Source organism: Panthera pardus, unplaced genomic scaffold (genome assembly GCF_024362965.1).
Source record: "Panthera pardus isolate Hobbes unplaced genomic scaffold, ASM2436296v1 HiC_scaffold_17, whole genome shotgun sequence".
Taxonomy (NCBI): domain Eukaryota; kingdom Metazoa; phylum Chordata; class Mammalia; order Carnivora; family Felidae; genus Panthera; species Panthera pardus.
The window spans coordinates 34,780,710-35,934,142 of record NW_026526732.1 but is presented as its reverse complement, the minus strand read 5'-3'; the positions used below and the strand labels follow the sequence as shown (position 1 = coordinate 35,934,142).

Here is a 1,153,433-nt window from a genome sequence, read left to right as displayed (position 1 = left end):
ATTAACTGAGTGCATTTGGGAAGCTACAGTGTAGGTATAAACATGAAACAATAGCTGATGTGCATTGTAAAAGAGCAAAACTTCAAAGATGTTTTAAAACAGTATTGTTATTTCATAAGAACAATTTGGAAAAAAAATGTGCTATTGATAATACAAACTGTAAGGTTGCAAAATCAGAGGCCATAAATTTGGATGAGAATCCAAAGTCAGGGGCATCTGGGTGGCTCAGTAAGTTAAGCATCAAACTCTTGATTTTGGCTCAAGTCATGATCACTGTCATGAGACTGGGCTCCATACTGAGCATGGAGCTTGCTTAAGATTCTCTCTCTCTCTCTCTCTCTCTCTCTCTCTCTGCTCCTCCCCTGTGCTGTGTGTGTGTGTGTGTGTGTGTGTGTGTGTGTGTGTGTGTGTGTACGTGCATGCATGTGCTCTCTCTCTCTCTAAAAAAAAAAAAAAAGAATCCAAAGGCAGTTAATAGTTCAGACGAAAGGAGACTTTTGTGAATTCAGAACCTTCTAACCTTTCAGAAAAAGCAAATGAAAAATTAACTTGTTTGATAATTAACTTGTTTTGATATCATGAGCAAGCCATTTCCAAAAGTCCATAATTAAAAAAACAAAAAAAACCAAAAAAGGTTTCTTCAGGTGCCTGGCTGGCTCAGTTGGTATAACATGCAAATCTTCATCTTGTGATTGTGAGTTCAAGCTCCATGTTGGGCACAGAACTTATTTTAAGGAAAAAAAAAAAAAAGAAAAGAAAAGAAGAGGTTCCCCCTTTTGCAAGGGCTTGGGAGATACAAACAAGAGAGACAGCAGAAGCAACAGTGAGAAAAAGGACTGGTATGACCATCTTGGGAAAACTGTCTCATCAGGTATTGTCTGCTTCAATTCCAGGAAATCTTCACTTTCAGGTCACCAGTGGTGTGCAGTTTCCTTCAGGGTTTGGTGCTTTCTTTACATGTGTCACGTGAATCCAGAATCTATCCTTTGGAGTTTGGTAGCACAAAGTTTGGTTAATAGTACCTAGTAAGGGCCTTTCCAGTGACATTGAAGAATCGTTCTGGAGATTTTTTTTCAAGAGACAAAATTTCTAGGTTGCAAGGGGTGATGCTTGTCATCATCTCCCAAGGGTACATTGTAAAAAGATTACTAAAGCATCGTTATTTATTATTTTTAAAAGTTTATTTACTTTTAAGTTTATTTATTTATTTTGAGGGAGAGAGAAAGAGAGAGAGCACATACATGAGAGGGGAGGGGCAGACAGAGAGAGAGGGAGAGGGAGAATCCCAAGTAGGCTCCACATTGTCAGCACAGAGCCCTGAGGTCATGAGATCATGACCCTGAGATCATGACCTGAGCCGAAATCAAGAGTCAGATGCTTAACCAACTGAGCCAGCCTGGCACTCCTCAAGGGTGGTTATTTTTAATAGAATCAGTTAGGTCTTCATGCTATTGAAGTATATATCCTTTTATCAACTATGGATAAAAGGAGGCAGGGGCCATGTATATTGGATGTCCTGTGACTGTCTCAAAGGCTGAGAGTCTGCGTTCCAAATGGGGTAGATTTGAGATTTAGAGGACAAACAGCAATGCTTTAGTCCAAGGTTTTTGGAGAGTTTCTGCAATTTTTGCAAACTGAGTCTTAATAATACCGTTGGTGCATTTGACTACCTCTGAGGATAGAGGATGGTATGTACAATGTAAGTGTTGTAAAAGTAGCACAGACTTGTTGACCTGACCAGTAAATAGGTTCCCTGATCACTATGTTGTTTGAGAAGGGTTACCCAGGTAGGGATAATCCTTTCTAATGGAATTCTAGCCACAGAAGAGGTATTGGACTGTCTAAAAGGAAAATCCTTAGTCCAGGGAGAAAACATACAAACCATAACTAAAACATATTTATATCCATGAGATTGGGGGAGCTGCATGAAATCCACATGCCAAAACTCAAATGGTCCATTGGGCAATTTAAAATACCCAGAGGTGGTATGGACAGGTTTCCCAGGATTGTACTTTGGACAGGTGAAACAAGCAAGAGTAGGCACTTTTTGTGGTCTTATTAACTTTTCCAACCAACATTGATTCATGAGTATTATAATTTTGTCAGCAGACCAATGGTTTAATGCATGTATGGTTGTAAGTATTGGGAATTTAAGGATTTTTGGAAAGTCCAGATCATTATTTGGATTGTTCTTTATTTTTAGTGAACTGACAATTATTAGATTTCCAATATTATTTCTCCTTACTGGGGCCAATTGTTGGACATCTGCGGTCAATTTGTCCAAATTGCCATTTAGGAGAACATCCTCTTGTACCGTGACAAAGACCTGGCTATTGATTTCCATGAAAGCAGCATTTTTAGTGGAAATATCAGTGAGTTGGATTACTCTGGGTCTAGGGATTGAGTCTGGAACACCCATGAAACTTAATAATAGCTACAGCCACTGGCAAATGCATGGCATCTAATAAATTTTGGACATGACAGCCATTTTTAATCTTATTCCCATTGGAGATAAAGAAATCTCATTTCCATAACATTCCAAAATCATGAGCTATCCCAAAGGCATCCACACTCTCAGTAGTGCAAGCCTGGCTAAGGGCATATAACCCAGCCTGCTGGGCTGAAGTAGTCAAGGGGAAAGGTGTGGCCTCAGTGACTTCAAAGGGAGTTGTAATAGCATACTCAGCATGATGTTTACCACTTTTAACTTTTAAATAAGAATTGTCACTAAACCATGAAAAATCTGCATTGGTTAGAAAATTTTCTATAAATTATCATGGGGAGTCAGAAGGTAATCTGTCAGTGTTAAGCAGTTATGAGGGGTTTCATCCAGGTCCAAATGCACCCTTATTCTGGGATCAGATGTTCTAAGTATCTAATCTGAGTTTGAACAAACTGGGATTTTTTGTTTTTGAGACTTCATTTCCCTTTAAGGCCAAAAGTTTTAACAGGTGGATGTTGCCTCCTGTGAATAGGTTTGAGAAGAAGAACAGAGAAGCAAATCACCTATGTATTACAACAAGGTAGATGCTGCAGAAAGCTTTATATTCTCCAAATCAGCTTCTATGTTTTGTGAAAAATAAGGACTCTCTGGAACCCGGGGACATTACTGTCCAGGAGGTGTATTACTGTCTTCCCAAGTGAAAACAAAATGATGCCGGCTGTCTTTATCAACTGGAATACTAAAAATGTATGGCAGAGATCAATTACGGTGAAAAATTTTGCTTTCAGTGGGGATGGATGTTAGTAGCACATGGGGGGTTAGGAACAAGAGAATGCCAAAGGATAACAGTATTGTTCATGGCTCAGAGGTTGTGGGCAAACCTCCATCCTCAGACACTGGATTTTCTCACAGGTAAAATAAGAGTATTACAGGGACTAATGAAGGGGATAATGAGGCCCTGAGCCTTGTAATCTTCTGTTATAGGCTTGATGCCCTGAAGGGCTTCTTTGCCATAGGGCCTTGATTAATTACGGGGAGAGGTTTTGAGGGATCTATTTGAATCTTGATGGGAGTCGCACTGTGGAGTCTACTGATATCAGTTGAAGATTTTGCCTATAAAGAGAGTGGTAGCTGATCCAATAGGAACAAATGCTCAGTGTCCCCAGACTCAGCTATAGTGCCATCAGGGACGGAGCATAGAAAAGAGGCTGAGAGTCATTTCATCCTCCTGGTTGGTTATTTTGATTACTACTGTCAGCTTCTAGAATTATTTCTCCCTTCGGATTCTAGAATTATTCTCCCTTTTGGGAGAAATTCTGGCATGATAGTTTTCTATGGAATCTCAGCTCAATAAATTAATCAGAATGGAAGAATTAAGAGGGAAAACGATGAGCATCTCTCAAAAAACTGAAACAAAAGGGAAGAGGTTCAGAGACAGGAACCTGTTGAGGTTTGTTAGAGACCCCCTGAACTGTTTTAGTGCCCTGAGGCAGGAGCTACTTTCTAGCAGTGGAGTTGTATACTGAGAGCATAGCTCTGGTTTCACTACATAGATTCATTCCCAGTCTGGAGAATGGTTTCTCAAGCTGATTAAGGGAAAAGACTGGGAAGAACCTATGTAGTTCCTCAGAACCCTCTTCCTGGAATTGGGAGGACATTGGAAAGGCTGGCTAGAGGGCTGAAGACACCAGAGTGCTTAAATTTGTAACAATATTTTTCTAGTGCCCTGACCCTTTGCAATAGTAGCAAAAACTAGAAGGTTTTTTGTTGTTTAGGGACCTTCATTTGCCAGAATTGAAAATTGAGAATTTTAGTGGTCTTTCTTTTAGGCAACTCATTTAGGATGTGAGCAAGCTAGTTTGCCTTATTAACTAAATTTGGAGCAGGAAATTTCCCATTCCATCCTGTTCCTTTTAACTAAAAGAGAAAGATCTCAGTTAAGGTCATTAATAAATATAGAGTTAAATGCTACCTGGGTGGATCCAACATTTAAAGGAGAATCAGTGGGTCACCTGGGTGGTTCAGTTGGTTGAGCATCCAACTTTTGTTCAGGTCATGATCTCTTGGTCGAAGCCTCACCTCAGGCTCGCTACTGTCAGCACAGAGCCCACTTCAGGTCCTCCATCCCCCTCTCTCTTTGCCCCTCCACTGTTCATGCTCTCTATCAAAAATTAACAAATGTTTTTAAAACATTAAAAAAATAAAGGAGGATCATAACATTTTTTAAAGTTTATTTATTTATTGGGGCGCCTGGGTGGCTCAGTTGGTTGGTCCAACTTTGGCTCAGGTCATGATCTTGCAGTTTATGAGTTCAAACTCCACGTTGGGCTCTGTGCGGACAGCTCGGAGCCTGGAGCCTGCTTCGGATTCTGTGTCTCCCTCTCTCTGCCCCTCCCCTGCTCACTCTCTGTCTCTTTCTCTCTCAAAAAGAAATAAACATTAATTTTTTTTTTAAAGGCAGTTTCAATAGGCTCAGGAGAGGAGTGAATGGGGAGAGATTCAGAGGAAAAAGTAAGTTCAGCAGACAGAATAGAGCAAAATGGCATTGGAGGTGGGGCCTGAGCACAAGATGGCCACCATGTGTCTACAGACAAAAAAGATGGAAAAGGGGGAAAAAGATGCCTCAGAAGCCATTTTCCTCTTTCGATTGTTTGCCTCAGTCAATTTAGAAATAGTATTTTGCAAAAAGGCAAACTTAGAATCCTAAAAATATCTGGAAGTCTTGAGGTACCACTTAAAATAGGAATCCTGTTAGGTTTTTTTTTTTCTTTTCCTTTTCTATTCTTTTTTTTTTTTTAAGTTTTTTTTTTTAATGTTTATTTATTTTTGACAGAGAGAGAGAGAGAGAGAGAGAGAGAGAGAGAGACAGAGCATGAGCAGGGGAGGGGCAGAGAGCAAGGGAGACACAGAATCCGAAGCAGGTTCCAGGCTCTGAGCTGTCAGCACAGAGCCTGATGCAGGGCTCAAACGCATGAACTGTGAGATCATGACCTGAGCAGAAGTTGGACGCTTAATCGACTGCACCACCCTGGCGCCCCCCTTTTCTATTCTTTTAAGGAACCATGGCTTTCTAACTTAATTTTGAGCAAAAGCAGTGTGGGGAGATCAAAAATTCGTCATAATAGCCATTGAAGTTTCAAATTACTTTTGGTTAAGTAAGTCCACTTAGTTATAAGTGTGCATGCAGGGAGAACATAGTTTTTAAACATAAAACTGGTCAGAGTCAGAGTAAGGGTGTATGGGAGTGGAGGTGGGGGGGGGGGGAGAACAATCAAGGCATTATGATTGATGACTGGGATCCCATTTTTTAGAGGTTTTCAGAAACAACCTGATTCCAAAAGGAATCAGACCAAGACCAGCACAGTAAGGGGCAGTCCAATCCCATTCCAAGCAGGAATTGGACTGAAGGCCAGCTCACTTCCACCTGGAGTAGTCCAATCCTAAAAAGGACTCAGACCAAAAGCTAGCACAGTTCCACAGTTCCATTAGGAATATTGTGAGTCCAAAAAAGAGTTGTACTGAAAGCCAAATGAGTAATCTTAGAGATAAAAACAAAACCAAGGCCTTAAAACAGATACCAAGCAAAGCCTGGAGAGCTCAAACACAAAGCGTGAAGCTCAAAATCTGGAAAAAAATTTACCTCAAACCCCGTCATCGGCGAGAAAGCAGTAAGCCCAGCTGGCCCTATGGGTACCGTAACCTGTTTGCTCACCAGCCTCAGAGCTGTTGGGGGTCTTTTCTGGATCCCCATATGGGCCACTAAGTAATAGCTAATGTTAAAAACCAAACTGCTAGTTATTTCACTAGCAAAAGATGGATTTATTCAGGAATAGCAGAGAATTGCAATCCAGACAAGTAAGCTGTGGTAAAACCATAGGCAAGTCTGCTAAAAAAACAAACAAACAAATGGATGATTTTACATAGAGGAAAGCAGGAAGTTGGGAAGGGGGTTATCAACTAAATGTTCATTGGAGTAAAGTGGGAACTGAAGGTATGGTGGCTTTTCATTAGTTGAATTGGGACCATCTTTCAGTGGCTGGGCTCTTGCTGGGATGCTGAAAGCCTTTCTTCCTCCTTCTGGGATAGTAAAATAATATCTAAAATAGCATCCGTGTATGGGGCACCTGCGTGGCTCAGTGGGTTAAGTGTCCAACTTGATTTTTGGCTCAGGTCATGATCTCATGGTTTGTGAGGTTGAGCCCCATGTGGGGCACTCACAGCACAGGGCCTTCTTAGGATTCAATCTCTCTGCCCCTCCCCCTGCTCATACTCTCTCTCTCTCTCTAAATAAATAACTTAAAAAAAGAAAAGTAGGATCCATGTACAAGGTCCCTCTCTTCCAGCTGGATTTGTAATTGAAGATGAGTGGTAAGTCATGGTAGCTCCCACTGCCAAACCTCCTGACTCAATTTCAGTGAGGTTTCTCTTCATTAATTTTCACACTTCCAAATCTTTTTGATAACTTGAAACTTTAGAATTTTGCTCAGTTAAGTTAAATAATAGAAATTCATTGAATATCTAGATCATTTCCAAATAAAATAAAATAGTGAAACACTAATTACTAAACAAACGTTTATCTACTTTTGGCCTAATTAAAGAGAAACTAAAGTTAAACATGCTTTGTGCTTTGATGAAAGATTATACTACGAAGTAGCACATGCTTCTAGAAATTATAAAATGTATTCATAAATTTGCTAATGTAGAGAATAATGGTATAACAGCTTATAGTTGCTTACTTCTTAGTTTTTACTAGAGATTAAGATTTCTAAGAGTTAAAAATGTTAATTAATATACGTAACTAGGGGTATCTGGGTGGCTTGGTTGGGCATCTGACTTTGGCTCAGGTCATGATCTCACGGTTAGTGAGTGTGAACACTGCATCAGGTTCTGTGCTGACAACTCAGAACCTGGAGCCTGCTTCTGATTCTGTGTCTCCCTCTCTCTCCTCCCCTCCCCTGGTCGCACTCTGTCTCTCTCTCTCTCTCAAAAATAAATAAACATTAAAAACAGTTAAAAATATATATGTAACTAAAATTACCAGACATAATAAGGGAAACATCTTCATATACAAGGAAATTAGGATATGTGTTTTTAGTAAAAGAATGTATGAGAAATAAAAATGTATTTTTGTTGAAGGGGAAAAAAGTAAATTTGATAGTAAAACTGGTTATTTCAAAATGGGAAAGAAGAACAACAGAACAAAATCTGAAAGTTGTAGAAGGTTTGTGGAAAGAAATCCTTAGAAATAAATTTTATGCATGCTCAGGAGTGGCTAAGACTGGAATGAATTTAAGTGAGTAAAAGAACCTTAATATCAAGAGTGAACTGGTACAAAATTAGAATTTGGTTTTCTTTCTGTTAAATAACAGCAATGTCTTGTACTATTGGTCTGCTTTTGGTAAGAGATTGTAAAAGGTTGTTTTTTTTTGTTTATTTGTTTTAACTTTTAAAGTAATCTGCCTAAAAAGCAAAGATTTTGTGTTTTATCAAAATAATCCCCTAAACTTCATGTTATCTTTATCATCAGGGATTTAATTATGTAAGTAAACCTAATTCTCTTGATACTAAAAGAGCTAAGCTTTGTTCAGAATAATGTAACCTTGTATATTATAAAGACCTGTGAAGTCTTTGTCACTTTGGTTAAGTAGGTATTGTTTCACAGTGGCCTGTGATCCTATTTATTCAAGTGTCCAGAACTCTGATATTTTTGATAAGCTTCCCCAAATACTAAACTTTCTTAGATTATAATTGTATAGATATATATTTATAAGTGTTCTAGAAATTGTATGAAATTCCTAAAAATCTGCTATGTCCTGGTGTAATGTTATCACTTGTAACTCTAGTTATCTTGAAGTGTTGTTTGTCACAGAAATAACCAAATTTCCTTGTCAACTGCATGGTAATGAACTCTCATTAGATCTCTAACCATGGCCATTTTTAAGTCTTCAGCCTTTACAGAGAGTAAGTATTTCACTCGGATGCTTTTCCAAAAGTGTTTGCAAAGTACTTCATCTTCAAGGAAACTCATGGAAAGTACTCTAGAATACAGGTTTCTGACAACCTTAAGATTATAAAACTGAACTGGGTAAGAATTTCCAGAGCCAATGGGCAAACTGGATCTAGGCAGGACAAAAATTAGCATGGGCCTGAATGAACTGATGAAGATGATTGTAATTTTCGTGACTTTTTGTTGATTTTTAAAAAATGTTTTGTTTTTCCCAATTTAAGGAAAAATTTTCTCTTAAGCTAAGCATAACTTACAGAAGAAGTTTGGTAAAATACACGTTGGTGAGTAATCAAAACAGTTATCTTTTTCTCCCTGCCTTAACCCTCCAGAATTTGGAAACTCTCAGTGAGCACCCTGGTATTTTCATGGTTATCTTTTTATTTGCATAAGTGCAGTAAGCATCTGTTCTCCCTGTAAGAGGACACAATTGGAAACATCGTTTATATTACCAAGGCTTTATGGAATGTTGTATTTGAGAGAGACATGCATAGACTCTTCAAGGAATGAGACAGATAGCTTTAAGGAGCCAATAAATCCCCTTGGAAAAACAGCCTAGTACCTTGCTTACAAGGTTTCTAGCTCACTTACCAGATGAGAAAACAGTCACTTCCTGGCAGGTGTAGAAAACTTGAGGGTATTCTGGGGACCCTGAAAAGATTGGAACTCACCCAGTCTATATATACTGCATGTGAGTCTAATAGCCAATCTTTGGCTTGGCTTCCTGGCCTCCAGGGGCTTTAAAAGTTCAATCTGAGACTCCTTATGAAAAGTTCCAGCAAAGGAGATTTAAAAAGGGCCTATATAGGGGGTGCCTGGGTGGCTCAGTCAGTTGAGTGTTCAACTCTTAGTTTCGGCTCAGGTCATGACACAAGCTCTGTGTCAGACTATGTTCTCAGTGTGGAGCCTGCTTATGACACAGTCTCTCTCCCTCTCTCTCTCTCTCTCTCTCTCTCTCAATCCCCCTCTGCCCCTTTCCCCTGCTCTCTTTCTAAAATAAAAAAAATTAATTTTAAAAATTAAAAAAAAGGTCTATAGAGACAATTGCTATTCTTGCTGCACTTCTATAATCAGGCCAAGTTTATTGAAACTTAAATGTATCTGGCAAGCAAATTAGTCTTATTTGCTTATCTTTGTTGGAAATGAGAGTGTTTTTAGAGAGAAACTATTTTAGTAACATATCTTTGTAGATATTAGATTCTAGTTCTGATTAATTATCTTCAAGCATTTGTTATTTGTCTATAAACCAAAATGGCTCCTGAATTCTGGTTTCCTTAAATACCTATGCTTCTTCAAACTGATGTTTCCAATTTTTTCTCAACCTTTTGATTAGGAATCATTGAGAACTAAACCTGTTCCTGCAGCTCTACAAACTGAAGCTAGATGACTTGGTATGAACTTCAGAGAAATCTTCACAAGAGCTCGATTTAGACAGTCTTAGTGCTTGTTGCTGTGTGGGCCACTTAGAGCTTACCGCCCAATGACATCATCAGAAACATTCAAACTGCAAATGATGCTTTGACTCCTACATATGTCAATGGCTTGTCCCCTTCCTGACTTCGTTCTTAAGTTTGGCCAAGAAAGAATTCAGAGCCAAACTCTTAGTCAAGCAAGGGTTTAATGGCAGTTTAAGTGAAAGTAACTTCTCCAGATGGGAGAGCCGGCAGGCACAGTGGTGGTGGCTACAAGAGGGGAGGGGGAGGGTCAATGTTGTCTTTTCTTTTTAGGTTTGTATGGGTCATAGCCAGGGCCTATTCCTGACTAAAGTTTCAGTCAATCATCTAAGAGCCTCCTCCTACTGGTTGGGAGGGGGAGTTTTAGGCCCTACACAGGGCCTATACCCTAGCAGGGTCCCTGTTGGAACTGTCACAGCAGCCATTTACTGTGGGGGGAGGGCAGTGGGGGATTGGTGAGTTAAAACCACAATGTAAATGTATTATAATGAAGCTATAGGTTACAGTAAGGCAGCGATTACAGGGAAAAATGCCTGTATATCCCCTGGGGGCTGTCCAGGATATTTGGAACTTGGCCTTCACCCTTGTATCGTTTGGACAACATTTGTTCCCTGCTTGTATCTAGCTAACTGCCTACTCTGTCACATCTGGCAATCTTCTCATCTCTTGACTTCCCTCAAGACTCAGACTGGGTTTGTAGTCTGCTCCAATCATTAATTTTTGGTTTTCTTTCACTTCCGTAGAAATATATTAACTACCCAATTTCTCATACAATACAGGCCTAACTTTGGGTGCTCTTGCAAGGGAACACCTGCAAGACCAGCCTCCTGAAATGAAATGATGTAGGAAACAGAGGCAGAAGAAATAAGAATTCAGTTTCCTTATTGCCAACAGCCCATTGACAAGTTCTTGAAACACGCAGAGTGACCTTCCTCTGAGAGCTCCACTGCCTTGATGTTGACACTTTGCTAAGGGCAAAAGGCAATCTTAAATCTTAGCTCAATGCACCCCTCCCCCCCCCCCCCCCCAGGATCCTGTAAGTCTACTTTAACATATAAAAATTCCTTTGGAAACTTCTTTTATCTCTACCCCCCAAATATATGTTAGCAATCATCCTCCAAGCATATGGCCCCCTGATATACATCTAAAGGGCCTCATGACTGAGTTTTTACTCAATAGTAATAAGTGACCTTTTCCTAACAATAGCTAGCCCCCTCAGGGTCCTGGAAACCTTGTTTCCAAAATTCCTTGGAGGTTTGTTCTATCCCTAAATCCTTCCCAACTTGAAAGAATATAATGGGCCACTCTTCACAACCACAGTGCAGCTCCTTCTTCCCAGGAGTCCTGTCCCAGTGCTTTAATAAAACTGCCTTTTGGTGCCCAAGACGTTTCAAAAATTCCTACTTGGCCGTTGGCTCTGAACCCCAACACTTCAAACCACATCAGAGACACAACCGTTAAACTAAACTGATCTATTCTTAGGAATGAGAGACTGGTTCAGTGACATGTGGTTCAATCTATCAATTTAGCCTCTGGGGAAATTTCAAAGGCAGGACTATAGTGGGGCCGGATTCCTTTGGCATAAGGATTATGATAGGTGTTTTTTTTTTTTTTTTTTTTTTTCTTTTCTCTTTAAGAGTCTGTAAACACTGGAGAAGGTCTGAAAACCAAGTTATCCTTCAGTAGGAGTTACGTAAGGGACATGTCTCTTTCTAAGGGTGTGTCACTGGGCTGTATGAGGAAGGGGGTGGGGTAGGCCTCAATCTCTAGAAACTCCTGTCAGTGGAGAAGGTGGCAACTTAAATCTGCATAACAACCTTACCCTTGCTTATTGTGCTTTTCCTGGTAACCTCCTATAACTGGCCATTCACTCCCAACACCTTTTTTTTTGTCTTAAGCTGAAGATGGTACTTAAGGTGATGGCTTTGGCCATTGGGGAGAGTTATTCAGTTTTTCTGGGTCTCTCCCATGTATACATGTTACTAACCTTTTGTTTTTTTCTCTTGTTAATCTGTCTAATATCAATTTAATTATTAAACCAGCCAAAGAACCTAGAAGGCAAGAAGGGAAACTTTTCCACCCCTACACTACTAATACAATCTTAACTAATACAGCTCTTACTGCATCTTGTACCTCCATTATAACTCATTATATTAGATTATAATACAATGTGGATATGTTTATTTTCCGTCTTGACTGTGTCTATCCTGTAGACATAGTCTCTATTAATGTTTCCCAATATCAGGTACAAAACAGACTCTGTTTTAAAAATACACGATTAATTTTTATGTGAGAACCATGATTTGCTCTACTGACTTTTTCTCAAATTATTTTTTGGGGGTAGGTTTCACACACACAAAATAGTTCTCATAAGAAACTAGATTTTTTTTTTTTTCTAGTAATTCTCTTACTAGAAAACATCAGGGGATGCCTGGCTGCCTCAGTTGGTAGGGCATGCAACTCTTGATCTTGGGGTTGGGAGTCCAAGCCCTACAGGATGTAGAACTTGCTTATAAACAAACAAACAAACAAACAAACAAAATATCAGATGTAAGGAGTCATATTTTTACCCAGTTACCACAGACAGTTCCTTCTATTAGGATTTTCAAACTCAAATGTAGTTTTAAAATGTATAATTTGTTATTTGTATTTTCATTAGTTGCTCGTAATGGTAGTTTTTTGATGCTGGAAATTAATGCTCGCGGTAGGAGTGTTTTAGTGCTAGTGAATAATAACAGTATGCAATTTGAAAGGTAATTCCATTATGGCAAGCTTCCTGGGAAAAGCAAGTGGCCTGACCATTAATAAAATTTGGGGTCACTGTTAGAAATTACAAGTTTACTGTATAATAAATGCAGTAGTCATTTGTCCTTTAAAAGTGGAGTTTTGAATTGTTGGTAAAAAGAGGTAGTTCTGTCCAGTTCTTTTTATTACCTGTTTCTTCTTTTGTCCAAATTATCAAACCCAGGATTGGAAGTAAGAGTGAGTTGTGAAGGGAGCAAAAGGGTAATTGTTGTTCAAGTCAAAATAATAGCTCTTTTAGTTCTTTCTAAGCTTTTCCCTTCATTCCAGGGCAAATAAGATATTTTCAAGCCATTTTAATTATAGTAAATGATGGTTAAAATAATAGAGAACAGGAAATTCCTTTGTTATTCACAATTACTCTAGAAAGTAATTAGTACAAGTAAGGCTAGGAAGTGCTAGTTACTAAAATTTAATACAAGAATACATGAATTTTACTGTTATATCAAATGTCATTTTATGTTTTGGCTTCAGAGTAAAAGCTCATTCATTTAAATTGATAATTATTTAGACTTAATGATAAGTCAAACATTTTAGTCTGAAGTTTGTTTTAAGATGTTGATGTTAAAGATGAAATTTCAGAACCTTTGTTTAATTTACTTGCAGTGTTTAAAAAGAAAAATGCATAGTCTTTTTTATGAAATGAATGCCAATTGCCATCGATTCATAGCTATTTACCAAAGTAAATATAATAGTACTTGATACATCAATAATTGAGTTTCTGTTACTATACATACTTGGTGTGGGTGCAATTACATTTCTTTAAAAATATCAGAGAATCTTAGTTTTCTGTAATTTGTTCATATATTTCTTCATTAAACAACAAGGGACAAGCAGCTAGCATTTAAAAGATTATCATTATATCTTTGCCCCTGGGAAAAATATCTCTGCAAGTTAATACGCAGAGATTCAAAACAGGGAGGTTCTAGGAAGACAGTGACCTGAGTTGGATGTTCCTCGCTTCTACCACCTACCCTATCTAAATTGTCTGTACCTCTTGATTCAAATGGCTACTGGAACCCATGGAATGAATGGGTAGAAAGGTTTTTTATCTCTTCCCTTCTGGTGGGGCAATTACCCAACACTATTGAAGGAGCCTTGAGCTAAATTGCTGAAATCACTGGAATCTGTAGAGAGCTTTGCCCTTGGAGATTAGTAGAAACCCAGTAGAAGATCAATATTTTATTTTTTATTAAAAATTTTTAAAATTTTATTAAACATTTATTTAACATTTATTTATTTTTGAAAGAGAGAGAGACAGAGCATGAACAGGGGAGGGGGAGAGAGAGAGAGAGAGAGGTAGACACAGAATCTGAAGCAGGCTCCAGGCTCTGAGCTGTCAGCACAAGAGCCTGATGCGGGGCTTGAACCCATGAACTGTGAGATAATGACCTGAGCTGAGCTCAACTGACTGAGGCACCCAGGCACCCTGAAGATTAACATGTTTGTGGGCCTGGGTTTCATTGGCTTCTAAGGAGGAAATAACTTTTTTTTTTCCTTTTCTTTCTTTTTTTTAATAATGAAAACAGAATTGAGCTATCCTCAGACTTCTTCCAGGTACTCAAGCCTAGAGGAAAGTGACAAGTGCTTTAGCAAGGACTTAATGGCTGGTAGGCCACCAGAGAGACCTCTGATATTTGCGCCATTTTATCATTTTGGTACACTACAATCAGCCCTGAGTTCCACTGAGCAGAAGAAATGAAATAAGCCAAAAACATCTAAAAGGTCCTGGGAGCCAGAGAGGGAGATCAAGGAGAACAAGCAAAACATGTCAAATGAAAGTGAGCTCCTGGAAGATGTGGACAGTAATTTGAACTGAAATATAGAATAATCAAGGAGATTGAAGTACTTCTCATGAAGTCTTTTTTTGGAGCTGCAACAAACAAACAAACAAACAAAAACCAAATCCACTCCCTTCCCACAAAAAAAGATTTCCTAACCAAAGAATTTATCAGAAAAATTGAAGGAGACTGCTATCGGTTCCACAAAATCTGGTGTCTCTTTATTCTGGGCATGTAAAATAGTGTCAGAGAGGAAGAATTATCTGCCCTTCAAGTTCCTTCTAGCTGGACTAAGAATCAAACTGACATGGTCCAAATTAACAGGAGAAAAATCAAGTTTGAAAACATGGGAATCCACATAGACATGAAAAAATGTTTTTGAATGTTTACTCATTTTTGAGAGAGAGAGAAAGAGAGAGTGAGAGAGAGAGAGAGCATGAGCAGGGGATGGGCAGAGAGAGAGGGGGACACAGGATCCAAAGCAGGCTCCCTGCTGACAGCAGAGAGCCCGATGTGGGGATCAAACTCATGAACCATGAAACCATGACCTGAGCCAAAGAATGGAGACTTATCCAATTGAGTGACCACTCCAGTACCCCAGACATGGAAATTCTACTTTTTTAAAATTTTATTTAAATCCAAGTTAGTTAACATATAGTATAATAATGGTTTCAGAAATAGAATTTAGTGATTTATCATTACATATAACACCCAGTGCCCATCTCAACATGTGCGCCCCCTTTTTTAAATGTTTATTTATTTTTGAGACAGAGCATGAGTCGGGGAGGGGCAGAGAGAGAGAGGGAGACACAGAACCGGATGCAGGCTCCAGGCTCCAAGCTGTCAGCACAGAGCCCGATACGGGGCTCGAACACACGGACTGTGAGATCGTGACCTGATCCAAAGTAGGACGCTCAACCTACTGAGCCACCCAGGCGCCCTGAACATGTGCCCTTCTTAATGTCCATCACCCATTTAGCCCGTCACCCCACCCGATACCCCTCCAGCATCCTTCAGTTTGTTCTCTGTATTTAAGAGTCTCATCAAGTTTGCCTCCCATTCTGTTTTTATCTTATTTTTCCTTCCCTCCCCCTATGTTCATCTATTTTGTTTTCAAATTCCTCATATGAGTGAAATCATATGATATTTATCTTTCTTTGACTGACTTATTTGCTTAGCATAATATACTCTAGTTCTATTCACGTTGTTGCATATGCTAAGATTTCATTCTTTTTGATCCCTGAGTAATATTCCATTGTGTGTGTGTGTGTGTGTGTGTGTGTGTGTGTGTGTGCATGTATGCACCACATCTTTATCCATTCATCAGTTGATGGACATTTCTATATGGGCTCTTTCTATAATTTGGCTATTGTTTCTTTTTATTTTTTAATTAAAAATATTTAAAAAAATATTTCTATATTTTGAGGGAGAGAGAGGGGCAGATTGTGAGTGGGAGAGGGGCAGAGAGAGAGAGAGGGAGACACAGAATCTGAAGCAGACTCCAGGCTCTGGGCTGTCAGCACAGAGCCCTGTACAGGGCTCCAACTCATAAACTGCAAGATCGTGACCTGAGCCAAAGATGGATGCTTAACTGACTGAGCCACCCAGATGCTCCGGTTTGGCTGTTGTTGATAGGACTGCTATAAACATTAGGAGGAGTGTGCCCCTTCAAATCAGCATTTTGGTATCATTTGGATAAATACTAGTAGTGCAGTTGCTGGGTTGTAGGGCATCTCTATTTTTAATTTTTTAAGGAACCTCCATACTGTTCTCTAGAGTGGCCGCACCAGTTTGCATTCCCACGATCAGTGCAAGAGTGTTCTTTCTCCACATCTTCGCCAACATCTGTTGTTGCCTGAGTTGTTAATTTTAGCCATTCTGACAGTTGTAAGATGGCATCTCATTGTGGTTTTGATTTGTATTTCTCTAATGATGAGTGATGTTTAGCATCTTTTCATGTGTCTGTTAGCCATATGGATGTCTTCTTTTGAAAAGTGTCTGCTCATGTCCTTTACCTATTTCTTCACTAGATTACTTGTTTTTGTGTGTTAAGTTTGATAAGTTCTTTATAGATTTCAGAGACTAACCCTTTATCTGATATGTTGTTTGAAAATATCTTTTCCCATTCCATAGGTTGCCTTTTAGTTTTGTTGACTGTTTCCTTCACTGTGCAGAAGCTTTTTATCTTGATGAGGTCCCAATAGTTCATTTTTGCTTTCGTTTCCCTTGACTCCAGAGCCATGTCTAGTAAGAAGTTGCTGCGGCTGAGGTCAAAGGGGTTGTTGCCTGTTTTCTCCTCTAGGATTTTGATAGCTTCCTGTCTTACATTTATGTCTTTCATCCATTTTGAGTTTATTTTTGTGAATGGTGTAAGAAAGTGGTCCAGGTTCATTCTTCTGCATGTCCCTGTCCAGTTTTCCCAACACCATTTCTGAAGAGACTCAGACATGGAGATTCTTCTTTCTTTCTTTCTAATTTTTTTTAACGTTTGCTTATTTTTGAGAGACAGAGAGAGACGGAGTGTGAGTGGGGGAGGGGCAGAGAGAGAGGGAGACACAGACTCCAAAGCAGGCTCCAGGCCTGCTGGAGCTGTCAGCACAGAGCCCAACGTGGGGCTTGAAATCACCGACCACGAGATCATGACCTGAGCTGAAGTTGATGCTTAACCAACTGAGCTACCCAGGTGCTCCTCAGACATGGAGATTCTAAAGACAATGAGGCAACATGACACTTTTATGAGCTAAGGAGAGGGGTAGGGATCTGAGAAAAACAAAGGGGAGAAAGATCATAAGTGGGAAGGTGAGAGGAAATATTTAGAAAACAAAGGCTGCCCTATTATATAGATAACTTTCTTAGATAAAAAGGAATTTGCTAAAAGCTTTCTTCCTGGCAATAAGTAGGCAATTGAGGGGAAGGTAAATAGCTTTTCATGAATCTGCTGGGTTCTGATTGCCTTTAACTAGAAATAATGTTCATGCCAAAGTGGCCCATCTTGGGGCAGCCTGACCTCGGTCCCTATAATAGATATCATTCCCCAGCCATTTTTGCACTTACAAATGCCCATGTAGTCAAAGTCTGGAAGGTAAATAGAAGTAATGTGCATCAATTATAGAATTGACATGCAAAGTTAATGGTGATCCCCCACTCTCCCTATGTGTTAGCTGGAGGTAGGTGCCTAAAGTGACTTAAGAAGCCCTGTGTTGAAGGTGAGAAGTCTCCATCAGACCAGGTTGACTGAGCAAAGCAGACTGCCCCTACTGTTAACATTTACACTTTATATGAATAAGAAATACATTGCTTAATTGTATTAAGAAAACTGAGTTTATCTGTTATGTTTCAAGTATACCTTAATGAATACACTGAGGTGGAAAATAGTGACCTGAAACATCAAAGAACAGAAATATCACAATGTATACTTTATAAAAGTAGATTTATGTTAATTGTACAGCATTTGGAAGATAACCATAAAATATAAACAAATGGAGTTCCAGAAGGCGATAAAAACAACAACAACAAAAAACCAAATAGAGGACAGCAATGATTAAACTAATAGAAATTCTTCTCTGAAATGAAGAGACTCAAGAGAACTTAATGATTTCCAAGTAGAATTGATGAGAAAAGACATGCCCATAAAGGTTTCATGGTGAAATGTTTACCAAAATATCCTTATAAGTCTCTGTCCAAAAAAAATAAAAATAATTCTTACAAAGGAAAGAGGGTTTGACTGTTAATGGACTCCTCATCTGTAAGAGGTAAATACAGAAGAGGTAGAATAACATCTTGAAGGGAGAAAGGCTTCAAGCCAGGAATCCCAATGTACTCATAAAAGATATTCATATTGCAGGGTATGAGAAAGATATTTATGATTATGCAAACTGTGGCATATAGGCTGCCCTAGAAGAAAATAATTGAGAAAATAATGTATTCGAGCCATAGGTAAAATAGAAGAGAGGCCCCACAACAGAGGAGAAGAGGATATGTAGCCATATAGCTACCTCTGTATGGATAACAGTATCCTATTGTTAATGTAAGTGTTAATTATGGTGTCTTGAAATTAAAGGGAATATGGGGACTGAATATTAGCCTACAACCCAAAGCACTACATTATTTGAGCCAAACCCAAGAATTTGCAAGGGTGGGACAGGAGTTAAAGGCATTTAAATAGCTTTATCTGGGGCATGCAGAAGAGAGGAAAAACTAAGCCCAGCTCACTGGGGTCAGAGTGTGTGTGTGTGTGTGTGTGTGTGTGTGTGTGTGTGTGTGTGTGTGTTTATGAGTAAGGATAGAAAAGCAGGAGCTAGGATAGAATTACTGCATCTTGGTTAAAAAAAAAGACTTGCCATCTGAATTTTTAAGTCTTATTATTAAATATTTATCCTTTATTTTAGGTTATAAAGAGATACAAATATGGCAAGTACACAAAGACTAAATCTAGCCATCTGTTTTTTTTCTAAGATTTTATTTTTAAGTAATCTCTATACCCAAAGTGGGGCTTAAACTTACAACCTTGAGATCAAGAGTCACATGCTCTGCTCATGTGAGCCAGCCAGGCTCCCCTAGCCATATGCTTTTAATAATAATAATAGAAAGATAGGAAATAGATAGATATGGGTCTGATTAAGAGTCTCATTAATATAACCATTACAAAGTAGAAAAATACCAGTTAACATGAATAAAGGCAGAAATGAATCCATAATCTAACCAGCAAAAATAAGGAAAATGAGAAAGAAGGAAAGGCAATATAAAAATGCAGTCAATTGTTTTTTAATTTTTTTTTTTATGTTTATTTCTGAGACAGAGAGAGACAGAGCACGAATGGGGGAGGGGCAGAGAGAGAAGGAGACATAGAATCCGAAGCAGGCTCCAGGCTCTGAGCTGTCAGCACAGAGCCCGACACGGGGCTCGAACTCACAAACCGTGAGATCCTGACCTGAGCCGAAGTCGGTCACTCAACCGACTGAGCCACCCAGGCGCCCCTCAGAAATGCAGTCAATTGTATAACTCAACATACTCATTTCTAAAATGACTGTCTTCTGCAAAATCATGGAATTAAAAAAACACAAGACTTATGGGAAAGTGGGGTGAGGAGGGCAATACTCCAAACTTTTATCAGCAACAATAAGATTGGAACCTAATAAAAATGGGGAAGACACCTTTATACATGCTAAGTTGTTAAAATAACACAAATCCTACAATAGATATGTCAAATTACCTTGAAAAAGGCTGCAGTTTGCTTGTGAAAGTCCACGCTGGAATGGTTGTAGGTTGAGATTCTGCGAAGGGGTAGGAGTGTTATCAAAATTTGCGGTGTTTTGTAGCATTAGATCTGGAATCATTTGTTTTCCGCCTTTAAGATGTAGGTCCTTCAAGGCACATGTTTACAATAGATACTTGTTGCATCAGTATTGAAAATTTGGTCCAATGTCTGGCCTTCTCTTTGACTGACTTGGGTATCACTGCTGGACGCCCTCTGTGGTCTTCTCATGGGCACTCACCGCTTCACCAAAAGGGAATTGTAGCGATGTTTGAAACCACCCAGCCAGTTGCCAGTGGCACTAAAAAGGAGCCCGTTCTGCAGGGTTTGGTGATTGAGGTCTTTGTGTATATAAGAGTGCTTTCTCTTTGATTGTGAGAACTCATTGTGGCACTATCTGGTCTCTAGTTCATGAGCTCAACAATCTTTCAATTTCTTCTATTTTATTTCTAGGTCTTGTTCTTATTGACTTTCACAGCACTTGGAGTCATTCCAGGCACAAACCTTCATTTTTGCAGTGTCGTCACTGATTGTCCACAATGTAGAGTACTTGTTGCTTGGGAGATGTCATATGTTCTCTTATTTCCTTCCAAACATTCTATTCCAAGATTTTCCTCAACCCTGAAAGCTCTCTTTTATATGCATCGCTTTTGGTTTTTGAATCTGGATGCTTACACATGTTTGAGACATTAAAAGATATTTAGTTTGAAATGGGGCACCTGAGTGGCTCAGTAGGTTGAGCATCTGACTTTGGCTCAAGTCATGATCTCTTGGTTAGTGAATTCGAGCCCCGCTTCAGACTTACTGCTGTCAGCGTACAGCCCGCTTCAGACCCTTTGTCCCCCCTCTCTCTGCCCCTCCCTGTTTGCACTCTCTCTCTCAAAAATAAATAAATATATAGGGGTGCCTGGGTGGCTCAGTCGGTTAAGTGTCTGACTTCGGCTCACGTCATATCTCACGGTTCGTGGGTTCGAGCCCTGAATCAGGCTCTGTGCTGACAGCTCAGAGCCTGGGGCCTGCTTCAGATTCTGTGTCTCCCTCTTTCTGTTCCTCCCCTGCTCGCACTCTGTCTCTCTCTCTCTCAAAAATAAATGAAGTGGAAAAAAAAACAAAAAAAAATATATTGAAAGATCTTTAAAATATATTTAGTTTGAGATATTTATTTTCCATATAGAAAAGTTCATAAATTCAAGAGAATAGGAAAACAGAACCATGTAAGATAACACATGCAATGGACTGAGGTGGCCTGTAAATGTCAGGTGTAAGCATGTGTGTGTTTTATATATTTTTTAATTTTTGAAAAGTTTTATTTATTTTGAAAGGAAGAGAGAGAGCACAAGTGAGGGAGAGCAGATAGAGAGCAAGAGAGAGAATCCCAAGCAGGCTATGCACTATCAGCACAGAGCCCCGTGTGTGGCTCAAACTCATGAACGGGGAAATCATGACCCCAGCCAAAATCAAGAGTCGGATGCTCAACAACTGAGCCACCCAGGCACCCATGTTTTTTATATTAATTACAAGTTGGTTTAGGTCAGTAAGTAGTTTTCTGCCTTTATTTTAAGGATATTCATGAAATGATTCATAAGAAACATGAAATTTATTTCTAAAATTTTCCCTAACGTATCAATCATGTTGGAACAAATTCATATTTTAAAATAATCATTATAGCAGAACTGGCTGTATATGATAAATAAGCAACACAGGGAATAGAATGTCGTATCTGTCATTACATTAAATGTTAATAGATTGAAATCTCTTTTTACAAGAAAGAGATCATCAAATTGGAAGTAAAAAAAGCACAGTTATGTACTGACTTTACAGGAAACACATTACAATAAAGATGGGCAGAGAGATATGAGGTAAATTCAAACAAAATAAAGTGGGAGTGGTATTATAAATATCAGAGAACTTGAAATTTAAGGATAATGGCACCAATCAGAATAAAGACATTATATAATAAAGCTACTATTTTTAAAGCAGATATACTAATTATAACTTTTATGTACCCATCATTGCAAGTAAATAAACTGAAATCTATTAGAAACTAAATGAAATCCAGCAGAATTTATTTATTTATTTATTTATTTATTTATTTATTTATTTATTTTTTTGTGGTTCTCAATTTTTTATTTATTTATTTATTTTTTTATTTTTTAATATATGAAATTTACTGTCAAATTGGTTTCCATACAACACCCAGTGCTCATCCCAAAAGGTGCCCTCCTCGATACCCATCACCCACCCTGCCCTCCCTCCCACCCCCCATCAACCCTCAGTTTGTTCTCAGTTTTTAACAGTCTCTAATGCTTTGGCTCTCTCCCACTCTAACCTCTTTTTTTTTTTTTTTTTTCCTTCCCCTCCCCCATGGGTTTCTGTTATGTTTCTCAGGATCCACATAAGAGTGAAACCATATGGTATCTGTCTTTCTCTGTATGGCTTATTTCACTTAGCATCACACTCTCCAGTTCCATCCATGTTGCTACAAAAGGCCATATTTCATTTTTTCTCATTGCCACGTAGTATTCCATTGTGTATATAAACCACAATTTCTTTATCCATTCATCAGTTGATGGACATTTAGGCTCTTTCCATAATTTGGCTATTGTTGAGAGTGCCGCTATAAACATTGGGGTACAGGTGCCCCTATGCATCAGTACTCCTGTATCCCTTGGATAAATTCCTAGCAGTGCTATTGCTGGGTCATAGGGTAGGTCTATTTTTAATTTTCTGAGGAACCTCCACACTGCTTTCCAGAGCGGCTGCACCAATTTGCATTCCCACCAACAGCAGCAGAATTTATAACAAAATTTTAGGACACCCTTTTCAATCTTGAATAGGTCTGATAGGACAAACATTGTTTTGAATAAAATGTTATTGTTTATATGTGTATACACATATGCATGTATAGAAACATAAATATAACATCTTTCTATCCCTTAAGTAAAAAAAATATTATAGGTCAATCTTATATTTTAACAGATAGGTAAAAGAATTAAATATGAGAAAAAGAATTTTGTAAAATATCTATTAATATACTATGATAAAAGTTTTGTTTTAGCAATGGATGGTGATTTGTTATCAGCAAATCTGCCATCAGAATTTAATCCATGATTTAATATAAAACAAACTTAAAAAGAATAAACATAAGTTCATAAAATAGATGTTAAAAACAGTGTTTAAAACATTTATCAGGGATTTCCAGTAAAACGTTCATAAAAAACAGGGAAGAAAAAAACACATTACAATTAAAAAGACTTCTTACCAAAACACAGCTGAAGTTTATTTCTTTCCTAAATGGTGAAAGACTAAAAAAGGGACACCTGGCTGGCTCATTTGGTAGAGCATGGGACTCTTTATCTCAGAGTCGTGAGTTAAACCCTACGTTGGGAGTAGAGCTTACTTAAAAATAAAATAAAATGTTAAAAAATCCGTAAGAAATCACTGCAGGTATGTATTTCTGAATGAAAAAATGGACAAAAGACATGAAGGGACAATTCATAGGATAGCAAATCCAAAATGTTGATGAACCAAATGATGATCAAACTCACTAGGACTCAGAGATGCAAATTAAATTGACTGAGATGGAATTATAACCGGGTTAGATTGGCCAAAATTAAAACAAAACAAAACAAAACAAAACACTGATATCTTCCTACTGCTTGTGGTGGAAAAGAGTATCAGAAATTTCTGGTGCATATGTGAATTCTTACTTTTGGGAGGAATAGGATATCTAGTAACAGCTATTATAATTAAATAAGAAAAAATATCTCATCGTCTCTTTTACCCACCATGGAATTGCTGGCTATTTAGGCCATAGAATTAAAAGCACCAATATGTAAGTATAAATATATAAGACTGATTGATTAAACATTATTCATAATACCATAAAAATGGGGAAAAAGTGAATATCCACTATAATGGTTGAATTATTGTAGTTGCATATAATGAATTATTTCACAGATATTAAAAATGAATTAGAACTATATCAAGGTACTTTGCAGAAATTTCCATGAGGTATTATTGGGTGAAAAGGAAAAGAATCAGAAAAGCATATGTAATAAGACTTTCTTGTAGCAAATCATGAAAATAATCTCTCTATATGTATGCATGTGTATATTGAAAAATATGTTGGAAAAATATAAAAACATTTTTAACATGATTTTCTTGGAGAGGAAAGGTAGAACAAATGTTGTAAAAAAGGGAGGGAGGGAAATGTGGTATCAAGAATAAAGAAAAGGAAAAACAAAAGGCAAGAACAGCCTATAAGAAACCAAAATGTCCAAGATACGATCATGTTTATGCATCTATGTATTAATTAGTTATTAATTGGTTAATTGATTAATATTCTGCTATTCTTCTGCTTTCTAAAAGAAGAGATAGTATTAGTGGTACTTAACCATTAATAGGCTTAATTGTAAATGCAGTGACAGCCCCCAAAATGGGCAGCCTTCCTCTATCAGAATATCAGGCTCCAAAAATGTGAAATTACATGGAAAATTTGGGTTTAAGAAGGATGTGGTATGTCTAGGCTATATTTGTATCCTGCAGAGCAGGTTGGGCACAGGCAAGATGCAATCCTTACCTTGCTTCCAGAACAGTAGCGATGGCTTCAGAGCTTGGGTTTCTCCGTAGGGAGAAACCCTACACATGTCCAAAGGAACCAGCAGAATTATATTTACACGAGGGTCTCATTATTCTGCTTTGCTTCTCCATCGATAGCTGGAGCCAATTGTATGGAAGGCTATGGCAGGTGGCCACCTAGGTACAGGAAAATAAACAAATTCCTACTTTGTAGAAAACTTCCCTAGGTTTGAAAAATCATTCTGATGTCTAGGTCCCAAATGCGGAGGTTCTGATTCAATTCATCTGGGGATTGGGGCTGGGTTTTTGAGATAAAGTGATAGAGAAATACATAGGTAGAGAGAGGGACAGTTTACTCCCCAGGTCATTCTACTGCTCAACTAGAATTGTAGAATTGTAATCAATTTCAGCTCTGTCTAATATTTCTGTTATTTTTTACCATTCTACTTCTGGCTTAGTTTCTAGAATGACAAAGATCCAAGAAGGGCTGCATCATTCAATGCTTACTTATCAGTAAACTAGGGTAGAACAGAGTAATTAACTAATTATTAACTCAAAGGGTTAAAGATGGGTTAAAAGGGAGTAGGGATGTTTATCATCAAGTTAGGATGATTAAGTCAGAATCAGACTAGTATAGAAGAGAAGAATCTTTTACTGTGGTCAACTTTTACATTACATTGGAATCACCTGGGGAACATCAACAACTAGTGATGCTCCCCCTCCCCCAAGATTCTGATGCAATTGGTCTGGGCAATTTGAAAAATTGCCCAGTTGATTCTATTAGGTAGCCAGAGTGAAAACCACTGATCTAAGAGAAAAATAGCACCCCCCCAATAATTGTGTAGGGGTGCAAAGACACTTTGAGATGGATGTCATGCCATTCATTGATTTATTCCTGCAGTTCAGGCACTCAATTTAGTCATTCCTTTCATTACATTCAATTAATTCAATATGAAGCACCTACTTTGTATTTGGCACTAAATTAAGGGCAGAGATCTGTCACTGAATAGCCACGTGATAGCTAAAATGCAAATATGTTTTCATTAATCCCTCCTGTGCCTGGAAGGCGTCTCTCTGACTCTGGCTCTGTTGGAAAGAGAAATAAATTTCCTATTCTCTTCTCTCCTTTCTCTCTCTCTTTCACCTTTCTCTTGTTTGGTCTTAGCAAAGTGAGCAGGACAGAGATTGAAAAAGAGGAGGAAACTTCTACTGAGTACCTGGTTCCTGTTAGGCAAGGGTTAGCATTTCACATTTGGAATCCCACATATCTGGGGAGGAATTTTTAACTCCATCGTACAAATGAAGATACCGAAACTCAAAAAGTAAGTAACTTGTTCAAGGTAAAAAAGCCACCTATTTGCAAAGGTAGGTTATAAACCGCAAAGTTCTTCTCAAAGAACTTTCAATTACAGTATCTCTAAAGTCAGAGAAGAGTAAAATTATGTTTCCATTGGAAATTGTAAGTGTGCACTTTGGGGGGTGTCTGGAAAGGTAGTTTCCTTGAAGTTTTTTCATGTATTTTAAATATTCATTTGAATTTTTATTTTATCCCCTATATGCTAGTTAACATAAAAATTATGTTTAACATAGTATTAGGAAAAAAAAATCTTTAAAACTTTTTTTTTGAGTGTAACTGACACATAAGGAAAAAATAATCTTATGCTTCTGCTTGAATGGGTACAATTGCATCAAATTTATCAATTTCAGAAAATCGTGCTAAGCTAAAGACAACTGACTGTACACACAAATTTCACTATCTGGGAAATTGTTCTGCTCTGTCTTGCAATCACTAAATTTCAGGATTTCATACCAACATAAATCTGGGGAGGGGATATGAATGGCAATGGATCCTTTCTCACTATGTTTTGATAAATCTTGCTGAAAGAGACTCTCAGATGTTACCTGAACTGTTACGAGACTGGCCAGTCTCACTGATAATGATCTTTACTCCTAATGGTATAATTCTCATCTCATGAATCAAGAATCTCAAGTGACTCTTAGTCCCTATTATTAACTCTCTTCATCCAATTAAAACTCCATTTGCTATGTAGTGATCATATATGTATTTCAACCACTCAGTTTGCAGCACTTTGAACCCTTGTAATTATTCAACTCTTGTAATTATCTGCTTAATTTGTATATTCCCTGCTGGTATAAGCTCCAGGAGGGTAGAAATTTTGTCTGTCTTTTTAACTATTGCGTCTCCCACACTTACCATTTTGCCTGGTATATATCAGACATGTAGTTTGTTGAATGATTGCAGTGTAGGACAATCCCAAATAATTTACTCCTAAATTTACTTTTTACACGTCAAGCTTCACTGACCTTGAAGAAAGCCTAAAGTGATTTTTTAGTTTCACTGTGCTTTTTACAATATTGTCTTATCCACTATTTTTTAATAGCATAACATCCTGAACAGCTTTTGAAAGATTTGTTTTTGAGAATGTTGCTCTAAGAATGATAACTTCTTATTGCCTAGGAATTAAAAAAAAACAAACCAAATTCCACCTAATATTTGGGATTATTTTATCTTTATATAAAAAATTTACAATATAAGTGGTCATCAAGGTTCATCAACACCTTTTAATATTAATAACTTCTATGTACTCTAAATTTACTGGTTTGGATTTGGAAGATATCTTTTGGTTCCCTCTATCAAGATCATCTCAAGGATATATCAGGGACAGCTGAGGGACAACTTACCAGCTATCAGGTAACTATTTCTAGTTTTTTGTGTTTCTATTGGTTTCAGACTTATTTTCAAATTGTTGGCTTCTCAATTCCTCTCTATATTGCCAATGGAAAATATGATTTAAAGATTTTTTTCCTTCTTTCAAGTAAATAAAGATGACAAATTAACTTACCCACAATTTTAGAATTCTCACGTAATTGGGGAGCTCATAATGTCAGGACCTAGAGTGGATGTCTAGTAACCAGCGCAATGCAACTGCTGTATTTCTTTTATGATATCATTTCATGTGTGTTCTTTTTATATCACATGTCAAATTCTATAGTTTTATCTCACACCTTTTATATGACATTTTTCAGTGACACAATGACCATTTTCTATTATCTCTACATTAACACAGAAGATATTTGTTGTCTCTTAAAACAAACAAACAATAGAAAGCAGCAGAGAAGATGAAGATTCAGTCTTGCCCAAGGTCACATAAGCTCATGCAGAGTTGGAACCAGTCACAGATCTGCTCTTTGTCTGATGCTGTCCACTCTGATTTCAAAGCAGAGGCTCTTTTTCACTTTTTCCTATTTTAATTTTCGAGTTCTGGCAGAATGGAAGAAGTATAAAGAAAATGGTTCACTGCTTCCTCTGGTATACACTTTATCTTGTGAGAATTTATGGTAGGTGGTACTTGAGAACAGTGCCTGCATGGCAATTCTTACAGCATCTCTCCTGCTGTATATCATCCCATTTTTTTTATTTGCCACACTGTAAATCAGCTTTGCAAATAGCCACTCATGCAGGGAAGTTACCCTTCAGGCTGCAGAGTAGCGCACTTTCTAATCTTGTATATGGTTTAGTAAGCTATCTTTGCTAAATATACCATATTTTTTATCATTGTCATCTCCAAACCACAATTAATATTAACTGAGGAGTGGTGACAGTCTCAAAACCTCTGGGGCAAAGAAACGGTGCTGTTGCGGCACCTCTCTGGTCGGCAGAATGTATGTGGGTAATTAACCATTTTAGGATATCTAAATACCTATTCTGGGCGGTTGAGGTAGAAAACCTTCACCAGGAGCTGCTGACAATAAACAAAAATGATGTGGTGTGGTAAGATGCAGCTAAAAACAAAACAAAACAAAATAACCTTGAAAGAAAGAAGAACAGTCACAAAATACAAACTGGGAGCTGTTTGCAAGAAAAGTTTTGAGCTGATCCAACTGAGTATAAAGTAGAGCTTCATGCCCAGGGTATGGCTCTGTAGAAAGAATCGTCTGTGTACCTGTTTATGATTTTCAAAGTTGGGAGTAGTTCATGTGCCCACGGCTTTGATGGCTTGGAATGGATGGGAAGCAGCAGGAGTCAGAGCCGGGAGGGAGAGTTGACTGGCCAGCGGCTCCTAAGTTTTAGCTAAAGAGCTGGCCTAGCCTCTTGCCTGAGGCTGAGAAGCTGCAGTCAGCCTAGATCAAGGTCCTAGGGAGGGACAAAGCAGGTGGTTTGATTTGAAACATTTGAACTGGCACGAAGGCAAGTAGGTCAGACAGGTGGGGCAGAGGCAGGCTTGGCAAGAGCTCCTTGAACCTGTGGCTTCGAGAGGGGTATTTGACCTCTAAGATATTTTTGGTTAAGGGCTGCTCTGTTTGTTCTTTGTTTTACCTGCTCCCCCATGCGGTGGAATTCTCAAGTCTAAAAGGGTCAGAATGTTGGGAAAAGCCTTGTTATCTAGTAGGATCATATCCTTATTCCAAGGAAGAGTCTTAGTGTCCTGAGTTAGAACTCGTTACTGATCTTTGGCCTCAGCAGTAAAATCATGGTGCTAGTGAAAAGAGAATTTTAAAGCCAAGGGTGAATCTGTGCTTAAATGGTAAAATTCTAATCTGAGATGATCCACAAAATCTGCAGTTCTCCTTACTTTGCCCTTGACTCTGTCAGCTCCCTTACAAAGAGCGGCAGACCGATAAGATGGGATCCCCAGGGTATATCTACCCCCCTTCAACCTGTCTGTGGGTTGACAGGTTATGTAACACTAACTCTGAATGTGTGTAGCTGACAGTTGTCAAATTAATATTTATACAGAATTTGTTCCATATGCAAAACGAGTCAGGCTTGAGTTTTTAGACAATGGACACTGGTTTTACAGTTTGGGATGCTTTAAATATTATTCAGCTGTGACTGAATATTCACCTGGCATAGAAGTGTGGTAGTATGAGTGAGTGCTGGACCACTTTAGTGCTCAGTAATTACGTGTCTCCTGCAAGATAACTTTATTATCCTTCAAGATAATCACGAGACTTTCAAAACTATTCTTTTTCTCTCTTGTCTAACTGCAGTCACAAACTCTCTGAGAAAGGAGGCTTAACTAAATGTTCATTTTCCCTACCACTTTTGTACAACTCCATCAAGGCTTCAGAATTTGGAACAAGCCCCAAACCTTCCTTTAGGGCTTTTCACTAACCAAAATATCTCTTCTCTACATTTACAATATGGACAATAAGCTTATGGCATCATCACTCCAAGAAATTGCACAAGCTGAGAATATGTGCAGAATTGAAAGATATATACTTAAAAAATTTTAAAGCATTTAGGTATGTCTAAGGAATGTCTCTATCACTTAAATATTATGGAAGACAATTATTTTTATAACAGGTGTTAATGACAGGTGAATGGTCAGAGCCAACCTCTATACCTGGAGCCATGAAGATGTTCGAGGAATAAGACTGTGGTCAATGGTTAGCTACTAGAAAATTTCTGAGCAGGGAAATAAGACTGACAGGAATTAAAAGAATGTGATACAGTGGGGAAGGAGATCTTTCCCTCACTTCCCCATCGGATATCTTAGTTATTCTATATGTTTTTCTTTTAGGACACTTAGTTTAGAATTCTATATATTTAAGTGAGTAATGTCTATTTTCCAAATACACTATAAAATCTGCAAGGGCAGGAACATTGCTTATTTTCCTCATCTAGAATTCTCCATGTATTGTGCATGATGCACTGGGACTGTGCAATGTGAGTGCTCAACACATTTTTGTGAAAGAATAAATGAATGAGTGGAAGAATAGATGAGCCTCATACATAAATAGAGGTTTAGACAATGAAGGAAGTTAAGTCTAAGGATACCACAGAGAGTCAGCAGAGTTGACCTTGAATAATAGACTAAAGGTTCTGTGCTATGATTTATAGCCTGTTGGGTAACAGTGGCTTGAATGCCCAGGTGTTGACCATGGCCAGGGAGCATTGTGACACCTGGAGGTGAGTCTCCCTTCTCCCTCTGATTGTGATGGTCGCAACAAAGCTGTTATCTCACCCTGGATTCTGATTACATACAGTAATTGTTCAATAAGCCAGGTGAGCAGTAAACAAAAGCTGTTTTCATTTCTTAAACTCCCTGTGCAATTCTTTAGTGTAAGAGATGATAAACAATTTTGGCAGTCAAATGTTTTAAACATATTTTCAGGGTGGTCATGAATACATTATTATTGTGATTCCTCAAATTTTGTGGAATTTAATTGTATGTTCAATAGGAGCAAATCCATGCTGACCTAACTGGTTGGTTGTATAATAATTAATACATGTAATAAAGACATTAAGAGACCATCTGAGCTAATAATAGCAAGTTTATCTTCCTTAAATGGGCTATTTTTTTAAAAAACAATTTGCAATATAATTTATTTGGGCTAGTTTGCATTCACCAAATTTCTTTATTTACTGTCTATTGGAAGCAATTTGTCTTCTTTTGCTAATAGGCTTATAAATTTGAGTTTTAAAGCCAATTAAAGAGAAAATCACCAAATGAACTAAGCCTAATTTATTTAGCTGACTAGCTTTTCCTTATGAAAAAACTTATTTTAAATATGAATTTTAGGTCTAATTTTTGTTTTTGATGACTTTCATCGTACTTTAGACTTCAGTGCCTTTGATACATAACCTTTAAATAACTAACCCCATTCTACAGATTATCTCTGATTATGGAGAGGTTATCTTATACGCCAAAGAATATCAGGCATGAAATGCTCAAAACAAAGTTGTATTAAGGAATTTGTTTACTACTTATTATTTATTTAAACATTTAAAAATGTGTACATGGTTTCAGAAAACGTTTATTCAAATCCAGGCTAGATATTGGGGATATAGAGATGAAAAATGTAATCTTTGTTCTGAAGAAGCTCACTGTCTAGTAGGGAATATAGATAAGGAAACCAAGCATTTCATTCCAGTGTGATGAGTAATACAATAGAGGAATTCACATGATATTTAAAGATGAGAGCAGAGTTAGAGGCATGTTGTTTTACCCTGAAAATAATTTATTTTGTTGTCAAAGAAGATTTTCTAAAGGCAGTTATACTTGATGAGTTTCTTGAAGGAAAAGAAGATACCAGCTAGGAGGAAATTATGTGTGTGAGTGTGGGCGCTCGCCTTTACTGTGGCAAATAGAGAAAATAGCATGTGCAAAGACATTAAAGCATCAAATAGCTCTTTATCACTTCTAGCTTTATATAGTGTTTATGTTTAGAAATCATTGATGAGAGGTGGGAGGCAGGGAGATAAATAGGAGCCAGATCGTTGAGAACCTTATACAACATGCTAAACAAAGGACTCTATTCTAGGTTAACATGGACCCACTGAAGAATTTTATACAGCATAGTTTCTTTCTTCTCTCTTTAAAAAAACAAAACAAAACAAAACAAAACGCAGGCCATCTTTCAATATACATAAACACATGGCCTTCCTTAAAATATTTTGAAGTTCAAAATAAAAATCGTACTTCAAACAAAGAAATTATAATCTCCAATGAGATTCTCCAAATTATCATAAATATGGTTTGTTTAATTAGAGAAGTCTCTCTATTTTCACCCTTCTTCCCCAACATTTGGATGGGATTATCTGATTTCCTTCCAATCACTCCGTTAAGAATAATAGCTTTAGGATCTGTGTGGAATGTGGATAGAGAAATTTCAGAACAAACTGGGGAGATCTACTTGGAGACTATTGGGCAATGTAGGGAAGAAGTGATTAAGTGCCTGAGCCAAAGGAGCAGTGGTAGGAACTGAGAGGAATGGGTTGATTTAAGAGATCCTAAGAAGGTTAGATCAATAGGACTGGGTGAGAGAGGGAGTGCAAAATGGAAAAGATAAAATGGTTAAAGTTGATTGCTCAGTTACTGGCTTACCCTAATAGTTAGATGGTGACCCTTGTCAAACAGTTTTGAAGGAGTGGGTATGGAAAACAAGTAGGAAAAATGGTGAGTTCAACTGGGGATCTATTGATTTAAAGACAGATGATGTTTAATGGGCATATGGATATATGGGTTGGAGCTCAGGAGAGATATCTGAGAGGCAAATGTAGATTTGAGACTCACTGCTGAGCAAATGGAAGTTGAAATTACAGGTTTGGTTAAGATGCTCCAGGACAAAGGGTTTACTGGAATCAGAAGAGTACAAGTGAAGGAACTTTGGGAAAACACACATTTACAGGCAAGAGAGGATGATGAAACTTAAAAGAGACTGAGAAAGAGTACCATTGAAGCAGGAATTAAACCAAGACATGCAGAACCATGGAACATGATGGAGGAAGGAATTCAAAGTAGAATAATCACAGTGTCAAAAATGACTGAGAGGTCAAGTAAGATGAGGACCTGCAAGTGTGTTTTCAATTTGCGAATTAAAAAGTCATTGTTGGAGGAGTGCCTGGGAGGCTCAGTTGATTAAGCATCTGACTCTTGGTTTTTGCTCAGTTCATGATCTCATGATTTTGAACTCTGCTTTGGGCTCTGTACTGGTGGCATGGAGTCTGCTTGGGATTCTCTCTCTCTCTCTGCCTCTCTCTCTCTCTCTCTCTCTCCCTCCTACTTTCCCTGCCTCTCCCCCACTTGTGTTTCTTTCTCTCTTTCAAAATAAACAAATGAAAAAACATCATTGGGAAAGCAGAATCAGACTTATAAATACAGAGAACAAACTGATGTTTCCCAGGGGTGGGCCAGGGTGGCACTGGGAAGTGAGGGGGATGGGCAAAATGGGTGAAGGAGAGTGGGAGATACAGGCTTCCAGTTATGGAATGAGTAAATCAGGGGAATAAAAGGCATATCATAAGAAATATGGTCAATGATGTTGTAATAGTATTTTATGGTGATAGTAACTACACTTGTGAGTATAGCATAATGTATAGAGTTGTTAAACTGCTATGCTGTACATCTGAAATGAATGTAACATTGTGTGTCAACTAAACTAAAAAAATAAAATAAAGTCATTGTTGGCCAGTTTGCCTCATTTGTGAAAATTCAGGTGATGTTTTAAGGATATTTAAGGAAAAGGATTGCTCTTGAAAGGATAAAATGAACCAAACAAAATGAAAAACACTCTGATAACATAAAATTATTTTCCTGTACTTATTTTTCTAAATGGTATCAGACTCTTTGGTTATTTGGTTTAAAAAAAAAATGGAAAGAGTTCTATTTGCTGCATTGATATCCTTATTCAGTCAGTTGTTGATTGTAGTTAATCCATAGAATCAAAATGACAAAACTGTCCTCTCTGATTCTATTTCTTTTCATGATATTATTTGTATTTCCTTCCTTAAATTTTTTTTTAATGTTTATTCATTTTTGAGAGAGAGATAAAGAGCATGAGCGGAGGTAGGGCAGAGAGAAAGGGAGACACAGAATCCAAAGCAGTCTTCAGGGTCTGTGCTGTGGGCACAGAGCGCGTTGGGGGGCACAACTCACAAGCAGTAAGATTATGACCTGAGCTGAAGTTGACGCTTAACCAACTGAGCCACCCAGACACCCCTTGCGTTTCTTTTCTTAATTTAAATAATTCTGAATGTCATTTTCTAGAATAGCATCAATGGTTCTAAATTTGTAATGTAGGTATTTTGTGAATTTTTTTCCCAGCTTTTTTGAGATATAATTCAAATACAATACCATGTAGGTTTAGGGTATACAATGTGATGATTTGGCATACAAATATATTGTGAAATGATTACCACAATAAAGTTAATCTATCACCTCACATAGTTACCCCCTTTTTTTGTGGTGAGAACTTGTCTTTTTAAGTTTGTTTACTTATTTATTCATTTATTCATTTGAGAGAGAGCGTGTGCATGTGTGTGAGTGGAGGAGGGGCAGAGAGAGAGGGAGAGAGAAACCTAGCAGACTCCTCACTGTCAGTGAAGGGCTCCATGGAGTGTTGGGGCTTGTGGGTGCTCTCGAACTCATGAACCATTAGATCATGACTTTAGTGGAAATCAAGAGTCTGACGCTTCACCGACTGATCTACCTAGGTGCCCCTATGATGAGAAATTTTAGAATATACTCTCGGAGCAACTTCCAAATATACTATACAGTATTCTTAACTATAGGCACCATGCTTTATGTTAGATCCGCAGAACTGGCTCATGTTATAACCAGAAATTTGTACCCTTTGACACCTTCACCCGTTTTCCCCACACACTCTTTCCTCGTAGCCACCAATCTACTCTTTGTTTCTATGAATTCATTTCTGTTTTTGTTTTTTAGATTCCACATATAAGTGAGATTACACAATATTTTTCTCTGACTCATTTTACTTAGCACAATGGTATGGTCCATTCATGTTGTGACAAATGGTAGGATTTCCTTCCTTCTTATGGTTGAATAATATTCCATTGTATATATACCACATTTTCTTTATCCATTTATTGATGGACACTTAGGTTGTTTCTATGTCTTGGCTATTGTAAATAATGCTGCAATGAATACAAGGTGCAGATATCTTTTTGAAATAGCGATTTCATTTCTCAGAGGTGAGATTGCTGGATCATATGGTAGTTCTATTTTTAATTTTTTCAGGAACCTTCCTACTGTTTTCTATAGTGGTTGTACCAATTTGCATTTCTACCAAAGGTGTAGAAGGGTTCACTTTTCTCCACATCCTTGCCAGCATTTGTTATCTTTTGTCTTTTTGACCCATTCTAACAGATGTGAGATGATATATATAGTGTGAAATGTAACACTAACTTTGGATGAAATTAAGAGAATTCAATTTTTTAAACCCCCCAGAATCTCTCAGAAAGAGGGACTTTCCTAAGTTAAACAATAAATTAAAAGCATCAAGGAAAATTTGTGCCCAGAGCTGGTCTTTCCTCCAGCTGATTTAAGTTTTTCAGTTTAACTCTTAAATGTGGAAATAACTGTACGTCAAGTTTGAATCTGTTGCCAATAAAGACAGGAAAGGGGAAGAAAATATAAAGACTTACCTGTGTTACTTAACAGTATTGTTGTAAACAACAGCATAATTTCGATTTCAAAGTAAAACAATTACAAAAACTCAAAATAGCTATGGGAAGTACAGGAGAGCAGAGAAAGCACTGATCTCTATGCCAAAGATGAAATTTCATGAGGAGAACAGGTGAAAAAGTGGCAGCAGGAGCAATGTTTAGGGCCTCGGAATGGCTGGGATGTTTCCAAGAGGCGACTCACTTCCTGAACCAAGACTGTGTGATTTGTGTTTCCTAGATATACAGCACCTGTATTATAGATGGTTAGAAATGTTGGAGAAGTTAAATTGATTACTTACTTCATTCCAGGCCAGTGCAAATATTTCCCAAAAAATAGAAGAACATCTCTACCATTAACAAAGGAAAGTTTCAGAAAATGTAGCACTTCCTAAACCAAGGTCTTTTAGGTAAATGACTAGATGTATTCCTACTTCTGTGATCTCTTGTTCACCCAATGGGCAGAGACAAGGCTAATGAGAACAATTTCTATTCTCTCAATGAATCTAGCAGAGCTGGTTGAAACTCTTGGCCTTTAGAACATCTTCAGGGCTCTGATGTCCTCTAATCCAACTTGTGAAGGATGGAAGAGCTCTTGTCTCTCCTAGATCAGAGAGGCATCCTAGGCTTTACGTGATGGTTAGATGCACAAAAACGTTCCAGAAATTCCTCATGAAACTATGTTTGGAAGTAATCATTTCCTTTTTAGTTCTAATTGATTTAAAAAAATGTTTCATGAAGAAACCAATTAGAAGTTTTACCTAAATATTTCAATAATCTAGCACTGTGTATTTGACTTAAGATAGCCTGGAAAATCACTATTTATGTCTATATAAGCACATGGATCATATACACATGAACATAAGATTTTCAGGGTGTGACTCAAGGAAATAAACAATTATACTCTGGTGGAAAATTTTGGTTCCTGATATTTAAAGTTATAGCATAATTTCCTTCTTGCTACATTTGAGTTGAAAAATTTTATGAGAGCTATGCAAAGTTAGAGAAAACACACACTTCCTTAGAATGATTATCAACCAAAAGATAACCAAAGATTGGTTATCAACAAGGAACAGACAATTGTTCAAATTTCATTCCATAACATTTGTTACCAGTTTTTTTGGTAATTTTTTAAATACTTATTTTTTGAAAGAGAGGAAGAGACAGTGTGAGCAAGGGAGGGGCAGAGAGAGAGAGGGAGACACAGAATCCAAAGCAGGCTCCAGGCTCTGAGCTGTCAGCACAGAGCCCAATGTGGGGCTTGAACTCATGAACTGTGAGATCATGACCTGAGCCGAAGTCAGATACTTAACTTGACTGAGACACCCAGGCACTCCAAGTTATTATCAGCTTTGAATATGTGAGGGTTGCTGAAATTAAAAAGTCTTAGAGTATAAAAATCTCCCCTTGGAGAGAATAAAATTGCCACTAAAAATGTTGAGGCAATTCCTTAGCTCTTGTTTGTCAAGCTCTGGTTACAGAGGATGACATCTTTCTGATGCCCAATGTCTACTATTCTTTTTCAAAATATTCAGTGATTGCATATTTGCTAGCAAATAACCCTTGCCCTGGTTTTACTTGACAAAAGTCTTAATCATTTTAAGGTTCTTTCTGAAATGTCCCTTCTTCACGAAGCCTTTTCTGAATCTTTTCAACTGAGTGTAATCTCTCCTTCCTCTGACTTGACTCTACCAGTTACCTTACTCTTCACTTTGTTACATTTATTTGCTTAATCTGTTCATTTTCCACACTATTTTTGACAAATTTCCTTCAAGGCATAGAATTTCTTTTTCAGCTTTGTATTCTGTATCCTTAGCTCAATTTCAGACAGACAGACAGACAGACAGACAATGTTTGAATATTATTTTCAATCAAAATTACATAGAGGAGAAGCAGACAGACATAAAAGACATAAAAGCAGACACACATAAAATTTTTGAAAGACAGAGAGAAAACGCAATTGAGCCCAAAAGATCATCTGCAGCATACTAATGGTATATAAATGGAAGTATTATGCCAATCCATGTGGGAAATAGGTCATTTTTGGTTAGCACATGCTTTTTACTCTTGTCATAATAACTTGTTTATTATATTTTGGCTTGATTCACTTGCCTCATACTGCTGGGTTTGTCTCAGGCATGCCAGAGCAGGAAATGTTTAGGAGTTTACTTATGGAATCCAACTTGTTTTAATTTCATGATCATCTTATCCCTGAATTTTTCATTTTATTATTTATTTATTTTTAACTTACATCCAAATTAGTTAGCATCTAGTGCAACAATGATTTCAGGAGTAGATTCCTTAGTGCCCCTTACCCATTTAGCCCATCCCCCCTCCCACTACCCCTCCAGTAACCCTCAGTTTGTTCTCCATATTTATGAGTTTCTTCTGTTTTTTCCCCCTCCCTGTTTTTATATTATTTTTGCTTCCCTTCCCTTATGTTCATCTGTTTTGTATCTTAAAGTCCTCATATGAGTGAAGTCATATGATATTTGTCTTTCTCTGACTAATTTCACTTAGTATAATACCCTCCAGTTCCATCCACGTAGTTGTAAATGGTAAGACTTCATTCCTTTTGATTGCCAAGTAATACTCCAGTGTGTGTGTGTGTGTGTGTGTGTGTGTGTGTGTGTGTGTGTGTGTTTGTGTGTGTGTATACATACCACACCTTCTTTATCCATTCATCCATGGGCTCTTTCCATACTTTGGCTATTGTTGATAGTGCTGCTATAAACATGGGGGTGCATGTACCCCTTCGAAACAGCATACTTGTATCACTTGGATATATATCTAGTAGTGCAATTTCTGGGTTGTAAGGTAGTTCTATTTTTAATTTTTTGAGGAACTTCCATACTGTTTTCCAGAGTGGCTGCAACAGCTTGCATTCCCACTAGCAGTGCAAAAGAGATCCTCTTTCTCCGCATCCTCGCCAACATCTGTTGTTGCCTGAGTTGTTAATGTTAGCCATTCTGACAGGTGTGAAGTGATATCTCACTGTGGTTTTGATCTGTATTTCCCTGATGATGAGTGATATGGAGCATTTTTTTGTGTGTCGGGTGGCCATCTGGAAGTCTTCTTTGGAGAAGTGTCTATTCGTATCTTTTGCTCATTTCTTCACTGGATTATTTGTTTTTTGGGTGTTGAGTTGGATAAGTTCTTTATAGATTTTGGATACTAACCCTTTATCTGATATGTTATTTGCAAATATCTTCTCCCATTCCCTTGCTTGCTTTTTAGTTTTGCTGATTGTTTCCTTTATTGTACAGAAACTTTTTATTTTGATGAGGTCTCAGTAGTTCATTTTTGCTTTTGTTTCCCTTGCCTCTGGAGACTTTTTGAGTAAGAAGTTGCTGTGGCCAAGATCAAAGCTTTCTCCTCGTGGTTTTTGATGGCTTCCTGGCTTCCTGTCTTACATTTAGGTTTTTCATCCATTTTGAGTTTATTTTTGTGTATGGTATAAGAAAGTGGTCCAGGTTCATTCTGTCCAGTTTTCACAGCACCACTTGCTGAAGAGACTGTCTTTATTCCATTGGATATTCTTTCCTGCTTTGTCAAAGATTAGGTGGCCATGTGTTTGTGGGTCCATTTCTGGGTTCTCTATTCTGTTCCAATAATCTGAGTGTCTGTTTTGTGCCATTATCCCTGAACTTTTAATCAACTATTCAGTTCATTCTGATCTTTGGCCTTTGTATACTTTCAAATCCTGGAAGTAATGTTGCTTCTTGCTTTGGATCCCATTTTAGGACCTTCAATTCTGTGAGTTTTGAGTCCCAAATCCCTCTTGGCTCTCTCAGTAACTCATAACCCTGGCATGACCTTTGTAAGGTTCTTCTTAGGTATTTTATTAGATTAAAGAGAAAGTTAGGTAGGAGAATAGTACAAAAGAAAGTAAATTTGACTGCCTTTAAATGTTACCTAAATTTATGTGACCAACTGGGGCAACTGTCTGTCTCAGTAGGTGGAGCATGTGACTCTTGATCTTGGGGCTGTGAGTTTGAGCCGCACATTGGGTGTAGAGATTACTTAAAAAAATAAACTTATGTGATTATTATCATGTAACTCTTGCTGCTGTCTTTGCCCTTAATTTTTCCTGATAGTCTTTGCTGTGCCAGGTGGTTCTGAAATCTTAGTGCCCCTTTTGCATCTGTAATGATCTCCATAGATCACATGCAGTCCAAAATAATCAAGCTTGGGTTTCTATCTTCTTGATTATTAATTGACTATACTTTGTAATATTCATAAGTAAAAATTTGCAGTCAACTTATAAGCAATTGATGCAATTTGAAGGACATGAGAATTTATTTCCGTGGAATTTCAAAATCAAAGGAGATAAAATTTCAGAAAGCAGTATTTTAACCCTCAAATCCTCTGATTTTTATAAGTTCTTAAAGGTATAAGAAATGGGATATTCTGTGATAATAGCCTTTAGGAAATAAAGACCTGAGTAAAAATAAATTAGTAAGAAGGTAAATTAAATATTTAAACCCCTAAATATGGATGATAAAAATGATGTCCTTAACATTAATTTATTTGAATAAACAAAATAATTTTGAAATAATTCTACTTTTATAACTTCTAAAGCAAATTATAAAATTAATTATACCCTATAAAGTAAATTTCTGTTTTTTAGTGTTTATTTTGTATGTGTGTGTGTGTGTGTGTGTGTGTGTGAGAGAGAGAGAGAGAGAGAGAGAGAGAGAGAGATGGCAGGAGGGAGAGAGAGCAGGGTTTGGGGAGAGACAGAGGGAGAGAGAGAATCCCAAGTAGGCTCTGCACTGCCAATGCAGAGTCAGGTGCAGGGCTCAGACTTACAATCCATGAGATCATGACCTGAGCCAAAACTGAGAGTTGAACACTTAACCAACTGGGCCGCCCAGGCACCCAAGTAAATTTCTTTACAATAAATCTTTCATTTAAAAATGGCACCCTATGGGAATGCAAGCTGGTGCAGCCACTCTGGAAAACAATATGGAGGTTCCTCAAAAAACTAAAAATAGAACTACCCTATGACCTAGCAATTGCACTACTAGGCATTAATCCAAAGGATACAGGTGTGCTGTTTCGAAGGGGCACATGCACCCCCATGTTTATAGCAGCACTATCAACAATAGCCAAAGTATGGGAAGAGCCCAAATGTCCATCGATGGATGAATGGATAAAGAAGATGTGGTGTGTGTGTGTGTGTGTGTGTGTGTATATATATATATATATATATATACACACACACACATATATATGCAATGGAGTATTACTCAGCAACAAATAGAATGAAATCTTGCCATTTGCAACTATGTGGATGGAACTGGAGGGTATTATGCTAACTGAAATTAGAGAAAGACAAAAATTGTATGAATTCACTCATATGAGGACTTTAAGATACAAAACAGATGAACATAAGGGAAGGGAAGCAAAAATAATATAAAAACAGGGGAGGGGGACAAAACAGAAGAGACTCATAAGTATGGAGAACAAACTGAGGGTTACTGGAGGGGTAGTGGGAGGGGGGATGGGCTAAATGGGTAAGGGGCACTAAGGAATCTACTCCTGAAATCATTGTTGCACTAGATGCTAACTAATTTGGATGTAAATTTAAAAAAATAAAAAATAAAAAAAAAATGGCACCCTAGTGTCACACAATTGTAAATATTAGAGCTCATATTTGAAATATAAGTTTATATTCTTTCTACCATCATCACAGATGGAGTACCTAAGTCTAAGGAATAATACTCAAACACTTGTTGATGTGTGCTTGTGTGTGAGAGAGAGAGGGAGGGCGGAGGGAGGAGGAGAGAAACACCGAGAGGCTTGAGCTTATGTTTGGGTGTCCATATTCAATTACCTTCACGTTAATTATTCTTTGTGGAGATCTAAACGTCCTTCCCAAACTGCTCATAAGGATACTTTTTGAGGTCTGTTGGCTGCTGCTGCAAAGTCTTGAAGATATTTATACTTACTTTCAGAGCATTTAAAAACTTAGAGTTCTAGGAAAATTTAGATATAGATTCTCTTAGAATAGCTGGACCAGCCAGAATTTTTATGACATTAATATTCAGCTCAAGGGAATTTTACCAAGGTCTGGGTTAGAAAATTTCAAACCAAACAAATGGTGCACAGGGAAGATCCTGGAATAAAGAAAGAAAGCCATTTGAACACAGACTAGGGGTAGTAATTGGGCCCAGAAATCACAGCCTAAAAAACGCGTAAGGTTGTATTACAAAGGCAAAATCAGCAATGAAAGACATCTAAGCCAAGTGAGTAAATCAAGATCATGTATGACAATGCTCATGAATCAGCATAAATAATTGTAACACCAAAGGTGGCCAGAAACAGGTGAGCGGGAGACTCAAGTAAATTGTTGCATTTTGTGTTTTACTTCAATCTCTGTCCTTCCTTTTTCCTTTTCTTCTTCCCTCCCTGACTTCCTTCTTCTCTCTCTCCCTTCCTCCCTTCCCTCCCTTTTTCTTTAACTTCCTGCCCTCTTTCCCTTCCTTTTAGAAAAATAACCTCTATTATGTGCACCATGCTAAGCACTTATAAAGTTGAATAAGATGTGTTTCCTGCCTAAACAGAGTTCTTAGTTCTTGAATCTAATGCTGAACACGTGGTTTGTGCTGTGAAGAATTATGTGCTTATGGGCAGAAACTCCACCCCTGACCTTTAAACTGAAATGATTGTTCCAACTGATGTAATGTGTGTATATCATGATGTTATACAGTAGAATTCACTTGTAATAGTGGAGCTGAGAGACTTGGATAATGGCCACATGTAGATTTAGTGATCAAATGAGAGAAATTCATAAGAGGATGTTATTTTCTTACAGTATAGCTGAATCCTTGCTACTATAAGAAACATTAGGATGACATTTCATAGAATTACACAAAACACATTTAACTACCATTATAATAGCATGGTATAATAACAAATCCATACTTGGATAGAATACATGCTTAGGCTTAAAATGCATTGTATTTCAAGTTGAACTTCATGACAGCTGAATAAGGGATATGAGATTGCCTTTTAATGAGCTAATTCCTTCCCAATTTTAAGACTGATGAAAGGTCAACCCTTTCAGATTGCACAGCACACACTTGTAAGAAACCCTTATAAATCATTCCCATGTTCAAAAGCAAGGAACTATAACACAACTCCATGTATTAAACCAAAAGTACCTTTCAAAATCGGGGAGAGAGGAGCAAATGTTCATAGTGACAATATGCTAAGTGCATTATGAAATAGAAAATTTACCTTGGTAGTTTCTCAGTGGACAAGGCTTGGATAACATAGAAAGTTATTCCTTAGGGGATATCAAACCACACAGAACACTTCCCATTTGGGTGTAGATATCTGTGCCATCTGTTGAGTTCTAGGTGTTTAGTTCTTTTCTTGAAACCCAGCGTTCAGAAAATGTATACTCTATACAGCATGGCTCTAATGGATCAGTTTTACACAGGGGTTGCCTGAATATTTCTGAAACTTGTTTAGAGAGATTGAAACATACCACGTGTTACACCTGAAACCAATACCGAATCTGGGAGTAGGTAGTTGGTATTGGTGGGTGGCCAGAACTTGGAATTCATCTCCAAATTTCAAAGGAGATTCAGAAATGTGTTTCTAACAAAATTGTAGTTAAAGGGGGAATGGCAACAAGAATATAAATTGCTGTAATATTTTTGAACGAGAAGTTATTATTAAACACTCACTAGCATTAATCAGTACTTTCTATATGCCAGAAACTATACGAAATATTTTATTACTATGTGTCAGGAGTCTTAAAGTGTTAATTTTCTTGACCTAGTATTTTTATATCTAGGAACTTCTGCTATAGTAATAATCAATGATCCATATAAAGGATTATGCACTAAGACATTTGCTACAACATTATTTATATAGCATAGAATCTGAAACAAATATCCAACAATAAAGAATGCTCAGGTAAAGTTACATGATGGGATAATTATGCACTCATTGAAATCACATTTGCAAAGAATACCTAATAAAATTGGGAAATGGTCTCCATGCAACAATGAACAAAAATAAAGTTGGGTGCAAAATAATAAAGTATCTTCTATGTTATAATAAACATGCATTTTATAAAAGGACTTAATGGGGAAGACACAGTAAAACATTAATTATGGTTTTGTCTGGGTGATAGAAACTATGAATGACTTTAGTAAGTCTTCTGAAACACATCACTGCAATTTCCAAATTTTCCACACATATACCTTAAGTTTATAATTAGAAAAATAAGCTCAGGAAAATTTCTGACAACATACTGGCTTCTCTATAGTAAGATTCCCTTCACCTATCTCCCTGCCTAACTACCTTGTCAATGGGACCTCCTGCTCATCTGGTAATTACTTTGAGCTGATTTTTGGATCTCCATGTTAGATAGATTTTCTTCTGGACTGTGAGTACTTAGTTTCCTTAAGAAACCATTCCCCACGGTAGATTGTTGATAGTGGCACCTTCCTTTGGTGAAGAGACCCTTCAGGTAAACTATTCCATTCTACCTTTAGTTACTCACTGACATCCTGGCTAGCTTTGAATTTTACTGACATTACCTCTGGGGATGTAGTGAGTGTCTCAAAAAGGTGCTTGAAATTTTGGGATGTCAACAGGGGAAGTCTGGTAGTCCTTTACTCTCAGAGGCTTGGTTATACCTCTCCACACCTACGATATATTTTGAAGACTTGACTGGCAAAACAGCCTACAAAAATGTTTTCATACAAGTCTCTAGGATTCCTAAGTAAATTAAGGATAAGAGACTTTGAGATTAAAAGTCAGTGGCTGTTACAGATCTTGGAGCATTATGGGGACTAAAGAAGTACATGATGAAGGAAGGGACATGGGGAGATAAAGGTAGCATTCACTATAATAAATATTTTTATTAATGAAAAAGTATTGCTTTTCAGAGGATAGGATGTGTAGAAGACATAGGAAGGAGGTAGAGAAATCAGTCTAAAGTAGGGAAAGTTTAGGGACAGTGCCCTGTCTTGGGACAAATACTCAGAATTGATAAGGGACATTGTAGGCTGATACTCTATAAATGGACACAGAGATGTTTGACATCAACTCTTCATTGAGAGAAATCATAAACTCCTTCTTCTAAAGATTCAAAGAAGTAAGATTACTTATGACCCAGACCTTCTATGGCTGAGTGTAGCACATTGGATAATGGTCACTGAAAGATCTCAATTCCTAATCCCCGGAATTTGTCAATGTTACTTTATTTGACAAAAGGGGTCTTTGTGGAGGTGACTAAATTAAGGATCTTGAGATGAAGAGATTTCCCTGGATTATCTAGTGGGGCCTAAATGCCATCACAAAAGTCCTAATCACTGTACAAGCTAGAGGCAGAAGGAGACTTTATACAGACACACTGAAAAGACATACAGAAGAGGAGATAATATGATCATGGAGGCAACGATTAGAGTGGTGCCATCAGGATCCAAGAAAATGTTTAGAGCCACCAGCCGGTGGAAGAGGCAAGGGTGGATACTCCCCTGAGGGCTTTGGAGAGAATGCTGCCCGCTGACACCTTGATTTCAGACTTGTGGCCTTCAGCGCTGTGAGAGAAGATATTCCGTTGTTTTAGGCCACTAAGTGTACGGTAATTTGTTCCTACATCCTCAGGAACTGAATACATAAAACAACTCTTACTTTGGAGAACAACCTCTTATAGTTGGTTGGTGAGAAATGTGATTCTAAATGTTGCACTTGTGATACTGTGCAAAGTGAAGTCAATTTTGAAGAGCAGGTAGGCAGTGGTGGTAGGTACCTGGGAGCAAAACAGTAACATTAGCTCTTGGAAGAGAACTGGAGAGTGAACGGAGGGAAAATAAGAGGTAACGGGTCTCCTTTTCCAGTGCCCTAGTTGCTCTTTTATTTGAAACGTTAAATCTCACCAGCTAAGTGAGATGAAATTATTCTACTTACAACACTGGGAGGGAACTGGAGCCTGATACTCTGTGGGTCATGTACCCAAATCCTGAATTATTCTTCAAAATTTCATAGCTGGGTAAACAGAATCTATACTGTCAGTTATCAACATGGAAACCAATGGAAGGAAAGTTGCCGAACTCATCTTTTTGGACTTGGAAAGCGATCCTTTTTTTTTTTTTTTTTTTTTTTAAAGGAAATGGTTTAAATTACTTGTTTAAGAACAAAAGAAAACAAAAAGAACTGGCTTCGAAACTCGAACCTGATCCACTCCAAAGCATTCTTTCCTCAAAACTACCTGGTGGATGCCAGACCTAGTAAATTTACATTTGACAGAGAAATAGACAAGTTTTCCCTGTGACACAAAGGCAACATTATAAGCTAGCTGTCGGGGCCTTCGCTCCACTGATACAGGGAGATGTGGGGCAGATGCAGATAACTCAGGGAATCCACCTGCAGCGACAGTCTCAGGGAGCCTCCCTCAGTTAGTTGAAATCCCAAACGCTTATCACAAAAGCCAGAGAAATTTGATAACTCCCTGGCAGTGGTGACCAGACTTATTCTTGCTAGAACGAGAGTGATATTGAGAGGTTGACATACTCTTAAAGCGATCAAAAGGGAAATGCAAAGGCTTTCTTTTCAGAGGGCCAAATCACACTGAGTTTGGTCAGATAGTGTGAGGGGCCCAGTGAAGTCGGTTGTTGGAATATGTAAAATAAGTTGGGAGAGAAAGGAAAAGATGGAAAAGAATGGGGTATTTATTTACTGAAAGCACCAATGAAATCAATCCCCTCTGAGCTTAAAAGGAGGACAGGAGGCTGCTCGGCTAGGGATTCAAGTGTGTGGGCTCAGGATTATTTCTAGAGGACCCTTAGTGGATATTTGCCATGGTATGCCCTGAGGGTAATAGAATGATTGTGTCAGTTACCACAAAACAACGGATTAAAAAATCAATATTGATGTTAATGAAAGTAATACATATCATTATTTAAAAATAAGGCAACAAGAATTGTAATAAAGGCATAGAACAAGGAAGGTGATAGTTCCAGGGTCCACTCCTTGGAGTTAGCCACAGTTAACAGCTTCATATACAAGATTGTAGAAGTTAGAACTGATACATTTGAAAACGCCATCCAGCCTATGCCCTTATTTTATAGTGGAGGGAAGTGAGGCACAAACAAAGCACTGAGTTGAAGTTTGCACAGCTAATTAGAAAAAGATCTTTCTTTGCTCTTTTGTCACCTAAAGATACAAATGCTTTTATTCACCTGGCTTTTCTCTCGAGCTACCAGGGACACACATTCTAGACATTCTAAACCTCCTACTAAGTTGACTCAAAGCAAAGAAGGAAATAATACCAAAACATAAGTGAGGACAGCTGAAGAGAACTTCTGAGGGTAATCAGATGGTGTGTTGTGATTGAATCATCAGTCTCAATAAGTTGAAGAGGATTCCATTCTTATTTTCAAACTAGAGGAAAACCATAATAGAGTAAATGCCAATCTCCAGAACTTTCTTTGATGCATAAGTGTATTTTTAGCTTTTTTCTCTAGGAAATCAGCCTCTAGTGTCTGCATCATTTTGGCTAGTTTGTACATCCTGCTAATCTACCTTCTGCAGCATCCCCAAAGCTGCTTATTTTATGGCAAATAATATGAGAGCATTTTTGAATTTTCTCTGAGATATCCAAAATTTCACTGAGTGCTGATGCTTTCTCCTCAAAAAGAATCCTCATGATTTATTTCTATAGCTTATAAAAAATATTTAATGCTTAACCTTCCCTAGGAAGATTGTTTTCAGTATTAGGAAAATCAATCTCAGAAAATTAAATAAAATCATTTACATAGTCTTAGCCTATACTAACAACGCTTTTTCTCTTAAATGTATTTCCATTTTTTTTTCATGATTCTATGATTTTTCACTCTTTCAAAATAGTGAGTAGGATAAGTAGAAATATGGTCAATATAGCTTTTGCCCCTTATAGTGCCTATTACAGTTTTCAAGATGCCCAAGAAATTGTATATGACAATACTCTAAAGATATTTGTATTCATCGGTCTATATACATGTTTCTTTGTATATGTACAAAAGCATTTGATATAGAATTCAAACATTTCGTTAATAGGAAAGAAGCTTGGACTTTGAGACATAAATTTGGGATTAAATGTTGTCTCCTCCACTTGCTAGCTCTGTGATCTTGGGCAAGTCGCTTAGTTCCTGACACTAACTTTTCCTAAAACATGAAGATAATGACTATCTTGAGGTTTTTGTCACCGGAATTAAATATGTTAAAGAAATAAAGGCTGTGATACAAGGTCTGGTATCTGGTAGGTGTCAGCAAATGGAGATTAGCATTTTTTCTCGTAAGTCACGTTACATTTTCATGAAATGAAACAATATTGCCTGAAAACGTCCAGGTAAAATTTCTGTACCAATGTCTTTCCTTTAGAAAATGCTGCTACTTTGGAGATCATTTGTGGGTTATAGCTTATTCAGTCATTCTCAAACTTGCCTCTTCTCCTCTGCTCTATCAGGATCAAAAATAGCTGCTGTGCTATTGTCACTCTCTGGCTCTCCTACTTGTTGATGCATTGTTTCAGATGGATTGTAATATGTTCTAGAGCCATTTGAGGTAGTCTGCCCTTCGCACTTGCCTTAGAATCAACTTCTACAACTGGTTGTCACTTGTTACATTTTTATCAGTTGACCAAAATGCTCAGTTGAACACAGATTAGGTTGTCATGCTTCCGGTGTGTCTGAAGTTCAAAACTTTTTACTGGACACATTCTCTTGTCACTTGATGCTAAGAGGAACATGTCAATAGTGAAACTTATCTGGAACCTGAATGTGATGTTATGGATAGAATTAGGTGTCACATTAGAGAGTAGGCAGTAGCGTTGCCTGATAGAACACTGTTTGACTTGGTGCCGAAAGCACATTGGGTTCACTATAGCTGTCTAGCTCGTCACATAGCAGTCTGTCATTTGCTAGCATGCTAAAAATGGAGCAAGAGGCCAGGATTATTTGTAGTTGGAAAAGCTTCATTTGCTTCTTATAGGCTAAATAGATCTTTAATGAATAACTTCTGTAATTTAACCTTGTTTTTAACACATGAAAGGGGAATAAATATTCAGTGATTTGAATGATGGGTTCTCTATAACAATGAAATATTTAAATGCTCTCACCAGGAGCATTAATGGACCATAACGTTTCTTTTGACAACAACAAGTATTTTCTATTCACTGAGAGTAATCTTTTTAAAGCTGAACATAAAATCACAAACATAGCTTCATTTTGAACTTTTTCATACTTAGAAGTGAGATTTTATTCAGGTTGCTCACATAGGTGTTTTCCTTAACTGTTGAATGCATAAAGATCTCTAAATCAGCATAAGTTTTGTGATTAACTTGGAAACAAAACCCTAAATTTTAGTCATGGGCATGAAATGTTTCTTGGAGCAGGAAACTGGAATTTGTTTTCCTCTAGCACTAACTCATTCATCATTTAATGCCCACTGATATTTAATGTCATATTTTCTTTTTTTTTTAAGTTTGTTTATTTATTTTGAGAGAGAAAGAGAGCACAAGGAGGGGAAGGGTGTGAGAAAGGGAGAGAGAGAGAACCCCAAGCAGGCTCCCCACTGCCAGCACAGAGACCAACACAGGGCTTGAACCCACGAACCATGAGATCATGACCTGAACAAAACCAAGAATTGAACACTTAACAGGCTGGGCCACCCAGGTGCCCCAATGTCATATTTCCAATCATCTAAAATGATGCCTAATTTACAAAATATTTCAGTTCTATTGTTATTAAGTGTGGTAGGCTCTATGTAATAACATGAGCCTACTGGTAATGGATTTGCTGAGATGAACTAAAATCTGAGTGAGAGATCTGCCTGTGGAGATTGTCCTGCTTTGAGAGTAAGAACCAAAATGATGGTTTACTCATTTGATTAAAGCATTGAGTTCATGCTCATGTAGTGAACTACTTTTCCTCCAATTCCTATAACCAGGTAATGTGTTTTTGAATAATTTCTTATGGTAAATTGAGATAAGAATAGCCCTTCTATTTCCCTGATGATGAGTGATGTGGAGCACTTTTTCATCTGTCGGTTGGCCATCTGGACATCTTCTTTGGAGGAGTGTCTATTCATGTCTTTTGCCCATTTCTTCACTGGATTATTTGTTTTTTGGGTGTTGAGTTTGATAAGTTCTTTATAGATTTCGGATACTAACCCTTTATCTGATATGTTGTTTGCAAATATCTTCTCGAGGATGCGGACAAAGAAGATCTCTTTTGCACTGCTGGTGGGAATGCAAACTGGTACAGCCACTCTGGGAAACAGTATGGAGTTTCCTCAAAAAAATTAAAAATAGAACTACCCTATGACCCAGCAACTGCACTACTAGGTATTTATCCAAGGGATACAGATATGGTGTTTTGAAGGGACACATGCACCCCAATGTTTATAGCAGCACTATTGACAATAGGCAAAGTATGGAAAGAACCCAAATGTCCATCAGCAGATGAATGGATGAAGAAGATGTGGTGTGTGTGTGTGTGTGTGTATATATATATATATATATATATATATATATATATATATACACACACATACATACATACATACAATGGAGTATTACTCAGCAGTCAAAAAGAATGAAATCTTGCCATTTGCAACAATGTGGATGAAACTAGAAGGTATTATGCTAAGCAAAATTAGTCAGAGACAAATATCATGACTTCACTCATATGAGGACTTCAAGATATAAAACAGATGAACATAAGGTAAGGAAAGCAAAAATAATATAAAACAGGGAGGAGGACAAAACATAAGAGACTCTTAAATATGGAGAACAAACAGAGGGTTACTGGAGGGATTGAGGGAGGGGGGATGAACTAAATGGGTAAGGAGCTTTAAGGAATCTACTCCTGAAATCATTGTTGCACTACATGCTAACTAACTGGGATGTAAATTAAAAAATAAATAAATAAAGAGAAAGGGGGAAAAATAAACATTAAAAAAAAGTAATAGCCCTTCTATTTCCCCTATAAGTAGCCCTTTTAGTAGATCCTTACATAGCAAAAACCTTGATCTATGTCCTCATCAGAGGATAGTATTTGTTGTTTGTTTCTTTGTGTTTTAATTTTCTAAAGGATTGTTTCTCAGACATTTTTTTGTACTTCTCAAACTTGTGGTATTTTCCTGTATTGGTAGATTTCAGTCAGAAGATCAGAATTCTCTAGGTTTTCAAACAGATAGAAGTTTGACCCAGGAATTCCAGGCATAACCATTGTTAGGGCTGAGGAGAGAAGGTAAAGGAAGCCAACCTGCTGGTTGCAGGGGCCAGTAGACCTAGAGAGGAGTCTCAAGAGTTCATCTGGATGTTACTGTGAATCTTAAGATTCTCCAAAACACGGCTACTAATGTTTCTGTTTCCTCAGGCACCCAAAGTGGATGGTGTGGAAGTCGTCACCCACAGAATCTCATGTCTATCTGCTCATATTTCTTTAATTGCTACCAGAAAGGAGTGCTACTTTCTTCTCTGCTACTTTAATGCTTGTTTGCCATTTGCAGACTGACCTAGAACCATCCAGTTAAAAGGGGTCTGGGAAATGGACATTTAGGTTCTTCCTTGAAGCAGACTGGAAGATAAAATGTTGTCTTAGGGCTGCTATAACAAAAAATACCATAGACTGGTGATTCAAACAACAAACACTGCTTTCTCACAGTTTTCGAGGCTGGAAAGTCCTGGTGAGTGAGATTTTCCTGGTTTACAGATGGCCATCTCCATGCTCCATCCTTACACGAAAAAGAGACAGATCTAGGTCTCTGAACTTTTTTATAAGAGCCCCACTCTCATAACCTAATCTAATCTCAATTCTTTACCAAAGGTCCTATCTTTAAATACTATCATATTGCAGATTAGGATTTCAAGGTATAAATTTTGGGTAGACATAAATGTTCAGTCCATAGCAAATGGGAGAAGGAGTGATGCCAAACTGAACACAAATCTGGCTTAGTTCACCTCTGCATCCACATATGCCCTTCTACCCATATTTTACCTTCAAAAATAATAGCCACTCAACCCCAGCACAGCTCACCCTTTCCTCAAAAGAGTAAACAGAATTCCCTGAATCACTGTATCCCTGAGTCATGTCTGTTTTTTCAAACTTGGTTTGAATTCTCCTTTGACCTCTTACAATTTATAGTGTGAACTTCACGATTAATCTCTACTGTTGCACCTTATGTTAGAAGAAGAAGGTTGGAAAACAAACTGATTAATATATGCAAATATATTATGTCATAAAGCAGAAAAGGAACTAGGCTTAGTTTCTACATGCCTTATTTCTGCAAGTGAATAAGAAGCCATAGCTGGTGTTTATAATTTCCTTCTCTCACTACCCATTCCATTTGCCCTCAGTAAGCATCTTAGCTGGTCATGGTTCTTTACCTGATGGGTGGATGCAAAATTTCATTTTCAAAGGGCTGAACTTATTAGTTGCCCTGTTTATTTGGGTTGCTCCGTTCTTTTCTTAACCTTTTCCACTGGACCCATGAGTAGTAAGATGCAACTGAAAGGATTACTTGAATCCTCTTTGCCTTCATTTATAACAGCAACTCTATTTAGCCTTGATAATCAGGATAAATCACTCCAGTTAGTACAGCAAACTCTTCTTTGCCTATTGGCTTAGTGGCGTGAAGAGTTCAAAGTAACAGAGGATAGTTTAAACTTAAAGTTCAGTGGAATCTGTGTTAGGTCCGCTAGAGCCAATGATAGGAAATGGGAAGAAAGGGTTTTGTGACTGGGTCCCTACAGATAAGAGTGAGAAGAGTCACTCCCATGCCCATTTCTTGGTTCTTTGATCCATGTCTTCTAGTTATGAGAAAAATAGTATAATATTGGTGGTTGAAAACATATGCAAACTCTCATAGGACAGCACTTAGCTGGTCAAGGTGTTATTAGCATGCACCCTAACTGGGTGTTTAATAGGGTGTTTCACTGTTGAAGCAGGCAAAGAAACTTGAAGGGATAAGATCAATAAGTTCCATGGGTGTAAACATTTTCCCCATTCTTTGCTGGTAAATGTGTTCTTTGGTCAGAAGCAAAGTTTTGTAGATATCATGATAGAGAATGAGAAATTCCATTAACCTTTGGGTAGTGGCACTCACAAAGCAGCACAAACAGCAAAGGCATGTCTGTATCTACTGTGTTTATTCTTGTGAAACATGTTGTTTCCTCTTCCATGAAGGAGTGGGGTGGTCATCCTGGCTGGTTGATCCCCTTGGGTATGAGGTCACAAAAGGAAGTCACAGCATGCAAGGAAGTCACATGGTGTGCTAGGTAGTTAGCAATAACGGTAGCCAGAATAGTCTTGTTGAAGGTAAGACCATGTTTTTAAACCCATGCATAGCCTTCTATCCCTGATGCTTGACTACTTTGCTCCTGAGTACATTGATCAAGCTTGAATGGCAGGGGGAAAAGGTGGCTAATACCCACAGAAAGTGTTATCATCTTCACCGTCAGTGAAGTGAAGAAGAATTGTTGAGAAAACTCTTCACAGTTGTTGCCTTTTTTGGTCCACTTACTTGGGATACAAATAATTTCACTCTTACCCATTCCCAGAAGTTTACCACTTCTTATTCTGACCTTGCTATCCACTTTTTTTTTTTTTCTTTCGAAATCTTGAGCAGTGGGAAAACTGTTATCCATTTCTATGGTACAGATGTCATCTCTTTCAAGAAAAAGAAAAAAATTGAATGTATTAATTTATATACACAAATGTATCCATTTTTCAATAATTTGGTATGTATTATGATGAATTTTAGCAAATGTGTATATTGTAACCTCCACAAAACCCCAAATATAGAATATTTCCTTCATCCAAAAACTAACATTGTGCCTTTTTGCAATCAATACATCCACTTACCCTTTTTCCCCAAACACTGATTTGCTTTCCATCAGTATAAATTAGTTTTGACTATTCTAGAATTTCATATCAGTCGACTTGTTAGCATCTGGTTTAATTTCACTAGGTAGTATTTCTGAAAGCATGCATGCAGTACATGTATCAGTAGTTGGTTCTGTTTCACTGCTGAGTAATAATCCATGAATATGCCATAATTTGTTTACCTGTCACCATGGTGGGTTTTAGAAATGTTTGTTATTCATTCTCAGGGGTAAATACTTACAATGGAATGAATGATTCAAATGTCAAGTGCATATTTCACCTTTTAAGAAACTCCCCAAATATTTTCCAAATGGTGTAGAATTTTCCATTCCTGCTGGTTTTAAGTTGCATTTCCTGTTAATCAGTAATTTTTCAAATGCATTGAATATATTGGCATTTGAATATATAAATATATATGTGTGTGTGTATATATATATATATATATATATATTTATATACTTGTAAAGCATCAATTCAAATATTTTGCCCATTTATAATTTTGTTATTTTTCTTATTATTGAGTTGTAAGATGTCTTTATATATTCTGGAAGCAAGTTCTTTGTTAGATATGTGTATTCTGAATGTTTTCTCCTAGTCTGTGGCTTACCTTTTAGTTTTTGTAAAGGTCTCCCAAAGGGCAGTCATTTTTAATCTTGATGAAGTACAAATGTCAATTTTTTTATGTTTTAGTTTTTTGTGTACTACCTAAAAATAGTGCTACAAATTCACAAAGACTTTCTTTTGTTTTATCCTAGAAGTTTTATAGTCTTAACTTTCACACTTTGGGTTGTTTTATTTCAAGTTAATTTTTATGTATCATTTGAGGTAAGGGTTGAGGATTATTTGTACACTATAGTCTTCATCTCCAGTTTGGTTTAGTTGTTCATATTACTCATGTCTCTGTTTAAAATGCTCAGTATTTCCTGTAATTTCTTGAACATGTGGGACCTATCACAGTTGTAATAACTGTTGTAATGTCCTTGTTTACAAATTCTGTCATCTTCATAATTTGGGGTTGGTTTTGATCAAGTTTTCTCCTCATTTGAGTATTTTTCTGTTCCTTTTACTTTTGGAGAAACGATTTTGTGAATTTTACTTTGTTGAGTGCTGGACATTTTTGTATTACCATAAATGTTTCTGAACTTTGTTACTTGGCAACAAAGTTTAATTTTTGGTAGGTGGGATCAGAGCAGCTAATTTTGTCACACTAGAATGGAAAACCCAGTATGCGTATTCTATCCAATGTCCTATTTTCCACTGTGGCTTGGGAGGGAAGAACTATTCCTAGCCCTGTGAGAACTTAGAGACTTTTCCCCTCAAATCCCTTTGGGTTGTACCGTTTCCTCATGGGTAAGGACTCACCAAGACTCTGCACAAGACTTGAGGGAAGGGGGATCCTGTGAAGATTACTGAATGTCTCTCTGGGTGCAACTTTCTCTACCCTGAAACTCTGACCAGCAAAATGTAGCCTTCTCCAAAGAGACCTGAGCAGTTTGTCAAGGATTAGAGTATGCTTGTTCTGAAATGATGTTAACTGCTATGAAGATGAAATGCTATTGTGGCTACCCAGTCAATCTTAGGGCACCAGTTCTTATGCAGGTGAGAAAGTTCATGTCAGCTGACTAGGAATCCTCTTCCCTGGACAATGCTGGGGACTCCCTGTGACCCTGGCCCTCAGTCTCCTTTTCCTTTGCTGCATGCTGACATACTGTGCTTGATGAATCCTTTTTCTTTACTGATAATTGTATAGCTCTCTTTGTCTTAGTCACATCGCAGTCTTGCTGAGTAGTCATCCGACTTGGGGTTTCCAAAACTTTACTGACGAGTACTGATAGTCACATGGATCACCCCCATGAATAATGTGTTGATTTTGATCAGTTTTACTTTCAGAGATCAATTCCATTGTAAAAATTGTGATGATAATTACTGTGAATTAAGAATCTTGGAACATATTCTTGATTAAAAAAAAAAAAAGTCTTTGCTAGGACCCGCTATTTTTCGAAAAAATTTTTAAGTAGGTTTCACACCCAACATTAGGCTCAAACTCACAATCCCAAGATCAAGACTCCTGTGCTCTACCCACTGAGCCAGCCAGGTGCAGGCCTTCTATCTAATTTGTAGGAGTTCCTTCATAATATAGTCTTTTTTTTTTTCCTCGGGGCGGGGAGAGTATCCTTTATTTGTTAATACTTCCTAGTTTGCTCTTGCCCTTTTTGTTTCAGTTATATTTCCTTGTTTATAAAACTTACAGTTTTATATAGTAAAAGTTACTAATCTTTACATTTAGTGTTTTTTCTCTCACTTTGATGTACATGAATGAATTAATCTCTAAGCCAGAGACCTGATAATTATTAAATTCTATATTCTGCTAGATTGGTGAATATTTATTTTATATTTGCAGATACTGTTTTTTTAAGTTTATTTATTTATTTTGAGAGAGACAGAGTGTGAGCAGGGGAGGGGCAGTGGGAGCAAGAGGGAAAATTCCAAGCAGGCTCCACCCAGTCAGTGTGCAGAGCCCATATATTTGCAGACATTTTAGAGTGCTGTCTCATCTCACATATTTACCTCCTTATAATGAAGCCTGTTCCTTCCTATCTGACCGCCTCCACCAATGGGTCCATGACAGCCATGTTGGCACAATATGATTCTTTCTTTTTGATGATGGTTTACTGTAACACCGTGGCCATCTGAATCAAGAGGACCAAACTGGCATTATTTTCCTGGGATTTTAAATCTGGGCTCTAAAAACTCAAGTTGGAAACAAAGAAACCACTTGAAGGGATATAATGTATTCTTAGGATGCTGTAGGATGGACCTCTTCGTTCACTGTATCTCTGAGGCCTTCAGTGAAAAATGAATAGATGAAGTTGTGCTTAGTAAGAAACAGAGGGGAGAAGAGAGGGAATTTTCTGTTTTTTTGATGTCTTCCACTTTTCTAAAGTCAACCTACATTTCTGTCCTTAGGCATTAATGAAATGTGGCTATATCTTTATAATAAATTCTCTCTCTTTTTCTCTCCCTTGCGTACTCTAGCTAAATTTAGTTTATAGTGCTAATAACACAGGAGTTCCAACTAATCAAATATTCAACTTTTTTTCAGTAATAATTTTGGTATAAGCTGTCAGATGTGTTATCTCACATCCACCCTAAGAGTAGAAGTTGCGTAAATGATATGCCATCTTCTGGGCAGTTTGCAGAAGAAGGAAGCTAAGTTCCAGTCAGAACCTGATTGTGCAGGAATCTATCAGATTCTATAATTTCTTTTTTTAAAGTTTATTTATTTTGAGATACAGACTGAGAGCGAGTATGAGTGGAAGAAGGACAGAGAGAGAGGGAGAGAGAGAATCCTGAGCAGGCTCTGTGCTGTCAGCACAGAGCCCAGGAGATCATGACCTGAGCCCAAATCAAGAGTCAGATAATTAACTGACTGAGCCACCCAGGTGCCACAGATTCTATAATTTCTGAGAGAAAGAGGATTATATTTGAGCCAAGTTTAAAAAAAAAATTACAAACCCCTCTCCAAAAAAAAAAAAAAAAACCACCCAAAACCAAAAAACAAACAAACAAAAAACTTCTGTGTAGGAAGTTTAAGAAGTACCAGTATGGGGGCGCCTGGGTGGCTCAGTTGGTTGGGCGGCCGACTTCGGCTCAGGTCATGATCTCACGGTCCGTGAGTTCGAGCCCCGCGTTGGGCTCTGTGCTGACAGCTCAGAGCCTGGAGACTGTTTCGGATTCTGTGTCTCCCTCTCTCTGACCCTCCCTCGTTCATGCTCTCTCTCTGTCTCAAAAATAAATAAATAAACATTAAAAAAAAAAAAAAAAGAAGTACCAGTACGTAGAGCTGGAGAGGGGACAGAAGTAAAATACAAGAAAAGCAAAAAATTAGAGAAGACTGGAAGTAGCTTTTAGTAAAATGAGGTAATCCATGCAGAATCAATCTAGAATGAATCTCAAGGACAGAGAGTTACGCTCATCACATATTTTTTTCATTGAGCAGTATAAGTGCATAAGGCACTGAATACATAGCAGAAACAAAGGCAGACACTGCTCTTTCCTCGTGGAGCTCATATTCCTGTGGGGATGAAAAAAGGAAGATCTTACATAATTAATGACTCAATATTTATTCATTGTTATTGAGATGAGTGCTATTCAGGAGAAACATTAAGAGAAGGAACTTGACTAGGTCTGCATGACACGAAATGATTTTTTGAGGAACTAAAATAAAGTGTTCTTGTATATATTTTCTAAGCCAGATGCTAAAGTGCCAGACATGTTCCAATGGGCCTGTGGATTACAAAAAAAATCACTTTATAATTACTTATAACATAGAAGTGGCAGAAATCTTAAAGTGTATGGGCATAAATCTCTGAATTTTTTTATGTCTTTGACATTAATTTTCTTCTTGAAATAAGCGTTAGTCTTGTGACTTAAAATGCAGAAATAATACACATTATCTAGCTTTGTCAGAAGCAAGTTATGAATGCAAAGACTTATCCTGCCTTAGAAATCTACCATTTTAAATGGAAAGGCCTTGACTATCAAGTAGACATAATGCTGGTTATATCTATTTCCTTACACTGTTATAAGTAAGACTTTTTTCTTCTGCACAACTGACATAGCTCAGACTTCTCTCCTAAACATCATGCATTGGAAGAAGAAAGAAGGTGGGAGAACTAACCAGATGTTAAGCATGAATTATGTGCCATATTGCAGGAGGAGGTGCTTGGCCATTTTTGGCTCTTTCCTTATCCTTAGAAATCCATTCTTGTTTTCAACCAATCTAGTCCTGTTGAATCATGTCTAGTCCTGCTTACTTCTCCAGCAGAGTAGAACTTTCTTTTGCCAAAGCCAAGGACCTTCGGAGTTTTTGTATAGGCTTCGAGGAGTCGTGAGAACTTAGAAATTGTATACATAATTGCAAGTGTATTTTGGAGGTGGGGATTGGGCAAGAAAAAGGAGTCCATAATATTTACCAGTTTTAAGAGAAAACAGTGAGTCAAAATTGTTGGGTAACCCTACTCAAAAATTGTACCTTATCTCTGAAAACTCTACCACACATTGATCTCATTCTGGAAGCAGTTCTGAAAGACTTCATGAACTTAAACATGAACTGATGTACATATTACTTACTGGTTTGAGAAACAAACGTCTTTTCTTACAGATCAGAGAGTTCCCAGAGGTGTAGGTCTTTCATGCCTTTTGTATCTCCTTTAGCTTCTAGCACTGGGTTTTCATCTTAAAGGGTGATTAAAAATTCCTATAAACAAATAACACCTTGCTTCTTAAAATTATTAAAAAATTGAATTTTTTAGCGAAAATTTATCTACTATCATAAATTTCTACATTTCTGTAATTTAAAATTGGATTCTGTTATTGTTTGCAGGAATTTTTGTTTATAAATATATTGATCAAATATGTTTGGTTTAATGAAAAATACACATACAGATAGTTGACTTTGTATTACCTAATATCATTGGGTTATTTTGAAAAGGGATCTTATAAATGTCAATCTTTTCTTATTATTTCTAACTTAAAAAAATGGTATAGTTAGTAGAATAAATAATATTGTTTCTCAGTATATGGTAAGCAGAATAATACCCCCCCCCCCCAGCAGTGATATTCACCTGCTAATCCTCAAATCTGTGAATAAATTATGTTGGCATAATTTCATGGCAAGAGAGAAAGAGGTTGCATCTAGAATTAAGCCTACTAATCAACTAACTTTAAAATACAGAAATTATTTGAAATTTTCAAGGTGGGTGCTGTGTAATCACAAAGGTTCTTAAACATGGAGGAAGAAGGCAGAAGGATCGGAGTCAGAGTGCTTTGATGTGAAAAATTTGCTAGTCTGTCATTGGCTATGAAGATGGAGAGGGGCCATGAGCCAAGGACTCCAGGTGGCCTCTAAAAGTTGGCAAAGGACTTGTGAAAATGGACTCTCTTATAGAGCCTCCAGATGGAATGCAGCCCTACTGACACCTTGATTTTAGCCCAGTGAAACCCATTTCCAACTTCTGACTTCCAGAACTGTAAGATAATAAATGTGTATGGTTTTAAGTGATGAAATCAGTGATAATTTGTTACAGCAACAACAGGAAGCTTGATATACACTGTCTAGTAGGAATAACAACATTAGATTAAGTTATTGTCTCTATATTATACAGAGAATAATTGATTCAATACTTCACATATTGTTTTTAAGTTCTCACACCACCAGACTTTTATAGCAGAGGGCAAAAGTAAGTTACGAATCAAGCTCTGACTCCAGAGCTTAACCACCATGCTACACAATCTTCTTTTTATAAATCACCGAATGAATGATTGAAATATGTAACGCCATATGACACGTGTAATGCCATATGTAATGCTTCGTGTATATACGAAGTGCTCAGAAAATGCTCAAGAATAATTTGTGTTATAATTATAAACTGAATTTTTCTATTAGAACCCAAATCTTAATGTTCTAAAGAGAAGTACTTTGGTCAGCAGAATATTCTGAAGGCTGGAATTAGTCTACCTCTCTGGACAGAGGTATCAGGGGCTGGAGCAGCTTTGAACGTGACGCTTTCTATTTTAGCTGCTCATTCCATCTATCATTTGAGAGATACTCAAAGTTTTGAGAGTTCATTTCTTGTAATTTTGAAAATAAGAAGGTACATAAATCTCCTAAGCACACCCTGGTGAATCATCTTAGTCTGGGTGTTTCCCTCAAGGTGTTCCAAACAGGCATTTTGTTTTTTTTTTTAACGTTTATTTATTTTTGAGACAGAGACAGAGCATGAACGGGGGAGGGTCACAGAGAGAGGGAGACACAGAATCCGAAACAGGCTCCAGGCTCTGAGCTGTCAGCACAGAGCCCGACGCGGGGCTCGAACCCACGGACCGTGAGATCATGACCTGAGCCGGAGTCGGACGCTTAACCGACCGAGCCACCCAGGCGCCCCCAGACATTTTGTATAGTATGAGAAAGTGAAAGCATATTGAACCTCACACCAAGTTATAGATTCCCTAAAGGTAAGCCTCGTATAAAACAACGGATGCATTTTTTTCTTCAACTTTCCAAACTTGCTTTTATCCATTTGCTTGAAATGTTTTCTCTCTTGCCCTATAAGTACATTATGTGTGGTGCCTGATTCTCCCTATGGTATTTGCTTTCCATTAACTTCCTATTGATTTTCGGTTATGTGTACACAGCACTGCACGAACATAAACTGCAAACACCAGACTTAAAGATGTTCTGCACTGTAACTGTTTTTTCTTGGTGACAGAGCACTACCCCATGAATATTGTGTGTGGCCTCTTTTAAAGAATGCATTTAAAGGCAGTTGTGACAAGTAGGGTCAAATCTAACCAAGTGATGATGTCTATAAATTGTAGTGGGAAGAAATTTGGCATGTGGGATGAAGGATGCTCATGTAAAAAGGACAGATCGGAATAGATAAAGATGAGTTTTTGAAAATATAGCATTACAGAAGGTGAAGGAAAGTATAAATCATGATGAAAAGAAAGGTACAAAAAGATGAGAAAATTGAGGGGGAGTGGTAAAGAAGAAATACATAGCGAATGGAGATGATACTTAAAGGGGAACATAGTTTTTGAGACAAGGGAAATTTTAACAGTTATTCTATTTTATTTTTTAATATTTTTATTTGTTTTTGAAGGAAAGAGAGACAGAGAGAGAGACAGCATGAGTAGGGGAGGAGCAGAGACAGAGGGAGACACAGAATCTGAAACAGGCTCCAAGCTTTGAGCTGTCAGCACAGAGCCCGATGCGGGGCTTGAACTCACAAACCGTGAGATCATGACCTGACCTGAAGTTGAATGCTTAACTGACCGAGCCACCCAGGCGCCCCTTAACAATTATTTTAACTTAAAAAGATGAATAATGCCTTTTACATTTTAAAAGCATTCAAATGTTTATCGTTTTGCTTGCGAATCCCAAACACATTAGCAATACTTTGAAATCAAGGAGATGCAGCCATATGTTGGGCAAAATGCTTAATTAGTTTCAGTTATATCATCTGTAATATGGCAATAAATATTAACTCAGAGTTTTTGAATGACTTTTCCACTAGAAAAGTGTCTGTGAAACTTTTATATTTTTAAAAAAGTAATAGAAATAACCTAGATTCATATTGATATTGAAGCAGATTGAAATAAACAATAAATGTGACAGAAAAGACTGACCATAAATACAAAGGATTGAAATGATCAAGCAGAAAAGCACATGTGTCTTAATTTCTTTTAATTTTTAAGGTTTTTTTAGTGTTTATTTTGAGAGATTAAAAATTTTTTTTATTACGTTTCTTTATTTTTGAGAGGCAGAGAGACAGAGCTTGGGTGGGGGAGAGGCAGAGAGAGAGAGGGAGACACAGAATCCAAAGCAGACTCCAGGCTCCTAGCTGTCAGCACAGAGCCCAACACGGGGCTCGATCTCACGAACTGTGAGATTGTGACCTGAGCCAAAGTCGGATGCTTAACCGACTGAGCCACCCAGGCGCCCCAAGAGACAGATTTTAAAGACTTTTTTTTAATGTTTGTTTATTTTGAGAAAGAGAGTGTGCAGTGTGTGTGTGCTGGAGGAGGGGCAGAGAGAGGGAGAGAGAATCCCAAGCAGGCTCCGTGTAAGCCTGTTGTGGTGCACAATCTCACCAAGCACCAGATCATGACCTAAGCCAGGATTAAGAGTGTGGTGCTTCACTGACTGAGCCCCCCAGGCACCCCAATTATTTTAAAGGTTTTGACTGATGTCCACAATTCTGATTAAATGTATATGTCTGTTAGTAGGCATTAATAGAACAGAAGAAATAAGCTAAGGGGATTGATGGCAGAGGTGGGATTTTTAAGCTTCTATGTTGTGGAAACGATCTTCTAAATTGAAAGATTAGAGTGACATTCCTATATATTATAATCTCATGTTTGAAGAGTTTGTGAATGTATAATTGCATTGAAATTGAGGATTTTTTTTCTCTATCAAGTCAGCAACAAGTAATTTTCTAGAATTCCAAGATTGTATTCCACTTTTAGGTAGTATTTTTAGAAATAGAGCTTACGTTATAAAAATAAGAAAAATTATACCACATTTCTGAAAAATGTTTACATGAGACCTATATTGCATAAAGAACATTGAAAAAATATTCATCTACATGAACATGTAAATATGATGTCTCCTCTGAAGCTTCTTTCCCATTAAGCAGGGGAATAAAAAATGTTTTGTTTTTTTTAGAGGAAAGATAAGCTATCTGTTTTATCTTAGCTTTTATGCCTTCTCTTCTTGCATGTCATTTGTACAAATAAGAATATCTATTTATCTTTTGTTAATCATTTGAAAAACTGTTTTGTTTTGTTTTTTCACCATATTTTGTTTGAAGAGTTTAAGATTCCAAAGCAAGAAGCTTAGTTACTGAATAGTTTACATTGATCTTGTTTTTGTTCCCCCCCCCCCCCCCCATCAAAAGTTCTTACAAATACTTCAAGTGCAGGAAATCACACTTGGATGTTTTTCTCCTTTGGACTGGTTGAGTTGGACCTGAGTGGGTTACTGGAGTTTAACTGACAGATACTTTTTCCTACAGAAGGACTTCTTGGATTGCTAACGAATTTGTAAACACTTAATCAAGTGTTCCCTGGCCTAACTGCAGGCATCAACCCAATTAAACATTCCTTACACAAATTATTAAAAAAGGAAAAAAAAAGTGTCTACTGAATGCCTACTTATTCATTCTTACCCTTTCTCAGGAATACCCTCCTACTTGAGACAACCCTTTCCTCTTGATACATTGTGTTGGTATATAAAGGCTCCTTCTGGACCATGGTTCAGTCTTCTAGGTCACAGTATTTCCTGACTGAGTAAGAAGAAGGTTAGCTTTCAAAGTGTCTTGGAAGAGAAGATGTGGATGTACTACCACTGACACTAATGCAGTTATATGATAGGGGCTCAGAACTTGTAAAAGGAACTTCCTCTAATAAGACTTGTCAGTGTTGCTGCTCCTGATGACTAATTCTCCTTCCCCAATACCGCTACATCCAGGAAGAGCATGGAGGAATTTGGGTGAGTTTTGTGTGCATTCAGATGGGGTGCATAATTCTTTGTGGCTTATTTCCTCATAATTCAGTCAAAGTGTGTATATGGTGGTATTGTCTTAGCTGTTTACCTACTTCTTTGGGAAACAATATTAAGAAATCAGAACACTACGCTGAATTCTATTCACCAAAGTTATCTTTGAATCATCCTAATTTAGAACCAAACCATAGTTACTCTTTGAACACAGCACTGTAGTTTATTTTTAGCTTCTGTTTTCTAAGGTGAGAAAAACCAAGGAGGAAAATTCCCACTTGTAGCCTAACTCATTTATCAGCTGGAACTTCAAGGCTGTATCACCTAACCAAAGTTTAGGAAATATTCTCTACACTGGCAAAAAATACTTCTGATCTAGATTTTATTTCACATTGGGGCATTCCTAGGGCATCAGTTCCAGATTAGGAAAGCCTATAGGTATAGCAATTGAATTTATTCTTTTTCTAACAAGTCCTTGCCTTTCTTGTGACAGAAACCCTAGATCTCTCACTGCGTTCCTCATGTCAGCCCTTTGCGTTCAAGATTTAAAGTGGCAGTGGGCATATTACAATACATCCAATTTTTTTCCCAGTGCCTTCTATGTGGAAGCATGGTGACATGTGCAGCTAGCACTGAACAGAAGTTTCAATGGGAGAAGAAACTAGTGCAGAAATAAGAACAGAGCAATAAGACACATAGCCAATAGTCCCTCAAGATGTGTCTACACTTGCTTCAGTCAATACTGTCTCTGTTTTAGGCAGACCCCTGATCATTTTAAGGTGGAGGAGAGAAGAAAGAAGTAGAGATGATGAAAAAAGAATATTGAGAGGCTTGACTGAAGAGTCAATGTGAAATACATATTTGGTATGTTAACAATACAACCTTCATTACCAGCTTTGAAAATTAGACTACATTCTCATGGTAAAAAGAAGACGACCCCGAGACTTGAGCTTGGAGACGGCTGTTCAACAGGCTATTGACCCAGAGGGCAGCAGTTCCCTTCGTGCATTCATCACCATCATCAGGTCTGTCCTGCAGCCTTTCAGGCAGAATTCTTGATCCATCACACATCAGGAGATTAGTCTCAAGGAGCGAACTCACTTTGACCAAACACAGGGAATGCGTATAAAATTAGATTCCTTAAGGCCACATTTTACAGAGTGTTCATTATTCATTATTGAAGACTCTGGAAAGATGGAAGCTTTCCCTGCCATGTGAAACTGCAGACATCTGTTGGAAAGTCCCAACATTCTCCAGCTAAAGATGTTCTTTTAGATACGCTGCTTTCAGCTCTCTTCCTGAATTCCTCTTTGAACCTGTTTTCTCTCATCTTGTTCTACTCTTTCCATCCTATGCCTCTTTCCAGCTCCCCCTTTCTGGTGAATCACTTTGTATTGATGTTTCAGTCAAATGTCTCGACATTCTTATCGACCTTTCCCTTGGACGTTGCCTCTCAAGTGACTAATTTTGTTTTCAAACACTGCAGTTCAATTCCTGTACCCATGTTGGGCTCTCTGGATACCATATCCTAGTACACAACCAGAGACTTAAGCACCTACTTGACTGACTGGAGAGTTAGTTATGTAATGTAATGTTTGATGGCATCTGGCAAACAGAACCTGGTATACCCATCAGCACAATATGGATATACCTGTTACGAAAACTGTATAGGTCACATCTTTGGGCCCTAAATCCCTTCCTAAACAATGCCTAGATGAGCACTTCCAGTATTTATCTCTGAGACATTTTATTTTTCTAGGATTAGAGTCCTAACAATCCTCATATCTGATGGACCCATTGGTTTTTTTTTTTGGTATATGTAGTAACACCTTCAATAAAGTGGCTGTCAGAACTGGTCAACTTTGGAGTCCAAAGATGGTCAACTTTGGAGTTATTCTCTCTTTGGTTAACTTTCATCACTTTGCTTAAATCAGTTATGTGTTAGCTTATAGTTATTCTCAGGTGGCATTCTTTTCCTCTTACTTCTACAATTCTTGATGGGGTACATCATTACTATTCCTTTATGTCATCCACAATATATTATACACTAGTAACTGAATATGGATTCCATGTATAGAAAACACCATTCTATGTCCATTTGCTATACACATGATTGAGGTTCTACTTTACGGCAAACACTAAAACCATTTGTTAATGCACTAATTTATTCCTTTAAAGCATACTGCATTCATTGAGCATGTACTACTATATATTGGGAATTATGTTAAAAGTTTAGTATTCCACAGTGTAGACGTTGGACACAGTGTCTACCCTCAAAGTGTTTACAGAACAGTTGGGAAATCAAGTGAGCAATAATCACAACACTGCTGGTAAGAGATAACACAGAGGAAGTAATAAGTTCTTATGGGAGCAATGATGCATAAATATAGTAGTTTTTTACACTGTAAAATTTAGTGACAATGTAATTTGAACAAAACTTACAAAGTGACCCAAATCGATGAAGTAGGAAATTAAAATATTAGCTAATAGTAAAAGAATTAAATAGTTTAAATCTTCTAATGACGTTTGCTGGGCTGGAAATTTTGCCACGTCTTTTTGAATGTAAGGAGAAAAAAAAAAACTTAATTTAGGTTTTGTTCTCTAAAAAAAGGGAAACCAAGTCTAACAACAATCTGAGAAACAGAAAATCAGTTAAGATTAAGTCTAAAAATTACCTTATAACATTGACAAGTAACAGTGGAAATGTGGAAATCAACAGAAGTTTGGCAGAAAGACAAATACAAAAAACGTAACCTTTAAGAGAAAGAAAAAAGCCTAGATCTTCATGAAACGAAGCCTTAAAGGGGAAAAGTTAATGTTAGAAAACCACACAAAAGCCTAAAAGCTTAAACTGTTCCGATCTCTAAAGAAATAAGGACACCATCATACAGATTTTATGGGGCATTTTATTTTCACAATAGTTGGTACTGAATGTTATTTTTTTTCCCAAAGAGAGTCTACCATATAGCACTAGTAAAACAGCAAGAACAACAGGTAAAATTGTATAAAAGACTCCATCTTCCAGCAGTCCAGGACTTTACCCTGTAATTTGTCTTTAAGTTTCTTAGTCTGTTCCTGAGTGTCTCATACAACAATTGGTTTGTAGATTATCCCATCATTGAGTAGTTTGACTGTTTCTGAATCATAGGCTGGAAGGCTTAGACAGTCTATTTTCCTGACTCCAAGCTCAATAGCATTCTAACCTAAAAACATCACTCTTGGTTCTTAAAAATCTCTTGTGAAAGGGAGACCACAGTCTTCCTTTTATAGGCTCTATGGAAAGCATCTAATTGGTAGGCTATTTTTAGATACACTTTCAAAGATTGTGCTTTTTCCAAGGCTCTTTGTAATGTAGTACTAGAGCACGTTGTCAATAGCCCATGCTAGTATCCTGTCATTCTAGCCCTTTAATGAATAGACCCCTGGGAGGAGGGAAATGAGTTTATCCCTTTGAAATGATATATAGATTTCCTTTCTTAGTTTTATCTAGAGTGTAAACTTATATACCCGGATCATGTCTTTTCTTTTGTATTCTACACAACACTCTTTTTGGCTTTAGACAGAGTTTAGAACAAAGTAATGAGGAAGAATATTTAAAATGGTAGTAGAAGGGTAGTAGAATAAAAAGTTGAATGAGAGATTTGGGGGTGAGTTGAAGGTTCTTGAGTAGGTAGGATGGGACTTTGTCTTCAGAGGAAGCTTCTTGGAGAAGCAGACTAGTGTCTTTGTCAGAGAATATTCTGGACCAGGTGAACCAGGAACATCAATTCAGACTGGTACAGGACTTTAAACATAGGTGTGATGACCTAATTTGTCAATTGGCATACCTGTGTTTTTTCCAGTGTCCAAGGAAGTTGACATTGTATTTTAAAATGCTTATCTGAATATGTCTGCTACTGGATATCTGCTGCTTTTGCTTACCTAGAACCCATCACCTTTATTCTCTTGCATTGTTTTTACCACACCCCTCCCTTTTGAAAACTATCCTGCTCCCCCTTTTAGGGGGACTTTTTAGGTCATCCCTTTATATTTTGAAAGGGATGACCACGAACCTAGATCCAGATATGGCTGTGATCCAAGCATAGGCAATGGATTTATTCAATTCCCGTGCCTACAGTGCACGGTAGGGACAGGAAAGGGAAGGGGGTGATTCGCACTTTTCAGAACTCTTCAATTATTCAAAGGAGGAGCTCTTTCCACTGTTGTTATTGAAGGTGGAAAACAGGCTGGAACTACAAGCAGCCCCCTTGCTACTCCCTAAGACAGTTTTGACTGCATAAAACCAGAGAAAAGCAGACCTGATATAAGAAGAGAGATCGTCTTTATTGATGTGATTTGAGCCACTGGATCTGGGGTCTTCTGAATGTTCAGTCTCTTGAGCCTACATATTACCCCCCTTCATTCTTCACAAGACACCATGACTTGCATGTTTATGTTACTCGCAACTACAACAGTCCTAGGTAACAAAATGTGTTTTATTTCTACCCCCGTAAAGCAGCTTGGGTGCTTCTATATTTCAAATGCTGAGAATACTACACAGAATCTGCTTTCCTTCTGTCTTGCTTTACCATTTGGAGAGAGGAGAGTGAGGGCAGTGTGAGTCGTCAGCCCACCAGGCACAGCTCCACAAACGGCTGCCATGGGTCATTTCTCTTATGCTGATAGCCTAATAATAAATATTTCCCTCCCTTGTTGTGGACAAGGTAGATTTATCTTCAACTAGAATTTTTTTCTGTAGAAAATAGCAGTGAAAGCTGATAATTTTAAAGAGAACACTGTCAACACACTTTGGTAGTGCTCAGGAGTCTGCAAGGAGATGTGAACGACACTTCTATTCTCTAGGCTGCTCAGCTGGAATCCTACTGTTGAAATTGTTGCCTTATAACCTTCTTCCAATCCGGCAAGGCTAGTGTTGCAGGGGATCATGGATGCTAATCACTTGTTCTTGCTAACTTTCAAGGAGGTGGATGAGAGAATGAAATCGTCCCCACTGAAATGGTCTATAATATCTGCAGCTGAGTTCTTTCCTTGGAGAAGAGTGTTAGATGCTGGGATGTTATAATTCTATTCTGGTAGTTTAAAGAAAAATAGATTCACAACACTACATATTATATTAGATGATACACTTCATTTGTAATACGAGGATAGAGAAAGTCCTTATTTTGTATTTTTTTAAATATTTATTCTCAAGAGAGAGGGAGACAGTGCAAGTGGGGGAAAGTCAGAGAGAGGGAGACATGGAATCCGAAGCAGACTCCAGGCTCCCAGCTGTCAGCACAGACCCGGATGTGGAGCTCAAACTCACAAACCGTGAGATCATGACCTGAGGCAATGTCCAACACTCAACCAGCTGAGCCACCCAGGCACCCCACCTTATTTTCCTTATTAATTTTCAAGTTGTTGAAACATTTTTTTTTTTCTTCTCGGGACTAATGGCCATTTCTATATTGCAGATAAAATGAGAAGAAGGCTCTAAGTCATGTGACAGTAAGGAAAGTGTTGAGTTTTTAACTTAGCAGAAGATTTTATCTTATTATTTTTAGAAAACATATATATGTATATATATTTACATATATATATGTGTGTGTGTGTGTGTGTGTATATATATATATATATATATATATATATATATATATATATATATGATTGTACAAATGAATAGTGGAAAGGTTGATGAATTCAAACAAAGTGAATATACCAGTGTAACACCCAAATCAAGAAATGTAGCACCCTCAAACCCTCTATTCAGTTACTGTCTACCCACTTCTCTATTAAGGGTAAGGGTAAGGGTAAGTGCCATCCTGACTTCTAACACTGTAGGTTAGTTTTTGGCAGAAATTTGGAAAGGCAGAAAGTCTTACTGAAATGTGAGAAGAATTCTATTGATGGCTTAAACCTAAAACCGTATGGATCCTTTTTACAATGGAACCTATTTTCTTCAAACCCACTCCACATTGCCTCTGGAGCATATTTTATATCAAGTTTTAAATCTTGCAGTTGGATGATGTAAGAGGCTTTGTCATAAAGAGCTATACACCATTGAATAAGGTTGCCATGGGGACTGTCTGCATTAAGTAAGTACCTGTAATAGTTGTTAGGAGAAAAGGCTGAGGAGAAGGCGGTCCTGTCCTTGCTTCCTCCTTCTTGCCCTGTTCCATAACTATCATGGTTTACTCTTCAAATAAAAGGAAAAGGAAAAGAAATTCAAGTGTCATTTAAAGAGTTTAAGTTTAAATATTTTGCTTCATTCCTACAATCCACTTAATCTTTCCTGGTTTTTACTTTAAAGAGAACAAATCTCTTGGCTCACTCTACTTTCCTTCTGAGGCACCAAAATTGAACACAAGCTAACAGGTGGAGAAATAGTCCCGGAGCCACTGGCCAGTGTGTGCCCTCTGAGGCTGGGTTAAGTGAAGTGAGAAGGTGACTTCGTTTGGCAGAATAATGGTCATCCCAACATCCTGCTGGCTGTTCTGGGTTTCAAAGTGTGATATTCTATATTGAGCTAAACTAATCTCTTGGCCACTGGACAATGAGAATACTGAATGTTGCATAGAAACATGATTTGGTTTAAAACTAGAGACACTAGATTACACAGTTACTCGTAGCATTAAGCAAATTCAGAATTAAAAAAATGTTCCTTAAATAATATTTTATTCTTTTCATTAAACAATAATCTCAGTAACATAGACAGTGATAATCTATGGATTTAGCAATTTTTCAGAGCAGTTATTTTAATTAGATTTCGAAGGGATAAAACCCTCAAAATATTTTCATGTAGTAATGCCATAGTTTATTACATAGAGCTCATTTAAAGACACACATGCAACATATTACATTAACTTCTTATAACCCTGTGTATTATTCATATTCTTGCATGAGTAGTTATTGAGAATTAATGAGAACTGTTGAGAGGGTGATTTTAAGAGTTTAACAAAGACAGTCTCTACTCTTAGAAGCTTGTAGTCATCTTGAAAATGAGGATTCTGAGTCTCTGCTTTGGCTCAGTGTTATTCCTGCCAGAAGTAGTATGTGGAAGACAGCAATATGGGAATGAATAGAGTGTATTAAAGGAGGAGTGGACAGGTCAGTCCATCTGAATGCTGTGCATGTGTGTGTGTGGGGGGAGGGTGGGTATTTATGAACCAAGTGTAAAATAAAGTCACAAAACTGGACGTATTATAGTCTTGCATAGTGGCAGACCCAGTTGTACTCTAAGTATTGAATGAATGGATGAGGAAGAGCCTTCAATACCCAATGGAAGATCTGAGTCTTCACCCTGTAGATACTAGGGAGAAATCATGACTATAAAGTGTTTCCCTCTTTGTGACCAGAAATGTTAGCGTTCTTTTGATAGACCAAGCCATGTTACAAGTAAGACGGATGGGAACTGAAACAACTTTTCAGCTTTATAGAGAGAATCCTTCCCAACATTGTACATATTTAAATTTATGTGAAGTTATGCCTACAGACATTGGAAGGAGTTAGTCAAATAAATGATAAAGAAACTTCAAAACATCTTGTACTCGGATATAAATGTGGTGGTTCAGTATCCTATGAGCTATAACCAATCCATCTTTCTCAGGCCTAATAGCACCTTTTCTCTGTGACATTAAAAACCTTTAAATCATACCAGCAAGAGTTGTGACAATATCAAGGGTGGCTAGAATGTTAAAACCAAAATGCCATATTATGTATGTATGTGTGTATATATATATGTGTGTGTGTGTATGTACATGTGTATATGTGTGTGTACATATGTATATATATACACATACGCATATATACACTAACACATATATACTAACATATATATAGTTAACATACGTTAATGTTATACACACTTCATACACCTGTTAATTAGGTTTTTAAAAATTCCATGAGACAAGATTTTGAAAACTTTCAAAAATGTTAATTCATTAGGGTTTCTGATAGAAATATAAATTTTGTAAGTATTTCCTCGAAGTTTAATCTATGACTTTTAAAATATAAACTGATTTAGGGGTGCCTAGGTGACTCAGTGGGTTAAGCATTCACCTTCAGTTCAGGTCGTATTCTCGGGGTTCACCTGTTTGAGCACGACATCGGGCTCTGTGCTGACAGCTCAGATTCTGCTTCAGATTATGTGTCTCCTTCTTTCTCTGCTCCTCCCCTCTTACTCTCTCTCAAAAATAAACATTAAAAAAATTTAAATATAAACTGATTTATTTTGTTTGCCCTGATTTTATTATGATTTTATTTCTAGTAATGAGTTCTAACAGTGATCCACTCGGTTGTGCTCATACAAAGCTGATGTCAGCATATTATTAGCCAGATATAGGTGACATATCTCAGTCTCCGGTCTTACCTCCATCAACATTGTTACTAAATATGAGATGGGCAACATGAGCCAATTATTTTCTGGCCATAATTGTCTACAATAATACAATCTTTTAAAATAGTGTTGGGTTCTGAAAACTAGAGTGGCAAATGACATATGGGGAAACATTCACCTGTCTTAGGCAAAAATGTAACAGATACTAGTATAAGAAGACTTGGAAGTTTCTGAGATCAGCATGAGATTTTGCTCACAAGTTTCCAACATTATACAGTGCTGAAAATAGGTAAGGAAAATGAAACTTCTTTCAGAGTGTTTTGAGCCTTTCTTGGGTGGGGGGGAGACAAGTGAAAGAGTCTGGTCATCATTGCATTTGGCATCTCTGGATTATTTTAATGGATTGTGTCCCAGATGGGTATTAGCATATTAGTAGGGCATGGTCAAAATTTTTAAAAAAGCAACCACTACTGGATTGGCTTGAACTGGTTCCTTAAAATGGCAGATTAGTTTCACTAGTCATGTTTTTAATACAGCTTCACAGCAAAGCAGATTTGTGTAATTTGGCCACCTGCTATAAACATCAATTTTAATCAATCACATATATCTTTGCCAATATAGTTTATCAGTGGTAAAATGTCTGAAGATTTTGAAATAAATTTCATGGTAAAATTAAGCAGCCATCTGGAATTATAATGCCGGATTTTTTTTTTCAAAATGATTTGCAAGGCATGGATTTGAAATGTTGTATATAGAGAGAACGTACACATATAAGTGTGCTTCTGTTTTGTCCCTGTTTATAATGCTGTCTATTAGGACATTTTATTGTGAATAATACTGAAAATTTACCTACTTAACAAGGGCCTGTTAACAGCCATGAGCAGAAAGATTCTTAGGTTCTGCTGGTCTAGCTTGTGTGCTTAGATAACGAATCCATCTGCTCTCCCAAGGGTTTCAGTGATTATGATCCAATATCTGTAGCTTTTCAGTCAGTGTAAAATCATTGCAAAACACAAAATCTGCTTTGTGGTATTCACTCTGAGTGATGTTGCCTTAATAATGTGGCCCCAATCCAAATATAATTTATAGGAAAAATATTGTATTTGTCCTGCACATGCAAGTTAGATTTGCACTCCCAACTCCCTTTCTCTATACTAGAAACTTCCCAAATTGTTCAGGAAAGAAGCATTCAAAGAATTTGCATAAAGATTATCTTACAATCTGGATCTGTGAAACCAAAGATATTGAATATTTAAATTAGTAGTAATGTCTGCATGTAACCCCTCAATCCACTTATTTCAGGGACATGATTTATTTTAGAGTTTCTTATCTTAGGCTTATTTTGGGTTTAGTGATTTATTCATCACTAGTGGAGGGGAAGGTGGGGGTTGGTTTTCCTATCCTCTGTTTCATCCCTCTTTTTATACTCTTTTTATTACTCATTTAAATGTGCCACCTGTGGGGGTTTCTCCTTAAAATAACTAGTATTTCTCCAACTATGAACATATTTTATTAGCTTTATGGCTTATCCTGCCTTTTATTCAAAATCATAGGCCTTGAGAAAGATGAGAGAGCAAATTAAAAATGTAGGATCTGAACAAAAGTATGTTTTAAAAAGTCTTGGGATTGCCAATGAAAGACTCATGATTAGCATTGAAAAAAAAAACTATTTTAAAGTCATTAGGGATGACACGATTTACTTTTAATTTCTGTGGCATTATAGTCAATATATGGGGCATAGAGTCCCTACTTTGAAGAGATTAACTTTTTTTTTTTTAGTTTTTTTTTAACGTTTTATTTATTTTTGAGACAGAGAGAGACAGAGCATGAACGGGGCAGGGGCAGAGAGAGAGGGAGACACAGAATCGGAAGCAGGCTCCAGGCTCTGAGCCATCAGCCCAGAGCCCGACCCAGGGCTCGAACTCACGGACCGCGAGATCGTGACCTGAGCTGAAGGCGGACGCTTAACCGACTGAGCCACCCAGGTGCCCCTGAAGAGATAAACTTTGATCATGTAAATAAACCAAGCCTCATATGACCACTTTTATGCATTCTTTTTTCCATTTTACTTAAAAGTAAAATATTTTTTTTTTTTTGTATTTGAAGTATCTCCTTAGATTATCACCTCAAAAATAGAAGCAAAAGTTTTAAAAATCATTTACACATTTAACAAAGCACATATAACGGGCTGGGTACTTAACATACATCATCTGGTGTGAAAATCCTGTGAACTAACGAGGCTGACTCTACATGGCTGGCGCTTGTCAGTGTACCACAGGACCTCGTATGTAAACAATCATTCATGGCGCAACTTGCATGGTATAATACTTAGGAATAAATGTCTGTTTTGAAAACAGAGGAAGCAACGCACTCTTCTTTGAATAGTAGATAATGATTTCACAGAGGAATTAACATTTATATTGGGCCTTGTAGGATGCATAAAAGTTTACCAGGCGGGGCGCCTGGGTGGCGCAGTCGGTTAAGCGTCCGACTTCAGCCAGGTCACGATCTCGCGGTCCGTGAGTTCGAGCCCCGCGTCAGGCTCTGGGCAGACTGCTCGGAGCCTGGAGCCTGTTTCCGATTCTGTGTCTCCCTCTCTCTCTGCCCCTCCCCCGTTCATGCTCTGTCTCTCTCTGTCTCAAAAATAAATAAACGTTAAAAAAAAAAAATTAAAAAAAAAAAAAAAAAAAAGTTTACCAGGCAACGAAGAACATTCCAGCAGAAAAACAAAAAACAAACAAATGAAAAACTGATAGGAAAGAGTATAATGAATTAAGAGAAGGCTGGGAAGTTGAAGCCCATGGAATTGGATAAGGGAACAAGACAGTGCAGAAGTAGAATAAAGGGCTTAGAATTCATCTAAGGTCGAATTATGAAGGATATTATTGCCATGATGAATTATTCTGTAGGCATGGAGGGCTAGCTAATATTTTAAAACAAAGGACTGACATGAATTGATAGATGTTAGTAAAGAGATTGTAAAGTGATAGTGTGGAGGTTGTACTAAACAGGAACAGACTGGTTGAAGAGCCAGTTATACAGAAATGGTAGTGAGGTGAGAATATTTTCCAGCAGGAAATAAAATCATGTTTTTTTCTAGGAAGAATTGGAAGAAAGTTGCTATTTCTCTCTTATATGTGTTATATACAAACATTGATTTTATTACTAGATTATCATAAAATATATGAAGATTAAAGATTACTGTGCACACTTAATTTTTTTAAAGTTTATCGTCCTATGATGAATTTTTGTTCATCTTTACACTTTTTTCAAGACTTAGAAATGTTTTTGTGTATAGAAGTTACTATTATACATGGTGCAAGAGCGGTCCATCAGGTTGATGAATTAATTCCATTATAACCCCCCAAAACTAGTTTTAAAGTATGTGTTTCCTTTGTCAATATTTTGAAAATATCTAAGAGCACAACCGATTGGCTTGTGTTGTGTCTCTTTTATTTGACTGTTCTTCAAAAGCAGACACAATGGAAATTATTAGATAAATATCCAAAAAGCAGCTGGCTGTAGAGAAAAGAAAAATAAAGTATGTGAATAAGGAACATGTCAAAGATAATTTAATTCTTGTATAATTGAAAGTTGCAAAGACAAGAAGTCATGGGGCTTGGAAAGGAGGAACTCCTGTTATAATTATTATTATTGCTATATACAATGTCTTTATCTTTTATTCTACTCTTATTTACACTGTTCAAAATCCCTATTGTAATGGATTATGAAACAGGATTCACATGCCCGAGACTGTTTGTCTATGTCAAGTTATTATTTGATGGTTTTGACTTGATTTGACAGGTCAGATCAATCAAAACAATGAAACAAGCCTCTACACTACATCCAGTCTAATTATACTGTCAACACATAGATGTTTTGTAATAGTAAAGCATATTAATTGTTTGCTGCAAGAAGTTTAGGATCCTTAGCTGCCCTTCTAGCATGCAAAATGTTGTTCACTTTAGCAAATATGTAAAGGAATACTTGGATTAAATTTTTAGCAAAGCAATTTATTTCCTTACTTAATGCGAGACTGGTACTAATGATTCTTGTAACAATTGTCATAAAGATGATTCATATTTTTCTATGTGGCTTTATAAATGCACCATCTAGCATAAGAGAGAAGATTCTAATTTAATTGCTAACATTTATCTTTTTGGGTCTCATTTTCCCCCTGGAGTAACATTTCTAGAAATGATAAAAAATAAATCACTACTTAAAAGATTGGGCTTTAAAATAGGATTCAGTTATTAGATAAAAGTTTTTATGGGTGGTAGTAGTGGTGCATGTATTACCCTAGTTTATATTGGGATTTTTGTCTGCTGGCCATAGATATAATTAAAGAGTTAATGGTCATAATTGTCTTTTAGGGGGGTTAAAATTTACATTAAAAATGTAAGAGCAGTGGAAATTTCCTGTAAGATTATCCTGTTAAATAAGACCTTAAATGGGTGACTCTATGTCTTTTTTCCTCTCTTGCCCTCTGCCTCTTCTCATTCCTATTACTTCCCCCTCCCTTCTTTTGCATCCACACATATTTATTTAGAGCTTACTAAGTATAAAATGTATCAGCGTAATGACAAATATATTGCCATGCAAACAAATGCAAAGATTTCTTAGATTAAAAGCACTGTTTAGGGGCACCTGCGTGGCTCAGTCGGTTGAGTGTCCAACTTCCGGCGTAGGTCATGATTTCGTGGTTCACGAGTTTGAGTCTTGTGTCAGGCTCTGTGCTGACAGCTCAGAGCCTGGAGCCTGCTAAGGATTTTGTGTCTCCCTCTCTCTTGCTTTCTCTCTCTCTCTCTCTGTTCCCTTCTCATACTCTTCTCTGTCTCAAAACTAAATAAACGTTAAAGAAATTTTTTTTAAAAAGTACTGTTAAGATTACTCGTGAGCAATATTTGAAGAAGGAAAGAACCATATTTTTGGAGGGACAGTATCATGAATGGGCAGTGACTAACTCAGGACAAAATTGGCTATATAGGACCAAGTTCAGAAGTTCCGTTAGGTAGAAGGAGTCCTGCAGGCACTGTAGGACCAGGCAGGAAGTCATGTTCCAGCTAGCAGAGGGAGGATGTATTACACAATGAGTCAGGTCAGGAAATTACAAACAAATTACAGTTTTATATGGCCTTTTAACAAACCCTTATGAGAGAAAGTTCATGGTGCAGAAAAGAGCATGGATGGCCAAAAGAAGGAAGGTACAAGTAGTGACGTGGGTCTCCAAAGAAGACATTCATTATAAGACACCAAACTCCCTCATCTTCATCAGTGAACATTAGCTGGACCATAGTGGAGTTGGCTGAACAGGGTGGGCCCTTGTCAAGAATGTTCATTTAAATCAGTTGACTAGTTGTGATGCACTTTGGAGTCAGCCTGCCTGGATTCAAACCTCAGCTTTCCTGTTTACAAAGTATGTAACTCTGGGCAACTTATTAATTAAACTTTGTTGTGTCCCAGTATTCTTATCTTCAACGTGAAGAAAATAATAACACACACTTCACAGAATTGTAATAAGGATCAGTTGAAATAATACCTGTAAAGTGAATTAGAGTAATGCCTGGCCAATAGTAACTGGTTGTTAGATGTGTTAAAAAAAATTAAAGGCTATCTGCATAAATAGCTCATCACAGAAACACTACGAACTGCCATTATATAAAAAAGCAAATGTTAGGTAATTGGGGTTTGGATTAGAAGTATGGCTTGTGGTATGTAAGGGAAGGAGAGGGTCTAGAATTTATTTTCTCGAGTTTTATGAGGCCAATCCAGTTCTTGTCCAGGCATGCCAAATTACCCTGGATATATGGTAAGCTCAGTTGTATAAATACTGAAAGAATCAAGATTTCAAATTCTTATTTGAAGGCACAAGAACTGTTGCAGCCCCCAATCTACTCTTGAGTTAGCTAAATTTGGATCAAACTTCTGTTTCCAAGAGACTTGATGATCCTCAGGTGTAGAAACTTTGGGGCTTCTGATAAAAATACCATACCATATAGTCCACATGGCTCCACAGACTAGACAAACAGGCCAAACCCAACAGCTGAAAGGATTTTAAAGCTGTTTCGGTGGCTGATACGTGTGTGTGGCCCATTAATAAATAGCTGACTCTTGTGATTTATATGGTTTCTGTGGGTAGCACCTGAGACTTTTTGACATTTGAAAGTCTCGTTTTATCTTTGAGTCCATGATATATCCATTTAGAGAGGCTTAAAAATGTGAAGGTATTTTGTAGAAGCTGGAGAATGATGCAGATTGAGAAATGATTAATTGTCCTGTTGAAAGGTTAGTTCATATACTCTGTTATTCTAGGGGGAGAGTTCTATTGGATGACAAAAATGTGCATTTCTCTCTGTGCCACTTTGTTCAGTCTATGGAGAGCAAAGGATTATTTTTTTTTACAGTAGGTTTTCAAATAATTTGTCCAAACTAATTTTGTATTCCAGAGTCACATATTGCTTTTGGGTTTCTCTCCCCACATTTCCCCCTAGTGGATTATTTATACTTTTAACAAAATGATGAATGGTTCTTTGTATATTCTAAATGTGTTTATTTCCTCTGGAGAATCTGAGTGAAACAAGTATATTCTTGCAGAAGAAACCTAATATGGTTACCTATTCCTTTGAAATTCGCTTTATCTTTGATTCTATGAGTTCTCTACAAATTGGATGTTGTATATTAAAAAGCTACAATACTTTGTATTTTTAATAGCAAAGACAAGATTGTAGAAACAAGTTATAATAGAGAAAGGATTTTAGTTTATTTTAGAGAGGAATATTTCATAACACAAACTAAATCCATTTAGGGATTTAAAAATACTATTTTCTTTACATGTTACTGTGAAAGTCTTAAAGACATGAAATTACTTTTCTCCTTCTTAGAGCTCCTTTCTCTCTTTCTGATTCCCTTCTCTAGCCCTCATCACATTTTTGTACTTTGGCACTTAAGCATTTGACTGCAATTTTGACTTCAAAGATGTGTCCATTTGTTTTCATACTGAGCATGTGCACACACACATGCACAGACACAGACATACACATATGGCTAATCGTGGAGAAGAAAGAATAAGGGACCACTTAAGGCAAAGAATTCTCCAGAGGATTTCTTCATTTTTTTCTTCCTTCCTTTCTAATCAAAGTGTTATCAAAAAATATATTTAAGTTTTTGGAACTTCCCAAATTAGAATGGAATTAAATATCATTTGGAGATTCTTTAAAGTGTATTTGTGAACACATATATAAGTAATTGTGCAGTAGATGGCATGAATAGAAAATATGTACAAGCTTAATTGTCATTAATCTTATTGAAAATCGTTTATAAGAACTTCAATAAGCTACAAATTTTGAGCTTTAATTAAGATATTATGGCACTTATATGGAAATGTACACATGTTCACAACATGGTTCATACTCTCCAAGGATTTATAATTTAGTTACAGAGAAAATAGGTTGATATCACGAAGATGTAAGCTGGTTCGTGAGTGGCACAGAAGACTAAAAGCATTTTTGACTCCTTAGGATATTGAGCAGATGTATATACGCACAGCTCTCTGTAGAAAGGATTCATACATTCTTTTATTTTTTCCTTTGCTTTAAAACCATAATTGCTCTTATTGTTTGGGGAGCTATTGGAATAATCAGGGATAGTCTCCTGGAAGAAGTAAGATAAATGTGGGACATAAAAATTGTGTAAGATGCCTATGGGCCCGTGGGTGAGGACATATACAGAGGAAAAGGTGAGCATTCTGTGGGAGGTCAAGAGTATGAATGGATGATATAAGGCAGGGAAGTGTAAAGTAAATTTGTTTAGAAATGATGAGTAGGCAGCCAAGTTGAATTAGAGCTGAATTAAACTGGGCCAAATTATAGAAGTCTTTGGTTTCCAATTAAGACATACTGGTAGAATGGGAACTTTAAATATTTTTGCAAGTAGAAATTGTGGTATATAAAACAGATTGGGAAGTGAAAAGAGATGAAGTTGATTTTTTTTAACACAGCATATATAAGTGCACGAAAAATTTAATATGAAGAAGAAAAAGAAGAAACAGGATGAGAGAAAATGATAAGAAAAAGACTGCAAGGTCTTTTCATGTAGATGTGCATGGATATAGGAGCTATAAATACATTCATTTACCAAACAAAGAAAATGATAGAGTGTCTGTGTTATGAGCCAGGCACTGTTCTAGGGACTTGAAATACATCAGTGGACAGAGCAAGGTTACTGCTCCTGAGGTGTTCACATTCTAGGGAATAAGAAATTCTTCGTGAATGGAAAGGTTATGGTGGCAGAGCAATTTTAAAATTTTGTGCCAAAACCGTAGGCAAGAAATTTGTTCATTGGAATTTGAAAGACATATATTATTTGCCATTAATATTCCATTTGAATTAAAGAATAAAGTAACTCAAGAGTATTTATATTAAACATTTCAGAATCTCAAGGTAAGTCCCAAAGGTAGGCCAGGTAGGAAAGGGCATTTCAGGTAGAGGAAACTGTACAGGCAAATGAATCAAAGATATATAAAGTAGAGAATGCTAAGGAAATTGCAAACTAAATGGCACAACGCTGGCAGAATTGTCAACTGCCATGACATGACCCTAGAGTGTGGCAAAGGCCACCTCATGAAAGACCTTCCACACCAGCGCATGTTAGAGAACATTCTGAAGTAGAGTCCTTCGAACCCTGTGATGTTAGAAGAACTAATGTTATCATTATAATCTCCAAACAAAATATTTCAAGCAATGACAGAAATCTGCAAAGTCTTGTGAAATAGGGTGGTATAGTCTAATATACAGTCAGTGGTCATATTTTCAGGATCAATCTAGATTCTCTGGAGTGAAGGAAAGTCACACCATAAATAGATATAGGACATTTAATGAGCTTCCACAAGGCAATTTTCATCTAGTCAAAGTATAAAAGAGAATCACAAAAAGAATAACACTAATTTATTAATTTGTCCAATAGTTATTCATTAACTGCCTATAATTTATCACTGTGGGAGAAGAGAGTTTTGCTCTTGAGGAGTTTATAAGGTACCACAAACATCCCAATCTTTGAGTCTGAAGAACTAAAGTAATAGAATCTGCTGAGTGATGTTGTGGCTACTTCCTGCACCCTCCCCCGCTCCCACCCCAGGTATCTTGAGTGAATTATGTTGCTGATCTTCAAAGATTAGGAAGGTTAATGGACAATTGCATTTCTTAATGTGCTTGTAAGTGCTTCTTTTGTGAACTGAATGTTAGCCTATTTATAAGACTTGCCACAAAGTGGTCTAGGGGGAACTCTTGAAGCTGGTGCTGCAAACTTGGGGTTGTGAAAAATAAATAAGTATTTTAAGTATATAACGAAAGTAAGAGAGAAAAGAATGCATGAGTAGAACAAAAAAGGTAATATTAGAAACCATGACAGACAGTGCTGGTTGGTGGTCTACAGGCAAACATTCACTGGTTTTGTTCATGCTCTGTCCAGGGAGGTTGAGCATCAGGAGAATTTGGCTTCCTCCCCAGCTCCAGGGGTGAAGTGTGATTAGTCCAAGCCAATTATGGTAATTCCATACCCCTGCCAAGTGATTCATTCTGGCACAGGCATGTGGCAGAATTTTGGCAAGTGAAATGTGAAGGGAAATCAGTTGGATAGCTTCTGGGATAGTTTTAACCCTACTTATTTAAGGATATAAGGAAGAGAATGTGTTCTCTCTTCATTCTCTCTTTTTGGATATTGTTGTGTGAGGATGTAATGTTTGAAGCTACTGCAGACATCTTGCTACTCTAAAAGGACAAGCCTAAGGACAGTGTCTACATTCTGGTGATGGCAGTATGGGAGAGATAAAGAATCCAAATTCTTCATGGTATAATGGACTCTTGAATTAATCAACTAACCATTGCCCTGCCATAGCTATGAGTTCTCATATGACATATATGTCTTTACTGAAGTCCATTTTGTTTTAGTGCTTGTTTCTTTCTTACAAGTCAAAAACATGGCTCGGATGGAAAAACTTTCCTCTACCCTTTTAGGATCAGAGTTTGAGGTGCCTGTGAATTAAAATGACAACAGATTAACAGGAGAACAGGCATATGTCTCTTTGTGGACATTAATATTTTCTGTGTATGCAGCCCCACAAAAAAAGTAGTGAAAACACAAAGAGACAGTTAGATCTGGACCATATATACCATTTTAACAAAAAGTGATAAATTGCAGAGAAGTGACTAGACTAAGGAAAAGGGATATGGGCCTACTAGGGGCAGTAACCTGTGGGAAGGATGCCTAGGAAATGCATGGTAGATAAGGGTTGTTGATATGGTTTGATATGCAGATAAGAGTTGTTTTCCTCTTCCTGGAAAGGGGAACACATCTCCAAGTAGGAGGTTATGACACCTTTATAAAAGGAAATATATGCTCTGCTTTTAGGCAGAAAGGGAGAGAGCAGAATATTCTTTCTGTATCTGCTACTTCTCAATTGCCTTCAGCTCAAGATAATCCTTATGCCAAGTAACATATTTGGGGTGGTGTATTCTGATCCCTTTCAATGACCTCCCTGATATAGCAAGTATTTCATGTTATGATTGAATGTTATATGCCCCTAAATTTCATATGTTGAAATCCCACCCCCAAAGTGATGCATTAGAGGTGGGGACTTTGTAAAGTGATTAGAATTCAGAGAAGTCATGAAGGTGGAGCCCTTATAAGTGAGATTAGTGCCCTTAAAATAGTCAAAAGAGAGCCCACTTTCCTCTCTGCTTTGTACCTTGTGTGGATACAGCAATAAGTCTGCAACACAGGAGGGGCTCTTACCAGAACTCAACCATGTTGGCACCCTCTTCTTGGACTTCCAGTGTCCAGAACTGTAAGAAATAGATTTCTGTCATTTATAAGCCACCTAGCTTTATGGTATTCTGTCATAGCAACCTGAACTAAGACACCCACTCTTGTGGGTTGAACCTCTTGTTTAGGCTGGTGGATACATTTAGTACTTCCTTAGGAGCTAAAGCAGATTGGAGGGGGGTGGTTAGTTTTCATATTAGACATATTTATAATTTTTATGTCTATAGTAAAACAATTTTTAATTATCAGAGTGAAGCTGGAGGTGATAAGTGAAAAATCAAAAAAGCAAAATTGTAATGATTTACAGGCAGGTCTTAAACCAAGTCTTCAATAAAAGTTTACTATTAAGGCACGTTTCTTATTTTTACGACTACTAAGAGTAAAAACAGATCAAAAGCAAGTGATCAAAAACTAGTGAAGGAAGGGGCAGACAGCTATTTTTCAGGTGTAAAAATAAATGCAATCCATAGAGAAATTAAAGGAAGTGGATGACCCCCAACTGTCTCTTAAAACAGACATATTTACAACAATTCAAAGGTCCATTAAAACAGATATATACATGAGACAAAATTTAACCCTTAATAAAGCCTGGGTATAAGGAAATTCAGATTTGAATCATATCATCAATGAAATGTCTCTTTTTATATCACTATTGATACATTTCTGTAGGGGTTTGAATGACATTTAAGAACCTCCTGGTTATGTGAAATTGAATCTCAGTGAAACTAGGCTGTTATTTTGAGAAGTATCTGACTTCGCATTTTTTTCTTTAGGAAGATATCATTGTAATTAGTGTATTCGAAGGTTGAGTGGATAGTTTTATCCTTTCAAAGTAGTGATTTTCTTCACAGACTTCACTTCTATGTCATATATTACTGACCTTTAAAATATCTCTGAATTACTGCTGTTTTCCCTTCTTAAATTGAGAGAACTTTATTTCTGATTGAGAAGCAAGAACTGAAAATGTCAGTTCTCCCTTTGAGGTGTGAGGTGGGGAGGAAATCTTTTTGAAATGTTCAGTTTTCTAGTTTCACCAAGTGCAACTTATACTTGTATGGAATGTTAGGTCAAACTTTTGTACTTATTGGCGTTTTTCATATTCAAGTATAAGCACTTGATGGGCACATAAAAACAAGAAGTAGAACTCACACATACACACTCAATTCTCCATCTGTTTTAGGGCATTCAGTATCCAACTGAGAGCAATTTGAGGCAATATTAACATATTGGCAAGAAATGTCAGGGTTCAAATGGACATTCTGAATGTTCACTTTTTAATTTACTTGCTTTGTGATACTGGCTTAAGGAAAGACCCTTTTTAAGGAAGATTGTGATCTCACATAGATTGACAGGCAGCAGTTATGGCTCCTATAATATGTATCATGGCTCCAGACTAAGAGAACATTATTCACTCACTCGAAAAATGTCCTAAGTGTAGGATTTGATGTCCTGAATTTCATCAACTCTTTACTGTGTGATTGGCCTGTCTAATAAATGATCATAGCACTTTAAATATTGTTCTAGGGGCGCCTGGGTGGCTCAGTCGGTTGAGCGTCCGACTTCGGCTCAGGTCATGATCTCGCGGTCTGTGAGTTCGAGCCCCGCGTCGGGCTCTGGGCTGACAGCTCCGAGTCTGGAGCCTGTTTCGGATTCTGTGTCTCCCTCTCTCTCTGACCCTCCCCCGTTCATGCTCTGTCTCTCTGTGTCTCAAGAATGAATAAAATGTTAACAAAAAAAATTAAAAAAAATTGTTCTAGCAGCTTCCTAGACTACATAGAGACAAATTTCACTTTCTCAACAATTCATTGGATACTACCACAGGGCAGAAGCTTGTACTAGGTTCTTGACTGCTATAGATACTAAGAATATACACACTGTAGAAAGAAACAGGGGTGCCTGGGTGCCTCAGTCAGTTAAGCATCTGACTTCGGCTCAGGTCATGATCTGACGGTTCCTGCGTTCGAGCGCCGCATCGGGCTCTGTGCTGACAGCTCAGAGCCTGGAGCCTGCTTTGGATTCTGTGGCTCCCTCTCTCTCTGCCCCTCCCCTTCTCGCTCACTCACTCTCTCCCTCTCTCAATAAATAAACATTAAAAAAATTTAAAAGAAAAAGATATGTACATGCAGCCTTATCTAAGCTTAACAAAGAACTGCAGGTGATATATTTGAAGTACAATTAGGTGAAGGGACAAAGATTAGATACCATTTGATGAAAAGAAAATCATCCATCCATTCACACAATAAGTACGTATTGGGTATCTCTGGTGTGCCAGGGACCAAGCTTTATGGAGAGTGAAGATGTAAACAAAAAAGGTGTGGAGATCTTTCTTAGATGACAAGAGATTAATTAAAACGCCTCACTAATGTTTAATTACAAACTAGGCTGAGTATCTAGCTAAAATGTACTGCTGGGTAGAGATTGGGGCATAAACAGCAGAGCATTTAACTTCTATATTGTTTAATGAGCTGGGAACCATGAGATGTGTTCTAAGATTTAGCCGTGTGACACTTTGGAGCTACATTTTCTTCAACTTCTTCAAAACCAGAAGTTATATTTATCTTATCTCATGGAGCATATGAACACAAATGAAGCAGCCTTGAAAAATTAAAAAACCTTGCACAGACTTAAGTTGTATATTCTTTTACAGAATAATAGTTAAAAGTGCTAAGGCCAAGAATATTTTTTTGCAGAACAAGATTGTTATAGAAAATTAATTATGGTAAAGGTCGATAGATGCCTTCTTTTGTTGTTGGTGCAAATATTTCACAGAAACATTTTATAGTAGGTAGTGATTTTTGGGAAAAAGAGTCAGTAGAATACTAGACATAGAAATAGATTGTAAGGGTTTCAGAAAAATTTAGTGGGGAAGAGATACAAAGTGGGGCTGGAAGTGAAAGTCCTGATTCAACTTGTTTTGTAGAGGCAGAAGTCAGTGAAAATATCCCTCTTTTAAGTTCTGATCTGTTTCCTCGGGGAGAAATTCTTCCCTTTCAACTCTCTTGCCCGAGTTCCCCCTGCTTTTTGGCCAGTGATGTCATGTCTCGAGTGGGGAGTTAGGACTTCTTTGGGGGCTCAGTCGGTGGAAGAGCCCCTGAGGACCTATGTCTCAGGTCTTTGGAGCTTTAGGTTTTGCTCCCTCTTCCTTTTTTAAACAGAGTACTCTATGTTGATATCAATTCCTTCATGTTTTTCTTCATATTTTCCTGATTTATATTATCCTCACATTGTTCTTCTAAAGATGAATTTTTAAAGATTAAATACTGTAGATCTTGTGCTTCCTTTAACCTGACTGCACGGCACCTATAACCAGATTTGATATTGCATGTTTCTGACATCTGGTAGTCATTACAAGTACCTGATATCAAAAGCATAACAAATCAGTAGAGGAGGTAGCCTATGGCTTTCTGTCATTCTCAAGTCACTCAAAACTATAATCTATTTCAGGAAGGAAAAAAAAAAACATTCATAAAGCTCCCTGTTATCTTCCTTTATGTCAGATAAGCAAGTACTCTGACATTCTAGGTTTTTAAGGAACATATCACGTAGAATTGATAGTTTTGGGTTTTGGGATTTTTTTTTTTTTGATAGAATTCCCAACTGCGATTCTTATTTCACGCCTACACATAATTCTCAGCAGGTCAAAAATGATTGTATTATGAACACCTAATTTGATTCTTTAATATATTTATATCAGCAGCAACACATCTCCTGAAAAGCAATGCTCAGATTCTGTGTAAACAAGGGTGATTCGGCACCGACCTCTTATCGTCCCATTAATCACTAAGGAAGATTTGGCTGAATTGATTCGTTTTGCTGATTATCCCTTTTCTCCTCTACTGTTCCATTTCTCTTCTTTACCAGGTTAAAATCTTGGACAGTTTAAAGATACTTTCTCAGAAAAAGAAAGGTTTTCATCAGAGTTATGAGAGTTAATTATGTAAATGTGACAGTCAGTGCAGTGCAGTTTCCAAATAGAAAACACCATCGGGCCTAAGGAAAGCTTTTTGTACCCCTCTATAAACCAGCACCTAAAATTCATGAGCATTTAGTGACAGTTTACTTTATGCCCGGTGTTCTCTGTAAGGTGGCCACTTGGGCTGGAGACTGGGGGTGGAGCGTGAAAGGGAACACAGGTGCAGACACACACACACACACACAGGAGGCACGTTGGGGCCTTTTAAATTCCGGATAAGCTGGCTGTATTTCTATTGAACTGGGAAGAATTTCTTTCTCCAATCTTTCTTTGTAGGGTGTGGTCTGTTGCCAAGTAATGTGGGTTATTTTCTCCTTTCTACTTGGAACAATCTTCTTCCTTAGTTGATATTGTCCCTGAGCGTCACATGCTCCTTCCCAGCAGCTTCACACCTGGGATAACCCTGTCTTTTTTCTTTGTTCATGACCATTTTTTCTTTTCAGGGAAAATTGGGAGGAAGTAGAAGAGGATAAATCTGTATTATTTTGTGCTAGATCTCATATTTTTTTTTTTTGGTCTCTTTTCTGCGCTAAAAATAAAAAAAAAAAATCATTGTCCATGTTTTTCCTTCTCTTCTGAATACCTTCCCCCCCCCCCTTTTCTTTCTTCTCCTTTGTCCTTGTCTTAGTTACCAGGAAAAGTCTTCTGAGGTTTTCTGAAACTATTTTTCGAAGATGTCTTATTATGCTTGTATAAAATTTCTCCACATTCCCCCACCATCACATCTTCTATATGACGTGAATGTGCTCTCTGCCCAAACAAGAATAAATATCCTATTATTTCTCCACACATGCATAGGCTGAAAAAGACTCTGTCCTTGTATTCCCCATCTAAAAACACTTCTACGGGGGGCGCCTGGGTGGCTCAGTCGGTTAAGCGTCCGACTTCGGCTCAGGTCATGATCTCACAGTTTGTGAGTTCGAGCCCCACGTCGGGCTCTGTGCTGACAGCTCAGAGCCTGGAGCCTGCTTCACATTCAGTGTCTCCCTCTCTCTCTGCCCCTTCCCTGCTCATGCTCTGTCTCTCTGTCTCAAAAATAAATAAACATTAAAAAAAATAAATAAAAAATAAAAACACTTCTACATATTGCAGTTCATCTTTAAGTGCCTAAAAAGTGTGCATAGAGCCTTATCTCAGCTGTATCACTTACTTATTTTAATTCCTATTTGAGTAGGGAATCCTTCTATTGACTTCTTTCAGGGCATAGAGACATTAAAAGACTATTCATGTGTCAGGTGGAAAAAAATGAGGAGGCAAGTGCTGACATTTGGATTTCTGGAGAAGACACTTTATTTTTATGGAAAGATGATGGTGCCAAGTGTGGTTTTATACATTGTTGATTCATTTCACAAATACAAATTTAGAGGAAAGCCCAAAATGAAAGTTTTTGAAAAAGTGATCAGATGATAAAACATGGTATTGACATAAGAGGTGAGGCAGCCAAAAGAAGAAGAAGAAGAAGAAGAAGAAGAAGAAGAAGAGAAGAAAAGAAAAAGGAAAAAAAAAGGAAGAAAGAATGAAAGCTGAAGTTAGCACTATAAATTCTGCACTGGGAATGGGAAAAGTGAATGAAAATGAAATAACTATTCCAACCCTAAGCTCCTTATTTGAAAGTACTATTGATTATATATTTACTAATTTTGATAAATAACACCAATGTACTTTTTACCCCAACTCTCTCAATACTATCATTACCTTCTTCATCAGCATTATTATCACAGCACACCCACTTCATACAAAGTAAGATGTTCTGTGTTTGGGCTGTGACCAGAGATTAGGTAATAGTTCTGTTCACAAGGATGATATAATCCAGGAGTAGAGACAGAGGATATACATAGCAATGAAGGAATGCTAATCAAAATCATTAGATACTGAAAGAATGCTGAGAATTTGCCCTAATTGTGATTTTCCCCTTTATACTATTATATATAATTCCTTTCTCTTTCTTAATTTGATTGACATTGGGTGTTAATCTGGCTCATATAAAGAAAACTGGTAAATCCAAACATGATTTGTTCTCTTTACAAAACTAATCTGGTATGAAATACATTTGACTCACTAGAGAATATAATGATTCCTAAAATTATTGATATCTGTTTGTATTAATGAATGTAATTAATGCTTATTGTTGGAACAAATAACCCTACAAATCTCATACTCCCCCCCCCTTTTTTTTCTTTTTAAAAAGTAGGCTCCATGCCTAACATAGGGCTTGAAATCACAACTCTAAGATCAAGAGTTGTATGCCCTACAGACTGAGCCAACCAAGCACCCTGTAAATGTCATACTCTTAACATGAGTTCTGATGGGGATTTGGGTAAAGGTCTTTCCTGAACTATACTGCTAAGCAATGACTTAGGGATCTAGCCTCTTTCAATTATGTAGCTCTGCCATCTTGGTGTGTATTATTTCTTGCCTCAGATAAGAAGAAAGAGACTTTCTCAGATGAGACTTTTTTTTTTTTTTTAATTTACATCTAAGTTAGTTAGCATATAGTGCAACAATGATTTCAGGAGTAGATTTCTTAATGCCTGTTACCCATTTAGCCCACCCTCCACACACCCCTCGAGTAACCCTCTGTTTGTTCTCCATATTTAAGAGTCTCTTATGTTTTCCCCCATCCCTGTTTCTATATTATTTCTGTTTCCCTTACCTTGTATTCATCTGTTCTGTGTCTTAAAGTCCTCATATGAGTGAAGTCATATGATATTTGTCTTTCTCTGACTGGCTAATTTTGCTTAGCATAAAACCCTCTAGTTCCATCCATGTAGTTGCAAATGGCAAGGTTTCATTCTTTTTGATTGCTAAGTAATACTCCATTATATATATACCATATCTTCTTTATCCATTCATCTCAGATGAGACTTTTTAAGAATATGTCACTTCTGCCAGTGTTCCATTGGTCTGAATTTAGTAAAGTGGCTTCAACTTAACCTAAGAAGTGTGATCTTGTTGTGGGACCTCCAAAAAAGAGAACACGTTTGGTGAATCTCTAGCATTGTCTCTGGAACCCTGCAGAATATCTACTTAAATGACAACAGGCATTTGGAAATTAGGAACTTAAGAGAAAGGACAGAATGATAAATACAGTTTTGGAAGACAGTAACAATGGTATAGGGTTCATTAGTTTGATGTTGGGTAATGAAAGCAATTATCCAAAGAAAGGTCAACATATCAAATGATTAAAAAGGGACTTAAAGGGTGCCTGGATGGCTCAGTTGGTAGAGAATGCAACTCTTGATATTAGGGTTCTGAGTTTGAGCCCAACGGTGGGTGAGAAGCCTCCTTAAAAAAAAAGAATTTAAAGGTGTTTTTGTTTTGCTTTGTTTTTTAAGTTTTTGAGAGAGAGAGAGAGAGAGAGAGAGAGACACCATGCATGCAAGGGAGTGACAGAGAGAGAAGGAGGGAGAGAATCCTAAGCAGACTCAGCGCTATAAGTACAGAACTTGAACGTGCGACTGGAACCCACTAGCCATGAGATCATGACCTGAGCTGAAACCAAGAGCTGAAACAACTCACTGAGCAACCCAGGAGCCCCTAAAGAATGCTTTTTAAAAAAAGGATGGACCTCTCATGTGGCATAGACTTTTAATTGCCTCTTTTTATCCATGTTCCTCTTTTGTAACAAAACTGAATTACTGCCCAGGTAAATGATTATTTTGTACCTTTCCTTGTAGTTGGGTATGACCATATGACTAATAGGTTCCCATTGAAATATAAGTGGAAATGTTACATGAGATTGCTGCAAAGTGTCCTTTAAAAGGGAAGTATGCTTTTCATCTTTCTTTCTTTCTCTTTTATTTTTGAACCATGAGCTGACCTTTGGGATGGGAAGCATGCATGGGGATGGTGGAATAGGAAGAAAGAAGTCTGGGTCTCTGAAAGCTCTAACTGCCTTCCTCCAGAATTCTTTTACATGAAAGAAAATGATACTGTTGTATTCAAGCCACTATTAACTTTTGTTTTCTATCTCATGCAGCTGGTGCAAATCGTAAATAGGACATCAAGGAATACCAACATGTAACACAAATAACTCCCTAGCACACTGAAATGAGATTTGACACTCGTATTTCTGATTTTTCCAGGTAAGCATCAAAGTTCCATGATAGCAAAAGTACACACACACACAAAGAAGATGTAACCTCTGTCATCCTGTACTGAAAATTATAATCTATTTGCTCTACTGAAAATTATAATCTATTTTAGAAAGAAAATAAAAAAAAAATCTAGAGCTTCCTGTTATCTTTTATTCTGTAAGAAAAAGGACCTCTCTGACTTTCTAGGTGTTTAAGGAGCCAATATCTTTGGAAAATCATCATTCAAGAAAACAGAAAACAGTTCTCTTTTTAGGTTTTCATCTCTATATGAAATATAGAGATTTTATGAAAGGTGAAATAAAAAGTATGTGATCATAAAAAAACTTAATTTATTTTGGTAAACCTGTTCTTGCTATAGGCTAGAAGAACATCTTGGAAAATTTAGAGGGCGATGGAATCAATGAGCAGTAAATAACATGGCCTTATAAAGGATAAATCATTTTGGAATTGATAGTTCATGTAGAATTACAAACTTTGAGAATAGAGGAAAGACAGTAGATGCAATATGTAGCCCTGGAATTTAATAAACCATTAGAAGTACCTGAAGAAATATTTAAAAAATTAATTTGAATTGCCACTCTCATTTTGGCTCAGAAATGAGTGGCACTGAATGAATTGAAAACTGTCTTATGGGTGATAAATGTATGGTAAGATTAGTGGCATTGCACTGAATTTTGACAGAGCTATCTAGAAACAAATCAGTACCATATGATTCTTTCTCTCTCCTCTCTGTCTCTATCTCTCCTTCTTTCTCAGCATATTTTATTAGTCTTCCGAAAGGATAGTATTCTAACCAACTAGTAAATCTACATTGCATATTGGATCATGGTGGTTACCAAGAATTTTGGTTAATTATTATTAACTGATTAGTTGATCATACATTGGTTGTTTTGTTTTATTGTAATGTCTGCTTTCCATGAAGCTGCATTTTATAAAAGTGGTTGCAAGGTTCTTTTTACAGATTCCTGATCTGTTTTTCTTTATTTTTAACAATTTTTTGGAGAGGACACAACTTACTTCAAGAACTTGGGCTTTCTTGCTATTTTTTCCTGAAAGGTCTTTTCCACCTACCCCATTGTTTATCCTTTGCTACATTTTTTTCTTTGGCTCCAATGCTATCACTAAGAAATTAGAGTTTTAAGTGTTCGTTAGTATAAATGAGTGATAACTTCACTTTTGTGAAGTACAAAAAGGTTGGTTTTCTAGATTCAAGATCTAGATCTTTAAACCATATCTGGTTTAAAATTGCTCATATTAATTGGGTAATCTTGGGCAGTTTATCTAGCAGCTTCAAGCATTTTCTTATTTATAAAAATTGGTATATAAGTACACCTGTGACAGGCATGCCTTGAGAGTGGAATGATATGACACATATAAAAATAGTTAATGGAAATAGGTGAAGGTACAAACTTTCAGTTTTAAAATAAATAAGACCTAGGGATGTAAAATACAGCATAGAGGATATAGTTGGTAATATTGTAATAACTTTGTATGGTGACAGATGGTAACTACATTTACTGCGGTGAGCCTTTTGTAATGTATACAACTGTTGAATTACTATGTTTATACCTGAAACTAATGTTAATATTGTATGTCAGCTATACTTTAATTAAAATTTTAAAAATGTAAAAACAAAAAAAATGGTTAATGGGTGCATCTTATAGAGTCTGTAAGTTTTTCTTTCTTTCCTTTTTCCTTTCTCTGTTTTTTTAAACTTATTTTAATTTTTATTATTTAAAAAAAATTTTTTTAACGTTTATTTATTTTTGAGACAGAGAGAGACAGAGCATGAACAGGGGAGGGGCAGAGAGAGAGGGAGACACAGAATCTGAAAGAGGCTCCAGGCTCTGAGCCGTCAGTACAGAGCCCGACGCGGGGCTCGAACTCATGGACGGTGAGATCATGACTTGAGCCGAAGTCGGACACTTAACCGACCAAGCCACCCAGGCACCCCTAAACTTATTTTATTTTTAAAAATATTATTGGATTTACAGAAAAACTGAGCAGATAGTACATAGAATTTTTATACATCTCTCCCCCTAACATATAAACAGCTTCCCTGAATAGTAACTTACTGCATAACTGTAGTACAATTGTTAAAAATAATTTGCTGACACATTATTATTAAGTAAAGTCAGTTTTTTTTCCTTTAAGTGTGATTTATTTTTGAGAGAAAGAGAGAGCACACAGCAGAGGGAGAGAGAGGGAATCCCAAACATGCTGTACATGGACAGCACGGAGCCCTACGCAGGGCTCAAACTCACAAACCAAGAGGTCATGGCCTGAGCCAAAACCAAGAGTTGGATGCTCAACCGACTGAGCCACCCCAGGAGGCTGTAATTATTACAGTCCTAGTCAAACCCTAGGTCCAAAAAGTGGCATCTTATTGGAGAGAGAAAACTAATGTGACACAACCCCCATAAAAAGAATTATCTCCCACCCTGTCCCCTGTGTTCCTTTCAAGGATGGTCCTGAGTAATATCGGACATATTTCCTTTTTTTCTTATGTCTATCTGTCCTCCCAGCCTCCCTCCTTCTTCCCTTCCTCTCACTAAAATAACATATGTGTACTTTAACAGACATCAGTGTCCTAATCTAAGATTTAACTTGAGTATACCTCTTAATTCACACTTTGCCAAATTGTTACTCAAATCTCTGGAGACTCAGATGACTTCTGTAAGAAAACAAAGGAGCAGAAAAATTTTTCTGACTATGGGGATTTTTATACTGGGACGTTCACTGTGAACTTAGGGGAAATGTTAGCATTTGCTCTTTCTGTATCATCTCTGGAGTATTTTCTCATTCCACTCTTGATTTCACTCGCCTACACATCCTGATTAACGTTATAGTGGTGGCAAGCATGTAGATGTCTAAAAATGTATAAATAGTAAGAAAGAGGCTGTTTCAAGGCAGCCTTTTGAAGTGGCTCTTTTTGTGGGAGTTGACTATATCTCTCTCCTGACAGAGTTCAAGGCTTCCGTGATAGGTCATAGTCATGAGCCAACCCACTAGTGAAGAAATAACATCATTGACAATGATTGCTGCTAAAAGCTCTCCTCCCTGCTACTGTAGAAACTCCCAGTTCTTCCCTATGATGTCTCTTCCTCTCCCTCAGCCTCCATTACTCTGAATGGACAACCTTTGTTTGAAATGTTAAGCACCGACTCAGTTTTCCTGTCATCATTCTCTCTGTTTTCTTCCTTTCTGAAGTAGCATCTTGTAACACTAAACTATTATCAAACTGATAGATGCCATTTTCTTAACATATTTTTTTAAAGTAAACTCTGCACATAATGTGGGGCTTGAACTCACAACCCCAAGCTAAAGAGTCGTGTGCTCTACTGACTGAGCCAGCCAGGCACCTCCTGAGGCATGCAATTTTAAAACTGATGAATTGGTTCATATTTTCTTAAGAACTGAAACTGCTACAGGTTGACCTCTTAGGGAGAAGTAAATACTATTCAAAAGAAGGCAAATAGGGGTGTCTGGGTGGCTCAGTCGGTTAAGTGTCCAGCTTCAGCTCAGGTCATGATCCTGCAGTCGTGGGTTCGAGCCCCGCGTCAGGCTCTGTGCTGACAGCTCAAGAGCCTGGAGCCTGCTTCGGATTCTGTGTCTCCCTCTCTCTCTGCCCCTCCCCGACTCATGCTCTGTCTCTGCCTCTCCCAAACATAAATAAACATTAAAAAATGTTTAAAAAAGGCAACTTATGATTGTAGAAATTGGATTATTAGTAAGAAGTTGCTATTTAATTGACCATTTTGTAAAAGAGGCACAGTAGTGGCTGACAATCCCAAGGAAATACAGATCCATTTATGTTGAGTGTGCAGCTGCAGACATCATTTTGAATATCTGTATTATGAGTAAATGGTGCAAATACAAAGACGTCCACATTGTGTATGGAATTAAGAGGACAAGCAATTTGTTCTCCTAAGTCTATGAACAGACCCTATAACTCATCAGAAACAGCAAATTTACAAACACAAACTTGACAGAAATATGTAAAACTTTTCCAACAGTTCAGTTCTGAATATATTATAAAATATGACAGAATATAATAAATTTCATGTCATTTTATTTACTAAGAGAAGTGCTAGGTTTGTAAATCCTAGAATATCATCACACTGGGTTTTGAACTTCAATTCGTTTTGAGCTAGAATTTTCAAAGATTACATATTTTCTTGAAGAAAATGTTCATCCAGTTACTATTAACGATGCTGAAGGAATGGAAATGTAATTTTTAGAAATCACTTTCCACTTTTTAAAGTTTTATAGTTTGTGAATTGGGATGCTGAAGATTGAAGTTTGATTTAATACTTAGTGGAAAGAGGAGAGTTTATTATTTATATCTCTGATAATAGATATTATTTGAGGTTTCTGTTATCAAACTTCATAAAATATATTTCATAAAAATGATTCCTAAATCAGGTTTTAGAGTGGGGGAAAAAAGAGATTTGCTGAAAAGAATTAGACCTTTAACACTGGAGCTGACCTAAACAAGTTGGAGAGAGTTCTTAAACAATTTTGTTTCATTTTCCCATCAATAAAGAGAGCAATAATAATACTTAATTATTTACTGCAGGGGAGTCTTGCAATAATTAATTAATGTTTTAAAGCACTTTGAAGATGAAAACAATTTTTATAGGTCTCATTATTAAAGGTAAATTTTTATGGTAAGTATTAACCAACCAAAGTCATGCATTTGGTCTCCTCAATTTATTTTTTAATGCTTCAGGTGGATCTCTATGTTAATTAGGAGCTTAAAACTCCTTAAAACACTGAAGGAAATCTTGTTTTGAATCTTGATGTTTAGACTATGAAATCATGGGTAACTTGCTGTTACGAATTTCGTTTTTCTCATGGTCCTAAGTGTGTCTCATATCCCAGTAAGTGAACAAGTATCACTCCTAGTTCCCTATTACAATAAGAGATGTGTCATGTTAGAGCTGCGAAGATTCATCTTTGTCTAAAGTCCTTCCTGTGATGTAAGGAAAAATTGATTATATGATGCCAGTTCTGCATATGAAAAAAACAAGATTATTCATTTGGAAATATTTATTGAGCATATACTATAACCTACAAAACATACATTCCCAGGTACATTGAGAAATATAGAAGTGTTTTCATTCTCATGGTATTTTCATCTACTGAAAGAACTCAAGTAATTAAATTTGAGGTGGAAAGTGATAGATGCTCTGTAGAAGATTAGAATCAGTATTATAATGGCTAAGAAAAGGGAAAACATCATATACAGTTTCAAGAAACACAAAATTACTGTAAAGGTAACATCTTAGAGGTGTTGTTATTTAATAGAAAGAGAAGTAGAATTTTAGAATAGTGATTTTAACAGGGAACCTGTCCCCCCTCCCGCTCCCCCTCCCCATTTCTCCTGGAGCATTTAGCAATGTCTGAAGATATTTTCATTTGCCACAGCTGGGGAAGTGATGTTGGTATGTAGTGGGGTGCTGTTAAACATCCTACAGGGCACAGGGCAGCCCTCTACAACCAAAAGTAGTTTGGCCTTAATGTCAATAGGGCCAGACTTTAGAAATTCTGTTCATGATCGAGAACACAGAAGTATCAAAGGTACCAGATAGAGAAAGTATAGGATATGTATCGGGAGTAGAAAAAGAGAGGTAGGTAGTATTGAAAACGAAAATTACTAGATTAGACTACAGAGTTAATTTATCCTTTTCACTCGTTCATTCAATAAATATTTCTATTGCAGGCAATGTGGACAGAGATGCAAAGACATAGTTCCTGCTTTCAAGTTTACAGCATAGATGGAGAGTCAGGTAAACAAACCATTGCAATGTTCAGTGAATCTTTGCCTTGTGTTTTTTGTGAAACACCATTCTACTAAGTGTGTTTTAAAAGAGCTTCATTAAAAATAAAGTTTTGAGGTATGCCTGGGTGGCTCAGTTTGTTAAGCATCCGACTTTGGCTCAGGTCCTGATCTGACAGTTCGTAAGTTGGAGCCCCCCATGGAGCCCCGCATCAGGCTCCGCATCGGCTGTGCCCTTGGCAGTGTGGAGCTTGCTTGGGATTCTCTCTTTCTCTGCCCCTCCCCTGCTCGTTGCACCTGTTCTCTCTCTCTCAAATAAATTATTAAAAAAAATAAAGCTTTGAAAAGACTGCATACTATATCTTTCCTCATATCTTGGGAAAAACTGCATAAAACATGTATATATTTTCTATCTCTAGCTCAGTCTCTGTCTCTATATCCATTTGGGTTTATTTTAGCCAGCAGTTATTTTTGCCAATGTACCTTTTCTTTATTTTTCTATAACAACTCTTAGCAACCTATGATGTGCTGGACAGCTTCCATCGTTGGCTCTTCCAGATTCACTCTCCACTCTTCTTCACACTGTTCCAGGATGCTGACTGTGCCCAGGATGCTGACCTTTATGGATTTCATGCTTGAGTGCCCGTGTGTTTGGCTCAACTGGGACACTTGCAACCTCAGGAGAAAGAGGGTGAAAGGACCGAGCAGTTAGGATGTGTCTTCCTTGGCTTCCTCTTCCAAGAAACCAGCTCACCACACATTTGCTGCCTCCCTTAACTCCTTTCAGATGACCTTTCTGATAGAGCCACCCTCTCTGGGTCCTTTAACTGCTCCCTCTCCTTACCCCTCAGACCTCCATCTAGCAACGTGCCTCATCTATTATAAGCCTCATGATTCTACACTATCGTGCTTTATGCATCTGTCTACATATTTATAAAAAGTTCTTCATTAAGCTCTCCTCAAATTACCCATCCAGGACCTCATTGTTACGTGTGGAACACATGACTTGGGAAATGCTCGTGTGGTAGCTGCTTATAAAAGATCTGCATAGCCAGGAGTCCAGTAAAGTTTAAATTTCATATTATGACCCATGAGAATCTATTGAGGAATTTCTCTGTTAGTTTATTTGTTGGTTTACTTTTAAGTATGGCACAGTTCAGAGGTTTGGCGGGTCCACAGAACCATTTTGATATTCTCTATGTAATTGTACTTTTGGTATATATTGTTTTAGAGCAAATTTAAGCTTTTGGAAAGTGATGTGGCTCCAAAAAGCTGTTCTTAATTCTGGCGGATGGATTGTAAAGGAGAGATGGAGGTAATGGGGCAAGAGAGCAACTAAGATGCATAGTCAATACTTTGTAATTAAGATATTATTCCTCAGCTTTTCCTTTCCTTCTTTAATTCTCAAGAAATACAGGACTTTAAAATTTTACTTTATTTTATTATTTTTATTTTTAGGGAGAGATTGCTTGTAAGCTGGTGAGGGGCCAAAGGAGAAGGAGAAAGAGAATCCCAAGCAGGCGCCATGCCCAGAGCAGAGTCCAACATGGGGCTCGATCTCACAACTGTGAGATCATGACCTAAGCCGACATCAAGAATCAGACATTTAACTCACTGAGCCACCCAGGTGCCCCAAGACAGTACTTTAAAAAGTCAACATTGACTAACATGTCAATGTTAGCCATTGACAAGGAAGGCAAGAATGGGAAAGTGGGTATGCTAACATAGCTTACAATGCTTATTGGATAGGATATTGTAGACTGCTGATGTGGGATAAATAGGAAAGGTGGTAATAAAAAGTAAAACATGAGGCAAAGAAATTCTTTCCCCCCAGTGCCTTTACAGCTACTAATTGTGTCTATCTTATATGAATATTGATTTGGAATTTTATTGAGATGAGGTTAGAATGCTGGGGTCTCGATAATAATGCGTTATGTAAATAGAGACTCAATTAATGGGGAAAGTATTCTTGGTGTTAATTAACTGGAGGAAAAGTGATTCTTTTTACAGGAAACTGGCATTTCAAAGGTAGACCCTAAATAGACTGAGGCAGGGACTCTGTGTCCCTCTTTTGATCTCTAAAGTATCTCTACATTGAGGACCTAGAATGGTTTGCATGTACTACATGGAGAGGGACCACAGAGAGACTTAGGGAACACATCATCATTGTCCTAGGGTCCCATTTGGATGAAGTAGGTCTGTACTCCCCAGGGGTGAGAGAAATGTATTTATTGCCAAACAATTTAGCTGAAGCAAAGGTACCCTCTGTGTTTTCTTTTTTGTTCCACTGAGTTAATTTATACTCACTGGATAACGTTATTTGCAAATCACTGTCATCAGTTCCAGGGATTCACAAATGAATAAGAATATGGTCTCTGCCTTCAAGGGGCTGCTAATAATCTTTCCAACTAAGTCCCAACTATGTTGTGGGGAATCAAATAACAAGTTATTTATCCAACTTGAGAAAAGAAAGAATCCTCCTTGGTTAGCATGGTGGTGGTAGCAGTAAGCTGTAGGAAAATCAAGGACGAGGGCGCCTGGGTGGCTCATTCAGTTGGGCGTCCAGCTTTGGCTCAGGTCATGATCTCGCGGTCCGTGAGTTCGAGCCCCGCACCGGGCTCTGTGCTGACAGCTCAGAGCCTGGAGCCTGTTTCTGATTCTGTTGTCTCCCTCTCTCTCTGACCTTCCCCCATTCATGCTCTGTCTCTCTCTGTCTCAAAAATGAATAAACGTTAAAAAAAAAAAATAAAAAAAAGGAAACCAAAGACGAGTATGAATCTCAGAACAAAGAGAGGTGGTTGGTGTGATGCAGTGATTCCTCTTCATCAGGAGGTGCTCTCTGAGGGCCAACCTTGGAACATCTTTATTTTTTTTTTCCATTAGGGAGGGTGGTATTGCCTTTTAGTTAATGCTGATATTTCCCCCCTGAGGGATTACAATAATGGTTTTATAGCAAAGTTACTATCAGCCAATGTCAATTTTAGTTACAGAATTGAAAACAAAATTAACATTTTGATATTTTCTGATTAAAATGTCTGATAGTCCATCTTTCTTTTTTGAAAATTGAAAACAACAGAAATATTTTATAGTGTATTGTATCTGATATACTCAGATAAATACAGCTGGCCATTGAATAATGCTGGGTTAGGGGCTCAGTCATGAATCCTCATATAACTTTTAATTCCCTCAAATCTTTACTTTTTTTTCTTTTTAATTTTTTAGTGTTTATTTATGAGAGAGAGAGAGAGAGAGAGAGAGAGGGCATGAGTGGGAGACGGGCAGAGAGAGAAAGGGGGAGACACAGAATCTGAAACAGGCTCCAGGCTCTGAGCTGTCATCACAGAGCCCAATGAAGGGGTCAAACTCACGAACTGAGATCATGACCTGAGCTGAAGTCACCCGCTTAACCAACTGAGCCACCCAGTCACCCCCCAAAATCTTTACTAATAGCTTACTGTTTACTGAAAGCCTTACCAATAACATAACAATTAACTCATATTTTGTATGCTACATTATTATATACTGTATTCTTACATAAAGTAAGCTAGAGAAAAGCAAATGTTATTAAGAAATCATAAGGAAGAGAAAATACATTTACAGTACTGTATTGTATTTATCGTAAAAAATCTGTATGTAAGCAGACCCGTGCAGTTCAAACCTGTATTGTTTCAGGGGTCAACTGAATTTGAGAAATTGGAATTACAATCTATGTTTTGAAGTTATGCATTTGATTGTCTTCAAGTTTTTTTTCAATTACTATCCCAACTCTTCTTTCCCTTGATTCATCAGCACCATGAAACACCAGCTCCCTTTCCCAGTGATGTATGTATCCCATCATATTTTAACAACTTCATTGGAATATCATTTACATACCATAAAATTCACCTATTTCAACTGTAGAATTCAGTGAAGCTTAGTAAATTTATATCATTATGCATTCACTTATCAAAAAAAATTCCCTTGTGCCCCTTTGCAGTTACCTCCTATTCCCACACTAGGCATGGACAACCACTGATCTATTTATCTCTATAATTTTTTAGAAACTTTGTATAAATGGCACTATGAACTGTGTAGTCTTTTTGTCTAGTTTCTTCATTTAGTGTTTTTGAGGTTCATGCATATTGTTGCATGTATTATTTTTTGTTCCTTTAATTGCTGAGTAGTATTTCATGTTTGAATATACCATATTTTGCTCATCCATTGAAGAGTTGATGAGTATTCGGTTTGTTTAGTTTTTGCCCATTATGAATTGTTTTAAATATGCGTTTACGAATAGTGCTTATTTGTACCCAATATTTTTGTAAATGTATGTTTTCATTTCTCTTGGGTAGATGCCTAGAACTGGAATTTCTGGATTATAGGGTAAGTATGTGTCAACTTTTTTGAGAAACTACCAAACTACCACTTCTTCAAAGTAACTGTGCCATTGTTCATTCCCACCAGCAACATTTCTCCATATGCTTGCCAACTCTTGATATTGTCAGTTGTTTTGATTATAACTACTCTAGTGGATGTGAGGTTATCACAATGTATTTTAATGCACATTTTCCTAATGACTGCTTATGTTGAACTTGTTTTCATAGGCTTACTAGACATTTGCACATCCATTTTTATAAGTAGCCATGCACATCTTTTGCTCATCTTTAAAATTATTTCGTGTCAACTTCTGGGAGGATGGTAGAGTAGGAGGATCCTAAGCTCATTTCATCCCATGGACATACCTAGATCACAGCCACATCAGTGCATAGAACTCAAAAAACAATGAGGATTGGCAGAAGAGACTTGCCACAGTTAATATAAGAGGAGGGCACATGGAAAAGGATAGGAGTTGCAGATGTGGTCGGGAACCAAACTCTAGAAGAGACTAACCACAAACGGGAGGGACACCACAGGCACAGAGGGAGAGAAGAGCACATCCTACACCAGGCACTCTAGACATGGGGGACCTGCAGTGGGAAGATGATGTCCCATAAAATCTGGCTTTGGAACCCATGGGGCTTAACTTCACAATTTTTATAACAAGTGGGGCCTAAATCTAGGTACTTTTGTAAAAATTAATTTTATTTTTTTAAAATTACATCCAAATTAGTTAGCATATAGTGCAACAGTGATTTCAGGAGTAGATTCCTTAGTGCCCCTTACCCATTTAGCCCATCGCCCCTCCCACACGCCCTCCAGTAACCCTCAGTTCTCCATATTTATGAGTCTCTTCTGTTTTGTCCCCCTCCCTGTTTTTATATTTGTTTGTTTCCCTTCCCTTATGTTCATCTGTTTTGTCTCTTAAAGTCCTCATATGAGTGAAGTCATACGATTTTTGTGTTTCTCTGACTAATTTCACTTAGTGTAATACACTCCAGTTCCATCCATGTAGTTGCAAATGGCAAGATTTCATTCTTTTTGATTGCTGAGTAATACTCTATTGTGTATATATACTACATCTTCTTTATCCATTCATCCATCAGTGGACATTGGGCTCTTTCCATACTTTGGCTATTGTTGATAGTGCTGCTATAAACATGGGGTTGCATGTGTCCCTTTGAAAGAGCACACCTGTATCCCTTGGATAAATGCCTACTAGTTCAATTGCTGGGTCGTAGGGTAGTTCTATTTTTTTTGTTTTTTGAGGAACCTCCATACTGTTTTCCAGAGTGGCTGCACCAGCTTGCATTCCCACCAGCAGTGCAAAAGAGATCCTCTTTCTCCGCATCCTCGCCAACATCTGTTGTTGCCTGAGTTGTTAATGTTAGCCATTCTGACAGGTGTAAGGTGGTATCTCATTGTGGTTTTGATTTGTATTTCCCTGATGATGAGTGATGTTGAGCGTTTTATCATGTGTCGGTTGGTCATCTGGATGTCTTCCTAGGAGAAGTGTCTATTCATGTCTTTTGCCCATTTCTTCACTAGATTATTTGTTTTATGGGTGTTGAGTTGGATAAGTTCTTTATAGATTTTGGATACTAACCCTTTATCTGATATGTCGTTTGCAAATATCTTCTCCTGTTCTGTCAGTTGCCTTTTAGTTTTGCTGATTGTTTCCTTTGCTGTGCAGAAGCTTTTTATTTTGATGACTTCCCAATAGTTCATTTTTGCTTTTGTTTCCCTTGTCTCCGGAGATGTGTTGAGTAAGAAGTTGCTGCTACCAAGATCAAAGAAGTTTCTGCCTGCTTTCACCTCGAGGATTTTGATGACTTCCTGTCTTACATTGAGGTCTTTCATCCATTTTGAGTTTATTTTTGTGTATGGTGTAAGAAAGTGATCCAGTTTCATTCTTCTGCATGTCGCTGTCCAGTTTTCCCAGCACCACTTGCTGAAGAGACTGTCTTTATTCCATTGGATATTCTTTCCTGCTTGGTCAAAGATTAGTTGGCCATACGTTTGTGGGTCCATTTCTGGGTTCTCTATTCTGTTCCATTGATCTGAGTGTCTGTTCTTGGGCCAGTACCATTCTGTCTTGATGGTTACAGCTTTGTAGTACAGCTTGAAGTCCGGGATTGTGATGTCTCTTGCTTTGGTTTTCTTTTTCCAGATTGCTTTGGCTATTCAGGGTCTTTTCTGGTTTCATACACATTTTAGGATTGTTTGTCCTAGCTCTGTGAAGAATGCTGGTGTTATTTTGATAGGGATGGGATTGAATACATAGATTGCTTTGGGTAGTATCGACATTTTAACAGTATTTGTTCTTCCTATCCAGGAGCATCTTTTTCCATTTTTTTTCTGTCTTCAATTTCTTTCATAAGCTTTCTATAGTTTTCAGTGTATAGATTTTTCACCTCTTTGGTTAGATTTATTCCTAGGTATTTTATGGTTTTTTGGTGCTAACTCCAGGTACTTTAAAACAGTGATCTCAGCTCTGGGAGAGCCAGAGGGTGGTAGGAAATGGGGTCTTTGCCGTTATAGAGACGATGTAACAAAAATACACCACTGAGACACAGCACAGAAGCAGCAGTTTGAAAAGCATCTGGGGTTTACCTTAAGGACATTTATTTGCTAATCATAGCATGTGTGCTGGAGGGGCTGGAATCTTTAGAGACTTCTCCAAGAACAAAGAGGCGACAGGTGCCATTTCTCTCCCCTACCACCCCACCCCCAGACTAGATAGCTAATCACCTGCAGGATGTTGCAAACACTCTCTACCTAACTGGCTAACCCTGAGTAGGAGACCCTCCAAAGCCTTTCATTCTGCAAGCAGCCCTGGCAGGGACTGTGCTACTCCCAGTGACTCTTACTCTGGGGAGAGGGGAAGATAACCACACACACCAGTGCACTCACAGCCCCAGCAACTGAACATCATAACTGCCAGTGCAGAGAGAATGCCCTGCCAATCAGTGTGTCTGCAGCCCTAGCAGGCATCTGGACTGACTGCTGGCCCCACCCACCAACAAAAGTCTTGAAGGGGAAAACACAGGGAGAATGCTTTGCAGCCCAGTGTGACCACAGCTCTGGCAAATGGGGTGAAGGCAGGCATTTAATTTGGTCCTACTGCTGACACCATACAACTAAAATCCCATGGTGGCTCCTAACTGGTCCCTTAACAGCACAGGAACCAAAGCCTGCAAACAGGCAAAGTGGGCCATAGCAGCTCAGTGGACTGAAGGCAAACAGGGCTCAGCCACAATGGTAGGGTGCACACAGCTGACGTAAGAGACAACCGTGAAGCACCTGGTTCTGGTGAATAGGAGACATTGCATTATAGGACCTCTTCTTCATAAGGTCACTATTTTCAAGATCAGAAGATGTATTGGACATTCCTCATACATAGAAACAAATGCAACATTAGACAAAATGAGAAGACAGAGAAATTAGGTCCCAAATGAAAGAATTCAAAGTAAGGACGATAAAAACACTCATTGAACTTGAGAAAAGAGTGGAAGATCTCAGAGAGACCTGTCAAAAAATAGAGGACTCAAGTAAATCAGAAGTATAGAAGGAGAAATGACGATTGATACCACAGAAATACAAAGGATTACAAGAGAATATTATGAAAAACTATATGCCAACAAATTGGACAACCTAAAAGAAATGGATAAATTCCTAGAAACATATAACCTTCCAAAACGAAGCAGGAAGGAATAGAAAATTTGAACAGACTGTTTATTAGCAATAAAATCAAATCAGTAGTCAAACTTCCTAACAAATAAAAGTCCATGACCAGAGGCCTTCACAGGTGAATTCTACCAAACATTTGAAGAAGAGTTAATACCTATTCTTTTCAAACATTCAAAAAATAGAAGAGGAAGGAAAGCTTTCAAATTCATTGGATAAGGCCAGCATTACCCTGATACCAAAACCAGACAAAGACACCAGAGAAAAAGACAACTATAGGCTGATGAACATGTCTGATGAATATAGATAGAGAAATCCTCAAAATATTAGCACACTGAATCCATTAAAAATACGTTAAAAAATTCACCATGATCAAGTGAGATCTGTTCCTGGGATACAAGGGTAATTCAATATTTGCAAATCAATTAATGTGATACATCACATTAACAAGAGAAATGAAGAAAACCGTATAATCATCTCAGTAAGATGCAGAAAGAGCATTTGATAAGGTACAACATCCATTCATGATAACAACTCTCAACAAAGTAAGTTTAGAGGGGACATACCTCAACAGAATAAGGCCATATGAAAAATCCACAGCTAATATCATACTCAATGGTGAAAAACTGAGAGCTTTCCCTCTAAGATCAAGAACAAAATCAGGGTGTCCAATCTCACCACTTTTATTCAACACAGTATGAGACATCGTAGCTACAGCAGGCAAGAAAAAGCAAAAAAAGGCATCCATATTGGAAATGAAGTCAAACTTTTACTATTTGCAGATGACATGATACTACACACAGAAAATTTTAAGCACTCTACCAAAAAACTACTAGAACTAATAAATGAACTCAGTGGAGTTGCAGGATACAAAATTAATATACAGAAACCTGTTGCCTTTATATATACTAATAATGAAATAGCGGAAAGAGAAATTAAGAACACAATCCCATTTACAATTATATCAGAAAGAATAAAATGCCTAGAAATAAACTTAACAAAGGAGGTAAATGATCTTTATTCCAAAAAAATATAAAATACTGATGAAAAAAGTTGAAGATGACACCAAAATGGAAAGATACTCTGTGCTCATGAACTGGAAGAGCCAATATTGTTAAAATTTTTATATTATCTAAAGCAATCTACAGATTTAATGGAGTTCCCATCAAAATGCCAGCATTTTTTTTTCACAAAACTAGAACAAAGAATCTTAAAATTTGTGTAAAACCACAAAGACCCCAAATAGCCAAATAATTCTTGAAAAAGAAGGACAGAGCTGGAGGTATTGCAATTTCAGATTTCAAGATACACTACAAAGCTGAAGTAATCAAAACAGTATAGCACTGGCACAAAAATAGACACATCAATGGGACAGAATAGAATCCAGAAACAAACCCATGTGTTTACAGTCAATCGATGGCAAAGGAAGCAAGAATATACAACGGGGTAAAAGACCATCTCTTCAACAAGAGGTGTTGGGAAAACTGGAAACCTACATGCCAAAGAATAAAACTGGACCTCTTTCTTACAGCCTACACAAATAAACTCATAATGAATTAAACATTTCAGTGTGAGACTTGAAACCATAAAACTTATAGAAGAAAACACAGGGATTATTTGGTCTTTTGGTTTTCTTTTTTTCTTTTTTTCTTTTTTAGAGAGAGAGAGTGAGGGAGGGAGAGGGGGAGAAGAAGAGAGGGAAAGAGAGAGAGAGAGAGAAATTCCAGGCAGGCTCACACTGGGTGTGGAGCCTGATGCAGAGCTTGATCCCATAACCCAGGGATCATGACCCAAACAGAAATGAAGAGTCTGTCATTCAACTGACTTAGTCACCCAGGTGCCCCCTCTTTTTGGTTTTATTGAGGTTGAATCCTACTTTATATCCCTTTTAGCATCTTGATTTTCTCACTCAACATTACCTTACAGAAGCTCTTCCACTGGTTCAAATTCATTATTTTTAATGACTGTTTACTGTTCTAGCGTATGCATTCCTCTGTTGATGAGTATTCAATTTGTTTATTTTTTTCTCCACAGTAGGTTTATTTTTTCCTTCTACAACACTCAGTGAAGCAATAACCATACCATATATCTATATCTATATCTATATCTATATCTATATCTATATCTATATCTATCTATCTACCTAGAATATATAGATATTCTAATTCTAGGAAGTGGTGACTTTCTTTCTATAGCTTGGAGCCCAGGAGTTAGAAATTTGGCTCAAAGACTGTAGATACTTATTTTGTTATATGTTGCTATATTGATTTCTGAAATGGGTATGATAACTCACTTTACTACTAAGTGTGTGAGCATTATTTCTCTCTTATTCACACAAGTCAGCAAAATGTCCATTTAAAAATATTTGCCAGTGAGAAAGGTAAAATGTGATGGCACATTTGAATTTCTATGATAACTAGAAAATTTGGACATTTTTCATGTTTGCTACTTGACTGGATTTGTTCATCTATTCACTTCCATTTAAACCTTCATACACATTTCCATTGGTTGTTTGCCCTTTACAATTTTAGGTTATAAGCCTGTTTGGATATTATATATATTATCTTTTACCATTTGATTTATAATTATCTCTTCCAGTCAGTCATATTGTTTGACTATTGGTTTTGCTTTTGGTATTCCTTGCTGTAAGGATTTTTAAAATTTTATAGCATTTGGTATAATTTGAAAAAAACTGAACATTAAAAAATAGAGAAGAAATAACAATGGTGGTAAGTACTTATAACACATTTGAATAAACAAAAAAATCCATGAGTCAATAGACATTCCAAAAACAAACAAAAAAAAGTAATGAGAGAGACAGATAAACTAATAAATGTAGCCAAAAAAAGGTAGATTTAAAAAGTCACTATTATAGTATCAATATAATATCCGGTTTAGGCAGGAATATCAATAGAAGCTATTGCTGGGGAGGACAGTAGTCTCACAGTGATAAAGTATCACTCCATAGGTTTTTTTACTATTTGCAAAGGGGAAAATGTAAATTTACTATGGAAATATCTGGCTGTCACTACCCCATCCATATTGACAATCTAAGCATTTGCTAATAATAGGACCACCTTACAGTTTGGATCTCCTCTGCTATGCCATATAAAATATATAACTTATTACCAATAACATAATCTTTTTTGAAAGAAATATGTTTTTTAAGTTTATTTATTTTGAGAGACAGAGAAAGAGAGACAGCGTGTGCAGGGGAGGGGAGGAGAGACAGTGAGAGAGAATCCCAAGCAGTCTACACACTGTCAGCACAGAACCCAATGCCAGGCTCCAAACCAAGAACCATGAGATCATGACCTAAGCTGAGATCCAGTGTCAGACGCTCAACCGAATGAACCACCCAGGCTCCCCACCAATAATGTGGTCTTAATTAATTAAAAAAAAATTTTTTTTATTTGTTTTTGAGAGAGATAGAGTCAGAGTGTGAGTGGCGGAGGGGCAAAGAGAGAGGGAGACATAGAATCTGAAGCAGGCTCCAGGCTCCAAGCCATCAGCACAGAGCCCGATGCGGGGCTCGAACTCACGAACCATGAGATCATGACCTGAGCCAAAGTTGAATGCTCAACCGACTGAGCCACCCATGCGCCCCTTAATTAATTTTTTTAAGGTTTATTTATTTTTGAGAGAGAGAAAGAGAGAGAGCAGAGATGGGCAGAGAGAGAGGAAGACACAGAATTTGAAGCAGGCTTCAGGCTCTGAGCTGCCAGCACAGAGCCCAATGAGGGGCTTGAACTCATGAGAGCCATGAGGTCATGACCTGAGGCGAAGTTGAACACTTAACCAACTGAGCCACCCAGGTGCCTCCAATAATGTAGTCCTAACAAAAATGTTTATTCTTAATAATGTCTTTAACTTGTAGTTGACAAGAAGTATGGGAATTAGAGAAACAAGTTAAATCACATCACTATGAAATAATCAGGCAAATCCATATTATGAAATACTCTTGAAACCAACTGGTCTGGACTTTTTAAGAAAGTCATAGTCAAGAGAAAAGAGAAAATGCTCTCCAAAAGAGTCAGAGGGATCTGGATTCAAAGTGATTTCAGGGACATAAGAATCTTTCTTGCAATATGTGACATTTTAAATGGATACTGGAGTTTAGAAAAACAATAAAACATATTTTGAGTGCAATTGGGGAACTCTGAATAACAACTGAGTGAGATGACATTGAAATTATTAGTTTTTTTCAGTTGTGATAGTGGTGGTGTATGTGTGTCAAAGCACGTCCTTATTAGGATATGTGAACTGAAATGTTTTAGTTTTGCATTTCAATGGTTTAAATGTAGATTTTACAAAATATACAAAAATATGTGTTTTAATTGTTGCAAAAGTCTTCATATAGAATGAAAATCTTTTAAGTACTATCTACTGGTCCTCATTCTGCTACTTGGTGCTCAACAAAAAAATACTGTCTTTGTTATTAATGAAATAAATTATATACATATAAAAGAGAATAACAAAAATTGTGTATCCTAATACTATTATATTAATTATATGCCACTGTAGCACACAACCTTTCAAATTCATGATTCTTTCTAACAGATATGTCTAGGTAGAAGTCAAGTACGTCATCTGTTTCCTACCGCTTAGAGGTCCCTAGGTTGCAGTCAATCAAATAAAGATTTGTTTGGTAGTAGTCTGCAAAAATAATTTATTTTAAAATGTTTCTTGAGGTGCCTGGGTGGTCAGTTGGTTGCGTCCAACTTTAGCTCAGATCATGGTCTCGTGGTTCATGGGTTTGAGCCCCGCATGGGGCTCTGTGCTGACAGCCCAGAGCCTGGAGCCTGCTTCAGATTCTGTGTCTCCCTCTCTTTCTGCCCCTCCTCCACTTGTGCTCTGTCTGTCTCTGTTTCAAAAATAAATAAACGTTAATTTTTTTAAATTTTAATGTTTCTTGAATGGGGCACCTGGGTGGCTCAGTCTGTTAAGCATCCTGACTCCAGTTCAGGTTATGATCTCGTGGTTCATGAGTTCGAGGCCCATGTTGAGCTCTGTGCTGATAGCTCAGAGCCTGGAGCCTGCTTTGGATTCTGGGTCTCTTTCTCTCTCTGTCCCTCCCCTGCTCACACTCTGTCTCTCAAAAATAAAAAACGGTTAAAAAAATTTAAATGTTTCTTGAAGAGTGTGCGTGTGTGTGTGTGTGTGTGTGTGTGTGTGTGTGTAGAGAGAGAGGCACAGGCATATATATTCCTGTGTGTGATTTTTTTTACAGAGAATATATTTTCTACAATAAGTATTACATATATTATGTAATATATTATCACATTATTATAAAAGAATATGGTCTAAAAATGTACTAGAATTTGTTAAAGTATGCTTTGCCATTTTGTACTTGATATGCATTGCGAGAATTTCAAGGACATACAAAAATAAAGCATATTATCTTGAGTAACTCTCTTTACTTCTTATTCTATCCTACTTTTGGCAAAAAAAGTGATCTGATGGTGAGTGGCGACTATGTAACACCATTGCTTCATGTTGTTGGGTGTTAAAAGTCACTCACCCATGTGGACCCTACCTTTGCAACCCACTAAGTATTTGAAGGATTCTTCTTCCAGTATCTGGGTAAGATGGTCTGTCTCTACCTGGAGACTCAAACTGTCCATCAGAGAGGAGTCTCAAAGTTTACACTTAAGTGGGAGTACCAGGAAGCCCATACTTATAAGTTTAGAATGAATCCTCCAATTTAACAACAGTGCTGGTATTTTGATATCTATCTCTTGATACCTGTTTCTATTTCTGAATTGCATAGCACTTGAAATGAGACAGAAAATTTAGTGTCCACATGACAGTCTCCACTAGTTAGTAATGCGTAGACATTACGTATTTTAAGCATGTATGACAGTAGCCAAAGGGAAGCCAGAATAGTGCTGTTTATTTGCATTTTAATTTGACTATAGAATTGTTTACTTTAGGCCCTTTGGTCCAATGCTAATTTAAATCACTTTCAACAAACATTATTTTCTTCCCTTCATGCTTTACAACCCTAAATAATAAAAGTTATCATAACTTACTTTAAAGTCTATATTTATTCTATAGGCATGAATTTTTAGCTTTATGAGGGATTAGAAGAAAGACTGATGAATGTAGCGATACAGTGGTTATAGAAGCAGTAGCCCAAGAGTGTGGTTTTAAATCCCAGCTCTGCCTTATAGTAGCTCTGTGAACGGTTTAAAATTACTTCTCTCTATATCTCAGGTTCCTTATATGTAAAATAAGAATAGTTATAGTATGTACCTCATAGAGTAGTTGGAAAGATGAAATGAGCTGAGGCATGTGCAGTGCTTGCTGTGAGAACTGCCATATAATCCAAAATTTAGCACCTATTATGCACACTTATTTGATAAGTAGATAAAGAGTTAGTTGGAAAACCTGGGAATTCATTCTTGCCATAGTTATAGTGAATGATGGTCCAGTTTCAAAGGTTGTGAAGAAAGCTAAGGATAGACATTTTCTAAAATAAGGATGGGCAATAGTCATGGTCTTTGTCCTAGAGAATTGAAAACAAGTGGAACTATATAAAAGATAAAGAATTAAAAATATCAAGGACAGATTTCTGTGAAGAAGGAAAGAAAGAGAAGAGGTAAATTATGTAGGGGGGGGGGGAGCTCAAAAGAAGAAATCTCCAAAAAGAGAACTAAGGAAATACAAAGGTAATTATTCTGAGCTGATCCACCCATCAATAGGTTAATTGAATTATGAGACAGCAAATTGAAGTATGTATTTTTTTCTGACCATCATTTACATAGACATTTTTCTACTGTCTGAGAACAATAGGCACCTGGAAAATGTCAATTAGCCAGCCTGTCCAGCTGGATCTTCCTTGATGTTCATGGTGAAAGCTATGTCTATGGATAGATGACATCTTATTCTAGATACCAGACTGACCATAGAGGTAAGTCACGTGTATTCTTGGGAGTTTGTAGTTTCCTATCTAATTTTTTTTTTTTGGTTGGTTCTTTGTAGTTTTGGAGAGAAAAAGTTTGGTAAGAAAAGCATGTGTTTGAACATATTAAGATTCAGCTGTTAACTTTTACATGAAAACATAATTTTTCAGTTTTGAATTCTGTTCCTTCACGTGTGATCTATTGTATCTATAGCATCATTAGTGGTATTTAAATGTCTCTAAGCTTGACAGTTCACTTGGACAAATGCAAAGAACAATGAATATTGGCTTCTAAGAAGGTAGTAAGTCACTTAAATAACAAATTTGCTTAATTTTAGTTTATAATAATCTAACATTTGGGAGAGATTTATTTATTTACATATAATGAAATTTTGCAGGAAAATGCTTATTTTCAAAGGCTTATAAGGATGCAATATACATGAAATTGTTTAACATATATAACTATGGATAAAGTTACCATGGGAAGTTTTAAGTGCTTTCTTGTAGAATTTGGGTTTTTATTTTCACTCTCTGTAGCATGCTAACCTTGAGATATGTGTGAAAAGAGTGAATGGCAAAATAGAATGTTGTGATGTGAAGGGAAATTTGATGAAAGTATAATTGATTCAGAGATTTTTTTTTGTTGAACAAATGAAACCAAAGATTTTCCCCCAAATATCACAAACTAATTGCATTTCCTTCTGATTTCCTTGGAGACACATGTGGAATGAAATGTAATAAATACTACACTTGTGTGTTTACTTACCAGAATGTTCTGCTCAGAAAAAGTAATGATACCCTTTCATTGACATCATCCGAGTGATAATATACTTTTGTTTCTATCATTGGAGTAATAATAACCTTTCAACCACATCACTGCACAGTGCTTCTTTCTTTTATTGTACATAATGCATAAAAATAAAAAGGCTATATTATTTCTTAGGGAGAAAGATTGTTATTTAAATAAATTCACAGACATCTGAAAACTAGTTTCTTGTTAACGTGTACCAAAATTTCTATAGATATCTGTAGCTTTGTACAAGAATTTAATTTTAATATTCTTTTGATTCTCACATTATACTTCAGATCTCTGCTACTTTACATCTCAAGAATATGACTTAAAATGAGTTTTAGTTGCTTATATCACAATGATAAGGAATTGGATATTTTTGTCAAATATTTATTTTTAAAAAATGTTTTAATGTTTATTTAATTTTGATATATATATAGAGAGAGTGAACAAGCAAGGGAGGGGGTGGCAGAGAGAGAGAGAGAGAGAGAGAGAGAGAGAGAGATTAGCTTAGCTTTCTTCACAACCTTTGAAACTGGACCATCATTCACTATAACTATGGCAAGAATGAATTCCCAGGTTTTCCAGCTAATTCTTTATCTACTTATCAAATAAGTGTGCATAAAATAGGTGCTAAAATTTGGATTATATGGCAGTTCTCACAGCAAGCACTGCACATACCTCAGCTCGTTTCATCTTTCCAACTACTCTATGAGGTACATACTGTAACTATTCTTATTTTACATATGCCCATTTACAATCACTCCCCAAAGTTGTTTTAATCATTTAAATTAACTCACAGCTTTAATGTAAGATAATATGTATTTAATAGAGTCCTTTCCGAATTGTTTTCTATCATAATAAATTGCATACAGTGTAAAATAAATTAAATAAATTATGATATTTTACTATTTCTTATGAATAAAGAACATAAATTCTTTCTGGTTTTGCTTATGTTTGCTTCACTTCATCATAAATTATAAAACTGTGTTTTTTGCTAGATGAAGGAAAGTCAAACAACATTATGCAATAATAAAAGTGAACCACATATTAAATATTTAAAATAAAAAACCTGGGGCGCCTGGGTGGCGCAGTCGGTTAAGCGTCCGACTTCAGCCAGGTCACGATCTCGCGGTCTGTGAGTTCGAGCCCCGCGTCAGGCTCTGGGCTGATGGCTCGGAGCCTGGAGCCTGTTTCCGATTCTGTGTCTCCCTCTCTCTCTGCCCCTCCCCCGTTCATGCTCTGTCTCTCTCTGTCCCAAAAAAAAAAAAAATAATAATAATAATAATAAATAAATAAATAAATAAATAAAATAAAAAACCTAATTTTAATGGTAATAAACTAATCAGAATGTTTCCTCATGCAGACATGAATCCCAGGAAATAGGCTGGAGAAATTTTATAGCAACTAATTTAAAAATTTTACATTATTAAATATGTGTTTATTAAATAAGTACCTGTTTCTGGTCTTATTCCATACCCCAAAATGTTTCACCTGAATTGGATGACCCTGGTGTGAAGGCACACTTCTAAAGGGAGGGCAGAAATATTACCATCATTTCCAGATTTCCACTACTGCAAATAGTCTCTGGGTTAAAGCCTAAATTGTCTATTAGATTTTATTAGACAAAGTGAAACCCAGTTAAAGCTTTTTCCAAATTCATATTTACTTAGGAGAGCAAGAAAACAGCCTCAGGATTGTTTTTAGCTTCTTTAAAAGTCAAGTCAGCTTTTGGTTTTCTTTTGGAAGGAGAGGGATTGTTCACCACATTGGTGATAATAATGCTGGGATGACACTGTTATTTGGTTGATGTGACTTAACATACCAGGTTCCTTTGGGGGAATATTAAAAGTGATGTATTATCTTCAGCAATGATTATTCTAATATATTTTTTTGGTAACAGCTTTATTGGGATGTAATTCACATACCATACAATTTACCCTCTTGAAATGTACAATTCAATGTGTTTTACATATTCAGAATTGTGTAACCGTTGCCACAATCGGTTTTAGAATATTTTCATCATCCCAAAAAGAAATCCCATGCCCATTTACAATCACTCCCCATTTCCTCCCAACTACCCTCCTACTGTCCCAACTTTAGGCAACCACTAATTTGCCTTCTGTCTTTAAAGATTTGCTTATGCTAGACATTTCAGAGTCACAATCAGACAATATGTAGTCTTTTGTGATGGGTTTCTTTCTCTTAGCATGATGTTTTTAAGGTCATCCATGTCGTAGTGTGTATCAGTACTTTATTGCTTTTTATTTTTTAAAGTATTTAAAAATCTTTTTTCAAGCAAAAGTTCTCACATGTTTATTATTGAACCAACCTACTGATACAGAAGCATAGTAACAGAGAAAAATAATTTCCCCAATAAAGCATGCCTATTGTTCAGATAGTGGTGATGTTTACAGAGTGGTAGGATACAAGCACTTGACCTTTATGCAGCATAAATATGTGTGCGATCTCATGGACAATCCCTTATAGACCCAGCTTGGTTCTGGTCTAATGCCTCCTTTTGGAGTTGTACCAAATTTTACTACTAGTTTTCATCCAAATTCACTGGGGGATGAGACAATTCTGCTTTTGTTTCTTGGCCAAGAATCATTTGTTATGTCAAATATAATACATAGTATATATATTATTATATGGGTATATTGCATTTGGATTGCTTCCATCCTTTGGCTATTCTGAATAAGGCTGCTATGAGCATTCCTGTACAGTTTTTCAACGTTTTTTATTTATTTTTGGGACAGAGAAAGACAGAGCATGAACGGGGGAGGGGCAGAGAGAGAGGGAGACACAGAATCGGAAACAGGCTCCAGGCTCCGAGCCATCAACCCAGAGCCCGACGCGGGGCTCGAACTCACAGACCGCGAGATCGTGACCTGGCTGAAGTCGGACGCTTAACCGACTGCGCCACCCAGGCGCCCCTGTACAGTTTTTAAGTGGGCTGTATGTTTACTTCTGAGGAGTGGAATTGCTGGATTATATGGTAACTCTGTGAATACTCATTTGAGGAATTGCAGAGTGTTTTCCAAAGAACTTGTGCCATTTTACATTCCTACCAGTGGTGTATGGGGGTCCTGATTTCTATGCCACCTTGTCAAAAGTTGTTATTATCTGTCTTTTTGGTTATAGCCGTCCTAACAGAGGCAAAGGATATCTCATTATAGTTTTGATGTGCAGTTCCCTGATGATGTTGAACAAATTTTCAGGTGTTTTTTGGCATTTGTATATTTTCTAAGAAAATTAACTACTCGGATCCTTTGCCTGTTTAAGCAATTATTATTAGTATTTTTATTATTTTAAGAATTCTTTATATATTATAATTTATTTTATTTATTATATTATAATATAATTTTGCTTTCAGTAGTTTATTAAAATGGAAACTTTAAGGGTGTGTGTGTATCTATAATAAATTGTATTACGGTCAATCAAATATAATTTTTGGTCAACGTGACATAGAAAAACTAATTTAAGTTTTCTTCCAATTAATTTGGAGTCTGCTTAACTATCAAACTTTGTGAACTTTAATATGTTACCCAGAGCACAGCTTATAAAATAATAGGATGTATTGACTGGAAATTAAGTTTAGGGAAGTAAATTATTTGTTGTGGGTCTTCAGAAACATTCCCCCTAATAGAAAGATAGACTATGAAAAAAAAAAGTAATTTTTCATGGATTTATATATTTTTCTTTTTTAACTTAAAAAAATTTTAATGTTTATTTATTTTTTGAGAGAGAGACAGAGCATGAGCGAGGGAGGGGACAGAGAGAGGGGGAGTCACAGATTCCAAAGCAGGCTCCAGGCTCCGAGCTGTCAGCAGGCAGCCAGACGCAGGGGGCTCAAACTCACGAACCACGAGATCATGACCTGTGCCTAAGTCGGAAGCCCCAACGACTGAGCCATCCAGGTGCCCTGGATTTATATATTTTTCTAATGACTTTTTCTTTTTTAAAGACGAATTAAAAACTTTAGCATTTGAGAAGTCATTTTTTCTACTTTCAAAAATTTTTTTCATAATCCTTTCCTTGTATGTATTATTACTTTTAGGCTATCAATGAAAAGAACATAAATATTTTTACATTTCAACAAAGGCAATCACGTTCACACCCCACTTCCTTATCTTCAGTTGAACAAGTAAGGGAAAGTAAATTTCATGGTTGCCCCACTGATGTAGCTGACCTGGCCCATCTGCCACTCAGACGGCAGTAGAGCTAGCAGAAGCCAAGGCTACTCAGAACACTTAAGAACAAATGAAGCTTCATTCGTTTGTTCACGAAAACCGCCTGCTACCACAACATCAAAGTATTAAGCATTTCTGTACGTGTAACGGAAGGAAATGGAGAAGAGAGCAGAGTGCTCATGATGTGGCCCAGGTTCTCTGGCATTTGAAAGAAGGGTGACAGGTGCTAATGGTCCTTTCCTTGGATGTCTTTCCTTGGGTGAGGGATACAGTATGACAGTCATCTTAAATACCTGGAAAAAGGGATGTGCAGCTCAACACATACATGACCTCCCTTTTATTTTATTTTTTAAAAAATTTTAAGCTTATTTATTTCTTTTGAGGGGGGGAGCAGAGAGAAAGGGAAAGAGAGAATGCAAAGCAGGCTTTGCCCTGTCAGCACAGAACCCAACGTGGGGCTCGAACTCATGAACCATGAGATCATGACCTGAGCTGAAATCAATGCTTAACTGAGCCAGCTGCTGCCATGATCTCCCTTGTATAAAAGGAAGATTATGGGAGGTTTAACTGAAAATTATCTCAATTTGCAAAGTCACTGGACGGTATGAATTTCTTTTAGGATTCCTAATATATTTCAATCAGGTAAGTTTTTACCATGAGAACAAAAATGAAGTCGATGAAAAAACTGAACATACTGGAGTTAGATACAAATTTGAAAATTTGGATGTATACAAGGAACCAGCATTTAAAATATAATCCCTATTAGAAGTGGTCTTTGAACTAAAGCAGAGTATGAACGTATGACATAACTTGAAGACAAAATAAATTCACAAATGTATACAAATTCATAAATATAATTTGTAAAAAGCACATGCAATTCTTGCTCACAAGCAGATGAAATTCTAAATATTGACAAGTGACTACAAACCAGAATATGGTGACTGTATGTCATCCTCCCAGACCTGGATATAATGATAACACTGGAATCTCGTTTGAGTTAATGGCTCTTTACACAAGGTGCCAGCATCAGTATCTTCTGAGATTCTCTTTCTTATGCCCACCTTTCTTTATTTTAGCTTATGGACATGCAAGTGGAATTTTGCCATTTAAGAACTGAGCTCTATGGCAGGTAAGTCACAGTCTAGTAATGTGAATGTGGAGAAGGTCATGTGTTAGGCCAGGAGAGATGCAAGTTGTCCATATAGAAGAAAAAAAAAAAAAAAGGAAGTGAGAGGGAAGGAAAGAGTAAGAGAAAGAAAACCTTAGGGGTAAGAATTTTGTATTTACAAATACGCTTCCCTTTGGCTCTGGTTTTTGCAAGTATGTGCCTGTATTTTGTGGTCTTACTAAATCATGGCTATTTAACTGCGTTTAAAGTTATTAAATTACCAACAGCCAATCCCCTAAAACTTATATGCATGAAAAGATGTAAAAATAAAACAAAGAAATTTCCTGTTTAAAATTTAATGCTGATGTGATTAAAAACATATATCAACAGCTTAAAGGCTATCAGACTTCATAATCAAGGAGTAGGCTTGTTATAATAAAAACAAGCTTCATTGTCATTTTTGGGCGTAGATTTAATTTATTCTTACTTTTTTAAAAGCTGAAAATGGTAGGAGGTGATTCATTTATTTGGATGGAAAACTACATCTGGGTCAGAGTTAATAGCCATCTAAAAGTAAAGTATCGTTTGAGAAGGCTTGTGGGTATGCCTGGAGCTTTTTACTTTTATATCATTTGCTAATAAGCTAGTTATCTGGAAGCTATTAAATTAGAATATTTGATTTTGCAGAGATTAAAAAGAAATATTGGACTCATAGTATTTTGTACAGAAAGCTTCTGTTATATTCTGCTACTTTTAAAAAATCCAATGTCATGGCTTGTTTCTTCTGTTTGTATTTTTTTTAAATGGGGGGGTTGATTTCTGTTCGTATTTTGTTTTACTTTAGAAAATGTTTCTCTATTTGTATGTAAAATAAAATAAGTATGACAATTGAAGTAAGATAATATTCTCAGCTGATGTTTTACAGGGCTTCAGTCTTTAGAACTATGCCTGATTTAAAGAATTTCATGGTTAATATTTGTGCTATATAAATCTCCTGGTTTTTACTAGCAAGTACTAAATTCCCAAAGCCTATCTCTGAAGGATAATTTGTTATACTCTAGTATTTTCCTCTCTGGCTCTGCTGGGAAGATGGGTATAGTGTAGGAAAATGTGAGCATATTTGCAAACTACTACTGAGCAAACTAAAATTTAGAAAAAAAATAAAGTTAGAGATGAGAGAAATGTCATGACCAACACTGGACTTAATATATATCTGGCAAATGTTATATGGTTTTTAGATTGTGATTTTTAATATTTGGTTTTGCCTCCATTTTCCTTTTTTAATTCTCTCCCTTCTCATTCCTTTGTTTCTTTTCTTTTTTTATTCCACAAAAATGATTTTTTTACAAACAGCGTATATTTCCACTCTGGGAAGAATTTTAGAATGCCCATGATCTTCTATTTAGTTTTGCAGGGTTAATATGCGCGCGCGCGCATGTGTGTGTGTGTGTGTGTGTGTGTGTGTGTGTGTGTGTGTGTATGTATTGGAGATTCTATTCTGAGAAATTTTTAAATATAAACTCAAATTTATTTCTCTTTGCCTAAAATTTTGTATAAATTCTACATAGTTTTAGAAACAAGCTTCAGTGAATAGTTCAGAATCTCTCTGGTCATATTCTTTCCTTAAAATTTTGTACTAGAAATCCCCATATTAACTTATTTTAACTTGAAATATAGTCACAAGTAGACTTCCTTATAATACCTGTCTCAATGTTTCAGCTATGGGACTGTGGATATGAATAATATCATAATTAATTTCTTCAAGTAATTATTAAACATAGTCTTCAAAGATCAACTTCTTTAGCACAGGGAGTTATTGACCTATGAATGAGATTTTTTAAAATTTCACTTATAAGATCATTGTTTAGAAATCTTAGAAATAATTTTCCCACTGAAATTATATTAAAAGAATGGGACTTGGTCCAAGAATGATCCCAAAACTGGTTTTTCTAGCTCACAGTGAAGATCAAGTGTAGAAATCTGGACTCTAACTTCAATGTATTGTTTGAAAGAAAAAAAAAAAGGGGAGGGGGTTTAACACTTTCGATTTTCTGCTTTACCAGGGTTATGCTCTGCCTTATGTAATCTGATTCTTTTCCCTGGCTGCACAACTCCATACAGAGAAAACAAGGAATTGCTCAGATCTGGTTCACTGCAATTTCATGCTAATTTTAACTGAGCCCATAGCACTGCTTCGTCTTTTTAAATTTATCTCTTACTGGTTCCCTGACAAAATATTCTGAAAAGTAGCTGCCATGGATGTTTTGTCTTTCACCTTATTATTATTATTTTTTTAATGTTTGTTTATTTTGAGAGAGTGCATGCTTGTGCTTGAGTGGAGAAGGGGTAGAAAGAAAGAGGGAGGGAGGGAGGGAGAGAGGGAGAGAGAGAGAGAGACTGAGAGAAGATCCCAAGCAGGCTCTGTGCTGTCAGCTCGGAGCCCAATTCAGGGCTTGATATCATGAACCATGAGAGTATGACCTGAGATGAAATCAAGAGTCAGATGCCTGAACAACTGAGCCACGAAGGCACCCCTTTCCCCTTATCTTTCTAATTCCACATTTCCCTTTTCCTCAGGTTTCATCCTATTACTCTCAAATGATTATTCTTCCTACTTATTTGAAAACACTCAGAGATTTGGGGCACTTTTTTTTCCTCCTCAGCTTGTCAGTTTGTGACTTGCTTCAGTTTTAGAGAAAGATGATTCTATTATAAAGCCAACCTGTCTCTTTGTCCTTGACCTAGCTCTGTTTCATAAGGCATATTACTCTTACAGATAATCTTTTCAGTCTAGAATCTCACACTTTACTTAATGTACATATTTATTCCCACATCCCTTTCTACATATTGTCCTCTTTCCCTTTAGTGCAAAACATGTCCCATGTCTCTTTCATCTCTATGTGGCCTTAAATTCATTTAATTGTTATCTCTTCTCCTTTATTCCACTGGGAGACCTACTCATTGCCAACTCTAACTGCAGTTTATTCACTCTCAATCTTCTTAATTCTTTAATGCATTTTACCCCTTAAAATGACTCTTTCTCAACTTCTGGGAAAGCATATTACATTGCTCTACAATATTCAAATTCATCTTCCCTTCCTGTCTACTAAATGTTCAGTCTTTTTCATGTATTCTTATTCACTCCTCTGTTGTCACTATTAAATACTGCATCTCAGGGATCTCCTCTCCCTCAGGACTGCAACTCTCCCTTCCGTGTAAAAAAAAAAAAAAAACACTTAAAATAACAATTGTTTCCTGTTTTCAAAGAGTTTTTGCTTGTATAATTATAGTTAATCTCCAATACAAACATGTGAGGTAGATCTTATACTCATTTTGCAGACTACAAAATTTATATTTTTCAGCTTCCAACTATCTGGCCACTTTCCAAAAGTTAACTAGCTATTTATTGTACTTAGGCTTACAATATAAAGCAGTGATATATTCAGGGTTAAATTTATGATCTTTCTCCTGTTCAGTGTCCTCCTCCCCAACATTCTTATTGGTGTTAATAACACAACTACTAGGCAAGTCATTTAGTTCAAAATCTTGACTCAAGTTCAATTTCAAACAGTAGGGGCTTCCAATGGGATTAGCTTAGATCATCACCTCTTGGTGATAACTATGGTTTGTGTCTACCCACAGGACTCCTGACATCAAAGGAGTGTGGGTTTTCTGCACCAAGAAGCTCTCCCATTCTCTGTGGACACAACTGGGTGTCCTACAATTTATATCAATTCTAACACTAACTACCTGGAGTTAATGCAGACCCCACAGCTTAAGGGCTCAGTCCCACAAGACTGCTCTCTCCACTGCAGACAACATTCATATGTAAAGAGTCCCCAAGTTACTCACACTTTTGTCCAGCTTGGCTACAGATCAGAGGTTCCAAGTCCCTCCTCGGGTTGCTATAATGGCTCACAGAATTCAGGAAAACACTTTATTTACTATTGCCAGTTTATGAGCAGGATATTTATAAATGTATACGTGTATACACGCGTGCGCGCGCGCACACACACACACACACACACACACACACACACAACCTGCAGGAAAAGCAGTAGAGGACACCAGCTGCTGGTTGTTAGTAAAAAGATGTTTACCCTTCCTCCTTCTCCTCTGTTACTCCTAGACTCTAGCACCAAAGGAATTGGGTGCTATTAAGGAGGAAGAAGTGATATCCTAGTTAATACTTTACATTGCTGGAGTATAAAAGATATTTTAAAGGACACAAATGAAAAGCCTGATAAAGAGGCACAACAGGGCAGGGTCCCCACGGAGTTTGGGGTCCACCACCCTCTCGGCATGTATATACATCCACCAATCTGGAAGATCTCCACACCCTTCCATTTGGAGTTTTTATCAAGATGCCATTAAATCGGTATTATTTTTTTTTTTAAGTTTATTTGGTGGGGGGGGGGAGAGAGAGAGAGAGAGAGAGAGAGAGAGAGGGAATCTCAAGCAGACTCCACACTGTCAGCATGGAGCCTGATGTGGGGCTCGATCTCACAAAATGTAATATCATGACTTGAGCCAAAATCAAGAGTCAGATGTTTCACCAGCTGAGCCACCCAGGCACCCCTACATAGGTATTATTGATCGAATCATTGGCTGTTGCTGATTGAATCATTATCCAATCCCTCATCCTTCCAAAGAAGGAAGTCAGAGAGTGGGACTGAAGGATCCAACCCTCTAATCACATGGTTGGTTGCTCTGGCAACCAGCCCCCATTCTGAAGCTATTTATGGGCCCATCAAGGGTCATCAAGAGCCCCTCCTCATGTGAACACAGATCATTGAAGGGGGCTTATTATAAACAACAGGACGTCCTTCTCACCCCTAGCATTCAGGAAATTCCAAGGGGTTTAGGAGATCTGTGCTAGGAACCAGAGATGAAGACCTAGGAGATATTTCTCATTGTCCCATGTTATCACAGTGCCTTCTCCATTACCTGTCAACTCATCCTTTAAAAGCCTGTTCAAACATTAGTTCCCTCACTTGATCCCAACATTCCTAGGAAGAGTTCATGACTGTTCTGTGGCACTTATTGCCTCCATCCTCATAGTACTGAATGATGTGGCTTCCAGAGCTCAGGTTCTCAGGCCAGCCAGGCCTATACTGTAAGCATCCAACTCCTGATTTCAGCTCAGGTCATGATCTCATGGTTTGTGAGACTGAACCCTGCACTGAGCTTGCACTGACAGGGCAGACCCTGCTTGGGATTCTCTCTCTCCCGCTTTCTATCTCTGTCCCTCCTTGACTTGTGCACACGCAGACGCTCTCTCTCAAAATAAGTAAATAAAACTTTAAGGAAAAAAAAATGCCTAATTTGTGTGATGCTTAAAAAGATTAAATGAGATATTGCACATAGCTGGAACATTGTAATTGTTCAAAAAGTTACTTGTTTACTCACCTCCTAAAGCATAATATTGTGAAAATATGCAAAATGTGGAATTTGAAAATCCAATTCCCAGTTTTGAATCCCTTGGCTTTCCAGTGCTGTGACCTGGTCAGGACACCTAAACTCACAGTACTTTTATTACCTGTGCTACTTTTATTACCTGGGATGATTATAATGCAAATAAATATTTGTGGCATAAGATAAGAAATTTTTCTACAAAGATATTCATAAACTAGGATTATTGGTAAATATAAATAATGACTAAAATGAGCACTTGAGCAGAGAATCAGGTTTTATTCATCTTTGCATTTTGTTCATTAGATGAACAAACATTAATTATATAAGCAAACATGAATAACAGAGTGACTTATGTATAAAAAGCCTTTGGTTGTTTGTTGATTGAATTAACTTTGATATCAATTCTCCATTTCTCAAATACAGACACTTTCCAGATTCTGTTGATTAAGAAACAAATTCTCATCTTTATTACTTTCCCTTGTCACCCAAAACCACTCTAATCAGCACCTCCCCCCACCCCCTCATCTCCTTTGAGAATACCTGTAAGTACCACCTCCTTGGCTGCCTTGCCTCTAGGCTTTAGCTCTTAATCCATTCATTACAAGGATGCGGAATAATCCTCCTTAAACACTTTGGCCATACCATTCCCTTGTTCAAGGATCTTCAATGGCTTGTTTTTTTTCTAGCAGAACAAAGCAAAACTTCTCCCCTGAATTTTAAAATCCTCCATCTGTTTCCGCTCTTCCTAGGCAATATTATTTTCCATTACTCTTTAACAAGCTTCCACTGCCCTACTGAGACAGGTATATTTTTTGTCTCTAGTAAACTAGGCCCTGAAGATAAAAATTTGCATAAAATATTCAGTAGCATGTTCCTTATTTTTCTCTCACCTTCTATGCTTCTATGCATGCCATTTAAGTCTCCTGAAATGCCTTCTTCTCTCCCATCACCTTACATAAGTCTACCCAAACTCTGAGCCAACAAATGATTTTACTCCCATATTAATCTCCCCTCTTTCTTAATATCATTACATAGTCTTTTAAAATAGTGTGAACTAGGGGCACCTGGGTGGCTCAGTTGGTTAAGCAGCTGACTGTTGATTTCGGCTCAGGTCATGATCTCACAGTTCATGAGATCAAGCCCCACATCAGGCTCTGCACTAACAGCTCAAAGCCTGCTTGGGATTCATTCTCTCCCTCTCTCTCTGCCCCTCCACTACTCAAGCTCTCTCTCAAAATAAATAAATTAAAAAAAATAAATAAATAAATAAATTAAAACAAATAAATTAAAAAAATAATAAATAATAATTAATAAATTAAAAAAAATAGAACTAGATGATTTAGTCACATGGTATATGATTCAGAAGGTACCATGGGACATATAAAGTCTCAGTCCCTCAGTAACTACACATTTCACTGCTCCCAGAGATATTCTATATATAACAAATATTATATATGGCCTTCTGTCATCTCTCTTCCACCCCTCTTTTTAGTACAAATATCAAAGGGAGTGTTGAAGCTGTCCCTACAAGGTTACATTCCACCAGAAATGCAAACCAAGCGATTGAGCACATTAGCGGAAGATCTGGTGAAGGACTATCCTAAGTAAGGCAAACTGCAATTGTGAAGTCCTTCACACGACAGCAAACTTGCTGCGCTTCAGGAGAAGCAAGTTGGTCAGTGTGGTCCAATGAGAAGGGTGTTGATGAGCTCAGAGGGCGTGAGGAAGGGAAGTATATGGCTAAATCAAGGAGAGTGATCTAAGCCATGGTGAGGAGTTTGGAATTTATCCTCAACTTATTGAAAATCTATTGTAGGATTTCTTAGCAGAGCAAGCTATGAACTATTCACATTTTAAAATGACTGTTACGGATGGTTTGTTGAGATTTGATCTGATGACAGGCAAAACAAGCAGGGAAGCTCCTCAGAGGTTTCAGCAGCAAGGAAACTATGCCAAGGCAGATTGTGTTTAGTCTCTTAAGTGTGTCTTGATATTGGAAATCAACTGAAATTACAGAAGACTTAGAAATTGATGACACTAATGTGTATTGAAACCTAAAAGATATAGGCAAAGTGGAACTTGGGAAGAAATGAACAACAATAAAATAATCTGCTTAAAATGTTGGAAGTGAACTGAACATTGAGCTAAACATGCGTTAACATTAAGAAAGTAAGGTAAAATAATTTAGGTGGGTAGGACGAAGAAAGCAATAAGCAAGAATTAAATAGAAACAAAATAAGACTAAAAACTGGTTCTTTGAAGAGACAAGTAAGGAGAAAATTGGCAAGCTTGAAGAAGAAGAAAAAAAGAGAAGACACATTAATTCCTGTTACAGGTAACTTTTGTGAGGGTGTAAACTCACAATTCCACCTTTTCTGGGATTGGCCTCCAGTATACAATGATTGATTCTTGGTGGCCTCCTCCATGGTTTGTGGGCCTATCCCAGTAGCTGGTTTTCACCAAGCAAGGACTAGACAACTCACTCAAGTTGGATCAGTTGTGGTTTCTTCCCCCCCTTGGAAATTTGGCACTTAAAATTATGGGCTGGCTCAGTATATGGAGCGTGTGACTCTTGATCTCAGGGTCGTGAGGTCAAGCTGCATGTTGGGTATAGAGTTTACTTAAAAAGATCAAAAAATAAAATCTTTTAAAAAGTAAAAAATAAAATTATGACAGACAGAGACTGAGCATTAAGCTTTTCTCAGTTTTATTTTCACAATAGCCTTTTTCTTTTTTATAAAAAAAGCACACACCCCACTTAGGCTTCCTGAATATTGCAATTGTGAATTGCGCCAGTGTGTGAAAACCACTAGAGTGCCAAGCAAAGAAGAGTTGGAAATATTAATGTTGGTGTTGAGGAAGTGAATGCCTAATAATTGGGTAACAAATCCTCTTGCAAATCAGGGGATTTCTTTTACATTGAATTAAATAAAATTTAAGGAGAACCTAATAGAATTTCCATTGATAAATCATTAAAAATAATTTTTAGGGGCACCTGGGTGGCTCAGTCGGCTAAGCATCCGACTTCGGCTCAGGTCATGATCTCACGGCCCATGAGTTCGAGCCCCGCGTCGGGCTCTGTGCTGACAGCTCAGAGCCTGGAGCCTGTTTCAGATTCTGTGTCTCCCTCTGTCTCTGCCCCTCCCCTGTTCATGCTCTGTCTCTCTCTGTCTCAAAAATAAATAAACGTTGAAAAAAAAATTAAAAAAAAAAATTTTTAAAGAAATACCACTAAGTAATTTTTGTCATATAACCAATAATGAGTTCAAAGAACTAAATAACTTTGCTATATCAAAATTCCTTCTAGGGGTGCCTGGGTAGCTCAGTCAGTTGAGCGTCTGTTTCTTGATTTCAGTTCAAGTCATGATCCCAAGGTTGTGGGATCAAGCCCTGAGTTGGGTTCCACACTAGAGCTTAAGATTCTCTCAATCTCCCTCCTGCTTCCCTGTCCTCTGCTTGTGCGCTCTGTCCCTCTCTCTGAAAGAAAAACAAATGAAAACCAAAACATAACTCCTTCTAGGACCAGCTATTAATTTATATGAAAAAGCTTTCTCAGCACTTGTATTTATGAAAATGAAAATAAGGATAATATGAAATGTTGAACCCTATCTCATTTGAGCAATAACACTCATCATGGAGCTTATGAATTAATAAAAAAAATGAAAAAAACAAAATCTTCAGTCTCCTCCATTGCACTAAGAAATGCATTTTCAACTAAACATTATATTTTATGATTGATAATTGTCAAAATTTGTGAATTTGTTGTTTAAATCAATGGGGAACAACTGGTCATTATCTAATAATTCAGTCCCAAAGAAATAAATAACACTTTGATACTTACAGTCAAAAGAAATTAAACGTTAAACTTATAAGCATAGTTTTCTTCTAAAAAATATTAAAGGATAATAAATAAAAGATGCTCCAACATAAAAATATATATCACCTTGGTATAAAGTTTTATGGGGTTAAGTGAAACATCAAGAGGAAGAAAAAGGAATCATGTGAAATTTTTTACTCATAAAAGCTTTTCAAAAAAAGGATTGTGGTGGATGTCAAATCACTGTGGTATTTAGATTCCACTGGATACATTTTGAAGTGACAGAATAGTATCATTTCTTTTTTTTAAAGTTTACACATTTATTTTCTGAAAAAGAGAGTGCGCATGCACACATGCACAGGAGGGGCAGGGAGAGAGGGAGGGAGACAATTGTAAGCAGCCACCATGCTCCACAACGAGCCTGATGTGGAGCTCGATCCCATGACTGTGAGATCACGACCTGAGCCTAAATGAAGAGCTGGTCACTCAACCGACTGAGCCTCCCAGGTGACCTTAGAATAGTTTCATTTCTAAAGTTATGTATTTACGATATATACCTACGATTATTTTTTTTGCAACTAAGTTTGCAATCCAGAATCTTAAAATCTTTTTTAACGTTTAATCTTTTTTGAGAGACAGGGAGAGACCGAGTGTGAGTGGGGGAGGGGCAGAGAGAGAGGGAGACACAGAATCTGAAGCAGGCTCCAGGCTCCAGGCTCTGAGCTGTCAGGACAGGGTCCTATGCGAGGCTCGAACCCATAGACCTGGGGATCATGACCTGAGCTGCAGTCGGACACTCAAGCGACTGAACCACCCAGGTGTCCCTGCAATGCGGAATCTTTACTCTCAACTTAAAAATTCTTTACAAATACCAAATGATGTTATATACCTGAAATTAATGTTATCTATCAACCATATCTCATATAAGTTCTTATATAGCAGTATGTAAACAAGATGGTTGATGACCTCTGTTTCAGAGAGGAGACCCGCCGCTGGAACATGCGCTGCAGAGGTCTGGGGAAAGCTTCTTCCTTTCACAGAGTAAGTTACATCTGCAACAGAAAGAGCCTTAACAATTGCCAGAGTTTTTACACTGTGCAGATTAAGAACACAGGCGTTGAATCTGAATCCTCTACGCTACTTTCTATATGATACTGGACAAGTAACATACTTATTTATTCCTCAATTTCTTCACTGAAAAGTGGGAAAAAATATGATGGTTGTCTCTAAAGTTGTTGTAAGAATTAATACAGTGCCTGACATATAGTAAGAATCTGCAATATTCGTTGTTAATATAATGAAGAAATGGGCTCTAAGGAGGGAATATTAGAATATTTTAAACAAGTGATTGGCAAATTATGGAAAAGTGAATTGGATTTGTCTTTAAGAAAATACAAATTGCTAACTTCTATTTATAGAAAGGAGGAAGCCAGAACAGATCATCAATTATAGAAGAAACTGCTACCTAAAAAGATATAGGGATTTGAAAATTTGATGAATAAGTTCTTCTAACTTGTATGAGACGTTTAGGTTTTTAGAAACTGCTTCTAAAACCAGGATTACGGTGGGGGCATCTGGCTGGTTCAGTCGGTGAGGCACATCACTCTTGATCTTGGGGTGGTGAGTTTGAGCCCCACATTGGGTGTGGAGATTACTTACAAATAAAAAAAATCTTAAAAAGAATGGGACAAGGTGGAAATTGCTATTCTGGTACTAGCAAAACTTGTTAGACAAAAAACTTATATAAATACATGCACACAAACACGACAAATCCCACTTATAAAATATGATTTAAAAAATCAAAGTTTACTCTAGGAATAGAACCAGACCCACATATTACAGAAACTATTGCTATCATGGGACTAAGAAAAAGTAAAACACCAAATACTTAATATTGAGATTTGCTGACCCGAGAAATAGCAATATATAGGATGTTCCTTAATGGGAAAGCTCAATATGTACAGATACCAATTTTCTTTAAATTGATCCTAAAATTGAGTGTAATTCAAATCAAATTTCCATGGAATTATGATTTTAAGTTTTGTATGAATTAAAGTGGGCAAAGAAATGAGCATCCTCGGACACTCTTGGTGGTAGTGCTATTTGCTATAATACTTTGAGGAGGATAATATGACATTATGTATCTAGATGAACAACACGCAGTCTTTGATCTAGCGGTAAGGTGGATATTGATTGATCGGTGAGGATATTAGGAAGGGAAGAAAGCAAGTTGAAAGCTATGTTCAACGTCATTCATTCTGCTAAAAATCCTTATTATATATTTAGATGTGTTTGGATATACGGAAGAAAATATCTCAAAAGGTATACATCCAAATGTTAGTTCATGAGTCATTGGGGATTCTTTACTACTTACCGCATACAGTTCTGTAACATTAGTTCTGTTTTTTTTTTTTAACAACAGAAACACAGTTTTTAATAATTAAAATGAAAGTCATGTCTTGGGAATAATCAGGTTGACAGTGGCTGTTGGATAAACATGTTATTTACTTTGGAATTATAGTCAGAGAGATAGAGACCAAAGGGGAGAACTCAGGCTCAGAAAAATTATTTTCTTGCAGCCTCTTTCCATGTAGTAACTAGAGACAGATCTGTGTTAGAAACCAGATTCGCTGTCACTTCATGTAAACCACACTATAGCTTCTGCAGTCAAATGTTTAGACCTAAGTGCAAGACTTTATGTTGGTCTCATTTCATGTTGTCTTGTTAACATAGCTCATTCTCCTCACCTTTATCCAGATAGTGTGGGCACTTTTGGTAGATCAAAACAACATATATTTCTTTCTAGTTTTGTGACAAATTACGTACTTATCTAAAATATTGCTGAAATATTTTAATTATATAGAACCAAGGACAGAATATAGTCCAAGTGTTAGTGTCAAAAGTCTCCCTGTTTCTTTGGGTAACTACCTAGTAGTGGAATTAGTTGATCATACGGTAATTGTATTTTCAATTTTTTGAGGAACCTCCGTACTGTTTCCCACAATGGCTATACTAGTTAACATTCCCACCAACAGTGTGTGAGTGTTTCTTTTTTCCCATATCCTCCCTAATACATGTTATTTCTTGTCTTTTTGATTTTAACCATTCTAACAGGTATAAGGTGACATCTCATTGGGTTTTTTTAAAAAATTTTTTTTAAGTTTATTTATTTTTGAGACAGAGACTGAGCATGAATGGGGGAGGGTCAGAGAGAGGGAGACACAGAATCTGAAACAGGCTCCAGGCTCTGAGCTGTCAGCACAGAGCCCGACGCGGGGCTTGAAATCACGGACTGAGAGATCATGACCTGAGCTGAAGTCAGCCGCTTAACCAACTGAGCCACCCAGGCACCCCTCATTGGGGTTTTTATTTGCATTTCCTTGATGATGAGTGATGCTGAGCATCTTCTCATATGTCTGTTAGTCATCTGTATGTCTTCTTTGGAAAAAATATCTCCTCAGGTCCTGTTAATTTAAATTTTTTTTTAATGTTTATTTAATTTTTGAGAGACAGAGAGAGGCAGAGATTGAGCATGGGAGGGACAGAGAGAAAGGGAGACACAGAATCCATAGCAGACTCCAGGCTCTGAGCTGTCAGCACAGAACCTGATGCGGAGCTTGAATTCATGAACCACGAGATTATGACCTGAGCCAAAGTCAGACACTTGACTGACTAAGCCACCCAGGTGCCCCTCCTCTGTTCATTTTTAAATCAGATTTTTTTTTTTTGGTCTTGAGTTGTATAAGTTCTTTATATATTTTGGATATTAACCCCATAGATAGATAAATGGATAAGGAAGATGTGAGACACACACACACATATTATGCAGTCATAACCAAGGGTGAAATTGTGTCATTTGTGACAACATGGATGGACCTAGAGGGTATTATGCTAAGTGGAATAAGACTGAGAAAGACAAATAGCTTATGATTTCACCCACCTGTGGAGTCTAAAACAAAACAAAACAAAAACAAGCAAAAAAACCCCAAATGAATAAGAAAATAAGCAAAAAGCTTGTTTGCAAACTTTATACAGTACAGAGAATAAACTGATGGTTGCCAGAGGGGAAGGTTGGGGGGGTGCAGATAAAATGGGTGAAGCGTAGTGCGTAGTAGGATACAGTCTTCTGGTTGCAGAATGAATAAGTCATGGAAATAAAAGGCACAACATGAGGAATACAGTCAATAATAGCGTTGTGTGGTGATAGATGATAGCTACACTTGTGGTGAGCACAGCATAATGTATAAACTTGTCAAATCACTATGTTGTACACCTGAAACTAATGTAACATTGTGTGTCGACTGTACCCACATAATAAGAAAAAAGTCTCCTTGTTTCAAGAATATATGTTAAAAGAAAGGCATACTTTCACAAAACCGTGATGCCAGCCATTTATCCTTGAGATATCTCCACATCCTGGTCTTTCCTTTTGTTGCTGTGCCTTCCAGTCACAGGATAAAATAAAATGCCCTGTTGCCATCCAGAAGTGTTGTCGTCTTACTCTTCCCTAATTTTCCCCCATAGCTATTCCTGTGTCTCTACACAGCCCTTAGAAATGGACCTCACCCTCTGTCAGGCTGCTCTCTCTTTCATCTATCATTGATCTGTCTCTCTATCATCTGTTTTTTTTTTCTGCACAGGCACTTGCCCTTGGTCTTTGAGTGGATATGATAAACACTTTTCCTTTAACAGCTTCATATGTTATCTCTCCCAGGAGAGTCTAAATTTGCACAGAGAATTTAACTACAAATCTTTCCTTAGAAATATTCCAAATATAAAAAAATAAAATCTCTATAAACCAAGGGACTTGGGAAAATAGCTTAAAGCACCCCAGCAAATACTAAATTTCTTTGAAGCCCCATGGTTTAGCTCTATAATTTAAGCACTGCTGAGATCTACTTCATTATATGTTTATTTTAATGTGAAATTATGGCTTCAAATATGAAATAAAATGAATCATTTATTCCACAAAATCCTTACTAAAATTGACTCTCCATCTCCAAGATGTGTTCTGTTAATCCTCGGACACCACCTCCCCAAAGCACAGTATTTACTACTTAACTTTCACATGCATTTGTGTTTGGGAGTGTGTGTGTGTGTGTGTGTGTGTGTGTGTGTGTAAGGTATTATTTTGTATTGTTATTTCGCAAGGAAAGATTGCCTTCCCAATGTGTCTTAGGAGGCTGTGATGCTTATGTGTAGGAGTTAGATAGAAAGAAAGCCAGATGTGTACATAAGCTCCTTTTTAGGATTCTGGGCACTTGTGAAAGCTAAATTTCAAAGAGGCCATTTCGGTGTCTTAGGAAATTAGTCACTGGAAGGAATTGATGCAGGTTTTAAAAGAAATGGAAGTTCCCAGAGAGTGCTAATGCTCTGCTAGAATGAGCATCAGTAGGCAGGTAAATCAGTCATACAAAATGAAATTATGTATGCACCTATTAAGGATTACCTTCTTGCTAAATAAATGAAAATTGTTATGATAGACATATTGCTTGTAATTAAAAGTCCTTGATTATGGGGGGTATAGTGACAGCAGAAATTGGAGGCAACCTGCTTGAATGATTTTTTTTTAATAAAAATATCGCAAACACAGATTAAAAAAGTATATTTTACTTTCTTCCAATGTCTAAAATCACAGAGATAAAAGGGATAAGATAAATCTTTTAGTACTAAATCATCTTAGAGAGTATAATCTTGTTTTTGTTAATATAAATGCAATTCTTTCAAAGCATTATTTTAAATAATTTAGCACATGTTATCTAAATAATTTATAGTTACGAGTTAGATAACAGATGTTTACTAGGAAACCATTTATTTTTGTGAGACAAAAAAGGGATATCTTTCTTGATAAAGGTGAAGGGGCACCTACAGGGGAAAGTCAGAGGATGTAAGAGAAAATATAAAGGAAACTCCACTTTGAACACAATTCAGGGACTTCGATAAAGCTTGAGGGTTTTAAAGGACTAACGGAAATATTTTGCTGCTAGAACTGGAACTTAGAAAGCTTAAGATGCTGGCTCTGAAAGTCTCACCGAGCGAAAGGTTCTCTTTTCATGGGATCATTAAAGTAAAGCAAGAGAATGAATGAGTATTCTAAGAACTAAATGTGTTGTATGGGTTGATGGCTGGTGTGTCAGCAGTCATTGTCAGTAGCTGAAGTTCAGGGGTCTTTTTAAGTTCCACCTCCTGTATTCAATTGGCAATTTTGTCACTATTTTGTGTCCTTCTCATTCCTTGTGTTCCCCATCATCCTTATATGTTTTCCTTGTTAAGACCATACGAGTAAAAGGAAGCGGCAGGGCTGTTCTCAGCACAAACTTTTGCCCAGGCAACTCTTATGTCACTTTGGCACCTGAAACTCAAAAGGAGAGCATTAAATGTCTAATTTTTGCTTAGCTCTCTGCTGGTACCAAGCCAGCTCCAGTCAAGAGCCATAGTAAATAATGGCGATAAAACTTAACTGGAAAGAACTTTGTGGCTTTCTTACATGCTATATTTTTTCTCTGGGAAGAATTCCTCCTCACATATAAGATTTCCTTGTCCTGGCATGTTCCCCTTTTTACCAAAGCCTCCTCTTGTTGAGTGACAATGAGTTCACATGATGCAGTAAATCACTTTTAACCTCTCATTTCACTTCATTTTGTCACGATGACAGGTGTTTAAGCCGAAGTGTTTCCCTTTTTTTGGCAAGACTGGTGACCTTTAGTTTGTTGAAGGTGAAGTTTTCTGTGCAGAAGTGAATGATTCTCTCAAGATTTCCTTGCTAAATACTTCACGCAGGTCTAATGCTGTGGCTTAAGTACAATTTGTCATCTTCAGCACAATGTGCAGTTAATGTTTAGGCAAATGTTTTATTTTTTCCTTGGCTGGTTTTCTCATTGCTCATCCAAGCAAATCTTGTGCCTCTTTTTCTTATTCTATTCTTTTCTGATTTGTACACTTGCCATGAGTGAAAGGAGTGTTATGTATGAGGAGGGAGTGTGTTGTTCTTTGAAAGGTTTTCCTAAAGAATTTTAATATCTTAAATGATACTGATTTTGTGTGTGTATAGACAATTAAGATAAGTGAATTAAGGTGTTTTGACTTGTTTTATCATGTATGCTACTGAATTCTTCCCCACATTTTTGGAGCTATCTGGTTTTACATGAATTTGGCTTCTAAAGACCAACGCTAGGGGTCACCCTTCCTTATTTTAAGGATTTAGTCATTGCCTAGAACCCTCTGACAGTCCATTAATCTCAGAAGAAAGTAAGCAAATTTTGTAAAGGAAAGCAAAAGTCTTTTGCCTCTAAGATTGTTAGTAATTTTGCTTTTTGTCCTTGCTCTGTCATGGAGCCCAGATTTGTAACAGAGTTTTATGAATGAGAGATTGCTCTTGTTTTTTTTCCAAAACAAGTTTGAGAGTAACAATTAACCCCGTTGATTTGAAGTATGACTCTATAGACAAGCATTTTAGACATAATATATATGGTTTTACCTGAAACCATTAAATCTGAAGATGAGTTCTAAATGTAATAATTTACCTGAGGTATGATAATAATTTTGCTTAATAAAATAGTACAAATATCTTTATAAAACAAATGGAAAATGGGCAGAGTTAGATAATTAATGATTACGGAGGTCTTACAGGTTCCTAAAAATTATTGAAGAATGAAATTGCAGACAAAGCATATACTGAACCATATCATGTTGTTTGTTCACACTTTCTTTGGTGTGTTTGGGTGTGTATGACTGAAAGAATATGTCTATCTATAGTCATGCAAAGATTGTGGAGAGTTGTTGTGAGTAGTTCATAGGTTTGCTCCACGGTTCAATTTTGAAGATAGGTCTTCTAGTTTTATTAGGAATTTTGTATCTCTTTGTGTCTCTTCTCAGTTGGAATATTAAAAAATAAAAACATCACTTAGAAAGAGTGCTTCTTCTTCCAAGAATTTTGTTTAAGAGTCTTACATTCCTTTTTCTTTCCTTGATAAGCTCTTTCTTTCCTTGATAAGCTCTTACCTCTGCCTGCTTCTCCCTTATACTTCTTCCTGGAAATGAATGGCTCCCGCTCATCTTTCATTTCTGACCTTTAGATAATAAAGACAATACTCTCCATTACTAAGTGCTTATGACACACTGGGCATGAAGTCTTCACATCTTTATTTTATAGGTAGAGGAGTGGAGGCTCAGAGGTACAAGAGCGCCGGAAGTAGGCTCTGACCCGAGGCTGCCTGACTGCAGAACCACGCTCTTAAGCTCTAGACAGTGCTGATGCCACCAGCTGGCTACTCAACTGTGTATTTCCACACGTAGAAATACCTAAAGAGCACATATTCACACATTAGGTGGCAAATTCAAGATTGTCTGTAACCCTCTGAAGGTAATGATGCCCTTTCAAAGGAATAACTCCAGTGGTGGCATTTTGGGCTTAGGAGTGGGGTCAGTAGGGCAGCAGTTTGGCAACAGTGGAGACCACAAAATACCCTAAATTTGTTCCATCTCAACCTAGAAAAAAGAGTCCCGTTCGGGTGTTGGCAAGGCCAGCAGCATCCAGAGAAGTAACCAGGTGAAGCATTCTGTTGCTTGTTTGCAGTGATGGTCTGGTGCGTTGAACAGGAAGAAGGGAGTGGTTAGATGAGAATTTAATTCCATTTCATGGATTCTTTGGTTATTGTTTTTTCCTGTCTGTAGGTTTTTTCCCAAAATCTGGAGGAAAAACAAATTTCCTCTTCCTCTGTGCTCCTAGAGCAATTTGTATGTATATATATATTTCTGATAAATTTCTCAGTACCTCCTAATTATGTCTTTAGTTTCCTGTTTCTACACCTAATCTACAGCTCACTGAAGCTGAGACAATGTCTTATTCTTTGTATATCCCTGACATATGTCATGATGTCAGACATAGGAGGAACTGAAAAAAATGGTTGTGAAGAAATGAACTCTCAGCTTTTAAAGGACTCGTTGCCATATTTTTGCAACACAAGACTAAAATATTGGTGAATATGAGAGAGATGGATGGGAGATGGGGTGTGTGTGGGGATGCAACTGAAGCAAGTTATAGGTAATTAGGAGAGGTGAGGAGAGAGAGCAAACCCAAGGTAAGTTTTCAAAAAGGGAAGGGAAGTGGTGAAGCCTGCCGCATTCCTGGACCAAGGTAGCTGTTCTGTGTTAATTTTTAGACAGCAGTCTATATATTGTACTTGAAAGGTTAAAATAATCTTTTGCCAAACTGGGTTTGGTAGAAGTGATGAAATTTCCCTCAGTTCGTTTTCAGAGTTGCCTGAAACTCCGTTTAGAGGCTGAGGAAGCATCATTTTACAATCTGACGCCTGTTGAGACATCTCTGTCACTGCATCCACACGTGCTGCTTCTGTTTTTCTGCGACAAACTACCCATGAAATGTGCCAATTTCCCATGTTTGCCACAAAAATTTCCCTCACCCTCAGTATTTTTCAGTTTAGAAACTCTCTTTAGGGCTGATGAGGCTATCAAGAGCAGTCCCATGCTCACCTCTATATTGGCTATAGTCTCTCCTCTGAACCCATCCCCCCTTCTCTCTTCTTTCCTCTGAGTAAATCCTTCTCTCTGCTTCATGTGGCCTTGGCACTAGCAGGTGGAACAAAGAGAAGAAATGAACAGAAAAAGATCTTATTTGGCTGATGTTTCCATGAGCTGGCATTGAGCTCCCTGGGACTTGATGTGAGTTCAAACTACCTTTTTCTTATAAGGCACTTTTTCGGGGGTTCATCACAGACTCCCCTCCTTCTACTTCACACTGGTGAGGATCTCACATGTGTAGTCTCCTTGTGAGGGAGAGTTCCTTGCTTACCTTTATATTTAGACAGGCATCTCTGTCTAAACGGTTTCTTCAAAGGTGCTCTCTGGTTCTGACATGAAGACAAAAGAACCCATAATTCCCTTTCCCTTGGTTGGGAGAAGTGCAGCAAACCAACTCTCCAAAAATTCTCCAGTAAGTTCTCCAAACCTTTTATACACTCCGTGTGGGTGAGACACTGAAGACCTCTGAAACCAATTCCTCTTCAGCATTTTCTGAAAAAAATCTCACTTTGGGGAGGTGGTCTTGTATCTGACTTTGGTAGGGTCTCAGGGCTCTGGCAGAAAATGGATATGAAAGCAGTTCCATTTTGACCTCCCATTAATCAGATTATGGCTTGTGCTAATATGCTAAAAAAGAACTAAAACTCCACGTGGTTGAAGTGCTTGCCCAGTGTCATTATCTAGTAAATGGAACAATCTACTTATTTTGGTTGTGGTAAAATATGCAGAATATAAAATTCATCCCTCTAACCCATTTTTAAGTGTAAAATTCAGTGGCATTAAGTACAGTCACATTGTTGCGCACTGAATATACCACAAATCAAGGTCTTTCTGCTTCCAGGGTGTGTGCATTTTTTGTGACTCTGAAGATTTTTGTTCTGTGTTTACGGTACTCTAGGCTTCACGAGAGGTTCACCAGGCTCTTCAAGTACCCTCTTCTTTTTTCTCCAGTCTTTCTCTTATACTCGAATATCTCCTCTGTATCTAATGAGCTTTCTTGTATAAATATTTCACTTTTTTTTCCTGTTTATTTATTTTGAGAGAGAGAGAGAGAGCACGTGTGTGTGTGTGTGTGTGTGTGTGTGTGTGTGTGTACTCAGGCATGTGAGCAGGGGAGGGACAGAGAGAGAGGGAGGAAGAGAATGCCAAGCAGGCCCTGCATGCTGTCAGCACAGAGCCCGATATAGGGCTCAATCTCATGAATGTGAGATCATGACCTGAGCCTAAATCAAGAGTTGGACCCTCAAATGACTGAGCCACCCAGGTGCCCCTAAATATTTCACTTTTAAGTTGTACTAAAAATCCACATCCCTTCAAAAATATTTATTGAGTGCCAAGTACTGTTCTAGGCACTAGGGTTAAAACAATGAAAGTGATGGATAAAAATGTCTGACCTCCCAGAATTTCATTCTATCGAACTTCTTGTGCAAATCCTTTGACTCAGTAATTATACTTCTAGAAATTTATCCTGTAGGAAAGTTTGTACAAGTGCATTGAGATTTATATAATATAATATGATATTCACTGTAGCACTGTTAGTCATGTGAAAAATTAGAAACAAGCTAGAAGTTCATCAAAATAGGACTGGCTGTATAAGATATGGTATCTATTGTGCAAAAGCTTTCTGCAGCTATTAAAAATAACAAGGTAGGTTCGGGTCTGTATGTTTAGGCATAAAAGATATTTATCAATGTATATACATATTTGCATAGGAGAAATTCTGGCAGCATATACATAAAAATGGTTTCTTCTGGAGGTGGAATTATGGCAGCCTGTCCTTTCTTTGTGTGTCATTTCAGCCTGCCTTTCACTCATTTCTATGCAGTGTGAATATCTTTTCTAAAGGGTACATACTGTTTATGTAATTAGAACTTTAAAAATGTGCAGGGTGCCTGGGTGGCTCAGTCGGTTAAGTGTCCGACTTTGGCTCAGGTCATGATCTCACATTTAATGGGTTGGAGCCCCATGTTGGGCTTTGTGCTGACAGCTCAGAGCCTGGAGCCTGCTTCTAATTCTGTGCCTTCCTGTCTCTCTGCCCCTCCCCCACTTGCACTCTGTCTCTCAAAAATAAACAAACATTTAAAAAAATGTGCAACCTTGTTAGTAATTTTAAAAATCCAATATAAACAACAAGAAACACCATTGTTTTTCAAATTGGTTTAAAAAAGGAAAAGAAGAATAACGGTGTTGTCAAAGGTGTAGGGAGATAGTCTTAATTCATGGATGTCCTATTGACACCACTTTTTCTAGGGCGTAGTACCCAGGCCTGGTCAGTTAAGAGGTTAGGCTGGCTCGTGACTTTAGGCAATACTGCCCCCTAGCGGTCAATATTCTCTGGTCATGTAAACCTCCTGGGTTCCAAAACACTGGGAAATAGATGCTTACCTAGGTGTGGAGTCCAGGCATGTGGCTTGACCATCCACTAAGCCACCAATTTGTCCACCCCTAGTCCTGCTATTGTTATCTGAGACCAGTGATATGAAAGGAGAGAACTATGTCATCACGTGCCCAATGTAAAAGAGCAAGGTCTCCAGAAGGGGAGAGCTTTCTTGTTGGCTAAGTGAAAAAAGCACTAGTGTTCCGAGATCCAGAAATGGGCAGCGTGTGGTCAGCTGAGGGGCTGTGGGAAAGATAGGGAAGACTGTAAGACTGGAGGACAACTACCAGGGTACCACAGAACTGGCCATAGCTCCTTCTACTCCTCTAGTCCTTATAGGAGGACTGGTTAGGAGATTAAAGCTCACTCCTCATTTGTGCTCTCACCCTATGTTAGACACATTTGTGTTTACCAGCAGGGAGGCCAGTGAAAAAGATCCACATATCAAAGGTCAAGAAGCATATCTGTTTACCTAAAACCTCCACTTCTAGGAATTCATCCCGAGGAAAAATAATTGGCATCTCCATAGATTTATGCACAAGAATGGTTATTACAAATAGCAGAAACTAAAGTCCAAAACTAAGGGATTGCTGAAATATATTTATGTCTTTATCACGCAATTGGATACTAGGTAGTTTCAATAATCATCTTGAAGAATACTTACTGTCAAGGTAAAATATCAAAATATTTTTATTACGTAAAAAAATCAGGTTGCAAAACAATACATAACCAATTTTGTAAGAAATATAAAAAGCATGTATATATTCACGTGATTGAGAGAATACTATATATGAACCAAAATGTTAGCAATGGTTATCCTGGACAGGTAGATTTTTAAATGGTTGGTAATTTCTTCTTCATATTTTATACATTTCCGATTTTTTAAAATAAACATATATTACCTTTATAGTTAGAAAATATTTAATCTAGGGAAGTGTCAATGTAGGTGCAATTCTAATTCTTCCTTTTAGGTAACTGTCCTCAGAATAGTTTTTTACTGGCATAAATTTAAGAGTCAGTGATTTTATTTTATTACATTTAAAAAAATTTTAATGTTTATTTTTGAGAGAGAGAGACAGAGCATGAGTAGGGGAGGGGCAGAAAGAGAGAGGTAGACACAAAATCTGAAGCAGGCTCCAGGCTCTGAGCTGTCAGCATAGAGCCCGATGTGAGGCTTGAAACCATGAACCATGAGATAATGACCTGAGCTGAAGTCAGGTGCTTCACCGCAGGCGCCCCAAGAGTCCGTGGTTTTAGATTGCGTAATATGTGTCTTTAAGATGATCTCATTATTTAATCAGAAAGAATGAAATAATATATGTCACATAATTCAAAAAATATATTTTAATCTTTTTATTTTTTTAACTAAGAAGAGTGGCACATGTAGGTCGGGGAAGTATTCTTGTCTATCAAATGGAACTAATGTCACTATCCTGTTGCTCCTCTCAGAAGTAAATGAAATTGGTTCATGGAAAAGTCCTGGCTCATAGTAAATACTTTTGAATTATTACCTATCAACAGCAACAGCAAGAAACAGTAATATCTTAGACATGATGTCCTATACTCTACATGATATTCTAATATCCTGTCTATTATATTGTCTCTTCCACTGTTTTCATTGTTAAGCCCTGGTTGTGTGCAAAGAGTTGCCGAGTTACATTCTTAGTGTACTTCCAAGTGTGTAGGTGGATACTGGTGAACGTGTCCACCATTTAATGACTATTGTTCCCCATCTTTCTTTCCCCATTAGACAAATCAAATCTGTTACCAAAATCCAGACGGATACATGCTATATGGAATTCTGTTTGGCTCTACATTTGACTTCATTTTAATCAGTAGTTGAAGGAAGTACCATCTTCTTGGCAAAATATTCTAAGATCTGTTGATTTTTGTTCTTTAATGAGCTTGCTTTTTAAAAATTTTTTTTTTACATTTATTTATTTTTGAGAGATAGAGAGAGACAGAGCACAAGTGGGGGAGGGGCAGAGAGAGAATGAGACACAGAATCCGAAGCAGGCTCCAGGCTCTGAGCTGTCAGCACAGAGCCTGACGTGGGGCTCGAACCCACAGACCGTGAGATCATGACCTGAACTGAAGTCCGACGCTTAACCAACTGAGCCATCCAGGTGCCCCATTTAAAAAAAATGCATTTATTTATTTTTGAGAGACAAATTCATTAGAATAAACAAAGTAGAAAGCAATTCTGAGTGCAAGAAAGCAATTCTTAGATTCACAGAGTGAATATCATTGGTGAACAAATAAATTAAGGAAGAGTTGAGCAAATACAAAAGGCACAGATAACTACTTCCTTTCCATAGTAGAAGTTTCTCATATCTGTGCATATGCTTAGCAAATTCAGAGGAAGGCTGAGTTAAAAGTGCTAATAATTTTATATTATTTCCACATTGCAATATATCTAAATAAACACCATGGTAAGGTTCCTATCTATTTCTTAATGACAACTTACCAAACAGAAATTAGTGGAAAATAAAAGGGATCTTTAAAGGCATTCATTTGTTTGTTTTGTTTTGTTTTGTTGTTTTTGGATGAGTGAATTGAGTTTTGCAATCTTAGTATGAAGGGTGATTTTTACACTTATTTTTGTCACTTCTTCCCTGTCAGTGAAAACCATTGATTGGTTGAGCCAGACTTGTTACAACAGTACAAATGTGCAAAGTTAAATGCATTTATTCAAATGCAAAACACGTACGTCTATATAATTATGAGTCTATTAAAGCACAGGTAGAAACACCTAATTTCAGTGGAATAAATTACTAATTTTGAACAGTTTGTCATTAGAATGAACAACTTTTCAGGCTATGAATTATTTATCAATGAGAAATAATCATCAAATGGCCCTTTGCTATTATTATGTTTATACTATAAAAATGTTGTTTTTGAATATAAAAAAAATATATATTTGAAGTGTCAAACAAAAGTAGCAAGCTCAATTTAAATTAGTTATACTAAGAGTTCAGGACTTTTACCTGTCATGGCTTTTGATCTAGCAACTTTAAAAATCAAAAAGGGCATGGAAATAGAGTGCTGGTTTGAACCTTTGAACTTCAAGGTTCCTGGACTATCCAAGCAGGGTTAGTCCATATTCTGAAACCATGTGTAAACACTAGCTTGCTGGTTTTGTAATACACATTTATTCTCCCAGCTGGAACTCGAATAATTAATTATTTCTAGAAATTTCATTTGGGGTGCCTAGGTGGCTTGGTAGGTTAAGCATCCAACTCTTGATTTTGCCTCAGTTCATGATTTCCCAGGCATGAAATCCAGCCCCACATGGGGGGCCATGCCTGCTTGGGATTCTTGGAGACTGCTTGGAATTCTCTTTCTCTCCCTTTCTCTCGGCTCCTGCCCTTCTTGCACTTGCATGCTCTCCCTCTCCCTCTCAAAATAAATAAATTGAAAAACCCAGAAATTTCCATTGCCCTAATTTGTTTCAGATTTTGATTTATAAAATGTCAAGCAAGCTTTTACTGGGAACTTAAAATAAAAAAAATAACTAATCATATAATACAAGTTTGCCACTATATCTAAAAATACGGTAGGTGATGACCCTCCCAAGCAAAATAATTACATTTTAATGTAATATTAAATCGTGAATATTTAAATATATTGAAATGTATTGCTTAGCTGTCCCAAAGAAAAGAAATTTTACCAAGGACAAATTTAAAATAAAAGCAGAAACATCCTGGAGGCAAGGATGTGCCGAACTTGCTTTCACACTGAAAGACCTAGAGCTTACCCTTGGAAGGTGCGTTGACTGTAGGGAATAGGATATAAAGCCTAGAACCCATGTAGGATGCACAGTCTTATTGGAGATATTTGCACATGGCTGAGACTCTAGTGTAAGAGTACAGGGTGAAGAGAATAGAACCTAAAGGGCTTTAGGGGACAACATGGGCATTTTCTGTTTTCTGTCTCAAGCTTTGTTTTGGGAAGAAGAGAAAAAATAATAGGAGAATTTATATCTGAAAACCAACCCTCAAGCAGATTTAAGGTGCAAATTCATATTGTGTTGATCAAAAACATTTAAATGGAGAGTATAGTTTTAAATTATCCAGGGTTAGTAGTCCCTCCCGGCAGTTTCCAAACACAAAGACAATTTCTCTCTAGAGAAATAAAACTTCAAAGAGGTCCTCAAAGAATCTTCTCTTATCAAGTGTACACAAATATGAGTGCGAATTTGAAAAATCTCAATCTCTTTCAGTCACACACACACACAGAAATAAGAGACTATAGGAGAGAGCCAGGTGAAATGATAGTCTTTCACCATCATTTTCAACACTTTGGACTTTGTTTGATATGCATCTTTAAAAAAATATGTTTATTTAAAGAGACAGAGACAGTGCATGTGTGCAAGCAGGGGATGGGCAGAGAGAGAGAGGGAGAGAGAGAATCCTAAGCAAGCTTAGCGCTGCCAGCACAGAGCCCAATACGGGGCTCAATATCACGAACCATGAGATCATGACCTGAACTGAAATCAAGAATTGGGCTCAACTGTTTGAGCCACCCAGGTGCCCATTCATCTTAAAATAGTAAGGTTAACTGAAAAAGCATATACTGACAAAAGAGAAAGAAAAATGTGGTGAAGAAAACCAAACTCTAATCTCGAAGAATATAAGAAATTAGTGAAAGCAAAAAAGGAAACAGTAAAAAAAAATCAGGTCAATAGCAGCACATAAAAAGTTGGTATAAATGAATCTAAACACAGCAGCAATCACAATAAACATAATTTTGTTAAACTCTGTACATATAACTTCCAGACTAAGAGGAGAATGTAATAAGATTCTAAGGTTCTAATCCAAAAGAAGGCTAGAAATTCATGAAAAAAGAAACAGAAAATAAATAGAACAATAAAAGTACATAAGAAGGTGATACAGTAAATATAAATGACTGAACTAAATTTCTAGTTAACACAAAAAATTAAAAAATGAGAGGGGCACACCTGGTGGCTCAGGTGGGTGAGTGTCTACTCCTGATCCTGGCTCAGATCACGATCTCAAGGTTTGTGAGCTCGAGCCCTGAGTAGGGCTCTGTGATTCTCTCTCTCCTTCTCTCTATGCCCCTCCCCCACTCTCCTTTTCTCTGTCTCGCTAAATAAACTAAAAAAAATAATAAAAATTAAAAAATAAAACAGAGTAAAAATTAAAGTATCTATTGTTTGTGTGAGACAACATAATACTATAAAGACATGATTGAAAAAAATGAGAAAACGGTACTCCCTCCTCAAAAAAAAAAACACAAACACTAAACCAAAGAAAGCTATTTTCTTTTCAGACAACATAGGCTTTTACGGCAAAAAGTGTTATTATATATGAAAAAGGTACTAAATTTGCTATTGAATGGGTGCTGGATGAGATGCCCCAAAAGATGCCACTTTGGCATAAAGATTATTTTGACTTAAAAGTAATAAAAACCCAACAGAAGCAGGGAAAGCTCTCTGCCTCTGCCATAACTGCCTAAATTTACAATGGAAAGGAGAACCTGTCCCAGGAAGAGAACCATTAACATAGGATCCCCTTTACCTAAGGAATTTATCTGCATAATAGGACAACTCATTTTTCCAAACATCTTTCACCTTCATGCTAATGAGCTTTCTCCCCTTCATAACCTCAAGCTCTTCCCCCTGTCCTTAGCTCATACAGGCTTCCTGTTGCCTCATTGTCTTCAGAATGTCATGCCCGTGTGGATTCCCTGTATTTAGACCTATTAAATTTGATTTTCTCCTGTTAATCTGTTTTATGTCAATTGGATTCTAAGTCCAGCTAGAAAGACCATAGGGCAGAGGAAGGTCTTCCTCCTCCACACTATAAAATGAAAACATTAAAATAGTAAATGAGCAAACTTACTGTCTTAGTAGAAGATTTAAAAAACTATTTCTCTAAAAATTGATAGTTCAAGGAGACAAAATAAATAGTAAAGATACATCATATTAATATGTTTGATATAACAGAGAATGATGTTCCCATGGTATCCTTAAAGACAATCACTTGGACAAACTCAGTATTGGATATTTTATCATTCTCCACTGTTGTGCATCACATCTGTTACGTATCTTTTCTGTATGTGTGAATATCTATCTCTAGGCTTTGTTTTCTCTATTTGTTTATGCCTGCATTGAGATAATACTGACATAATTGTTATGGTGTTTTTTTTTTAAGTTTATTTAATATTTTTTGTTTGAAGAGAGAGAGAGAGTCCCAGGCAGGCTCTGTGCTGTCAGTGTGCATCCTGACATAGGGCTCAAATCCACAAACCCTGAGATTATGGCCTGAGCTGAAATCAAGAGTCATATGTTTAACTGACTGAGCCACCCAGGTGCCCCATTATGTTTTTTAATAAAAACAATGGTAGGACAGTATCTCAACATTGCTTTTCTTGTTCAAAACTTTATTTTTTTTTATTGGTAGAATCATTAGCTTTCCATATAAACTTTAGGAATAGAAAAATCAAATTCCATGAAATTCTGTCAGGATATTGTTTGGAATTGAAACTATAAATTACTTTTTATTGTTATTGAAAATCAAATCTCATTTTCTATTATATTTTATAGTGGAAGATTACCGATTCTACTTTTTTGCAATGCCTTTTAATATTTCTAACAATATGACTCTAGATTGTTGTTTTTTTTTTCTTTTCATGTTTTTATTTAAATTCTAGTTCGTTAACATAGAGTGCAATATTGGTTTCAGGAGTAGAATTTAGTGATTCATCACTTACATACAACACCCAGTTGTACCCTCCTTAATATCCATCACCCTATCTAGCCCATTCCCCACCCACCTCCCTCCATCAACCCTCAGTTTGCTCTTTACCGGCAAGAGTCTCTTGTAGTTTGTTTCCCTCTCTTCTCTTCCTTGCCCCCTTCCCATATGTTCATCTGTTTGTTTACTTAAACTCCACAAATGACTGAAATCCTATGGTAATTGTCTTTCTCTGATTGACTTACTTGGCTTAGCATAATACACTCTAGCTCCATCCATGTTGTTGCAAATGGCAAGATTTCATTTTTATTTTTTTAAGTTTATTTATTTTGAAAGAGGGAGGGAGGAAGGGAAACAGAGAGAGAGAGAGAGAGAGAGAGAGAGAGAGAGAGAGAGAGAGCACATGCATATAGCAGGGGCAGAGAGAGAGAGAATCCCAAGCCTGGATGTGAAGCTCAAACTCACAAACCATGAGATCATGACCTGACCCAAAATCAAGAGTCAGATGCTTAACTGACTGAGCCACCCAGGCTCAGAAAAGATTTCATTCTTTTTCATGGCTGAGTAATATTCCATTATATATATATGTATGTATGTGTGTGTGTGTGTGTGTGTATACACACACACACACACCACATCTCCTTTATCCATTAGTTGATGGACATTTGGGCTCTTTCCCTAGTTTGGCTATTGTTGATAATGTTGCTATAAAGAATGGGGTGCATGCACCCCTTTGAATCAGTATTTTTGTATCCTTTGGGTAAACACCTAGTAGTGCAATCGCTTGATATTAGGGTAGTTCTATTTTTAACTTTTTCAGGAACCTCCACACTGTTCTCCAGAGTGGCTTCACCAGTTTGCATTCCCACCAACAGTGAAAGAGTGTTCCTTCCCCTTTCTCCATATCCTTGCCAACACGTGTGGTTTTTCGTGTTGTTAATTTTAACCATGTTGACACGAATGAAGTGGTATCTCATCATGGTTTTGATTTGTATTTCTCTGATGATGAGTGATGTTGAGCATTCTTTCATCTGTCAGCCATCTGGATGTCTTCTTTGGAAAAGTGTCTATTCATGTCTTCTGCCCCATTTCTTCACTGGATTATTTGTTTTATGGGCATTGAATTTGCTAAGTGCTTTTTTGATTTATCAGATATGTCATTTGGAAATATCTTCTCCCATTCCATAGGTTGCCTTTTAGCTTTAGTTTTTGCCTTTTCTTTCATTGTGCAGAGCTTTTAATCTTGATGAAGTCCCAATAGTTAATTTTTGCTTTTGTTACCCCTGTCTCTGGGGACATTTCTACTAAGGAATTGGAATGGCCAAGGTCAAAGAGGTTGCTGTCTGTGTTCTCCTCTAAGATTTTGATGGTTTCTTGCTTGACATTTTGATGGTTTCATCCAGCCATTTGATGGTCTTTCATCCATTTTGAATTTATTTTTGTGTATGGTGTAAGAAAGTGGTCCAGTTTCATTCTTCTGAATGTTGCTGTCAGTTTTCCCAGCGCCATCTATTGAAGGGACTGTCTTTTTTCCACTAGATATTCATCCCTGTTTTGTTGAAGATTAGATGACCATATAGTTGTGGGGCTATTTCTGGGTTTTCTATTCCATTGATATATGTGTCTGTTTTTGTGCCAGTACCATTTTGTCTTGATGTCTACAGCTTTATAATATAGCTTGAAATACAGAATCGTGATATCTCCAGTTTTGTTTTACTTTCTCAAGATTGCTTTGGCTATTTAGGTCTTTTGTGGTTCCATACAAATTTTAGGATGAAATTTAGGTGAAAAATGCTGGTGGTATTTTGGTGGGGATTGCATTTTTTGTAGATTGCTTTGGGTAATTGCTTTGATTTTTAACAATGTTTTTTCTTCAAGTTCATAAGTATGGAATGCTTTTTCATTTCTTGGCATTGCCTTCCATTTCTTTCATAAGTCTTCTACAGTTTTCACAGTACAGATCTTTTACCTGTTTGGTTATGTTTATTCCTAGGTCTGTAATTATTTTTGGTGCAGTTGCAAATGGGATCAATTCCTTGATTTCTTTTTTGTTGCTTCATTATTGGTGTATAGAAATGCAACAGATTTCTGTGCATTGATTTTATATCCTGCGACATTGCTGAATTCATGTATTAGTTCTACCAATTTTTTGGTGGAGTCTTTTAGGTTTTCTATGTAGATTATCATGTCATCTGCAAACACTGAAAATCTGACTGCTTCCTTGCTGATTTGGATGCTTTTTATTTCTTTTTGTTGTCTAATTGCTGAGGCTAGGACTTCCAGTACTATGTTAAATAGTTTATATTTAACTATGTTTAACTATATTTAACTATGTTAAACTATATTTAACTATGTTAAATATTTCCCCACTGAGGATGATATTAGCTGTGGGTCTTTCATATATGGCCTTTATAATGTTGAGGTATGTTCCATCTTTCCCTACTTTGTGGAGGGTTTTTATCAAGAATGGTTGCTGTATTTTGTCAAGTACTTTTCCTAAACCTGTGGAGAGGATCGTATGTTTCTTCTCCTTTCTTTTACTAATGTAGTGTATCATATTGATTGATTTGCAAATATTGAACCACCCCTGCAGCCCAGGAAAAAATCCCACTTGATTGTGGTGAGTAATTCTTTTAATGTGCTGTTGGAATTCAATTTGCTAGTGTATTGTTGAGAATTTTTGCATCTATCTTCAGAAGGGATATTAGCTTGTAATTTTCCTGTTTACTGAGGTCTTTGTCTGGTTTTGGAATCAAGGTAATGCTGGCTTTGTAGGATGAGTCTGGAAGTTTTTCTTTCATTTCTTTTTTTTGGAACAGTTTGAAAATAGGTATTACCGCTTCTTTAAAGGTCTGGTAGAATTTTCCTGGGAAGCCATCTGGCCCTGGACTTTTATTTGTTGGGAGATTTTTGATTACTGATTCAAATTCTTTGCTGGTTATGGGTCTATTCAAATTTTCTATTTCTTCCTGTTTCAGTAAGTATGTTTTTAGGAATACTAGGAACTTTGTATGTTTCTAGAAGTTTATCCTTTTCTTCCAGATTGCCCAGTTTGTTTTTTCATAATATTCTTTCATAATTGTTTTTCTGTTGTGTTGTTTGTGATCTCTCCACTTTCATTTGTGATTTTATTTATTTGGGTCTTTCTCTTTCCTTTTTGATAAGACTGGCTAAGGGTTTATAGATAAATTGTATTAATTCTTTCAAAGAAACAGTTCTTAGTTTCCCTGAATTTTTTCTACTTTTTTTCTCTTTCTATATCACTTATTGCTGCTTTAGTCTTTAATACTTCTCTTCTTCTGTTGGCTTTAGGCTTTATTTGCTATTTCTTTTCTAGTTCCTTTAGATGTAAGGTTAGGTTGTATATTTGAGACCTTTCTTGCTTCTTAAAGTAGACCTGTATTGGGAAGTCTTAGAGGAAAGTCTTAGAACCACCTTTGCTGCATCCTAAAGGGTTTGGTTGTTGGGGTGCCTGTATAGCTCAGTCAGTTAAGTGTCTGACTTCAGCTCAAGTCATGATCTCAAAGTTCATGAGTTCAAGCCCCACGTTGGGCTCTGTGTTGACAGCTCAGAGGCTGGAGCCTTCTTCAGATTCTGTGTCTCCTTCTCTCTCTACCTTTCCCCTGCTCACATTCTCTCTCTCTCTCAAAACTAAATAAAATTCAAATATTTTTAAAAAGGGGGTTCAGATTATTGTGTTTTCATTTTCATTTGCTTCCATGTACTTTTTCATTTCTTCTTTAATTTCCTGGTTAACCCATTCATTCTTTAGTAAGATGTTCTTTATCCCCCATATACTTGTGGTTTTTCCAAATTTTTGTTATGATTGACTTCAACTTTCATCGTGTTGTGTTCTGAAATGTTCATCGTATGATCTCAGGCTTTTTGTACTTGTTCAGGGATGATTTGTAACCCAGTATGTGATCTATTCTAGAGAATATTCTGGATACATATGAAAAGAATGTGGATTCTACTGCTTTGTTTTCTCCTTTTATTACTGTTTTTAAAAGCTTATTATTTTTTGAGAGAGAGAGAAAGAGAGAGAGGGAGGCACAGAATCTGAAGCAGGCTCCAGGCTCTGAGCTGTCAGTGCAGAGCCTGACACAGGGCCTGAACTTACAAACCACGAGGTCATGACCTGAAATGAAGTTGGATGCCTAACCAACTGAGCCACCCAGGCGCCACTGTGTTCTGCATTAGGATGGAATATTCTGAATATGTCTGTTAAGTCCATCTGGTCCAGTGTGTCATTCAAAGCCATTGTTTCCTTGTTGATTTTCTGCCTAGATCATTTGTCCATTGTTCTAACTGGGGTGTTAAAGTCTCCTAACTATTATTATATTTTTGTCAATGGGTTTCTTTATTTTTGTTGTTAATTGATTTATATACTTGCGTGCTTCCAGGTTGGCATAAATATTTACAATTGTTAGATCTTCTTGTTGGATAGAGCCCTTCATTGTGATGATAGCTCTTGTTATAGTCTTTGTTTTAAAATCTAGTTTGTCTGATGTAAGTATGGCTACTCTGGCTTTCTTCTGATGTCCATTAGCATGATAGATGTTTTTATATCTCCTCACTTTCGATCTGCAGGTGTCTTTAGGTCTAAAATTAATCTCCTGTAGGCAGCATATAGATGGATCTATGTCTTTTGATTGGAGCATTTAGTCCATTTACATTTAGGGTGATTATTGAAAGATATGAGTTTAGTGTCATTGTGTTACTTATAAAGTTGATATTTCTGGTGATGTTCTCCATTCCTTCCTAGCCTTTGTTACTTTTGGTCTTTTTTTCTCCCCATTCAGTCTCCCTTAATATTTCTTACAAGGCTGGTTTAGTGGTCATGAACTCTTTTAGTTTTTGTTTGGAGAATTTTTTATCTCTTTTTCTATCCAAATAACAGCCTTCCTGGAACAAGTTTCTTGGCTGCATATTTTTCCCATTCGGCACATTGATATATTCTGCCATTTCCTTCTGGCCTGCCAAGTTTTTGTGCATAGATCTGCTATCAGATCTTAACCTTGTAGGTTAAGGACTCTTTTTCCCTTCCTGCTTTCAGAATTCTTTCCTTGTGTCTATATTTTGTGAATTTGACTATGATATGCCTTGGTGATGGTTGACTTTTGTTGAATTTAATGGTCATCCCCTCTCCTTGCTAGATTTTGATGTCTGTGTCCTTCCCCAGAATAGGGAAGTTTTCAGCTATAATGTGTTCAAATAAACCTTCTGCCCCCTTTTTCTCTCTTTTCATCTTTTGGGACTTCTATGATATCAATGTTATTCCATTTTAATATGTTGCTGAGTTCCCTAAGTCTACATTAGTGATCTAATATTTTTTTGGGGTGCCTGGGTGGCTCAGTTGGTTAGTTGTCTGACTTCGACTCAGGTTGTGATCTCTTGGTTCATGGGTTCGAATCCTGCATCAGGCTCTGTGCTGATACCTCAGAGCCTGGAGCCTACTTCAGATTCTGTGTGTGTGTGTGTGTGTGTGTCTCTCTCTCTCTCTCTGCCCCTCTCCCACTCACACTGTCTCTGTCTCTCAAAAACAAATAAACATTGAAAAAAATATTATTTTTTCTTTCCCTCTTCTTTTCAGCTTCATTATTTTCCATAATATTATCTACTATATCACTGATTCATTCTTCTGCTTTGTCCCTTCTCTTTGCCATTGTATCCAGTCAGTTTTACATCTTGGTTATAGCATTTTTAATTTTGACCTGACTAGATTTTAGCTCTTTTATCTCTGCAGTAAGGGTTCTCTAGTGTCTTCTATGCTTTTTTCAAGCCCAGGTAAAATCTTATTGTTGTTGTTTTAAATTTTGATTCAGGCAACTTCCGTATATTGGTATTGATTAAATCTCTTTTTGTCATTTCTTCCTGTTCTTTCTTTTGGGATGAATTTCTCCATCCTGTCATTTTGGAGGAAAAAAATAATAAAATAAAAATTAAAAATTAAAAAAATAAAAGAAGATTGATCCTAGGTATGTTTTTGTTTGCTTGTTAAGAGCTTGACAGAAAAAAGAAAAACACAAAGGGTAAAAACTTAAAATTAAGCAAAAAATTTGCTCTTTGTGTATTTCCAAGAAAAAAAAACAAAAAATAAAAACAGAAACAAAAAACAAACAAATAACCTAAAGGAAGCTAAATCCGGTTTCCCCTAGAGGTGACACTTTACAGCACTCTATGATTAGTAGAGTTAGTCATGGGAGGGGTTTGTGCTGCTTTGGTTCTCAGGTGGATTTGTCCTAGTGGAGACATGCTTGAAGGGCTCAGGGCACATGGGGTCTTGGTGTAACAGCTTTGTTCTCCACTTGGTAGCACTGCTTAGCTCACTGAGGTCAATCAGTGCTGGCAGGCTAGGGGTGAAAATGGCCTCTCCTTGCTCTCCAGTCTCTAGAGTGGGAAGTTCATGTCCTCACAGATGTGTAAGGGGTCACCTCTCCTAAGTCCTGACTTCCTTCAGATCCCCACCTTCACCCTGTCCTGACCGAACCGTCTGCCTTTGTAGGTAGTGCATTAAGCCTGTGTTTTTCCTCAGGCACAGCCTGGTTTCAAAATTCCACACTTCAGAGATCCCCATGGCTCTTGGACCCATGCTGATCCTCTGGGGGATGGTGGTTGCTGCACTGTGGTTGGCTTGTCCCAGAGAACAGTTGCACAACCTGCAATTGCAGCGGCTCAGAGTTTGTAGTAAATCACAATGCACAGCTGGTGCCAAAGTTGCTGCCCTCAGCCAGTGTCTTTGTTCCTATACTGGTGAATGGGGCAGCTCAATGGCACCCACAGGGTCTTTCACATGTGCAGAGGCCATATCACATCTACCAAATGTACTCCAAGCAGGGGAACCACTTCTCCCTATGCAACCCAGGGGATCTTCAAATTGTACCATCCATTCCCCAGGGCTCCACACTGCTTCCTTGCTGGAGCATCACCAGGTAAAGACCTCCAAAATTTCAGACTCTGCACTCCACTATTTATAAAAACCTGGTGGTATTGTAACCCTCTCCTTTTCCCCCATCAATGGTTTTGGGGAAGTTTTTTTGTGTAGTCCCCTGTGCATGTTTTTACTTTTTTTTTCTCTCTCTCTAGCTCACATCTGTGCAATCAGGGCTATCTCCCTATCACAATGCCAGTGGCTCTTTTCTCCCACATTATCAACTCTTCCCAGTTCCCACCTTACCTGGGCCTTTTGCTCTGTTTGTATATGTGCAGTTTTGTTCTCTAAGATTTCCAATTGATTTCTTGGAGGTGTTCAGAATGATTTGATATTTGTCTAGCTGTTCCATGGTGGAGGCAATCTTAGGGTTGCCCTATTCTTCTGCCATCTTAAACTTCCTCCTCTAGATTGCTTTAGATTTTCTAATTAAACAACCGTATTTTCTGACACTATGGCCAGTTTTATCTCCCCATTCATACTCTTGTAATTCTCTAATTTTCTAGTCTTAATGAAATGGTTGAAACCACCAGTGTGATGTGCAATAAAATAGTAGTAGCAGACTTCCTTGTTTTCCTTCTAATTTCAATGTCAATGTTTATTATGTTTCCTAAGATTTTTTGTAAGACTTCCTTTTCCTGGATATAGTAATTCTCTTCTAATTCTTTTTTTGTTTTGTTTTGTTTTAAAAATCATGAATGTTTAATTTGGTCAAATGTATTTCTCTGTTGAGATTGGCATGTGAGTTTATTATTTTAATTTGAACCGATGGTATCCTATATTAATATTTAATTTTTATAATACTTCCTTTTCCAGGATATAATATTTTTTAATTCTATTTTTTTCAACCATTAAAGTTGAATTTGGTCAAATGTATTTCTCTGTTGAGATTTTCATGTGTGTTTATTTGATTTGACACAATGGTATCTTACATTAATATTCAATTTTCCTTAAGGTAAGCCAAACCAGACGTGTGTGTGTGTGTGTGTGTGTGTGTGTGTGTGTGTGTTTAAGATATTGCCAACTATGACTTGCTAATATTAGAATTTTGGGGAAAATGAATTTTTGCAAATATGCTTATAAAAGATACTGAGAATTAATTTTCCTTTTTCTAACTGTCCTAGAGCAGTCTTAGCTTCAGGACTACACTAGGCTCTTAAATTAGTTGGAGGGTATTCTATCTTAGCAACATTTTGCATAAAATTCAGATTTGTTCCTTGACTTTTTAATGGAAATCACTTGTTTTGGGTGGAAAATGAAGAAATAAGTCTGTGTGTATATGTTTGTATTTTACAGAATAAAGTTATTTAACTGTTACTGGTTTCTTCAATTTTTTTACTCATTAGTGAGTTATTATGGAAAAACCAATTAGTTCTTGTGTTCAGATTAAAAGTGATGATTATATTATTTTTTTAAATTTATTTAAAAAAATTTTTAAAGTTTATTCATTCTTGAGAGACAGAGAGACAGAGCATGGGTGGAGGAGGGGCAGAGAGAGAGAGGGAGACACAGAATCCGAAGCAGGCTCCAGGCTCTGAGCTGTCAGCACAGAGCCCAACGCAGGGCTCCAACTCACAAACCGTGAGATCATGACCTGAGCCGAAGTTGGATGCTTAACCAACTGAGCCACCCAGCTGCCCCAAAAGTGATGATTATTTTAAAAGGAGAAAAGAAAAGTTAATTTGAAGATTATTAGTAGTGTGCCTGCTTCCATATATTTAATAAATATTCTAAGTAATTATTTAAAAAATAATTATAGCTGTTCTTATGTGTTTTATGCCTGTTCTATCTATATCTGATAGGGTGTCATTCAAAAATTATCAAGATGTTTGCAGATGTTAAGGTTTCTACTTATAGTTCAGGCAGATTTTGCATTTTATATTTTAGGCCTATATAGTTACATGCATACAATTTCATGCTTATTTTTTTCTTCTTGGAAGATTATCTCTTTTATGGTTGTATGACAACCTTCTTTATTCCTTGTATGGATTTGGCAGTTAACTTTTTTTGTTTAATCTTAAATTAAAATAAACAACTAAAATTTGTTATTCAAACCTATATTTTTTCTAGTAGTTCTGTTTCCCCAACACACAGTAATAAAGATCTTAGCATGATTTGCTCACTGAACAATGTTTGAAATCTCCTTACTTACTATTTTAGCAAAGAATTTTAATTCCCCATTTTAAGACACAAAAGTATTATTTTTCAAGTGTAGTTAATTGAATTTAGTACAGAATTTATCAATTTCAATACTAACCATTTTTTCCTTTTTTTCCTACCTGACTTCCTTGTTCACTTTTCTTTTGATAAAATGCATGGTTTAATTTTCTTTTAGGAAATGGCTAGTAGGTAAATGAACTTAAATACTGTATGTCTGCAAACATCTTTATTTTGCCCCCACTCTTGAATAATAAGTATAAATTCTGGTGACAATTTTCTCTTTCTTCTCTTCTTTCTGTCTTTGGATATAATTATTCCACAGAATTTTGAAATACATTGTTGCATATGAGAAGTATGTCTTTTCTCTGTCATTTATAAGTAATCTTTCCTTTTCGCTTTGGTAGTTTTCAAGAGTGTCACTTTGTCCCACTGTTCTAAAGTGTCAGTATATTGTGTCTATGTATGCAAGTTACCAACAAATCAGAGTTTACTTTTGATCTGAAGGCTCATACTTGTTTCAGTTCAGAATTCTCAAGCTTACCTCTTCAAATATTAAATGTCTGTCATTTTCCTCAATTGGACAAGTATTTTAGCTTTTCAACCTCTTCTACATTCTTCATTACTTTGTCATTTTTATTCTTCATTCTTCCCTCTCTGAACTGGATTTCCTTTATGTTCGTTTTCCTAATTACTCTATAGTTATTTCCATTTTAGTTACTCATATTGCATTATATTTTATTGACACTTTTCAATATATTTAAATTATCTTTTCTATTCACAATTTATTTCTTAAAGATTTCAAAGTTTTGCAGTTTGTTAAGTTTAAAGGAAATTCTGTCTTTTTCTGTTGCAAATATTCAACATATTTATTTTAAAAAGTTTAAAGGAAATTCTGTCCTTTTCGGTTGCAAATATTCAACATATTTATTTTAAAAATCTTGCCCCATTTTTTAAAATGTTTATTTACTTTTGATAGAGAGAGAGACAGAGTGTGAGTTGGGGAGGGACAGAGGAGAGGGAGACATAGAATCCAAAGCAGGCTCTAGGCTCTGAGCTATCAGCACAGAGCTGGACATGGGGCTTGAACCCAGAAACTATGAGATCATGACCTGAGCCAAAGTCAAACGCTTAATGGACTGACCCACCCAGTTGCCCTTCTTGCCCCATTTTTTAAATGCTTGCCCCATTAAAAAATTTTTTTCCAATGTTTATTTATTTTTGAGAGACAGAGACAGAGTGTGAGAGGGCATGAGTGGGGAGAGGCAGAGAGAGAGGGAGACACAGAATCGGAAGCAGGGTCCAGGCTCTGAGCTGTCAGCAGAGTCCAGCGTGGGGCTCGAACCCAAAGACCTGAGCTGAAGTTGGACGCTTAAACACTGAGCCACCCAGGCACCCCATCCTGCCCCATTTTTTAAAAGAAAAACTAATTGGAATGAATTTACATTCTAATTATTGATGTCTTTGGCTGTCTTTGATATTTCTTTGTGTGTTTTAGAATTTTCACTGTCTCTTTCTCCCCTCCCTTTTCCCCTTCCTCCATCACTTCTCCTCTCCTTCTCTTTCTCCCACTTTGCCACATTACCCTACCAATCATATTTCATTTCTTTCTAGCTGGTTCTCTGATCCTCTATTTCAGAACCAGGTCAGATAATGGCAATTAGTAGTTCATGGCAGATAGTGATATTGAAAATATCAGATCTATTCACCAAGTCAATGATTAGTTTGGTTTAGCCTCCTGTAAGAAGGTAGTAGATTCTTCACAGATTTCCATCCAGAGGACCCGCATCCCCTCACCCTTGGCTATAAATTTTTATTTTTCTTTGTTGTATTTGGAATTGAGTCCAGTACTATACCGAGGTCTTTTTCTCTCTATTGCAATAGTCCTGAATAATACCATTTCTACTGCTTTAACTCATGTTCCACTCAAGTTTCCTTTGAAAGGGCTCTTCATTTTGCTCTTTCTCATTTTTCTTTCAGAACATTAAAAAGCTCCTTTAAAAAAGGTAAATTCACAGTGTAGTTTTTATAACAAATGTTGCAGTTGGGAGCAGGTAGAGACAAGCCTTTACTGTTCTCTTCCAAAATGGCTTCTATGAGTTGGTTCATTTTGGACCAGCAAAGGTGTAATTTCCTGGTGTGTTGAGGGGATAGAAGACTAGACCTGTGTACTTGACTTGAGAATGTCAAAGAGTAGAGTGCTGGATGGTATGATTGGAAGCTTGTTTTATAGGGGTCAGAGGCAGTGATAACTTACAGGACTATTATTTCTCGTTTTCCTTTTTCTCCTCCTCCTCCTCTTGTATACTGATAAAATAAATGTTTAATGGGTAAAATGATAAATCTTCCTGAATATATTCGGGATACATAACTAACTTTTACAATGTTGCAACTGGCAGAAGCTTTCTAGTTTTCTCTGTTTTTTTTTTTTTAATGGTCTCTGTTTCAATTTTTTTTTTTTTTTTTTTTTTTTTGGCTGGGGGAAGCAGGGAAGTCACATTGATTCCTGCTATAGAAGGCTAAATACTGTCACAACCTGTTCTACAAGGCAGTGTCATCTCAGTAATTAACTAGCTGAATGGTACCCTTCAAAGGCAAAGACACCACCATGTGAATTCAAATGCACTTAAACCCAACTTATTTTGAATCTTTCCCCAGCTGGCAATAGGCAAATATTGATACTGGCTACTAAAATCTGTAGAGCAAAGAGAATAATTTTCATGGCTTTTGAAAAAAAAAATTGCTGTAGTTACTTTGTCAGTTGTTTCTTTTTATCTCTTTGAATTGGCTTATTGTTTTAGTCTTTGTCCCTCACTCAGAGGCAATTTATATAGAAGAGGCATTCATTTGCATATTCTCTTGAATTGGAAGCATGTTTCCTTGGAAACTTCTGTTGTCTGGAACAGTTATTTACATAAACAATGTTTTCCTCAAAGTTAATGTTTTCAAAGGAAGAGAAATATTAATAGTTTGTCCTAGTTAAAGCATGAATTAAAGCTAAAATATTTTTGTGCTGAGGTTCATTATGATTAGCAGAATTTGGTTCCCTTCATCAAGAACATAAAACAAGAAAAAATAACTTTCCAAATTACATGTTCTCAACATTATATAATGATCTCTCTCCTACTCAATTCAGGCCTGGTCAGTGAAAGTTAATTGAAGTACTGATTTAAGTTTGGATTTCAGAAAAACATACATATTTTAATATTTTCCTTTATTTTTTAAAATTTTTTTAACATTTATTCATTTTTTGAGAGACAGAGAAAGACAGAGAGTGAAGGGGGAGGGGCAAAGAGAGAGGGAGACACAGAATCCGAAGCAGGCTCCAGGCTCCGAGCTGTCAGCACAGAGCCTGATGCAGGGCTCAAACTTTCGGACCATGAAATCGTGACCTGAGCCAAAGTTGGACGCTTAACCAACTGAGCCACCCAGGCGCCTCTAATATTTCACTTTAAATTAAAACAAGGGAATTTGTATTCATTTGCTAATCCGTTGATGGAGTTCCTAGACCTTTACTTTTGATGGATCTGCTGAGAAATTTTACTTTTTCTTTCTCATATAAATATACCTATAATGTACTTTGTAATATCCAATTTTGGTTTCCTTACACTTAGAATGAAAGCCTGTGTGCTTGCAAAAAAAAAAAAAAATGAGTATAAGTGCCTTCTAGATTTTTTTCAAATCTGTCAATGTTTTATGGTTTTCTTGTCTATACTTCATACAACACAGAATATATGTTAGTGACTCACAATTATGAAATCTTTCAGAGTATTTAACTTAGTTTACATGGCTAACCCATCATCAATCATATCTCATCAATTTGCATAAAGTTTAATTACATAATTGTAGTAACAAGTACACCTACCATAAACAGTTTAGGAAATTCAACTGAATCTTGGTAAGCATACAGCTCTACTGGTGCGAGCATATGCACTTAAAGACATTTACTGATTACTACAGGGGAAAAAAACTTTTATACCCTCTAAGATTCTGAGCCTGGACCTAAGAATTAAACTGACAGAGATTAACAGTAGAAAAGCCTACACATTTTATTTACTACTTTTATATATATGTGGGCGTTTTCAAAAGGAAACTGAAAGCTCAAACAAGCTGTTAGGCCCCAAAGCTGCTATACCTTTTCATATAAGAACAAAAATTTGGAGGATATGACAAGACAATGGTGCTTGAGCTTGGGGCAAGTGGGACAGCGGTATGACCTAGTAAATATATGGGAGAAATTAATGGAAGAAAAGGGTGTTTTAGTAGGTTTGCTTACATGTAGGTCCATTTGGGTGTCAACCCCTAATCTCTGGTGATAAGAATGTTTTTCTCTGGTTATTGCAGGGAGGGCACCTTTCTCATGGGAAATTCTATGACCTGCATTTAGGTAGAAAAAGGGAGGTTAGAGAGCCCTTCCTGCATGTGCTGTTTCTCAAGTGCTTTTAGCTCAAAATAATCAATATGCCTAAGTGGCATATTTTGAGGTGGCATGTTTAAACCCCTTCAGTACTTCGGGGGTACCGAGCTCCGTGCTTTGTCACGGTAATGAAAGAGTGACTAAAAGAGATGACAGTCCCTGCCAGCATGGGGAGATAGATCAGTAAGTAAATACATATACAGTTTAGTCAATAGCTATAACCCCTTTTATGACAAATCAGGGATGTTCTCTGCCTGAATACCTTCCCGCATTCACAACATGCCTAGAATCCTTTCTTTGCCTGAGGTCCCTGATGTTGAAGTTAAAAGCTGTTACTATAGCCCTTCCCACATTGAGTGTATTCAAAAGACTTTTCTCCTGTGTTAACTCTCCAAGGATGAAAACAGTATATGATCTGGCCAAAGATGTGCCCAGTCTTTTCATTCACCTTCTCCATCCACCATGACCTTTTTTTTTTCTTTTTTAACTTTGAGCAAGGTATGTACCTTGGCTGACACTTTTCTCCAACATGAGCTTTTTGAGCGTAAGGGCACTTAAAAAATAGTTGACAGCATTCAGGATGCTGTATACATCAATCAATAAGGAATAGTAGGAATGGAGAGAGTAGTTTACTCTACTGAACCAGTCAAGTAGACTGAATCTTCCTTATGTATTATTACATTATGATTTTTGGACATAGGAATACAATTAAGCGTGTTATCATGATTTTTCTTTCTGACTGGTGCACTGAAAGTGTTTTCTTCCAAGAAATATAAATGCTTTTACCCTACTTTGAATATATCAGTATTATTTTATCAAAAAGCAATACTTTGAGAATAAGGAATACGTTTACCTATAGCTATTTTGTCACTACCACAAACCAGCTTTCCAAAACTTTTTATTTTTAATGACTTGTTTGTTAAATCTATTCATTACTTTTCTTTTATAGCATATTATAGCATAGTACTTCCAAAATAGGTCATAAAGAAATTTTGAAATATGTTTGGTTTATTTTACTTTGTGAGAAAAAGAAACAAGAAGACTGAGTCTCTTTCAAATAAACGCAAACACTAAACATATATCATGTAGTAATGTATCCATTAGAATACCCCCACTGTGTCAGTAAATAAAACATTATTTTTCAACTTTGCCTCTTCCTATTTTTTTTAACCAAAACAAATTCAGCTTAATTGTAGCTTTCCTTTTTTTGCTATTGTGTTTTCTTATGGAGCAATTTTAGGCAAAGCAGAGTCAGTTGGATATACGGGAATTAAGTGGTGGAGAGAGCTTGGAATCCAAAAGAAACGGATGTCACATGCTGGGTAATGTCATTTGACTTTTTTTGGGGGGGGCGGTTAGGAGTGACTTGGGCAGTTTTAGTTTCCTGTTTTTCAGAAAATAGTTTTGATAATGTTTTCCAGTGTTTTCACGTTGAAGCTAAACTTTTTATTCATTAACTGTTTACTAAACTCTTAGAGGAAGGCTTGATTCTAAGCATTCAGGATATAGCAGTGAATAAAACAGCTAAGATTCCTGCCCTCTCAAAGCTCACTTGCTAGCAAGAAAGATAAAATGATAAAACATAAACATAAGAAATAAGTAAACTATAGTGTGTTAGATGATAAGCACTATGGAGAAAGAAGCAGAGGAGAGTAAGAAGGATTGGGAGTTCAGGAAACTAAACGGAGGCAGGCTAAGTCCCATTTAGAAGGTGTTTTTTGGGCAAAATTCTGAAAGAGGTAGGGACTAAGTTTGTAGGTATGGTGTAGAGAGGACACTGCTAGAGTTTCTGAGAAGTTTACCTGGGGTGATGGAGGATAGCAAGGGAACCAGAGCGGCAGAGCTGAACAACTGAAGGGAGTATTAGAAAGAGAAAACTCAGGAAGCAGTAGAGTCCTATGATCTAAATATTTCAAAAGGATCACTCTGGATGCTGTGCTGAGAATAAAGTGTATGGGGCCAAAGATGAAGTAGCAAGGAGAGTTGGGAGGCTGTGAGAAATAAACAGATGAGAGATGATGCTGATCCAGATCCTAGGCTTTTGCGTGGTAGGATTCTGAAAATATTTTGAAGGCAGAATGCTTAAATTTTATATTATTGCATTTTTTAAGTATTCTGTTTTGTTTTCTTTATGTAAAATTTGAATCTTGCAACTTTACTGAATTCAAGTTATAAAATAAATAAATCATGGGGATGTAATGGACGGCATATGGAATACAGTCAATAATATTATAATAACTTTGTACGATGACAGATGGTAACTGGACTTACCATGGGGAACATTTTGTAATGTATAAAAATACCAAATCTCTCTAATGTACACCTGAAACTAATAAGATATTGTATGTCAATGATCCTTCACTTAAAAAAAGTATTCTCTTTCTTTGCATAGGATGGAAATCATGTGTTGAAAAGATTCTATTATTGCTTAGTAATATTGCTAGACAAAATTTATTATTCTTTCTTATCATAAAACAAATTTGAAAGTTTATCTGGCTTATGCTCACACACAGAAACATTATTTTGTAAGTAGGAGTGATAAATGATTAGAGATATATTTTATAGTCTGTACATGGATTAGTTTTTAAGATGAGCTAGGCTCTCCTACGGTGTATCATTTCTCAGCACATTAACCATAAATATATCTACTTATTATAGAAATACTGTAATTCATTTTATATTTTATTTTTTAATTAAAAAATTTTATTAATGTTTATATTTATTTTTGAGACAGAGAGACAAAGCATGAGCGGGGGAGGGGCAGAGAGAGAGGGAGACACAGAATCCTAAGCAGGCTCCAGGCTCTGAGCCATTAGCACAGAGCCAGATGTGGGGCTCCAACCCACAAACTAGGAGATCATGACCTGAGCTGAAGTCAGATGCTTAACCAACTGAGCCACCCAGGTTCCCCTCATTTTGCATTTTAGTTTAAAATGTATTTTAAAAATAAATGCCATAGTTAAAAAAAGATGGTATATATAAATATACATCACACATATACTTTATTTTTTTTATTGGGCCTTCCCAAACAAATAATAACTTTATTTCTTCTCTTTTATCGTCAACTTACTTGAAATGAGGAGGCTGACATTCTGATGTGTCTGCAGATGATCTTACATTTTCCCCCTTTTCTCTAAGTGCCAGTTCTGGTCAGATATTGAAAAACAAATTAAGTATCACCAACCTATTTAACATTGTTGTCAAAATCATTCAACTTCACATATAGCTGCTCTCTAGATCTTTGACTCCCAATTATGAGAAGGTATCTAGTGTTTTCTTTTTTATTTATTTTGCACTGATCTCTATTTGAGTAGCTATTTTCTTTCCAAACAATTGAAAATTATGTCATAGCTAGTTTATTGCCTTCTACTGACACAAAGACATTGAAAATCTTTCAAGGTTATAAGAAGTGATGTGATAATGGAAAAACAGAAATGGAAATGATTAAAGTGAATATAAGAATAGAGAGTGGATGCACCATAGTGGTAAAATCCACTCATCTTCCTAGATAGAAATCCGAACATCCTGAACATCTTTTACATCAGCTTGAGTTTGACAGCCTGGGTCTTACTGACAGTTAAAAAATATGTGTTGAGGATTTCAAAATTTCTTCAGTCTGAGTACTGATAAGCTTGCTTCTTCCAGCAAAACCAATATTCTTTTTATTGGAATTTGGGCAATTATCTCAGTGCTTCATGGACAACATAGCCCTGAGATGATGACAGAAACAAAGAAAAAAAAATCTTACAGTAAATATTCTCAATTTGGTCCCATGCACTTAGACCTTCTTAGTGCTTTATTTAGATCATTTTTTTTTTTTTTTTGTCAAATACCACTGACAAATTTCTCTGTCTGGCCATATCTTTCCCTTGAATATCTGCCTGTACATCTATCTGCCTACAATTAATGAATTTCAACTGAACTCCCGATATGTCTTGGGAGTCCCCCCACCTTACTGTACCCAAACTCTATTAAAGTCATACATATCTTAGTTGATAGCACTTAATCCTTCCCATTTCTCTTGCCTCTACATCTGGATTTAGCCTTGATTCCCCTCTCCTTTAATCCATATCCAGTTATCAAGAAATTCTGTTTGCAATACGTTCAAAATATCTAGTAACTTCTCTGAGACTAGATTGCAACTAGACTTGTCTACAGATATCAACAGACTTCTAAATGGAGTTCCTAATTCTCTTGCTTTTTTATGGTTTATTCCCATTGAAATAGTCAAGTGATCCATTCAAAACATGATTTTCATGTCATTTCTTTACTGGAAACCTCTACTGGCTCATCACTTTGGAATAAAAACCAAAGTTCTTACAATGGCCTATATATACCTATATGACCTAACATATTCTTATATCTCTTACACAGGAATAGTGTTCAAGATCTACCAGGAGAAGGAATACTAGTAAATGATCCTAGATCTCAGATGGGAACCCTGACTGGCTCACCTTAAGAGTGAATAAAAAACCAAAGGAGTCTTAACAAAACTGTAGTCTGGACCCTACTAAGCCAGCCTCCTGATTAGATTAAGATGATAGCTATCCCATCCAACTCTAGTTGCTAAGCAAAGAGAATAGAAAAAACTCTTTGGAGGAAGTCAATGTTACATGGAGTCCCTACAGTTTTTTACATGCAATTTGTGCTATTTTGTTGACACTAGACATGTTATGAGACAGGATCATATGATCATAAGAGAAAAAAATAGGCAATAGAAGCAGATTCACAGGTGATCTAGTTTTTACATTAGCAGATAAGAATACTAACATAACTATAAAAATATGTTCAATTAAATAGAAGAAAATGTGTCTGAAAGGGTTAAAAGTTAGAGAATATTACTATGGAATTTAGAAACTTAAAAATGGCATTTTAAAGCTAAAATTAAGAACTCTATAAAAATTAAAAATGGCACAAGATAGGATTCAATGGAAAGTATCTGATTTGAATCCTTGAAAGAGAAAGAACAGAGACATATAGAACACATGGATATAATCTGGAGTTTTAGAAGGAGAGAAAATATGTGGCAGAGGCAATATTTGACTGATAATGTCTAAGAGTTTTCTCAAACTTATGAAAGACTTAAGAGAAAGACTCAAAGACTCTACTGGAAAAACTCTAGCAGAATACATACAAAGAAATCATACCTAGGCATATCACAGCAAAACTTTGAGAACTAAAGACAAATAAGGAATCATAAAAGCAGCAAAGTAAAAAAGACACTTCATCTTCAAAGACTTACAGCTAATTGCTTAGTGGAAATGATAGAAGCCAGAAATCAATAGAATGGTATCTTAAAAATGCCAGAGGGCCAGAGGGGAGGGAAAATGCTTACATGATTTTTATATCAAGCAAAATAATTTTCCAGAAAGGTAGACAAGTTAATAACATTTTCAGACAGAGTAAAAAGTCACCATCAGCAGGTCTGAATGAACAGAAATATTTAGGGAAGAAGAAATGAATTCCAGGTAGAACTAGGGAAATTCAGGAGATAAATATGCAGGTAAACATATAAATATGTATGAACATATACTGTTCATACAAAATAATAATAATGATAAATGATGCTTAAAAATTTGAATTAAAATATACAGTAACGCAAAATATGAGAGGGGATAATAATCAATTTATATGGTTAATATTCTCACTTTTCTAATCTTTCTATAGAGCTACAAGCTGGATCACTTCAACAAATTGATATTGGCAGCTTTACCAAATATTTTACCATTGGATAATATAGTCATTCATCTTTTTCACTTCTAATACCAGTTTCCTCACTATCTACTGCCTGATCACTAAGCCACTGTTGGGGAGCAAGAATTCTTATGTCCTCAAAGGACCTTGTAGTTGACTAAGAGTCAAATAGGCATGACACAGATTAATAGGAGAAAATCAAATTTAATAGGGTACATATGGGGAATCCACATAGACATGGAAATTCCAAAGATAGTGAAGCAAATGATGCTTATATAAACTAAGGAGAGAAATAAGGGTCTGAGGAGGCAAAGGAGAGAGGAACAAGTAGCAATAAGTTGAGAGGAGATGTTTGGAAAACAAAGCTTGCCCTATTATGCAGGTAAGTCTCTTGAGTAAAGAGGAATCTGTCAAAAGCTCTTTTCCTGGTACAGGCAGGCAGTTGAGGGGAACTTGAAGAGCTTTTTCTGAATCTTCTGGGTTTTTATTGCTTTTAACTTAAAATAATGTTTACGCGAAAAGTGACCAGTGTTGGGCAGCCTGCCTTTCACCCCTATACCACACATACAAGGTATTTCTTAAAGGCAGAATCCCACTTCAGATTACTAATATCTATGTTAAGATAACATCAGATACTATAAAATTAAACAATACACAAGCAAAACAAAACTTTGCTGGATTTATATAGCTCAAAGTTTCTTTTTTGCTCAAGTAATATCCAACATAAGCGCTTTTGGTTGATAATTAGTCTCATATCAGATGATTCAGGACCTGAGGCTCTTTTCCTCTTCTGTTTCTAGCATCCTTTAGAACCTCAAAGTCCTTGCATTTAGTTGGCAAATAGAAAAAAAAGCGTATGAATAAAGCAGGGCTGTTTCTCAGCCTGAGGTGACATCTCTTTGGGTCACATTACATTGGTGTCACTGCCTAAAAGTGGCAAAGAATTGTAATTGAGGACTTTGGATAGACAATAGACTTCCCATAGTGACTCTTATGTTAGTAAAGACAGATCATAAATTTTTGTTGGACAATTAACCTATCACAGAAGACTTTTGAAATGATAACTAATGATTATGAATTCATAAACAAAGCTGACGTCCTATTATAATAACTTTATACCACCTTCATAATTAAACAGACTAGATGAGGTATCTATGGTGTAGGGATGGAAATGTCATCTATTTTATGCCATTGCAGGAAAACTTTCAGTTAAATAACTTGTCTAGGATTATCTATCATTAAAATGATAAGCATATGTTGAAAACAATTATTCAATTGCTCTGTGTTAGATATCTGTTGAAAAATGCATGCATTTTACCTGAAGGAAATGTTTATGTTTTTTAACCTATCTACAATTTGTTTAACTTAATGAGTTAAAGACACTAGAAGTAAAGAGAAGGTATTGGTGAGAGTGTTTTACGAATGAATGAATCCTCCTTGCATTCTGCCTACAATAGCAAAAGAATCTTGGTTATACAAACTTTTAAGATTTGGATTAGCCTTTCAAAACTCATTCCTCTTAAACATGGCACACAACAAATAAAAATGTGCATAATTAAGGACATTGTGTGAAATGCTTAATTTCTCAAAATCACTCCTACTTTAACAGTGGAAGAAACAAATGATAATTATGGTCCTCTCCTCTGTGACCTAAGCCCATACCTCCAGAGAAGAGAGATGACTATTTTGACAATATACATTTAAACTCAGAGGCTATTTGCACATATTCGATACATGCTGCAGTGTCAAGCCCAGTTAATTGGAGAACATATTTTGCAAGATGCAATAGCAATATAGCACATAAAAATGTGTCTTATAGTATTAAATCTAAATTAAATATCAACTTTTGATTATTCATACTAACCATTTAATAAGGAAGCACTACGTTTAGATTTTAATTTACAAATAGCAACATTTAAAACAATTACATTCATCCATGGATATATTTATTTGCAGCTCAGAATCAAATGAGATGGCTGTTTAGTAGCTGCTCAATGTTATATACTGAGCTTATGCCTCCTATTAATTTGCTCAACCCATTTAGATTTAATGAAAACCTCTCACCAGTTATCCATTTTCAATATCCTTATTAAAGTAGCGCTGAAAAATTGCGTCTATAAAGCACTGAGTTCATTTACTTGAGTTGAGTTCTTGTTCAAAAGGCACCTTCCAGTATGACATAATAAAGACACCGTTACAAAGTTTTAAACATCATATTAAATGCTAATTAGATCTGATCAAACACTTATTAAATTTTTATTGTGATTCATTTTGTCCTTGATTTATTATTGAATATAGTATTTGCATTTTTTATACTTGGTAGCAAGTGAATTGATTTAAACTTTATAATAATCATTAAGACTGCAATCAACCTGTTGATTTTTCTTTTGTTTGACACAGAATCTTAATTTGGAGTTCACAGTGGAGTTTTTTGAATAGACAAAGTAGATGAAGACGTACCTATGAGGTATGTATTTACGTATCTATGTGTTTATTTATTTATTTATATTGAATAAATTTGACATGCAACAGTGTATACATTTAAGTTGTATAGCCTATTATGTTGATATATTTATACACTGTGATATTATTATATAATTATAGTACAATATTGTTGTCTATATTCATTATACTGTACATTTGATTTTTATGGCTTATTTACTATTCATACAAGTTTGGACCCTTAAACCCTATCCGTCTTTCTCTTCAATTCCCATACCCTATAACTACCATTTTACTCTCTGTTTTGTTTTTTTTTTACAAGTTTTTTTTTTTTTTTTGATTCCACATGTAAGTGATATCGCACAGTATTTGTTTTTCTCTGTCTTGCTTGTGTACTCAAAGTCCATCATGTTGTCACAAATAACAGGATATCCTTCTTCCTCGTGGCTAAATAATAATCCATTGTGTATATATACTGTATCTTTTTTATCCACTCATCTGTTGATGAGTGTTTGAGTTGTTTTCATACTTTAGCTATTGTGAATGCAATGAATTTGGGAGTTCATATGCCTCGTTAAAATCCTATTTTCACTCCCTTTGGGTTTATACCCAGAAGTGTATTTCTAGACCATATAGTAGATTTATTTTTAACTTTTTGAGGAAACACTGTATTGTTTTCTGTAGTGGTTGGACCAGTTAGCATTCCAGCAGTGGTGTATAAGAGTTCCCTTTTCACCACATCCTTGCCAGTAGCTCTTGTGTCTTGTCTTTTTGATGATAGCTATTCAACAGGTGTGAAGTGATATCTTATTGTAGTTTTGATGTGCATTACCTTGATGATCGTTGAAATTAAGCATTGTTTCATGTGCCTGTTGGTCATTTTGATGTCTTCTTTGGAAAAATGTCTATTTTGTTCTGCCCATGTTTTAATCATATTTTTTTAGTTATTACGTTGTATAAATTTTTAAATGTATTTTGTCTTTTTTTAATGTTTATTTTGAGAAAGAGAGAGAGAGAAAGAGAGAGCGAATGTGAGCAGGGGAAGGGGTAAAAAGAGACAGGAGAGAGAATCCCCAGCAGGCTCGACGCTGTCAGTATAGAGCCTGGCACGAGACTTGATCCCACAAACCATGAGATCTTGACCTGAGCCAAAATCAAGAGTTGCACACTTAACTGAATGAGCCACCCAGACACCCCTTAAATGTATTTTGGATGTTAACTCCTTATCTGACAAGTGGTTTGCAAAATGTTTGTCTCATTCTGTAGGTTTTTTCATTTTGTTATTTTTTTTTTTTTTTAAACTAGATCACCAGTTTATTATAAAAGGATGTAACTTAGGAACAGTTATATGGAAGAGATACAGATGGCAAGGTATGTGCTTGTTAATTCTTTCTTTTGCTGTGAAAAAACTTTTGAGTTTGATATGTTCCACTATTGATTTTGCTTTTATTTGTGTTTTTGGCATCATGTTCAAAAATCACTGTCAAGACCAGTATCAATTTCTGACCTATATTTTCTTTCATAAGCTATTTTTTGGCCTTCAGGGCCAATGCTGGAAAACAACGTGTACATTTCATTGCCAGAATCAAAAGAAGTTTGGTCTTTCGCAAAAATTATATATTACTGGAGGGCAATGACTATGCCTTAGATATTTTTTTATATCTAGACTACAGCTAAATAGTTCTGTAGCCTACAGCTTTACTGAAGAAAGTGAGGGAGAAAGGAGGGAGAGGGAAGCAGAATCTCGTTGATCATGAGAAACAGAGACAAATGAGAAATGCCTTGTTGCAGACTGACACAAGATCAGTTTCCTCCATGAACATAGACTGTCTTTCTGTTTGTTTTCCTTAATTTCTCTCAGATTATTTTTCAGTATAGGACTGGCATATTTTTTCTTGAATTTCTTCCCTAGAATTTTGTGTTCTTTAATGCCTACATAAATATATTTTTAACAGTTTCCTTTCACAATTGTTTGTTGCTAATGTAGAAAAATAGAACTGATTTTTTTACGTTGATTTTGTTTTATATTACCTTGTTAAATACATTTATTCATTGTAATAGTTCGTTTTCCTAGATTATTTAAATTTCTGTATATAGTGATGTAACTGTGAAAAACAGTTTTACTTCTTGCTTTCATATCTTTATTTAATTTTTTTTCTTGCCTTATTGCACCTACTAAGAGTTCCTGCAAAATTTTGGGTAGAAGTGTTGAGAGTCAGCATCTTTGCCTTGTTTCATATATTAAGTGAAAGCAGTTGATATTTTATATAAGCTCCTATGGTTTATTGTACTTATCCTTCATCAGACTGAAGATGCTATTTTTATTCCTAGTTGCTGTGGATTTCTATCACAAATGGGTGCTAAATCTTGTCAAATGTTTTTTCTGCATCCACTGAAATGATCATATGGCTTAATCTGTTAATGTAGAATTACACTGATAAATGTTCAAATATTAAACCAACTTTGCATTCTTGTGTTGATCTCCATTTAGTCAGGATATATTATCTTCGTATATATTCCTGGATTAGGGTTGCTAATATTTTGTTAAGGATTTTGCATCTATATTCATGAAAGATATTGTTCTATAATTTTCTTTGCTTTTAACGTGCGTGTTCCATCCAGGCTCTGGAAACCCTGCACCCCAGAAGGCGTAAGACTGCATGAATTCTGTTTCACACTCTTCTTCCACAACCACTTTTCAGCAAAATTCAGGGGGTTGTGGGAGAAATTGTCTGGCACATTGATTTATTTTTGACATCTTGGATGCTTCCAGATTTCAGTCTTCTCTGCCAGCATAAACTGTTTCTAAAAGCTAAGCTGGTTTCTCCTCATTTCTGTAAGCTTTCCATCTATGACAGGCCCACTTACTGCCCATTTGTACCCAGACAAGTCATGTGCCTTCAGTCATGGGAGCTGTCTGGCTTGCTACTTCTCTACGTGGAGTCTATTCCTTGCTAGGAGTCTGCTTCTCAAGTCTTCCATGAATCTACCAACTTTTGATAGTCTCATAAAATATTAGAGATAGATAAGTTTGTTATTTTTCATGTTTTCTTGTGGCTACCCTGAAAACCATTTATTGTTTGATATCCTTCTACATCCTACTCAGAAGCAGAAATCCTTTCAACTGTCTTATATTGTGCTTTCTGTTCACAAAGATACAGAATTATTCCTATTGTCTGTGTTTGCTGAAAGACCAGTTTTTTTTTTTCCTACTATACTTTTTTACGAAAATTATGGTCCAGCATGGGTGCAGCTTGTGGTTATGTTCAGAATCTTGTCTCTTACTTTCATCTGCACCTTAAAATCCAAGCCTCTCATTGATTAAAATCAATAAATGTTTCACGAAGAATTATCATTAGGTTTTAGTACGCCACGCAGGTCGTCAGTGCTTTCTCTTTTCCTTTCTTTCTTCTCTCACTCTCACTCTTTTAGCAACCATTGGGAATTACCTTATCCTCAAGTGAGCTAAACTCTGCTTATCACAGTTTGTTTTCTAGATTTTATCCGGCATTTCTAAGTGCTTTGTGGTTGGATGATACTGAGTGTGCCATATTGATGGAAAACATAAGTCACGTCCTAGGCCTTCCATAGTTTTTAACCTTTTAACCCATATAATCTGGAAATACTATTTTTCTTCCTCTGAAACCCTCTGGTCTTTTCAGGTCTCCTTTTATGACATCCAACATGTTCTGTGCTATATCATTCCACATCACTGCTAGTTTGCATGCTTGTCCTACCTGTACTATAAGAGTGAAGGTTCGATAAAGAAAGAGATTTCTTACACTTGTTATATCAGAGTGCATGCCTGGTCCAATACATTGCACACACTTTGCACTCAGTGGAGGAACTGATGTATGGAGGAGGTAATAATGTAGATAATTTCCAGAAAGAAAAAGCAAAAACATTTCTGTCAGCAAGATAAAATTCTGAAGCTTTTTTCCCTTTAGTTGTAGCTACACACAAGAAAAAAAATCAAAAGGCAAGAAGACAATGGAAAGTGGTCCTCTTCTAAACCATTTAAAGTTTAGAAACCATAAAGTTTAAACTATAAAAGTCATGTTGCTTTTATACCATGGACGTCAGATTTACTAAATAATAACAGCAACAAAAAAACATAAATTTGAATTTCAAGTAACCAGGAAAAATGTTCTAATATAAGTCTGAAATTGTAATATTTGCTCAAATTTAGCTGGGTGTCCCTATTCTATTTGGTAATCCTATTCACATTACAACTAGATGCCCAGAACCCCACCGCTGAACACTTCCTAGGTGTAGCTGCCTTGGGCTGTACCTAAGACGTCTCTGAACCCCACTTCTCTCATGAAGACAATTTCCTTTGTATCCTTGTGCTTGCTTTTCAAGATGAGAATTAGGAAACTGACAAAATCAAGCTCTGTTGTAAATGAATAATAGTGAGTTAATTTTGGAATGTTCAACTCTCATGAAACATGTACCCAAGGTAAGAGTGGTGTTTTGGAGTTAGTGTCATAATCCAAAATATGTGATTCTATTAATGGAAATTTCAAACCAGAGATAGATATTTTCAAAAAGCAAAGAAGTTTATTGCCTTTAAAACAGCCTAGTAACATGGCTGCTAGTGACACCTATGTTAGGAGAAACACTTCCTCCTTGTTGGGATCAATAATATATAACTTTGTGATTTTTGGCTACCTGATCCTAACTATAAATGAAAACTTTCTTGGGGAAGTGTTGTTACTTGAAAATATCTTATTGAAGTTTCTTTTTGAATATTTGAAAATTTTAAACTATCCCTTATAGTCTAGGTTCTAAAAATTTAGTGAAAATTATAATGAAAAGTTAATTGAGGGCCGCCTGAGTGGCTCAGTCAGTTAAGCATCCAACTCTTGGTTTTGGCTCAGATCACGGTCTCTGGTTTTGTGAGTTCGAGCCCCACGTCAGGCTCTGCGCTGGCAGGGTAAAGCCTGCTTGGGATTCTCTCTCTCCCACCCTCTCTGCCCCTCCCCCACTCACACTGTCTCTGACTCTCTCAAAATAAAGGAATAAACTTAAAAAAAAAAACTTAACTGAAATGAATTATTAAACCCACAAAAGTATGCACACTACCAGTGTTTTTTTCTCTCCAGATCACACATACTGAATACCAAAACTTCACCATTATTAAAGTAAGCAGAAAATCAAAAAATAAGATATCATATAACTGAAATCAAGAAGGAAGAAGCTGCTATCTAATGTATCCATCTAACTAGATGAAGTTTTACATTTGGACCTAATGAGAACACTTTGATTTATAAATTTAGATTCATGTTGATCCTTTCAGAAAATATTGCAAGAGGGGATTAACAAAAGAAATTATGAAATGGTTTCCAATAAAATAAGTGGAATTTTATGAGTGTTTTAAGAACACACTTAATTTTTTTAAGAGATAACAGAGATTTTAAATTATAGCAAAAACAATTGTTGTACTGAATATAAGGAAATACTTGTATTTGGAGTGCATAAACCAGAAAAGATAGCTATAGATACTTTTCAGAAGAACCCTAATAATCATCACTCTGGGATGGATATCTTCTTGATGATTTTGTACATTCTATAGACTCATCTGTGGTTTATCTCGGTACAACAAATACAAGTTTAGAGTTGAAAGGGACTTTTTCCTGTGGTCCTCAAACATGTTTCTCCCTAATCAGCACAGTTGATGGAAACTGAGTGGTTTCCAAAAGGCTGCAAGTTCAGCAACTTGGTGATGGAACTGGAAGACTATAGAGAGGAATGGATAGTTTGATAAAGTTCTCTTAAAAATTCTGATACCCTTTCCTTTCCTTAAGGATCTTGTATCTAATGTATTTTTTTTTTTTTTGAAATGAGGCAATTGAGTTGTCTAACATTGTCTTAGAAAATTAGGAAAGAAGTTAGAATTGGAACCCATGTCTCCCATTTTCAAATGTAGTACTCTTAACTAATGCATCATGTTTTACTGTACCCCCGTCTTAAAATTATCTTAGTGTCAGTAATGATTCATCACTTCAGTTCACATATGCCTGTGGATTCTTTGACCTCCTTTTTTGTTTCCAACTGATTTCCCTTAACTGTTGTAAAAAAGAGGGTCTCTGGCAGAGAAACTCAAATATGAATTGCCCGAGTTATCCTGGGGTTGATGCTTCCTGACAAAGTCGGAGGTATTAATATAGTTTTATCAGTCTTTAAGCAGATTTCATCTTTTATCATTTTAGGTTTTAGGACACATTGTTAGAATGTTTAATCAACGATGAAAAATGTCAGATCTCTTGCCCTAATGACTAATTTTCATTAACTCATTCAACCAGTTTGGTTTGCATTTCCATACTGTGCTTTCGTTAATTTCATAAATTCAGACAGTACTATAACTAGAAGGATAATCTTAGGGGACAGCAGACAGTGGTGATTACATTCCTTTTCTGGTGCTAGGCACACATAGATGCCAGTAGATGCCAAGAGGCATTGTTATGAAGCTGCAATATGTCAGTCCCTGCTACAGGTACCTGCTTCTTGGGTGAATCTCTAGGAGCTTCACTTCAGTATCAATTGAGTTGGATCAAAATGACTCTTCCTTTCGTTCACTTACTCACCATGTGAATTCTTTCATGTCCCTCAATTTAACATCTGAGCTTTGAAGGATATTCTTATTTTTTGTTATGTCTTGAACTTCATTTTTATCTCTTAAATATATATGTGTACAAATGCTTATCAGGATTATATTCTTTTAGTAACGATTCATTCATTTATCAAAATAAATCACTGAGCACCTACTATGTGCCAGACATTATTCTAGGTCATGGGCACAGAGTAGTCAATAAAACAGAATCTTTGTTCTCATGAACTTACAGTCTAGTTAGAACTTACAGTTTTATAGTCTAGTTGTTAAAGATTTTAGGTACACACACACACACATACACACACACACATCACATATATATGTCTACATACACATATATAATGCATGTCTATATACATGTAGATGTATGTGTGTGTGTGTGTGTGTGTGTGTGTGTGTGTGTGTGTTGGTGATGCATTTTAATAAAAAATAAAGCGAGTAAGGGGACAGAGAAATTCATACGGGTACTGTTTTAGCTGGTCAGAGAACACTCTGATGAAGTAACACTTCAGTAGAGATACAGATTAAATGAAGGAGTGAGCCAGGGCAATATTTTAAGGAAGAGAATTTCAGGCTACTTGCTTTGAATGCAGAATTAGCTAGAAGGGGTGTGGCTGGAGCAGTGTGACTGTAGACTGAGAAGAGATGAGATCTGAGATATTGTCGGGAGCCAAGTCATTTGGGGCTTTGTGGGCCTTAATAATGACTTTGGTTTCTATTCTTATTCAACGGGCATATACTGGAAGGTTTTGAGTTGAGGAAGAGCATAATCTGGTTTATGTTTTAAAAAATATCAAGTTTGTGGGGTAAAGATTAGACTCTGGTGAAATTACCATAGAAGCAGGAGGGCACCTTGGGAAGCTGTTGAAATAATACAGGCAAAAAATGGTGGTGTTTGGATTGATATGAGATCTGTAAAGGGGTCAGATTGCCAATATACTTCAAAGGTAGAATCAACAGGCTCTGCTGATGTCTTGGATGTGAAATCCAAGAGGAAAAAGAGCTAAGATGATTCCATGATTTTGGCCTGAATCTGGAGGAATAGACATTGCCATTTTATTGAGAGGGAAAAATAGTGTTAGTTAAGTAGTGATTTCCAGAACCTTCCCAGGTAGTGTAACAATTCCCTCTCGATATAAATAAAAAAGCCTCCAAAAGACTGAATTGGTTCAATACCTCTTTATGTTACTTCCAGGCACTAATGAAAGCTCAGGCTGGCAACCAAGATAAAAATGAGTGGTGGAGCTATTAAGACAATATTCAGGGAGGCTAACAACTATCTTGCTTGATCGGCAGAAACAATGGCTACTTAAGTGGCTTTAGGGGCTGGGAGTGACCTAAAAAAATCATAATAGAGAAATATCAGTCTTACCGTGAGTTCCTTCCTTCATTATCTGTTTTCTAATATAAATGAAATTCAGGAGTTCCTCCTACCCTTAGTTGGATTTTAATTCAGTACTAAGTGTTTAAATGCTGAAAATTAAATCATTTGAGATTTTTAAATAGCAAAACAATATTTTATTTGTTTAGTCAGTCCTCAGAGCAGAAAGGAGAAATCTAAGAATACTAGGTATACTGATAATTCTCAGACAGAAAGATAATTATTAGACAAACAGCATGACTAGAAAAAGATAACAGAAAATTAATAATAAAAAAGGGGTTCCTGGGTGGCTCAGTCATTTGAGCATCTGACTCTTGATTTCAGCCCAGCTTATGATCCCAGGGTCATGGGACTGAGTCCCACACTGGGCTCCATGCTGAGTGTGGAGCCTGCTTAGATTCTCTTTCTCTTTTTCTTCTTTCTTTCTTTCTTTCTTTCTTTCTTTCTTTCTTTCTTTCTCTCTCTCTCTCTCTCTCTCCTTCTCTGCCCCTCTCTCAGCTCTCTCTCTTTTTCTATCTATAAAAAATTATTATTATATATAAAAATCATTCTTCAAATTTTTAAAATGGACTGATCTTTTTCCTCTGGATGTATATTTTTGATATGTATGCCTGCATTTCATAAAATCCAGGGTATTTTATTGCTATGGGAAATGAGGTTTTTAAAATGGAAAGAGTAATTTAAAAAATACAAGAGTGTACTAAAATGCAAACATTCCCACTTGTAACACAATATTTTGTGTACTATGTTACTATCCTATTGTTAGAGCAAATACTCGGTGCCCAGGAAGGGACAAGTGACACGCACTGGGGGAATCAGAAAAGACTGTTTATTTCATTCCGGTGCTGGCCCAGTGGAGTCACCTGCAAAGGCTGAGCATAGGGCTCTGGTTTTACTGGTTTTATGCATATGTGCTTCCGGGTTGGGCGGGGCTAGTACAGTCAAGCTTCTGGTTCCTAGCTGCAGGTTGATACAAGAGGCAAGCAAGATTGCAGAAGCCAAAAGCATGCAAGGGGAGTATCCGGCATTGGATATCTGCCTGGCCCTTTTTATCTGCTTCTTACCAGCTTTCCTTCTCATTATACGATGAGGGGGCATAGGCAAGCTGACATGCCGCAAACATCCCCACCCCCATCCAAGCCTGTGGGATATGTGTGATATTCCTTGGACACTCTTGGCTGCCCCAGAACAAAGGAAAGAGGACAAACAAATGGTTAACTGATAAAGATCACAGTCCTGCAGGACATGGGTCTCCATCAATGTACAAATATTCTTAGTAAATTATAAGAAAAAAGCAATCTTATCAATAGCCTAATCTCCAGAAATCTATAGACTCGGTTTCCCTCCCTTCCCTAGTGAGGTGGGGAAAAAAGGCAAGAAGGAAATGGCAGGTAAAATTAAATTTCCTCATAACCTGCAGCCCATTGACAAATAGTTGAGGCAGGCAGAGTAAAATGTTTCTCCAGGAATTCCCTGCTGTCTTAATGCTAATGCTTTGCTAGAGGGAAAAGCAACCTGAGCTTGACAATAGCTAGGCCTCCAGTATCCAGTGAGTCTTCTTTAGCTAAGAAAATCTCTTTGGAACCTTCCTCTGGACATTACCTCCCCCAACTCCCAAATATATAACCAGTCTCTCCACAGGGTCTAGGGCAGCGCTTCCTGCCCACAGGTCCTGTGCTTGTCCTTTAATAAAACCATCTTTTTGCACCAAAGATGTCTCAAAGAATTCTTTCTTGGCTGTCACCTCTGGACCCTATGAACCCCACTATCACCCCAAAAACCTCTTCAACTGCAGCAAACATGTGGGTGATTTTGCAACATGCGATAGTCTCAGTTTCTTGTGTTTTTGTCTCCACTTTTCTTCATTACCTCAAATATCCTAGACATCTTTACCACCCAGAATTTACCCATCTCTGAATATTCAGTCCTGAATTCTAGATTCTGTTCACAATCTCATCTCATGGAGTCCCTAGTACCATACGTTTTCTTTGCCCTCATTGGGACCTTCCACATTTGGACCCTCTAATTTTCCTCCTCTGCCTCTCCTACCTTCACATGCATTCTTGCTTAGTGCTGATATCTTGGTATGTTATTCACTGTCTTTCCAATATCTTTAATCTCAAATTCTTCTTCCATCCTATCTGCTGGGTGAACCGTGATGATGCATATGCATTAGGAATCCTGGTTACAAGTAACAGAAACTACTTTTGGATCACTACAGCAGTAAATAATTTATTGGAAGGCTACTGATAGCTTATAAATTGGTGGGAAGACAGGAAAACAAAGGCACAGAAAATGGGCAGCCACTGGTGGAGACTCTAAAATGAGCTCTCAAGCAAGACCAGGTTACAGATACATCTGGTTGGGATGCTGATGGGGTTCAGGACCCCCCCCCCATCCCCGGCAAAATACGCAGTTTGGCATATTGAATATCTTAAGCTGAAGGAAGTTTGAAAAACAGGGAGGTCTTTCTGAACTTTCCTTCTATTGCCCCTCTTTCTTGAAAGCAGGAGATGAATTTTACATGTGAAAAGTGCCATCCCTGTACCAGAAGGGAGGAAGAAATTCTTGTCACCAGGGAGAATTTTGCACCAAGAAATCCGTATAAAGAAACCTTGTTAAACTCAGCCTTATCTTCCTAGTTACTTCTTCACCACTTACTATCCCTAGGCCAATCCCCTCTGTCCTGTCAATCCTCCACAATCTTATTGTTTCTTTGTTTAAAAGGTATACAAGGTTCCTGCTCTGTTCTGCTCTTGAGAAGTCTCCCAGGTACGTGTAAAAATTTAGTAGAACTTGACGGCTTTTCTCCTATTCATCTTTGTTAGTGTAATTTTCAGATGCAGCCAGGGACCTAAGAAAGTTGAGGATAGCTCCTTCCCTACAGCGCTGACTCTGAAACTGCCAGCTGCACTGACGTGACTCCTCTGAACAGTGCAGCTATAGTACCCCAGTACTGATAGTGCTGGATCACCAGAGCTGTGTTGTTGCCATAAATAATTTCTCCACTGGGCTTAAGTCTTTGCATCACTCACTCAAGACTCAAAGTTTCAGGTGGGAGAGTGTGTTAGAATGACCCTGGCACAAAAGTCTGTATCTTGGTTTTAAGAGTGGGAAAGAAATTCTCTCATCTTTATCTTTTGTGGTGGGAGGTGAGGCAGGAAATGCTAGCAACTACAAAAGATGGCAGTTTTCACCCAAACAGTAAAAGTGTTTGGAAGCCAGATGGCCAAGACCTGACATACCAAGCCTGTGTTAATCCAATTGGCTTCCTTATTGCCCCTGTATGTGGGTTACTGAGCTCTGTTAGAGAAAATTATATAGTCATAAATTCATTTTCTTTAATCACAATTAGACCCCAACCATTTCCTAAATATCCTTTATATTGATTTCTAATCACTTCTTGGTTCTGTTCTCCAGGACAATTATGGCATATTTTCCCCTTCTAGTCCTTCCCTTTCTTCTCTTATTCTCAGTAGTTGCTGTCATTGCTTTCTTTAGAGAGAAAAATAGAAGTTCAAGAAAGTATCCCTTCAATTTCTTGCCACCATGCCAACAAATTCATCTTGTCACACGTATTTTCTTCCTTCCTTCATCTCGATTATTAATCTTCTGACCTGTGCTCTAGATTCCCCACCTTTTTATCTCTTTATCTTCTTTGCACTTTTTCAGGTTCTCCATTTGGTTGATTATTCTTCTATCAACTTTTCCCTTAAAAAAAAACTTATTTGTATGTGCTGACATTTAAAATTGTTCAAATTACTAACATTAAAAAGAAAAAGTTTTCTTTAACCTATACTGTTTCAGCTACCTCTCTATTATTCTACTCAATGATGCTGGAAAGTTTTCTATAGTTGTCCTGAAAGAATGCCTTCTTTTGGATAGTTATTTCAGGAACAATTTTGCTGGAATCAGATGCAAAATCGAATTGAGCAGTTTGCAGAATTATAAGGAAACTAAACATACAGAGTTTCCAAGTAACCTGATATGATTTGGCTATTAATAACGAAGGAATAGGACTTGAGACCTGGTTAACTCAAATGGAATCTTTCAGATACTCCTTTGCCAACAAAGGACTCCTTTTATTTATTTATTTTTTTTTTAATTTTTTGGTTTTGAGAAGACTGGCTTCCTCTTTCTTGAGTCCTATATAATATTCTCATCTAATTCAGTTGCTGAAAATGGGATACCTAATTTCCTCACCCTGTGTCGATTTCCTATTTCTATCATAACAAATTACTTCAAATTTAGTGGCTTAAGGTAATACAAATGTATTGTCTTACATTTTTCTAGGTTAGAAGTTCAACCTAGGTCTTACTAAGTTAAAATCAAAGTTTTAGCATGGCTGTATTCCTTTCTGGATGTTCTAGGAGAGAATCTATTTGCCTTGCCCAGCTTCTAAAGGCTGCCTGCATTTCTTGGTTCATAGCCTATTTCTTCCATCTTAAAAATGAGCAATGGGGGTCAAATCCTTCTCATATGCCACCACACTAACTTCCCCTTCCACCTCTCTCTTCCACTTTTATTTTTGTTGATTTATTGATTTATTTAAGATAAAAAAATGTTTATTTATTTTTGAGGGGGGGGGGTTGGGTGAGGGGCAGAGAGAGAGGGAGACACAGAATCCAAAGCAGGCTCTAGGCTCCAAGCCATCAGCACAGAGACCGACATGGGGCTCAAACTCATGAACCACGAGATCATGACCTGAGCTGAAGTACATGCTTACCCAACTGAGCCACAGGAGCCCCTCTCTTCCACTTTTAAAGAACCTTGTGATTACATTAGACCCACTGGAATAATTGAAGATAATCATGTCAAAATCCTTAACATAATCATATCTGAAAAATATTTTGCCTATTAAGGCAACATATGCACAGGGTCCTGGGGATTAGTACATGGGACTACTACACACAAAGTACTCAAGTACTTGTTGCCACTGGACTCGTAACTATGGTCATTTATTAGCATGCTTCAGAGTGGTAGGTACAAATCTGGTGAGGGAGGAAATAGCTTATTTACCAACAAACAAACAAACGAGATTTTTCTAATATATATGGTAGGTACCTGGGGAGTAGAATTGGGGAATGCATTTTAGTATTAGACCAAGGAGGATAAAAATGTAACACTAGATTGGACTGATAGGGAAAAATCTCTTATAAGATGGCTGACAGGACTGATAGGGGAATTCAAGTTCCTGCTTGAAGACTCCCCTTCTGGATTTTTCTTCCCACACACTTGCTCCACTTCAACTGACTATAAATTGTCTCCGCTGCTTATGCTCTGGACTCAGACCTCTGGAGAATGATCTCCTTTGAGCCCACCGGTGTAAAATAAACCTCCTGCCTTCCAAGATCTCCGAGTGTCACTTGGTTTTTCTGCTGGGTGATCCAGACCAGTTTCCGTAACAGGACCAATTTTTGAAATAGATTACTTACTAGATAGTCAAGGTTTTATATGTTAACTTGAGCAGTAGGCAATAGCGTGAAGAATTTGTTTTGCTGGTGATGAAAACTTTGATTGAAAGAAGTTGATGTCCAGAACTTCCCTTACATAAAATAAAGGAAGGAATCCATACAGCTAAGCAAATAGGAGTATTGGAATACTTACCATTCATGACAGAGCATTCCCTATCTATTGTACATTCTAAAGAGCTGGAAGGATTCTCCCTTAACTAAGGCATTCAGCACCAGTGTCCTTGAAAGTCTCCGTGGTGACTGTTCTGTAGGCTACTGATGACCATAGGAGATGCTGCCAGTGAGCTAGGTCCCCAGATTTTGTTGGGGATGGTGGAATCCAGAGTGACAGAAGCTACGTGTCAGAGCTTTGATAGGATCAGAGACAAGGTATGTACCTTTACAGCAATGGACAGTAGGAAAGAGGTGGTAATCTGAATATTTTGACACACAGGAATCTTTGGAGAAAGCTATTTTGAAAAAATTATATGTATCAAAGATGTATTTAACTCATTATTGATGCAACCAACAGCATGCTAAAGCTGATTTTAAAAATCATAGGGTAGATAGAATTATTTATAGCTATGGAAAGAAAAAAATGTTAGATTAAGATTTCCAAATTACATACAAAAAATTGTAATGCCCTACACGGTATGTAAAGTTTTCTATGGCATAAAAATCATTTGCATCTCTATAGGACAAAATTAATCTGCATTGCTATAGAAACAGAATCATCTGCAACACTATGAGTTTTCTCCTCACCAACTGGTACCCTTACAGAGTTGCAAAATACTATAATCAAATGTACATGCCCCTAGGGATTAGATAATCCTACTTAGATAAACCTGCTACATAAGGCTTTAGTGTGACATTGAAAGGACATGCAGTCACCCAATTGCTTATTTCCAAGTTTTGGACTTTTGTTTTTACTAACAGTTATTTCTTTTTGTCCACAAACCCCTGGCCACAGTCAACCACTGATGCTTTCTGTCACTATAACTATAAATAAGATTTGTCCTACGTGGAATCATACACAGTGTACTGTTTGTGTCTGGATCTTGTGCTTAGTGTAAAATTGTTGGGTTACATACTTTTTACTACCTATCGGAAGTTTATTATTTTTGTTGTTGTTGAGTTGTATTCCATTATGTGGATAACCAAAATTTGTTTTTCCATTTATCTACTGATAGACTGTGTACTTCCAGTTTATAGTTATTTTGTATGAAGCTGCTAATACTCTTTATATGCAGTTCTTTTTGTTTTGTTTTGTTTTATGAATTAAAAAAATTCATTTATTTATTTTTGAGAGACAGAGACAGAGCACAAATGGGGGAGGGTCAAAGAGAGAAGGAGACACAGAATCAGAAGCAGGTTCCAGGCTGTGAGCTGTCGCACAGAGCCCAACGTGGGACTCACACTCACAAGCCATGAGATCATGACCTGAGCTGGAGTCGGACGCTTAACCAACTGAGCCACCCAGGTGCCCCATATATGTAATTCTTTATGTGAATATATGTTTGATGAAATTTGAAGTGATGGAGGGCTCATGGGGTCTGGAGCTGATGGCCAAGAAAGAGTTCTTGAAGATGTCTTTAGTGCAAAAAAGGCGATTTTATTAAAGCATGGGGACATGACCTGTGGGCAGGAAGAGCTGCACTGGGGTTGTAGGTGGTGATGCTTTCATGGAGTCAAGGAGATAAAGTCAAGAGGGAGTTTCCAAAGAGACTTTCACATGCTAAAGCCTTATTGGAGGCCTAGCTATTGTCAAGCTCAGGTTGTTTTTCCCTCTAGCAAAGCATTAACATTAAGACGGTAGGGAGTTCCTGGACTTTAGACTATGATACCATTGCCTTTTTCTGGTAAACTAGTGGAAATTCAGTTTAACCATTTGTTTTTTGTCCTTTCCTGTTTTGGGGTAGCCGGGAGTGTCTAAGGAACAGCATACATATTCCACCTGGGGTGAGGGGTGCTGTTAGCCTGCACTTTGCCCTCAGCTTGCCCCACAGTCTCTCATCATATTTTCATTTTAACTGGGTAAATAACTATGAATGGAATCAATAAGTTGTATGGTATGTGCACAACTTTATAAAAAACTTCAAAAGAAATTCTCAAAGTGGTGAAATCATTTTACAATCTCACCAGTGGTGTATCAGAGCTTCAGGGGCTCCCCATCCTTACAACACTTGGCATTGCTAATCTCATGTTAGCCATAATAACGGATACATAGTATGTCTTTTTTTTTTAATTTTTTTTTAACGTTTATTTATTTTTGAGACAGAGAGAGACAGAGCATGAACAGGGGAGGGGCAGAGAGAGAGGGAGACACAGAGTCTGAAACAGGCTCCAGGCTCTGAGCTGTCAGCACAGAGCCCGACGCGGGGCTCGAACTCACGGACCGCGAGATCATGACCTGAGCCGAAGTCGGCCGCTTAGCCGACTGAGCCACCCAGGCGCCCCCATAGTATGTCTTAATTCAGGCTGCTAGAAGAAAAATACCATAGGCTATTTGAGTTAAACAACAAACATGTATTTCTTATAATTCTAGAGGTTATCAAGTCCAAGATCAAAGTGCTACTAGATTTAGCATCTGGTTAGGACCTCCTTCCTAGTTTATAGATGGCTGTGTTCTTATTGTACCCTCATGTGACAGAATGAGAGTAAGAGAAGAGGAGGAGTTAAGATAGCAGAGGAGTAGGGGGACCCTAAACTTGCCTTGCCCCTTGAACACAGCTAGATAAATATCAAATCATTCTGAACACCCAAGAAATTGATCTGAGGAATGAAGGAACAAATTGCATATCTACAGGTGGAAAAATGGCCACCTCATGAAAGGTGGGAGGTTTGGAGAGTTGATTTGGGTGGGGGAAGAAGGGCAGGTGCTGTGGAGGAGAGGGATCACAGAGAGAGGAGCAAGAAGGAGAGTGAAAGCGCATGCAGGGGATTGCACAAGAAAAACTCTTCCCTTCCTGGGAAAAGGAGAGGGGCTGATTACCACAAGTTTTTATAAGTAGTGGAGTGCAAAGTCTGAAGTTTTAGAAGTCCACATCATCACTAGAATCATGCCTGGCAGGCTTAGCGGTGCTCCAGTGGGAAAGTAGGGCAGAGACTTAGGAACATACAGAGTGGCCAGAGGATCTCCTGGGTCACAAGGGGAGAAACAGTTCCCTTTCTTGGAGTGCATTTCAGAGAGGTGGCATGGCCTCTCCAGGGACAAAAAACCTGGTGGGAGATATTGAGTTACCCGGTTCACTAACATAAGAACAGACACCAGCTGAGGGCAGCAAACCTAGGTGCTGACATTTTGCTAGGCTTTACTGTAAACTCGAACTGCTGCATGGTCATGTGACCACTTTTCTTGGACAAGGCCATAGTGCAACAAGACCCTCCCCCACACTGGTCCCTAAAATTTGGAGTTTTGAAAACCAGCTGGTGTGCCTGAGATAAAACACAGGAGTGCAGTGTCGCTAGGCAGGCACATAGCTCAGACAAAGACAGGGTGAAGGCAGGGATCTGACGGAAGTTAGGGACACAAGAAGGGTGATTGTTTGCTCTTTTGTAGGGCTTCCTGAAGAGTGGTGGGCATGAACTCCCCACCCTGGGACCAAAAGAGCAGGATTGAAGCCATCTCCCCATCAGCACTGACAAACTTCAGTGAGCAACACAGTGCCACCTAGTGGAGGCCAGAGTCGCTTACACCAAACCCCACACCCCTGTGCCCTGCAGGTACATTTTCACTAGGGCAAGTCCTCCTGAGAATCAGTGCAGCAGGTGACTCCCCCAGAAGACCAGCACAAAACCCTCACACACACCAAGTCTACTGATCATAGAGTGCTGCAAAACTTCAACTCTAAGGGAAATAGGATCTAGCTTCTAATTTTTATTTATTTTTTTGATGTAGCTTCTTTTAACAAGCAGACCAAAACACACCTAGTTAAAACTTGACACTGAGTGAACAAGGTCCAAACACCCCCCACTGTAGGCAAGGAGAAACTATGTAGAGGACTGACCTGAGGGATAAGCAGCAAAAGCACAACAGGAGAGTGCACACTCTGAAACATCAACTGAAGCACCAGGCCCAAGACAGTATAGGACCTCTTCTTAATATAGCCATTATTCTCAGGAGCAGGAATATAACAGACTTCCCTAACAATAATACTAAAAACAGTGATGTAGAAAAATTTGCAAGACAGAGAATTCACCCCAAAGGAAAAACAGGAAGGAATGATGGCCAGGGGTTTAATCGACACAGATATAAGGTAAGATGCCTGAACCAGAATTTAAAGCAATTATAAGGATACTAGCTGAGCTTGAGAAAAGCATAGAAGACACTAGAGAATCTCCTATTGCAGAGATAAAACAATTAAAAACTTGTCAGACCAAAATAAAAAATGCTATAACTGAGATGCAAAACTGGATGCAATGACAAAGCACATGGACGAAGTAGAGGAACAAATCAGTGATATAGTCGACAAAATTATGGGAAATAATGAAGTTGAATAGAAGAGGCAAAGAAAGGTATTGGATCATGATAGTAGACTTAGGGAACTCAGTGACTCCTTAAAGCATAACATTTGCTTTATAGGAGTTGCAGCAGAAGCAAGAGCAAACAATCCTAAAATTTGTATGGAACCATAAAAGACCCCCAAATAGCCAAAGCAATCTTGAAAAAGCAAAGCAAAGCTGGAGGTATCATGATTACAGAGTTCAAGCTATATTACAAGACTGTAGTCATCAAGACAGTATGGTACTGGCACAAAGATAGACACATAGATCAATGGAACAGAACAGAAAACCTGGATATGGACCCATAAGTATTTGGTCATCTAATCTTCAACAAAGCAGGAAAGAGTATGCAATGGAAAAAAGACAGTCTCTTGAACAAATGGTTTTGTGAAAACTGGAGAGCCACGTGCAGAAAAATGAAAACTGGACCACTGTCTCACATATACACAAAAATAAATTCAAAATGGATGAAAGATCTAAATGTGAGACAGGAAACCATCACAATCTTGGAGAACACAGGCAGAAACCTCTTTGACCTTGGTTGTAGCAAATTCTTACTAGACATGTTGCTGAAGGCGAGGGAAACTAAGGCGAAAATGAACTATTGGGACTTCATCAAGGTAAAAAGCTTCTGCACAATGAAGGAAACAACCAACAAAAAACTAAAAGGTGATCTGTGGAATGGGAGAAGATATTTGCAAATGATATATCTGATAAAAGACTAGTATCTAAAATCTATAAAGAACTTATCAAACTCAACACTCCAAAACCAAGCAATCCAGTTAAGAAATGAGCAGAACACGTGAATAGACATTTCCCCAAAGACATCCAGATGGCTGACAGGTACATGAAAAATGCCCAACATCACTCCTCATCAGGGAAAAACAAGTCAAAACCATGATGAGATAACACCTCATACATGTCAAAATGGATTAAAGTACCAACACAGGAAACACAGATGTTGGCAAGGGTGTGGAGCAACGGGAGCACTGTTGGTGGCAAAACAAACTGGGGCAGCCACTGTGGAAAACAGTATGGAGCCTCCTGAGAAAGTTAAAAATAGAAATATCCTAGGGCCTAGCAATTACACTGCTAGGTATTTACCCAGAGGATACAAAAATACAGATTCAGAGGGACACATGCACACCTGTGTATACAGCAGCATTATCAAAAATAGCCAAAGTATGGAAAGAGCCCATATGTCCACTGACTGATGAATGGATAAAGATGTGGTGTGTGCGCGCGCACACACACACACACACACACGCACACAATGGAATGTTACTCAGAAGAATGAAATCTTGCCGTTTGCAATGACACGAATGGAGCTAGAATGTATTATGCTAAGCAAAATTAGTCAGAGAAAGAAAATACCATGATTTCATTCATATGTGGAATTTAAGAAACAAAACAGATGGACATATGGGAAGGAAAAAGAAAGAGTGAAGCAAACTATATGAGACTCTTAAGTATATAAAACAAACTGAGGGGTGATGGAGGGCAGTAGGTGGGGTGGATGGGCTAAATGAGTGGTGGGTATTAAGGAGGGCACTTGTTATGATCAGCACTAGGTATTGCATGTAAGTGATGAATTACTAAATTCTACTCCTGAAACCAGTATTACACTATATGTTAACTAACTAGAATTTAACTAAAAATTGGAAAAAGAAAAAAAATACATGATAAACTCTAAAAAAAGAGAGAGTAAGAGAGTTCTCTGGGTCTTCTATAATGACACTAATCCTATTCATGAGGGCTTCATCATTATGACCCAGTCATCTCTCAAAGTCCCCACTTCCAAATACCATCTCAGTAGAGATTAAGTGTCAGCATACAGATTTTGAGAGATACAAACATCCAGACTATGGTATAGTTGCAACTTATTATGGTTTTATTTTTCATTTAACTGAGTATTAATCACATTGTGCTTTTCCCCATGTAGTTATGGGTTATTCATATGCATTATTTTGTGGGGCACTTGATTAGGGTTTTTTGCTTGTTTTGGTGAAGAGGTTTTTTGTCTTCTAAATGTTGTAAAAGTTCTTTATATGTTGAATACATAAGTTAGTTTCCAAATATATATTTTGAGAACATTTTCTCTCAGCCTGTGGATTCCATTTCCATTTTCTTAACAGTACCTTTTGAAGAGCAGAAGTTTTGAATTTTAATGAAGTGCAGTTCACCAATATATTTATTTAAATGGATGATGCTTTTTCCCCAACCTATCTTTGCCTACTTCAGAGTCACATAAATTTTATCCTGTTTTTTTTTTTAAGTGTTATTTTTTTAGGTTTATGGCTATGCCTATAATCCACACTGAACTAATTTTTTGCATACTACAGTGTAAGAATCATTTATGTTTTTCCATATTTATATCCAGTTTGTCTAGCACTGCTTATTGAAAAGACTGAATTATCTCCCATTACATCATCTTGGCAATGCTGTCAAAAACCAATGACTTATACATGTGTAGGTCAAGTCAGCATTCTGTTTGTTCCTTTGCTCCATAGCTTGATCCTTACAATAATGACAAATTCTCTGTTTTTAAAAATTTTTTTTTATTTTTGAGAACGCACAAGTAGGGGAGGGTCAGAGAGAGGTAGACAGGGAATCTGAAGTAGGCTTTGTGCTGATAGTGGTGAGCCTGATGTGAGGCTCAAGCTCAAACCATGAGGTCATGACCTGAGTCAAAGTGGGACTCTCAACCAACTGAGCCACTCAGGTGCCCAACAAATTCTCTTAATTTCTGTAGCTTTATAATAAACCTTGAAATCAAGCAATGCATGTTCCTCAGCTTTGCTCTTTTTAAAATCTATTTTGGCTATTCTTGGTCTTTTGCAATTTCATATAATTTTAGAATTAACTTAGTAATTATCACAAAAAGCCTGCTTGTTTTATTGGAATGTGCTTATGCTATAGATCATTTTTGGACAATTATCCTAACAGTTTTGAGTCTATGGATTCATGAACATGGTATATCTTTCCTTTTTTTTTTTTGATATTTAAAAATTTTGCCTACCCATGTTTTCAAGTTTTTAATATACAAATTTCCCATATATTTAGTCAAAGAATAAAGAGTATCATTGTGCATATTTCTGAAGTTTTTTTCTGTGTGGATCCCTCATCTGTAGAATATTGACCTGCAATTTCCAGTCATATAAACCTCCCTGAATCCAATGTTTTACTCTTTCATTCAATAAAATCATTGTGTTCCCTTTGAGATTTTCTCCATGAACTGAGGTTTGGACTGTGCTCCCAGACAGAAATCCAGAGCACAATAAGGCTCACTTGTTTGTTTGCCTGCAGTTGTTTCAAATGTTTTTGTCCAGTTTTCTAATTGTTAATGATGAAAGAGCTAGTTGAGTATTTGTTGCTTCACCTTGATCAGAAGCAGAATTCCTAAAAATTATATTAGATTATAATACAAAACAATGATTTAATTTCTTTAACTTCTAAGTTGTAAATGAATTCTCAAAGTATTGTTTATAATCTCTATTCATTGATTTGAAATGAAAACTTTATCATATATTTAATTCTTAATTTTTTAATGTTTATTTATTTTTGAGAGAGAGAGAGAGAGAGAGAGACAGAGTATGAATGGGGAAGGGACAGAGAGAGAGGAGGGAGACACAGAGGCTGAAACAGATGCCAGGATCTGAGCTGTCAGCACAGAGACAGATGTGGGGCTCAAACTCACAAACCACAAGATCATGACCTGAGTCAAGGTTGGAAGCTTAACTGACTGAGCCACCCAGGCACCCCACATAAAGTTAATTGTTTTTTTTTTTTTTTAATTTTTAAATGTTTTTATTTATTTTTGAGAAAGAGAGAGACACACACACACAGAGAGAGAGAGAGAGAGAGAGAGAGAGAGAGAGAACAAGCAGGGGAGGGGCAGTGAGAGAGGGAAACAAAGAATCCGAAGGAGGCTCCAGGCTCTGAGCTGTCAGCACAGAGCTCCATGTGGGGCTTGAGTTCACAGATAGTGAGACCATGATCTGAACCGAAGTTAGATGCTGAACCGACTGAATCACCCAGGCGCCCCCACATAAAGTTAATTTTAAGTATACTTATATCTCTTTCTTGATTTGCTATTCTCTTTCATTCATATGTTTGCTTATACTGAAAAAAGTATCTAATAGTTTAAAAATAGCAAGTTGATAATATGTTTAAGAAATTGTGGTGTAGAGGTGCCTGGGTGGCATCTGACTTCAGCTCACATCATAATTTCCTGGTTCATGAGTTTGAGCCCCGCATTAGGCTCTCTGCTGTCAGCACAGAGCCTGCTTCAGATCCTCTGTCCCCCTCTTTCTCTGCCCCTCCCTTGCTCATTCTCTCTCTCTCTCTCTCAAAATAAATTAAAAAAAACCTTGAAAACAATAAAAAAAGAAGAACCTTATAGTGTAATACCCTCTAAGTATCTTTCTTTTCTTGTAATTGATTATGTATGTTATGATGAAAATATAGGAATATGAGAATGTATATATTTTTAATGTGTATTAATACACAAAGCTTTTTCTTCTTTCATTTAAAACATAATTTAACTCTACTTGGTAAATTATATATTATTATGCATTTAGTTGTTTAGTAGTATTTAATTTGATGTAGAACAAAAAAAGATTAGTCTGAATAAATCATTCTTTATTAAAACAGTTCTATTTTCTCTATGCTATGTTGTAGATGAATGGATGAACTGTATATTTCAGCTATTAGTAAGAAAAAGTGTACAGACTCAAGTAATATTAATAACGTTAAACTTATAAATTTTAGATATAATCTAAGGGTTTAAGATAATTTATACAAAGAATTGAGAACATGATTTGATTTACTCTTACAGCAATAAAAGTATATTTTTGGAGATTGAGTAACTTATGCATAATATTGAACTGAAGTTTCAAAAGTATAAACTTCTGAATTTTTTTAATGTTTATTCATTTTTGAGAGAGAGAGAGACAGAGTGTGAGTGGGGAGGGGCAGAGAGAGAGAGAGAGAGGGAAACACAGAATCTGAAGCAGGCTCCAGGCTCTGAGCTGTCAGCACAGAGCTTGATGTGGGGCTAGAACCCACAAACTACAAGATCATGACCTGAGCCAAAGTCAGACGCTTAACCGACTGATCCACCCAGGGTCCTCTAAAATTATAAACTTTTGAATCTGAATGTAATATTATATAGAGATATAAAAAATTAATATTGAAAGCTATAGCTTGTAGAAAGAAATATAAATATTAAAAATCTCATATAAATTTAAGAGACATATTTGGAAAAAAGAAATTGTTCATTTGACTAGAAGGATTTCACTTTGATCATGCATTAATTTATTCAATATCATTTACTGAGCTTAGCAACTATAGTATAACACACTGTATGTGTTGAGGATATAAAGTTATATAAGACCTCTAATTTTAATGAAGTCACATGTTTATTAAAATCATATTAATTTTGATACAATGTTAAAAGTGATAATATACATATATAACAGATATGCTCTTAATAATGGGACTCAGGAATTCCATTCCAGAACATTTGAGAACACAGTAACCCTATGACCCTTAGTTCTCCAGTACACATTTTAAACGTAGCTGCATGAAAGTCTGACAAATTCTATATGAAAAATTATAATGAGGATTACATGCACCAAATATCAAATTTAAAGATTCATGTATCTATTCAAAATCAACATCATCAGTAGGTTTGTACTGTTTTCATGAACTCATAAGCACTGACAGAAAAAAAAAAAAACAAGTAAGTATCCTACTGTTTTAGATTAGGGTCACTGCTGGTCTGCTACTTGGCTTATTTATTTCTTGAGAATGTTTAACTTACCATCATATTTAATTAATTGAATAAGTAATTATATTTTTGAGGGAGAGAGAGTTAGAGCATGAGTGGGAGAGGGGCAGACAGAGGGAGAGAGGGAGGGTCTTAAGCAGGCTTCATGCCCAGTACAGAGCCTGATCTCACAACCGTGAGATTATGCCTCAGCTGAAATCAAGAGTTAGATGCTTAACCAACTGAACGAAACAGGTGTCCCAACTTACTCTAATATTTAAATGTGTCACTCTCAAGGAACTTTACTCTCTCCTTCTCACTCCCAAACCCCAGCATTATCATCCTGCTTTGTGGGACGTGCTATCATGACCGTTCCCATTGTTCTTTTTGATGATATTAGAACTCATTCCAGTTCCAGTGGTATTGGATACTCTCTTCATATCAAACCACAGAATCTTTTCTGATGCCTCTGACACAAATGTGTGAACAAACAAACAAGCTTCTAATCCTTAGAATTTTTCCTTTTACTGGTTTCTCTGTCAACTCTCACATATATTCTTCATGTGAAAGACATTGTAAAGGCACAGTGCTTGTCCATGTTCAAAATTTTCCCACCTTCAAACTTTAGAGATTTAATAAATGGGAACTATGATGGAACAATGAAACTCATTTTTATGGAATAAATTTTCATAGCTTGAGCAACATTTTCCAAAGCAGGTCCCTAGAATAACCTGTGGGACGATTCACAAAAACATAAGGGGTTTTATGGCCTGAGAAATGCGTTATAATAAATATAAACTATATCTTATGTTGTAGATTTAATGCACTTAAACATTCGTCTCTCTCATATCTCCTATTGAAGAAATATGTTTGAAATAATTATTCCAAAGTTTATTTGAAAGGTGGTTTAGTGCATTGGTTAGGAACTCAAGGCCTGCAGTTGGGTAAATCAAGATCATATCCTGACTGCATTTGCCAGCTCGAGACCTTGGACCAGTTATTTAATCCTTCTATTTCTCAGTTCCATTATCTACAAAGTGGGGATAATAATAACTGCCTAATAGATTTCTTGTGAGGATTGAATAAACTAATACATGTCAAGGGCTTGGAGTAATACTTGATACAACTGCTCTGAAAAGATCTGTGTTTATGATTTGACTTTGGTATCCTTTCTGTGGCTGTTCACATTTCCCTTTCTTCCCTTGTATCCTTCTGGAAGAGGAAAATGTTGACTAGCCAAGAAGGTGTAAAACATGCTGCTAGCACTTTCTCACTTCTACCTATCACAAATATCAGTATTTACATGTGCCAAGTACCCTTGTTTCCTAACTAGAGAAGGAGGGAAGAATTTTAGATATGGGTAGGCACTTTCTGAGAGAGAGGGGATAGAGAAAAATGACTTTGTTAGTTTTTGAGCCCATTACCCTTTAACAGGGAATTAAACTCAGCAAAAGGGGTTGTAAAGACATGATTGCCTCCATCCTGATAAAAGAACCGTGTGGTATTCCGGGCAAGAGATTATGACCAAATGTGATTGCACCGTTTGTGTAAATGCCACGAGTCCACACACCCTGCAGAGCAGGGTCTGTGTCCACAGACATAGTATAGCCCAAAGTCAGTGAAGTGGTGATTCTTCCCACGTTTGTGTGGAACACAGGATCCTTCTTGTCCTTTCGAGGCCTACAGTTTGGGGCATTGGAGTTTTCATGACTAGAAGCAGGGATATTTTTTCCAAGGACTTCGGCAGTCAGGGAAGAAGAACTTTTGTGAGCCTGAAGGAGAACTGAAGAGAAGTATAAATGTGACATGATGACTGCAGCTGACAGACTGGTTTCTAAGTATAATCGAAACATCCTTTGAGCACTTGCAGAAAAAAAAAATTAAAACTTGGAGAACAAGTTGAGGGGAGCTTATTTCATGCTTAGGCAGAGAGGAGAGAGGATGATGACTCATAATTAAATATCTCTCCATTTTTAAAAATCGCAGTCTGTTAAGGCTTGGGAATACTGGTTATAATTAAAATAAATCCCTATCAACTGAGATAATATTGGCCTATCCTACAAGATCTCTTCCAATCTGAGAGAGCTTAACACACACAATTATATCGTATACTACCTACAAGAAGTGAGTCAGATAGCATAGTGAGGATTATTTTCTATTTAATTAATTTGACGATGGAAAAGAGAAAGTTATTTTGATATTTTTATTTTTTGCCATTTCAAACCAGAAAGGGTTGAAATCAAAGAAGTGAACAACAAACTCAAAATCATGAGGTGGAAATTCTCTCCTAAAAATAGTTGAATTAATTTGTACAATTTAACGAATTATTAAGTTTCTATTTAAAATGTATGTGTTTCTTTTTTTTTAATTTTTAAAAATATTTATTTATTTTTGGGAGACAGAGTGCAAGCAGGGGAGGGATGAGAGAGAGAGACACACACACAGAATCTGAAGCAGGCTTCAAGCTGTCAGCACAGAGCCCGACGCAGGGTTCGAACCCACGAAGTGTGGGATCATGACCTGGGCTGAAGTCGTATGCTTAACTGACTGAGCCACCCAGGCACTCCAACAAATGTATGTACTTCTTTTTATTCAAATTTTTATTTTGAATAAAATTATAGACATGGATGAAGTTGTAAAAATAGTACAGAGAAGGTCCATGTATCTATCATCCAGTTTATGCCAATGGTGGCATCTTATACAGTATATTATCCAAACCAGGATATTGATATTGGCAAATTATAATTAACAAGGCCAATTCCTTCAACTACCACAAACTATAAAAACTTACCCAAGATGAAACAGATAATCTGAACACTCCTTTAAATATTTGAGAAATTGATCTGCATTTTGAAATATTCTGTAAAATAAATTTCCAGGTGGTTTCACTGGGGAATTCTACCATATACTTAAAGAAATTCTACAGTTCTACACAATCTCTTCTAGAAAATAGAAAAAGAAGGAGAACTTCCTAACACTTTTTTGGGGGCTAGCATTACCCTAGTACCAAACCAGATGAAGATTTTACAAAAAAGCAAACTAATTCCTCATGAAAATAGACACAAAAATCCTCAACAAAATATTCGTGAATTGAATCCAGAAGCATATTGAAAAAAAGTATTCACAGTGATCAAGTAGATTTTATTCCAATTATGCAAGGCTAGTTCAACTTTTCAAGATTCATTAATGTATCTATATGCTAAGAATCATAAAACCATTATGAAAGACATAAAGAAGATCTAAATAAATGGAGAGGGTAACTACGTTCATGGATTGGAAAGCTCAACGTAATCAAGATGTCGATTCTGCACAAAATGATCTATAGTTTAAACACAATTCCTGTCAAAATTTAAGCAATGATTTTTTCTTGTAAATATAGACAAATGCATCTTAAAATAAGTATGAAAAGGCAAAGGAACTGGAATAGCCCAAGCAGTTTGAAAAAGAAGACTAAACATAGAGGAATCATAGTACCCAATTTTAATATAATGTGTTATATATATATACACACACAAATATATACATATATATATTTAATATGCTCAATCTTTCTATCTTTTGAATATATAAAAAACAATTATAATTATGAGTGTGTTTTCATGTTCTGTCTACGAATTCTAACATATGTTTCAGTTCTGGGTCAGTTACAATTGATTGCTTTTTCTCCAAACATAATTTCCTGCTTCTTTGGATACTTGTTGATTTTTTAAAAAATTGAATGACAAGAAATATAAATCTTACTTGGTTGGGTGCTATATACTTCTGCATTTCTAGAAATATTCTTGGCCTTTATTCTCAGTGCAGTTACTTGAAAAGAGTTTGATTCATTCTCGTCTCGTTTTTACAATTTGTTTTTCAGGACAAGAGCAGCATTTAATCTAGGGCTAATTTTACTCCATTACAGTTCTGAGTACTCTATATAATGTGCCTTGAGCTATGAGGGTTCTCTCTCTGGCTAGTGGGAACAGTCAGTATTTCTGGTCCTGGGTGAGCACCAGGGACTACTGTCTCTAACTATTTCAAGTGTTTTTTCCTCAGCGATGGTGGTCTCCTCTCATTCATGTACCAGTGAGTGCTTGTCTGCATCCTGGAGGCAAACCCTTGGACAGTTCTAAGGGGTTCGTTCTCTGAAAGGCTATCTTCTCACTGGTGCTCTTTCCTTTGACTCTTGTCACCTTGGTCTTTCTGGATTTTCACTGCTGTTTTCTGTACCCGGTGAATCTGCCAGTCTCTTCCTGTGTAAACCCTCCTTGCACAGAAGCCTGGACATCCTTTCCAGGCAGTAAACTGGGGCAGTCGTAGAGTTAACCTCATTTGTGTCCTATCTCTCGGAGATGACTATCCTTCATCCGATGTATTTAAAATATTGTTTTGTATATTTTATTTGCTTTTTTTAGTTGTTTCAAGTAGGAGGGTAAATTCAGTGCTGTTGCTCCTTCTTGGCCAGATGTGAGAATCCTCCCATTCAAATTTAGTTCTCTTTAATTTTCTAGACATTTTAAATTTCCTGACTTCTCTCCCTTCTTCCATTCTTTAAAATTTTAAAAAATGTTTATTTAGTTTTGAGAAAGAGAAAGAGAGCATGAGCCAGGGGAGGAGCAGAGTGAGAGGGAGACACAGAAGCAGGCTCCAGGCTCTGAGCTGTCAGCACAAAGCCCGATGAGGGGCTCAAACTCATGAACCATGAGATCATGACCCGAGCTGAAGTGGATGCTTAACTGACTGATCTACCCAGGCGCCACTCCCTTCTTCCATTCTAGTAACTTCCTTTTGCTACAACCAGAGTAATTCTTTTAAAATGCATAGTTGGGGGTGCCTGGGTGGTGCAGGTTAAGTCGGTTAAGCATCTGTCAGCTCAGGTCATGATCTCACGCTCCTGAGTTCAAGCCCTGCATCAGGCTCTGCACTGACAGCTCAGAGCTTGGAGCCTGATTCAGATTCTGTACCTCCCTCTCTTTCTGACCCCCCCTGCCCCCACTCACACTCTGTCTCTCTCTGTTTCTCTCTCTCTCTCTCAAAAATAAACATTAAAAATTTTTTTTAAATAAAATAAAATATATAGTTGATCAAATGTTGAAAAACTTCATGGCTTCTCAAAGCATTTAACATGAAGAATAAAATCTAATAAAAACTTAATAAATTTTAGAGGCCTTCTGCCCAAATCTGGCCTTAAGCCCTTCAGTCTAACATCTTCCAGTTCTTCCTTTCAGACCCTATATTCCATGCTCAATTTGGAGTTCTTCAAAAGTGTGGATAGTCTTGTATCTTTACATAGTCACACATCCTTGCACTTTTCTCCTAGCTGTTCTCTACTCATCCTTCACTTTTTCATTTAAAGTATACTGTCTCTAGATTTAGCTCAGTGCCTGGCATATAACAGGCACATAATAAATACTTCCTTTAGTGTATTGTTATCTGGGGTTGGTGTGGGGAAGATGGAGTTCAAAATAGAAACAGATCTAGGATATTTGTGACTTTTACAAAATTAAATGGATTCTAATAAAATTAAGTTACTAATGCTTGTATCTCATCATCTTTCTGTTTGTACTGAATAGTTACAAGTATGGCTGTTTTCAACAGCTCAAGTTTTGTAATGGACTTTATCCACCTGCTCCCTTTCCTCATCACTCCTACTGAGTCCTTTGGACTTTCTCCAGGTCTCTCTTTAGTGCCAGATTTTACCCAATTCAAGGTTGGCATAATCATTCTATTTTATTCCAGGAAAGGCCCTTTTACTCCTTCCCCAGGCCAGCTGGCATCTTCTTAAAATCCTTTCCAATATTCGTGGCCTATCTCATGTTCCAGGTTCCTCTTGCCTTGGCTTTTTCTCATAACACACCAGATTCTCTAATGAGGCAAAGGCTATTTGTCTTGACTGGTGGTGGGCAGAGTTCCTAGTCTTATTATAAGCCACCAAGCAGAAATTATTTAACTAGAAAGAAAAGATGGCATTTAAAATTTAAAAAAAATGATCAAAGGATAAAAATAAAGAACAAAATTTTTTTCTATACTTTAAGATACAGATCCTCAAAAGAATACTCTCACAAAAATTACAATTTTAATTATTGACATCTCAAACTGTTCTTTGGAATGTGTTTCAAAGGTATTTTTTAATTTGAATTACTTTAAAGTATATGTACAATGACAGTTTTGGAAAAATAATTATTTTTCTCTGCTTTTAATTTTTGAGAACTTCTTGAATATAGACTAGGTTAATATTTGAGTTATATATTCACTGTTCATAAAATACTAAGTACAGGTAGTACAAAGCACAATGCTTGATTTGGGGACACATATGGATCAACAATGCACATGTGGTTTCTCCCTTCAAGTACCTATGTGTGAATATATCACTAGATGGCAAGTTATTTGTTCATAGCTGAACAAAAGTTTTAGAACACGTATAACATGTACATGTAGAACATGTATAACACCTCGTAATATTATATAACTATTATATATTTTTGTACTTTGCAGAATGGATATATAAATTAGAATGTGGCTTTCTTTTTATCCTGTTTGCATCCTGTTTTATCCCGTTTCCTTGTTTGCATCCCAGGGGCACAGACTTGGGCTAATATTTATCTTTATCACATACTCTCATTAGTGACTCTCGTATACCTTATTTATTAGTTTGTTTTTGTTTGCAAGCAATGATATGACAGATACCAGTTATCCTAATACCCTAGCAAAAACGCCTAATGGTCTGATCCTTGCCATGTCTGCTCCCTACCTGTCACCACCTTCTAGTTACTATTATCTTGGATTATATGTGGATATTATCTTACTTTTAAAAATATGTCTTAGTCATAGCTAAGTATCTTTACCAAGCAGATTGTCTTGTTTTACATTTTCAGCTTTATAAAAATGTATGATTTTAACTTTTTGGAATTTTCCCACTTAAATTTAGATTGCCTACCTTCATTAGTATTAGTGTCTGTAATGTTTATTCATTATTTGACATTATTATATTTTTATAATTTAGTCATCCATTTGCCTGTCAATATATTTTGACTATAAATTTTTGCCCTTCCCATTTGTACCCCAATGTTTATAGCAGCACTCTCAACAATAGCCAAATTATGGAAAGAGCCTAAATGTCCATCAACTGATGAATGGGTTAAGAAATTGTGGTTTATATACACAATGGAGTACTACATGGCAATGAGAAAGAACGAAATATGGCCCTTTGTAGCAACGTGGATGGAACTGGTGAGTGTTATGCTAAGTGAAATAAGCCATACAGAGAAAGACAGATACCATATGGTTTCACTCTTATATGGATCCTGAGAAACTTAACAGAAACCCATGGAGGAGGGGAAGGAAAAAAAAAGAGGTTAGAGTGGGAGAGAGCCAAAGCATAAGAGACTCTTAAGAACTGAGAACAAACTGAGGGTTGATGGGGGGTGGGAGGGAGGGGAGGGTGGGTGATGGGGATTGAGGAGGGCACCTTTTGGGATGAGCACTGGGTGTTGTATGGAAACCAATTTGACAATAAATTTCATATATTGAAAAAAAAATAAAATAAACATTTAAAAAAATTTTTTGCCCTTCCAACCATTACTGATGTAAACATTCTGCATATAAATCTGGTTTACCTTTGCAAGAGGGTCTCTTTGATATAAAATTATCTGAGTTAACTGTAAATTTCCTAAAAGTTATGAGAAAAAATACGACATTTTTAGACTGAATTTTGTTGTTATGTGAACTTATGTATCCCAGACAAATTATATTTATTGTGATGCACATGTGCATAGAAATGTAATAAAAGTAATATATATATTTAAAGTATTAACTTTTTTGAAAGTTAATTTTGTTAGAAATTTCAAATTTGCTGACTAAGGGTTAAATTCAATCTGCAAATGTTTTTCTTTGTTGTATTATTTAAAAGACACATATACTCTTTTTCCTAATTAATAAAAAAAAGGTAAATAATATGTTGTGTCTCACTTGTATATCAGTTAATGTGAACACAGCATCCATTTCTGCATGGGGTAATGATTTCTTCTGTTCAGCTAAAAAAAAGTAGGGTAAAAGTTTGGGCTACATTTGGCAAATTGGGAAAAATTAGGAAGCATTGTCCAAATATCATTTTCTCATGTGCTAGAACACAGAAGTTTAAACAAGCGATTTGGAATAAATGCATCCACTATATCTGTTCAGTGTTGATATCGTTCAACATCACTTTGAATGGCCTGAAAAATGAGATTATCTTTCTGTCCTAAACATTCTTATTTCAATCATTTCTCTTGTATCTCCTTTTTACAAAACAAAATTTCACCAAACTTTTTTCCATGACTACGTTAGACATGGCTGATGCTTCCTGTAAGTACCAGGTGACTCCGTCGTTTCCTTTAGGGGTGGCTTTATGTTCTGAATGTTTTAAGGTTGCATTTGTAACTTATTACTTTGCCACAAGGGTGCACTAAGAAGCCCTCATAAACACAAGAATAAGCTATTTAATTTGCTATAATGCATTTATCCAGAAAAGTAAGATGTTTCTACGGTGGATTCACATGAAGCTGTTCATACTCAGAGAACTGTCCTACATTGTTAGAGATACTGTGCAGAGGAACAAAAATGAATTCTCTTCACAAATAAAATACCAATAGATAAGAATTTCTTTATAATAATTTATTATCAGATCTTTAAAACTGTTTCATAAATTGTTTCAGGCATGAAAATGAATTTAGTTAGGGATTTTTTTATTTCTTTGACACTTAAAAATAGATTTATTTAAAAGTTCTAATTAGTAGAAATAGTGATAGGATTTTAGCATATATTCTAATTAACTGTTTTATATATTATATTAGAATTATACCAATTTTTCTTCATTACTTATATTAAATCAAATTGTTTATTATGTTTTTATGAGCCTTACATAAACCAAGAAACACTTTATATACTGCATATACGAACCTGGACTGCCAGAAGTTTTGTTTCATAAAACAAAACAATAAACAAAGAAAAAAATAATAATGCTCCAAACCTAATTATATCTATGTATTAAAAATGCATCCTATCACCTCTGTCATCTCATTGACCAAAGGTGGCAATCATTTCGCTTTTAGACACAGCTTTGCAACTGTTGACATATAGATCTACCCCACCCTTTACTCTCCAGTGACATTATTAACTGTCTATTGTTTCTCAGGCACTGAGATAGATCTTGGAGAATTGAGGTTAATAATGATAGCAGATACAAAGGCTTCTTTAAGGAATGCTCTGTTCATCAGGACAGTGGTGGAAATGGAGTTATTAGAAAGGAATGTGAAGGGTCAAATCTTTCTTCATATTCATTGGAGAGTTGGTATTAGCAGCAATCAGAATGAATTTATTTGAAAGGGACACTATCTTATATCATATTTTTAGGTTGGGTAGGAGAACAAGCACTAAGCTGGGAGGCAATTCTGGGTTTTAGCCTCAGCTCCCTCAGTAATACTTAGAGAACTTCAAAAGATCTTGTTTCCTCATTTGTAAAATACAAGAGTTAGAGTAAATGATCTTTCAATTTTCTTTGAGCTTTAACATATTGTGATTCTACTTATGTGACTGCATAATTAAGAGATTTGTTCTACTAAAATGCTAAAGAAACTAGATTGCAAACTGAACATTTTATAGTAACAGGACAATAAATATATTGTGGACTTTTGATTTCGAACATAAAGACATTATTCATTTTTTATTGTTTAGTTCAGCAGTAGGCATCTTGCCAATGTAATAGGCTCAAACGACCCCTACATACAAAATAATCCTTTGAATACAACATTCCAGTTCACTGCTTTTCATCACTGTAAATTTCTTAGTAGACTAATTGGCTGGATAATTGAAAATATGGAATATCATTCCAAAAAATTATATTTTATACTGAAGATTTAATACGTGGGATTTTACTGAAGAATTCCTTATATTCTGTCATATCTATCATAACCTTTAATTTATATTAGAAGTGTTTGTTTCTTGTGGAAAATATCAAATACATAAAAAATGAGAGAATGATACATTAAATTCCCATGTATTCATCATATAGGGTTTTTTTTTTTTTTTTTTTGAGTATAGTTGACATACAATGTTACTTTAGTTTCAGGTCTACAACATAGTGTTTCAAGAACTCTGTACCTTATGCTATGCTTATCACAGGTTTAGCTACCATCTATTACCATAAGAACGCTATTAAAATACCACTGATTATATTCCCTATGCTGTACATTTTTCACATGACTTATTCATTCTATAATTGGAAGCCTGTATCTCCCGCTCTAACTCATAGGTCTGATTCTTTTTGTTTGTTTATTCATTTGTTTTGCTTTTGAGATTTCACATATAAGTGAAATCATATGGTATTTTTCTGACTTATTACACTTAGCATAATATACTCTGGATCCATCCATGTTGTTGCAAATGGCAAGACCTGATCGTTTTTGCGGCTGAGTAATATTCTATTATGTGTGTGCATGTGTGTGTGTGTGTGTGTGTGTGTGTGTGTGTGCATGTGTGTATCACATCTTTTTTAAAAAGTTTTTATTTAAATTCTAGTTAATGTATAGTATAATATTGGTTTTAGGAGTAAAATTTAGTGCACATATATACAGCACCCAATGCTCATCACAGCAAGTGCCCTCCTTAATACTCATCATCCATTTAGCCCATCCTCCTTGCACCTCCCCTCTAGCAATCCTCAGGTCTCTATAGTTAGGAGTCTCTTATGGTTTGCCTTACTCTCTTTTTTCCCCCTTCCCCTATGTTCATCTGTATTGTTTCTTAAACACCACATGTGAGTGAAACCATATGGTATCTGTCTTTTTCTAACTTATTTCACTTAGCATAATACACTATAGCTCCATCCATGTCATTGAAAGTGGCAAGATTTCATTCTTTTTCATGGCCAAGTAGTATTCCATTGTATAAATACACCACAATCTCTTTATCAATTCATCAGTCATTGGACATTTGGACTTTTCCCATAATTTGGCTATTGTTGATAATGCTGCTGTACACATCAGGGTGCATAGGTCCCATCAACCTAATAGTGAAATTGTTAGGTCATAGGGTAGTTCTATTTCTAACTTTTCAAGAAACCTCCTCCATACTGTCCTTCAGAGTGGTAGTAACCAGTTTGCATTCCCAAAACAATGTAAGAGAGTTCCCCTTTCTCCACAGCCTTGCCAACATGTTTCCTGTGTTGTTACTTTTAGCCATTCTGATAGGTGTGAGGTGGTATCTCATCGTGGTTTTGACTTGTATTTCCCTGATGATGAATGATGTTGAACATCTTTTCATGTGTCTGTTAGCCGTCTGTAAGTCGCCTTTGGAAAAATGTCTATTCATGTGTTCCGCCCATTTCTTACTGGATTATTTGTGTTTTTGGTGTTGAGTTTGATAAGTTCTTTATAGATTTTAGATACTAATCATTTATCAGGCATGTCATTTGCAAATATCTTATCCCATTCCATTGGTTGCCTTTTAGTTTTGTAGATTATTTTCTTCGCTCTGCAGATTTTTATCTTGATGAAGTCCTAATAGTTCATTTTTGCTTTTGTTTCCCTTGCATCCAGTGATGTGTCTAATAAGCAGTTGCTATGGCTGAGGTCAAAGATATTGATGCCTGTGTTTTCCTCTAGAATTTTGATGGTTTACTGTCTCACATTTAGGTCTTTTATCCATTTTGAATTTATTTTTGTGTATGGTGTAAGAAGCAGTCCAGTTTCATTCTTCTGCATGCTGCTGTCTAGTGTTCACAACACCATTTGCTGAAGAGACTGCATATTCTTCCCTGTTTTGTCGAAGATTAGATGACCATATAGTTGTGGGTCCCTATCTGGCTTTTCTATTCTGTTCCATTGATCTGTGTGTCTATCTTGGTTCCAGCAGCATACTGTCTTGATGACTACAGCTTTGTAATGTAGCTTGAAGGAATTGTGATACCTCCAGCTTTGCTTTTCTCTTTCAAGATTGCTATGGCTATTCGAGGCCTTTTGTGGTTCTATACAAATTTTAGGATTGTTTGTTTTAGCTCTGTGAAAAATGCTGTTGGTATTTTGATAGAGATTGCATTAAATGTGTAGATTGTTTTGGGTAGTATAGACATTTTAACAATATTTGTTCTTCTAATCCATGAGCATGAAATGTTTTCTATTTCTTGGCATACTCTTCTATTTCTTTCTTAAGTGTCCTATAGTTTTAGACTACAGATCTTTTACCTCTTTGGTTAGGTTTATTCCTGGGTAATTTATGGATTTTGGTGCAATTGTGAATGATTGATTCCTTGATTTCTCTTTATGCCTTTTCATTATTGGTGTATAGAAATGTAACAGATTTGTGTACATTGGTTTTATATCCTGTGACTGCTGAATTCATGCATCAGTTCCAGCAATCTTTTGGTGGAGTTTTTTGGGTATTCTGCATAGAGTATCATGTTGCCTATGAATAGTGGAAGTTTCACTTCTTCCTTGATGATTTGGATGCCTTTTATTTCTTCTTATTGTCTGATTGATGATGCTAGGACTTCCAGTACTATCTTAAATAGTAATGGTGAGAGTGGATATTCCTGTCTTCTTCCAGACTTTAGAGGCAAAGTTCTGTTTTTCCCCATCGAGGTTGATATTAGCAGTGTGTCTTTCATATACGGCCTTTATAATGTTGAGGTATGTTCTCTTTGTCCCTACTTTGTTGAAGGTTTTTATCAAGAATGGATGCTGTTCTGTCAAATACTTTTTCTGCATCTTTTGAGAGGATCATATGGCTTTTATCCTTTCTTTTATTAATGTGGTGTATCAAGTTGAATGATTTGCAAATATTGAACCACTATTGCACTCTAGAAATAAATCCCACTTAATCATGGGGAATAATTCTTTTAATGTACTGTTGGATTTGATTTGCTATTATCTTGTTGAGACATTTATATCTGTGTTTATCAGGGGTATTGGCCGGTAATTTTCCTTTTTAGCGGGGTCTTTGTCTGGTTTTGGAATCAAAGTAATGCTGGTCTTGTAGAATGAGTTTGGAAGTTTCCCTTCCATTTCTGTTTTTTTGGAACAGTTTGAGAAGACTAGGCATTAACTTTTCTTTAAATGTTTGGTAGAATTCCCTTGGGAAAACATCTAGCCTTGGACTTTTGGTTTTTGGGAGATTTTTGTTTACTAATTCAATTTCTTTGCTGGTTATGGGTCTATTCAAATTTTTTATTTCTTCTCATTTGAATTTTGGTAGTGTGTGAGTTTCTAGGAATTATCCATTTTCTCTAGATTGTCCAGTTTATTGTCATATAATTTTTCATAATATTCTTTTATGATATTTGTATTTCTGTAGGGTTGGTTGTGATCTCTCCCCTTTCATTAGTGATTTTATTTATTTGGTTCCTTTCTCTTTTCTTTTTGACATGTATGGCTTGGGTTTATCAGTTGTATTAATTCTTTCAGAGAACCAGCTCCTAGTTTTACTGATATGTTCTACTGATCTTTATTTGTTTGTTTCATCATTTATTTCTGTTCTAATCTTTTTTTATTTCCCTTCTTTGCTTGCTTTTGGCTTTATTTGCTGTTGCTTGTCTAGGTCCTTTAGGTGTAAGGTTAGCTTGTGTATTTGAGACTTTTTTTGCTTATTTTGATCTGTATTGCTATGTACTTCCCTCCTATGACCACTTTTCCTGCATCCCAAAGGTTTGGGACTGTCATCTTTTCATTTTCATTTGCTTCCATTTGCTTTTTTTATTTCTTCTTTGATTTTCTAGTTACCTTATTCATTCTTTAGTAGGCTGATGTTCTTTTCCTCCATGTATTTGTAGTCTTTCCATATTTTTCTTTTGGTTGACTTGAAGTTTCATGGCATTGTTGTCTGAAATTATGCATGGCATGATCTTGATCTTTTTGTGCTTGTTGAGGGCTGATTTGTGACCAGCTATGTGATCTATTCTGAAGAATGTGCCATGTGTACTTGAAAATAATGTGTATTCTGCTTTAGGATGGAATGTTCTGAATATATCTGATAAGTCCATCTGGTCTAGTGTGTCATTCAAAGCCATTGTTTCCTTGTTGATTTTCTGCATAGATGATATGTCCATTGTTGTAGGTGGGGTGCTAAAGTCCTCTACTATGATTGTATTGTTGTCAATGAGTTTCTTTATTTTTGTTATTAATTGACGTATTTGGGTGCTCTAAACTTTGGTGGCATAAATATTTACAAATGTTATATCTTCTTGTTGGATAGTCCCCCTTTATTATGATATAGTGTCCTTCTTCATCTCTTATTTCAGTCTTTGGTTTAATAATCGAGCTAGTCTGATATAAGTATGGCTACTCCAGCTTTCTTTTGCTGTCCATTAGCATGATAGATGTTTCTCCATCCCCTCACTTTCAATCTGAAGATGTCTATAGGTCTAAAATGAGTCTCTTGTAGGCAGCATATAGATGGGTCTTGTTTTTGTTTTGTTTTTAAATCTGTCTGATACCCTATGTCTTTCGATTGGAGCATTTAGTCCATTTAATCCATTTACATCCAGAGTGATTATTGATAGATATTAAATAGATAATGCTATCATTTTACCTGTTAATTCAGTGTTTCTGGAGATTTTCTCTGTTCCTTTCTAGACTTTGTTGCTTTTACTCTTTCTTTTCCATGCAAAGGGTCTTCTTTAATATTTCTTGCAGGGCTGGTTTACTGGCAATGAACTTTAGTTTTTGTTTGTCTGGAAAACTATTTATCTGTCCTTCCATACTGAATGACAGCCTTGCTGGAACAACTATTCTTGAATGCATATTTTTCCCATTTAGCATGTTGAATGCCAAATTTCTGTGGAGAGATCTGCTGCTAACCTTATTTGTCTTCCCTTGTGGGTTAGAGATTTCTTTTCCTTTGCTGCTTTCAAGATTTTTTTTTTTTACTTATCTCTGTATTTTGGAAATTTTAGTATCACATGTCTTAGTGTTGGACTGCTTTTGTTGATTTTGATGGGAGTTCTATGTGCTTCCTGGATTTGGATGTCTACTTCCTTCCCCAAATTAGGGAGGTTTTTAGCTATAATTTGCTCAAATAAACCTTTGCCTCCTTTTCCTCCCTTCTTCTTCTGGGACTCCTATGATACAAGTGTTATTACACTTTATGGAGTTGCTGATTTCCTTAAGTCTACAATAGTGATCTCATATTTTCTTTCCTTCTTTTTTTCAGCTTCATTATTTTCCATACTTTTATCATCTATATCACTTATTCATTCCTCTGCTTCTTCCATCCTTTGATCATTACATCTTGTTGGTTTTGCATCTTGATTATAGAATTTTTTTTTTTTTTTTTGGCCTGATTAGCTTTTAGATCTTTTATCTCTATGGTAGGGGACTCCCTGATGTCTTCTCTGGCTTTTCTGAAGCCCTGCTAATATCCTTATGATTGCTGTTTTAAATTCTGGTTCAGGCATATTCCTTATATCTGTTTTGATTAGATCCCTGGCTGTGACCTCTTCTTGTTCTTTCTTTCAGGATGAACTCCTCTATCTTGGCATTTTCTTTAGGTCTCTGTCTTCTCTGTATTAGGAAAGTCTGTTACATTTCCTGCTTCTGAGAGTAATGGCTTTATTAAGAACAGGTCATATACTGTCCAGGGCTGGAGCTTCAGGAAATGTGTCTCATGCATGCTGTGTGAACTCTGCTCTTGTATTTTGGCTGCTCTTTCCCTCAGGTCAGTCCTCTGCAGAGTTTCTCCTTGTCTGCAGTGGGGAGTGTTTGGATCTTGTGTGGCAAGTTTTAACTAGGTGTGTCTTAGTCTGCTTGTTAAAAGAGGCTAGATTCTGGGTTGCCTGGGTGGCTCAGTCACTTGAGCATCTGACTTTGGCTCAGGTTATGATCTTGTGGTTCACGGGTTCAAGCCCAGCATCAGGCTCTGTGCTGACAGCTCAGAGCCTGGAGCCTGCCTCAGATTCTGTGTCTCCCTCTTTCTCTGTTCCTCCCTAGCTCACACTGTCTCTCTCTCAAAAATAAACATTAAAAAATGTTTTTAGGAGACTAGATCCTATTTTCTGTAGAACTGAAGCTTACAGCACTCTATGATCAGTATACTCTGTGTGTGTTGTGGGGGTTGGGGGAGGTTTATGTTGGTCTTCTGGTTTCTGCTGCTGCTCTGACTCTTAGGCACCCTTGCTTTAGTTCACAGCACCTGCAGAGTGAAGGGGGTGGGGCTTGGTGTAAACAACTTAAGTCTCCATGGCGGGCACTGTGCTGCTCACTGATATCTGTCCGTGCTGATGGGTGGGAGTAAAAATGGCATCAGCCAGCTCTCTCATCCTTGGAGAGGGGAGTTCATGCCTGCTGCTGTTCAGGAAGCCCTCACAGAAGAGCAAAAATCTCCATTTGTCCCAAGCATCCCTCAGATCCCTGCATTTACCTGTCTTTGTCTGAGCTGTCTGCCAGCATCATAGTGTTCCTGTGTTTTATCTCAGGTGTGCCAGCTGAGTTTCAAAATTTCAAATTTTTGGAGCACTGGACCAGGTGCTGCATGGACCCACACTGATCATCTGGGGGAGGGTCTCACCGCACTGTGGCTGGTGCCAGTTTGTCTCAGAATGGCAGTTGCATGAACACGTAGGGCCTGGAGTTTATGGTAAAGTGCAGCAAAAAGCTGTTGGTAGGTAGGTTAGCTGCCTTTTGCAGCTGCTTCTTTTCCTATGCTAATGAAGGGCAGTGGTGCCTGCTGGCTCTTTTGTCCCTGGAGAGATAGTGCCACCTCTCCCATATGTACTCCAAGAAGAACTGTCTCTCCCAGGGTGACCCAGAGAATCCTCAGACCACATTGCCTGCTCCCGGACCCCTGCCTGCTTTCTCCAGAGGAGCACCTCTATGCTCACCAGGCTCTGTCTGGCCATGGCATGGAATTTTAAAACTTCAGACTTTCAGTTCTGCTGCTTGGAAAAACTTGTGATAATCAGCCCTTCTCATCGTCTTCATCAGTGGTTTTGGGGAAAGTGTTTTTCTTGTGCTATGCCCTGCACTCTGTTCTTTTTCTCTTTCTTTCTTTCTCTCCTCTCTCGCTGATCAGGATTCCCTCTCCTCTGTAGCACCATTGATTCTTTTCTCCCCTAAATCACACCTCTGCACCCCCTAACTTCCTCAATGTGGCCTTTTTTCTTCCTCTAGTTGTGCAGTTTGTTCTCTCAGTTCACCATTTTCTACTCTACCCCACACCCAGGATGCAATATTTTCTCTAACTTTCTATTTTATCTGGGAGGTGAGAAGGATGGGGAATGGAGTTTCTAAGTCTTCCTCTTGGTATTCTCTGCTATAATAGCTCTTATCCCAAAGACCAAGGAACCAATGCAAGGGTTACTCCATCTGTTAAAAATACCTATCCTAATTATATATTCAAGGATCATATGGGTCTGTGTGTCTAGTGAACCCATATAAACTAGATTTTAGCCAGAATGCCATTTATTACCTACTGTTTCCCCACCTCATTTGCCCCCACCTCTAAATGAGGCCATAACGATTCTTTGTGTCTCTAGAGATCAATGTCAACTTAGATTCTGTATCTCATACTCCTCACAATGTCTGGTTATTCTTAGTGTACAGAGGGTTTAGACTTGAGAAAATAGTCATAAATCCCTCTAAAGAATGACTGAGGAAGTCATTACCATATATATTTCCCATGGTATTACAGGGTCCTAACTCCTGGTGAATTCACTTGTGTCTTTTCATATATATTTGGTATTGCTTCCTAGCAACCAAATTGGTGGGTCAAATAGTAAGTATATACTATTTGCTAGATTGTTTTAAATTTCCTTCCGTAAGAGTTGTATTATTTTCCTTTCCCACAGCAATATTTGAAAGCACCTATTTGCCTATAGCTTTCCCAGAAGTGTGTGCTATATTTGGAATTTTTGCTAATATGATAGGTGAAAAATATCTCAGTATGATTTTAGTTTGCATTTTCTTATCATCAATGAGATTGGGTATTTTTTCATATGGTTAAATGTTATTTGCAGTTCTTTACTCTGTTAGTAATTCTAGGAAATTATTATCAAGTTTATGGATTTTTCCTTCATAATTTTAGAAACACTTTATATATTTGTGATATTAACTTTTTCTGTGATAAATATTTGAGATATTTTCCCCACTTTGTCATTTGATTTTTGTCTTGTGGCATTTTTGGTCATGCATGTTTGATGTAATAAATATATCAATTTTTTTGTCCTCTAGGCTTTCAGTAGGCTACATTGCAATTTACCCATATTTTATTTATTTGTTTAATAGTAATTAATTAATTACTATCTTTGATCTGTTTGGAATTTGCCATGGTATGTGGTAGAAGAAATGGGCATAATGTTATTTTCCATTATCCAGTTCTCCCAATACCAATTATTAAGAAGTCTTAATTTTTTCTTAATTATTTCAGATACTGTTGCCTTTGTTGTGCAATAATTTTCCATATGTAATTAAGCATACACTCAGACAAATGTGTATGTATGTATGTATGTTAAAATTCTGTGCCAGTGTTCTAGCTGCTTATTTGCACATTAACACCTTAATTATAGAGACTATATAATATATTGATATATGGGAGGGTTAATCTGCTTTTCTAGATATTAATCTTTTTTCAGGGTTTCATGACTATTCTTATTTATTTATTCTTCTAAATCAACTTTATAATAATGTTATCTAGCTCAAGAAAAAACCCTTCATAATAGAGTTTACATTAAATGTATAAATTAACTTAAAGAGTATTGATGTCTTTATGGCACTTAAGTCTTTTTGTCTACATATACTTTTGTGTCTTTGGTGATTTCAGTGTGTAGCTTTTGTATATTTCTTGGTAAGTTTACCTCATGATATCTATATGTATATGCATGTGCACATACAAATTAATACATGTATGATTATAATTTGTCAATCTAAATATGCACATTTACTATTATAGATGGGGTTTTAACCAGGTTTTTGTATATATGAAAGCTGTTGCTTTTATATTGATTCCATAACCTATGTTATCAAATTGTCTAAACATTTATAGTAGTTTCTCCATTATTTTTTTGTAATATTCAGAGATATAATTATTTGATTTGGAAATAAAAGTATTTACTCCTCCTGTCTGAGTATTATGCCTTTAATTGCTTCCTTGTGTTTAATTTACTTGGCTACAATCTCCAACAAAAATGTTAAATAGTAATGGATATAATGGGTATTTTTGTCTCACTTTAAAATTTACAGGAACAGTTCTGATATTTTCCTATTAGATAAGATACTAGCTTTTGGACTGAGGTGGATATATATTTTTTTTAGTTAAAGAAGTATCAATTCTGTTTATTTTTTTAACAAGAGAATGTGTCAAATTTGTAATATATTATTTTTTTATATATGAAAATGACCTTTGTTTTTCTCCTGAGTTCAGAAAATATGGGGGTTATATAAAATGAAATAAACCTAATTTGCTTATGCTATATTATTTTTTAATGTGTTACATATTTAAAAATTTTTTTGCTAATATTTGGATGGTTTTTGCTTCAGTATATGTGGGTAAGTTTGAACCATAATGTGTGTTGTTTGTAATCATTGTCAGGTTTGGGAATCAAAGTTATACTTATTTCATAATATAATTTAGAAGTTTTCTTTCTTTTTGTATCCTCTGGAGTAGCTGTATTGGAATAATCTGATTTTAAAGGGTTAGTAAATTCCTTGGACTTTTTTCTTTTGGTTGTCGTTTGTTTTTTAATGGTCCCAGGTGAACTCTAACCATTTTCTCTTTTTATTTTTGATGAATGCTATGTTTAATCTTTTTATTTCCACTGGAGTCAATTTTGTTAAGTTGCACTTTTTGGAGAAAATTATTCCTTTCATCTATATCAAATAACGTTTGCATAGAATTGTACAAAGTACTCTTCTTTTTAACATTCCTAGTTTTCATGGTATTTCTCGTCTTACGTATACATCATTTCTTCCACTTTTTTCCTTTGACTATTTCAGCTCACGTATCTTCCTTGTTAACAATTTCAAAGGTCTGGGCTTCTATTTTTCTGAATTCTCATTTATTTTTTCTTTATTAATTTATTTTTATTATTTCATTTCTTCTGCTTACTTTTGTTTTATTTTGTGGTTCTTTCTCTAACTTTTTAAGTTGGAAGTTGAAAATTCAGTTATTTGTATCGATTTAGGTACATAATACTATTAATTGTCCTATGATCATTGTTTTAATTGTATTTCATATACTTTTCTTCTGATTTATCCCAGGTTTGCTATTATTATTTTCAAAAAATTTTGTTTTATATTTCTTTTTGTTCAATGGAGTGTAGTTTTTTTGAATTATGACAAAGTAATTATGATTGTATTTCTACATTTTGGAATTCATCGAGGTTTTTTGTGGCTTATATCATTCCATGTTCTTTCTTATTTTTTCCACTTTATTTGTCTTGAATTGATAGAGGTACATCAATTCTTGGTAGTTTATTTCTATTTCAAAATAGAAATAAATTCTTGGTAGTTTATTTCTATTTCTCCTTAAATCTGTGGTTGCTACTTCATGAAAGTTTTTGTTGTGCTATTGGTTTCATAAATATTAACAATTTGTACTTCTTTACTGTGAATGATAAACATCATAAAATACTTTGTCTCCTTTAGTGGTTTCTTGTTTTGTTTTGTTTTGTTTTTGGTTTGAATTCTAACTTGTTAAAAATAAAGATTGAGATCCCATGAGTTCTTATTTTCATTTTCCCAATGTAGCTTTGTCTTACTCCCCTCCCCTCTTTTTAAACCTCTCTGAATCTCTTTGTTTTAGATATGACTCCAGACTGTAGCATAATGTTGGATTTTGTTTTGTTAGCACATTTGAATACTATTCTTTAAATAGGGAAAGTATTTAAGCCCACTTACTTTTATCAGTGCAATTAATATGACTGTCTTCAATTCTATAACATGAGTTTTTGTTATTTTATTTATTTATGTTTTAGTCATTGTCTGTTGGTGTCTTATTATGAGTATTAATAAATTTAGTGTATTTGTTTCCTAGGGCTACTGTTACAAGTTATCATAAACATGGTAGCTGAAAACAACATAAATTTATTCTCTCACATTTTTGAGACCTGAAGTCCAGATTTAGCAGGGTTATGCTCCCTCCTGGGGCTCCAAAAAAGATCTCTCTTTTTGCTTTTTCCAGATTTTGGTTGCAGTTTTCATTCCTTGGCATTCCTTTGCTGCATAACACTAATCTTGGCCTCTATGACTAATTACCTACGATATTCTGTCTGTTCTCCTTTATGTGTCTCTTATAAAGTTCTTGTCATTGGATTTAGGGCATTTCAGATAATCCAAGGCTATCTCATCTCAATTCCATAACTTAATTACATCTGCAGAAAACTTTATTCTAAGTAAGATACATTTACAGATTCCAGGGATGTGATGTGGATATATATTGAGTGCCGTTTTTTTCTTTTACAATTTTTATATGAAAAACTGTCCAATCACCAAACCTGAACAACCATCAACTTTTTGACTTACTTGACTACTGATTATTTTTACTAAAGTATTTCAAAGTGAATCCCAAAGTCATGTCATTTCAACTCCTAAATGTCAATATGCATCTCACAAAACGGGGAGACATTTTCTTACATAACTGTAGTCCCATTATCACATCTTGTGTAATTATAAATAATTTTTATTATGACCTAATATCTATTTCATATTCAAATTTCATCAATTATCTAAAAATATCTTTTTTTGTAGTTAGCTTTAATTAGAATCCAAGAAAGGTACTTTCACTGTACTTGTTCATTATGTTTTTTAGATTATTTGTGATGTTGAAGGGTTTTCTCCTTTACTTTTTTATGTCATTGACTTCTTGAAGATACCAGGTCAGGTGTCCTGAGGAATTCTAGAATTCACACATTTCTTTTTTCTTTTTTAAAAAATGTTCATCTACTTATTTTTAACAGAGAGAGAGAGAGAGAGAGAGAGAGAGAGAGAGAGAGAGAGAGAATCCCAAACAGAATCCATGCTGTCAGCACAGAGCCTGACGAGGGGCTCAAACCCATGAACCATGAGATCCTGACTTGAGCAGAAATCAACAGTCGGATACCAAACCAACTGAATCACCCAGAATTTGCACATTTCTTTCTGTGGTATCATTTAATTTGTTTCTCTAGCTGCAGTATTTCCTACGGACTGGAATTTAAATGTAGAAGTTTGTAATTAGGTTCAAATTGCTTTGGGGTGCCATTTTTGGACTACCTAATTGGGTATCTCTTCTTCCTTTCCACATCCACTATAAAATAACTGTAGTGTATCTATCCTTTTACAGATTGTGACTTTACTCTTTTATTAATCACCATCATTTGGTTTTAGTTCTACAGGTAAATGTATAGTTAAGGGATCTTGCAGACATTATGCTGATGGCTTCCAATTTTTTTTAGGTTGCCTGAAATTTGTTCTCTAATAGATACTTTCAGAAGTGCTTCTGTAAGCAATATTCTCTGGGTTCTTGATGTCTCTAATAGTTGGATGCTTTTTTGCTTATATATGCAGTATGTTTGTATGTATGAATGGTAGCTTGCCTGAATATAAAACTCTTTGGCTTTCATTTTCTTTTATTGTGTTTCTCAGATGTTTCTTCATTGTCTTCTGGCATAGAGTGCTGGCTGTCAATAAGTCTAACAGTAATCTGATTTCCTTTCCCTTTAGGTTTTTTGATGTTTTTGTCTAAATGCTTAACTCACCTCTCCCTCACCACTCCCCCCCCCCCATCCCTTTTTCTTAAAATTTAATAGTTTGCCTATATGTATCTGGGTGTTTCCTGTTCTGGATCATTTAGCCATATATACAGTGTACCTTACAGTATACACTTTCAACTTTTCTTTCTTTTTTTTTTCAGGAAAATGTTTTGAATTGTGTTTTTAGTATTTGTTCTGTTTCAAGGTCTTGGTTTTCAAATGTTGGATCTTGCCTATCTGCCAGTGATACCTACCATTGTATTTTGAATCCCCATTTTTCTCCTTTATTTTATTTTGATTTTTAAGCATCAGTCCCTCTCCATCTCATCTTTCAGATTATTGTTCATGGTATGTGTGTACCTTCTAGTTTAGTCTTTATTTCCAAAGTGATTTATTTTATTTTATTTATAATTCTTTCTGAGTTTTGTCAGCAAGCTTTCAAATAATATTTTTGTCCAGTAATCGCAGTTATAACTTTGTATAATTATTATTTAAGCTGTTAATTCATGGATTGTAACAACTTCTTAATTCCTTTGGACTAATTTTTAGTGATTAGGTAAGTGTTTGTGGAAATATTTTTCTTGTGCAACTTCATTGTCCATAGGGGCATAAACTTTCCCTTTTATCTCAGTTTCATTACAATATTTTTACCTGTTCTTTGACTGCAATCATTTTCATTGTTCAAGATTGAGATTACTTTTCTTATATTATTAGGAAAGAAGAGTGGATAATATTATATTTCCTAGCTTTATGGTTCTAGACCTCCCTCTTCTGTTAGTTTAGTGAAGTGTTGAAAAATATGTCTTGATACTTTTTGAGATATTATGGACTTTCCCCCTCTCCAACATTAGATGCACACTTTTTTTCCTTGCCTCTCCCTCTTCTTTCCCATGTCCTGCTCAATTTGGATTCTACTTCCCAGCAGGTTTTGGAGGCAGTTGTGATTGTTTTATTTGTTTCTTTTTTAAATAGAGTTCAAAGGACTCAGACTACACCAACACCATATGAACTTACCATATTTTCCTACATGCTTCCCACAAACTGGACCCTGTCAAATCTTTTGCCAAATCAGTCTGCTCCCACATTTGTTTTACAAGCCTTCCAGAGCTTGGTGATTTGGGGGTTATCTAGCTCTCAAAAGTCCCTCCAGCTTTCCCCTGCTTCCTCCTGCACAGTCATGCAGCAAGACTATTTGGGTTTTGTTCTTGAGGTATGCATTTTCACCTGTTAACATTTTTAGGTCTGAGGGGATAACTTTTCACCCAGTACCGATGTAGAGGTTTTCCATAGTTATTGGTTTTGCTGCTCAGAGTGCCCATCTACTTTAATGAGAACATGAGCAAAAATTCAAAACCTACATGTATTAGTTTCCTGAGCTGGCATAAGAAAGTGTCACAGACTGTGTGGTAGAGTTCTGCAGGCAGGAAGTTCTGAAAGTAAAATCAAAGGGTTAGAAGTGAGAGAATGTGCATGCCTGTCCAAATGGCCCAGATAAGACTGACAGATTGTAGTAGATCTTGGGAAGTAACTGGGAAATGACTGAAAACTGAGGATAAACAACATTTTATAACCCTGAAAGTCAGGCAGAAGAGCTAGACCACCTGAAAAAAGAAATTGAAAGCTGATCAATGCTTTTAAGACATATTTTGTGTTTCAGGAATTTAAGGAGATTAGTCTATCTGCAATATGCGTGATGGATTCAAAATGAAGTTAAAATTGTAGACTAATTTACAGTTTGTAAAATATGTTTACATACATGTTCTTAATGCTGGTGGAAGATAAGAAATGATTATTTAGCTTGGGTGAGGTTTGCAAAGCTCGAAGGAGGTTTGCACAAACATTACCTCATCTACTCCCTGCAAAAAACAGTTTGATGTATTTGCTGATGCTCCTATTTTAAAGATAAAGAAATTAAGCCCAGAGAGTTGAAGTGACTTCCTCAAGAACATATATTTCATAAATGTTATAGTTAAGATTTGACTTGTGGTCTCCTTGATTTTGAAGTTCATGTCTCACAAGAGGTCACTATATTTTAGAATGTATAAGATATATATTAGAGACTTGGCGATGAGACTGCAGAGGAAGGGACAAGCATGAGAAATCTGGGGAAGGAGGATGAATTAGTGAATAATCATATATTTTTTTGAGGTCGGGGATTACATCTAGTCATTTTCCATCTCCTGTATTCAGCCCAATGTGGTAACATATTGGCCTGTTTTAAAATTTTTATCAGAATGCATTGCTGAAACTTAGTATTATATAAGTCAAAACAGCATTCTGTAATTTTGTGTTTCCTTCACTAGAGTAAAAGTACAAGGTGAAAAAAATGTAATAGTATGTAATTAATTGTCTATAGATTTGATTGTCTTAGACACTAAAGCGAAATTTATCTCTTTGTCATTTTTCTTTAGTGGTCAGGTATCTTTCACTTTGAGTCTGAGAGAAGTTTAATTAATAGATGAAAGAAAGAAAATTAAAACAAGAAAAGGAGGAGGATTAGTTGCTAACTAAATCTTTGTTTTGAGGGAGATGGAACTTAACTCCACAGCAGTTCAACAATGCCATTTTACCTCCACCTTCTCCCAGGTCTGATTTTGGTCTTTTATGTTTAGAGTGATTTTGAGACCTCTTTTAGCTAATCAAGTTATGGATAATGTAAGGGTATTCCTATATTATCTGCACAAAATAGCGAAGATAAATAAGGGATGCTAATGGCAATGAAAACATGGGCAGGGTAAGGAGTTTCTTGTGTATAATATTCCTAATTATGGTTTAAATGATGTTAGCAATTAAGGATTTGTGTTAAAGAATTATGTTAAAATTTGTTAAATTATGTTATGTTAAAATTATGGGATCATGTTAAAAAATAAGGCATATGTGTTTTAGCCTCATTAATAGTATTGAATGTTATTTTAAAATGCTTTTGATTTATTGTACTATAAAATTAAAAAATTCATAAAGCAAGCTTTAAAATTAGACACTAAATAATAAATGCATTACATTTATAATAATAAATAATAAATTCATAGGAATTATGGGGGCTGCATTATAAAACTTTTTTTTTTTTTTTGCTGAAATAACATTGATTAGAGTTCCCATTCCAGTAATAGTAAGTTTTATCAAACTGACCCTCCTATTGATAACAATTCTAACTCTGGATTTAAAAAAAATTTAAAGGTATTAAAAGCAACTAAAAGCATCATAAACTGCATGAGACACAATTTTTAAAAGAAAAGAAGCCCACAAGATGATACTCTTATTTATTGGCTTCCCGCCCCCACCCCTGAATATGGTTCCCAGTTCCTGAGATATGATATGCAGAGCAATAGAATTCAAATACAAATGTACAGTCTTATGAATTGAAAAGACAGAGGTTGAAAAAGACAGGAGTAGATAGATATTGAAGGGAAAAATCATTAAAAAGGAAGAAGCCTCAGAGAAGGATGTCCACTCCCAAATTCTGCATGTATAGTTATGCGTACATATTATCTTCAACTCTTCAGATGCTTCCTTAAATATGCATATGATAAGCAAGCTCCTAAGAACCAAGAGGAAAGCAGAAATTGAGAGGTCTAAGAAATGAGAAGAGATTTCAACAGCTGTCTGGTCAGGAATATGAATTTTCCATTTAAATGTTGCTAAATTCTAGCTTCTAGAACTCTGAGACAATAAATTTCTTTCTTTCTTTAAAAAATTTTTTTAAAGTTTTATTTATTTATTTATTTATTTATTTATTTATTTATTTATTTATAGAACACAAGCACAAGCAGGGGAGTGGCAGAGAGAAAGGGAGAGAGAGGATCCCAAGCAGACTCCACGCTGCCAGTGCAGTGCTCTATGTGGGGCTCAGACTCACGAACCATGAGATCATGACCTGAGCTGAAATCAAGAGTCAGATGCTTAACCAACTGAGCCACCCAGGCGCCCCATAAATTTTTATTTTTTAAACCACTCGGTTCGTGTATTTTGTTATGGCAGTCCAGCAGGCAGGAACTCATATATAGCAATATAACAAAGACAATAAATCTTGACCAGGTGCATTTTATTCCACAATGTAAGGGTTTAAAGGTTGTAAAGCAAACTTTGAAGTCACTCAATGTAATTTCAACACATTAACAGAAAAAAAAAGTAGAAAAAAAATAAAATCACCAAAATTAAACACTGATTCATGATTTAAACAAACAAACAAAAACTCCCAGAAAATGAGGATTATAGAAAGACATCCCCAACCTGATTGAGGACATCTATGGAAACCGTACAATTAACATCATATTTAATGATGAAAGACTGAAGAACTGTCTAAAATGGAGAAGGAGAGACTCTTATCACTTTTTTTTCACCTTTGAAATTTAAATCCTAAGTAGGAAAATAAAGTCAGAAGAAAAAAACCTGTACGATTAGAAAGAAAGAAAGAAAACTTACATTTGAGGACGACATGTTTTATACTTCACAAAAATTGTATGCATTTTACAAAGGAAAACAAAAACAAAGAAAACCTAGTAAAACCAGTAAGTAAATTTAGCATGGTTACACAAACTCTTCCAGAATATTGAAGAGCAAGGAATAGTTTCCAATGTACTTTTTGAGGCCAGCATTTTGTCTGATACCAAAACCAGAAAAATGCATTACAAGGAGAGGAAATTGTATACTAATACCCTTTCTGAGCACAGATGCAAATATTATTGACAAAATTTTAGTCAATCAAATATAATACAAATGATAAATATTATGCCCAACTGGAGTTTGTTCTAGTAATATAAATTTGATTTAACATTTGAAAATCAAAAATATGATTCACTACATGAACAAACTAAAGTAGAAAAACTATGTAATCATCTTAATACATGCAGAAAAAATATTTGATAAAATCCAAATTTCTGTTAGAAACACTCAGCCAATTAGGAATGGAATTGTATTAGTTTTCTCTAGAAAAGCAGAACCAATAAGGTATCTAACGTCTATCTATCTATCTATCTATCTATCTATCATCTATCTATTATCCCTATTTATCTGGGTATGGGGAGGAAAATGAAAATGAGGGGAAGAGGGAGGGGGAAGGGAGGAAAAAGACATTTGTTTTAAAATTGGCTCATGTGATTGTAAGGACTGGCAAGTCTGAAATCTGCATGGCAGTCTGGCAGGCTGCAAACCTAAGGAAGAATTGATATTGCAGTCCTGAGTCTGAAGGCAGTTGGGAGGCAGAATTCCTTCTCTGAAGGACTTGTGTCTTTTCTCTTAAGGCCTTCAACCGATTAGATGAGACCCACCCATATTAAAGAAGGCAAAGTCTCTACTCCGATAGCTACTGATGTCTACTGATTTAAATATGAGTCACACCTAAAAAACGTCTTCATAATAACTTCTAGGCTGGTGTTTGACCAAAAAACTGGCACCATAGCCACACATCAAATTAACGCACAGAAGGGAATATCCTCAACTTGATAAAAGTTTTCTACAAAAACCCTACAGTGAGCCTCATACTTGATGGTGAAAGACTACATGCTATCCTCAACAGTGAAAAAAAGGTAAGGATATTCTATTTAATCAGCATTGCATTTCAGGTTTTAGCCAGGGCAATAAGGCAAGCAGAAGAAATAAATTCTGATCAAAAAGAAAGTATTTTAGAATCACTAAATTCCACTCCTGAAACAAATACTACACTATATGTTAACTAGCTAGAATTTAAATAAAATATTGGAAAGAAAGAAAATGGAAGTAATTTTATTTGCATAAAATATAATCATCTTGGTAGAATATTGCATGGAACCCATAATAAAGCTATTATAACTAATAAGTGAGTATAGCAATGTTGCAGAATACAAGATCCATATCTAAAAACTGATTATGTTTCTACATACAAGCAACACAAAAATAGTAAATAAAATAATACTATCTATAATGGCATTTAAAATATGAACTAGGGATAAATCTGACAAAAAAGGACAAGATCAAAAAAGAGAAAAAACTAGAAAAAATTGCTGATTGAAATGAGAGAACTAAATGCATGAAGAGAAACACTTGTGTTCATGGGTCAGGAGATTAAATATATTTAAGAAGTCCATTTACTACAAATTAATCTGTATATCCAATGAATCACATTGTCTCAGGTTGCTTTAGCTCTGCAATAGGTGAGATAAGAGACTGCGTGCCCCCAAAGCCTAGAATATTTATTACCTGGCTCTTTACAGAAAGTTTGTTGACCTCTGTTCTATTCTGTTTTCACACTGGCCCTGGATATTGTTTTGGCCCCATTTCTGTCACTTTCCATTCTGGTACTCCACCCATGATGAACTTCTTACAGATCATGTAGTATATATACCATGCCGTCTTTCATCTGTGGCTCTGTATATGTCATACTTGAAATATTTTTTAACCACCATACCTCCTATTTGACTGGGTTACCTCTTTTTTTTTTTAACCCTCCAAGCCCACATTTAAGACATTGCTTGCTTTAGGAAATACTCACTGAGTTCTGAAATCTTATGGAATTTCCCTCACCAAATCTTCCTATTGAGCTCTGTACATTTTCTAACGTAAGAGTTAACATGCTGTAAATAATTTCTTCTGTCCTCTTTAAAATGTTGTAAGCTGTGCAAAAGGAATTATGTCTAATTTTTTTTATTGGGGATGAGTACATAATATCTGCTGAGTAAATAATTATTGAATGAACTAATAAATAAATGACAGCTTATGACCAAGATAGCTTTGGACCTGGATAGCATAATCAAAGAACGCTTTTATGAATATCACGACACTGATTATTGTTTTCTACCAGAAGAACTCCATGCCATTTTTACTGGCTAGTCTAAAATCTAATTTGAGACACAGGGTTATAGTTTGCTGACTCTAACATTTCAAAAAAAAAATAAAAAGATCACGGAATCATATTACAAAGAGTTCTATAAACATTTGTGAAATTAACTTTAACTTTGGCATAGTGTTGATAGAATTCTGTCTGGGACATAACTGAAACTAGGCTCTTCCAGTATTATGATTTTATCTTAAGTGAAAATAAAAATTAGTCTATTCACTGATATGCTAACATAGAAGGCAAATTTCCTGGGCTCCTCTCTCAGACCAACCACTAACTTATTTGTATAAAAAGTGAATACTTTTATTTGTAACCCAGCTCTTTCCTACTTCGAGTAAGACAATTGTTTTCCCCGTAATTCCTTAATATGGTTGTTGAGGATTGCCTCCCTTTAACACTTTAAAATAAAATGTTAAGACAGTTTCTGAGAGTTGTTACATGGGGAAGTAGCACAGCTGTACTTAGACAGTGGAAATGGTAGGTCACAGCAGCCAGGTAAAGGAGAACACCGAAAATGATATTTCTATCATGTAGAAAAATACCATATTAATACTCAAGGTAAATAAATGAAGTGAAGTTGCTTGTAAGTAGAAACGCACTTTGAAACTAGTATGTGATGGAGACAACCATATGGCATTGACAAACGAGATTCACTGGCCAATGTTTTACCAGTGAAAGTTACAAATGGAATCTCAAATGTAAATTAATAGCTTAAATAGCCAGTTACCAGTCTTAACAATTAGAGAATTCGATCCAGGACAGCTTCATTTTGACTGCATTTTCACTGGGACAAGATGGCCCGAAGAGTAAATGTTTGGTAGTAAATACAGTGGGAACAATTCCAGGAAGCTAGAAGGTATAGAAAAATGTCTAAACAAGGAAGAGGTGATATTTGATATTTGAGAAGGAGATACAGGCTCTCGATTGAGATTTTAAAAAGTTAAAAAGGAGTGGTAGACAGAAGTGCTTATTTTTAGTTAAGGATTTATGTCATACCCATATATAGAATATAAAGAAATAGTAAACATATATGACAATATAGAGATTGTAAGTTGACTACAAAGAATACAAAGTGACATCAGTTATGTTGTCCCAGAAAAGTAATGTCTTCAAATCTTTCTCTATGTTTTGCACAGTGCTTTTGGCCTCACCTGTGTGAGAGAAAATGGGATGAGCAGAAGAAGCTGCCATCATCCCCACAGAACATTTTTAGCTCAGTAGCTGAAAGTGACAGCTTATAGAGAATTGGTGGAGATACACTGGATAAATAAAAGTCGTTTTTTTCTTTCAGAAGCTAGGGTATGTAAACTAAGAAATAGAAGTTTGCAAAGCCTATAGATCCAAACCTTGGAGGAGAGGTGGGCATCAACTGTTGACTTAGAGTGAAAAATTAAAAAAAAAAAAAAAAGAAAGAAACAAGATAAAGAATGAACACATCATAGGATTACTGATGTTCTTTGTTCTCTTTGGGTCATTACCCAGTTTTCAGAGATGAACAGCGGTTGTGTTAGAAAGTAAGCAAAACAGCAACCACGAGTGAAAAACCACCACTAACACCCTCCTTCCAAATCTCCATATGACTATTTATGAAGAAAAACACTTGAGAGGGCGGGCAGAATTGAAGCTATAAAATATAAATTGACAACTCACTTAGCAAAAGGTTCATGATATCTACATAGTTTATACAATATTTTTATTTATTTATTTATTTTTAATTTTTTTCTTTTCAACGTTTTTTATTTATTTTTGGGACAGAGGGAGACAGAGCATGAACGGGGGAGGGGCAGAGAGAGACGGAGACACAGAATCGGAAACAGGCTCCAGGCTCTGAGCCATCAGCCCAGAGCCTGACGCGGGGCTCGAACTCACGGACCGCGAGATCGTGACCTGGCTGAAGTCGGACGCTTAACCGACTGCGCCACCCAGGCGCCCCTATACAATATTTTTAGAGGGAATGTCCTTAGAAGAAAAATAATAAGCTCTTTAGTGTTGGGTTTAGGGATTCAATTGTTTATCAATCAGACTTGTTTATCAGTTAAGTTTATACAATATCAAGAGCAGCTTTTCTAAAAAATGCTATCATAAATAGCAACAATAATAATGTTAAAAAGCCTTTTGATATGTGAAAAGGTCAATTTGTCAGGCATGCTTTCACCATCATTGACTGTTGATAGCACTGCCCTTGGGTGTTGAATAGCAGAACTGTGTTCCAGCACTTGGGTAGGCACTAGAGATTCTCAGGTGACAGTCACTGTTTTTAAGTTGCTTATAATATAGTGAGAAAGAGATATAGAAACAAAAAATAAGCCACCATGTACTTTTGGAGATGTGTGCATGGTACATACATGAAATATTGATGAAAGAGCTCTTATGTCTCAAATTCTCAGAATGGATACCCAATTTGGAGAATAGAGAGAGACCTTACGTTTTGTTCAACACTATCTTTCTAGTTCCTAAAATAGCGATTGGCAGAGAATAATACTAAAACTTTTTTTAAAGAATGAAAAAAAAATGCTTTGCAGTGTTCAGCTAAATTTCACAGTGGAGGTAACGCGTAAACTGATTCTTTAGAAAAGACAGGGAAACAGCATACCAATGTGCCCAACGGCACAGAAGGATAAAGCAGCTTGATTGTTTGGTCAGTAGCCAGTAGTGGCTGCCAGCCTTGTTGGAAGAGATGAATTCTCTGAAGGCTGAAGAGCCTGGAGAGATGGGCAGGAGTCATCGCTTTAGATGGATCAGAAATGAGAAGATTTGATATGGAAGTTTGCTGAGATAATAGAAGAGATTCACTTGCCTGAAATTTGCTTCCTGAAGGAAATGAGTTTCAACCCTTTTTAAAATCTGGCTTAGACAGGGCTTGAATGGGTGCCTCAATCAGGGCAGAGAAATATCTGAGCCTTGGAGATGCCAGGAGAGTTTCTAAGGGTGGGGTCTAGGTTGCCTCTGGACATGGGGACACAGGCCAGGGCAAATAGCTCCTTGGGTTTGGGCTACTTGATATCATAGTATAAGTCACTTACTGTTCAAGAATTCTGTCCCATTATCACTCAGTCTTTAGTGAGAATCAGGTCCAAAGTTATAGCCTGGTCTTGACTGACTGGAATATTAGGATAATACTTTGGGATACTGTCATGGATATCTGGAGGACACTACAATAAAGCCATTGATGCCCAATGCAGTTGTATTTTGAATAAAGACATTTAGCACATTGCTCAGGCACACAAGTCATGCATAAAATCAGTTGCTTTTTTCTTCTCTGCCCTTTATTACTGAGTATTCATTTTTCTCTCACTGCTTTGTATCAGTGAGCCTTTCATTTCATGTTTATATTTTTCTTTTCCTCTGTAGAAAACATTTATTCCTCTCTTTCCTGTATCCTAAAATGTTTATCCCCATTCTCTCCAATAAGCCATATTTATCAATTCTATTAACAATCGGAGGATTATCTTTAGCAAGATACCTAACGTCATCCTAACCCTATTTATTTCTTATGCTTGAAGTTGTTTTTCCTTTTGTCTCACAAAATCAAGGCCAACCCTTATGGCCCACCACAGACTCTACTTAGTCCATAAGGATAACATCAGCCTAGTGAGTTTGTTTGAATTATAACTACTATTATTACCATTAGATTAGTGCCATTCACTAGGTCTTAATGTGTGGTACCAGCATGTTAGCTATGGTGTCATGGGTAGATTGTAAACTCCTTGATCCTCAGGCTTTTGTGTGTATTTGTATCTGATACGGTGCTAAACTCAAAGCCAAGCATATGATAGATATTTATTAAGACCTTGTGTTTGTTGACTTAAAGGCCACGTGTGTGTGTAGGATTCTTCAATATCTGGACAGTACTAATACTTGGACCTTTCTGAAAAGTGAGTGGTGAGCTGATTATTCAGTGTGCCCCTTCTACTTCCCTTTCATCAGATATCTTTATGACCTTCCATTTGTCATTCTATTTTTCTTCTGCCATCAAGGGTTTGTTGGCTCTGCATCTATGGGGTCTTTATGATTAGAAAATGACATGAGGTAAGCATGGAAACAATTTGTTGCTTATCACTGAATAAGAGATGTTGGTCACCACTAGGTAATGTGATATGCCAAGCTCTTAATCACTGGAATGTTCTGGGTATATTACCGAACACAACAAAAATGGAACAGTTACACCATGCACATATGACTTTACAAATTTATTCTCAGAATCGGTGAAGCAGTAACCATAAATAGCTGCTTATATTTTGCTCTGTTATATATAAATGTAATAACTAAGTATAGACTTATCTCCAGTGTCTTGGTTAGTCAACTGGTTATCGGATATCTAAGGATTTTTGCTGTTACATAAATACAGAATGGAATAGTACTTGGTTGAAGTTTCCCTTTTATGCTCTACAAAGGTAGAAAAAATAAGCAAAAACACTGGAACATTTATTAGTTATATCAATATTGCACAAAAAGTCTGTATAATTAATTGGACTGTTATACAATTATTATCCCTCTCAACATCCATTTTACACAGCATTCTGAATACGTAATTTTCTAAGTTATTCTAAGCAGCAAAGGAGACTCATGTACACAACTGACTGTAATGAACTGAAGTATGGTAGTATTTTTCCATTGAGTAACTTAGAATATTAGAAAGGCAAGATGATGTATTTTCTGTATTCGTTTTTCAGCTAGAACTCTGTTTTTGCTTCTAATAACCGTAACAAAAGTTTTCTTTCTGGGTTGTGACAGGGAAGGGGAGACACTCATTTTTCTTTAAGAATATCTGTGATTGTTACCTCCCAGAGAAATTGCCTAAAGGCCCTCTTCTCTATTAAATGCTTTCTCAAAGGCAAAACAAAACAAAACAAAAAACAACAGCGGCAACAACAAGACAATCTCTCAAAAACCACGGAGAGCTGTGAGCAAACAATGCCTTTCCCTTGGGCTCTGCCCAGTGCTTCAGGTCTACTGCTTCTGCTTGGGCTATACCCCCTCAATACCTTGCAACCGATTCTTACCTTGAAATTGAATAGAGTTAGAAATTGAAAATACTAGAAAGACTTTGGAACTACTTAGTGAGGTCAATTTAAGAGTGACCAGTATGCATTCATATGCTTTCTAAATGCTGTTTAAGTTGCTTAAATCTGATAAAGGCAGGCAGAACTCTAAAAGGAAAAAAGATTCCACATGACATATTCAGACATATATGCTACTGGTTCTGACCGTTGGTTTTTGACAACAGCACATGTGATGAAGTGAAACTTACGTGGATGCTTTTTGTATGATGCACTTATACCTGCTTTGTAACTGTTACTGGTTAATTCTTTAATTAGCTATGGACTGATCCTCTTTTGGAAGAATTACAATCACATCATCTTTCACGGATGAATTCCCATTTGTGGATGTATTCAAAAAAACGGAAAAGTTCTTTTTGAAATGATGACACAGTCTGTGAGAAATATGTTGGTGCTAATAATTTATTGTTGCTTCCTCTGCTTTAGTCTGCCCTCAGGAATTGTGTACTACACCAACCTTGAGGACAAGCCAAGTCTCCAGCAAGAGTAACAGAGGCATCAGAGTATCTAAGCCCCGACACAGCATTGTTTCAGGAGGTCATTCAGCTGACTTAAGTACTTACCTTTTGATTTACCCATTCTCTGAGAGTCCATGTAATCTTCTGTTGGGTGACTTTTTTTGCTACCACTGAGAAGTTCCCATAGGACTGTGAGTACATGTCCCCCATATTTGCCTTTAGGATATTAATTGAAACTTGTTTTTATCGACAGTGTTCACTTTTTTCCCTATCTCCAAATACTACCACAGACAGCTGTAAGAGTTCACAAAGTTGGCAGAGATTTTCTTTTTTGATCTCAGCATGAGTAACCAACAATGTGTTATTTTATTTATCAGTAATTACTGCATTTAATTTTCATCTTTATAGACCTTTCACTGAGGTTACAAAGAAGAGGGGTAATCAAATCTATGAATTAAAAAAAAACTTCTTTTCCAAACTGTACCTTTGGAGGCCATGGAAGTGGGCTGTTTGAATCTCTCTCTCTCTCTCTTTTTTTTTCAATGTTTATTTATTTTTGAGAGAGAGAGAGCAGGGGAGGGACAGAGAGGGGCAGGGGGAGACACAGAATCTGAAGCAGGCTCCAGGCTCTGAACTGTCAGCACAGAGCCTGATGCAGGGGTTAAACTCACAAACCATGAGATCATGACCTAAGCCAAAGTCAGACGCTTAACCAACTGAGCCACCCTAGTGCCCCTGTCTGAATCTTTCTTTAAGAGGAATTTATTCAACAGCAGTTAGCACAGTTAGCTGATAATCTATAGCTGGGAGGACCTTCAGTCTCTTTCAGACTTTGAGCCAACTTCATGATATTCTCAGCCAGCTGAGAGTCAGAGCTGAGCACAATATTGGTACTGGTCCTGGCATATCTGCCCAATATTCCACTAAGGGACATCTTTGCACCAGAGCTCCCTATTGACTAGCTGATATTCTGTCAAATTTGTATGATTGCTAGAAGATCTCCCTGTCTGATACTTCTTATAGTTCCCTTTTCCTTCCATTGTGATCTCCAGTTTTTCTCTGTGACTTTCTGCTTCCTTCAGCTTTTATCTTTAATAGGCATTGTTCCATAGAACTTTTCATCTCAGAGTCTGCTTGCCATGGCACCCAACTGACATAGTATTTTAAGTGGTTTGTTTAATGCTGAAAAAGAATATGCCATATTTTATAGTCTTATTTTCCTTTTACTCTGTTGATTTATTCCCAAAGAAGCATAGCTTGAGACAAGCTTATTTTGTTAAGTCATCCCAAGAAACAACAGTAGAAGAGCAGACAGAGTGAAACAGATGATCCAAGGATAGCCGCTGTGATCACTATGAGTACCCCTGGGGCTAAGTTCCATTAAAGGCCTGTTGAGGAGTCTGTTCAAACCCTGAAGAATCGTCTCTTGGAGAAGGGAAGAAAAGGAGTAATTTTCATCAGCTCTCTCCCTTGGGTTGGTTGGCCTTGGGTGTTAACTCCTTTGCATTGCTAGGTTCGCTTGTGTCACAGACTTGCTGAATGTATTCCCGCTGGCAACCCTGCAGTGGGATAGCAGAGAACCATCCCCTAGATGGGAAGTAAGAGAGATGAGAAGCAACTGGGTCAGGATGTTGCCACCTACACCTGTGCACAGCTGGTAGTTGCATTCACGGCCACGATAAAAAGGTCAGTTAAATGGATGTGAGGTGTGGCAAAGAGGAGCCAAACACAACCCCTCCAGGAGTTCATTACAAAGTAAGGTAGGTTAAATTTCTCCCATCTTAAAGGCCTCTGGCAGTTTTTCAACCTTGAGCATCTATTTATTAGGGGAAATTCTGAAATTAATAGAGTTATAAGGATGGCATAATGGAACCCCATGTACCCAGCTTTGGCAACAGCCAATATTCTGCCAGTCTTCTTTTATCAATCCCTTTCCTCACTTTTTATCCTGGTGTATTTTAAAGTAAATTCAAGGTGACATGTTAATTTCCATCCACAATAACTTCAGTATACATCTCTGCTAGATAAGAATTTGTAAACCTAATCATTATATCATTATTATATTTAGAAAATTAATACCCACTGTCCACTTTTACCTGACAGTTTCCAAATGTGTTCTACATTTGGCTTATTTGAATTGGAATCTTACCATTGCATTTGGTTGAATGACTCCTAAGTTTATCAAAATTTTTTTATGGATTGGGATTTTTTGAAGTAACTAGATCATCTGGCCTGTGGAATTCTCCAAACTCTGCCTTTGACTGATAATAACTTCACGGTATTGTATCATATTCTTCCACACCAGAGTTCTGAACCTGTGTGTCCCAGATCCATAGAATTCAGGATGTCTATGAACATGGGCTAGAAAAAAAGGTTGTCTTTATATTCCTAATGAGTATAACAGAAACTCAGCTTTTCCTCATGTTGAATATAAGAAACATACCACAGATGTATTAGCACTAGTATATAGATATTTATTGTTATTTACCCTAAATAGAAATTTTTACGTCCGTTTAATATGTTTGTTACAGAGACCTTGAAATATTATTTTCCTTCATCATAACTTTTTTTTTTTCACTGTGTCAGAGCTCCTGGGTGGTTGAGTTGATTGAGTGTTGGACTCTTGATTTCGGCTCAGGTCGTGATCCCAGGGTTATGGGATTGAGCCCTACATTGGGCTGGGCACTGAGCATGGAGCCTGCTTAAGATTCTCTCTCTCCCTCTGCACTTCTCCCCTACCTGGACTCTCTCTCTCTTTCCAAAGTAAAAATAATGACAGAAGGGAAGAGGGAGGGAAGGAGAGGGGGAGGAAGGGAGGAAAGAAGGGAGGAAGAAAAGGAAATTATACTGTGGCTATGAGATATTCCTTTAGATTTCAAGTAATCACCGTCTTCTTGTCCACAAATCAGGCTGAACTACTAAGGGGCAAACCTGGGCCTAATAATTATTCAGTGTCCACACAGTGACTTCATGTTGCCTGGACAGGCTATATGAACATTCCAAATGCTCAGTTTGTGTTCTAAGAAATGGGTAGCCTTTTTGTAACACAAAATGGTCTATGATTATAGACCAAGCAAGTTGAAAACATCTTACCTTTAAGGAAAATACAGTATTTGCTATTTAATATAGTTTATTATGAGCACAAGCAGATTGTGTAACAGATTGTTCATTGGTTCTAAGTTCTGTGAGTAACAAGATTCTTTTTTTCTTTTTTCTACTACCTTTTGAACACTGTCTATATTATGAAATACAAACATTCACATACTAAAAAATTGTAGTAAAACTTGATTTCAGGGAAGCTGTTTACATATGGAAAGAATTCTTACAAGTGTTTGTGTTGAAGTGAATACTGATGTATTTCTTTTGACAAATCTAAATCAGTTAAATATCATTGCTCTCAGTCTCTGCTGCTTGGAGATGAAGAAAATAAAGAACAATGAAAAAGTATTGCCTGTTAGAGATAATTCCTTTTTACTATTTTATTTGAAGTTTAGGGAGGTTCTTAAATCTTTAAGAATGATTCATCAAAGTATAGGTGACAAGTAAACATTAGGGGTTCACATGGAGTTTCTTTCCATGTCATTATTAGGTGAATAATATTGGATGAAGTAGGGCTGGAGCTAATTTTTGACGAATGCAACTAATGGTACACTGTATAAATGCATTGTTACCTTATATATTTCTTGAGAAATCACCCTAAATATTTTTAATGTTACTTAAAAAGTAGGTTTTTGAAAAGTTATAATGTATTAGTATATTATCATATTTAAATACTATAATGTTAATGAATTCCTGTTTGCAAGATTGCAAGATTTAGAATCCAAATAATTAATGAAGCACTTTCCATTTTAACAAATATAGATTGTTATTACAATAGTATTTGGAGGAAATAATTCAATTTTTTCTGAGATGAGTAACTCTCCCTACGCACTTTTTCAAGTCATTCATTTCATGTTGAGACACTAGGATTTGTAGTCATGTAAACTAGGGTTTCTTGAACTTTACCCTATATCACAATCACCTGAAGACCTTTAAAGTTCAGACTGCCAGGGCCCCAGGGTTCCTTATTCAATAAGTCTGGAGTTCGATTCAGAAATGTGCCTTTCTCTGAAATTCTTAGTTGATGTTGATGCTGATGGCCTAAGAACCAGACTTTAAGAACCATTACTATAAGACCTATGAATTTACTTAATCATCATTTCAACCATTCAATACAAATCTGAATACCAATGCCAAAATCTGGAGATGAAAAAGTAGAGAAGCTACATTTTCTTTTGTTTTACATTTTTAATTAATGTATAGTTGGCATTCAGTATTATAGTAGTTTCAAGTGTGCAACATAATCATTTGACAATTACATTATGAAATGTTCACTGTGATCAATGAAGTTACCAACTGTCACTATACAAAGTTATTATGGTATTATTGATTATATTCCTAATACTATACTTTCTATCCTCTGACTTATTTTATAACTGGAAGTTTGTATTTCTTAATCCCCTTTGCCCCTTTTGTCTATGTCCCCCACCCCCACCCCTCTGGCAACCACCAGTTTGTTCTCTGTATTTATGAGACTTTTTCTTTGTTATTATTTGCTGTTCATTTGTTTTGTTTTCTAGATTTCACCTATAAGTGAAATCATGTGGTATTTGTCTTTCTCTGTCTGGTTTATTTATTTTTTTTAGCATAATATCCCCTAGATATTCTCTTTTAGCAGCTGAGTAAGTTTCTGTTGTGTGTATATACCACATCTTCTTTATCCATTCATCTATTGAAGTACACTTAGATTGCTTCCATATTTGGGCTGCTGTAAGCAAAGCTGTTTTAAATACATGGCTGCATATATATATTTGAATTAGTGCTTTCATTTTGTTCAGGTAATTATCCAGAAGTGGAATTACTGGACTGTATGCTACTTCTATTTTTAGTTTTTTGAGGAACCTCATTTTCGAAGGTTTTGAGGAAATCCTTTATTTTCCAGAGTAGCTGCACTAATTTACATTTCCACCAACAATTCGTGAGGGTTCCCTTTTTTCCACATCCTTGCCAACACTTGTTATTTCTTGTCTTTTTGATATTAGCCATTCTGACTGGTGTAAGGTGGTATCTCATTGTGGTTTTGATTTGCATTTTCCTGATGATTAGTGACGTAGAGCACCTTTTCATGTGTCTCTTGGTCAGCTGTATATCTCTTTGGTAAAAAGTCTATTCATGTCCTTTGCCCATTTTTTTTTTTTTATCAGATAATTTTTTTTTCTGGTGTTGAGTTGTATGGGTTCTTAATATACTTTGGATATCATGATATTCATGATATCCATGACTGATCAGATACATCATTTGCAAATATCTTCCCATTCATCTGGTTGCCTTTTTATTTTGTTAATGGTTTCCTTTGCTGTGTGAAAACTTTTCAGTTTGGTGTAGTCTCAATTGTTTATTTTTGTTTTGTTTCCCTTTCTTGGGAGACATATCAAAAAAAATATTGACAAGTTTGATGATCAAGAGATTATTGCCTATGTTCTCTTTTAGGAATTTCATGGTTTCAGGTTTTATACATTTAGGTCTTTAATCCATTTTGAGTTTATTTTTGTGTATACTGTAAGAAAGTGGGCTAGTCTCATTCTTTTGCATGTAGCTGTCCAGTTTCCCAGAACAATTACTGAAGAAATTGTCTTTTCCCCATTGTATATTCTTGCCTCCTTTGTCATAGATTAATTGACCATATGAGCATGGTTTATTTCTGGGCTTAGAGAAGCTACATTTTCTTCACTGGAGAGAATTATTCTAAGTCAGTGTCTAAGTTAATTTTACATCACAAAATAATTGACAGTTTTAGCTTCTAATTGCAATTTCACGTTTCTACCTCAATTTTACATCACACATTTCCCCCCTGCCCCCACAGGAAATGAATCAGTATTTTGTTTATCAAATTAAGATGATTAGACTTAAAATAAAATGTGGTGGATTCAATACAAAGCTACTTCACTAAGTCTGCAAAAGAGTAGGTCTGAAGACCCTATATTTATAAAAAGATTGAAATATTATATTCATTTTCTCAGGCTGTCATAATAAAATACTACAGATTGGACAGCTTCAACAAAAACATTTGTCACAGTTTTGGAGGTTGGACATCCAAAGCCAAGGTGCTGGCAGGGTTGGTTTGTGGTAAGACCATTCTTTTTGGCTTACAGATGGCTGTCTTCTCACTGTGTCCTGACATGGCCTTTTCTCAGTGCTTGTGCAGTCCTGGTGTCTTTCTCTTCTTATAAGGATACCAGTCATACTGGATTAAAGTCTCACCCTATCAGCCTTATTTTAACTAAATCACCTCTGTGAAGGCCTTATTTCCAAATACACTCATGTGAATTAGGGTCCATCCATCTGACCACATTTAACTTTAATGATCTTTTTAAAGGCTCCATCTTCAAATATGGTTACTTTCTGGGGTACTTGGATTTAGGATTTCAACATAGGAATTTTGGTGAACACATTTCATCCCACAACAGATATTCACAGATATGAGAAAACATACCTTTAAGGATCAACTTTAAAATTATCCCTGACTTGTACTTGAAACATAATCTTTTCTTTTTCCTATAATCAGTCCTTCTATAACCATATATTAAGAGGCTACAACATTTTCAAGACTACTATAGGAACAGAGGGAGGAAGTTTATTATGCCTTCAATTTTGAACATTGTTTCCAAATGTTTATGTGTAAATATATCTATTTGGAAATTGTGATGTGTCCTTTGGAAAAAAGTATTTGGTTGAGAGTCAGTTTCCTAGAAGAACTAAAAAAGTCCATTTAATTTATAACGAGGTTAAACTACTATATAACTCAAACACAAACTAATCCAGTTCTAACTGGACTAAGTATAATTCAGATTTTCTTGATGCAAGTGGTGAAATGGGGACAATATTAATCACAGCAGTGAACATTTATTGGACACTTGCTTTGTGTTCAGGATACTGTCTGAGAGCTTAAAATACAGTATTGAGTAAGAAGGAAAAATCTTTGCTAGAATGGAGCTGATGGTCTAGGAGGTGATTGGGAAGTGAAGGTCTAACAACAGAAGGACATCAAGGTGCCCACAGCAATAATGTGGAGAGCAGTTTTGGTGACTAAATGATCCTGTCAGGAAACAGTTCAACCCAGATTACTCAAAGGAAGTTTCTTCCTTTGATGACTCATGGAAGATTCTTCTATGAAAGAACTAGTTAGGATGGTGTGGGGCAATGTTGAGGAAATAAACAAGGTTATCTTGATTTCTCAGAGCCTAGCCATTATCTATGCATAGATCTGAAGGGCCAAAAGGAAGAATTCCTGGCAAGGGAGCCATTGAGAAATAGAATCATGGATGAAAAGACACACAATGTGAACTATGGGTGGTGGGTGGGTTGGCGGTGGGGGATACTACTTACAGAAACATAACCCAAAGTAAGGAAGCAGTGAAAATAAAACATCTCAATTTCTCTTTCCTTCTCACTATTCTCTTGATGGTGTCTTCCTTTGTCCAAATCCTAAAGCAAGCCAGAAGAAGGAATTTGCAAAGGGTAATACACTGGGATTAGGAGAGAAGGAGAAGAGATGATGGGGGATGTCAAAGGGATAACAGCAAATCACTTGCACAGAGGCTGCTGTAGAGCTGAGATTATTGTTAGAACAGTCATTCAAATGTGTTATTTACATATAAGAACACTTGTATGTTAAGCACTGTTGATATGAAATGAAGTTTATATTTTTCTGATATCAAATCACAGAGAAGACTAAGTAACATATGCAAAAAAGTACATAGAGCCATAAAGAATAGTAAACAATCATGAGCTAAGTAATTTACCAAAAGTGGAGACTCAGGCAGAGAGAGAGAGATTAAGGCATGTGGGCTGTCACAAATATGTATTATAAAAAAACAACTTTGATCAACTGACCAATTTATTTAATGGTGGCCTTTTTTTTTTTTTTTTTTAATCCTGTGCTCAGCCTCATGGTAATTCCATGGCTGATGTGAGATATTTTTTCCCAATCTGTAAAATGGATATGCCCTACTGGAATCTGTTTCTTTGAGAAAGCTTTGTCAGTAAGGTCTTGGCAGTATGCCCAGGGTGACAAAGTCTTTCTATCCTTGGAAAGAGTTGTACAGTTTCTGAAACTGTTAAGGTAGCTGGATGGTACTTGAATTCAATATAATTGGAGAGTATTTTTAGGACATTGTGTGAGCATAAATATATGAAGTGATAAGGTAAATGAATCCTGTAAGAATTGTAGAAAATTACTATGTATCTATATGCATAAAACAGCAAAACTATAATGTTTTATAAAATCTTTTTATGTCACTTATCAAGATAATTGGAATAATTACAAATAAGAAATCTACCATCTGATCAATTTGTTCCCATCTCTGCATAGGTTCTTGGCTTTTTCTAAAATGTAACACTATGATTGACAAGAAAATTCATCTTTTAGTTTCTAAAACTTTATCTTTTCAAATATTTCTAAATTCAATCCATCTGAACATATAAACTCTGTAACTCATTATTTCCTAGTATCAGTGGCACAGAATACACATCACTACTGAAAATAATTAGCTTGCTTAATTGCTGGATTTAATTCTCTTCATTAATTGATTGTTTATCATCTGTCTCATACATTTGTAGTAATGAAAACATTTTTATTTTGGTAAATTTTAAATTGGAAAAGGTCTGATACTCGGGGAAAAATCATGCAATGATTAATCCCAAAGGCTTGAAGTTAGATTTCATGGATTTTAGCATTGGTTCTCTGCTAGCTGTTTCCTTGAGTAAGTTATTGAATGTCAATAAACCTGAGTTTCCTTATCTGGAAAATGAGGAATAATAGTGGTATCTACCTCCAAGAATTATTATGAAGAATATATTAAAAAGGGACTCCTGATTGGTCAGTAATGTCAACATTTCAATTATTACTGTTATTAATATATATATATATATATATAGCTCATATTGTAATTATTTAAAATATCTAAATAATGCTAATATTTAGTTTATAAGTATCTAACTTCTTTTTTTAAATTTAAAGCTTTTTAAAAAAGGTTTATTTATTTATTTGGGGGGGGGGCAGAGAGAGAGAGGGAGAGAGAGAATCCTTAGCAGGCTCCATACTGTCAGAGCATAGCCAGATGTGGGGCTCAAACTTACAAACCAGGAGATCATGGCCTGAGCCGAAATCAACAGTCGGACACTTAACTGACTGAGTTGCTCAGGTGCCCCTATATGTATAACACTTCTTGATGTTTCTAGAACTTGATACTATCATCACAATACAATATACAACATTCTCATACTTTAGAATATAGCATGGTTACACAATTAAGTACATAATATCCCTAAGAATAATAGTAAATTAAATACTAAAATTTTTTCAATGTTGTTTATTTTTGAGAGAGACAAAGCATGAGCTGGGAAGGGGCAGGGAGAGAGGGAGACACAGAATCCAAAGCAGGCTGCAGACTCTGAACTGTCAGCACAGAACCCGATACAGGGCTTGAACTTGTGAACTGCAAGATCATGACCTGAGCTGAAGTCAGACACTTCTTCAACTGTGCCATCCAGGCACCCCAATAAATTAAATATTTTAAAGACTTATAATTTCTTTTTTTTTAAAGAGAGAGACAGAGTGAGCAGGGGTAGTGGCACAGGGGGAGAGAGAGAGAACCCCAAACAAGCTCCATGTTCAGCACGGAACCTGATAAGGGGCTTGATCTCACAACCTGATCACAACCTGATCATGACTTGAGGCAAATCAAGAGTTGGACACTTAACCAACTGAGCCACCCAGCACCCCACAATTACTGATCTTCTAAAGTAATTTATTATTGATGACTCTGGATAAATAAGGCTTTTATATAAGTAGTCCATCTCTGTATCAAAACATATGATAATTTAATAATTTGAGTGAATTTTTTGAGAAAAAAATCCCTAAATGTGGAAGGAGTTGCTTCTAATAAAATTCTACTATAATTTAACATATTAACATCTCCATTTGAGCTTTCCATCATTCATGAAGCAGGTGGTATATGTAATCTCCAAGATAAAGCAAAAATCATGTGGCCTTTCAATAACTCTAATATGAATTGAAAAGAAACTATTACTATTTTTTATTTATAGAACTATTTCAAAAATGGAAGATAAATTATTACAGTAATTTATATTTTATTTTTTATCACATAAAAATTTCAGAGAAGTAATACATTTGTACTTAATGTTATATTTTAAAAGTAGAACCTCTAGAACAAGAAATTTCTAGAGATCAGAAATCCATATTTGTAGTTAATGTGCCTTGGCTTATGTGCCACATTATACTGCATTTTTTATTCTTTATGTTATGTGTAAGAAAAATTTTTTTTTGGTGTAAGTGGCTTAAGGGCCCAGTTTATTTTTATTCTCCCTTCCATTGTCAAGTTTATTTTAGAGCTTTCCTCATAGTCACAAAATAGCTGCAGCGGTCCCAGTCTTTGAAACCACACATCATCCAGAAATAGTAGTATTTTTTTTTCCTGAGGGTTTTAAGCAAAAGTCCTAAAATTTATTTTTTAAAATTTAACTTATGGCTGGATTGGCTAAGGTCACACCTTTTGAACCAGTCACTGTGCAAGAGAATGGAAATATACTCACTGGCTTAGGTCAATTGAATGCTACTTTCTCAAATTTAACTTTCCCCAGAACACATGGGCTACATGGTGGAATGATAGATACCCAAATTGAAAGTAATGTCTTTATGGGGTGCCTGGGTGGCTCAGTCAGTTAAGCATCTGACATTGGCTCATGTCATGATCTCACGGTCTGTGGGTTCAAGCCCTACATCAGGCTCTGTGCTGACAGCTCAGAGCCTGGAGCCTGCTTCGGATTCTGTGTCTCTTTCTCTATCTGCCCCTCCTCCACTTGCACTCTATCTCTCTCTCCTCAAAAGTAAATAAACATAAAAAAAAATTTAAAAAGAAAGAAAGTAATGTCTTTAGGAAAGATAAAGGAACAATGGACGCTGACAAGATGACTAACAAATCCACAACAGTCACTTTTATCAAAATCAGCAAAAAGAATCACAAACATCATAGAAACTAATCTTGGGGATTTTGTAAATATAACTGTACATCTTAAATTATGTTTAGAAATAAATAAAAACACATCCAAGGAACAAACCTACAGATACTATAGTAATTGCTTGACTTCTTTTCCTCCATGGAACCTCTAATCCCCAAACGTTTTATCTACTCTTCTATGTAGATTTTCTTGAAGTTTATGGATCTGGAGATCTAAGAGTCTTTTTTTTTTAAGCTTATTTATTTTGAGAGACAGAGGGAGAGAGTACATGAGTAGGGGAAGGGCAGAGAGAGAGGAGAAAGAGAATCCCAAGCAGGCTCCATGCTATCAGAGTAGAGCCCCACATGGGGCTCAAACCCCACAAACCGTGAGATCATGACCTGAGCCGAAATCAAGAATCAGACGCTTAACTGACTAAGCCACCCAGGTGCCCCAGGAGATCTAAGGTCTTAAATGACTCTGGTTGTGTGTATTGGGTAATGTGTCCCAAAGGAGAGCATAATCAGTTATAAGAATTAAACACTGGTTTCAAAAATATACCTCCCGATAACTTAGCTCTTAATGACATCTGGAAGACACTTGTCATGTGGTTCCACTATGCTCAGTTCAGACAAGTTTTCATCTGGAAGCACTAATGATATTATTGCATTTCTAGATCTGGCTGAATACTGAATAATTTAAGTATGCCAGAGTATATAGTACATATCAAAGTTGTAGATGGTTTTTATCTCTCCCATTTCTCTGATGCCAGCAAATAACCACACCTCCCTCTTTCTTTCTTTTCTTTCTTTCTTTCTTTCTTTCTTTCTTTCTTTCTTTCTTTCTTTCTTTCAATGTTTATTTATTTTTGAGAAAGAGAGAGCACAAGTGGGGGATGGACAGGGAGAAAGGAAGACACAGAAGCCAAAGTAGGCTCCAGGCTCTGAGCTGTCAGCCCAGAGCCTGATGAGGGGCTCACCAAACCGTGAGATCATGACCTGAGCTGAAGTCAGATGCTTAACTGACTGAGCCGCCTAGGCTCAGGCACTACCACACCTCCTTCTTTCAAATTGACTTCTAGAACTGACAACTGTGTCTAAAGAGACAAGGAAGAGTTAACAATCCTCTTCTGTCTTTGGTTTTAGCAAATCACCCTGGATGAGCTGAGGCAAAACTCCAGTTAGAATGAGCTTACGTGGCACCTGGGTGGCTCAGTCAGTTAAGCATCCAGCTTTTGATTTTGGTTCAGGTCACTATCTCAGGTCATGGGATTGAGCCCCGTGTCAGACTCCACGCTGAGTGTGGATTCTGTCTCTCTCTCTCTCTCTCTCTCTCTCTCTCTTCCTCTGCCCTTCTCCCCTGCTTGCACTCACTCTCTCTCTCAAATTAAAAAAAAATAAATTAAAAAAGAATAAATTTGAGAATAGTAAGCCAGTATTACAATACAAGTTCAGGATGGTTTGTGGTAAAATTCAACAGTTACTTTAAATCCTTCTTTAGGGACAGAAAAACAGCAATTCTGTTTATTGTTCAAATAAATGAAATATAAGAGCTTTCTCCAAAACTTTTAAGGTTTTAGAGCCAAAATTCTCCGTTTTTTTTTTAATACACTTTTATCCACATATAACAACTACACAGAGCAAATAAACATGGGTTTGTATATGAGTATCTTGGAGGAATAAGAAGGATTAGGAATGAAGAAACACTGTTTACGTTAGAAAAGATTTCCAGGAAGGACACATCGATAGTGTGCATATATCTTCAGGCCAAACCATGCTTAAATTCTCCAGAAACATTATAGTTCTAATATTTCTTAAAATCCTCCAGAAGAGCAGGCTAAACCAACAATTTGATGGGTGAGATAGTGTATTTGTGTTAAAGGAGTTACTGCTTAGCCAGGCCATTCATGAATTTATTTGTACAAAGGAGAAGAGACTTAGGTTGTGGTTTGTACTTGGTTGGAGTGGGAACTCAAAAAGGTGCAGAGACAGACCCGTGGACTCTCTGTAAAGTACTCCATGATCCAAAGGAGACTCCAGCAATGTTGATTCAATACTCTGGTTTAAAATGTGACAGAGAGAGAGAGAGAGAGAGAGAGAGAGAGAGAGAGAGAGAGAGAGATACACACACATTCCACCTGGTTATTTTATCTGAGTAACACAGCATGACCCAGAAACAGTGAAAACTGAAGGATATTCAGTGTCATTTTGTTCTCTAATGGGTTGGTAGCTTTGTAAGCAACAAGAGAAGCTATCCTCATCCTGCAATGGCATTTTCATGGAGGGCACAGACAGCAGTGGCAGTGTGAGGGGCCATTTACAAAGTGTTTTGGTAGATAGCAAACTTCAGGGAAATGTTGAACTAAGGCCAGAAAATTATTTGTGAGCATATATGAAACAACAGGAGTAGGGTATTGGGTGGGGTGGTGACTATTTTTCATAATGAGAGGGAATCATAATCCAGTAATATTTGAATAATTGCTGTTATTAATAAGATTATTACATATTGGTAAGAGATGCAGACAATAGCTCAGTTCTGAGCTCTATGATACTAAAAACTAAGCAAACAAAAAATGAAGAAAACAAAGATGGTTAATGAATCTCAGGGCAAAGAATGGTATATTCTAGTTATGCTCAGTATTTCAAGAGCTAATTCCCTACATGGTTTTCATGTTAGTTTCTTCTAACTTCACTTGTGTAAATGATAGTAGGTTTCTTACTTTAAATTTAGAGATAGGTTTGATCACCTGGGATATGGAGACTTAAATGAGTAAAGAAAGACTCAGAGGTCTTTTTTCTATTGTGGGAATCTAGCACTACATCTGGAAATCTTTAGAGTGATTTCTCAGATTGTTTAAAGTCAATAGATTTCAGAAATGTGTAGTTATGAGGAAAAAATGGGATGTCTTTGATGGCTGGCATGAGTGACTTCTCTGCCATTGCCCGAACTCTGATATTTTTTGATGATTTTAAGTAGCAAAATTTTTGTAAAGTAAATTCCAAGTGTGTAAGCTATACTAGAGCTTTTCACATGTTTCTTGTTCTGTTTATAATAAAAATGTTCGTTTCAGGTATTCAACCAAGAACTTTGTAAGGAACAACAGATATAGAAGTAAAATAGATAATATTTTCTATGAAATTGCTAATAAAACACATGCAGCTTTACCAGTATCATTTTAGGACTGAACTAGGTGTCAGGGTTGAGCTGATTCATCAGGCTCCGCAATTTTTTTTTTTCCTCTCACAATCATTGCCTCCATCAACTCTGTTCTAGAACTGCTTTAAACACAAGGGAAGGAAGAGTAAGGATCACTTATGCAGTACATTGAGGCTCAGAATCATCACCATGAGCACTAATCCAGCTCCCACTTATTTTTTATTTCTAAAAACTGGGATTCTGGCTTGCTCCTGTTGGTAGGATGCATGGATTAATTAAATGAATTCATTATTTTTATGGATACTAACATGTTCTTTTAAATTCCCTATTTTAATAATAGTACTCATGGATTCAGAAAGTTTGTTATTGCCCTTAACTCTATCCTCTACTTTATGTTCTACATGTAGTTGTTTATCAAATTCTGTCCTTTCACTTCAAAAGCTGGTCTCATCTGTTTATCCCAACTCTTATTTTCCTACTTTGGGAATTCCAATGTCTTTTGTCTGCTCATTTGGTATCGTCTCTTATGGGTTTCCATTGCTTTTGGGTTTCCAATTATAATGTGTCTTTCAAAACGCTCTAGACGTGTTGAAGTTAATATGTGCAATGGCAGTCATGACCCAGCTGTCAGCCTACCTGCATTAAAATTCTCTACCTTGTCAGACTAACCTTGGGTGAGTTGCTTAGCTACTCTGTGCTTCAGTTTCCTATTCTATAAAATGGGGACAGCAGTATCTAGTTGTGGGTAATAGGGACAGCACTATCTAGTTGTGAGTAATAGGAGAGAAAATATATGTGAGGCATTTAGAAAATAGCATTCTATAGTGCTGATGAACATAAGACATGATTCTGATCTGCACCCTGTGATGACTCTTCCTTAACCTGCTGAGTATATCTACACCATGACATACAGGAATTTTCACAATGATTCCAGGCTACCTTTCCAGGCTTGTTTCTATGGCCAATAAACATACTCTATCTGCTCTGAAATATATGCTACGTTATAGATGCACGCTGTATGTTCCAACTACATATTTTCTCATTTTCTCTTGCTAGAATGATCTTTCATTACTTATTGCCCCCAAAACTTCCATTTGTATTTCAAGACCATAGTCAAATTTGCCTCTGTTTGTAGCTTTTTCTGGCCCTTGCTTTTTTGTAGTGAACATCATTTATGTTTTGTATATATTGCCTTGGTTTGGGCATTTCTTTCCATGAACAATGACCTGATTTCCAATGATCATTTTTGTCTACTAGCGGCCTTTGGGCTATTGAACTCACTTTGTCATCCTGTTAGTGAATCTGCTTCACAAAATAAGAATTGGGAAAAAGAAATGAGGTACAGAGATGCCTGGGAATTAACATTCATTGGGAGCAGTGCCTAATTACTAAGTATCATACAATGCTATGTAGAGTGGGGATGTGTTTTGCTGGAATAATCTTGAGGTAGGTTTTAATGTTTTTCCTGGAGTTTCTTTCACAGTGATTGCTTAATAATGTACCCTTTGATGTGTTTCCTTCCTGCGAAAAACTGTTTGCATTCTGTTTCTTGGCTCAGGGTCTATTCTTAGAGGAGCTCACAATAATATACTCCTTCATATACTTTCCATTGCACTCTATACATATTCTGTTTCTTAGAGGATTTTATTACAAAACATTTATTAGTTTTTATCTGTTCTGCCACTTCCTCTGGATCATGGGATATTCTAGTAGAGGGTCACATCACATTTATCTTTGTATTTCTACGATCTTAGGCTGGACTTGGCCCCTGATGGATCTTCAATAAATTATTCGCTATCAACATGAATTGGAATTATCCTTTGTATTGTCAAAGTATTTTAATCACTCTTTTTATTCTCTGCCTGCTTTAGGCTTGTGGAGTGTTCGACCCTGCCTTGACCTTATGTGTCTCCTTCAGGGACTGAAATTTTGTCCCTAAAACCCAAACTAAGGGCTTTGCCTTCTAATCAATCACTGTTTTTTGTTTGTTTGCTTGTTTGTTTGTTTTCTGATTCTGGTTTCCTGGCTTGTTTTTCCTGAAGAAAAATAAAGGGAGAAAGAAATTAAGAAGGAAGAGGGAGGGAAGTGAGAGAGAGAAAGTAAAAAAAAGGGGGGGGGGAGCACAGAGCAAAAATGAGAAGTGGGACAGGAGAGAGAGAGAGAGAGAGAGAGAGAGAGAAAAGAAAGAGGAGGGGAGGAAGAAGTAAAGAGAAGGGAAAAATTAAAATGGAGAGGAGTGTTTAAAGTTCTTATTAGGTCCTCTTTCTGTTTTCAGTAAAGTAGAAGAGGAAATCAACAGCGGATATCAAGAGACATGAAAACGTAGGTTTGAGTAGAATGGGAAGGGCTTCCTAGCCTGATGAGAAGCATCATGTAGATGGATAAACAGTGATGAGCCAAAGCACTGGATTTCTTCACTCAACAGACAATTACAGAGCACCGATCATGTACCATATCCCACACTAAGAGGATTGAGACCATTGTAACTGACAAATAGGGCAACTCTATTACCTTCTGTTGGTCCTTTTGTTCTGAATTCTTGGCCAAGCTACCTCAAAATGCATATAAATAATACCATTGACCTAAAATATGAAAATACTCCTAAAAATTCTGTTAAATAAATTATTTAAGCCTTGAGAATAGCATTGCTTTATAAAGTGTAGTTGTTATCAATGTCAGAATCTATCATTTTACTATTTTATGTCTAGTAAAGAGAAAAGTACCTCTGGCAATATCACTTTCTTTATTATCTTTGCTATCCAGAAAGTGGGATATTGAGTCATTGTCCCAAAGCAGAAACAAAAAATGTCTGCTTATTTCTACTCTGAGGTTTACGATATATTCTAAAGTAAAGTGTAATTTTATAACTATAGTCTTCTGACCCAATTTCACAATCCTAAGAAATTTTAGGCCTATGGCAAAAGTCTTAATCTAATGAGTCTGGTTTAAAATTCAATCATAATGTTACATTCTTCTTTCATTTGACATTTCCTCAGCACTTTATCAGTTTTCTCAAAAAGATAAGCAATATTCAATGTCAAAATTACTATACACTCTGGACTTGTGAGAAGTTAATTATGCAACTATAAACAATGCCCATAATAGTAAGAGGATGGATTTGGTATCTGACAGACCTGAAATATAATTTTTTCTGCCACTTATTATCTTTGACCTCAGAGAATCTATTTAACCTCATTGTGTTTTAGTTACTTCTCCAAAAATGGGGAAAATATAAGAATTTAATGAATTAAAAGATAGAAAGCTCATAAAACAATGCCTGACATTGACAGGAATTTGATGTTTATATTGAATTTATATTGAGTATTTGCCCTTCTGTTTGTTTGTTTAAGCTATCCATTATACAGACCATTGTCCTATAAACAGGAAATTCCCTACCTAAAAGCCCTTGGGGGAACAGAGTTGACTTTCCTGTAAAGAAGTTTAAATGGCAGGTATCTGCGATGCCTGCATGTCTCGCCTCTTTTCCGTGCACTTAGGCTTGGAAACCAAATGCATGTAGCCTATACTTTGAGTTTTGGGATAATGATGCAAAGAAATATACAGAGAAGTCCATCTGTTTGGTGGAAGGCAGAGACAACTACAGGAGCAATAACCAGGAGAGGCAGCAGTAGCAGGAGCTTTGACAGTGACCTCCAGAATTGTTAGTGGTGCTTTCTATGGCTTTGAACATCCAGCAGTGGCAATAGCAGTGCAAGTGGCTAACTCGTAGGGTTTGATTTGGCTGCTGTTCTGGTTTGTGTGGCCTCTGCCTGGTTCTCCAACCCCCGCTGAAATACCTTTTGAAACATTCTTTTATCTTCAGTGTCATTTTGTTGCTTTCAGTGAAGATCCTTGACTAATATAGAATTAGGACCAGAAACTTTTGCAGTCAACAAGCCTAAAGGAAAATGGTCAGGGAGGGGAGGAGCACCTGAGCACAGGTGTGTTACAAAGTCTGGGATTTGTTAACTGGCCTAAAGGCAGAAAAAAATCGAGCAAATATTAAAGGATAGAACCTTGGTAGCCAATGGCATGTGGTACAGAACCACTAATTAAATTATCCCCTGGAGTCATCTACCATAAAGTAACAATTCAAAGCAAGGCTGTGAGAGACCAATGGCTGTTACAGTAGAGTATGAAGGGAATTTCAAGGAGTGTGACAATTTTTTGTTTTCTAAATGCATGAATCTTAAATCTTAAAAATGGATGGTTTGCTCAAATTTCAAAATTCTTGGCTTAAGCCTGTAAATAAGAGATTTTCTATGTCCATGTTAAAATGAGAAAAAAGTTATCTTTCGTTTCACAGAGCTTTGGGAGAGTGACAGGGTGTAATAAATACATAATATAAATTAGTCATTATTATTATTATTGCTTATATTGAAATCATCCAATCTACATTACTTGTTTTACTTGTTTGTCCATGGAAAATTTGGGTAACTAATTTATGAAACCACACACACACACAAAAAGAAAGAAGGAAAAATGACTATGTCTAGAATAGTTTGAAGTAGAAATGCAAAAAGGAAAACAGATGGGCAATATCCAGAAAGAAAATTTTTCTCAGTATTGCCCATCTGCTACTCTTTGCTCGCATGCTTTGCAGTAATATAAATTTTCAAACAGCCAAGCAATATAATCCTCAATCTAGTTTAATTTATGTTTACAGCTCATTGGCTGCTGGCAAGGGGATGGTTAGATTCAGATTTGATGATAAAGCCATATAGTCCTCATGTTTATCCCATGAGAGGCAAAGCTGTACAAAAGATTAAAATTAGTAGGAGGCAATTATTCTCCTTATTAATCAATTCTAGACACACTTGGCAGCTTGTCTCCAGCAACAGAAGTGCAATTCAAATAAAGGTGGTGGAGACTCTTCAACGTTAGTTTAATTGAAAGCGTCAAGTTCTTTTTAGTAGGCTGTAAACTTCTTTGCCTAAGAAAATGTTAGGGTTAGTATTTTTCATATGAAAACGACATAGTTTTCTAAAAGCACCATCAGTATTCATTCTCTTATTAATTTAAAGTATGCTTATTCACACTAAAAGTAAACAGAAGATTACATGATTCAGGAATGAAAAAATAATGTGTTTTTCTCCTAGTGGGGGAAAAGTTGGTACAATTTGGTTTTCTTTTAACAAATGGCCAGTCACCTAAATCCAGAGCAGATATCAGATGATAGCTTTTGAAGACTAAAGGCAGGACTAAAATAAAATTTTCATAGTTAGTGAATAGTTACCAGTTTTTACAGAAATAAAGATGGTAAGGGATAAAGTCTACGTATTACTAGAGCAGTGGATCATTTTTCTGTTTTAATCAGTCAATTCACACACTTAGGGATGCATTTTTAGAACCAGTGACTTTTACTTTTAATACAGAAGAGGAAAGCAGACCAAAGGCATTTCCTTTCCTCTCTTTTGATGATTCTTGGTATTTGTAGGGATGGGCATGTTCTAACAGAGTTGATAACAACTTTAAACTCCCGAGGTCTTATAACAGCAAATGTTTATATCTCACTTCTACTACACGTCACTCTGAGCCCTAGGTCTATGAGTACTGGCTTATCTGGAACATTGCTGCTAGTCCTCATGACAGAGTGGGGGGAGAGCATGGTGAAGCAAGCAGGGTGACAGATACCCTCTTTCTTATCTCACTGACCAAAGCAAGTCACACAGCAAGCCTGAGCTTCACATAGCGACGAGGTGCAAACCCCCCACTGGCAGGGCCAGCGAATATCCTTTGCAGTGCTTATCACAAATATAACCAAAAGAAGCCTTGTGAAATCCCTGCAGGACCACACTGGAAATGTGCAAGGGGAAAAGAATTTTAGTTGTGTTAAGTTGGTCGTCTCTCTAGTGTGGGAAGCGGGAAAAATGATCAAATAAGAAATAAAAAAGTTAAAATTGATTTTTTTAGACCAAGTATCATCTCTAGCTCTTCCCAAGCTACTCTGGTTAAGACATTTTGAGGGTGTGTGTCCTGAAAAGAACAGAGGTGCTCGAATTTGGTAAGGGCATTTGTGTACTAAAAATTACAAGAGTCCGTCACATCATTTGGTTTCACGTTATCCTTTTTGATATGTGTTCTTTCAGTTGAAAAGCTCTATAGTACTACACTAGTTATAATGAATGTATAAGTACTCTGTCATTCTTTGTGTATCCCTTCGTATAATTTTTGCCTGCATGTAGGTCATGGAAACATTTTGATCTCAAATTATGATAGGATATAAGGTAAAATAGGTTGGTGGGAAGTTTGGATTACAAAGGATATTATTTGACACTTAAGATATAAATTTCAACCCTATTTTTCTTCTTCAGAGGAGTACTGACTCAGGGAACATTCTATATTCTTAAAATGGAAGTCAAGGTTAATGGTGCATTTTACATTTCATATAAGGGTGTTAAGTTTATCTGCTGTAGCAGTTATATTAAAAAAAAAAAGTGAAAAGAACACATTTTCTCCAACATGGTAGAAATGGGGGGCACCTGGGTGGCTCAGTCAGTTAAGCATCTGACTTCGGCTCAGGTCATGATCCTGTGGTTCATGGGTTCAAGGCCTGCATCAGGCTCTGTGCTGACAGTACAGAGCCTGGAGCCTGCTTCAGATTCTGTGTCTCCCTCTTTCTCTGCCCCTTCCCCACTCATACTCTGTCTTTCTCAAAAATAAACATTAAAAAAAAATTTTAATGGTAGAAATGGTTTTACAGTATGCTTTATAATTTATGTTATGTATAAATTGTGTGTATATGTACATATATATATAAATGTGAATTGATTAGTCTTTGAAAATTTTTCATCTCTTCTGTGGTAGATTTCCCTTAATTATACATTTAAATATCCACTTTCTCTTGGACTCTCTGCAAGAAGGGGTAGACCCCCCTTTCACTTGCCCTTTTTTAAAAATTTATTTACGTTGAGGGAGACAGAGCACCTGCAAGGGAGGGACAAAGAGAGAGAGAGAAGGAGAGAGAGAGTCTCAAGAAGGCTCTAGGCCATCAGTGCAGAGCCCGATGCGGGGCTTGAACCCAAAACTGTAAGATCATGACCTGAGCCTAAATCAAGAGTTGGACACTTACCAGATTGAGCCACCCAGGCGCCCCTCACTTGCCATCTTGTTCCCACATGAGGGACATGGATTACTAACACTCCTGCCACTTCCAGTCCTCACTCCCGCTCCTCCATGGAAGGAGGAGTGAATTATCTGATCGATGAAATGGGGAGAGGAAATCGGGCAACTGAAGCTAAGGCTTTTCTATTCTTGGTACTTGCCTGTCTGTTCAGGTTGTTCACTTCATAAATAAATTTGACTTGGGTGGGCTCCGTAGGGGTTGGGGGGGGGTGTTTGTAGTTCCCGAGAGTTGACTGTAAGTGGGATAAGTGTCTAGCTCTGGGGTTGGTATTAAGAAGTTGTCACAGTTACATGATTAAGCAATGTTCTCAGCAATGGTGCTGTCACGTATACTGCTTTTCCATTTCTCCTCTGACTTCCATCATCTTTTAATTGATTCGGAACTCAGGCAAGGAAAGCATTGCTCTTCTTCACACCCTGACTGTCTACCCCCCCTTCTCACCACCCCCACACTTTGCTCACTGCTGCAGACTAACTGCTCTTCAACACCTTGTTATTCTATCCAGTCTTCATATTCCTCCTTTCCCTGTTGAAGTGGGGTTTCTGGGGGTGGGACTGTCATCTATATTTTCAGAAAACTACATGGAGTTTTTGATGTGCTCCCAGGTTAATGAAGATACTGACTTATATCAGTTATATTTATTGCATATATCCTTCAAGTTTGCATTTATAGTTTTATTTTATTTATGCTTTTTGCAATTTACTAATAAAGGCTATTCATCTTTTTAATCTTTTCCCATTTTACCCTCGTCTATCCTAAGAGCTGAAAACTATCTTGTTGATTTTAGTGTTTGAATTTTAAAGTATGTCATTTAAAAACCACTACAAAAATGATTGATGAATATTTGCATACTGTTTAAAAAAGTCTTCATTTGTACAGAAACATACATACTAAAACACGAACATCCTCCATTGTTAACTTTGCATCCTTTTATGTAATGATTGGGTTCAATATGGTACAGGTAGATACAAATTTATATTTCTCATTTGAATTTAAAAATACATGTTACATAGTAACTCTTTAAACTTAATACATCTTGGTGAAATTTTCATGTCCAAAGATCTCTTTTTGATAATGGCATAGGATTGTACAGAAAGGACTGATGACATTTTTTCTAACCATTTTCTGATGGATAGACTTGAGGTTCTGATTATGTATTACTGTGTATTAGTCGTGCAATGATCATCCTTGTATCCGTGTCTTGTTGCTAACTCATTCAAGTATAGGCTTTCTTCTCTAAGACGATCTATGAGCTCCTAAAAAAACAAACGTTCTTTAAGATAGTGCAGTTAAGATACCAGGACATAAAATAGGGTTCTGGCAGGCCACTCAATAGTTATGCACCTTTGAAACCAGAATGCCAACAAATACAAATTGCTACTTGGGGAGATTGTGTGGACTTCCCAGCGGAGAGATCTCTGTGTGCCTGGAGTACCATGGATGTGAACATTTAAAAAAAAAAAATTTTTTTACATTCATTTATTTTTGAGAGACAGAGCACAAGCTGGGGATGGGCAGAGGGAGAAGGAGATGCAGAATCCGAAGCAGGCTCCAGGCTCTGAGCTGTCAGCACTATGCCCTACAGGGCTCGAACTCACAAACGGGAGATCATGACCTGAGCCAAAGTTGAACACTCAACCGACTGAGCCACCCCGGTGCCCCATGGATGTGAACATTTTTAAATATCATTAAATGGACACGCTGACAGGAATGAGAAGTGTGCAGATGAGGTGGCGCTGTGAGCTGGGTGAGTGGCACGAGGGTGGGCTTGAGTTTCAGAACAGCCTGCCATAGGGTGAGTGACAGAGGACTGAGGGCGAACCATCAGGGGAGAGGTAAACCCGGGTGTAGGCTGGTTTTTAATTTTCTAGAAATAGCGCTGAATGGAGTCCTGATACTACTGCATCTGTGCAGCTCTGGACTGTTTCTTTTTCTCCTTCACGTTGTATTTCTACTCATGCTTTCCCTGCTTCCGTTGCCTGGAAAAAATAATGTATAAACCTGCACAGCTTCTGTGCACTATTTGCATCTATTCCCTTATTTATGAATCGAGTATGAGTAATTCACATTCAAGAAACATGGGCTGAGGTAAAACAGACTGTGTTTATGAAACATATGTTTCTGCAAGTGGAATAATTGGGTCAAAGGCGATGCATGCTTTGTGCAGATTCTGTCAAATCGTTCCCCTAAAGGATGATAATAATTTACTACCACAGAGTATGTCAGTTTTCTTGTATTATTTTGTATTTTCACAAGCACTGGGGATGGTTGACTTTAAAATGTATTTTCTTATTTTTTCATTTTTTTATTAAAATTTTTTTTTAATGTTTTATTTATTTTTGACAGAGAGAGAGAGAGAGAGAGAGAGAGAGAGAGAGACAGAGCATGAGTGGGGTGGGGCAGAAAGAGAGGGGGACACAGAATCCGAAGCAAGTTCCAGGCTCTGAGCTGTCAGCACAGAGCCTGACGCCGGGCTCCAACTCACGTTAATGAGATCATGACCTGCGCTGAAGTCAGGCGCTCGACCGACTGAGCCACCCAGGTGTCCCTACTTTAAAATTTTTTTGGTCAACTTTTTTACCAATCAGAATTGAAGCAGATTTCATTACTGCTTTCATTTAGATTTCTGAGATAACTAGTTGAATAATTTTTACATCATTTTTAAAGTTTGAATTTTTATTCTTGTGAATTATCTGTACATCTTGTTCACCTAGTTTTATATGGGGTTGTTTGCTTTCTTGTTAGTGGTTCACAGGAACTTTTTGAAAACAATGTATATAAACCGTGTACCCATTAAACATTTTGAAAAAAAAAATTTCTCACAGTCTTTTGCAGATAATTCAACTTTACAAGTGGTTTCTTTCATACGAAAGTTTAACACTTTTCCGTGATCAACTTTGCTAATTTTTCTCTTGTGGTTCTAAGCCTTCTGACTTGTTCAGGAAGAACTTTCAAACCTCTGTACTCTTAACATATTCTCTCATATTTTTTGTTTATACTTTTCAAGTGCTTTTGTTCAAGTGCTTTTTTCAAGTGCTTTGCTAAAATTTGAATCCATATGGTACTTATTTTTATGTAAGGTATGCCATACTAACCTAATTTCATTTTTTTTCTTAATTGATAGTCAATGGTCACAGTACCATTCTTTCTCCACTAACTCATGAATATTTATAAATCTAAATATACACATTCAATTGATTTATTTCCCCATTGCTGAAGTGTTAATATCTTTCCTGCTGGTGGTGGTGGTGGTGGTTGTTCTTCTTCTTCATCTTCTTTTCCTCTCCCTTCACCTTCCCCTTCTCTTTCTTCTTCTTTTCTCCAGTTTCCAAAAGTTTTTTATTAAGATTTTATTATTTTTTATAAATTTTTAAAAACATTTATTGATTTATTTTTGAGAGAGAGAGACAGAGTGTGAGTGAGGGAGGGGCCAAGACAGTGGGAGACACAGACTCCGAAGCTGGTTCCAGGCTCTGAGCTGTCGACATGGGGCTTGAACCCACGAAACGTGAGATCGTGACCTGAGCCAAAGTCGTACACTTAACTGAGCCACCCAGGCGCCCCTAATATTTCATTTTCTTAAGTAATCTCTATACCCAACATGTGACTTGAACTCACAACCCTGATATCAAGACTTGCATGCCCCACCAACTGAGCCAGCTAGGAGCCCCCAGCTTCTAAAAGTTTTTAAAGTAAATATGGTTCAGAAAAGGATCATCGATCCTGTTGCCTTCAAGTTAGTGTAATGAAGAACTGTATCCAGTGGCACATCATATTGTGCCCAAGGAGACAGCTGCTTTGTCTACCTCTTATTTATGGATCCCGTCATAAGAACAAGACATGTAGTTGATCAATTGTTAAGGCTTAAACCATAGGCTGATTTCTTCTTCAGGACTTTTTACTGAATCACTACCATGAATGATGTGCCTGACAACTTAAATACAGAAGTCCCCTGACTGAGAATCTGCTACATTAGTCACCCAACTTCATACCCAGGCCCACCACCACCATGGCCACAACCAGGCTTTAGTTCATGTACTTTACCAGCTCCAGGAAGAATGGGATCAATATAGTACTGCTTCAGATGTTCCTCAGAGACCCAAAGGAACATTATGTTCATGATATGGAATCTCTTTTGCATGAAGACGTTAATGATCTCTCTTATCAGGCCTTAGTGCATCCCGTCTGGCTTGCTTGTGATGAAGGTACGTTGGGTGTTAGCTAGGATATGAGAAGCTGGTGGAGGCTGGCTGAGAGGTGTGCTGCTGGCCCGAGCGCAGTCCTGGATCTTCTTTTTTTGTTTCAAATCAAATTTTGTTTTGGCTTCTCGTAAGCCATTTTTTTTTTTCTTCCTTCTGGAAGAATGTTAGAGTGTCAAACACACTTTCCTTGACCAAGATTTGGTCAGGCTCTTCTGAGCCCCCTTTTGGACTAGGCCTTGACCTTGGGCATCTTTCACCATCTCTGCAGAGTTGGGTTTTAGCAAGACTCCTGCTAAGTCATTGTAGAGAGACCTCATATACTTAGGATCTGATCGCCTGGGATATCTGATCAAATTCTTCACCACCACCCTTGTCTAACCTCAATATCTAATCACCCTGGCCTTCAGAAAGAATCCTGTTAAGTCTGTTTAGCCAGAATCTGCCTTCTCTTGATATCTCCTCTTAGTAATTTTTCATCCATTGACTACCTTGCCCCTATAAATCCACTTGTTCTTATGGTATTCAGAGTTGAGACTGAGCTCTCTTAGCTGCTGCAAACCCACCATTGCAGTAATCTCCCCTTTTAAAGATTTTTTTTTTAAAAAATAACTTATTCTTGAGAGAGAGAATGAGAGAGCGTGTGAGCAGGGGATGGGCAGAAAGAATCCCAAGCAGGTTCGGCACTGTCAGCACGGAGCCCAATGTAGGGCTTGAACTCACAAACTGTGAGATCATGATCTGAGCTGAAATCAAGAGTTGAACGCTTAATCGACTGAGCCACCTAGGTGCCCTGCAGTAATTCATCTCGAATAAAGTCTTGATTTCCATCCTTAACACGTGTCAGAATAAATTTTTTCTTTAATAAGACTCAGCTTTTAAGATTTCATAAATAATTCTAGGATTGGGGCACCTGGGTGGCTCAGTTGGTTAAACCACCGACTCTTGGTTTCAATTCAGGTTATGATCTCACTGTTCGTGAGTTCAAGCTCTGTGTCAGGACCTGTGCTGACAGCATAGAAGCTGCTTACAATTCTCTCTGACCCCCTTTCTTTCTGTTCCTCCCCTGCTTGCTCTCTCTGTCTCTCTTTCTCAAAATAAATAAATGAACTATAAACAAATAAATAATTCTAGGATTTTAACTGGCATTGATTAATTTTGAGAAGAATTGGTATATTTACTATTTGATTCTTTCTTCAAGAAACATGGTCTGTATGTCTATTTCAGTAGGTTCTGAGGACTTGCTTTTTCTTTTTTTAAACACCTGTTAGAAGTCTTATTTTCAGGGTCCTGGCGGACTCAGTTAGTAGAGCATGAGACTCTTGATCTAGGGGTGGTGAATTTGAGCCCCACATTGGGTATAGACATTACTTAAAAAATAAAATCTTTAAAAAAAGTCTTTTATCTATTATAGGTCTAGGATATATGCCTACGTACACATACACAGGTAAGTAGTTTTGTTTTGTTTTGTTTTTTAATATAATTTATTGTCAAGTTGGCCAACACACAGTATATACAGTGTGCTCTTGGTTTTGGGGGCAGATTCCCATGATTCATCACTTACATACAACACCCAGTGCTCATCCCAGAAGTGCCCTCCTCAATGCCTATTACCCATTTCCACCCACCCCCCATCAACCCTCAGTTTGTTCTCTGTATTTAAGAGTCTCTTGTGGTTCGCCTCCCTCTCTGTTTGAAACTATTTTTTCCCCTTCCCTTCCCCCATGGTTTTCTGTTAAGTTTCTCAAGTTCTACATATGAGTGAAAATATATGATATCTGTCTTTCTCCAACTGACTTATTTCACTTACCATAATACCCTCCAGTTCCATCCACGTTGTTGCAAATGGCAGGATTTCATTCTTTCTCATTGCCACATAGTATTCATTGTATATATAAACTATATCTTCTTTATCCATTCATCAGTTGACATTTAGGCTCTTTCCATGACATTTAGGCTCCTTCCATGATTTGGGTATCGTAAGTGCTGCTATAAACATTGGGGTACATGTACCCTTATGAATCAGCACTCTTGTATCCTTTGGATAAATTCCCAGTAGTGCTATTGCTGGGTCATAGGGTAGTTTTCTTTTTAATTTTTTTAAGGAACCTCTACACTGTTTTCCAGAGCAACTGCACCAGTTTGCAGTCCCACCAACCGTGCAGAAAGTTCCCGTTTCTCCACATCCTCACCAGCATGTGTTGTTTCCTGAGTTGTTAATTTTAGCCACTCTGACTGGTATGAGGTGGTATCTAAATGTGGTTTTGATTTGTATTTCCCTGATGATAAGTGATGTTGAGCATCTTTTCCATGTGTCTGTTGGCCATCTGGATGTCTTCTTTGGAAAAGTGTCTATTCATGTCTTCTACCCATTTCTTTAGTGGATTATATGTTTTTCTGATGTTGAATTTGGTAAGTTCTTTATGGATTTTGGATACTCACCCTTTATCCGATATGTCATTTGCAAATATCTTCTCCCATTCCATCGGTTGCCTTTTAGTTTTGTTGACTGTTTCCTTTGCAGTGCAGAAGCTTTTTATCTTGATGAGGTCTCAATAGTTCATTTTTGCTTTTATTTCCCTTGCCTTTGGAGACATGTCGAGCAAGAAATTGCTGCAGCTGAGGTCAAAGAAGTTGTTGCCTGTTTTCTTCTCTAGGGTTTGATGGTTTCCTGTCTCAAATTTAGGTCCTTCATCCATTGTGAGTTTATTTTTGTGTATTGTGTAAGAAAGTGGTCCAGTTTCATTCTTCATGCTGCTGTCTAGTTCTCCCAGAACCAATTGCTAAAGAGACTGTCTTGTTTCCATTGGATACTCTTCCCTGTTTTGTCAAAGATTAGTTGGCCATACACTTGTGGGTCCAATTCTGGGTTCTCTTTTCTATTCCACTGGTCTATATGTCTGTTTTTGTGCCAATACCATACTGTCTTGATGATTACAACTTTGTGGAAGAGGCTAAAGTCTGTGATACTTCCCGCTTTGGTATTCTTTTTCAACGTTACTTTGGCTATTTGGGGTCTTTTGTGTTCCCATACAAATATTAGGATTGTTTGTTCTAGCTTTGAGAAGAATGCCGGTGCAATTTTGATTGGGATTGCATTGAATGTGTAGATTGCTTTGGGTAGTATTGACATTTTAACAATATTTGTTCTTCCAATCCATGAGCATGGGATGTTTTTCCATTTCTTTGTGACTTCTTCAATTTCTTTCATAAGTTTTCTATAGTTTTCAGCATACAGATCTTTTACATCTTGGGTTAGGTTTATTTCTAGGTATTTTATGGGTCTTGGTGCAGCTGTAAATGGGATTAATTTCTTGATTTCTCTTTCTGCTGCTACATTATTGGTGTATAGAAATGCAACTGATTTCTATACATCGATTTTGTATATAGGAAAGTAGTTTTAAGCTTTAGTAACATCAGAAGTATTACAAGTTTATAAAGCACATCATTTAAAAGTTTAATTATTTGAATTTCTTTACATTTATTTTGTTTGAGAATTTTAATAATAAGTATTAAATTATTTTTTGTCATTGTTTCCCATCTTTAATGAGAAAGACTAGAATAAAATTAAAAACTTATGATTCACAAAATTACATGCATATACTGTAAATGTAAGTAAATAAACTTTCAAATGTTTTTGGGGGGTAGATTTGTAGAATCTATACATCTGAAGTTATCAAATCTTAAAACTGCACCAAGACATTTGAACACTTTGTCTATGGATTTAGAATAATTTGTACTAAATATCACATCGTATAAATTATTTACAAAACAGACAAGTGTCATTTAGATAGAAGGGAAAGGCATTTCTTGTCATTTTATCTTGAAAATAAGACTAAAATTTAAAAAATGGAAATTTCTCTGATTTTTATCCAAAAAAGAAGTATCATTTTACCTGCTATTATTTTGGATCTACTAAAGAATGAATTGAGAGTGTTTTCCTGTAAGTTTTTACTGACAAAATTATATAAAAACATGATATGAAATCAGTTATTTCACATTTGATTTTTGTAGCAGAGTCTGAAAGCAGAACACTTTTGCTCATGTATGCAATCTCTGTTTGCTAAACATTTTGATCGTAAAACCATTTTGTTTAAAGCCTTCATTTTGTTACTATGGTTCTTCATCTTCTCTTATTAAAAATTGCTAATTTTGAAAAATCTGGTCTGTGACTTGTACAGTTCCCCAAATCACTTTAATGGACTTCATACAGTGTTACAAATTTTGCATGGTTTTCATTTATATATTGCAATCGATTTATATTGCATTTTTATTCTCTTATTTGAAGTAGTAGCTAATAATCAGTAAGACACTGACTGACAATTTTGTTTGATATGCAAGGATAGATATTTCACTGAAGTCCAGGAACTAATTTTATTTTATTTGTTTAAATTTTAAATTAAACTAAATTATTAAATTAAATTAAATTAAATAATTTTTTAAAACATAATTTATTGTCAAATTGGCTTACATACAGCACCCAGTGCTCATCCCAACAGGTGCCCTCCTCAATGCCCATCATCCATTTTGCCTCTCCCCCAAACCCCCATCCACCCTCAGTTTGTTCTCTGTATTTAAGAGTCTCTTGTGGTTTGCCTCCTTTCCTCTCTGTTTGTAACTATTTTTTCCCCTTGCCTTCCCCCATGGTCTTCATTAAGTTTCTCAAGATCCACATATGAGTGAAAACATATTATATCTGTCCTTCTCTGACTGATTTATTTCACTCAGAATAATACCTTTCAGTTCCATCCACATTGCTGTGAATGGCATGATTTCATTCTTTCTCATTGCCAAGTAGTATTCCATTGTATATATAAACCACATTTTATCCTTTCATCAGTTGATGGACGTTTAGGGCTCTTTCCATAATTTGGCTATTGTTGAAAGTCTTGCTATAAACATTGGGGTACATGTGCTCCTATGCATTAGCACTTCTGTATCCCTTGGGTAAATTCCTAGTAGTGCTATTGCTTGGTCATAGGGTAGTTCTATCTTTAATTTTTTGAGGAACCTCCACACTTTTCCAGAGTGGCTGTACCAGTTTGCATTCCCACCAACAGTGCAAGAGGGTCTGGAACTAATTTTAAAATTGAGCTATTAAAATAGACTATTTTAGGGCACCTGGCTGGCTCAGTCAGTGGCAACTCTTAGTTTGGTTCCGGTCATGATCTCACAGTTTGTGTATTCAAGCCCCGTATCCGGTTCCATGCTGACAGTATACAGAGACTGCTTGGGATTCTCTGTCTCCCTCTTTTCTCTCTCTCCCTCCTCCACTCATGCTGTCTCTGTCTCTCTCAAAATAAATAAATCAAATTAATTTAAAAAATAAAATAAAATAGACTATTTTAATGTCAGAGTTATCTAATAATGACTATATTAGGTAACTAGACCCTCATAGCTGTGGGGACATAGAAAACTTCTACTTAGATTATCATCACACCCTTTTATCATACAAATGTCATCTTTTATATTTCTCAGTCAACTTCCTTTTTTGTTAAGTTATATATTAGATATATTTCTGTCAGGACATATGGATATATTTTATCCTTTTACTGGTGTATATACTACATGGGTTTATCTAGTCCTTTTTTGGTCACTTTTGTTAGTGAAATGAGAATATTTCCCTAAAATAAGTATCAAGTAGATTTTCTGGGGTGAGATGATAGCTATTTTATACTTTAATATATATTATCAATTTATGCTTCTTAATGTATTGGTCAATGACATGCTTTCACGGATAGTGTACGAGCTCCCTATATCATGCTTTGTTCAATTCTTGAATGTTTCAACTTCTTTTTTGCCAACCTAATGGAGGAAAACTGGCATGTAATTGTTGTTTCCATACAAGCCGACAAAGTTATATGCCTTTTTATAAGTGTATCCTTATATTTCCTGTTTTGCTAATATTCTCAGCATATTGTTTGCCCTTTTTTTCTGTTGCATTGTCCACCTTTCTCTTCTTGACTTCTAAATATTTTATAGATTTTAGGTACTAAACTTTTTCTCATATACGTGAACATGTGTTTTCTACTTTTCTGTTGCTTATCTGATCATTTTATTTATTTAATGTTGACATTGCTTATGGCTTTTGAATTTGGGGATGTTAAGAATGCTTCCCTACCTCTAACTATGGTTCTTTCTAATGTGTTTATGACTTTATTTTTAACAGTTTTAACAGCTTCTTAATCCACTGGAAATTTAATTTTGTTAAAGTGTAAAGTGAGGAAACCCTGTGGGCTCCATCTTTTGAAAAAGTTTTTTTTAATCTTTATTTATTTTTGAGAGAGAGAGAGAGAGAAAGCAGGGGAGCAACAGAGAGAGAAAGAGACACAGGATCCAAAGCAGGCTCCAGGCTCTGAGCTGTCGGCACAGAGCCTGATGTGGGGCTTGAACTCACGATCCCTGAGCTCATGATCTGAGTTGAAGTCAGATGCTCAACCAACTGAGCCACCCAGGCTCCCCCCTGTAGGTTCCATCTTTAAAATATGTACACAACCTTTTATTTCTTTTCTCCTCTGCTACTCCCCTGGTTCAAGCCACCATCACAAATTCTGGAATTCTGCAGTAGCCTGCTAAGTGATCACCTTGTACCTACATGTTCTCTTGACCATTTGTTTTCTTTCTTTTAAGTCTGCTTATGTATTTTTGAGAGAGAGAGAGAGAGAAAGAGAGCATGAGCCTGGGAGGGGCAGAGAGAAAGGGAGAGAGAGAATCCCAAGCAGGCTCCATGCCATCAGTGCCGAGCCCAGATCATGGCCTGAGCTGCAATCAAGTCAGCGCTTAACCAACTGAGCCACGAGGGTGCCCCTTGACAGTCTGTTTTCAGCACAGCAACCAGAGTCATCTTTTAAAAATGTAATATAGCAGTAGCTGCCCCTTTAACTCAAAGTAAAACCAATGTCTTTAAAATGATCTGGCCCTATCATTACCAACCTGTCTCCTACCACTTTGCCCACCTCTTCTTCAGTCCCTTACCATCTTCAAGAGTTGGCATTGGCTTCCGTTTATCCACCATGTTCAGATCACACACACGACCCGCTTTCTACCTATAGTAGTGGCTTGCTCTGCCTGTAGGCATGGAGCCAGTTGTTGCTGTGGCAGCTGCTTTGCTTTAGATTGATGTTCCCACTGTGCCTGCTACTTCTCATCCCTCTTTTTTTTAATGTTTATTTATTTTTGAGAGAAAGAGAGAGAGAGAGACAGAGCATGAGTGGGGAGGGGTGGAGAGAGGGAGACACAGAATCCAAAGCAGGCTCCAGGCTCTGAACTGTCAGCACAGAGCCTGACCTGGTTCGAACTCACAAATGATGAGATCGTGAGCAGAGCTGAAGTTGGACGCTCAATGGACTGAGCCACCCAAACACCCCTCCTCATCTCTCTTTAATGTACAGGTATAACCTTCCTCTTGCCTCCTGTTTTGAGATTCCCTATTGTAGTTGACCTTCAAGACATTGGCAGTAGTTCTCCATTTTACTCGGCATTCACACATGTGCAACAAAGAAGTGTGAGGGGCTGGTTCCTAAATGATGAAGTTTGACATGACGGGAATGGGAGAGAGTGGACAAATTCTTCTCCCTTCTCCCTCATATTGATGCAGGGTAGTTTCATGTGATGTCTCTGAACATGCCTCATATAACTGAGCACTCATTGTGCCATAAAGCTGTGTCCAGCTCAATAATGCTCTTAGTTTGTCCTATCTCATCTTCTGTTTTACTCCATTTTCCCAGTGTTCCTTCTTCCCTGGGATTGTATTTCCCAATAAAATGCCAGCAAAAACATGTTTCCTTTACAGTCTGTTTTCTAGAGACATAAGACTAAGACAAATATCTCTTCACATGTCACATTTTCACTGAGGCCCACCCCAGGTGCTCATTCACAGCCCTAGCCCATCTCCCTGCTTTGCTGCATTTATTACTACTTAATGGGTGATCTACATAATCATCATGGTTAATATTTTTATCTGCTCTCCTTCCCCAGAATAACAGTCTTAAGGGTATAGAAAAACAAACACCTTAGTCTGTTTTGTTGACAACAGTATCTCCAGCACTTAGAACAATGTCTAACATATAGGAAGGCCCTCGATCAGTATCAGTTGAGTGAACTGAAAGAGTGAGTGCTGGCATTAATGCTATTGACCAAATGTGACGCCCCCATTGCCACCACAATGCATTTGAACTTGTCTTTGCTTCTTTCTATCATTACCTGCAGGTTGGAAGGCCTGATATGGTGGGAGCACCTGGGTGGCAATGCTTAACAGTCTTGCCCACATGAGTTTTCAGAAAGTTTTTTGTCTTCTGTATTGGGAAAAAAGGCTCCTCCTACCAAGCATAAAATAATGGCTGGCATCCCCAAACACAAGTTAAAAAAGAGAGAGAGGGGAAAAAAGATAAACATTCCTTACAGAATGGCATTACATTTATAAATTAATTTGGAATGATTCTTTATAATGTTGAATATTCTTCTCCAAGGGCATGCTACATGGCTGGGTGGTTCGCTGGTGGAATTCTCATCTGCCAAGAACCAAGCTAAAACCCTTTTGTCTCCTTTTTAGGTTATTCTGAGTTTTGGAAATATTGTTTCACATATGAGTTGTGTGCATTTCTTCTTACATTGATTTCTAGATAGAATTTTTCACAATGAGCTTGAATAGATTCTCATTTTCTGGCTGATTGTTTTTGGTATATAACACAACCATGTTTATTTCCACAGTACATTCATATATATCTTCCTTACTGTATCATTTGCCACTTTTTATTTATTTATTTATTTATTTATTTATTTATTTATTTATTTTAATATATGCAATTTATTGTCAAATTGGTTTCCATACAACACCCAGTGCTCATCCCAAAAGGTGCCCTCCTCAATACCCATCACCCACCCTCCCCTCCCTCCCACCCCCCATCAACCCTCAGTTTGTTCTCAGTTTTTAACAGTCTCTTATGCTTTGGCTCTCTCCCACTCTAACCTCTTTTTTTTTTTTTTTCTTCCCCTCCCCCATGGGTTTCTGTTAACTTTCTCAGGATCCACATAAGAGTGAAACCATATGGTATCTGTCTTTCTCTGTATGGCTTATTTCACTTAGCATCACACTCTCCAGTTCCATCCACGTTGCTACAAAAGGCCATATTTCATTCTTTCTCATTGCCACGTAGTATTCCATTGTGTATATAAACCACAATTTCTTTATCCATTCATCAGTTGATGGACATTTAGGCTCTTTCCATAATTTGGCTATTGTTGAGAGTGCTGCTATAAACATTGGGGTACAAGTGCCCCTATGCATCAGTACTCCTGTATCCCTTGGGTAAATTCCTAGCAGTGCTATTGCTGGGTCATAGGGTAGGTCTATTTTTAATTTTCTGAGGAACTTCCACACTGCTTTCCAGAGCGGCTGCACCAATTTGCATTCCCACCAACAGTGCAAGAGGGTTCCCGTTTCTCCACATCCTCTCCAGCATCTATAGTCTCCTGATTTGTTCATTTTGGCCACTCTGACTGGCGTGAGGTGATATCTGAGTGTGGTTTTGATTTGTATTTCCCTGATAAGGAGCGACGTTGAACATCTTTTCATGTGCCTGTTCATTTGCCACTTTTTAAAATTGTCAATTTTTTTTACATTTAATACTTAAATTCATTTGGGATTTTATGTATGGCGTTTAGTGAAGATCTAACTAAACGTTATTTTTTTTCCAAATGCTCAGCCCACTGTCTAGGCCTTATAGCTGAATACTCCTTTAGTCTTCTCATTAATTTATGGTGCAAACGAGCATGTAGTACATTATTTTGTATGCTTACACTTGCTTCTAGGCTATTTATGTCTTATTATTCCCTCCACACCCATTCCTCAACTGCATGGAGAAATCTATTCCCTTGACCGTGTGGTCTCTACATGAGATAGCTGACGTGCCTTCAGAAGAACTAAAAATAACCAACTGGATATTTCCAAAGGCAATTACCTCAGCATATCTAACTCACACCTGGCGGTCTTCCTGTATCTCTTTTCTCAGTTATGAATACTGCCAGACAGCCAGTTGCTCCAACCTGAAACTCTAGAATAATCCTTAAATCCCCATATCCGGTTGGTTAGCAAGTTTTGCTAATTCACTCTCTCAAACATCTCCAAAACATTTTCTCTCCTCCCTACTGACACTGCATTCATTGGAGTCCTGTGTTCTGTCACATCTCAGCTTAAGTGTCACCTTCTCAGAGAGGGTTTGCTGACATCTATTTAAAGAAAACCTCACCTTGTAGTTACTGTTCTATCACCTTGTTTATTTTCTTCATAAGTGCTATAACAATTTGTAATGACTCACTTCAAATTTTTTACTAATTTATTATTTGTTTCTCCACTGGAATGTAAGTGCTATGAGAGCAGGACCTTATCTTCGTGTTTTCTGTAGTAGCCAGAGTGTCTAGTTTCCAGCTTACAGCATACTATCATGATTTATTGTAAGAATGAATAAATGAATGAATGAATGAATGAATGACACTGGTTATAAGGTTCTTTGCTTCTACTTTCCATATTCATCATACTTACAGCAATCAACCATCCATTCTGATAGAACTGTTTATTCAAAACGGAGATCTGATCATGTTACTTCCCAGCTTAAGAACTTTCAGGGTCGGGGTGCCTGTGGGTGGCTGAGTCTGTTTAGAGACCTACTTCAGCTCAGGTCATGATCTCACGGTCCCTGAGTTAAAGCCTTACTTTGAGCCCTGTGCTGACAGCTCAGGGCCTGGAGCCTGTTTCAGATTCTGTGCCTCCCTCTCTCTCTGCCCCTCCCTGCTTGTGCTCTGTCTCTCTCCAAAATAAATATTAAAAAAAATTTAAAAAAAACCTTTCAGTGTCTTTTTTTTTTTAACATCTCTTCAGGAACTCTTTATTGTCTTTTTTTTTAAACTTTTTTTTAATGTTTATTTTTGAGAGACAGAGCACAAATGGGGGCGGGGCAGAGAGAGAGGGGAGACACAGAATCTGAAGCAGGCTCCAGGGTCTGAGCTGTCAGCACAGAGCGCAATGCAGGGCCATGAGATCATGACCTGAGCTGAACTCAGACCCTTAACCAACTGAGCCACCCAGGCACCCCTCAGTGTCTTCTTAAGTACAGATAGATATCAATTTTCTCAGCCTCTAAAGAGTGGTTGAACTACTTTTAATCTATTTTAAATTTTTTTTTTAACGTTTATTTTTGAGACAGAGAGAGAGCATGAATGGGGGAGGGTCAGAGAGAGGGAGACACAGAATCTGAAACAGGCTCCAGGCTCTGAGCTGTCAGCACAGAGCCCTACGCGGAGCTCAAACTCACGGACCATGAGATCATGACCTGAGCTGAAGTCAGACGCTTAACCGACCAAACCACCCAGGCGCCCCAACTTTTAATCTATTTTAAATGAGGTTTTGAGTAGAATTGAATGTCTAATATTAGGTCAAAATTTTAAAATTCATATTTGGTCTAAAATTCTGCATTTGAAAAATCTCATTCCCTGTAGAGTTTTAATTAAAAAAACATAAATTTATATGGATTATAGGAATTCTTTCTTCATAGATGTTTTTGACTTAATTTGTTCCTATATATTAAAAATTTTTTTCCATTTCAATGTTTTTCTATTTTTAAAATTTCAATTGTTATAATATTTCTACATCTTAAAATCTTAACAACTAAACAATATCCTTTCCTAGGTAGAGCTATAGACATTCCACATAATAGAGTTGTATTTTTTGAGTAGCCCGTGGGGTTGGTTTCTCTTATTCCATTCTCTTTTCCACAGATCACATGTTTGTGTGTGGCAATTATCCAGGAATTTACATTTTCATATCTTGTCCTTTTTAAATAGAAATTACTTAAAAATCATACATAATTCTCATTAAAATTATGTATTCGCCATGTAATTCACTTTTAATAGCTTATCTATATTATTTTGCTCCTATAATAGATTGAGAGTTTTTCAAAACTCTGAAGTTTACTTCCATATACTTTAGTGATCTGAATTAATTTTTTCTAAGGTGAACTATAAAACAGTATTTCTAAGTTTCTTTCTCTTTTTAGAATAAGTATTAATAATGTTATCATGAATTATACTTTGTTCTTAACAGATCTATGCTATTGTCACTTACACATTTCTTTTTAAGTCAGTTTTTTTAATTGTATACACAAGATACCCTTTCTTTGGTGGGGTAGGAAATTTTCTGCCTTGCTAATCAACTCTTTAATTTTCTGACCTTTAATACTGCTTTCTAGTATAAAATGCTCCCACATTTATTGCAAATCCAGTATTTTGTGATTACTTAGATAATGCATTTTGGTAAATTTGTCCCTAGTTTGTTCATAAATAGTGCTAGACTTACCCATTACTTATAATGTCAATAATAAATAATTCAACATAATCTATAGTTTAATAAAAAGATTAATTGGATTAGCCACAATATGTTTTTTTTCTAGTTTTGATTTTGTCATATTTTCTAAAGTACAGCTTGTGAGAAGCTTTTAAAGTATAATTTGAAAAAAAAAATTAAACACTGCGATGTATTTTAGTATATGTACTGCTGAAGTGAGTACACTGTGAGGTATTTTAAAGGCCATATGATTAATACGAAAAGTAATAGAGTAGTCTCAGGCTATAATTCTCAAAATTGTTCCAGTTCATTACATTTCTTAAGTCACTATGATGAATTATCATTATATATATGTCTAGTTTTTTTTTTTTTTATTATTATTTGAAATTACAACTTTGAGACTGGTACTGATAGCCACGATGGACTAATCCATACTAAATGTACTATATATAAACAACTAGAATGCTGGGGAAATACAAAAATGTTGTTTTAAGATATTAGATGATAGGTAGTATAAATCTATATGCTCTGAGAAAAGAAAACACTATAGATGGTTCCAGTGGTTGACCCAGCTTTCTCTCTGGAGACTGTATCTCAGACTATAGTACAGGGAGAGAAAAACCTAAACAAAGCACAGAAGTTTTATTGAACTGTTGAGACAGAGATCAGAGTTTAGGGAGGCAGCTTAAATTTGTGAATCAGAGTGCTGGAGGAAGGTAATTTTGAGAGATAAACCTCCAGGAATCTGTGTGGAGGTCCCACATAGACTCAAATGTTGAGGTCCCACATTTTTTACTAAATAGCAAACTTCTTATGCAAAGTTGAAAATCATAGAATTATGAAGGAGTTGAAGTTGAAAAAATATTATTTAATAGTTTTATAATTCAGACTCCTAGAGGAGTCATATTTTACTTGGAGAGCTAAAATAAACCTACAGTAAAGGCTACATTAGTTATTCCCTAACAAAGCTTTAAAAGTAGCACTTAAAAGATCATGCTAATCCAAAAAACACTTGATCTTAGCCACAAGGTTAAGAAGCAATTAATCCATAAAACAAAAATCATTATTATTCAAAGGAAGATAACAAAGTACAGATACTCGACAGCATAAAATTCATACTTTATAATTTTAACAATTGGCCAAGAATTAGTGGACACACAAAGAAACAGCAAAATATGATCCATAATCAGAAAAAAATATAACAGAAATAGAAGTGACAGTGATGTATGAATAAGCAGGTAAGAACTTCAAAACTCCCATTGTAAATATTTTCAAAGAGTTAAAATTGGACACATGAAGAAAAGGAAACCATAAAAATTTAAACTAATAGAATTTCTATATTTGAAAAAATATATAAAACATATACTAAATAGGTTTGAAAACAGATACTGCAGAAGAAAAGATAAATACACCTAGTGTTACGGACTGAATGTTTATGTCCCCCCCAAATCTGTATGTGAAACCTAATCCCTAATGTGGTAATATTTGGAAGTGGTGCCTTTGGGAGGCACCTTTGGGAGGTCATAAGGGTAGAGTCCTCATCAATGAGATTAGTGTCCTTGTAAAAGAGAGTCCAAAGAGCTTTCTTGCCTGTCTGCCATATAGTCTGTGAACCAGGAATTAGATTCTTACCGCACACTGAGGCTGCCAGAATCTTGTTCTTAGACTTCTCAGACCCCAGAACTGAGAAATAATATGTTGTTTATAAGTCACCCCATCTATAGTAATTTGTTAAATAGAAAACAAATGGAAGTAAAGAGAGAAAAAATATTTTTTAAAAAAATAAATAGAATGAGAACTGATATGAAAAATAGAGGAGGGGAGACAAAAGATTGTTGAAGAAATTAAACTTTCCCCAATTTTAAGAAAACTCTAAGTTGACATGTCCAAGAAACTCAATGATCCTTAAAGCAAGATAAATATCAAAGAAATCTACACAAAAACACATAATAAAATGTATGCAAATGAGGGGTTACACAATAATTTGGGGGGATTTTAAAACATTTGATAAGAAGTCATGATCAAACAGAAATGATTTTATTTAAAAAATAATAAATTTACCTACCATGCACAAGCAAGACAGCTGAAACCTTTAAAAATAAAATATGGCCTTGAAACTCCACATGCTTTCATTGCATTTGGGAATCATGAGTCACCTATCTGGGTGTGAACAACTCATGTTACAGTGGACCATCAGGTATGTTGTGGAGTGATTTAAGCCACCACCACTTAATGATTTTTAGGTCAGGGTCCCTTTTGCATATTCTGTTATGAAAAGCATTACACAATAATCTTAAATCAACCAGAATAAAACTGGAGAAAGATAAGAAAAACTGTGAACTTCTTGTCAGAAATTATGCAATCCAGAAGACAATGAAATGTCTTTAAAATGCTACAGAACAAAACAACCTGGCAAGCTAGATTTCTATATTAAGAATAAAGGCTAAGTAAAAACTTTTAATCAAACAAAAGCTAGGATAATTTCTCACTGAAAGATAATTTATTATTATAGAAAATAAGAACTATTGTGGGGATTATAACATAAAGAAAAATAATATATAAACAATAACAGTAAAAGGGCAGAAGAGGAAAAATAAAACATATTTTAACATTCTTATGTAATATATGAAGTGATACAATGTGAAAGTATGATAATAAGTTTCATATTATATTCATATAAGTACAATACATGTATGTGTATATCATTTATAATGATGTATACTGTGATTTGTTTTAATGTGTATTTTATTTTTGAGGGGGAGAGAGAGAGAGAGAGAGAGAGAGACAAAGTGAATGGGAGAGGAGCAGAGAGAAAGAGAGAGGGAGACACAGAATCCAAAGCAGGCTCCAGACTCTGAGCTGTCAGCACAGAGCCTAATGCAGGGCTTGAACCCAAAGAATGTGAGATCCTGACCTGAGCTGAAGTCAGACATTTAACTGACTGAGTCACCCAGGAGCCCCTGTATGTTCTGATTATAATATGTTATTTATAACAATGTATATGTATACAATATATATATGTATACATATTATATATAATGTATGTGTACAATAGTGCAGATAAAAATAGAATACTAAACAGTAATTATTCAAAAATAAAGAAGAAAAAGAATAAAGAACAAATGGAACAAATAGAAAATATGTAAAAGAAGTAGACTTGACCCATTTATATCAATAATTATATTAAGTGTAAAGTGGCTAAACCAGAATTGTATGATAGATCTTTTAGTTACAAGAGAAATGTTCCTTGTCTATATAGAGTCTATATTGTCCACAAGTGGCTTTTGAACACTTGAACTGTGGCTATCATGACTGAAGACCTGAATTTTTTATTTTATTTTATTTTAATTTATTTAAATTTAAAAAGCTATATGTGGCTAGTAATTACTGCACTGGACAATGTATTTCTAAACCCTCCAAAAAGAAGACAAAAATTATCAGTCTAGATGAAAAAGCAAGATTCAGTTACATGTTGGCTATAAGAGATATCCTGTATACATAAACACTCAGACTGAAAAGTAAAGAGTGGAAAATATGTCAAACAAATCTTAATTATCAGAAATATGGAATGGACATATGAACAATAGGAAACTGATTTTAGCAGAAAAAAACTTTAATAGAGATAAATAAACATTTAGTAGTGATAAAAGATAAGATTTTGAAGAAGACGTAACAATACTAATGCATATATACTAATAGCAGAATTTTATATTACATGAAGAAAAATCTTAAAGAATTATGGTATTGTATGTGACTTATGAGAAATATATTTTGTCATCTCAATGACCAAATATATATTTCTTATATATATAGTTGGTCTTGTCCATGGTTCCTGGCTCACAGCTCCTAAAACCCTTTGCATTTCCTATGATAAGGCCAATAAAGGTGTCTTGTTATTCATGAAGGTGACCTTTGGAGCCCACCTAAAGGTGGGGGCTGTTTGCCAGGAGGACCAACCATGTAATTAAATGGGTTGGAAATTTCAGTCCCATTCTCCCTACCTGCAACCTCTGGCTGGAGGTTGAATTAGTCAATAACCAATGACTTAGCCAATCATGACTATGTAATGAAGCCTCTATAAAAAGCCAAAAGGACTGCTTTTTGGTCCTTTTTCAACGCACTTCCATGCTTGGGGAACCAGAACACCCACGCATGTCACATGTCACATGCTAGCCTGCCACCAAGCCATGCTCCAAGTTCCATGAGATAGAAGATCTTTTGTTTGGGAACTTACCCTATCTCTTTATCTGGCTGTGGATTCATATCCTTTATCATATCCTTTAATGAACTGATAAATGTGCATGTTTCCCTGAGTTCTGTGAGCTGCTATAGCAAGTTCATTTGAAGAGTAGATCCTTGGAAATTCATTTGTAGCTAGTCATTTAGAAGCACAAGTAACAGCTTGGGGTTTGCACCTGGAATCTGAAGGGTGGTGGGGGTTTGGGAGGAAGTCTTGTAGGACTGAACCATTAACCTCTGGATTCTCATGCTATCTTCATGTAGACAGTGTCAGAACTGAGTTGAATTTTTGCTTGGTGTTGTGTGTGAGGGATCCCCTGCTCACATTGGAATTGGGTCTATGAACTCTAAAAGAGGTGGTTTTTAAAATATACCCCCACATTTTTGATATCTCATTTTCAAAAGGTGGAGACTAATTGTCCATCCTGTGAGTAAGATCTGTACTTATTAACCTGCTTCTAATGAACAAAATTTGTCAGAAGAGATGGTGTGTGACTTCTGCAACTATGGTAACGTACATACCTCCTTATCTCTCTCTCTCTCTCCCTCAGACAACATACTTTAGGGTAAGCCAACTGCCAAATTATAAACAGCCCTATGGTGAAACACATATGGCAAAGATTTGAAGCCTGTTGCTAACCCTTTTGGAAGTGGATATTCCAGCCTATTACAGCCTGCAGTTAACGATAGCCTTGACTAATGTCCTGCTGGTAACCTCACAAGAGACCCACCCAAATGAAGAGAACCATCCAAATAAACGGTTCTGAATTCCTGATTCAAAGTAATAAAAGGATAATAAGTGCTTAGTATTTTAAACTTCTAAATGTGGGGGTAATTTGTTATGAAGCAATAGAAAACTAATGCAACATCTGAAACGTGAAACAAATATCAAAAACTATAGTTGAAGATTTCAACATTTATCTCTTAGTAATTGATAGAACAAATAAACAGCTAATGAATAAGTATAAAGAACAATGCTGCTGTCAACCAATTCCATTTAATTTTTATAAAGTATTCTATCTAAGAATAGCAGAATATCATTTCAATTGAATATGGAACTTTCACTAAGATAGATCATGTGATAGAATAAAAAGCAAGTCTCAGTACATTTAATAATATTGAAATAATACATTCTCTGATCCTAAGAGAATTAAATTAGAAATTAATAACAATAAGAAACCTATTAAGATCTGAAAAAATGGATATTACAATCTATCTTAATCCATTTGGGCTGAGATAAAAAATACCATAGAATGGGTGACTTATAGAAAACATAAATTTATATCTCACAGTGTTAGAGACTGACAAGTGCAAGATCAAGGCCCTGGCACATTTAGCAGCTGATGAGAACCCACTTGCTGGTTCACAGGGGTCCTATTTTTGCTGTGTCCTTACATAAAAGAACAGAGACTCTCTGGAGAGTCTCTCTGGAAGTCTCTCTGGAGACTCTCTTTTTTTTTTAAATTTTTTTTTATTTTTGAGAGAGAGAGAGAGAGAGAGAGAGAGACAGAGCATAAGCAGGAGAGGAGCAGAGAGAGAAGGAGACACAGAATCCAAAGCAGGCTCCAGGCTCCAAGCTGTCAGCACAGAGCCTGATGCGGAGCTTGAGCCCACGAACTGTGAGATCATGACCTGAGCTGAAGTCAGACGCTCAACCTACTGAGCCACCCAGGCGCCCCGCTAGAGTCTCTTTTATAAAAGCACTAATTCCATTCTTAAGACCCCATCCTCATAACCTAATCTCCTCCTAAAGGCCCTACCTTCTAATATCATCACTTTGGGCATTAGGATTTCATTCAACAAAGAATCTTGGGGAGACACAACCATTGAGACCATAGCAACAAAACACTTCAAAATAACACACAGGTCAAATAAGAAGCCATGCACAAAAGATTTTGAATTAAGTTAATATTTTTAAATTCCAAATTTTTGGGATGCTATAATAGTTACATAAATTATATAAGAAGAGATGTCTACAATCAGTGATTTAAGCTTCCACAATTAGAAGCTAAAACAAAGAGTGAAGTAAACCTGAAATAAGTAGAAGGAAAACTTAAAGATATAAGGATAAATCAATAAAAACAGAAAACAAACAATAGAAGAAAATCAGTGAAACCGAAAGCTGATTCTTGGAAAGAATGAATATAATTAACAAGCCTCTGTAAAAAATCCTGATATAAAAAATGGAGGAGACACAAAAACCTAATATTAGGGAAAAGCTGTCATCAATGTCAATCCTACAGGCATTAAATGGAGAATAAAGAAATATTATGAATAACTATGCCAACAAATCTGACAACTTAGATAAATTCCTTAAAAGTTAAAAATTACCAAATAAAATTTCTAACACTGATAAGATACTTATATAATACTGATAAAGGATAGAAAATCTGAATCATTCTATTTTATTCTTAAAAAAAAAAAAAAAAACCCTCTCCCAAAAATAAAACTATAGGCTCAGATGGTTTCACCAGTCTGTCAAATATTTAGGGAAGAAATTATGCAAATTCTACACAAATTCTTTCAGAAGAACCATATTCCAACTAATTATATAAGGCCAGCTTTATGAACCAGATTTAAATATTATTAAAAAAAATTACTATAGACTAATATCCCTCATGAACAGACATAAAAATACTTAACTAAATATTAATAAACATAAACCAGAAATGTATAAAGGGATACATCGTGACAAATTGGGGTTTATGCCAGGACTGTGAATTGCTTAACATTTGAATATCAGTCACTATAATTCACCATATTAGCCAAATAAAGAAATAAATTATGTTTATTTAAATAGATACACAAAAAGCATTGCCCAAATTTAATATGCTTTTGTTACAAAAACTCTTAACAAAAGAAGGGAGCTTCCTGAAACTTCATAATAAGCACGTTTGAAACCTGTAGGCATCATGTTAATGGTCAATGAATGACTGCTTTTCCCTCTGATTGGAAACTAGGCAAAAATGTCTACTCTTACAACTGCTATTCAATTTTATATTGGAAGTCATAGCCAGTGCAATATGGCAAGAAAAAATGTAAAAGGCACATAGACTAGAAAAGAAAAAGTAACACTGTATTTGAGGATAACATGATCCTATACATAGAATATACTAAGGAACCTACCTATGGGCTACTTGAAGTGATTTTAACAACTTTGCAGAATCCAGTGTATACAACCAAAATCAATTGTATTACTATTAGCATGAAAAATTAAATTTAAAAATACTGTTTATAATAGCAAAACACAAAACACTGAGAGGTACATTTTAGGAAGTATGTTGAAGACATATATTGAAATCTACAGAGCACTGCTTAGAATATCAAAGATGTAAGTGAAGACATGCTATATTAATGGATTGGAAGGCTCAATATTGCTAAAATATCAGTTCCTCCAAAATTTATATATTTCAACCAAACCTCCCTATGACATTATTTTTTAGGGGGTAGAAATTCATGAGCTACTTACAAAGTATATGGAAATGCAAAGGACCTAGAATAGTCAAGAGTTTCATTTTGCACAACAAAATTGTCAGATTTACACTACCTAACTTTACCTACCTAACTACCTAACTTTAAGGCTCCTATAAAGCTACAGTAATAAAACTGTGATATTGGCATATATATATATATATATATATATATATATATATATATATATATTTAGAGAATCTAAAAATAGACCTACATATGATCAACTTCTGAAAAAAGTGACAAGGTAATCAGATGCAGAAATTATTTCTTTCTGAACAAATGGTGCTAAAATGAATGGATATCTGCTCAGAAAAAAGAAAGTTCTTACCTTAAGTGTATTACTTCATAGCAAACACCAGAATTTATTGAAATAAATCATATATCCAAATGTAGTAGCTAAGATTACAAAATCTCAAGGAAAAAATAGAGAAGGTCATGTTCACAATTTTGAAGTAAGCTAAGATTTCTGAAAAGGGGCCCCAAAAGTATTAAGCATAAATGGAAAATCTTAATCAATTGGACTTAATCACAATTAAACAATTCTGTTCTTTGAAAGCGGTTGTTGGTTTGCAAACTGGCACCCATACGAAGAGGGCAAGGAGTGACAGAAGAAAGGCAGAGTAATCCACGATCAGAAGGCAGTCAGTTTAATGAGCAAGGGAACTCACATATGAAGCTTGTCTTGGGCAGCCTTAAGTAGATCTCCACATCCACCTGTCAGAATCTTAAATTTGTATAGAGGCTTCACTAGACTCAGGCATGTATACTGTCCAGATGTTCTCAACAACACATTACTCTCTCTAGGCTGTGTCCTTGAGGCAGCTTTAGTGCTGGGAAGGCAGGCAGAATGCACATTGCAAGGACAGGGGAGGAGGTGAGGAGCTTCTGGATGCGTGGGTCCAGCTCACAGGTCAACTAGCAGTCATGTCCTCTTGATGACCTCCTCCAACATTAGTCAAGAAATTGAAAAGTCAAGCTATGGACTGAGAATAGTAGGCACTGTATTAAGTGTATTAGACAAAGGACTTTTCTCCAGAATATATATTTAAATCTTACAACTTAACAATAATGTAAAAAATAAAATAATTAGGATAAATGAACAAAAGATCTGATCAGACATTTCACAAAAAAAGTAATATAAATGCCAAATAAGCCCATCAAAACATTTTCAGCATCATCAGAGAAATGCAAATGATGATGTCATTAAGATACCACTATGCAACCTCTAGAGAAGGTAAAATTAAATGCAATTAGGTGTTGGTACCCATGCAGAGCATCTGGAACTCTCATACATAATTGGGGGAGTTTAAAATGATATAACCGTATTGTAAACTGTTTCATACCCACAAGGAAGCCCAATAATCTCTCTCTTTGGAATTAAGAAATATAAATATATGTCCTTCTAAATGTATTCAAATATTCATAGCAGCTTTATTTTTAATAGCTAAAAACTGGAACAATCCAAATGTACTTCCGGTGAATGTATAAACAAATTGTGATATATCCATGTAATAGTATTCAGCAATGAAAAGGAACGTATTACTGACATAAATAAGAACATCGCTATACCTCCAAAATATTGTGCTAAGTGAAGAAAAGAATTATTATTCCATTTCTATGAAATTTGTGATTAGCTAAAATAATCTATAGTGGCAGAAATCAGATCAGTGACTATCTGTTCTAGGGGTGAAGGTTAGGGAAATTACTGTGAGAGGAAGGAAACTTTGGGGGAGTGATGGACTACATGTTAATTGGGGTAATTGTCAAATGAGAGTTTAAATTTTTTAAACATATAGCATGGGTGCATTTATTTTGTGTAATTTGTACTCAATTAGGTTTCTTTTTTTTAAATTTTTTTAATGTTTATTTATTTCTGAGACAGAGACAGAGCATGAGTGGGGGAGGGGCAGAGAGAGAGGGAGTCACAGAATCCGAAGCAGGCTCCAGGCTCTGGGCTGTCAGCACAGAGCCCGACTTGGGGCTTGAACTCACGTTCGTGAGATCATGACCTGAGTCAAAGTCGGTTGCTCAACCGACTGAGCCACCCAGGCGCCCCTCAATTAGGTTTATTTCTAAAAAAATTGCTCTGATAACCCTGGTTCTCTATCTTAATTTTGGTTAAATAATTTTGTATTTTTCCCCTGTGTTGAATTGCACAAGTAGTTGACAGCACAGATCATAGTCTTATTCTCAAGGCTTGGGCCAGACTCTATTTTGCAATTCCTCAATAAAGAAAAAAAAAAAAAAAAAAGAAAAAAAAAACAACTGTAGAGTTTTTTAGTACTAATATTAACAGAAAGAAGATGGAAAATATTGAGAGTTATCCATTTACTTGGGCACCATTTGGCCAGATGTTCTCAATCAATCCTGGTAGGAACAACACCTCCTTTATTTGATTGAAAGGAAATCCATAAATAATATCACTTAACTTCAACATAGTATTTAAAAAATCAATATAATGGCTTAAGTATAAAATAAAAACGGAAAAAAGTAATCTATGTAAAAAAATGTACATTTCATTATGTAAATGCTTGGGTAAAACTACATTTAGTAGTTTGCCTAGATTTAGTAGGCAAAATGAAGGCAAAATAGAAGCCTGAACCTATTCCCAGAGTCACCATCAATGTGACAGATACGTATTGGTATTGTCCTGGGGACACTACCATATCAGTGATGGGATTTTCTGAGATGGTAAACACATCTTGGTGACATTCAGAAACACAAAGTACATGAGTTCCTCACTTCGTGTAGTAGATGCATCCTGGAAGACAAAAACTGTGCAAAACATTTTATGTGCAGCATACTCTTAAATTAGGCATCAAACATAAACCAAGGGTTTTCACCTGCATGAATGCCCAGTGGCCCTTCCAGAAGTCCCTGGTTAGCAGGACTGTTCCACCTGGGATGGGACAAGTGGCACTGTGACCTCAGAGCACACTAATGTCAGCAGTACTCCCAGCCACTGAGTAAGCGGGAAGACATCGTGTGAGTCCCATAAAGACCCAATAAGGAGCTCTCAAACACTGTGAGAACCTCAGACCATAAAACACAGACAGACAGGAGACCAGGAAGGAGCTGTCATTTGAATCTGGGGGTGGCAGAAAAACTTGCAGAAATTCTGGGTTAAAGAAAAGCAATAGGGGCTGGAAGAGATGAAATTTGGAGCCTGAAAGGAAATGGTCCCTAAGGCCTTTATTCAATTTAAATAAATGTCCAGTGACTGAACTGAAAACCTTACTTTTAGCCTTTATATTGGTCATAAGCGTTGCAGTGGAGCAAGGGAGTTTCTTTTTGTCCCACCCCTGTTGCCCTGACAGTTGTCTATTAAGCAATAAGTAAGTCCTCTGGCCTGACCTGCTGAGGCCCAGGACCAACTTCACCCCATGGTAACTTCGCAGCCACCCGGGCCATCGGGAGGGTCCTGTGTCTATCGAGCGTTGGGTCACCTGGATACACGGCGCCCACACACAGTTTTGCCAGGCCTTTCTCTAGAGGTACATTGACTCAGCTTCGGCCAAGTTCCCAGCTGTGCAGATTTCCTCCCAATAATGCCTCCCATGTGTAGAGATTTTACAGATCACAAAGCGCTTTCATATCAATTACCTCCTCTAATTTAAAAGAAGTTCAGCGAACAGCTCAAGCTAAGGAACGGTCCCTCTCCGAGGGAAGGGCGGCTCTGGAAAGGTCTGTTTCACGGAGGACCCTTTAAGGGCCTGTGCCTGGACGGCTGTGGGACGAGGGCCCGGGAAAAGGGGAGGGAGGGGGAGTGTCCTCTTTCTCCCCCCACCCTCTGGCGGCGGCAGAGCCAAAGCCAGGAGGGGGGCTGTCTCCTCCTCTTCCCCAGCAGCTGCTGCTCCTTCAGCTCACAAGCCGGACCCGGGGACTGGGCGGCCGCGACTCCTCGGGCTCCTGAGAAGCGGATCCGCTCCCGGCCACCGCAATGCCCGGAGCCGCCGGGGTCCTCCTGGTCCTGCTGCTCAGCGGGGGCCTCGGGGGCGGCCAGGCCCAGAGGCCACAGCTGCAACAGCGGCCGCGGCAGCCACAGGCACATCAGCAAAGAGGTACAGTCGAGGAACGGGCTCTAGATTCCATCCTTTGCCGTCCCTTCTTCCGACGACAGTCCGGGGCAGGGACCGTTTTCTGGCTTGGCCCCTGGGGAGTGCGCTTGGGGCGAGAGGGGCTAAGCTTGATGCAAACTCGCTTTCAGCGTCCTGAGTACCCTGTCCGGGGGTTGGGGGGATTGCCTACCTCCCCCCAAAGAACGTGAAGCGTTTCTCGTTGTTCGTTCTGAGAGAACTTGCTGTCGCTTATACATACTCCCAGCTGGGTTCCGAAGTCTTTCAAAGAAGCAAACTTTTAACCAATTGAACAATAAGTTTTTCCAAATCAGAGTCCATCCCTGCAGAGAAATGTTTCCCAAGCTGAGGTTCATTTTGGAACTTTATCGAGGGCAGCTGATACATCAGCTTTCTTTTTTCTTTTTTCTTTTTTCTTTTTCTTTTTCTTTTCTTTTTCTTCTTTTTTTCTTTCTTTGTTTCTTTTCTTTCTTTGTTTCTTTGTTTCTTTCTTTGTTTCTTTGTTTCTTTCTTTTTTTGAAGGACTTTGTTTCTAACTGTTTGAACAGAGTTTGTAAAGTCAAGTGTTTTTTTTTCTTTCGTGGCAATGGGACTTCCAGCCTCAATTTTTTCTGACCCACGTTCTATCTCAGGTATCCTATTTATTATAGTGAAATTTCTCCTCTGGCTTAAATACAGATAGGACTTCTATGTCATGTGTATGTGAATTAAGACCACAGTGACCACATATACACTTCACGGGGGCTTTGGAAAACAGTGGTATTTGATGTAATCCAAATTATTCTCCTCAGAGCGCTGTGATGTTTACATGCATATAATTTCTGATACTCTTGGGAGTCTTTGAAGAGTTATTTTAATGTCATGAATTTTCAAAGAAGCACATGTACCGCGTTTTAAAACAGAATTTATAATGAATACATCATTTCAGCAACATTTTTGTGAGTTGGAAAACTTGTACTAAAGTAAAGAATATTTAAGATTTGATTTCAAATATCAAAATATTTACCGCAAGAGTACAAAATCTGGAGGTTAGCAACTTTTGAAAGTTTTGATGAGACCAAATCTGTCAAAGTTTTGAAATATACTTATTCCCTCTTTTAGTTAACTGGAATAAAGCTACATCTAACCATTCTGATAGTTTTTCTTCTTATAATCTAACATTTCTAGCAGTACTATTTTATCTTAAAAGGAGTAAGAAAATAATCTGCTTGCTACAATAATAGCTCCCTGATTAAAATTCCTAGAATAAAAATGACCTTAAGTTCACTATATAACCTTTTTTCTTCTATTTTTGCTTTTCCTTCTCTGCGAGGTAAAATGGGGTCAACATGGCTTAATTAATAGAATTTATGAGAGTGATTTTGAGAGTATATCTCTGGCAGCTGATTTTTTAAAATGCTACTTTAAAATATTAGCCTTGCTTAGTTATATGATATGTTTTAACAATACATAGTACTTTAATAATGTCAAGCAGCTGGGAGTACAGAGAGACCAGAAACACCAGTGCTGTTCATTTGGAGTGGGGCAGAAGTTCAAAGCATGCAAAGTAGTCTCAAAGAAATTTCCTAGTGGGCTGCCCACCCTCCTCATTCTTTCTCCTCCCACCCCTCCCCTCCTTCACCCTCTCCTCCCCTTCTCCTCTCCTCCTCCTTCTTCTCTTCCTCCTTCTTCCTCCTCCTCCTCCTCCTTTTCTTCTTCTTCTTCTTCTTCTTCTTCTTCTTCTTCTTCTTCTTCTTCTTCTCCTTCTTCTCCTCCTCCTCCTCCTCCTCCTCCTCCTCCTCCTCCTCCTCCTTTCTCCTCCTTTCTCCTCCTTTCTCCTCCTCCTCCTCCTCCTCCTCCTTTCTCCTCCTCCTCCTTTCTCCTCTCCTTCCTCTTTCCCTCCTCTCCTTCCTCTTTCCCTCCTCTCCTTTTCTCTTTCTGTCTCTGTTTTATCTGAGATAAAACTGACTCCAATTTCTATGGTCCAGGCATAAAGTAAGGTCAATGCAAAAGGGAAAGTTTATACTGCCATTCTGTTGAATGCTACACACAATAAGGAATTCTGTGCAAAATAGCTATAAGATGGTGTCTACCTATAGACCACTATTTTTATTTTAATTTTTTTACTGTTTATTTCTTTTTGGGAGAGGGAGAGAGAGACCCAGAGTGTGAGCAGGAAGGTGCAGAGAGAGAGGGAGACACAGAATCCAAAGCAGTCTCCAAGCTCTGAGCTGTCAGCACAGAGCCCGAGGCAGGGCTCAAACTCACAGACCACTAGATCAAGACCTGAGTGGAAGTCGACAGCCCAACCAACTGAGCCACCCAGGCGCCCCTAGGCTACTATTTTCTGCATTCTAGAATATATTGTGTATTATAGATCATCTGGAATACATTGAAAGATTGGCTCAGGGATAAATTGTTGGAACTTGTTAATATTAAAAGTATATATAAAATCTGTTTTATAATACCTTAAATTCATATAGCATTTCATAATTAAACACGCCGTGTATATATTAACTTATTTCACCTTCAATTCTTATTGGACAAATTTAAAACTGAAGGCTTGGAGTAGTCGTGACTTATATTCATGCAACTGATAGTAACTTAATTTTTAACAACTAAAAACACTTCCAGTATTGTTTATGCTGAAGTTTCCTTTTTGTGATACTAAGATGTCTTTCCATTTATTCTGGGGCCAGTTTTCTTTTTAATGTTCTGTTAAAACATACTCTCAGTGAAGATCATTGGATATGAGTGCGACTGAAGAAGTTTTAGGCTATCATCAACTTCTCCTTTTTGATTATATTAGCATTGACCTTCTTAGCGGAGCACTGACTAGAATGAATTCTGTGGTGCCTGGTTGGCTCAGTCAGTTAAGCATCTGACTTTGGCTCAGGTCATGATCTTGCAATTTGTGGGTTCAAACCCCATGTCATGCTCTATACTGACAGCTCAGAACCTGGAGCCTGCTTCAGATTCTGTTTCCCTCTTTCTCTCACCTCCCCCGCTCATGCATACGCGCATGTGCACTCTTTCTCTCTCTCCCTCTCTCAAAAATAAAAAGCAATAAAAAAAAAATTTAGGAATGGTGTTTAATGGAAGAGAGAATAAAATGTCCTTTCTAAATCCTGAACTCAGATCCATAGAACAATATGACAAAGGGAAAGGTTTGAATTAAATAAGAAGAAACTTCCTCCTTTTCTCTGCTCCTCTTGTTTAAGCTGTTCAGAAATTACTGGGTTGTGTTGGAGCAACTCGTTTCTGGAAATGTCCATTCATGATCAGGTGTGCCACCTGTCAGGGATGATTTAGGATGAAATGCCTTTACAGAGGCACAGTGACGATTCATCAAGTCTCCAGTTCTTTTCAAAGTCCAAGATTCTAGTATTATGTTCTATTGTTTTTGGAGTGCATATTTGTATTTGAACTTTTTAATTCTTAAAAATGTCAAGACTATACTAAAGGCATATAAATGTGTTTTTAGATGTCTTCTGGGATTTAAAATAAAAACATGTTTGAGATGATCCTCACTCATTTTTGGCATGAATACTTAAAAATTTCATATGGAATATTCACATCACCATCAATTGCACACTTCTAAAACATTCTGTGCTATAAAATATGAGAATGTTTCATAAATTACCTGAGATTTACTGTAGTCATAAAATTGGAATTAATTTTTTTTGTATCACTTTTGCTACATATGTAACTTTTATGTACATATGTTGGCTTGATCACTACATACTGGCCTCACTTCAGTAAAAATGATTCATATCAGATAAAATGTAGGGCTGAGAATAAGAACATATTCAACATTGACTATTATAGATCTGGTAGGTTTTTCTAAAAAAAACATAAAATTTATATTTTTTATCTTACATGTCAATGTATACAAATTGCTGATCATTCTTGCTCCCAAGAGTTTTCTCTCCTAGGCTATCATGCAGAATAATGATCAGAATCTCCTTCAAGAGTTGCCAGGAATGATGAAAAAAACCTCATGTGCTGTCAGTTCATACTTAATTCACTCTGAAATATGGGGCACCTGTTCACTCCACTGTAAAAATCATAGTTTTCACCTTCTTCAGGTATAATTATAAAGTCCAGTAGGTATCTTGAGAGTTAAACCAACTATGCTGTAAGAAAAACATGAGTGTATATTTTTATGGGAGAGGTTTAGTTAAATTAGAAGATTTTCTGAAATAGTAGGACTTAGAATGTTTACACCATTGAATTGTATTGCAGTAGCGATGACTCAAAAAAGTTGACTTTTAGTCACATCTCAATATTTTCTCAGTCCTCATTTATTTAAAGCAGATAATTGTCACAATTTCTTCTGTTCATACATTTAATAAATACAATGACAAAGACGTTTGTGCTTGACTTTTCAAATTGGACCTCTGAGATGGGATTATTTTTCCTTCTTTTAATCCAAACAGATTTAGCATTAAATGATAAAAAAAATTCCCTGAAACTTTTTGTGACGTTTCACATCTTTTATAATCTGCTTTAGCATTATGGGGCCGCAGTTCTGCACCATGAGAAGAAGAAGAAATAGTAGAATAGGGACCGATAACCTCAACCCAGCCTATGCATAGCAAGATTAGTGGGGTGGCTAGTTGTTTAAATTAGAAGTCCAAAGAATGTGTCAAACGCATGCTTGATTCCAGTCAGTATAACTATTCAGTAGGATTCTACTGCATGGGAGGAGCATAGCTGGAAGTTTCCAAGCAGGGTAATAATAAATAATAACAATAACAACAACAATAGATAATACCTGGAAGTTTTCAAGCAGGGGAAGAAGAAGAAGGAGGAGGAGGAGGAGAAGGAAAGAAAGAAAGAAAGAAAGAAAGAAAGAAAGAAAGAAAGAAAGAAAGAAAAGAAAAGAAAGGTCAGAGCACCTGACCATTGGGGTTCAGTCCATTGAACTTCCGATTTTGACTTTAGCTCAGGTCATGATCTCATGGTTCATGAGATTGAGCCCCACACTGGGCTCCACACTGACAGTGCAGAGCCTGCTCGGGATCCTCTCCCTTTCTCTCTGCCCCTCCCCCACTCACATGCATGTACATGCATGTGTCTTCTCTCTCTCTCCTCTCTAAAAATAAGTAAACACTTAAAAAAATAATAAAGAATGGTGACCCCAGGTCATCTCTCCAGTTTGCCGTATGTTCTTATTTAGCAACTGGAGACTGTGAAAAAGATCAGGAAGAAAGTATTGTTAGTGGTCAGACAAACTGTTTATGCTTCTAATATAGAAGGTTGGGGTTTATAAGATTTGTCATAGCTTTGAACTGAGCTGATAGGCCGGAATTTAGGAAGAAGCCTAGCTGCAGTAACTGAGAAAACTACGTAGAGGTTAGAGGAAGACAAAACTAGATTGGCACATGGTTTTCAAGACTCATGCCAGGCTCCGTGTATACCAGTCAGGTAGAAAGAAGACGAATTCTGGACTGTATGGATTGCTAAGACTGCATTCAAAGGCCAGAATTTGTGCAGGAAATTGGTGGTCATCGGACTATGTGTCTTGGAATGTGGTTAATGAATGAATGTGTTCAGTAGGTAAAGACAGAAAAAAAATCCTGCCTTTATGGAGTTTGTATTCTACTTAGGGTGGAGAAGGCAGACAGGAATATGATGAATATATAGTGAATAAGTAACATACGAATACCTATATTTTATAGGTATTCATAAATTAATCAATGAGATTCCTGGACAAACAGATATACCAGGGTAAGAGAAGTCATGAGTTCTAGGAGTGGAGAGAGTTTGGTTGCTATTTTAAATAGAGTGATAAAGGTTGACCTCATTGAGAAGGTCACATCTGAGAAAATCCTTGAAGGTGTTGGGGGAATGATTCACACAGATATCAGGTGAAAGAGTTAATATTCTTAGCACAGGGAAAGGCTTGTGAAGGTCTACAGTTAGATCACAGTGAGAAGGGTCAGGGAAGTAATGGGGAACTAGGATCATTGTAAAGAATTCTGCCTTATAGTCTGAATGAGATGGGTGGTATTGGAGAGTTTTGAGCAGAGTTAAATGGATGAAAGAATAGGTAATATTTCTTTTCCCAGATAGGCTTTAATCCACTGGACTAGACCAATATGGTACTAATTGAGATCTGTTTCCTTCCCCATACTTCCCATTTTTAGAGCATATATAAGTGACTCCATTCCAGAGTATTCCACTTCAGCAGACTTATCATTGTGAAACTCAAATGCATTTTTGTAAAATTTCTTTTTTTTTTTCCTTTTGGCATCTCAATCCTATTACACGATTAAAAGAATTGCAATACCTTAACACAACTGAAGTGCAGGGAACTTCTTCATATCCTTTTAATTTGCCCATTGTCTTAGAAACATGCCATAGATTTCTTAGAGTAATTTTAATGAATGTTCATGTTAAAAATAAGTTGTTCACAATCCCACATAAATATATGTATACCTTGGAGTTCTCTCTCTCTCTTTCTCTTTATCATTCCTTTCAGTACCAGAGCTAAAGTTTAGCTACTGTTGCTAAAAATGACACAATGATGTATTGATCTGATGCCTTCTTTTATAAAATGAACTTTGAAATGTTACCTATTTTTACAATCAGAAGCTTATTCTATGCTCTGTTTCGATTTTTATAACTTCTTTAAGGATCACTGTAAGTCTTGCAGTAACCTTTGGAGTAAAGTAATGCAATTTCAGCCTGACTAAATTATATCATTTAGAAGAAGATTTAGAAGAAAATTACATAACTTTTCTCTTTCCTGCCCTCCCTCCCTCCCTTCTGTCCTCTCTCCTCTCCTCTCCTCTCCTCTCCTCTCCTCTCCTCTCCTCTCCTCTCCTCTCCTCTCCTCTCCTCTCCTCTCCTCTCCTCTCCTGCTTGTGAATAAAGTGTGGTTTTCAAGGAGATATTTCTAACAAATGTAATTTTTAAGAAAATACGTATGGCAGAACTTCACTTAAATCTTCCTGCTAAAAGCCACTGATAAGTATGATCTAAATATAGTTTTGAGGCATAATCTAAGTTTACATGATGAGTTAAAACTAGACATTTGCTTGTCAAAGATGTAGGGTATGGGTAATAAAGCTGTTTTTTTCCAGTCATCTTGAATGTGGATTTTAAAGTGGAAGCCTTGTGCTATTTTGTTTTTATTTGGACATGTGACATTTAGAAAAAGATCATAGAGGTAGTCTGTTAGGGGTTATTGTTCATAACACTGGCTTTCTGTTCATGCCTAATCTAGTTCCAATGGAAAGTTAATCTATGCAAATAACGAATGATGAAGGCCTGAGGAACTGTTTAGTGCCTGGCACTTAGGAAAGTCACTTTGCGCAAGGTTAACGGAGCTTCTCCATGTAAGGTCCTCTTAGTTGACCACCAAGCTGTGCTCCCCTGAAAGGCTCTTTGTAGAACTGCATCCTGAGTGCCAGATGCTTTAGATTGGTTTAATAGTATCTAGCATATTGTGAGCATTAATACATGTATATTCACAGCATCACTGTTTAGTAGGTTAATACAATCCTCCTCATTTTATAGAAGGAAGAGTTGATGCCTTGCAACTTGTCAAGGGTAAACAAATTCCAGTGCGAGTTTTAGGATTAGAAATTAGGATATGTTCCTGCTTCTGATTTTATAGATCCTACATTGCTGTCTCTTTTGGACTTTGAGATCCTTAAACAAACAAACAAACAAACAAACAAAAAACCTTGAAAAAAAATCCCATATCCATTTCTGAGTTATGTTAGTAGAGTAATTTAAAACAGAGAGTTACTAGGTATTATGAAGGAACAAGAAAATGTGTCATCTTTAAGGATCTTTTTCATTTAAACACACACAAAACTATGCATAAATACATACACATTACTTAAAACTGTGCATAAAAGTAAAAATACTCATCAAATTTTAGCCTTTAAATTCTTAGAATTTGGATTACTGGACACTGGACTATAAGCTTGATTATTGGTTTTTCTTAAGTCACCTTACATAAATTACTTCAGTAGGCTAGAAACATACTGGTATTTATTATGTAATGAATTCTTTAAAAAAATGGTCAATATATATATATGTGAATGAAAAGAGCTAGAACCGAACAGACATACCTGATTCAGAGAAGAGTTAATCTCAAAATTCCTTTTGAAAAAATGTAGAACACTGGCATTTCTATAAAAAGATTTAAAGAGTTCAGTTTGAAATTGAACTTCTCTGTTAGAACAGGAAATTTTGCAAACCTCCTACATTTTGAGAGGGTGTGTATGTAGGACACCAATCAGTGTGCTGCAGGTAACATTTATAGTTTAGAACTCAGTACCCAATTAGTGTATTTAGTGTATTTATATTAGTGTATTTAATATACTAAGATATTGAACTTTTGATTTGTTTTCTTAAATCAGAGTTTCAGTTTTATCAAAAAATCTAGAATAAGGGAGTCTAAACTTTGAATTTGCAGAAAAGCCTAGTTGCCTTGACAAATGATTACGAGCCACAGAATAAATTGCAAGTGAGATCATTATGTTTTTTAGTCCAGTAGCTGTACCATTAAAACTCTAAGGTGTAATAACTTTTAAGTTGCTTGCAACATACAAGGTACTATTCTAAAGGGGAAATGAGGTTAGTAGAGTTTGCCATATCAAATATATTTTTTTCTAAAGCCTGTATAGTCACCATAATTTTCTGGCTTATTGCCTGCTATGCCGTTTTCAATTACTGAATAAGGCTGAAAGTATGAAACAGAACAAGAAGTAGAACAATAGTCATTTCAGGGAGCTACTTTATCTCATTGGTTTGTTGTGAGGAGTATATAAAACAATGAATATAAAACATGGAACATCTATTAGGACCTCAAAAAGTGTGAGTTTTCAAAATGCTTCAAGAAAACTGAATTAAGTTTAAAAACTGTCTTGGTGTCAGGAAATTCTGGCTTAAAACAGCACTTTTTCTCCAACACTGTGGTATACCAAACTCAGCTGAGGCCGTTTATGAAGGAATTTGCTTATATACTTGAAAACACGAATGTATGGATTCAGCTTTAATTGGAATTTATTTTATAGTGTTTTGCTATTCTGAACTTTATAGCTTAGCCTGCAAAAAATATCCATTAACATAACCTTTGAACCTTCAATTTCTGCATACATTCCCCTGCTTTGGAGAGAACTTTGACTAGTAGAAAAAGTGGCTTTGGGAGATGGCAAGAATGGAATTCATAGCCATGTTACCACTCTTTTATTGGGATCAAAAACCCAAGTCAACGGAATTTAAACTTCCTATTAGTAAAGTAAAATTAAATTAGATAGTACATGTGAAAATACTTGGCAGCTAATTAGTAAATATTTGCTCCTCTTTTTCTTTATTACTCGATCATAAAGTTCAAAAAGGATATTTGCAGTACATATGACATCACTTTTACTTAAGAAGAGCAAAACATTCTAAAAGTTTCTTTGAGTAGACCCTAAGAGATTATAGATGTCAAGCTACGTCATTGAAGAAAGATGGAAGAATTCTACCAAGGTCACACAACAACAAGCCAGTAACAGAGATAGGAAGAAACCCAAGGTCCTATAATTAGCTAATAGTTATGTTGGTAGCTCAACGTGAGAAGTGATTGAGATACGTAAGAGGATGGAAATTTTAGCAATACTTGGTGGCTATTTATATTTCAAAGATGATATAATAAACTTTTTTTTCTACAAATTTCTCATTTGTAGAAATGAGTAGAGAATTTCTCATTCTCATTTCACATGTTTTTATTAGGGATTAATAAACTATTTTTTAGAGAAGTCTTAATATATGTGTTAGGTTATAAAAATGCATGGAACATAATGAGTGCTCTATAAAGATTAGTTATCATTTTAGCCTATGAAGCACATGTTTTCACTGACATTTGAGTAGAGATGACAATTCAGTATATTTGACACACAGTGGAAGTTAATGTCAGGATGGTTGTCAGTGGAAAAGCTCTCAGCATAGACCCTCTTTTTGATTCTTTCTATACACTAAGGTTAAAAAAAATGGTGTAATAATATATTCCAAGATATATTATTTAATACTATATATTATATATATATTATTTAATATAATATATGATTGGAATATATTAGTTAATACTAACCTAGATTGGGAAAAATTTTTTTTAATTTTTTTTTCAATATATGAAATTTATTGTCAAATTGGTTTCCATACAACACCCAGTGCTCAGATTGGGAAAATTTTTAGTGTGTCTTCCTGTATATTAAAGCTAATGGTAGATTTCTACAAAACCAAAACCAAATGTCCCTCAGGAAATCCTATAGCCTCAACAGGTCTCTAGGGAGACCTGCTTTTTCTAATCTTGGGAATATCACATTTTGAAATAGTTTCAGACAAAAAACTTTCCATAGGCTCTTTTGCTCTTCAGAAAGTTTCAGTCACGTTTAACAGGTAGTGCAACCATCAGTTTTTCACTCTGGAACATTAGAAAAATCACTGGATTTGAAGTCAGAACTCCAGGATACAAGTTTTGCCTCCAGCTCTTCCTAAGATGTCACCTTAAACAATACATAAGTCATTTACCTATTCTGAAATTAAATTTCCATTAAAAAAAAGAATATAATGTTCAAATTTGTCTTACTGAGGTGTTATAAAGGATTAATAAAATGTGTGATACAAATAATGTTATTAATAATAATACTATTCGTTATTATAATAAATGACAGGTTTGGCCAAAGGCACTGATGGTTCGTGAAGTTCTGCTTCATCCCTTTTCTTTGATTTTTTTCTCCCAATGGCTCTTAATGTACTTAGTTTGAGTTCTTCTGGATTGAGAATCATGACACATCTTCCTCCTTCCTTCCTTTTTTTTTTTTTGCTGTATACCTCCCAGTAACATAAAAAAAGTTAATTCATATGGAAGGGAAGTATATTAACACGCATATCCTATCTTTACTTATTTTGCACATAGCCATAGGTAAATTTATATGTAGACAATGATACATTTAGAAATTCTTCAAAATATTTTTTCATTCTTTGTAATTATCTTCCTTAAGTTTGTACAAAATATTTTTTGTCAGTTTTTAAAAACTGATTTTATCCATAGGGTTTCTGGCATTGTGCTACCTAAGATGTGCTGAGAAAACAATGCTATCCTACAGTTCATTATTCATCTATGGTCTGACCTCTTTATATATATGTATGCGTGTGTATATGTGTATGTACGTATATATATATGTTACATATGTACATAGGTATATATGTTACATATGTATATGTGTGTGTTTATATATATGTATATATACATATATATACGTGTGTGTGTGTGTGTATATATATATATATATATATATTCTTTTTTTGGACAAAACATTGCCCTCTGAAGCTATTTCCAGGTCTATTAAAAAAATTAACCCCTACTGTGTTTGGGCTACTTTGGCTTAAGTAAAATGTGTTTCACATATGTAATGAATCTATCCTTTTTATGATTTTCAATTATGTAATAAGTTGAAAGACCAATCATATTCAGACAAACTTCAAGAGCTATTGCTATTGCACAAACCTAGAAGGGCATTTCACCAGTTATTCTCTTTTAAGATTTTAAGCCATTTAACAGTTAGAAATTAATAACATAAGTTACACACCACTAGGACTATTTGTCTTTTATTTTTACTTACTTCCTCTATAGTCTCTGGTTTGGCATATGGTAGGCATTTAATTAAAAAAATTGTAAAACGAATGAAGAAGCACTCTTTGGACAGACCCAAAGGGTGCCTTTTAAAAAATATTACATGTATTATTTTTCTTAATGCCTTTATAGTCTGAATCAATATTTTTGTAAGAGATAAATTTCCACAAATACTGAAACACAGTGGCACAGATACAGCATATTGTTATCAATACCACTTAAGAGATAAATATAATATTTTAGAATACTGTATCTTGCTTTTGAGGTATATTTTTTTTTCCTAAAGATATTCCAATAAGAGCTGAGCAGTTTTTAAAGCTTTGGATGAGGAATGAATATTTCTTGGCTTAGAACTTTTCTGTATATGAGGACTTTTTAGACAAGTATTGTGATGCATAAGGTTAAAATGCCTATTAAGATGAAAGTTCTACTTACTGGTCAGCTATGTGCAAAAGAATGAAACTGGAGTTAGTATACATTGAAATAAACTCATAGTGGATTAATGGCCTAAATGTGAGACCTTCTTAAACCTTAAAAATCCTAGAAGAGAATACAGGTGGTAACTTATTAGACATTGGCTGTAGAGGCCTTTTTCTAGACATGACTCCTGAGGCAGGGCAAATAAAAGCAAAAGTAAACTATTGGGACTACATCAAAATAACAATCTTCTGCACAGCAAAGAAAACATAAAAGGAAACCTACTGAATGGGAGAAGATATTTGCAAATGACTTGTCCAATAAAGAGTTAGTATCCAAAATATAACAAGAACTGATACAACTCAATGCCCAAAAAATACATGATCCAATTTAAAAATGGGCAGAAGACATGAACAGATATTTCTTCAAAGAAGACATGCAGATGGCCAGCAGACACATGAAAAGATGCTCATTATCACTTAAATCAGGGAAATGCAAATCAAAACTACAATGAGATGTCACCTCACACTTGTCAGAATGGCTAACATCAAAAACACAAGAAACAAAAAGTGTGAAGAGAATGTGGAGAAAATGGAACCCTTTTGTACAATTGGGGGCAGGGAATGCAAACTGGTACAGCCACTGTGAAAAACAGTATGGAATTTCCTGAGAAAGTTAAAAATAGAACTGCACTATGATTCAATAATTGCACCACTGAATATTTACTCAGAAAATACAAAAAAAACACACACTAATTCAAAAGGATACACATGCCCCTATGTTTATAGCAGCATTATTTATAATAGCCAAGTTATGGAAGCAACCCAATTGTCCATCAATAGATGAATGTGTAAAGAAGGTGTGACGTGTGTGTGTGTACATATACACACACATATGTACACATATACACATACAATGGAATATTATTTAGCCATAAAGAATGAAATTTTGCCATTTGCAATGGCATTGACCTAACGAGACACCCAGGCACCCCTTTTATTTTTATTTATTTATATTTTTATTCTTATTTTTCTTATTTATTTTATTCTTATTTTTCTTGCTTGATTTATGTGTTTATGTCCTGAGAGTATGGGAGGAGTGGAATTTGTGTTGAAATTATGTTTTCTTCTTTTTAATAACAATTGAATCACCTAGGGATTGAATTTTATGTGAACTTACTAGGTCACAGGAACATTTTCAGTTGGGAATTTACTTAAAGAGCATAGGATTTTGGCATGCCCTTTAATTTTTATTCTCTTGGTATGTATTCTTCATGGATAAAGAGACAGTAGGGACACCTGGGTGGCTCAGTTGGTTGAGTGTCCCAACTCTTGATTTCAACTCAGGTCATGATACTAGGGTCGTAGGATTGAGCCCTGTGTCAGGCTCCATATATGGAACTGGCTTAGGTTCCCCCCAACCCCCCGCCACCACTGCCGCCCTTTCCTACAGCCTCTCTCCCCAACTCACACACACACACACACACACACACACACACACACACACACACTCTAAAATAAAAAATAAAGAGGCCGTAAGTGATTGAAAAGATAATATGAATCAAATAATGAAGAAATTTTGCACTCAACTATAGAATTATTAGCATACTAGCAAATTTCGTTCAAGTTAAATATTCTGCCTAAACTGGGAATTAATATTAAACACATTTTGTGTTCGGTGATTAGCTAATATAACTTTCAGATAGAAGAGATCCTATAAAGTAAATGTCTAAATGTAAGTAACTGCATAACATAGTTATGGTTTCCACAGGGAGACAAAATCAAGTTCTCTCTGATGGTCTTAATTAACAGTCTCCATTTCCACCATGCCACTATCATATGCTTTACATTTGTGTAGTATCTGGTATCTAGAGTGTTTTCCTGTTTTACCATCATTTCTATGCCTCTTCTATACAAAGCTTTTGAGTATTGCACTGTATAAATGAGTATACCCCGCAGTTAGAGGAAAGGAGAATCAATACTTGAAATGGATGCTTTAGCCTGAAAATATAAGAAAGGAGAAAAATAGAATCCCAGATTTTCTAAATCCCAAATACGAATATCATGTCTCTAATATGGAACATAGTAATTTTTTAAAAAAAGGATAAAGCTAATACGAAAATTGCAGCATTATAATACTATTTATGGATGGTAAGGATGTGATTTTTAAAAATTGAATATGCTATGACATGTTTTTTTTTTTTTTTTCACTTAGCCCAGAAATGATGTTTTCTCACATTCTCCAGAGGGAAATATGCATTTATTTTATCTACGTTTGTAAGATAATACTCCTTCCTCCAGTTAATTGAAGTGTTTAATTCATTTTTGCATTTTATTCATAAATATAACCAGACACAAATTAAAATATGTATATTATATTGTTTTCTGTTAACACACATGTGTTTTCTGTCTTCCGTGGTAGCTTTGTGTATTGTTTCACATATTAGGGAATTATAAATTGAATTTGTTATAATTTGCTTAGTAAAATATTGATGTTAAAATCTAATGTTACTTTGAATATCGCGTTGAGGGATATGGGAGACTTACAGTGAAATCATCATTTCACCAAGATTTCTTTCTAATAAGACATCCACCATTACTGGAATTGTATTTTGTGCATTATATTCCATTGACGTAATTTTAGACTTCCATTCTACTTTGCTATAAATGGAATTTCATTATATCTGACTCCACAGTAAGTGGGTTACAGTATCGTTGACATTTAGTAGAATTACAGATCTAGTGTCTTTTTATACTCTGCATTAAAATGCATTGTGTGTGCTTTCAATTCTGTTTCAAAGAGACTACTATTGATTTACATAGTTGTTGTGTAGAAAAGTTCTGTGAAACTCCATTGCTTGATTTCACGGTAGCTTTTTTCTTCCCTTGTGAAATCATTTGCAAATATTTTTTAATGTGTTTGCGACTATTGGATAAAAATGAGATAAAACTTAGGGATTATACATGTTTGAGTTCTCTGTATTTGCTCACTTCATGAAGACTTTTTGGATCTTAAGCTGTAGCTTTCTCTTGAAACTTTCTTTTATTTCATACTTAATTATGGAAGCTCTTGTGGAAAATTAAGTGTTTTACATAGTGCTTTTAAGGAGTGAAATGAAAATACTTATTTGGTCTCAAACTCAGGGGAAAAAGCATGGTGGGAATAAGCTGTTTTATCTGAAAACTTGTTCGGGGGATTTGATTGGCAGAGCTTGGTGCTGTGGATGTGGGGAAAGGGTTGATGGAAGGGGGGCCTGGGTTGAAGAAAGTGACCAAGACAGTGGACTTCCAGTTCTGAGAGGGCACTTGCTGCGATCTCCTCCTCTTTCCCTGGATCTCAGATATAGGCATCAGCTACAGGTAATCTCTTTTTTGGCTCAGAGGGGCCCCTTTGGTTCAGAGGGGCATTTCAAGGGTCTGAGATCCAGGAATGAGCAATGCTTAGGCCACATCAACGCAGTGCACTTTAGTAGCAGGAACATTTAAAATTCATCCAGGTCAAGATCACCCCCTAGGTCTGTCCTTGAACCTTACCGCTGCTTTCCTTCTTTCCCTTTTCCTGCTCTTTCCTGTTCGGGGAGAAAAGGGTTGCAGAGTTGGTAACTACCTCAAGATACAGCTTTGTATTTCATCATTATGCCACCCACAGTTTCAGTTTTTCAGCTTGGTTTGGAGACATCCTGTTTGTAACATACAGTAACGGATTTGGAATAGAAATGCCCTTGACAACGGTCCTAATGAGGATTTTTAATTCCACAATAAAGTAATTCAGAGAATTGTTTTCCTTTGTATCTATCCCCCAAGATAAGAGTATCTGGAGGCCAAATTTCCTGCTGAGTCCTTCAGTGTTATTGCCAGGTCAGAAACTAGGCATATTAACATGAAACATGTTGTTCTGCATCTGGAAGCCAGAATATAATAAGCATTGTTAATTTAGTTAAAGAAAAAGACAGCTGTTTAAGATTAGCCTTCTTGTATATGTGTGGGAGTTAACAGAATAATGTCTCTTTCTCAAGATGGGTATGTTTTTCTTTTGCTTATATGCAAATTTTAATGGATGAAGGAATTAAGGAACTTAATGAATAATAAACCGTTTTATAGTTTCAGTTGGAAATTGGTTGACCAATACTCATCTGAACGGCGATATAAAGTTCCAGTAACCAGATAACTTTGAAAGTCTTCTACACTACGCCTTATATTCTGGGTGATAGTTTCTTATAGTATAAACTACTAAACCAGATATAACAACTCTATTTCTAAAATACACCTTCATGGTAACTATTATTTAAACCCCTGGCCTACCTGATGCCTTGTAGTTAAACCACTGTTGTGTTCTGAAATATGGATTTTGATAATTAGCTAGGTTATGTACATTTATGTAGGTGTGTGTAATAAGAATTTGGGGGGAAGTATAGTCTGTATTTGAGTTTAAACCTCTTATTTCCATATAGCTTTCATAAGCTTTAACCATTTTTCTGTTCTATCAAAGTAGTACTAATTTTATGTCAGGCATTTTATTTACTTTATTTCAACAATTCCTGAGATCCCTGAAGACTGGTATTATGCAGGTATCAGTCTAATAGCTGAGGACATCAGACCTGTCTGGATTGTAAGATATTTACATTATGATATAATGTCACCTTTTTCTTTTTAAAAAAAAATACCAACTTTTTTGAGGTACAATTTACATATAATAAAATTCACACATAAGTATACAGATTGATAACTTTGACAAATGTATATGCCCATGTAACTACCCCTTTGATCAAGAAATAGAACATTTCCACTTTCTCAGAAACGCTTGCTCTTTGCAATCTCCTTCTATCCCCACAACCTCTTATCTGATTAGTTTCATCTGTTCTAGAAATTCCGTTACATGAATCATCAACTATGTACTTTTTTGTGTTTGCTTCTTTCAGCCTAATGTCTGCAAAAAATCATATAAAATTTTGTTCATATATTTTGTTCTTTTAAATTGCCAAGAGTTTCTAATGTATGAATGTATCTCAAGTTTTAATTTAATACCTACTGATGACATTCAGCTTCCAGTTTTTATTTTTTTATTTTATTTTATTAAAAAAATTTTTTGTTTAATGTTTATTCACTTTTGAGAGACAGAGAGAGGCAGACCATGAGCGGGGAAGGGGCAGAGAGAGAGGGAGACACAGAATCCAAAGCAGGCTCCAGGCTCTGAGCTGTCAGCACAGAACCCGACGCGGGGCTCCTACTCACGAACTGTGAGATCATGACCTGAGCCGAAGTCAGATGCTCAGCTGACTGAGCCACCTAGGCGCCCCTTAGCTTCCAGTTTTTAGATATTCTGAATGAATCTGCTATATGCAAGTTGTGTACATGTCTTTCTATGAATATGTTTTCATTTCTTATATTTATCTAGGAGTGGAATTCCTGAGTTGCATGGTACATATACATTTAATTAAAATTTTTTCTAATGTTTATTTATTTTTGAGACAGAGACAGAGCACGAGCAGGGGAGGGGCAGAGAGAGAGGGAGACACAGAATCCAAAGCTGGCTGCAGGCTCTGAGCTGTTAGCACAAAGCCAGACATACGGCCCGAACTCATGAACCACAAGGTCATGACCTGAGCCAAAGTTGGACACTTAACTGACTGAGCCACTCAGGCGCCTCTACATTTAATTTTATAAGTAACAGGAAAGTTGTTCTCCAAAGTGGTTATATTATCTTATTGTCTCAAAACAATGCAATGATCTTGATATAGTGATAACAAACCAAGCATAAATGTTGGGCAAGCTAACTTTGGGATGAGGGATGATACTATAATTGATCATTTTTCTTTCTGCTCCTTTATTTCTCTTGTAGAGACCTACAAAAAAAAAACAAGGATTAAAAAGCTTGGTCTATATAGGAAAATTTTATTCTTTAAGAGACTTTCTGGCAGACTTAAGATTTCCAAAAAATTTTACATAGATATATGAGACAACAAATGTGCTTTGTTCAACTTTTAAAGCAGGATATTAGTTACTTGTTAGCTAATTGTTGTGCAGTATTATGATCATGGGTAAAGCAAAAATAATAATTATGTGAAAAGAAAAATCCCAATGTATTCATTAGACAAGAATGTATTCAACATGTATTATGAATAAGAAAAGGTTTTCTATACTGTACATATAGAGGTGAGCAAAACATAATTTTTTCCTATAAGAACTGTGTAAGTAGAGAAGAAAGTAAATGTATATGTACAGGGAGATTAATAAAGGCACTTTGTAGGTGGAAAAGTCTTTAATAAAGTTATTAAAAATGTTTTTTAGAGTCTCAGGGAATTAGAAAGATTTCCATTTTATACAAGTAGAGACAATTTCACAGAAGTGGTGAATTTGGCTTAGCCTGACAGAAGGGAAGAATGTTTTCTAATTATGTTGTGTTATTTAATTTTATTTTTTATTGAAGTATAATTGACAAACAATATGTTACTTTCAGGTGTACAAAATAGTGATTTAACAATTCCATAAATTACACAGTGCTCGCCGTGATAAGTGTAGTTACCATCTGTCATCATGCATAGTTATTACAATATTACTGACTATATTCTCTATCCTGTACTTTTTACTCTCCATTACTTATTTATTTTATGCCTGTAAGTTTGTGCTTCTTAACCCCCTTCACCTATGTTGCCCTTCCTGTCATAACCTCCCTCTGGCAACCACCAATGTGTTCTTTGTTTATAGTCTGTTTCTGTGGATTTTTGTTTGTTTATTTGTTCATTTATTTGCTTTTTAGATTCCACAAATAGATGAAATGTTATGGTATTTGTCTGATTTATTTCACTTATTAGAATACCCTCTAGGTCCATCTATGTTGTTGAGAATGGCAAGATTTTGTTCTATTTTATGGCTGACTGGTATTTTGTTGCATGTGTATTCATTATATATATGCTACATTTTCTTTATTTACCTGTTGATAGACATTTGGGTTGCTTTCTCTGGGCAAATGCCTATCAGTGGAATTAGTGGATTATATTTTTAAAATTTTTTTGAGAACTATAATACTGTTAGCCGTAGTAGGTGCACCAATTTACATTCCCACCAATAGTGTACCAGGGTTCCCATATCCACACCAACACTTGTTATTTCTTATCTTTTTGATATTATCCATATTGATAAGCAAGAGGTAATATCTCATTGTGGTTTTCATTTGCATCTCCCTGGTGATTCAATAATATTGAGCATCTTTTCACGTGTCGGTGGGCCTTGGTATATCTTCTTTGGAAAAGTATCTGTTCAGATTCTTCTCCCACTTTTTAATGGATTTATTGTGTTTTTTGGTGTTGAGTCATGTAAGTTCATTATTTATTTTGGATTTTAATGCCTTATGGAATATATATTTGCACATATCTTTTTACATTTAGTAGGTTGGATTTTTGTATTGATGGTTTCATTCACTGTGGCAAAGCTTTTTATGTTGATGTAGTCCTACTAGTTTATTTTTGCTTCTGTTTCCCTTGCCTAAAGAGACATAGCGAAAAAAAAAATGTTGCTAAGGCTAATCCAAGAGATTACTTTCCTTTTAGGATTTTTATGGCTTCAAGTCTTACATTCAATTTTTAATCCACTTGAGTTTATTTTTGTGTATGGTGAGAAAGCAGGCCAGTTCCATACTATTGAATATACATGTCCAGTTTTCCCAACACCATTTATTGAAGAGACTATCTTTTACCCATTGTATATCCTTGCCTCCTTTGTCATAGATTAATTGACCAGATAGGCATGAGTTTATTTCTGGACTCTAGATTGTATTCTATTGATCTGTGTGTCTCTTTTGAGCCACTACCATACTATTTTGATAACTTAGTTTTGTAGTATACCTTAAAATCTGGGATTGTATTACCTAGTTTTGTTCTTCTTTCTCAAGATTGCTTTGACTATATGGGGTCATTTGTGGTTTATATAAATTTTTGGATTTCTTTTTTCTATTTCTGTGAAAAGAGCTGTTGTTATTTTAATAGGGATTGCATTGAATCTGTAGATTGCTTTGGCTATTACGGAAATTCTAACAATATTAAATCTTCTAATCCTCTAGTATGTTTCCATTTGTTTGTATCATCTTCAGTTTCTTTCATCAATGTCTTGCAGTTTTCAGTGCACAGGTATTTCATATTGGTTAAATTTATCCTTAGGTATTTTATTCTTTTTGATGAAATTGTAAATGGGATTTAAAAAAATTTGTTTTTCTGTTACTTCATTTTTAATGCATAGGTATGCAACAGATTTATTAGTATTAATTTTGTATCCTGCTGCTTTACTGAATTGATTTATTGATTAGTTCTAACAATGTTTTGGCAGAGTTTTTAGGGTTTTCTATATATGGTATTATGTCATCTGCAGACAGTGATAGTTTTACTTTTTTTTTTTTAAATCAATTTGGATGCATTCTATTTCTTTTTCTTGTCTGATTGCTATGGCTGGGACTTCCAGTACTATGTTGAATAAGAGTGGCAAGAATGGACACTGTTATCTTGTTTCTGATCATAGAGGAAAACATTTCAGTTTTTCACCATCGAGTGAGATGTTAGCTGTGGGTTTGTTATATGTGGCCTTTATTATGTCGTGGTGAGTTTCCTTAAACCCTCTTTTTTGAGTGGAGAAACAAATTTTGATGGGCAGAGCTGGAAAAGAGCAGTCAGGAGAACATAGCATGGGCTGTAGGTATGGCTGATCAGAGAGGCAGGTAAGTTAAAACAGAGTTGATGAACTGGGAAAAGAAAGAATTACATTTACACTTAACTATTAGTAAGGAAAGAGGTTATTTTATGAGGAGAGAAGGGAAGCTCAAAATTAAATTTTGGAAATGTGTCCTTCTGGGGCACCGGAGTGGCTCAGTCTGTTAAGTGTCCAACTTCAGTACAGGTCATGATCCCACGGTTCGTGAGTTCGATCCCCGCACTGGGCTCTGTGCTGACAGCTCAGAGCCTAGAGCCTGCTTTGGATTGTGTGTCTCCCCTCTCTCTGCCCCTCTCCCACTCATGCTCTGTCTTTCTCTCTCTCTCTCAAAAATAAATAAACATTAAAAAATTAAAAAAAAATAAAAGGAAATGTGTCCTCCTGAGAGATTATGAAAACTGAAGCGGGGACGCCGCAAGGAAAGTTCTTGGCTCTGATGAACTTTGGAAGTTGTGAGAAAGGTCATCGCTGGGTTAGCATTTCTCAGTAGCTGGAAATTTCTTAACTTTCAAATTTCATATTTTCAGTAACTTTTCTAATTTGATTACTTCAGCCAAAGAATAAGACACTCTGTCATTGATTTAACCAATTATTATAATGATTTATTTCACTTGTATATTTTTACCCCAAATAAGAAAAATTTCTGTGAAAAAAAGCATTAGCTTTCCTCCCCAGAATTCTTATGACTTTTCATATTGGATAAACACCCATATAAACTTAAGCTATCTCTTTACTTGTTTATTTAGATGACACTGATACTTTGGGTTCACTTATTATTAACTAGAGGTATTCTAATATAAAATCCCTGTTTTAAAAATGATTACTTGTAGCTTACAGCAATATAGTGACTAAAACTACTACTCCCTTTGGAATCTGATTTGTGAGCATTGTCTACACTATATTTTATAACTGCAGTATTAAAGCAATCAGAACCAAGCCCTCAGAGCAGATTAGAGGTGCTTATTAGCAATAAAATATACTCAAAATATACCAGGCATAATGTTTTTGTATGTAATGGAATTACCCCAGCACATTGTCAATCTAAATTAAATGAGTTTATAACTGAGGTTTGTGTTCAAGAAAAGGGGAATTTTATCTGCTATGTAGACTATCTGTTTTTAATATCACAATGAGACACCTGGCTGCCTCAGTCAGTTAAGCCTCTGACTTTGGCTCAGGTCATGATCTCCTGGTTCAGGAGTTTGAGTCCCATGTCGGGGTCTATGCTGACAGCTCAAAGCCTGGAGCCTGCTTCAGATTCTGTGTATCCCTCTCTCTCTCTGCCCCTCCCCAGCTTGTACTCTGTTTCTCTCTCTCTATCAAAAATAAATAAATACTAAAAAAAGTTTTTAATATCACAGGCAAAGTTTTGCATACCTTCTGAGAGTAAGTGTGAATGTCATTAAAGGCAACTGTCCTCCTTCTGTTGTAGGTATGAATATGGCAAACCTAGTCCAAAATTTAGAGAAATAAAAAAAGGGATTGTGGGGAAATGGAAGATAAAAAAATTAGAAGAGAAGAGGAAATCTAACTTTCTCCTCCTTTTTTTCTCAAGGCTGTTAACCAGAATAATTTCCAACTTTAATAAGTTACAGAAAAATAGGAAATGATTTTATTTTATTTTTTTAATTTGTTAATGTTTATTTTTGAGAGAAAAAGAGAGAGAGAGAGACAGACAGACAGACAGACAGACAGAATGGGCGCAGGGGAGGGACAGAGAAAGAGGGAGACACAGAATCTGAAGCAGGCTCCAGGCTCTGTCATCACAGTGCCCGATGCGGGGCTTGAACCCATGGACTGTGAGATCATGACCTGAGCTGAAGTCGGACGCTCAACCAACTGAGCCACCCAGGTGCCCCAAGAAAGGATTTTATTTGTATTTAAAGAAAAAAAAGTTCTATATGTGTCAAGGTTTGCATCAGTTGTTTAACTATCATGACTCTTAAAAGCCACATGGTTTGGGGATATTGTACCACACTGACATTTCAAGTCAATGGTTTGTGCTCATTGGCTGGCTGGCATAAAAAGGGAGATAAATACTGTGTGAATAGTTATTAGGCACATTTGATTTTGTACCTTAGAAAATATATACGTGTTTGTTAGAAAAGTGAAAGTTGAAATTAGCAAAAAACAAACAAACAAACAAACATGAAGGGAACAACAAAGAAATACAACTTAGGATAAGAGCTGACCTCTATAATTTAACTGTGCAATACTCCATAAAAATGCACATAATAGCTGCTTCAGTTCAGTACAGCTCCTGGCCCCAGTGCATCCCAACCCAGTCTCCAGGATAGTTTTGAGATAGCTGTGCTCACCTCAGAAGAAGAATTTGCTTTATTTCTAATTTACTTCTTTGTTTTAATTTAATTTGATTTAATTTTTTTAAATGTTTAGTTTTGAGAGAGAGAGAGAGACAGACAGACAGAACATGAGTGAGGAGGAACAGAGAAAGGGGGAGACAAAGAATCCAAAGCAGGCTCCAAGCTGTCCCAACATGGGTCTCAAACTCACAAACTGTGAGATCATTACCTGAGTCAAAGTTGGACACTTAACTGATTGAGGCACCCAGGAGTCCCATATTTGTTTTAATTTGAAAGATTTACTACCTAGGTAGACAACAAAGTCAGAATTCCTGGACACCTCCATTTAGATGACTCTTTAAAAAAAATTTTTTTTTTTCAATGTTTGTTTATTTTTGAGAGAGAGACAGAGTGTGAGTGTGAGTGGGGGAGGGACAGAGAGAGAAGTTGACAGAATCAGAAGCAGGCTGCAGGCTCTCCACTGTCAGCACAGAGCCCAATGCACGGCTCAAACCCAATAATTGTGAGATCATGACTTGAGCCGAATTGGGCCCTTAACCGACTGGGTCACCCAGGAACCTCAATTACATGACCCTTAAGATAATTCATTTACTTAAGTGTTAAGGCAAAGACAGAAAATTCTCTAAAACAAACAGAATTGAACATGGGCTAGTCATTTCTGAGTTCATTACTACTGAATCTAAATATGTTTTCATTTATAGCGTCTAAAATGTGTTCTTAAGTTTGGCAGGATATTCATATTGTATAGTAGGAATTATAAATAAATTCATATTGTATACAATTCATATTGTATAGTAGGAATTTATAAATAAATACCTAAATTCAATACAGTATTTGTAATATGTGGTAATTTTCAAATTAATTTTTTTTTTACAAACAAAAACATTTTCCCCAAATGTTCCTATACCCTGTGTAAATTACTGATTTTGAGTAAGGGAACACTTGAAACAATTAGACCCATTTATGAATAGCTCTACTTGTAGCAGTTTGTTGCTAGACCCTATTCTGTGATAAAGGTAAGGCTGAGATGGGAGAAGGTTCGTCTCATTTGAAACGCTTCGCTTCACATGGAACTTTGCCTGAATGCCATTGCGATACATTCAACATTTGGCCAAGTGCTGAAAATCAACATCTACTTGCCTTTGTCAAAACATTCTGTAACCACTCCACTCAGGCTCACATGAACAAGACAGAAAGAATAATGGAAAAAAAAAAACACATTGCTTTTCTTAAAAAAATATATACAAAAACACATACGGTACATACGTACATACGTATTTCCCTTTTTTAATTGCTCATCTGTTTTTTAGATCAGTCTGTGGTTGACTTTGAAGAATCTATGGGAGTACAGCGTAAGAGCTAAGGAAGAAAGTCTGCCCGGAGAATTTCTGATTCTCTTAGTATTTTGTGGAACAGCATGAGTGATCTCTTCCAATTGTGTGGGATGAGTATAGCCCACTGAACACTGCTTAACAGCAGTTTACTGCAAGCCGGTTATAATGTCAGAGACATCGGAACCTTTTCTTCTGCATTTGAATAATGATAAATGCCTTCACGCTGTGTGAGAACTATTGAAGTGTGTCTGTCTGTAGGCAAAATTGGCAGTGTCTCATATAACTCCACTCGATGGGAGTATTACTTCAACAGTGGGAAATACATCGTCTGACAAGAATCGTATCACCATTTGGAATGATGTTTATGCAAGTGGATAGTCTTCTAGTTATTTGCAGTTTAAAAAACGGACCTTGGAGGCCACGATAATAAAACCCAAGTCTTTATTTGGATATTTGTAGTGAAAACTATAATTGTTCCTTGTGGGACAATAATGTAAGCTCAGTGGTTGGGCCATAGTCTGTCAAGTATGTGTGATGAGAGATAACTTCCTTGCTCTTTATTTCTAAAATAAAAGGTATTAAGTAATTGGTAAGTCACTGTTGTTTTCAGGTATCTAAATACAATTTTCATCAAAATTGAAATATTTAATTGCGTACGTACCTAATGCCTGATTATCTGCCTTTGGCTGCTGTTATTACCTAATTGCTGTGTCGTTCTTTGCTGCCAGTTTCTCACCATCACCATCTCTTTTGGTGATGATCGTCCTGCTTCTCATGGAAAAATCTCTGTAATGGTTTTTTGGTCCTAGCTGGGCAGCATGGTAGCCAGGTAACCAAAAACCTTGTTTGGCTAGTGGGAATATGGGAATGGAGGCCAAATGTTTCAAAGTCCTGGGTAAAATTGCAGAAGAACTTAATTCTATTGATTCATATTCTCATTCATTCAGTTTCCAGGCACTTGAGAATAAATGTAATAATCAGAGAGAACACTAAATGGAGATACCAATTTTAGCAACTGAAAAAATTTGTGTTTGAATTACTGGGTTTCTGATATGTGTGTACTTCATTAGTTATGCGACTGCTTGTAAAATGGATTATGGAATGCTCTTATAACTGGGCATGGCAATGGAGTAAAATCTGAAAAATCTCACCACTCTGATCATGCTTCAGTAAAATAACTGATATTTCAAGTTTTTCTCACTTTGTGATTTCTTTTTTATCCAAAGTTTCCCTTTAAGTTAGAATCTGGTTGCATACAACCCTAAAATCTTTTCTTTATGGGGTGGAGTGTCTCCAGTTGTTTGGACATTGAGTCTAGGAGGTATCCCACTACTTTTCAAAGCTGCTGTGTCCTGTCTGCAGTGGCTATGGGGTCAGGCCATGACTAAGGGACAGGGGTAATTCATAGCTTTCCCACCCAACGTTTTTTCCATCTGAACAGTCAGGTAAAAATGGAAACCCATTTGTCCTCAAGCTGAATCTTTTCTCTGTTTTAATAAGAATGATTTCAGTAAGTCACAGTGAAGATGGTAAGATTGGATCTGATGGGGTGGAGTTTTGGAAAGTAGACATTTTTAAGCATTAGGTTTAAGATAGGTGAGGAGTGTTTACCACTCTTCTGCCCTAATTGTCTTTATGTTTGTGTTTACTATTGCCCCTTCTCTACCTCCCCCCACCTGATTCTTGTTCTTTTTATTTCTTCCTTCCTCTTTCTTTCTTTCTTTCTTTCTTTCTTTCTTTCTTTCTTTCTTTCTTTCTTTCTTTCTTTCTTCTCTTCCTTTGGATTTGATTTCCTCTATTCCATGATGTCTCATTCTTTCTCCTTGCTGTTTTCCTTCCAAAAATAGAACATGAAATAAAGTCTTTTCTTTAAAAATAAGCACTGCTAATAGGATAATATATATTTATAACTTATGCAATTAGAAACTATAAATAAGAAAGAGAGAGAGAGACAGAGACAGAGACAGAGACAGAGAGAGAGATTTCCATCATTCCACCCCAGAAATTTGATCAAGTGATTTGAAGAATTGTAATTATATGGAGAGAAATATATTTTACCTTATATTTCTTAGATAGTTAAGAATTTGTTCTATGTTCTCAATTTAAAAAGTCATTTTTGGGGACACCTGGGTGGCTCGTCAGTTAAGCGTCGAATTTCAGCACAGGTCATGATGTCGCAGTTTGTGAGTTCAAGCCCCACATCAGACTCTGTGCTGACAGCTCAGAGCCTGGAACCTGCTTGGGATTCTGTGTCTCCCTCTCTCTTTGCCCCTCCCCACTCATGCTCTGTCTCTGTCTCTCAAAAATAAATAAACATTAAAAATTTTTTTCATGAAAAATGTTTTAAGTCATTTTTAAAAATTTTACCTTCTTCTGTACTCCTTTTCCATGCTGCAAAAGCTAAATTATATTTTATTGCTTTATATATGGGCTACTAGCTTCTGCAGAGAAACTCCCCTTGCTAGCTTCAGGATTTATATATATATTTATATTTGTTTCTGGAGGTAAGGAAAATGAGAGGAGCTTGACATCAACCTTGGTTCTTCCCCATGGAATTTTTCTTGCACCACAACCCTTTTGCTGAATGTATGCCATTTGGAGTATTATTTACATCTACATTTTTCTTTAGTTTACTCTGTATCTCTATATCTGTCTCCCCCCCTTCTTTTTTAATTTCAATATCCCTCCTCTGTCCTTCTTAGTCCCTTTCCTTTAATGTCATTGTCACACCCAGTGTGACAGAAAGATTAGTTTTATTATTTTCCTGAGTGAAAGCTTTGAAAATAAGCAAAAGTAATTTTTTTCCTCCAACTTGGTGATGTTTCCAAAACAAACTGGTATCATCGCTGTTAATTTTCTAAGCTTATAATTCAATTTGGTGAAGTAGGAATTTTCTACTTGATTCTAGAAATATTGGAAACCTATGCTTTAGGATCTAAGTAAAGTTGCTAGAATGAATGTGTGTAAATACACACACACACACACGCATTCCTGTAATAGTTCTGTTTGTCTGAAAATTTAATATATTTGTATAATAAAATACACATTGGAGTTAATGAAAGACACAAAAGGATGTTGGGAGTCAGAATTTGCGTGTTTACCATCTGTTCCTTTTCTAGCTCTCCTCTAATAAGCACAATCTAGAAAAGCACTGTTACCCAACCCTTGTTCAGCAAGAAACCTAATCTTCATTTCCTAATCTTCATCCTAATCTTCATTTCCTTCATACTCTCCATCCCACCCAACATTTTCTTGTAACAGGTGTAATATTCACAGTGTCGTGCAAAAATAGGCAAATTTTGTATTTCTAGTATAGAATTCTCGCGACTCTGAACCTCCAGTTTGCTATGGTAAACAAATTAATAAGAGTTTTCAGGTCATTTCAGTTCAATCTAGTAATTTGGGGGTCATTTTTCCATTGAAAACTGAGAGTCATTTCAAGGTTCAGCCTCCTGATCTTTCTCCTGATATGGAGTCTAAATGCAGTGAGGAACATGATGTGTAACATTGTGGGGTCAGGACAAGGAGGTGTGCATTTTGGATCTTGATTAAATTGGATCTACGTAGACAGTATATTGTGATTGCTTCAACTAGAGGAGGTTAGGAATCCCTCCTGCTAGGACAGATTCAGTTCCTCAGTGTTCCTTCAGTGTGTCAACCACATATGCCATCTGGCCCATGTTTTCCTCCTATGCTGCTCACTTTGCATTGCCTTCTGGGGATCTTTAGCAAATGGGCAGATTTGTACTCTTTTTCCTCATTAATGGGCCCATAAGTATGTTGGGAGTCTTCTTCTGCCTCCCCTTTTGAGAAGCATAGAGCACCCATGGGGGTTATTATTCGTGTTGTTTCCCTGCTTTTGCCTATTTGTACATGAGCCATCTACAATAAACTGTTCCCTTGTCATGTGCAGGTAGCAACTGTGAGTATTCTAGGTTTTAAACTTCAATGTGAAACGATGTCAGTCAATCCTGATAATAATACTCGTATTACTACTACTGTAATCAATTATATAGTGGTTGGTATTTGCCATGTACCATTAAAAGTGATGGAAATATATTAACTTATTTAATTCTCAGAACGGTACAATGATGTGGATAATATTGTTCTTATTTTATAGACGAGGAACTGGGGCATAACGTTAACTGATTCACCCAAGGTTGTACTTATAAACTGGCAGAACTAGGTGATCTGGCATTAGAGTAGGCCAATCTAATCTCTGAGCTCTGCAGGGGACTCCCATATGGCTTGACTTTCCTCTTCTCACCTCTGCTAATTCTTTTGTCCTTTGTGGTCCAGGGGCTGGTCTAGGGGAAGGTGCTGGTGGATTGTGGAGGAACTTGGTTCAGTGGAGAACATGTTCCTTTTGCTCTCAAATACCCCAGTGACTGTTACCCGAGTTCTGACCTCGGGTTCAGAAACCATAGATTTGGGATCTATAGTTCTTGTTCTCTTCCCTCCCTTACCCCAGCCTCAGGCTTCCACAATAAAAGGACATCTTCATAGTCTATGATTCAGCCAGTATTAGTCACATGGGAAAAAAATAGGACACATTAATGTTTCAAATTGTTCATTGTCTACCACACACTTGCCAAATAAATCCGATCAGTCCCATTTCCTACAAATCTCTTAGTTGAGCCTTATGAAACTGCTACTTGTGTGGGTTAAAAAATGGCAAGTAGCAGCAATTTCATATGGTTCAACCCAGTGTTACTTCATCATTTCCTTACAGGCTCACCGTCATTACAATAGTCCAGGCCACCATCATCTCACAACTAGAAATGATCACAGAGTCTTTTAATGGATCTTCCCGCTACCCATTTCACCCTGTCCCATTTGTTTATTAGACTTCAGCGAGACTGAGCTTTATAAAATACAATAGCTTTGAGCCACTCCTCTATATAAAATGTTATAATGGCATCTGATTGACCCGAGAATAAAATCCAAGCTCCATTAATGTGGCTTATAAGTCTTGTAGCCATCCGTCCCAGTTAGTCTCTGACAACCCTGGTTTATGCCTGCTGCCCCAGCCTAATTGGTGCCCCTTTTTATTCTCAGAAGTGGTCTGCCTGGGGTGATGAATTATACGATCACCTTATTTATAAGGTACCTTGTGATCTGGCCTCTGCTTTTGTGTCCAGCCTCATCTCTCACCACTTTTTAAAATCAGAACCTAAGCTGTAGCCATTCTGAACTCCTTTGATTTATGGAGCATGTCACACTGTCTGTCTCAGTCTGAACATGGGCCCGTGATGATGTTGCTGTCTACAACGCTCTTCTATTAACCCCGCTAATTCATGCCAATTTATTACAATTGCATTTATAGACTTCATACAAGAAGCACTTCCTGATCTCTAGACCAGCTTGCATTTTCCTGTATATTTGGTGCTTTTATTTGCTCTGAACATCCCCAGTCAAATCCTCCTTCCACTAAACCATGTTTGTATATAAATTCTATGCTCCCTTTCAGAGTGTAAACGCTGGCAAGATAGGACTCTCAGTTTATTCACAACTGTACTCCCAGGGCTTACTAAGTGCTTATTGTTACATAAAATTACTAGGGGCACTGGGTGGCTCAGTCGGTTGAGTGTCAGACTTCGCTGTGGTCTGTGATCTCATGGTTTGTGAGTTCGAGTCCCGCATCTGGCTGACAGCTCAGAATGTGGAGCCTGCTTCAGGTTCTGTGTCTCCCTCTCTTTCTCTCTGTCCCCCCAGCCTTCCCCGCTTGCTCTGTTTCTCTCTCTCTCTCAAAAATAAATAAAAACATTAAAAAATTAAAAAAAAAGAATTACTAAGAATATATATATATATGTGCATTGAATGAGTTTATGAGAGAAAAATAATTTTAGGGCGACCTTGCACTTTGAAATCTGCTCTTGACTTTCTGTGTTAGGAGACAGATGTTGAGAAGGTATGAAGTATTCTAATGAGGGAGGAGAGAAAGGGAGACCAAAAAATGACCAAGTCTTGAGTATCAAGAAAAGAACAAATGGAAAAACAACCTGAGAGGCTTTCAACTGACAATTTGGATGGACACCTACATTCCATTTCTAATCATGTGATCCTCTTTGCCGTACTTTCCTCACTTATCTTAGCAGGGGCACTTAAAAAGCCCGAAACCCAGGATCTTTTGCCTGTAGTGTGAAGACTTCTTAGAATATCTTATATAGTAAAATAATTTTCAGTAAGTGCAAAAAGTAATTATGTTTGAGCTTGAGGAAGTATTAGACCAAGAAAATTTCTTCTTTTAAAAGCTGGCAATAGTTATGTTAAACAAAAACCAAACAATTTATGAAATGGTGGCTAAAGGTAAAGTTATTTAAATCCAGTTTATAACATTCACTTGCAGAAAAAGAATGTGGGAAGCTGTTATAAGCTACTATTTGCAAGCTATTGTTGTGGATGCCTTGTGTCCTCCAGAAAGATGTGAAGTCCTAACCTCTAGTACGGAAGTAGGGTCTCTGCAGATGTAATTAAGTTAAGAGGAGATCATGCTGGGTTAGGGTCGGCCCTAATCTAATATGACAGATATCTTTGTAAGCACAGGAGAGACAGATGGGTACAGGGAGAGAGCCATGTGAAGTTGGAAGTAGAGATAGGAGTGATGCATCTATAAGCCAAGCAATGCCAAGGATTACTGGCTGACACCAGTAGCTAGGAGAGAGGTATGGAATAGATTCTCCCTCATAGCCTCTAGAAGAAACCAACTTTTCTGAGACCTTGACTTTGACCTCTAAGCCTCCAGAACTGTAAGAGAATAAATTTCTGTTTTTTTTTTTAAATGTTTATTTATTTTTTGAGGAGGAAAAGGGCAGAGAGAGAGAGAGAGAGAGAGAGAGAGAGAGAGAGAGAGACAGAGGATCTAAGCAGGTTCTGTGCCCACAACAGAGAGCCTGATGGCGGGGCTCAAACTCACATATGAGGAGATCATGACCTGAGCTGAAGTTGGATGCTAAACCAACTGAGCCACCCAGGTGCCCATAAATTTCTGTTATTCTAAGCCACGTGGTTTGTGGTGATTTATATAGTACTAGGAAACGAAATAGCTCTAGTTATTTTAGAAATATAGAATTATTACAGAAACTGTATAACTATAGTTCTTTTAAAGGAAAATGAAAGAATATCTAAAAATAAATGTATCCAATATATTTTCTGTGGAAAGAATGGAGACAGAAATGGTAAAATGATTACAGGAATAATTATTTAGGATTTAAATTATGTTCCCTGCTTTCTTACTGCTCTCAATCTCACGGCTGATTCTTTTAATAACACAATTACTGATCTGCTGTAGTAGTCTGATCAATGCCTGGCTATGCTGTAGAAGCACATAACTCCCCAAATCTCTTAATAGAGAGTTAAGTTACGGGAGTTAGTTCTCAATCATGCCGTATCCAATACGGGTCCATCTGGTGACTTAGGGTCCCCATTCTCTTCTAGTGATGTCTTCAACTCAGCAAATGGCTTTTCGCAGCAGAGAATGAGGGCTGGTGGAACTGTTCCTCTAGTGCTTTGGTGCTCCAGCGAGGAAGTCAGACACATCCCTCTCCTTCACATTTCATTGTCATGAGATAGACATAGGCCCCTCCTAACTACAAGGGGGCTGAGTAGTGTAGAGGACACAAGGAATATTTGGTGAGGACCATCTCTGCTTAATTGTAATGGCAAAAGAAAATATTCTTCACAATCAATTAAAATCACATGATCTTCTCAATTCTGCCCATTCCTTTATGTCAGTTTCTTTTTATCCTAGTAATAGTCTTTTGAAAGTTTTTTTTTCCCCACATATATACGGCTATTACACAAGTCCTGTGTCCACAGTGTTGTTTGTCTACACCAGAACTATTGACATTAATAAAATTCATCTCCATCCAAAACCACGCCTTTTTTAAAGTTTATTTTTATTTATTTTGAGAAAGAGAGAGAGTGAGCAAGCAGGGGAGGGGCAGAGAGAGAGAATCCCAAGCAGAGGTTGAACCCATGAACTGTGAGATCATGATCTGAGGTGAAATCAAGAGTCAGACACTCACCTGAATGAGCCATCCAGGTGCCCCCAAACAATTTCTTATTTAAATATTCATTAATGTTCAATTCTAACATGTGTGAACTACCTAGGGAGAAGGAAGACGTAGAGGAGGAGATGAGAAGATGAGGAGAAAATGTGAAGGAAAAGTAGAAAAGGAGAAGGAGAATGGAAAGTGGGAGGGGGAGGCATCCATTGAAGTTTTTAGAGTAAAAGAAACAGCCTGTCATTTTATCTATCAGTTGAATTACCAGTTATCAGAATTCAGGAAAATATACCCCAGGAAAATAATTCCCCTTATATAACAGCCTAAAGGTTTACCCAACATTCTTCTTAGTCTCTTATATTAAAATGTATACTCCTCTGTTAGGTATTTGTATGAGCTTAATGACAGGTGGGTTATTTCCCTGCATAGCGATGTTTATCTGGCTCCACTACAGCCCAAGCACCCTTTCACATCAATCTGTTTACAATTGCTCTTTACAGGATTACATCTTTTATTAGAGAAGAAAATCATTTAACCACAGATAGCATCAAAAAGTCTTCTTACAGAATACACATGCTTAAGTCCCCCACATATTCTTAAGATATTTCTATGTGTTTGTGAGAGCAATATATGAATATATTTTGGTTTTAAAAAGGTCAAATGCAACTTAACATGTATTGAGGTGACTGCCTTAAAAAAAAAAAAAGAAAATAAGGGTTGGTGAGGATGTGGAAAAATCAGAACCCTGTACACCGTTGATGGGAATATAAGACAGTGCAGCTGCTATGGCAAACAGTATGGCAGTTTCTCAGAAAATTAAAAAAATAGAATTATTATATGATTCAGCAATTCTACTTGTGATATATACCCCAAAGAACTAAAAGCAGGATCTCAAAGAGATGTTTGTGCACTCATATTTATAGCAACATTATTCATAATAAACAAAGGGCAGAAGTAATCCATGTGTCCAAGGACAGATGAGAAGATAAAAAAAATGTGGCATATATATATAATGGAATATTATTTAATTTTAAAAAGGAAGGCCATTCTGGAACATGCTATAACATGCATGGACCTTGAAATTATGCTGAATAAAATAAGCCAATTACAAAAACCAAATACTGCACAATTACACTTACATGAGGTACTTAAAGTAATCAAATGTACAGAGCTAGAAAATAGAATGGGTTGCCAGGGGAGGAGAAAGGGAGGAATAGGCAATTATTGTTTAATGGGTATAGAATTTCAGTTTTTGAAGATACAAAGAGTTCTGGAGGCGGATAGTGGGGATAGTTGCACAACAATATGAATGTACTTAGTGCTCCTGAACTGTGCATTTCAAAATGGTTAGGATGGTAAATTTTATATTATATGTGTTAATTTTACAATGAAAAAAAAATTCAAACATAGCATCCTTACTCTTAGTGTTCCACTTAGAGAAAACCACTGTCTTTATTCTTCAGTTATAACGTCTTTTTAAAATGTTTTTACAGGGGTATCTGGGGGGGGGGGCTCAGTTCATTGAGCTTCTGACTCTTGATTTTGGCTCCCGTCATGATGTCAGGGTCATGGGATTGAGCCCCCCGTTCAGCTACATGCTGAGCTTGGAGCCTGCTTGGGATTCTCCCCCACCCATCTCTCTCTCTCTCTCCCCCCTGCCCCTCCCCTCTCCCTTGTTTGTGTGTGCACCATTTCTCTAAAGTAAAAAAAATAAATGAAGTGTATTTATAAAAACACATATTGTCGTACGGCAGTAAGTGGTTTGTTTCTTGATTACTTTTGTTTTCCACACAGCCCTGTCTTGCTCTGCATGTCCAACAGTGTTTAAGTCCTATTATGAGAGCTGGGACAGGGGAACTTGCTCAGGTGCAAACTGAAGAGACATCTTGTTCCCTTCTCTACTCTCTTTGTGGTTTCAATTCCTTTGGACTGAGACTCTGCATCAGTCCTTCATTACAGAGCCATTCTGGTGGACTTTTTCATGGTCCTACAGATCTAGAATTTCTACCTACTATTTCTACTATTTCCATATTGCTTATCCTACAATTCTCTTTTATACTGAAGACTGATTATCTATCTATGTACTGATATGATTGAGTGTTGGACTTCAAAGATAAAATCAGATCTTTTCACAGCTGTTCAGTTGCTTTAGCTTTGAGTCTGTTCTGAGTTTCTGTAAAAAACCTTTTTGGGGGGAATAGGATTGGAGTACAAATATTAGCTCTCTTTTAGGGATCTAATCTGCAGATAGGAGCAGTTTATGGTTTCAAGGATCAGAACATTTCATACCCAAAATTGATAATCCCCAGAGGTTACTCAAATATTTTTTGTTGTTTATTTATTTATTTTGAGAGAGAAAGAGAGACAGAGGGAGAGACAGAGGGAGATGGAGAGGGAGAGAGGGAGAAGGGGGAGATGGAGAGGGGCAGAGGAAGAGAGGGAGAGAGAGAATCCCAAGCAGGTTCTGTGCTATAAGCGCAGGGCGTGATCTCATGAAGCATAGGATTGTGATATGAGCTGAAATCAAGAACTCTTAATCAAGAGTTAAGCTGAAATCAATGCTTAACTGACTGAGCTGCCCAGGTGCCCCTCAAATATTTCTGTTATACTTTAATAATAATATGATTTGTTCTCAGTATTTAGAGTGAACCCAAGATGGCTTTAATAGGCCCCCAAATTCAATTTGACAAGATTCGACAACTCAAATCTTGTGTCTTTGTTCAAGATAAGGAAACCCAGAATAACGTGGAGATGCTCCATATATAACCATTAATTAATACTAATATTGTGTCTTGATTAATAAAAGATATTATAGGCCACATTTTGAATACGTATACTCCTTTTAAAAATCAGTAATCCTTTTCTGAGATAAATTCAGGAAGTCTGAACTTTCTTCTGAGTTCCTCCCCTTTTTTAAAAAAAAAAAAAGTTTGTTTATTTATTTTGAAAGAGAGAGAGTAGGGGAAGGGCAGAGATAGGGAGAGAGGGTCCCAAACAGGCTCCACAAACTGTGAGATCATGACCTGAGTCGAAATCAAGAGTCAGACACTCAACTTACTGAGCCACCCAGGCACCCCTGAGTCCCTCCTTTATTTTTTTTCAAGTCATTTAAGACCACTTTGCCAATGAGAAATATTTAGTATAGTAGTAAAGTTCAGAGTTGATAAAGTGTTTTAGTATTCAACAGATATAATGTCATAGTCTTAATGGTAAGACTGTGAAACAAATCCCAGTACACTTTAGCTCTGCTAACAAAGATGAAATGGAGAATTAAATATGTATATGCTGAATCTGATTAAGGTTGACATCTAGTTTTAATACATTCATTCTCTACGGTATAGTTTTGGGTATAAATCATCAACCAAGCCTAACATTGGTGAAGTTGAAGGCAGCGGACACAAAGACCTGATGGGTTATTAGGGATTGGTAATGTTCTATGGATACTGGAAATGTTTATACCTTGGTCAACACACCAATGTCCCCCCCTCTCTACTTGACTCTTCATGAGAAGTAGGGACTTTAAACTTTTTTTCTTTTGGTAAGAAATGCAATTAAATTGTGACTAGTTCTTTTTCTATAATGCATGCACACACACACACTGATGAAAATGTTATAAAATGTCTTCAAATCATATTTACTATGTTCAATGCACACCAATGTTTCTACTCCGTATTCTTTAATTTTTAATACCAGTTTTAAACTGCTAAGTTGATTTCAGTATCCACTCATAGATGATAATAACAATTTGAAATATCCTCCCCAGTGCGTTTCATTTCACATATTTGACTTGGTTGTAAGAATAATTGAATGTGTGTTGACTGAGTAATGGATCAGTTCATATTTACCTGCATAGACAAGTAAAATGTTTCTGTGAGCTGGAATCTTTGTTCAGGTTATGTGCCTGAAATCCCACCTAATAGATTCACCTCATAACTTCTTTACTAAAAGTTCATGTCTGTACATGTTAAGGCAAAGGGAAAGAGAGGCTCTCTCTTTAAAAATCACAGGACTGATACAATGTCATACAGAGGATCATTTTTAAGTGTATGCTTATTAATTATCCTAGTGGAGATTCATAGTCCTCACTTTTATTTACATGGTGACCTTCTATGAATAAGATACAAAAGCTATAAGATTGTATTAAGTAAAGGCTCCCGAAGGATTCAAATTCATAGCTATCACCAATTTAATAATTAAAATGGTATTATTCCTTCCTGAACAACTTTGTGAATTTTTGTCTGTATTATTTTTATCATCAGTAGTTTAGTTTCTTCCAGGAATGGGAAGCCAGTAAAATAAGGTCAACATTCTCTCTGATTCAAGAATGTGGTAAAGTCAACCTAATGATGCAAAATTTGTAGTCTTATCTAAGCCTGTAGATTTAGACATTACTTCCATATCAGTGACTCTAAAATCCTTATTCCTATGTCTGAACTCTTCTGTGAACTTCAGCTCCTAATTTTCTACTGTCCTTTGGATATCCTTAATCATATATCCCTGCCAGGATTTATAACTTAAGGTAGTCATCACTGAACAATTAAGCATTCTCTCTTTGAAGTTCCTCATTGTGAGTAAATTTCCAGTTCTTTTCAGGAAGAAAATGGTCTTCTTTTACTTCCATATTATTGCAAATTCAATTGTGCAAGCCCTCACAAATATCTTAAAGTTGAATACATGAATGAAATTAAAATTACATTTGGTTTTAAAACTGCCACTTTGCTCTTTAGAAACCATGTGGGTATTGGCAACAACAATGAGACAAATAACACCAATTAATATTTCTTATGTTAAAAATGTAAACGTCATAGTACTCATTTTCTTTTAAATGATCTTCTTAAAAATTATTTTTTCTAAAATACACTTTGACTCTTTTATCTGACTTATTTGACTTTCAAGCATTTTTCTGTGACTCCAGTTTATAAGCAATTTAAACAAATAAAAATTAGAGAACTGTATTTTCAAACTGTTACTGTCCAAGTTGTGCCCTTGGACTGTTATCCTTACTCTTTTTATTTTAGATATATTACTGTGTTTTAAAAAATAGCAATTGTTTATTATAATTTTTTCAAACTGCTTTAAATGTACCAGTAATTCTTTTTTGATTGTAATAGAAGGACTTGAGTCAATGAATAATCTTCTAAATTGTCCTCTTATTATTAAGAGGAAAAAAAACCCCTAAGCATTATTTTAGAAAATTATACTTAAATATGCCTCTATCTTTTACTGTAAAAGTAACCTTCACAGAAGTAGCCAAAAGAACACGATTAGGTCATTCTTCATCACGTATTGTAGGAGTTTTGCCTCTTCTGAATGGGTCCTTGAGCAATATTCTCACAAGGGGAGCTCTGTGTCATTGACTGCATTGTTGCTAATGTGAAATATTCAGTGGGAGTGGGCAGCCCTTATGCAAATTTCTCTAGTTGTTGTTTCTTCCAGTAGTGATGCCTTGGAGCCCGAGAATCAATCACTCAAGTATTTACTGAGAGCTTACTGAGACTCAGGACTTGAGCTATTTATTACTGAAGAGAATACCAAGTATGGTATATAATCCTTGCCTCAAAAGCTTGCACTCAAGACTTACACCCATTACAGAAAAATGTAAGAATAAATGATTAAATTCTAAATTTCCCTGTACAGCCAATGATTGGAAACAATTGAGAAAAAGGAGAAAGCAGTATGGGACACGAATGGTGGAGGAGAGTGGCCCTTAGGCAGGGTTGGAACCTGAGTACTTGGCAACAGCTTGTGATATCAGGCAAGGATCTCCCGCATCCTCGTGGGAACATCAGAATCTCCTGGAATTAAGGTTTCTGTCTTCACAACCAGGTTGCCTATGTTCTAATTATGGCTTCAGCATTTGCAAGCTACCTGACTCTAGGCAAGCCACTAAAACTATGCCTCCATTCCCTGACCTATAAATACAGGGATGATGGTCATAATGATAATCATATGAGTACCTGTCCCGTTGAGTTGTTATGAGGATCAAATGAAATTGTAGGAAGAAAGTAGTTAGAACAAGGTATAGTATATGGTGTTTGTTATTATTATTTTTAAAGTTTATTTATTTATTTTGAGAGAGAGAGAGAGAGAGAGCGAGCCTGATCAGGGAGGGGCAGAGACAGAGGGAGAGAGAGAGAGAATCCCAAGCAGACTCCAGGCTGTCAGTGCAGAGCCAGTTGTGGGGCTCAATCTCATGAACTGTGAGATCATGACCTGAGCCGAGATCAAGAGTTGGACACTTAACCGGCTGAGCCACCCAGGCGCCCCTGTTGTGATTATTTTTAACTGATGTTTTATGAGGTCCTTATAGTGCTAGGAACTGTTTACATGGCATACTTTATTTAATCATCACCCTAATCTTACTAAGAGAGTTTTATTGTCCTATGGTTTAAATAAAGAAACACGTAGGTCGTAGAAGTTATCACCAGTTAGCACATGGAGGAGCTGGCACGCAGACGTAAGTCTTTTCTGTCCAGCAAAGAAAACTGAGCACTTCACCACCACATCTGCCTTCCCAGGTGTGCATGAATTCAGTGCTTGGATTCACTGGAAATAAGAAAAGGTCAAGGTGCTAGACATTAAAGTTTACAACTCAGCTCCTCAGAGTATGTCCTTCTTGGTATTCTTCATCCTACCTACTTGTGTTTTGTTTTCATTTTTTGTTTGTGAAAATTACTTTTGGATTTTGTATGTGTCACAGAGAAAGCAAGGGAGGTGCTGAGAGTCCCAACGTTTAAGTGTGAGCAAAAAAATAGGAGCCAGAAGCAAAAAGAATAGAATTCCATGCTCTCGACTCTCAAACACATTCCACATCTGGCCGTCTTATTCTCGATTAATGGCCCCTGGTACCTGATCCAGAAACCTCAGAATGATCCCACTCTTTTCTCCATCTGTACCGTTTGTTACCTCGTCAGGGTCCAGACGTCAGTATTTTCCACATGTACTTTCACTTACAGACTCTTGACTTGTCTTCTCGCTGCTTAGCCTCTTTTTATTTTGAGGAATCCCCCACTCTATACTACGTCTGGAGTTATTTTTCAAAAAAAACTAAAGGTTCTTTGACTTTTCATTTCTCTATCCGCATCAGATTCTTCACATGCTCATTACACCGTCTAAAAAGGCTTTCCTCCACAATTTTGCTTAGTAAACTTTCTTTTGTCTGTTAAGTCTCCATAAAAATGCTGCTTTTCATGAAAATAGGCACTCTTCTATCCTCCTGTTATTAACAGTTTTCTTTTCTGTTCCTGTCTGTGTAATAGCCCTTATCATAATGGGTTACATTTTATCTTCCTCACTAGAGGAAAATATCAGAAGATCAACCATTTTCTTTGTTTCATAGCTATACCCCTATGCTTAGTACATGAGAGCTATTTAATAAACATGCCTTGAGTGAAAGCATGCATCTAGGTATAACATCCTCTTCTTCCTAAGACTTTGGGTTCTATGAGGATTGCAACTGTTCCTAATTCATCCACTTTTTTGGTAATTAACAGAATATTTCATACCCAGGATAAAACTTAAACATATGAATAAACAAAAGGTGAAATACATACATATTTTAAAGGGAGGCAGAAAAAAAAAAGATTTCAGTTTCCAGGAAGTCTGCCCATCGATAAGAAAACAAATGGATATCAGGGTTACAGGTAAACCAGCAGAGTCCAAAGTGTGGGGATATCGTCAAAAGTGGAGAGGAACAGGAAGATCAGTGAAAAAGGGATGACCAAGCAGGTTGAGTAGAGACTGAAATACCCATCTCTCCATTATCTTATTGACCAAATCCTACTTCTGTTAAGATAATTACCTCAAGCATCACCTCCTCTGAGAAGCAAGTGTTTCTCCTACACAGATTGAGTTACCCTTCCTGTTTCTTCCTGTGTGCTCTGAGCAAGCCCCATCATTGCCTTCTAAGACTTCTCTTCCCATTCTTGCCCACCTTAATCTCTTCTTTTCATAGCAGCCAGACATGTTTGTCACTCCCCTATTTTAAAGTTTTTAGTGGTCTCCTATTCTCATAATAAACCCCCAAAGCCTCCACCATTCTGGCCCATGATGTGTTTGGCCACTACTTTTCAAGTGATGTTTTGTCTATACTGGGTTCCTTTGATTTCTTGAATATGTCCCATTCACTCCCCTGCTTTAAAAAGCCCTTAAAAGTGAGGCTTCCCACTGCTTTAGAAGATCACCCCCACCTAGCCTACTCATTTTCAAACTTTAGTTTAAATATCACTTCCTTAGAGAATTTTCATTAGACTAACACCTTCCCCCTAACTAGATCACACTATATCCCTTGTTTAGGGTGCTATTGTTTTGTATGCTTTTCCTTTTGAGTATTCATCATGGATTATAACTGTTGACTTTTTGCATGAGTTGATTAGCGTTCCCTTTTTCTCTACTGTAAACTTTAGAGGGCAAGCATATTTCTGTTTTCCTTACCATTTCTCTCTCTAATCCTTAGCACATTGTTTGGCACTGGTAGACACCCAAGAAGTATTTGTTGGAACGAATGGATATTGAGCAAGGGAATAAATGGATAATGCATTCATGAATGAACAAAACATGTATCACAGTTTTGTGGTAAATGTTGTTTACCTCCATTGCTACAATTAAGAGTGTCCTATCCTGAAATATGACCTTGTAGCCATAGAATAAGAGTATATTAGATATGCGGAATATTATCATATCTACAATATGTAAGTTTAAATATATAAATTATATATAAATATATCTGTACATACTTAAATTTTATAATATTATAAATATTCATGAGATATGTGTAGCATTTACAGCAGCACAGAACCTCATATTCTATAAAGGAAGAAGTCAAGAGCAATGGCATGGAATTAGCATGGGGCTTTTAAGATAAGTTTCCTGACCAGAAGGTTTTCTTTGGATGATCCTGGAAAATAAGGCTCGCTGGAGTAGAGACAGGGAATGGAAAGCCTTTGGAGTCAGAAGGGACAATTTAGATGAAATGAATCTATCTTAAACTTTCAACAAACACTGACTTAATGTCTCCTAGTTACCAATCATATAATATTAGGTGCTAGGGAAATTGAGGTAATGAGGTGGAAGAGACTTATTGTGAGCTCTTGAAAAGGAAAGTACATAATCAAAATTTATGTTAGGAGGATTAATCTGAAAGCTTTTGAAAGTTGGGTCTAAGGAGGTTTGTTGAATGAGTGAATGAATGAATGAAATGAAATGAAAAAGTAACCATGCTTTTTATGAATATTCTGTGCATTCTTATTTAGTTTGGTTCTCTTGACTGTGAAACTTGACTTTATTTTTCACTAATTCTTTGGTTCTCCTAAATAAGTTTTTTAAAGTTTATTTATTTATTTTGAGATGGAGGGGCAGAGAGAGAGAGAGAGAGAGGGAGAGAGAGAGAATCCCAGGCAGGGTTCACACTGGCAGCTCAGAGCCAGATGTGGGACTCGAACTCACAAACTGTGAGATCATCACCTGAGCTGAAGTCAAGAGTTTGACACTTAACTGACTGAGCCATCCAGGCGCCTCTCGTGTGTCTTTTTAAACAGAATTTTCAAATACAATTTTCAAGATTCAGAAAGAAACAAACAAAAAATAAATGACATGCTGAACAAATAGATGAATTTAGAAAAACAAAGAAGGGATGGTAAATATAAAAGTGAGAAACATAATGAGTTTCATTAACAAGATACACCATTAAATGCAAAGGTATTCTTATGTGGCAGATGGTAGTTTTATTCTGTGTGCCTGACATGCTATCATCTCCTAATGGTAATTTTCACATACACTATGCAGCTAGGGGCCAACACTTCATCCACATCTACCTCTGTCACTGAGAAGTGAGTTAGAAGATGAAGGGGGGCAATGTTGGTCTCTGTTAATCTTAGTTTGGAAAGAGCATCTCTAGAGAAAACTCCAAATGTAGCTATGTTTAAAGTGTTCCACCACACAAGAGGAGCAAAACACAATCTCGTTAAAACAAACCCAGAAAACAATTCTAAGGTATATGATTAAAAGCAAACCAAATAATTGAAGCACAAATGGTGTGACCTTCTCTTGACTCCTGCTTGGCTTTTCCAGCTCTATTTATTCAAGATCTGTTTTGGACATTAAGCTTTGCTCATAGCTATAACTTCTGTGGTTATTCACCCATCCCATCTATTATTTTTCTCTTCTATTTTTATTGAATTATCTTAGGAAAAACTTGAAAACATCTTTATTAGCAAAGGTTTTCACTCAGGTGCTTTTAAAACAATAGTATGTCTACAATAGCATTTAAAAGTATCTATACTGTTTTCATTTCAGTTACCGCTTATTGAAACTTCATTGAATTGAAGAAATCTTTTTCTTCAGTTCAGTTTAAAAGGAAAGGTAAAAAAAAATATGGACAGCAGCTAAAAACATTGAATAAATTATTTGCCTTTTAACTTAGTTTTTAAAATTATGAATTGACTTATTTAAGTTGATTCTAAAGTTTTGTGTGTGTGTCTGAACACTGTTGGTATGGAGACTGACATTTTCTTTTTTAGTTGTGTATATTGGGAACGGCAGACTTCTTTAGTTGATGCTTTTGCAGAAGAAAAAAATTAGTTTCTGTACAATTCTGTAGAATAAGTCCTTTAGATGATGCTTTTAAAGAATTAAAAAAAAACTTTAAAGATGTGTCTTAATGGGGTTGTTAAAATTTAGTCCTTTTTTTGGATGACGTTTAAAAAATCACTTATATTTTTTACCTGCATACTACAGAGCATATTGGGCAATTATATTTCACTAATTCTTTAGTTCTCTTATAGTTTTTTAAGATTCCATTATAACTGCCTTCAGTGTAGTTAAGCCCAGGTACTTACCAAAGGGAACTCACTTGGGTGGCAGGGCATTGGGCTGAGGAAATGTCCTGGACACCTGTGGACAGCTGCTGGCTAGACTATACTTGATGAGGAAGAATGACATTTGTAGAAGCTTTCCTCAGATATGCTGTACGGGGCTCTCATTGTCATGCATTTCTATGTACTCTAATGCATATTTTCTTTTTTAAAAACATAAACAATTCATTTTTTAAGGCATCTACGTTTCATTACTGTGTGATCAGAGAATGTGTCTTGGGAAACTTCTGCTTTTTGGAAGTAACTATGATTTTCTTTGAGGGCTTTCATATAATTCATTTTTCCAAATGACCAGGAGACAGTGGAGTTTCAAAAGTTTTTTCCTGTCACTAGCTGATCAGAAAAAAACTGGGAGAAATAATATTAAAAAGGAATCACCAAATATGACGTACGAATGATGTAGAAGAAAACAGAGTGCTGTTTTATGGCATAGATGAAGATGAGAACGAGAAACATGTCTACCTTGTGAGAGCACCTACCATGCAGATGAGAAGCAGAGCTACTCAGCTAGGAGGCATCTTGGGAAGAAAGAGCCAGTGATATTAACAAGACTTCAGGGAGACCACTTATAAATATATTTATGGTGGCTAACTCATTAGATACACATATAATTGATGAAATCAAGATCTCATAAGGTCTTCAAAGGTTAGAGTGATACATCTATTATGACGTAGTTTAGTAGTGATATGTCAAAGTTCTTGTAATTTGTTCCTCAGTACCTGATCACTTCATACTGCATAGGAACTGGCATATATATAATCTTGGGGGGTTCGGTGCACAGGATGTTCATTAGGTGTCAGTCTTGTGGTAGAATTACAAAAGAGCTAATGGAATCTTAGATGATTTTAATAGACATGGTTTCTCAAATAGTGGTCTCAAACAGTGGTCTATGGTTCATCCAGACCATCAAGTGTGTTCAATGTGCACATTCAAGAGACTCTACCTAGATTAAACGAAGTAATCACAATCTCTGGATTTGAGTATAGCAGTTTGAATTTTTACCAAAGTTCTTAATGCACCCCAAAATTTGCAAGCCATTGATCTAAAATAAGGAAGATGATAGCCCTGATTTATCTTCGGTTTGCTGAGTTAAATCTGGTAAACATAAACTTCAAGTGCAATACTTCCGAGGCATATGGGAAATCAGGTTACCTTTTATGGAAAGAGTCGATGTGGTGATAGAGGTGCCTAACATCATGTCATTTGGGGGATGGCAAATATTTATTATGTATCAGAGCAGGCTCAAAAAAGAAGTATAAGTGGTCTTCAGATATCTGAGAGAATATCAGTATCAGAATACCAGATATCAGAATATCAGTTACATATATTCATAAATGTGTCTCAGTTGCCTAAAAGATTTGATTAAAAATGCATTTTAGTAGATTTAATTGTGCCTTTTCCTCTCATGACCATCTGTTAGAATTCTGAATACCCAGACCGATGAAAAGTTTATGTCAGTAAGATCCATTTGTTATAGCAAGCTTCTCACTTCTGGACTTTGTAATCAGCATCACTGCTATTAGCCTGACCAACTAGCTTGCCTGCTAATCCATCTGATCCATGTCAAACAAATGCAGCTGCAAGTGGGGGACAGCTGCTGGTCTTACTTCATTCTCCTTCTATCCATCATAACATCCAGGTACCAATAACTGGGGATAGGCATTTAACCAAAAGCAGTTGTTATAAGAGTTTGAGCTTAAATCTCGACTCATTTTCCTCAAAACAAAGTTAAAATTGAGTGTCAATTTCAATGGCGGCACATAGATTAAATATTTAGGGTTGGTAATTTTTAATTGTGGTTGTTTTTTAAGTGACTCATCCGGATTCCTGCGGGCTTTTTGTATATACAATCATATTTGTGGGACAAGCTGGTGATTTAGCATGGTACGCAGGTTCTGAGATGGCCCCCAAGGATCCCAACCCCATGGACACATGTCCTGTATGCAGTTAACAGAGCACCAAGGTTAGAGATCCCTCTCCCAACCACAGTCCGAAATCCACATAAAACTTTCGATTCCTCAAAAACGTGACTACTAATAGCCTACTGTTGACCAACAGTCTTACCGATAACATAACCAGTCGATTAATATATATTTTGTATGTTACATGTATTATATACTATATAATAACATAGTAAGCTAGAGCAAACAAACTGTTATTAAGAAAATCATAAGGAAGAGAAAATACATTAACAGTACTGTATATATATTTATTGAAAAAAATAGCATATAGGCCAGCTGGCCAGGGCAGAGGCTGCTTTAGCAGCAGTATTGGTGGTGGGGGCCTGGCCCTGGGGTGGCTGTGTTCTGCAACCTGGTGGCCTTCACTCGGCAGTGGTAGCTTCCATGCAGCCCATGAGTGGGGACAGCCTGCTGGAGGTGCAGTATAGCTTCCCCATCTACCTGGAGGTGAACAACTGGCCTGTGCCATCAGTAGCTTTCGTTACCTGTGAGTACATTGGCCTTCAGGAAGCCATGGGGGCAGGATGCCACCACAGAGAGGGGTCCAGAGCTGGCCTGGGAGGAGCAGGCCTGTGGTTATCCTTTTGCACAGGAGCCCAGTGCACAGAGAAATGGTGGGGGGTGGGGTGGGGCAGGGGTAAATATGGGCACCTGGGGGCTCCCTGTACAGTGCTGTTTTCCTGGGCACCTTCTTGCACTTCAGCCTAGCTTCCTGCCCCCACTCCAAGCTTTGACCTGACCACCCTGTTGTCACATGGGGTGACCTGAAGCCCTGTCTCCTTGAAGGGCCTCCAGGGGCTGCTGACCGCCTCGGTGGGCCTTCCTAGTACTCAGAGGGAATCAGGCATGACCTCTGAACTAGTAGCCTTGGATTTGGTCCATGGAGATTGCCGTGGGCAGTTGTAAGTAAATGCATTATGGCCTTTGCTGTCAACTCTTAAAACAGAAAGCTTGTAAATGGACCCGCGCAGTTCAAATCCGCGTTGTTCAAGGGTCAACTGTAATCGCTTCGCCTTGAGTATGTGTGGGACCTTTGAATATGATGGGATATCAATCCTTGGATTAGGTTACACTTTATGAGAAAGTAGAAGGGAAATTTCAGATATAATTCAGATCCCTAATTAGATTACTTTGAATTCAAAGGGAGATTATCCTGAGTGGGCCTGACCTAATCAAGTGATCTCTAAAAAGAGCACCTAGAGGTCAGAGGGATTCTCATGCTAGCTGCGAAGAAGCAAATAGCCATGTTGTGAGAGGGTCACATGCTAAGGCACTTTGGAGGCCTCCAGGAGCTGAGAGCAGCCAGCCCCTGGCTGGTAACCAGTGAGAAAGCACGGCTCGGCCAGTACCTGGATTGCAATCTGAGAGACCCTAAGCAGAGGACCGATCTAAACTATGCCAACGCCTGGCCCACAGAAACTGTGTAATAATAAATGCGTTTTGTTTTAAGTCACTGAGTTTGTGGTAGTTGGTTATGCAGTAAAAGAAACCAAATATATCAAGATTAAAAAGTAATATCACCACCAATAGCATGTTGTTTAACACTGGATTTTTCCTCTCTAAATATATTCAACTTCTATTTATAAAGTATGTGATTATGCATTAAAAGAGGATTGGATGATAACAGCTGAAAAATTGGAATGATTATAGTTCTTTTCTTTTTTATTCTTTTTTTTAAATTTCCCTCCAAAACAGCATACAGCATCTAGTTTGGACATTGCCCACTTTATGTTTATTTGTTTATTGTTTTTAATGTTTATTTTTGAGAGAGAGAGAGACAGAGTGCAAGTGGGGGAGGGGCAGAGAGACAGGTGGGGACACAGAATCTGAAGCAGGCTCTAGGCACTGAGTTGTCAGCACAGAGCCCAACTTGGGTCTTGAAGCCACGAACCGCGAGATCATGACCCAAGCCAAAATCAAACACTTAACTGACTGAACCACCCAGGTGCCCCTGGACATTGCCCACTTTTGAGTCTCACATTGTAACTTGCTGAAAGTTGAGACCCTCTTGTTGATAATTCTGCCAGCACTTAATAGGTATGTCTCTTTGGGTACCAAAAGTAAACTATTTAGAAGATTGAGAGACATACTTTTTAACAAAGGATAAAAAAGGAAAATAGAAAGATACTTATATTTTCTCCCTAATTTGTGGACATTAAATATTAATTTAATGGCCTGCACCTTCTGTGGCTTATTTAATTATTTGTCCTCTAGCTGGAAAAATAAACTGTTCTATCATAAATAGCTTTTCTAATTGCAAGACCATCAGTTTGGTTTATTAATTCATTTACCAACTTTTATTAGGTATCCTGTGCCAAACAGAATGCTAGATATGGGAATACAAGATGTACAAGATTCCCGACCTATAGAACTTTTTAGTATGGTGTGGGGGAGAGAAACATTAAGCAATAATTTGACAAAGTATTTTAGCCACAGGGTTTGCATATTTTTTTCCTTATGCTTCATTTGGATTTTCTGGGCTTTCAGTGGTTCCCATTTTTAAAACTTAGCTTGAATTAACTCTTTCTTAATGAAAGAGTTTTATTTTAATAATAAATTTCTTCTCCTTTATGTCTCCATCTTCAAGAAAAGCATTAAGTAAACTAGAATCTAATGAGATAGTGATTTCAATATAACATTGAGTGAAAAAAAAAAAAAAAACTTGTATATTCACTGTGATCCCAATTCTGTACTTCCATACTCCATAGATGTGAAGATGACATATATAAAAAAAGAAAAGTTCGAAGTAAATAAATTAATCCTGAAGTTAATGAGTTTTATCCCTAATTGTGGGTAATTAAAAATATATATTTTTTCCTATACAATAAGCAGGTATTACTTTTATAATAAGAAGAGTAAAAAAAATTTTCAGAAAAGGCGAGTGAAATTAAAGTGAGAAAATGAGACCACGTTTCTTATGTATTTTTCCGTGCAACTTGATTGTGAAGGAAATGGGAACGAAATTGTGGGAGGTGGAAGATGATGAAGACCCGACGATCACCGTTGTGTTATGAAAGGGGAACCTTTAAATATCATTATAATTTGGGCAGAAAGAAGAAATTACAGACAGTGAGAGGCTAAAGTGCAAGGGAGAAAATAAATAGCACAGAAAGATTTTGGGGGAAGCAGGAATGACTCAGATTTGAAGAACAAGTGACAGGATTAGCCTTGAGAAGGAGAGAGAAAACCTTTGAGACTGTAGGAGAGGACGTGAGAGTTGATGTAGTTATAAAAACAGAGATGAGAGGGTAGGAAGTTAAGGGGTCCATGCGTGGAGACTAAATTCTTGCTTTGGATTGGGAAGCCAGGTCATTAGCTAAAATAGAGAACAGGATGGGAGTGGTCTTGGAGAAATGAAGGCTGGGAAAATGTAGACAAAGTACATAACAGGAAAGGGGGTTGATGACAGCTTGGTGACCAGATTTCTGGGAGGACCAGATAGTCACCAGTTGGGCTACCATGAACTCATCTTGGGAACTCTATAGGAATACCAATTTCTCTTTCCAAAGGTAGAGATCATATTGGTCCTGTAAAGCTCCTTCGTCATTTTTATACCCTTCTGGGTTATCTTTCTAAAATCCAGATTTATTCAGTTTATTCCTTCACCTGACCCACTCTGCCTGTTTTCATTCCAAGACATGCCACAGCCACTTCTAAACCTTTTCGTACCCACAGTGTGTACGTACTATGCTTCAGTCATTCCAAATTGCATGCCTTTCTCTGAACATTAGTGTGAAATTATGAAATTAGGGAAATTAGATATTTGCTATTTCCTAGGACATTATACCCCAGATCATCCTCCAAATCTGGGATAAATGTAATAGGAATATCTTCATGTTTTTAAGAAGTAATCATTAATCTCATTCGGTATTCACAACAAACCCAGTGAGGTCTGTCTTATTTTAATATCATTAAAAGTGAAGACAGAGCCAAGAGGGGGTTACTTAATTTCTCAAGGTCACATAGTTCCTAGTGTTTTAGGTGGAACTTAAAACTTGGCTTAGGCCAAAGGGTCTTTTTTTTTTTTTTTCTTTTTCTTCTCTCACTTGTCTCATGGCCAACCTGTTGCTTTGTCAATTACAGTAAAGTGGAGGGAAGAGTGTTTCAAATTGCTTGATGAATTAACCCTGTGGGAGGTCAGAAAAATGCCAGATAACTCACAAGGGCAAAAAGCCACAAGTATCAAAATCAGAAAACATTTTTTGAAGAAGGGTGGAAGGGGAGGGAGGAATGAAGAGGCAGGGAAGAGGAGAAGGAAGGAAGATAAATTTTTGATGAGCTTGTGAAGGATTTTTTTTTTTTGCCACTGAATGTGTATATATTTAGATTCATTTACTTAAAAAAAAATCAACCAGAGGGGCGCCTGGGTGGCTCAGTCAGTTGGGTGGCCGACTTCAGCTCAGGTCATGATCTCACGGTCCGTGAGTTCAAGCCCTACGTCGGGCTCTGTGCTGACAGCTCAGAGTCTGAAGCCTGTTTCAGATTCTGTGTCTCCCTCTCTCTGACCCTCCCCCGTTCATGCTCTGTCTCTCTCTGTCTCAAAAATAAATAAACGTTAAAAAAAATTAAAAAAAAAATCAACCAGATACATTCAATAGCTGATCTAATTTAAAATAGGGTAATTATTTTTGCTTTCATTTTAAATGGCTCTTATCACTTAGAGTTTAAAAATTTTTGTAGATATAGGTAAAATGCTCAGTTTTCACTAAAACAATTACATATTTAAATTTGGGGGCATCAATTTTATGTGACAACCTAACATTTACCCCTTAGTGTTAAAGATGAACCAATTTGGAGAAAATTGAAAAAATTCTTTTTTTTTTTTTTTTTTTTTATTTTAAAAAAAAATTTTTTTTTTCAACGTTTTTTATTTATTTTTGGGACAGAGAGAGACAGAGCATGAACGGGGGAGGGGCAGAGAGAGAGGGAGACACAGAATCGGAAACAGGCTCCAGGCTCCGAGCCATCAGCCCAGAGCCTGACGCGGGGCTCGAACTCACAGACCGCGAGATCGTGACCTGGCTGAAGTCGGACGTTTAACCGACTGCACCACCCAGGCGCCCCTGAAAAAATTCTTTTGATGGATTTAAGGGTTTTTAGGCTGCCAAAAAAATGTGAGTCTTTTTTATTTTTTTCTGTAATATTTTGATCCTAACAAATATATGTGAATGCTACATGGGGAGTTTAGGGAATTAAAACTTGAACACAAATATTTCTTAAGTACTTACAATATATCAGGTACTGTGTAGGATGCTAAGAGTACCAAGACATAATGATTGCTGGCCTCAAAGAACATATTTTTAGACAGATGGAAAAGTGAATAAACAAAGTATAACATGCTAGGAGCTTACTCCTCCAGTGAATGTAGGGTGCACAGAGAAAGGGGTAGGTTGGACTGCAGGAGGAGGGAAGCTCTGGGATTGGCACTCAGGAAGCAGACAGGCAAGGCAGAAGGGGAAAAGGGCAGTGATGGGTCAACAAAAGTTAATGCTTTGGAAGAGGGACATCAGTTTCAAAGCAACTCATCACAAAGGAACCAGGAAAGGAGAACATGTAAAAGCAAGATGGAAGACAGGTGAGGAGTGGGGCAGAGCAGTGCCTCACCTAGGCCCTAGGCTCACCTGATCATAATGTTTCTCCATCTATACTCATACTAGAAATACCATAAGTCTTATGGACATTTTGTTTAACTTTTACTGGAAGGTTCTTAGTTTTCCAATCAGTGACATGTGAAGAACCATTGTTAAAAAGTGATTTAGGTGTGTTCCTGGAGCCATATTACCTGGGGTTGAATCCCCATCTCTCACTTATTAGCTGTGTGACCTCAGGCAAGTGATGTAATCTCTCTGAGCCTTGTCTGTAATTTGGGGATCATAACAGAACGTTCCTCGTAGGAGTATTGTGAGGATTACATATGCATATACACAAAAATACATATATATTACTGTATTATATATAAGTGTATATTATTTGTATATGTGTACTATGTATACACGTAAACACATGTAGATATGTAGATATATGCATGTGAAGTACTGAGCAGAGTCCCTTACACCAAATAAGCACTGAATAAATATCAGATATTATGATTTAATTTACCTGAACACTCAAGTGATAGAGCATTAAGCACTAAGTGAAAATAACATAAATCTCATCTATTGACATTTTGTCAGACTTTCGGGTATCTATGATAAAGAAGGAAAAGAGGGATCTAGTAGGATATCATTTGAGACCCAGCAAACTGTCTCCACCATAATGTGACTCTACCTGTATTTTTTTGCCTGTGTGAAGTTTCACTGATGGCCATTTTCATAGAGCCAGTAAAAAGCATCCACTGTGGAATCAGACAGGTATGAATTTGAATGGTACTTTTCTCCCATCTACTAGCTGTTTGACCTTGTGCAAATGCCTTCAACTCTATTTTTTAAATCAATAAAATAGGGATTCTTGCCTTGCAAGATTGTCACGGGGATTCGATGTGATACCAGATACAAGTGGCCTAGTAGAGCGCCTGGCCCAGGGAAGTCTTCAATGAATGGCAGCTTTTATTAAAAGGAAGATATTACAGGAGTTCTGGCACAGTTTCCAAATAAAAACCCTCGCTCAGTGTTGAGGGGAAAATCCTTGAAAAGGAATATCCTTCCAGCATGATGTCTAAAATTAAAAGTATTCATTTATAATGCATAATAAAGGAGTCATGAAGTTACCAACGTATCAAGCACGTCCACTGAAGCGTAGCGTGAGTCTGAGTCACAAAGTGATCTACTGTGGTTTGAGGGAGAGGTGCAAGCATCCAGGCAATGATTGTAGGATGAATTCTGCTTGCATTTTCAGTCTAAGGTCATCAAAGTTAGTTCTCCTTTGCAGACAGAAAAGTTTCATATTGTTCCCAAAGCTGAATTTACCATAGCATGCTACAGAAATGCTGTGTATCCATTTTGACTTCCCTGTTTTAAAAAATCCTTTATCCTTTTATTTTATAAACAATAACCAATCCTCAAACCTATTTTAAAAAACACTTCAATTTCTAACAACTATTATTTTCTGAATTGGAATATATAAGACTCTCTTTAAATATACAGAAAAGTAAATCCCTTTCTTATAGTGCATCATATTTTAATAGCTCTTGAAAATTCACCTAAGCGATCTAGTATTTGGAATAGAATAGCATAGGAATAAAAGATTAATTCCATACATTATCAACAACAAATAATTTTTGAGCATCTGCCTTAAATAAGGCACTGTATTAGATGCTCGAGATCTACGTATGGGAAGGGATAATTTCAGCCCTTGAGGACCTCAGTTTACAGAGATGAAACGGCATCATTACAAATAACTGTTGTTGAATTTAACACAATTAAATGCAGAGTATTCAGAGGTCAGTTCATATCTCTTATAAAACCAAGAGGATCACCACTTTGTATTAATAATGATTATTAACATTGTTGAATACCTTCCACGTACTGTCCTAGATACTTTATTTATGCCTAGAATTAAAACAAAGGTAGTTTTGCTTATGTTAGTCTTCAGTTGCAGGTGATAGAAATCCAAATGTAGCCTCTATTCACCCCACTGTTGATTTGCCCACAGAGTATAGAGAAGGCCAGACTTAGTTGGTGTTGACCAGGGGTTACAATTCCTTCTTCAGGACTCTGTGCTCTCTCTTCTCTTCTCTCCTTTTGTTGTCTTTATGTATTTATTTTTTATTGAAGTACAGTTAACATACAATGTTATATTAGTTTCAGGTATACAACATAGTGATTTACAAATTCTACACGTTATGCTGCACTCACCACCATAAGTGTGGTTACCATCTGTCACTGTACAATGTTATTACAATATTATTGACTATATTCTCTGTGTTATACTCTTAATCCCCATGTCTCATTTATTTTATGAGAAGTTTGTACCTCTTAATCGCCTTCATCTATTTCACTCACCTCAACCCCCGACTCCTCTGGCAACCACCATTTTGTTCTGTATAGTTATGATCCCATTTCTGTTTTTATTCATTTGTTTGTTTTGTGTTTTAGATGCCACATATAAGTGAGATCATATGGCATGTGTCTTTCTCTGACTTATTTCACTTAGCATAATACCCTCTGGGTTGATCTATGTTGTCACAAATGGCAAGCTCTCATTGTTTTTCTTTTTTAAGGCTGAGTAATATTCCATTGTAGGGGTGTGTGTGTGTGTGTGTGTGTGTATACATATATATGTATATATGTATATATATATGTATATGTATATATATGTATACATATATGTACATATATATATGTATACACACACACACACATATATATATATATGTATACACACACACATCCACATACATACCACATCTTCTTTATCCATCTATCAACGGATACTTGGGTTGCTTCCGTATCTTAGCTATTTTAAATATTGCTGCTGCGATAAACATAGGGGTGCCTATGTTTTTTGAATTAGTATTTTTGTTTTCTTCGGGTAAATACCCAGTAGTGGAATTACTGGATCATATAGTATTTCTACTTTTAATTTTTTGAGGAACCTCCATGCTGTTTTCCACAATGGCTGTACACCTTTGCCTTCCCACCGTGTATGAGGGTTCCTTTTTCTCCACATCCTCCCTAACACTTGTTATTTCTTATCTTTTTGATTCTAGCCATTCTGACAGATGCAAAGTGACACCTCACTGTGGTTTTGACTTGCGTTTCCCTGACGATTAGTGATGTTGAGCACCTTTTCTTGTATCTGTTTGCCGTCTACATGTTTTGTGTGGAAAAAGGTCGATTCAGGTGCTCCGACCATTTTTAATGGAGTTATTTTGTTGTTGTTGAGTTACTGGGTTTTTTGTTGTTGTTTATTTGTTTGTTTTGGTGTTGAGTTGTGTATTCTTTATATATTTTAGATTTTAACCCCTTATCAGATATGTCATTTGCAAATATCTTCTCACATTCAGTAGATTGCCTTTTTGTTTTATTGATGGTTTTCTTCCTGTATAAAGTTGGGGTTTTGTTAGTTAGTTTGTTTCTTTTTATTTTGTTTTGTAGGTGTAGGCCCAGTAGTTTGTTTTTGCTTTTGTTTCCCTTGCCTTAGGAGACATATTCCAAAAAATGTTGCTAAGGCAGATGTCCAAGAGATTACTGCCTATGTTTTCTTTAAGCAGTTTTATGATTTCAGGTCTTTAATCCATTTGAATTTATTTTTCTTTGTAATGTAAGAAAGCTACATTCTTTTGCATTTAGCTGTCCAGTTTTACCACCACTATTTATTGAAGAGACTGCCTTTATCCCCTTGTATATTCTTACCTCCTTTATCATAAATTGTTGTTTATTTTTGTTAAGGATCTCTCCACAAGGTACCTAAGTGGGCCATTAATAGTTACAGGGTTACATGGTCCTCAGCACTTTAAATTTCAGGAGAAAGACCCGGTACTTCTAAAAGGTCACCCTTAATCACTGAAGGCCTTGCACGTGTCATGTGTTCAACCATGTCCAACAGGGGCCAACGTACCTTGAACAGCTTAGGCCACGTTTCCCTATCAGATAGATTAAAATTGCCTGATAGGTGTTCCATAGCTAGTAAGTGACAATCGAGATTGGAATCTATGCTCCTTCCGAATGATCATCCTTCTCCTTGAAGTACTTTTCAACTGAAACTGCTTCCTGGTTTGTTTCTTAAGTTTTCTGTGAAAACCCATTACCATTTGTAAGTAAAAGCAATTAAAAAAAAAAAGGTCCTATAACATTTTCTTCTCACAAAGAAAGTTTGCGTAGAGTGGATTTCATTAGTGGATTTAATCTTTAGGGAGGAAAAACATACTTTGTATAAAATGCTAGGATGTCCTTTATTATTTCATGTCACCTGGATTCTAACCTGTATGACAGCACTTCCAGCCTCCAGATAGGCCCCTTGTAAAAAACCACAACAAACCCGCGGCTATTGTGCATGTGTTGCCACATATGAGTGTGTGTTCACACAGGTGTGTGTGTTTATGTGTGCCATCTGTATGTAAGTGGCGTGTGTGTGTGTGTGAAAGGCAAGGAGAAGAAAGAGAGGATATGATGTGAGCATATCGACATAGTATGATATCTTGTTGAATGTTTCTTTTTCCCTCTTCCCAAATGACACGTGCTTTTTTAAAGGAGGTGAACTTTTTCTCTTTTCTGAGGGCAATTTTAAAAGGAACTCCTCTCTTAGCTGTTTTTAGTCAAAATGATGACTCTGTGAAATACATTTGCATTATTCTAGGTATATTTTATTGGCAGTGTCCTTTAAATGTTTTTAATGTGTATTTATTTTTGAGAGCAAGAGGGACAGATTGAAAGCGGTGGAGGGGCAGGGAGGGAGAGACACACAGAATCTGAAGCAGAATCCAGGCTCCGAGCTGTCAGCACAGAGCCCGATGCGGGCTCGAACTCACCAACTGCGAGATCATGACCTGAGCTGAAGTCGGATGCTTAACTGACTGAGCCACCCGGGCACCCCTGACAGTATCCTTTAAATGCTGAATCTCAGCTGATTTTTCTTGACCTTCAGAAAGTTCAAGGACCAAATTAAATCCTGCAGATTTTGGTGTTATTGTTGTGATAAATTTCATGTTTCATCTCTTCGGCTTCACTTCTACAGGGATGTTAGAAATTGTTTGAAGGTAGAGTTGAATCTTGATGTTTATCTCCTTGACCAGTGCGTGATTTCTTAATTTAAAACAATGTGGCATGTGCATTGGAGAAGATGCTTATTTTGAGTGTCAGTGTGTTGTCATTATTAGTAGGGGAACACGTCTTTCAAAGAGAGAAAATATGAGCCTCATAACAATGCCTTATGATATTACTCTCAAAGGTGGTTCTCATTTTAGCTGTTATAAAACAGGAAGGAACATCATGGGGCATTAAAATATAGTATCTACAGTCACAGTAGCATACTGTTAAATAAAATGAATACATGAATATTTAAATTAGGATTTGTTTTTATACTATATTATTTCAGGAGGAAATTGCAAGCTCTGGAAATTCTTTGTGTCTTAGTGAAAGAAGATTCTGGTTTTTATAGCTCTTTTAAAGGAATATCCACATCAGCAGAAGATTGCCAACCGTCATCATATTTGGTTTTATTTAATATTTCTTAAGCACGTAGCAGTTGTTTTTATGAAGGAGGAGTCTTTTGGCATTTACATTACCGATTCCTTGGTTTTATTTTTACTCCCAGTGCTGACCTGTCATATGGGATAAATCTGTACTACAGCAAAGCTCTGTTGTGAACAAATACACAGTCAGATATAACACATTTGAATGAAAAAGTTAACAAAATCATAGAAGGGGATCTATTTAAGAGCTTTTAACACAATTCTTTAGTTTAAGGAGGAGAAATATTCTACCACCAAATATAGATTGCATGAGATAAGTCTGTGAGCATTCCAACTTAATTTTCTTTATCATTCTAAGAACTCTCCACCTGAATTTAAATTTCAGCCGTATTAATGTGCATTCTTCAGTGTGTCAGAAGAGGAAGATTATGATTTATGAGCTAGATAAACCTATAAGACACAGGTGGGAGCAAGGAAATTACTAAGAGTAAGACTCACTTCACAAGGAAATACTAAAAAATAAAATTATTATTGAAGAGCTTCACACACATTTCTTTCCCCACAGTAATAAGAACTACTGTCTTGAAAAATAAAAAGTTCAATGCAATAATTATTGGAATTGTTCTATTTAGTGTAGTGATAAATCTTGTGTGTATTGTTCTATTTAAGAGCTGAGGGCTAGTAAAAGCAGAGGCTTACATAGTATATGTTCTATACCAGGAAATATTCTGAACTCTGTACGTATAATTAATTAATGTTCTCACTGACTACTAGGAGATAGAAACTGTTGTTATCCCCAGTTTACACACAAAAAAACCAGAGACAGAGGTTAAGTAACACACTGAGCCCACACAACTAGTAAGGGCAGAACCAGGACTTGGGCGCATAATAAAGCCTTAGAATATGGGTCCTTAACCACTAGCCTATGTGGCTGCAGAAAGTGAATTATAGTAAATGATACAGAGATGACAAATTCTGGTTTCATTAAAACCCCAAAACATGGGGCGCTGGGGTGGCTCAGTCGGTGAAGCATCCGACTTGGGTTCAGGTCATGATCTCACAGTTTATAGGTTCAAGCCCCACGTCGGGCTCTGTTCTGACAGCTCAGAGCCTGGAGCCTGCTTGGATTCTGTGTCTCCCTCTCTCTCTCCGCCCCTCCCCTGCTGGCACTCTGTTTCTTGCTCTCTTTCAAAATAAATAAGTATTTTTAAAAATTAGAAAAAAACTTCAAAAACAAAAGGTAAAACATATGGAAGTACTCAAAATTAGGAATACTTTTTTCAATAGAATAAAATTAATATAAAAAAAACACATTTAATAGTTTCATCCTTATGCTACTTTTACCACTCCAGTTCTGGGCATTTGGATTCAGTTTGGGTTTCCAGATATGGTTTTTATTAAAATAAATAAATTTATCATCTATTGTATTTCTCTTTGGTAATTTTGTCAAACGTGAGGAACAAAAATAGAGCTGCCGATCAAAGACTAAAGAATTTAAAAGTTTTAACACTGGGGCCCCTGGGTGGCTCAGTCGGTTGAGTGCCCAACTTCAGCACTCATGATCTCAACATGTGCATGGTCAACAGGTCATGATCTCACTGTGCATGAGTTTGAACCCCGTGTTGGGCTGGCTGCTGTCAGCATGGAGCTTGCTTTGGATTTTCTGCCCCCCTCTCTCCCTGCCCCTCCCTCTCCCTGCCCCGCCCTTGCTTGTGCTTTCTCTCTCAACAGTAAAAGTAAAACATTTAAAAATAAAAAATAAAAGTTTTAACATTAAAACGAGCCATTAATTAATTGTCACAGAAACATTTAAAAGGCCTCTTTCGGGGCACCTGGGTGGCTCAGTTGGTTAAGTGGCCGACTTCGGCTCAGGTCATGATCTTGCGGTCCGTGAGTTTGAGCCCCGCGTCGGGCTCTGTGCTGACAGCTCAGAGCCTGGAGCCTGTTTCGGATTCTGTGTCTCCCTCTCTCTGACCCTCCCCCGTTCATGCTTAGTCTCTCTCTGTCTCAAAAATAAATAAACGTTAAAAAAAATTTAAAAATAAATAAATAAAAGGCCTCTGTTTCTTGGAGGAGAGCTGCATAATGAGGATGGGATGTAGGTAGGATGCTTGACCACCATATCTAAATATGTCCTAGTGTGTAAAGGTTTCAGTAAAAATTTTAGGCAAAAAGTAAAAGTAACAGCTGATCAAAACACATGCATTCATATGATTTGATATATTATAAGTTTCACTATCACTTTTATGGAAAAAAAGTTCACACAATTTGGAATGCGGGGAGCAACCGCTGTAAAAATACACAGTGATATACCCTGGTGGAAAAAAAGCCACAACAGGAACATGGCACGTCAGTTGTACTCAAGGGCAATTCTAAACACTGTATTTATATTAAATACACATATTATGCAGTAGAGTAAAGCTCGTTTGAATTTTTAAAAGATCCAGTCTGCTTCTTCAAAGAAATTTCAGAGTTGTGGCTGTTAAATTGGGGCTATGCCACTAGACCCCAGGGTATATTCAATTTATTCTTTTTGACCTTTAGGGAAGTTTTGAAAAAAAAAAAGTTTGAGAAGCACTGAGATAATGCAGCCCTCTGTAGTTGTTCTATTTGTAGACTGGTGGTAAGTTTTTGATACTTATTATGAGCCCAAGAGTGATGATGCTGGTTATTTTTATATACCTTATATGTACTAGTCTGTGTTAATCAAATAGGATAGATTGATTAATAGTCTGGTTAGTGAAAGAAAATAAAGAGTAATTAATATTAATAAACAAAATTAAAGGGACATGATATTTTACACAGCATAAGATTGAAAAGCATGAATGTCTAGTAAATTTTTTGATCTTGGCACTTTTTACTTTCCTTATAGATTTTTGTTGTTCTCTGTCTAAAGATAACACATGTTCTAATATTATCATTTGCTTCCATTTTTTTTGTCATGTTACCAAAATTCATGTTCAGTTCCCAAGTAATGTTTCAGAAGGCCACAAAGAAGACTTTTTTTTTTTTTTTTTTTAAGGGAACACTGAAATTGAATGATGGCATGAATGGATTTTATGTGTGGCTGAGTGAGTGTGGCCTAAATCCTCTGTAAGATACACTGTATAGAAATATTTTAGCAATGCAACTCTTCTACAAGTTAAAAGTTACTCTTTCATTCTGTTTGTGGCCCAGTATAATATTTTGGTGTAGACACAATTCCTTGGGCTGCTCTTCTGTTTTGATTATGGCACCAAAAGACCAACCAGTTAGAGAAATGATTTGCCTTCATGGTGTCAGTCTTATTAAATTTGGAATGTTTTTCCAAACATTCATTCAAATTATTGAGTGTTTATATTATGAATATTTATTATATGCAAGGCACAAGGCTAATTACTGGATGAATGTAAAGGTATTTAGCCCTAGTACAGTTCTTTTTTTTTTTTTTTTATTTTTTTTTTTATTTTATTATTTTTTTTTTTTATTTTTTAATATATGAAATTTACTGTCAAATTGGTTTCCATACAACACCCAGTGCTCATCCCAAAAGGTGCCCTCCTCAATACCCATCACCCACCCTGCCCTCCCTCCCACCCCCCATCAACCCTCAATTTGTTCTCAGTTTTTAACAGTCTCTAATGCTTTGGCTCTCTCCCACTCTAACCTCTTTTTTTTTTTTTTTTTTTCCTTCCCCTCCCCCATGGGTTTCTGTTATGTTTCTCAGGATCCACATAAGAGTGAAACCATATGGTATCTGTCTTTCTCTGTATGGCTTATTTCACTTAGCATCACACTCTCCAGTTCCATCCATGTTGCTACAAAAGGCCATATTTCATTTTTTCTCATTGCCACGTAGTATTCCATTGTGTATATAAACCACAATTTCTTTATCCATTCATCAGTTGATGGACATTTAGGCTCTTTCCATAATTTGGCTATTGTTGAGAGTGCCGCTATAAACATTGGGGTACAGGTGCCCCTATGCATCAGTACTCCTGTATCCCTTGGATAAATTCCTAGCAGTGCTATTGCTGGGTCATAGGGTAGGTCTATTTTTAATTTTCTGAGGAACCTCCACACTGCTTTCCAGAGCGGCTGCACCAATTTGCATTCCCACCAACAGTGCAAGAGGGTTCCTGTTTCTCCACATCCTCTCCAGCATCTATAGTCTCCTGATTTCTTCATTTTGGCCACTCTGACTGGCGTGAGGTGGTATCTGAGTGTGGTTTGGATTTGTATTTCCCTGATAAGGAGCGACGTTGAACATCTTTTCATGTGCCTGTTGGCCATCCGGATGTCTTCTTTAGAGAAGTGTCTATTCATGTTTTCTGCCCATTTCTTCACTGGGTTATTTGTTTTTCTGGTGTGGAGTTTGATGAGCTCTTTATAGATTTTGGATACTAGCCCTTTGTCCGATGTGTCATTTGCAAATATCTTTTCCCATTCCGTTGGTTGCCTTTTCGTTTTGTTGGTTGTTTCCTTTGCTGTGCAGAAGCTTTTTATCTTCATAAGGTCCCAGTAATTCACTTTTGCTTTTAATTCCCTTGCCTTTGGGGATGTGCCGAGTAAGAGATTGCTACGGCTGAGGTCAGAGAGGTCTTTTCCTGCTTTCTCCTCTAAGGTTTTGATGGTTTCCTGTCTCACATTCAGGTCCTTTATCCATTTTGAGTTTATTTTTGTGAATGGTGTGAGAAAGTGGTCTAGTTTCAACCTTCTGCATGTTGCTGTCTAGTTCTCCCAGCACCATTTGTTAAAGAGACTGTCTTTTTTCCATTGGATGTTCTTTCCTGCTTTGTCAAAGATGAGTTGGCCATACGTTTGTGGGTCTAGTTCTGGGGTTTCTATTCTATTCCATTGGTCTATGTGTCTGTTTTTATGCCAATACCATGCTGTCTTGATGATGACAGCTTTGTAGTAGAGGCTAAAGTCTGGGATTGTGATGCCTCCTGCTTTGGTCTTCTTCTTCAAAATTACTTTGGCTATTCGGGGCCTTTTGTGGTTCCATATGAATTTTAGGATTGCTTGTTCTAGTTTCGAGAAGAATGCTGGTGCAATTTTCATTGGGATTGCATTGAATGTGTAGATAGCTTTGGGTAGTATTGACATTTTGACAATATTTATTCTTCCAATCCATGAGCAGGGAATGTCTTTCCATTTCTTTATATCTTCTTCAATTACCTGCATAAGCTTTCTATAGTTTTCAGCATACAGATCTTTTACATCTTTGGTTAGATTTATTCCTAGGTATTTTATGCTTCTTGGTGCAATTGTGAATGGGATCAGTTTCTTCATTTGTCTTTCTGTTGCTTCATTGTTAGTGTATAAGAATGCAACTGATTTCTGCACATTGATTTTGTATCCTGCAACTTTGCTGAATTCATGTATCAGTTCTAGCAGACTTTTGGTGGAGTCTATCGGATTTTCCATGTATAATATCATGTCATCTGCAAAAAGCGAAAGCTTGACTTCATCTTTGCCAATTTTGATGCCTTTGATTTCCTTTTGTTGTCTGATTGCTGATGCTAGAACTTCCAGCACTATATTGAACAGCAGCGGTGACAGTGGGCATCCCTGTCGTGTTCCTGATCTCAGGGAAAAAGCTCTCAGTTTTTCCCCGTTGAGGATGATGTTAGCTGTGGGCTTTTCATAAATGGCCTTTATGATCTTTAAGTATGTTCCTTCTATCCCGACTTTCTCAAGGGTTTTTATTAAGAAAGGGTGCTGGATTTTGTCAAAGGCCTTTTCTGCATCGATTGACAGGATCATATGGTTCTTCTCTTTTTTTTTTTGTTAATGTGATGTATCACGTTGATCGATTTGCGAATGTTGAACCAGCCCTGCATCCCAGGAATGAATCCCACTTGATCATGGTGAATAATTCTTTTTATATGCTGTTGAATTCGATTTGCTAGTATCTTATTAAGAATTTTTGCATCCATATTCATCAGGGATATTGGCCTGTAGTTCTCTTTTTTTACTGGGTCTCTGTCTGGTTTAGGAATCAAAGTAATACTGGCTTCATAGAATGAGTCTGGAAGTTTTCCTTCCCTTTCTATTTCTTGGAATAGCTTGAGAAGGATAGGTATTATCTCTGCTTTAAATGTCTGGTAGAACTCCCCTGGGAAGCCATCTGGTCCTGGACTCTTATTTGTTGGGAGATTTTTGATAACCGATTCAATTTCTTCGCTGGTTATGGGTCTGTTCAAGCTTTCTATTTCCTCCTGATTGAGTTTTGGAAGAGTGTGGGTGTTTAGAAATTTGTCCATTTCTTCCAGGTTGTCCAATTTGCTGGCATATAATTTTTCATAGTATTCCCTGATAATTGTTTGTATCTCTGAGGGATTGGTTGTAATCATTCCATTTTCATTCATGATTTTATCTATTTGGGTCATCTCCCTTTTCTTTTTGAGAAGCCTGGCTAGAGGTTTGTCAATTTTGTTTATTTTTTCAAAAAACCAACTCTTGGTTTCGTTGATCTGCTCTACAGTTTTTTTAGATTCTATATTGTTTATTTCTGCTCTGATCTTTATTATTTCTCTTCTTCTGCTGGGTTTAGGCTGCCTTTGCTGTTCTGCTTCTATTTCCTTTAGGTGTGCTGTTAGATTTTGTATTTGGGATTTTTCTTGTTTCTTGAGATAGGCCTGGATTGCAATGTATTTTCCTCTCAGGACTGCCTTCGCTGCATCCCAAAGCGTTTGGATTGTTGTATTTTCATTTTCGTTTGTTTCCATATATGTTTTAATTTCTTCTCTAATTGCCTGGTTGACCCACTCATTCGTTAGTAGGGTGTTCTTTAACCTCCATGCTTTTGGAGGTTTTCCAGACTTTTTCCTGTGGTTGATTTCAAGCTTCATAGCATTGTGGTCTGAAAGTATGCATGGTATAATTTCAATTCTTGTAAACTTATGAAGGGCTGTTTTGTGACCCAGTATATGATCTATCTTGGAGAATGTTCCATGTGCACTCGAGAAGAAAGTATATTCTGTTGCTTTGGGATGCAGAGTTCTAAATATATCTGTCAAGTCCATCTGATCCAATGTATCATTCAGGGCCCTTGTTTCTTTATTGACTGTGTGTCTAGATGATCTATCCATTTCTGTAAGTGGGGTGTTAAAGTCCCCTGCAATGACCACATTCTTATCAATAAGGTTGCTTATGTTTATGAGTAATTGTTTTATATATCTGGGGGCTCGGGTATTTGGCGCATAGACATTTATAATAGTTAGCTCTTCCTGGTGGATAGACCCTGTGATTATTATATAATGCCCTTCTTCATCTCTTGTTACAGCCTTTAATTTAAAGTCTAGTTTGTCTGATATAAGTATGGCTACTCCAGCTTTCTTTTGGCTTCCAGGAGCATGATAAATAGTTCTCCATCCCCTCACTCTCAATCTAAAGGTGTCCTCAGATCTAAAATGAGTCTCTTGTAGACAGCAAATAGATGGGTCTTGTTTTTTTATCCATTCTGATACCCTATGTCTTTTAGTTGGCGCATTTAATCCATTTACATTCAGTGTTATTATAGAAAGATATGGGTTTAGAGTCATTGTGGTGTCTGTATGTTTTATGCTTGTAGTGATGTCTCTGGTACTTTGTCTCACAGGATCCCCCTTAGGATCTCTTGTAGGGCTGGTTTCGTGGTGACAAATTCCTTCAGTTTTTGTTTGTTTGGGAAGACCTTTATCTCTCCTTCTATTCTAAATGACAGACTTGCTGGATAAAGGATTCTCGGCTGCATATTTTTTCTGTTTAGCACACTGTAGATATCGTGCCAAGCCTTTCTGGCCTGCCAAGTTTCAAAGGAGAGATCAATCACGAGTCTTATAGGTCTCCCTTTATATGTGAGGGCACGTTTATCCCTTGCTGCTTTCAGAATTTTCTCTTTATCCTTGTATTTTGCCAGTTTCACTATGATATGTCGTGCAGAAGATCGATTCAAGTTACGTCTGAAGGGAGTTCTCTGTGCCTCTTGGATTTCAATGCCTTTTTCCTTCCCCAGTTCAGGGAAGTTCTCAGCTATAATTTGTTCAAGTACCCCTTCAGCACCCTTCCCTCTCTCTTCCTCCTCTGGGATACCAATTATGCGTATATTATTTTTTTTTAGTGTATCACTTAGTTCTCTAATTTTCCCCTCATACTCCTGGATTTTTTTTATCTCTCTTTCTTTCAGCTTCCTCTTTCTCCATAACTTTATCTTCTAGTTCACCTCTTCTCTCCTCTGCCTCTTCAAGCCGAGCCATCATGGATTCCATTTTGTTTTGCAATTCGTTTAAAGCGTTTTTCAACTCCTCGTGACTGTTCCTTAGTCCCTCGATCTTTGTGGCAAGAGATTCTCTGCTGTCCTGTATACTGTTTTCAAGCCCAGCGATTAATTTTATGACTATTATTCTAAATTCACTTTCTGTTATATTATTTAAATCCTTTTTGATCAGTTCATTAGCTGTTGTTATTTCCTGGAGATTCTTCTGAGGGGAATTCTTCCGTTTGGTCTTTTTGGAGAGTCCCTGGCGTGGTGAGGACCTGCAGTGCACTTCCCCTGTGCTGTGGTGTATAACTGGAGTTAGTGGGCGGGGCCGCAGTCCGACCCGATGTCTGCCCCCAGCCCACTGCTGGGGCCACAGTCAGACTGGTGTGTGCCTTCTCTTCCCCTCTCCTAGGGGCGGGATTCACTGTGGGGTGGCGTGTCCCGTCTGGGCTACTTGCACACTGCCAGGCTTGTGTTGCTGGGGATCTGGCGTATTAGCTGGGGTGGGTAGGCAAGGTGCACGGGGGCTGGAGGGGCAGGCTTAGCTCGCTTCTCCTTAGGTGATCCACTTCAGGAGGAGCCCTGTGGCAGCGGGAGGGAGTCAGATCCGCTGCCGGAGGTTTGGCTCCGCAGAAGCACAGAGTTGGGTGTTTGCGCGGAGCGAGCAAGTTCCCTGGCAGGAACTGGTTCCCTTTGGGATTTTGGCTGGGGGATGGGCGGGGGAGATGGCGCTGGCGCCTTTGTTCCCCGCCAAGCTGAGCTCTGCCGTCCGGGGGCTCAGCAGCTCTCCCTCCCTTTGTCCTCCAGCCTTCCCGCTTTCCGAGCAGAGCTGTTAACTTATGACCTCCCAGACGCTAAGTCGCGCTTGCTGTCGGAACACAGTCTGTCCGGCCCCTCCGCTTTTGCCAGCCAGACTCGGGGGCTCTGCTTGGCCGGCGAGCCGCCCCTACGCCCCGGCTCCCTCCCGCCAGTCCGTGGAGCGCGCACCGCCTTGCCGCCCTTCCTACCCTCTTCCGTGGGCCTCTAGTCTGCGCTTGACTCCGGAGACTCCCTTCTGCTAATCCTCTGGCGGTTTTCTGGGTTCTTTAGGCAGGTGTAGGTGGAATCTAAGTGATCGGCAGGACGCGCTGTGAGCCCCGCGTCCTCCTACGCCGCCATCTTCCGGAACCCCCCCCCAGTACAGTTCTTGAATAAAATTCTTTGTATTTACTCTGTGTCAATGGATAAACCATTAAATCCTATAGGTTTATTATACTTGGGATTCCTTTTTGTCTTAAATTTACTACACCAGGCTTTAAGGAGTTATTTCAAGTACTTAGCTGGGATTTGATACATTGTATCTGTTGTATTCATGTCATTTTATATATTTCAAATATATATTTCCATTGCATTTTTTCCCCAGGTTGCATTTTTTATCTTTTCAAATCTGTTCTATGGTAGCTTCTCCACTGTAATCATTGCCTTTTTCTGGACCTCCAATTAAAGTCAGTATCTTCTCAAAGATATGGTTATTATAGATGTGTGAGGGGCACTTTTTTTTTTCCTCAACAAGCATAGAATAATACTTTTTCTCTTGTTTTTAATACTCTCCTCAATGATGCCCAATGTTTTATTGTTCATACTGACTGTCTCAGGTGGCTTAGATCTGTTGTCTTGAAAGAGTTGTTTACACAGTGTCCATAAGGTTCCTGAGAGCTCCTAGCTTAGTTTCCATTAAGTATAGTGCATTTTTCCTACATTGTAGTTCTTCATGCCAATTTTCTATGTTATTGAGTTTTTCCTGAAATGTATTTCTCTCTGTGTATTTGACTATCGAGGAGAGCTATGCCGTCTGCAAATTTGAGGTTTCACTTAAAATTTCTCAGCCCATGCAAGGGGTAATTCATTTTATCTTGAGTTTTTCTTGTTTTGTTTTGTTTTGATCCCTTCCTTGTTTCCTATTTCCAGTCCATTTATTGCTTTTTTCAAAGTTATCATCCATTCCTTTTTCTGATTGCAAAATGTTAAATACCCAGATTATAATTTCGAAAATTCATAAGGGCAGAGATAAGGAATGTCACTAGTCAAGAACAATGTCCGCTAGTATTTAGCATATGCTATCTTTGTATTTGCATATATATATGTTTACCTACTTGTGATTGCCCTTTACCTACCATTTTAAGTATGTATTTCTTTCTTTATAGCTTTCAGTCTCCCATCTATATTATTTTATTATCTGAATGTGATATTTATTCCAAGATTATCAAGTGATCTTAAAATTACCAGGTAAATTAAAAAAAAAAATCTTTGCAATACTTTATTTATGAACAGATCCCCTTCCAAAACTTCCGGTTTTTCTGATTGTGAAACAGCTGTCAGTAAGTTTCAAAGAGATCATGCTTTTGGATACTTTTGGCTTGGTTAGGTTATTTAATTACATTTGTAAGGAATTCAATTTATTCCAAACTTTAAAAATGCTTACTTGTTAAAAAAATCAATGCTTATTGACAAGGCAGTGTTACCTAATAATTACAGTTATTCATGTATTTTGGTTTTAGTTTTTCAGCATCTGGTCTTCTTGATCTGTATGTAGCACATATTTTTCTATGCCTTCCAAATGATACTGTCAAACTCTTTAGGCTTCTTAAGGCAAAATTCCTAAAACTATCATTTTTATGTTTAATATATTTTTATACATTTATTTTAGAAACAGAAAAATAATAGATTCCTGGGTACCCATGGTGTTTATTATATTATTGACAAGTAAAATATTATGTGTACAGTTGAAGCCCATTGTGTACCCCCACAATCACATCCCTCCTCCTTCCTGCAGAGGAAACCAGTTTTAATTTATAATTTGTGGTCATGAGTTATTTCAAATGACTTTTATGGTATTTATGTTTATTCTGCATCTTCCCCCCCCCCCCCCCCCCAATCATCATCCTTGCAATAGATTTTACTGCCTGGAAATATTGATGTGCTTTGAGTTTTATCATTACCTGCCTCTTGTCCCAGCAAGTTCTAGGATGTATTTTATTCATTCATTCATTCATTCGAATATTCATCTTTGTTAATTTTTTTCACATTATTATTTTTTTAATTTGAGCATAGCATGGTTGACATATGATGTTGCATTGATTTCAGGTGGACTGGACAACATGGCGATTCAACAACTCGATATGTTTTACTATGATCACTATAAGTGTAAAAGGTTATATATGTTTTCATTCAGTTTAATTGTATCTAAGTATTACCAGTTAGAACACTAAATAATACTAAAAAGCTCATGAGAAAAAGTCGTAATCCTTTATCTCTTCCTTCACTCCAAGAGGCATGACTTATCTATCTTGGCTGGTTTTTCTACCATTTATGTCCAGATTTTTAAATAATATAACAGCTATATCTTGATGTTTAAATTTTAGATATTATATTTCTTTTCCTATTATGGAATAAAAAGATAGAGCTCTCTCATGTAGCCCACGTACACACTCCTTCCTTTATCTGCCAACATATATTTACATTTCAAAGTGTTTAATGTTAATGTCATTAAAGTTATATGAATATTACTCACAGCTGAGCTCTGTGGTGCACTACGCCTATGTTTTCTTTCTTGTACATTTTCCTCAGTAGCATGAAAAATTGCCATGTGTTTTTTTATACTCTTAGTTTGCTATATACATATCTCTAATTCTAAAACATGATCTTTGACAGAATTGTAAAACTCCCATAAATATACTGAATCACATTTGGAAATGTATTAGTTGATTTTTTCTTTTTTTAAAAAATAACTATCCTGGAACTCTTTACTCCCACATTTTTGTAGATAACACCTCCCAGTAGCTTCCCTGGAAAAAAATGAATGAAAAGTAAATTTATAACTCACGTGTCTGAAGATGTCTTAATTCTCCCCTCTTTTATTTTTTTTCATTTTTATTTTTTAAGTTTATTTGAGAGACATAGAGATAGGACAAGTAGGGGAGGGGCAGAGAGGGGGAGAGAGAGAGGATCCCAAGCAGGCTCCCTGCTGCTAGTGCAGAGCCCGATGTAGGGCTTGAACTCACAAACTACAAGATCATGACCTGAGCCGAAACCAAGAGTTGGACGCTTAACCGACTGAGCTACCCAGGTCCCCCACTTCCCTCCTTTCTGAAATAACATCCAGCTCCAGAATTCTAGATTGAAGAGCATTTCTCCTCAAAATTTTGAAGGTATTGCTTCTAGGCTCCCACGTCACTTCAGCCACCCTAGCATTTTTACTATACTTGAACATACAAATTTCAACTTAATTTTCTTTTCACTGACTGGTTTTCTGCCTGGTGTTCTCCTCAATATATCTGCCCTAATAACATCCTTCCCCTCTTTAAAAACTGTAAAAATGTACCATTTTCAATGAGCTTCTCTTTATCCCTTTAATTAAATTTGCTGCTTCTCCTACCTTCTGGTGTTCTTGATTTCCTAAATAAGCTCTGATATTTCTTCTCTTTTTCTTATGATCTCCCAACACAATATTTGCCTAACTAACGTACTGTGTAAGCTTTTTTGTTGCTGGTCTCTGTATCCCCTCATCCTCTGACAAAACGTAGACTCTATGAGGGTATAGATTTTTATCCTACATTAAAAAAAAAGAGACATATGTAAGGCAACCAGATATGTCCCTAAACACATGGAAAATATCTGGCACATGGTAGGAATGAAAAAAAAATTTGTTGAATGGTTTTCTGATTTCTTTAAAAAACATTTTTTTTACATTTATTTATTTCTGAGAGACAGAGAGAGACAGAGCACGAGCAGGGGAGGGGCAGAGAGAGAGGGAGACACAGAATCTGAATCAGGCTCCAGGCTCTGATCTGTCAGCACAGAGCACGATGTGGGGCTTGAACCCACGAGAACCATGAGATCATGACCTGAGCTGAAGTCAGACACTTGACCGACTGAGCCACCCAGGCGCCCCGGTTTTCTGATTTCTTATGTTGAAGCTGAGAAGTCTTGCCAAGTTTTTGTATCCTATATTTGTGATTATAGTTTTGCCTCTATAAACTCATATAATCTTCTAATGATCCATAGTTTTCTGCAATTTCATGATGATATGCCTTGCGCAATGACTTTTTTGACTGGATACTCATACCTTTACCCACGGGTTTTAATTTTTATTACTAATTATTTAACAATGTATTATCTATCCATGGGTCTCTTCTTATTTGGATATGGGAGTGATCCTCTAAATTTTTATCTTTCTTCCAATATTTTGATTTCTCTTTTCTTTTTATTATATTTTTTCTACCTAGGAGACTTACTCACCTTACTCTTACAACAATATTTTTGTTACTATAATTTTATTTCTAGTACCTTGGCTGTGCTTGAATACCCTTTTACATTGATATATTGTCCTTCTCTTGTTACATATACACCCCATATTTTCTTAGTTTTCTCATGGTGTAGAAGAGTTATTAAAGTTTTTATCTTATCTTTGTCTTTGTTCCCTCTGAGTTCCTTTCCACTTTCCTGATTTGTTTTCTGTCTTTCATGATAGATGTAAAATGTCTGGGGAAACTTGGCTGTCCAATTAGATCTACCTGAGACACTAAAATTGTTAGATCTGTGGGTGTCAGAAAATCTTGTTAGCCCACTCAAGTATGATCAAGTTGTCATTAAAATGAGAGACTTCCAAATAGCTTATGTATAAACTAGTTTTATGGATGCGAATTTTCTAATCTCTTGTCTACTAGGATTCCTATTTGGAATAGAGTAAGGGTTAAGAGTTAGAATGACCATAATCACACTATTCAGTGCGTAGATGTTTGCTTTTCCGTTTTCAATATGGAACCCTACTTTCACCCCTATCTTTTACTGCCTGGAGAATAGAGACTTTCTGGTTCCATTTCACTGAAGAATATTCTGTCTCCTGCCAGGTCAACAATGGGGTAGCAGCTAGATTTTGGGGGGGTTGGTGAGGGCATCCAGTGACCTATTTCATCCTTAAAGACAGATTTTGTGGCTTCAGTTCTTTCTCTTGCCTTATAAATTATTTGATGCCTCAAATTTCAGAGACTTTCTGGGGCTTGGCAGCTCAAACTATCTTTTTTGCTATGGTCTCCTCTTCCCCCTTACAAATATATCCTTGCCTCAGCTTTCTCTACTCTGGGCCAGTACCACCCACTCCATCCACTGTCTTTCCATCCTCTATGAATTAGTTAACATTTCTCTTCTGCTGTCATTCTCTGTCCACTTATCTAGTGGCTACATATTTTTTTTTATCACTTTACTCTTTAAAGGTTTGTTAATAAGTAGGATTTCAGTGTGTGGGTCTGTGGCCATCTCTAACCCAAGTTGCAGGACTTCACACTTTAATGGGAAGCACAAACTAGAATATATTACTTTTATCTCATTACTTTTGAGGGCCTATGAATCTGAGCCTTATGTTTTCAGGCAACTCACATACAAATAGTGTTAAACTGTTTAATTCTGTGTGTATTACATTAATACAGAGAAGTATATATGGTGACTTAACAGATTTTTTAATCGCATGGCTATTGTGAGGAAGATTCTTACGAGTTATTCTTTATCTCTATAGAGATAAAGACAACGAAAAGTGGTCTAAGTACATTAGGAGTTTTGTTGGAAGTTGAGTCATATTTTTAAAAATTATTTAACAATCAGGTAAAATTTCTCCTTAGCTTGTATGTATAAAGGCAAAGAGCCTTGAGTGATTTAGTCCAGGCCTTCAGATTTATGTGATGTGGACCTCTGGGTCCTGTAGAGGTCTATAAATCCGAATAATCATACCCAGAATAACTTCTAAAATATGTTGCATTTATTTAACTGATGATAGAGGTAGAATCAATTAAAGATTATTTCAAGGTCAGTGGCTCTGTTTCCCTTTAGTTGAAAATGGAATATTCTGAAATGACAAAGAAAAAGCTTGTCATCTACCTCTCTTATTATTGAAAGGGCAACAAACAAATACCTATATTTCTCCTGCCTCCAATAAAATAAACAAATCATGAGAGATTACATTGATCACTTGTGTATCTTTGTGTTCACTAAATTATTATTACTTTTCTTGAAAAAAAATGCATGGTTGTGTTGGGGGAAGATTATTGACCTGAGAAATAGATGGTCTTGTTCTGGTACAGTCCTTTCGCTAACTGGTGTTTTTAGTCTCTGAATTATGATCACAAATAAGTGGTCATAAGTGACTAGATAGTTTTTAAAGCCCCCTTCTTCCTATTCTCCCTCTTACCGTGTTTTTGCCTTTCTTCCCTTCTTGATACTAAGATGCAATTGTTACTTTTAACTGGTTCACATTCTAGGAGTGGAAATGTGGGTGCGCATTGTTGACAAATATAAATAATATTGTTTGATCCTATTGCCACTGCTCTAAAAAGGTGTCTAGAAAACACTGAGGTCATGTGGGCTTTTTAATTTTTTATTTACTAAAAAAATTTTTTTTAATGTTTATTTTAGACAGAGAAAGTGTGAGAGAGGGAGGGGCAGAGAGAGAGAGGAGAACAGAAGATCAGAAGCAGGCTCTGTGCTGACAGCAGTGAGTCTGATGTGGGGCTCAAACTCATAAACTGTGAGATCTTGACCTGAGCTGAATCAGAAGCTTAACTGACTAAGCTGTTCATGTGCCCAATGTGGACCATTTTTAAAACAATTTTATTTCTTTTTTTTAAGTTTATTCATTTATTTTGAGAGAGAGAGGGACACAGAATCCCAAGCAGGCCCTGTACTGTCAGCACAGAGCCTGACATGGGACTCAAAATCACAAACCATGAGATCATGACCTGAGCTGAAGTCAGATGCTCAACCGACAGAACCACCCAGGTGCCCCGAAAACAATTTTATTTCTTACCTAGTAGACACTTCAAATCATGGAAATGTAATTGTAATCGTGTCTCATGTGACTGAGATCCTTCACATCTGGTTATCTTTAGACCCTGTGTTGTGTAAAATTCACTGAGTATTTTCCACTGAGTGCTTTGTTTACTGTTATAAAATCTTAAAATGTTACATCAAAGGAAAACTTTCATCAAAAGAACCTCAGCAAAACCTCAAAACAACCAAATCTTTTCCTCATCTGTTTAATTCATCACTGTTACCCCAGCTTATAAACTAACTAGACTCATCATTGTGGTCCTTTTACATATGCTTTTCCAATGGCCAAAATTCTGAAAATTACTAATAAACACTGGCAAAGAGAGGTTAAAAACAGGCAAGCCATTGCATATTAGCTGACAGAACATTTACAGAAATGCTATCTGTGTGAAGCACTGGGAAATTTATCATCTGAATAGTCTGAATTACAATCCATGAAGAACGTAACCCACTTGGGGGGCAATACCTTCACCATTCCTCTAGGTTAATTTAAACCAGCATGCAGATGTTTTATATGCTCCTTGAATGGTATTCCACAAAGTTGTGTTTTTCCATTTGAGTTTTGAATATGCTGATCACCTTTCATAAGCAGTGTCATTCAATTCACTTGAAGAAAATAAACTTTTTCTTTTGAGTAAGTAGTGGGAAAGAGAAGTCAGTAAAGACAGAGGAGTGTAGAATTGTTGATTGAAAGGGCATCAAGAGAGTTGAACCCTGTATTTTTAAAGTGGGAGTGATCTTTATTATCACTAAAAGAATCTGCAGGTGATTCGATACCTGACATGGGAAAGGAATGTTTGATGAGTAGCCAATGATGTTGAACTTGTGGTGTTTTCCAACTGACCTGCTTTTCTTAGGAAGGCAGCATTTTTGTGAAATTGTGTTTGTTTTTTTTCTGATAGGTTCTAATTGAAGTTTGAAGGTTCCTTACATAATTTCTGGGAATATGTTGTCAAATATAATTCACGTCTCCCCTAGTGGATGTTGGCATCATTTTATAGGACAGGGGACTCCGGACTGCTCAGCTGTCATCAATATTTGGCTCCAATTTCACTCATCATGGACAGAATTTCTACCATGTTTTGAATCTACTTTCAAACGTCAGTCCAAGCAAATATGAAAGAATAGGTTTGAATCTAAGTGGATGAATGCTGGCATTCAAACAACACATTTAGGCTAAATCTTAGTCTGTTTCAATTATGCAGTCATAAGTGTTTCATTGATGTATCACCTAAAACCCCAAAAACATGTTACTTCATCAAAGTCATCCTTATTTAAGTTTAATCCAAAAAACTCACATCAGAAATGTTTGCTCTTATTACACACACACTTCTCATGGAGCAAGACGTTTCTGATTTTATTTGGGAAATTGAATATATGTCGGGTAGGTTTGGATTGCTCAGTAAATGACTCTACTTCAGCACGAGTACTGTTTTTATTAACAGATTTTATAAACTGGCTTGGTAGTCTCTAGTTCTGTAGAAAGAACAATCTATCATAATAAACCTGTAACATAAATGTACAGGATACATTCTTGTTTCAAGAGTCTATAAGAGGAGTCCCCTCATGAACAATTTATATCAGAGGGTCATAAAATGAGCTATTGCAGTAGCACAGGCAGCTGGAGTGAACGGTGTGTTGTTAAGTTCCTTTAAATCATGAAAAAATATACTTTCAAAGATTTATTAATCTTACTCCAAATATATATATATTTTGTAAATAACAATTGGAAGGCAGAGGTTATAGTTTTTAGAAGTACTGAGCTGACCATATATTAGAAAACCAGATAAAGGAGGGCAGTGATCTCCATTCCGAGTAAAGTATTTTGCTGTTAGACACTTGAGAGCAATGATGGCTGTGCGGGTATCATTTTATTTTTCTCTTGTGCAAGTTTGAGAAAAGTCTTTAAATATTAATTTGCATTTTGGAAAACACAAACTCTTATACTGTATTGTATTTAGAATAAAATTGCCCTGAAGATATGAATCAGATTTGGTAACATGGTCATCAACCGAACTATGCCTTTATTTAATTATTCAAAATAAGTAACACTGTGAAAGAAAATTGAGATTTGTCAATTTTTATTATACTCTCATCTTATTTCTTGTTTATATGAATCCATTCACTTTATTCTTCTTTCAGCTCAGCAGGGCTAAGATCTGAAAAGGAAATGAGAGGTAATCTACAGGGTATGGGTTTCAGAGTGTGAGTGTCTGTAAACAAACAAGCATTTATCAATGGCATTAAATCAATTATAGCATTTAGAAATATATGTAAGCAGTTTAAAAATAATTCCTGGCGAGTTCCATTTATTTTAAAATGTTTAAAATGAGTCATTGAAATGTCTCCCACTATTATTCTACCTTTTCATAGTAATATTTGAATCCATCTAAAGTCAGTTTTCATTTTACGGGCGCCTGTTTGGTTCACTGGGTTAAGCGACTGACTTCGCCTCAGGTCATGATCTCACCGCTTGTGGGTTCAAACCCCACATCAGGCTCTGTGCTGACAGCTCAGAGCCTGGAGACTGCTTCAGATTATGTGTCTTCCTCTCTCTCTGCCTCTCCCCCACTCATTCTCTCTCTCTCTTTGTCAACAACAAACGTTAAAAATATTTTTAAAAATGTCATTCTTTATTCCAGTTTTTCCTTCAAGTGTAGGTAACAAATCAAAATTGTGTAAAAATTCTTATACTTCTAGACTCATAGTTCCTCTTTTCTGTTGAAATACAGCTAGCTGTTTAGAAGTTTAGATACACAAACCCATCTTTTTTTTTTTTTAAATCTGTAGAACAACCTGACTATTCTAAAACACTTCTTAGTAGTATTAATCATCATTAAAGAACATTGAGATCCACAGCTAAATTTATAATGAATAGAAAGTTCATTTCAATAAATTTTTGATGTTAAATGGTAGAGATCAGATCTAGATTAAAAAAAAAAAAGGCTTTTCAATTAGTCGACTTCACATCGGGTTCCACCTGGTATCTGAAATTCAAATGTTTTGATTTACTTTTAGGCTAAGCAATGAATGGTCTAAGCAATTGACCACAGATTTAAAAATGTGACTGTCTTTATATTCTGTGTTAGTAGAAGCTTCAAGGTTAGACCCTTATTTAAGAGCAATTGAATATCTGACTTAAATTATTTTTAGAAAATGCAAGTTTTGTGTGGACAATTTTTTGAGGTCTCCACTGTTGTTCTTGGTTAACACAGAGACCCTTTAACTTAAAAAAAAAAAAAAAAAGCTAAAACAATCCATAAGGACAAAGGCTGGAAACAAAAGAAAAATAATTTGAACTCAAGGGGTTTTCCTGAGCAAGGTCTTAAGAGTGTGCCAGCTCTTTTTAAGAAAAGAATTATATATAAAGGCCACATTTGTCTGAATAGATTGAAAATCCTTATTATTTTGATTGATGATTCGATGGTTATATCAATGCTAAATATTCATTAAAAAGGATCTATTCATTCACATTTTAAGATGAGGTAAATTGAGGGAAGAAGTAGGCCAATGTGCTGAGAAATGAGCTTTTCTTTAACAAATGGTTAATACTGTATTCTTTAAAAAGACCAAAGATCAGTTTAGCAAATAAGGTACTTGGGATAATGAAAGTACCAGACACAGGAAAACTGCCCTTTTGTTTTGAATCTAGAATTGATTAATTAAATTTCCTTGTGGATGTATTGCATACAACACATTTCAAGGGCAAAATTCCTCCTCATTACATACCTAAGTGAAGGTCCAAATTTCAATGACTAACTCAAATAAGCGTAGGCGGGGAAACGTGTTCACAGACTTTGCACACGTCGTTAGAGAAGTGTAGGTAACAAGATAGTTGTGAAAACAGACTAACGATGGATCCAGGATATTCATTTTCAACCCATTTTTGCTGCAACAAGCTTTCAGGCCTAGGCTCTGCACCAAGACACAAAGCAGCCTCAGGGAAGCTTGGTTACCATCTCTGCCCAGGGGGGTTTGTCTGACTGATTGCTCATTAACACATAGGTTCAAGCTCTTTACCATTCCCAAAGACATACCAAATCAAACACTGATAAAACGAGAATATTAATGAAATCAAAAAGAAAACAAAGAAATTTTTTTTTCAGATACAAAAGACAAGCACAAAGAACAGCCAGTATCAAGTGTTTCATTAAATATTCATTGAGTAAAACATCTGTGTGCACTGTTAGATTGACCTCATGTGCTTTCGCCTTGAGCGTCCACTTGCTACGTGTCAGGCTTAGAGGCACACTCCTGACCACTTTTCATGCTACTTATTCCTGTGTGATACTGTGCTGATGACACCACTGGAATCTGTACTGACCAAGACTTGATGAGTATATTTGCCTGACATTTTTGAACTCTTCCTGCGCAAGAGTGTAGGGGAATCCCTGCCAATCCAGAGCACAAGGTTTGCATGGGCGCCCAGGAGGATGCACGTTTGAGTCTGAACTTTGCATCTCAGGTTATTTCTAAGTTACTCAATCTCTAAAGACATTATATTCCCAGCCCCAGGTTCATCACGGCTCAAGGACAAGATCCCATCCCTTGTGCCTGCACCTTTTTTTTTTTTTTTTTTCCGAAACTGTGAGGACCAATTTTGCTACTTAAGGATTTGCATTGAAGATATCATTCATTCTAGTTTCATTCTAAATTTGATATGGGCTTATTGAATCAAACAAAAAGAACTCAGTATAAGACGACTATTTTTTTAAAGTTTTAGTTTTGACACAGAGGGGGAGAGAGCGTGCGCATGAGTGGGGGAGGGGCAGAGAGAGACACAGAGAATCGGAAGCAGGCTCCAGGCTCTGGGCTGTCAGCACAGAGCCTGATGCGGGGCTCCAACTCACAAACTGCAAAATCGTGACCTGAGCCAAAGTCACGAGCTCAACCGACTGAGCCACCCAGGAGCCCCAATATGGGGCAACTATTAAGGAAAGGCTTTTCCTCTAGTGTGGTAACAAGTGCTGTGTGGCTGATCTGGAAGGTCTTTACAATGACTGAAATAAAGCTGTGGCAGCATTGATGTCTTGGATGTAATTGTCTGCCCTGGGCAAGTATACCTTAGTAGAAATAATAGGGCTTAAAACATATTCACATCGTTCATTCATTCTCTCGTTCCTTCAACAAGTATTTCTGAGCTTCTTTTATGTGCCAGCCACTGTTCTAAGCAGTAGGAAAAAAAAGAGTGGACAAATCTCTGTTCTTGTGATGTTTTCATTTTAGAAGGGATGGGGATAGGGGGATAGGAAACCATGAACAGGAAACAAGACAACCAAACAATTCCGTATAGTGATAAGGAGTGGGAAGAAAATGAAACAGGTGTTTTTTTAAATTTTTTAAAAATATTTTTATTTTATTATTTGAGAGACAGAGACAGAGCACTACTTGGGGAGGGGCAGAGAGAGAGGGAAACACAGTATCTGAAGCAGGGTCCAGGCTCTCAGCTGTCATCACAGAGCCTGACGTGGGGCTTGAACCCACGAATGGTGAGATCATGACCTGAGCCAAAGTCGGACGCTTAACTGACTGAGCCACCCAAGCACCCCCGAAACAGGTGTTTCGATTGTTCACGAGGTGGGAGTCACTTGGGGTGGTGAGGGAAGGCCTTGCTGAAAGGGGGAATGTATTACCTAAAGCCCAATTGGAGGACTTTCCAACTATAAGAGATCTGAGATGTTGGGGCTTCCAAATGGACAGAGAAATTCAGAAGTCCTAAGATGTGAATGAATGTCTCGTGTGGGGTTAATCTTCTACTGGTTGAGGAAGAGAAACAAAGTCATGAAGGCTAATACTGTGAGCTAGGGTAAGGGTATTCTGAGGTAAAATCAGAAGACATGCAAGGGCCATACTGTGTAGGATCTTGTACATTGTGGGGCTATGTTTGAACTTTATTCTAAGTGCAGGGAAAACCAACAGATGATTTTGAATCTAATACTTTTCTTAATACTTTGTTATTCTGCTATTTGGAAAAGAACAGATTGTAGGAAGAGTTGGAAGCAGGCAATAATTCTAGTGAGACTCCACAAGAGGCTTTTCCCAATTTAGTTTCTATAATTCCCAAACTCTGAAGGAGGCTACCAAGGCTTCTTCCTCAGTTGTTTCTTCTCTGTTATGGGCCAAGACTCCTGATAAAATTTGGGACCAATTACTATCAATTCTGGCTGACACCTTGGCCAATTGAATAGGGTTACTATCACTATAGGACCAGATGACAGAGAGGAAACTATTTTTTTTAGCTACTTCTTTAGTCTCCACAGGATGACAATACCACTTAGTAATAATCCCATGTATGCAATTTAGCAGACGTTTTGAAATCTTACATTACCACTGACGTTCCAGTCTCTGAAGGCAATTCACATGAATTCCCAGTTCTTTGAGACTATATTTCAACTGTTACATTACAGCTTCCTGTGTAGTTTTAGACGTGGGTTAATATTTTCTTTATTTTAAAGCAAATTAATATTCTGTATACAGAAACCATAACAATGTTACTATTTATATAGAACAAGGAAAATTAAGAGTGCTCTACACATGGAAGACATCATATACTTTGGGAATGACTTTGGTGTTCTCATGGAGATGGGTTCCATGGTGGAATGATGATCAACACCAAATACAATGATAACTGATAGTTATTTTGAGTACTAGAAAGAGATAAGTATCTATACTAGAAAATGGAATATGGGTAGATATCAGTGAATAATTTTTATTTCAGTAGTAACTAAATTGAGTGAAATAAAGAATATTGCTATTAGTGGGGGAAATACAATGTTTTCTTCTTTACAATGTATAAATTACAAACTACAAATCACTAGCATTATTGTGATTGCAAATTATCAAGCTTCTTATGAAATTTAAAATAACCTTCTGAACCCCATATCATATTTAGCCACAAGATGTTTTGTTTCAAAACCAATTCTTGAAAGAAAATAAACTTATGATGACTTTTAATTATGCTGCAATTAATTTTTAGAATTTCTGCCAGGATAAAATGTCACAGAGTCTGAGTTCAAGACATAAAGGGAGAAATTGAAGTGTGTGAAGATCCTTCAGATACACTGTCACTTCTATTAATTCTCATCTATGTTACTTGACCTACCAATGTTAAGAGTTTTTTCAGCTGCCTTTGAGTTTACCAACCCCTTGTGGGTACAGTTAAAAAGATGACTTATTTGGGGTTTTATAACTGAAATTGGATAAGGTTCAACGTTTCAACAGATATAAAAACAGTTTAAATTTATTTAAAAAATATTTTTAAAAAATTGCTCAATTTTGCTCTAAAACTTATTCCCGAATGTCAGCATATAAACTTGTATTACAGCATAGAAAATTCAGTTGTTGGAAAGTATATTCTATCTAATTCTATTAGTCTTGTTAATCTTGCCAGGATGCTTTTGCTTAAAACATGTTTTAGGATTAATGATAGAATTATTGTCACTAAGTTGATCCTTCCTCCGTTGGTTTGTCTACACAAGCTGTCTTTGGGGAAATGGATTAAGTTCTCATTTGGAATGACTGTAGCCTACAGCATGAACGTTGGTAGCTAAGTGTCTCTAGTGAGAGGTGCTAGGCTTCTTTGGCGTGTCTCTTGAAGCAAGATGCATGTGCACTAGGGCTGGTTTTATTGGTAGCTGTGTGGGAAGATAAGAGTAGGAGCCCAAGCCTCTCCTTTCTGCTCCTGACACGTGGTGTCCTCTTTTCCTTTCCTTTCAGAGGGTTTGTGTGGCTGCGGCTTTGACAGTCAGGAAGAACTCATCTCTTTTGCCTTCCGATGCCTGGCACCAAAAAGGCACAGTGAAGACTGAAGGCAAAATGTTTATTTTCTTACATAGAGGAAGCATTTCAAGCGTTTTGTTACCAATGTTTATAATTTAACACGATAGTTATATACATAACAAAAGTTAACATATTATTTTACGGGTGTAATGTGCTTAGTGTTGTCATAGGTATAAATGCAGTAGGGTGTTTGCCCTCAGGAAAGTATGTAGTCTTATTATGGATGGAATGGTTTCACAGAAAATAAAATTTAGTACTGATAGAAAGAACTTAGGTAAGTAGAGGATATGACAATATAGAAGAGAATGGAAATCATTGCCGGGTGAGTTAACACAGAGAGCATTCTAGGAGGAGTGGCATTTAGAGGACGTGTTGTGATTAGAGAGAAGGCAGCCAGGTCTTCCAGGTGAAGTGTCTAGAAGTAGAGCCTGTAGCAGAGGTTTTAGTGCCTGTGATTTCCTGAGGGGGGTGCGCTCAGGAGACACCTGTGACAGTGAGGAAGCGGTAAAGGGTAGAGGAAAAAAAACGATAAAGATGTCATATCTTTGACATATGGTATGGTCTAGAGAGAACAGGGGGGGTTTTCTCCTTAAGGATCTGGGTGCCAGGATCCGTCAGTCACTGGCTGTGGCCAGAGGTGTGGGGGTAGAATAAGAAATATAACTTGCTCGGTGTCCCAGGGCAATGTGGCTCTCACCCACAGAGGCGATTCTCAAGAGGGGATGGTGTGGCAGGAAGCCTGCTACAGCTGAGCGATGGGTGCTCAGGCCTGGTAAAGGGGGCCAGGAATGGCACTAGCAGAATTTCCTCCACTGGGCAAATAAACATTAGGTGTGAGAGATGAAACCATCTTGCTGGGAAGTATCCATTAATGCAGAGTTGTCAAGACTTCTAGTTGGTTGTACCTTATTAACCATTAGACATTGCTCCTTTGTGTTTTGTCAAGCAATGACATGGCTTTTAAAAAAAAAAACCCTCACTTTATAAAATACCCTATCATTCCTTTCCTTACAGATAGGACAGTTTATTGATTAAGAACACTAGGTTTTGAATCAGACAGATCTGGTCTTAGACCCTAGCTCTGCCTTGGCTGTGTAATGGTTTTTTGTGAGTTACTGAATGTGCCTGAGTCTCAGATTGCATCTGTAGTCTATGAATAATCACGTATGCCTTATGATTGTTGTATTTTATGTAGTAATCCATGTGAGGCATTCATCATAGTGCCTGGCATATAGTAAATGTTCCATGAATATTTACTACTTCACTCCAAATAAGTAAAACTTTTAGTCTCTCAATACAGAGTATTTGGGGCCATTGTTGATTCTTTTCTGGGAGTATTGACAAGGATGGGATTGGTGTAAGGCAAGTGATATACACTGGGCACACTTGTGTTTGTATCTGAGAGTAAGTGAGTTCTTAAATTTTGTGTCCCAGCACACCTGCCCCTCACCATCACTGCAAAGTAAATCTTCATGCTGAATTAGGAAGAAAAATGATATTGGAAATGATGGCTTATAGATATATTAGAGCATCCATAAAATCCATTACAAAGGAAAATATATTCATAAGGAAATGGTTTTGGTAATACCTCGAGAATAGCTCTAATCCCCAGTGGTGTCCATGTCTATGCCTCTTGTAGCATATTTTCAATATTCTCTGAAAAGTATTGGTGTTTTAGTTATGCTATTGGTTTAGCATAGTTATGCTATGAAAAAAAATAGTTTCTGACACTAGTAATTCAACAATTACTTCCCTAATAGCTGAAGTTATTTTTATGTGGGGCAATCCTAAATCAAAGTCATCATAAGATGCTTCAGACCTCTTATTGGTTTGGCTCACATGCTAATAAGCTCAGGACATTAGAGCTCATTTGAGAGCAGGATTCACGGTCCCTTTACTGTGAAGACTCCTACCTCTGGCTTTGGCTCAAAGACGTGGGAACACAAAAAGGACACTGGTAACAGAGTTTGACATTCTTTATAATTTTTCCTCTGCCACTATCACTTTGTAGTCCTCAAATCAAAAAGAACAAGGAAGGTATTTTAAAATTAGAAGCTTGAGGGGCGCCTGGGTGGCTCAGTCGGTTAAGCATCCGACTTCAGCTCAGGTCATGATCTCACGGTCCGTGAGTTCGAGGCCCACGTCGGGCTCTGTGCTGACAGCTCAGAGCCTGGAGCCTGTTTCGGATTCTGTGTCTCCCTCTCTCTCTGACCCTCCCCCGTTCATGCTCTGTCTCTCTCTGTCTCAAAAATAAATAAACGTTAAAAAAAATTTAAAAAAATAAATAAAATTAGAAGCTTGATTAGAAATATACTATTTTCTGCCTTTTTCTTTACATTATTTTCTTCAAAATACCTTTGAAAACTCCACTGATAATTAAAATATTGAAATTATAACAGTATTTATGGTATGATTTGTAAATACTTCTTGTAACTATATGCTTCTCTACCTACATGACTTAATATTTGGTTTAATTGCCCTTAGACAATGTTCTTTTTTAAGAGTTTGCAGGACTTCTTCATGAGAATTCGAGTTTGAAGGAAGGAGAAAAGATAGATGGGTAGATAACAAAGAGAAACTGATTTTTTTACTGAAGGAGCTTCGCAGAGCCCCTTCACATACAGGGAACCATTAAAGTATAGCATTAACCCTATTGTTTTACCTGTCTCCATAAATAACTAAGATTACTCACTGCAGATGGTCAGCAACCATGGGAATGGATGGAGTCCTTGCTTTGTGGTGGTAATTCTGTGGGACCTTATGCTTGATGGTCCCTTCCAGAAGCGGTCCTAGGAACTGCCTTCCAGCACAAGTGCTGGCTCACATTTCAAGTGAATGCATTTTCCTCCTCAATTGCTTTTAAAGCTTTGCACATTAACACTGATCTCATGCACCATTTAAAAGGCCTAAATATATCCCACTGTAGCTAGTCCAGTCAAGGTAAGTAGTCAGACACCAGCATGCTGTGCACAGTATGTCAGCTGGCCTGTCCTGTAATTCAGGGTATTCTATTTATGCCCAGTCAACGAGGTGGCCTTCTAGTTGCTCTATCAAACATAGACTTGACGGTCAAAGAGGTCACAATGGAACAAAAACTTTTCCTGCATCCTACTAAAATTGTTGCTTGAAGTCATAGAATATTTGCTGTTAGTTACTAACATCCAATTTCTACCAAAAGACATGTCTCATAACTTGTGAAAAAGTCAATTCTGTATGTACATAGAATCTTAAACTCCAGTATCCATACCTATTGAGGTATATATCAGCATGCCAGGAGATAGCCACAGTTGCAGGATAAATATGGTACCATCTTGTGGCATATAAATTCTACTTAAAGCTTTTGACGGGGCATGTAGTAAGAAAAATGCTGATTTGTATTAAAACATATTTAAAAAAATTGAGATAGAATTGAAAGTTCACATGCACTTTTAAGATAAATCCACAAAAGTTAAAATATTTTCTGGGGGTACTAATTCATATTCTTTTGCCAGTAGTATTAATGCCTATGAAAAGTTTAAGGAGTACTGCTCTAGATGTCATTGATTTTCAGAGAAATATTTATGGAATAAATCTATTAGAGAAGTAAGTAGAAATGAGCCTGTAGATTCACTGATCCATCCATCCATCTGTTTGTCCATACAATGTTTATCAAGTCATTCCTATGAATGAAATATTTTATTATTATTAACTTTGAATATCAAATAAGAATTGTATCTACCTTGTGATGCCTATAATCTGCAAACAATTTTAAAAGTAAATAACATATGGTGAACTAAGTACAACAATAAATTAAATAGGATATAGGAGCATATGACAGAAAAACAACAGATTCTTAGAAGAATTGGGGAAGACTTTCCAGAGAAAGTCACAACTAATATGAGATTTTTAAGGATAAGCAGAGTAATTAGAATTTGCATTAGGGCTAGGAATGGGTGGATGGGGCAGAATATTTCAGGCAAATAATTTATTGCTTTAGCTTGTAGAGTAGTTCTAGGTGAGAAAGTGTATAAACTATTCTAGGAACTAAAAGAAGTTTGGAATGTTTGGGATTTAAATATGAAGACAATGATGGAGGAGAAGGAGAAAGCAGGGATCAGGACTAAAGAGTGGAGAGGGAGAAGGTTGAGTGATAGGCCAGAATCTGATCATGAGCCACTTTGTAAGCCTTGTTAAAGAGTTTTAGGAAATCCCTCTGAAGACAAGGAAAATGAATCGGGGTGGTGGGGGGGGGGCGAGGTCAGGACAAGAAAATTCACTGAGAGGCTGTTGAGGTAATTGAAGGGATTGATGATAATGACCTGAACTAGGATGGTGGCAGTGGAGATGGATGGTCATGAATGGACTAATGGACTTTTTTAGTAGTCCCACTCAAAAGGACTTGAAAATGGATTAGATGCAGAATGTAAGGAAGAAGGGGTGAGGCATGAAACTCCAATTTTTAAGTTGGTTAAAAGAAACACAGAAAGACTGATTTTGAGAGCAAACAAGAATTTCTACTTGGGTGTTTGTTTGTTTTTTTTTTTTTGTTTGTTTTCAATTCCACTGCCTGATAGAAACCCACATTCAGGTGTCTAAGCAGCAGTTGAATCTTTAGACTCAAAGTTTAGGGGAGAACTCTAGCTGGTGATAATGATTTGGGAAATTTTAGCATAGAAGTAGTCATTGAATCCAAGGGAATGAGTGATACTGCCCAGAACAAGTTTGTAAAGAGGGGAAAAAAAAAAAAAAGGTAGTAGGAACACTGTGAAAGCCATCAATAGAAGAGGAAGAGGGCGTACCTGGCATTTTTATTTTTCTCTGAGAGGTAAATTTTCCCCATGTTTCAGGCTATTTTACAGTGGTATCTTACTAATGAAGAGTACACAGTGTGAATACTGTTAACATGCATGAGGAATGTATATTGAGATCTTCAACCTATAAATACCATTTTAATACATATGAATCCCAAGAAATTCTGATAAGTTTAGATTCATGGTTTTGTGTTGCAAGATATTCTTCAAATGCAGGACTTCTTAAACTGATCCATACAGCACTCTTATGACCCAATGGCAATATATGGACATAAATTATTATTCTTATTCTCCAAACTGGGGTTCCCATATAATAGAGCTACAAAATCAAAGACATAATCCATAACTGACTATTTTCTGCTCTTTGTATATATTCACATATGCATTTATTTTGATGATATCTGTCATGAATATCCTTCCGGCTTATAACCGTTTTCTTTATGATAACCTTTGGTTAGAAAGAACGTCACATGGTCAACTTTTAGCCTCTCAAAATTTTTTTAAAGACAGATATTTAAACTAGGTGAGCTAAATTTTATATATGATAAATGCTGGTTCATTTGCTTCAATACTGTTCTCAGCCTCTGTTGCTTCAGAGGAATGATTATAAATACTTTACCTTTCATTTGAATTAGGTTTCTGTTGAGACAAGTATTTTCTGAATATGTCCTCACTTCACAAAATTAATTTATTTTCAACCTTCTCTAATTTTACCACTGTTTTGATAGTTTTATAGCAGAGGAAAATGTATTGAAACAATTTCAAGACTTTTTAAAATTTTTTCTTATTGGTAAGATATATGGTTGATTCATTCCCTCCCTAGATTGGAACTACTGCAAAATCAACATTTTACTTTTAAATGAATCCAAATGTATATATTCTGGTTAAATACCCTCAGCAGTATCAGTTGACTTTCCTTTAAATGGAACTTCTATTGCAAAAATAAACCATCAAAAATATTATATCCTGAGTTACTCTGTAAGAGGGGATAAGTATGAAGCAGCAAGCCAGCAATAAAATAAGTATCCTGGATGCCCACCAGATTCACTGACTAGCTAACTGACTCACACATTAACCAAACAATTTTGAGATTCAGAGCAGGGCCTGAGGAAAATTACCAATGGATATTTGTAATGAATTATTGGGGTTGCTTGTAAGTGTTTGAAACTTCAATTATTACAGCTGTGTATGCCAAGAATCCAATTATTCTTTCAGCCAATTTTTCCTGACCACCTACTCTGAGCCTTAGTCACAGACACTGAACAAAAAATACACTTGTCCTTTCTTTATAGGCATTTTTGGTCTATGGGGGAAACCAATCAAGCAATCAAATGAACATAAGTATAATTTAACATGAGGTAAGGTAAGAAACAAGATTCTCTATAGTGTGTCACCAAAGTACATGGTCTTCAGGACAGACAACAGTCAGGAGTCACTTCTCTGAGAAAGTAACTCTTGGAAGGATGAGTAGGAAGTAGGCAGGCAAAGTAGGGTGGGCAGAGGGCTGGGGAAGGTATTTATAGAGAGAGATCCACATAAACCATAGTCTTCTCCTCATGTACTCAGAGAAGGTACGGAGCCCTCAGAGATATAAAAATGTCATTGTGACTGTGGCATAAAGGTGAGGAAAAGAGAGTTTAAATTGAGGAAGGTGTCACATCATACAAGGCTTTAAAGGTTATACTGGTAATTTGGCACATTATGCAAATTAAGTAGTATTGACCATTTAGGTCAGGGTTTTACCAGCTTATTTTGTAAAGGGCCAGATAATAAACATATTTGTTGCAGCTATTCAACTCAACTGTTGTACAGAAGAAGCAACCATAGACAACATGCGTGTGAGTGGGTATGGCTGTGTTTCAATAAAGCTTTATTCAAAAAAACAGCATGGGCAGTACCTTGCATACTCCCTATAGATAAATCCTAATTTCCAAGTTTCTCCGTTTGAACTGGTGCAAGGATATTTTGGGACTTTAACAGTGCCTAGTCAGCAAGCATCAATGTACTTTATACATTGAAAACTGGGTTAAGAAAAAAAAATTGGACTCCTTTGATTTCCCTTTGAAGTCATGTCATAAGAAGAAAGCAGCAGGCTGGTTCATCTGCCAAGAGAAAGAGCATAAAAGACAAAATGAAATGCCAGAAACTGGATTACTGGAGGGAATGAGTGCTAAGAAAATGTTAAAAAGCTTTCTTGAAAAGCAAGGATCACTTGGGAGGTGAACTTGTTCAAAGCATGCATTAACTCACCTCTTGCAAGAACAAACTGTATTACAACACTCTGCTCCAGCTTGTCTGATATACAGCAGCACCTGTGGTCTCTGTAGACAACAGACTCTGTACTTGAAAAGGATTGAGTTTAGTGCTCATGCTGTAGAGAATGATATACTGTCATAAAAGTGTTCAGATGAAATCTGGAAAGCTAAAAGGACTTTTAAAAAGTGGATTTGGTTCCATCTTATAATCGTACTAATTTATTTGAGTAATTTCATAAAACTTTTTATGCTGAAGTGACCAGTTTATAAAATTCTTGTCAAAGTCAAATAAGTATATTTAAAAATCTTGGAGTTAAAATGCTGGACACAATTTGAAGAAAATAGTTATCACTCAGGATGGGCTAGGTTATGCTGCATTAACAAGCAACTCCCAAATCTCAGTGGTTGTAAACAACCAATATCTTTTTCCACTCATAATACATGTTCATTGTTGTCAGCAGGGGCCCTACTAATTTTATTCACTGATGGAGCAGTCATCAGTTCAGTGTTGCGGGGGGCCAATGATAGAAGGAAAGAGAACAATTAAATGCTTGGTCTAAAGTGACATATATTAGTTTTTCTCACAATGCATTGGTCAGAACTAGTCAAATAGCCTCCACTTACCTATAGCGGGCCAGGATGTTCAACCTTATCATCCACATGCCAGAAAGAAAAAGTTGGGAATATTTGGCAAACAGCGTTAAAGATGATTGCAGACACTTTTATTTTGTGTGTGTATTTATTTCATTGATGATTATCTTGTCAACTTGATGGAGGACCACATGAGAGCGGGAACTATGATGGTTCTTGTTCATTTTCCTCTACCCAGTGCCTGAAATAGTGCCTGGCAGAATGAGGGGCTCAAAAAATATTCAAGTGGATAAAGTCTATCCAATCCAGTTCTTTGAGGATATACTATACGAGGCAGTGTGTTCCTTGTGATCAAACTTGTCAAGAGAAATTATATCCCCCAAATCTCTTGTTAAAATAGACACAGTTTAAAAGGAGCTAGGGCTAATTTTTAAGTGGTCACATAGTTCCTTTTATAACAGAAGACACTCTTCACATGCTGCATACTTGACCTTGGGGGTTTATTCTATTGGTTGATGCTAATCCAGATTGTCCTGTTGTAATAAACAACTACCCACATCTTGGTGGCTAAATACAACAGGGGTTTGTCTCTCACACCACTTGTCTGATTGGATTATTAGGGAGGTAGAAAAAAGGGCTCTGTTCCTTATAGCCACATAAGGACTGAAATTAATGACTGCTCCACTGTATGGAAAGCTCTTGATCACCTTGACTGAGGTAGGGACACCTGGAGGGTCCCATGAATTTCTTCTATGCTTTGGCCAATATGGCCTATGCCCCTTCTACCTAATGTGTGAAGGTCACTGGCCAGAACTTATCACTTGGCCTCACCTAATGCAAGGTATCTAAGTGATGTTGGAGAGTAGATGGATGTTTGAGGGCTCCACTTTTTCTACCACGGAGACAATATGGACAGAGGTAGTTAAAGGTCTAAATATTTATATGTAGATATGTAGAAGAGCCCCTTTGCAACTGTGGGGGTCTTATCCTGAATATGAAACTCACTAGAAAGCAAAAGGTATGTTGAGTCAATCAGGCATGGAGTAGCTCATTCATAATATAAGTGATTTGATGATGAAATGATAGGAAGAATATATAGAAAAAAGAATCTGATTGGATTTTTAGAGTCATGTCAGAGCCCAGTAAATGTAGGTTGTCACTGCTGTTATGGTACAAAACAATGAAGGGACTATCTGCTATTAGGAGAAATATTTAATAAATTGATGTCAACAATGACTTCTGATATCAAGTATTAGGACAATGCAGAAGAAAAATGTTTATTTTACTTTTCTGGATTGGTACTCAGATACACTAACATTTGGTGTATATTTAAAAATATTTTGCTGGTTGTCCTGTAAACACCTTGACTTTGTGTATTAATGCCACTTGAAATAACAATACTCCATACATATGCATAGGTTGTTGATACTAACTTACCAGGTTCTAGACTTTCATACTAATGGGAAGAGGGTCTCTTCAGGATTTATTTTTCTTTGTGGAAACAAAGCTCTTATTTTTATTTGGAGGGACATTTCTCATGGAATAATGGGTCATATTAGGTTACACTGAGGAAACTTTTGTTTACTGAGTTGTCCACATATCTGTTAAAGGAATTTCACATCTATAAATAAATAAGCTTATTTTTCCATGGTGCCAGAAAGATAATGAGAATTTTATATAAAAATATTTCTACCAGCTGAAATATCATGATTGTTATTCTAATATTCCACAAATACTTAGTGAACTATGTATCTGTTTTTGAATATTGGGGTAGGTGTTTTTAATTTTTTCTTCTTGAGAACTACTTACAGCAACAATGGTAGACTTGATTTTAATATGTGTATTTTCAGATGTCTTTTACCAATACCAACACTTAGACTAATACTAATAAAATGATCACAAATCTGGAAAGCCAATCATTGGACAAATGTAGGATTTTAACTTAATTTAAACTTAAACCCGTGCAAGATAGTATTCAAAAAGTCTCAGTACTTCTCTTTCCTACAGTCACGAATGCCGCTTGCCCCAAACCAATCTACATACTACCCTTCTCCATATTTCCTGATGAGGCAAAGGGTGTCCTCATCATCCAGATGGCTAAATCAGAAGCCTGGAGCCATCGTCTCATTCTTTCTGTCCCTCATAGTCTCATGTAATTAGTCCTACAATTTTCAGTCCATAAAGACTTCCCGATTCCCTTCCCCCAGCTCTGTTGTTTGTTCATTATTTCAGGCTAACATTTTCAACCAGCCTATTGCAAGATCAAACTGTTCCATCTCCCTGTGGTGATCTTTCTATAATCTACAGCTGGTAGTATTCCCCTAATTAGAAGTCTGAAGTAGCCACCCCACCCCTCATCAGTCAGGATACAGTTCAGACTCCTAAGAGTTGGATCTCATTCCTCTCAGGATCTCACCCTTGCCTGCCTTTCTTATATACCATCTGAACCTGAGATGTTAAAAACCAAGTTCTGTCTCGCTGGCTTTCCTTTGTAAATACTATTTTACTGCCTTCAACACAGAAATATAACCCCCAGCTCCCAGTTCATCAGCTTCTACTCATCTCTTAATTGCTAGTGACTCTTTTCAGAAGCCATTCGGCAGTTCCTGGTCAATGAAGCTGCTGACCTCTGCTCTCAGCACAGTGTAGTCGTCTAACATGGCATTAGTCACATATTACCAAAATTGTTGCTTTACTTGTGTTCTTCACTGCATTGCTCCATGAGGATACCAACTGTGTCTTCTTTGTTTATTCATTTTGTTACACTGAGAAAAATTTTAAATGCAGAAAAAAATAAATGATAAAATAAATACCCACATTCCTATCTCCTAGAAATAACAACTTTTGGCATGTCATTTTTTTTCTTACTAATAAATCATAAAGAGCTAACCTCTCTCTCTGTCCTAAATCCTAATCTTCTTCTGCCCCTCTTACAGGCAAACAGCATCATGGGTTTCTTGTCATTTTCCTTTCCATTAAAAATACTTGTATATACATATTATCTATCTATAGCCAATATTGTGTCCATTAACTATTTTTCCAAATAAAATTTTGTTTTATACCTTTTTAAGCTACTGCTTGCAATTTTATTTTATTATTTTATTTTTTAATGTTTTTTATTTATTTTTGAGAGAGAGAGAGAGCGCAAGAGTGTGAATATGCCGGGAGAGAGAGGGAGACAAAATCTGAAGCAGGCTTCAGGCTCTGAGCTATCAGCACAGACCCTGATGTAGGGCTTGAACTTGGGAACAGTGAGATCATGACCTGAGCTGAAGTCAGACAGTTAACTGATTGAGCCACCCAGGTGTCCCCTTACAATTTTATTTTAATATTTTCTTGGCATGGATAGATCTCACAAACATAATATTGAGTGAAAATTGTGTGAATATGCCAGGATGTTCTATAAAGTTTATCTCTGTCAATTTTGAGTGAAATTGATATATCATTATTGCCTTCAGTTGTCTTTGGATTAATAATGTGATCAAACTTTTTCCCATTGGCCAGTCAGATGTTCCTGACTGAATTTTCTTCAAACTCATCTTTTTTTTCCAGAGAATGAAAGGGTGAATTTCCATGGGCAAATTTCCACAGGTGGTGGGGATATTTTAGGATGTGCAGGCGGGAAGCATGGTCAGTGTCCACTTTACTGTGAAAGAGTGGCAGAAGGAAAGGGTAAGGAAGGAAGATGATGCTAAGAAGCTTGGAGTTTTTTCTCCAAGGATGGAGATTTATTGATGGGCTTTACTTAGGGGAACAACCGCTTCAGAGCTGTGTTTGAAACAATGAGCTTGTGAAGGATGCTTTGGAGGTCAGGGCCATAGGGATGAGAAGATCTGCAGCAGGAAAACAACTGTGAAAAATATTACAGTTGACCAGACAAGAAATGGAGATGGTCTGAAATGAGCAGAGGGAGTGGAGAAAAGTGGCTGCACTTGCCATTTATTTGGGGAATTGAATGTCAAGGATTTGGGTTGGATCAAGTATAAAGGTCAGTATTTCATACACATAGTGTAAATATGAATTATGATATGTATTTAAGGTGTACTGCTGATATTATTTTTCCTTCATTAAACTGAAAAATAAAGCAATCAGATCCTATTAGACATTGTCCTGTGCTCACCATTGTATACCCAGTGCTAGCACATAAAAAGCAAACTATGCATAATAAATACAATGGCCACCTATACATGGCTGCCTGCATTATGTGGGGTGTGGTTATTCTTGCAAACTCTACCCTTTCCATTTTTATCTGTCAGTCATCCTCATTTCCCCATATGCAGGTGTGATTCAGCCACCATATCTTTTTGTTTTGTTTCCTGCTGTGATGCTGGGGCAATTCAGAGCTACTAACAAATTCTCTCTCATGTTTAGTTTGAGGTGATCTCTTCCTATTCATCAGGCACTCATGTTCTTATTTTGGTGTCATCACTAGGTATAACTATTTGATTAATGCCTCCTCTTTCATAGCAGATGTTTGAAAACTTACCTCTCCCCTTAAGGACCTACTCATATGTAGTTAAACATGAAGATCATTAAAGGCAAGCATCCAGATGTGAACTCCCTCTGCTACTCTCCCTTTCCCTAAATTTCTCATTTTTTCTGTTCAAAAGATTGTCATCTTTTAACTTTTTTGGACACTTCTAAAGAAAAAAAAACTGAGCCTTACAAATTCTGCAGGATCAAATTGTAAGTTTCTCACAGTAAAAGGCAATTTTTCTAAGGAAGAAATGAAGTATCTTTGTAGAGATGAGAATTTAAATGGATTTTTTTGCAATGGGAAAGGGAGAGGTTTTCACCAGTCTTATGGGTTTCCATCTGAATTTTTCTGTAATTTAATCTTGATAGTCACTTTTGATGGTGACAGATATAGTTTAGCTAAATTTTATTCCATTTCCTCAGTTTTCCTGGGAGAGTACCTATGGCTGAGTTTGTATTAGAAAATAACATACGTGGCCTGTATACACCTTGGGAATCACTTGACTGCATTGGATCAGGATAGAAAATAAAATAAAGATTCATGAATATTTCAAAGTTTACTGGTAACTATCACTTTCTTACTCATCTTTGTAGATCTACAAATTAATTAGCTGGTAGGTCTGAAATACATAGTTTTTATTATGCGTCGAAAGACTGCATTACTTTTTAGTCTCCTTTGATATAAATCATAATATAGTGTCTTATAAGTACAGCTTTTAAAAAACCCTTGTTCATAGCCTGCCTCATTCTTTTTAGATTTATGTCCATGATGTGCATGGTCCTGAATGTGGAATGGGTCTCTGTGAAGAAAAGTGGGTCAGATGGTTGCTTGTACAGATTGGGGAGAAACTGATAGCTTCCTAGGCTCTTTTGAAGGGCAAGGTTTTAAAATACGGATTAGTCAAGGTTTACAGTGCTGCGACCAGCCTGCACACTTCAAACCACTATGCAATTTTAAAGTAGTCACTGCTTATGGCAAAATTCTGGTCTTTTGATGTCAGCACAGGAATAGACATTTTGTTGCAAAGTGAGGCAAAAGTAGAGAAAAAGAAGAACATTGGATTTTTTTTTTTTTTTTTTTTTGGAGAGGATTGACTTTAATAAGATTTTTTTTTCTCTGTTAAGATCTAGAAACATCAACAAAATGGCAAACAAAAACAACAAAACTTCAGATGAGAGCCCACTTAAAGATCTGATATTAACCCTGTAATGTTTAAAACAAAATTTTGTTTGGAAAATTTTCAAATAGAGAATATAGTATGAGGAACCCTCAAGTACACATTACTTACTTCAATAATTACCACTCATCACCTAGTTTGTTTTCATCTGTAACCTTACCAACTCCTTTTTTTCCACACTGGATTCTTGGAAACAAATCTCAGATATTATATCACATAATCTGTAATCTACTCATATGTAAGTATGCATCGCTAAAAGACCAGGATTTTTTATAAAAACATGATCCCAATACCACTGTATTCCAATACACTAAAAAATGAACAATAACTATTTTATATCATCACATAGTGAAGATATAACATTCCTTTTTAATGTATTAACTGAAATACTTTCATGAAGAAGAGCTTTCCGTCATTAACCATTTTTTAGCCTCATGTAGAATTCATGTAAGTAATTAGATCAAATACTTGATACTTGCTCTTCATTTTACAGGTCTTAGAAACAATGAATTAGTTCCTAGTATTCTTTAGTTGGTGATCAATTTGCTTTTTGTATCTTTGTAAACTCTTGGATTTTTAGCATACGTGTTTTGATGTATTGCAGTTACTTTTCTTTTCAGTGTTCAAATTGCCCCATCTTTTTTGGTAGGAGAGTCTTCAGTTTGGTTTCTTAGTCTTTTCAAATCAATATTCCTTGATATTCACTGTACTTTCTGGTATATTAAGATATTGCAGGAATGTCTTGCCTATTTCCTGCCCTACTCTTAGAAATGGTCATTTCATTGAGGAACTCTGTTTTTTTTATAGTGGGAAATGATAGAGACTACATTTAGGCCTGTGGGGCTGTTTGCTTTTAATGTATCAGTAGTTTCTTTGTATTTCAGGGGACCATATGAGAAATATATATTTTTAATAGAGAAAATCCATAATGAGCTCATGCTGATATAATAAGCCTTGTATTTAACTTCTTTAAATTTTATATTTTTATCTCTTATCCACTGAAAGTTTTTATTCCTAATAACTATTTTCTCTGTCATGCTCTGTGTATATATAGTTTCAGAATAATACCATTATTATCCTATATAACATAGTTACTGAAATGATTTTAAAATATTTTTAGTTATTATTTTGTGTTTCTGAAACATCCCACTGGGCACATACAAATTACCTTTTAAAAAAAAAAAACAACTTACCTTTAAAATTTTTAATTAATTAATTAATTATTTTTAAGTAGGCTCCATGCCCAACATAGGGCTTGAACTCACGATGCTGAGATCAAGAATCTCATGCTTTTCCAACTGAGCCAGCCAGACGCCTCTATTACCTTTAAAAAATTACCTTTAAAAAATTCACTTTACTTTACTTCACTTCACTTTACCTTTCAAAAATTTACTTTTAGTCAAATTCCCTTTAAAAAATTCACTTGAAAAAGTCATTCTGTGGTTAGATCACAAACTTGAATTACAACTTCATTTCCTGTGATTTTTGCTTTTATATTTTTTTAATGTTTATATATTTATTTAGAGAGAGTGAGAGGGTGTGAGTAGGGGAGAGGGCAGTGAGAGAGGAGAAAGAGAATCCCAAACAGGCTCTGTGCTGTCAATGGAGAGCCTAACATGGGGGCTCTATCTCACCAACCATGAGATCATGACCTGAGCCAAAATCAAGAGTTGGATGTGTAACCAACTGAGCCAGCCAGGCACCCCTTTAAGATATTTTTAGATGTTCTGTTTTGTTATATAATAATATAAAACTTTTATATAGTTCCAAAGTCAAATCTACAGAATAGGGTATATTCAGAGAAAACTAGATTCCATTTCTGTCTATCCATTCTGTTTTTTTCTCCCTGATGTTTAGCCATTTAAAAAAATATTTGGATTATCTTTTCATTTTTTAGGAATATATAAAAATAGTTTATTCAAACAATCCATTTAAGGATTTATTCCCCAAGTCTTCTACTACTATAAGTATTCTTACAATCAATTGTTTTATGCATGTGTCTTTTATATATTTGTCAGTGTATCTTTAGGATAGATTCCTAAAAGTGTGATTCATCAGAGAAGGGTACACGTGGATGTAAATTGGTTAAATATTGTCAAATTCCCTTTGAGGCAAAGAGCTATTTTCTAGTTCTAAGATCAGTGTATGAGAGTGTATTTTTCCCCATAGATTCTCCAACAAATCATGTGTCTAAACTTCATATTCTAAAGCTTCTTTGAGGGCATGTCTGGTAGTTATTGGGGAAGAGGAAAAGGGAAACAGTATGATGGGAAGAGTTCTGGATTGAAATGAAAGGCCCAGGTTCAATTCCTGGACTGTAATTAATACTTAGACAAGTTAGCCAACTTTCTTCATTTGCCCCCATAGATCTGTGATGAGGACTGAATGGAGATGACATTTATGAAATTTGTGATAGAAGACCTTACCATACTAGTTACTCAGCATGTAGTTTTAAAAACGTAAACCGATAGAGATTTTAAAGTATTTGGAAATTTCTTTTTCTTTTTTTAATATAGTCATCTCTCTCTCTCTCTTTTTTTCTTTTAAGTTTATTTATTCCAAGTGAGAGAGAGAGAGACGGAGAGAAGGAGAGGGAAAATCCCAGGCAGGCTCTGTGCTAACAGCAGGGAGCCTGACGCGAGGCTCCATCTAATGAACCATGAGATCATGACCTGAGCTGAAATCAAGAGTCAGACGCTTAACCGACTGAGCCACCCAGGCACCCCTCTTTTTCTTTTTTTTAAAGTCAAAGGCAATTAGTTTTATTTTTAACTTAAAAATCATAGAATTATTGTAGCAGGTTTCTCGGACAGAGAGTTGTAACACCCAGGCTTTTCTTTCCAGGAAGCAACTTTATTCGTGCTGGCACCATTCAGTTGGGTTCGTACTCACATGACATAGTTTTTATACATTTTCTGTTTATTTGTTTATCATATATGATTACACACAAACATGCAGTCTGATTAAGTGGTCTCATGTTACATGGTCATAAGGGATGTTGTCACATATGCGTATAGCCAGGTTGCCTTGAGGTCTTTTGTTTTTGTTTTGTTTTGTTTTTTTCTCTCCTTAGGGAGGGGATCCTACCACATTATCAGTATTATTGATTGAATATTTTTGGAAATTTCTAAAAGTCCTTTGGTGAGAACAGATAAGGGGATATTTCTTACTGGCCAATGATGTTAGGATCGCTACCACCTAGATATCATGATGACCTCTGGTGCCACCTCCAAAGGCCAAAAATCCATGTATGAACATGGTTTATAAAAATGCAATTATAAATACTAAGTATGTGTCCAAAATTGCATGCCAAGTGCTTTACCTGCATTAATAATTATATAATTATAATTATCACAACATTATAATATAGGGGTTATTATTATCCTCATTTTATTAGATAAGTAAATTAGGGTGCAAAAGACTCAGGAGCATAGCTACTATGGTTGAGTCAGTATTTGAAATTGGCAGTCTGCAAGTGTGCATGCGTGTGTGTGTGTGTGCATGTGTGTGGGTATTTTGGACGTTTGGGTTTAAGGGAAGAAAATGTTCAGTCCAATAAATGAAGACCAGTTCAGTGCCATATAGGTACTGTGGCTATATGTCCTCATATGCCTGGGACTGTGCTAGTTGACACTTGATACCTTGATATAATCGCTAGTAGCACCAACTTTCATTCTCAGATGTCATTCTACTTGTGGGTAAAAGGAAGTTGTAATCCTGTTTTTTAGAGGCAAATAATAAAGAGGTTTAATGTTATAGTAGTGCAAAGTGTTTAGTGGGAGAATCTCCTCTCCTAAATCAAAGAAAGACCATTGAAAACACCACATTCCTGGGGTGTGGTCTGCTAGGAATTGATCGAGCCTGCAACTGTAGTAAACATCCCCCTTAGAGCTTCAGTCCCTAGTAGGCCTCATTGTGGGCTTGTAAAGAGAAAAAAAAGAAGAGGCTACTCTCAACGCTGGCTCCAGTTCCCTACATTTTTAACAATCCACATGTTCTCAGGCTTAGATTAGTGCCTGGCACAAGCTGATCACTGATCACTTAACGTTTTTTTTGAAAGAGTGAATGACCTTTAATTGCTCTATTGCCACTGGGAAAGAAGAAAGGAAGTGTAACCAGAGTACTCACCGCAAATGAGTACTCACTTATCATTTACTTGTATATTACTTTACCCTCTTGTTTCAAAGAAAAATGGAACTGGCCAGAACCGGAAACTACCTTTTCAAATAATATAACTACATTTGTTTGTTAAAAGAAAAATCAAGGACCTGGGGCAAACGGTCTATCCACCTAAGTCCTGGGGTAAAGGATCCAGCCACCAAAGTCATTGCTTGGTTTTATTTTGTTTATTTATATTATTATTATTATTATTTTTGATTTGTGCAAGTACTATTGAGCATTTGATCTGCTAATCAGCCCATGAGATTTTAGTCTATTTAGAGTGTACCTTGGAAGCACAAGTGAAGGGCTTTTAAGAGTGGGCATAACCAGTGCAAATTTAATGGAGAAAATAAAAATGTCTGCTTGGTGTTAATAAAATAGTCTTATGAATGCCAAATAAGCACATAGCCTATGGATATGTGATCTTGGGTAAAACATATTTAATTTTCTCTATAAAATATATTTTCAGTAAAAAATAAAACAAATTAAGTGAAAATATTTGTATGGTTAAATGTTTTATTAAGAGAGTTTTACTTTTTAAGCAAACCCTGCTAGGTCAGTGTAAGACGAAGGCATCAGAATAATGTGTGGCCCAAATGCTACCTGCACATGAGAAGGGCTCAAGAGGTAGTGAACTTAACCCTATGTAAGCATAACCTGGACAATTAAATAGTCAGTTGTTGGGGTTCTTGTGAGTTCTTAGGATTTAGACTGAATCAAGAACTTTTTTCCTTTTAGAAATCATAGGATAGGGAAATTTCGTCCTTCACATTTATTTTCTGTATTTTTGGAGATTAAACTTCATCTGAGATGAGCCGAATAAATTAAAACTGAAACATTTGATGTAGAAAACTCAGAAATTTCTTCAGGTTAAAATTGTTCAACAAGTCTATTAGATTCAATTTAAATTAATAGGTTGCTGAATAAAAATGAAATTATTTCCTAGGCAATTAAATGAAAAAGGGAACAAAATTATTTTATGAAGTAATATACATTGAGTTTCTAGAACAGTGAAGGATTATTTGTCATCATGAAAACATTCTATAGAGTATGGTGCTGGTGGTGGTATCTGGATGCAGGTTGCTTAGAAATCATGATTATCTAGAAGATGTTTTGATTGTGTCTGAATGTGGCTTCTCTAATTCTGTAATATGTAGTTTAACAGGTTTACGGATATTTCAATTTTAAACATTTAAAAAATGACTGAAAATAGGGCTCCATCCTCCAAAGTTCTAACGAATGAAAGTGAAAAACATATATGTGAAGCATTGTTAAATTTTAAAAATTATCAAAATCAATATAAAGTATGAGGATGTCGTAATACCTGAAAGAATCGTATGAGCTTTAGTTTTTTTTGTTTTTATTTTTATTTTTTTTTTGAGTAAGTGAAATCAGGCATGATGCTCATTTATGCTTAGTTTATAAAACGTCAATTTACAAAATAACATTCAAATAGCCTGCATGAACTATGTAAGCATAAGCCTTTGGATTTGCACTGAAATTCTTGAAGTACGTTTCCTAGCTGGGCTACTGGAAGGAAAGACATTTTCTTCTCATGCCTCAGGGGCTCTATCTATTTTTTTTAAATTTTTAATGAATGATTATTTATTTTTGAGAGAGAAAAAGAGAGACGGAGCACGAGTGGAGGAGGGGCAGAGAGATGGGGAGACGCAGAATCTGAAGCAGGCTCCAGGCTCTGAGCTGTCAGCACAGAGCCTGTCGCGGGGCTCGAACCCATGACCTAACTGTGAGATCATGACCTGAGCCGAAGTCTGACGCTTTACCGACAGAGCCACCCAGGTGCCCCTCAGATGCTCTATCTATTAAATCTCTGCCTTGAAGAGTTGTCCTAAGGGTTAGAAATAATTTATACTAAGGACATACACATAGTGTAGTGCTTATAAACTGTAGCTATTTTTTACTTCACATCAGGCTTTGTTGATATTTATAAAAACCAGTTTTCTAGATAATTTGATGAATGGAACTAAGACTAGTTATAAATATATGTTATTTAAAAATGTTTTCTATTTATTATGGCGACTGTTAAAACCAAATACAAAGTTCTAGCACCAGCCAGGATATCTTATCTAACTTTGTTTCAGAGTTGTATTTATTAAGTTTCTGCAGCATATGATATGCGCTTAGCTTTTTCTGTTTTTCAGATCCTTGGCCTGTGCTATTTTAGAAAAAAAATATTATTCTCTTCTGTATTTCCTATTGGTTCCCTGAAGGGCGCAATTATTTTAATTATTGATCATTTATGGTTTAATAGGGGACCGTTTTATTCTAACTCCTAGGAATAAAACAACAACAAATGAGATGCATGTGAAATATCTCATAAATGTGTCTAACAAAGAAAACATACATCTTCAAATATGAATATGCATACAGAGCCTGGCTGGCTGCCAGAGCTTCTAACAAGTTGTTCTGTGCTTCAACTTCCTGTTGTAGTGGTTCCTGCAAATGGCAGCCCTTGGTCCATAGCTAGAGGTAACAGCACCCTGTAGAGTTTTGTGTCTAGGAAGAAGTGGACTTCTTTGTGCTACAGTGATTAAATATTTATCAGTTTGCCTTAAGCCTGGCACAAAGTAAGAGACTAGTTTGTATTTTTGTTTTGTTTTCAAGTAGGCCATTTCTACTCTTATTTATCTTGCCTTAATCAGAGAGTTCATTGTTTGTTGCAAAGCTTTAAATGGAAATACATCCATTGTGTGTATGCTTATGACCTAAAACAAATGAGGTAAAAATGTTTCTGAGCTGCAAGTGATAACTCGTCAGTATATTCATAAATCACACAATACAGTTTTGTATATATGAAGAGGATATTTCAATCCACATGCACCTGTACATTTAAAAGTTGAAGAAACTACACAGAGCTAAGAATGGAGGTATTAATGTCTTTAGCATTATAAAGGGGACCATTCCATTGCCTTTTCTTTAGTGTTGGGCATAAGATTGTGATCCAATCAGTTTAAACAAGTATAAACATAGAGATGATCTTGTAGGTTGGATTTTGATTCAAAGAGTAAATTCTTGGGATTTGGGATATTGCACAATCTGTCCCATAAAAGAGAAAAAAAATCCCCTTCTTGTGATTTTTATTATTTTTTTCCCTGAGAGCAGCACCCTGCTGGGAAGCTTATTTTATTCTCTTAGATTTCCTTCCTTCTATTTTTTTCTTCCTGACAGTGATGACTGGTTTACAAATAGAAATTTCCATCAACGAACACAGTCCCTTTTCCTTCTACTATTGATCTCAAGATTGTTCTGTGGTCCTGAAATATGAAACACCATTTTTTTTGTGGTAAAACTTGTGCTCCCCCAAATGTAAATGGATGAAACTCCTACCATTTATTATGGAAGCAAAAACATTTTCTTATTTGCTTTACAGATATTTTTCAAAGTAAAATACAGTCCTGTTTGTAGCATCACATAAAAACTCATTTTAGAATTCCTCACAATAAATTGAAGAAGATAAAACAATCTGCTTCTTATATTAAACAATGAAGTAAAAAGCATGATTAAAAAAACCTCTTCCACTTTTGTTAGGATATAAAAGTCTGTGATAGTTGCTAGCTTCTTTAAAAAATTCTTTAAGTGAAACTTATGGTTGGCTATGAAATTTATTACAGAATAAAATAAAATGATATTGGAATTACATATCTAAATTAAATGATGAGCTATTTGGGCAAACTGACCAAGTTTTAATTTTTTAAGTATTTTCTATGGGCTCTTGATGTCCATACATGTGTTTAATTTCCAGTGAACTCAAAATCCTGGAATTAGGCTCATTTGAGTATTACCTTGGGAAATACATTCATAGTCTGTCTAGTAATTTCTTTTATGTCCACATTATTTTAAATCAGGGAATAGATTTGCCACTGTGTATTATGGCCAGAGTACATTTATTCAGGCATTTCCTATTCCTAGCTTTTTTTTTTTTTATATCATAGCATATAGCATCAGATAACTGATAGGGTCAACTATTAAAAAATTCCAATTCAGTGATAGAGCCTTGGCATTAATAGATTTAGCATTTATAGTTCTATGTCTCTCAGTTTCAGACATTTGTGAGAAATCTCAAAGGTGTGTAATACAGTTTGAAATTTGTAAGGATGGAAATTTGTGCTCTGATTTCAGTCATCGGCAACCAGTAAGTGAGCCCAGCTGACTACCCATTACCAACATCTCAATGTTGCAAATTAGAAATAGTTTGCAATTGGAAAGGCATTCAAATAATTATAATTTTTTATAATTTTTTTTTTTATGTTTTGCAATTCTGGATATGTGAGTATGGGGCTCAGGAATTGGCATTTAGAGAGAACTACACACCCATACACAGACACACGTATCATGCTTTCATATTTAAATTTTGATAAAATATCTGTGTTCTGTAGTATCTAATTACCTTACTGTGTAGGGGAGAAAATGAAGTGTTGAATTCCTGATTAGCTAGGTCAGAGTAGGAAGACACCAACTATGTGTTTATTTTGTGCGATGACATTTCAGTTTTCCCATATGGCTTTGTCCTTTCTGTTTTCACTTCTTATTGATAGTTTTATTGTAGATACTTCACATATGTCATCTCATTGAATATGCTATTACAAAGAAAAAAAACTGTAACTGAAGTCGGGTCCAATTCTCAGTTATGTACAGGGCTATCCAAAAGAAGAATGGAAATTTCATTTAAGATTGCTGAATTTTTTAAGGAAAAATATTTTGTGTATCATCTGCCAGATATATCACAGGTCCTGTTTAATTTCTCTACTTGTCAATGAGAACCGTCCCTGAGATACATCATGAAATCTTTCTGTGGAAGAAATCACTTAACCCCAGCAGTGAGTGCCACGGATTATTTATTTTAAAATCACAACAACCACATTTCTATGCACATATATTGATCATGCTATAAACATTCTGACCAGAAAGCTGTAAAGAAAATAAAAAAAAAAAAGCACTTTCTTTTCCATATGGAAACATGACTGACCAGTGGAAACTAGAAACCTATCCACTAAGAATTTAGATGTAATGTAGATAGGTTTGGACTTAACAATGAGTGAGCAGTTATTTCTCACAAATTTCAGTAACATTGTCTTGACAGTGGTTCCTGGTGCCTCTGTGTTGCTAGGCAACTCAAAAGGGGATGGGGAATTTATACTCAAATTTACTTGTATATGTTAGGTTTTATACATATTATATTGAGAACATATTACACACATCATTACAGGCTGGTTGTACATTTGTATTCTGTCTTTTTTGTGAGCTTCTCAATAAATGCATGAAAGACACTCTACCTGCATCTTTTTTCACCCTTTTTTTGAAAATTAATGTAACCCTAATATATGTGTTGGGTTTTTTTTTTAATTTTTAATGTGTATTTATTTCTGAGACAGAGAGAGACAGAACATGAATGGAGGAGGGCCAGAGAGAGAGGGAGACACAGAATCTGAAGCAGGCTCCAGGCTCTGAGCTGTCAGCACAGAGCCCGATGCAGGACTCAAACTCACAAACCGTGAGATCATGACCTGAGCCGAAGTTGGTCACTCAACCAACTGAGCCACCGAGGCGCCCCCCCTAATATATGTATTGTTATGCTTAACTATTGTTGCTATGTGAAAGAAAATTTGTAGTCTTAAAAAAAACTTTTTAAACATTTATTCATTTTGGAGAGACAGAGACAGATCGTGAGCAGGAGTGGGGCAGAGAGAAAGTGAGATACAGAATCTGAAGCAGGCTCCAGTCTCTGAGCTGTCAGCAGAGAGCCCGATATGGGGCTCGAACCCATGAACCATGAAATCATGACTTGAGCCAAAGTTGGGCGTTTGACAGACTGAGCCACCCAGGCACCTCCAAAATTTGTGACCTTTTTTGATGGAGGAGGGATAGTTTTTCTTTAATATAAGCTTTACTGTGGGTGTGTATGCAAGAAAGAATGAGAGAGAGAGAGAGAGAGAGAGAGAGAAGCAGCATTTCTAAAACAAGAAATCTATGAAAGAAAGGAATAGTCTCTTAGTTCCACCTGATTCTTCTCCTTTAATGACAGTAATTAACAGATGCAGAAGAAAACTTCATAAACCCAGCGAATTAAAGGTCCAAACTGGGGATATTTGAACTAAAGACCAATCAACTTGGACTTTTTGAAAAATATGATGTCTAAGAAAATGGTGACATAATTTCAAGTGGGTCGGGGTATTATATTTGAAAAGGGGAGTGGTTTTGTGAAGCACATTTTAAGAGTTAATGTTATACCAATGCCACAAACCACAGAATGATATACCTATAACAAAAGAACTTTAAGGAATACTGCATAATGGATTGTGGTGGCTGCAACTGCTGAAAATTGATGATCTATATCAAAAGGATGGATTAGGGATCTTTGTGTGATTACACATCTGTAATATTGTGGGAAGGACCAGTAAGTAGAGCAAGGAATACCAGGGACTTTTATTTCAAGGCAGACTCTGAGGATTTGGGGTATATATCATTTTATTAGCTTAGCCCATTTCCAACTAGACAAATGGTCCAAATTTTTGAATGAAGATAGTTTCAGTGTATCACACCAAGATTATGGAACCACTCCTGGACAGTAGGCCAGAGTTTATATTCTCCATGTTAAAGGAATGCTAGATAGAATTTGATACATTCAGAGTCCAATATACTTTGAGTTCCTTACAGTAATTTGGATCAGTATTTAATTGAGTGCTTTTTGTTTATTTGTATTATTCCCATTTGATTGAACCTATGTAGTTCATTGTTGAAACTGAAGATTAAACTAAATATGAGTTCTGTATACTTTATGAAGATTATTTGTTTAAATTGCATTTATAATAGGAATCTAATACAGTATCTCATACAATCTTCTCTGTAGAAATTTAGAACTAATTAAAAAGCATCTTCATGGGTATAGTTTTTTGAGCAGAGAGAATGAAGTGCATATAAAAGTTTTTCACACTGAATTATATACAGTCAAAAGAAATTATTTAGTGGGTAGGAATTTTCACTGATATCATATGTCAGATTACATATTGTTTAACATAATTCTATTATACTTAGCATAATATTATATGTACTTGGGTACTTAAGATTTCTGTAGGAAGAAGTTGAGAGATATTGATATTAAATATATATATTAAGTATAGATATTAAGTATAGAAATTAAGTATAGAAGTCCCATGATTCCTCAGATTTGTCAATCTTCAGTGACACATTCAATTACTTAATGATCTGTGAAACTTAGAATTCATTATAATTGTATGGTTTCGCATATTTTTTGTTATTTAATAATTTAAATTTGATTCTCTTTTAGATGAGGTTCTGGGCTTTATATTTTTCATGCTACTTTGAAGTTTTAAGTATTGAATGCAAATGCTATTTTCCTTATTATATGCTTTTATCCTATTTTATTGTTTTTTCTTTTAATTACTCAATTTTCATGTCAATTATGACCAGTTTTCACATAAAAAACATTTATATGGTTTAATTTCTCTATATCAAACAAAATAAGAGCACAGTTAGTAGACTTGGTATATGGTAATTTTTTTTTGTATGTATGGCTAAATATGAGCTTTTTCTTTACTGGTTTTAGATTTTTGACAGGTATATAGTCAAATCTTGCTTTTCTCTTTTCATTTATTCATTCTATTAATTTGTATATGAATTCACACTTTGCTAATAATATAAAAGTGAACAAAGTAGATAAGGCATTTGTCTTTATGTAGCTTGTAACTCTAACAAAGTAGAGAGCCAGCAAATAATTAATAATTAATTATATATATGGTTAAGTTCTCTGAAGGACATAAACAGGGCAGTGCAATAGAAGGTGTTGTGTCAGGTCGTTTTAGATGAAATGGTCAGAAAAGGCTGTTTGTGGAACTGACCATGCAGCTGAGACAAGAAGGATGAGGAAGAGACTGGCATGTCAAGAGTTGGGGAAGTAAACTCATTGGGAAGAATAATAAACAAGTGGATAAGCACAATGGTAAGAAAGGGTTTGATGAATTCGAGAAATGCCCAGTGCAGCTTGAGTGAAGTAAGGGAGAGGAAAAATAATACGAGTCAAGGTTGAAACTTTAGACATGAGCTGACTCTCCAAGAGTTCATACCTGTGATAGAAAGTTCAGATTTTTCAATGTGTTTTAAGTAAATGAGCGAAGCAACTTTCTTAGAGAAAGAGCTTAAAGGGGTTAGTAAGGCAGTGATTTCAGTAATGGCTGATGGAATCATTAAGCCAGGGAGGATGGAATGACAGCAGGGTGGAGGTGATGGAGGAGACCAAAAACCCTGATGTGTCATGGGGCGCAAGAGTGAGTTAGCTGAAAAGATGGGTGATGCAGATTCCAGGTCTAGGAAGGAGCTGTGATAGTTGGTGCCTGAGATAGACAGGCATAGAAGAAGTTGATGAAGAAGTCAACGACCTGAATGCTGGTTATGTCATAGGTATAGATTTTGCAGTTACGCAAGGAGAGGCAGGAAAGAAGCTAGTGAACCAGAAACCACGACTTTAATACATGACTGGAAGTGGTTTTATGAAAGTGTTGGGGGCTATAGTAGGTGATATAGCCTGATGATAGAAGCTTCAAATTATCTGAGTTTTAGGAGGGGTGGGAACTTATTTGGTAGTAGCAGAAAAAAGAACAAGGTCAACATGTAACCTGTTGCACATTCTTGAAGGGTTTTAGAAAATTAAGCTTCCAATTCACACTTATGATGATAGTGGCCATTTTTTTGCAAATAAAAACATGTCTCAGCACTCACTGACTCACACGCATGTGTATTTCTGGGCCATTTAGCAAGAACATATTTCTGTGAGAGCAGGGATCATGTTTGTTTTATGGACTGTGGATTTAGCAGGGACTAACATTGTCTGCTCAGTAAATATAGGTTTACTTAAGTAAATTGACTAAATTGTAAACTCAGTTTCTTATTTCTTGCTTTGATTTTAATTTGCAAATTAGGACCAACGTAATTTTCCTGTTTTCTGGCCTTATTTCTAATTCTTTTTCTTATATGCCATTATAGTATATGCTCATATTTTGAACACTTTCTAATTATTGCCAAGTTATAAATACTATTAATTAATATCCCGCTGATACTTCATAATATTCTATTAATTGGCATTTAACACATTTCTCACTAAACGTATTTCAGAACCTATTTATAGTTAGTGTTTGTTGACACTATTTCATCCTGGTTTCAATTTGTATGATCTAAATTATCAAGAAAAAATTCATAGAATTATCAGATTTCTCACAAACATTCAAAATCTTTATAAAACATCTGAGTTTTCAGACATTTTTGTTTTGGAAAAAATATACTGGAAAGAAAATTTTACTTTGTTTTAATAAAAACTTCTATAGGTTATGATTTTACTGTTCTTTTTATGTTAAAACTGCTAAGGTTTCTTTTCTAGAATTTATTCTCAGTTTTTATGTTGGACCCTGAGGTTAGATTTGTGTAAATTCTTTTTCTCTCCATCCCTTCTTCTGTTTTCTGTCCGTCCCTCGCTCCTTTCCTCATTCCTCCCTCTTTCTCTCCTTCCTTCCTTTTTCTTTTCTTTTCTATCTTTTCTTCTCCTTCCTTCCTTCCTTCCTTCCTTCCTTCCTTCCTTCCTTCCTTCCTTCCTTCCTTCCTTAATATATACATCTCACACATTTCATAAGAGAACAGGTGGGTAATTATTATTACACTATTCTATCTAATCCTTAAAATTTAAAAAAATGATTTATTAACATTATCTCTTGTGCTTGGTGTACTATGATGATATAAATAAAACTCACTTATTTTGTGGAATTTTAATACTAATATTTTACCAAACTCATGAGTATTGGTGATTTTTTGACCTCTCATTAACTTTCAAATATTTTTAGTAATTTAATAGTAATTATACAATTTTAATCAATTTCCAGCTCCTATGCTAACTACATGGAGACTAACAAATTGTAGTTGAAGGAATAAATTACAGTATTTTTTTTTTTGGAAAAGTTTTTCATTTACACTAAAGGTCTATAGATTGAGCCAAAGATGTCTCAATTCAGGGCAAGAATATATATATATATATATGTATATATATATATATATATATCTATATATATATATATATCTTTTTTTTTTGTATCTCTGCCTTTCTATATATTTACTTATCTACCTATTAACTCTAGTATTATTTTTTGTTTGGGAAGATATTTTCAGATGTTCCCTCTTTTTATACTTCTTGTTCAGAACTCACTGACATTTATTGTATTTTTAAAGAAAATGTGTGTAAGTATGATACAATTATCCTAGTTTTTGGCAATAAAAAACTTAGAACTCTAAGACTAGAAAGTTCCATCAGAGTCTCTGATGGCAAAGCCTACTGTTAGGCATTCATTGTAAGGGTTAGATCAGTGTTAAATAAATCTACAATCAAATAAATAACATTGGCAGCAAATATCCCAGGCTAGATAAGAACCAACTTGTAAAATCTTTGAAATGGGATTTCAATTACTGAGAACTAGAAACATGTCATTTGTAGTTATTACCACATACAGGAAATGGTGTTGTTCTCTGCATTACATTTAAGTAGAATTTTAATGTGATATTTTAAACTGCTTTCCGATAGAGTTTGGTGTCTTTTTACCACTTATGTCAATAAATATTTTAAGGAAGAAATGAGTGATAATCTTAACTTTATTGACTTAGACATACTTGTCTGGATCTTAGAGGTCAAGCATTAGGCAGTGAGATCTCTCATGTCTCCTCTGTATTCCTGATCTCGGTGACTAGTTTCTTTCACCCAGCTACCCACATCACAAGCCACTCCATGCTGTCCTCTTTCAGTTACCATCCAGATCAGCCACCATGTCCTGTGGGTATTGCCTCTGACATCTTTTTTTTTTTAATATTTTTATTTATTTTTGAGAGACAGAGAGAGACAGAGCGCGAGCAGCAGAGGCGAGGAGAGAGAGGGAAACACAAGGTCCGAAGCAGGCTCCAGGCTCTGAGCTGTCAGCACAGAGCCTGATGCGGGGCTTGAACTCGGGAACCTCGAGATCATGACTTGAGCCGAAGTCAGACGTCCAACCAACTGAGCCACCCAGGCACCCCTCTGAACTCTTTTTTAAATCCATCTGCTTCTTTCTAGTCCTACAGCCAGTACCTTCCTTCAGAATCTAGGTATTTATTCCCTCGATTTCCCGCATGGCTTCTTCTGTTAGTCACCTGCCACCCTCTCCTTGCTCCTCCCTTTCTCCTATCACTCTTGCTTCATACCCCGCCTAGGGATTCCAAGAACTCCAATCTAAAGTTTCTATGGAAACTTCTGATAAGGCATCCCTTTATAATCTGGTGCTTGCTCATCAGGTCAATCTAAGCCTTGACACGTCTCCTGCTGACACCCTGTCCTGGAATGCTGAACTCTTTGCACTTATTGGGCGGTGAACTGGCCATGTGCTTTCTCTGCTGCCTCTCTTCTCCTAAACTGTCTGGTATTTGCTTGCAGAATTTGTCCTCACCTTTTATGAATTTCCTAAAAATTTTACTGAAATTTGAATCCCTCAACAGTCACTACTTTGGACTGTAGGGGTCTTTGTATTTCTATCATTTACCACATGATATTGCCACTGAAGGCTTTATGTGTGTGTTTCCCATCATGGGCCTGATAGCTGTGCAGAGGGGCTTAGGGGAAGCAATCTGGTGAAAACGGGCCAAGGAGACTTGTCTATAAGAGCAGACCAATATTTTATTTATTTATTTATTTATATTGGCAGACCAATATTTTACTTAGATTATATTTATTTCTTATGGTTTTTAGGGAGGCTCAGAGAGATTACTGGGGAAAGGTGGAGTATGAGGGATTCTAGGCCCCTCTTCGTACCACTGTTTCTGTTTCTTACACTGTGGAGTGAGCTCCTGGAAATAGGGACATTGTCTATCATCTGTGTCCCCTGTGTACCTTGTTATTTGGCAAATAGATTGTATGCTGGGTACATAGTAGGCTCTTAATAAATATTAACTGAATTGGGATTCTGGATGATATTCATGTACCCATGTTAAACGGCTTCCATAAAGTGATTCTTCTGTGGTATTGAAATCTATTTAAAATGCAAAGGAAACATTTTCTTTTCCCAAAGGAAGCTTCTGATCCATGGGGTTTGATCGAGATGTGTGGGCTCAGATGGGATTAAACCAAACCATTGCCACGTGCACGTAAATATCACAATGCTAGCTCGTCTAGCATTCTATTCACTAATGGAGATTTAGTAAAGGAACCTCTTTGGCCAGTGCTCTTCTGATGAAAGAATAAGTTAGAAATATTAAAAACATGCTTTCTCCATCTTAGGCTGCCATTTTTCCCTCGGAGCTGCTGCACATCAGGCATACCTCAACTGCCTTTTTGAAATACGAGAATACAAACGCATTGTCAGTAAAACGGTCTGTGTTGATTAGTTTCTCTTTGGGGTGCAGTTGATTCATCAGCTGATGGAGATGCTGCTGGTGTTTCATGCAACCTGCTATGGTATGCAGGCTTTATTGGCTTCCTGGCAGCGACTCTGACACGAACTGTCAGATTTTATGGGCGGTTTTAAACCTAGTGAAATACCTCCTCGAGAAACTTCCTTCGCCGTTTTAGTATCAGTACGGTGTGAATGAAGAGAACAAACATTCACAACACAGGATAGCTCAGGACTGAAATTTGCGAGATGATGACAATATGCTTATTTTGCTCTTGCACATAGTGTCATTAACTGCACCATGGGACACTGATGTTGCCTCAGAGGCTGGTATTAATCTTTGTGCCAAAGCTTGCAGAAACCCTGCATGCATTCACTGATGTAAGTGTTGCTGTCCACCTTTTTGATCTTAAGATTACTCCTTTGGGATATAAGGTCATGTAAGGCTGCTGAACTTAAAAAACAAAAACAAAAACAAAAACAAAACACTAAGGTTAGTAAAAGTAAGAGATGTTCATTTTCTCCCAGTACTGAAAAGGAAGAGTACAAAGCCACACAGGAGACAAGAGTTCTATCACTGTCGGGTAATTTACATACATTATCCAATTTAATCATAACCCTGGGAGAGTTGAAATATTGTCAGTCCTATTATACCAATGAAAGACTGAAAGGTTTGCTGGTATTTGATCCCACGTCTACAAGAATCCAAAGATACATCCTTAATTAGTACTTTAAAGACTCGGCTGTCAAAGCTCTTGTTTTACTAAATTTTAATTCTTTGTTAAACCTAGATGCAAAGAAAACATGCAACAGAACAAAAAAATAACTAAACCCTATTTCCATAAGGAAAGAAATGTTGGCAAAAATGTATGTTGAAGAGTATAATCCTTTCATTTTTTTTTCTACCTCTTTAAATATTCCTGAAATGGTGATATAGTCAGCATCTGTGTATTGGCCAGGAACTTTGGCAGGATGGGAGATTACTTTTTGGATAGAATCACTTGTAGGAATTTTCCAAATGATTCACACAGAATCAACTTAATCTTCTGGAAAACATTTTAGGGACCACAAACACATATTGTACCCAGGATGTAGTGTGTTTATCATAGTGTGGTCTGTGATTTCTCTTTTAGCATGCAAAATCCAAAGACCTAGACAGAAAAGGCTGATTTTAGCACTTTCACTATAAAACAAATACTTTCCTACAAGAGAGTGTCTTCATTCATATTAAACATACTAGTATCTGTACCATCTACAGTGAAAAAAAACATCAAGCCATTGGGGTCTCACTTGGTGGTGATGGGGAACTAATCCTCTACCTTCAGGGTCTTTGGAGAGGATAGATGGTAACTGTTTAGTCCAATAGAGACTCGCTAAGTATAAAAAAAATATTTATAAAATGCTTCAGCCAGCTAGAAATGTTAATTATCTTCCCACCCAGACCACAGTCTCTTAAATATTCAGGAATTCTCTCTCTTTTTGTTCTTCCAAACATTTTGGAATTAGGGCTCAGATTCTTTAAAATCTGGCTATTGTGATTATTTTTTCAAAAACCTCAAAATTTTGACAAATATTTCACATTTTCTTCTAATTAAACTAGTTATTTTAAAAAAGTAAAAATGTGCTTAAACCAAAAATCTGGGCTGAAAATAGACATTAAAATGAGTCTTCAGAAAAATGAAGAAATAGTTTTTTTGAAAAAGTGTGAAGTCATTAATTAAATATTTGACCTCTTGTGGCTTCTCAAATGTCCATTTTCAAAAAGATAGAAGCAGTTAGAAGGAAAAGATATGAAAGTAGATTCAGGGCAAGAGGAGAAAAGTAATTTAAATTGCCTTGATAGATGTTCATAGATTGCAAATGAGCACTTCTTATAATTTAAACCCTTGAATATGATATCTAGGCACAGAGTGACTCCTTATATATACAACACAATTCTTACTGGCTACCAGCTGTGTTCTTATTTCAGAAGATGACCTTCCCTATAAGTTTTATATGGAACTCATAAAATGCACGGCTCTGGAGAACGATTATCATGACAGGGAGTGTGCTTTCTTGATTATACGGTGGGGTACTGTTTCCTACCTCTGTTTTTGAAGGATATTAAAGGTAAGATTAAAAAATGTTCCAGTTGTTCTGGTTGCCTGATTGTAACAGTGGAGGAGACAAAATTGATTCCAGCTTATGGCTCAGTGTTTCAGTCATTCAGCAGCACCTGTTGGCCGGCAGCTGTTGGAGATTATTGCAGGTTGCTTTTGTCAGAAACAGTGTGGCAACAATAATAAATCAGATTTAAACTGGTTACTGAAGGGGTTTGTTTAAAAGATTTAAAAGATTTTTTTTTTAATAGCCAAAGACGTTAATTCTGAGCGGTGAGCCAGAATGAACCTGCATGTATCTTGGTACCAATTCATATTTTCTAAATCCGGGTACTGATCACATAGGCACTGAAGCCAGGACAGTTTTCTTCCAGAAATACAGCAACATTGAGAGCCTCCCTTACCAAACAGGCTTGAAAAGATGGGAAGGGTACAATATTTCTTTAGTTTTTTTTTTTTTTCCTCTCTCTCTTGTTCAGGTAAAATGGAGGCTATAATTCTGATAATTAGAATTTCATATGGCAAATGTTCACATACACAGTGGATTTGAGGAAATCAATTTTCACTAATCTAGAAAATTCTCTTCTCCAGAGAGAAGAGATTTAAAAACTTTCATGATCTATTTAAATTCAACGTGTCTTTCTCTTTTTTTGAATAGGGAAAAGTGACTCTAAGGTCATAATGTGGAATTGATTTCTTTCTGCCTAGTATATTATGATATTTCACATTAAAGCACACTAGATAGAAACATTCACGGGTGAATAGGGAGGAGGGAAATGCAGTTTTTTACTTTATTATTTTTCATGGTAATACATACTTTATACAGTCCATCCTTCCTGATTGTCTAAATATGTGTTTTCCCTGAGGTAAAATCTCAAAAAAATTCAGATGTTTTGGGGTTCTGTTGAGGAGGTGAATGATCTGGAATCAGAGCAAGCATTATGTGCATTTTATTTAATATAGTTCTTTCCTGTACCTTTTACCTATACATACATATATATCCGTATCCCTATATATTCAAGTATTCATTTTATATTCATATTTTACTTCTGGCCCACCTTGCTCATGGTACTTTGTAAACCTCTTTGCTCTTCTTTTTAACTCCCTCTTATTCTTTCTTTTTATCCTTCACTTAATAGAGCCTTCAGCTATTAAGGCATATAGGTCTGTTTTCTGAAGAGTAACTGAAATTAGCCACATACATAATTTTGGTGGCATCTTGGTAGGCACAGGTTATTTACAACATCAAGTCCCTGCTCTTATGGTAATGGGAGTAGGAAATGCTACACAAGCTTCTCACGAGAAGTCTTTCTATTTGGTAGCCTTGAACCAACCTCTATCCCCTTTACACATTTATGAAATTACTGTGACTTGTCTTTTATGTCTTCTCAAGTATTCAAACAATTAGATTAGATTCACCTAATGGAGAAGAGTTGCATTCTGTGCACAGGTGGCTTGTCCATCACTGAGTCTTTCCAAGCATCAAGGGTGTCACTAGTGTGGCTGACATCAAGACTGAGTAAAGAAAAGCCGTTCACAGAGATTATTACTAAAATTTCCTATTCTAAGAGCACCTGTGTCTCCTCGAGCTGCTTACTCTAGGACTTTCAGGGTCAGTAGAAATGCTTTTCAACAAATTCAGTTCCTTTTTAAAATAGGTTTTGGGGGGCACCTAGGTGGCTCAGTCAGTTGAGTGTCTGACTTCGGCTCAAGTCATGATCTTCTGGATCGTGAGTTTGAGCCCCGCATCGGGCTCTGTGCTGACAGCTCAGAGCCTGGAGCCTGCTTCGGATTCTGCGTCTCCCTCTCTCTCTGCTCCTCCCCTGCTCGTGCTCTCCCCCCCTCTCTCTCTTTCCCTCTCTCAAAATAAAGAAACATTAAATACAATTTTAAATATTTTTTGGTATTTTTGTTACATGTGCCTGGTAATTTATTTAAGTGGTAAAGGGAGAAAGATGATGAGTAGATGGAATTCTAAGTGTGCTAAGACTCTTTTACCATTCTACTTTTTTTTTCCATAATTTTATCTGGTAATCTACAACAATTATAAAAACAATAGGTTTAGCATTGTTGAATTCACACAATTTATTAAAAGGGGACAAATGAGGCACTAGATTCCTCTACCAATGCTTATATTCTTCACCCTTTGGCCTCTCCTGCCCAGAATCCACTCGTTAGCTCTCAAGATTAATTTTAGTCATTTCATGTAATTACATACTGTACCTTGTCTTTCTGCAAAGCAAAGATAATAGTGTAGTTCAAAACCAAGCCTTCCACAGCCCTGAGGGAATATGTTTTTTATTATTTTTCAGCAAGAACACTTAAAATTTGTTTAGCTATATTTTGCACTTCCTTGCATTCTTAAACACAGAATATAGATAATAATTTTACCATTTTTGTGACTCATTCACTATTATAGTTTTGATTTGAATACAATGATAACATTACACCTGTTAGTTTATTCAGAATGGTGTGCCTCTATCTACAAATAATCCCAACTCCTTTAGTGTCATCATCTTTGTTTCTTCAAAACTGCTTTAATTTGGAATTAAAACAATTAAAATTGCTGTAATTATGAAGGAAAAAAAAAAAGGATTCTCCTGTGGATAGATTACACGTTTATTTTGGACATTAAGAAGACCCTTTGTTCGTTTGTTTTTGGAATACTTCCTGTTTCTTGACTATTTACTGGAAATAACCAGTTATCATTTGTACATGTCTCTGAGTTACTACAGTTTCATTAGAGATAATGGGTTTTTGTCCTAGTAGAAAGATACGATGCAAATAATGCTTGCTGACGGAAGGACAAGAATATATTGTATTGGTTTTGTTGTTATTGGTCATCGAGGTGATAGCTTGCAAAGAATAAGTAAATGTTCCATTGACAAAGTTACGTATTTTACATATTAAATGAATTAAATGACAATGAAAGAAAATAATTTTCAAGCCTGTTGTCCTTGGGCCTCACTAATTTTTTTTTTGCCTATGGAATATAGATTTAGAGAATTTATTTAGAATCAGTGCTACCTACACTATTTATATATGATAAATTATAAAATGTTTCCCTTAAATAGGAAAGTGTTGTAATGTTCCTTTCCCCTTCAATGTAAGCATAGCACACTCATTCTTTAAAGACTGGCTGGGTGGCTTAGTGGCTCGGTCGGTTAAGCGTCCAAATTCAGCTCAGGTCATGATCTCAGGATCCGTGAGTTTGAGCCCCGCGTCGGGCTCTGTGCTGTCAGTTCAGAGCCTGGAGCCTTCTTCGGATTCTCTGTCTCCCTCTCTCTCTCTCTCTCTCTCTTTCTGCCCCTCCCCCACGTACGCTCTCTCAAAATATGAATAAACATTAAAAATTTTTTTTGAAAAGACTGGCAAATTCCCATTTCTTCTTGAAGTATTATCTATGGCCATCAAGCTATGGGATGAAATTCACTTTTAAAGATTAAAGCTAATATGGCCAAATGTTACTGGTCTCTCAACTTTTCTCTATGACTGACATTTAATTAAAAAAAACTTTTAATAAATAGAAAAATATGATAGCAAATGACTAGGTAGCTATTAAGGTAGTCAGGAAAGATTCAGTAAAAGAGCCCAAAATTTCATGTTGTAAAGGCCAAAAGAATGCTGGTATGATGGGAGCATAGAAGGTATGGGTTAGAGAAATAGAATGTCCCTATTCTAGAAAACAAATTGTAAGAAATGTGGACAGGTGCTAGAGCATGTAGGGCTTTGTAAACCAGGAGAGACATTTGGATTTTATTCTAGATAAGAGTTTTAAGTAGTGATGTGGCATGCTTCTCACTTATATTTTAGAAAAATTTCTTTGACTGCCACATGGATAAGTTATTATTGGGTACAAGATCAGAGTTAGGAAGAATAAGCTGTAGGAACCCAGGTGTGATGGTGGCTCACACAGAGTGGAATTCATGGAAATGAGAAAAAGCAGACATGTATTGAATAGTTTAGCAGGTGAAATCATAGCACTTACTGGTGAATTGAAGGGAAGTGATAAGGGAAAGAGGAGAAAGTTAAGGTAGTTAGGGAAGGAGAATTAAGGATAGTTCCTAGATTTTGGTCTTGAGCAGTTATGTGGATGGTGATGTCATTGACTATGCTAGAATAGATTGGGAGAAGAATAAGATTTTTAGGGAGAAAAGGCCAGGAAATGAAGAATTCTGCTTTAGCTATATTGAATATGAGACAGCTTTTAGGCATCTAAATAGAGCAGAGTCCTTGAGAAGTTGGGAGAAATTGTGATATAGATTTTATAGACCACATGTGTAGAACTTGGCCTTTGATAAGAAGTACACAGTTTCACCCCTGGAAACCGGAGGGAAAGTAGTGTCTGGGACAGATGCTTATAGGCTGGTCTATTGGTGTTGTGAACATGAGAGAATTTCTGTCTCATTGCTTCTAGTTTCCTGAAAGAATATGAGGCAAGGCCAATGGAAGGAAGGTAGAGGAGAGGGATATCTTGTACATATGAAGAAGAAGAAAATGTGGATACCTCCTTTATGCATTGTCCAGTTATCTTACATTTGGATACTGTGCACTTTGTACACTGGCCTGGACAACCCAGCAAAGCCTGGGCTGTATTTATCCCCTGCACTTTACCATTTCGGTGGGCAGGCCCAGTTCTAGGTTTGACCTTTTATGGTTCATTATTCATTAATGCACAAATATTTGTTGAGTGTCAACTTACTGAGTACCAGAAACTCCATTTAATCATTCTGACCTTGAGTTTTTCATCACTCCATCATCCAGATCTCAGCTGCATCAGAAGAATCCATACATAATTGCTACCTGCAGATAGCCCATTAGTAATACTGAGATTCTCTAAAGTTATGTTTTCTAAGTGTAAAGCAGCAGAAAAGTGCCCTTAGTCCTGGGCACACTTACCAGGTATTTGGTCACGGAGGAATTATTTAACCTCCCATCTTTAAAAAACAAAGAGCACAGGGGTGCCTGGGTGGCTCGGTTGGTTAAGCGTCTGACTTCAGCTCAGGTCATGATCTCACGGTTTGTGAGTTTGAGCCCCGCATAGGGCTCTGTGCTGACAGCTCAGAGCCTGGACTCTGAATTTTGTGTCTCCCTCTCTCTCTGCCCCACCCTTGCTCACAGTCTGTCTCTGTCTCTCTCAAAACTAAATAAACATTAAAACATTTTTTTAATTAAAATAAAAAAAAAAAACAAGGAACACAAAACTCTAGCTAATAATGTAGGTCACACAATTATGAAAAGTAAGGATGTAAGGCTTATGAAATAATAAGCATTCAATATTGTCATTAGACTTTAACCAACCATGAGTTATTTATTATCAGTATTATATTCTGTTGGGGAGAATAATCAAGCCACAGTTGTTTGAAATATAACTCAGGAATCCATTCAAATAAGAAATTAAATAGAATTTACTCCAAAGTAACCAATTAACGCTTTTTACAATAACTGAGATCATCAATACTGAACTCCATATATATCATTTGTAAACATGTAAATATGTAAACATATTAACTAAAGGATACATTCATACATCCCAATTTAGAGTTTAAAAAATGTGTGGGTGATTACAAATCAAAACACAGATGTTAAGGAGAAGTTACCTTGATTTTATCAAATCTTCAGGGATCCCACTCCCCTCATCCCCCGCCCCCCACCTGCTTAAAAACACATATATAAGTTTAGGCTGATTAGAATTATCAGTGTCTTTGCTCTGATATCATCAAAGTCATGTGTCCAATCTACTAAGAATAACTAGTGATAAATGGGAGCATCATAGGAGAGCCAGAAAAGGGACCTCATTTATATATCCCCAAAAAAGGAAATAAACAGCACCTAAACTGATATTTGCTTCTTCCCACAGTTTATTTGCGTTCTAGATTGTTAATGTATTTTTAAAAATATATTGCTTAATGTAATAGTATCCAGAAGTATTTTACCATGAAAAGCATTAAACATTTTAAATATGTGGAGCACCTGGGTGGTTCATTTCGTAAGTGTCTGACTTCGACTCAGGTCATGATCTCACAGTTTGTGAGTTTGATGGCCGCGTCAGGCTCTGTGCTGACAGCTCAGAGCTTGGATCCTGCTTTGGATTCTATGTCTCCCTCTCTCTTTGCCCCTCCCCCTGCTCGTGCTCTGTCTTTCTCAAAAATAAATATTTATTTGAAAAAATAGATACATAATGTTAAAAAACATTTTAAATATATAATATGAAACACATCGTCTTTGATAATTATTTTTATTCATCATATTCTAGTCAACTCTAATTTTATTAAGAAATTTAATACTATAACATTCTGGAAATTGAAACTTGTTCTTTATTTTTACATTTTTGGTATAGTTGTCAAAGGAAGGTATTACTTTTAATAAATCCAGTATTCCTTATTGTTTTTAACCAAAGCATTTCTTTTAATGTAGTCTGCACAAAGAAATGGAAATAATGCCTAACAATACAGCTTTTTAACATGCAGGGTTGTTTATGCATCTTGGGTTTGCTTAGTTTTGCAATTGTGTGCTTTTAAAAATTGTCATCTGTGTTTCGGATTCTAGCTTTTGACTGTAGTGGAAATTTGCATTGGAGACAATGGGAACTGTGATGTGCAATATATTATAACCTTGCGTCCAATGGAGCTGAGAAAACCCACCACTCTTGTCTGTGCTGCAGTCAGCAGGACATCTTCTTTTAGTTTGTTTAGAAGAACCAGGTCCTATCATCTGCATGGCATATAGTATTGGACAGAAAAATTTTCTTTTGCTCATGGTAGCTTAAATGCTGAATGCCATGAAACTTTTGTCTAGCTGAAGAACAGTATAAAGTATCATCTATGACCATGGTAACAGCAAAACCAAATAAAATTTAAAACTATTATGCATAATAGGCGAAGAACCATTTTCTGGATACTAAATGGAGCCAAAAATGTCTCTATGATTAGATTACACATAAAAACACTTAAATAACATATAGTATGAACCACTTTGGAAAACACTTTGGCATTATCTACTGAAGTTAATATATGCATACTCTTTGATGCTGTAATTCAACTTGTAGGCATATACCCAAGACAGATGTATGTACCTGTGCACCAAATACACATCCAAGAATACTCCTAGCAGCACAATTGAATCTAAAGCATGGAACTAACCAATGGCATCAATATTAGCGTGATAAAATATTTTGAGATATAGTCAGAAAAGGAATACCATAAAGCAGTAAAAATGAAAAACAGCTAGTACACCTGACACCATGAATAAATCCTCAAACATATTATTGAGCAAAAGAAATTTGACGAAAAAGAGTACATACTGCATGATTCTATTTGTAGAACATTAAAAAATAGATGCAAGTTAACTATCATGTTAGAAGTCAGGATAATAGTTATCTTTGGGGAAGGTGGAAATAGGAATTGAGAGAGTGGATTCTTGAGTACGGGAAATATTTTCTCTTGACCTGGATAATGGTAATACACGTTTTTATTTATGATAATACATTAATAACATGATAATATATTAATATTTTATTTGTGATAATTGAAATTATACAAAGAAAAATGTGTTTTTCTCTGTATATTATACATACAAAATACATGGCATGTTTAACACATGTAACGTACCTATTATATACATAATACATATAATATGTTAGTATTTAACATATACCAATTTTTAAATATTTTAAAAAGAAAAAAAATTTCTCAGGAAATAAAAAATACTCCATTTCTTCTTCACTAGAGGTAAGTAAATCAATTATGTATGAGTCATGTATGGAGTATTTATGTATATGTTAAAATAAGCTATGTTCCATTTAGACTTTCTTATGGATTACAAAACAGAACTTAATTACGTTTTATTTAGTCACTTTAGGAATTAAAATGGAAACTTCTCTTCCTGAAATGTCTTCAAGTGTATTAACTGTAGGCAATTTTAACATAATTTAACATTTATTTTAAGGATTCTATTACTCAGATCTGTTGAATTTTCCTTTGTTTTCATTGAGTTCAACAATTCATTTCAATTTTAAGTTAAATCATTTTATTTTACTCTTTCTCTGTGTGAGGCACTATGGTTTTTATATAATAAATGATTCTAATATGGCCTCCCAGGTAGAAAATTTTGTACATAAGAGTACGATTGATTGTAGTGAGTGAATACATAGGTAAATCTATAGATTACGTACCTAGCACTCAAAAAGTACATTATGGAAGGTAGAAGACTGGCACCTGGCAACTGAACTTGGTAATATAAAGTCTAGCAAAATTTTAATATTCAAATATGTAATGCATTACTTTTTAAAGACTATTTTTCAAAAAAAATAAATAAATAAATAAATAAAGACTATTTTTCATAATCCCTTGGGACACATTATCTAGGAGGATGATAAAGGTGATACTAATAGCTGCCATTTACTTGGAATATGCCATGTGCCAGCACCTGCTGCCAAAGTTGATAATAAATTTGCTACCTATATTTCTAGAAAGAGTTGAAGAATTGTTTTCTGCCTTAAAATGGATGAAACCATTATTTCCCCGATTAAGGAGAAAATCAGCCATTTTAGAAGCACACTATCCTTTGATGGCTATTACGTGACATATGTAAAGATGCTCTTAAAAAGTTCACATCAAGGGGAGATAAAAGCAAATAAATACCTTAGATCTTGGAGATCTAAATATATACATGGAAATAACTAATATTCTGAAACTGTAAGTTTTGTTTCTCATGGAATCTCTTTTCATTATGTGATTTGAAAAATTTTAGGGGATTTTCCTGTCCACTTTGTATGGAGAAAAAATAGATTGGGAATATCTGTTTGTCAAATCTAGTTGCCTTAGAACAAGAATGAAAAGGAGGAGATGTGTTGCACATTGTAAAATCTTGTTGCTACTTCAAGTTAGAATTGGTTGTGTAACAATAGTGTCTGAACAAGAGATTTTCTTTTAGGAAACAAAAATGAAGTATCTCGAAAAGGAATTATTGAAAGAAAGCACATGATGATCTTTTATATTGCTTTAAGAAGCATAGGTAGTAACTCTAAGGGAGTTGAAACATGTCAGGAAATTAATCTTAAAATTAAATTAAACAAAAGAGTTAAACAGTATTAAAAAGCTTGAAATGAAATGAAATGAAATACATTTATCTACCTATCCTAATTCCCACCCAGTCATGTTCCTTTTAGGTGTGTAATATTAATATGTTTTACTATTTCTTCAGATATTTTACTGATAGGCTTTTATTCACATTTCTCAATTTGTCAGTTTTAGATACCATCAAATGACACTCTGTTTTTATAAATTACAGTTTAGTTTTCTTACCCCTGATCTTCCTTGACTATCCTCCTAATGTAGGTACATCACAATTGTATTTAAAATTGGTATTTACATCTTATGATATAAATAAAAAATAATCTCTCAAGATAGGACATGGATAGCTCTCAAGACAGCAAGAATAGATATTTTAACACTGAACAATATTTATATTTCTTGAGTTTCCAATTATTCTTGTACTTCTTGTACTATTCATCATCGTCATATTGTTCTCCCCCAAACATATTTCAGTATATTGGTTGTTCTAAATAGCCCTACTTTTTTTAGATCTCTCTGCCCAAAGTCCTTTGTGTTTTGCCTGAACTTGGAGTATTGTTGCCTAGGCTTACTGTACTGTTTACTTACATTTAAATCACACCTTCCTCTTTTTTGGCTTATTTTTTCATTTTGTTGGAGCACATCCTCAAGTGTTTTCTTAAGAAGTGTTGCATGGGCAATAAGCTTTCTGAATTTTGTTTTTTTTTTTTTAAGTTGAAATAATTATATAAAATGGTACTCACTTTTGGTCTATCTACTTATTCAAGTTTGGGTAATTTTTCTATGTGTGTGTAGTTTTTAATATACATTCTTCTGTCTCCATTCTGTCTTTTTGAAGGTCCTCTTCATCCAATTTGGCCTTCATGTATTGATGATCTATGTCTTCTTTCCCCTTCTAATTTTAATCTGTTTTTCTTTTGTTTCTCTTTTATAGGCAATGTCTTCAACTCTGTCTTCCAAAAGTTGTATTAAAACTTTATTTCAGAAATATTTGTAATATTAATTTTTTATGATACTCTATTCTTTTTCTCTTTTTGAATTTCCCCAAGAATAGTAATGAGAGGTTTCTTTCTTTTTAAAAAAAAATCTTATTATCAGTCCTTTGTATAATCTTTTGTCTTCCAGATTTTTCTCGTTTAATCTTGATTCTTCTTTTTTATGAGATACTCTTCACTAAAAAAAAGAATCTGCATTCTTTATTCTCTATTAATATTTCACTGTGGGCCTCAAATAACTTGATTAAGGAGCTGGCTGAGATGATTGATGGCCCTGAGTGTGAGGCAGAGAAATAGGTTGACTGAGGACAGGCACTTGTTTTGCTAGGGAAGTGTCAAATACAAGAATGTATGGATTTTCCCCCTCTGGGATCGTGTAGTTTCTCTAGAGAGGTAACTTCCATACTTTTCCCTCAGGGAGAGATGGTCACAAGTATTTGGGCCACAGCTGTTCTGGGCCACAAACAGAAGAAGTATTCACCTATGTAGAATTTTTTTAATTCTTTTTGTCAAATTATGTCTCTGAATAGAATCACATCTTATGAATAACTTAAAATTTGTTTTAATATTTATTTTTGAGAGAGACCAACAGAGTGCGAGCAGGGAAGGGACAGAGAGAGAGGGACACACAGAATGTGAAGCAGGCTCCAGGCTCCGAGCTGTCAGCACAGAGCCCAATGTGGGGCTTGAACCCACAAGCCATGAGATCATGACCTGAGCTGAAGCCAGATGCTTAACTGACTGAGCCACCCTGGGGCCTCACATTTTATGAATAACTTTGATTTCACACAAGTGATCCATTGAAGAAAACTTCACAATTTTAATTTCCCAGTAACTCTCTGAGGTTTTGCCATTTTGGATTTGCATTTCAATGGATAGTAGGCTTAAATCTCAGAGTTTGAGAAAAATCCCAGTTTTTGAATTATAGACCATGTGATTATGTGAAGTCCTGGTTGCTAAATGGCAATATCTCATAAATCGAACAAAATGTTGAATTGTTGAATTTAGCATGTTATATGACTTATAATTTCATCTATGAATTGACTACTCTTCTATGTTGACTTGCCTTTGTACAAAAGTCAAAACAGTTTTGGAAAGGCAAATTATTCAGATGCTGAAATTACGTTGTCATTGGTTTCAAGTAGATTATAGACTGGTAGAATTAGATATCAGCTTTACTTAACATAGCTTATTTCTTGAACTTATACAGAAAGCACACATAATTCTGGAAATAAATATGTTTGAGTGCTGAGAAACTCTCTTCTGTTATTTTTTTCTCCATTTGGTACAAACACACATATATGTGTATATATATATATATATAGTGTAGTTAGTTCTGTACCCACAAGAATTAGCAGCAGCTTTGGAAAGAAAAGGTAAGAGAGAGAATGCCCTGAGCATCCCTTTGAATAGCTCAGGCAAGAACAGGTGTTATTATCCCAGGAGGAAACTGTAGGTGACTTTTGTGTAATTGGAAGTGTGTCCTGTCCCGATAAGAACTTGTGGATAAGGAAACAAGAGACTAGTAAATAGCCAAAGGGAAGAAAGAAAAGCTTCCTGTGTTCCTCCACTTAAATATATATCTTTTCTCTAGGGACTGTAGGTTTTACAAAGAGATGAGGACTAATTTGGGATGCTACTTACCTCTGTTTCCAAAAGAAAAAGTTTCCTCTAGAATGTGGCTTTAAGTAGGCCATGGACCAAAAATAGGCCATAAGGCATGCCAGACAACGTTATGAACTTCAAGGTTCCAGGAAATTTCATCCATTGGAGAGTTCCTTAGTGCTTTAAACAGTATTAGAAAGGAAACAGCAGTAAAAATTAAACATGCTAGTAAAAATCTCTCCTGCAAGTAATTATGGGGGGGGGTTGAGCCTAAGTAGTTCTGCTATTGTTGTTTTGTTGGGTGGATGGTTTGCTCTGGCTATTTTCTTCTCGATGTTTAGGATATAAATAAAATTTTGTAACGCTGGCAAAGGAAAATAAAGTAAGCTTTCAGGAGGCTGTTAGATAACATCACACATTTTTGAGGTTTTTAAGGCTGAGATTCTATTTTGTTTTACTTAAAAGGAATGTTATAATGTTGCACATTTTTTTTGCTTATTCTACATTTTGCTTATTCATGAAACTCAGAAGAAATTCTGTCCATTGACAAACTCTCGTTGTGTATTCATCACCACACTAAACCCTCATTTACTCAAAAATTAAGTGTTCAATGATATGCATGTTATAAATTCATTCTCAGTTGCAAAATTTTCTGGGTGCCTAAGAAATTGTACTTTAATCACTTAGCCAGAGTTGAGCAAAAATAGTACTCTGACATACATTGTCAGCATGTTCTTAGATTTTGATAAATGTGGGCAAAATCAATAGCTAGATACATGAGGAGTGCCCAAATAAAATCATCATACTTCAGAAGCTTTTATTAACATAACTCACAGCTGTAGACTTCTCTGTTGAATAATAAGAGGAAATGGCTTTGATAACTGGAAAGCATCAACCCCACTTTCTATGCAACAAAGACTTCTTCGCAGGAGGCAAAATAAGAACTCAACAAAATAAATAGAATCACTAACTTTAAAATGCTATTGTGCCTAAAGGTAATGTGAGTACTAAAATTATTTAGTGTTTCTAGGTTAGACATTTGGGAACAACTGTTTGCATCTACATGCCAATATAGATTGACACTTTGAATTTGAATATTCCCCATAATTGGATCCCTCTCCACCTACTTTCTCCTTCTCTCTTAGTTATGCTTTTAACACAGCACCCTATCAGCCCTTTCAGAATTTTTCTTTAATTCTTTCCCTTTTTGAAGATAAAACAAAAAAAAATGTATACACTACCCTCCTTTGCATCCATGTCCATACTTGCTGCCTCATATCCATTCAGTCCTCAACTAGTGACATTCTGCCTTCAGTTTCCATCTTTATAAAGCTATTCTTATTAAGTTCACCAGTAGACCCTTAATTTCTGAATCCAGTGAGGATTTTTTTCTATCTTCATTGAATTCGTGGTGGCCTTTAACATGTCTGAGCACTCCGTCTTTTTTTGAGGACTCTTTCCCATTGACTTCTGAGAGGACACTTACTTTGAATTCTCTTCTTCCCTCTTAGGTTGATCACTTCTGGGTAACCTTTATAGGTCCCCCTGTGTAATTCATACATGCCTAGAGGTTCTTCTGAATTCCATACTTCTCGTTTTCAGTTCCCTGGACTTCCTCTGTGTATCTGCAAACACTTCCTTGGCATCCGTTCTAAGTATACATTGGAGATTCCCAGGTCTAGACCTTCAACCTGATCTGTGGCTCTTTCTGTATTCCGAACCTGAGTGCTAGCAAAGAAACCTGGGGATCATCTTTGAGTCTTCTTCATGTTTAGTGAATTACAAATCTCATTGATTTTACCCTCTCATATTTCTTAAATTGTTCCTCTTTCTGTACCTATTGTCAGTACTCTCTAGCCATGGTTATATCTTGCTTGTATTGCTAGACTAGCACTCTGGTTTTATTCTCTTATCTCCAGATTTGCCAACCTCATTCAGTCACTTCTTTAATCTCCCTCCCTTTTAACATTTATCGTATTGTTGTATTTGTATCAATTTGTATTAAATGTTTGATTATACTTACTTATAAGTCATGTACTTTGCTAGCTCATTGGGTACTAATTCTACATCAGTATTATTTTTGTCTTTGTCATTCACTCCATATCATAGTGCTTGATATAAATTCTTAATAGATATTTATTATTTTTTTGGTGAACAGGTACATGAACAAATACAGTCTGACTGTTCCACAGCCAGATGATCATGACCAAATGAATAGTGGGGCATAGATGAGACCTACTTATTGAGATTGGAAGGGTCTATTAGCAGCTAATTTAGCAACAATCTGTGAGAAGTTCTTTATCTCTTCCTTGCATTTGCAAAGCTGATCTGTATTAAAAGCAGGGTAATTCAGAAATTTACTCTAGAACTAAATACAATCTCAGTGTTGGATCTACTCAAGTACTCTGTTATATAACAAGTACATCATATAAATAAGTTAAATGATGTGTGAAAAATATTTAAGAAGCATGGTAAAATTATTTCTGAATTTCTAGAGGAAATATAGTATGTCTAAGGAATAGATTCAACTAAATTATAGTATAGCTATAGATTTGTCTAACAATTCATACTGTCTGGATCGAAATAATATATCCAAATATCTTTCCATATTTTAGGCAGAAATGTGCTTAAAGTCTGTGAAAATAGTCAAGTGCCTTGAGAAATATTTTCTTTTGACTTCTGAAAATTTAAAAATTAATTTAGTGCTAAATGGTTTTGGTATTCACAATGTATAGAAATAAATATTGCAATAACAACCACTTCCCATTACACATAGTAAGTGTCCATATCTGAGTGAACCTGTTGAGGAGTCTAGTTTGAATCATTCAGAAAAGAGAGAATTGACATATGATAAAATGTGAAAAAATAAATGAAATGTGCAACTCTATAAAATAGACCTTTCCCTTCCACTTTTAAAAGTCATTTTTTCCCCTCACTCCTGGATTGCTTGTTTATCTGTATTAAGTAAATTTCTGAGAAAAGTGTGAATATTCATACACATTGTCCTTACATTTGAAATGATATGTAATAGAAGCTTAAAGCATGAATTTTGTTTTTAAGGATTTCTTTTAAAAAAAACAGAGATCTGAAAACATTATTGTTCTTTCCTAAAGGTAGAGATACCACATTTTGCTATAATATAGCTACAATTACTCTTTTTTATTAATAGCTTTGTTAGTAGGTCAAGGAGAATTCATATCTAACAAGAAGGGTCTGTGGAGAAAAGAGTCTAACCATATCAGAATTACAATTAAATTGAAAAAATTTAAATCAAGGAAACCGTTTTGCTTCTTTTTGGTATGATGTGCAAATTCATGCATTTTAAATGGGAAATGGGAGATTTCATAGCCACTGAGCAGCAGTGATGTGAGCTCTGTGGTCAGCGTGGGTGCAGGGTACATATGATATACCTGTGGCAGTTTTTGCTCATTTAAGGAAATTACATTTGAAGCATTCTGACTACATTATAGAGCCACAAGAAAATTTACAGTGATTTCTTTCTAGTGGAACAAAGTACTTGCTCTTTTTCAGCTCCGAATCATTTTCCAATCTTGCTACGCTTCACAGGCAGTGCAGATTCAGTCATAGAAATGTATTTGCTATGCACATGCCTGCACACACACTCACACAGTCAAACTTTCACGAACCACCTATGTATTTCTTTGTGTGTGTCAAACTTACCCATCAACTAGAATTGGTGCTTTAATTTGAATATTAATTTACCTTATTAAGACAATGCCCTGCACTTACTCTGTCTGTATATGTCGTCGGGATTTCATATTTAATGTGATACGGAATAGAATGATAGGTTATGTGAGATTGAAATCATGGTATCGATGATCTTTCTATGATGCAGAATGAAATAGGGGCTTTGAACAGGTATAAAAAGTATCCATGGTGATTAAATACATTCGCACCGTATCAACTAAATTTGTTGAATATCTATTTCCCTGTTAAATTATATGTAATGTTTTAATTAACACAAATACATTATCAAGTTGCAGATAGTGCGATGGTAAAATATTTTGCATTAAGACAGTTGCATAAATGTGCACTGAAATTGAGTCTAACAGCAAGGATGAAAGTAGCAGCTACACATTTAGAAACAAACTCCAAGAATAGAGCTGTTTACAAGCAATTGGTATATGTGGCTTTGTTAGAGAAAGGAGAATTTATTGTGAGTGGGGATGCATTAACTCTTTCAGGCATAAGGGTTCTATTTCCCAAAAAACTCCATTCATATAGACAACACTTTAAGTCAGTTTTCAGCTTCCAGCTGTTTTCTGATATTGGAAAGTGAAACACTAGGGTTTGAAATCGTTCTGGGGACATGGCCTTTCCTGTCAGGGATTCTAGCAGATGCTGATATAATTTAATATTCGTGGAAGACAGAGCAAATATAGAATAGCATCAAATTGATTTTTCAGAGTTTTCAAGCCAGATGTCCCTTGGCATTTACATGGAAGAAGTCTACTCTGTACCACATTGCATATTTTTGTGTTCAAGTTCTCAGCCCATAGTATGTAGTCATTGGTGTTTTGACAGCCATCTGCTTAGGCCTTACTTTCTCTATTCAGCCATAGCTAAAATTGAACATTTTTCAAAGTGGAAAATTCCAGGTAATTTTGATTATAAAAGAAGAGAAAACTAGTACTCAGTATTAAAAATAAAAGTATTTATTTATAAATAAAATATGTATCTCTTGCTTAGTAATAATTCCTTTATTGAAAGAGAATGTCTCTGTAAATAGTTGTACAAAATAAATAAACACTTTAAAAACAGATACCCGAATTCTTTTTTAATGTTTATTTATTTATTTTTGAGAGAGACATAAAGAGAGAGAGATGAGGAGGGGGAGAAGGCAGAGAGAGGGAGAATCACAAGCAGGCTCCATGCTGCCAGCACAGTGGGGCTTGAAGCCACAAATTGTGAGATCATGACCTGAGCTGAAACCAAGAGTCAGGTGTTTAACCAACTGAGCTACCCAGACACTCCTAGATACGCTAGTTCTTATCAATTGAGTTTATTTTAATTTTGTGGAGGGCTTGAGCTAGACACTGACAGAGGAGTTACAGAAATGAGTAACTCCAGAGTGACCAGCTCAAGTCTGGTCTTATGTTGTACATAACAAGAACTCTATAAATATTTGCTGAATGAATGATAAATTAATATGTTAGAATCCATATGTAATAGTTTGTGAAAATTTTTACCCAACAGCTGATAGGCTTTAATATGTGGAGGTGTGTGTGTGTGTGTGTGTGTGTGTGTGTGTGTGTGTGTGTGAGTGAGAGAGAGAGAGATGTGTGTTTATACCATGCAAGTGAAATGAAAGAGTTTGATGAGAACTTTTGAGTACTCACTATACTTCTGAGTACCACATGATAGGCATTCTGGGTGTTCAAAACTAGCATGTAATATTTTGTTCTAATGTCAGGAGTATATCTATGTAAGACAAAGAATTTTTGAAATGATAAATTATATGATATAGATAAATTGATGAGTAAAGCAGGATGGGACATTTTTCTAATCAAGAGGATGGATTTTTAACTGATTTTGAAGGAAATATTAAATGAAGAACTATGGACAATAATTCAGATAGGGATATTAACATAACCTAGGTGTAGTGGGTAATGAGATGGTTTTCTCCCCCAGTTTTATTGAGATATAATTGACATACGGTACTGTATAAGTTTCTGATGTATGGCATAATGATTCGACTTATGTATATTGTAAAGTGATTACCACAATAAGTTTAGCAGATTTTTCAAAAAAAAAAAAAGTAAAATATAGTCTTTTGCTCATGATGAGATGGTTAGGATTTACCCTCTTGGATTTACTCTCTTAACAGCTTTTATATACACCATACAACAGTGTTAACTATACTCATCATCCTCAGTACTAATTTGATCTTATAGAGGTAGTGTTTTCTGATTAAAATAATGAAATCATTTGACTGTAGCATGGGATTTTAACTCATAATAATAAGAGATAAATTTAGAACACAGTTAGGTAGGGAAGGGGATTAGAGTGAAATTATGGAATACTTGGAATACCTAGGTGAAGCATTTATATTTAATCTAAGAGTCAAATTAGAGTTATCAGAGGATCTGGAGTGGGGCACAAACATAAAGAAAGTGGACTTATGTAGATCTGAATCTGACTATAATGCACAAGAATCTGACAAATAATGATAATTTCTGCTTTGAATAAAAATGGGGCTTGAAGCTATATAAGTACTGATTGAAGGTAATGTGAAATTAGAATATAGTTTTGAAACACAAAGATTAGACCTGATAATTAGAAGTTAAAAGAGAAGGGTTTATGTATGATAGCTCTAAAACAATATGTATACACACACACATACAAAATACCATATTTTACTCATATTTTAAATGATAAACTATTCCTATTGCTCTTTGCAGTGTAATTTTTTTCTGATTCATATTGAAAAACAGACTTTTATGTTGTATTCATACATTAGTTGATCTATTTATCTAATATTTCTTGAACACATTCTTGAAGTTAGCATTACATTGAGCCAGTAGATTAATTAAATAAGCTTTCAATTTAGAGAAAGACAATTAACAAATCTTATTATAATGTGTCTAGAAATCCTAAGGCCCTAAATCCATCTATTATTTTCATAAGTGTGATGTACAAGTCTGCTTCATTACTGACAGGGTAGACAAAATATATATCTGTAAAGAATAACACTTTACTTGGCATTCTTGTAGTAGCCGAGAAAATACATACTATTCTGAAAATGTTCAAATATCTTGTTTCAACATGCTTGGGACCAGTTAATATTTATAGTTTTGTGAGTGAATAAATCCATATACTGAAAACATTTCACTCAGTAAGTCGACCTTCTTGAATAAATTTTGGAGTCTGAGGGAAAACAATATGGTCTTTAAATTTAATCTATGTGTGTCTAAACTTAAGCTTCCAATGTGATCAACTCTTTATTATTATTGTCATATTTTGAATAAAAGAATTACTTTTGGAATATTTTACTCTGACCTGTAACTTCTATAAACCAATCTGGCAGTTATTACGAGATTCAATATTAATAACAAAAAATGACCAACCTTTGGCTGTCTTGACATAACTGAATCCACCAAATATATATTTCACTTCTGAAATAATGCAGGATATATTATCTAGATATGATTTCAGATGATATAGTTTATTGTTAAATTTACCAGTAGTAAAAAAAATAGATAAAATATTAGATACAAGGAGAGAACAGTAAGAGAAATGAGCAGACACAGATCAGAAGTTTCATCAGTACAATTGAAGAGCAATTTACTTTGAAAGCAAAAATCTCATGACACTAAAACAAGATGACGAAAAAATTACACTGTGTGCAAGTGTGTAGAAAAAATAGCTTGCGATACTGTAGTGATCTGAGAGCTCATTATACATCAGCAATGAAGAGTTCTAACTACTATGCAATTAACATACTAGAGAGTATAAATAAGAGTGTATCATGTGTGGTGGCATATAAAAACTCAGAAGTGGATGGAATTTTAGTAGAGTGATACTCTTGAAAAAGGAAACTGATTAGGCATATTTAATTAGACAACAGTTACACAGCCACCTTCCATAACATCTTTTTAAGCAAGACTGCCTCATTTTGGATATCATACTTACAGTAAGACTGATACTCCAAAGACTAGTCAACCCCGGATGCTTACAGAGATGTTTTCCTTCATCCCTAATAATATATCCCGGAGCCTATCAACTTCCTTCTGTCAATTTTGACTGCCAATCAGGACTGGGAACTGAATTAGGTTTTAATGTAAACAACCAGTAACCAACTGCAAATTATAGAGTCACACTGATACCTCTCTTCTCTATTTGTGCCCCAATCTCATGGATTCCAATGAGGATAAAACACTTTTTAAAGATCTGGAAATAGTTGCAATGGTATTTATTCTGGGGGAATGCTAATGAAAATTAGAAAATTTAAAGATGACTGAAGTTATTAAAGAACATAAACTTGATGATGATGAGTTCTTTCCTTACTGCCCATTAATAATTGGGTAAAAGAAACATGCTTCCAAATAAACAAGTTGTGAGAAAAACTGGGGCAAAAGACCCCATAAAATCAAGGAAATTTTTTGGAAATCTTTTTAGTGACCAGTAGTAAGTGATCTTTGGTCACATGTTGAAAGCAGTTTTTCAGAAATTTTTGAATTTTGAAAACCTAAGTTGATTTTTAGGAATGGCATGGTCACTTTATCCTCAGACCTCTAGGACAACCAACTGTAGATACTTCTTGTCACTACCTATTTTTTTTTTTAATGTTTGCTTTATTTTTTTGAGCGGAAGAGAGACAGAGAGCATGAGCAGGGGAGGGGCAGAGAGAGAGGGAGACACAGAATCTGAAGTAGGCTACAGGCTCTGAGCTGTCAGCATAGAGCTTGACAGAAGGCTCGAACTCATGAACCACAAGATCGTGACCTGAGCTAAAGTCAGATGCCTAACCCACTGAGCCACCCAGGTGCCCCTTGTCTCTACCTGTTGATGCAGAGCTGCTTGCCTGCTAAAGTCTACCTCTGACTCTTGACTAGAATACAGAGTTTTTCTTTCTGCAAACAGTTGACTCAGAATCACATCATTTCTCCAGACCCTTATCTTTAATTTCTTCATCTCCATATCTAGGTTCCAGGTCTTTGCCTAGGAATGCAAAGTGAAGATTAGTTTAATCTGGTGTCTCTGGACTTCTATCCACCATTATCTTAGCTTACTGTCTGGACTTGATGGCTGGCCACACTTAGTTTGAATGTCTTTGAAATTTTCTCATTGCTACCTGCTGTCACCCCTACTTCTGGTCTTGTATTTACTGTATCCAATATGGAAATGTTTCTAATACAATCTGTGCAGAAATTCTATTATATAATTCTCTTGCACTGGTTTTAAGCTCTGTGAAGAAAGGGGTCATGCCCGTGTTGTTTATTCTTATATAATTACTGCCTAGCTGAGTGCCTGGGCAGTTGGAGGAAAGGAATTCAATGAATATGTGTTACATATAGTTAACGAAGAGCTGGAATTGAGTTTGAAAAATGCAAGTTCCTTATTTAGAGAATTATCTCTCATTACTGATCTCCCATTGTTTTATCTATGAAATTCAGCTAATAATGCCTGTCCTTTATCTTTTTTTGAGAATGAATTGATACATGAAAATATTTTGAAATGGTCAGTGCTACACATTTATTATGATCAGTGCTACTCATTTATTATGAGTTGCATTGCTTCAACAAACATTAACAGTACATGCCCTGTGAGAAAGGCTCCTGGTTTTTGTTTTTGTTTGTGTTTGTTGTGTTAGATTAGAGGAACTAGAACAAATGTACTTACTCCATGCAGAGTTTTTAAAAAGAAGTTAGAATTGGTATGACTAAATCAATTCATTAATGAGATTCATTAATTTTATGAAAAATGCGTGAGCACCCATTTGATGTCAGTGAATCTAGTTGTCTCTGAGAATAAAAAGATTAATAAATTACACTCTGCCTTCAAGGAACTTAGAGTTTGATGGTCATAGAATGTTGGTAAAATAGCCAAAAAAAAAAAATTGGCAAAAACCTCATTATATCTGAGAGTTTATATGTGCTCGGTAAATGAAAAGTATTATTAGCAACACTATGCTAGATGACTGTAAAATGCTGATTTTTTCACTTCAAGTATTTACAAGAGCAAACAGAATATTTGTGAGTTTTCCTGCATATTTATGTGTGTGTTCAAACAGCTGCTAGAGAACAAAGTGTTTTGCTATAAACACTGTCAAATCTCACTTCAAAAAAAATTTGTCTATAAAACAAGTATTTCCGTAGATATAGTGAAGCTGCATAGAATTTGCTTTTAAAGCATAAAACAGAATTAGATGCTTGAGTCAGCTGTGAAGTATTTTTTCATGCGACTCTTATTCTAATTCTTCACCCTATGGATCAGGCTGAGACCTGGTGCAATTTGAAAGTGATAATGCAGTATAAAAGTTCCAGAAGCAAGCCATCGGTGGGCATAACTTTATATTTATTAGAATCGTACATTTATCTCTTCCAAAATTGTGTGTGTGTGTGCATTTGGTTTTGGTTTTGTTTTTCTGTAGGAGGAGGGTGTTGGTGGGGACGGGGGAGGGAGATAGCCTGGGGCTTTGGGAAATATATCAATTAATCAATCAATATAACCCCTAACCCAAAAATCTTATCAACTGAGCTAACCTAATCCCAGAGAGAATTCAAAGTGACTTACAACAGAACACAAAAGACAGTTTTTTGTTTATTTTCTAAGACAGAAGCTGAGAATCTACCGAGAGATAGGGATTTGAGTTTAGGAAGACAATTAACAAAATAAACTTTAAAGGAATATTCATTTTAGCCCTTGATGCTAACATTACCTCTGTGTTGTCAAGTCACTAAAACAGTAAAATAACTGTATCTGTGTGGTTTTGTTTTGTTTTGTTGTACGTTGTTTGTTCTGTTTTGCTTTTTTCATGATTTGTTCTTTTCATATTTTGATAAAAGGAAGTTATCCATTTCATCAGAAGAGGCCCTAAATTCTAAGCTACATTTTTCCTTAGAGAGTATTTTTGAGCACCTTATGTGTCCATACCTGGAGAGGCTCTGAGGACGATGGTGAACAAAGTAAAAAAAACAAAAACAAAAAAAACATAGCTTCTTCTATTGGGGAGCTGCTGTTCGGGCAAGATAGATAGACTTTGGATAAATAATCGTTTTATAAAATTACACATTGTAATCAGTGCAACAGAGGAAAAGTAAGGCATAATTAGGGATTGTAAAGGGGCACCGTTTGGAAAGGGTTAGGAAATATCTCAGAAGAAGAAGGATATCAGGAAGGAAGACTCCTGAAAGGTAGGAGGTATGAAGAGTAGAGGAAAATTAAGGAGCAGGGATTTCTAGACACGGTCCTGAGGAAGGAAAAAGCAGAGCCTTGTTCTGGAAATTGATTAAAGGCAGTCAGTTGAATGTAATGAGAGAATATTGTAAGCAGGGTAATAATTTTTTTTTAATAACGTAAATTATTTTTCTTTATTTTTTTTCAATATATGAAATTTATTGTCAAATTGGTTTCCATACAACATCCAGTGCTCATCCCAAAAGGTGCCCTCCTCAATACCCATCACCCACCCTCCTCTCCCTCCCACCCCCCATCAACTCTCAGTTTGTTCTCAGTTTTTAAGAGTCTCTTATGCTTTGCCTCTCTCCCACTCTAACCTCTTTTTCTTTTTTTTTCCTTCCCCTCCCCCATGGGTTTCTGTTAAGTTTCTCAGGATCCACCTAAGAGTGAAAACATATGGTATCTGTCTTTCTCTGTATGGCTTATTTCACTTAGCATAACACTCTCTAGTTCCATCCGTGTTGCTACAAAGGGCCATATTTCGTTCTTTCTCATTGCCATGTAGTACTCCATTGTGTATATAAACCACAATTTCTTCATCCATTCATCAGTTGATGGACATCTAGGCTCTTTCCATAATTTGGCTATTGTTGATAGTACTGCTATAAACATTGGGGTACAAGTGCCCCTATGCATCAGTACTCCTGTATCCCTTGGGTAAATTCCTAGCAGTGCTATTGCTGAGTCATAGGGTAGGTCTATTTTTAATTTTCTGAGGAACCTCCACACTGTTTTCCAGAGTGGCTGCACCAATTTGCATTCCCACCAACAGTGCAAGAGGGTTCCCGTTTCTCCACATCCTCTCCAGCATCTATAGTCTCCTGATTTCTTCATTTTGGCCACTCTGACTGGCGTGAGGTGATATCTGAGTGTGGTTTTGATTTGTATTTCCCTGATGAGGTGCAACGTTGAGCATCTTTTCATGTGCCTGTTGGCCATCCGGATGTCTTCTTTAGAGAAGTGTCTATTCATGTTTTCTGCCCATTTCTTCACTGGGTTATTTGTTTTTTGGGTGTGGAGTTTGGTGAGCTCTTTATAGCAGGGTAATAATTTTTAAACTTAACCTAAGTTATAATCCATTAAAAGATTTGAAGAGGACTGACTTCATCAGATTTGCACCGTAAGAAAATCCAGTTTATTAAAAGTGGATTGATAAAAAGGCAGAAGGTAAACAGGAGTCCATTTAAGAGGCTTTTGCAAAAGTCCAGATGTTAAAAATGCCATAATTTGGCTCCAAGTGTTGGTAGTGGCACTAGAGAAAAGCAAACGGATGTGAAATTAATTTTGGACTTAGAATAGTATTTAGTGGTGGGGTGGGAGCAAAATGACTCCTAGCTTTCTGTAGGAGACACTGGGTAGGAAAAGCAGAATGTGTTGAGCTAGAGAGAATTTAGGAGTAGCTAATTCAGGGTGTGGGCCGGGGGGGATGGTGGTAGTGCCGGAGCATAGGAAGTCGTGAGCTCTGCTTCGGGTAAACTTTGAGATGCTAGCGAGACATCTGAGTGGAGGTGTTAACCCAGCATTTGGACCAGGAGGCCTGCGCTTCAAAGAGATCTTTGGCCTGGAGATATAACTTGGGAGTTGTACTAGTTGTACTATGCAGATTGTATGTGAATGGCTTTGAAGTGGATGAGATTATTTGGGGAGGAGAATAAAACAGGAAAAGGAGGGGCACCTGGGTGGCTCAGTCAGTTGAGCATCCAACTTCGGCTCAGGTCATGATCTCAGGGTTCATGAGTTTGATCCCCACATCGGGCTCTGTGCTGACAGCTCAGAGCCTGAAGCCTGCTTCGGATTCTGTGTCTCCCTCTCTCTGCCCCTTCCCAGCTCATGCTCTGTCTCTCAGAGATTAATAAAGGTTAAAAAAAAAAAAAAAAAAAAAAAAAAAAAAAAACCAGGAAGAGGATATAGGATCAAGACCTGAGGAACTTGTATATTTATTAATACAAACAATTGAAAAAGAAAAAGCAAATGAATGTAACTTTTCATTGTTTTCTTCTCCTCCTTTCGCTGCTGCTGCTTCTTCCTCTTCTTCTTCTGTCTTTTAAACCAGAGGAAACATGGTGTAGAACAATGTTTTTTAATATATGTTTCATCATTAGAGATAAGAAATTGTCTAGCAGTCCTTAAAGAGCAGGGCCCATGGGGAACAGCATCTTTCCAGCTGCCATTGTGTGACTCAAAGCTTACATGAGCCCCTTCTGATATTTTTGTGTGAGGGATGTAAACGCAAGCTTATGCTCCTCACATAGCAATCAGCTTAGGGATTTATCATATTTTTATTTTTACATTTTGGATTGTTAACATCAGATAGACACAAAGTTTTCAATTTGTGTTCTATATTACAAACACCTCTGGTGACGGGGTCATTGCCAATGTACGGCTCTTCATTTCATTTTCAGGGACTTAAAAATGTTTTGCCTTTCCTTGCCTTGCCTTTTTTGCTTCCTGTTTTGAGTTTGAGGGCAGACCTGCCAAAGAGACATCTAGTTTCTAGGCTTGGTTTTCTAAGCCAGGCAGAAGAGAGCAGATACTGAACATATGTTCTGCTGATATTGATGAAGTGAGGTTGGAAGAAGTTGGAAGCAGTCTATTTTCCCCCAACTGCCACCCCCTCAAGGAATATTTTGGGTACCCTTATGCTAGAACATTCTAAATAAGTACCCCAGCTATAATAATTACTTTTATCATATGATTTTGAAAACCTTTAGGATGAATCAGAACTGTTCTACAAGTAGAACATTAAAAAAAAAAAAAACAAAAAACAAAACAAAACAAAGTAGTTTGTAGATTCTAATTTTAAATGGATAGAGGATACGATATCCATGGAAAGTGGAAGGACCAGAAATTTTGTGATCAGAGCAGTCCACTGAATACTCAACAAGTGGCAGAAGGGAGAGTAGCAGGGACCTGTATTTGGGGGAGGTAAATTTGAAGTTAGATAAAGAATCTATTCAATCTAGCCCTCCTGATGATAGTTTGCTAAATTGGGGGGTTTAGTTCTGCATTTCAAGGAATTTTTATTGATCAGAGGTAGTGTGTTCAACTTCAATTTACCAGGCATAGGATAGTTAGAGTTGGTTTCAAACATACTATTTGGAGGAGTTTGAAGAACTCTGCATACAAATGCCTTGCTTGAAGTCATTGTCATGGAGATGAATTGCCCTGCCCTTCCTGGTATATATCTGTCAGTGAGTATTCTTGCCAGATATCTGGGCTACAATGGCAGTTATTATCTTATGTATGTGTAAGTTTTAGGTCACTGTAAATTCATGATATAATCTTGTTTGAATAAGATAAATGATACCCTTTGTGAGGAATTTAATAAAATCCTATAGTGCTTGTCTGGGCCAAGTGGCTAGATGTCATTTCAGTTCATAATGGCTCTCTTAGTCCTCATTTTAGTAAGAATATCTGCTACATAGAATAGTATTGATATGCCACAAGCACAGCTTGCTTAGGCGCCATTGGAATACAAATGGTTGCTTTTGGTTTATTTTGTCTCTGGTGAAAATGAAAATACTTAAATTTTCTTCTTAATCTGTTTGGAAGGAACAGAGTAAAGAATTAAAAAAATTTTTTTTTAATGTTTATTTGTTTCGGAGAGACCGAGAGACAGACTGCTAGCGGGAGAGGGGCAGAGAGAGAGAGAGACACAGAATCTGAAGCAGGCTCCAGGCTCCGAGCTGTCAGCACAGAACCCGATGTGGGGCTCGAACTCATCAACCGTGAGATCATGACCCGAGCTGAAGTCTGACATTTAACCGACTGAGCCACCCAGGCGCCCCAAGAATTTTTAAAATTAATTCCACAGGGAGACATGTACTATGTTTCCTTATGTAAAAAGAAGAAAGGAGACCAGACCAACTCAGAAGTTTCCAAAAATATCCTTTATTTTGGAAGCTGGAAAGGGCAGAACTTAGCAACAGTACAAGACAAATTTGAAAGGCCTATAAATGCAAGTTTGGACTAGAATACATGCTCTCCTTGTTTCTTTTTTTTTTCTCCCTGAACAACTAGATTCAGCATTATTATTTTTTTTTTTCCAGCTTACAAGCATTGTTGTGTCTGGATGGCTATTAGTTCAAATTGGACTGATTTTCTAGTTCTATAAAACTCTTCATCTGCATCATGTATCAAAAGCATTGAGTTACTTCCTGCAGTGCACAGCTGGAAATCATTCTCTTCGGCAACATTTCGTTTCATCCCATTTTTGTTTTATACCAATGTGTTCCCCCACACCCACATAGCTCAGAATTTCAGCAGACAAGTATCTCCTTTTCTTCCTTGATGCATCTTAGAACATTTTAAATTGGCAGGTTCTCTTTTGTCTTTCAAATACTGAAGCACTTGCAAACAGCTCTGTTTGCCTGCCTGAATATTTTTTTTAAAATGCTCCACAGACCTGAAAGACTTAAATGGAAAGTTAGAGACGTTCAAACAGTTTCCTCTTACTCTTTGAGAAGTGATAGGTGCTTGGCATAAACAAGCAGGAGAAATACTAGGTACCAAGAGTAGGAGGAATAATTGGAGGTGGGGAGAGGGGAAACAGACATCTGTGATGTATTGTAAACAATATGGGATGATTTTTTTTTAATTATTAAGAAATTGACTATATTGAAGAGAAGTCATTGACTGGGTGACTTTTCCATAGCAAATATCTATGTACCATCTGTTATTATATTAGTGATGGTCTTTGGTAGGTTGACTGTAGATGTTAACAAGAACCATGATTTGAGAAATTAAAATATATGTATTGTGTGTACTGATATATGAACATATATATCAATATCTGAGTAGTAATAAAAATTGTATATGTTAGGCACAGGCAATGAAAAACAACTACTCCTACGATGTTCACTTAAACTGATGAAAACAAGAAATATATATTTAGAAATTATTTTTGCCAGATTACATTAGAAAGATTTTCTTTAAAGACATGAGTTAGGTTATCATCATTTTAAAGTGATGGTTTACCAAACTTCACACATTTCAAGGTAATCAAAAAGAACATAGTGAAGGGGAAAACAACTAAAAAACCTAGAAGGAAATTTTCACTGTGAAACAACTTTTGAAGTGACCACTTCTTGGGGCACCTGGAGGGCTCAGTCGGTTAAGTGACTCTTGATTTTGGCTCAGGTCATGATCTCACGGTTCTCGTGAGTTCGGCCCCATGATGGACTCTGCTGACAGTGCAGAGCCTGCTTGGGATTCTTTCTCTCCCTCTCTCTGCCCCTTCCCTGCTCGCTCGCTCTCTCTCTCTCTCTCTCTCTCTCACTCAAAATGAATAAACATTAAAAGAAAGTGGCCACTTCTGATTGTGATCATTGTATAAGCATTGGGTCTTTGTGTAAATAATTGTGATTGTTGTCACTACTACTGTTCCTTCACATTTTATCTTAAAGATGCTTAAATGAAGCAACTACATGTCTATTTATTTATTTTGTTATAATAAAATTACTCTCTTGATCTTTGTGTATGTGTGTGCATGTGTGTGTGGGTGGGGAATGTATAAACATAATGTAAGTACAGAAATGTATTTAAAGTGTATCACATAACTTGCAGAATTGTTGGAAAGTTTTGAGCACAAGGCATGGCACATGGTGCTCATCAAGGCCATTTGCATGTCTCACTGCTTGAATAGTCTAGTTAGAGTCTTTCTACAGACATTGCCCTTTACCCCTTCTTTTCCCCACCACCACTGATACTTTTATCTCTTTAGCGGTCATCTTTTTTTTTATTATTCCCTAGCCCTGTTCTTTAAGTGCTCAAGATTCACAACCCTAGGCTAACATCATGGGCACATGCCCAAACTGTTAAAGGAAGGGGAGAGGAAAGATCTTTCCTACTTCTACTTCCCTAGCAGGGGGTGAGGAACTATGTACCCTTTGTACTAAATACAGTGCCAATTACCTAATAGCAGAAATGGAGGCTGGAGCCAAGAAATGATAAAGGTCCGGCATAGTTTCACATAGCTTGGATTCTTTGAATTATTTCACTGAGCTAGACTGCCCAAACAGGGTTCTACGTTTCTACTAAATCAAGGGTGTGATCAGTTTACTGGCTTTGGTTTGCCAGATTTCTCTCTAGAAAGAATACACAAGTGCATCTATTTCTTCTCATTCAATAAATTTAAATTTGAGTGTTATAACAGGCTAGCTAGTGTTAACTCTATATTCAATAATGTTATAGAGTAGAAATCCACTGTAAAGTGTATTGAAGTTTCAGTGTGATGAGGGTTATAACAAAACATCAACAAGTATTGTGTGGACACCAAGAAGGAAACAACAGGGACATCTGGGTGGATCAGTTGGTTAAGCATCTGGCTCTTGGTCTTGGCTCAGGTCATGATCTCGCCATTCGTGGGCTCGAGCCACTCATCAGGCTCTGCACTGACAGTGTAGACAGGGATTCTCTCTCTCTGCCCCTCCCCCACTTGTGTGTGTGCTCTCTCTCTCTCTCTCTCTCTCTCAAAAATAACTAAATAAACTTTAAAAAATAAAAAACAAGGAAACAGCATTTTATGTGGCAAAGTCAGAAAATACTTTCACAGAGCTGGGGATATGGGAGCTGGGTCAGGTCATGAAAGGTGAGTAGATGACCACGCACAGAAAAAGAAAAATATTATAGAATGGATAAGATAATTGGTGAGGCAATGCCTGATGTAGAATTTTCAAAACACCTGGTATAGTTTTAAACAGTAAGATGTCAGTACATTTGATGTGTAAGATAAGTTTAGAGAGGTAGATAAGGGCCTGATTATAAATGTCCAGGGGACCAAGGAGTGACTATTCTCCTGTAGGCAACAGATAAGTCACAGAGGTTGTTAAAAAGAAGTGAAAAAAAAAATGATGTGATCAGACTTAATTTTTAGGAAGATCATTTTCATGACGCAGTGGCAGATGAACAGAAGTGGAGTCATGCAGAAAGACAAGTTACGGTGCGATTGCAGTAGAGGTAAGACAGGACAGGATATCCTCATATAAAAGTATAGACAGATAGATGAGGAGAGAGAAAGAGAAAGAGAAAGAGGATGTTAAGGTGGAGACAAAAAAAAATTGGAAGCAGAAATCTTAGAATGGTGAGAAGTCAGACGTATTTTTTCTCAAAGAACCATTTAACATTTTCTAGTTTCTGTGGAATAACGGGAAGGCTGGTTGATGTTCACCTGTTAGGTGCGAATGGCAGAGATCTGGGGGATAAAGATGACTGACTCAGTAATGTTTTTGTGGATGGTCTTCATGAGGTCAGTCAGTAATGGAGATGAGCATGTGTAAAGGGCGGATGATTTCAAATTTAAAGAAGAATTTATGAGCCACGAGAGGAACTGTTTTGTAAGTAGCAGTTAAAAGCTAGTTAAAAGAAGCTACTTTTCCTTTCCCAGTGGTTCTAGGGATCCACTGGGGAGATCTACAGAGTGTCACTGTCAGAGGAAAACAAGGATTCAGTTACAATAAGAAGGCTGAAGAAGTGCTTTCTTAAAATGGAGAAATTTGGAAACAAATTTCAAGACTTACAAAATTATGATGGAAATTGGCCTGTGAGTGTGCGTATGGAAGGGAAAAGGAGAACTGGGTGGTGGAAAACTGAGGAATGGTGTAGCAGGTGGAAAGAATTTTCATATAGAGCTGGGAGGGGAGTAAGACCAGTGAGTCTTCAATAATAAAATTAATTCTAACCCATTTGGGATCACAGTAACTGGGTTTGAAAACTAACAGTGCCACTTAGGTTTGGGGAATTATGTTCTCCACTCTTAAAGTTCAGATTCTTACTAGGCTTCTTTGAACTGAATTCTTTTTGCTACCAGAAGACAACCGTCTAGTTCGCCACCTAGAGAAACATCACCTAAAGCCTAAGAAACCAGTCTGAACCGTGCCACACCGCAGATCACTTATGAGGACATTGAATGCATTTCTCGATGACTCACTTGTACTTCTTCAAAAGACAGCACTTATGTATTAAATATGATTCTAAGTCAAAGTTCTTTATTTTTATGAAATCAAAGCTGGAAGGATTGGAAAGCTGTACGAGGAAAATAGAGTTACCTGCTGATTACTGGCCTGCTGGGGTCTTGGGGAGACTTTCATCTGTTTTGCTGATCTAGCACCTGCTTTTGCTTGTTTCCACTGATTCTGACAGAGATTGAAAAGACAGTTTTCCTCTGTAGTATCTAACAAACTGTTCCCCATTTGATTTAAGAAATGTCAATTTAAAGTTCTATTGTTACTTGCATTGACAATTTATAAAAAACAAGAAATGCAAGAAATAATATATATACATATGTATATGCATGTATGCACATGTACATCTACATATATGTGTATGTGGTTATATACACAGACATATACTTACACATATATATACATGTATAATATTTCTATAGATTCTTTGACAAATTTTATTAAAATTTCCCCGCATACAGAAACATTGAAAGAATCATCCAGTAAACACTCATATACTCAGCATCTCTTGGAAACTTCATGCTTAAACTCTTCAATATGAATATTACTAACTAGAGTTCAATATTGGTTTACTTTCTTTTTTAAGGTAAAATTTACCTACAGTGAAATGCACATGTCCTCCCTGGGTGTAGCATGTGCTCATTGAGTGCGACAGTTAATAAGTTTTAAGAGATGTGCACACTTGTATAATATAAACTCCCATCAGGAATATTATCATTACCCCAGAAATTTCTGGTCAGTCTACCCCTCAAAGCAATCTTTTTTTTTTTTTCTATTTTCCCCAATAGATTAGATTTGTCTGTTCTAAAAAGTCAAATAATAGAACATGCACTCTTTTTTGTAAAGCTTCTTTAATTTGACATATTGCTTTTGGGAGTCATCTTGTTCCATACTGAATACATTTCCATTTTGTGAATAAACCACCGTTTCTGTATCAGTTCTCCCACTGATTAAAAACTTGAGCTATTTCCAGGTTGGGTTATTATAATAAGAGCTTCCATGTGCATTTTTGTATAGGTCTTTTCATAGACACATACTGCCATTTCTCTTGGGATTTTACCTATGGGTGGAATGTAGGGTCATGAAGTAGATCTAGGTTTAAATTTATTTAAAAAAAAATGCTTGACTTTTTTCTAATGCCGTTGTACTAATTTACACTCCCAACATCAGTGGAGTAGAATTCTAGTCCAGTTGCTCCACAAACCTTCAAACATTTGGTGCTGTCAATATTTTTAATAATCTACCACTTACTGTAAAGTATAAGAACCTTGGAGATATGTAGGTCTATTTACCATGATCTCTCCACCCACCATTTCTTTGTTATAATTGTCATATGTGTTACATTAACATACACTGTAACCCTCCCTGCCCACCCCCCCCCCCCGAAATATTATATTTTTTTTTCTTTAAACATTAAAATGTATTTAAAGAACTTAGGAGGGGTACCTGTGTGGCTCAGTTGGTTAAGAATCTGACTGTTGATTTTGGCTCAGATCATGATCTCACTGTTTATGGGTTCAAGCCCCACGTTGGGCTCTGCACTGAGTTCGGAACTTGCTTAGGATTCTCTGGCTCTCCCCTGCTCACCCCCTATCTCTCTTTCAAAATAAATGAATAAATGTGAAAAAAAAAAAAAAAGAACTTAGGAAAAAGTCTATCAGTTTTTTTTTCAAGTTTACTTACACTTTTTTTCTCTCATCTCCAATTTTCTATTAATCCCATGCTGTTATTTTTTTATATTCTAGATACTGCATTTTTCAGTTCTATAATTTATATTTGATATTTTTTGTAGTTTCTATTCATCTACTGAAACTTCTTATTTGTCTTTTCATTGTAAGCATTTTTGTGTGTGTGTGTCCTTGATTATGGGTATAAAAGCTGCTTAAAAATATTTGTATGCTAACTTCAGTATCTGGGTGATACCAGTGTTGATCTATGCACTGCTGTAAGCATGGGTAGCATTTTATTGTTTCTTCGTATGTTTAGTAATTTTTTTTAAAAAGTGCATCCTGGATATTGTGAATGATACATTTATAGAAACTCAGGATTCTGTTATGTTTTCCTGAAGAATAGTCCTCCATTTTTTATTTCTGTGTTATATCAGTTGGTTAACGTATGTGGATTCAAACAGCAAACTGTAGTCTTTCCTGTGGAATGCAGCTACTGCAGATTTCTGTGTTGTTCTTTTAGCCCCAGTTTGTATGCTTGGCATCTGCCTGGGTCATATTCAGGTCTGGCATCAGTGAGAGATTTGGGAAGAGTTTATACACATACTTTGAGGCTCCTTTTACAGGTTTTTCCCAATATTTTTCCTTCACTTCGTAGCAGCTGTGGCTGTTCATAATTCTGGCCTCTGTTTTTTCAAGATAGTTTAGAAAAAGACAAACAGACAAGAGACACTGTGGGATTCTACTTGAGTTTTAGCCACTGTGCTCTGTGCACTCTGAAACGCATCCCGTATCTTCCCCTTTCCAAGCACACACATCCCTCCCAGCTTACCTGTTTGGGGTTGTTCTCCATTGCTTTTAGGTATTTGGGATTTTTTAAAAAATATATTTTGTTTAGAATTCATACCTGTTATCTGTGAGAAGGTTGGTTCACTGGGAGCTACCCCACAATTATTAAGAGTAGAACTTGTATATGCAGGTTTTAAAAATGCTTCTGCTCTTTGAAACCAGAATGTGGAATTTTGAGGTTGCAAATCATCACAATAATGCAAACATCTACAAACATACCATAGTATTTGGATGAGCAAAGATAGTATAAAAACATCCAAATGAAAATTTGGTGAATTTTGTAAATATTAGTCATATTTTGAAAAATTGATGTTTTTCAACTATAGACTATCCTTTTCTAGACTATTTATTAAATGTATAAATTATGTTATACCATACACAAAAATAAACTCAAAAATGGATGAAAGACCTAAATATAGGACAGGAAGCCATCAAAATCCTCGAGGAGAAAGCAGGCAATAAGCTCTTTGATATTGGCCACAGAAACTTCTTACTCAACATGTCTCTGGAGGCAAGGGAAACAAAAGCAAAATGAAATATTGGAACGTCTTCAAAATAAAAAGCTCTGCATGGCAAAGGAAACAATCAGCAAAACTAAAAGGCAACCAACGGAATGGGAGAAGATATTTGCAAATGACATATCAGATAAATAGTTAATTTCCAAAATCTATAAAGAACTTATCAAAGTCAACACCCAAAAAACAAATAATCCAGTGAAGAAATGTGCAAAAGACATGAATAGATACTTCTCCAAAGAAGACATCCAGATGGCCAACCGACACATGAAAAAGTGTTTAACATTTCTCATCATCAGGGAAATACAAATCAAAACTATAATGAGATACCATCTCATGCCTATCAGAATGGCTAACATGAACAACTCAGGCAACAAAAAATGTTGGTGAGGATGCGGAGAAAGAGGATCTCTTTTGCATTGCTGGTGGGAATGCAAACTGGTGCAGCCACTCTGGAAAACAGTATGGAGGTTCCTCAAAAAACTAAAAATAGAACTACCCTATGACCCAGCAATTGCACCACTAGGTTTTTATCCAAGGGATATATGCTGTTTTGAAGGGTCACATGCACCCCCATGTTTATAGCAGCACTATCAACAATAGCCAAAGTATGGAAAGAGCCCAAATGTCCATCGAAGGATGAATGGATAAAGAAGATGTGGTATGTATATACAACGGAATATTACTCGGCAGTCAAAAAGAATGAAATGTTGCCATTTGCAACTATGTGGATGGAACTAGAGGGTGTTATGCTAAGCAAAATTAGTCAGTCAGAGAAAGAAAAGAATCATATGACTTCACTCCTATGAGGACTTTAAGAGACAAAACAGATGAACATAAGGGAAGGGAAACAAAAATAATATAAAAACAGGGAGGGGGACAAAACACAAGAGACTCATAAATATGGAGAACAAACTGAGAGTTACTGGAGGGGTTGTGGGGGGGGGGCTAAATGGGTAAGGGGCACTAAGGAATCTATTTCTGAAATCATTGTTGCACTGTATGTTAACTAACTTGGATGTAAATTAAAAAATAAATTTTAAAAAATGTATACATTATGTAACAGAATATATTGTTGTTTTCTCTATACTAATCATATTCTAATCTCCATAGAAAATATATAGGTAGAAAAAATTTTATCTGTTTTTTTGTTCAGATTTTGTTATCCCACAAATCCAGCTAAATTTATTTAGTCTGCATACTATTCAGAAAAAAAAGTCAATCATAATTGTATGGGTAATGATGACTGGCTTTTATGTCATTAACATTACATGACCTCAAATTGAATTAAAAGGCTGTAAGTCAATACTCTATAAGGGTTCACCAGCTATTTGTAGTTTATTTATATTCACAATGTTTACATAATCTTAACCAAGCAACCCGTATTGAAAGTGGAAATAAATATTACCCTGCTGCTTTTGAATGGGAATAAATAGGTACAGTTTAATAGATTTAACATATAATGGTAGTGGGCTGCAATCTCTAATACAACCTGCTGAAGATTCAATAAAAGCTCAGATATTGACTGACTCTTCAAACTGGTTGTTAGCAACTAATTGGAGACCTTCCCTGACCAATATAGTTTACTGATTTTTGTAAAAAATAAACAGTAAAATAGCTGATAAAATTTTAAAAGGCAACTGTTTCCTAACCACAAAGCAAGGCAATTAAATTAAAAAGGTTAATTTTGAGCACCTGATCAGTAAGTGTAACAGAAACAAATCAATGGAAAGAACTGAAAGATAATACATGTAAATTTTATTAATTTCTCTGTTTATGGGTAGAAAACTCTATGAAACAACAAAAGACTGGCAACTGGATAAGTCATATCCATTACAGTGGATGTAAATGGATAAGCATTGCTGAGGACCAAGTTTTGGCTCTTTTTTATGCCCTGATAGGCATCCAGCTTGGGCTCAGGTTATGATCTCATGGTTCGTGAGTTCAAGCCCCGCATAGGGCTCTGTGCTGACAGCTCAGAGCCTGGAGCCTACTTCAGATTCTGTGTCTACTCTCTCTCTCTCTCTGCCCCTCCCCTGCTCACACTCTGTCTCTCTTTCTCAAAAAATAAATAAACATTAAAAAAATTAGAATATGTTTTCTTGGTTAAAGAGCTGAGTTCAAATCATAGTTATCAATCTTACTAATTCATAATTTTGTACATATTGCTTTTCTTCTCTGAGCTGCACTTTCTTCATTTGTAAAATGAGACTGATAAATTCTATACAATGGGGTGATGGGGGGATTAAGTCCTATTAATGAATATGAAATAGCTTCTGAATCAGTGTTACTTTTCTACTTATAATTCTTTTATAGCCATGTCATGTCGTTCACATTTTATCCACTTAATTCTGTAGGGAAATTGTGGTGTAATTCAATTCTATGTTTTGGACCACACAATATACAGTAAAGTAGTTTTCACCAGCCGTCTTTCCTTTATGGACCCCTCCCATGATTACTCAGACCTGAGAAAGTGGAGGTTGAGCCTACTCAAATCAGGTTCCACACAGGGCTGCTCCAAAGCCGGGCATAGGGAGTCTTACCCATACCTACAAAACAGACTCAAGGCCAGGTCAGAATCAGAACTAGTCAAAGTTGAAGGAGGAGACAAAGATCACAGAGAAAAACCGACAGTGTCCTGGGGCAGTTTTAGACATGTTGGCCACTGCCTGAGATGCCTTTTGTGTAAGTGAGCTGGCTTTGTTTGGAAGGATAAGAACAGGCTTAACTACCTAAACTCCTACTACAGGCCAGCAAGATAAGAAGTAGAGTTTTGCCCTCCTGAAAACAGCATATCTCTTCCTTCTAATTACCAACTTTGTTCTATGCTACACACTAAAATTATAAAGACTTGGGGGAAAAAATCCCACTAAAATCACTAACAGTGACAAGTAAGCAGCAGTTTGTGTTGATGTCTATGTGAACCATTAAGTGTCCTCTGTGTGTAATCTATGTATCTAGATCTATATCCATATCTATATCTATATATCTGTATCTGTATCCATGTCTGTATAATCACATAATCTAATGGGTTAGAATAATTCTAAAGTCAACTACTTGGTTAGTCACTCAACATTCGCTTAAGTTTTCCAGAAAAAGTCCATACTCATATGCTATTCCCTCTGCCTGGTGAGTTTGTTTTTTCCTTTTCTCTACCAGATAAACTTCTATTTCTCCTTTGAGATTTAGCTCAAGATCACTTCCACAATAAGCCTATCTCAATGGTATTTTATTCTCAAATCTTTTATGGTACCTGGCATAGTATGTGCTCAATGCATTACAGTTAAATGCAAAATGGGGATGAATGGCAGAAGAGAAAGATGGGCAGACAGATCATATTTATTTAATCATATATCGTTTACAAATATAGAGAATAAAGTGTCTAAGGTGGAGAGATAATGTTTTAGGGATGATCAAATTATTTTAAAATTTATAATGTGGTTAACTTCACAAAACTGAGGTAGTTTCCAATAAGCCTGTATACAAGAAAGACTAAAAAAAAGGTAATAACCGTTGTACTTACAGTAATTTACCATTTAGAAAACACTCTATATTTCCTCATGAAATAAGTAACAATAGCTTTATGAATGGCTAATATTTTTCTGATCAACGATCATCTGTGCACGTCTTAACGATAGAATGTCTCATTGATTGAGGGTCAGAGCAAATAGATGAAGGAAATGAGGGGTTTGGGGAAATAAACTTATCAGGAAGAATGAATGAGATAGTGGCTGCAATTGAGTAAAAAAGTAAGTTTTGACCTTCTGGCAAACAAGGAAAAATTGGAAACCTCAAGTAACTATTCGCTGGAGAAAAGCACAAGGCAGGAGGGCCAGCAGGCTCTGGCCTGGCTAGATTAGAGCATCAGAACTGAGGGATTTTAGAGGCTGGTGAATTATGGAGAGGGAGGGAAGAGAGAGAGAAATAGTCTGAAGGCAACTTTTTGGGAGACCCTGAGAGTGACTGAGATGATAATTGTGGTGGTGGTCTTAGGAATTTGCTTACTTCTTCGAAATTGTTGAGAATGATTACAAAAGAGATTAAAATCATTTAAAAATCTTTCTCATTCACTGTACTGTGACTTCCTTCAGTGCAATTCTAAGGTCAACCAGGACCACAAATTAGCACTAGATTCAGGTAGGGTATCATTTGACGTTGTAGAGAACAAGCACTAGAGTGATTAAAAGGATAGATTCTGGAGCCAGATTCTGTGGTCTCAAATCATGGCTCTGCTATTTGCTATGTGTAATCCTAGGCAAGTTACTGAACGTCGTAATAAAATAAGGGCAATAGTAGCATGCTGCTCATGTGGGTGCCTTTTGAAGCAAATTAGCCCATGAAGCCAGAACAATGCCTGGAACATTATAAACATTCAGTAAGGCTGGTGATGAGGGTGAAGATGAAGATGATGCGAAGAACATTTATGTGGCCAATCTTTGGAGTTCCTTCATTTTATAAATATATTGAGTGCTTACTCTGTACCTAGCACATGCTAAGTTTGCAAGATAAGGAAGAAAACACCTATGAACTCAAAACTCTGGGGATCTCAGTAAAACTTGGGACATAAGATTTAGTTAATAAAGATCTTTCTAGCAGAGATCGAATTAATGTAGACCTACTTGGCGTGTGTATAGAGCAGAGACCACCTAGATGGTTAGCACGTTCCGTATATAAATCGAGTCAAATCATCTGGAATCGCAGATGTATTTTCTCCCAGACAAGTTTTTCACTTAAAGAGTGGCTTCTGATAAACGGCTTTACCATATTGTCAGGAAATGAGGTCCATAAAATGCAAATACTAGACATGTGTGAGGCAAAATTGACATTAAGTTTTAGAAAGAAAAACCTGAGTTCATATGGAATGAGAGGCCTTCCCAACTATACGCTGTCATGGGTCTCTGTGATTTTACCTGAGTGAGCTTAAACTTCTATTGTATCTAAGAAATAATTGCTGGTATATGATCGTGGACCACTATAACTACTTGTTTCTGATAACTCATTGCTATATAATATGGCTTTGTAGCACAGAAGGCAGTAAAGAATGGTTTTCCAAAATCTTTCATCATTTGCTATTGTCTCCAGTCTGAATAAAAGGAATTATAACAACCACTTAATGCTACATAATAATTGGAGAATAAAAATGGCCACAGAAATCATAAACGCTTAGTTACACAAAATCTTTATATACGATTATAGTTTACTACTAAATACAAAATAGCTGAAGTGGAAGATGGAAGATTCAATAAGATCTTTTGCCAATGACATGAAGAGAAGATATTTTATAAGTTTATTTTTATTACTTTGAGGGGGGCGGTGGGAGAGGGGCAGAGAGAGGGAGACAAAAATCCCAAGCAAGTTTTGTGCTGTCAGCACAGAGCCAGATGTGGGGCTCGAACCCATGCACTGTGAGTTCACGACCTAAGCCTAAATGAAGAGTTAGTCACTTAAGTGACTGAACCACCCAGGCACCCCCGAAGGTCTTTGTTTTTTAAGTGTGTTAGAGACAGGGCTTTCTTCCTAATTAAATGTTACAGGTTAAACATTAAGAAGATAGCTTTAGATTTTATATTTAAGACTGAAGAAGAAATGTTCATTTGAGAACACGTGCTATTTATGTAGAGTAGTTAATTAAACCAGATATTCAATTATCACTGATTATTTAATTTTCAAGGAATTTAATGCTCTGAAAAATATCCTATCTTAATTTCATCTTAAAATGCAGCAAAATCATACCATGTTGCTTCTGGCCCACACATCTTCATTTGTCCTTCTTTTTCAGGTTTATTCCCTGCTGTCCTGAATCTTGCTTCCAATGCTCTCATCACCACAAATGCAACATGTGGAGAAAAAGGACCCGAAATGTATTGCAAATTGGTAGAGCATGTCCCTGGACAGCCTGTGAGGAACCCCCAATGTCGAATCTGCAATCAAAACAGCAGCAATCCATATCGTATGTATTTTAATACATGTTTGCATGGCACTGGTTAAGATCTGTAGTTGAGAGACTTTTTTTAAAAATTTTTTAACATTTATTCATTTTTGAGAGAGAGACAGAGCATGAGTAGGGGAGAGGGAGAGAGAGAGGGAGACATAGAATCTGAAGCAGGCTCCAGACTCTGAGCTGTCAGCACAGAGCCCGACATGCGGCTCGAACTCACAAACTGTGAAATCATGACCTGAGCCGAAGTCAGTCGCTTAACTGACTGAGCCATCCAGGCACCCCATGTAGTTGAGAGACTTTGAGGTGAAGTTGCATTCAAGTCAAAGGGTTTGTGGTCCCCAAATTCCTAGACCTTTTCTTCCATTGGGTGCTTCTTTATACCTCTTCTGTACCATCTGACAAACATTACTGGAGTTCTCTATGTGTACCAGGTATAGTGCTTGAGAAGAGTTTTCTAGCTGAACATCTGTGGCAGTCATTAGGTTCACTACCTCCTGAATCGCATCTGAGGATGTGGTTATTAGTGCAGGCTTTAGTCATTTGTTGGTCACTTACGTGCCAGGTACTCCGGTGAAGATCAACAGGAATAAGGTATGGTCCCTCACTGCAACCAGTGAAGAAATAGGCAAAAGGTACAAAGTAAAGAATGAGCATAGGGGTCTGAGGGAGAGAGAGGAGGGTTACAAATTAGTCTTGGTGCAAGTGAAGGCTTGCCAGAAGTGCCATCTAAGCTGAGACTCAAGGACAAGTATTAAATACGCAGGTAAAGAAGAGAGAGTGAGAAGAGACGAGAAAATGCCAGAAAGATCAGAATGAGATAGAAAACCTTACTTGCTCAGGGAACTACAAGTAGTTGGAATGGCTAGAACTAAAAGCATCAAAAAGCAGAATGTAGACATGGGTCCTGTGCAGAGGCTGGAAGTGGATTATGAAGGTTCTTAAACACCTCAAGAGGGGAGTTTTAAGGAGAGGTGTCATACAAAGCCCTCTTGCTGGCTTCTATGAACCACACTGACGTCTCAGATTCATCTATGTGTTTATTCGGCAAGCATATGAACCCCTGCTGCTAGCAATGCATTGTACTGAAGTATAATGGTAACTCATACATAGTTCTTGACTTAAGCGACTTAGGGGGGGAATAGGGGAAGCAGAAAAGTAAATTGAGTGTTAAGGGAACATGAGAGAGGCTATTTAACTATTTCTGGGAGAAAGTGACTCATGTACTGCAGAAAGAAAAGTAAGATGAAAAGTATTATAAAAGAAAAAGCATACACAAGTCTTGGAGTTACGGAACAGCATGATACATTCAGATAATGATAAGTAATGTGGTTTAATGGGTAAAGAATTTATATGGAGAAGGGGAGAATGGTGTGAGAGGATTCTAGAAATGGAGGTTGATTTAGAGATACACGTTGGGAAATTATCAAATCTGTTGGGGAGGTTAATAATGTGAATACTTAATGTCAAAGAGGTGAGTTCTAATGGGGATAAAACTTCACAATTATAGCATTTTAAAATTTGCTTAGTTTCCTTCTCTTTTTAAGCTAAAAACCTATAAAATGAAAGAAGTTTTCTCTCACAATTTGCATTTTTTTACCTCAAAATAAAGTTGGAAGGCCTTGTGTGTTCTTTATTGGAACTAGTTAAAGGGTAGAATGCATGGTCCCCTCTCTATTATATAATTTAGAGATGCTGAAAACATTATGTTTGGAGAATTGGAACTTTTGTGATTAAAACCGGTGGTCTTGTGTATCACAGAATGTTTAAAAAATCTTAAGATGGCAACTACCAGAATCTTCCATGTCTTTAATGAGTCTGATTATCTGTGATTCAGATTATTATGATATAGGTATGAGTGGGGAGTAATGGAACACATCTCACCTGTTGGCTTATTTTTTAGAACAATAAGGGCAGAGGACCTGGGTCAAAGCCCCGGGGAAGCATCAGAAGCTAAGGGAGGTAGATTTAGTGGAATCCAGGAAGGCAATAAAGAGAAACAGAATCCAAGGAAGGAAGGCAGAAGATTCAGGTACCATGCTTGTGAGGAAGGAAAGAATTTTCAGGAAGAATGAATAATCAACAATGTTAGCTACTTCAAGATATTGAGTGAGAAAAGTATAAAATAGATTTTCCTTGATTTTGACAATATGGACATCCATTGGTAAACTTGTCAAAGCAGTCAGTGGATGGATGAGGCAAAAGCCATATTCAAGAGTTAGCGAGTGGTAAAAAGGAAAGAAGGAAGTATAGGGGTGTTCTCTCAAATATCATTGGTGTGAAAGAGAATGGATGTGGTGTTTTGAAGGTTTTCAGAGATGGGGCATTTGAGCGAGTTTCAGTCGAAAGGAGAGGCCAGGAAACTTGAAGATAAAGTGACAATGGGGGTGGTAGTTCTTTAGAGGTAAAAACAGATGAGTCACTGAGCACAGGTAAGAAGGCATCCTTTTAACTCATCAAATCAGAAAGAGGGAGGATGAGTAGAGGTAGATAGAAGGGAGTATTTGGGAGGAAATTCTTAATGCTCTTAATTTTCTTATTAATATGTGTGTCTGGGTGTTCTGTTAAGGAAAGAAGTAAAATTTTGATTAGCCCCTTTGGGTAATAGGAGGAGAATTGCTGAGCCATAGTGAGAATAAAGTGAGAATTCTATATGGGGTGGAATGGAAGAATCAAATGTTTGTGCTGATCCTCATGGAGTTTTACAGAGAAAGTAGAATGGAAGAATAAGGTGGCAAGAAAATTGAAGTCAAGTCTGGAAGATAAATGAATTGATGGACTATGAGCTCTGGGTTCGTTAGGGAAGAAAATGAAGCCTGATGGGGAGAAACTGCCATTGGTTTAGACTGGTAGCCTTGATGATTTGATAAAGAATGTGAGAAAGGCTAGAGGCATGGAAATGGTGGGGAGGGGGTGGAGAGGATGCACTGGGCAGAAAGGGGGAGTTAGGTAAAGTATGTAAAGTTGTGTGTGTGTGTGTGTATACATGCATATATGTGTTTATATATGTATTTATATAAATATAAATACATATATGTGTAGTTCCTGACTACAAGTACAAGGTTAGGATAAATAAGGCTTGAACATAGAAAGCAATTAAGCAAATATTCCAAACAGTCAGCTCAGGGCTTATTATCTGGTACATATTATAAATGATGTAGAGTGGCGCCTGGGTGGCTCAGTCCATTAAGCATCTGACACTTGATTTCAGCTCAGGTCATGATCTCACAGTTGGTGAGACTGAACCCTGCATCCAGCTCTGAGCTGACAGTGCAGAGCCTGCTTGGGATATTCATTCTCTCTCTCTCTCTCTCTCTCTCTCTCTCTCTCTCTCTCTCTTTCTCTCTCTCTCCCTTTCTTGCTCCCCCTGCCCCATGCTCTCTTTTTCTCCCTCAATAAATAAATAAACTTAAAAAATAAAAAGTGATGCAGGAGCACCTGGGTGGCTCAGTCTGTTGAATGTCCAGCTTCGGCTCAGGTCATGATCTCACAGTTCATGGGTTTGAGCCCCACGTTGGGGTCTGTGCTGACAGCTCAGAGCCTGGGGCCTGCATCAGATTCTGTGTCTTCCTTCTCTCTGCTCCTCCCCTGCTCATGCTCTGTTCTGTCTCTCTCTCTGTCTCTGTCTCTGTCTCTCTCAGAAATAAATGAACATTAAAAAAAAATTTTTTTAAATAAAAAAAATAAATAAAAAGTGACATAGAATTTCTGAGAAGGAAAACATTAGTGGGAACTGAAGTATCGAGAGGTAGTTCCAAGAGGTGGTCAGATTCAGCTGAGAATTAACAAGCTGAATTGCCTGAGATTAGAAGGAAAGGTATTCCAGGAAAGGAGAAAAACAAAGAACTGTGTACAGTCACAGAGGAAGGAAGGAAGGAAGATGGAAAGCTTGGGGTGGAAAATAATTGAGGGGAGACTCTTTTTTAAAATTAAATATATATATATATATATATATATATAATTTTATTATGAAAAATAGTATAAATATTTATGTATTATAAATAATAAACTTATTATTAAATAATTTATTTATTATAAATAATAAATATATAGTCATATAATTATTTATTATCAATTATATATATGAATATTTAATTCTTGAGCGAGAAAGAGAGTCCATAAGTGGGGAGAAGCAGAGGGAGAGAATCCCAAGCAGCCTCTGCACTGTCAGCATGGAGCCCGATGCAGGACTTGAACCCATGAGCTCACAAGATCATGACCTGAGCTGAAATCAAGAGTGGAACACCTAACTGACTAAGCGACCCAGGTGCTCCAAGTGGAGACTCTTGGTTGGAAAAATGAATGAGGTGCATTTGCTAAACTGAGTCCAGGAGCGATCCTGTCATTTCCCCCTTCAGAGTTATATAGTCAGGGTCTCTTATGTCTCCATGGAAGACATCCATATTTAAGCAAGCCTGTCCCATAGGTTTATATTGGGACAGAAGTGACAGATTGTTTTAGTAAAGCAAGATGCACAGGAAGTATGTCTTATATTTCCTCATTTTTATTTACCTGAAGTGTTTTTTTTAAAAACTTTCTTTTAATATTTATTTTTGAGAGAGAGAGACAGACAGACACAGTGTGAGCAGGGGAGGGGCAGAGAGAGAGGGGGAGACCCAGAATGCGAAGCAGGTTCCAGGCTCCGAGCTGTCAGCACAGAGCCTGATGCGGGGCTCAAACTCACCATGACCTGAGATTATGACCTGAGCTAAAGTTGGTTCAGAAGCTCAACCAACTGGGCCACCCAGCTGCCCCTGCCTGAAGTGTTTTTTAACCTATCATAATCTGGATTTACTTTGTGTGATTAATTTTAAGCTACCACCTTCATTACATTTCAAAGTCTTGTTTTGGAACTAGAGATAGGGAAAGAACATACCCCATAAGAATAAAAATCTAGCAATAAACTACATGAATATATTTTAGGAAAAGTTGGAGCAGCAGATGATAAAATTTTACAAATGCATTGAACTGCTAGAACATATCAGGCAGGTCTGTGCGTAATCACCATACAAAGAAAAGGAAGCTTGAACTTCCGGTTACTAGATTGTGCTTTCCAATTAAAAATTAGCAGTTTGAAAGATTTACTTCATCAACGATTCCCTGGACAGTATTCTGATGCAGTAAGCCCTTGGATTTACTTGTGTAGCTATCCCTGTTGAGGATGTTGTAAGTTTCTATCTCATTCTAAATAAGGGAAGTATGCCAACAATTAATCAGTATTTGCAAATTAATTATGATTAAACTTTCATAATGGGGATTATGGTTAATTGTTGATTCATCTCCCAGTCCTCATTTTCATGACTAATTCTCATATCAATTTGACCTGAGGTGGCAGATATAAAAATTTCCAATTAGACAGCTTCTCCCAGAATTACCTGAGCCACAAATCTGATTTGGAAATATGGTTGTGGGTGTGTTTTTCTAACACATATTAAACCCACAATCTGTAAAGAAGATTCCAGAGGATGTTTGGGGAATGTTTGTTGTGGTATTTATTTTTCTTCAGAAGCAATGCCAGTAATATTTCATTTATGGCTGATTCCTGACGTGTCAATTTCAGCACGCATTGACACCACAAGGGCATTTGTTTGATATTTAGTTATGCTTATGGTATTTGCTGTCGTTATAAAGACCTGACACCTTTGCTATAGCTTCAACAGAACAAGTTCACTAGTGCTAATTATTAAATACGGTCAGCAGTTTTACTTTTCATTAATGAGGTAGGATGCCTCATCTCAGTGGACTGCTAATGTGGTAAGACTTGAGACAAAACAAAGTCCATCCAGTTGTTTAGTTGAATTAAATCATTTATCAGTAAAAATAGAACATTTTTGTTCTGTCCTATGCTCTCATGTTCCCATAAGTAAGTCAAGGACATAAACCTTTATGTTTTTAATTAAACAAGGTATAGCAGGCTACTTTAACAAAATTAATCTAAAAATACTCACGATCTAAAGATGGGAAACTTAATGAATATTCAGTTTTGAATAAAATTTTTCTTTTGAAGATGACTTGACGTTATTATCAAATTCCTATTGCATTGAGGACTTCATTTTGCTTTGTTTTGTGACTTTCACATTTTTTACGAAATGCATTTTGCCTGTAACTAAGATTCAGAACAGTATACATTTTGAACAGATGTATAATTTATTTTATATATATGCGTAATAATGGTTAGACTATTAATAGCTGTAATGTTCCTCTGGTAACCCTGTAAGATTAGAGTTCTCATCCAAGATATGTTTACTGGCCCCTGGAAAAAAAGAGAAACTGAGAAATTCCTAATTTTTTGTGAAAACAAAATGAGTGCATTTTAAAGAACGGTTCTTCATTTTGAAATTATGGTTCTTTAAAACTTTGCCTGGTTCTAATGTTCATTAGTTTATGAAATAACAGTGATGGTACATTAAATGACAGTAAAAGTTGACTGGAGGTTCCTAATTTTACATAAATAAAGAGCTAGAACTCCTATATCAGTTCCACAAACCTCTCATACACATTTTTTTTACTTTACTTTTTTTCTGAAACTTAATCTGGGAACCACTGCTGTGAGTGGAGTTTTGTTAACCCTAGTTCAAGAATTGCACACACGGTTTAAGTGAGTTGCCATTGTTGAATACTGAATGGTGGAGCCAGGTGGAATACAGTGGACTATTTATCTCCTCATACGCCCCCCTTCATATTCCAGATATCATGCTTTTTTCATCACCATTATCATTAGAGTACATGGCTACATGCTACACCTTGTAGGCAAACGGAGGTCCATGATTGCTCCTTGTAGTGATGAGGTTTGTTCATTATTTGAAGTATTCCTTCCATTTACCAAAAAAGATTGTGTTCTAATCTAAAAGGTTACTCTTAGGCTATTTATTTGAAACATCTCCCCGGAGAAGTAGTGTTCAGAAGTTCTCAAGACTGACGCTCCAAAGCATATGTTATCTGTGATGTATAGAAGAGTAGCAGGGAATCTAGCCTCCAGTTTATTTACATTTCTATGGGCAAATAGGCTGACTTTCAAGTGAGAATTTAAGAAGTTAAGTACCCTTAGTGCAGCCCTTGGAATAGAAATAGGAACCTCTTGGGGCACCTGGGTGGGTTAATTGGTTAAGCGTCCGACTTCGGCTCAGGTCATGATCTCGAGGTTTGTGAGTTCGAGCCCCGCATCGGGCTCTGTGCTCACAGCTCAGAGCCTGGAGCCTGCTTCGGATTCTGTGTCTCCCTCTCTCTCTGCCCCTCCCCCATTTGCGCTCGCTCTCTCTCTCTCTCTCTCTCTCTCTCTCTCAAAAATAAACATTAAAAAAAAAAAGAAAAGAAGAAATAGGAACCTCTCCATCTACCTCCACTCCTGCCATTCTCACCTGTGAATGAGCTGGGCCTGCTGAGAACAAAACAGAACTTGTGTTACTTGGAAACGAGAACAGATTTCCAATGGCTAAGAACCAAAGCAGAATGAGGGCTTTGGCACCTTAGGGGTAATGGCTGCTGTTGTGAGATACATGGAGCTAAATTGGAGAAGAAATGTGAGGTTTGAGGGGTGTAAGGAGAAAAGGAATGGTAAGAAAGAACAGTAGGGGTGGGGAGGGCTGGGGTGAATGTCCACCCCTCCCATCGTCTATCTCCAGTCTTCCTTTTATTTATTTTTAAATTATTTTTTTAATTTTATTTATTTATTTTGATAAAGAGAAAGAGCAGGAGTGGGGGAAGGGCGGAGAGAGAGGGAGAGAGAGAGAGAGAAAATCCCAAACAAGATCTGAGCAGTCAGCACAGAACCCGATGCAGGGCTTGAACTCACCCACTGAGAGATCATGGTCTGAACTGAAATCAAGAGTCGGATGCTTAACTAGATGAGCTACCCAGGAGCCCCTCCAGTACAGAACAGTAGGTTCTGTTCTCAGCTATAGGTAGTAAAGGAGAAGGAAGATCCATGTTTTGTTGGTAGGAGAGTTTTGTGTGCTGTTGTCTCCCTGCTTGCCATTATTGTGCAGACTCCTCCACTGAGTTAGTGATGATGGGGATGGACAATGCTAAATGAGAGGTTTGGAGTATCTTTCATTATATTTTTATTTTTTATTTTTATTTTTTAACTTTATTTATTTTTGAGAGAGAGCACAAGCAGGGGAGGGGCAGAGAGAAAGGCAGACAGAGGATCCAAAGCAGGCTCTGCACTGACAGCAGCAAGTGCTCAAACCCCACAAACCGAACCATGAGATCACGACCTGATCCAAAGTCTGACACTCAGCTGACTGAGCCACCCAGGCACCCTGCCCCTCATTATATTTGTAAATACTGGTTGAAAGTTGGCAAGTTAAGGACTGATCATGAAAAGCCTCATAGGATGGACCTGACAGCATTTTGTATTAAGCCCAGGTAACTGGCACCAGGGTGGGGCAGTCAATTAAGCATCTGACTCTCAGTTTCAGCTCAGGTGATGATCTCCCGGTTCATGGGTTTAAGCACTGCATTGGGCTCTGCGTTGATGGTGCAAAGCCTACTTGGGATTCTCTCTCTCCCTCTCTTTGCTCCTCCCTCACTCACACTGTCCCTGTCTCTCTCAAAAATAAACTTAAAAAAAAAAAATCCCAGGTAACATATTGGGCTGCCCAAGTCTTGGTAATAATGAACATGTCAAAAGGGCAAATCCTCAACCACAATTCAGAATTTTATGGGTTTTTTTCCCCACAGTGTGGATGGCATACAAGAGCTGCCTCAAACATTAATTTTTGCATCTTGGAAGGACTGACGTGTTCATCAGATTTCAATATTATTTCTTCACGCTTAATTTCTGTAGTAATCTTCAAAGTTGCCTATTTTAATTGATGGCCAGAGTGTTGAACAGCTTCTCTTATAGCCTAAGTATTTAAGCATTTCATATGCCATATAGAGTGGTCTGAAAAAGCTGGCATTAAATAAATTCTCTTGAAGATATGAATTGCTCTCTTTGTATTATTTTGCTGTTTGATATTCACATGATGATGGCTTCAACTTAGTTTTACTTTTTTTCTTTAAAGAAACAGCGATCAATTCATTATATGTTCTTTTTTTGTCCTTTCACCTGCTGCTGATTCAATAGAGAGACACCCAATTACAAATGCTATTGATGGAAAGAACACTTGGTGGCAGAGTCCCAGTATTAAGAATGGAATTGAATACCATTATGTGACGATTACACTGGATTTACAGCAGGTATAGTCCCTCTTTTTTTTTTATTTACCAATTTTCTACTTTTAAAATTGTATTTTTGATTTACTATTTGTTTAGTTAGTAGTTCTTGGGTGAATTTTGCATTTATTTCTAAAGCACAATGAAAATGAATTCACATGAAGAGTTTAGAACTGAATTAGCAGCTGACTCTGTTTTGGCTAATGAGAGTTAATGATGAAAATATAGATCAAGCACGTTTTACATAAAGAAAATATAATAGTGCCATTTTTTAACTTTTAAAATACTACAGCTCTCCCGATCTGATCATGGTGTGTTTACTGAAAGGTTCTTGGATAACAGGGCTCTTGAGTAAATTGCCTCTCATTACTGAGAGTTGAACAAGCTGTGACAGTTGATTCTTAAATTAAACTTGGGCCACTAAATGAGGTAACAAGCCTTGTAGTTGTACAAAATTGACGTTCAAGTTGTTCAAGTTTGTGTGGCAGAGGCCCGGGTGCCTTCTACACTTAATTTCTTTCTTCTTTTCATTCACAATATTCAGGTCAGGCTGAAGTTATTACTCAAGGACCACCATCACCCCAAATTATTTAGGCTTGCAGATAGGATGGGATCTGGTAAAGTGTTTCCATATTTTGCTGTTATTCCAAATATAAAAACTAATTTAATTGACTGAAGCCTGAGACTGGGGGCATTTTACATAGGTTGCTTCTGTAACTCAACCTCTTTCTGATTCCCTGTAATCTATGAGGGAAAGGCTCTCAGCCATTCCTCCTGGGCCCAGTAAGGACAGAGAAGCAAAGCATTTTGGGGTTAGTGAAGGCAGAATGACCAAGATAGTTAGTGACAGATACTATATATACACTGTAGAGGTCATATTAACACAGGTAGTCATGGTGGAGGGAAGCACCAGCCAATGGGGATTGGTCACATTCTCAGAGGACCAGATAGATACCAGCCATTTCACATATGGATGCTGTGTATCATCAACAGGGGTACAACCTCCTCTATTCAGAGCTTGGGCCCATTTTTGGCCAGGGTATACACATTGGGGAACTCCAAATTGCTGGCTGGTGGGTCTCACAGGAGATCTTCTGTTTACCCATCTGAGACAATTCAGGACCTAAGCACCTGGGTGATAGCAAGGGCTCAGGGCTGCAACTAAATCACCAGGTGGCATGGATTTATATCCACCCATACTAACAGCTGAATGTCAGCCTTGAGTTAATGGTATTTCCCAGTAAGTCTCCAAGCACTATCAAGGAATGGCAGGGCAAACTATCGCACTGATCAATCATGCTTTAGGTCAATGATCTCTGGTGCATGAATCCCCCGAGGATCCCACCTTCAAAGTAGACTTCATCCCTCTTCTGATAAAGACAGCTTAGTTCTTTATCAGTCACCGTGGTTCTCTCTCTTCATGTGGTGTTTGAAAGTTGGCCTTCGCAATCAGAAGTGATTTTGCTGTTACCTCGAGTCATTGTCGGGGATAGGGAGTTAATAAATAGTGATGGCTAATTTCTCTAGTTTACTCTCTGCTTATTCTTCAGTTTGCACATGGGGCAACTTCAGAGTCAACTCTTTTTTTTTTTAATGTTATTTATTTTTGAGAGGCAAAGGGACAGAATGCGAGCAGGAGAGGGGCAGGGAGAGAGGGAGACACACAATTCAAAGCAGGCTCCAGGCTCTAAGCTTTCAGCACAGAGCCTCACTCAGGGCTCAAACTCATGGACCATGAGATCATGACCTGAGCTGAAGTGGGACACTTAACCGTCTGAGCCACCCAGGCAGTCTACTCTTAATATAATTTACATAAATCACTTATATTACTCTTTGCTCTCAACCATAATAGTATATATTTAATAAGCATAGCAGCATTTTTCCCTTCCAGTTTAAAACTGGATGGTACCATTACAAGTTTTTATTAAATCATTTCTATCCAACATTCCTATCATTATTAATTCAACAGGTCAGAGTCCACCTGAAAGCCCATTTCTCAATGAAGACATTTCTTTTTTCCTAGGTTTGCTTTGTATCGCCACTTATCTATTCCCGCATGGTATCTTAAGACGTATGTGGATTGTTTTCCTGTTTAGTTTAATAGCCTTAAAATGAGTGAATACTCCAAGACATCTTTTATAGTTGAGTCTTCATAACCAGTTATAAAATTCTATTTATAAGACAGGTCTACCTAACTCCAAAGTCTGGAGTACGCCTAGTGGAAGCCGTACATGGGCCCCTATATTACAGGATGGCACCCACCCATGTCCTTACTTATTTTAACCCCCTCCTACTTCCTGCAAATCAACCTACTGTATGTTCAAGAGAAGGGCAGTGCAATTTGTAAAATGAGATAAATCTTTATTTCTATTTGACTCAAGGTTTTAACTTAGCCAGTGTTTTAGTGATGTAAAAAGTTAAGTAGGTTTTGTAATCTGTTTTTATGATGGAATTCCTCAGGCAAGAAGGGGCTTTAGCCCTCTCCTTTGGTCTTAGGCTTGGAGTAACAAATTCCTATAACTTGTAACACATTCCTGGAACTTGTTTAGCTAAGGAACAAAGCTGCAGGCAGGCATGTTTCAATGCATTGGCAACAGAGACAATGTGGACATCCTGAGTATTTATTTACTTCTCACAAAAATCTTAAAAGGGCAGCTGGAATTATTATCCTTATGTAAAAAAAAAAAAAAAAAAAAAAAAAAAAAAAACAACCCACTGAGACTTTGAAAAGTCAAGTGACTTGGCCTTCTTTACAAAGCTAATTATGGACAGGGCTAGGATTTCAAGCTAGGTAGTCTGAATCCAGACCAGTATTTCCTAAACTGGGATCTGAAGGCTAGCTTAGGTTGCTCATGAGAAATTTTGGTATTTAATTTTAAGAGCTTCGTTTATTGCTTGGATTCTAGAAGTACCACACTATGATCTCCTGGCTTCTATGGGAGAATACAACCATCTGTTTTATTGTAAAACAAGAGACTAGATCTCTCATTTTCTAGTACATTTTAGTATGCCTCTAAAATAGCATAACTTCTGTCTTTTTTTAAACCTGCATCATGAAGGATTAATGGGTTATTCAGCATAATATGAGCTATTATCCTACTGGGAACCAAGGACAGCAGTTTTATAATGAATAGGTAAATATCACTAAGTGTTTGTTTGTCATTGATTCAGCAAGAGATTTGACCATTCCTTGGCTCTCCTTTTTATTTCGAGATGTATGAATTTCAGCCAATGCCAGTTTTACTTGCTGTTGTTGATATATACTTGGCTCCTCCGTGAAATACTTTTAATAAAATTACTATTTTACATATAAACAGCCGCCATTGAATTTCCTTGATTAAATCTTTGTAGATTACACCAGAAAATTCCTTTTGACACTTTAACATTCTAAATAAGTATGAAAAACAAAGCAATTTACTGAGAAGAGAGTGGCTCCTTATTTTATTAATAGATTGTTTTCAGATTTTTATTACTGAGGAATTATTAACTTTTCCCAATTCTGTTATTTACTCACAGCATATCTTGAGCAAATGACTTCATCATGCTGTGCCCCAATTTCTAGATTAGCATAATAAATATTACAATATCATGGTAAGAAATTTGAAGTGATGATAATAGCAAAATAGCAATTTTGGGTATTGTAAGGTCCTGGTATCAGCATAAACTTGAAGAGAAACTTAACTGCACAATGTGTATACAAAAATCCAGTATGATGGCAAAGAAAAATATACAGCAATTTAAAAGACAATAATGGGGACTTAAAAGTTAATAGGATATCCAAAATAGTCCCTTTTAACTCCTTTCCAACCAGATTTTTACTATAATATGGGTTATATCTGATCTCATTTTTTGACTTAAAAAAAATCTGGCCATTTTCTCTCTCTTTGATTTATTTAGGAAGAAAGCCAACTGGAGGCAAGTGAGATAAAACATAGGCGGGCAGGCAGCTTTTTGATAGACTTTGTTAATATAAAGTGAGGTCATTTTCATTCCTGCATAATCCAGGTATGCCATGAAATTAGTTATACGCATGTGAAGGAGTCTCCTTCATTTTGATAAACAATTCACTTCTCTTCCTGGTCTATCCCCCAAAACTAAAAATGCATTTGTAAAGAAAGATAGTCTTGAAGCTACCGAGATCTTGACCTAAATATTTTATTCATTGACCTTACAGAGACATATTTAGTGAGTTAGGTTAACAGTGTTAAATGAGGTTTGGAAGGAGGTTGAATTAGCATTACTGTGCAAATACTATGGTTTTAAAATCTATGTGAGTAGCATGGAAACATTTTTCCTATATCCTTAAACTGTTAGTGAAATGATTGGACATTTTTGTAATAATAAAGTGTGAAATACATTAAAATATTTCAGTATGTTCAATTTTTCCTATATTCAATATTTTCTTGTTTAAACATAATAAGGATGGTCAAATTTTCAATCTCAAAGGAAGATTGTTATCCTTTCATTGCATATTCTTTTCTCACACTCCTCTTACTCATTCCTGTTAAACAAATCCATTGCCCTATAGCTTAGAGAACATTAGCTCCACCTATTAAAGAATGAAAAAGAGAGAGAGAGAGAGAGAGAATTTATAAGCATTCAAGAGGTTGGATGGGGTATAAATGATATACATTTAATTAATATCTCATTATCTAAGCAAAAGAGACATACACATGTAATATATTTAAAAGCCATACAAGATTTATTTATTTATTTTTTAAATGTTTATTTATTTTTGAGACAGAGAGAGACAGAACATGAACGGGGGAGGGGCAGAGAGAGAGGGAGACACAGAATCGGAAGCAGGCTCCAGGCTCTGAGCCATCAGCCCAGAGTCCGACACGGGGCTCGATCTCACGGACCGCGAGATCGTGACCTGAGCTGAAGTCGGATGCTTAACCGACTGAGCCACCCAGGCGCCCCATGCCCTACAAGATTGAAATAGTGTTGCTGAATATGCTTCTATTCTTTTTTTTTTTTTTAATTTTTTTTAAATTAATTATTTATTTATTTATTTTATTTTTTAATATATGAAATTTACTGTCAAATTGGTTTCCATACAACACCCAGTGCTCATCCCAAAAGGTGCCCTCCTCAATACCCATCACCCACCCTGCCCTCCCTCCCATCCCCCATCAACCCTCAGTTTGTTCTCAGTTTTTAACAGTCTCTTATGCTTTGGCTCTCTCCCACTCTAACCTCTTTTTTTTTTTTTTTTTCTTCCCCTCCCCCATGGGTTTCTGTTACGTTTCTCAGGATCCACATAAGAGTGAAACCATATGGTATCTGTCTTTCTCTGTATGGCTTATTTCACTTAGCATCACACTCTCCAGTTCCATCCATGTTGCTACAAAAGGCCATATTTCATTTTTTCTCATTGCCACGTAGTATTCCATTGTGTATATAAACCACAATTTCTTTATCCATTCATCAGTTGATGGACATTTAGGCTCTTTCCATAATTTGGCTATTGTTGAGAGTGCTGCTATAAACATTGGGGTACAAGTGCCCCTATGCATCAGTACTCCTGTATCCCTTGGATAAATTCCTAGCAGTGCTATTGCTGGGTCATAGGGTAGGTCTATTTTTAATTTTCTGAGGAACCTCCACACTGCTTTCCAGAGCGGCTGCACCAATTTAATATGCTTCTATTCAATACAGTCTATTCGATGTAAGGGTTTTCTCCTGGAGACAGATCTCTACAAAGGCATTATTAGCCCATGGTGTGGTGATCAGATGTTTATTTCCCAATAGTCCCACTCTATTTTGAGTCCTTGAAGACAGAGGTTTCCGTTTATTCCATTGTGGAGCTCGGCATTTAGCAAGAACTCAGGAGATTTGATGAAAGAATAGCCCATGGCTGCTCTTCAAATCACTGACTTTTTTTCCTGGTAGTATTTGGGCCACTACTAAATTGATGAATACAAAATCATCAATAGAGGAAATCATGATCTACACATTCAAGATGTCCTACATGGATACATCTTGTTTAGTATAGCAGAATATGATTACAATCACTGTTCTTGCCTTAGTTTTTGTTGTTGTTGTTGTTGTTGTTGTTGTTGTTCTTTTAAGATCATTGATTGAATGTCATAAGTCGAATCTATGGTTAATTAGAAAATATATGTTCTTCCTCTAAGTGAATTTATGCTGACCTCTTAATCATTAATGAAGGTGACAACCAGCTTTAGTGTCTACATTGTGTGGAACATTAGTTCTAATTGTCTCCCCTCAGGTCTACATTCAACATTGCAGTCACATGGATCCTATTAGTACAAAATCAGATTATATCACTCCTTCCACTAAAGTTCCCTAATGGCCTTCCATCTCACCCAGTGGGAAAAGCACAATGACCCAGGAGGATTTATAGGATCTTTTTTCCACCCCACCCCATTTCATTTCTGGACTCATCTCCCTGTTCATTTGCCCTTCTGGTGTCCTCTTCAGGTCTTAAAAGTCCTGCCTCAGGACCTTTGCACTTACTCTTCTCTGTCTGGAATCATTTCCCCCAATTTACATTTAAGCTGTTTCCTCACTTCCTCTGGGCTTTTATTCAAATGCCACCTTCTTAGAGAGAACACCTCTGATAATCCTATTTAAAATTACAAACTCCTCTCCACTTCCTAACCCACTTCCCAATATATTTTCTCCATAAAATATATTGCAACCTTGCTTACTATGCATATTTTACTATTTATGTTGTATGTCGCTTTTACCTCATTGTTCGAAATGCAATTTTCATGGGAGTTGAGATATTTTTCTTTTTTTTTAATGTTTATTTTATTTGTGTGTGTGTGAGAGAGAGTTAGAGAGAGAGAGAGAGGAAGTAGGGGAGGGGAAGGGAGACACAGAGAATCCAAAGCAGGCTCCAGGCTCCGAACTATCAGCACAAAGGCCGACACAGGACTTAAATTCACAGACTGCAAGATCATGACCCAAGTCAAAATCAGATACTTAACATAGTGAGCCACCCAGGTGCCTCTGTGTTTTTTTTTTTTTTTAATCACCACATTCTAAGCACTTAGACTAGTGACCAGCATATGAAGCACTCAATAAATTTATGCTGAATGAATAAATGATTAAATGAATGAACAATGCAAAACATTAATCCATGAGGTAAGCATCTTATTAAAGTTGAGAATTAAACAAAAGATGAAGTAATCTCATTGTGATGTTATAATAAAATATGCTGTACGTTTTAAAATTTGTGACTTTTTCTTTAAGTCTCAGGCTGAATAACACAAAGTAAATTTATTCACTAATCCTCTTTCCAAACATATTCTAAACCTCAGTCATATTTGTCACCCTATATGACTTTACCACGTTTGTAGCTTTTAGGAAAAGCAGGTGTTAATTCATTTAACTCTTCTTTTGTCACAGAGAAGTAAGTAAGAATGTAATTTTTAAAATATATACATATATATTTTTTTAAATGTTTAAGAGACAGAGAGAGCGTGAGCAGGGGAGGGGCAGAGAGAGGGAGAGGATCAGAAGCGGGCTCCACACTGATAGCAGAGAGCCCAACGCGGGGCTCGAACTCACGACTGTGAGACCACGACCCAAGCCTAAGTTGGTCACTTAACTGACTGAGCCACCCAGGCGCCCCAAGGTTGTAATTTTTTGAGTTTATATTTTATTATTTCTTAGTGAAAAAGGAAAAGTAGATGTAAAAGGGGAGGAAAGCCTACCATGATGCTACGTAAATGAGAGTATAGACACAGGATGTATGTATTTTGATATAAAATGCTGATAAATTATTGCAGCATCATGATAATGGGAGTGTTTGGAGATACAGATCGTATTTCAGGTGGTCTCAAGATGACTGTCCTGGAAAATGATTCTTGAAACCAGAGAATAAATTAGAGAATTGTTTATTTAAAAACAGAATAATACATAAGGAAGAGATCTGTTAAAAATCTGTGGGAAAGGATCTGTTAAAATTTTAAAATCATACTAATTCTGTTATAGAAAGTCTGAACAGAACTGCCTAAAATAGACTGAACGTGGGCAGTTTTCACAGCTGTCTGATGACTTCCACACATAAAACACAACTGCATTTCATCATGCTGGTGTATATTGTGTCTTCTCCCATTTTATTCTTGGAGTCTAAGTTTTATAACATATCCTATATGTTACATATATTATGTCTATGATTATATCTATAGATTACATGCACATCTATGTCTTTAGAGGCTGACTACGTATTTAAGTTATATGATAACGTGTGTTTTAGTTCGTAGATAATACATGTTCTCATTATGACCCCGAGTCTCTAAAATACTGGCAAAAAGGATGAGAATGAGGCTAAAAAGAAAGGAGTAAATAACCTTGTGCCCGAGCTCCAGTTCCTGACCTGTCACTTATCAGTTCACTTGCCTTTGGTAAATTGTCCCATTTTTACACCCCTCGATTTGGTCACATAGAGAATGGAGATAATAGTACCACTTCTTTCTGAAGATGATCGTTATAAGGATAAAGTGATGTAAGGTAGGCAAATAGCCTTGCACACTACTGCACATTACTTGATACTCAGTAAAAATTAGTTCCTGGCCTTCTACTGAAAGTAATGCTGAGCAGAGAACAATGGCAATGCTGTAAAAAAGCAAAGCCAGGGGCGCCTGGGTGGCTCAGTCGGTTGAGCAGCCGACTTCGGCTCAGGTCATGATCTTGCACTCCGTGAGTTCGAGCCCCGCGTCGGGCTCTGTGCTCACAGCTCAGAGCCTGGAGCCTGTTTCAGATTCTGTGTCTCCTTCTCTCTCTGACCCTCCCCCGTTCATGCTCTGTCTCTCTCTGTCTCAAAAATGAAAAACGTTAAAAAAAAAAATTAAAAAAAAAAAAAAGCAAAGCCAAAGCTAGGTTAAGTTCAAAAACAGTTTAATTATTGAGATATTTAAGTAATATTTACAAGTTTCACTTGGCATATAACTTAAGAAAATTGTTGTACTTAATAGACGGTAACTTATGAAAATTAATATTTATATAGAGAAAGTCTAAAAAGCGTCACTTTTACATTGAAACTCTTTTATAACACCATCTGTACTATTTTGCTGTGATTGTATCCTCTCGGCTACTTAAATTTTTAATCATTAGGAAGTAATCCTATTCATTACTAGTATGCTCTTCAAAACTTTTCTTGCCTGGTATTATTTTACTTATATCAGCTTCATTTTGTTATCATTTATGAGATTTTCAAAAATCTTTTCATTAATTTCCATCTAGCTGCCACCTTCCATTTTATACATGGTTTCTTATAAACGGCATAGAGATGAGTTTTGACATTTTATCTAGTCTGACAATGTCTTTTATTTATTTTTTTTAATTTTCTTTTTTTAATGTTTATTTATTTTTGAGAGAGAGAGAGAGAGAGAGAGAGAGCGAGCGGGGGAGGGGCAGAGAGAGAGGGAGACACAGAATCCGAAGCAGACTCCAGGCTCTGAGCTGTCAGCACAGAGCCCAACGCGGGGCTTGAACTCACAAACTGTGAGATCATGACCTGAGCCGAAGTCAGACGCCCAACCGACTGAGCCACTCAGGCGCCCAACAATGTCTTTTAAAAACACTTATTTTCCATGTATCTTTACCTGTCTAATGGGTTTATCAAAGCGAAGCATGTATACAAAAAAAAAAAAAAAAAAAAAAAGATAAATCATAAGTGAAAAGCTTGGTGAATTTTCACAAAGTGAACCTACCTAAGTACCACCTAGATTAAGATGACCAGCATTTTAGAAACTACCCTCGTGCTTTCTCTAAATCTTTCTCTCCCCTCTTCCCCAAAAGATAACCAGTGTTCTAATTTCCATTCAGCAGTGAAGCCATTTAACCCTAGAAGTTTTCTCTGTGGATAGGATTTTAGGTACAGATCAATAGCTATAAGAAATGTAAGCCTCTTCAGAGTTTTTCTTATTTTCTCTGTTGAGTTGAGCTTTTTAGTGAATTCATCCATTTTCCCTGTATTTTCAAATGTATTGGCACAAAGTTGTGAATGATATACTGTTATTTCCTTTTCAATGTATAAATGATTTGTAGTGATGCTCTTTTTTTTCATTCCAACATTGTTTTGCAAACTTTTTTTGTCCCCAACAGCTTTAATAGGTTTTTGTAATTTTGTTAGTCTTTTCAAATAGTTGATTTTTGACTTGGCTGATTTTCTCTATTAGATTAAATATTGCATTGAATATTGCATTGAATTCTGCTTTTATGTGTCTTTTTTTTAACTTTTAATTATTTTAGATTTTAGATGACTTTTTTTTATCTTCTTGAATAGGTTCCTAAATTATCAATATTTTAGCCTTTCTTTTTTTCACACATATTTTTTAAGGGTACATATTTGCCCCCATACATGATTTTAGTTATATAAGATTGATTATGTTGCATTTTTCATTATTATTTATTGAAAAATATCTCTGGAGCACCTAAGTGGCTCAGGTGGGTAAGCATCTGACTCTTGATTTGGCTCAGGTCATGATCTCATGGTTCGTGAGTTCGAGCCCCACGTTGGGCTCTGCGCTGACAGTGTGGAGCCTGCTTGGGATTCTCTCTCTCCCTGTCTCTCTGCTCCCCCTCGCCTCCTACCTTCACTCTCTCTCTCAAAATAAATAAACCAAAAAAAAAAAAACCTTAAAAATATTTTCAACGTCCCTCGTAATTTCTCTTGTGACTTATGAGTTACCTAGAAGTTAAGTGCTTCATTTCCCAACTATTGAATGTTTTTCTCATCTTTTTGTTTCTGTTTTTTTCTCACTTAATTTTACCATGGTCATTCATGTTTTCAATTCTTTGAGACTCAGGTTTTTGAGCCTTGTTTTCATCTAGCATATGGTCAGTAGCATTTGCACACTCCGGAAGAATGTGGATTCTGTACTTGTTGGCTGCAGTGTTTTAAATACATCAGTGAGTTATGTATGTCTTTGTGAATATATATTGAGACTATTTTGTTAGGGGCATACAAACTTAAGATTGGAGCTGTATTAATCTTCTTTCCATACTTTTGCTAGCAATAATTCCGTCCTTAAGGTTTACTTTTGTAGCTTCACTAGCTTCTGTTTTGTTAGTGTTGCATGATACAGTATTTTCCATTCCTCTTGGGGTCCTTATATATAAGGAGTACCTTTTGTGAGCACTATGTAGTTGAATTGAATTTAACCAGTTAAACAATCTTTGTGTTTAAATTGGATGTTTAATTTACATTTAATATTACAACTGATATTTGGGTTCAAAGTGCCACATTCCCTTTGTTTTCTATTTGTCTTTTGTAATTTTTTTTCTGCCTTTTTTTTGATATTAAATATTTTTCCCCATTTAATCATTTGATTTCTCCTTTCATTAACTTGTGTTCTGTGCAGTCTGTATTACTAATTACCACAAATATTATAGGACTCATCTTTGATTTCTCAAAACTTGCTATAAATTTGTATGTTTATCACTTCCAAGCCAGGCAAGACCTTAAAACACTTCACCACCATATTGTCCACTCACCCCATCCCTTACCCAGTCAGATTTTGTCTTGATGTGTTAATTCCATGTATATATTAAGCTCCATAAGAAGTAAATGTTACTGTCATAAACAGACAGTATTCATTTAATTTTGAACATGTTTAAGTTTTTCTGTTTCTCTGTTTATTCTTTGTGTACTTCCCTCTGAGGTCATTTCTCTCTTGCTTTTTTTGTAAATTTTTTTTAATGTTTATTTATATTTGAGAGAGAGAAAGAGAGAGGATGAGAGGCAGGGAGAAAAGGAGACACAGAATCTGAAGTAGACTCCAGGTTCCAAGCTGTCAACACAGAGCCTGACATGGGGCTCAAATTCATGAGCAGTGAGATCATGACCTGAAATGAAGTTGGATGCTTAACTGACTGAGCCACCCAGCCACCCCTATTTTTTGTTTAATGGAAGAGTTTCTTGGTGACAAATTCTCTCAATTTTTTTTCCTGAAAGCCTCCATTTTTCCTTTATTTTTGATTCATATTCTTCATTAGGAATAACATTTTGTTTAAGTTATTTTCTTCTAGCACTTTAAAGATTTCATTCCATTATTGCCTGGCTTTCATAATTTTTGCTGAGAAGTCAGTTAATTTTTTTTTTTTTTTTTTGCTTCTCCTTTGAAGGAAAGGTGACTTTTTCCTTTGTCTCCTTTGAAGATTTTATTTCTTTGACTCTGATGTTCAGGAATTTACCACAGTGTCTAGGAATATGAATACTAGTTGGGATTCAAAACCTTTTGAACTCTGTGGATTGATGTCTTTCACTCATTTGGAAAAATTCCCAGCCAATATTTCCTCAAATGTTGTTACTGTCCACTTTCCCCCTTCTATTTCTGGGACTCCAATTACAAATATGCCAGGCTTTTTGTCAAGTCCATGATGTATTCTATGCTTTACTTTTTTTTTCCTTTTCTTCTGCCCTTCTTTTAACATTTTCTGGTGACCTTTTTTAGTATGCCCATCCTTTCTTCTGTTGGGTCTAATCTATTAAACACTAAACACTAAATTTACTAAATTCTTACTTTCAGCAATTCTGTTTTTCAGTTCTTAAATTTCCATTTGATAGGTCTTAAAAATAGATTTCAAACTCCTTCATTTATTCATCACAAGACATTAATCACAGTTATTTTTAATTACATGTCTGATAACTACGTGTAAACCATCTGTGAGTTTGTTTTCATTGTCTTTTTCTTCTTGGTTTATTCATGGAAAACTTGCTAGTTTTATTATTAAATAATGTGCATTGTGTCTGAAAATCTGTAACAGTTCTCTTCAATGGATTTATTTCTATTCTGGCAAGAGTTAAAATAGGGCCAGCTTGCCCTGATTCAATCAGCTATTAAGATGTTTTGTGCCTTTATCAGGGATTCTGAGGGCTGTTTCTGATTAGACCCTATTTCTAGAGGTGGCCATTCAGGGATCCCAGCAGACAGCATTTTATTCCCTTCTTGGCTGACTCTGTACTCCAAACTTTGTCTTCTCAGCTCTATGAGATTTCCAAAGATCTGCTTAGCATTTCACTACTTATGAATTCATTTTTGCATGCTGTTTATCTTCTGGCTCCTTTACCACTTAATTGGTAGATCTGTTGAAGGCAAAAGCTGAACAGAAAGTAGGAATCACTTTCTACAGCTCATGACCCTTCACATGCTAGCTTCACATTTTTTCAATGGCTTGTGACTTCATAGCTGTGAACTTCAGTGTTCATCTTCTCATCCTGTGCGACTGATGAAAGCCCTAGAATGTAGCTTTGTCTTTGAGCTTCAATTCAATTCACCTTTTGGTACACCAGTGAATACTCTGAGAGGAAGATGGCCAGCTCATCCTGATCTATATCCTTTTAATCACACCTGACTGCCTTCATTGCTCTCTGATGCCTTCAAACAACTGTTTTTGGTATTTTATTCAGCATTTATAGTGCGTCTCTTTGAGAGAAAGTAGAAAATATGTCTGTGCTATTTGTGGCTTTAAAACAAAAATCCAAGTGTATTCTTTTTTTAAAAAAATGTTTATTTATTTTGAGAGAGGGGGAGAGAGAGAGAGAGAGAGATCACAACGAGGGGAGGAGCAGAGATAGAAGGAGAGGGAGAGAATCCCAAGCAGACTCTGTGCTGACAGCACAGATGTGAGGGCTTGAACTTACTCTGTGATCATGACCTGAGCCAAAATCAAGCTTCAGTCACTTACCTGATTGAGCTATCCAGGCGCCCCCAGAGTGTATTATCTAATGAGAATTCTTTTTGTGTGTGAATTTAAGGAGCAGTCTCAATTATTGCTTCAGTATTAAAATATACTAATTATTGGGAATTTTTTGATGGATTATAAAGAAATAAGAAAGAATATTTAAGATTGGGATCATCCTGGAAAATCTGGGATGCGTGAGTTTACCAACTAAAGTAGTCTTGAACAAAGTCGGTACAATCCTAAGTAAGAAGCCCTATGCCCTTTATGGTATCTGTCCTGAATAACATATAAATAAAATAACAAGGCTGCATTTGAAAGATATTAATTGAACAATTGCTACTTGGCACTAACTGTTCTTAGCCTGAGCATCTGGCCATGAAGGAGACAGAAGTTCTGTTTTTTCAGGATTTTACATTCTAATTGTGGGGGGCTATGGTGGTTTTCTGGGGGTGAGAGAAGAGACATAGCAAATTAGGTAAATAATTACAGTAGTGAAAGTGTCATGGAAAAAAAACCAGAACAGGATGATACAATAGAAAGTGATAAAAGTAGCTACTTTATTTATGTACTCTGTCTATGCATTTTTCAGAAAGTGATATTTGAACTAAGAATTGAATAACAGAAATTACCAGTCAGGGAAAAAGCTGAGCAAAGTATGTATCAGGCAGGAATACACTTGGTATGGTGAGGAATGGAAAGAAGTCCCATGTGGCTGGAACGTAGTGATCAAGAGCGAAAGTCATGAGATGATGTCCCCATGGAATCCAGATCTAGTTAGTTCCTGTAGGAAGTAGTCAGTCCTGATGAGGAGTTAGATTTAATTCTGAGTATAATAGGAGACATACATTGGGATTTAAGTCACGAGTAATATGATTTCATTTATTTTGATAAAAATATTAGTCTGCCTGCTAAATGGAGAATGATAGCAGTGAAATAAGCAGGAAACTAAGTAACAATTGCAAAAGCAATGAGGGACTCTAATCAAGAGATGCGGGTGACTTGGACCATGGCAATGGTAGCAGAGATGGACAGAAGTAATAGGTTAAGATTAACTGTAGAGGTTGGTGTGACCAGAGTTGATAGTGGAATGGGGGTAGAGAGTGTGGCAGAGATGTTGACTCCTAGGATATTGGCCTGAAGGAATATATTTTGCGGAGATTGTATGGGCTGAAGGAGGAGCAGGTTGGGGATGCTAAATAGTAGATAAGGACTCTGTTTAACATTCATTGTTTGAAATGTGCACTATCCCTCCAAGTGGAAACATTAAAGAGACAATTCAATTTACAAGTCTGGAGTCTAGTGGAGAAACCAGAGGTAGTGATGTGAATTTGGATATCACTGGCACAGCAATTTCATTTAATACAAAGGCCTCATTGAACATCACCTAGAAAGAAAGTGTAGAGTTAAAAGGATGTCCTAAAATTGAACTGTAGTCATTTCAGATTTAGAGGTGACTACAGTAGGGAGGAAAGGAAGGTGAAATCAAAGAAGCCAAGATAAAATCTATCAAAAAAGAAGGAGTGATCAACCATAGTGGTGTAGCTGCTAAGAGGGAGGAGTTAAACCACTCAGATGTTGGAAATATCAGAATGTGGGGGAAAAACATTAAAGTTCAATTAATAACAATGTTTTAAGATATCCTTAATAAAAGGTGATGGCTCCAGGCACTGAGACTTGATATGGAAACTCCCATCACAGCAATACCTACTAGTGTTCAGTTTATTTGCTTAAATGTACATATGTTCATATAGCCAAATTATGGAATGAGCCTAAATGTCCATCAACTGGTGAATGGATAAAGATGTGGTTTATATATACAATGGAATACTACTTGGCAATGAGAAAGAATGAAATCTGGCCATTTGTAGCAATGTGGATGGAACTGGAGGGTATTATGCTAAGTGAAATAAGTCAGTCAGAGATAGACAGATACCATATGTTTTCACTCCAATGTGGATCTGGAGAAACTTAACAGAAGACCATGGGGGAAGGGAAGGGGAAAACATGCTGCAAACAGGGAGGGATGGAGGCAAACCATAAGTGACTCTTAAATACATAGAACAAACTGAGGGTTGTTGGGGGTGGGGGAGAGGGGAAAGTGGGTGATGGGCATTGAGGAGGGCATTTGTTGGGATGAGCACTGGGTGTTGTATGGAAACCAATTTGACAGAATTTATATTAAAAAATAAATGCACATATGTTGATAATTTTTTAACTAAGGTGCCAGCTAATAAAACTGTACAGAAAAAAAATTGTAGCATCCTTTACTTATTAGCTAGGTTGTGTCTAAATATTAAAAGTAATCTATTTCCTGTCAAAATACCTCAGTTTTGTTTGCTTTTACAAATATTTTAATGTGGCTTTTCAGCCAAGTGTGCTGTCAGAAGGTTATGGTAGATTAATCTCAAATTAGCTGAAACAATAAACTCAACTAAAAGAAAAATCAGTCTCATAAAGTACTACAACCAAGGAAATCAGCCCAAAACACTAATGAGCGGTTGCCTCTCTGCATTGGGTCATTATGATTATATTAATTTAATAAGTCAGTTTGGGAAGCAGAGATGAATCATCTCCAAAATATAAAGACTTAATTTAGCTGTCTGCTTCATAGATTTCACTTTCTCTGTCCTAAAATCTTATAGGAGTGGTATGCAATATGTGATTTTCTCTGTAATATGACTTAAATACAATTTTAAGTTTTGCTTCTTCATCAGCCTCGCTGCCACCTACCCTCAATTATTTCATTTCAAACGATAAGCTTTTCCATCCATCAATGTTGAGAATAATGTATTTAATCAATGATTCGGACATTATGGCACTATTTATAAAATGAGATAAAAAAATCAAGAAGTAGAGTAAGAAAGTAAAAAGATATTGTCCACTGATTTTAGAAGATATTCAAGATCATTAAATCAGCCACAAAATAGGTTCTAATATAAGGCTATCATTTATTTTAATGTAGTATGAGTAACTGAGGCTTCACAGAAATTTTTTTCATGAAGAGCATAACGTGCTGATGTCATGATTAGCATGACTCCACCTGCCATTTGGGGATTTCAAGTGACCCTGCCACCATTTTATATACATAACCAGATAAAAATGGGTATATACCAGGAAACAGAGGAGAAGGTATTGAGTAGGTGTGCGTCTTAGTCCATTTGGACTGTGATAACAAAATATCACAGGTTGGGTTGCTTATAAACAACAGAACTTTATTTCTCACAGTGTTGGTGGCTGGAGGTTTGAGATTCTCATTGTAGCCTCACATGGCAGAAGGACTAGGGAGCTCTGGGAAGCCTCTTTTAAATGGGGATGCATCCCAGTCATGTGAGCTCGGACTTCATGACCTAAACACATCCAAAAGCTCCACTTCATAAAGCCGTCACCTTGGGAATTAGGATTTCAGTGTATGAATTTGGTGGAGGGATACGGACACAGACTACAGCAGTGCTACTCTATGTGATGATGTGTTATAGAATACCGGATGTAATATATAGCACCCTATATATCTTTCTTCTAAGAGAACCTCCTAGGACTTCCTAATTCATCCCTGAAAAAGCCCCCCCCCCTTTTTTTTACATTACCTTTTGATATGTCAGAAAGATTCTCTTTCTGAAAACTGTTTTTTTTATTTGCATCATTGTTCTCTCTGACAATCAACATAATATTTTTCACTTTCATTGAGAAGAGAGTCAATCTTAGTTATATTTCATTAAAGAGCATCTTTAAAAAAAACTTAAGCAACATGTAACACTTTGGACCATATTTTCACTTATGATAAACGACTCAGACTATGCTATGATTCATTCTTTAAAAATTATAGTAAAATCCACATAACATGAAATTTACCATCTTGACCATTTTTAAGTTTATAGCTCGGTGGCATTAAGCTCCTTTACTCTGTTGTGCTAGCATCACCACGATTCACCACTTTTTTCGTCTTACATAACTGAAATTATGACCCAGTAAATGACTTCCCATTTGCCCTTCCTCCCAGCCCCTGGCATCCACTATCCTACTTTTCATCTCTATGCATTTAACTACATATGTCACATAAGTGGAATCATACAATATCGGGCTTTTTGTGACTGGCTTATTTCACAGAGCGTAACATTCTCAAATCCATTCATGTTGTAGCAGGTGTCAAAATTTCCTTCCTTTGGGGATGAATAATATTTCCTTGTTGTATACACCATACATATTTTTTTACCCATTCATCAATCCATGGACACTTTACTTGGGTTGCTTCCACATTTTGACTATTGCAAATGACATTGCTCTGAACATAGGTGTACGAAATTCTATTTGAGCCTCTGCTTTTATTTCTTTAGGGGTATGTACCCAGAATTGGAATTGCTAGATCATACACTAATTTAATCTGTAATTTTTGAAGGAACTGCTATATTTTTCCACAGCAGTTGCTCTGTTTTACGTGCCTGCCACTAGGGCATAAAGATTCTAATTTTTTGTGCACCTTTACCAACACTTGTTATTTTCTGCCTTTTTTTCTTTGACAGACGACTTCCTAGTGGATATGGAGTAGTCATGGTTCAGATTTTATTTTCCAGTAACTTTTAGACCATATGCTGTTGGAAAGAATAGCAGTAATGAGTGTCCATGTAAAGTCTGAGAATCTAGAAACATGAAAGTTGCAGAAAGTACGTTAAAGGAAGTTAAATCCTGAGTAATTTTGCTCAGCCTGCTGAAATGTCTCATCAACAAAAGGACAGTGACAATTCCAAGAGTCTGGAAGTGAACTATTTTATTATTGTTTCATAAATTATGGTTTTTATAATATAAATAATATTATAAATAAAACATGTAGAACACTTGTGTCTAGAAGTACAACACAGGGGGTGCCTGGGTGGCTCAGTTGATTAAGCGTCTGACTTTGGCTCAGGTCATGATCTAATGGTTCATGAGTTTAAGCTCTCTGTTGGCCTCTGTGCTGACAGCTCAAAGCCTGGAGCCTGCTTCAGATTCTGTGTCTCACTCTCTCTCTCTGCCCCTCCCCGCTCACCTCTGTCTCTCTCTCACTCTTTCAAAAATAAATAAACACTAAATTTTTTTTTAGAAATACAAAACAGGTACTCTTGTCTCTAGGGAGTTAACTACCGGTGCTTTTTGAAAATCTATTTTGTCCTGGGCACTGGGAAAAATGTTGTACATGAATCATCTTACAGAGTTTTTATCAACTCTGTGAGAACGATACTATTACAGATGAGAGGGTTTTGCATCAAGGAGATTTAGCAACTTGATCTAGCAAGTAATAGAACCAGAGTCCAAATTCAGTTCTTTCTGATTTCAGAGCCTGCTGTCTATACTCCAAACAGACATTCATGCAACTTAACTCCTTACCCAAACCCTGGAGTAATTCAGAGCATCAGGACTTCTCTGTATGCAATACATATATTTTCATGTATCATGGCATGTGTACATGCCAATAATTGTGATAATCTTACTAAAAACAGGAATATATATTTTTTTAATTTTTTTTTCAACGTTTTTTATTTATTTTTGGGACAGAGAGAGACAGAGCATGAACGGGGGAGGGGCAGAGAGAGAGAGGGAGACACAGAATCAGAAACAGGCTCCAGGCTCCGAGCCATCAGCCCAGAGCCCGACGCGGGGCTCGAACTCACGGACCGCGAGATCGTGACCTGGCTGAAGTCGGACGCTTAACCGACTGCGCCACCCAGGCGCCCCAGGAATATATTAATATAAAAGAGGGTTAATTTTAAAAGTTCTACCTTTAAATTAAATTTAGGATTTACCAAAAATACTACTATCCTCTGATATATATGCATAGATATAACTTGAAATATTTAGTTGACTATTTAAATGTCTGTATTTTTTTATATTTTCAAAATGTTTTATACAGAGTTACTGCATTATTAAATGTGATTTTTTGGTCAATAAGTACTTTTAATGATCATGCAGAATTTGTGGGTCTTTGACAAGAAAATTCTTTGGGTTAATTGCAATTGCAATAGACTAAACATTCCTCTAGAAGGTTTGAGAAAGGTCATCATTGATCCAATTTGTTCAAAGTGATTTCCAGAAGTTTAAACTCTTATTTCTTATTTTTAGTATGATTCATAGATTTTCCTAAGAAAGGGCTTTAAAATTTTTCTCTAGTAATCACAATAAAAGCCTGCCTAAATGGTCCCATATCAACATAGCTTTTGAAGTCTTTATTACTTATGGACATTAAATAGAATTCTATAACCTAACTTTTATAAAACAAACATTTCTGAAGACATAAATAATAAATACAATATTTTAAATACAAGAAATTACAAATTTTTATATTGTTCTCAAATGTAGAAAATGAAGATTAAGGTTCTAAAACAACTCGCTGGAAAAAAATGATTTATTATAAACTTGTTTATACATCAAATACCTGGGGTTTTAACAAGTCTTATATTTCAATCCAAATATTCCTAATAACATAGAACTTTGACAAAATAATACCTTATAATTGAAATGAAATTTGTACTGGATGATTGGATTGAACGCCATAATTCCATATTATACTATTTAAGTGTATAAGTATGTAAGAGTTCTTGGTAATTCCTTTCTAAATTTTCATTACTTTTTGAGCACGTATGTGGTGACTGGGATACAATAGGTGCCCAATAAATAGCTGTTGAATAGATGGACAGCTTGGCTGAATCTTTCTGTTTCTGAGCTTTCTTCTTTGTGTTATTAAAACATAACTTTCTTAATTATATCATTCCTTCCTCTTTAATAGGATTGTGTAAATTATTCCTGTCTCAGGAATAGCATAAATTGCTAAGCCAACCTCCTAGACTTAACTTTTCAGTAATCTAAATCTTATAAACATCCAAAAAACTTTGGATGTAATGCTTTACTTTTCCAGTAGGAGCCTATTTTCAAGTTTCTGAAAAGGTTTAGTTTCAACAAAAAATACTTGTATCTATTGATTACAAAATGTGGGGATTCTTTTTGAAGAATGCAGTTCCAGCAGATGCTATTGTAAATCATAAAAATAAGACTCTTATGTAAAGTCCTAAATTTGGCTATATTCTCAGTCCCTGAGAATAGTCTTTATACCTGTTGGAATACTGCCTATATTGACTAGCTTTAATTCCTTTAAAATGTTCAGTTCCAAAACAATTTGTGAACAACTTGCTGCTATAAAGTACAATTCATCGAACATCTTTATATCTTTTTCTTTATCTCCTTAAATCATTACATTTTACTCCTTCCAGTATGGTTTAAAATGACTACTTTTTAATTTAATTCTTGAAACATTTGATTTTTCCATTGGTACTTTGTTTTGTTTTCATACACATCATGGAATTTTTACCTAGGTATCATCGCATGTATAGCTATATTTATCAATTCTTTTCTCATGAACTAACTTTTAGATAGAGACTTTGCTTTATTGTCTTACAAAAGTTTGCTAACAGCATTAACGTTTGGGTTTATTTCTTTCATTTTTCTTCTGTACATACACATGTCAACACCTAAGCACACCTACGAATATACATGCATTTTTAAAAAGTTTTTATTTAAACTCCAGTTAGTTAACATACAGTCTAATATTAGTTTCAGGTGTGCAACACACAGATTCAGCACTTCCGTACAACACCCGGTGCTCATCACAAGTTCACTACTTAATCCCCATCACCGATTTCACCCATCCCCCACCCATCTCCATTCTGAGAACGATCAGTTTGTTCTCTATTGTTGAGTCTGGTTTGTTTGGTTTGCCTCTCTCTCTCTCTCTCTCTGTCTCTGTCTTTCTCTCTCTCTCTCTCTCTCTCTCTCTCTCTCTCTCTCTCTCTGCTCATTTGTCTTATTAAATTTCACATATGAGTGAAAACATACGGTATTTGTCTTTCTCTTACTGACTTATTTCACTTAGCAGAATCCTCTCTAGCTCCATCCATGTCATTCCAAATGGCAAGATTTCATTGTGCGCACGTGCGCGCACACACACACACACACACACATACACATACACATTCCACATCTCCTTTACCCATTCATTGGTTGATGGACACTTGGGTTGTTTCCATAATTTGTCTATTGTAGATAAAGCTGCTATAAACATCAGGGTGCATGTGTCCCTTTGAATTAGTATTTTTGTATTCTTTGGGTAAATATTTAGTAGTGCAATTGCTGCTTTGTAGCATAGTTCTATTTTTAACTTTTTGTGGAACTTCCATACTCTTTCCACAGTGACTGCACCACCTTGCGTTCACACCAACAGTGCAGGAGGGCTCCCCTTTCTCCACATCCTCACCAACACTGTTGTTTCTTGTGTTATTGATTTTAGCCATTTTACGGATGTGAGGTGATATCTCATTGTAGTTTTTATTTGTATTTCCTTGATGCTGAGTGATGTTGACTATCTTTTCATATGTCTGTTGGCCATCTATATGACTTCTTTGGAAAAGTGTCTATTCATATACTCTGCTTCTTTTTAAATTGGATTATTCAGGTTTTGGGTGTTGAGTTTTTTGTTTGTTTGTTTTTTTTTAATCTTTATTTTTGAGAGAGAGACCAAGTGTGAGTGGGGGAGGAACACAGAGAGAGGGAGACACAGAATCAAAACAGGCTCTAGGCTATGAGCTGTCAGCACAGAGTCTGATGAGGGGCTCAAACCCATGGACCATGAGATCCTGACCTGAGCTGAAGTCAGACACCCACTGACTGAGCCACCCAGGTGCCCCTGGGTGTTGAATTTTATAAATTCTTTATATATTTTGGATACTACACATGCATTTTAAATTGGTAGCATGCTGTAGATAAAGTTGTATGTCCTTTTCAACTGTGTTTTGTTAACTGGATATTATGAACATCTTCATGTAAGTATATAGTCTTTGAAATTTAGTTATTTAAAAATTAAATCTCAAACATCTGGTCTCACAGATCATGTTCCTGCTTCCAGACCTCCTTGAAGTTGTGGACTCTCTGAAATGCAAGGGTAATAAGTGAGACAGAACACCTAGCAGGATCTCAGGAAATACCATTGACTATATGGTACCTGTCAATATCATGGGAGCAAGCAATGTGATCTTTCAAAACAAGGAACAAATCAATAATTAAATAAATTTAAATAGCATTCTACTATTGCATTATTTGCGCTCCCTTTTCTTCATTATCTTTTCATTACAATAATCCAAACCAAACCAAAGAATCCAAAATCAAATAAACTGTTGGCTGGTGAATTATAATGATAGATGGGAGTTATGACTCAAGTAGCCTTTACTCTCAATGAGAAGATATTTATCGTCTAATCTAATTGTTTTTGTCTGTCTCTCTCTTTCAGTCAAAACTTTCAAAATAGATTCTCTTGCCAACTTGGTAAGCAATATTCTTTCCCTTGAAAAGTAGCAACTTAGATCTTGTGTATCAGCTGGGAAATGGAGGAAAGTGTTGCTACTGATTATAATAACAAATATTTAATGAGTGCTTAACATGGGCTGGACATTTCTCTAGTTCTTCACAGATACTATGTTTTATATTACTCACAACTTTGTGATGGAAGTGTATTGTTATTTCCATTGTCCAGATGGGTAAAACATGAGGCATAGAAAGGTTATGAAACTTTCCCAAATGGCAAGAGCCTGTTTATCCATATACTGAGTCTGTCTCTCAATCAGCAACTCCACTTGAACATCTAATGAAGCATCACATATTTTATAGCTCAAAACAGCAGTCTTAATGATTTCCTACATGCACCTTCTCGGTAAAGCACCACTCTGAATCCAGTTATTGAAGTAAATAAATAAAAATAAACAAAAGCTGTGGGAGTTATCTTTGATTATTCTTTTCCCTTCATACCCCTTATTCAGGTTCCCTAAACTTGACCTACAAAATATATCTTGAACCTGACCACTTATTATCTGCACTTTTCCCACACCATTTATTCTTACCAGGACTGCTAGAATAGTCCCCTGAATAGTCTCTTTGCTTCCATATTCCCTCTTCATAGCCTACTTACTAAACAGAAGCCACAATAATCTTTTCATTAAAAAAATTTTTTTTAAATATTTATTAATTTGAGAGACAGAGACAGACAGAGACAGAGCATGGCCGGGGGAGGAGAAGAGAAAGAGGGAGACACAGAATCCGAACAGTCTCCAGGCTCTGAGCTGTCAGCACAGAGCCTGATGTGGGGCTTGAACCCATGAACCATGAGATCATGACCTGAACCGAAGTCGGATGTTTAACCAACTGAGCCACCCAGGCACCCTACACAATAATCTTTTAAAAATATACATTGGATCTCTAAGCCTCTTTGCTCAAAATCCTTCAATGGCTTCCTGACATACATAGACTAACATCCATGCTCCTGGCCACTCCTGGCCCTTGTGAGCTTCTCCAACATCCTAGCTCACCACGGTCTCTTGCTCCTATTTTATTCTAGTCACATTGTCCTTCTTGAGATGAGCCATGTTTATCTTTGCACCAGGCTCTTTATACTTGCTATTTCCTCTGCCTTAAATGCCCTTTCCCAAGATCTTAACATAGCTTCATCCCTCATGTCACTGAGATTTCGATGCAAATTTCATCTTCTCAGAACACCCTTCCCTGATCACCATCTATTGTAGAAACCGCTACCTAAAATTGTAATATTTATTCACTTACCTTGTTGTTACAATGGGGGACCTGGCAAATATTTAACAACTGCCTCTCGAGAAGATAAAAATAAAAAGCTATGATTTGTAGTCTCAGCCAATTTCCATGCTATAAAAACGTCCATCAGGACTGATTTAAAGCTACCAACATGATGTCATATTGAATCAGGAATTGGGAAGAAATCCATACAATTGGATTTTTTAAATTGAAATGTATTTGAAATGTAACATTGTGAAAATGTAAGGTATACAGCATGTTAATTTGACACATTTATATTTTGTAATATAATTGCCACTGTGGTGACAGTTAATGCCTCTATCACATTACATAATTATTTCTTTTTAGTGGCTAGAATAATTAAATTCTAGTCTCTTAGCAAATTTGATAATTATAATATATTATTGTCTGAATTTACTAAACTATTCATTAGATCTCTAGGGTTTATTTACTACTCAGTTCAGGTTTGTACCTCAACACATCTGACCCACCATCATCCTCTGGTAACCATCATTTTACTCTCTGTTTTTAGGAGTTTGGCTTTTTTAGATTTTACATATAAGTGATATCATCACTTGTCTTATCTTTGTCTGTATGACTTATTTCACTTAACATAATTGGTCAAGGTTCATCTGTGTTGTTGCAAATGACTGGATATCCTTATTTCTCATGGCTGAATAATACACAGTTGTGTGTGTGTGTGTGTGTGTGTGTGTGTGTGTGTGTGTGTTTGTGTGTACATTCATACATTTAGGGGCACTTAGGTTGTTTCCATGTTGGCTGTTGTGAATAATCCTATACTGGTAATCCATTTATTTCCTTGATATCTTGTTTTCAATTCCTTTGGGTATATTCCCAGAAGTGGAGTTGCTGGGTCATATGGTACATCTATTTTAATTTTCTGAGGAACCTCCATACTATTTTTCACTGTCGCTGAACAAATTTACATTCCCACCACTACTGTCTAAGTGTTCCCTTTTCTCTGTATCCTCACCAACAGTTGGCTCTTGAAAGCCAATGCAAGCTGGATTCAGCACATCACTGGTGTACTGCCTGTTTTTCAGCATATAATCTCCATGAAAGAGCAATGTTGTTATCTTCACGTCTGTATTTGAACACTTAGTTTAAAGGTTGGCCCAATAAATAATGTGTTACTCAATAAGATATGAAGAATATATGAATCAACAAACTAATTAGTATAACACTTTGTGGGCCTTTAAAATGTGTACATAAGTGCAGAATTGTAGAATCTATAATAGGAGACTTGGGGGAAAAGGTGAGAGTGTTGCTAGTCAAAGCAAATTTGACTGCGGGTACAGCTGTCCTTCCCATCCTTCTTAATCAAGAAACCACCCCAATCCCTGTTTGAATATTCTCTTTCAAACCTTTCTGGAGAGATTACTGAGAATGTAGACATAAATGTATTCTGTTCATATTTAAATAATTTCATTTATGTTTAGTCTGCAAAAATTGATTTGAAGTTATTCCAGTATGTTGTGTACCTTAAGCATTTGATGCATGTCTAAAGTGTTCTTCACGTCAAGAATATCTACGATTCAAATTATGACCTTCTTTTGGTTTCTGTTATCATTTTAAAGTGACCTAGACACACAAAAAATCAGATTCAAGAATTTTCACTTCTCTGATGACACTTGATAGTATATTGTGCCGAGGAGAGCAAGCAACGGAAGAAGGGTCTCCTTCACACAAAACGTGTGTAAAGTTGTTTCCAAAAAGCATCTGTATTTACTAGCTGCTGTTTATGGCTACTAACTGCACTACTGTTCTTATATTCAATGCAGTAAGGAAGAAGCCTCCATTCTTCATACCTCTTGTAATGCTTTCCTAATAGCTGTCGCTACTTGGCAACAATCCACAGCATGTTTAGGTTTAACAGAATCTTGGCTTCATAATGAAGCACATCATTAAACTGTTGTTTATAGTGTCTCTTTTTACAGTCATTCATCCATATATATTTATGGTGTAATTGTATGGATGTTCTGCTGTCATCATTCCCTGCTGTGTAGATCGATTAAATTTATACTGTCAGATTGTACTACTGATGACCTTGCAGCTTTACCAATTAATGTTGAGTAATGATAGTCAATCAAACTGCTCAAGAATCCCTATGGGTTATGATGTATGTCTCGAGTGTCACACATGAGATAGAGCTTGATTCCATATTGGTGAAATACCATGTCTGTTTCCCACAGATGTCTTGCTCTTTACGATTCATTTCTAGACATTGTGATTAAATGTTCTATTGGATAGTGACTTTAAAATCAGAATACAATGACATTTTGTTATATTTTAAGTGGAAGTGTGTGTGGGTTTTTTCTAGTGGAGGATTTTTATAAATTAATCATGTTAAGAGCTAGTAGACTGTTCCCAGGAGGACATTGGTTCTATACAGTGTCCAAAATTATTTGTTCTTTTTCTGGGCAACTATAACCATGACTTTTTGTGATATTCATAACCTGTTTAATTGGAAGTATTTCAGTGTTAAAAATTATCCTATGTCACTTCTTAAGTTTTTTGGTGTTGTTGTTTTTTTCCCTCCTATACTATGGGTCCTAATTTGACTAGCCTTGATTTTCTCTGGTGGTAAGGGCTTTTTTATTTTGGTTTGTTTTTCTAAAGAGCTTTTTATTTTGATGCAGCCAAATAACTAGTCCTACATGGAGAGCTTTGGAAAGTCCATAAGCAGTCAAACTTGACTACAGAGCAAAACACTTGTGAAGGCAGCATAAGAGAAGACAGTAAAATTCTCCATGTGTTGTCTGTGTATGCTGTGGATCCTTTTGGAGCTTTAGAAATCCAGCTGTCAGCACTTCTTAAATCATTTTTGACTTGACATCATGAAAGTTATATTATGATTTGGTGTATTTCTAACTCAAAAAGAATCGGGAGAAATCTAGACAGAATAGAAAAAGTGAAGAATTTGCAGGATGGCTCTTGTAAGAACTTTATCATATGTCCTCTTAAAATGGTAGCCTTTCAGACATATTTATCATAACTTTTTGGCACTCAGTCTTTAGAAAATGTCTGTATAGTTATATGAGTGTCATCTCCTACCCTTAGTTTTAAATCGCAGCCAGAATGACATCAGGCTCTGCAGCTTTCTCATTTTTCATTTCTTTAAACTTCTTCACACTTCACTGGCAAGTGAGGTAACCTCTTTAAAATTTGAGGTAAAGACCAGCTTGACAAATTTTGGCGGAATCCTCTCTTTTCCAGATTCTCATTTCAGAGGGAGAATATGTGATTCAGACATATTTAAGATAGTTTTCTTGTCAATATCATCTTGTGACACCTCTCTGTAAATGAGGCGGGATGTGTCATCTTCACATACTAATGTCGCATGACAGTTGGGTAGGTTCACCGTGTAGAAATCACCTCTGGGTCTCTTGAATCATTTCAGAGGTGCAATTCTATTTTTGATCACCTATTCAATTGAATTAAAGGAAATTATTAAGAATCTACTACATGTAAGGCATTAAGAGACATTTATAAACTATTCTGTAGTTATTACTATTAGCAACTTGTAACTTAGTTTTAAAATATGGGCAAGGCTTCTTTACAAAGCAAAATTAAATTGTCATAAGAAATATCGAGTTATTTTGAAATATAAAATGGGACTTGAGAGTGTGGGTAGATTAGAAATTGAGATGTGGGAAATATCTGTATAAATGAGTTAGTTGAAATATTCTTAGACTAGAAAGTATTATTTTGCAAAAAGCAAAATTAGGCAACCTGGATTTATAAACTTTATAATTTACTACTCATGTAAAGTGGAACAAGTTACTTAGTGTATTGGTTTTCTATTACTGCCATAACACAAATTAGTGTCTTAAAACAACACAAATTTATTATCTTACAGTTTAATGGGTTAGAAGTCTGAGATGATCCTTACTGATTTAAAATCTAGATGTTGGCAAGGTTGCATTCATTTCTGGAGACTCCAGAGGAGAATCCATTTGCTTGATTTTTTCTAGCTTCCACAGGTCATCTGTATTCCTTAGCTCATGGCCCCTTCCTCCATCTTCAGAGCCAGAATTGGGTTGAGTCCTTCTCATATCCCATCACTCTGCCTTTCTCTTTTGCTTTCCTTTTCTATTTTTAAGGACCCTTGTGATTACATTGGGCCCACATTGCCATCTCAAGGTCTTTAATTACATTCTATCTGCCATATTTTTTTTCCATGTTAAGGATTAAAATGTGGACATCTTTGAGGGGCCATTATTCTTTCTACCACATCTGCCACATCTCTCATTTTAATTTTTAAAAATGTTATTTATTTAGGGAGACAGAGAGAGTGAGTGGGAGAGGGGCAAAGAGAGAGGGAGAGACAGAGAATCCTAGGCAGGCTTTGTGCTCTCAGCACAGTGCCCGATGCAGGGCTCAAACTCATGAACCATGAGATCATGACCTGAGCCAAATTCAAGAAATGAAGGTTCAAATGCTTAACCAACTGAGCCGCCCAGGCACCCCTCTCATTTTAATTTTCTAATTGGTTCCTACCTAGCTCACAGGGTTCTTGTTTGTGGAAGCCAGCTTCTGCATGCCGAAGTGCCTGGCAAATGCTGTGCTTTAAATAAAATGTAACTTTCCCCAAGAAAAAGATTTTTCAGAAGTAGAACATTGGAACACCCTTTTGTTAAGGAAACTGGAATTAAAAAGAACCACAGCAGGTGTACCAATACAGGGTTTGGAGAGAAATTCAGGGCATGCTGTCTTCAGAACACACTTTCTGTCTTCATTCCCTCCTGTCCTATTGTTTACCTTCCATTTTAGGTGAAAAGCTGTTTCAGGAAAACATGGTTTTTTATAATCCCTAAATTATAAATAGTGTAAATACCTTTTCTTACCCCAAAGATAAAAAGAGTTTCCAAAAGGGGGAAGAACAGCATAGTCAAAAGCTGTAGAGACTGCAAAGAAGATGAGGATGAGGAAAAAAATATGAATTTTTCATCCAGGTTTCTGGTAACTCCTCTGAAAGTGATAAAAGTAGGTGGGCTGTAAGGGGTTAAACAGAGAATGGGTGGTAAGGTTATAAACAACAGAGGGTACAGATTGCTCTTGAGAAAGTCCTTAGAGAAAAACAAGAAAGTGGGGCAGTATATAAACATGAAAATAGTTCTTTCTATTTTCATTTGTAATAGCTAAAATTGAATAAGTGTTAAGTGACTCTGATCTGTTGAAAGAATTCATGAACCAAGATCAGAAAGTTTTATTCTGTCTTTGATTTGTTATTCTACACTGTTAACGTTGTATTTCTGACTCTTCTCATCACTACAAATCTTTGCTATTATTCCCCAAATGCTTTGAACTAGTGTGATTCATTCATGTCTGCAATGTCATAAATTGGAGAATGCGTAGGTTCTTCTTAGCGTGATAGCGATAGAAGCACAAAAACAAAGACAATGCTGGGTGTTTCTCAAGGGTGAATAATTTTTAGAAGGCAAGCTTTAAACTGTCACATTTCTGATTGTCTGTGATTCACACCAATATTGTGCTCTGTGATGGCTTCATTGAAAGGACTGTCGTGTTCAATGGGGGACTCAGCCTACCTGCTCTTTTACCAGTAGCTGGTGTGAAAGCCTTGCTGTGCCAATGGCTTGTTCACAGGAGGCAGGTCAATCTTTTGAAACCATAGATTGTTTCAGATAAGAGAAAAATATGTGAGGAGAGAAGCGATGTCAAGGGCAGTGCTGAAGAGCAAGAAAATGCTTGTCTGAGTTTTACCTGCAGCTAACATTGTTAACAATGATAGCAACTTAATGAAGCATGAAGTACTAACAGCATTAATAAGCTTGGGGAGGAACTTATTCATTGCAATTTGCATTCCGTTCACTTGTGTTACTAGTTTTCTTAAGACCGAAGTAAAATTTTGATACCTTCTGGGCCACCAATGCCTTTTAGAATTGATAATTAAGCTGAAAGAATTATTAAGATCTACTTATTGAGCTCAGGATGCAGTGTATTCACAGAATGAAGCAGAGTTAACCATTTATCATGATAATAAAGTACATTAAACATTTGATCAGTAAGAGCAAGCACTACATTACCAGTAGTGGTAAGATCATTGTGTATAAGAGAATCATTTATTAAAATAAGATGCGTTAGTAACGCTTTAAATTGTGATTATAAAAATTTCCCAACATACCTCCAAAGAATTGTATAAGGAAGAATATCACAGACCTAGATGTACCCGACACTCACCTGGAAGAATGAACTCATGGCCTTTCTTCTGTCACTTCTATACTTATCTATATCCTATCCTGCCCTCCAGATCAATTAGAAGCAAATTCTAATCATATCATTTTCTCTGTATAAATATTTTAATATGTATCTCTGAAGGACACAATTCTTTTTTATTTTTATTTTTTTGCATTTTTATTTATTTTTGAGAGACAGAGCACAAGTGGGGGAGGGGCAGGGAGAGAATGAGAAAAAGAATCCAAAACAGGCTCCAGGCTCTGAGCTGTCAGCAGAGAGTCCGATGCAGGGCTCGAACTCACAAACTGAGATCGTGACCTGGCCAAAGTCGGATGCTTAACCAACTGAGCCACCGAGGCGCCCCTGGACGCAATTCTTTTGTAAATAAAATCATTGTCACAACTAAAAATTAATACTATTACTACTACTTTAATACTAACAAATATCCAGTCAGTTCAAATTTATCACATTTGCCTCCAAGTTTCTTTTATCAGCTATTTGGTTGAATCAGGGTGCATCTGAAGTCGCATACTGCATTTGATACGTCTCTTAAGTCTCTGTTAATCTGTAACCTCATTATTTTTTATTTCCTTGCAATTTCTTTCTTCCTTTTAAAATTGAAGTGTAATTAACATACAGCGTTATGTTAGTTCCAGGTGTACAAAATAATGGATTCGGCAATTCTATACATTACTCAGTGCTCATCAAAATAAGTATACTCTTGATCACCGTTCTCTATTTCACTTCTACCCCACTCACCTCACTTCTAGCAACTACCAGTTTGTTCTCTGTATTTAAGGATCTGTTTCTTTTGTCTCATTTTCTTTGTTTGTCTATTTGTTTCTTAAATTCCACATGAGTGAAACCATATGGTATTTGTTTCTCTTTGACTTATTTCACTTAGCATTATACTTCTAATTCCATCCATGTTGTTGCAAATGGCAAGATCTCATTCTCTTTTGTGGCTGAATAACATTCCGTTGTGTGTGTGTGTGTGTGTGTGTGTAATCTTCTTTATCATCTTCTTTCATCTATGGATGGATACTTCAGTTGCTTCTATATCTTGGTTATTATAAACAAAGATCTAATAAACATAATGTTTTCATTTTCAAATTATGTTTTTGAATTAGTGTTTTCATTTTTCTTTGGGTAAATACATAGTAATAGTATTCCTGGATCATATAGTAATTTTTTTTTGTTTTAATTTTTGAGAAACTTCTATACTGTTTCCTACAGTGGCTGCACCAATTTGCGTTTTTCACCAGAAGTGCACAAGGATTCATTTTTCTCTACAGTCTTGTTGACATTTATGATTTCCTATGTTGTTGATTTTAGTCATTCTGACAGATGTGAGGGGATATTTCATTGTGTTTTTGACTTGCATTTCTCTCATTATTAGTGATGTTGACATTTTCTTTGGGAAAATGTCTACGCAGGTCTTCAGCCCATTTGAATTGTATTATTATTATTGTCATATTATTATTATTATTATTATTATTATTATTATTATTGGTGTTGAGTTATAGAAGTTCTTTATATTTTGGATATTAACTCCTTATCAGATATGTCATTTACAAATATCTTCTCCTACTCAGTAGGTTACTTTGTGTTTTGTTCACGGTTTCCTTTGCTGACCAAAAGCTTTTAATTTTGGTGAAATCACAATAGTTTAATTTTTCTTTTCCTTTTTTTTTTCTTTTCTTTTCTTTTCTTTTCTTCTCTTTTCTTTTTCCTTTCCTTTCCTTTCCTTTTTCTTTTCTTGGGGAGATATATCTAGAAAAATGTTTCAACAGCTGAGGTCACAGAAATTACTACCTATGTTTTCTTCTAGGAGTTTTATCAGGTCTCAGATTTAGGTTTTTAATCCAAATGGAATTTATTTTTGTGTGTGGTATAAGGAGGTTGTCCAGTTTCCCTCTTTTGCATGTAGTTGTTCAGTTTTCCCAAGACCATTTATTAAAGAGACTGTCTTTTCCCCATTGTATATTTTTGCTTCCTTTGTCCTAGACTATTTGACCAAATAGGTGTGGGTATATTTCTAGACTCTCTATTCTATTCTCTTGATCCATATGTATATTTTTGTGCCATTACACTACTGTTTCAACTGCTACAGTTTTGTAGTATACCTTGAAATCTGGGATTATAATACCTTCAGTTTGGTTCTTTTTCAAGGTTGCTTTGCTTCTGGGTCTTTTGCGGTTCTGTGTAAATTTTAAGATTATTTATTCCAGTTCTGTGAAAAGTGCTGTTGATATTTTGATAGGGATTGCACTAAATACGTAGATTGCTTTGGGTCGTATGGGCATTTTAACAGTATTTATTCTTCCATGGAATATCTTTGTTTTTGTTATCCCTTCATAGTAAATAGTAGTAAATAGCAGTATCCTGTATAACTGCAGTTTTCTCCATGTTGCTTTTTTCATTTAACAATATATCCCTCCATTTATTGCTCTTCCATGTCAGGTTTCCTTGGCTATTATTGCTTGTTGATTCTTCCAAATCAACTTTATAATCAACTTGTCCATTTCTAGGAGAAAAAAACAAAAAAACAAAAACAAACAAAAAACCAAAACAACAACAACAAAACCCACACACAAACCAAAAAAACCCAATTTTTTTAATGGAAAAATGGAATTTCTTTACACATATGTATTAATTTAGGAAGAGCTGAAAAGTAACTCTTGTTATTTTCCAGAGCTAAAAGTTGAGATTTTTCTTTTTGCAGAAAGAGGTAGAGAAGTCCTTCAAATACTTTCCCGTGGACTGTTAAGCATTGATTAAAACCCCTTTAAAAAACAATTTCAGCATATAATTGAACATTTTATCTTCAAGGGATTACCATTAATCATTTGGCTAGATTATTGTTTCTTAGAAATTTGGAGTGGTTGCATAATTCGTTTTCAAATGTATAAATTTCTCATGAGTTTAAGGTTAGTATAAAAAAGGCTGTTTTAGTTGAGGGTACAGTGTTTCTGTTTCTCTTACAACACACGAAGCACTTACCCTGAGTTGAAATCACACATTTTCTTACCTGTAACACATTACATTGACGCTCAGCTTTTGTAGTATACACTTGGAGTGGGGCATGTCAAGTAGAATAAATGGGCTGCCTAGGACAACTAAGTGACAATTGCAAATCCTTTTAGAATGTAAATGATTGTAAATGAACTTGTCTGAAAGGGAGTATAAGCAGACAAGGGGGCAATCCTTCTGGACTTCCTACCACGTTATTCTAGGTTTAGTGAAGTTTGTGCAAGTTTATAGGAGACATAAAACCCAGAAAGTAACAATTGGAGGTATTTCTACTAACCTGAAAATAATTGGAGGTTAATTTTTTTTTTAAGTTAGAGCATCATTTAAATGATTTTACTGTTGGAATTTGATTTAAACAAGGTCTAGTAATAAATAGTATTATCAAAATCTGTAGAAAAATCTCTTCAGAGCATTTTCAAGATTATAATGAGCCACTTCTCTGTGATTGCCCAGAAATTTTTGCTGGAGAATAAGAACTTGGTTATATGTGGTTTGATGAGAGCGGGTCTTTGAGTGAATCTTATGTTGTACTCAGACTTCTGATGAATTCCCTGCATTTGGCCCCTCTTCTCACCCCTGCTTCTCATCTGACCAGCCTCTGTGAGGTCTTCCTGAGCTTCTTCAGGGCTACAGCCACTCTGAGTGCTTAAGGCCATGACCTCTGCTCTCCCTCATCAGCCAACTATCATGGACCTTCCAGATAAAAGATGAACTCTTCTTGGAGCACCTGGGTGGCTCAGTCGGTTAAGAGTCCAACTTCGGCTCAGGTCGTGATCTGGTGGTTCATGGGTTCAAGCCCTGTGTCAGGCTCTGTGCTGACAACTCAGAGCCTGAAGTCTGCTTCGGATTCTGTGTCTCCCTCTCTCTCTGCCCCACCCCTGCTCATGCTCTATGTCTCTCTCTGTCTCTCTCCCTCTCAGAAATAAGTAAACACTAAAAAAAAAAATAAAAAGAAAAAGTGAACTCTTCTTATCCATGTATTTTGGCTCTTATTGGGTTCTATTTTATTTCTTTTTCTCTCTTTTGAGGTCTCAGGTGAAAGAGCAGATGATCACGTGAACTGTACCCATCAGCTCATACATATATATTATGTGCATATCTATACAGCTTCCCAGATTATTCCAGTGGATACTGAGACTGGAAACACCTGATTCCTAAAGCCCTTTCTGGTTCTCAAAATGTGTAATCTCATTGTTTTCTGAATGCTAATATGCCTGTATGGATAAGTGAGAGAATTTGACAAACTTACTAGTAGAACTAAGAATACAGATGAGTTTTTAAAATGTATTAGAGTTGGCATCACACCATGTAGAAATTTTAACATCCATAACATTGGCAAGAGCGGGTGCTATAATAATGCAAAGCCTCCTCATAATTAAGCAGTTTTGCTATATGAACAACTGTTTGCTATAGGAAGTCCACAGACAGCAATGTTGGGAGGGAGGTAGAGCCCAACAGTGAGAAGAATTTAGATGACCACATGTTGTTCTCTTGAGAGATTAGGAAAGAAAAAATGGAAAAGAATAATTTAAGTCAAGTCCTATGAGAAGGATGAAGTTTCATCTTCCATAGAGAGTAACCTTTGTTAATATTTTTATGGCTTTCATGTGCATCAGGTCTATCAAAAACTAAGGTTCTATGGCTTTGCTACATCATTAAGGAGCCATACTTTGACCTAGCTCTCTTAACTATGTGCCAGTGTCACTCAAAAGTCTCAGTGAAATCCACAAAATTCAGTACTCTTTGGTAGCATTTTCCTAGATCTGTGATTCTTCTGAACACAAAGAAACTGGAATACAGTGGATTCCTGAGAGTCATAGAAGACAATAATTTTTAAAAATCCAGACCTAACAATTCATGTGTTAGAAATTGGTTGTAGATGTCAGACTTATCTACATAGGTTATAGGTGAGCTAAGATATTCAGCCCAGGGCATGAGCTAGAATAGCGAGGGTTACTAGGTTGCTCACTTTAGGCTGTGAGGTCTCCTCTTTTACCCCAGTACTGTTACAGTATTATCTTCTCTCAGCCATGATGGGCAAAACATCACTGCATATGTTCCTTGTTATTTTGGAACTGAAGGATTCTTCAGAAGATTCTGTTCACCAATTCCAATTCTCTAAATGAGATCAAGTTTTTAATACTATACACATTAAAGAAAGCACATCTAATTTAATGCTGCATCCATGTAGTAATTACATGATATTTTCCTAGGTGATATCTGAATGGAATATGAAGTAGAAAGTTGTCTTTGTTGCAGTAAAATGTGCAACATTTGATGTTATTTCAAAAGTTATTTGGATTTTTTGCAAGCCATGAAATTTGTAAAAAAATGCCCGTGACAGAGGGAAAAAAATTGTGGTATTGTGTCTCACTAAGGTTCATCAAAGCCTGGCTGTCACAGAGTTTTTGTACTTCCTCTAATGAGGTGTTTGCTTTCCTTGTTGCACACCACAGATTAGGGTTTTGTTCATCTTTAAAAAAAAGGTTTTATAATTACTGATTTTGACAAGTCTTTATACTGGAAAACAAGAAATAGTTAATAAAAGTGGCAGAGGTACATTAGAAAATTATTCTATTAGGGTCATTAAAATGTTGTACTTAGAACATCACTGTTAAAATTTCCACAGTCATTCTCTGATGCCTTCAAAGAATACTACTATTCATTGTGTTTTTCAATAATGCTGTCTACCACATTTTTAAAAGTTTATTCAAAATACTACATGCAAGCTAATTTAATTAATTTTGCATGAAATGTGAAAGAATCCATAGAAAGTAAATGAAAGAGGGATATTGTTTTGAAATGGGACTCCTCTAATGTTCTCTAAGGCAGTGGCTGCTTTTCCACGTCACTAAATGCTGGCTGTTATATTGAATTATAGAAAGAGTCTGTGGGGTTTCTAGTATAACTTTGTTTCATGGATTTCATCTACTATTCCAGAACAATGCAGAAGCTCCTAAGTCATAAATCCACATTGTTGTGCTAGGAGAATTTGGACTCTTTCCATATTTGCTTGATGATCTGCTTTCTAAACAAAATTCTTTATCTATAATTTCCGTGTATATTTTTCTTATTGGGCACCTATGATCTCTAATTATGCTTTGCTATTCCTCTTTTTGTTTTCCATTTAAAAAAATACATGTGTGCAATTTTTTTTTCCTGAATACTAATTTAAAATATTTACATAGATTCTTTTTCCAAAGAACATGCTGTGTTTTGTTTTCATCATTTCATTATGTCTTCCGTGGTTTTGACTTTGGAAAATAAACATTGGGGAACAGAGGGTAAAAGAGTTGAAGCAATTTCCTTAGTTCATAGAGGCATAACATAATGAATACCCAAGTAACGTATGTCTTAGTTCTTGCAAGTGAAAAAATACTCTAGTGTTGACTGGGAATCAAGATCTAACCGGAAAAAAAAAGTGTTAAGCTGGTAGAAGTAACATGGTAGCATGTTACAGTGACTCTGGTTATGCAAATGAAAGTAATTAATATTGAATGCCCACTATTTCAAGAGTTATAAGGATTTTAGCATCTTTCAAGATATAAAAGCTATAGTTTCTGACCTTTCGGAGATCACAATTTAGTTATTTTAATTTTTTTTCATCATTTTACAGACTGTGAATAATTGCTGTGAATAATTTAGCGTTACGAGAAATTAAGATCAGTGCTTTATGCTTATAGTAGAAAGAACTATCTCTGTGTTATATCAGATTAATCAATTGGTATGTTCCTCAATGAATTTATTTATAAAAAAATTCCATGTGCATGGATTGTTGAATACAGAATGTCTAAGAGAAATACTTCCTCATGAATAACACCAAAAACAATGCAGAAACCACAAATATCTTGGATAACAATTAATAGAGTATGTTTCTTCTTACTCCTACTCTTATTTTTTTTAATACTTTTTGATTAATTGTTCTTTATTTTAAAAATATCTGTTAAAGGGGTGCCTGGGTGGCTCAGTCAGTTGGGCGTCCAACTTCAGCTCAGGTCATGATATCACCGTCCATGGGCTCGAGCCCCACATCGGGCTCTGTGCTGACAGCTCAGAGCCTGGAGCCTGCTTCGGATTCTGTGTCTCCCTCTCTCTCTGACCCTCCCCCATTCATGCTCTCTCTCTGTCTCAAAAATAAATAAACATTAAAAAAATTGAAAATATCTATTAAAAACTAAGACATTTATGTTAATACAATTAATATAGCAAGATATTGGATGAATAGTAAAATCTCTTCTCCTTCTCGACTCCTTATCCTCAAACCCCAGAGGTGAATAGCTTTAACATGTATATGTATACCTTCCCCAAAATGTCAAAGCACATATGCACATACATGGATATGTGTCTATTTGCACTTATACTTACCTATATACCTTTGTAAGTTTATATTTATAAGCTTATATTTATAAATTCATACTATTTATGAATTTATATTTACACATTCGTAATATTTCCCACTTGGAGTGATAGTCAGTAAAGCAGAACTGCCAAAGCCCCAACCAATGACAGCAGATGTCTTGGCTGTTCCTTGCTACACTGAGGTTAACGAGATGGTCTCAGGGGAGAGGAGGCATTTGGGAGGCTTGCGCAGCAGCGATTTACCAACAAGTACAGATGTATTTCAGGATTTTAATAGCTAGTTTTTCCACAACTGTGCCTAAAAGGCCAATACTGGTCCTACTTTCAATCATTTGATGGCTTGTGTTTCCCCTCCGAGCACACCTGTGCCCATGTTCTCATAAACATCACAAAAGACCAGCATCAGCACTATTCGTGTTGTCCCCTTCTATTTTTAAAACTTTTCATATTTTTAATTTCATCCCTTTAGAGTTGCCTATGGACACTGTACATGCACTCATGAAGGGCTCATGTCAAAACTATGAAGCAGACGAAGTGTATTTCTAGAACATTTCTTTCAGAATTTCCTCTGCGTTCCGTCTGTAGTCCAGTGGGCCCTTTAGTCACATTTTTGTGGGCCTGTCCTCCCACTTGTACCATTCCAGTGATTCTAATTCCTCAGAGCTTAGAGCTTTCAGTCTCCCCATATACCATAGCATTTACTAAACAGAAACATATCATGTTGCTTTATTATTAGTATACTTTTTATGTGTCTCATTATTACAATATATTATCAACCCATGAATGGTAGGACTGTAATTTAAACTAGCTTATATCTATCTTTCTACCCAGGGCATTGAATATAAATGTCACTCAATAATGTTTGTGCATTATTCTTTTGGACTTCATTGGTTATGCACCTTCACAAAACATCTAGAATGCTTACTTTTTATGCCTTCACACTTAATGTAGATTTCAAAATAAAGGTTTGCCACAATCCCCTCAATTGTCACCTTGTTGATATGTAGTAACTTCATGTCTTTCTTTATCTTCCTTTTTTAAAATATGTGTTTACTTCTTGTTCAGAAAGTATAGTCACCCTTTATTTAATTTTATTTCAATCAGTTGTCTGCAGATCCCAGAATTTCTTCTCCATTATTTTCTCTTTGGGTGTTGTAAAGTAATCGACATTTATTGAGTATTTACAAGTCCTTTTCCAGGTACTTTTTATACATTATCTCATTGAATCCACATTGTCTGTCAGTACTGTGCTTGTTGTTAATCCTAATTTGTAGGAAAGGAAGCTAAAAGTTGGGAAAGTAAAATCATCTGCCCAAGGTCACATAAATACTGAGAATACAATTTGAACACAAGTCTATGCCTCTGAAGCTCTTTGTTATTTTTGCTCATCATACTAATTCCACCTACATGGTACTTTTCTGAGGATTAGGTGATATAAGTAAGTACATTTTCTAAACAGTCCAACACTTATCCACACATGGAGTTTCGGAATCATACTTTATATCCTCTAATACAGTAGGGTGAGTAAACTGATGTTTAATGAATGCTTTAGGTGATCATGATTATAATGGAATTTAAAAAATCAGATGAAATGATGTCAATTAGTTGTTAGAGAACTAAAATCTAATCTTAACCCATTTCTTTTAAAGTCATAGCTGTCAAGATGAAACACGGTATTTTAGAAAAAGGTATTAAACATGAGCATGTAACAGTAAAATCATTTCAGAGAACATAATAGGGTTATAGAATAAAATCTGAAATAAAACTTACTGTAGCATTAAGCTCTATATTTGCAAAACAAATGGTGAGAATACTTTGGAATTCAAAGTTACGTGTTTTTGTGGTCACTCTTCTCCAGGTGTTCCAGATTGCTTATGTGATTGTGAAAGCAGCTAATTCCCCGCGGCCTGGAAATTGGATTTTGGAACGCTCACTTGATGATGTCGAATACAAGCCTTGGCAGTATCATGCTGTGACAGACACGGAGTGTCTAACACTTTACAATATTTATCCCCGCACTGGACCGCCATCATATGCCAAAGACGATGAGGTCATCTGCACTTCATTTTATTCCAAGATACACCCCTTAGAAAATGGAGAGGTAAGATGAGAAAACTCACCATAAGTACATTTCAGAGGGCAAAGTAGGCCTGTCAGAAAGATGTGAACATATCAGTAATTAATGTCAGGGAGATTTTAAAATAGGATTTAGCAGAAGTACATTTAAATTAGTTATTAAATAAAAAGGGAAAACCCAAGGTGATTAGAATTTTAACTACCTTCGTCCAGTGTGTGTGTCCCAACCTCAATAAAGATCAGAGAAGAAGAAAGGGTTTAAGTTGGAAAGTCAGTGATTAATTTTACATATTAAGAGACTTTCTTTTGACAATGAGATTGCTCATAATTGGAGAAAGATTGAGACCCTCAGGGAAGCCTTAGATCCGTGTATATTATGGTCTCAAGAAGGGGACAAAAGAGGGGTGCCTGGGTGGCTCAGTGGGTTAAGCATCCGACTTCGGCTCAGGTCATGAGCTTGCGGTTTGTGAGTTCGAGCCCCGCATGGGGCTCTGTGCTGACAGCTTGGAGCCTGGAGCCTGTTTCCGATTCTGTGTCTCCCTCTCTCTCTGACCCTCCCCCATTCATGCTCTGTCTCTCTCTGTCTCAAAAATAAATAAACATTAAAAAAAAAAAAAAAGAAGGGGACAAAAGACCTGAAATTTAGGAAGAAATATAGTTGATATGAAGGACCTAAATAAAAGGGAATTGTGTTGGTTTTTGCATGTTTTTTTGCTCTTGCCACATAGGGAGGGCTACAGTTGGGTTGTTTGTGTGTTTTTGGTCAGGATTTGCTTATTTTATGCTTAATTCAAAAGTGTTCAGCTTCTCTGTAGCATCTTTTATCCTTGGTTAAGATTTTACATTTATTCAAATCATGGCTTCACCTGTTACCATCTGTATCATCTTGAGTCGGTGACTTAAGTTCTCTGTGCTTCAGTTTGATCTTCCATGAATCGGTAAAAATACTAATAGCCCTTATGTCATATAATCATTAAGCAGATTAAAAGAATCATTATATTTAGAGTGTTAGAACAGTGCTGACAGACCTGTATTAAGTGTTCTGTAAGCATGAACTATTTTTACTGTTGCTGCTGTAATAATAATAACTATTATTGTTAGTAGTCATAGTATTGTAGTAGTTAATAGCAGCAGTCTCCTCTCAAATACCCAAACCTTGACTTAGTGATTCTCTTGCATTCTCTCATGGTATTTTCCTAATCTTTCTCTCTTCGGTATATGTGGCCGGGCTACTTTTGTCCTATCTGCTTACATGTATCTCAACTTATACTCATGTCTGATAGTCACTCCTCTCTAGTCCACACACCTGAAGGCAGTATCATTTTTTATAGTCACATTTTCACGGAACCCATATTCATATTCTATCAGGCCAGTCTCAACCAGTTAAGGGTTATCTTTTGAAACACTTTTGGAGGAAGTTGTATTTTTGATATAAATTGGTCACACTCCCTTTTGGCACTATTATTCTATGAATGTATACTAAAGCCTCACTATATTTCAAATTCCATGTATGGAAATACCAGTTTCGGGGAAGAAAAATTCCAAATGGTGCTCTCAGCAGAGATCTCAATCTGCCAAATGACAAGGAGTCAAATGCAGTGAGTCAAACAGCTGTTCAACCTGCTTTGCGCCCAGAGGCATCCAATTCCTGGCCAGATTGGCCTGAGGATATAGGAGTAGGGAGTGTGTGCAGAGATAATGTATTTGAGTTGAATTTTTATTATTTTTCTCCTGGATCTAGTGCTTACCCAGAACTCATAATTATGTATTTATATTTATACTATTATAGAGCTATTTTTGTACCTGGAAAAAATGGTCCAATTCGGAAATTGGTTAAACAATATAAAAAGTGTCTTGGTAGATACATAACCTATAAGTTTACATGCATATCTTCAAAGCATGCTGTCCCTGCATTCATGGTGGTTCTCCATTATTTCAACCATGTCAGCCTGCCAACAAGGAACAAACAGATATGTTGTTTCTTTGTTTGTTTAACTGGCTATATTGTTTTCACTCCTAGACACTAAAAACTAGTCTTTGATGGTGACTATTAGAAACAACTTACTCATCTTTCTCTGTGACATTTAGGTCTATTTCTTTCTTATAAGAAAGTGGATGAGGCTAGGAAAAGAAAGTAATTCAAAATATTTGAAATACAATGGTACTATTTAAGAGGAAAAATTAAACTTGGACCTCTCCTAAGATATCTGCTTCATTTTAAATAGCTTACTCTGTGAAACATGTTACTTTTTGGAATAAACTGGTCCAGGGGTGGTAGGTGATATGTATTCTCCAAAACTTCCAAGTCAGTAGTAACAAAACTGAGTTGAGAATGAAGGTCCCCTGACCTCCCAGATTGACGTTTGTTTGTTTTTTTCCATCCTCTAGTAAAGAATGGAAGTTGATTTTTCTTTTTTAAAGTTGGTAATTGATAAACTCAAGAGTTTAGAGGAGACAGAGATACTGGATCCAGTATAAGTAGAAAGAGTCCTAATTCTGGGGTATCACACTATAGAACAATATATAATATGAAGAATATAGAAGAATGTATTTTCCAGATCCATGACTGTGAAATAAATCTTAACTATCATTAACTTTTAGTTTTGAAATGATACTTTTTGTGTACCACCTGAAATATAATCAGTGCTTATGTTCAAAACTTCCCAGAGAATTGACATAATACTCAAATAAGAGAAACAAATATACAAACCAGCAAATGCAAAAAAAAAAAAGTATAAAGGCAACAATAGAAAGGTTTACAGAGACAAATTTCCCCAGCTGAGCCAAAGTAGCCATCTCAGATGACTTCTCAGAATACAGGGAAATCAAAAACAACTCTTAGTATCTCAAAAGTTTTAAGGCCAATATGTAAATTCATCTCTAATATGGGCTATGGGTTAAGCTAGGCATATAACACAATTTACCTCCAATGCTGATGGATAATTTTATTAGGTATAGAATTATAGATTTGCACGTTTTTTCTTTTGGCATATTTTGTTGTCTTCTGGTTTCCATTGTTTATGTAGAAAAGTTAGCTATTGAATAACTATCTATTGTCTATTTTCTTTGATTTTCTTAAAGATGTTATCTTTGTTTTTGTTTTTCCATAGTTTTACTATGATTATCCAGATCTGTACTATGCAATATAATAATCACTAGCTATATGTGGTTATTTAATTTAGATTTCATTAATGCAAATAAAATTATAATTCAGGTCCTCAGTTGCACAACCACATATCAAGTAGTCAGTAGCCACATGTGACTAGCAGTTACCACTTTGAATTATAAAGAATAGACCATTTCAATCATTGTACAAAGTTCTGAGCAGTGCTGCTATAGATGATTCCTTTTTACTTTCTCCACTAAGATTTGTTTGGTTTGTGTATTTGCAAAATTATGCCTTTCATCAGTTCAGGGAATAATTTAGCCTATTAACTCTCCAAATACTGCTCCTTCCCATTCTGTCTCCTCTATAAATATAATTAAAAATAATTTGGAACTTCTCACTATATACACCATGTATCTTACCCTCTTTTGTATATCATCCTTTTGGCCTTCTAGTCTTTATTTTAGATATTTTCTTCTGGCTTACTTCCAGTTCACTAATTCTTTAGCTATGTAAAATCTGCTATTGACTATTCATAGGATTCTTCATTTCATTAGTACATTTTTTAGTTCTAGAATTTATCTTTGGTTTATTTTCAAATAGTTTAGTATCTAGTTTTATCCTGAAATTTTATATATTTATTTACATATTTAACAAAATTATATTTAATTTTTTAACATTCTATCTTTATCTCCTTGAACATAAAGTAGCAATTATTTAAGAGTTTTTATTTGATAATTCAAATATCTGGCCTCTGTGGATACATGTTATCTGTTTCATCTGCTGATTCTTTTTTATGATGTCTTATATCCTCAACAATTCTGATTATTTTTGCATAAAAAAGTTATATTTAAAAATGTATGTATAGAAACAGTTTGAGGCCTAAGATATTATCTTTACCTTGTGAGGATTTTCTGATGCTTCTGCCGGGCAATGGCAATATGGATCATCTTAATACAATTGTAGGAATTCAAATTTCTGGGTCTTAGATGACTCAAAGCTGTGTTGTAACACAATGACAGTTGCATTAATTCTGGTTTACTTTAGGCTCCCTGTTTTTTTGTTTTTTGTTTTTTGTTTTTTTTTTGTCTAAACCAAAGTATGCGGGATTTACCATAGTCCTGTCCATACAAGTTTTATGTCTTCCCAGAATATTAAGGCTATCAGAGCACTGCTCAGTCTCTCAACCGTGTCGTCTGGACAGGGAAATACCCATCAGACAAAAGCTGTCACAAAATACTAATTGCCTCTTTAGACATATTTCTTCTCCTTAATATTGAGAAGGTTATTTTTCACCTTCTTGATAACTCTTAGATGGCTTTAAGTAAATGTTTTTACATTTTTCTCCAGTTGCTGTAGTTATCATTGGTAGTATTGACACTAATTATATCAACTACCATAAAAAGAAGCATAGTCTCATACACATGTTTAAAAATTATTTTGGGGGCGCCTGGGTGGCTCAGTCGGTTAAGCGTCCAACTTCGGCTCAGGTCACGATCTCACGGTCCGTGAGTTCGAGCCCCGCGTCGGGCTCTGGGCTGACAGCTCAGAGCCCGGAGCCTGCTTCAGATTCTGTGTCTCCCTCTCTCTGACCCTCCCCCGTTCATGCTCTGTCTCTCTCTGTCTCAAAAATAATAAAATAAACATTAAAAAATTTAAAAAAAAATAAAAATTATTTTGGAATCATTTTAAATGCACATACATGTAAGAAGAGTACAGAGAATCCCCATTTCTTCTTTACCTGGCTCTTACTAATGTTAATATCTTACAAAGCCACCATGCATTTAGTAAAATACAAGAAATTAACATTGTCAAAAACTAGTCAAAACTAAGAAATTAACATTGATACATTATTTTGATACATTGATACAAGATTTCATTCATATTATCATCAGTGTTTGTTTTGTTTTGTTTTCTGGGATCCAGTTTGGGATACTACATTGCATTTAGTCATTGTGTCTTCTTAGTGTCCTCTGATTTATGAAAATTTCCTAGTCTTCCCTTGTTTTTCATGACCCTGATCACTTTTAAGAGCACTGGTCAAGTGTTCTGTGTCATATTACTAATTTTGCCTTCTCTAATGTTTTCTCATTATTAGACTGGGCTTCTGGATTTTGGGAAAGAGTACTAGGAGGTGAAACTGTTTTCTTACACATCATTTGTATTTCTTTTTATATGCACATCTCTCATCTATTTCCTCTTTTATTGGTTTATAAATCTTATTGTGCTTCTAGATAGATTTTTATTTTGGACAACAGCGTGTAAATATTCACTATGATTTGAAATATATTTTTTTGACTGAGCATTATGATCATTTTCTTCCAGCACTTCACAACAACCTTTAAATATAAAGTCAAGTCAAAGAATAGAAGAAATAATAATAAAGTATTTTTTAGGCCCATCCATGAATTCGGGTATTATAAAATAAACATGTCTCAATTTTAACCCACTAATTAAGCAATAATGTTTGTATTATAGGTATAGAATATTCATAGAAAATAGTCTTCTGTGATGAATATGAAATCAATTGAGTCTAAGGTTTATTACATTGTTACTTGTCTGGAGAATTTTGGGGACATGTGTCAAAATATTTAGAACATTCTAGAACAGTATACTTCAGGTGAAAAGTTCATCTGTTTAGACCTGAAAGATACCTTAGGTAAATTCCTCATTGATCTATTAAAATCCTTTAAACTATCCTTTAACATCATGGCCTCCAACTTCAGCTTCTTCTGTATCCAAATTTTAATACTGCCTTTGTCCATATCATTATTAGAAACCATTTGGCTTTTCCTTCTGTTCTTTTGAATTTTAGTAGCATCATCTCTGCTTATATACTTTACTTTGGTTTTTCAACCACCCCAATCTTTTCCCTACATTCTGTGGCTTGGCCCCTTATCTGACCTCCACCTCACATTTCCTGGAAGAGATCCACAAATATTGATCATGTGGATTCACCAATAGGATACTTTAAGCAGCACATCCAATCCCCTAGATATCTAGGTTCGGCTACTTCCCAGGAAGAGATTAGTCCCGTTGTCCAGTATCCTGGGCTTGTGCCCAGAGGAAGAAGAATTCGCTCTGAGCTATGAGATGATCAAGTCTCAGGGTCCAGCAAAAGAGAAATAATGGAGCATAATGGTGGTATAATAATATGACCCAGTATGTTGTTATCCAAGCTGTAAACAGAAGGGAGCTTTGAACAAAGGGCTTCAAGGATTTCCATTCTAGAAAAATTGTGTATCATCAATGCCACGAGAGGGCTTAGCAGGCAACATGTCTTGCCTTGTTTTGAGAGAATGATACTGAGCTCTGTCCGTAATAGGAGTTGTAGAGTGTGAAGCAACAGACCACAGGAGTCCTCCCTTACTTTTGAGGCCAAAGAGAAAAGCTTTGATGGGAACAGCTACATAGGCATAAACCCTTCCAGCATTGCTTCAGGGAGCCAACTCTATCAGCTCAAGTACTGCCTCTGTTGGGAGCAGTTGCCCCAAGATGCTATTGAGAACTTCTAGTAAGAACCACCCCTTAGAGACCACTGAAAATCATGCTTGTAGCACTGGTTCCTCTCAAACTTGGTTTTATTTGGATATTATTGAGGGCATTTGAAAGAGCTCTTTGTGGGTTCAGGGCTTATACTTCAGTAGATTTGGGAAGGGTTTAGGAAGTTCTGTGTATATTTAATTTTTTTTTTAATGTTTATTATTTTTGAGAGACAGAGAGACAGAGACAGCAAGCAGGGGAGGGGCAGAGAGAGAGGGAGACACAGAATCGGAAGCAGGCTCCAGGCTCTGAGCTGCCAGCACAGAGCCTGATGCAGGGCTCTAACTCACAGACTGTGAGATCATGACCTGAGCTGAATTCGGCTGCTTAACTGACTAAGCCACCCAGGCGCCCCATCTATGTATATTTTAAACAAGTACACCTGGTAATTTTGATGTCCCTCCTCCTAACTTATAGTTTAGATATTTTCAGCCTTCCCAAACCCTGGAGAAGAACTGATCAGCAGTTATTTAAGGAAAGGGGATCAGTCAGTTATTCTAGCCACAATACTTCTTTTTTTTTTTTTAATGTTTATTTATTTTTTGATAGAGAGAGAGAGAGCACGAGCATGAGTGGGGGAGGGGCAGAGAGAAAGAGGGAGACACAGAATTCGAAGCAGGCTCCAGGCTCTGAGCCGTCAGCACAGAGCCTGATACGGGGCTTGAACTCACGAACCATGAGATCATGACCTGAGCTGAAGTCAGACGCTTAACTGACTGAGCCACCCAGGTGCCCCTAGCCACAATACTTCTAACTAAAGAGACTAATGTTTTTCTGTCAGGAAACATGATTAGCTCTGGTGGACTGAATCTCTGGGTGGGTTTGAGATGAGTAAATAAAATTTGAGCTATAACTAGGTTATCATTGGCTGAAGAGATGGCTGAGAGAAAAGAATCACATTAATACTATTGACAAATATGGGGCTGTATAGATGGCACTACTTTAGGGGTCCTAGAATTAAAATCATCGTGAATGTTTTTCCCTTATATGAGATTCTCCCCTTTCTCTGGCTGGGATTATTCCTATTAATTTCTTTGGATTGTCACTAGACTGCTAACTAAATATGCATGGTTACCATAGCAATTTTTGCTTCAATTTCCTCATACAGAGGAAAAGATATTTACATATGATTTCCTTTCCTTACCACTCTTCTGGACCGCAACTCAAATGGAACTTAGATTCACTTTGATTCTGCTTTTGAAACATGGCAGGCTTGTATAAAAATCCCTGGAGAAACTACCATTAATTCTTGAAGACACTTTTTCTTTCTGTAAACTATAAGTAGAGCTTTGATAGAATTTTGATTTCCTATGTGACAGAATTTTATATACACAGACAGAATATTTTTTTCTTCCTCTTTTCATCACCTGACATTATGGTGATTTTTAGAACTGCAAATACTGGAGAATGAAGAAACAAACTCAACACTTTATTTAAAAATGTTTTTGAAGTCTTTCTTTGATGTAATATTGTTGAGGGTACAGCATGACTGCGCGTGTGAATTTGTGTAGAAATGAGGAACTAGCCTTTTACAATTGCCTTGGAGTTGTTCCTTGATGGAAAAGAAGCCGGGTATCACTAATTTGTACCAAGTATGAATAGAGATTTAAGGAAATAATTAGTTAGGGTTTCAGATCCTAAAGGAGGGTTAGAGACCTCCTTTCTCTAAAAATAATTTTTGCAGGAGCGCCTGGGTGGCTCAGTTGGTTGAGTGTCCAACTTCGGCTCAGGTCACGATCTCACGGTCCTTGAGGTTGAGCCCCACGTCGGGCTGTGTGCTGTCAGCTCAGAGCCTGGAGCCTGCTTCCGATTCTCCCCCTCTCTCTCTGCCCCTCCCCCACTCATGCTCTGTCTCTCTCTGTCTCAAAAATAAATAAACATTAAAAATTTTTTTTTAAATAATTTTTGCATTGACAACATAGTGCCAGTTAACACCTTGAACAACAACATGAAAGTACCTCATCACGATAAGCATTACCTGGCATCCTCCAAAACAGCAAGTTTGAACTCAGTTGGAATACACAGAGCATTTGAACTATTTTGGAATTGCACACATAAAAAACATCCATAAGTCATCTAAGAAGCAGACCTTTGTAATGAAGATAACATTAAGAAGATTGTGTTCCTCCTCTCTTTTGATCAGTTTATAGATTCTTCCTAACAATATTGTCCTCAGAAAGTGTCACTAAATCCTTGTCAAATTAATACATTAGTATTGAAAAATCATGAAGACCACAGAAAGCAGATGAGAATGGCCTCTTGAGATGATAGCTTCCAAAGCTTAAGACCTGGTTATCTCAGTGTTGTGGACTAGGATCTATCAGGATCTACTAAAATCAAATAGAAACATAAGCTTCTGTTAAGCTATGTAAGGAAATGCAGGGTTGTAGTAGAAGGCACAAAAGCACAACCTGCTGTCTTTTAGGATGTACCCTAGATTTGGCTTTTAGATGTAGCTTTGCCATTGATTGACCATGGGGCTTGGATGGACAAGTAAACTATCCAACCATGTCCTGGCCAGTTCACCCGACTATAATGAAGATCACAGTAGGTCATTTATGGTACGCCCTCCTTAACTATATGATATGATCACAAATTCTCTAGGCCAATAGCTATCATTGGCTTAAACTCACCCCTAGTTGTGGTGTGACTGAACTGGCTTAGTCTGTGTTGAGACTGGGATGCATGAAAGTGCGCCTGCTGTGTACATTCAACACTAGGGGAGGCAGGAGTGACTGAACAGGATTGAAAGAATAAGCAAAGCAAAACACCATGAACTTCCTAAAGTGTAAAGGAACAGAAGGAATAGATGAAGGTCTCAAGTGCTGATATGGGTGAGTCCAGGGCCTGGAAGACTCTAATAATGATAGCTAACATTTATCACACACTTGTTTTATGGCAGGAACTACAAGTAGGTTTTACAAGTAGAGACTCAGATGTACTAATACTTGCCTTTTTATAGTTGAGGGAAATGTGGTATAGAGAGGTCAAATAACTTACCCAGAGTTCCAAGCTAGTAACTTCCGAAGCTATGATTTGAATCCAGTGTGTCCTCTGTGCACCAGAAAGGCACACGAACAAGTTTTCTTCTGTGTCTTGGGTTTTCTTGGAAAATGTGCTGGGCACTGAAGGTCCAAGAGGCCTCATCTCCTAGCAGACCCTGCTTCTCTCTGCATGAACTTGCACAGACCTGGGATCAGGCTGCTGCCTATTTTTTAGCTTACAGGGATTTTAATGTTCTATATTATGAAAAATTGCTTTACCCTCCTTTTTTAGTTTCTGATAGGTAACTAAACATATAGAGTGTCAAAAAATCATTTTAAAAAGGGGGTGCCTGGGTGTCTCAGTCAATTGAGCACTGACTCTTGGTTTCAGCTCAGGTCATGATCCCCCGGTCATGGGTTAGAGCCGGGCTTTGGGGTCCACGCTGCACGTGGAAACTGCTTAAAGATTCTCTCTCTCCTTCTGCCCCTCTCCCCCACTTGCACAGTCTCTCTCTTCATTGAGAAAAATAGAGGGTAACATTTATAAAAGTTTTGCATTCTTATTTTCGTAAACTTTTTATTTATCTTGCTTGTTTTTGTTTCCCTTTTTAATGATTTTCTTATTTGTAGTTTTAAGAGTTTTATCTTGGTATATTTACATTTATCATATATTGCTTTTCCTTTTTAAACTTTATTCCAGTAAATGATTTAAATTTCTTTTATATTGTCTCTCTCACACACACACACACACACACACACACACACACACACACACACCCCTGTAATTTTTGTTCTTAGAATTTGATGGTTTCCGATTGTATTATATACTTGTCAGAATTTTTTGTCTTAAAAAATATTTTTTTAATCTGCCTTTTACATCTCAAAGAACTTTTTCTTATAATTTCATCAACTTGGTTATAGCCTATATTTTAAAGTATTTTACATTATCTTTGATCATTTTGTTTTAAGCTGATTTTGTACTTGTATTATTTAAATGCTATTCTGTATATCTTGTGTTTAGCTGTTTTGATTCATTATAATCATGGCCAACAGGAAATGCCAGTCATACAAACCACAGTAAGAGTAACCACACGAAGAGGGGTCTTGTATCTTTTATCCTCCAGTTTAGATCATCAATATCCCTTTTAACTGTTCTGGAAAGAGTTCCTCTAGAACTTATAGTTTGCCTTCAAAGCTGAATCTCAAAAAACTAATAGTAACACAGAGGAGCCATTGACCAACAGATCTTCTCAAGATGATAATATCAATTTATACACACAACTGTGAAAATACTTTTTAAAGTTTTTTTTTTTAACTCTCCAGACTCTCAAGACAAGTTACTCTAAAATTTCACTGTACAAAATGGTTAAATAGTGAATGAATATTTTAAACACATAAGGAAGATGGTACAGGTTTTAGTAAGAGAAGAATCCTCGGAACACACACCTGGTTTGATTTCAAGAATCACATTTCAGGAGATGCAATAGAAACTATATTAAGAGGGTTTTAGAAACAATTAATTGTAATTTGCATCCATTATGGCATTAGCTCTTCCATGTATCTTGCATCCAGACATGGTTATAGAATGAGTGTTCTAGTCTGTGGGTGTCCCAGAGACTAAGCCATATTAAAAAGGTCAGTGACAAACAGGATAACATAAGGTTTCTCACTAGAGCCTCTTAGGGACATAATTCATTGATTCGATATGGGTGTCTTAGTCAGTTTGGGCTGCTATAACAAAAATATCATAGATCAGTTGGCTTAAATAGCAAATGTTTCTCGTAGGTCTGGGGATAAGAAGTTCAAGATCAAAGTGCCAGGATGGTTGGGTCTGGCTGAGGATTCATTTCTGATTTCCTCACATGGTAGAGAAGGCAGAGAAAGAAGCTTTTGTGTCTCTTCTTATAAGGTCACTATTCCCATTATGAGAGCTACACCCCATGACCTAATTACCCTCCAAGGGCCCCATCTCCAAATGCCATCACACTAGGATTAAAGTTCTAACATTGAATTTGGGTCGGACACAAATACAGAGTCCACAACAGTGGGTTACTCTCCTAAACAACAACAGAACTCCTATTGTATGAGTGTACTTAGAAATCCAGAAATTTTCAAGCAACATATAGTTGTTTAAATTTTTTATCACATGCTTTAATGCCTCATCAAAAGTCCTCTGAATATAGGAAAATTTTACTTCTTTTTCCTTTTCCATGAGAAAGAACACAATGCTTTGTTAGGCTTGAGACCCATCATAATAACATAATTACTTTTTAAAATAAAATTCTCAAATACCCTAATCACAGTAATCCTTTCCTGAAGCCTTTAAAATTGGCTCTTAATATCAATAATAAAATTATATTTTTTGAAAATAGTTACCCATCTCATCCACATTATAAAAGAGGTAATAGAAAACAGGGTTTTAAATGACTTTGAAGAGGTTCATTTTTCCAAAGGATAATTACATCAAATATTACATTTGGCAGGGATACAGTAATTCCCCATCTTATAGTTTGATTGTATTAAAAATATTAAGTAAAGGACCAGGTGAATGATTTTTTTTGGCTTATCAAAACTTTTAAAATTTGTGTTTCTCTTTTATTTTGGCTCATGCTAATTCTTTAAAATTGTCACTTGTATTATCAATTAGGTAAAATCCTATCTGGGCTGAACTGACATTGTCTATCTCATTGTTAGAAAAGAGAGCCTCCTATACCCCTAAATTTACTAATCTCTTAGTCTTTTGAACATTTCTTTAAAACTTTGTCTGTTTTAATCTGAGTAAATTTCAGGCTTTATTTTTTAGACAAGTGTCTTTTTTTGTTTGAAGAACATTATTTTCACATACTCCACTTTTGGTCAGTGCTAAAACCACTATTATGTAAGGAAATTTGCAAAGGATGGAATAAGATTTAATATTACATAGAATTTTTTTTTTAATTTTTTTTAACGTTTTTATTTATTTTTGAGACAGAGAGAGACAGAGCATGAACGGGGGAGGGGCAGAGAGAGGGAGACACAGAATCGGAAGCAGGCTCCAGGCTCTGAGCCATCAGCCCAGAGCCCAACGCAGGGCTCGAACCCACGGACCGCAAGATCGTGACCTGAGCTGAAGTCGGACGCTTAACCAACTGAGCCACCCAGGCGCCCCTACATAGAATTTTTAACTTATATATCCAATAATTATTTTCTTCCACACAAATGTTATAGAGACATAAGTGCATAAGTATTTACTTATGCTAACACATTATAGAAGAATCTCAGAAAAGCTGGGTAAATGAAGTTCTACTTGTTGTATTAATTGCAACTTGTCATAGAAAATGCCCATGTTAGGGGCGTCTGGGTGGCTCAGTCGGTTAAGCGGCCGACTTTGGCTCAGGTCATGATCTCGCGGTATGGGAGTTCGAGCCCTACATCGGGCTCTGTGCTGACAGCTCAGAGCCTGGAGCGTGTTTCAGATTCTGTGTCTCCCTCTCTCTGACCCTCTCCCGTTCATGCTTTGTCTCTCTCTGTCTCAAAAATAAATATACGTTAAAAAAAAAATTTAAAACAAAATGTCCACGTTAAAGTTCTCTGAACTGAGAATTATAAATTGTTGTCAGTTATTTGGGTCTCAATTCTAAAGCATATTGAGATTATAGAGTTATGAAGTAGGAATAATATTTTTTTGTGTGCAGAAAGAGGAAAAATAATTATGAGAAGCATTTGAGACCATTGAAACTCATCTTGTGGCTTTTATTTTGTATTTTTTTCTTTTTTTAAATATCTATTGTTGAGAGAGGGAGAGAGGAAAAAAAACATGAGTGGGGGAGAGGCAGAAAGAGAGGGGGAGACACAATCTGAAGTAGCCTCTGGGCTCTGAGCAGTCAGCACAGAGTCTGATGTGGGGCTCAAACCCACGAACTGGTGAGATCATGACCTGAGCCGAAGTCAGATGCTTTAACAGATTGAGCCACCTGGGTGCCCCATTATCTTGTGGCTTTTAAAATCAAGAGTGAAGTCCTGAGCAAATATTCCATAATGGAATAGCAGGTCATTCTAGATTTGATGATGTCTTATTATTTTTTTCACATTACCAAAATGGGGACTAAGCCTTTCAGTTAAAATGTTAACTCCATGGAAAGGAAGATGATTAGTGGGTTTACTATTGTTATCGTTATCCACAATGTTGGCAGTAATATTTTTTTAAGTTTATTTGAGAGAGAGTGTGCAAGTGGGGGAGGGAAGAGGGAGGGAGGGAGGGAGGGAGAGAGAGAGAGAGAGAGAGAGAGAGAGAGAGAATCCCAAGTAGGTTCCACACTGTCAGTGCAGAGCCTGATGCAGGGCTCAAACTCACAAACTGTGAGATCATGACCTGAGCCAAAGTTGGACACTTAACCGACTGAGCCACCCGGGTGCCCTGGCAGTAATAATTTTGCATATGGTACTTCATTGATTATAAAGCACTTGTCATGCATTGTGCCAAAGCCTTGAGGACACCTGAAACCAAAATATTTTTATTCTCCTTTTACAGATGGAAGTTAAATGTTTGTGGTAACATAGTGGTAAATGTTCAACACCAATCTCTAGTCTAGGTCCAGTTCAGATCTTCTGATGATAAACCTCATAATTGTTTCAGTTCATAAACTGAACCCTTAGGTCCAATAAGCCATCTTCTAACTATGTATTTGCCATTGGTCACAAGGGCTGTGTGACACTGTGTGGATAATTAAGTGACACCTACCTTCTTTATCGGGAAGAACCTGAGGGTGTGTCAGAAAACCAGTCTCACGTGGGAAAGATAATGTATTATTATCTTTATTGCAGAAGTATACTTGAGAGTACAACAAAAGATCTTGAAGCTAATATGATAAGCTTCTGATCCTTAGGGAAACTATTTCCACACTAGAGCCATCATCAAAAGTCCTTGAGACAAGTAACCTAGGAGTGGAATGGTTATGATTACACTTTACAAGCAAACTTAAAAAGATATCAGGAGCTGCTTTACCAGGTCCCCTGCTATGAAGTGAAAACTGGAGAAAAATCTACTACAAAGCGTGCTAGCCCGAGGATGTATACTATTTTGCACCGTGGCAGGCTGACTGTGCCCAAATATGTATTTTCATTGGAAATATGTAAATGAATAACTTTGCTGAATTCTGCTACCTGGCAATCACGTAAGACATACAATTTAAATTCTAATCGTGGGTAGCAAAAGTCCTATGATACTCATTTTGCAAAGGAGAATGGCAACCTTGGCAAGATTACACGTTAGAAAATTATATTCCCCTTGTGTAAATTTGCTCTTCAGCTTCATTCAGTAAGAATTATTTATTTTCTTATTCAAAAGATAAGTGCCTTTTAAAACCAAGCCTACAATTAGGTTGAGCCATATGGAATTGCCAATATTTGACTATTTCTAGTCAATAAATATGCAGTTTCATATGTTTAAACTGATATATGCCAAAGCATGCCTAGAAATATTTGCAGAAACTTAAATTGTCCTCAGCATACCCTCACCTGTACACATTATTGTAGCACAAGTATTAAAGGTAAATCAAGTCTTCTCACCAAAACTCTAGTTTATAAGTATAATAATTTATAGTAGTTATTTTGTGAAGGTTTTCCCTTACTTGGTTAGTAATATGGAGAATATTAAGCTAAAAATGAGTCATACTGCATTTCTTTATTAATTTTTTTGTGGAGGGGAGGGTAACAAATAGCATTTTCATATGAATGATCAGGCATTACTTAGGAGCCATGGGTGTTGGTTGAGGGTATGTTGGTTACAAGTAATAAGTGAGGGAATGTGTTGTTTTGGCTCATAGAATATAAAGCATGTACGCATACAATTGTTTCTACACAAACACATTTCAGTACCTTTATTTGTGCAGCATAACCCCATGGGCAGATAGATCTTAGTTGTATCAGGAGTGGTGGCAGCCACCTTCTTATAGGCGTTTCAAATATGTTGAAACCCGACCTCCAATTTATAGCAGTTATCCATTCTTTTCTTCAGGACAAACTACCTTATTGCAAGACCCTTGGTGAAAGTTTTTGAATATTATGTTAAGGGGCAAAAACATTTTATTATTTTTTGAAGAGAAAGGTCACAGTAATGATTTAATTTTGCTTTCTTTTCTTTGCATTTGTTCTTTTTCAGTGGATAAAAAACATCTTATTCTTCCTTCTTATAATTTATTATGTTGCATCCATTTATCTTATAGCCAGATAAACCTTGGTGTTGAATTAGGTGTGATACAGCAGCTCACACATTAATCACTGCTAAGCAGATGCCTTACTGAAAAGATAGGACATCAAAACTATGGCTGGGATACAGTTTCAGTTCAACTACCAAATGATTTGCTATTACAAATACATTTTGTGACTTTACATAACCAATAGGTAGTTCTCAGCTGTTTCTTTTGTTGTTGTTTTTTTTTTTTTTTCCATTAACAAGTACTGAGCACTACCTATGTAGAAACTCTATCTTTGGTGCAGTGGACAACAAGCATTATATTTGGAGAGTTAAGATAGATTAAAGAAGTCAGGGAAACATCTGGAAGTCTTGTACAACGTTGTAAAGGTATGCCTAATACAGAAAAGGCTTGGCTTCTGGGGGTGGAATTGGGAAGGGGAGGAGAGATAGGGACAGAGAGAGATGGAGAGAGACTGAGGGAGAGAGAGAAAGAAAATGGCAGGGACCTGGCTAAGGAACGGCACGGTTGCCACCCAGCAAATCTGGAAGGAAGTGATGGGAAATTCATTGTGTTCATAGCACTCACTTGACTCACCATGATTATTTCAGCTACTGAATATCTGAATAAGTTAAGTAGAGAGGCTATCTGTACTGAGCTATCAAACAGTTTCAGGATGAAAAAAAAATTGATTTTAAACGTACACTTAGGAAAAGACCCAAACATCTGCCTTGCAGAAACATGTCACAGCAACAGCTTTTAGGGGAGCAGAACTCCTTTCCTGTATAATAATTATGGCTAAGTACTTGTTAAAATAAAATAATAACTAAATAAGGCTGTTTACCAGCATAAGGAGCGAAAGCAGTTGGGGTTTTGGGTTTGTTGTTGTTGTTGTTGTTGTTGTTGTTTTGTTTTGTTTTGCTTTTGTTTGTAAGATGTTTCCTGTTTGAAAATTCTTTTCCAGTAAGGTTCATGTAATGTGAGCTTCACTCTTTAACGTGAGGGACCGCTTACTGGAGTTGAAATGTTTAGTCACTCATTTTTCCCCAGTGTTTTCATCAGTCTTTCCATTGAGAGGTAGATTTGTGATAATTCCTCAAGACAAGCCTGGGGTGATGTTTGTCTCTATGCTGCTGGCCCAGATGGAGCAATCTAGCTGGTAGAATGTTCCATGCAAAAGGAAGCACACACATTTTCCTTGGCGATGGCTGGATGATAGCATCAGACAATTGATAGAAGGGATAGATAGAAGGAAAGATAGAAAGGGTAGAGCTATAGAAAGAACAGCCCAAAGCAACGTAACCCATTTTGTCAGCATTTACATTGTGTTGTCTCAGTGCCATGACAGAGTCTCAACTAGTCAATTCTATTATGTATCTGATGCTTGCTAACAAGGCTAACCTACTGATATGGATGATGTTAAAAATAGTCAGGCAACAAAGAAAAGCACCTCTCAGTGACCACAGAGTGTCTAAACTTGGACAGTGGATGGCAAATGATGTTCTTAGGAACCCAAATCATTAGGACAGTAGCAAAATGAGGGCAAATGGTGTCCTGGGCAACATAATGTGTGTAAACTCATCTTCTCACCCACAGAGCCACTCTGCTGAAATTTGCCAAGGCTCACTAGTGTCTTCCAGGCACCCCGGGGAGGGGACCCCTGGATAGCAACCACCCTCAGCCCTGCCCTGGTTAAGGCCCTATATTAGCACTGAGAGGAGAGATGGTTCAGGGCATTTTATCCCCAACTCTGGGAAAAATAGCACAGTTGGTGCCTGACTTTCATTTCTGAAAATGGCACAGGTAATTTTTCAGCCCAATGAAATTTTTATTAAAAGAGGAAACAAAGGTAGAATGTGGAGAGGAGCTGATGCCAGTGCCTCTGATGATACTAATATTTCTTTTACAATAATAAAAGAAACAGCATCACCCGGCACTTAAGGCTCCAAAATTGGAAGCATATCAAATAAAGACAAATAAGATATTCATATATATGAATATATATACATATATGTATATATGTGTGTGTGTGTGTGTGTGTGTGTGTGTGTGTGTGTGTGTGTAAGGGGAGAGGCTATAAAGCATAAGGTAAATGCAAATCAAGGTTGAAAAAATATAAAATAATCAGGTCAAGAGCAATCAGTAAAATCTACGCCAAACTAAATAATACTTTGATATTCTGTTCTGGGACAAGGATTTGGGGTTATTTTGAAAAGTAACGTCACTACGACTCTGTCCAGAACTCACAGCTGCAGCAACAGAAGTAAACAAGTCATTGCATTGGAAGACTGCAAGGTTCAAGAACAACCAAAGGCACAAAACTCAATGGCATTCTTGTTGGTTCCCAGTGACATGATTACAGCTCATGCAATTCCCTAAAGGAAAACTACAAAGGGAAGTTTCTAGAGAGAGGAAGACAAATACCATTTGCTTGTTTGTTTTTAACTGGGATAACAAGAACAAAGATTAGGTAAAAGAGGTTTTCTGTATTTGCTTTTAAAAAAGTATTTCTATAGAAATATACAGTCATTTAACATAAAATCTTTCCCACTGCATTTCCATAGATCACTGTGTGGCTGAAAGATGCTACTGTTTACTAGGCATTGAAAAAAGGCTATTGGGTTCATTGAGGGAGGGGGCCATGACTTTCTTTTTATTGCAGTCCCCTACTCCTCAGCTTCCATCACATAAACATATGTGTAAGATCTTCCACACCAACGGTCAGAATGGATCATTCTTGCCTGCGAGTAGAAAGTGGGACTTACATTACCTAGTTTGATTATCCTGATGAATCAACCAGCTAGCTTTGTGACAGGTGTAGGTATTTTCATGTATCATTCGGTTATGCGCTGAAGCTACACCAAACTCCCAGGAAAAATCAAAGACAGAAAAGCAATCAATGACTTTGGATTCAAATTTAAATGTCCACATATTTGTCCATCAACAGACAAAAAACATGTGTACCACAGTAATTTTGATGTTGTCTGTCTCATCGTTTGTAGTACCTAAGAGGTCCATACTTTCTCAGTTCAAAAATGACACATAAGTAAAATGCTACAGGGGCCACAGAATATTGTCTTGAAGACTGTGGGTTAATTATTCACATCAGGAAACAATTTTGCAACCCTATTCCATCATTTAATGGAGTGCATTCTTAAAATCAGAGAAATAACCAGTGTCCTGTAACAACGCACAAAACCAAATCGGTGTCTCCACTTTGATTTCTCTTTTGAAATTAATTTCCAGTTTGATTTTCTTTTGCCTCTGGTGTCCTAGATGATCATTTTGTAGCATCTGGATAATTTTATGTTAACATCTGGAATTGAGATTTTTTTTTTTATTTGTCTGATGCACATAGAATACTTCTGTAAGAAATGTATTTTCCCCAGCTGCTGTTTATTCATTTCAAAGAGACATGGTTAAGTGAGTGTAACAGCCTCTAAAATTCCTGAGGAAACACAAAGCATGTTTAATACAAAGTCCTGCCAGTCTATTTTCTCTCCTACCAGCTTTTCCCATGGCAGAAGTGGTTGAGATCTGCACAGAAAGAAGAGTTTTAAATGGTAAGAGGTGGTGTCGTTGAGCGCATGGGCCTTTGAAATCAGGCCTGGTTTGGAATCTCACTCTCTCAGTCAATCGCTGTGTAACCTTGGGCAAAATCTAGTTTCCTTTTCTCAAGATGGAGAAGTAAAATTACATGTCTTCCAACATAGGTCATATGTAATGAGACAATTTATATAAAATATCTGGCTTAAGGTGGGGACTCAATAAATGGCGACTGTTGTTATCATTTATTTCTATGTGTTACAGAATGAAATGTAGAATTGCTTCTTTTCCTGACTTCCTAGGGCTTTTATTATGTGCGTAACTGGCAGTTTGGCGATTTGTACAAGGTTTTTCAGAGCCGCAACTGAATCCTGTCTTTTAAAAACTTGCTTTGTGAGTGGAAGGAGACGAAGGAGTCAAGCTGGCTGAAGACATTGTAGAGGAAGCCAGAGAATGCTTCCTTTCTGAGCTTCTGTAGCAAAGGTTATGAAGCGTGTGTGCAAAGTAACTTGATGGTGTAAGCAATCCTTCGGAATTCACAAACTAAAATAAAATCTAAGTTCTAGCTATTGTGGTGGCAGGTATAAAAGAGTTCATTACCATCAGTGAAGTGTCCTTCCAAATGTTTTGAAACTCTGCTCGGAGATTGCTATTGTTATCTTGATGACCTATTAACTAGTCTTGACTCTACATGACTTATTTTTATCCCTTCTTCTCCCCAATTATTCACTTTCAAAGGTAAAATTTGTAATATTTAGTTAGTCAAAGCAATGTACTGAAGGTTCTGAGTACAGCTGTGAACAGTTTCAAAATCTCTTAGGTGTGGTTGGGATATGTTTAGAACCAGTGCAATTAATGTAAAGGATTTTTCATTTACTTAGTTGTACAACTTTTGGTATCTTTGTTAAAAAATTAGGCTCATTTTACAGATTAAAAGGCATTTTTCAAGGGAACGCAAGTTAAGTTTCAGAGAAATGATCTTAATAACAGATTTCACATATTGAATCTGAAAACTCAATAATTTTCTTAAAGTATATACTTTCTTAAGTACATACTTTCCTGTGTTCTTATGCTACCTTTAAGAAATTGAGGGTTTGCAGATTGTCTAATTTTTCATTCTTTCCCCAATACTTAGCAGGGTTTGTTCCCAATAGTTCTAGATAATGCTAGATGAGTGAATGAATGAAGAGATGATAAAACAAATGAATTTATTGCCATTATTTATTAAAGAGATGTCCCCTTTTATACCTCCACTTATTCCCAAGGTAAGTATCCAGGTCGCATACCGAACAAAACATTTTAAATTGACAAAAATGACAATTTAACTGAACAACAGGAAAAAAAAAATTAAAGAGAAACGCATATTTACTGCTCATCTGGAATGAGTTATTGCAGTTGAACTCAATTTGGAATTTTAAGATAATTAGGGCAAAAAAAGGAAAATGTCAAATTATGTAGTTTCCTTGTCTAACAAAAGAAGAGCCTCCAAATTTGCAAGACAAACATTTTCTTGGCAATGCATTCTCAGAGAAAATTTTAACGTAGTCCTTATATAAAGACTTCAGATAGCAAAAAGTACAAGATTTTCAAGCATAACTAGTACCGAGGATAATATACTTATTTATTTCTACCACATAAGAAAGCTAAGTATATAAACTTAAAATTTTCACTCAATAATGATATATGAGTCTCTGAGGAAGTAAGATAATATGACTTAATTCCAGAATTTTTTGATAGTCTATCTCAGCCCAGGAAGGAGCCTGGAGGATGAATGGGTAGTTTGTGCATCTGGATGTCCCCCTCAGATGCCAAATCTGCAGGATTGAATTAGTGACAAGGACTTAAATATTAATATTCCTTGTTGCTAGGTAGTCTTCTGGGTGATTAACATACAGAGTAAAGGTCTAACCAAGTGAAGAGCTAGCTCACCGCCATGTAGAAATGCATTGTCAGGTGTCCTGTGATTGGAACCAATATATTTCCCCCAACATACATTGTGAGTAATAATAGATAACATTTATTGATCACTTGACACCTTCCAGATACCATTCTAAGTGCTTTGATTCTCTTAACCCATGAAACTTTCATAATAAAAACATGTAGAGACATTATCAGTGTTCTTGTTTTATGAATGAGGAAACTGATGGAAAATATTACTTTGCCCAGGATTATATGGTAATAAAGCAGAGCCAAAATTTTAACCCAGGCTGATGCTACAGTCTGAGTGCTTAGTCATAGTCAGGAACCTTCTTTCAACTTGCCTGTAAATGTGTACCAGCATGTGCGTTCTACAGAATGGATGCTTTAGAGTGTTTGATGTAATACAGAAAGGCATGAATATTGATAACAGGAAGAGTAAAATCTGCTTGCCTTAACCATGAAAGATCATCAGTGTGACTTCCAGCCAAGTATCTGATTATGAGGAGAATTGCATTGTGATCAGCAGGCTAAGGTGAAGACACTAATGCAAACCCCGAAGTAGCTGAATGAATGGATTAACCTTTGCATGTAGCATAAGATTAGAAAACAGGGCTCATCTATGGAAGTGATCTTCGGGAGATTGTTTGATTTGAAGTAAAATCAGGGTTTAATTCCAAATTCTACCTCTCATATCTTCTGTAACTTCCTAGCTTCTACTTTTCTGAGACCTTCGGTGTGCCTTCTTGGAAGCTCAATTTTTTAACCTGTAAATTGGTTTAAAATTCTTGCTCTCTCTATCCCCCACCCCCAGCTTTGTCGTGATGCCAAACGAAATCCTCTAAGTGCATACCCTTGTGGATTCTAAAGCAATCTGCAGATGCCCAGTATTCACACATACTTGCTGTGGGTGAAAGGCATGCATCCAATTAATGTACAAGCTGTACCATGTTATTTTAGTTCAATTAAAAAGACAAGTAGCTTATCTATAGGCCAATTTCATGGCATTTTAAGCTAGAATTTTATCTGTTATAAATCTGTTCCTAACTACCCTGATTCAGTCTTTGAGGAAACTTTAATAGACTGGAATATATTCAAGAGTATATAGGGTCAGAATCTCTCTAAGAATCAAAAGCTAATGAGACACCTTTGAAAGCCATGAGAAGTGCCTTATGTTTTTAACCACTTACCTCAAGAACGGAAGTAAAGCCAAGACCAGTAGTAGTGCTGACAGGTCATTGCTCTTTATGGGTAAATGCATAAGAGTGAGTGACCCAGTCTGAAGTTTCTTAAGGGAACAAAAACTCCTATAGAATACTTGAAGTTTTGTTTTAATATTTTAAAATGCCAAATAAAAACAAACGGAATAAAATTATATAAAGTAGTTACATGAGGAGAACTGCACTGTGATCCATAGGCCAAGCCTCTTTCTGCTTCTGTTCTTTCCACTGCTGACAACCGTTAATGGTTTAGTAGGTATCTTTTCTTCTAGATATCATTTTTAATGCAGGTATGAAAATGTGTATAAAAGTATATTATGTATTCTTATTTTTTCACAAATAGAATTATTCTCTACGTAGTGTTTATGATTTGCTTTTTCACTTATGGTGTTGTGGCTTCTTACCCATGTCAGTATTGGTAGACTTAGATTGTTTTTATTTTAATTGTGATGCGGTTCTTCATGAAAATGTAGATTATCTTACAGTTTATTTCATCATATCTTCACTGATGATCCCTTAAGCTATTTCCAGCCTTTATGATTATAGGCAATGCTATAATGGACATCTTATATAAATATATTTATGTTCTCACATGAATATTACTGTAAATAAGTCTGTTAAGATGAATCAGTAGGTCAAAGGACACACACGTTTAAATTATAACTTCTAGTATCTATATACTAATGTCATATAGAAGTTCTATTTATAACCAGAAACTGTCACATTCACAAGAGAAACAAATATGTTGAGAACATTTTTAAAGTCAGAGCAGATTTCAGGATGTTCCAGCCTCAGTCCCTCAGCTACAAATTTTGGTGCATTCAAGAAAAAAATCATAAGAATTTGTTAAATATCCAAAATTCCATTTACTCCTCTGTATCCTCAAGAGTCTCTATGTAAAAGTTATGATTGACACAGTAAGGTTACATTGAAAATTGAGTTTTAGAATGTTTTGGGAGTCATGAACATAGTGAAGATCTATAATGCAATCATTTATAAAATTTTAAAAGTTTACTATTCAAAAAAAGGAAAACAAGGGAAAGTCAAATTCAAATGAAAAAACAAATAAGCTTTGTTCCGTGGAACATTGCCATACATAAACATTGACATGATTGGACTAATGAATTTTTTAACCTGCCAGACTTTAGGAGAGTCAAACTGAGTAAAAATGTGTAATTATTTTGTAAGTAAAAATGTATGGGGTTGTAGGTTTAAAAATCTAGAAAAGTGAAATAGCTTTACCGTGTTTCCTAAAAGATAATAATTAGCATATCAGAAAGCATCTGGACTTTGGTATGATTTAATAGGCTTAGAAATCACACCCTTCTTTACAGGTGACTTCACTTTTGTCTTCAGGGCTATTTTGTTTAAAGGCTTATTTATCCTCCATCAAAGTGATCTTTCTAAAGCTTTTCAGAATGCCTCTTCCAATTGGGTTGGGAAATCTTCAAGGAAATTATTATCCTCCCAGGTCTACAAGGTCTTTTTCTATTGCATTTGCTATGACTTAGACAAAGGGAAAATATACAGGAAAATGTTGAAGTGAGCGCTTTAGAATACAAAGGTGCCTAATATCTTCTCACACTACTTCTTTATTGCCCTTAATAAAAAATAGCTTTTAAAGTGCAAGGATATTTTTAAGCCGTATGAATCAGTATGCTCCTTCAGCTGGACTTTTCAAGGAGACTCTTTGAATACCGAAATGATTAACAATATCTCAAGCAAAATTGCACCAAGTGTGTGGTGTGGCAACAGTGGCTGGGGAAATGTGTCAGCCTAGAGGTCCCTGCTGAGTGCAAGACAAAGACCCCCTGCCCCATGACGGTGGGCCTGAGCTGTATTTCCAGAAATAATTACTTACAGAGCCCCTATAGAAGCACATGAATCACCCTCTTCCCCATGTTTGTTCCCTTTGGGGGAAGTTTGTCTACTAGGCTGTTAAATTGGGAGATTTACCCAGTAAGTAAGAAACATATTTACTACTTCTTTGAAGACCTCGGAATCGTTGGCAAATACACTTTCAGTTTTTATTACAAGTCCCCTTGACACTACTGTTTACCAGCATTTTTACTTAATTTGAAGTTTAATGTAGCATAAGTCACTGCTGTGGGTTAACAACTTTCTAGTCTGGTTTGATGTTCCAGAGTTTCCCTGAACTTTACACCTGAGAACCAGCAGAGCCTCATGATTCCCAGAGTGAAAGCTGGAAGCTCTGGGAGGAGGCACTAAGCCATAACTTCAAATCTGGAAGCGGTTCGCTTTAGGGAAAGTAAAATCATCTTGTTAGTGAAGCCCCAGATTAGATTAGATCCTCTAATAAATACCATTATACGTGGGGTTTAAGAAAATTATATTGGAGCCTCTGCAAACTTTGGAAAAGGCTGCGGATCAAAGAAATTATAAGGCAGTAGCAAATTGTAAATAATATATTTTGAAATTATAATTAAAATTAACCAGAGTCAATTTTCTGAGGCATTGAGCTATTAAAGATTTATGAGTTGCCTGAAATCTCCAATCTTTCCTGAGGTAATCGCTTCAGTAGACATAAAGGAAAGGTATCTTATTTGCTGCCTCACTGCTTAAACCAGCATGAAAAAATCAAATTTGTGATTATGACTCATTACGAGGGTGTTTATTGCAACATACGTTTAGCCTTTAAAATTATGTGAGAAAAGATCACTAAATGTTGTTTTAGTCTTTCCTCAAAACTATAATCAGCAGAACTTACAAGTTCCCTAAACCAATTAATTTCTACCTGAACATTTAAGTCAATATCCTACAGGAACTTTAGGCTTAACTCTATGTAAATCTTTCATTGTATCAACTGATAATTTATAAATGATTAGCAGAATATTGAAAGACATCAAAATTTTGAGTGCCATTTCTGCAATCAACATTCAAAATATAGTGTTCGAAAAAAAACTCTTGTACCAGAATTTATTCCATTTGTCAAATGTTCCTGCCTGCAGGGGCACCAAGGTAAGTTTTCCGGGTTTCATTCTGGGAAGCTTCAGTGTGTGAATGTGCTCATTATCACAAACACGGCTTTATTCATTCTTGTGGGCCAAAGTGAAAATTCAGGAAAAGAGAACCCAGAATCCTTCAGACTATTCTTTGCTTCATGCCTTTGGAAATCTGTGGGAGGCTCGATGGCACTAGACTGAATATTGGGAAACAGAATTTTATATAAAGTTTACCATCAGAGTTTTTCCAAATGGTACTTATGTGAACATTTGTAACTTGTATTTTTATGAGGATTGAATGATCTCTGGGTCTGCTGGACACGAGTTGTGCAGAGCAGTTGTCTGTGGCCGAGTACGTTCCCCTGGGTAGACGTGTGCCAGCCTCCACATAGCTCTATCACACGTATTTATTGGTGGATTCGAATCCCAGGCTCTCTCACTTTCTACTCATTTGGTCTTGGGCAAGTTCATTAACTCTCTGAGCCTATTTCCTCATCTGCAAATAAGAAGAATAGTAATAGGTTCCTAATAATTATAATTAAATGGCATAAACCTAAAGGACAAAATCAGCATGTCAGTGCCTATTGAAAAATCATTACAGCTTAAAGCCATCTCATCCATGTGGTGCTTCTTGAAATGGTCCTTATATTTTGGTTAATGGTAGAGACCCAAAAGCTTAGGCCTGAATTGTCAGGTGACAAATCTGACGTTGTCAGATGACAAACCTCGGCAAATGAGTTATAGATTGTGAACCCAGAGGCACCGATCACCTTTGTTCTAGATTATCTTTTCAAGGCTGTTTATAGAGTGAACAAACAGCCTTAGAAAGTAAAATTAGTGTCTCCCTGTGAATCAAAGGTCAGCTGTAAGCAAACAGCCTTAGAAGATATAGATAGTGTCCCCCTCTAGACCGGGGGGCAAGTATACTAACTGCCCAAAGTAAAAATTTGGTTTCTTTACACTGGGGGTTCCTCATCTGTAACACTACACACTGGAGTGTACATATTAATGGGTCCTCATTTTAGCTCTCTGTGGGAAGTGAGGTTCAGAGGCTGGCACCAAATATGCTAATGTCTCTTGTACTGTGAGTAAGACTGTCATTTGACCCTGTTGTAAGAGTCTCGTATGTTTTGCCAGTATCCATGAAATTACGTCAGGCTAAATTTTTATCTTGCGAATAAGGTAAACTTTCAGACACTTCACAGTCTTGTTTTAAATAGTTTTATTAAAATATATTTCACATGGCACAAAAGTCAAAAATCTGAAGTGTACAGTTCAATAGCATTTAATATATTCAGAGAGTTGTGCAGCCATCATGGCGATCTAATTTTAGACCCTTTTCAACACCCTCCAAAGAAACCGCATATGCATTAGCAGTCATTTCCCATTCCTGTCCTCCCCTCCGTCTCCCAGCCGCCTTGGGCTGCTATTAGAGAGTAGGAGGGGTGGGTGGAAGCAGGAATGCAGTGAAGACGCCTTTGCAGCACTTAGGTGAGAGGTATCTGAATAGAAGATATATTTTAGAAGTAGAGCCAACAGGATTTCCTGACCAATAGGATCTGCCAGAAGGATTTGCTGATGGATTTTCCGTGAGGTGTGAGCGAATGAGTAAAGGATGAGTTGGCCTTTTTTGGCCTCAGCAACTGGAAGGATTAAGTTGCATTAAGTGAAGTTGGGGAAGACTGTGGGTGTAGCAAGTTTTGACAGGGAGGAACAAGAAGTATTGCTTAAATTATATTAAGCTGGAAATGTCTGTTAGACATTGTAGCAAGGGTAAATAGACAACATATAGTATTCTAGAGTCCAGATGAGAAATACTGCTTTAAGATATGAATTTGGGAATGTAGTGCCATGAGAATGCATGAGATCACCCAGGAAGTACATGAAGAACGAGAAGAGAAACAGCCCTAGAACTGAGCCCTGAGGCACTTCAGCCTGTAGAGGTCAGAGAGATGAGGTAAAACTACTAACATCAAAGAGCAAACACACAGTTTTGGACAGAGATTTCTTGCACGAACATTGCAAATGTTACATATTCTCTCTGTTGCCGGATGTGAAAATAATCTTTTGGGAAATGTGCACTCAGACCTCGGTGTGATTTATATAATAAGCAACTTACTATTTGCTAATCCCATTTCACTTCCTAATGAAAAGAAAAAAGAAATGGTTTCAGGAGAAACCCATAGAGAAGACCCATAGAGAAGAACTTGACCAGGGTTTTCCAGGCAGGGTGTAGGGAAGCCCAAGCCTTGGTATACATTAAGCAAAAGCAAACAAATTAGTGTATGCTCTTTTATGTCCTTCAAGATTCATATTCCAAATTGTCTTATCAGAATATATCATAATGGTATATTCTGGAAGTAAGATCTGAAGGATAAAGTCAGAACTTAGAGACTTTCTCTGAAGACCATTTACAACATTGATTGTATAATTAGATGTTGTTTCTGGCTTTTAGTTGTATTTATAAAACTTTGAAAGGCATTTATTTTTAAATAGTTTCATTTATGATATCCTAAAAGGCTTGCCAGTTGAATTTTACATAGTGAGAAGAAAATGAAGTACCCACCACTTCACTCATATTCACTCAAGAAATACTTTATTTTTATGTAAAACTAAGGTGGTGTCTTACGAGATGCCAAACATCTGGGTGAAACTGAAAAAAAATAGTCATCAGTGTTTACTACTGTGTGGATATTTGATGTCACTGAAATGATAAATCATAATTAGCATTTCAATTTGTCGAACAGATGTTCATTGAAATACAAACCCAACCTATTCCACAAACTGGAAGGACATTTTAGATGACCTGTAATTGTTCTTCTGCTTCTCAAAGTTAAAGAGAAACACAATTTATTAGCATAATCCATTCAATGATGTGTAAGGATAGGGTATGCTACTTTATAAATTTGAGTTTTTACACTGAAATGGTAATGTGTTGACATTGATTTCACCTGTTGCATTTTAATGCTATTAATGGCTAAAAACAGCAGCAGGCAGAATTATAAATTAGACTTAAGTTTCAAGCATATTGAATATTTTCAGCAGAGTTTTTGTGTGTGTATGTGCGTGTGTGTTCCAACTCTAAGTCTTTTTGTATAAGTGACTGACCTAGTAAAACCCTTTCCATGGTGAATGATTATTTGTCTTCCTTCAGTGGGCTGCAAGGATTTGATTTTATAATGAAGGAAAAGATTTCTCAGGTAAACTATCTCTGGTTACCAGTTCCTTTTTCAAATCGTTAATATTTCCCAGTACTTCCCTGTGGTTGATTCCTAAGATATGCTGCAGCGGACAAGAGATCTGGAATTATGGGTAGTGGAGGAAACATGCGGGCAGGCTCTGTGATCTGTGTCCTATTCTATCTCCAGCTTGCCTTTCTATTTCTATTCTGGCTTTTAATATTTGTGACCTATTTTCTTTTTCCTCATTAATCTCTGTTTTTGAAATAGACTTCCTCCTGCCACTTACAGGAAATTATCAGGACTAATGAAAAGCACAAGAAGTATTACAATGATTAGGGAAAAGGCAATATTGTTATAAGTAGTACACTTCAAAATAATTATTTGGAAAGGACAGCACTCATTTAGAGGTATAAATTCTGGGTTGCTTATTTTTAAGTTGCTCACTAGTTTGTTGACCTATGTATGTTTTACTTGAAGAAGAAACAAGATCGTTGGTGGTGGATGTGTGCTTCTCTACTGATTGTATAATTTGATATGAGGTTTAGGTCTTAAAAGAATGTTTTCCTTTCTCTTTATCAGTACCGTCATGTTGTTTGTTAAATATACCACGGGAAGCAAATAGGAATATATAAATGTTACAGAAGAGATCCAAGTATATACAATGTGTTGAATTGGAATTGAGAATAAGTTAAATATTTAATTTTTTTAAATAACATACTTTAGAGGCTCAGTAAAGGAATTTTAAAGAAACAGTGGTATAGATACAGCAGTTAAGAGGAAGGATTAATTCAGCTAAAGCACATTACCAGAGGATAGGAAGGTCAGGATGTATCTGTGAAAGAGCTTAATAATGATAGGGAAGAAAGGGTGAGAAACAGAAAAGAAGGTGAATTATCAGAAAAGAAGTTAAAGAGGGCGATGGATATTAATCAGATTTTCAGAAAAAAACCCACAAATACTGGCGTCCATACTGACGCCAGTCATGGGCCCAAGATTTTTAAAAACCAGGTTTTTAGGGATGTACTCTGGTAAAAGGGCTTTGCAGCATGGCCCTTGTGGTCTCTGACCCTACCCTGTGGAGCGAGGTGATTAGAATTAGAAAAGTCTGTACATCGTCTTCCCGGGAGGTAATCAGCCCCTTGGGGATGCAAATAAATAGGAATTCAGAGAATCTTACTTGTATTTCCCAGAAGACCGCCATAGCTAGACCTCATATAAGGAATGGCATCTCCTATTAATGAGTCGAAGACTTTCGTTCATAGCTTATCGGACTTAGAGATGCTGAAGATGGTGATAGTGGTGGGATATGGGAGGACTAGAGAAAAGATACAGGTCAGGGAAGGCTGATATGAACGAGAGAAGGGCGTTCTAGAAGTGGAGAAGTTAGAAGCATTGCATTCTGGCCCACGAATACTCACTGGTCTTACACTGTACCTTTTTTTCAGGGAACCACATTCACAGCTATAACCACCACAAAGGCCACACGGATAGGCATGACCTACACTCATCTTTAAGTGTATGTGCATTTTACAGGTGTAATTAGTATAAACTATCTCCAAAAGAGACTGTTAGCTTCTTATTTTGGAAATAAACACAGTGAGAGGGAAGAAGAAATGAAACCATCTTGTTACCATTTTTCATTGGAGCCAGTTTAGAATGAAAACAAACCCAAAACTCTTAAGCCCGGCAGCACTATTTATAACAATTTTGCTAATTTAACTCCTTTTCTTTTTGCTAAGAAGGAACAGTTGTATTTTTGTCATTAATAGAAAAGGGAACAGTGCCTAAACAGCCTATTATAAATTCTTCTGGGAAAGCATATTGCAAATAATTGAAAACAAACCTGATTCTGCGAACTTGGCAGCCAATGTATAACAGAAAACAATTCAGCCCTGGCCCCTGGATGATTGATTAAATGTTTTATTCCCTTTACCTTTCATTCACACTGTGTTTGTCAAGAGGAAAGAGAAAAGGGAATGTTGTGAAACAAAATCCACTTTAGATAAATAACTTACAGTAATGATCAGTGACCTTGTACCAGCGGTTTCTTCATTTTTCTCAAGTTTTAATGTGTCTAATATTCACAAGTCTGCATGAATTCCTGCAGAAAATGAGGCCCCGAATTTCAGCATGTCCCCACCCCCTGCCAGCTAACCAACATCACGAGCTGTATCAGAGCTTCTTTGAGGGCATGGCCCCGCGGCTTCCTGTGGTCAGTTATTAGTGTGAATCCAGCAAAGGAACAAGAACACTGTGTACTCAGTCAATCTACAGAAAACTTCATCCTCTGGTTGTGTGGGAGGAGAGGTCCCTTGGTGCACTCTGTGTCTTTGAAGGGACTAGAGATCTGTTGGTGCTGTGCAGATGTCAGGGGTATGCAGAGCCAGCAGCCTACAAACCTAGTAAATAAATGATTATGATCCACCTCTGTTACAGAACAATGGGAGGAACCTGAATGTTGGATACTGTTGACATGGTTCGTGTTTGTTATTGCTGTTGTTCAATAAAGCAGGCAAAGTTCACACTAAACCTTCTCAATGAAGCCCTTTTTAAAAACTTTGATATTGCTGAATGCTCGGTGCACATCACAGTGCGTGCTGCAAACCTGGTGACGCCAATGAAATTTTCAGCATGAGGTCAGATGTGTAGAGTCCCTTCTCACATCACATCCGTTTCTTTATCATCTTTGTCTTCTCACCAACTCCTGCCCAGATGTCAGTCGTTGTACAGCCTCCTTTTCCTGCAACCCTAGTGTTGGCACTTGGTCACCTACTGTGTCGTCAGCCCCGAAGGCCTGCATGTCGGCAGATGGAAATATAGGCCATCCCCAGAGCGACGGCCCAGCACAGAGCTGGAGGAGATTTGAGCCAGGAAGTCCCTCTGATCTTTCTTTGTCTTCGTTACTTGTGCAAAATCGGATATGAATAAGAAGGTAAAATGCAGGCACATGGCCTGCTCTTGATGCGTAGTCTCCCATGGATGTCCAACGTTCTTGGCATTTCCAGAATCACCTTTCCATCGTGGGAGGGAACTTTGCCACTGCTATTTATGTTGTCTGATGCCATCCAGGTTGGTAATAGGTAACTTCTGTAAAGGGTGCAGCATATCCTGCTTAGCAGAGAGACACAAAACCATTTGTATTATTTTTCTGACTTTCTCAAGAGTAACGACAACCACCACCTAATAGTTTTTTGTATGTGCTACGCATTTTTCTGTTTGGGTATGAATTACCTCTTTTGATTCAGCAAACAGCACGATATGCAGGTATTTTACCTTTTACATGGGAAATTGAGACACGGAGATTAAGGTGCCTAAATTCATACCAGTAGTCCGTGGCCGAGCCAGAATCTGAACTCAAGCAGTCTGTCTCCAATACACATGGTCTTAAACTGTGATTAACTATCTCAAAATACACACAAACACACATGCACACAATGACACAAAGCATCTGGCACAAGCTTAGCCTCACCAAAACTAGAAAAGCATACATGTACAGGCATCCTTACCATCATACACACAGACTCATTGGTACTCAGGTTTAAAAACCCACTGGAATAAAACTCCCTCAGGTATGGAATGAAAAAGTTTTGTTCTGTAAAAAAAAACACCTTATTTTTTTCTTGTTTATTATTTTACTCTTTGTGCAGTGAAAAATCTTAAGATTGGAAAGGGGAAACCTATAGTTTCAAAAAACTGGGATAGAGGCCATAATTAGATAATAGAACATGTGATTTCACTTGAAAGCCTAGAAATTTGACCAACCATGTACAATTTCACTCTACAGATGACATGAGGCAAGATAAGAGTTTTAGAGAGAGAGAGAGAGAAGGATAGAAGAGAGAGAGGGAGAAGTAAAGATATGGATATGGAAACAACAATAAGTTAATAACATGAGCAAAAATAAGAGAGGAGAGGAAGGTGGCAAAGAAAGGAACGTTCAGAGAGTGAGCCTGCCTGTCCCTAATTTGGTGAGAGCAGGGAGTGAACAGGCAAGGATTCAAGGATGAAGGCACGTGGGCAGTCACCATAGGGACACCAGTTAGCGTGCAGATATGTTACAGATGTTAGAAATACAGAGGCAGCCGAGGGGGACATGCTCAATCCCGAGAAACGTATGTCTGTGTACAAACTCTTCCCTAACCAGAAGTATCACTTCATAATTTAAAGTCTCTCATACCTTGTTTGAGGTAGAACCTTTCTGAACATGAACCTACGTGAGAGCATCAACAGCCCCCCCCCCAAATGCTGCTTTTATATAAATGGGATAAAAATCAAATTAATGTACTTTTACAGTGTTTCATTTATATATTTACAACACACACACACACAAACACACACACGCACACAAACACACACACGCACACAATTGCTCTCTGGAGCCCTTGAGTCAGAGAATAAGAATGGAAGAGAGACTGAATTCTGAATTTCTTTTTCAAGCACTCGTCTAGGTTTTGTTCCAATCTAATGACACAGGATCTGGCGCAGTATTTAGACTTCCTGCTCCAAGATTTTATTTTAATTTTAAACAAGTGTTCCCACACGAGGACGGAGAACAAAACAGGAAAATGTTGCTTAAGTTTTCCTTTGTGCTCTTATTATATCTTTCAAGTGTACTGATTGTTCTGTCCTACCAATGTGGGTCACTTGTACTCTTGGTGGCTTTTTTCTGTCTGGGACTTTCTCTAACAGCTCTCCACGGTAAGGAAAAGCATGTTAGTTTCACAGATATTTATGTTTGGTATTAGCATATTCTTTTCCCCTTCTTTCTATAATTTAAGATTTTAGTACTTCCTACTTAGTAGATTTTTCTGTAAGCTGTAAATTAATTCTTTTGCGCACCAGTGAATGCTTAATCCTTAAGTACTAAATGTGTCATAACCCATTTCATTACTGTGATGTTAGTAAGACCTTGGAGGTTGTTAGTTCTTTTCTGGATAACTGATGCTTTAGACTTCAACTCTTAGACATGTTCTGGTTGTGAGCTATGCATCTGTTTACCAGGAGGACCACTACTGAGAAGGATCAATGCCAGGAAGTGTGAATCAGGTCTGAGATTGTTCTTGGCTTAGTGATCCTTTGTTCTTTACTCTTCTTCATCCCTGCCCCTTCTCGGGAGGCCGGCCTCCATCTGTTCTAGTGGTGGGTCCTGAGTGGTACCCTGGAGCATATTAAGCAATCTCCCTCACAAAGTTTAAAGTGGATAAAACCAGTAGGATAAATCTGACTCAAATTAATGAAGAAAAGCCAAGAGCTGGGGACATCAAACAATATAGATAATTCCAGAGGAGCAAGAGCAGGGTAATAAAGAGAAAGTGGAATTAAAATACTAGGGTCAGTCATGGATAGGATTGAAATGCAAGTAAGGCAAATGAAAGAATGGAGGGAAGGTGCATGGGAAAGGTTCTCCTCCCAGAGGCGAGCTTCTTGTTGCTAGAAGTCTGCAAATAGTGCCTCGATGACTGACTTTCATTTGTTCAACAAGCACTTATACAACTTCCAGTCTATGAGGTAGTGTGGTGTCGGGCTGAGGAGCTCAACCAACAAAGTCAGAACTGGAACAAATCTTACCTATATGAACCTAGCCATATTGTTAAAATGCCAATATATGTTTTCTCTTGTTAAAAAAGGACATAACAGGGGTGCCTGGGTGGCTCAGTCAGTTAAGTGGCCAGCGCTTGATTTTGGCTCAGGTCATGATCTCATAGTTTGTGGGATTGAGACCTACTTCAGGCTCTAGGCTGACAGCCCGGAGCCTGCTTGAGATTTTCTCTCTCCCTCCCTGCCCCTCCCCCACTTGTGTTCGCTCTCTCTCTCTCTCAATCTCAAATTAAATAAACTTAAAAAAGGACATAATAACAACACCAACCTCAAAGGATTGTCGAAAGCTTTAAATAAGTTAATACTCTATGAATTAGTATACACACATCACATGCAAGAAGGTCTGGTATCCAGTAAGTACACAATAGTAACTATTGTTTTTATGTTGCAAAGAAATTTCTGAACTAGCTGTGAAGTTGGAATAGATGACTAACAAAACTATTGTCTCAGTCTGTCTCTGGTGGAGGCACACCCAAAACAAAATTTGGCACAAAGCAAATGTTAGAGGAGAGTGAGAGAACTTTCCTTCTGGTGACTTTCCTTCATGGTCTGCGCTGAAGCAACTCCTCTCAGATTCTTTCCTGGCTATGAATTTCAGAAGATGTCTGGATCCCTATATAGTCTTAGCTTGACAGCACAAAGATTTAGTAATGGCATGTGCATTTGATAAAATTTAAATGAGAAGCTCCCAAAAGAGATCAAGAAAACCTATTTTGACAACTCTTCTTTTTTCCATGCAAATATTATATACTTTAGCTGGAAAAGGAAAAACACAAGTAATAAGGAATTTTTAACTTGGAGTACTCTTTAAAAATTCTTACTTGAGGGGTTTCTGGGTGACTCAATTGGTTAAGTGGCCAACTATGGCTCAGGTCGTAATCTTGCTTTCATGGGTTCGAGTCCCACATCAGGCTCTGTGCTAACAGCTCAGAACCTGGAGCCTGCTTCGGATTCTGCTCCTCTCTCTCTGACCCTCCCCCTCTCACTCTCTGTCTCTCTCTCAAAAATAAATAAAAACATTAAAAAAATTAAAGTCATTATTTGAAAATAATCATAAATTTTAAAATAGAGGTACAATGAGCACCCGCCTGTCAAGATTCTTTTAGAGCACACATAAAAGGGTAGGGGGAATTATATTTGCACTTGGTAATAGTTTTCTCTTTTTGAAAACTTTAGGGATTTAGTTGTCATTGTTCCTTGTATACATCATGACCAGTGGGAATGATACTGAGATCTTCCATTCAGTTATGATGGATTATGGTTAACCCATCTGGGCATATTTCAGATGGAACTAACTTAAGCTTCTCTTGAACAAGTGGATTAGAAGTAAATGTTTTGCTGGTTTGGTTTGAGTTGTAGAAAGCAAGAAGACCACCAGAAGCTTTTGGAAAACAGGACCATACCAGTTTTGAAATTTTGAGAACATTGAAACTCCTAAACCATCTGAGACTTTGCTTCTATTTTTCATTTTTCTAAAAAATGTTGTCCTTTTGTGTATTGAGTAGTTACACATGAGTTAGTGCTACCACACAAAATGTGCTGTTGGTAGAAAAAAGAAGTAACTGATATAAAATGAGAGAGAGATAGACAAGACAGAGAGGTGTTCTTTGACCAGTAGAGAAGCTATGCAAACCTTTGGAGGGCAATATTTTAACTAATTTAACTAGGAGAGAAGAAAAGTAAAAACATGACAAATACTCTTTGAAGAGAACTGGTTTTAGTATTATGCTACAATTTATTAATGACTACTATTTTAACAGTGAAGAATCTGTTTAAATAGTTCATGGAAGGTAAAGATGTCATTCAGAAATGACAAATGCAAGAATTATAATTATGAAAAAAAAGAAAAAAGGAAGAAGGAGAAAGAGAAGGAGAAAAACAGGAGAAAAGCAATTTAAATTTCAGCGGCGGTTGGAACCAAGTCAGTGTCAAAAGCAAAATATTGTCTTACAGGATAATGGAAGATCCATTAAGACTAGGCTTAAGGATAGAATAGTCAATGATACAGTCATATTTAAATGGTTCATTAAGACAATGTTTCCCAGTATTGAAATGTGTTAGTTAAGGAAGTTAAAGTCATACACAGTCCTTGACATTTTATATATTAAAATATTACTTTTCATGTAGCTCAGTAGTCACGAACCATGGAAGAGTAGTTTTGGTTAGGCTTGTAAACTTCTAATGATGATGGGATATTTATTAAGGACCTTCCAAACTAAGTCAGTGCATTGTACTATGTATGAAAAAAATCTTTCTAGTTCTGTTAAGTAAGAATGTTGAGGCATCTGAAGGGAAGTACACCTTTCTACACATATACTCCATTATTTTTCTCTTCAGCTTAAGTATTTTTTATTGTTGTTGATTTATCTAAATAATAGGACTACAGAGATACTCCTATGTCTTTTTAGGAACTTGAACTGTTGCAGTTCTAGTGAGATTTATTCAATTATGGTAAGCGAAATTCATGCTAAAATTCTTGATGTACATCCAATAATTGGATTTAAAAATACAGGTAAAATATGTACAAAATCAATTTAATTTTAATTTAATTTTAATATAATTTATTGTCAAAGTGGTTTCCATACAACACCCAGTACTCATCCCAACAAGTGCCCTCCTCAATGCCCATCACCCACTTTCCCCTCTCCTCCAGCCCCATCAACCTTCAGTTTGTTCTCAGTATCCAAGCATCTCTTATGGTTTGCCTCCCTTCCTCTCTGTAGCTCTTTTTTCCCCCTTCACCTTCCCCATGGTCTTCTGTTAAGTTTCTCCAGATGCACATATGAGTGAAAACATATGGTATCTGTCTTTCTCTGACTGATTTATTTCACTTAGCATAATACCCTTCAGTTCCATCAGTGTTGTTGCAAATGGCCAGATTTCATTCTTTCTCATTGCCAAGTAGTATTCCATTGTATATATAAACCATTGTATATATTATCCATTTGTCAGCTGATGGACATTTAGGCTCTTTCCATAATTTGGCTATTGTTGAAAGTGCTGCTATAAACATTGGAGTGCATATGCCCTTACGCATCATCACTGCTGTATCCCTTGGGTAAATTCCTAGCAGTGCTATTGTTGGGTCATAGGGTGATTCTATTTTTAATTTTACAAAATCAATTTTAAAATGACATACATAATCCATGATTTGTAAATGAGGAAAGGGTTAGCTGGTTGGAGGTTCTATCATAGTCTCTAATATTTGGGCACAGATATTGATTTATTCTTTCAGTAAATAATTATTGAGAATCTACTATGTACTACTCACTATGTTAAGCCCTGGGACTATATTGGAAATAAGACAAAGTTCCCATTCTCATTGAACTTATAGTCTATTAACAGATACAACACAAGCAAGTAAACAGGCTGTGATAATAGGGGAGAGTCACGGGAGCTCAGAGAATTCACAAGAGGAGCTCCTACACAGGACACAGAGGTGTTCATGGTAGAAAGAATTGGCATCAGCGCTGAGACATGAATGATACATAAAGTATATCTGTGCAAACAGGGAGCAGTGGGGAGACAGACAAGGTGTTTGGAAAAGGAGCCCAGAGATGAGATAGACCACAGCACAAAATGAGAAGTGAAAAATGACTCAGTGATTTGGAATATAGTAAGTAGCCAATAAATATTTTTGAATGAATGATTGGCTAAATGAATGAATGAGAAATATTGAAGTGCGAAGAGGTGGACCAGAGATAAACTTTGTAAGCATGTGTTTTAAGCCTTCATAGTACTTCATTTCCTGGATGCACAAATGAGCAATGATTGACTTAACAAAAATAATCATTAAAATGCCAGCTATTAGTTGGAACAAATAACAAAATATGGGGAAAAGGAAACTGGAATGAGGACTTCAATAAACTGTGTTTGATATAACTAGAAAAAATGGACTGAAAAAAGGTTAAATTCATAGTATCGCATTTCCTCATTAAGGCCCTAAAGATTCTTGATAGGAAAATCTCCAGTATGAAATGTTTAGATATTTTATTAACTGGTGTTATAAATGATATATTATGTCACATTATTCTTTGTTTGGTGTATTTTTATTACCCAGGCCTTAATTTTCATATATTCATAAATGTTCACATTTTTAAGTCTTTAAAAATAATGCATTGATTTGAAAGGGTTTAACAAATTGCAATAAAAAAATTTTTGATAAGGTAAGGAAGGTTATTTCTTAATAACTATTCAGTTACATCTAACAAAACTAAACAATCCATAAAGATGATTATATATTTTAGCAAAAAAACACTTCTTCTAGAAATAAGGCACTATGTCACTGTCAATTAACCTTATTGATTGTTCTTGCAAGTCCATAGAGTTTAAGGAATCTGTTCTATAATTTTAATATAATTTATTGTTTTTTATGAACTCTTTTGTAAATAATAGTACTTCAAATTTATGGGTTGGACACTGAGATAGCCAGAATACAATTTGCATAAAAAACTAACCAGGGACGTCTGGACGGGTTCAGTTGGTTAAGCGTCCGACTTCAGCTCAGGTCACGTTCTCACCGCGTTTCAGTTCAAGCCCCACGTTGGGCTCTGTGCTGACAGCTCAGAGCCTGGAGCCTGCTTCGAATTTTGTGTCACCCTCTCGCTCTGCCCCTCCCCCGCTTGTGCTCTACCTCTCTCTCTCTCAAGAATAAATACACATTTTTTAAAAAAATTAAAAAAGAAAAGAAAAGAAAAATCTACACAATGGGAAAGGTCCACTTTGCTCTGCTGACAACATAGGGTTGAGTAGATCTTAAGTTCACATACATGTCTCATGACTCAGAAAACATATTTATTAGTTCTTCCCAGCTGAGAATAGCCTGTTAAGTGAAACCCTGATATAAAAGAGAATAACGTTAACTAATGTTTAACCAGTAAAAATAAATGCAGTAGACTTTGATTTAAGAAAATCATGAATCAAAGCTGTTAATTTCCTAATTTTCTCAAAATCAACTTAACTCAAAATGCTTGGGTAGACCATGATACAGGGGATTACTGACTTTAATTTCATTTTGTGGAAATATTTGCACACTCAAAGATTTACTCATCTAATATTAAGAAAATTTCATTAATTTATGAAATTGCTTTTGAGGTAGAAAGCTAGTTGAATTTGCTAAATACTTAGGATTTACTTAAGTAGCATTTATTCAGAAATTTATACTTAACACTTAAGTTTTGCTAGATGCTGTCCTACATGCTGGGGATTATTTCAGTTAAGTAAACAGATAAAAATTCCTGAACTCTTGGGATTTATGATCCAGAGAGGGGAGAGAAATAATCATTATGGTAAATAAGCAAATCATCTTCATGTTATGGTAGAAGAAAAGTACTATGGACAACATTGAAGCAGGTAGCAAGAAGAGTAAATGCCAGGACGAAATTTGCACTGTAATTAGAGAGTCACCGAGAAGACCTCATCTAAGCAAGGTTGGAAAGAGATGAGAAAGTGAGCATTGCAGTATCTGGGAAGAGAACATTCCAGGCAAGGGAACCCCAAGTACGAAGTTCCAAAGGCCAAATCCTATCTGGCATGTTCTAGCAAAGATGGCAGTCTAGCTGGAGTATTGTGAGTAGAGAAAGAGCAGGAAAGGAGTTCTTGAAGTTACTGTTTTCTTTGTCAGTGTTTTGAGGTACAAATGGCATTGGGATCATTTGAGTTCATTGTAAAGATTTTGGCTTTTATTGATGGTGAAATAGAAAGGCATTGGAAGGTTTTAAGGAAAATAATGACAGGAGTGGAACTATGTTTTCAAAGGAATTTTTAGAGAGCTCCCTGAAACAGATGCAGAGCTCAAGAGAATATGCAAGATAGTTGTTGAAGCGCCAAGCATAGAGGAGAGACTAAGAACGTTTGCTCCCATTCAGGAAATGACAACTTGGGTGCAGTCTGCTCACGATGAATATGATTATGGCACGGGGCTTGCGCTGGGAATGGGCCTCTTTTGCTGTGGCTCACCCTCTTTCGGATAGTTGCTGGCCACTTTTCACTTCTTGCATATAATCTGCTGAAGAGGACTCTCTGCAGAAATTCCTGAAGGTCATCTGGCTAACAGAAGTAAAGAAATCATGGACTAACATGCAGCATAGTGAGAGTAGGCTTTGGTGTACAGTATTTAAATTTTTTTAAACATTTATTTATTTTTGACAGAGAGAGAGAGAGAGAGAGAGACAGAGCATGAGCAGGGGAGGGGCAGAGAGAGAGGGAGACACAGAATCCGAAGCAGGCTCCAGGCTCCTATCTGTCAGCACAGAGCCCGATGGGAGTCGGACGCTCAACCGACCAAGCCACCCAGGCGCCCCTGGTGTACAGTATTTTAAATCATTAATATTAAACTTGCGATTTTTGTTTTCAGAAGATACAAAGAATAAGTTCATGGACACATTTACTAAAAACTTGAAACAACCATAACAAACAAATAAACAAATAGCTGCTATGGTTGCAAATACATTCTAGAGTGGTGAGAGTGGTAGGAGCGAGCACTGCTGGGAAGTTCCTGCGGTGCCTGAGGGGGAGTCTACACCAAGAGGGCTTTAGGGGAGGTGGTGAGAAGTGCTTGGGTGCTGGATAGATTTTGAGGGTAAAGCTAAGAAGATTGTAGACAAATTGGATGCCGGAACACAGAAAACAAAAGCAGTCAAGCGGGACTCCCAAGTTGTTGGTCCTGGGTAGCTGTAAAGCTGAAATTATTTAGTGAAGTTGGGAAGACTGAGGAATGAAGAGCAGGAGCTCAGTGTGAGATATAAGGTTGAGACACCTATTTGAGAGCCACATCAGTATATCCAGAAGGCAGTTGGATTCTGCATCCTGACCTTCAGAGGAGAGGTTAGGCCTGAAGATACAGGTGTGGGAGACTTCAGTATAGATGGTATGTATGTACATATGCACATATGTATTTTTTGCCACGGGATGTGTTTTACTTTCATTAATCATATATATAATTATACATATATTATATAGAATTATTATATAATCCTATAATTAGAGATGGCATTTACATTGGTGAGCTTTGATGGGATCATCACATGAGTAAGTGTGGCTAGAAGAGCGGTGGCCAAAGACTGGGCACTGTACTACTCCAATATTAGAAAGTCAGGGAGAAGAGAAGGTAGGAAACGGTGAGGGAGATTGAGAAAGGTAGTGGGAGAGGTAGGAAGAAGACCAGGACAGTGTGGTGTCCAAAACATGGGAGTCATCAGTTGTTTTAAAAGCTGCAAATGGATCAAGTATGGTGAGGACTGAAGAGTGGTCATTTGGGGGTTTCTGTTGACCACCTGGAGCCAGAACCAGAACCTTTGCTCTGTGCCGGAAACACAGTGACAAATTATTGCTATATCCCCTTTTCCTAAGCTTCCCACAGCTTACCCCTTCCTCCAAATATATGCCTTTTTTTTCCTCACAGGACAAAATAAAAGTGATTAGGCTCATTTTTCAAAGTTATTGAAATCTTATTCTCCCTCTCTAAATTATTATATTAAGCATGCTTGGATTTAAGAGGTTCCCCCGAGTCTCAGCCACCCATTTATATACAAATTCTTTGACCACAGCTATAGATAGCTAATCTCATCCAGCACCCATGGACTTTATTGCTCTATCTCCTGGGATCACCTCACTTTCAAGTTGTTGTACTTATTTCATTGGCACACTTAAAGACTAGTAATAAAAATGGGATTTTAAGGGTACCTGGGTGGCACAGTTGGTTGAGTTTCCAACTCTTTGATTTTGGCTCAGGTCATGATCCCAAGGTCATAGGATCAAGCCCTACGTTGGGCTCTGTGTTGAGTGTGGAGCTTGCTTAAGATTCCCTCTCTCACCATTTGCCCCCTCTCTCCTGCTTGCCCTCTCTCTCACTCTCTCTCAAATAAAAAATACGAAAGAAAATGGGATTTTAAAATATGTGAAGAGAGTACTACTCATTTCAAAGTTTCTGATAATTGTTAATCATCTTTAACGATAATTCCCCCACCTATCCAGTCAGTCAATAAACTTGTATCATTGGGGAACATATTAGGATTGTAGTTCTTCCAGAAATCTAAAACAACTGTAGTAATATAAATAGAAAAAACATAATAATAAGGGACAAGTATCCATACTGGAATTGATTAATTGCTGCAAAAAACTATTTTTAAGTTATATTCTAATCATAAAGGCAAAAACACTATCAAACCACAGAGGTCTTATCTATCCATCTGCAAAGGAGATGTGATTTAAAGAGTATGCTTACACTAATAAGAACATAATTAATTTAGATGGGTAGAGTATAATATTGATTTAGACATTTGGTCATAAACAAAGATATTTCTCATGTTTTTTTTAAATTTTTATTTATCTGTGCAAACTAATTTCAAAGAAGAGTATAATTTTAAAATCTAGAAAGCCGGCTGTTAATCAGGTTGATATTTTCAGTTGGAATGAATTCCTCTGACAGCATGAACATACAGTCTCCAACATGTCTGTAATGGAAATCATTTCAGAAGATACCAGACTGCCACAGGCTTCCCACGGCCTCGCAGCAAGACAGCGGTGGTCTTAAGGACTGACACTTTTCATCTTTTTGAAGATAGACACCCTCCAGTTGTCGCCCCACAGGAGATCAGGAAGTATGCTAAGCTTTCCAGTGGACTTGGAATTACACAGCAAAGTGCCAGTGGAAATATCCTATCTAATATTATGATTTATTTTGAAGGAGAGTGGGAAAAAAAATGATAGAAGGAAGCTGCACACAACATGGCCAAACAGCTGGCTGGTTTTATGTCCCAGAAACAGCTTGGGACTAACTATACTCACAAGATCTCTTGGCAGAGTGGCTTGATGAAAATACCGAAGCTGTGAGGAGAAATGTTCTTTTGCCGAATCCTTTATGTTGCTATCATATGGTTTATTAACCTAAATGAGAGCATGTGCACCATTTTTTAAAGTTCCTGTATGTTTAAATGAGGAACTGACTGATTCCATATACAGTACAAATATGGTTCCCATAGCATTAACACCAAATAAAATTTAATAATTTTAATCCTGGACATGTGGTGATTTTCTCTTTTATTTCAAGGAGCACTTTTAGAAGCAATGAAAAGAGTTTGATAAGATACAAATTTAAGCATGAATTCAAGGGCACTGGTGATTTTTTGGATGCCAGAATCTCTAAGGGTAACTAATTTTCACTGCTTCATGTGTCTATTTATTCATTCTTTACACTTAATTGATAACATTCATAAGTCACACAGACAACTTAATTTTAAACGTATTGCTGGCTCACCTGCTAGGTGCCAGAACTGTGGAATATACAAGACCTACTTAAATCTTTTAGAATTTCCTACATTAGAGGGAGAGTATTCAGTATTTTGAGATTCAGTGTTTTAGAAGATTTTGCATTCTATCAGCCTCAAATGTGTTGATTCAGTGAATTTATTCTCTACTAAGTATCGAAGGTAGACTCAAATAGCTAGGACATTTCATATTTTTCTCATGAGCCATTTTGAATTTATTCTTTGTGGCATCAGAATTAGTTTCTCATCCAGAGTTTGCTATATTTATTTTTCTAGTGATTCGGTAGTTTATTGGCAGTCAGTTTGTAAAAGCCCTCGGGGATTATCTAAATGCAGGATGTTAGGAATGGAAACATATCATTGCCTCTCCTGTCAAAAAAACATAATTAACACACATGATTTATCATCTTGCAAAAGTGGATGAAAATTCCTGTGGGTGACCCCAAGTCACAGTTTCCCAGTGTATGTACAGACTGTTGTGTTCTGGGACAACCCTCAGACCAGCACAGACTCTTCTCACTTCCCAGTCTTCTTAGCCTCCTGTGTATGTGTGTGTATGTGTGTGTGCATGTGTGTGTGTGCGTGTGTGTGTGTGTGTGTGTGTGTGTGCTTCCTGTCCAAAACCTATGAGTCAATTTCAAGTTTCTTGAATAATTTCTATTTGATTTATTGTATAGGGAATAATAATGCATTTACAAAGTACAGAAAACGTGAAGTACTATACTTCTTGAGTATATTGAGAGTTTCTTCATTTCTTTGTATGGTGCACATAATTCATTATATAGATGCAGAACTTATTTCACCAGTCGTACATTATCGATGGTAATTAGATTGTTTGCAGTCTTTTGCTATTACAATAAAATGCCATATATATATATATATATATATATATATATATATATATAATATATGTAGGATATTTTCCCATAAGTGGAATTTCTAGGTCAAAACTCTAGGCTTTTGTAGTGTTGATAGTTATTCCTGAATTCACCTTCATAGTGGTCTGTGCCATTTACACTCACACCTGTAAGTGTTTGAGAATGCCTGTATCTCTTTAGTCTTGCCATCAGAGAGTATTAAACATATTTTTAGGTTTCAACAACATGAAAAAATTGGAAAAGTTTTTTGTTGTGTTTTAAATTAGCTGCTGTTATTATGAGTGAAGTTCATTGACTTATCGAAAGCTTAACAGCCAGTAATATTTCCTTTTCTTGGAATAGTCCTTTACATCTTTTGGGTTTTTGTGTTAGTTGTTGATCTTTCTTTCTTGCTGATTTACAGAAGCTCTTCAGATATTAGGGAAATCATTTTTTTATCTGTAATAGGAGTACTTTTGGTTTTGTCAGTTTTCCCTCATTAGAATTCTCTATCCCGAGATCCCTGTGAGAGAATGTGGGCTTTGTGCACCTTTAGAAGGTATTCTTTGCTAATTTCTCCAATTTTTATATGACTAGATTTTGTTTTTTCTGGTGTCAATTGTGCTAATTGTTTTCCTAAAAAATTTACTGTTCCATCCAGGTTTTAATGTATTTTCATAGAGTGTATTTTTCATAGACTATGTTAAATCTTTGGTAATTTTTTCTCTGATCTATCAATTTCTAAAAAAAAAAAATAACAAAAAAACAACCTATTGAAATCTCTCACTGTGACTGTAGATTTGTCTAGTTTCCTTGTAATGTGTCGATTTTCACTGTATATATTTTAAGGCTGTATAATTAGATAGTTTCAATTTTAGAATTACTTTAAGTTCCTGATGGGTTCCTGTTTTATCCGATATTTTGTAACTTTTTTTTAAATCAAGTTTTCTGGTTTCCTACTATATACCAGATTCTGAAATAATTTTAGCACATAATAAGTTTCAGAAAAAAATGATCGACTTAAGATTTTATGGAAATCCTAGGAAAATCAAGTAGATGCCATGCCTTGGAACAAAAGAAAATGGGGAATCACAGTATATAGAGAACACTTAAAATATAAACAAATGAATTGCTTATACAAGTATTAAAAGGTCCGTAAACTTCCTCAATTACTTTACTAGATTCCAGGGAGTAAGTATGAACCTGTGTCTGCCTAATTGAGAGAAGTTAAGCTTAATTTTATTCTTCTGAGAAAAATCAGAGAAAGCCAGATATTTTATTTTTGGTAACTTTCCTTGTTAAATCATTTCCCATATTGTGTAGATACACATCTCTTTGATCAATGGGAGACCAAGTGCCGATGACCCTTCTCCTGAACTGCTGGAATTCACCTCCGCTCGCTATATTCGCCTGAGATTTCAGAGAATCCGCACCCTGAATGCCGACTTGATGATGTTTGCTCACAAAGACCCAAGAGAAATTGACCCGATTGTCACACGAAGAGTAAGTTATGAGGAATCGTATTGCAGCCTGTAAATGATATTTTTTACTGTTAATCAATTAATTTTTAAATAATTTAACAAGATATCTTTAATATTGATTTGTAGGAGTGGTTTGTTGCTAGACTAAAATTCAGCATAACCATCCTTGGTTCAAATCCAAACTCTGTCACTTATTAGATATGTAACATTTATCAAACTCTTAACATTTTTAACCTTTCATTTCCTCATTTGTAAAATGGAGATTATAATACCTAGTTCGTAATCTGATTTTCGAAGACTAAATTAGTCTTGTCATTTTAGGTATCTGTTCTATTATAATTGGCCCTGGGGAACTATTGTAGGAAGTGCAGTGGCTTTGAAACATTTTTGGCCACAACCCACACTAAGAACTAAATTTTATATCACAACTCAGTCCGCACACACGCACATGCACATACACATTACAATATATCTGACACTTTAATGTGAATAGAATTAGCTGGTGGTATTATGGAAATGCAGATTCTGATTCAGTAGGTCTAGGGCAGAGTTGAGAAAGAATAATTCTAGCAAGTTCTTAGGTGATGTGAGTGTTGCTGTTCTGTGGACCATTTTGCCCATTCAAATAATTTAACTTTATGTTTCATTGAGTCACAAGCTATAGTTTAAAAAGACACTACTGTAGGGGAAAACAGATTGTTTACACTGTTTTATTTTCTTTTATAAACAGAACATCAGAAAAAAAACAACAACAACAGAAATGACGGCATCCCTTTTAATAGCTCTTTGAAAACAGGAGCTCACAGAAAGGCTGTTTTCCAGTGTTAAGCCGGAATACGTGACATACGTGATCAGTCCAGATCCTATGAGTAATAATTGTGTTTCCTCCTACCTACTCCTTACCACATTCACTGGTTTATGTCGCACTCCTTATAGGTGGCTACACAACTAGGACATTATTACCAATTCAGCTCTAAGTCCATAAAGAAACTCCATGCTCACAGAATATCTACTACATGACTGGAGGTGAAGGTGGAAATAGGATTGTAGAGGGAAAGTAAGATGGTAAGACACAGCACTTAGTTCTAGAATGATGCACTTAGTTCTGAAAGGCCTGACTATTGCCACAAGTTACAAATTGCTGACCCAGCACACTAAATATTGAACGGCAGCACTTTTCACAGTTCATGAATACCCCTCATATATATTTTCTTCTCATTACTTAACTTACACCTCACCACTCCATCATCACAGAAATAACTTTTAAAGTTTGATTATCCCCATACAACACATGTTGGATGTTTTAGTGCCCTGTACTTTCTAAACCTGAAACAATTTTCCCTTGCATAATATTGCAGCATATTGTAAATTATCTTATGCAGAAGTAATCATTATTTTTCTGCAACGTGTAGATTCTTTGCTTGTTTAAAAAATCATGTTTAATTATAATTTTGGCACGACTTGAAAATATACAGTGAGGAAGACTGAGTAATTCTGAAGTGAAATTTAATCTTTTCCGACAGTATATCTAACAGAGAAAAAAAATCAATGTAAATAAATATGTTCCTTTTATCATCTTTTGCAGAAGGCAGAGTGGGGGTTGGGAGGCACATCTATTATTTATAACTTCATTGTGCAAGAGCCTTTAAAATAGTGCAGTAAAATGCAACATATAAATAAGCCCTTTGAAAGTACTCAAGTTCAGTAAACACTACGTATAAATTTAAATATATAAAAATAGGATATTGAATTTCAGCTCCTCTTCATGACTCAAAAGTGAAGCACTATGCGTTTATATTTAAAAACAGATTTCTTAGTTTTAAAAGCATCTACAAAAGTACTGTATCAGCTTTCTGAGCAAATATCCCTGTTCATATCTGTATTACTAAGTGATGAAGTTAGTGAGAAGCAGACTTTTACATTACCTAAACCTCTAGCAAGTTTTATTTCAAGGTCAAGGTCTAGGTATATGAAGTAATAGAAGTAACAAAAATATTATAAAGGATACTCTATGTAAACAACAAAAACAAAGAGAAAAAGAAAAAAAGTAAATGGAAAAATGGAATTTGTAGTTAGGAAACTCAGATTTGTGTTTACCTACTTATTCTTGCTGGGTTCTTTTAATGTGAATGATTGAAATAGTAGGACTATCTACTACTGAGATAGTTACCTAGATTCTATAAGATAATGTGAAATACTCTCACAATTGTGAAATGTTATTATATGCATATTAGTTAAAAATTTTAAATAGCCTAGTACTATAGTTATAAATTATCTTTAAAAATAGCCAGGTAGATTAAAACAATTAAAAACATAGAGGGGGGTTCCGGAAGATGGCGGCGTAGGAGGACGCGGGGCTCACAGCGCGTCCGGCCGATCACTTAGATTCCACCTACACCTGCCTAAAGAACCCAGAAAACCGCCAGAGGATTAGCAGAAGGGAGTCTCAGGAGTCAAGCGCAGACTAGAGGCCCACGGAAGAGGGTAGGAAGGGCGGCGAGGCGGTGCGCGCTCCACAGACTGGCGGGAGGGAGCCGGGGCGGAGGGGCGGCTCGCCGGCCAAGCAGAGCCCCCGAGTCTGGCTGGCAAAAGCGGAGGGGCCGGACAGACTGTGTTCCGACAGCAAGCGCGACTTAGCGTCTGGGAGGTCATAAGTTAACAGCTCTGCTCGGAAAGCGGGAAGGCTGGAGGACAAAGGGAGGGAGAGCTGCTGAGCCCCCGGACGGCAGAGCTCAGCTTGGCGGGGAACAAAGGCGCCAGCGCCATCTCCCCCGCCCATCCCCCAGCCAAAATCCCAAAGGGAACCAGTTCCTGCCAGGGAACTTGCTCGCTCCGCGCAAACACCCAACTCTGTGCTTCTGCGGAGCCAAACCTCCGGCAGCGGATCTGACTCCCTCCCGCTGCCACAGGGCTCCTCCTGAAGTGGATCACCTAAGGAGAAGCGAGCTAAGCCTGCCCCTCCAGCCCCCGTGCACCTTGCCTACCCACCCCAGCTAATACGCCAGATCCCCAGCAACACAAGCCTGGCAGTGTGCAAGCAGCCCAGACGGGACACGCCACCCCACAGTGAATCCCGCCCCTAGGAGAGGGGAAGAGAAGGCACACACCAGTCTGACTGTGGCCCCAGCAGTGGGCTGGGGGCAGACATCGGGTCGGACTGCGGCCCCGCCCACTAACTCCAGTTATACACCACAGCACAGGGGAAGTGCACTGCAGGTCCTCACCACGCCAGGGACTCTCCAAAAAGACCAAACGGAAGAATTCCCCTCAGAAGAATCTCCAGGAAATAACAACAGCTAATGAACTGATCAAAAAGGATTTAAATAATATAACAGAAAGTGAATTTAGAATAATAGTCATAAAATTAATCGCTGGGCTTGAAAACAGTATACAGGACAGCAGAGAATCTCTTGCCATAAAGATCGAGGGACTAAGGAACAGTCACGAGGAGTTGAAAAACGCTTTAAACGAAATGCAAAACAAAATGGAAACCACGATGGCTCGGCTTGAAGAGGCAGAGGAGAGAATAGGTGAACTAGAAGATAAAGTTATGGAGAAAGAGGAAGCTGAAAGAAAGAGAGATAAAAAAATCCAGGAGTATGAGGGGAAAATTAGAGAACTAAGTGATACACTAAAAAAAAATAATATACGCATAATTGGTATCCCAGAGGAGGAAGAGAGAGGGAAAGGTGCTGAAGGGGTACTTGAACAAATTATAGCTGAGAACTTCCCTGAACTGGGGAAGGAAAAAGGCATTGAAATCCAAGAGGCACAGAGAACTCCCTTCAGACGTAACTTGAATCGATCTTCTGCACGACATATCATAGTGAAACTGGCAAAATACAAGGATAAAGAGAAAATTCTGAAAGCAGCAAGGGATAAACGTGCCCTCACATATAAAGGGAGACCTATAAGACTCGTGACTGATCTCTCCTTTGAAACTTGGCAGGCCAGAAAGGCTTGGCACGATATCTACAGTGTGCTAAACAGAAAAAATATGCAGCCGAGAATCCTTTATCCAGCAAGTCTGTCATTTAGAATAGAAGGAGAGATAAAGGTCTTCCCAAACAAACAAAAACTGAAGGAATTTGTCACCACGAAACCAGCCCTACAAGAGATCCTAAGGGGGATCCTGTGAGACAAAGTACCAGAGACATCACTACAAGCATAAAACATACAGACATCACAATGACTCTAAACCCATATCTTTCTATAATAACACTGAATGTAAATGGATTAAATGCGCCAACCAAAAGACATAGGGTATCAGAATGGATAAAAAAACAAGACCCATCTATTTGCTGTCTACAAGAGACTCATTTTAGATCTGAGGACACCTTTAGATTGAGAGTGAGGGGATGGAGAACTATTTATCATGCTCCTGGAAGCCAAAAGAAAGCTGGAGTAGCCATACTTATGTCAGACAAACTAGACTTTAAATTAAAGGCTGTAACAAGAGATGAAGAAGGGCATTATATAATAATCACAGGGTCTATCCACCAGGAAGAGCTAACTATTATAAATGTCTATGCGCCAAATACCCGAGCCCCCAGATATATAAAACAATTACTCATAAACATAAGCAACCTTATTGATAAGAATGTGGTCATTGCAGGGGACTTTAACACCCCACTTACAGAAATGGATAGATCATCTAGACACACAGTCAATAAAGAAACAAGGGCCCTGAATGATACATTGGATCAGATGGACTTGACAGATATATTTAGAACTCTGCATCCCAAAGCAACAGAATATACTTTCTTCTCGAGTGCACATGGAACATTCTCCAAGGTAGATCATATACTGGGTCACAAAACAGCCCTTCATAAGTTTACAAGAATTGAAATTATACCATGCATACTTTCAGACCACAATGCTATGAAGCTTGAAATCAACCACAGGAAAAAGTCTGGAAAACCTCCAAAAGCATGGAGGTTAAAGAACACCCTACTAACGAATGAGTGGGTCAACCAGGCAATTAGAGAAGAAATTAAAAAATATATGGAAACAAACGAAAATGAAAATACAACAATCCAAACGCTTTGGGATGCAGCGAAGGCAGTCCTGAGAGGAAAATACATTGCAATCCAGGCCTATCTCAAGAAACAAGAAAAATCCCAAATACAAAACCTAACAGCACACCTAAAGGAAATAGAAGCAGAACAGCAAAGGCAGCCTAAACCCAGCAGAAGAAGAGAAATAATAAAGATCAGAGCAGAAATAAACAATATAGAATCTAAAAAAACTGTAGAGCAGATCAACGAAACCAAGAGTTGGTTTTTTGAAAAAATAAACAAAATTGACAAACCTCTAGCCAGGCTTCTCAAAAAGAAAAGGGAGATGACCCAAATAGATAAAATCATGAATGAAAATGGAATGATTACAACCAATCCCTCAGAGATACAAACAATTATCAGGGAATACTATGAAAAATTATATGCCAGCAAATTGGACAACCTGGAAGAAATGGACAAATTTCTAAACACCCACACTCTTCCAAAACTCAATCAGGAGGAAATAGAAAGCTTGAACAGACCCATAACCAGCGAAGAAATTGAATCGGTTATCAAAAATCTCCCAACAAATAAGAGTCCAGGACCAGATGGCTTCCCAGGGGAGTTCTACCAGACATTTAAAGCAGAGATAATACCTATCCTTCTCAAGCTATTCCAAGAAATAGAAAGGGAAGGAAAACTTCCAGACTCATTCTATGAAGCCAGTATTCCTTTGATTCCTAAACCAGACAGAGACCCAGTAAAAAAAGAGAACTACAGGCCAATATCCCTGATGAATATGGATGCAAAAATTCTTAATAAGATACTAGCAAATCGAATTCAACAGCATATAAAAAGAATTACTCACCATGATCAAGTGGGATTCATTCCTGGGATGCAGGGCTGGTTCAACATTCGCAAATCGATCAACGTGATACATCACATTAACAAAAAAAAAGAGAAGAACCATATGATCCTGTCAATCGATGCAGAAAAGGCCTTTGACAAAATCCAGCACCCTTTCTTAATAAAAACCCTTGAGAAAGTCGGGATAGAAGGAACGTACTTAAAGATCATAAAGGCCATTTATGAAAAGCCCACAGCTAACATCATCCTCAACGGGGAAAAACTGAGAGCTTTTTCCCTGAGATCAGGAACACGACAGGGATGCCCACTGTCACCGCTGTTGTTTAATATAGTGCTGGAAGTTCTAGCATCAGCAATCAGACAACAAAAGGAAATCAAAGGCATCAAAATTGGCAAAGATGAAGTCAAGCTTTCGCTTTTTGCAGATGACATGATATTATACATGGAAAATCCGATAGACTCCACCAAAAGTCTGCTAGAACTGATACATGAATTCAGCAAAGTTGCAGGATACAAAATCAATGTGCAGAAATCAGTTGCATTCTTATACACTAACAATGAAGCAACAGAAAGACAAATGAAGAAACTGATCCCATTCACAATTGCACCAAGAAGCATAAAATACCTAGGAATAAATCTAACCAAAGATGTAAAAGATCTGTATGCTGAAAACTATAGAAAGCTTATGCAGGTAATTGAAGAAGATATAAAGAAATGGAAAGACATTCCCTGCTCATGGATTGGAAGAATAAATATTGTCAAAATGTCAATACTACCCAAAGCTATCTACACATTCAATGCAATCCCAATCAAAATTGCACCAGCATTCTTCTCGAAACTAGAACAAGCAATCCTAAAATTCATATGGAACCACAAAAGGCCCCGAATAGCCAAAGTAATTTTGAAGAAGAAGACCAAAGCAGGAGGCATCACAATCCCAGACTTTAGCCTCTACTACAAAGCTGTCATCATCAAGACAGCATGGTATTGGCATAAAAACAGACACATAGACCAATGGAATAGAATAGAAACCCCAGAACTAGACCCACAAACGTATGGCCAACTCATCTTTGACAAAGCAGGAAAGAACATCCAATGGAAAAAAGACAGTCTCTTTAACAAATGGTGCTGGGAGAACTAGACAGCAACATGCAGAAGGTTGAAACTAGACCACTTTCTCACACCATTCACAAAAATAAACTCAAAATGGATAAAGGACCTGAATGTGAGACAGGAAACCATCAAAACCTTAGAGGAGAAAGCAGGAAAAGACCTCTCTGACCTCAGCCGTAGCAATCTCTTACTCGGCACATCCCCAAAGGCAAGGGAATTAAAAGCAAAAGTGAATTACTGGGCCCTTATGAAGATAAAAAGCTTCTGCACAGCAAAGGAAACAACCAACAAAACTAAAAGGCAACCAACGGAATGGGAAAAGATATTTGCAAATGACACATCGGACAAAGGGCTAGTATCCAAAATCTATAAAGAGCTCATCAAACTCCACACCCGAAAAACAAATAACCCAGTGAAGAAATGGGCAGAAAACATGAATAGACACTTCTCTAAAGAAGACATCCGGATGGCCAACAGGCACATGAAAAGATGTTCAACGTCGCTCCTTATCAGGGAAATACAAATCAAAACCACACTCAGATACCACCTCACGCCAGTCAGAGTGGCCAAAATGAAGAAATCAGGAGACTATAGATGCTGGAGAGGATGTGGAGAAACAGGAACCCTCTTGCACTGTTGGTGGGAATGCAAATTGGTGCAGCCGCTCTGGAAAGCAGTGTGGAGGTTCCTCAGAAAATTAAAAATAGACCTACCCTATGACCCAGCAATAGCACTGCTAGGAATTTATCCAAGGGATACAGGAGTACTGATGCCTAGGGGCACCTGTACCCCAATGTTTATAGCGGCACTCTCAACAATAGCCAAATTATGGAAAGAGCCTAAATGTCCATCAACTGATGAATGGATAAAGAAATTGTGGTTTATATACACAATGGAATACTACGTGGCAATGAGAAAAAATGAAATATGGCCTTTTGTAGCAACATGGATGGAACTGGAGAGTGTGATGCTAAGTGAAATAAGCCATACAGAGAAAGACAGATACCATATGGTTTCACTCTTATGTGGATCCTGAGAAACATAACAGAAACCCATGGGGGAGGGGAAGGAAAAAAAAAAAAAAAAAAAAAAAAAAAAGAGGTTAGAGTGGGAGAGAGCCAAAGCATAAGAGACTGTTAAAAACTGAGAACAAACTGAGGGTTGATGGGGGGTGGGAGGGAGGGCAGGGTGGGAGGGAGGGCAGGGTGGGTGATGGGTATTGAGGAGGGCACCTTTTGGGATGAGCACTGGGTGTTGTATGGAAACCAATTTGACAGTAAATTTCATATATTAAAAAATAAAAAAAATAAAATAAAAAAAAAGCTTCTGCAGTGCAAAGGGAACAATCAACAAAACTAAAAGGCAACCGACGGAATGGGAAAAGATATTTTCAAATGACATATCGGATAAAGGGTTAGTATCTAAAATCTATAAAGAACTCACCAAACTCCACACTCTAAAAACAATCCAGTGAAGAAAGGGGCAGAAGACATGAATAGATGCTTTTCTAAAGAAGACATCCAGATGGCCAACAGACACATGAAAAGATGTTCAATGTCACATATCATCAGGGAAATACAAATCAAAACCATACTGAGATACTACCTTGCACTGGTCAGAGTGGCTAAAATGAACATCTCAGGCAACAACAGATGTTGGTGAGGATGTGGAGAAATGGGAACCCTCTTGCACCGATGGTGGGAATGCAAACTGGTGCAGCTGCTCTGGAAAACAGTGCAGAGGTTCCTCAAAAAATTAACAATAGAAATACCCTACAACACAACAATAGCACTACTAGGAATTTATCCAAAGGATACAGGAGTGCCAATTCATAGGGGCACATGTACCCCAATGTTTATAGCAGTGCTTTTAACAACAGCCAAATTATGGAAAGAGCCTAAATGTCCATCAACTGATGAATGGATAAAGAAGATGTGGTTTATATATACAATGGAATACTACTTGGCAGTGATAAAGAATGAAATCATGCCATTTGCAGCAACGTGGGTGGTACTGGAGGGTATTATGCTAAGCAAAATAAGTCAGTCATAGAAAGATGTATATCATACATTTTCACTCACATGTGGATCTTGAGAAACTTAACAGAAGACCATTGGGGAAGGGAAGGGAAAAAATAGTTACAAACAGAGAGGAGGCAAACCATAAGAGACTCTTAAATACAGAGAACAAAGGGAGGGTTAATAGGAGGGAGTGGGGAGAGGGGGAAACGGGTGATGGGCATTGAGGAGGGCACTTGGGATGAGCACTGGGTGTTGTATGTAAGCGATGAACCATGGGAATCTACCCCAAAAACCAATAGAACACTTTACACACTGTATGTTAGCCAATTTGACAATAAATTATATTTTAAAAAACTGCAAAAATAAAAAAAATAAAAAAAATAAAATAAAAACATAGACTTATATTAATTTCAGATAAGAAAGTAATCACATGGACGTTTTAACATAATAATGAAAAAAGCAAATGTTGCACTCATAGAAATTACTCCTTAAAGTTTGTTAAATCAATCCTGTAGTTCATTACCTTCTATTTCATCTTAATGTGGTTAAGACATATTTTGTTCTGAGCATGATTTCCTCTAAGTATGTTGAGTTTCTTCAAATCCGTCAAGTAAAACAGTCCACATGTGACTAATGATCACCGAGTTTCCTATTATGGCAACAAGGGAGATTTTCTTTCACAAAACTACATAAACCCATTTTTATGAGGAATTATTGTAATTACCACCTCCCCCCCAACCCTGGCATAACAACTTGCTGTCAAATAATAAACACTCCAGCATAGACTTTGTATGTCTGTGGGAAAGAAATTTTTTAAATGGCCGCCAAACATAAATGAAAGGCATTCTTTCTCTGGGTTATGATAACAGTTACTTGATACCTTTTGTGAGCCCTCTGTCCTTCTCTCTTGCTTCCAACGAAAGATAAAAGCAGAAAGTCAAGTTTTTAAGTGAATGTTCCCTTTTGTTACTTACACCTTGCAGTCAGCTTAACAGGATTTCTCCCTGGATTGCTTTTTTGCAGTATTACTACTCGGTCAAGGATATTTCGGTCGGAGGGATGTGCATCTGCTACGGTCATGCCAGGGCTTGTCCACTTGATCCAGTGACAAATGTATGTATATTTATAGGATGCTTAGCAAAATGAAACTCTCAACTGTAAAATGCTTCATGAGACACTTTGCCGATAGGGATGCTGTGAATGGGAGTCAGGTCCCCACTTAGGCGGTGTAACAGAGAGTCATGCCAGGGTGAAATCGAGCCGGCAGTTAGGATGATAGACTTTGAAGTCAGCCATCACAGTATCAAAAAACAGATTAGTTTTTTTTCCCAAAAAGTCTCCAAAACTCGTCTATCTATTTTGAAACCTCTCTAGCTATGACAGCCTGCTGTATGATTTAAAGAACGCCTGCCATCAATCAACCAGACCATTTCTTTTAAAGGTTTTCATCAAAAAAATTAATGCAAACATGAAAACTGCGCATGGAAGTAAATATGAATGGCCGTGGAACAGGGGGCTAAGGTGGGGCAGGAGCAATACAGAGAGGGACTGAAGAACGTATTCAAGAGTGTGATGGAACTGCCAAGTCAGAAAATGCTAGAATGCTCTTGGCTTGGATTTTTCATTAATGCCAATGTATTAAGTAAGTACAACCTCAAAAGATGAATGAACATCTATTTTTCTCGGCCATAAGCTGGCGAAAGGCAAAATCATCTATTATATATTATATGGAAGAAACATATAGAGTAGTAAGATCAGTGAACATAGTTACCTATGTATAGTTTTTTTTCTTCTAAAACTGTAATACAAATGGTATTTCTCTCAAAGCTGGTTTTCTACTGCATCATAGTGTTACTTGCTAGGGAAGGTTCAAATGCCCTGGCATATTTTTCTGGCAAGGTTGTGGTACGGCTTTTCTGCAGGTGTGGGTGTTGTCGATCATGTGAACTGATGAGCAGTGTTTCCCAAGCTGTGTGAGCCCACAAGGCAGCCTTACAGGACCAGTTCCACATGATGCATTGAGACTGTACTCAGAACACACACAGGAAGGAGATTCAGTCCTGGGACATTAGATTTCTATGATGCCCTTTGATGCCTATGAACCTATTCTCCTCTTCCCACACCCCCAAATGTTAACAGTACTTTGCATCCCAAACCAGAAAACCTGCAGATCTCAGGAATCATAGAAGGGGTTTTAGTCTTCAAGACCATTCTCAATTGGGCCTCTCTGCTCTCTTCTAAACCTGAGCCCAGTGATTCCAGTACTAGCCTGAACCTCCTTAGGCTGGTGTTGATCAAATATATCCACTCCCAAGTCTGGCACCTCTTTCCAGACTGACATGAGTTTCACATTTTGGTACATGGTCTCAAAGTTTTCTTTTCTCTTCTTTCTATCTTTTGGGAAAAACCCTTCATTTATGGCTCTCAAAATTATTAAAATTATGCTTTGCCCCCAATTTCTGACCAGAAATCCCGCTGTGAATGTGAGCATAATACATGTGGGGATAGCTGTGATCAGTGCTGTCCAGGATTCCATCAGAAACCTTGGAGAGCTGGCACTTTTCTGACTAAAACTGAATGCGAAGGTATGTTCCTGAGAATTCAGCAATTTATGTGGTTCTTCCTTTTCTGGTATGCAGGTAATATAAACATGTGGTGATTTTAGGTAAGTGCCTGTTTCCAGTTTAGATGTTTTATCTAGGGCAATAGCTGGTAGGCTCCTTTACCCTGCTGTTTTAGTTCCTCAGTTTTTGTTTGTTTGTTTGTTTTTTTTAATTTGACGAAACTTACCAAATGCCTATGACTTTACCACTGTGTGGACATAATGAGAAATAGATAAAAGCATAGTAAAAGCATAGTGTACACTTACCATCATCAGGATAGATCTCTAGCTTATCCACACACATATACACACCCCTCCGTGACTGACCTTGAACAATGTGGAGGTTAGGAAGCTGACACCCCACAACCAAAAATTTTTGTATAACTGAATCTCCAGAAATTTAATCATGAATAGCCTACTTGATCAGAAACCTTACCAATAACACAATTAACACATATTTGGTATGGTATATGTATTATATACTCCCTTCTTACGATATTATCTAACCTGTTCTTAATTTTTTTTTTGTATTTCTAGGCTATATGGCTCATTTGTGAATATTTTCAAATTGTCACACATTTCCAAAAAAAAATTCCAATATATTTAACTGAAAAAAATACACATATAAGTAGACCCGTGCAGTTCAAATCCGTATTGTTCAAGGGTCAACTATGTACACACACACACACACACACACACACACACACATACACATGCACACACGCAAACACACACACACACTCCTCAAAATGCAAATAAGCATTCAGCAAAACCTACAGTCTATGGGGACTAGTTTTCTAAATGTGTTTATATGTTTACAAAATGATTCTGGAACCAGTATAGCTCCAGCTTTTTCTGCCTTCTTCCTTTGTAGCTCCCCGCCCTAGTAAATAGCTTTTGAATACCAATCATCTAGTAAATGGAGAAAAACCAAAGGGGAGAGATTATACCTTACTGGTTAGACCTATATTATTACCTAAAAAAACAAAACAAAACAAAACAAAACCACTCTGGTTCATTAGTTACACCTCTTAAAGGGTGATGTTTGGGTGCAGTAGCTGGGAAGAATATGAGAATAAAAGGTAACAGAGAAGACAAGGAAACAAATTCATAGAAATAGAATATTTATTTTAATAGTAATAATAAATATTTTAAATGTATGGTTTCTCATTAATAACAGTATAAAATACTAGAATTAGAAATGGCACCAGTGATAATCATTAGCATAAACTATGCTGTAGCAATTATGGGACAGTGACAACCAAGAAAAAAGCCAGTAATGAAAAATAGTAAAACTGGCTGTGCAAACATGTGTCAACAAATATTCATTAATACTTTAATATTATCACTTTTGAAGGTAACCCATATGTCTAGGTTTTATTCAGAAGGGAAATACCCAAGAACTGTAACACATGACTTTTAGCCTAATACTGCCAACTGGCCCGTGACAGGGATGCTAGAGAAACCTGTGTTTCTGGAAATCTGCACAGGCCAAGATGGGACCTAAAAACAAAGTCTTGTGCTGAGCTATAAATCTAAACCATCCATGAAGCCCAATTCAATTGAATTCAAATATTAATATCTTAGTGAGCCCTAATCACATGTTTTCAGTTCCATAGGTATACAACGCCCCCCCCAAACAGGCTTGGTAGACCTTTAAGCTAATACCAACTTTGTATTTTTATAGAAAAAAAAAAACTTTACCATAATGTATCATGTATAAGACATAGTAGGTCCTTAAAACTATTGAATCATAGTAAACTTTAATCATAAAATTCCCTAACCATAAAATTTTAAGATTCTGCATATACTATCCATGTCGAGTCCCTCCATTTTCTGTACTCGCCTTTTTTTGCATTTTGATTTGTGTCGCCCTGCTTGTGAAGATATTTTGGTTTAGAAATCACCCATCTTTACTGAATTATATCTGCAGAAATGTGCCACCACCACTCACTGTGGTAAAAGGGGCATCCTGTGGCCCAGCCATTGTTTACTTCATATATCTCCTCCCCCATTCCTTGACAATCCCTCGGATTCTCCACATCTTCTCCCAGTGAGAGCAGACATTCATCCCTAAGAGTGAATTTAAGTGAAATACCACTCATAGTCTCAAACTTCTTTAAATTTAATCATGTTCCTCTTCTGTTGGTGGAATAAAAGCAATCACAAGAAGGGATAGCATGGGAGAGGGTTTCTTCCTGTTGCCCCTGACATTCTCTTGCACAGTTATAACTACATAATGTTAGATGGTTCTGTAAAATCCTTTACCCCTCCCCACTTGTGTATACATGTTTAAACAAGAAAACAAAAAGTGTAGCTTAAATTTGGTAGCAGCAGGGATGGACAAAGCAACACAAAAGCAGATTGCCACTTGTTACATTTTTTAAATAGTGGCTGTCTGAAACAATAACCTTTTTCTTGTGGGACAGATGGGAGGTGGTATTTCCAAGCTTAAAGAAATGTTTCTCTTTTTTCCCCACAAATTAACAATAGGAGTCCAAATCACAAAACCTCGCATAGATACTGTGTTTTTGGTAATGTGTGCGTTCCTAAAAGCTGATATGAAAAATTTTCTTTTCCAAGTTGAACCGTGCTCCAATCACCTTAATATGCAGAAAAATCCTTCGGTAACATGACAAATCCTTCTAAAAGATGAATAATTACCTACTAATTCATTCGAGTTTGATTTGGATTTTCATCAATCTGGCTCATTTGAAGCAGGATATATCTTTAGAGAGCAAAGAATATTTCTTCCATTGCTAAGCCTGTACTAAAGACTGTTTCCATCACGTGTCTTGGATGTTCTGTGAAATAGCAAACCGCTGATCGCAGAGTGAAAAATTGCTCTTTGTGAGTAGGTACTATCCACATTCTCTGAGGCTATAAATGGGGAGCTGCACAGGTGGGGGGCCATTTAAACAGCAACCAGGGCTGTAGGCAGAGGGCCCTTGCTGCATGGCATGTGAAAAGAAGGACTCCCAAACATCAGTGTTTTACCTACACTGGCTCATGTTTATAAATGCTAAATCTAAATGACATGAGAATCGATTTCCATTCCTCCATATTTCCCTCTACTTACACTGGAAGCAGAATCTTGACCGTTTCTTCCAATATATTGTTACAACAGGATTTGTAAGAATTCTTGTGTATTGTCTGAAAGATATAAAACTGCTTATAATGCCTAGTGATTTACATTTATGACTATAGTTTCCCTATAATAAAGTTTGAAAACTTTCCATCAGTATGGCAAGAAAACTCTGTTCTAAATCAAGAGTCAACAGACTGGGGAAGGTATTTGCTACAAACATGACAAGGATATAATATTCTTACCATATTAAGGCAGCTTCTATAGAATAAGAAAGAAGAAAATTCAATACAGCGGTTAAAAATGGGCAACGATTAGAACAGGGATTCCTCAGGAAAAGAAGAGACTTATAACCCTACAGAGGTTACCCCACTTATTCATAATTAAAGAAGTACCAATTAAAACAATGAAAATACTCTTTTTAACTCATCAAAGTGTTCATTTATTCGCTCAACAAATACTCAAATGTTTACTATGTCCAGGAACTGACCTAAGAGGGTTGATTGTACATAGTGTTGGTAAGGCTATGGTTAAACTGTTTATCATGTATGTTGAACAGAGAGTAATTTGGCAGCAGTTTTGGAGGGACATTTTTCAAGTTAATTGAAGTTAAAATTGGCCTAGAAATGATACTTGTAGGCACTTAGTCTATAGATGTAGCCACTTGGCCATACAGAGAACATCATGATTCTGTCATTAGTACACAATTGCTACTGCTACTAACATTTATGCAGCTGAGTATTTCCTATGGCTCAGGCATTCCAACAGGTGTTTTGCTTTATCACAACAACCCTAAGAGGGAAGCACTAAAATAACACCAAGATTTCAATTTTCTCTTCAGAGTCACTCAACTGGCAAATGGGAAGCAGTCTGACACGAGAACCCCCCACTTCTCCCTGACTTCTTTGTTCTCCCAGGATGTACTCAGTGTTACTTATCACAGAGAAATCTGGAAACAGTGTAACTGCCCATTAATAGGGATCTGATAAGCATCCCATTCAAGAAGTATCCTGTGCAGCCTTGGGGAAAACATGCTAATAGAGAAAGAGCTATGGTATTTAGTGTTAGTAAAATTTGGAAATAGTTCAGAACAGTATATAAATGTTTCCCGTGTGGAAAAAAAAATAAAGGATTGAGTTATGTGCCCCACACATGAGCCTGCATACACACATATACTGCCCCCCCCCCATCCCACCAAACACACATATATGTGGAAATCCATGCAGGAACACCAAAGAAATTCAGGATCTGAGGAAGGAGATTCTGCATAAGATATCTTTTTCCCTAGTTCACATCCTAAAATAAATTTTACCCATCTTATAAAGCCTTACCCAGTCTTTCTGAGGGAGCGATTTTTTCACGTTTCTGAACTCCTATGCTGAAGATGAGGAGGATCAAAGGGAGGGGGGTGGGCAGGAAAATCAATTAAGAACTTATTTACAAGGCATTATGCTAATGATTCGACAGGCATTTTCTCACTTAATGCTTTTAAATATCCCTGTCTGGTATTTACTATTGACCTCTCTGTGTTTATGGAAACTGAGCCATTGTGAAATTAAGAAGTTCCCTACATCACATGAGTACTAAGTACTAGAGATCCAAGACTGGTGCAAGACTGTGTGATCTCAGCCACTAAGCAAACCAGCTCACATTCAGTCCTGATTACTTGGCACTTATCATATATTTTATATCTCTTATCAGATATAACAAAAGGATTTGTGCCAGTGGTTAGCCCTGTGGACTTGGAGCCTGACTTCAGAGTGGGGTTAACAGGACTGATTGGGTTACCTTTTTTTTTTTTTTTTTTTTTTTTAAGATTTTATTTTTAAGTAATCTCCACACCCAATGCAGGGCTCAAACTCACAACCTCCAGATCAAGAGTCACGTGGTCTACCAACTGAACCATCCAGGCACCCCTGATTTGGTTACCTTTTATAATTATTTCACTTCTCTTTGTCTCAGTTCCTAATAAATGGAAAGTGGTTAATGTAAGTCCCTAACTCATAAAGCTATTTTGAGAATTAAAATCAGTGGTAATAAATATAAGACACTTAGAACAGAACATAGCATATAAAACCCCCAAGTTTTAGTTATTAGAAGTACAAAAAAGGAACGATAGGAGTCCTGAGTGCCCTTTTTCACCCATAGGATCTACCACCTGGAGATTCACATATAATAATTAACCAGTGCAGATTACCTGGATATTAACAATTCACCACCACAGTTCAATAATTCATTGTTTACCATAATAGGAAATTGTGGGTTTAACCATATGAAATTTCAGTTTTGTAAGATAAAGTCAGTCAAATATTGGCAGTTTCATATGATTCAGCTTAATTTATATTGTTTTATAAATTAAACGTATAACTTGTAATTTATAAGTTTATTAAACATATAATTTATAAACATATAAATTAAACATGTTCCATTAAAATGTGAATTTATTAATATATTCAGTAAATCCAAAAACTTTCTAGATACTTTTGTACTGATTATATATATATATATATATATATATATATATACACACACAATATAATTTCTCATTGAGAATAAAAATCTATTGTGTAACGGCAAATGATTTTTGAATACATCTGAAACCTGAAATTAATGTTTATAAATTTATTTTTCTCTAATGCAGCATGCAATTGTCATGGGAAAGCTGAAGAATGCTATTATGATGAAAATGTTGCCAGAAGAAATCTGAGTTTAAATATACATGGAAAGTACATTGGAGGGGGTGTGTGCGTGAATTGTACCCAAAATACTGCTGGTATAAACTGTGAGACATGCATTGATGGCTTCTTCAGACCCAAAGGGGTAAAGCATACTTTTTCTTTCATGAAGTGTTATTTCTGGCTTTTTCATACAGAGGTGTATCATACAGAAAAATAATTTTGAAAACTTCTTTGAACAGTTGGACTGCAAGTTCTAAGAGGTGACTAGGAATGTGTCAAAAGGGAAACCATGATATAAAACATTTCCATCTTTCTGGAAAGTTCCATGGTACCCCATTCCAGTCAATCCTCACTCCTTGGCAAACTCTGTTTTGATTTTTAAAACATAACTTAGTTTGCCTTGTAGTGAATTTCATAATTTGAAATAAACTACATACTGTTTTGTGTTCCTTCTTTCCCTCAGTATAACATTTAAAGACTTATCTGTAGTGTGTGTGCATCGATAGCTCTTTTTTAGAAAAAAATCACTGACTCTGATGAATATTTTTTTGCATGAGTGTACTGCAATTTTTAATCCATTCCATTTGTGGCTGTTAGTGTCATTTTCAGTTTTTGGCTAGCCCCTACAAAACACTGCTTAAAGGAAATAAAACCTATTCACAGAAAGACATATTTTATGTAAGTCTTTTTGGGTCCTGTTTGATTTACCTTGCTTGCATAAACATTTAGGACTAGAATACTTGCTTTAGAGGATATTTTTGTTTGATTTTGTAAGAAACTGCTAACATTTTACCAAATTAGTAACAGTATTTTACATGGTCACCAAAAATGTCTGTGAGCTCTAGTTATTCTATATCATCTCTAATGTTTGGTGTTGACTATCTTTATGAAGTAGCTATTCTAGTGGACACAGTGAGTGTGGCAAGTAGGTATTTGGCAATCGCTAAATCATTCCCATTGATGCTTTGTGCTACCACAGATCTTCTCTTATGAATTTACAGCAGATCATATTTTGTATTTAATTTTCAGATTAAGTGCTTATTGGCTATTCCTAGATTTTCTGTTACGAAGTATTCCTTCAAGCCAAGATATGTTTGTTTTTGTTTTTGTTTTTGTTTTTTAATTCTAGAAACTTTACAATTTTAGCTTTTAGATCTATGGCCCATCTCAAGCAAATATTTGAGTGTGACATAAAATAATGATGGGGATCTACATGGTTAAACTGTTGTTTCAGAACCTTTATTTTTAAACTTCTTTTTCTCCTTTAAATTGCTTTGAGACATTTGTTGCAAATCATGTGGTTTGATCATGTAAATAAATTACTGTGGGTCAATTTCTAGAGCTCTAGTTCTGTCTCATGGATTTATATGTCCATCCTTGTGTTAATAGCACACTATCTCAATTACTTTAGCTTTAATAAATCTAGAAATCAGAAATGTACATACACCAACTTTATTCTTCCTTTTGAGGAATGTTTTGGACACAATAGTTTTTATATATTCCCGTACAATTTTTTTTCCCCATACAATTTTAGAATGAACCTGTCAATACAGAAATATTAGTTGGGATTGTTGTATAGAATGTAAATACAAATATGGAAGAACTAACAGTAACAATATTGAGTCTTGTAATCAATGAATATAGTATATCTTTTGACTTGTTAAAATGTTTTTAAATTATTCACAGCAGTGTTTACAGTATAGAGAACTTGGATGTATTTTGTTAAGTCTCAGTATATTTATGTATTATTATAAAAATAATTATAAAATTATTTAATGTTATTAGCAAGATTTTCAAATATTGGTGTTATTTCCTATATCTAAGTTCCTTTATTAGTCTGGTAATTTAAATCAGATTATTTAAAAGTATACACATAAGCAATCATGTTTATGTATATAAATCTCTTCCTTCTTTTGAAATCTTTATGTCAGTGTGTATATTGTGTCTTTAATTGTCTGATTTCAAGGCATTTTCTTTATATTCGCATTTTAGTAGTTAGTTCATGTATTGGCAAACTGTGGACCCTAGATTAAATTTGGCCCATGGCCAATTTTTCCATGTCCTACAAGCAAAGAATGTTTTTTACATTTAAAATGTTTGTTAAGGGGTGACTGGGTGGCTCAGTAGGTTAAGGATCTGGCTCTTAATTTCACCTCAGGTCATGATCTCAAGGAGCGTGAGTTTGAGCCCCATGTTAGTCTCTACACTGACAGTAGAGAACCTGCTTAGGATTCTCTCTTTCCCTCTCTCTCTGCCCCTCCCCTGTTCGCACACACTCACTCTCTCAAATAAATAAACATTTTTATAAAATAAATGTTTGTTAAAAGAAGGGGAAGGTGGGGTGAAAAAGGGAAGAGAAGGAGAAGGAAAGAAGGGTTTTTGAAAAAGGAGAAGATGAAAAAGAACAAGATTAAGAAAAAGAATAACAAGAATAAGATGTGTAAGAACTAGAAGGAAGAAGGGAGAAGGAGGAAGCAGAGAAGGAGAATGGAAAGAAACAGAGACCTCCTATTTGAGCTCTACTATCCCTTTTCCTTTTGAAACTCCAACTATAACACACATCAGGTTCCCTGACTGTGTCCCATATGTTACTGAGGCTGTGCTAATGAAACAAACAAACAATTCCTTTCTTCATCCTTCAGATTGAATAATTTCTATTTATTTGTACTACTTTACCCCCTGACATCACTAATCTATTGTAAAGAAACCTGGTTAATTTTTCATTGAGATATTTTACTTCTCAGCTTTCTATCATCTTATTTTTTTATAGTTTCCATTTCTCTGCTGAAATATTCCATGCTTCACTTATTTATAAACATTATTTCCTTTATGTTCTTGGTCATATATACAGTACCTATATAAGTCCTTCCAAACTAATTTCAATACCTCACAGTCTGCTTTTATTGACTGCTTTTTTTCTTGAAAAAACTTTCTTCTTTCTTCTCTTTCTTCTAATGTCTAGGGATTTATGATTTGTACAACACATTCTGGATGATACAATGTAGAGACATGATTCTATTATCTTCCTCTGAAGATTTCTGAATTTGGTTCTAATTGGTAGTAAACATACTGACTGATTGCTATGAAATTGTAGAGACTTACTTTTACACCGTGATATGGCAGATGAACCGAAAGCTCAAGGTGGTTATCTAATCTTCCTAACCTGGTTGACAACTCCAATGTCTGTTTCCTTTATGGTATGCAGACCTAAAAACTCATGCACATCATTGAGCTTTCCAGCGGTTACTTTCAACTGGACTTGTTGGAGTCTCCTGAATGGATGTATGATTAAGGGATCACTTAAGCCTTTGAGGAGTGTTGTTGGAGTCTCCTGAATGGATGTATGAGTAAGGGATCACTTAAGCCTTTGAGGAATGTTGGTATGCAGATTTTGCTCCCCATCTCTGAGCATAGATTTCAGCTAATATGTTTTTTTTCTTTCAAACCTCAAATTCTTCCAAGTTCTGCCTGATTTTGATTAATTTCCCAGGACCTCAAATATTTTACTTTTACATTTTGTCCAGTATTAATATTTGTTATCTGAGAATACATTGGACCACACAAGACAGTCTGCCGTTATCAACTGTGGAGACTTCAAGGTTTTTGTTTTTGTTTTTGTTTTTTTAATATGAAATATAATTTATTGTCAAATTGGTTTCCATACAACACCCAGTGCTCATCCCAGCAGGTGTCCTCCTTGATGCCCATCACCCACTTTCCCCTCTCCCCCAGCTTCAAGTTTTTATTACAAGTCAGTTAAGTGAATCTAAGCCTAGATTATGGTATTTTAATACTTATAAAAATACTTATGCTACTGCATATGTTAAAAAATTCCATTCTCTAAAAAGCCTAATACTTGGGTAGAAGTCTATTTGTCTTTTATAAAGATATAGGACACAGATTTTTTTTTTTTTTTTTGCATGGGTTTTACAGCTAAATAACATCTCTACAATTTTTTAAAAATTATTGTCCTAAAATCTCATTTAAGGTTTATTTACTAAATACACATATTAAATAGTTAAATATAATGTAATGTTTACTTTGAGAACTAATTAGTAATCTGAATTATTACTTTAATTAAATTAAAAATCACATGTAAAGTAGATATATTTACAGAATCTCATATGTTGGTAGCATATCTGTCAGCAATCTGACCTTGTCAGCAATCTGATTCAGGCAGATTTCTCCAATTACCACAAAGAGGGATAATAAATTAGGAGTCTTTTATTTACTCAAGTTCATCATTAAAATCATAAACCACATTTATAACAGCCAAGATCTTATTCAAAAGAAATTTTTTTGTCCACAGAGGGTTTTTGTTTTTGTTTTATATTTTGTTTCCATGTCTTAGTGTTTTGTTTTGTTTTCCTTGGGAAAAAGCCCTTCTCCCAAGCCTACTCTAGAATTTCTACTCATAGTTCAAGCTTCAGTCTAAATGTCACTTCTGTGAAACATTGTTGACTTCTTTGTGTTATCGCTCCCTCCTCTTTTGTGCCACAATGCTCTGTATGTCTATTTTATCACTTGGCACCTTGTATTTAATCAGTGTCTTCCAAGCCTGTTATTCTTGTAAGCTTGTTTAAGACAAAGACCTGGCCTTACCTATCTGTGCTTTGCATAGTGCTTACTTCATAATGGGCAATAAATAAATGTGTCCTAAATGATTGATATTTTATCCGGCATGTAAATAACTCTCTAGTTATGACACTTTGATTTATATTAGTAAACAAGTTTACATTTATAAATGAAGCATAGATATATACATATGTAAATGCTATATTTTATGGGTGAAATATATATACCTATATGAATAGACCTATAATATATAGAGTGAGACACATATACACAGAGCGCATGTGCACAGTATTTCAGTATATATACCATAGGCAAATTATTGTTATTTTTTTCTTTATCCTATTGCATCTGGAGAATAAATGCTGTAATTAGAGCATATTATCACAGTCTAGGTTTGTTTAATTAAAATATTTTAGCATTAAAACTAGTTGTATTGAATATTTAACATATCTGAGGAATCTTATGAGATCCTTTATATGTTATTCTTTTTAATTTTAGTTTAATAACATCACTATAGTTCCTATTGTTATCCTCTTATCACAAGAAGTAAATAAGTTGCAAGAAGCCACATAGCCGGTAGAGCCACGCTGAGATATGAACTCACATTTCTCAATTGTGGAGGAAAAGAAATTGTTTCCCTTGTGGCTATGCTGCCTCTCCGGGAAACCAAATGTTTAATTTGAGTACTTCATATTGTCCTTTTGTCAGCACCAAATATACATTTCTATTTAATCATATCATGATCAACATGATAAAAGTTCCTAAAAAATAAATTTGGGGTGAAATTACTAATTATGAAGTATGTTGTAAGAAAAAAACCCACAAGAAAAAACCCAGAACAAACAAACAAAAAAAAATCTATCGGAAGGATTTTATTGCAGAATGTATATTAGAGACCATTAGGCAAATACTGTTATTTTTGTTTGTTATAATAGTGATACTGGGATTGCAAAAGAGATGCAGACTGAAATCTATGGGAATTAAAAGACTATCTGCAATTTTCTTTAAAAACTTCAGCAAAGAATGAAAACGAACTCCTATGGCAAAATCTTGATAATTGCTGAATTTAGGATATGGATGTTTATTGTACTTCTTTTTACTTTTGTGTATCCATTTAGAAAAAAGGGATTTTAAAAATTGCAAACCTATATTAAAGATAATTTCTTATGTTATTTTCTCAATATAATTTATTACTATGTATTATTAAATTTATTTTGTCCTTAAAATTTGCTGAATTGAAAATTATTGGTGTTTTTATTACACATGATTAAGAGGCTTTTAATATTCTTCTTAGGTGTCTCCTAATTATCCACGACCATGCCAGCCATGCCATTGTGATCCAATTGGTTCCTTAAATGAAGTCTGTGTGAAGGATGAAAAACGTGCTCGGCGAGGTGAGATAGATCTCAGAGGGCCATTTTGATAAAAGGGCAACCATAAGCCAGATATGATCATTTTTAGGGTAACATTTTGCAATAAATTTTATGTGCTTAATAATTTTGTTCTTGGGGCACTTAGGTGGCTCAGTTGGTTAAGTGTCTGACTCTTGATTTCATTTCAGCTCAGGTCATGATCTCATTGTTTGTGAGTTCAAGCCTGTGTTGGGCTCTGCGCTGATAGCATGGAGCCTTCTTGGGATTCTCTGTTTCCCTCTTTCTCTGACGCACCCCCACTTGCAACCTCTCTTTCTCTCTCTCTTTCTCAAAAATAAATAAACATTTAAAAAGTAATAATAATAATTTTATCCTCGTATCTATCAGTGTTCTCTCCAGGAAACATTTTTTTTTATCTCAATCATTCTTTTCCTGTAAACTAATTATAATTAATTATAATGCTTTAAAAGAAAAAAGTTGAATAATTTATTTTGCATTATATATATATATATATATATATATATATATGCATTCATATATACATATTTACATGTCTAGGCATATATATCTTCTGGTCAATCAGAAATCTGTGATATATGTAATTTTTAAATGTTGTTTATTGAATTGGTCTGTAGTTTCCATGGTTTTTAGCGTGAAATGACAGCATTTGCTGAGGGATGTGTGTGCTGCAATGGGAGGAGAGAACAGACAGCACATCCTGAGATGTAGTCAATAGTATAGAAAGCAAAGCTAAAAATAGGCAGTAGTCATGAGTTAAAGAAGGGAAAGAGGCTGACCCGAATTTAAGCCAAATGCTTTCATTGCGGATTGAAATTCATGATGAACTCCAAACACTGAAGAATCAAATGTCAATGGGGCGCCTGGGTGGCTCAGTCGGTTAAGCGTCCGACTTCAGCTCAGGTCACGATCTCGCGGTCCGTGAGTTCGAGCCCCGCGTCGGGCTCTGGGCTGATGGCTCGGAGCCTGGAGCCTGCTTCCGATTCTGTGTCTCCCTCTCTCTCTGCTCCTCCCCCGTTCATGCTCTGTCTCTCTCTGTCTCAAAAATAAATAAAAAACGTTAAAAAAATTAAAAAAAAAAAAAAAAGAATCAAATGTCAAAATAACTCCTTAATGTGAAATGTTTAGGAGCTATTTCCAAGAGAGTTGCTTGCCAAAGTTTAGTAGAACATTAGGAAATATCTGAAACACTTTCTTTATATTCTTAAGAATGGATTCTTCTCTTCTTAGGAAAAACTAAAATAAATTATGGCTACAATATAGGTTCCTGCCCCCCCCCCCCGACATTGGGTTTCAAGTTCAAAGATTGGCAATGTTTCTTTGGCACAGTTTAGATTACCTGCTCTCTTTATAAAACTGTAGGATTATCAGTGTAAGCCCTACAGTCTTAAAAGATAAAAATACTGATTATTTAAAATCTCAAATGGTGAGCTATTGAGGTCATTTTTCATTTTATGGCCCTTATCTTTTTGTAGTAACAACTAAATTATGTTATTTTCAGTAATATCATTTAGCTTTTTTCTATACTTTTTAAAGAAGTATATTATTTGTGGAGAAGTGATAAAAATAGAAAAGTAGAAAAATAAGTGTATAATGCAGTGGTAATTCATCATAAATACTCTTATGAAAATGTTTGTGTTAACTTCACATAATGAGTTTTTCCCCAAACCACTGAGAATTTCTCTGAAATCTGGGTTAAGCACTCGAATAGTACATCATTATCTGGATAACCATAATTTATTTACCCACTCAACTTTACATAGATATTAAGATTGTTTCTAATTTTGTTTATTGTAACCAATGCTTCAGTGAAGATTTTTGTGTATAAATATTTTTCAATTAGGGGTGCCTGGGTGGCTTAGTCAGTTAAGCGTCTGACTCTTGATTTCCACTCACGTCATGATTTCACGGCTTGTGAGTTTGAGCCCTTCATCAGGCTCTGTGCTGATGGCTCAGAGCCTGTTTGGGATTCTCTCTTTCCTCCTTTCTCTCTGTCCCTCCCCTACTTGCACTTTCTCCCTGTCTCTCTCGCAAAAATAAATAAACATTAAACAAATTTTTTTTCAATTATTATGAAAACAATACATAGTAAAAATGAGATTTTGATGATAAGGAAGAGAATAAAATAAATAGCAATAGCATCCTCTTCAATTTATTCATCCCCCATCTCGTTTACAAATTTAATCACACTGAGACATTTCTTCTACTAAGTTCTTCTGGAAGAACTTATCTTACAAACAATATCTAAATAATATTCTTAGCATTTTCATCACCATTAAATACTGCCTATTGACTCTCCATCTTAAAAGACAAATGTTTTGGGCGCCTGGTTGACTCAGTTAGTTCAGCGTCGACTTCAGCTCAGGTCATGATCTCATGGTTTGTGAAATTGAGCCCCTCATCGGGCTCTGTGCTGACAGCTCAGAGACTGGAGCCTGCTTCACATTCTGTGTCTCCCTCTCTCTTAGTCCCTTCCCCACTCTCACTCTTTCTTCCTCTCAAAAATAAATAAACATTAAATGTTTTTTTAATTAAAAGAAAAGACAAATATTTCATTTATGCCACCTCCTTCCTTCTCTCCAGTATTCAGACATTTTTTATTATGTATTTCATCTTTGGTATCTTTATCATATTACATAAAAGCTTAAATCACTATTTCATGATCCATTAAATTTAAACTAATCTATTTAATTGTTAACTGTTATTATGTTTTTTTATGGTTATCTTTGCTAGATTTTGATACCAAGTTTTTACTAGCTTCATAGACTAAATTACATAGCTTTCCACATTTTTAAACTTTGAAAACACTCTGTAATAACTAACTGGTACCATAACTTTTTGTGGTAATTCTTTGATCATTTGTCCTCTTTTGATATATTTAATTATCTTTAAGGTTCTCTTTTTGCCTTATTTTCTTTTTCTTTATTTTTCAAATCTTCCTTCTTTCCTATAGTGGTCATATTGTTTTTTTCTTATTATTACATGAATTAAATTTTAATTTGTGTACATTATTTTTCTAAGAATGTAAGTATGTAAGCTTAAAAGTTTACTTTAAGCAACTGTTTTTTCTATATCCCATAAACATTGTTAAATTTCTTTCTCACAGCTGTTATATTCTATTTAGAAAATTATTTAATCTGCAATTGAAGTCTTGATTTTTTTCTTTTACTCAAGAGTTATAAGGAGAAATATTTATTTATTAACTTTTAGAGTGATTGAATTTTGATTAAGATTCTATTAACATGTTGATGTTTAGAATTAATGTAATACTAATTTATTATGACATGTTATGAATGTAGAAGTATTAATTTATGTTAAGAAAACAAGACTGATAATTTCTGCTTTGGGAAATTGAAACTTTCTATAGTTAGTTAATGAGAAGCTACAATAGGTATTTATAACCATATAATGTGTAATTCAACAATAGATTATTCACATTTTTCTATGTCTTTTTTTTTCTAATCCATCTGCAAATATTTGAAGTGGGTAGGTTAATATTCTTAGCCACTGATTTTTGGCCAGTTTCTTTTTGAGCCCCCAAATCTTCTGTTGTCTATATATTTTTGTACTTAAAATCAGTGCTTCTATGGTGTATAAATATAATTTAATGTGTTTTTTATTGCATCTTCATCAGTGTAAAATGAAAGCTTGTCCTAATGAATCTATTTTAATTGAATTCTACTTCGGCCATTACTAATACTACAACTGTTTTTACATTTCTGTATGCTTTCCAAATGTAGATTAACATTCTTTCACTTTTAGTATTTCTTATCATTTTGTGTATCTCTTCTGAACATTACACACATGTAGTTTTTATTTTTAATTTTTTAACGTTTTTATTTTATTATTTTTGGGAGACACAGAGAGACAGAGCATGAGCAGGGGAGGGGCTGAGAGAGAAGGAGATACAGAATGTAAAGCAGGCTCCAGGCTCTGAGACATGAGCACAGAGCCCAATGAGGGATTTAAACTCACAAACTGTGAGATCATGACCTGAGCCGACGTCGGCCACTTAACCAACAGAGCCATCCAGGCGCCCCCATACACATAGTTTTAATATCAGCAGTAAGACCGTGATATTTACACATGGTTAGTGTGTGGGTCTGACAGTCTTTCTGTCCTTCTGTGTGCTTTCACACTGTAACATTTCTTTGCTTGTTTTTCCCCTCCTTTCCTTTTTTGAGTGGGCTATATTTTATCGATTTGCTCTTATATTTTTCCAGATTCTGAAAGTCGGAAACTTGTATTTACTCATCTGTATTTTTCTATTTTCTAATCAAAGACAAGAATAAAAATTGTCTTCTGCATTTCTCTATTTAAAAAGAAAAAGTAAATTTAAACTGCTTTCATGCCCCTCCTCCCTTACCCTCAAAATGTCTATTCACATGAACTCTCAGTCTTTTTGTTTTGTTATACTCAGTTATGTCATACTTAGATTATTGGGTTTTTTTTATTTTTGGTTTAAGTATATTTTTGCTCCCCAGGCAGTTTCCATCTCATGGTAGTCTGAGTTATGAACCAACAGGTATCACAAGTCACTGCTTATTCTTCATCGAGTGTCCTCAGTCAGTTATGGAAATTAGTCCTTGATCATTGTGACAGTTTTTCTGTGACATTAGTTTTGGTAGATGCTTTGAGATTTTATCTTTTATTATTATTATTATTCTTAACATCTTCAATGATACCCCAAAATGCTGTGTTAGCGAATTGTAGCCAGCTTCTAAGTGAGCCTTATGCCTTTTGATTTTCTCTTTTCTTTACTGATATACATCAGTTTTCTAACGTTTGTGTCAAAATAGAATCTAAACGTTACTATAATTAAAACCTCAGGAACAAGATTATTTGTTTTTGAAGTGTTCGTATGTGCCTTGTCTTCCCTTAGGTCTGGCACCTGGGTCTTGTCATTGCAAACCTGGCTTCAGAGGCGTGAGTTGTGATCGATGTGCCAGGGGCTACACTGGCTACCCAGACTGCAAACCCTGTAACTGCAGTGGCGCAGGGAGCGCAAATGAGGACCCTTGTTTTGGACCCTGTAACTGCAAGGTGCGTTATACATTCTGGTAATGTCCACTGTCAAGACAGAAGGTCACTTTCCTTTGTTTCTCTGTTCTTCTGCGTCTGTTGGCATTAAGCAAATTGTAACAACTTCTCCTGTAAACCTCCACTATTTTATATTTGGCACTCATGTGTCTTTACAACCAGGTTCACTGCTGCAAGGCACCTCCCATTTGTCTAAAAACCTACAAACGCATGAAGGCCAGGTCACCTTAAGAATAGGTGACATTTTATAGCAAAACCACTTTTCTCCCATTACCCATCTAGTCTGTTGACTTAAAAATAGACAGCACAACAAATAGCAAGCCTGAAAAACTACTGTACATTCAAATATACCATAGCTTTGTATTTAATTTTGAAAATAATTCGTCCAAGGTTGTATTCCAGACTTTTGAGTAATCTTCTGAAGTTTAAACCCAGATTGTCAGCAAATACCATATTCAAATTCTTCTGTTTTATTAGCAAAAATGTAAGAAGCCATAGTGGAATTGATTAAAGCCTCAGTATTTCCTCCCAAGAGTACTTTCAGAAATATGACTTTATTTGTTGTACATACCCCCAGCCTAATAGCTCATCATGTTAATGCCAAGGGATACATTACAGCTACAGCTTATACACATAGAGGAAATGGAGACATGCACAAGTCTAAAATGATAGAATTGATTTCCTGTAGCTATAGCAATCAGTTCCAAAACACTGGAATTAAACAATGTTATCTACATTAGTTTAGAGAATGAAAAATCCATTGAAAACGTTAGAATGTCATACTGATATAAAAATGAATGTTACTCATTTTTTTTGTTGTTCTCAATCATGGTTGGAACCTTATGAAGAATTTTTATTCATTCATTAGTCTTACCTAGGAAGCTATAAATTATATGCTCACGTTTGTTGTATGTGTGCATGTGCATGCAAACGTTAAAGTATAACACAAGGGGTGCCTGGTTGGCTCAGCTGGTTAAGCATGTAACTTCGGTTCAGGTGATGATCTCACAGTTCATGGGTTCGAGCTCCACATTGGGCTCTGTGCTGACAGCTCGGAGCCTGGAGCCTGTTTCAGATTCGGTATCTCCCTGTCTCTGACCCTGTTCATGCTCTGTCTCTCCCTGTCTCAAAAATAAATAAAACGTTAAAAAAGAAATTAAAAAAAAAAACCCAACCACTATATATAGCAATTAAGAAAACATAAGCGAATGAACAATTAAGTGAATAGCATCATTACACGAGTTGCCTTTCAACTGTGTGGTACTTCAAATGGATGATTATAAGCTCTTATAAACTAAATTTTTTAGGGTAAAAACTTGTAAAAAACAGGTTTTAATAGATACCTACATAATTAAAAAAATCACTAATTATATGCATATAGAAAATGAATCATATCATAATATGTATGCATGTAATGTGCTATAATTAATTACCTATAGCCCCTTGTTTATAAAAATAATAAATACCCAGTGTTCCAATAAGATATACATATAATTTAAATAGTGAACAGATATTTATTAATGTAGAAGGAAATGTGGTAGCTTATTCTGTTTTACATAAAAATGATTTGATATAGGTGTGTCAGTTGATTAAAACAACATGGATCAATCAAAGTGGCATTTAACAAATAGTACTTTATTGAGCAGCTAAGATACTGGAGATTTAAATTCAAATAGAATTAGAATGAGATCTATGTAAGGGCTCATTTCCAAAATGCATATTAACCAGTAAACATATGCACATTTATTCCGTTACACTATTACATGTAATAGTTTTTTATAATTTTTATTAGGAAAAAGTATCATACTTAATGAAGTAGGTAGATCTTTTAAGAAAGCACTTTGTTATAAGGTCTTAAGTCTAAATATATTTCTATTATAACTTTTAAAACTTCTATTTTTTAAGTTTATTTATTTTTGAGAGAGACAGAGAGAGTGAGTGGGGGAGGGGCAGAGAGAAAGGGACAGAGAGAATCCCAAGCAGGCTCTGCACTGTCAGCACAGAGCCAGACACGGGGCTTGATCTCACGACTGTGAGATCATGACCTGAATCTTAATAGAGAGTCAGATGCTTAACTGACTAAGCCACCCAGGCTCCCCTATTTCTATTATAACTTTGAAATTGTTAGCACTCTGGTAAAATATCATACTGAGAAAAATGGGCACCACTTCTGGCACTTTAAATATAAGTATGCTGGATGAAACAAAGAAAATAAATTTGTAATCATGTTGATGCAGGAAAGAAAGGGAAAGCCCTCAATGTTAGGAATTCTAAGTTAAAGGGAGGGAAAGCTCCCGTTTTAAAGGGAAATCTAAGTTAAGCATAAACCCAAGCAAAGCTGAGCAAGGAAGGTCTTAATCCAAAAATGCGGGTTAAAGTTTGGAGTTTGAATGGCCTCTCTGGGAATTGACATTAGGATTTGGAATCACAGAGAGAAATTAAAACAGAATTCACTTAAGCTTGGACTCTGGAATTGTCCCCTGACAGTGAAATAGGCACTAGAAAATTCCACCTGCAAGCTGGAAGTGGCAATAGTCACTTTGTTTTTCCTTTGGGGCTCTAGGTAAAGAAAAATTAGTGTGTGGTGAGGAATCAAACACCCAAACCTGTGTCTTTCATGGGAACAGGGTCAGTTTTATTCTCCCTTTATTCTAAAAATTTTCAACAAGTCAGGTGAGTGGTATCCCCATAGGAAAGAGAGTATAGCCTCACCTGATATTGAGCTCACCATAAAAGCGTGTACTGCACAAAAGGAAAATAACTACAAAATGAAATCAGAAGCCACAAAAGTCGGAATGTTTGTACACTAAGAACTAGAAAGAATCAGATAATCTGAAAGAATGTATAAACATAAGAATATATGAGCATATTTTTATGATTTTTATCATGATTTTTATCTGATAAAAATCATAAAAATATGTGGAAAATACATAATCATAAAAATATGATTCAGACATAAAACAATAACAAAAAGAATAGGAAAAAAACAATACAAGCTTTGGAAAAGAAGTCAATATCTACTTCTAGAAATAAAAAAGTTGCATATAGTTGAAATTTAAAATTCAGTGAAAGGGCTGAGCAAAGGTTTAGAAACTGCTTAATAAAGAATTAGAAATCCAGACCTGAGGAAATTACCTATAAATTGATATAGAGAGGTAAAGAAATAAAAATATGAGATCCTAAGTGGCATGGCTAATGGAAGGATAAAATTCAACGTAAGTTTAGCAGCAATCACCACAGAAGAGATTATTAGATGAAATAGGGGAGAAAGAATATCCAAGACATTATGGAGAGAAGAATTGTCAAGAGTTAAAGAAAATTATACATTATCTGTTTGAAGAATATAAAAAAGAAATTCACCACCAAAGCTCCTAGTAGAAAGCCTGCCCACTGGTCAAGATTGAGCGAAAAAGTGTTAAATATATTAGATATCCTATATTTTTATCATACATATCATATGTACTAGAGACAAATATGTATCTATCCTATGTGCTAGAGACAAATATCAGATTATTGCTTGTGTTTACCATTCACAGCCCAACTTCATTGAAAAAAACTGCTCAATAATGCATATACTTTTTAGAAAGAAGAATATTCAACCCAGAAGAGAGTTCTACTGGCTTGCAGAATGCAAGAATCAACCTATAAAACACAATAACATTTCTATATATCAGTGATAACTTAATATAAAATGTAATGAAAATATTTAGAAAAGAAGCAAAACCTATATGATACCTAGAAATACATATTTAAAATGGAAATACTTTTTAAGGAGATTATCAAAGAACATAAGATTAAATCTTTATTTGATTTTTTTTAAGATAAAATTTTAAATGGGGAGGTAGCTAATACTATCCAATCCTGGTGAAAATCTGTAGAAATGGAAATGTTTACTACTGCTGTCATTTGGGGAAATTAGTACTACAACCTTAGGAAGGCAATAGGGCATCTAGTATTGTTAAGATAATGAAGTCCTATCAGTCACCAACTCCACTGTAGACATTCATGCGAAAGAAACGTGTACAATTTGTAGAAAGAAGCAAATGAAAGATGTTCAACATATACCTCCTTGTTATAATAAAAATTGTTATAAAAAAATTATGGGGTGCCTGGGTGACTCAGTCAGTTAAGCATCCAACTTTGGCTCAGGTCATGATCTCACAGTTCGTGAGTTCAAGCCCTGCGTTGGGCTCTGTACTGACAGCTCAGAGCCTGGAGCCTGCTTCGGATTCTGTGTCTCCCTCTCTTTCTGCCCCTCCCCTGCTCACACTCTGTCTCACTCTCTCTCAAAAATAAATAAACATTTAATTTTTTTAAAAAATTTAAATAAGTAAAAAATGAATTTAATAAATAATAAATTTAATACAATATAAATTTAATACAATATAATATATAATTATATAATATAATATATAATAATATAGTATTATAAATATTATATAATAATATAATATTATAATATATAATTATATATATTGTATATATTATATAATATAATATTATAATATATAATTATATATATTATAATATTATATAATAATATAATATTATATATAATTATATATAATATAATAAATTTAATACAAATAAAATTAGAAAAAAATCTAAATATCCACAAATTAGTAAGAAAAATGAAGTGTAATATATTCATAAAATCTGACACAAGAAACAGTTCAAGTGAGTGAAATAGGTTCACATGTCTAAACATTGATTAATTTCGGAAACTTCGAGTAAAGTGAAGACAACTAATATCATCATGTTATCATTTGTGTAAAGTTGTAAGACATAAAACAATTTTATGTTGAGTAAAACACACAAATATAAATTTCAGAAGAGTAGTTAACTCTAGAGAAAATGGAAGGGGAACAGGACAGAAGTGAAGTGAGATTCAAATGTGCCTAAGTATTTCTTTAAAAATATATCTGAAGCATACATGAAAAAAATGTTAATATTTTTAACCTCTGGTTGTCATACATACTTTTCTGGTGCTTTAAAATAATTCCTAATTTAAAATGTCTTTAAGCAAAAGAAAATAAAATCTAATTAGAAAAGAGGTAAATGAAAATTTTAATATATATCAACTACTATCAATTTTACACATAGATTTTCTGTTATATTCTTGCTTAGACAATGATATTGATGAATACCATCCTCATTATATTTCAAAATATGAAAACAATGCTAGCTCAAGACATGAAAATAGTTACTAATTTTTATGCATTATTAAAATTTTTGAAATTTCTCTATCTTCTTGTGCATTAAAAGAGGCAAGCATTCTCAGATATATAAGTCACTTGAATGCAAATGCTCTTCGACTTTTGTATTTATTTTAAGTACCACAGGCTAGAAATTGGCTCTTTTGAAGTTTCGTGTCATGTTATCAAAGTCAGTTGGATTTCAGACTCTGATACATAATATAAACTGACCTTGATCTAGGTTGGAACATGTCCTTTTATTTTTATCAAAGTCTTATAATAGAAAGATAAGTAGTGAAGTAAAAGATTAGATATCAAAGTGTGTATTTCATTGTGCTTTGCTTTGGGTTTTTATTGCATTTTCAGTTAAGTCCTTACTGGACCAAAAGCTTTTGTGATCTGACCTTGGGCTCTCTTCCCAGAATTTTCTTGAGCTTCAGTCACTGTCTCCCAGCCTTGCTTACATTCTTTGAGGCACCAAGCTCTTCCTAACTCTGGAATTTCAGAGTCTATTTAGATGGGTGGGAAAACCTCACACCTGGCCCATCCCTTGGCTTAACTAGGCAATTTTCAAGGCTCGCTTCCCTTTCTTAGCAAAGCTGGGACCCTAGATCTCCCATAGATATCATGCTTCTGCCATAATCACTTGTAACATCTTTGTCTTTCCTTTATGATATCTTCACAACTTGCAATCTATTTAATATCTCACATCTGTTATATATTTTCTTCATCAATCAATAAGCTGACAGTGACTCATACATAAAAAAGAAGGTAGAAAGGAAACTAAACAATTGTGAAGATTTGAAAATCACTTAAATTGGCTGATTCATATTTCTTAATCTAGAAAATGAGGATATTAAATCCTTCTTACCTAGCTCTCAGTCGGTGAAATTATAGCAGTGAAGCCTTGTGCAAGTATAAGGGATCATCATAAATACCTACTCATTACTTTTTCTGTTTATTTGTATTTCTTTTTACAAGTAGAGGTAAGTTTTTCATTCTTTTCCTCTAATTGGATTTTCGTGGTGTGTGCTAAGATTTTTAATGGTTTTGTATATTGCTTTTTTCCATTTCTATACAGAAATGATCACCTCATTAACTTGTTAGGCTCAAACCCTGGGCATTTCTACAAAAGGCTTTCAATTTATATATTTGATCCTGAATCTAAACTACAGATGTAAATTTTTTAGCATAAAAAAGCTCATATAGGAATTTGTCTCTTACAACACCCACAGTTAAAAAAATTATGTTAGTCAATTTTGTGATATTAAAAGCTGAACTTGTGAAAAGTGAGAATGATTTTCTTTTCTTTTCTCTGTCTCCCTAACCTACCCACTATTAATATTATTTAGCCACAGAACAATGTACTTAAAGAGTAAGCACTCAACAAATAGTGCTGATTAGCTAATTATCCTTCTTTTGTTAACTTCTCTAAATACTAGGATGCATTAGAATGAAGGGCAAAAACAGAGGAAAATCTGTAATTGACTACAAACAACCCCCCAAAACAAGCATGACTGCAACATTCCTGAAGCAATTATCACAAAACATAACTTAAATAGTCACTGGAGATCCTCTTGGTAACTTTGTCAATAGAATTCCCAGTTGACTAACAATCACAGTTAAACATGTACTGCTGAAGTTGTACCTAATTTATAAGAAGGTGGCTTCATGAGAATGGAGGCAGGGAAGCGATTGTGACTCCATTTCTCTAGAGAGACGCTGTGTTGAGGAAACTCTAGCAAAAAGAAAATTGGTGTCAACCCAACAGTATCTGACTTTAAGAAAAAAGAACCTTATAAGGTTTTACTAATTCAACTATGTTTTCAGAGGAAAAGAGTACCAAAGGAAATAGGGCAGTTATTATGAATATTTTGTAGGATGGCCACAACATATCTAATTATATACTCAGCTAAATATATTCTGTAGAAATATGTGTCTAAAGCACACTTTTCTCCCTAAAGCGATGAAAATTGGTTCTAAGAGGGGTTGAAGTACCATTTTCATTTTATGTATACGGCAAACATATTCATACAGTGTATTTGTACATAGAGTATATCTGTGGACTTAAGATTTCATGGTAAGGATGATTATGAAAAAAAAAATAATGAAAGATGCTCCTTAGGGGCTTGATAATAAAATCTAGGTTGAGAACCACTGGTCTAAAGTGAAATTGCACTTTTTTTTTTTATTATCACCATATATAAGAGGATAAAACTATTATATGGATTAATTATTTATCATGGAAAAATAATTGACTATTATTAGTTATTTAGTTATTTTAATATAACCAATTAGAATAATGGTTTAGAAACCAAGAAAGTAGAATATTTGGTTTTAAGACAATATGGTGATATAAGGGAACATTAATCTCTAGGATGGAAGTCTGGAGCATTCTGGAAATTACCTGTGTCATACGTTTAGATGTAAAAATGATCAATAAATTTGACTCTAAATAAATAATATATTATACATTTACTGGATTGACAAGAGCTGTCCGTTTGAATGAATGCTGAGAAAGGATAGATTAGACTCCCTTTTATTTGAACAGAACAACCTTTAAAAATTTTATGAAATTATATGTTAACTCTTTTCGAAGTTGATTAGTACAAAGGAGTGATAGAATAATAGCTAAAAGGGAGAGAAATCTCATAATGACTGAAAGAGCATTTAGGCTGGAAGTTGCAAACTCACCATCATTAGATATTGAAGATCAATTTCTTTCACACCTGTCTTATTTTTAATTCAGAAGCATTGAGGACTGTAGTGATGAATCCAGTGTCTGACTCAGGGCAAATACTCAGTAACCCTTTTAGGGAAGGGACTTCCTTCTACCTTGTACTCAACGTGTTTCCCCTTACTCTTACTTCCTTTGCTATAATTCTCCTGAAGGCATTTTTCTATTTCCTCTGGCTTCTCATATAATGCTTTATATGTAGTAGCTCACCTATGATTTGATAATGAGTGAGTAATAATAGCAAATAAAGGAATAGTGAGAAATAATGGATAGAGGTTTTAATAATGTAACATTGACACCAAAGTGAATTATATTGCTCAAGGAATTTACCCATAAAGCAAATGACTCACTCTCAATCTGAGAATCAAAAATTTAAGTCCTGGACCATTCATATCAAAAGAATCTTCCAAAAATGAATCAAGACTACAATCAGGGCTGCTTCATGGATGGCATTGTTGATGAATAACAAAGAAGGTTTGAAAAAGCAATTATGTACCTGGGAACCCATAAAAAGAATTGAGACCCAAGCGGTCAAGACTGTATATGTTAGCACGCTACCAGAAGGTGGGGAACTTGTCTCTATGAAGGTTCAATATAAGTCCTGTAACACTATACCTTTGTGTGGAATTGTGCCCCTTTAAAATATGTTAAATATCAAATTGTGATTTCTTCTAGTATTCACTGTTTTGAAGCTTATGTTGTTTTAAAGAAAACTTTGGAAACACAATCCTTAAATAAGACATTACTTAGATATACTCTCTCAAGGGAGATTGGAAAAGGAAAAAGGAAGTAGAACCTAATATAACTAATTAATTCTATACAAGTTGAGACATGACCTGAAAGCAGAGTTCTGATGATCTAAAAATATTTTGTCACCAATACTTCGTCTTCCTTCCAGCCTCAAAACGCCCTTTTAATTAGACCATGAGGACACACATATAAGTAGGTACTATATTCACCATATTTACTATTTACTTTTGGCTTAATATTTATCTCTTGAAGAACCTGAGAACAATCAGAAACAAGCACTTTTCAATCGAATGAATCAAGCTCCATCTGAATAGGAGCTATCACTCACTAAAGAAAAAAATATGGTGTAGACTCAAGACTAAACAAGTAGGAGTCTAGAAACTTAAAGTTGTGGCAATAAGCTGACATGCTGTGCAATCGTAAATAAGGTCTATTCAAATCTTATAGAAATGGATCATTACTTGTGAAGAGGGTTGAAGTGAGCATGAGGGTATAGAATAGGATTAGCTTGAGGACCTGTCAAAAGGTCTAAAATATTTTGGCTTGAAGATTTGTCACAATAAACAAAAGAAACTATTACTCTGGGTAACGTGTTTTTACAGGTATAATCACCCTATTATTTTTACCACAGTGTGTTGGGGCTTCCCAAGACCACACTCATTTTCAATGATTCACTAGAAGGACTCACAGGATTCTGAAAAGTTGTTACACTCATAGTAATGGTTTTTTACAATAAAAGAATATTGATTAAAATCAGCAAGGACAAAGGAGCATAGGGAAGAGTCTAGAAGTCACCAAGTGCAAATTTCCAGTTATCCTTCCCAGTTGCATCATACAGAGAGTATTTCTCCCAGCAACAATGTACGACAACACTTAGGAAGTATTCCCAACCAAGGAAACTCACCCAAGTCTTCCTGTCCAGGGTTTTTATTGGGAGGTCAACTACACAGATAATGGAGCACTCCTATGACTGACCAGTCTCCAGTACTCCTAGAGATACAGTGTAGCTCATGGCGTCTGGTGGACAAAACTAGGCATTCACCATAAATTGCATTGTGAGCTAATAAATGTGGTGCAGGGTTCCAGGCAAACAACAGAAGACATTCACCATGAATCAATTGTTAGCATAAATTATCTGGTGTGACCCCTGGTCCCGGGTATACAAAGCTATTTTTATCACACAGAATATTACAAGGGCTTATAGGTTATCTCCCAGGAGCTGGTGAAGGGACAGTCAGTTCAGTATCTTCAGGGTTTGAGCACTCCAAATGTATTGAATTAACCCTTTACTGCACCGTGAGAGAGTTCTTTGTACCAGTGTTTCCCATTTCATAGCCATTTTGCCGGTTCTTGCCAACTTAAATTCCTCAGGTATAGTTCTGGTAATTTACCTCCTGCTGAATAACTTAATTCCTAAGGGAAAAGGTCCCTATCTCTTCAGGAGTAGCCTTAAAAGTTCATTATATGCAGGCAGGGACACTGGAAGCCAAGTCCCCAACCAGTGCTTTGCATCCAGAAATATTCAGTATTTTTTTAATGTTTATTTTTGAGAGAGAGAGAGAGACAGAGTGCGAGTGGGGGAGGGGTAGAGAGACAGAGAGACACAGAATCTGAAGTAGGCTCTAGGCTCTGAGCTGTGAGCACAAACAGAACCTGATGTGGGGCTTGATCTCAAGAATTGTGAAATCATGACCTGAGCCACAGTCAGAGGCTTAACCGACTGAACCACCCAGGCACCCCCAGTATGTTTGTTTTGAAAGCATAAATGATGAATGAACCTTCCACTCTTTGAATTATTTATTGTTTCCAATATCATTGCTAACATGGGTCTCTCATTTTATCTCCTCCAATAGGTTGAATTTTTAAACCATGCTTCAAAATTCAGGTCAAATTTCACTCTTGCCACAAAGCGTCCTCAAGCCTTCATAGCACAATTAGTCCCTCCTTCTGTGTTCCCATAATTTAATTGATTAATGAGTTGCATGATCCTATTCTGCCTTGCTTTCTGGTGGATTGTAAATGTATCATTTTACTCAGCTCTAGATGTTGGCCTTTAAAGACACATACATTGGGAAAAAAAAAAAAAAAAAGAGAGGGCAGGAGCCAAACCATAAGAGACTCTTAAAAACTGAGAATAAACTTAGGGTTGATGGGGGGTGGGAGGGAGGGGAGGGTGGGTGATGGGCATTGAGGAGGGCACCTGTTGGAAGGAACACTGGGTGTTATATGGAAACCAATTTGGCAATAAATTGCATATTAAAATAAACAAAGACAGATACCTTGACCTATCCATCTTCATAGTCTCTAGAATCCCTACTCTAATGCGTTGCTTCTGGTTATTCATAAATTGAATATTGAAACCATTTAATCATATTTTTCAAGGTTATTTTACCAGGTTAAATAGAGATCAGGAATATGTAACTAATGTCTGAAAATTTCAAATTGTTGAACTCAGTCTGAATCTCACAGTAGTTGTACAAGCTTTCAAATTAGAGTAAACGAAAAGTAGATTAGACCAAGTGCATGAGAACACAGTGTACAGAACAGCTGCACTGTGTCCTCAATGGGATAAACTAAATTATAATTGTAGTGATATTTCATCTTTCCTGCCTGTGTACTCTTCTGAAGAGTCTCCCAGCTTCAGGGCTTTGGGGACTTATTTGTCACCACAGGTCTGAAATTAGTTTGATTAGTTTTGCTGACATTTATTATCTCAAACTATCTGAAATCTACCTTAGCAGTAAAAACTGGAAAGAATGTCAGTAGCAATGATTTCAATTTGTGTATATATCAAGACGTTGAAATTTGACATGTGAACACAGGTCATGAGACACCCCTTTGTTTAGGTTCCCAGGAATATAGAAGTGATTGTGGTCCCAAGTGGGTCATAAAAATTAACAGTCAAAAAGTGACTTTCAAATGCATTGTTCTCTTGGATACAAGGAGAACCACTTTATTTGTTTATTCTTACAAAGTTCACTTTTTTCACACTCTTTCTTGTCCTCTCTTCTATTTTTTCTCCTATGTTTTCAGATTTTATCAACCCTATCTTCTGCCAAATTTGGGTTTATTCAAAAATAATCTTATTAAACATCTACTATATGCATAGCACCTTGTGTGAATGAAAAACACAACCACCAAGAGATTCATTTAAGTTTAATAAAATTTTATTTAGCTAGTGCTCCGTGTTGTACTATTTTCTGATACTATAAAAATGAGTAGGATAAGGTTTCTACCTCTGAATAGATTATGGTATACAACTGGAGCGAACAATCCTGGAAGATATAGCTATGCTTTTTTGGTGGTTATCATAGAGCAATGTATAAAGGGCTATGGGAACACAGTTGAGAGAGAAGACCTCTAAGGAGAAGAAGCTTCAGAATTAAGGTAATGAGGGAATTCAAGAAGAGGAAAGATATGGAGCCAATGCAGGTGTAAGAGAATATGTTTCTTAGAAAGCAAGGAGCCTTTATTTAGAAGTTATTAGTCAAGATTAACTCTTCTTTTCATTGAGAAATTACAGCTTTCCCCATTTTTTCATCAGATAATCAGCTTTCTCTGGCCCGAGTCCACAGTAGAGAGGCCCATCTATACACAAAAAATTTTTCAGGATATTGGGACTAGAATTAATGATACCAATCTGAGCAGTCACTGAACGAGATTCATTTTTTCCCACAATATTACTATATGATTAACTGGCTACTCCAATGCATTAAGGGAAATGCTGTGAAAATTAACCAAGCAAAACTTTCCTCTTTTTCTGCTTAGTCCCATCAAGGGAATCTATGGCCATTCACCCCAGTTTCTCTCCTTGCCAGATTCTTATGCTTGCCTCAAATATATGAATTTTTTACTATGTAACGTAGAAAGGGTTTTGCCATCTGTATAATATCAACAGTCTGTCATACATCCATTAGTTTAATTCTCTAATTTTATCATACATCATGTGTTCTAAGCAGAAGTAGTTCAACAACAGAGAATGGTGAACCAGACTGACTCCATTTTAGTCAGTATGGCTTGCTGTTTGTATTTATCATGGTATTTACTCCACACTCTTGACATACGTGAAGAACAAAATTGGAGCTAAAAGCTACAACAAATTAGTATCCAATATCCCTTCCCATCAGTGTGGTTCGAAAAGATATAGCTTAATAAGGAGCTTTTGAGTAGATTTTTAAAAATATCATTATACTTTAAATTCGGTTGAGAGGTAAAATGAAAAATACACAGTGTATCTTCCCTAAACGGAACTAAATAAAGACAGTCCTTAATCTTGAAGGGCACCTGTGTTTCTATTTATAGGAGAATGTTGAAGGTGGGGACTGCAGTCGCTGTAAATCCGGCTTCTTCAACTTGCAAGAGGATAATCATAAAGGTTGTGACGAGTGTTTCTGTTCAGGGGTTTCAAACAGATGTCAGAGCTCCTACTGGACCTATGGCCATGTAAGCAATAGCCTTTTCATTCTGTACACAGTTCCACATCCCTCCTTGCTATTGTTCTTTTGTAAGAAATTAAAAAAAAAAAAATTCTGGTAGTAAGTTCCTCTTAACAGTTATCACGAAACAGTGATGGAATTTTCTTTCAAATGCTATTTGCGTACCTTTGATCAAAGACTTTAGGGTTTTATTTGTAGCAGTGTGTGGCCTGGAATCTCTTAGAAATAACAAACATTAGCCTTTGCAGTGTCCATGATTACTATGTGAGGCAGTAATGGAATTAACGTTGTTATATAGCCCCAGGGGAAGATGATTCAATAGAGAGAAAGAATCAGATTGTGATATGAAGAATTATGTATTCCATTCACCAATATTTTTGGTATACAAATTAAGAAAAATTGCTCCCCATTGCTTTTGCAACTCTTCACAGTGGTTTGTGTCCCTATAGAGGAGGTATGAGAGGAAAATGGGACCCTCAGGGAATTTCGAATAGCCTGTGTGGCAGCTCTTAAGACTGCAGAGTGACAGGAAACAAGCTACAGAGAGAGAAGCCTAGAGGAGAATGAGAAAGTCTACCACCTGGGGTTGAGAATGCAAAGTTGGATTCTTATACTTGGAGAGCCACTGGAGGATTTTTATCAGGGGAGTGATTTGACCAGAGTTGTGTTCTACAAAGATCGTTATTTCAAGGAACTACCTTTCAACCACTCCTTCCGCTGTAATATTTTGAATAGTTTCTGACTGTACTCTCATTTCTGAATTTGAATCCATACACCATCAAATATATTGCCTCCAGAGCAGATTGCACAGAACCAACAGCAAATAGACATCTCTAGCCCACTTCCTCCTCTGTTTGTAGAGTTTCACTCCACCCTCTAGACTGCTCCGTTAACATATCAAAGTTTCTTGATTAGCGGAAGAGCAGAAGTAGCACTCAGCCTTGGTGTTCAGCATCTAGGTCCACTGACATTTCCATTTCAGTCAGCTTTCTGGTAAGAACTTCCTCTGAATCTCACTGGTCTGTCCTAGAATGCCTGAAGGATGCTGTTGGAAAGGGGGAGAGAAGGAAATAAGTAGCCTCTATCTGAAGATCTAACTAGCCAATATGTTTTTATTTGGTCTTTCTCTTTAGACCATGGCAGTTCCAGCAACTGCATGGGTTTGGGAGAATCAAATGACCTCTACATGAAAAAAAATTAAAAATACTTCATGCACATATTATCACCATCACTATTCTGCTCCCCACTACCCACAACACCAAGCCACTCATACACATCTAAGTAGGCCCCTGGTAGCCACAGAGCTCAGTATCTTGTGTTTTGTCCCAGCTAGGTAGGACAGTCTAAATTAGAATTGTAGCTGTATACCCACTCCTGGCCAGAGTCTAAAGATGGAAAAGCAAATCACCGCGTGTGTTTCTGATTTTTCCTTTAAGGCTCCTTCCTTTTCTGGGACAAGGATCTAGGCTATGAGTTTCGGTAGTACTCTGACCCCATGGGAAGGACTAGGTATAGTATTTTGAGCTGTGGCCATAGCAACAGGCTGGTGGATTCAAATGTTCTCAAGCCTCAAAATCGAAATTTAATTAAGGGGAAGGTTGGAAATACTAAATGAAAAGCTACCTTTCATGCACTTGCATATTGTATTTCTTTTCTTCCTCTGCTTTACAAATATATGTAATACCTTTTGGAATATTATTTTCCATAAGCAACAGGAAATTATTAGCAAAATGGAAAATATGAAATTGAGAATCCAATTGTCTGATAATTTGTATAACATTATAATCATCGTGTAACTTTGAATGAATTTCTATTTTTTAAGAAAGAAGTATTTGGAATCATAACTTCTTAAAAGCATTGGATCGGGGCACCTTAGTGGCTCAGTTGGTTGAGCATCTGACTTCAGCTCAGGTCATGATCTCACTGCTTGTGGGTTTAAGCCCCGCGTCAAGCTCCGTGCTGACAGCTCAGACCCTGGAGCCTGCTTCAGATTCTGTCTTTGCCTCTCTGCCCCTCCCCTGCTCATGCTCTCTCTCTCTCAAATGTCAAGTAAAACATTTAAAAAAATGTTTTAAAGCATTGGATCAATAAAACTAGATTATTCCGTATTACTATTCAAACTCCTAGAACCATCAAGAAAATAATGAGAACCTATAATGAGTACATATGATAAATTTCATATTTTCCACAACTCTTATATTTTTCTAAACTTTTATAGTTTTAGGGGTTTTTTTTTTATTTCCAAAAAATTGACACTATACGGAATATGGAAGAGAAAGAAAAGGATATGACTTTTGCTTTTGTTTTTCCTAAATAACAATGATTGTGTGTTTTCTTGAAGATACAAGACATGAGCGGCTGGTACCTAACTGACCTCTCTGGCCACATTCGAGTGGCTCCCCGGCAGGATGACTCAGAGCCAGCTCAGCAGATCAGCATCAGCAGTGTGGAAGCCCAGCGTTCCCTGCCACAGAGGTACTACTGGAGTGCACCAGCTCTGTATCTGGGAAACAAAGTAAGTCCAGACAGTGCTGGCTTCCTGCCACTTTGCTTTAGCTGATCAATGACGAGTTTCATTAAGTATTTTTTTTAAGAAAAGTCAAAACAAATTGATGGTGTGTTGTGTTGCCAGAAGCAACGAGATCAGTTTTAGTTGGGTATTTCTCCCAGGATCCATGGGAGAAGTATGTATACCAAGAGTTAACGGGCTATGGCATCTGTAGGTCACAACTTTACATAGTTGGTGTTCTGTACTCACTTGTTTTTTTGGCAGTTTCCAACTCATTTTTATGCGAACTTTTTGAATGAATGACTAAACTAATGAAGACTCTAGGATATTTTTGCAAAGCCTCTCAGATGATTTTGCAAAACCAACTATAAATATTGAAAGAAACTGTGTTGCATTTACTTGAAATAGCTATTTTTCTAGAGTTGCCTATGGTGGGATGCTTACTGGAGTTTTCGTCATCTGTGTCTATTTTATTTCAAAACTGATATTCAAGAGAGCTAATTCTTCTATCTTGCATGAATGTTAATTGGAAATGAAATGTATTACATAACTAACTTAATGCTTGCCATGAAGTCTATGTAAACAACATATTTCCTGGAGCTCAGAGAGAAAACTACCCTAAAAGAAGTGCCAGGTTGAAAGCCCATTTGTTTTAAAGCCCACCACACACATATAAAAACATACACAGATAAACAAATGTAGCAGTCTTGAAAATGCAGGTGTTTTGTTGTTGTTGTTGTTGTTGTTGTTGTTCTGTTGTAGATTAACTCTATCTAGATAGGTCCTTAGCTTTTACCATTTTATTTTATTTTGCCTAATAATTTGTTGGAAACCAATTTGGTACAGTAATTCTGTGAAAGTTAATACCTTATGGGCTGATGGTTACATCACTAATCATATCAGAAACTGCAGCAGTCACAGAAAAATCCCTTAGCAAACCGATGCTGTGTAAGCCTGTATGTTTTCACCTATAGGATTATTGTGTTACTTTGGAAGAAATTTTCTTTGATTAAACAAACAAAATATATTTACTGTTAGTGGTTCTCTTGCATGGCATATGACTTATTGAGGAAGAAAAACTTAGTAGTTCACATGTTAGTGAACACAAACTGGTTGGTGGTTTTAGCTAATTAAAAAAAATTAACTAGTGGCCAATTTCTTTCTTTTTTTTTTTTAAGGTTTTTAATGTTTATTTTTGAGAGAGGGAGACAGAGACAGTGTGAGTGGGGAAGGGGCAAAGAGAGAGGGAGACACAGAATCCAAAGCAGGCTCCAGGCTCTGAGCTGTCAGCACAGAGCCCAATGCGGGGCTTGAACTCAATGCCAGATCATGACCTGAGCCAAAGTTGGACACTTAACCGACTAAGCCACCCAGGTGCCACTCTTTTTTTTTTTAAGTGCTTATTTATTTTTGAGAGAGAGAGTCAGAGTGCAAGCAGGGGAGGGGCAAAGAGAGACGGAGATACAGAATCTGAAGCAGGCTCCAGGCTCTGAGCTGTCAGCACAGAGCCTGATGTAGAGCTGGAACATAAACTACGAGATGATGACCTGCGCCGAAGTCAGATGCTTAACCCACTAAGGCATCCAGATGCCCCAACTAGTGGCCAGTTTCTTATTTTGAGCAGACTTCTAAATGCTATTATGAAAAATGTGTTAATGAATAAAACCCATTTTTCAATGAATATGTACTTTAAAATAGACAGTGTATATTGCATAAAATTCTACAGCTATAATAAAAAATCCAGTTAAACTTATATTTGCAAGGTCTTTTACAACAAAAAGTCATTCCATCTTGTTCTATTTTGGAACCTCCTATATTCCCAACAAGAATAAAATAGCACATAAGTCTTGAATATCCACAGCTTAAAATTGCCAATAAATAAATAAATAAATAAATAAATAAATAAATAAATAAATAAATAAATAAAACATAGATAAACGTCCAAATTTTTTCTGCTCTGAGGAGTTCAGAGAAGAGCCTTGGGTCAAAATTGGATGAGTTTCAAAGGTCTTATTTTTCTTACAATAGTGAAACTTATTTAATAGCTTATCATAGAATATTCTTAACCACATTTTCCATATTTTTTCTTGGGTCATATGCGTTTTCTTTCTGTTGGCTGAAAATCAAACTGACATAAGCATGGAAGCTAATGGGATATTAAATAACACCAGAGCAAAGAATTTGGACATCCTGTTCCTAGATGTTGGTGCCCAAAGATAACTTCCTTTATCCTGGCTGAACTGTTCCTTATAACCACCCACAACGAAGCCCTTCATATTCCTCCACAGATCATTTTCACTTCAAAACACTGTGCTTCCCTCCCTCTCTAACTTTTTCCTCCCTTCCCCTCCCCCATGGTCTTCTGTCAAGTTTCTCAGGATCCACATAAGAGTGAAAACATATGGTATCTGTCTTTCTCTGTATGACTTATTTCACTAACCATAAGAGACTCTTAAAGACAGAATAAACTGAGGGTTGATGGGGGGGTGGGAGTGAGGGGAGGGTGGGTGATGGGGATTGAGGAGGGCACCTGTTGGAATGAGCACTGGGTGTTGTATGGAAACCAATTTGACAATAAATCTCATATTAAAAAAAATAAAATAAACACTCAGCCGGGGGGGGGGGGACCCACTGTGCTTGCCTCTGCTTCAATTTCCACTCAGTGAACAAAATAATGGTAACAGGGTGTGCAAATTGTTTGAATACGGAAGACAATTTTTAATGCAATGTGGAAGCCCTTGGTGGTTTACTGTCAGATATCTCCGTATGAATGAAACAATTTGCCTTAATAACTGAACCATATAAATCTTTGATACTACAATAATACTGCAAGCTGTCACAAATTACCACCGTACATCTTAACTGCCACGTCACGTCACGTAAATTATAGTCATGGTGACATGCTTAGCTTGGTTGATTTAATATCTTGCTAAGGAAATGGAAAATTGTAGGGCCTTGTTTATAAATTCAATAAAGCCACTTCTCTAAATAGTTGAGGCTAAATTCTTTACCAGTAATTGCTGTTCAGATCAGAGCCATTGCCAGAATCTGACAGAAATAGTCTATCAGGAAACCAGTACATCTGCTTGGATACTGAATTTCATTTACACCCATGACCAGGAGGCTGTGGGTATATCATCCCACCTCCGCTTTTTTAGTGTTAATTCCAAAGTCAAAAAAAAATATTTATGAGATGCTATTAGCTTTGCTAAATATTTGTGTAACAATTTTTAAACATATTCCAAAGCGCTTGGTTAGAAGGCTACTTCTAACAGAAGGGAGATGTGCTATGCTTATTCTGTTATAACGAAGATGCCACATGCCGTTCTTCCTTTTTTTTTCTTCAGGAACCTGACTCCAAATAATAAAACTGCTCTCACATGGGATACACTTTGCTGACTGAGAGGCCCACCTGATTGTGATAAAACTCAAGAACGCTAGCCAGTCGAGCAAAGGAGTATTTTTTATCCTAAGACACATTTTTATTGACTGCAGACCCTCTTTGGAGTCATGAGGCACACATAACTGAATATGCGTGTGGGGGGGGGGGGGGTAGTCATGAGGCCTGGAAAATCTTAGCACATTTTTATACTGCCCGTTCCATTTAAATATTTTCACCATCTCCCTTATGAGTTAATTCTTCAATAGCAATCTTGAAAATGTTTTTTCTCACATGTGAGTGAATATCTAGCACAATTGGCACAATCAAGCGTTGGTTCCCCCTCACTCCTCATTTTAGAGAGTCAAGGAGGATTAAGTCAGCCACCCAGAGGGTTGTATGAGCCAGCATTTCATTTTCAAAATGCTTGGCAAATGTTAATGCTTGGTTGTAGGGCACTGGTTTACGCATGGGACTAGGCAGGAATGGAAAGATCTAGAGGGCAGAATCCTGCTGGTTTGCTACAGGCTACAGCTATTCAGAAACAGTTTGGGTATTTCAGAGTTGGAATAATTTACTGCTTTAGTAAACTAAGTGCTATTGGAACACTGAAATAGTCATTTACTTAAGGTTCCCCTAGTGGTCTGAAATAGTGCGACTTCCAAAAGCAATCGTCTCTGCATCTGTAAAGTTCCCTGAGAATCTGGCTTGGCCTGTCTACTCTTCCCGCATTACCATTCAGGTTTACGATTCTGTCTCTGAGCATTATTAAATTAATCTTATGTGATTTGTTCTTCACAGAACAATGCTTGTTTTCTACAACATGACGTTGTCGTTTTCTGTTTCTAGCTCAGAGAAAGAAGCTTTTAAATTGTTTCCTCTAGTTGCCAACAGTACCTATAGGCAAGCTTAAGATGCACATTATAAGTCTGCTGACAAAATAGCATCTGGCTTCTAAAAGAAATCTCTGGTACTTCCTTGTTGTGCTTGCTTGACTTTCAGTTCCATCGCTCAGATCTCAAATTGAACCTCTGGATTTGAAGGAGACTGATGTTTGAGATTTATAGGGTAGGGTCCTTCTTATCACATAAAAGGAGCTCAACTAATACTTGGTGATTAATGCTACATAATAACAACAGCAGGCTGTTGTTGTTTTTTTTTCCAAATAAAAGGATGGAGCTATTATTTATTTGTTTACTTATTTATTTACTTATCTGGGTTTTTTAAAGTATTTAAATTCCAATTAGTTAACATACAGTGTAATATTAGTTTCAGGTGTACAATATAGTGATTCAATAGTTCTATACCACACCCAGGGCTCATCACAAGTGCACTCCTTAATCCCCATCACCTATTTAACCCATCCCCCCATCCACCTCCCCTCTGGGACCCATCAGTTTGTTCTCTATAGTTGACAGTCTGTTTCTTGGTTTGCCTGGCTTTTTTTTCCCCGATGATCATTTGTTTTGTTTCTTAAATTCCACATATGAGTGAAATCATGACTCTTGACTTAGGATTTATGTCAGCGTTGAAAAATTATTTCAAACATGGTTAAAAAAAATTAAAAACTAATAAACATAATCCAATCTCCTCTCAATTAAGGTATTGTGGGGCGCCTGGGTGGCTCAGTCGGTTAGGTGTCCAACTTCGGCTCAGGTCATGATCTCACAGCTTGTGAGTTCGAGCCCCGCGTCGGGCTCTGTGCTGACAGCTCAGAGCCTGGAGCCTGCTTCTCATTCTGTGTCTCCCTTTCTCTCTGCCCCTCTCCTGCTTGTGCTCTGTCTCTCTCTGTCTCTCAAAAATGAATAAATGTAAAAAACAAATTAAAAAAAAAGAAGGTATTGTGTATGTGGGAGAATGGCACGACCATAAAAGTAAATAGGACAAATCAACGGTGATTGAATTTTTATTCCATGAATCAGATCTCATTAAGAATGATTTGATGGGGCACCTGGGTCACTCAGTCGGTTAAGCGTCCAACTTCGGCTCAGGTCATGATCTCACTGTTTGTGAGTTCCAGCCCCACATCAGGCTCTGTGCTGACAGCTCAGAGCCTGGAGCCTGCTTCAGATTCTGTGTCTACCCCCCTCCCTCCCTCCCGTGCTCATGCTCTGTCTCTCTCTGTCTCTCAATAATAAATAAATGTTAAAAAAATTACAAAAAAAAAAAAAAAAGAGAATGATTTGATAATAGAGTAGTACCAGGAAGATTTACTGCCTAGAACTAATCAAATGAATTGTTAGGGGTACATGAAGAAATATATTTATTAAAAACAAACAAAAAAGCCGAGCACTCACTTGTTGCCCATAGCTATAGTAAAGTCTACTATGCAAAATTATCCCACCTACAAGGTCAAACATGCATATCTCCCAATCTTCCCTAACCCTATCATAAGAGTATCTTGATATTTTTTAAATTAAATGTATAAAGCACTAATTTTAGCATTGCAAATTATTAAAGGAGAATTTTAATATTCATATGCATCATTCTGTTTGTAGCACCTTATAATGAAGTACAATGAGAACAAAGATCACTGTTTCCAATTGAGCAACTAAACATGCACTAAATAGGAGAGCATTTAGTTTAACAGCAATTTGATGACAAAAATTAAGGAGTTTACTTAGCAGTAATATCAATCTCAGTTAACTTTAGGATAGTTACCAAAAAGTAGCAAGTGAAACAATTCCTGGAGCCAACACAGAGCTGGTAATAGTTCATTTTCCCACCACCTAAAATGAAACATCTTTATAATGGAGAGGACATCAGGTAAAGTACTCACAGAGTATTATCTTAGTAGAGGGGTTAAATTAGTCCTACACTACAGGCTGCTCTAAATTCACCCTAACAAATATTAAAAGCAAACCTTAAAAGAAACCAACTTGCTCCAACTAAATTAGCTGCATGCCGGAACAAAGTCCAATACTACTTAATTACAACAAAATCCAACACCCAACACTATAAAATCAGCATGCCTGGCATCGAATCAAAAATTACCAGGCATGTAAACAAGCAGGGGCATATGAACCATAACCAGGAAGAAAATCAGTCAATGAAAACAGTCGCAAAAACGACAAGAAGATCATTCCAAGGCATATCTGAATTGAATTATTTAAAAAAAGAAAATGAGAGAGACAAAGAGAAAATCATAAAAGCAGCCGGAGGGGGGAAAAAGGCACATCATGTACAGAAGAACAGAGATAAGAAAGATAGAAGATTCTTGTCAGATAGGATGCAAACCAGAATACAGTACACGAATATTTTAAAGTATTGGGGAGGAAAGAAACAACAACATACAAAAAAGCAGTCCAGAATTCTTTAGCAGGCCAAAATATCCGTGAAAAAGGAAAGCAAACCAAGAGTTTTTCAGAGAAATAAAGGCTGAGCTACTTTTTCACCAACAAATTACACTAGGAAAAATGTAGAAAGTTTTTCTGGTGAAACGAATATGATGCCGGACGTTTGTCCCTACAAAAAGAAATTAAGAGTATCCAAAACAGTATAAAATAATGTTTTCTCCACTGATTGCACCTAACACAGGACCTCCGGCTAGTCATCTCTTTAGCCCTGGGGCTTACCACAGTGGTTACTGAATGAATAACAAAACACACAGACTTAAAATAGAATTTCAAGTATTCTTTGTACACAATTTTTTTGAAACGATGCAAAGGAAGTCTATGCCATACGAAGAACGTAAAAGTTTTTCCTTCTTCAACCCCTATCCCTCATCCCAAAACCAAAGAAAGGCAAAATCATCAATTAGAGAATTTCAATCAAATCTTAATGTAAAGCTACATTTTTTTCTATATCTTCTTAAATAAAACTTTATATCGTGTTTTATGTGCAGCTCAGTGGAGAACCATAGGGAAGTGATTGATTGTTGATTCTGGTACACTAGCCCTAGCTCTTGTGGGACAGACTCCCGGGATTCTTTAGTAGGTCAGTGTTATACCATTTTGGAACCTATCATAGCTAGAGTGTTCTTTATATACTGGGGTTTTTTCGTCTTTTTTTTTTTTTTTTTTTTTTTTTTGTTAATAGTGGAAAGGGAAAGTCTGCAGGGAAGGATGGGAGACGGATATGTGTAAGGGGAAGATGGCCTAAAGACAAAGAGAGAAGGTGGCCATCTCTAAGCCAAGAAAGAAGTCTGGAACAGATTCTTCCTTCACAGCCCTTAGAAGAGACCAGTCCTGCTGACATCTTGATTGTGGACTAACAAACTCACACGTTATTTTCTTTCTTCGTTTTCATGAGAATCGATTGAAAGGGATTAATTAAGTAAGGAGAAGTCATGGTCAGTTATTCTTAGCATTTTCATCCCTATGCCTTTCACAGATCTGATTCAAATTCTGGATATCTACCTTACTAGTTTTATGATCTTGGACATATCCCATAATTTAGTTGAGTCTTCCATTATCTGCAAAATGAGAGTTCCAGCCTTAGAATTGTGCAAAGCCCTCTAAAACACCCTTAGCACGCAGAAGCTATTCACTAAATGTCAGTTTCTTCATGAATTTCTATAGTTGTACACTGTAGGAATTTATATGTATCAGAGATAGTCTTTATATCAATTAAAGATGTTTGTTGCAGAACACTTTGACCCCTATTTATTGCCATCTGACAGAGCATCTGGTGGTGGTAAGGGACAAGATAACATTAAAGATAAAAATGGACAATCAGAGAGAGTTCATTTTAGCAAGCAAGTAGATTACATGACTTAAGCAGCAGCTTTGCAGATGTGAAAAAAAGATCAGTTAGCTAGCTTTTTGAGAAACCTGCCGAGCATTTGCACTTTATCTTGAAAGTACCAAAATAAAGCCAACAATCAACAATCATCGCTTCGTGTCTTTCCAGGAAAATAGCTTGATAAGTATCTTACCACTCCTGTTTCACTGAAGGCCTAGTATATAAAGGAATTTGTAATTTCTACCCATCAGTAACTAATTAGACAAGTAAATTTTATAAGCATAATAAACACAGTCAACACCTTGCAGCTATAATGTCATTAAGGTGGTCATGTAGATAGATCCCAATTCAGTACAACTGGTGTCCTTATAAAAAAGGAAAATGTAGAGACAGGGAGAATGTCAGTGGGACAATGAGGACAGCCAGCTACAAACCAGAGAAGGAGGACTAAAACACATCCTTCTCCCACAGCCTCAGAGGAAACCAGTCTTGCCAACACCTTTATTTAGGACTAGTAATCTCCAGAACTCTGAATAATGAATTTCTGTTGTTGAAGACACTCAGTTTGTCTTACTTTCTTATGGCAGCCCTAGCAAATAATACAAATAATACAAATAATAAAATATCAATTCTTTTTAAAACCCCACACTTCTTATTGTTTTAATTTGTAGCAAACGGAAGGCTAATCTAATACCTAAAGAGGTTATAGAAATTGATGAGAAAGGCCAATGGTCCAACAAAAAAATGGGCAATAGATATGAACAGTTTATACAAAAGGAAATACTTGCTGTATGCCTTAAACTTATACAGTGACGTATGCCAATTATTTCTCAATGAAGGTGGAAAAATATAAAACAATGTTCAACCTGAATCAATATGATAACTACATTGAGAAATCATTTGTCATCTATCTTAGGAAAGAGAACAAAATGGACAGTACCGATTACTGAGACTTTAAAAAGACAAAGATCCTTATATATTAGTAGTGGGAATATACATTTATGCAATCCAAGAAAACCAATTTAGAAATCTTGACCAAAGTTACAAATGCACATTTGTTTCTATATTTATCTTCTGAAAATTTACCCTACTGGCATGTATAAACATGAGAAATGCAAAGTCATTCATTCATAAATGTTTGTGATGACCACAACAATGTCTATCACTGAGAGCTAATTAAATGAGTTTGGATACATACATGGACTGAAACACTATCAAACTTTAAATAAATAAAGAAAGAAGTTCCTTGTATGCTACTATGGAATGATCCAAAGTACACGTTTCAGTAACTAAACCTGGAAGCAGAATAGTATGTTTGTATGTGTGTGTGTGTATATATGTATATACCACCATTTGTTCAAAAAATAGTGGAGAACAAGAATATATATTTATAACTATAAGGTTACTTATCTATTTAGAGTCGCAACTAGCATTTGAATTGAGGTGAGCTTGCCTCCAGAGACTGTCCATACCCTCTGTGAACAGAGTATTGTCAAAGATGTAAAATGTGATATTTTAACTACAACAGCCTTTCTTTTAATCTATTCTATTACAAACTATTGCTTCAGATTCTAGACTTTATTGTAAAATTTACTGCTTTAATGTGATCACTTAAATAAGTATTAAGTGCCCCAATCCTATAAGTTAAAAATTGGTTGGCATGCTTAATTAACCACGAGGATTTGAATAGCACTCTTCTCTTTCCAGATAGTTTCGGGGAATCCTATTGTTGTCAGCAGTGCCAACTGGAGAAGCATAAAGTTCACACATTTATTCCTGAGGTTTTCTCATCACTTCCTGCAGTAGTAGTTGAGTTGAAGGAGGTGCTATCTTGCCTAACTTTTCCGGAAGTTCTTCTTCCATTCCCTGGGTCTGAGATTCCAAGTAGTTGAAATCTAGCATTTGTCACATGGAAAAAGGGGCTATGTGATAAGACCCCAATCTGAAATGTGATGAATTATTAAACAAGTAGTTTGTTGGGTGATTGAAAATTACCTGCAAAAGAGTGCTTATCTCCTTGAGGCACGTCAAAAGCTAACGGAATCGAGCCAATTAGACTGACTGTCTCTTCAATGAGTTGTGACCTCTCGATGGTAATAGCTTATTATGATGATAAATGAACCCATCTCTCCAACTGAAGCCTGAGTACACACTTCAGCAGTTTCCTTGAATCATGAGGCCATTACCTTTCAACTTCAGATCGACAGCAGTGACAGCCACGGGAGCAGAGAGCATGCATGACTAGACACAGATGATTGTTTTACGCAGATGAATATATTTACAGCTATTTCCAAAGAAATGGGACCTCCTGTATGTTGTGTGTTCACACCTGAAATATTTACCATTTGACGTTTCCTTTATTAGGAAGAAGAACTACTTTCTGGCTATATCATCATTCTGAGATAACCAGGTTTTGCTCCCCCCTGCCCAGCCCCAGTTTTTATTTGCTGTTTTCAGTGTTTGAATTCCTTATTCTTGTTGGTCTCCTGTTGGAGTAAAAATTTCAGAATAAAAAGAATATTTTCTTATATGAAAGATACTTATAATATACACATAAGCATATATGTTTTTTAACTTATGAGCATGTATCTTTAATTAATTAATTAATTAAATTCTATTAAATTCCACAGCTTATATTTCACGTGGGCTGGGGGAATTACTCGGACTCTTATTTGTGGAGAACTTTTGCCAAGATTGCTGGTTTAAGAATCATGCAAGTGTAAATACTTTAATTCTTGTGGGGTCTTTTTTATTTTAAAGAGATATCAAAAATTCTTTAAGTACTTGCTGAAGCTTGATATCAATGTTCTTATTCTGCTGTAGTGATATTTTGGTTTGAAGAGAATTAAAGGAGAAAGTGTTTTTATTGTATATATAACAAAATACAATCTTCTAATTCCTCATAAATATTAGACAGATGTCAGCTGCCAACTTCCCAAATATAGTCTTAAAAAACCTGTTGACGAAGCAAAATAAGCTTATGAAGTTACTGCAATAAGAGGAACACCAAACATCTTGACTGTGTTAATAGTGTCACAGAAGGTAAAGTTCTGGGGAGGATATTCACTGGTTTTAGGGAAAAGGTTGGGTGATTTCAAGGTGGTTTTTACACTGAAGGCATTTGGGCAGAGTTTATGATGCCATAGCCTTGGTTTTGTCAAAAGTGAGTGAGAGTGAGACCAGAATCTTGAATCCAGTATTAAAGAGCATCTAATTAGTCTATAAGGAAGCCAGCTTAGATGGATCACAGTCCATGATCCAGGTTTTCTTGGAGCTTGTTTGGAAAAATAGTTTAAAAATAGGGCTTGGAGGGGCACCTGGGTGGCTCAGTTGGCTGAGTGTCCCACTCTTAATTTCAGCTCAGGTCATGATCTCAGGTTGTGGGATTGAACCCCACGTTGAGCCCTCTGCTGAGTGTGGAGCCTGATTAATATTCTCTCTTTCCCTCTGCCACTCCCCGCTGCTCACACATACTATCTCTCTGAAATAAAAAAAAAAAAATGTGGCACAAAGAAGATAGATTATATGTTGTTTAAACTAAACATGTGAAACCCATTATCACATGAAGCTCAATCATCATCATGTGATTCTTTTTTGGAGGGAGGACAGAAGTGCTGTTGACGAATGTAGTCTCATGCTCTCTCTCTCCTTCTAAAACAAAAAAGAAAAGAAAGGAGAATAGAACAGAATTAAATTAAATTAAATTATTAAATTACATTAAATTAGGTTGGAAATAATGCTTGTTCCCAGCACTAACACAAGAAAGAGAATTGTGTTGAGTTTAGTTCTCACAGAGTAGCTGTGTGATCATAGCATAGTTTTTCTGTGCCATTGTTTCCTCATGTATAAAGTGGAGATAGTAATACCCTCATCACAGAGTTATTCAAGACAATGCCTTACAACAAATAATAAGCACTCAGTATTAACTATTATTATTAACTCCAGCTGGGCCTAATTTGAGGTCAGACATTATTCCACTGAAAATTTAGAAGAGCTGTACACACATAGGAAGGAAGAGAAGGAAGGAAGAGAAGGAAGGAAGAATGTAAAGAAGAAAGGAAGAAAGGAGAGATGGAAAAAAATAAGGAAAGAAAGAAAGAGAGCAGGAAAGGGAAAAGGGTAGAAAGAATCTGTTCCCATTAATTTTTAGTGTATTTTGATTTAGATAGTAACTATTAGGACCTTTCTCTTTTAGTCCAAATTTGTCAAGAGGTGGTCTGGTCATCAAGTAAATGCCTTTTCTCCAGTGTCATCTGGGGCTAGATATGAAGTGATCATCAGCCTTGGTGTTCTAGAAATAAGTCCTTTATGATGAAATAGCACTGGAAATAGCCCACAAGCTAAAGCTTTGTAGGCCATGGAAGGTCCCTGAGGCCATTTACTGCTTTAAGCTTATTTTTACTCATCATCACAGGAAACGAAATAAGTAGGGCATTGTTCTTCTTATATGAAATAGTTTTAAATTAAGATGTGATGGTTTTGTATAAAAGTCAAAATGCTTTCCTTGGCTTTTATTTTCAAAACAAATATAGAGATAAAATTTGATTATGTTAATATCCGGCCATGATTGTGCTCGTGATCAGAAATTCCTTTGAAACTTTACACAGGAAGCAATAGAGGGATTTCACGATCTAGCAGATATTTGGAGGATGCTGGGTAGAATAAGTGTTTGAAACAAGAAACAATTTTCTGTCATGCCAAATCCATGAACTTTGTGCTTGGTGAACGATGTCTAGGCCAAGGAAAGTACAAGCAGTTCAGTGAATGAACCCTGTGCCAGGCTGATCCCGTAAGACTTGGGAGGGACTGGGTTTGATTCTATGTGCCCGACTCGCGTAATGCAGTCTTTTGACTTAACGGAGGTCAGGTTAATAGGTTCAGAAAAAACATTAGGTGAACCTCTTCTTCTAAAATCTAGTTATGGCTACAACAGTATCTCAAGTAAGGTATTCAGGCCCCTGTGCATCAGAGTCACCTGGGGTCTTTATTGAAAGTGGATTACCGACCCCGTTCTGGATTCACTCAGTCAGAAGATCTGGGGGAAATGTGTGGAACTCTGCATTTCTAATAACTTCCTCAAGTGATTCTTTACCCATAAAATTTTGAACACCACTCTTTATGATTCCTTTGAAAAAATAGTGATGCTCAATTAAGCATTTGTAGGTGATTCCAGAGACTTAAAACTCCCAACACTTAAAAACAAAAGAATCGTGTAGCATGCCTTAGTCTGAATTCAGAGGTTGACTTTCTTACTCAATAGTTTAGCCTGTGTAAAGAAACCCTAAAATAACCCTATCTTAGCCACCACAAAATACATAAATCCAAATCTATTTATCAATCTCTTTACAAACAGAAACACACACACAATACACACAAATATACATATTCACATAGGAAAAAGTGAATCTTAGAAGCTGTTTTCTTCTGTAATAGGACATCAAAGATGTACTGCCATTAATATTTGGAATGAGGACACTTGGCAGGACCAGGATACAACATGAGGGTTAGGGACACTTTCAGATTCTAGAAGAGGTTCCAGCTCTCCCTGAATATGTGTTAACAGCTTTGCCATTTGAACTCTGCTAAGCCATTAGATAAGTACAAATACAGGCAAGACCCTCATTGGGCCTCAATTCCTCATTGGTGAAGTTGAGGGAGGGAGGGTTATAATATCTTAACAGCATAACTTGTTTTTCAAGCGAAATCTAAATTAGAACATGCAGAAATAAGAAAAATGGTTCAGGTGGGTGACAGGCCAGTGCTGATTGCAGTGGGATATAAGAATCATGCCAATTTCAAAGGTTTTGCTGGGAGGACTGGTTCTGGTTGTAGTGAACGAGAGGGTGAGGAACTCTGTCTACATTAACTACATCCCTATGACCTCAACTGCGGTTTCCCCTAAAGAAACCTAGAATTTGGAGAAACGTGGTGTGAAAGCAGGCCAGATGAATTAGAAAGTCTCCTGCAGATTTAAAAGTTTATGATTCGAACACCAAATAGAATCATGCAATCAGCCGACTACTAACAATGAAATAGTAACTCTACAAAGTATAATAAAGTGACTACATGACATTAATTGAAAAGAAACAAATGTTTCTCAGCTGAGCTATCGTCCATATCCAGATGCATTGATGATACATAAGCCCAGCCATAGAAAATGTGAGATGTGTCAGAGCAAAGCAACTAAAATGATTCAAGACAGTGAACAGTCGGTGTTCAGCCTACATCATTTCTTACCTAGATTATAGAAAAAGCCATCAAACTTTCTTTCTACCTCCAGCTTCCCCAATCTAATACTTTACTCACATTCCTGATAGAGGAAGATCTTTATAAAACTCAGATTTGATTGCCTCAGCCCCTTGTTTAAAATCCTGCTCTCTTAAGGATACAGTGAAAACTCTGAGGCCATTCTGGACTTGTAGCTCAGGAAGAAACCTGTGGTACAGCTAATAAAATGTCCATATTTATCCCAGACTCTGTCATTCTTTCCTATTATAAAGTTTTTCATTTTTGTCTGAAATTCCCCTCTTCCATTTTTCTGAGTGACTAACTTCTATTCATCGTTCAAAATGCAGTCCAAGCATTGACTTCTGTAAGAAACTTCTCTAACTACTGTTTCCCCAGCATTGGGTGAATTAGGCCTCTCCTGTGCTCTTCCGCTGAGATCTCCTACCACCCAGCATGAGAAATACTCCTCCCTAAACCATGAGTTCCTAGGTGCAACTAGATTCTGTTCACTTTTGTACCTGTAACACCCACCAGGATTCTCTGGACAGTGTAGGAGCTTAAAACTTTTCTGTTGGGTGAATGAGTGAATGCTCTGTATGAATGGTAATTATTTCTGTATCTATAGAAGATGAACAAGAGGAAATGTAGGTAGAAATTTCCTAAATAAAAAAGAAATGAAACGTCAGGGAAAGTACTTGGTTGGATTTTTTTCAAAATTGCCTGTCTGGATTTTCTAACTATTTAACAAAATAATTCTGGGATCATGTAAGGCCACGTCCATTCAGAATCAGGCGGAGGGCCCAAATAGTCTGCCAAATTCTTTTCCAGCCCTCAAATTTTATGAGCCTGAGCAGCATTGTTTGGGTAAAAGTCTTGTTCTTTGTGGATTAGGAGGAAGATAAGATGTTTGGGATATTTACATAGAAACAAAGAATTTCAGAACTGGAAAGAACTTGAATATTCTATTAAGTGATTTTCACACTGTGTTCTGTGTGGTCCTTCTGTGCTAGGGCAGGAGGTATAAAAGAACAGATAAGGAGACCCTTTTCCTCTTGAACCAGACTGCCTTTATCTGTTTTGCATGTTGAAAGTACATGGAATGGAATGTGGAAACTGAGACCCTGAGAGATTAAGTCGCTTAGACAAAGACATATAGCTTCTCCAGAGACCAGGCTGACTGAGTTTATGAACCCCTGACTTCTGTAGATTTCTTTCTTTCTTTCTTTCTTTCTTTCTTTCTTTCTTTCTTTCTTTCTTTCTTTCTTTCTTTTGCAAGGCATACAAAGAGTAGGCTATTTAATTTGTGGTCAAGGTGAGTGGAAATCATGACACTTGTTTTCAAATATCAATTTAGAGTTCATGCCATCAAATTAAAGAAGTTTGTTAACTAAGTTTAATTTGCTTTCACTAGGGAAGCAGCTGCCTTTCAAGATAATAAAATAAACACATATGATAATATTTGGTCAGCTGTGGCTTTTAATTTAAATATTTGACTTAGTGCAGTTTAGTATGCTGGATTCCAAAATATTCTCTGCAAGAGAAGTGTACACATGTTAAAGCTTTTCAAATGTTTATTGTGATGTTGTAGGTCTGGCTGTCTTTCTATTGCTCTGTATCCCCTGAGAAGACATGACTCTGCTTTGGCAGCATGTATTTTCCAGTAGACTTGTTCCTTTCATAATCTAAAAACTTTTTAAAGAAATGAAAAACATGGGGTAGGCCACTTTCTTCTTCACTGTCTCCATAGTTTTGCCTTTTCCAGAATGTCATGTAGTTGGAAGCACATAGCATGTAGCCTTTTCAGATTGGTTTCTTTCACTTAGTAATATACAATCAGGATTCCTTCATGTCTTTTTCATGGCTTGATAGCTCATTTCTTCGCAGAGCTGAATAACATTCTGTTTTCTGGATGTACTGTGATGTATTCATCTATTTACCTACTGAAGAACCTCTTGGTTGCTTCCAAGGTTGGGCGATGATACATATTTGTGTGCAGGTTTTTGTGTGAACGTATATTTTAGTGGGGACCTGAGTTTTCAATTCCTTCAAGTCATTTGGAAAGAGAACGTTTAATTATGTAAGAAACTGCCAAAGTGTCCTTCCAATATGGCAGTACCATTTTGCATTCTCACCAACGATGAAGAGAGTTCCTAATGCTCCATATCTTGACTGGTATTGGGTGTCAGTGTTTTGGATTTTGGCCATTCTAAGAGGGGTGTAGTAGTATCTCCTTGTTTTAAGTTGTGATTCCCTAATGATGTATGATGTTGGACATATTCTTATATGCTTATTTGCTATCTGCGTACAATCTTGGGGGAAGTGTCTATTCATATTTGACCCATTTTAAAATCTAGATTATTGTAGGGATTTAAGAGCTCTTTGTATATTTCAATTACAAGTTCTCTGTAAGATACATTTTTTTTGCAAATATCTTCTCCCAAACTGTGGCACATTTTGTCATTCTCTTAACAGTTTCTTTTGCAGAGAAAATTATTGTTAATTTTAATAAGGTATAACTCATCAAATTTACTTTCATGGATCGTACCTTTGGTATTATATCTAAAAAGTCATCACCAAATCTAATGTCATCTCGATTTTCTCCTATGCTATGTTCCAGTATTTTCATAATTTTGAATTTTACATGGTCCATTTTGGGGTCTATCATGTATTTTTAGTTAGGGTTTCTGAAGGGTGTAAGGTCTACATCTGGATTATTTTATTTATTTATTTTTACATGTGAATGTCCAATTGGTCCAACTCCATTTGTTGAAAAGACTTTCCTTTATCCATTGAACTTTCTTTGCTTCTTCACTAAAAATCAAATGGCTTTATTTGTGCAGGTCTATTTCTGAGCTTTCTGTTTTCTTCTATTGATCTATTTGTCTCCTCTTTGGTTGGGACTACACTGCCTGCATTAATGTAGCTTTATAAAAAGTCTTGAAGATGGGTAATGTCAGCTCTTCATCTCTGTTGTCCTTCAATATTATGTTGGCCTATTCTGGGTCTTTGACTCTCTATATAAGAGAGTCAAAAGATTATCCATTTAGTTAATATGTTGATATGCACAAAATCACTTGCTGGGATTCTGATTTGGGGTTGCATTGAAAATATAGATCAAATTAAGAACAGCTGTTATCTTGATGATATTAAATATTTCTATGCATGAACATGGAATACCTTTTTTACTTAATTCTTTGATTTCTTTCATCAGAGTTGCATAGCTTTTCTTGTAAATCTTGTACATATTTTGTTACCTTTGTCCCTAAGCATTTTGAATTTTTGTGTGTGTGTTGATGTAAATGATAATGTGTTTTAAACTTCAAATTCAAATTTTCATTGCTAGTGCAGAAGAAAACAATTGACTTTTGTAACATTTTCTTCTTTAGACAGATGGGATCAAATGACTTAGAAATTAAATATGTTGCTTGAGATGTGATGAGTATCTTGAAAATTCTCTACATCCTACTGAGAAACATAACCTGCATATCTCAAGGTTATGAGTAAAATGCTGCCTATGAAATCCTTACAAGGGTTGCCATCTAAAAGACTGAATAGGGCCCCAAGAGATTATTCAAGTTAGTTTTTAACTCCCTGTGAATTCATAAAGGGTTATGGACAATGTGTTAGCTATAAATCTATTCTATCAAAACTTCAGACTTAGACAACTTCTCTACATCTAGAAGTTTTGTTTGTTTTCAAACCCAGTAAGAAGAAATTAGAAATAATGTTTATACACTCCACGACACATGAATTTCAATGCTGAAGGATATATCTTCAGCCCAGCCCAAATATATTTCTGAGGGTTGTGTGGTGTAATAGCAAAAATGATGGAGTCATTGTAGATAATGCTGCTATAAAATTAGGGTGCATGTATCCCTTTGAATTAGTGTTTTTGTATTACTTGGGTAAATACCTAGTAGTGCGATTGCTGCATCATAGAATGATTCTATTTTTAACTTTTTGAGGAACCTCCATACTGTTTTCCACGGTGGCTCCCCCTGTGGCTGCACATCCTCACCAACACCTGTTATTTCTTGTGTTGTTGCTTTGAGCCAACCTGACAGTATGAATATGGTACTATCTCACTGTAGTTTTGCCTTATATTTCCCTGATGATCAGTGATGTTGAGCATATTTTCATGTGTCTGTTAGCCATCTGCATGTCTCCTTTTAAAAAATATCTCTTTATGTCTTCTGCCCATTTTATTTGGATAATTCAGTCTTTGAGTGTTGAGTTTGATCAGTTCTTTATATATTTTGAGTACTAATCCTTTCCTAAGTGTGTCATTTGCAAGTAGCTTCTCCCATTCTGAAAGTTGTCTTAGTTTCATTGATTGTTTCCTTTGCTGTCTAAAAGCTTATATTTTGATGAAGTCCCAATAGCCAAATATGGAAACAGCCCAAGTGTCCATTAACTGATGGATAAAGAAGATATGCAACATACGGGCACCTGGGTGGCTCAGTCAGTTAAGCATCTGACTTCGGCTTAGGTCATGATCTCGTGGTTTGTGAGTTCGAGCCCCGCGTCAGGCTCTGTACTGACATCTTGGAGCCTGGAGCCTGCTTCGGATTCTGTGTCTCCTTCTCTCTCTGCCCCTCCCTCACTTGTGCTCTGTCTCTCTCTGATTTATATTTATCAAAAATTAATAAATGTATAAAAAATTAAAAAGAACAAAGAAGATATGCAATGGAATATTACTCAGCCATAAAAAAGAGTGGAATCCTGTCATTTGCTGTGCCATGGATGGAGCTAGAGAGTATTATGTTAAGTGAAATTTTTAGAATCTAACATTTTAGAACCCACCATTTGCTAGCTGTAAGATCTTAGAGAAATTCTTTCACCTTATATCCTTTGTCACTTTAGCAGTAAAACGGAGATTGTAAATGCTACTTCATAGAATTATCATGATGACTTCATTTAATAATACGTAAAATGTCTGCTATGTGATAGGAGCTGGATAATTATTTACCTTCTTGTCTTCCCCTGATATTTCCAGAAAAAACAAATCATTTGATTCAGTACCCAAAATTATATAATAGATTTCAGTTGACTAAATCTAGAAGAAGTTTTGTCACTTTCCACTCTCCCCCTTTGGATTTTAAAAAGTACCTGTAGAAGAAATGGAACCAGCGACTATAAGCAAATTGCTGCCTACTGATTTAGTATGAACAAGGACAATGATAGTTGACTATGCACTGTGCATGGCAAAAATGAGCTCAGTGTATAACAGAAATCATGAATCAGAAAGCAAATTCTATTTTACAAATAATGAATAATCACAAAATAACTAGGAAACAGAGTTTCTGGTTAGACAACTAGTGAATCTTCAGCTGCATTCTGTGGAATAAGCACCACTGATTGTAGAGATGGCAACTTTATTGTTTATATTTCATGAAATCTATTCTCCTTTGTTGTCATGTCAGTTTGAGGATAGAAGAATATCCTTGAGGGCAAAACATGCCTTTCATATATTAGGGTTGCCTAGAGCATATTCTGGCACATTATATAAATATTAAGTAATCCCCACAATTAAAGTGATGTTCCTTGGAAGGAGGATGGAGACACATGGTTATCTGAATAGCCTTAAGCTACTTTTGCAATAAGTACATTTTTACTTTTCTAGAATATGTAATGAAGAATGCTATGTTACAAGTAAGTATTAATTAATGGTTGAAATACAAAAGACATTTTGTGGGGATTATGTAATAATCTACATTACAACTAGAGGTATTTATCATGATAAATGTTTCCTGTGGTTGAATCATGGAGGGATATATGAGACTCGTTTATATTCTTAATGCATATTATTATATTATTAATATAGTGAATATTAATTTAACAAAGAGAACACTAATATAAGGTGTAATTCTTAATATTTGATTTATGATGCCTGATTTTTGTTGAACAATTAGAAAATACTTTAAAGTTATTGAAAACTTGGAGGAGGTCGTAATTATCAGAAACACATAATACACCTAAACAAAGGCCTTTGTTTTAAAATTAGATTTTGGAGCAAGAAAATAATCTAAATAATTATGTTCTTGAAATATAGGTAAGTACAAAAAGTGTGCTCTGAATACAAAATATATATTTTTAGAATCTTAAATCCATGAGTTACTTCTTTTCACATACAAATCCCAACATCTTGTTTCTGTAATCAGTTCATGTCTATTAGGTTCGTAGTTATGTCAATTGTGTGAATGCCTCCTTTAAGTTAGAGAAGTAAATGCCAATTAACTACCTTCGGTAAGACTATCATAGTAATACAGGGAGCTGTACATTACATTAACCAAGAATCTTTCTCCTGTAAAATGTGCCTACAGTGTTTTCCATGGAGATCATCTGTTACCAAGTTGTGAGTAAATTCAAACCTGTCCTCGTTTAAAATACTCCGTTCATATTAAAACATGAGATGTTTCCTCCTTTGAAGCCAGACTGTGAAAAGATCTGATTGAGACTCTTTCGAATGTTTTTCATAGAGAAAATTAAGACAAATTTAAACAAATGTCAGTTTCTGAGAAATTGCAGGGTGTAATCTATTCTAGAGTGTCATTCACGAACAAGACAGTTTCCTACTTACGGGTTTGGGCAGTTCAGCCTGTATAACTTACAGAGGTAAGTTCTGAAGTTCAGGTATAAATGGATCCTGTGAATTTTCACAAAATATTTCTGAAAGTCCCTTGAGAAAAATAAACTCTGGCTAGTAGCCAGCAGTTTGTGCTCCAGAAGACTCCATATAAACCTGGTATAGTCAAGAAGTGTCTTTCTTACTTTTCCTCTGAGAAGTCTAAAAAAGGAGGAGATAATTGTCCCTCATAGGCCAACCAACACCATCCCAAAGCCAAATGTTCTTGGTTCGTATCGCCAGAATTCTAGTTTTTTTTTTTTTTTTTTTTCAAAAATTAGAAATACCAAAATTTTATTCCAAGGGGTCATGATATTTTTTTTTAACCTTTATTTATTTTTGAGAGAAAGAGACAGAGCATGAGTGGGAGAGGGACAGAGAGAGAGGGAGACACAGAATTGGAAGCAAGCTCTGGGCTCTGAGCTGCAGCACAGAGCCTGATGCGGGGCTTGAAGTCACAAGCAGTGAGATCATGACCTGAGCTAAAGTCAGATGCTTAACTGACTGAGCCACCCAGGCACCCCTGGGTCATGATATATTTTCATGTAAGCACAGAAACTGTGAGAAATGAATCAAGGCTTAAAGCACGGAAACATAAAGTGTAAACTAGATTAAGACAGATAATATTCCTAAATTCATTATTGCAGATGACATTAAGAACAGCCTTGCTGTTACCACAGATGGCATAGCAGTTAACTCAGTGTATCAAAACACAGCTATACTCTTATAAGTAATGTAATAATGACATTTGAAGTGTTTTCTTTTTCCTGAAAAAGATTCATTTGGGCAGTGTTTTCCTCCTCTCAACTTTAAACTTCTTGATGAGAAGAACAGGATTTCATTCATCTTGTGGTAAACCTCCCTTACCATGCTGCCTTAGACATAATAGCTATTCACCCATATTTACTATATTCAGTTGAATTGTATAAATCTGAGTTTAAAATGTTTGATATATATTCAAACATTTCTATATTCAGCATACTAGTACAAATTATAAAGGCTTTCTTGAAAACTGGCTAAAGCATGTTTAGCTGTTAAGATTCTAGGGGAAAATGTGATTAGATGTGAGCCTCTTCCACAATATAAAATAGCTATAGGCTCCAAGATAAAATAATGATTTTCTCATTTTACAGTACGTTTATGAAATGCCTATTACAATTATGTACTTTCTGAAAATTGGTTATAATAAAGAGATCCTGGCCATTATAAAATTTTCACCTAGTCATAGGCAAAATAAATGAGAGAATTACAGTGATTCAAATATAGAAAGCATTTAAATTGGAAAAAAAGGGAATTTGTACTTTTAAAACATCGTAGTGTTCATTTTTCATATTCTGTGTGGAATAATATGGAAAGATAATATTTTCATTTGCAGATGCTTAAGTTTAGATATATGTTTAGAATTGTAATCATCTTTGTTAAGTACCAGTTAACATTTATTGTTGAATATTTATAGGTAACGCCACTAATTTATATATGCCTTAAGAGTAGTGATAAACTGTGTAGAGTAGTGATTTACCAATTATCCCTTCAAGAATTTCTGATAATTTGCTAGTTTTCACAAGTTTGGGTTAAGATACCCTAATGATGCCTTAAAATCTGTATGTCAAAATATATGGGTTAAAAATAAAAAAGCACTGTTAAATCAGCAGTGTTCAGGAATCCAAGAAGTATGTAATCATGGAAGTGTTTGTAGTAAGAACATTAGGATTGCTATATACATATTTTATTTATTGTAAAAAAAAAAGAAGAAAGAATAAAAGCATTTTAAATATTCAAGTGTAGGGGCGCCTGGGTGGCTCAGTCGATTGGGCGTCCAACTTCGGCTCAGGTCATGATCTTGCAGTTTGTGAGTTAGAGCCCCGCGTCAGGCCCTGTGTTGACAGCTCGGAGCCTGGCGCCTGCTTCAGACTCTGTGTCTCCGTCTCTCTCTGCCCCTCCCCCACTTGTGCTCTGTCTCTCTCTGTTTATCAAAAATAAATAAAATGTAAAAAAGAAAAAAAATTTAAATATTCAAGCATAGATTGTCACTAACCCCTTCACTTGGTGAGGTACCATTCTCCAGCTGCCTTGAGAGAATAAATTAGCATTTACAAGGTGGGAGGATTTATAGTAATAACCTCACTTGTTCATTAACTAACATATTATGAAATATTTTACTATAATTTTGCTCAGCTAAGCTGGTTTATGAGTTATATTTCCTATTTTTTAACTAATGAAGACTCACCAAATAAATACATGGTTTAATATGCATGCCTCCAAGAAAACAACTATAGTGAAGATAGTGTTGACAATGAATGTATAAGCAAAAAACAAGAAAAAACCCAATGCTTACCACAACTGTATGTAAGAGCTGTTTCCACATTCACAGAATGAAGTGCAGGTAATGACAACATCAAACCTGACATAAAGTTGGTCAATGAATGGGAAATCGTCTTGCAAAATCAGCTTTTATTATACAGAAACAATTTTGAAATCAATTGTTCCGAAAGCATCTATCATTTTGTGGCTCAAATTAATGTTAATTTATCAACCACAAATATGCTTTTCTGCACTTTTGATCTAGAGAACAGAATTATCTAACCTATTTTTAAAGTCTGAACGCAAAGTGTCAGTGAGTTTTGAACCTTTTTGTTAAACATATTAAAATGCCACATTATTTCAAATAATTTTCAAGTACAACATAAGAACAATCATAAGAAATGTTATTATTCATATTTCAACCAGAACCTAAGATAATTGGTGGAGAGGATTGAAAATGAGTATCATTATCTAGTTTACTCCACGAATGATGTAAATCTTCCAATGGGAACCGTGTATTTTGTGTATGTGTTATATCTTTTTTTTTATTTTTTTTTATGTTTATTCATTTTTGAAGCACAGAGAGAGACAGAGCACAAGCAGGGGTGGGGCAGAGAGAGAGGGGGACACAGAATCCGAAGCAGGCTCCAGGCTCTGAGCTGTCAGCACAGAGCCCAACGCAGGGCTTGAACTCATGAACCGCGAGATCATGACCTGAGCCGAAGTCGGATGCTCAACAGACTGAGCCATCCAGGTGCCCCATGTTATATCTTTTTTAAGCTGTGAAAACCATTAATACTAAGTATTAAAATAAATGGGACCTAGAAATAGACCTTAATACTTCAATACTCAGTAATATCTCTAACTAGTAAGCCAACATTTTTGAAAATATAAAGGCATATTAATTATGTTGCTCTTTCTAAAAGAGTATTACATTGTTGAGTAAAGAACAGTTTTATATAAATAATTAAATTTAAGTATCTAAAATAGTGTTTCATTTATTTCTCATACTTTTAACTATCTTTGTTTTTAACAAATGTCTATTAATGTAATAGCACATTATGTAGTATATAAATATATAGATATAAGTATAGATACGAGCATTTACTGTATATATGCACTCTCATATATAAAAATTTACTGATAAAATTGTAAAATCGGAAGTCTGGCAACCCCTGCTCTTGGTAACTGAGTGGTGCAGTAAAGCCAGCCCTAAGAAAAATCTATGAAATAGATGACGTTTCTCTTTTATGCATAATTAACATCATTCCAGCTGTGGCTCCTATTCTCCTGGTGGTTATCTAGGATTCTTCTAATTGCTCTTAATTATACCATTATATAGTCTTAAGTGCTCAAAATAGACACTTAAGGGAATTATCATTGTAAATTACCATTTCATGACTGATTTATGTATTCATTGACATCTACTATTTGTCAGGAACATTCTAGTCTGTCAGCAGTGAATACAACAGACAAAAACTCTGCCCTCCTAGAGCTTACATTCAAGTTAGAAAAGAGAAAAATTGATTAGGAAAGTACATGAAATGTAGTATGTTAGATGGTTATAAATGCTAAGGAGAAAAATAGAGCTTGGAGGGGCAAAGAAAGAGTGATGGCAAGTGGATGGTACTATAACTTTAGGTAAAATATTCTGAGAACTGAACATAATATAGGAGCAAAGAATATGGATATCTTGGGCAAAAGGGTTAGGGCAAGAAAAAGCAGCTGCAAATGTCCTAAAACATGAGGATGTCTAGTATGTCAAAGAAACATTCGGGATGGGATGTGTGAGGGGGAGAGTAGAAGGAGATGGGGAGGTCAAAGATACTGTAGAACTTTAGGCCACTGTAATTTCTTTGTATTTTTCCACAGTGAAATGGGAGGCCGTTGGGGTGTTTTGAGCACAAAAGTATAATTATCTGACTTGTATTTTAGGAAGATGCATGTGATCATTACATTGATCCCAGATTAGAAGGGGACAAGGGCAGAAATAAGGAGACCAAAGGCTTTGCAATCATTGGGTCAGCAGATAGATGGCTTAGACTAGAGTGGCAGAAGTGGAGGTAATGACAGGTGATTTGGTTCTGGATATATGTATACAAAAAGCAAAAAAATATGTGTTAGTAGGGGCGCCTGGGTGGCTCAGTCGGTAAGCGTTTGACTTCAGCTCAGGTCATGATCTCACGATTTGTGAGTTCAAGCCCCACGTCAGGCTCTGTGCTGACAGCTCAGAGCCTGGAGCCTGCTTCGGATTCTGTGTCTCCCTCTTTCTGTGCCCTTCGCCCACTCACACTCTGTCTCTGTCTCTCGAAAATAGATAAGCATTAATAAATAAATAAAATAAATAAAAGATAAATATGTGTTGGTAGTTTGGCTGTGGAATATTAAAAAAAAAAAAAAAGGAGACCAAGGATAGCTTCCAAGTTATGGGCCTAAACAACTGAAAGAACAGTGTTGCCATTTCCTTAGATGGAGAAGATTGAGAAGAGAAAATTTTGGATGAAGACCAAGAGTTCAGCCTTGCTGATTTATTAAGTTAAAAATGCCTTTTAGACATCCAAGGGATATTAAAATGATAATGCCACATGAGTCTGAGGTTCAGAAACTGATGGGAGGGCGGCATCTGAACTGAAGTTTAAAAAAATGTTGGGGCACCTGGGTGGCTCAGTCAGTTGAGCGTCTGACTTCGGCTCAGGTCATGATCTTGCGGTTTGTGAGTTCGAGCCCCACATTGGGCTCTGTGCTGACAGCTCAGAACCTGGAGCCTGCTTCGGATTCTGTGTCTCCCTCTCTCTCTGCCCCTCCCCTGCTCACGCTCTGTCTCTCTCGGTCTCAAAAATAAATAAAACATTAAAAAAATAAAAGTTTTAATTATGAATATAGATGTCATTTAAGCCAAAAGAGTAGATATGATAATGAAGAAAATGCATAAAGAGAGAGAAGATAGAGGTCTAGGAATTAAGTCCTGTGGCCCTCCAACACTTACAGGTTAGGGTAGTGAGGAGGAATCAGAAAGCAGACTAGGAGGAACTAGCCAGAAAGATAGAAGGAAAACCAAGAGAGTGGTGTATTGAAAACCAATTAATTAAGAGGGCTCAACTTTGTCAAATACTGTAGATGGGTCAAATAAGGTAAGGAATGAGAACTGACCATTGCATCTAACAATGAATGCAGTTGGTGAATTTTAAAAGTGTATTTTCAGTAGAGGAGGGGGACAAAAAGTTGATTGGCGTGCTTTTATGAGAGAACAAGGAGAAAGATTTGGAGACAGCAAGCACAGAACCCTGTTTCTAGGGAGAAAATAAGGACAAATATGCTTGTAAATGAATTCAAGTGGTGCTAGAAAGCACTAAAGTTTTCTGTTGGCCTTTATATTCTTAAAAAAATATAGAAGAGAGTTGAACTTGAAGCTGTCAGAGGAGTTTTAGAGTTTAGAGAAGAAAAAAGAAAGTATGAAATAGCATCCAGGAACATAGGACAGAAAATGGACCAAGGAGCATTTTTTTTCCAATGTGTCCAGCTCAGCAGATGCAGGTACAAAGAAGGTGGAGAAATGGATTTAACAGGGGTGTGGATTCACCAAGAGAGTACAATAAAACCGGAGAGGGGCAAGGGGGTTGAGACTGTACACAAAAGGGAGATTAAAATTATTGACCATGAACTTCAATAAGGTGATGGAAAAGCCTAGGACCATAACAATTTCCCATTTTTCCCTTCTTCCAAAATGCTGTTAACATTTTAGGTATTTGTTTCATGGCGCTATACAAGGTATTAGAAAATATTTGGTATCCTTCAGCTCCATATCCTAAATATCAGTAGCACTTCACCAAAATTAAAGGAACTGGGTGTAACCTTTGACTGTTTTTTTTAACTGCATCATGTTTCCTTCTTCTTTGAAAGAGATTTATTCTATATGCCACCCAAAGAAAAGCTACCTTATATAATTTTAAAATACTTATCCAAACACAAAAAACAGACCAATCGTATAATTATTTGCTATCTCCAGTACAAAATATGTGAACAAGGGAAATATAGATTAATGTTTTGAAATTATACTTTATTGGACACAGAAGAATTCTTACCAGTCACTTAAATAGTTATCTTGTTTCTTAGGTGTATTAATAATAGTAATAACTGACCAGCAATGAAATTGATTCAATATTCAAAAAACTCCCACTGAACAAAAGTCCAAGACCAGATGGCTTCACAGGTGATTTCTACCAAATATTTGTTTAATTAAAAAAAAATAATGTTTATTTATATGAGAGAGAGAGAGAGAGCAGGGGAAGGGCAGAGAGACAGAGACAGAATCTGAAGCAGGCTCCAGACTCTGAGCTGCAAGCTGTCAGCATAGAGCCTGACAGGGGCTTGAACTCATGAGCAGTGAGACCATGACCTGAGCTGATGTTGGACACTCAACCGACTGAGCTACCTAGGCACCCCCACATTTTTTCTTTTAAATTTATTTATTAAAATTCAAGTTAGTTAGCATACAGTGTAGTTTTGGCATCAGGAGTAGAACCCAGTGATTCATCACTTACTTATAACACACAATGCTTATCCCAAAAAGTACCTTCCTTAATGCCCATCACCCATTTAGCCCATCTCCCCACCCACCTACCCTCTAGCAATCTCCAGCGTAATCTCTGTATTTAAGAGTCTCTTATGGTTTGCTTCCCTCTCTGTTTTTATCTAATTTCCCTTCCCTTCCCGTGTTCATCTGTTGTGTTTCTTAAATTCCACATATGAGTGAAACCATATATTTGACTTTCTCTCCCTGACTTACTTCGCTTAGCATGATACAGTCCAGTTCCATCCACATTATTGCAAACGACAAGATTTCATTATTTTTGATCGCTGAGTAGTAGTCCATTGTATAGATATTTCCTCTTCTTCTTTATCCATTCATCAGTCAATGGACATTTGGGCTTTTCCATAATTTGGCTATTGTTGATAGGACTACTATAAACATTGGGGTGCACGTGTGTGCCCCGTCAAATCAGCATTTTTGTATTCTTTGGATAAATACCTGATAGTTCAATTGCTGGGTTGTTGGGTAGTTCTATTTTTAATTTTTTGAGGAGCCTCCATATTATTTTCCAGAGTGGCTATACCAGTTTGCATTCCCACCAACAGTGCAAAGGGTTCCCCTTTCTCTGCATCCTTGCCAACATCTGTTGTTTCCTAAGTTATTAATTTTAGCCATTCTAACAAGGGTGAGGTGGTATCTCATTGTGGTTTTGATTTGTATTTCCCTGATGATGAGTGGATGTTGAGCATCTTTTCATGTGTCTGTTAGTCATGCGGATGTCTTCTTTGGAAAACTCTTTTCATGTCTTCTGTGCATTTCTTCACTGGACTATTTGTTTTTTGGTTGTTGAGCTTGATAAGTTCTTTATATATTTTGGATACTAACCTTTCACCCAACATGTCATTTATAAATATCTTCTCCCACTACGTCAGTTGCCTTTTAGTTTTATTGATTGTTTCCTTTGCTGGGAAGAAGTTGTTTTTTTTGTTTGTTTGTTTTTTTGTTTTTGTTTTGTTTTGTTTATCTTGATGAGGTCCCAATAGTTCACTTTTGCTTTTGTTTCCCTTGCCTCCAGAGACATGTCTAGTAAGAAGTTGCTGTGGCTGAGGTCAAAGAGGTTGTTGCCTGTTTCTCCTGTAGGATTTTGATTGTTTCCTATCTCTCACACTTAGGTCTTTCATCCATTTTGAATTTATTTTTGTGTATGGTGTAAGAAAGTGGTTCAGTTTCATTCTTCTGTTCTGCATGTCACTGTCCAGTTTTCCCAGCACCATTTGCTAAAGAGACTGTCTTTTTTCCATTGGATACTCTTTCTTGCTTTGTCTACCAAACATTTAAAGAAGAGTTAATACCTATTCTACTCAAACTGTTCCAAAGAATAGAAGAGGAAAAAAAACTTCCAATTTCACTCTAGGAGGTCAGCATTACCCTAATACCAAAAGCAGATAAAGACACACACACACACACACACACACACACACGAAGAAATGCAGGCAATATCTCTGATAAACATAGACATAAAAATCCTCAACAAAATATTAACAAACTGAATTCAACAACACATTAAAAAAACCATTCACCATGATCAAGTGGGATTTATTCCTGGGATGCAAAGGTGGTTGGATATTTGTAAATTAACCAATATGATATATCAATCAAAAAGGGAAAGGATAAAAACCATATGGTCATTTGAATAAACTCAAAAAAAGCATTTGACAAAGTACAACATACATTCACAATAAAAATTCTCAACAAAGTAGGTTTCGAGGGAACATACCTCAACCTAATAAAGGTCATATATGAAAAACCCACCACTAACATCATAGTCAATGGTAAAAAACTGAGAACATTTACCTTAAGGTCAGGAACAAGACAAGGGTGTCTACTCTCACCACTTATATTCAACATACTACTGGAAGTCCTAGCCACCACAATCAGAGAAGAAAAAGAAATAAAAGGCATCCAAATTGGTAAGGAAGAAGCAAAATGTTTACTATTTGCCAATGATATGATACCATATATAGAAAACCCTAAAGACTCCACAAAGAAACTACTAGAACTGATAAATGAATTCAGGAAGGTAACAAGATGTAAAATCAGTAAACAGAAACCCATTGCATTCCTATACACTTATAATAAAATAGTAGAAAGAGAAATTAATAACCCCATTTACAATTGTACTAAAAATAATAAAGTACCTAGGAATAAACCTAACCAAGGAGGTGAAAGACCTGTGCTGTGAAAACTGTAAAATGTTGATGAAAGAAATTGAAGACGACATAATCAAATGGAAAGCTATTCATGCCCATGGATTGGAAGAAGTATTTTGTTAACATGTGCATACTATCCAAAGCAATCTACAGATTTAATGCAATTCCTATCAAAATAGCATTTTTCACAGAAATAGAACAAATAATCCTAAAATTTTATGGAACCACAAATCTGAATAGCCAAAGCAATGTTGGAGGTATCCCAATCCCAGATTTCAAGATATACTACAAAGCTGTAGTAATCCAAACAGTATGGTACTGGAACAAAAATAGACACATAGATCAATGGAACAGAATAGAAAGCCCAGAAATAAACCCATGCTTATATGGTAAACTGATCTTTGACAAAAGAGGCAAGAATATCCAACGGGAAAAAGTTAGTCTCTTTGACAAATATGCTGGGAAAACTGGACAGCTACGTTCAAAAGAATAAAACTGGACCACTTGCTTAAACCACACACAAAAGTAAACTAAAAGTGAATTAAAGACATAAATGTGAGAACTGGAGCAATAAAAATTCTACAAGAGAACACAAGTAGTAATTTCTCTAAATCGGCTAAGCATCATTTTCCTGAGGCAAGGGAAACAAAAGCCAAAACAAAAACAAAAACAAAAACACCTTGAGACTCCATCAAAATAAAAATCTGTGCGACAAAGGAAACAATCAACAAAACTTAAAGTCAACCTACTGAATGCAGCAGATACTTTCAAATGACACACCCAATAAAGGGTTAGAATCCAAAATATATAAAGAGCTCATACAACTCAACACCAAAAAATTCCCAAATAATCCAATTGAAAAATGGGCAGAAGACATGAACAAACATTTCTCCAATGAAGATTTACAGACAGACAGCAGACACACGAAAAGATGTTCAACATCACTAATCATCAGGGAAATGCAAGTGAAAACCACAATGAGATATCACCACATACCTGCCAGATGGCTAAAATTAAAAACACAAGAACCAACAAGTGTTGGCAAGAATGTGGAGAAAAAGGAACCCTTGTGCATGGTTGGTGGGAATGCAGACTGGTGTAGCCACTGTGGAAAACAGTATGGAGGTTCCTCAAAATATTAAAAATAGAATTATCATGTGTTCCACTAATTCCACTACTGAGTATTTATTTACCCAAATAACATAAAATACTAATTTGAAATAATATGTGGATCCTTATGTTTATTGCAGCATTCTCTACAATAGCCAAGATATGGCAGAAACTCAGATATCCATTGATAGATGAATGGATAGAGAAGATATGGTGTGTGTGTGCAATGGAATATTACTCAGCCCTAAAAAAGGATGGAATCTCGCCATTTACAGCGACATAGATAGAACTATAGAGTATAATGCTAAATGAAATATGTCAGTCAGAGAAAAAAAATACTACATGATTTCACTCATATGTGGAATTTAAGAAACAAAAGAGAAAAAAAGAGACAAACCAAGAAACAGACTTTAACTATGAAGAACAAACTGTTGTCAGAGGGGACGTCAGTAGGAGGATGGGTGAGACGGGGGAAGGGGGTTAAGAGTACGTTTATCACAATGAGCACAGAATAACATATAGAATTTTTGAATTACAGTATTGTATACCCAAAACTAACATAACAGTATTAACTCTACTGGAATTAAAATAAAATTTAAAGTAAATAAAATGGTAAAATATTAATAATAGTAATACCTGAAGTGTATTGAGCATTGATATGTACATCTGGAATATATTAAGTATTCACATATATACCTGGAGCAGTGGTAATTGCTTTACTTGAACTATCTGATTTGATCTTCACACAGTGCTCTGAAGTATGTATTACCAATATTCCTATTATATAGCAAAGTGCAAAAATGTGCTTGGTAGTGGGAGAATGGAGGGATATTTTGCAGTATTATAGTATGGCTGTACACTTTTTATCTGTGTATGTTGACATTGAATACTTTCACGCTGCTAAGGCAACACTGTAGAACGCACCTTTTATTTCCAGGCATAAACACACTTTATTCCTTTGTCCCATAGTTCTTGAAACTGCTCATGCACTTCCTTCCTCTTTCCTTTTACACTGATGATTAAAAATGAGAGCTTAGACTTTTCCTTTTTGTTTTTTTAACAAAAAGCAAGCCAATGGAAGATATGCCCTCTAAAATATTGTTTAGTGCATCTTAAACATAAAATGATTCAGTTGGTTAAAGAATATTTTCAGGTTCTGAAGTGCCATGTTATTAGATATTAGCGACATTTACTTATATATGAATAGATACCATCTGACTCTATTATAGTTACCATCGCTATATCAATACAATATATGTGGACTTCCAAACACATTGTACAAAAATGATATAGAAGGAACAGTGGTCATCAAGATCCCCTTGATTGAAACTGCATCATACGACGTTCTTTCCTTTCAGCTCAATAACCTGAGAAATATAGCTGTCTATTTAAAGAAGACATTTTCTTGTTTGGCAGAATATTATGATCTCAGAGCATATGTACAATATGGTCTTAATTTGTGTCTATCTGTGCTAGGCTTAGAAAAGTCACTCTAAGTTTTACTTAATTTATTTTGGAGTTTAACTCTTACTTTTGACATGATTTATATTCTAAGGAGAGCTCAGCTTCTTCCTGCTTGAAATTCAGCAAAATGACACTGGATATGTAGACCAAATATATGCTCCTATTATAGCTGTGTCTGCTATAGGGCCACAGTTCTTTTGTTTGAACTGCCAAAGTTTTCAGTGTAAGCCTTCCTTTTCTGGCTGTTATGATTTAATCCACTAACTTCTATCACTCCATTAAAAACTGTGCAGTCATCCTGTATCTTAGAACAAAATCTGCAAGTTTCTTTTTCTTTTCCCCTACTTCCCCAGGCTGAAATATTTTGTTTTTATTATTTCAAAATTATTATCACAGCAACTGATTACAAATTGCAAATCTGAGTCTGTTTGCAGAGCGGGTAGGTAGTGACCCCTTAGGAATTCCTTTACATTGATATATGTGGGAGGCTGAATACCGATACCTGTAAGTATGTCCACATCCTAATCTCCAGAACCTGTAAATAGTTGCTTTACATAGCAAAAAAGGACTTTGCAAATATGATTAGTTTTAAGGACATGGAGATGGGGAGAGTATCTTGGACTGTCCAGGTGGGCCCAATCAAATCACATAAGGCCTTAAAAGAAGAGGAAGGCAGAAAAGGGGATCAGAGTGATGTGACAGTGGAGGAAGAAGAAACTTGAAGCATGAGAGGGACTCTCTCCATCATCATTGTCTTTGAAGATGAGCCAAGAAATGATGAGCTCTAGAATCTAGGAATGGGAATTGGCCAATAGCCAGCAAAGAAATGGGACCATCCGTTCTACAGCTGTTAAGAACTGAATCTGCCCACAATCTGAGACAGCCAGGAAATGGATTCTCCCCTAGAGCCTCCAGAAACAAATCAGCTCTGCTGATACCAGGAATTTAGACATTGTACCCCAGTGAGGCCCATGTTGGAGTCTCACCCACAGAACTGTGAGATAATAATTTTGTGTTGCTTCCAGCTGCTAAGGGTGTTATGAAAGCAATAAGAAACTAATACAGTATAGATGGATACTTGTATCTATGGACAGAAGGAAGTGGGAGTTACGTTTGACAAGAACAGGAGGAAATAATGGGATGAAAAAGATCAATAGAGAAGATGTCATGGGGTTTGTCCCCTTTCTCCTATCGCTTTCATGTAAGACCTTGAGAAACTTGTTTGAAGCCTTACTTCAATAGAGAAAAAGGTGGAGGACTAGAAGTGACGGAGATGTTTTTGTGAAAGACGTTATGAGACAGATTGTGGCACAGAGTGGAGGAAAGCCCACTCTCTCTCATCTGACTGAGGGCCAAAGGCAGCTTTGCATGAAGCTGGGTTCTCACTCTGGGTACTGGAAGTCAAGTAATGAAAAGATCAATAGCGATATCGATATATATGTATATTTTTTTAAAGAGAGAGAGAAAGTAGGGGAGGGGTGCAGGGAGAGGGAAAGAGAGACTCTTAAGCAGGCTCCATGCTCAGTGCAGAGCCAACGTGGGGCTCAACTTCATGATTGTGAGAACATGACCTGAGTCGAAATCAAGAGTCAGACGCTTAACTGACTGAGCCACCCAGGCACCCCTGAAGAGATGTATTAATGAAGGACTAAAACAGAATTGCTTTGGAGATGTAAAGGGGCCTAAGAACTATCCTTATTGGACATCGGTGTCAGGGAGATTTCATTTCTATCCACATACTCGTGAGGCCTGGGAGTATGTGCATGATGTTAAAAAGACTATCATTAGAATAGCCTCAAGATATTAATGTCCAAATATTCAGCCATTTTGAATGATGTATACATAAGGCTACAAATAAAAACCCAAAAAGTGAATCATTCATCATAATAATTCTACCAGTCCAGTTATTTGTTATATAGAAGGCCCTTAGCGGACTCCTGGTCTTGCTGACTTTTATGAGTTTTTCATTTATATCACAGAGTCAGTATGTTCAAAGTATAACAAAAAGTAAGTTGAAAGAAGAATGTACAGTGGTATTTCTTCTTCATGCACACGTTATACAGATCTTCCTCGACTTAGGATGGGCATATATCCCGGAAACCCATTGTGAATTGAACGTATCTTAGGTCAAATATGCATTGAATACTCCTAACCTATGGAATATGGTAGCTTAGCCTAGCCTCCCTAAAACATGTTTAGAACACTTCCATTAGCCTACCGTTAGGCAAAATAATCTAACACAAAGCCTACTTTATACTGAAGTGTTGAATATGTTATGAAATTTACTGAATAAAAATGAAAGTGAAAACCAGAATGGCTGCATCAGTACAACATGGTTGTAAGTGTCTTGGTCATTCACCCTTGTGATCATGTGGCTTACTGGGATCTGTGACTCACTGTTGTTGCCCAGCATCATGAGACGGCATGGTACCACATATCACTAGCCCAGAAAAAGATCGAAATTCGAACGGTGAAGTGCAGTTTCTACTGAATGCATAGCCCTTTTGCATCATCATAAAGTCAAAAAACTGTTATGTCGAACCATCACAAATTGGAGAATATCTGCGTTGGAGCTATTTTTTGTAGTAGGCACTCCATTGACATGGATATAGTTTAAATTGGATAAGAAGAGTTTAGTAAGGCAGCAAACTGTTTATTTAAGAGGGTAAGTTTAGAAAAGAATTAGGAAATCAAAACTGCATATTTAAAATTAAGCCATATTGGGGCACCTAGGTGGCTCAGTCAGTTAAGTGTCCAACTTCGGCTCAGGTCATGATCTCAGTAGTTCATGGGTTCAAGTCCCGTGTCAGGCTCTGTGCTGGCAGCTCAGAACCTGGAGCCTGCTTTGGATTCTGTGCCTCCCTCTTTCTCTGCCCCTCCCCTGCTTGTGCTCTGTTTCTATCTGTCAAAAATAGACGTTAAAAATAAAAATAAAATTAAGCCATTTTGATGTGAATAAGTCAAAATTCTTATGCTCATTGTTAATTGTATGTACTTTCATGGTATTTAAGAAGCTCAACTGCATGGAATATATTTTACACATTCAGTCATTAAACCATCTAGGTCGTATACTAGGAAGCACAAAACTAATCAGTGACTTTATGAACTAATCCATCTTTATGAAACTATATGCACATAGGAAAAAAATTGTCAATGGACTCAGCTGAATTCATCTCAGTAGCATACTACAAATTGTGACCTATGTATTCGAGTTAATTAAATGCAGTAAATTGAGTCTTACCTTACTCTAGTTTATTTTAGGTATAAATGTATCATATGAAAGAACTGGAACGTAAAATCTTAAACGTATCTCTGAAATGTTAAAATGATAATTTCCTGATTTTAACCTTTACAAAAACTTATTAACTCACCTCAGAATATTTTATAGTCACTATGGAATGCTCACATTGACATGAATGACAAGCAAGAAAATTCCAGGGACTGGGAAGTTTAGAACCAACTGAACTAGAATAAAACAATAGACGTTTCGGTATATTGAGTTTGTCAACAAAAAGAATGGGTTCTTCCCAATTATTATGGTAGTAGTGCATCCATAGTTTTGGGCTGTTTCACTTTGCTTTTATCAAGCTCCATTGAGGTAGGAGCCAATGAGCTTTAACCAGATGACTCGAAGATCCTTTGTGCTCTTGCTTTCTTCCCTGACTTGCTGTGTATGTGAGCGCCTCTCCAAAAGAGCAAGCTTTGCTGCTGCTGCTGCTGCTGCTGCTGCTTCTTCTTCTTCTTCTTCTTCTTCTTCTTCTTCTTCTTCTTCTTTTTCATCTATTGACAAAGCTACCAGGCTTTACTATCTTCTGTCTTCAAAAAAAAAAAAAAGGATTTATATTTTTGTAAGAGAAATACATGATTTTCTCTGCTATATCCTTAGCTTTGTACCTGCTTTTAACAGGGCCAAGCTTGACACCAGGCCATATGTAAAAATATGCTTATTAAATTACCTAATAATAATAAAATCATAACAGAATTTTATTTGGTCAAGAAAAATGATCACATTTTCTTGAATGTCAGATGTATAACAGTAAGATATTAGAAAAAGTTAATAAATGATGAATGTGTTTGCCTGATGATTATGATACACATTAACATTTCTTCAATTCTCATTAGCTAAATATAATGTAATTCCAAAAATGTCTATTGTGGCATTAATTTGTTAAAAATTTATTAGGCAAATTACCTTGCAGAAAGAATACTTTCCTTGGATATTCTTCCTCATTTTAAACCTTTAATATATTTAAAATATATTGCCGGATTTGATCACTTTTTAGAAAAATAGTGAAACTCCTTGATTGTTTGGGTTAAGTATTTGATTCTTTTGAAAACTTACTTGATTCTTAATTTATTATTTTAAATAAGTACATCACATGATTAAACAGGGAGGGATCTTTTCTTATTAGTGTATTTTCTTAGAATTAGTTGCTAATTAGAAATGCTCCTAAATTTGTCTTATAGCTACAAAACTATTCATATCATTAGTTTTCCCCAGTGCTTCTTTGTTATAATTGAAAATTATGATAGTATATCATGAATTTCTTCTGGCATTTGAATATTTATATTACTTGTTACTTCTTTACTGATATGCAAGCAAGCAACTGTAGTAGTAACAGACTTTAATACATTACTCAATCTCTGAAATGTTAAGGAAAGAGCAGGGAAACATTTAACAAATAATACTAAAGATTAAAAAATAAATAATAGTACTCTCTTAATTTTATATTTATAAACAGGACCTATGCCAATGGAATACTTTAAAAATTAGTGTCACGAGAGGCCAGATATACACAGTCAGGCACATACACACTTTTCAAAAATTCTAAAACCAGAAAATATTCAGTTTTCATTACGTGACCATGGTGTGCTCAGTTATAAATTAAAAATAATAAATTAAAAGAGCACTTAAAACCTTAAGAACATGCTATAAAATAACTATTCTGGCCCCAAGAAATTAAAGTTACAACTTTAATTCTGAAAACAAAGTATTATAAAGCAAACCTGAGGTAAAGCAAAAGCAGTATTCAAGAGTAAATCTAAAGTCCTAAATGCTTTCATTATAAAGTGAAAAGAGTAGGAAAAGGAAAAATAAATTAAGTAGCAATCCTCTGTCTCCCCCTATACCCTACCTGAGGAAAAATATTTTATTCTATTCATCTCTAGATCTTTGAAATCTAACCATTTTTAGAATATGGATTATATATTCAATAAAGGTTTAGTGAATGAATGAATGAATGAAACCAAAAAAGAAATTTGACTCAGGAAAGCATAATGCAGATCGTTTGAGAAAAGCAAAGCTATAGAACAACATAGCCTTTGACTGGAAGTGGCTGAACTTATTAAAGTAATCAAGGTATTTAACCCAATTGGAGAAAATTAAGATCTAAGAATTTTCCGGTTACCTATTGCTGAGTGACAGACCACCTCAGACTAAATAGTGTGTGTCAACTATTTTAATGCCTACCAATGTTGTGATAAGGAATTGGGACAGGGCACTGCAGGATAGGTACTCTTTACTCCATGATATCTTGGGGCCTAGCAGAGCATACTTGAGTAGTTGTGGGGAGTTGAATGACTGGAGGCTTCTTCATGTATGTGTTCAGTGCCTGGGATATAATAACCCAAAGATTGGACTTCCCTGAGACAGACAACCGTTTTCCCATGCATGAACAATACATGTAGTTTGGGCTTCCTCTAAGCATGGTGGCCTCCTGGTATTTTGACTTCCATCAAGGCTGTATGGGACCCCACTAGAAAATGTACCTGGAAAACAAGGCAAAAGCTCAATGTTTTTTTATGACCTCACCTCAGAAGTTGCAGGTTAAAGCAGTCACAAACCTACCCAGATTTAAGAGAGGGGACAAAGACCCCAAATAATCTGTCACCTTGTTTTAAAACCATTATAACAAAATAAAATAGAACAGAAAACATGTTGTTCCAAGCAATAGTATCTACAAACCTATGAAGAGACATGGGAGTGAAAGCCAACACTCAGAATCTCTGCCATTATTTGCAATTTGGGCCTGGGCACATCGTAGGTATTCTCTGGCCCTATGTTTTCTTAATGATAAAATAAGTGCTTTGGGTCTAAAGGAAAGTTTAAGTCTTTTGACAAGTGAGGAAATAAATGAAGTTAGTAAGATTTTCTGTCCATTTCTTTATACATGACTGCTTTCAGAAATACTGCTGTAGATTCTAAAGTGATGGAAGGTTGTTTATATTATCGAACTACTGCTTATTTAGTGAATAAATGACCACTCAACATCAGATGGTGATGCATATAGGTTTTTTATTACACACTTTTAGTGAATTTCTAAGAAATAGCTAATATTTGAAAACGTATCATTTCTAAGCATTACATGAGTAGCCTAAATGATTTGATTAAAGAGATAAAGGTCAATATTTTTATGTCTCAGCAGTTCGAGCATGGATTAACTCACAGAAATGGTTTTCTTCTGCCTCAGTGGAAGGAAAAGTTGCTGGTATATGGATCCAAAAGCTTTTGAAGTTTTGCTATTGTCATTACAAAGTACACAAGCTACTACCCACTTAATTGGAAATATTTTACATTAGTTTAATAGCTGGAGATAGCCTTCTGTTTTAACTGATAACACAAGTTTTATGCTTTTCCACATACCAAGACATAAATGGCAGCTCAATGAGAAAAATTGATGAAGAGCTTGAAAATTAATGAGACATAAAGCTTTTGACTCTGACCTTGAGATGCAGTTTGGTATTTATGATGTTAAATTACTTGCCTTCTTTTTAAATAGAGAAACAGCTGGTCTGTGTGGGAGGGATGTTCAGTTATGACTGAGAAGAAAAAGAAACAGAAATCTAAAAACCTTCAGAAATAGTATATAAATTATATACGTACTACAAAATTCAATGCAATATGTTAAAGTTCACAGAATGCATAGATGTTGCCCCTCCCCTATCCCACCAAGAAGTATACAATTGTGTTGATGTAAAGTCCATGAAGAAAATAAGTGGCCAAAGCTGCATAAATATTTCACCCCCATGAGAGTGTGAGAAAGTGTGCGTTTCATGTTGTGATTGATAGGATTGCTTTTATGCCCCTTTTTGAACTCTTAGCAGGAACTTTGGAGTGTCCTGAGGGTCTGTCTGCCTTTATATGGCAGGAACTCTGTTTTCTTAGAAAATAGTAAAGAATACTGTTTGTACTCCCTTTTTTAATAAAAGGGTACTTACAGTTTATGGGAATAGAGGAACTTAGTAGAAAAATTGCAAACTTTCTTATATAGATTATAAGAAATTCTCAGGTTTATTTTGAAATTTTCACCATTGGTTTTCTTTGACTTATAGTTTTATTTTCATTCTGTCTTTTTTTTTTTTTTTTTTTTTTTGCTTTTTAGTTTTATTGTTTTTAGTTAGGGAAAGCATAATCTGACCTGCTTTTCATAAATGTCTGATGAAAGTTGTAGATGTTGGTGAGGATATTTTATTCTAATGATATATCTACTGAAAACAAAAAGGAGAAAAGGGAAGGCAAATCTAAAATACCATGTAATATAATTACTTCACCCTAATAATTTCTGCATATTAGAGAGTTTCCCAACTGAAGCAGGAAGTCTGGAACTTTTAGTTGAAATTGTATGATCTGACAGGCACCAGATTTCTATTGTCATTGAAGTTAAGGAATTTTAGAACTAAAGGTATCAGATAATAAAAGTGTGAGTACATGTAGTCTCCAAAGTGTGTTAATAAATGTTACATTGTATAAATCTCAGAATAACACAGTAAAATAAGGAGGAAAATTTCCACAGTAGAGATGATGATTTTTAAAACTTAGATAAATATTTGCTCAAAGTCAGACTTCCATGAGATTTGCATGAACTGAGACATCATGTCAGCTCTCTTTACTTCCACATCCTATACTCTGGTTTTGGCTTCACTCTTAAGAAACCAATACTTTTAAAATTACACATGTGGTTTGTGCAAGGCGGGCTAGCACTCAGGTCTGACTCCCTTTTTCACTGTATTTTCCCAATATCACTCATCCAGAGACCCCTAATAAATATATTTTAAAGCATTCTTCATAAAACACACTTTCTAATTGGTTACCAGAAACATTTTGCAGGTGCTTAAATCACAAATATTTTACTTCACTCGTATATTCCAGATAACAATGCAGATGCTATTAGTCATTCCATCTGATAAAATTGATTTAAGAATAAATACTATCAGGGCATCTGGACTGCTCAGTTGATTAAGCTTCTGAGTCTTGATTTCAGCTCAGGTCATGATCCCAGAGTGATGAAATCAACACTTGTATGGGTGGAGCCTGCTTAGAATCCTCTCTCTCTCTCTTTCTCTCTCTCTCTCTTCTCTCTCTCTCTTCCTCTCCCTCTCCCTCTTCCTCTCCCTCTTCCTCTCCCTCTCCCTCTCCCTCTCCCTCTCCCTCTCCTTCTCCCTCTCCCTCTCCTTCTCCCTCTCCCTCTCCCTCTCCCTCTCCCTCTCCCTCTCCCTCCCCCCTTCATGTGCTCATATGCACTATCTCAAATTAAAAAAATAATAAATAATATCAAAATCATAGCTATCATGTATTTTGGGGCTCTTATTTTCTCTATTTCTACATTTCTGTCTTAGTAGAATATATATACACACATATGTATCTGACTCATTTTACACAAATGGTAGATACACAAATGGTAATGGATAAAGATTTTATTTCAGTGGGTGGGTGGGTGGGTATGGTGTAGGTTTGCTTTGTTTGATTGGTTGGTTAATTGTTTTGTGTTGAATGGATGCACCCAAGTTTGTTCAGCTGTCATAAAAGAGATTAAACATTGACTTTGGTGCTAGACTTTGAGGTTCAAATTCTGGTTTCACTACTTAACAGCTTTACAACCCCACAAAAGTAATGAAATCACTCAATGCTTCAGTTTTTTCAGCTTTAAAATTAATGTAATGATCATAATAATGTGTTACCCTTATTAATATGTCTATTAGTAATCGCTATTGATGAACATTAGTCTATTTTTAATATTTCTCTACAACCACTGTTGCAGTGAATAATCATTTACCTACTACATCATATATGAGCAAGTATAGCTGTTAGATAAATTTCCAGAGGTAAAATTGTTATATTGAAATGGATATGCATTTGTAATTTAAATACACATTGCCAAACTGACCCCACAGATTTTGTACATACTACCATAAAGACATGAAAGTTCTTGTTTCCCTAATTCCCTCACTCATAGAGTATGTTATCAAACTTTTAGATATTTACAACTCTGATGAGGGAAAATAGTACTTTAGAAAAGTTTACTTTGTTTTATTATTATTAGTGAATAGAGTATGTTTTCATCTTTCAGGAACGATAGTATTCTCTTTTCTACACAAGTACTTAGACTCAAATTAGCAAACCTATTTTGAACTTGCTTCCAGAATAATTAGGAGGGAATATGAAATAATGTTTCAAGAAATTCTGAATGCCTGGTATAGAACATAGAGAATAGGTTTTACATAGTTCCTCCCCTGAATTTTTTTATAAAAACCCTTCAAGGTAGGTATTTTCATTCTCTTTTGACATAATACAATGTAAACTTCAGAATTAAATTAATTTGTCCAAAGTCACACAGTAAATATATGGACTAAGATTAGAGAATAGATCAGTCTTATTCTGAAGCACATGATCTTTGCATTCTAGAGAATGCACAATGAGAATGTGTGTGTGTGTGTGTGTGTGTGTGTGTGTGCGCATGTGTGTGTACATGTTTGAGAAACAAAGAGTCTTGAGGGGGAATATTTTAAAAATTAAACATAAATCAAGAATGAATCTTAATATCACTAAAGTGACAATGTGGTTGTGGGCAACTTAACCTCTTAGAGCCTCAGCTTCCTTATGTCTGCAATATAATAACAATAATCATACACCTACATGCTAAGATTTTTTGAGACTAAATAAAATGATGCAAGAAGTGCTATTTAAATTCTAAAGTTCCAGATAAATAGTAACTCCAGTAAATTATATATGGCTCAGTAACTGGATCCCCTTAATTTTTGAGATGTACCGTATTTATATGTTATCTATATCTTGCTAAAAAAAAAAGTGCAAAAGTTTTTATTTTCAAACGTAAAAAATCCAGATCATAGTGATGTGTCACCATAGTATGGTGGTAGTGGGAAAATCTTGCTCTGAATAGTTACAAAATTTTGGAGATTGTTTTCCATAATCACGACAATAACAAAACAATGATAGCAGCTAACCTTTATTAAACATTTATAAAGTGTCGAGCACTATTCTAGATTATTCACTTGAGCTCTCACAATGACCCTATGAGGCATTTATTGCTTCATCCTTTACATTTTCCAGATGCAGACTTGATAAAAAGAGAGATTAAGTAATCTGCTCTAGTTCGCACAGCTAATAAGTAATGATATTCCCTGCTACCTCAAGAAGTCTAGTTCTAGAACCCATATACTCTTTTCCACTATGCCATTGCAAATCTCTAATGATGTCTATACAAGTAGTTTTCTCTTAATGAAATGTGTTGTTTGTCCTCTAAATGTATTATTTCTAAAATCACACAGCAAGGAGATGGTGTATATAAAAGTAATTACTATTCTGGTATTCTACAATACAAATTGAAAAGGGTTACCGTGATATTTAATTAACCGTTAGTAAATTAGCTGTAAAATTTTGCATGGTGGAATTGCAAATTGCCCATTGATATCAGATCTAGTCCAACCTCTTGGCAGATGTGGCCATTCCTTCTTTATCATCCCAGGCAGATGGACCTCTATTCATATGTCTTTAAGGATATGGGCACCCTACAAAACTCATTCCATTTTCAACAGTTCTAGATATCAGAAGTTAATTTTTATGCTGGATCAAGAAATACCCCCTACTTCCTTTAGGTAGACTCCATTTTTATGCAACAAAGAGAGCAAAGTTTCTTTTTATTATACATGATAGACCTTTAGATATTTGAATAAAATAATCATGTTTTTCCTATGGCTTTTATTCTTTAAGGTTAAATATCCCCATTACCTTTCTGAACCTCTTGTTGTGCTTTTAGAGCCGTCAGCATCCTGGTCACACCTCCCCACTGACCTCTAATTTGTTAACTCTTCTCTTAAATAGTGGTGTCAAGGATGTGCTCTGACTAGCGATGATTGCGGTGGGATCATTGCTCCCTTTAATCTGTATGCTACGTGTCTTCTTAACACAGAGAGTACATTGTTTGCCAATATATCAGAACATATTGAAAATGTATTTGTAACTTATAAAATATGTATTAGTGGCTGCTGGAATTTACACTATTATCTTAGCATATAGAATCTGGTGAAAAGTGATGACATATAGTTGCTTTATGTGTGTAAATGTCTAAATGACTTAAATATTGATTTTTCCTTTCAGCTGCAGATCAAACTTCCCACATGCTAAAGGGCCTTATTTTAAAATAAATGCACTTATGGTTTGCCAGTCAGCAGTACAGTAAGTTGTTGCAGTAAGCTCAAATCACCAAAAAACTCAAATAGACATATTTCCCTTGGTCTGTTTTTAGTACTGACAAAGATAAGAATAGAGAAACCAATAAAGGCCTATTCTAATAACAACTACAAGCTATCTCATGGGGGTAGCACAAATTTTTTTTGTACCAGTTTTTTATATCTTCTCCAACTATAATACATTGAAATGATATATGGTGTTGAATTTGATGAAAGTTCAGCAGATATTTACACAGTATCTACTATCTGTAAGATACTTATGCAAAGTACCATAGGGAAACATTAAAACATGGACAAGATCTGCCAACACTGTGGTCTCTTCCAGAAATGCTATGATTTTAAAGTGCATTTAGAATCATGAAATAAATATCATTATGGTTAAGTTTTTAGAGTGAAGTGTGTATGTATTAATTTTGAAAGTTATTTTTATTAAAATAGTACAATTTACAACATTCATTGAATATATACTATGTGCTAGGTATCAACTGAAGACTTTTGTAAATATTTGCTCATTTCACCTTCATAACAAACTGCTGAAGTAGGTGTAATTCAGTGCATTTTAGTGAAAATTAATTGAGATTCTGAAAGCATAGACAACTTTCCCAAAGGCCGTACAACATTTAAAGGCAGAACCAGAATCCAAAACCAGGTCTGGAAAATCTCTGGGAATGAGCTTATCTTTTGTGTGATTTATATATGGTTCCCATGTTAACAGACATGTCAGAAACTCATGCAAATCTTTATCTGTTCATTCTGGAAGGAGGCACTAGAATGTATTTTATTATCCCGTTGGTCCTCCTCTGGGGTGTGACTTAGTTCCCACTGCATCTTTGGGAATCTTTTCTTCTAAAATTCATAACCAGCTTCTACTGCTATAATAAAGAGTCACCTGCAGAGTTCATGAATAAGGAAAAAGAGAAAAAGGAAGAGAGGTAGATCAATTTTGAATCAAATCAAGATAGTATTCCAAGACTGGTGTTCTGGCATCTACCTTTGTGAGAAATAAGTTGTCTGATATTTCAAGATAACCTCTATTTAAATAATGTAGCCTGGAATTGATTGAGCTCATTTAAGCATACAGCCCTTCCAGCCATAGTTAGTGTTGTTGAGGCAAGAACATTGAAAATTACCTATAGGAAAGATAAGAATTCTGTTTATTATACTTTTATTCCTGCTTTTGTAATAAGAGGGGAAAGCTATAAAATAGCTATGTACGTTCCAGAGTAAAGAATATCCTTATAAGGCAAAACACTTAAGCAGTAAAAGATTAGCTAAAATTCTTATTCAGATAGAAAATAGCATTAGTGATATCTCCTTTTTACAATGTTCTCCTAACTTTTTTCACAAGGATTTATGTATGTATAAATATATAAAAAATATATATTCATTTGTCAGTTATATAAAAATAGTAAGCCTGTTTCTCTTTAACTTGATGGAACTTGGATTAAAATGTATGTTGTTATTTTAATCAACATCCATGTTGTATATCATGAGAATGCAGTTTTCTGTTTTCTTGGCAGAGAACTTGAAAAACGTTTAAGCCCTGGTCAATAAGAAAGTTATGTATACATAAAACCATAATTTACAGTTCATTTGATGAGATCAATGTTTAATTCTGTATTGCGTGTACTTTTTTGTACTGAATATTTACACATAAATTAATCCAAACTACAACAAGGGTACCAATGAAGCATTCCATCCAAACCTAAGTAAGTAAACAGAAGACAAACAGCTGTTGCAAAGATCCTGTTTTTCAGTCAGGGCTTGATAACAAAAGGCAGTTTGGAGAATTTGGCTGCTACCATTTACTCACATCTGTGGAGACTGCATTATTTCAACCCAATACTTGATCTGTGCAAGTCACAAAGTGATAAGTGGTTCTCTCAGTCACAACACTTAGAGGAAACACTAAATCTTAATTTATGTATGGGATATTGTACTTGTAAACACTTCATCATCTTATTATGATGTTTAGCAAATCTGTTTATGGGGTGTTTATATTTTTAAGTGTCCCCAAATGGATCTAAGTAAGTGTTTGTAGAAAATACATGAAATGGGGGGGGGGGGGCAGTGAGTGGGAAATAACCTGTTGGTTGTATTTTAAAATTTGATGTGTTTTCTTCTGCACCTCTTGTTATATAAGAATCATTAATTGTCTGGTTTTCAACATTTATTTATTTTTGAGACAGAGAGAAACAGAGCATGAACGGGGGAGGGTCAGAGAGAGAGGGAGACACAGAATCTGAAACAGGCTCCAGGTTCTGAGCAGTCAGCACAGAGCCCGACGCGGGGCTCGAACCCACGGACAGTGAGATCGTGACCTGAGACGAAGTCGGACGCTTAACCGACTGAGCTACCCAGGTGCCCCAATTGTCTGGTTTTCAGTTACAGCCAAAAACATTCTTACCTGATCGAACCTGCATAATTCCATTTGCTTTGAATCATAAGAGAGTATAGAGAAAGTACAATTGGGCTTACTTTGTTACACGAGAGACCTCATGCTGAAATAGGTTGGTGTTATTCAAGTGAATAAACCACTAATTTTATAGAAACTCATATAAGTTCATACTTAATTTCTCAATTAAGCAGTTGGATGACTGGGCTCCAAGGACACTGATTGGTCAGTTGTTGTTTCACTGAGAGAGTATCTCTGAGGGGCTGCCAGAAGATTCTGTCCTTGGTTCGGTCGCTTTGTAATTTTCACCCCTACTTTGGATACTTATGAAATTCTGATGATACAAAATACAAAGGAGTGCAACATTATTCAGGTTGGAAGTGGCCATGTCTAAAGGGTAAAAAATCAGAAGGAGAAGAGGAAACTAGGCGGGGGGGGGGCAGGGAAGAGGAGAAGAGGTGGGGGAAGAGGGGAGAAGGAAGAAAAAAGGAGGAGATGGATACAAGGAAGGAAAGAGGCAGAGCAGGTAGAGAGGAAGAAAAGAAGGGAAGAATGGAAGCAGGCATACAAGAAAATCCTGAAGGTTTTCCTCTTTGTATCTCCTGGACTACATAATGTAGCCTCTTGCCTTCCAGCCCAGTGTTTCCAGAATGTATTGTTTCTGTTTGATGCTCACAACTCCTACTTCTTTTTCTCTCGTTAAGGTGATGTAACTTTAAGACCTCCTATGTAAATTCTGCCTGTTCTCTAATTCAACATCCCCTTAGACCTGTTCTATTCTAACTATCAAACTTGGAAGGAAGAGAAACATGTTCTTATCTCAATGTTATAAATGTACCAAAAAGCATAACAAAACATGAAGTTCTGTTTCTATGTTAATATAGAGCTCCATGAATAGATGCATCAGTAAACACTTCTGTGAGAGGGATACTTTTTCACAGTTTAAGGCTTTGGAGCTTCAAAATCTAGAAAGATGAACCACTCGCCATGTTTGTGATGCTAAACTGAAATTAACATACATGTTTCATTTATCCTGCTCCATATTACACTTTTCTTCATTTGATTTTAGTACATCCCTCCTGAAATATTTGCTCTGGTAAGCAAAAGTCAATATTAGATTTTACACCCATTTAGTGGAAGAAGAGAGACGATGTTCTGACATCAGACAACCAAATATTTCAGGCTGGTTTTATGAAAGAACTTCCCCCCGAGTGTATTGTCCCCCGTAGATCATCCACCCTTCACCTTTCAATTCATTTTTCTTGAGATTGGGAGTGGGGGAGGCTAGAACACAGGTAGCCTAATACTAAATACTGTTGTAAAGCTTGGTTTTATGAATTACCTTTAGCCTTTTCCACTCATGAGGGAGAACTTTCCTGCCTCATTAAATCTTTAATGCAATGTGCTGCATGCACAGTACATTATTATGTGTGACATTAGGTTATATATTGCATAGTAACTGTAATGTTACTTGCAAACAAGCTGTTTCTTTCCCCTGAAGGTAGAATTAAAACAGGAACTCATGGGAAACAGCTACTTGTGTTGCTCTTTTCTTAATGGGGTGAATTTGAAGATCAGGAAGGGCTTAGACCTGAACCAGGAATGAATGGGCCCTGTTTCTTTTCCTTGCTTCTCGATTTGATATCTGAATCTTTCTGAAGAGAATTTTGCTTAATAGATACGAAGAAAGGTAAAAAACAAACACACACACACAAAAAAAACTAGGTCTTTGGGGACCCTGATGAAATGAACTGTTCCCATTAAATTCACTTTCTCTTTGTATTGAAAAGGAATACAACTTTCATCTCTGCTAAATATAGTCTAATCTACCCAGCAAATGTAAGAATTGCCTCAATGTGAACTGGAATTGAACTTAATTCTTCCTGTGGAAAACCATACTTCTCTGGCCAATAGAATAGTGACAGTTTTGTTTGTCAATAGCCGGAGAAAATGAAATGTTCTGCTGGAAGTACGTGCAGTGCTCTGCAAAATTACAGTAACCAGTGTTGTCCCCAAAATGGACGAGTTTGAAAGTCTCAAAGATAAAATTAATAAATTGAGTCTCCATAGCCCCAAATTGTGGAAAATTAAAGCTATGCACAGTACATGTAAGTTACCAATGTCATGGGAGGTATTGTTAGAATGCATTCTTCACTGTTAATGGATGAGATGGTTTATGCAGAGCTCTACCTGTTCTAAAGTCCGTTAGCTCTCTTATCTGTTGTGGTTGCCACTGAGTCTTCGGGAATATCACTAAAAAAAACCCTTTTCCCTCTTCAGTCTTCTGACCAGTGGGACACTAGCCAAGCAAAGGAAGAAAAGCAGATTTGAATAGTCAGAGAGCTGTAGGAGTGAGAATTTCAGCAGGAAAATGAGTTGAAGCAAATCTAAGTAGCAGAATGGGTAGATATAAACAGAGGCTAAATCTGAAATTCCCAAACTTCTTCAATTTGTGGTATTCTGAATGTCTTTGTATTTTTTTTTTTCACAGTGTCTCCTAGACCAACTGAAACATGCCACAGTAGTTACGGCCCAACAGCTTCATAAATATTTACATTTTAACAATTTAGCAACCATTGAAAAAGATAAGGCACGTAAGTTCAGGCCATATAATAATCTCTTTTTTTTTTTCATAACCACAATGACTTACTAGAGGAGATTTGTGTGCCTGTAATAACACAACTGTTCAAACCTAGAAACAGAATGCACACGGCTACCTTTAATTCCTGTTTCACATTGATTTTTGTGCAATAAGTGGTTTTTATCATAGCATACACTGAAAACTTTGCTTACCAAAGACATGACATTGCTGAAAGTGCAAGGACCCAAAAAACACAGTTCAACATTTTGAGAATATCTCTGAAAGGAATATGACATTAATGTTAAAACTGTGAAGTACCTCAAGCTAGTTGTTTGCCTGGCGTCTAACATACACAGTGTTACTTGTGTTTCCTTTAAATGTTTATAGTATCCTACGGTGCCTTTGTGAGTTTACTTCAGGGCCCTGGAGCGCCTGTGCAGAGTTTGTGAAAAGGGCGCTAAATAGATCCTAGACTTATTGAAACTGCATAGAAACTCAAATGATATTATAGATCCCAGGGCCATTGTAGGCTCTTCATGACAGAGGGAAAAACAGAAGTAACAGTTGATAAAATTCCCCACTCCCCCACCCCCCCCCCACCCCTGCCAAAAACATGACTGAAGTCAGGGAATTGAATTCAAATGCTTGGTGAGGACCTAGTAAGGGTGATGCAGCAATGAAAATGGAAAGCTAGGAAAAGCATTTCAAGAGAATAAGATTGAGACTAATTTGATATAAATAATACAGTGAAAACAATATGCGTGACACCTACAGTTTCTCATTTGAAACAGAGAAATAAAGCAACTGACCTGACCCAATCATGGGAGTTGGGAAAATAATCAAGTGTGTTTCCTGGGAAGATCCAGATGAGATTAACTGGGAATGTTGAGTGTTTGAGACATTATTAAACAATCAGTACAGGGACGCCTGGGTGGCTCAGTCAGTTGAGCGCCCGACTTGGGCTCAGGTAATGATCTCGCAGTCCGTGGGTTCAAGCCCCACGTCGGACTCTGTGCTGACAGCTCGGAGCCTGGAGCCTGTTTCTGATTCTGTGTCTCCCTCTCTCTCTGACCCTCCCCTGTTCATGCTCTGTCTCTCTCTGTCTCAAAAATAAATAAACATTAAAAAAAATTAAAAAAAAAAAAAGAACAATCAGTACAGGACTGCGATAGGCTGAGTTGTATCCCTCCCCCCAAATTCTAATGATGAAGTCCTAACCCCCAGAATCTTAGGACGTGACACTATTTGGAGAAAGGATTTTTAAAGCAATAATTAAGTTAAAATGAGGGAATTAGGGTGGGCCCAATCCAGTATGACCGGAGTCCTTATAAGAAGAAGGCCAATAGAGTAGTGTGTTCTGACAAACACAGAAGGAAGGACCAGGTGAGGACACAGGGTGAGGGTGGCCATCTACAAGCCAAGATGAGAGGCTGCAGAGGAAACCAGTTCTTCCTACACCTTGATCTGATTTCTGTTGTTTAAGCACCAGTCTTTGGTATTCTGTTATGGCATCCTGAGCTAACTAATACATGGCTACAGCACACGGTGGAAGATACAGATGAGGAACCAGGCACAAACATAATTAAATCCATGAGAGAGGAATGGGGAGACAATAAGAAAGGATAAGCAAAAGGGAATAAGAATTTTGCAGACATCCATACACAGAGTATAGAATAAGAAAGAAAACTGTTTCTACAAATGAGATAGTGGTATGACCAAGGCAGAGGAAGGAGTATTATGAAAGTTTGGTACAACAGGAGACAAAGGAGTCGAGAATTTTAAGAGCGATTACATGCTACATACAGATTTAACAATAAAACTGAACAGAAGCAGAAGGTCCATTAGTGGTTGCCAGGTAGAGTTCATAAATGAACTTTCGAGAACACTTTTTTTTAATGTTTATTCATTTATGAGAGACAGAGACACAGAGCATGAGCAGGGAAGGGCAGAGAGAGGGGGAGACATGGAATCTGAAGCAGCTCCAGGCTCTGAGCTGTCGGCACAGAACCCGACAAAGGGCTCAAATCCACAAACCCTGAGATCATGACCTGAGCCGAAGTCGGCGGCTTAACCAACTGGGCTACCCAGGTGCCCCTCAAGAAACATTTTTTTTTAATTTTTTTCTTTAATGATTATTTATTTTTGAGACAGAGAGGGACAGAGCATGAACAAGGGAGGGTCAGAGAGAGAGGGAGACACAGAATCTGAAGCAGGCTCCAGGCTCTGAGATGTCAGCACAGAGCCCGACGCAGGGCTCGAACTCACAAACGGTGAGATCATGACCTGAACTGAAGTCGGTCACTCAACCGACTGAGTCACCCAGGTGCCCCTCAAGAAACATTTTTAGTGGAGTACCAAGGATTAAGACAGGATGCAATAGATAAAATAAGAAAGGCTGGGTGGGTAAGAATAAAGAAAATGCGTGTAATGTCCTGTATCTGAGAGTTCGGCAGTGAAAGTAATAACCATACATAAAGGCTAGAGGAGACAGTAAAGTCAGCTGATGATTGGCAGTTCAGTGCACATTGGATTTGATGGAGAGCGTGGAGACTGGGATACTTAAGGGAATATAGGAGAGTGGGGATGCAAGGATTTGAAAGAGACACATAAGAGCCATTTGGGATACGGAGCGACAGGTAGAAGAAGAGGCAGAGACTTCTTCATCCAAAGCTATAGGAAAGGACAGTTTGTACTCTGAATATTGCTACAGGTTTTTCCCCAAAAATGAGATCCCTCAGAAAAGAAGATGCTGTCTTATAATTGACTCATCACAGAGACTTTCATATGATGGTATGTACTTGTCAGGAAAGACACATTAGCTGGCAACATCAGGAAATTCTTGGGTTTATTGCTTATGAAGAGATAATGGAGGTCAAGGAAAAATAGAGGGAAAGGAATTTAACAGAGATTAAGTGATTATTCCTAAGAATATGACCCCTAAACTGCGGGATGGTACCTTAAATAATCCTTTTTCAAAATTACTTAAAGTACTTGACTAAGTACCAATATAGAAATGGCCATAAATATACACCTTTACAGTGAGTGAAAAAGATAGTGATTCTAATATTCTAGAAATGGGTACTTGATTTGGAGGAAAAAACAAATCTGGTAACTCAACATACACCTTTTTAAAATGGTCTGTTTTTCACATAATTTAGGCAGAAGTAAAATGGATTCACTCATGAAAATTGTTAGTGGATTCAAAAATTAGTTCTAATAATACTGATGTATAGGTATGGGAGATCCACGAAAAGAGTTGCGGACAGTTGCTTTATGAAATGTGAGTGAAGGGCAAATTTTCATTTTTATTACTATAATAGTAATGATAAGCCCTCAGAAGAATAGTTGAATTAATTTCACTCCTTCGTTCATGTTTTATATATGATCACTGACCTGCAGAAGAGCCCTTTCTTTTTCTATATTTGTTTCTTGTTTGTTTTCTCCATTTCCACCCTCATTTGTCTCTCAAAGTGTTTTATATGCTAGATGATTTCATAATTATTATGAGTAGGTGTGGAAATGGCATAAACAAATGAAATATTGTAACAAATCAAACATTTTTCTATTTTATCTCAAGTCTGAAAAGCTTGGATATTCAAATTGCACTCACTTTGACTCTTTTTATTAGCAAAATAGGCATTAGCTTTATCTCTGAGGTCTGCACATTTGTATAATTTTTAAATTAAGAAACTATGAATTAAAATGGAGTGTTTTTCTTTCTTTCTTTTTTTTAGAGAAACATATTCCAAAGAAAGTAAAAACACATAGTCCAAATTTTACATGATCAAAATATAATTGGAAGCTCAAAAGTTTTGCAACATTATAGATCTATATCCTTGTGTTTTCCCCAAACTCTATCCCTACGTCCTGCTAAATGTTTTTATTAATGTAGAAAATTAGTTCAGTCTTCTTTGAAATATATAAAGCCTTCTTTCCTGCTGCCTTTCTGGACTCTTCTATTGCAAGGTGATATTTTGGATGCTTATCTTAATAGAACCAAAAACCTTTTACATTGATCCACTCTTTGTTACTCACAGTGATGCCAAGCGCTATAGTCCAGGCAGATATTTATTATTTTATATATGAGAAGACATTAGAGTAGGTCTATTTCTCAAGGGAACAGGGGAAAAAAAGTTTTCTGAATTCTAGTTCCTTGTAGAGCTCCATGTAATGAGCTCGTAGAAGTCATTGCGGAGCTGCAAGTTGAAAACCCTATTTCATCAGCCATGGAGAGCTATGTGCCATTCCCCATGGAACGACTCTGCAAGGAATCCGGGCTCCTCCTCCTCCATCCGGTGCATCGCCCAGAATTGCTTTGTGGTCAGGGTCTGCAGTAAGAGGCCACGGAGAGCTGATGGCTGTGAAGCTGGGTCTCTGTTTGTCAGTGCGGAGGAAACAGCAGAATACAAATCATCAGCTTTGTTTTATGAATGTCTTTATTTACAATGCCGGAGTGGAATTTTTAAAAATGGACTGCCGTATTTGCATTGAATCTGTCACTCAAGCCCCAATGTTGATTCCTGTCCTATAAATGATCTTGCTTTCCTATTTTTTTTTCCTTTCTACAAGGTTACTGTCAATGTCAGAAGATGTAAACCTCAAACATCCATTAACACAGGGCTTGACGTGCATATTGGAAGGAAGGAGGTTTATTTAATGAAAAGGAATAATAGCATTCATTCCAACTAAGCATATTTGATTGCACGGGGGAAAGTGTATCTTCTTTGGGAGTTTTGGTTGAATTGTATCATAATATAAAATTTGCCACTATTCCTTTATTTTTCTTTGACCGACATTTCCCAGCTTAGCTTATAGTTTATGTAACGTCGCTGTCAAATGGAGTGATGTCTTTGTTCAAAGCGTTCAGACCAACAGAAAGTGAGTGACCCTCGGGGATGGGCAGAAATCTCCCAATTTTGACAAAGATCCTTTTCTGCTTGGGAATTGTAAAGCTCAAGCTATAGACGAGGAAAATGACAGGAGGGGCTGTGTTTGGTTTCACAGAACTTAACCTATTTCAGCAAGCCTGCAATCCTGGGGAAAATAATACATGAATTTATATTTATGTCAGGCTTGCTGTTGATGGGTAAGGTTCGTATAAAGGTTACTGCTAAAGAAATGTCTATCATTCTCACTCTGCACTCTTGTGATTTCTGTTTCTTCCAAATCCTACCCTCTAGAACAATAAAATGATTTTAAAATAATAAGTAAAATATGATTTAACAGCCCATCTCCTGTCTTGTAATGATTACGCATCTCTTCTCTTGTAGCTTACAGCAGCTGGAGGACAGTTGACATTTACCATCTCATATGACTTTGAAGAAGGGGAAGAAGATACAGAACACGTTCTCCAGATTATGGTTATCTTAGAGGTAAAGTACGGAGTGGATCACTTATGTTCAACTGTTTTACATTCTTAGATTATGCCTTACCTGATTGGCTTGAGATTAATTTAATATAAAACTATAGAAAATACCGTATCCTGGGAAACGTTCTTATGCCAGCCTTATGTTTCACACTAAGATATATCTAAAAGACTGAACATATTCGTTAGGTTGCAATGATAAAGAAGACCTTTAGACCAGACCTGGAATGTAAATTAAAAGTATAACGACCATGTACCCAAGAATATAAGAATGATCAAGTGTTTATGCAAATGATGATTTACATTGTTTAATTTTTTCCATCTCCCCTTTCTTCCAAGTAGATTTTATTGTCTACTTCTTTGTTGATATTAGGCCGACACAAATGAAAAAGGAAGCTTGTTTATTTAGGTGTAGTTAAATCTTGACTTCCAAACTCCTAATTTAAGTAGGAAAGATATAGGAGAAATTACTTTCAGGATTTGGAGGGCCATAGGCAATTCTACAATGTGGGAAGCCTAAAGATATCTTAGAGGCCCTCCCCCACCCTTTCTCATACTGTTCCTTTCACATAATGCACACCCTTCCTCCAACTCTCATATAGCCTTAGAGCACACACTTGCATGTACATTTGTGGTTCCAGTGGGTTGATGTTGATTTAGCACCAGGCTTTGTTCTTCTTCTTGAACCTTTCATGCATCTGAATCAATGACAAAATTCTTCCCCTAAAATAAATATTTCCAGTATTAGAGGAAGTGATCTGGATGATATATATTATTAAATGTATATGCATGTGTGTGTATCTATAAAACTAGAAGTATGTCTTGGAATTCCTTTGAGATAAAAGGGATCTTTAAATGTAAAATGTGAAGTTCTGTATTATTAATATAAATGAACTCAGTTAAGAAGGATAACCTTAAGGTCAGTCAATACATTCCCTATTATGATGCCATTATCTTACTGTGAATGCTAGACTGCAGGACTTTTCTTGTTTGTTTCTGTTTGTTTTCCCATATAGAAAAGCCCTTTAAAACCATAGCTTAATACAATACACTGTTGTAACTTTTCTTCCCTATTTTTCTATACAACCTACATTCACCATAAACTAATATATTTGAATTATGCCAATTATTATGCACTTGCATTAAATAGGTATTTGTAATCACATGGCATGCATGAGTTGCCAAGTATCTATTATTTAGTTAACGGTGGAAACAAGGTTATGTATAACAAAGCTTATGCTTAGCAATGCATCTGGTTAAGACTAATATTTAAATTGCCTTCTCTTCCTCTCGTATATACCAGAAATATACTAAACGGCAAGGAAAGCCAACCTGGAATTAAAAATCTGAGGATAATTCACAAAGTGGCAAATCCAAATATGGATACTTTTTACCCTTTTATACCTTGTTTTCACACTTTTATCCTTTTTTCTCCCCCTTTAGGGAAGTGACTTGAGGATCAGCACAGTCCAAGATGAGGTGTATCTGCAACCATATGAAGAACACATCCATTCGTTGTCACTTAAAGAAGAATTGTTTACCATACATGGCACAAATTTCCCTGTCAGTAGAAGAGAGTTTATGACAGTGCTCGCGAATGTAAAGAGAGTCCTCATACAAATCACCTACAGCCTTGGGATGGATGCCACCTTCAGGTAAACTCAAGAACTGCATCTCCCAGTGTTCACACACTTCTTTGGAGCAAGCACGCGTTAGGTAGAACAGTGACTTTAAAGATATGCAGGTTTTCTGCAAATAGTAGTTAAGAATCAAGCGCTAGTTTTCTGAAAAGCGTTTCTATTAAAACTTTAAAATTTAAACACCCAAAAGAAATTTGTCTTAGCCCTTTTCTAGTATCGATGATTCCTTCACAATTCAGCTAGAACATGTGATAAAAAAGGATCCATATTCTGAAAAACTCTATACTGGAGAATAAAGTCTCATTTATGACGACTCAGACACTGGGAAACTAAAGAGGTATAATTCCAGGGTATCCATATTCAGAAAGTGGTTTGTAAACTGTTTTCTTCCATTAATTAATTAACCAGTTTCTAACTTAATAGCATGTGGTTTGTAATAAGAAACCTAAGCACCTTCATTGAAATAATCACAAGTCTCTTCATAGAAGACTATAAGGCTGTGTGTTGTAGAGGAAAGAGCATAAGCTTGGAGCCAAACTAACTAGGAATTCAGTGAGTTCAACTGCTTATTTTATGTGTGACTTTGGCAAGTGATTGGTCCTTGTGGAAACTTGCTTTCTTCAAGTATAAAGTGGAGATTATAGTGTCTACCTTTCAGGGGTCATTGTGAAAATTATATGTGGCAATTATGCAAAGCGCCTGTTACATAGAATTACTTGTTTTCCTTTCTTTTTCTTTAAAGAGGGAATTTTTCTTTTTAGTGTTTTATTTATTTTTGAGAGGGAGGAGGGGAAGAGAGAGAGGGAAACACAGAAACCGAAGTAGGCTCCATGCTCTGAGCTGTCAGCACAGAGCCTGACAAGGGGCTAGAACTCACGAGCCATGAGATCATGACCTGAACTGAAGTTGGACGCTTAACTGACTGAGCCACCCAGGTACCCCTAAAGACAGAACTTTTGACTGGAATCAAACCTGCTCATATCTGACTGATCATAAGCTTTCCATTTTAAAAACAGTGATATGTTTGTCCAAGAAAATTCAAACTTTAGCTGTGTCTGAATGTGCTTTCTCTCCCCCCCACCCACTTTCCCTTTTATGTCCTAATAATAAGCACAAGGCAGCATGGTAACTTTCCCCTAATTGAGATTAAGTTAGATGAAGAAATATGACCCAAAACTTGACTCTGTGACATACTCAGTATCAAAGCATTGTCTCCAGTACTGGTTTATCTACAAGAGGTGGGGTTTTTTTTTGTTTGTTTGTTTGTTGTTGTTGTTGTTGCTGTTTTGTTTTTAATGCTGATGCTCCTCCACCCCCATCATTTGCTTGTGCAGCCTAGTTTGTCTTTCACTTGTACCATTTCAACTAAGTGTAATCATCATTACCATCTCCCAAAGGGGGACGCTACAGATTCATAAACAGAACCATTGTCAAACATCGTACCTCTTTTGCATAGGCAATTCTGTTAGGAGCTGGGTTAAAATGCCATGAAGATGTGAAGCAGCACTTAGGAATTAATTATCTTTTCTCCCGTTTAGTAAATAGAGATTGTCATGATGTTTAAACAGTACAGAGAGATGAGTCCTCTGGCTTTTGATATGAATGACAACCAAATTGACAAAAAGTGGCTAGGGGGTTTATTTATTTTTGTCAGCATTGCTTCTCAGACTAGTTAATCCAAAGGCATTTCCCCCTGATTTATGTCAGATAAGTTCAGTGTCTACCCGTCAAAATCATCAGTTTCTTTTGAAGCCTTCTGAACTTTTCCCGTGTACGAGTGACGTGTTCACAGAGCAAGGTTATGTGAACCGACACGGGAGCTAATCCAAGTAGGTGGCTGCCTTCTGCAGCCTACATTCCCTAAAGCACTATGGTTCAAGAAGGAAAAGGCAATGGCAGATCTGAAACACCTACCCCCTTCAGGTAAGCAGAAAGTCAGCCTAAATCCTGACTCACTGAACTTGTTTTATCGTATTTATTTCTGATCTACCAGTGGATTGAGTCATATTTGCAATCGATATCAGCTTGTCTTACACAGTACGCTTCTGACTTGGTATCCGGTTTGTGTGTAAGCACAAGTAAACGGAGGCTGTCTCAACAAAAATTCATGTTTAGGTGTATTTAAGGAAGATTTACTTACGTGGTGGTTCTCAGCATGTGCACTTCATGGACTTGGCTTCCTCCAGCTCTGTGGTGAGATGGAGAGGAATAGTTGAAGGAGAACTAGCCTGCGGGTCAGGATTTTGACTTCTGTTTTCAATTCAGCTATTTAATAGTTGTAAACATAAGTGTAGCTTTGACCTCTCTGAATTTCAATCACCCTGTCTGTGAAATACAGAGAAGGACAATTGCCTTGCCAGCTTCAAAAGGTCACCGTGAGAATAGAATTAGAGGGCTGCAAAAGCATTTTGCTAATGGCAAATAGGCAGAGAAATCGGAAGCATTTCTATCCAACCTCGGTCACTGCAAGCAATAACATTTTCTACCAAGTACTATTAAGACTTTGGAGACCATCTAGGATAAAGCACATAGTGATAATTCCAAAATTGTGACAGTGTTTGCTGTCATTCTTTTCCAGAATGATGAGATGTTAATGCAATAAAATTAATTGATTTCTTTCTCATTTGCCCACATTGGTAAGATGAATATAAAAATAGAAAAATTTCAGCCTTCTTTTAGAAATGTAAGAGAAATCAACTTAACCAAATCATACATCTTTCTCCTTTAAATTCCCCAAACCCTAGTTTTAGTAGCACTCTTGATATTTAATTCAAGCAAGGAGTCTATTCAGCTTTTCTTAAATGTTTATTCAGCATAAAACTCTGCAAAAAATTGTTTTCTTTTACCTTGTAGCAGACGTTAGTATCTTTCATCAATCTCTGATCTCATCCTTTTTATTTTATTTTATTTTATTTTATTTTATTTTATTTTATTTTATTTTATTTTATTTCTTTTATTTTTAATTATTTTTAAAATCCTTATTGAAGTTAGTTGACATATATTATTATTAGTTTCACTGTAAAACATAGTAATTTGACAATTATATACATTACAAAATGCTGACCTCAATATGTGTATCATCTCTCATCATACAGCTGTCACAATATTAATGAGCATATTTCTGATGCTGTACTTTCATCCCCATGACTAATTTATTTTGTAACTGGAAGTTTGTACCTCTTAATTCCCTTCACTTGTTTTGCCTATCCCCTGGTCACCTCCACTCTGGGAATCACCTATTTGTCCTCTATATTTATGAGCCAGTTTCTATCTTTGCTGTTGTTTATTTGTTTGTCCATTTGCTTTATGTTACAGATTCCACGTATAAGTGAAGTTATTTGGTATTTATCGTTCTCTGTCTGACTTATTTCACTTAGCATAATACCCTCTGGGTTCTTCCATGTTATCACAAATGGCAAGATCTCATTCTTTTTTATGGCTGAGTAGTATTCCATTGTCTATATATACCATATCTTGTTTATTCATTCATCTATTGTTAGACACTAGGCTGTTTGCCTGTGTTGGCTGTTGTAAATAATGCTGTAATGAACATAGGGGTGCATATATCTTTTTGAATTAGTGTTTTTATTTTCTTTGGGGAAATACCCAGATCCAAACTTCCCCTTTTGTGATATTACATTTCCCTAACCTTTGACAATAGATGTGGTCATATGACTTGGTTTAGCCAGTAAAATGTGAATAGAAGTGATTATAATTCCTCTACATGCATGCACATGCTCTCTCTCACACACACACACACACACACACACGCACACACACACACACACACACGCACGCACACACACAAGAAGCACCGAAATGCCAGCATGAGACTTTCTGGAGCTTATCCACCTACAAGAAGATACAAATAGCCTGAAACATTGCCCTCAACAGTCACCCAGACCTGTGAAGGATTTTTACATGAGTAAACATTTTGTTTTCTGTTAAGCCACTAAGAATTTGGAGTTGTTTGTTAACACAAACAACTCAGTGTAACTGAGCCCTCATCATGACTTTATCCTGATACACCCCATGTGTCTTTATTGCTTAAAAAGGAACACAGAATCATTTCAAGGCAAGACATGTTCATATGACTTTTTCAAGTAAATGTGTGTTGGGGGGATGTATCAAAAATATTACATAGAATTTATGTAATAATCTAGAAAAACCCTTATAAATAGAGGAGTATCTTGATGATTATAGTAACATTGTTGATAGATGCATACCATGCATCTCTCTTTGGAAATTAATGGTACAGATAACCATGTTTTGAAGAAATTATACTGAAAAGGCCTGTAAAACTTAAAAGACTTATGCAACTCACTAAGCATTGGGCTCTTCATAAGAGGTTTAAACCCACATATGTTTCCTCCACATTATCTTTGACTACCTGCCAAATAAATTCTGTAAATATTGGATTCATTCAGTCTGCCAGCATTTATTGCCTTTTGTGTATACCTTTCTAAGTCTCAGTTTCCTCTTCTGTGAAATGGCAGAAACACTATCTAAATTTTAAGATCGAATGCTATGTGAGAAAATGATGTACCAAAAACATTAGCCATGCTATCTAGCAATATGTTGGGAGGCAGTGTAGGGTAACAAGATAATCGTTGATTTTGGAGTCATGCTTGGGTTTGAATCTGTGCTGCACTGTTTGCGAACTGTATTATATTGGACACAGCACTTCTCTGAGTCATAGGTTCTTCATTTGTAAATGTAGACAATAACATGATTACCCATTGTGTTCACTCAGAGTTAAATGAGATGTCTGTCAAGCCCCCATTACAGTACACAGAAGATAGCAGACACTTAGTAAGTAGTAATTATTATGATGTGGTAGTTCTAGGCTAAGCAAAAAGAATGCGATAATGGATAAATGATCATTGAATTAAAAAAAGGCATAGTCGAGGATGGAAGGCAGACACATACATTTACGGTAGTGTAATAAATAATGCATTAGAAATGTGCACAGTACATACTGGTAGGTCTAAGAAGGAAGAGATAAATGATCCTATTAGCATTTAATATAATGTTTATGAATGTCTGAAATAGTATCCAATTCTTTCAGTTATTTCCCTTACTTGATGGGGGATTAAAAACGATTGATGAAAACATCTAGTTCTTTTTCAGATGAACCACTCAGACATTGCCTGGGCCACTAAATGATTCTTTGCCTTTTTAGGAGTGGAATAAAAGGTATCAGTCCCCCCTAACATGGTGGGACTTCCACAAGGTAGAGACTGCAGGAAGTTCTGAGTTTTGACGGAACAAAATAGAACAAAGCAATTGAATAGCAATAAACTCTTCATCTATGGTGGCTAATCCAAAGTAACATTGGTTTAAGTAGAATTAAATGGATGCTTTCAATAGAAAAAAAAAGATGGATAGAAAAAAATAATTATATAAAGTTTTATGATCAAAGTTCTTATTGTTTCTAAGGATAATTTATGTGTTATTGTTATTATTATTTTAGTAAAGCTTAACCTATCTAACTCTGGTAGAAATATAATGAAACAAAAGTATTGAGGACAACCTTTAAGTCTGTACCAGGATAATGTTTCTCATATGATTCTAATATTTTCAATACTAGCTTACACAATTATGTCTTTTCTCTTCATCATCTTATCTGTATTTCCAAGTGATAAAAATAAGAGGAAATAGCCAGCTAAAACATGTGATTTAGTTGACGAATCTTTGATAGTTCATGCACTTCTAAAATTTAGTACTTTATTACCACTACCTTTATATATTTAAAAGAATGCAGCCTCGTATCAAGAAAAGAAAATGTCCATATTGAAGGGAAAAAAAACCCACAGCCTTCTTTATGAGTAATACTTAAAACCGTTAAACACATTAAAATCCCATTTACCAACAGCAGAACCTGATGAACATTGGGTCTGCTCAGTGAATGCTAATGTGGAATATTGCTGGGAAAGATTTTTGAATGTTGAAATTTCTTACAGCTCAAAATGGTTACACAGATTAAGGAAAGGAACATCTGTTGTTGTAAAGACAAATGAAATTTGGCAATTCATAGAAAATATTTTTGTTTTTGTTTTGTTATATTTTAAATTGTTCCTTAAAGTAGTCAATTACTCATTTTTCTATTTTGAAACATTCCAATACTCAATTTTATATTAAAAATCCGGGGACTGTCTACACAATTGACCAGTCTACTGTTTAGTAAATTGTGACAGTCTTTTACAGGATAACCAACTAGTATAGCAATCATGAAATCATCTAATTCTGAAAGCAAAGTGATCAGAAAGATAAGTTAATCTTGGGACAGTTCATTAAGTGCAGACAGTAAGATGTCACAATTAATTCAGATGAGTTCTGACCTCAAGTTCTAACTCTAATAGCTTTCTATTTATTTATTTATTTATTTATTTATTTATTTATTTATTTATTTATTTATCTGATCAAACAAGTAATTTGTCTCCTGCTTATCTGACTTTATTCATCTGAATGTGGATACTAGGCTTTATTTTAGCATTTATCTGGGAGTATGTTAGTCATTGTCTAAAATATAATGTTCCATTCACCTGTTCATTTACCTATCCACTCATCTATTAATACATGTATGTTTGTTTATATGTAGTTTTGTATCCATTCATTCATCTATCCATCTATCCATATACCTACTATCCATCTATCCATCCATTCATCCATCCAACGAAAGTGTATTGAGCTTGTATTGAGATGATCTGGCTAGGTATATAGATGACACAACAAAGTCTTTGTTTGTGAGAAGTTGCTCATAAGCTCATGTTGACACAAGCAAGTACTGTCTTTCAAACTCTATGTTGTGATATATTCATACAATAGAATATTACTCAGTCATAACAAGGAATGATATACTGATACATGCTACAACATGGATGAACTTGGAAAACATTAAACTAACAGAAGCCAGACACAAAAGGTCTGATTATATGATTTCATTTATGTGAAGTATCCAGAATTATCCATGATAAATCCATAGAGACAGAAAGCAGATTCATGGTTTGCCAGGGGCTAAGAGAAAGGCCAGAATAGGCAGTGACTGCTTAATGGGTACAGGGTTTTCACATGGGCTGACGATAATGCTTGGAACCAAATAAAGGTTGTAGTTGCACAACCTTGTGAATGTACTAAATGAACACGTTAAAATGGTTACTTTTATGTTATGTAAATTTCACCCCAATTTAAAAAATGAAAAAATCTCCACTTATACATCTTATACAGGTTGATTTGGTGGGGGAAAAAATGACAACTTAGAGATTTCTCTGAAAACCTCTATGTAACCTAAACACTATGAAAGAGTGATTTTTAACACTTACCAATTTAGGACCTTTTACTAGGTTGTCCAGACTGTTCTCCCAGAGAAGAAATCATTCAAGAAATGGTTGTGGATGAACTACTCTGTAGCTAAAGATAAATGGCTTGTCTTTAGAAGATGCCGGTTAGCACACAGCCTCTAAGATGATCCCACCCAATTGCTTCGGTTTTTCTTTTCAACTTTTTGGTTACGTATGAGGTCATACACATGCAAGGTACTATCAAGTGTCTAGGATTAGTAAAGTGGGAGTGAAAAAGGTTTTAATGTTGCTGTTGTTGTTGTTGTTTTAATTTTAAGCAGGCTCCATGCCCATTGTGGGACTTGAACTCAAAACTCTGAGATTAAGACCCATATGTTCTACTAACTGAGCCAGCCAGACACCCCAAAACAATAAAGATTTTAGAAATTTGTTAACTCAAAAGCTTACAATTTGCTTAAAGGGTTTACTTTTGAAGATACATTTAATGAGCCTGTTAGCTTTGTTCTTTGGATTGATTATAGCATAGATTCCCAAATCTCAGAAGCTCCTTCATGATTGTGAGTCACCAATTAAAAACCTAACACCACTCTTGTGTAAAGCAACTGGAAATGCAAGAGTTGGTTGTATCTTTATCATGGTTAAAGAATGGCATATAAGATTGTATTATAGGGCTTATCAATCATTTTAAGAAACAGTACTTACCATAAATCAGTAGCAATCAATTAATTTTGTGCCCTGAGGATTTATTTCAAATTTGTTTTAATATATTAAAATGGTAAACAGCTAGAATTGGAGATACCAATAGTGTTTCGTATAGTCTTTTGTGGCCATTTTCTATCCTGTTTCAACAGTCAATGAGAATATGTTAATAAAATGTTTAGTATTTAATAATCAGTATGTGTTATATCAGGAACTTATATTCATTATTTCATATAATTATTTTATCAAGCTTATGATGTATGGACTCTTATGTTATCTCCATTACATAGATGACAATACTGAGGCCTAGAGAAATTAGGTAATTTTTCCTAGGATACAACACTGCTGAATGTCAGAGACAGGATATGAATCCTAGTCTGTCTGAAACTTGAGTCCATGTTCTTAACAATAAAGCTTTTAAAATTTCCTTTTTTAAAAAAAAATTGAAAAATCCAATAAGACACCAATGTTTATTTAAATTGTTAATTCATATTAAGTTTGCATATTTTTGGAAGGAAATATATATATAGGAAATATGGAAATATATAGGAAATACACACACGCACACACATAATATACACATATACCACTTATATTAACAGTGTTTTCAGTTTAGACAAATCAGCTTTTCCCCAAAATAATGAGTGACACCAAATCACTCTGCTAAAACCACCAGATTGTACAGAAGTACTAATAAAATGAAACCCATGGATACATAGAACAATGCATTTAATTCAGGTCAAAACAAATTAAGAAAATAGTTCTAATTCAACTGAGTATTTGAAAAAGTCTCATTTTTACCTCCCAACGTGCAGATTTGTTTCTGATGAAAAGAAATGAAAATCACTTTTTTCTTTCTTTCTCTTTCTCTCTTTTTCTGTTTCTCTCTTTCCTTCCTTCTTTGCTTCCTTCCTTCCTTCCTTCCTTCCTTCCTTCCCTCTTCTCTCTTTCTTTTTCCTTTCATCTTTCCTTTCAATTTAAAAGCTTGAGCTGGATATTAATATTGTCTTCTTTGATTTTCTAGTTTCACGTTAAAATGAGTCAGTCATGTGATGTTTTCTGTTTTAAAAATACCTTCAACTACATTATTTTAACCTATCTCCAAAAAATTAATAATAATAATAATAATAATAATAATAATAATAATAATGAAATCGAAACAAATAGCCAAAACCCAAGAACTGGGCAAGAATGTTCTCTTATCTTCTCAGCATTTGATGTGGTCATGGTTGTGAGCACCTGGACATATTTTACCGAATAGAAGGAATGAGCAGGGCTTCAAGTTGTAGATATTCGTTGGCCTTCCCTCTCACCACAAAGAGTTTACCTATATTACCAACCTGATTACTATACTATTCCTCAAACTCTATAGTACCTAAGAGTTGGTTTACCTAGTCACCATCTCTTTTTCTTTCCACTGCAGGCTGGGCTCTGTTGGCCTTGAATCCGCAGTCCCCTATCCTACTGATGGAACCATTGCAACCGCCGTGGAGATTTGCCAGTGTCCACCTGGGTATTCTGGCTCCTCTTGTGAGGCAAGTTTGCAAGAATAAATCCTTGGCGCCTCCCAAGTTCCTTCAACATTGCTTTCAGTAAACCGTCCTCCATCAATGATGGCGCAAATAAATGATAGTGTTTTACTTAAAGAAGACGCTTGAGTGCCCAAAATCATGGCTTTCTAATAGAGCACCGCTCATATTACGTCATCTTGAAGTTATGTTTCTCTTTTGGATATTTTACCTTGCTACAGATGAAAATCTGAGGTTTCCCTAAGTGTTTATTTCCTATTTCATTGGTTGATAAAATAAGATGAATGATAGCAGAGTAATATTTAATATTTCAAAATAATTTCCCTTCACTTCTACCTCAGCGCTTACCAGGAATTAGCACTGTTTTCCCCTTTCCCTGTAGTTTCTAATCTTATGTACCATACTCTTGCTCTGCTTTATTCCTAAGAATGCCAAACCGCAAGCTTCTGAAGGATAGAATCTTTAAAACATCAAGATATAATACATGGAAGAAATACCGTGATCTGGAAAATTCCCTACATGCCTTTGATTCATTTATCTGAGATATTCCTTGTTACCCCAGTATTCTAGATTTCTAATAAGATTAACATTTCTTACTTAATATCACAGTGTGTCGTTTTAAGGTAATAACTTTTATTTACTTCTACGTACTTTTTCTTAGGTGGTTTGAAATTGGTTTCACTTGAAACCCAGTCATATAATGTAAACACAATTTTCCTGATAGAGGACATGGCTTGCAGATAAATAGGAGCTTAAATTCTTTAAAAATGGTGCCTTTAAGGAATCGTTTGAGAGTACCAAGATGTTCTACTTCAGCACACTATCCCATTATGCCATTTATAGAAATACTCTGGGCATTGCTTCGTCAGCTCTGTTGTACTCTGAAATAATGCATGCTTTTAGAAGATACATAGGATTCAGAGTCATCTTGGTGACAAATGTGTTTTCTTTAGCCAGGCTCAGATTCACCTATCTAGAAATAAAATGAAATGAAATTCATTGATGTCCTTGCTTTTCCAAAATTCATCTCAAGAAGAGAAAAATAATTGTGGCAATAAATTAGCTCTGTCAACATTAATTTGATTTTTACATATAAAATATGTGCTGTATTTGATGAACCACATACTTTATGAAGAGCCCAGCAGTTTTTATTTCAAACCAGAAAGCTGTCTTTGAACCTTTAAGTTCCTATTTCAATTGGAAGAATGAACACCTTGATTCTATGCTTGTTTTACCACTTACCCCACATTTGTTTTCCCTAGTACTCTTCATCGTCTTTATGGAAGTTCCAAATACCTGTCGATACAAAATTAAATATCAGAATTGCTCAGTTGGCTAGGTTTTTTGTTTCTTCTTTCCTTTCTTCAAAAATATTTATTGTGAATCTTTGGTAAATTCTGCACTAGGTGCTGAAGGGATTATCAAGAAGATTACATCAAAATCCCCATCCTTAAAGAGCTAACAATCTGTTTAGGGAGACAGAACAAATACCTATGAAAAATTGGATCACAGCACTATATAATTAAGGGACGGGTGAGTGGTACAGAACATAAGTGCAATAATCTTTCAAAGAGGTGAGCAGAGACAGGTGTCACTGAAAGTATCCTGCAGTGGAAAAACCTCAAATTGGAGGCTAAATAATGGTAACAATTAGGTGGGAAGAGAGAAGCACACGAGTATGAAAGAATCCAAACAAAACATCAGATGTTTAGACTTGCTCGCATTCATTCCTGTCCTTTCCTGATTTCATCTGCTTTTTACTGAGTTCATAAGGCCAGTCACATCAGCTTTGCTATCCCTAATATGCACAGACCTCTGCAACGCTGAGTAACCTACAAAGACCAGAATGTCTTCATGCTAGGTTGCCAAAAACCAGGTCAAACTACTCACTATAATATCATTCTCTTTTACTCTATTTGGGGCCACAGTGTTGATTCAAACCTTTTTTTTTTTTCTTCATTTCTACCTGACTTCTTATAAATCCCTCTGCAGTTTATCTTTCCAATTTTTCTTACACTCTTAGTACCATCATAATTCATTTCACTTCACAAGTGGGACAGGTGAAGAAGTGTAAGCAACATCTGGTACTGAAAAAATGTGTTTTAATTCAAATCTCAGTTTTTCCTTCTTTCTATATGATCAAAATAAAATTAACCACCTCATAGGAGTGTTCATACTTTTGTTTAGCTAATAGATGTTGATAATCATGCATTTTGACACAATCAAGACCCTTGGCATGGCTGATTAGGTGATCAACAACACAGGTATAGTCCCTACCCTCAAGGACATTACATTTGGTTGTAGGCTAGACAATATGCCGGAGAACATATTTAAATACGTGTAATAAGTGTCATGAAGAAAATGAACAAGGTGTCTTGATACAGCTACTAAGAATGGGCACAGGAAGAATGGATAAGAGGGGCTACTTTATAAAAGGTTTCAGGAAAGGCTGTCTGAAGTGATAGCATCTAAACTAGGTGTTGAAGAGTGAGAAGGGTGAGCTATGCAGAGAAAGCTGGAAGTGGCTTAGGAGGAAGTGGAAAGGAGCTTGGAGTCTGCAAGGACCTGAAAGAGGGCAAGGACGACTAGAACATAGTAAGCAAGGGAGAGAATAGCACGTGATGTGACTGGAGGAGCCAAACCATCCAGAGCTTTGTATGTATTATAATAATTGGGGATTCTATCCTAAGCATAATAGAAAATCATTAGAATACTTTAAGGAGAGTAGTGCCTTGATCTTAGTTTTCTTATTCGAAAAACTCTTTATGGCTACAGAGTGAAGAACATAATGTAGGAAGGCAAGAATAAGAGGAAGAGTGGCTCATAGGCTACTGTGGTAGGAGACACTATTATGGTTTATGTTAGGATAATGGCAGGGGATGTAAAAAGATATGGGTTTACTCTATATTTTGATAGTATAACCAATAGGATTTATTGTAGATTACATACCAGAGCAGAGTTTAAAGAAGTAAGGAATTTAAGAATGAGTCATAGAGGTGCCTGGGTGGCTCAGTCAGTTAAGCGTCTGACTCCTGATTTCAGCTCGGGTCATGATCTCATGGTTCGTGGGGTCGACCCCCACATTGGGCACTGCACTGACAGTGCAGAGCCTGCTTGGGATTCTCTCTCTCTCTCTCTCTCTCTCTCTCTCTCTCTCCCTCCCTCCCTCCCTCTCCTGATCATGCTCACTCTCTCTCTTCTTCTCAAAATAAATAAAACTTAAAAAAAAAGAAAGAAATGAGTCATAGATTACCAGTTGGAGCAATTGTATGCAAAGCCATTTACTAAGCTAAGGAAGACTGGGGAGGATTAGCAGTGGGCAGAAGATGGAATCAACAATCCATTTTAGAAATATTAGGTGTGAAAAGTGGAAACTAGATGTCAACTTTACAGTTGAATATGCAGGTCCTGAACCTGGAATATCTGTCTGGTCAACAGATAAGCATTTGGAAGAGATCATCAACTATGGGGCTGAATAAAATTACCTAGGAGACAGTGTGAAGAGAAGGAGGAAAGCGATCAAGCCCCTAGGAGTTCTTGGCAATGAGAAGTTGGGTCAAAGCAGAGGAGAAAGCAAAAAGCTAATGTGGAAACATGGAGTCGTGATGGCATGGAAATTGAGAGCAGAGGGCATTTGAGGGAGAGAGGAGTCAACTAAGCCACATGTTGATGAGAGGTCCGATAAAATGCAGTCACAGAATGGTCTACCAGCTTTGGCTACCTGGAATGTGGTGGCATAGCCAAGGTCAGTTGTAATTGAGTGGTGATGGCACAAGACAGAGTAGAATGGAATGAAGCATGAGAGGGAAGTGAAGAAGAGAAGACTTTTTAGAGTAGTTTTACTGAGAAAGAAAAACAAGTAGGTAACTGGAAAGCTCTGAGATATTAAGGAAGTAATTTCGTCATATTTGTTAACTTTTAATGGGGATAGCAAATCATATTTTTGAGCTGATAGTAATGATCCAGTGGAAAAGGAAGGTATTACTGGTAGAGCCCAGAGAAAGAGTGTTGGAAAGATAACAGATAATGGAATGCAGATTATGAGTGTAGTGACTTCTCTCAGGAGAGGAAGAATTCTGCATGCCCTGCTCCACTGTTCCAGAAAAGAATATGGCAAATGGAGATATCGCTGATACTTACAGATTTGATGAGGCTGTGGTATGAGTAGGACATTTGCAGGGTATTAAAAGAAAAAAAAGCTCATTAATGACAATTCTATGAATATTTGTCCTGAAAACAGTAAGTCAGTTCTCTCTCTGTTATCAACACCCTTGGTTTCTACCCTCTTCTGGATATATGACTTCACCAGTTTTTAAAAATACGTATTGGAGAAGGAAATCTCTTCTACACTGAATCTAAGGTGGCAAAAAATTTAATGCGGAGAAATTATTAGAAAGGGGCAAAAAAATCAACACCTTTCTTGTACTGCCCAAATTAAGAGGAAAGTCATTTTTGCTTTCCTTTCAGATGTGAAGTATCATCAGACCCTTTTTTATGTGTTTGTTATTGATGTTCAAATTTAAGAACCTTCACACCCTGAGGCAGAAGGAACATTTCTAGCAGTACACAACACAATTCTATAAACTTTATTACTTCAGTGGTTTCTCTCTTGTTTCCATTTTCAACTGGAAAAAAGGCCTTTTCATGATATATTACGTTGTAGTAAACCAGCCAGAAATATAATAAATCACCCACAAAATGAAATTAGAACTTGAGAGAGAACACAAGCTTCCAGAGGGCAGCAGTGTTTGCCCTCCCCCCCCCCCAGTTGTGCATCCCATACAGTTTGTAGTAACCCCCATGGAAGGGAAACTTAATTTAAAGAGTAACAGTGAACCTAGAGCTGATGGTGACATAAAGTTATTCTAAGGCCTGAATGTTTTTAATCAGAATTCCATTTTTGTATAATAAAGGGTTCCACACTTTTAAAAGGAATGATGAATGTAAGTAGACTTCTAGTAGAATAATGCAATAAAAATAAAATATCAAGGGAATATATGGTAAATGAATCATTTGCAAGTTTGAGAAAACGTAATAGGATGAGAATGAAAGATACGGACTCTTTGTGTGTAGACATCAGCTGTGTATGTGGGTCAAATGTAAGAGTGGGACACTACCTTTCTTCCAAATGATTGTAAAGTGACAGAATTAAGGGCAGTTCTGTGTGGGTGAGGGAATGTATTCCAGAAAATCGACATTCCTTTGGATGATATTAGGTACTCTCTTAGGCTAAGGTTCTCTGAAAGTCTTTTTATGTCTGCTGCTTTTTTTTCAATACTTTTCCTTCTATTTTCCTGTCTGTGCTTTTTACTTTGAGACTGTCACATTTCAATTCTTTTTATCTCTTCTTTATTTTACCATTTCAGAAGAGACATCAAGCTAATGCTTCCTCTAATCTCATACCTGCCAATAATGCTAAGGTCAGTACAAAAGTCCCAAATGTCAGGAGGAATAGCTCTGTAGCAATGTTTCAATAGTAGCAACACTTTGATGAGCATGTTTGCTGAATTTGCTACCTAAATATTTCCCTTTAACAAACAAAAAAACAAACAAAAAAACAAAACAAAACAAAACAAAAAAAACCTTAAGAAAAAAATCCCTGAGACTTGAAACCTTATCTTTCTTTCAGTCTTGTTGGCCTCGGCACAGACGAGTCAATGGCACTATTTTGGGTGGCATCTGTGAACCATGTCAATGCTTTGGCCATGCAGAATCTTGTGATGACATCACTGGAGAATGCCTGGTAAGTGCTTTCTCCTCTGGGGATGCTGATTGACAAGGCTGAAATCAGCTCAATAGGTCTGCAGGTCAATTACTACCTCTGGGACAAACACTTGAGTCAAGACGTGATTTGACAGGGATCTTTATATTGAATGGAGTTGGAAGCTGAGGATGCTCTTTCGTATGTGGTTTTCCTGACTAACAAGTATTAGGAGATGTTTATCCATATTAGTGTAAGACCTCAATTAGAATTAGATACATCATCATAAAATATAACTAATGACTGAGATACATATCTACCCTGAATGTATGTGGTTTCAATCCCTTCCATAAATCTACCAAAAATAGGCTGTATTTCCATAACAGAAAATGGTTTGTATCCCCATGATATGAAAAGTATAAAAATAACTTTTATAATAGACATAATTCAGTTTCTTCCACATTGAAAAAATGAGGGCATACTACACGATTTTTATTTTAAAATTTCAACATTTAAGTAAAAAAAAGTGTCATATGTAGGGATACCTCGGTGGCTCAGTTGGTTAAATGTCCAACTCTGGATTTTGGCTCATGTCGTGATCTCACAGTTTGTGAGTTTGAGCCCCATATTGGACTCCATGCTGACAGTGTGGAGCCTGCTTGGGATTCTCTCTCTTTCCCTCTTTTTACCCCTCCCCAGCTCTCTCTTTATCCCTTTCAAAGTAAATAAATAAACTTTTTAAAAATAAATGTCGTATGTAGATTAAAAAAATAATAAATATATGCACTACATATTCATCAAAGCTGCTTCTTCCAGCTACAAGGAAAGCCAAACTTTGAAGGAGAAGAAAAGTTCTCTGCAAAGGCCAGCACTTTCTACCTGCTAAGAAGCCTCTAGATTGGAGAATATACACCACATAGACCATCCTGATGAACTCAAGGGCATGTTAGTTTGATATTCTCTGACATGGCATGAAGCTTGAAACAACACTTCTCATTTCATTAGTCCTGCAGAAACACAATTTGAAACAGTGCCAATTTAGGAGGATATCATATTCTCATTTCCCTGTAGAATTTAAGGCAGACTCTGCTATCTTTATTTCTTAATGTTCTTTCTTCCTCTTGCTCAATGTTTCCCCCCTTTTCTTCCACTTAAAAGCTTCTGGGACAAACCCAAAATGAAAATTCAGGGCTTTGTCTCAATGTAATTTGGCATTTAGGTTTATTGATGCTCTTTCTGTTTTCTCTGTATAAGATTTGTTTAATTGCATTGCAGTATAAAGCACGATAGCCTTAATTTGTGGATCCGTAGATTTTTCCAATGGCATTTTTATGAATAGAAAGACTAAGCGATTTTCATTTTAATTATACCATGAGTCATTTAAAATGTACCTTGGGAAAAATATTGAGTTACCTTTAAACACTTTGCTAACATGCTCTAGGAACTATTCAGCGCAAAGCTGATATGGAGTTGCTTTCTTTAAACCTGAAAAGACAAAATAAATATATCATAATACCAGACTTATAATGTTTCTAATAGTAATATTTCATGTTAAATTCATTATGATTAAATCAGATAATGCTGTTGGTCCATTTGGTTGTGTGACATAAGAATGAAAGCCCTATTTTTAGAATAAAATGTTTTCAGCATAATTTGGGGAGGAAGAAGGGAGGAAACAGCGATTATCTGAGAACTTCTGATGAAACCTAGTTTATTGACTCTGTTTTATGGACAGAAAAACAGGAATCCACCTTTAAATAACAGAAGGAGTCTTAGGGAAACAATAGAGATCGTGTCAATGGAAACAGAATCTGGTGTTTTCTGCATTTTCCATTATAGCTGGTTAATACTGGATCATGTAAGATATTTTCTGGAGACATTCAGATGCCTTTTATCTGAAATGATATTGATAACTAAGTGCTAATATCCCATTTTGAGCATATTGGTTCTGATTTGATCCACGAAGAGAAAAATATTTAAATGTTACACATTAAGGACATTTTTAAGGTTTACTTAACCCACATTTTATCTTCTTTATCAATTATGTATGCTTTTTCCGCTAGCATTACACAGAGAATTTATGAAATTTACAGATAAACTGCTTTTCAGTTAGCTTGGTTTGAAATATGATTAGAAATTAACTGAAATGGGGCGCCTGGGTGGCTCAGTTGGTTAAGCGTCCAACTTCGGCTCAGGTCGTGATCTCACGGTTTGCGACTTCCAGCCCCACATCAGGCTCTGTGCTGACAGCTCAGAGCCTGGAGCCTGCTTCCGATTCTGTCTCTCTCTGTCTCCCTCTCTCTCTGCCCCTCCACCCACTCTCACTGTCTCTCTCTCTCTCTCCCTCTCTCTCAAAAGTAAATAAACATTTAAAATTTTTTTAAAAAGAAAGAAATTACCTGAAATATATTTTTGATAGCAGATCAAAATCCAGACCTCTTTTATAGTGTGGGTCTATATAAAAAGGTCATTTTAACTCAAAGTACATTTGAAGTGACCCAGGAAACATTTAAAGCCACATGGAAAGATTGTATCCTTGACCTTCCTCACTGTTATTGTCCAATGTGCTATGAATGGACATTCGGGAATCACTTTATAGCAGGACACCTGTAAAAATAACCAGCCTGTCAGAGTGCACCTCTCATGTTTTCAGTTCTGATTTCCACTGTGTTGTTGCTTCATGCTGTTTTATAGTTTCAGTTGCAAAAACACTTGAGTGTTAGATTAATGTTATGATTTCCACAAAATGAAATACAACATTAGTAAAGGTAAGCAACTTCTGTAAGTTCTTTTTCTTTTAGATCAGGAGTCAAGGAAAAACAGCATGTGTAGGTTATGCAAGATTCCCAGTGGAGTTTTAGAAATACCATTTTAAACGTGGTTAAGATGATCAATTTTCTGATCTTATTTTTAAAACCCCTAAGTCTTTGAGAGATATGATTTGATCATGTCAATATGACAATATGCAAAGAATATTGCAAAAACAATGTAAGTTTTTAGTAACAGCCAACCTTAGTTAAATTTGAGGACTTGAAAGGAATTAGTATGAAGACGAAATCAAAGAGGGAAGCCTTCCTTCGTGATCCATGCTTTATACATTCCATCTTAATATGCTGTTGTTTGTACAACTGTTAATAGTAAAGGTAGTCTCTGTGCTCTCTTTGGAAAGGCTTGCTAAATGCATTTGAGAGACAATTTAAAGTACCTTGGAGAAAAACCTATTTTCAAGTATCGCGAGATTAACTAAAGAATTATCTATTCGCTTGTAGTTGATGAGACTGCCATGAGATTTCAGAGCTTGAAAACTTCATAATTCATAGGCTTGAACTTTCTCATTTTATAGAATGTGAGAAATGCAGAGTGTTAAATGATTGGTTTTAATTTCATATCTTCTATTCAATAAAGAATCTATTCCTCTCTCCAAGGTATTTAACAGGTTTTGTTTAAAACCATGTATTTATGGGGCCCCTGGGTGGCTCAGTCGGTTCAGCATCCGACTTCGGCTCAGGTCATGATTTCGCAATCTGTGAGTTTGAGCCCCACGTTGGGCTCTGTGCTGAAAGCTCAGAGCCTGGAGCCTGCTTTGGATTCTGTGTCTCCTTCTCTCTCTACCCCTCCCCTGTTTGCATTCTGTCTCTCTCAAAAATAAATAAACATTGGAGTGCCTGGGTGGCTCAGTCGGTTAAGCGTCCGACTTCGGCTCAGGTCATGATCTCGCGGTTTGTGAGTTTGAACCTGCGTCGGGCTCTGTGATCACAGCTCAGAGCCTGGAGCCTGTTTCAGATTCTGTGTCTCCTTCTCTCTGACCCTCCCCCACTCGCAATCTGTATCTCTTTCTCTCTCTCAAAAATAAAGATTAAAATTTTTTAATTAAATAAATAAGCATTTAAAAATTTAAAAGAAATAAAATAAAACCATATATTTATTTGCCTTTCTATTAAATCAATTTACTACATGTAATTAAAATGAGCTTCTTTAAAACTATACTGATATAGGGGCGCCTGGGTGGATCAGTCGGTTAAGCGGCCGGCTTCGGCTCAGGTCATGATCTCGTGGTCCGTGAGTTTGAGCCCCGTGTCGGGCTCTGTGCTGACAGCTCAGAGCCTGGAGCCTGCTTCAGATTCTGTGTCTCTCTCTCTCTCTCTGTCTCAAAAATAAATAAACGTTAATATATATATATATGTGTATATATATGTATATATATATATATACATATATATATATACATATATATACATATACATGTATATACATATATACATATACATATATACATATATATGTATATGTATCAGTATGATATACATACTGATATAATATATCAGACCTTTCATTAAATTAGGCTGGCCATTCCAAAAGTCAACCAAATTTGATGAATATTTACTTTATCTTTAAAATGAGTGTATATTTTAGCGATTTCTTATACATATTTAATTACTGATCATAAAAATAAGGATTTTGTACCCCTAAGCTCTGACGAACTCTTTTCAACATGAGAAAAATATAATTTCATATAGTTGTAAAAATAAAAATGTATTTCAGTCATAATGAATCCATACTGGATGTTTTTTTAAAAGGAATTAGGTATATTTTATTGAAGAAGTTAGGTTTACATGACGCCAAAGCATTAAAATTTATCAAATTGTGCTATTGAAAGATTTATAGACAATCCCAGTGTTTGGTTCACTGAATTGTTCATCTTTTGTGAACACAGTCTGAGTTGATAAGTGTACTTTAATATGAAGAAATCAAGATACAAATTATTTTATTTTGATTTTTTATCTTTGAAGAGGACATAACCAAACATTACTACTTTGAAGAAAAATGCAGTTTCATTAAAAATAAAAAATGTTGGAGAGATTGTTAGGCGCCTTGTGGTTTCATTATATATTAGAATACATTTAAACATGTTTCAATATTCTCATTGTTTAATTATGAGCCAGGCAGGCCCCTCACAGATGTAATACATTAGAGCATTGTCCCAATCATCAGAGCCCACTGGGGTCCAAATTAATCTCTGAGGTAAGAGGATCATCGTTCCAGAGCATTCGTATGAGTAGCCACTATCCTCATTAAATCACCAATTTTAAGCTGAGCAATGGACTTTTACCTAGAAGCAGCTACGATTTCCATGAGACATATACTATTAGGACTCTGTGACTATGCACATGTACACACGCATGCATGATCACATGTATTTCCTTATGAAAAACATCGAAAAGTAAAGAAAAAAGGAAATAAGATTTAGAATGAAAAAAAGGTATAATGAATTTCAGTTGTTTTTTATTAAGCATGCATATGCTGAGACTGGCGTGTAGTTCATAAGCTACATATTAATTATCAATGCTATTTCCCAGCTGTAAAATTGACCATTTAATGTGGAAAATTATTCTTCCTGGCAGGGAATAGACTAATAGCTCTGTAGAACAATTTTGGGTAATATATTGATGCTTGAGACCAACATAATAAACTCTGATGTGTGTTTCTTCCTCAGAACTGTAAGGATCACACAGGTGGCCCATACTGCAATAAATGTCTTCCTGGTTTCTATGGTGATCCTACTAAAGGAACCTCTGAAGACTGTCAGCCCTGCGCCTGTCCACTCAATATCCCATCCAATAAGTGAGTCACAAACTTACCTCCAGTGATTTGGGCATCCAGTTCCCCAAGTGCATTTATGATATAAAATGTTTCTTTCTCTTACCACACATAAATAAGTAACGAATAAATGGGTGACTTTCTCTGGAAGGTAATACCAGTTTTTCTAGATATAAAATGTTTAAAGTTGTGGCTATTTATTCTACAGAATTTTTAATATCTGAGTTCTAGTCCTGTGATTTAATGTATGAGATAGAGCTAAAATATAATGTCTAAAGCAACTATAAAGGACAGACATATTTTATACAAATATATATACGTGCCCACATGTACACATACATACATGCACGCATGTCTTCATGCTGTAACAAAAAAAGCCAATAACACTGGGGTGCCTGGCTGGCTCAGTGGGAGTGCAGGTGGCTCTTGATCTTGGGTTTGTGAGTTCAAGCCCCACATTGGGTATAGAGTTTACTTTAAATAAATAAATAATGTATACATATATTTTTAAAAGATCACTAACACAAATATTGCTCATTTGGATCCCAGTCTCACACTATTTATTTATGAATCTTGGGCAAGTCACAAACTCCTAGAAAAGGTAAAGTAAAAGATCAGTCTAGCTGATCTTTAAGCACCCGTCCTATCCTTTGGTTATCACACAGTTTATCATATTATCATATATGATATATATCAGTTTATCTTTCTTTTTTAATATATTTTTTAATGTTTTATTTTATTTTGGTGAGATAGAGAGACATAGTGCAAGCAGGGGAGGGGCAGAGAGAGAGGGAGACACAGAATCCGAAGCAGGCTCCAGGCTCTGAGCTGTCAGCACAGAGCCCGACGTGGGGCTTGACCCGCAAAGTGCAGGATCATGACCTGGGCTGAAGTCAGCGCTTAACCGACTGAGCCACCCAGGTGCCCCTATCAGTTTATCTTTCTAAAATAGTTACAGCAGTAAGAACTATATTTAAACTATATGAATATTGAAATATGGGTGATAATAAGCACTTTATATAAACTAAATATTTTAAAAGTTTAATGAAAACTTGATTCAGTTTTTCCAGTCATCTAGTTTTTATTCTTTATGTTTAAAATTTTTTCTAATGGGACACCTGAGTGGCTCAGTCAGTTAAGTGCCTGACTCTTGATTTCAGCTCAGGTCATCATCTCACAGTTCATGAGATTGAGGCCCGTGTCGGACCCCATGTGGAGGGCACAGAGCCTGCTGGGATTCTCTCCCTCTTTCTCTGCCCCTCCTCAATTTGCTTACACATGTGTTTTCTCTGTCTCTCAAAAATAAATAAATAAACTTTAAAAAAATAAGTAAAAATTAAAAAATAAAAATGTTCTACTTTCATCTAGAAAAATAACCTTGCAATCTTGCAGAAGACTTTTATTTTTTACATTTTTTCCGTGTTTATTTATTTTGAGAGAGAGAGAGAGAGAAAGAGAGAGAGAATAAACTGGGGAGGGGCAGAGAGAAAGGGAGAGAGAGAATCCTAAGCAGGCTCCAGGCCCAGAGTAGAGGCTGAGGCGGGGCTCCATCCCATGAACCCTGAGATCATGACCTGAGCTAAAATCAAGAGTCGGACACTTTACCAACTGAGCCACCCCGATGCCCCAGGAAAAGACTTTGAAAAGTATGTATTTTGTCTGCCTCTTCCCCTTCCCTTTTAGGGGACTACTCTATTCCAGCTGCTCTAATGCTCATTCTGTCCAAGTGGCCCCCCTTAAGCAAATACCTAAGCAAAACCTTGAATCATAATTTTTTTTTATCTTAATGGGGGCATACTACATTGAGCCAAAACCAATGTTTTTGTACTAGTAAAAATTGTAAATAATGAGTTTACAAGTTTACAAGTTTAAATGAGTTTAAACTCATTGTAAATAATGAGTTTACAAGTTTAAGTGAAAGGGATTTTTTTTGGAGACTTCTTAAAGGTAAGTTTAGTGCTTAATAATGTTCCTATTATATTAGGCACTTTCCAGCTATTTCTAAATGCTGTGATAATGCCTGAAGAGCTTACATTTTTAGTGATTTTTAAAAAAATTCTGTCAGCTGTAGTCTTTTAATCTAAAGGTGTTATCAAATTGGTCATATTTTGAGTGAGGTCTTATCCAACACACTGCTAATGAAAATAGTCTTTTGTTAGAGTCAATGAATACTATGAGCTAAAGACATTGAGAATAATTCTGTCATTAAGTTTAAAATCCTCATTGGAATTGTGATTTCTACTTTTCAGCCCACATGAAATCCTTTTCCTTCTCTCCAACAATCCACCTCCTTCAGAATTTTACACCTTAGTCATTGGAATAAAAAAAGAGAAAGCATTAATATTTAATAAAAGCAGACTAATTAGGTATAGCACTACACATTCCAATAAAGTAAATATTAGTCCCATTTTATAGATTAAGAAAAAATGCTCCAAGTGGGAAAATACCATTATGGAACCAATTCTGGAACTACATTTCCTTGATTGAAATGCTAAGTTCTAAACTTTCTAGCTGTGTGACTCAGACAACATTACTTAAACTCTCTGTGTCTCAGTTATTTCATCATTAGTTGTGATAATAGGACTTTCTTATAGGATTGTGAGAATTTCGTAAATTAAAATACACTAAGCATTTAAAATAATGATTTGACATGCTATGTCCAAGACAAGTACTGGTTATTATTAAATAACTTGCTTAGAGTCATATATTAAAGAAAGTATCAGGGGTTCCTGGGTGGCTCAGTTGGTTAAGCATCTGACTCTTGATTTTGGCTCAGGTCATGATCCCAGGGTCCTGGGATCAAGCCCCGTGTCATGCTCTGTGCTGACAGTGCAGAGCCTGCTTAAGATTCTCTCTTTCTCCCTCTGTACTGCTCATGTGCACATTCCCAAACTCACTCTCTCTCTCTCTCTCTCTCTCTCTCACTCTCTCTCTCTCTCCCTCTCTCTCTCTGCCTCTCTCTCAAAAATAAAATAAAGTATCAGAGTTGGAATTTTAAGTTTAAAGTCAGTGTACTTTCCAATCCTCTGCAATCTACATTGAGGATTTCTTTAAAAATCACACTGCATTCAGTTTTAGTGATAACATTAAAAACAATTAAATGAGCAGTTGGGTTAATGTATATTAGTGATCAAAACCTTTCCAGAGTTTAGGGTGCAAGCTTGGGTGGACACAAAACTAAAGATCCTTTGGCATCCAAAGGGTGTCAGTGAAGCGGAAAAAGGCAAAAGGGAAATCTACCGGAAAATAATAAATATAGGAGAACAAATTAAATTCCTTCATAATCAATGGTGAGTCCTCCCTATGCTGGCTGTAATATAACATGATCCTTGTTCGCTGGTGTACTTGTGAAGGGTTAGAGGACCTGCTCATTCACTGTGGCTGAATGAAATTCTCCTGGACTAGCCAATATACTAGAAACTCATTGCTCATTACTCACTTTCACTGAGGAAAATGGAGGGATTATATTTGGTCACTCATTTATGTGCACTCCTTCTCAGGCAAAATGTCATAGGTGTTAGCCAACCTATCAATCCAGCAGTCCTGCCACTGATTGTATAGTGTGAATCTTAGTCTAATACATTTGGAGAAGTATGTCATTGATTGGACATGGGTTTATCCTCCAGTCTGACCAACATTACTATAAATGCAGAGGAGGCATTCATGGCCCATCCTTCTCTGTTTGCTGTACTTCTACTTTAATTTTAATAATAGGTTCTAATTGTGTTATTGAAAGAAAAAAGAAAGTCAGTGTCACCATCCATCAGTGACAAAAGGATTGGGTCCCCGTTACAAGGATGGTACTTCCTCAAGTATGTGTATTCCAATTTGGTATAATTATGCAGATCTTGACTTAAACAAATAATAAAGACAACTCAATAGCATCAGCGACACCAAGTATTTAAAGATCCTTCAATTTTTGAGATACCTTTACTTACATTAAATAATTATTAAATTATTAAATAATAATTTTATCATTAGAAGTAGAACTGAGAATAGACCTGTCGTAAATTTTAGCTTTAAATACAGAATTTTTATAAATAGAAAGAGGAGAGAGTGATAATCCACTTACTTTAAAAATACTAGTTCTGTGTTTAGAGTTATAAAGACTTAAATTTAGGGGTGCTTGGGTGGCTCAGTTGGTTAAGTGTCCAACTTCGGCTCAGATCATGATCTTGCAGTCCATGGGTTCGAGCCCCGCACTGACAGCACTGGAGATTCCGTGTCTCCTACTCTCTCTGCCCCTTTCCTGCTCACACTCTACCATTCTCTCCCTCAAAAATAAACATTAAAAAAAAATTAAAGACCTTTAAATTTAAAACAGCTTGGAAAATTAACATAGTTTAGCTGTGCAATTGTGAATAGAAAAATCCATTGTAATCTAATAACCTGAAATGTTTTATTTTTAAATCACTAAATAATGGGATAGTTAGGGAAACTCTTCATTTAAAAAAATTTTTCAAATGTCATTACTATTATAATCTGACTTGAAAACTCTGATGAATAAATTCAATATTCACAAATAAGCCAGAAGATGGGATTGAAATTCTCACAGGTTATTCAGAAAAAAAAATTCAGCTAAAGGTTGCTGCAACCTTCATCTAGAAGTATGAAGCTTGGTGATAGTTTTGCTTTGGTGATTTATCTATTTAATCCTTGATCATAAATCTTATAGATCACAAGCATTTTGGCTCCAAATTTCTTAGATAATATTGCTAAATAAATCAAATATGTAGGGAGATAGAGATCGATTGGTATAATTATTATGATATATGAATACAGACAAGCATATAATATTTAAATTATACATATATATCAACTTCATCAACTACTTAGTGTCCACTTTTGCTCAGGCTTCTCATCTTGGTGATGTATATATTTTAGCTATAGATCGTAACTAGGTATTAAAATTTATCTCTAGAGAAGCAAATAAAAGTGTAAATATTTCAATGTTTTATATTCATTAATTTCTGGCATCATGTAGCTTATGAATTAAATATAATATGAAAGAGACACATGAATGCCTACCTTTGAACACTTAGAATATGTTTGAATAGATAATATTATTGAAACCATTTATATCATAAAATTCATATCATTTTGAATGCTACTTCTTTGTATGCATCAGGAATGCTAAAATTCAAAGTTTTAAAAGAATGGAACACTTCTAGAACTGACTTTGGGGCTCACTGAAAAGACTATATTGAATTATGGCTGTTAAAATTAATAGTTAATAGAGAATTATAAATATTCCAAGACAAGAGGTAAATTTAAGGGAATATTTAGCAACATTATGTAGAAATTTTATAGTGTGTTAAATGTTCTAGAGCACTTTTGTACACATTGTTTTATGTCTACATGAGCAGTTATGATGTATTTTACTCGTCCCTTATACCAGAAGGAAGAACTGAACTCTAGAGAAATTAAAAGGCCTCGATCGTGATCATTACAGCTTGCTTGTGGCAGAACCAGTGTTAGAATCTATATATTCCGATTCACCTCTCTGTGCTTCTTCTGATGGGGCTATAGAAATCAAAACAATTACTGGGGCACCTGGGTGGCTCAGTTGGTTAAGCATCCGACTCCAGCTCAGGTCACAATCTCACAGTTCGTGAGTTCGAGCCCCACATCAGGCTCTGTGCTAACAGCTTGGAACCTGGAGCCTACCTCAGGTTCTGTGTCTCACTCTCTGTCTCTACAACCATCCCCCAGCTGGCTCTCTGTCTCTCTCTCAAACAATTAATTCATTTTTTCATTAAAAAAAAAGAAATCAAAACAATTACAAAGACATTGAAAAGAAGCAAGAAAAAAAAAGAAAGAAAAGAAAATTAACAAACATTCATGTTAGACAAACTGCAAATGTTCATCATAAATGATTCTAGGGTTTGGCGACAGTTATGATAATGCAAATGTTCGGGATTAGAACGTGTTGAGAAAGTGCAGGTTTAATTAACAAGTAATTAAATACCTTAAAATTGAAACAAATCAACATATTTTGGCAGAAACTTCTAAGGTGTTATTAAATTGCAGCTACAACTTAATGTGACACTTTACAGAGAACTTGCTCTCGTACTTTATCAGTACGAAAGGCTTTACTAGGTAGAACGTAGTCTCTCATTTGGCTGCATGAGAAACTCAAGTTAAAGAAAAAAATTGCATCCAAAGACACAGAGAATAACCCAAAACCGAATTACAAAATCCAGTTGTAGACATTAAATAAGATTTCATACTATTTGAAGGTAATTAAAGAAATATGTGTTTGCTTAATGGTTCTCCTAAGAATAAAAACAGAGATCATTGACCTGAAAGGAGGAAACCTTACAAGGACACTTCAGAATTTCATGTGGCCCAAACCACACCCATGAAGTAAATGAGTTTTCCCTTTGTTTTTCTCCCTTCCTCTCAAAGCTCTGCTCCATGGCCCGTGGTGACGGGGTCGTCTTATGGCCCTTTCCGCAGTAGCTTCCTCACTGACACACACATCTTGTCCTCTGGTTTCTCTTTCCTGACCTGAATGTTCCAGGTTACGGTTCGTTAGCGGGAGTCCTGCTCCCCTATTGTGTATGCAAACATAGAGCATGCCCTGATTTTGTGGCCCTGATTTTATAATGATGGAGATTTCATGCCAGTGGCAAAAGGAGTGGTTATTTCATATCACATCACAGACCGGAGAGACAATGCAGTTCCCTCTTGCGTCAGCTGTAAGAAAGCTCAAAGCCATATGCTGACTGCCACTTTCAAATAAACATACCTTACGATACGAATTTTGTGTTCTAAATACACCCTTCATTTTATCTTATGTTTAAGTGGCTTTTTTCTCTTTAACCTTTATTGCATCATTTTATCTTAATGTATATATTTTGATAGGTAGAATTAAATTCTTCTTGGAACAAGGCCAATTGTATCTTTCTGTTCATATGCACGTATGCTAGCACAAACACATCTATTCACATACATATTCATACATATACATACACATATTACATACTTATAAATGGATCCTTATAAATATAAGAATCTATTCAACCAACTATTAAGAAAGACTATTTCAGGGCACCCGGCTGGCTCAGTGGTTAAGCATCTGACTTCGGCTCAGATCATGGACTCATGGCTCACATGTTTGAGCTCTGCGTCGGGCTCTGTGCTGACAGCTCAGAGCCTGGAGCCTGCTTCGGATTCTGTGTCTCCCTCTCTCTCTCTCTCCCTCCCCCCTCTCATGCTCTGTCTCTCTCTCTCTTTCTCTCTCAAAAATAAATAAATATATATATATATATAAAGAAAGACTATTTCAAGGGGCACCTGGGCGGCTCAGTCAGTTGAGCAGCAACGTGGTTTCTGCTCAGGTCATGATCTCATGGTTGGTGGGTTCGAGCCCTGCATGGAACTTCATGCTCACAGCATGGAGCCTGCTTGGAATTCTCTCTCTCTGCAACTCCCGTGCCTGCTTGCTGTCTTTCTCAAAATAAAGAAAGAAACATTAAAAAGAAAAGAAAGACTATTTCCATGTGCAGACCCTTACTATCTAGTCCACTGGTAGCTTCTCATCTTCCTCCTATTTGTGGAAAATGCCCGCTGTTCTTGGATTGCCTGTGTCTTCCGCGGCATGAAGTGGATAATTCAGGAAGCAGAACACTCTCTCTGCTGGTGTAGAGCCAGCCAACTAGTGTTAAATGACATAATCTTGGAATCACTTAAAAGCAACAATGATCTCACAGTTCCCTCTTTCTGTCACAGAAGAGTTAGCTTCATTTTTTGGCCAAAATCAGTGTCAAGTTGCTTGCTGCCGTTGCCAAAACAAATTTCGTATGCGTTTTTGTTGTACGTATTCCTTTCTCCTTCTCATTTTAGTTTTGTTGTCGAAAGTCCTCTTCTCCATAGCTATAACTGTAATAACAGCAGTAAGGGAGTGAGCCCTCAGTTTAGACTGTTTAAAGAATATTGAGTTCTGTTTCATTTAAAATTGTTTAATGTTTATTTATTTTGGAGAGACAGAGAGACAGAGTACAAGCAGGGGAGGGGCAGAGAGAGGGGGAGACACAGAATCTGAAGCAGGCTCCGGGCTGAGCTGTCAGCATCTAGAGCCTGGTGCAGATCTTGAACCCATGAAACGTGGGATCATGACCTCGGCTGAACTTGGACCCTTAACTGACTGAGCCACCAGGCGCCCCTGAAATCCGTTTTATTTAGATGCATCATGTCAAGTACGTATATTACCAAAAGTTTCAACATATTTTATTCTTATCAGTAGAATGATGCTGTCTGGTTAGAGGGAGAAGAGAATGTCAGATTAGGAATGAGAAGTCCTGGGTCCGATGCTCAAGTCTCCTGGATACCAGCAATGACCTTGGGCAAGACAAATGATGCCTGCTGCAATCCATTTATAAGATTTTGTGAAAATGTGATAAAATTGTTTGTAAAAGCACTCTGAAAATGCAAAGAGCTAGTCAAATCTAATATATCGTTATTCCTTAAGATTTTTCCTGAAAAGGTGTTGATTTTTGTCAGTGGGTACATTTTACTTTACTTCTGTTGGTTTTAACTGACACATGAATATATTTAAGAATTTGAAATCTATTTTATGGTTTTACAGTGTCAGAAACCCTGTCAAGCACCTTTGACATGACTTATGGTAAACTAATTTAGGATTTTAAAAAATAGTTGGCATGATTTTCTTTCAATCACTGTAGTCCCACATGAGTGGGAAACCTAGGGCTTCTCGTTAGAGTCACTTTGTCCCTAGATGATGAGACAGTTATGGAATGCCAATTTTAAAATAAGACATACATGTGTTCTAGAGATTTGTCAAAATCCAGTCCTCCCTTTTCTGTCTGAAAACAATAGCAAATCACGAGGTGAGGAAGGAAAAAAAAATCTGTTTCTTTCCATTTTTACATGTGCCTGTTTTCTTTAATGCAGTCACTCGCCTGCCAAGAAAATCACTCATGGCGAGGTCCTTTTAGGTCACGGGTGACAAGTGCCAGGCTGCTCTCTAAAAGATGGCCCTCTTCTTACAGAACACAGGCTGGCTGTGACTTGGTTCCACTCTTTCTGGCAGTCACCACAACCCCCTCATGTGGAGTCTTTTATCTGGGTAATATTTATAAACTCAAGGTACCCCAAACCAGGTGTTGCCCACCCCCCCTTGCCTCAACACATTCATTGTGATTCTCCACTGAGTTGAAATCTTTTAAATGCTAGAACTACTCGGTTCTAATAGCTTCCTACTATAAAAAAATATATATTAAATCTTTGCAGGACTGCTATGAGTTAAGCCAGAAGAACATTATTCAGAAGTAGTACCTGTGATCTGACCTGCACAAAAGTTAAGAAAGTAGTCCAAAGTCATTCAAGTGTCAGGAACAGAACAAGATCGAGACTTGCATTGTTTACTTTGTTGTTCACTCCTTAATTCATTTAGCCATCAAGCAAGCCTCTACTGAATCGTCCTGTCATATATAATAGAAAAATAAATCTATTTAGGGAAAACATAATGGGAGAAAGATTAATTGGGGGCATTTTGTTTTAAAATGGCAGAGCAGCAGAAATCATAGAATTCAGAATGCTTCATAGGTCTTCAGAGAGTGATTGTATCAATCTTGGGGTAAGGGTTCCTGCCTGAGAGATGTCTCTCACAAGGCAGAGAAGTATGCCGTAGTTGTACCTGCTGTTGAAGGCTAAAGCTGGCATGTAACTCTGTAATTACTGTGCTGGTTCCTAATTTGGTGTTCCATTCTGTTACTTCAGATCCAAACTGGAAATATGTACAAAAAGAGAGATAAACCTTGGAACATGCCAGAAGATGTAGAATGGCAAGGCTTTTTTGTTTTTGTTTTTTGGGTTTTTTTTTTGGATTGCTTGGTTTTATTGTAAATTTAAGCAGAATATGCATGCTTTATCTCCTCTGAAAACTTTTTGGAGGATTTCATCTGTGTAAACAGCAGACCTATGGGTCCACATGGGCAGCAGCTCGCACACATGCATGCACTCACACACACACACACACACACACACACACACACACACACACACCCCATGGAACCAATGCTGAAAGTAGAAAACCACCATTATTTCCAAGATCCCATACTGAGTTTTCCAAAATCTCTAACAGATTTTTCTGGGCTGCTTCAAATTCAGAAGGATTTGGCTAGAAAGCATACGATGCCGCGTCTTGCCGGGCCTGGGGTAACCCTAAAAGGCAACTGTGCGGTGTCACTTGTTACTGATGATCACAGACCCACAACAGCCAAAAGTCAGTTAATAACATGCCACAAGGCTGCTGCTCTCCACTGGGCTACATCCACGTGTGCAGAAATAGTAATGTCATTTCATCCTCGACTGGCCAGACCCTCATCTCCATCTGTGAGACGAGAATGACCAGCTTGTACCCTTTTGTCACAGCAGTTCTGGAGAAAGAGAAATGAAAATATGCTGCTAATGACATTGTGTATGTGCTTCTTCCTTGTCTCTGTTGTTTCCCAACAACATCCACATAGCTTTAGCCCGACGTGCCATTTAGACCGAAGTCTCGGATTGATCTGTGACGCATGCCCTGTCGGGTACACAGGACCACGCTGTGAGAGGTAAGCCTGTACCACACTGTCTTTCAACATGATTTCTACCTTGGGAGCTATAAAACCAGAGGCATTATCATCCTTTGTACTAGTTCAGAAAAGCCGCCACACTTGGTGAGGTGAAATCAAGTTTCTCACTGCATGTGTCAAACCAATGCATTTTGTTTTTATAGTTTATTTATTCTCTAGAAATTGCTCTATAAATCTCCATTCACTCAGAGAATGTTTGATTAATGTTTTAATCTTAAAGGGTAAGCATTAACCTACAGTCTTCCTAGAAAGTATTGCTCAAGTGGAAAGTCATGCACTTTAAGATTTATCTTACTGTCTATGGTGGCACCATTTATTTTTCATAATTAAATTTTTGCTCTTAAAATGTGGCTTAAATGTGTGGTTCATAGTTCAGCAAGTGGCCTATAATTTACCTTAAATATATTTGAAAATAGAAATAAAATGTGATTTATTATGGTGATTTATATCCTCCTCTTAGTACTTCTAAGCCAGTATTTTAATTCCTGGTGATTTTATCGGGTTGCTTTGCAGTGGAACCTATAGATAGCATTTTATGTAATTTGTGTGATTATTTTTCTCCTGAAACACTTGTGAAGGAAAGATTCTTCTGTATTTCAGTCTCATTATAAAAATGGTAGAAAATTCTCCCTTGATATCATTGACAAGTACACCAACATCTCTCTGGTTTTAGCACTGAAAATAGTCCCCTTTGCTGCCATCACTGGGGTGTGGGGACAGCAGAGGAAGTGACCTGCTTTCAACAAGGCGAACACCACAGAGGGCTATTTCCGCCTATCCTTTTCTGTCCTTTTGTCCCCCTATTTCAACCAGGCTGCATAAAGTTAATGAAGCAGGAGCCAATCACCCAGAGAGGATTTAGTCAACAGCTAGCAGTCTGCGGACAAAGTGCCCATGACAGTTCCCAGCAGCAACAAGTACTATTTGTGAGCATGGCAACATCTGTAAATTAGTAATGGAAGAATAGAACTGAAATAAGGATGATTTATTTGCAACTGAGAAACTGGAGACCTTTGTGTTAAGAAAAAAAAAAAAAAAGGAGGGCACATGTATATTACTTACTATAATAGCAGAACATATCATGGCCAAGACAGATTTACATCAAATGCCTAACCCCACCTTGGGTCACTAGAGGCAACCTTTTTTTTAGCAACTGGAAAATGATAGCTACTCTTTCATAAAATGCCATTAAATCCCACTTATCTAGGTGACCATAGTCTCTGATGTATTTGTATTACTTCGCTTCATGCTCCGTGTTTTCCATACATAGCAGATGATAATTTTTGAATCACCTACAATTTGAAATTCTACATTTTATTTAACAAACGTCAGTTCAGCAATTGCCATGTGCCAGACACGGGACTAGACATAGGATCTAAACAGATGCAATCTACCACCCTCACCTTCAAGCAGCTCACATATTTCATGTGGATAAGAATGGTTGACTGTATTCTGGAGACAGTTCTAATCTGAATCATAAAAACTACCAAGGAAGGAAATACCTCACAGTAAGCATGATTTTCTGTTTAAAAAGAAAATGGAAATGGGCATACATAGCTTATCAAATGGCATATCTTATCTCCAAGTTTTTCAGCCAAAATAATGTTAAATTGTTATTATACGGAAGATGGAATATTATATTTTTCTAGCCAGAATTTGGGTTAGGGTTTTTCAGGAATATTTAGGGTTTCTCATTTCTCTGTATTTATATGAGCTTAAAAGTCCATTATTAGATGGATCCAAAATATTAGGAGAAACATTTTTGGGGATGTTCAGGCTGAAGTAGAAGGAGGGGAGAATAAGGGTCAGAGTAAAAAGGAGATACTGGTTGCATTGAAAATCTTGTAATCAAACCCATTCTGTAACTGATTGGTGTAATCAGTTTGTGCACATCATCTACATAAAATCAGCATTGGAGAACTGGAGCAGTGTTTCCCAAACCGTAGATGTTTTTGGAATAGAGTTCTGTGATCACACAAGTAAAAGTGCCTATTAGCATGTTGAAAGTTCTGACATGTCCTGGATGGAAGAAATCTGTTTAATGTGTTTAACTCAACCTTTTCTTTTCCTTTCTTGAAGTGTATTTGATGAACATCTTTACATTAGTTTCACGTATGCAATATAGTGATTCAACAAGTCTATATATTATGCTCTAACTCAGCATTTTCTAATCTTGTGTGCCCAAAAATTCCTGATTTTTTAAATCTATAGTAAGAATGTATCTCAGGTGGACAGGAATTATAATTTTATATTCTTTATCTCAATTTAATTTCTATTTTGAGACCAAATCTCCATATGTGGGAGCTGTGAGAGCTTGGAAACATAATCTCAGTCACATAAACTTTAAATTTTCTCACTGTTATATACCAATTATTTCTCAATTGTAAAAATTTGTCTTTTTTCTCTTCTCCCCATCTCCCAGGCTTGAACCAAAGTTCTAACAAGTTTACTTAGTACCAAGAAGCTTGAATGCTTGAGTGAATGTGTGGGTGTGGCTTGTGTGTGGGTGTCGCTGAGTGTTTGGCTATGAGTTTGTATGTGTCTGTGTGTATGTGTGTGTGTGTGTGTGTGTGCATGTGTTTGGCTATGAGTTTACGTGTGTGTCTGTGTGTGTATCTCTGTGTGTGTTGGCTATAAGTGTGTGTGTGTGTTTGGGGCAAAGGACAGATGGTGAGCCAATCAGTCCTGAGTAGTTCATCAAAGCATATTTCTTCTGACTTCTTCCTTTTTCTCGTCCTCCTGACCACCTTTCCCTTCAGACCTAATCACTGGGCACCACTGTACCACTTATGTGGGTACAGGACTCACTCTGCTGCTTTCACTCCACCCTAGGACCCACCAACTCTATTCTCATCCTTTCTCCTCCATCTGCCTTTCCCGCTTCATCCCATTTTCTGTTGGGGGATGAACTACAGCAGGAAGGGCCACATTCATAGAAATGGTGACTTTTAGAGCCCAAAGTCCAGAAGATTCCTGTGTTTCTGCTTTGGTCCTTGTCAGACCCCTTCACTCAGTCATGTAGCACAATGGTCTTGCTGCTAGAATTGAGGGAATGAAAACAATCATGAACAAGAGGACGGCAAAACAAGATATGACAAAATATTGACTAGTCTCTTTTTTTGAGTTGACACACAATGTTACATTAGTTTCAGGTGTACAACACAGTGATTCAACAACTCTATACATTATGCTATGCTCACCGCCAGTGTACCTACATCTGTCACCATACAACACTATGGAGGTACCATTGGCTATGTTCCCTATGCTGTACGTTTCGTCCTCATGACTTATTCCGTAACCGCAAGTCTGTATCTCTCACTCCCCTTCACTATTTTATCTGTCTCCCCACCCACCTCCCCGGTGGAAACCATCAGTGTGTCCTCTGTATTTATAGGTCTGATTCTGCCTTTGCAAGTTTTTATTCACTTAAAATATCGACTGATATTCTATAACATGTAGAACACTGGTTACACTTTTCAGAAACTTGCTTGGAGTCACAGCACCTGTACTTTCAAGTATTACTTCTTTCCTCTAGAGAATGTTTTAAACAAAAGAAAAACAAAAGGGAGGTTAAGGGAATGAGGTATTCACCATGGCACCTTGCTAAGATTCTGGATATCTATCATCTGGTCACGGGGAGGAAAAAAATAGAAAAAATAAGAGAAAGTATCTATAAGGGCAAAAAGGGATGAATGTTGGAGCATCAAGAGAAATTTAAAAGAACATGGAGAAAAAGTGAGCTAAATGCTGATGACACCTTCTCTCCTGGGCACCAAGCTACTTTCAGAATAAGTTTGTAGCCTCAGCAACATATCCTACTTAATGGAAAGACACTTAAAAAGACTGTGGCAAGTTGGCCCAGTGGGATACATAGAACCACATGAAAGTTAATGAGCTATGTGGACCCTTTTAACCCTGTCCCCTCCCTAGCTGCCCAGATTTTAACAACTCCTCTGCAAGTGAGGGGAGAGAGGTCAACGTCAAGACTAATTTCACAATGGCCACTGAGAATACAAAGGATATTACAACCTAATATCTTAAAATTTGGAAAATACACCTACAGTTTTATCCACATGATTCATATTCTAGGTTAGGAAAGTTTATTTTTGCTTTTAAAATTTCAATTCCCAAATCTTATTTAGATATTCTCTGCTTCATAAATTCCTGACTCTGAATTGAGTCTAACTGCCCTATTACCACTATGCTGATGACAATTTCTACTCATGCCTGAATCTCCTTGAACCCTTGAGGTTCAGATGGAGCGTGTGGAGGTACAGAAATTTAAAAAAGCAAGACAGTCATAGTTAACATGGTAACACCATTAGGAAAACTATGACTCCAAGGAAGGTTCCAAAGTCTGCTCCTACGTGATTGTGCAATTTGTATACTGCACAAAAGTCCTCAGCCAAGGGGGAGATTGGGAGCTAGAGTCCAGGGTGCTCAGTATGTCTAGTCTCTCTTCACTTTTCTGCATATGACAGAGGGAACCCTTTTTTTCTAATTTTCAGTGAGGAACCACGTATGTTGGCAAACTCATTGAGTCCTTAGCTGATTCAATCACCTGGGAGGTATTAAGAATCCAGTGTTACTGCACAAGCCCTGCTGTTTATACCCCAGCCACTCTTCCTCTGTGCCTTTGCCAACACTGTTCCCTCTGACCACAAGATTGCAGTCCTTCCACTCCTCCACCTGAGACTAACCCTGATCAACTTTTAAAATTCAACTCTAGGGGCACCTGGGTGGCTCAGTCGATTAAGCGGCTGACTCTTTTTTTCTTTTTTTTTTTTTTTTTCCTGAAAGAGAAAGAGCGTGAGTAGGGGAGGGGCAGAGAGAGAGAGACACAGAATCTGAAGCAGGTTCCAGGCTCTGAGCTGTCAGCACAGAGTCTGACGTGGGGCTCAAACTCACGAACCATGAGATTGTGACCCAAGCCGAAGTCTGATGTTTAACCGACTGAGCCACCCAGGTGCCCCTTAAGCGACTGACTCTTGATTTCATCTCAGGTTCCTGAGAATGAGCCCTGTATTGTGCAGAGCCTGCTTGGGATATTCTCTCTCTCTCTCTCTCTCTCTCTCTCTCTCTCTTTCCCCTTGCTCGCTCTCCCTCTCTTAAAATAAATAAACATTAAAAAAAAATAATTCAACTCTATCACCCCAAAAGTGTCCTTGATGAATCCTAATCTGAGTTGGTTGCCCTTTTCTGTGTTTTCACAAGAACATTGGCTTCTCTCTAGTAGCTCCCTGCCACATTTTTAAGCTCACCTTTCTTCTCTACAGACTGCAGTGTAAAGGCTGTGCCGTGTTTATGTTCATGATGAAGTGCTCAGTAGGTGTTTGAGGGGGGGCAGGAGGGGAAAAGAGCAAGAGCCTTTCTATTTTGCTCATAGAAATTGAAGCACTGTTTTCAGTATATAGATAATGGGAACAGAGGCCGCATATTTTAGGGAAAAGTTACTGTAAAAATGATGGAGCAGAGCAAGAGAACTCTTGCCAGTGTTGCTCTGGCTTCTCATTGTCATTTCACTCTTGCTGTCCTCTCTCTCCCTCTCCCATCTCTTGCTCTAATACTGTTCCTAAGTCATCAGTGGAGAGAACCATTTTACATAATTGCCTGTGGTATCTAGAATCTCATTACGTTAGAGGGTCTCTTTGTAAAATACTGCAATTGGATATGAAAAAAGTTAGCAGATGTGGAAAGGAACAGTGACTTTGTATTGTCAGGATATCTAACTGTAGCAAGGAATCCAATAAACTGTGCTAAAAAAATATCCTCATTTTGCCTTGCGTATGAAAATGAGACAATCTGAGATTTCAAATTACAGTTCGTTTGTGTAGAGTGAAAATCCGAGAGACTGGCAAGGTCTAAAGGGCTGTCATTCACACTAATTTTAATTAAGTGAATCCAACTTGATCAGACTATAAAACATTATTATTATTAACAAAAGTTATATAATTAGCAGTATAATATTCGCTGACCCTAGAATTACTTTTTAATCTCTACTGAAACATTTTTATGTCTCTAGAGCTACTATTATTCTATGTATGGAAACACACACATATATACACTGGTAATAGAACCTGGCATATGAATTATGTGTCATGTATATTCAATAAGCTTTCTTTCATGTCCTACAACAAAAAAATAAAGGCTGCTTCTTCAGTTATTCTACTTAATTGCAATTATTTTCTCATGAACTAAAGGTTCTCTTCATTGTGGGAAAATTTTGGACTTATTAATTTGGTATCTATGTTAAGAAAAATTCCCAGATCTTGTTATATAATGCCATCTCTCCTGAGGGCAGTAAGTCATTTTGAGGAAAGTGAGCTGAAAATAATGGGTTTTCGTTGGCTGTGATAATGATCATTGTATATTGTTATTCTAGTGGAGCAAAGCCACTCTTTTAATGGTAAACAAAATGAGATGTGAGTATATGTGGATGTGATCATAAACTCTGAATATCAAGTAAGGCAAGGAGAATTGGGTTAAAATTCAAAAGTACCTTCTTATTAGCTCTATGGAAAACCACTTCTGAAGGGATTGTGGGGAAATTTTATGTACTAAAACACAGTTCAGATTTTACAATAGATAATTAATAAGCAATTACATTTGTGGGTGACAGAATTCTTCCAAGCAATATTAACACCATGACTTTCACAATTTATACAATATTTTGTGGATATAATTAAACCTAGCAATTTCATTTAAAAAATTATGATAAAAGGTTAATTCTCTATAAAGCAAGATTATTATGGCACCTACACATGTTCTAGAAAATGTAAAGCGATTAATGACTTTGCCCCATAATTGCGATGTTATTAAAATATCCTCATATGATGTAATGGATTTAAATCATCTCTATTTTGAATGGTAGAGAGCATTTCTCTACACAGTGACTTCTATGTCCATGAGTAGATGAGCATAACAGTAGTGGACTATTGAAATTATATTCCCCCACATTGTTTTTGTTCCCCTTCAATTTTGATCCTTGCTGTACAAGACAGATGACAGAGCTAGCCTGACTGTAAGCCTATAGATGCACTGTTTTGTTTCTCCTTTCACAAGTGTGGCTTAATATGAAGCATGAGCAAATGTAACTGAAAGAGAAGGCAGAGCAGAATAGAAATCGATGCCTCCTAAAAGCGTGTATCTGTGCATCTGTGACATTGAGTAGCATTTTGAAACAACATATGGATAAAGGGAATTTTGATAATATAATTTTAAAAATCTCCTCTGCTATGCCTCATAAATAAACAAACTTGTTTTTCCAATATATTGTAGAGTAGCATCTAGTCCTTAAGACAAGAGACCTACAGGTTGCTAATATGAGTTGTGGGCACAATTAAGCATCACCTTACGGCACGTACATAGGATGCCCGCATACCTGCTTCTCGCTAAAGGTTCTTCCGTGAAAATCTGACTCTGTATGCATATGCAAATATATACAAACCCATTAGTAATGCAGTGATACCCACAGCCCCCACCTGAATAATAATGAGAATCTTTTGAGTCACAATTTTCTATTTAATAAATTCTGAATTCTCACTGCTGAATTTCCTTGTAAGCCTGTTTCCTCATAACAAGCTTTTGCTACAACAACAAAAAGTGTGAACCTTACATATTTGTACAGAAAACAACCAATTGGAATAGATACATATGATGTGTTGCACTACAAAGGCTTTCCAACATGGACCTGGATTCCTCTAGAGTGCCAGCAGCAGATTTCTTATTATGCTTTGGTCTCGTCTTCAGTGCCAGTGACAAGATTTTTTTTTTTTTCCTGGCTGAAATCTAATTACTAGTGGGGCTGGCAGGATTTCATCTTGTATCTACACTGCAGTTATAGAAAAACATTTTTTAATCACCTTGCATTTGAGAAAAGGAACACTTAAAAGGAAAACATATCATCCTGGGAGAGGGTAGTATGCAAAGTATATAAACATTGCTTCCGATGGGCTTTATGAGTTCCTCCCAAATACTCACTGATGAAATTTTACCCCTTAGGTGTGCAGAAGGCTATTTTGGACAACCTTCTGTACCTGGAGGATCATGTCAGCCATGCCAATGCAATGACAACCTTGACTTCTCCGTCCCTGGCAGCTGTGACAGCTTGTCTGGCTCCTGTCTGATATGTAAGCCAGGTACAACAGGCCGGTACTGTGAGCTCTGTGCTGATGGTTATTTTGGAGACGCAGTTGATGCAAAGAACTGTCAGCGTAAGTCCTGAACTATTGACGCCTCTGACAGAATTGATGCATTGCACCTCAAAGCAGCTGATGAGTTCTTGAGTGGGGATTGGAGGGTAGGAAATTATGTGCAATACATGTGTGATAGATGCACAGCCTATACACAGAGTCTGCATATTCTAAAGTATTTCTTTGTACTAATAGAGTAAATCCTTTGAAAATAGCTGCATTGTCAGAGTGTTGTTTTTCAAAGGATGCACATATCTTTATTTACATGTGGAAGGAAGATTTTAAAATCAACTTGTGTCCATGGTAGGAGAGAAGAATTTAGAAAAACTAGGTAAGTCCCACTTATCCTTATTATTTATTTCAATTGTAATCATTTTCTTCAAATGAATTTTTGTCCATATTATTTCTTTAGTACCTGTCTGGAGGTGTTAATCTGTTATGCTTTCATATGTGAACTCTACATTCTTGCATTTCATAATAGGTGCCCATATTTCCACACACTGGCATTTATAATTCTTGAATGATTGACCTTCACCGTGGGACTATTCACAGAATGATATTTCTGTGTTTCCTTTCACAAAATTAGCTCTTGTAGGGCTTCGTCTGTGTTCATTAGTGCACATCTCCTGTTTCTTCCACTTCCCTGGCCTCATTATTCAGTATTGCATAAAATCAAATAATGCTTTGTATTCGCAGTAGTGCAATATGCAAGGGAAATCTTGTGGTGCAGAGCCAGTGGAATGTGAATCCGTGTCAGCACCCAAGTATTTTATGTGCCATCCTTGACTTCACCTGCCGCCATCATCTTTAGGTAGAGCCAGTTATGATGCCAACACTTCACTCTGTCAAGTTCATTACGTAAGAAGGGGCCCTTCCAGTCACTCAGTTGGGACCTACGACCTGCAAAATTATAGAGACCGCTGGAAATGTAGTCTTTTCACTGTCTCTGCTGTAGACACCAAAGACCTGGTGGGACACCCCACTTCAATAACCAACCTCACAGGGCTGGAAGATGAGTGCCAGATTTTTGTCATTTGCAAATGATAGTTGGTTAAACAAAAAACAAATCACTCTCTAGGACAATAAGCATCTGTTGATATCGCCTGTAAATTGGTATTTTTAAAAGTTTTTTTTTAAGTTTATTTATTTGTTTTTGAGAGAGAGAGAACACAAGCAGGGGAGGGGCAGAGAGAGAGGGAGACACAGAATCCGAAGCAGGCTTCAGGCTCTAGGCTCTGAGCTGTCAGCACAGAGCCCAACACGGGGCTCGAACTCACGAACCATGATATCAAGACCTGAGCTAAAGTCAGACACTCAACTGACTGAGCCATCCAGGTGCCCCAGTATTTTTTTTTAAAGGCAAGATTTCCAACAGGCACAGAAGCACACTTTACCTGTATAAAATCATAAGGGGCTTAAGAAGTTCTCCCATTCAAAGACATCATCTAAGATCAACACTTTCTGGCCATGTGACCCTGGACGAGACAGTTGACCTCACTGAGATTCAGTTTCCTCATTTACATAAAGGGTCATGATTTTCTGTGAGGTTTCAAGGATCCAGCCCAGAGAGAGTGTCCAGTGTGCCACTTGGGCCTGGGATGCTCACAGAGAGGAGTGCCTTTGGTAGCAGTGTTCATAGTAGTTGTATCTGTGAGTCACTCATTTTAGAGCTGTGTTCCTTGTTTAGTGACCTCCTTTTCTGTCTTCCATTAAGCCCCTCCGTAAAGTTGAGGAGACATTGTTCCACTCATTTTATTGTGATAAACTGGGGGTCTATGGCATAAGAACACATAAGAGAATATGGTATAGAAACATTTTGAACCATTGCCAGTTTTTACACCACTTGCTATGAAGCACATATAGAAAAGATTAGAGTTTTTAATGATCTTCAACATATAAAATATAAGAAATATACTTATTTTGATAATTTTTATACGTATATTAGTTTATCTATGCATAGGTAGTAAACCTCAAGAAAAGAAAATTCATGATAAACCATTATTTTAGTTGCCTCTAGGTTTGCTCATGAAAAGTACACCACTACAAAGAAATGTATTTTGCTTTTGAAATTTATGTTATTGTTTGTGTCCTACATTTCATTTTAAAATGCCACTTAAAACTTTATATTGCCTTTGTGGGGTTTTTTTTCAAGTTTTTATTTTAATTCCAGTTAGTGAATATATAGTGTAATATTAGTTTTGGGAGTAGAATTCATCACCTACATAAAACACCCGGTGCTCATCACAAGTGTCCTCCTTGACACCCGTCTCCCATTTAACCCATCCCTCTGTCACCTCCCTCCATCAACCCTCAGTTTGATCTCTATAGTTAAGAGTCTATTTTTATGGTTTTCCCCTCTCCTTTCCCCGCTACGTTCATCTGTTTTGTTTCTTAACTTCCACTTACGAGTGAAATCATATACGTGTCTTCCTCTTACTGACTTGCTTTGCTTAGCATAATACATGTCATTGCAAACAGCAAGATTTCGTTCTTTTTATGTCTGAGTAATATTCCACTGTATATACATACCACATCTTCTTTATCCATTCATCAGCTGATAGACATTTGGTCTCTTTCCATACTTTGGCTATTGTTGATGATGCCGCTATGGACATTGGGGTGCATGTGTCCCTTTGAATCATTATTTTTGTATATTCTGGGTAAATACCTAGTAGTGCAATTGCTAGATAATAGGGAAGTTCTATTTTTAACTTTTTTTGAGAGAGAGGTGAAGGGGAGGGGCAGAGGAAGAGGGGGAGAGAGAATCCTAAGCAGACCCCACACTCAGCACAGAGCCCAATATGGGGCTCTGTCTCACCACCATAATACCATGACCTGAGCCAAAATCAAGAGTTGGATGCTCAAATGACTGAACCACCCAGGCACCCTATTTTTAACTTTTTGAGAAACCTTCATACTGTTTTCCAAAGTGGCTACATCAGTTTGCATTCCCACCAACATTTGTTTAAGAGAGTTCCTTCTTCACATCTTCGCCAACTTTTTTCCTATGTTGTTAATTTTAGCCATTCTGATAGGTGTGAGGTGGTATCTTATCGTGGTTTTGACTTGTATTTCCCTGAGGATGAGTGATGTTGAACATCTTTTCATGTGTCTGTTACCCATCTGTATGTCTTCTTTGGAAAACTGTCTATTCATTCTCCCCATTTCTTCACTGGCTTATTTGTTTTTTTGGTGTTGAGTTTGTAAGTTCTTTATAGATTTTGCATAGTAACCTTTTCTCAGATATGTCATTTGCAAATATCTTCTCCCATTTCAAAGCTTTCCTTTTAGTTTTGTTGAATGTTTCCTTCATGCTGCAGAAGGTTTTTTTTTTTCTTGATGAAGTCCTAATAGTTTGAGTTTTCTTTAGTTTCCCTTGCTTCTAGAAATGTGTCTAAGAAGTCGCTATGGCTGATGCCAAAGAGGTAGCTACCTATATTCTCCTCTAGGATTTTGATGGTTTTAGGTCTCACGTTTATATCTTTCATCCATTTTAAATTTATTTCTGTGTATGGTGTAAGAAAATAGTCCAGTTTCATTCTTCTGCATGTTGCTGTCCAGTTTTCCCAACACCCTTTGTTGAAGAGACTTTCTTCCTTGGATATTATTTTCTGCTTTGTCAGAGATTAGTTAGCCATATAGTTGTGGGTCCATTTGTGAATTTTCTATTCTGTTCCATTGACCTATGTGTCTGTTTTGTGCCAGTACCATACTGTCTTGATGACTACAGCTTTGTAATATAGCTTGAAGTCTGGAATCATGATGCCTCCAGCTTTGCTCTTCTTTTTCAAGATTGCTTTGGTTATTCATAGTCTTTTGTGGTTCCATACAAATTTTAGAATTGTTTGTTCTAGCTCTCTGCAAAATGCTGTTGGTATTTTGATAGAGATTGCATTCAATGTGTAGATTTCTTTGAGTAGTCGAGACATCTTAATAATATTTGCTCTTCCATCCATGAGCATGGAACATTTTTCCATTTCTTTGTGTCTTCTTCAATTTCTTTCATAAGTGTCCTGTAGTTTTCAGAATACAGATCTTTCGCCTCTTTGGTTAGGTTTATTCCTAGGTATCCTATGGTTTTTGGTGCAATTGTAAATAGGATCGTTCCTTGATTTCTCTTCCTGCAGCTTCATTATTGGTGTACATAAGTACAGAAGATTTTTGTATGTTGATTTTGTATCCTGTCACTGCTTTCATTATTTTTAAGATTATGTTAAGTTATGGTAAATTTAATCCTATATTCCTCATCCTGAGAAAAAAGGACTTATAAATTCTAAATTATTTGGGATTTAAAAAATTGAAGTGTAATATATATGAGACTCACATAAAGAAAGTGAAAGTATATTGTAATAGGGATGTGAGGACAGATGGTAGCTGCACTTGAGATGAACGTGATATAATGTATAATTGAATCACTACATTGTTCACCTGAAACTAATGTAACATTATATGTCAACTATACTCAAAAAAACATTAATAAAAATTAATTAATTTTAAAAAGAAATTGAAAGCATATACAACAATTCTAGTGGCGAGTGAAGTAGAAATTTACAAAAAGTATTTCTCTTAGTCTTTTCTCACACCCCTGCTATGGAGTATGCTTAGGCTATTGTCTGAGGAATTGGAGACTGGAGCTAAGGCCAATTCTTCAATGGCCACCAAACATGTATCCACTTAGCAGACACAAAAGGTCAAATCCCTGGAAGAAAAATCAGCCAGTTTTGGGGAAAGCAGTATAACTAAGTAGAACCTTGAGCCAGGGGAACAGGAAAATAGCATAGGCTGATGGAGGAGCTATTCACAATGTAGTTATAAGTTGTGCTCAAAGTATCCAAAGACATGAGGCATTAGATAAAATTTACCAAAACCATCTATGAAAGTTCTAAATTTTTCTGTCATCTCCCCCTCACATATTTATTCTGGTGTCAATGCAATTATATGTACCATTAAAAGTACACCTGTAAGGTGCGTCATTAATTACGTTCTATTTGTGAAAAGTCCCTTTAATTGTTAGACTGATTTATTATGTTTCAGGATAGCATCAAACAGCTTCATCACATAGAAATGATAAAAGATCACTTAAACCAAATATATTGGAAACAGTATACAAATTGTAAAACAAAGTGATTTTTAAAAATTATAATGCTATATTCCTAATACGCTTGAAACAGCGTCTTCATTTTATATACTTTTTAATTGAAAATATTTGACATATGACATTGTGTAAATATAAGGTGCACAGCATCTTACTTTGATATATATTGCAATACGGTGATTGTTGTAGAGATATTTATTCCCTTGCACAATATAGTACAATATTGTCTATATTTTTATACTGTGTAATAGAGCACCATAGCTCATTTACCATTCACCATTTACTACTTGCAAGTGTGTGCCCTAAACAACAATAATTTTACCCCCCCAACCCTCCATCCCCTAGTAACTACCATTTTACTGTCCGTTTTATTATGAGTTTAATTTTTTTAGATTCTGCATCTAGATGATATCATGCAGTAGTTAGCTTTCTTTATATGACATCTTCCATTTAGCGTAATGTGGTCAAGGTCCATCTGTATTGTTGCAAATGGTAGGATATTCTCCTTTCTCATGGCTGAATAATATTCCATTGTGTATATATACCATATCTTTTTTATCCATTCATCTTTGATGGACATTGACATTTTTCCGTATCTTGGCTACTGAGAAAAATGCTGCAGTGAACATAGGAGTGTACATATCTCTTCAAAATACTGTTTTCATTTCCTTTAAGTATATACTCAGTAGTAGAATTGCTGGGTTATATGCTAGTTCTATTTTCAAATTGTTTGAGGGACCTCCACCTTGTTTTCCAAAGTGGTTGGATCAATTTACATTCCCACTAACAGTGTATAAGAGTAAGTCTTCAAGACATTCTTCAGCATCTGTTGTTTCTTGTCTTCTTGATAATAGCCATTCTAACAGGTATAAGGCAATATCTCATTGTGGTTTTGATTTGCATTTCTTTGAGGATTAGTGCTGTTTAACATCCTTTCACATGCCTGTTGGCCGTTTTGATATCCTTATTGGAAAAAATGTCTACTTAACTCTTCTGTCTTACATACTTTACTAATCTTAAAGGTGTGTGTCCAGGTACAATATATAATATTCACTCTCAAAATCAAAATAACAATGACTACATTAATGTTTTAATAGCATCTGATGTGCCAGGCACTGTGATATAGCTTTACGTGAATCATCTCCACAGCCTGTAAAGTTGTAAGGATCAAAGGATATAATGCCTAATGGAACACCTAGCAAATCAGAAAACATTCTTTTTTTTTTTAAGTTATTTATTTTGAGAGAGACTGAGACAGCATGAATTGGGGAAGGACGGAGAGAGAGATGGATACAGAGAAACCCAAGCAGGATCTGTGCCAGCGGTGCAGAGCCTGACGTGGAGCTTGAACTCATGAAACCGCAAGCTCATGACCTGAGCCAAAACCAAGAGTCGGACACTTAACCAACTGAGCCACCCAGCCACCATGAAAACATTGTGTTCTAAAACTTAGTTGCCAAAGTTACCATCTGGAGGATACTATTATTTAACAAGCCTATTAAGACTGTTGGAAATGTTTTCCCAACCAAAGATGTCTTTTCTCTTTGCAGCTTGTCGCTGTAATGTCAACAGCTCCTTGTCCGAGAGTTGCCATGCTAGGACAGGACAATGTGAATGCAAACCTAATGTGCAAGGACTGCGGTGTGATGAGTGTAAGGTAAGGAGTAGGAGCTGGCCATGAGTCACTTCCTCCTTGAAAATGTTCATTAGCTTTCAACGACATACATATGAGTATATTGAAAGAGGAGTTCAGGATTGTACAATCCTACGTGTACAATCACTGTGATCATTGGAGAGTTTTTCCAAAATAGAACAAAATTTGCTGTGCACTAGCATTTGGCCTTCAACCTATATTTCCTTGGCAGCAAATTTGTATAATATTTACTGTAATTCAGATGTTTCTGAAACAAAGAAGCTATAAATTTAATCTCAATCTGCAGTGAGTAAAATACTCTTTGCTTTTATATTGTTGGCAGAATGAAATGTGTCACACCCTTTGTTTTTAGCACTTTGTTCTAGTTCTATCATTGACAAGTTAGTTACAGGGAGCATTCTACCTCAGAAAAGTTTTCAGTAGAGAAGCTAATCAACATAGTTTTATATACACCATTTTTATAAAATGAAATAAAATTCACAACATGTTGCTCTCCGTTCCTGAACGTTTTGCCCTGCCTTCAGTATGGCACACCCCTTGAGATTCCTTCACTAGAGTGATGGATTTGCACTACCTACTTCTTATAAAAATGTATTTTGGCTTATAAAGACTTAAACCGAACGAGCATTTCTCAGATAGCAAACTGGCCTTTCTGTACTAAGTTTGGAAATACCTTCTGCCTCTATCTCTTGAATAATACCAAATGCTCTTTTGTTTCTTTGTTTTCTTTTTCTGTTGGCTTTTAAAGCCCGATATGTGGTGGGATCCAGAGAAGCACTTCTGTGTGTTATGTGACTGCAGTCTCGTTGGTTCTGTGACACCACAGTGTGATATTACAGGAAGATGTTCATGTAAATCTGGCTTCGTAGGGAGGCACTGCAACCTCAGCAGGCAGGTGCACCGACAGGAGGAGCAGTCACAGAGAGCGCACCGGGTGCTGGGGCCTCCTCAGAGGTGGGGTTTCAGCAGCTCCAGCGGGTGCCCTCGGGGAGCCTATCGGCCCCCAGCTCCGGTAATCCCAGAGGCGCTGCATGTCTCATGCCTCCGCATGCTGTGTTCCGTGTGCTGCCGCTGACCTTTCCCGATGGCATTTTTACCAAATAACGGTTGCTCGGTGTGCACAATTGCAAATGTAAACACTAGACCATTCCTGCTTAAAGCTTTGCCTTTTGAAAATAGCTGTCCATGTATTTTTTTTTATTTTTTTTAAATATTTTTTTAACGTTTATTCACTTTCTGAGAGCCAGAGACAGAGTACAAGCAGGGGAGGGGCAGAGAGAGAGGGAGACACAGAATCCGAGATGCGCTCCAGGCTCTGAGCTGTCAGCATGGAACCCGACGTGGGGTTCGAACTCACGAACCCCTGAGATCATGACCTGAGCTGAAGTTGGGCGCTTAACCAACTGAGCCCCTAGGTGTCCCCTGTCTGTGTATTTTTAAAAGTATGTTGAAGTTCATAGGTTCATAAAATTTTCAGTTTCCCATGGATATGTAGAAGTTTATTTGTAGAAAGCTGTGATCTTACCGGTGGAAGGAATTTCAGACCTCCGAACAGACTCACTTCTGTGAATGAACAAATCTAGCAAAGAAAGTGGCTTTCCCAAGAAAATCCAGCCCATTGATCTGACGTGTTGTTCACATTTCATCATAATGGATGGCTTTGTTACTTTGCCACATCATAAGCTTGCCCGTATATACCACAAGTCACACACTCTCACACTGCTTGTATACCACATACACTAAGTAAGGAAGCATGTTTTCTACTACAGAAGTTTAGTCCCCCATCTTAGTAGACAAAAGAAAAATACTGGCAGTAAGAGCAAAAGGGAGGAAGGGAAGAGAGAGGAGGAGGAAAGAGAGAAGAATAGGTCCAGGGCCATGTTGCAGAGTGACAGGAAATAAGACTTACCAGTGTGGAATCACAGCCTGGTGGGGAGGAGCAGGGAAGGGATAGAAGAAAGTGAGAGTAAAGTAAAAAGTAACAGAGTAGAAAATAAAAAAAGAAAGAATGCATTATTCTAGGCTCTTTATTGGCATTTTTAAAAAAAAATTAATGTTTATTTTATTTTTGAGACAGAGAGAGACATATCATGGCTGGCGGAAGGGCAGAGAGAGGGAGACACAGAATCTGAAGCAGGCTCCAGGCTCTGAGCTGTCAGCACAGAGCCTGACGTGGGGCTCGAGCCCATCAACCACGAGATCATCATGACCTGAGCCGAAGTTGGACACTCAACCAACTGAGCCACTCAGGCGTCCCTCTTTATTGGCATATTAAGAAAATTAGTTCTGGGGTACCTGGGTGGCTCAGCATCCAGCTGGCTCAAGTCATAATCATCTTGTGGTTCATGAGTTTGAGCCCCGCATCAGGCTCTATGCTGATGGCTCAGAGGCTGGAGCCTGCTTCAGATTCTGTGTCTCCCTCTCTCTCTGCACCTTCCCCACTTGCAGTCTGTCTCTGTCTCTTTCTCAAAAATAAATAAACATTAAAAAAATTTATAGTGGAAAAAAAAAGAAAATTAGTTCTGGTATTGGTCCACCTCGGGTCAAATCCCAGCCTCACCGCTTCCTAGCTATGACAGTTCCTTAAGTCTTTCTGTAATACACCTTCTTCATCTGTCAGAGGACCCACTTCATAGGGTATCTAACAGCCTGGATCCTCCAAGAAGCAAATGTGAAGAGATTGACTGGGGGAAATGCCTATGAAAGTTGAAGGAGAAGAGAGCATAGTGTACAGGGAGCCTCCTGCCATAGTGCAGGCCTGACTGATGTGAAAGGGGAAAGGGAAGGAAAGATCGAGCAGAAAAGCCTCATTCTATGCATTTTGCCAAAATGCCAAATGCTTGTCAGGCCAAACGGAAGTGCCCGAGCACCAGTTTTCCGTTTGAGGAATCCTGGATTGGGCAGAAAGACTGTTGGACTTTATTGTAATCAGTCTTTGACCTGGAGAAGCATGACCTGGTGTGGGTTCCCCCAGTGGATCCACAAGAGTGGAAACCGGAAGATGTCAATCAGCCAACTGGCTGCAGATTCTCTCGCAGGGAGACCTGCCCGGGCACCTCCGTGGCGGGCTCTGGATTGTCATGGGAACAGTACATAAGGCACGCATCTGGAGAGTTCTTAGCGAATGCTAGGTATCATTACTGTTGTTGCCATTGTTGTTATTAGATGAAGAAATCTTTAAAAATAGTTTTTCAAAAACAGATACGTATATTTAAAGTAAAAGAAAGGGATCGAGACTGATCAAAATGTCTCCAAAATATAAATTTAGCAGAAATTCTGCTCTCATTCATGGCCTTTTCCTACATACCCTACAGCACTGTTGTACAAGGTGGTGTTTTGTCCTGAGACCATTTTTCCCCTGAGACAGTATGTGTGAGAGTAGAGAGCTCAGACTCTGGAGCCAGGCTGCTTGACTTGGAACCCTGACTCTACAGTTGGGTAGCTGGTGACCTTAGGCAAATTGCTTGACCTTTCTGTCCTTTGGTTTCCCACTCAGCATAAAGGTGATGGTAATAGCTATCTCCCAGGATTGTCTTGAAGATTCAATGAATTCATATTTGTAAAGAGCTTTAAAACAGTGCTTAGCACACAGCAAGCACAATACGTTAAGTGCTGTTGTTATTATCATCCCAAGTGAAAATAATTTACAGATTATCAAGCTTTCCAGCGACACTGGATAAGGACTGTCTCCCATGTTTGTTTTACCTCATTAATCTTGATTACAGACTGGGAACATCTCCTTCTTGAATTTGCTTACCACAGAGATTTTCCCTAGCCTCTGAAATAAAATTTTGTACATCAAATTTAGTAAAATTTTGTTAGTGAAGTTTGTTACTATTTGCTTTGGTATTACTCAACTCTTTAAAACTACATTATTTAAATATTTGAAACGTATGACAGAGAGATTTTTTTTGTACATTTTTTTTTACATAATGAACTTTGGAATTTTCTTACTAACTATGATTTGGAAGTTCATTTAATACTATATCGATATATCCATTAAAGATATACATATGCCAAGTGAAGAAAAATTTAGGAAATAAAGATGAATTTGAAGTACTGTCTCTGATTCATATTTCTAAGTCAAGAAAATTTAGGAAATAAATGCAAAATACTTTGCATAAGAAATTCAAATACATCTATGATTCAGACTTTTAAAAACTAATATAGTTTGTTCTAGTCTTTTTTCTATGTATACATGTTTCTATTTGTGTCTGAGGGACAGTGTGTGTGTCATTATAGGTATATAATTGGGATCATAGTGTATATATGATTTTGTATTCTGCTTTTTGAAATTTTGCATAATGCTATATCTTAAGTATATTCCTATCATTAAAACTGCTTCAAAACAGGATTTTAATGATTGCATATTATTTCATAGCATGAATGTATCCTAATTTGATTTATTCAACTTTTTTTTTCTAACATTAAACATTTAAGTACCTCTGCAGTTACTCTCATAAATAATACTGTAATGGGCATGCTCATACTTTAACCGTTTTCCGAATTTCTGTTTATTTCTCTAGGTCAGGTATCTAGAATTTTATAGCTAATTTTTTATGAATAAAGATATCATATGTTTTAATCTTCCCTTCCTCCTTTTTTTTTTTATTTATTGTATTTTTTTATTTTATATTGATTGCAGTGTTGTTAACATACAGTGTTATATTAGTTTCAGGTGTACAATAAACACAACACACTTTCTTCTTTAATAATATGGTCAAATCTGAATTTGAACCAGAAATAAAAATAAAGTCAGCAGTAAATACAAAGATGAAATGATTATCGAACTCAATCGACCCCTTTTATATTTAAAAACCAACACTGTTCTTAGCTATAGTCATATTAAGAGACTAATTTTCAGTGTGATTTTGTTTTCTAGAACTATTTTTCATACTGTTAACAATGGTGAAAATATGTAATAAGCCTTATTCATTTCTCTTTGTGTGGCTTGTATTAAATAGCAAGATTTATTCCTACCAGAAAGTAACGGTTAAGTCTAATATTCTAAAATAGGAATTATTTTTACAAAGAAGTAATTACTGAGACTAATTTTTCAGATTAAAATATCATAATAATGTGACATACTTCATATTTTAAAATACAACCTTGATGTGCTTTAAGTAGGATATGCGCTTTTCATTTTTCTAGTAGAGGTAATTTTTAATTTATCCACACTTTCTAAAATAAGCCCTCTAGGTCATATAACGTGTATTTCAAACCAAAGATAGTAATGAAAACCGATCATAGAAAGTTATTTGTTGTAAACAGATAAAAGATATGCCTAGGAATAACTCATCAGAGAATAAAAGTTTCCTTTCATCTATCTAATCTGGTGCTTTGATGTGTGTTCTCACAAATCAATTTCAGTTGTTAAAATGAAACCCAAGAAACTATATGTTTGTAAACCAATTATTTTGTCAGCATAGGCATAAACCTGTAAGTTATATTTATAATGTGAGCCCTAGAATAATGATCAGAAGTATTTATGGAGAGATGACAAAAATTAGATCAAATATTAAAGGAAAAACATCTATTTTAACTGTAGGCATCTGGTCAATAACATTGAAAACATGTTTAACAAGTAGAAGGAGTTCATAAGATTTCAAAGTAATCAATTCAGATTATTAGGAAGGAAGCAAGTAAATTTTTAAATTAAAATATTAGTAACACCCATAGCTTAGTTCTACATCACTGTTAAAATCTTGGGAGGCATAGGAAGAGGCTGGTGAATATAAAACAGACAGAAGGATCATGCCCTAGTTCTACCATTAATTCTGATAAAATTTTAAAGTAATTGAACTCTTCTTTTTGGATATCGTAGAAAAGGTCCATTAGACGAAGTTACAACCTCATTGTCATAACATCAGTGATGAACCTTGATAACCCATTGGTTTCTCTTTCCTGCCTCCTCTTTTGGCATTGTGCATCTTGTTTCATAATGAATTAAGTGATTTAAATTTAATTTTTCTCTTTCCTTTTCTATGCCAGCCTGAAACCTTCGGCCTACAATCCGGAAGGGGGTGTGTTCCCTGCAATTGCAATTCCTTTGGGTCTAAGTCATTTGACTGTGAAGAGAGTGGTCAATGTTGGTGCCAACCTGGAGTAGCAGGAAAGAAATGTGACCGCTGTGCTCACGGCTATTTCAACTTCCAAGAAGGAGGCTGCACAGGTCTGTAAATAAGACTAAGCCCTACACATTCATTCTCTGGTTTTAGCATTTTTGCAGCGGTAGGAGTTCATTCTTGCAGGTTCCCGGAGATTTAAAGGAAGGGCACCTTGACAACAAATATATGATCCAAAATATTTAACTGAGTAAGTAAAGTATGCTTATTTTAAATAAACTAACAAATGGAATACATTGCAGGGTGAAACACTGCACTGTAAATAACTGCTTGCAAATACTCCATAAAAAATCCATCAGCAGATCTCAATTCTGCTGTGTCCCTTCCTGTCTGTGACCGCCAGTCAGCCCGTCAGTCACTCAAGGGCTCCTGTAGCTTGAAAGTCAAATGTTCAATTTTTCTTTTGCCAGTGTTCTCTAAGCTTAAACTTCACTCCCAAGTTAATACAGTTCAACTTTCTCTTTTCCTAGTGCAAAATTGGTACAAGGATCAGAGAAGTTAATATCTTTTTCTAGTACAAAAAATATCTTTTCATCTACTTTCATGTGCCTTGAAACCTATGATGTTCCTAGAAAGAAACAGATTAGCACTAGGCATTTGCTAGTTCTTGGAGAAATACAAGAAGGTTTCTAGCCATGATTTCTCTCAAGCAATATTCTCATATTCTTCCCAGAAATCATGAAGTAAGAAAATAGGAATTAGCATACTACAAATGAAAATGAAGATTGAACATTACCTTGATTTATATGCTACTAATTTGGAATAGACCCTTATCCCAACATTCACTAGGTTGAGTATCACCTTTGCTTATTAAATTCACTGATTTAACACTGATGATACTCCTTTACTCTCAGTACCATGATAAATATGTGATAATGTTTTAAGACATTATTATTGACTATCGTTGCAAATGTATGTAAGTAGTGGCAGGAGCAATATTTCCAATTATTTTAAAAATGAGTATCTTATAGATATTCTCAACCAATTTCAATATATACTTTTTATTGCAAAGATAAGCCATTCTGTTATTCTGAATGTTATCATTGTACATCTTCTAAGAATCTGTATGTGATCCCTGAGTCATCGTCTATATACACTAAAACATATAAAGCTGGATTTTAAAATATACTGTTCTTTAAATCCAATTCTAACAGTTCACTTAATGTGAATTAATAAAAGGGTACTATACACTCAAGTATATTCACTACACTACCAGAAATTATAAATAAGACAAACAACATTATCTAAAATTATGCAATGATGATAACATTAGAAATGCAGTCTTAGTAGCATTCAAATCCAGAGAAACAGACAAAAATCAGTCCCGAACAGGCAGGATAGCATTGTGGTTGAGGGTATAACTTCACCAAATAGCTTGGATCAGTTTAGTGGCTCCACGGGCAACTAGTTATAGGACCTGGTCTTGCTGTCTCTCTGCAAAATTTGTCTATTAACTTAAGAATGGTATCTGTCTCACTGGGTTTTTATAGGAATTAGTTGAGTTAATGGCTCTAAAATATTTAGAATACTGCCTGGCACATAGACACCAGGTAAGTGTTTATCGTTGTTATTATCATTAGCAATGCATTAGTATTCTGAATTGTGGTAAACATTCCGTTTGGGCAGGGGAAAACTAGCTAATTATTCAGGTCTTCTCCCTACTCAGTTTTATGATTCCATGGAAGAACTGCTTAGAGAATTTCTATCTGCAAGTAACAATTTGAACTGTCCCAAGACATTTTTTAGCACATAAATTTGAACATGATATGAACTGTTTCTCTTCTTAATGAAGGTATGTATAAAATAAATCCTTTGACTTCAAATTATCAATGGCAGTAATAAAAACAACAGGTAAAATTTATTTGGCATTGACGTCAAATATTATGCTAAACATTCTTCACAGCTGGTATGCTGTAGGCAATGATAATTGCGATCCCTTAAAAACTGAACTCAATCAAATATTCTAAATATATTTCATTTAAAGATTTCATCATCATATTACCAATTGAACGATTTCTTGTAACATTAGTCTTCTGTTTGAATCTGAATACTTGGTGGTGTTTCTTCCTTGCTTACACTTCAGCTGGAAACACTGCACTGAAATATACTCAGTGCTGAGTCAGTAGCTGAGTCAACTATAGCTAATCAGTAGTGGACATTCCTCGTCTTAAATGACTTTGAAGCTCTTCTGAAGTCTCTTTTTTTTTCTTTTTCAAATCTTTTTTTTGTATTCTTTGAGAAAGTGCAGTGGATAGAGATATTTTCATTCTTCATATATCATATCATAGCTAAGAAAATGAAAAATCTATTGAAAAGAATAAAGCAGGTGGTAAATAAACCTCAAAAATACCTTCATACACACACGTATGTGCACACACACACAGGGTTACATAAGTCAGTTATTTTTAATTTTTGCAAAACTGAAATGTCCTGATGTGTGACTATTAAACTACATACATGATATACTGAATTTAAGAAGCCTGTTAATTACTGGTTTTTATTATAAATCACAGTCATCAACAGGAAGGAAATGTTAATCTATACAGGAGAGAAAATTTAGTTATGCACTTGAAATAACTATAGAAACAAAATTTTAAACTTTATAGTATCTAGATATGGTTAGCATAGAATCTGATATACCACTTGTTTCTTTAAACTTAGTTGAAAACTAAAAATATTTTACCTTTTGAAATCATTAAATGAAATACAACATAAATTTATTGATCGTCTCTGTGAAAAACACTTTTCTGTGATATAAAAGATGAATGAGGTCAGTTTTCACTTTCAAGGATCTTTAACCATAATATGGAAAATAAAACAAGAGAAATAAACTCAGCACTTCCTATCAAATTTTTACTGTTTTACTATTTTTTCCCCTTTTACTTGTGAAGCTTGTGATTGTTCCCATCTGGGTAATAATTGTGACCCAAAGACTGGTCAGTGCATTTGCCCTCCCAACACCATTGGAGAAAAATGTTCTAAATGTGCACCTAACACCTGGGGCCACAGCATCACCACTGGTTGTAAGGTGAGTTAATTGCTTAATTTTCTCTGGTAATGAATGTTTCAAAACTTTTTTTTTTATTTTGTGAAAGCTTTATAGTTGGAAATTTCAAAAGCCAATATTACCTTATAAAACAATATAGAACTAACAGTATAGAGTGATTGCAGATACTGATCAGTATCTTACATTTCATTTTACTTCTGGGAAATATGAAGTACACATTTATGTATCTTTATTCATTATACCTACAAAAAAAAAAGGAAAACGTAAAACCAGAAACAGCCAATAACTTCATACCTAGACACAATGAAATATTATCTGCAAAATACAAAAAAATTAACTAATTAAAGGAATTTGCCAAAAATCTATAGGAATTGCCCCTAAATTAGGACTAGGTTTCAGTTTTCAAGAAGCATTTGAAAGGATTCTGGGGAGTCATATTGACAACCTTTAGCTTGAAAAAATCCTCATTTTTCCCACGAGTGTACCTTAGAACGTGGCATGACTAGCTTTACATTTCAAGAAATCTATCCAGCATCAGAGTTAAAGGTAACAGATACAGCTGTTGTAGAAATATTGATGAGAGAGAACAGAAGCTTGGACCCAGCCAATGAGCCTCCACGAAGATGCAGGGAGTAGGCTATGTTACAGAATTCTCACTGCTGTATGGCTTGGTGCACTCACAGTTTTGGAGGATAAGAGAGAAGTCTTAAGGATGAGTCCTGGGTTTTGCTTTGTAGGAAATTAAATGAGAGTATTTACTGCTAGAGGGATTATAGGTGACTCAAATTCAAGTAGGAAAGGTGATAAGTCCACAGGGTTTTTTGCGGGTTTTTTTTTTTTTTCAGCTTTTCGTGAGGTATTAACTAAATAAAATGCAATTACTCGTTTAAAGTGTTGAGTTTTGGGTGCCTGAAAGGCTCAGTCGGTTAAGTGTCTGACTTCAGCTGGTCATGTTCCCATGGCTCATGGGTTCAAGCCCCGAGTTGGGCTCTGTGCTGACAGGTCAGAGCCTGGAGCCTGACTCCGATTCTGGGTCTCCCTCTCTCTCTGCCCCACCTCTGCTGGTGTTCTCTCTCTCTCTCTCTCTCTCTCTCTCTCTCTCTCTCTCAAAAATAAACATTAAACAAATTTAAACAAAATAAAATAAAATAAAGTGTTGAGTTTTGACCAATGATTACAGTTGTATAACCACCCTGATGCCTTTTTGTAGTTGGTTTCCCTGCCCCCGCTTAGTCGCACCAGGAAACTATTGTTTCTCCTATCACTATAGTAATGTCAGTTCCACAAATTCATAGAAATCGAGTCATACTACATGTTATTGTTTGGGTTTTGTTTGTTTCTTTGTTTGGGGGAATTATTCTTGGCCCAGCTTCCTTTATGCAGTATAATGCTTTTGTGATTCAACCACACTGATGTATATGAGTAGTTTGTTATTTTTAATTGTTTAATAATTTTACATTGGATGATGCGCAATGACTTTTCTATTTATTTACTATTTAATGGACATTGGGGTTACTTCTAGTGTGGTGCTATTATGAATAATTTTGCTATGAACATTAGTCTATAAGTCAAAAGCATGGGTGTAGACCTATGTTTTCATTTTTCATCACAAGAATACTCCACATCCTTACCAACATTTGGGATTTTGACTCTTTAATTTTAAGCATTCAGTTGGATGTTTATTTATGCCTTTCTTTAATGTCCAATGATATTGGGAATAATCTTATTTATTTATTTCCCATTTATATATCTTCTTGCAAAGTGTCTGTACGAATCTTTTCTATTTGGGGTTGTTAATTTTCTCAGTAATGTGTTGTAAGAGTTCTTTATGTATTCTAGATACCAGTCCTTTAATATATTTATGTTCTGTAACCATTTTCTCCCAGTATACAGCTTGTGTTTAACTTCTGCTGTGGTATCTTCACCTAATTTTTATAAAGACTAGTTTATTATCCTTTTGTTTCATGGGTCATGCTTTTTATTTTCTAAGAAACACACATTGGCTTAAGTCAAGATCTAGAGACACCTCTCCTATGTTTTCCTCAAGAAGTTTTATAGTTTTGAATTTTACATTTAGGTCCACATTGCATTTTCAATATTAATTTTTCTATATGGTTTGAGGTAAGGGTCAAAGTTCACCTTTTAATGGATATCCAATTTTTCCAACATCTTTTCTGAAAAGATTATTCTTCTTCCTCATTGAATTACTTTAGTTCCTTTGTCAAAATAACCTGGCACTATATGTGCACATACGTTTCTGAACTCTATTCTGTTTCATTGGTCTATCTGTCCTTGTACTGACACTGTACTGTCTTGATCACTGTAGCTTTCTAGCAGAGCATGAAATTGGGTGGTATAAACTCTCCAACTGTCGTTCATTTCTAATACCTTTTGCACACGTTAGATCCTTTGCATTTTCATATAAATTTTTAAATCAGCTTCTCAATTTCTTCACCAAAAGCCTTCTAGACTTTGATGGGGATTATATTGAATCTACAGGTCAATTTGGGGAAAATTGACATTTTAAGAATACTAGATCTTCCAGTGTATCAATATGACATAAGTTTTCATTTACTTTTCTTTGTATTTTTTTTTTCTCAGCAGCATTTTATAGTTTTTGGTGGGCAAGTCTTGTACATTTTGTTACATTTATCATTGTGTTTTATATTTTTTACACAAATGTTATTATTTATTTCACTTCAGTTTCCAACTGTTGCCAGAACAGAAAATGCAATTATTTTTATACAATAACTTTTATTTTTTTAATTGACTATATTTCTATATATTTTTTAGTAGCCTCTATGCCCAACTTGGAGCTTGAACTCACAACCCCACAATCAAGTGTTGCATGTTCTACCGACTAAGCCAGCCATGCACCCCATTCATTAACTTTCTATATCAACACCCTGCTAGAAATTTATTCTAGCTATTTTTTGGTGACTTCACTAGGATTTTCTATGTAGACAATAATACCATCTGCAAATTGAGTTTTACTTCTTATCTTCCAACCCATGTAAGTTTTATTTCATTTTCTTTGCCTATTGCAGTAAAATGTTGATTTGTAGTGGTGGGAGCAAATATCCCTGCCTTATTCCTTATGTTAAGTAGAAAGGATTAAGTCTTTTACAATTAAGAATAGTGTTTACAAATGTTCTTCATCAAACGCTCTTTATCAGTTTAAAGATGTTCCTCATATTCCTAGTTTATTAAGAACTTTTATCAAGAATATATCCAGTTTTGTCAAAAGCATTTTCTGCATCTATGGAGATGATCATATAATTTTTCATTTTCAGCTGCTAATGTGGTGAATCATATTAATTGATTTTCAAATGTTGGTCCAACTTCACAATCCTCAGATAAATCCTGCTTGATCATGAGCAATTATCTACTTTAACTTATTTTAGATTATGTTTGTTAGCATTTTGTTAATGATCTCTGGGTCTGTTCATAAGGACTGTTAGTTCATAGTTTGTTTTTTCTTAGAGTGTTATTGTCTGGTTTTGTTACTGGGGTACTGCTACCCTCATGAAATAGATTGGGAAGTATTCCTTTCTCATAGTTTCTGAGGAGTTTGCATAATCAATGAAATAGAAAATAAAAATAGAGAAAGGCCAATGACGCCAGAAACTGGTTTTTTGCAATTATTAATAAAGTTGATGATACTCTAAGAAGACTGATCAAGGAAAAAAAAGACGAAAGAAATAATCAAAGTCAAGAATAAAGGAAGGGACATCATGAAGATCCTGCATACACTAAAATAATAATATGAAATAATATGAGCAACTTTAACCAATAAATTTGATAACTGTACAAAATAAACATTTGTTTCTTTTGTTTACTTTGAGTTTAGTTTTCTCTTGTTTTCCAAGTTTCTTAAACTGAAAGCTTAGGTCATTGACTTGAGATCTTTCTTCCTTACTAATATAAGCATTTTATTTTAAATTAAAATTTATTCCAGTTACTTTTTGGTAGCTTCAATATATATTCAACAAATATATTAAGTTTCCTTCCAGGCACTAATTTAGTTGCATCCCTCACATTTTGATATATCGTTTAAATTTTCACCCTTAAAATATTCTTATTTATTTTACTACTTATTTTTATTCACTGATTGTTTAGAAATATGTTGTATAATCATCATATATTTGGGGGTTTTAAAGATATCTTTCTGCTATTGACATCTAATTTAGTTCTGTATTGGTCTCAGAACATAATGTGTTTTATTTCAGTCCTTTTGAATTTATAGAGATTGGTATTATGTCTCGTAACAGTGTGCATTTTGATTAATGTACATGAAAGCATCTTGTATTCTATTATTATTGGGTGAAATCTATACAAGCCAGTTATCCTTAGTGATTTTTATGTGTGCATATTCTATCAATAACTGAGGGTGTTTAACTATAATTATGATTTATCTATTTCTCTTTCAGTTCTCTCAGGTTTTGATTCATGTATTTTGAAGTGATAATATTAGGTATATACTCATTTAGGATGATTATGTCTTTTTGAAAAGTTGATGCCCTTATCAATATGAAACGTCCCTTTTATCCTGGGTAATATTTCTTGTGAAAAAAGAATACTTTTTCTGATAATCATATAGCCAGAGTTCCATCCTTCTTTTGATTGGTATTTGTGTGGTATACATTTTTCCACACTGTCATTTATTCCATCTCTTTTTAAATTTTTTAATGTGTCTCTTTTAGATAGCATGTATTTAAATCTTTGTTATTGATATAATCTTAATTGGAACATTTCCATTTAATGTAATTATCCATATGATGGAGTTAAGTCTACATTTTCCTGTTTGCTTTGCCCCACCTGTTCTTGGTTTCTTTTTTCTTCTTGTCTTATTTTGGATTGAGTAATTTTTATAATTATATTTCATCTTCACTTTTGACTTATTAACTATATTTTATGTTTTTGTCATTGCCTAGGGATAGATATTAACTTAATATTTTAATAGCTCAACATCTTAACTTTTCATAATGTATCTTAAAATAATATTATATACTTTACATTTAGTGTAGAAACCTTATAAGAGTAAACCTCTAATTCCTGCTTACCCTTTTTGTTACTTCTTTTCTTGTCCTTTATGTTATTGTTGTCATGCAGCTTACTTCTATGTATTATATATCCTACAATATAATCTTATGATTCTGATTTAAATTTTGTTAATGTTTATTTTATTTTTGAGAGAGAGGGGGGTGGGAATAAGGGAGGGACAACAGAGGGGGAGACACAGAATCTGAAGCAGCCTCCAAGCTCTGAGATGTCAGCATAGAGCCTAACACAGAGCTCATGACCTGAGCCTAAGTCGGATGCTCAACCTACTGAGGCACCCAGGCGCCCTATGGTGATTTTGATTTAAATAGTTAATGGGGGCACCTGGGCGGCTCAGTAGGTTGAGTGTTCAACTTTGGCTCAAGCCACAATCTCTCAGTTCATGAGTTCGAGCCTCACATCAGGCTGGCTGCTGTCAGCCTGTAGCACAGAGCCCACTTCATAACTTCTGTCCCTCTCTGTCAGCCCCTTCCCCGCTTGTATTCTCTCAAAAAAAAAAAAAAAAAAAAAAAAAAAAAAAAAACAAAACACCTCAAAAATACATACATACATACATACATACATACATACATAGTCAATTTTCTTTTTAAAAGGCAAAAATGCTGCTTTTCTGTTTTCTATACATGTGTCAATTCCCGTGCTCTCTGTTACTGTGTGTACAGCCAAATTCTGTTTCATATCATGTTAGTTCTTCCATTAACTACATCCCTAATTATGACTGTTACTATTTCTGGTAAGGTCTGCTCTCAATGATTCTTTCAATTTTATATGTTCAAAAACTGTATTTTTCCTTCATTTTTCAAAGATATTTTTTCTAGATATAAAAGTCCTGGTTTTCAGGGGCACCTGGGTGGCTCAGGCGGTTGAGTGACCAACTTCAGCTCAGGTCATGATCTCACAGTCCGTGAGTTCGAGTCCCGCATTGGGCTCTGTGCTAACAGCTCAGAGCCTGGAGCCTGCTTCGGATTCTGTGTCTCCCTCTCTCTCTGCCCGTCCCCCACTCATGCTCTGTCTCTCTCTGTCTCAGAAATAAATAAACATTAAATTTTTTTTTTAAAGTCCTGGTTTTCAGCAATTTGATTATGCTGTCTTTTTGTGGTTTTCTTGTTTATTTCTCATATGGTAAGTTGGACCTGTTAGATCTGTGGAACCAGAGTTTTTATTAAATTTGGGACTCTTCCAGCCAGTATATCTTCAAATATTTTTCTCTTCTTTATCCTTATTGTCTCCTCATGGAACTCATGTATATGTTGGTCTACTTGATATTTTTCCACAGTTGACTGAAATTCTGTTTGTTCTTTCATTCTTATTTTTTCTCTATTCTTTATTTTTGATAGTTTCTATTATTAAGTATCTAAATTTACTGATTTTTTTTCTACAGTGTCTAATCTCTTCTTAATCCAGTTGGTTACATAATAATTTTTCATTTCAAATTTTTCATCTTTTCATCTTTAAAATTTCTGGTTGGATTTTTTTTTATAGCTGTCATTTCTCTCCTCATTATATTCACATTTCCATTTATTCTTGAGAATATTTATAATATAAAAGCTTTTGCAGTGTGATTGTCTGCTAATTCCACCATTTCTTTTATTTTAATACTATTCTTAATGGTTGACTTTTCTCCTGGTTATGTTTCTCTCCATGCCTGATCATTTCGATGTGGATGCCAGATCATTGTACATTTTTCATTTTTTCACATTGGTTTTGTTGTATTCTTTTAAGGAGTATTAATCTTTATCTTGGCAAACAGGTTAATTACTCACTAATCACTTGGATCTGTTTGATCCTTGTTTTTAAGTGTTTGGGGTTTTTGTTGTTTTGTTGTTTCGTTTTGTTTTTAGGGAGGGTCTAGAGCACCCTTTAATCCGGGGATCATTTAGCATCACTACTAAAGGGCTAAGTGCATTAAAAACGCTACCTGGTGCATTACTGTGTATTTCCACTCTGGCTGTTGGGGATATGAATTATTTCAAGCTTTATGTGAGCTTAGGAATTTTTAAGCTCATGCCTTTTCAGTGTTTTTTTTTTCTTTTTTTTTCCTCAGCCACACAGAATTTTATCCCATGCATACACAGATCAGTACTCAGCCAAAGACTCAAGGGGACACTTCTGCAGATTTCTAGAATTCTCTCTGTATATAACTTTCTCATTTTTTATTTTGTAATTTTTTTTTATATTTATTTTTGAGTGAGAGAGACAGAGCACGTGCAGGGAAGGGCAGGGGCAGAGAGAGAGACACTCACAGAATCTGAAGCAGGCTCCAAGCTCTGAGATAGCAGCACAGAGTCCCACACGGGGTGTGAACTTGTGAACCATGAGATCGTGACTTGAGCCAAAGTCAGATGCTTAACCTACTGAGCCACCCAGGTGCCCATAAATTTATTTTTTTAAGTTGTTTTGTTTTTGTTTTTGTTTGTTTGTTGTTTTTTTTTTTTTTTTTTTGAGAGAGGCAGAGAGAGTGTGTGCATGGGGAAGAGGAAGAGAGAGAGGGAGAGAGAATTCCAAGCAGGATCTGTGTTGTTAGTGCAGAGCCCCATGTGGGGGCCTCAATCTTGTGAACCATGAGATCATGACCTGAGCTGAAATCAAGAATCAGATGCTTAAACAACTGAGCCACCCAGGCACCCGACTTTCTATTTTTTAGACACATATTCTATTGGCCCAATAAATTCTGTCTCAGCATCTCTATACTCTATGTTTCTCAACCCAGTTATAGTGCAGGGCTTCATTTGGGTTCTTCTTTTATGGGTTGCAGCCTAGAAACTTCCTTCATATACTGCTTTGCTTTTCTTCTCTCAGAAATCACAGTACTGTGCTTCCTGGCATTCAGTCTAAAAATAGTTGTTTCTTATTTTTCATTTTTTAGTTTTTGGTTTTGTCGGTTAGCAGCTTAAAAGACAGAAGATAAACCAAGTGAGTGCTTTAAAAACTAAGAGACTGGGGTCTCCTGGGTGGCTCAGTCGGTTGGGCGTCCGACTTTGGCTCAGGTCATGATCTCGTGATTTGTGGGTTAGAGCCCCGCATTGGGCTCTGTGCTGACAGCTCGGAGCCTGGAGCCTGCTTTGGATTCTGTGTCTCCCTCTCTCTCTGCCCCTCCCCTGCTCATGCTCTGTCTCTCTGTATCTTTCAATAATGAATAAATGTCAAAAAAATTAAAAAAAAAAACAACTAAGAGACTGTTTAAGAGAAGAAATATTTTTTGTGTGTCAAATGTAACACAGGTCAGATAGGATTAGGGCTGGCCTGTGTCCATTAAGAGCGGCAAATAAGGGCGTTTTTGATGTTAATGAGAGTTGTACTAATTGGTCACATTGGGTTGGAGATTATTGGAACATCATGACCAAGTGTGACCTGTTTGACTCCATGGTAGTATACTATAGTGATGTAAACTGTTTTTTTTTCCACTGATTTAGCACACATGCAAGGTCTAATCATCTTTACATATATGAAAAAACATTTGAATACACTGGTCCAGAATACATAATCTAGAGGAATTATGGTGATTGTTCAAGGAAATATAGATACATGACTTCAATTACCTATATGATTAGGTTAAATTAAATTTTAATTTAAATTAAATTAAATTTTAAATTAAATTAAAAACTAGACAGGACGCTCATTTTTCTGTTGCCAATGGCACTATTAAGATTGAACTACATTTTTAGAAACAAAACAAAATTTCTCAAGAGTTCCAAAGTTTTTTGTAAGTATGAACAGTGTTATAAGTTTTGGTGACTTTTTGCATTTTCACCTTTAATCCAAGCATCTGCCCCATCCCTTTGACTCATGAATAAGCCATAAGTAAACTTAAGAGGTTTCTATTCTATTCACAAAATCCTGCAATGTGGCCAAACTCTAATAATCTTCCGAAATTAAAGCTGATGCCTAATGTGGATACAAATCAGGATGGAATATAAACCAAGTTTCCTTAGAAAAAAATTGTAGTTCTGTGTTTGATACTGTTATTTTTACTGGTTGTTGGATAAACATTATGTTTATTGGAGTTGGTTGAAAATGTTTTATTACTTTTAACCACTGTTAAAAATCTAAATTTCTGAATAGCTGCACACTTCATCATTATGAACAATCACAAAAAATTACATAGAGTCCTCACAAATATTTATGAGCATGTATTCTACCACCGAAAAACTTTGGATGATTATGATCTAAATGAACAGTGATTTGAGATTTACGGCTTCCCTTTCTTTGTGTCATGCATAATTTCTCTGTGTTGAGGTGTGAGGACACACATCATTTGAGCTTTCAGTGAAGTAGAATACAAAGCCACCCATCTTTCACTAGCAGGGGAATAGTGCATAAATCCTCTATTGCTAAATAAACATTACATCTAATTATGATTTAAGTTTGATGTTGGCTATAGTACTATCCAAACATATGGTTAATGGTCCCTTTTATTCTCCACTATAACTTCCGGAATAAACTTCCTGATTTGGAAAGGCCCGGTGTCTGCTTGTGTAGTCATCTAATCTTTAAGAATTAGTGCTTTGGTATTATATAACAAATGGGGTAGCAGACACTTCATGTTTTAGTTAAAGGATAAGAATGTCTCATAAGACCTTTTAAAATTTATTACATGACTGCAGTTTCTATAACGTATCATAATTTTCTGTTTCTAATTATGGCCCATTTTATTAAGTGAGCCAAAAAAAATCATTGAAGTCAAAGTTAATTATCCTTGTTTTGAAATCACATTCTAAATCTGATGTTCTATAAAGATGACTTCGGTGGAGTGACAGCAGTGGGTTATTCTATTCTTAGGAAACTATGTCTGCATTTATTATATAATAAATAATCGCATTTTGGATCTTTAGGCTTCAAATCACTTTTAGTAGGATTTTTTTTTTCTGGATAACAAAGAAGTCAGAAAAAAACTTAATCACAGAGATTAACCCCAAATGAAGCCTGGTGATTATTTCAATGTCAGAATCTGCAAAGATACTTCACCAAACATTTGGACAGAAAAGATGATTGAGGAAGCTGGTGATTATATATCACATCCTAGAAAGAGTCATCTCCTAAGTAAACTGCTACTGGCAGGAGCAGGGGCAGGAGTGTCCCCAGTAGTGGTGGACATAAGAGTTAAGCTGAGCAATGAAAGTGTAGGAAACGCAAAGGAATATCCACCTAGACTTGGATCTGGGAATTTGGCAAGTTGCAATGCATATAAGTCTGCATAGAGCTACAGATCTAAGAAGGATAATAAAACAGCACCAAAAAGAATCGGGTCATCGATGACGTACAAACACTGTGTGAGGGAAGACTCAGACACAACGAGAGGTGGCACCCACATGGGTACCAAGTCAGGACCCGCTTATAAGACAGAAACCACAAGTTATTTCAACAGGAAAAATAGAATATAAAGAATTGTTAACTGGTAATAGGTCGTTAGTTCCTAAAAAAGGATAAGAAGAGATATATGGGGTCCTGAAGTAGCAGGTACAAAAGTGAAGCTACTATTTCTAGGCTGAGTGAGGGTGAACAGAGTTTGCAGGTAAGTACTGGTCTATAGAAGCTGTCCACTGCTGTTGCAGGTAGTGAGCAGGCCAGAGCTATTGGTCACATTCAGAGCATATGTGCAGACTAAAGCTACTCAGAAAGTTGCCTATGGGGAGAAAGTCCCTTTTGGGCCTGAAGGCCCAAATGAAGTTCTTTCTGGGCTACTGGGCTCCGATGCCAAATAGTAAAATAGTAATAATGACAATAGTGATGAAGAACCAGAACCCAGGACAGAAGTGTCTTCCCTCCACTGGGGCCTTATTAGGTCTCTCTCGGGCCCACTGTTGACTAGGCCTAAACTTCTGCTACCTAACCACGGAGAAATGTCTACAGGGTCTAACTACAGTATCATAAAGCAGGGTAAGGAAGAGGGAACTGAGAGCTCAGAGACAGTACTTTGGTCATTGGCACTGCTGATCTCTGAAAATGACTTATTCCAAGCTCCTAATGGCATTTTAGAAGCCTGCTTGGCTTTTTCATTAAATTGCAATGAGATATGAGCTCTGTAAATCAAGAGCAGAAAGCCTGAAAAGAATGTAAGACGAAAAGACACATGGATGAGTAGAAATTGAAGGTGAGTGAGATGAAATAAATTATGGAAACTCAGCTAAAAAAGCAATAGTGTAATTAAAAATGCATTGGTGGCATATACATAGGAGAGAATTTTCACTATGTAAAATGGACACTATAAAATGGTCAACAAATCTGAGAGGCAAATAGAAAACTACAGAAAATATTAGGTCCTAATATTACAGATTTTGCAAACAGACACAAGTGGTATACTTTAAGAATTGCAGGTGATTCTGAAGAAGAAAATTGGTAAGTTAGAACAGAATTAGGGGCACCTGGATGGCTCGGTCGGTTTAGCTTCCGACTTCAGCTCAGGTCATGATCTCACTGCTCATGAGTTTGAGCCCCATGTCAGGATCTGTGCTGACAGCTTGAAGCCTGAAACCTGCTTTGGATTCTAATGTCTCCCTCTCTCTCTCTCTCTCTGTCTCTCTCTCTCTCTGTCTCTCTCTCTCCTCTGTCTCTCTCTCTGTGTCTCTCTCTCTCAAAAATAAATAAATAAACTTAAAAAAAAAATAGAACAGAACTAAAAATTTCAATCAAAAATAATTTTGTTCTCAAACTGAAAGAACTTTAACAGATTCCAGTAAATTAATAAAAAAGACTCAAACTTTTAAAAATTCTAGCAAAACTTTGAATTACCTAAATAAAGAGAACAAGCTTATGCATGCCTAGGAAGAAGAAAATAGGTTAGCAGCAAAGCCCCTCAAATCAGGCTCATTTGCGAAACTAAATGTCAGAAAAGTGCATTCTAGATGTCACTTGCCTGAGTCCTCTCAGCTTCCCCAAATCTGGTTTGGGAGTCTGTATGTTCTCAGAGACTTCTGCACTTCTCTTATGTAATTCTTATTTCATGCTGTTATATATATAGTCACTTGTCTCCTTCTGTTAGACTGTGAGATAAGTCTCTTTACAACTTTAATTCTGTACAAATGAGATGATGAGGTAGAATGACTTTGTCTAAACTTCACTCTTTGAAACAGAAAGCGGTTGAAGAAGACCCATACCTAACTCCTCTTCCTTGCCACAAAAAAAGACAGAAACAAACACATTTTATTTCTTATTCAATAGGATTGTGGTTTCTGGACAGTCATCTGTTTTAGTAAATGCAGGAAGCGATTTTAATGTTATGTTCCCTGATGTTTCCCAAGTGACTAAACTAGAACAGTACAAAGCATATAACAGACACATGATTAATATGTATTTAATGGAAGCAGAGACACATTCGAATTAAAATTTTAAGATATTTCCCATGAAATGGTGTTAATGGTTGCTGTTTTTATCTCCTCCATAGGCTTGTAACTGCAGCACAGTAGGATCCTTGGATTTCCAGTGCAATACAAACACAGGCCAATGCAACTGTCATCCCAAATTCTCTGGTGCAAAATGTACAGAGTGCAATCGAGGTCACTGGAACTACCCTCACTGCAGCCCCTGCGAGTGCTTCCTGCCGGGTACTGATGAAAGGACCTGCGATTCAGAGACTAAAAAGTGCTCCTGTATGGATCAGACAGGGCAATGCACCTGTAAGGTATGTGCTGCTGACATACGGTAAGGAAAGACTTCCCTGGAATCTATTTCCATTGCTTAGTTTTAACTTCAGTCTCTATTATTCATGGACTTCACGGCATTAAACAAATAAACAAAAATTCATTACTAGGCACAGTTTTTATTCATATATGTTCATTGACATACACATACACATATTGGCATAATAAGTTCTCTTTAAGAACTTATTTTCAACCAAAACCCAACTTCTATTCTAGTTGATAGAGACGATATATTTGTAATGGTAAAGTTCAATTTTTCTTTACATATTTGCTTTGCTTAAAAAGGAGTAATTTGGGAAGGAAAAAAATGACAGTTCTCTTAAGCATCATCAGAGAAAAATAACAGCTAGATAATAGGGCTTATAAAAAACCATTTCTCTTCAAATTAACCCACAATCACTGTACACTGAAAAGATATATTTACTGCTATGGAAGTTCAGTAAAATTTCATCACATAAAAACACTGACATAACGAACAGCGACTGCGTGCAAGATTCAGCTCTCATTAATATTGTTAAATGATGTAGAAAAACAGCCAATTAAAAAGGATAAGAGGGATTTTTTTTCCCCTTAGACGGATCTGAAAAATCAATCCCAGGATAAATACAGTTAAGACTGTGTCAGAGGTATCTTTTCAAGAAAAAGTCTATGCAAAGAGGAACAGCGGAAATAGGAAAATAAAATCCAGGGAGTGATTATTAAAATAGTCTCCAGAATTTCAGAAAGTGGCAGCCCATTTTGCCCCAGACAAAACACAAAGTCCAATGCTACATTATTACATGTTATGATTATACACTATATTTAATATGCATTGTATGTGTGTATATACATCATATCATGATAATTATATGAACCTATATTGTAACACCTTGCCTGTGTTTTACAACTTTGTGTCACACCCCTGTCTAGGAATCAGTGTTTCTATTTTGCTTTTGAAATTTTCATGAGTCTTTTGTATTGTTCACAGTGGATATTAGGAAATGTGCTACTTAGGTTTTAAAAACCATATATGGTATCCTTTGCAATGCATTTATGTATAAATAGAGCCTGTTTTAGACTTAGGAAATCCTAACAATGAAATTAACCACAACTGCCATTTGCGATGTGAGTCTAACACTCAGCATTCCTTTTTGCTCATTAAAAAGAAGCATTATTCATTCTCAAGTGCATTTCTCTCACAACTTCATTATGGACCCTGAGGAACTCTCCTCCTCTTCAGGTGCATGTAGAAGGTGTGCGCTGTGACAGGTGCCAGCCAGGCAAGTTTGGACTAGATGCCAAGAACCCACTTGGCTGCAGCAGCTGCTATTGCTTCGGCGCCACTACCCAGTGCTCTGAAGCCAAAGGACTGATCCATACGCGGGTGAGTAAGAAACCGCTGAGCCACGTAATGGTTTACTGTTAGTTCTTGCTGGTGTCTTTCAGCCAGGCACGAGGGATAGGAGGCAATGGTAAAGCATTTAAGCAACCTTTTCCCCTGCACACATTTAGAACTGGGGCCGTGTGGCCTTCGACGGTTGGAGTAAATGCTTTTTTATCTTCCAAAAAAATAGTTCATTTATTGTTGATAAGGAAATAGATGCCAAGTAAGAAAGGGAAACGTTGTAAAAGAAGCATTATGTTTTGGGATGGAAGGAAGCCGCATTCCGAGTGAGGGCACCGGAGCATGAATGTGGGTATGCGCTAAGGCAGTGTTGGAAACCAGAACTTGCTGCACATTCACGCTACCTGGCCTTAGAGGATCATTGACTTTTAGGGTGGCAGCATTTTCATTTTTACCCTAATTTTTCCTTAATGCCTCCCACTTTTAAGTTCTACTTCTTATTAGTGTAAATGACCAATTCTCACAGATGTTGTAGTTTTCCCTATGCAAACAAGGCTGAAAGATTCCCCCCCGTCCTGCTGGCTCACTCTGCACGAGTTTAGTTTCGGGTCGGAACACCTCCTCGGAAGGAGAAAGGGGCTGCAGGTAGACACGCAAGTCCGTCACCTAGTCTTACAGGGGTGCCCACGAGATGTGAACTCAGCCCCCCGCTGTGTTTCGATTCCCGTGCAGGTGACTCTGAAGCCTGAGCAGACCATCCTGCCCCTGGTGGACGAGGCTCTGCAGCATACTACCACCAAAGGCATCGTTTTTCAACATCCGGAGACTGTTGCACATATGGATCTGGTGAGACAGGAGCTCCACCTGGAACCCTTTTACTGGAAACTTCCAGAACAATTTGAAGGCAAGAAGGTAAACGACAAGAACCTCAAAGGCATATGAGAACAAAGGAAAATATACTTTTGGAATCATGCCATGGGGGGCATCATCTAACTCATCATTCCTTATTGTATTCCATCAGTTGACGGCCTATGGAGGCAAACTCAAGTATGCGATCTATTTTGAGGCTCGGGAAGAGACAGGTTTCTCCACCTATAATCCTCAAGTTATAATTCGAGGTGGGACTCCTACTCATGCTAGAATTATCATCAGGCATATGGCTGCTCCTCTAATTGGCCAATTGACAAGGCACGAGATTGAAATGACAGAGGTAAGGTTATTAGTTTGGTGCAAGGATGCCAGTGGTTTCGCATTTAGTTTCATCAAAATGGTGTCTCTTCTTATTAACAGAAAGAATGGAAATATTATGGTGATGACCCTCGAATCAGTAGAACCGTGACCCGTGAAGACTTCTTGGATATTCTATATGATATTCATTATATTCTTATCAAAGCAACTTATGGAAATATCATGAGACAAAGCAGGTAAACCCTAATGGAATAAAAGCTAAATTCTTATTTTAGAGTCTATAGGTAAGATCAGTAGGACACAGACAAGAAAGATTTCAAAGTGTTTGGGAGTGTGTTGATAGAAGACAAAAGCCAAGGACAAAAGTCAAGGTATCCAGGTCATATGGTGGAGGATAGTACCATTCCCCCCAAAAGAATAATATGATGAGAAGCAAGTTTAAGGGGAAAAATATATATCAAGTTGACCTTTGACCTGCTGAGTTTTAGATGTCAGTTAGAAATTCAAGAGTAGCCGCATAGGGTAGAGATAGATAACTGTTACGTTGTAAATAGACTACAAGATTGCTTAAAAAGTGACCTTCAACTTCAGGGGAGCCAGAGAGGGCCTAGTTATTCCCATCTTTTCCAACCATGGGCATTCTCACACGTTCATCCCAGTGTGCCCTACAATATCCTCCCTTTCCCTGTGCATCATGATGTGAAAGATTAGGAATCAACAGTGAAGGGAGAAGAACAGAGGAATAGTAAGAGTAAATGTGGTGTCCTGAAAGCCAAAGGGTGAGAATCCTATAAGGGAGTATAGCCTTTTCATATCACCCAAAGAGGCCAATTAAAATGAGGCTTTTGAGACTGACACTTAGGATCACACTGTGCCATTCATAACACCAGCTTTAGTAGAATCCTGGGGCAGATATCAAAGTTTTGAGCAATGAAAGGGATACAGTGGGTGTAGACTAATAATATGGGTGTATGGGTATGGGTGTAGACTCTTGTTTTTCATGAACATAAATGTGAAAGGGAGGAAAGGGACAGTGTCAAAGGCCAAGGGGTGACGGTTTAATCTGAAAGAGAAGTAAACTTGTTTAGAAACCATGAAGGAAAGGAGTTTGTAGCAAGTTAGACATTTAAAATGACAGGATAAAGAAAAAATAATGGAGAAGCCAGATTTCAAAATGACAACATGTGGTCATGTTCCTAGAGTGATCCAGGGAGATAAACTGAGGAATTGCACGGATGTAGCTAAGGTTCCTACCATGGAGGCTGAAAGTTGCATGGAGTTCATACACATAGTCTCAATTTCTGTGGCATGTCAGTTTCTCTGTTATTTCCTGTAAAAATATGGACTCAAGAGATGTTTGAAATAGTCTTGTATAATAAATTAGTAGTAGATCAGTTTAGGAAAACAAAACAGTTATGAAGCCTTTTATTGGCAAAGCAATGAATATATAAATAGCAACTTTCAGATGTTTAGACTATACTAAACATGGAAGAACATCTTTTTTCTTTGTTGGAGAAGATCCGTATTGCTTTTCTGAAGGTACCGTAAGTAGGGCCTTTGGGTTAGAGAATAAATCAAGGACCAAAATTCACTTTCATATCTGTATCCCTATGGGGTTCTCTTTACATTTCTCATGTCTAAGATTATTGTCTGTGAAATGATAAAAAAAAGCATGTACTAAAAATATACTGTCAGTGATATCATTAATTATTTTAGAATACCAAGTCTAAATCAGATGGCAGAAGCCAGGCCACATTTCCATCTCATGGAAGACAGCGGGTAACTTTGTGAGTGTGGAAATTAATCGTTACTTTGCAAATGGCTCCATGCTGCAGTGAGAACATAGCAGTGCACAGAACGTTTTGCCAGTGGAACTGACAGAAGCAGCGTTTTCATGCATCTTTCATTATACTTTCTTTGCTTCCCTCACACCATTTCCACTTTTTATGGTGGAAAAGACCACTTTGTTGTTGTTGTTGTTGTTTGGTCTTTTCCCCTCACAAGTCTCTTTCTCTTGTCACGTTATTCACAGGTCTCCCTAAATAAAATGCTTTGGTTTAAGAGATGATTTTCTGAAACTTAAGGATAAATAAATAAATACATCACTTTTTCTAGGCTCAATAAAAACTAAAGCCATTGTGTATCAACAATAAGAACAAATAAAGCAGAGGACCTGCCCTTACATTTCTAATACAGTGGAGTTGTGACAAAGGTGAAAAATACATTTGAACCTTCCCGCCCCCAAAGCCCCTGCTAAAATAGTTAGGACATAAGCCTGCGTCTTTATTCAGTTACAAATTTAAAGTAGTCTCAGAAGCAGAGAGTTTAAGAGTTTTACACGTAGCTTGAGACTTTGTACATAATGTCAGTGCTGACGTTGTCGTTTTCATTTCTTTGCTTTTGTCTTCTACATTTATATGAAGGATATAACAACCTTGCATTTCGGTATTCACTTAAATAGAAGCTTGAGTTTGGCCAAATCCCTGATTCAAGCAAAACAGTTCCTCTCTCATCTCCTGAGAAAAACCAGGTGTATTGCACAAATATCTGTTGTTGACACGCAATTCAAGTTTTACTTGGTTTTTAATTTTTTTAATGTTTATTTATTTTTGAGAGAGAGAGAGAGAGAGAGCGCGCGCGCACAGGTGCACGAGCAAGAGGGGGAGGGGCAGAGAGAGAAGGGGACACAGAATCGGAAGCAGGCTCCAGGCTCCAAATTGTCAGCACAGAGCCCGATGTGTGGCTCGAATCCATATACTGTAAGATCATGACCTGAGCTGAAGTCAAGACACTTAACCGACTGAGCCACTCAGACACCCCACGTTTTTCTTGGTTTTTAAATACTCACTAGCCTGTTATGTGCATGCATAGATAAGAGAAGGGAAGAGGATGCTAGGAACTCATGTTATAAAATATCATAAAATGCCGAAGTAACTGACTTGTGAACAAACACCATGTTACCTTCTTACTCCCACAGAGAATCCAGGGGGACATAAAGGTAGACTCTTTCTTACAGGAGGGGATTGGTTTGTTTACAGATCTAAAGGCTCTGTCTACTAAAAGGAGGGGAGAGGAAAATCTGAATTTTAATTGAACATGTGCCTCGTAAAGGCTGGCTGATCTTCAGGGTGCAGATTACAATCTACCAAAGTCAGAGTGTGCATTCCTAATTCACTGTCAATAAAACCTACCTATGCTTGTTACAAAGTTTATGATTCAAGCTCCTTAAGCTATTGGAGGTGACTTTTAGTGAAGCAAAACTATTCGTTTTCTCATTTAAAAGTTTATTTGCAGAACATTTCATGTTACCAGTTAGTCAGTCATGAAATAGTCTGAGTTTATGGACTGCATATATTTTTAATGCATAATTTCAAATTAATGTAAAGGGTATCGACATTTTCACTAGGAATATTGTTTTCAATTATAAGGACCTTTCTACCAATAGGAAAGGTGAGTTAAGATACTTGAAGGATTTATTTAATAAAATTAACAAAATAACTAATATGAAAAGTACTCTATCTCAGAAAGAGATCGGTGTTTAATTAGAGTATGCTCAATCGTTGTTTTCTAGATGGTTTTCTAAAGTTCTTGAAAGGACATTCAGAGACTCAAGAGGAAGAAATCGGGCTAGTTGTAAATTAAAAGCAATTTCACTAGTGACTACGGGAGATATTCTAATGGGGAATGACCTTGGTTTGTCTGTTTGAAGGAATATAAATGTCTGATTAATTGGCCATGTCTACCTGAAGCCACTCACATTTTAAAATGTGGAGAAAAAAATCTTCATAATAACTTCTCAACAGGACATCAGACATCTAATTTACTAAACTCCTTATGATTTATGTGAATATTTTACTAATGTGTGATCTCAGCCTTTGAGGAAGCAAAGATACAGGAATAAGTCGAATTTAGGCAGCTTTCAAACAACGGGACAGGGGCACCTGCATGGCTCAGCTGATTAAGTGCCCTACTCTTGCTTTCAGCTGAGGTCATGATCTCACAGTTCAAGGGTTCAAGCCCCGCATCGGGCTCCGTGCTGACGGTGCGGAGCCTGCTTGGGATTCTGTGTCCATCTCTCTCTTCTCCTCTCCTGCTCACTCTCTATCCCTCTCTCTCAAAATAAATAAATAAACATTTAATTTAAAAAAAAAATAAATAAAACAATAGGACAAGCTCAAGGTTATTGACAAAAACCTGAGAAGACTCTGTAGGATTGGGTGTTTGCTAGGTGAGTTTAATGTACTGCTGTGGTGATCCAAGCACACACTTGCTGTTTCTAGGATTTCTGAAATCTCGATGGAGGTAGCTGAACAAGGACGCATAACAGCAGTGACTCCTCCAGCTCGTTTGATAGAAAGATGTGATTGTCCCCCAGGATATTCCGGTTTGTCCTGTGAGGTAAGCTGGCTCCCACTAACCTGCATTAGCTCAACTCACTTAACCAGCCAAATGGAAATACTTCCAGAACTATCTTTGCTGCAGTCAGGTTTACTTCTTCATGCATACCCGTAAACTATTCTTTTTTTTTTTTTTTTTTTTACTTTCCACTCACAGCGTGAGACACGGTAAGATCAGGGTGGTGTTATTGTTACATAGAAACAGGAATCACATGTGGAGGGAAATATTTGATGAAAATTAAGATTTGTAAAACCACGGAATAGTCAGGAAACAAGAATGTTTTCATAAGGCACATTTAGTATATCTGATCTATTTTCTTGGCATCTCTTCTACATGGCTAAAGACATTTTTTAAGCTGCAGTGATTATGAGACAGGATTACGTTGGGCTTGGAAAAACTGTTTTTATGTAGAACGTGACAAAACTTAGGCACTGAATAGCAGACTGTTCCTTTTCACATAGGCTTCTCAGTAGGACATATACTGTTCCAATAGTGACACTATCATTCAGTCATTATATTTCTAAAATTGCCTATTTTACTCTCTGGGATTTTCCTTTGATTATCTTTAGAGTTGGCCTATTTTCTAGATCTTTATCCTCTGGAAGTCTATTTCATTTTTGTGAATATTAAATATTCATAGGAAGAGTATAATGTGGGAAGAGGTGGAATGGATGAGAAACTGGCCTGGGTTTGAATCTCGACGTCACCATATACTTGGACTGAGACTTTGCACCATTTACTAGTCCCCTTTAATCTTCGCCTGGTAAATCCCTAAGCCCCTCACTAACTGCCTCCACACTCACCCTCTCCTGCCTCCCCACAGTGCAACCAGCGAAAGCTGGCATGAGAGGGCTGTTCCAGACCTGCTCAGGTCCTACAGCCCACATTCCCCCCTGGGGAGGGAGGCAGATTGGTTGGTGCCCACAGCGTACCTCGTTGGATATTTTTAATAGCTGAGCCTCCTGTGAAGGTGAAATGAGCTAAGAACCTAAAGTATTTCTTACACTACCTGGCAGTAGTCAACGTGGGTTGATGCTAATAGTATTATTATGGAATAATTCATTGTATGTCCACATACTGGTTTCTTTGAAAAAACTTCATGCATCTTTTGTAAATAGGATTTGAGAAATCCTAAAGCAGGTGATGGCACCAGGTCAAAACAAAAGTAACTTAAAAATAACGAATATAAATATTTGAGATGTAGCCTATTATAATGAAAAGGGGTTTGGTCTCAATGAATCCTCCCTAGTTTCACCACTTGGACAGGGCATTTGCTTGCCTGTTGCTGGACCTGAGGATTTTTACCTATAGAATTATCATGAGGATTGATTTAAATGAAAATATGCATGTGAAAGCCCTATTGTAAACTGCAGTGTCATTCAACTTAATTACCATTATATAAATTCCACATTGTTCAGAGAAGAATTTCATAAGAATAACTGCAAATATCTGTGAAACATCCTTAGAATAATAGCTTTGCGATCGTTTTGAAAGACAATAGTCATATGAATGTGTCTATTTTGATCATAAATAATCAAATAATCCACCTCATTATTAAATCATAACTCCTACATAGACATATATGCACTTGTACACATACCAGTAAGTATATGTATTGTACTTATATGCACAACCAACCAAAATACACATATGCACACACAGTGTAGTTGTGAACAATGAGACAGTGAATGTGGCACATATAAAACATGCTATGAGCATGTTTCCAATGAGCATAAAAGATTCAAAGATACAAGACAGAAAGAACTTGAGACTTTTCTAGAATTTTGTCCTAAGAAATGTTTGATTATAACATTACTATGTGACTTTGGTCAATTCTTTAATTGCTATAGGAGTTGTTACATAGTTATCCAATCTATAAAAGAACACATTGGGTTTTAAAGTTGTAGAATTCTCTGATTCTGCAATATGATTTTGCTATAAAAAGTATGGAGCAAGTAGGCAAGATTGACCTTTACTTGTCCTGAAGAGAAAGCTACTACAGCTTTATTTTTTCTGCATTTATTTAAAATAATGCTGTTCACTTACAAATAAAAATGCTAGTAGAGTAGCAAATTATTTTAATTCATTCTACCTTCCACTCCAGATTTTAAATGTTAAAAATTCTTCTTCTTGGGGCACCTGGGTGGCTCAGTCGGTTAAGCAGCCGACTTCGGCTCAGGTCATGATCTCACAGTTTGTGAGTTCAAGCCCCACATCGGGCTCTGTGCTGACAGCTCAGAGCCTGGAGCCTATTTCGGATTCTGTGTCTCCCTCTCTCTCTGACCCTCCCCGTTCATGCTCTGTCTCTCCCTGTCTCAAAAATAAATAATCATTAAAAAATTTTTTTTTAATTCTTCTTCTTGTTATTGGTAGGCTTTTTAAATAGCATATTCTAAAACATACTTTCCCATTAATCTTAGCAATTTTCCAGCATTATATGAAAATATTTATTAGCACAAATAAGGAAAATGATAAATGAAAAAGATTAAGAAAACTAGGAACACATACAAACTAGCATCTTCGTTGGGCTTCACCTATGTCCTGTGAATTTCACTTAAGCTCCTATTTACAGACAATAATTACAGTAATACCTTAGTATTGAGATTATGGGGATAAAGGCCTATCTCTCATAATAAGGTGCCCGAGGTGTTCTCCACATCCCATTGCCTCTAATCCATTATACATCTTATTTATAATTCATATTGATTCTAAAGTGTAATTACCCAAGCATAAAATCCAATCATCAAAGCAAGAGCTAAGGACAGTTTTGAAATAATACTTCCCATTCCAGTAACATATGCTTTGGGTCATGAATACACAAAGCAATTCCTTTACGATATTTTTGCCAAATGTATGGTATTCTAGAGACATTCACATTTACAAGCTATTCATTTCATGTTTTTACCCAAAATGTGGTTGCAAATAAATAAAATAAAGTGTTAGTTACTGCTGAAAATATAGCCAATTGCGAAGACACTTCGCCTTTATCTGTTACTTGTAGTCTTATGATGCTACAGCCCTGTTCATTGAAAATGTTAGTTCTAGACATACCTACTTACTACAATTTATGATTTGAAGTAAAAGACCAGATTACCTTTAGAAGTGAAGACCCAATTTCCTTACCACATTTGTTGATGTGACAGCTATTGGCTTTACTATCTTTATTGAAGCTGTTTCTCACCATTGTCTCAGTTAATATTATTGCCCAACTGACCAAAACAGACCTAAACTCAGGTTAGGTTATATGCAGAAATGGAAAATAGTCAGCATTGAGTATGTGGTTCTCTGCAAGAAGACCATGGTAATCAAATATTTTCAGATGATCTCTGGATCATATGTTGTTCATTTCAGCATCTATCTCCTCACTCTCATGGTAAAATAAGGCTTCTGGCTCACAGTTGAATGGCTGGTGTCCACTGAGTCACCATTCAGAAGTTGTTACTTTGGCTACTAAAAATAATTTTTTAAATCCCCCCAAAATATATACCTATTATCAACTCACAAAACTCAAGACAAAATAGTGAAAATAGACTTTTCTTCTTCTATACGCACATCTCTTGGGATGCCCTGCACCACTTTTGTTGTATGTGGAAGATCCAAAGACTGTTTTCATGTGCATACAGTTATTGAGGAATATGGTATGGGTAAGTGGTATACACTGATATTCTGTGATCCGATGTGGTGTAGAACAATTACTGTTGTTTTTATTTTTAGTCTGTCTTCAATGACTATGTTTAACAAATTATCTGGAATACAGGCATCTATGCTGATATAGTATATGTCAAGCACTAAACATACATCATCTTATTTAATCCTCCCGACAACCTTATAAAAGAAAAAAAAAAAAACTTACCATTTACTGGATGGATCCTGTACAATACCAAGCACATTTCCTGGTATACCTACATCAACATTGAGTATGTATTGTGATCCCCATTTTGTGGATGGGAAAATGGAAGCCCAGCCCAGAATCACACAGCTAGAAAGCAGCAAAACTGTGATTTGAGCCTGGATAAGTCTGTTTCAAAAAACCTAGATGCACTTGCATACTCAACTAGGATGTTATCCAGATCCTTACGTTTGAGGTGAGGAAACTGCAACCACAGTGTTCAAAACCTGCGTGAAATTATGTGTAGTAAGCGGTGAACAAGAATTAAACTAAGGACTGCCTGGTTGCAAAACCCATCTAAGACAGAAGATAGTGTTTCCACTGGCAACAGCACAAGGGTCTGTTTTTCTTGTTAAAGTCTGAGGAGAGAGATGGGGATGTTGTGTAACCCTGCACCTGGAGATTCTCTGTTCTCTTTGTCTTCATTTCCTTGTTTCCTTCCTCCCACGTTTTTGTGCAAATGTGATTCATACATTTTGATGAGATGCCATATTATAAAAATAAAAATGGAAGGACAGCAGAAGATGATTGAGCTATGAATAATTTTTGCACATGGAAAGAAGGCTTTGGAAAAGTTTGAGTTAGAAAGAAGGAGATACTATTAGGACAGTGTTTACTTATTTGCTTTTTTTTAAATTCTCCATTTTGTTTCAGAAAGGATTTTAGACAGGACTTGAAAAAGTAGCTATTATCTTTCCTCTTTTGTTCTGACTCAAGCATAATCATTCTCATGAATTTTACCCCCGTTCACTGAGAAGAGAAAATATCTGATATGGAAAAACTCCCTCAAAAATATCAAAAAGTGGAAAGAATAAATACAAAAAAAAATCCAAGAAAGGAGGGGACTATGATGGAATAAATAACATCCAGTTCCTTGAAAAAGTGTTCTAAGTTTCTAACTCTTGCTAGTCTCTTTTGCTTTGCTAACTCTTAAAAATTTAATCTGTCAGGACATAAAATTTGTCTCAAGTGTTAGCACTGAAAGAAAAATCAGAAATCATCTGAGTTAATACACCTGCTCATTTGTGGGAGGGGGAAAGCCTGTCTCAGTGACACCAGGCGACTTGCCTGTATTCCTCAGACAAAACTATCATGTAAAATTAAGGCTTTCATAGTCATCTGTGCCACAGTGCCAGAGTCTGAACGCCTTTAAAAGGCAAACATTAGCAGCAGAGAATGACTATCACATCAATGATTCTCAATTCTGGCTGCTTATTAGACCCAGTTTGGAGTTTTAAACCCTGGCCCTACTCTCCACCAATCAAATTAAATAAGAATTTCTGGAGGTGGAGCCAGGTGTCAGTATATAAAACTCCTCAGATGATTCTATGTGCAGCCAGGATTGGAAACCACAAAGATTGGCCTAGAAGGTTCACCACAGAGCTCCACTTGGAGCTCAGGCTCAAACTCCTACTATGGGTGGTTTTCCTTTTTGTCCTGCTATGTTTCCTGGGAAGAGCCATAGTAACAGGAGAAACTGGGTGTGTGTTATGGTAAACTTCACCTGTGGTGCTCACCTTCAGCTTTCAGTTTATACCACTGAATTTCATATAATTCCTCAATGAAAACTCCTGTTTCTAAATTTTATTCTTCCTCTGAGATTGCTTTTAAACTTTTCTTTGAGGTCTAAAGTGGAGCTAGGAGATCTCAATTTGTGTGATTTTCACACTGACACACACACCATTTACACCCTAAGCAAATATACCAGTAAAATAACAATAATTATATAGGTGTCCAAGGGTGAAATTCATGTAAAGAAAATCCAGTTTTATTCTGTAGTCCACATAGGAAAGAATTGGAACAACTCATGCTGTGAAATATTTTTCAATACACCTTGACTTGTTTCTTCAGTTTCTTAAATGAATTACTCAGCCATAATTCCTAGACTTTATTTGGTAACAATGGCAATATGAACCTTGATTTTAAATAATATGAATAAAGACAATGCATTATATTTAAATTTTAAAATGTAATATGTATTAAAATATATTATTAAGTCCACCACAAGACAAACGAGACTCAAAATATTTTGAATACTGTTCCCGATTTTCTTTACTGGATTGCTCGAAGCTGGGACATTATTTAATCTTCTTGGAATTTCTTATAAGCAAAGAGATTCTTAATTAAATGCTTAATGGAGGTACTTTTGCTGTATCCAAATCAAAATAAGCAAGGAGAGTGCTGACTATTGATCTTTTTCTTTTTCCAAGGAAGCTTTTTGTATATTCCACTCTGGATGACCTAGTCCAGAATCAAAAGAATGCAGAGGCATTAGAGAGTCCTTCATGCATATTTTTTTCCTGCTTATTCAGCAATCACTTTTCTTTCATCAATGGGAACAAGATATCCTGTGACGAAAAAAATCATACATAGCCAAGGTGGTAAAACAGTCTCTTTATAACCTTCGCTGGGATCTGAAAAACCAACTCTTACCTTTTACTCCTAAATCAAACAACATCTGATAAATGCAGTAGCTTTGCATACCAAGAGGACTGAGTCTGGAACACAAGACTGTTCTCATTACCTCTTCAGAGCTGTGGGCTTCCTTCCAGAAAGCCAGAGATGTTTTTGAGACATTTGCATAATAAACCCGAATGAAGATAGAAGTCTTGATTTTGCATATGTCAGCTTTGCTAGCAGTTTTCTGTTTGCTCTCAGATTTTTATTGCAAAATGAAAAAAAAAAATGGATCAGGGAAAGATAAATTTTATTGGTGGCCTAATATTCCCAAGACAGGAGAATTTTGAATTTCTTGCTTTTATCGTCTTTAAATTATATCGATATAAATAATGCAACCATGACACTTTTCTATTTAATATTTCCCTGAGTCCCATTGGACATTTGCTAGTTATCCATCAGGCACAGCAGAAGCAGATTTTAGGTTGTCAAAGACATTGGAATTCTCTCTTTAGTCCAAATGACAATTTTATTTAAAAATAAACCTATTTTTCAAAAAAATTAAAAAACAAAAAATAACTACTTGAAGTTGTTTCAGACTGAGTGGTATATGTAAATGACAGCTTTCCTTTCCGAGGTCTGATGTCTCGGATGCTCCCGGTACACTTGAAGGACCACACAAAAGTACACATTAGGAATCAAAACTGGCACTTGTGTTTATAAGTGATGTTGCCTTTAATGCAGGGAGGGGAAAAGTAGTCCTTTTTAACCACTGAAGAACCCAAGTATTGCTAAACGAAGATTTATAACTTGGCTGCCCTAATTGGTTTCCTTTTCTTTCAGACATGCATGCCAGGATTTTATCGACTACGGTCTGAGCCAGGCAGCCACACTCCTAGACCAACCCTGGGTACCTGCGTTCCATGTCAGTGTAATGGACACAGCAGCCTATGTGACCCTGAAACTTCTATATGCCAGGTATTTACCTGAGCCTTCCGTGAAGAAGGCCCATGTGCTCATTTATCTTTACACATGCTCAGATACCATGTGCAGAGGCGAGAGAAATTGCAGGGAACGTAATTGTGTATGTGTGTGAAATAAAACATGCAGGAAAAAAAAAACATTTACCCATATTATGCATTTTTTAAAGTAATTAAAAATTGATAATTGGAAAAGCCACTGCTCTTGTCGAGAAATAAAATACCAACAGCATTTTAGAAGAACACCTGGGAGCACTACTATTTATTTAAAAATACACGAGGACTTTTTTTCTGATTACACCCGCAAATAAACTTATTAAAATTTGGAAATGATAAAAAATATTTTAAAAAGGTAAAAATCATCTAAGATTTAACATAAACATTTAAACTTTTAGGTATTTTCTACCATTTTTATGCATGCATTTACAAATAAGATTTATATAATACCACGTGTGCCATTTTATGTTCTGCTTTTTAAATGTAGCTATTTTGAGCATGTTGTGTTGCTGGATGTTCCTTGAAATCTTTAGTCTTGATTGGATATCCCATAATTTAACCGTTTTCCTTAGAATTCCAGCTACTCGTTGTTGTTGTTATTGTTGTTGTTGTTGCTGTTGTCCTGTTCATGCTAACACCCTGCTCTCTACCATTGCCATCTACCTTGGAACAATGAGGACTCAAGAAATTCAAGTTTGCCGTGTCACCACTTAGAGTTCCCCAGACTCTAATCCTCACACAGCTCTCTGGACATCAGATTTGCTGAACCCATTTCCCACTTCTCATCTTTGGAAACCCCTTCAGTGAGCCTTCTGGAACTCAAGATCGGAACTCAGCAAAATCCCCCACATATTCTCCCTGTTCACTTAGTATTCTCTTCATTTAGCTCTCCCTGACATACTGCTCCTCCCACAGCGCCCCCAAGGAGTAACTATCGTTTTCTCTCACACTTTTCATTTGCCTGAGCATGAAGGTAGGCAGGCGTCCTTGCTCCTCATGGCCACTTTCATATCATCCTCCTTTCTCCCTCATAACAACACCCAGCTATGAATCTCATGCCCCCATCTATTTGCCCACTACACCTGCTCGTTGATGTTCTCTATTAATCCTCAGGTCACCCACCTCCTTCCTTGAAGGTTTTTCCTCTGTATCATTGTTCTACCATTATTCCTAATAATTCTTGGTGATTTTAATGTCCATGAAATTAACTTTTCCATACCCTTAACTATGTTTCTTGTTCTTACTCCATGGTGCTATTCTAGAACTTGTCATTAGGAGTAACTGCAGTGACTCCACAGTCTCAAGGTCAACTATACTCTTTTTGACTACCATCTCTTTACTCTCCAGTTCACTTTTTAATACATCATCTTCAACCTTTTTAGTCTCACCATTGATGCTCACACCTATTCATTGTTCCTTACCTCTTTCATGCCCTCACTTTCTCAACCAGCTTAATATTCAACATTCCATTGGTATCACTGCTTTGTAATGTTCATTTCTCGTGCTGCTCCTTTACTTATTTTCACTCCATGAATTCTAACACTGGGTAAATTCTACTCCTTCTAAGCTGAATGTGGCTGATGAAAAACAGACAAGTATGCTGTCTAATCTCACCATAAATTCATTATCACTCACTTCAAATGGACCCTTCGTGTTGCTCTGCAGTCGTGCCATTTTTCTTTAGTCCACTTCCCTTCCCACATTTCTGGATGCTTATCGCACACCTTCCCCTTCTCTTCAAGCCCTCAGCCCCCTCCCCCAACCCTTTTCCAGCCTCACTCTTAGTTGATAGTCATGCTCCTTATTATTTCATTGAGAGATTAGAAGCAGTCAGAAGAGAACTAACATGATCTTCCACTACCATTTGCACCCACTTTTTATACATCTGTGTGCAATTATCTGAGTCTTCCATCATTTTGGATGAACTTTTCTTATTTCTAGAAAAGACCAAGTCTGCACTTATGCTTTAAATCCCAGCCTTTTTTTAAAGCTTATTTATTTATTCTGTGAGAGAGAGAGTATGAGTGGAGGAGGGGGAAAGAGAGAGAGGGAGAAAGAGAATCCCAAGCAGATTCCACACTATCAGCCCAGAGCCTGATGTGGGCCTTGAACTCACAAACCATGAGATCATGACCTGAGCCGAAATCAAGAGTCGGCGGCGTAACAGGCTGAGCTACCAAGGTTCCCCTGATCCCAGCCCTTTCTCCTGCTCACGGGCATTACTCCACCCATCCCTGTTTCGCCCTCCCTCTTGTATGATCACTTTTTGGTTCTTCTTCTCTCTTCCAAATAATGATAATAATAATAATAATAATAATAATAATAATAATAATAAACAAATTCTCTTGCCTTCACTTTCCCTCTTTACTTCTACCACTTCATTCCTCTCCTATACAGTGAAGAGCTATTTATACTCTCTCCACAATTTCTCTCCCACCATTCTCTCTTGAATTACTAAAATCAGGCTTTTAGCTCTACCAGCATACTGAACCCTGCGACTAGTGTTCATCTATCAGTCTTCATCTTTCTTGATTGCTCAGCAGCATTTGCTACTCTGAGTTATCCATTCATCTTAAAAGTTTTTGTTCAGTTTGCTTCCTTGGACATGCTGTTCCAGGGATTTCCAACCCGGGTGACCACGCCTTCTGCCTTCTTGGCTATGTTTAGCTCCTTACCTGAGATCTACACACTGGGGTTCCCATAGTCCTTGGAACAGTTTGCTTCTCTAACTACACTCATTCTCCTGGTGATCTTATGCAGGCACATGTCTTTCAATACCTACACTGAGACACTATGATATTTACCATTGTTTCTATGATTCAATTTGAGATCCAACTCTAATATTTCTAGAACTTATTGTGGTATGAGGAGGTATCTTTCTCCAAATATATATTACTTTAAAGAAACAATTATTTATTAACATTTCCTTTTCTCTTTGATAAATTATGGTGTCCGAATACATATAAATTTGTTTTATCTATATTAAGATATGTTTGAAGGATCATCTATTCTGTTCTCTTTATCGTCTAGTTCTTATTACAGTATTCTGACTACCTTTATTTTATATTAAGTTATGGTACCTGGCAAAGCAAGGCCCTTTTTTTCTTCTTCTTTTCTAATTTCTTGACTGGATGTAATTATATATTCTTCCAAAGGACAGAATTTGATTCACAATTTCAATCTCTTCACCAAAAAAACATTATTGGAATTTTTATTGGAATGGTATTAAATCTATGTGTAAAGAATTGCTGCCTTTACACTATTTAATTAGCTTCCCTCAACCCAGGAAAATAATACTCTTCTCTATTCAAAACATTTTGTGTCTCACAGTAAACTATTTTTGTTATTATCTGTATAGGTTGTGCATTTCTCATATTAAACTTATTTCTATGTATCCTACACTTCTACTTCAATGGTGAACATTATATTTTTTTCTGTTTCAGTATATTTCCTAATTTGTTGTTACTGATAAACATTAGCAGAATAGAGTTTTTACGTGTGTTTGATATCCAACCGCTATTTTTTAGTTCTAGAAGTTTCTCAGTTGCTTCTTTCAATTATTTTTATATTTATAATATTATTTGCAAATAATTATAATTGTGATTATTCTTGCCAGAAGCTGTATCTAGTATAATAATTTTATGTTTTTGCATTAAGTCTTCTAAAAATGTTAAATACAAGGATAATCGGCTTCCTATCTTACTTCTAATTTTAATGTTAGTGTCTCAAGTCTTTGACGCCAAAGTATGACTCTGGTGGTTAGCTTAGGATAAATATTCTTTACCATGTTGAGAAAACTTCTTTTCATTCCTGGCCTCTTAAAGATATCTTCTTTTAGTCAAGACAGGATATTAAAATTGGTCATATGCTTATTTGTGAGGAGTGAAGTAAAGGTAGAGATACATTTAAGATATGAGAATATATTTCTTTTTACCTTGAACTGAATGATGAACACTTTTATTGACTAGATGAATAACTGAATAATATTAACCATCCTTGAATTCCTGATATAATTACTATTTGTTCAGTCTGGTACTCTTTCACCAATCTGCTGGCCTGTAAAATTCAATAAATAATTTCAGGAGAGGGGATTAATTTATACATTCTTCAGTGAGAATTAAATGCATTTTTCTTTCTTATGCAATCTTCACTGGTATTTTTTAGCAAGGCTTTGTTTAATTCATATGATTAATTTAAAAACATTCATAAAGGATACAGTTTAATTTCATTGTTTTAGGATAAAAATTGTCGTCTTTAAATTGTCCTCTTTTGAGTAATTGGCTATTATAGCTTTTTTGTGCCACAGGTCTATTTTTTGATATCCCCAGATGAAGTGAAAAATAAATACATGTGCACATCAAATATGCACAGCTAGTATTAGTTACTATACTCTAAATTTTTATATTTTCCTCAGGGAACATACAACTTTTGAATTTAGGCAACTTTGTTCATTTTTGAAATAGCCCCAGGAGGCAAATAGGAAATACCTATTATTACCCTGATGGTGTGACTGAGGAAACTTGAAGCATACTGATTTCTTTTCTGTGTGGATCTCAATTTAATATCAGCTCCATTACACAGAGCAATGCCCTCTACTTGGGTAGAGCGGTCATAAGCATGACTCTGGGGTCCGACTGCTTTGATTCCAATCCTGGCTTCATCGCTTGTAGGCTGTGGAAGCCCAGTCATTTTATCTCATGCTAACAGGGTCTTAGTCTCCTCATTTACAAAATGAAGATAATAGTAGTACCTACTCATAGAGCTTTTGTAAGGGTTCGATGAAATACATTATAAAGGGTTTAGAACACTACTTACTTAGTACATGATAAGCTCCATAGAAGTGATAGCGATGATGATGTTGATAAAGGTAACAATTACCATACATGTTATCCACTGTTTAGAGTCTAAGAATCAATGAGATGATAATTAATCAAAACATGTAAACATCATTATCTCTAGCACTATGCTAGATTTCCTCACTTTTATTTTCTTTATATCTTTCTTTAAAAAAGAACAAAAACACTATAGAAAGCTTTACAGTCTAAGCATTTCAACTTTTAATAAAACCCACATCACTTTGCAACTATTCTCTTTATAATTCCTAATGATACTTACCAGAAAGCTATTGCTCTACTTTAGACATTAATATATCCTACACAGAGACATGTTGCTACCAATAGCTCAGTGACTATTGTCCCTTAATGAAAATTTTCTTCAAAATGGAAGGACAAAACCTATATGATATTGAACCCCAAGCCCAGGGGGAAGAGGAGGTGAGTGAACAAACACTAATCAGTACACGCACCTACACATACAGACACTCTTAAGTAGGTAAGTAGATAGGTAGGTAGGTTGATAGATAGAGTTGGAACATAGATAGATAGATGATAGATAGATAGATAGATAGATAGATAGATAGATGGATGATAGAAAGATAAATGACAGAGTTTTCAACTTTATATAACACACACATCACTATCTATATCTTTACCTGTATCTATATCTATATCTATCTATACATTTTTATATCATCACTACACCCCACCCCCAGTCAGTATTACTTTTCCATTTTTTTAAAGGGAATAGTGAATTCTCAGCTAGCTCAAATAACTTTTTCAACACCAAATAATTTGTGGAAATATTATTTTCACTCTATCATTATTCTTATTTTAAAATGAAAAGAAAAAACAGAAATCTCCGTTATTGATCTGCTTCGTTGTCTGAAACCACCAGAATCTGTGATTAACCAATTAACCTTATATTTTGTAAACAGACTCATAACACAAATCTACTGCATTTAAGGTGTTTTGTAAACCTTATTTTATTGAATTTATCTAACAATATTACCAACGTAGAATTGTTAGCATTTTTTTTACAACTCTAAATTAACACTTAGAAAATTTAAGTAACCTACAGAGCATTGGATAAAATGTATTAGAATCAGTTTCCAAATATACTACAAAATGCTACCTACAGACTGTGAGAGAGAGTAAACACACTGTTATCTGATTGAATGAGTTTCACTTTGAAGGCCCAGGTGAATTATGAGCTAGAATACTGATAGAATCTGCGGATATGATTAAAAGCCATGTATGAAAAATATTTGCAAAATCATGAAAATATGAAATTTGCCATAGTATGGAAAGCAGTGAATTGTCACTCCTGGTTTGTAAAGGAAAGTAAAATGTATCAAACATTGATTTTGATCTCCAGTAAAACTTAAGGATTTCTTACTTAACTGTCAAGTATAGAAAAAATAAACAGTGCTCATTAGAAATCAGTATAATTTCACTCAAAATAACATATCAGAATAACTGCTATGGTTACTATATGTATAATATCTGAGACCTTTCCTGAATACCATTACAATATCAAATTTATCAGAAAGTGTGATACATCATATCTGAAAATCAGCAAAAATAATGACAGTACCATATATCCGACCTTGAAGACTGGTCTCTGTAGATAGATTTTTTTCACATTTATTCTTACAGTAAGCTTATGAGGTAGATAGAATTGTTTCTCCTTTTAAAGTTGATGAACTAATGCTGACAGAAATTAAATACTTTGATTAAATCATAAGCTAGGGGCGCCTGGGTGGCGCAGTCGGTTAAGCGTCCGACTTCAGCCAGGTCACGATCTCGCGGTCTGTGAGTTCGAGCCCCGCGTCAGGCTCTGGGCTGATGGCTCGGAGCCTGGGGCCTGTTTCCGATTCTGTGTCTCCCTCTCTCTCTGCCCCTCCCCTGTTCATGCTCTGTCTCTCTCTGTCCCAAAAATAAAAAAAAAAAAAAAAAAAAAAAAAAAAAAGTTGAAAAAAAAAGAAATAACTTTAAAAAAAAAAAAAAAATCATAAGCTAGTAAAGGCTAGCTTTATGATCCCAACTGTAGTTTGTTTAAATAGGCATTTGACAGAATGTTTCATGATGTTTTTACAAACAAACTTGAAAATATAGGCTCAATGGTAATCAGTGAACAAGTTTTATGGGTGTGGTTGCTGAACTGTGTGCTATAGGTTCTAGGTTCATGCGTCCAATGATGAGATCTAGGCTTTCACCCCGTCCTGTTTGAAATTGTTATCAGTGATCCAGATGAGATCTATCAAATAGATGACATAAAGCTGGAAGTGTTATCTAATGTATCAGATGGTGGTCAAGAAGCTAAAAGAGCTTGATAGGTGGAAGTATGAGTGACAATTAACAAGATGAAATTAATATAAAAGTTTTGAACTTAGACTCATTTCTTTTTTCATTCTTGTGGCATTTGGTAAACATTCCAATGTGAAGGTATTGTGGTAGGTGATGAAAAGATATCAAGGTGGGGAGCGCATGGATGGGCCTTGCCCTCTAGGAGCTTATATTCTAGTGTTTAAGAGCAGAGGAAATGACACAGCACAGCAATGCCTATGAAATAGGGCAACGCATAATATCACTCTTGAGAATATAATTAACCTCTTATTAGCCATCTAAAATATAGAAAATTTTCCTAAAGATTAATGTCTATACAAGAGAAAAATTATGTCCACTGTTTCAAAGCAGACAGAAGAGTCATATGAAATGTCTATGTCGAAAAGTTTCAAAAACAGCATCATGATTTATGTGTTGTTTTTGTGGACCTAACCAGAACATTTGATTTTGTTAAACAAGTTTAGTATGTCAACAACCCTGCGAAGGATTGACTGTCCAGAGAAGGTAAAGATATTTTCTTGATCTGTATATACAGTTGTAGGTATAATAGCAGCAACTATATTTTTGAATCTCTGTATTTCTAACAATGATCAACATTATCTGTGTTTTGAGCCAATTATTAATGTTATATTAGGTTACATAAAATAATTCAGTATGTAGTCAGTTTATTGTTACAAAAGCAAAGTGTGGATAATTGTTCAAGATCCTATGTATTTTGTGGCACATGTTTATTTCAACAACTGTAAAATATGTTCTTAAAACATTCCCCCAGTTAATTCTTATTTACCATTTGACACCTTGCTGAAAGATTTAGACTGTAATTCATAGATAATTATTTTATCTTCAAACCATTTTCTCTTTCCGTGCTGCTCTTAAAAATGGAATGGATAGTTTATTGTTAAATTACTGGTTTCTTTGAATGGCTGAATAGAAGACGATCATGGTAGTTTTCCAACAAATCCTAATACAAAATATGCGACAAAGCATCTAGCTCTGCTAACCACATTTCTATGAAGTCATTAGGCTTGAAACTTGGCCTTTTTCATCAAGGAGACTGGCCAGTTTCATCTATACTTCCTATAATGTGCACTCATTCATGCAGTCATTCAAAATAGTCATCAAATGTCTACCATGTTTTAATCATTGTGTTGAACTAGAAGGAGCAGTCAGCCCTGACTTCAGACATAAGGGAATGTTTATCAGAGAAAGCAACATTTAAAATGAGAGCTGAAATGAATGGTTGCTAGCCAGGTGAGAAGATGGAAAAATATTCCTTAACAAGGGATTTGCATATAAGAAGTCCCAAAGGAAAGAGAGAGCATGGCATAATTTGAGAATTTCAGATGGTCCTAAATGATTTTAGCATAGCATACAAAGGTTGCAGTGGCTGGAGGTAGGGCTGGAGGTAAACAGATGATAAAGGTCTTTCTTGCCACGATAGAGAGTTTTAAATTCATCCTGAGGATAATGGAGAACTAACGGAGGCTTTCCAGCAAGGGAATGGCATGGATTGATAAATTCTGTAGGATGACCACTCTGATTGCAGTGTGGGGTAATCACTGGGTGAAAAAATTTAGAAGCAGTATCTTTAGCTAAATTCCGTCCTAGTAAACCAGGTAAAAGATGAGAGCAGCCAAATAAAAATAGTAGCAACAAGGAAGTAAAGAAGCAGAGAGTAATAGAATCATAGAACATGATGATCAAACAGGCTCTCTGGAATGAGAGAGGCCTCTAGATTCCTGGCCTGGGTAATTAAGCAGATGATAGTGACTCCAGATGAAATGGGCAATTAGCCCGTTTAAAGAGAGATGAGCTTAATTTTTGACATTCAAATTGAAGGTGCTTTTGTGTTATGTAATAAGATCTATCCAGGGAACATTTGGAAATGTAAACCCAAAATTCATTAGAGATATCTTTCTAGGCTGAATATATACAATTTAAAGGTTTTGGCAAAGAGATGATAACTAAAGTCATAGTAATGGATGAAATCACGAAGGTAGAATGTGTAGGGAAAAGAAGACAAAAGAGAGATGAGAATCTTTAGAATCAAGGACCAATCTTATTAAACAGAAAGGGAAAAAAAGTCCATGAAACAGTAGCCGTAGAGTTAGGAGAAAAACCAGCAGACTAGACCATTAAAGAAACCATAGAAAGAGAGTAGTTCAAAGAGTGGCCAGAAATATTAGCTGCTGCAGAAAATTCATGTATCATGAGGACCTATTATTGTCAGTAAATTTTGATTTATCAAGAAAAATCTTATGAGTGAGCCTGGAGTTACAATAATCAGAATTTTTTTTTAATCAGGGAGAGTTAAAGAGGATAAGGAAATAGAAATCAAGAATGGAAACAATGCTTTTAAAATGTATAGAGGTGCCTGGGTGGCTCAGTTGGTCAAGCCTCTGACTCTTGGTTTCAGCTCAGGTCATAGTCTCACAATTCATGGGTTTGAGCCCCACCATCAGGCTCTGTGCTGACAGTATGGAGACTGCTTGGGATTCTCTCTCTCTCCCTCTCTGTCTGTCTCTGTCTCTCTGCCCCTCCCCCACTTGCACTTGGACTCTCTCTCACTCTCAAAATACATAAATAAACTTTAAATAAATACAATAAAATGCTTATCAGAGATAGTCTCTAGCCTCCAAAGACTAGAGGCCCAGAGATATTTTTGAGCTAGGAAAGTCCTGGAACAACATCAAATGCTAATGAGAAAAATGAGCAAAAAAAAAAAAAGAAAAAGAAAAAAATGCAGAGGCTGGAAAAAACAGAAGGTAGGAAAGTAAGAAATCCAGTTTAGGATGAGAGTAGCTTTAGACAAAGGACAAAACACTACTTCCCATGGACAGCAATAAATTTTAAAGGGATGGAAAGTAGTACAGGACTGATGCCAAGTCTTTCACAGGAAGCTGAGAGAACACTCAAGTGAGTTCTTCCTTTTCTCTGAAAATCTGGAGTTATCATCTTCTGAGAGGTGGAGAATTAGAGTATTTGAGATTCGTATCCTATTATGTAAGAAACTGGATCCATTTTACATTGTTATTAAATGCATCTATAAGTGGCATAATGTGTTTTCAAATGTAACCCCCAGCTGTAACAACCAAAACAAACAATGGCCTAAAATTCGTCATGGTGACATTGTGATTTCACCCTAGGGAATAGCAGAAACTCTGAAAAAAAGAGTCTATAGAAGTTCTAAAAAAGTTTTCCATAGCAATGTCTATAGAGGAAGTGACTTCAATTACTGTTTCTTGTAAGTGACCACACATACCATACCAAATATTTTCTGGTCATTAGAAGACACATGAAAAATAAATATGTGCTTCTTGATTGACTGAATAGAGCCAAGAGCCAAGCATATGAGATCTCGGCCAAGTTCAATATGGAGCCCACAGGTGTCTCTGTGACTCCAGCTAAGTTGGTCAGATCAGTTCACTAACATATACAGCTGTTACTGACCATTTTTGCTTCTCAACTTTTATTTTGATATTGTTTGTAAGACATCATTCTTCTGGTCAAGCTAAAATGCAGCTCCTTATTCCTCCTATTTTCTCCTTTTTCTCAACTCCCGAAGTCAAATATCACGTTTCCACTAAACAGCATTCAATATTGCATTCCTGCTGCCATGTTTCTTATTTGCCACTTTTAAATTATCTTCCCAAAGTAGAAATAAATTAGTATAGGTTTGGATGTTATTTTACCTTTTTCCCTCACTTGATTTCTCTCAGTGCCTGGGATGTAGCTCTTTCTAAGTCCTTATTGCATGAATGATTGCAGTGCGTTAAATAATTCTACTTTATGAGAATTTTAATTACAAAGCTGTATACTATTCTGAAACTATTCTCATTTCCTTATGGAAATGTCTTAAAGCATATTACTCGAATGCCTCTTATTATGCAAGCATGAAAAATAAAATATTGACCTGAGATTCCTGGTTTCAGATTGGGTCCTCCCTATTTATAAAGAATTATTAACATTTGGCAAGAATTAGATGAATAACATTCTTAGGAGAGTAACTAGGCTGACCTTTTTTCTTTAATTTTTTTTCTATTGTTGCATCTTAAGGCATTTATGCTTTCTACCTTGGTTTAGTTTTAGAAAGTCCACTGACAGGCATGCGCCAAGTTCCCAGGATTTTTAGTACTTTTCTAGCACCTTGTAGAGAAGACACATAAATGGCCAGATGATATAATAAATTTTAGAAATTTGTGAGGTATGTTCCCCAGATTATAATAAGAGAAAAATTTTTTTCCAGAGATTGATGTAGGAAAAAGAGAGAAGAAATTCTTATTGTCAGTATAGCTACAACAGCCTGATACTAGTTTCTCTTACGAAAGAACATCTTTAAAATATATATATATTAAGGAGGCACCTGGGTGGCTCAGTCGGTTAAGCGTCCAGCTTCAGCTCTGGTCATGATCTTGAGGTCCGTGAGTTTGAGCCCTGTGTCAGGCTCTGTGCTAACAGCTCAGAGCCTGGAGCCTGCTTTAGATTCTATGTCTCCCTCTCTGTCTTCCCCTCCCCTGTTCATGCTCTGTCTCTCTCTGTCTCTCAAAAATGAATAAATGTTAAAAAAATTAAATATATATATATATATATACATATATATATACATATACACACCCACACATATATCAAGAACTCTTTCAATGGTGTGTGTGTGTGTGTGTGTGTGTGTGTGTGTGTGTGTTCACAAGAGCATATGTATTCATAGGTGGGGAGCTGTATGGTAAATTACATTCTACTCTCATTAAATGAAAAACAAACTTTCCCCTTTCCTTTGCAGAATTGTCAACATCACACTGCTGGTGACTTCTGTGAACGATGTACTCTTGGATATTATGGAATTGTCAGGGGATTGCCAAATGACTGTCAGCAATGTGCTTGCCCTCTGATTTCTTCCAGCAACAAGTAAGATTGAGAAACATTACCAGATTTCCCAATCAGTAGCACCATCTGTGTGGCAAACGGGCTTTCTATGATTTCATTTTTTTTTCCATGTAGACAAAATCTCAGTTTAAGATAGAGAATATTTGGGGGGTACCTGGGTGGTTCAGTCGGTTGAGTGTCTAACTTCAGCTCAGGTCATGACCTTATGGTTCGTGAGTTTGAGCCCTGCATCAGGCTCTGTGCTGACAGTTCAGAGCCTGGAGCCTGCTTCAGAATCTGGGTCTCCCTGTCTCTACTCCTCCCCTGCTCATGTGTGTGTTCTCTCTCTCCCTCTCTCTCTCTCTCTTTCTCAAAAAACTGAATATAACATTAAAAAAAATTTAAAGGAAGAGAATTTTTGCAAACAGTATAAAAACATGACAAAAGTGAGCACATAGTATTCCATGGTTTATTTTTCCATTAAAACCCTATCCCAAGTAAGTATTACTTATTAATTAAAATATAAATACTAATTACTGACATAAGTTATGTTAATGACATAAATGATACATGTAGACACATGCATAATTTTATACACTTTTATAAGGGTCTTGTATTTGCATGTAGTTCTGCCATAAACTCAGCTATGAAGAAGTGTTTCACTGCAGATCATATCCCTTTTGTGACCCCTTCCACTCATTTTATGTGTTTAATTTGCAATTTGCAGAGAAGTATTAAGAAAATAATTGAAAAAAGTAGTTAAAGGAGGGTGACTTATTTTTATACTCCCAGAATCACAGCCCCTTTCTCTTAAGATGGTCTGAGCTTGGTACCATGGAAACATAGCCATAAGGGGAAACAAAAGCTAGAATATTTTATTTCAGTGCTGTCTGCACATTCTGCATTGGTTTATATATTGATGAAAATCCTTTTTGCAAAGGCTGTCTATATTTTCTGCTAAGTGATTTATAGATTTCAATCTCTACATGGTAGAGCAATGTTTTCTCTAAGAACTTGCTTTTGAAAAGAATGTATGGTGGTTTGTTTAGAATTAGAATCCTGGGCTCCTTATCTTGACTATAGAAGAACCACAAAGCAACTTAGATAAAGAGAGGATTGCCCCTGTGCTGACTCAGTTTTTTCTTCATCGTTGGCTTTATATACATTCTGAAACATTTTCAGGTAAATTGTCTCTCTTCTGCAAGCTCCTCTTTTTTTGTTTAAAAGAATTACAGGTCTTTAGTCAAATGTAAATTTTTAGGTGAGTAGGATATGGATAAGGATAAAACACATTCTTTTTGTTCACCCGAGCACCAATTGGTAGGTGTGTGAAAAATAATATTATTTCTATTTCCCTTTCCCTAATCTCCCTCTGACGACCAGATTTAAACAAAGAGAATGTTATTTATTTTATCGTTCATTAAAATGTGAGCCATTGGATTAGAAAAATTCGGTAATTAATTGATAACTTCTTTGATAACAATCAAGCATAACATGTGTTGAAAAGTCTCACAATAAAATGTGTGCCTTAAGAGAAGTCAAGTTAAATGTAAAGAGAATTCAAAGGCACAAGATACCACACTTGGTTTTGGAAGCTTCAAGAACATATTGGAAGAAGTAGTAGTATTTATAATAGGTCACAAATGGTGGATTGAGAGGTTTTTACTGGTGGAATTAGCAGGAGATTATATTAACAAAAGCTTAGAAAACGGAAAACAAAGACATGTTTAAGAACTAATAAGTAAGAGTTTGGAGCACGGAGTTCAAATAGAATTCATAACTGCAGATGAAAATGAGTGGGAGAATGGAGGCTATATTATAGAAATCCTTGAACACCAGGCTAAGAAATTACTATTCAATTTTCTATATAATGAGGAAACATTGCAGACTTTTAGTTAAAACAAACAAAAAAACGTTAATGCCATCAGCGCTACCCTTTAGAAAGCCTGTTATGAGAGAGCTAAGTAAAATGAAACAGGAGAAGAAAAAAAGTGAAGAGAGCGATTAATAAGCTACTGCACTAACTTAGCAAAAGATAATTAGAACCTGAAGGTAGGTAATCGTAACGAGAAGGGAAATGAGGGAATGGATGGGATCTTTGTTGAATGCAGTTACCGAACTGATAACTAATTAGATATGAGGGGTTCGGGCCAGGCAAGAGTTGAAGCCAAAGGGTTTGAGCCAGGTTGACCTCAAAAATGGTAGTGCAATTAACTGAAATAGGGAAACCAGGAGAGAGCTACTGCAGAGGAAAGACAATTTATGTTCCAAATAGGTTAACATTGATGTGAAAGATCTGTCCGAATGGAAATATGCAAATAGCTGCAGGAAATAGAAATACGAGAATTGGAAGGGCAGAGGGAAGAGATATGTTAATAACTGAATTAAAATTGGATAAGATTTCCCGGGGTTATGTGACCCAAGGGGGAGCATGTGGAATGAAGGAAAGACAGAATTACCTACATTAGAGAAACCAGAAGGGAAAGCAGAACCAAGACAGGGGGTGCCAGGGAGGCAAGAGAAGTAAGAGCACACTGCAGGGGGCGCCATGAGAGAGAAGAGAAGCAGCTGTCCATGGAGACTGAGTACGTATGGTAGCCACGAACCGTGAGGATCACCGAGGAGTTTTGACAATCCATGGTGGAAACAGATATTATGTTCCAAGGAGATCCGTGTATCTTTAGAAAATGTCAAGAAGGAAAAGAAAGAGTCCTATCTTGATGGGTTCACAGGATCAATAGAAAGGTGTGTTTTCATTGCTGTTCTCTATGGTTTATGTAATTCAAGCATATTTTTATGGGAAGGATCTTACAAGAATCAGAAAGCTGAAGCAAAGTGGCTAGTTCAGTGGCTGTCAGACTTTATTAATTGCAGCCACTGTAAGAAATCATTTTTTTTTTTACATCAGACCTTGGGACACAAAAAACTTGTGTGTATATAATATATATTTATAAACATATATATCCTATAACTTTTCTCAGTTTTATTCTGCATTTTTAGAAGAAATTTTAGTCAAAACCCACTAACGTGATTTCGTGACCCACTAATATCACTACCTAAAGCTTGGAACGTTAATTAACAAAGCAAAGATCTGTGTATGGTAAGAAGGGAAGTGTTAAAATGCAAAGCAAAGAAACCAGCCAGGGCAAAGAAGAAAGGCACTTCTTCCTGAGATATAAAAGTAGATTCTGAAATATAGATGGAGGATGCTGAGTCACCTCTCTTTAATAACCTCCAACTGTGCCCCAAAGAAAAGTAAAGGATGTGGCGTGGTGAGTGGTTACTAACTCACTTCTATGCATTAGTTTTTCAATACTTCTTACCAAAACAAATATGACAAACTGTCAACCATTGTGACAGTGCAGCATTGCTGAGGGGTTTTTCACTGCCTGCTTAAGGAAAGGTCAGGTATTTTTTCAACAGAGTAGAAGGAACCCTCTACCCTCTGCAATCTGACCACCTTTCCAGGTCAATGCCCTCTCCTCCCTTCTACAATGATGCTACATTTGAGTCCCTTGCTCTTTGCCAAACACACCAACAATTTTTGCCAGACAGAGAAAGAAAAAAGTGGTATTGTTTCATGTATAATATGTGGGATTTAAAAAAAGAAAATAACTCTTAGAGTGTGGAAGTGGTTACCAGGGGTTGGGAGGTGTGGGAGAGCTGGTAAAAGTATACGAACTTTCAGTTATAAGATAAATGAGGTCTAAGGATCTAACATATAACATAGTAGTGATAGTTGGTAATACTTTATTGTATAATTGAAACTTGCCAAGTAAATAGAACCTGTGTTCTCACTGAAAAAAAAAAGTAGATATGTGAGGTGATAGATGTATTAACTAATTTGTACATATATGTATATCCAATCATCACATGCACACTTTGATTACACTACAATTTTTTTATTTGCCAGTTATACTACAATAAAGCTGAACAAAACACAAGTAGATGTATAATGCAATATCAGACAGTGGAAGTGCTACCAGGGAAAATAAAGCAGCCTCATTGAATTGAAATACTTGCATGGTATTGAGACAGAAAAGACTGGGGTCCCCTTTTCGATAGGGTGCTCAGTGAAGATCTTCATGAACAAATGAGGCTTGTGCAGAGACTTGAATGAAGTAATGGGGGGAGCCACATGACTCCCTGGAGGAAGAGAAGTCCAGCCAGAAGAAAAAGCAGATACACTGGCCTGGAGACTGGCCCATGCTTGTCAGACAGCAAGGATCCAGGGAAGCTGGAGCAGACTGACTGGTGTTAGGGGAAGGGTGACAAAGGATGAGTCAGGGAAGCTCCGGTAGCTAATGAAATGTCCTAATGGCTAAAAGTCTTCCAATGGCAAGAGGAAGCTTGGAACAGGGTAATGCAGTGATGTTAGCGACGGTAGCAGCAGTTTCAGGTAGAACGTGTGTGGAATGTGAAAGAAAGGAGGTAACATTGACTCCATGGTTTCTGGCAGAACAAATGGAAGCACAGAGTGACCATGGATGAGATGGGGGAGAATTACAGAAAGACCAGTGGTATTTTTTGGAGGGGAAAACTCAGCTTTAGATCTGTTAGTGTAGATGCAAAGGTTTTAAGATGGAATGAGACCATTTAGGGGAGAGAGGACAGGACAGGATAGAAGAAATCTGAAGACTGAACTGGGAGACCCATGAAGAGGTCAAGGACATGATGTATAGGAACCTGCAGCAGAGGAGACTGTTAAAGAACCAATGATGAACATAGAAAAAAGGAGAAGGGGGTGGTACCCGGGAAGCCAATTCATCTCTATAGTATCCACAAGAACAACATAGACTGGCAAACTCTACATCTTAAAAACCCTAATGAGGCAAATTTGGAATTAGCAAACATAAGGAAATATAAAAGGTAGCCCCCAAGAAAAAAGCACAAGGATTTCAGAGTGACCCCGCAGACAGTGTGAGGATTGAGTGTAGATGAGGGAGTTGGGAGCAGAAAGAATAACTCTAACTTCCAGTAAGTTATGATTCCTACACCCTCCTTCATTAAGTCCTTACACATGATATAGGACTTCATTCAATCCACCATAGTATCATAACTCAAAAAAGTTTATATCAACTATTCAAGGAGAATTATAACATCCTTGCATAGTAATTGAGATAGATATATTACTGTAAATGAATATAATTTAATTATGTTGGCTCTCTAGAGTTTCACTTGAAATGTCTAAAAATTTGTTTCCAAGTATCTATCGGTAGATATATAGATAGATAGATGATAGATAGATAGATAGATAGATAGATAGATAAGCAGTTTGAAATGTGACATAGGAGTGTGTGTGTGTGTGTGTGTGTGTGTGTGTGTGTGTGTGTGTGTGTACAGATGCACTCAGCATCAAGCTTTAGCTTGAAGAGCTAAAAGCTTGCCAGAATGTGTCAATTACGTGTTTGTGGATCTATTTTGTGAAGGATAGAGTTTGTGAGTAGTAGATCAATTTGCTCACCTCTTTCGCAAAGGTTAGAGTTTATTACTCATTCATGTACTATTGATTCAGTGTGCTAGAAGATAGTTAAAATAGGGTCCAAATGGCACCTGACCAAAAGGAGTTGTGGCCCTGGTGTATACACCATCTATCTTTTTCAGCATAAACTTCTTTAGTGGACCAAGAAAAAGAATGGAGTTTGCAGCATTACCATTTTGTAACAAATATATATTTTTCCTTCTAAGTTTCCAGTGCACCATGCAGTGTTACCTAGTGGGAATCCTCGACTTATATTTGAAAGAAGTTTGTAACAACCTAAAATGTTAGCGCAGGTTAGTTTTCAAGTCTTGCTAAGTATTTCTTTTGTAGGGTAAGATGATCAGAAACTCTGATAGGCTGTGGTCTACCAGTCAGTAGTGAGAACAGGGCAAATTATATAAGACCTACTTAATAGAAAAGATCATAAAATCATCAGAAATTCTTACTCATTTTCATGTAGAGCACCTTCCCTTCTTACATTAACTCACATTACTTTGTGTTTAAAATAAACTTAGTTTGAAATCCGTTTGTAAATTAGAAAAGGCACTCTTATTTTAAGTGAAATATTTATTCACACTTTGTGTTCAAAGGCTAGTGGCAATTTAGGTTGAGCTTTCAGAAAAAAAATTATATGGTTTTAGGACCATTTTTTTTTACTTGGAAAATATTCAGTAATATTCTATCAGACAAATGTGCACTAATTCTAGTCATACTTTTCTTTCAATTCATGAGAAATAGGACACTTTTGCTGGATATTTAATATTTTTATGCTTGTCATAGAATTATTAAAATTTCAAAATGTTTACACAGTGCGAGGCACTGCAAATTCATTGAAAGCCAACCATACTTACTTGTTGACTATTATCAGCATTATTTAGTTGTGACATCCTACTTTTGCATAAAAATTTATATTATAAAATACAGCACTTATAACCACCCCAAGTTAAGTTTCACTCGTCTATATAATGGATAGAATTACTTAAATCTATAAAATAAATAGGTTAAAAGATTTTTTACAATCTTTTTTTCCCCTTTCTGGTTCAGTTTCAGCCCTTCTTGTGTCATGGAAGGCCTCGATGATTACCGCTGCACAGCTTGCCCACGAGGATACGAAGGCCAGTACTGTGAACGGTACGAACTGTCATGAAACATAGAGATCATACAGTAACAGATCACAATAGAAAAGTATTCATTATTTTCATAACTTGTTTTCATTTTCCTTAGTAGTTCATACGCCTTCAAAACTATTTTTACTTTTATATGTATACGCTATCTCTGAAGAGAGTTGTTTATTTCCATCTTCGACTTTCTCAAAGTTTCCAAATTATTTCACAATTACATAGTTTAGGTTTTAGTGTATACATATCTACATAGCTATATTTAGTGCACATGTATATTTTGAGTGTGCACATATCTATATATGTGCATATTATCAGTAGTTAATAAAAAGCTAGTTACACATAATTCTCATCTTAATGCACTGGAAAATATTGGCTGAATCTATCTGTGTGCATGTCGCTGTTCTGAGCACTATGGTACCATACCACCAAGTATATACATAACTCAGAATGTAAATGTGTCAAGCATTCTTAATTTGAACACAAACAATAAAGTGTTTGTTATTTGGTGCTCCTTTCCAATGAGCAAACAATATTATTTAAATGCTTCCTCTCACCATATTTTTTTTCCAGGTAATTAACCTACAGTGTAATACTAGTTTTACGTATACAAATTAGTGATCCAGTACTTACATAACAACACCTGTTGCTCATCACAAGTGGCCTCCTTAATCCCCATCACCTATTTAACCCATCCCCTCACCCACCTCCCCTCTGGTTCACCATATTTTTTGTTTACAGAATCTGATAATGTATTTATGTATCTATTAAATTGAATACTGACTGTAATACAAATGGTAAATTAAGAAGCACAATTTCAGACTGTCTAGTTAGGTTGTAATTAGTATCTTCTGGGTCCATATTTTCCATAAGATCAGTATCCTGGATATTGAAGCATATCACTACCACTTTTAGTATGTTTTAGGTATTATCTCTAAAGTAACTAATATTAACTATATTATACACACATGATAGCTTTAGCATTAATTGATAACAATATAAAGTTTTTATCCATGGACATAGTCTAGCTTTACCAACTTAGCTAGGACCCATTTTTCAGTATCAGAATAGCTTATGGTCTACTTACTTTACACTAAAATTGTGAAGATCAAATATGTAGAGGATACTGTTGGTGCCCTGCCTACATGCCTACATGGAAACCTCATCTCCCATAAGAGGGGCAAAAATGATTGAGAATTTACCCCACGTTCCTCCAATGTGGGAGTACAAAAGTCCACATGCTTATGCTTATGCTTATAATTACTCCAGGCTTTCCATGGTATTAGGCTAAGACTGGGACATCACCTGAAATCATACCATTGTTTCCTTTCTTTTCCATGTCCTGCTTTACCCACTCCTTTGCAGGGTTCTTCTAGGAGCACTTCCTTAAATTATCAATCTCTTTGCAAACATAAACCAATATTAATTAATTGAATCATCACCCATTTCAAAGTCTTCTTTTGGAGGTGCCTGGTTGGCTCAGTGGGTTGAGCATCCGACTCTTGATTTTGGCTTGGGTCATGATCCCAGTGTTGTGGGATTGAGCCCGGCATTGGACTCTGTGCTGAGCGTAGAGTCTGCTTAAGATTCTCTCTCCCTCCCTCTGCTCCTCTCCCCTGCTCATGCTCTCTCTCTATTACAAAATATATATATATATATGGCACCTATGTGGCTCAGTTGGTTAAGCGTCTGACTCATGGTTTTGGCTCAGGTCATGATCTCATTGTTCATGAGCTTGAGCCCCATGTAGGCCTCTGGGCTGACAGTGGAGTCTGAATTGTCTCTCTCCTTCTCTCTCTCTGCCCCTCCCCTGCTCATGCTCACTCTCTCTCTCAAAAATAAATAAACTTTAAAATTTTTCAAATTAAAAAATAATAATAATTAAAAAATAAAAGTTTTCTTTTATATAACCAGGAATGGTTGTGTTAATAATGGAAATAAGCAGATAACTAAATAATTAAATTTTATAAATTCCGATGAAGTTTCTACAAGGTTGCAAAATATATTTCCAAATAATTCTATATGTAGAAAATCTAAACACTATCCACTACTTTATATATATATATATATATATATATATATATATATATATACACACACACATATATGACAATGCATTCACAATGTCTGTGACAATAGAAATTGATAATTAAAGAATTCAAAGCAATACAAAATCCAAAAATATTTCTATTTGTTTTGGAGATGTGTACAACTTTTGACTATATATATTTGTAATGTCCAAATTTGAATATTTGGTATTCACGGTTAGGGTAATATTCATTTCATGCCCTTGTAAATATGAGTAGGATGATGACTGGAAGCATCCATGGACACAAGGGTATTATCTGCAGTAATTTATGAAAAAAAATGTTCCGTAGTATACTACATTTATAAATTGAAGTTACCACTATCTATGAAAGCAGGTATATAGAAAAGACTGCAAGGGTGCCCTGAAATGACAATTACTATCTTAAGGCAAAGTGATTATAGAAAATTTACTTTTTTAATATCCATTAATGTTTAATCAATAGGAGTTGACAGTTCATATAGTATATAGACGAACAGTGTCGCACACTATCAAAAGCGAATGGCTTGAATTGTTTTTGCAGTCTCAAATGTTGTTACAGCTTTTCATTCTTCATCTCTAACATAAATGATAAAGTTATATTTCCCTGAAAAATTGCTTTTATTCAGCTAAATTAAACCAAAGGTCTTGGTTAAATTTTTATTGTAACTGTCCAAATAAATTTGTTCCGCTTCTGAGAGCTTCTTAAATCATCTGAATCACCTTACGACCTGCCTAAGTTCATCAGCTCGGGTCTAAAATTGCTTACATGTCTTGAATGCTCCTGTAATGTAGAAACCCCTCCCCATGTTTTATCTTTGGTATTTTTGTAATAAACTCTTTGAGCATTTAATCAATCTCAACCTGGTTAGAGTAGAATTCTTACACCTGCAAATGTTAAGAAATCATTTAAGTGGACTCACTTAAATGGTACTTTTATGGAGTGTTTATAATCTTACATTGGAAATAAAATAACAATTAAAACTACAAATGTATAAAAACCTACTTACAGATAACTTTTGTTTGTTTGTTTTGCCTTTTCTAACCAGCAGAGGATAAATTAACACTCACAATCAACTGTGCAAATTTCCACACTCCCAGGCTACTGAAGATAGTTCTGGATTATCTGCCTAATGTTCATAATTTTTGGCTTCAACCTCCTCCTGTCTCTCAACTTCCTCCCATGCTTGTCTCTGGAACAAAAACTCTGGGTGTTGATTATATTTAGCTGATGAGATACACACACACACACACACACACACACACACACACACAGTCCAAACCAGGAGACTTTTAGGAAAGATAGGAAGTGGTTTAACAATTAAATCAGGACCAATAGTTATGTGTTACCCCTACTGGGTAACCCAGAGCATATGATCTTACTAGCATCTTATACTTAAGTGAATGGATGTATGAATGGGTGGAATAGTCAATGAAGTGATTTCATTTGGGTTCATCCAGTTGGATTTTCTTTCTAATTTCTGAAATTAATGTTATATATTTTGTCTGCATAACATTAACCTGCTGCCTTGGATCTATAATGAAAATTCCGTCTTGAGGAAGATGTGATAGAAAGACCAGTAAAATTAAATAGAAAATCCAGTTTATTGTCACTTAACTTACTTCTTTTGCTCATAAATAAAATGAGTTGAATTATTTGGTCATTTTGATTTTAAATACATGAGTCTAGGAAAGTTCAGGTGTCAATATTTCTAATTTAAAAAAAAGACTTCAAAACAATATTTATAATCTACAGTAATGGTTGGCAAACTCACCCACAAAATTTGGCCCATTGCCTAATTCTGTTTGGCACTATAAGCTAAGAATGTTGTTACAGGCAAACATTTACAATTAATATGAAGATAGGAAGCACTAAATTTGAGCCCTAGTTAGGTAAATTTGATACCTTAACAAGAGCTTCCTTTCTCTCATTGGTAGATTGATTTTACATTACTATATTATTATTACAAAATAATTTATACTGTTATTATGATGATGATTTTGTTTTGAATTCCATCAACCCCCCCCCCCAAAAAAAAGGTTTGCAAATGTATTTCTCTCACTGAATGATTTTGATTTTCTATCTTGATCTGTAAAAGCCTAAACTATGTACTATCTGGTTCTTTACAGGAAAAGTTTGCTGGCTCCTCATCTATTGACTCGTGGTATCAGTTTTGTTCAACCAGAGACAGGACTTATTATTAATCTCTTCTGCTTTCTCACTATTTAAATCCAGGTGTGCCCCTGGCTATACTGGGAGCCCCAGCAGCCCTGGAGGTTCCTGCCAAGAATGTGAGTGTGACCCCTATGGCTCGCTGCCCGTCCCCTGTGACCCTATCACGGGGCTCTGCACGTGCCGGCCTGGAGCCACAGGGCGGAAGTGTGACGGCTGCAAGCACTGGCATGCGCGCGAGAGCACGGAGTGCGTGTGTACGTATACTAACTCCGCCGTTAGTTCTGGGGGCCTTGGTTCCATTTCTGTCTCCTTTCCAATGAGAAAGACTGACCCTTTTTTCTTTCTTTCTCTGCAGTACCTAATGCTATTCTTCATTCTTTCTGACGCTATCTACCTTATGCTGTTTGCCTGCTGTTTTTGTCTGTATCCCACTGAGCCAAGAGAGGTGAGAAAATCCTCAGCAGGCTCTAGTCAGTTACCGGAAGACGTACAACAAAGCTGTTGGAGGCGTAATTTATTTTATTTTGTCCATCCCAGAGTTTGCAGTTTTACATAGGGTTGGCTTAGCCTTTGTGACAGATTAAAGCTCTGGGTTCATGCCATTTTTCAGAATCCTCCTGGATTTGTAATAGGCTGGACAGACACATTAGGCCTTGAATTACTACTGACATTTCTTTCCTAGCTTGCAGAGAAATCCACGGGCATACTGCTTCAAAACTTTCTCTTGAACTGCAGATCCTGGAAGCAGTGACAGTGAATGAGTATTTTCACTATAGGTATAATAAATGGAGAACAGTTTGCGCTTTTTTTTTTTTTTATAACTGCTACTGGATTCAGCAATGCCATACAGAAAGTACACTGAATATCAGAGTTAAATATAATAGGTGATACAAGTTATAATCTAAAATTAGGTTGTTTATAAATTTAGGGAGGGGCTATTATGCAATTCTTTGCCTTGAGGGCATTTACATTAGTGGTCTCAATTACTTTTTAAAAAATAGAAATGGGGGGGGGGCTGGGTGGCTCAGTCGGTTGGGTGTCCAACTTCGGCTCAGGTCATGATTCATGAGTTCGAGCCCCGCGTCAGGCTCTGTGCTGCCAGCTCAGAGCCTGGAGCCTGCTTCAGATTCTGTGTCTCCCTCTCTCTCTCTGCTCCTCCCCTGCTCACATGCTGTCTCTCTCTCTCAAAAATAAAGATTTAAAAAAATTTTTAAAAAATAGAAATGTAAAATTTTGGAGTAGCTTTTATTTCAATACTTACCTATTTTAGTGTATTTATGCATGCCAGTATTTCTGGTTTTAACATCTTATGTGTGTCTAAATCTTAATAGCATTTTAATTAGAATTTTTGTTCATGCTCCAGTTTTATGAGAGTTATCTTAAAAGCTAAGGCTGGCTGGCATGTATGTATGAATGTATGTTTTTGAAGTATAATTAACATACAATGTTATATTGGTTTCAAGTGAACAACATATTGATTCAACAATTCTGTACATTTCTCAATGGTCACCATAAGTGTAGTCACCATCTGTCACCAAATGACATTGTTACAATATTATTACCTATATTCCCTATGCTATACTTTTCATCCCCATGACTTATTTATTTTATAACTAGAAATGTGTACCTCTTAATCCCCTTAATCTATTTCACACATCCTCCTCTGACCTTTCTGCCAATTACCAGTTTATTCTCTGTATTTAAGAGTCTGTTTTTTGCTACATTTTTTAGATTCCACTTATAAGTGAAATCTTACAGTATTTGTCTTTCTCTGACATATTTCATTTAGTCCAGTACCCTCTAGTTCCATTCATATTGTCACAAATGGCAAGATTTCATTCTTCTTTATGGCTGAGTAGTGTTCCACTGTGTATATATACCACACCTTCTTTACACATTTATCTATCAATGGATATTGAGGTGTGTATATCTTTTTGAGTCATTTGCTTTGGCCAAAACCCAGCAGTAGAATTACTAGATCATATGGTATCTCTATTTTTAACTTTTTGAGGAACCTCCATACTGTTTTCCACAGTGACTACAATGGATTACATTCCCACCAACAGTGAACAATGATTCCTCTGCATCCTCCCCAACACTTGTTATTTTTTGTCTTTTTGATTCTAGCCATTCTGACAGGTGTAAGGTGATAGATATCTCATCATGGTTTTGATTTGAATTTCCCTGGTGATTAGTATGTTGAGCATCCTTTCATGTGTCTGTTCGCCATCTGTAGGTTTTCTTTGGGAAAATGTCTGCTCAGGTCCTCTGTCGATTTTTAATTGGATTATTTGGTTTTTTACTGTTGAGTTGTAGAAGTTTTTTTGTATATTTTGGATATTAGATCCTTACCAGATATATCAGTTGCAAATATATTCTCCTATTCAGTAGGTTGTCTTTTAGTTTGGTTAGTTGTTTCCTTTGATGTGCAAAAGCTTTTTATTTTGGTGTAATCCCAACAGTTTATTTTTGCTTTTGTTTCCCTTGCCTGAAAAAAACATATCTAGAAAAATGTTGTTAAGGCCAATGTCAAAGAAGTAATGCCTATGTCTTCCCCAAGAATTTTTACGGTTTCAGATCTCACATATAGGTCTTTAATCCATTTTGAGTTTATTTTTCTGTACGATACAAGAAAGTGGTTCAGTTTTATTATTTTGCTTGCAGCTGTCCAGTTTTACCAACACCATTTGTTGAATATACTATCTTCTCCCCATCATGTAGCTTTGCCTCCTTTGTTGTTGATTAATTCACTATATAAGCCTGGCATTTTCTTTGGACACTTTATTCTGTTCCATTGATCTATGTGTCTGTTGTATCAGACAATACTGTTTTGATTACTACAGTTTTGTGGTATATACTGAAATCTAAAATTGTGATTCTCCTACTTTTGTTCTTCCTTCTAAAGATTGCATGGTATATTTGAAGTCTTTTATGGTTTCATGAAGATTTTAGTATAATTTGTTCTATTTCTATGAAAAATGCTATTGGTATTTTGATATGGATTTTATCAAATCTGATTGTTTTGGGTAGAACAGACATTTTAACAATATTAATTTTTCCAGTCCATGAGCATGCAGTGTCTTTCAATTTGTTTGTGTCCTCTTAAACTTCTTTCATCAATGTTTTACAGTTTTTAGAGTACAGGTCTTTCACCTCCTCAAGTTTATTCCCATATATTTTATTATTTTTGCTGAAATTGTAAATGAGATTGATTTCTTTCTTACTTTCTCTTTGTATTACTTCATTATTAGTGCATAGAAACCTAACAGATTTCTATATGTTAATTTTGTACCCTGCAACTTTACTGAGTTCATTTGTCAGTACTAACAGTTTTTTGGTGGAGCCTTTAGAGTTTTCTGTGCATAGTATCATGTCATCTGCAAATAGTGACATTTTTACTTCCTTCTTACCAATGGCTGCCTTTTGTCTTTTTCTTGTCTGATTGTTATAGCTAGGACTTCCAACACTATGTTGAATGAAAGTGGTGTGTGTGGACATCCTTGTTTGTTCCTGATATTAAGGGAAAGCTCTCAGTTTTCACCACTGAGTATGAATAACTGTTGGTTTTTCATATATAGCTTTTATTATATTGAGGAATATTCTCACTAAATGTACTTTGTTGAGAGTTTTCATTATGAATGGATATTGTATTCTGTCAAATGGTTTTTCTGCATATATTGGAATGATCATGTTTTTTTCCCTTTATTTTGTAATGTGATGTATTATACTGATTTTTAAATAATTTTTAATGTTTGTTTATTTATTTGTGGGGGAGGAGGGACAGAGGGAGAGGGAGAGTATCCCAAGCAGGCTCCCTGATGTCAGCACCCAGCCCAACATGGGGCTTGATCTCACAAACCATGATATCAGGACCTGAGCCAAAATCAAGAGTTAAATGCCTAACCAACTGAGCCACCCAGGTGCCCCTATACTGATTAATTTTTGAATATTGCATCCCTGGAATAAATCCCACTTGATTCTGGTGAATTACTTTTTTTTATTAAAAAAAATTTTTTTAATGTTTATTTATTTTTGAGAGAGACAGAGACAATGTGAGCAGGGGAGGGGCAGAGAGAAAGGGAGACAGAATCCAGAACAGGCTCCAGGCTCCGAGCTGTCAGCACAGAGCCCGACATGGGGCTGGAACTCACAAACTGTGAGATCATGACCTGAGCCTTAGTCGGAGGCTCAACCTACTGAGCCACCCAGGCGCCCCATCTGGTGAATTATTTTTTAATGTGTTGTTGATTTCAGTTTGCTAATATTTTGTTGAGAATTTTTGCATCTGTTATCATCAGAGATATTGACCTGTTTTTCTCTTTTCCTTGTAGTACCTTTGTCTGGTTTTGATATCAAGTTCATTTAAAACTGACCTCATAGAATAAATATGGAAGTTTTTCTTTCTCTTCTATTTTTTGGAATAGTGTGAGGAGAATAGGTATTAATTCTTCTTTAAATGTTTGGTAGAAATCATCTGTGAAGCCATCTGGTCTTGGATTTTTGTTTTGGGGGAGTTTTTTATTACCGATTCAATTTCATTACTTGGAATTGGTCTATTCAAATTTCCTATATCTTCCTGATTTAGTTTTGGAAGATTATAGGTTCCTAGGAATGTATCCATTTCTTCTACATTGTCTCAATTTGTTGACATATACTTTTTCATAATATTCTCCTATAATTTCTCTGGAGTCAGTTGTTATTTATCCTCCTTCATTTCTGATTTTATTTATTTGAATCCTTTTTTCTTTTCTTGATGAATCTGGCTAAAGATTTATCAGTTTTGTTTATCTTTTCAAAGAACAAGCTCCTAATTGGTTTGGTCATTTCTATTGTTGTTTTTAGTCTCTACTTCATTTATTTCTGTTTTAATCTTTATTATTTCCTTTCTTCTACTAGCTCTGGGTTTTGTTTTTTTCTTCTTTTTCTAGCTCTTTTCAGTGTAAGGTTATGTTGTTAATTTAAGATTTTTCTTGTTTCCTGAGGTAGGCCTGTATTGCTATAAACTTCCTTCTTAGAACTTTTTTTTTTGCTGCAGTCCAAGGATTTTTTACCATGTGTTTTATTTTTATGTGTTTTCAACTATTTTTTTTATTTCTTCTTTGATTTCCTGGTTAACCAATTCATCGTTTAGTCTCCATGTATTAAAGCTGACTTTTAAAATATGCCCAAAAAAAGGTAAAGACTGGGTATGTTTAGGGACATAGGTTCTTAAATTGTTTCTTCAATGCATTTCAATCATGAGATTGTATTAAATTTAAAATAAAAATAAATTTCAAGGTTGAAGGGAGGCAAAGATAAAGTGTAACATATAATATACATACACATTATCATATTCAGTTATTGATCATATATGTATATACTCTTTTCAAGTATAATAACATATTTTAATGATAATTGGACTGGACCTCTAATGTAATTGCATTACTTTCAATATTGTTTTCAAATTAGATTATTAACATTGATATATTTAACTAGATACTATATAGATGCTCCAAATATAAACTCTAATGTAAACAGTCCTTGAATTTTAAGTTATCAATTTTCTTTTATTTCAGAAAAATTTTTAACTTATTTATTTATGTTGAGAGAGAGGGAAAGTGTGCATGCACACACAAGCAAGTGGGGGAGGGGCAAAGAGAAAGAAAGAATCCCAAGCGGTCTCTGTGCTGTCAGTGTGGAACCCAACATGAGGCTCCAACCCACAAGCCATGAGATCATGACCTGAGCTGAAATCAAGAGTCAGACACTTAACTGACTAAGTCACCCACTTATCCCTAAATCATCTATTTTCTGAATTATCCAGAAGTAAACTTGAAGTATAAAGATCACATTTGATGTGAAGCACAAAAATTGCAATAATACATTAAAGTCTGTAAGAGATAAAATAATGGGATTATTTTCTGAACATTTGTCATTCTGCCCGTCAACAACAGTGGCTCTATGTTCTTATTCTGTTGGTGATTAATACTTTATATGCATTTACATAAATTTATAAGAAAATTCAACTCATTTTTTTTCTCTTTCACATCGGTACATTTTAAATCTCCCAGGGTCCCATGTGGTAACAAAAGTGCCAATACGTCAGTTAGAGTTACATTAGCCTTATAATGTTTATTTGCATTATTCTTGTCCCCCAGAGAAATGTATTTCCCATTGCTCTACATGGTATTCAGTTCAATTGCTATGTCCAGGGAATTTTAATATTTTTCTGGAGGATTAATTAATAGTGATGTTTTTCTTGTACCAAAGAAGTGTTAAGTTATGGAGGTTTTTTTATGGGTAGACACCTTTTCTTATGTGTTTATAATTATTTTATAAATAAATATTTCTTTTACATTTTAAGATATTTATAAGACATATTCTTATTTTATAAATGCTGTGTAGATTTTCCTTACGTTGCTGTTAAATATTACTGATTTTGATTTATAGATATGTTATTCCTTACCCTTTATTAGGTTAACTGTAAGAATTGTTGCATAGAATATATTTAGACTTTTCTTCTTTTCTCATATTTAAAAATTTTTTCCTGTTGAGAAAAAATATACCATGCTTCTATTATGTTGGCCTTTTCCAGGACTCAGTTTCTACTACTAGTTTTGAAGTGAGATAATTAATCAAGACACAAATAAGGACATAACTGACTTACCTTCAAATCTCTTTTTAATATCTTTCTATATCCTTAAGCTAAATCAGAACAAGAAACCAAAGAATGATTCACCTGGCATGTTTGATCTGCAGAGCTGTTTATCACATGTGATTACAGTGGAATTTTATAAGGCCTGTGAGTGGGAGTGGATGAAGGTAGCCTGGTTTGGGTAAGAGAATATGGATGTAGTAAGAGAAATGTCTTCTGAGAAAAACCTCTTCTGAGCTTAGAGCCCATGCTGTCTTGATTAAGAAAGGAGATAAAGTGGTGCTTGTTGTTAAGATGGTACTGATTATAAAAAATAACTTGTTTTTCCTATTAGATAATACGCACTCAGGTGAGTAGTGTGCATTAGATAGTTAATTTTTCTCTCTTTGGTTAATTTTCTAGAAAACATAATTTAATTTGGCCCTATTGTGAACTTGTATATTTAAAAAAAAAAATAGACAAAAGCACAATAAATGACCTGGGCATGATTATTGCATTATCTCAAGAGAGCTGCATATTGGTGGAAAGAGTCTATATACTCACTGTAACGTTAGTTACACAATTAATTTATTTAACAAAGGACGTAAAATTGTGCTGTAGAGATTGTGTAACACAGCAAATTCAGAAATCATGGACAAGCTTCTCTGGAGGACCTAAGTCCCTAAAATAGACTTGTAGCTGCCATAGACAATTGCCAGTGAGCAAGCTACAATCTTATGGGATCCAAATGGTGAATTTCTTGTAGGACGTAAGCCTTTTATATATGGAATTTCCATTACTGTCATGAGGAATTTAAACAAGTAATCTATGTCCTTAATAGTAAATATTTACAGAGCAGAGTCTCTCATTGTGAGCCAAATTCAACCCACCAACGTAGTCAACCTCACCAATCAGAGTCAGTGCCTGGTCATAGCTAACCAATATATATGCCTTCGGATTCTAGGTGTCCTCCAAAGCCCCCTTCACCACACATGGTTCATCATAATAGTAATTCCTTAAAAGTTCACCTGTATTGGGAGTTTACCATCTGCCAGATGCTATATTAAGCACTATTTGCTTTTCTTTTAATTATTGCAGCATCCCTGTATTATGATAACAAAACTGAATTTAGGTGATTTAAGTGATTTTTCCAAGGTTCACAGTGACTTTTCAACAGAGCAATGATTTGAAACTAGGTCTGTCTTGGAAATCTTACTTTCCTCTATGCTGACTACCAATGCAAAACACTGAAAGCAAACATGGGTTTCCCAGTATATTCAACATTAATTAACTCAGTTCTTTATTCATTTACTTCTTGAGCCTAGAGCCGGTGTTACTGCAACAAAGAATAAAGATAAAATGTGCTAACAATTAAAAATGTTAAATATATAGGTACACAAATAAATATACATGTATGTCAATATGTACATAGATTTTTTTTCCTGCTAACTGTTGAGGCCCTCTTCTCTAAGATTTAAAACATTATGATAGTTGTGTGGCAGTTATAATGGATTTTTATTCATCAGAGATTGTCATGTGGAGTCCTGCCATCTATGCAAGTGAAAAACACACTAGCTGCATGCTCAGATAACTTTCAGAACCTTTTTATTTTTTTCTAATAGGAATAATATGGGATGACACTACAGTATGTTCTTCCCTTACCCATGTAGGTGAGTTCTGAACACACATCTGTTGGACTTTCCAAATCAGGATGGACTTCTTAGTACGTTGGGTTACTACAAATCCAACCTCCTCTTCCATCCCTCATTTACAATTTACATATCATTTTATAAAATGAGAACAACTGCCTGCCTTTCTGAAATTTGAGAATGAGCAAGAAAGACATTATTTAATAGTAAAGTTTTGTACTGTGAATCACAAGAGTTAGATTTGTTCACATCCTATTTTCTACAGATCAGTAGTTAACAGAGAACAACTCATGTGATGTTTAAAATAGATTATGAGTCGCATAGTAAAATATATTACTCTTATAGAGAACAGAAATTAAAATTAGGAGCTGTTGGCAAGATGTTATTCCATCAAAAATGCCTGAAATAGGATTTTACAAATATGAAATTGATGCTTCCTATGTTTATTCATTACATGTGAGTATTAGGAATATAAGACCTTTATTATTTAAAATAAATTAAAATGTATTTAAAATATAACATTTAAGATGAGGTTATGCTTGCCACTTTTGCAAAAGCAATCATAAAGTGTGTTTTTTATCCGCAACCTAAGGTGTAAACCTAGCTAAATGTGATAAGCACACCTTAATTCTGTAAAATATACATCTTTCAGCCACTTGGTGAAAGCTAAGGTCTGAGTTTTCATCCTACATTGACACTGATCTGCAGAGATGGTCAAGATTATTTTTTTTAATATCCAGTTGTCAGCAAGGATCTTATCACAATAATGCAGAGGCCCGTATATTGTCACTACAACACGGCTGCACTCCTGTAATCAGAGATGATTGCTAATGGCAATTATTGCTCCCTGTAAATGAGAGTAGGAAGAAGATAGTGAAATGGGGTGGGTCGCTGTAAAGAAAATGAGACATTCCCTAATAAAAGATGTTGAGAAAACATCCGTTGACCTCCTGATGCTGTTTAATGAGTTATGGCTTTGCTTGTGGGACATGTGATCACCCTCCATCCTAGCCCTTTAAATGCCATCCTCTTTCTGCTCCCACTTAATCCCTAGTGGGACTCAAAAGCCAGTATGTCTACTGTAGTTTTCTACATCTCTAAGCTGCCATAGGTTGTTCAAATCAAGAAATCATGGAATCTATAAAAGCAACTTCTGTTCATCCTGTTTGTACTTTATCGGCACCTGTTTTGTTAGTAAAAGATGCTTTGAGACTTTTGTCAACCTTCTTAGCATAGGTCTGGGATTATGAGATTGTAGAACAGCAACTATCACTCTGATTCTAGGTAGTTTTCCCAGTTACTGGTGCTCAGTCTCAGTGGTTTGCAGATCACATTGAGAAAGCTGTGCTATTAATGGGAGGAGTTTTGCTGTTGAACCTTCATATCCAGGATCAGTCTTAAATTTCTGTCAGGCTTTATTTTAAGAATAAACTCCATTTGGTTACAGTTTTCACTGTTCGAGATCCAAGCAGTTCAATGACCTCGAAGAACAATAGAATCATATGATCTTCAAGTTAGAGGAAGTCTTATAAGTAACATAGTCAAATTGTCTTTTCTGTGGTGTCCCTGTAACAGACCATCTCCTGATGCCAGGAAGTATATGCTGTCATGGTATGGCTCTAGAACGTTTGAATCCTGGCTGGCCACGTACAAGTTGTGTGACATCATTTCTAGATCTTTTCTAAACCTCATTTCATCATCTGTAAAATGGAAACAAAATACTACATGCACATATGTGAAGAACCTACTCACAAGAGGTGCTCAATAAATTCTAAGCATATTGTCATCCTGGTTATTATTTGACCATTTTTTTTCAAAAACATGATGTTTTGTGCAGTTTATCAGTTTCTGATGAAATATTTAGGTTGGCTGATTTCTGGTTGTCTATAATTATCTCTAATTCTAGGCTCTTCAAGTCACTGAAAATGCCCTTTATGACCACCTTATATTTTCTCCTTTAAGTTTCCACATGGAAATATTTATAGACTCATAAATGTGATGATTATGACTACTTTTCTCATCTTTTAAATGAGAATATTAATAGTATTTATTTCACAGAATTGCTGTGAACATTAAATGAGATAACGGTGGCAAGAAAGAACATATTGCCTGCTCTGTAGTGAATATTATATAAATAAAAGTTACTATCCCATATTATTATAGAGCTTGCAAAAAAGTTTCCTCTTTTTTTGGAAAATATACGCCATTCTTGAGCCATTTTGAACTTGTGTTCTATATATATACATATACATATACATATATATATATACACACATATGTATCTATATATATACATACGTATATATGTATGTATATATATATACGCACATATATACGTATATATATACATACACATACATATACATATAAATATATATAAATACATATACACACATTTATATATGTACACACACATATGCACTTATGTACAGAATTTTTTGAACATATATATAAGTATTAAAAATTAAGTTAAAAGTAATATGTAAAAATTTATATAATATATCAAATACATAAATTATATACAATATATAAAATAACTTGGTACATGAACAAATTCATCAGCCTCATCTAAAGCCTACAGAACCTTTTCCTTTATTCAAAGAAATAACAGGCAAAACAACCTCTTCTCACTCAGTTTAAAACCAAATTTTAGAAGATATTATTTCTACATAATAATAAGTTCTAGGTATATGCCATTCTAAAAGTTTCTTCTTGAAGGGGAAAGGGAAAAGAGAGAAATATAAAACCCATATCCTAGGAACTATCAAGGGCCTTGATGTAAAAGAGTTAAATTAAACCATGAGTATAAGTACTCAAATTGTATCTTTTGTTAGCAATGTATATTTATTTATTCATTTATCCCTATTTTATCAGAGCAGGCAATTTATGTCTCTTTACCTAAAATTGGTTAATGGGTTTGGCCTTTTCAAAAATACTCCATGCACTCATTTCAGCTTTAGCTTCTTTGGTGTGGATGTAGTGTGTGAATTTTTTGTGACAGTAAGCCAGTAGTTATTATGCATGGGGGACTCTGGTAGAAATGCAGTATTTTGTACTAATTGCTAGCAGAACGATCTGTAATATCAGCTGTATGATTTGTCCCTTACATGTGCCCAGCTATAACGATCTGAATTTAGTACCGCATTTGTTAATATTAGACACAAATTTATCCTGACACTTTTATAGGCAAAGCCTCAGAAACATTTAGTCATGCAAAATATAATCATAGTCTTGAAATATTTGCTTTTGCTTCCATGCAGTTTAGGCAGGATCTCACATTACAACCTTATCTCTTACTGAGTAGAATGGTTTGAAGAGGTTCTTTTGGGGTCCTGATTATAAGATAGGTGTTTAATTTACACTGAGTTGTTACTGCACCCTTATCAAAGAACAATTGTTTACATAACGTGAGTATTCCATGTCTCTATACACTCTTCAAAGCTTCGCTCTCATAGTGAATTAAATGTGGTTTTACTTTGCATCCCACTTTCAGTGTTTGTTGCCAGACATTTCAGACTTTTTGAGGGCAAATAAAAGTAACTTGTGGTATAAGTAAAATATTTTGTGTCAAAATAAAATAACCAACCATTATGTAAAAGGCACATTTCCGTATGTGTTTCTCTTATAACTGCATGAACTAGACTTATATAGAAGCTTTGAAAAAATCCCCATGGCTGTCATATCCATAAGTCTTTCTGACCCATTTGGACAGATGTTACTATATTACTTGGAGCATACCATAAAACTTCCCTCTCACTTATGGAAATGTGCTCATACTTTGTTCCCCAAAAAGCAAATGCAGAGACCATAACACATGAGATAATAATAGACCTTTGGACACAGAGACATAAAATGGAATGTATGAATCCTTGGAAGAGCAATTAAATACATTTTCATTTCAACAACTGAAGATGAGGAACCAAAACAGATGGGCAGGGGGTAGAATAAATGAGAGAAAAATCAGTATTTATCATGCCTCTTGGCATTCTAGCTCACCAATTTACTCTGTAGTGTATTACAGTAAATCAGATCTAGTTCTGCATTCCAGTGCTTGATTTATTCTTGTATGAAGTAAACACTGAGAAAACTCTTCCCTGGAAATTTCTGGAGCCATCAGTGAGGAGCCTCTAGCCACACTATTGTCAGTGAATTGGCTCAATTTCTTCTTGGAAATAGGTAGGTTATCAATTATAAATACATTAGAGAAAGGGTTAGCAAAGGATTCCTGAAGAACACACTGCCCTAAAAAGCATGGCGAGACATCCTATTGTGAAGTATCTTTCAAGATCGTGAAAGTGAAAAAGAGCATATTGCTTGCTTACATCCTGGGAACATCTGCCCAAAATCCATCTTCACTAGAAGTTGGATGGAACTTTCTTACAATGATGAACTTGGCCTCAATGGGAAAGGAACCTCTGTTACGTTCCTAACTTTTAATAAAATTAATCATCTTTACTAGTATTTGTTTTTAGCCTGTGAATTTCAACTCATAAGTCCCTGATCTGAATTTGAACTCTAAATCACACTTGACAAAACTTGGGACAGAGTACCAGTTGTGTATCGCTGCCACTCCAAAATCCAATAGCTTAAAACAACAACTGTATATATCCTCGGGTTTCTGTAGATTGGCAATTTGGGCTGAGCTCCAGTGGACAGTTCTTTTGTTGTCATGCCAGGGGGGCCTTATTCACACAATGGGGCCACAGCTGGAATGGTGGGGCCTGCCTTTCTCTTGCTCACAGCTGCCTCTCTTCCTCAAGAAGGCTCATCTGGGATTATTCATAAGGCTGCGGGGTTCCAAGAATGTGAAAGCAGAAAATGCTGAACCCCTTGAAGCTGTGGCTCAAGAGTCCCACGGTATTCCTCTGACACCCTCTGTGGGTCAGAGTGTGTCATAAATTCAACCCAGATTCAAGGGGAGAGAAATGGACCCCACCTCATACTGGGAGAGCAGGAAAGAAGTGGTGACCATTTTTAATCCACTCCAGAATCGAGCATTGCCTTTATCTGGTCTGTAACCCGTCTGTGTTGTTTCTTTCTTGATAAGATTTTATATCTTTTTTCTTGCCCTTCCTCCAGCCCAATAACTCTTTCCTGGGTCAAAATTGAATTACCTCAAAAGAAAAAGAAACTGAATTATTTTATGCGGGCATAGTAACAACCATCTCCCGACATTCGTGGTCTCTGCCTCTCTAATCACAAGACAGTTTTCTTTTACCATTGTTTTTATTGTGTTCTCCTGTTCCTCACCTATCTGTGTGGCTCTCTCATTCCCATCTCATTATCACTTTCTTCCATTTAGACAATTCCTGTGTGACCACTCTGTTTCTTCCTCTCTCCCTCCTTCCCTCCATTTCCCTCTCTTCTTCTAACACTTTGATCTTCTCCAAAATACTTTTTGCTCTTCTTTACAAAGATAGTAGTAAGCAAATATATTTCACTATGTCTGCTATGTGCAAGGCACCATTCCTAAACACTGTGACCAAAGGTGATTGAGGTCCCTTCTCTGGTGTGGAAGAAGCCATAAAGTAATAAGATAGTCATACACGAAATTAGTAAGATACCAAGACAAAGGGAATGCCAGGGTGATTGGGGGAGACGGTAATTTCAGAGTCATCATGGCCTTCCCGTCTGAGGAAGTAACCCTTGAGCACTTGACCTGAACATCCAGGAGCCACATAGGGGAAGATGGAGGGAGAAGTGTCCTAGGCAGAGGAGACAACACGCAAAATGATATCTTGCTTCTTTAGACTAAGCATCCCTGAAGCTTATCATCTCGAACAGTGGTTCTAACCCTGGCTGCATGATAGGATCCTCTGTAATCTCTTAAAAATCCTGATTCCTGGGCCTTACCCCAGACCCAAGAAATCAGATGCTCTGACGTTGGAGGTGGGAAGAACGTGGATATCTGTATTTTATAAATCCCCACATGGCTTTAATGTGCAGCCAAAATGGAGACCAACCAGCCTGCAGCACTGCTTTTCAAACACTAACATGTATAGATCACATGGGAATCTTTCTAAAATGCAAATTCTGATCCACTGGATCTAGAGTGGCCCAAGATTGTGCATGTCCAATAAACTCCCAGGTGACGTCACTGCTGCCAATCTGGTTACCACTAGACCAGAAGTATCAGTATTTACCTGAGAGCTTGTTAGGAAAGCACGTTCTCGGTCAGAGAATCAGAAGCCAGAACATTCTTCAGATGATTTTGAGACCCACTAACATTTGAGAACCAGACTGTGTCTTGATGTTTAGGCACAGTCAGTTCGGCACCTAATTATGTTGCAGGTTGTGTTTTCTGTGAGTGTTTCATGTAGACAAGCGTGGTAAAGCTTCTCCAGGACTCGCATTGAACTGGGAGCGGGAAGGTGCGATGCTGTGTTCTTTACACTGAGTTTCCATGCAGAGCAAGTTCCCTTTCATTCTGGTTAGCAGAAGAGGAAGAGAACACAGCTCTAGTCCCACACTTCGGCTCCTGCGTCCAAAGCCTCTTTGTTCGCTCCGCTGGAGAAGCTCCTGCAGGTGCAGCTGTACAGTTGCAGGTATCACCTGTAAGGAGCTGATTTATTAAAAGCCCTGCTGGGGCAGTTTAATCCCTGTGAGGGGATATTGTAACTCACCTCTAACTGCTGTCCTATCAAAAAATCACCCTCTGTACTACTTCTCTTTAGTTACAAGCTTCAGTTAATAGTTTTCTCTCCATTAGGCAGCTCAGGGGAGTGCTGTGAAGAGACCTAATTGAATTCTTGCCAATTTGGGGCATGGTCCAAACCTGCTCCAGGCTTGGTATCTTCCATGTTACGTATTTACCTCTCTTCTAATATGCATAGTTTTGATACCTCCTTCTGTTGCATATATGCGGGAAATTATAACCATATTCATAAATGCGTATCATAAACACGGTAGGACATGCTCCTTGGCATGGAGAAGCTGCATCTCACTGCTCTGATGCAAAGGGTAGAGGAAAAAAACAATTGAACTGAAAAGTTCGAACTGACTACGGATATATTTAAAATCCTACAAAAGAATTCATGTCTTTTCATTGTAGAAATCCTACTGCTTATGAAACGAATCTAATAATGAAAAGGCAATCCTTTTTTTTTTTTTCGCTCTAATGACTCTACCACCAGCCCCCCATCTACCACACCAAATTTGAGTAGTCCTCTTTCTAATTGTTGGAAATATTATACATAGAACATTAACACTTTGGGCTGCTTAAGGAATAACATTTTCCTGGCCCTTCTCAATAATTTAGCCACAAGGCTGGATGGGGTTAATTAGCAAAGCAGGAATTTGTGAGAGCATGTGGAATGACGGGTGCTCATGGGCTGAAAGCCTAAAGAGAAGTTGGCAAGTACATAGGTAAGTAAGTAAATAAATCAATACATTATCACGAGCAAAAGACCACAAATTATAAAAAGCAAAGTTCTTTCCCTTTTCTTTTTTTTTTTTTTTTTTTTAAATAATTCTTTTCAGTAGCTGTCAAGCTGAAACGTTGTACAGTTTGGGGATATGCGGTGTACCCGGTACGCAAAGTGGGTAGAGACCCAGTTGCTACAGATACTCCACATGCATTTTTAGACACTGGAGCATGTTTTATTTCCTAGTTCCAGATGTCCTCTAGATTGCTTATGCGGAAATTCTGGAACATTTATAATGTTGTGTTGCACGCCTTACCTCTCGTACTTCTGCAATATGCTTGTTTCCCTCAAAATCCGTTTGCTCCTCCTCTTTGGTTCCTCAGCTTATGTCGCTGTCCATATTTCAGCTTTCTGGGCAACAGGCATGTCTGCTCTTCTGTTGTTCTTTTCTTTTTTTTTTTTTTTTTTTTCCAACTGTCATCCATCTGAAAGCGTTAATTATCTAAGATGAGCAGCAGCATCTCTAGCAGAATTATACTTGGGCCATAAAATATTTCATAGCTGAAATCTCTGAACATCTGCCTGGGATACTTAACAGAAGTAAATATTCTGTGTTGTTTCCCTCTCACAGTTTGTGGAGATGAATGCACGGGCCTTCTTCTCGGTGACTTGGCTCGCCTGGAGCAGATGGCCATGAGCGTCAACCTCACTGGCCCGCTGCCTGCCCCATATACGATGCTGTATGGCCTTGAAAATAGGACTCAAGAACTAAAGGTAGGTTGGAGCAGTGACAGTAAGAGCCAGGGAAAATATGACAGAAGCTTCCCAAGGGGCCATCATTGAGAAATTTTTCTTCCCATCGCCGCAAATCAAGGAAAGCAGCGAGTGAGGAAATTCAGAGACTTTCTAAAGCAGTACATTTCAAATTTGAGCACTATAATATACAGATTGTTATAAAGGGAAAGAGGCTTATGTACCCCCAGTGCTTGGCCTAAATCAGCTTTATTATGTTATTTAAATATGTACAAACATAAAATCAGGTATGAATTCCCTATACTTAGAGCTCTATAAAATCAAAACACATTAATCCTTACAAAAGCCTAAAAAACCAGTAAAATTAAAATTAAAAACATTAATATAAAATAACAGATGATTTTTGCTGAAAGCAAATTGCAACAAGAATCCTGACTACTTCCACACGGGTTCTTTGATCAGTATGTTGCATGTAACTTGTACTATTCCACAATATGAACTACAGAGCCCCTTGCAAGGGGCCCTAAAATGACATTTGGCATCACTTGACAAGTTCAATGATTTATGCGCTCGATCTGCCATATGATCAAATATGCATGCAAAGATAGGTTTTGAGATCATGTGGTCCTATCCGTCTCTCAGGTGCCCAGCCTGAGTTCCAGAAATGCTTACATTAACATTTAAGTTTCCTGTCAAAGTGAAAGCACAAGATTAAAATTTGGAACTGGAGAGCTAGCAGACCTTTGAAAATACTTCAACAAGAACTAATTTGAGTAACACTAATCTAAAACCTTGTGGAACCTTGTGGTAGTTGGTGAGATAGGAGGAAACGTTAAGGAAATTAGGGTTTCATCTAATGACAAAATGAAAAGTAACTACTTTATATACTATCAGTCAATGGTCAGGTGTTTTTTGTTTTGTTTTGGTTTGGTTTGGTTTGTTTTTTTTGTTTGTTTGTTTGTTTGGTTTTTGAGAAATTCTGGATGATTTCAGTATTGTTCTTGGTCCCCTGGGGGTTTCATGACTCCTATCCTGTGGTCACTACCCTCAGGAAGCTTACAGTCTATGTACTTAAAACAATAATTAAACAATCAGCATAATCACCATGTGCTTTATAAAAATTTGATTTACAATAGATTACAAAGATTGGAGAAATGGGTAATATTCAGAATAACCAGAGAATGCATTATTAATGAGAGCATCATTTGTGTTGGAACTTGAAGGATAGACACAATTTTAATAGGCAGAGAAATATTGGCAAGGTCTGGAGGAAAAACCTAAGACTTATTCACTAGGCACTGGCAGATATTCTTCTAGGGGAATATATTCTGTAATCTGGATCATGGCCTTTAAGGTAAGCATTATTATTCCTCTTTTCCAGAAGAAGAAACCAATAGCGATGACAGTGAGACTAACACTTACTGATGATTATCTCTGTGCTAAGCAATTAAGTGACTAAAGTCTTACATGAATTATCACATAAATCTTACAGAAACTCCAAGAAGTAGGAAAGAAATACGGTATCTTTTATGTTTTGGTTTTGGTTTGTTTGTTTGTTTGTTTGTTTGTTTGTTTTCAGGTAGGGAAACTAAAGCACAGAAAAGTTAGAGACACAAGATCACATAGCTACTAAATGCAGAGCCAGGATTTGAATAGAGGCCACTGTAATTTTAGGGCTGGTGAGGATGAAACCACCTTTGTAAAGCTCAGAGAGAGAAAATGACTTCCCTGGAAGGGCCCAGCCTGCCAGTGATGTGGCCCTCCTGGCCCTGGGCTCATACATGCTCTTGTCATGGAGGCTAAGAGAGCAGGTGAGCAGAGGCGGAGCTGAGAATTCACAAGGCCTGTCTGTTCGATATCAGAAGGCAGCATGCTAGTAAAACATAAAGCTAGAAACTGCAGTGGAACAGGGTGATATGAAGGACAACCTTGAAAGCTAGACAGCGGAATCTGAGTTTACCTTGTAGGCCTGGCATTCAGGAATGTAAAGAGTTTTATAAGGAAGACGCTGGTCATTTATTTTCCTTATTCCCCCTTATCCATGGTTTCAGTTACCCACAGTCAACCATGGTTCACAAGCAGATGAGACTCCTTCTGACTTCTCACCAGGTCAGTAGGTAGCCTAATGCTCCATGACAGTGCCTGTGTCATTCACCTCACTTCATCTCATTATGTAGGCATTTTATCGTCTCACATCATCACAAGAAGGGTGAGTACAGTCCAGCAAGATATTTTGAGAAAGAGAGAGAGAGAGATTACATTCACATATCTTTAATTACAGTATGTCTTTATAACTGTTCTATTTTATTATTGTTGTAAATTTCTTACTGTGCCTAATTTATAAATTAAACTTTATCGTAGGTACATAGACATAAGGAAAAAATGGTATACACAGAGTTCCTTATTATCAGCAGTTTCAGGCATCCACTGAGAATCTTTGGATGTGTCCCCTGTGGATGAGGGGGACCTGCTGCACACAGAAGGAATACAAAGAAAGGAAACTAAACTAGGAAAGCCAATACTTCAGGAGGACATAAGCAATTTTTAAAATAATACATAAGCACCAGATAAAGGAGCAAAGGCCCTATGGGAAAAGGTTCCAATCTGTGGCTGTCACCTAAGCCAGGCGACACAGTACTTCCCGAGGGCTGACTGAGTGCTGGTCAACACAACCTTGATTTTCCTTAAAGCGCAGCCTTTCTTGATTCTGTGTTTTTGTTCTTCTTCTACAATTTATTTAATACCCAGATGCTTGGTATCCTATTTCGATATTTTTAGATGGTAATATTTTACCTCTTTGTTCAGTCCCTTTCCTGTGTCACTGCTCTGGTTGCAGCCAGAGACCACAGAGAACAGAGCCTTTATTGACTCATTGCAACTAGGGACACCGAACACCTTGGGGAATTGGGGCATGTCTCAATAAGAGGGTAGTAGAAATGACTTAGAGCATTTGGGTTTGTGCTCGGTGTTCGGGGGCAGGTTTCAGGAAGCAGGGATTTGGGCTGGGTTAGGAATTGGGGGTAATTGATTCTTCTAATGAATCTTATCTAGAAGGAGGGAAGAACAAGGGAGGCTAACGCTATGTTTTCTTAAGAGGCAGTGGTCACTCAGATTTGACAGCAAATGAATTTTTGGTATTTTTGTGGTCTGCACAGAGACAATGGATTTGTCTGTGTGTAGACACGATTATGGAATGGTCTCGTGTTTTCTTTCATTCATTACTGTCAGAGAGTGCCCCTGTCTAACGTTAGTGTTCTGTGAGATTGATTACGTTCAACAGGAGAAGAAAACAGCAGTGCTATGAGTGGCAGACCAGCTCCTCCAACATCGAGGCCAGACCAGTTAGTTAGTGCCCGGCCAGGTCCCTCTGTCACAGGCTCCCGTTCTCTTTCTTTCTTGTAAACAGTATCTCTGTTTGGTTGAAGTGGGAGCCTGAAACAATCATGCATGGTTCATCTTGACTGTCCCCCTTACTGGCCATGTGGTCTTGTGTAAGTTTTAACTTTCCTAGAGCCATAGTTTGCTCAGACAGAAGACAAAATAGCATTTACCTCATACAACTGTTGTAGGAATTACATGAAAAAAAAAAAAAAAAAAAAGCCTAGCACAGAGTAATATCTCAATACATGACTGCAATTTGTATTACTTGCCAGGATATTCTTCTGCATAGCACTTTGTAGATATGTGCCCAATTGAAATGGTTTCTTTATCTTTTCTTTGAAGGTGAGAAGGCTAAATACCTCGGATATAAAGGGAAACTGTTCTGTTAAATGTTCAACCCCATGATCACTGCAAAACCATTTACTAAAATGTTTATGGAAATGTTTTTCAGCATTTGCTCTCACCTCAGCGAGCCCCAGAGAGGCTCATTCAATTGGCAGAGGGCAATCTGAACACCCTCGTGATGGAAATGAATGAGCTTCTGACCAGGGTAAGTTGGGAAGACCACGAATCCTCTTAAAGCAGATAGACCCTAAATGTTAATGAAAATTACATCACATTTCTGAAATGCAAATCTTGTTTCTAATTCCCAATTTGGTGCACAAAGTAAATGTATTTTGATCTGCCACTGCTTCCTCAAAGAAAATCTTAGCGTCAAAGAAGTTTGTGAAACTTGGACAGTGTCAAGGACAAAGGCTAAAAATACCAGAGTGACAGTGTATTTTGAAAACTCAACCCAGTCGCATGTAAAGTCTTTATCAATTCTGAATTCCAACAGCACTGTCTTTGACTATGTAAGGGAAAAGAAAAACAAATGAAAATACTTACAGACGCTTTGATCTCATCACGGGATATTTGCATTTGTATAGAAATAGTCTAAATCAGTATTCCTACACAAAAGAGGAAATCTTTATTGTGAAAATCCAAAGCATTTAAGACCCTTTTAAAAGTTAGAATGTAAAGTCCATGTTACATTTATCAGACTTTTTAAGGAATTGGGTGTTTTCAACTTTCAAAACTGCAAAAGGGTAAAATTTCTTTTTTGCTATTAGAGAATAAAGAAAACAACAAAATTTCGCCATCTTGTGGCCAGAAAACTGCATGAACAGAAAACTGACCTGTAATTTAGGCATCCAGTCGGATTATCTAAGAGCTTTAAATGACAAAGAATATTGGAGCTAGAAGCTCTTACATATTATCCAGTTCATTTCTTCTTTATTTGTTTAAGAACAGATACCTCACGTTGTGACAGTGAAATGAATTACCGATGGCTACATAATTCACTAGACTCAGGAACCTAAGTGGAACCTAGGCTCCAGATTCCCATTGGCCTAGTAAGGTTTCCACCACACAAGCATGCTGCAGGGTTTAGGAAAATTTCTGTAGGGAAATCAAATCAGTTTCTGAGCACAGAACGCTAAACAATGGCCTTGATATCACAAATAGCATATTAAACACTTTTTCAGAATCTTGTACCAGCAAGATACAGAATAGGGTTTCTTGCCAGATGTAGTTAGTATTAATTAGATTAATGTACACTTATCTCCTATTAATTTAATAGTTAATACTTTTGTATTTGTTATGTAAATACAAATAAATAAGAAATTTTCAACCAATCACAGCAAAGTAAACTCAATTCAACAAGCACTTCTGAATGTTCGCCCAAGCTGGGTGTTTACAGACGAAAGATACAAATGAAGCTGTCTTTGTCTTCAATGAACTTGAATCTAGTTTGTGTGTGTGTGCATGTGTGTATATGTGTGTGTATACATATGTATTTAAATGTATGGGGAGTAATATGGGACAACTGCATGCAAATATATAATAAAACATTAAATAAAAAGAGGAACAAGAAATGCACCTGAGAAACACATGCAAATGAAGTGTTAATCTTGTTATGTTAATTAGGGAATATTCCATGGAACAGGGGACACTTCATTTATTCATTCATTTTATCAATACTTATTGGGCATCTACCATGTTCTAGGTACTCTGTCAGAATGACAGACACTGGGGATAGAGGTATAAACAAACCTGACACAATTATTATCTCAATGATCTGATTACAGCCTAATGATCTAAGCCTGGAAACATAAATATTTTACTAGGAAAGTCATACCTCTATTATGTGTTAGCCTACATCATCTCATCTCTTCAGCAGACTCTCCAATAGTGAATAAAATTTTAAAAATAGACTTTATATGTCAGAAAAATTTAAGGTTAAAAGCAAAGCTGAGGGGCACCTGGGTGGTTCAGTCACTTAAGCCTCTGACTTCGGCTCAGGTCATGATCTTACCATTTGTGTGTTCGAGCCCCACATCAGGCTCTCTGCTGAGCCCGTTCCAGATCCTGTGTCCTCTTCTCTCTCTCTGCCCCTCCCCTGATCATGCTGTCTCTTTTTCTGTCTCTCTCAAAGTAAATAAGCGTAAAATAAAATCAAAGTTGATTGAAAGTACAGAGTATTACCATATACCCCCAATCCTACACATACATATCCTCCCCCATTATTAACACCCCCCACCCAAAAGGGGTACATTTGTTACAATAAATGAAGCTACATTGACACATCATTATCACTAAAAGTTCATAGTTGACTTTTGGGTTCCCTCATGGTGTACATTCTATGGGTTTTGACAAATGTTTAATGACCTGTCTCCACCATTATAGGATCATACAGAATAGTTTCACTGCCCTAAAAACACTCTGTGCTCCAACGACTCACGACCCCTCCTCTCAAACCACCGCAAAACTGATCTTTTTACTGTCTCTATAGTTTCGTCTTTTGCAGAGTATCGTATAGTTGGAATCATACAGTAGCCTTTTCACACTGGCTTCTTGCACTTAGTAGGATCCATTTAAGTTTTCTCCGTCTCTTTTCATGGCTTGATTGCTCATTTCTTTTTTAGCTCTGAATAATATTTTCCATTGTCTGATTGTACCACAGTTTATTTAGCCATTCAGCTACTAAAGGACATCTGGGTTGCTTCCAAGTTTTGGCAATATGAATAAAGCTACTATATACATTTGCATACATAAGTTTTCAATACATTTTTGTAAATACCAAGGAGCTGAATTGGTGGATCATATAGTAAAGTGTGTTTCATTTTGTAAGAAATCACCAAACTATCCTCCAAATTGGCGGCACCATTTTGCATCTCACCAGCAATGAAGAAGAGTTCTAATTGTTCCACATCCTCCCCAGAATTTGGTGGTGTCAGTGTTTTGAATTTTGGCCATTCTAATAGGTGTAGAGTTGTATCTCCTTGTTTTAATTTATAGTTCCCTGATGATATATGATGCCAAGCATTTTTTTCATATATTTATTTGCTATCTGTATGTTCATCATCTTTGGTGAGATGTCTGTTCAGATCTTCACTATGGTCTGAGTGTTTCGTCACTTCCAAAATGCCTATGTTGACGTTCTAACTGCCAGGATGATGATAATAGGAGGCGAAGCCTTTGAGAAGTGATTAGTTCATGAATGTGGAGCCCTCATGAATGGAATCAGTGCTCTCACTAAAGGAACTCCTATAAAAGAGAGATCCTTTTCCCCCTCCTTGCCATATGAAGACACAGTGAAAAATGACACCAGGAAGTGAGTCCTCACCAGACACCGAATCTGCTGGGGACTTGATCTTGTACTTCCCAATCTCTACAACAATGAGAAATAAACGTCGGTTGTTTATAAGCCACCTAGCGCATTGTATTTTGTTATGACAACCCAGATGGACTAAGTCTTTTCTCATTTTTTTTTAGTTGTGTTGTTTTCTTATTATTGAGCTTTAAGAGGTCTTTGTATATTTTGGATCATAGCCCTTTTTCAGATATGTCTTTTGCAAATATTTCCCCCCAGTCTGTGGTTTGCTTTCTCATTCTCTTGACAACATCTTTCACAGTACAGAAGTTTTTAATTTTAATGAAGTCTAACTTATCAATTATTTCTTTCATGGATTATACCTTTGGTGTTGTATCTAAAATGTTGTCACCATATTCAAGGTCATCTGTATTTTCTCCTATGGTATTGTCTAGGTGCTTTATAGTTTTGTATTTTACAATTAGGTCTATGATCCAATTTCAGTTACTTCCAATACCATTCTTAAATAAACTTGTTATTTTAGAATAGCTTTAGAATTATAGAAAAGTTACAAAGATAAGACAGAGATTTCCTCCAGGACCCATACCTGGTTTTCCCTACTGTTACTTTCTTCGTATGGTATGTCTATCACAACTAATGAACTAGTATTGAGCCATTATTATTAACCAAAAGCTGTACTTTACTCAGATTTCTTCAGTTTTCACTTAATGTCTTTATATTATTCCAGAATCCCATCCAAAATACTGCATTACATTTAGTCATGTCTTCTTAGACTATACACTGAGATTTAGACTTTCCTTGTTTTTGATGATTTTGATAGTTTTGACAAGTACATATAATTTGTGGGGTGTCCCTCAGTTGGATTTTGCCTCATGTTTTTGTGATCAAAATATGGAGTTATGGGTTTTTGTGGGAAAGACCAAAGAGGTAAAGTAGCATCCGTATCACATCAAATTAAGAACACATGCAATCAATATGTCTTATTATACTGATGGTGATCTTGATCACATGGCTGAGGTAATGTTTGCCAGATTCGTCTACTGTAAAGTTATTCCTTTTCCTCTTACCACACTGCAAGACCATTTTTATCTGTGAATTCTTTAGATTTTATAACACAAAAAGCCTAGAAATAAGACTGCTGAAAGCAAAGATCTCCTTGATAATGTGAGGATGAGGAGAAAATGGAAATCCTCATTTATGAATTAATCTTATCTCTATCACATTTATAGTTAGAAACATAACTCTCATGGAGACCTTAGATACTCAAGTCTTCATGATCAGTTCGTTCCCCATGGTCAAGCTGCTTAATAATCCGAAGGTGAATTGATACACGTGGCATCATTTCTAGAAGATGTGATACTGGATATTGGAAATATCCAATAGTATCAGCCTAAGACCATCAGTACCTTTATCTTACAGCCTTATCACCCAGCCAGCATTTGGGATCAGAATCTGAGAAGTGCAGTAGCCATGATTTCCATTGCCTACATTAAAGGAGACAGTGCCTTAAACCAGGGGCCCACACTGGAGTTACCTGGGGCCAAGTCTCACACCCCCTCACAGGGGCTGTGATATAATTGGCCTGAGGTGCAGTAAGTGCACTGGGATATTCAAGAACTCTTTGGATGATTCTGATGTCAGCCAAGATTGAAAACTACTGTGGGCTTATAATCACCTGATAGTTCCAGTTCCCTTTCCTCTGGAAAGTTCTTTCACTTGTATAGCCGATGTTTTTGATGCTTCTTTTCTTCTGCTTTGGTGGCCAACCAGGCACTTTAGGACTAACATATTCTTTAGATTTCTTAAAGCATTTGGTGAGTCTCATCCTACATAGCTGGTGTGTGTGTTGCCCTCTCTCCTTCAAGTGCTTATATGTGTTGTGCTCATTTTTTCATGGAGCAATCTAGTTTTATAATGACCTTGGTAAAGAGAATCATATTCTTCCCCAAACTAACACTTATCATGTATTTTATATAATTTTGTGAGTGTGCAAATACTACATATGCAAAATATTACATAATCCTCTATCTCTTGCAGTGTATTTTGACTTATTGCCATGTGATTTCCCTCTTGGAATATAAGTTCCTTGAGCACAGGAATCATATTTGAACTGCCCTACAATATGTGTGGAATACTGAGATGTTTTTTGATAACAACTCCAAATACCTCTCTCTATAGCAGCTGCTCTTAGCTCCCTCTTCTGTTTCACAGCCAAATTTTTTTGAAAACTTGGGAACAAGTCTTCACTAACTTCTCACTCCACTGAAAATTAGATTTCCTCTCTCTGCCTGCTACTGAACTATTTCTACGAGATAACCAATGACAAATTGGTCACTGAATTCAATGAAAACTTTAATTTACTTGAACCTCCTATAGCAATTGCCACTCTTGACCTTTCCTTCCTTCTTGACATATCCTCCTCTATTTTTCTTTTAATTCTCTGTTCTTTTATTCTGTCTCTTACTCTGTCCATCCCTTAAAAGTTGGTTTCCTTGGGGTCCAGTCATCAATCTACATCTCTTCTCATGTGTAAAGTCTTTCTTTGGCCTTTAATTGCCACGTGTATGCTGATGATTCAAAAATCTATATTTTGGGGCACCTGGGTAGCTCAGTCAGTTGTGCATCCAACTGTTGATTTTGGCTCAGGTCATGATTCCAGGGCCATGGAATCAAGCCCCACGTCAGACTCCGCATTCTGTGTGGATTCTCTCTCTCCTTCCTTCTCCTCTTTCCCACTCCCCCGCACTCATGGGTGTGTTTTCTCTCTCAAAAAAAAAAAAAAAAAAAAAGAAATTTATATTTTCAAGACAGACTTTATTTTTCTGCTTCAGTCCTAGAAACCTAACTGCCAACAGGACATTTCAACTTAAACTTACCATCTTCCTCTTAAAACACATACTTCCTCCTGTTTAGAGCATCTCAGCAATTTATCCTCCAATATTAGGCAGTCCCCCACAAAATGAATGAGTTACCTTTTACTCTGTCTTCATTTTCTTTTTTTAATATGAAATTTATTGTCAAGTTGGTTTCCATACAACACCCAGTGCTTATCCCACCAGGTGCCCTCCTCAATCCCCATCACCCATCCTCCCCTCCCACCCCCCATCAACCCTCAGTTTGTTCTCAGTTTTTAAGAGTCTCATGTTTTGGCTCCCTCCCTCTCTAACCTTTTTTTTTTTCCCTTCCCCTCCCCCCACGGTCTTCTGTTAAGTTTCTCAGGATCCACATAAGAGTGAAAACATATGGTATCTGTCTTTCTCTGTATGACTTATTTCACTTAGCATAACACTTTCCAGTTCCATCCACGTTGCTACAAAAGGCCATATTTCATTCCTTCTCATTGCCAAGTAGTATTCCATTGTGTATATAAAACCATTTTCAACCCAATCCAATTCAGTTTCCTTGTATGACCTCACTCTCTCTAAGCCATATTTGACTGTAATTATTATTCATATGACAGAGTAAACTCTCTGAATCACGGATCTGATCATGTCACTTTCCTTCAAATTCTACAACAGCTCTCCATTTTGTTCAATATGACATATAATGCTCTCCCGTTGTGATGTGATGTGATTCTTGCTTAACTCCCCAGCCTCATCTCTCCCCCAGCTCACAGTCTGGTTATCTGATGCACTGAACATATAAGCCAGAAAGCTAGGAATTTTTCTTGGTCCTTTTTCTTCCTCACTGTACCCCCACTTATTCAACTCATTACCAAATGCAGGAGGTTCCCCTTCTTGTATGGATTTCATCTCTGCTAACTAGCTCCCATTCTATCTCTGTAACCTTTAGTTTGGAATTAACATATTGGCTTTCTACCTATTCCTTTTGCTTTTACTCCTGTTTTCCTTCCACTCTATTCTCTACAGTGTAGCCAGAATGCACTTTTGCTATTCCAAATTTGACTATGTCACCCTAGTGCTTAAACTCATCCTCCCAACTTCTCATTGCTCTTTGGTTAAAGCCCCACATCCTATCTTTGGCTGCATCTCCCACTACTTGTGCTTCTGGACGTCTGCACTCCAGCCATACTGCCCTTCAGTTACCTCATCCCACCACCATAGAGCCTTTCCATATATGTTTTCTTTAGCCTTTGAAGTAAGTCACCTTCTCCTATATGTTGTTAACTTCTGTTAATTCCAATGAACCCTTCAAACCTCAGCTCATGGAACCCTGTCTTATGAGTTACATTTAAGGTGTGGTGAGACTCCTCCTATAACTGGCTTATACTACTGTGTTTTTTCTTCAGTTTGTAATTATATAAATGTATTTTCATGATCACTCAGCAAATACTTCTCTACTCCTCCAGACTATGAGTTTCAAAAAGATAGGAAGTATGTCTTCTAAATATTTTTTCTCACCATGCTATCACCAATATCATGCACATAGTTCAGTAATATTTAGTTAATTGTGAATAATTTAAATAATAACACTTGAACAACTGGCTGGCAGGTATAAAAACTCAAAATAAGCATTGATTTTTAATATGTGTAAAACACACTAAAATCAGGCATATATGTATATTTATATTGAGTTGGATATTTTACTTCCTTTGAAAAACATCTCCTAAATGTTTATCTAGAAGGGGAGAATGCTATCTAATAGACTGAATTGTATAAAATATCAAAACCTAGCTTTATTTGCATTGTCTTTTACTGCCTATTTTTAAATCAAATTTAAAGAAAAATTGTTTCTAAAATAATGAAACTAGTTTTTAAATTTTTAAGTGCCAACAATTTTGAATGTTTACCTTGTTTATATGTTTAAAAGGTTTAAGTTGACAACAGTGTTGTTTTTTTTTTTTTAATTTCTGCTATTATATTTTAAAAGAGAGAGAAAGTGTATAACACATGATACTTGTTTGGTTTGGAACTTTCAAAATTGACACCTGAAATATTTAGGGAGAAATTACATAGAACTCACTTATTACCATTCTACAGGGTCACTTGGCTTTTCCCTGTTTCCTCTTGTGTTGTGTAATAGCTTGCCTGAGGAGTACTTCACCAACACTTAGACATACAAAACCGGTAGTTTTTGAAAATGACCCTTGAGAATAGCATATAAATGATTAGATCTGAAATTTAATTTTAGCAGGAAGCCATATAAGTCTGCAAATGCAAAAGTGGATGACATCTAAGCAATGTTGTCTTTTCGCTAGTCAGATTTGCCCCATTAGATTCTAGCTTTAACATAAAGAAGGCAGAAAATGAAAGACACTAGTAATATCCAACCAAGAAAATTATGTGCAGATTTCAAGAGGCACAGTGAAAACTGCTTGAGCTAAGGTGAGAAAGTAACAGGTACGTTGTTCAGAAGTAAATTAATGTGTGCCTAATGGTAATGCATGCTGCTTAATATAAATACTCTTTAAAAAAAAAGAAAAAGGAAAAAAAGAAGAAGAAAAATAGAAGGGAAAAAAATACCCAGTTTAGTGAACTTGAATGTAAAAAAAGGTAATCAAAAGTAAGAGAGAAACACAAGGTATTGCTTAAGGCATCATTTAGAAAAGAACACTGGAAAGATTGTAGAACTGAGGTAAGAGGATGTAAAAATGAGAAAATCACAGACAGAGAATGAAAGGAAGATTGTACAACATAGCAGGATAAATGAGAAGACATTTGTCAAATATTCAAAGGACAAGATAACAGTGCATATCAGGGAAGATGACGAGGGAATGGAATGGTAATTTAATAAAATACAAGAAGAACCAAACTGAATCATATAGATAGCTCCTATCATGTAGTATTTAGCATTCATCTGTAACATTATCAATAGCCTGTCCTGGATGAAACTTTTGTGAATTTAGCTTTTACAATGATACCGCCATCTATCACCACCCCCATAGCTGATAGTGCATTTGTCATAAGCTTCCTTTATGGAGTCTCTCATGGGTGGTTTTGACAAGGGTGACTCTTCAGCCTAATTACTGTGTAATAAGACATGACTTTTAAAAATATGTCTCTATGATGTTCTGATATAGATTCTTAAATATGTTAATCTAGTAAACCCTAGAGATTATACATTTAAAGTACTACCTAACTTAAGGAATGCCCCTCCTCCAACCCAGAATACTCAACTTTTTTCATATATTTTCCTAACCTTCCTGGATGTTAGCCAAATATAAGTTAGGGTTTGATACAGACAAAATAAAAAGCTGTGAGATGGAAAATTTGTGTTTTGCCCCCAATTCCCTGTATGTACAAGTTCAGATATGCCACTTAACCTTTCCATACCTTCATTTTCACCAGTATAAAAAGAGGGATCATGTCCTCTGTGTATCTTTAAAGGCAGGAAGAGTAAATGAGACACAAGAGAGTATTATAAGCCCTTCTGAACACACATATCAATCCAAGATACAGTTGAGCCTGAGTAACTCCTCTTTTAGAGTGCTAATACTGTAAGTCAATGCTTTTTTTTTTTTTTTTTTTTTGGCCAAGAACCTCACATTTCCTCCTCTCCTGGAGCACAGCCAAGAGAGGCAGCTCTTCTAGACTCTGCAAGGGAAGGCCGTCTTCTTCCTCAGTAAGCACTGTGCTGGCCCTAAAGAGTTCTCCCTGTTCCCAACCCCAACACTGCCCTCACCAGCGTAGTACTTGGTGTGTGATCGCAGGCCACTGTTTAATGATCGTGGGCCCAGTACAAGGATGTAGTGTGGTTGGGACTGGAGGCTCTCCTGCCTGGCTCTCCTCCTCAGCACTCAGCTGCAGCTCTTGAGCACAAGCTTCCTATTAGGCTCTGAAAAATGCCCAGAAACTGGCCAGCCATTCACATTCGCTGGCAAGCATAGCACCTGGCATATGGCCAGTTTGAGTGGTAATGGGAAGGCATAGAGAGAGAGATTCTTTCCCCTCCAACAGGCTTTAGAATGTCCAAGGAATTTGTAGTTGGTTTGATTATTATTATATCAGCTAATCACCCAATATCTACTCTGCCTGAAACTCTGAGAAATAAAAAGAGGTAAGACATAGCCTTAGCCCCAAAGACAGAGCTTACATAGATAAGGCAAAACACCTAGCAAAATAATTACCCTATGGGGTGCCTGGGTGGCTCAGTCAGTTGAGCGTCCAACCTTGACTCAGGTCATGATCTCGCGGTTCGTGAGTTCGAGCCCTGCTTGGGGCTCTGTGCTGACAGCTCAGAGCCTGGAGCCTGCTTTGGATTCTGTGTCTCCCTCTCTCTCTGCCCCACCCCTGCTTGCACTCTGTCTCTGTCTTTCAAAAAATGAATAAACATTAAAAAAATCAAAATTATTACGCTAAATAGTCATGAATGGTGATCATGATAGTTGTGTTTGAAAATCTGAAAGAGGGTTCCGCCAAGTAGCCAGCACCCAGAGCAGGCTGGGCGCAGAGCTGCCCGGCGGCACCATGTGGGTCACCCAGAAGACCCTCCGGCAGCAGGATTGATGTCAATGCAGGGGAGACTGTGGAAGCACTGGAGGAGGAGACTGAGTCGGAAAAGGGGAACGAAGTCTTTCCCATAGGAATAATTATTCAGGCAAGGTCCTTCCTGATGATACTGCTGTAAAAGAAAATGAAGTTGATGGAAAAACCTTGTGATAGTTATGGTGGCAAAACCCAAAGCAGTGACAGCACCAGCACCAGCCACAGCCCAACAGTCACATCCTGCCACCTCGCCACAATTAGCTCCTCCACGGCACTGGCTGGGGCTCAGGTCCCCACCCCCACCCTACTTTGGCTCCCACTCCCACACCTGAACTCCTCATTCCAGCATTAACCAGCATCTTCTGAGCCCAAAACACTTCCAGCAATGAACCAAGAAACACCTGCAGAAAAGCCGGCAGAAACACCAGTGGCTACTAACCCAACATCGACTGGATGGTACATCAGGAGATTCTTCTTGGCCAAACATTCTTTTAAGTTTATTTTATTTTGAGAGAGAGAGAGAGAGAGAGCGCACTAGAGTGGGGAAGAGGCAGAGAGAGAATCTCAAGCAGGCTCCATGCTGTCAGCGCAGAGCCCCACATGGGGCTCAAACTCGCCAATCATGAGATCATGACCTGAGCCGCAATAGAATTGGGCACTTAACCGACTGAGCCACCCAGGCGCCCCTTGGTCAAACCTCTGTGAAAATGCAACCAGCGCACGTGTAAGGGTCAGTCTTGTGAGACCGTGATAACTGAGGTCATGTCTATGGGCTGTGGTAACTGAGGTCATGTTCATAGGCTGTGGAGGCCAGCAAATAATTGCAGCCCTGAGAGCCATTCTCCACCACCCTGACAGAGCAGTGGAACACCTTTTTATGGGAATCCCGGAGGTAGAGGAAGTCAGGCTGTGGTTGCTCCCCCTCTGGTGGCTGGTCCTGGGGCTCCTCAGTGTTCAATGGCTGCACCTGCAGCAATGCCTACACGTTCTGGAGGACATCCCCTTGAAGTTTTGCAGATAAGCCTTAGTTTCAACAGCTGAGGCAAATTATTCAACAAACTTCTTCCCGGTTTCTAGCACCGCTACAATAGGTCAAGAAAATTCTCAACTACCGCAGCAAATTAGCCAACACCAGGAGCATTTTATTCAGGTGGTCGGTGAACCAGTTCAAGTAGGGTAGTTGAGGAGGAGGGAGTGGAGGTGTCGGGGAGGAATTGCAGAAGGTGGAAGTGGTCCTGTGAACTACATTCAGGTAATACCTCAGGAATGAGAAGGTATAGAAAGATTACAGGTACTAGGATCTCCCACAGGACTTGTGATGTGAGCATATTTTGCTTGGGAGAAGAATAAGAACTTGGAGGTCAGTTTCCTTCTACAGCAAAACTTTGATGAAGATTGGAAGGGACTTGGGCTGATCGCCACAATACTTGGTGTAAGGTATGAGATTGTTGGGGGTGGAGATATAGGGCAGATATATATACAGTACATGTCTGCTTTAATTAGCAGATGCCACAAATCCACATAGTGTGTAAACTATTACACAACCAGAAATCATATTTTTTACAGGTCATTATTTCTTCTATAAAAAAACTAGGTAACTTTTTCTGGTTGTCGCCTTTTTTAGTGTATTGGATCCAAAAATTTAGTGTAATGCCCTGCTTTATATTTCTTTGACTTAACATTGATTTCTGAAAGAATCTTTGCTACCTAGAACCTACGGTCTCTATTTTGTGGGAGCCCTTGATAATGGCTTTGTGAAATTGAAAGAAATTGGATCAGCTGTAAACAGAAATGTCAAGTTATTGATAGTTATCGTTGCTTCTTCAAATACGTATAAAGTTAATGTGTAAGAAAGCCCATTCTTTCAAGTTAAATAGTTGGTGGGGTTGGGGGGAAAGGAGAGAAGAGGAACTTCTTAAAATGTAAATAATTACTGACATATAAATTTTTTTTGATCATTGAATGTGAGGATCTGTGCAAGAATAGGCAGAATTATCTCTCTGTTCACGTGTTTTTTTGGTTTGTTTTAGGAAACAAATTGGGAGGTGTCTACTGTTTACTTCATTGTTGTGTTGCAATAAAAGTTTTAAAAATCACCCTTGCATATTTGCTTTGGATGTATCCCTTTGTGAAATTTAGCACTTTGAGGCCAGCGGAGAAATGCCACATTCACTCCCCTTCCCTTTCCCTCACCAGAAATGTGTTCATCAGCAAGTCACAAGCTTAAAACTGCTGCCTTTCTTTAAAGCCAGAAAATGCCAATTCAGTTCAGAAGTAATACAGATGTTTCAGAACTGTGTTTCTGATGTTTGTAAATATTTTTCCTAATTAGATAAGAATGTATGACCATTGATGTCATTAGGATTGTATTGCTCTCAAAAAGAGGAGGACAGAAGTATAATGCAGCATCTTGCATTACATTGGATAGACTGGTAAAATCTTTTGGAAGAATTGAAAGATGCAGCTGGAAAAGTATCTTGGAAAATATATAATCAAGATATCTCATGGCATATTAAAAGAAAACTTTTAAGAGCAAAAAAAAAGAAAGAAAAGGAAATGTAAGAAAGGAAAGCATGAGCCAAAACAGTTAGGGATGGTTTCATAAAGAAGGTTAGGTAGGGACTGACTCTTAGAGGCTGGATTTATTTTAGATAATTCGAGAGAGGTTAAGGAACAATAAAACAAAAGCTCTTTCTGGAAGTGTTTATAGAAAAATAGGCAATAAGAATGGTAACAAGGTTGGCAAGACGTGTTGGGTAACTGTTTAATCATTTATTGAACATTCATTCAATATTTGCTAGTAGTTAGGCATCGTTCTAAGAGCTGGATATAAAGTGAAGAGCAAAACAGACCAAGTTCCTGCTCTCTTACAGCTTGCCTTTTAGTCAAGGAGGTAACCCATAAATAGGGAAGCCTTAAAGTAATTCTAAAATGTTTGGTACTATGAAGAAAATGTTCTGCAGAAATTTGAAAACCTGGCTAGGTGCCCTGGGAATGGCCACACCAGGAAGGGCCACTGAAGCTGAAAAATGACACAAGACAAGGATCCAGTCTCTGAAAAGATAAGAGAGAAGTTCATTCCAGGCAGAAACAGCAGGATCCCAGGAGGCCCTAAGAAGGAAAGAATTTGGCATATTTCACGTGCTAAATAGAAGCTGGGGAGTTTAATTTCGTAGAGTCTTAATGCCAATTTTTTTCACTTCTTTCTTACCATAGGTCATGTCGAATTCATGACATCTTACTATTGGAATGCTCATATAATCAATCAGTACCACGTGTGTAAATGATGACTCTTACACATTATTGTATAAATTAATTAGGAAAGTAGAAATCAAGGCAGGGGATGCTATCTTGATCATCCAGAATTTAAAAGAGACAGTGTATCAATATACATTTCTTTAAAAAAAATTAGATACTCTCAGCTATTAACCAGGATTGGTAGCCTTCATGGTGTCAGTATGTAAGTTATGATCTTTTAGTAATATAGATAAGATATTGATGATAAATTTTAAGTTTATTTTTTGTTTTTGTTTTTAATGTTTATTTATTTTGAGGGAGAGAGAGAGAGAGAGCGCGCATGAACTGGGGAGGGACAGAGGGAGAGAGAGAGAATCCCAAGCAGGTTCCATGTTGTCAGCACAGAGCCCAATGTGGGCTCAATCCCACAAACTGTGAGATCATGACCTGATGTAAAATCAAGAGTCAGACGCTTAACCAACTGAGCCACCCACGTGCCCCAGATTTTAAGTTTAAATTATAATGTACATTTTCTGTGTGGTAACAGATACTAGTGCTGGTGATACATTAATTCTTAAGATACTTAAACATTACCAAAATGTAGATCAAGTCCCTTATTATATTCTGTGCAATCTGAAAATAGGAGTGATATTATAGAGTACAGTCAAGTCCAGCCTAGACTAACATCTACAATAGTTTAGAAGGCCAAGATCTTAAGCAGTTGACATTAGTAATTCAAAAGTAACGTTTAAAAAATTACATGTATGAGTATATGCATGTGGTGTGTATATGTAAAAAGTAACTTGACCTATTGATGAGAACCCTCCAAATAATTTTGTATATTTACTGCAAACTGTAAAGAGAAACTTTTAAAACTTCCAATGCATCTTTTCATCCTTCTGCTTGTGATGGTAACATAGGTTGAGGAATTAGATGATAACTAGACTTTATATTCTTTTATGCAAAACCTTGAAGACTGGTCATGAATTAAAACTCTCACTGCCCCTGGGAAATCACAAAATGCAGTATAATTTCTATAACATCTCTTACCATGTTCTGTATTGGCCAAGCATTTAGTTCTATTTTAATTTCTATTTAAAATCCACTTATGTATAAAAAAATGTAGGATCTCTGGGTATGTCTAGAATGCAAGTACTATGGTACAGGATTATAGACTATTAATACTCTGCCAATTTGGACCTTAGTCAAGTTATTTTAAGACAGTTTGTGATTCGTTAATTCATTATCTGTAGTTAGATTATCCCTATCTTTTTAGTTAAAAAAAAAAAGGCATATTTATTAGCATATGCATATGCATATGCATAGAATTATGAAATGTAAACCTATTTCAAGGTGCTCTAAACCTTATAGTATCTTTTAAGAAACTTTGAATATTACGCATGCCACTTTTATTTGACTAAATATAATGTATCTCAACTATGAACACATTAAATGGATTCCTTTGTGTCAAGTGGCATCTTCATTGTGAATGAAGGTGAAAATGTACCAGGATAACCTTTGGGAAGTGAGGCTGTTTGTGAAGTTGTTTTATTTTGTTGATGATGATGTATGGTTTTGCGATTAACAGTCATCTTTTCTGGGGATGACATGGGTGAAGTTAACATTTATTCTTCTTTAACGTTTTACTGGCATCTTTAGAGTGTTATAAAACATGCATTTACTACTTGGTAGCTAAGCATTTCTCCCTCTTTGTTTCTTTAATTAACGTATTGATCTAAACTGCATCTATAGGATCAAGCTTATTGAGACAGACTGCCTGTGTCTCCACAAGAGATCATTGCTGGACTCCACACTTTTTCCGTAAATAAAATATGGACAAAACTGCAACATGTGGAGGTTGAAGAATCCATTAAAGACTTTTGGCAACTGTACCTTAAAGATACTTCAAAAATAATTGCGTTTTATCGCTTCCTTTATGTCATTGCATACAGCAAGGGTTTTAAAAAGACCAAATACGGCTCTCTGATTTCCATTTAATGGAAGAAGTAATAAAGTTTAATTGTGTACTTGAGCACAGGGTGTCATTTCCAGTATATCTGATCAATAATTTATCGATTGCCTTTGGCTCAGAGTAATATTTGAAAGAAAATGTAGCCAGTGGGCGCTTATCTAGCTGGAGCTTCATCATCTCAATTAATTATGCTTTTCCTGAATTTGGATCATTAGGCGACCAAAGTGACAGCAGATGGCGAGCAAACTGGACAGGATGCTGAGAGGACCAACAGGAGAGCAGACTCCTTAGGAGAATTCATTAAGGAGCTTGCCCAGGATGCAGAAGGTATTAGAATCATTTAATTTAATCATTATGTCTCCCAACAGAAAAATAGAGAAAGGGATTACACAGGACTGGAATTTCTCCAGTAACAGATAACATTTATCAGTCTGAGGGTCAGGTTTAAAAAGTGTTTTGGTTGATATATTCAAGGGCGTTGTCTGCCGAGAGTCTGCAATCTACAGTGTTAAATTAGGGACAACAGCGAATTAGTAATCATGAGTGCAGAGTCATGGAAAATTAAATGTGGTCCCTTAGGAATGCTTTAATTTTTGAGGAATGGCTATTATGATTAAAGAACGAATAGATAACTTATGTCTTGCTATTGTTTGTATTCAAAACCAAGAGATTGTTAACTTTTTTAAAAAGCTAATTTTAACATTCTACTCAGTACATTAAAGCAGCACTTTAATTTCTCAAAATGGCTTTTAAACTACTTGGTGCTGTTTTTAATGAACATCTGGTGCTTGGTGTTTGGATTTGCTACCTTACCAGAAGCTACACTGCATTTAGTCCATAATTCTCTAGGAGCTGGTTCTTGGCATCTACCAATCTGACTGAAGATCAAAGTGGAAGCCATTTTGGGGCTAAAGCCCAGATGAGAAAAAGAGATTTCACAAAAAAACTAGATCTTCAGTATATATTAATATAAAATAAACACGCATGCATATTTAGAAAGGAGGAAACGTGTTTTTTTTTCTTTTAAAAAAATAAAACATTTTTATTGCTCTACAGTGTATTTTAGATATTTTGCTTTGTAATATAGCCAAATAAATCAGGGCACGGGATAAACTTTCAGGCAGATTCTGACAGGTAGTTCTTAGGAATCACTGGCTAAGAAGAGACCGAAACTCCCAAAGATTTCCCACTGCAGGAAGCAACAGAGTTTTAGTCTGAGGCAAATAATCTGAGGCAAAACATGTCAGGATCTGGAACATTCTACTGGAAAATTCTTAATTAACTCATTATGGTTTATCCTCTGCTAGATGGAGTTATTGTGCTTTCCCTGATTTTATTTTCCATTAATGCTGCTTAAAGTGTTCTCCATCCAGCACTCCCTACCCCCTCCCCCAACACACACACACACACACACACACACACACACACACACACACACACAATTCCTTCTGCTTGGATCCATGAAGGCAATGGTCAATACCCCAGTAACTTTCCTTTTCCTTATACCTCAATCTCAACCACTCAATACTTAGCAGCCTATCCTGGAAACTTATTTTGAAATCATTTCAATCAAATATTCATACCTAAGAGTAAATGCTAGTACATGTTTTCAATAGACTCCAACCAACATTCGCACTGCTAATTCATTTTCCCTGCGTTGCACCCACCAGCCAGTTTGTGCACGGGACAAAGGCACCAACAGGGGGCAGAGTGGAGACGATATTTAGTCCAGGTTTTGCTCATCGCCCACAATCTATCCGTTAGAGAAAAGGGTTATGTATCCTCATAGGTGTCTCCCATTCTCTCCAGTGTGCGTCAGTCAGACACTCAGGTCGTGTCTGTCCAGACAGGACACATTTTTTTCTAATTCATGTGAAGTGCCAGGTGGGATAGCTGTGATCTGTACCTGAGAGAAATGTGGACATTGCTCCCTTCTTCCAGTGGGTGCTAATGTAAATGATAACAAAAGTAATAACCACAGCCCCTCATAAAAGAACTTTGGCAAAATTAATCCAACTGTTAAAATTTTATGAAAATTAAAATGTGAATATGCCAGAGGTAAACTAAATCCTGAGATGTTTATATGTGCTGTTAAGTCTTAGCAGTTCAGGAATTTTTTTTTAAAAAAGGAAACTCATCAAAAGCCTTAAGTAAGTTATACAATATATCCACACTCATTTTTCCTCCTGGAATTACACTAATTGTGGATAATAACGGTACTTTTAGGCTTTATTAGTGACAATAAATTGCTGTGGGAGAAGCAAATGTTTTAGCCTGGCATTTGTCTACTTCAGTTTTATTTTTAGATAGATAGAATACCTTACTCACCCTATCTTCCATTATAAGTCCTGGCCTCTTCATAGATAATCAGGGTCCATTCATCTAAGGCATTCTTATCTCACCATAGTTTAAAATCTACTTTGCTAGGACTCCTGATTATATCATAAATATACTATATGTTATTCCATATTATTCCATTATTAGAATAATGAGTGATATATATATGTACATATACACATGTTATATATATGCTCTGACATATTAGGACTTAAGAAATGCTAGACACCTTCTTTCCTATTTCACAGGTCACAATTGTATTTGTCATTCATGATAAATTTACCCATCAGAAGATTTTTTTTTTTTTAGGCTCAGTGTGAAAAACAACTTTGTTTCTCCTGAAGAATTAATCTATTTGTATGTTGCAGATACTGTTTACTTCTTAAGTTATCCTTTATAATCCCTGGCTACTTTGGCTACTAAGATACTGTTAATATGTCTTCTGATTTACATTATTTTTTCTTTACCCCATTTCCTTTTATGAGAATTTTGTCTTGTTTTAAAGATACTTCAAAACTCCTTAAAATTCCCTTTGAAATAAAGTAGAAATAAGTAAATAAATTTAAGAGATATATTAATGTTAGTTATTTTCGATTCTGTTGAAAATGTACCAAACTGAGAGTGCATACCTTTGAAAAACAGACTGAATAACATCTTCACCTTTAGCTTAAAAATATTCAGAGAATTTCCAAATTCCACATGTAAAAGCAGTGAAGCAATCATATCTCTTCTATTAAAATAATGCTTCCTTTCTTAATACAGTATCATTTTGCTAAAGCAGCTGCTGTGCCTTAATAATTTCTTCTAGTTGCTTACATATTACTTTCACTTAAAAGAAATGATTCATGGTTCCAAAAGGTACAGCAATCTTTGTCTTTTCCTTTTCTCTCTCATTTTTCCAGCAAGTTCTTCCCTGGAGAAGTTTAACTTTGAGAATAGACCACAAGTGAGGTGTATCTCATATTTAATCCTTTACAGCCACCTAAGTCCAGAAGCTAAATTCAATCAAATTCCAAAAATATCTCGAATCAAAGCTCACTTATATATTCACTTAATAAAAGAAAAACAAAAACCTTTGTCAGGTTGAAAAGTGGAATTTATCTCTTTCATTAAAATAAAAAAAAATTGAATGCAAATGAGTCAGTGTTTAGTTACATAATGTAATTAGTTAAAATCAACATACAGACAGACATGCACTCAGACCAAAGGAGGAGATGCACCATAGGGAAAGGTCAATCTACTGTCTTCCTTGAAATGTAAGAAGTATAAACCTTACATTTAATCATTGGCATTCTGGCATATTTCTCACAAAGTCTGCTGGATGAAGGAACTTTCCAATTAATCAGTCCATGGTCACTGTGGTTCCTTCACAAACACAATAAAGCCTAGGTGATAACTTAGCAACAGTAGTGGTGGAATCTTGAGAAGTTTCCTTGGTGTATTTCAAAGTATGACTGTTAAGTAGTTGACCAAGAAAGAGCCACCCTCACTAACTTCTAGGAAAACAGCACATGTGCAATAATTTCTACCACAAGGCTAGGAATGACCATATTTGTTCTTTAAAGCACCTGACTTAAATTGTTCTACAGATTAAATCATGGCTTTCAGAATAAGGAGTTGACTGCAGCAACTTGCTAACCAAATCCATTTATCATGAAAAGAGAATTTGGGGGTGCCTGGGTGCCTCAATCAGTTAAGTGTCTGACTCTTAGTTTCAGCTCAGGTCATGATCTCACAGTTTGGTTCATGAGATCCAGCCTAGCGTCGGGCTCCACACTAATAGTACAGAGCTTGCTTGGGATTTTCTCTCTCACTACCTTTCTCTCTGCCCCTCCCCATCTCACATGCACACACACTCTCTCTTTCTCTCTCTCAAAATAAATAAATAAAAAATAAAAGAGAATTCAAAAGATGCATTTTGGAAGGATAAATAAAAGGTTAAAACTCAATTCCTTCTGCTAAACCATGATTTTCAAACTCTAGCATACATCTGAAGCCCCTAGAGGGCTTGTTAGAACATGGATTGCTGGTCCCTACCCTCAGAATTTTTAACTCCATAGATCTGGAACAGGGCCTGAGAATCTCTATTTCTAATAAGTTCCCAGGTGAGGCTGATGATGCTTGTTTGGAGACCACATTTCAGAACCACTGTCACACCCTTCATGGCTCATGTCACACCCTTCATGGCTGCTCTATTTGGCCTATGTGTACCTGTTTCAGGAACTCTGAATACTATCGTTAGAACTCTGAATACAGCTCCAACCAGTTTCAATAAGAAACATTTCTCCAAGAATATAAATGAATTTTCAGAATTCTTTATGTCCTAAATGCATCTTAAGATAGAGCATTGAATAGTAGAAAATGTCTCTTAGCCAACCCAGAGCCTCATTCTAGGGATGTTCACAGGTAATATTATAGAAATAAGGTTTGGCACACAAGAGTTTGAGAAAACCTCTCCTTTCAACTTGTTAAGTTAATGTGCCATAAAACACACTTCAAGAGAAGTTGGCCTAAAACTAACGGGTAGAACTGCATAAATGTTTCAACGCACCGGTTTTTCAAACTTTTATCCGACATAGAATTCTTTTTTTCAAATGAAATCTTGCCCAGAACACTAACCTATAAAATAGACACTTGACAGAATAGACATCATGTGTAGAATACCTGGAGCACCTAGGGAATCCTAAGATTCTGAACAGCACGGTTTGAACTTTATTTAAAGCTTAATAAACACAGACGCTTACAGTGGATGTTATTGCTAGAAGGTAGCTTTGAGCCCTAATCCGTAGCCCTTGTCCCAAGACCAGTGCTTCCTCCCTCATTCCTTCCACCAAATGAGCACAAAACTGTGCGGAAGTACAAGGGCAGGTTTGTTTTCAGAGATCTCCTCACTGATAGTTTTTCCCTACTCAGGATTTTAAAATGGACTGAATGTGATTGTGTCTTATCGGCCGTGCAGATTTTGTGCTTTCCTCTTCCAAAGGGAATGCTACATGTATCATTGCTTACCTCTTCCCTGGAGAGGGTTGGAACCATTTTTTTGTTTGCATTTTCTTCCTTGTGAACTAGAGACACCCTCCTTTAAGGACTGTGCCCCCCAAAAGAAATATAAAATGGAGAAATATGTCACCTTTCCCTTATTGGTATGGATTGTTATTAACTACCTCCCTGTTACCAGCAGGAACACTCATGGCAAACTACATTTCATTTGGAGATCCTGGGGAAGAGCAGACACTTGGTGCCATTTTTGCATGTGGCATTTTTGTTTACTAATTTACAAAATTTGTTTTACCCCCTGCAGCTGTAAATGAAAAAGCTGTGAGACTAAATGAAACTCTAGGAATTCAAGACCAGGACTTTGAGAGAAATTTGCAAGGGCTTCAGAAAGAGATTGATCAGATGATGACTGAATTGAGGAGGAAAAATCTTGATAAACAAAAGGAAGTTGCCGAAGATGAGTTAGTGTGAGTAGATACTCTGTTATTTTTTTACTTGATAAACTGAATTTTTCAAATGGTTGTTTACAATTTTCTAAAATTTTCATCACACTTATAAGTAGAAGATGCTATTTTATTTTCCACTTAGTAATAATTTGTCTTGCTCTAAAATTGATTAAAAGTATGTTTTTGCCTATGTTTAAATAATCAAATAAATGATCTTTTTTGGATTGCTGTCCCTTCCACAATTAGGCTAATGGACTTGCTTTATTAATTGCCTGTATTAGGGACTTCTAAACCATCAAAGGGGTTTTTTTGTGTGTGTTAATAAAAATATCTTTGGATAATTATGAATTTAGCAGCCCATTCTATACATTTTGTCATTTTAGGAAATGCTGAATAGAAGGGTCATCAAATAATAAATGCCTAATACCTTGAAATAAGGGCTGAAAATTTGAGGTTGGAAATAGCAATAGTGATTTTACTAATGCAAATGAACTCTGTGACCACACACTCAGGAAAAAAAAAATCATTGTTACATTTATAGTCAGCTAACTTCAAAGTGATGGTGTTATTAATATTTAAGTAATATATACTAAGCTAACAATATCAGCAACACCTGAGAACTTGTTAGACATACAAAGTATTAAACCCCACTGCAGACCTACTGAATCCAGAGGTCTGGGGATGGAGGCCAGCAGTCAGTTTTGACAGGCACTCCAGGAGATTATAATGGCTGTTAGTTTGAGAACTACTGTTTTCCAAGTAGTTTGCCTTTCATAAGGGCAATATTATCACTTTAGGAAAACCATTAAGTTAAATTCAGGAAACTCCCAGATCACTCAGTTGAAAGAAAAAGAAAAGTAGGTCAACATCATGATGCCATATTAGCATGTCAATAACACAGTTCTGCTAACAGTTTTTAACCAAATATATCAATGTTCATACCTTATATCCAAAGTAACAGAGAAAATGTACCACTATGGTGAATCAGGTGACTTTTTTTTTTTTTTTGTATGTGAAGCAAACCATAAAACTTACTTCATCAGTCAGATTATGAAAATAACATGAGACTCTTTCCAGTTGAAAATGCTATATTACTAATACATTTTAAATGCGTGTATGTTGTGTGCTTTCATATTAATTATAAATGGCCTTGCCACTTTTCAGGTACCCATTTTCATCTTGATTTAGTACACAGTCAATCTGCTTTAAATATCGTCTTATTTTCTATTGATTTAATACTAGCATTGCTATTTAATACCAATAAACCATGAGGCAGTGACAAGGGCTTATTGTCTGTTACTGGGCGGGGGTGACTGCAGGGCTGCAGAAGGCCTTCTGAAGAAGGTGAAGAAGTTCTTTGGAGAGTCCCGAGAGAAGAATGAAAAAGCAGAGAAGGATATCCGGGCGATACTGGCAGACAACAAAGATAAAGTGGATGCTGCTTGGGACCTGTTGAGAGAAGCCACCGATAAAATCAGAGAGGCTAATCGCTTATCTGCAGCAAATCAGAAAAACATGACTGCTTTGGAGGTGAGTCTTAGGGATTCTCATTTGAATCTATAGGGCTGGGTTGGATGGGGCGGGGATTGAACATAGCTGAAAAAGTCAAGTTGATGCACATTTACAGAAATCAAGAACAACTCTGAAAGGAGACTTCTAAAAGCAGATCAGGAAATAATCCTTTAAAAAAAATTAATGACTATATTTTTGAGAGAGAGAGAGAGCGTGCGCACACACAAGAACAAAGGTGAGCAGGGGAGGGACAGAGAGGGAAACAGAATCTGAAGCAGACTCCAGGCTCTGAGCTGTCAGCACAGACCCCAACATGGGATTCAAACTCGGAAACCATGAGATGATGACCTGAGCCAAAGTCAGACACTTAACTGACTGAGCCACCCAGGCACACCAGAAATGATCCTTTAAAAAAAAAAAAAAAATCAAGGACCATTGCCATAGACTCAAATAAAATTAGATAACAAAGTATTGAAGATTTTAAGGACAGTGTGATACAGTGGAAGGAACTTTTTCCTGGGAGTCAGGGGACCTTGATCTTAATGATGACTGTGTCACTAACTAGAAATACGCCTTGGGCAAGTCAGTTAAAGACTCTAAGCCTCAGTCTTCAAACTACACAATAAGTGCATTTTATGTGATTGCATCCAAGGTATCTTTGAGTACCAATCTCATGTGGTTTTGTAACCCATGCAATCTAATCCACAAACCATTGTTTAGATATCTAACTACCGAGGGTCACAAAAGTGCCAACTTATTTCCTAATGGAATCTGGGCAATTGAGAGTCCAGTGCTTGGGAAAGATTTTGGTTCCCTTTTCCTTTGCAATGTGTTCCATGCAAATGATATTTTAACAGGGACTAACATGAACATATCACGTCTGAGTTATATTTTTCCCTCTTTTTCCTCACCAACAAGAGATAATTTTCTCCTCAAGAAATGATGGGCACCTTCTGCCTTTTTTAGAGAGGTTATGAGGCTAGAACCAAAATTGATTTTTCCTTTTCTTCCTCCCTCCATCACTCAATGCCTTCCTTTTTCTTCCTTCCTTCCTCCCTTCCGTTCCTTCTTTATCTTTCTTAATACTTACCATGACAACTTGATCACTTTTCCCAGTAGTAAATTCAGCACGTATGATGGTGCAAACTGTATTAGGCATTTAAACAACAACTTCTCCCCAGAAACAAAACTTCCTTTGCTGTTTTCAAAGTATTTGACCCAACAGATCTGAAAACAGCGGCAGATCTCTTTCTCTTCTAGTGTATAATCTCACCTTCATTATAACTGAACACTCTCTGGCATATATGATGCTTTCAAAAATGTTTGTGGAATGGCAGTTGAATAAAACAAATCTGGATATTTTTTTCCATCTCATTTCTTTCCATTTTCCTTTAGAGTAAGAAGTAAGAGGATGAATTAATTTTTTTTTTTTTCTGGGATTCACCCTTGTCATGTTGATGGAAGATGGAGAAGGCTCACTTTTTTCCTAACTGAGGTATCTAATCTTAACCAATTTGGAGTCTACTGACATGCTGGGAATATTAAAGAAAAAGTGCCATCTTGTGAGGCAGGATGTCAGGCTATCGTCCTATCCCCAGTGCTGACATGATTCATCCTGCTCAGGGACACACCAGTGGTGTAACTTACCCAGAGGTGCACCTCTCCATTTTATGGCAACAGTTTAAGAAATTAAAATTACCTGTGTGGAAAGCATAATAAGCATTTGGGAAGTATTTCAAGAAGAGTTATAGTGGTGCAGTAAATGGTCCTTTCAGCTACTCCTTCCTTTTAGTGATGTTTAAAACCAGGAGCCATCATTCTTGGGCACCCCTAGAGATGCCTGGAGCTTATGTAGTCAGTATTGCGATTCTAAGTGGTCCTTTTTGTATTTTCATTTTATGTGTCATGCTTAACTAAAGGCTTGTTAAAAACTTACTGGAGTAAATAGATAAACTGATGAAATTAACATGAGTAAGGCACAGCTTACTTAAGATTGCCAGGGCTCATTAGGTTAATTACCAAGCTTCCTGCTACACCAACTGACTGAGAATCAACTGAACAGTTTGTTAAAACACAGGGTCCCTGAGCTCCTACCCAGAGTCTGAGTTGGTTAGTCTGGACTTGGCTTGGGGTTCATATTTTAAAACTCTCCCCAGATTAATCTGATGTGTATACTGGTTTGAGAACAACTGACACATTGTATCCGTTCAATTGAATAACGAGCTGTGTTTTATTTTATTTTTTGTAAATGCTTATTTATTTTTGAGAGAGAGAGACAGAGTGTGAGCAGGGGAGGAGCAGAGAGACAAAAAGGAGACACAGAATCTGAAGCAGGCTCCAGACTCCGAGTTGTCAGCACAGAGCCTTGATGCGGGTCTCGAACTCACGAACCATGAGATCATGACCTGAGCCAAGTCGGAGGCTTAACCGACTGAGCCACCCAGGTGCCCCATGAGCTGTGTTTTAAATAGACAAATTGTGCCTGTGCTCACAAAGAAGGTGCTATAATTAAGACACAACTCAATGTTATTTGTTTATTTTAAGGAGATAAGCATGTATTGTTTGTTAAAAACACTTACTAAGCCCCTACTAATTTCAAGAAATGTGCCAAACAAATGTCGATTAGATCAAACACTGGTCCTTATGGTGTGATCCTTGGAACAGCAACATCAGCATCAACTAGAAACTTGTTAAAAATACAAATTCTTGAGGTCTGCCCCAAATCTGTCAACTCAGAAACTGGGAGTGGCACCCAGCCACCTGTGTTTTAAAAATGCCTCCAGTGATTCAGATGTAGCCTTAGGTTTGAGAACCACTGAAGTAAAGAATAAAACACCATCTTTGATGATTTCAGGTGACTTGTGTTTAGTGGGAAGTACACACAAGTAAGTCACTTCATGCACTGCAGTAACATCATGAAACTAAACAAAGAGAGGGCATCTAAATCACCCCCTGGGTTAAGGAGGACTTCATAGAGGACATGATATGTGTGCTGAGTCCTGCATGATAAGCACAAGTGAGTCGAAGCAGAAAAGGAAGAATATTCCAGAAATAGGGAAAACCACAAGCAAGGACATGGAGAGGAAAAAGAAAATATAAAACATTTGGGAGAAAATTCACCAGTTTGATAGGATTGGAATGACGACTTCACGGGGACAAACAGGGGATGGAAAGCCAGAGAAGACAGGCGAGGTCCAGAACTTGAGTAATAAAAGACCAAGTACATTATGATCAAGTTAAGGAATTTGGGGTTTATCCTGGAAACTATCAGAAGCCACTGTAACATTGGAGTCATGGATTAAAGTTACATTTGGGGAAATTTGTGAGTGGTTCATATAAACTGGAGAGTTCATTTGGTATTAGGAAATCATGTAGTATAAGGCTTGGAAAATAGGCGGTGGTGATCTACAATGCCTTTCAGGCACCTACCTCAGCAAGGTGCTGTTGGTAACAGAGGTGTTTGAGACTGAATAGGAATGATTCCTGGCCTCGTAGAACTTAACATTCAGGCAGCTTCACAGTATATAATTCTGAGATTAATATAGGCTAGGAATATCAGCAAAAGAGTCACACGCACAAAAAATGATGGCATCCTCGCTGAGACTGAGAGAAATGATGGGGTCACATGAGCCCCAACACAGAGCTCTGGAAGTGCACGGTGGTGTTAGGAAACGTCAGAACAGTGAAGCTCACTGCCGAGCTACAGAAGTGTGTAGTAGAAGATAGCTCTGGAAACGGCATTTGGAGCTAGATCAGAGGGGCTCTGAATGCAAATTTCTGGAGAGCACAGGATCAGAGGGCACTTGCAGCGATGGAGAGAAGGCAGAGAGGACCGTGTGCGTGGGTCGCATCAAGGATGTGAGCAATTCAGTTACGCGAGGGAACATGTATTGAACAGTCTGTCCCTAAATCGACCATTAGGAAACTGCAAAAGGAAGGATTGCAAAGAAAGTAGTTAGTTGCTAGACAGAGAGGACGATAGCTTTTGCAGGCTCTTAAGCCTTCCACCTCACCCAAAAAGGTTTTAAATTTACAGAGCTCTGGAATGAATTAAGATCTAATTAGAAGTTAAAAGTAGAGATGCAATCAACTTTGATACATATAGACTGTTTTTATGGAATTTATATTATAGCGAGGGAGATAATCCCTAAGCCAATAAACAAGTATGTAATATAGACACAAAGTCTGGAGCATGGACTAGTATACATAATAAGTGATATGTTCAGCAATATCGCACCTGTAGTCAATATGTTGTGCTTCCCCAGTTGTACGTAGTTCAACAGGCTGTTCATTTCTGGCGTGGCGTCACCGATTTGCACTAAGTAACAGTGCTTTTTGCAACTCTCAGAAGGGGCAATCAAGATGGTTCAATCTATACAAAAAATACCATTATCTATGATTCTATGGTTTGTGGCCACCCTGTAGAATATAATTCAGATAAATGAGTGCTAAGAGGAGGACCAAAATGAAGTAATTATAATAGTTAACGATTACATTGTGTCTGCTGTGTGCCAGGCAGTGTTGTAAGTCAGTTCCTCTCAAATTTTACTGTGTAGATCACCTGGAGTTTTTGTTAAAGTACAGTTTCTGAGTTGGTAGTTCTTGAAAAGGCAATGAGATTATCTATTTCTAATACCTTTCCAGGTGATGCTGATGCTGCTGGTTAATGGCCCACATTTTGAGAAGCAAGGGACTAAGCCTTTTACCTGGGGCTACATAAATCACTCGCCCCTGTTTTTCATAGCTTGTGAGTGGGCAGAGCTAGGATCCCGACCCAGGCAGGCTATTCCCTGAATCTGGTTTGTAATTGCTGTGGTATATAGATAATAATTGGGATGACGATGGCGGCTGTTTTAGATAGGTGATCAGAGAAGTGACCAGAAACAGCGTGGGGGAGGAAACAAGGCAAAGAACTGAGCGAGAGCACATCAGGGAGGGAGGGAACTACAGCAGCAGAGAATTGGAACAAGACATAGGGACTGGCAGTGGACTTACATGGTTGGTGAAGAGAAGGGGGGAGAAAGGTATGAAATCAGTGCTATCCCAGTGCAAATAAGGCAAATGATTTCTATAATAAGAGTGACAGTCCTTTCATAGCTCAAGACCTAGGCTTCTTCATCAGGTAGACCAGGTTCAAACCTTACCTGCACAGGTAGTGTGACCTCGAGTAAATCACTTGTTCAAGTTCCTATTCTTTTAAAAGGTGATAAACACAGGACCTGTAGAGTTAGTGTAGAATTTACTGAGAAAATCCTATAAACTACCTGGCACATATTGAGACATAAATGAATATAAAACTAGCATTATTATCTATACAACAACATAAATGGCAGAGGTTTAAAATTGATGCAGTTAAATGCACAAGTGTTTGGGAGAATGAGTGAGATGTATAAAGAAAAAAAATATACACAAATGTTTGCTCCAAATAGAAAAATAACAATAGGTCTCTCTCGTCAATTTTATCCTTCTAGGCTAGGAATCAGTTTCATGTAGTTTTAAGACAAGCTATCAGCATCAAGGAAAAATGAGAGCTTGCTCTCTTTTCACGGAACAGCCCATTAAGTTTATTCTTCCATGTGTTCATTTCTCTTTTTTTGAAAAGCACTTTCCCTAAGTCCCCTTAAAAATCTCACTGCTTCCAATTTTTACAGAACTCCCATAGAATAAATCTGCTTATGTCTATGCTCACAGAATACTCCTTTGGCCCTGCATTCTGGAATGTAACGTCTAGTTCCAATGTAATTCAGGGTACGACCACATGTTCAGTAATACATATTCAGCACTTGCACTTACACAAGTTTAAAATGGGTATTGATCTTGCTTTAAAAATAGTTTCTAGGGACGGCGCCTGGGTGGTTCAGTCGGTTAAGCCTCTGACTTTGGCTCAGGTCATGATCTCACGGTTCTGAGCTCGAGCCCCACATGGGGCTCTGTGCTGACAGCTCAGAGCCTGGAGCCTGCTTCAGAGTCTGTGTGTGTGTCTCTCTCTGCCCCTCCCCCACTCATACTCTGTCTCTGTCTCTCTGTCTCTCTCTTAAGAATAAACATTGAGGTGCCTGGGTGGCTCAGTCAATTAAGTGTCTGACTTCGGCTTGGGTCATGATCTCACAGCTTGTGAGTTCAAGCCCCACATCAGGCTCTGTGCTGACAGCTCAGAGCCTGGAGCCTGCTTCAGATTCTGTGTCTCCCTCTCTCTCTCTGCCCCTCCCCTGCTCACATTCTGTCTCTCTCTCAAAAAATAAATAAACATTGAAAAAAAATTTTTAATAAATATTAAAAACAAGTTAATAGTTTTTAGGGGCACCTGGGTAGTTCAGTTGGTTGACTGTCTAACTCTTGATTTTGGCACAGGTCAGGATCCGAGGGTTGTGGGGTAGGATCCATGCTCAGCATGAAGCCTGCTTAAGATTCTCTCTCTCTTTCTCTCTCTCTACCCCTCTCCCCCACTCGTGCTCTCTCTCTCTTTCTCTCCCTCTAAAATAAAAAATAATCAAAAATTTTAAAACGTAGTCTTTAATTCCTCAGCTAACATCACATAACTTTTCTTCTCTCGGGTGACTTTCTCACACTGAGAGGAAGAAAGTACTTATATAGGGATTTAAATAAAATAACTCTCAAAGGACTGGCCAGGTAGTTTGTAGCATTCCCATCTGTTCTCATTGTCAACACGACGTGCCTTGTTCACAAAGCCTATGTTCAGGCAGCTCGAGGAAGTCAAGAAAGAATACAGGGTCGGATAGGGTTTCCTCCGAAGGGCATTTTGATGTTTTGTTCCTACTGTGCTACAGAAAAAGAAGGAAGCTATCGAAAATGGCAAACAACAAACTGAGAACACTTTAAAAGAAGGCAATGACATACTCAGTGAAGCCAACCGTCTTGCAGATGAAATCAACTCTGTCATAGATGTGAGTACTTGATAAAACCCAAAGGGAAAAGAAAATAATAATGATACAGGCTTTCATAAATAGTACACAATCAAAAAATCTCAGTAACATAAGCAAATCCTAATTTTTTTTCTTGTGGGTCTCAAATTGTTTTTGGACTATTCCATTATGCTTGTGCCTAGCTCTTGGCAACAGTGAAAACTTCACACTGTTCTCCCAACAGACATGAGAGGGTACTCATAAACACTCACACAAACCTGTATTTTTTCCCACAGTGATGAAGGGTATTTCTTATTCCTAGGATAGCCCTTAAAATCTGCTTCAATATTTATATAATGTTAGTTGAAAGAGAAATGTAAACTATTAGCAGACTTTTAATATCCTAATGCAGTAGACACTGCGGTATATGGTAATAGAAACACAGATGATCTAAAAGATCCTAATGACGACCACTTATGCATTTATACCTACAAAGTAGCATTTTCTTAGAAAAATATAGTTAGGTTATTCTTGGTGTAAATTGTCTTCATATATTTCCTAATCCCTCTTATTAAATAACAGCTTTTATTCTGTCCTCTCTTTTGGCTGTGTTAGTAAAATTGAAATTTCTTTTTAAAAAGTAAGTGTGTGGAATTGTATCTCCTAGAGAAATTAGTAACCGATTGGAGGCTTGTAGTCACATACTTAAAATGCCCTTTCTTCTCTACACATCAGTACGTTGAAGACATTCAAACTAAGTTGCCACCCATGTCTGAGGAGCTGAAAGATAAAATAGATGACCTCTCCCAGGAAATACAGGACAGAAACCTTGCTGAGAAGGTGTCCCAGGCTGAGAGCCATGCAGCTCAGTTGAATGACTCATCTGCTGTCCTTGATGGGTATGTCATTTGTTGTCGCAAATGCCTTTGTATCTTGACGCTTGTCCAAAAGTTGTGACTCGCAGAAATGGTAGAGAATCTCTTTGAAATCTTGATTTCTCTAATTATGAGCATACGAGCTACTCGGTCTTTCTGTGGAAAAGCCTAATTAGGAGGGTCTGGGCAAAGTTCCACTGAAGCAGCTTCAAAAGTCTGAGTTAAAAGTGGATTCAAATATGGCTTGGTAGGGAGTGAACATAGCCCTAGGCTATGCTAAGAAAAAATATTTTTTATTCTTTATTAGAGAGCACAGTGGTTGCCTTATTAGCATTTTAAATAATAATATGTAAATACACATTCCATTTCAAATTCTAGTTTTATATTTTTCATTAAATAAAAACTATTGTTAAAAGACTGGCTTTTGAAAATGTGGCCCCATACATAGTCTTTAAGTCTTTTTTTTTTTTTTTTTTTTTTTTTTTTCTGTTTCAAACTCCAGGGAGACACTACATAGTTCCCTTGTGTAATAGGCTAGGACTCTTATCTGGGTCAGAGGAGGGAGGGGCAAGTAACAAGGTGTGTTTGACCTATAAATAGCCTTCTACGTGTAAGCGGTATGTTGCCCTACAATTTGGAGTCATCATAATATAAATATAGGTCCTATAACCCCCAAGAAGAATTTTCTCGAGTAAATCTGTTATTTAATATATAACATGTGTAGGGTTCTATTCCAATACGCAATATGCACGACACAAAGGAAAATATCCATGTTTGAAGACCCTGGACACAATTCACACTCAATTCATTTTACAGTAAACTATTGCCAATTTTGCATGGAGGGTAGTGAATGGAGCAGTAAGTTAGAGGTCCACAGATGCAAGCTCCAAGTTTTTAATTAGTGATGTGTCGGTCATGTAACCTGACACAAGCTATCTAACCTTCATTTATATCCATCTGGGAAGTACACCTATCCTAAAGAGATTTTGTGAAATTCATTCCAGTAATATGGTACAAGCACTCTGAAATGTATAGCGTGCCTTACAAATGATGTTAAGGATCATCTCACTGCTCACAGTTTGCAAGGTGCATGAGGTTGCAGAAATGTTTGAGTGGGTATTAAAAAATATGTTAGTAGTATTTCATAGCTGAATTATTTAGGAATATGAATTTAAATTGACAACTACAATATAATACAATAAGCAGATATTTCATGATGACTTGGAAATATAATTGTCCTGGCTGGGATCATTTAAGCCATATTTGTTATAAGTAGAATGTTCTTCATTTGGGTACCAACTGCTCTGATGTTCTTTTTTGGGGGTAATCCCAACAGAATCCTTGATGAAGCTAAAAACATCTCCTTCAATGCCACTGCAGCCTTCAATGCTTACAGCAATATTAAGGACTCTATTGATGAAGCTGAGAAAATTGCCCAAGAAGCCAAAGATCTTGCACATGAAGCTACAAAACTGGTAAGAACCAAATAGTGCTTCGTACTAAGAATGTGGGTCAATTTGTTTGAGTAAGTACCTAGACTAAATTTCTCAAATTGAAATGAGCTCTGGAAAATCCTAGTAAGTTAGAATATTTATTTTGAATTATTTTCAAAGGCTCCTTTTAAATCCTATCTAAAATAAACATTCAGTGTGCTGCAATCATAACAGAATTCTTTTCTCAGTCTCTCACTACTTCCCTCTACTGATAAGGGCCTTGAAATTATTGCAGATGCCAAGCGGCTTTGTGCCACCAACTCACAGAAGAAAAACGTCAAACATAAGACTCTGGACAGGGAAATGTATTACTATTATTCCAAATATCATCAGTAAGAAAGTGCCCAGAAAATTAACACCGCTGCTTACGGCTACCCACAAATTTGGTATATGTGAAGTTTGACTATAAAGTGTCCATTTTGCAAAACACATGAGATCATATGCTTCTAAACTCCTTATACTGCTTTTAGCACAATGGAAACCTTTGCTTTCAAAGCAACCTTTGACTGCTGTCATTGTTCAAAATAAATTTGGAATTAATATTTCAGAATTTGGGGGTTCCAATTATAACACGTTATCTTGTGTATTTTCAATACTGACAAATCTTCATTATACATCAACATTTTGTAAATAAGTTATGTGATACACCTTCATAACACTATTGTAGGTTATTGAAGGTTAAAAAACACTTCATAGGAAGCACATGGTGAGTTAAAATGTTCTGAATTAAATATTCTGAATCCCTTTGGTCTTCACATCAAAATTTTGAGGAAAAAAAAAAAGCTTGATTGGACATTTGTGAATGAAATACACATAACTATTTAGTGTTAGAGAAACAGATCAATATTTGTTGTGATTTAATATTGGGCACAAAGGTATCTAGGATCTCAGGGATATTAAATGCATTTACTACACTCTTAGAAGGTTTATTTAGTGATCGTAGTGAAAACATCATATTCCATCAACAATTGCTAGTGTTTCTGTTCCTCTGGAATAAGCTCTAATACCATATGTTCTGAGTATTTCTTATTCAAAATCGTGATACGACTATTGCAGAAACTTCCCTATGCCTAGTTATCCTTTCAAAATGAACCTGTTTTTTTAATCTAAACTACTTATCCATCTTCTCATAATCTTCTATTTTAAAGACCCAAATTTCCAAGGTCACCATTTTCATTTGGCCTATGCTTTATCGCAGGACCATTTTAAGTGTCTAACACAGTACCTGGCAAATAGTAGGCACTCAGGAATGAATGAATGAATGTCATTCTAACTAATATCTTTCAAGTCTATTTACATTCATTTGCACCAATAAAAATCTCATTATTGTCATTACTTCATCTTTATAAACTTCTATTATTTTATTAAAGAGCTGTTTAATTTCACCCAATTTTAATTCTATCACCTTATGTCTAGAAGACTGACATTTTTATGCAGACACAGAATATTCACTTTCCTCAACACTGATGCTTATACGTGATAATCTAGCCAGCCTCAAACACAGAGCTGGGATGAGTTGTAATGCTTTACAACATGTCTTCTTGTTATCATCATTCTTTCTCTCCTTCCATATCCCACATAAAAATAATTAAATGTCTAAAAAAGTACAAAATAAATGCTAGGGGCACCTGGGTGGCTAAGTTGGTTAAATGTCCAACCTCAGCTCAGATCATGATCTCACAGTTCATGGGTTCAGCACACTGGGCTTTGTGCTGACAGCCCAGAGCCTGCAGCCTGCTTTGGATTCTGTGTCTGCCTCTCTCTCTGCCCCTTCCCCACTTGTGCTCTGTCTGTCTCTCTGTCTCTGTCTCTGTCTCTGTCTCAAAAATAAATAAACATTAAAAAAAATTTTAAATAAATAAATTCTAAAGAGAATAATTTATTAAATGGTTCTTAGCAAACTCAGAGAAGACAGATTTGTCCCAGAAAGTTTATTGGACTAAGCAGAAAGTTTGATTCATGAACAGAATAAATGAAGCTTTCATTTTAATGTCATGATAACATGGTTGTATTTTACTAGAAATTAAACATATTTGCCAATCATTACATTGCACAATTACGTAGATAGGACTAGAATGCCAGAAATGTAAGAGTCAGTATTATTGCTGGAGTGATAGATACATACAGAAGAGTGTGATTGTTATTTATGTATGAAAGAATTCAAGAGTAACAAATCAGAAGAGTCCTTTACACATTTGAGTCCAGCCCTAAAAAGAAGGAAAAATGTTCTCAATGAATCAGAAAGGAAGGACAAAGAAACAAAGCAGGAATTTATATGAGGAGAAAAATGGCCTGTTAGACAAGCAATAAAACAACCAATTACGACTGTGAAGAGATGGACATGAGATAATATGAGAAGAAAAAAGCTGTAAGAACAGAAACAAATGAATGGTAGAAAAAACGGCAAAGCATAACTGACAGAATTTTTAAAGTAACTTGGCTTTTTTAAAAACTACTTAAAGCTACCTATTTATAAATACACACATTGTCATTGGAAGGAAAATATGAGAGGAATGTTGATCACTTAACTAAATAATAAGCAGGTGGAGTCTGTATACATTTAAAGATGATAGTGGAATATCCCTAAGCAATGATTAACAGCTACTTGTCTTGTATATATCATTTATTTAAATATTGAAATGAAGTATTTGGGGAAAGTAGACATTATGAAAAAATAGGTATGATTTTTCCACTAGTGTTGGGTGGGAAAAATGCTATAAAGCATTTGTTTTCCTACACATAATCTCCAAGATAACATTTCATGTAGTACCTCTCATTGGTGGGTGCAAGGAAAGAAGGGAAATACGTCATTGGTCAGAAAAGAGAATATGATGATCCAATTATTTTGTTTTAATCTTAATCGCTTTGGTGCTATAAAAAGTCCTCAGACGCTAAAAGAACAGAGAATCAAACTTTTTAAAAAACTTTCCAGATGATAGATGAACTTAAAACCTATGTTATGAACCAAATCAGGTTTTAGAAGTAGATGAACAAATAGATTTCACAGAATGCTGGATCCTTGGAATGACCACCAGAGAGGCAACAGGCATGGTTTCAGTGGCCCTGAAATAGGAGGCCTTCTCCCCTTTCCACTGGAAAGGTCGTAGATGCTATGCATTTGGATCTGGTGCATTCCAATAACAACAAAAACAATTGAAAAGAAGGGTAATGTAGAATAAATTCCATAGTTCTGGTTCTTACACATCGTGAGGAATCATCACACAGCAATAATCGCACAGTCTCACCTATTCTGAAATGTCATCTTCCTTCCTTTCCTGTCTCACTCCCTTGGTCTAAGTCAGTGCAATGTGCTGTGTCATATATACTCCCATGTAGGCAGTCATCACCTTCCATTGGTATCTTGCCTTTAAAAAAATGAATCACTCTTTCATTTCCTCTGGCACCAGAAAGTTTCCTCTCTTCAGTCCCCTCTTGTCCACCCTGCAGTCATTGTCTGAAACTTCCTCTTTCTCTCTGCCTGTGTCTGTCTCTCTCATACACACATACCAACAATATTCATTAATACCCTCTAGCCCAGGATCCCCTTTCTCAATTTCAGTCTGAGTTCACTAGAATGAGCATTAGGAATAGAAGAATTTATACTGGGCTTCAACCCCAGTGAACTGTGTGTTTTTTATTCTCCAAGTTCAAGTTCTGTTTCTTGCTAAAATTATACATCATTCAAGGGAGTCATAATTCTAAAAATATTTAGCATGGTCTTTTCCAGGCATTTCTGGAAAAAAAATAGTATAACATACAGAAGAAAATAAAAGCAGTTTGTAAGTAATGCATTTTTCCCCCACAGAGACAAGGATAGTGAAATAGTAAAGAACAGTGCTGTATAATCAAAATGTAGGCTTTCGATAAACTACAGAGATGAGGGGAAAGTCTAATATATATTTTAGGAGTGCCTGAGTGGCTCAGTCAGTTCAGCATCGACTCCTGAGCTCAGCTTAGGTCATGATCCCACTATTTGTGAGACTGAGTTCAGTGTCAGGCTCTGCACTGATAGCAGGGAGTATTTTTGGATTTCTCTCTCTCCCTTTGTCTGCCTCTCCCTCACTCTTGCATGTGTGAGCTCTCTTTCTCTGTCTCTCTCTCAAAAATAAATAAATAAAATAAATTAAATGCGTCTATTTTATAGCAAGAAATATACCTAAAAATTAATTAAGTTTAAAGTTTTAACCTTGATTCTAATAAGTACATAAACTGATAAACTGCTGTTGCAAGTGACTTTCCAGTGTTTGTTCCTTAACATGTGGAAAATAGCCATAGAAACCTCAAAAGGAGCTTTCTCTTGCTTTAGGGTCAAGAGTCTAAGGAATAAACTAAATTTTTGTAAATTTTCTCTTATGTGGCAGATCAGTAGGGAGAAAAACGCTGATAGAAATTAAGGACACTAGAGGGGAAAGCCAAAGATTTCTGACAACATGCAGCCTGAGTTAATTCAGATCCATCCTGATGTTAGAAATTCATAGAAATGCTAAATAAATTATAACTCCCCAAATTTAATACATACTTCACTTTAGAAAGAAGCAACAAAAGGAAATCTAGGGGCACCTGGGTGGCTCAGTCAGTTAAGCATCTGACTTTGGCTCAGGTTATGATCTCATGGTTCGTGAGTTCGAGCCCCACGTTGGGCTCTGTGCTGACAGTTCGGAGACTTAAGTCTGTTTCAGATTCTGTCTCTGTCTCTCTACCCCTCCCCTACTCTCTCTCTGTCTCTCTCTCAAATATAAAAAATACAACATAAAAAAATTTTTTTAATCTAAAAATACAGAGAGAGGTTAAAAAAGAACGGCACACTCTAGAGCTGGCACCTTGGTAGCTCAATGAATTTGGAACATAAATATAGTTCCTAATGTCTAGGGGCTGGGATTTTAAACACCAGGCAGGAAGAGATGACATCCCAGCCATCACCTTGAACCTACAAGAGGAGAAGTCTCTGACTGAAAGTACGTAAAAACATGAGACTCTGGAACAATTGTCTTCATCAGTGAACACTCATGCTTTCCAGTTCAGGAACATTCTGAGAAGCCTTGTTTCTTTTTATGCCCTCATTGTGAAAAATGTCTCTCATAAGATGCTGAAATCACAAGCCTATGGATTGAAGTCCAAATTTATACCATTCATATGGTAGAAGACTTTCCAAGCTGAGACATTAATGGAGGGAGTACTAGTCCTGGCTATTGAAACCTCTAGAGCATCTAGGAAGATGCAGAAAATTAGACTTTAGATACAATATAAATAATCAAGTAGGAGTGAGGATAGGTAGGTAAAGTCCTTAACACGACCCTGAGATTATTGAAAAATCTAAAAGTGAATATAAAATGAAAGTGTTTAAATTATTAAAATGTTAAAAGAATGAATTGAAAAGATTGATGGAAGAGGAACTAAAGACTATGGAAATTTGTAAAAGAGACAGATAAAATTTCTAAAACTGAAAAATATAGTAATTAAAATTAAAAATTGAATGGGAGGACCAAACAACATATTAGTAGCAGATGAAAAGAGAATTAGTTAATTGAAAGAGTTGAAAACATTTCCCAGAATGCGACCAACATGGTAAAATATAAAAGGCACTTCAGAGACAGAGAATGCAGATTGTGAAAATGTAAGTCTGTGAGGAGTTCCAGAAGTTGAAAAGAGTGAGAATGAGGAGGAGTAGTGGTCAAGAGATACTGAAAATTCTCCAGTATTGGTGAAAGATAGGAGTTCACAAATTAAGGAAAATAATCATGATAAAATAAGTCCACACGTGGAAAGATCCGTGTTAAACTTATAGAGACCAAATAGAAAAAGAAAACAAAATCTTAAAATAATCTAGAGAGCAAAAGCAGATTATCTCCAAAGGAATAAGATTTGTCAGCGTATATCCCATTGAAGTCACGATAGCAATCAAAAAAGAAAGGACTAATATCCTCATGGTGCTGATACAATATGCTGGTCAACTCAAAATCCTATACCTTGCTAAACCTCATTTAGAGGGGAGGACAACATAATGGCATCTTCAGAGAAAAACTGAGGGTTTACCAATCATAGACCTTCACCGAGCTGCTATAAAACACACTTCAAAAGGAATGCCAATAAAATCAAGGAAATTGGGGATTAAAGAGAAAAGTGAACAGAAAAAGTAAATGTACACAATCTAAGCATTATGAAAATCATAATGATGATAATTACTAAATGTATGGAATTGTTTTAAAAAGCATAACGAAAACATGAGAATAATAACATGATAATGGGGCAGATGGTCAGGGTTAGAAGTTTTTTAAAGCCTTAAAATTTTGGGAGGACAGTAAAAAATTGGTTAGATTTAATCTTTTTTAAAGTATATGTATTAAACATTGAGGATAATTATAGAAAAATAAAAATAGTAGTAGTAATCAGAGTTCTCCAGAGAAACAGAAGCAGTAGGATGTAGATAGCTGGATGGATGGATGGATGGATGGACGGATGGAAAGAAAGAAAGAAAGAAAGAAAGAAAGAAAGAAAGAAAGAAAGAAAGAAAGAAAGAAAGAAAGAAAGAAAGAAAGAAATTTGTCTTAAGGAGAGGGACTGTCAAGTCTGAATTCTTCAAGACAAGCCAGCAGGATGGGGACTCAGAGAAGAGTTGATGTAGTCTCAAGTCCAGAGATAGTCTGGAGGCAGAATTCTTTATTTTTGAGGGATGCCAGTCTTTTCTTTTAAGACAATTAACTGATTAGATGAGGTTTACCTATCTTTTATAGAGAGTATTCTGCCTTACTCAAAGTCTACTGATTTAAATGTTAATTACATCTAAGAGAGACTTTCACAGCAAGGTGTAGACTGACCAAAAACTGGATACTGTAGCCTAGCCAAATTGACACATAAATTTAACCATAACAAACAGCTATACTTTCCAAATAAATGAAGAGAAAAAAAAATGTGGAGAGCGAAATTTTCAATCAATTCTATAAAAGGCAAAAAAAAAAAAAAAAAGAAAACAAGCAAAAATAAATGGTAAATATAAAGCATAAAATGTGATAGAATTAAATCAAGATACATATATGCAGGGTGATTATTACTAACTACCTCAAGAAATAACCCCTGAAAATTCAGTTGCTTACATCGCAATCTAAATTGATTTCTCATATCATACTCAATGTGTTTCAGAACACCCTACTCCATCTTGTAGCTACACCATACTACATAGCCTCCAAGGTTGTTCTGGCAGGGAGAGAGACAAAAGAGACATGCCTACTCTTCCCTCCCTTGGCCTGGACGATATCTGCTCTATTGATCAGGAATAGTCACACGCCTCAATCGAACTATAAGAGAGGCTAGGAAAAATGGGCACATAGAATTTTTGATGAGCATTAAATGTCTCAGTTTCAAGTTATCTTCATAATAAATATAGGTTAAAATTACTAGTTTTATGACAATATTATATTGGATTCAAAGTGTTTAACAAACACAGCCATCTGTATATGACATACACAAAATAACATTAACTCTTAGGGTACAGAAGACTGAAAAAGAAGGGATGCAAAAAATATACACCAGGGTAACTCTAATCATAAGAAAGCTGGTGTACTAATATTAATAAACAATCAAAATAGGCTTTACATTTTAAAAAATTATGAGAGATAAAGAAAAACCTCTCAATATAATAAAAGAATCAAGTTAGCAGGAAGATTAAAAATTTTTGAACCCAAAGAGTAAGAATGAATAAAGGCAAAAGTCAGAATGAGGAAATCAACATATCCACAATAATAGTGGGAAGTTTTACCATTTCTCTCTTAAAACTTCATAGGTCAAGCAAGGAAATGTAAGGATGAAGGAGATTTGAAAAGTACAATAAACAAGCTTGATTTAATGGTCTTATAGAACTCTACATCAATTAGATAATTAATTCTATATGCCCCGTTATATAAAGCATACATGAACCTCAAAAAAAAAAAAAAAAAAAAAAAAGACCATGAACTAGATCACAAAACAAGTATAAGCAAATCCTTTTTTTTTTAAATTTTTTAATGTTTATTTATTTTTGAAGGAGAGAGAGAGACAGAGGGTGAGTGGGGGAGGGGCAGAGAGAGACAGAGACACAGAATCTGAAACAGGCTCCAGGCTCCGAGCTGTCTGCACAGAGCCCGACGCGGGGCTCCAACTCACGAATCTCGAGATCTTGACCTGAGCCGAAGTCGGACGCTTCACCGACTGAGCCACCCAGGCGCCCCAAGCAAATCCTAATGAGCCAGCAGCACCTAGATTGTATTCTCTGATCATGGTGCAATAAAATTAAGAAATTATGCAGAAAGATTGCTCCCCAAAAATGTTTTAAAGAAAAAATCACACTTCAAAGTAATTCATGGGTCAAAGAAAAATGGAGTTTGAAATTACAACTATGAAATATTTAATAGCTAAATGGAAATAAAACTTCTACACATCAAAATTTGTGAAGTACAAATAAAGTGTCACTAAAGTGGCAAGTGAAGTTTGAAATGCAGATACTAGGAAAAAACAAGAACTGAAACGAATTATCTAAAGTTTCTGTTCAAGAAATTAAAAATAATATATAAAGGAAAAAAAAGAAAAGCAGAAATTAATGACCTAGAAAAAATATTAGGATTGACAAAATGGAAAGCTGATTCTTGCAGTAAACAGGCAAAACAAGAATAATTAAGCAGAGCTGACACCTATAGACAGGATTAGGAATGAAGACCGGGAAATGACTCTAGAGATAGTATAGATTTAATAAATATGGATGTACTTGAGTACGTGAGCAACATTATTCAAATAAATTTGAGTGTTTGATGAAGTGGACAATAAATCTAAATTTACTAAAAAGAAATAGTAAACCTGAGTAGAAATCTAGTCATTAAATGAGTTGAGTCAGTAGTTAATAGTCTACCTATGACAAAATGATAATGTCTACCAAAATTTCAAGGACTCAATATCCAAAACATTTTAAAGACTAGAAAAACAATGACAGAGTCCCTGGCTTATTTTATGAGGCTGGTATAGTCTTGATGGCAGAACATTGTACAAGACAGTATTAAAAGAAAAACTAGGGGCACCTGGATGGCTCAGTCAGTTAAGCATCTGACTTTTGCTCAGGTCATGATCTAGTGGTTCATGAATTTGGGCCCGGTGTTGAGATCTGTGCTGACAGCTCAGAAACTGGAGCCTGCTTTGGATTCTGTGTCTCCCTTTCTCTCTGCCCCTCACCTGCTCATTCATTCATTCATTCTTTCTCTCTCTCTCTCTCTCTCTCTTTCAAAATAAATAATATTTTTAAAGTTTTTAAAAAGGAAAGAAAAACTATAGGTCAATCATAAATAGAGATGTAAAACTTAAAATATTATCAAACCAAATCCAAATATATGTATATATTTAGAGATCTAGACAAATACAATAAAAAGTTAATAGTAGTCAAATATGGTTGATGGGAGTACAGGTATCTATATTAATTTCTGTTCTTATCAATATACTTAAATTATAAGTGTTTTAACTGAAATGAAAGTAAGAGGAAATTGAAAATCAGTTCTGAGGAATATCTGCCCTGAAAAATATAAGGAAAGTGGTTCTTAAGGCTCCTGGAAATGAAGCAGCCGTCCCCATCCTTCACACCAATAAGAGGCCCTAAATTTCTTTCTTTTAAAATTCATGATGCATGCATATTTTATTTGCTTTTAAATTGAAAAGAGAAGCAGGTAATTTCAAGCAACAGTCCCCTGACCTAACTTTTCTCACCTTTAAACTCACACCCCCAGGTACAATCATTGCTAAGTCTTCCAACCATTTCTTCTCCTTAAATATCTCTTGATAATATTATGATCATGCTATCAGGTGACTCATCACTTTAGGTTATGATCTGTTTACTTACTGCCATGATAAATGGCCTGAAGTTCACTTAGATTGTATCACATCACATCTCCTTCCCACATATCTCCCAATGTGCGTACCTTACTGTGTCTAGATCCTTTAGTGTTTTCTTTTTAAACTCAGAAATTTATTTCTTGTTCCATCAATGATGGACCCCCCACTCTGTAAAATACAGATCTTTGTGCTCTCATCCTTTCTCTAGTTCTGTTTCTCCCTGTCCTCCATCTAACTTCTACCGTTTTAACTTCCATATCGTCCTGCTAATAACATTTATATTTTGTCTATAACCATAACTTTGATTAATTACAAGTATTTCCTTAAAAGACCCCCTCAGATTGGCGGGCGCTTGGGTAGCTCAGTCATTTAAGCATCTGACTCTTGATTTCGGCTCCAGTAATCTCATGTTTCCTGGATCGACCCCTGCTGTCAGTGCAGAGCCTGCTTGGGATCCTCTCCCACTCTCTCTCTCTCCCTCCCTTGCTCAAGCTCCCTATCTCTCAAAATAAACAAACAAACAACCTTTAAAAAAAAACAAAGGGGTGCCTAGGTGGCTCAGTCAGCAAAGTGTCTGACTTTGGCTCAGATCATAATCTCACAGTTGTGGTTTCGAGCCCCGCTTTGGGCTCTGTGCTGACAACTTGGAGCCTGGAGCCTGCTTCAGATTCTGTATCTTCTTCTCTCTCTGCCCCTCCCTTGTTTGCACTCTGTCTCTCTCCCTCTAAAAACTACATAAACATTAAAAAAGACCTTCTTGGATTGTTTTCAGTGGGGGAACCCTGGGGGCACTTGATATCTGGTTGCTGTTTGCTCTGTGCAACCGTGAAGGGGTGAGGGGCACTCCACTCTGCAAAAGGACTTGCAGGGAATTATCTATTCCTATTCTCATGACTGATTCTCATCCTTTACCCTCACCTATTGTTTCTGAGGCCTGGCCTTCTTCAGATTCTGTGGGCCCCCAACCTGGCTTATACCCTCCTGAGCAAGGTGAGGGTACAGTAACTGCAGTGGATTGAGGGGGAGGAAGTACCTGAAGACCCCTGCTGATGTGGTTAGGGAAGCACATTGGCCCTGCTAAAGTGAAGATTCCTCTGCTGAAGTAACACACTTTCTCTTACCTCCTTTTCTTCATATCATCTTAATTCCTACCATCTTCCCTGCACAGTTACTCCCATTTTATTTAGTCTCTTGGTACTGTTTCCTGAAAACAGTGTTTTTTTGCTCAAGATTCAGATTTTAAATTAGGTAATCCAGAGGAGTCTTTTGCTTTCTTCCTATATTTTACTTCCTCATGGGAAAGGTATGTTCAAGGGTCCCCACTAACCCATGGAGTGGTTGGATGAGTCAGAAAAAGGTGTATCACTGGGTGAGATGCACCGGGCACACGGTGTGGTGAGCAGTAAGGTGGCCAGTTTCAGTGCCCCTTTGAGCAAACCTTTGGGTCAGATACAGACTGCACAGCCCCAAGATCCCTGGGCTTTAGAAAATGCTGAGTCTCTCTGCTTGCTCCCTGCTGTGCACAGTGAGGGGTGGGGGGTGGGGGGGGTGGGGCATGCCCTTTCACTGTTTGGTGACTGTGGTGTTTTGTTTTCTTCCTACTTTTTCCAGAAAACGATATCCCCAGAATTAAAATGTAAGCTGATAATAGACCCCTAGTGGACAGAAACATGGATCACCACAATGGACCCCCTGAATATTTCACTCTTTCTCACACAGTGTGCCATGATTTTCATATAGGCAATACCTGATGTACAAGAGCTGATCACTAAATGTAGATAGCCCCCTCCCATCTCCAAACACTAATGCCAGAAATCTAGAATGGCCAGGGTGCTTCAGATTTTCACAGTTGACAAGATAGTTATATTGCTACAAGATATAGGAAAGTTGAAGAGGAAGGCAATTTGAAAGGAAAAATAAAATTACTTTCTTTCCCTATTTAGTTTGAGATAGTGTCTGAATATCTGTTTCAATGTAGATGTCATGTGGGATTTTCTTTTTAATGTGTCAGAATTAGGTTCTAGTGGTATACTGGAATTTCTAAATTTCGTTGGAGAAAGTAGATAGCAAGACAGAATTTGGGGATTAGAAGATCTGCTTTCAAATTAAGTGCGTTGTGTAGTCTATTCTGATTCATCCCTTGACTTGACTCATATGGTAAATATAGTCCCTAGAGCCCAAATCTTTTTAACTGATTTCATATTTGATCTCCAACTGCGTGAGATCATTTCTTACTCTTCATTGGCCTAGTTATAATACTTACAAGAGGTGCTCATGAATTATTTATTAAGTGTGTGGTATTAAGCATGTCCACATTTAAATTTTTTACTTCAAATTTTTAAAAACTGTAACCATATATTTAATGTACTTAATGTGTAAATAGCATTATGAAAAACAGCACAAAGGGTAATCAGATAATCAGAATTCTAACCAGTCCTCAAACCAGCAATAATTATATGTTTTCATTTGTCCTACTAATAAAAATAATACTTTTCAACTTTTTCCTGGCTTATTCTTTTCCTTTATTATGTTTTCTTTTCTTTCCTATTATTATTCTTTCCTTTAATATTAATATTCCTAATAATTTCTTCTTACTTATTAGTTTTTGAGTCCTTATAATAGCAAGATTCTTTTGGCATGTTGCTATTGGTCTATGAACCATAAAGTTAAACACTGTGAATCTTGCAATAGTATGATTAAACATTAAGGCATTTCTAATGAGTGTTTGTTTAGAAGTATGGTCATATCTTCTCCAGTCTGTCCTATTTAGTATTTGCTTTGTGTAATTGGATGAACCAAAATACATAAAGAATACTTGCAAGGTCATTTTTGAGTTTTTATTTCCTACATAAAGGACCATGCAAATATTAGCAGAGTACATATTGAATTCAAAAGGCTCAATAAAATACGGTGTTAGTCAAGTTGTACATTTTAACTCACATAAAACTTGTATTTTATTCTGTCAACCACTGCTTTAGAAGTCAAACAGTAGTTTTGACTTCTTATTAATATCTATAATCATTGGAATTTAAATTTTATAGCAGTGTAATATTAATGAGAACATGGTATAAATCCATAATTGATATGACAATTAAATCTGCCAATAAAACTGGTGAGGATCTTTTTCCTCCATCAGCAGTTCAGCAACTTATCTAAGAAGTAAGTGATTCACACAATAGCAAACATGAAAAAGTCAGTGAGTATCTAAGCCACCTAGAAAAAGTTGAATCTGTACGTCAAAATAGTGTTCATTAAGCCATGCTGATTTTAGTGATTTTCTCTGTATGTGATATGTTCATTTGAGTCAATAATTTGAAAAAACTCTAGTGGAAACAAAGAAGCAAAGTGTGATTTTATGATCTAGCATTAAACATGTTTAAAAATTCAGGGCATAAATGCTAAAAACCAAAGGGTTTACGTCATCAGTCCGAAACATAGCAACTCTTTGGGGTGATGGTATAATGCAACATAGGTGAGAACTAATTTCATTCAAGGCAGCTGTACTCTCAGAACTATTTAGGATTTCAAAATATAAGTGTAATAGTCAAGAGGTGAAATTACCATGCTGCGTTTGACTTTACATTAATTGGAAAAAAAAATCTTATGCCCTCTGAGAATGTTCTCCAACCCCATAGACACTGCTCCATTGCCTTGACTCAAAATCAAGATTCCCCGTAGTTTCTGCTGATCCTGCTTTCAACAGCTCGTGCAGTTCCTGCCTCACTGCAGCAAGCCAGTGCCGCCCATAGGTGCTGGAGCAGTGGCCGTCATGCTGTAATTGGTGAAAACCTATTCTCACTTAGCTCTGTGCTTTAAATCCTCTCTTGATTGTCCTTCTTGGTGTTCTCATCAAGCTGAAACTTGACGGTCGCAAATTCTAAATGTGCACTGTGGAGGATTCCTGTTTCATCCAGGTCTCCTCTGTATGCTCACTTGCTTTCAGTCTTCCACAGAGATTCATCTAATCCCTCATCCCATTTCAGGGCAAAGTGTGCAAGGCCAGGATCGACCGCCTTTCAACAGATTTCTGATTGAGGCCATCTCTCTGGGTTGTTCATGCTCACTTTTTATTTACTATTTTGTTTTAATATCCTGTAGTATTTTTTTAATATAGGTTATATTAAAATACTTTTAAAATCAGCACACAGTGATTTCCTTATTTTAAAATTGTCTATGATATTTTTAATTATTACAAAAGCAGGTCATATCTGTTATAGAAAAGTAGAAAATACAGACAAGCAAGAGGGAGAAAATATAAAACTTTTATAATGTTGTTTATCTGTCTATACCTTTTCCTATGCAAGTAGCTTTTCTGGGAATGGGTGATTTTACATAACTGTTTTGTAGCTTAATGTATAATTATATTTAATTAACATCACATGCACATTTTTTCAACATTCTCAAAAATTGTATCTTTCACAATGTATATAGGTTTAGATTCCACCATTCCTTCTGAGAATGATTTTACCATAGTAAAAAATTTCTCCCCAATTTTTAACAGCAGTCTAAGATACCTGAATATAAGTTTCTCCTGATATGTACTTCGTATAAATACATTACAGCTAATCATCAGCATTTACATGTATCCCTGCACATTCTGAACAGTTTTCTTTATTAAAAATATTTTAAACTTAAAATCATCTAGGTTATGTAATATCTTTGCCCATTATCCCCTTTGGAAATATGCAAGACTTAGCTTCTAAAATAAATTATTGTGTAGAAAGCAATGGAATAATTCACAAACCATGCTGATGAATTTTAAATTACTACTTTCTCTAACAAATAAAAACAAAAGAAATATCCTACATCTGTCTTTAGAGCCAACTCTTTCAATGAATTCAGAGAGAGAGAGAGAGAGAGAGAGAGAGAGAGAGAGAGAGAGAGAGAAAGGGAAAGAAATAAAATTATTTGAGAACCATTTAGAAAAATAATAAAAGTATAACATAGAAGGTAATATAAACAATAGCTTTCAAATTTGCCTTTGAAATAAGCTTAACTTCAGGTCCCATACTCACATCTTCTTCTCCTAATAGAGCCTCTTCTGACAACAAAACATTGTGATATTTCCATGCTCCGTTATGGTAAGAATCACTTTCTTTATAAGGGATTTTTTGTTTGTTCTCCACTACAGTTCCGGTAAGCAAAGCAGTCTCTCCATATTTGAATAAACAGAGCTTACTCAGGTGTTTGAGACAGCTAAAAACTTTCTTTTGGTAAATCAATCAGTTCCTTCATCTATTAATCAGTGACATGATACTTCATCAAGAGTCACTATGAATATTTAACAGATAATAGGAAGAAGAAAACTAACATGTATCAAAAGCCAATTAAGTGCAAAATCCTTTGTAAAATCTTTGTAGACATTATTGTTTCTTTTTTCCCCTGTTTCTTTCCTTTTCTAATAATGTCTTAAATTAGCTCATGTTTTCTATAAATACTTATTAATAAAAGCATACAGCAACCTACACATATTTTATTGTGTATATTATAATAAACATTTATATATATATATATATATATATGCACACACAGAGAAAGAACTTATTTATAAAAATACAGTTTCTAAAAAGCAAGAAACACATATCGTGCAACTCTAAGAACCTCATTTATACTTCACATATGCCGTAGACACAGCTCAGAAACTCAGATGCAATGCTTATGAATATGTATGAAGTGTAATTAGCTTGGAAAATGCTGCTTCATCACCTGTCCTGATATTGTTGATGTGCTTCGGTGACTTACTAAGCAATGTTGGAAAAGGAACTCTTCAAATTCCAATGAGTTGAAACAATTCCGTTCATCCATAACATGTTAGTATTTTTCATTCTGTTATCATATGGAAGGCTTGTCTCTTAAACCTGGGTGGTTGATATACTGTTTATAACTGACAGTTGTATGCCATCATTCCTCTACTTTAATATTTTGGAGTGCTTCTTGAAACACTGAAACCTATCTTATTCCTCCACATCCCTTGAACCCAAACTCTCATTCATTTCCACTGCCCTTGCCTGAGGTTACAATTCCCTTTTCTCTAGCCTGTACTATCATAATAGCCAACCGGTGTCTCTTTTTTCTCCCATAAACCTTCCCAGTTCACCTTCTGGGACTAAGGCTCTGACCATACCCTCTACTCAGAAACTTTCAATGACTCCACGTTGCTTATTGCTCAGTGTTTTTAGCCTAATATTCAAGCTTTCCAGAAATGGACCCTAACCTAACAGCTTTACTTCTTCATATTGCCCTTCATAAACTCTCCAGGCCTTTGCAAATGAAATACTTTTCCAGCTCTCCACACATCAAAATGTCCTGCCTCCTTGCCTTTCTTTTCCTTACCTGAGCAAGGAGTGGTTGACAGAAAACCCAGGAAGAAATCATTGGATTCCTGAAAAGCAGGAAAGACAAGATGCTTTGGAGCAAAAGGGAGGTCATACTCATTAATGCAAGAAGATAAGAAATTAGTGGCAGGGAAGTCTATCAACAGATGGACTTCAGTCAGGTTGCAGTCGTGTTGCTGGCTAAAGGTACCAGGGTTCAGTGGAAGATAAATACATTGATAATCAGACTGATCAGAAAAAAAATCAGTATCTGATATAAGGAATAAAGAGGTAAAGTCATTAAAACTTCTTCAGACAGTAATATACAACTTTATGCCAGAAATTCAACAGTTTGAATGAAATGGACAGATTCTGTGAAAATTACAAATCACCAAAATTCACTTACAAATAAATAACTTGAAAGTCCATTAAAGAATTGAATTTGTACTTAAAAACGTTACACACACACACACACACACACACACACACACACACACACACAATTCAGCTCCAAATGACTTCACTAGTGAATTCCATGAAGCATTTAAGGAAGAAGTAATAAATTCTTCAGAGAATTGAAGAGAATAAACCATGTCCCACCTCATTCCATGAGGCCAGTATCACTCTAGTACAAACGAGACAAAGACATTACCAAATATATATATATCAATATCCCTTATAAATATAGATGTAAAAATTCTTGACGAAATTATTATAATTCAAATCTAAGCATGTGTTAAGATACAAACTAAGGGAATATATATTTGCAAATTATATATCTGATAAAGGATTTGTATTCAAACTATGCATTGATATCTTTCAAAACTCAGTAACAACAAATAACCCGATAAAAAAAAATGGGCAAAAGATTTAAACAGATGGAATAAGTATATTAAAAGGTGTTCAACATTATTAGTCACAAGGAAAATGCAAATTAAAACCAAAATGATATACACATCCATAGCATGTCTAAAACTTAAAATGACTGACTACATCAAGTATTATTAGCAAGGATGTAGATAAATTTAACTCTGCTGGTGGGAATTTAAAGTAGCACGAATAATTTGGAAAACAGGGTAGTAGTTTCTCAAAAACTGAAACATACCACCATATCATCTAACTACTCCACTTCTAGGTATTCATTCCAGGAGAAATGAAGGCATATGTTCATGTAAAGACTTGTACACAAATGCTCCTAGAAACTCAATTTAGAATGGCCAATGTTGGAGATAGCCCAAATGTCCAACAAGAGGTGAATGAATAGATTAGGGCATATCCATTTAATTTTTAAAAGGATCACATATTGATACACAGCATGGACAAATGTTGAAATAATTATGCTGAGTGAAAGAAGCCAAACAAAAAAGAACAAGCTAGATGAGTCCACTTATGTAATATTTTATTAAATGCAAATGAACAGTGATGGAAAGGAGAAGCAGTGTTTGTGTAGAGTTGAGAGGAAGTCAAGGAGGGGTGCAAGGGAGAAATCAAGAGGAAATGGATGGTTTCTCTACCTTGATTGTCCTGATGGTTTCGTGGGTGTATATATGTCAAAACTTACCAAACTTTAAATTTTAAATATGTGAAGTTTATCCCTTAATAAAACTGTTGAAATCTGTAAAAGGGTAGAAAAAAATGAAGACTGGTCACCACTATCCATAGTCCCTCACAGCTCAAACTTTAGCCTCTTTCCATGTTGTCTGATTCTTCCCCTCTTTTCTCTTACCTCATTTCATTAATTTTCTTATGTGCAGCAAATCAACTTTCTCTCCTTCCTTTACCCCCATGCCTCACTTTGCATATCCAAGATTAGCTTTAAAATTTTGGTTGTTAAATGCTTGCCAGATTATATTCTTGTAGAAAGACATTCACATCTCAAGGCTGCAGGGAAAGCTGTTTCCTTCTTTCCTTCCTTCCTTTCTATCTTGGTCTATTTTTGTCTAGTGCTATGAGTGACCCATATGATCTGGATGACTCAGGATCATCATTATCAACATTAGTTATTTTACTACAATTACACGGGCAGCTACTGAAACCTACTTTATCCCTATCCAAATTGATTTGGACTTCGGAGCCTTACATTTTTTTCTCTACTTGATAACTTCTCCTTCCTATTGTCAGACAGATTGTCAGCTGTCACTTCTGCTGTTTTCATGTGCCTATTTAGAGAATCTTCATCCTTCTTTTTTTGTAATTTCCTTTCTCTGATCTGTTTTGATCCAGAAAACCTGTAACCAAGGGAGTAAGAATGGAATGTAAGTTTGGAACAAATATAGGACCTTAGTAAAGAACTAAGACTTATTTTTTTTTTTTTTTTTTGAGTAAAGTACACTGGATTTGTGCCACTTATATTGATGCGCTTACCTTTTTTATTTTTTTTAATAAATGAAACTATATGATGTTACTGTATCTAATTCCCAAGAGAAATTATAGGCCTAAGAATTTCTGTGTTCTCAGTTGAAGAGACTGTCCATTTTCCATAGAATAATTTTCTGGGGTTATCAGAAATCTCTTTATGCAAGTGCTAGATATATATGCGCCATTTCCCTTTTTATTTATATAGATGTATCCAGTATGTCCTTTTGTAGATACCTGTTCTGTGAACAGATTATTTTTTTTATCTTTATTTTTATCAATGTTTCAAGTTTGGGTTTTTTAATTTTTTATATATATATTTTTTTATTTTAGAGAGAGAGAGAGTGCTAGCAGGGGAGAAGGGTAGAGGGAGAGAAAGAGAGAATCTTAAGCAAGCTCCACACTGAGCCCCGATACGGAGCTTGATCCCACAACCCTGAAATCATGACCTGAGACAAAATTAAGAGTCAAATAACCAACTGAGCTACCCAGGTGCCCCTCAAGTTTTTATTTAAATTTTAGTTAACATAATAGTGTAATATTATTTTCAGGAGTAGAATTTAGTGATTCATCACAGTGAAGTGCTCTCCTTAATACCCATTGTCCATTTAGCCCATCCCCTGCTAACCTCCCTCCATCAACCCTCAATTTGTTCTCTGTAGTTAAGAGTTTCTTATGGTTTGCCGCCCTCTCTTCTTTTTTCCTTTCCCTATGTTCATCTGTTCTGTTTCTTAAATTCCACATATGAATGAAATCACAATGGCATTTCTCTTTCTCTGACTGATTCATTTAGATTAAATTAAAGTTTGTTAGGAGAATACCTGAAAGTAAATTTTACCACAACGGTATCAAGTTCTGTGATCTTTCCTAGTTTAATGCTCAAATAATGTGACTGATTTAAAAACAAACAAAAACACGTTACTGAGACACTTGCAGGTATCTTTTAAGAGTGTTAGGTCTGGGATAACCTGAATTAGCTTTATAACTTCAACAGTAAGTATATTTAGCATTCTCTAGCTCTTCTGCTTCCTGAAATACTTTTCCAATTTAAACTTTACACATAAGATCCTATTTGATTTATCTCTTGGTATAAATGTATTATGTGATGATATATGTGTATTATGTGATGATTCCTAAGGAACAAACACTATTAAGACAGATAACTAGACATTAGGTTAAACGATCCTTTTCCCATATCATGCTGCTATCTTTCTGTCATCTCTTTTAAGTCAAGCCTCCACAAATACATCTTTGCTGGGAGATGATTTTAGCTCAGAGATTGTTATTTAGAAGACTTCATTTTGCTGTAGAACTTGGAGATGTGTTTTTAAAGGGAGTGGTGTTCTTCCTCATTTGAAGGAGATAAGAACTGCCCCCCCCTTACCACACAACTCAAGTAAAATGTGATTAGGGATTAAGTCAATAGATGTGTTCAGTTATTCATCTGCTCAACTATTGTATAGCATTTAATTCTGACCAATTGTATCGTTGCAACACTGCCAACCATCATGCTTTGAGCCACCTCTGCATCTCTTGACTTCCATACTATCATGCTTTCCTGGTTTCTCTTTTCGCTCTGGTATCCCAGGTACCTTGCCAGCTCCACTTCCTGAACCTGCCCCTCACATGTTAGGATTCCTGAGGGTTCTGTTCTAGCTCTTCTTCTCCTCTCCCAATAGATAGCCTCCTGACTTTAATCACCAATATGTGCTAATTTATAATTCTGTAGCCCAGAAGGCCTCCCTGGAAGTAAATCTGTATACTGCTGCCGGACAGATATGTCTACTCCATAATTCTATGGTTGTTGATATGTGACACTCTTTCTCTGTCCACAGGCAACAGGTCCTCAGGGTTCATTAAAGGAAGGAGCCAAAGGTTCTCTTCAGAAAAGCTTTGGGGTTCTTAATGAAGCCAAGAAGTTAGCAAATGATGTCAAAGGTTAGTATGACCTCTCTTTATTATTATTTTCAGATTAATTGTAGTTTGTTTTTTTAATGTTTATTTTGAGAGAGTGCGCACACACACATGTGTGAGTGGGGGCAGGGGACACAGAGAGAGAGAGGGAGAGAGAATCCCAAACAGGCTCTATGCTGTCAGCACAGAGCACAATGCCAGATTCTACCTCAAAAACCATGAGATCATGACCTGAAGCAAAATCCAGAGTCAGCCGCTTAACCCACTGAGCCAACCCAAGAGCCAACCCAAGAAATAATTATATTTCTAATTGGTAGGATATTTTGTCACACTATTGGAAAAGTGAAATTATTTCACCATGATTTTTATGATTATTTTTATTACCTGGATTTAATGCAGCTTTTCAGTATTTTGACATCATATCTCATTTTGCACTGGGCAATATTTCATAATTTTTAACCTAATTTACATAACATCATATTGCCTATATCTAAAGTATAGTAACTTTTTTAAAATTAATTTATCATTTTTTAGAAAGAGAGAGAAAGGAAAGAAAGTGTGTGAGCAAGAGAGGGGCAGAGGAAGAGGGAGGGTGGGAGAGAGAAAGAGAGAGAGAGAAAATTCCAAGCAGTCTCCACACTCAGCACAGAGCCCCACATGGGACTCGATCTCATGACTATGAGATCATGACCTGAGCTGAGATCAAGAGTCAGACGCTTAACTGACTGAGCTACCCAGACGCCCCAGAGTAGTGACTTTTAAATTAAAGCATAACAAGTGTTTAAGAGTACTAAATCCCACTTGTTTTGGCTTCAGAAATAATAGTCACAAAGGAATGAATTAGACATCATACGAATGTCCTTATGAAACTTTCAATTTGATAGTGGTCACATTTCCCGAAAAGTTTTCATGCTTTTTAAGTACATTTTTCTTGTGTTTTATTCCTAATTCAGTCATCAAAGTACATAAAATATCTACTTCAGTACATTATGGGCTTTGCATTAAAAATGTATTACTCAATATAGCTGCTCTCTAGGTAAGCTATTATATTTATTATTTCATTCAAATATCTCCTGTTTTTTTTTTTTGTTTTTTTTTAATTTCAGTTGCCTCCCGTTTCTCTCTGCCATCTCATTCCTTACCATTTTCTGGCTTGCATGCATGGCCCCAACCTTACTGAAATACTCACAGTCTTTCCAAAATATACTACCATTCCAAGCCTCCATATTTCACAGTATCAATCCTTCTCTTTGGAATGCTTCACCACCTTTCGTTCTTTTTCATTTAATTGCCTTCCACCAGAGCTTCAAAATTAAGCTCAAATGTCATCTTCAGGCAACTAGACACTCCATCTGAACTACATGCCCCTTCTCACTGCCTACCTTTCTTATAGACTTGTCAGCCCACAGCAACCTTGTACTTATATCCCATCTTCTTGAGGACAGACACGCTCTCTTCTTAACTTTGCATTTCTGGTGTAGAATATCACCGTGACTAGCTCAAATCAGGAAAGAAACATATATTCGAAAAAAAAATGTTTAAAAAGAATGGTACTCGTCTTTACTAACCTTCGAAACAAAAGAGGTTTTATAAGCATTTACATTTGTCATGCTTTAAACTAATTGTCCATTGTCTCTAATAGAGGCCAGTAGGAAATTACAACTCCTGCCTGCATTATACGTGGTACTGTATAATTTGGACTGTGTGTCGCAGGTGAAAGAAACCTCTATAAACATAGTTCTTTGTAGTTCTATGTAGGACTTGCTCTTATCCTAACCTGAAGAGTAACAATAGAATCCAAACCTATTTTCCTTTTGGATAAGTCGAATTGACCTCATTACTTTGTGGCCACTCTTTCCCATCCAATACCTTTGCTCAGAGCTAGGATTAAGGTGAAGTGAGTGAGGTTAGGTCGTGCAAGTGGGGGGTCAGATCCTTTTTGATTTCAAAGTTTAATATTTTGTGTATCATAGATCTTTTTTGAATTAGTTTTAATTTTTAAAATATCACATCAAAATATTTTTCATTTGATTAAAGTGCCTCTTTAAATTTTACTCCTGAGATGAATGCCTGAGTCACCGCACCTCACTCCCAACTCTGCCCTTCCCTCTGTTTTTCTAAAAATACTGGTGTTATAAAAATGAAGAAATAATTCAATCTTTAGAGTATTTTTTTTTCCTAAAAACAAAAAAGAAGTCTAAAGACAGGCATAGTAGAAAGGGCTAGGAGACAGAAATGTTCATTAGTTTAAATGTCTTTTTTTGTACTTCAGGTAGTACATTATTTAAAGTAATGAAAACCCACAAACTACTCCTGTAATAATTTCTCCAAAAATCCAAGCCAAGGCTCTGACGGAGATGGGAATGTTTTCTTGCTACATTATGACATTCCCCTGATTTGTGGCCAATTACACAAGTTATAAAATGGCTGTTAATCAGAGAAATGCCATATATTACCACCAGGAACTGCTGAAATAGGCCCTACAGAGCAAAACTCTTGACAGCAGCTATTAAAATCGAGATTTAGTCATTTCCCTTTCTCTGGTGCCTGGAGTGAGAAGGAATATAAATGGGGAGGCCAGTATACCCTCTGTATTTCTAATTTGTTACTTGGTTCAATTTGGTACAATCCGGTTAGTTCGTGCTTTAGTCACAAATGACTTAGTGCTTCTCCCTGCCATTTTCATGCTGCCCTTGCCTGGAGGGAGTCTGAACTTGCCAGGAGCAATTTGTTTTGCTTTTAAATTTTTGAATATACATTTGTTAAAAGTAAATTTGCCCTTGTACACAGTTGAAATTGGAAACCAGTCTACACTGATTGAATGTCTATGGAGGTAAAAATCATTTCCTTGATGGATATGGAACTTGGGACATATTGATAATCGAGAAGAGTTAGAAGATGAATTAATAACAGCTGGTGAATTAACACTACTTTGCAGATTGACAAGAGATTTTGTCAATAAAATAGCCAGTTAAGTTCTCATGGAATGTGTATAAGGCAAGTAATGAAGTCAAGGATGGGATATTACAAGGTTGAGAATGCTAATATTTTACAGTTATGTACCTTATCTTACATAGAGTAAGTTTTCAATATTATTTACTTCTTAATTTATCCTTAATTTTTGTATTCATACAAATAAGTGACATCAATCACTTATGAGTGAATAGATAACATTTCTATAAACTGGATGACACTCATATGAAATAAAAAGATCTATTCCCAAACACAGACATATTGATTCGGTGAATTGCATGACGCATAGTACTGTCCAGCACAAAGAACAGTAACAAAATTATCCCAAACATGAACTTTTATCAAATTAATCAATATTTTTCTTCTATGCTCTGATCCTCCTAACACTTGGGCTTTCAGTCCAGACAAGTATATCAGAAAAGTTCTCCCTTCATGAATGTAATACAGTTGTAATTACTAACCTGGTAAGATTCTACAATGTTATTTTAGATTAGCAAAAAAAAAAAAAGAATAAACAGAAATGCTGTAGTGCTGTTAAACCAAAGTATGATACAGGAGTTAAATTTTGTCCAAAGCATTCTTTCATTACTAAACATGTACCGCCTTTGAATTCACATACTACCATTTGCCAAAATCAGCCTTTCTAAAGATAGGCATATGAAAGACAAAATCTGTTCCATTGACAAAAAAAACAATTCTTGGGTTAAATCGATGAAATTGAGCCTGGATCCCCTAGTCTCCCATAGTCTGAAGAACAAAACAACCTTTTCCCATAGAAATTGCTGAGTTTTCATACAGAGCTGTAGTTCCTCCTTGGGAGTGTGAATGGAGAAAAACCAAGGTAATGAAATCAGGTTGGACTTGGTGTAGAAGTTCAAATGTAAAGTGACAAAGTAGTGGCAGATATGGACAAGTAGGAATTGTTGGACCAGACAGTACTTGCCTTACTTGAAGGTATTCTAATTCAATTTCTTCTAGAATACCTTGCTGGCCAAAACAAAATGAGCAGGCTCACAGTCAGGCTTCAGAGCTTGTCCTAGAGGTACCATAAGTGTGTTTTAATGTCTGGTCATTTTGGTTTCTTGTTACACTGGCTGAAGAGAGGATTTGCCTCTATTTTGGTATTATAAGTCTTTGGATATCCTGCCACCACACAAGGACCCCTTCCCTCCTCTCCTCAGATTTCCTATTATGGTCCTTTCTCTAGTGGGAGGAAGGGCATATTCAGTTGCACCTGAAATTTACTGAGGGCCTTTCAAGCACTGTGCCCATGATGAACAAGACCTCATTTGGCCCTTTGAGTTAAGGGCAAGGTTTCTCAGTAATATGCTTCCCTGTAGACCCGCCCATTAAGTGACCTCAGAGGTTCCCACGAACGGGAACTCTAATATACATGTCTGGACAAAATAGGCAATCAGAGATCAGACATATCTCAAAGTTGTGACAGCATCTGGGGAAAAGGAAACATAGGAATAACATCATGAAGGAGGGATAGAAGTACAAAATGTGGGAAGACTGGCATAGCAACCTCGTCAAGTCAGTGACAGGAGGCCAGGGACAGGAAGCGGGGTCTCACTTTTGCCCAGCTTTCTTCCTTATGCAGCTGCCCATCCTTCTGCAAGGCCTCAGCTTCCTGCCCTGGGTTGTGAGGTTGACCTAGAGGGCAGACTTTTTGGAAATCTCAGTATTAAGAAGACAAAGGACTGTATAGGTGGGTGAAAAACTAAGAGTAAAGTGATTTGAGGAAAATTGTACCTCCAATGTTCTTAAAATGTTCATAGAAGAAAATATATCATGTAAAATAATAAAATTTAAAAATTGTGTAACACAATCATATATTATGTAATTTAGTAAGGCTGGCCACCTCTCATATATAAAACAAAATCATTTGATTTGAATAAACACCAGCAATTTGAATTATACCACGTTTGTACAGTGGGACCAACACTTTAGCCCACAATTAGTCTGGCTCCAAAGCCTATGCTTTTACGCATAGCTGGATAAAAACACTGAGCTTCTTCCATAGTTAAGAAGGTGACACAGTGACACTTAATGATTCTAACAAATGCTTGATAAATGAATACGTGGATGAATACCCAAGGTAGCAGAAATCTCTCATTACCAGGAAGGTCAAAATCAAGATATTTTACATGACCTCATGCCGATCCCTTGACTATTTCAAACTTTCTGCTTCAGAACCACACATAAAAATGCTGCAAATATTATTAATCTGTTCTCTAGCTTAGAAGGTGCCTTCACAAGAAAACATAAAGCACATTTGTGACAAATGAAAGTGACATGGATTTTTTTTTACAAGGAAATCCTAAAGAGAGGATATTCCTTCATTTTTGTTTAAAGAAGCAAATCAGAAGTGATAAGGATCCATCAAAGTAGTAGTTCATAATAAGACAAACATCATGGTAATCAGGTTCATTGCAAAATGTTATCTGGATGGCAGTTTGGCAGGAGAGATTCCATTTAACCAGACCCCTTGAAAATTAATAGTCATTCTGTGAATTTCATCCTTATGAATGAGAGATTCTCTCAAGGTATTTGCTTGTGCATAAATAAAAACTAAAAATTGCATTTGAAGAACATAATGAGTTTGGATAGTCAAATAGAATATTTCATTAAAATCTGTTTAAAAGCATTCTTATATTTAGCTGAAACCTATTTCAACATTATTGAAAACTGGTAAATACATCAAAGCAATTATCAAGCCAATGTGAATTATTTTGTTACCATTTACTGCCTGTCATAAAGCCAATACTTTCTCATATATCCTCAGATTTATTTCTCATATCAGTCATACAAAGAAATGTGCTGTCCTCATTTATACATGTAAAAAGGGATAGAATTGGCATTTGAACCCAAAACTTCCATCTCTAAGTCTTATAAGGATTTCACTGCACCACATGACATTTTTAATGACTAGAATTTTGTAAAAGATCATTATTGATGATGAAAGAAATAACATTTACAGCTTTAAGATATGGCATAGCATTGTTCAAAGTCACCAGTTCTAATCTAAACTCTAAACCCTATTCAACACAGCTTCAGAGACACGAGTAAATGTGTACTCTTAGTGGAACTGACTTACAACTCTGTCTTGTGATTTTCATTTTGAATATGTCTGCCTCACAATGTCAGCTGACAGGCAACAAAGGGAAATGACATTGTCCGAATGTTCGCAGTCTACCCTTACTGCTCTGCTTCTTCCCCTCACTTTAGGACCTCTGCCTCTGCCAAATCCATTTCTGGACATTTGTCTCCTCATGTGTGAGGACAGGATGAGAAAGGGGGAAACAGAGCTGAAAGCATGTGTGTATGGCCTTTGAGGTTTGGTGACTGTGGTGTATAGAGAGAAAATAGAAGGAATGACTTGATTACAGCTACTGGGTTCAAGAGCCGAGGAAATGAGAGGAAATCCTCTAAATGTCGCTATGAATCACAAATCTGACACTTTCTGGTTCTTCAGAAATGACAACTAAAGAATTGGGTTAGGTGTTCTTTTAACTATTAATAATTCCATTTCTGTGGTCGTGTTACAGTACAAACTGGGCCAAATGTAATCTTCCTTGCATGTCACCTATGGAGCCACTCTGCCTCATGTGTTTTCATTTAAAACCAACCTTGGAGTGCTTATTTTTCGAGCTTTTCATTGCTATAATTTCTCAAGTTTTCCATTTTGAAATCTGCACTACTTTTCTGTACACAGCTTCTATTCACCTAATTCTATTGATGAAGCTATAAAGTATTTAGATTGGGTTTGAGAAATTCCAGAAACTACTTCAGGAAAAAAAAAAAAAAAACGATTGGAATGTAAGAAAGGATACATCAAGAAGGAATCCGAATCAAGTAGGTGAAACATAGAATTCAGAGTGGGGTCAGAATATTCACATTTTTATTTTCTAGTACAGAAAGCAGAGGAGCAAAATTACTGCTTTGGAACTTGAGGGACAGCAGCAACAATGTACTTCGGATCGGTCTTTCTTTGGAATAATTAGCCTGCTTGTTCAGCCAGCATTTGCTCTCCAAATGCACAAAATAGTATAAACCAAGTGATGCCCTTTAAACTAATGTGGGTTTTTTTGTCACTGTACATGAAGATCTTGCTTTCCAGAACATTTTGAATGCTTCATTATTTAAAAAATCAAATCCAATCAAGAAGCTAAGAAATAAAATTTGTACTGTTCCATTTCCTTAATTGATGAAGACTTACAAGTTAATATCAAAAGAGCAGCCCTTTATTTGTAAGGGGTTCATATAGCTATCACAGTCATAATCAGACTGGCTTTCTTTCTGAAAGTAGGCTTTCAATGACCTATCCAAAGATTTTATTTTAGTACAAACAGTGAAAATAACAGAAGTATTAAAAGAAAGATGAATCATGATTGACAGAGGAGAAAATCTAATTACTTGGAAAGTATACTTTGAGGCACTGGAATTGAAAATAATAACATCTTAGTGACTGAGATGGACACATTGATGTTTTAGAACCATGCTTTGCTGGGATATTTTATGCTTTGTTTTTCAGTGACGTCAGGTCTCTGGCTTGGAGCTTGAAAGCAGATGCATTAAACTGTAGCCTGTGCTTACCTTACTATTGTATAACAGTGGTTTAATCTATCTGCCTAGAAAGCCCTTACATGAAATGAAGTGGGTCATTAATTAATATGTTCAGTCCTCTTTTTCACATTCAGAGCACTGATCGTTAAGAATCCTTGATTCATCTTCCTTTCCCTTTGCTATCCTTCCCAGATGAAGGCCAGTAAAGGCCAGGGTTGTTCTCCAGCTGACAGGGGCCTGCTCGGTTCCTCTGAGAAGTCAGGTGCACTGCCTCTACGAGGGGTATGCATACAACCAAATCAAGGCCATTACGGCACAGTTGTGTGAGACCTAGTCTGGCCTGGCCTGCCCATGCTAGGTACCAGGAAAACGATGAAAACAACAGTTTTGGTGTTGGCAATAGCGATCTGCCATAGTTCAGGTTGCTGTCGCCATTTTTTATTGTGGTTTTTAAATTCTTTTAAATAAAAGAATAGAAATATCTGCACCAAGAAAGCAATATGATCAGCATGACCAGGTACAAAATGAAAGGTTTTAGTATACCACTTCCCACACCACCATCAACTCCCTTGCTGCTGTAAGTACTGTCAGGGTTCTCTGGTATGTTCTATGCCACCTACCCACCGCCAGACCCCACCCTGACAAGTTTTTATATCCATGTGTTGGTATGTATATGGTATGTCTTGCTCATTTTCATGAGAAAGATCTTAAGGATCTTTTTTTTTTCTTTCATATCTGCACCCACTCACCTAATTCTTTTTAAAGACTACGTATGTACCATTGCCATAGTGATATAAACGTTCCTTAATACAGAGCATTTTTGCTATTTCTCCTGTTTTGCTATTACAAATAAAGATCTAACGAACATTCTGGAAGATACACATTAATATAGTTTCATAAGTATATCTGCAGGCTAAATTTCTGGCAGTGCAATTGCTGGGACAAATACATGTCTATTTAAAATCCTAAGAAATGTATTGTTCTTCAGAAAATGACATCGATTTGAATTTCCACCAACACTCTTGCAACCACTTGGTATTATCAGACATTTAACTTTTCCCAACCTGATAAATGAGAAATGATATCTTACTCTTCCTTTGTATGTGCTAATCTTAGGTGCTTTACTTTAATTTGGTAATTATTTCTATTTGTAAAAATGTGGAACACTTTGTACATCTGCCTGTCATTTCACACGTAGGCATGGCTAATCTTCTCTAATATTCCAAGTTGATTCTGTACATAGTGTTTGTGTGAGGCTCATGAGATTTCTTTAACTGGGGCCAATTTTTTAAGGCAACAAAGGATGAAAATGAGAAGAGAGCTGAGGTGAAAGGAAGGGAGGCCAGTGTGGGTGGGGAAGAACACCACCACCTAGCATGCCCTGCGGATCCCGGCTTTGATTACCAATCCCTAGCACACTGTGGCCATGAAAAGCACAATTTCTGGAATAAGACCACGTGGGTTTGAATTCCCTGCCATTTACTAATCATGCAAATTTAGGAAATTTACATAAATTCTCTAAGCCTCCATTTCCTCATTTGTAAGTCGGAGATGGTAATAGCACACATATCTTGAAGTTACTGTGTCATATACACATACACACAGACGGCCGGTCATTGCTGTCACCGAATGTCTCTGCCAGTCCAGGCCAGGAGGGGACTCCCTCTTCCCTGGTCCTTTCTCAGTGTTCCTCTTTAATTGAGGACTCTGCCTTTTATTTACATTTTACATTTCTGTAGAGCTATTTGAAACGATTAGCATGCATCTCACCAGGGGAAAAAAATTATGGCATAAAAAACTATGTAAAAAAAATTTTTTTTAAGAAATGATCTGCTTTATCCATTCAGAGAGGTAAAAAGTATTAGAGGAAGCCCAGAATTTCATATCTTTCATTTATTCAATTACACTGTTCACTAATAAATGATGCTTAGAGAAAAAACAAGACAGATTCAGTCTTCTTTTTTTTCATTTTTTGAATTTTTTTTTAGATTCAGTCTTAAGATATATTTGCAAATTGATGTGTATTTAAGCAAAGCTTCGAAACTTATGTTGTTCAATCAGCAAATTGGATCTTTATTTTCTTTTTCCTAAAAGATTCCATAACTTTATCCTTTATATTGTTACACTCAAACTCTGAACCTCTTAGTTGCTATTATAATACAAACTAAGCCAAAGTTTGGACAATGTTAAAAACTAGTGGAAAGAAGCTGAAAAATGTACATTTGTAATATTAAATTATCTCCAATAAGTGGGGTTTTTTTTTGTTTAATGTTAAAGCAATCATGCTAAGGTAGCAAGAAAAAACCTATAGAAAGCCTATTTGAGAGCAGTTTATAAAATATTATTTTCTCTATTAGAAATGCCAATTTATCAGAAATGTACTAGAAGTTTTTTCATTCCTATGATTTGTATTTCTCTTTCAAATAAATATTAATGTGATATTTACTGAAGTTGGGAGATTCTACTTAACAATCATAACTATTTGAGATTTTTAAAAGCCAATCCAAATGATCCATTTTGGTAATGAAATTTTGAAAATAATTATATTCATGGGAATGATGTCAAGAGGGCATCATTATGAATGCAATAAAAGATTGATTCTTTTGAAGTTTTTTCTCCATAGAAAACCATCAAATTAAGTCAGAGAAAGATCAGATACCAAGAAAAAAACATGGTTGTAAAACACGTTGGAGAGTGAAATGGTTATTTCATAAACACATTCTTTTATATTATGATCTGAAATATATGTATTGATAGATGCCAATTAATTAAAAGAATTAAGTTAATTCTCCTGCCTTTTATAAGCTTTATATTAAAATAATTTGAAATGATATATCCAGATCAGAGATGTATAAACTCAAAGATGATTAAAATTATTTCATCTTTTTTGTTGTTTTCTACCCACAGAAAATGATGATTATCTGAATGGCTTAATAACCCGATTAGAAAATGCAGATGTTAAAAATGGAGATCTCCTGAGAGCTTTGAATGACACTTTGGCAAAGTCATCAGCCATTCCCGATGGTAAGCATTCCATACACCTCACACAGTGTCAGTTGACCTGAACTTCTTTTTTAATTGTTTTTAAGTTTATTTGTTTATGAGAGATAGAGACAGCACGAGCAAGGGAAGAGCAGAGAGAGAGAGGAAGACACAGAATCCAAAGCAGGCTCCAGGCTCCGAGCTGTCAGCACAGAGCCTGACGTGGGGCTTGAACTCACAAACCGTGAGATCATGGCCTGAGCCGAAGTCAGACGCTCAACCGACTGAGCCACCCAGGCGCCCTTCAGTTGACCTGAACTTTTAAAGAATGTTCTAGCGTTTACCATTTTTAACGTTTACCACTGCACTTGGACTGTTGTCAGGAACTTAGATATTGGTTTTCTTACTTATGAATTCTTCTTTGCGAGAATGAGAGATTAAAGTATACTTCACACTGTGGTATGTCTTATGCTTTATTACCCTGGCTGACAGCCATAGGTATATGTTGCAAAAAAAGAAAATAGAGCCATGTTGTGATTATACTGTTCTTCCATGTGTCGGCCCGGGAAATCTTATTCCTAATAAGACTATTATTATTAGAAATAATATTATTTGTAATCTTATATTAATGAGAAAAAATAAAACCACACGAGTACTGTTCTTGAAAAGCTGCAGCAGATAATTATAGTACCTACAGTAACAGGTGAGAGCCTTTCTGCACATCATTTTTTTTTTGAGTATAGTTGATGCATATCATTACATTATTTTCAAGTGTACAACATAGTGATTCAACTCCTCTATAGGTTATGCTACCACAAGTGTAGCTACCGTCTTTTCTGATACAACGCTGTTACAGGAGCATTGACTATATCCCTTATACTGTGTATTTATTTCTATGACTTATTCATGACATAAGGGGAGACCTCCCACTACCCTTCACCCATTTTGCTCATCCTCCCCACCAACTTCCCCTCTGGCAACCATCAGCACATCTGTCTTCGCGAAGATCAGTCCTTAAATGTTTCAGCTTTCAAACATTAATGATGGAACCCTGTCTGTAATATCTTCCTACCTATTGTAAGTACTTCACGTTGCTGTTTGGTATTAGTTCCTAAAAGCACTCTCCTTTATATTTTTCATATCATGAAAGAACAATAACAAAGTGTGCTAAGATTTCTTGAGTGCTTATCCAATATGCTTGTTAAGTGTATGCGATCCTCATACTAATCCTATAAAGTGAACAGTATTGTCCACACTTTTTAGGTGACAAACTGACACACGGCATTATGCTAAGCAGATAAGTCAGAGAAAGACAAATATCGTATGATTTCACTCATATGTGGAACTTAAGAAACAAATAAGCTACTGAAGGCCCTTGTTAAAAGTGGTATATATGAGATTTGAACCCCACAGCTTAACTTCAGAGCCTGTAGTCTTTTTTTTTCTTTTTCCTTTAAAGTTTATTTATTTTGAGAGAGAGTGAGAGTACACACAAGTGGGGGAGGGGTAGAGAGAGGGAGAGAGAGAGAATCCCAAGCAGGCTCTGCACTGCCAGTACAGAGCCTGACGTGGGGCTTGAACTCAGGAACCATGAGATTATGACCTGAGCTGAGATCAAGAGCTGGATGCTTAACCAACTTAGTCACCCAGGGGCTCTTGGAGCCTGTGGTCTTAACCACTAATCTACACATACTAGTTGTCATCTATTTCTTCAGTGTATGTTTTTTACACAAATTATGATCAAGGAAACAATTGCATACATTTATATAATACAGGAAATATTCATTGTTTTTACTTTTTTAACATTAAAAAAACCTAACTTTCCAGGATCGCGTGTCGTGTCCTTCAGTAGCAAGGACATTTATAGAAAATTTCCGATGCTAAAAATAAATGTAAATACATAAACACATGGTCTAAAAGAACTGAGAAGCTCTCTCTACCTTTAAGTTGAAGTACATTCACCATTCCCCCTTCTGAATGTGCAGATGAAACTCTGACTCATGGATAGATTTCTCTGTCTAATAAGTTCAGCAGCAAATCACAATGTACCCTTATATGAGGAACATTTAGAATAATAACTCTGCTATCGGAAGAGCTAATCAAATATGCGTAGCAAAGGTCCCTGAGAAAATTTAATTTAGCTAAAAATTTATTTCATTTGCTATAACCTAATGAGACAAAGTTCAGCCTTTCCCTTTGTGTGTGTGTCCCTGAGGTCGGCAAGCCACCTTCTCCCTTTGACAAGCGTGGAGTAAGCCACCAACCCCACACCCTTTGTTTTGCTCCTTACACCTTCTTCTGCTGGCAGACACAGCCGCTAAACTGCAAGGTGTTAAGGACAAAGCGAGACAAGCCAACGACACAGCAAAACATGTGCTGGCACGGATTAAAGATCTCCACCAGGACCTTGACGGCCTGAAGAAAAATTACAATCAACTGGCAGACAGCATAGCCAAAACAAATGCTGTGGTAAAAGATCCTTCGAAGAACAGTAAGATCTCCTTTTTCACTTTGATCCTGTCATTTGTTTCTTCACGCTATAAAAGTACCCTAGCCTCATAACTCTTAGAGCTGGAGGAGACCCCACGGTGATGTTGTCTGCTCTCCTCATAGACTGGGCTCCAGAATGGAGCGTCTGTGGCTCCAGAACTAGAACCCAAGTCCCCAGGCTCTGCATAGTGCTTTCTTCATCCACATTTTGCCCAGTCCAGAGGAAATTAAACTTCTCAAAGTCTGCATGATTTTTGGTATAGGGATGCCAAATACTTTTTGGTTCTTTTTTTGGCCAAATACATTTTTAATCCTTCAGTGTAACTGAAAACACAGTTGTGCTTGGGAAATTATATCCCCCAAGTTGGTGAAGTTCCTTGGAACATAGAGGCCAGGACTACACTTACTAGCAGACCTGTATAACAGGATATTAAAATGAGATCGGCCTGAAATGCATTAAAATGACAAAATATTAATATTTCATTATTTAAATTCTAGTTAATATTTTCAGGAAATTTAAGTATTTGTGTACCTTATCAAGAATCTTTCTTCACATCTTTTGTGTATTGCATTAAATTATGTCAAGTTCGTAAGGATTTTGCTGAGAAAATGTGGTAGAACTTAATATAATGATAATTTAAATTATTAAACTGTAGTCAATAAACATTAGGATATTTTTATATTCTTTTTTCCATTCTGTGAAGTGATAGAACATTATCTCACTCTGTGATTTCACCAAAAGAGATGCCTGGTTTTTTGTACTTGATACTCTCAAGAGACAAGCCCTCTATTTATACACCAACATTTTCACTGGGTGTCAAAATGTTTAATCCGTGCAATAACGAAAACACAGTTACTGATGTTACATGTTCTCTAATTCGGGTGCTGTTTTTTAACATCATTGCCAGCTGAATAAATGGTTCTAATGCATACCAAATCACAATATCCCCGCACACACACACTCAAAAAAGAATGAAAATTAGTTTTAAAGTAAATATCATTCTCTTTTACTTATTTTAAAATTTAAGAGATCATTTCATTCCACTTCAGATTGATTCTCATCTGATATGGCCTTTTCATAATATTTATCTCTAACTCTTTGATCCTACCCTCTATCTAGAGATAGTTATCTGTGATATTAATTAAACTGGGTCTGTTTTCTATCTTTCAGAACAATAGCCTGCTAACTGACACGTATCTGTGGATTTTTATTTGATAACACTTGTTTGACTTAAAATAGGGTGCATTTGTTATTAGGACGACTTGTGACAAGTACCATTTTTTGATCATCACTACTTTGTAATATCTCTAAAAATATTTCCTCATGAATTTTCTAATTTCTTTTTGTTTTGCTTCCATATGAAATTACCTGCAGAAATCAGTATGTATATGTTTACTTGCATGCTTTTAACAACTTCATGCTTGATTGCCTATTGCAAAAGCTTCAGCTTTGCGTGTTAGTGTGTTTGGGTATTGCTTTAACATTATATGGCTATGCTTTCCAGTGTCACAGCATTGACGCTAGATAACATTAAAAAAAGGACATATTCCTTTACAAAAAGTTAGCATGTGGATGTATTTGATATTAAGTATTTTCAGTTGTGTTATAGAAATTAGTGAAATATCTGTATGATACCAACAGAAAGGTGGAAAACAGAATTCTTCCACAGATTGAGCTAAATTGTGATGCTTCTCATGACACAGATTCCACCACTGAAGTTCAAATGACTTCCTTGCAGCAGGATTAAAATAGATCAGATATATGTTGTTGTCATTGCTTTTCTCCCCTGGAGCTCACATTCCCCCCTCCTAATGAATAATTATTCTCAACTTCTAGAGAATTATCCTTGGAGAAGCCCCTAATAAAATTAATAGAATTAGATCTTATTAAATGAGAAATTATTGGGATATAATAATATTCTCTCTTAAACATCTCATAGCTTAAACTCAAAGTCAGAAATAAAACCGCAGAATAGGAAATAACATACAATCCAACATATCAAAACCTGGGAAATATGACCAAGGCTGTCCTCAGTGGAAAATGAGTGTGATCACCTCACTAAACAAGCAGTGAAATGAACATTTTAGGTAATCAACCCTATAAATTAGACAAAATAAAATTAAAAGAAAGAAGATGAAAAAAATGGTGAATTAAAAGAGAAAAATAATATACTTGATAAATACAAGAGGTAGATCTTTAGGAATGTTAAGATAAAACATTTTAAATTGTTGACAGGCTTAATCAAGAATGATAAAGCACAGATAGGCAAAGTTCTAAAGAAACTATAACAAAGTACGGGAGGGGGGGTGGGAATTTAACACATAAGAGAGTACTTGTCAAAACTCTATGCTGATGAATTTTAGAGCCTAATAGAGATCGATAATTTTCTAGAAAAACATAATCATAATCTATCTTCAAAGGTGATTTTAAAATCTATATGCTGAAATAATTATGGAAGAAAGTCAGAAGTTTTTAAAAACTACTATACCAGAAAGTATCAGACTCACTATTACAGATTATTTATTTTTAAAACCATCAAGAAGATAATTTCCAAAAGACTTAATCTGCTTCAGAAGATGGGGTGAGGGGAATGAGAGAGGTGGGGAAATTCAAATTTCATTTAGAAACATTTGATTAGAATCTGGAAGCTTCAAAGAAAAGAATCATTTCTTGGACGAACCTTAAGTATCCTTTGCTTTACCCTTTTCCTTTTTCCCATGAATCCAAATCTAAGCCATTTTTCTCAATTCTAGAGTAATTTGTAGAAAATCAGAGTAATATTGGAGAATTAAAGGAAAGAAAACATGGGCAAATGGCTTATTAAAAGTATACAATACAAAGTAGTAACTGTGCCTCTGTTGAATATGCAATTATATAACAAGGGCTTTGATGCCAGTAACCTGCATTTCAGGCTTTGATGTAGCAACTCTATTAAAATTAATAACAGACCTATGTCCTTTTTAAACATCAGTCACAATGTTGTTCATATTTATGAATGAGTTCAAAATACTTAATTCAAAACCTAGTTTAGAAATAATAATTTCCTTCCTTTTGAGCACGTTTGATTCATTCCTGAGGATTAGCTCTCAGTGGTCCATTGGCCACCAGAGAGTACATCGTTCATAGCCGAGCAGGGTGCACAGCCTTGGTCCTTAAGTAGTTTCACTTTTTCATCATGGTCACAATGACAGAAAGCAGAACAATACGTGCTCAATCAGATAGTAAGTGACATGGTTTGGGTAAGACTGCCAGCATCCTAGAAATTGACTAATTGGTTTCCATGGGTCATTTACCCTCCTACAAAAAGCACATGCAGAAAGTCTCTGGATCAGTAATAAACTTCAATTATTTGAGGGTTAAAACCCCTTTTCAAATTGTCGATATTCAACCTTTTTTAACCTATCAAAATGACAGTTTAATATGGTTCAACCTAATACAGAGATTAGGATAATCAATTATTCTTCAAAACGAAAATGAACTGCAGCATGAAAGATTTAATTAAAGTTTAACATAGGCCTTCAGTCTGAGGGTTGTTGAACATTGCAATGTTTTCAGAAGACATTTTGATAGCTTCTCTCTTTAAGATGTACAAAGAACGACAGAGAGAAAAAGAAAGAAAACCAATTTTGTGTGAGAACTCTGATTTAAATACAGTTCTGGCTTGGACAGATGAGATGACATTTTAAAACACTTTCATTTCCTTGATTCCGTAACTGAAATTCTATTCCATAAAGGTTAGATTTTTGGCTGACGCTAGAAATTAATCATCGAATTGAGTTCCTCGTATTCTCTACCTTCAATGCTAACTTTCACCTTGATCACAAAGCCAAAGCATTGGTCCTCTATCTCTAACATTTCTGCTTTGACCTGCTTGAGTTCCACCTGGAATATTCCCATTTGCCATCACAAACTGTGCTTCAACAGTCATGGCCCTGCTTTGTTATGTGGATAAGATGAAATCCTTTCAATTATTTAATTGAGCATACTACTATTTTCATTTCTCTCTGTGTGTGTGTGTGTGTGTGTGTGTGTGTGTGGTGTGCACGAATCTTGGTCTATGCAGTTGCAGATGCAGACGCCACTGTGAAAAATCTAGAACAAGAAGCTGATCGTCTAATAGACAAACTCAAACCCATCAAGGAACTTGAGGATAACCTAAAGAAAAACATCTCTGAGATAAAGGAACTGATAAACCAAGCCCGGAAACAAGCCAATTCTGTAAGCTTTTTACTTTCAATATCAGTAATTGATTGTAATTTTTTTGTATTATTCCCAGAGTGAATAACTTCTCCCAGTGTATCCTGTTGAATAATCTGTTTGTTTTCCTTTAACTTGACACTGTTTTAAGGGTGGGGGAGGAGGATAAAAGGTTAGATTTTTTTCCATAGATTTCAAAATACATCTCATAGGATGAATAATCGCTACTTACTGTTTAGAAATGGGAATTTTGTGGGGCACCTGAGTTGCTCAGTGGGTTAAGTGTTTGACTTTAGCTCAGGTCATGATCTCGCAGTTTGTGAGTTTGAGCCCCACATCAAGCTTGTACTAATGATGCAGAGCCTGCGTGGGATTCTCTCTCTCTCTTCTCTCTCTGCCCCTCCCCCACTTGTGCTTGCGCTGTCTCTCTCCCTCTCAGATAGATAAACTTAAATTTTTTTTAAAGAAATGGGAATTTTGTTATATTTTACCAGTATTTGAATAGAGTAGCACAAATAGCAAGATTGTATGTTAAAAAGACATGAATGAGAGTTCCTTGCTTTTGATGAAAGCAAAAAAGGCCAATCAGTGGGGCTGTATCAGGAAGGAATGAACAAGAGTACATAGAATAATAAATAGCAATGAAGAACCACTATTTTCTATATTTTTTGTCTGAGTACAAGTGACAACAAAAATTATTTTGGTTATAATTTCTGCAGGTTTTTTTGAATTAAGAATGGAAAATACCTCAGTTGTATCAAAATTTTGCTCTTTATTAACCTAATTAGAAAACTATTAGGAAAAAAACAGAACTTTCTAGAAGATAGTAATCTGTTGAACCAGGGTAGAATTGTTAAGTGCCAATGTGAAACTTTATCTAGACTAGTAAATTCATCCCATGACAACTCTAGAAATGCAAGAAAAAAATAACAGTTTTTGTGTTGTCATGTTTATACTCAAATCTTTTTAGATACCTAAGTCTTCCATCTTGAAAGTTCCATTTTTCTGAACAACTTTGAAGCTAAAAGGACCAGAAAATGCCTTTTCTTAACTCATCAATTTATATATTTTTTAGTAGTGGACGAATAATATGATGCCCAAGTAACAGTATATCATTTTACATTGCTGATACCTCTAAACAAGGCTAAGATATTAAGTTCAAGGTGCACTTTAAAAAGGGATTCATGCTGACTAAAGAGAAATTTAGGAGTGCCTGGGGGACTCAGTCGGTTAAGTGGCCAACTTCAGTTCAGGTCATGATCTCACGGTTTGTGGGTTCGAGCACCACGCCGGGCTCTTTGCTAACAGCTCAGAGCCTGGAACCTGCTTCAGATTCTGTGTTTCCCTCGCTCTCTGCCCCTCCCACACGCATGGGCTCTCTCTCAAAAATAAATAAACGTTAAAAAATTTAAAGAGAAATTTAGAAAATGACAAAAAATTAGGCAAGATGATGCACATAAGCTCAAAGTGAAAGCAGCAGCCAGGGTTGAGAAGATACATATTGAGCTACAATATGAAAACCGTGTAGGCAGTATGATGCCACATGAGTATGATATATATGAAGCACAAAGTGAAAAGAAGTCAGATAATAGTCTGAGGTTTGTGGTTTTCACTAAGATTAAGCCAAGGTAGAAAAAGCATCTCCTATGCTCAAGGCTACTTTTATGTACAAAGTTTATAACACCATAGAAAAAATAAGATATATAGGTAAATAACTCTAAGATAATGCCAAATAGTGTGCTACTGTACGTGAGCAATGGGAAGGGGGATAAAGTTCTGGAAAGGAAGATCCCCTCTGGTAGGGACCAGATTTTCCAAAAAAAAGAATTTGAGCCAGGCCTTGAGTGGGGTAGTGCTGGATGAGGGAGGGGAGGTTAAGGAAGCAGAGTATTCTGAGAATGAGCAAGGCAGAGAGAGAAGGAAGTTTCAGGGTCATTTCATGAGAGAGTGGTCTCGTTTGCCAGGATTATTAGTAGAGTGAACATTAAACAGGAAAGGTCAGCGGAGACCAGCTCTTGTTGGCCTTGGCTGGTAAGGGGAGAAGTTTTGTTTAGACACAGTTATACCTGAGATAAACCTCATTGGTGAGGAAAAGCTGAAAGTTCTCGAACATGAAACGTAATATTATCAGAGCTGTGCTTTTGTGAATATGAATCTGGAAGTAGCTTAGGGTGTAAATGAGAGAATACTAGAAAGAAGGCCACTTTAATAAGAGTCTCACCTGTAGCAGGTGGTAGTAACAAGAGAAACAGAGATTGAGATATCACTCCTGTATTTTGCAATGTTAATTTAAAGAAGCAAAAATAGTAAATATTCTCTTGTGAATCATACACTTAGCCACATTTTTTAAGTCATCATGTGGGCAAATCCAGACATTTTTATTATTTCTTCTTATAAAGAAATCTAAAAATATGCCATATAGTCATCAGTTGTGTTTTCTCCTACCCTCCCCACCCCCCCCCGCCAGGGGAAAAAGATAAAATTGTGGCATGTTAAGTATATAAAACCTGTCTCAAGATACAAATTGAAAGTTATAAAGAAATGCTAGAAGAATTAACCATTGTCCATGCCTTTCAAGGAAATTTTCAGTCACGTTTGAAAATGGAAGTTATAGCAAAGTGTCTTATTTTTTTAATAAGATGTTAGAAATACAGAAGCAAGCCAAATTTTTTTCAAGTGAGTTTTGTGCTTATTGAAGATGACATCTGCCTGATTTATAAATATATTTGTAACCTGGCACGAGTGTCTGAATGTGGCCCTGATACGTACTCAACATGACCAAGAAATTAAAGATATGTATTTTAAAGTAGGTTTCTTGGGGCACCTGGGTGGTTCAGTTGGTTAAGTGTCCAATTTCAGCTCAGGTTAGGATCTCACAGTTTGTGAGTTCCAGCCCTGCGTAGGGCTCTGTGCTGACACCTCAGAGCTTAGAGCCCACTTCAGATTCTGTGTCTCCCTCTCTCTATCCCTCCCCCGCTTGTGCTCTCTCATTCTCAAAAGTAAATAAACATTTTAAAAATTTTTAAATAAAAATAGAGTATCTTTCTTTGGTTTGTTGGCTCTGAAATTGAGTAGCTGATACTCTTTTTAAATGAATGACCTAGTTACTGGATGAACATAATGCAGTGAAAATCCAATAGACATAATAATGGGATCCTCAATAATGTTTAATTGAGTTCATAATGATTCATTAGTAATGTTGTATGAGAAATGCCTTGGAGGTATCTAATGTTTAGTGGTTTTTGTTTAGAAGTCTTAGGAAGGGTTCATATTAGAAAGAAGAATAATTGATAGACCCGAACATTCTAAGAAATGTTTGTGTTTCAGAAACTTCTCCCTTCTTATGAAAGGCATATGTCCTAGCAACTTCTAGAGAAATTTATAAATACTGTATTTTGATTTACTTTTTTAGATTTGTTAAAGAGGTCTCTATTACTGGAAATCAAAACACAACGAAGTTAAAAGGAGAGCTTAGTAGCTATGGACTGGTTACCAACTGTTTGGGCTGCCTGAATTTTTCAGATACTGAGGATATATTCAAAACCATAAGGCAGAAAACAGAAAATCCAGAGGGATTTTTATATAAATGTGTAAGAGTTGAGCAATAGATTACTTTACGAGATCAATTGCTGGCATCTGGGGCATAACACCATCATTTTGTTCAGAGAACCATATTTTTAGATATTTATACTATGGCATAAAGGAGATTAACTATAACTCCTAGCAATAGTAAATACCCTGAGTTTTAAAATGGCTACTCCCTTAGACTCTCCGTTCTCAGAACTTCCACAGTTCACTTAGGCTTCAGCACTGGTGCTCTGTAGTCTACACTTTGATAATCCCCTTTTCAACACACCAGTCATGCAATCCCCTATCATTTCCCCCAGGTATACCTAACCAAGCACAGAAACCAATCCTGTGACCAAACTGTCGTGTATTCCACCCACATTCAGGCATTTCTTCTCTAAACAGCAAGCAAGTAGTATGATTACATTGGATTCTGTGAACAAAAATAAGTTACTTGTGATTAAACTAGCCATAATGTGGCTCAGTGGCCCAAACTAGGAAGCATTTGAGAAATAAAGGTAAGACAGACCACACACCCAGTTACTTTTGATTACTAATCCAGCCCCACTAGGAATTTGGTTATGATTTCCTGCCGAAGATCATTCAATCTGCTGTTCAGCTCCACTCACGAATTCCCGGTAGACCTTGATTTCTTCTCTTTGACTATCTTATTATGTCAGTGATGCGTATACCCTGCTTTAGATATTGGATTTGCTTGGTGCCAGGGTCTTCAAATACTCATGATATCCTGCACCTTTTCCTAAACATTAAAACATCTGAAGGCTGCATTTCTCCTGCCTGCCCTCTACCGTATTATCCTTCTCATGCTTTATACTTTTTCTCTCTAAGCCCTTGGACAACCCTTGGTATAGCTGCTACTCCATCAGGTAGCACCCTCTGCCAACCTTCACGGCATGTCTGCTCCATAGTATTAACATCCAGAGTAAAAGTTGCATGTTTCCTAGTTCTGTTTTTCTCAAGTCTTTTTCATTTACCTACTCTTCGCACCTTATGTAGAAGGAAAATCCCATCATTTGTGGAGCAAAGAACAAACTTCCTGATAGGAAACTACACTTAGCAGGAAGACTATATCTCCCCCCAGAACACAGAGCAAACATTCTGGGTACCAATGTTGCAGACTACCCCCTCCCCTTAGGAGGAAGGCAAGGACAAGGAAAACCATCTAAACAACAGGCTTTGAGGTTATTCAAGCCCCGGGTCACCACACAGAGCTCCATTAGGCTGAGCCCTGTACCTTTCCAGCACTTGATTTCTCTGCAGACGTGCAGATGATGGATGCAATTTGGTTATCAGATTAGGTGAGCAAACAATAATATACAAATACATGACTTACACGGAGTCTATAGGAAATGCAACCGATCTGCTATGTCCCCAGAAGTTCTCAAACACATATGAATTTACATATTCATCAGAACCAAAAAATCTCTCCTTGGCTTTCTTTTGAAAATGTACCCAATTTTTCATCCAGCACCTCTTCAGTGTTGTCTATACCACACTTGGGGAGGGGTCCTGGTGCTGCCTATGCCCATTCTCTAGACTTTTGGAGCTGCTTCCTGTGTCACCATAACATGGAGACTGGCATTTGTGAGGGGAACAATAAAGCTAGCTGGTTTTCTCCCGAGTGCAAAAACTGTTTGAGTAGCACCAAGTGCTAGAAGGAATGAGAATAGTCACTGCTAGTGAGAACCAAGAGGCTTCTGGAAGCTGAGCATTTAAATCAGTGGCAAGGAAAGGTCTGCACCCTTCCTTGTCTCCGCTTCCTACTTGGAGCACTGCCATGGAGCAAAGTTGCAGTTTCTTCCCGAGTCCCTGCAACTCCATTGCCATCCTGAAAATGCCATTTGAGGGTACACCTGAACCGAAGGAAATTAAGTCACATAATCAACTAGTGTTATTTGTGACTGAAGAAAGGCTCCCTAAATGTGAGTAAGAATCGGCCTGAGCAGTTTCAGTTCCGTTCATGTAGGAATTCCTTTCTTAGCAATTTATAGTAATTTTTAAAGTACTCGTCAAAAGAAAAAGGAGCTGTTAAATACATTAGTAGGAATAGCCATTGAAAATTATTTCCATTTCATTTCCTGGCAAATTATTCATTTCCTGGAAAATTATTTCCGTTTCATTTACTTAATAAAAATGTATAATTTTTTCTCAAATGTATGTTCTGAGTGGCATGATTAATATTCTTCGTATTGTTAGAACATCTAGAACAAAATCTAGTTGGCCTCTCCCAACTGTAAGAACAGGAGAGGGTAGGTAATTTCCTCTCGAAAACTAAAGGAAAAATGATGTCCTACTAAAGTGATATGAAAATCACTGAAATTTGAACTGTAGAATTTCACTCAACAACCCTAATGAAGATCATTATCATTAGCTTCATATAAAATCACCTCTGGAAAATGTCCCCACATTCATAAAGGAGAAAGGTATGAAGGTAAGAATTTGTTACTTGGATGCTTCAAAAAACAGTAGCACACTAACATGATATGGGCTGTGAACAGCTCATTGTCCAAATCTCCCCGGGAAGCTGGCTTCCCCGCCCTCATTAATGAGTATAATGGTGTCCACATATGGGCATTTAATGATTCTATTTGATGGTAGAAAAATAACTTCAAAGAAGGGATGATGATGGTTTTGTAGTTGTTTGGGAGGTACTTCACACTTTCTGAGAGATTTAGTCTTGGTTCTTTGTGCCTGTTTTTCTTGAAGATCAAAGTATCTGTGTCTTCCGGGGGTGACTGCATTCGAACATACAAGCCGGAAATCAAGAAGGGAAGCTACAATAATATCGTTGTCAACGTAAAGACAGCTGTGGCCGACAACCTCCTTTTTTATCTTGGAAGTGCCAAATTTGTAAGTTCAATATCCAGCTTCTTCAGTCTCCTGTATGTGTGAATAGGCAGAGGTTAATCCCAGTAGTAAGGAAAATGTATAGAATCTAATAATATGCTCCCAAAATTGTGTTAGGTTTTCAGATTTGAAAACCTCAGAATCTTATGTCATGAAAGTTCTGAAGTATCAAATTAAGTTAGAAGGAAAATGAAATGAAGAAAACTTTTTACAGGGTTTAGGTACATCTGCTTTCATTTGTGAGTATGCCAGCATTTATTTAGAATGATATTTTCAGATCTGCCTATTTAAGAAGAAGGACTAATAGGAATAAAGTTTTAAAAACAAGTCTCTAATGGGGGCGCCTGGGTGGCTCAGCCTGTTGAGTGTCTGACTTCAGCTCAGGTCATGATCTGGTGGTTTGTGGGTTTGAGCCCCACATTGGGCTCTGTGCTGACAGTTTGGATTCTGCTTCAGAATTCTGTGTCTCCCTCTCTCTTTCTGCCCCTCCCTGCTCATGCTCTGTCTCTCTCTCCTTCAAAAATAAATAAACATTAAAAAAAAATTTTAAACAAGTCTCTAAGAAATTACAATGAGCTTTCATGTTAAATGAAAATGACAAATTGTGGGGGCGCCTGGGTGGCTCAGTCAGTTGAGTGTCCGACTTCGGCTCAGGTCATGATCTCTCAGTCTGTGAGTTCGAGCCCCGCGTCGGGCTCTGTGCTGACAGCTCAGAGCCTGGAGCCTGTTTCAGATTCTGTGTCTCCCTCTCTCTCTCTGACCCTCCCCCGTTCATGTTCTTCTCTCTCTGTCTCAAAAATAAACGTTAAAAAGAAAAAATTTAAAAAAAAAAGAAAATGACAAATTGTGTACGCATTTCCTACCGATGAAAACTCTTTTGATTCATGTTGAATTTATAACTGAACCTGAATAAACAGAAGTCATATCTACAAATCTCACCCGAAAAGTTTTCATTCCTTTTATTTGGACATTTAACTTTGTATGCATGGGGATCTTCCAAAATGAATAAAATTTTCAACAAATCAGTCATTGCATAAGTCAATACTTGTCATTCAGGTGAGAACTTTTACGTCACCTTAGGTGAAAAATCATAGTTAGCTCCTTAAAAATGTCAGTGTCTGGGGCACCAGGGTGGCTCAGTCAGTTAAGTGTCCGGCTCTTGATTTCAGCTCATGTCATGATCTCATGGTTTCTGAGTTCAAGCCCCACACTGGGCTCCATGCTGGCAGCACAGAGCCTGATTGGGATTCTCTCTCTCCCTCTCTCTGCCACTCCCTCTCTCCTAAAATAAATAAATAAACTTAGAAAAATATATATGTCAGTATCCTTGGTGAAAACAATGAATTCTGCATCCAAATATTTTCTTTTGTCTCTACCAAAAGAATCAGAAGGAGAAAAGACTTGTTTGAAAAGTAGAATTAGTTAAATTAACACATATGCCTCAGCAGTAAGGACACACGTGTTGCCTTAAAGATACAATAATAAATATTACTTAATCATGCATAATAATCATATCATTTGAGAATTTTTATTGTGAGACTTATAATTATTTCACATATCTGTAAATACCACCTGTTGAAAAGAACGCTGTTGGCCTCCTCAGATGTCTGATATGTATCATTTTTGTGTTTCTCTGGACTAGATTGACTTTCTGGCTATAGAAATGCGTAAAGGCAAAGTAAGCTTTCTCTGGGATGTTGGATCTGGAGTTGGACGTGTAGAGTATCCAGATTTGACCATTGATGACTCATACTGGTACCGTATTGAGGCATCAAGGTAACTACCTTAATAAAGATTAAGACAATTAAATGACAGAATTTTGACGTACTTTCCCAGTTTAAAAGAAAACTCCTTTTTCCATTTCAAGGAGGTAGCTATGTATGCATGTATACAAATTTTATGTAGTAAATGTATATGTCTATATGTGTGTGAACAGGTCTCTCATAGTCCCTGTTAGCAACTGACAAACCTTCAAGGTACTGACCAGAGTGACCAGTCCATTTTGGACCGTTCATCTGGTTGTCTCATAGCCATACCATCATACTATCGGTCATACTCTCTCCCCTGAAGAAGAAGTCCCCTGGGACTTGCCCTCGTTCAGTACAAACCAGAGCATGAAAGCTGCCAGTGGCGCCTGTCTTCGAGTGCTCAGCTCCTCTTCTACTCTACACAGCAGCGTTGCCTACAGACAGGTGCAGTTTCTAAATGCTGGCACAAATATATGGTATGTCAGGCCCATACTACTTAAAATGGAAAGTAACAAGATATTGATTCATTCTGTATTTAAAGCTTTAATTCAGTTAACTTCTAGCAGTGTATAGATAACATAGAGAACCCATTGTTGTCCTCAATCCTTTTCCCTCATGTCCTCACCTTTTCCTTATTCCCAACACCTACTGAACCCAGAGCAGCTAGTAGTTGAGAGGTAGAGTGAAGGGCCTGGGGCTAGAGTTGGCTAAAGCAACTCTGGAATGTAGATGATGGATACAAAGAGTTTTACTCTGGGTTTGCATATGCTTAAATGTTTCCATATTAAAGCTTAAAACCTAATGAGAAGAAATATTTTTAGTTCCTTTTTAGATCTTTGGTAAAAGAATGTGTTGTGTTGTGTGTGTGTGTGTATGTGTGTGTGTGAGAGAGAGAGACAGACAGACAGACAGTATGTTGTGTGTGTGCGTGTGAGAGAGAGAGAGACAGACAGACAGTATGTTGTGTGTGTGTGTGTGTGTGACAGAGAGACAGACAGACAGTATGTTGTGTGTGTGTGTGTGTGCGCGTGCGTGCGTGCGTGTGTGTAGAGAGAGAAAGCAGATAGTATGCTTGCATGTGTGATGGTTGGGGAGAGATAAAGTACTATGAGTTTAAGAATATTTATATTCACAGAGGTCAATTTTTCAATCAGAAGGGATACTGGTAAGATCTGGCAAGATGAAGAAGAACCTTATTTGATAAATTCATTCTGTTGTTTCCGGGTACTTTAGTCAACACTACACCCTCAGGGAGAAAAAGATTTCCTAAATGAGACAGCAGGGAGAGACAGAGACACTCAAGTTCTGTTGTGGCCGCTTAGAAGAGAGAGCGGTGTTTCATATTTAACAAGTCATAGACATCAATCACTTGAGAAAATGAAATAAAATAATAATAGCTTTCAGAATTCTATTAATGGAACTTAAAAGCACAGTTCTTCTATGCAATTTGTATACACAACTCTGAAGAGCAGACATTATGCTGTATGCGTTAAGATGGTATATGCCAAACAATAAAAGATGCACAATTCCAGGAAGACTCTACTTCAGCAAGTTTGGATCCAAGATATAATAAGGGATTTTAGGAGAAACGATGGAGCGTATAATGCAGAAGGGTGGCTCATTTGGGGTTCACTTGCTGAATTAAATTAGACAAAATGCTAAATAAAGTAGTATGCACTTGTTGAAATAGCATGTGTTGGTAGATAGTAAAGTGTTTTGGAAAGCAACAGGAAAAAGGTTTTCCATTTAACCAGTGGCAGTTCCATCGGCTAATTGCCACTGCGTCATTTCATATCAACTACCAGGTGCAGAGTCAGGGTATGTGCTTACTGGTCCCTGGCTGAATCTGACAGTCAGCATCCAGCAAAGATCAGACTCTTGGTTTTGACTTGCAGTGTAATGAATCCAGATCTTTTGAAGCTCAGCCCCCAGTTATCTCTTGAAAATTCCAAAACAAGTCCTATGTTTCATACCTTTTAAAACTGAAGTTCCTGTAAATGTGATGCGTATTCCATTTTCTGTATTTTCTTTCACTTCCTTTCAACGCGGACCCCTCAAGAACTGGGAGGAACGGGACCATTTCTGTGAGAGCCCTGGATGGACCCAAAGCCAGCATTGTGCCCAGTACATACCACGCGGTGTCTCCTCCAGGGTATACTATTCTTGATGTGGATGCAAACGCGATGCTGTTCGTTGGTGGCTTGACTGGGAAACTGAAGGTAGCGTTCTCTTTCCCATTCTGTTGATCTCATCTCTGTACATAAGACCTGACGTGATGACTCTAGGGGGAAGGCATGATGAAGCTTTGCAAAAACTTGACTATTTTTTCCTTCATGTGTGTATGAAAACGTAAATATATTTTGAGTAGGAATTTCTTCTTCTCTGACTATTCAGTCTGGAAACACAATGTTTTTAAGCCTATGCGTATTTACTTAAACGGTTCTTTTGCCCTTATCGGTGGCACCTGTTTTCTTTACAGTCTTGTTTCGGTTGCCTCAAGAGCAAAGTGTGTTTTCATTATACCCCTTTTTCTGAATCAGCTTATGATTTATTGATACGAAGTGCTATAAAGTTCAAACTTCCATCTAATTAAAAGATTTATGAATACCTTGGGAAATATCACAGGAGTCATAAGCTTCCAAATCATGGTCGGATTTTTAAAGTTTTCAAGTTGCTCTTCCCCTCATTCTTATAGAGCACTGCGCTTAATATTCATAATTGCTTCATGACAGGTCCTTGTGCATTTGAAATTGCAAAGTGCCTGCATTTTAAAAGAAGCTCGTGTTGATTAAATGGAAAAACGACGTGTCGGTGACATGCAAGAACACAACCAAATACAATGGATAACCCTGGGCTTGTCAGAATAGTCCCGGGATGGGATTAGTCAGAAAATGTGAAAAGCCAGGGTGACCCCAAATTTATGAGAGCTCAGCCTTCATAGAGAGCGAGGCTGTTTTATTTGCTTCGTGGATGAGATGTGACTCAAAGTATTGGAATGGATTCCAGAGCTACACACTAAAACCATCCTCATTTCTTAGAACAGCATATAAATATATATGGCACATAGTAATATATAGTCATGTTGCCAACTTTCTCTCCTCCCCAGAAAGATAAATATAGGGGGAGCACAGAGTAGTATAAAAACCATGCATTTTGAAATCAAATCCAAGTTGGATTCTCCGCCTCTAACAGGCAAGTCACTTAGCCCCTTGGCCTTCAGTTTTCTCAACTAGAAAAAGGGAGCTAAAATATCTACCTTGCTTGCATATTGAAAGGTATGACGATAAATTTTTATAACATTTTAAAGCCCTGTTGTGCTCAGTAATATTATAAGGAATATGCGTGAATTAACTTATTTAATTGTCACAGCAACCCCAAAAGGTAGATAATATCCTCCTCATTTTGTATTTAAGGAATCGGAGTCAGAGAGAAATTCAATGACTCGACCAAGGTCACACAGCAGTTAGAGGCAGAGTTGGGATTGGAACACAGGTTAGCAGCCACAGAAGCCTCCATCCTTAGGCACCACGTTTCACTGCCACAGTGAATAGTGAGAGATTATGTGCATGAAATTTACAACAAATGCCTAAGGTGTGGTAGTCACACATTAAATTGCATCCTAAATAATTCTTATTGTTATTCAGATGTCACTAGGCATAAATAAATTTGCTTATGCCAGTTTCAGGGAAAAAGAAAACAGACAAATGAAATCTGCAGAAAATCTTAATCATTTGGCCAAGAGTTTCAAGGCTCCTAACACATCAGAATATGAACCAAAAGCTGGAAACAAGTAACTAAATCAACATGCTAATGAAAATTCAAAGGAGCAGGAAAATATCCCAAGTCTAGTTTTTAGGATGCAAGAAGGGAAAGCAAAAAGCAAATAGAATCCACAAGTAGGATAATCAACCTCCGGAAAATTAAAAGAGACTCCAACTGATAACAGAGAATTCCAAGGGCCGCTCTGACTTGTAAATGTCAGTGGCTGTGATAAACATTCTTTCTACATGGCAGTGCACCACTGAGTCACAGCAAGAGAAAGATGTACATGTTGAGTTTCACCCAAAATTGTAACTACAAACGTTATCTATTCAGGGATCATCTTCCTACATATGTTCTAAAACCCAAACACATCCATTCACTTTTTAACCCTAGAGTACTCAGATAATTGTGGGTCAGCTTTGGCAAAGCGTTTCTAAAGTTACAGGTACCAGAATATAGAATTTATTTGTAATGTGTCCGTGCCAAAAGAAATCGTTGTTTAAATTACAGCCAAGTTTCATTAGAGTAGACCAGGTCATTCCCCTCCTTTGTGATTGTGTTATATATCAAGCTTACGACCTTTCCCTGTGAAAATGACACTAGGGTTGTCATTTAACAAATATGTACTGAGCCCTAATAGGCTTTATGCTGTGTATACTAGCAGAGAATCACAATATGGTCCCTTCTCTTACAAATTCACTCTTTCCCTTCATTCTCCGGAGTTGGAAACCTGCTTGGGTATAGAGGATACAATAGGGTTAAAGATGAATATGTACAAGCCAAGACTATCACAAAGAGCACATAATAAGTACTCCAGATTTTGCTGCCAATGCCGCTCGTGGGTACTCTAAGACTTCTTGTGAAATTCTAACTCTAACAAATATAATGCTTCTCTCTGCAGAAGGCCGATGCTGTACGCGTGGTTACATTCACTGGCTGTATGGGAGAAACATACTTTGACAGCAAACCTATAGGGTTATGGAATTTCCGAGAAAAAGAAGGTGACTGCAAAGGATGTACTGTCAGGTTAGTTGAGATGAGGACTCCCCTAAGGTCTGGTCTGTGCTTTACAAAAACAGAATTTTATTGTACGATATTCTGTTATCACGTGGATGATATGGAGCGGGTTGGAAGGGATCGTGACCAGAGGTGACTTACCATGAAGCTGATAAAAGGTCAAATCCTTTCACCCATTTGGGCGAATGGGAGGTGCCTTGGCGGTACTTTAACTGGTCATGTGTGTTTGTAAAATCTACAGGGCAAGGTAGTTTAACCTCAGTCAGTTAAGACTACTGTCTCTTTCCACTCCAACCACCCTTCATGTCTGGCACCAGGAGGTTTTGCATATCTGTAGCTATGCTGTCATCATCATTTCTTTTTTCTTAAAGAGAGCTTTCCCTGAACTTGTTAAGCTTCAGACTTCACAGAGCTTGGACACCCTCTACTTATGTTTACAACAAAATGGAGAACCCTGGTACAAATTGATCTCCGACAGGATTTTCCAAATAACACATAGGGTCCTATAAGTGTTTCGAGTGGAAACCCATTGGACTTGAAGTATCTGCTTAAGTGGAGAAGGATAAGAAGGGGCCAAGACAGGATAGGAGAAAGTGCCATAATACACATCACCAATTACAACATAGAGGTTAGGGTGTAGGAATTTATTTATTTACTTACTTATTTACTTATTTATTTTAATGCCTATTTATTTATTTTAATGTTTATTTATTATTTTTGAGAGACAGAGAGGAAAAGAGAGAGAGAAAGAGACAAGGAGGGAGAAAGAATCCCAAGCAGGCTCCATGCTGTCAGCACAGAGCCTGATGTAGGTCTCGATCCCACAAACCCATGAGATCGTGACCTGAGCCGAAATCAAGAGTAGGACCTCAAATGACTGAGCCACCCAAGTGCCCCAGAGTGTAGGAATTTTAAAATTTTAGCAAGCATACAAAAGCATGTATAGAGAATATATATTCTTATATATACCTGAATAGAGGATATAAAACAATGAGCTAGAAATGGAGGATTTCTCAGCATAAATGACTTAGAGCCCAACAATCAAGTGAGCCTATTAAAACTATAACATTTAAGTTAAATACCTAGAAGCTTAATACACACACATAGCAGCTCAACATCACTAGGTGCTAAGTGGTTCATACTTTTAATTTCCAATTGGAAGGGAACATGCACATTGCCAGGACCCAGATTCCCCATCAGTATAGCAGACTACCATTTTCATCTTAACATCATGGACTTGTCAATGCAGAACTGAGGGTAGTTTAAAAGCCTAACCATTCATAGTTTAAAGTGGCTGGGTGAATAATCTTCAACAAAATCTCACATGGAATGTTTTCTGTAAAATGTTGTTAATACAACAAAGACAATGAGGCTCACATTAACATTCCTCTACTCACAAATTAACACCAACTTTTCCCTAAACATTTTTTTGGTAAATTTGTAAAAAGGATTCTCAAAAGCCTATCATCAACAATTGTCCATTCAATGCAGTACATATAATGTATTAAGATTATAACATGCATTTAGAAATTCTGCAAAGATCTTGTGCCTTTAGTATATAAAATATTATATTAATTTATATGATTATAATAGTGTGTTAGACTTCTTCATGGAGGAGGTAACATTTGAGGTGGGCCTTGCCCTGGAGTAAGAGTCCAAAGGAGGAGCTGGCAGATAGTAGGTAAAGAGCATTCTAGTTCCAGGGACCAGGGACAGCAAAGGCTGGAAAGCCAGAGTGTTCTTAGGAAGGCACAAGTAGGGGCGCCTGGGTGGCTCAGTCAGTTGAGCATCCGACTTCGGCTCAGGTCATGATCTCATGATCTGTGAGTTCGAGCCCCGCGTCGGGCTCTGTGCTGACAGCTCAGAGCCTGGAGCCTGCTTCAGATTCTGTGTCTCCCTCTCTCTCTGACCCTCCCCCGTTCACGCTGTCTCTCCCTGTCTCAAAAATAAAATAAACGTTAAAAAAAATTTTTTTTTAATAAAAATAAAAAAAAAAGGAAGGGACAAGTAAACTCTGTTCTGCTTTACAAGTGTGAATTTACTCAGGCAAGATTGGCAAGTGGGAGAATGATATCAGTAAGGTGTGGAAGTCATATAAGTTTTGGACAGAGTTCTTTCCAGGGCCACCTGGGTGGCTCAGAGTCCGACTCTTGGTTTTGGCTCAGGTCATGATCTCACAGTGTGTGATTTCGACCCCTGCGTCAGGCTTCGTGCTGACAGTGCAGAGCCTGCGTGGCATTCTCTCTCTTTTCCTCTCTCTCTGCCCTCCTCCCCTGCTTGTGCTCTCTCTCTCTCAAAAGAATAAATAAACTTTAAAACGAAAAGTTCTTCCCAGCATGTAAAAGTTTTGCACGACTGAGCAAAGGCAGCTGAATGTTAAGTCTACCCATGAACTTGCCCTGGGTTTGGCCAAGCACTCTGTCTTGGAAGTTCTCCCCCTCCAGCATTGTGCCTTTTTGCCCCCTCTGTCACTCAGCACCGTCCACCCTTCCTTACGTCCCTACTTGCCATCAAATGACTTTCACCTATTCCTTTTAAGGTATAGTTTTATATTTACTGAAATAATTCTTCATTTTAAATATTATAACATAGCTTTTTGAACTAGGCTAATATTTTGATCAATACTGTTATTTTTGTGAGCACTCTGATTATAAAGTTGCATAAGTTTTGAGTGACCCTGCACCAACCCTATTTTTCTGTAAGTCTTGGTATTTGTAGGAATAATTTTTATAGAACTCCCAGTGCCTGGTAGTGTTTTATTTTCAAGAGAACACATATATTTTAACATAAATACCAATCATTCCAGATTTAGACCAGAAACGATTATATGTGGGAGATGTAAAAGCTGAGGCTGTGAGACATAGACTGAGAACATTTTATAGATCTTAGAATGTCCATTTTAGGAATGCTCATTTATTTAGTAGTCAGTAAAAGGATATAATTGTTATGCTTTAGAAAGAATTATCAAAAAGAAAAGAAAAGAGAAAAGAAAAGAAAGAGTCTACCAGGACTATTAAAAAAAAAGTATCTTATTTTTCTTAAACTTCTAAAAATCACATTAAAATTAAAACAGAAAAAAAAAACTGTTACAAATATAATATATTTAACTGAATATTGAAACAATGATGAAATGTTAATGTCCTAAACCCCAATATACTTGTAGTTTTATAGTTAACAAGTTACATGTGGAAGAGTGTGTCTGTTCCAAATAGAAAAAAATAATTAGTCCTTAATAAATGACCAGACATCAAAGTTCAAAAGAGAAACAAAAGGCAAGTTAAGAAGCTTAACCTATGTTAATTATAAGAAAAAAATAGTTACTTTTCCTGGTAAATATTCAAAATGAGTAAGAACACTCCAGTATAAAGTTAGTTGTTGAAGTATTATAGACTACACCTGGAAGGATTCGTTTTTTCCCCCATCTCAAAGTCACCCATCTAAAGCCAGGCTTACCTGGGTTTGGCCAATAAGTTCAGGGCTGATCTACATCTGTAGGTTTAAAGGTTCTCAGCACAAAACCCTCCCCTGCAGAGTTGCCTTTTACTTGAATAGGGGAATCTTCTAAAGGAATGGAGGAGTAATAGGCCTTAGAAATCATTCACTGATCTAACCCTTTTATCTCAAGGTGACACCTGAAGGGTTAGGGGACTTGTAGCAGGTCCTCACATCAGATTCAAAGGTACCTGCCATTTACTTTCCTATTTTTTTAATTAATATTGAAGGAATTAATAGATTAAGGACATAAGGGTATGAGAGTATAAATATCCCAGAGTTCTTAAACAGCAACAAAAAAAATGTGATATATTTTTTATCCTAATACTTGTTCTGTGTAGTGAGGCTTTATGTTTTTGTTTATTTGTTTAAATTATAAGTGCCAGGGCATTGGCTCAAAGCGTCCAGAAAACTGTCAACAGTGACCCCCTCCCCCCACCGCCAACACTTTTCAGACTGTCAATGGTAGCATGGCAGCTTTAATGCAAAACCCTAGGCTTCAAGAACTCAAGGAACTTCTCCTTACTAGATTCTACACAACAGTCTCTTATCTCTAATGCAGTGCTCCAGAAATTAGCAGGCTTGTTGTAATGATGAAGAAAGACCCAATCACAGCCAATTTATTCACTACCAATTATACTGTTTATTAATAGACTAATTTAGCTCCTCATACTTTTAGTTAACACTTTGCTGGAGTATTGAAAAGCATCTTTTAAGTTTACATTAGGAAAAAAATGTATGACATCATCTGATCTTACTCTAAATTAGATATAACTTAAAATTACAAAGGCCAGACCATGCAAGACACAGTAAAGACTCTTCCCTTCTTTTTTGTCTTCATTTTTATTTCTCTGTGGTCCAGGAACAGACAGAAAGCCAACTACAACTAAACTATGTAACAGTTCTTCTTTCACAAGCCAATTAATGTTTGTACACTGCTGGTTTTATCATTAGCCAAGATTTCGTGCAAATAATATTCTAGACTCTGGTTATTTTACAATGACATTGCTATAATATCTCTCAATATCTCCCCTCTATCCTCAAGTTAATACAGCACTCCAATTTCAGAGATTCAAGCAGATGCTAATATGCCAATATTTAAAGTTTTAAAAAATCTCCACAATTTGAGACTTAATCTGTAACAACACCATTAGGTTGATCGATAGATGATAAATAACTTTGCATTTGAAAAAGAAATGATTCTAAGTGTCATATTTACAAGGATTATCTTAGATATTTCTTAATGATTCGACCAATATTGATATAATATATATTCTCTGTGAGGCAATTTGCTATACTAAAATCTCTTTCATTGCACATATGAGATTCTACTATGAGCTGTGTCATACTAGGTGCCGAGTTTGTGACTGACATAAAGCCTGGCCCATTATCTCTAGCTGGTCTCATATGGCTTGCATTCTAGTGAAGAACACAGAAAAACACACACTGAAATAGATAGAGGCATCCCTTATTGTCTGAATCTAATTTGTCCCAGAAAAACCTATTGGAGAGCAATAATTTAGAGAGTAGAGACATTTATTCCATTATGTTTTGTTTTTCTTATAACTGTAAGTTTGTATTTCTGACCACCTTCACCCATTGCGCCCAACCCCCCCCATTATGTTATGTATATGAGATATGTAATAACACATTCTCAGTCTATCCAAAACCCCACCTGTTCACACCACTAAGATACACTTAAATGCCACCATAACTTTCCACCAAGTATTTCAGTAAAACATAAAGCATTTAAAACATCAATAACTTATTTATTGAACACCAGATAAAGTCCAGGTAAGAGGTGATTGCTACTTGGTCTAGAATGGTGGCAGTAGAGGTGGAGAGAAATAGAAGGATTGAAGATTTATTTGGGATGGTTTCTGTCCTAGAACAGCTCACAATTGAGTCTCAGAAGACAATTTGATGTATTGAATACTGATGGGTGAAACAGATATTGATTCATGTGAAATGTCTCTCTTCAGTCCTCAGGTAGAAGATAGTGAGGGGACTATTCAGTTTGATGGAGAAGGGTACGCATTGGTCAGCCGCCCCATTCGTTGGTACCCCAACATCTCAACTGTCATGTTCAAGTTCAGAACATTTTCTTCAAGTGCTCTCCTGATGTACCTTGCCACACGAGACCTGGTAAAGACATGCACAGCTGATTTTCCATGATTGATCATTTGTTTGCCTCTTTCCATAGGATTCCAATACAATTATCAGTTATTGTTAAATTATCAATTATTATTCAAAGAATTCAGGGGTGGCTGTGTGACAGCCAAGAGTGGGTGATGCAGATAGAACTTATATATTTTCATTGATAAATTCAATTACAGATGCAATATAATTATTACTTATTTTCAATATAGTTCCCTATATAATCCTTTAAGAGAAGCACCCAGTAAAGATTCCTGCAGTATGGAATCATGCAGCAGCAAAACTACTGCTTTAGTCTTCTAAACACCTAAGCTGAAAGGTGGTACTAAATGTCCTCCTTGTTTTTCTAAGTCAATATCTCTTAGTAAATTCTTCCAGGGAACATATCTTTTAGTTGGCTTAATATGTTTTCATAGGAACCTCCTTTATTCTTCTGTCATAAAAGGATATGCCCTAGTAATTGGTTGTGACCATTGACACCATGATATCACACCCACCAACATTCACAAAATACTAGTACCAATTCTGTTTCTAAAACGGATGTCACTTACCGATCAACACATTTAGCGACTTAGCCATAAGGCCCTATTATAAACCCCACAAAGAAAGTGAATACTCATGTTTCGCTGCGTATCTAATCACTGATGTATTTTTACTTCATCATAGAAAGATTTCATGAGTGTAGAACTCACCGATGGGCATATAAAAGTCAGCTATGATCTGGGTTCAGGAATGGCTTCCGTTGTCAGCAATCAAAACCATAATGATGGGAAATGGAAATCCTTCACCCTGTCAAGAATTCAGAAACAAGGTGAGTTTCTATGGTAATAATGCACTGTGAGCCTTAATCATGCTATCCAACGTTCCCATGTATCTAATCATGAGGAAGACCCTGTCTGTAATTTTAGGTACTCACAAATTCTGTGAAAATTGGATACACTCATCTCTTTGGCTTAGATGATAGGTGACTTGGGTTACACATGACTGATTGAAGAGGCAAATGGTTCTCTGTCATTTTCTTTGAACATTGAAAGCTTAATTTGAAAACATCAAACTATCTTACAACTTGTAAAATTATATCCTGTAGTAGGTTTGAAAAGGTTGTGTGCTTGTCTTTCCTTCTTATTTTACCAAGATGTTTCCTTTAGAGCGACTCACATGTGCAATTTGTAGGGGTGGTCGCACAGTTACCAGTTCTTTGCTTTTTAAAAAGGCCAAATATTTGTATGTGTGCAAGTAAATAATCAAATAACAATAATGTAACCTCTTTATAGTTCAGGAACTCTTTCAACATTTTTTTCATTTGCTGATTTGAGCGGGTATTTAGTTCTGGTGTTAGAGAAAGGGAAACATAGGCTCAAACTTACATGTGGTCAGAGACGTATACATGTAAGATCTCATAAGCAAGATAGAAATCCAAGTCTCTTAGGTCTTAGTGTGCTGCTACTATTATTTAAGTATAATTCCCCTCACTCTGTGTACTATAGCATTACCAATATCTGCAAATGGAACTTTGATACTTCTGTTTATAAAATTAAACCTAATTAGTTTTCATTGTGCCAATGTGATATGTCATGAGAATTTCGGTTTAACTTTGCACCATTCTTCATTCCTGTGTTTAACAAATATCTGGCAAGCACACACCGCATAAGAACTGCATAAGTATTGCATAAGAACTGAGTGAGGTCTGTCACAAGTCCTTGCCCTCAAGGAACTTGCACTCTAACAGGGGAGATAGGCAAGTAAATCAATGGTGAGAAAAGCTAATTGCTGTGTCAAAATAGGTATAGTAGATGGAGGCGCCTGGGTGGCTCAGTCGGCTAAGCGTCCAGCTCTTGATTTTGGCCGAGGTCATGATCTCAAGGTTCATGATTTCAACCTGGGAGTCAGGCTCCGTGCTGACAGTATTCTGCTTGTATTCTTTCTCTTTCTCTGTGCCTCTCCGACTTGCATGTTCTCTCTCGCTCTCTCAAAAATAAATAAATGAACTTAAAAAAAAAAAAAGTATAGTAGGCTAGGAATCTCAGGAGAGAGATGTTTAAGTCACACAGAGAGGTTGGCGAATGCCCTGAGGCACAAGCAGGAGTTGAGAACTTCACTGAATGGACAGCACCTTTGGACACTTCAGAGAGGTGAATGTTGTGTGAGAGCCTAGAGGCCTCAGAGAGCATCATACATCATCAGACATCAGTTTCCAGTTGCTCTTCCTTGTAATATGGAGGTCTGGAGAAACTCCTCAGTTGGAACAAAACCTGGTTTGTGCTTATATAAGTTGGAGTACTGCCGTATACATTGTTCCAGCATAAAAGAGGCACAGTGCACATTTGCATGGGGGAGGCTCTGCATAATACTTAAGAAGAGTGTTTTACTCTGTTTGACCCAACATTTCCCAAACTTCTACGATCACTAAAATCTTTCCATTTATGCAAGACTAGCATTCTGCTGAACACGATTTGGGAAAGGCTTTAGTTAATGTCGAGGAGCAAGAATTTCCCATCCCTTTCTGGGTCCTTCTAGCTGGACCTAAGAATCAAATTGACATGAGACAGATTAACAGGACAAAATCCGATTTGATGGTGTACATGCAGGGAATCCACACACACATGGAAATTCCAAAGACAGGCAAAATGATGTATACGTGTCATTGTGAACTGAGAAGAAGGTAGGGGTCTGGGACTTCAAAGGGAAGAATGCAATTTACAGGAAGATAAAAAGAAAGGGTGGGGGAGGGGGTAAATGTTTCATGAATAAATGTTTGTTGAGCCACTCAGAAACAATGGCACACAGAAGACTTTGATCAGACAGGCCTTGCTAGGTTCCTCTCTCTGTCAACTACACCTAGTTCACAGTGCAATGTCATTATCTGTGGTGATAGTGCTCTTCTGGGAGCAGGTCCTCTATCTAAATTCTTCTAAGCAGTTGTGGGGGAGGAAAAGGGCTTTTCCTGAATCAACCGGGTTTTGGTTGCTTTTTTCCTACAAGTATTGATTTAAATCCCAGCTAGATAACATACAGTACAATATTAGTTTCAGGTATAGAACTTAGTCATCACTTACATCCAATACCTGGATGTGAGTACTTGTGCTTATCACAAGTACCTTCCTTAATACCCATCATATATTTAACCCATTCCCCAACCTGCCTCCCTTCCAGTAACCTTCAGTTCTCTACAGTTAAGAGTCTGTTTTTTGGTTTATCTTTTTTCCCCTTTGTTCCTTTGTTTCTTAAATTCCACATATGAATGAAATCATATGGTATTTGTCTTTCTCATACGGTATTTGACTTATTTCACTTCGCATAATACACTCTAGCTCCATCCACATCACTGCAAATGTTTTTGATTGTTTGTTTAAAAAAATTTAAATGTGTTTATTTTTGAGAGAGGGAGAGAGAGAGAGTGTGTGCACCAGCATAGGAGGGGCAGAGAGAAAGAGGCAAAGAGAGAAACCCAAGCAGGCTCTGTGCTGACAGCACAAAGCCTGACATGAGGCTTACTCCCACGAACTATGAGATCATTCCCTAAGTCAAACTCAAGATTCAGACATTTAACCAACTGAGCCACCCAGGAGCCATGGTTTTGATTGCTTTTTAGCTCACACTAGTCTTCGTATATAAGTGGCTCATCTTGGAGTAGCCTGAACTTGGCCACTATAGTTACTACAAGTAAATCCATAGCCTAACAGGATGTATGTTGCCAAAAAATTTATGAAATGAGGCTAGAGAGATAACAGATCCAGTTCATAAAAGGCCTTATGAATTTCAACTTTATCCTAAAAGCTGTAGGGAACTACTAAGAGTTTTAATCTAAAATGTGACACCATCAGATTTGTGCTTTAGTAAAGTTCCCACGGAAAACTTTAAAGGGTAGATATCTGACAGTTTCAGGGGCTGCTGCAGTCCGCAGTAAACCAGGTGAACAGTGAGGAGAATGAAAGCATAAGAATGGAGAGGAAAGAGTAGAAATGAAAGATGTCAAGCATTTTAAAATCAAGGAGCTTTATTTATGATATACTCAACATGGAGGCTAAATATTTTAAAAAGGGACATCAAGAATAATTCCTTCCTTTTTCTTAAACAACAAAACATATTTTAGTGCCATGTACCAAGCTATTGGATACCAAAAAAAAAAGAATAGGTTTTCTAGAAAAGATGCTGGGTTCTATTTTGGACATATTGTATGAAAGGTACTCTTAATATCTTGAGCAGCCTAGGGAAGCTGTGTAATTGGCAGGCAATCAGTTATGTGTACCTGAGGTTTCGCAGAGCTCTAGGAGAGATGGGCAGCTTGGAGTCATTATCATGTCATTAATAGTTGTAGCTGAATAGAGATGAGAAAAACCACGCAGCCATTTCTAGAGTGAGAGGATCCAAAGCCCTGAAGCACACAGCAGTGTCGAAGGGGTATAATAAAGGCAGACTCCACAAAGGAGGCTGTAAAGAAATAATCCGAGAAAGGAGAAATAAGGAAGAGAAATTTTCAGAAGATCAAACTGAAGGCAGAGTGACCAATTAGGTTCAATAGTAGTCCAGGCAGGAGATGTATGATGACTTGAAATAAGAGCTACAGTGGAATTTGACACTAGAGAAATGCAAAATAAATCCACAGTGTGATACCATCGTATAGTTATTAGAATGCCTACAGTTACAAAGACTGAACATACTCAGGGCTGGCAAGAGTGGAGAGTAACTGGAGCTCCTATACCCTGCTGAAGAGGATGGAAAATGGGCAGCCGCATTGGTAACTGGGTTGGCATTTTCTTATTAGGTTAAATATATACCTACTATATGAACCAGCCATTCCACTCCTAAGTATCCACGCAAGACGCATGAAGCATATCTCCATACACAGACCTTTACCAGAATGTCCATAGCATCTTTCTTTGTGGGCCTCAAAAAACAGAACACTAAATCAGCTGTTAACAGGTTAATAGATATACAAATTGTTACATAGCCCACACAATGGAATACTATTTAGCAATAAAAATAGTGAGCTAGTAATCTGCACACAAAATGGATGGATATCAAAATAAATATTGCTAGTGAAAGAAGGCATACATAAAAAAAGTTATGTCAAATATATAGAAAACACAAATGAACCTATAGTCTCAGAAAACAGAGGCTACATGAGAATTAGGTTGGGTAGGGAGGCACAGGAAGGAAGGATAACAAAGAGGCATAAGGAAACTTTTGGGGTGATGGATATGTTCACTTTTTTTGTTTTTAGTGTGGTGATGGTTTCCCAGATGTATACATGTCTAAAAACATGTAAAATGTACACTTCAAACATAAGCAACTTCTATTGTGTCAATTATAGTTTGGTAAAACTTTAAAAAAAAAAATAAGGTAGATATTAGAGTTATTTAGGAGATGAAATTAGCAGGGCTCTTGGTTGATTAGATGTGGAATAGCAAGGAGACAGTCAGCATGAGTCTCTAATTTAGGAGATTGGGTGGGGGTCATAGTGCCACCAAATAAATAATAAGGATTTTTGGGTAAAAAGATAATCATTTTGATTTGGAATGTGTTTAGTTTGAAGTACCGAGAAGATATACAGATGATTATGTCTCATCTGTTGAATGTGGATTTCTAGGCAAAATCAGGTCCAGACATATATATTTTTGAGTTGTCAACGTAAAGTAAGTAGATATAAACTGGAGGTTCCCTGGATAACTAAAACCCAAGAAGCGGCCAGATGGAGACACATTAGGGAACATAACACTTCAGAAATATTCAAAGAAATAATCCCAAAGAAGGAAATCACGAATGAGGTTGGAAAGGTACAAGAACCTGGAGAAAGGTTGTCTGTCACTAGGAAAGCCAAAAGAGGCAATTTCCTAGAAGGAAGGAAATGTTAACATCAAAACTGCATAGATGTGGATTAAGATAAGGACCAAAAGACCCTACTGAGTTTGGATGCAGGGAGGTCCCTGCAGATCTGAGAACAACTGAAATCCAAGGAGTAATGGGATCAGAATTGAAATAAGCCTTCAGCAACGTGGGTCATCCCTCCTTTTCAGTGACCAGATTAGTTGTTTATATGAATTATTCTCAACTAGTTTATAAATGCACCCTCCCTTGAAATTGAGACACACTCTTTCAGGTGGCATTCCCCACCTGGCCTTGACAGTCACTTAGTAGAACCACAGTCACCACTAGAAGTGTGTCATATCCCTGAAGTACACTGATATAAACACAAGATTGAGAACAATCATTTAGATTTCAACCTAAGAGAGAGAAGAAAGGAATAGCCAAAGTAACAATTCATTTGCCACAACTCAGCATTGATTATAAAATACTTGCTAAGCCCCTACTCTTTGTCTCGTATTTAATAAAACCCTTATTTCCCTGCTTACCCATAAATGATGTCTGGACTCATCAACTCTGAAATTTTATGTTAATAGCTATTCTGTAAGGGAAAGAAATAGGGCAGGACATGAAAGTAAGTGTTAGCATTTCATAGCAGAACCCACTTCGTTGCTATCACTCATGAAGGAGAGAGTAAAGCTCTTCCTTTAACTCAGTAAAAATATGCCGCCCTATGCCTCTCTGCTGGAGTTAACACTTGGGCCAGTGAGTTTCAATTCAATGTCTTTCTGCTCTTTAATCAGTTTTTCTTAGAATGGTTTCTAAAAATGCATATATTCATTCAGGGATACGGAGGAAAACTACCGCCAGTCAGTGGCTTGCCTGTGATAGAGAGGGAGAATTTCATTTTCACAGACACCATTAAAATATGCACCCAATCTGTGGAAAGAGGCTATTTTCATGTTCCAGTCAACAGCTCCATATGAAAACTTCTTTGCTGATCTGGATAAAAAGGAATGTGCATGAAAAAGTCTTGAAAATGGTTTTATAATTTTTTTTTTATTTTAGCCACCAGTCTGATCAAAAAGTTATATGTGTATAAAATTAATATGGTATGTGAAAGTAATTCAGTTTTTATATTTTGACTTGCTGAATATTTTTAATAGGACAGTTACTCAGTCGGTGTTTTTTATTGTCTGTTTATTTTGAAAAAACTCTGCTTTAAGGATTTGAGGTATTAATAGGTTTGGTATTTCTTTTGATCATGTTTTAAATTTTATTTATTTATTTTGAGAGAGAGAGAGAAAGAGAGAGGGAGAGAGAGAATCCCAAGTAGGCTCTGTACAGGGCTCGAACTCTCAAACCCTGAAACCATGACCTGAGCCAAAGCCGAGAGTCGGAGACCCAACTGACTGAGCCACCTAGGTATCCCTGTCATTATTTTTTTTTTAATTTTTTTTTAACATTTATTTATTTTTGAGACAGTGAGAGACAGAGCATGAACGGGGGAGGGTCAAAGAGAAAGGGAGACACAGAATCGGAAGCAGGCTCCAGGCTCTGAGCCGTCAGCCCAGAGCCCGACGCGGGGCTCAAACTCACGGACCATGAGATCGTGACCTGAGCTGAAGTCGGACGCTTAACCGACTGATCCACCAGGCGCCCCTCCCTGTCATTATTTAATAGGGCAATTATGTTTGTTTTTATTGAAGATACTTCCTTTTGGAATGAAAGGGCTACAGATTACAATGGAATTTTAGAGTTTGATATTTTTCTTTGTTTTTCAAAAAAGTACTATTCTAAAAGTTATGAGTTAAGGGAAAATAATAATGTTCCATGGTCAAATAAATTTGAGAAATACTTCTTGCTCAATGTCCCCCAATTGGAGCATTACATTGAACATTAGTATGTCAGAAGATCTGGGCAGTCATAAAATTAAAATATATGTTTAATTTGCTTAACCCAATGTTTGTCATATTTATTTGAGCCAGGAACATCCAGGAAACTAGCGTTCCCAAGAATAAACATTTAGAAATGCCCTTATAATCCACTGGTTTAAATAGCCATTTTCAGACCCTTGCTAATTCAGATCCAATATCAGGCGAAGATTTAGAGGCTGAATCTTTCATGTTAATGAACTGATGCCTCAGTATGCATCAAGGGTCCAAAATATATGAAGCAGTTAAAGGCTAGGCCTAAGCAAATATTATGGTGAGAAAGCACATAATTCAGAAAGAGCCTAGCCTACTCGTCAGAATGAAGGGGAGAAAATCAATGAGATAAGGGGTTCCCATCTGCTTTCTGAACAAAATAGACTAAACAGAGAAGTCCCTCTCTTCTTTCCTTTGTCAGGCTATTATTTTTAAGCCCTCTTTGTGGATAGTTTAATACTTTATTTTATTGATGTCATTGCTTCTGCGATTATTCAATAGATATACGTGGTCCAAATGCTTGGGAAAGTCAATGTTAATTTGAGAATTAAAGTAAATTTATCCTGAAGTAACAGTGATAATACAGACATGGTTCGTCTCGCTCAAGTAAGACTTTCTCTCTCCTTTACAGCCAACATATCAATTGTAGATATAGATACTAACCAGGAGGAGAACCTAGCAACTTTATCTTCTGGAAACAACTTTGGTCTTGACTTGAAAGCAGATGACAAAATATATTTTGGTGGTCTGCCAACACTGAGAAACTTGAGGTAATGTAGTGTATATTTAGAGCTAAGGATTAAGTTTTAATTAAATGGCCACCCTGCTCACTGGAGTTCTGCAGTTTAATTACAACAGGAATGTCGCATAACCTTTAGTTGCAGAAAGGCTTAATTAAAAAAAAAAAAAAATCATGTTACATGTTAGAACAACACCAGGATTTAGACGCCCAAGGATTAATTGGATATCTTTGTTGAAGAGATGGATGGAAATCACTATTTCCCTCATATTCACCTGATGAAAAGAATTGTAAAAGTAATTAAAGGTGGAAACTAGAGTTGAATGTGCGTCTTGTAATTGCTCTTCTCCTCGCACATTCACTGCAGATCATGGCACACTGACATTGCTTAGTGTTCTAAAAATCAGTCAGTGTTCCAGAATACCATGAGTATAACCTATTTTGTTGCTAAGCATTAGCATACTAATGCTATGTTGGAGCTTTCCCATATGTCTAATGCTAAAGCTGTATTAGTTATTCTTGTGTCCCTGCCAACATTTTTTTTAATTTCACACATGTTTTTTAGATAGCAGGATGGAGAGATATAATTAACTCATAGTTTAGTTCAAAAAATAAACTCAAGAAACTAAAAAAATCTCAGGAAATATTTCATGTGTATTTAATTAATTTACTGCTTGTTATAAAACATCTCATAAGAAAAAAGAGTTATAAAGCACTTGGTGCTCAATAAATGTTAATTGAGTTTAATTAGAACGGAATGAATTGACTTGGTTAAACCGTAAGAACTTACTATAAATACAGACTACCTCGTTTTTAATTTTTGTTTTGTTTAGTTGGCTTGTTAGTTTTTAATGGTTATAAAAGTCCTATCGCGGTGTTTCTTCTCTTATTTTTTTTAAAGTTTATTTATTTTGGGGAGAGACAGAGACGGTGTGAGTGAGGGAGAAGTGGAGAGAAAGGGAGCGAGAGAGAGAGAGAGAGAGAGAGAGAGAATCCCAAGCAGGCTCTGCACTGACAGTGTGGTGGCTTGAACTCGTGAACCATGAGATCATGACCTGAGCCAAAACCAGGAGTCAGACACTGAACCGACTGAGCCACCCAGGCACCCCTTGGTGTGTCTTCTCTTAAAAGACGCATTATGATTGGAGGGATTCTCAGAATAACTGAGAAATATGGTAGTCACTTGTTTTTGAATTTCCCAAACGAGCGGTGCAATTTCAATCTCGTTTTATGATAGCTAGCATACAGACTGAGTTTTACTCTTCTCCCTGTACCTATATTCATGGACCAAGCAACTAAATACCAGCCTTTCAAGAGTATAAGTTGGTAAGCTTCATGGGGCTTCATTCTGCATTCATCCACATTACGATATACTTGTGTTAAGCATGTACACTTACAGTGTCTGGTCAGAAAAACTCATTGCAGATCAAATGCGTTTGGACTGTGACATGGTCATTACTCAAATATCTGTTATTGTCAAGTGTTCGCTGAGAATCTACTATGCGCCAGGCACTGTATAAATGCAGATCCGACAGTTGCTTCAGTCTAAGATTTATTTTGCAAGATCATTAACTAAATTCCCTATGAGTGAATTAAATATAGCCAAAATAAGGCTATCAAGATGTAGCTTTATGTATTCTAGGGATGACTTGGTTTTAATTACCATAAAGTGATTTTAGGAATTACCTATAAAGGTATATTTGTTAGCTATATTGAAATAGGTTTATACATTCGTTTTCAGACTGCATATTTAATAAATCTGTGTCACTAAAATGTTTTTACTTGCTCAGTACAGCATTTTATAATTATGGTATTTCTATGGTAAGGTTCATTATCCCCATACAATCTTTAGACATATATGTGTGAGTAAGCAAGGAGCTTTGCATTCTTAGTTTGCTGTTACTTTGCCCACAGACAGGATCTTAATATGGTAAAGTTCAAAAGATGAGGTAAACATAAATTATTTTTACATATATTAAGTTCAAGCTCATCGAGAGGCAATATTTATCAACAACTCATGAATACTACAGCATAGCAATGTTTGCGCATAACAGATTAAAATTAGTATTTTAAATTTGTATTTCAAAATAAACGTTAAAAAAAATTGAAAAAAAGAAAAAGAAAAAGGGATGCCTGGGTGGCTCAGTTGGTTAAGCATCTGACTTTGATCCAGGTCATGATCTCACAGTTTGTGAGTTCGAGCCCCACATCGGGCTCTGTGCTGATGGCTCAGAGTGTGGAGCCTGCTTCGGATTCTGTCTGCCTCTCTCTCTTCCCCTCCCCCACTCATGCTCTGTCTCTCTCCCTCAAAAATAAACGTTAAAAAAATTTTTTTGAAAAAACATTTGTACTTCAAAATAAACATTTCCCATAGAATAGTGTGGAAAGAAAATGGTCATCTTTGGATTCGAATTTCACAGGGGTCAAGGGCATATGTGTGTTTCCTGTTCTGTTGGTTTTTCACATTCCCTTCTTTTTAAGATTGCCATGTGATACTTTTTAAAAAGACTTATGATTAAAGTGTATTGTTTACTAAATGAAAATGCAATTGCAAGTAAATTGTGTTTGTTTGTTTTTTTTTTTCTCTTCCCTTTGACCTAGTATGAAAGCAAGGTAAAACTTAAATTATGCATGCCTTCTTCAAGTGCATGGGTTGGGTAAATGTGGCTTCTTAGACACAGCAGTGGTGCAGAAGCAGAACAATACCTATGCAGCTTAATTCGTAGTACATTTCATGAGCAAGTAATACATTCTGAGAGTTCTCGTGCTGCCCTTTACTTACTGAGATGCTGCTGCTCACCCACCGTGAATCGGGCTGCAATTTCACTTATTTCACCAGCTATGAGGACAGATTTGCTCTGCTTCCTTTCTGAACTGCCCACGCACAGTGCCCCCTGGTGCACATACGCAGGAGCACACATGCAAAGGTCAGCTGGTCAGGTTGATGGGCACGATGTAGCTCTGGGGACAGAGCAGAGCAGTCTGTTGGGTTGAACCCTGGACTCCCATCTGTCAAGTACCATGCTGTCTGCTGAACAATCAGCCTGTGCTCCCAAATGCTCACCACTGCCTCGCTGCTTTTTGCAAGCCTGCAAATATGCAAATGTTTACAGGGCCCTTGCACCTCTTTGCAAAGCTGTTTATTTATTGTCATGTTTATTTAGAATTAGCCATGAAGCCAGATAAAAGGAATCTCTGGAAATAATATATTTTAAACCAGTATTTGACTTAATGGTGACGAAGTTTGTGGACGGTCCCCATAGTTTCCCAGGAGCATTTTAATTCCTGTTTGCAGAAAGACATTAGCATGAAAGCTATGAGCAGCAGGCCTCCGTAAGTGGCTGATCAAACCCCAGCGATGTGCAGGGCTGGCACACTCTGGCTAGTGCCTGGTGTTTTGATATTTCAGAGCCTAGCTATGCCACATTTCTGGAAAGGAGATAATATGGCCTAACTTAGCCAAGACATTTTTAAAACAAAGTGTAGACTCCTAACACCAGAAACTAGAATGTATAGAAATGAAAGTATATACAAAAAAATTATCCAAGTTGTTTTATCACAATATAGTTATGAGCCAGTCATGCTTTTTGCTGGGATGGCTAAAAGGCAAAGGCTGTCTTTCAATGGAAATATATAAAACTCTGGAGTGACACTGTGTAGCTTTGTAATGCTGCCTTTGAGGCAAACAGAGGAAAAGAGGCCTGTGGTTACCATTAGGAATCTGATCACATGTGATTGCTTATCCCCCGTGCTTTTCATAGCATTGAGCCTACTAAATCATCGTGTTTTGAAATAGTTCATTGTGTGTCCATGAAACAGTGAACTATATAACTTGTAGAAGAAACTTACTTTATTGATAGGACCTCTGAAAAATTTGTGATAAAGCAGTCATCCTTTAAAAGAAAATATGGAAGCAAATGAACACTGGGAATAAAATTCACCCATTCCCTATTCTTTATAAATAAGAATATAAGCAAGATCCTTACCCTCCAGTTGGACATGTTCTTCATAATAACAAATCGACTGAGCAGAAGGAGGAGACCTTGGGAATAATGGGAAATGACCAAAGAAAATGAAGCAGTTCCAGAGACAGAAAAGACAGAACAAATACGTGGCATGACATAAATCACCTGATACACATGCCAGGGTCTGATTTTCTTTCCCACCTGTTTTTCCGCATGCCCTATGTTTTTTATTGAGGCAAAAAAGGGAAACCTGGCATCATGAGACAATGAGAGAATTAATCATTATCCTAATAATATTTTGGTGTTGATTGGGCAGGTTTTACAGATGCTTATTAACACCAAAAAAAAGTATTATTATTTTTTATCCCAACAGACCTGTATTATTCAATATGGTAGCCATCAGCCACAGTGACTACTTAACTTTAAATTAAATAAAATTAAATAACAACGTCCAGTTTCTCATTGGCATAAGCTTCATTTCAAGTGCCAATAGCTACATGTGACCAGAAACTACTGATTTGGACAATGCAGAACAGAATATTTCCATCATCACAGAAAGTTCTATTGGACAGTGTTGCTATCGATTAAATAAAGAAGGATCATCACTGACATCCTACTAGCTGCTGTCCATTGAGCACTTCACATGTGCTAGCATGTTGGGTTTTTTCTAAGCAATAATGAATAAAAAGTAAACATGCAAGTGTTATTTGGGTATAGAAGACATTTTCAACCTTAAGGAAGATGGGTTTTGTGCCTTTGGTTGCTTGATTTTGTTATTGCCCCATTATAAAATAAGGACGTTGGGATCAATCTATAAATCCAATGTTTAAGTATGTTTTTTAGACTATGTAATCCAAAAGAATGTTTCTTAGGCTTTGTTTTAGTTAAAACTTTAAAGAGAAATATAATATTATCTTAATCTTCAGCTGCCCCTTCTCTCCCCCAAAAAATCTCAATGACAAAAAAATTTTTTTTTTCAAAATAAATGTTTCCCATTTTTTCCCTAAATTTTTCCCCTAAATTTTAACTTTTTTGGCTCATAGTTTTATTACTCTGCCTACTCAATTATCTACTCTTTGGTACAAAAAAGAAAACCATTTTGTTACACATATGAAGCACTTAAGAAATCAGTAATTCCTGTATCGTGAATTTAAGTGCTGTGGGTAAGATTATTTTTAAAAGAGAGGAAGAACTACATAAAGATTCTTTCTGCAGGATGGGGTAACATCCATTTCATCCAACCAGTGGATAATGGAAGCGTGGCTTGCTGGGTACACGTGTGCACATATGCACAATTTGAGAAACACGTGCCTGCCCGTGTGTCAGTTCGCACCATATGGCTCGTGTCCGGTAGTCACAAACACCATACTGCCATGTCCCTAACGGCGTTGCTTTTGTTTTCCGTGTAACTTTTCAACAGACCAGAAGTAAATTTGAAGAAATATTCGGGCTGCCTCAAAGATATTGAAATTTCGAGAACTCCATATAATATACTCAGTAGCCCTGACTACGTTGGCGTTACCAAAGGATGTTCACTGGAGGTTGGTTTGTTTTTAATGGCTTCCTAAATGCTTTCATATCTGACTAAATTGATTTAGTTTGGGTGCTCTTACAGGGAGCAATCCCTTGTTAATATATTTTAAATTCTTAGCTATACGTAAATAACAAAGCAAGATTGCAGCACTTCTACAAATTACCATAATCACATAAATGCAGGAAATGGTGTGATGAAGACCCCAAATTGTGAACCAATTTCCCACATGGATAATACTTCATAACATCTATTTTTAATGTTAACCTCTTTTCTGATTCTCTCTCCTTTTCAAATACTACTTTTCCCTTTCCTCATTTTTGTTAATCTATTTCAGGTTTATTTTATCTCCCTGTGTCATATATAGCTTTATTAGCAGCCTTCAATTTTTTTCTGGAATGTACTAGGAATTTACACAAATAACAAGTAATCGTTTATACCATAATCATTAGTGCATAGCATCGTGTCTACAGCTTGAGAGTCAAGCCTGCTTTTCTTTGGAAATGGCACAGACTAGGAACTGTCTACAAAGACCATCTTTGACAGGACTGAAAAGTCCTTTGCTGTTAGGTATCTTCAGGATCTTTTCTTTGTACCCAAAGCTACCCCTAGTTCCATTTACCTAGTCTGCTCTGACTCTTCGATAGGGGCCGATTCATAGGAGAGAGAAATAATAGACCCAGCTCTGCTCTCTTAAAATATCTCTGACCAAGAGTCAACAGTCATTAGGAAATATTAGTAAGAAGTTTATGGGAATCCTGAAAGCAATGAGTTTGTTTCTTTAAAAATGTTAAAAATATCATACTTACAAAATTTTGATTACCTTGATATGACACAACTATTCATTTCACTGCTTTCTCCAACTGAAATTATTTTAAAGCATGGCTATAGAGCTCAGGGAAATCACGGAAGAATAGGAGAAAGGAGAAGTGAATCCATCTGTGAGACCAGAACTTTCGGGGTCTTCATGGTTCATAGTTGGAGGCTCTAGTTTGGAATTGGCCATAGATATCCATTATGAGAAGCTCAGGAATAAGGACTAGGGAAATACAGAATTGAACTCTAAGGATCCATGCTGGCTTCTTTAAGGAAGTTTTACTAAGAGCTTTAATGTTGCAAAGGCTACTCTCATCCACATCCCAAAGATATATACATGAGGATGGGAAACTGTCCAGAAAATTAATAGCCTGTATGTGTGAAAACGATAATTCTATAAAGGCAATTTTCCGTCACCAGGAATTATTTTACAACTGAAATATGAGGCAGAAATGATGTGGATAAATATTGAAAAGTCTGCACAGTAGTTTTATCAGAACTATCCAAAAGTCTATCATTTGAAATTTGGAAACAAAAATAGAGGATATATTTTACAATACTTCTGTCACTTACCTGGGCCTGAAACCCTGTGGGGGAAAATATTCTGTGCTAGAGGATGCCATGATTTTACTCCAGCAAAATCCAGAAGTTTGAAAATGACCGTTTTAAGCACTCAAAATGCCCAACAACATGGGCTTGCTTAAATAAATCCTAGCACATTTATACAATGGAACGTCCTTCTGCCATTAAAAGTGATGATGAAATTTATGTTTCCTGAGAGAGGTATCTCCCACATACATAAATTTAAAAAGGAATTTACAAAGGAATGTGCCTATCAAGATTCAGTGTAAATATAAAAAGGAGGAGAGAGCAAGGTTGTGAATGAATGAATGAATGAATGCATGCATGATGAACACACGAATGAATGAATCAGTGAATGATAAACGCGATATGCTTCTGAACAGCTTTGAGAAGGAGTGAGTTTTGCTTTCTCTCTTTTACACTTTGCTACTATCTGAAATGTTACTGCTTTAATTTTATTATTAAGAACAATTACTATTTTCATTTTGAGAAGTAAAGTGGACTACGAAATGTTTGGTGTGCTTATTTTTAAGATTTAGGTTTTACCTGATTTTTTAAATTTTTCTAGAATGTATTTATACATTTGATAGCAATGGACATCTTACCTTGGACTTATCACTGAGGAAAATGCAGACATAAGCCATGGTCGTACTCATCTATAAAATATAAACAATTAGTTGACAGAGGGTATTTAAGGGATTCTGAGACTGTTTTCAAGAGAGATTTAGCAAGATAGAATTAAACCAAAAGAAAATGTTATCGATCAGTGATAATCATCTGTATTTTAAATCAAAAGTGCTCAAATAAAAGCAGAGCCTGAATTTTTATTTTAACCCAAACTGCTTAGAAAGTTCGGTCATGCCTGGAGATAGTATTTCTTCAGTTGCTCCTAAGTTTTCCATGTAACTCTTGAGTTTCATGCTTCCTGAAACAATGTATTTTATGGTGCCACTGAGTGCTTGAAGGAGAGTGAGATGGAAAAATTAATTTAAATTTTTATTTCTGATGTTTTCTTCTCTTTTTCCCTTTTACCCACAGAACGTTTACACAGTCAGCTTCCCAAAGCCTGGTTTCGTAGAGCTGTCCCCTGTACCGATTGATGTTGGCACAGAAATCAACCTGTCCTTCAGCACCAAGAATGAGTCTGGGATCATTCTCTTGGGAAGTGGAGGGACGCCAGTACAACCTCGTAGGAAACGAAGGCAAACTGGACAGGTACTCTCAGACCCAGTTAACAATGCATTTTCCCTAGTTCTTACATAAAACAGTTATTTTATAAGGAGATGGGTGAGACATTTAGGTTTTGGAATGGTCTTTATTTAATTTTTAATTTATTGAAAAAAAACCTTTTAACATTTATTTTTGAGAGACAGAGAGACAGATCATGAGCATGAGAGGGGCAGAAAGAAAGGAAGACACAGAATCTGAAGCAGGCTTCAGGCTCTGAGCTGTCAGCACAGAGCCTGACACAGGGCTCAAACTCACAAACCATGAGATTGTGACCCGGGCCGAAGTCCGACACTTAACCGACTGAGCCACCCAGGTGCCCCTATAAATTGTCTTTATACATTTAGATTTGCACTGTTCATTTCTCCTACCATCTTTCTTAGGACAGCTATCTCCATTATGATTTTCCTTGTGGGTCAGTCCTAGGTGCAGTCACACTTGTATTTGCACCTATATTCTGTATGGGTTTAGCATATGAGTATTTAAAGAGAGAAAGCTTAAAATATATTCTAATTACAATCATATTCTCTTGTCTCAAAATCCAATTCCTTATCTGGATATCTGTAGATATCCAGCGAGGATACCTTAAATTCAAATTTAAATTGCTTCTAGGATCAATTTCCCAGTTTGACTAGCCAACATGATGCAGTCTGTTGAGGCCTAACCCACTCCACCCTCTCTGGACACAGAGAAGGCAGGGAATGGACCTGGGATAGGGAATGCTAATAGAGCACAACCAACACAAGCATGGACAGTAGTCTATGCTCAATTTCACTCATGACATGAACATAAAGCCTACATAGTGTCTGCATTATAAGGTGTGAACTTCAATTTTCATAGCCCATAGCCATTTGATTGTTAAAAGCTGTCTCTTAGGCACCATAACTCTTTACTGCCTTCATATTTCTCCGGTACTTTCAATCTAATGTTTTTAAATATATATATTTTTTCCACATGATCTTGTTTTTCTCAGTGAAAGAGTTCATAGGAATTACCTAGTCTGCCATCGCCAAAGAATGGAATGCTTTACAAATATGTCCTTAAATATGCATGCATTCTTATAAACCAGGTTGTGTTGTTTGTGATTTTATGTTTTTTAAAAAATCATTTAAAATTGGGTAATCAGTAATACGGTGGACCCTTGAACAATATGGGAGGTAGGGACATTGCTCCCCTCCACACAGTCAAAAATCCACATATAACTCCTGATTCCCCAACAACTTAACCACAAATATCCTACCATTGGCCAGAAGCCTTACCCATAACATAACCATTCGATTAACACATATTGTATATTATATGTATTATATACACTGTATTCTGAAAGTAAGCTAGAGAAAAGAAAATGTTATTAACATCATAAGGAAGAGAAATACATGTATAATACTGTATTGCATTTATCTTAAAAAATCTGCATATAAGTGGACCCACATAGTTGAAACCCATGTTATCCAAAATACTGTATAATAAATCTTATTCTTCTCCCTAAGAAAAATAAATACCAAACAAAATAAATTCAAAGATGTATAACCATGAGTAACTTCAGTTATCTCAGGAATACAAGAGTATTTTAATATCAGAAAATCTAAAAATTATATAATCATCTCAATAGATGCAGTGAAATCATTTGGTAACATTTAATACCTATTCCTGATTTAAAAAAATAATAATATAGATGAATATTAGAAACTGAAGAGAAATGAAAAAATGCACTACATACTGTATGATGCCATTTTTATAGATTTCTAATATAAGTAACACTAAACAGGCAACTGGCTGGCTCAGTTGGTAGAGCGTGCAACTCTTGACCTTGGGATTGTCAGTTAGAGCTCCACATTGGATATAGAAATTACTTAAATATAAAATCTTAAAAAAAAAAAAAAAAGTGGGGCACCTTGGTGGCTCTGTCAGTTAAGCATCCTACTTCGGCTCAGGTCATGGTCTCACAGTTCATGAGTTCGAGCCCCACATCAAGATCTGTGCTGTCAGTGCAGAGCCGGCTTCAGATCCTCTGTCCCCCTCTCTCTTTGCCCCTCGCCTGTCCACACACAACAAAAATAAATAAAATACACATAAAACCACATACTGTTTACAGATATATATGCAAATTTTCAAAGATAAGTTTTAAAAAGCAAGGGAATGATAAACATGAATTCCATGTTGTGGTTACCTCTAAGATAGTGAACCTGGGGGATGGTGTTGGGAGGAAACTCACAGAAGATGCGATCATACTGTTTCTTAAATTGGGTGTAGATTTACAGGTATCCATTTAATTGTACAGTTGTGAATATAGCTTCATTATTTACATCTCTTATGTTGTGAGTAATGTACCAAATAGTCATAATAAAAATATTTTTTAAAGAATATAGAGGGGAAAGAGTGTTATTTTCTCTCATTTCTTACTGCACATAAGCACTTATATAAATTTCCCCTTAAATTCCTTATCTTTTAATCTTGAAAAATAAAATTATTTTCTTACTATTATGAACGATAAGCTAGTTATAATAAGAGGACCAGATGAAACATTGTGAAGTAGGTTTTTACTAAAGGGTATATCTTTCCCAGGTCATTGTCAGATAATTAAGCACCACCTACTGGCTCCAAATTTCTCCCCTTCAAGACTAAATAAATGGACTTAAATCACCAGCTTTCAGGATAGTTCCTAAAATAGAACATGTGCCCATTAGAACAATTAAAATGAGAACATATTAAGTACTATACTACAAAGTAAAGTGGAAATAATATGTTAACATTTCAACATTTTAATGATAATGAATATTCATTTTTTTAATCTCATCGAAGTGCTATTTGAAAGAGGAGACAATGTTAAATAGTTCACGTCTGTTGTAGAACCAATGCTGATTACACTGACATATTTTATTTTCCAAAGCTAACGTTTTGATGCTATAACGTTTTGATAGGGTTATTTGTGATTCTGTTCTGCTAAAGGAGTTTGAGACATCGAACCGTCATTCACCTGAGAAAATTTTAATTGAGCGAGTGGTTTGCAGTTGCCTCTTTGATGGATGGTGAGCACGAGTCCAGGCCCTCTGGACATGGTGCTTTGGACATACAGCTGCCTAGACGATTTAGTAAATCATCAAAAGCATTATGATAGGTGATTGAAACCCTCTCCACCACCGCAGGTGACTCACAGCGGACCGAGTGATCATGGTGCCCTCATGCTCTACAAGAAAGGGAGCACACGTGGCATCAGCTTTGGGGACAAGGAATGCATTCAAGCTCCCTGGGGTTCATAATCTGATCTCAAAACCACACTGGTTGCTATAGTAACAGTAGCAAGAAGAAAGCAGTCATGTTTGTGGATGAAAAATTGTCTTCCTTCTTTCTAAGTGTGGGAGACAAGTTACGTGTTGATGATAGCAATCTATTCCAGCAGCTCAGAGAACAAATTGCAGTCTAAACACTCAAAATGCCATGAGATTGGGAGTCGGATCTGATTTCCAGAAGCTAGCTGTCCACTTGTGAAGAGGAGGGAGAGGGATTGACACCCTTTGTTTCCTGACGCGTTTTGTGAGTTAGAGACCCGGTGCAAACACAGCTGTTACCTTCAGCATGGCAAATTTGGTTTGCGGAGGGTCCTGTATTCCTACATCCGCTTTCCACATCATCTAACGAGCAAAAGTGACCAATGATTAAAAAGCTTTTGTCAGCCACTTTAAATACTCTAAGAAAATATTGAGCCTTAAATTCTCAGGTAAGATCTCAGAGCCAATGAATCTGCAGATCTGTCAGGGAACCTTTAACGCCGTCGTAGTGGAGACCCCTCTTTAATCTTCAACCACCCCTTGATATTGCAGGCCTATTATGCGATATTCCTGAACAAGGGCCGTCTGGAAGTGCATCTCTCCATGGGGACAAGAACAATGAGGAAAATTGTCGTCAAACCAGAGCCGAGTCTGTTTCACGACGGGAGAGAACATTCCGTTCATGTCGAGAGGACTAAAGGGTAACAGTAGCCCTAGAGAACTTGTAACTAACATAAACTCCTTGGCTCACATTAGTCTCAGACTGGACCTTCGTATGTGTGGTCATACAAAAGCATTGTGAAACTATCAAGTCGCTTAATTTCATCTTCTTTACGTTTCATACTTCGGGAACCTCATTTACCTTGGCCCCTAGGAATTCTCTTAGCATTTTTTATTCTGTGCAGTTCTCCGCTCCAGCTTTGGAAAAACCAAATACATCTTCTGAAGCTATAGATAAGAAAAATCCCTCCCTCCGCACCTCTCAAATATTCTCTTCTCAAATAAGGTATGCGCATAGCGAAACACACAGAACAGCTCAGCCGGAACCAGCAGCCTTTGGCAGCTGCTATTTCATTCAGGTTCCAAAGCAGTTATGGCAGCTGCTTAGAAACCTGTCACAGATCCGGACTGTGCAGCAGCTGCAGGACCTACTGAGAGCTGCTAAGTGCACGCTTCATCCCTGTCCCCGCCCCCCTCAAGGTGCCCAGGGTCCCTGCAGAGTGGCTTCATGAGGGAACAGAGCTGAGGGAGAGAAGGGAGAAGGCTGCTGTCCAGCCATCAGTGCGTGGAGGCTGCCTCTCTAAGGATCCATGAGAGCACTGCTTCCCAGCCCTGAATCACAAAATTGGCAGCAATAGTGTTGTAAACTCATCTTTCATTTCTCCACGACGCTGCGGCACTTGATATTTCCTTTATTGGGAAAGTCATCTGTAGTTTTCATCAAAATGTTGTATGACAACTCCGGTAATCAGTTTAGAAGGACAATTAGAGAAAAAGAAAACAGAAGCCCAGAGATTTCCGACCTCCAAACCAGCAAGCCATTTAATTAGACTGAAAACACAGAAAAGAACTGGAAATCAAATGTGAGAAAACCTCAAGACACAGGGAATATTTGTAAATACGACAACAGTATGAAGGTCTAACAAGAGTTCAAGTGAACAGATGCTGTTCTATACAGACCCATATTTTCTAATTATCCTCTTGTGTGGATAACAGTTTAGATACGTAATAAAAATGTCGTATCTTCTAAGTAAATGATAAAGCTTTCCTTGGCTTTTTTTTTTTATTATATAGAGCATTGGTTTGTGGCTATGTTGATACTAAGCATTCTTGCAGAATATCTACTAACTGAGATGTTTAGAAACCATGATTAAGACAAATGAGGGATCAATATTCAGACAAACTAAGAACTTTTACTAGCCTAATAGCCAGATATGTCGGTCATGGTCTCTGAGGAGGAATGCAAACTGAATTTTCTCATTTGAATCTCAGCAACCACTCTGAAATACTATTTTACATGTCTTCTAGACCAGATTTCAGCTTCTTTGCCAAATGCTAGTCCTTCTCATTGTGAGAAGGACTTTGTAACGTCTTTAAACTTTAAAAATTTTCAGCAAAACAAGTGCAGACTTGAGAAATACAGCTGACAAAAAAATAATCACCCAGAATATGTTATTCTGTACAGAAAGGATTCTCACGTTCCCAAGTGCATTACAATCTTGCGCTAAAGTGTCCTTTTAACAGGTGTCTCTTCAAGAAGGGCATTTTATGATGCCAACTTCACAGCTGTTGGCCATTAATCCAACCTTTATTTGATTAAGTTCGATGTATAGTACATCTCTGAAAACTGGTCATTCGGTTAATTGGCCATATAAACAAACAGTTTTGCCATTCGCTGTTAATTAAAGGATAATGTATTAGACATATTAGTGGGTAGTCACTGAACTCTGTGGCAAAGTAAGAACACATCTGCTACCATAATGTCTCATTCAGCACTCTAAGGTCAAAACATAAGCATCGCCTATCCTTTAAGTAAGTGCCCCAATTAACTGATTAACCAGAGATCACTAATGACCCTAACAACTTCACCCAGAAACATTCTTTAATGCTTCATACTCATTCTGTGACACGCTCTGTGTCAAATACGAGACACAGATTATTTCCTTTGATTGTGCTAAGCGTATGTGAAATCTGCATTAATATCCTTCCATCACAGATGAAGAAATATTAACTAACTTGCCCCAAATCATGTAACTAGTAAATAATAGAGCCAGGATTTAAACCCAGGTGTATATGATTTTCACACCTCTACCTGTGCTTGCCAACTATTTATTCTTACCCTTTTTTGTGACCTCAAAGATTGTATTACTTCATGTTGATTAATTTGGAAATGCTTGCTTTCTCCTAACACCATTCAGATCATAAATGTCAATTATGGCATTTTCTTTCTTAAATGAAAAGCCCCGGATAAAATGTTAATTTTCATACGACCTCACAAAATCATTGGATTTTTACCAAACTGAGAGGCAATCTTTTCAAGATTGTCCTGGCCCTCTTCTCTCTCCCCTGTTATCTCTCTTTATCCTTCCTCTTTCACTCTCTCTCTCCTTTTCTACCCCTTCCTCTGCAAAAATCTCATTTGAGTTACTTTGGTGTCTAATTCCATGGTACTCCAGAGATCTCTACCTCCTGTAAGGGTTTTGCTCTCTTAACCTTCTCTTGGACTCCACTTACATGGCCAGTAGTTCTTCCTAAAGCCCTAAGAGCCTGGAGTAGATGCATAAGGCAGTGATTTTCTCCTTTGTGAGAGCATTCTTCAATACAGGTATAGAATTGGGCTAAAGGCCACAAAAGTTAGACCAGATACTTCAGGAATAATCTGGATTTCCAGAATGGGCTCATGATTTGGACACTGCAACCCAAATATTTCTTACCATCCAAAATACGTTCAATCAAAATAAAATTGCAGATTTTGTTTTGTGTGTAGATTACAAATGTCAGCGTACTTCCCTTAATATCTTCTATAACCCATTTGGCAGATTGAAAATTGGTGTAAGATTGAAAACAAAATCTTATACCAATACTCCAAACAAACAAGAAACAGAATGTAAGTAATAAAATATTCAATTGTGAAACTCCAAGAATCAACTGTTGAACTTGTAAGAAAATACAGCTAACTTATCATGATACTAATAGTAATGTTTATTGTAGTGCTTTTTGTACATTGTAGGTCCTCAGTAAAGAGTTATTGAATAAATACTTAAACAACAGGAAAGACACCAGAATCCCAATGGACATATTGGTAATGTTCCCCTTTAAAAAAGAGCTAAATAAATAATCTAGATTTGATGCTCCTAGAATGTAAAATACAAGCAGGATTCAGCTATAGTCTTCTAGCAATGCCCTTATTAAGTAATACAGCTTCAGTGCAATCCCTTAATTAATGTTTTCCATGGTTTAAAGCAGGTATTTTTATCCTCATTTTATAAATGAATGAAATGAGATTGAGCAAGATTAAATAACTGGCCCAGGTCACACAGTAAGCTTCTGCACTAATACTCAATTCCAGTCTGTTCCTCCCGAAAGCTCGTGTTCATTCTGTATCTCTACCCTGCGATCTACTAAGAAAAGACCACTATAATGGTCGTGGGGACAGAACCAGATTAGACAGTCTACATCAGAAACATGAGGGCCTCTGGCTTTTTAAAAATTCTAATCAAGAACAGAGATTTGCTCTCTTAGACAATCTTTAATAGTGGCTTAAACCCCTCATTAAAATTCTTAGGAGCATTGCTATGTCATGTTAGTAAGACGTTGCTTTTAGCAAAAGGGAAAAAAAAAGGTGTGTGTGGAAGGGGACTTCTCGGTGAGTCACACATGCCCAGAAGTGAGTGCTTTTCTAAGTCTCATAAAACACCAGCATTCTTAGCAATAATGTTGAACCTCCTGATTTTTGCCAACACACTCTTCCAGAGTCTGGTAAAAAACCAATATGTCATTTCCCCCTATGTTTCCTTTGAAAATAAATCCAACCTGCTCCCTCTACACCCCCTGAACAATGATATTTTGAGCACCAATGAAATCAATTTTTTTTTTCATTCTCTTACATCTGAACTGTCTCAAAGTGGACCAATAGCTCAGGGCTATTTCAGAGTGTCTTTGCCCTGGTTTATTATTTCTAGCTCCACATGTGGTTTTTATTCTTTATAAAATCAAGCAAGATGGCCTTTTAGGACTGAGTTTTCCAACTAAGTACTTTGGTTTTCTCCCCAGATATGTAGTAAGTTTTCAGTAATCCATTCATGATCCTCGGGCTAGTGACTAATACTTATGACTAATAGCTCATGCCAACTGTTTGGGACTGAAATTCAAAACCTGCATCTAGAACAAAAGAAAAAAATGCCTTTGGTCTTTGTCATCATCAGAATTTTTTGTCTCCTTTGATTCTTTGCCCCAGGATCCAAGGATGGTGAATAAGTAACATGAGGTTCTCAATTAGTAATGTGTGAGTTATCTCTCATAAGCAAATTAGGGAAATTAATGAAACAGTCACTAAGGAAAATTATGGCAAGGAACAATTAGCATGATGTTCTTGCCTGCCTCTTCTATTCAAAAGCCAGCAGCTATGTTCTTTATAAAATGCCCTGTAAGTGTTTGCTGTTGAGTCCTGCAATCCAAACTCTCATGAGCACAGTTTGTCCCCCAGCAAGAAGATAATAGCTAGCACGAACCAAGAAATAAAGAACCAAACAAAATGTGACCCCACGCTGTGCTAAACCCACTGAGCCTTATACGATTAGATATAACGGCACTGTACAGAAGCCTCAGCTCTATGGGTTTGTGTGTTTGGGGCCAGTGTTGCCAAAGCCAAGGCTAACGTTACAGCTCCACTATTACCTTCTTTCAATCAACTCCCCGAGAGAGCTAATGGAGCGGGGGGAGGCAGAGGGACAGAGCCTGAGAAAAAATATTGTTAGCTTAGTGTAGAAATCCTAATTATCGAATTTTGGCTCACTTAAAAGCTACTGGAGGAAGGGGTGAGGGGTAGCAGGAAAGAGTTTGATTTCCAATTATACTGGATGTTTTGTGTTTTATACTGTGTATTTTCAATGTTTTCTCAGCATGTTTACTGTTCAAGTCGATGAAGACAGAAGGCATATGCAAAATCTGACAGTAGAACAGGCAATTGAAGTTAAGAAGCTTTTCGTTGGGGGTGCTCCACCTGAATTTCAACCTCCCCCGCTCAGAAATATTCCTCCTTTTGAAGGCTGTGTATGGAACCTTGTTATAAACTCTGTGTACGTACTTCTTCTGTTTGTTTGGTTTTTTTAATATGAGGATCCCTGTTGCATCTACACTACACAAAACCATGGCGTGGTGGGGGGAGGGGCGTCCAGAGAAGACCTTCTCATTAGATTTTAAAAATTGCACTGCTGGCCTTTAAAAGGGGGAGGAAAAATTCAATAGTAAGGAAGCAAGACGATAAAAACTAATAGAAAGTATTTCATTTTAATCCTATTCCATTAGCCCCATGGACTTTGCACAGCCTGTCTCCTTCAAAAATGCAGACATCGGTCGTTGTGCCCATCAGAAACCCCGTGAGGATGAAGGTAGAGAAATTCCAGCTGAAATAGTTACCCAGCCAGAGCCAATGCCCACCCCAGCCTTCCCTACACCCACCCCAGTTGTGGCACAGGTGAGTGTTTTTATGCTATTTCTTTCTAATTTTAACCTGTATTCTAGTTGTTTTCAGAGAGAAGATAATTCAGGATATCTCATAAGCTCTACTTCTAGAATTAGAGGAAGGGAAACTGGTCTATGAAAACCCATTCTCCCTATATCTTTCTTGGATTACTTTGATTTATATATCGTTCTCCTTAAATTTTCCTCCTTGTAAAATGGCATGTGTTTTCAGTTGAAAAGTTAGCATAGTGCAGAAATGTCTACAGAATCAAAATAAGATCCACCTATAATACCACCACACAGAGACAACCGTAACAATTTCCAGCCCTTTTTATTTGCATTTTAAGTAGTAAATCTTATATCATATGTACAATTTGGTATTGTTTTTTTTTTGAAACAGGTAATAATAATTAAATGTCATACAAGTGTATAGGTCTGATTATGACGCTGACAGGCTAGCTCTGGGGACCCAGAAAGGGACCCAAAGGACCAGCCAAGAGGGCCCGTAGCTTCTCAAAGGATGGAAATCAAACATGAGCCAGTAGGAAGTAAAAGCAGAGTTTCTTGAAGATATGGACAGAGCAGACACATTCAGGGCATCTGGGAGACTCGGAAAGGAGAGGAATATGAGCCTCATCTTTGTTTGGAGTCTGGGGGTTTTCATTGAGAATTGTGGTCCAGTGTACATGCCTCTCAGACATCCAGGAACAAGTTAGAACAGAGGCCAGGGCCCAGGTATTATTCCTTGGAGCTAGGGAACGTTGGCTTCCATATGTCCAGGCTGGGGATCTGGAATGCGCATATAATAGCTTCCTCTGGTCATTCTCACCGGGCCCTTCCTTAAATGTTATCTATTCTAAAGAAATCTTGAACTCCTTGTCCCTTACAAAGAGGACATACACTCTTTGCATTCTGAAGCATGTGTAAAGTGGGGTGGGAGTGCAGGTCCTAGCAAGAATAGAAGCAGGAAAGGGAACAGAAAGATGTTTATGGGGTCCTTCAGTTTCCCTGTTTCAGTTACATACATGTGTGTGGGTGCGACATGCAAAGAGACACAAAAAATATTTCATTTTATGGAGCTGATCATTTCATTGATTACAGTGTGGGTTTCAATCCTGTATTCCAGTCTACTATGTGTATGAATTTGAGAAAGCTGCTCAGCCATTCTATCCCTCAGTCTTCTCATCTGTACAATGAGTATATTAAGGACACATATGTCTCAGAGCGACTAGGAGGATTAAAAAATAATAATGTTTGTTAAATGTCTCGTATATATGAAACGTTTGATAAATGGCATAATTACTAGACAGTAATGATCGTAATGATTGTTCCTCAGTGCTCACTATGCGCCAGCCACTGCCTAAACAATTTCCATCCAACATTATACGTGGTTTTCATCATGGCTCTGTAAACGATATATCATCCCACGTGTAGCTGAGTTGGCAAGAATGACCTAGCCTCAGTAACCCACCCGCTGACACAGCCAGTAAATGGCAGGATAGGAATTTTAATCCAGTAGGTCTGACGATACAGTCTGGCTCTTCATCACTGCAACACTCTGTCTTTCTAATTCTACTTTGTACTCATTGTGGGCCATTTAGAGTGCTTCCAGTTTTTCGCTATTGGAAACTATATTCTGATGAGTGCCTCTGTATGCCAAACTTTCTCATTTATTTTCTTAAAATAGATTCTCAGATGAATAATTATAAGGTCAAGTGATGAATGTATCTAAGGTTCTCAACACATATCTGAGTTGCTTTTTACAAAGGTTCCACCAATTTACATTCACATCACCAACGTATCCAAGAGGGTGGATCTCACTATGCTCTTAACAGCGTGTGCATCGTATTTATAGCACTTGCCAGTTGATGGGTGGAACATGCTGTGTTGAGCACAGATTTTGAAAACTCTTGAACATTTTCTTTTCTTCCTTAGTTTCCATGATGGAACTGGTTGTTTTGGAAACCAGTCTGCTCCTTGTCACTAGAAATATTTTGAGCTTATATCTTCTCTAACATCCCTTCCAGGATTTGAAAACAGTGAAGTCATTTCCTCGTGGTGAGCATAGCATAAGGTGTTGACTTGGCAAATCACTACCCTGTACACCTGGAACTAATGTAATGTTGTGTGTCAATGATACTTCAATTAAAAAAGAAAAAGAAAAAACTAGCGAAGTCTTTTTCCTCTAGGGTAAATATTCCATAATCTCAAGCATTCTTCATATGACCTAATTTCTGATTCCCATATTTCCGCTGATCAATTTCTTGACTTTGAAATATCCCTTTCAAAATATGTCACTTAGAATGGACCATATTACTCAAAATGGAATGCCCAGTTGAGGCGACAGCAGTACCTTTCCTTCCTGTGGCCTGTTACCAGATTTTATTAAGGATGCGCCTGAGAATACTTCAATGTTTTAAATCAATGGATTATGCTATTCGTTCGTCATCATGTACCATATTCAGTCAACCACAGTCTTGAGGGTCATTGTACCATTCATTCTGTTGTGTCAGGTCTCTCAGCCAGCCCATCTTGACTTGGTATGGTTTATTGGTGTAGAAGCCTGCTGGTCCCCAACGATCAACTTCCTTTTCCTTTCCTTTCCTTTCCTTTCCTTTCCTTTCCTTTCCTTTCCTTTCCTTTCTTTTTTCTTTTTTTAAAGTTTATTTATTTATTTTGAGAGAGGTGGTGAGCACGAGCAGGAGAGAGGGAGAGAGAGAGGATCCCAAGCAGCCTCCACACTGCAAGCACAGAGCCCGACATGGGGTTTGAACCCATGATCGTGAGACCATAACCTGAGCCTAAATCAAGAGTTGGATGCTCAATCAACTGAGCCACTCAGGCTCCCCTCACCTTTCTTTTCTAAATGCCCATGCAGACTTTATTTTTTAGGGAGTCTGAAGCATATCCCTCTGTGGTTTCCAGAGATCACGTTTTTTCCCTTTTTCTGAAAATAAAGATACTTTCCCATCTGGGACTAGAGATTTTAACTCATTTAAGTTTTCTTATAACCTTCTGTTCTAATTCCAATTTCCATTTTCTCTCAGCAGTGTATGTTTTAACTTTTCCAAAACAGAACATTCCACTTAGACAAGACAAAAGCAAAAGAGAAGTTGAATGGCAGTCCTGTGGGCTGGCATACAAAGGCTCACGGAACATCAGAGCTGGAAGGGACCTTAAAGATTCTGACTCTTAATTTCCATATGGGGAAACAAAGCCCTAGACCTTACAGGATGGCCTGTGATCACACGCGTTATAGACAGTTGCCACTAAAACCCAGATATCTAAATTCTAACAGCTATTGTCCCTTCTCTTGCACATTAGAATTATTTATACTGTGTGGTGGTAATTACATTTTTTAGAATTTCTATCCCTATTGAGTTGTATTTTTATAGTTTCAGATTATGGAACCATATATATCTTCTAATTTGATTTCTTTCTCTCTTTCTCATTCTTTGTGTGTGTGTGTATGTGTGTGTGTGTGTGTGTGTGTGTGTGTGTGTGTGGAGAAGAAGGTCTGCTTTTTAAAGGTTACTAAAAGTTTGACATTTATAACAAATTTATAACAAATATTTGTTAAGAGCCTACTAATGCAAAAAATGAATAAGATATCATCATTGCTGGCCAGGGAGAGGGAGAAGGGGAGGGAGAAAGACAGAGACAGAGAGGCAGATTTAAGAAATTGGACACTAATATAAATGACAAAGTGAGCAAGTATGTGTGGAGGTCAGTCTGGATAAGTGCGGAATGTGGGCTACAAGCACAACCCACTAGCTCTCAAGATTGAAAATTGGAAGCATGGCAGGGGACACCATTAAACTCCATCCAAACAAAATGACTAGTGGTACCCAGAAGGTTAAAAACAGGTCTATAAAATGCAAATGTTAATATGTCATCACAGTCTTAATACATAAAATCTTTCAATTGAAACAACATAAAATGATGATGACATACTTATGACATTGTGTTAAGTGGGGAAAACAGGATATAAAGCCATATATACTGCATAATCACATCTATATCGAAAGATAGAAAAACTCATTAAAAAAACCCTTGCAAGAAATATATCAGATGCTAACAGCAGATGTATTATGGACTAGAGATGATTTTCATCATTTAAACAAACTATTCTTACCTGTGTTTTGTTTTCATAACTCTTTTTAAAAGATAAATTGAAAGCATTGGTTTTCAACATTGATTCCTGTTCAGTATCCCGTTAGATAGTTGATTTCTCGTCTGGGAAAGAGGGATGTGGTGAGTGGGTCTCCCTAAGCCCCTCCACTTTGGGGGTCACTGAAGAAGCAAACTGGCCCTTATTCCAGTGATCGGGAACTGGCCACGTCTCCCTTCCCCGCCATAGCCCACCCACTTTTATGCAGTGGACTCTGGTGGGTTACTTGTCCTTTCTGAATGTAAGCTGACCCATTGAAAAATAAGAAGGATGATATCTACCTGCATGGATCCCGAGCCAATAAATTATACACTGTATGCAAAGCACCTAGCACAATGCCTGGCTCATAGTAACACTCCATCGTTCTTCTCTGGGAAGAGTTACCCTTTCACACTTTCAGGCAGAGAGCAAGTGCCAGGAAACAAAGTGGGGCGAGTGTTCCATGTTTCAACAATTATAGACTCCAGTAGAAGTTCTCTTACATCTCAAGTCTCACCTCATTTTCCACTTTCACCATCTTCTTTCCTTTTTTAATCAGGAGTTAGATTGTAAGAACGTGTTTAACAATTAAGGCTTGCAACTTAAATCCTGACGTAGGAACTGTCCCCTATTTGTTCTAGCAGAGCCAACAGGAACCATCCCCTATCTTCAGTCCCCTTTTCTTTTTCTTCTCTACACCATCTCACCCCTCCCCACCAACACCTCACATCACGAGGATGACGTTCACTATACTCCAGGGAAGTTTCGGAGTATCCTAGGAAAGCCCTACCCTGTGAAATGGATTATGTCAGTCCCATCAGTAACACATGCTAGAACATCATACATAGATCAGAGAGCATTACATGTGTATTATCCCATTTGATAGTGTGGGAGCCCATCTTCCCTTTGTGCTTCTCTCTCATTCTTTGGCTCATTTAGAGCTGGATAAAACATTTCTACATTCTATATTATATTTGTGGAGATTTCTCATGGAAGATGGTGGAGGGTGGGGTTAGATAAGACAGTAGACTTCTATTACCACCTACAGATATATATGGTATTTATACCAAGTCTTTATACCAAGCCTGTGTGGATTTGTATACAATGACTGGCTGTATTTTTTCCTTGAAGCTTATTGGAATGTGGGACTTGAAGTTTGAAATGTGAACACTGAGAAGAGTGGTATAAATAGCCGTGAAGAGTCCTGTGTTGTTAAGGGCTCTTGGGGTGTTGGGGGAAAGAAGCGAGCAGAGAAGGAAAGAATAGACCAAAAGAAAACTATTTATCAAGCAGCTTTAATACTACAACTTTAAAAGCTAAGTACAGTCTATGCCAAATGATGAATCAGTTGGATATTGGTATGTCTTTAAAGGGAAAACACACGTTATCCGTACTACAAGAAATCTCTATTCGGGTGTTAGTGTATAAATATTACTGCAAATGCCCAATACTTTACCAAAAAATCTCATGTGCTGGGTAGTAACATAATTCACTTTCTCAAACAGCTTGAGTAAGGATTTTATATTTCAGAACATTAAAGTCAGTGCCGTTAAAAAGTATCTTCCACTTAGTATTCATCCATAAAAAAAAGTATCACAAAGAAACATCCAACTTCTCAGATGTGATTCTAGCCCACATTTGTTAGAGGGATTACTGACTCATGAAGGGAGAAAATGATGTAGTTTTTATGATCATTCATCATTTGATGCTTTCAAGAACAAAGATGCCAGTTTTGATAAATGCAATTTAAATATCTGCTCTGCACCAATCTAAAGTCGAGGAATCCTTGCCTACCACTCACATGCTACTCTGAATCCAAGAACTCATTTCCAAATGTCAGCCAACAAACAGCAGTTGGAAATGACCCCTGATTTATTCTGACCTGAAATGGAGTAACTGTGAGGTGAAAAAGTTTTCGCTGTTACTAATCTGCTGCGTTGTCCATTGGCCGATGCCCGGCTTTAAGAAACATGGCTTCCTTCAGAATCCTCTCCAACTATGCCACTGCCCTAATCAGCAGGTACGCCACATTTAGACTCCTCACTTAAGTCTTGTCTGCCCACAACTTGTCACCTGCCAAGCGGACACCAGCAAGCAGGCTGCGTCCTCCAGATCACATTTTTCCCCATATGCACATGCAGTACTTTAAAGAGTTCCCACAAGGTGGCAGGATTGTAACATGTTAAGATTGATGAGCCTGTGATTTTTTTTTTTATTATTGTTGCTTTAATAGATTTCAAAGATAAGTGTTTCCAAAATAATACAGGTAAAGTATCACATCCATAAAGATGATGCCCTCCCTGAAACTCACATTAGCTTGGAGAAGGAAGATTTGTCTTGCAACCATCGTTCTTCAAATTTCCTTAGAATTGCCTCCTTAGAGGACCCTTTCTCTTACCCATTCTCCTTAGCTTAGATTTCTGTGGGAAGCAGGTTGAAAAATAGGAGCATCTTACTCTTGTGCAAACCGCGGGGCACTCTTTGTTCCATCTCACATATTGCCTTTAAAATGTTAGAATTAGGGGTGCCTGGGTGGCTCAGTCGGTTAAGCCTCTCCCTTAGGCTCAGGTTATGATCTCACAGTTCATAAATTCAAGTCCCGCATGGGAGTCTCTGCTGTCAGCTCAGAGCCTGGTTCAGATCCTCTGCCCCTCCCCTCTCTGCTCCTCCCCTGCTTATGCTCATGCTCATTCTTTCTCTCTCTCTCTCTCTCTCTCTCAAAAATAAATAAAACGTTTAAAAATAATAATAATGTTAGAAGGGAACAAAAAGACGTTTGAGCAGCCAGAGGAACTGCTCAACCCTCCGAGGGGCATCAGGGAGTAGGGGAGGGAGAGTAGCCACAGGCAAACCACTAGGGTCTGCCCCCTCCTGTACGTGCACGTCCCACGTTGGGCCTGGTTTCAGACTCACCCTGGGGAAAGTGAAGCACAGCAGACAAGACCCAGTCCTATTTGTCTTTAACCAAGTGAGGTTATAGAGGTCTACACTTGCACCAAAAACATTCCCAGAGTACAGGCTGGAAAATTGTCTTCCAAATGTACATACGTGTAAAAACTTTCCTATACTACATTTCTCAGTCCTCTCCTAACTGCCGTTTTATAAAGGAACGTGACACAAGTTTTAGTAAAGAAGTATTCATAGTGCCCATCCTATTGCAAACTGATGATAGAAAACATCGATTTGAGTGTCCCCAACATACAGTGAACTTAGCATATGGTTTTCTACTTGGAGATTATGTAGTAGAGTGACCCATTATCCCTGTCTTCTAGAACATTGGCCAGTCTGAGGAATCTGCCTGTTGCAAAAGTCAAGCCAGAGCCCCTCTGGCTTCACTCTTCCTAAATTTCCAGCGGTTGTAACCTGTAATGCTTCTTAAAAGAACTCTTACAAAGTCCCTATCCTTTTTGAGTCAAAGGTTTTCCTAAAATAATGTAAGCATGGTCGTTTGCACCTAGAAAATCTGATAGTATGTGACAGAAAACTGGTCAGCTTAGGACCAGTGTTGGAAAGATCTGTCCAGTTTACCAGCAAGCACGCTTATTGTGGAGTTTGGGCCTCAATGCCCAAAATATATAAAGACAAAAGCTCTCTGTGACCTGTAGCTGCTACCAATGAACACCCAACCTTTAGAATTGCCACTTTGGTCATTTAAAAAATTATATTATTAAAGTTATGTTATATTGACATTTATATGTATAGCAACTAGACGAGTGACCACGATGATTAAGAATAACATAGAAATAACCCGCTGGTGATTTTCTTTACAGCCACACTCATTGTTCCCTAATTCCTCAGCATCCATTAACCTTTTCAGTTTCTCAGTTTTCAGAGCTGAGGAGTTAGAGATGTTTTAGCCAGATTTTGCCCCTAATGGACTCACAGCAGGTAGGATTCGCTTAAGAGATTTCAGGGGAGGACTGCAGACTACTAACGTTTGTGGCATGGGGCCTCTGTGTAGGAAATCTCGCGAGAGGTTAATAAATGATCCCAATTCTATTAATAGCATCATTGCAGGCAGAGACATTAAGCTACCAGAGCCTTTCCATTTGGGCTCTTTTTACAGGCAATGTAACCAGAAAGGGGCCACATGTTGATTCCAAGAGAGGCCATTCAGCTGTGTGAATAAATAGCTTTTTCCTGTTCTACCCACTGGGTTTTTGCATATCTGTGTGAATTTCTGCCACAGTCTGCTCTTTGTAACTGACCATCTCCTGGGAAGCAAGAAGGGAAATACTTCCATGAAGACCAATTTTATAGCATTTCAAACACTTAAAGCCTTTTACCTGCTGCGGCGGAGTGCCCCGTTTGAGGAAGCTCAAGAGAAAAGAGAGCAAGGCTTTTCCTCATCAAGTAAAAATGTCCTGTGCGCTGATGAGTCATCTCATCTTCTATTTGAGAAGAACATTCTGCATCAAAAGCCTGCCTTGGGCTGTTTGAGAACCTCTGCTGAGTCAGCGCTCACTAGGGCAGTGGCCCATCCAGAGCTATTAAGTGCAGATCTTAAAAACAGATGTGTTGTTTGAGAGCGTGCAGGCTATTTTCCCATGTACTGTGTGTTCTAAAGGACCTCTTAAGCAGCCTGTACTTCAAGCTATTTTGTGCAAATAGAGAACAGAGAAAGGAATTATGACTCAAGTAATTTGAGGAGCCTTGATTATCTATTGAGCTACGGGTTACACTGGCCAAATACGGTCCACTCAGCCAGGACTGGCTGTATAGTTTCCAGCGCCCAGAGCAAAATGAAAATGCAGGGCCCCTTTTTCAAAAAGTATTAAGAATTTCAAGATGGTGACAGCAGAGCATTAATCCAAGTAAGCCCGCCCTGCACGGAGCTCTCCCTCGTAAGAACTGTAAGAAGTGGGTCTTTGCACAGTGACAGTTGAAATGGTATATGGTGGGATACATTAAAAAATGTACTGGGTTGCCTAGCAACTGGCTCAGGGCCTGAATGGCCTGACTTGGAAGTTTAGATACACCATCTTGAAAGTCCAAATTCATGGAAACCTTCCAGTAGACTGATAATTTTCAAGAAAAAGTAATACAGTGGGAGATAGAAAATGGGGAGGGCAAGAAGGAACACATTTTTCTCCTCTTATAACTTGGTGGCTAGCTTGTCATTTTCCCTGTCCAATCTTCGAAGAATATAACTCTTCATAAGTGAGGTAAAAGTGAAAAGGAAATTCCAGTTTTCTCAGAAACATAAACAATTTTTTTTTTCCTTGGAGGGTAATGAAAACATGAATTGATCAATAAATATTTTTGAGCACATTGATTTGGTGATTCAAGGGTGCAGGACAAGAAAACAGATTCCCATTCACTGAACTTTTCATAGTAACTGCCTACCATGTAGTAGAAAACAGACATTAGTAAATTTTCTTCTTAAGGAACCTCAGTAAGATTATACAGGAATATTAAGCTAAAATAGAAGAAACAAGTAGATAATAGGATCGAATTTTGCAAAAACAGAGTCCATCTCTTCTTTCTCTCCTGGGTATTTTACAGGGTCCTTGTGCTGCGGAAGCAGAACCAGCTCTTTTGATAGGGAGCAAGCAGTTTGGGCTTTCGAAAAACAGTCACATTGCGATTGCCTTCGATGACACCAAAGTTAAAAACCGGTATGTATTATTCTGAGATACTGAGAAAGAGCTGACAAATGGAAATACTGAGTATCTGCCCTGATTCAAGTTTAATCAACTACATTTATTCATTAATGAGGTGAGTGTTTTAAATTCACTGAGTACGATAGAGAATAGAATGATACTTGCCTGCGCCTGAGGAGCTCAGTTTAGGAAATCAGCAGACCTGGAAAGTCCTCATTTCAGAGGTGGTTTTACTGTCCTGTGTGAAAATCACCGCCCCCCCCCCCGTGAGCAGAGGCAACTTTAGCTTAGAATAAGAACGCTTTTACTTTTGTTTTATTTTGCATGCTTTCACAGCCTCACAATCGAGTTTGAAGTGCGAACGGAAGCTGAATCAGGCCTGCTTTTTTACATGGCTCGGATCAATCATGCTGATTTTGCTACCGTTCAGTTGAGAAATGGATTGCCCTTCTTCAGTTATGACTTGGGAAGTGGTGACACCAACACCATGATCCCCACCAAGATCAACGATGGTCAGTGGCACAAGGTAATAGTCCATGAGATGTTGGCAGTGGCCTACGAGGGGAATACTAAGTGGCAGCCGTTGGCATTCCCCTGGTGCAGGTGCTGTTTTGCCAGGGCATATGCCGACTCTGGTGCTACTGGAATGTGGCTGAGGCTAAAAATAAAGCAAGTGCCACATACAACTGGGAAATGTCATCAGACCTGGGTAGGTGTGTATTTGATCACTTACATGCTTCATCATGGTAGCACAGGACTCCATTATTGCTATACAGCTGTGGTTCCCAAACATCTGTCTGCACACCAGGGCAGTTGAAGATAGTTGAAGACAGTTTCACTACTGTAAGTGAGAAATGTAGGACAATGGAGTATGTTTACCTCCAAGTTCTATGTATTCAACTTAGAGGAATAATAAATATTCTGAGATTATATTTTCATGTTTTAAGGTGCTAACATGGCCTCTCTTTTATGAGATAATATTTGACAACCTTAAAAGGTGGTAAACTAAAATGAGCCCTAATACCACTCCTCCTCATCACACCCCGTACTGCGAAAACCAAGAGTTTGGGAATCTGCTGTATCATGTTTAAAGGGCCCGAGGGCCACATTTCCACCGACAGTCATTTGGAACAACTTTTAAAACATTGGCCTTACACCCAGAAACTGGCACTATTATGGGCACAGAAGGCTCATTTGCCAGCTTACTGTCCTCTTTGGCAAGACTGCAAATAGATAATATACTGCCTTATTAAAATGAAAACTCAGAATTTGTTTCTGCACCTGTGATCGCCTATTCAGTAAAGCTTCCCTAGGTAGACCAATAAAATGCTTAATTTTTAGAGTTTGATATTATTAGGTGTTGGATTTTATATATTAACACACTTTGGCTTGTCATAAACATATATATATATATATATATATATATATATATATATAGAGAGAGAGAGAGAGAGAGAGAGAGAGAGAGAGAGAAAGAGAGATGACAAGCCAAAGAACCTGAGACAAATATAATAAAAATGCAAAGTCTGTCAATTCGTTATCTTGGAAATAAGAAATGTAATTTTCATATTTTCTTGGGAGCTTATGACTAGCAAATACTGAGCTTCATGAAGGAACTCTCATTAAGGCTAATTCTCCTCTCTGGCTAATAGAATAAACATTACACTTAAAAAACTGGCATATTGTTGGTCCACAGTGCATCTGGGATTAAGAAAGAAAGTTTCAATACTATAAGCAGCCAAATTAAGGAGGGATTTTATTTTTGAAGATTTTTTAAAATTGTTTCCCAAACCAAGATAAGTGTAAAAATGAGGTTTTGATTATTCTAATCCTAACATAAATTCATTTTAAACCATCATTGTGCTCCAGCATTCGACAGGGTCACCCACTCCGTTTCCTGAACTCAGACTCAAATTTTTTTGTGCCCAAGCCAATCTTGACACTCCTTATTTCCCTCTGTCCCCAACAGATAATTTACCCCCCTGCTGTAATTTCAGCATCAGGTAGCTTTCCATCTTCCTCCTGCCTTTGAACTAATCAGCTGCTGTGGAAACTGCCTTGCAGCCTTGATGTGCTGCCCTTCCTTCAATTCTGCACAAAAAATGCCTATTAGGCAGAGGGATGTAGCATATCTGAAATTGTGTTGGGGAGACCAGCCTTAGCTCAAACTAATGCATGTTTAAAACTGGACATGAATTTTGCAGCCCACTTAATTCATGATGGGGCTCTTAATCTGCAAGGTTCCTGACAACATGCGTACCTCTTGATACATGTGCTCACTTGGCAATCTATAGAAAAGTCTTTAATCTAAAACTCATCCAGGAAGATTTTGGACTCTTGGAGACGGTAGTAATGGAAAAGAGGGAGTTTGAGATATTGTGTAAAATGAGTTCAGCTTCACTCATGGGCTTAGCACATATTAGGCACTCAGTAAGTTATTTTGCTTTTTCCTAAGGAATAGCCAGAAAGTTCTTACATCTTACACTCTGCACATTTGAAATGTATCCTTGATTGGCTTTAATGACTCCTCTTCTTTTTGTAGATTAGGATTATGCGAATTAAGCAAGAAGGAATTATTTATGTAGATGATGCTTCCAACAGAACCATCAGTCCCAAGAAAGCTGATATCCTGGATGTTGTGGGGATGCTGTATGTTGGCGGACTGCCCATCAACTATACCACCCGAAGAATTGGTCCAGTAAGGATTTAATTATTTTTTTGTGTCTTAAATAACTGCCTGGGTCATGTACGTATGTTGAATTATTAGGTCATATTGACCTATGACCACTTGTAAGTGAACAGGAAATCATCTTTTCTGAGAAGTGACAGAAGACTTTCTAGACTGATTTGACTATGAGGGATAATACCACAAAACAGCACATGGACCCTAGAGCCAGACTCTCCCCGTTTGGGTACCTACTTAACTAGTGTGGTCTGGAGCAAATTACTTAATGTTTCTTTGACAAAGTTCCCTCTTTTGTAAAATAGGATAATAATACCAAAGAAACAAGGTTATTGCAAAAATTAAATGAGGTAATATATTTAAAGTCCTTGGAAGAGTACTAAGCATATAGAAAGCACTGGAAAACAAGGAAGATAATATTGACGACGTTGTTTCAGGACTAGAGATTTTGCAAATATGGAGAGATTGCAATATTTACAGTATAGTTGTCCAGTACTGAACTACAGTATATAGAGTACAGTATAGGATTCCAAATTTAAAGTCCTCACAATTTTATAAGTCAGTAATCACAAAATAATTTTTTTTCAGACCATGTGTCCTCATTTCCTTTGGAAAGCACTATTGTAAGAACTATAGGGGATCCATGTTTTTAGAGAATGTATCACAAAGAAATGTGTTACATTTCTATACTCAAATTAGAACACATGATAACGCAGAGCTATTCTTCATCAAACACAACTGTTCATCATCATTGTTTAATTCTCAGCCTTTGGTTCCTCTTGTGGGTGATCAGTATTACGTTCCTTTCATACCTATCAGATATGATACCTAAACCTATCACATGAGAGTCTCTGGAAAATGACAAGAGTGATTAACTTGTGTCCCTAAAACCAGATGAAATATAAGGGAGCAGAGTATGATTGAATTATGTGTACAGTCCCTAAATTCTAAACGCATCATGCAAACTTTCAAGTGTATGTACATTTTCTTGGGAACGAGTCCAAAGCTTCCATTAGATTTTCATAAGGAAGAAACACTAAGCCAAATTTAATTATCTTTTCAAATAGAACTTAAAATTAGATTATGATGGAATGTATATAGAGATAGTAAGGTTAATAAACTATTAAACTAATAAACTATTAATAGAAACATGAAATAAAAACATAAGGGACTAATTAAGTTATTTTTTTAATTATACAGTTGACACAATGTCACATTAGTTTCAAGTATACATAGTAATTCGTCAAATTTATACATTATGTTGTGCTCACTGCAAGTGTAGCTACACCTGTCACTATACAATCCTATTACAATACTACAGACTGTATTCCCTATGCTATAGCTTTTATTTGCATGACTTACTCATTCCATACCTGGATGTCTATACCTTCCACTCCCCTTCACCCATTTTGCCCATCCCCCCACCTCCACCCCTCTGGCAACCATCAACTTGTTCTCTGTAATTATGAGTCTGTTTCTGGTTTTTGTTCATTCATTTGTTTTTGGTTTTGTTTTGTTGTGTTGTGTGTGTGTGTGCGTGTGTGCGCGCGTGTGTGTTTTAGATTCTACATATAAGTGAAATCATATAGTATTTGTCTTCTCTACCTTACTTCATTTGGCATAACACCCTCTATGTCCATCCATGTTGTTACAAATGGCAAGATCTCACTATTTTATGGCTCAGTAATATTCCATTGCATATAAATACCGTGTTCTTTACCCATTCGTCCATTTGGATACTTACTTTGCTTCCTTATCTTGGCAGTTGTAAATCATTCTGCATTAAACATAGAGGAACATGTATCTTTTCAAAGTAGTGTTTTCTTTTTCTTTGGGTAAATACCCAGTAGTGGAATTATTGAATCATATGGTAGTTCTATTTTTAATTTTTTTGAGGAACCTCCATACTGTTTTCCACAGTGGCTGTATCAGTTTTCATTCCCCTTGTTCACAGTAGTGTATAAAGTTTCCGTTTTCTTCATATTCTCACAGAAACTTGTTATTTCTTGTCTTTTTGATGCTAGCCTTTCTGAGAATGTAAGAAGATATCTCATTGTGGTTTTGATTTATATTGCCCTAATGATTAATGATGTTCAGCGTCGTTTCATGTGTCTGTTAGCCATCTGTATGTCTTCTTTGGAAGATGTCTATTCATATACTCTGCCCATTTTTTAGTTGGGTTATTTTTGGTGTTGAGTTGTATAAGTTCTTTATACATTTTGGATGTAAATCCCTCATTTGATATGTCATTTGCAAATATCTTCTCCCATTCAGTAGGTTGCCTTGTTTTCTTGATAGTTTCCTTTGCTGTGCAGAAACTTTTTATGTTGTCCCAATAGCTTATTTTTGCTTTTGTTTCCCTGCTTGAGGAGACATGTCTAGAACAATGTTGTTAAGGCCAGGGTCAAAGGAATTACTGCTGATGTTTTCTTCTAGGAGTTTTATGGTTTCACGTATCACATTTAGGTCTTTTTTTTTTTTTTTAATATTTATTTGAGAGAAAGAGGCAGAGAGAGGGGGCAGAAAGAATCCAAGGCAGGCTCCACACTGTCAGCGCAGAGCTGGATGTGGTGCTCGAACTCATGACCTGAACCGAAATCAAGAGTCAGACACAACCAACTGAGCCATGCAGGTGCCCCCCACATTTAGGTCTTTAATCCATTTTGAGTTTATTTTCGTGTATGGTGGTAAGAAAGTGGTCCAGTGTCGTTCTTTTACATGTAGTTGTCCAGCTTTCCCAGCACCATATGTTAAAAAAACAGTCTTGGGGCGCCTGGGTGGCTCAGTCGGTTAAGCGTCCGACTTCAGCTCAGGTCACGATCTCGCGGTCAGTGAGTTCGAGCCCCGCGTCGGGCTCTGGGCTGATGGCCCAGAGCCTGGAGCCTGCTTCCAGTTCTGTGTCTCCCTCTCTCTCTGCCCCTCCCCCGTTCATGCTCTGTCTCTCTCTGTCTCAAAAATAAATAAACGTTAAAAAAAAAAAAATTTTTTTAAAAAGAAGTCTTTTCCGCATTGTATATTCTTACCTTGTTTGTTGTAGATTAAATGACCATATAAGTGTGGGTTTATTTCTGGGATCTCTATTTTTTCCATTGATCTGTGTGTCTGTGTTTGAGCTAGTATCATAATTTTGATTATTAAGGCTTTATAGTATCCTTGAAATCTAGAATTGTGTTACCTCCAGCTTCTTCCTTCTTAAGAACGCTTTGGCTATTTCAGTAAATTTTAGTATTATTTGTCCTAGTTTTGTGAAAAATGCTTTTGGTATTTTGACAGGGATTGCATTGAATCTGTAGATTGCTTTAACAATATTTATGTAACAATATTAATTGTTCAAATCCATGAACATGGAATATCTTTCCATTTATGTCATCTTCAATTTCTTTCATCGGATTATTACAGTTTTATGAGTATAGGTCTTTCACCTCCTTGGTTAAGTTTATTTCTAGGGATTTTATTCTTTTCAGTACAATTGTAAATGGAATTGTTTTCTAAATTTCCCTTTCTGCTACTTTGTTATTAGTATATAGAAATTCTATCAATTACTGGGTGTTAATTTTGTATCCTGCAATTTTACTGAATTCATTCTTTCTTCTAGTAGTTTTTTGGTGGAGTCTTTAAGGTTTTTCTATGTATTATCATATTATTTGCAAATAGCGACCGTTTAACTTCTTCCTTACCAATTTGAATACCTTTTATTTCTTGATTGCTGCAGCTAGGATTTTCAGTACTATGTTGAATAAAAGTATCAAGAATAGACTTCCTCATCTTGTTCTGGATCTTAGAGGAAAGCTCTCAGTTTTTCACCTTCTGTATAATGTTAGCTCTGGCTTTTTCACGTATTGCCTTTACTATGTTGAGGTATGTTCCCTCTAAAGCCACCTTGTTGAATGGTTTTATCAACAGATGTTGAGCTTTATCGAATGTTTTTTCTGCATCTATTGAGATTATTTTTGTATGATTTTTGCTCTCCATTGTGTTCAATGCGACGTATCTTGTTGATTTTTGAATATTGAACTATTTTGCATCCCCAGAATAAGTCCTACTTGATCACATTTTCAATATATTGTGGAATGTGGTTTGTTAATATTTTGTTAAGGATTTTTGCATTTATATTCATCAGACGTATTGGCCTGTAGTTTTCTTATTTTGTGGCATCTTTGTCCAGTTTAGGTATCATAGTAATGCTGGCCTCATAGAATGTATTTGAAAGCTTTCCATCCTCTTCTACTTTTTAGACTAGTTTAAAGGAAATAAGTATTAACTCTTCTTTAAATGTTTGGTAGAATTTGACTATGAAGCCACCTGGTTTAAGACTTTAGTTTGTTGGTAGTTTTTTGATTTCCCATTCAATTTTGTAACTAGCAATTTTTGTGTCCAGACTTTCTATTTCTTCCTGATTCAGTTTTGGAAGATTGTAGGTTTCTAGGAATGAATCATTTCTCTAGATTGTCCGATTTGTTGGCATATAATTTTTCATAGTAGTCTCTCATAATCCTTTGTATTTCTGTGGTGGTGGTGGTTATCTTCCATCTTTGATTTTATTTATTTGGGTCTTTTTTTCCCCTGATGAATCCAGCTAAAGGTTTCTCAATTTTGTTTATCTTTCAAAAAACCAGTTCTTGGTTTCATTGATCTTTTCTATTGTTTTGTCTCTTTCATTTATTTCTGCTCTGATCTTTATTATTTCCTTCCTTCTACTCACATTTGGTTTTGTCTGTTCTTTTCTAGTTCCTTTATGTGTAAAGTTAGATTATTTATTTGAGATTGTTCTTGTTTCTTGAGGTAGGCCTATAAGTTAATATAAATTTCCCTTTTAGAACTGATTTCACCTTGTCTGTTTTCATTTTCATGTCCCCATGTATTTTATTTCTTCAATGACTTATTGGTTGTTTAATATCATTGCTTAGCATCCACATGTTTGTGTTTTTCCAGTTTTTTGTTGTTGTTATGACTGATTTTTAGTTTCATACCATGTGACCAGAAAAGATACACGATATGATGTCAGTCTTCTTCAATTTATTGAGTCGGATTTTGTGGCCTAACCTGTGATCTATCCTAGAGAATATTTTATGTGTGCTTAAAAAGAATGTGTATTCTGTTAACTTGAGATTGAATGTTCTGTATATATCTGTTATGTCCATCTCTCTAGTGTGTCGTTCAAAGACGCTATTTCCTTATTGATTTTCATCCCGGATGATGCATTTATTGATGGAACCGGAGTGTTAAAGTCTCCTACTATTATTGTGTGGCTGTCAATTTCTCCTTTTATGTCTGTTAATATCTTCTTTATGTACTTTATGTGCGTATTTATAATTGTTATAGCTTTTGTTGGGTTCATCCCTTATTGTTTAATGCCTTTGTCTCTGTTACACTCCTTGTTTTAAAGACTTTTTTGTCTGATATAGGTACTGCTACACTGGCTTTTTTTTCTCGCTGCCATTTGCATGGAATATCTCTTACTATCCCTTTACTTTCAGCCTGTGTCTTTAGGTCTGAGGTGAGTCACTTTTATATAACAGATAAATGGATCTTGCTTTTTTTAATCCATTCTACCATTTTGTCTTTTGATTGGAGCATTTAGATCATTTATGTTTAATGTAATTATTGATAAGTTTGTACTTACTACTATTTTGTTAATTGCTTTCTGGTTGTTTTTGTAGTTCTTCTCTGAACCTTTATTCTTTTGCTCCCTTGTGATTGATGACTCTGTAGTGTTATGTATAGCTTTCTTTCTCTTTATTGTTTTGTATCTATTAAATGTTTGGAGTTGTGGTTACCATGAGGCTCACATATAACATCCTAAGGATATAGCAGTCTACACTGATGGTCATTTAAATTCAAACACATACTGAAAAACATTTTCACTCCTCTCTCCACATTTTATGTATGTGTTGTCATATTTTACATCTTTTTATTTTCTGACATCTAATCATGGCCTTAGCTATTTAAAGAAGTCCTTTTAACATTTCTTGCAAGGCCACTTCAGTGGTGATGATCTCCTTCAACTTTTTTTGGTCTGAGAAACTATCTCTCCTTCATTTCTGAATGATAATCTCGCTGGGTACAGTATTATTGGTTGTGAGTTTTATTTTTCTTTCAATACTTTGAATATGTGAGGCTACTCTCTTCTAACCTGTAAAGTTTTCACTAAAAAATCAATGGCTAGCCTGATGGGATTTCCCTCTTACATAACTGTTTGCTTGTCTCTTGCTGCTTTTAAAATTCTCTATATTTAATCTTTGGCATTTTAATTATTATATGTCATTGTGTAGACTTCCATGGGCTCATTTTGTTTGAAACTATCTGTACTTCTAGAATGTGGAAGTCTATTTTCTTTTCTAGGTTATGGAAGTTTTTTGCCACCCCCATAATGTAAATGTTTGTTTCTTAATGTTGTCGAAAAGATCCTTTAACCTATCCTCATTTTTTTTAAAAAAATTCTTTTTTTCTTAAGGTGCCTAGGTGTCTAAGTTGGTTAAAAGTCCAACTCTTGATTTCAGCTCAGGTCATGATCTCACAGTTTATGAGATCAAGCCCTATATCAGGCTCTGTGCTCACAACCTGTAGCTATTTGGGATTCTTTCCCTCCTCTCCCTCTGCCCCTCCCCTTCTCACATGCTCACTCTCTTTCTCACTTTTTAAAAAATTATTTTTTTTTCTTTTTGCTGTTCAGCTTGGGTGCTTTCCATTATTATCTTCCAGATTACTGATCTGTTTTTCCACATCTGGTAATCTGTTCCCTCTCATACATTTTTCATTTCAGTTATATTCTTCAAATTTGATTAGTTCCTTTTTATATTTTCTATCTCTCTGTTGAAGTTTTCACTGAATTCTTCCACTCTTCTCTCTAGTCCAGTGAATATCTTTACAATCATATATTTTAAACTCCTTACTAGTCATATTGCTTATCTCTGTTTCATTTAGTTCTTTTTCTGAAGTTTTGCCTTTTGTTTGGGATATATTTCTCTGTCTCTCCATTTTGCTTGATTTTGTGTTTGTTTCTATGAATTAAGTGGAAAAGCTACTTCTCCTAAACTTTAAGGAACAGTCTTGTGGTATGGTCATCCCCTGTGCAGGCTATGTGTGCCTGGTGACTTCCTGGCTGGCTGGGGGTCACAGGGCACTCTCTGCTGGAGCTTGCCTGGTAGATTGGCTGGAACTGAACTGGGCATGTGCTGGGGTGGTCCTGGGGCTCTCTGCATAGAGGGTGCCTTGTCAGGACAGCTAAAACTGAAGCGTGTGCAAGTCAGGGGTTCCTAATGCCGTCCATGCAGAGGGCACACTGGCAGGACAGAAGTGGGTATAAGCTGGGGTATTTGGGGACTCTTCTGCAGAGGATGCCCTTCTGGGGTGGCTAGAGCTGAAGTGGGATGTGGGCTGGGGCGTCCTGGGGTGCTCCCTGAAAGGGGTACTCTGGTAATAACTGAAACTGAGGCATGTATGGCCTGGAGGTTCATGGGGCACTCAGTGCAGGGAGCCCCCTGCTGGGGCTGCTGGAGCCAAAACAGGCATCAGTCAGGAGGTCCTGGACTGCTCTGTGCCAGGGTTGCCACAGAATGCCATCTGGAGCTGAGGTAGTATGGGTCTGGAGTGTTCCAGCATTCATTGTTCCTGTGTCACCTTGGTGTCATGGCTGGAGTTGTAGGGAGAACTGAACAGGGGTGTCCCAGTGTGCACCATTCTGGGGTTGCCTTGCTGGGACAGCTGGCACTGGTATAAGCTACGGGGCTGGGGCTCACAAGGCAATAGGCCAGCTGGGGTGCCTGGACCCTGGAGTGGTCCATGCTATCAAGGTGGAGGAAGTACATAAACCATTGCTCTCACTAGCCTGTCTGACCCAGAGAGTTCCAGCAGCTCCCTCACCGTTTGGCAGGGTTCTGGGGCCGAGCCCTTTATATACTAGTTGCTCTTTTTCTGTGCCCCAGGTCACATGAATCTCCTCTCAGTCCCTCAGTACTATCCCTTCCCATTGCAGTTCATTGGGTCAGGGGTTGCCATTTTGCTGTGCAGAAGCTATTCAGTCGGCCCTCAATTCTTCTAAAGGAGGAATTGCTTTATCAATAGGTACAGATTTGGTGTGTCCATGGTAGTAAGTTCAGGTTCTTTCTACATCACCATCCTGGACCAGAACCAGCATAAGGAACTAATGAAAAGTTATGATATTCATATGGGGCACATAGGTCTGCCAAACCAGTGGTCCCATGAGAGTCACAATGTACACTATTTAGAATATCAGAACAATCTAGATATAGGCTAGATATATCCTAGTTGAGGAGGCCAACAGAGGATTCTGTGGGCCCATTTTGTGAAGCCTGGGATGATGGTACAGATTTAGGTAGTTTGGGGCTGTCTTAAGGAGACTGGGTGATGATTACAAGCACAGAGCATCCCCACAAATTACTGAATTCCATATAAAGGCAAAGTTTCTGCTAAAACCTGCTATTTGTTTTTGTCTGACCTGAATATTTAGGTGACCTACAGCATTGATGGCTGCATCAGGAATTTTCAGATGGCGGAGGCCCCTGTGGATCTTGAACAACCAACCTCCAGTTTCCACGTTGGAACGTGTTTTGCTAATGCTCAGAAAGGAACATATTTTGATGGAACAGGTTTTGCCAAAGCAGGTGAGGCACTTCCATTTTCTTCCTGTTGAATATTAAATAGGTCCAAATATTAACTTCTGGCTTGTATGGAAAAATAAAAGTCCTGGATTTCCTAAATTAGTACACTTAAGCCAGAAATAAAAACGGATAGTAGTAATAACAAAAAGTCTCTTAAAGATTAATGTGTCTTATTGTGAGAAGATTTAATAGAAAAAATAAGTGTAATTCTACAAGAAGGGCCATATGTTTATACATGTAATTTATCTACTTTTCAGTTTTCCCTGTCTACCTTTCTGAAGGCGAGGTAGCATTTTTCTTTCTTCCTCTCTTCAACTTCTTTTAATACTCCATGTCATGAGCTCCCACTCATACCCATGACAGACACATACTGGTACCCATTTCTCATCGATGGTGATGACGATTGGCACTTTTCCCTGACTTTAGGCATCTGTCCCTTACTAATGAGCACTTCCAGAGCAGGTCTGGATCACTGATAGTACATGTACAATTTGGAAAGAAAAATATAAAATATATAACAACAAAAAAGACCTTAACATACTTTAAGATGGACTGTTCAGTCCTAGAGTTAGAAAAAAAGTAATGAGCACATAATGTATAGAAGTTATCATGGGGAACAGAAGTAAATGTTTCTTTTTTCAAAAAATATACTATTAATAGGTAAGATTCAGTGCGCTCAGAAATCACAAGTCAAGTACATATGATTTAAAACTACAAAAGATATACAAGCAAGGTTCTGTGGATATTTAGAAGAAACATTAATTTTGGTTGGGGAAATCAGGAAAGGCTTTATGGGAAAATTGACATTTGAGCTAGGATTTAAAAGGTGAGATAAATGCTCACATACAAAGGTTTTCAGAGATGGAAGGCCAGAGCCCTCAGACAAAGCGTAATTTGGAAACTTCACCTATAGCTGAGGCAGAAAACAGATAAACACAGGTTTTGTTAAACATTAAAATATTGGTGGTTATGATGAGCCCTACATTCCATGTGCAGAGAAAACCCAAAGCCTTCCCCAAGATTTCTTCAAATTCACAGATGGCTAACAATCTCTTGGTCAAATTTGATGGCAAGCTTCAGCGTCTGCAGTTAATTTATTGACTTGCTATTCTGCCTGGGCTCTTTTTTTTTCATTCTGGATCAAACTGGACCAGAAAATTAGCCACTTCCCCAATTTCCAACAACTCCTCCCATCCCTTCAACAGACAGTGTAATGCAATCTTTATAAGACTTGGATGATTAGAGAAGGTTTCATCATTGTAAAACATACAGCTTCAATTAAACCTTTGACATCTTTGTCCTTAAAACCTTTTCAGCCACCTGATCACTGTGGTTTTTACTGGCCAATTCACTCTGTCTTCCGCTGAACTGTTTCATGTTGTGCCTTTCTTCTCACTTCTCCCTTTCAGGGACAAAAACAAGCACTTTGTTTTATTTTGCAGGACAATTCAGCTTCTTTTTCTCTTAAAATCTGCTCTAAACCCACCTTTGCACATCCCAACCCATCAAGGTTCTCAGTAGAACAATACGTTTTTCACATAATAGACACTACCCTTCATTGGAGGCAACTGTGATTACAAATAGCATTTATTTCTTAATAAATAGAAGACATGCATAAAATTTCTGTAGTTCTTCTCTAATACTCCATGCAGTTGATATTTTCTAGGTCTGTTCATATTGAATGGCTTTGTTTCTAAGAGGCATGTCTTAAATACTTCCTAAAAGATTAAATCAATGAATCAAATATAGGAAATTATACAAAAAACTTACTTGGATGAACTGGAAAAACCTAGTTATGTCCCAGAATCTTCTCTTTCAAAATCATGCTTACAGTTCCTTTCTTTATTTAAAAAAAAAAAAAAATGGAAACAGTAATCTTAGAGCAGCCTAGTAAAATCTTACTGAATAATCATTGAAATGCTTGACCTAATCCAACAGGAAGACTTCCAATAGAACCATGCATTGCTATGGGATTCTTTGAGCCAATCTCCGTGTGTGTTCATCCATTTAATTATTCAACAACTATGTATTAAACTTCCCTGCGTGCCAGACACCTTGGTAGGCACAGTAATAAAATTGCCCTCACAGAATTTACATGCTAGGAGGGAAGACAACCAAGAAAAGAAGCAATAACTTTAAAGTGTTACATGATACGATGGTGGAAATATAGGCCATAGGAGAGTCTGGAACTTATTATAATTGACGAATATCTGAATTGAGATCTAAACCATTGCATTGTACAAACTTGAATCAACAATCCCTAAACTCTAATCCACATTTTTTTTTTAATCTTCATTTTACAGTTGATGGGTTCAAAGTGGGATTGGACCTTCTTGTAGAATTTGAATTCCGCACAACTAGAACCACTGGAGTTCTTCTAGGAATCAGCAGCCAGAAAATGGATGGAATGGGTGTCGAAATGATTGATGAAAAGGTGAGTGTCAGCTGTCTACCTATTTCTGATTTCCTCATGATATTGTTGTTCATATGTAGAACATCTACATTGTGAAGCCTTGCTGTATTCTTTGTTGGGAGAAAGCTAGATTGTATCTTTCCATCTATCTAGATTATCTCTAATGTGTGTTTTCAACACACTTATTCTGTAGACCAGTGTAAGCTTTAAGTGTGCTAGTTCTACAGTAAGCCAATTGTGTTGACACATAATGGGCCAAATAGTTTTAGATCTCAAGCTCTTACTTGTTGCTAAAAGTACACTGATATCCTCTTTGTGAATACACTGTATGTAAAACTGTAGATTCCAATGGGAAAAAGAGGAGGGGGCCTGGATTGTCTAAAATCAGTGTTTGCCTCTTATACCACAGTAGGCACATCTCAGAAGTCAAGATGGCCAACTGACACATCAGTTTCTCAATTTCTATTTAAAAATCATCTAGATACCATTTCAAAAAAGTACTGATTTATACTGAATTTATATCAACATAATCTATTTTGCCAATTTGCTTACAATGGATAAGCTAATTCCAAACACCTCTCCCATCCCTCCCTGCCTATGAACAGCAACCTGCCGCAAGATGACCTGTGTATATACTTTGTACTGCAGGCAGCAGGTAAAGAGAGGCAGGCAAAGCAAGGAGTCGCCCAAGTTTTCTGTCTGGCTCTTAAATAGGACTCATGCTTCACCCCTGTTCATATGTCCACTCGTATACTGCTGCTGCCTCCCAAGAAGAAAGACCACAGAGTGACCTCAAGACTCTCCCTCCTATCTTCAAACCATCCTCAAAGGCAATAAAGCAAAAAGATCCAGGAGTACAGAGGCAGGAAAGGGGGAACAGACAAGCAACAACTTATGGCTTTGCCAGATTTTCAAGCACGTTCGCTACATCTTGTTGGAGTTCGCTTCATTTCATCGTCCGCTTTTAACCAGTTACTATCAGCTTGTCAGAGTATCAAGTTCCATTACGATGTATGTGTATTTCTCACCAAGTCCTGCTCTTACAAACTCCACCCAATAGAGTAAAACCTTAAGGTTTTGTTTTGTTTTTACATCCCTGTTCAGTTTACAAACTTTTCACCTATTGCAGTTTTTCATCTTTTTAAAAACCCCGTGTCTTTTCTTTTACCTTGTCAAACGTGTTCCAAGACTGACTGTTTTCAATGTTTCAATATGTTTCTTCCTCAGCTTCAAAAGAATTCTGTCATCTCAAATTTCAGGGACTGTTCCATGTTACTGAAAACAGGTTTTTCTCATTTAGACATGAACTTCCAATCTAAGTTCTGCATTGTTAAGAATTTAACTGGCCTTCTGGCTGAAAGTCTCTGGCACCTGTGACATGAAGCTTGCCCAAAAAAGTAATTTATGTTATTCGCAATCCTGCATATAAAATGGAATCCATGAAGGAAAAAAAAAGAATACATACAATTAAAACCTCAAAAGCTTACATTTTGCAAAACCAATAATCCTCTAAAATAAATTTGTAAATCAAATTAATGAATTACTCTAAACATCTTTTAAGAAATTTTATAAAGGTTCACTAAGAACTCTCATACTCTATAAAGATCTGTGGTAGAATTTGTCCCTGTGTATATGAGGTTCTTTTTTATTTTTTATCACTTAGACTCATATCACATTTTCTGAAAGCAGAATTATTACTCGTCTCACACATCTTGCTCCAAACAAAGAACATATTTTGTGATTCCTGGTCATTAAATCTGTGTTTTAATTTCTGTCAAGATTTTTTTTTTAATTTTTAAAATGTCTCAGATATGTTCATTTCTAACTATTCCAGCCGATGCCTTTTTCCTAGAGACATAACAATTTTTGCTATGCAAACCATCATGAAACCTTTCTAATGAAACCATCTGTGACTGTTCAATTTCCTATTTTCTAGCTTATGTTTCATGTGGACAATGGTGCCGGCCGATTCACTGCTGTCTATGATGCTGGGATCCCTGGGCATTTGTGTGATGGACAATGGCATAAAGTCACAGCCAACAAGATCAAACACCGCATTGAGCTGACAGTAGATGGGAACCAGGTGGTAGCCCAGAGCCCCAACCAGGCATCTACATCAGCTGATACAAATGACCCCGTGTTTGTTGGAGGATTCCCAGGTGAGCCTTATCTACCCCAGCAAGAATTTGTTAGTGGATTTAAAATATTTATATATTTCTATAAATATGTCCAAGAACGTGTGCTTAAGTATACTTCCTAGCTTTAGAATCTACTCCCATAAATAACACCTGAAATTTCCAGTGTGTAAAATGAGCATATTACTTATATAAACCACATGGGGCTGAACTTTACATGATAGCCCCCAAAGTTTCATTCATGAGGAGATGGGGGCTAGAGGAAATGAATTTGCTTATAAAAGATATGAGGCATTTAACAGTCAGAGTTGGTGTTCTTTCTGATTTTTTGAAAATCAATATACCAGAGGAATCATAAATTGTTATGGAACTTATTTCCTCAAGTTCTGGAAATCATTGGGTTAAACGCAGCTAATTTCCCCCTTAGGTTATTATAGCATTTATATTTATATTACAAAGAAACCTAAGCAATAAATCTGCATTCAAAACCCCTGTCCAGCACATTAAGTAGAGCACATAAACCACAGAGTTACCTAAAGTGCCCATAAACAAGAGTGCCCAACTTGATGAGAAATAACCCAACCACCTCTTTTTAAATACTATAATAACACAGACTCTTGGAATGGTCTTTCAGCGTGTTGGCAAGAGAAACTGCCGTTCCCATGTAAAGTTCCTCTGCTTAATAAAACAAGCAAAATATATATTCAGCAGTGGTTAATGGAGGGGAAGATTTAGGAGAAATGGGGACCAATTCAGAGCTCCTTTTTCCAAAGTTGCTTCTGGGTTTGAAAAGGGCCTACCTCTGCTTCAATCGGGATACCCTCCAAGGTACTTTGAAGGAGATAATGTATTTCTCCACTTAGAGTCTATGAAATGGGATCCTAGTTAGCACTTACTAGGCCTACTGAAAGAATGGAGTGTCTCCTCAACACAGAAAATACTTTGTGTGAGTTTTCAACCTACTTAACCTTTCAGGATGTATTTTTACAATGAAGAAAGTAATAAAGTCACCATTGAAAGCCCATATCCTAATTCAGTAAAATATTTGATCAATTGATTTGTTTCACTAAATAAAATTCCATAATATATCAGAGTTGTAAACTCTTTCATTCCAAACCAAACTCTTTGCTATCTTAAAATGTACAATTCTACATGTCTCCAAATTTCAGCGTACATAACCATAGAAACTTTACAAGTTTAGCTGTTAGCGAAGCTAAGCACAAAATCACTAACTTTGCTTAAAACAGGCTTCCAATTTAATCTCAAGCTAACAGCTGACTAAAACAGGGCCTTAAAAAACTTTCAGCAAAGATGGCAGAGAGGACTCTAAGCTCACCTCATCCAACAGATACAACTAGATAACACATGTTATCATTATAAATAATCCAGAAATGAACTGAAAAGACTGGAAGAAAAAATTCCACAACAAAATGTAGAGAAGAGGCCACAGGGAAGAAGGTAGGAAGGGCAGAGACTCCGTGAGAAGTTAAAGGACCACAGGCCCTTGGTGGAAGTGAGGGAGCCACGGGTATGCAGAGGGGAGAGAAACAGAGTCACACTGGGGAGTCTACATGGGGAAGGCAATTCCGGGAACGTCTGGCTTTGAAAACAGGAGGGGCCAAATTTTGTGAGCTTTTACAGCCAGCAAGACTTAAAGCCTGGAACCTTAAAAATCAACAGACTTCTCTCTGGGAGAGCCAGAAGGGTGGTAAGAGACTGAGTCCCCACCCTTCAAGAGACAGCACAAAGAACAGCCCAGAGATAACAGCAGAGCAGAGGCAGTTTGAAAAACACCTGGGGCATAAGGGAGGGGAGTTACTGTCCCAGAGGGACAGAGATTGCTGGGAGGCTCCCCCAGAAATAAAGAAGCCAGAAAGCACCATTTCCCTCCCCTGCCCCCCAGCACAAACACACAGCCACCTGCAGGAACTGTTCCCTACTTAACTTGCTTAGACCAAGCCCCACCCCCTCCAGCCCAGCCTGCTTGGATGTTGGTGCTGTGGATCCCCTCCCTCAGAAAACCGGGCTCAAACCTCGCTAATACTGCATCTCCCTACCTCATGTTTTACAGGGCCTCTGTCCCATCTCCCAGAGAGGGCATGCACACCTTGCTAAAACTAGGCACCTTGCTCATGTGCGTTTTGTGGATTGGCCTGGTCTCAGCAGCACAGACATGTTCTCTCAGGGCAGATGACCAGCTAGACCTTGTTAAAAGTGCGTGCCTACCCACTACTTTCAAGGGCATTAGACTTAGCTGACTTTCCTAACACACAGAAACAGACAAAATGAGGAGACAGAGGAAAATGTCCTAAATGAACAAGACAAAATTACAGCAAGAGACCTAAGTGAAACATAAATAAGTCATATCCATAAAAGAGAATTTGAAGTAATTATCATAAAGATACAGCACTTGAAAAAAAGAGTGGAGAACATGTTGAGACCCTTAACAAAGAGAGAAAAAACAAAATCAGAGGTGAAGAATACAATAATTGAAATTAAGAATACACTAGATAGAATAAATAGCAAATTAGAGGAAGCAGAAGAACAAATCAGCAACCTGGAGAACAGAGTAATGGCAAGTAATCAACCTGAGCAGGTGACAGGAAAAAATAGGCAAAATGACAATAGACTTAGAGAACTCAGTGACTCCATCAAAAGTAATGGCATTCACGTTATAGGGATCCCAGAAGAAGAAGAGAGAGAAAAGGGGGCAGAGCATTTACTTGAAGACTGAATAACTGAAAACTTCTCAAACCTGGGGAAGGAAACAGAAATTCAGATCCAGGAGGCACAAAAATCCCCCAACAAAATGAACACAAGGAGGTCCACACCAAAACACATAGTAATTAAAACGACAAAAAGCACGAAAGCAGCAAAAATCAGTGTATCTGTAAAAAATACCAGTCAATGGACTCATAAAATAAAAGGATGTAAAGTATGACACCATATACCTAAAATGTAGTTTTTTGGGGGGGTGTGGGGCGGGGAGAGGTGAAAAAATTGGTTTAAACTTAAGCGACCATCAATTTAATACAAACTGCCATAGGCAGATGATGTTATATACGAACCTACTGGTAACCCCAAATCAAAAACCAGTAACAGATAATGCAAAATATTAAGAGAAAGGAATCCAGTGTATCACTAAGGAAAGCCAACTTATGATGAGAGAAGAGAGCAAGAGAAGAAAGGAACAGAGAAGCTCTACAAAAGCAACCACAAAAAAAATAACAAAATGGCAATAAATTCATGCCTATCAATACATACTTTGAATGTAAATGGACTACATGCTCCATTCAAAAGACGTAGGATATCTGAATGGTTAAAAAAGCAAAACCCATCTATATTCTGCCTACAAGAGACTCTTTTGAGACCAACAGACATCTGCAGATTGAAAGTGGGGGATGGAGAAATATTTATCATGCAAATAGACATGAAAAGTATTGCCAGGGTGGCAATACTTACATCAGGGAAAATAGACTTTGAAACAAAGACTTTAACAAGAGGCAAAAAAGGACACTACATAATAATAAAGGGAAAAATCCAACAAAATGATGTAACAGTGGTGAATATCTATGCACCCAATATGGAAGCACCCAAATAACAAAAATTTAAAAAGCTAATAACAAGTATAAAGAAACTAATAGTACAGTAACACCCCTTTTTAACACCCCATTTTCATCAATAGACAGATTATCTAAACAAAATCAATAAGGAAAGGGTGGCTTTGAATGACATACTGGACCAGAGGCATTTAACAGATAGATCCAGAACATTCCATCTTAAAACAGCAGAATACCATTTTTTTAAGTGCACATGGAACATTCTCCACAGTATGTCACATATTAGGCCACAAAACAAGTCTCAACAAATTTAAAAAGGTCACAGACATACTTTTCTGACCCAAATACAATGGAACTAGAAATCAACCACAAGAAAAAATTTGGAAAAAACACAAATACATGGAGATTAAATAACATGCTACTAAACAATAAATTTGTCAACCAAGAAATCAAATAAAAAATTTAAAAAATACATGGTAACAAATGAAAACTCAATGGTCCAAAATCTTTGGGATGCAGCAAGTTGGTTGTGAGAGGGAAGTTTACAACAATACAGGCCTACATCAAAAAGCAAAAAAAAAAAAACAAAACAAAAAACTCAAATAAACAATGTAAACTTACACCTAAAGGAACTAGAAAAAGAACAACAAACCTAAAAACAGCAGAAGAAATAATAAAAATTAACACAAAAATAAATGAAATAGAAACAACAAACCAAAAAAAAAAAAAAAGATCAATAAAAGCAGGAGCTAGTTCTTTGAAAAGATCAACGAAATTGATAAATATCTAGCTAGACTCAAAGAAAAAAAAGGGAGAGAGAACTCAAAGCCAGAAATGAAAGAGGAGAAATAACCCACACCACACAAATACCAAGGATTATAAAATAATACTAAGATTATATGAAAACAAATTGGATAACATAGAGGAAATGGATAAATTCCTAGAAACATATAACCTCCCAAAAGTGAGTCAGGAAGAAAGAGAAAATTTGAACAGACCAATTACTAGAAATGAAATTAAATCAATAATCAAAAAACTCCCAACAAACACAAGTCAGGACCAGATAGCTTCACAAGTGAAGTCTACCAAATATTTAAAGAAGAATCAATACATGGTCTTCTCAAACTTAAAAAATAGAAGAGGAAGGAAAGCTTCCAATTTAATTCTATGAGGCCAGCATTACCAAAACCAGAATAAGATTCTACAAAAGAGAGAAAAAACTACAGGCCAGTATATCTGATGAAATTAGATGCAAAAATTCTCAACAAAATACTAGCAAACTGAATCCAAGAATACATTTTTAAAAATCATTCACCACGATCAAGTAGGAAGGGGTAAAAACTACATGATCATTTCAACAGATGCAGAAAAAGCATTTGACAAAGTACAATATTCATTCATGATAAAAAGCCTCAACAAAGTAGGTTTAGAGGAACATACCACAAAAGTAGGTTCATAGAGACCATGTATGAAAACCCCACAGTTAACATCATACTCAATGGTGAAAAACTGAGAGATTTTCCACTAAGGTCAAAAACAAGACTAAATTGTCCACTCTCACTACTTTTCTTCAATATAGTACTGGAAGTCCTAGCCATTGCAATTAGATTTGAAAAAAAAAAAAAAAGAATAAAATTCATCCAGATTGGTAAGGAAGAAGTAAAATTTTCACTATTTGATGACATGATACCTATATATAGAAAACCCTAAATTCCACCAAAAAGAAAGAAAGAAAGAAAAAAAAATCCTACTATAACTGATAAAGTAATTCAGTAAGGTTGCAATACAAAATCAATGTACAGATATCTGTTGCATTTCGATACACAATTAATGAGCAGCAGAAAGAGAAATTAAGAAAACAATCCCATGTACAAGCACCAAGAAAATATATACCTAGGAATAAACATAACCAAGGAGGAGAAAGACCTATACTCTGAAAACTATAAAACACTGATGAAAGAAATTGAAGATGACACAAACAAATGGACATTCCATGCTCATGGATTGGAAGGTCAAGTAGTGTTAAAACGTCCATACTACCCAAAGCAATCATCAGATTGAAACAATCCCTATCAAAATGCTAACTGCATTTTCCACAGAACTAGAACAAACCATCCTAATTTTTTTTTTAAAAAGATTTTATTTGTCAGTAATCTCCACACCCAGTGTGGGGCTCAGACTCACAACCCTGAGATCAAGGGTCACATGCCCCACCAGCCACTGCAACAATCCTAAAATTTGTGTCAAAGCATAAAAGACTCCAAATAGCCAAAACAATCTTAAAAAAGAAACACGAAACTGGAGGTATCACAATTTCAGATTTCAAGTAATATTACAAACCTGTAATAATCAAACCAGTATGCTACTGGCACAGAAACATGTAGAAAATAGAACAGAATAGAAAGCCTAGAAATAAACCCACAATTCATATTTGACAAAAGAGGCAAGAATATGCAGTAGCAAAAAGTCTCTTCAACAAATAGTATTAAGAAAACTGGGCAGCTACATGCAAAAGAGTCAAACTGGACCACTTTGTTACACCATGCACACACGCAAAAAAAAAAAAAAAAAAAAACTCAAAATGGACTAAGGACTTAAATATAAGATCTGAAACGTTAAAATCCTAGAAGAGAGCACAGACAGTAATTTCTCTGACATGGGCCATAACAACATCTTTCTAGATGTGTCTCCTGAGGCAAGGGAAACAACAGCAAAAATAAACTATTAGGATTACATCAAAATAAAAAGCTTCTGCACAGCAAAGGAAACAACCAACAGAACTAAAAGACAGCCTACTGAATGGGAGAAGGTATTTGCAAATGATATATCTGATACAAAGTTAGTATTTAAAATATATAAAGAACCAATATAACTCAACACCCAAAAATCAAATAATCCAATAAAAAATGGGCAGAAGACATGAACAGACATTTCTCTAAACAAGACATACAGATGGCCAACAGACACATGAAAAGATGCTTAATATCACTCATCACCAGGGTAATGCAAATCAAAACCACAATGAGGTATCACCTCACACTGTCAGAATGGCTAAAATTAAAAAACAAGAAACAACAAGAGTTGGAGAAGATGTGAAATAAAAGGAACCTTTGTGTACTGTTGGTGGGAATGCAAACTGGTGTGGCCACTGAAAAAGTATGAAGGTTCTTCAAAAAATTAAAAATGGAATTACCTTATGATCCAATAATCACACTACTGGGTATATACTCAAACACAAAATATACTAATTTGAAGGGATATATGCACCCCTATGTTTATTGCAGCATTATTTACAATAGCCAAACTATGGAAGCAGGTAAATGGCTATCAATAGATGAATAAAGAAGATGTGGCATGTATGTGTGTATATGTGTATATACACACACATATACATACATACATACAATGGAATATTATTCAGCCATAAAAAGAATAAAAACCTGTCATTTGCAACAGATAGATCAGACGGTATAATGCTAAGTGAAATGAGCCAGTGAGAGAAAGACAAATAGCATATGACTTCACTTATATGTGGAATTTAAGAAATAAAACAAATGAACAAAGGGGGGAAAAGAAAGAAAGACAAACCAAAAAACAAAAACCAAAAACCAGAAATACCGATTCTTAACTATAGAGAGCAGATGGTTCCCAGAGAGGAGGTGGGTGGGAGGATGGATGAAGCAGGTAAACGGGACTGAGAGCACACCTGTCTTGATGAGCGCTGAGTTGTAGATGGAATTCTTGAATCACTGTATTTTACACCTGAAAATAATGTAATACAGTGTGTTAATTACACTGGAATTAAACTTTAAAAATACCTTTAACATGGAAGCCACATTTCAAAACTGAGTCTTTTTTGCTTTCTTTTTCAGATGGCCTCAATCAGTTTGGCCTGACAACCAACATTAGGTTCCGAGGTTGCATCCGATCTCTGAGGCTCACGAAAGGCACAGGCAAGCCGCTGGAGGTCAATTTTGCCAAGGCCCTGGAACTATGGGGCGTTCAACCTGTATCATGCCCAGCCAACTAATAGGTTTAACTCCAAGAAAGGCTCTTCAAAATAAGTATATCAAGTAAAAGAAATATATCTTACCTATATACGTTATTAAAACTAATTTGTGCATGTATATTGAATTATTTCTGTACTCATGGCGCTGATTCAGAGCCCAGACCGACTTTAAATTCAACTTAAGTCCATGAATATTAAACCAATTATTTCATTCTAAATAATTGCTTGTTTTGTGTGATTTTAAAGATGAAAGGCAACTGACCATAAATTATTGAATTTGCAACATGCCTTGAAGTCATCTCAAGAAAAGCTGAGATGTAATTTGTGAATGCAACTTTTTGATTGTTTTTATTAACTCCTATTAAAACTTTTTTCATCCTTTTCCATGTACATCATCTTTGGCTTTCTGTTCAGGCCACTGAAAACAACAATGGATTTGGCATGTTTGGGAGGAAATCAGCTCCTTACTCCCTATGTTTGAGAAAGCATTAGCAAATCATTTCCCTGATGTAGGTTTATTATTAGAGAGTTTAACTAGCCATATGAATGAATACTTTTTTTGTGCTGAGCATGTATTTAGAGAGTATAGATCAGATTCTGGCAAGAGAGCTTAATTACTTGATTTTCTTGTTTGATAATGATTTATAGGCTTTGGGGAGACACCAGAACCAAGCTCCAGAATGACAATTAAGCACACATTTGATACTATATTACTGAGACTATGGGCTCCTTAAATTTTCAGTGAATATCACAGTATACATAATCACAGAGGAATAATGCTGAAATGCATTTTTATTTACCAGGAAACAATAAACCAGAAACTTAATAGAAGTACATTGCTGAGTCTTTTTGAGTGATAATTTGATTTAACAAATTAATTTCCTTAAAAAAAAGTCTGTGTTTAGTTCTTCTTTTATCTACTCTTTCAATCATCTTCAAAGGGGTCTTTGAGAAGACTGACCTAGATTTTATTCATCAATTTAAGAAGGAAGTGTTTCATTTGCCATCTTCAGTAGAAATAGTTGTAGTCTAATAATGCCGAACATGTAAAAGAACAGACTTCCTTCACATGGTAATTTTAACAAAAGAAAAATAATCCTTTTTGACAGTGCTATCCACAAGGGGAAAGAAGGTGCTGTTTCTAATCAAGGAGATGGCTAATACACTCAGCATTTCACCATTAGCCAGTTGCTTGATATCATTTGCCTATATAACCTCATTCTAGATCAAGCAATCTCAATCATGGCTCCATTTTGGAATTTCTGGGGAAGCTTGATTTAGTCTAGGATGTAGCCTGGGCATGAATATTTTTAAAAAGCTTCCCAGGCAACTCTAAAGTTCCATCAGGAATGAGAACCACTGTTCTAAAGAGAGAAAGTATCCACTATGTCATAGAGTTGTAGAGTCCTCTAACAATCTATTGTTGTTGACTTTGTCTTGGCCATTTCCTCACACATAAAAAAAATAATATTAAATCAAGTTAATGCCTTTTGAGGCATCTTTAAGTCATAAAACTGAGAACCAATGTGTTTTAAAAATGAGGATGTTCCTTCTCCACTGAACACTGACAAGATTTGTGCTTACCTGGAAAATAAGTGAATAAACAGAAATAAAGATGCTAAGTTCCTAAATTAAAAGTTAATGCCTTTCTTTCCTGAAGCCTCAACAGAAAGAAATATAACAAATTTGAAAGCAAAGGTACTCAATTAATAATCCTATCAGAGTCAAGTCCTGTTGAGGTCGATTTGTAGGTGAATGCCTTAGAATGGTAGAATTGGAAGGGCCCTTTGAAATCAATAAGTACAGTGGTTCTCATCTCTTGCTAGACATTAAAATTGCCTTGGGTACATATAAAAAGAAAAGATTCTTATATCTGTATATCACCCCAGACGTTAGTCTCTGAGTAAGGCCCTGGCATTGGCATTTTCTAAACATCTCCAGTTGATTCTAATGTGTGACTAAGGCTGAGAACTTGGGTTTCTACTGCCTCCCTATTTTATGGGGGAGGAACTGGAACAAACGCAGAGAGAGTTGATGTGTGCTTCAAGCCCCACATTAGTTAAGTTTTCCAAAATATTCCCAAGAAAGCTGATCTGGACCCAAGCAGAATTCACTGAATCAGGTATTGGCTAAATTTGTCCCAGACAAAATCCATATTCAAAAGTGGATCATGAATTTGTATGGACAAAACTTGGCCAAATTCTAAGATGAGAAATAAGGAAATTTTATGAATAGGAAAAGTTTCTCTGGCATATTTTAATTCTCTACCTCAATAATCAGATTTTTATCCCAAAGCAAAACATTTCCTTCACCCAACCTTAATCCCCTCAATAATTTCCTCACCTCCTTCCACCCACAGCAATCACGAAGAAGACAGAATACTTTTCATTTATTTTTCAAACACCCACTCCTACCAGGTTGTCAACCTTCTTTAAGAAGGTGCTTTGCACTTCAGAAGAAAAACATTTATGAAGGGAGTTTTATTGAAGTTACCATGGTGAGCACAGCTGACAATGGAATATAAGAAACTGAGCAGATTTCAGACCCAAAGCACTAGAACACTGGCAAAGTTTCAATTAGTGGTTTTAAAAATCATAACTATTTTCTCCTTCTTTGATTTAGCCTATTGTCTCCAACTACAGAATTCTTCTAGATTTTCTGCTTAACAACAGAGGAAAAGACTACTTTGACAAATTAAAAATCTCAATTTTATGTGAAATATTTACTGAATTATTAGGGAATATAATTGGTATCTACAATTATTATGGAAACAAAATACAATAGCTTTCCCAAGTACAGAGCATAGTCTTTCACTACCACTTGCAGAAGATATGACTTCCTGCTAATGCAGGACTGCAAAAGCATTTTTCAATGTCTTTTAATCTCTGTTGAATCAAGAGAGAAATACAAACCTGTTGTACTGTACTCATCTGCTTGACTGAAATTAGTACATACTTCAGACCCAATGAGCACTTGAAGGGAAAGGATCTCCCAGGCTGTGCCTGAAATTCTCTTGTTTGGAATCTTGATATGCAGGTTAGTGACTCAAGCTCACTCTTGGGCATTTGTGCCAGAAACCTAAGTGACATGAAATGTGTGCCCGTTGTCAAAATGAGAGTGTTATGACATGAACTGTGCTCCCCCCCTCTTCCAAATTCATGTGTTGAAGTTTTAGCCCCCAATACCTTAAAATGTGACTGTACTTGCAGAAGGGGATTTAAAAGAGGTAATTAAGGAAAAATGAAGTCATGTGGGTGAGCCCTAATCCAACATGACAGATGTCCTTATAAGAAAGGGGTAAGACACAGGGAAAAGACCTTGTGAAGACACAGGGAAAAGACCTTGTGAAGACACAGAGAGAAGATGGCCATCTACCAGCCCAGGAGAGAGGCCTCTAGAAGAAACCAACCCTGCCAACATCTTGAAATCTAGTCTCCAGCATTGTGAGAAAATAAATCTCCACTGTGTAAGCCACCTAGTCTGTGGTACGTTGCTATGGAAGTCCCAGCAAAATAACGCAGAGCCTTTCTGCATAAATACACAAATACATACACACATAGAACATCAACATATTTCAGATTCCTTTAGAGTGACATGTACTTCAGAGAAATCCATTATTTTGAACAGTGGCCATTATCACTTACATAAATGAACACAAAAAATTGAGACTAAAAAAATGAAAGAATATTCACAACATACTTAAAGAGAGAAGTTGTTTTTATATGTGCTTGGGGATATTAGGAATAGCTACATAGTAATTATAAATCAAAGAAATAGTGTTCTTCTTAATACCACCACTTACTGAACCTTTCAGCAGAATGGACTCTCTGGAGAGCTTTCCTGGTTTGTATTTTCATGTTTGGAGAACTACTAATTTATCCTTGGACAAATCAAAGTCCTGCTTTATTTGGGAAGGTTGTCTCTCTAGAGCTCAGCCCTCTTCAGGGACATACCTAATAATATAAAATGTGATAGCATGGGAGGTGGTGAAGAGTAATTAGATTCTGATATATTTTGAAGATAGATTAGTGTTTCTATCAAAGTGAGAGTGTTATGACATAAACTGTGCTCCCCCTCTCCGAATTCATGTGTTGATTTTTAGCCCCCAACCTTAAAATGTGAGTGAAGGGGATCAAAAGAGGTAATTAAGGCAAAATGAAGATGGCCTATGGAGTATGAGAAAATAAAGTACTGATAACTTCTAAGCATCTGAAAGAATAGAGTAGGCATTATTTGGAGATGGGGGGTTGTAGTCAAAGTGGGGCTTTTACAGATAGGAAAACCAGGTCATTGGTTTTAGATATTAATTTTAAACTTATCCATTAGATACTTAAGACCACTGTACCATAGGCAATTGGATAATGAGTCTGGAGTTATAAGTGTAAATATGGGAATCATCAGAACATTGATGTTATTTGTAGCCACAAGACTGATGAGATCACCAAGGGAGTGAGTGTAGTTAGAGGACTATGGACACACCAAAATTAAGAGTATTAGTATATGGATATCAAAAAAAAAAATTCAAAATTTAGACAAAAGAAATCACTGGGTGTTCTTTCAGTGCAGTACTGGGTTTGAGTTTCTGTTGACTGGCCTATTTTATAACTCTATAATGTCAAAGGTATCTTGTAGATTTTTGTCACGTAGAAATATAAATAAATTTTGTCTGGTTGAAGGTAACAATTTTTTATCGAACTGAGAAATCTTATCTTAATATTCCTTTATGTATATGTCTGTGTGTGTATAGATTCTCAAATGCTGTTTAGACCAGTTCATCATCTTATTTCTTCCCTCATTGAGTTAAATAAAATCTTTGACGTGTATTCACAACATATTTGCCTGCGAGTCATAAATATTTAACCTTTTGAAAACTATACTTTAGCAGGGCAGAAGGCAACGAACGAGGAGGAATGAATCTGACCAGCTTAAATCAAAACCAAAAGCCAAGTCACACAATGAGTTCATTTATGAATGAATTTTCTCAATTCCCTAAGCGTATGTTTTCATTGCCGCATTTCTTGTGAAGTAAATATTATTTTAGAAATTTAAAATAATGTTAAGATGAAAAAAAGCTTAAGAATTACAGCTTTTTATTTCACTTTTTCTTGGTAATTTCTCTCCCCGGCTACTCCAGCCTCCACTTTTACACACAACACACACACACACACACACACACACACACACACACACATAGTCTTAGGGATGTGGTAATGTTGGAACTGGGAGATTGTGGCCAAATAAACTATTGACTTTTAAATTCCTTTAGAGAAGTGTGGTCTAAACTTTTGACACTCAAACTCTTGTGTATAACATCTAATCATAAAGACATGCATACACTCTTTTAATCATTTTGTTACTTATGAAATACATTAAGTCAAAGACTTAAAAACAATTAGATCCACATATTAAGATTTTGTATAATTATATAATATTTCCTAATAAAGCCATTATCTTACATATAACAGAAATCAAATTGACTGCTAAAACACACAAAAGACATATCTGAATAGATTGACCAAATTTGGAGAGTATATTTTGGATTGGCTTACTTGAAATGCATAGAAGCTATGCAGCATACACAGAATTCATCAGAAGTACCCTGATGGGCACTTCAGAGAAATGGGCAATCATCCCTAAAACTGAAATATCAACATTAGAGACTGCTGACTGCAGATGGAGAAAGACATGCCATACATACTAAGACAGGATGACCAGGGAAAACACACAAGATCAAGTATGAGCCCCAAAACAAAATTCACTGAAAAGATACTACAAATTTTAGGTGACAATGTTTCATTGAGATGTATTTTGCATCCAAAACTCTATAGAGTATGTTCCAGGGTTAAAACTGTCAGAATTTATTTAATTAAGTAAGTGACAGTTCATGAGTCTTCTCAGAGGTGTAGAATAAGCCAGCCAAAGTTTTTCTATATTAACAGATAGAGATGGAAGAGAGAGAGAGAGAGAGAGAGAGAGAGAAATAGATTGTTACTTTTCTCATTTTAAAGGCAATGCTTACTTTTAAAAAATAAAAAATAAAAGCAATGCCCACTTTAAATATATAATAAAAGCAAATTTATTGATAAATTCTTTTTGTTTGATTCTAATATATAGAATTTATATTAATATTTTGATTAAAATTTTAGCAATGTGTTGTAGCATCAAAAATGAATCAAAACTATATAATATGATGTTAGCAATTTTTATACAACAAATAAAAGTGGTTCATTTTAATATTTTTCATTTTTTATTTCTCAATGACAATTAAAAGGGGAATTTTCCACTACTATATGCAGGCACTTCTCAAAACTAACGTATTGTTACTGTGAATAATTTAGTGCATTAAATAAATACTTAACTGGATATAATTTAACAATTTATTTTATCTTATAAATTGGTTTCTAGGGGCACCTGGGTGGCTCAGTAGGTTGAGTGTCTGACTCTTGATTTTGGCTCAGGTCATGATCCCTGGGTTGTGGGACCAAGCCCCATGTTGAGATCTGTGCTGAGCATGGAGCCTGCTTAAGATTCATTCATTCATTCATTCATTCATTCATTCATTCTCTTTCTCTCTCCCCACACCCCTCTCCCCTGCTCACTCTCTCTAAAATAAAAAAATTGGGGCGCCTGGGTGGCTCAGTCGGTTGAGCGTCCGACTTCAGCTCAGGTCATGATCTCGCGATTCGTAAGTTCGAGCCCCGCGTCGGGCTCTGGGCTGATGGCTCAGAGCCTGGAGCCTGCTTCTGATCCTGTGTCTCCCTCTCTCTCTGCTCCTCCCCTGCTCATACTCTGTCTCCCTCTCAAAAATAAGTAAAGATTTTTTAAAAATTAAAAAAAAAACAATTGATTTCTAATGTATTAGAGATAATTATGATGCATCATATACAATTTTTTATTATCATATACAATTTCTTAAATTAAGGATCTGATGAGGAAAATTTGCAGAAATTAACTTTAAAACAATGTCAAGGTGCCCAGCATCCCTCTGTTGGGTAGTAAACCTACTGAATAACTTAAAACTTGATGTAGGGATTATCAGAAACAATAATATGAGGGAGAGGGGAAAGAAAGGGGATTAATAAGGATTTTTTCAGGGAGACTGGAATAACAAACTTATTTAAAAATTACATAATAATCCAAATAATATTGGTTTAAACCAATGTAATGCATATAATTCAACTGAATTCCTAAACTATGCTAGAATATTATATTTAAAAGTATAGATTAATAGTTTTCCAAATGTGATTGTTCTGACTCTACCAAGTACCAATGGGTTCAAGTGTGTCCAGAAGCTCATCTCTGAAAAAGTGCAGTAATTATAAAGCAGAGTAATGGGAGAACAAAGTTCTTGAATGAATAATTGAACAGAAATACAACAGGAACTTGAGGACACAAGATCCAGACATTGAAATCAAAAGAGTCCTCTTTGAATTAAAGCATTGCCAAAATCCCTCTTCCTTAAAAGACTATGAAGAGTAGAACTGCTATCAAAAGAAAAAGAAAGAGAAAGAGAAAGAACGATTTATTTAAATCAACCTTTCAATTAAGAATAAATTATTTCCATGCTCATGGATTGGGAGAAATAATATTGTCAAAATGTCTATACTAAACAAAGCAACTTACAGATTTAATGCAATCCCTATGAAATTACCAACAGCATTTTTCATAGAACTAGAATAAACAACTCTAAAATTTACTGTATGGAACCACAAAAGGCCTTGAATAGCCAAGGCAATCTTGACAAAGAAGAATAAAGCTGAAGGTATCACAAACCCAGATTTCAAGATATACCTACAAAGCTGTAGTAATCAAAACAATGTGGTAGCAGCACAAAAATAGACATAGATCAATAGAGAATAGAAAACCCAGAAATAAATTCACCCTTTTATGGTCAATTAATCTATGACAAAGGAGGCAAGAATATACATGAGGAAAAGATAATCTCTTGTTAATGGTGCTGGGAAAACTGGACAGCCACATGCAAAAGAATCAAACGTGACCATTTTTTTACACCATACATAAAAATAAAACTCAAAATTTATTAATGATCTAAAGATAGGACCTGAAACCATAAAACCCCTAGAAGAAAACATAAGCAGTAATTTCTTTGACATCGGCAACATTTTTCTAGATATGTTTCCCCAGGTAAGGGAAACAAAAGCCAAAAACTACTGGGACTACACCAAAATAAAAAGCTTTTGTACACTGGAGGAAACCATCAAGAAAACAAAAATCAACCTACTGAATGGGAGAAGATATTTGCAGATGATATATCCAATAAGGGGTTACTATCCAAAATATATGAAGAACTTCTACAACTCAACCCCCAAATACAAACACAAATAACCCAATTAAAACATGGGCAAGGAACCCGAATAGACACTCTTCCAAAAAAGACATACAGATGGCAAACAGACACTCGAGAAGATGCTCAACATTAGTAATCGTCAGGGAAATCAAAATCAAAATCACAATATCACTTTACATTTATCAGAATGGCTATAATCAAAAAGGCAGAAATAACAAGTGTTGGCAAGGATGTGGAGAAAAAGGAATTCTTGTGCACTGTTGTTGGCGAGAATGTAAATTGGTGCAGCCACTGTGGAAAATAGTATGGAAGTTCCTCGAAAAATTAAAATAGAACTACCATCCAATAATTCCACTACTGAGTACTTACCCAAAGTTTTTTTTTTGGCAAACACTAATTAGAAAAGATATACGCACTTCTATATTTACTGCAGCAGTATTTACAATAGCCAAGATATTGAAGCAGCCTGAGTGTCCATCAATAGAGGAATGGATAAAGAAGATGTGCGATAGATGGATAGATGGATGGGTGGATGGATGGATGGATAGACAGATAGATAGATAGATAGACAGACAGATATGGCAGAATATTAACTCAGCCATAAAATAGAATGAGATCTTCCCATCGGTGACAACATGGATGGACCTAGAGGGTATTATGTTAAGTGAAGTAAGTCAGAGAAAGACAAATACTATGTGATTTCATTGTGTGTAGAATCTAAAAAACAAAACAAATGAATAAACAAACAAAAAGCAGAAACAGATCCATAAATGCAGAGAACAAACTGATGGTTGTCAGAGAGGAGGAGGGTGGTGGGATGGGCAAAATCGGTGAAGGGGAGTGGGAGATACAAGCTTCTACTTACGGAATGACTAAGTCATGGGGATATAAGGCACAGCATAGAGAATGTAGCCAATGGTATTGTAATAGCATTGTATGGTGGCAGACGGTAGCTACAGCTGCGGAGAACACAGAGAGTTGTCGAATCGTGTTGTATACCTGACGCTAATGTAACATGTATCAGCTCTACTTTTCTAAAAAAGAAAAGTTAAAGAATAAGTTATTTCTTCGCATCCATTTCTAAAAACCACATTGAGACAAACTAATGAAAGTTTATGCAACAATTTTAAAAGCTCATACATAATAAAATAGTAGGAAAAATCATATACACTATTTTGCGTAGGTTTTTAAAATCCTATTGAGCATAAGAGAAAAGTACACTTAATGAATTTATTGAGCTGTAAAAGACGTTTATTGAGCTGTAAAAGCTGCATTTCCTTTGGGGACCTATCCCTTCCACTATTCTTACATCAGAAATGGGTGCTGACAATTCAATCAGTAAATCCCATCCCATCCTCTGACCTACAGTGACTGGCATAATAAGGGATCCAATTAGAACCAATGAGTTTTCTGTGAGGCCTGTTCAAAAGGATACACCCCTCTTCTAAGCTAATGCATAGTGTGCATAAAGATATGACAGCTGGGATGGTTGAGTCCAGTTTGCTTCTAAGTGGGGAGAGCCCAGGTCTGCCAAGAGACCTCAGGATGGGACCCAAGGATAAAGCTGATATTGCAAAAGGCAGGGTGGAGAAGTCGTATCTTCACTGAGTTAACTTCAGCTGAATGCTGTCATAATTCTGGCCTATTCAGTTACGTGCACGAAGAAAATTTTTTCTTTTTTTTTTTTTATCGTTAAAGCCAATATTAGAGTTTTCTCTTGCTTGGAACATTCAATTCTTACTGACAAACATGCTAAATACATGTTATCCTATATACACTCTCCAAGTTAATCCTCTCAACAGCCCTCCTGGGAGCACTGTTGCCATTCCCGTTTTAGATATGAAAAAACAAAGGCGTTAAACAATTGAGTTCCCCAGAGTCACTCAGCCAGGAAGTCCTGGAACCATGAATTTAAAATTGAAAACATTTACATTAGGGTCAATACCTTCTGCAAGAAAAGTCCTGTATTATTATTTTTCTTACACTTATATTATTTTTTTAATATAATTTATTGTCAAGCTAGCTAACATACAGTGGATGCAGTGTGCTCTTGGCTTTGGGAGTAGATTCCCATCACTCATCACTTACATACAACACCCAGTGCTCATCCCAACAAGTGCCTGCCTCAATGCCCATCACCCACTTTCTCCTCTCTCTGCCCTCACCCCCCCCCCAATCAATCCTCAGTTTGTTCTCTGTATTTAAGAGTCTCTTGTGGCTTGCCTCACTTTCTGTTTGAAACTATTTTTTCACCCTTCCCTTCCCCCATGGTCTTCTGTTAAGTTTTTCAAATTCCACATATGAGTGAAAACATATGTTATCTTTCTCTGCCTGATTTATTTCACTTAGCACAATACCCTCCAGTTCCATCCACATTGCTGCAAAGATTTCATTCTTTCTCATTGCCAAGTAGTATTCCATTGTATATATAAACCACATCTTTATCCATTCATCAGTTGATGGACATTTGGGCTCTTTCCATAATTTGGCTATTGTTGATAGTGCTGCTATAAACATTGGGGTACATGTGCCCCTATGAATCAGCGCTCCTCTATCCTTTGGATAAATTCATACTAGTGCTATTTCTGAGTCATAGGGCAGTTCTATTATTTTGAGGAACCTCCACACTGTTTTCCAGAGCAGCTGCACCAGTTTGCATTCCCACCAACAGTGCAAGAGGGTTCCTGTTACTCCACATCCTCACCAACATCTGTTGTTTCCGGAGATGTTAATTTGAGCCACTCTGACCGGTGTGAGGTGATATCTCAATGTGGTTTTGATTTATATTTCCCTGATAATGAGTGACATTGAGCATCATTTCACGTGTCTGTTGACCATCTGGATGTCTTCTTTGGACTAGTGTCTATTCATGTCTTCTTCCCATTTCTTCACTGGATCGTTTTTTGGATGTTGAGTTTGCTAAGTGACACTTATATTATTTTTAATAAACGGAATTTGCAGATTAAGTTTAAGAAGCAGTTCTTGTGAACCCAGTGCCTTTCTCATGGAGTGAAAGGTAAAGCTACCATTCTTGACCTTTCTTTCCACAACTATTTTTAAGTCCTAGAATATACAGTCACTGTTGAGATGAGAAACATGTATCTTATCCAGCTTTCTTTAGTGTATTAAGACCATCAAAGCAACGTAAGAGTATTTATTATCATATCAGGGTTTTTCATGGAACCCAAGGAAAGAACAGAAGACTGGCCTCATAAGGACATGTGGTCAAGAACTGACAACCATCAGGTTCTCCCACAGCTATTCCACAGTCACCTCTGTTTTCTACCATGTTGCTTCTCCAGTCTTCTCTCTCCAGATGGGATCCCCTGCTATGACTGTATGTAAAGAGACAATTTCCAATTACAAAGTTATTTTCAAGGAACCCACAGAGAAGGACTAGCTGTTCTCTATCCAAATTTAAAATGCCTAAAAAGAAAGAATGATTGGCTGGGCATGAGTTGAATGTGGACCTCTTGTGATAAAATCAATATGGCCATGGGAAGAATCAGGTAGTACAAACATACCTGAATAGTAACACTCCCTAGTGGCCCAGAGGTGGGAGCAGTCCTGAAGAGTAGGATTACACAGAAACCAAAAAAGTCTGTCCTACTATAACACAGAAGATGAAATGAGAAAAAGTCCTAAATTTCGGGGGCATAAAAGTTCAGGAGAGAATAGGCTCTGTGGGGCCATGAGGAGAGGATTTGAATCTTTGGTGGGACTTTAAGATACTGACTCTTATCCCATTTCTGGTCACCAACTACTATTTTGCATCCAATCTGTGTGGGGTTTTTTTCCCCCACACCAGCAAGCAATTCCCAGTCACAAGCTGGCTGTACTACAATTTAGTGCAATTTTGTCATTGTCAACCTGGAGATGGCGTCAGATCCCACAGGTTAAGGGCTCAGTCCTTAAATAGCTACCTGTTCCTCCAACTTCAGATGCCAATCACAAGCCCAGAGTGTCACCTGTGCTTCCAACCAACTGGCTATAGATCAAAGATTCCAACCACCCTCTCCTTGGGTTTGGTTAATTTGCTAGAGTTACTCAGAGAATTCAGAGACACATTTTTGCTTACTAGATTACTGGTTTATTATAAAAAGATGTAACTCAGGAATATCTAGATGGAAGAGATGCCTAAGGCAAAGTACAGTGAAAGGTTGTGGAGCTTCTATGTGTGTTCTAAGCAGGCCACTCTCCTCAATCTTCAAGTCATCACCAACCTGGAAGCTCTCTGAACATGTCAATTATATACACATGATTGATTGAACCATCAGTCTTTGGTTGAGTGATCCAACCTCCAGCCCCTTACTCCTTCCAGGAAGTCCACGGATGACGACGGTGGGGGACTGAAAGTTCTAATCTTCTAATCACATGGTTGGGTCTCCTGGCAAACAACCCTCATCCTCAGGTTACCTAGAAGTTTTCCAAAACTCACCTCATTAACATAATAAAAGACACCTTACTGTTCTTATCTCTTAGGAAACTCCAGTGGTTTTAGTTCTGTGCCAGAAATTGGAGAAGACCAAATATATATATATATTTTTATTACAAATCACAATATTATAGATTTGAACTTGGCTATAGGGATTTGGGAAGGAGGAGGAAAGATAACACTAATAGGAAAACCTGAGGTCTGTATCATATTTTAATAAAATATTTATCAACAGAAACATACATTGAAAACAAATGAACTGACATGTTGAAACTAGAGCTTTTTTGATACTCCCAAAGAGATTTTGAGAATTATGTGGTGTCTCTTAGAACCCTTCCAAAAAGACAGCCGATAAATGAATTTCTAAAGTAGGGACTGGTTTTGAAATGAAAGTTTTATCACCGCAACTTAAAAATATTTTGTCGTTGATTAAATGATAATGAGTTTTTTAAATCCTTCTCCTTTCTGTTCCTGCCACTAAACAACCTCATCTGCCTGATAAATCAATCTAAATTGCTCCCTAATTTAAAGGTCTAGTGTCTACTCAAAATGTTTGGTGTGTTTATTGCAGTCCACATAGTGCAAATATGAAAAGAAATCTAATTTTCTTAATGGAAGGGCTATAATTGACTCAATCTAATGTATTTCTGAAAGATTAATAAAGCTACCTTTCTTCATGGCAATAAGACAGACATTAAATAAAAATGTCTCTCAAGAGTGAATGGTAATCCCAGTGACCTCTTATTATCTGCAAACCCTTTATAAACTCCCACAAGTGGATATGGTGACTGGATTCACAGTCATCTCTACTGAACTAGACTGTTTTCCCACTGAAATGGAATAAAAATTGTAAAACTTACATAATGACCTTTATTTATGCTCTCTAAATCAAACATCTCAGAAGAATTTTCAAATTATAAAATGAGATACTAATATTCATAGCATGATAAATTATAAAATGCTTCTACTTTTTTTTTTAACTCTGTCTTCTCCCCTTTCTTTTGCCTTTCCACTATGTCACTTTTTTTTTTAATTTTTTTAATGTTTATTTATTTTTGAGTGAGAGACAGAGTGTGAGCAGGGGAGGGGCAGAGAGGGAGGGAGACACAGAATCCAAAGCAGGCTCCCGGCTCTGTACTGACAGCTCAAAGCCAGATGTGGGGCTGGAATCCACAAAATCCAAAAGCTGAGATCATGACCCGAGCTGAAGTCAGAGGATTAACCTACTGAGCCATCCAGGAGCCCTGTGTCACTTTCTTGTTTAAAAAAAAAAAAAAAATCTTGGAGTGCCTGGGTGACTCAGTTGGTTAAGCATCCAATTCTTATTCAAAATCAAGATCAGGTCATGATCTTGTGGTTCGTGGGTTCAAGCCCCGTGTTGGGCTCTGCGCTGACAGTGCAGAGCCTGCTTGGGATTCTGTCTCCCTCTCTTTGCCCCTTCCACACGCGCACTCTTTCTCTCAAAATAAACGTTAAAAAAATAATATCTTGATGAATGCCAGATTAAGACCAATAAATATGGCTATTAAAAATAAGGAAAACAAATGAACAACAAAAGAGACAAAAAAACCAGACTCATAAAGGACAAACTGATGGTTACCAGATGGGAAGTAGGGGAAATGGGTAAAACAGATGAAGGGTATTACGAATATACTTATAGTGATGAGCACTGAGTAATGTACAGAATTGTTGAATCACTATGTTGTACACTTGCAACTAATATGACATTGTATGTTAATTATTCTGGAATTAAATAAAAGTTTGTTACTCCTCTTTAATCCAGCACCTAATACTGAATGCCTCTTATATGTAATGCATTGGCTAGGTGCTGGAGACACTATGTTGAACAAGACAAGGGGAATCCTTTGTCTTTTCCATTCTTGGGGGAGAGACAGAGAGGTAGAGCAGTAAAATAAACAAATAGACCTCGCAATAAGTGCTTAAAAGGAATCAAAGGAACAAAACCAGAGAGAAACAATGGAAACCAACTTTAGAATAGGTATTCAGGGAAGGTTCTTTTGAGCAGGTGATCCTTATAATGACACCTAAAAATGAGAAGAGATGGTTCTGTGAAGCATATGTGCATGTGTGTAAAAGAGGTAGGGCATCATGTTGGAAGACAGTCCAAGCAGGAACAGAAAGTACAAAGACCCTGAGTCAGGTTAGATGGGATGGGAAACATATCAGTGTAGCCAGAGGATAGCAAGTCAGTAGAAGGGTAGTATGAACTAAGTTTGGACAGAGTGGCAGAGCCACATCACGTGGGGTGTTACAGGCCATGGGGGTGAGTTTGGATATTGCCTTAGGAACAATGAGAAACCACTGAAGGACTTTACGGTGTGATACTATTTCTGTTGCTGCTCTCTGGAGACAGGATTGGAGGAACACTAGAGTGGAAGAGAGACGATCCTGCAGTAATTCTGGCACACACACACACACAAAAAAGACAATGGTGGCTTGGAATAAGATGTGTTTGTAGAAAAAGAGAAAAGAGGATAAATTGCAGAAAATTTTGAAGAAGCAGTTGGACTTAACAGATGGGTTGGGTCCATGGGAGGTGCCTGAGGGAATAGAAAGGGAGGGAGAATCTAAAGGCAGCTTTTAGATTTCTGATTTGAATGACCATGTAGATGGTAATGATGTCATTTACGGGAATAAAGAAGACTAGGCAGGTGAGTGGAGGGTAATAATCGGATTGCTGTTGGCTAACAGAAAAGCTAGTTTATTTGCTTTAAATCTTATGAAAATGTGTTGTCTGACATAACCAGGAAGTAAGCAGGACAGGATCTAGGTGCTGTCCTTTAGGGCTCTGTTTACTTCTCTTGTCATCCTCTTAGCTCTGGCCTGTTCCTTACAGAGGGTCTAGCCTCAGACACAACAGCTGCAGCAGTTTCAGGCATCAGCACTTCTAGAGAAGGGAGTGGTCATCCCAACCACTGTCTCCTTCCTTGGAGCCAAGAAAGATTTTCTAGAAGTCTTTCAGAAGCCCTACTCAGGTCTTATCCGCAGAATATGACCACCCTAAATCAGATGCGTGTAAGGAGCAAGTGACCTCCATATTGTTCTGTATCAATCAGGATATCTTCTTGAGACTGAACACAGAATCCTGTCTCCAAATTAGGTGAGGAAACTGCAAATGAGAAAATGAGAAACCTAGTAATTTACCCAAGTGTGTTGAAAATGTATGTTCACCCAGAAATCTACATAAGAATGTTTATAGCAGCTTTCTTCATAAGTGACAAAAATCAGAAAGCACTCAAGATATCTTCTGATAGATACATGGATCAACAAACTGTGGCATAGCCATGATGAAATATTATTCATCAATAAAAGAAATGAGCTCTCAAGCTATGAAAATACATGAAGGAACCTTAAATGCTTAATATTTCTTAGTGAAAGAAGCCAATCTGAAAAGATTACAAAGTATATGATTCTAACTATGTGACATTCTGGGAAAGGTAAAATTGTATAGACATTAAAAAGATTAGTGGTTCTATTTTTAAATTTTTAAGAAACCCTCATACTGTCTTCCACAGTGGCTGCACCAGTTTGCATTCCCACCAACAGTGTCAAATGCTTACCAACAACTGTTGTTTCTTGTATTGTTGATTTTAGCCATTCTGACAGGTGGGAGGTGATGTCTCACTGTAGTTATGATTTGTATTTCCCTGATGATCAGTGATGTTGACCTTCTTTTCCTGCGTCTATTGGCCATCTGTATGTCTTCTTCGGCAAAATGTCTATTTATGTCTTCTGCCCTTTAATAGGATTATTCGTTGTTTGAGTGTTGAGTTTTATAAGTTCTTTGTATATTTTGGATACTAACCCTTTATCAGACATGTCATTTGCAAATGTCTTCTCCAGCTCCATACGCTGCCTTTTAGTTGTGTTGGTTGTCTCCTTTACTGTGCAGAAGATTTTTATTTTGAAGTCCCAAGAGTGAGTTCGTTTTAATTTATTTATTCAAATTCAAGTTAGTTAACATAACGTGTAGTATTGGTTTCAGGAGTAGAACCCAGTGATTCATCACTTACATACGACACCCAGTGCTCATCCCAACAAGTGAGCTCCTCAATGCCCATCACCCATTTAGCCCATCCCCCCACCCACCTCCTCTCCAGAAATCCTCAGTTTGCTCTCTGTATTTGTCTCTTATGATGTGCCTCCATTATTCTATTTTTTTATCTTATTTTTTCCTTCCCTTCCCCTATGTTCATCTCTTTTGTCTCTTAAATTCCACATGAGTGAGACCATATGAATGGATAAAGAAGATGTGGTATATATATACAATGGAATATCCTTCAGCAATCAAAAAGAATGAAATCTTTCCATTTGCAACAGCATGAATGGTACTAGAGTGTATTATGCTAAGTGAAATAAGTCAGTCAGAGAAAGACCAATAGTTTATTTTAACTTTTGTTTCCCTTGCCTCAGGAGATATATCCAGAAAGAAATTGCTATGTTTGATGTCCAAAAAGTTACTGCCTTTGTTCTTTTCTAGGTTTTTTTTTTTATGGTTTCAGGTCTCACGTTTAGGTCTTTAATCTATTTTGAACTTATTTTTGTGTATGATGTAAGAAAGTGGGCCAGTTTCATTCTTTTACATGTTGCTGTCCAGTTTTCCCAGCATCATTGGTGGAAGAGATGGTCTTTTTCCCATTGGATATTCTTTCTTGCTTTGTCAAAGATTAGTTGGCCATATAGTTGTAGATTCATTTCTGGGTTTCCTATTCTGTTCTAATGATCTATGCATCTGTTTTTGTGTCAGTACCATATTGCTTTGATCACTAAAGCTTTGTAATATAACTTGAAATCTGGAATTATATCGCCTCCAGATTTTTTCTTTTTCAAGTCTGCTTTGGCTATTTGGAGTCTTCTCTGGTTCCATACAAATTTCAGGATCCAGCAATTACACTTCTAGGTATTCACCCAATGAATACAAAAATATTAATTCAAAGGCATACATACACCTTGATGTTTATAGCAGCATTATCTATAATAGCCAAATTATGGTAATAGCCCAAATGTCCATTGACTGATGAATGTGAGATGTGAGATATATATAAACAATGGAATACTACTCAGCCATAAAAAAGAATGAAATCTTGCCATTTGCAAAGACATGGATGAAGCTAGAAAGTATTATGCTAATTGAAATAAGTCAGTCAGAGACAAATACCATATGATTTCGCTCATATGTAAAATTTAAGAAACAAATTAACAAAGGGGGAAAAAAGAGAGAGGCAAACCAAGAAATAGACTCCTAACTACAGAGAACAAACTGATGGTAACCAGAGGGGAGGTAGGTGTGGGGGAGGGAAGTTAAATAGGTGATGGGGATTAAGGAGTACACTTGTGATGAGCATTGAGTGTCATATTGAAGTGTTGAATCACTATATAATTCACCTGAAACTAATATTACACTGTTTGTTAACTCACTGGAATTTAAATAAAAACTAAAAAAAAAAACAGTGGCTTCCAGAGGGTCAGGAAGGGAAAGATGAATAGGTAGAATGCCGGGGATTTTTAGGGCAGTAAAACCGTTTTGTCTGATACTATAATGGTGGATACATGACATTATCCATTGGTCAAAGCCAACACTGTACAAACGTAAACATTAATGCAAACTGTAGACTTTAGTTAATAACTTATCAATGTTGGTCCAATTATAAATGTTATAAATGTATCACACTAAAGATATTAATACTAGGGAAAACTGTGTGTAAGTTGGGGGCTAGAGAGGGACTATATGGGAACTCCCTGTACTTTCCACCTAATCTTTCCGTAAACCTAAAATTACTTGAAAAATTGTCTATTAAACTAAAGTCAGGGTTTTGCCAGCAACAAATGTAAGATAAGCAGAGTTGCACAGGTGGCTAATAGTGTCTACAATGGATGAGGGAAAGAATTCATGTTCCTTTTCAAGTATATGGAATTTGCTATGTGAAGTGTCATGTGGCTATGTTAAGTAGACAGTTGAATGTGTGAATCTGACAAAGGAGAGATCTGGGAGAGATCTATGAACCTGGGAGGCAAGGACTCAAGAATCCATGGAGATTAGTAAGATCTAGGAAGAGAGAGTAGTGACAGAGAGAAGGGGATCCCAGGACCAGGTTTGAAGAACCACCACATTTAGAGGTTGGATGTAAAGGAGCTGATGTCAACAAAGGAGAATGAGAAGAAGCAGAAAATGTGACTTCAGGAAAATGTGATGTTACAAAAGACAAGAGTGGAGAGTGTTTCAAGATACAGGTATCATTGATGTGTTTTTCAAAAGATAAACTGAGTAGATGACATGGTGACCTTGACAAGAGGTGTTTCTGTAGATTGGTGAAGAAAGAATAAGTTTGAACAGTGAATGGAAAACAAGAAATTAAAGACAGAATTATAGAATTAAATTTTTCCTATTTTTCTGTCAAGGGATTATTTTGTGGCAGCCCAGTGTCTTTCATATAAATTTGCCCCACTCACCAAAGGAGCAAAGTGAAATAAGAACATTAAATAATGTGAATATATGTATGCCAACCCAGTTCTTATGAAAGATTCTGATGCACTGAATAAATTTATCCTCTCCATAAAAGGTATTGGTTCTTAGAGAGGTACAGCCCCAGTAACTGAGGTCACTAACAAATCAGATCACTAAGCCTTCTTACCCAGGTACTCTTAGCCAGATTCCTACTTAGGATTTTAAGGAAGGAAGAATGGTTCCAGATTTCTAGAACTTAAATAATTCAGTTAAAATAAATCACTCTCTGCCCATCAATAAACAATAGAACCTTATACACTTAATAAAGGAAACAAGCAAGATAAAACATCACAATAAGACACAAAAATAGAGAGAATCTTATAGAATATAGCAGACAAAAAGAAGTTGAATGAAGTGCACGCACCAGCACTGCTAACCACAGCAACCCCTGTCTTCCCTCTCCCCCCTCCCTACCACACACACCGTGAGCAAAGCCCTTTAAGGCAAGGTGGTTGCACAAAGTGAGCAACTACTTACTGTTTTGCAAGCTGAGCTTCTACTGGAAAAATCATCTGACGGTTAAGGTTTGGGAGGGGCTCTGTTCTTAGGAAACTCCAATGTGACCACAAAATCTAACAAAAATCTTTTTGGTGAACTTCAAAAAGCATAAATAAAATAGATGCTATAAGCAGGGGCATTTCTTGACATCATTTCAATTCCTTCTTGTTTTACATCAATGGCAAGGTGTCGTACCAAGGTCAGGCTAGGAGAGTGGATGTATGTATTTGGGTGGTTAGGATACAAAGAAATTGACAAAGTTCCTGCTTCATGGGCAGCACTGAAGTTTGCATCAACTAGAACCAAGGAGTCTGGGATTAGATGACTGGGTAGAAATAAAATATTTGGATGCAAGTATTGCATCCAAATATTGCAAAAATTGCTATGTGGGATCTTTTGGAAGTATTCAAATATAACCATGTGTCAGAGAGATTTCAAAGTGTTCCTTTTAGAAGTGAATAGAAAGACCAGAGTTTGCTTTCCACCACTTAGATGCCTGATTTTAAGTAAATCATCTAAACTCTTCAAACCTCATTTGCTTCATTTGTAAATAATAATGATACCCCTCTGCTGTTCCTGACACAAAGGGTTTTTTTGTTTCCCTCTTTTTTTTTTCTCCTATATAATATTGAACAAATAATTCTCCCTTTTTTTCCTACTGGTTCTGCAGCTATATTTCCTATTTTTATTCTCTTATTTTTTAATGTAAGATTAATTCTTTAACCTTAAATATTTTCAGCTTAAAGTCTAAATTTGATTTGATTAAAAAAAAAACTCTAAATGAAATTAGAATGCCCTATTTTTACACTTTCCACCTTATATGTTATTGTTATATAGTGTTTTAGTTCTACTTTGCTTCCAGACTCACCAAAATTGTTTTGTTGTTGTTGTCGTTGTTGTTTGTGGTTGTTTTGGGTTTGTTTTTTTCAAAAATAGTTTCTTTTGGTTAAAAACTTCTCTTTGCTTGCCATTTCTTCATGCATTCCACCTTTTCCTTTTGAATTCTTTTGTTTTTCTTGCTGAAGAATATTATTTTAGTAGCTCATTTAGTGAGAGTCATCCTTTTTTTTTTTAAGTTTACTTATTTATTGTGAAAGAGAGTGCACACGTGTGTGAGCAGGAGAGGGACAGAGACAGGGGAGGAGAGGGGGGTAAGAAGGGGGAGAGAAAGGGGGAAGAGGGGTAAGGGGGGGGGAGAGGGGGAAAAGAGGGGGGAAGGGGAGAGAGAGAGAGAGAGAGAGAGAGAGAGAGAGAGAGAGAGAGAGAGAAAGAATGAGAATGAATCCCAAGCAGGCTCCACATCAGCGGCACAGAGCCTGACATGGGGCTCAAACTCATGAATCGTGAATTGTGAGATCATGACCTGAGCTAAAACCAAGAGTCAAATGTGTAACCAGTTGAACTACTCAGACGCCTCTCAACCTTTTTGTTTTTAAACATCTGAGAATGTGTTTGTTTTCCTCTTAATACTGAATGCTAGAAGTCTAGGTTAACATTTTTCCTCAACACTTTGGAGATACAATTTCACTACTCCTGTATCAACTGTCACAGTCTCCAAGTCTACTTTTATTCTGATTGACATCTTTGTAAGTTTTCTTTCTTTTTTCTTTGGTAGGTTTTAAGATTCTTTCTTTGTCTCTGAAAATCTGTAGTTTCACTACTATGTGTTTCGTGGAGGTTTGGTTTGTTTTGTGCTGTTCAGAACTCAAAGTACTTTTAAAATACGGGACAAGTTTTCTTGCAGGTGGGGAAAATTCTCTAACATATATCTTTAAATATTGCCTCTTCCAAATTCTATTCTTTCCATTTTAATTTTACTTGTTAAACTGGAATTTCTCATTTTATTTTCCATAGCTCAACCTGTCTTTCATACTTCTATGGACATATCCAGGCTTTTGAGAACCTATGACTTACACAATCTGGGAGGTTTTCTTAAATGAAGAATAAAAAATATGAATAGAAAACTAGACATGAAGTGAATATTTCTTTAAGATGAGAGAGATAAGTCACAAATTATAAATTGAAACAAATTTGTTGCAACAAATGCTATACACGGAATAAACTCTAAGAAGAAAATAATTTGTAACTTAACTGCTGGAGTACTTCCAGAATATCTTTCTTCTCCTTAATTTTTGGGTGCATATTCTTCTATGACAACAAGTATCTTTTTCAGTTGAGAAAATAGATATTTTTGTCTTGAAGGAGAACCATGGATGTCGCCCCAAAATATGCCACTTTGGCATATTCATTATTTTGAATTAAAGTCATTTAAGAAACAGCCAGTGTAAAGACATCCTGACTCGCCTTTATCCTCCTGAAAGGAGAAAATAAAGTCCCCTATACCAGAAGGGTAGAAGGCATTCTTATCACCAGAGATGGGGAATCCAGGGTGAGAAAGCTGTATAAAACAAACCTGTTACTGCTTCACTAATTTGCTACACTAAACTCAAACACCATTTTTTAAAGCAATTTTGCACAAATGTATTGTTTCCTTGTCTAAAACGTATAAAGGCTACCTGCTTTGGTCATTTTGGGGAGTCTCCTATTTTTAGGGGCTCCCATATGTATGAAATTAGATGTTGTTTCCCTCCTGTTGACTCTGTCTGTATGTCAATTTAACTATTAGACCAGCCAAAGAACCTAGAAGAAAAGAAGGGAAGATTTTGTTTCTACAGTTTGTTCCCTAGTTTGGTTCTTATTACTGATAACTTGTCTTTACAATGGTGTCTTTTAGTTTCACAACTCATCATTAGTAATATCTGTGTTTAAGATTAGGTAAAATATGGGAAAAACCTTTAGGAAGTTACTTTCATATAAAAATTGTAAGACCACCTTCTGACTCCAGCTGTATAAAAACCTTGTTTCTTAGCTTGGGGCCTGGGAAGATGCTGGAATAGGAGGATCCTAAGTGCAACTCATCTCATGGGTACACCTTAATGACAGCCACAGCAGTGCAACTGACCCAGAAAACCACCAAAAACTGGCAGAAGAGACGTTCTACAGTTAACCCTAGAGAGGAGGCCACACGGAAAATGGTAGGAGAGGCAGAGACTCAATCAGGAAGCAACCTCCCTGTAAGACTAGGTGGCTTAGTGAGTTAAGCATCTCACTTCGGCTTAGGTTGTGATCTTGTAGTTCATGGGTTCGAGCCCCATGTGGGGCTCTGTATTGACAGCTCGGAGCCTGGAGCCTGGAACTTGCTTTTGGATTCTGTGTCTTCCTCTCTCTCTTTCCCCCTCCCCTGCTCATGCTCTGTCTCACTCTCCTCAAAAATAGATAAACATAAAAAAAAAAAAAACATGAGAAAAGACTAATGGGAGGAACACCACAACATGAAGAAGAAAGAGGCGCAGACCCCATCCCAGACCCCTAGACACCGGAAACCTGCACTGAGAAGACAAGTACCCATAACGTTGGCTTTGAAAACCAATGGGGCTTGACTTCATCTGTGTTTACAGTCAGTGGGACTTAATTCTGGGTACTTTAAAAATCATCAGGATGGGCTCTAGGAGAGCCAGAGGGCAATAGAAAACTGAGTCCTTGCTATTAAAGGGATAGCATAACAAACAACCTCTCTGAGATACAACATAGAAGCAGCAGTTTGAAAAGTGCCTGGTGTATCCTGGATGGAGATTTATTTACTCATCTCATCATGTACACTGAAGGAATGATTTTTAGCAGACTTCTCCAAGAACAACAGAGCTGATAGGCACCATCCCCCCCACTCCCACCCCCACCCTAGATACCACCTGCAGAAACTAGCACAAACACTAGCCACCTAGCTTACTACATCCCTGTTCAAACATTCTCCTGTGGATTCACTCAATCCAATCCACCTCACCCCGCAGGAGTACCTCCAAAGTGGTACCTGATGTGCCTCATTCTGTAAGCAGCCCCAACATGGCCAGCACCACTCCAAAGTGACTTCTTCCTTGGGGAGAGGGGAAGACAACCACACACTGGCTCAACTACAGCCCTAGTAATGGGCTGGAGGCAGACATCTGACTTGATTGCCAGCCCCACCCCTCAACAAAAACCTCACAGGGGGGCAGAATAAAGAGCCCTATAGTTTGGAGTCACTGCAACTCCAACAGACTGGGGATAGACATCTGGTCTAACTACAGGCCCAGCCCACAAATGAAAGCTTCTCAGGGGAAAACACAGGAAGAGTGTTCTGCAGTTCAGTGCAACTGCATTTCCAGCAAACGGACTGAGGGCAGGCACCTGGTCTGACCCAACTACAAGCCCAACGTGGCCCCAGACTGGCCCTTTAACAGCACAGAGACAAACCCTGCCCACAAGAGGCAAAGAGAACCATTGCAGCTGACTGGACTAAAGGCAAATTGCAGCTCAATAGGGCACGTGTAACACACATAGGAGACACCCTGAAAGCTCCAGGTCCTGGATCAGGACACAGAGCTGAAAGCTGAATTTCCTAATACATGGAAACAAACAGTGAATTAGACAAAATAAGAAAACAGAGGAATTAGTCCTGATGGAAAAAACAAGACAAAGTCCCAACAATAGAGCTAAATGAAGTGGAGATAAGCAATATGCCTGATAGAGAATTCGAAGTCGTGGTCATAAAGACACTTACTGGACTTGAGGAAAGACTGGGGGATCTCCAGTGTAACCTTCAATAAAGAGAAAATATTTTTTTAAAAAAATGAGAGATGAAGAATTCAATAAATGAAATTAAAAATATACCAGAGAACATAAATAGACTAGAGGAAGCAGAAGAGTAGATGAATGACCTGGAAGACAGAGAATGGAAGGCAACCAAAATGAACAGCAAAAAGAAAAAAAGAATAATAAAAAATAAGAATAGGTTAAGGGAACTCAGAGACATCATCAAACATAATAACATTTGCATTACAGGGATCACAGAAGGAGAAGAGAGAGAAACACGGACAAAAACAAAAATATTTGAAGAAGTAATAGCTGAAAACATCCTTAACTTGGGAGAAGGAAGCAAACACTCAAGTCCAGGAATGACAGAAAGCCCCCAAACAAAATAAACCCAAGGAGATCCACACCAAGACACATAGTAATTTAAATGACAAAATGTAGTGACAAAGAGAGAATCTTAAAAGTAGTAGGAGAAAACAGTTACATACAACAGAAACCCCATAGGCTATCAGCTGACTTTCAGCAGAAACTTTGCAGGCCAGAAGGGACCAGCATGGTATATTCAAAGTGCTGAAAGGAGAAAACCTGCAACCAAAAATGCTCTATCCAACAAGGTTCTCATTCAGAATAGAAGAAATAGTTTTCCAGACAAACAAAAGTTAAAGGAATTTATCCTACTAAGGCAGCCTTACAAGAAACATTAAAGGAAATTCTTTGAGTGGAAATAAAAGGCCATAATCCAAAGTTTAAAAAAAAAAAAAAAAAGGAAAGCAGGGGCACCTTGGTGGCTCAGTTGATTAAGTGTCCAAACTCTTGATTTCAGCTCAGGTGGTGATCTCATGGTTGGTGAGCTTGAGCCCCTTGTCAGGCTCTGCATTGACAGCCAGGAGCCTGCTTGGGATTCTCAGTCTCCCTCTCTCACCCACACACTCTCTCTTTCTATCTCTCAAAAATAAATATAAAAACATTGAAAAATATTTTAAAAAGGGGCGCCCGGGTGGCTCAGTTGGTTAAGCATCCAACTTCAGCTCAGGTCATGATCTCATGGTTCGTGGGTTCAGGCCCTGTGTTGGGCTCTGTGCTGACAGCTCAGAGCCCGGAGCCTGCTTCAGATTCTGTGTCTCCCTCTCTCTCTTTTCCTCCCCTGCTCACACTCTCTCTGTGTCTCTCAAAAATAAATTTTAAAAAAGTATTAATAAAAAAATATTTTAAAAAATTAGGAAAGGAAAAAATTTCACAAGTACATACAAACATAATAAAGTGGTAGATTAATCTTTAAGAAACCATTATGGAAGTTAAAGTACAAAAGCAGTAAAATCAATTACATCCTTAAAAGTCATTCAAGGCATTCACAAAATAAATGAATATAAAGTATGACACTATATACATACAGTATGGTGGGGGGAGTAAATATTTAGTGCTTTTGGAATGGGTTCAAATTGAAGAGCCACCATCCCTAATATAGACTGCTATATGCATAGGGTGTTACATATAAACCTAATGTTAACCACAAATCAAAAACCTATAATAGATATGCAAACAATAAAGAGAAAGGAATCCAAGCACGTAGCTAAAGAAAGACATCAAACCACAAAAGAAGAGAGCAAGAGAAGAAATTAACAGAAAAGAACTATCCAAAAAACCCCACAAAAAATAAAACAATAAATAAGCAACAAAATGGTCACAACTACATACCTTTGAATGTAAGTGGACTAAATCCTCCAATCAAAAGACACAGGGTGACTGAATGGCTAAAAAGCAAGACCCACTTATATGCTGCCTACAACAGACTCATTTCAGACCCAAAGACAACTGCAGATTGAAAGTGAAGGGTTGGAGAAACATTTATCATGCAGATGGAAATGAAAAGAAAGCTGGGATAGCAATACTTACATTGGAAAAAATAGGTTCTAAAACAAAGATTGTTAACAAGAGACAAAGAAGTAAACTACACTATCAAAAGGGAACAATCAAACAAGAAAATATAATAATTATAAATATTTATGCACCCAGCATATAAACACCCAAATACATAAAGCAACTATTAACAGACACAAAGGAAGAAATCAGTACTGACACAAAAATACTAGGGGGCTTTAACAACCCACTTACATCAACGGATAGGTCATCTACATAGAAAATCAACAAGGAAACAGTGACTTTGAATGACACATTGGACCAGATGGATCTAACAAATATATTCAGAACATTCCATCCCCAAACAGAAGAATACACATTCTTTTCAAGTGCACATGGAACATTCTCCAAAACAGATTCCGTTAGGCCACAAAACAAGTCTCAACAAATTCAAACAGATTGAAATTATGGCATGCACCTTTTCCATCCACAATGGTATAAAACTAGAGATCAATCACAAGAAAAAATCTGGAAAGAGCACAAATATATGCAGGTTAAATGCCATGCTACTAAACCATGAATAGGTCAAACAAGATATCAAAGAAGAAATAAAAAATTACATGGAAAGAAAAAAAATTACATGGAGAGAAATGAAAATTAGCACACAACAGTTCAAAATCTTTAGATGCAACAAAGAAGTTCTAAAAGAAATGTTTATAGCAATACAGGCCTACTTCAAGAAATGAGAAAAATCTCAAAGAAACAACCTAAACTTAACATCTAAAGGAGCTAGAAAAAGAATAAACAAAACCCCAAAACAGTAGAAGAAAGTAAATAATAAAGATTAGAGCAGAAATAAATGATATGGAAACAAACAAAAACAACAATATAACAGATCAACAAAATGAGGAACTGATTCTTTGAAATCAACAAAATTGATCAACTTATAGTCATGCTCATAAAAAGAGAGGACTCGAATAAAATCATAAATGAAAGAAGATAAATAACAACCAACACCAAAGAAATAAACAGGATTGTAAGAGGATATTAGGAAAAATTATATGCCAATAAATTTTGGCATAAATTCCTAGAAATGGATAAATTCCTAGAAACATATAGTCTACCAAAACTGAAGCAGGAAGAAACAGAAAATTTAAACAGACTGATTCCCAGCAACAAAATTGAATCAGTAATCAAAACCTCCCAACAAAACAAAAGTCCAGGACTAGATGGCTTCACATGTGAATTCTACCAAACATTTAAAAAAGAGTTAATACCTATATTTCCCAAATGATTCCAAAAATAGAAGAGGAAGGAAAACTTCCAACTTCATTCTATGAGTTCAGCTTTAGCCTGATTCCAGAACTGGATAAAAACACCACAAAAAAAGGGAAACTACAGGCCAATATCTCTGATGAACATAGATACAAAAATCCTCAACAAAATATTAACAAACAAAAGCCAACAATACATTAAAAAAGTAATTCACCATAATCAAGAGGGATTTTATTCCTGGGATGTAGAGTTGTTCAATATTCACAAATCAATCAATGTGATACAAAACATCAAAGCAAAAGAATAAAAGCCACAGATGCAGAAAAACCATTTGACAAAGTACAACATCATTCATGATAAAAAGCCTTAACAAAATAGGTTTAGAGGGAATATATCTCAACATAATAAAGGCAATATATGAAAACCCGCACCTAACATCGTACTCAATGGGGAAAAACTAAGAGCTTTTCCACTAAATTCAGGAAGAAGATAAGGATGTCCATTCTCACCACTTTTATTCAGCATACTACTGGAAGTCCTAGCCACAGCAATAAGTCAAGAAAAATGAATAAAATACATCCAAATTGATAAAGAAGAAGTAAAACTTACACTATATGTAGATGACATGATACTTTACAGAGAAAGTCCTGGGGCACCTGGGTGGCTTAGTCAGTTAAGCAGCTGACTTTGACTTAGGTCATGATCTCACAGTTCATGAGTTCAAGCCCTGCATCAGGCTCTCTGCTGTCAGTGCAGAGCCCACTTTGGATCCTCTCTCTCTGCTCATCCCCTATGTGCACACCTACACATTTGTTCTCTCTTTCTCTCTCTAATATAAATAAACATTAAAAAAAGAAAAAAGACAATCCTAAAGACAACCAAAAGACTGCTAGAACTGACAAGGAATCCAGTAATGTCACAGGATACAAAATCAATGTATAGAAATCCATTGTATTGCTATACACTAATAATTAAGCAGCCAAAAGAGAAATAAAGAAAATAATGTATTTACAATTGCACCAAAAATAATCAAATACCTAGGAATAAATTTAACCCATGGAGATGAAAGACCTGTGCTTCAAAAACTATAAACACTGATGAAAGAAATTAAAGATGACACAAAGAAATGGAAAGATATTCCTTGCTCATGGATTGGGAAATCATAAGCAATAATCTCTTTGACATCAGCCACATTTTTCTAGATGTGTCTCCTTTGGCCAGGGAAAGAGCAAAAATAAACTACTGGGATTACATCAAAATGAGAAGTTTTTGCATAGAGGTGCCTAGGTGGCTCAGTCAGTCGAATATCTGACTCTTGGTTTCGGCTCAGGTCATGATCTCATGGTTCCTGAGATCACGCCCATGTTGGGTTCTGCCCTGAGTGTGGAGCCTGCTGAAGATTCTTTCCCTCTCCTTCTGCCCCTCCACCACTTGCTCTGTCACACAAGCTCTCTCTCTCTCTCAAAATAAATAAGCTTTAAAAAAATTTTTTTTTAACGTTTATTTATTTTTGAGACAGAGAGAGAGAGAGACAGAGCATGAACGGGGGAGGAGCAGAGAGAGAGGGAGACACAGAATCGGAAGCAGGCTCCAGGCTCTGAGCCATCAGCCCAGAGCCCAACGCGGGGCTCGAACTCAGGACCGCGAGATCGTGACCTGAGGGGCTAGAACTCACGGACCGCGTGATCATGACCTGAGCCGAAGTCGGACGCTTAACCGACTGAGCCACCCAGGCGCCCCAATAAGCTTTTTTTAAAAAAAGCTTTTGCATAGCAAATGAAACCATCAAGAAAACAAAAAGACAACTTACTGAATGGGAGAAAATATTTTGTAAATAACATATCTAATAATGGGTTTATATTCAAAATATATGAATAACTTATACAACTGAACACCAAAAAAACCATATAATCCAATTAAAACATGGGCAGAGGATATGAATAGACAGTCTTCCAAAGAAGACATACAGATAACCAACACATGGAAAGTTTCTTAACATACTAATCATCAGGGAAATGCAAATCAAAACCACAATGCCTGACAGAATGGCTAAAATTAAAAACAGAAGAAGTAACAAATTTAGGCAATGATGTGGAGAAAAAGGAACTCTGTGTACCATTGGTAGAAATGTAAATTGGAGGAGCCACTGTAGAAAATAGTATGGAGGTTCTTCAAAAAGTTAAAAATTACCATATGATCCAATTCTACTATTGGGCATTCATGCAAAGAAAACAAAAACACTAATTCAGAAAGGTATATGGACCCCCATGTTTTTTGTAGCATTATTTACAATAGTTAAGATATGGAAGCAACCCAAGTGTGCATCCAAAGATGAATGGATGAAGGAGGTGTGGTGTGTGTGTATACAATGGATACATATATACACACACACACACATATATATATGCAGAATACACACACACACACACACACACACACACACACACACATACAATTGAATATTACTCAGAAATAAAAGAATGAAATTTTGCCGTTTGCAACAGCATGGATAGATCTAGAGGATCTAATACTAAGTAAAATAAGTCAGAGAAAGATGAATATCATATGATTTTACTCATGTGTGGAATTTAAAAAACTATCAAAGAAAAGAGAGAACCCCCCCCAAAAAACCCCAGACTCTCAAATACAGAGAAATGGTTGTCAGAGGGGAGGTGGGTGGGGGGATGATGAAGTAGGTGAAGGGAGTTAAGAGTACACTTATCACAATGAGCACTAGGTAATGTATAGAATCGTTGAATCATACTGTACACTTGAAAGTAATAAAACACTGTAATTATGCTTGAATAAGAATATACAAACAAACAAACAAAACCCTGTCTTACTGCCTCAGTGGCAGGCGCTATAGGACATTTTCCTTTCATGAAACAGTCTCTGGCCTTGCCTTTCTGGGACATGGTGCCAGCTATTTCGTCACAGTGGTGCAAAAGTATTCCTGGAAGCTATTCCTACCTAGATCTCTACAGTAACTTAGCTACACAGAGAAGTTATTGCAAACTACACAAATACACCCCAGCAAACATAAACCAAAATATCTGCAAGCCAACTTTCCCAAGGATATACGTAGCCATTCCAGTGCTATCCAACGTGAGGAATATACGACGAAGGCCAAGTAGAATGGAAAAATTGAGTAGTCTGAACCAACTGTGGTTTAAAATCCCATTTTTTGCAAATTCTATAGAAATATATAACAATAAAAATACATTGCTAGGGAGAGACATATTGCTCCCGTGCAAGGAAAGGACCTAGAGCATCACTATTCCATTATAAACCTGGTAAATTTGAGTCTACATATTTCCTGTTTATCTCCTCCCCACTGTATTCTGATTTCTTCTCTTCTATTTTGCATTTCATCAGTTTTCTTTTCATTCAAGTTAGGGTATCATTTATCCTCTCTCTTCACTTTTTTGTTTCAATATTTTTTTCATTTCAAAAATGTTCATTTTGTTCTTATACCTTCACCTAATTTTTAAAAATATCCTCTTCTTGTCTTATCCATTCTGTATCTCTAGGCATTTAAAGATATTTTTATTTTAATCTATTTTACATTGTTCTCTTATCTATAATTCCTCGGCTGGGAATGCTCCCAATTTTTATGCCACCTAACAATCTCAGGATGGTAGAGGGCCTTGTGTGTTTTGTAGAGTTTGACTGTGTGCCTATCACAAGAGTCTTCTGTGCCCTGGCTTATGGAGGTATTACCATGAGGCAGTTGTGTTTCCCTTTGCGAATAGAGCCCAGGACTAGCACTCAATCACATATGGGGCCTGAAGCCTGAACACCATCTGTGTGCTAGTATTAAAACCCCATCCCCTTGTTGCAAATGGATGTGGCACAATTTGATCATTTCAGCAAATAGCAGATTTGGGGGATAAATGTTATCTTCCTCTGGATTGAGGTGGGTAGCAGCTGATACCCACATAAACACAAATACACATAGACCACATGTATATAACCTCAATAACAATGGTATAGCACAAAGAAAGCAATTCTTGAACCAAAGTCTGCTCATGAGCCCCCCTCCCCCCCACAAAAAGAAGGCAAACATTTATTAGCAAGCAAGTACAAAAATAGTTCCATGCTTGTGGTCTTTACCTTACAGCACCTTGCATGAAAAACTTACTTCAATACAGAAATAATACTTTCATGGGAGAACTACCTAGACTTATAGTCAGGTGAGATGACTGAATCCCCATGAACTGGAAGCACTTAGGACTGATGGGCTGCAGACCTCAAGCATTATAATTGTAGAAATCTAAGCTTTCTGGATTTTTATACTTCATACCTGCATGATGTTCCTAACCAAACACGTCTATCTTGAACATGACTCATTTTGCCAATTAAAAAAATTGTTTCTAGGGGCACCTGGGCATCTCAGTCAGTTGAGTGTCTGACTTTTGACCTTGGCTCAGGTCACGATCTCGAGGTTCATGGGTTCGAACCCCATGGTGGGCTCAGTGCTAACGGTCTGGAGCCTGCTTGGGTCCTGTCTCTTCCTCTCTCTGCCCCTCCCCTCTTCTTGCTTTCTCTTAAAATAAATAAACTTAAAAAGAAAGAAAGAAATTGTTTCTAACATCTCTTAAACTAATAACCCTTCTGGTGAAGATTTTGATAATATTTGAAATGCTAAGCACCCACCTATAACAGTGTGGATTCTTGGTGAAGTTACTTCATATACTGACGAACCATATCTGTCTCTGTGTTTGTTGGCTTTAGTCTTCATATTGTAGAAAATTACCTGGAAAGATGGCCATTAGTAGTTCCCAGTATCACATTCCAGCAGCATTCTGACCAATTTCAGCCTGAGAATTCCAAAGTACAATGCTCCTCTTACATGTGGTGTGTAGAACCAAATGGCCTGATGCAAGGCAAACATAATCAAGGAAAACACAACTCTTAAACCACTGAGATAGACATTCTAATTCTGTTTACATGACTGCAAGGATTTTAAGCAGCTATTTGGCTGGCTGGTGTTGACGTTTTAATCACCTATTGTGTTTCTACACATGCACATGTGTTCAAGGTAGGCTTCCTCCATGCTGTGCTTGTATGATTAATTTTTTATAACTAAATTTCAGGTTTATATGTATTCTTTTTACATTTAATCTTACAACTTTCCCTACATAATATCCAAGGGTTTTTTTTTTTTTTTTTAGAATATTCATTCTGCCATCTGGGTGAACAGATGGATGGATGGATAAAACATCTAACATTACTCCACTCAGTAGACCATATTTTACAGTCAGCAATGCTGTCCTAAAATTATTTCAAGCTCTGGATCCCGCTTCTATTATTTCCCTATCATTGCCCCACTTTCTCTCTTTTTTGGATATTAAAAGTAGTCACCACTAGTAGCCAAGGAAATTGCAACTGAAGAGAAAAGCTTAGCAGGAAGAAATAGCAATTTATGAAGTGGTACCCTGGTGGCCTGGATTATTACAGGCTCCCAGTGAGCCTACCTCCCTTTGGGGGAGCAGCTTATATGCAGTAGGAGAAGCTGATTCAATGCATTTCTGATTCTGCATCCTCTTCTGGTACTGGGTGTGCTATAACCAACTCTGCTAAGGGATCAAGTTTCATGGAACATGTAATGATATCACAGCAGGACTTCAGCAAACAACAAAAATTAGAGGTAGCTAGGGAAAGCAAACAATTACGGAAAAGTTAAGGATCAGAGAGAGGCAGCTCCTAAGGCAGAAAATTCTTCCTGTTTCAGGCTTGAGTCCAGGGAAACATAAATACAATGGTCTATTGTACAACTGTCCAATAGTAATGGACTTTGGTCACTACCAGCCTGGGAATATGTGTACCAGGCAATCTTAAAAGCAATTCAGCTGATTATTAGTCTCTAGAGCCATCCTGTCATTCTATGCTAAATAATAATAGTAATAATAATAATAATTTCAAGTCTTGCATACAGTGAGCTTTTAAAAAACCAGCACACTCTAATTCCTAGCCAAATAAAATGTGATAAGGAATACAGTATCAGATTACTGATCATTCAAAAGCTCTTGAGGGATTAGTGTTATCCCGTTGGATATCTGAGACTAGAGTTTCTGTTAAATGAATTATCTCCCTAGAGATGAGTTTAACAGGTGCTAAAGACTTCATTTTTTTATTCAATGACTTTTTCTCTAAACTTTAAGGACTCCTGTGTATTTAAACTCTAGAATTAGTTGTATTTCTCTTTATATAATTGCCCTACATTAAAAACATAGCTATAAAACCTACTACAGTTCTCTTTTGTTGTCTTCACTTCTATGGATATTCCTTCCAAGTGTACAAAACCTCCCCCATTCCAAACTTTCCTTTCTTTTTTATTTCCATTTCATATTCATTTATTCATATAAGGAAAATCTGTTTGTTGGTTTTCTCGTGATGTTTATTCCATACTTTCTCTTAATAAAGTGAACATTCAGAATGAGAAATCATTACAGGTTCTAAAAAGGCTCATAAAACCACAAACGTCAGAAAATAACATTATTATTAACTGGCAACAAGGTCACTTTTTTTTTTTTTTTTAGTTTTCTTCATTTGATTGCCTTTTTTCCATCAAATCTATATATACCAAAAGTTGCCACGCTTTTAGATGCTAAAGACCACCACCACTTGTCCATTGTTGTGTGTTGATTATTTTGAGCAACTCCTTTACGGGTCCTAGTTCATGCTTGAAAGATACTAGTCAAATTATCTTCTAAGGAAAAAGGAAATTACTTCTTCTGCCTTCATTCTGGATTATCTTCTTCATTCTGTTCAGGAGCAGTGAAAGCAAAGAGGCTGAACAAGTCCATCATTTGTGTGCAGACCAGAGGATCCCAATTCATAAGGAACTAGCAGCTCCATTTCTTTTTTTTTTTTTTTTTTTTTTTTTAATTTTTTTAACGTTTATTTATTTTTGAGACAGAGAGAGACAGAGCATGAACGGGGGAGGGTCACAGAGAGAGGGAGACACAGAATCTGAAACAGGCTCCAGGCTCTGAGCTGTCAGCACAGAGCCCGACGCGGGGCTCGAACCCACGGACCGTGAGATCATGACCTGAGCCGAAGTCGGACGCTTAACCGACCGAGCCACCCAGGCGCCCCTAGCAGCTCCATTTCTGACAGTGTCCTTGTTATCCTTCTGGGGTAGTGCGTTACCTAATGCCTGGGCGACGGGGCCTCCTTCTATAGCAAACATCTGCACGTAGAGGTTTCTCATCAGAGTAGTAACTACTACAGCTGCACAGTTTCATGGGCATGCGAATATGTTGGAGCAGGGTGCAGAGAGGAGGGGGCCAGAAAATGACAAATCAGCAAATCTATCACATCTGTCAATCTGTCAAAGAGCTGCCCTCTCCCCAAGTAGATGAAGAAGGTCTGGGTTTGATTTCAATCAACTAGAGTGCTATGAAAAATGCTGTATTTCAGGGGTTTTGTGTGTGTGTTAAGACTAAGTACCTTTTTCTTTTGGGTTGTTTGTTAAGAAATATACAGAGAAAACAAATAAATACAAAAACTGTGCTGACCTAAATAACTACTTGCCTCGTCTTCTACAGATGTAATTTGAAGGAGCTGATAAAGAAACTCGGATGCCTTAGAGGCTTCTGTGTAATTACAAAGGAAACACTCCAGAAAGCTAAAATGGCAAATATATTTAAGGTAATTCCCTGTGAATAGACTTTGGCCGCCACCATCCATTTTATTATTGCTTTTCTAAATTGCTTTCTTGCTGTTCTCCAGCAGAGCCTCAGATCAATCTCTAGGTATTGTTGTGAGGGCTTGTCCAAAGTAATGACACCTGGCACCGAGCTGTAATTGTTTTATGTGCAGGGCATGTTATGCTGTGCACAAAGTCTTTTTCTTCATTAAGAGAGTTTGAATCTCATAGTAGGCTCTAAGCACAAAAGAGGGCACCTTGCAGCAAATGTCTTAGTTTAAATAGAATTTTCTCCAGAAAGCAAGGAGCACAGGGTCACCCTCATTCACCGAGTGAGAGGTGATGGAGAGACATCTAGAGCACATTGTGAGTTATCCATTTATTACCTCTCAGCTCCAAATCCACCTTTCCTTCAATGCTCTGCAATCACGGAGCTGAATTCTGTAAATCTCTCTCCATTGTCAGCTGGCCCAGCGTTTGACTGTCAGGGGATGGATGCTGGACAAGGGGGAGGTTTCTCTGCCTGATCTGCAGTACTCAGCTTGTTGGGTTCTTGCTGTAACCTTCTCAGCAATGCCTGTTGGCCAGCAGCCAGTGACCTCTTCTGGGCACACTCCTTTCAGGAGATATCACAGTGGAGTGTCCATGATAGTGTGTCTTACTGGGGCCGTTGTCTCAGCAACTGCCTCCCTCCGGGCAATTTCCTCAAGGAGAGCCACTGTTCAGCACCTCTCCATGAACAGTTTCCTTCCACAGCCCCCAGTTGACTTCACAGCAGGGTGCTGGTAGATAATGCTTCTCCCCTTAAACAGCTTCCCCAGACCACTGCAACATGCAGAGTTCTGAGGAACTGCACCTCTGAGGCAGTCCTCCATGAGAACTGTTTCTCCCAACACTCCAGAGGGAATATTGCCAGTGAACTTGACATTCCCAGGGATCCACAACTGTGCCCTCTCCAAGGAAGTTATGCGTCTCCATCCTGGGAAAGATGGCAGCCTCCTGGGGTACTCCACATCAATGCCAGGGCTGATGGCTACTCCTATATCTGCTATTCTCGTATTTGCTAGCATTCTCTTGGCTCAGATTTGCCAATCCCCCAATTACTGAAATCCCCTGTTAATTTTATATGTTGAACTTTCTCTGTTCTATTTTTTGTGTTTTCTGTTTCCTGTTAGACACTGATTAATACAATCCCTCAGTAGAAGGGAAGAAAGGGGTTCTCAGTGCTTCACAGAAGGAAGAGCTGCTTCACCTCTGACATTTCTGCCCCATGTTTCCCTTTTTCCTAACAACACCCTTGCCCCCATTTGGCTACTCTCAGCAAACCGTGTTAACTGGCTTAACCCCTAAAGGTGCCTAGCTCCCTCACTCCCAAATTTCCGCACATCTCTGTCCATCTTAGACACGTCTAAAGCTGGTGAGTAAGAAGAATCACTTTAATTTTGCTATGAAATGTACTAAAGTAAAACCTGTACATTGACCTTTAAAAAAAATTCACAACTTGATATTTTGTAGCAGATTCTTGAACAGAACTCTGACTTGATCAATATTGCAAATTGCCAAGTTAGTGAAAGTCCTGGCAAATCATGCTGAGAAACAGCAGAAATTTGTTCATAATGTGAAGGTCAGTCAGGAATTTCTGAATTGCATTGGACAGTATCACAACCACAGTAGCCTGACTTTGACAGTATAAACCATCTCCACCCTTGCACACAGAAAGTCTGTGCTCATTATGTAATTTTCCACTGCATGACCAGAGTAGTGACAAATTGACTTCCTGTGATATCTATAAATAAAAGCAATGCACTCTAAGACTCTAGTCTAATAGACTACAGATAAGTAAGACATTAAAGTTAGAGGTTGGGAAATTAATACTACAATTAGACCTTTGATCTGATTTCCCTAGTGGCCTTTATCTTCTTGGCCCAAATAAAAATATGCTCTAATTATTCCCCTAGTTGTAGGTAACTTTTTATTTATTTATTTTTTGTTCAGCTTCAGGTATACATCACAGTGATTTGATATTTTTATACATTACAAAGTGATTCCCACAATAAGTCTTGTTACCATCTGTCACCATACAAAGTTACTACAATATTATTGACTAGATCCCCAATGCTATATACTACATCCTCATGACTTATTTTATAACTGGAAGTTTGTACCTTTTAATCTCCTTCATCTATTTTGCCTGCCTTCCAACCCCCCCTCTACTTGGGCAACCAACAGTTTATCTATGAGTCTGTTTTGCTTTGTTTACCTTTTTACTTTTTGAGATTTCATATTTAAGTCAAATAATACAGTATTTGCCTTTCTCTGTCTCAGTTATTTCACTTAGTATAATACCCTCTAGGCCCATTTATGTTGTCACAAATGGCAAGATTTCACTCTTTTTTTGTGGCCAAGTAGTATTCCATTGTATATAATATACTACATCTTTCTCCACTCATCCTCTGATGTATACTTAGGTTACTCCCATATCTTAGCCACTGTAAATAATGCTGCAATAAACATGGGGGTGCATATATCTCTTTTTATTTGTGTCGGGTAACTTTGATCTTGGCTAAAAAAGTGATTCATCTGAAAAATTAAAATCTAAGCATTAAATATGAAGTAAACAATGGACTCCTGTCCAATACTAGAAAGGCACTACTGGATTCTGTTTCACAAGCATGCCACAAAAGGTGCAGAGCAGAGCTGTGTTTTTAAATTTGAAATTCACTCAAGAGGATGGCACAAAATCTGGTTCCTGAATGCAACACAAATATTGTACTGAGGCTTGGCCTTAACAGTGCTTAGAAATCAAATTTTATTTTTTGTCCACTATATTCTTGTTGACCTCCAGTTAAATTCACCTCAGGCACATCAGGCTCTTTATGTTTCTCTGTCTGTCCATGAACCCACAGGGAAGCATCTCACCTGATCCAATGCCAAAGGCACCACTTATATAAGACACACGTGAGTGCCCCTGGAACAGAAGAGGGACTAAAATAGTCTCACAGAGGGGATGATGGTAACTGAAAGCGAAGAATAACAATATGGAAATTACTCCAATTTTAGACTAGGGACCTGGGAGAGAAGAGCTGCTGTTGCCTGCTATGGGGGAAATAATAAGAAAAACCTGCTCTTTCTGAAAAAGGACAACAGATGAGGTTCTGCCCCGGTTCCTCATGTGACTTCACTTCATCAACTTCAGACAGGTTATTCCCCCATTTGGGGCCCTCTGAATAATCCCATTCAGACTCATATTTCCATGGATGGGGATAGGTTCCTCCTTGTATTAACCATCCAGTTCCCTACACCCAAGACTTCATTTCTACAAGTCCCTTTGAACAGGGTTGTTCAGTTAGCTAATCTAATCCTCTCACCCCGCCAGGGAGAGTTAGAGAAAGCAGCCATTCTGTTGTCCTCCCGGCAGAAACCATTTCCACCAGAATGGAGAAGAGAAAGCTGTGTGAACAGGTGCAGAAGCTCACAAAGATTCCAGCCCCTCATCAAAGGGGCACTTCTTCCTGTGGTGGTTTCTTCTCCCTGCTTTCTCAAAAGTCCCCTGTTCTTCATAGCACAGCTTGCCAGTTCTCTGTTCCAACTGACCTAGTATTGGTACCTCTTAAATAATAACTTCTCATTTCCTTCTCTCCCCAGCCCCTGACAACTACCATTCTACTTTGTCTCTATACATGTGACTATTCTAGGGCTCTTTAGAGTCACCTCATACAGGTGGAATCAGTTAGTGCTCATATTCTTGTGGCTCAGTGTCTTCAGGCTCATCCAGGTTGTAGTATGCATCAGAGTCCCCATTTTTAAGGCTGCATAATATTCCATTTCATGTATGTACCACATTTGGTTCATCCATTCATCTATCCATGGACACTTGGGTTGCTTCCACCTTTCGACTATTGTGAATAATGCCACTGTGAACATGGGTGTACAAATATCTCTTCAAGACTCTGTTTTGATTCTTTGGGGTATATACATAGAAGTGGAATTGGGGGTTTATAGTGTTTGTCGTATTCTTTGGCAAAACTATGATTATAATGAAACCTCAGTCTTTCTTCACTTCCTAATTTAACCCTGTACTCATGCAGCTATTCATGGCTGCAGAAAAATAACCCTATCAGCTTCTCTCAGTTCATGACAAAGAACTACCACCACCACCTACCTACTTGCCAGCATCTGCCCTCACATCCATTGAATTCCCTCCTACTACTACCAAGGAACACTTGCTTCTCTATCCATGTACATATATCCATGGACCTCTCCAAAGCCACTCCCTCATTTTGTGAACTACATCCCATTCCTTCCCATCTAGCCATTTTGTGAACTACAATCCATTCTTTCTGTTAGAAGATAAGCTGAGGCATATTAAAATTTTTAGGAGTTTATTTGAACAAACATCAACTCCACTTGAACAGTGACACACTGGAAATGGACGAGCACTCCCAAGCAGAGCCACAGGCAAGGATTTTATTATAGAGAACACAGGCGAAGCAAGGAAATTATTTGGCTGACTATAGCACAAGTGTCTGCATTATTTGGGAAAGCAAAGTTAGCTGTTTGTGAGTGGTTGTTCTTAACCCTGAGGCATTTACAGGAACTGGCTCCGGCTTACGTTTTGGCTTGCTTACATAGTAGAGTTGTCTGGATCTTAGGCCCTCCTCATTTGATGACTGTAACACTTTTCAATTCATTGCTAGAGAATATGTCTCCAATAATCCCCCCACACACACCTGCAACATCAACTTCCCCTTTACTTGGCCATTTCTTTTCTGTTACTTCTCCCATTTAAGAGAGAGAGAGAGAGAGAGAGAGAGAGAGAGAGACTTTCCCTTGGCCCCACTTCTCGTCAGCTATCACCCATATCTCTTACCGTCTTTATAAGCAAAGCTCCCTGAAAGTGTTTTCACATATCTCCTCTAATTCTCCTCCTCCTTATCTTTCTTAAACCCTCTTCAATCCAGCTTTTCTCCCTGCCATTCTATGGAATCCCCTGTTGTCAAGATCATCAATGATCTTCATGTTGCTAAATTCAGAGTCAATTGTCAGTCCTCCCCTTGTTAACAACATTTGATAGGTTACATCTGATAGGGTAACACAGTTGTTACACTTTTCCATATGGTTTTAGGGTGTCATTCTCTGGATTTCCTTCCTATCTTTTGGTTTCATTTCCCTTGACTTCTTAAAAGCTGGAATGCTCTGGGTCTATTTCTGGCTGGAATCGCTTTTCAATCCATACTCATATGGCTATAAAGAAGCTGATGACTCAAATTTACACCTTCAATCCAGACCTCTCCCCTGAATTTCAGATTCACATGTCTTAACTGCCTCACTAATCTCCACTTGGAAGATAACAGACATCTCAAATATAACTTATTCCAAACTGAAACATAGGATCTCTACCACTCTATTCCCCACCTTCTCTCCTTGAAGGCTTCTATGTGTTAAATGATGGCAAACATATCCTCCTAGATTCCCAAGCCAAAATCTTTGGAACCATTCTTAAATCTTTTATTTCTCTCACACTTGGTATTGAACCCACCAGAAAAATCCTATTTGTTCTACCTTCAAAATATACCCACAGTTGCATTTTGCTTGTGAATTTCTGCCATTCTGTATGTGGCAGCTGTAACACTTGCTTGGCACTTCCTTCTGGCAGAGTCTCTCCTTGCGCTTCAGTATTTTCAAAACAATAGAAAAAGAAAGAAAGCTAATAAATAAAAGGGCATGGTGTGGGTGTGAAATTCTAATTGCTTCTTAGAATGTCTTTGTTTTCAAGGAAGTTAGGCTTAGAAATACAAACATTTAACAGAAAGAAAAACTAGAAGCAAAGTAAGACTACAGCTCTCATACAATGGTTTAATACTATGTTCTGTACAAGGCCTATCACATTCAGTGCTTAATGAATGTTCACTGACACAAATAATACTATCTAACATTTATATAGTGCTTTACCATGTGCACACGGTTGTTATATGCATCTCATAAACCTAGTTACTCCTTACAACAATTCTATCATTCAGTCAACCCTGAAGTCCTTGTGGGCAGAGACTACTCTGTACCCTCAAAGGCTAGCACAGGGCCTGGGTATACAGTGTGGTTGCCCAGGAAATGTCTGTTGAATGGGTGGACTCATTGATACAGTGTTATTAGCCCCATCTTACAGATGAACAAAATAAGATCCAATGACTTGCTCAGTATCATCAAACTAATGAGCAGGAATAAGCTGTCTTCTAATTCCTAAATTAGTGTTCTCCCAAATATTAGATTTCAAGCTTCTTATAATTTTGGTTTCCTGTTCCTTATGAGAGAATAGACTTTTGATACAAATGTGAATTACCTACTATTATCTTCTTCCACTACCTTCCAACTTAGCCTAAGTAAATATCAGTTTTCTATCATTTTCAGTCATAGATAAACCTAGGAAAAACAATAAAACCAGTGTGGGCTCCTTGGTGACTGTAAATGGGCTCCATAAAGCGCCCATTTAATGCTTTCAGGAATATCCTACTTTATTTAGATTTGGCATATTTATTATGCTAAACCAATGGTATTCTCTGAAAACATATAGACATTGTGTGTGTGTGGGGGGGGGAGTAGGAGTTGGAACAGGTTATCAGGTAACACTCAATCTTAACTCTCTCTGAGCTCCTCCCTCCTCCACCTCACTTCTACCAAATTGTTCTCTTTAATGGTCATTCCTGAGTCACATTGTCACCAAACTCTGTCATCTTATTTCTTTCATATGGAAGCATTTAACTAAATATATCTAGATGCTGTCATTTGGGTGTGTATTTCATCTCCACTGACATGTGTACCTTATCAGTAAGCATCATTTTCATATTCCCACCTCCTTCTGGAGTCATTCTTTGATGCTTTCCACATATTGGATTCCCAGTCACCAGGCCTCTCTGTATCTGTCCTGTCCTTTTGTTCCCCAAAGCCTCCCCTTTCTTTCAGTACTCTAAGGCAGGCCCTCTCTTTGTTCTCATCAAGCCAAACTTTCATCAGTACAGCAAATAATCAGGTTAGAAGCCTACCTCCAGGCCGACTTGTTTATAACAATAAAGGTATCACCCACTTGTAGTTCTATCACCTCTCCTCACAGTACTCAAAATCTATCTAAGAATTCCTAAGATACTGCTTTTGAATCCATAGTTACATAGTACAAACTTTAGAAAACATAGGAGAGAAGAGTGATAGGAACTTTCAGCCAAAATGGAATAATGGAGATCATTTGCAAGCCCCATTTTAGTGAGGCAGGGCACACAACTAGTCTTCAATAGCCATTACATGATGCTTCCCGATTATGACCAATCTCAGCGCAGCTTTGGAACAATCAAGCAACGTTTATGTCCTATAGGTCGAGTAATCTTTGCAAAGAGAGAAGCACACAAGAATTAAGAAGAACAATTTCTTATAAGAAACTTATAATACGCTAATCTTCTTTAGACTTTATGCAACCTTACACAGCTTTTTAATAGCTAGTAGACCATTTCTAACAAACCCAAACGATGCCTTTACCTTCCTTCTTACCCTCAGCTGACATTCCAAAACAAAACAAAAAAACACCTTACAAAATAAAGATTCTCCTGCATCTTAATGAAGTAGGAAAAGAACTAGTGGTTCTAAGTTTGAGTCAAGTCCAAAATTTGCTAGTGACCTTGGATAAATTGTTTTGCCTCTTTGGGCCTAAGGTTCTTTATCTATAAATGAGAACAACATTATCTGCTTCCTAAGATTATTGTGAGGAATAAATGAGATCATATATGAAAGGATTTCAAAAAATATAAAGTAGCAAACACCTGATAAGTGCTAACATCCAATTCCAGCAAAAGAGCAGAGTAGACCAACCTGGCAGATGAGGGGGGAGACTACACCACATGCATTTGGGAATCCCATTTCCCAAACCACAAAGTTATTCCTGTTTCTAGACATCATACTGATTTTTCACTTTTTTTTTTTTTAAAGTACGTTCTACAACCGACATGGGGCTTGAACTCAATACCTCGAGATCAAGAGTCCCATCCTCTATTGACTGAGCCAGCCAGGCATCCCTGATTTTTCATTTCTTAAGGAAGAGATATCTTTCATGATAATGTATGGAGATTTATGGGGCTCTGGAAAATGACATTACTGTTGTAAGCATAAGAAAAATAAATGCAAGCATTGATACTTAAGTGGACTTGCTGCATTTGGTTAGACTTAACTAGAAAAAGAACCAGAAGGTTTGATGTAAAAATATGGGTTTTTTATAGGAAATTAATACCTCCCTGTATGTAAAAATAGACAGCTAGTTTTCTAAGGTCACCTATATTATTTTTTCTTACACAAGTTGCAATCATTTCTAATTTAGACTCCCCAATCACCTCTCATTTCTTATTTATTTTTTTATTTTTTTAGAGAGAGAAGAGAGCACGAGCAAGGGAGAGGGGCTGAGGAGGAGAGAGAGAATCTTAAGCAGGCTCCACACTCAATGCAGAGCCCAACGTGGGGCTTGATCCCATGACTCTGGGATCACGACCTGAGCGAAAATCCAGAGTCGGACGCTCAACTGACTGAGCCGCCAAGGTGCCCCAGCCCTCATTTCTTGTACTCTAATCTGCATGGGCTAGCCTCTGCACATCCCCTAGCCTGCCTCCATCACCTTTGCCTCTCATTCGCTTCATCGTTGAAATGCCATCTACATGCTGTCAATTCCCAAATAAATATCCCCTGTCCACACCTCTCTTGAAGGACAGAATTTAACATCCAAGTGCCACTCCTGACCTCCCCTTGGATGTCTAACTGGACTCAAACTTAGCCTGCCTCAAACTGAACTCCTGATCTCTGCCTTCAGGCCCACCCATTCAGTTTCCCCATTCTTGCTAATGGGGAAGGGATATGCCTGGCATGTTTGTGGAATAATAAAAAGCCAGTGTGGCTGAGGCAAAGTGAGCCAGAGTGGAGTAGTATTCCATTCCCCCTTTGATTAGACAAGAAATATTGGAATTACATTTCCATATCCATCCTGCCGGGAAATCTTATTGGCCCCACCTTTGAAAGTACATCTAGAACCTTACCATTTCTCGGTGATCCCACAGGTAACACAGCCAACAGTATCTCTTGCCCAGGTTACTACCATAGCCCTCCCCCTTGTGTCTCTGCTTTCACCCTTGTTATCTCTAGCCCCCACCCCCAACTCCGATTTACTTTCAAAACAGCCACAGAGTGTTTCTTTCAAAAACCTGTTTTAGTTCATCTTATGGCTCCATCCAAAAGGCTTCAGTACTAACCCACTTTATCCAAAGAAATACCTTCTATGAACTGGCTGCACTATTATTATCTCTCTGACCTCATTAACCTACTACTCCACTCTGGCTCACTTTGCCTCAGCCACGCTGGCTTTTTATCATTCCACAAGCATGCCAGGCATATCCCTTTTCCGGGTCTTTGTCCTGGCCTTTGTCTATCTGCCTGGAGAATGCCCTTCCATATGTCCCTATATCTAACTTCTTCACATAACTCATTTCTTTAATGAGTCCCACACTGACCACCTCATTTACAATTACAATTCTCCTTCTGTTCCTTTTTCTTTCTCTAAATACATAGCACTTATGATTCCAACATGGTATGGATTGTTTATTTTCTGTCTCCCTCTATTATTATATAAAGACCATGAGGGCAACATCCGAAGCAGAGTGTCTGGTACTTAGTAGATATTTGTTGGATGAATGCCTTCAGTTTCTCAGTTAGGAAGATCCTGGAAAGTTGTGTGTGTGTGGCGTGTTAGTTTCCTACTGCTACTCCAATAAATTACCATAAATTTAGTACCACAAGACAACACGAATTTATTCTCTTACTGCACTGGAGATCAAATGTCTAAGACCAAGGTGCCAGCACTGCTGTGTTCCTTCTGGAGGGTTCAGGGAGAAGCAGTTTCCTTGCCTTTTCTGGCTTCTAGAGGTTGCCTGTATTCTTTGGCTCTTAGCCCCTTCGTCCTCACTCCAACCTCTTGCTTCTGTTGTCACATCTACCACTTGCTTCCATTTCCTGCCTCTTACAAAAGACCCTGTGATACATCAGGCCAATCCAGATAATCCAGGATAATCTCCCCATCTCAATTTAAGCACATCTGCAAAGGCTTTTTTGCTGTAATGAAGTGACATTCACAAGTCCTGAGGATTACAATGTGGACATCTTTGGGAGGCCATACCTCAGCCTACCACACGTGGAAAATGGTTTTCTGGGTTCGTTTGTGAAGCACAGCATAACTGGGCAAGAGCTGAAGAGCTGTGATAAAACTAGTATATTTGCCAGTGCATCAGCGTATCGGGCACAATAAGGGATAGGCAGGCGCGTGCTCTCTTTCTTTTTTCGCAGATAACTTGAAAGAGAAACAATACAATTTCTACTTGAATAGGCATATAGTGGAGTTCGGAAAGAAACCCAACAGAAGTGGGTTAGAGAAGTTTTGAGTAAAGACGTAAGATAGGAGGCTGAGAATTTGATCAGAGGTGAGAGATGACAACTCTCCTAAGCCACGTTAAGGATTCCGGGACCTGGTTCCAAGGGAAATTGGAAACCCCTGGGGGGACTTACACAGGGCAGTGGCCTGATGAGATTTACCTTTTAAAGCCTATCACTCTTGCAATAACGTGGAAAAAGAAAGTGAGAGCAAGAGGACATGTGAAAAGACCACTTGGGAGAATGTGCAGTCATCTAGGGGCCAGTGGCTGGCTGTTACACTGATCTGAGTTTCCTTCTCTGAAAACAAAGATCATATTCTGATCAACCTCATGTGCCTGTTGCGATGATCCAACGAAAACACATCTAAAGCAGCAAGTTGGGCGTATAGACTGTGCTGGCTACCAGCGCTGTAACACTGAATCTGACTTTAGCTATCCATTCCTACCACAAAATTACAGATACTGCTTGAAAGGAAATAAGGTATCGATTACATGTGACACAAGCTATTTAAAAACCCTTGTGACATAAGCACAGTGGGACAGTAGCTAGCCTCTGCACAATCTTATTAGGTCCAGAAGACATGTCTGTACATACGTCTTGCTAAAGGAGATAGGAGATGATTACCAGTTCAGAGAGAATGTTGGGTCCCGGATTTCAGTAACAGCGAAACAAGGGGAAACAAAATCGCCCCTGGGACTTCTGGCTGCCAAAGACCAAATATTATGAAAATGAACAACGTGGAGGGTTCTCAGAAGTGTTTTTCTTAGTGTCACCAAGCAATGAGTCCTTCTAGCATTGTGTGCAGAAGCATCGAGTGGGCGTGACACGTAGGCTTAGGTCATATCTCTGTCACTTCAGAGGTTTACCAATGGGAAAGTCATGCGAACTCTGAGCCTCAGCTACCCTTTCTGAAAATTGAGATAATTACAGAAATACTTCACCATGGTTCTTTGTCAGAATTTAAGGAGAAAATGCTTACAAACTGCTACCACAGTGGATGATACAGAGTAAGTACCCACATGGTTACTGTTATTATTAAGGTTCTTAATTGTTGTCACTTTTCCTTTCTTATATGTTTATCAATTCAATAGCTTTAGAGGAATTGCAAAAAGCATCCCGAAAGGTTAGGGAGGCAGCAAAGAGGCTAGCAAGGAAGCAGCACAGGGAATGTTAGGGTCAATACCAAGTTGTCTTTACCAGAGACCGAACATAGTTGCCTGTGACTCAAGCAAGAATGGAGGCATTGCGTTCCAGTCAAAGTGCGTCAGCAAAGAACAGACAAAGAGCAGGCAAGGGAAGAAGGAAGCAGGAGCCAAGGGGAGAATGACAGTATGGAAGGGCCCAGAGAAACTCATCTCCTAGAGCGTGTGGCTCACTGTCCCCAGGAATCTGACAGCACACGAGGAGAAGGATAAATGGGAACACTGGCAGTACTCTCACGGCTGCAGCTGGCCTCTCTGAAAACACAGGCACAGGAACCCTCCGTAAAGGAAACATGGTAAGAAGCTGTTTGCAGCCTTCTCTGGAGGGCATTGTTGCAGTATGAAAAAGAACCACTTAAAAATAACAAGACTGCTATTGTCAATAAATGAAATTCTGAACACAATCTCATTAGATACTATTAAGACTAAGAGAGCTCATGTTTCTGAGTTTCCCAACAGATTGGGACTGCCACAGCTTATAAACTGCATGGGATTAGAACACAAAATAAAAGATAATCTAAATCACCAAAAGCCAAGGGGTAAATGTAAGTCAAGGATAAGAAAAAGAAAGATGTCTACGTGGCCAAGCCTCCTCAGAAAGGAAAATTGAAGAGTCACTTAGCTGACACTTTTCCCTTTTGATGCCCCATAAACTCAGGCTGACTCAAGTGCATTTAATACTATGGAAAAGAAGTACTTTGGTTTCATCTCAGCAAAGCACATTACGGCAGGCACTCGGAATAGCTGTCGTAAGCTGAATTTAACAATTTTCAGAACTAAGAATGATTGGATGTCTTTGGTAGACTAGATATGATTGATTACGTGTCACCCTCATATGAAAAAGATTTTGGCTCCTCATTGCCTACCCGGATTTTGAAAAGCCTTCCCTTTCTCTGCTCAGTCCCCATGAAGGGATAAGGAAACCCTAAGTGTCCCAAATTCAATCCCAACTAGGTACAGAGACTAACCAGAGGATGCTTGGTCGAAATTCTAAATTCCCAGGAAAAACTGTCCTGGTCCAATTACACATGGCAAGTCTTACACCACAAACACGCCTCAGGGAAGGGAAAGTGCAGATTCAGTAGGGGTCCTAAAGTGTGCCCCACTTACCTTTCCCCTCTCTTTCTCTCCTCTTCCCTGCACACAACCGCATCACGTTTTGCCATTCCTTCCACCTCCTTTCTCTGGGGTTTCTCATGATTTCCTCAGGGTGGAATGTCCGGTTTCTAAGATCTACCTGTTGGGAAACAAATCAGACACAGCCTTCAAGACAGCACTTGGGGAACTGGTCAGGATACATGCTCAGATTCATAGATTTTAAGTGATACTGTGCTATGGTAAGCTTAAAAGACACGGATCTTAGTAAACGCGATAAGATGAACCTAGTTGGAGATGTTCAGAGCGGGGCTTCCCTGGTATGTGCTGATTCCTTACCAGGAAACATATGAGGATATTGGCATATTTGTCACGGCACCGTGGTGTGAGGTGTTTTGAGTCTCTTTAAATCCCGGCCAGGCCTTTTGAAATCATAGCATTATTACCTTAAAAAAGATCAGCAGTGCTCTATGGTCGAATCAGTCCCAGTTGACATATCAACTCATAAATACAGAATGACAGCTAGCCACGAGCAATCACTCATCTGCAGCGCTCCAGGCCCTTGGAGGTACTGAGTGTGACACTCTTGGCCTCCCATACACCAACTCAAGAGGATGCCTCTTCTTTATCCTCTCAAGTCACCCACTACTTGAGCACTTTGGTTTTACTTCCTGGATTACGTTGTTGACATTATGGCCCATTGTGAAGGGTATGTGCTTTGCCGTCAGTTGAATCCTGATGCGGCCACTTAGCTTTGTTGGAGAAGGTTCCTCATTGGCAAAACAGGAGATAAAAATATCTTCTTAGATGTAGTGTGAAAATTAAATGGCAATGTATACAAAACACATGACACATTGCCTGGTACAAAGTAAGTACCCAATAAATGCTAATAACAGCATTATTATTTGTTGCGGGAACAGTCTGTATCTTATTGATATTTGAGTACATTGCCTATACCTAAGGGCAAAAACAATAAATAAATTTAATAGCAAAATGGCCACTTAAGGACAATGCCTCCCATCACCTGACCCAGAGTCCTGTCAAATGCCTAATAGGGTGACAGGGACATCTTCCCTGATAACAGCTTTAAATAAGACAAAGATACCAGCTTCCTTAGGCTAATTAAGCCTCTGTTGTGACTAAACCTGCCAGTCTTCTTTGAATTCTTTTCAGAATCCTACCTATATTACACATGCATAAGCTCTAGGTGCTTATGAGACACAAACATTCACTGAGCACCTACCATTTGCCAATTAATGCATTAAACACTGCAGACACCAGACGAGAGAAAAACGCCTCTGCTCTAATGTGCTGACAATCTCATTCCGGGATGCCTTATCTACTTTAACACTTAGCTTAATGCTCACTTCCCTTTCACCAATCCACAGTTCATACAACTTAACGATTTGTAATGCTTTCACCCCTTGGTCTTCACATCCTGGAGCTGGAGAATCACGATCTTTTCCACGGAGGATGCTGTCACTACAAGCCCTAGTGTAGACCTGTTCTGGTTACATCAAAATGGCATCATCACCACTGCCATCATCATAGTTAATATTCACTACACAATGTGTACAATTTACAAAGCACATTCAAATAATGGTACTGCTGTACCCAGACTTCACAAAGGAGTTCGTTTACCATAGGTCCGTGCAATATGGTCTCTGCTGGTTGTTGTTTTTTTTTTTTTTTTTTGTATTTTGCATTTTTTTCAAAGTTTTTTGATGTTTATTCACTTTAGAGAAGGAGAGAGAGACAGAGCATGAGTGGGGAGGGACAGAGAGAAAGAGAGGGAGACACAGAATCTGAAGCAGACTCCAGGCTCTGAGCTATCAGCACAGAGTCCGATGTGGAGCTCGAACCCATGAACCATGAGATCATGACCAGAGCTAAAGTCGGAAGCTTAACTAACTGAGCCACCCAGGTACCCCATGGTTTTTGTTTTTGTTTTTTTTTGATAAGCCTAGCTCCTCAGTGTTTTTTGGCCACAACAGGTCACTGGGTCTTTGTCTCCATGGAACAATCTACACAGTGTCCGCCAAGTTTCTACTTTAGGTTCAGACCCAGAATAATACACTTTACATTTTAAATTTGAATTAACGTTTCTTCCAAATCTTTGTTTTTGTACTTACCATCCTTGGAGGTCATCTGCTACCTTTGCATCCACCCGGAGATTTGCAAGTTCTTCTTACAGTGTGAGATCAGATGCCAAAGGATTCTCATTCCTAAACAATCATCTGTGTCCTGGGACTGAAAGTTCATTTGGTGTTTATTTGTTTTGTTATATTTTTATTCACTAACCACGTACCTCTGGAATCTTAGTCATTGTACTTCTCTACCTAGAAAAGCTCATTTTCCTTAATCTTTATTATTGCCTCCATATGTTCCCTAACCCAATGATTGACAATTCCATAAAAATTGCACTTAGATATACCTTGTACTTAAACACATGTTGGTATAAAAGTTTGAGAAACCACTTTTACATTCCAAATATATATGCCAGTTTCCCAATACTCAAATGCCTCTTAACCCTTATTTACCATAATTTCCATTTGCTATAAACTGGACCAGTGCAAACCAGGTCCACAGTGAAATACCACGTCCATCCCGATGGGTCAGTGCCCACGCCACACCAGTGATTAAACTTTGAGTTTCACTCCTATGAATGAGCTTACTTATATATATTTTGATATAGGATGCCCCATTTTAAATACTGTCTAACTTTGTACAAAACAACCGAGAGTCTGGAAACCTCAAATTGAATGAAAAATGACTGAAGTCCCTTTTCTCTAGCAACTCCTACACTTAAGTCAACAAGTTAAAGGAGATGATGAGAATCAGTATTATTCTAAACACAAGACTTCTTTATTAAATAATGGTCTCCCAGTTCAAAAGAACTCTGGAATACCTAAATAAAAAATATGGAAAAAATCAAGTTTCATATTTAAAAAAATCAAATTATTTAAAAACTAAGAAAAACATTTTCCACTGATGATAATGATGATGCCATTGTTGAATGACATTTGTGTGACTAACTATGGGCCAGGTGCTCTTTTATAACATTTATATTAAATATTTGCTATACATTTATACTCATTCAATACACAAATATGATAAAGCTAAGAATCCTAATATGTTAAATATCAAATATATTATATACATAACCATTTCTGTAATAGAGAAACAAAGACTATAGAGATTCCTTTTCTGGTTTTATGAATTCACTAATAAACATATGAAATATAATTAGGGGCATAATTACCCACAAAATGCAAATTAAAGCAGTGAAATGTAATTTCTTCACCCATCAAATTAATGAATGTTAAGAGAAAATAGTAATAGTGAGAAGACATTATCACTTGACTGCCATTGATAGAAGTATTTCCTAAGAAGCTATTTGACAATATACACAAGAACTTTAGATATTGTCATACTCTTTAAGTAATCATTTTCTGGCATACTTCTCAGAAACTGACAAAATGAATTACTGTAACAGCTGAGTAACAAATCTGTATATGAGTCAAATTGTTTCAAATTGTTTGTTTTCAACAATTATGAAGAAGGACCTATTAGCTGATAGATCACGAATAATTTTGACAATAGATTACAGTGATTTTGGGCATGTAATGAACTTTGAGAGTTTCTAAAAATTGAATAACTGCTATAACTAAGCTTTAAAATTCTGATTTACGTTTGTATGCTAAGTTTCTCAATGACTATATATTTATGTATGTCATATATATATACATAAGTAACATTGAAAAACAGAAGAAGAATTGAGGCTAAATTTATTAGGAATAAGTAATTCTACCCATTGATAATTGAGAAAGAATGAAAAACCCCATTTCATTAAGGACCCCACTTTTAATAAAGTTGAAATTTTATATTTATTAACTTTATCAAAATTTATATTTTTGTGGTTTGATCAACTATGACTTCAATATATACTTATTGTGCTGCAGAGAAATGTAGTTTACCTATGCCATTGACTTTATTAGGATAAATTTCTAAAGAGGAAGTAGAATGGAAATAGGAAAAGAGGACCAATGTAAAATTTCTTGTTACTAATGAAGAGCTTTTATGCATTAAAATAAATAAATAAATAACAGTATCAAATCACTATGGTGTTAAATTTCACTTGAAACATCTGAAAGTATTAGAATTCCTTTGCAGTTAAACTTATAAAAATTTTAGATTTCTACTTAAAATATGCAATAGTTACGAAAATTATTTTAGAGGGTGGGTAAAAAACTTGAAGAACAGAGTTATATAGTGCTTCAACACATTACTTACCTCTGGAAAATTAAGATTTGGAAATGAAGCTACTAGCTAAATGAAGCTTTCTAAATGAAGCTATCCTAATCTTGTTCTATATAGCATTGTATTTTCTGATTTATCTAATACATGTTGCTCAGGTTTTGCTGTATAGATTATAGTGGGCAGAGCAATGGCTCTTATTACATGTGGCAATGCAGACAAGCAGTGAGAGACAGAACGATATCTCCCAACCAAGGATATTTTCAAAGAGGTGCTAGTATGGGACAAACTTCAATGTATGAAATTATCAGCCTCTTCAACATCAGCTTCCAAACAAGCTTGTTTTAAAATAATTTGCTTTACAGAATCAGACTTATAAATGCAGAGAACAAACTGATGGCTGTCAGAGGGGAAGTGGATGATGGACAAAAAGGATAAAGGGTAGTGGGAGATACAGGCTTCTGGTTTGGAAATAACTCTTGGGAATAAAAGGTCCAGCATATGGAATATAGCCAATGATATTATAACAGCATTCCATGGTGACAGATGTTAGCTACAGGTGCGGTGAGTATAGCACAAGGCATAGAGATAGATGTTGAATCACTATGTTGTATACCTGAAACTAATGTAATGCTGTGTATCTACTATACTGAAAAAAAAAAAAAATGAAATAAACTAAACAAAAACATTTCCTTCAAAGTTAGGAGTCTTAAATTTAAAAATCACACAAAAAAATTAATGATACCTCTGAAGCACAAACAACATTCTTAGGAATATTTTTCAAATTTATGATGGTCAGTTTTCTTCAAAAGCTACTCAATTATTGGGGTGCCTCAGTCAGTTGAGTTTCTGACTTTGGCTCAGGATTTATGAGTTTTAGCCCCATGTGGGGCTCTGTGCTGACAACTTAGAGCCTGGACCCTGCTTGGATTCTGTCTCCCTCTTTCTTTGCATATCCCATGCCCCCACCACTCATGCTCTGTCTCAAAAACAAACATTTAAAAAAATTTGTTTACTCAATTATTTTGAGTACTATTTTAGATAACAGGAGCCAAGATGCTCTTGAATTAACCAATTAAAGAAATACAGATAATATCAGGTATTAGGAATTATGTATGAAAACTATCTTATGATCAAGTTCCCCCCCCCCAACCCCCTGTAAGATATCAAAGAGAGAGAAAAAAAAAAAAGGAAAACCACGATAAACCTCATTCCTTCTGCCTCTCTCCAACACTCCCAACTAAATTCATAGCTTCTAGTTCCTATGTACATCTTGGCCTGCCACAGTAGGCTTCGGTTCCCATCACTCCAAAACAACTTGCTCTCTAGAAGTTCAGCCCTGGACGTGTAAACTTCAGCTTCAATGGTTACTACTCAGCCTTCGTCTGGTTCACTTCTCTCAATTATTTGACAGAGGTGACCATTTCTTACTTGCCAAATCTGTGGTCTTCCCAGACACATATGACTTTTACTCTTCTGGTCTGAACTGCTCCTTCCAAAGCATCTCTTCTTTTATGCATCCCTTAAGTAGCAGGCTACCACAAAGTTGTTCTGAGCCTTCTCTTGCCTGCACATCCTCGGGGATTCTTTCTGTTCCAATGGCTTTAACCATCACCTCCAAGCAAATATTTTCTAAATATCCACCTTTCAAAGAAATCTTTCTTAAAGGAAATCTCATTTCTTTTAAATTTTTTTTTTCCATTTATTCATTTTTTGAGAGACAGAGCATGAATAGCAGAGGGGCAGAGAGAGAGGGAGACACAGAATCTGAAGCAGGCTCCAGGCTCTGAACTGATAGCACAGAGCCCAACATGGGGCTCGAACCCACGGAATGTGGGATCGTGACCTGAGCTGAAGTCGGACGCTTAACCGACTGAGCCACCCAGGTGCCCCAAAAGAAATCTCATTTCTAACTGTTCAGGCTTTTCATACATCTCAAGTTCAACAAATCCTCATTGTCTCTCCCTACCAGACTCATAACACTCCCTTCTCACTTCCCCCAATCTCTTCATCCTAAACCAGTACTTCCCATTCTGGGGTGCAATGGAAAACATCATGATCTTCTCCCAGGAGTCTTTAACACCTCCCTCAGTCCTCTCCATCCAATAGAATCATCAAGTCCTCTGGACCCCAATGCTGGAACGGCAACATAACTCATGGTCACTTATTTTCATTCTGAGTCTCATCCTTTCTGGCCTGGTCTAGTCTGTGGTATCCTAACTGGGCTTCCAGCTTAAATACCACAGCCTCCTTTAACAATTACCCTATCAACAGCCTCTTCCTCTAGACTCCCGCTAAATCTTAATCTATCATTAGCTGCACCCATTTCTGTCTCCCTCCAATCACAGTCCATTTGCTGAGAATACATTCCCCATCACCAGCCCATATTAATGGTATTCGCAAATCTAAATCTAGTGTTCTGTGGAAATGTATCAGATGATTGATTTTTACATCACCAAAATATAAACCACAGTTTGTGGTTTGCAGCACTCAGCAAGCACTAAAATGTTTGGAAAGGAGGAAACAAGGAACAAATAGATAGCCATGTTTTTTTCCTGAACCTTTAAAAAAATTTTTTTTAATGTTTATTTTTAAAAGAGACAGAGCACGAGTGGGGGAAGGGCAAAGAGAGAGGGAGAGAGGGAGGCAGGGAGGGAGGGAGGGAGGGAGAGGGGGAGAGAGAGGGAGAGGGGGAGAGAGAGAGAGAAAGGAGAGAGAGGATAGAGAGAGAGAGGAGACACAGAATCTGAAACAGGCTCCAGGTTCTGAGCTGTCAGCACAGAGCCCAACACGGGCCTTGAACTCAGGAACAGCGAGATCACGACCTAGGCCAAAGTCAGACACTTAACCGACTGAGCCACCCAGGTGCCCCATTTTGTGAGCCTTCAAAGTATTCCTTATAACAACATTTTCTAAGGAACTCACAGTATGTTGTAAGGCATTATTTAATAATGCCTCAATAATTTCTTAATAAAGAATTATCCCTTCCCCATTTTTAACATGAAGACAAGCTTAAGGATGAACAAGTCATGTCCTAGAATGTGTTTCCAGATTATTGGACAAAAGGTGATACATAATCTCTCAACAGTTAATTCTTCTTGTCCTCAGAATTTTCTCTTGCCTAATACAACTGGGTGATATAAACAACCAAAGCTAAGATGCCTCAAGAGTTCTCACACTGAAATGAAGAGTTTTAAAGGCACACACACACAATGATCAAATCACTTCCTTTTTGTAACAAGACTACGCTCAGGTGAAAGAAAGAAAAATTTAACTGATCTACTATTCAGAAATGAGCCACTCTCTTTGACTTCCCGCCCAAGGTAACTACCTTCTTCACTTTGGCCCTGGCTGGAGGGGAATGTGACTTAAGGCAGAGAGCACACGAAGGCCACCATTTTGTAAAGATCATAGGAGATACAACAAGAGAAGAACTGAGCTGCTCAGGTGCAAGGAAGGGTGAACATCAAAAAAGGAGCAAAGACAGTGAAGAGTGGACTGCTTTCTCTGAAGCTTACCTGAGTTCCTTTGGCTGAGAAATCAAGGCTTGAAATCTCAAGATAAAAAGCTTACTTTTGACAAAATCAGTGCATATTGGTTTTAGTTGGAAATACCATAGAAGCAGCTTTTCTGGCAACCAATCTGTTTCCCTTATACAGTATGCAACTATGTGTGAAAATAGCTCATGAAACCCTTCAAAGAAATCTTCAGGAGTTTAAGAAATAACTATATGGAGTGAGGGGGATTCTAATGTTTCATATGAAACCCTTTCTACCAGAGTCAAGTTACCCCATGTAGTACTTAGGTTAGAAGTGAAAAAGAAGCTGGATGCCAAGTGCAAGTTCTAAGATATGAGGCCAACTGAAACAGAAGGAACATTACTATTGCTGTACTTGTTAAATGTAAGATTTGAGAAATCAAAAAACTCGGAAAAAACAAGACAATGGAGTGGGACCTTCATCAGCCGGAGCAGCTAACACCAACTGAAGAGGCTTAGGATTATCCTTCGAGCAAACAATGCATCAGGCAGGAAAAGGAACTGGGTCAGAGTTTGTTTTCTCCCTGGACCTCCTGGTCTGAGTTGCAGAAGAGAATTCCATCACTTACTATAAATGAAACAAATCATATTTAAAATGGAGTTGACTTTGAAGTAGAGAAAACTTGGAATAGAATGAGTTCTGTGCCCTTTACAGTGCCACAGATCCCCTAAGGAAGAGTTACAGTCAGTGATTTCCAGGTAGAAAAGTAATATGGCATTGAAACCAACAACCCTAAATGAGATAGACAGAATACTGTATCTGATAATACTGCTCAGAATACTCCTAATAACAGTCAAGTTTATTGAATATTATCAGGCAGATACACTGCTGAGTCCTTTTATAAATTGATTCTAGTAGGCTGCCAAGAAGCATCCCTGATATTCTCGTTATACAAAGTAGAAAATGAGGCCTAAGTGGTTTGTCTTAGGTCACATTAGGTAAGCCGGGTAGTTGGGCTCCAGCACCCATCTCACCTCTTAATATATTACATAATTGCATAAATTCCAAAAACTACTTAGCCCAGTATTCAAGGCTAAGGCTCTCTGTACTCCTCCTCCTTCTGCTAGCTGAAACCTCATTTATTTGTTCCCTTGCATAGCAGAATTTGTAGGAGTCACCGAATACTCACACTTGGATTTTTCTCTCTCTCTTAACCTGGCAATAATCTGTCTTCCATCACTGTCACTTTACCTAAACGGCTCACTTTACCTAAAAGTCAGCAATGACCTCCACATAGTAAACCCAGGGGTCAATTCCTGGCCTTGAGCTCATGTGAACTGTAAGTAGGATCGGACATGACAGTTACTCTCTTCTCTTTGATTGCCTTTCTTCACTTGACTTCTGGCACCTCACAATGTCATTATCCCAAAGGTCACTTCTCTTCAATCTCTTTTGCTGGTTCCTTCTCTTCATCCTAACCTCTAACATCAGGCATCTCCAAAGCTCATCTCTTGGTGATTTTCTGTACCAGATCCACATTTACTCCTTTGGTGATCTCATGCAAGCTCATGGTTAAAGTTAAAAGTCACGTATGTGCCACTGATCACAGCCCAGACCGCTCTCCCGAACATCTGCACAGATAGCTGCCTATTTGATATTGTCACACGGATGTCCAATAGGCACTTGAAATCAACATACTCACAATGGAGCTCCTGAATTCCTAAGTACTCAGAATACCTGATTTACCTTCACCTTTCCAATTTCTGATGTTGGAAGATTCATACTTCCAATTAGTCAAGTCAAAAGTCAAGTCTTCTTATTTTTTTCATGTTTATTTTTTGAGAGAGAGAGAGAGAGAGAGAGAGAGATTGAGATTGAGAGATTGAGCATGAGAGGCGGAGGGACAGAGACAGAGGGAGACACAGAACTTGAAGCAGGCTCCAGGCTCTGAGCTGTCAGCACAGAGCCTGACGCGGGGCTCAAACTCCCAGACTGCGAGATCATGATCTGAGCCAAAGTCAGACACTTACCTGACTGAGCCACCCAGGCGCCCTGTGATTAGTCTTAACAAAAAATGCATTCTCTTTCTCTCATACCAGAAACGCTATAGGCTCGAACTTGAAAACTATATCCAGAATCTGACCACATCTTATCACTCCACAGTTACCGCTCACACCAACAGTGCCCTGTTTCTCTCTCAAAGATGTCTTAAACAATGAATTATAGTTGTCCTAGTACAAGGCCATGATCTCATTCCCCATCCCTGTCCCAGTGTTGGATTCCATCTATTAGTTTTACCTGTTTCACTCCACTCCAGCCCTGCTGGTACCCTGGCTAACCTTTGGTAAACCAGGTGCACCACTGCTTTGGGGACTTTGTTCTGATTATTCCCTCTGTCCAGAATGCTCTTCTCCCAGATACATACATGGCAAGTTTCTGACTTCCTTCAAGCTTTTGTTCAGTCATTAGATGTTCAATGAAAGCCTATTTACTACTACAGTGAACCTATCACTTCACCCTTCATCCCACTTACCCTGTTCATCTCTTCTCTGGGTCCGTTGCACTTAAATCCTTTCAAAATATTAGAAAATTATACTTATTTTTATTTATTATTTTGTCCACTGATGTATCTCAAGGGTAGAACATGCCAGGCACATATGTAGATGCCCAGTACATATTTATTGAATGAAAAAACAAACCACATATATGCTAAAGACAGAAATCATTAGGCCTCCTTAGACTTCCTTTTTATTTTCCTGGTTCATGGGCTTTCTTCTTGTCCTGATCCTTCTGCTTGAAACAGACACTGTCAAAAGGTCTCACCTTGGTTCAGAAAACCCCCCTCCCCCTCACCTCTCTCCCTCCCTACTCAACAGGTTAAGAATAAAAGAGACTAAGTGGAACACAGAAACTCTGAAAATAATTATTATTTATAATTTTCCAAAATCAGTGATTAAAGTGAAAGATCCATGGTGTTCTCACCCAATTGCCTTGTAAATGCCTGGCACTGAGTCTTAACCACTTACCTATGAACTCAGGTTCACTTTTAAAACTGCCCATTGTTTAGATGCAAAGGAATCCCTGACCAATACTGCCACCTACTGATCAAGAAGGAGAGAAATCAGTACAAGGAGGCAGAAAATGAAATCCAGTTTAACAAAAATTAGGAAAAGACAATAATGAAAACTTTCATGAAGTCGGTAAAATAAACTGGTTTTCCCAAAGAGCTATAGCAAGGAGTTTACATTGAATTCTATAGCAGCAATAAACAAAGACTGTGTACTTGTAAAAAAAGATGACAATGATCCACTTCAGAAAACAGGAAACCTCTTTGAACTATTAACAGGGCAACAAGTCTATAAACACCAGATCTTCAACTTTTCAACCGCAACTAAGAATTAAGATGTTTGAGATTCATAAAAAATATATTTGCTGTTTTTATTGTCCCTCACATACAAACAAAAACTAATGTACCTCAAGACTTAAAGTTCACTAGGGGAAAAAAAAAAAAACACTATAGAAAAAATATCTGGGTTAATTCCAGGGCATTTATATTTGAGGCTCTATACTAAGTTTCTCCTCTTTAGAAGTATAGACAGACATCTTTCTTGGTCAATATCTTAAAGGATGTTGTTCAATATCAATGACCACGTACCATGAGTTCCAAGGACTCAAAATGAAATGGCCTCTTCATATATACTTTCCAAGATCTGGTATTCTTTTCCTTACCAAAAGCCTCTTGTGTTTCCCTCCCTGCCCCTACATATACCAGGGGAATAGTAAATGTGGTAAAAAGCTAGCTGACATAGGCTTTAAACAGCCATTTACCTAATCACTATATTCACTTTTTTTTTTTGAAGTTGTGCACTCCCTAAAATGTCTTCAACACTTATTTGAGTTTATATCATCAATTTCTTTCAATAACTTAAACTCTATTAATAAGACATTTTGAGAAATTAATATATACTGTCAAAATCAGAAACAGAATAAATATAACATGGTTTTAAAAAATCCCAAAGAACGCAAGTTTGCTCAAGGAAAAAAGGCAGGAAACCATTTTAGATCTTCCGCATGTCTTCCCACTTAAAAAATGACGCAGGAGAAAGAGGAGCGTAAAAGAAGTGGCTTTTAGCAAAAATAAAAATATAAACAACAATACAGCACATTCATAAACATACAGGATTAAAATAATGCCAAGAGAAGATAATTTAGAAAAATGCATTTAATTATAAAAATCTTTTAAATAAAAAAGCAATGGCACAAATCACCACAGTGTTATTGAAGTGATCAGATCCACAGGCTTATGTTCTTATAACAACATGCTAAAAATTTATGACTGTTCTCATTAACAGCATTTTCCCTCCTAATTGGAGTGACATCAAGAGCTTCTGAGAATGTGTAATTGTCCCTAAAATACTACTAAAAGTATCATAAACACAGTCTGTGCAACACTCATTTACATCACCTTTTATTTACTACACTCTAAACTCATAAAATATTGAACATCTCTCACTTCGTTCCTCTTATTTACAGTTCAGAGGCTCATCTATTGTCACAATATGGTTTGTGCACTAAAATCCCTGGGAATAGTACTTTCCACAGCATTTTTAATAAATTGATTATCTAAAGTGAGTACACAAACAAAAGCTTGTTCTTATGACTGTGTCATACTCAAAAAAAATAATTCTTCCTGCAGCCTTATTTATGAGTTAGAAAAATCCCTCTTTCAGTAGAATATATCCTCAACCATTACTGGATTATACTATCATGCATATTTATACTAATACGACAACAGGTAAAGCCAGCTAGAACTTCATAAATTTCAGTTAGAAGAATACAGCATACATGAGGTGATCTGGCTTTCACTGTTATCCATAATCCAGTTATTCGACATGGATAGATTTTAATCATTCTTAGTATATAAACATTGAATAGTTCAGTAATAATTGGCAGTTTCTGACAGGCTTATTTTCTTGATAGTGGATACGGTTCTGTGCACATACGTCAGATGAACTGAAAACCACGCAAATCACTTCATGTGATACAGCAGGAAGAAGTGGGATGTTATTGTTTGAACAAATGATTCAGAGAGCGGAATATTAACATGGGATAGTGACAGGAATCCTGTTGAAGTCCGTCTCTTTTAAGATGTATTGTCTTCACGACTTGCCAGATATCTGGTATTTGTGATCTTTTTGGTTAAAAAGCAAACCGGAGTTGAGGGAAGGCAGACAAGAGGAGGAGAAAAAGGAGAAAAGAGCACAGATTACTAGGTGTATGATTTTAGGAGAAAACAAGTGAGAGGGAGGACAGGATGGTTTCACATAAAACAAGTGGTCACATCTGGGCACCTTTCACACAGCAGAATGGTCTCCAAGCTAATTAACTCCCCTTCCTCTCACTCCAGAGATACTTGGGTGCCCATCATATTATTAATAATGAACATAATTCCAGCGGCAGCACAAATCTCTAACTTTTTAAGGCTTCAGAGTGTCATTATTCAGTAGTCGGGTACATTTGAACAAAGAGTCCTGCCATTTCTTTTATTTCCACTCTTGACCCAGCAAGTATACCAAGGAAATCCTCGTGGGTATTTGCAGCTTCAGTCTCCTATAATGGCTTTGACTTTATAACCCACTCTGCGTTGGGGTTGAGCTGATACAGGTCCTTCATGTAAGTGTCCTCATCAAGGCAGCGTTCTCCTAGCAAAGAGACTTTATTGTATCAGTTGAATACGGTACAGAAGCTGGGGTGCGATTTTAAACTTCTTCCTCATGGTTTAACTCTAAAATCTTAGACTTCAAAATATCACTCATCCTTTCCCATCTCCCATAATATTGTAAGACTTGGCCAAAATATTGAAAAAGTCAACACAGTAGACTTTCTCTAAAGGAAAGTTTTTCAAATTAATTTAGGAAGTTGAAAATACTTTGTGTGAGGGGCTTTGGTTCACCAAAAGCTTATTCACCGTTATTAAGAGTGGCAATAGTTTGCGATCTACCGAAGAAACAACACTTCATTCTCAATATCGAATAGTAAAGAGCAAGATTAAATATATAAATATTTAAATAATCCTTGCTAATAGAGTTAACAGTTCCAGGCTTCTGACAGAGTTGCTGTTTATTTAAATTTTAAGAGTGAGTCTCCATACTCCCACATTAAATTTTCAATATTGACCAACATTTTTACATCCCAGAAAAAAATTCCACAAAACTTCTTCAAATATTTTCAATTATTATTTTGAATTAAACACCATTTCATTTAGTATTTGTTAACAGTTTCACCTGTATCATTTTCAAGGGCTAAAATAAAGAGAAAATAAAAGGATATTTTACATCTTCATAGAGAGGAGTACAACCCACTGATAACTGAAAAGGAGCATGTAAAATATAAAGCACAGTCAAAATTAATCCACTTATTCTATTTTGATTTCTTAAATTACCAGCGTGTCTGTATTCGTATGTGTATATATCTGCGTATGTGCGTTTGTGCGTGTATTATTTAGTAGGCAATCAACAATGGCAAAAATAACTTGTGCTTTCACTAAAAATACCCAGGACTGAGCCATAACAAAAATGTAATCCTGGCTTTAAACAAGCACAGCTACTTCCTTTATTAAGATGTGATGTAAGCATATAAAAAGGAAAGAAGTTCTGAAAAACTTCATTATCATTCTAGAAGTTGCTACTATTTTAAGGGAATTTGTCCTTGCTGAGGTTCAACATTAGATGGGCATTTGCACAGAGAAGCTCAAATAGAGCCTGTAGAGAAGAGTCAGACCACTGAAAAAATCCACACTATTCATCAGCTATCTACAGTGCACTATATTTAACTTCTAATTTCTTTTTTTCCCCCAAAGATATAAATAAGAAGCATGGGCAACGTCGAATCCGCATATGCGATACAAAGAGAAACAAAATGTGCTTACCAATATTTCCTCCGATTTCATACAAAAAAACTTCCCCTTTCTTAAGAGTCTGGGCAATCCCACTATTAGGGACAAAACAAACTGATTAGTTGTATCATCAAACAGCTTGCAAGTAAATCACTTTAATGTGCTTGGGGAATTCTAGCTTGTGTGGAAAATTCATAACTTAGACACACTGTAATTATCTAACATTTGTATTTTCCCATCTGTTAAGTGTGTCAAGTAGGTAATAAAAATGTCACACCTGTAAATTAAAATAAACAAATGGACTCATACATCTGAAGACAAAATAATAAATCAGCATCTAAATTTGTAAAATTAAAAAGAAAGGGAACATAACAATTTAGCTACCAATACAATTATTAACATGATCAACTACTTTGCATGGGGGCCGAAAAAGTTCTCATCAAACCATAAAAAGAAATGTTTCCATCTTAGTTTTCACACTGCACTTATTCAACCAGTATTTGTCATGTGTTTGCTTTGCTGACAACTCCAACACTATGCAAGATGAATGTAAAGAATAGGGCAGGGTTCACAGCCCTCCCTGTGCTGGCCACTCAAGTACAGGACTCACATATACTCCAAGTAGAAGCAAATATTCATTATGAAGGCTTCACAAGTAAGAGATGCATTTACAGACTCATGCTCTTCAAAGAATAAACTCTTCCAGAACATCAGGTTCAAATAATAAAAGTTGGTAAGATTCAGTGGTTTTCAAAACTCTGTCTATGAATTACCGAAGAAGCCTGCTAAAAATTCAGACCTGGAGTTCTAGAAACTCTGGTGTTTGTACGCCTACAACAAGTCCAAGAATCTGCTTTTCAAATGCTCTCTAGTGGGCTGTGGTGCCTGGAAAGGTTTGTGAACCGCTCTTGCAAGGCCCCAAACACACACTCCCTGGAATTGCAGGGAAAAGCAGATCTGACTTTTACTGAAACCATTATGAAAACTACGGTACAGCAGAAGCTGTCCTAACCAACCATCCAATGACTCACCTTGGTTATCCAACTCCAACCACTCTGTTGTCTGTGACATGCTAGACACTTAGGGCTTCATACGCGCTCACATTTAAGACCCTAACCGAGAGACAACTCACTTTTTTTCGAAACTGGCATATGCTTGTTTTTAAAATTAAATAATTATTTACAATATGGTATGTAACCCAATACACTAGGAGTCTACTGAAAGAGTCATTATTTCTATGAAGACCAAGCTGAATGTTTTGGGAGACGTGATAAGAAAACCAAAAAACCAAAAACGAAAAACGAAAAACCAAAAACAACCTAGTCAGGCATTGCTACACTTTAAAGAAACCTCAACTGGATTTCCTGGTAAATCTAAGGTTTTGCATAATGCTAATCAACAAATCCATAATTAAAGAAAAGGCAACAGTCTTTATCAAGACTGGAGAGTAAATGTGAAATTTACTGTATATTTACGTCATTCATGTGTTGTTGTCTTGGCGGAGAAAGTAGGGGTGGAAAAAGAGGAGGAAGGTAAGGTTCCCAACTGCCCCTACACTGGTGGAATCCAGGTGGTACAAGAGGGGAATGTGGTGCAAGAGGAAATACATATAAACCCTTACTGAGAATTTCACTTGTATGACCCAAACAGACCGTGCTGTGTGCTTGACGGCCATTTTCCTAGTTCGTTATCACAGGACTGTAATTCGGGCCCTATTATGGTCTACTTTTACACATGAAAAACTTGAGACTTAAAAGAGATTACAAAACTAGCTTAAAATGAAACAGAAAAGTTGGCACTCGGATCCAGATCATCTCCCTCCAGTATCCCCAAGCATAAAGAAAGGAGCTGAGGAATGCTTGGGGGTTTGAGGGTGGACAATGGATAGAGAAGTTTACCAGACTTCCCTCTGAGTGCAGCAGGATGGCGAGAAGGGAGGAGGTAGAAAAATGGACCCCACTTGAGGGGGGGCAACAAATTATTATTTAATAAAAGCATCCCAACCGGAAACTCCAAATAGGCAGGGGACAACTGCCACAAATCCGGTGCCTTCTATAACAGTATGCCTACCACTATCATACTATACTTTAAATATTAAAGTCACAGTTCAATATATTGTGCAACTTCATAGTCATGTATTGCATCATCTGCAAGCACAGCAACAAAAGTACAGACTAAATTGAACACTTGGATCCTAAAAGTAATTGCTGTATAAATTAACTCTATCTAGCCTGAAAGAGCGGCTTCTGTCTGCAGTGTGGCCAGATCTCCAGGTACCCACTCCGGGAGAGGACGGGCAGAGGAAGGGGATTGATTTCATGAAGCAGACACCCCCTTTAGGGGGCAAAGACATCTGAAAAATTCCAACTGCTCCATGCCTTCATCCCCTAAAACTCCATCTACTCCCAGACTCTGCACCAATGGCCCCAGATCCGTGATGGTTTCTAGATCCTGGTGAGTATGGAGAGTGTCTCAAGGGAAACCTTTGGAGACGAAAACACACCTTCAGAATTCAGCACCATCACCTATGAAATGCGTGACCTCACAAAGTCTCGGTTTTCTTATCAGTGAAACAGAAGTAACATTCGTGCTTACTTCACAGTACTGTTGAGAGGGGAGTTTGTGCTGGCTTACCAAAAGCCCAGATATTACCAATAAGCCTCTCTTCTAGTTCATCACCATCTGTTACTGCACAGGCTCATCTCTTCTCCCAATTTATAAGCCCTGAGGGAAGATACTTTAAAATATATCTTTATACCTCTTCCAATATCTAGCAGAGGGCCCTAAACAGAGCCCAGACATATTGAATACGTGTGGTATTGCATTAACATTGGAGAGGTTTTGGCAGAAGACTTCACCGATGCCCTTGAATACTAGAATGCAGAGATGAAATTCTATGGAAGGCTAAAACAGAAAATTCATAAGCTGAGATGCCAGTATCCCGGATTTCCCTGAATTGTAAAAAAAAAAAAAAAAAAAAAAAATTAATTAATTTTCAGTGAGTGGAGATGAGGGGGACACGGAAAGCCCAATACACTTGTTAAACCTCCAAAAACTTAAAAAAGGGTATTGTAAAATGTTTCAGAGAGTGTATGCTCTAAAACCAGCAGAGGAGGACAATAGCTTTCAAAGGACTTCTCCTACCCCATCAGCCCCAGAACAAAGGAGGCTGGGTTGTCCCTAAAGGGAAGGCGTGCTCTATGTCCTGGAGACTCCAGAGCTCAAGGAACTGGTTATCCTCTCTCACTTCGTATACCTTGTTTTTTTTGTTTGTTTTGTTTTCTGTTTTTGAATTTAAGCATTTCTTTTTGTTACAGTTCCTAGAAAAAGTGGTATTTTTTTTATTTGTTTGTTTTAAACCCACTGTATCCTACTTAGTGATTTTCCTAATGGCTCACACACAGTAATTAACCTCCAGTCACCACATTCTGGAAAGAATATTGAGGGGTCTCACGTGCCAAGGCCACGGCAGGCACAGGCGCGCTCAGATATCCTGCCTGAGACGGCTCCCCTTGCGCATAAACTACCTCAAATGAACTCAAGTCATTCCAACGGTCTCGTTATCAAGTCTGTTCTTTTCTGCTGGGAAGATGAAATTTTGAAGCACTTCACATCACCCATAGTTGTTTTTTTTTTTTTCTTTTTTTAACAGGAGGGAGAGAAAGAGTGCGCGCGTGCGAGTTATATCGTGGAATGATTAAAACAAAACAGGCCTCTACCTTTCTTGGCTGAGAAACCTGGCAAGGACATCACTGGCTTTTAGTTCTTCAGTTAGCTGTATTGCCATGGAAACTTTCGAAAGATGGGGAGCTTGCACTCGAATCACTCCCTGAGGAATGTCAGCCTGCAAAGCAATAATGACACTGGAACAAAGCTGGCGGCAGCTGGAACATGTAACTCTGTACAATGCATTACATGGGAAGTGTGCTTTTAACTACTATGCATTTTACTTCACTACATAAAAACCTTAACTACTGTATAATGTAATTTGCTAAATTACATCAAACCTCAAATATCCTCTTAATGGTGATAGGGGAACTTTATAATGCCTATGCAGTAATGCTTAATTATTTTTAAAGATGTAAAGAATGACAGCAATAACCATTACTGCCATATTAAGTGCTGATTTCTGAGTATTATCTACTAGAGAGTGCTTCTTCATGCAGCAATTTATGAAATTGAATCAGAAAGAAGTTACTTTGTGTGCTATTGCAATGCATGCGTTTAAAAAAAAATCTTCCTGTGCATTGACACAATTTCACAGAAATGTTTGTTCCTGGGAGTATTTTTTTAAAAATGGCACACGCGTTCCTATACACTTGGATTGTGTCTGCTCCTCTCTTGGCTAGTAAGCTTCCACTGTGACCACACACTCTGAACTGATGATGACCAATTCTAATTCCTTTGCCTATAGATGTTAAGAACTGTATGTTTAGTGAGATAATGAAAGATTGTGAGGACTGTCATATCAAAGTATCAGCTATGACACCTGACATATTAGGCTTAATTAATTTCTAATGGTTCCACTACAATCAACAACAATTTATTATTTATAACTGTACGCCATGAACAGGCCTGACAACAAACAGCATGCATAAATTATGTTTAAAGATAACGCTTTAAATGTTACAAAACCTTGTTTCATTAAGCTAAAATTTACTGGGGCACCTGAGTGGCTTGGTCAATTGAGCACCTCATTTCAGCTTAGGTCATGATCTTGCAGTTCATGAGTTCAAACGCCACATTGGGCTCTCTGCTGTCAGCGCAGAGCCTGCTTTGGATCCCCTGTCCCCCTCTCTCTGCCCCTCCCTTGCTTGTGCTCTTTCAAAAATAAACAAACATTTAAAACAAAACACTAAAATTTCCTAAGTATTGATTACCAGGCACTGTGCTAGGTCTACTTACTTAGTAGATAAATAAGACACAAATCTTGTAGCAGACAGTATTTTCTGTGCTCACAAAATGATTTTGTTAAGGTACATGGTCTTGAATTGCTTCCCCCAACCCCCGCCAACATAAAGCATGGAAATACCACACATGGAATCAATGTGACTTCTTTTAAAGTTCAACAAAAATAACATGGCTTTAGAATCAGGCTACAACAAAATGTAGGCATCCCCCAAAAGATTTACACTTGCTTCGCGGTAACAAGTGAAATGTAGCACCAGAATAACAAAAGAAGCAATACTCCTAAGACCGAAAAAGGAGCGTGGGATTATGTAAGACCATGGCTTTGCTCCCCAAAGGGCTGCGAACACCTGTTACATCTGCGGAGACACCACAGGGGGCCTCATGCCAACCTGCGAAACCCTGCTGCCCTCACCTGACCACTCAGTGAGGGGCCACGGGAGCCCTCCCTCCCACAGAAGACAGTGCGTTCCAAGGCTGCCTACTCGCCAATCTGCTAGGAGAGGGACTGTGTTCCTAGTGTCCTTTAACTGGTCTTGCTGGGGAAATGTGCTCAGCCCCATCCTTGAAGGATGTCCCAATCCCAACCCACGCCCAGACCTCTCAACGGCTGCTTCTCTCCCATCCAGCCTCACCCCTTGGCTTGGTCTGTTGACTTCCAATTTCTGGGGCACATTTTTGGCCCGATAACTTCGTCTAGTTTCTGACCTCCACCTCACCCGTAGGACGCAAATCTAAGTTACCTTTTTCCTTGATTCTGTGACAATTTACTTTCACTTGTAACCTGTGGAAGATGAGCTGCTTCTTGCAATCGATGGGGCATTTAATGGGCTAGTGTGCCTTTTTTTTTTTTTCAAGGCAGATATTAAATCAGTGGTGTATCTTCTAACTCAGGGATTATGCTACATGCACTTTTGCCTTGGGTTTCATCTCTAGGCTGTATCCTGCTCTGGTCATTCACCTGCTGGCCTGGCCTTCCCTATTACCTCACAGGAGGCAGAAAACAAGAAGCTGACAGACAACATGAATGTTGGAGTGAAACTGTAATAGCAACAGTTGAAGCACAGAGTCTGTGTCCATAAAACCCTAATCCACCTTGTCCACTCAAGTGAGAAACACATACTGGCATTTTGGATTCCATTATTATGACGATGATGATGATGATGATGATGATGATGATGATGGGCCTTGAGTGGCAGGCTAGGGTTTGCAGATACCCAGATACTTTATGCTGATTTAGCAAAGTTAGGAAATCTGCTTGACTCATAATGTCAGATATCCTTACATACAGGTTTTCTATGACAAAAATAATAGTGACAAAAACTTCCCAGAATTACATCTTATCCAACCCTAAAATATCAAAAAGGCAGGCAAATCTGTGCTGATATTTAAACTGAAGTAAGATGATAATAATTAAGTTTTAATATATAGAAGGTCTACAAGGAATGAGTTATGAAAGCAAAAGGATCCAGAAAAATACATTGCCATTGAGAGTTCAGAGATATGACAAGGTCCCTCCATTGTCTGCCTTTCCCCCCACTATGGTCCCACTATGGGACCCACAATGGTCCTGTGGCACCATTCTATTGTTTGGATTAAAAAGGCCAATCAAATTGGCTACAAACACCCAGGCTTTCCTGTCTTCATGCATGTTTTACTCCTCTTCTGCAATATCTTCTGCTACCAATTTCTTAAGGCCCAACTCAAATATATCAAACTCCATAGAACCTTCCATGATCTACAGGGTCAAAAAGAATCTCCTCTTTCCACTGAAATTGTTTTGTAATGGAATTCTAATATATGACACCTGTGTTCTAGTTACACGCCACATACCTGAGTCACATCTGTATATCTGTAGCCAACTATCAAGTGTTTATTGATTAAATGAATCACTCAAAAACAGTTCTGAGAATGCTATGTTAACATTATAGCATTTCCCTAGAATAAAATAACATATACCAATGTGTATTGCCTTGATAGCAAAAAAAAAAAAAAAAAAAAGCATTTAGGAACATTTTCTTTAAAAAAAAAAAAAGTTGCCTCCATGTACCACATGGTATTTCCTCTATAGAGAAGAGACAGGAAGGGAAAGAGAGGAAGGAAGGAATTAAGTGTCATAAGGAATACTTCAGTCAGTTACTCCTGCAGGGAGTCACCAACATTTGCATGCATTTGCCTGAGGATTCCACCACTTTTCCCATAAGGCACCTCATGAAAAACTGAAGGCCTCGAATACTGTGGCTGTGGCCTACGCTTTCTACTTGAGTTCAGAGACCGTGCTTTAGAGAGTACAGCCAGGCTTCCTTATAAATCACAGCACTGGGGTCAGTGTGGTATTGGGGGGTCACACCCCAGAGCAGCACATCTGACACAGGAATCCAGCATCTCTCCCATAGAGTTAGGAAGGAAGAGAACCACGGACTAGCTTCTCAGGCACTTGAGAAGTCTCATGTGTAGGTGAAATGTTAGGTAATCTCCGTATTATGGCTTTGCCAGCAGATGGGGAGTGGCATGCATACAGACTCCTTATCACTGTGAAACTACACTTTCTCACACCTTTCCCTGAGTGAGCAGGGGATGAAGCTAGGCCAGTTTTGGATCAGCTTGAATGCTGCCCGAACTACCAACTCATTTCACATAGAAGTCGAGTATCAGTGCCTGGGAAAACCTTTCCATTGGGCCAACGATGGCACATAGCACCTTCCTAGGTTGATTGGCCACACTCCCTGATGACTACGGAAACTTCTAGCAGGGAAGGCATGTGTCCGTCTATGTGTATTTATGTGTGCTTGCATGAATGTGTAGGACAGAAACACTTCAGTGTTTGTTTCTATAGTAAGACATCCCATCCAAATTCTCACAACGATATACAGATTCAGAGTCCGACTCACTTTGAATCTGCCATGCCCTTCACCCTTGGAGAAAAAAAAAGTGTTTACTGGTAGATATAATGGTTAAACATGAAGAGTTTAGAAGTTGTTTCTGGAAACTTTTTCTTTTTTTCCAGATATCTTGACAAGTGTGGTCAAATGATATTTACTAAAGATGGTAAACAATAAATGATGCCAAAGCTCTAGTGTATGACAATTACTATTAAGCTCCAGAATCATGCTGTATCAAATACTCAAGCCATTAGTATACTAATTACATTGAGCTGCCAAGCTTTGAATAGACACAACATGCCTGATCATTAGAGCAAACAGTCTGTTCTTAACTTGAGCCATAATAACTGAATCTGTGAATAGTATAATCTTTGTAATTTTCCTGTTTCACATTTTTTGGTCTTAACAGCTGTGACTCTTTTTTTTTTTTTTTTAATGTATTTATTTTTGGTGTTCTGGTGAGCTGAAGTTATGTGATGTAGAGCAAGACCAAGGAAGAGCAGTATTTCACTAACACACCATTAAAATTTTGTCACAAAGGATTTTACAACTTACAAAATAATAATTTCTTATGCATGCAAAAACTGTTATAATGGAAAAAATTATCTCATATATGGTCCTCATATGTTTTATATATGGAACTAAAGTTTATTTTAAGGGGCGCCTGGGTGGCTCAGTCGGTTAGGCGGCCAACTTTGGCTCAGGTCATGATCTCGCGGTCCGTGGGTTCGAGCCCCGCATCGGGCTCTGTGCTGACAGCTCAGAGCCCGGAGCCTGTTTCAGATTCTGTGTCTCCCTCACTCTCTCTGGCCCTCCCCCATTCATGCTCTGTCTCTCTCTGTCTCAAAAATAAATAAACGTTAAAAAAAAATTAAAAAAAAAAAATAAATAAAGTTTATTTTAAAAAACATGATTTTATTATTTGGTTAAATAAAAAATGATTTCAATATTTCTTCATAACATGTTGATAAACACTGCATTGCTCTTAGTTTTATACCCTAGATTAGAAATTCAACGTCAAATCTTTAAAATGGATATTTCTTTTTTTTTTTTTTCTGCGTTAAAAACTAAGCAAAATGTAAAGCTGACATTTTAATGCTACAGAAAACCCTTTTATCTTCAAAGGGGCAAACTGGAAATACAGCTTTCTTAAGAAAAAGGCCAGATATAACACATATTTTAGAAAATTAAAGACATTTTAGCAAGGTATCTTAAACTAAAATGGCATATTCATCACCTTACTCTAACTGGAGGTAGAAATATGGAAGCCATTCTCTGCGATCTTGAACTGCCTCAGTCCTGATTATAATTGGGCCTTTATTATCCAAATGTTTAAACTTTATCCAACTCACAGATTCAGAGAACTGTAAAGAAGGATCTGAAATAACTTCCGAAGTAATAAGCATTTAATTTACAACAAAATTAAGTTCTGATATTTCTCTCTTCTAAAATAGTATTTTTTATGCACTATAAAATCAAAAAACATCTTAAAAAAACAAGATTTTGTGCTTCATATTGTAATTTGATTTTTCACATGGGTCCCCAAGTAGATCCAGACACTGTTTCCAGACCTGAAGCAAAGGCTTAAAACAATACCTGCAATGATGCTCTGGGTCAGAGCTGTTAAATGAAACCAGAAATGGAATTATAAACAGACTTGTGACCAAAGACAGGTGGCCCATGATACAAACAGCCCAGAATCTACATCACACTGCTGCCAACTCCAAGATTCTTCTGAAAAGAATGGCAGAAAGTGCAGCAACAGATTTCTTTTCCATGTCCGAGATCCTAAACATTAAAAGGTTACCAGATCATCTTGGACTTTTAGCAAGTCACGTAAGCTCTCTAAAACTTGAGTCCCTCAACTGTAACTTACGGGTGTGACACAAGATCATCCAGAGTTAACGCTGAAGTTAAACCACAGAAGGAACATTCCCTCTACCAATGAAGGGAGACGTGAGCAAGCTCAGCTTATTTCATGGAATCTCTTTCTCATAAACATGCAGCTTCTGTTTACTTTGAAAGGTGAGCTTGAATGACAGTAGAAAAAAATCATACAAATCTAAGTCCACAATGAACTTGAAACCTACACAATTCAGCAGTTCATAACAAGATGCTCATCAAAGCAAGCTGTCCTAGACCCTTATCAGGCAGAGATGCAATCTGAGATAATTATGAGTGAAATGATGGAATGCCTATGATTTCCTTAAAAAAACAAAAAGGAAAAGTGTGAGAGACAGGATGGAATGAGATTAGAAAAATAGGTTTGATCACTGGAGATGGGTTTATGGCTGTTTTCATGAACAGGTAAGAAAAATTCCATAACAAACAATTAAATATACGTTTACACACATATAAATACCAAATGGGGGAAAAAAATCACACTCACAGTGTTTGTACAATACATATGCCAAGGTCCTGCTCTGGGAGACTCTGATTCAGTGAGTCCAGGGAGTGACCCAGTCAGGTTTTGTAAAAAATGATACTACAAATGCTCTTATTACATACTTTGGATGAGATACTATTAATCTGGTCTTACCCTGCATTTTATAGAAGAAATTAAGACCCAGAGAGAGAAAATGATTTGTCATTAATGTCTCACTGCTGGCAGAAATAGAGCTATATCCTCAAGACACGAGTTCGAGAATGTGATGTGGTTGGTGCACGTGTGCATGCATTTGTGTGAGACATCAGTTGCAACTGCAAGTTGAAGCCTATCAGAAAGTGATGATTTTTAACGGCCTACAAAGTCAGAACTGACTTTTCAAATGCAAAACGCTCTGGACCTCCATCCAATGTTCACCATACTCGGCCTCTATCGCACTACTAACCACGCCCTTTTACCTACTTGACTCTTCCTCGTGGGACTTCTAAGATGCTATAATCTTAACTTTCTCTGGCTTCCTATCATTTCTTGGTTTCTTTTACCAGCTCCTCTTCCATGGCCCACCACTAAAATACTGGATCCTTTGGCTTTAACGGCAATCTCTCTGCTAATCCCAAAAGCACACCTCCAGCTCTGGCTGCCCTCTGAGCTTCCAGCCCATGTAGCCAAAGTACTGTCACACCGGCAAGTCAACTACAAATGTCAAAAACTGACTACCTCATCAAAAGTGTGCTCCTTTTGCTTAATGCTTTAACTCAGTGATATAATTACCCAAAGTAAAATCAGTTGAGTCTTTCTAGATTCCTCCTCATTCTACACTCCTCATATCCAATTAGTTTCTACATCTTGTGGGTCATTCTGGCTCACATTTAATACTTCCTTCCAATCCTTCTGCTGGGTGTTGGCACTGACCAGGAGGACTATTAAAAGCTATATATTAAACATATGTTAATAGTGGCTGTATAGGGGTGGCTGGGTGGCTTCATTGGTTAAGCCTCTGACTTTTGATCTCAGTTCAGGTCGTGGTTTCACAGTTCATGAGATTGAGGCCCACACTGGGCTCTGCCCTGACAGCACAGAGCCTGCTTGGGATTCTCTTTCTCCGTCTCTCTCTCTCTCTGCCCCTCCCCCACATGTGCTCCCTCTCTCTCAAAATAAATAAACTTAAAAAAATAAATAATGGCACTATTACATTTTCATTATATTACTACACATTAGCCCTAGACTAGGATATATATCCTTCTCAGAATTTTTCTGTGATATTAAAGAAATAGAGAATAAGAGTAAAGACACCCAGATTTAAGGATATATAGATTTGGATTCAAATTCCAGCCCTACCATTTCCTTTTTAGATAAGCTTAAGTCATTTAAGATCCCTGATCCTCACTTTGTCTGTAAAAAATGAGACAACTGCACCTCATACTTCAATGAAACTGCACCATGCCTGATCTCTGGCAAGCATTCAAAATTATGATACTACCCCTTAAAAATATGGCAATTTTCACGAATTTGTAACTTTTCTTCAACATATTATGGGTATCTTCTGATGTCATATATATACACTTGTATTTCCATGGTATTTCATTACACAGATATGCCATAACTCATGTAACCAATCATCTCTACCCTTGTGGATTACTTCTAATTCTCGTCAGTATACAGAATATGGCAGTGAACTTAAGCATAACTATTTACATGGTTATGTTATTATTCCCTTTAAATGAATTTCCGAATACAATGAAGAGCATGGTTTTCAGGCCTCTGCCACATGCTAACAGCTCTCCAGAGGAATTCTACCAATTTATGTACTCCTATCAGCAATGAAATTAGCTGGCATCTCTTGCCTAACCTCCTATTTTTCACTCACCTGACATCACAGCAACTATTTATCTTTACCTTAGAGAGAGAAAGTGCACATGAGTGGGGGGGAGAGGGGCAGAAGGAGAGGGACAGAGGGAGAGAGGGAGAGAGGGAGAGAGGGAGAGGGGGAGAGAGGGAGAGGGGGAGAGGGGGAGAGGGGGAGAGGGGGAGAGGGGGAGGGGAGGGGAGGGGAGGGGAGGGGGAGAGGGGGAGGGGAGGGGAGGGGAGGGGAGGGGAGGGGAGGGGGAGAGGGGGAGGGGAGGGGGAGAGGGGGAGGGGAGGGGAGGGGGAGAGGGGGAGGGGAGGGGAGGGGAGGGGAGGGAATCCTAAGGAGGCTCCATGCTCAGCACACAGCCTGACACGGGGCTCAATCCCATGACTCTGGGATCATGACCTGAGCTGAAATCAAGAGTCACGCTCAACCAACTGAGCCACCCAGGCACCCTTACAGCAACTATTTTAAAATTTACACATAATCATGTAACTCCTGTGGTCACAGCTTTCCTCAGAATAGAAGCAGGCTCCCCCTAGTGACGGATCCTGGCCTTCCTTCTGCCCCTGCTCTCCATGCACCTCACTGGCCAGTATGCCCTAACCTTCCCACTAAACACACACAAACATTCCTCCTTATTTATCTAATACACACCTTACACTCAACACACCCAGACTGAAAACTGATCCCCCATCAAGAGGACAATTCCAGCCTTCCAATTTCTCAAGCCAAAACCTTGCAGTCATCTTTTACTTCCTTTTCCTACAACTCTTATCATTTCAACTTGAAGAAATTCCAATGGATCTAACTTCAAAAAACACAGAATCTGACCACTTCCTCTCCAGGACTAATATCCTGGTCTCTCACTTGGATTAAGATGTGATCCTCTCCCCATCTCTGCTGACTCTCCTATAGTCTATTCTCAACACAATCATCCAAGGGAACATTTATTTTTTAGTTATTATTTTTAAAATAGATTTTTTCTTAATTTGGAAAAGAGAGGGAAAGTGTACAAGCAGGTGTGGGACAGAGGGAGGCAGAGGGAGACAGAGACGGAGACGGAGACGGAGACAGAGACAGAGACAGAGACAGAGACAGAGACAGAGACAGAGAGAGAATCTCAAGGAGGCTCCACACTCAAAACATAGCCCAACCCGGGGCTCAATCCTAGGACCCCAGGATCATGACCTGAGCCAAAATCAAAGGTTGGACGCTCAACTGACTGAGCCACCCATGCACCACCCCCACCAAGGGAACATTTTAAAACATAGATTTTCAAGCCTTTGCTCAAACCCTGCAATGACCCCATTTCACTCAGGATAAATTCAAATTCCTAAAGATGTAAACCACTTCCTTGGTACTAAGGAGGCATTTTATTAGAAGAACCACTGAATTTCTCAGAAAACAAAAACTCAGAAAGACTAACAGCTAATACATGATAAAACGAAGATTTAAATCCTAAGTCTTAAAATGACAATTGGCTTCTAACGAGTACAGAGATAATTCTCAGACCAACTCTCAACTAATTAACTCAACGTACAAACTAAAGAAATCCAAGTTAACACAAATCCTTTGTAAATAACAAAATCATGTAAACGTTTCATCTCCAAAACACAACTTTTAAATTTTTATCTAAAGATTTAGTTTTTTTTTTAAATATTTATGTTTGGGAAAGCACAAGCTTTAGAAGGGGCAGAGAGAAGGGGACAGAGGATCTGAAGCGGGTTCTGCACTGACAGTCTGACAGCAGTGAGTCCAGTGTGGGGCTCAAATTCACAAACTGCAAGATCATGACCTGAGCTGAAGTCGGATGCTCAACTGACTGAGCCACACAGGTGCCCCTAAAGATTATTTAAAAGGACAGCATAAATGCTTTCTTGGATATATAACATACCTCAGAGAATCACGTTATAACCACCTTACAAAAAAGACAGGGCTATGAAGTCACCTGAGTTAATATGAATAAGCAGAGCTACAAACCAAAATGATATTCACATATTTGTAATAGTGTTAGAGTAAATGTTCTCAATTAAACAAAAATGAAATGTCAAAAACCCTTTCTAATCTATAAGATCAAGCTTCCCCCCCCCCACAAAAAAAAAATTGAACAGTTTACAATTCCCCTTAATTAAATTTTATGTTCTTAAAGATATTTTAAAATTTGACCAAAAATACTTAATGCCAAAAATTGTTATTTCATAGTGGTGAGAGCTATAAATATAGAATATATATATACACATACATACATACATATATTTTTTCACAATTACTAGATCCCTAAGTAGGCCAAAGCCAAAAAAAAAAACCAAAGGCTGATAATTGCATTTCCACATTATTCCACAAGATGTCAGCATGTAACTGAGTAACCTCAGTGGTGGTGATGGTTGTGCAGGGTGTCTCCACCTTAAACAGAACAATAGAAACCCTTTCACATCATGATCTTAAGTTAGAGCTTTGATAACTCACTTCTCCAATGTGTTTTCATGTAGTATATTTTCTTATCTTAAACCCAATTCTTAATATATTCTTACAGCAGTTTATAAATGCTCGTATTTAGAAATTTCTTTTGTGAACATTTTAATTTTCTTCATTCCAACATAAATCTCACCAAATCCTTCCAGGGATCCATTTAAGAGCCTTTAAGTACTTACTGAAGTCCAGGAAGGATCCTGGTCATAACCAACCACTGGTCTGTTTGTTTGTCTGGGTTATTTTCCCCCATTTTACAGATGAGGAAATTGAAGACAAAAGATCAGTGATTCATAACAGGGACTCTTCCCTCAGTAGAGATTACACATTCAGTGGGCAACTGGAGTCTGCAGAGTCCTTTGTGTGGGTGGGTGGGTGTTGAGACATTCTCCTCTTGTTCTTTTCCTTTGTTTCCCATTAACAGCTCATACGCTGAGTCACCAACACCTGAGCAACTGTTAATACTGATCATTAGTAGAAACACAGTTGCCATTACTGAGGCCTTTACCTTCTAAGTAGTACAAGGCCCGGGAAGCATGTAGAAAGTCATACTACAGAAACATATGAAACACTTTTCTTGTATGATAAGTAAAAACAATACTGAAATCTGCATAAATACACATCTTCAAGTTTTTCTTACATCGTTTGTACTCTTATCTTGCTTTTCATATTTTTCTCGGTCATAAGCCATTTTCTTCAGCAGTTTCTTCATGGCTTTTTTATCTTTTTTATGATTTTCAGTATTTTGCTTTCTCACTTGGTTGACAATAAACTTGGGAATCTATGGAGAAATAAAATCAAGTTTGGGAAGGAGAAAGAAATGGCACAATTTTGAACTATGGAAATAATTATTTTTTAAATTTAGAGAGAAGTAAAGGTTTTGTCTATTTGATAAGACTATGCCATTTTACACTTACTCTTCATGAAATATGCAAAAATGCATCTCTTTCTCATTCACTATGAGGACACAGCATCCACATGATATAATTTACCTCCCATTGTGTAAGTAAGGTTCAGAAAGAGGCTTGGTAAAGTTCAAGGTCATAGTGGCTATCTTCTATGCCTCATATGCCAAAATTAGAGACTGCCTGACATGAGGTGACTGGCATTAAAGGCCACCACCTTGATGGTTGGTCCCTTTAGCGGCCACCTGTCAACAACCTAGCCCTTAGCTAACCTGCAGTCCCTTCTAATAACTAGCCAGCCTCACTTGTTAAAAGGGAAAGAAAAACTCACCAATAAATGCTGAGAGTTATCTAGCAATAATCTAGGAACAAATGATTCTCAGAAATTACAATAGCAAAAAGAAAATATTTTAGAAGTTACCAAATTGAAATAACGAACCAATCCTGGCATTTAAAAATGGAGATTCGGTAAGCGGACATTTTTTTTTTTAAATTTCAGTGTAGTTAACTTACAGTGTTCTATTAATTTCAGGCGTAGAGACGTTTTTTTAATTGCACTTGAAATCACCTCTGTTAGTTAGCTTTTTAAGGAAAATACAACCATAAAAAGTCTTTAGAATCTAGATATCATCACTCATTATCAGAACTTAAAGAGATATACTTACTGTCCACAGAAGTTTTTGATACTTAATCAATAAGTGCATGATATTAGCTGTCCCAGCTGCCATTACAAATTCTCGCTGTTCGCTGCACTTCAAACCCAGTGCGTGACACATGAAGAGATTTGGGGCCATGACCATTGCTACATTCATAGTTGTCATCTTATTTTTGTCTCTATTGTCTATAACTCTTTGGAGAAATTCAAGCAGGGCCTAAAACAGAAATAGCTCTTTTGAGATTTGTGTTCTCATGAAGATAAGAGATTAAAGCACTGTAGCATATGGGATTTTTACTTAGTTAAAAAATAACAAGTTGTGCATAACCACAGTCAACTAGCTACAGCCAATGGGCCTTGTCATCAACAGTTCCCCATTTGGGTAAGGAACTCCAGGATGGTCCGAGGTGGTGCTTTGTTTCTGCCAAGGGCTATGGCCCTGGGGAATGAGGCGGGCAGGACACACATCTGAACTAGGCAGCTGGGAGAGGAATGGAGGCAGATGTATCAGACCTAGAACCTACCAGAGCCGCGGAGCACTGAAAAGCAATTTAAAATATCATAGTAAGATGCACTTGCTTCAGGAAGAGCTTCGCTTTTATCTTTAGGAATTCAATATATATATGTATATATTCAATATATTCAATATATATATATTCAATATAATATATATTCAATATTATATATATTCAATATATATATTCAATCTATTCAATATATATATATGTATGTGTGTGTGTGTGTGTGTGTGTGTGTGTGTATATATATATATATATATATATATTCCCTTAGAATGGCTTTAAGGTACTCAATAGTTAGCTGACATGAAATCTAAAAAGAATGGAGACTGTCACATGGAAGAAGGGGGAATGGAGAGACAAAAAGAGAAGAGAGTTTTGAAAAACTGAATGTGTAAATAAAAAGGAACTTCTCACCCCAACGGGTTGGTGATGCCACCCACTTCCCACCTCTGTTGGCAACACTCCTGTGTCCTCTGAGCCTACCCTCCATAAAGGCCACAGGAGCTTACTTCACCCTCCTCCTTTCAGTTCTTCTTTTCCCTTTATCCTTGATTTCGGTCTCAAACAATCACAATAATAACTACACAAGTATTCAACGTTTTCTGAGTGAGGGAGAGGTTGCTTTAAGCACATCGCTGACATCACCTCACTTACTCCTTACTGGAGATAGAGGCTGTAATTATCCCCATTTTACAGATGAGCAAACAAAGTGTAAGAGAATGTAAGTAATGTGCTAGAGGTCATAGAGCTAGCCAATGCTGGAGAAGGTCCATTTGGCTTTCCTTTCGGGAGTCTTAAGTACTAAAAGACTCATGTTTTCGTATTTAGCTTGAAGTCCCTATCTGTAAAGGGTCAAATAAACTGTACCAAAGTGGAAAAAGAGTAACAATAAAACTCTGTTCATCTCTCACAGGATTTGGGCGGGGGGGGGGGGGGGGGGGAAGCCTGTGTTAACAGATGGATCTTAAATCAAGTAAAGCTGCTATATAGACCTCAAAATTTTGAAACAAACTAAAGGCACAGCCTCAATACCTAACAATAAGATTTATGTATCTAATTTCTGGTATAGTGCTCAGAAAGTTAAATTGTAATCCAAGCATAAGGCTACATAGAAACAATACCTTCTCAAATGAGAACAAAAGATTAATTGGTGAGGTTTGGGGAAAAAAATTTAATTTTGTTCCAGAGACCAGAATAATTATTCAGGTACCAGTGTATCTCTTTCTTTACAGAGCATAAATTATAGAGATTAGGTAATAAACCACTTTAATTGTAGCACACATATGCAATAAGATTATTCAAACTATTACTATTAGAATACTAGAATGCTGTGTTTCTGGGTATGTGGATATGAAATTAATAAAATGTTAGCCTCGCCTTTGTTGAAAGCACTTCATCTTCAGATATATTTTCTCTTTACCTGAAAGAGAACTGTCCTTTTTATTTTTTTTATTATTATTTTTTAAAGTTTATTTATTTTGAGAGAGACAGGGAGAAAGAGAGACAGCACTCAGCCACAGAAGAGAAGGAGCACAAGCAGGGGAGGGACAGAGAGAGAGAGGAAGAGGGAATCGCAAGTAGGCTCCGTGCTGAAACTCACCAATCGTGAGATCATGAGCTGAGCCAGTCACTTAACTGACTGAGCCACTCAGGCACCCCAAGAACCGCCCTTTTTAAAAAAGTATCTGTCACCAGTCTGGTATTACACAAGTATCACTGGACCTACTCCTTGAAAACCCAGCTTGAGCCCCAGCACAGTTAGCTATTAGCCATATGTGATTTTGGGGTAAACTTTTGCTCTCTCTGCCCTTTAAAGTCTTATTTGTAAAACTGGAATACGAATTCCCCAGCCTACCAGGAGTGGGTAAGACGATGTGTATAGTTAACTTCTTCAAACTAACTAAATGACTAAATAACTAAATAAACGCCAATGATTATATTAACATGGATGCCCTGTTGATAACATCAGTTTTCATTATTCCTCCAAAAGTAGTTATGATCAATGATTCAAATGAACAATAATTCAAGGCAAAAAAAAGCAGTTTGCCCAAAGACACCTCTTTAGGCTTAAAGTAGGACGTGGTGTTGGGACATAGTAATGCCTCCAAACCACTCCATGTGCTATAGTAACAGTCCACAAAGGTCATACACAGGATCCCATCTCTCTGAATGGCAACAGAAGGAGCAGCCCGAGGCTCATGAAAATTGGGGAAGTTTGCATTAAGCTTCTGGAAATTACCTTGTTATAGAGCTTTCCTTCACTTAGAACTAAATGTAAGTGGTTTATTTTCTTGTACATATAGCATATTTGTTTCAGTGTTTCTATTATTTGAATCTGTGTTTTAAACATTCATCAAGGTTAATTAAACTCTTAAATAAAGCTTAATTACTAAATTTACTGGGTTTGTTTTCATTTTCCAATTTTTTTTTTTAACATTTATTCATTTTTGAGAGACAGAGAGAACAGAGTGTGAGCTGGGGAGGTGGGGAGAGAGAGGGAGAGGGAGAGAGAGGGAGGGAGGGAGGGAGAGAGAGGGAGGGAGGGAGAGAGGGAGGGAGGGAGAGAGAGAGAGACAGACAGACAGACAGACACAGAATCTGAAGCAGGCTCCAGGCTCTGACCTGTCAGGACAGAGCCCGATGTGGGGCTCAAACTCACTAACCACGAGATCATGACCTGAGCCGAAGCTGGATTCTTAACTGACTGAGACACCCAGGTGCCCCTTCATTGTCCAACTTTTTATCCCCCAAAAAGTATTTCCCACCTTATTTACAAAACTGTACTCCCATAACCTTATATGCAAAAATTAAACATATTCTAAAATTTTAAAAAGAAAAATTTTTTTTCAAACAATTTTCAAGAGTGTGCCTGGGAGTCTAAAGGCGAATTCCAAACTTGAGTTGAAGACCAGCCTTGCCCGATAGCAACCATACCGGAATAAGTGTTTGCTCTCACAATGATTTGATCTCATTTGAATGCAGACATATTTTAAGTAAATCATTTCTTTTTTTTTAATTTTCCTGTTTATTTATTTTTGAAAGAGAGAGAGAGAGAGAAAGAGAGCAGCAGAGGGGCAGAGAGATGAAGGCACAGAATCCGAAGCAGGCTCCAGGCTCTGAGCACAGGGCTTGACACAGGGCTCAAAACCACAAACCATGAGATCATAACCTGGGCTGAAGTCAGATGCTTAACTGACTGAGCCACCCAGGTGCCCTAAATCACGTCTTTTCAATTCCTGCCTTATACTGGTCATTCACAGAGCCATCACAGACAGGTACCTCTATGTGAATAAGAAAAAAGCTGGGGTCAGTTTCTCTCTCTGGGCGGTTGAAGCCCTGTGTCAGGCCAAGGCCGATAAGCAGACTGGAACTCAGTCCCCACTCTGTCCTGAGCCAGATGTCCCCATCTCAGCAACAGTCTACCTGTACACGGCAAGCCTGGTCACACAATGCTTAAATGTAACCCTTACTGGAGTCGGCCCCTGTCTCCAAAACCCCACCCACTGCTGCCTTCTCAGTTATGCATGTAACAGTCAGTGAAGATTTTTTTCCCCAACTTAGTAAAGGGAGTAACTCTTTGGAAGCTCTCCTGTAGAAGAGGCAGGGTTTTTACCCCAGTAATCCTCATAAATTCTTCCATCCAGAAAAGTTGAGTATTAACATCCATGCCATGGGCATGAAAGAACTATCATTCACCTAGTTTCTGTTCAAGGAGTCTCAATGAGGTCCAGGAAAACTTCCAACATTTACTTACTGGTTTTGTTTTCTTGACATGAAATTTCTTGGCACGATTTTGTAACTTTAAGTAGAAAGAAATGTAGGAGGTAAAGGGGCACGGGTTCTACCCTCATCTACGTAAGTTTCTTTTTTTTAATAGATCTTATCCCCATTCTACTTTATTTTTTTTTAAGTTTATTTATTCTTGAGAGAGACAGAGAGAGAGACAGAGAGAGAGAGAGAGAGAGCGAGTGAGCAGGGGAGGGGCAGGGAGAAGGAGACAGAGAATCCCAAGCAGGCTCTGTACTGTGAATTCAGAACCTAACGCAGGGTTCCAACCCAAGAACCGTGAGATAAGACCCGAGCTGAAACCAAGAGTCAGACACTCAACCAACTAAGCCACCCAGGTGTCCCCTCCCCCCAAATTTTAAGACAATGGCAAAACGTGGGGTACATACTCTTTCTAAAATATTTTAAAAGTTTTCTTTCTTCTGTAAGTTTATAATTCAACCTTTACAAATGTTCTACAAAATTTTGCTGTTACAAAAATAAATCAATGTGGAACAATCCACTGATCATTATAAAAGCCCCTGATAATGTTTATAATAAATGGCATTAAATCACATAGACCAAATCAATTTGAAATGATGATGTAAATCAGAAATTCAGGGTTAAGTCCTTAGAGGAATAACTAGAATTGGTTTGAGTTGGTCTATCTTTTGGCTAACCAAACATTTCAAAATCATTATGACTTATTTCAAACTCTGTTGCTTAGAACCACAAACAATATAACATCTTTAGGCAACAGGTTATGCCTGATGAGTCTTACTTTCTTTTTAAACATTCATTTTTCAAATTACTGCACACTCGTTAAATAAAATTTGGAAAATGTAGAAAAATAAAAAGGAAAAACCCCAAGGCACCCATGTTTCTATTAAAAAAAAAAAAAATGAAACCTCACTCATTGGTTTTGTAGAAGGGTTAGAGCAAAAATTAAACACCTGATAATACTGTTAATATGACTAACCTACTAAATACATTAATAAAGAGTTAAAAACTTCCACCATCTATCCTTAAAAAATCGGTCTTTTCTTCATAGACTACTAGGAATGTTTCCATGAAAACATCACATTGTTTTGCCACAAATAATGAGAAATTACTTTGCTTAGTTCTGAGGGATATTAATTTTAATATTTGAGGTGGGGAGAGAGAGGGGGAGAAAGAGGGGAGAGAGATAGAGAGTGTGCCAGCGGGGCAGGGGCAGAGGGAGGGAAACACAGAATCTGAAGCAGGCTCCAGGCTCCAAACTGTCAGCACAGAGCCTAAAGCGGGACTCGAACTCACGAATGGAATCGTGAGATCATGACCTGAGCTAAAGTCGGACGCTTAGCCAACTGAGCCACCCAGGCGCCCAGTTCTGAGGGGTATTTAATGTAAATGAATCTGCTGACCTTCAGGGTGTCTCTGTTTGCATCAGGCAGGAGGATGACGAGAAGGTTCAAAGCCTGTAGTTGTTGCCTCTTGGTTGGAAGATCTGCAAACAGATTAAATAAATCTAAACTCTTTTCTTTACCCGACATTTTTTTTTACTTCCTTTTTTGCATTTTGTAAGAAAAAAGTTACTTGGCATAAACATCACTGTGAAATGTAAGACACAACAACTGAGCAGCGAGCATTCTTGAGAGTGTGTTTGAGAGAGATCAGGAGAAACAGCTGCTGCTTTAGAGTTTCCCTCTCCCTCGGAATGCTCACTTCCAACTGTGATCGTATGATGAGCGGCCTTATGTTTGCAGACATACAACAGCGCTTTGGAAATCATCTTAACTTCTGCGTGATAATCACTCCCCAACAAAGAGACACAGAAAGTGGGACCTTCCGTGGTAAGGTGTCAAGATGCATCTGTAACACTGAAGTTTGTTTCTTTACTGGTGAATGAACACATTACATGGGAAGAGTCCATCAATTCCAAAAGGAATATGAAAAACTGAGCCCGAAACACAGTTAAGTGGTCACCATACATCCATGGAGCGAATGAGAAAACCAATCAGCAATGACCGAGTTGAAGCAGTACCTTATTAGCATTGATATTTATCACTTTTTAGTAGCCCTTAACCCATGTAAGTAATACTCAGGGATATTTGGAGTCATTTTGGTATTTTGTTCCTCAGGAATAAATTTGTGCTTGAATCCATTTCCAAAGAATATATGCAAAATAGTATAACTTAACCATTACAAATATTTTAAACAGATGAGGATTTCGGTCATGTTTCCCCCTAGAATTTCTGAAGAAATGTTATGAAATGACACATGAGAATCATCTCAATATTATACACTTGAGGAATAGCCTGGAAAATAACAGAATTATTCAGCCATAAAATAAAAAGAACAATATCTTGCCACCTGTGACAACATGAGCAGACCTTTAGGACATTATATGAAGTAAAATACGACAAAGATAGATACCATATGATTTCACTTATAGGTGGAATCTTAGAAGAACAAACAAAACAAAAACAAAAAAATAAGCTCATAGATAGCAAGAACAATTGGTGCAAGCCAGAGGCAGGGGTGGTGAGGGGGCAAAACAGGTGAAGGGTGTCAGTAGGCACAAACTTGCGGTTATAAACTAGCTAAGCCCCTGCGATGTAATGTACAGCATGGCGACTACAGTTAATAACAATGTATTGCATATTTGAAAGTTGCTAAGAGAGTAGGTCTTAAAAGTTCTCCTCACAAGAAAAAAAAAATACTGTGACTATGCGTGGTGATGAATGTTAATCAGACTTACGGTAATGACCATTTTACAATATATACAAATACCAAACCATTGTGTTGTATCTAATGTTATAGGTCAATTATAGCTCAATTAAAAAAAAAAAGTTGGAATCCTCCCCTGAACAGGTCTGGTGGAGCTCACCATAATCATCAACAGTGGCCCCCGTTCACTCTCGAAAGTGTCCCAATTTGGAAGTTAAAGATATGGCCATTAGAACGTGGTGGTGGCTTCTTTCCTTTACGGATGGCCTCCAGGACTAAATGGAATAATTATGCCAGTACATAAACCTTAAAAGATCCCTGTATTCACTGGAAAAGAATCAAGAACTATTTGAGACGTTAATTTGGAGCTTGCCCAAGACCACGAAACAGCAAGATAGGAGGTGTTTGCAGCCCTCCATCAGGGAGGCAGCCAAATAATTTGTTCCATGTTTCTGCATGACAATTTCAGGACTTAATTTTTCAGGAAATAATCACAGACTCTGCCGCATCTCCCTGTGCTTTCATGATAACTGGTAATCCACAGCTTCTCCAGTAAGTGTTGCTTTTAACACTTGGCAAGAAAAAAAAAAAATGTATCAGATTTTACGTGACTCGTTCTATTATAAAAGAAATGTGAAGTTCCAGGTTTTAACGAGAAAATATGTTGTATTGCTTGATGGGCATGCAATTAATCTGTACCTGAAGAGAACATTCTGTTAACCGTTTACTCAGAGACGCGTATTTCTAAAGGAAAAGGAAAACAATGTGTGGCATTCAAGCATCCGTTGACAGTGAGTCAATTTGTCTACCCAAATATATCTGGTTACATCCTTTGGGATGCAAAGTGTCATTAAAACAATTAATATGGATGGCAGCAGGACAAGGACTGCTCCAGAGAGAGATGGCACTTACTCTGGACAGCTTGAAAGGCTTTCAGATACTCTACACTCAGCAGCGGCTGGGGCAGCTCCCGGATGAACAGCTTCAGCAGGCTGGCCGCGTCATGCTGCTTGACACTTTCCCAATTAAACGTCCCTTCGTAAAACTTTGCTTCTAGTTCTTGGCAAAGATTCTGAAAGGCAGAAGAAGAAGAAGAAAAAAAAAAGCTACAGTAAGTGTATTTTTTTTTCCTGCTGAAAGTGTGGTCCACTTCCCACTTTACAAGAGATTGTACTCTCTCGAAAGAATCTGAAAGTACTTCTCTGTCACTCAGAAAAATACTACTCCGCCAAGCATACTTTTCCAATGAAACATTATACCCATGGCCCCCCAAATCCAAAAATTGTATACATTCTCCTGGATATGCAACAGACCCTAAGCAGTAAAGGTTTAATTAAAAGATTAGTTAAGGGGCACCTGGGTGGCTCAGGTCATGATCGCAAGTTCGGGAGTTCGAGCCCCCCCAACGGGCTCTCTGCTGTCAGCGTGGAGCCCACTTCGGATCCTCTGTTATCTCTGCCGCTCCCCATTCATATGAACTCTCTTTTTCCCAAAACTAAACATTAAAAAATTTTTTTATTAAAAAAAAAAAAAAGATTAGTGGAAATAGTCTTTCCATCTGGGGGGCTTTACGTTAATTTTTCACTCAATTTTTAAAAACTCATTTTTATCAAGTCTGTTTTAAATTATTTAGAAGTACATTACATCACAAAATATATAATCAATCTTGGGGCTGTAAGCAGAAGGCTACCTCTGATTAGTCACCTCTAGGAAATGGAAAACCAAATTCTACAGCAAATGAGGCCTGAAAATACATCAATATACCTGTCTTGGTATATTGGCTTACTTATGGTAAGCCGTAAGTGACACAGCCATCCTGCTGTTAGCTGTGGAAAACAGTCGGAGTCCATGCAAAATTAGAAATACCAAGTTCATTTACCTCAAGGACTCCATAAGATTTGCCAAATTATTAGTAATCAATTTAGTTTCATAATCACTATTTTCTACATGCATTTCACTGTGGCATAAATCTTATTATGTTGGAAATCCTTCCAAGTTTCTGTCACGTCCTTGATTATTTTAAACTGTTCTCCCAAAGAATATTCTTCATTTTTCTTGTGAGGTGAATTTAGTCCGCTTTCTCTTCCCAACATAACTCTGCCCTCTACTTATTTTTGTAATTGGTGAAATACATAAAGGTGAGCCTAGAAATGGGGAGGAGGGGAAAGAGAGGCAAAGGGAGAGAGGAAGGGAAGGAGGGAAGGAGGGAAGGAGGGAAGGAGGGAAGGAGGGAAGGAGAGAAGAAGGAAGGAAGAGGAAGAGGGAGACGGAAGTAGGAGAGGGGGAGGGGGAAGGGAGAGGAAAAAGGAGGGGGGAGGACTGAGAGGGAGGGGGAAGGGCTGGGGGGAGTAGGCAGAAGAGTATAAAGAATTTGGTGGGGCTGGGGAGAAAGACAACCAAAAACTTTGCATATTATCTTTAAATTATTTATAATGGACCAGCTGCTGCATAATTTGGGATGTGACAATAGGCTGGGTTGAAGAGTTGAGCCAAATGAATCCACTTAATTGACCTTCTTAGAAATTACATTTCTAAGAGCTGGTCTGCCAGCCCTCCAGTCAAAAATGTAAAACATGCATTCTGTTCACTACCCTATACTCAAGGAAATGTGTTTACAACTCTTAGGAGTTGGCCATCACATTGTGCTAATTAGTGAACTGAGAAGCGGTATTCTTGCCAATGTGGGTAATCTGAAGTCATGCTACCTGTTTCTGAGGGATTCTTTCTCTGTAAGAGGACATGCTTCTCAACAGAACTTATCTCAGAATCACACACACTATCCATGTTTGACTGTTGGTATTAAAACAAACAAACAAACAAACAAACAAGCAAACAAACAATGGCACCTAATCAAACTTACACGGACCCCAAAGCAGTTTCAGGGACTTCTGTGAACCAGACACCAAACCCACGGGACACAAGCTGAATGAAATTTTTGAGCAGGGTATACGTATCAGGTTACTCGAATCTGATTAAACTGAGATCACCCTATGCAGTAAGAGCCAAGTAGGCCGAAACTAGCATCCTACATTGAGGAAGCTTATCAAAATAAGCAGATGATGTGAACCGTGCAAGGTATGAATACTAATTCCAGTCCTGGCAGTCCCACAGCCTCAGTCACAGGCAAAGAGCACGTGCGCCCACCAAGAGTCGTTTCTCCCTGATTCAGTTCTAAAAATGTCCGATAGAATAGGTCTTGAGGAAACGAAGAGAAAATCTCTCTTCTCCCTATCCTGTTTTCTCTTGGATTTGCAAATTCTGGAAGACTTGTGCTCTTCTCAGGTGAGAGCCAAAGCTGACTTTGGAGGCGAGGGAGAGGAGACTGCGAGTGGCTGCTAACCAAAACCTCTTCCTAGACACGTTTCCCAGATAGAGCCACAATTTCAAGCATGAGGCCCCTGTAAAATGCAATTCCCCTGGGACGCTGATGTACTATGCCTCATCTGCAGGGTGAGTCCATCTTTACTATGCATTTACTGGATGCTTTATCCCCAGAGCAGGAGCTGGGGGACAGGGAGAAAGGCGGAAGATACACAGCATCCCAAGAGAGTGGGAACAAAATGCCATCTTGCCAGAAAAGGTGACAGGGGGAGGGAGGAAGGGCAAGTCTGGGAATCACCTCCTCTCTTTCACAAGCCAGGCTTGGGCTACCTGGCATCCAGTGAGACAGGAAGTATGAAAGTCAGGATAGCAGTGGGGCAGAGTCTCATTCTGTCAGCTCCCAAAGACTCCTGTATGGGGACTATTGTCATGTCTCCTACTCTGCTCCCCTGCTGGAGTTTATCATCCTGACTTTTTAATCTTTTTTTTACGTTTATTTTATTTTTGAGAGAGAGAGAGAGAGAGAGCGTGCACAAGTCGGGGAGGGGGACAGAGAGAGAGGGAAACACAGAACCTGAGCTGTTAGCAAGGAGCCTGACGCGGGGCTCGAACCCACGAACCATGAGATCATGACCTGAGCCGAAGTGGGACGCTTAACCGACTGGGCCACTCAGGCGCCCATCCTGACTTTTTTCAATTGCTATTACTCATGCTGACTAAATCCACCACCAGTCCCCCTATTGATACTTTGACACATCATGTTCTCTTTTCCTGAGAAGGATGAAACTACTCGTGTCTTTTTGCTTGTTATGCTTTTGTGCCTATTCTAGGCTTGCACGGCAAAGACATTAAAATCATTTGCTTCTTTATTTATCATGGTATTATTACAGCTAATGTGATTCTGAAGAGAAATCAAAACCTATAAAAATCAGCAGAGACTACATAAAACCAAATATAAACTGAATGTTCAGAAAACAGAAAACTAAATACAAACTGAATGTGAAGGGTCACCTGGGTGGCTCAGTCAGTTAAGCATCCTACCCCTGGTTTCAGCTTAGGTCCCGATCTTACGGTTTGTGGGAGCGAGTCCCAAGTCAGGCTCTGCGCTGACAGCGTGGAGCCTGCTTGGGATTCTGTCTCCCTTCCTTTTCGTCCCTCCGCTGCTCAAGCTCTCTCTCTCTCAATATGAATAAATAAACTTAAAAAAAATTAAGCGGTTTTATCGTTATACATGGGAAGAAGAAGGGGTGGGGAAGACAAGTTACCTTTTAAAAGGCCAAAGCTGTCTGTGCTGACAGCTTAGAGCCCGGAGCCTGCTTTGGATTCTGGGTCTCCCTCTTTCTCGGCTCCTCCCCGCCCCCCTCAAAAATAAACATACATTTAAAGCATTTAAAAGTAAAATGGCAAAGCAGAATTAAACAACGTTGGTGGAACTCAGAGATCACCTTGATCCTAATGGCAGCTCCGGGTATTCTTAAGAGACCTTCAGTTTCCAAGCCTCCCTCTTCAATCCGAGAAATCAGCTGTGTAGAAACAGAAGAACATTCTGACTTGGGTATTCTTGAGAGGTACGATTCCAAATTTAAGATCTGCTTCACATATAAATACATGCAAGCTGACGTGTAAACTGGATTTCACCAAGTTTTGAATGCTATGGCGCTAGCCCTACCCTGCAAACCAGGGAAGCCCCGAAACTTTACTTACAAATTAGAAAAAGTTGGGTTTTATTCTCCTTTATTACAGCAGTGTATAATTTCACACAACAGCTGTCATACCCTAAACAAATGGAGACTGAAGATGTTCATTGTTTAAAAGCAACTGAGACCATCCATTTCTTCCACTTTTCCAGAAATGTATGTTCTGCATTCAAATAAATCTAGGAAATTCCAGTACTTGCACATTTACATCTCATTTTTGGTTTGTTTGAAATAATTATTTATGGTATGAAGAAAAAAAAAAACGGTTTGTGAATATTCATTTTTAAGCTTTTAAGCTTTTGGTGGTAAACCTAAGTAAAAAACAGTTCTTGTATAGGGTTTTTAAATCGTACCTGATACCCAGTGAATACATACAGGTCTGTCTCCAGAACCGCATTAAAGTAACAAAGATTTTTTTTTTTAAATAATGCCAAAACCTACAAGATTAAGGCAAATGGAGAAATTACAATGGCATACTGTTGGAAGCTTAGGAAGATGATTAAAAAAAAAAGTGCTTAGTTTCTTGGCAGAGTGATCTTCCAATTGAAATATGTATTCCCTGGGCAGTGCCCAAAGGCTTTATAGGGGGTACTCTGCTATTTTAAGGAAATCCATTTCCTTGTCCTCAGGTTAAATATAAGGCAATTACTAGTATCAGATAGGTTTTCCTTCCTACCACCCACCCCTTTTCACAAGTCTTATAACTTCACAAAAGACAGACCTACTCTTCACTCATCCCCAAACTTACTAAAATCTCTCTGCACACCCTAAGACATAAATAAAATCTTCCAGAGTGCCAAAGAATGTAAATTTTTATCTTTTTTTTTTCCCCCAGAGAAATCTCCTTTAATGATTTACCAAGGCTCTATAAACTGCACGAAGCTTACTGCTTCTCCCTTGCTTACACAAGTGTCTACTAGGAGCAAAGCATGAGATCATAAAATGAGGTCTCCTGACCTTTGTCTAGATGTCCTGAAATCAGATATATTGTACTGTGTAGACACTGGAAGAGAGGTAATTTTTCTTTAATGACCTCACTTCTTCTATCCCTGGATTATGGCCAAAGAATGCACTGATCTTGGGGGAGTCAGGTAAGAATAAAGCAAAGAGTAGTCTCAAAATTCTCCTAAGGATTTATTATCAGCTGAAGAAAGAACCATCCTTGACCAGTCAAAGCAGTACACGATTTTTAAAAATTCAACTGGAATGTTTTCCAAGATCACATTTTTCAATTACGTTAGATAGTAAACCCACAGCAAACCTTTACATGAATTATCTCAGATGAGAAGGGCATTATTCAATAAAGGATTTAAAACCAAATTTATCAAATAAGACCATGCAAAATTTATTCACTGTTCAAGCAATTTTCATTTTTATTTCATCTTCTAAAATGTTTAAAATGTTCTAGTGGCAAAAAATAAAATTCTGTGCTAGCTGCTACAGCAAATTAGTTCCTAGCAGTAATATATGCCTTCCGTTTTCATTAAATACACAGGAAAAATGGATAATTTCTAAATAATTGACAATAAGTCTTGAATTTTTATATTTAAGCTCTTTTCATTATTCTCTAACATGAAAGAGCAGCATTCAATAGAGATATGCGTATATATTGCCTCAAAGAATGCCATGTGTTTTTTTCATATTTCTCTCTTTAAAAGTAACATTTTTATGGGGCACCTGGGTGCTCAGTTAAGCATCCGACTTCAGCTCAGGTCATGATCTCACACTTTGTGAGCTCAAGCCCCGCGTCGGGCTCCGTGCTGACAGCTCAGAGCTTGCAGCCTGTTTAGAATTCTGTGTCTTCTTCTCTCTCTTCCCCTTTCCTGCTCACGCTCTCTCTCTCAAAAATAAACATTAAACATTTTTTAAAAAATAACTTTTTAGCTACCACATTATATAGCATTGTCAAAATATAAATAATATTCTATAGCACTTTTACTTTCAAGACTTAAAAATGAAAAATAACTATATTGATCTATATTTTAATCAGGCTGCTTTTTAGTAATTTATCCTACAAGAGACATTACATAATTTATCAATAATGTTCATACTATTTCCCAAGAGGGATTACATACTTACACAAATTTATGAATTGAAAATGAAGTCAGAAGTTTTTGACACAAAGTATCTTTGATTTGGCAGATTCCTGTGACAGTGAGAATTTGCCAGTTTGTCAGAATTTTTCTATAGATAAAAATTAAGAATATTTCTATTTCCCTAACTCTTTCCGAGACTACAGTTTAAACAATGTGTCTCTGAGCAAAAACAAAACAAAACTAACAAGAAAACAACAGATATGATTCACGGATATTAGCTAAGCTTTGTTAAAGCCCTTTTTGGGGTATAATTCTTAATAAATAAAAAAGTATAATCCTCTAAAAATTGGTAATAAATCTTTTTTTGCAAATCAGTGACTTCCAATTCTTTCCTTTGTACAAAATGGAGGAAATACCTAATTGGGGTGAGAGTTGATCACTCAAAAAATATTTTTCAGTGACAGATGACTGTATTTTTTGTGCTTATAATTCAGAGGGGATGCAAGTAGAGGAGTTTTATCTAAGAGTAAACTCTTTATACCCTTATTTTTTATGTGAACAAAAAGACTTTAAGGCTATTATCTAACAACTTCAAACTGGTTGGCAGCCTGAGTCTTCAGAATGTTGAAATGAGTGACAGAAATGTAAAATAATAAATGAGAAAACAATTCCAAGAGAAAATCACAGGGGACTGCATTCAATCCTCAGCCTGATCAGGAGACAATTTCCGAATTTCTGCGGGGACCAAAGCTTACTCTTCACTAGTATGATGGTGAATTTGATAAAAGTCCAGCATGACTCATCATTGGTTATTTGGTCAAACACCAGCCTAGATGTTACTGTGAAGGTATTTTTTTACGATGTAATTAACACTTAAATCAGTACATTCTGAGTAAAGCAAATGACTCTACATAACGTGGGTGGGCTTCATCCAGTCAGTTGGCAGCCTCAGCAGTAAAGACTGAGGTTTCCCAAAGAAGAGGCAATCCTGCCTCAAGACTACAACATGGAAAGCCTACAGGAGTTTCCAACCTGCAGGTTTTGGGCTCAACGCTCCCATTATCACCTCTGGCCAAGTTTCCAGACTCTGGACTGCTCTATTTCAGATGTGCCGTTCCCACAATGGCATAAGCCAATTCTTTAAAAGAAATCTCTCTGTACAAACATGCATACACACACAACACCTTATCGGTTCTGTTTCTCTGGAGAACCCGTATCCACTTGGAAAGGATGCTGCTGAGATCCTTGCTCCATACAGTCATCTGTGGTGGTAACGTGCACCTTTTACTTAAACTGATGTGAATACATGGCCCACATTTGTTAGCATCTCCAGCTAATCACAGGCACAGTTGACAACTATCCACACAGATACAAGGTCTACAGGCAGGGACTGGCAGAGGCTGATGAGTAGAACACACGGCGTGGAGCAAAGATCATTAGGAGAAACAATGAGATACAGGTTTGGGTGTAATGGTGAACATGAGGAATAACGCAATCAGAGGTTAGTAGCTAAGACGGCTAATGACTGGTTTGGAAGAGCAGAAGAATCCGTGCCAAGGAGACTAAGCTTTACTACTGAATGAGTTTGTTGAGCCAGCCAATTGTGAAAGTTCCCACTGCCACTCTTGCTCTCCCCAGAGCTTTCAGAAATTGTGATGTGCTGGAAAAAATCTACAGCTTGGGTCGTCCATAACTGATCTGACCTACCTTCCTTGCTGTAGCATTCCTGACTTTTATCACCTAGAATCTGGGTTTCTGAACAATGATGGCTCAGAGATTAGACTGAAATTTTTATATTGCCATAGATCCTCCCCTTATGAATAACTGAGTGTGGATCATACCGGTGACTTGATAGTTTAGCAATCACTTTCTAATTCTACTTTATGGTTTCTTTGCCTACTTTGGAAGTAGGCACTAGTAAATTAAATTGGACATCCTCACTGTAAATAGGAAAGCTTGGGAAATACATACAGGCATGAAATATTCATGAGGATACAATTCCCTAGAAACTTATAAGCAGTTCCCACTCCTGTGTATTATAGAATTGAAATCTCAATTATACCAAGCTAGCTAATATAAGACAGGAAAATGATGCCAGGTAATCACAGTTATAGTAATAACACAGAAAACATCACCATGAAATAAAAATTATGAGCCCTTGAAACAAATTTGTTTCCTGAATAGAAAAATCAAAGTACAAAATAAAAGAGCACATCAATTGGAAAATGAGATTATAATATTATGAATGCCAAGGAAAAAAACTTCGATTAGTTCGAGTATGTTCTCTCTATGCTGACCCATGTAGGCTTACTTACTTTTTGAAATATCAAGGGTATTCGAGTTCCTGGTACTTTCCTCTGATCTTGTTCTAACAATAGTGTCAATGGAATACAAAAAAGACCAGAATCTGCAACAAAAAATAAAATGTCTTAATTTCCGTCAATCTACAAAATATTAATGCAAAAATATTACGTCAACAGATTTCTGATGTAGTCATTCAAACACACAACTATTTATTGAGGACTTCTAAGTGAATGACATTACCTAGCCATTACGTATACACATCTCAATAAGAAAATCTTGACCCTGTCTTATATAGGAATCTAACAAGGAAAGACAACTAAGCAAATGATTGCAAATAATCATTAACATAATTAGAAAGCTCTAGGGATGCCTGGGTGGGTCAGTCCGTTAAGCATCCGACTCTTGATTTCGGCTCAGGTTATGATCTCGCGGTTCAGGAGATTGAGCCCTGTGACAGCCTCACGCTGACAGCACGCAGCCTGCTTGGGACTCTCTCCCTCTCTCTCCACCCCTCCCCTACTCGGGCACGCATGTGCGCACGTGTTCTCTTTCTCTCTCAAAATAGACAAACATTAAAAAAATAATAATTAGAAAAGTGTAAACTACCAGATAAGAGAAATAGTGCTATAGGAGTATGTAAAATATGCAAATAATTTACTAAAGGTAATCAAAAGTTCTGGTTAAAGCAAACATTACTCATCTCTTTCATACTTAATTGACATCTAACATCCTACAATACAGAAAAATATAAATTCTTGCTTTTTGAGAAATCAGCCAACATTATGATCTTGTTCTACAAATGCTTTTCTTTGGAAAATATAGATATTTGGTAGTCTTAAATTGAAATTCATAGTTTTATATATTTGGGAATAACTCCCCACGAAATGAAAGGCAACAATTTATAATTTCTCTAAATTAAAATCATATGCATTCAGTCTGGTGTGAGCATAACTTCTGCCTAGCACCTCGTACCCCACCCCCATCACTGAATGTACAGTTAGCACAGAAGTGTGACACACATCATCAGGGGAGATATAAATCATTTGTGAACAAGGAAAGGGGGGGGGGTTGTACTGTGGAATGAGGACACTGAAAACTGACTCTCTATAGAGATGCCACTCAAAAGAATACCAGTAACCCAAAAAATAATTTCTAGTTTAGGAATTAAGAAAAAATGTAATCTTCAAAAATGTCAGGAGTCCAGTTTGGGAGATAAATCTATTAGATAAGATACAAAAATATTTAAGAAACAGAAAGAAAATCTATTCTGTTAATAGTTAACGCTCTTAATGAGAATGGCTTATTATTTCTCTCTCTGTTAGAAAGCAATTCTCAAACATAAAAAAGCCTCTCTAAGCCATTTTAAAAGTCCTGAGTACTGACTCACAGCTATTTAAATTATATTTCTATTTTATAGTTGGAAAAGGCTTTGTGACAAGTTTCTGAAAAAACAACTAAAGTCTTTCATTATCTATAATGGACTTGTGGAAAATCAGAAGCACCATTTAACTCAGAAATTCACCATCTCAAGCCTTAAGCTAAAACACTCAGAGGAACTGAGCACAGAATGAGGTCTTCTGGGGCCCAGCATGGGAGAAAGGACCTTGAGGGTAGATATACTTCATTCCTACAGAGAAACTGCCTCTAAAACTTAAATCAGGGAAATACGTGTCTTTATTAATGTTACCATAGTAACTCAATAATCCTAATTCTTGGTATCTCTTTAAGGGAGCACTTAAAGAAGAGGTCAGAGATTCCTAAACAGTTAAACTTTGGCAATAGAGAATTATCTGGATTTCCAGACCAAGAATTGAGAAGATGTCTGTTCTCTATCATATCATAAAAAATAAAGTCTGTTTATATAATGGGTAAAGCAAGTTGCTTACAAAAGAAAAACACATATCCACGATGAGTATAGTTTGGTGGTGTTATGGCCACAATGGCATTATTTTCTTAATATTAAGCGAAGAATGTTTTTTGCAAAATAGTTAAAAGTAGAATGTAAATGAGCAAAGAGACAGGCTACTAACCACCCTATGTATTTCCCATCAAATAAATAAGCAAAAGCAATCGATCAACTACCTTCAAGTTATTTTTCAAGATCTGATTTTGGAAATAAAGTAGTTTATGTACCCAATGTATTTTTTTTTTTTTTTTTTTTTTTTTTTAATTTATTTTTGGCACAGAGAGAGACAGAGCATGAATGGGGGAGGGGCAGAGAGAGAGGGAGACACAGAATCGGAAACAGGCTCCAGGCTCTGAGCCATCAGCCCAGAGCCTGACGCGGGGCTCGAACTCACGGACCGCGAGATCGTGACCTGGCTGAAGTCGGACGCCTAGCCGACTGCGCCACCCAGGCGCCCCCCCAATGTACTTTTTAAACATACTATTTTCAAAGGAAAGAACATTTGCGGAAAGATTCCTTAACTTAGGATTTCCTTCAAAGGTAATTAAGTATTTTATTACCTCTTTATTTTCTATAGGCCGGGAGAACGGTGTATGTTTATCAAGTTTCAAGATTTTTGAAAACAAAGTTTTAGAATCTGAACTTCAGATGTATTCAAGTGTCAGTTTACTTTGTAGATGTTTCCCCCTCTAAGAATACCACTCAAAAGCTCATCTTTGCTACTTCTAAAGTAAATCTAACTGTTCTTTATTTCAAAATTACCTTTTGTTTTGATTTTCACAGCTTTTTGTTGCTTCAGTTCAACACCCAATACATCGTAGAGGGCAGTCAGCTCAATTAGGGCTAAATGGCAAACCTTCTTCATGTCCTGGGGTGCCAGGTCACCAATCTTGGTGGTACCCGTTTTGTCTTTTGGCAGTCTGAAATTCTAAAATAAGTACCATTAATAAAGGTTTATAATATCTAGCCCTTATAGTCAAAGACGACTAAACTGTAACTATACAAAGAGGCTATACTCAAAGTAGTGACAATGAAAGCTATGGCAGAATTTCTATAGTCAGGATGAAGAGCCATCTTGTCATGAGGATGGTCCTCAAACCTATAGCGAGTCAGTATGTGAGGTACGACAGACGATGCGACCAGACTATGTACTAGGAGTACTAATCCTCGTGGCAAAGAGGACAAAAGAGATGGTAAAACTGAAAAAGAACTCTAGTTATTGACTTTCAAGAACCAAGGAAGATTAGAAAACCAACCATGAGTAGGAGGAGGAGGAGGAGGAGGAGGAAGAAAAAGAGGAATAGAGCCATGAGTGAGTGCTTACAATGTACGAGGTACCCTTTACCTACATTCTGTCATGTGTATTATAGGTATGATGATGTGAAATAAATAATATTTATAATACATATAAAAATATTGTGATAAAAACCCAGATAAGGTAGGTACAGAAGGGCTGTAGAGCACTGGGGTGACAGGGAGAGCAGAAGGGATACTAACATAATGGACATTAAAGCCAGAATGACTACCACTCATCTAGCTACTGACTAGCCACTAACAATCTGGCAACTGCTTAACCACGGTTTCTGAAAACGGCAGAAGGGGAAGACAGTGGGGAGGAGGAGGGGAGAGGAGGCAGGACGAAGGAGGAGGACATAGGTAGAGGGGAGAGGAAGAAAAAGAGAACAGGTAGAGGGGAAAAGGAGAGAAGGAGGGGAAGAAGGCCACCTAGTTCAGTGGGCTGTGGTGGCGTTTAAATGCCTGGCACTTCCCAAGCACCTTTATATTGTCCCTATCATTATTACCTTCACCACTGAATAAATCAACTGAGACTTAGAGATACTACTATCACAGGCAAGTAAGTGGTGTTTTGTTGTTTCCTGCCTTTCCCAAATATTATCTACGGCCTATTCAGCCACTTTTAATATTAAATGCATTAAATATAAGAAAGCACAAGTAAAAACATGAATTTCTCTAACATATTTAAGACAAATTTTATTCCTACTGTATTTATGGATTACTAAAAACTATGATCATTCTTTGATGGTTTGATTAAAAAAGGTTATAAAGGGTATATCTTTAGGGTTTATTCTTCACTTCCTCAGTTAACGGCCAAGGATGTTCAACTGTTCCCTTTTATTCCCTTTACTTTGCTCATTTTTGTACGATGTTATTAACACTTCATGGTCTAAAAACTAGTGCAAAAGACAGGTCTTAAAGCAGCAGTTCTCAAAGTAAGGTCCAGGGAACCAGGAAGTTACCGAACACTCTTTCAAGGCACCTATGAGGTCAAAACTATTTAATGAGTAATACTAAGGCATTACTTGCCTTTTTCATTCCCATTCCCTTATGATTATTCAGTGGAGTTTGCCAAAGGTGTAAGACAGGTGTTGGTGCAGCAGACTGAACACAGATATAGAGGTGAGGACCCAACTGACTTCCACTACAGTGAAACACTGGAGTAGATAAAATGTAAAACCATGGCACACTTCTTAATAATTTGTTTCAGGGGGTGACTGGGTGGCTCAGTAGAGTAAGTGTCCCACTTCGGCTCAGGCCATGATCCTGTGGTTTGTGAGTTCGAGCCCCACATCAAGCTCTGCACTAACAGTGCAGAACCTGCTTGGGATTCTCTCTCTCTCTGCCCCTCCCCCACTTGCACACGTGTGCTCTCTCTCAAAATAAACTTTAAAGAAAATCTTTTAAAAAATAATTTGTTTTAGAAAATGACGATTTTTCATAAAAATGTTATTTATGGTAACTGTAATGCTGTAAAGTGGATTAATAATTTCCAAATGTCTCAATTTTAATTTCTAATTTGGTAAATATCCATAGGTATAATAACTGATATAAACAAAATCACTACTCTCATAGTATTTGTTGTTTACTTATCAAGAAAAAGGATTCCTTAGTCTATGTATTCATGTTTCATAGACCAAGAACAGAGGTTAGCGACAAACTTCCCTGGAACTCAATCCAAAGAAATTCTTCACATTCCAAAATCACTTACGGCCATCCTCATCTCCTCAAAATCTTTCATGAAACCATAATTTCTGTAGAACTATGTGTATGCCTTCTGTCTTGGTTCAGCCACAGCATACTTCTAAGTAGCTGCAAAGTTCAGGGAGCCAACAAATGCTCCAACAATAGGAAATCACAGATTCTTAGCCAGAAGGCCACGTATCTGAGGTTTTGTCAAAGCGCTGGAAGCCATGGTAGTTATTGTCCTCAATACCAACATCCTTCCTGACTAGTGAAACAAAAGCTTTTTGAAGTCCCTCAGTACTTTTTAAGAGCCTAAAAAGGTTATAAGACCAAAATGTTGAAGTTTCACTGTCTTAAAGCATTTCCTCAAACCTACAACTTTTGGAATTGAGCAGCTAATTCCTTTCAAGCAAACTCAACTCCAAGAGAGACCTTTGTATAGTTCTTTATGAGAATATGAAATAAAACAGCAGTAGACATCATTAAATATATAGTCTAAGTGAATTTCCAGCATAAGTGTTAACGGTGCAGTGCATGGGGGCTGAGAACGTGGGGCCAAACCACAGGTGGACAATCTTGTCTCCATCACTTACTAGCTATGTGACCTCTGGCAAATTACATCACCTCTGTGTCACCTCAGCCACTTCATCTGTAAGATGGGAACAACAGAACCTACCTTACAAGGCTGTGGTGAGGATCAAATGGCCCAAGTAAAGACTCAAAAAGTGTTGCGTTATCACTACATTTCTTTCCTACAGCTTTTTCAATAAATTCAAGATTTCGTGCCTTTCCTTTTTGCCTAACTATTACTGTAAGGTAAGAGAAAACATGATAAGGCTAATACTCTTATTTGATAAATGGTTTTTTGATCCTATTCTGCAAAAAGTCACAATAGGTAGGAATTATTACAGCATATTCTAGGTGGGGACTTGAGAGTAAACATGGCCACAAAGCCCGTGCAAAAGAAGGATGCAAATTCAGATCTTCTAGATTCTAAATGCAGTAATAACCATTCTGTTCTGCTCCATTTTCTCTGTCCACCAGAGCATGTGGGGAGGAATCTAGGTGGATCGGTACTGGTATAGGACTGTGAGCCCCTCAAGGGCTCATATGGACTCATTTCCGTATCCCTACTCTACCATAGGCCTGGCACACTGCGGGGGTCCTGTCCCAGTCTGTTCAATGAATTAAGACACACACCCTACAGGGAGAAAAGCACAGAATCGAGGTCAGTGAGGTATAGGGCCACTGGCGGGATGCTCCCTCGCTGTCCCGTGATTTGTACTGAGCTTCACAAAATCACACAAAACTTGTCACATTTTCTTCAGGCCTGGCCCCAGAGTTCTGCTAATTGCATTGTTTTCTGAAGGGCTGAAACAATCTGATCTACCAACCATTTATTCTTTTTATTCAGTTCTAAACGTTTCCTTTAAATCAGTAGCTATTGATCTAATAAGCCAAACACATGTAATTTAATTATTTAAAGAACTAGCCAAGGTAAATGTTTAGAGAAACCTGAAATATGATTAGTTCAAACATTTGATTTACCTAGCAATATGTCATGAACTTGCTTTTATTTATTTATGTATTTATTTATTTATTTATCATTGTGCTTTAATGAAAGGAGTTAGTTCTTCATCCCAATGTTTAATTCATAGCAGCAGCTTTAAATATTTATGAAGTCCCCTGTCATTTTTGTTTAGTTAATAGACTGGATGGTTCAGTTCACTGGCTAAGAGCAGGCAACGCAATTTCAGCAAAAGCAAAGCTCTTTGCCTTTTGAAAAATGTGCTTCAAGAATGAAGTGAAATAAAATTTCTCAAAAATTATAAGGTCACTGGTTCTCATGTGTTACTATAAATTAATCAGGTAGCTCTCCCCGACCGCACCCCTCTTTTGCAGACCTCACAATACAAAGGGCTCCTTAGGCACTCCATCAGTAAAGATGGACTTTGATGGACTTGACTTTAATACATCAAGTCACTTCTACCTTCAACTTGGAAAGCAAGAGAATCTATTCTTACCTGGTCAATTTCCACAGATGACTTTTTTTTTTTTCCTGGTCTGCTAGGAAATACATTTCTTAACTAAGATTTTTCCATGTATAAAATGTGATTTTATTACAGCATTTCATTGTCATTTTCAGAGGATGAATATTTTTCTAGACAAATGAACTTTCAAATTTAGTTTTTTTATATTTCCTCAATTTTCAATTTTTTTTAATGTTTATTTGTTTTTGCAAAAGAGGGGGGGGGCAGAGTGTGAGCAGGGGAAGGGCAGAGAGAGAGGGGGACACAGAATTCAAAGCAGGCTCCAGGCTCCGCACAGTCAGCACAGAGCCCAACACAGAGTTTTAACTCACCAACTGTGAGACCATGATCCAAGCCAAAATCAGATTGAGCCACCCAGGCATTCCAATATTTCTTCAATTTTTTAAATGGAGACCAAATAGCCGTAATTTAACCTTTTCTTGACAATTCAGGACTATAACCCCAAACACCTATTTTTGCATTGTGGACAAGTGTGTCTGCTTTGGCTTTCAGTGTCCTCATTCAATCCTGAAACAACACCTCTTCAATGTCCTCCAGAGTTGTTCCATTCTCCAGCAAATTGCCAAGGTGGGCCTCCATGCCTAGTTTTTGGTATTTAGTATGCACGGAGCTGTGTTACCAGACAAGCAAGGTCATAATTCAGTAAGAATCCAAAGGACACTGAATAAAGACCTAAGAACTAAATACAGGCATGCATTTAGAATAGAGGCTTTACCACAGTTACACTTTTAAAACTACAGATCTTCAAAATTTCAGAATCCTTAATGTTTAGTCTCCACAGTACGCTGAAGGAGTATTATTAAATTTCTATTGTACATGATGGACCCCACAAGCCAGAATCTTATTTATAAAATATCCCAAGCTACCCTGAACAAGTTGTCAACAGCACCAATACAGAGCCACTTAAACTCACACCTGAATTAAATACACATAGACCTTCAGGGCACATAAAGTGGAGTCGACATGGTCCTTCCAGAAAAAACTTGAGCTTCAAAAATTGAGTCCCTGAAGCCAAGCCTTTGCATGCCATATATAATTTACTGTTTCCTTGTATGAAAAACAGGAATTGTAACATCTACATCATGAGATCATTTGATAAATTACAGAGCATATTTTCTGAGATACAGTGGGTACACAAAACAAAGTAGTAGCTACATTTTCAAACTGAAGCCCATGAGAGGTTATAAAACCTGATCTACAAATTTAAGAGGAGAAATCTGAATCTGCTGTGAGAGATCATAAAGAATTAACAAAGACTACCCAACGTTGTAAGAAAAAAGAAATGAATTAAAAAATGGAAGTCAACACAGAACAATGTATTACATAAAGCTTACTGCTTATTTACAGAAGCAGGGGAGCATGGAGTAGAAATGGTATTTAAGGTTTATCTGCTTAGACACCTGCCTCAGAGTGATGAATATAAATATTCATTCCATCAACCATGCTGAGGACTCGTGAAAGGCTTACATGCCCATGCCTTCTATGAGACATATGGATAAATGGGTATAAAGATGAACAGATGCATATATGCATAGATAAATACCAGATTACATTGACAATAATTATCAAAAGCATGGCATCTGAACAGCTTAAAGGATTATTTTATACATTGTATCTAATGTAAATTCACAACCAGGAAGGACTTAATAATAAAGTTAGAGACCGAACTAGACCCCAAAGGATGAGTTAAGACTTTCTTGGTAAACGGGGAACAACAAGGAGGTCCAAATAGGAAGGTCATTTTAAGCTTGGGGCACAACATGAATAAAATCAAGAGGGTAGGTAAGCAGAAATGTTAAGCAGAGAATGAAACAAGAAAGGAAGTTTTGTTTTTAAGTCTCTAAAGTAGCTATTAATTTATATTCTATTCCACTTCTGAATGAACAGCTTAGAAGTCAACAGTGACTTCATTTTTTTTTTAAATTAGACTCTACGGTGTTTTACTTAAAACCCCTTCCATCTGTTGAGATAAGGACTGCCCACTACACTGACAGTCTGGGAGTATAGGTCATCTCTTTAAGCCAAAGGATACGTACTCCTTTACTTTTCCCATCAGGTATAAAAACAGATTCTTACAAATATATGATAAAGCCTGGAAACAACTTAGATGTCCACCATTAGGGAAAAGGTTGAATAAATTTTGATGCATCTTCACAATGGAGTAGGATATAGCTATAAAAAAAGAATGAGAAACATTTCTCTATGTTACTATGGAGTGATTTCCAGAATATAATGCTAAGTCAAAAATAACAAAAATTCAGGGTTGAAAAAAGTGTGTATAGTGGGCTACCATTTATCTGAGAATAGAAGGTTAAACCATAAAGTTAAAATAAAAAAGAATTTACTTAGAAGGTAAATTTACCTGTAAGGGGACAGAGAGAATAGAATGATGGCTCAGAGACAGAAGCCAGACTTTTAATACAACTTGTTTTTAAATTTGACTTCTGGACCATGTAAATATTTTACATGCTTACAAAATGAAATTACATTTCAAAAAAGCAATCCCTAAAAATTGAAAATAAAATGAAACCATTTACTCAACCAAGTGTGCAGTTGGTGGCTTAACCATATGGAGAATAACTATCCTTTGTAACCTAAAGCACAGTAATTTTATCATTACAGTCCTTTTGGGATATACCTCAAGGATACAAACAACTGAAGAGAAGAAAAACAAGTTTAAACTGTTTCCTAGTAATCATATTGTTAATAGCAGCGTTACCATTGTTATTCTGAGAACGCTGTGCATTAACTGAGGATAAAACAAACAAGTAATTATATGTGTTCTAATTATATCACCTGCTGTATCCTGAGAACGACTATTCTCGGCATGGAAGAAAGAAGATCCACATGCACTTCTGGCCTCTGAACAGGCCTGAAGCAATGACCAACCCACAGAAAGGAACGGTCCGGGCCTGGTGTCCTGATCATAGTTACAAAAGTGTACTTCTACTAAACAGACCCAGGGTTTCTTGCAGGTAACAGAAAATTCTAGGCCTAAAGCAGAAAATATATCACATACGCAGGGGAAATTTTGTCCAGGGTCATGTCATATAGGACTACATCTAGGAGTTAAATTCTATTTTTAGAAGAAAATTAAAATACAACACATTAATTGGTCACTAGTGAAAGGTGCTAAGGAACCAAAAAAAAATGACAACTGGTCAATTAAAAGGAATCATTTTAGAAAGTTTTTCTTAAAAAAGTATTCAAGTTAATAAGTGAATAAAAGAAGAAATGAAAACATCATCCCGTAACCATTAATAAACTAATGGATCCAAGCACTGGTTAGCCGCAGCTGCTGATTTCACAAAAAGAGAAAGACTAGATATTTTGTCTCTTGATATATGATCACATATGAAGTAATCTTGATCAAAAAAAAAAAACAAAAAACAAAACCCTGAATCTGTTAAATCTATCATCAAATAATTTACAAGAACAAGAACATGAGAAATTGGAGGGGGAAAATTCTCTGTAATTTAATAACCAGGTTTCTTCAACAAATAAATTTTGAGGGAGAAAGGGAAGGAAGAAAGGATAGTGAAAAAGAAGGAGAATAATGAATGGAGAGAGAGGGAGGGATTAAAAATCTTAAAAGACATATCAACCAACTGCAATGCATAAACCTTAACTGGATCCGGAATCAAATACATTTGAAAAAACAATCATGAAATGTCTGATACAATTTGAAATTTGAACACTTACTGGATATTTAAAATTAAGAATTGTTAGCATTTTTTTAGGTACAGTAATGGTAATATGGACATGTTTATAAAAACCCCACGATTTTTTAGAACTACATATTGAAATATTTATTGATGACAAAATATTAAGAGATGTGTTTCAAAATAACACAGATGGAGCACTGGTTGGGGGTATGGATAGGTCAGGATTAGCCATGGGTTAATGAATGTTGGGGCTAGTAGGGAAGTAATAGGAAGTTCATCATATTTTTTTTTAACTTTTGCAGGTGTGAATTTCTACAAAATAAATAACTACATTTATTTTTAAAAATATAAGACATTCAGTAACAACAAGAACACTCAATACATGAAGCTTAATTTCTAAATACTATCTGCTACTAAAAGAAACCAGGGCTCCTTGAAGAAACGGAGTCTTTCAAGTCCGAGGGAAGGAAAGTACAAAGTAAGCCTGGAACATCTATCTCATACTAGAAAGCAAAGAAGTAAAAGAAATGAGGGCATGTTATTATTTTTTTTTTTAACGTTTTTTTATTTTTTATTTTTGAGACAGAGAGAGACAGAGCACGAACGGGGGAGGGGCAGAGAGAGAGGGAGACACAGAATCGGAAGCAGGCTCCAGGCTCTGAGCCATCAGCCCAGAGCCCGACGCGGGGCTCGAACTAACGGACCGCGAGATCGTGACCTGAGCTGAAGTCGGACGCTTAACCGACTGCGCCACCCAGGCGCCCCGAAATGAGGGCATGTTAAAATGACATAGGAACCAGCCTGAAGGGCTCCCACTGGTCAAATTTAGGTATATTTGAACATTAAAGGAAAAAACAACAATGATTATTTAACAATGAATTAAAAAAAAAAAAAGGAAGCCATCAGTCCATAGTGATATTCAAAAACAGAGAAAAGGGAGAGAAAGTGTTACACAAGATTGCCAACCAATCAATATGGAAGGAATTAAAAAATTAGAAAATCACCATTTCTCAAACGCTAGTTTAATTATTGTTTCAGGCAAGGATTACAAATGCATGGGGAAACTGGTGGGCGATTGGTTGTTACTGACAAATGGGATACTCACCCAGTCCCAAGCATAACAAATTAGTACTAATTGCATACAGGAAAAGGTATCTTAATACGGAGATCTGGTGAACATCTTCTTAACTAGGTGATCAAACTTCCATCACCAGTAAAGGGGCTGTGTGACAGCATGCCCCTCTTTTGCTGATGCAATCAGAGACATAAACCTCATCTTTGCAGTAGTTTGGCCAAAAAATGTTTAACTTGAATCCAGTCATGAGGAACAAAGTCAGAAATTTGATTTGGACTCTTCAAAAATATTAAAGAAAAAGCAGGGGATGTGATCTACATTCAAGGAAACCAAATGATATGATATCAAATGTAACGTACAACTCCTACTCAAATTCCAGATGGGGGTAGGGAAGGAAGAAGCTATAAAGGACAATATTATGGCAACTGGGAACATTTTAATATGACTGTTATGAAATACAATTATTGCTTTAGTGTTCAACTTAAGTATTATAGCTGTGTTGTTTTGTAGGTGTTTGTTAAGCTAAAACAAAGTGGGGGGGTGGTGCCTAGCTGGGTCAGCGGGCCAAGCATGCAACTCTTGATCTCGGGGTCATGAGTTCAAGCCCCACGTTGGGCAAAGAGCTTACTTTAAAAAAAAAAAAAAAAAAAAAAAAAAAAAAAAAAAAAAAAAAAAGCAAGCGCACAGCCAATAGCACAACATATAAATAGATAATGTAGAAAGAGGAAAAGCAAAGTTTGTGAAATGTTAACTGTCAAATGGATCTACATGAATCCTGTAGGGCTGTTTGCTGTACTATTCTTCCAACTTCTCTATGGGTCTGAAATTTCCAAAATAAAAAGCTGATGAAAAATATACTCTTCTATTTAGTGAAATCTGAATAGTGCACTACGTACAAGTAATGGAGCGTCATCGCCTCTGCTCTTCTGGGGCTTCTCCTTGGAACTCTCCTTCTGATTGACTGCTTGCTCTGCAAACGATACCTCCAGGTTGATGTCTGTTTCAGAGGCAGGTGCCTCCTCAGGGACCAGTGGGATCAGCTCTTTTTCACCAACAACTAGACTAGACGCCTGGTCTGGGAAAAGAATGACTCAATTAATGTATTTTCTTTATTTCTTTTTTTACGTCTTTATATCAACTGTATACAAACCTCTGGAGGAAGTACTATTTACTATCGTCAGTAATTAATGGATATTTTAAAGGCAAAATGTATATGCAAAGAATCCTACCAATGGTGCATGGAGGGTATAGGGAAGGTGAAGACTAGAGTCCATAGTTCAATTGTGGAATCTTTGTTGGAGGTCACAATTCTTAGACCAGGTCAAATTCCAAAATTGATGGATGATCTCAAACTCTGAATGAAAAGCCTCACAAAAATTCAGTAGACTTGAATGGTTTTTTGTTGTTGTTGTTGTTTTTTACACTGGGAGATTAAAAGCAAAAACAAAAAGTGGGGAGGGGATGGAAAGAGGTTACTTTTACTCCTCTTAGAACTAGTGACACACCATTTCACTTTCTAACAGTGGAATAGATTCCTGGAAGAAATCTCTTCAACACCCCTCCTTTCCTTTCTGGAATGTTACCTACCTATCAGAGTAAGAATTCCAGAATGAGAGTTGGTACCAAAAACTTACCACAGTGGGAGTCAGCTCTAGAAGTACCTGGTACATGAACTAACAGATTTTGCACCCAATTATATCAAAGACTAGGAAGGTTCTCACAACTATAAACCCTGTCAAAAAAAATTCTGGATATTTGTATCAACATTTCCAGGGTGTAGAATAGTTTAACAATTTTTTTTATCTGTTGTTAATCCTCTAGGAAAGAATTTACATTCGAAAACCTCTTTGCTGAAAACACCAGCTTCAAAGCTTTGGGGAAGATAGTTCTAAATTAGATTATTTGGTAAGTTTTTGGTTTAAACACAACTCACATTATAAAAACCTTGGAACCAATGACAGGATTACTGTTATTTTTTTCATTGCAGACTTTTAATTCATAGCAGACAGCTCTGAATTACAAAATAAACTTACACGCTGCATTTACATGCTTATATATTAACACCACAAGGCAACAGAAGGTAAAGTTGATTTAAAATTTTAACAAAGGCATGCCACTTACATATGATGCCTGTTATTAAAACTACTGCCTTCAGAAAACTCTATTTGTAGTCATTTAAATTAAAAAAAAAAGTTTGCTTCACCCAATGGAAAATTAGGAATAAACACGAATCTAGCCTCATTACTTCTGTTTGATAAGCGGGGGAGGCTTCTAGGAGTGTGATCCATAGTCACAGGACTCTGTGTTCAGACGCGCCCCCTGCTGGGTTTAATGCTCTACTGTTACTGCCTTGGAATCTGAACCAGAAGTCACATCTTCAGTTTGCACTGGGCCTTGCAAACTACAGAGGTGAACGTGGTAGCATCTCCCAGTTAAAAAAAGGCAGTAAACACTGCCCTAGGCCAATTCCAAAACTAAGAATAAATTTGAAGCTCTTCGATGGTAATTATCTGCTGCTACCTATGGCACATTTACGTATTATTTGTGTTGTCGTTCCAACAGCTTGTGACAATTTTTTAATTAGAATAACTAGACCTTTTTACAATTAATTTTTAAAGTATTAACTGAAATGGCCAAAGTACAATTTTAGTTTTCTTCTCCCGCTGGTTTACACTGTTACATGTTTTACTGTGAATATGTATATTGGTTTCCTAGGAAACCATTCGGAGAGGGGGGAAAAAAAATGATTAGCCATTTTCTTAAATTAGAAGCTACCTTTCCAGAAGCAGAGTGTGTACAGACAAGAATTTTAAAGCTACCCCCCTTTTTTTTCTCCTCACCACCCCCATGTAAGAGTTACAATGAACACCACTGCCTCATACACACACACACACACACACACACACACACACAATGTTCTCTGATTTCAAAACTGAGGAGAGAAATTATAATTAAATTGCAATATATTTAAAATATATGAATTTGCTCCAAAATGTGGCAAAAATAAAAGAAATGAATATAAAAGCCTAAGAGATCAAACAGTAGATCAAGTTATGGTAGACAGTAGGAGAAACAGTTTCGGGGTGACAGAGAGACATCGCTACAAGAAATGGATAGTTAACCAGCTAGTTAAAAGCATCTATGAATCAATGACTTACTCTTAGAAAAGTTAACAGAGAATTCAGAGATAAACCTTTTGACTCTTAAAGTCCTAAAGTGTAAATAGTATAATTTCCTTATTCTCCTTTGGTTGTTAAAGTGAACAATAGCACTGGCTTATAAATATTTGACAAAACTCCTTCAAGTTTTTCAATTGTTCAAAATATCCCAAAGTGCCTTTATTTTTAAAGAGACTTTTCCTTCCTGCATGGTCATCAAGAGAAAATAAGTAAATATGCATATTAACATGAAAGTTTTAAAGTTATTTGGATATTATTAAAATTTCTAAGTGTATGTATAAAAACAACGGGCCTTGTATAATTTGATGAAAAGAATAATAATTAGCAGATTAATTTGAAATGAGACAACTCTTGCAACATTAAGACTTTATGACTTTTTCATTTCGGATAAATATCTTTCATTGAACATCAAGAAAAGCCCAAGTATGGGAAAACATTTAAAATAGAAAATGTCACTCACACCTTCAGATTTCAAACAGAAAGAGGTCCACTTTCACACTCCAGACAATGTTTTCCATGCATTTCATTCTGAACCTTTCAAGGTTTACATAAAACTGGTTAATTTACTGTCTATCGAAAGAATGTGGCATTGCTCACAACAGGTGGAGTGGTACATACTCAGTGACACGGTGCTACACGTATGACATTACACATATAGTCTTATTATTCTGATCAGAGGCTCTATTCCAGCGAAAGTAGTTGTAATTCAGGCAAGTCGGTCACATTTTACTCAGCTGCTGCAAGCGAGGTGGGAAGTACTCATATAATGAACTTGCCCTCCAGAACTTCTGTTTATATAGCCTACATCACCACCTCTGGTGAGGGGGGAACCCATCAAGAAAAAACAATGTTTTCCTCAGTGTTCATTGAGCAACGGCCAGTCCGCCTTCCCCAAAGCATCCTCAGCACTGGCCTAAAAGGTTCATCTGTCTCTCTCAATGACCTAGCGCCCTGACAGGCCAGCACCAGCTATTTCTAGCTTGCATGCCCTTTCAGTGTTTACTGGAACACAGACTTGGGGAAACACTTAGTAATATCATTCTGATTTTTAAAAAAAAATAGAACCGAAGAAATTTCCACATAACAGCAAGTGCTTTTACAGATACAAATATATAGACATGTATGTGTCCATCCACACTCACACGCACACACTTATTTACCTATTCATTTATTTTGAAAGGCAGGGGCACAGGACAGAAGTTCTGAGAAAAGTACGGAAAGAAAAATGGAGATACTGGCTGTTCCAAGACTCCAAAATACCCCTTATAATCTGGAACTGACCTGATTGTGATGAGGTCGGGAACACTTCCCAGTCCTCCACAGTCTACCTGATACTCCTCCCCTACTGCTTCCAGTCCAAATACAACACTATTAGTGGCATTAACACTCTTAAAAACATAAACAAGACAAAAGGATAAGTCCCTGGGCTGGAATCTGGCAGCCACAGACCACCTCTGTTAAAGTTTTTAAACAACACAGTAAGGATTAAATTTTTAAGCTTAATTTAGAATATTTTTTTTCTTTTTGCAAATAAGTGAAAAAAGCTATAAATTCTTCCCTGATTAAGCGCCAATGAAGCTTACTATTTATTTTCATCCATGCCATGGAATTGTAATCCATTTCTGAAATAACAGGTATAGAAGAGAAAAAGTAGGAATAGGAGAGAATTATAATGAATTGCCCCCCAAAATTCTAACTTTTAAGTCTTTATAAACTTTCTGAAAAGGAATTCATTTATGAATTAAGAATTTATGATTTCAGAACAGGGCCCCAAGTTCATTGGCTCCACTGACTAGGCGTATGGCCTTGGGAAAGTGACTTCACATTTGCAAACATCAGTTCTGTCATCTGTAAAATGGGTCAAGAACAGTACCCACTACACAAAGCTCTTGAGAATAATAAATTAGGTAAACATCTTCACAAGGTATCTGGCACATGGTAAGCATTCAGGAAAACGGATTATGCACAGAGATGTAGAACAGAGATACACTAAAATTTTTTAAAAAAAAAAATCAACGGGCGCTATATTCTCAGCCTTATGTAATTATATACTTGGGCACTTTATATATTAGCATTTTAATAAAATTTGTTTACTAGAATTTGAAGGTGAGTATTTTAAAAGGTTATATCTGTTTGTTATGCTAATCAATAGGAAAATACAAGAGAACAGGTCCAACATACCATCTTTTCCTTGATATTTGTTTTCATTTGTTCTGACTGACTGTGATTCAGTGCCATCTGGAGCCTAAAGATAGAAAGTGGGCCATTTAGTCATCTCCAACTCACAACCAGAGAAATGGTATTGTAAATAATTCCATCACTAACCTTTCGAGTATAGGAAACATATTCAGAACTACAACCACCACAGAAAAAAAGTACTGCAGTTACAATCAACAAGCAATCATCCGACAAATATTTGATTACCCACTTACCAACTTGTAAGACACAATACTAAACCCCATAGGGAATATGAAAAACACGAAGAGCCTCCTTGTCATCAAGCACACCACTACTTAGTTGAAGGGAAAAGGCAAACTCATAACGAAAAAAAAAAAAGCTGATAATATCCAGTGACAGAGGAGTAGATAAACAATGTGTGATCCATCCACACAATGAAATATAATTCAGCAATAAAAAGAACTTGAGGGGCGCCTGGGTGGCTCAGTCGGTTAAGCGGCCTACTTCGGCTCAGGTCATGATCTCGCGGTCCGTGAGTTCGAGCCCTGTGTCGGGCTCTGTGCTGACGGCTCAGAGCCTGGAGCCTGTTTCAGATTCTGTGTCTCCCTCTCTCTCTGACCCTCCCCCGTTCATGCTCTGTCTCTCTCTGTCTCAAAAATAAATAAACGTTAAAAAAAAAAAATTAAAAAAAAAAAAAAAAAAAAGAACTCGAGTACAGATACAGGCTACAACGTGAATGAACCCTGAATAAGTAAAAGGAACCAGTTACAAGCTATGATTCCTTACCTAAGAAATGTCCAGAAAAGGCAAATCATAGAGACACAAGTAGATTAGTGGTTGCTTAGGGGTAAGGAGGGGAATATAGGAATGATTGTTAAATGGGCTTTCTTTGGGGGATAATGAAAATGTGTTATAAATGACTGCGGTGATGGTTGTAAATCTGTGAATATCCCAAAAATCACTGAATTGTAGACTTTAAAAGGATGAATTAGATGGTGTATGAATTATATTCTGATAACGCTGTTAGAAAACAAAATTACAAGTTGACATGTAGGTAACAATAGAAATTCTTCAAATTAAAAAAAAAAAAAAAGCTAGTAATAAATGTGAGGTAAATTAAAACTAAATTACCGAAACTAAATATAATACGAGCTCAGATAGTCAAAGGAATGGTTTTTCGTAGGGATTAGGGCAGTGACGCCAGAAGGCTGTAGTCCTCCGAGGGTTTATAGACACCGTCGAACATGGTTGGCTCCCTTCACCAGGAAGTGTGGGCAGGGAGTACTACTTCTTCCTTCCAATTAAAGCTTCAGAAGGGGGGCGCCTGGGTGGCTCAGTCGGTTAAGTGGCCGACCTCGGCTCAGGTCATGATCTCACGGTCCGTGAGTTCGAGCCCCGTGTCGGGCTCTGTGCTGACAGCTCAGAGCCTGGAGCCTGTTTCAGATTCTGTGTCTCCCTCTCTCTGACCCTCCCCTGTTCATGCTCTCTCTCTGTCTCAAAAATAAATAAACGTTAAAAAAAAATTAAAAAAGAAAAATAAAGCTTCAGAAGGAATTCAGGAATCAGGAGGAGAGTCTAGATCAATCATACACAAAGGTGTATCTGAACGAATCATTTTTAAAATAACCATTCTGTTGATTTGCATCTCTGTTCAAATAAGGTAGCCTTTGTAGTCCTCTCAAACACATTTCGCCCCAGGCTGATAGCCACGAAGATCTTCTCCCCTTCACCTGCTATCTAAGAAGAGTCTAGAAAAGCACTAGGGCAGATACATAGCAGCCACTGGTGCACCTCTTAGAGGTCAGAGGCACTCAGGACAGTGTATAGTGCCTAGCGCACAAGGGCTACAAGGGTCACGACGCTACTCCAATCCCCCTCAGGATAGAGCAAATACCCTCCTCCTTTCTTCGCCGACAAGCCTACAGAAGGTTGGCCCTCCACAGCACAATGAACACAGCGAATAATTCTAATCTTACATATGAACACATATTTTGGAGCATGTGGTCAGAATTGTTTTCCTTAGCAAGTGAAGATAACAGTGCAGATGGTATTCTATTTCCTAGTGTCAGCAAGGGCTTCATGAGGAAGCATTGAAAATGGAAGGGCTGAATTTGTACTTCTAGGAGAACAGAAGAATTGCAAGTGAAGATGGCGGGGCCATGTTTCCTTGAGGAAGGGGGGACATATTTCCAATGGGTGGCAGTGTTCCAATTAAAGGCATGCCGTGTAAGCAAGTTAACATTATTTAAATTTACTTGTGCTATTTCTCTCTTAATGATGCCATCAGATGATACAACCCACCAATTACTATGGACTCAAACCATGTGGCTTCGATATTACCAGGAATTTGCTGGGAAAATGCTGCTTCCAGCACCAAGTAGCAACATCCTCTTGGAGACTGGCAGGAATCCCACAGAACATATATTTTGCTTAGAATCCATTCTTTCCCCCTCCCCTTTTTATTTCCTCTTAACTCCCTTAGGGAGGGTTCTTTAGTTGGGAAGGAAATATCATAATACCATATTTCCTTACCACTCATTTTCCTACAGCTGGAAACCTAGTCCAGTCCTTCAACTCCAGTGGCTGTCCCAAATAACCAGTGGGTGGTAAGCAAGTGTTTAACTGCCTCACAGCAGCAAGGGACCTGCCTGGAACAATCCAGTGCCCCCAAAACTCCTACCAAACAGACTGGATTTGATCCACAATTGTCCAGGCGAATAGAGTAACAATCGGAACTGTTAAGGATGTCTTGGGAGAATAAAATGTCTACAAAAAGCGAAACAAAAAAAAAACAAAACAAAACAAACAAAAAAACCTCTCTACGTGACAGAAAGATACCATAACTACAAGGTACCTGTTTTTGTTTAGAATCGTAGGATTTTTTTTTTTTTTTTACCCTTTATTTGTAGTATAAATAGAATCTCATGTTCGGGTTACTTGATAACAGAATCATATACGGAAACCCAAATACAGCAGGATACGTAGCGGTTAAAAGCACATACACTTCGAAGTCACACTAATTTGGGTTTACTATCTACGGGGCGTTGAGCAAGTTACTTAAAGCCTATGAGCCTCAGCCACGGAATGGAAATGGTAGTACCTCACTCACAGGACAGCTGTAAGGATTAAATGAAAGAAGGAAAGTAGTTAGCACAGTAAGTGTTCAGCAGTGGTGAGAGCAATTATCACTATTATCGTCAGTGTTCGAGATTCCTTTCGTGTGTCTTCGTTCCGACAACCCCCCTGGGTCTTCTGAGACCAGGACTATTCGGTGACACCTAAAAATAATCCAGAGTGTAAATCAACTTTAACCCTAAGAACATCATTTAGCTCAGGTGACTTTTTTTCTTTTTTAAAGCAACATTTTCCTGATTAAGGAATAGATGATATTAATTTGTCACTTGTGCAAGCTCCTTAGGTCCTCCTGGATGAGTGAAAAACAGCCCCCCAATGGGCTGCTGCTCGAGGCCACAGAGGTCTCTCATGGTCTCTCACGGTCTCCATGCCTCCCCTGATAGCTCTTCATTCATCAGTCCCACATTCTCACCCAGATTCCAACAGCTTCCATAATAAATTCATCAGCTTGACAGACATTTACTCAAATCTTTTGTGTGCTGGGCATTGTGCTAAGCACTAGATACAAAGAGGAAGTTATTTCATGTTTCAGGGGTCCTGCTTTCTAATCACACTGCAGTTAGCTCCCTCACCCTCCACTTCAATTCATCCCCAAATGAGGCTGGGGAAAAGCACATATTCCTACAAGAGTTAATAGATAAGGAAGAATCCCTTACCTCCTGCTTTTCTGTAAGTAACAATTGGCAGTCACATTGTCTGAGGGGTCAGGGCTATTCCTGATGCTGCAAGGACACCTAACACAAGGATTATCGCACTGAATGTTAACTTGTTTACAATTTTCTGCCCCAGCAGTGTGACTCCTAGAAGGACAAGGACCAGGTCTCTCTTGATCACTGCCAGCACAGAGCCTTCTTGCCTAGCATATACGCAGTCCCTAAGTTTTTAATGATTTGAATGAAACTGGATTGGGTCAGTCAATTCAAAGCAATTATTCCTTTGTTTTAACATCAAAAAAGAAAACCTACTTTTTCTTTGGACTCTGTCTGTTGAGCAAATATGTCTCTGACGTCAGGAATCTGGTACTGTTTGTTTTTTTTCCTCAAGGTCTGGGAGACCGTCTCTACCCGTTTTTGAACAGCTGCTGCCTGGGTCCGGGTCAGTGTTGACAAAAATACCATGCTTTCTTGGGGATCTCCAGCCGACTCTCCAAAGAGATTGGATAAACCAGCCTCCTTAAGCCACTCTTCTTCCAGTTCTCCCTCTAAGATGGTAGAGAAAAAAGGCATTTAAGGTCACAAAATATGATAACTTTTACATTTTTTAAGCTCTTCAAACACGCTTACTGACATTCTTCCACCGAAATCAAACCACAGCACTAAGAATCATTATCTGAAACTTGGACAACTGCCATCAACTTCAGCCACAAAGATATCAAATTTTAGATCCATTTCATATATACTCAATTAAAAATTTTAAATGACTTCACATGTGATTAACCTCTATCACTTCTCTGCAGATTAACCAGAGGAGGATAATACTGTTCTCTTTCCAGAGATGAGCAAGCAATGAAAAGATAACTTACTTCCATCAAGTTACAGAAGGAAGGCAATGCTGGGGATATCCATTAAAGCCCGTTTCTTGGCTTAAATTCAGCACTGCCCCAGAGTCCAACACTAATTGATGGAAAGGCTGGTTTTTTTCTGTTCACTGTAGCTGACATGGAGTATAGCAAAGAAGGAGAGCATCCAGACATCAGGAACTAAGCAATTTTAAATTTAAGGTTTTAATCCCCCTAGTAAGCACATCAGATTTTTTTTTTTGGCAAATTAAAAAAGAAACACTATTTTAAGGGGATAAAAAAGATGATAGGAAACTAATTTTACCTAATAATCAATTCAAAACGCTGAAAGCAGAAAGTAAACAGTATTAAGATATATAAAAATTAAAAAAAAAAAAAAAAAAAAAACAGAAAGAGAAGTAGAATAGATTCCCTCCCAGGGCTAAGTTTATAGAGGAAAATGAAAGACCAATGACTTGAGAGACGAAAGACCTTCATCTACACTCCATTTCTCCACCTTGGTAGCCACATCCCTTTGGACAAGTCACATAGCTTCAAGTCAACTCTGTTTTCTCATCTGTCACCTAAAGCACAGCAGTCCTGGCTGCCTCATAACCAAATGAGAGAATACTAGCTACATGGGAAGAGCTTTGCAAAGCTCTATGATAGCCCATCTACCCTTCTACATCCTATGAACTCCTTGAGGGTAGAAATCAAGTGTCAACATCCTTGGTTTCAAGAAACAGAATGTAGTGCCAGGTATTCCGTATTGCCAGGCAATAAAAACTGTTCACTGACATAAAAAGCCAGCCATTATTATTAATGCCATTAATGCAGAACTCAGTATACATGTATAAAAACAATTTGGCAGGGGAAAAAAGCTGGTCTCGACATGATAAGTAAACAAGATTCAAATACAGTGTCACTTGGTCCATTAAAAGTTAGAGGTAAAAGTCAAAACAGTTTAAAGTTAAAGAAAAGGCATGGGCATGTAGAAACATTCTCAATTCTTCATGATCACCTTATGAACAACTACCTGCAAATTCATTTTCATCTTGGAAATTTACGAAATAGATAATGACACACAGCTACATATCAGGCTTGACTACTATTTTCTGTGGAATATTTTCTCCTTATTCAGCAGACCACTGGTATGCTGCTTCCATCTTGAAACACGGAGACAGAAAGGTTGGGGGATCCACTGATTATCATAAATAAGCTCAACCTTACTGGTGAAGTGAGAAAGAATGAGAGTAAAATGAAAGAGAGCCCAAACAAAAACAAAAACAAAAACAAAAATGAGTTGATTATCATTTTACAAATCTGAGAAATGTTAAATTAAGAAAAATCTCCAGGGGCGCCTGGGTGGCTCAGTCAGTTAAGCGTCCAACTTTAGCTCAGTTCATGATCTCTCGGTCTGTGAGTTTGAGCCCCGCCTTGGGCTCTGTTCTGACAGCTCAGAGCCTGGAGACTGCTTCAGATTCTGTGTCTCCCTCTCTCTCTACCCCTCCCCCGCTCATGCTCTGTGCCTCTTTCCTTCAAAAATAAACTAACGTTAAAAAAACAAAAGAAAAATCTCCAATTTTTCTTTTTAAAGTATTATTGGTAGGTTTTCCAAGCAATGTTACAGCAAAGGGGAAAGAAAAACCTCTGTAGGTAGATTCAGCTGCTTAAACAACTCAGTGCTAAGTCACTGACTTAAGAAATCCTGTTGAAAAGGAGATCACTGTGGGTCAGAAGGCACTAACTGTCTCTTACTTTTTTGGCACCCGCATCAATTGACACCCCAAAAACAAACTTACAAACTTATGGATGGCACAAGGCATAGAAAGAGAGCTATTATAAAAGATGCCAGAACTGGTCATCAAAACCTTGGTGACTGCTTGATTCCATGAGATTGAAAGAAACAGCATGAATTTTAAGAGGAAAAAAAAGTATATGTTTCTTCTAGAATAGCAAATATAGGAGCGGAGATTATGGGAAACATGGCTGGAAAGAAAGTGGAGAGAAATTACAAACCAACAAAAGAAAGAAGCCAATATGGAAGCTAAAAGCACCAATGCCATCATACATTGTCAAACCCATACCCTCAGGTTAGTTGGCTAAGCCTGCAGCATTATATCCAATCGGGTGTACTATACTTTGAAAGATAAGATGACCGACATGGAGAAAGGTCTGAAAACCACCTGAAGGATTGGTGTATGTAAATCTTTTTTTTTTTTTTTTCCTTCTAGAAGGACTTGGTGAGGTACAAGATAATCATCCTCAATTATTTGAAAGGCTATCCTGTAAAAACAGAACAGGCTTGTTCTGCTCTTCCAAAAGGCAAAACTACAGCAAGCGTGTCCAAGGTAGAATATGGAAAATTGTGAATCAATAAAATAAAGAACATCAAAATAGCTCAAGCTGACTGACCAATGGAAAAACAGGATCACTGCAAATAGTGAGCTTTCCACAAGCATCTAATCTCACTAGAGAAAAAAGGACCGTGTAGCTAAAATATCAGAGAAAGGAAGTTTAGATCCTTCCAAAGATCAAGTCTAACCCCAGGAATGTCTGATGCCGTAAGCCTAGTCAACAAGATTCCAGCCATATCTCAGACTAAGTGAATGTGCTCTTGCCATTTAAATTTGGCAGCTGCATCCATAAATCTGCTACAAACAAGTAATTTTTCAAGTTGAAAGGCCAACTGGCATTATCTTATTTTGGCTGTCCTAGCTTTAATTTTTGTTGCTGTTGTTATTCTCCTCTACATTCTCCTGTATTCATCTCTCATAAATACATATACAAACAAGAGTTTTATTCAGTTAGTCATTACCATCAGGCTCTTTGACGACCACCACCTCTTGATCTTGTCTGTTCTCACTAGATTTCTTGATATTTTCTAGTTCGGTCCAATAGTCCTCCATAGATAGTTCATCCAAAGAATCCTGAGAACTTGATCGGTCATATGGAGGTTTTTCCGAAACTTTGGTGACTTCCTGGTTCATAGTGTACTGGCCATATTTGCGACTATAAATTCAAAAGAAAACATGGTTCATTTTAACAGATGAGGAAGTAGTATAATTTCTAAAACATCAGAGCACTGACTGAAGAATTTTGAAACTCTTTAAGTTCCCCTTAGTAAAACCAAAGAGATATATATTTTGAAGCTATTTACCTTGAGATTCCAGTAATTTTAATATGCCTGTAGCACGAACAAAGAGTTTCATTCTCTATGAAAAAGTATGCAAAGAACAAACAACGACAGAATAAACCATTTTTCCATTTCCATTTCATGTAAATTATTTTAAGACTCCTTTCTAACCTAAAACTTTTTTTTCAGAAAGCAACAGGTTGAATCTTGACTACAGGCTATTGAGATTCAATTCTATACAGTATTTCATATTTGTTATTTATATCTGCAAACAAAACTCAGCCATTATAGAGCAAGTATCTGTAATACATGACATACCATATGAATTTCCTTTTTTATTTTTGAAACCAAAGCCAACAGATGAATGACATATTAAGTTTGCTGTTACATTCTACTATAGAAAGCCACTTTCAAATTTCACTTATAAATGTACCTTTGGCCGATCTGTGGTTTAAAATACACTGAAACTTTATTTGTTGGGGGGGGAAATCATTTATTGGCAATGCTGAATAGCTAGGAGTTATCTCTTCAACATTTATCTCAAATATTATCTACCAAGAAAAGGATAAATTGAATAAAGGTATTTTTATAACTTCCAAGTTAACTACATTTTTTTCATTATAAGTCACATCCCACCTGATATTAAAAGTGAATTAAAAGACCTGATAATAAGTAAGTATATATATCCCATATATAATAGAAATACTAACTTTTGTTTTATAATTTTTTATATCGAGCTACAGGGGGGAAAACCCTAATTACTTTAAAAAGGAAGTTTTTAAAGGTATGGTGCTTCCTCTTTATATTCAAAAATTTTTTGAAGATATAATTTACATGGGAACAATAATTGGTGAACTAGCGTTTTGTTATTCTAATTTCAAATTGCTCCTTTAGCTCCCAAGAGAATGTTAGGAAGTGATACTTTGCTACATTGGTCTTCTTACTTCACATATGAAATTAAAAAGAACCATAAAACAAAATTATTTAATAGTAGGTAATATTTTCACATTTAAAGTGGCCTTTCCTATAATTATTTACAACAGTAGGATTTAATAGTACATAAGGGAGACGGTCACTAAACTCTGATCAATTCTACCTAGCAGTTTAATTCCAACTGGTTTCTTAGAAAGCCAAAACACTTAATTTCCTGTTGCTACAAACAAATACAATAGAACGGACTAGTTAACTGTAATATGCTAACAGGCCAGTTTTATGCCTTTGAAGATGGTTCTGACTTGATTATGCATTTTAATAACGCCAGTAATGAATGAACAATCACTCGAATATCTCCCCAGTAGCAAGTCTGGAGCGGTGATGGGTGGGCATTAGGACTAGGGCCAAACAGAAGGAAGTCTGGACATAGTTGTGTGAACCTCTTTCCTCCAGTCTCCATTGTCCATTGTTTGCCTCCCCCACCCCCTTAATTCAAGGGGCACTTCCTCCCTCCCTGCCCTAATGGTCCTGTTTACATCCCTGCATCCCATCCTGGTCCCCTTTCCTTGCCCCAGTGGCCATACCTTCACTGTTCTCATTTTAGAGTCTCCACTCCTGATTCTTTAATTAAAATGTGAACGTGAAAGCTATCTCTCTTAAAAACAAAAAAAATAAATTTTTACTTCCGTGATCAGCAGCTCAACCTATCCCCAAGTCCTGTTCTATAATCCTGCTTTACCAGGATAGTTAAAAATCATTTACAGGATGTCTGCCAAATTCATGTTTGGTTTGTTTCATGTCAAATATGTAGATGCCCTATCCTTGTTTTTGTTTTCTCTCTCATTATAATATGAGATCCGCTACCTTATTCCTATCTCCTGCGCCACTTAGTTCCACGGGAGACTACAATACATACTGTGGAATGTGTGAAGTGTAATGACTAATGCCAAATAATTTGGTTTATCTGCTCACAGAAAAGAGGTGCAGTTGAACTAAAAGTACATTAAGCTTTTCACTTCTGAAAGAATGTATTTATTCTGGCAAGAATTTTCCAGTAAATTTCCATTAAGATAGCATGGGCAGAAAAATGCAAGGGCATTGAGCAACAGCATTGTTACGTAAATATACCTTCTATATCAAGCCCTGCTTTCAAAACATGCATAAAGCAAAAATCTAATCACCTAGTGCTAATGAATAGACTCAGTATTTTTACTTTAATAAGATTCAAAGCTGAATATGTTTTTTACCACAACTCGAAAATGTGGAGTCCTATGAAATGCAGAGTTTTGGTTTTTTTTCTTTTTTCAAATCATTGGTAAATGTTAGAAGAAAATATTTTCTTTTTTAAACATTAGAGGATGGGGAAGAGAAGGAGGAAACCATTCAGTGGTAGACTACCCTTCTTAGCATGCCAGGTAGGTTACATTTTCTCTAAAAATGTAGGGGAACATTTTTTAAGTTACAGTGTATGTCAATAAATGCGTCATGGCACTTCTTTTCTTAGTACACTCTACATTTGAACTCCATACAGACAATGGCTGAAAGTGTGGCCCTTCTTAAAACTGTCCTGGTAAGAGGCCAGGTAACTCGTTTCCTCTCTTTGGTTTTCAGGACTATGTTATCTGATACCATGTTCATTGTGCAAACTGGGTTCAAGAACATAAAGTAACATCTGCTAGACATAATGAAGTGCAGAGCAGAAATATTTTATATTTCCAAAAGACCCAAGGTAACACATGGTGCTAAAATCAAAGGAACACACGGTTTGTACCACAGGCAACTACCCATCACTTCCACCTGACTTACTGGCAAACAATTGTTCTTCCTCACTTACCCTCCAGAATCCTATGTGTCAATCATCCCAGGGCCACTCTTCAAAAATGCTCACATTCCTCATTTTTTCCAGCTAAAGCCACCAACAGATCTAGACAGTGTCCTCTGATAGAAGTGGCTTCCAGCTGGTTGCAAACTCATGCTCTCGCACGTGTCACAGCATCGTTGCCGTGTCTTTTTTTCATGGGCGCTAACATGATCAGCAAATAGTAACTTAACAGACCCTTACGGGGCTTTATGGAATGTCCTTTCTTTCCCTCTTGCTAGCATGTTCTTATGCTGTGTTTCTAAGAAAAAAAAAAAAAAAGCGGGGCTTTGTTTCGTTCTATTTTTCCCAGGTATATTTTATGCTATGTTTCTGTGATGTTTTTTCCCCTGGTCAGTGAATTTCAAATGTAATTAGATCATTCAGGCCTCTTATTTACTTTGTCATAAAGAACGTTAAATTGGTCTGACACAACTTGTTCTTCACAGGGAGGTGGATGGTGCCATGCGTTCAGGCTGTGGTCTGCTAGATGAATGAAAGCAAGTTGACTGATGACTCATTCTAGTACCAATGCAGTCAGAGAAATGACATGCAAATATATGGAACTGGGGGTAATAACTACCTCTAGGATTCTGGAAAATCACATGACTTATCTAGCCCTAACATTTCCTACCTACAAAATGGGAGGAATACCAATAACCTTGAATGTTTTGTTGTGAGTTATCAAGGGAGAATTCTCCTCCTGAAATCCCTCCCGGGTAACCATGAAGAGGGTGTGGAACTTAGTATCACTGGTCACTGTAAAACTGCTGACTATAAATAACTGCCCCTCCCATAGTTTAATAAGGTCACCTTTGCCCTCTTCTAATGTTTAGAAAAATTACTTATCCTCTCGGAGGGCCATTCTTGAGCATTCTGGTCTCAGTACTCCTTTATACACTTAACTTTCAAGGACCCCCAAAGAGCTTTTGCCTATATAGGTTATATCTATTGATATACCTATTAGCTATTAAATTTGGGAAAAAATACTAATTCATTTAATGAGAATAATTGACATCTTAACATAAATAACTCTGGGGGAGGGGAAGCCCTATTGTCCATACCAAAAAAAAAAAAAAAGTAGTGAGATGAGTAGCATTGTTTTACATTTTCTGAAACTGCCTTTAATGTCTGGCTTAAAAGAAGACATCTGGATTTTCACATCTGCTTCTGCATTCAATCTTTTGTGATATTGCACATCATGTAGTCTCTGGGAAACTTCACCGTGTTCTCATGAGAGAATGAGATTGAAAAAGGCCAATAGCATCTTTGTGTTATTACGAAAACAATTACGATCTCCGAGACCCCTAAAAGGGTCTTGGGACCCCACCCTGCCCCCACCGGGTGTTCCAGGACCACACTCTGAAAACCGCTGTTCCAGTATTTCTCAAAAACACCACCTAATGGGTCTCAAAATGCGCTTTTCAATTCTGCGGGCAACGCTCCAGAAAGCCTTACTGAAAGAAACAGCCATGCTTTCCTGGTGACTCTTGACCTACTTCTTTGTTTATTTTAGTTTAGTTTCACAGCCTTTCATCAAAACTGGGACTCATTCCAGTGATATACCCATATTTAATTTATATTTCAATGACAAAGAATAGAACGTCATTTAAAATCCTCTACCTTGCCAATGTCTTTCATCATTTGCTTTTATTTATCATGGACAAAGGGGCAGGAATTCTATGCTTTCCTTTGGGCCAGTGTATTTGAAAATGTGTATTTTCCTTATCACTCCTTGGTCATCCTTACCTCTCCTCTCCCTCAACCATCTCAGGGCAAATTTATTTGCAACTAGGATGTTTCTTTGAACTCATATTTAACTACCTGGTCTGATCTCTACTTTCTGTCCACTCACCCCCCCCCCCCAACCCACATCAATACTCCTGTTGTTGCACTCATCAGTCTGTTTGCTGTTCTGCCCCTTCCAAGAGGCACTTCTGTGGCCCAAAGTCTGCTTTCTTGAAGTCTTCTGATGCTAGGATTCGGATTTGTTTGTTTTCTTACAATATCCTCTCCAAAAGAGTTATACTTTCTTTCATGTTCCTTATCCCAACGTTCATTTCAATGCACAGAAAGAAGTGACTAGGTTGGGGAGAGCCTGGGGGAGCTCAGTCGGTTAAGAGTCAGACTCCTGATTTCTGCTCAGGTCATGATCTCACGGTTCATGAGTTCAAGCCCCGCATTGAGCTCCGCTCTGGCAGTGTGGAGCCTGCTCAGGATTCTCTCTCTCCCCTCTCTCTCTCTCTCTCTCTCTCTCTCTCTCCCTGCCCCTCCCCCCCACTCTCTCTCAAAATAAATAAATATTAAAAAAAAAGAAGTGACTAGTTTGGGAGATACAAAACAGAGGAATATGGTTTATTTTTGTTTCGCTTCTTGTTCTGTTTTTAATGCACCCCCCCCCAAGAAAAGGTTCTTACAGCATAACTTACCATCAAACATAATGACCAAGTATATTTTAGATAAAGCCATAGTTATTGAAGCATGAACTTTAGAACAGTATTGGATCCTAGGTATTTAAATCTATCCCATCATTTTCTAAATGAGGTAATGAGGCCCCAGGGTTAAATTCTCCCTCAAGTCACCCAGCAAAGTGATGGTGGAACCAAGATTAGTGCCCTCTTTTCTTCTGCAGTCGTCTTATTACACCAAATAGACTAGAAAGGTTAGAATTTACTTTTCTTTTTTCCTTTGCATCGGACACTCTTTCTCAGTTTGTACCACACATAGCAAAACCCAAAGTGATCATGTTGACACAGCCTATAATTAACGTTTTTAAATGACCAGTATACTTATCTAGAGAAAAATACCTTTTAACAATCAAACCATCTCTCTTTAAAATGCATGAGACATCTTTTCCAAGCCATTTTCTAAAATATTCTTTGTGTCACTCTGAGACATGACTTCACATGTACCTGTTTTTGAAACTTTCTTTGAAGAAGTTGGAAATTTTCAAAAATGGTTTTAACTCACTCTGCTTCTCCCCCTATATTATCTCTGTGTTAAAAAAAAAAAAAAAAAAAAAAAAACCAAAAACAGGATTTTTCTTTCACTTGGGCAGTGACATTAAAGAAGTAATCACTGCCATCATGAGATGGTGCCCCTATTAATGCTCTGTAATGGCCCCGTCCGTCAGAATACACTGAATTTGAATGAGTATGAAGAGCACAGACTACGAATGACCCAAGTCATTTTTTTTCCCCTCGGAAGCCTATTGTTTAGCTGAAAGCAGTAATTATTAGAAGCGAAGCTGACATCCAAGAAGAAGGAACAGGGACAATGCCGAAGGCAGCAAGAAGTAGATGAGAAAGCACCACCACACCGGCCTCTCCCCACATCCAGGCAGCTTTGAGAACCCAGGAAAAGGGATCCCTTATCTCTTCTATTTGACCCAATTGCTACAGTTTTTGGTTGTTGTTGTTGTTTTTTTTTAACATTTATTTATTTTTGAGAGACAGAGCATGAGTCAGGGAGGGGCAGAGAGAGAGGGAGACACAGAATCCAAAGCAGGCTCCAGGCCCTGAGCTGTCAGCACAGAGCCCGACGCGGGGCTTGAGGCCACGAACCATGAGATCGTGACCTGAACCAAACTCAGACGCTTATCCAACTGAGTCACCCGTGCGCCCCTAACTGCTACAGTTCTAAAAATATATGAAGTTATATTTCACATTTCAAGTAAATTTACTTTTCCTCTTCGTATACACTGTCCCTTTCATTGGGGGGGGGGGGCGGGTAAAAATTAGGCATTATTTCTTTCAGCATTTTATCTCTTTAAAAATAAAAGTCAGTATTTGTATAGCACATTAGTCTTCACTGAACTTCCGTCCCATTTTGACATACAGCAAATCAATGAGCAACTGAACGGATGATCTTCCATTTACACAACACTGCCTAAGCGATACTGAGAGGAGCAGCCCCCTCAGAGACACTGTCAGGAGTTGGTTTTGAAAACCCGGCTTTATCACTTTTACAGAAAACTATGGCAAAGCAACTTACATGCGAATAACACTGAAAGAGCAGGGATAGAGGCAGCTAACACCAGCAGGTCTGACAGAAAGTAGGGAAGGCACAGGACAAAAACGTGGGAAAGTCAGGAGGCAACCAAGGTCTACTGGAAAAAACGTCCTTTGTTTCTATCTACAGACACAGGCAGGTACACACAGGGGAAATTATGGGCTAGGATTACAGCCTTTCCACTTTTAGACCCTCGTTCTGAGTAGAAGTGAGATTCTCTTGGTTCCTGAGCTCCCCAATCTTCTCTCGGGAGGCCCTGCTTCCCCCTCACTTAGAGGCACAAGTAACCAAAAGGGAGCCGCAGGGCCTCAAAGCCAAAATCAAAAGACAAGGGTAGAGGGATTTGCTGTGGGGCTTTGACATAAAATGTCAAGATCTCGGAACAATGGCCCAAAGCATATCAAACTTAGCTTTGCATATACATTTCATTCAATTATCCATCCCCATGGCTCACATCCACCTGATACGTGTTTCCGTTGGACACATTTCTACTTAGGGACTCTTTCCTTTCCTTGTTCCGGTTAGCTGTAGAGCCACCTGGAGATTAGACACCAGCAGCTTCTTTGCACTCTGGCCATAGGCTCTCCAGTTGGATCTGTTTTCTAGTTGTTGTTACTCAATTTCATATCTTGATACCTCTCTCCGTGGGGGGTGGAATAAAAGCATTTCCCTGCTTCTTCAGGTTCCCCACAGCCCTTACCACATCCTGCACTGTGATGCTACCTTTTGTGTCCCTTAAGGCAATATCCTGTGTTTTGTTTTTTTCATCTGGGTATCCTTGAGTTTAGCAAACTGCTTGCCATAGCAGATGCTTGTAAATTCTTCAATTATTAATTTAAAATTGTTCAATTATTGTTGCCTCCACAACAACTTCCTTTTAATTCCTAAGGTGATTTTTATTTAACGGCACAAAACTTACAAAGGAGTAAGACAGGAACATGAAAAGTAGACAGTAAAGAAATTAGTCATCAGGAAACCTTAAAAAGGCAATTACTAAGTAATTATTTTATGCCTCTCACTCTTGAGTGTAGTCTGAAAGTAGGCTTCCTTGTGAGGAAATAGAGGTTACAAAACAAAGAGCTGATTTCATGTTAGATTACACCTAATATCAAGTCATAAACAAACACTGGCTTAGGTTTTGTTAAGCTCGCATTCCCTGCTTCCGTCCTGTCAACTCAATCTCTCAAATGAATTTTAAAATATTTGTTCAGTGCCTACTATATGTTGGGCACCTTCTCAGAGATGTCTGTTCAACCAAGCTGCTCAAACATTCATCATGAGATAGATTATAAATGCCACCAACACCAGGTACGGGTGGAATTTTCCAGTTCCTCACTAAACTTGTGGCCCAAACAGCCCTGCAGCATAGGCCTCGGGCCTCTGCATTAGCCCAAATGTGCTTCAGGCCATGTGGGGTACACCAATGCTTTCTCACAAAGAACTTCACTTCCTCTCTACCACTTGGATCTGCTCCCCTCCACTCATGTCCCCCCCTCCCCGCCCCCACCACTCCCTAAACATTTCTGTAGATGCAAACATAATTTGAGGTCACCTCCACAGCCCATCCTGGGATCCCTCCCTTTCACCTGCTCTGTCTCTCACAGTCTTCACGGGTTTGGCTGAAACCCATTCACCGGCCCATTAGTAAGGCTGCTCTTTCCAGAGATGGAGTCCCGCTTCCTCACCACTGCTAATACCTGGTTCTTACTTCACAGCAGTCACGTGGTTTCAACAGTAGTTATCAGCCTCCCAGGTGTTCACCAACCTTTTCTCCATTATATTTTTATTGCTCTTAACAAATCAATGGTTTTGCCTGTTTCAAAGCTGTGCTCCTCTCAAGGTATCTACGCATTTCCAGAGGTGAAATGAAGAAGATTCACTAATGAAAACCAAAAGTCTTCCCATCTTCCCTGATGATCTTGGACTTGTCATTCAGAAGCTCCCTATCAAGTCTTCTATTAGACCAGAATTTCATCGTTACAGTTTACCAGAGTGCCTTAAACATACATTAATACAAACACATAAATTTACACCAACGTACAACCCTCCATATAAAATTTAACAATATACTTCAGAATCTGTGATCCAGGAGAGATTTCATTCTGACTATAAGGTAATAAATTACAACTTTTCCAAAATCCTCCTCCAGTTCACAGAGTATTGATTCATAATGCCTGCCATCATATAGCTAACTAACAAAACATTTGTTGATATAATACCAAACTATGAACATTAATTTTTTTTTTTGAGAGAGAGAGAGAGAGAGAGAGAGAGAGAGAGCGCGAGTATGAGCCAGGAGGGAAGAGGGAAGTGGGGGGTTGGGGTAGAGAGAATCTTAAGCAGGCTCCACAGTGAGTGCAGAGCCTGACACAGGGCTGAAGCCCACAACCCTGGGATCATGACCTGAGCTGAAATCAAGAGTCGGTAGCTCAACTGAGTCATTCATGCGCCCCTGAATATTAATATTTTTTTGAAAAAATTTTTAATGTTTATTTTTATTTTTCAGAGACTGAGTGTGAGTGGGGGAGGGATGGAGAGAGAGGAAGACAGAGAATCCAAAGGAGGCTCCAGGCTCTGAGCTCTCAGCACAGAGCGCAATGCAGGGCTTGAACTCACGAACCGTGAGATCATGACCCGAGCTGAACTCAGACGCTTAACCAACTCAGCCACCCAGGTGCCTCAACATTAATATTTTTTAATTTAACATTGGAATAGTACTGAATACAATACTGGTTTTACTTATTGCCTACGGGCAAACCTCTTGCCCTTCATAAAACTTTTATATACATATTAGCATCAACTTTCCTATGTTAATAAAAACATGGACACAAGGCATAGTCAGAAAAAAAAAACCTTTTGATAATAACTAAAGACAAAGACATGGGCATATTCTGGAAGAGATGTGGGCATTATTATTAAACTCTTCTTTGGGACTATTTATTGAAATAAGATGGAGAAATCATCTCAGTGGGGCTGTAGAAGTATAAAACCAACCTTCACCAGCCAGCAAAAGAAAGCCAACAAACATTGGAAGAAAATATTAAAAGGGAAAAGATACCTGTGTTAATGCTACATAAATAGGCAGAGGATATTTACACATTATTTCAAAATAATACTGAAGAATAGTAATAAAACAACTGAAAACAGTACCAACAAAATGACAACTACTTGGCTAAGAAAAAAGAAATCTGCTTCACTTAGGCTACAAAGTAGAATTTTATGGATAGCTCCAAATGACCCTCAAATACCATAATTTTCCACCTGTAATACTGAAGGCCAGGAAGTATTTTTATAAGCCAGGTGCTAAAAGTCAGCTCTGCTGAGTAGATTGGGGGGGGGGGGGGGGGATAATTTCCACCTAATCAAATAATTTAGCCGAGCTCAGAAACAATTCATCCATGTTTTCACCACATGTCTTCGGCAATCAGTTACAAAGTAGGATATGTGAATATTACAGGGCAATTTTTTCCTCTTTAAATGAGATTATCTAAGGCCCCTGTTGTCTTAGTATGCTTTAAAATCTCAGCTGACCCAACCCAAGACACGGGAGTGCAGGTAGCCTGAAAGATACATGAGAAATAACATGGGCGACTAAAGACCATTTCTAATCGTTAAATACTGCTTGGAGTGGGTACTTTAAGTCTAACATTGGAAGGAAAACAAAAGAAAACAAAAATCCCACTAAAATAAATGTTTTCAGTAAAAGCCACTGAGCTCTGTTTAGAATTCAGGAACAGGGTGCAGGGGGCAGTGAGACCTAATGTGACCATGAGGGATGATGGGTAAGGGTTTTATGGAACCTTCAGGGGCTGAGCAGAGGAAATGCAGGAGGTAAAGAAAAAACTAATTTAGTAAGAAAACATAACTAAAGCTATTCATTAGCATTACCACATCATCTAGCAGTATTGCGGGCACACTGAGCTCTGGTAAATGCCACCCACAGGCACATAAAATTCTGGGAAGATTAAATCTGCCAAACTGGAAGAATATGAACCTGCCCTAGTTTAATTCCTGTCTTAAGAAGAATCCTGAGTCTCCCACTCATCACCAGGCTTATGCTAGCCTACTGTTCACTTGTTGCATATGCAAAGCGGCCAAATTCCCACTTAACCAAAAGCAATATGGCATCTGGGTCCCCAATGCCATTCCCTGTGGGAATCTGAAACAGACCAAGAAGTTCACAAGTTAATGCCCTTAAGAGTTCCTTCCCTAGCCACGACCAAGGCTATTGGCACTCTGTAGAAAGTTGATACTAAATCGATGTTCAGCTCAAGGACTGCCACCTCTACTCTTCCATTGCTGTCCCTCTCGCTCTCCTCTACTTTCCCCATTGCTCTAGACTTGGGTTCTCCTTTCTGCACATTCCCTACAAAGAAACAGCCCAGACTGATTGATTTCTATTTTTTCCCAACAGGTCACCTGCCTGGATCACTTCCATGAGCTCTGCGTTCTGCCCTGGCCAAGGCTCCCAGGACCTCACATCCCAGCCAGGTCTGGTGCCAAGGATACTCCCGCCAGAAAAGAGAGGTAGAAGAAAGAACTATGGTCTCACGAAGCTAACACTGTGGAGGAGATTAGCCAATGGGCTACTGAACACAGAACAGAGCCTCCAGAGACCATGACAGAGTATGAGTAAGCTCTACGAGGAGGATATGAAAGGATTAAGAGGGTGTTGTGCCCACTAGGGCAGAAAGCAGTATTTGTTCTGTATACACCAAAACCATCAGGATGAACGATGGCATCAAAGATTAACTTCCCTTCCTATCTTGCCAGGGTAAGTCTTCAGAAAGACCTATGTGGTCAGATACTTTACAGTAAAGATCCAAGACTGAGAACTGTTTTCTGTTCTTTGTTTCCTTTTCATTTTTTTAATTCAGATGTTGGAGGGCCAACTATTAAGGGTTCCCACCTCATAAAAGACTCCAGTTATTTGCTGAAGCAGGGTTTATAAAGTAACATGCATAACTTTTATAAGAAATACTTGCAAAACTCTGAGCATATGCCAACCACTCTCATACAAGAATGTGAATTTCTTCATCCAATAACTTTATGAATAAAAAGTCTCACTGAACAACAATGCCTACATTTATTCATTGGTCTTCCTTCATTACAGATGTCAGTCAGAATCAGAGTTCTGTATTTTAGTTTTATTTTTAAAAATAACTGTGATTGTGACTTAATGAAATTAATCCACATAATGAAGTCTATTTTCCATTTCAAGTAGTAGAGCAGATAACTTAAAAAAAAAAATGGAAATGACATGAAGTCAATACTTCAATGTTTTGTTTTTAATATTTTTTAATGTTTATTTTGGAGAGAAGAGGGAGAGAAAGAGGGAGGGAATGCGGGGGAGGGGTAGAGATGGCTGGAGACAACAGAATCCAAAGCAGGCTGCAGGCTCCGAGCTGTCGGCACAGAGCCCAACGCAGGGCTTGAACTCGCAAACCATGATGTCATGACCTGAGCCCCAGTCGGACACTTGACGCACTGAGCCACCCGGGTGCACTATACTCCACTGTTTTGGTGGAATGATGTTCCAGAGCTTGGGCCTTGCTTAACAATAAACAGATCACAACGTTGTGATCTATACATCCATTCAACAAATACTCTTCATTAACTGCAAGGCACTCTATATGTTGCTGTCTAAAGAAACATAGGACTTCACCTCTGATCCCTTCTAACAGCGGAGGTAAGGCCTATAGAAAATGAACAATACAAGGCAGCACTGGCCTCATGCTATGACTGGTTCGGCAAGGAGGTGTCGCAGAGCTCACTTCCAGTTAAACAAAGGCCAACACAGATGCCAGAAACTGTAAGAAATATTTGCAGCACAGTAAGAGTAGGTAAGCAGGGAGATTCCAGTCTCTTGCTATACCTCATTCTAATTTTATAAAGTTCTCCCCAGAGCCAACCATGTCTTCCTGTTATTTGATTCAACTTTACTTCCCTCTAATGTAAGCCCATTTCCTCTGAGCAAATAAAGAATTAATCAGTGTCCTCTTTATATTAACCCCTTTGTTGGGAATGGTTTTCAGTCCTTTACTGTATACACTGAAGTGGCCAATGAATATCATTCCTTTACTTTTTCCGCCTATAGTTTACAAAGCAATGGCTTAGAAATATACCATATAGCACACGTGCTTAAGAGCACCTGAGTCATCATGAACTACCCACAGGTAACTGCATATCACCTTCTGAAATTTTCCCTTTGGGCCTTTTTCAGTTGGCTTTTGCCCTGCAGCTGACACCTCCGAGCTGATGTTGATTTTAGAAACAAGAACCTTTTTAGGCTCATGTGGGTGGTCCTTGGCATAGATACCAAAGTTAGAAACCTAATCATAAATGTTTTTTCCTTCCTCACTGAGGCAAGTGAGCACTGTTATTAATTGCTTTCCATGGTTCTGCTTTCTTTTTGAAAAAGCCTTTGCTGATCATTTGCATTAATATTATGCTAATAAAAGTAAGGGAATGCTAACTAATTCAGTCTCTTTAGTAGTAACTAAGGATCAGAGAGAGAGAGAGAGAGAGAGAGAGAGAGAGAAAAGTAATTTGCATATTTTCATGATTGGAGCGAATTGGCATTTAAATACTCACAACCATTTTTGAAGAGAAATAATAATACATGTTGGGCCAGCCTGAGCAGAAGTAATTTCTCCAGTGGAACCATCTAAAACCCAAGTATTTCAGGACACATTCTGCTTCTAAGCATGAATATGAGATGACAAGGATGAGCATTCAAACACAGGGCAACCATCTGCATCATAAATACATTTCAGTTCCTCTCTGCAGAAGGAATTCATTTACTGTTGAAGGCCATTCACTTCCACTTCTGACTGCTTATTCCTCAAAAAGCTTCCAAGCATTGTGAGAACAATGATTAAAGGAAGATCTTCCATCTGTGCTGCATTAGGCTGCAAGACAGCCCCTCCTGCAGAAACAGCTTTTGCATAATTCATTGTGCCATTTTAAACCCTAATCAGTGAATTGCAATAAGCTATGAAGAGAGTAGAGAAGGGAAACACATTCATTGGCTACCTCCTAAGCATTCACCCAACCCTTGCTTTGGGCTACGGCTCCATGAATCGTAGTGTGCATGTGTGAGTGTGTGAAGAGAGATATACATATATATACATATCTCCCTCTCTACACACACACACACACACACACACACACACACACACACACACACACACACACACACACACCCCTTTGCCTTATGTCCATCCAACAGGTTCTTAACTCTCCCCTGAAGTGCTGTCATCACTCCTAAGCCATATTAATGTCCCAAGAAAGAGTATTTCTTAGGTTATTATCACAGGGTGGTTTAGTAAAGAAGATTCTACTGGAAGACAGAAGTTGGTATCTCCAGCTCTGTTGTTCTTTGTGTAAACATGACAGATAATTCACTCTACAATATGAGTAAGAACATCTCAAGTCTCTTCCAATTTTAAAAATTATATAACCCTAATCTGTTCGCACTGATTTTCCACATATAATGCTTTAACAGAACCTGCCACTTTGACTTAGTGTTTCATTTTCCAAAAAAGGGGAAATGGTGGTGGGGGATTTCTTGGTGCCTCACTTACCCCTCAACCATAGCAGCTTCACTTGATTTAATTTGGGACCCACCTAAGGATGCACTGGAGGCAGGGGTGCCTGGGTGGCTCAGCTGGTTAAGTGTCCAACTTTGGCTTAGGTCACGATCTCATGGTTTGCGAATTCGAGCCCATGTCATTGGGCCCTGTGCTGACAGTTCAGAGCCTGGAGCCTGCTTCAGACTCTGTCTCTCTCTGCCTGCCCTTCTCTCCCTCCCTCCCTCCCTCTCAAAAATAAAACATTTTTTAAAAATGCGCTAGGGCACCTGGGTGGCTCAGTCGGTTAAGCGTCCGACTTCAGCTCAGGTCACGACCTCATAGTTCGTGGTTTCAAGCGCCACGTCAAGCTCTGTGCCGAGAGCTCAGAGCCTGGAGCCTGCTTCGGATTCCCTGCCTCCCTCTCTCTCTGCCCCTCCCCTGCTCACACTCTCACTCTCTCTCCCTCTCAAAAATAAAACATTATTTTTTTGTTTGTTTTTTAAAAGCACTGGAGGGGGGTGCCAGGGTGGCTCAGTTGGTTGAGCATCCAACTCTCGATTTCAGCTCAGGTCATGATTTCATGTTCATGGGATTAAGTGCTATGAAGGGCTCCACGCTTCAGCACAGAGCCTGCTTGAAATTCTTTCCCTCCTTCTCTCTCTCTTGAAATAAACTTAATGACTACAGAAAATTAGAAAAACAACTGCCTTAGGCATCTCAAGTTTAAAAAAAACTTGTATAGAATCCTTAAGCTTTAAACATTGAAAAATTAATTAGGCAGAAGGGTTTAATGATGGTAGGCAATGTATATGATTTTGACCCAGCCGAGTAGTGAGAATATGCAGGCAGTAGAGTTGAAGACATGGATTGCAAATTGTATAATAGAATTTATCACTTTCCATTTCTCATCGCTCCATGGACAATGGTTTTAAAAAAGAAGTTAGCATTTTGAGTTTTTATGGATAGGTGACATTAATATATAGATGAATTATAGTAAAGTCCCTAAGATTTAGTTTGGTGGTTCAGTAAAGAATCAAAAAAACAAACAAAAAAAAACCACAAAAAAACAAAAAACAAAACACTCTTAAAAGATTACAACTTTGAAAATGTGAATTTAGTGGTAGTATTTTCAAATAAATGATTTTATTTTTTTTAAAGTAAGTTCTATGCCCAATGTGGGGCTTGAACTCACTACCCCAAGATCAAGAGTCACATGCTCTACCAACTGAGCCAGCCAGGTGCCCCTAAGTGATTTTATTTTTAACTAAATAACTCGTAATGATTGAAAACCTGCCCCTAAACATTAAATACTTTGTCTGAATGTTAGAAAACACGATTGGAGGGTGGTAGGAAACCTTTCTGTATTATTTTGAATACGACAATAAATTATTTTACAACATTGCTATCCAACTGAAATAAAAGGCAAGCCACAAAAGTATTTTAAGATTTTCTAGAGGCCCCATTAGAAAAGTAAAAAGAACAAGGTAAGTGTAATAGTATACTTTATTTAACCTAATATACCCAAAATATTATCACTACAACGGATAATCAATATTAAAATTATTCATGAGATCTTTTACTCTTTTTTCATTCTAAGTCTTTAAAATCCCGTAACTTCCATTTTGCATTCATCCTTGGACTCGCCACATTTCAAGTGCTCAGTAGTCTCGGGTGGCTGGTGGCTACCTTACTGATAGGGCAGCTACCAAATGAATGAGGCAGTAGGCAGGTCCTCTTTGTACAGCTCAATGTATACAAATCACATCACTCCCTCCTACTTCCAACATGCTAGTGCCTGTTTGCCTACAGAATATTCACCTTGTCCTGGACTTAGAAAAAATTTAGTGAAAAACTACTTTACTCCACGCTATGCGAACCTATAGAATTCAGATGTATTTCAGAAAGGCAGATCTCGAATTTAGCAGGCAACAAAGACTCGAGCAATGGGAACTGCGAAACGACTGAAAGTGCTATGGAAGCACAGATTGGGAAAGTCACAACCTCCAGGTTGGTGACTTGGTAAAGGCTTCACAGGAAAGTGATGGGAGCTGGATCTTAAAGGCTAAATGGTACTCCGCCAGCCAGATGATGACAAGAAAGGCATTCAAGGCAGTAGCAACCGTATGAACAAAGCAATAGAAGTGAGCTTGGGAAATGGAGTAGACGGATGTGGACAGACTGCACTGACTTCCAGGGAGGTGCAACCAGTTGGAGGTGGGGATGGCGTGTTAGGCATTGGGGGAGGGGTAGCAAAAAGGGCACAGCCAAATTGTGCTGGACCTTGCTTGCCATATTGAGACACATGGAATGCAATAGTGGAAGGTGTCTAAATAAGCAAATGTCACTACCAAATCAGGGAGAAATGAAGTTTAAGAACTAAACTACAGAGAGGGGCACCTGGGTGGCTCAGTTGGTCGAGCATCTGACTTCGGCTCAGGTCATGATCTCATGGTTCTTGAGTTCGAGCCCCGCATCGGGCTCTTTGTTGTCAGTGCAGAACCCACTTCGGATCCTTCCCTCCCCCCTCCGTCTCTGTCTCTCCCTCACGCTTTCTCTCTCTCAAAAATAAATTTAAAAAATAAATAAGTACACTACAGAGACAGCCGGGTGCCATGATGCTCTAGAGTCAGGGGATCCCTGAGAGATGGTAAGGCTCTGAATCCAGAAGGCATGGGTAGAAACAGAAGTGAAAGGAAAAAGTTGGGAAGCTCTCCCCCAAACAGACTCCAAGTTATATAAAGTGGATGACGGAAACAGAAGAAACCAAGATAACTGCATCGTTTGTTCTTCGATAGGCAGGTGGAAGGTTGCCACTCACCGGCAGAGGGCTTACAGGACAAAGGGCAGGCTTGACAGAGAATGTGAGCAGTTCCGTTTGGACATACTAAATCTGAAATATCTTAGAGACCCTTGGGCGACATCGAGATCCCTAAGGCCCACCCCCTTCTTATATGAGATTCACCTGTCTTTGCCTCCATACGTTCATGCCCTTTGGGTACAAAGCATGTTCCCTGAGCCAGCAGCACCAGCATCAAGCTTCTCAGGAAGGCGGAATTTCAGACCCCGCTCCAGACTTGCTGAATCCCAACCTGCAGTTCAGCCAAATGCCCAGGTGATGTCTGTGCGCAATCGAGTGAGACAAGAACTGCGGGAACATCTGAAAACGTAGATCAGGAGCTCACGAAAGAGGTGTTGACCACTGACCTGAGGGAGTTTGATTTTAGAAGTCAGCACCGTATACGCGACTTAAAACGACAGGGGTGAAAGAGAGCTTACAGAAAGCAGACCACTTTAAATAGGATAAAAGAAGCTGCAGGCTGAGGAGGTCACATGTTCGGAATTAAAATAATCATAAAGGCAAACATGGTTCTCTCTTCTTAAGGCCATTTAATAAAAACTGAACCTTCACGAAGAAGAAAAAGGAAACAAAACCTTTAAAAATAATGAAAGACCCACAATGGTGAATCCCCACTAAAGCTATGAAGAATTACTTATGATTAAGCAAAAGTCATATTAATGTCCCCTAGTATTCTAAAATGCTGAACAAATTTGTTCACAAATATATCTGATGTGAGTGGAGGCAGAATCAAATAGAAACTCTGGGGCCATGATTGCCTGCCGAGGCAGAGGTAACCAGAGCGAGTCAGACACTCAGGAGGCTGGGAAGCCAGGCTGGCCTCCCCAGGCCCCACCACACCAGGCCGGGCCTGTCCCCTCGGCTGGATAATGAGGGGGCTTGAGAACAAGACATTCTCCTCTCAGGAGATCTCCACCTGTGACCTGCCTACGGTTTAAATTGGTGGGAAGGTGAAACTCATTTGTTGCCTCCAAACACTCCCTGACACCAGCGTGAAGAATGTTCCGTTCCCCACCCTCAGCCCATCCCAACTACCTCATCCCACCATCTTACCCAGAAAACAACTTTCCTGAAGTTTTGTGCAGATTCCAACGGCTGGGCAGAGCTGATTTCTAGTCCACCAAGCTATCTTCTGTGTCCTCTGTTGCCCAGGTGACACTGACGTTGCTGCCTGGTGTTGCCACACACACACCCAGAATGCTAAGGCCTTGCAACCAAGAGCTCCTCCCAAGACCCGTGCGAGCTGCTGCTCCCTGAGACCTCGGCCCCCCTGAATGCTTCTTGTGAATGCCAAATGATTAAAAGCCACTGCATGCAATTACCATCCCATGTCAAAGCCTTAAAAAATTTTTTTTTGTTTTTTTAATTTGGCTTTACTGCAGGTCACAGAAGCCAAGCCGGGAATAGCAAGCTATGCCTTCACGTGGGTGACAGTGCCCATGGATACAAACGTGGCAGAAGATGAAAGTGTGGCAGACAAGGACAGGCTGCTCTTTCAAGTGGCAACAGCAGCCCAGCCTGAAGGGCCCAGGAGGGCACAACGCCCGCTTCTCGGATCCTCGGAACAAACACTCCGTGTGCACCAGACTCTTCCCTTTGAAGTGGGAGGAATTTATCTATTGTCATCCTCTTGCTTTAAATTATGTTCCAGTATGGATCTGAAGAGGTGTTGTGTTCTTCCAGGGCAAATGTCCTTCACGTTCGTACAGGAAGGCCACCCAAGCATCTTCTCATATAGTAAACTCTTCTCTCCACAGTCACATTGCATCAGATGGTCTCCTTCAGGTAATACCAAATCCACATGTAGAGCCTTTTGTTTCACGGTGCAAGGGTTCACACAGGCACACCTACCCAGGCACATAGCCAAAAGGTAGCTCTTTAGTTGACATCAAGACACCTACAACGGACATCCATGTTTATAGAAGATCCACTGGTCTTGACCGCTGGCACCTTCATCAGTTGGGACCATTTAAGTACCAGTGGCACACTAACCCTGCCAACTTTCAATTCCAACACACTCACTTCCTAAAAAGAAACTGAAAAGGCCCAAATCTGCAAAGGAAAGGGAGAAAATTCTCATGCTGTATTTTAAAGGTAAATGTTAATTAAATTTTCACTAGCCGCATTGCGGTCGCTCCATTAGAAGAAGAAAAGCAGTGTTGGATAATTTGCCGGGAACAGTGATCACAATGGTAAGACTATGAGGGGGTCACTATGATTGTTCCCATTTTATAGATGAAGAAACTGAAACTCAGAGAAATAAATCAACATGACCAAGAAAGCCAGGATGCACTCCAAGCCATGTGGTCCCAGGACCCATGTTCTTGGGCTTTTAGTCTCTATGTGATAAAAGCCTTTGAAATCTGTCCTCAAAAATGGTAATTCAAACTAAGTGGAATTTGGAGCTGGAATGACCCTAGAGATCACTAGGTCAAATAATTCTCAACTCTCTGAGTTTCACAGATGGCACATGAGAGGAACAGTAGCAAATCTACTGTAATTATCGACGTGCTTAAAGACACAGATGATACGTTCAAACAATCCAACCCCTAACACAGGTTTCTTGTTTTGTTTTGTTTTTCAAGAGACAGAGATAAAGAACCTAGTTGAACTTCTGCATGAAATCCTCTGCATCCTTTCTTTCCTAGGCCCTGCATGAAATCCAGCCCTTAAGTTTTCAAACATGAATATGGCAGAGCACAGAAAAACTGGGTGATTTGCCCAGTAACATACAGGTAGTTAATAGCTGTGCCAAATCTCTAAGAAGGCTTCCTGATCCTCAGTCAGTAAATACCACAACCAAGTACCTTCCATTAGGACAGATGGTATTATGACACAGAAAACACATTACTCTTCAACTTTATCACCAGGGCAATAAAGACAGGCAATAAATACCCTTTTATTGATACTTATTTTGAACTTTTGAACTTTGACAGCCCAACCCACTGATCCTTTGGCTAGTCTAAAGAACAACTAACCACTTCACATATTCTCCAAGTATTCCCGCTTATTGAAACTTACTCCTTTGGAAAGAAAAAAAGCTCTTAATGCTAAAACTTCAGCAATCACAAACTGGGAGGCTTCAGGCTCTAGCTAGCTGGCAGAAATATTCTGTTTGGTCAGCAGGGTGTTTCGAACATTTTTAGATTCGTTTACTACATCTCTCTCTTGTAACGTGTTTCTCTGGGCAGGGCAGCAGGTGCTGTGGGGCTGGCCCCTTTGATCAGAGGATATCCTGCCCCTTTGCCGTAGTTCCCACCCATGCTCCCACCCTGAATGTTATGCTATCTGCTGGTCCCTGTGGGCATCTGATTTTTGGCCTCTGCTTTACTGCATTAATATTAAGGCACTGATATAACATGACCCCACTCTTTCAAAGCCATCACTGATGACTGATGTATGAATTCTGCATCAAAACAGGGTTCATTCATTCTATCAACAAGAAAGTGAATCCAACAGGGTCAGGTGGAGATGAACTGGGAGATTGGTTATTGTGATTCTGGTCCTTCCTCCATCAGTAAAGAGCAGTATTGCTTTGATCAAGTCACCTAACCTCAATGAATCATGGTTATTTCCTCGTTTGTAAAATAGGAAAGTTGGACTGACTACTTAAGACTCCACTCCCCCCCCAACTAAAAAAATTCTGGGAGAGATGTCTTTAATCGTGTACAAATGTATGAATTTTCCCAGACAGAGGGACATCAGTAAAGGGGAAGGGGGGGGAGCGGGGAACATGAGAGATTTTAAGGGTCACCTACAGTTTAATACCTGATTCCATCATTTTCCATGATATCTCAGGCAAGTTATCTAAATTCTCAGAACCTCAATCTCCTCCCATTCATTCATTCACTCAAAATGATTTATTGATCATCAACTATGTAGTAGGAGCCTTCTGAGAGCTGAAAATTCCACAGAGAAGAAAACAAAGTCCATGCTTCACAAAGCTTACATTCTAGTAGTAAGGAAACAGAAAAGAAACAATATTTATAACCTGTCAGGTGGTGGGAAATGCTATACAAATAAATTAAGCGGGTTAAGAGGAAAGGGGAGGAGAGGTCGAATCCAACGGGAAGAGACAGGAATAGAAGACCTCTCTGATGAGATGCCTGAGCAGAGACCTGAATGGAGTCAGGGGTAGGGGAGGTTTAGCCGTGATGGTATTTGGGGACAGGTTGTTCCAGACAAAATACCCAGGAGTTATTGAAATTTAACAAGGTGAGAAGAACTCCTGACAGAGCAGTGATAAGCTCCTTTCCTCCCCCATCTCTTCCCCCTCTAAAAAAGGCATAGTCTTCAGGATCTGCTGTCTGCCTTTGTATCAGCACCAAACATATTAAAGCAAAGCAGGCCAAGGGTGAGAAAGTCTCACTTCTAATTCCATGTTTAACCAATGACAATCTATTAAATCCTACTTTATGATAGCCAAGTAAAAGAGCCAAATCGTTCCTCAACTGTGTTTTCAGAAAAATCGTTTCATAATAAAGTACATTCCCAAATACATACAGGTAGTGAATATTTATGATCTGCTCTCCTTAGAGGGTAGGTGGTGGAGTGTAGAGGTTAAGATCACAGTCTCCTTATCAGAAAAGCCTGGACCACATCCCAGCTGTTTGCTACCTGTATGACCTTGGGCACGTGACTTAGCCTCCCTGAATCCCAATTTTTTTTCACCTGTGGATTGAGACCCAACAGCAAACACTACCTCTTTAGAGTCAGAGTAAGAGTCAAATGAGCTTATGTCCACAAAATGCACAAAACTTTCTTGGCTTCAAGAACAGGGCTCAATAATGTGTATTTATTTCTATCGGAGTTTTTGATTGCAAGTTACAGACATCAACTCTAAGTAGAAGAGAATGTTATGAAAACCCTACTGGAAAGGGCTCTCAGATTGTCCAGCAGACACGAATAATGCCTCAGTGGCCACGGAGTGGCCAAGGGACAGTGTGGAACAGGAGGCGATGCAGCTCACACCAGCAGTGCCCGCTGCATGAGACCCTGTCCTATTTTTTAGTGAAAGGAGAGCCCAGCTTCCCAGCAAAGCTCAGAAAGGAATTCCCCAAATCAGAATGGATGCTCTAATGTTGAGCAGCCAAAAGAATGCCAGGTGTTCAAGTCACACCCCACTATTATATTCTCACTGAACCCCCTTTTGAGCATCCACTGGTTTGCTCATGCTTCTTCTCTCCCTAAGAAAGCCCCCTGCACTCCCCATGCGTTTCAATCCCATCCCGGAGGCTCACTGCTCTGGGAAGCCTTCCAACCTGATTTCGGTACCTGCTTCTTCCCTCCCCCAGCTAATTCTCTTACAAGGTACCTCATTATAAACTGATTTACACCCGGCTATAAATACTCATATATAAACAGACACAAATCCTTTCGGGAATACACAAGGTAGAGATTAGAAACAAATGTACATGTGGTTATAAATAACACTAGCTGGTTCACTAGTCATTTCGTGTGTGTATATCTCAACACACAAATGAGGTTATAACTCCTTGTTGACAGGGAACACCATCATTTTCTCCCATACCTGTTAGAAGTCTATTTCCTGTTCGTTGCCATGCTTAATACCTCCTCCCTTAAATCTGGGGTGAACGGGGCCCCTGGGTGTCTCAGCTGGTTAAGCATCTGCCTTCAGCTCAGGTCATGATCTCAAGGCTCATGAGTTTGAGCCCTACATCGGGCTCTGTGCTGAGAGCATGGAGCCTCCCTGGGATTCTCTCTCTCCTCTCCTCTCTCTGCCACTACCCTGGCTTATGTGCATGCGCTTGCTCTCTCTCTCCCTCTCTCTCTCTCTCTCAAAAGAAATAAACTTAAAACAAATTTTGAGATGAAGCATAGTTTTTATATTGAGGGTCAAATACCCAATTCATATACAAATATTCTTAAGAACAATAGATCCAAACTCCCATATAGAATGGAGAAAGTAATCAGTGTCAGTTAATTTCACAAAATATTGAAGCACTCACAAATTGTAATCATTTTATAAGATAATTTTTACTCATTTTCAGATTTTAAAAAACCACTATCTTCCCACTCTAAAAAAAGTGGGGAATCCCACACTGCCCCAATTTTACCAAGAAAAAACAATTTTTTTTTCTTTCCTTCCCATGGAATAACATCCCCATCTTGTGGGCACTATTGTTCAATGTTTGCAAAAATCATGGTGACATCTTCAGAACTGTGACATCTCTTAATACTTTACAGGGTTAAATAAAATTGAACTACAACCCCTATTTGGCCCTTAAGCCAGATGTACCCTATGTCTTTCATAAATGCCTTCTGCACAGAGCACTTACAAACTTAAAATAACCAAAACCTACTATACTGAGTCAGGCATCAACCAGAAGCCTACAGAAAAAGAAAAAATATATATATATTTGGATCCACAGATACCTAAAGAGGAAGTCTTCCCATGAAAGGGTTCCCTTCTCCCAGTGAGTAATAAACTCATTCAGGAAACATTTATTGAGATCCAGAGTGGCTTGCACAGTATTGGCTATTATCCTCAGGTCAGGATCTGCCAAGCAGAAGGCAATATATACGTGAAGGGCAAAGAGAAACTGACAAGAACCTCAGTGGTTCCCAGCAGGCTCCTGGCCAAGGACTGGAGGCTGATAATGTCTGACTGGGCTCCCGGCCAAGAGGAGGAAGGTTACCAGGCATCCTGAAATATGTGTGCTCAAAAGAGTTGAAAAACAAGAAGCCAGAAGGGTGGGGAGACAATGGAACAATGGAAAAGCAAGAGAAGCATCGTTGGTATCCTTTTCATCAAGGGGAAAAAAGGACATGCACATCTATCAAAAAGAAGGACAAACAGAAAATGAGGAAAGAGGCTAAGAGCAGTTTCCATTTCTCTTCTCCCTCAGTCTTTCAACCCCCAACCCCCACGGGAATTCGAGCAAGCCTGCAACTTATAGATCCCACAGACATTTAAAGGCCCCTAGTCACTACCTACTACCCTTTTGAAATTATATAACAAGTTTATTTGGTATTGCTTCATTTTTCTTCATTCAAATAGCCCCTTTCTAGAGGTAGGGGCTGGCTTTTTCCAGCCAGGACATTATAGCAACCCACTGCTTTGAGCCATCATTTATTTCAGAACAACCTTCTGTTACTGAACAAAGTCATCACTGCATGATAGATCATGTGTGCAGTATCAGTGTAGTATTCTCAACCATTCACCCTCAAAACATCGGTTTCTCCAAACGGTCACCAAAAAAATACGTAAAAATATTTTAGTTTCAACAAGTCTCAGCATCTCCAAATTCTCTTTGTAAACTCTGAGAACAAGTCAGTCCAGGAGCCATCTGGCTCATTCAGTCTCCAGACCCTCTGGTCTGCTGTTCAAGACCCTGGGAGCCCTGCCCTGCTTTTTTCCCCATCTGGACTCCACCTACTTCTGCCTTCAAAGACCCTACTCTGTCCAAAAGCACTTGCCAAGCCCGTCTGACCCAGGCACATTCCCTTCCCCAAGCGCCTCATCTGCACAGTCCCCATCCTGTTCCACACCCTCCTTGCTTTCCTGACGTCCACCATGAGTGTATGATACAATCCCAGATTCTGATGGGATCCCTGTCCTGACAGTCTGGTCCTAAAGGGACAGATGCAGGCTTCAGTCCCAACAACACTGTCACTCACTGCATAGAGTGCCTTGGGCAAACTGTCTAACTTCTTGGAGCATCCCTTTCCTTATTTGTAAAATTAAATAAAAATACCCACGGGGAGCCTGGGTGGCTCAGTGGGTTAAACCTCCAACTCTATTAGGCTCAGGTCAGGATCTCAGGGTTGTGGGATGGAGTGCAGAGCTTGCTTGGAATTCGCACTCCCTCTCTGCATCTCCCTCACTCGTGCGCACACTCTCTCTCAAACATTTTTTTTTTAATTTTGAGAAAATAAAAAAGAAAAATATCTATTGTGCATGGCTTATGAGGACTGGAAATAAAATTTGCAAAAGGCCAAATACCACAGAATAGATACCCAATAAACCAAGGTCATGATTCAAAAAGGAAACAATAGTGTGAGCACCTCAAATCCAGAGAAATAAAGCCATCACGAGAGGGGCTATGGTTAAAGTCGTCTGCTCCTAGAGAGCAGGGTCAGTGCCTTACTCTCCTTTGTGAACTTAGTACGCCATCCACAGTGCTTTACATTTAACCAGCTCTTTTTGTAAAGAGAAACAGAAAAAAAAAAGTGATTAAATAATATGCACCAAAATGTTAATATAACTATCTTCAGTCACTGGCATTATAGGCAATTTACTGTTTTATTTTTTTTTACTTTGTGTTTTCAATTTACCTCAATTTTCTAGAGTGAGCAATGTTATAAAAGCTATGCTCAGTGTACGCAATATCTCACCATAATTTTGGGGCCCCAGCCCCATTACACAATGCAAACAGAAGTTATATTAACAATTGCTTCCTTTTCATTTGATTTTAAACCTATCTATCCTTTCAAACTTTGTCCAATTTTTCTCAAGCACTTATGCTTACATAAAACAACTTTTTCTGGACTGAAACAGTTTTTGTTAGAATCTCCTTAAATCCACTACAATCCAGCATTGGGCCACTGGGTATAGATCCAAAGAATAAGAGAACACTAACTCCAAAGGATATATGTACTCCTATGTTTATTGCAGCATTATTTATAATAGCCAAACAAGGGAAGCAGCCCAAGTTTCCATTGGTAGATAAATGGATAAAGATGTGGTATGTGTACATGTATGTATATATGCATATATGTATACATGTATATATATGTACATGTGTGTGTATATATATGTATACACACATACATTTAGGAATATGATTCAGCCATAAGAGCAAAATCCTGCCATTTGCAACAACAAGGAGAATTGCAAGCAAAAAAAGTATAATACTAAGCAAAATACACCATCAGAGAAAGATAAATTACTATATGATTTCACACATATGTGGAATTTAAGAAACAAAAGAAAGGGGGGAAAAAGACAAACCAAAAAAACAAAACAAAACAAAACCCCAGACTCTTAACTACAGAGAACTAATGGTTACCAGAGAAGAGGCGGGAGGGGTTTAGGGGGGGGGTTGGAGTGTGGATGAAATATGTGAAGGGGGTTAAGAGCACACTTATCTTGATGAGCAACGAGTAATATAAAGCATTCCTGAATCACTATATTGCACACCTGAGAATAATATAACAACACAGGTTAATGATACTGGAATCAAACTTTAAAAAATAAATGAAGGGGCACCTGGATGGCTCAGTCAGTTAAGGCATCTGACTTTGGCTCAGCTCATGATCTCGCAGTTTTTGAGTTCGAGCCCTATGCTAGGCTCTTTGCTGATAGCTCAGGGCCTACAGCCTGCTTCAGAGTCTGTGTCTCCCTCTCTCTCTCTGCCCCTCCCCTGCTCATGTTCATATTCTCTCTCTCTCAAAAATAAATATTAAAAAAAATTTTAATAAAAAGATAAAATAAAAATAAAATAAAAAGTAAATAAACCTAAGAAAATCCCACACTGTATTTTAAAGGATGTTTCATTATTTTGACATTTATACTTTTTCTTATGGCAGGTATCTATAGTCACTTGTAGTTTTAATATTTTAGGTTTTCTTTAATATATTATACCAACTTACAAACAGAAGATAGAGAAATTCTCCAATTTAAAACTGAAGTGGCAATAGTGGGCTTATTGAAACAGAAAGGAAAATCGCATATCATGGGTAACTTTCTTCCTGCACTCTGGTAGAGGACCTTCACGCTAATGATGACTGATGGTACCCTGTCATAATGTATAAAAAATAAACTTCCAGAAGAAAGGGATACACATTGGCGGGTAGCTAAATTATTTGAAAAACTTCTTAAACTACCTACTTCATATCAAAAGGAGAATCATCCAGACACAGCTAAAAAAAAAAAAAAAAAACATGAGTGTGAAGTCATAACTCCTAGTTTTTAATGCCGTCCCCACTCTGCTCTCCTCCTCCATGGGCTGCCAAACCCACACTCTTCTTCCCTCTCACCCCATCTGCCTACATCAGCAGGAAACATGTTCTCCCCAAGGACCCATCATGTGTTTCCCCTCCAGATAGATCTCAGCCTCTTCAGGCCTTCCTGGATTCACAAGGAGTGGCTGCTTTCCACTCGATTCCCATCCTGATGCAGTCAGTTTTCAACATTTCCCAGTATAGAAAACTTACCTCTTCAAACAATAGCATTCACAGAGCTGCAGTATTTTAAGAGATGTCAGAAGTTAGAAACCTTGAAGATTCTCTGGTTAAGTGGTTCTTGACCTTAACACACTTGCTATGAAGAGAACATATATTTTATCGTCTCCACCTTTACCATGCTGAAGTGAAATTCTGATCATTTATCTCTATATCATTTTAATAAGATATGTGTGTATAGGCATACACATATCATAATATTCAGGAAAATAATTCAAAATATCATGCATTTCAGTATGTGGATGTTTGCATACTAAAACACATAAGGAAGTATCAACTGCTTATATCTACATATAAAGAATGAGTTTAGATTTGGGGAAAAAACCAAGATCAGAAAACATTCCTCATAAGAAAATACATTAGAAAATAAGAGGTCGCAGGGATCGGTAGTGCATGGAATTAAAACCCTGAATTAGGATAAGCAGAAAGGAAACATTTTCACGGGACATTCTTCAGGAATGCCAAATGGGTCATTCTAAAGTCGTGAAGGACCCCAGACAATTCTTAGTTTGGCAGGACTGTCGTGGAACTGTAGGATGTCTCACACAAGTGCAGCCTGCCCTGCAAACAATGAATGAGATGCCATAAAACAGCCCCACAAATTTCCAAAATGCCCTTTAGAGGGCAATACCGCCCCCACTGAGAAGTACAGACACAGTTCAACTCTGTTCACCCTCATTTTGCCTTTTAGCACACAGAGGCCCTGCGAGGATAAGTGATTACACTCACAGCAGGTTACTGACAATGACACAGCTGGTTTCAGAAACAAGTCTCATAATCAACACACACACACACACACACACACACACACACACACACACACACACACACACACACACTTCTTCCCCTCCCCTCTTTCTTTCTTCTGCTCCTGGCTCAGATTTTTCACCCCTGCCCTCTGCAATCATCGCCCTTGGAATTTAAACATCTGTGTCATCCTGCCCCCACACCTCACGCATTCTCCCCTAATTGTGTATGCTGACTTGTCCCCATTGCACATCAAGTCTCATTAACATGGTCACAGCCTGAGCCTTATTAACTCAAATCACAAAGATTTCTAATTCAGTGTTCCCCATTTTGAAGCACAGCCAACCTTCTCACAGTCTCTGGGACCTTCCAGTTCTCAGCCAGCTCATTATGTCAGTTTCTGTCCGCCCTCCTCACCTCTCAGCACCCAGGAGAACTCATTCAACACAGCTCCCTCTGCACAGCCCATCAGATGTGCCCTGAGTCTTACTTCAATGCTCCACTGCCGGCTTCTCCCTTAGTCCTTACTTCACAAAAATGTAAAGCATGTTAAAGTCCGTGCCTAAGCAGACCTGTGATACTTCACATTCATCAGCTTCAATACCACTCTATTCAAAGTAGTTCCTCCTGGCTGCCTGAAAATTTCTTTCAATGGCTGCCCCAAATCTACTGAAGTAATAATCCCTGACTTAATCCACCTACAGAGTCAACAACTTTGCTTTTACAATAATCAGGCAATAAGTTACGAGGATGCCCCTGCCAATAATGTCTCTCTGTTCAAGCTCTATGTCCAAGTGAAATGCCCCTTTCTGAAAAAGCAAGTTTCAGATTTCCTTCAAAATCTGGTTCCTGTTAATATCCTCGATGAAGCTTTCAAGCTCTTGACCCATATTGATCTCTGAATTCTCAAATTATTAATGACAGATTTACAGAGATGAAAGAAATCTTTAGATGACCTAGTCAAATCATTTTATTTTTCAGATGAAGGAACAAGGATCCAGGGAGGTGAAGAAACAAGTCTCTCGTGGTTTTCAAAAAGACTGTAACTCCATTCTCTCTGCCTTCCTGCCCAGTTTGTTTCAAATATACCAATGAGTAATTCCATAACATACACGGGCTTTCCAAAAAAAATAAATCAGAAAAAACTTTTTGTTTAAAAAAATGCCTTTGGATAAATTTTAGAAAGATAATTCTACTATGCTTCGTACTGTCATTCATTGGATACTTAAAATGGAAAGGTTTTTATTTGCTACATATTTTCATACTACATGGAAATTTAATGCAAATATCCAGTTCCTATCTTCCTTCATTTCAATGTTTTAAGTCGAAAACCACCCCCAGTTTGCTTTCAAAGATAATATAGCCATGCCAAAAAACCCTAAATGGAGTAACCAAATGAATATCCCAAGTGAAGCTTTTTTTTTTTTTTGGTTTTATAGCATTTTGTTTCAAACCAGGTTTATTTTACATTTGTTTCTCCTCTTTATTTTATAACTACATAGGAAGGATGAAGTAAAGAAAATCACAATATTTAATCCGAAATCGTTTCTTAAAGTTCTGAAGTGTGGTTTGCATGCCTCAACTACTGTTAATTAGTCAGCAATGATTCACAAGCTTTAAGCACATGGGTCCTGCCTCCTTGGAATTTCTCAGCCCGCAACCATTTAGGTTGATAAATGCCTCTAATGACTAGATTATTTCCATTTTTTTCAAAAGCTTCTTACACTATTTATTTGCTTTTTTAAAACTGACGTACCATAAGTTCACTCTTTTTACTGGTATCTGAAGAAAAGCACAGCCAAACCCCAGAATACCAACTCATTTCAGACCTGCAGGCAAATATTACTATACTAGGTGCATTTCATCAGCCTTAAATATCTGATGTTTCTATCCTTTGAAGAACTTCTATCCTTTGAAGTTATTTTATGCTCTATTGTAAACACAATCAAAACGTGGAAAGGGAAAGTGATATTCTCTCAAAGCCACTCAACTGAATGACAAAACAGGGAAAGGTTTCAAAGACATTGGCTCACATTTCATTTTCTTAATCTCTAGACCCACAGAGTAATTCATACACACACACATCCACCCCTCTCTCTCAAAGAGGTTTTAGTCACTGATCTGATTTTAGCTTCTTCCCAACTCTGCTTCAAGCTTTTAATCTCTCCATCACTAAGGAAATACACCCTATTGAAGTGTTTTATACACTCTCTAAAAATTTCAACTAACCATTTTTATCTGCATGAAAAGTGTTCAGTGAAACTCTCATTATTACAACCATCCAATATTGAAGCAAACTAATGTCAGATGTTGGCCAGGTAGGTGATACTCGTGAAAATCTGTAACACAGGTCTGTGACACAAAGGAGTGAGGCCACAGGCTGCCTACCTGGCTCTATTATTAACTAGGTAATCTTGAATACATCACTTACCTCTCTGGCCTACTTCTTTCCTTGTAAATCAAGGGAGTAGCCAATATGAAACATAGTATTTACTTAAGTTTCAAAACCCTATGGTTCTAGAAAATTACAAAATAGACATGTTTCTGTTTCATGCCTCAATGAAGAAAATATATTTTTCTTAAATCCATACATACAGAGTTGGCCTCTCATGAGAGCTGAACTCTGACTCTTATTTATAACATCAGCGCATCATCTCCTATTAAGTGTGGCCAAGTGAACCTATAAATAATGCATAAGTTTTATTCTCATAAGGTGTCACTTCTACTTTTCATTTTGTAAATGTTGACAAAATTGCTGGTAAAAGAGCAAGAGAACCAGGAGGGAGTAACAATAATAGTGATACCAGTAGCTTTCCCTTACTGAGCTCTTATCATCCTCCAGGAACCCAGTTAAACATTTGCATGGGTGTCTTTGCATTTCCTCCTCACAGGGAGGAGAACCTGACTCTTCTGATGTGCCAGGTGAGAAACAGAAGGACAAGGTGCTTAAATAACTTGACAAGGTTGCACCCTAAGTAGGAGATCTGGATTTGGCACAGCACCTTTGGCTCCTTCAGGTGGCTAACCCCTTTGCATCACAACCTCTAATTAAAAAGGCTGAGTGGCAATGTGAAGGTTAGTTCAGTCTAACACTAACTGGCTACATAACCCGAGAACTCATTTTCTACATCCACAATGATGGTGGATTTTGGAGCAGCTTCAGTGTTCCACTACCTGGTGCCATAATGTGGAAAATCCATGCACATATTTACCATAGACATCTAAGATGACTGGTCTTTCTCTCAGGGGCATCTCTGACATCACAGCCACCTGCTCTTTGCCTTGCTTTGTATAAATGGATCTATAAACCAAGGATGCAGTGTTGGTTCCTAGCCCTAAGAGACATGAGAAAGTATTTCAGAAGGAATAAGAAACAGAGACTTGTATTTTCTCCACCCCTTGTTCCTTGTATGATACTGGTAATCAGTCCCCCTCCCCATGTCCCTAGGACTCCCTGTGCTGCCAATCAGATAGCTCCCAAAGCCAGACCAACTCTCACTCCAAGTTCAACCAACAGCTGCCCACACCACCCTCCTCCACTCCACTCTGCTTGTGCTTGCCCACCACCGAAGGCCCAATTGTATTTCATCTAAAGACTGACCAATAAGTGGCCAGAGATCATGTTAAATGGCAGCTCTCATTTCTGCAAAGAGTGTAAAGCAGATCCACGCAAAAAACAAACAAACAAAAAACCCTGGTTAGTATCACTGAGGTCCAGCACTTGATGCAGTACGGCAAGCATCAGACTCCGATTCTTTCCTGGCTCCAGAAGAGGCTGTTGAATGGTAAGAAGAGTGGGAGAGAATGGGGAGAGCAGATGAGGCCAAGCTGCCTCACATCTGACACAGCCCATCATCATTCCTGCGGTAGACGGGAAAGAAATAAAGCTGTGGCAAGTACAGTCAAGGTCTTCTTCCATATGAAGGTGGTAAGGATGGATGTTTTTGCTTCCTGACCACTTGTAAAAGCTAAATGCCCCCCCCCCACCATGAGCTGCAGAGGGGCCAACAGGTCAAATACCACCACTAGAACCTTCGTCATTGGGTAATCCATTAAATATGGCTTGCGATGGCCACTGAATCTTCCCAAGTATGTGAAACCACCAAACTATCCCAAATCAACCAGTGACTCTCTAGAAAGGGGTGTGCATGCCATAAACCTGCTCATCACACCCCATTGGTAGCTTATGAGCTCTCATACCCTTCGCATCTCCAAAGCCAGAGTTCATGCTAAAAACATTCCTTTGCCACTTTTTATGAAGATGGAACAATAACACTCTACCCATCTATGGAGTTCAGCATAACGACTACACTTTGCAGGATCTCAGTATTAGAGTGTTGCAGTAACACTTGTTAAAATGCCTGGAAAATAAGATGCATGCAGCAGACACTTCACTGAACAACATTCATCAGGGATTCCAGGTTCCGTTCTTTCCATCACCAGCTGTGTGTGAGCAACCTTGAACAGCCATAAAATATTTATCAGCAAGTGTAGGTTCTGTTCCTGGTTCCATAACCAGCTGGCTGTGGGTGACCTTCAACAGCCATTTTACCTCTCCCAACCTGCCTCCTCATGTATGAAATAAAGAGTTAAGGGAAACGACAGTCGCCATGATTACAAGGTAAAAGTATTATCCTTGAAAACAATTTAAGAAACAGTGACTTACCCGAAAACAAATGAAGAACCACTTGTGCATTTAAAAAAAAAAGGAAAATCCCATATTCAGGGACAATACCGTTGAAATTTTATATCGCTGAACCTAGATAAGCAAATCACAAGGCCAGATCCGAAACTGTAAAGAGATTGTCAGGGTCCTAGGGCAAAGGTCCAGTTTCATTACTGGTACATTCTTCACCACCTATTTTTGTTGTTCATAAAAAAAAAAAAAAAAAAATCACACTCACTCAAGATTATGAGTAGCTAGTTTCGGCCAGTTTGGTGAACTCTTACTTTCATGAATCATAACCACTTAAAATTCTGGCTCTAAAAGGAAAAAGACACTGTCTCAAAGTATATAGAGCCTGCTGCTTCATAAGATTAGACTTACCTATGCTATTCCTCACTCCTAAAGCTGTCCTAAAATTGAATGAATGTTTGGAGAACACTCGATGACAAACAAAAAATAACAATGGTTAAAATATTTTTCAGAATTTTGTCACTAATAAGAGTACCCTGAAAGGCTCACTGGCTCTTTCCCAGGACACACATTCCCAACCTTCTGTTGTCTTACCAAGGCCATTCACGAGTTGCTTCTTCTATGACCATGGTTTCCTGGTCCTTGTAAAAACCTTTGCTCCCACCAACCTCACCACCTCCACCATCAGCCAGGATTGAAGCTTCACACATAGAAATACTACCACCATCAAAGCTAGAAGTAATTTTAATGTGTGAAGGGAAAAGGGAATACAAGATAGCAGTCACTTAGGGGTGCCTGGGTGGCTCAGTTGGTTAGGCATCCAACTCTTGATTTCGGCTCAGGTCATGATCTCATAGTCCTGGGTTCCAGCCCCGTGTCCGGCTCTGCACTGACAGTTGGGAGCCTGCTGGGGATTGTCTATCCCTCTCTGCACCTCCCCCCACTCATGCTCATTCTCTCTCTCAAAATAAATAATAAAATAAACTTTAATAAGATAGCAGTAACTTAAAATTTGTGTATGAGTAACATCCATATTTTGTTTACCCATTATGTTTCACAATTCCATAAAGTAGAATCAAGTCTGTGGTTGTAAGAAAATGATGAAAGGGCAATTATGTGCCTAGGAGAACACTAGGCTCACCGTGGGGGAGGGGTATCAAACTGGGCCCCACTGAACCCCAGGGATCCACATGGGTAGGCTCTTTTCAGTCTCCCAGCAACGTTTACACAAAACATGAAATAAAATTCCACCTTACTTCTCTGAACACATTTTTGAACCTAAAGGTGTCATTGCCTAGAAGGTTGCAGTTCTCCGTTCAGTTTTTTCTATCCAGGATGACACATTTGTGCTCAAGAAAAATTGTATAGGTAAAGACACTGCTCAGACATATCCAATGCACTCGGCAAAATGCAAGGGCCACTGATTAAGCTCATGCAATCTACAAATGTTTCTTGATTACCTCCTCTGCACCAGTCTCTCTTCCAGGCACTAGGGATACTGCAGCGAACAGAACAAAAATCTGTCTTTGTGTATCAAATACACTGTGTATCTGTCTTTGTGTATCAAAAACAAAACAGCTATAAAAGGCACCTAGGGAAACACTGGAAATTTCTTTAACCTGTATTGCATATTAGACCGCAATTATCTTTTGTGTGACAATGGTATGGAACAATGGTTTTCAAATTGGTCTGCACATTGGAATCACAGAGGGAGCTTTCAAAAAAAAACAAAACAAAACAAAACAACAACAAAACAAAACAACTTCTGATGCCACTGACCTATCCAGGAATTGAGATTTAATTAGTTTGGAGTATGGCTTGAGTTTTGGAATTTTAAACTTATTTATATTAAAACTTCGAATCCAGCTGTAAGATTCATGTGTATTCATTTCCCATTTTAAAACATTCCTAAGTGCTCAAATTTTTCACAAGTTGGGGAAATGAAATCAATCATCATGTTCACTAGGGTTGTCTTAGGATATTGTCCTGAGTACAAAATTCAGCAACTCATAAGCAGAAAACTGCTTTTAGATGGAAGGAATTGCTTCCGATTCACCAATTCTTTTTTTGTTTGTTTGTTTTTTGGAGAGAGATGGTGTGCACATAAGCAGGGGAGGGGCAGCACAGGGTGGTGGGGGAGAGGGAGAGGGGGAAGGGTGGAGGGAGAGAGGGAGGCGGGGGGGGGAGAGAGAGAGAGAGAGAGAGAGAATATGAATGAATGAATGAATGAATGAATGAATGAATATCTTAGGCAGACTCCATGCCCAGCGTGGAGTCCAACTTAGGGCTCGATCTCACAACCATGAGATCCTGCCCTGAGCTGAAATCAAGAGTGGGATGCTCAACTGACTGAGCCACCCCAGCATCCCACCAAGTGAATTCTTAATTTCAACCTACTACAATCATTTTAATATACACTCCTTTGGTTTCAGTGCTTATTTTTTAAATGTTTTAAAAAGTTTTCATTCAAAACCATCCTATCTTTGAAAGAACAGTGCCTCACTGACATTATTCTGAGTATCAACTGCTTCTGTAGAATGCTGCAGGCATAGAATACATTTGGATTTTATCTATACCAATCCTAAAGACACACTTTAAAGTACATTTAAAAGTAAATCTTTAATACAGATTTGATTTGTCCTAATTTGCCTCTTTCTTCTAAAGATGTAACAAAATGTTCCAATTAATACTATACAATCAGTCTACTCCAGTGCCATCTGTCATCTGGACAGTTATTATTCATAGGGAAAACTCTAGTTATCATTCATTATTTATATTTCACCAACTTGATTCTTTTTTTCCCAGCAAGAACATAAAAAGGAATAGTGAGAAATATAGCTGGAAAAGCAGACTGGAGCCCTGATGAGGGAGATACTCCTATGTAAGCATGTACTCATCTGGAATATATTTACTAAGAACCTACTACGCACCAAGCAATGTGGATCCAATTAGGAACAAGCCCAAGAGGATCCCAAATTTATAGTCACGTTGGGAATACAGAAAAGCATGAGTGACACAGTCAGAGTGTTGTTTTTGAAAAGTTAATGTGAGGGGCGCCCGGGTGGCTCAGTCGGTTAGGCGTCTGACTTCGGCTCGGGTCATGATCTCACGGTCCGTGAGTTCGAGCCCCGCGTCGGGCTCTGGGCTGATGGCTCAGAGCCTGGAGCCTGCTTCACATTCTGTGTCTCCCTCTCTCTCTGACCCTCCCCCGTCCATGCTCTGTCTCTCTCTGTCTCAAAAATAAATAAACATTTAAAAAGAAAAGTTAATGTGATGATCAGAATTAAAAAATGAGACCAGGCTTGCATTATGAGTGTTGAGCACAAGTAAATAAAAGGAGATTCTTTCTGGAAACTAAATTGAATGGTATACAGTCCTCCTGACCGAGTTGCTTTCCATTTCATTTTTATTTCTTTTCCCTGCGGTATTAGTTCCACGTGGCTGCACATTACTACAAACTTGGTGGCTTAAAATTTATTCTCTCATAATTCTAGAGAAGAGGCAAACTCAAAATCACTGGTATCCAGACCCTCTAGGGGGAGCCTCTGGATGTGTTGGTACCAGAATCCCCTAGCTCTAGACGCACACGGCATGACTTCATTTTCTGCTTCCATTTTCACATGCCTTCTGCGTGGGTCTGCAAAGTCTCCCTCTGTCTTTCATAAGGATAATCGTGATTGCATCTGGAGCCCAACTGGATAATCCAGGGTAATCTTCCATCTGAAAATCCTTAAATTAATTGCATCTCCAAAGACCTTTTTTTCCTAATAAGATAACATCCACAGATTCTGCGAATTAGGGCCTTAAATCTTCAGCAGCCATTATCAGACTGCCACACCCACACAGAAAGACTAAGAGAGAAAATGGAAAATGGGGGGAAAAAGCCAACTTGACTAAACCAGAGCATTTACAGTGAGTGTTCTGCTCCAAACACATCTGAAGAGTTTACCTACTTCGACATAGGTCCCCAAAAGCAAGGCTGTCTGCTCCTCTGCTACATTCATGTGTTTATGGGAATTTAATTAAATGAGATGGGAAAGAGCCATACAAACTAAAAGTAATATTTACTATTTTTCTCTTTCCTCCCTCCTGAGTCATAACCTCAAGTATCTTGGCAAAACAGCTCTTATAACCCATTTCAGGACTCTGGCTGGTTTTTTCACTCTATTAATTTATGGGGAGAAAGAGCCCAAAAAAAGTTTAGCAACGCAGCCCAACACAGGCCTGGTTCTCCAGAGTGTCTCGGACCATAGGGAAACCTGTTCCTGAGGAACTCTGCAGCTAGAACTTTTCCAGTCTCTGGAATTGGAAAACTGACATGACATTCACACTGGAGGCATTCCAGTTATAGTCACTTTTCTAGAATTACAAAAGTCTTGGGTATAGATCCTTAAGAGGTCTAAGACCAGGGGTGCCCGGCTCAGTGGGCAGAGCATGCAACTCTTCATCTCAGGGTCATGAGTTTGAGCCCCATGCTGGGGGTAGAGATTACTTTAAAAAGAAAAAAAAAGTCAGAGATCAAAATCATATGGACAAGAAGAGTGGTAGAGAGAAACCTCAAGATTTCCAGGAGAAAAAAAAAAAAAATTAAGATTTCCAGTCAAATCATTGAGGAGCCATTATGCCTTTGGTACTTCAGCAGTTACAATTCAGCTAGGCCACATCTTTGCTTTCCTGACCAAACCATTTGACTAGAACCATAACATAGACCATTTTATTCCCGCTTTGCCTCATTATCTCATCACCCAGATATGGAGAAATGCTGCTATTCTAGAATCCACTAAGCCAGCGATCCTTAGCTAAAATTCTTGCTCAGAATTCCTTACTATTATTAAGTATTCCTTAATATTGTTAATACACAAGGTTGTCCCCTAAAAATGAGAACATTCCAGTATAAAATATTCAACATGAATCAATGATTGCCTGTATACAAGCTCCATCTACTTTCTCCCTTCTCCAGACCTGTACCAGCATATAAATTCAATTCTCAGCCTCTCAAGCAAGAATAAAAATACCACCTCAGATGTTATGATGCCATTACAAATATATTTCCATCTTACTGAAACTATTAACATTTTTTGCTTTCATAAACAGAACATTTCATTGTTGCATTGGCTTAGAATACAGCAACAAGAAAGCAAATGCAAAATGAATAGTAAACTAAAATCCACACATTACTCAAAGGTTATCTGATGTAGGGCAAGCACTATGGGGACAGTCCAAAGACAAAAAACATTAGATTTCACTTTTGTGGTTCCGAGAATATGGTGAACAGTCTCATGGGTTACATAATCTTCCCTTGTCCTCATGCATGGGCTTGCCCCAGGTAGCAGATGTTGCCGACAGCTACCTAACGTGTACTGTCTCCCCTCCGCTATCCCACCACGTGATACCCTTCCGCTGCAGCGAGCAAGCTGTATTCTCTCACAGAACTGTGACTTACTCAATTTAAGATGCAACAACTGTGCCAACAGTATACACTGTAATTACAGAATCATACAATTTTTAAGAGGAAGGATCACTGGAGTCCTTCTTTCCCTCCCCACTCCTCCCCAGTTTTGGTTGAACCAAGGCAAGGACAATGCGGGTGTAAATACGAAGGCACGCCAGGGCCACCCAAGAGATAACTCCAGCTTGGGAATATAAAACAACCTGTACAATTTCTCTTTACCAGGCCAGTATCCTGATGCCCACTGAAGGACCCCTGTCTCACTTCCACATGGCCTTGGGCTACTTCCCTTTCTGGCCCAGAGGGCAAGGCAAAAGATGAAGTCTTAGAGCCAAGCAGCAGCACAAGAGGAATCAACCATATCTGCATCAACACAGGGTGCACGTGAAGTCTCCTGGACAATCGGGTGCCATTATCCACGGATGGTTGTTGAAACACAGATTGCTGACATTAGTGTTAGAGAGTCAAATTCTTTCACATTTGGTAATACATTAAACGCTCTAGAGACACAAAGAAAGATGATTATGCCCCAAAACACTGTCATATAATCAGCAATCATTTATTGATTGTACAAAAGATGCCTCACATTAGGAGATTCAGGGATGAGTAAAGAAAACAACCTGTTCAATTCTTTCATGGTTAATACTCTAGACGGATACAAGAAATGTATACAGGTAGCTCAGAAGAAACAAGGGACTACACAATAAAACACAAAAGAAAATGTAGCTTTTTGAAAAACTCACTCAAATAATGCATTTTTATCAAAGAAAAACATACTCATTATATCCCATTTTTATCAAAGGACATAGCTTGATAGTATTATTATTTCCTATTGGCTGTTGTGTCTCTCTCTCCTGCCTCTGTCTCTCCTTTCCTTTTCTACTTCTATGGTTTAAAGTAGTTATTTCCAGACTTACATACTCCAGAAAAAAATTAATTTGAGGTGGAGGAAATCAATGAAGAGTTGCAAATTTTTTTCTTTGCTAAATAGCAACATTTTTTTAAAATAAAAAGCTATATATCTATTTGCACTAGCTTCGTTTCAGCAGACACTCGATCACATAAAAGAATGTGATTGCAATTCATTTAAGTATAAGCCACCAATATCAGAGCCTTTCAGATTTGATTAGAAGTATGAATTAGAGGCGCATCTGCAGGGTTCAGTCGGTTAAGTGCTGACACTTGGTTTCAGCTCAGGTCATGACTTCACAGTTCGTAAGATCGAGTACCAGGCCGGGCTCCGTGCTGACAGTACAGAACCTGCTTGGGATTCTCTCTCCCTCACTCTATCTGCCCCTCCCCTGCTTGTTCTCTCTCTCTCTCTCTCTGCCCCTCCCCTTCTCGTTCTCTCTTTCTCTCTCAGAATAAATAAACTTAAAAAAAAAGAAGAAGAAGAAAAAAGAAGTGTGAATCATAGAGCCAGAAAGATACCAAATAGCAAACGGGAAGAGAAAAGAATCCTAAGGGCTCAAAAACGTAATGAAGAACAGAGTCCGTGGATGACAAAGACTTTCCCTACTTCACCATTTTCACTAGGGCCAGCCCAGTTCACCTTTGACAACTCACTAACATGGAACCAAGGTGTACCTCTGCCTGCAGCACATGAGGTAAAGGAGGACACCAGCAAGAATCTTAAACAGGACGCAGGGAGAACTGGAGAGTAATACCATGGGAGGTGTTTTGCTCAGAATGGGATGCCGAGGAAACACTTGCGAGAAAACGATTTTTTTTTTTTTTTTTTTGAGAGAGAGCACGCATGCACGCGCACGTGGGTGGGGTAGGGGGAGTAGGTAGAGAGAGAATCCCAAGCAAGCTCTGTGCTGTCAGAGCAGAGCCTGATGCAGGGCTTGAACCCAATAACAGTGAGATCATGACCTGAGCGGAAGTCGGATGCTCAACCGACAGAGCCATCTAGGTGCCCCAAGAAAATGCCTCTTTAAAGTGTGGAATGAGAAGTGAAAAAGCTAGAGGCCAAGAAACAGACATTGACAGCATGAGACAGATGAAGTACAGATTCGGGTTGGAGCAGCTGAAAAATAAAGTACAGATCTGAGAAATTTGAGTGTTTTGAAAAAAATAACAAAGCTCACTAGCGGGCTCCTTGAGCAGGCCTGGGGACAGAGATGTCAGTGATGACTCAGATGTCACGAGCAGAGAAAAGGCAGGCCACAGGACTGCCAGTGGCACAGAGGAAGTAAGAGAGGAAATGATGCATAAGATAGCTAAGAACCACTATAAATAGTTCATGTCTGTGGTTTCTCCAGCAAGAATGCATGTGTGAAATAGTCTGCATTCTACACCCTGGTTAAAATTTAACTGGGAGAACAATCATGTATTAATGATACAAACTGTTGCTTTGAGACAGATGTCTAGGAATGTGCCTATAAGAAAAAAAAATATGGAGGGAAAGTTAAATTCAACAGTGCCTAGCTCAAGAGTACTGGTATAAGTGACCTTTATGCTGTTCGTTGCACTTTTATTTTTCCAAATTTTCTCTAAAGAAAATGCTATTTTGTCGGTAGAATTTTTGGAATTTCATAACTAAAAATGTTAGAAGGCTGGGCCGCCTGGGTGGCTCAGTCGATTAAGCATCTGACTTCCTCAGGTCATGATCTCAGCGATCGTAAGTTCAAGCGTGGCCCACATCAGGCTCTCTGCTGTCAGCACAGAGCCTGTTTCTGATCTTCTGTCTCCCTCTCTCTCCGCCTTTCCCCTGGCATGCTTGCTCGCACTCTCTCTCAAAAATAAACATTTAAATAAATAAATAAGTAAATAAGTAAAATAAATAAATAAATAAATAGATAAATAGATAAATAAATAAATAAAATAGGTTAGAAGGTTTTGTGTTAGTTTGCAAGTTTCATGGGCCCACATACATACACACAACGTGTCCACCTACTTTAAGTTTAATTATAGGGCTCTTAGCACACTGGGAGCAACCCAAAACACCACTAACACATCCATAGACGTTCATAGTGGATCACCACGGTCTGCCACCATATTTCACATAAATCAGAGGTATGTGGATTGACCATACTTCAGCCACCTTAATCATAAAGTCCAAGAAATTTCAGCTCAATACATAAATTATTTAACCTAAAGCCTGACACTATCAAGGACCAATATCACAAAAAGTATTTCATGGAGATCTGTTGGAGGGGGAGGGGGAGGGGGAGGGGGAGGGGAAGGGGGAGGGGAAGGGGGAGGGGGAGGGGAAGGGGGAGGGGGAGGGGAAGGGGAAGGGGAAAGGGAAGGGGAAGGGGAAAGGGAAGGGGAAGGGGAAGGGAAAAGGGAAGGGGAAGGGGAAAGGGAAGGGGAAGGGGAAAGGGAAGGGGAAGGGGAAGGGAAAAGGGAAGGGGAAGGGGAAGGGGGAGGGGGGGGAGGGGGAGGGGGGAGGGGGGAGGGGGAGGGGGAGGGGGAGGGGGAGGGGGAGGGGGAGGGGGAGGGGAGGAAAGGAAAACACGTTTTTTATAAGCACATGGTTTCACCACTTCAAGATGTCAACTGGCTGCAAGTGCTATGGAGGTAACATGCTCACTTTTATTTTATTTTATTTTTTTAAATGTTTTTTATTTATTTTTGAGACAGAGAGAGACAGAGCATGAACGGGGGAGGGGCAGAGAGAGAGGGAGACACAGAATCGGAAGCAGGCTCCAGGCTCTGAGCCATCAGCCCAGAGCCCGACGCGGGGCTCGAACTCGCGGACCGCGAGATTGTGACCTGAGCCGAAGTCGGACGCTCAACCGACTGAGCCACCCAGGCGGCCCACATGCTCACTTTTAGAGACCAGCTTCTACATTCCACGCCTGCAGGACACTTGCAACTCTAGTGCATGGGGCTCAGCAAAATCGTCAACTACCACGGTTTCCCACCTTCCAAATTACTGCAAATGGTAGAAACTACAAATGTTAACCCTGGACATGGAAAGGTCTGAGGGTCTACTGACTGAGCTTGTGGCTGAAACCTCACTTCCATAGAGTCCAGAAAGTGTTGCCCTGCCAGCCCGGCGCTAACAAGGCACAATCTCTTTCCTCTCCTCAGGTACTTAGTAGTAGTCATCAAGACACCCCCAGGACAGGCTCAGAGCTCACCAGAGTAGGCCTGGCCTGAGGACCCTTCTTTCATTCTCTTTTCTAAGCATGGGAAGGCGGTAGACAAGCGTCTTTGTTCTAGGAAGGCAGTCTTCACTACAGGAAATGAACTTACAGGCACCTCCTTACATTTCATACCAAAAAGAAAAAGAGAAAGAGAAAAAAAAAAGCCATCCTTTCTTCTAACCTGCATCTTTACCTGTGTTGACCATCTCTCTATCTCATCACATTTGGTGTAGATCTGATTCTTTCACAGATATATTGTGAGCTATATTCATACTAGGACAGATGTGGGGACAATCTCAGCATAAAAGTTCAGCAGGGACCAAGCATGTTTCTTCTCTCATTTGCAAGGAGCTCAATGTGCTTTACCTAATTTAAGCTTCATACAACTGCTGAGGCAGAGAAGTCAGCAACTTGTCCAAAGTCACATTAGTAGTAAGTGATGGAGTCCAGATGGGAAGCCAGGTAGTCTCACGATCCCGAGCACCCACTTTTCACCACAATGCCATTACATTAACTCTGTCTTAGAGCAGTAGATCCAAGGATCCATGACGAGGCACTTGGGTATTCTGAAAAGTGGGAAGGCTACAAGCGAACCCTGAATGAAAGAAAATCCAATTCTTCAGTCAAGGTTGAGCTTTAAGGCTTGCCACAGTTGGCCTCAACCTCCCCTTCCAGCTTTCCGTTCTTCCTCTCTCCAGCATCCTGTTCTCTAAACAAATTAGAATCCTTATAGAATTAACCTCCATCTGAACGTCGCAGAGGAAGATGGACTTCCTCTGCCCTGTGAACTTAGAATCCAGCTGAACTTAGACTCAAACTGACATGAGACAGATTAACAGGAGAAAATCAAATTTAATAGGTGCATAGGGAATCCACACAGGCATGTAATTCTGAAGCCAATGAGGCAACTGGAAGTTTACAAGAGCTAGGGAGAGGAGTAGGGGGCTGAGGATACAAAGGGAGAAAGCTCATTAGCAGGAAGGTAAAAGGAGATGTTTGGAAAAACAAGATAGTCCCATTATGCAGATGGTTCCTGAGGTAAGGGGGAGCCTCTGTTAATAGCTCTCTTCCAGGTACAGACTCTCCTTTCCTATGTAAATTTAGGCTGTTGAAGGGGAAGGCCAGAGAGCTGTTCTGGCATCTGCCGGGTTTGGATTATGCCAAAGTGGCCCATCTTGGGGCAGTCTGCCCTCGGCCTACATGAACCTCCCTCTCCTCAGAATGCATTTACCTTCTCTCCCCCCGCCACCCCCCGAAACCAAATCCAACCTAAACCACTCTAACAAGATGAAACTTGAAACTTGCTCTGATCCTCTTAGATGAACGTAAGATATCCTTCCTCTGAAAATACCCCTAACAGGGTTGGGTTGTTTTTTTGTTTGTTTGTTTTTTAACCTTTATAATAGCGATCGTAACTTAGCGATCACAGATCACAGATATGTGATACAGCTCAATCATCCTTAGTAGAAACAGGGGTTTGCCTCTAAATATCACAGCATATATGTAGCCTAAGACAGAACACAAAGCACCTGTTCAACAAACCAAGGAGTTATGATACCACGGTTTTTGTGTTTGCTTTTTTTTTTTTTAACGTTTTATTTTATTTTTGAGACAGAGAGAGACACAGCATGAACGGGGGAGGGGCAGAGAGAGAGGGAGACACAGAATCGGAAGCAAGCTCCAGGCTCTGAGCCATCAGCCCAGAGCCCGACGCGGGGCTCGAACTCGCGGACCACAAGATCGCGACCTGAGCTGAAGTCGGACGCTTAACCGACTGAGCCACCCAGGCGCCCTGTGTTTGCTTTTTAAAGATGCCCATCATTAACAACTGCTACACCGGGTAATGAAAACAAATGTAGCCACTGCCAATGATGATGATTCCATCTTTTGGGGATTCAGTAGACAGATTCTAAGTGCATTGCTTTTAAATATTGTCTAGGGGCGCCTGGGTGGCTCAGTCAGTTAAGTGTCCAACTCTTGGTTTTAGCTCAGGTCATGACCTCACGGGTCATGAGTTCAAGCTCCACTTTGAGCTCTGTGGTGATAGCGTGGAACCTGCTTGGGATTCTCTCTCACTGCCAGGCCTCTGAGGCCTCCTTAGCAGCATGGGAACAAAACTTCTCCATCTCTGGCCTGAAAGACAAGAAGGAGAAACCTGACAGGGGCCAGGGAAGGAGTCTCCTCTCAGATGAGGATGGGAGACACCCCCCGCCACCCTCCCCAAGGAAGGAGAAATGGGCAGATGATGTTTGTGCATTTGAAAACTTCACCAGAGGACTTCCGGGAAAGATGCACAGGAAGGATACTCCACATGCACATTATTTTGCGGTAGATATCTTTTTGGGATAGTTTCAGAAATCACTGCAAGGGTGAAGGCAAAACAAAAACGTATAGATATCTTCCTAGTCCTCTCTCATAACACTTGGAAAAATCACACATCTTTCCTTTGGCTTCTCATGGGGACTTGTGAAAACAGAATCACTGGAAAACCAATTCTTTCTATACATCCCTCACCCCCTGCATCCAAGCCTTCAAATTTCCATTTTGAATTCTGAAACTACAAAGAGGTTTGGCCATTTAAGTCAACTTGTCATTTAATTTTCAAAGAAGTTTAGTTGGGGCACCTGGGTGGCTCAGTCAGTTGAGTGTCCGACGTTGGCTCAGGTCAGGATCTCACAATTCGTGGGCTCAAGCCCCGCATCAGGCTCTGTGCTAACAGCTCGGAGCCTGGAGCCTGCTTTGGGTTCTGTGTCTCCCTCTCTCACTTTGCCCCTCCCCCACTCGTGCACATGCTCTCTCTCAAAAATAAACATTAAATAAAAGACAACTAGTTAATTTCTGTTTTTTAAATGATTACAGAAACTGATTGGCTTAGTCTGGTAAAGCATGTGACTCTTGATCTCAGGGTCATGAGTTCAAGCCCCACATTGGGTCTAGAGCTTACAACCAGTCAATCCATACAAAAATTTAAATTATGAAACTAATGCTGATAACCAGAAAACATGATTGCTTTGGCTCAATAGTTCACTTGTAACATTTTATTCATCAAGATATCAATACAAATCTCCTGTCCATGTAGATCCATATGTATGTGTATATATGAAATGATCTGCCTGGAAATTATAAGTGAAAATAAGCCCTATGACTTATTCATAGAGTATGAATATTATCATCACATATGTGCAATGTCTAAAGTGGTACATGCCATTGAAATGAATAAAACACTCCTCATCTCAATTCAGGCTTATCACACATATTCCTACAAAGGCTGTACATGCTTAAAATAGAAAAGTCTTAAAAATCTGATATGGCTTAAGCCAAAATGGTAAATTTTTATCTGAGTCTCAAGTCCTCTATCCCTATATACATCATAAAAATTCCCTAAATATATAATGATTCATGTTCCAAATATAATAAAACATCATGACATTTCAGGTAGCGAAAAAACACTTGGTTATTTACATTACAAGTACAATTTTAGAATCTACAGATAAGGTTATTGTCAAACAAATAATATTACTGTCCTTGGTTACTTTTTATCTGAGATATAATGCAAATAAAACATGAAATAGTGTAAATTCACTTTGAAAATATTGATTCACAGAAAAAAGGATACATATCTATAGCTTAGCATTACCATAGGTTTGTAGCATTTACTATTCCTCTCAAAAAGGAGGAAGACATTTCCTACTATGATTTCATGGACTTCACACATGTCACAGTTTAGAAGATTCATTAGGGATCGAATCAATCTTATATGCTTTCACAACATTTGGAAGTTTCCTTAAAATCTCTCAAACTGTAATTCACTTCAGTGCTACCATCATTTGTTCAATATAAACTACTTTTGAGCTATTGAAAAAAGAGGCCAGTGGTATGCAAAAACACAGTGTAACAATCGTTTTTGCATTTTTATCATCTGTGTGTTGGGCTCCGTTTAAGCTGTTCTTGGACAAATAATGTAAGGCATGTTATAGGACTGCACAAAATCTTCCCAATCTAAAGGCTATTCAATCATTACATTAGTCCACTAATGAAAAGTGGGATGGGGGGAGAAGCAGTGAGAGGGAGGGAAGGCAGCGAATGACGCAGAAACGGTCACCTGCAGCACAAATACGCTAACACTTTCCCTACCCCAGTTGATAAAGGGCTACACAGACTTTGGCCCCAGCTCTTATCAGCTTGAGGCCCTCAGAAGCCTGAGGACTTCACTTAAAGAGCCAGGCGATAGGGATGGGGGGCAGGGAGACGTTGAATCAGGCAGCCCCTTTGCTTTAGCTACCTCCGTGAGACCACCTCTCTCAGATCTACAATGAATTCTATGAACTTTAACATTTTGCTCATGAAATTCACTCTTTCAATAATTCCTTCAAGGTGCTTAGATTATTGGGATTTCAGGTGGAAATCTGAAGACTGGCTTTCTCCAAGCTTTAAAACTCACTGGCCAAGGTCTCACAGAACAAAATCTTATAAGAGCCATTTTTCATTTTAGTGCTATTAATTAAAAAGTAAAAGAATGTATATTCCCCAACAGGTGTTTCCCTGGCCACATATCCCAGAAGCCTAATTGAGGGGATGTGAACTACCCCACAAAGGCAGCAAGCAAATGTTCTCTGGCAAATAGCTCATCCACATCATGTCCCGCCCACACTCTGTTTTCAGACCCCCAAAGGGCTGCCTCCCTGTAGCCAAGAGCTCCAGTAACTACTATGCCCACCAGCCTGATGCTTCCACTGCTGGGCAGCCCACAGTGGCCTTCCTGGGTTCTGGGTCCTTGGACACTCCTACAGGCCACCTCCACGGCCAGAGGGGCCCCAGGCACAGCCTCCTCTCACAGCCACCTGGACCTGGCCACAGGCCGTCTCAGTGAGGACACTACCTGACACTCTGTGGTGACAGCAGCCACTGTCCCTCACTTGCACAACTGCTCTCCTCTTCCAGGCCTCTGCCTAGTTTTTTGTTTTCGGCCCTAAAGCCCAGGGCCCACCCCTCTTCCCTAGACTGAGACCACTGGACCCACTGGCCACACAGGGGGGCTGGGCCGCCAAGACTTTTTTTGTTGTTAATTCTGTACATCATGAAATGTTTTACTCTTTACAAAACACATGCTTGCTTCTTCCTTCCTCATCCCCAGGGAGGCAAGTTAATCCAGGGAGCTAAGCTTGCCCCAGCAGGCCTCCTTCTCAAGGCTGCTCCACCGTGCAGACACGACTGACATCTTTCTCACCCCACCCTGTCCTTCCTGCACTGGGTCTGCACACTGGCAGTTATGGAAGACCATTTCATGCAACCCATTCGGCTGGGTACAGAGAAAGGATATGATGCCAAGGAGCTTAAAAAGGCACAGAGCATTAGGAGACAAATAGGAAAGCACGCAGACATCCCCCAAAGAACTCTCCATGGTAAAGTGACACAGGGACGGCATCCTAGGACAGCAGGAGCATTCCGAGTGAACACAGAATTCTGTTTTTGCGAAGATTAGCAATTTGTGGCAGCGGGACATTTATGGGAACCTGTCATGCAGGGACACCTTGGCCTGGAAATCAGTTATTTATAAAACAGGTCTAGGTTTAGGACCAAGAATAACGCAGTCCCCAACCTTCAGCTTTCTGACAAGTTTCAAATTACTCGGCCTACAAGTGAGAAGCTCCAGAAAGAGCTGTGGTGAGGTGATTGTTTGATTACTAGTTATAAATTAAGAAAATCTATTTGCTATGAAAAATGTCCATGGTTAAAAGAGACTTACAAGCATATACTCTCCAGACAACCAACCCTCACTCACCACCTTCTTAAATATCTTCCGTAATTGAATCAAAAGTGCTCTTGAAACACCAAATAGGACATTTTGTTTTGAGACTTTTCAGTCTGTGGTAGGTCCAGGCTTTAATGTCCTTGCAGCCCCTTGAAGTATTTGAGTGATTTGGGTAAGTGAAAATGAGTCGTTTCTTAGCAACTGTGCAAATTCCACATTTTCACAGCTAAAGAGAATGCTCATTTGGATTTCAGTGGAAAGTTCTCATGCAACAGAAAGGGTACTAAGACGATCTAGATGGTTGGGGAAGGCCTACAGACAAGAGAGACTCACAGCTGTCTTACTGTCCTATCTGCAGGGCTAAGGAAAACTGATTACTCAGCTTCTGTAGAAAAATTCAACCACCTAATGGCAATGACAGTGGCTATGGTCGTGGTGGTGGTGGTGTTTTAAAGGCCTATCTTGTTACCGTGTCCTGCTGCTTCCGGGAGATTTTCAATGCATTTGAAGACAGTTTGAAGTTTATAAATGCCTACTGATGGAGAGAGAAAAGAAGCTCTACGTCGGGACTTTCTCCTCTACTCTATCTACAGGAACCTTCCCTTCCCCATCAGCTCCTGTGCCCCCCACCGCGTCTCTGGCATGCCCAGACTGCTGCTTTGAAAGATCCAGATCAAGGTCTATCACAGAACACATCCTTCCTGTGAATGGAGGTCTCACTGCCATTCAGACACACATGTCTTAAAGGAAGAAAAATGATAACTGCACTTACTCTATGCCTTTCAGTAGAAAGACAATGACAAAGCTTCACATCAGAATTGGTCTATATTATAAGCTGTGTGATCTGAGACTAGTTATTCCACGTACATGAGCTTTTTCTTTTTTAAGGCAAGGATAATAATTCTCACCTTATGAGGATTAAGCCAATTCCGTTTTAAAGGGCTTTGCACGTAGAGAGTACTCAATAAATATTTGTTTTTCTTTTCCTCTGTGATTTAATTTGCCCCAGTTACATGAATAGCCAACCACAAAATGCCAGGAGACACCTCAAGGCCACACAAAATTATTTACTAAATGGAAGAATTTAGTGAAACTATTTACTTTTTCACTGCGGTAAAGGCTATCTTAGGGCCAGAAAGTATTTCAAATGAATTCCCAAAGTGCCTATTTTATTACCAGCGAATTGTTTAGAATCCAGGTTGGTATAACCTCATCTCGATACCAACAAGAGAAGAGTTTTTATTCTAAACATGCACAAAACTACTAATCTAGTATTCTGTTGGAATGTATATACTTCTAGAAACCACATTCAGTTTGCAAAAGTTGGAAACAAATCATTTCTATGGATGGATTTGTGGTGAAGACCTGGACAGCAGACTGCCCAGGTCCAAATCCCAGCACCACCACTTACCGGCTATACGACCCTCAACTACATGGCTTCACTACTCCGTGCCTTGATCTCCTCACGTGTGAACTGGGGCTGATACCACGGACTGCTTGGTTGTCATGAGGATTAAATGAATTAAGACAGCTTCTCTAACTCAATGGTAGGAACCCTTACCCAAAGCCAACGTTCCGCAAGAAAACACTGAGATTGTCCTCATATTTTGAATGGAAAGCAACATATGAGGGTCTATCCAGGACCCTCAATGGGTTTTCTAAAATGTAACACACAGCAAAACTCTAATATGTAATTAAGAAACTATCATGTTAAATGCAAAATGCTGTTCAACAAAGATCAAATGACCAGTAAGATGAAGTGTTGTTCCCAGGCAGTGACATGGCACATATCCTCTTAGCTGACACTGGGTGTATGTTTCAAGATATCCACATCATACTAAAATTGTAACTAGAGGGAAGCCTGGGTGGCTCAGTAGCTTAAGCATCTGACTGCAGCTCAGATCATGATCTAATGGTTCATGAGTTCAAGCCCCGCGTCGGGCTCTATGCTGACAACTCAGAGCCTGGAGCCTACTTCAGATTCTGTGTCTCCCTCTCTCTGACCCTTCCCCGCTCATGCTCTCTCTCTGTCTCTCAAAGATGAATAAACGTTTAAAAAAATTGTTTTTAATACTCTTAAAAATAGTTTTTAATGTAACTCGAAATATTTCCCTGACATTTGTGTTTAAAATGTCATAATGAGTTTGGAGGCATACATACAAATTGTCCCTATAAAAATATAAACTAGGGGTGCTTGGGGGGTTCAGCTGGTTGAGTGTCCGACTCTTGATTTTGGCTCAGGTCATGATTTAAATCTTTCTTGGGTTCAAGCCTCGAATCAGGCTCTGTGCTGACAGTGCTGAGCCTGTTTGGGATTCTCTGTCTCTCTGCCCTGCCCCTGGCTCGCTCGCTCACTCTCTCTCTCTCTCTCTCAAAATAAATTAATAAAAAATAAAAAACTAAAAATGTAATATTGAAAGACTTGTATTCTGTGAAGCTCAGGTATTAAAAAACAAGAAACATTTTTACTGTGGAAACATGTTCACCAAGGGCAGATTCTCCAGGATAGGACTGTGGTAATAAAATAAACTGTGGCCAGCAGAAGGGTGATTTAAAAAAAAAAACAAAAACAAAAACAAAAACCCTCTCCTCCACCTACTACAGAAAAGCCCAAAACATGTTACTAATTCCAAAGTAGACAATTTTTAACATTTTCCACGTATAATGAGTTAGCAATATTTTGAAATTTCACAAACCGTGTTCCCTGGATCACTGGTATTAAGTGTTGTGCAAAAGGGAGCTTCTAGGTCAAATAAATTTGGAATATACTTCTTGCTAAAAGTTTTTTAGGAAATCATAATACATGCTAAGACATTATATGTTACAGGATGTCCTATGGTAAACTTTGCTTACACCAAATATCATTACCACAAACCCTTTTTAATTGGAACATCTAAAGGTGCCTGGGTGGCTCAGTCAGTTGGGCGCTCTACTCTTGATTTCGTGCCCCTCACTCGTATGCTGGTGCTCAAAAGAAAGGGAAGGAAGGGAAGGAAGAAAAAGAAGAAAAAAATGGAACACCTAATGTCAGTATTCCATACACAATTTGGGAAACAGAGAGAGATCTAACACTTTGGCTTTTTTTATTGAAGAAATTTTGCTTTAAGAAGATTAACAAAGTATTATTAGTCTCTACTGAAATGTGTAAAAAAAAAAAACTATTAGAACAGGCTTTTCGTTTTAAACACACCTAACATGGACTCTGTTTGCAAGTTCCAAGCTGCAAAATAAGCTGAAAAGGGATTAGTCTCTTTCTTTTGCCTGAAAAATGGAGATGATATAATTTCGATCTACACTATAGGGACAGAAAAATTGGTGAAAATGTATTTCTCCAAAGGATCCTAAAATCTTAGGAATTCGGTGATCTGAAAAATAAAACATTACCATCATTTCTATAGACAAATCATTTAAATTTATGCAGTAAGTTCTCACAAAAACAATAGCAGCCCTGAGTTGTAAAAATACAAAGTATTTCACAAGGAACGTCTGGCTGGCTCAAGAGCATGTGACTCTTGATTTCAGGTTCATAAGTTCGAGCCCCATGTTGGGTGTAGAGATTAAATAAATTAATGACCATATATGTATGTAACACAGTCTAGTCTTAAAGTATGTTTAAAAAAAAAAATTCCTTCTGCTAGAGAAAAAACACTCCCGCACCCTCCAGAGCTCAGAGGGTGCCCTAGCCACTTTATCTTCCTCCTTGCTTTGAAGAAAGTACGGCAAGAGCAAAGACTGTTTAGTAATACACAGAATAAAGCAAAAGTTTCTCAACAGGAAAGGGAATCCGACAGTGATGCTGCTTTGGTACGTTAAGGCTCAATGAATGATAGGAGTTATTGGATGGCTAAATGTAACATACTGAGAGGAGAAAAAAAACAAGTGTCTCGAACACTAGCAATTAATTTCTATATAGCCTCTGGGATGCTTTCCATATGTACTCTGTGGTCTCAAAAATATCATGTACTCCAAAATACTACACCTGTGCCCAACAGTCCCTCAGAGAACATACCACAGGATGTAACCAAATTGGCAACTTTGGTGCTATGAAAGGGAGAACATGTTCTTTACAAGGGGCTGCCCTTTTCTCAGCACTGTGTTCTTCTCAAGTTCAAATCCGCTTGTGCCTAAAATCCAGCTCGAATTTAGATCCTTTTTCGAAAATCATTTTTGAGAATCAAGGATTTTCTTTTGGTGGAAAGAAGAAAAGGCCCTATAATCAACTGTCCTGCACACGATAAAATCTGACCCTTCCCAAGTACCAAAAATCAATCAGTTCACAAATATAGCTGAATTCCTATATATATGGTGCCGCATCCATCTAGTGTTTGGTAGAGTGGAAAATTAAGGCCCCGCTTAAAGGCCTTTGCAGTCTGTACGAATAGAAAATATTCTCTAAAATAAACTTACCTAACAGAGCAAGGCACAGGGATAAGTGCACAGAGAATGTGTATATGCTAGTGTAGAATGTTAAAGTCAAGTTCCAGGGAACAGAGATTTCTGTAGAAGAGCAGCAGGCAAGAAGACCAGAAAGGCAGGTAGGGCCAGATAGAGACTGGAATGATAACAGAGTAGTTTAGTAGCAAAGATGGCCTCACTGTGTGCAAGCCATTCCCTCCACTGAGAATGGGGGGAATAAATCTGAGCTGGCCTAGGATTAGCTGGTCAGTATATGGTCATGTGGCACTAAGTAATTTCTGAGGTTAGGTCCTAAGAAGCTGGCAGGTTCCACTTGACTTCCTGGAAGGCTCACTCCAGGTAAACCAGCAAGAGCATAAGAAGTCTATCTTGCTACCGCCACGCCAGGAGGAAGCCCATGCTAGTCATGTAGGGAAGCTGCATGAAAAGAGATGACCCACCAGGCCAGGTGCCAAACCTGTTGGAGAAGCCTCTGGTGACCCCCACCCTCGGCCCATCTCACTGGATAGACCCCAAGAAAGAACTTGATTATGATGTTCCAGGATCATGAAAGAAAAGTATCATTTTAAGCCACTACAATTTGGAGTGGTACATTACAGAGCAAGCGACCATTGAAACAACCACCTTGACCTTCAGGATTGAGGTCACAAACCAGTGGTGCCTGTGTCAGATCCAACCTACAGGCAGGATTTTAGGGGGACTCACTCAGTATTTTTTAAATTCTAGTTAAATTCTCTACAGAAACCCACATTTTTCTGAGACCTGCACTTTCCAGTCATTCCCTTCATTTATTATATAACCTGCCATCTCTCTATTAAGTAGACAAACCTTTATCTAAAAACTGGGGGGCAAAGGATTAACACTTATATAATTACCTAAATACATCCAGTGTGATAATATCGTATGATTACTATAATAGAGAATGACTCAAAAGTGCTATAATTCAAAATAATTTTAGCAAATACTAAAACATACATATACTCATTTTCAATAAGAAATTTAAAAAATTAACAGGAATTTGCTTCAAAAAAATAAAACACTATATAAATTTACTTCTACCTCGACCTCAATAACTTCTATCAGCTGATGAGCTGCAACTTTTAGTGTATTATTTGGATCAGAGAGAAATAACAGACACACGCTTCGTAACTCTAGTAAAAACATTAATTATAGAATAAGTCGATCGAGTTACATGTTTCTAGACCACCTATAAATAGCCAAAGTTCCTTACGACTTTCAGTTGCCAACTTACCTTTTCTTACTCAAACCAAATCTCAATTATCCAACGATAAATTATTTTAAGTTTTATGCCTCAGGCCATGACTTCCTCCTAAATATGATACTGAAAGAAAATCGTTTTAGAACCCATTTGAAGAATACTGCAAGCTCTTTCAAAGCAGGAATTCTTATACTTATTCTAGGCTTATCATTTACATCCCCTCCCCACCAAAAAAAGACCTTCACAGTTTTAGTTAAAATACCTATTAAGATTTTTTAAATAATTTAAAATTTAAGATATATATTCCACATTAACATATCCTAATGCTTTTATTCACCCAATTCTTTCTATGTAAACTTTCAATTTTATGCTGCTCATCAGTAACCTATAATTCCTATTATTTTCCTCAAAATATGGATGGTATCTGACAGATACTAGCATTCAGAGATAAACCAGATGTCTACAGCCAAACCACCCAAACCAAAACCACTTGCTAATGAGAGTTCAGTAACCTTCCACGAAGTTCCATTTGCTCGGCAGCATGACGTGAAACCATTTCCCACTTAATTCATGACATTTTCTTCTCATCTGACTCAACGAGGATCACAAGAACATGTATCAATTTCCATCTTCCCAACTCTTCCAAAAGAAATGACAAATCTAAACAAGTGCATAATCCATAATGGAAGGCAGGCACATGCCTAGGGGATGTGGAAAGGGCACGGTTGCCGGGATGTGCACAGCTCCTGTGTGCTTTGGGAGGCACAATGTACAGCAGGGTAAAACTACAGGTAGGAAACAAACAAACAAACAAACAAACAAAAAAACCTAGCACCTCCACTTATCAATGCACGAGGGTCCTGAGAGGCAACAAAGAAACACTGAACAATAACCTCCAACTTACTTGAAGATTTTGAGCTTGAAAAACATATTTGGGAACCTGTTGTTGGGAGCACAGAACACGTTTACCCATAGCAACAGTACTGCAAATAAACAGTGCTTTGAGTTGTGTGGCTAGTGAAAAGATGCCTATTAAACCATAAAACGGCACAATTGGAAAATTTGTAGCTGTATGGAATGTAAACACCATTTATGCTATAGTTTTCCCAATGGAAAACAGCTTCTGCCTTTCTATATGGCATCCATTTGTCCCCCGCACCACCCCCCACCCACGCCAGTTCACCACCTCATCTCTTCCTCTAGGACTTCTTCCACCAAAAAGTCCCAGGTCCTTAGAGGTGGAAGTAAAACAGCCTGCTCTTGTGAGCTTTTTGCAAGCAGGAGCTGCAGAGTCTTTAGCAAATTGAAATGTAGGTGCAGATAGGGGTTTGAGAACTGCCTAAGAGGACAGACTCTCTAGCCTGGGGCCCAGGACCCAGGAGGCATTTATAGGATACAGATTTAGAGAAAAGTCAGCAGCACGGTTTTCAAGCGTGTGCACTAAACGAGACAGGGCACAGAGCTCAGGGGGAACTGGGTGAGGGAACACAGCCCTCCAGATCTGTCCCTGGATATCCTACCCTCGAGAGAGCTCTGCTCCATGAAACATCACTTCTTGGTTATGAAATCAAAAGTTGTTCATAAAGTACATACATATATTTTAAGGGGAAAGAAATGGAAAAAGTATCCTTTCCTCAAATACGTTAGTTAATAGTCATATAGCAATCAAGCCGCTCTTCAAGCAACATGAGCAAGATTTCCTTGCCCTACATGAAATGGTTTCACATATTAAGAGTAACAAATGATTTAGAAATTTCCATCTCCCCAAACTATAAAAAACTACTCAAAACAGGGGCGCCTGGGTGGTTCAGTCAGTTAAGCTTCTGACTTCAGCTAATGTCATGATCTTATGGTCTGTGAGTTCAAGCCCCATGGCGGGCTCTGTGCTGAAAGCTCAGAGCCTGAAGCCTGCTTCTGATTCTGTGTCTTCCTCTGTCTCTCTGCCGTCCCCTACTCACTCTCTGTCTCTTTCTTTTTCTCTTTCTCTCTCTCTCTCAAAAACGAGGAAACACTAAAAAAAAAAAAAAAAAAAAAAAAGAAAAAAAAAACCTACTCAAAACAGTTACCAGAGCCTAATAAGGGTTCATTACCTTTAAATCCTTTTTAAGCTTTTTTATTTTTTTTGTATTCTTAGTAGTTATTAAAATTAATATAATTGGAGATATTTTTATAATTTATTCCACAACTATTTTTAAAATCAAGAAGTTATACTGCAAATATTCCTTTTTGCCAAGCCACTTACAAATCAATCTCAAAAATGCTTTCAGAGCACCTGGGTGGCTCAGTCAGTTAAGCATCTGACTCTTGGTTTCGGCTCAGGTCATGATCTCAGGGTTCATGGGTTGGAGCCATGCATCAGGCTCTGCATTGGCAGTGCAGAGCCTGCTTGGAATTTTCTCTCTCTCTCTCCCTCTCTCTCTGACCCTCTCCTGCTCACGTTCTCTCTCAAAATAAATAAAAAATAAAAATTAAAAAAAAAGTACTTCCAAAATTAATTCACCAACAGGTGAAACTTCGACTGCCTACATCATCACAGAAAACTTGTGCTTTTAGTCAAACACTCTTCTAAATACGTCACATATATTAACTGAGTCAATCCTCCGAACAACCCTTGAGTTAGGTATTTTTCCCCCTGTTTGCAGAAGGAAAAGAAAAAACTGAGGCCCTTTGACCTTGGCCCTTGCTCAAGGTCACAGAGCTATTAAATGACAGAGCCAGGATTCTGACCCGGATAGTGTAGCTCCAAAGTCTGTGTGTGTAATCACTACACCCTATTCCCTCTCACACTCATTCATTCATTAAAACTTTCATTACCTGCCTGAGGTACTTTAAGGCCTAGGTGTAAGAAACCAAAAAAAAACAAAAAAACAAAAAAAAAAAGGCAAGGTCTCAAAGTTCAAAAAACTTACATTTTAGTACACAGCAAAAAAAGGAAAATGCAAATTCAACCAAAAGCTCAAGCTGACAATTCTACTTAAGTGAAATGTCTGAAGAAAGTTTAAGATACTGTACTGAAAAGGATTTATAAGAATACTCATCTGTATATTTTTTTAAACTCTCAAAAGCCATATATTTCATCTTTACAATTAACCTTGTGAAGCACACAGAGCATGATTACACCCATTTCATAGATGATGAAACAGATACAGGTGGGATGTACTCAACAGCTTAAAAAGATGCCACATCCCTTTGAGGGGTCTGCCCTACCCACAGAATCTGCTTCACTAAAAAGACCCCCAAGAGGTCAAATCATAGGCTTCCTGGGGCAGCTCAAGATTAACTGGGTAAATCAGATCCCCTTTCAAAACTTTGAAATTAGGAAACAGACAGATGGGTCAGTTTCCTACAAGATACAAGGGGATAGAGGGCAACAAGGCTGGGGCATCCATTAAGAGCCAAGCTTGAGCTTACTTTTTATTGTGGAGATTTTTTTTAATGTCTTTTATTTATTTCTGAGAGAGAGAGAGTGCACGCACACATGCGCTCACGCACGAGCCGGGGAGGGGCAGAGGATCCGAAGCAGGCTCCACCCTGACAGCACAGAGCCCCATATGGGACTTGAACCCACCAACTGTGAGATCATGACCTGAGCCAAGTCAAAGTCAGATACTCAACTGACTGAGCCACCCAGGTTCCCTGAGAGCCAAGCTCCAGCTTAAAATGATAAGATTATAAAGCCAGCCAACAGAAAAGAATAAAGAGTGTCAGTAGAGGGAGAGTAGATTGTTGTATGACCCATCACAGAGGGGAAAAAGACCAGCAATGCCTCTTCTCCCCAGGACCCAGCTGCCTGCAATAAACCTCATTTTCCCTAAGGACACTGAAGCCTTCTCTGCCAAAACCACCCCCAAACAGCATGAGTAAAGGAGACGGCTTTTCACACACTTTCAGCAGAGAAATTCAGACACTTAGTGCACATGAGTTTGGAAGACACTCCAGATGTGGTAATTGGCCACACCAGTCTCCATGGTTTCTGTTTACTTCTTGCAAAAAAGGGATAAACTTGGCCTGCTCACACGACAAACACAGAAGTCAAAAGAATGTGTCTTCCAGATTATCCAGACAGGATCCCTTGTGCCCCATCTACCCTAATCCACTCCCAACACTTTTATCCATTCCTGCTCCCCTCAGGTGAAGAGTCTCATTCTTTCTCTCTTATCAAGAGCAAAGAAGTCATTAAATACCAACAGCAACTAAAACTTCACAGCAATTTCACCTCAGGGTATTTGAAATGAAAGATTTAGGTCAGGACAGAAATCATCCAGAGGAGAAAGTACAGGAGAGGAATGGCATCACACTAACCCTACACACCTTCTTCCCCAAACCAAGCACGGAGATCAAGCTCTCCCCCCCCCCACCCCCCCCCCCCACACCGTGAACACCACCAAGCAACAGTCTGAAGCCTCAAGCGACTGACAAGTAGACAAGTAGAAAGTCTTTTCAGGACCCTTGGACAGACCTGAATGAAGAGGCAGGGGAGAGAAGAGAGAGAAGGCAGACAAAGGAAGTGAGACCTCATAATTCCAGGACCATTCTGGACAAATTGTCCATTCCGGACAAATGTAGGCTCAGCCTCTAGGACGTGGGTGTTTTTTCTAATTTGTCAATGATATTAGGCGTGCAACTAACAAATAATTTAAAAATAAGAGAAAAAAATAACTCAATTTGGAGGTCCAGTTATCAAAAACTACTAATGCCTAATTGGCATGCAATCTGGTAGCAATCAAGTGTATCCTTAAATGCATAAATTTTGTGAGTTCATTTCGGAGCAACGTTCTTAAAATTGCAACAAAAAGCAAGAACTTAAAACATAAAAAGAACATAAACCTTTAAACAAGCACAAGCCCCACTTAGAAAAGAGACAAAAGTCAGCAGGCACAGGTGGATAGTATCATCGAAAACAAAAGGTTTTTTATAGGAGGCTTCAGAGGTTTGTTTTGTTTTGTGTTTTGCAAGTGGTGGAGGGAGCAGTTCCTGAGATTTATAAATTCCCATATTTGAAAAGCATAAACCTAATATTAGTTCCATGAAGATAACTCGAAACAGGCCCACAGAAATCACCGACTTCTCAGATGAGGGCAGTTAAAAGGCAAGTATCACACAACTCTAAATAAAGGCGAGACTTGCCCAGTTGGGAGTACTGGGTGTGTCTTTTAACGACTCAAGAGCAAATTGTGGATAAGGCTTCTAAACTACACAGTAAAGAAGTCTTCAGAAAGGACTCCTGTCCTGAAATGGAGGACTAGATTGATCTAGAAGTTATCCATTTAGATAGGTTAAAAATGCATTTGGTCCAGGGGCACCTGGGTGGCTCAGTTAGTTAAGCATCAGACTCGACTTTGGCTCAGGTCATGGTCTCATGGTCTCATGGCTCATGGGACTGAGCCCTGCATCAGGCTCTGTGCTGACAGTGCGGGGCCTGCTTGGGATTCTCTCTCTCCTTCTCTCTGCTCCCCACCCCCCAAGCACACACATATCTCCCTACCTCCTTTTCTCCCTCTCTCTCTCTCAAAATAAACAAACATTTAAAAAGAATGCATTCATTTATCCCTAAATCCTGCAAATTTAGAATGCCTTTAAAGCAAAGGTTGGGAATAATAAGAAATGTTACTTCACTTATTACATAACTGCATTATTAAAAACTCTTTACTATCCTTTTCTTCACCAAAAAATACACATAATCTCAGCTAATACACAAATTCAGAGGGAAAAATTTCTATTCATGATAATAGTACATAATTTTTTTTTTAATGTCATGGACTTACATAAAAATTCTGAACTCATCGAGAAAGCCAACATGTCCTTCCCTTAATGCTTCTTTGAAAAAGACACTTCCAAGTTCCACGTCCAAAACTGAGTATCGGATCTTGCCCGGCCGATCCTTCTTTCGCTCTGGAAGCCTTCCCCAACTAAATAAATGGAGTTGCATAGGCCAAATCTTGCAACCATCTTTATTCCCCCTGGTTCATACACCCAAACCCTCAGGAAATCCAAAAATTCCTACCTTCAAAATATTTCACCACTCTCCACCCCCACTACCCAAACAACTGAGACCTCGGCCAAAGCCACCATTACCTTACCCTCCTGCGTAGTGTGCTTACTTCCATAGTCCAACATGTATACAACAGCCAGAGAGGCTCTTTGAAACCAAAATATGCTCTGTTCCTCCAGTGTACAAAATCCTCCTTACTCGCTGGCTTCCCTCAAGTTAAATTCCTCAAGTGGGCTACAAAACAATCCAATCGACCAGTCCTGTCTTGTTTTCTTCTCCTCATCTCTACTCATTCCCAAGCACTCCAGCCACACAGAGCTCACTCTTTGCCCCTCTGGTGCTTGCTCTAGGGTTTACTCTAGGCTTATGGCTCCCATACTCCCCACCCTGCTCTGCCTTGAAAGCTCTTCCTCTAATTCTTGTCCCCAGATATCAGCAAGGCTCCTGCTCAGGCCTTCACTTTCTACCCTGTGCACCCTCCCTGCACCCCATCCCCTCAGGCAGGTGCTTATCTGTCTTCCTCTCCACTGTAGCCCGGCTCCTGAACACCTGCCTGACATACAGTGAGCTTAGTAATTACACGCAGAATGACTGAGTGACCAAATGGTTATGCTTTTGACATAACTTTATAGAGCCAAGAGATGGGTAGGATTTGAAAATGTTTAGGATTAAACAAAGCATATAAAGATGGCCGCCCCCTTCCATTTGGCACACTGGGCAGTTCTTAAAGGAGGAGGGGGGATGTTAGGGACTGCAAGGAGTCCAGCTGCCAAAAGACGACCCACCCACATTCCATCTTGCCACAAAGGTCCGTGTTTGCAGACCTCAGTGTGGCCCATCAATGCCCCAAGGCAGGTTCACTAAAAGCAGCTGTCACTAGCTCAAATCATAAATGTTGCTCCAGATCAAAAGGACATTTCCAAGGTCTTTCAGACGTCAAAGGCCTAAACTTTTCACATTATGGTTCATTTTCAGTTATGCCAATTTTAGTTAATCACATAAATCACATCCAGGTTTCTTAACACATGACGAAATGTGAGCTTTACAGGCATCAGCCCACTTAATCCTCCCAATGAAGTGAGTACCATTAAATTTAATTTACAACTAGAGAGTTAAACAACCCCTCCCAGGGCCACACTGCTAACGAGTGGGTGAGTCGGGATGCAAACCCAGGCAAGTTGTTCCGAGAGCCCAGAGTTTCAGAGTCTCTGTCACCATGACATGGTTCCACTTGCCCAACACCAATGGCCTGCAAATGGTGTCAACAAAACAAGACCTTCCATGATGAGTGCCATACATCTGCTCAAGGAAGACACAAACATATCTCAAAAGTCAACTAGAGTTAAAAGTTCCAATAAAGAAAATACCATTTGACACTAACATTTACCTAATATTGACAAAAACTGATATAAAACAAACAGAAGCTTTTCTTAAAAAGCCACTCCCTGGGTGGCCCAGTTGGTTGAACATCTGACTTCGGCTCAGGTCATGATATTCCAGCTGGCGAGTTGGAGCCCCACGTCAGGCTTGCTACTGTCAGCAGAGGGCCCACTTCAGATCCTCTGTCGTCCCCCCCCACCCGCCCCTGCCCCACTTGTCCTGTCCCAAAAATAAACATTAAAAAAAAAAAGAAAAAAAAGTCAAGGGAGAATAGTAAAAATAGACAAAATGCAGTATTCTTTGAAAAATTTGCTTTGCTAAAGCAAACATTACGAAACCTGCTTGAAAATTAACAAGTAAATACTCATAAATATAGCTAGTCCTAAAAAGCGGTTTCCTTTGGAAATATTTGTGTATAAGTCAGTCAGCACAACTAACGTTCGTATGTCTCTTCAAATCCCAATGTTTTAAGGAGGACGTAGTTCAAAAAATTGAAATCAGGATTCTGTAAATATTTGAGAGACTCTAACCAGAAGGAGGAGGAACTCCTTAATGAGTCATCCAGTGAATGTGTTCTGATAAAGAAGGATAATGGAATGGAATGGAATGGAAGGAATTTTACACTAACAAATCACTTACAAAAATATTAATTCCCTACTACCCTAGCTTCTCCAAAGACCAAAATAAAAGTAAAAAAAAGGACTTAAGCAAAACTAAAAATCAAACACGTTCTATAAATATTCTAAATCATATACATTGCCCTTTATACTTTTCAAACAACATAGGAGTTCATCTTATTGGACATTTGATTAAACAGTTGAAAGTGCGTATTATTTGGAAAAGACATAACCTTGCAATAAGCCAAGTTAGACTTCAGCGCTTCCGCCACCAATTGTTAAAATGGGCGGGAGAGAACAGAGCCTAACTTTTCCCCTTTTTAAGTTCTGTTTTGGTTTGGTTTGCATTTGAACAGCTTTTTAAAATAAGCATCAACCATCAGCCTTGCACTGAGAGCAGCTTCCCAGTGCTTAAAGTACCAGGTGACCAACCCAACCAAAGCAAACACCCTTTGTACCTCCTCCCCCACCACCATCTTTAGGGGGTCTCTCCTGACCCCATCACACCTCCCTCCATCCAACCCTCTGCCACCCCACCTGTAGTATCTCAACCCTTCTAGGCTAAAGAGGGTGGCTCCCAAAGTAACACTAAGTTAAATTATTCCAATTTAATGATAAAATCCATTAAGGACTGTCCTTTCTCCCTCCTTCCTGCCTTTCTTCCCAGCCCTCAAATCAGGGCTCCCATCTTCCCCAATCAATATAAAGAACCACCCGGCACAGTCAGTAAAGCATGAGACTCTTGATGTCAGGGTCATGAGTTCAAGCCCCACACTGGGCATGGAGCCTACTTAAAAAAAGGAAAAAAAAAACTGTCTCTAGGACTCTAATTTAGTGGTGAGAAAGAATTTGGAACCAGTATGGGCAATATGGCAGCCAGCAGGGGAAGCACGTGGGGGAAAGACCTGGTCCCCTGGCAACCTACTGTCTTAGCACCTTTTGATCCTGCTTTAGCATAGATTGGGAGTGATCTGTCCTCTCTTTTATTCTCTCAACCCACTCAAGTACAGGCCACCAACAACAGGCTGCAAAACTGAAAATATAAAGTCTCCAAATCAGAATATGCCGCCCCCTGGCCAAGGTCTGGAACCACAGGTCTTGCAACACCCTAATAATTCCTGGGGTTTGAGTCCTCAACGTGAAAATGAGAGGTTTGGACTCAATGTCCCTAAGGTTCTTTCCACTCTCACGATCAAGATCCAAGATTCAGTTCAGATCCCCAGGTCACCCCAGAGTAGTCACTGGAGAACTTACCAGGTTTGCACAACCCTGATGTGTACTCCCAAGTTAAGGACAACATGAGGCTAGTGTGTTACAGGCTGCTTACTGCTAAAAGGTTACCAATACATCAGTGAACTACAGACAAATCGAAAATGTTTAATGATAGGTCACAGAATATACTTAAAATAATATGATAACACATCTAAAACACAAGTAGCAATTCCCTTTTATCTCTGGAAATGAATTTATTCAATAGAATACTACATAGTGCAGTTGCTATGTGAGGAAAAGTTCTGGTCAGCTTCAGAATTGAATAGAGTACTATAGCCATTCCTTTGATTTTTATTCCCCTCCTCCACATTTGAGGATTTTTAAAACAAATGAAAGAAGGCATTATTTCAGCTTAAGGCATAACCACAAGTCATATAAGAACAAAGAAGGTTTTATTGTCACATTAAACATGAAGGAGGAAATATGCTTACTGATAACTAATTTACATTATGCTACTAATTTAGGTTAAGCATTTGCTTTTTGCAAGCTTCTAAGCCAATATTTACAATTTATATCTATGACTAGAGGTAAAAATGTTTGGCTAGTAAGAAGGTCATTAAGGGAAAGAAGATTAAAAAAAAAAAAGTCCTTGAAAAATCAGAACAAAGTACACAGAGAGAAAGGTACTCTGTGCCTCAGTGGTCTATAGAACATTTGCCCTTTCTGCCTATAAAGTGATTTAACATTAACCACATTTCACTCTGGCCCCGGAGTACTAACCTCCTGATAAGGACTCCTTTTTGAAAGCTCTACCCCATGCACACACATACACAAAAGAATGGGAAACATACTGCCACAGGCCAGTGTCTTGGGCTTTTTGCCTAAGAAGTTTGCTTTCTGCGAGGAGCTGGGAAGGGGCGGGGAGGGGGGGGAGCTCTAACAACAACAGATTGTACAATGAACAGCCTCCCTGCTTCTTGGCACACTTTCCAACTAGCAGTTCCAGCGGCTGTGCCCTGCGCCCATTCAAGAATTTCATCTCATAGGAAGTGTTACAAATATAGTCATTTGACCTTTCCACATTTGCAAATGCACCTGCTAAGCAACAAGCCTGACAGCCATATCCCCATGCTCCTCCCCATCCATCTTTACCAGTAATGGTGGGGGCTATCTCAGACGCGGAATAGGTGAAATAAACGCAAAGTAACAAAACCCCTGCCAAACACTTTTGCGGGTGCAGGAGGTTAGGTTCGACGTGTGCGCGACGCCGTTCCTACCCGCACCCCCCCACAACTTCCCTGTCACTTTTTTTTTTTTCTTTTTTCCTGGAGCAGGTAAGGGGTTTTTGTTTTGCTCTCGGGCTTTCGAATGCCAGGGGCTTACCTTGGGGTGGCTTCCTCACCAACCTTGCCATGGTTCCCCCCCACGGCCTGGTCCTTGCCGCTGGGGTGGTAGGCAGTTAGGACAACTCCCTGGGAACTGGACAGCCAGCTCATGGTGACAGAAGGGACATAATTTCTCGGATCCTGACACGGAGAAGGGGAATGAAGTTCCTCTGGGCAGCTCTGCTCATTAGCATTGGCCGGCTCCTCCTCTCGAGGCCCGGCCAGGGCTGGTGATTCACACGGGAGGGGCGGGGCCTCGCCAGTGAAGCGCTGGCTGGCTCTCCAATGAGAAGAGCCGTGACTCAGAGTATTGTTTCAACCCCGGGCAATTCCAGTTCGAGTGGCTTTAGTTAAGGAAGGGCAGAGGGGCTACGCTTTAACTTTTACTGCTCCCTTCCCTGAATTATTCTGATCTGATTAAACTACCAGGTTGTGGACTTTTCTCATCCATGTAAGTACAAGCCGTCAGAAAACAATGTGTTACTACAGAGCTTTTTTTTTTTTTTTTTTCTTCCCAATTCCTGTTTCCATCTGATAATTTCTGCTGCTTCATGTAACATGAGTAAGGGCATTTCTTAACCCCTTCACGTTCAACGTTGAGATTAACCATAGCAAAACCCAATGCACCTGGAGCAAAAGTGTGCAATACAGGTAACAAGAAAACCTCTACCTCATGTGTCTGGCTTAAAAAGTCCTCATAAAATGTGTACCCCAGAATGCCATCTTCTTTCAACGTAAAAGCCAATGCCAAATTTACCTCTTGCTTTTGTCAAACCACCCTTCGGTACTAGAAAGAGATCTACCAATACTCAGTTACATGTTACTGCTGAGAATAAAAGAAGTACTTACCATTTGTTGAGCACCTACCATATGCCAGACCCTCTTTGTGACAACTGTTTCACATGTATTATCCCTTCAATTCATTTCAATTCTCACACACACACACACCCTACAAGACAGGCATCATTATCACCTGCATTTTACAAAATTTAAGAGAAGTAAAGCTGAGGGGTTGGGGTAAGTAAGTTCTCTTGGCTAAGAGAACACATGTGTTCTGTGCCAGAAGCTGCATTTGAACAGAATTCTAGACTAAATTCTGTTCTTTTCAACCAGCATGCTGCTTTTTATCTTGTAGATTAGGAAACGAGCTCAAAAGTTCTGAAAATTACAAAGGATGTTTCTGTGTTCTTTCTCCCCCTCCAAAAAGGATTTCTACTCTCTTCTATATACTTAGTAGTCGGAATTGAAGTGGTTTTTGTTGATTGTGATGATCTGTTTATGTATCTAAAATTCCTCATAAGCAAGTTTTTTTTTTACTTCATTGCTCTATAAACAGACTGCTTACACTTTTTCATTATTTAAAGTGATCATGAGGGGCACCTGGGTGGCTCAGATGGTTAAGTGACTGACTTGATCTCCGATCAGGTCATGATCTCAGAGTTCATGAGTTCGAGACCCACATCAGGATCTGCGCTGACAACAGGAAGTCTGCTTGGGATGGTCTTGCTCCTCTCTCTGACCCTCCCCCACTCGTTTCTCTCCCTCTCTCTCAAAAAAAATCATTTAAAAATTTTATTTTAAAAATCATATAAAAATCATTAAAAAGTTGTATAAAAATTTATTTAAAAAATAAAATGATCATGAAAAATAAGTACTTCATTCATGCTTACACACTCTTAAAGTGTTCTACATTTTTCAATCCTCTCTTCTGTGTCTACAGTGAACTCTCATTTACAGAAGTCTTCCCCAAAAAAGAGATAATAGGGGTACCTGGGTAGTTCAGTTGTTAAGTGTCTGACTTTAGATTTCAGCTTAGGTCATGATCTCATGGTTTGTATGTTCGAGCTCTGCATTGGGCTCCAGGCTGACAATTTGGAGCGTGTTTGGGATTCTCTCTCCCTCTCTCTGATCCTCCCCGCTTGTTTGTTCTCTAAGTAAATCAATAAACTTTAAAGAGAGAGAGAGATTACAGCTGCACCGCTTGCCCTCCACAAGTATTTGTTCAACCTCTGCATTTCTACCTCCATAGGCTCTACCTGCTGTCGTCTTTCTAGACGTTGCCAGAGTCCCTTTCAGACCCTATACTTAGGTCTTAGTTCCAATATTACAACAGCCCTTTCAGCTCCTTCTTTGCCTTCTCTTCTAAATCATTTTGCACATTACAGTTGACCCTTGAACAACACAGGTTTCAACTGCACGGGTCCACTTGCCAGGTTGTTTTGTTTTTTTTTTAAATAAATACAGTACAGTAAATATTCTCTCTTCCTTATGGTGTTTTTAGTCTTTTTTATTGTAGTTGACTCTTCCTTATGATTTCCTTCATTTTATTTTCCCTAGCTTACTTTATTGTAAGAAGAGAAGAACATAATACATAGAACATATAAAATATATATTAACTATGTTATTGGTGAGGCTTCCAGTCAACACTAGGCCGGAAGAAGTTTTAGAGGAGTCAAAGTTATGCATGGATTTCTAACTGCAAGAGTGGGGATGGGGGCTCATTGCCCCTAAACACACACCCCTGCGGAGTTGTTCAAGGCTTAACTGTAAAATCACATCCAAGCACATGCCTGATAATGTCTCTCCTTGCTTTAAAACGTCCATTGGCTCTCCACGGCTAATAGAACCAGTTCCAAACTCCTGAATGGACCGCTAAACTGTCTCGCTACCTTACCCAAACAAGCCTTTCTCTCTCACCTCCCAGACCCCCCCTTCTCTCTGGTCCCACCATCATTCCTTTCTCTTTCTTCCACATCTAACTGAATCCTTCCACATAGTGGGCCTTTAATTTCATGTGTCCTTAGAAAGATTAAAATTACCACTTTTGATTAAAGCTTTAGTAAACAGTTGATTCCAACGCACATAGCAGTGTGAACGTATGATGACCCATTCACCGTGTCAGGGAAAATGAAAAATACAGGAAAAGAGGCAAAAGGTAAGTCAACTGGAATATAGAAGTTTTGTCTTTGTAATGTCCTTATGTATATAAAATATAAGCTAAGAATATAGTACATAATCTAAAAATGATGAATGCTCCCCACAGTCACCCCCTTTTTTTAATGTGTCTGCTCCCAAATGCAAAAATATAGAAATCACTACCTTCTACAATTACTGGTGGTAAGGGCACCTGGGTGGCTCAGTGGGTTAAGCATCCTACTCTTGATTTCAGCTCAGGTCATGATCTCACAGTCCATGGGATCGAGCCCCATGTGGGGCTAGGCACTGACAGTGCAGAGCCTGCTTGGGATTCTCTCTCTCTCCCCTCCCCTACTCGCACTTGCTCTCTTTCTCTTTCAAAATAAATAAATAAACTTAAAAAATATATATTGGTGGTAGAGCATCCACTCTATCTTTTAGAAATGCTCTTCTTCTGTTTTCCTTGCCATCCCACCCCTCCCTTGCCCTTAATTTTTTGGACCTCTTTTTATCTTCTTCGCTTTTCTATCTTTTCTTTCTTCCTTTGCTGTATCCTCCAGCTGTGTCACACATACCCACTGATGGCCACGAGCACTGCCAACTCTCGTGAGATAATTCACGATAGAAACTTTGCCCGGTTTTAACCGAAATGATGATTAAGTTGTATCTTTGCCTAATTATACCCTCTTCCCTTGTTTAATTACAAGTAAAATTACAGTATGCAGATTAAAATATAATTATTTTTTAAGTTCGGCATAATCTTTGGGTTCACAACAACCAGGCCTTTGGAAATTTTTGTGAGGCAGGAAATGTGGCACAAATTGATGTACACACAACTTGAATCCTGTTCATTTCACGTCCAGGTACATGGAAATCCTCTCGGCTCCTCCTTTTCTGTCACTAAGCCCTGTTGTTACCAATGTGACGACGTTGCTTGTCACGGGCAGAGAGTGGTACAACTGTGTGCCGCCTCAAATAGAGGCTCAAGTAGGTAAAAAATTATTTCCACAATTTTCTTATGACCATCACAGAAACAAATCTTACTCCTGATATGCTCCCTTGAAATGCTGTTCTTATTTCACACCCTAAATCTTACCAAGATTTAACTAGAGTCCTCCCTTATACCACATCACCCTTCCTGCTAGAGAGAGAGTTTATGAAAAAACATACTGTTTTACTCCCTTCCGCCATCACTTTAAACAAACGCTGAGAACCTAATGTCCTTGAAGATGTTAATATTCCAGGCTATTGACTGCATGCCAAACAACTTCCTGTTATGAAACATCTTACCAAGTAATTAATAACATCAAGACAGTTTAGACACTCATTTGATTCACTCCCTTTAAATGGGACACACTAGATGACAGAGGGAGAAAAAGGAAGCTATAATTTATGTACCCAAATAGGTTAAAAATAGGGTGGAGACAGTACTGCAGCCTGTGGCAATTTGACAATCATGTTCAGAAATAATGAAAAAAAATTATATTCAGTGTTTGTAACATCAGAAGATTTACTGACTCGTTTTTATATTTGACTTAAGAGCCTATTTTGTAGTACGGAATTAAAACTGAAAGAGATTCCATACATTTATCGATTTTTTCTCAATCAGTTTCTATTGCTCTAAATGGAATTAACGAAGGAGAAATGTGTGTACTCAAATCCTGCAGGAGTGCAGAAAACCTGTATTCAGACACAAGGTCATGTGAAAACTGACCTTTCAATTGGCCAAGTAAAATGCAATTTACAATAAGATAATAAGAACTTGAATAAATTAACCTCCTGTGAAGTTGAAGTTTCACAGAAGTGATAAAAACTAGATTTACATCGGTAGCATCAATGAGGAGAGTGTACCAATCTCCCCTAGCTGATATTTGACCAAAGTTGTGTATGAATCATTCTTGTGAGCTTGTAAGCAAGGGAGTTCTGTACGGGGGAATCGTTACAGAAAATTCCTGCCTGTGCAGAATCTAAATCTACTTCCTTAAAAATTGCATTTGTTTTTATTAATTCTGCCTCTGGAGCGAGGAGGGGTGGGGATGGGGGGCGCCGGCAAGCCTTGTGCCTCTCTCTGGACAGCTCTAAAACACTCTATATTCTCAAAGTTATTCTACACTGCTCTTCCAGGGAGAAAATATTAGCCATCCCTGGGATAATTTGTAACTGCTATTGCCAGAGGCTAATTTAGGCTTCTTGGTAAACATCTACAGAGAAAAGCTCTCACAGTTAACGAGTTTATTACCAATAAGTAATAATAGCTAATGTTTGAGCGCTCACTCTTGGCAAGACACGATATACCCCGTCTCATTTAATGGTCTCAAAAACTATGAGAGATGGATATTATAATTATGCCCACTTTAGAGAAAAGGAACATGAGGTCACACAGCCAGGAGGCAGCAGAACAGAACATGTAAACCTGGCTTCATATAACCGCTGAGACTGAGCTCTTAAACACTGTAAAGGTCACACCTTTCCTAGAACCGACTCTCTCTTGTTTATGAAAACACCCCCGTGAATAATTAATGAGGTAAAAGAAGCTACGGCAAATCTCAACTGTTTAACCCAACGGAATATTGATGTAAATGCAATGCTACAGAAGTTCAGACAGGCACAAACTCAATAGTTTTCTTTTCTGGCACTCTGAAACTTTTCTGTGTCAAATTACTGGGGGAGCATGGCTTAGTATACATAGGACTATGAGGTCACGGGTATAATACCATCTTATCTAAAATTGTTTCTACTGATAGAAATCAAAGAAAAGTACTCTAGTCATTGTGATTACAAACATCTTTTTTTTTTTCTTTTAATATTAGGCAAAGACAGATCTAAGTTTACAGACCTGGCACTCACAGAATTTGTTAGATACAGGGCTTTGGAAGGGGCCTTGCAAGAACAAGACTCAGAAAGCTTAACTTCATTTGGCTGCAAGATAAAGCCACTTCATTTCAAAACTAGCCAGAAGTGGAAATTAGCCAAGAAAGGGTAATGAACCTAACTTTTCTTTTGCTTTTCTCTTTGTGGCTGAATACAATGAGACCCATGTTGCAAATACCTCCAACTGAAAGTATAAAGTTGGGGAGACTGAAGTGCACTCTCTGGCGGGAGGAGGTATGTTCTAGAAAGGTAGTCTTTTGGTTATGAATAAAGACTCCATTTGAAACATCTGGAACTGCATCAATACCCAGATTTGCTTTAACACAAAAGCCCTCCTGAAGTAAATTATGAAGAACACTTATTTCCTCGTAAAGTAAAAAAACTGCGGAAGACTTGATGAAGCTGAAAATCTAAGGGAAGGGCTGACTTGATTTGTGGCTTGGAGAAAAACAAGGAAATGGCAGCTGTAGTTGTACTGGGGGGAAAAAATGGTGGTTATCCACTCCAGAATGAAGGTGGTTCTTCTAATGTTTTAGAGTAGTTCCTGGAATAGTTACACTATTTTTCTTGACCAAAATACTTGATAAAACAGCACAAAGAAATGTCATCAAAGAAGAATTTCTGTTTTGTGAGTCCTTTGGGAAATTGCTAATGCTAGAAATGACTTCAAGAATGACGAAGCATAATTTTACTGGAAAAACCAACCAACCGGCCCTGTACCCTACTTCCAGATGGAGTGCCTAGGATGTTCAAGCAACACCCCTGGGTTTTGCTTCTGTGGTGAAACAATTAGATTCACATGTCACGATAGAAATTAGATTTACATGCTCTCTGCAAATGCGCACACTGGTGGTAAAAACAACCACTCTAGAAGCATACAAGTTTCATCGTGATGCGAGTTTGGGCCTCAGTCACTAACTTTTCAGAAAGGGGTGCAAAGCAAGAATAGAAAAATATCAGTATGTTTTTGGTTACAGAGCTTGCCCAGTTTTCCAGAGGATGTCGACATATGTCTAATTCTATTTTCTGGAGAAGTTTTACTTTTTAAGAGAAAAAAATAACCCTCAAAATAATTTCAAAGGGGCATTTAATCAGGGAGTTTGGCTCATTTAATAATAATTATACCTGGTCAGTTAAAGGAGTAGATCTTCTCATTTTTTTTTTAAAGTTTATTTATTTTGAAACACAGCACAAGCAGGGGAGGGGGAGAGAGGGCAGGGGGAGAGAGAACCCCAAGCAGGCTCCACACTGTCAGTGCAGAGCCTGATGTGGGGCTCGAGCCCATGAAGCCCTCAGATCATGACCTGGGCTAAAACCAAGAGTCAAACACTTAACCGACTGAGCCACACCAACACCCCTAAATCTTTTCATTTTTTTCAATTTTTTTTAAAGGTTTATTTTTGAGAGACAGAGCACGAGTCGGGAGGGGCAGGCTCTCTCTCCAAAGCAGGCTCCAGGCTCTGAGCTATCAGCACAGAGCCTGATGCGGGGCTCGAATTCATGGACTGTGAGATCATGACCTGAAGTTGGACACTTAATCAACTGAGCCACCCAGGCACCCCTAAATCTTTTCACTTTTAAAGATGAATAAGCAGAGTTGTTTTAGACAAGCAGCCATCATGCTAGAAGAGCTTGGAAAATTAAAAAACTAGACAGATTTTTGAATGCCGTTAATTGAATGCTTGCGCAGAGAGGGTCTACAGCTTTTCACTTGCATGCAAAATCTCAGCAGAATCCTTTTTCAAGTCTGCTTCTACTCAGATAATGGGAGAGTGACAGTCCTTGACTTCCTAACATGACTTCAACTGAGGGTCTTAGAAGATTCCAGATAGGCCTGTGTCTAGGAAGTTACATGAATTCTAAAATTCTCCACAGCTACCACTACATACCTCTGGGAATCAGCATTTTCAGGAATTTCAAAATGAAATAAAAATAATTATAACAAAAGAAAATATGAACGTTGGTGTGTGGAAAAACAGCCTTTATTAAATTTATCTTGGGAGGAATTTATTATGTTTCCTGTTTGACCACGTGGGGTTTCATTTTTGGATTCTTTTTGGGAAGTAATCGTTAATATTTTTTTTCAAATAAGTCACAGTTCCTGGTTTAAAAAAATGTGCACCATATTTCCTCAGTTTGAGACATGGATTTTTAACATTTTTGAAAATCAATCCGAGTATTTGACATGGTGGCAACACTTTTATTTCCCAAAATTCTATTAACTTCACTTGTTTTACAATAAAGAATCATGAAAATAAAATGTTCAGTCTCTGCAAAATTTTAGTATAATATACTCACTCCATTGGGTATAATCTATTTGCTTCACTGGTTACAATTTACTGTTTTCATTAGAAATTTCTCTATGAAAGAATAAATTTCCAGTGAAATAAGTAAATTTTATTGAAAATTTTGAGTATAATTGTTTTTTTTTTTAAACATTTGAGAGAGGGAGAGTGCACGCAAACAGGGTAGGGGCAGAAAGAGGTGAGAAGGGGCAGGAGAGAGAGAGAGAGAGAGAGAGAGAGAGAGAGAGCGCGTGCGCGCGCAAGAGAGAATCCCAAGCAGGTTCTGTGCTGATAGAGCAGAGCCCCACACGGGGCTCAAACTCAAGAACTGTGAGATCATGAACTGAGATGAAATCAAAAGTCAGACGCTTAACCAACTGAGCCACCCGGGTGCCCTGGGTATAATTGTTTATCCTGTTTATTCTGAACTAGAGTAAGTTTCCACAGATTTTCAATATGTGTCCAGAAAAAAAAATGGAGAACCATTACTATAAAGGATTTTCACCCCAATGACCCATACCTCACTCTAATTGACAAAGATCTCCTTCCATAATATCCTAGGTCCACACTGTGCTCCTGAAATATTTCCTTATTGCTTCCAGGAGTTTGTTTGTCTTCATTCTATTTAACAATCTGGCTACCTGGCTTGTTACAAAAGCTCAAAGAACAGAACTATAGTCATGAGAACCGTGGTCTCCTGAAATTTTAAAACTCCAAATTATAAGGTTGATATGGTCTAAAGGTTATCTGTATCTCATCCAAAGGACTTCTTTTACAGAAGCAGCTGTTCTAAGGAAAGAAAGGTTATGCAAAAGCTGGTCAGGCAGATGCCAGGACTCCAAGATTTGAGGAAATCACTGCATCCTGGCACCAGAATACTTCCTTGTGGTTCACATTGCTCAAGTTCAGAGGCTGCCTCAGCACACAGTCACTGGCTCAAAGTGTCTACTGTAAGAATGTCTTCAAAATTTCTTTCCTATACTCCACTCCACCCCACCTCCCAGAAAAAAAAAAAAAAAAAAAAAAAAACAACAAAAGATTCTCTACGATTCAAATAGTGAAAAAATTCGAATTTCACTACTTAGGGTAGAAAATATATTATTTTCCATCAACCATTCTCCCCACTAACTATATTTTTGTATTTTTCTTTAAAAGTCTGGGAGATACATATTTTCCTTTCCCAATAATAAAATTGTATGTTTCATAGCAGATGTCACATTCCTGCAGGTAAGGATAAGTAACCATGGGCATAATACAAGTTCTTACAACCATCACCCCTCCACATCAAATACCCATAAACACTGTAGACTAGAAATCTCCGTAAAGAATGGCTTTTTTTTTTTTTTTAATCAGAAATTGGCACGAGAGAGAAGAAGAGCAGAAAGAAAAGCACCTCAGAGTGACAAAGGTAGAGGACACTTACAGAATTTCCATATACACGTTCGATCACATTTCCTCTTCCTCTTAAACGAAATTAGGTTTTTAAAAATGTTGCCAGAAGGGGAATAGAACTTTCCGAGTCTTGGGTTTAAATCACACGCTGATGTTCTGGAAATGTATCTCACTAGAAATTAGCAAGGATTCAAATCCAGGCAGTAGAGCCACATTTTTTGGTCGTGAAAATGAGACCTACACCGGAATTTTCCTTACTGTGAGTCTGCCCCTGTGAAAAGTAGTACGTGTCTTACCTGCAAAGATCATCAAAATAAAGCTGTGTGAACACATGAATAAATCACTGAGAAAACAAAGAGAAATGGGCAGAGCCCTCTAGGAATGGATTTCTTTCAAGAGAGACGGCCTTTTCAGTACTGCATGCATTATGAGCATTCACATGGTAAAGGGATAGAGAGAGAAACTTGATAGAGTTGCCAAACATAACAAAAATACTTGCAAGGACTGTCATCCAGACCAAAGATTCTACCACCTTGATGTGACCTACAGGCACAAAATGAGCCCTTTGGAGATTCCTCGAATGTCCAAAAGGCAGGTACAAAGCACCAGGAGAGGCCTGCTGGGTACTCTGAAGAACACGAGGAGGCCTGCCTCTAAACCAGCAATATTCTCTCCAACAACCCGTGGTTTCACCGCTGAAGTCACACGCGGGGTTATATTGCATGGCCACTGGCTCACTTCAAACAGATAACCTGAGGGAGGTGCAGGTAGGTGAGTCAGATCCAACCCAACCCCAGGAGGTTATTTTTAGTTAGGATGAACAAATATATGTGCATTTATAATATGAAGCATTATATAATAAATGCGAAAGTAAACACACACACACACAAATGCTAAGGGAACAACGGGACAATGAAAAGAAGGTAGAGAATTCCAAGATCTATTAAGATTTCAAGTAAGAGGGCACAGCCAAAGTAACGCGCATGTGTGATTTTCCCCCAAGCTTTCTGCATGAAACGTTTATTATTTCACAATTAGAGAAGATGCTAGCAAATATACATCAAGTAGTAACAACCCATTAGGCCTTGAATTAGGGCGGGGAGAGCGGGACTTTCCACAAGCATGAAGACCAAAGCAGGTGAGACTCCCAACTGCTTCCACCAGGTCAAAGCGCGTGCACAGCCAAAGCGCTATGCGGAATGCAAAATAGGGAGGGGGAGACAGGATAGGGAGAACCAACCTAAACACACGGAAATCCGTGCCAGGTGTTTAAAGACTCCTAGTGCCTTGTAAGTAGTTAGTCTATATTCCACAAACAGCAAGGAATAATCCGACTACTGAGCAAGAGAGGAGCATAATCAGCTCTACTAGGAGAAAGAACACTGCGGTGGCTCTAAATAGCAGGGATGGCAGGGAAAAGATGGAGAAGGGAGGTCTGTGTTTAGACCGTATCAACGAGGAGGTGCTGTAATATTCCTGTAAAATCACAGCGGCGGCAGCCCTGGGTGATCTTCATCTATGCTCGCAACCCGCGCAGCAGAGGCCGTGCGCACAGACACTGCACAATAGAATCTTTAAAGGCCTGGTAGTCATGTGGAGGCGGGAACAGAGGACGGAGGAGTCCGGAGTTACCCCGCCATCTCTAATCCGCATGAACGAACAGGTCTACCACGTGGTTGAAAACAACCCAAGGACAGGCACTGATGTGTTCCCCCGGTGGGAAGGCCTCAAGCGTTATTCACTGAGTCGTGAAGCACCGGGAGAGGAGGGTAGGTTAAGAAAGAGTTTGGGATTCCTAGCCAGCCCTCCCCAAGAGAATCGGGAGCCCCAGGAGGCTCTTCCCGCGCCTGCCTCGCTGATGAGTGTACCATTTACTCCTTTCTTGGGGATCCTGATCTCCCACCCCAGGAGTCCACTTAGATCCAGTAAGCTCAAAACTGTTTCAGACAATAAATATTTGTAACCAGGATAAAAGGCATGAAAAGGAAGGGAAGAAGGAAGATGAGAAAGGTGAATTTATGGAGCACCTATCAAGTTTAAACTCCATTTCTCTCAACCCACCCCCCCCCACCCCCACTCCCACCATCGTCTTCCATACAGGGACCCTAAGCTTTGAGATGCCTCAGAGCACTGCCTAATCGGCCAGCCAGCCCTGCTCAGTCTGGAGGCAGACCAGGCTCATTCAGAAACCTGACTGCAGTTTCAATCAACAGGCACCCAGTCATCCCCTCTACATTTGAGTTTGATGTTTTATTACTGAAATAAGCCTGTTTGCTTGTTATTTGATCCATTTGCAACCTAATTAAAAATGGGAACACCAAATAGGAAAAAGAAATGCCGAGGCAAAGGAAAAAAAAAAAAATCCCATAAATGAAAATTTTCAGGCAAAATCGAGAAAATACAAAAGCAATTTCCACAGCTCCTCTGTGACTCCACCCTGGATTAGGCCTGGAGGCCTAATATCCACTGGCGGTTGGTCTATCACAGGACAGAAATGATAACTTGCTTTTTTGGTTTTGCACCTAGCCCTGAGGTTTTAGGATTGATTCTTAATTTCAATCCGTCTGCATCATTTTGTTCTACCCAAACAAAAGAATACTATGAATTGATTCATGAATCACAGTATTTTTGAACATTTGGTTTATGCCATCTTGAATTTTCTGTGAACAATGAGACAAGGAAAACATCTGCTCCCAAAAATGCTAGGCCAGGTGATATAATATCCTTTTCCCTCTTCCTTTTCCTCTTCCTTAAATAGAGACCCATCCTTGTTTACAGGATAAGGGCAAGAGGTAAATTCCTTTCCAAAAAGGATGTTGTGTGCGACATTGTTATTAAGGTGTTGTGTAAAATAGTTACACAGGCTGCCTACAGAAATTTATCAACAAAAGAGTAGCTAAGCTCTCACCTATGTCAGTTGCTACCTGTGAGAAGCCTTAATAGAGCTAGGGGAATAATGGAAAATCAAAGGCTCTGGGGAGGTCTTTCTCTTAACTCACTCATGCTGCTAAGCCTCTGTTTCTAAACCTGGAAAATGGAAATTACATATATCCCTACCTGATAGAGCTGTTCTAAGGTACAAATAGGCTGATGGAAGAGGGAGAGGGAAAAAAAAAAAAAAAAAAAAAAAGGAAAGGCATTCAATTAAATGTGTTCATTGAATATCTTTAGTGTAGAACCCTAATATGAAGGCTTTATTCCTGTCATCCAAATGAGAACATTGCAACCCAAACATGAATGTTAGGGCAAGCTCTTTGCTCAGATTAAGAAAAAAAAAAAGGCAGAGCCAGGATTGACAATAAAATTCCTCTGATGTAAAAGCCATGCTTTCCCCATTATCCTATCCTTATATAAGGCAGCACATGCATTATGAAGGTGAGATACATATATATTATAGTTTACCATATATTATAGTTTACCAACCCCTTTTTACACTCACCATTCATTAGTTTGCAAACCACTGGTTAATAAAAATGCTGCTAATAATGTTATTTATAAGTTGCATCCCAGTTTCAGAGATGTTTGAATGTTAATGAAATAAATATGCATCTCAGAATGAATGAAATATAGAAATATAATAATCAAGTAGAACCAATTTTTTTAATTTCACTAAAAGGTCACAAATTTGGTTCATTAAAGATTTGCCAGGTATTTCAAATCTTTAATAAGTGATAAAGGTATATTCATTTATTCAGTCATTAATTTATATATTTATTTAACTACTGTGTGCTGAGCACTCAGTAGGGCTCAACCCTCAAAGACATGTCACCAAAAAAATAACAAATTACCAAACATGTTACCAGAAAATAGTAATGTTATCAAAAAATAGCAATCAACTGGGGCGCCTGGGTGGCTCAGTCAGTCGAGCGTCAGACTTCAACTCAGGTCATGATCTTGTGGTTCGTGAGTTCCAGCCCCACACTGGGCTCACTGCTGTCAGCCTGTCAGCCCAGAGTCTGCTTCAGATCCTCTATACCCCTCTCCGTGTCCCTCCCCCACTGGCTCTCTCTCAAAATTAAATATTTATTTAAAAAAATTAGCAATCAAGCAAGTGCTCAGGGTATGGCGATAGAAGATTGTAAATGCAGGCCGGAACCCAAAGCATGGGAAGTCTGCTCTTTCAGGGATGAAAAAAGTCCTCAGGTTCTTCATGGAGAACACAAAGGCTAAGTTACTTGCAAGTAGTTACCTTCTCACCTCTCTGAAAATAGCCAATTTGAGATGCAAAGCTCCCAACTTTAAATTTTTTTTTTTCAACGTTTTTTATTTATTTTTGGGACAGAGAGAGACAGAGCATGAACGGGGGAGGGGCAGAGAGAGAGGGAGACACAGAATCGGAAACAGGCTCCAGGCTCCGAGCCATCAGCCCAGAGCCTGACGCGGGGCTCGAACTCACAGACCGCGAGATCGTGACCTGGCTGAAGTCGGACGCTTAACCGACTGCGCCACCCAGGCGCCCCAAAGCTCCCAACTTTAATATGGAAACCCCTCTCTAGGTTTATGTGGTTATCTGTTTATCTTTAAAAAGGCTCATGGCCTTCTAGAGTGACAGAAAAGTCCTTACAATGGGGCATCTTCCAGACTTCACACATCCACACCTATACCCATCACATTCCCTGGCTTGGCTTTGGGGGTCCTGGAAAGACTTTGGGACTGTCCTTCAGCTGACTACTATTTCTGCATTTCTGCTAAGTCAATCCTACTGGATGAGATTCTGGGTTCTCTAGGAGTGCACAGGAGCCCCCCCACCCACCCACCCACCCAAGGAAGTCCCAGAAACCATCTGGGGTCACTTGGTAAGGACATGGCTTACTTCCTTTCATAGTTCTGTTTCACACCAGCCAGCGAACTTATTATAGTCTGATAGATTTCAGATACAAACATGCATTGGTCAACACCAAAGCCACCTACCTGTCCTGTTAATTGATATGGTAAATTTTAAATGTATTAATAAAAGAGAAATTCCTAAATACCTTTTGATAGTTGTGACATTCTCTCTTAATTCTTCATTTCCTGGATTAATGTGAGGGTCACGAGATTGGCTCTAGAATACCACTCATGGCATAAATGTCAGTTCATTTGTTTATTGTTCTAGGAGGATGTATTCCTTGGCCACTCATCAGTTTATTCATTCAGCAAATACTTTTGGCATGCACTTATTTGTCCCAGGCACTGTATTCCTTGGTGGTCATAAACTGAAGAATGAAATAATGAACTCACAAAAAGCTAATGGGCCCAAATTCTTAGATCCTCAATTGAAAAAAAAAAAAATGCATTTATTAAATGCCAATTATATGCTGCTCTGTGCCATTTCATTTGTATACTCTCAGATATCCTCAGTTCTTTGCTTCTATTTGACAAATGAGAAAACAGAAAGATTAGTCAGAAAGATTAAGCAATTTATGAGAGACAGAATCAATGGGGCTCACATTTGAACCCGGGTCTCCTGACTTCAGATCAATCATTACAGCCTTTTTACTAAGGCATGTTGCTCATGGCATCTGTCAAAAGGAATATTTGGGCGCAGTTAGAAGTTCTAATCTCAAAAAGATTTGTGTTTCGTTGGTTTGAGCATTGCTGCGTCATTAAGGGAAACTGGGAGCACAAGTTACTAGAAGCTGAACATAGTATTACAGGTATAATATTCCTAACACGATTAAGTCTTCCAACCCTCATACTTATTTTCATTTGACAAAAGAAATACCATGGATCCATAGTTTAATCACACAAGTGCTCTACACATTCTCTCTGCAGTGAGCTAGTCTTATCCTTTCAACGGAAAGGTAAGCTATTAATATTTCTCAACTTCACATGTGTAACGTTATAACAGAGTCACTGAAACCTCGTAATAATGAATCCTGGGTTCATAACAAAGGATTGCTCCCAAGGTGACTTGCTCTTACAGAGGTAACAGTTGGTCCCAATAACTGAATGCCCTTGGATTAGGGTCAGCTATGCAGCAGAGCACTTGCTACTTGCTTGCCTTCTTTTTCTCTCTGCACCCTGTCCCCCTCGAACAGGGATTTGAGGCTGTTCTGGCAGACATTTTAGTTAAATGTATACTGCTAAGACATATATGTAGCCTAGCATTTTATATTACTTTTTAAAATATTTTATTATTTATTTTGAGAGAGAGAGACCACAGGTGCAAGCAGGGGAGGAATAGAGAGAGGTGGGGGGAGAGAATCCCAAGCAGGCCCCACACTCAGCACAGAGCCTGACCTCACAATCCATCAGATCATGACCTGAGTGGAAATCAAAAGTCTCTCAACTGATTGAGCCACTCAGGTGCCCCTTACAGCCTAGTATTTTAAAAAGCAAAAGCCTTGGGGCTCCTGGGTGGCTCAGTCGGTTGAGCATCTGGCTTTGGCTCAGGTCATAATCTCATAGTTCATGAGTTCAAGCCCCACATCAGGCTCACTGCTGTCAGAGCAGAGCCTGCTTCAGATCCTCTGTCCCCCCCTCTCTGCCCCGCCCCTGTTTGCACACACTCAAAAATAAACAAACATTTTTTTTTTTTTAAAGCAAAAGCCTTTATTTCTGACAGGGAAGAACTAGTTATTAACTTAGATCTCATCTGGACTTTCTATAGAAAGGCTGAATCACCAAAGTTGGACCAGCACTGCAGTGTATGATCATTTCACCAGGCACATGCTCCCAAAAAGATGGCTGGCCCTCGAGTCTACTACTCACCCTGTTCCACCAAAGTTATTTATATTCCTGACAAGTCCCTGCCCTTCTCTCATTCATTCATACACACACACACACACACACACCCTGTATGATTATATGGTTCTTGAGGTTCTCTCAATATTTGGACATAGTCACTCATTAGTATTTACTGACTGGATAAGCTGAAGTACCCATGTTAAAGCCACTGATCTGGCCAAGTTCACGAGTAAAAGCCTCAAGAGTCTGGCTCCCCACAGATGGGTGGATACATCAGTGTGAACCTTGAGAATAGCATAATAGAGAAATGCTGTAGATTTGGATCCCTGCTAGAAGTTTCTTGGCTGATAAGATAAATGCCGGAAGTTGGTGGTAAGAACAGGCTCTTCAACGAACCGTGTTAACACAACCCTGTATCACCTGTGAAGCAACACCGACTATGCACTGTGACACAGGAGGGACAAACCCTCATTTTCACTCTATCCTTCACCATATTTTTACCTTCCCTCTCCAAAGAAACCAGAATCACTATCACACTAGAATTGACTAATTTGTCAATAGTCTCAACTGGTCTTTATCTTCCTGAGCTTCAGGAAACGTGATAAAAATGCATGGAGAGAACACAAAGTCTGTAATTCCCCACAGCACAGCGTTAAACTACTACCGGCATCACTAATCAACAACTATAATTAAACCTAATTATAAATTACAAGTATCTAATTTTAGAAGACCTTTGCTTTATAAATCCTAGACATTAGAGTTGTTATTAACTTAGCTACTTGAAATTATTCCAGGGCCAGAAACCCTTCATGCATCCTTGCCTCATGCGTCTGGCTGAGAAACAGTCCTGTAATCAGGATCCTTTCCTCGGGCTTACAGGGGTCAGAGGCAGCGACCGCTTGGTATGAGCGGAGCATCGCTGAGGAGGTTACTGTATGCTACGACCCAAATTTCTCTTCTACTTAGACTTGAAACGTCCCTTTAGGTTTTAGATTTTCTTTTACTTGACCTTGATCCCCTGGTGGTCTTGGTGTGATTTTCAGTCCCAGGAAATGTGATAGATCCAAGCCCCATTAGTTTAACAGAGACCTGACTGTAGGAGAACCTTGAGATGGGAAAGGGATCAGAAAGGGAGGCAACAGGCCTGCTGCTGACTACACACATGTGCATGGCAGAGCGCAGCATACATCAACCCCTTGCTTTCAGCTTTGAACCACTATCATTTATAGTTCGGTTGGGTTTGAACATTTCCAACTAGAATGGAGACAACTAACGTGTTATTTTGCCACGTATGAAGTGCTGGCATAAGAAAGGACGGAGGAACCATTGCAGGTATTTGGGATGTGAAAGCCCCGTCACATCTTGCTGAGTTTTCTGACTTGTGAAATGAAGGGTTCCGTGGCACATGGGGACCCTCTGTTCTCCTTCCAGCCCCAACCTGACAGGTCTGTGGCCTATCACTGAATGATGGTATGATGGCTCACACTCCCACACTGGCAGGTTATGCAGATGTGATGGTGACTGTTACCAACAGATTCAAGGCAGCGTCCAAAACTCCCTGACCTCTAGGGGCTCCTGGGTGGCTCAGTTGGTTAAGCGTCTGACTTCAGCTCAGGTCATGATCTCACGGCCCAGGAGTCTGAGCTCCGCGTCGGGCTCTGTGCTGACAGCTCAGAGCCTGGAGTCTGCTTGGGATTCTGTGTCTCCCTCTCTCTCTCTCTGCCCCTCCCCTGCTCATGCTCTGTCTCTCTCTGTCTCTCAAGGTCGAAAACCTCCCTGACCTCTAGAGATACTGGATGGCCAAGACTGATGCAGGCAAAATGGGGGGGGGGGGGGGGGGAGGGCGGGGGTAGTTTGCTCCTCTAGCCTCCTGCTCCTTGAAAGGCCTTTGTAAGAAAATGCAGATCATTCAAGGGAGCCAGCTGTAGGGTAGCAGCTTTAGCAAAGTGAGTGCCGCTAACTCTTTTGTCTGAAACATGGGTGGGTGGTGGTGGTGGTGACTATTAGCCATTCCTGACAACAGGATGCTGAACGCATATCAAATACAAAGGCTAGATGGTCTTGCTGTGGAGAGAAAGGTAGCATAGCAGGGACCTGATTTGAAGAAAAAAAAAAAGCAAGTATTAGGGTTCATCTTACTACATAGAGTTAATTTTATCTCCGAGCACAGCAGCAGCACGTATCAGGAGACCGTGGTTTGATCCTGACCTCTCCTATAAATGCAACTATCACAGCATCCACCATTCCCACTACGCTGCCCATAGTCCCTAGAAAAGGGGCAGCCAATCCTCGACGGCCATGTTCTATACCAGCCAGAGCGAATGATTAATCCAAGGGGATCAGTGTTAAAAAGAACAGTGGCTTCAGGGGATCTAGTATAATGAAGGGGTTAGAGAACATAGGCCCTCAGGTCCCTCCCACCTTTAGAGATTCTGGGAGAATATAAACCCTCTAAATAGTACCATTGATTCTGTTTGCTTACTGTGTGCCACGACATACTAAGTGCTTTTCGTACATCATCTACTTAATTTTTTACAACAGTACATGAGATTATCCCCACTTTATGGATTTAAAAAAAAAAAAAACCTTAAGACTCAAGGCATTTACAAGGGATTCTGTCTTCCTCATGCCTTTTAAAGTCTTTTTAGTTAAAAAGGGTACTTGTTTAAAAATCACAAATCCACAGAGGTCAAACCAAACAAAATCACATACAACCTGACTGAAGAGAAAATGAAATAGTATTTTTGTAACCACTCTATTTCATCAACCGATGACTTTTTTCACTCTGCTTTTTAAACTGCCAAATCAAGTGAATAGATTCATTATTTTAAACACAATGTTACATAAATCTCAATGATTCCTCTGACAAACGTCTAAAAAGATGTATGGCCATGATACGCTGGTACTGAAATGAAAGCAGCCTTAAAGAAACTAATCTGTATCTGGGTCTTAGTGTTAAAAATGCCTTCGCCAGGGGTGATTCCACTTCGGAGCTAAAGGTTTTTCATCCACCTGTCATTTCCATCAGGCATTAGCATGATAAGGCACTATTTTTACCAGTTACCATCATGAGGTGAACTGTTAGCTTTAATTTGGTTGCCACCTGCTGGCTAAAAGACAAAATCTTCCCTCTGCAGCAAAACCAGCTTGGTAACTCTGGACAAATGTAAACAAATTCTCCATCATTAACAAAGCAAGTTTGGATGACAGGTTATCTTCTACAGGGGAAGGGAACGAATATTTAGTGTGTCCACTTTGTGCAAGATGCTTTAGATATATTATTACATGTAATGAGCCCCCAACCATGTGGCTGATCTAAGTATCAACACCACGACTGTAAGACAAACAACTGACTTCAGATTCCACGGCTCAGTCATCAGCTTTTCCTCCCACTATTTCATGTTTCTTCTCTGCGGTGATACACATCCAAGTGATCTCCTACTATATAGAAAATTCAGAGGAGTTGAGGCTTAAGAAACAGAGTTACAACTCAATGCCCAGAGTCACAAAGCCTTCATGATACTTCACAAGTTGAGAAGAGACAAGCCAGATAAACACGCTATGAATTTGGGAGACCCACCAATGATTAGTCAAAGTAAGGCATTAGAATGACCATACTGTGAGAGTCATCAATAAAAGCAATTCCAGGAAATCGGGGGGAAAAATGAAATTTTACTTAGAATTTCACTTAGTCCTTTAGTAAGAAAATTGAAATAAGGAGGGCTGGGTAAATTATCTGGTCCATTTAGGAAACACTCACCTGCGTATCCATCTACTCATGGCCACCTGCACTGTAGGACACATGCAGCCTGGCTCCCAGCCTCAAGGAGCTCACTATCTAGTTGGCCAATATAAAGTTTCTGTATGCAGAGCCCCTTTCTCATCTACCATCTCATTTGTCTTCCAGAGGGATTATCTTTGAAAATAACAATGCACAGAGTGTTTGAGTGCTGCATTCCAGGCAATGGTCTAACTTCACATATGTTAATCAACTTAATCTTCATATAATGGTCTGAGATAACTGGTATCTTTAATCTCTCTTCTGAGGCAGGGAACAATTTGCCTAAAATCACACAGATCTCTTAAGTAACAGAACAGCGCTCAAACCCAGGCACTTTGACCCATAGTAATATATTTAAAGACTAGGCTACGCAGCCTCTAAGGGAAGTACAGTCGTCCCGGGTTCAAGAACAGGAAAATAAAGTTCAGATGGCTTATCAGATGTTGCACAGTTAAGCCACCAGAAGTGGTACTTGCTCTCCAACCATCAGTCCAGAAGAATAATGATGATACAACAAAGCATGAAGAATATTCACCCACATCGTCTCAAGTAGTTCAAGGTCAGATTTGGGAAACAAAACCTAAAAGCAGTGAGGACTATGGAGTGGGCTTATTCCAAATGAGGCTGTTTGGAGGCTATGAGTTACTTCCCATCAGGCTGTGAACTCTTCCTCTATCTTGGAAGCCCAGAAGGGCCCGGCCCAAAGTAACATCACAGGGAGAAATGATTAACTGGACATCTCAGAGAGACCCTATGCTCTGAGGAAGCATGTGAACTCCCATCTACATGGTGTATCATACTACAGTGATCACCATCTTTGGGGGACAAATTTAAGGGGCAGCTTTATGTTCTGGAGTCAAATGGAAAAATGAGAATTACAATCTCCAAACACCACTCTGAAAGTACACAAAATCATGCCTACATAAAATCGTTATCCTCAGATGAAATTTTGCTTAGAAGTTTTGGGAGGAATCACATTATTTAATAACCATTTCGCACATTCATTTAATACTGCTATAATTGGAAGATATAGTTATTGAAAGGGAGGGCCTACGCCGGCCGACTCCATCTTGTTCTGTGTCCTTCACCTTGACCACACCTCCTCCCCTTGAGTAACCACCCCCCCCCCCCACCCCCCCACACCTGCCTAACAGGAATCCGACCCTTCCCCAGCCAAACGGCTGAGGCCACAGCCATTACCTCACCAACTGCCCCTAGGCCCCAATAAAACCTTTGTGCTTTTGAAACTCGCTCTCTCTCCCCAGTGTCTCACCGCTGCGTTGGTACAGGTAGGGGATTGAGCTCGAGCTAGCTCGAATAAAGGCTCTTTTGCTTTTACATCGGACTCGGCTCCCTGGCGGTATTTGGGGATCACGAATTCTGGGCATAACAGTTATAACTAGTATTTACCACCAATCAAAATATTGACACTGAAAGCAGTGCATATAATGAGATATACAGACAAATCTGGAAAGTAACCTGTACAGAATTAGAAAGCAGATCATAACTAACGGTTTTACCAATAAGTACACCTAAAGGAATTTGACAAATGTTTCTTCTATGATTTTTTTAATTTTTTTTTTTTTTTTTAAGTAGACTCCATACCCAACGTGGGGCTTGAACTCATGACCCTGAGATCAAGAGTCACATGCTCTACCAAATGAGCCAGCCAGACACCCCTCTTGATTCTTTTTATTCAATTTCTCAGGGCATTAATGCTTGCATGGCTGTATGTTTTCTTCTCTCCATCCCTGCCACCACCATAGAATGATGTGTTTGTTTTCCTCTATGAGGGCTCTGGGAAGAAGGCAAAGAGAAAGGCAAATAGGGGAATAACACACTAGTAAATGTAGGTGATTCCATCGAGAATTTTACAAGTGAGCTACAATTTTCATTGTTCAAAAAATCTTTATGATCATTGCCAATAGCTTGAAGATAGATATATCATGCTATGTCCCCGAGCTAAATAAACTGTATTTTTTTAAGTCCTAAAACCACATTTCAAGAAAAATGTGTATCTAGAGATGATGATTGGGATGGTATGAAAATCCCAAAATGACATAAGAAAAAGGAAGTAGACATGTTTGTTCTCAAAAGGAAAAAATATTCAGAAATAATAATAGCAAACACTTACTGAATATATATTATAGACCAGGCATTGTGCTAAATAGTTTATATGCATTATCTCATTTAATCCTTACAGCTACCATATGAGGTACTCCATTTTACAAAAAAACGGATGATTAGAAATTCTCACCCGTGGGACGCCTGGGTGGCTCAGTCGGTTAAGTGTCCTACTTTGGCTCAGGTCAGGATCTCATGGTCGACGGGTTCGAGCCCCGTGTCGGGCTCTGTGCTGACAGCTCAGAACCTGGAGCCTACTTCAGATTCTGTCTCCCTCTCTCTCTGCCCCTCCCCTGCTCACGCTCTGTCTCTGTCTCTCTCTCTCAAAAATAAACAAACAATAAAAAAAATTAGAAATACCCAAGATCACAAACTGACAAATGGGGAAAGTAAAACCTCTCTGTAGGTCTGTCCTACATGAAAGTCTAACACCTCTTGCAGGTTGCTATGGTGACTGTAGTGTAAGAGACAGGGACCCAATCACTCTGGTGGAGGATGTGGCTCTGGTGCCACTGCAGCCACCACCTGGGAATATGACTTTAGGTAAATATCACTTCACTACATGACTGTTCTGTCATCTACAAGAGTTGGGATGGTTGCTAAAGTTTCTTATACTCAAATTCTGTAACTCCAAATATTTGAAAGTATATTGAACAGAGAGTGAATTTTGTGTTGATCTCAACGGCAGAACTAGAATAAATGGGATTACACAAAGACTGTCTAGAAAGTATAGACTTTTCTGGCACTGTTCCAGAATAAAACAGAATGGAGAATCTCAGAATTAGAGAATATGTAAATGGAAATACAGATCTCCAACTTATTCAATGTTGAATACATCTACATTTTAGCAATAGTCTTTTATTTCCTAAAAATGGTAAAATAGAACCAAAAGTAGAGTCTGAATTCAGCTATTATAATATAAAACTCTAAAATTACCTTTTAACTGTGTATCTTTTAACTGTTATTTTCCCCCAAAATTCAAGTGGGGCTTGAACTCACAACCCCAACATCAAGAGTCGCATGTGCTAGGGGCGCCTGGGTGGCGCAGTCGGTTAAGCGTCCGACTTCAGCCAGGTCACGATCTCGCGGCCCGTGAGTTCGAGCCCCGCGTCAGGCTCTGGGCTGATGGCTCGGAGCCTGGAGCCTGTTTCCGATTCTGTGTCTCCCTCTCTCTCTGCCCCTCCCCCGTTCATGCTCTGTCTCTCTCTGTCCCAAAAATAAATAAAAAACGTTGAAAAAAAAAAATTAAAAAAAAAAAAAAAAAAGAGTCGCATGTGCCATGGACTGAGCCAGCCAGATGCCCCAACGCAGTGTCTTTCAAAAAAAAAAAAAAAAAGAAAAGAAAGCTCAATGTCAAATTCCGAATCCCCTAAATGGCAAAATATTTCAGTAATTTGAATTAGTTTAGGTATAATTTGATAGTGCTAATGAAAAATGTTTTAAAACATTCATAATCAACAAAAAATCTTCATGTTGATAGAATTTATTGAAACAATTCATTCTCCAAAGTTTTAGATGACAAATTTATTTTCCTATCAAACTGAGGTTATGGCTTAAAAAAAAAATTAAGAGACTGATAGAAAATCCATGTTATATAGCCATTCTCTACTCTAAAAATTAAATTATCACTTCTATGGAGATGATTTGCAGTCTTGATTTCTATTCTCAGTCTCTCCATTTAAATATGCCAGTCTTGAATTCTGCTACCTGCTGGATGTCTCTAAGTGTACATCTCTTCAACATCTGAATTTTAAATATGCCCATGTTGTCAGTCTATGGAGAATACGGAGAAGTATCCCCAAAGAACTTTTTTTTTTTCAGGTGGGTTCCATACCCAATGTGGGGCTTGAACTCAGGACCCTGAGATCAAGAGTCACATGTTCTATGGACTGAACCAGCCAGGTGTCCCTCCCAAAGAACTTTTAAAAATAAGTGCGATGAGCAGTCCTGGGTCTACTGAACCAAAGTAATCTGAAAGACTGATCGATTCTCAGGATGCTAACATCATGCCAGTGAAATAAGTTTATAATCTTACTGAATGAACATATGTAAAGAAAGATCAAAAGGGTGAGGGAGGAGAGGCTTGGGCAAGACAGAGCAGACAGATGCATGAAAATGGCAGTAAACTGCACAAAAGGCACTATCTCTCCAAAAGACATCCAGGAAGGCAAGAGCCTTACCAACTGGATGCGGAAGCTTACTAGACCTCGTTGTTGAGAGAAACCTGTCAAGTCTAATGCATCTAGTACCTTTTGTCCTTATGCCATGACTTCTCACGTTGGTCTACTTAGGAGACACTGTGCTAATCAAAACAAATTCTTAAGAATTTCTCACTTGTGCTAAATAGTGTATATCCCATATCTATGTCACTACTGGTCCCTAGTAACATGTCAGTAACATGGTTTCTAACTGACCTTGCTTTACAGTTATCGATTGGCCACATCTAAATACTCTATCCTTGTGACAAGGCAAATATAATACAAATAAAAAATTCACAAACAGATATAGAGGGATCCCTGGGGGGGGGGGGGGGGGGGGGGCTCAGTCAGTTGAGCATCCCACCTCAGCTTAGGTCATGATCTTGAGGTTGGTGGGTTCGAGCCCACATATCAGTGTGGAGCCTGCTTGTGATTCCCTCTCTTTCCCTCTCTCTGTACCTCCCCTGCTCACACTTTCTCTCTCTCAAAAATAAATAAACTTTGAGAAAAAGAAATATATACCTCTGGGATTTGTCACAATACGAACACTCAAGTAACCACTACCCCAGTTAAGAAACCACTACCCCAGGGGTGCCTGGGTGGCTCAGTCAGTTAAGCGTCCGACTTCAGCTCATGTCATGATCTCAAGGCTCATGAGTTCAAGCCCCACATCGGGCTCTGTGCTGACAGTTCACAGCCTGAAGCCTACTTCAGATTCTGTGTCTCCCTCTCTCTCTGCCCCTCTCCTGCTCATGCTCTCTTTCTCTCTCAAAAATAAACATTTAAAAAAATTTTAAAAAATAGGACACACCCAGCCCCTAGAAACCTTGTGCCCTTTCTACGTCTCTTCTTTTCTTCACTACCCCCTGCTATGAATTTCTATGATAATTTTTTCTTGAGAATTACCACCTAAGCATACATCCTAAAACCATGATTCAGTTTTACCTCTTTTTTGAACTTTTTAGGAGTATAAAGATACATTTATTCTTTACTGCCTGGCTTTGTTTATAATTTATGCTCATAAGATTCATTCACATTTTCTTTTTTTTTTTAATGTTTATTTATTTTTGAGAGAGAGAGAGTCAGTCCCAAGCAAGCTCTGTTTAGCACAGAGCCCAACTTGGGGTTCAAACTCACAAACTGTGACATCATGACCTGAGCTGAAATCAAGAGTCAGATGCTCAGCTGACTAAGTCACTCAGGTACCCTTCATTCACAGTTTTCAAGTAACTATAGCTTATTCGTTTTCACTGATGTATAGTATTCCATGGCATGGACAGAACAAACTTTATGCAGTCTACTGTGAATAGAAATTAAGGCTGTTTCCAGTTTTTACCCATACAAATAATGTGCTATGAAAATACTTGTATGTCTCTTGGTACACTTGTGAACACATTTCAGTTGAGGTATTTACCCAGGAGTAGAACTAAGTGATAGGTATGCATACCTTCAACATTAGCAGATCATGCCAAACAGTTCTCCAAAAGGGGCATACCCATACATTCTCTTGGCAGTCTAGCAGAGTTCCTACTGTTCACATCATTGCCAACACCTGGTGTTGCCTTTTGAATCTTAGTTTCTTAGGTGGAAAAGCTTTTATAATCATAAAAGAGTTGAATCAGAACAAACAATCTTCTCCTTTTATCTGTTAATATAAATTAACATTTGTTAATATAATCTGTTATGTAATATATATATATATGTTAATATATCTGTTAATGTAAATTATAATGATTGAATTTTTTAATGTTAAACCAATGTTACCATTCTAGAATAAGCCCAATTTTGTTTTTACAAATTATCTTCTTCATAGGTCGCCAAATTTGGTGTGCTAGTATTTCATTAAGGACTTTTGTATCTAGTATCACAAGTAAGATAGCAATATATGATGTGATAGGCAGAATAATGCCCTCCCCTCAAAGATGTCCCAAGTCTAATCCTTGAAATCTATGAATACGCTACATTACATAGCCAAGAAAAATTAAGGCTACAAGTGGAATTAAACGTTGCTAATCAGTGGACCTTAAAAATAGGGAGTGCTTCCTAAATTGTCTAGGTTGGCCCACTGTAATTAGAAAGGTCCATAGAAGTGGAAGAAGGAGACATAACAGGAGGTCAGAATGACACAATAGGATAAGAATTCAACTGCTATTGTTGGCTGTAAAGATGGGGGAAGGGGGCCAAGAGCCAAGGAGCGCAGGCAGACCTCTAGAAGCTAGAAAAAGCAAAGATTCTCCCCAGAACTTCCAAAAAGAAATGCAGCCCTACTAACACAATGATTTTTAGCCCAGTGAGAACAGTATTGGCTTTTTTTTTTTCCAATAAGTAGGCTCCACACCAAATGCGGGGCTTGAGCTCATGACCCTGAGATCAAGAGTCACATGCTCCATCGACTGAGCCAGGCAGATGCTCCCAGTATTGAATTTCTAACCTTAAAACTATAACATAATTCATTTGTTTTAAGCTGCTAAGTTTACTGTAATGTGTTACAGCTGCAGAAAACTATTACATGAACTTAAGTGGAATTTCACAAAAACAGCAAATAACTGATTATCATATTAGTTTTTTTATAATAACCTTCTAAGCGTTTATTATCAAAGTTCTTCTGATCCCATAAAAAACGTTGAACATTCCTTTTCTTCTACTATCTCAAAGAGTTTGAAAACTATTCATCTTTCTTAAGTGTTTTTGTAAAATTCTCACTGAAGCTATCTGGGCCAAGGGTGTTCTTTGAGTGAAGGTTTTTGTTTTGTTTATTTAAGTAAGCTTTATGCTCATCATGGGGCTCAGACTTGCAACCCCAAGATCAAGAGTCACCTGTTCTACCGACTCAGCCAGCCTGGCATCCCTTGTGTAAAGGTTTTAATCACAAATTCAACCTACCTAATAGTTATAGGGAGACTCTAGGGGTCTATTTCTTCTTAGGTTCCTTTTCTTACGTTAAACTTACCAGAAATTTATTCCAACTACATTTTCAAGTATATTTATATAAAGTTGTTCAGATATCCCTTTATGGAATGTTGTTCACAATATCCCCTTACCTAATGTCTTCAAGATGTATCATTATATCATGTTTTTTCCTAGATATTGGTTTTTGTGCCATCTTTTTTCTTAATCTGAGTATCGCAAAGAAGTTATACATTTCATCTGTCCTTTCAAAAAATCGACTTTAGGATATAAGATTGCTCTTTATTTTACCTTATTTTTGTGTAGTTAATTTATATTATTTTTATTTTTTCTTCTATGTCTTTAGACTAAATTTGCTAGTCTTTTTCTAGTTTCTCACATTAGATACCTAGCTTACTGATTTTCAGAATTTCTTCTAACATAATGCATATCAAGCTATACATTTCCTTCTAAACAGGGCTTAGGTTTAACTGCAACTCACAAATAATACATAGTATTTTCTATCATTCAGTGCAAAATATTATCTAATTTTAGATTAGATCCGAGAATTATTTAGTGTATTTATTTCCAATCGTAAGGAGTTTTTCCAGTATTTTTGCTGTTGTTATTGTTGATTTCCAGCTTATTTATACTGTGATCAGAGAACATACAGTGCAGGATTTTAATCCTCTAAAATTTTAGGGAATTGTGCTTGACCCAACATAGAGTCAATTTTAATGTTTTGCATATCCTGAAAGAGTCTATGCTGCAGTTTCTGGGATCTATATATTAAATCAGGTTTGCTAGTCATACTGTTCAAATTTTCTACATGTTTACTGTTTTTATGTGTTTCTTTTTTTTAAATCTCACTGCTTATTCTATTAGTTACAGAGATATGTTAAAATCCCCACTATGGTTATAGACTTGTGCATTTCTCATTATAGTTCTGTAAATTTTATGTGGCAGTTATTTCTTATTGCAAATTAATGAGCTGGCATTCTGATCTTTACTTCAGCCTTCCATGAGTGTTACTCAGATAGAGTAAATCAGGCTCTTAAATAGCCCAAGTTCCCACAAGAGTCTATGGTTCTCAAACACTGTGCCCTGAACCAATGTCAGTCTAGTGATATCTGTGGGCATTATCTCAGAATAATGCTTTTAAACACATTAATAAATGGGCTAACAAGTGAAATTTCTTTTAACTAAATGTTAAATAAATTTGGGGGATATAGCTAAAGCAGTTCTAAGAGGAAAGTTTACAGCAGAATAGACCTACCTTAAGAAGTTACATAAAATATAACCTTACAATTAAAGGAGCTAGGAAAACAAAGCCCATAAAAGCAGGAAATAATAAAGATCACAGAAGAAATAAAGGCTAAAATATAAATAGATAAATAAATAAATAAATAAATAAATAAATAAATAAATAAAATAAGAAAGGCCAATGAAACCAAGAGCTGGTTCTATGAAAAAATAAAATTCATAAACCTTTAGCCAGAAATCGGAAAAAAATAAAGGACTATAAGATACTACCACAAAAAATTATATGCCAACAAAATGGACAACATAGAGGAAATAGCTAAATTCCTAGACACATATAACCTACCAAAACTAAAACAGGAAGAAATAGAAACTTGAACAGACTAATTACCAGCAATGAAACTGAATCAGTAATCCAAAAACTCCCAAAAAACAAAAGTCCAGGACCCGATGGTTTCACAGATCAATTATACCAAATTTTTAAAGAAGAGTTAGTACCTATTCTTTTCAAATCATTCCAAAACATAGAAAAGGAAGGAAAACTTCCAAATTCATTCTATGAGGCCAGGATTACCCTGATATCAAAATCTGATAAAGACAGTACAAAAAAGAAAACTATGGGCCAATATCCCTGATGAAATAGATACAAAAAGTTTCAACACAATATTAGCAAATTGAATTCAACAATATATTAAAAGGATCATTCACCATGATCAAGTGGAATTTATTCCAAGGATGCAAGGATCTACAAAATCAATGTGATTCATCACATTAACAAATTACAAGAACCAAAATATCATCTCAATAGATGCAGAAAACACATAAAACAGAATTCTAAATCCATTCATGGTTAAAAAAAAAAAAAAACAAACCCTCAACACAGTACATTTAGAGGGAACATAGCTAAACATAATAAAGATCATATATGAAAAACCCAAACAAACATCACACTCAATGGTAAAAAACTGAGAGCTTTTCCTCTAAGATCAGGAACAAGACAAGGATGTCCACTCTCACCATTTATATTCAACACAGTACTGGAGTTCTTATCCACAGCAATCAGACAAGACGTAAGAGGCGTTCAAATTGGTAAGGAAGGAGTAAAGCTGTCACTATTTTCAGATGACATACTGAATAAATATGGAAAACCCTAAAAACTCTATAAAAAAAATTTGAGTAAAGGAAACAGACATCTAGATCCAGGAGGCACAGAGAGCCCCCAGTACAATCAACCCAAGGAAGTCCACACCAAGATACACAGTAATTAAAATGGCAAAAAGACAGGGCACCTGGGTGGCTCAAGCAGTTAAGCGTCCAACTTCGGCTCAGGTCATAATCTCGTGGTTCAGAAGTTTGAGCCTCGCACTCTCTACTGTTAGCACAGAGCCTGCTTTGGATCCTCTGTCTCCTCTCTCTCTGCCCTTCCCCCACTCTTTCTTTCTCAAAAATAAACATTTATTTTTTGTTTATATTCAAATAAAATTCAATTTTTATTCAAGATAAAAAAAACAAATAAAAATGGCAAAAAGTAGTGATAAAGATAGAATTTTTAAAGTAGCATGAGAAAACAGTTACATACAAGAGAAATCTCACAAGGCTATTGGCATATTTTTCATCAGAAACTTTGCAGGCCAGGAGAGAGTGGCAGCATCTATTCAAAGTGCTGAGAGGGAAAAAAAAAAAAAACTGCAATCAAAAATATTCTATCCAGAAAGAATATCATTCATAATAGAGAAATAAAGAGTTTCCCAAACAAATGAACCTTAAAGAAATGTTAAAAGGGACTTTTTGAGTGGAAAGACCATAAGCAAAAGTAAGAAAAGTAGGAAGCACAAAAGCAATAAAGCATATCTACAGAAATCAATCAAGGGATTCACAAACACACACACACACACACACACACACACACGTAAAGCATAATATCATATACCTAAAATATGGGGGAGGGAGGAGTGAGTAGAAATTAAATGCTTTTAGAATGGGTTCAAACTTAAGCGACCATCAACTTAATATAGACTGCTACCTGCATACCATGGTACATATAAACCTAACAGTAACCACAATTCAAAAACCAGTAATAAATATGCAAAAAATAAAGAGAAAGGAACCCATGTATATCATTCAAGAAAACCAGCAAACTGTGAGAGAAGAGAGCAAGAGAAGAAAGTAACAACCATGAAAGTAGTCACAAAATGATATGAAGTACATACCTACCAATAATCACTTTGAATGTAAATGGACTAAACATTCCCATCAAAGACAGAGGGTGATGGAATAGATAAAAAAGCAAGACCCCACCTATGTGCTACCTATAAGAGACTCACTTCAGACATAAAGACACATGCAGACTTAAAGACAGGGAAAAGCATTTATCATGCAAATGGCAGTGAAAAGAAAGCCTGGGTAGCAATACTTAATCAGGTAAAAGACTTTAAAATAACTGTAACAAGAGACAAAGAAGGACACACATATTAAAGGAAATAATCCAACAAGAAGATATAACAATTCTAAATATTCATGCACCAAACATGAAAACACCCAAATACATAAAGTAGCTAATAACCAACATAAAGGAAGTATTCAGTAGTAATACAATAATGGTACGGGACCTTAACGCCCCCCATGTACATCAATGGATAGATCATCCACACAGAAAATCAATAAGGAAACAATGGCTTTGAATAACACATCGGACCAGATGGATCTAACAGATATATTCAAAACATTCCATCATAAAACAGCAGAATATACATTCTTTTCAAGTGCACATGGAACGTTCTCCAGAATAGATTACATATTAGGCCACAAAAATAAGTCTCAACAAATTCAAAGATTGAAGCCATGCATCTTTTCCAACCACAACACTCTGAACAAGAAAAAATCGAGAAAGAGCACAAATGCATGGAGGTTAATTAACATGCTACTAGACAACAAACGGGTCAACCAAGAAATCAACCAGGAAATCAAAAAATACACGGAGACAAATGAAACTAAAAACCCAATGGTCCAAAATCTTTGTGATGCAGCAAAAGCAATTCTTAGAAGGAAGTTTATAGCAATATGGGGCTACTCAAGAAGCAAAAAAAAAAAATCTCAAACAACCTAACCTTACTCCTAAAGAAGGGAAAAACAAAAACAAAAACCCAGAGCTAGTAGAAGGAAAGAAATAATGAAGATTAGAGCAGAAATAATCAAAATAGAAAAAAAAAAAAAAAAAAAAAAAAAAAAGATCAGTGAAACCAGGAGCTGGTTCTTTGAAAACATTAACAAAATGGATAAACCTTTAGCCAGCTCATTAAAAGAGAGACAGAGACAGAGACAGAGACAGAGACAGAGAAAGGACTCAAACAAAATCAGAAATGAAAGAGGAGGGGAGCCTGGGTAGCTCAGTTGGTTAAGCCTCCAACTCTTGGTTTCAGCTCAGGTCATGATCTCATGGTTCATGTGTTCAAGCCCTGCACTGGGCTCAGTGCTGACAGTGCAGAGCCTGCTTGGGATATATTCTCTCTCTCTCTCTCTCTGTCTCTCTCTCTCTCTCTGCCTCTTCCCTGCTCACTCTGTCTCTGAAAATAAATAAACTTAAAAAATAAATAGATTGGCAATTCTGACAGGTGTGAGGTGGTATCTCATCATGGTTTGGATTTGTGTTTCCCTGATGAGTGATGTTGAACAACAGAGAAAACAACAGATGTTAGCAATAATGTGTAGAAAGGGGACCCCTCTTATACTGCTGTTGGGAATGCAAACTGGTACAGCCACTCTGGAAAACAGTATGGAGAGGTTCGTCAAAAATAGAACTATCCTGTGACCCAGCAACTGCACTACTAGGTATTTACCCAAAGGATACAAAACTACTGATTCGAAGAGGCACAGGCACCCCAATATTTATAGCAGCATTATCAACAATAGCCAAATTATGGAAAAAGTCCAAATGTCCATCGACTGAAGAATGGATAAAGATATGTGTGTGTGTGTGTGTGTACACAATGCAATATTACTCGACTATCAAAAAGAATGAAATCTTGCCATTTGCAACAACATGGATGGAGCTAGAGTGTATTATGCGAAGCAAAATAAGTCACTCAAGGACAAATACCATATGATTTCACTCATATGTGGAAATTAAGAAACAAAACAGATGAACATAGGGAAAGCGGGGAGAAAAAAGAGATAAACCATAAAAGACTCTTAAAATACAGAGATCAGGGGCTCCTGGGTGGCTCAGTCGGTTAAGTGTCAGACTTCGGCTCAGGTCATGATCTCGCAGTTCATGAGTTTGAGCCCCGCGTCAGGCTCTGTGCTGATGCCTCGGAGCCTGGAGCCTGCTTTGGATTCTGTGTCTCCCTCTCTCTCTCTGCCCCTCCCCTGCTCATGCTCTGTCTCTGTCTCTAAAAAATATATAAATGTTAAAAAAATAAATAAAAATAAAAAAAATAGAGAGAACAAACTGAGGGCTGCTGGAAGAGAGTTGGGCAGGGGATGGGCTGCATGGGCGATGTGTATTAAGGAGGGCATACTGTGATGAGCACTGGATATTTTATGTAAATGACGAATCATTAAATTCTACTCCTGAAACCAACATTATACATTTTAACTAGAACTTAAATAAAAACTTTAAAAAAATGCATTAACTCAATCATATTTTCTCTAATTGATTATGTTTCATAATCAAGGAAATATTTCATTACAATTTGCAATAAAGAAAGTAATTTAACATACACCAAAAAATTATGTGCCACAAATTTATCAAAGAATTAGAGAATTTGGGGTGCCCAGATAGCTCAGTTGGTTAAGCATCCAACCCTTGATTTCAGCTCAGGTCATGATGTCACAGTTGTGGGATTGAGCCTCACACTGGGCTCTGCACCAACAGCACAGGGCCTGCTTGGGATTCTCTTTCTTCCTCTCTCTCTGCCCCCACCCTGCTCACTCTCACTCTGTCTCTCTCTCTGAAAATAACTTAAAAAAAAAAAAAAAAGAATTAGAGAATTTTCCACCAAAAAAAGGAAAGAGGGGAGTAACATCACAGAAATACAAAAGATTATGAGATTATGAAAAATTATATGCCAAAAAATTGAACAAACTAGAAAAGATGGATAAATCCCCAAAAACATATAATCTCTGAAATGAACCAGGAAGAAACAGAAAATTTGAACAGACCGAGTACCAAATTCAATCAGTAATCAAAAAACTCCCAAAAAACAAAAGTCCAAGACCAGATGGTAAAGTCCACCAAACATTTAAAATATTAATACCTATTCTTCTCTAACTATTCCAAGAAAAATAGAAGAGGAAAGAAATCTTCCAAATTCATTCTGTGAGGCCAGCATTACCCTGATACCAAAATCAGATAAAGACACTACAAAAAAGATAGCTACAGGTCAGTATCTCTGATGAACCTATGCAAAAATCCTCAGCAAAATATTAGTAAACCAAAGCCAACAATATGTTGAAAAAAATAATTAACCACAACCAAGTGGGATTTATTCCTGGGGTACAAGGGTGATTCAATATTTGCAAATCAATGTGATATATCACATCAACAAGAGAAAGGATACAAACCATGATCATTTCAATAGATGCAGAAAAAGCATTTGACAAAGTACAACATCCATTCACGATAATAACCCTCAACCAATCAGATTTAGAAGAAACATGCCTCAACATAATAAAGGCCACATATGGATGGGTAGCCTGGGTGGCTCAGTTGGTTGAGTGCCAAACTCTTGGTTTTGGCTCAGGTCATGATCTCATGGTTCATGAGCATGGTTCAAGCTGACAGCATGGAGCCTACCTGGGATTCTCTCTCCCCTTTTGCCCCTCATCTGCTCACTCATGCTCTCTCTCTGTCAAAATAAGTAAATAAACTTATATAGAAAAACTACCAGCTAACATTATACCCAATGGTGAAAAACTGAGAGCTTTTCCCCTAAGATCAGGAACAAGATGAGGGTGTCCACTCTCACTTTTATTCAACATAGTACTGGAGGTCTTAGCTACAGCAATCAGACAAGAAAAAAAAAAAAGGCATCCAAATTGGTAAGGAAAAAGTTAAACTTTTACTATTTGCAGACGACATGGTACTATATACAGAAAACAGTAAAGACTCCACCAAAAAACTACTAGAACTGATAAAGGAATTCAGTAAAGTTGGAGGATGTAAAATCAATATACAGAAATCTGCTGCATTCCTATACACTAATAATGAAGTAACAGAGAGGGATATTAAAAATAAAAAATAATCTCAAATGCACCAAAAATACCTAGGAATAAACTTAACCAAGGAGGTGAGAGACCTGTACTCTGAAAACTATAAAACACTGATGAAAGAAACTGAAGATGACATAAATGGAAAGATAATCCATGCTCATAGATTGGGAGAACAAATATCGTTAAAATGTTGACACTACCCAATGCATTCTACAGATTTAATGCAATCTATCAAAATAAATGCCAATGGCATTTTTCATTTTTCACATAAATCGAACATATTATCATAAATTCCATATGGAAACACAAAAGACCCTGAATAGCAAAAGCAATCTTAAAAAAAGAAGAGCAAAACTGGAGGTATCACAATCCCGGATTTCAAGATATACCACAAAGCTGTAGTAATCAAAACAGTATGCTACTGGAACAAAAATAGGCACATAGATCAATAGAACAGAATAGAGAGCCCAGAAATAAACCCATGCTTATATGGTCAGTTAATCTTTGACAACAGAAGAAAGAATATGCAATGGGAATGGGGCGTCTGGGTAGCTCAGTCAGTTAAGCATCTGACTTCAGCTCAGGTCAGAATCTTTCAGTTTGTGGGTTCAAGCCCTGTGTCAGGCTCTGTGTTGACAGCTCTCCCTTTCTCTCTGCCCCTCCCCCACTCACGCTCACGCTCTCGCTCTCTCTCAAAAATAAGCATTAAAAAAATTTTTAATAGGGGCGCCTGGGTGGCTCAGTCGGTTAAGCGTCCGACTTCAGCTCAGGTCACGATCTCGCGGTCTGTGGGTTCGAGCCCCGCGTCGGGCTCTAGGCTGATGGCTCGGAGCCTGGAGCCTGCTTCCGATTCTGTGTCTCCCTCTCTCTCTGCCCCTCCCCCATTCATGCTCTGTCTCTCTCTCTCTCAAAAATAAATAAAGGTTAAAAAAAATAAAAAAAAATTTTTTTAATAAAAAAAGAATATGCAATGGGCAAGAATCTCTTCAACAAATGGTGTTGGGAAAACTGGACAGCAAAAGAATGAAACTGGACCACTTTCTTACACACAAAAATAAATTCAAAATGGATTAGAGACCTAAATGTGAGACCTGAAACCATAAAAATCCTAGAAGAGAGCAGAAGTAATTTCTCTGACATCGGCCATAGCAACTTTTTTCTAGAAATGCCTCCTGAGGCAAGAGAAACAAAACCAAAAATAAACTATTGAGACTGCATCAAAATTAAAACCTTCTGCACAGCAAAGGAAATAATTAAAAAAAAAAAAAAGGCACAAGACAACCTACTGAATGGGAGAAGATATTTAAATGACCTATTTGAGAAAGGGTTAATATCCACAATTCATAAAGACCTTATGCAAGTCAACACCAAAACAAATAACAAAAACAATAATCCAATTAAAAATGGGCAAAAGACATGAACAGACATTTCTCCAAAGACAGACACATGAAAAGATGTTCAACATCATTCATCATTAGGGAAATGCAAATCAAAACCACAATGAGATATCACCTCACACCTATCAGAATGGCTAAAATCAAAAACACAAGAAATAACTGTTGGAGAGGATGTGGAGAAAAGGTATCCCTCATGCTCTGTTGGTGGGAATGCAAAATGGTACAGCCACTGTGGAAGAGTATGGAGATACCTCAATAAATTAAAAATGGAGTTACTATATGATCCAGTAATTTCACTACTGGGTATTTACCTAAAGAATATGAAAGCACTAATTCAAAAAGATATATGCACCACTATGTTTATTACAGCGTTATTTACAATAGCCAAAATATGAAAACAACCCAAATATCCATTGATAGATGAATGGATAAAAAGATGTGTGTACACACACACACACACACACACACACACACACACACAGGAATATTATTTATCCATAAAAAAGAATGAAACATTCTTTGCAACAACATGGATGGATCTCGAGAATATAAAGCTAAATGAAACAAGTCAGAGAAAGACAAATACCATATGATTTCACTCACATGTCAAATTTAAGAAGCAAAACAAATGAAGAAAAAAAGAGATAAAAACGATCTTAAATATAGAAAACAAATTGGTGATTACCAGAGGGAAGGTGAGTGGTAGGATGGGTGAAATAGGTGAAGGGGATTAAAAGTACACTTACTGTAATGAGCACTGAGTAATGTATAGAATTGCTGAGTCACTATATTGTGAACCTAAAATATAATACTGTATGTTAATTATACTGGAAATTGAAAAATAAATGAATACATAGCAAAAAAGAAAGAAATTTGTTGTTTCTATATACTAATAGCAAAGTACCAGAAAGAAAATTAAAAACAATCCCAGTTACAATTACACCCCAAAGAATAAAATGCCTAGAAATAAATTTAACCAAGGAGGTGAAAGATCTGTACTCTGAAAACTATAAGACATTGATGAAGACAACACAAACAAATGGAAAGATAGACAATGCTCGTTAATTGGAAGAATTAACACTGTTAAAATGTCCATACTACCCAAAACAATCTACAGATTCAATACAATTCCTAAAAAAATACCATTAGTACTGGGGCATGGCTCAGTCAGTTAAGTGTCTGACTCTTGATTTCAACTCAGGTCACGATTTCATGGTATGTGAGTCCAGCCACCTGCCCCCACTGCCAGGTCAGGCTCCATACTGAGCTTGCAGCCTGCTTAAGATTCTCCTTCTCCCTGTGTCTCTCTGCCCCCCCCCCAACTCATGCTTGCTCTCACACGATCTCTCTCAAAATAAATATTTTGAAAAAGAAATACCACTACTATTATTTACAGAACAAGAAGAAATAATCCTAAAATGTGTACAGAACCACAGGAGACCCCAAATAGTCAAAGCAATCTTGAGAAAAAGAACAAAACTGGACATACCACAATCCCAGATTTTAAGATTTACTACAAAGCTGTAGTAATCAAAACACTGTGGTCCTAGCACAGAAATAGACTGATCAATGAAACAGGGTGGAGAGCCCAGATATAAACCCATGCTTATATGGTCACTTAAGCTATGACAAAGAAGGCAGAATATGCAATGGAGAAAAGACAAACTAGTCAGCTACATGCAAAAAAAAAAAAAAAAAAAAAAAAAAAATGCTGGAACACTTACCCCACACACAAAAATTACCCCAAAATGGTTTAATGATCCAAATGTCACACCTGAAACCATAAAATTCCACTAAGAAAACATAAGCAGTAATCTCTTGGACATTGGTCTTAGCAACATTTTTTACAGACAGGTCTCTTCAGGCAAAGAAAATAAAAGCAAAAATAAAGTATTGGGACTATACCAGAACAAAAAGCTTTTGCACAGCAAAGTAAACAATAAACAAAATGAAAAGGCAACCTATTGAATGGAAGAAGATATTTGCAAATGACATATCCAATCAGGTGTTAATATAGAGAACTTCCGTAAATCAACAACAAATCAATCTGGTTTAAAAATGAGGAGAGGACCTGAACAGACATTTGTCCAAAGAAGACAACCAGATGGTCAACAGATGCATGCAAAGATGCTCAACATAACTCATCATCAAGGAAATGCAAATCAAAACCACAACATTACCTCATAGTAGTTAGAAAGACTAGTGTCGAAAAGACGGGAAATAACAAGTGTTGATGAGAATGTAAACTGGTGCACCCACTGTGGAAAACAGTGCGGAGGTTCCTCAAAAACTTAAAAATTCCGGGGTACCTGGGTGGCTCAGTCAGTTAAGTGTCTGACTCTTGGTTTTGGCTCAGGTCATGATTTCACAGTTCATGGGTTCGAGCCCTGCATCAGGCTGTATGCTGACTGTGCTGACAGTGCAGAGCCTGCTTGGGATTTTCTGTCTCCCTCTTTCTCTGCTCTCCCCCCCACCCATAAATAAATAAATACATACATACATACATACATACAAACTTCAAAATATTTTTAAGAATGTTTTAAATTCCACTACTGGATATTTACCACTCTCCTCAAAAACAAAAAAACCCACTAATTCCAAAAGACATATGCACACTTATGCTTATCACAGCATTATTTAAAATTGCTGAAATATAGAAGCAACCTAAATGTCCACTGAGAGATGAAGGGATAAAGATGTGGTGTATACACACACACACACACGTGTGTGCATGCGCACACACACACACACACACACACAGAGGAATATTACTCAACCATAAAAAAAAAGAATGAGGTCTTGCCATTTGCAACAACATGGATGGACCCAGCAGGTAATGTGCTAATAAGTGAAATAAGTCAGACAGAGGAATAAATATACCATACGATTTCACTTATATATGGAATCTAAAAAACAAAACAAAACAAACAAAACAGAAATTCATAAATACAGAGAACAAGTTGGTGGCTGCTGGGGGTTGGGGGTAGGAATGGGCCAAGGAGATTAATAGGTACAACCTTTCAGTTATAAAATAAGCAAGTCACAGGAATGAAAAGTACAGTATAGGGAATAAAGTCAATAACATTGTAATGACGTATGGTAACTAAGCTTATCATGATGAACATCACATAATATATAAAACTGTCCAACTACTCTGTCGTACACCTGAAACTAACATTGTATGTCAACAATACTTTAATGATAATTTTTCTAAGTTTATTTATTTTGAGAGAGAGAGAGAGAGAGAGAGAGAGAGAACACACGCAAGCATGAGCAGGGAAGGGGCAGGGGGGCAGGGAGGCAGGGAGGCAGGGAGGCAGGGAGGCAGGGAGAGAGGGAGAGAGGGAGAGATAGAGAATCCCAAGCAGGCTCCATGCTGCTTTAATTCATTCATTCATTCACTTTTAAATTACATAATTTAAAAATTTAACATTAATTTTCAATCTTAAAAAGTACTTGTGATATTGTAACACAATTGTTTCAGTATTAGTGCCTTCAATAACAAGATGTCTTGGTGGTTTTTATAGCCTCCATAATTTCCAACTAGTGACAAGCACAAATAACTCTTCAAGATCCTCTGCACCAACCATTAGATGAGATGAAAATATCTGTGATATCTATTAGTGACAAAGCAAAGTTCTGTTAATACTTGTGATTCATTGCCTACATTCTTATTTAAAGGCAATGCTCGGGGCGCCTGGGTGGCTCAGTACATTAAGCCTCCGACTTCCGATCAGGTCATAATCTCACGGTTCGGGAGTTCGAACTCCACATGGGGTTCTGTGCTCAGAGCCTGGAGCCTGCTTCAGATTCTGTGTCTCCCTCTCTCTCTCCACTCTCCCCCACTTGCTCTCTTTCTCAAAAATAAACAAACATTTTAAAAATCACACACAAAAAAATAAAAATAAAGACAATGCTCAAGTTCAAAGAGACATTAGTAAAAAAGTAAACTTGTAATTTTTTTTCTGTCCAAATTCACAGGCATCTTGAATTCTGTACATGAAGAGGTTCATGTTTCTGGACCATATGGTCGTATCTTCCAGAAGGTGCTACAATGGTGTTCTCATTCCTAGCTCATTAACTCCTGCTTGTTCAATTCTCGTTATGTTTTCTCTTCCCCCCCTTCCTCACTTTTGCTGTTTCTCATTCTTCAGTTTATAATAAAAACAAATGCATAATCTTCCCCCATCTCTCAAGCATCATTTTTACCCTAACTTCACTATTTTAGTAAATGATATACTCATTTTTTAAGAAATAGGACTGTTTCCCTCCCTCAATCTTATACCAATATATTTCTATCACTGCATTTATCATATTATGTTTGGCATTATGAATATTGGTGTACTAGCCTTATCTATATTACTAGATAATAAATTTATATAAAGCTTTACTCATTTTTGTATTACATGCAATATGAATAAATGCTGAAATTATATAATTAGTGATGTATCCAAAAAGCCTTACCTTCTAAAAGTTTTTCATTCTTTTTTTTTCCAAAAATTTTTTTTAATTTTTGAGAGAGAGAGAGAGACAGAGCATGAGTGGAAAAGGGGCAGAGAAAGAGGGAGACACAGAATCTGAAACAGACTCCAGGTTCTGAGCTGTCAGCACAGAGCCTGACGCGGGGCTCTAACTCAAGAACTGCAAGTTCATGACCTGAGCTGAAGTCAGATGCTTAACCGACTGAGCCACTCAGGCACCCCTAAAAGTTTTTCTTTCTTTAGAGATCAATTAAGTGAAAAAAAAAATTGCCTCTGATATTTCCTTTTTATTGTCCTATTGCTTTCATGAATTATCTAAATCTCAAGGAGTTCCTGGTTTTATTTATATCATACAAAACCTAGAAACCATCCAAATGCCTACTTACAGGAAAATGGACAAACTGTGGTATTTTCATACAATCATTTTTTAAATTAGCTTTTGAAACATGAAACAATACAGGTGAATCTCAAAAGCCAGACAAAAAAAAAAAAAAAAAAGGACAAAAGGCATACATGTATTTCATTTTGAATGAAGTTCATAAAGAGACAAAAATAATCTGTGGTGATTGAAATCAGAATAGCGGGGGCGTGGGCAGGATTTGACTGAAAAGAGCACAGGGCACGTTTTGTGATGAAGGGTTTATCTTGATCTGGGTTGATGGTTACACAGGTGTATATATTGGTATACATTCATCAATATATGATGACTTAACATGCTTACATTTTGCCATTGGCAAATTACACCTCAAAAGTGAAAGGAAATATGGGGCGCCTGGGTGGCTCAGTCGGTTAAGCGTCCGACTTCGGCTCAGGTCATGATCTCACGGTCCGTGAGTTCGAGCCCCGCGTCGGGCTCTGTGCTGACAGCTCAGAGCCTGGAGCCTGTTTCAGATTCTGTGCCTTCCTCTCCCTGACCCTCCCCCATTCATGCTCTGTCTCTCTCTGTCTCAAAAATAAAGGTTAAAAAAAAAAAAATTTTTTTTTTAAAAAAGTGAAAGGAAACAAATCTGCAGCATTTACAAGAAAATCTACCAGGCACTAGTCTATGCACTGAAGATAGAGCAGTAAACCAAACTATGTGATAAAGAAAAATGAATAATACATTGTGATTTTAAACTTCTTATGACCAGACTAAAATACACAGCTAGTCGTGTAACTTGAATGGCAATCTTTCAGGAGCACTTCTTGTTGATTTCCTATTTTTATTACAGCTTAATGTCATTATTAGTACATTTCCTTAATACACAAGCAGTAAATGTTCATTGTAGAAAATATTAGAAATTCCAAATAAGCATAAAGAAAATTAATTATCCTTAATCCTACCACAGAGATTATTTTCTTTTTATGTTGGCTAAATAAATTATTTGTTCTGCCATGGGCTATGTGCAAGTTAACAAGGAATTTCTAACCATAAATTCTGGGATCCCTTTCACACTGAAAATATTCCATTCTAATCAATTCATCTCTCATTAAAAAACCAAACAAAACAAGAAACGCAATTGGAACAGGATTTATGCATAGCTTTTCACAATAAATAAAGGGAATAAGGGTCTTGGAGACATTTACAAAATAAATTTCAATCACATTTTTAAAAATACACTAAATTGGGGCACGTGGGTGCTCAGTCAGTGAGCTCAGTCTGATTCTTGATTTCAGCTCAGGTCATGATCTCATGGTTCAGGAGTTCAAGCCCCGTGTCAGGCTCTTGGCTGACAACGTGGAGCCTGCTTCGGATTCTCTCTCTCCCTCTCTCTCTCCGGCCCTCCCCTCTCATACTCTCTCTCTCTCTCTCAAAAGAAATAAAACTTAAAAAAAAAGAAACATAAAAAATACACTAAGTGGGATGAGACTTTTTTGGTTTTGAGGATCCTTGATTTTAGTCACTGGTTTTGGAAATTTTCACTATGTAAAGAGTCCATAACCAACCTTACAGAGAAAGTGGGGTGAAAACAGACTCAGTCTTAAGAATAGAGTGTTTTCATGGGTCCCATTGGCCCCCAGCTGCAGCAGCAGCATTTCCCAGTCAGGGGTGGGAAAGAGGTCAGGCATTCTGTGGTCCGTGTATTTGGGAAACAGGCTACGCCATGTCTTACCCTACGAAAATCAGGATTCGCAGAGTAGAGTGACACTCTCAGAACTCCTACAGTGGAAAACAAAAACCTTTTTTACTAAACATTTCCTAAACTCATTGGGCTACCTAAGACACTCTCCTCCACTCTCAACTCAGGTAACATCTAAGAGCATCTCAAACTGAAGCCACACCTTGGAAACACCAGCGTTATTGGCTCAATCACGACGATCCCCATCAGCCTTCTATACCATCACTTCCATGTTCTTCCAGACACCCCAGCCTGCACTACAGCAAGGCCACTGCACTCCCTGCAGACACACTCCTTGGTACACGCCATTTTCACAGAATGGACATACCACCTTCCTTCAGCCCCGTTAGCTGGTGAACACCTATTCAGCTTTCACATTAAAGGAAAATCTGAATTGCTCAGCAACCGGCCCCACCAGGAAGGCAAGGGCAAAGCTTCCTCTGGGCTTCCATCATACAGTGCAATTTGCATCATTGCAGACCCTTCCGCAATAGATTGTAACTGCTTTTCTTCACAAGGCTAAGTGAGATCCCTCCGTAGCAGGAACTTTCCCTGTTTGTCTTTTACTAAGGGAGACTGGCAGATAAGAGGTCCTTAACAAATATTAGTTAAATGAATGGTAACTGAATAGTAAATGATACAATCTCTTTTCACAGACAGCAATCAAAATGAAACAGCTCTTAGATCGACGTACCCATATTCTTAGCTCATCAACTAATTGGTGGCAGAATTCCTACCAAAAGTATATTTCTGAATGGCTCTAGATCCCTCTGTTATCCACTCGGAATGCAAATGGTCTTAATGCCACTAAACTATATGCTTAAAAATGGTTTAAAAAAAGGCCATCAATTTTATATTCTATGTAATTTGTCAAAATTTTCGAAAAGCAAATGGAAACGAAGTATTTAAAAGTTTTTTTTTTCCCCTGATTGTTGGAAGGGGAGAGAAACAGTAATACCACAGCTACATTTAAAAAAAAAACAACAACAATTTTTTGGATAGACCAGCAATATTAAAATCTGCTGAGCTGAAATTGAAAACAAAACTGAGAGTAACGACAACCAAAAAAACCACAAGTGAAAAAGTTACACAAAGATACGTGCTTCCATATGCAATTAAAACACAAAGAGCCCTTAAGTAGGGAAAATAAAGGAGCACCACTACGAATGACAACCCCATTAGTACCATGTAAATTGCAAGGGACAGCGTACAGCTCACATGTGATTATAAAGTTAACTAGTTTTACAATAAAACACATTCTAATACTGCATACGAACTGTCTATGCAAGAGATTTTTATGTGGCTCATAAGTCTATTCCAAAAGATCTTCCAGTAGAGGGGTTCCTAGACTACTTTGATCCATGACATGCTTCTAATAACAGGTCCCCAAGGCATTTACTCATAAATTTTCTTCAAAGGAGACAACACTTCTGGTTTGTTTTAGAATAATCTCTAGTAACTTTATAGGCAAGCTGCTTCTTTATTTCAGAGCCTTAATCAAAAGCTCCAGTATTTATAAGATATGTGGAAAAATCAACTACATTTAAACTTTAATCCATCATTCATAGGACTTGGAAACACACAGATCAGACCCACTCTGGTACTTTTACTTTTGCCATCCTTAAAAATAAAGCACTTTTTAAATTGGCTTAACTAAGATTTTCCAGGCTTCCCTTATAAGTAAGGTAACATGTAACTATAATGAAAAGTGATCAGTGAAGAAATACAATTAAGCTCATAAAATGTGCCAACACTAGACACTTTCCTCAAAACGGTTAAAGCATAGCAGGTAAATAGCATTAACAACTTTGTCTTTTTTTAATTTTTTTTGATGTTTATTTTTGAGAGACAGACAGACAGACAGAGCGTGAGCCAGGGAGGGACAGACAGAGGGGGAGACACAGAATCCGAAGCAGACTCCAGGCTCTGAGCTGTCAGCACAGAGCCTGACACGGGGCTCGAGGCCACCAACCGTGAGATGCGTGACATAGCTGAAGCCAGATGCCCAACCAACCGACTGAGCCACCCAGGCACCCCTGCAATGAACAACTTTGTAAAACACAAACAATTCTAACATTTTCTCTGTTCATACTTTGTTGCTATCATTTTCTTAATCAAATGTGAAAGGGTTGGGGCGCCTGGGTGGCTCAGTCGGTTGGGCGGCCGACTTCAGCTCAGGTCATGATCTAGCTGTCCGTGAGTTTGAGCCCCATGGCGGGCTCTGTGCTGACCACGCAGAGCCTGGAGCCCGTTTCAGATTCTGTGTCTCCCTCTCTCTCTGACCCTCCCCCGTTCATGCTCTGTCTCTGTCTCAAAAATAAATAAACGTTAAAAAAAAAAAAATTAAAAATAAATAAATAAATAAATAAATAAATAAATAAATAAAAATGTGAAAGGGCACAGAAAAAAAGAAGTATTATCCATTTACTTTCATGATTTGGCAGGAGACAATAAGATTAGTATATTCTGTCACTTTATTTTTATTGAAACCAAGGTCAAGAATTACTGTACTTTGAGTCTTTATCCCCACAATCTGCTATAGGCTACTCTGATTTCACGAATTGTTTTCCCCCTAATTTTTTGTAGATTGATAATCCAGAATCATAAATTGGAAGAAACCAGTTCATGTAGAAGGAGTATAGCCAAGTGGCCATCAGCTTCTTCCCCTTCATGCCACTGAGCAACTAACGTTAACAAACAGTTGAGTCCCACAGACACTAACCGAACATCATCATCACCTCATTTCCGCTTGTTGCTTCTGAGCACTTTTAAGGCTAGACCAAAAAGGTACTTAAGGAACCAATGAGAGGAACATTTGTTAATGCTGCATGGCCTTTCATGCCCTTTCACTCATTATGGGGACAAAGGTTTCTGCAAACGACTCAAGTACCGAATGCCATTATATCCCTGCTACTTGATCTACGGCTAAGGCCTCGGGTTTGGATGCTGACCACAGGGACTCTCCTTAAACACATCTTCTATCCTTCTCCCTTTGCATTTCTTTGCCAGGTGCCATGACCCTCTCTCTATATATAGGATTCTAAACCTGAGTTGTTGACTCACCTGTTGATTTCTCGGAGCTGACAGTTTGTCGGCCTGGGCTATGGTCCTAGCCTGTCCCTCACAACTTGGTCAACTTCCCCCAAACATTGACTGCTGCCAGACTCACGATAGTAAATCAGCCTACCTTCTGGATGACCCAATTCAAGACACTGGGACCCCTGGCCTACCACTCTAACTGTAACTTCTAGACCGGATGACCGGTAAAATAACGAAAGTGAAGTTGTTTTGCAGTAATGCCCCAAGCCACTTTGGCAGGTGGGAGAAGAGACATATTTGCACAGCCAAAGACTCAGGCTTGTCTCTAAGGACTCCTATTCTGGAAGTGGCATATACCAGGGGAAAGGCTATACTGTCTTAGCAAAATGTGAAGCGTGTAGGAGATTCAATAGGACTATAATGTGTGACATACTGAATAAGGTTTATCATCAAAATATCAAGGAAGACAAACTGGGAACTGGTATCAGAACAGTGTGTATTAATTAAATATACTAATTAATATATATAATTAATATATAATTATTATAATTAATATATAATTATTAATTATATAGTTTATATATAATTGTTAATTATATATAATTTATATAATTAATATATAATTGTTAATTATATATAATTTATATAATTAATATATTTAATTAACAGTGTGTATTAATTAAAGTCTACAAAATTAGTGAATAGAAGTTTGGTCATTCCCAACAAAGCTTTTAGCTTTCTTCATATAATCACAAACGTAAAAGAGCCTCTGAATAATATCACAGGGGTGACAGCAGAGAGCTCACAGAACATGTAGAATGCCTACCATCTCAACAGATGCCAAAAATGTATGCGATACTTCTCCCAACCCCACGTACAGCCTACTGGCAAAAGCAGAATGCTAGAAACCTGCAGGCTTCTGTCTGAGTTGGTGACGCTCTCCTCTACTATTTGAGTTACATATGATTACCAAGAGTTAGTAAGCTATTCAGACTACTTTGACCTGTTATTTTAATTAAGGAATTTAATTATATATCATTCAAACTGATGAAGGGTAGGTTCAGAAAGAATTGTTTTTATGAAAACCAAGTTGAATACCTTGGGAATCCTTTACAAAGGCAGGATGCCAAGAAAAATGCTATTGAAATAGGGGAGAGTGAAACAAGTATAGAAAATTAGAGGGAAGGGGTACCTGGGTGGCTCAGTCGGTGGAGCGTCCGACTTGGGCTCAGGTCATGATCTCGCGGTCTGTGAGTTCGAGCCCCACGTCGGGCTCTGTGCTGACAGCCTGGAGCCTGCTTCCGATTCTGTGTCTCCCTCTCTCTCTGCCCCTCCCCCACTCATTCTCTGTCTCTGTCTCAGAAATACACATTAAAAAAAGTTTTTTGATAAAATTAGAGGGAAATGTATAAAAAATCTAGAATTCTATACTCAGAAGAGCTTTTAAGCTCTACTATTATAAGATCCTTATTCCTATAAAATATACCTCACAATACATCTTGCCCATTTGTTTCTATATGACCACGTACCAGGTTGTAAATATGGATTTCCTGTTTTTGCATTGTTTTGAAAGCAGTCATGGGAGAGAGATGGTGGGGAAAAAAGACTGAGCAAAACTTACACAATAAATAACAATCATATATAAAAAGAATCATGAAAGGATGGTCCTTAAACTACTAATGGTAGTTATCCTGGGGTAATGCTCGCTTTCAAACATTTCTTTATGTCTAAACATTTTTATAATGAGCATTTTACATAATCACGAGAAAAATTTTCATTTTGGAATTTTTTACTATTACAAAAAGAGAGAAGAGATCGTAAGACTAATTTTAGGGAAGAAAATCAATAACTACACATTGAATGAAAATTGCCTTTGGTCCTTGCTAACCTACTCTTACACAAGAGGGGAAAAACTAAAGTGAACAACCTCTGTCATCCTGTTCCCATAACCGACAACTTCATTCTTCCAGGAACCAAGGGACCTGTGGTTTCAAATCTCTTACATTCTCAGCCAGCAACTCTCAGTATTATTAGCTCCACACTTTCTGACATTGACTATACATATATATATATATATATATATATATATATATACACACATACATATATGTGTGTGTGTGTATACACACACATATATACGCACACACACATACACACACACACATATCTGTGTTTGTGTGTATGTCTCTCATAGGCCTGCTCATACTTTCCATGCTGGCTTGCCTTCTGGTGGATTTTCAGTATTTAACTCTGAGCCATTTTGCTTCATTCAAGCAAAATGTGTGTTATGCGTTACAGTTTATTTCTAAGAGTAATGCATTAGCCTCTGGCATCCCGACAGATAGGCAACAACAGAGAGGAATATGTTAATTGCAAGGGCTTTAAATTCCAATGGTACATTCCCAAGTACACAGGAGAAAAAAAAATTCTAGGCAAACCTTAATTTTTTTTTAAAGTTCACTTAAAAGAAAAAAAAAATGAAATAAGGAATGAATTCTAAAAGAGACATTATAACTTTGTAGAGGAAGACAAACACTGTATGATTTCACTCATAGGTAGAATTTAAGAAATAAATGAACAAAGAAAAAAAAGAGACAAACCAAAAAAACAGGTTCTTTAAATATAGAGAACTGGTAATTGCCAGTGGGGAAGGGGGAGAGCCAAGGAGGAAATAGATAAAGGGAGTGAAAAGTACACTTATCCTGATGAGCACTGAGAAATGTATAGAATTTTTAATCATGACATTGTATACCTGAAGCTAATAACACTATGGTAATTAACATGGATTAAAATAACTAATAGTTCAACAAGATCTGGGACGAGAGAGAAGAATCCAGCTCTTCTTACTCTGTAATATTCTAGCAATTCTTCGGAGTTCTTGGGAAGTGAACATTCATGTATTCTTGAACGCTTTTTTTCTAACATATTTTCCCTTTTCCAATAAATCTCGATCGTTAAATTCCAGTGCTGCTTAAAAAAAAAAAAAAGCCACCTTCCTCATAGTATTCTTTTCTATTTATTAGACCAGTTAAATAGCAATTACCATTTTACATGCATGGAGTGAATTGGGTACTTTACTTAAGGTTAACATATATAGGGGGAATTCAGGTTCGCAGGAAAGTATCACACTTGTGTGTCTACAGATATAAGTGGTAAAACTGGAACTTGGACAGATCTGGAACCCCCTGGATTCCAGATGAGAGCAGTACAGTGCATCCAAGACAGGGAGATAAATCCCCCAATCCTCTATTTTTACTAATAGCTCAGTTAATCAAAATCTAACTTAGGAGTAGATTCCACATAAGGTTTAATTTGCATCACCTTGGCCCTGATCCAGAGCTGTTTGTCCCTAAATTTTCCCAAGGGAAGCAAAAATAGAATACGCTTGAGCTACTGCAGGCTGGCACGGGTTTTCAGGTCCACTGCAAAAACACATCTACCCACTCTGAGCTAAAAGGATCATGACCCAGAAGAAACCTTTCCAACATTGTTCTTTCGTTCATACCAGACTATAACGGAAGCTGTTTCATTAAGAGGTTCCTGGCGGTAGAAATCAGAGTGCCTCTCTGTGCAGCTATCTTTGGCTTATGCAAGAGTCTTGACAGACACTGATGAGGCATGTCTTGCTTCATGGCTGTCTTCATCCTGTCTTCATAATCCATTTAGTTTTACTTTCATTTACACCACACAAATGTATCATTAGAAGCTATTGCTACATTTAATATTGGTGTCAAAAGTATGTATCCTAAGCATGCCTGGCTGGCTCAGTCGGAAAGGTGCAGGAGTTCGAGCCGCATGTTGGGTGCAGAGATCAGTAAAAAATAAATAAATGAATAAATGAACTTTAAAAAAAAACAAGTATGGGGGCGCCTGGGTGGCTCAGTCGGTTGAATGTCCGACTTTGGCTCAGGTCATGATCTCGCAGCCCATGAGTTCGAGCCCTGCCTCGGGCTCTGAGCGGGCTCTGTGCTGACAGCTCAGAGCCTGGAGCCTGTTTCAGATTCTGTGTCTCCCTCTCTCCCTGCTCCTCCCCCGTTCATGCTCTGTCTCTGTCTCAAAAATAAACGTTAAAAAAAATATTAAAATAAAAACCAAGTATGTACTCTAAGCCCATCTAACAATACAATTATTTCTCACCGGGAAGAAAATATGGCTAATTCCACATACCTTTTCTCCTGAAATAGATTATTTAGATGCTATATACACTCTGTAATGCACAAAACCACAACTTTGAGTGTCAGTGCCAAATGAAGTCAAACACAAAAATCAACTCGTTCAGTAGGCTTAGTTTGCAAATTATCTGCTTTCCATTTTTCTTCTCTATATCAAATTACTGTAGGGGCACCTGGCTAGTTCAGTTGGTAGAGCATGCAACTCTTGACCTTGGGGTTTGAGTTCGAGCCCCATGTTGGGTATGGAGATTACTTAAAAATAAAATCTTAAAAAAAAATTACTGCAAAATCAGGCAATGTGATGTGGAGGAGGAATTTTGAAGCTGGGGGCCATGAGTCCTAGATTCTAGTCCCGGCTCTAATGCTAACGTGTCGTATGAGCATGGACCCATCCCTGAACTTCTCTCCTTAGTTCCCTTACATGTGGAAAGGAAGAAGAATGAACAAAGAACTTCTAAGATCTCTTCCAGTCTAATAATCTCTTCCAATTCTACTTTCTACTTTGGAGCCCACTGACCCAACCTATAACAATGCTTCTTCTCTACTTTAAACTTTTTTTTTTTCCTACTCTAAACTTCTATTGGAACTAATTATGAATTTTCGTTATCATTCTCTGGCATCCCCATTAGGAAAAAAAGACCACTCTGCTACAAGACTAACCAAACATCTGCTCTTTTTCCCCCCATTTCACTGAGATGTAATCGGTATATTATGTTGCATTGGTTTAAGGTACACAATATGATTTGATATATGTATATATTGTGAAGTCGTTACCAAATATAAGTTAACATTGATCACCTTGCATAGTTATGATTTTTTTTCTTGTGATAAGAACTTTAAAGATTGACTCTTAGCAACTTTTTTTAAATTTTTTTTAACATTTATTTATTTTTGAGACAGAGAGAGACAGAGCATGAACGGGGGAGGGGCAGAGAGAGAGGGAGGCACAGAATCGGAAGCAGGCTCCAGGCTCTGGGCCATCAGCCCAGAGCCTGACGCGGGGCTCGAACTCACGGACCGCAAGATCGTGACCTGAGCTGAAGTTGGACGCTCAACCGACTGAGCCACCCAGGCGCCCCTTGACTCTTAGCAACTTTCAACTGGTCATGCGGTATTATTAACTATAGTCACCATGCTGTAAACTACATCCCAAGATTTATCTTATACCTGGATGTTTATACATTTTATACCCATTTCCCCCACCCTCCAGGAACACCCATCTGTTCTGTTTCTATGAATTCCATTTTTTTTTTTTTTAAGAATTCTCCTATGAGTGAGATCCTACAGGTACAGTAAAGAAATACAGAACTGAGGAAGGAGGAGATCTGAAGTACGACACCAACTTCTATGCAAAATGAAATTTGTGGCTTGTTGATTCTGTTGGCAAAGGATGTTATTAGACTACTCAGAATCACAAACAAGGTTAGAAGTACTCTTAGATATTAAGCAGATTCTATTTCACAATAATTAACAAGGAGAGAAAACGAAGCATGCTAAATCACATCAGAAATTTCCTTTGGCTCTTTCAGGCGTGCCAGGAAGAATCTAAGTCGCTTTTACTGCTTCTGCTATTTCTGTGCTCGTGAAGCAGGAGGAAGAGCCTCAGTCATTTCCAATTAATTACTCATTGAATTTTCTAACCCATGATCATCTTTCCTTTTGAGCTTTCATCTAAGTATCTCTAAGAACTTTTGAATATTAATTATAACAACACCATCCTGAAATAATTTGGGGCTGTGATTAAAATTCCATGCCCTACATTTGGTTACTCTCTTTATGTGTGAAACCTAAAAAAAAAAAATAATAAATCCTAGAAGGTTAGAGCTTGGACAGATGTCAGTGCTCATCAAGGTCCACTTCACATCTTACAGATGGAGGTTCTGAGGCTACCAAGGTTAAGGGACATAGTGGATTTCACCTGGCTAGCCGCAAACAGACTTAGCATACAATAACCACATCCTGTTCTCCGGGGCCTCACTTGAGCTTGTGCCAAAATAACATATTTCATAATAATCTTTTACCCATTCGCCTAAGTTACTAAAAAAAAAAAAAAATTAGCTTATGAATAACTTTCTTAGAGACAAGGCCAACCCGTAGGTGGGAACGCCTGCTGCCATTCACTGGATGGCCCGAGAGCCTAAACAAAACACCTTTTCCTTCCCGAAATTGTTGACATTTGTCGCACCCTCTCAAAATGAGGGTAATTAAGATTAGCTCAATCATCTCTAGGTGATGAGTTGCATTCAACTTTGGAGTTGGATGAGGTAAAGTGTGCTCAAGTCCAAGAAAGCAGCCTCCAAACACCAAACGTCTACTTTATCTGGCTAGTAACACTAGAACCTGGGTTCAAATACTAGGTTACCGGTTAGAGGTCACAATACGATGAAGTTGGTTTGGTTTGTTAAAAAGTGACCTATAGAGCCCAAGGTTCTCTGAGAAAGAGTGGGCCACTAAGGTGGGAGGTAAGGACACTGGAGTATAACAGAGGAAGAAATAGGACAACATTGAGAGAATGTCTAAAAAATATTCCAATTAATCCACAACATGGCCTAAGTCTGGCACTCAAATGATACAAATCTCCAAGAAGACCATATCAACATGGTTTAAAGTTGGACATTAAGAATCAGATAGACCTGCTTCCTCCAATTCTGTAGCCATGTGACCCCGGGCTTGATACTTTACCCCCCTTAAGCCTCAGTTTTCTCATCTATAAAGTGGGTATAATAACCAAATCTCCCTCATGGAACTGTTGGGAAAATAAAAGGAGATAATACAAATAAACAGTAGCAAACATTAGGCACATAATAAGTACTCAATAAGTTAACTCTTTAAAAAAAATTTTTTTTTTTAATGTTTATTTTTGAGACAGAGAGAGACCGACCAAGTGAAAGTGGGGGAAGAGAGAGAGAGAGAGGGACACAGAATCTGAAGCAGGATCCAGGCTCTGAGGTGACAGCACAGAGCCCAATGCAGGGCTCGAACCCATGAACTGTGAGATCATGACCTGAGCCGAACTTTGACACTTAACCGACTGAGCCACCCAGGCGCCCCAGTAAATTAACCCTTAAACATGCTTCAGAATAACTGGACCAACCTTACTCCAAGTGCTTAGCCCTTAATGGTCCATGCAGTGTGAAAAGCAAAGACACTCTTGAAGCACTCCCTTGAGACTATTTTTCTTCTTTCCAGGAAAGCTATTTTTAAAAATAACATAGGCTAGTGTATCCCTTCCATATGATTTTTGTTTTGTTTTATTTTAGAAAGAAAGTACGCAAGCGGGGAGTGGGGGGAGGAAGAGAGACAGAGAATCTTAAGCAGGCTCTATGCTCAGCCTGAAGCCCAATGTGAGGCTCAATCCCACAACCCTGGGATCATGACCTGAACTGAAATTAAGAGCCAAACGCTCAACTGTCTGAGCCACTCAGGCACCCCCCCCAGATGTTTTATTTGAAGGTACAAGGCTTAAGCTAATCCTTCTGTCCACCATTATTCTTCATTTCTTCAGAGACATTCAGAAAATGTGGTGAAATCATATTGACCTGGGTTGCATTACAGCATCTAACCTGAATACTTCATTGTCCTTACCCTTGCAGTCTCTTTCCTGTTTTCTCCCTTTTGTTTTATTCTGCCTTATGAGGCTCTGTAACTCCTCAAAGAAAGCACGGATGATCAAAAGAGAAATGAAAAAACTCGGTAATATTAGTTTAATATTCAGACTAATAATTTAGTAATAGTTGAAAATACAAACACATTGAGTTAATAGGGCCCAAAGTCTAGAAGTTTCATGACCTAAAAGATATCTCTAGAAATAATTACATACCCTTTTAATTTTCTTTGTGTCTTACATAGTGTCACAAGCCTGTGTTTCTGATAACATACATTATAATTTCCAAAATAGCATAGAAATTGATTTTATAGAGCTCATAGGAGTGTTCCTTGACTATACCACCTTTTTCAGATATTCAGTTTAATTTTGCCACAGTAGAGGTAGAGTTACTTAATCAAAATTATGCCAGATGGGTTTGGTAATATTCTGCCAAAAATAAAGAATGGCTTTCTATTAGACTTACCAAAATTCTACTCCAAACTGGAGATAAGGCACAGTTTTATTCTGGCAAAATATCAGGCCAGGTGTTCCTGTCAGTTATCAGTAGCCTGAAATCCGCAACCATCCACTTCAGAAAATAAATTCTACCGCAATTACAAATAAGGGTTGCATGTGTCCTATAAATGTCTTCTATCTCTTTTGTTCTCATGCGCCATCTAGTGTTACATAAGGGAATATTCAGCTACATTCTCATCCTTGCTGAGACGAAAGCCTTAGTATAGATGCAGACCGCATGTCCAAAGCCTTCGCCCTCATTTTTTGTATGAAGCACTCACTGCTTTATGGAGGTGAAACACAGATAATTGCTGATACACATGGGATTCGATTCTATTCTAGACTAGTGATGGACATTCTCCATAATGCTCCGTTGACTTCCTTTATTTACTGTTCATCATCACATTTATTAACAGTTTCCGTGTCACAGAACTGAGATAGACACATTATTCAGTATAGAAACTTGAGTATCACAGTGGGTTTGGAGTGAGACAAGTAAGTCTGATTGGGGAAGGTTATACCCTTCACTCAGTTCCATCATCTGTAAAATGTACATCATCCTACCCATCACCATCACCATCATATCTATCTCAGAGAGCTATTATGGAGAAAGAAAAACAGGTGAAGGCTCTAGTAGAGTCTATGATTCATGGGAGTAGTCCATTAGTGGCAGCCATTTTTAATATGGTAGGAGTATCCCTATAAAACGGGGTTCTCAGAAGCCAGTATTTGGTTGGCTCAGCACCCATCTGGGCAAATCAAACAAGGATCTGTACAGTAACTGGAGTATCCTTCCTCTCTACTAGCAATCCTCCTCCTGGGGTGTACTCAGTATGGTGTAACGAGTAAGAAGGGGATCTAGTGCTCAGGTAGATCTCACACCACCCTCGCCTATCAGCCACATGACCTCAGACTTTCCCCTTGACCTCTCTGCAGTGAGGTTTCAACATCTGTCATATAGGGATGATGATCATACCTAGCACATTGGCTTTTTGCGAGGATTAAATGTGTTGCCACATGTACCAGGCACACAGCAAATACTATAGAATTTCTGTTAAGAATTTCTGTTAAGTCTAAAGCGGCAACTTAAAGCGAAACAAAACAAGTCATTTACTTGGTACAAGTGCTAATAATTGTTGTAGAACTGATATTGAACTAAACCTAAATTCTCAAGAAAGAGATTCCTACAGTAGAGAGGTTGATTTCCTTCATCTGAAATAAGTAGGAAAAGTTCTATATTTTAGGGGTTTCTAATTTATAACGTTTAAAAATGTCATCTTCTTAAATGTCTTCTCAAAAATGTCAAAACAAAGATCTGTTTGATAGAAGGATTTTAGTTTCACAATAATTTTCCCTGATTTCTTTCTCTCTGCTCAATACCACACTAAGTGCTCGTGGTTCTTTTCTCACTTAATCCCTGGGACCACGCTTTCAGGGGGAAGGGCATAACCATTTTCCAGACTGCACTGATGAGGAACTAAAGCCTTAGAGAAATTAAGTAATTTACACACGTTTACAGAGCTAGTATGTATGAAAAACAAGACAAAAAAAAAAAAAAAAAAAGACAACCAGAATCCCAATCCAGGAATGTTTAGTATGTAAAACAGCCTTTCCACTAAAATGGTTGAAACCACTCCCTGCAAGTACTTCAAAGTGAAATAATCTCCAGATCTTAAAGCAAATTGTTTAGTTTCTCTACAGAAGCTATTTTCCTTACATATAAAATGAGAGTGATTACATCCAAGATCCTGAAAATACTAGAATTTAAAGCCAATATTTTTACTTTATAAATCTGGCTGGTAAATCTAGAAATTTATTCATTTAAAATTTAAAAATACATCCACTCATGATTTTTTCTTTTAAATTTATTTATTTGATGGGGGAGAGATAGAGAGACAGAGAGCGGGAGAGAGGCAGAGAGAGAGAGAGAGAGAGAGAGAGAGAGAGAGAGAGTGAGTAAGAGAGACAAAGAGACAGACTATCCTAAACAGGCTCCATTCTGTCAGCATGGAGCCCAATGTGGGGCTTGATCTCAGGAACTCTGAGATCATGACCTGAGCTGAAATCAAGAATCCCACACTTAACCAACTGAGCCACCCTGGCATCCCTACTCATATTTCTGTTGCATTCTCTAATTGCTGCTCTAAAAGTTATAAATTATCTTTATCAGTAAAACAACAGTTTAAATTTGGTATTATCTCATTCAGAATTCAAAAGGTATAAGGATATCTGTTCTTATGCATATAGCATATTAACTCTGTACTTGGTCATTTTAATAATGCACAGATTTTCTACAAGCCTAGAATTAAAAAAACACCAATCATCCCACATGGTCTAACTTGTTAAAATCTACAATGTATTACATCTGTCAGGAAAATACAGGGGAATCAGCGCGGCTCAGTCAATTAAGTGTCCGACTCTTGATTTTGGCTCAAGTCATGATCTCACAGTTCACTGGGATCAAGCCCCCAAATAGGGTTCTGCACTGACAGCACAGAGCCTGCTTGGAATTCTCTCTCTCCCTTTCTCTCTATGCTCCTCCCCCACTTGCTTCCCCCTTCAAAATAAATGAATAAAAAAATTATATATATATAAAATTTATATATATATATAATATCCTAATACATAATATCCTAAAACTTGATGGTTGACTTACCCCACATATTCTTATTTTATAATATTTAAATATTTAATGTTAACAATGTCACCTCTTCAATTGTTTACTCATCAGCCAATCTCAATTTCTTTATTTAGGTAAACACAAAACAATGGGGAAATCTGCCACAAGTCAACCTGAACATTAGCAGAAGAAAACATTACCTGTGGCCATTTTGTTTTTACTTTTGTCAAGTCAGCCAAACATTTATAATAAAAAGAAAGCAATATTTATTAGTGAAACTTTACATTCTTTTTTTTTTTTTTAACGTTTATTTTTGAGACAGAGAGAGACAAAGCATGAACGGGGGAGGGTCAGAGAGAGGGAGACACAGAATCCGAAACAGGCTCCAGGCTCTGAGCTGTCAGCACAGAGCCCAGACACGGGGCTCAAACTCACGGACCGCGAGATCATGACCTGAGCCAAAGTCGGCCGCTTAACCAACTGAGCCACCCAGGCACCCCTGCATTCTCTTTTTAAGGACGCTCTACACCCAACGTGAGGCTTGAACTCACAACCCCAAGATCAAGAGTCACACGCTCTACCTATTGAGCCAGCCAGGAGCCCTGAAACCATACACTCTTTAACACTCAGTGAATACATATTCAATAACTGGAAAGGGGCTACTTGCTATGATAGTACTGATGCAACTATAGACAGTGCCAAACTCACTCTCATCCCCCAGAAATCAGCCTATACAGCAACCTCTGTTCAATGGCCTGGCCAAACATGTGAAATTGGTGGTGGTTTCCAAGAGAAGGGAACTGAGCCTATGACAAATTAACATGTTACTGTAGCAATCATATTTATATAAAGGAAGAAGACTCCTCCCCATCCCTGAGCAACCACTGTGAGCTCTATTATCTGTCATAGAATGCTGTTTGCAACCTCTTCACAGCACTCATAACCCTGACATGTTCATTCATTGTGCCTCTTTCCCATCAAAATTCAGGTTCCCCACCCCCAGTCAGGAATTATCCTGTCTTCTCACTCCTGTATCCTGGTGCCTACTAGTGCCTGACACATTAAAGATGATCAAAACATAGTTACTGAGTAATGAACGAAATCAAGCAAGTGGTTAAACAATGACCTTCTGCTTCTAAATATTTTTCTTATCCCTAACCCTTTGCTGTTAGGTGTGTTTTTAAAAATGTTTATTTATTTTGAGAGAGCACGCTGCATGCGTGTGCATGAGTGGGGGAGGGACAGAGGGGGAAGGAGGGAGGGGGAGAGGGGGGAGGGGAAGGGGGAGAGAGACAGAGACTGGGCGCGGGGGGAGGGAAGGAGACAGGGAGTGAGGGAGAGGGAATCCCAAGCAGGCTCCATGCTCAGCACCGAGCCTGATGCAGGGTCCGATCCCACACATCATGAGATCGTGACCTGAACTAAAATCAAGAGTCAGATGCTCAACTGACAGAGTCACCCAGGGGCCCCAGTTGTTGTCCTTTCTATAGCTCCACCCCCTAGAAGCAATCTCCTGCCTTGGTTAACAAGTATGTCTTAATCTGAAAACTCTTCATAGCCAAGAACAGCCAGGAATGATTTAGTGGTGAGCTGTTAGCTCCTGAGCTCTGAGGACACTTACACATGAGGGACACAGCTTTCCTTCCGGTCAAAAGACACTTCCAGATGGTTCCACCTCTCCTCTGGAAACTTCTTTCTGAGGTGTTTCTTATAGACTAGATGCTCTCATTCAGCAACCTGAACTTTGTTCATTTCCACCATGTTTAGAGTTACAAAGTTCTTTATGGGTTGACAGACTTGCATCTTAGAAGCACCATCTTTCATTAAGGGATACATATAATCTCCACCATTCTTACATATGACTTGGGTAAGATATACTCCCACACTGAATAACTGCTTTCTAAATGACAAGCCTATATCCAATAGACAGCCTACATCCAATCCACAGCTACCTTTAGACCTTCTCTGTTCCACCCCGAGCCCCCTCACATCTGTAGTAGAAGGTCCCACAACCAAATCGCACACAAAGGCACTAGGCTGACCATTAGGCCTCTCCGTACTCCACTGCCCTCTAGTTACTTCCACTTGGAAGTAGATCTCATGTTGCTAAGCCCAAGGAGAGGGCAGTGACTACAGGCACTTTATGCTATGGCATGGTTTATAAGGCCAAGCTTCACCTCTTGCTTTGGGAGTTGGTGAGCATAAGCTGCACAAAGTATCAGATCCCCTCCAATGAAGGCATAAACAATCAGACAAATGGTAGCCTTGTTGGTTATCATTAAGTATCATTAGGGACCTGGGTGTGTGGTACTAGGTACTAATTCTTAGCCTGGCTATGCCCTGTTGTCTCCTAAATTTCACTTGATGTCACTTGAATCAGGCCCTTTTTTATTTTGACAACCTAGACAAACCAGAAACCCACATCCATGGCAGAACAGATCTACAGACCTTCCAGAGCTCGATGGGAGAAGACCATAGTCCATGCACAGGCACAAGAGTACCTAAGGAGCTTTTTAAGTCACAGATTCCTAATCTTTAGTCTCAGAAAATTTTGATTCAGGAAAACTGAAGTGAAGAGAGAGAAACTGTATTCTTTAAAACTTTGCTCACTACTGCTACTTTTACCCAACCACTCAAGCATCCACTTCACTGTATCTGAAGAATATTCATTTTGGGAACCCACTAACTGACCTAAACCACACGCCTACGAGCGATTCAAAAAGCAACAATAACTATGTCATTTTGCTCTCAGAACAGGAGCTCTCATTCATTCACTCATCTGTGAGTCAGGCACCATGCTACAAATCTGTAGGGAACTAAAAATGAGTAAGATTGTAGTTCCTGAGGGCAGGACTGATGACAGTCCTATGGGGTCTGGTACAAAATGAAAATGCAGGGCCCCTGGTTCAAAAAGTATTAAGCATTTCAAGACAGTGACAGAAGAGCATTAAACCCAGCATAGGTCCCATCTGAACATGGGCAAAACATATTCACTTTGGAAACCCACGGACCTAAAAAGAGCATTCATAAGAGCAATGCAAAAACCAACAGGAAGTACTTCGTTTTTGCTCTCAAAAGAAGGAGAGCCCGCAGCTATGCCTGGGACACTGGGCTTGCCCGTGTATAAGGGAGTAATTTAGAACATTCCCACCTGAGAAATGAAGTTCAAACAGGCAAAAAGTGACAAGGTAACCAAAAGATACTGATCATTAAGAAAGTGTCTCCATTTCAATTGATTCTTCTAGTTGAATAACCAGTCCTAACACTGCCAACGAAGGAGCTTAAAATAATAACAATCCCAGAATGATGAATTACTGTTCTCCATTACTTTGGGGGTTTCCTGGGTGCTACTGCTTTCTAGAAGGTGTAAAAATTAATCCTTAGGAATAAAAGCCCTTCTTTGTAGAGATGACAGAGGCATAAGCAAGGTATATCCATGAGTTCATGAAAAGGAAAGGAGTCTTCATTTCTACTTAACTTACAATAGCTTGCTAATATCCTTTCTAATCTTCTAAGGAAATGCAATAAATAAATAAATAAATAAACAAATACATGTGAAAATTTTCACTCAAGACAGTCAGCTTGAAACTTGAATTAATCCAAATGCACTAAATAAATGAGCTCTTCCATACTTTAGAACATTATTCTTCTTAAACCATTTGTCAAACTCATGTTCTGACATTTTCATGTTAGCAATCCTCATGATTTCATAATGTAGAATTATGTAGTTTAAGACATCGATGACTGTTTTGTTTATGGGTCTGGGGGTCTATAAACCCAAATGTTGGTATTTATTCCTATCCTTTGAAGGCCAAGGTTGGGGGTGGGGGGTGGGACGGGAAGTACAGACCAAAACATGACCAAAATGCTTGCCCTTCATAAACACAGAGCGTAAGAGTTCTTTGTGTAGCTAATGATGGTTGAGGTTACTACATTAGCTGCCAAAGTGCCAACGATTTGGTTCTTCTACATTTACTATTTCACGGTTGCTTTGCCTTATTTGCATTCTGACAGAATACTCAGCTTCAGAACATTACAAATAGCAATCAACAAAATTAAAATGAACAGCTTTATAGCCTGCTGAAATTATGGAAGAAAGGAGACAAGTTCTCCAAGCAAAAGCACATACAGAGCAACAGGGCCTTGTATTGCTTTAAAAACACCTACCCACGTTAAGGAATGTCTTCTCCCTGCACGCAGGGAGGAAGAACCAGGCAAGAAGACCTCTCTTCTGGCAGGCACTCGTACATTTAAACTTGCTATCGTGAAACCATGGAAGGGGGATGGAATAGGAGCTATTCATGCTGTTCAAAAGGAAACCTCACTTTCAAGAAAAGAAGAAAGGGAACTCATCAAGGACGGATTTCAAATTAATTTTACACAGTGGGGTAAAAAGTGTACAAACTAACATGTCAAGTTTGCTAAAGAAAAAAATTTCCGCCAAATTGAACACAGTGTACTTTTTGGACTGTTTTTTGTTTTTTGGTTTTTTTTGTTTTTTTGAAGTCCGCTGAGAAATGTAACATACGTGCACTGAACAAGATTCCAGCTTAGAGTTTTCCTGAAAACCGAGAATGTAATGCAATCTGTATCTAATGATTATTTCAAACTTATTAGTCAAAACATCTTCTACATACCTCACTCAGCAAAGCCCATATGATAGTTTCAAAAGCATGACAACTAAGTGAGTTTTCTTCAGAATCATTCTTTTTAAGTTACAGACCAATGCTGGGGATTCTGACTTGGCAAGTCTAGGGCAAGACCCAAGCATTTTTTTTTTTTAATAAATTGTTTTTAAACTTACGAGGTGATGCTGAGACACAGCCAAGTCTCAGAGCCATCGTTCTAAACTAATGGTTCTCAAAGTGTGGCCCCCAGACCAGCATCAGGAGCAAAATCTGGGAAGCTGTTTGGATTGCAGCTTCTGGAACACCCCGCAGACCCACCAAATTCGAACCTCAGTGGAGGAGGGGCAGCAGGCTGCACTTTAACGAGCCCTCCAGGTGATTCTGATTTGTGTTAAAGTTCGAGAATAGCTGTTTAATTCAAAAATGAGTTAGGTCAAATTCATTTGTCTTGTAATTACCAAAACAAAGCAACCAGACCTTTCACCAGATTTTCTTTTATAGTTTCTGTATTCAACACACAAATCAAAATAAACCTTAGAAATTTATTTCTCCCTGAAAGGACCTAACAGCTGCTACTTTGGACACGTTTCTGTAAGCCATCACTTTGGCCACCTTGAGCTCAGTCTCTGGCTCCTTCCCTGGATTAGGACAGAGGTCAGCAAACGGTTGCTATAAAGGCCCAGAGAGTCAATGTTTTCAGTCCAGCAGGCCATATGGTCTCTGTCATGGCCACCCAACTCTGCCATTTACAATGCATAAATGATGGGTGTGGCTGTGTTCCAATGAAACTTTATTTACAAAAACAGGTGTCAGGCCAAATTTGGCCCAAGGGCTATAGTTTGCTGACCTCGGAGTTTAAGAACCAATGGCAGACTAGTTGGGGAGGGCTGGGGAGAGGAATGAAACATGCCATCCCAACCCATGAATGTACATTCTCCCATGAGCACAAACTTATCCAGCCTGGAAGCTGCTTCCAGGTGAAGGACAGCAAACTATAAAGAAGAAAAAGAAAAAGCATTGTGTCTCATTTATTCCCTTAGGACTTATTCACAGAGTTAGTGCATTCCATGTGTCTGGAACCAAACATCAAAGCCCTACCCCCATAAACCCAAGTCCGACAGAAGAAAAAATGAAAATTAGAAACAATGCACTGTGATACAGCCAGACAATGAAATGTTATTCAGCATTCCAAAGAATGAGCTATTATGTCATGAAAAGGCAAAGGGAAAACAAATGCATGTTACTAAATGAATGAAGCCAATCTGAAAAGACTACACACTGTGGGATTCTAACTCTAAGACATTCTGGAAAAGGCAGCACAATGGAGACAGTAAAAAGATCAGTGTTGTCAGGGGTTAGGGGAGAAGGTAGATAAATTAATAGAGCACACATAGAGGATTTTGAGGGAAGTAAAACTACTCCGTATGATACTATAATGGGGGATAGATGCATTATGTATTTGTCCAAACCCACAGAACATACAAAACTAAGAGTGAACCCTAAAGTAAACTACGGACTCTGGGTGATGACGATGTGTCAGTGTTAGGTTCAACAACTGTAATAAATTTACTTCTCTGGTGAGGGATGCTGATAAAGGGGGAGGCTGTGCATGTGTGGGGGCAGGGAGTACAGGAGAAATGTCTATAACAACCTTCTCAGTGTTGTCTTGAATTTAAAAGTGATAAAAAGAGGGGCACCTGAGTGGCTCAGTCAGCTGATCGTCTGACTGGCTCACGATCTTGCAGTTCACGAGTTCAAACCCCGCGTCGGGCTCTGTGCTGACAGCTCAGAGCCCGAAGCCTGCTTCAGATTCTATGTGTCTCTCTCTCCCCTGCTTGTACTCTGTCTCTGTCTCTCTCTAAAATAAACATTTTAAAAAATGTTTTTAAATGATAAAAAGAAAAGCCCATTAAAAAAAAATATTCCCAATGCATAGAGTGAAAAAAGATATGATAGGATTATCAGTAGAGGGATATTAGAATGTAAAAATAACATCAGTGAGACATCTGATACTATACTGTTGTTCCGATCATGATGGTTTTATTCCAATAAATTATACCAACTGACCCATTAATTCATGGACCTCAGCTCATGGTTTCAGGATTAAGCAAACTAATTGCTTAAGAGAGCCCATAGGGCTGAGGAAAGAAGCCTGGTCCAAAGACAGGCCAAACTCTGTAACAACAGTAACAATGACCCCAAACAGCCCATCATGGCTTCTCTCTTTGTAGGGTTCTTTCTGTTTAGGCTGTACATTCATAGAGGGCAAGTCTATATTTTATTCATCCTTGTATCTTCAGGAATTAATACAGTATGAGGCACATGGAAGGCACATAATAAATAGTGTACAATGCCATGAAAAGAATAAGTTGTCATTATTTGAGTGGTCACTAAAAAAATGCTTTCAAATGGATCAAACTGTTCTGGAAATATAGAAGGGATGACTGGCACTCCCTGAAGAAGCTAAGAAATAAATAACACTAGATCTGGATCTCCAGGAATGAATAAGACTATGCCACTTGGAGAACAAGGAGAAAGATATTCCAGGTAGAGAAAACAGCAGGTGTAGAGGCATAAAGTTCAAGATTAACACTTTCAGGAAACAAAGATCAACAAAGCTGGACCATAGGGTGAAACAGTGAGAAAAATAAAGTCGGGGGGGGGAATGAAAAATGAAGGCAAAGGAGATGTACCTTACATCTGAGAAATTCAGAGATTATCCAAACATATGGCATTGTATCCTACAACCCGGAAACGGTCATGATCAAACACTTAAAAAGCCCCAATAGATCACTCTGGCTGTAGCCCAAATAGAGAAGTATTGCAGGAGGATGCTTAACAGACCCGATGAAAGAAGTTGACTGAACCTAAACAGTGACCAGTAGAATAGATGGGAGAAAAAAAATTGAGAGGCTTTTCTGAACTTGCATGGATATTCTTTCCTAATTAGATAAGGAAGAAAAAGCTAAGGTAAGGTTCTCCCCTTTCTCATTTAGGAGACTTCAGAACAGGTAAGACTCTTGGGGCATCTGGATGGCTCAGTCTGTTAAGCTTTTTTGATTTAGGCTCAGGTCATGATCTCATGGTTCATGGAGATCGAGCCCTACAATGGAGCTCTGTGTTGATAGCATGGAGCCTGCTTGGGATATTCTCTCTCTCTCTCTCTCTCTCTCTCTCTCTCTCTCTCAAAACAAACAAAAAAACCAACAACAGTTAAGACTCTTACCTGAGTCAGGGGATAAAGCAGGAGAAGCAAGCAAGTTTGGAATACAAAGACAGACCCTATTCTGTTGTGAATAAGTTGAACTTCAGACAGTTGGGGAAAGATACAGTCTCAAATGTTTAATAGAGTAGCTTATATGAAACCACTCTGAAAGCTTGAGAACAGTGCAAACTGGTAATACATTTAATGTTTTATTTATTTATTTCCAGAGAGAGACAGAGTGTGAACGGAGGAGGGACAGAGAGAGACACACACACAGAATCCAGGCTCCAGGCTCTGAGCGACCGGTCAGCACAGAGCCTGATGCAGGCTCGAACCCCAAAACCCTGAGATCATGACCTGAGCCGGTCACACACTCAACCAGCTGAGCCACCCAGCTGCCCCATAATGCTAAAATTTTTAACAGTAATCAAGAGAGGACACACCTGTAAAATGTAATGCATTTTGAACCCAGAGTAAGAGGTGAAATGGTCACATTTTTAGGAAGCGCCCGATTTCTCCCTTACCAATAAGTACCTCTGGAAGGTGAAGGCCTCGGAGCAAAAACCTAGAAAAAAAATAAATCTTTGGTCCTCTCCGCTCCAAATAACCCTTCGTTCAGGCCAGGGCAGACCAGCCCTACAAGCTTAGTTTCTTACTGGGCTACCTTGAGTGAAAAGATACCAGAAACAGCCAAAGAGTTCTAGTGCCCATGTTTTCTCAAAAGCGGGGACAGCGAATGGCACAATTTACATCTAAGGTCAAAAGGTCAAATTCGGCTTTCCTAACCCCAAGGAATGTCTGTGGTATTGATGTGGGATATAGGAAGGGATGGTTTATGAAGACAGCATTCACCACAGATCACTGAGTCCCAGTGTCTGGGGTACAGTAAAATATTTAATGAATAAAGAAGGGAGTGATTCTATGGCACATAAACTAATTTTGTCAACCAGACTTAGGGAAGACATTTTCTAGTTTATTTAAGGCAAAAGAGGTTTTATCAGAACATCCAGAATAAACTAGCTTCCTAAAAATAATATGCTGGCTTCAAGAAGGATTCACACGATAGATAACAAAAATATTATACGTAAAATTGAATGGTAAGATTGTGGCATATTTCATGTCTTTGGGGAAGAGGTCCCTGTATTTTCTAAGTTTTCTATAAGACAGATACCAAAAATATTACAGTGATTACGTCTAGGTGGTAGGATTAGGATTCAATATCTTTGGGGACTTATCAATGGTATAGGTTTTCTGTAACAGAAATATATTACTTCTGTAATAAGAAATGAAATATAATTTGAAGAAAGTCTATACATGCCAGCTTCCACAGCCTCCACACCTCCTTAGTTCAAGTTAGAGACATCTTCTGTCTGCAACACATCTCCCAGCTTTCTCTCTGGTCCTATGGTGCCTTCTCCATTGAGCAGCCACGATGCTCCTTTAAACCGTAAAGTGCTCCAGTAGGTTCATTGCATTTAAAAAATTTAGTCTCAGAGCACCTGGGTGGCACAGTCAGTGGAGCTCAGGTCATGGGATCTGGCCTCCAGGCAGGCTCTAGGCAGAGTCTGAATGGAGAGCCTGCTTGAGATTCTCTCTCTCCCTCTGCCCTTCCCCGTGCTCTTGTTCTTGGGCCTGTCCATACATCCTCTATCTAAATAAATAAATAATTCAGTCTCTACAAGACCCAAAGAACAGGGCCTGGCCTGTCTCTCTGATCTTATCTCCTAATTTACCCCTCCCCCTACACTGGTCTCTAAATCCCTACCCAACCCACCCCCCCCCCAACCTTCTCCACCCAGCCACACTGCTTTATATCTGCCTCTAGAACAAACCAAGCAACCAGGAACAGGTCCCCAGACTTCAATTTCATACTGATCCCAGATCAAATGTTACCTCTTCAGAGAGAGGGCTTCCCTGAGTGCCCCACCAGAAGTCACACTCCATACAATTTCTTGGTCTGCTGTTCACAACACTTACAAGGACCTGCTGTTATTTCACTCATGGGCTCCTTCCCCATTTGAACCACCAATCTCTCCCATGCTATAAGCCCCTTGAGAGCAGGAACCTTATTTCAAAGGTCCATCCTGAGGATCACAACAGAGCTTGTCATACAGATGCACAATGGAACTTTTGGCAGGTGGTGGGGGTGATCGGCTGGCAAGATTTTACCTGAATGTTGCCTTCAAGTTTATTTTATGTTGTGTTTGAGGAAGTGATAAAGACGGTGCGTGTTCTTTCGCAGCACACGAGGACATCACCATTACCAGACTGTGTGATATACTGAAGTAGAAGCAGAAAATGGGAATTTAATGAGGGTTGTTCCTTTGCATGCTCTTACTGAAGGACTGCTTGGAACTGAAGGTCTCCTAGAGATTCACCAGGTTAATCCTACAACAGCTTACTTTTTTTTTTTTTTTACATGTCATATAACCAAGACATTCAAACACAAATAATATGAGAAAATTAAAGATGGAGGAGGGAGTGGAAAATACACACTGGTATGTTTCAAACCATGCAGAGATTCAGATTCAACCTTGATTTGTTCTCTTATCCTCCCATTGCTGAGGTATTCAGCAGAAAACAAGGTCACAGAAAAACAACACGGGGCTTATCCTCAAACCTGAGGATGGGTTTGTATTCCCAAGTTAAATTCCTAGCAGTGACAATCTGAAAGTTGCTGGTTGGAGTAAAAGCTGACTATGCCCTTGAAGAAGACCCAGAATCCCTGGAATTCTGGACATAAATATATCAACTCTGGAGCTAGTCTGATGTCTGGCTTCTTGCCTAGACTCCAGTTAATACTCGAGTATTTCTAGTTCTGTACGGTTACAGTTATCCTTTGCTTGAATTGCTAAAACCAAAGCTAAGAGTTGTCCTAAATAATGAAAAACTCAATTATTAAATCAAAAGCAATCAGTGACTAAGACTAACACCTTTCATGCTATACAAAGAGAGTTGATTAGCTCTTTTTAGACTGCTACAAAAAAATCTGATGAGAAGGACAGCTGAGAAAGTTCTATACAATTATTAAAATGAAAACATCTCTGATTATGTGGCTCCTCTATTGAAAATATGTGGGATTTATCCTCGTCTAAACATACTGCAGCTGAACTGGGTTCAAATCTTAAATGCTACTTGAGCCTATCTCCAAAACAGTGGCAGAAACAAAGAAGCAGACATAAGCTCTTCTTTAATGAAGCAAAAGACAGGAAATACATACATATTAGGACTGAACTTCTAATACTATTTGATTAAGAGGAAAAATGAAATTCTCTATATTTCAAGTGTTTGCTTCACAAACTATAAGGGAGTTTGTGACATCTCACCAATTTTCTGTCTGATACGGAAGAGACACTTAACAATAACAGCGGGTACAAGTTAGTGATGGACATGAAAGGATGAGATGGCCTCACCCCCGTTCTCACCTCCTCAAACGGGAAACATGACTTTCACTGGACTCATCATGTGTCATAAGTGGATACTGGGGGAGAGGAGAAGGAGAAGGAAACAGAAGGGCTACCTACTACCTAACATCCACATATGCGATAACTTTTTCTCCTGTTTTCTTCTTCCAACTGATAATTAAGACACCATTCTGGGTGATTGCTGACAGCAGCTCTTAATATTAGAACAAATTCTACGTCCAACTAGAACAGAAATGATCACTACTAATTAGCTAAGAAAAAAAAAAGCACCTCTCAGAAACCATTCCAAGAGCCTCTGGTGGGCTCAGTCAGTAGAGCGTGCGGACTCTTGATCTCGCGGCTGTGAGTTCGAGCTCCCGTTAGGTGAAGAGATTAAAAATAACATCTTAAAAAAAAAAAAAAAAAAGAAACCATTCCACAGGAAGAGTTCAAGAACAAGAAGCAGAGGCAGGCCTCAGAAGACGGTTTTTCTCAGTAAAATTCTGGGTCTTTGGGTGCTTCTTATGTTAATTCCATTGAGGGACACCTGGGTTGGTGTCAGCTAGGGTGAACAGGTAAAGGTCAGAGGCCAGACTATTAACCTCTGAGCCCCGGGGGGGGGGGGGGGGGGTGGAAAGGCAGCTTTTGTCTTGCCACAGATCAGCTGAGAGTTCAGAACTTGGGGTGCTCTGAATGTAAAGAGCCAGGATATTTACACCAGAAAAGGGAGGAAAGGAATGGATTTCTCCCAGTTCCCAGGCTAGTAATCCAACTTTAAAGAACTTTGTCCCTTCTGTAGAACAAAGCCTGCTGAACTCAAGACTGTTGGTTCTAGTCCCTGCAAAATACACTAGAAATAGGAATTTTTACCTTTGGGCAAACTTGATCCCTCACCCTTTCTTACTAGATGCCGTTCACTTGTTCATCGTTAATGGATCCCCAAGGGAATGCATCACAACACCTATTACATTAAAGAGAAGCCTTTGGGGGGGGGGGGCAGGGGGGATGGGTGAAATAGGTGAAGGGGATGAAGAGTTCACTTATTGTGATGACCAACCGATGTATAGAAGTGTTGAGTCATTATACTGTACACCTGAAACTAATATAACACTATGTTAATCATACTGGAATGTACAAATTAATGACTAAACATCAAACCCTCCCAAAATAAAGAAAGAAAATAAAAAGAAGGCCTTAGCAATAATCTGTCCTGGAATTTTAACTTTTTTTCAGTCAAGTATTCACATGAAGTATTTCCTTGTCTATTTTTTCCTCGATCGCTGCAAGGTGTGTATTTTTTTTTTTGTTTCAGTTTTGATAAGAAAAAAGTCCTATGCTGTCTTAGAGAAATAATATGCTGTTTTAAATGAATTGTTACTAATAAACTTATCTTTAAAGAGGAAATAAAGAAATCTAATATCAGACAAGAAAATATTTTTCTGCCCCGTTTGATTACAACCACTAAACGTTAGGGAATACTTATAGACCTACTATTGCTTATTAAGTTGGGGTTTACTTGGAAAAGTGATCCCTTCTCTCAAAACCTCCAGCAGAATTAATAGTAATTGAATCTGTTTATGTTCTGAAAGCCTCTTTTTTCTTTTAGATGAAGATCCATCTGAAGATGGTGAGTCCAGTTTTCATCAAAAATAATTCATTTGCAGCCGCAAAGTTAATTTATGTGTTTCTTTACTTTATAACTGATGCCTCTGTGAAGAAGTTAGCCTGATCAATACCCACAGGATATGAAGGGTGTTAATTTTTTTTTATTTTTCTTTAAATTTGTGGACTCCTGTTCTGTTGATTTCTCAGGAGTAAACCTGAACATTTGTTTTTACAAATAACCAGATAACTATAGTATGAATGTTTCCTTTCTAGTCAGCTGAAGTTCAATGCTGAGCAAGGTTGTGGTGAATTTTAATATTATTCTCCCTTGGCCGTAAGTGAAATCATAATCATTTTGAAAAAGCTGCCAATTATATCCATTTGCCTATATGGCATAAAGTACCTTTCCCTAGAATATGCAAAGAATCTTTTTTTTTTTTTTTTAAACCTCATCTTGTAAATAGAGACCTAAATTTTACCAAGCAAGTCAGGGTCACAGTTAAGAATAACAGAGGTAATAAAGAACACCAATTCTTATTTCAACGTCCTCCTGAAAGGCTTTTTAAAATCACACAGAAAGTCCTGTTTCTCAGTCTTCGTTAAAAGCAAACTTGCAGTGTGAGAACAAAGCTAATAATTACAAGATCTTTCCTAGCTGTGGATTTCAGAGCTAGCAAAAGCACGGAAAAGAGAAAAGCATGCAAATGGGGTTTTCTTTACCTGAAGTGAAAGCGGTGCACCAGCTTCGTGACTACCGTAACCATCCTTCCCAGGTCAAGAGCCGGGAATGCCAGAGCGGCAAGAAGTGAAGAAGGAAGCGAAGGTTGGAGCCGCTGCGAGAATCTTCCCAGGGCCCTTCCTCCCGTGACACACCTCCTCTCTCTGGCTCCGAAGGCAAGTGGCTCTCGCTCTCCCTTCACGGTTACCCACAAGCCTGTCATTTCTGCTCCATCATCCGGCAGCTGCCAGAAGCACCCGGCAGAAGCGTGCACACCGGGCGGCTGAGCACGAGCCCGGCGCGGAGCAGGCGGAGTGCCTCCCGGGGAGCCCAGGGCTGCGCGGCCACAGCTGACGATCCTAAAGCCGCACGTTACAGGGCGGAGCGGAGCTTTCCAGGAACGAGGACCAGCTGCGGCACAGCCCGGCGCTTCCCGGAGCCTAGTGCAAGCCCAAGCTCGCGGGGAGCTCCGGAAGCGGCCCCAGCTACTGAGCATGCTCGGCTTCCCTCGGCTCCACGAGGGCCTTCCGACCGGTGACTTCTCTTCATTTGAGAAAAGGGGTAGAATGGAGAAGCGTGCGGAGGGTCAGATCCAGTGGAGGTGATTTTTTGAGCGTGGAGATGACCTCCCGATACCCTCCCCCGCCCCCCAACCAAAAAAGAAAAAGAAGAGAAGAAAGAAGCCGAGACGATGCATTGCATTGCAGTGAACAAATATTATTGATAGGTTGATAGAGATGTTTGGAAGCTATCGATTGTTGTTTAGTCTTTAACACTCCCTGCACAATTAAGTTGTCTGCGGGGTCAAGTATGTAGTGTAAGCTGCGAAAGGATGCTAATCCTAGAAAGTTACTAGCACTCAAGATTCGGTATGGAATTGCCTATATTTGAAAGTCTAAGCAATGTCATGATCAATCCGTTGATATCTACATAAGTGAAATCTGCCTAAAGACAATGACTTTTAGTTAAACGTATTTTATAAAGTGTGAAATTTTTGAGATTTAAACGTTAATTTATATTATAATAACTTACATTTTGATGTTTAAATCTTTCCGATGGCAAGATTCAGCAGGGAATGTTGTTTATTCACGACTGTAATCCCAAATCTTTTATCAGGGCTTGGTAAATGACAAGTGCTCCATAAATGCTGGAGTGAGAATGAATTGTGGGTTAGATAATCTGTAAAATCTGTAAATAACACGGGAAGGTTGAAGTTCTTGAATTTGATATGAACTCTTGACCTTATCAGCTTTGTGTTTTAGGCTAGCCAAGTATTTGAAAATAGGAGTACACTAAATTTTTGTCATATAGGTGTCCAATGCATAAGCAAATTGTTTTTTAAATATGATTTTCATTTTCGTGTTGTTGTTTTGTGTGTGTGTCCCTCTTTCTTTCCAGCCCTCTAAGTTACTCTTTGGCAATCTGAGCCAAACTCAGGGCATGTTCTCTCTGCTACTGTTGAAACCAGGGACACCGACTACATGGCTTGCAGATAACAAGATTGTTTTGAAAAACATCTAGCCAGTCATTTCTGCCAAGTCTGTGAAGGGTGAATCCAAGAGGCATTCATGGCTGAAAGCTGGCCTGTGAAAATCCATACAGAAAACATGAGTGAGCTGGGAGTCCGGTGTTTCTTGAATCCTCAGCCAGGTGTTGCCTTGGCCCATTGATCCAACCACATAAGCAGGAAAATCCTCTCTCTCCTCCCCGGATTTTCCATCCCCTGACCTTCTATTCTCCAGTTAAGACTCTTGTGGCTATGAGTGCCTCTGGCGTCCAGAACCTTTCCTGGCTCCCCTCTGCTGGGCCTCACCAGTGCATACTCTTTTAACCATACTTTCTGAATTGCTAAATCGTGCCTCAACTACCACCAGCTGTGAATTCTTTAAGACCTGAGACAATGCTGGCTTTTGCATCTATACAACTGTATAGGTTTGCACAAGCACTGGTTTTCATATGTTTTCATATCAATTGAGGCACCGTAGGGAGTCCTTCTAATTGAAGTGGTCAATTACAAAAGTGGTGGGGTTAATTTAGGGACATTTCCTAGCAGTGATTCCAGAAGGAAAAATAATTGTTTTCAATTAAATCAAAGATTTCATAGCTGGAAGGAAGAAGTAGGCCTGTTTGTGCAGACCTGATAAATACAGATAACTAGGGTCAAGCTGTCTGGCCTGTTTCTCTACCCCAAATAGGAATAGAGGTAGGGGCACGTCTTCCATTACCATGGGTTCTATGGACACACACATTTTATTTCGTAGCAAAGATTCTTTATATCATCTCCCTTATTAACCTCCTACACTTTTTTTTTCTTTTTGCTCTTCATCATAGTGCAGTGAATCTGGTTCTCAAAAGATTTCCAACTGGCGCCTCTATTTTCATCTCTTTCTCTCTTTTTTTCTTTCTCTCTTCTTTTTTTCTTTCTCTCTTCTTTTTCCAAACTGCCCCTGGAGTTTCAAGTCTCTTCCTAAAATTTCTTTATTGTTAACAGTGAACTTTGTTGCTTGCCTTGGGAGAGTCCTCCCAACTTTCTCCTAGCAGATGCCCAATGATGATTATTCATTCATCGAATAGTCCATCTGGCTCAATAATATGTTGACTGGTCTGATTGGTCTAATTTTCCACAGCTTGACCATTCTTTGGTTAAGGGATGGGTATGTGACTCAATTTTAACTCATGAAGAGCCTAGGCAAGTCTGCAACAGACATCAGGAAGGTTCTTCTTTTCTCATAAGTGAGAATTATGGAAATCCACTAATCTCTCCTTTTTATTTATTATTATTATTTTTTTAATGTTTATTTATTTTTGAGAGAGAGAGTGAGACAGAGCGTGAGCGGGGGAGGGCCAGAGAGAGGGAGACACAGAATCCGAAGCGGGCTCCAGGCCCTGAGCTGTCAGCACAGAGCCCGATGCAGGGCTCCAACCACGAAACCTGAGCCGAAGTCGGACGTCCAACCGAATGAGCCACCCGGGCGTCCCTAATATCTCCTTTTTAAACAGGTAAGCACCCAGCCCCTAATGCTATGAGGAACCATCTTTCTACCTTGAAAAGATCAGCCTTGTCAAGAAGCCAACATTGCACAAAGTGAAAAGCAGATGGAAAACCCAGGTCTTTGGTGAATGTCATTAAATTAATCCACCTACCCAAATGCCTACCTTACCTCACCTCTTGGAATGGGAGCCAATAAAATCTGTTTAAAGGCGCTTTACATTGGGTTTTCCTGGCAGTCGAAAGCCTCTGGTCTGAGATAAGCTTTTATTTCAATTTCCTATTCAAAATGCTAAAGTGATTAAGAAATAGCTAAATTTCTTAGCATAGCATTTGAGAACTTTCTCCTGGCCCCTCTGTGTTTGTACATTTGTTTCCCATTATATTCTGCTATGCATTTTACATTTTGGCCATGCTGGGCTACTTGCTCTAATCATGTCATTTGCTCTCTCATAGCCCAGTCTGCTTTCATCCTGCATTTTCTGCTACTAAAATCCAACTCTTCCTTCCAGGTCCAGCTTAAAAGATACTTTTCTCTGAAATGAATGTTCAGAATTAATATTTTCATACATGTTCTGTGTACCTCTTGTGTGTAAGCTTGGATCCTCCCAGCAGCTGAGCCAAGCTGGGATTAAATGTGCGACAACTTTATTTAAAAAAATGTCTGGGGAGAAAAGGGGGGAGGGAGCTGGGTAAGGCTGGGAGCCTTCAGATTATAATCAAGTCTGACCCAGAGTGAAGGAGAGAGAAGTGAGGAAGGAAGCTGGATGCGGTGCAGTTCTAAGGAAAGTTCAGTGAGGCCCGTTGATGAATCCTAAAGCCAAAGTCGTCCATTAGAGGAGTCCAGCTTCTCCCAGAAATGAGATGCTTTAGTATCAATGCCACCATCAGTTTTTGCCTGGGAGAAGCCTGTGGGATGTGTGGTTTCACCAAAAAATGCTGTACGACTATCAAGGGCTATGGTCTTCGTCATCTATGCTTTGTGCAGCGGAGGGTAGGAGGCACTTTCCCATGGCTGCCATGCTTCTCATTGATCACTCATTCGGTCTTGTCCTGCATTCTATTTGTCATCTATATGAGCCTCTACTAGATTATAAACTCCTTAAGGGCAGCAAATGGGTCCATCTTTGTCCCATTAAACGTTTCACATAGTAGGGCCCCAGCTGAATGTTACTGTGTTACTCAAGCTGAATTCTAGAATATGTGGCCTCAAGCTTCTGTATTCATAACTCCCTACAAAACTATAGGGACAATGCCCCCCCAAA

The 1,153,433-nt window shown here is 37.3% G+C and overlaps 2 protein-coding genes and 2 pseudogenes across 9 annotated transcripts; 2 read left to right on the top strand and 2 right to left on the bottom strand.

Annotated features, from left to right (window-relative positions):
- Positions 1–250,607: 250,607 nt before the first annotated feature.
- Positions 250,608–251,260, bottom strand: LOC109248534 (nucleoside diphosphate kinase B-like; annotated as a pseudogene).
- Positions 251,261–274,860: 23,600 nt separating this feature from the next.
- Positions 274,861–895,841, top strand: LAMA2 (laminin subunit alpha 2). Of its 4 annotated transcripts, XM_053904500.1 has the most exons (66): positions 274,861–275,108; positions 426,633–426,803; positions 435,862–435,974; positions 475,699–475,941; positions 521,595–521,774; positions 531,774–531,863; positions 533,218–533,335; positions 539,079–539,257; positions 544,985–545,084; positions 549,964–550,124; positions 563,106–563,246; positions 565,581–565,754; positions 620,013–620,114; positions 621,551–621,762; positions 631,171–631,274; positions 636,635–636,696; positions 636,906–637,019; positions 642,472–642,599; positions 653,069–653,155; positions 661,178–661,389; positions 668,014–668,120; positions 668,866–669,129; positions 674,109–674,289; positions 677,134–677,270; positions 689,692–689,928; positions 691,167–691,310; positions 692,004–692,183; positions 692,293–692,481; positions 692,562–692,695; positions 696,740–696,857; positions 703,987–704,121; positions 716,082–716,206; positions 722,691–722,777; positions 727,066–727,259; positions 743,263–743,405; positions 747,217–747,315; positions 763,230–763,341; positions 768,653–768,815; positions 770,114–770,324; positions 777,095–777,211; positions 777,905–778,068; positions 779,381–779,519; positions 799,885–799,987; positions 810,413–810,529; positions 812,796–812,978; positions 817,042–817,196; positions 823,470–823,613; positions 825,253–825,386; positions 827,418–827,577; positions 830,022–830,146; positions 835,612–835,774; positions 836,453–836,597; positions 844,151–844,289; positions 846,860–846,871; positions 849,644–849,764; positions 852,191–852,367; positions 856,201–856,349; positions 861,270–861,446; positions 861,676–861,844; positions 871,487–871,599; positions 871,921–872,110; positions 874,127–874,282; positions 882,738–882,891; positions 885,192–885,322; positions 887,238–887,460; positions 894,869–895,841. In XM_053904500.1, exons 1-66 carry the CDS (start codon positions 274,988–274,990, stop codon positions 895,024–895,026), a joined length of 9,690 nt encoding a protein of 3,229 aa, XP_053760475.1. In that variant the 5' UTR covers positions 274,861–274,987; the 3' UTR covers positions 895,027–895,841. The 4 variants fall into 4 exon arrangements, with proteins under 4 accessions (XP_053760475.1, XP_053760476.1, XP_053760477.1 ...); XM_053904501.1 differs by lacking the exon at positions 846,860–846,871; XM_053904502.1 differs by lacking the exons at positions 636,635–636,696; positions 668,866–669,129 and having other exon boundaries at positions 631,171–631,282.
- Positions 756,860–760,980, top strand: LOC109260618 (UV excision repair protein RAD23 homolog B-like; annotated as a pseudogene).
- Positions 895,842–954,870: 59,029 nt separating the features above from the next.
- ARHGAP18 (Rho GTPase activating protein 18) lies at positions 954,871–1,149,690 on the bottom strand. 5 transcript variants are annotated; one of them, XM_019438953.2, is made up of 16 exons: positions 1,079,116–1,079,221; positions 1,033,063–1,034,061; positions 1,014,459–1,014,652; positions 1,011,108–1,011,343; positions 1,007,011–1,007,074; positions 1,002,547–1,002,725; positions 992,640–992,805; positions 989,983–990,074; positions 985,380–985,457; positions 981,526–981,685; positions 979,308–979,390; positions 973,629–973,835; positions 972,699–972,839; positions 961,281–961,405; positions 957,595–957,656; positions 954,871–956,368 (listed from the first exon to the last, which is right to left on the bottom strand). In XM_019438953.2, exons 3-16 carry the CDS (start codon positions 1,014,628–1,014,630, stop codon positions 956,277–956,279), a joined length of 1,857 nt encoding a protein of 618 aa, XP_019294498.2. In that variant the 5' UTR covers positions 1,014,631–1,014,652; positions 1,033,063–1,034,061; positions 1,079,116–1,079,221; the 3' UTR covers positions 954,871–956,276. The 5 variants fall into 5 exon arrangements, with proteins under 5 accessions (XP_019294498.2, XP_053760472.1, XP_019294497.2 ...); XM_053904497.1 differs by lacking the exons at positions 1,033,063–1,034,061; positions 1,079,116–1,079,221 and adding an exon at positions 1,149,182–1,149,690; XM_019438952.2 differs by lacking the exon at positions 1,033,063–1,034,061 and having other exon boundaries at positions 1,079,116–1,079,333.
- Between the last annotated feature and the right edge of the window lie 3,743 nt (positions 1,149,691–1,153,433).

Coding starts and splice junctions, on each gene's coding strand:
- LAMA2 (XM_053904500.1), top strand. CDS start 274,988: ATGCCCGGAGCCGCCGGGGTCCTCCTGGTCCTGCTGCTCAGCGGGGGC. Junction 704,122..716,081: donor CTGAAACTTCTATATGCCAG/GTATTTACCTGA, acceptor TTTCCTTTGCAG/AATTGTCAACATCACACTGC. Junction 887,461..894,868: donor GTTTGTTGGAGGATTCCCAG/GTGAGCCTTATC, acceptor TTTCTTTTTCAG/ATGGCCTCAATCAGTTTGGC.
- ARHGAP18 (XM_053904497.1), bottom strand. CDS start 1,149,675: ATGCTCAGTAGCTGGGGCCGCTTCCGGAGCTCCCCGCGAGCTTGGGCT. Junction 992,806..1,002,546: donor GCGATGACGCTCCATTACTT/GTACGTAGTGCA, acceptor TACTTATTTTAG/AATTTCAGACTGCCAAAAGA. Junction 957,657..961,280: donor AGGTTTCTCAGCCAAGAAAG/GTAGAGGCCTGT, acceptor TGTCCCTAATAG/TGGGATTGCCCAGACTCTTA.